Source organism: Lissotriton vulgaris, chromosome 11 (assembly GCF_964263255.1).
Source record: "Lissotriton vulgaris chromosome 11, aLisVul1.2, whole genome shotgun sequence".
Taxonomy (NCBI): domain Eukaryota; kingdom Metazoa; phylum Chordata; class Amphibia; order Caudata; family Salamandridae; genus Lissotriton; species Lissotriton vulgaris.
The window spans coordinates 301,063,973-302,217,405 of NC_141699.1; the positions used below are offsets into that span (position 1 = coordinate 301,063,973).

Here is a 1,153,433-nt window from a genome sequence, read left to right on the forward strand (position 1 = left end):
TCAACTGCCTCAGCACACAGTGCATTTTGGCTCACCGTGGCAGGGGCAGCGGTGCCTGCACCGAACGCCACTCTGCTCCCCCTACTCCTCCGGCCACGAACAGTACATGGTGCAGTTGGTGGAAGTGTGGGCCCTGTGTGCTGTCTTCCGACAGAAGGTGATGAGTGCCCACTCCCAGTCTGTGACAACAGTGCAGGCTCACCAAGAGGAGGACGATGGTGTCTCCACATGCGAGTCCTCAGGGACGGTCCTGTCCCCCTCTCCGGCGCTGGCCTCCTCCGTGTCAGTCTGCGTGTGTGCGATGTCTGAGCCGGACTCATTTCCTCGGCTACTCTCCACCGTCTGTGGCAGAGTGTCCTCTGTCAAAGCTGAAATGCACAGAAAAGATGTGTGAGTCATGGGCAGACTGACGTACAGATGGAACAGGATAGCCAAATTACATAGCAGACAAAGGTTTAGGAGCCAACATCCTGCACATGGCCCACCCCTACCAGTCATCCTCACATTTCCTGGAATGGGGCCATGGACCACTAGGGGATGTGCATTAACACTCAAGTACTAAGCAAGTGGCGTGTCAACATGGCGGACCTGGCTGTCAAATGAGTACCACCCAATGGGACCAAAATGGCAGCACAGGCATACGTACGCAACACGGAACTCAATAGTGTGTCTGGGCACCAATACATGCATAGCACTCACAAGTTTCCTACACAGACAGTATGCTCACCGCTAGTTTGCTGTTGATCGGCACTCAGACGTTCGGCCAGTTCAGGATGCGTCACTGCAATTATACGGTGCATGAGAGGGGTCATGGAGCGTCGGGCCAGACGGGGCGTCCTTGGAATCAGGCCCAGTGTCACTTCAGCTACATTCTTGCTCAGCCTGGAAATGTCGTCCCAGCGTTTGTGGCAGTGTGTATGTCGTCTGTTGCACACCCCCAATGCCCGTACTTCCCGTGCTATGCCCCTCCACAGGTCCTTGCGAAGGTGCAGCTTGACCTACCATGATGAAAGAGAAAAGGGTTTTAGTCAGTGGACAGGTGGCCTGTGACACACATAGGGGCAAGACGTAACTGTCAGCAGCCATGCACAATCGGGAACATATGTGTAGCCCACACTACACAGCTAAGATAGAAATTGGCAAGATCATTTAGCCCCCTCATGCACACCAACATGTCCCACACTGCACTTACCACCCGTCCTGGTGCGCCGTAGAGGCGTCCATAGTTGCGGAGTACACCGTCCACGAGGACATCAAGCTCCGCGGCGGTGAAGGGTCGAGACCGGATCTCATTGCCTCTCGACATGGCAAGATCACGGAGTATGGCACTAGAGCAGCAGTCGGTGGTCAGCTCAGCAGCAGCAGTAGGTCGAGGTGATGGTCACAGGCAGCAGTCGGTGGTCAGCTCAGCAGCAGCAGTAGGTCGAGGTGATGGTCACAGGCAGCAGTCGGTGGTCAGCTCAGCAGCAGCAGTAGGTCGAGGTGATGGTCACAGGCAGCAGTCGGTGGTCAGCTCAGCAGCAGCAGTAGGTCGAGGTGATGGTCACAGGCAGCACTGGTCCCCAGGGTAGGTAGCGTCGTTTTGGCCAACACACATATATAGGGCCCTCTGCACGTGTCAGTGGCATACGTCGCCAGCAATTGGTCAGCCCTGGAAGCGTGATCGTGAAATGGGCCAATGACTGGCCCATAGTTGCGGTACACACCTTCCGCTACTTGCGATTGGCCATATGCGGCCAGCGTCCCTCTCCCCATTGGCTGCATGTGCATGGACCGTCACGGGCAGACATCGGCGACCGCACGTGCAAGCCTCAGGCACGGATGCTTCCGTTGCAACAATGTACTATCACTGGCGCCTCCATGGCGGTGCACGTACTCAGCGGGGGAGGTGCAGGCCCATACACCCTGTAGATGTAGTCAATGGACATGCCATTTCATGACCCCCCTTACAGTCACCTTGCATCATCCACCGTACACCGGCCGGAGCGGCCGGGCCTAGGACTAGGCTTGCACGTGCGGTCGCCGATGTCTGCCCGTGACGGTCCATGCACATGCAGCCAATGGGGAGAGGGACGCTGGCCGCATATGGCCTTTGGGAAGTAGCGGAAGTTGAGCACCGCCATGGCGGCGCCAATTATGTGATCTTGTCAGACGCTGCACCGTGATGTGTTGTGTGCAGTTGTGTCATGAGGGATGTGAGCGTGATTGGGAAAGGTCATATGTCATACAATATAGCATGTGTGTCCATACAATGGCAATCGGTCGGCACATTATGGGCAAAAGATGTGCATTTCTACTTGTTGACGTCGGGTGTGACCCTACAGACGTTGTTACATCTTCACAACTACACAGTACATCACGGCTGTGTGGCCAATTAATGCATCTGTTGTCAGTTTCTTGTTGTGTCGAGGTGACTACAGTGGTGGTGGTACACATGCATTCCGTGTATGTGTTTTGTACGTTGTGTCACCATGCATGTCATTTCCGTATGCACATCATTATTGGTGGTGGCATTTGTGCTTGATGACATGGCGTGTGTACACTTATCGTTTGTGTGCATGCAGTAGCATGAGTGTCTGTGATGTGTCTACGAAACATTAGGGTGATGACAGAAGTTTTGTCAGTAAGGTACACATGTGATGGAGTTCTACACGTATGCGTCGTTTGTAAGTTGACCAAAGTTACATCTCTGTCCCACACAGGAGGGCTCCAAATGTGCTTCGGCCATACACTGTGCTGGAGGATATGGTAGACGAGGACATCATTCGGAAATTCAGGCTGGATCGACGTCGGTTGATGGACCTTGTGGCACTATTGTCTCCTCATCTGCAGCCACGTAGAACGTATCCTGGGTCGATTACACCCACTGCAAAGGTCATGGCGGTACTACATTTCTTCGCTACTGGCACTTTTCAGTTCACTGTTGCAGTTTCCGGGGGGATGTCGCAGGCCATGTTTAGCACGGTTCTTCGGGATGTGTTGACAGCTATGATGCTCTACAAGGATGAGTACATACATTTTCCACGGCCGGAAGAGTTGCCAGCTGTCAAAGCTGCTTTCTATGCACTGGGCCACATGCCTCACGTTGTGGGCTCAATTGATGGCACACACATCGCTCTGATTCCACCACGGGCACGCGAACAAGTGTTCAGGAATCGCAAACACTTTCATTCGCTGAACGTGCAGGTGGTGTGCCTGGCGAACAACATCATCTCCCATGTGTGTGCCAGATTTCCTGGATCCGCACATGACGCCCACATCATGCGGAGCAGCAATGTCCCACGACTCATGGCAAATCTGCGACCCGGTCAAGCGTGGCTTGTTGGTGAGTGTGCAGTGGGTACTCTTGTGATCTCTGTGTTGCATGGGGTACCCACCATATATATTTCAGATGTTTGTCTCTGTCATCCCCCTACATAGGCGACTCGGCTTACCCAAACCGGCCCTGGCTCCTCAGTCCCCTACGCAATCCGAGGACGGCGGGTGACATGCGGTACAATGAGGCACATGGAAGGACACGGAGAGTCATCGAACGTACCTTTGGACTGCTAAAGTCCAGGTTTCGGTGCCTCGATAAGACCGGAGGGGCCCTGCCTTACACACCAGGAAAAGTATGCAAGATCGTGATAGCCTGCTGCATGCTCCACAACATTGCAGTACGCAATGGCATTGAACTGCTGTTGGACCCTGAAGACGAAGGAGTGCCTCGGCCTCCCATCCCACCCATGTCCACTGATGAGGATAGTGGTGAGGAGGAAGGTGTGGACCAGAGGCGCCAGCTCATAGATCGCTACTTCCCTTGAATGTGAGTATCTACCTGTAGTGGCGGTTGACAATGCCTCATGTATGTTTGCTGGTGTTGTGTGGGTATGGGGTTAATCAGCTGGGTGTTGTTTGTGATGGTTGCACATGTGTGTCTTCATGTCTTTGGACATGGAAGTGTCCATGATGTGTGTGCTCTCATCCCATGCTTGTGTGATGGTTGTCGTTTGTGTAATGTAGCTGTGCATTGTGTTGTGATGTGTGTGAATCTCTTTACTGACGTGTGTTTGCTGTCTCTGGTTTTCTCTAGGTCACTCCCGCAGCGCCATGATCATGTACGACTATGATCCCTGTACCTGTTTACGTCTGTATCTGATGGCAATCATGTGAATAAACATGGAGGCAAAACATCATTGTGTGAATTAATGCTATTTATTTACAGGTTGTGCTTCTGTGCTGGTGAATATTTACAAGTCAGTGGGGTGGAGGGAGTTGGAGTTGAAGGTATTGGCTGATGAAATGTCCGTGCTGACGCCACATTGGGGGGTGTCAGGGTAGACCAGCAGACCAGTGGGAATGATTGTCTGTGGGACAGGCTACTTAGCTGGGTGAATGTCTGGCACAGGCAGTGACATTGTCATGGTCGTCCCCTCTTGGAGCGTGTGCCTGGCGCTCCAACACTGCTCTCAGCCTCTTTCTTACTCGGACGGCCCCTCCGTCTCTGACCTGGAACAGAGTCAGCTGGGAGGGCAGGTTGTTGATGGGCCACATCCGTCGCCAGGGGCTCAGGTGGTGGTGGCGGCGGTGGAGGCGGAGGCGGAGGTGGCGGCGGAGGCGGAGGTGGCGGGGGAGGCGGAGGTGGCGGGGGAGGCGGAGGTGGCGGGGGAGGCGGAGGTGACGGTGGCGCTACCACACTTGGTGGAGGGGGGGGGGTTGTTCCGGTCAACCCATTCACTCCACATCGTTGCCTGCTGCCCCATGATCAGCAACATCTGGCCAAGGATGCCAGCGATTTGGCGCTGGGTGTTGGTGTTGTCCACTGAGTCCTGGTGTGCACGATCAGCGTTTGCCTGGGACCGGTCGTATGACGCCTGGCACCTGGCAAGAGCTTGTAGGGACTGTGCCACTGGCTGGGGTAGCTGTTCCTCCTCTGCACGGCGGTGTGTGGCTCGCCTGATTGGATGTTGTCCCGTTGCCTGTGTTTGTGGCCCACTCACCCTGCTTGTGTGTGGGGCCGTTGGACCAGCGTTGCGCGGTGGGTTCTGCTGGGTGGCAGCGGCAGGAGTCGTGGTGCTGGTGGTAGTGGTGGTACTGGTGGTACTGGTGGTACTGGTGGTACTGGTGGTGGTGGGGACTGTGCAGATCACAGAGACAGGTGCCGCTGGAGTCACACATGCGACGTTGGTCTGTCCAGGGAGTCCCTGTGAGCCAGATGGCCCTGGCTGCGTGCTTGGTCCCGCTCCATCCTCCGCCCCGGAGCTGACTGTGTCCTCGTCACCAGAGAGTCCTGTAGATGTGAGAGGCGAGGCTGGCGGCCGGGTACTGGTTTCCGCAGTCAGTTGACGATCACCTGAGGGACAAGATCGAGCTGGTCAGTAATTTGGACATTACATGGGTATATGGATTTGTAGCCATTTCGGTTTCCTGTCGAACACACCCCACCCTCCACCACCACCACCACCACCACCACCCTCCCCGTGAACATGGGGGGCCTGTTGGGAGTTGTAGTTTGGGCCTCTCACACACCCCACCCTCCACCACCACCACCACCACCCTCCCCGTGAACATGGGGGCCTGTTGGGAGTTGTAGTTTGGGCCTCTCACACACCCCACCCTCCACCACCACCACCACCACCCTCCCCGTGAACATGGGGGCCTGTTGGGAGTTGTAGTTTGGGCCTCTCACACACCCCACCCTCCACCACCACCACCACCACCCTCCCCGTGAACATGGGGGCCTGTTGGGAGTTGTAGTTTGGGCCTCTCACACACCCCACCCTCCACCACCACCACCACCACCCTCCCCGTGAACATGGGGGCCTGTTGGGAGTTGTAGTTTGGGCCTCTCACACACCCCACCCTCCACCACCACCACCACCACCCTCCCCGTGAACATGGGGGCCTGTTGGGAGTTGTAGTTTGGGCCTCTCACACACCCCACCCTCCACCACCACCACCACCACCACCACCCTCCCCGTGAACATGGGGGCCTGTTGGGAGTTGTAGTTTGGGCCTCTCACACACCCCACCCTCCACCACCACCACCACCAGCACCACCCTCCCCGTGAACATGGGGGCCTGTTGGGAGTTGTAGTTTGGGCCTCTCACACACCCCACCCTCCACCACCACCACCACCACCACCACCCTCCCCGTGAACATGGGGGCCTGTTGGGAGCCATGGACATGTTAGTGAGTTGGTGTCGAACGTGCATGGTTTGGGGCGTAGGGGATGTTTCTTCTCAGTTGTGTGAGCCTGACCATGTCGTGCTGATCGTGGTGTTGGTTTGTACTCACCAGTCTCTTCTCCTTCGTCAAGTCCATCTAGGCTCTCTCGGTGCAGTATCCCCAGCACCTTCTCCTCCCAATCTGTGTAGGGTAATGGCTCCGGGGGTGTGCCACCGCCAGTATGATTGGCTCTAGTGACGTTTTTCGCTCGGATGCCCTTGACCCTGGTCTTCAGGTCATGCCACCGCCTCTGAATGTCATGCTTCGTCCTCGGCACAGTCCCCGACGCATTCACCCGAGTGACGATCCTGTCCCACATGTGGTTCTTTTGCGCCACGCTCGTCTGCTGGACTTGGGCCCCGAAGATGTGGGGCTCGACACGGATTATTTCGTCTACCATTACCCTCAACTCTGTCTCTGAGAATTTAGGATTTTTTTTGGGTGCCATGGTGTGTGGTGCTCAGTGTGTGAGTTGTGTGAGTTGGGAGGTGCAGGTGTGTGGTGTGTGATGTGTCGGATTTGTGTGGTGGGTGTGGTAGGGTGGTGGGTGGGTGTCTTCTATGTGATTTTATGTGAGTTAGCAGTTTCTCGATTTGCCCTCTTGCTGGCAGCAATGCTGTGGTGCAAAGGATTGTGGTTGTGTGTGGGTGTCATTTTGTAGTCGTGTCTCAATGGTTGTTGCGAGTCAGGTGGTAGGTGGGCGTGTTGACGTGTGTGCATTATTGGATGATTGGGACTTGTCATGGTGGCTTGTGATTGGTGTTGGGGGGGGGGCTTGTCAATGTTCGTATGTTTGCTTAGGACTTGCGGTGCAGTTTCTGACATTTGTTCGGCGCTAGGGATGTTGTGCCTGTTGGCCTTCCGCGGTGATGCTGTGGTTCTCGTGGCATTGTTTCCGCCGCGGACGTGGATGGCTGTGCGTTCCGTGGTACGGGCGGATTTATCCTAATTGCGGCCACGGAGTATTCTCAGGTATGGCGGTACATGTTTTATTTTCCGCGGTCATTTCCGTCCGCGGCAGTGGTTGTTCATTGAACTCCGTCCGCCGCGGACGGACTTGGTTGTGTTCCGACCGCCGCGGACGGTGTTGGTTGTGAACCGTCCGCCGCGGTCGGAGTTTCGTCACATGAATATGCTAATCCCAAACGCGGTATCTCCGCGGCGCAGCCGGGAGTAAAATTTCCCCCACCATGGCGGACAGTACCCATTTCCGTCCGCCATCCTAATCGGCCCCTTAATTTGTCATTCACAGCCAATTCGATGTTACATTCATACTCCAAATAGCTGAATAGATCTACCCAAAACTTATGAATTTTGGGACAACTCAACATAATATGAGATCAATTCGCTAATGGATGATTCATACAGCGAAAACATTGAGATGATTGGTTGGCATACATTTCTGATAGAGAGTAGGGAGTTCGATACAGCAACCATTTGCTAAAAAAACAACATCCTTCCCCAATTTGCCCCTCTCAATGTGCTAAAGTTGAGTTTATTAATAGTTGACCAAATATGAGATGACATCTCTACATTTTCATGAACCGACCATTGTTTAATTGCCTTTGGCTCGAGATCCACTCCTGTGACTGAGGGTAGGTATTTCTTCCAGGCCCCTGGCTATTTTTTCCGATGCCCTCACTAGTAATTCATCAACCAACTGGCTACGTTCAAACAAATGAGAAACATCTATTTCTGCAAAAAATGTATACAGTATACTGTATGAACTTAGCAGGATAAATCATTAAAAATCAATTGCGGCATTTCAGCTACAGTCACCCATTTCCCATTTCTCAAGAAATCAAGAACTTTAACTAATCCGGCCACTGCCCATTTTGACGCAAGATGTAATGATTGTTTAACCCCAGCCAGAGACAGGATCCCTTCTAACAATGTAGCTGAATAAATTGCAGGAATAGAATATCTTTTGAACATAGCCTGCCGTTTAAAAAAAAAAACAGTTAAGGCACTTATAACGAACAGGTTTTGGGGATCTAAAAATCAACAAGGGGGAATGAATTGGACTGTCTTTACACATTAAATTAATAAAACTATTGCAAAAGAAGTTAGATTGCAGTAAAAATGTAAATCTAGATAAATATTGTGCAAAATACGCATGGTAATAATCCCTAAGATTTGGAAGAGCTAACACTCCCTGATCCAGATCTTCATGTAAAGTGCTGAGTGCTATACGAGGTGTTTTTTTGCCCAAAGAAAGGCTGTAAACATAGACTCTACCTGAGTAAAAAAGGAACCTAATAAAGTGCATGGAATAGTTGAAAAAAGAAAGTTAAATAACGGAAGGACAGACATTTTAATTAAGGCCACTTTCCCCAAAATAGAAAGAGGCAGCAAGCTCCACCGAGAAAACAAACCCTGAACTTTCCTGAGAAGAGGAGCAAAATTCAATTGATATAAATCGCTGACAGATTCAGTAAAAAATACCCCAAGGTATCTCTTTGAATTAGTGTTGACAGAGGTATGAATATCCGGGTGCAGATCTAAAGCTACCCTCCCGCATTGCAAAACTTCGGTCTTCCCTTTATTAATACGATAGCAACCTAAGGCCTCAAAGTCTTCAAAAAGCTGGAAGACTCTGGCTTGGACCTCTATTTTTGGTTTAATTATAAGCATGATGTCAACTGCATACAATTTCAATTTTGGCATTGATGGAATTGGGGGACAAATATCAGCACAGTTCCTAATTGCTATCGCCAAGGGCTCGATAAAAAAGGCAAATAGAACTGGCGATAAAGGGCACCCTTGCCTTGTGCCTCGTTTCATTTTAAGTGTCCCTGCCACAGCCGTATTAATAACTTCATTGGCTACAGCATCAGCATAAAGATTACGGATCAAAGATATAATCTGCAATGGAATACCGAAATGCTGCAGGATTGTAAACAATGTCTCCCATACCACAAGGTCAAAAGCCTTCTCGGCATTTAACAATAAAACTAAAGCTGGTATCCTCTGTGTGTCAAAATAATCCAAAGCCTCTGTCAAAAAGTGAGTATTCGTAACTAATTGTCTGCCAGCGATAAAACCATTTTGATCTGAATGGATCAATTTTGCCGCATACTGATTAAACCTGAATGACAGAAGCTTGGTGACAATTTTGTAATCAGAATTTAGCAGCGTTATTGGGCGAACGTAAGGAGTATTGATATGTGAACTTAAGTTACCAATGTGACTCAATGTCTTGATTTTCTAGCTTTGTTGGATAAAACCTCAATAAATGGCACAAATATTGACAACTTTTAAGTCAAGAAATCAATTGGGGTGGCTGCCAAGAGATTGATAATTTGAAGGAATGGGTGGAACAAAGGGATTTTGTATGTACATGATTATATTCATTATTCCATTTGACTAGTGGTATACTATATGTAGGATAAAGTGCACCCTGCTAAAAGACATTGCAAATGGCATAGGAGTTTTGTGCCTATATAGAGGAAAATAACCTAAGGTCGCCCAACTCAACCAATCAAGTATTACTAACTTTTGGGGTTGATTAGGATGGCGGTCAAACTTTCGTTCGACGCCAACTAAACGGGGACCGTCTGACAGGCTGTCGGTGGTCAGAAGCATTAGGATGGGACCACCACCACGACAGTGGCAATGCCTATGTTTTGCATTGCAGTGGGTTCTGCTGGCTGCAGCACACGCTGCAATGCAAAAGGGGATACTTTACATATCCCTGCACTACGTGGCAGACACCATGCTGTGCCTGCCACATGGTGCAGGGATATGTAGGGGGGGCACCATAGGTGCTCCCCAAAACCCATAACTTAGGACCAGGGGGGAAAGAGGGGCCTGCTACGGCCCCCAATGTCCCTTTCCGCCAGCCTTTTCATGGTGGATTAACCGCCATGAAAAGGAGGGTGGAAAGGGACATCATAATCTGTACGGTGGTGTCTGGCAGGCACCGCCACCAATGTAGAGATTGGATTTCGCCCGGATGCACCGGCCAGCTCAAGGAGCCCATCAGATGCGTATACCGACTGCCAATCATCCGCTTGCTATGGTAATATGGCGGGCAGAATATATGGTGCTGATGGAGGTGGGACTGCCACTAACGGGCTGTCTATAACGGTCCCACCGTCATCGTGATCAGGCCCTTAATACTCTTCAGCAGATACGTCTTTTCATAAGTGCACATTTTAGAGACAGCACAACTTTACTGTACTAAGGAAATTAAAGACAGATTATTTTACACGTGTCAACACTCTTCACTAATAAAAGAGTTGAGACGAAGGATCAGGCCTTGTGAGTCTCAATAGGTGGCTGATCTATACCAATAACAAATTCCTAAAACAGGACAGTATCCCAGTCAAAGCCACAAAGATTTATTCAAATTTAAAAATCATTTCAGAAAACAAAAATTAGTCAGTCAAATTCAAATCAGCATCAATAATGAATCAAATAATGTCAATTGCTAGAGATCACAACCAAAGGCACCTAAAAGCAAGGAAATATCCATAGTGTGCCTACCGGGTGCAAATCGCCCCCTTCCCATAAAAGACATGAAACAGGTTGTTGTCATTCACCGCGTAGTCTTTTATTTATTAAACTTCTAGCAGTGTCATTAATCTTTTATTCATCTTGATTAAGGTAAATCTTTAAAATTACTTGCTTATCAACACAACATTATTAGATAATCTCAAAGTTATAGATTGTCATTAAATTTAGACCCTGCTCTCCAAGGGGCCTTTTGCTTGTCCTTCGGGCTGTGCCAGCAGGCCACAACCAAGATAGCCTGCTCTCCTTAAGTTGACCGCCCTCCGGTCAACAGAGCCGCAGGTAAATAATCTGCCACTACTTGTGACCAACATACCAGGGTATACCCCCTCCAATGTTTATAAACCGACACCCCGTCATACGGGTAGGGCAGGAGTGGTCAGGACCACCAGCAGGTCAGTCCCACCTCTCCCGCCAGCCCAGAGTCCCACAACGACTGCTTGCCCTTTTCCATATTTACAACAAGGGGTGGTGAGGGACAGAGTCTCTGAATTAAGCAGAAAGCTCTCACCCAGTCAAGAGATCAGGGCTAGATCCAACACCGTTTTTTAGCTCACTGCACCATCCCAGTTTCAGAACCTGGCTGTATGCAAATTAGTCTGTTCCTGTCCCAGTGCATGATGGGAACAGGGCAAACCAAACTACAAAAGCCAATTCTTACACTGGGAAGGAAACAAGCTCCCGGGGACCGGTTTCTGGCATTACAGCCGTCTTCGGCCCGGTTTGCTTGAATCCTGATGGTGCAATGAGCAAGGGTCTCACATCTGAGAATACCCTTCCACGCTTAGGGTGGACAAAAATATTTACAACAAGGGGTGGTGAGGGACAGAGTCTCTGAATTAAGCAGAAAGCTCTCACCCAGTCAAGAGATCAGGGCTAGATCCAACACAGTTTTTTAGCTCACTGCACCATCCCAGTTTCAGAACCTGGCTGTATGCAAATTAGTCTGTTCCTGTCCCAGTGCATGATGGGAACAGGGCAAACCAAACTACGAAAGCCAATTCTTACACTGGGAAGGAAACAAGCTCCCGGGGACCGGTTTCTGGCATTACAGCCGTCTTCGGCCCGGTTTGCTTGAATCCTGATGGTGCAATGAGCAAGGGTCTCACATCTGAGAATACCCTTCCACGCTTAGGGTGGACAAAAATATTTACAACAAGGGGTGGTGAGGGACAGAGTCTCTGAATTAAGCAGAAAGCTCTCACCCAGTCAAGAGATCAGGGCTAGATCCAACACCGTTTTTTAGCTCACTGCACCATCCCAGTTTCAGAACCTGGCTGTATGCAAATTAGTATAAACAAACAACGGTCCGAGACCTATATTTTTCAAAACATGCAAAAAATCAAAACTTTTTCAATCAAAAAGGCGTATGTTATTTAAACAACCCTGCTCAATAAATGATGAACATATGGAAAATAGGCAACAGCAACAGACTCAAGATATATGCAATATTTTTAATCTATTGTCAAATTGTAGTAACGAAAAGCACTATTCACAATATTATGTACTATTCCTTATATACATTGCCCCGTACTTAGAGCGTGCAGTAAAAAAGGGGTGTCAAAAAGAGTGTGAACGTGGTGAGAAGAAAGGAAAAAGAATCACACAGATTTGTAAAAAATTATTCTAAATCATTCAACACAAACACCAGCCAATGAAGGCCGGAGCAGTATATATCCTGGCCACTCCGATTAGTCAGCACAATTTCCCTTATTTTATTCCAAAACATAAGCTGTAAAAAATGTCTGCACTGTATCATAGAGGGAGATATAGTTAGTGGTCCAGGTTTTTTAATAAATGTCGTCGACGTTTCGACTCGTCTTGCGGCCTTGCGGTGGGTTATGCCTGGGCCATGCGAGTCTTCTTCAGGACAGGTGGGACGGGACAATAAGGGATCTCATTGATGACCCCTTCTAGAGATGACCCCTTCTAGGGATATAGTGGTCGCGGTTCCCACTCCAATTGACTCAGTCCTTAAGGATCCAAGAAATTACTCCAAGTATTCTCTACAATGTTGTTTTAGGTTTCCTATCCAAGGTGGATTTTCATGTGCCACTACATGTCTTTTAGAAAACTGGTTTCCCAACGTGGGTATTGGACAATTTCAATTATTAATTTGGTCGGGCAACTCCAACACGATTTAGTTGGCCTGAGATAGTTAATTGTGTGGCTTAAAGTTGGTCACTATATCGATGTAGGCAAAATCAGGCAGCGTGAAAATAAGGCAAAAGGTCCTTAAAAACCACCCGCGTCTGTCGGAAACCATGCTCTTTGGTGGTTTCCGACAGACGCGGGTGGTTTTTAAGGACCTTTTGCCTCATTTTCACGCTGCCTGATTTTGCCTACATCGATATAGTGACCAACTTTAAGCCACACAATTAACTATCTCAGGCCAACTAAATCGTGTTGGAGTTGCCCGACCAAATTAATAATTGAAATTGTCCAATACCCACGTTGGGAAACCAGTTTTCTAAAAGACATGTAGTGGCACATGAAAATCCACCTTGGATAGGAAACCTAAAACAACATTGTAGAGAATACTTGGAGTAATTTCTTGGATCCTTAAGGACTGAGTCAATTGGAGTGGGAACCGCGACCACTATATCCCTAGAAGGGGTCATCAATGAGATCCCTTATTGTCCCGTCCCACCTGTCCTGAAGAAGACTCGCATGGCCCAGGCATAACCCACCGCAAGGCCGCAAGACGAGTCGAAACGTCGACGACATTTATTAAAAAACCTGGACCACTAACTATATCTCCCTCTATGATACAGTGCAGACATTTTTTACAGCTTATGTTTTGGAATAAAATAAGGGAAATTGTGCTGACTAATCGGAGTGGCCAGGATATATACTGCTCCGGCCTTCATTGGCTGGTGTTTGTGTTGAATGATTTAGAATAATTTTTTACAAATCTGTGTGATTCTTTTTCCTTTCTTCTCACCACGTTCACACTCTTTTTGACACCCCTTTTTTACTGCACGCTCTAAGTACGGGGCAATGTATATAAGGAATAGTACATAATATTGTGAATAGTGCTTTTCGTTACTACAATTTGACAATAGATTAAAAATATTGCATATATCTTGAGTCTGTTGCTGTTGCCTATTTTCCATATGTTCATCATTGATTGAGCAGGGTTGTTTAAATAACATACGCCTTTTTGATTGAAAAAGTTTTGATTTTTTGCATGTTTTGAAAAATATAGGTCTCGGACCGTTGTTTGTTTATACTAATACATTACCCAGGTCCAGTACCTTCGGGTCACCCCATTTCTTTAATGTATGCAAATTAGTCTGTTCCTGTCCCAGTGCATGATGGGAACAGGGCAAACCAAACTACAAAAGCCAATTCTTACACTGGGAAGGAAACAAGCTCCCGGGGACCGGTTTCTGGCTTTTCCATGGGCAGCCAGTCCATACCAAAAGGGGAAGTCCACACCTTTTTCTTGCCTGGGACCCCGCCATTCTCTTCCTTGTTTTAGGGATGGGTGGGTGGGTAATTCTTTAGCTGGTCTGCTGCCGCCGGAGCTGGTGGAAGAGGACAAAGAGGGGTAGGTCAGCCTCTCCCGGGGCTTTGTACCCTCGGGGGAGGGACGGTCAGCCCTGCCTCCCTGACGACGTGTGCTAGCTCTTCCCTGCCCTGATTGGTTACAACTTTGAAAAAACATCCCTGCTGGCTCTGCCCCCGGATGCCACTAAGGGCGCCCCGCCTCTAGGCTCGGGTGGCGCCGCTCATAGTGTGCCTACCGGGTGCAAGTCGCCCCCTTCCCATAAAAGACATGAAACAGGTTGTTGTCATTCACTGCGTAGTCTTTTATTTATTAAACTTCTAGCAGTGTCATTAATCTTTTATTCATCTTGAGTAAGGTTTAAGGTAAATCTTTAAAATTACTTGCTTATCAACACAACATTATTAGATAATCTCAAAGTTATAGATTGTCATTAAATTTAGACCCTGCCCTCCAAGGGGCCTTTTGCTTGTCCTTCGGGCTGTGCCAGCAGGCCACAACCAAGATAGCCTGCTCTCCTTAAGTTGACCGCCCTCCGGTCAACAGAGCCGCAGGTAAATAATCTGCCACTACTTGTGACCAACATACCAGGGTATACCCCCTCCAATGTTTATAAACCAACACCCCGTCATACGGGTAGGGCAGGAGTGGTCAGGACCACCAGCAGGTCAGTCCCACCTCTCCCGCCAGCCCAGAGTCCCACAACGACTGCTTGCCCTTTTCCATGGGCAGCCAGTCCATACCAAAAGGGGAAGTCCACACCCTTTTCTTGCCTGGGACCCCGCCACAGGGCGAGTAGTTTACTGGCGCGCTCGCCCTCCCCCCGACCTACACGCCTTAGTTGCTGGGAGCCACTTCACACCACTCCCTGTTCATGTATGAATTCACAGCTGATGGCACGCAGGGCCTCACTTCAGTAACGTCGGAGGTAGACAGTTGATAAAATAACTTCAGGCTGGCTGCAACCTCTTGCAGTAACATGCCTTCCTTGCCAAGCTACCTGGCTGTACTGATCTTCTGATACAAACATAGATGATTGCAGACTTGGGAAGCATCTGGGAATTCTATGTTCTAGGACGTTACTTTACTCCATTATTGAATATGATGCCCAAGGAAATATGATGCTAGGAAAGAATAATGTGAAGCATACCCCGCGTATGAGGAGCCTAATCTTAGTAAATGGGGTATTGCATTAACTGCAACATCTGCCACTTTGTAACTGCGGGTGATCATCATAAAGGACATCATATCTAAATGAACGCATCCTTCCCTCCTTACAATATGAACGCCTTAACCATTAACCTACTAGCTGCTTTGGTAAATTGTCTGATTAACACCAATTATTCATGGTAATGACCTACCGTCTTTTTAAAAAAGTTACACGTACTTATTAACGTGGCACTTATCATACCGCTTAAAAGAGTGGGACACAAATTAAGCATTTCTTCCCGGAATTGAGGTTCTCCGTTATTAAGACTAAGGTAACGTGGAGCTAATCTATTGGTATTTGAGCCATGAAACCATGATGTCAGCGACCTTTTGCGCTTTTTTACCATCAGGGCATATAGCCCGTAATCACATAAGTCCGACGTTTGCAAAACCACGCCTAAACCTTTCACGGCCGTGTGGCATGGACACTTCCAGATAGGCTCGTTTGTTTATGTAGAAAGTGGAAACTTTCGACCATGTTCAGCTTTACCAATGAACTGGGATGTGGGCTGGATGCTAATACGTGGTTGCGATTAATTCAGGCCTTCCGTCCATCACTTTTGTGTTTTTTATTTAGATTATTCACTATCCCAGACACCGGAGAAAAGAAGGATGCGTAAAGGACCACCCCCAGAGGAGCTCAGCAATGTTACACCCTGAAATAAATGCTTCATTTACCTTCACTATGCACGATTTGCTTCACATGGTTTAACCTACCTTCGTTGTGCATGCAATCACTGGTTACTAAGGAGACTAATAAGTGACGACTATGGGCCAATTGCATGTACGTCCATTTTCCTGTCTAAAAGGGGGAAATGCAACACCTTCACTGCGTATTAATTGAACTCATGACGTCAAGATTTCTAAGAATACCTTGTTAAGTATGTCTGATCTAACAGATTATGTAAAACATTGCAATAATTATCATGAAACTGGCGACGACCCGGTACTTGGTCTGTTAAGCAATTGTTTACCGATTTATAGTGAACGGGATAGCCATGGGCCTATGGGTACTTAATGCGGAAATGCATATTGCCCGTTTGTAACCCACCCATATAATAACGGCATTTAAGAACATTGTTTGAAATATTAAGAAAAGGTCAAGAGTAATGTTTACCAAGCATATTTGTTAATGGAGGCCGTCTGAATTTTGAGTCCCTCCGGAAGAGCCAATAGTGCAGAAGCATCAGGTCCCGATATGCAACATGGTCTGATTTGCTGAGGAAAATTGCACGCCTATTCTATACCCTGCCTCCAAAGTAAGCCTGACTGCTCTGTGCCGAGCTACCATAGGGTAATTGAAGGTCAATTTGGAGTTACCTGCCTTTAACTGACTAGGATTGTGGATGCTGCTTGACAAGGGCATAGATCCAGACAAGAAAGCCCATTACTCCATTGGCTTCCTTAATTTGTAAACTCTTTAATATATTGATTATCACTTAAGAACATCACTTATTCAAATACTTACAAATAAATACGTAATCATTCTATTTTAGTGCCCGTTCTCCCAGGGGCCTTTGTTTAACGTCCGGGCTGCTTAAATTCGCTGCCCTCCGATTAGCAGAGCCGTAGGTCAATAATCAATAACTGCCACCACCTGTGGCCCCAACGGCTACCCAGGTATGGGTAGGGAGTCCAGGACCACCAGCAGGTCAGCCCCAAATCTCCCGCCATCCCGGAGCCCAGATGACTTTAACAAGATAGGTGAATACTACCTGGTTGAAATTATGTTGGTACTAATATTACATGCCACTTGACCATATTCAGGCGTAAAACTCCTGATTTCCGAAATCAAAATTCTATTCATTTTTGCCTCTACTACCATAGAAATCAATTGTTTCCATTTTAAACATGTTGGCACATATGAAAATATTGCATTAAGGTGCATGTCAGGAAGCCATAAGCCATGACATACAGCACCCTTTTTCAGCAACTACGCACACCGTTAAATAAACCATTTGCTGTTTTAACCAAGGAAAGCCAGTTTGCTTTTAGTTAATTGCTTTCTGCGTTTTTCCCCTTTTCGCGACTCAAAGGGGGACTGAGGAGACTGTAGAGAAGTATCAATTTCACCAGTAGCGCTTTAAAAGCAATACTTTAGGGAACAGTTGGTCGACAGGGAGGTTGGCAATTGTCTTCGAACTGTATTTAATTGCAAATACACCCCTTTATTACGCCACCATTTCATGTATTATGTTCCAAACTGGGCCATAAATGCCATATGCAATTTGTGCGAGTTTGAGATGAGTTTCTTATTTGCAGAAAACTGCGCAAACCAGCCGTTCTATTAACAATTACAGCAAAGGGGGCTGATTTCACATTCCTCCTCTAGGCAGGCGGCGTCAGACAGGGGTCATTGAGCGTCTCTGGGCTTGAGAATCGCTTCCATTAGGATGCGGGGATGGCTTTGATGGGCGCGCCTTCACAGGCTGTTAGGATTTCTCAGATACAATATCATACTTGTTTCCCACATTAAAGCTGGTACCAGTAACAACAGGGTAGTAAAGGTCACCTCACTGGTACAAGAACATACCAACACTCGAGAAGCTGTCTCTACATAGCGAAGTATTAACAGCGAGGAAACCGAGAGAGGAGGAGAAACAGGCAACGTGGATTTTACAGTGCTTTTTGAGACACCTCTGTAAATGCCCAAACAATGCATAATAAACTACTGGCCGCAATTAGGAGAAGTTCAAAAATCAACTAATACCTCAAACGTCAATAGAAATTCATAAGTATAATATATCTCTGTTCCTGGAGCAGAAAATAAATCTCTTATGTTTTGACATAACTGTATCGCTATTATTCGTCAATGAATGATAGACTGGAAGTTATTCATGCAGCTAAAGCAATAGAAAGGCGTCTACATATGGAGTGATGTTCAGGAACGAGCAGAGGAAACCTGCAGCTTTAAGAATTCTGAAAACAGATGCTTTCCTCACAGCACAGCTTCACAAAAAGGGAACAACTACTACAATATTTGTGTATGGATTCAAGCAGCCTCCCAGGAGGAATCTTGTTTACTGAGTATATAATTTGTCATTGCCTACACCCGGCTCTAGACCAGGCACTAAATGTGAAACGTTCTTCTGCCGCCCTGTTATGTATAGGTTCCCTCCACAAGCACAGATATGAAAGATGCTGCGGGCATGGATTTTTGTTAAAGTGACCAAGTTCTTGCAGCACTCACCATCATTACAAATACCTCTGTAACTCCACACTGTCAGTCTAACAACATTTCCCTCCAAGGTGGAAAGCCCCAACACGCCCGGGGCACATTTATTGCTTGAAAATACCAGCAATTTTGGGTGCTTGAAAGGAGTGATATTTTTTGACTATTTCATGGGTGGAGAAAAATCACCTATATTTATTTATAAGACTCGTCAAAATCGTAAGTGCCAACAAATAAGTGTATTTACTGTTCATTTATGATACAAACACTACAGTGAAGTGTATTATGCAATGTCTTGGGTACAAGATGTAAGATGCATTCATGCAATCAGTGTTATATTTGTGTGGTACTTCAGAAAAGCCGCAGTAGGTGCAATTTAGCCTCTGTAATCTTTGAAACGACTATGGGGATTAACAAATGTACCAATGGCAAAGAAAAAGATAGAATCTGCTCTTCAAAAAGTAAGGCAGAACTATTTCAATATCTGAGCCTCTCACCTACACTAACTGCACCAGTGTGAAAAGAGAAATTCTTTTCCCAGTGACCTCTCATCATGTTAAACAAACGGTTGCCTACACAGTGCATTTACACCACAATGTGATCTCTTGCTGCAACTAGAAAGGCTTTTGGGAAATAGCTGCCAAGGTAGTTGGGCTGGCAAGGATATGGGAAAAATCAGGCCTTAGGTTAGTGCCTGAGAGACTGTATAGTTAGGTAAAGCACTCCGAAGAGGTAAAGACAGCCGAGAAAAAGAACAACCGTGCCCACTGAAAGCTAACGCGGGCCGCAAAAGCGTCTCCCGAATCCGTTCGTAGGAAAATAAACATCACCTCAGACTCCTGTATCATCCCGGCACGGATCGCGCACTGATGCTCACACAGAGCTTGTGCCTTCAGTGCCAATGTGGATCGGCCTGTACCGCTCGAGGCTACCCCGTATATTCTCGGATCCAGGTATAAAAATGTCACAGAAACTTCCTTAGCAAGCTGCTAGGCATAAACACAACCTTTGAAACGGTTATGATTATCATTTGATTTAAACCATGGACCATGGTAATGTGCCGTGGCATAATGCATAATCTCAGAGATTCCGCATAATATACGTAATGTGAAATGCTGGAAAATACTCCTGATCATGTCGTGAAAACTAGTCATTCTAGTACCTAACTCTTGTTCTTTGATGTAATAATAAAAGAGGTAAGCATAAAAACGGCCTCAAAACAACCCACCGCATTTGATGACATTTTAGTAACAACAGCAATTCCGAACTGAAACAGTTTTGACTTTCACAGACATCCTTATTTGCTCGATACAACACAAAGATCTAAATGGCTTCTCTAAAGGAAGTCTTTCTTCTGAGATGGCGGCCAGCAAAACTGTAAGATAAGGAAATCTTTGTTTACAAATACCCGTTTGCACTTTCCATACCTTCTGTGCGCGAGCCATGCGCCCTCCGCCATTGCCGCCCACGTTGTGAAACTCTTCTGTAGATCGTTCGCCATTTTACCGCTCCTGTTCTTCATGAATGCCTTCTATTCCGTACCTAGCTGCTTCAAGACTGCATACCTTCCCACAAAGCATTTCCTCAACGTAAAGGAAAATAGACAATCGTTTAGACTAAGTCACCTCGTACTACCGCAGATGTAGTGCCGCTTGTGTACAACGCTTGTGCTCGGTGAGCTTTGAGCCTAATCAGTGACCCAGACATCACTAACACTCACCGTAATGACCACCCTGTGTGGCCCTCTCCCTTCCTCCACGTGCAGAGACCGTAATTCTTTAGCTGGTCTGCTGCCGCCGGAGCTGGTGGAAGAGGACAAAGAGGGTTAGTTCAGCCTCCCCCGGGGCTTTGTACCCTCGGGGGAGGGACGGTCATCCCTGCCTCCCTGACGACGTGTGCTAGCTCTTCCCTGCCCTGATTGGTTACAACTTTGAAAAAACATCCCTGCTGGCTCTACCCCCGGATGCCACTAAGGGCGCCACGTCTCTAGGCTCGGGTGGCGCCGCTCAGAACCAAAATATAGTTCAGCAAGAGGATTACAATAAATCTGTTCAACTCAAAAGTCAAGAAAAATCTGGCTATTAAATCAGATTGACAGACTAACGTGTCTGAGCATTTTAGAATGCAGGAAAAGTCCTAAATACTAATCAGTGAGCAGGACGACAGAGACTGCTTAGTTCACAGGGCAAGCAAATTCAAAGTATAAATCAAAATTATAGAGGTGAGCAGAAAGACTATCACATCTCTGACAAAGGGCACAATTTATAGGTTTCAGAGAGAGAAAGGCACACTTTTGACATGGTGAGATCTTATATTATTGGGCTGTACTACTAAGGTAACTTTCACATAAACCAATAGTAAAACAAGAAAATTTGATACATCAAATAAACACATTTAGGAAAAACTACTATTGGGCATAATTATAATAAGGCATACATAGGAAATGCTAAAAATATTTTGACATTTGTGCAACAAGTGAAAACAATACACATTTTAACTGCTTTAATTTGACCCTGGCAAAGAGTCTTGATTTTATTGAAAATATAAGAATATTTAGCACATGGCTTCCTTCTTGAGGAATATAAATTAATAGACTTCAGCTCATCTAATAAACAACACTATAAAATGAATTCTATTTCACTCATTTTTTGGAAACTAATTCATGTAATTTTAAAGTGTACCTATTCTCTGCCACTGAAAACGAATGTCAGTGCAGACTGACTTTGGTCTAGGCATGTCAACTAAAGCCTGTTTATGCGAACTAAAAACATTTAAATTAAGCATTTTTTATTTGTAAAAAAAATGCACAGGCATTGAAAGGTTTCATGCAGTATTCAGGTAATGTTGGGTGGTTCCATGATGAAATATCGATTACAAAAACACCGACCTACAAAAATATAGTCGCAAAAACATTGTCTACAAAAATATTGTCACCATATACTTAAACAAGGATTTACACAAATATTGATATTTTATTATCGACTACATTAATATTGTTCACAATTATATCGAGTACATAAATATCGACTACAACATTATCGACAATCCTTGAAATAACATTACCACATACACAAATATCGATAACACAAATATCGACTTACTTACTACCTAATTAAAAATACTAAAAATATCGACTTTTCATCTATAACCTTAAATACACAATACCCTCAACAAATTTAATATTTTATAATTATTAAATTGAAAATAATGCTTCAAAAACATATATCAATATACTATATATTTAAATATATATATATATATATTTTAAAACACTAATATATACTTACTTAATATTTCAAATATCCGCAATTTAGAATACTTTTATCAACACTTCACATATTGAAATTTTTTTAACATTATAAACAATAAATATAAAACACATACAAAACATCTTTAAATATATACTAGAACGAAATTACAAATAAAACAGCCTCATTTAAAAATAACGGATATCAAATTCAACCTAACGTTCTCATCCAATGAATTTAAAATATATGTAATTAAACCAATCAAAATGAAGAAATACTTAACTAACTACTATAAAAACAATTACATACTTAACTAAAATTACCATTTTTGGCCCAAACTAGGAGAAAAATGGTTACTTTGCTGAAGAGAAGAGAATACACACCTACAACAACTACTACAACACAGTCTACTACAACTCAAGTAAGTGAACTCCCATTTTATGTACTATAAAAGCCTCAAGAAAGTTAGCTAAACTCCCTGTACTAAATAAATGCTCTCTCTTTTTTTAAAAATTGAACTAAAAAACCCTATCAACAACAGCCACAATAAATAAATATACTAAAATATTAACAGCCTTATCAATGCCTACATAGAAAAGTTGTAAATAAATAACAATATAGCAAACAGAAGTACGAAATGACTAGATATTGTATGAGCTATAAATATATCCAAATATAATAAATAACTAATAGTAACACTTATTTTTTCAGATTCAACAAACTTCATCTACCAATCTACATCTACACAAACAACAGCTTCTACAAAATTAAGTAAGTATACTCACTGTGTCAATTAATAATCAGAAAAGAGAAACAAACAAGTATCAAACAATATTATTAATTATACTGTTCTCTACCACAACTACAGGAAATTCAACAGCGAAACTCTGAATATAAGAACAGAAAACATCGGAATAGCTGAAAAAACAACATTGTAAGTACATTTTTAAATTTACTATTTTAACCTAAACATTGAAATAAATGTTTAACATATTTACTAAAAACACATATATATGTCTTCACAGATGTACCTTGGAAATGGCAGAAGGAGCTACTTTTATAACATCTCAAAAAGGAAAAATAATGCTCAGCTACATGGGTTATACCTACACCCAAGAAAAAGTCAAAGAGAATAAAACCATTGGAAATGTAGTAAATATTATTCAACTGCATGCTATGGTAGAGCAACTACTGTCGATAACAATGTTGTAAATGTACGTGAGCATAACCACCCAATGTAACAGAAGTCGAAGTAGGAGAAGCATTAGAGACACTTAGAGAAGCTAGTACAGGCTCCCAAGAAACAAGCACCACTATTTTGAAAAATGTTTTGACCAAAGTCCCGAGAACACTTAACAGGACAGTTACCCTCAATCCCCAACTTGAAAAGATTAATAGCTAAAACTAAAAGAGCTTCTGATCCAACTCCAACACCACCTCAAACTTTTGAAGAGATTAAAATATATCCAGAATATACTATTACCCATAATGAAGATAAATTCCTAATGTACGATAACCAAAGTCATGATAAAAGAATTTTACTTTTTGCAACAAATAGCAATTTACAAAAACTAAAATCGTGTGAAACATGGATGATGGACGGAACTTTTAAAGTGTGTCCAAAACCTTTCTATCAACTTCACACCATCCACGGTGAATACCAGGAAACTAATATCCCCTTAATTTATACACTGCTGCCAAATAAAACAAATGCAACCTACATAGAAATCTTAACAACAATCAAAGATTTTACAGATAATTACTACCCACAAAGAATCATAATAGACTTTGAAATAGCTATGATTCAATCTATACTTAAAATATATCCACACACTGCAATACAAGGGTGTTATTATCACTACAACCAAAGTATATGGAGACACTTACAAAAATCTACTTTAAGCATAGAATATTCTACAAACAGCAACTTTGCTTACCAGATTAAAAAATTAATAGCACTGACATATGTCCCAACAACTAAAGTGGCTAATTATTACAATTTATTACTTGACAGCCCTTTCTACTGGAGTAGTGAGAAAAAATTAACTCCCTTCTTAGACTATTTTGAAGACACCTGGGTAGGAAGATTACATCGTTCTGGTCACCACAGACAACCTAAGTTCCAAATTCCATGGTGGAATGTATACGCTAGCACTATAGCACAAAAAGCCAAAAGCAACAACGCGGTAGAAGGATGGCATAATGCCTTCCAAGCCACAATAGGAAGAAAACAACCAACACTTCATAAACTAATCCAATGCATCAAAAAAGAGCAAAGCTACCAAGAACTAAGAATCGAACAATCTCTATCAAAAATAGGGCCAAAACTAAGTAAACAAACAATAAATATGTACGAATACCTACAACAAAAAACAAGAATGTACCAAAGTATCCAAGGTCTAAAATACATAGGCCTAATTGCAAAATCTATCCTTTAACAAAATACAAATAGCAAACCATCAAACAATAAATAACATAGACTATTTTTTGTTACATTAGTTAAATTATGTCATGTAATATAAAATATAAATTATTATCACAAGACATAATATAACTAATTAAAATACAAAATCACCAATAAACATAAACCACCCCAAAAATTAAATAAATAATAACTTACGGTTCTGCAGCTGTAGAATGTGTTCGAAATAGATGCTTTCAAAACGAATCCAAACAAAAGCAATCGACATCGTATAATTAAACCCCAAAAAATGCAAAAAATACAACTGTATAAAAAGAGTCCAACGTACAAATCCTCTGGATAACGGAGCCATAAAATAAATCACGATTCAAAAACGCTCAAAAATCCCGAAAAATAAGGAAATGTATATAAACATTTCCCTGTATGTTAAAAAAAAAAACGAAATCAAATCCTTCTGGTCACCAAAACGGACACCTGTAAATAAAGTACAAACAAAACCCACCCGCAATAAATACTAAACCACAAAACCAAAAAATAACATATAAAAGGTACTAAAATACATAAAGTAATACTTTAATACAAAACATTAACATTACATTCATATTAGATAGCAAACTAAGGGGCACATTAGGATGGCGGGCGGGCTTTGCCCGCCCGCCACCCTAGCGGAACTCGGGACCGCCCGCCTGAAGGGCGGGGGTCCCGACATTGCCATTAGGATGCGCCCGCCTCAGTGGCGGGCGCATTCCTCAATTTAACATTGTGGCGGGCGGTGCTCACTGCTCCGCCCGCCACAATGTTAAAAAACAGAAGCACGCATTTGCATATTCGAAGCGGCAGGCACCGCGCGGTGCCTGCCTCTTCGAGTATGCAAAGGCAGGGGGGTACCACAGGTACCCCCCCGTGTGCCACCCCCCTTTGGCCTTCACTCTGGGGACCCACAGGGGGCCCCCAGAGTGAACACCGCATGCCTTTCCGTGGCGGCATTGCCGCCACGGAAAGGCATTGTCAAATGCCTATTCTAATATGGCTGGCGGTGTCTGATAGACACCGCCACCATGTTCTCCCTTTTCCGCCCCGGCCGCTATGCGACCGGGGCGGAAAACAGGCGGGCGGTCTTTCTCACCGCTGCCGTCCCCTCCGCCATCGTAATATGGTGGGGGGGAATGCAGGGAAGGATGGCGGGCGGATTGCCTCCGCCAGGGTGGCGGTGGCCACCGCTACCCTGGCGGAGGCAATCCGCCCGCCATCTTAATGGGCCCCATAGTACGCTATCACTAACGTTCTTAAATAACACGTACTTTTCACATAAACAGTTAAATAGGACACATAGCAACACATATACACTAAAACTAGCTAAATAATTTCTTAAAAGTAACTTAAAAGTAATGAAAATTAAACTTACATTAACAAACACGAAGCAGCTCCCAACCGCGAGGTTCCGTCTTCAGAAATGACCCAAACAACGATGTAGATAGACTAAAAAGTGAACAACACAAAACAAAATGGCAGCATAATGAAAACAAAAATAGGACTTAATCCCCATATTAATGAATGAAAAAATGTGTAAAAAATTGCTAATTATTTTTGTTAAATTGTTATAACTTTCTAAATGTTTACAATAAACATATGAATAATGTAAAATATACATTAATTTTCTAATATCAAAATATATATTAAAAAATTATTGTATATTAAAAATATGTTTATTAAGTAAAAAGGTTTTTTCTTTATAATATAAAAATGTGAACAATTTTATGTATAAACTTTTTGAAATGCCAATTATATGTAAATTAATTAACATATTAAATTTTATTTAAATTTTTTAAAATTTAATATGCTAATTAATAAAAAATTACAATGTATATGTTACAAATACTGCAATGTTAAATTTGAATAAATAGAATTTTTTTTAAATGTTTAAATGTTTCCATCTACAAACAAATCTAACAATAAATACTGTTTTTTTCACAAGACTATATTACTAATGTACTTTATACATTTATAAACGTGATATAAATTTAAAAATGTTATAAAAATGTATAATTGTTTTTTATGAAAATGTTATTAAATATAATCTTAAATATTTCAATATATGTAATATTATTTACAAATATTTAATTATTTTTTTTACATATTTTTTTTAAAATACATTAACAATTTATTATTCTAACTCCAAATCCAACATAACTCAGGGAAAGTGCTGGACAGTAAACCATAATAAATTACTATTCTAACTCCAAATCCAACATAACTGAGGGAAAGTGCTGGACAGTAAACCATAATAATTTACTATTCTAACTCCAAATCCAACATAACTCAGGGAAAGTGCTGGACAGTAAACCATAATAATTTACTATTCTAACTCCAATCCAACATAACTCAGGGAAAGTGCTGGACAGTAAACCATAATAATTTACTATTCTAACTCCAATCCAACATAACTCAGGGAAAGTGCTGGACAGTAAACCATAATAATTTACTATTCCAACTCCAAATCCAACATAACTCAGGGAAAGTGCTGGACAGTGAACCATAATAATTAACTATTCTAACTCCAATCCAACATAACTCAGGGAAAGTGCTGTACAGTAAACCATAATAATTTACTATTCTAACTCCAATCCAACATAACTCAGGGAAAGTGCTGGACAGTAAACCACAATAATTTACTATTCCAACTCCAAGTCCAACATAACTCAGGGAACGTGCTGGACAGTAAACCATAATAATTTACTATTCTAACTCCAATCCAACATAACTCAGGGAAAGTGCTGGACAGTAAACCATAATAATTTACTATTATAACTCCAATCCAACATAACTCAGGGAAAGTGCTGGACAGTAAACCATAATAATTTACTATTCCAACTCCAAATCCAACATAACTCAGGGAAAGTGCTGGACAAAAAAAACATAATAATTAACTATTATAACTCCAATCCAACATAACTCAAGGAAAGTGCTGGACAGTAAACCATAATAATTTACTATTCTAACTCCAAATCCAACATAACTCAGGGAAAGTGCTGGACAGTAAACCATAATATTTTACTATTCTAACTCCAATCCAACATAACTCAGGGAAAGTGCTGGACAGTAAACCATAATAATTTACTATTCTAACTCCAATCCAACATAACTCAGGGAAAGTGCTGAACAGTAAACCATAATAATTTACTATGCTAACTCCAATCCAACATAACTCAGGGCAAGTGCAGGACACTAAACCATAATAATTTACTATTCTAACTCCAAATCCAACATAACTCAGGGAAAGTGCTGGACAGTAAACAATAATAATTTACTATTCCAACTCCAATCCAACATAACTCAAGGAAAGTGCAGGACAGTAAACCATAATAATTTACTATTCTAACTCCAAATCCAACATAACTCAGGGAAAGTGCTGGACAGTAAACCATAATATTTTACTATTCTAACTCCAATCCAACATAACTCAGGGAAAGTGCTGGACAGTAAACCATAATAATTTACTATTCTAACTCCAATCCAACATAACTCAGGGAAAGTGCTGAACAGTAAACCATAATAATTTACTATGCTAACTCCAATCCAACATAACTCAGGGAAAGTGCTGGACAGTAAACCATAATAATTTACTATTCTAACTCCAAATCCAACATAACTCAGGGAAAGTGCTGGACAGTAAACCATAATAATTTACTATTCCAACTCCAAATCCAACATAACTCAGGGAAAGTGCTGGACAGTAAACCATAATAATTAACTATTCTAACTCCAATCCAACATAACTCAGGGAAAGTGCTGGACAGCAAACCATAATAAATTACTATTCTAACTCCAAATCCAACATAACTCAGAGAAGGTGCTGGACAGTAAACTATAATAATTTACTATTCCAACTCCAAATCCAACGTAACTCAGGGAAAGTGCTGGACAGTAAACCATAATCATTTACTATTCTAACTCCAATTCAACATAACCCAGGGAAAGTGCTGGACAGTAAACCAGAATAATTTACTATTCTAACTCCAAATCCAACATAACTCAGGGAAAGTGCTGGACAGCAAACCATAATAAATTACTATTCTAACTCCAAATCCAACATAACTCAGGGAAGGTGCTGGACAGTAAACTATAATAATTTACTATTCCAACTCCAAATCCAACATAACTCAGGGAAAGTGCTGGACAGTAAACCATAATTATTTACTATTCTAACTCCAATCCAATATAACTCAGGGAAAGTGCTGGTCAGTAAACCATAATAATTTACTATTCTAACTCCAAATCCAACATAACTCAGGGAAAGTGCTGGACAGTGAACCATAATATTTTACTATTCTAACTCCAATCCAACATAACTCAGGGAACGTGCTGGACAGTAAACCATAATCATTTACTATTCTAACTCCAATTCAACATAACCCAGGGAAAGTGCTGGACAGTAAACCAGAATAATTTACTATTCTAACTCCAAATCCAACATAACTCAGGGAAAGTGCTGGACAGCAAACCATAATAAATTACTATTCTAACTCCAAATCCAACATAACTCAGGGAAGGACTGGACAGTAAACCATAATCATTTACTATTCTAACTCCAATTCAACACAACCCAGGGAAAGTGCTGGACAGTAAACCAGAATAATTTACTATTCTAACTCCAAATCCAACATAACTCAGGGAAAGTGCTGGATAGTAAACCATAATCATTTACTATTCTAACTCCAAATCCAACATAACTCAGGGAAAGTGCTGGTCAGTAAACCATAATAAATTACTATTACAACTCCAATTCCAACATAACTCAGGGAAAGTGCTGGACAGTAAACCATAATAAATTACTATTTTAACTCCAAATCCAACATAACTCAGGGAAAGTGCTGGACAGTAAACCATAATCATTTACTATTCCAACTCCAAATCCAACATAACTCAGGGAAAGTGCTGGACAGTAAACCATAATCATTTACTATTCTAACTCCAATTCAACATAACCCAGGGAAAGTGCTGGACAGTAAACCAGAATAATTTACTATTCTAACTCCAAATCCAACATAACTCAGGGAAAGTGCTGGATAGTAAACCATAATCATTTACTATTCTAACTCCAAATCCAACATAACTCAGGGAAAGTGCAGGTCAGTAAACCATAATAATTTACTATTCGAACTCCAAATCCAACATAACTCAGGGAAAGTGCTGGACAGTAATCCCTAATAATTTACTATTCTAACTCCAATCCAACATAACTCAGGGAAAGTGCTGGGCAGTAAACCATAATAATTTACTATACTAACTCCAATCCAACATAACTCAGGGAAAGTCCTGGACAGTAAACCTTAATAATTTACTATTCTAACTCCAAATCCAACATAACTCAGGGAAAGTGCTGGACAGTAAAGCACAATAATTTACTATTCTAACTCCAAATCCAACATAACTCAGGGAAAGTGCTGGACAGTAACCCCTAATAATTTACTATTCTAACTCCAATCCAACATAACTCAGGGAAAGTGCTGGGCAGTAAACCATAATAATTTACTATACTAACTCCAATCCAACATAACTCAGGGAAAGTCCTGGACAGTAAACCATAATAATTTACTATTCTAACTCCAAATCCAACATAACTCAGGGAAAGTGCTGGACAGTAAAGCACAATAATTTACAAATCTTACTCACCCTTCCCCCTATAAACCCAACTAACAACTCCTGCAACATTTTCATTTTTTTTGAAATATCAAATTTAAAATATTTTTTTTTATAATTTCTACTTTTAAATATCTAAATAATTTAATGGTTTTGCAAAAAAAAATACAATAAATCATTTACACACATTTTTAAAATTACTACCCACCCTTATACATTATAAACTAAATTACCCACTAATAAAACATTCACACACTTAATTTTAAAATACATTTTAAATTTCTTAATTAATTTCGATTTTGAAATTAGAATTTTTGAATTTAATTTTTTTATTACAATATAACATTTTAATAAAAATTAACAAACAGTATTTTTAATTAGTACCCAACCTTAGCACCTATATAACCAACAACCCACTAATAAAACAATCACACACTTAATTTAATGTAAATTATTAAAATATCTTAATTTCAAATTTCAATTTTTTTTGTCCATTTTTTTATTTATAATAAATAAACACACAATTTTTAAATTACTACCCACCCTTATCCCCTATATAACCAACAACCCGCTACTAAAACATTCTCATACTTAATTTAAATACATTTATGAAAATATCTAAATTATTTTCTAATTTTATTTTCAAATTTCTAAATTCATTAATTTTTTTCGGTAGATTTGTAAATTAAACTAAAAATTTTACACAACATTTTTAAATTACTACCCACCCTTATCCCCTATAAAACCAAGAACCCGCTCCTAAAAAAATTACAAAATTTTTATAAAAAATATTACATTTTTTCTAATAATAATCACAGAAAACATTAAATTACAATAAAATTAACATAATAAATACATATTAATAAATAAATATAACACAACAAATTATTATATCGATATTATATACATCAATATTTCTCTCAACTATATTCTCTACAACGATATTTTTCAATGTCGATATTTCTGCTATTCTAAAAAAACGATATTTACAACCTCGATATTTAATTTGTCGATATTTAACAGAGTCGATTTTTTACCTCGATATTTCTGCTAGTCGATATTTTCACATCGATATTCCTGCTGTATACCATGTTGGGTAGATTTCTATATGCAGGAATTTACAAAGGAGCTATAACCCATTGAATATCTATTAAAGATAGATTGTATAAAAGGAAGAAAGAACCTATCTCTTGCAGTGCATAGTTTGTAAATAATGAATACTACAGTACACTCACAAATTACCATTTTTGTGGTAAAGCTTAAATACAAGATTGATGGGAACATGTCATTTTCTTTTTGGAGTGCCAAAAATGATATAGGGAAATGCAGTGCTTCGTAAATTTAACGCAAAACTATAATTTGGTACTCATGTGATTATACTCATGTAGGATTATTCTTAGGCTGAGGAAATGTTACCTGTCAAGGTTATATAGTTGTCTATAGTTCTCTAGAGGTCCTTGGCACAAGTGTATTGATGATGAACTTATTTAAGTAAAGAGAGATACAGTACAGTATTTTCTCCAACAGGCATCATTCTTCCACCACACGCCACTATGAGGATCCCTACTGCCCACAATTATCACTATAATAACAGAAAGAATGCAAGAGGACTGAAAACAAATGCCAGATCAATATTTTGGAGGTTCATGCCTTTGGGACAGACATTCATTGGCTTTTAGCGTTGAAACTCACTGTATTTACTTAGGGCACTAGATGAAACTGATTTATAAAATGTATTCTGTTTAAGGGGTACATAACAGTAACTTGCACAATAATTCACACAACAGACCAGTGATCAGTGCTTGATTTGAGCCAGTGGTTACGGTGGGGACCACCGGCTTGCATGTTTGGGGACTGGTACCTATTTTTCTACATCAGATATTTGCTGATTTCAAGGGCTGTCTCTTAGCAGCACGGTGCTTTAGGATTAGCTGACAAGGAAGGGACAAGATGGCGAAGACCCTAGTGGAGCATGTTGTAGCAGATGCTGGAGCTTTCTTAAGAGATGCCAGGCTGCAGGAAATTGGTAAAAATATTAACACCATCAAGGGTGTGGTCAGCCTTATGTGTGACAAAGAAACTAACAGAGGTCTCACTGTCTTACCATATGAATTATTACCTCCGTTTTAGAGCCGCTGCCGGAGAATGTGAAAAGAGGGAAAAACACACAGAGGGGAAAGAATGAGGAAGAGAAAGATGGAAGAACTGAGACAAAGGAGGAAATTAGGAACCTACGAGATTGAGCTAGGCTAGAGGGACAGAGTGTCTAATAGTGGACGGAAGAGCCATGAGGTCGATTCAAGATGACACATCCTTGGTATTCAGTTTGATGGATGGTCACACCAGTCACAAAGACAATGAGCTCACCAACAGAAATGATGAGTATACACATCTTCTAACAATTATACTTAGAACGAGACTAGGAATGCAGTGACCCTGAGATATGAAATGTTTCCTCACAGGGTCAAGTTTTCCTTTGCCACTGAGACGAAAAACTCTCCCTGTAGGTCACAAGTCATAACACTCAAGTCTGTACCCAGAATTATGGTACTTACTGGGATACCCTATATTGGCGGATGTACCCGAGACACTCAAAAGCACAATGAGTCAGTGACACTGGTATACACTGAACTATACAAACAAAACATAAATATACTCAAAGCATGAAAAAGAAACCCTGTGATGTTCATCTAAAAAATGTCAGGAGAATGATGACCTAGCACTAGACAACCACAGGCAAACAGCTTTCCTGAGAATGTATAAGGCAGGACACATTTGAAAGGCCACATTAGGAAAGAGGCTTATAACCTGCCATATTATCACAAGCCCAATTCAAACATATCCTAACCAAGTAGAGCTCCAGACCCCATGCAAAAAGTGGTCAAAAGTCTTTCCTGAAAGTAAGTGCAAATTTGAGAACCTAGGCCTCAGCTATGAGTGCCTTGTTAAATTCCAGTTTAAACAAGTGTCAGAATCGAGAGTAAAGTCAGAAAAATTCGACAGTTGGATTTTTCACCTGTTAAATTTTGGCAGGTCCTACGACTAAATCTCCAGTGGCCTAGCAAACCTGCGTACTTTTGAATTTTGTATCGATCGAGGGAGGACGTGTGCCTGACCGCATCCAATTGTTCCTAGTCCCCTCATTTTTAGTTGTGAGGAATAATCTTAATTGATTGTTTGGGTTAATCATTATATTGACTGTACTCCCAGTCAGCGGCGGATCCTTCTCAATGGCGGAGGAGCGCCTCCCCACTGCCTTAGAGCCAGCAGCTGAAAAATAAAAGATATTTTATTGTTGTTTTATTTTTTAGGTCTGGCTGAGCCAGCGTGTGCAGGGAGGTGCGGGCCGGGCCATTTAAGGTGGGAGGAGGAGTGGTAGGTGCACTTTCAAGTACGCATATCAGTTTGGCCGTCTGTCTTAGGCTGGCCAAACTGACATGCACACTTAGGTTTCTCCAACCCAGCTGTATTGCACAGCCAGGTTGGAGAAACGGAAAGGTAAAAGTGCCTTCAAGGGAATTTATTTTCTATATGTTCAGTAATTCAAATTGGTTATAGAAGGATAAATCAATAGTCCTTATTATGAATCAATCCAATACTATTTGACTCGAAATTCAATATAGATACTTTGTTTCATTAAAACACAACATATAAACAAAGACACAAGGTGTATTAGAAAAATAGTTTTATCAAAAATTCATTGAGATAAGTGACTTCATATACAGATAAATAAACAAATAGGGTTTAGGACTGTGGGTACATGTATAAGTAAATTACTACGTGACTCAACAGAACCTAAAAAACACCTATCCCACACCACATTGAATAAAACAAAGATAGGGATAAGATGTACTGTTTTGACAATTACCCAAGCCCTCAAGGGTATTTTCGGGTTGCTCACTTTTTGTAAATCAGGTTGGAGAAACAGCACATACTCTCTTTGCCTGAGTGAGCATTTATCCAGCCTGCTCAGGTCAATCCCCACGCTGCTCTCATACTTGAGAGCAGCGCAGGGATTGAATGGGGAGTCTGTATTGCTGTCCCAGGGACTGTTGGGACCAGGAGCTGCAAGCAGAGGAGTGCAAGGCAGTGGGCAACACCAGGTAATCTTTTTTTGCTATTGTTAAACCCCCTGCTACACTCTCCCCCTACGTGCTCCCTGCGCCGCACCACTCTTTATCTTTGTTGGCCGCCACTTCTCCCAGTTCAATGGCCTACTTGACGTAGAATATTTGGGAAAATTTTCCGAACATCTGCCTGACCTCCATGTTTTCTTTTACTTACGATTGTTCAGCTATACAAATCCTTTTGTTTAGGTTTTCTACAGGACTACCAATATTTATCTGCACAACCATATGTCTTTCCCATTTTTCCAGTAATTCACATGATAAATGTGAGCATTTTTTCGCTTTAATTCCACCTGGTACATAACTGAAGTGACTTTTTTTATTGCTGTTTTCTTTAATCTTGGCTTACTTTTTTCCTCCTCATAGAACAAAATGTTAACAGCCTCCAAACCTCTATTTATGAAATATGGTGCATTCCTGTCCTTTAGCCCTGTGCTGGTGCACAATTTGCTGCCTAGCGCCAACGTAGGCACCCTTGCACCATGGTGCAAAGGTGCCTCTGTTTTAGGTAGGTTTGATTTTGTGTGGGAAGGGGCACCTTCTTACACAAAAACAATCCCGACAGGCATTTTCCTCCTTCTATAATAAAAATATTTCTCCTCGTTAATCCTGCTCTGGGGAGGTGTAAGATTTGGGTGCTGCCCCAATTCACGTGATTAAGTAAATGTGAGGTAGTGTCAAAATCCATGGTTGTTGCATATGAAAACCCACTGCGATGCCCATGGAATGCCTACCTGACGCAGAGTGAGGCAAGGCAGCGACTTGCACTGCCTTGTCTTAATCCATATTTATGAGGCCATGCAGTGCCACACAAAGTGGCTTTCCAATGCCTGATAGATATGATTAAGAGGTTTGCATCGCCAGAGTGTAAAAATAAAAGTGGAGGTCTGCCGGCACAAACCTCTCCTATATAAGCCTGTGTCTGGTCGTTCTGTCGTAAGCTAAAATTTGTTCATATTGACTCTTCCCCACATTGCTTAGTAATTTCTCGTAATCACCACAACTGAGTTCATAGTTGACTGACGTACTATTAATAGGGGTTTCACAGTATCTGTCTGGTTTTCCCAAGCCTCTCCAGCCGTGTCTAATAACATTCTGCGTTTCAGACAAAAAGGAAGTTCAAAAGGAGAGAACCCAGTAGTTTTTGTGTTCCTGACATGATCTTGCAGACAAGGCTATAACCAGCATTTTGTCTCAATACGTTTTTCCATATCTAATCAAAGGTGTAGGATAAGTTTAAGATGGAAATTATACATTTCCACTTGGCCGTCAGTTTGAGAATGGTGTGCAGATGTGTGTATCTGCTTAATCCCTACTAGAGTGCAAACATGTGCCATCATCTGAGACATAAATGCACTGTCCTGATCTGGGATCTCTTGGGGTAACCCTACTCTCCCAAATATGTTGAATATAACATTAGCGATTTGGGTTGCATTTGGTTAGCTTAAGGGTGTGGCCTCTGGGTATCTGGAGGCATAATCCACCATGGCTACTGCAATCGATATCTTTTTTTTGAGGGTCAAAGAGGTCCTATTAAATCCATCTCTACTGTTTGAATTGGTTCATCTAATAATGGCATTGGACACTAGGGAGACTTAGGAGGAATGTATTTAATACTTTTTTTGGAATACCTCACACTCCCAACAATATTGAAGGTAGTCGCCAAAGATTCCTGACCAAATAAAATTCTGAAAGATATTATGTTCTATTTTCTCTGTTCCAAATGTCTTGCCAATAAATGACTACATGCCTAAAGCATTATTTTGTACTCTGTGGTAGAAAGCAGATGCTGGTAGCCGTGTAAAGTTCTTAAGTACCTTTATTCCGGTTGTACAGCAAGATGGTAGGTTGGTACATCAGACAAGTAGTCCAGGTAACAGGTGAAGGTAAAGTAGGTTAGCCAAGTAGTCAGCCCTTGGTCCTATGCCACTGCAGGCCCCACCAGGAGCAGCCTGCCTGCTGCTCAGCCCATCTGTAACTGTCATACCGCACTCAGTCAGACACCCAACATTCCACGCATCACAGCATTACCAACATTCTACTCCAAACACACACAGTGGCTAAGCAGCAGGTGGACTGGTAAACTGCAATATATGAAAGTACTATGCAGGGCATAACACATCCCCCTCCTTTTAAAAGGAAAAACGAAAGTGACTTTGTTATCAGAAACATAACAATGTACAAAGAGAAAACTGTAGACAAGAAAAAAAAATACATTCGCAAGCAATAATTCAAAACTCTGGAATACATGAAAGTGATAAGCATGTTGAATGAATAAGAAACAATAAAACAGAGAGAAAGGAAAAACAACACAGAGTACAAAATCCCAAACTATAAAACATTCTGTTGCATAATGCACAGATTACTCATTTTGCAAAAGAAGCAAAATTACAATTGTAGGGAATGGTTCAAAACCAGGGTTGTACAATTAAAAGAACATCACAAGAGATAACGAACCATTCAAAGTAGAGAGAACGGATAATAATCAACAACTAATAAATAGAGTACATTAACCCATCCTCTCCCAAAAAACAAAATGAGAAAATGTTGTTGCGTAAGGCAAAAGGTAAACACCCCGCCACTTTATTTGGGTCTAACCCCCAAGTATGCACATCCTGTGTAGGAGTGACCTTGTATAGCATAGATGGGACCCAACCAATGCATACCATCCCGGTGTAAGAGTTGTGTGCAACGTAATGGGAAAGGACCCATAACCTCATGTTATGTAATATGGCAGAATCCCAATAAACATACCCGTGTAAGGGTAACCAAAAGCAAAGAACTGAAAGTGGGAACCATACCCATGAACCCACCCCTGTGTAGAGGCTGCGTGTAGCGCACTATGGAAAGGGGCTCATACCCAAACCATGACCATCCCTCATGGGAGGGAGAACATACCCCATGTAAGGGTTCCACCCCTGTGTAGGGGCTGCATGTAGCACACTATGGAAATGGGCTTGTACCCAAACACTGTAAGTGGAAAACACACTCACAAACCCACCCCAATGCAGAGGCCGGATGTAACACTTTATGAGAACCATAACCACAAACCCATCCCTGTGTAGGGGTTGCTTTAACGCTTTATGTGAAGGAACGAGAACCAAACCCATGCCCACCCCTAATATAAGGGATAATGTAGTACAGCTAGCCACTAAAACAGGACTAAAAACGTCCCTTTCGTAAGGGAGAATAACATGTGGAAGCTGACACACGTATGCTATGAACATAACATTTCAAATAGTTAGCATTTAAGTAAACAAACTTTGCTGACATATTTAACTGACAGTAAATTAGTTCCAGGTGAGAGCAAACAGGCTCTGTAAATGGGGAAAGCATCAAATATTTTCAAAATAATGAACATATGACCCTCTCCGGTGAGCGACCTCTCACCCGAGTTGCTAGATTTAAGTTAAACATACTGGAAATACATTTTTACTATATGAAAATCTCATTTCAACTTGACACTAGGTGGCAGCAAAACACTTGATTGAAACACGACACAATGGAGCTCCGATAATCCTTGCAAACTTGTTCTGCCATCCTCCATTAGTTAAACATCTTCATGTTATGTATTGTTTATATCCATAAGTGTAAAGAATGCCACTCACCATCAGTATCCCGAAACAGCATTATGGCCTCTGAAAGATTATCCATGCAATTACAGGGATCAATGTTATGGTACACTAACACTGCATAAAACAGAGGAAAACTCTTTTCACATTTGAACAGATGAGCACAACAGAATGCCTCGCTTAAATTGAATAATACCCTCAACGTCTTCTGCTCTTGACGTTAATAGGTATTGAGGGATGATGGCAAATGGCAGTCTCTGAATGAGTTACTTCAGAAAATGAACGTGGTTGGCAAAAAGAACGGGCGTGATTGGCAACACAGCAAACCCTGCCAACAGCAAAATGGTGGCACGTTTAGTCACGCGATACCGGGAGGCTCACAGCACGCAGGTGCTCCCTAACCCTAAACAGCATCTGAGGATCCCTTGAGGAAGGCAATTTGTCACAGGAGTTCCGTGGAAGGCAGCAATAGACAGGTAAGTGCGCGCACTGGAACATGCTCACGCTTGAATCTTCCAATGCCAAGACGCCGTTAAACTGCCCATGTCTCTGAAGAGACCAACAATAATTTTCGAAAAATGCCCCACTCACAATGTTAAGAGTATTAAGAGAAAACAAAGGCAAACACGAAAAAAAAAACCTTGTGCCTTAAATGTCTGTAGCGTTCTAGTTGTTACACGTCACGTTGACGTGACGCACGGCGGCCATGTTGGCGCCGGATATGCGCGCGCATCATTAGCGCGCTGTACACTCACCGGAGCAGAGCGCCGGCCGGCGCTCCTCGGACGGATTTATTTAAATATAAATAAACGTGCACAGTACTGCCACCACTGTCTCAGAGTCATCATTAACCAACCTTACAGTGGCGACGAGGTCGGGACGACGACCAGACCGACGCTGGGAGCACAGGAAGGAGCACCAACCACGTGGCTCCCACGAGGCACAGGGACACCAGGCCCATCCAGCACCAGCAAAGTACACCCGGAGCAGCAAGGGTGGGGACACTCCGCAAACGACCCCAGTGAACGCACAGAGGCAGTGAGGAACCCGAGGAGCGTGGCAGTGCCACAACACAGCATTAAAGCGGCATAAAGGCCAGAGAGACAGCAAGTCCACACAGCAGCCATAGTACACGAGCCACCTTCCGGCATAACCACGCACAGGGAGCGCTGCGCTGGCTACTAAAGAGGAGGAAGGGGGGTCTAGCGACAAGAGCCCCCAGAGGAACAAGCACACAGGAGAAGAAAACAGCACCCCAGGCAGCCCCCCAGGAAAAATCACCGACGGGACAGGCGGTAAGGAAGTGAAGATGAATACCCCGGCGGGATACGCAATAGCACCGGTACAATTCCTACCGAAGCCCGGAGAGCCTCTAATGAAGTGGGAGGACTGGAAGGAGTATATAGATAACTTTATAGGGGTCCTAGAAGATGAAAATGAAGAAAAATTCACCCCCCAGAGAAAGAAACGGATCCTATTATTAAATCTAGGACCAGAAGGACTGAGAATATACAAGAGTCTAGTACCGAAAAAGAGAGAAGACACAGACAACGATGTATATGCACACGCGGTGGAGGACCTGGACGAAAGGTATCGCCCCACCATCTGTGTGTCAGTGGATAGATATAACTTCCAGCAAAGGAAACAAAAGGCGGGAGAAACCATCGAAGAGTATGTAGCAGCATTGAGAAAACTGGCAGCCACGTGTAAATACGCGCTGTGGGAGGATGAATTCATAAAAGACCAGGTGGTCATGCATACCACGAGTGCAAATGTACAGGACAAATTGTGGGCGAGCGGTGATACCACGCTTAAAGATGTGTTGGTAATAGTGAAGAGAGCAGAACTTGCAAAGAGATGCGCCAATGCAACCAAGAAAGAGGTAGCCACTCCCACCATGGTGAACAGAATACAGGAGGAAGATCACCGTAAAGACCAAAGAAACAAGCAACCACTAACCAAAGGAAGCAGCAGATGGCAAGGGAAATCGGCGAGCAGTGAGAACAAGAAAACGTGCTACAGGTGCGGAAGCTGGTCCCATGAAGCCCATGACAGAAAATGTCCGGCATTCCGGGCCAAATGCCTACACTGTGGCATCGTAGGTCACTTCGAGAAGGTATGTCGAAAGAAACAGCAGAAGGGAATGGTGAAATACGTTGACCAAAGTGAAGAAGACCCCGAGGAAGTCACGGAGGAAGAAGTGGTCACCGTCTTATGCATATACGACCAAGTGTTGAGCGTGGACAGCAAGAGATCTACCAAACCAGTCCTAGACTTGTCCATAGGCGGCATCACCATCACAGTTGTGGCAGACACGGGATCTCCGTTCACCATCGTGCAAAGAGCAGTGTGGGAAGAAGAATTCCAACCCAAGTTAGGCCCAGAACTGGAGAAACTTGACATACGGCCAGTCACTTACAATGGGGATCGCATTCCCATGTTAGGCTTCCGAAACCTATTATTCGAGTTCAGAGGCCGATCGGCGTGGTGCAAGCTATATGTTGCAGAGAAAGGACCCTCTGTCCTAGGATGGCTAGACCAGGGTGATCTCGGCATAAAACTCGACCCCGGAGGAAAGGAACAAATTCTCCTCACAGAACAGGAGGAATGGCCAGACTTGAACAGATGGAAGAGGAACTACCCGAAGGTGTTCGGGGGCACGGTAGGAAGAATGGAGAAATTCCAACACAGAATAGTGCTTAAGGAAGGAGCCATCCCAGTGGCACACAAGGCGAGGAATGTGCCCATCGCAGTGAGAGAAGCGGTCCAGACAGAACTCCAAGACCTGGAAAGGAAGGGCATCATAGAGCCAATTACCTGCGCCGAATGGCTAGCGCCCTTGGTAGTAGTAATGAAACCCAACGGGAAGGTCAGGCTCTGTGTAGACCTGAGAGAACTCAATAAAAACATAGTAGTGGAGAAATTTCCCCTTCCCAGGATAGAGGAGATGTTGGCAAAAACCAGAGGGGTTCAGTGGTACTCCACCATCGACCTTACGTCAGCCTACCATCAGGTGGCACTGCACCCGGACAGCAAAAGCCTAACGTCGTTCATTACCCCGTTTGGATGCTACAGATTTTGTCGCATGCCGTTTGGGCTGGCCTCGGCGGCAGCCGTCTTTCAAAAAATGATGCACCACCTATTCAGAGGCTGTGAAGACGTCCAGTACTTCCAGGATGATATCCTGGTGATGGGAAGAGACAGAAGAGATCATGACCGGAAACTAGAGAAGGTACTGCAAACATTGGAAGCCAAAGGTCTCACGGCAGAGTGGTCGAAGTGTCGGTTGGGCCTACAATCGGTGACATACTTAGGCCACGAAATTGGACAACAGGGGATCACGCCTAAGGCAGAGAACGTGAAGGCCATTGCAGAGGCACCGCCCCCCAAGAACAAGGAGGAAGTCAGGTCGTTCCTGGGAATGGCGGAGTACTATAGCAAATTTGTGGTACACTTCGCCTCCAAAACCTACAACATGAGACTGCTGACCCGTGAAAGCACGGCGTTCCAGTGGACACCGGAAGCCCAAGCAGAGTTTGAAGTCATCAAAAAGGAGATCTCAGGAGCCATACCGCTCAAGGGGTACGATCCACAAGGCACCACCGTGCTCATCACCGACGCCAGCGACAAGGGCCTAGGCGCAGTCCTCATGCAAGACCGAGGAAGAGGAGACATGGAGACCATCAGCTTCGCCTCCAGAGCGGTGACAGAGACTGAAAGCAAATACAGTGTCATCGAAAAGGAGATGCTAGCGGTAGTGTGGGCCACGACGAGGTTCCGGCAATTCTTATGGGGCACCCGATTCCTGCTCAAGACGGACCACAAGCCGTTAGTGAAGGTACTAACATCGTGTGGACATGCCAGCGCCACACCCAGGATATCGAAAATGTCCTTAAAACTCCTGGAATTCAGATATGACGTAGAGTACATCCCAGGGAACAAGAATCGAGTGGCGGACTACCTGAGCCGAGCAGCAGCCATGGAGCCTGGGGAGGAAGATCCAGCAGATGGAGGGGAGTTGGTGGCGCTCATAGAAGACCAAGAGAAGGTAATTAGCCTACAAGAATGGATGGAGGCGTACGAGGAAGACCCCGACATCAAAGATGTAAGGGTGCACATCATACAAGGTTGGCCAGAGAAGAGAAAAGTGAGGACAAACCTCAAACCATTTTATGAGGTGAAAGAAGAATTGTCAGTAGGAGACAAGGGCATCTTCATCTACCGCGGAGACAAGGTAGTTCCCCCAAGAAATCTCATCAACAAATTGCTGGATTTATTACACGAAGGCCATCTTGGAATAGGAAAGCTCAAGGCCCGAGCGAAGCAAAATTACTGGTGGCCAGGAATGGACGTAAGAGCAGAGAGGCATGTCAGAGAGTGTTCCCAATGCCAAGGGGCCGACAAAACATTGAGACCACTACGTCCAGCTCTAGGAAAATTTGACAATCCCTTAAATCCATGGGAAGAGTTGTCTATAGACATCCTAGGACCGGTGCTGGATGACCAGAGCACACAGAACTATGTATGCGTCATCATAGACCGTTATTCCAAGTGGCCAGAGATCAAAGTGAGTGAATCCATGGACACGGAGAACATTCTAGAGTTTCTGTCCGAAACGTTCACCCGTGAAGGAATTCCTAAGTCCATCCTAAGTGACAATGGACCCCAGTTCAGGTCGGAAAGATGGAAACAATTCATGGAAAGGAATGGCATCTCCATAAAGCACACAGCCATCTACCATCCAGCGGGAAATGGTTTAGTCGAAAGATTTAACAGAGTAGTGATGGGAGCCATACAAGCGGCTATTTCTAACAACAAAGACTGGAAGAGAGCGTTGGAGAATATGGTATGGGCCTACAGAATAACCCCCACAGGTACGGGGTACAGCCCGTTTCAAATATTGAGAGGACGTGAGCCCTTCACGCATGACAACAGAGTCTGGAAGGAGAAGGTGGTAACCAGTGAGTGGTCTCCGGCCGTAGTAAGGGCCAATCTTGAAAGAGCACAAGCCATCTACACCAACAACTACAACAAACGCAGGAATGTGAAGGACACTCAATTGGAAAGAGGAGAGTGGGTAAGAGTAAGGCTAGCCACATTACAAAGAAAAGGAGACAGCAAGTATAGCAAACCCTTGCAAGTCAAGGAAGTATATGATCGAGCGGCTCTGCTCAGCGATGGGAATGTGTGGTCGCAGGACCGCATGGCCAGGTGCAACAAGATAGTGAGGTGGGGACGACGGTCCTCAGAAGGTGTGGATATGGATGACGTGATCGGAGAAGAGAAGCCCAGTGGAAATGAGCAAGAAGACGGAGCAAGTGCTAGAGGAGAGCAAGGAGGTGAGGAAGGAAGCGAGACTCAGAGAGCAGAGATGGACGTGTTGGGTGGTAATACCAATGATGAAGGAGCAGTGAGCGGAGGAGCAGAAGATACAGAAATGCAGGGGCAAGGTGCCCGAGAGAACATTGGCAAGGTGACCCGGAGAGGCAGACAAATTGTAAGGCCTGCCCGATTTCGAGACTTTGAGCTAGACTGCGAACTGTAAGTGACTGATCTTGGGTTTGGTAAAAGGGGGAGATATGTAGCGTTCTAGTTGTTACACGTCACGTTGACGTGACGCACGGCGGCCATGTTGGCGCCGGATATGCGCGCGCATCATTAGCGCGCTGTACACTCACCGGAGCAGAGCGCCGGCCGGCGCTCCTCGGACGGATTTATTTAAATATAAATAAACGTGCACAGTACTGCCACCACTGTCTCAGAGTCATCATTAACCAACCTTACAATGTCTCACCTATCCTTGCCCCAGAAGTCCACAAATGCAACTGCAACAAGAATAATTAAAAGACAAAAATACACCAAACAGTCACCACACCAGACTTGCTTCACTTGAAGTGCAGTGCCGTGTGTAGGAATCTCTACGTCTGAAGTAGACATGCACCACACCTTGATGAGAGGAAGCAGACAGAGATAATATGTAGGCACTTTCCACGTTGTGTCTGCATATGGAAAAAATAGCTTGCGCAGCCTGTAGAAACCTGTATCATACAAAGACATTCTTCAAGCACCTTCAAAGTACCACCAACACCTGGCAGTAGATGGATTTGGAGCAGGACAACTGTCCATGTAAATCTTGATGTGTGCTGCGCCCAAGTAACATGTAGTTAAGTGCAAAGTCATTACCAATAAGTAGACTCTCCTTGCAGGCGCAGGACTTGTGGATGTACACACAACCACATGGTACAGCACTCTGTCTTTGGGGCTGTCCGATGTACAGGACATTGGTGGGGCTGCGAAGAGTGCTGTGCATATTTCTTTTGTTGCTTGTGACATCTTGTGTTGCTTCTGAAGCTCTTGAGTCTCTTCATAAGTCGCTTTTAGTGCGCTTAAAGTTGCCTTGTTTCTAGGCTGTTTTGGCAAGTTAGACCGTGGCTTCTTCTCTTCATGTGGACTTGTGCAGATCTCATCTTGATCCTCGTCGCCAAAATATGTTGTACTCTGTGGTAGAAAGTAGACGCTGGTAGCAGTGTAAAGTTCTTAAGTACCTTTATTGTAAAGTAGGTTAGCCAAGTAGTCAGCCCTTGGTCCTATGCCACTGCAGACCCCACCAGGAGCAGCCGGCCTGCTGCTCAGCCCATCTGTAACTGTCATACCTCATCAGTCAGACACCCAACATTCCACGCATCACAGCATTGCCAACATTCTACTCTAAACACCCACAGTGGCTAAGCAGCAGGTGGACTTGTAAACTGCAAGATATGAAAGTACTATACAGGGCATAACACATTACATTTTCTCTGAAGGGCTGAGGTACTAGTGATTGGACTGAAGAGTTCTTCCCCACTTTCTCTATAATAGACCATGCTGTTTAAAATAAAAGGGTCTTACCTCCTCAAGATCTTTCTTCTTAGCTTTAGCCCAGCCCTCTTGTAACACTAGGTACTCTGTCTGAGTGGCACGGAAATCCTGACATTTTCCCAAATCATATGACGCGATAAGACATAGAGGCTATTTTGTCCTTGTTTCAGGTCCATCCTTCTTTCTTTTCTACTTTTCCCTAACAGGGCTTCAATCCACCAATTGCCCAATTCTTCCAACGCACCTTTTAACAAGGTTTCAAATTCAGGATAATCAGCATCTAATTTTAAAGCCTTAGGTAACTGGGATTCTGTGCCTACTTTCACCAATATGGCCTTATTTCTCTCTTGAATCTGGACGTGTACAAGGGGACAGTACTGCTGTTCTCCATGGACACATCTTATTTTAATGGTTTCTTCAGGGATAAGCAAGTCTGAATTCACATGCTGCAGGTAAATCACAATGTTTTTGATCCAATTTATGACATCACTTATCGGAGGGGAGGCAATAATTAAATACACTGCATGGGATGATCTATCAATCTTCCCTATTTATTCATCGTTTAATTTATGTTTCACACTGGTAAATAGTGGTACATTACATTTCAAGTACCTTTTGAATAATAATGTGCTCATCTTTCTTTTCTAGATTCTGGTCAGTCCTAGGCTCCTCATGGCGAACACAAATAACTCCAGGTGAGTAGTGGGGAATGATATGCCAGGAAATAAAGGAAGAGTATGTGAGTAGAGAGAAAGTATAGGGAAATAAATATGGATTGTCTGCTTTACCCAGGAATCCAGCTGATGCGTGGCAACTAGGCCCTTGAGTTCTATACTCTATACACTTGATGCGCATGTGGAGAAATAATCTTAATCAATTTCTGGGTGTAATCTATACACTGATGATACTCCCTGTTCAAAGGCATATTCTGTTTGAGAGGGGGATTTGGTAATTTATGACTGTGCATCCTTGTATCTTCCCTTTCCAGATTAAGTAATCAAAACAATAGAAAAAATTTAGTAAAGGAAAATTAATCTGAACTATTTGGCCGGGCTCCTATGGGCCAATAATATCCATAAGTATGTATAACAATCTGTTTCGTATAGGAATGCTTCTTATATGAATGAATATCTCCAAAACCAAACAAAGGACCCCTTTAACCCTGCCGGACAGGAGGATTGCGCCATATAACAAGAGGATAGGCTTTATTTACCCACTGTGCCTCTTAGGTCTTGTGAGTCTCCAATGAATGTTGTTTCTTGTTACTCTGTGAAGAAGGTCTTATATGACTGGGATCTCCCTAAGCCCCCACCCCCCAAGAGTATTCTCTGCTCCTCTTACCGCCTCCCCCTACAACTGGCACTCACCTGGTTAGCCACAACCCTCCTGGGCTGCGGCAGACAGCCGTGCCTCTGGCGCCACTGAAGGAAGAGTCCGCCACTCCTCTGACCAGGCGTTGGGTTCCTCTTCTTCCTCATCTGCTTGGGCGTTGCTTGTCTGTGCTTGGGTCACTACAGCTGTTCTTTCTCTGCTCTGCGTCTCCTTACTCGTCAGTTGGATCTGCGTTTCTTCTCCTATTTGTCACTGATCTCTTTTTCCTCAACTCACTAATCCCCTTCTTGTGTGTACAACGGGCTCCTCCTTAGCACTTCTTCCTTTTTTACCTTTTCCTGTCCGCTTTCTCTTGTTTCTTTGTCTATTTCTTCCTGACATTGTCCCTTTTCTTTTTCAGACTCTCCAGAGCAGCATGAGGGTGACTCTGCATGGGATCCCTTGTAGGTAAGTCTATGCCCCCCCTTACAGTCAACCACAAGATATTAATATCACATTTACAAGATATAGTGGAATAAGCAGAAGGGTGTTCAACTGGATGAAATGGATTCTACAGGATTGCTGTTAGCTGGAGTCTGTGACTTTTTCAGTCCAATTCGATCCACTTCTTATGTGAAGTTCACCAGTGCTCTGCCATATCATAATCCTTGTTTAAAATGTGTTTGCTGACATTGAAAATTCTGCCTTTTTAAACAGTATAGTATTGTATACATATTTGGAGAATACCCAACTAATGTTTCAATTGAAATTGATGATCAATCTTGAAAGTTCAGCGTAGGAAATTACCTTATGGCCATTGTTGGTCAATACCAGTCTGAAGTTAAACAGAACCAATACTGAGATCCTTTTAATCTGTGCTTCTGAATTATGTTACCCACAGGAAATTTAGCACATAGAACTAGGACCTTGGCATCTTCCAGTTATCACAGTAAAAGACTTGGGATTCTTAAAGACTTGTCATCTTCCTCCTGAAGGTTTTTTGCTAGAATATTAACGAAAGATATCTTGGGGCCAAAATATCAAGGCCTAACTATTGAGAACAAAAATATTTTGTAGGTAAGTAACTCTAGGTAGGTATTGGGGACAACTGGGGCACTCTTGTCATTAAGTGTCCAACTCTGTCTGATTGCAGCGGGCTCCTGATCATATGGGGAGCCAAGAGTTAGCACTTAGGAGCTATGCTGGCACTTATCCATGAAAAACACTGCAGCAAGACATGGCCACCCACAAAGACCCTTCTGAAGAATAACTAAAAATGTTTGAAACATGTGCCAATGGTTTCTAAACTCAGGGCTGTAAAATATACAGGGCAATCATGTATCTAAAAAATGTGACAACATGTATCATTGTGTATGTGGGGGAAACTGGGACAGTTTTTCCAGCCAGTGTGCAACCCCATCCATAGGTTTACTATATTTAACTTCACCAGCCACGGCCCGTGGAGGGAGTTTCGGTGGGGCGGGGAAGGGGCAGGGTGGGGCGTGCTAAAAACTGGAGTATGGATAATTGAAGGTAAGTAAACAATTTAATTAATAAAACAAATTTTTGTAGAGCGCCCTGCATCGCAAAATGCTGGAAACACACTCAACCCCCCAGTCACGCACTGGCTATTAGACAGACCCCCCAGGATATAGCGGCATGGATTCGCAAATTTAGCGGCACAAATATGGAAATTTAGCGGCACAAAGATGGAAATTTAGCGGCATTTTAGCGGCACTTTATTTTACTCATAAACATTCATTTTCAGCCTTAAATCAATGGAAACTGTTTTAGCTGAGTATTCCACTTTGATTAGGCAATCTGGAATATGGAATAGAGGAAGCAGCCCACAGGTTAAGGCTGTTATCCCTTGGAATTGCAATTCTTCATCTGCCAGTTGGGCTAAACAGAAGTGTGAGGTCTAAAATTTTATGTCACATTTTGTGATGTCAATTCCTGTGAGGTCATGGGTCTTGATGCCACTTCCTGTGATGCGACGTGCCATGTCGCGCTCAATGATGTCACTCAATGTGATGTCACGCGCTATGCTGCCTAACTTGGTTAGACCCCCCACTTCTGTTTTTTAGGACCTGCTAAATTATACATTTTCCTTCCTTCCAGAAACTGATGAGGAACTTCTGATTTCTCTAGGATCCCTGTCACTGATGAATATGTGAGGTAGTGTTCCAGTAGTACTGATTCTCGAGCACCACTAAGTGATCTTCTGTGTTCTTACCAGAGTGCAAGAAGCTTGCTTGAGAGTCCAGATTTACTGTTACTTCTATTGTCCAGTTACCCATATGATTTATTATCCATTTAATAAATACAGACGTTTACGACCGGAGGAAAAGGGATCTGCAGCATTGTGGTTTCCCTCACTGATTGTTAGGATAACTGAATCGACCTTCCAAGACTTTGTTACATATTTGTCCTTGCCAGCTACAGCTTAATGAAATGCCATAAAACAACAGTAAAACCATAACAGACTACCCAAGTGACTCTCCGGTCTGTGTGGGATCCAATGGTTCTCTTATATTTCCCAATCCCCCCTTAATAGAGTCCAAAGCAGTTACTATTATTCCCACTCAATGTCATCATGATTGCTCTGAACATTGGGCTAGGGTAATTGATGAATTAGGAGAAAAACAGCGTTTTATGGATACCAAAGGAAAACGTTTTTTTTTTAAAAAAACATCCTTAGCCCGATTGATTCTCTGCCAATTTAGTGAAAGGCAAACAATAGTTTAAGAAGTCATCTTTAGGTTTTGAGTCACACTGCTGTGGTCGCTGCCTGTGGATTTAAAAGAACGTCTGTAAACTGAACTAGAGACATATGTGAAACATGGGGTCCAGGTCATGGAATCCATCACCCCGTCTTTTCTGCTGCTTTTGCTATCGTAGTTGTTCAGCAATAGTGAAATATCTTCATTCAAAAACAGTGGTGCCATCGAGAAAATGTCGAGAAGGCGAGGAAGCGTTCAGGACAGGCATTTTACACATGCAGTATTCAGGTATTTCAACTGTGCTGCGATGCACTGTGCAGCCCACAACGAGGCACTTCACAGGTCGTAACCAGGGGGCCCGGCCTGGAAAGGATGAAAAGAATGCGCCCCCCCACCCCCCCTTCCAGCCATAAAAGCCTCATTAACAAGTGAAAGGTCATTTAATGACCTGTGAAGTACTCGCGGCTGGCAGCTCAAAAACGGACTGTCTGTGTGTGTCCCGGGAAGCTGCTGACACACACGAGTGGGAGGGAGGCGGCGCACAGCCAATAAAAGGCATAATATCGCGGCCAAAATGCTTATTATCGCGGCCATCGCGGTAATCTGCCGATTTCGCGATTTTTTCGTGAATCGCGAAATCGCGATAAACTGGAGGGTCTGATTAGAAGATCTCTGATAAAGCGCCCCTTAACAGGGCCTGTTACGCATTGCAGCACCCACCCAATGAGGAACAAAAGCCCAATGATGAGGCAGGCCACCTTCGGGTGGATGAGTGCACTTGCTCATATGAGCACATTCTCCCAGTGACTCCATACAAACTCCACTGCGAGTCTGCCATAGTCAGTGTGGAAAAGTATACCACCTGTGTTACAATATAGTATATTGTATATGCATGCATATATATGTTGCAAAATCATTAAATTAATCTTGTAAGCGCTGAGGCTTCTCCCTCTACTGTTGTGCCCTTTCATGATGTTTAGGGCAGTTCTTGTTTAAGCCGTCATAGCAACAAATGATATTCAGGCCAAATGTCAGTCCCTTATTCACACTTGGATTTTAAAAGTATGTAGGGTTTGTGTATTCCTCTGAGGGTAATTGAGAATATAGCCATAATGTCGTTTTTGTTTTATTTTGGGGGGGAAAGTATGATACTAGAAAGTGTTTTATTTTTTTACAAATGGTATCACCAAAAGATTTACTGTGGGAAGATCAACTTTTTTCCAGCATTTCAGGCAGTGGCATAAAAACATTTTTTACCACAGTAACCCACATCAATCTTTATTCTTTAATAATGTGAGAAACAAACATTACACAAGTGATTAAATAAACTTAGGTCATAAAGTTCTTCTACAATTTTCTTTTTTAATTCTGTGAATGTCTGTTGGAGATTTTGGAGACAATAACTAACAAAACATCATTTATGCCTAACACATTATTCAATAAGAACAATTATTTTAAACAGTGGTGCCTTATATTGAACAGAGCAAGACAAACAAAAATGTGTTGCAAGTGTTGAATAAATAATCTCCACAAAGTGGCCTCTCCATTCTTAGACTTATCCCATGCTGAAATGTTATATTGAAGAGGAAGAAATGTTCTTAATTCAAAACAAATATGTGCAATTGATAACTTGTTAAATAGTCTATATAGGGTTGCATCCTTTTAAGTTTATTAGAGTCCCAAAGATGTGCCTAGAAATAAGGTTGTCCATTGGTCTCCAATCCTTTTTTAACACTCCAATTTATAATACTGATTTTATTAGGCCTAGGGGAGACCTTTTGCCAGTGAAATTAAAGACTGTTAAATCTTGATACTTAAACAATTAGATGTATGTATGTAATTTTTTGTTATTTAATATTATTGAGGCATCAGTCTTCAAATCACGAATGAGCATGCCTCTTCGGGTATCATGCTTTGCGCTTACAGCCTTAAGCCCTCAAGGTAGAGTTACCCAAAAGGCTTTAAATGCAATCACCAAGGGGATCAGTTATAAACAAATTAAGTATGCTGGGACTCTCAAGTAGACAATAACGCTCTGAATATGTTCCCTTCTACCTTGTTCAAGAATGTGTACTTATTAGAAGAGATAATGGATTAAATCCCATAGTGCAAAAAAAGAGGATCTTAGTAATATGTACTTTTAAATGCATTCCCAGGTGTTTTTATTATGTGTATTTTAAACCTTACGTATACCAGTTGCCCAAGACGAAATTTTAGTCTCTAAATCAGGTTATAAAGATTAAAGTTCATATTATGTGTAAATGTAACTCCCAAAATATTTATAAGATAAAATCTGTTCTAATTTCTCTGAACCCAAATACCAGTCAAAGTCTTATGGGTGTAAATTTCAATGTAAAAACTGCATCCAGGTCCTATCAAAAGCTGTGGCAAAGTTGATAAAAGCAAGATAAACAGTCTGTTATTTTTAACTACATAGTTGTCTTGGACTAGTTGTTCCGTTGAGATCGGTTCAAAGAGGCATGATTTTTTTCAAATTTATTTTTGGGAGTATGTACTCCTAGTCTATCCGCTCCCAAAATTGTGCTAGTATGACAGAATAAATGTTACCTATCACATCTTGCAATGCAATTCACTTATAATTTTTTGATTCAGCTTTAGAGACTTTTTTAGGTTGAGCCTGGGCAGCGCACATGTGCTGTCTCTGCAAGACCTGTTGTTATATCCTCTATCGACTTTTGGCATGCCCATAAATTGCCATTTGTTCGTTGTTGTGCTATTTAGAAATGCGGGGTTTTTATTGGTGCATTTGGTCTGATTCTCCTGCTTGTGCGTGCTTGGCTCACTCCCAGATGATTCTACTCAGTGTTTGCTTGCGTTGGCCACAGGGCCGGACTGGCCACAGCGGGCACCGGGCGTTTCCCCGGTAGGCCGCTAGGGTGGGGGCCGGTTTTGGGCACCTGGGGGGCCGTTTTTGTTACTGGGGGTCGGCAAAGTCGGCCCCCGGTAACAAAATTGGGCGAAACTGGCCGTCGCAAACTGCTCACCTGCACTCCCCCTGACCCCAGGGGGGGCCAGCTAAGCAGTTTGCCAGGGCCGGTTTCGGTTCTCAGTCCGGCCCTGGTTGGCCATCCCAGTACGTCCACGGTTCCTTCTGGTCATCCTGATCTGCCTTTTTATTTTGTAGGCTATCAACATCGTTTTAGGCTTCCAGGCCATTTCAAGGAACAGTTCTCTGTTCAGCACATGCAAAGTGGCAATTTCCTTCCGGTAGCTGTTGAGCTATGCCAATAGCTCTAACTCAAAGAAATGTGAGACCTATTGCATTTCTAATACTTGTTTATAATTTGGGATTGTTGAGCTGTCTTTCCCTGAATCCAGTACAATGCAATGTTCAAGACATAATGTAAATAATAAAGTTCAAATACTATTCCAAAGTTCTGGGTCGTGCTTTAGGAATAATATACGTATTCCATAGGAGACCTCAGCTTTAGTATCACTTGCCTTTTTAATGATCCCTTTATGGTCTGTAAATAGATACCTTTTTTAAAAATATTTCAAAAAACCTTTATTGAACTCTACAAGTCAGGTACAGTACACTGTGAAGCAATTGAAAGTGAATTGACACATTGGCAGCCTTTACAATCAGAGTTACTGAAAAAAGCAACAATCCCACTAACAGGAGTCTGAGGCACAAAATTATGTGTCAAGTACATCATAGAGTACAAGAGAAGCCCATCTATCTGCAAATAGATATTAAATAAAAAGGACGGAGGTTCGGTCAGTGTTTGATGCATGTTGGTCCTTGGCCATGCAGGGCCTTGTCTGTGTGTATCTGCACTTTGAATTGGCATCTTTTTTGGATAGGGAGCCAGTGGAGGTTCCTGAGGTGAGGGTGATGTTGGTCCATTTGAGAGGTCGAGGAGTCTGGCAGCTGAGTTCTTTATCGTGTGAAGTCTCTTTAGGAGTTGGGTTGTAAATGCTGCTTAGAGTGTTGCAGTAGACTAGTCATCTGGTGACTAGGGCTTGAGTGACAGCTTTCCTGGTGTTGACTGGGAGCCATCTAAAGATCTTTCAGAGCATGCGAAGGATGTGGAAACAGGCGGAGGTGACTGCGTTGATCTAGCGTTTCATGTTGAGCTTGCTGTACAGAATGATGCCGAGGTTGTAGGGGTGGTCTGTTGGTGTGGGTTTGAGCTCGATGGGCCACCAGGTGTTTTTCCATGTGGAGGTAATGATCCCAAAAATCAGCACCTCTATCTTGTCTGTGCTGAGTTTCAGGCAGATGAACTTCATCCAGTTACCAACGCTCATCATGCAGTTGTGGAAGTTGGTTCTAGAGGTGGATGGATCTTCTGAGAGCATGAGGATGAGCTGGGTGTCGCCTGCGTAGGATATGATGTTGAGGCCATCCGTTCTGATGATGATGTCCAGGGGCGTGATGTAGGTGTTAAACAGGGTGGGGCGGATGGATGAGCCTTGAATGACGCCACAGGTGATGTGCTTAGATTAAGAAGTTAAGGGTGACAGGCGTATTCTATGGGTTCATCCTGTGAGGAAGGATTCAATCCATTTGAAGGTGTCTCCCAGGATTCCGATGTGGCGGAGTCTGTAGTTCCGTGAGTTTGTGGGTCAGGTTCGGTGGTTCCGAACCCGTTAAATGAAGGTCGTCGGAAATAGACGATTTTGTTGTCAGCAGACCGCAAATGGCGAGTGTAGCGTGTACGAGTGTTTTCGCATTAATCGATCTATGAGAACACTACGTATTCGGGGATTTCGTTTGAACCTTCGGGTTCCATTTTGTGTACGGCAGCCATTTTGTGTGGTTACCCTCACATAGGCCAATGACTGCGGCCGAACGAGTCCTTGAGACACGTATGTCTTAGCTGACTTCTGAATGACCTGACCGAACTGACTCCTTGCCCGAGGCTGACCTCGCTGAGCCAGTTCCTTGTTAAGCAGCTGATCAGATAAAGATCAAAGGGTAGGACATGCCCGAGTTTATAGTACACTGCTCCCACCTTTCTATCTTGCTTCCAATCTGTTTCTGTTCCTTCCTTTACGACATAATCACTGATTTGGGTTGAGGGTTTTATGATGGGTTTGTCCGGCCTGAACGAACAAGAAAATGGAATGTGCTTGGTCATTTCTGGTGGGCTGGACAACGGAAAGTGGGATTGTCGTCATGCGCTACTTTTAAATTGTCGCACTGTCATTGGTCAGTTTGTATGAACCCAATGCTAATTTTGAATGTTGCCTGAGGCTTGATTTTTGGCATAAAAGACCATGCTCCGCTCATTGAATTTGTGCAGTCTCTAGCGAACCACCCGTGTGTGCTTCGTAGATCTCTGTTCCTGGTTGCAGCCAGTAAACTTTGGTCTTTGACGTCATCAAGAAGTATCCTGTGTCTCTGTTTGCCAAGGCAGGGGAACTCGAAGGCATCGGGCATTTTCCCTGACGCCGCTGGGTTCTAAAACCCGGTCCTTCAGTTGGCACCCAACGTGGGGTGACTTCAGCGGTACCGGTCCAAGCCCGAAGATCGTGAGGAGCTTCGTGTGAAAATTCTGGAGGAAGGCCAACCACTTCATCGACCCCTGTTTGTCGGCGTGGCCCGAAAGTCTTTGCTGCGAGGTTTCCCGCTTTCCGACGGCTACGAAGGACTGCTGCCCTGACTGTCGCCCTGTCTTGGAGCCTTAGACGTTTGTAGAGCGAGACGATTGGCGGGTCTTCTGGTGACGCCATCAACATTTCAGTTAAGTATGAGTGGAGCGTCTCCTAGTCCTTAGTTTGTTCTGGTATCCCTTTCGTGGATCACTTTGATTTGGTACCTGCAGGCCCCAAAGCCAAGGGACTCGTGTATTCGCGAAACTATCGTTTTGAGATTTCCCTTGTTGTTTGAAGCTAGACTAGTGAGCAAGATGCCTGGGCTTAGTAGACTTGGAAGGATATTTGGTTGTGGTTGTTCTAAGGATTCCCGGTTAGAGGATTTGTGTCCGGTCCCTCCAATTGGAACTCCTACATATGAATTATACGTGAAGCATGGTGTAGGTCCTATTAGTTATAATGAGATCTGGGTAAAGTATACGAGAAAAGACGGTGTCCTATAGTGGCCCCTTTTCGGTAGTTTTGAAAGTGAGATTTTAGATAATCTCGAAGCGAAGCTGTTCAAGAAGAAAGCCCGGCCGGCAATGTTTGACTCTTTCCGCATATGGCGCAAAGAAGCCAAACAGAAAGAAATTAAATTAGCGAAGAAGAATAAACGAGAACGAGGTATGTCAATGGTACAAGCTGCTGTTGTGTTTAGGGATAATGAGGAAGAGCGAGAGAGCGAACAGATGCTTAGGGTGAAGAAGTTAGCGGTAGATAGATGCTACCCAGTTTTGCCGCCTAAAGAGCAGGAAGAAGAGAAAGATCTTGCGAAAGATCCTTTGATGTCGCATCTATTGAGTTCACCACCCCCTTATGCACTGAGTGCTACGGCACCACCGCCCCCAGTTGTGGCTGTGCAACATCCGATTGTTGTGCCACCCGTAATTCCTCCACAGCCAGCTCCTCTTCCGTTGGCTGGTGTTCCTTTGGCGCAGCCTCCTCAGGGGCCGCCAACTTTGCCTTCCCCTTTGTCTGCTACTCCTACGCCTGTTTCTAATACTCCTTCTGCTCCGACTCTGGACTCTTCTACTATTGTTCCATCTTCCCTCATTCTTCCATCTTCTCCTTCTACTAGGCAGCAAATGACTGCTGCTTTTTCTGGTTTTCTGACTCCTTTGTTGGGACAATTGGGTATGTCTCCAGTGCATGAGGATAGACAATCACATAGTCAATTGCCTGACACAGATGAGCGTGTAGTTTTGGATCACATGGCACGTAGATGGGTTACGTACACTTCCCAGTATGATCTTGAAGGTATTATGGATGTTTTCCGACAATGGAAAGCACCAAAGCAACAAACGTTTTTGAAATGATGTGTGTGTTCCTCCATGAACAGTGGAAGGACGAAGTGGGTAAAGCGCCTGAAGAATTATATCAAGTGTGTTCCGAGTTTGCGAAAGGGACGATTGTGAGTCTTCTCGACATTGAGAGAGCGGTGTCGACGTTGTTGTCGTTTCGTAATAATGCTCCTTCCGAGCGATTGTTTGAGCCTGATTCGTCAGTTAGGAGAAAAGCGCGTCAGTATCTAATGCGTGAGGTTCCTCCTGTGTGGAAGGAAGCAGTTCACGCTGATGCTGGGGTGGGTATTGTAGCTGCGCCTGCGCACTTTCAGCGAGTATGGGTACATGTTCCTTGGAAGCGTGTTGAAGTCTTAGCGATTATGCAGACTTTACCTGATCCGCGCAAAAATACGGCGGGATATTATAAAGAGCTCACTCAAACTGTGGGTTTGTGCATCATGAATTTAGCAGACATAGGCATGTTGTTTGGCAATGTTGTTCCACAGCCTATCTGGAATGTGATTCGACATACGGATCATGATAATGAATTGGGTGATACATGGGTTAATATTGTTGCTGCGAATGATAGACAAGTTGGAGGTGCTAAGCCTGAAGAACTAATTGCTCAACTCCCTGGTAGGATTATTAATTTCATGAAGACTTTGATGCCCGAAGTGCGTGTTAATTGGGACAAGTTGTCTGCATGTAAGCAGAAGAAAGACGAGACTGTGTCTGATTTCTTCACGCGGTTTGAAGAAACTTTTGTAGATCATAGTGGTCAGGATATGGCTACCGAGGGTGGCCAGAGATTGTTTGTTGACAAATTCGTGCATAATTTGCTTCCGAGTTGTGCACTAAGTTGAAGGATTCCGAGAGTGCTTGGGCTGTTTCCACGTCAGCACAGATTTTAGCTACGGCCCAGTACTATGAAAATAGGCGAAAAGATGAGTTAGAGAAAGCGGATAAGAAGACTAAGGAATTGAAGACTAAAGTTCTTCTACAACAAGCTTATCCACCCCGTACTAATAATCAGCGCGATTATCAACAACCTCAGCAATATTCGAGAAACTCGCAAAGGAACGAGTCTTCTCAACAGCGTTTCCCGTATGGGCCTAATCAGTGTGCGTATTGCAAAGAAGAGGGCCATTACAAGAATAGTTGTCCGGTTTTGTTACAGCGCACAAATGGTGCTTCTGGTGTATGAGGTCGAGGTGCTCAACAAGTGCCTAGAGGTAGAGGTCACGGACAGAACGTACGTTCTTTGCCTCTACAGAACTCGATGAATATTTTTGATCAGCAGCAAGGTTCGTCTGGTAGGACAGCACAGTACTATATGGATGATTACTATGTTGAAGGTGACGAAGTAAATGGTAATGATTGTTAGGACAGCCATGGACAAAGAGAGGGAGTTATTTCAGTTCCAGTAGATCAGAATGGACCCTATGTTGAAGTGATTGCATCAGGTGTGTCAGAACCTTTTCTGCTAGATACTGGTGCTACAAAGAGTTCTATTATGCACTCTAAACTCCCTGGCGCACTTTTGTCTGGCTTTGATAATGTTTCTGTAGGTTTTTCTGGCGCCCCTGTTACGAATCCGATTTCTGCTCCATTGTCTCTTTCTGTTGGACCGTGTAAGATCGAAGCACCCCTTCTTTTAACTACAGGTTGTAATGAGAAACTGTTGGGATTGGATTTATTGAAGAGATTGTATGCAACACTGTATTGTTCTCCGTCAGGAGTACACCTTACTTTGGGTAAGAGAGTGATCTCTCCGATGTATATATCGAAAGATAGTCTTCCATCTGAATTGTCTTCTTTACCAGATTCATTGTGGGCTACTGGTCCGAATGATGTGGGCCTACTGGAAATTCCCCCATATGTTGTGACACTGAAGGCGAATGCTAAGTTACCGCGCATTCCACAGTATCGTATCTCGAGTGATGGTGAGCGTGCACTTTTAGCGATTATTTATGATCTGATCGACAAGGGTGTCATTGAGGAAACAAGAGGTAATGTGTGCAATAGTCCTGTTTTGCCTGTTCTGAAGAGAACTGATTCTACACAGCCTCCTGTATATAGGTTTGTCATCGATCTTCGTGAAGTGAACAAGATTGTTGTTCCACAATTTCCTGTTGTGCCTGATATCACTGCCTTGTTGACTCTGATTCCGGCTACAGCCACATGGTTTTCGGTGATTGACTTGAAGAATGCTTTCTTCAGCATTCCGATTGCCATAGAGATTAGGGATATCTTTGGATTCTCTTTAGGAGGACGAAGTTTCCGCTTTAAGCGCGCTCCTCAAGGCTATTGCGAGAGTCCATCGATCTATAGTCAAGCTTTGAAAACACAACTTGATCTGTTGGTTTTACCTGATGGTGCAGCCCTTATTCAGTATGTTGATGACTTGCTAGTGGCCGCTGATACTGAAGAGATTTGTAGGGAAGCCACTTTGTCATTACTACGCCACTTGTCTGATTGTCATCACAAAGTTTCTCTCTCCAAGTTGCAATATTGTCAACAAGAAGTAACCTACTTAGGTCACTTGTTATCGAAGGAGGGAAGGAAATTGACCTCAGAAAGAATTCAAGCTATTGCGAAAATGAGTGTGCCTACGACACAGAGAGAAGTAGTTGTGTTTTTGGGTATTACGTCGTACTGTAGACAGTGGATTCCTAATTTTTCTTTGTTAGCGAAGCCTTTGATAGCTCTTACTGTTAAGGATACTCCGAATCCTATTCCTTGGACTGATGAATGTCAAAAGAGCTTTTCTGAATTACGCAATGCGTTGTGTTCGGCTCCTGTGTTGGGTACTCCCGACTACAGTAAGCCTTTCACATTGTATGTCCACGAGAGAGAGGGATGTGCATTGTCAGTCTTGACTCAGCAGTTTGGCGATAAGCAACCCCCATGTGCGTACTTTTCGTCGACTTTAGATCCGGTAGCTAGAGCGTTGCCGAGTTGCTTGAGAGCCACAGCGGTAGCGGCTGTTTCAATTCAACAGTTTGGTGGTTTAGTTTTGGACAACACGTTAGTGGTCATGGTTCCACATGCAGTGGATACCTTGTTGAACCGTACGAAGACACAGCATTTAACTAGAGCTCGGTTGTCGGGTTACGAGTTGACGTTGTTAGCGAGTCATGGGCACATTAAACGATGCAACATGTTGAATCCAGCCACGTTGTTGCCAATTTCAGTTGAGACAGATGATAGTGAAGAACAGCATGACTGTTTTCTGAGAACTGAAGAAGAAACAAAATGGAGAGTAGACCTTAGGGACACTCCTCTTCCAGAGTGTGATGGTACTTGTGGGTTGATGGTTCGTGTTTTAAGTTGCCGAATGGTGATACGACTGCCGCATATGCTGTTACGACTTTGCATACGATTGTTGAAGCTGCACGTATTCCACATAATTCAGCACAAGCAGCAGAACTGATTGCATTAACGAAAGCATGTGTGTTGGCGAAAGGTAAACGAGTGAATGTGTATACTGATAGCCAATATGCCTTTGGCGTGGCTCATAGCTTTGGACGTTGGTGGCGTGAACGTGGGTTCTTGACTTCGCATGGGACAAAGATCCAGCATGGACAGTTGGTGAATGAACTTCTTGAATCACTTACTTTGCCATTGCAAGTAGCGATTGTGAAATGCAGTGCCCATAAGAAAGTTACGGATGATGTTGGTCGCGGAAATGCGTTTGGGATGAAGTTGCGAAAGAAACTGCGAGAAATGTGATGAGTTGAATATATGTTGCAGGTCCGGCGAGATGGGTTCCAGAGAAGAGTATGTGTGAAGATACGATTGAGAGTGTGAAATCCATTCAAGCTGAAGCTACAGAGAAAGAGTTGAATGAATGGAGAGAAAGCAAGGGTAGATTGGATTCGGATGGTTGTTGGACTGATTTGTCCGAGCATCAAAGATGGTTGTTGCCTAACGCGTATGCGCTTCCGGTTGTTACAATGGCTCATGGAATGGCACATATCAGCGTGAAAGGGATTTGTAAGTTGTTGGCCCCGGTTTGGCAGAATGCGGGAATTCCAAAATGTGCAGAGAACTTGGTTAAAAACTGTATGGTGTGCTTGATGTATAATCCTGGTAAGGGAACTCCAACACCAGCTGGTCATTTTGCTCCTCCTACGTATCCGTTCAAGGCTTTGCAGCTAGATTTTATCCATATGGAGAGATGCAACAACTTGAAATATGTTTTAGTGGTTGTTTGCTCCTTTTCTAGATGGGTAGAAGCTTATCCCCTTAAGGACAATACTGCCTGGTCCACAGCGAAAGTTCTGATAAAAGAGTTTTCCCCAGGTTTGGAATGCCGAGAATTATCTGGAGTGACAATGGGAGTGAATTTGTGGGTCAAGTCATGAAGAGAGTGTGTGCGGGACTAGGGATCCGGCAGAAGTTACACGCTGCAAATCACCCCCAATCAGCTGGTTTAGTTGAGTGCTATAATGGCACCTTAAAGCTTAAGTTAGCCAAAATCCAAGCGAGCACTGGTCTACAGTGGCCAGATGCTTTGCCTTTAGCGCTCCTGTCCACAAGAATGACTGTACATTCGCGAATGGGTCTGAGTCCTTACAAAGTTGTCTTTGGTCGCCCAGATAATATTTGGGGTGTGCCAAGGCCAACTAGATTTAGTGAGATTGAGTACCCTGTGTTGCTTGACTATTTGCGCGAACTGACAACTAAATTGCGTGTCTTACACCAACAGGTGCATGAGAGCCTACCACAAGCTTCAGAAGATCCAGGCCATGCTATTGAACCTGGTTCATGGGTCTTCATAAACAATTTCCAGCGGAACAAGAACGATCAGCCCCGTTGGACAGGACCCTTTCAAGTACTCCTGTCTACACGTTCTGCAGTTCGAGTGCAAGGCAAGAAAAACTGGATTCACGGTGTACACTGTAAGCGAGCACCTTTGCCCTTACCGTACGATAAGTGGGTCCAGGTAGGACTTCCAGACTCTGAAATAGAAACTGTTCCACGATTTTTGCCATTCAGCGATGCTCGTCTGATTGGTACGAACTCTGAGAGACAAAGTGACGATCTTTTACAAGAAGCTGTGCCTCCTTCGAATCCATTGAACACTACTGAGCCTGATTTGTTGTTTAAAGATCAAGATTTGCCTGGTAGAAGCCGCTATAATTTGCGACCGAGAGTCATGGACAAATAAAGCGCAAATACAGTTTTTGTGATTTTTTTGTTTGCAGGTTAACTCTCCACCGAGGATCTACTCATTTTTGTTTTTCGAACCGTCATCCGGGTTCAGCTGTAGGGTCGCGGTGCCTAAGTCTTTGGAGTGCAAGCCTGAGACACTAGGTCGAGGGTTCTGGTTGGCCTTAGGGAGTTGCCCTGGGTTGACAGAGGCATTCCTTAGCCTAGAACACCCTACCATCGCGAGCAGCATATTTAGTTTAGGATGGATTTCTTCGAGTTGGAGAGACCTGCACGGACAATGATTTTTAGAAAGAAGATATGTAAATTGATTTCAAAGAAACGTTTTCTAATACCGTGTGTATTTTTGCTATTGAGTTTGATGACATTCATAATCGGTTATGTGACATTCTCTTTTAAAGTAACGTTTGATCCCACTGTGCAACCTACACCTCCACCTACTATTTCTTCTCCTTCTTTTCACCTTTTGCCTGAACATGAGGTAGTTAGACGATTGGAATTTGCCAATAACTCCTTTATTCAACTTTTGCACCAACATCAGTTAGTGATGAACACGACAAACTGTTGGATCTGTGTTCTAATGCCCCATACGACTGATAAGGGTATACCGTACTTAGTTTTGCCTTTTAGTTTGAATGGTTCGATTTGGGCTTACAGAACGATGTTTATTTATGCCCATAGTGTTTATCCCCTACGTTCACCGAAGGACAACCCGAAGAATAGTGCTGTTGCAAGAGGCATAGTCAACATGGTTAAAGGGACTAATGCAGTTGAAACTATTACGATAGATGAGAAGCAACCCTATAGTGGTTGGGATATTACTGGATATGGAGTTAGTCTGAGTGTTAACCAGCGAGCGAAAAGTTCTCCACCGATTTGGATAGTGCCCCATCAGAGTCGCTATTGTCTGCAGGGTAATGGCAAGAATCCGAGAGCTCAGTTAGGGAAGAGCGTTTGTACTGATACCTACATATTTATGTCTCAGTCTTCCCCAGCATTTTTAGCTGCTAAGGGTACCTACTTTGTTTGCTACGACAAAGCATATACATGGTTGCCCCTTGATTTTTCGGGCACATGTTTTGTTTCTTTCCTGTTGTCTCCCACTTTTACAGCTGTGGCAGATTACCATAAGACAAGAGTTGCTAGAGGTGTCTTTAGTCAAGAAGACACTGCAGGGCAAGAGTTGGGAGATTTCTTTAAGGGTTTTCTGCCGTTCTTGGGACCGATGGCTAATAGCAGGAATATTCACCAGTTGACGAGAGTGGCTGAGTCCACCATAGTCGAAACTACTGGTGCCCTTAGTAACTTAACTGCTGAGCTCCAGTCGGATAGACTTATGACACTCCAAAATAGAGTTGCCCTTGATGTCATACTAGCAGATCGAGGTGGAGTTTGTAAACTGATTCAATCGAGCTGCTGCGTTTTCATTCCAGACAACGCTCTGTCAGTCTTCCAGGCCGTTTCCAAGCTACATAAGATCTCCGATTCTGTCCATTTGGACAAAGGAGATTGGTCGTTGATGGGATGGTTATGGGGATTGATATCCACTTGGGGTTGGAAGATTTTGATGGTCATTGGGATGGTCTTAGCTATCCTTTTCCTGTTCTGTCTCTGTGTACAGTGTGCTCCTGCTATTTGTAGCCTCTGTGCTACTGCGTGTGCAAAGAGACCTGTCCAGAGAGAGGTACTGAGTAATAGGATGATGCTACAGCAACACATCAATGATCTGATGAATATAGATCCAGATTCAGATTGACATGGGTTTGGGTATGTTGCCCATGTAAGGGCAAAAGGAGGGTTTGTAGTTCCGTGAGTTTGTGGGTCTGGTTCGGTGGTTCCGAACCCGTTCAATGAAGGTCGTCGGAAATAGACGATTTTGGTGTCAGCAGACCGCAAATGGCGAGTGTAACGTGTACGAGTGTTTTCGCATGAATCGATCTATGAGAACACTACGTATTCAGGGATTTAGTTTGAACCTTCGGGTTCCATTTTGTGTACGGCAGACATTTTGTGTGGTTGCCTTCACAAAGGCCGATGACTGCGGCCGAATGAGTCCTTGAGACACGTATGCCTTAGCTGACTTCCGAATGACCTGGCCGAACTGACTCCTTGCCCGAGGCTGACCTCGCTGAGCCAGTTCCTTGTTAAGCAGCTGGTCAGATAAAGATCAAAGGGTAGGACATGCCCGAGTTTATAGTACACTGCTCCCACCTTTCTATCTTGCTTCCAATCTGTTTCTGTTCCTTCCTTTACGACATAATCACTGATTTGGGTTGAGGGTTTTATGATGGGTTTGTCCGGCATGAACGAACAAGAAAATGGAATGTGCTTGGTCATTTCTGGTGGACTGGACAACGGAAAGTGGGATTGCCGTCATTTGCTACTTTTAAATTGTCACACTGTCATTGGTCAGTTTGTATGAACCCAATGCTAATTTTGAATGTTGCCTGAGGCTTGATTTTTGGCATAAAAGACCATGCTCCGCTAATTGAATTTGTGCAGTCTCTAGCGAACCACCCGTGTGTGCTTCGTAGATCTCTGTTCCTGGTTGCAGCCAATAAACTTTGGTCTTTGACGGCATCAAGAAGTATCCCGTGTCTCTGTTTGGCAAGGCTGGGGAACTCGAAGGCATCGGGCCTTTTCCCTGACGCCGCTGGGTTCTAAAACCCCGTCCTTCAAGTCTCTTGATAAGGGTGTTGTGGGACATGGTCAAATGCTACTGAGAGGTTGCAGAGGATCAGAGTCGCTGCCTCTCTCCGGTTGAGGAGGGTCCTGATGTCATCTGTGGCAGGGATCAAGGCACTCTCAGTGCTATGGTTGGAGCCAAAGCCGATTTGAAAGCTGTCTGTATTTGAGCCCAGAACGGCTCGCACTCATGGAAATGTACCAGCCTCTGACATATCTGAAAACTAAATGCCAGGGAAGCATTGGGTGATAGGAGTTTAGTGGATCCTCCTACTTTTTCTTACCTGGATACCCATCAAACTTTGGCTAAAACATAGATTCACCTCACATTTCTGTGAGGGAATGATCCAAAATACATAGGGATCTACAAATGTACTACTACCCACCATTCACACACTTCTGGTAAATATTTACTCCACTTGTATGTGTTTGGGCCTATTACCCATGATGGAAAATGCCTCAACACGTAAAGTGGAAACAACAAGATATTTCCATTGACTTTCAGTTGTTCTGGAGATGTGGGCAGCTGCAGTGTTTGGGCTGAACCTACCTTGACACCAGAAAAGCCTACCCATCCCAGCTTTATCTCATCACAAGACATCTGAGAGAGTCCAGGTTAGTGTGGCTTGCGTGGATCCCACAGCTTTTTTTTAAACCAGAATGTCCTACATACATAAACCTTTGTGGGTGAATATATCACAAGTGACAGGAAAGGCCTGAAAATGCAATGTGGAAACATCCAGATTTTTCCATTGACATTCAATCTTTTGCAAAAATGGAGGACGGGGGGGTCTGTGATTTATAGGCCTTAGATTGGGTGGCAACCAGAGAAACCAACCAACCAGAGACATTTCCAAAAAATAGGTACCCAGGACTGTCCAACGTAGGGTCACGCACGTAAATCCCACTACTTTTATGTTGTGGAAAGATCAAAGTTTAGCTAAAATTACAGAATGGTTTCATGAGTTTTCTGTGAGTGACAGTTCCTTATATGTCCTACAAGACAGCATCCTCACACTTCTCTTGATAATAACAGGACCACTCCTTGTGTGGGTGGGTCTATAATTGAAACAGGAAAGCCCCAAACATGCAATGTGGATACTTAAAGATCTTTCCATTGAATTTCAGTCTTTTTGGCAATGCAGGTAGCAATGCGGTTTGCTTCTGTGGTCTGGTGGCACACTGTAACTGTATGAGTCTTGTAAAGCACACTGCTACCCAGACGCGTCCTGGCGCTATAGACCGCTGGGGAACCCATCCTGCCTTTCCCTGTGAGATGTTCCCTCCTGGGTAGTTCCAAGGTGAAACCAGGCATCCCCGGCGTTTGTGGGTGGCCGTTGTGGAGATGAGGCAAGCTAATGCCCAGAGTTGCCGAGTGTGATCCCTGGTTAGAGAAGGCACCGAGGTGAGAATTATCGAGTCCGCTGACCCTGGTTCACGACCCTGCCGCGTCGGGGATTGAACCCTGGTCCCAGGCCGTCCTTTGCTTCCAGGTCTGCCACCTCTAACCAGTGAGCCACACCACTCCACACTGGGTGACTGACCAGCCCTAGACATTTCTGCAAACTGGATACCTGGACCAGTCCCAGTGATGTGGATTGCTTTCATCACACTACTTTTTGTATACAAAATACCCTGCAAACTTTGCCTAAAATCTTAAAATGTTCTCATGTGTAATTGAAATAAATTTCAAGAATCTACGGTAACTGATAAATGTCCTACCACCCAATGCTCCCACACATCTCCTAATAGGCCCACTTGTATCTGTGGACCTATCACGTGGGACTGGAACCAGCAAAAACTTTGATGTAGTTGTGTCAATTTGGTGTAGTGCCAATGTGGTCTTTGCATGGTTTCAATTTTCGTTTATATTACATACTTTAGGCCCAATTTCACTTGGGGGCAGAATTTCTTATGAGGACAAGTGTGGGAATGCAGTGTGCTGAGAGGTTTGGTATTGGCTGGAAGAACCTGGGGCTTCTGTCACATAAATATGGGAAAATAGTGGTTTTTGATCCGTACGTTGACTTTTGCTGGGTATTCTGGGTAAGAAACCATCTGACATCCAGGCAAGTTCCACCACCAAGTTCAAGTTTTTTATTTATGTTTTGGAACTCGTGAGAGGTCCACATAAAATTTACAACAGCATAACAATCCATTATTACACAGTAAAGATAGCAAACATATTAATACAGATCCAAAAAGCATTTAAAAAAGTTAAAAATTCTTGTTCCACCACCATGGTCTCCTTGAATCTTTAGGCTTCAAAAATGCCCATCGTTCTTAGAGATCCATGCATGCCATCCAACCCCAGGCCAAAATGTTGCTGCCATTCCCTGCGGAAAGGTGGAGTAAATTGAGTATCATAGACATATTTTTGACATTTTCAGGGATTTCTGGGTAAAAAAATAATCATGGGATTAACACAAGCTACACTACCCTGGATTCCTTTGGGTCTCCAAGTTTTAGAAATGCCCATGGTTGATAGAGTTCCCTGAGTGCCGGGTGACTCAGAGCAGGTGTGGGTCTTCAGCACATTTTGGCATCCGGTTCCAATCCCAGGCACAAGATTGTTTTTGGACCACCAAGGGGATGATACAAGGGTTGGAGAGCTTACTTTCACTCAGCTGGCCCATATGTCAAATGTTTTGCAAAATAATCCACATTTCCTTTTGCTTGCCATGGGGACGGCTGCAGTATTCAAGGTATGCCCCAGGTGACCAGAAAGCCTGTTTGGCCTCAAGGAGTGAGGGTTGTGGCTTGATGCCAGAATGGACTGGCCTCCACCCTATTTAAATAGAAAATACTGCGCCCGAATTACACAATGGATGCACGTCACCATGTGTACCCTGGTGCACCCTTAATTAGACTGGACCAGTATCTCATTAGAAACAAATACACTGTCATCAGTGCACGACTGAACTCTGATAGTTTCCACCATAACTGAGGAGAGGATATTAGTGAAACACATGGACGCTATTTGAAACCATGATTCTGGCTTTTACTAGAGAAAGACCTCTCCTTAAAGAGAATGCTTAAGGGGCACCTGGGACTAACGCACACTCATCCCAAAGTGGGCCCTCTTGGATCACACTCAGGGGTCACATTGACTTTCCACTACCTCTATGTCGAGCACCGTTACTGCGCCTCCCAAAAGGTTGTTTGGCTCTGAACCCACCGCTGTAATACACTGTAATGCACTTGCAGAAGGGGCTGTACAAGCATCTCTGGCTCATTCTACAATGCCAAGTGTCCGGGAGAGGGCAAGGTGTGGGTGAAAATTCCCAGCTTGCACCTGGGGCATTTTCTGTAACATGGCCTCTTGTACAGGGTGCACTTTCTTCCCTCTACCACTAAAGAGGGCAGAATGTGGGTAAATCCGCCAATCAGCGCCCAGGAAGGAGAGCAGACAGACAGTTGGGGTTTTATTGGTGGGGTGTAGCCCAGTGCGAGGACGGGCTAGCACAACACCATTCATTTTTTTAAAAATGTATCCCTGGTTGCTAGTGTACTTTTGCAACCCCCCCACTAGAGGGCATATTGATGGTAACTCCCTCAATCTGCCCCAGGTGCAGGGTGAACTTCCTGCCCTGCTTCCCTCAGGAGGGCAGACTGGAAAAGTAGGGGGAAAAATTGTCTATGTCTGGGTGGGCCAATTAACCCACCTTTCAAAGTCACTGGTGGTCCAGCGGGTAGATCCATCCTCCAGCATAGCCCTTCTGTGACTATCCTCGAGCAGAGATCCTCTAGGGAAAGATATCATTGGACACAGAAGAATCTCCCCTCCCAGAATAATATACCTCTCCCATTGTGACTAGTATTCGGAGAGAGGAGCTGTAACCCTGAGCCCCCAAAATAGGGAAAGTATCCTTTTACGTTCACGTTTTATAGTGATTATGACAGTGCGCTCACCTATTAAAATCTGATACGTCATAGATCGGTATTTAATGATTGCTCACATGTGAGGTAAGCCCTTCCTAATGGGGCAAAACATGCATTCCTTTTTTGGTGCTTTCCACATCAAAATCAGAAGGTCCCTGTATTTACCAGGTATTTTATCCTTTTCTTTATTAGCAGGTTTAACCTCTTGATATGTCCTTGAAAATAATAATAGAGGAGTGGACTTTATCACACCTGGTAATTACTGAGAGCAAACTTCTCGTAATTCCAAACCATGGGCAAACATGGGTGTGCACCGTCGTCTGGACTGGGAATCATTCGGCCACTTGCAGTCAGGGCCATAGAGTTGGGGAATGGGTCACCCTCTTTCAGCCATTAGCCTTGCTGTCAGTGTCAATCAGCTTGCAAACCAGCCTCTGGACATCTGCTCTGTACTTGGAGTGCCGTCGATGTGAATTGATGGCATTTTGCCTGTGCACCGCTGCATAGTATTAGATTGGGAAGGAAATGTGTGTCCTTGGCCAAGGAGTGGTGGGCAGTTTTTCTTATCCTTTGTTATGCAAAACTTACTATGCAGCAATTCACATGTAAAGAGCATTGTCAAATTTTATGTCCAGTGTCCCATTGATAGAGAACCTGCTGGTAAATTTGTCAAAGTTGCTTTGCATTACTGATATGGATGATGTGGGTGCTCCATGATGCAAATGGGTGTGCAGTCTACTTTTACACACAAAAGATGCTTTGCACTACGGTGACACGATGGACCCCGTCTTCTCCACAAACACTCACGTCACCTTCAGCCACACCACCGACCTCCACTGGACCGACCACCGCTGCATCCACTTCACCTTCAAGAAACCAACAATGCACCACCGCACCCAACAGCTGCCCCGCCGCTGCTGGAGCAGAGTCACCGAGGATCAACTGACCTCCACCCTCGCCCAGAACCCTCCCACTGACCTCACTGACCCAGATGCTGCCACCCGTAACTTCAGACAGTGGATAGACGACTGCGCTAACACTCTCGCCCGCTCAAGATTCCCTCAAACAACCACTCCAGCAAAAAAGCCACCTGGTTCACCAAAGAGCTCCATACCTCCAAACGTACCTCCGGAAACTGGAGAAGAAATGGCTGCACGACCACACACCGGACAGCCACGCGGCCCGCAAGGACGCCACCCGCAGACATCACCAACCCATCAGAACAGCCAACAGATCTTCCTTCAAAGCCCGCCTGGACAGCAGCGCACACAACAGCAAAGAGCCGAGCCCCTTTTTGCACTTAGCATCCAGCGGCGGCACCGCGAGCATCCTCAGATGTATCGAGGTAGCGACGTGTACTGACGGCTGCGGCTTCACGCAGAACAGGTATGAAATCGAACGGAATTTTAGTATCCAAATCAGGCTCCCAAAATGCTTACCACGGTATAGGTACACCCGATCCTCATTTTAACTAAATGTTCGAATCCGGCTTAACTGGTTTAGTCAGAATATGCTTCGAGTTTTACCATTGCGATTTTATGCTTTTTGACCAACTGGCCCATTATGTTAATTCCCCAGAACGGTGCCCGCTGTGCACTGAACCCAAAGAATGGCCACGGAAACTACACGTGATATGTTGTTTTCAATTCTTCCATGAGGAATACTGTCCAAGTAAGTTTTCCCCGGTTTATTTTCATATGTTATTTTTGGCTTCACAGCCAACGACAGTCCTTTGAGACCCTTTCTCCTCATTTTGTGTATTGTAGAATTTCAAGGAGCACGCCCAGGCCCAAGACACGACGGCACAGACGTTGACCGTTAATTTATGAGGTATTTCCTGCATTCTCTTTTTCATTCTCAGACAGTTCACCACACAGAAATCTAATTTTAGCCTGCTCATTATCTTATAGGCTCTCTATCCACTGTCCTGACGAAGACCCCAACATGAGGCATGAATAACCCTTAAGCATGGGGGTCGAAACGTAGACTACGCCAACCTAACACACCATAGGATTTAAAGAAAAGAATATACTTAGCCTATGTGTGATGCAATTTGGGAACTTTTATACTACTTTTGATTGTAAAGGCGTTTCTGATTATAACGCGATGTTCTTAATGTTACACCACCTTTACCCAGTTCCTCACAACTTTTGCACTTCCCTTCCCTTCCTCACTGAGAGCACTTTAAATGTAATGACTTCACAATTACATTGAATTAACGTTGTTGAATATATGAGACCTAATATGTTGAACAAACTATAGAAGTAATTGATTGCAAAAATAAATGCAATTTGAATTTGAACGCTGTATATTCCATCTTTTGAATCATTCAGTTATACTCAGTGAAATGAACATGTGGTGTTTGTCTGTATGGAGTAATATAGAATAACCTGCAAACTAATTGATTTGTAACTCGGACCACTTCTTCTTTGTACTGATCTATTGACCCAGGTCCACGAGTTCTAAGGGCCCACCCCTTTATAACTCACACAGCAAAGAGCTCTTCAGCATAGTGAAGGAACTCTCCAACCCCAGCTCCAACACCAACGACATCCCGCCCTCACAAGATCTGTACCACTCACTGGCCACCTTCTTCCATCACAAGATCACTGACATCCACAACAGCTTCAACACCTCGACCGCCCCGACTACGGCAGACCCCACCCCCGAACACCACTTGCACCAACCCGATGACCTCCTGGTCCCACGACAACGAGACTCGCAAGGTCATGAACTCTATCCACTCTGGATCACCATCAGACCCCTGCCCACACCACGTATTTAACAAAGCAGACGCTACCATCGCAACCCAACTACTGAAGATCATCAACATCTCCTTCGACACAGCGACTTTCCCGGAAAGCGGGAAGCATGCCAAAATCAACACCCTCCTCAAGAAGCCCAAGGCGGACCCCAAGAACCTCAAGAACTTCCGGCCCATCTCCCTGCTCCCATTCCTGACGAAGGCCATTGAGAAGATCATCAACACGCAACTGACCCGATACCTCGAGGACAACAACACCCCAGTCCGGATTCAGATGAAACCACAGCACCGAGACAGCCCTCATCGCCGCTACAGACGACATCAGGCGGCAACTAGACAACTTCAGCCCTCATCCTCCTGGACCTGTCAGCCGCCTTCGACACGGTCTGCCACTGCACACTAAGGACACGCCTCCAAGAAGCCGGAATGCAGGAGAAGGCCCTGGACTGGACCACATCCTTTCTCTCTGGCAGGACCCAGAGACTCCGCCTCCCACCCTCCGATCCGAAGCCACCAACATCATCTGCGGCGTACCCCAGGGCTCATCCCTCAGCCCGACCCTGTTCAATGTATACAAGTGGCCCGCCAACACGACCTGAACCTCATCTCCTACCCAGACGACTCAGCTCATCCTCTCCCTCACCAAAGACCCGCACACTGCCAAAACCAACCTCCACGAGGGAATGAATGCCGTCGCCGAGTGGATGAGGAGCAGCCGCCTCAAACTGAACTCAGACAAGACGGAGGTCCTCATCCTCGGCCCCACCCCCTCTGCCTGGGACGACTCCTGGTGGCCGACCACACTGGGAACAGCTCCAACACCCACGGACCACGCACGCAACCTAGGATTCATCCTCAACTCCTCCCTCTCCATGTCGAAGCAGGTCAACGCCGTCTCCTCCACCTGCTACAACACCTTCCGCTTGCTTTGCAAGATCTACAAGTGGATCCCGACTGAAACCAGAAGAACGGTGACCCAAGCTCTCACCAGCAGCAGGCTGGACTACGGCAACGCACTCTATGATGGAATATTGACCAAACACATACAACGACTGCAACGCATCCAAAACGCCTTCGCTCGCCTGATCCTCAACATCCCTCGGCGCAGCCACATCACCACCCTCCTAAAAGACCTCACTGGCTCCCCGTCAACAAGAGGATCACCTTCAAGCTCCTCACCCACGCACACAAAGCACTCCACAACACCGGACCAGCCTACCTGAACAGCAGACTCAACTTTTACACCCCCGCCCGTCAGCTCCGCTCCGCCAGCCTCGCCGCCGTCCCGCGCATCCACGAACGACCTCCGGCGGCAGATCCTTCTCCTTCCTCGCCGCTAAGACCTGGAACACCCTCCCCACCCATCTGCTGCTGACCCAAGACCTGCTCACCTTCAGGAGGCTTCTCAAGACCTGGCTCTTTGAGCAGTAGCAGCACCCCCTCCGCTCAGCGCCTTGAGACCCTCACAGGTAGGTAGTGCGCTTTACAAGTTTATTGATTGATCGATTAATGTCTGCCAAATAAGGTTTTTACGCTATCTACCTTTGAAAGGCTGTCCTTGCATTGGAATTTGTTCGGGAGGGTGAGCCTAGTGTTCAGATCTCACGCAATGCAGCACGGGCTGGCCGTTGTGCCGTGCCACCATGCGAAAATACGTTCTTCAGCACAAGTGTGGCTGATGACATCAATGGCCCATGACTTCTACTAAATTTGGCGCTGCGCTGTTTTTCCCCTATTTGCACAGCTCGGTGAATATTAGATAAATAGTGTTCTTGGAATGCTAACATTAATCTTATTCTCAGCTCTACATGTAAAGAAAATAATTAAAATGCCTCATGAGAGATAGCGAAACCAAGTCCAAGTCTTTGCATTTCAATAATCATGGCTGTACTTGAGCTCTCAGAAGGTCATAATTCATTGGTTTATTTCTTTGAAGTTAAGCAGTTTGTTGTAACAAGGACTTCTCTTTTTCCAATAGCCTCACCCCCCCACCTGAGGCTAATGAAGCATTCACATCTTCTTAGGGGGGTCGGATACACCGTGCTCTATTCCCAGACAAACTGCTGATATCTGTATTGCTTTGCATTGGTGAGCAGGTAAATGCCGTTTCGCTTGTTCTTTGGCTCCTACAGATGTGTCAGGTGGTATAGTGACCTGATTAAGACTTCTTAAACTCAGCAGTATGTGTTTCCTACGTCTTGACGCATTAAGTTTTCCTATTACATTGATGCATGAAGTGTACTCGTGGATGCCTTCTTCACAACAGTGGGATGCACGCATTGGTATGTGAGTTCTTTTGCGTTGGTGAGTTGGAGAATACAAATGAGCATACAGCTGCATAAAAAACACACAGCGAAGGCCAGACCTGTTGGCTTTGCCAGTGCTTGCCTAATAATTAATCTGAAATGGCCTCCCCAATGTGTGGGCGCTACACAAGGACAATTAATTACAATCTCTAGTAGAAATGAGAAACATAACAATTTAAAAATTGTAAACCATTTGCATTTTTTATATGAACTACAGGGTAGTTAAACTTCTACATGACTCAAAGTGACTATGTTTTGAAATAAGTGATGGTAAAGTCAATAGATTTAGCTTTAATGAGATATTTGATTAAACACATCCATTCTCAAATGCACACAGACTATTTGGGGGTGAATAAGTGATTTGCCCAGAATTACAGGATGTTGCGCGTCCTTTCCGAGACTCGAACCTGGTTCCCCAGATTTGAGGTTGACCGCCCTAGCAGTTAGGCCACATGCTCTTCCCAATTTGATTTACATTCAATGTGAGAACATTTTATAACTGCATAAATATACACGTTATCAAAGGCACTCATTTTATTGGGAAGCCACTGGATCATCAATAGTTTACACAGACATCTTTGTGACATTTATCGTTTTTGTGAACCTCTTAGTATGTACACAAATAATGTCATTCCAAAATGTCAGAGAAAGGGAGAGGGAGACAGCCTTATACCTGAGAAATGGTCTATTAACCGCAAATCTAAAACTAGACCATGGTATAAAGGCAATTTGGCCGATAAGCGCAAGCGCTGTAAGAGGCTGGAGCGTATATGGAGAAGGGATTTCAATCCCGCCGCGAATGACATCTACCAGACGGCGATTAAGAGGTACCACAGGGCCATTCAATTGGCCAGAGCGGCATTTTACTCCAATCAAATCCGCGAAAGTGATAACCCTGCAAAAAGCGTGTTCTCAATACTGCCGCTGGGCCAACAATAAAGACCAATGAGCAGTGTGAGGAGCTTGCCACCTTCTTTGTTAGGAAGGTGGATAACATCTACAGGTCCTTCCCAATGACACGTAGTAGCAAACAAGCGGCACAGGGCCCTCAAAAGGCGAATACCTTGGTTACCTTTCCACCTATCCCGCCGACCAGTTGCGAACACTGTGCAATAAAGTCAAGTCTGGATCCCCAGCAGACCCGCTCAAACCAGACCAATTCAGGAAAGTGCTTCCTACAATCTTATCCTCCATGGGCCAGGTGATAAACGGGTCACTTGCCACGGCCACCGTGCCCAGGGCATAGAAACAGGCCAAGGTGATTCCCCTGCTTAAAAAACCTTCTCTCGGCCCTGCCAAGCCAGATAATTATCGGCCTATTTCCTTGCTCCCCTGTGCGGCAAAGATTACCTTAGGCATAAGTCAACTCCTTCCTGCCGGATTTTCTGACTAGGAATAACACTCTGGACCCCTCCCAGAATGGCTTCCGACCAGGTCACAGCACAGAGCCTGCTCTACTAGCTGTAACAGAACATCTCTGGTCCGCACTGGACGCCGGTCAAACGTCGGCGCTGATCCTGTTGGATCTGAGCGCCACATTTGACACGGTGTCCCATGCCATACTGCGTTGCCACCTGAAGGAGGCCGGAATTACTGGTCCGGCATTGGAGTGGCTTGCCTCTTTCCTTCATGAGAGGTCGTTTGTGGTAACAATCCCCCCATATGCCTCAGGCGAACACCTCATCAAACAAGGGGTGCCACAGTGTTCCTCCCTCAGCCCCCTGCTATTCAATCTCTACGTCCAACCCCTAGCTACAGTAGCTAAGAGCAGAGGACTGACTATGGCCTCCTACGCCGACGATACACAGTTGGTGGTGGCACTCTCGAATAACACCAAGCGGGATGCCCTTAAGTTTCAGGGCGACCTAGCGGCAGTCGCCCAGTGGATGACCACCAACTGTCTCCAGCTGAATGCCAGCAATCGGAGGTGCTGCTGGTGGGGAAGGACCATGGTCAGTGGAGTGAACGCTGCTGGCCCGCAAGCCTTGGTAGTGCCCCCCTACCAAGCAGACTGTGAAAAATCTGGGGGTGTGGCTAGACTCATCTCTCAACTTTGGAGTCCAAACCCAAAAAGTGGCCGAGACCTGCTTCTGACTACTTCGGGGGCTCCGTCCCCTATTGTTTTTTTTTATGCCCCCACACGACAGATCATCATTTAGGTGTCTGTAATATCAAGACTGGACTATGCCTACTCACTGTATCTAGGGTCCAATACGGCTGAAATTCTGAGGCTACAAAGGGCACAGAACGCGGCAGCAAGAACCCTTCTAGGTCTGCACAGGTCCTGCCCGGTGTCCAACACCATTCGGCCTCTTCACTAGTTGCCTGTAGCCAGGCGAATTGAATTCAAGGCTTTATGCATCACCTTCAAAGCCTTGAAACTGTCCAACCCTAACATCTTGGCCAACCTCCTCTTGCCATATGTTCCCACACGCCATCTCCGCTCACAGGGTCTACACCTGGTAGTGGTCCCCAAAACACAGAGAGTCCGCGCTGGAGACCACTCCTTCCGCAGTAGAGTGGCCCTCCTCTGGAATGCACTTCCAGTTCACTTTCGGGGCCTTAACAACTATCTAGAATTCAGGAAGGCCATTAAAACTCACCTTTTCCCTGCACCATAGTCCTTCTCTCAGGTCAACCCGTATATGTCAGTTGTTCTTCTGTCAGAGCCGGGATGCCCCTTTGCTGGGCCAGCTGCTGCGCTATACAAGTTGTGGTAACATAACATAACATAACATAACAGAGACAAAAAAAATCACATTTTAAGCTTTCAATATCTTAGTAGGCATCTGGGCAGACCATGCACTCTTCCATTTTTGCCTTTTATGTAAAACCCTTTATTTTTGCTGTCTAAATATCTAACATTATTCCTCCACTTTGCCATTTGGTCCTTCACTTAAAATTCTGGCCTGTGAGAATGGTATTGCAATTGTTACGAGTTACCCAGCCTGCAAATAGCTCCTTAGCATCTGATTTCGCTATTTATTCAGACTAAATATACTCCTGGAGAACTCTCAGTAAGAACAGCAGTAGTTTATTTAAAGACCAGGCCTTATTTGCCATATGGCGGGCTGCATTCCAGTCCCTGCAGCTGCAGAGAAATGCACTATGTTGCTCTGCTGCACTGCAACCCGCCATATTTAGAGATGTCTGCCAAGGAGGGAGAGCGCTCCATGCCGCGTCTTCACTGAAGGTGCTGGAGCTTTTGTGTGCGGAGGGGGTTAAAATTTTTAATGCCGCTATTCAAAGAAATGACTAAAAAGAATGAGTAAGGACAGAGTGAGAACTACACCTTTTATTTGCACTTAAAGCTGCAAAACAACTAAGAACCATGAACATCTCGGCCCTCGGACAGGAGAAAAAAAATCTTACTTCTGAAATTTATTTTTTCCTTATTAGCATTTTAATTGTAGGATATTTTGCACAAACCTAGAATGTACTGTTTAATGTTAAAAGTCTAAATGGTTCTTAAGAAAGGTTTGTAAGCAGCTTTTAGATTTTTGAATATCTTTGTTTGGGTTTTAATGGTATGCAATGGTTTTAAGAACTGTCTGTGAGCAGCTTTTACATTTTTTTAATGTTTTTGATTGAGCTTTAATAGTATGAAATGGTTTTAATTAACTATGCAAATAAACTTGATTTGATTTGTTTGCAGAGCCCTGATCAATGCGCCTGCAAAGCAAAGATTTTAATTTTCCAAAACCAGCTCCCCAAGTGGGAGTTTGTTTGATTTCTTTGAATAAAAAAATAAATATCCCAGACATGCTCCAAAAAGGAAGAAGTTAGTCCAGCCTAAGTAGGGCAGACTGTCTTGAGTACTTTGACTGAAGGTCCCAGCTTATTCGGGTCATTGGTTAAATGTTTCCATTGGCGAAGTAGCAGCTCACTTTGGTTAACCCATTTCAAATGAGAGCATGGAAACTGCAAGTGTAGCTGGCAAGGTAGTCTGCCACATTTCTGACGGAGTACCCAGAGATTCATGCACATTATGATTTTATTTGGTATCCAATTTTGGACCTCTATTTCTTCAAACTAAAAATTGGAAATGCTAGATCTATTCTACATATACTTGGGCAAGTTAATTTGGTTAAAATGTCAATTGTGCTAGGTTCCTATTTTTCTCAAAGTCAGACAGCTATTGTTCTGATACTTGTGAAAGGGAAGACTTGTGCCATGTTATTCCTTGTGGAGGGAACTGCAAAAAAGCTTGAGGCAATTATGGCTAGATAAGGCAAAAACTTCAGATGGGAGAGGGAGTTCCAATGAAATGTCACACGTCTAGAAAGAAGCCCTTATTAATAGCACTTGCTAAATTAATCTGAATGGTTTAGTTGGCAGATATTTACTACACTTACAGTTTGACATAAATTACCTACTTATCGGAATACCATGTTGTCACCCTAAGAAAAGAGCAGAGAGGAGGCAATAGTTTTACTTTTACCTAAACCATCTCAGTGCATGATGTCTACTTGCCCATGGACTAGGGATGACCAAGAATAAACTCCTGTTTAAATGAATAACGTGCTCACAGAACTTAGAGGTGAAAGAAGCACTGGATGCATATAGTATTTATGCGTTTCTAGACCTCCCGCAAAACATCAGTTGACTTTAGCGAGCCGGGCTGGTATTGCGCTTTCAGTTTGGCAGAAGGTTCAGAGTGACAGTGAGTGCACAACTGAATCATCAATACAATATACATTTTCCTCAACACACTCAGAAAGTAGTGACCTCAGAAGGGGATGGAGAGGGAGAAGGAGAGGAATTGAATAACACACCAGGCTGCAGCGTTTGGTTCACTTTTTTATTTTACTGTAATTGTAAACAGGCATAGGTATTGTATTCCATAAAATCTGTAGATTGAAGCTATACAGAATATGAGGGTCCGGTACATGCTTAGAACAGATCCTGGATACCTTGCACACAACATGAGACTCCAGGGTGGGTGGCGCGCACTGTCCACGCGCCAGCGGTTTAGCAGCATTGAGAGCTCAGAGACACAAGGGGGGGTTGGCAAGAAAGGCGAGAAGGTCTGCTGTACCTTCTGTGCCAGGCTACGTACACCACCCCTTGCAGGCCACAAGGTGGCTGAAATTCGGAAGCAATGGAATGAGAGCCATGCCACCAGTAGCAGTAATGAAGGAACACAGGTGATTCCACACACCCAACAGAAATAAGCTGACATGCTTCTCTCATTATAACGGGGCGGGGACAGGGAGGTGAGGATACAAGAAGGAGAATTGCACAGAGATGGTGAGCAATAGGCTACATATACAATGGGTGGACTGTATGCACTATTTACATTTTAAGCAAACTCACATTCCAACTATGATTTCAGCAGCTCCAGTGCTCTGTAAAATGACCTGATAAATGCAGATGCCATCTTGGTTCATCTTGCCCCAACTACAAGGCCATTCCTGCCACAATGTAGACACACTCAGGTACCTGGGGTGTCTGCTCTAGCCCTTCTGCCGCTGCCAGGCAAAAGCGTGTGTAGTGCCTGTTCCTCTCGGACATCATGGGAAATACCACTACATTAGGCTCTGCTTACTTGCGCTTGCCTTTTTTTCTCACTTTTGTCTTTTTTCGCCTCCTCCCAACCCTATACACATACAGCTTTATGCGGAGCAGACAATTGCAAACCCAATTAAAATGCTGCATCTCAACAAGAAATCTGCCGTGATATTTCTTTGAATCGGGAAGCAGGCAAGCTCCTCATTGGGCGTCAAGTGTGCCCATGGCAGGACTCAATGACCCATGGGAGGTCCAGAATCATATTGGTGGCCCCTTCACAACCTCTTTCCTCGTTTCTTCATAGGATATAGAATGACCAAACTTTAAAAAGTACCACTAACAAAAGCAAAATACAATTGATATCAGCCTGTAGTTCTGAATCCGCTGCACAGCGTTGGCCTCAAATATTCAAGGGAATTACTTCCACTGGGACATAGTACAGAAGACACATTCAATAAGTTGATGTTTACAAGGAGGCCAAGCAGATTGAACCAACATACAGGGCTGGTGCTGTGAAGGAAGGTAGCTCTAAGGCTTAGAGCTACCTTCTCCAACCTTTTCTGTACTAAGAGCTACTTATGTTCAATGAAACACATTGAGAGCTACTGATATTATTAGTGTTGTATAATTTATGATTTCAATTTTCGCATGTGTATAATAATTCAACCAAGCGAAAGCTTCTAATTTAATGAGCTGGCCTGCACACAGGTGAGCGACTCTGACGTAGCTGGAAAGCTACAGTAGCTCAAGAGCTACTGGTTGGAGACCCCTACTATGCTGCATATGACCTGGTTGGGGTCAACTATGGGTCTCCTGCGTATGAGACTTAGATGAATCTACGGTACTTGCGACTGAGGTCTGGTGGGGTTCCAAACTAAGTTCAAACACTTCACCCATAGCCCCGTACTGTACTGACAGAATGATTTGCAGGCGACAACCATTTTAACCAGCTCCACTTTACAGGCAGAAGGCAGCTTTGGGGAGAGATAGATAGAGGTCAATTGGCAATACTGCCTTTTAGCAATTAAAATGCAGCAGGATGGACGAAACAGTATTTCTCACCAGATTTCCCCTGTTGAAAACTTGTGGGCGTATAGTGAGGGGCACGTAATTTGCACATGGTTCATGAGCAAACACCACAGGGAGTTTTTACCTTAAAATGGAAATAACTCCCTAGGTGCCCAAATTAAGAGACGTCAAGAGTGTAGGGCATAAACATGTAATGTAAAATAAAGGATTTCTTAAAATCCTAAAATGTACACTCAAATTTAAATCAAACTCTGTGTTAAAATAGTTTCATGTGTGATCTTAAAAACCAGTGAGGCACACATCTGTGAACCTCAAGCAAGTAAGCAACTTATTGGAAAATTGATTGTCGAAGAGAGCCTGATCAATGAGCACCAGGTGGCATTTGGTGGTAGAGGAGCACAATACACCGTACTGCAGCCCCTCGTCTTGCATGATATCTATGGTTATCCAATTGAGGATCATGAGATATCATTCTCGCTTGACCGAATGTGTGATGGGTGATGGGCAGCAACTGTGATTCATTTGGTGTCCTCAATTCCTATGCTCCAAGATCACGACAGCAACCAAGAAGTCATGCAGTCGGCACTTTTGTGTACCTCACCTGTGTAGTAGGAAACAGCCAAGACCTGCTGTCCAGGCATTATGAATTAGTCACTAATAGTGAGGGTTGACACCGATTCAGCTGGACCCTAAAGCTGTGCTTATAGCGCCTGATACCTGCTTGTTATCTGTGCCTGGGATATTTTGATATCTTTTCTCGCAGACCCTCGTTCTCACTTGCCTTTCTCTTTGTCGCTCTCCTTTTGACAAAGATGCTTGGTCTCGTTTGTCTTCTTTTTCTCCTAGGCAATGGTTCTTGGATTCCTTTTTTTTTATCTCGTAGACTTTAGCCTGTTATTCATTTACTTACCGACCCTGCAGCTTACCTTGTCTTCCAGCTCTCTTACAGAACACGCACTCCATTCCTTCCTTTCCAGGCTTCTGATAAAAACCCAAGCCTTCCCTTGCCTGTCTTTTCTTACAGACCATGGACCTATTTTGGTAAAGACCTTGTCACTTCCCCTTCCATTATCGTCCTACATCAGGACAAACCCTTACCTCCTTCCTCACATGTCATAACTATTGAATTTTTCCACAGAAACTTCTTCACTAGTATCATGTTCTCAGACCGTGGCCCTCACAATAACCTCCATTTTCTCATAGATGTTAGCCTCCTCTTTCCTCACAGACCTTAGCCTTTATCTATCTTCCTTTTCTCACAGACCTCGGTCCCCCTTTCTTTCTATTCCATTTATATAGTTTTGTCAGTGTTAGTTCCTATTTAAATCCCTAACGCTCTTTCCTCTAAAACAATGAATTCTCGAAAGATTCTTAGTAATCTGATCTACCATTTATCCCATCTCAATTTATGCGATTTATTTAGGCCTATTTCAAGGCCCCAGGCCCTGCCACTTATTGTGTTTCCTTTCCCAGCAGAAAAGGCACCTCTTTACACCAATGAAACACCAATGACATCACTTTCCATCTGTCACCTCTGAAACAGAATGGTGGGAATAGAAAACCATGCAATTTGAGTTACTGTAATTTGTTTGTTAACCAGTGGAGAGATCCGAGTTAATTGCTATAAGTATTCAGACTTCCCTCAAGGTGCAATACTGATAATTCTGCTTATATGAGTATTGTTAACTTAATAATAGAGCACAGTAAACAAAAGGATGCTATCCCAAGTTTGACCATGCATAACAAAACCCACACAGGGCAGACTGTCCTCTACTTCGATTCCAGTGTAGAATTACAGAATCTAGTGACCTGGAAACGTTAGACCACTGATTTTTAAAATTGAGAAGAAATTGAGAGTTGTAGCAAATACAGGAAGTGGCCATCTTTTTCCACCACAAATTAGGTCTCGTGGCAGAGCCATTGCAGCACTGCCAATTACAGTTTCATTCTTAGAAAGGGAGTACTTCCTGAAGTCCCATGCCACCTCCAACCCCAGCTGAGACTCTCCAACGTCTATATTTCATCACACCACCCGTATGAAAGGCACACCAGCCTTTGCACTCTGCATTACTAGAAAACAAAACTCACATTCCATCACAGGATATTAGAACTTACATTTCTAAGTACCCCTTAGCTGACACAGGTCTAATGATGAGGGAAAAACAAGTCTAATAATGGTTCAGAGGGGTCAAATCCGTGATAGATTTGTAGGTATCCTGAAAATGTTGCAAGTGTGTCCCATTTAGATTCATTTTATTCAAATGTATTTCATGTAACTACTCTGAAAATGTGATATGGCTCCACCAGTCGCGGACCTCTGGGACACACGTGCTCTTCGAAAGGCACCAGTCATCATTGTCCTTCTGTACACTATCATGTAGCTTGCAAGCATCACGTCAGTCCCTTTTTTGAATAGGTCTGCCTCTTAGCCGAGAGAGCGAGATCACGTCTCCTTTCAAGCTCCACAGCTCAGAGGTACCAGATATCCCCCCTCTCTTGTTCTACTTGCTTGCCAACATGTTATATCTTAGTCATCATCAATCAATATATCTTAGTCCCTTTTCCAGCTCTACGGCTCACAGACGCCTGCTAGTCCTTCTTTCCTTTCAACATATCAACTATAAACAGACATCCCTCTGCGTTACGAGTGGACCCCATGACGCTCACTTGGAACGAGGCACAATAACAACTTTTCGCCCACCTACAGGTATACACAGAATGGTAGTGTCCTCAAACAAAATCACAAAAGCTTGACAAGGAGAGCCCCTGGACGTGGTGGGTCCAAAATGTAACCCTTGTCTTTCCATAGAGAGCACATGCCCCAGATAAAGCTCAGCTCCAACACGACGTGCAGCAGAACAGTCAAGCCCTTTTGGTTGAAATGGGCTCTTACATGAACCAATTTTCGAGCGTAAGGTCTTCTTTATGCCTTCCGGGCTGAGACTTCATGGTGAAAGCCTTTGGCAATGCACAAACACATGCACAATCAGAAAAGGCTGTCTCAGCAAGAAAGTAAAATGAAATCCGGTGTGGAGGTCTCGAAGTCTGTGAGTCAGGAGGGTCTCGTGCTATGAAGGATGACCAATCACACTTCAGCCCCTGGGGCTCAGCAAGGAAGCCTTGCCACATCGGGTAGTGGTCACCATGCGTCCATCCAACACACAAATCTAGACTTCTGCATGTTGATTGAAGACAACAAATGTTTGAGCAAAGCCATATCAAGTTCTCAAGCAGCAAAATGAGTGCATCTTCCACCCCATACCCCTCACCCGCCCTCAGCCCCTCGCAAACAAATAAAAAATGTCAAAGGAATATATATATCTCGCCACTGGACAAGGACAAGACAGGGCATAAGAGAGACCGACTTTCTTGATGTCCCGTAGAAAAGATTTGTCTGCGTCCGTAGAGATACAAAACCCCTCTTCTGGAATGGTTGCGAGTGTATGTGAGTGCACCAGCATGGCATCGAAGAGAAGGTGACGTACTGAAGTTATGAACGGAAAACCCTGCAAGAGAGAGTGGGACAACACAAAGGAATTTGTAAGCACAGATGTAGCAACAAATCTGGAAAGGAAAACATTGTTTAGTAAAGATTAAGGAATGACCACTAGGGTCCAGCCTCACTGCAAGATTGACTACTACCCACTTTATGAGCCAAAGCTGAAAGAGAAGGACTTTATTTTAAGACTGTGAGGGAAGTGCAATGGAGGATTGTGTGGGAATCTATGGAGTGAGTTTAAGAGTTAATCCAGATTATGAACGAGTGTCACGCCACTGGAAGTCATGAGTGAACGTTGAGGAGGAACAAGCAAACTCTTTTGGAGTTTAGGATTTGATACAGATTGTGAATGAGATAGACTCCACTGGAGTAGATGAGCCAGTGCTGATTGTTAATATGTGAGAACAATTGGAATGCATTAGTAGTTGAGTGCTGATTATGAACAAGTGAGACTGTTGGGGTTTGTGAGGCAATGGTGATTATATAAATCTGAAACGCAATTGGAGTTGGAGACTTGTGCAACGTATCTAGCTTGTATGCCCCAGCATCTATGCATATATTGAATTTGTAAAGTGAAAAGGTTGATGTAGCACAATGACTACTGCATAAAAAAGACGGGGTATAATAGTGTCATGATTGGCAGGGAGTGATAGGGTGAGGTAAATATTGTGGGACGGTTGGATGTTGGAGGGGGTCAGTTGAGCACAGACTAGGAGGAGGTGAGGCAACGAGGACTTGGTCCTGCAACAAGCTCAGCGGTGCTCGGAGCAAAGGTAGTTGAGGAGGGAGGAGTGGACAGATGGTTGGATCAGACCAGGAGGATGGGGCAGGGGCATAGGGTGAAAAGGGAGAGAGGAACAGGGAAAAGCGTATGTTAACTTGGGGAGGGGGAGCTGATATAAGTGATCATCTTAAGGAGACCCACTGCTGATGCGCCTGCATTGAAGTGTCGTGTTTCTTGAAGAAGGTTTTGAGTCACTTCATCAAAAGATGAAGGGATGGAGATAGGATGGTGTTCCAAGACCTCCGATAGAAGCAAAAGAAGTCCTGGCACCTGTTCTTCTTTTTCCTACTCTTGCTGGTGTCAATTATGTTAATGATGCTACTGTGCCCTTGCCAATTTTTCCAGGGGACTTAATCTTGGAAGGCAGATAAGCAGGTGTGTTGGGGGTGACTGCTTTCAAGGTAATGCAACATGTTTTAAAGGTTATGTGGGTCAGCAGCAGAACATAGTGGAGATCCTTTAGTAAACAGTTGACATTGATGACCTTCCTTAGGCCCTTGACGCGGCACACAGAAGCATAGAAAATTCTCTTCTAGAAGTTAGCAGTAGCTCATGAAAACCGACCAGTAGTGTGTTACCTAACATGTGTCATGACCAAGGTTTGAACAGCCTTTGACAAAACAATATCAAGGCGGATTGGTATTTCTTTGTGAGCCAGGTCAGTTGATTTTGTTTCCCTCTCAACCACTCTGTCTCTCAGCGCCAGGAAGCCTCGGCGTCAGTGCGCTTTACAAATGGCACCTAAGATAAGATAAGAGATAAGATCTCAATCAGTCTTGGTCTTGTTTGTGATGCATCTCATGAATGTGCCTTGCATAAAAGGTAGTGTGCTGATGAATGTTTTGTTTCCTTGTACACACTAGAGTGCGGTTTTAGAGATGCATGGCGCTCGATCTCTCTAGCAGCACCATATTGCAATGTCTTTTATTTTAGCTTGAATTACTTTACCAGTTGTGGCTGACTGCAGGGGAGCCTGTGGTAGTCCACAAGGGGTTGCTGGACCCCCGTTTAGATTTTAATTTCACCTTGCACTGTTTTAGGTTGAGCTCATAGCCCCGTGTCACCACTCCCGCAGACATGCCCCCTCCGCTGACGCCAAACTAAAAATGGATCTGCTCAATGCGTCCGCGCTGCCTTGCACCGAAGGTAGTGTGCTGAATAACGTTTGGTTTCTTTGTGTGCCCTTGAGTGTGTTTTTGGAGTTGCTTGGCTGCAGAGCACTCTAGCAGTGCCATTATGCCTGGGCTTTTGAGTCCATCTCATTTTGCTTGTTTTAGGAATGCCAGTTTGAAACAATTTTTTTAGTTTGAATTACTTTACCAGTAGTGTTTGCCTGCAAGGGAGCCTGCGGTAGTCCACAAGGGGTTGCTGGACCCCATTTAGATTTTAATTTCACATTGCACTATTTTAGGTTGCGCTCATAGCGCTGTGTCATCACGCCCCCAGACACACCCCCTCCTTCGATACCAAACTACAAATTCATCGTCATGTCGCTTGTGTGCGCAGCAGGTGTGCCAAAGACAAGCCCATCTTCCCTGTCCGTGGCCTGACCATGACCAGCAAAGTCACCCTGCTCGTTTCACCTCAGAAACCATTACCAAGCTGACTTACTCAAGGGAGAAACTCTTCAAACATACGCTAAGAATACCTCTTGTGCTACTCTCCACCGCGGGACAATTATATCTCTCCTCTATGGACTCAATGAACACAAAGGAACCAATAAATACAAAGCTCTCTAATAAATGCTAGATCCCTGATAACAAAAAAAGAATGTAATGATTTTATTGATTCTAACAAAATAGACATAGCTTTTATTACAAACATGGGTGGTCCCGTCAGTTAGGCCAGACCTTGCAGCCACTCTACCTATGGGCTACTCCAGTTATAGTGTAGATCATCCTAATAAAAGAGGTGAAGTTCTTGCTAACAACTATCTCACTACCACCTTTTCTCCCTTTCCTTACAACGCAGACTATGAAAACATTGGCCTTCAAAATTTGTCTCAATCCCAAAAATACCTTCAGTGGCCTCCTTATCTATAGACCACCAAGTCCTAGATCCCTATTTGCCCAAAAAACGTAGTCTTGGGCGAGAGTCGAGATTTTATCCTACAAACTATACTTTACTTGGTGATTTTAATTTTCACCAAGAGAATCACTCAGACAAAGACTCAGAATTACTTTAAGATTCCATGGCCAGCCTAGGATAAAATCAGATGGTTGGTGACCCCACTCAGTGCAGGACACACCCTAGATGGGAATCTTACTGACAACTCCATACTAAAATTTCAAAATGTCTTAACACTTCCATGGTCTGATCACTCAGCAGAAATGTTTGACATTATATCCACTGAAAAAAACGCCTCTCTATACATTACCGGACTTAACCAAATGTAAAGGGCTATGGCACAAATTAGACTCTACAAGTCAAAAATCTATCCTTACCAAAAGTAAACCGACTCATGCTGAAAATCTAGACCCAATAGTTGCTAACTACCATTCCTTGCTAGACAATGCTGTTAATCAACTAGTCCCCAAGATTAAACCAACAATGCGCAGATTAACACCCTTGGAACCTTGATACTCAGACAAGCTCAAAACTCAAAACAAAATTTTGTCATAGATAACAACGATGATGGAAACAGCACTATAATACGATCTGTACAGAAAATCCTTAAATGATTATGAAATCATGATTTTTGAAGAAAAATCATCCTTCTTCATCCAAAAAATTGAAGCTGCCAAAGATTCTACAAAAGAACTCTTTAAAACAGTAAAATCGCTTTCTAACGTCAGACCATTTGTAATACAATTGCCTCCTTTTTCCAAACCTAAGTAGAGGACTTTTTCTCAGCTTTCACATGGAAACATACAGCAACATCTATACATCCAACAAGAGCAGTATTGGCTCTACCCGGCCGCACAGGTGTTATTTCCGTACTTTAAGTACAATCACAGCAGCCCAACCAACACATTTTGTCCCTAACAGGGACATCAAGTTCTGCAGAAGTTATATCTTCCTTCACCAACTCAGAATTTTTAACTTCTTTTTCCCCGCTTACAACTGAGCCGGTAATAAAATTGACAAAATCCATGAAATCTGGCTCTCCTGATAACTCATTTCCTCCCCAAATTCTTCAACAAGTTCCCGATCTACCTAATATCGTTAACTATATGTTTCATACAGGGTATTTTCCAAAAGTTTGGAAGAGAGCTTCTATCCCAACTCTGATGAAAAAAACCGAATCTCCCATTACTGACCCAGCTGCTATTTCCAGCTAAGATCATAAACAAGGCCATGAACCAACAGCCTACAGCCTTTTTTGATGCAAATTGTCTTCTAGACGCAACTCAAATCAGCTTTACACAGTACAGAAACAACATTAATTGCTGCATTGGAGAACTTTAGAGCTCATATTGATAAAGGAGAAAATGCTGCCCTAACCCTTTTAGATCTCTCGCCAGCATTTGACACTGTCAATCATAAAATCTTAATTGGCCGCATTCACTCATTGAGAATTAGAGGTTTAGCTCTTGCACTCTTAATATCCTTCCTGTCCGAACGAGAGCAATGAAAAGCAATAGATTATTTTGTATCACATTTTTTTACCCTTTCATGTGGCGTCCCACAGGGTGCTTCTTTAAGCCCCACTCTTTTTAATTAATATATCACACCGCTGACCAAACTCAAAAAATCATTTGGGTTCTCAGTTACATACTATGCCAATGACACCCGAATGGTGGTCTTGGCCTCAGGCAACCCAGATCACATGGGAATGAAGTGATCCAGCTTGGAGTTGCTTCCTGGCATTTGCTAGGAGAATGAATTCAGTCTTGGTCAGGCTCAGTTTGAAATGAGCTTTGAACACACAGGTTTGAATAGATGTGAGATGGGTCTTCAGTTACGGGAGGTCACTTATTGGTGGATTCTAGTGCCAGCCAGAAGCTCAGAGGGATTCCATGTACGTGGTGCAGTGCAGCTTTGGGAGGATGAAGTGCTGCATGGTGACTCAAAGTCACAGGGATTTGCTCCGATTTTGACGTGGTCATCTGTACTACTTGAGCTCTTGTCTTAAGATATGACTCAAACCACTATTGAACACTGTTCCTGATGCTCGCTTGGTGAGCAGGGGTGTTGAGCAGGGTATGCTAATCAAAGCTGTTGAAGGCTGATATAAAATCCACATTTGTAAAGCGCACAATCACCCGTAAGGGTCTCCAGGCGCTGGGGGCCGTCGGGAAGATTAAGCAAGCTATTGCCCAGAGTCACATGGTGCTGGGCTAACCTGCCGCCGGAGCCGGGGATCGAACTGTGATCCTCAGACTCCAGCGTCAGTCGCCCTAGCCGCGGCGCCACACCTCTTCCAGGTCTTGCAGGATGATGGCACTAGTGTTTTATTTTACCTGAAGGGTGGCAGCGACCACTTCAGTGGTCGTTGTCTCTGTTGCATATGGGCGTCTGACACTAGACTGGGGTTCCTTCAGGAAGGGGTTCATCTTAATATTCACATGAAAAATGATTAAACATGAGTTTTTAGATTACCTCGTCTAGAAATGGAAGGTGAGTGATTTGGTGGCAATCGGCACGATTACCTGGGCCCAGATTATGCTTCTTGATGAAAGGGAAAGCATTGAGCATATCCTAGAGTGAGCGTGCTGCAGGGCGACTTTCATGGTGATCAGCAACGGCGCTGGAGCCTCTTCTGGGATTTCATTTATAATGTGTTTTAGATAATGCTATCTCTGTAGGAGGTGGCTTTCAGGTAGTGAAGTAGTTTGGGCAAGTTGTGTGTCAAAAGTGAACCAGAGAGGTTTATTGAAGGGGCAATGGATTTTGTGATATTATTGGTCCATGTGATGATCATGAGATAGGGAAAGGGCAAAAAAAATATTAAAAAGGTAATGGGTAGGTGTAGGGAGCACTCAAAGTCCCTTTGTAGTTTAGGTGCCAGTGCTGATTTTGTAAGTGTGTGAGTCAAATAGAGGTTATAGGAGTCAATTATCGATGAGCCGCCATTACGGGGATCAGATAGTTACGGCACAGTTAAGTGAGACACAATGGTATTGTACGAAGTAATGCAAAGAACCCTACCTTCGTTCTAAACCAGTGTGGGTTATGACCGAGTCAAACTCAACTAGTGTTTAGGAGTTAAAATTATTTATGTGTGAATGAGTTTACATTGGAGTTAGAGGCCATCCACAGGAGGAATTTCCACTTAGATTGCAGCCACTTTTGGTTAAGAAAGAGAAAAAAAAACGAGGATAGTGATGTGCAAAACTATTGGAGTTTGAGTGAATCCGACCCATGAACGTAAGAGAATCTATGGGTTTATGAGATCAGTGCCATTGTGATTATCGTGACCGCTTTGCATGGTGCAGGTAAGTGCTAGGTGGTGAACGACCCCTTCAAAGTCAATGAGGTCAGTGCTTTGAGAAATAGACAATATTCTATTGGAATTTAGGAGGATATACATGTGGGAATGACTGAGATTTCATTTTAGGATATCAGGAAAGTGCTTTGGGACCTGAGGAAACTCATTTGGTGTTGATGAGCTGGGAGTGGAGGATCAAATTGGATGTTGGGACCTCAGTGACATGATAATAAACAAGACATGATGAGGTATCAAGGGATTTCTAAGGGGTTGGTGGAGAATCCCTTTATTGAGTTTTCGTTTACAAGAACTCTATATATTGCTTTAATCCAGTGTTGGTGGTAGTGACTGGACTGCATTGAGTATTTTAGGCCAATCATGTGAAGATCATGTGAGACTCGAGTCAGTGCTTAAACAACAATCTTCTAGCAAGTTAGGGCACGCCACCCAGTGTTTAAAGACCAGAGTTCTTTCAATTGAATGAGAGTTCTCACTTCGGGTCCTCTTTATCACCTCAAATCTCTTTGCTCCTCCCCCCCATGCATGTGCTTAGCTCAGCTACTGTGTCGCAAGGACCATACCCCCAAAACCAGCACTTACTCGTCACTGTCCTTCTTACTCTCCTCGATGTGGGCGATCGACTCTGACCTCAGGCGGTTCGTCACTTCGTACGTGCGCAGGGTCACACCGAAGATATCCTCATGGTATCTGTTGTCATCCTGCATTCAAAAAAAGTGCACAAAAAGGGCAGAGTAAGCACAGGTCTCAAATAACAAAGAATAATGACTGGTGCACACAATCATGCTTCAGACAAGCGTGCTTTACTGCGTTAATCGTGGAGCACTAAACCTTTCAGTGAAAGCCTGTGAATGTTACCTAGGAGGAAGGTAATAGAAGTGGTCAAGCGCTGCTTAACGGCAGATTGATGAAACCTGGGTAAAGTATGTGATTTATACTGTGAATGTATAGAGTCTTATCAGCGCCAGGACACTCTTTCTGAGTAGTTGTGTGCTCTATAAATGCACTTTCATTCATTCATTCATTCATTCATTCATTCACTCATTCATTCATTCATTCAATGTTACTGTGTGTCTTGATAGGTTGGGCTATAACTGGCAAGGTGTCTTTCACCCAAAGATGTTTTCCTGGCCAAGGGGATGCATGGTCAGCTGCAGTCACCAATAGGGAGCCTGTGCTCCTTCATTCCCTCGCTTCTCTGCAGCTATCATGCTGGGTCATGACTCATCGTAATTGGAGACAAGCAGTGGCATAACAAAGCCCCCCTCGCCCCCCCCCCGCAGTCCCCCGCGGGCCCCCTCAGCACAGTACTTTGGCCTAAGTGACACCCTTCCATGTACTTTGCAGGGGAGCCCTCTCCACTTTCGCTTTGGCACTGGAGACAAGGTGAACCAAGAGGCTTCAACACAGACAAGTTGAACCAAGAGGCTTCAACAAAGACAAGGTGAACCAAGAGGCTTCAACACAGACAAGGTGAACCAAGAGGCTTCAACAAAGACAAGGTGAACCAAGAGGCTTCAACACAGACAAGGTGAACCAAGAGGCTTCAACAAAGACAGGGTGAACCAAGAGGCTTCAACACAGACAAGGTGAACCAAGAGGCTTCAACAAAGACAAGGTGAACCAAGAGGCTTCAACAAAGACAAGGTGAACCAAGAGGCTTCAAGACAGACAAGGTGAACCAAGAGGCTTCAACAAAGACAAGGTGAACCAAGAGGCTTCAACACAGACAAGGTGAACCAAGAGGCTTCAACAAAGACAAGGTGAACCAAGAGGCTTCAACAAAGACAAGGTGAACCAAGAGGCTTCAACAACTTAAATCGGACTTTGCAATCACAATAAAGGAGATCAGTTTGGTGAGGCATTTGCTTCTCACCCATCCACAGTGAAAGAGGTTTGGCAGGGTACCAGAATATTGTGGCCTAAACATTAGCCGACGAGAATAACATCTCATTGGAGTTAATAGACATCTACACCCCATGGAGTGATATTTTTGTAAAGTATATTTAGGCTACGATATTTATATCAGACAACATTTTTGTTATTAATATACACACATAAAAGCTGCACATTGTCAGGTTAAGGTCAGAGAAAACGACAAGCATTACATATGTGCCGTCATCATCTTGCTACTATCTGCTCCATATTCTAAGTGGATGGGGAGAAGAGCAGCCTAATCGTTCAAGCCTGATACTAGGCCAAGCAGCAACTGGTCACCCGTTTTTGATGATGCTTGGCGTGACACATGCAAACAAAATATAGAGGCTGCCATTGAAGCTGAGACCAGTGTGAGGAACACCATGCAATGGCGGCTGGTGCATTATCGAAGTGATTAGCCCAACAGCACAATCCAGCACTCTCCCTCTGGCCTTGCCAAACCCCGGGGAAGACATTTACTTCACACACAAGCAGACATGCATACATACACACAGTTTCAGGGACACACACAAACACATTCATGAATACATACGCATGCAATCCCCAGCAAACAGAAACAAACCCACTTTGACTTAAATGCAAAAAAACAACCTGAGGCAGGCCCATGCTTTCCGACACTCCCATCTCTACACAGCAGCCGGAGGCAGACCCATGAGCTTCCATCCAATCGGAAGCTGGAATAGGGTTGATGGTACTGAAGTAGACCTTTTTCTCTATTCCATATTCTGATTGGGCAAGAGGGCATGAGATTGACATGCCCTGAAGCTCCATTGGAGAAGTGTGGCTCAGGGGTTAGAGGCGGCAGACCCGGAAGCTGAGATCGGCCCTGGACCAGGGTTCAATTCCCCGCCTCGGCGGGTCTTGGGCTAAAAAATTCCACGGACTCGATAATTCTCGCTCCGGTGCCTTCTCGACTCACGGGTTCACACTCTGTGGCTCTGGGCAATAGCTTGCTTAATCTTCACAACAGCCCCTCGCGGCGGGATGCCTGGCTTTCACCTTGTGGATACCCTGCCGGGGTTATCCCACAGGGGAATACCAGGACGGGTTCCCTAAGCAAGCGCCGGGAAACCCACTGCGGGTAGCTGTGCGCTATATAAGCTCAAATACATTTACATTTACATTATCTGACATGCAGCACTGTGTGACGCTAGTGCAGCATATCAGATATGTTTTATGAATGCGTTAGGTTGGGTTGTAACAGCTTCCACCTGACACATGTGCAAAATAAGTAGTGGAACCCTCTTCTGCCGCCAACCTGAACATTACAGCATTTACATGCGAGCAAACGATCTGTGAGATTGTTTGTTTTCATATAAAGGCTGTAATATGCCAGCAGTAGTGGCAGAGGGTGGACGCCCTGGCGCCCCCTTGGGGCAGCCGTTACTGACACCATGACTGGATCAGGGGACAGTGGAAAATGAAGGCACTAAAGCTCCACCCTGGACCAAGTTCTGTTGCATCAGGTGTGTAAAAACGAATCGTTTGATCTGAAGGTGCAGAGCCATAATCGTCCCAGTCGTCCCTTCAGTGGCGATTCAGAGGATGTCTAGTTGCTGCCAGATTAAACTACGAATATCACCAGGTGCCAGAAGAATAGAATGACAATGGATTCACTTTGTTGCATATTTTTTTCTGATGAAAAATCCAGTAAAAAGAAGCCACAGTCCTCAGGCATGGTTGGAGGTATTAAAGAAAACACACTTGTTGACATAGGCACAAAATTGGATGCAATGATGAGAGTATAATTCATCAGACGCCGATTCAGTGTGAGGAGCGGAGCATAAGACGTGAGCAGGCGAGCCTCTGTTTGCAGCAGTCTGCGGCATGGACTACAGTCAGCTGTGGTCGGCTGTGGCCGTAGTCATTGCCGCAGTCACTGCAGCAATCTGCTTGGCGGTTTAAGCCAATGGCTAGTGACAAGATTCCTGCGGCGGAGGGAGTTGTACACCACAAACTACTTTCCTCTGCTGGGGTGTTGCTCTTTCTTCCCCCACCCTATGAGCCGGAGGTGGGAGGCAGAAGGTAGACAGCAGTGTCAGCAGTGACGTAAGGCGGAGTTGGATAGCTGGGCACCATGACTTTGTGCTTCAGTGGTCAGTACCAATGGGAGTACCAGCGTGCAGGTAGAGGCTTAAACCACCGGCCCTCTCACTGGGCAGAGATGGCCTACATTAGGCTGGTGCAGCTTGTGCTTCCTGGAGGGGAGCCTCCTTTTCTACGTATATTTTCTTCTTCTGCCAATTGCTTTCGCTCATCATCTGGATGTCTGGTCATGCTCTATGTCTGCCATCTGCTATTTGCTCCCACACTATCACGGCGATACCTGCTATTACTGCTGGTTGTACAAGGCTCCATCTGAAAAGTGACTACAGATCCACCGTATAAGGCTCTTTTGCAGTGGTACAGCTGATGCAGGTTCAGATAGTGCATTTATTGGTACTTCTGAGCTTTTTCTGAGTTTATAACCGTGTTTAAGTGCAGACTTTCGGCCTGTTTAGCAGCCAGCAAGTTTATATGCACAGGCTCTGAAGGAGGGTGGGGGGGTTATTTCCCATTAGTGGCCTTGAAGCTCTCAGCATCACTTTTTCAGATCTCATCCTGTTATTACTGGTTTCTTTCGGAAAATGCCTAAAGTTGTCTTTGAGGCAGTGACGGAAGATTCGAGCTGCTGTCCCACTGTCCCTCCACTCTTGGCTTTGTCCTCTTCCCTGGCCCATGGACGGCCAAAGGGGGTCAGTGTTAACAGTGCGACTTTGGAGGCAGGTGGTGCGCAGGAGGGACCGGTTCTTCCGCCATTACCTGCGCTGATCATGCAGAATTGCCCATATAATGATCCTGTTGGGGTTGAGGTGAGAACCAGAGCAGTGCCAGTTATTTCCATTCCGCCCTCTCTCCCCCTTGAGGGGGCCTTGGTTCCAATATCTAATGCTCTGCCTGTGCCTCCTGGAGTGGGAGAGGAAATTGGGAAGTGGGGCTTCTCTTCCCTTGACGGAGTTGGGTCCTAGTGATGTCAGGAATCTGGTTAGGTGGTCTTGAGAGAAGGTCCCCCTATAGGAGGGACAAACTTGGCGTATCAGGTGTCTTATTTAGTTAGTATGAGGAATGCTGATCAGCGCACCACAACAGTGCCTGTCTCGCATCCTCATCCCAAACTTAACTATGTGGCAAACCCTTTTGTCCTACCTGGAACTATGTGGAATAGAGCGCTCTGTCATCTGTTCTGGATTTTACCCTGTAATTTGATAACGAGTCACCATGTTAACTAGAAGCTCTATCCTAAAGTCCTTCATGGAGATTGATGCTTTAAAGTTGGTGGAAAGCGGTGACACTACTAATTTGTTTACTCATTCATGTGGTCTGTCCCCTAATTCCAGAATCCCCTTTACTTCCCTGGTTATAGCAAATTTGGTTGTCCAGAATTGTGAGTTTTCCTACAGCAACGGATTGATGTAGTTCCTGTTGTCGAGTATTGGGAATCTCCTAACCAATAATCGATTAGACTAAAAGTATTTTAAACACTGAGTATTGATGCAGTGGGGCCTGTTCCCAATTTCATTCAGAGGAATCCCAAAGATATAGTTATTTCACTAGAGCAAGGGGGTCAAGTTTTTAACATGGTGGAAGGTCCTGTAACCCATCCCGGGCTACTGATTTGGAAGACGATCTTTCTCAGTGGAGCTGGGTGGCATGTGCATTGAATAACATCCAACCTTTACCCAGGATTAATGAGCCCTTGAGGCAGCTTGGGGGTGCTTTTTCTGTAATGGAATATGTCTAGATTGGGACAAGCTGAAAAAAATGTAAATCATCTGAAATCTTTTAATCCCTTAATCATGTGGCTCCAGGAAACCTGGTCATGAACAGACTTTAATTGCAGTGGTTAATTTGTATTCTCTTTTAACACAAGGAGTTCTGAAAGGGGTCACCCTAGTGGGGGTGGGGAGGGGGGCAATCTTGCTCAAGAACAAAGTTAACTGAAATCATGAAGTTGTCAAAGAGCCAAAAAGAGCCCATTCGTTGATCATGTACTAGATCACATCGATTTGGAAAACATTATTTAGATAGCCCTCACCCTCCAGGGTTCCCCTTGATGGCATGCTTCATCATTGGGTCCATCCCATTCCGCAATGGAATGGGGCGTGCTACAACCTACGAAATACATGGGAGCACTTATAGGTGCACAAATTACTTCATTTCAAAATACTCACTCCTCATACATATCAACCACACAACTCACACAATCAAATACCACTGGAGGTTTGACAAGGATTCACTGATATACCACAAGAGATTTGGAAAAAATCATGGCTTTTAAGACATTATAGTAATATATATCATTAAAAAGTATTTCTCCACAGAAGAACATCAAATACCTAAAAACATAAAAATTACAATGTGCATCAATCCTATAGGGGAAATACTTTTAAACAAAACCATTATTTTTTACAAACAGACATCTACTCAGTACATCATTAGGTTTCTATGTATTCCTTTCGCATGTATTGTAGTGTGTGGCTTCAAGAGCTCGTCAATGCATTTCAGTGGTTAAAATCAAATGTCAACCAACTTCTTCAGGACAAAATTGGTATCACATCCCCAATAATACATTCATACGACATTCCTTTCAATAGTTGTGGTAAATCAATCATATTTCCTCATTCCTCATGCAGAGCTTCATAGGAGTTGAATAAATATGTACTTCTCATTTCTTTGTGTCTAGGCGCAGTGTTTCATTCTCAATCTAACACAGTAACATTATCTATCTGAATCATAGAATTTAATTGTAATGCATCCCACCCAATGCAGTTGGATTAGTGGATCTGTATCAATATGGGACTAATCAACAGTGGATGTTATTTTATCCCTATAGATGGTGTTCTCATTCATACCACTTTTAAAGGAGCGTCACCACCACACCATACTTTGATTGCCCATCATCAACAATCTCTTTTTTTACAAGTCTCTTCCCCATTGAATCCTCCGTTACCAATCTCAGATCAAAAAATGGCTTATGAATTTATTATTGGGGAAATGATACCAATTTTGTCCTGAAGAAGGTGGCTGGCATTTGCTTTTACCCACCAAAACATTCCAACAAGATATTAAAGCCACAATGTGAAAGGAATACGTAGAAACCTAGGGCCCGATGTAGGTAATCCCTATTTACCTACTCTTAAATACCGAATCATACCGATTCGGTATTTAAGAGTAGGCAAATAGGAAGGGGGCAGATGTAGGTAATTCTTATTTAAGAATTACTGAATCTGTAAGATTCAGTATTTACCGATTCGGTAAATACCGAATCGGTATTTCCCATTGATTCCTATGGGCCTTGAAGCCCATAGGAATCAATGGGAAATACTGATTCGGTATTTACCGAATTGGTAAATACCGAATCCTGCAAGGGTGAACGGGGTGTAACTTTGACACCCTGTAGCACCCCAATTCCAGGCTTGTGTGCCATGTGGCACACATACATGCCCTAAGGGCATATCTGTGTGTCACATGGCACAGGTGTGCATGCACAGATGTGCATGTACACCTGAATTCGGTATTTTACCACCCAATTGTATTGGGTGATAAAATACCGAATTCTGAAGGCCTGTAGCACTGTAAACAGTGCTACCTACATCTGGGATTTACCGAATCGGTAAAATTACAGATTCGGTATTTAACAGAATCAGCAAATTTACTGATTCGGAAAATTTACCGATTCTTTAAAATAATGGCCCCTACATCTCAATCACCAAATACCGGTCGGTAACGGCCGAATTAGGCCGTTACCGACCGGTATTTGGTGACCTACATCGGGCCCTTAGTGATGTAATGAATAGATGTCTATTTTAAAAAAATGAATGGTTTTGTCTACACAAGTATTTACCCTACAGGATTGATGCACATTGTAATTGTAATTTTTTTTTATTTGAAATGTTCTTCTGCGGAGAAATCTTTTTTTAATAAAATAAATTAAAAGCCACATATTTTTTCTAAATCTCTTGTGGTATAGGAGTGTATCCTTGTCAAACCTCTAGTGGTATTTGATTGTATGAACTGTGGATTTCATATGTATGAAAAGTAAATATTTCAAAATGTAGTAAAGTACTCTAGGGGAATTATAGTTTTTTAGTTTGGTAGAACCCTGTCCCTTGGTGTGCAAGGGGTTACTCTCTATTTCGATCACATATCTCTTTATATCCCCATTTCCAGAAAGATAAAGCAGTCACATGAGATTCCCATTTGTGTGGCTATAGACATGGCAATAAACGCAGTGTAGTGAGATAAGAATCCAAAGCTACAATGGATGGCATTATCGCAGGCCTCTTGATGCCTGTTTTCACTTTTAACTGGAACTGAATCTGTAGTCAGATATCTGCAGCTTTGCCCTAAATCCAGATATATCATTATATTCTCAATGCAATATAGGATTAGTCAATTAGGATTAGGGCCTACTTGCTACGTTTCCTCCTGCGAAGTGGAAGTGTTTGAGATTGGGGCCCGACAACTCCTTACTAATAACATTGCACTAATGAGGACAAAAAAATAAAATAAGTGGAAATGTTTGGAGTTACCATCAAGAAGGTCATGCCTAGTTGTAGAGCAGAGCAGTGACATCCTGTTGCAAGTGGGAAGCATACTGTAAAATAACACTTGCACGGTGGCTGTTCTCCATGGCTGACAGGGAAGTTCCGTTGTGAGGATTTAGACCCATGATTGAGTTGTTTGCTCATGTGCTCCATGTCAAAGGCCTCCACACTACCTCCATGAAGGTGGAGGATGTCAGAAGGGTAGCAGCATCTGTCTATCAGAACTTTGCAGTTTACTGGATGTTGTGATTCTCATTGAATTCTTCATTCTCTGTCTCACTCACGTCCCTTCTAAAGAAGCCTTACAGGTGGGTGCGCAGGACTGGAATAAAAAAGAGCTTTTTAAAATATCAAGATGCCCTGACATATCTTCTGTGCTTTAACCCTAGAAAGACCAACACCCTGTGCCACTGTCTCCAGGAGGATTTTGGGGACCAGGGTAGGTGGTAAAAGTGGGTACAAGTCGAAATACAAACTGTGTGTGTGCTCTCAGGTGTATTTTCCGGGCAGGATAGCTGCTGACCCCCCTCCCCCCGCCCCTTCCATTCTCCCCTAAAAGCAGTGCCCAAGTCCTCGGCGTACCAGGGATTTCCCCGTCTATCCTTTCAATCACAACGCCAAGGACACAACCAGGGGCGGATTGGCAAGGCGGGCATTCGGGAATGGGCCGAAGGGCCCGTGCCTCAGTGCCCTCTGTGGGCCGTTTTTTTCTCCCCTGTCCCAGTCCACAGAGAGTGGACTAGGAAAGGGGAGAAAAAAAAACGGCCCACGGAGGCCACGAGACAGAGAGAGAAAATGAAAGCAGCCTCGCTGTGCGGCCAGACAGCGATTGTCAGCTGTCGGCTCTCCTTCACCCCTACCCTGCCAAGCAATCAAGCTGAGGCTGGGCAGGGGAGGGGTGATTGTTTGCAATAATCGGCCTCCCTGGGGGCCAGGTGTTTCTCAGGCCTTTGAGCCATTTTCACCTCGGCCCCCCTGGGGCCCTTGCAGCCCAGAAACGGTGTTAGTCTTAACACCTCGCCCACAGCCCTTCACATTCAGGGCATAGTGGGCGAGGAACAATGGGTCTTGCTGTGGGGGCCTGGTGATGTTTGGAATTTTCTATTTTATTTATTTATTTATGCGATTTTAAATAGCGCGGACTTTACCCAAAGGTGTCAGAGCGCTTCACACAAGGAACAGCAATTATACATGAGGGGAAAAATTACAAGTGGACAAATTACAAAAGCAAACGTTAAGTTACATGAATCAAAAGTGACAATAGTGAGCAACCAAAATACATGAGGTAGCAATCGGTACATTACAGGAGGAACAAGTGATATGTGTGCAGGTTACAAAAGCGTACAAAGTACAAGTAGAGATATAATACTGCAATAAATGGCAGACACTCCAGCACAAGAAGAAACGTTACGTAGGCAATGGTGGCACTTGTGCAAGTATCTAAAGCAAACAAAAGTGAGAGGTAGCATACAGTGTGATACCAGAGAAAAGTGACATGTGCAAGTTACAAAAGGGTACCATACACAGGTACAAGGGTAATACTACAGTAAATGGCAAACACTCAAACTGCCAGAACACACTGGGAAGGCACTTCCCATGCACCAGCTTCACCTCAGCCTCCCCCCTGGCTACCTGGCTACCTTGGATGACCCAGAAAGCTGTGTTTTGTGCTCCCCTGCCAGGACATTTTCCGAAGGCCTGGAGGACTGATTAATTTACTAATTGCAGGGGCCTTACCTGTTCATGTGCTCCTGAGCTGAAGGTCTGGGGAGGGCTAAGTAGGTTAGTAATAGCAGGGGCTTTGCTGCTTTTCAGGTGCTCCTGTGCTGGAGGGCTTGAATAATTTTGTGACAGAAAGTGGCCTTACTATTTTTTTTTAGTTGCTCAGCATGTAGGCCATTGGCACCTTTGCCCTGTGTCCTGTGCAAGAACAGTATCCTCCCACTTTCATTCCTTGTCTGTGCAAATGGTGTTTGAATGTGGGCCACGCCCCTTAAATATGGGCCACGCCTCTTGAATGTGGGCCACTTTTTTCGTCAGTGCCCGGGCCGAATTGTGATCCCAATCCGACCCTGGACACAACTCCTAAAGTTTTTGCATCTTATGGCTGCTGGTATGCACGTGCGCTCAACACTAATACACAATGCCACGTCGAGAAGTTACAAAACTTTAAACTGAAGTCCTCCAACATGAACAGCCTCCACCCAGTGGCTACGGCGAGTGCAATGCAGCTCACCCTTTAACTGAACAGCCCCATTAGACAAAGCTATTAACTGTCTAGCAAAGAGGCTGCTTGCGAAGATGTATAGTTCCTATTATGAAACAGGCTGTGGTTAACTTCCCAAAACTCACGGTGTAACTCGTCGTTTACCCGGCGAAATGTAACACGCGATTGGCGGATGCTTGAATGTAGATGCAGTAAAATGACAATTACACAAACTATTCTGGGATGGGTGCATTCTGTAATTAAATTCAAGCGGCAGGCATGGCCATGGGTTGAGTGCGAGCTGCTGCTCTTACAGAACCGCGCGAGACTTAATGGGCAAGAAAGAGAAAGATGAAGCATTGACGTGATTTGTGGCTATGTGCCATATGTTATATAAATATAGTAATTACATGAGCTTCCTCTTCTCATTTTAAACTCTAGCTGTGAGCTCAGGAGCGCATGCAGGGAGGCGACAAGAAAGTAGAAAGCAGGGGAGTCTGTGGCACTGATGGCAAATCCATGTGCTAGTATCATGACTGGCTCTGGGCGGTCAGTGCCAGTGGTCAGAAAGCCCTCACCATGTGTATTTGCCTCGCAAGAAACCTGTGCATTTTCAAAGTGTGAAAGAAAAGCAGTGGGCTATTAGCACGTTGTTCTGCCACCACATAGCGGTCTGGGAGCTTTAATATCTCGTGCAGCACTTATGATTGTCTTAACCGGAAAACATGGGCCAGTATGGGGTGGATGGGGGGATGGGGTGTAGGGCTGATGAATGTAAATGCAACAGAGGCGGTATGACAGATTAAATAGATGCCCCTTCCGTTGTTTTGGAAGCCAAGTGCAGGGTCACTACTGGCAGGACGAAAGTCCATAGCTGCGGCTTTGTCTGCATAAGTATGAACCTGCCCACTTGCCACACTAGCCACCATCTGCTGCATAATGTGCATATTAAAACATGTTTTTATTCAAACGAATATAAGTTATTAAATTGATCCACACGTGTTGAAGCCTCACCTGAAACTTCTCAAAAGCGAACTTGTTCCCTTTTACCTGATGATTAGTTTCGGGCCAATAAAGAGGTGAAATGTTTGTATACTTAGTGTGAACACCCGCAATTGTAGCAGCAAACGAAAACTTTACATAAGTAGTTCTAGGGGTAGAAAGAATGATGTTGGCCAATTGTTGGGTCTGCACATAGGTTTCTATACTTCCCAGCCCCAAACTGTATTGACCTCTCACCATACTTAGAACTTGCTCTGAGATTATTCAGTAACAAAGAGGTGATTTTAAAGATAAATAAAATATTCTCAGCCGGAAATTACGTGCATCGCAAAACTGACGGAGAAGGTTCGTGCTCCCATACATAGTGACGAACAAGTGTACATTTACCGATCAGTACATAAAATGCAGCGGCATCAGTGGAAAAAGGCATGATGCACAAGACAAATAGCGCAAATTTATTTGCAAAACTGCCTGATGACCGGTTCATAATTGCTCTGCCATTGACGCAATCCATCATCTGTGCTCAGACGTGTAAGTTTTGTTTTTACTAAATGTACTTAGTGAGTAGAGCAATATGGGGAACGTGTACACGAGGTTCCTTTGGACAAATAGAGGACAACTGGAGTGAGTTTATGATACTCTCAAGGAAATAATCACCTACAGGTGACACATGGCCCACTGAATAGGCATAATCTATGTCCCTGTACGAACTGTAATTTATTTTCTCTGTGGGTAGACACACACATATATGTTTGTAGATACATACATATAACCTAAGAATTAACATAGTTTGCTCTCGCAAGTAGAAATTCTAGTTAGCATCTTACTGCACCGACATGCTCGACTTAACAGCTCAACAATATTGTGGTCCTATGTGCCTAAACAGCAGAAGATATAGTCCGGGTTAAGGATGCAATGAATAACTAACTACAAAGGGACAAGAGAGAGTGGAGAGGATGTGGCATAACGGCAGATCGGATGACCTGGAAGCTGGGGATCCGGTTCTGGTCTCGACAGGGACACTCAACATCCTGTGATTCTGGGCAAATCACTTAGTTCCCAGCGCCTAACAAAATGAATGTGTTCGTCTGTAAAACAACTAATGCCCATCTAAAGTGCTCCGATACCTTCGGTCGAGTTCGCGCTATATAAAACTAAAACATAATAATAATAATGGGCCATATACAAAGAGATATGGGACCAAATTACATACATTAACTCGCTCTCTTTCATGTCGTTGTTGGTGATGCTTTGTGCCAATAACTTTTGCTAACCAGTACTGTATGTGAGGCTGTTAAATTGTACGGAGTCGATCGACAACGCCTATCAACAGAGCTGGATTAATATGCAATACATTTATTAAGCGAAGGACATGCAGTACATTGGTGGCAGAGTGCTGTAGAACGCATGAAAATAATTCTCATGAATAATCTTGACACACATTTTGTTATTGTGCCTGTCGGAAGAGCCAAGCTTCGAGACAGCAGCACCGGGTTCGGCTTCCAATCCCAGCCAAGGTCCTTGAGATCAACATGGCCTCTCCATGATCTAAAACTCAATTTCCCTTTGAGGATGGAAAGTGCTGTCAGAAGTGGCAGCCGAGCCTCCATTAGGACACGAAGCTCCTGTTTCCTTGCGGGCGGCGGGCTCCAGAGGGCGCAGTAGTGAGCAGTGATGGAAGTGTGCACATTGTTAAGGGGAACAGAGATTCTGGCTCATTTAATAGCCAGCTGCTGCTTACCCAACATTTCATCTGTAAGATTCGAGATCTTAAAGTAAGTAATGATTATGTAAATTGAACAAGCCTCCCTCTACTAAATCACCAATAAGTCCTAGGAGTAGAAGAGGTGAATGTACAGATAGAAGGAAAGAAGTTAATTTTTTCTCTGGGGTGAGTTGGTTGTCAGCTGCGGTGCAGGCGGCCACGCTCTGCAGTCTGGGTACTTGGAATGCAAACTGACTGCCACTTTTTCAGCTGACTATGATATGGAGATTTGGAGTAAGTTCTTTTTGGATGAGCGAAGAAAGAGTCTCGTGGTGTAAATCTGTGCTTAGTTTATGAGGTATGGATTGCACTTTCAGCATGAGCAAAGATCAACACCGACACCCACAGACCACGCAAGAAATCTAGGGATCATCCTAGATGACAAGCTCAACCTGACGGCTCATATCAACGCAGTGTGCACCTCCTGCTTCCACATCCTAAGCATGCTGTGAAGAAATTTCGAAAGGCTGCCTCAGAACACCAGAAGGACTGTCACACAATCACTCATCACCAGCAGGCTGGACTATAGCAACACTTTCTACACCAGAACCTCCAAACAACTCCTACAAAGACTCCAGACCATCCAGAACACCGCTCCAAGTCACATACTCGACCTCCCACGCCGGACTCACATTACACTGTACCCCAGGAAGCTTCACTGGCTCCCCATCCACAAGCGCAGCCAATTCAAACTTCTCAGACAAACATTCAAAGCCCTGCACAACACAGGATCAGAATACCTGAACAGCTACATACACTTTCACCAACCCACCAGACACTTACACTCCGCCTCACTCTCACACATTCTTCGCATCCGCAAAAGCACAACTAGAGGTCGCTCATTCTATTACATTGCACCTGAGACATGAAATGACCTCCCTCAACAGATCAGAGCCTCCTCCTCACTTCAGCTTCTAGCGGAAATCAAGAAGACCTGGCTTTCGTATAAGCACCTTGGGGGCCACAAACCTACACACCTGCCAAGGCGCCTGGATACCCTCTCTGGTGATTAGTGTTCTATGCAAATAAATATTAGGTAACATAACTTTAATTGATGCACTTGTGAATCAGCAAGAGGGTCTTGAATGCAGGGGCTGCCCAGGGAACTAAAGGAAGCCATGAACCATGCTTTAATTGTATCCCCAGAATTCACAAATGAGCAAGTGCAGCAAGGCAGTATAAGAAGGCTAGTCGGATGGGTTTCAGAAGATGAGAGGTGGCTCCTTCATGAAACTCTTACAAATAAATTGCCTTTAAAAAAAATATATCTTGACCAAAAGCTTCAGGGTCTGGCACAGAACCCAGGAGCATTATGTCTATATCTCTGCAAGTCATGTATATAAAATAAAATGTTCAACTCCTCACGCTACTCTCTGGCTTGGCCGGACCAGCCAGGCCTCCACCTGTGGCGCAGCAACAAGGCGAGAACCTTCCTGGTGTGGGACAGTGCTCCCAGAAATATTAGTACCACCAACCTACGCCCTCAATGTCCTTGTCTTGTCTGCAGTTGTTAACATCCTCAACCACGTTGCTCAAACTGAGACCTTCTCATCCCACGTGAGCGTCACTGAAGCTACCACGAATTGGGTTCACTTAACTTTTCCAAGTCTACTAGATGATGTAAAAATGGCCACTCTAAGATCTCCATACATCAATTTATCTTGTTGAAAGTTTGCTCCTTGATATTTAATGTCTATGTGGAGTGTGTGCATTCCTCACTCATCAACCTATAACCAATTACCAATATTTTAACAGTGCTCAACTGTATCTCAAGGTTTCATCGGCTGACAATATCCATCACGTCGGAACCTACCTGGTTGCTTTCTGAAAATAGAAGATCACAACATTCAATACGCTAGAGGGCATATGCTAGAGGCATAATCTACCTACTCCATGGTGGCACAAACTAACCGCAGGTCTAGGCATGGCTTGACAGAAGGTATCGGATCAGCTCCTCGCCTTCCTTCTCCTACTGTGACACACTTGGTTTCTACACAGACAAAGAGCTAGGCACCACATAATAAAAAAGACAAAAGTGCCTATTTTCATATTAGCCTCCTATGAAGGATCAATTGGTCCCCCCCACAATGTCATACCTTTTACAGGCTAAGCCCTTTTCCTGCTCTGCAAAGATGAGGATGGCTCGCTGTTGACCAGACTGCACCCCAGCATCACTGAAAGTCACCCCACTTGCTGCAGGTTACCTGATCACCCTACAGAGGAAACAGAAAAGCATCCCAACTACCCTAAAAAACCTCCACAGCTTCAGCTCCTTACATGTATCTTGTCCAACCCATGCTGCGAGTCTACAAAGCCATCTATGAGAACGCATTTTCCAGCAAACAACAATCTGACTCCCCTCCCTGCTCAGCCCTTCCCTATTGTAACACTGGCACCACTTCCCTGTTAGCTCATGCAAAATGTAATCAGACAAACAGGCCACACACTTCTACTATTATGTGAAACATCCTGTTACCTTCTGAGGTCATAAAGAATTACCCTGAAAATAATGACACTTTCTGATTCGAGGGCACCACGACGACTTTTGGTAATGGTGGTAAATGAGTGAGCTACGGTGTGCAGCACATTGGTCTGCAGTGGATGGATCAAAAGAAGAGGTCCAATCAACATTTGTTCCCATGTACCCTTTCTCAGACTCCCTCTTTGGGCAGGTCATCTCTCAAGAAGACACACCAGGTCATGAAGAACATTTTTATGCCGATGAGCGTAATCCAGAAGCTGCATGTGACAAAGCTTGGAGCTCTGTTCATAATGTAGCTTTTCCAACTAAGTCGAAAATATAACATGAACATATGTAGGTCATGCAAGCAGTGAGTGCTGGGGAGGGGAACATTTAGAAAAAATGGCCTCAAGAATTGGAACGCCGTTCCAATTATAAGGAAATGTAGCAACAAGGAAGCATTATTGAAACTCAGAAAAATGTTTCTTGTTATTACAGAGAAGATTCACAGCCAATGTTGAGGCAACTTTTTGGTCACTTGACTTCATTATTCTCCCTTTTACACGATTGGGTGATGTTTATTCTGTTAACTCAGGCATGCATAAGCTTTAGACTACTCCTAGTATCTTGCCTAGGAATTACGGAGCAGATTTACAAGCCCGTTGCGCCCCTTTTACGCCGCCGTTGCATCACTTTTGTGATGCAGCGGCGGCGCAAAAGAAGTGCCATGGTGCGGGGTACTTACAACGTGACGCATCTGGGAGATGCGTCACGTTGTAAAGCCCTGCGCCAGAAAGAGGCGTTCCTGCGCAGAGGGGGACTTTCTGGTGCAGGAACGCCTCCTAAAAGTGGCTGAGTGACATCTACAAGATTTCACTCAGTCACTTTGGGGCCCATGCTGCGTCAAAACCCTGCGCCTGCTTTAAGCAGGCGTAAGGATTGACGCAGCATTAACAAGATAGGGCCCCCCAGAGCCTTGCTGGAGCTGCGTCGTGCTTGCGACGCAACTCCAGCAATGCGCCGCTTTTACGGCACAGTGCCGTTTTTGCCCATTGGTGCGCCGCATTGTAAATGAGGCGCATCAATGGTGGCGGAGGCATGGCGCACAATGAGTGGCACATCCCTGCTGATATGCAGGGATGCGCCACTTATTGTAAATCTGCCCCTAAGTACCTTTAGGTCATTCTGATACTTTACCCTGAAATTCATTACAGAAAATGATTATTCTGATTGCTGTAAGATTTGATCAAATTACTTGATCCATTACAGGAGATCACTCTAATTTAGCATTTGATAGAAAGAGATGACAGATCACTTTACTCTTGTTTAGGTTAGACAGAATAGTCAAATTATTCTAGTGACATTACTTTAGAGAAGCCAATGATTATTACCTTAATCGGCATTAGAGTGCAAACAAGGATTAGTGTATTTACTTAGGGGTTTTGTAAGGTATTGCAACCACCATAGTAACCACAGAGCACCTTTAAGTTCAAATATTAAAGGTGGATCTATAAAAGTGCACAACAACATTAGTCCTAAACCAAGTAATTACACAACAAATTGTAAGCAGATGGTAAATCCTTAGAAGGGAAAATAGTCGTAAGTTGGCCCTATAAAGTGGCTAAGGGTAGTTTTAGGCATCTAAATAGTCCGAGTGAAGCTCAGTAGGAACACCAATGATTTTCACCATAAGATTATTTGGAAAGATGAGTTTTTGTAGCAATAAAACAATAATAAATCCTTTTACCCTCGTATACCCAATTATATACTTTACTAAGTCAGAGAAGAATATCACTATGCTGTTTTTTATTTTCAGAACTTTGGAGTCTCCGTTACCTTGGCTTAGAATAAAGGAGTTTACTCTGAGTATTCTAAACTGATTTGGTGCACAGAAGATAGTTTTGTATTCTATACATTGCCCTACATTACAGAAATATATTATTCAAACTACTTTTGCTTGTACTGGACTTCATAAGAAAATTACTATGATTATTTAGATTTTCACAGTCCTGCATTGAATTACAGGAGGTGAAATTATCGGTCTACTTTTGCCCTACAGTAAAACAAAGATGATAACTCTGATTACTGGATCTTGTATTATGTTATAGAAGCAGATTCATCTTGTTAAGTTTTGAGAGAGGCTATACTTTTCTTCATTAATGGTACTTACAACATTAAGCACCACTGGCACAGCTGTCCTACCACTAGATTAAAAACCTGGGAAGTTTTCAGGGTTTAGATTCACGGTCTCATTCATTCCACATGGTCCATACATTAGGAAGGCCTCAGTGAGACAGATGTTGATGTGTTGCAGACACAGTCGTCATACCTTTTGTCTTTCCTCTGTTTAGGCACATCATACTTGATCTTGGAGTGTTCCCAATGTGGGATTGGCTGTGTGTCAGTCTAACAGTTCCTAATTGTTGCCGCCACTATATCTACATCCATGTGCATAATTCTCTGGTCGTATGTATTGTTCGTAAATAGATTTTGTAAAATTCTATAATAAAAAGAATTCATTGTGCAGCCTATGAGATGTTCATTTGTATTCAGAATGAGTGCCTTGTTTACATTGCTGATTACCTGATAATACAATGTCTGGAATAGGCAATCCAGCTCTGCATTTAGGCATGATCTAACCAAGGTTGTCCGAGAACAGATGTTGCTAAACAAAAATGTTACCCCCCCCCCCCTCCACTTCCCAGGATGTCATTATAACCTTGGAGAGCTTTACAACCTAGTGTGTGAACCTGTGCAGTGAATGCACCCTGCGGCAGGAAACCCTATGCGTCAATGGTATTGCCTGCCGGTTGGGTTGAGTCATGGTCGGTTAGCTCAACACGCTTGCATATGACAACTACCCTCATTCTGCTGATGAACGCTCCTGCCTCCTCGGTCGACACATTCCCCCGCTGCTTCATGATGTGCTGAATGCTCTTAAGGACATCGCCGGCCATAGTGACATCTCCGCAGACGTAGATGTGGCCGCCTTGCTCCTTCACTGCTTTGTACACCACCTCGGACAGCTGCTCCCGTAGAACGTCCTGCACATATTTCTAGAAGGGAAAAGACAAGAAGCAGTAGTTAGCAGAGCCTAGCTTGAGGCCATGTCACCTGCGGCCACCCAAGCAGAGAGCCTGGCGGACATGATGGACTGCGTTATCCTTGAGGTGTCTCAATCTACGTATGTAGTGTTCTAAAGTCAGAAAAATCAAGTTCCTATTTGTTTCCGCACTGAAGCAGTACATATCTCGCTGTGAGTCAGCCCCCGGGATGTTTAGCTAACCAATCAGAAATGACAGCTGATAACATGGGGCATCATTCTAGCTAACCAATCAGGGATAACCGCATAACGCTGGTCATCAGTCCAACAGCCTGGTAGTTGACTGTCAATTCTCAAAGCGATCTTTGTACCAACAGAGACACGCATCACAACGCTTTTCCGTGGGGAGGGGGGTGCACTCCCCGCTGAGCCTTTTAATGCAGTCCACTCACATTTGGAGTGCTGATCTTTGTGAGATATCTTTGATACCAACCGCAACTGCATCCCCAAAGTTGCCACTAATAAATAAATACTTGTTCATGATGTTGTGCAGGAGATTCTCACTATCGGCTTCACAAAAGTATTTTACTAGTTCGAAAATCGAATGTGAAATAACAAAATGTGTGTATAAATTAAATGGTCACAATAGGGAATCACTGTATCCTTTACACCCTAGCTCTTAAGACCTCGTGAAATGAGCAGCAAGGACGGTCACAATCTTCAGTGCTGTTCAGACAATCAGCAAAGACGGATAAAAAAAAACAACAATAACTCAAGCATGTACTCGCTAAGGTTTAATATATAGCGACCATTAGAGCCCTAAGCCTTTACTGCAAGGCATCCCTTTATGATTCTAGTTCCCCACACCTTACATCAAATTCCACTGCTGACATATTATAATGTAGATCATATTCTGCTGGTCTTCCCCTTGTGATTTAGTTACTAGTATCAAGTAACACTACTGACATATTATAAGGCAGGTTATGTTCTGCTAGACATTACTTTCTGGTTGTACTACCAACATAAGTAGGTTACGTCTTTCGAGACATCCCGCTCTGATTGTAGTTCCACCTCAAGTTGCACTGCTGGCATAAGCTAAGGCAAGTTATGCTACGCCATTGGCAATTGGTTTGCACACGCTCTACCGCTGGCATGGCCTCCTAGAGCTATCAGCAGTTGGGGGACATCCTGCATGGTTCTGGGTTACCACTGCAGACTGGGGTCTTATTCAACCCATATCTCGTGTTGATGTATTGTGTTGCGTGCTGCTTTTGATCTACTGAAAGGGAATGTGTAGCATTGATTTGTTGCTCTTTCTGATCCTAAAGGGATGAGATGTGACATGTCTAGGCCCCATTCAGGTCTGCCTCTCCTACTGAGGTGTTAGATCTGATTCTCTGGATGGGATGCTGTAAACGTCGCTGGTGGGAGACTGGCAGCTCGGCAAGACGAGCATGAGATACTGCGCTGGAGGTGGGCTGGTCCAAATGGGGCATTCTTTCTACCTCTGAACTTGTACTTATTCAATAAAGAGGAAGCCACTAATATTTGTTATTCCGGAGAGCAGCTTGATACCTGCTCATATATCGGCCACTCCTTTATAGCAGCGTATCTTTCACATGTCACATTTATTTAGACCCATCATAAGTTTCCAACTGTGCAATGCAAAAGATATATTGGTCATGGACTCATTCAATATTAAACCAGAGTGCTCCATTACTTGCACTGTAATCACAGGACTGCACAGTTATATTGCTTTCATTATAAAAGATCTCCCGACACATCCTATAGGTGTAACCAGTATCCCTGATATTAAGAACGATAACCCACAGCGCGCATTTACTGATAGTTGGTCTGAAATGTTGATTGTTATACCTTTAAAGGCCACCCACCATTACTAATAACCACTGCATCACTCATTATGTGAATCAGTTAATAAGTAGTACAAGGTGATGCCTTAGGCACCATAAGTGACAGCTCACATAAGTGGAGCAGCTAGGATCTTCAGTGTGACTGCCAATGAGGCAACACTGGCTGACTGTACTACTGTTTGTACTCCTGCAGCAACTTAAAGCAAGTACTCACCTTTGGTTTGTCTGGTTCCCGGGAGTAGGCCGTGTACAGCTCCTTAAACACCCCTTTGTTTTTGGCAAAAATGGCCTCTTCTTTGTAAATGTGATCAATTTTAGACTCTCGGCAACCAAAGACGAGGATCATCGGGCACGGTTTGATCCCTGTGTGGGAGAAGAGAAGACCCATTGAGATAATAACCTAACAGTTATGGAGGGAGAAACCAGCTTTACACAAAGAACAATTAGCCAGACAGAGAAAAAACAATAAAATGCAACAAAAATAATTGTACTTGAGGGCAGGAAGAGCATCATAGCAGAAACAATGAATCACACCAGATATGAATTTTTTATTTGTGTATATACAATGTTTTGTTATTTATTAGACCCATACATGGTTATCAACAATGTTTGTGTATTTTGTTAAAGATAAAATCGGTAAAGGCATATCACAGAATTTGTAAGTGAAGTATGATGTGCTTTTATTGTTATGAACTGCAATCCTTTAGTGGTTTATTGATGAGTGTCTTATGATGTCATTTCTGTGTATTTTTCTTGTGTTTACAATTTGAAATGAATTACTTTCTTCGCTTGAAATGCCTTAGTATTTATGTGATTAAGGTTTTCTTTTTGGCTTTATTCGGGTCTTTTATGTAATATAGGTATTTTCTTTTAATGTGCGGTAACTGTTTGCTTTAGGCTTGGCGGAGGCATCTTTCGTATTTATACGCCATACTTTAGCCATTAGGTCCTTCTTTGGAAAGATTAAAGTCACAAAAGTGAAACAAGAACTTTGAACTTCTGCGACTTTGAACCAGTGAATAACAAGATTTTGAAATGCACGTTGCTTCTAATTGTCAAGTACGATACCCAAAAATAAGTGTAAAAATGTAGGTGAATACGTATCAGCGAAACTTGAGTTGTCTGTGATGACATTTGAAACCCTGACATAGAAAACCTCATGCTATTGACTTCTTAGCCAAATACAAGTTCATATTGTGTATTCTCATCCATCTGAGCACCCTGCCCATGAACTGACCCATTGGGTCAGCTGTTTTGGGGCACCCGAGTCATACGTGGGCTATGCGCAATGTGGAAATGCTGATTTTACCCACCTTCTTCTGCCCCTTATGTGCAGGGTGGCAATGCTGATCTTACCTATTTTTCTGCATGCCCTTCACCACCTTCCTCTGGCCAGCACTACCCCTCACGTCTCAAGGCTCTGCCTTCTGTTCTCAGTGAGAGAACGAAGGAGAAGCCATACTAGCCTTGAGGAAAATGCATTTATCGTCGGTATACCTGTGGTTCTGTAGTTTATGGGTCAGTGGTTCGCAGATTCTGAACCCGTACAATAAAGGTCGTCGGATATAGACGATTTTGGTATCAGCGGACCGCAAATCACGAGTGCGGTGTGTACGAGTGTTTTCGTCATAATTGATCAATGAGAACACTACGTATTCAGGGATTTCGTTTGAACCCTAAGGTTCCATTTTGTGTGCGGCAGCCAATTTGTGTGGTTGCCCTCACATAGGCCGATGACTATGGCCAAACGAGTCTTTGGGACACGTACACCTTAGCTGACTCTTGTGTGACCTGGCCGAACTGACTCCTTTGCCCAAGGCTGACATCGCTGAGCCAGTTCCTTGTTAAGCAGCTGGTCAGATAAAGATCAAAGAGCAGGACATTGCTGAGTTTATGGTACACTGCACCCACCCTTTTATCTTGCTTCTCATCTGTTTCTGTTCCTTCCTTTAAGGCCTAATCACTGATTTGGGTTGAGGTTTTATAATGGGTTTGTCCGGCCTGATCGAACAGGATATTGGAATGTGCTTGGTCATTTCTGGTGGGCTGGACAACGGAAAGTGAGATTGTCGTCATGCAATACTTTCGAAATGTCATTGTTCCATTGGTCAGTTTGTACATAATTGATGCTAGCCTGGAATGTGATTTTTGGCATAAAAGACCATACTCCGCTCATTGAATTTGTGCAGTCTCTAGCGAACCACCCGTGTTGTGCTTCGTAGACCTCTGTTCCTGGTTGCAGCCAATAAACTTTGGTCTTTGACGTCATTAAGAAGTGTCCCGTGTCTCTGTTTACCGAGTCAGGGGAATCCGAAGACATCGGGCGTTATCCCTGGCGCCGCTGGGTTCTAAAACCCGGTTCTTCAGTTGGCGCCCAACGTTGGGCGACTTCAGCGGTACCGGTCCAAGCCCGAAGATCGTGAGGAGCTTCGTGTGGAAATTCTGGAGGAAGGCCTGCCACTTCATCGACCCCTGTATGTCGTCGTGGTCCGAAAGTCTTTGCTGCGAGGTTCCCCGCTTTCTGGCGGCTACGAAGGACTGCTGCCCTGACTGTCGCCCTGTCTTGGAGCCATTAGATGATTTGTAGAGCGAGACAATAGAGGGGCCTTCTGGTGACGCCATCGACATTTCAGTTAAGTATGAGTGGAGCGTCTCCCAGTCCTTAGTTTTGTTTGGGTATCCTTTGGGATCGCTTTGATTTGGTACCTGCAGGCCCCAAAGCAGAGGGACTCGTGTTTTCACGAGGTTATCGTTTTCAGATTTCCCTTGAAGTTTGAAGCTAGACTAGAGAGCGAAAATGCCTGGTCTTAGCAGATTTGGAAAGATATTTGGTTTTGGTTGTACTAAGGATTCCCGACTGGAGGATTCGTGTCCGGGTCCTCCGATTGGAACTCCGACCTATGAGCTCTACGTAAAACATGGAGTGGGCCCCATCGCGTATAATGAAATATGGGTAAAATACACGAGAAAAGACGGTGTCCTACAGTGGCCCCGTTATGGTAGCTTTGAAACTGAGATTTTAGATAATCTCGAAGTTAAACTGTTCAAAAAGAAAGTCCGGCCGGCGATGTTTGACTCTTTCCGCTTATGGCGAAAGGAAGCCAAACAGAAAGAAATTAAATTAGCGAAGAAAAATAAACGTGAACGAGGTATGTCAATGGTGCAAGCTGCTATTCAGTTTAGGGATAACGAGGAAGAACAAGAGAGCGAACAAATGCTTAGGCAGCGTAAATTAGCAGTTGATAAGTGCTACCCAGCTTTGCCACCTAAACAGCAAGAAGAGAAGAAATATCTTGTGAAAGAGCCTTTAATGTCGCATCTATTGAGTTCGCCACCGCCTTATGCACAAAATGCTACGGCACCTCCGCCACCAGTTGTAGTTGCGCAACCTCCGGTTGCTTGGCCACCTGTGATTCCTCAACAGCCAGATCCTTTTCCGTTGGCTACTATTCCTTTGGTGCCGCTTTCTCAAGGGCCGCCGACTTTGCTACCTCCTTCGTCTGCTACTCCTACGCCTGTCTTGTATACTCCTCCTGTTATTGTTCCGCCTTTGGTTTCCACTCATTCTGCTCCATCTCCTCTTCTTTTATCACCTTCTCCTTCTGCTCAACAGAGAATGACTGATGCAGTTGCTAGTATCTTTTCTCCTTTGTTGGGTTCATTGGGTATGTCTCCTGTTGTCGAGCGTAGGCAATCGCATAGTCAGTTGCCTAGTCCTGATGAAAGGACAGTGTTAGATAACTTGGCGCGTAAATGGGTTACGTATCCTACGCATTATGATCTTGAGGGTGTTATGGACGTTTTCCATCAATGGGAAGCACCGAAACAACGGTACGTTTTCGATATGATGTGTTCGTTCCTTCGTGAACAATGGGAAGATAGTGAAGTAGGTCAAACTACTTCTGAGTAGTACCGTATACGTTCTGAGTTTGCGAAAGGGACTGTTGTGGGTCTCGAGATTGAGAAAGCAGTTGGGACGTTGTTGTCATTACGGAATGCATCTCCTTCTGACCGATTGTTTGAGCATGATTCGTCAGTTAGGAGAAAGGAGCAACAATATCCGATGCGTGAGGTTCCTCCAGTTTGGAGGCCTGGTGATGCAGCTGATAATCCAGCTATTCCGCCACACTTTCAGCGTGTTTGGGTACATGTTCCTTGGAAGCGTGCTGAAGTTTTAGCTACTAAGCAGTCTTTGCCTGATCCGCGCAAAAATCCAGCGGGGTACTATAAGGAGCTAACTCAGACTGTGAGTTCATGTATCATGAATCTGGCTTATATAGATATGTTGTTTGGGAATGTTGTTCCACAGCCTATTTGGGGTAAGATTCGTCACACGGATCATGCGCAAGAATTGGGTGAGACATGGAATAATCTTAGAGATGCCGATAATAGACAAGTAGGTGGTGCTAAGCCTGAGGATTTGATTGCTGATCTTCCTGGTAGGATTATTAATTATATGAAGACTCTAATGCCTGAAGTGCGTGTTAATTGGGACAAGTTGTCTGCATGCAAGCAGAAGAAAGACGAGACTGTGTCTGACTTTTTCACGCGGTTTGAAGAGACCTTTGTAGACCACAGTGGTCAGGACATAGAGTACTGAAGGTGGTCAGAGATTGTTCGTTGACAAATTTGTTCATAATTTGCTTCCAGAATTGTGCAATAGGTTGAAGGATTCCGAGAGTGCTTGGGCCGTTTCCACGTCAGCGCAGATTTTAGCTACTGCCCAGTACTATGAAAATAGAAATAAGGATGAGATAGAGAAAGTGGATAGGAAGACTAGGGAATTGAAGACTAAAGTTCTTCTACAGCAAGCTTATCCGTCCCGTAATAATCAGCGCGATTATCAGCAGAATCAGCAATATCAGAGAAACTCGCAAAGGTTCGAGTCTTCTCAACAACGTTTTCCCGTAGATCCTAATCAGTGTGCGTATTGTAAAGAAGAGGGCCATTTCAAGAGTAGTTGTCCGGTTCTGTTGCAGCGCACGAATGGTGCTTTTGGTGTGAGAAGTCGAGGTGCTCAAGAAGCGCCTAGAGGTAGAGGTCGTGGTCAGAATGCGCGTTCTTTGTCTCCACAGAATTCTATGAATAGCTTTGATCAGCAGAATGGTGCATCTGGTAGGACGCCACAGTATTATGCGGATGATTACTACGTCAAAGGTGAGGAGGTGAATGGTAATGATTGTTAGGACAGCCATAGACAAAGAGAGGGAGTTGTTTCCATTCCAGTAGATCAGAGTGGACCTTATGTTGAAGTGATTGCATCAGGTGTGTCAGAGCCTTTTCTGTTGGATACTGGTGCTGCAAAGAGTTCTATTATGCACTCTAAACTCTCTGGCGCACCTTTGTCTGGCTTAAAGAATGTTTCAGTAGGTTTTTCTGGCGCCCCGGTTACGAATCCAATTTCTAGTCCGTTGTCTATTGCTGTTGGACCTTGTGAATTCGAAGCACCACTCATTCTGACGACCGGTTGTGGTGAGAACTTGTTGGGATTAGACTTGTTAAAAAGATTGTATGCCACGCTATATTGTTCTCCTTCAGGAGTATATCTTACCTTGGGTAAGAGAGTGATCTATCTGATGTACTTATCTAAAGATCGACTTCCACCGGAATTGTCTTCTCTCCCTGATTCTTTTTGGGCTACTGGTCCTAATGATGTAGATCTTTTAGAGATTCCGCCATATGTTGTGACATTGAAAGCGAATGCCAGATTGCCATGTATTCCACAGTACCGTATCTCGAGTGATGGTGAGAGAGCACTTTTGGCGATCATCTATGATCTGATTGAGAAAGGTGTGATTGAGGAAACGAGAGGTAATGTGTGCAATAGTCCTTACTTGCCTGTTCTGAAGAGAACTGATTCTTCACAGCCTCCTGTATATAGGTTTGTGATCGATCTTCGTGAGGTGAATAAGATCGTTGTTCCGCAATTTCCTGTTGTACCTGATATCACCGCTTTACTGACTTTGATCCCGGCTACAGCCACGTGGTTTTCGGTGATTGACTTGAAGAATGCTTTCTTCAGCATCCCGATTGCCGTGGAAAGTAGAGATATTTTTGGCTTCTCTTTAGGAGGACGAAGTTTCCGCTTTAAGCGCGCTCCTCAAGGCTATTGTGAGAGTCCATCGATCTATAGTCAAGCTTTGAAGACGCAACTTGATCTGTTGGTTTTACCTGATGGTGCTGCTCTTATTCAGTATGTTGACGATTTGTTAGTTGCTGCTGATAATGAAGAGATTTGTAGAGAGGCTACTTTGTTGTTGTTACGTCACTTGTCTGATTTCCATCATAAGGTTTCTCTTTCAAAGTTGCAATATTGTTGACAAGAAGTTACCTACTTAGGTCATCTCTTATCGAAGGAGGAAAGGAAACTGACCTCAGAAAGAATTCAAGCGATTGCGAAAATGAGTGTGCCTACCACACAGAGAGAAGTACGTGTGTTTTTGGGTATTACGTCGTACTGTAGACAGTGGATCCCTAAATTTTTGTTGTTAGCGAAACCATTGATAGCTCTTACTGTTAAGAATACTCCAAATCCTATTCCTTGGACTGATGAATGTCAGAAGAGTTTTTCAGATTTACGTGATGCGTTGTGTTCGGCTCCTGTGTTGGGTACCCCCGACTACAGTAAGCCTTTCACATTGTATGTCCACGAGAGAGAGGGATGTGAATTGTCAGTCTTGACTCAACAGTTTGGCGATAAGCAGCATACATGTGCTTATTTTTCGTCGACTTTGGATCCGGTAGCTAGAGCGTTGCTGAGTTGTTTGAGAGCTACAGCAGCAGCGGCTGTTTCGATTCGACAGTCTGCTGGTTTGGTTATGAACAATACACTGATTGTGATGGTTCCACATGCAGTGGATACCTTGTTGAATCGTACCAAGACACAGCACTTAACTAGTGCTCGGTTGTCGGGTTACGAATTGACCTTGTTAGCGAGTCATGTGCATATTAAGAGTTGCAACACATTGAATCCAGCCACGTTGTTGCCCATTTCAGCTGAGTTAGATAACACAGAACAGCATGATTGTTTCCTTAGAACTGAGGAAGAAACGAAAGGGAGGATAGACCTTAGGGATACTCCTCTTCCAGAAAGTGATGGTACTTTGTGGGTTGATGGTTTGTGCTTTAAGCTTCCGAATGGTGATACGACTGCGGCATATGCTGTTACGACTTTGCATACGATTGTTGAAGCTGTACCTATCCCACATAATTCAGCGCAAGCAGCAGAGTTGATTGCATTAACGAGAGCATGTGTGTTGGCGAAAGGAAAACGAGTGACTGTGTATACTGACAGCCAGTATGCGTTTGGTGTGGCCCATGGTTTTGGGCGTTTGTGGAGAGAGCGTGGGTTCCTGACTTCGCATGGGACCAAAATCCAGCATGGCCAGTTGGTGAATGAACTCCTTGAATCACTTACTTTGCCATTGCAAGTAGCGATTGTGAAATGCAGTGCGCATAAGAAAGTTACGGATGATATTGGTCGCGGAAATGCGTTTGCAGATGAGGTCGCGAAAGAAACTGCGAGAAATGTGATGAGTCGAATGTATGTTGCAGATCCGGCGAGATGGGTTCCAGATAGAAGTATGTGTGAAGATACGATCGAGAGTGTGAAATTCATCCAAGCTGAAGCTACGGAGAAAGAGTTGAATGAATGGAGAGAGAGTAAGGGTAGATTGGACTCGAATGGGTGTTGGATTGATTTGTCAGAGCATCAGAGATGGTTGCTACCTGATTCATATGTGCTTCCAGTGGTTACATGGCTCATGGAATGGCACATATCAGCGTGAAAGGGATTTGCAAGTTGTTGGCTCCGGTTTGGCAGAATGCTGGAATTCCTAAGTGTGCGGAGAATTTGGTTAAGAATTGTATGGTGTGTTTGATGTACAATCCGGGTAAGGGAACTCCAACTCCAGCTGGTCATTTTGCTCCTCCAATGTATCCGTTCGAGACTTTGCAGCTCGATTTCATCCACATGGAGAGGTGCAACAACCTAAAGTATGTGTTAGTGGTTGTTTGCTCTTTTTCTAGATGGGTGGAAGCCTACTCTTTGAAGGACAATACTGCCTTGTCCACAGCGAAAGCCCTTATCAAAGAGTTTTTCCCTAGGTATGGATTGCCAAGAATGATCTGGAGTGACAATGGAAGTGAATTTGTGGGTCAAGTGATGAAGAGAGTGTGTGATGGGTTAGGAATTAGGCAGAAGTTCCACGCTGCAAATCACCCCCAATCAGCTGGTCTAGTCGAGTGCTATAATGGCACTCTGAAATTAAAGTTGTCCAAAATCCAAGCGAGCTCTGGTTTACAATGGCCAGATGCTTTGCCTCTAGCCCTTTTGTCCACTAGAATGACTGTGCATTCACGAATGGGTTTGAGTCCGTATGTGGTCGTGTTTGGCCGCCTGGCGAACATTTGGGGTGTGCCAAGGCCGACTAAATTTAGTGAGATTGAACATCCTGTGTTGCTTGATTACCTGTATGAAATGACGGCTAAATTGCGTGTTTTGCATCAACAGATACACAAGCTTTCTGTAAACTGATGTAGTCATACCATTGGGGTTTTTTTGAATACATCAGTTTACAGAAAGCCCACGGATGTAAACAACGCCCTACATTTTCACAGTGCGCACCCCATGACATTAAAACAACATCTACCTTTCTCACAATTTATGAGGATTAAAAGAATTACCTTGGATCCTCAACAATGTGACAATTTGATTCAGGATCAATCTAAGAGATTTAAAGCTAGGTGCTATCCCTCGGAGATAATAGAGACAGCTCTTACACGTATTGAAACTAAATCACGTGATCAACTATTGGAACCACGAGTTAAGTCAACCCAAAAACGTGAAGTGTTTGTCCTAAAACACTCCATCCAAGCCTCCCAAATTAAAAGGATCATCAGAAATAGGTGGGATATTATATATCAAGAAAAAGATTTTTCAACCATATTCAATGGCCCACCCCTATTTGCTCACACTAGATCCAGGAATCTACGTGAATTCTTAAAGCACAAACATAAATGTTCAGAATCACATAAGGGAATGTGGAAATGTCACAATTGTGGACAATGCAGCAATGTCATCTTGGGTAACCTGTTCGCACATCCACACACGGGCAAACAATTTAAATTACAACACACCTCAGATTGCAACACTGAACAAGTGATTTATGCCATCAAATGCCCATGTGGCTTAGTATACATTGGAAGAACCAGTCGCAAAATTAAAACTAGAATTGTGGAACATAAGAGCAGAATTCGCAATCGTAACACAACCTCACCGTTAGCAGCGCATTGGGTACAAGCATCGCATACCATACCACAATTGCGCTTCACCATACTTGAGCACATCCAACCCAAGGCAGGCACAGACATCAACACTACGCTAGCACGTAGAGAAACATTTTGGATAAAAACTCTAGGAACAGTGACACCGTCGGGTCTTAATGATCATTATGAAATGATCTGTTTTTTATAAGAAGGAATTATTGTGATACTGTCATCATGATGTAAAGAATTTGCACTCCTTTTCTTGACATAGTTCTGTTTTCAATTATGCAATTATTCACTTGGTAGCAGACCCAGTATCCTTTTTTCAGAACTCACATAAACCAAGGGTTCTTGTCAATAATTTTTTTTTTTAAACTTTATTTTTGTTGCAGGGTAAACACGGATCACATCAGCCCACAGGCTGCATTTCAAATCTGCCTGTTTTCCATTAATATTATATCACAATTGTATCACAATTATTATCACGGCCCATCAGCCCACATCCCTGAGTTCGGGCGGCGAAGTGTCTTAGAATCAGCCAGCTGTATAAAGTCATTGACATTTCGGGCTTTCCATATCCAATCGGCGACCTGCATTTTGTTTATACCGCACCCCCCCCCCACTGTGTCTATTATAACCAAGATAACATTCCCCAACATGTACATCGCCACATCTAGTCCAGAGTGTTCCACGGCGTTCGTGTCATCCGCCCTGTGGTCTTTGTTCTCCCCCCCCACCACTGCCTCCCACCCAGCACCTCCCAACCGAACATTGTCTTTCCAGTCTTGTGTTTTAAAATTCCTCTTCGGGCATACACCTGTCCCCTCACGGGCGTACACCTGTCCCCTCACGACCTCATCATGCCACAATTGGTCTTACTCCCGTGACTGACTCTCCGTTCTCAACCCATCCTACCTCACTGCCCTCCCTCAAGACCATGGTACTGCCTCCACTTCGCCCATACTCTTCGGAACTTTTTGGGGTATCCTCTCGCCTTATAGGTTACCCTTTCTGCCACCATATAGAGATTTAGGCCCCTTCTCCATTCCTCTATGTCTGGTGTCTCTACCGCCCCCCAGTGTTTTGCTATGCCCCTCTTTGCCACTACCAATGCTAGTACTAGAAATATGATTTGGTTGCGTGGAAGGTCTACTTCATTCGTCATTCCCAGCAATGCCAATTTTGGATCCCGCTCTAATTCTATCCCTAAGACTTCCCCTAGTTCCATAAATATGTGTGTCCAATACAGTTGTATTTTATCGCATGACCAGATGATGTGATAGAAGTCGCCTATGTGATGTTTACATCTTAGACACATGGGGTCAGTTGTTTTCCCTGTTCTGAGGAGGCGCACCCTATCAAAGTACGTCCTGTGGAGTACGTTCAGTTGAATGAGTCTCAGCCTAGATTTAATCGCTACCTCGCGTGGGTGCATCAGGACTATCTCCCAGTCTAAATTTTCCATTTCTCCCACGTCTGCCTCCCACTGCCTCCTTAATTTAGTTAAGTCCCCCAGCATATTATTGGTTAGCGTCTTGTACGTGAGGGAGACCGCCTGATTTGTTAATTGTTCCTGAAGGAGTCTACCTTCCAGCGGTGCGTATTCCGGCAAGTCCGTAAGTGTGATCTGTTGAGCTCTCCATGCATGTGCCAATTGTGTATGTTTGAAAAGTTGCGAGCGGTGTAGACCAAATTCCTCTTGCAGCCTGTGAAAAGACTTCAATTGCCCTTTATATATGACATCCCCAATATGTGAGATGCCGATGTCCTCCCACCTTTGAAAACCCTTTAATTTTTTTAATTCCGCTAGCCAATGGCACTGCCATAGTGGCGTCTGTCTAGTCGGTCTCCCGTGCAATCCCATACGTTTTGTCGCTCGTACCCATGCTCGTAGCGTGATCATTGTCGCAGGTAGGAGCGATCTACGCATCTTTCCTCCATATAAATAATGATGCACACTGTGCGGGGACATCTTCTGTCTCTCCAGTGCATATGTCGGGTGGTCGGCCGGGGCATGAATCCAGTCGTTTATGGGCATCAGGTGTTCCGCCCAATAATATGCTTCTAGATTGGGTAAGGAAATTCCCCCATTGTATTGGTGGCGCTGGAGTGTCTGCAGGGCAATACGCGGCTGTTTCCCTAGCCATAGATAGGATCGGAGGTCTGCATGCACCTTAGGTAATGCAGTAGCCGGAGGCGGGTAGTACTCATTTTGGAGTGCATAAAGGAACTTTGGGAGGGTAATCATTTTATACATTGCCGCCCTGCCCAAAAGGGTGAGCGGCAGTTGCCTCCATCTATTCATGTCCCCTATCGCCTCGGTCATGACTCGCTCTACATTTCTGTCGAAAGAGAGTGCTCTATCTAGCGTAACATAAACCCCCAAATACTGAAACCCCTCGGTAGTGGTGAGCAGTTGCTCAGGCAGCGTCCCCCACCTGTCGGCCCCTTGGGGATCGTATAGTACCGACTTGTTCCAGTTGATGGTGTGACCCGCTCTTGCTCCAAAACCCTCTAGTTCCCTGAATAACTCCGGGACCGAAACCTCTGGTTCGGTAACGTACAGCAGTACATCATCTGCATATAGTGAGATTTTTTCCTGTGTTTCCCCCGAAGCCTCCCCCGAGAAGCCATGTATGTCAGGGTTTTGTCTAATTTTGGCTGCCAGGACCTCTATCGTGAGCGTGAATAGTAGGGGGACAGTGGGCACCCCTGCCTCATGTCTCTGGACACCCGGAATTCTCTCGATAGCTCGCCCTTTACCCGAACACGAGCTGTCGGTGCTATGTAAAGTAGCTCTATCCATCCCAGGAATTTTGGGCCAAGGCCGAACCGTTGCAGCGCCGCCAGAAGGAACGGCCAGTGCACTGCGTCAAACGTCGTCTGCGTCCAAGGACAGAAACCAGTGAGGTTCCCCTCTATCCTTGACTTCCTGCAGCCAGTTGTGTGTGCGTCTCAGGTTTAGTTTAGTTGCTCTGTCTGGCAAGAATCCGGATTGGTCTGCATGTATGAGGTCTGGAATCACTGACCGCAGGCGGGCCGCCAGCACCGTTGCCAATATCCTCACCTCAATGTTAAGGAGTGAAATCGGGCGATATGAAGCGCATTCATCTGTGGGTTTGCCCTTTTTGTATATTGGGACAATGGTGGCCAGAGTGAGGTCCGGTGGAAGGCTTCTGTCCTGGTATGCTTCAGTATACAGGGCCTTCAGGTGGCGTGTCAATAGGTTCTTGACAATAATTGAACCACACATTTTATATCCTCATTTTCATACACTTGCCACACACCCCTATTTATATATTTGCCATACACCCCTCTGACTAACATTTTCATTTTTTTCGTAAATTGATACATGTGATCTCTTTGTATACATTCTTTCCATGTTCCATTCTCGAGATCGCTGCACAATAAAGTTACTTGTCAAAAAAACTAGGTGTTTACATCTCTCGATCTCGCCACGTTTCTTCTTTTCCTCTTTTTTACTTCACATGGTATCTTCTCTTCATTTATTTAGTACATATCCATTTTACTTTTATTTATTTAATTTTTTCGTTCACAATCAGGATTCCCCGTTTTTGTTCGTTTTTTGATAAACGGCCATCACATAGCATGTTATACCTTTAAATACGCGAAGCATACTGGGATAGCTTTCAACAAACACGGAAGCACCAGACTCAATCGCGGGATTACGGAGCTCGGCTGCCGAACACTTCACACGGAAGAAACAAACTCGTACGCGGGATCATTAAACTTGCCCCTTCGAACGTATAAAAAGAGGTAAGATAATCCTTGTTTATCAGCTATTTTTCAGCTGCTTTTCAAAAGAATACCATACTTAGTTCCCCACTACGACCTTTTTCAGATCCGCCCGGAAGTCTCAAGTTAACATCGTGGGTATTAACTTAACAGCGCGACACTGGGCGCAGGTATCGGTAAGTGCTCTAAGGCACACATTGAATCACAGTTAGACTGCGGACCATCACGCACCGTTCATTTATCAACATTATTGTTTGCAATTCTATTTCAGCGAGCTCTTGCATTGAGTTTATATTAACGGATTGAGAGTGGTTACTTTCAATGACCTCGATTCCAAGTGGGCGGTAAGCTACCACCTCACTTAGCACCTTGTCACATTACATATTGAGCACTTAGGAGAGATATGGTTAATAGGGTCTTCATGCATAAAACATCTGTTGCACCCCTTTTTTATATACTTCATCACCTTTATTTAGTTTCCCTTACAACTTGGTTTTCTATTTCTCTTGCATGACATGAATGCACCTTACCATCGCGCACCTCCCCTTTTCTCACCTTTTACTTTTGGAGTGCAAATTCTAACAGTTTCGTTTTGTTAACAAGAAATGTATATACTGGCTGTATATATTTGACATATTTTTGAGACTTTGGTACTTATTGCATTTGTAGGTTCCTGTGGAATGAATACTTGAACGTTTTCTGGACCTTAAAATCTAATATCCCCTGAAGAAGGGTTCGTGCTGTATAGAACCCAAAATGCATTGGGATTTGTTTCTATAATTGTTTCTATAATTGTTCAAGACCCGATCTTGTTACAACTGAAAAATATATTTTGATTCTGTATGAATTGTTCTAAAATGTATACATTTATGTTGCTTCAGAAATGAAATGTTTATTTGATAAATTACGGTATATAATGAAAAAATACTACAGGTTTAAATAAACTCAACACCTTAAGAGTATTGATTCACTGTACTAATTTTGTTTTAAATGATTGAGGAGACGACTCCGGTCACCCAACAATTGCTGTGCTCCGCTTAACAGGTTGTGGAGATTCCACAGCCCTTTCACAATAGTTTCAGTATTCAGAGATAGACAGGGGTCTGATCTTTCTCATAGGCGGCAGCACGCTCACATTGTCAAGTTTAGAATAACTTATTTACTAGGGATTACTTTGACATACATAGGTGTGCAAACACATTACCATCAATTGCTCTAACCATTGAGCCACACTTCTCCATGTACACCCCATGATTGTAGGGGTACGGTGCGTATGTCCCCTTGAGTACACCCCATGTATGTTGGTGTACGATGCGTAGGGGTACGGTTGGTACCCATGAAGGCCGTAGGTGTACGGTGCGTACACCCTGTGCGTACACCCCTTGAATGTAGGGGTACGGTGCATATGTTATTGTGTGGCTCTCCATACGAATTGCCTATACGCGACGTTTTCCGTACGAATCGCGTACTCGATCCATGGTCTGGATCGTACTTGGTGGGTCGTACGACATGTTTACGATTCGTACGGATCTATGTAAGGATCTATGTCGTACGGATCGAGCCTTGTTTTTCGTACGGTTCGCACGGATTCGGACGGATTTTCTACCTATGGATCATACTATGCGATTCGGACGGATTAGTACGATTCGTACGGAAACGGCTACGAATACAAATCGGCGTACGGATACGTTTCCTGAATCGGAATCGACCCCCAGGTGTCCAGATAAAAACAAGGGAAATTAACAAATACATACACTTTGTTCAAACCTGGTTGAGGTAGTTTGATTCACAGATGAATCATTTAAATATGAGAGTAACTATCATGATTCCATCTCTGTTTCTAGAAGGTTTCACAGGGTGAGATGCATTGCTGCTCCACTGGCTATTTGATTTAACTTTATCCCCACTGATAGGTTACAGCAAACAGTTAAGGTAACTTACACTTGAGTGATTTACACTTTTGAGTAACTTTACTACTTTTGACTAGCCACAAAATCCCATGGTAAAGGAAATCAAAAGTGTATGCTTGCATGTCTTCACCCCCTGGAAAATAGGGTGCACTCGAATTTACAAGTGTAGGTTACTAATGCCAAAATGAAACAGTAGTAACTCCTGCACCACACATGGCCAACCATTGATACTGCAACAATTATTCATAGAAAGTAATGGAGACAGAGACTTACAATAAAACCCCATAGGAAATCATGTTAAATTAAAACATTTGAAATAGTATAAAATATAAATAAATACAAGATTATGTAAAAACATTTCAAAAATAAAACATTATTTAATTTAAACTATTTTGACAACCTTTTTGACTGTATGAATAAAACATGAATTGTTATTAAACTATAATGAAACCACTTTTAAATAAATCTATATATTATTTTTTCAATATTAATGCATACCAAATAAGTTTTTACTTTAAGAGGTAATATATATTTTCAATTTAAACTTCAGAAAATAATTTTTATATAATGTTTTCTATTTAAATTAAAGATTTAATTCAAAACTAAGATAAGTGTTTTTGCATTTTCCCTTTTATTTTACATTTAAAATAAATATGTAAAGTTAATTTACAATCATATTTAATATGAAAGTACCTTTACAATTTTATTATACAGTTGAATAAACCACTTGACTTTTCCCCTGGACTTTGCCATAGTGAGATCCCCACCCCGACTGTGTGGCCTCACTATGCTAAAGTAAAAAATGTATTTACCCTAAAAAAATGAGTAAAAATATGTGTGTTGTATATCAATGCACATTAATTTATATATTTATTTTAAATGTAGAATGTAGAAAATCAAAAGGTAACTGCAACATTAACTTAATTCTGAATGACCTTTTTAGTTACTTCCAGTATATTATATTAAATTAAATTATACTTGAAATTTAAATTAAAAAATACATTCCCACCTAAAGTTAAAAAATAACATTTTTGTTATGCGTTAATAATTATTAAAATAAATATAATTGAACAAAATTATTATTACACATTAAAAAGGTTGGTAAAACCTTGTTTAGGTTATTAAAATATTTTAGTATTACTAATAAATGTTTTATTTCTAAGTTTTTTTGCATTAAAATTACATTTGTTTAACTATTTTAAATAATTTAAATGTAACATTATTTTCCTATGAGATTTTATTTTAAGTTGCTACATCAATTATTTTTTTCTGTGGGGGAGTGTTGCATTACCTGGGGTTGGCTATGTGTGGTGCTGCAGCTAGTCCAGCTCTGAGCTGAAGTATTTTACCACTGGTCCTGCAATGCTTCCCAATAGAAAATAATGAAGGAAGGAACTTAAATTAATTGTGGTAGTGTCTTTGCACATTCAAATATAGGACATTCTGAGAATGTAACATTGCTCTATACTTCTGCTAGATAATACTAAAGTAAGCAGACAGGAGATGTTATGATTGACCAGGAGATAAGCAGCTTGAAAGGTTTGCTAGAACCCGAGACAGTCCCCCTACCTGAGGAGCAGTTCTGTCTGTATTCTGTACTCTTTGGTGCGAGAAGTTCAGTATGCTTGAGGTTTGCCTGGAGTGAGGGAGTGGGCTATCCAGATCATAGCTGAAATGGTGACTTTACAAAGCAGTAGAGAAGAGCTCACACACAACTAAGGGGCCAATTCCGATGTGGTCGCAAACGGCTCTGACCGATAGTTGGAGCCGTTCAGACTGCATTGGACTCGGCTGTTCGGATTCCTTTCCAACTGACCCATTTTTAAGGGGCTGTCGGAAAAAAATCTGAATCGGAATTTTTCCACCAATCCCGCTCTTTCCGGCTGAGGGATTCCGATGGAAGATTCCCACAGCCTTTCTGTGCCAGCCTTTCCGACACAGAAAGGCTGTCTGAATCCTACTTTGGGCCCTCCCAGCAGGGCCCCCATAGGTACAAGGCCTCCAAATGGTGGCCTAGGGGGCCCCCTGTTGACCCCTGCATCCGGTGGCAGGCACCTCAAGGTGCCTGCCACCGGATGCAGGGATAAACTGCACCTCTGCTCTTTGCAATGAGAGCATGCATTCCATTCAGAATGCATGCTCCCATTGTAAAGAACAGGATTGCGACCGAACAGTGTTCGATCGCATCTTACTTGCGGGGCTGGAACCAACAGATCATTCGGTTCCAGTTCCCAACCGATGTCGGACAGAGTCCGGCCTGTACGACTTCAGAATCGGGCCGTACGTATCTGAGTAAAACCTGATGGCTATGCTGTTTATGGATTGGGGACAGCACGTTCAATGAGCCACGCAGCCACTTCACTTCATAGGAGGAGTTAGCTGGTCACTGAGGCTTGGTGTTTGGCAGAATTTGTGTGCAAGATTTACTTGATGCACAGCTTAGGCTTTCTTCCAAGAGAAGTTTCCAATCCTGACCAAAACTTTATGGTTTGAAACCCACCTCTTTCTGATGGCCAAAAAATTACCAAGAGCAGGTAGATGTGCTCAGCAAAACTCACTACCTTGTCCACCTTTTGGATGGGAGAGACTGCCCTGAGTTCCTCTTCATGATGCAACAAGTCTAGTTGGCTTCTGGGAAGGTCAACCAGGTCCAGGCCACATGCTTTACATTGTACTAGCTCACAGTGCCCAATGTTGCTGGGTCATTAAACGTCTTCTGGGGTTGAGCATGAGGCGAAGGTGTCAGAGACTGTCCAAATGTTTTTGTGCAACGGGGTGGCTGGAATTAGCTCTCGTGTACCTGGATTTAATTTTTATTTGAGGAGCAAGGACCCACCTCTGTATTCCGGTAATCCCAGTTAAGAGAAACCTCTGTATCTGTGGTGTGACATCTGCCTTGGAGCAGTAATACCCTTCAAGATAGGAAAGGAGTTATTTTGCTAGGTCTTTTATGATATCACTTTTTGACTTGATAGCCTGTATTTACTGCACTAATCCATGAACCCTTGCTAAGATTATTTGTTTGTGAATTTATTGTTTATTTATTAAGAGAACGTGCATTTTTATTGAATGCTTCTGTTTGTTTATTCTTTGGTGAGTTATTTACTCGTGCAACTTTCCTGGCGTCCACTTTTGTCCATCTTTGTCCTTGTCGACCTTTCTTTCGCCGAGTTATTTTCTTGTCTAAGTTTAGATGCTTATTTAAAGAAAAAGAGGTACCTACGTATACATTTGCCACTGAAATCTGTGAGCTGAGCTGTGGATCAGCAAAGGAGGTGTCGCTAGTGGGACCATGTGCAACTGGTATTCCACAGTCAACATCTACCTACCTGCATTAAATCGTTGTGGTCTGATACTGGGAATTACTCTCTGGCTATACGTTTATATTTGATGGGTACAACAGTGATGGGAGATGCTCCTTTCAAACTGCACTTGATAATGCATGTATTTTACTTATTCATGATAAAATTGTGAGCATTTGGTCGATTGAAACTTTTGAAGATGATGAGACCTACCTTTGTGCTGGATGTCAAAGAGTCGTTGCTCCCAAAAACTTCGGAAAGGGGCAATCCCAGTGCCTGGACCTATTAGGATGCAGGGAACGCGCGGGTCCTTTGGCATGTGGAAGCTGGCCGCCCTGGATAGAAAGAAGCAGACATTGAGAAAGAAAACTAAAGCTCAGTGGAGAAAGGTGAGGGCAGAGCCAATTACAGCAATAGTTGTCTCAGGATATGGTGAACGGAGGGAGAGAGTGTGCGGCATTCGGGCGTTGTGTGTCATACTCCAAAGGAGCCCAGGAATAACACCATGCAGCCACTGGTGTCCCATTTCCCAGCCCACTGGAGTTATGCGATTGTGTGGCTGCGGCTTTGTTTGCATAATTATGAATCTGCAGCATTTGCCACATAATCTACAGATATTAAGAATAAAAATTGGTTTCTAGCTCAAATGGTTCAAAAGTTACTAAAATCGTAGAAACACATGGTCCCACACAATGAATGGCCATTTGCAAAGTTTGACTGGTCACAGTTCTTTTGCTTATTGCTATGTTTGTGTGTTAAGCTGCTACTAAGGAGGTGTAACGTATGCCCAGACAGTGTTTACAAGTGTAATAAAACAATTAAGTAAAACTATCAAAAAAATGTGCTGTATTACACTGCATAATTTGCCTTTTCTTGCTGCATAATTTCATCAAACCTGCTGCATAATTTGCCCTTCTCCTGCGGTATATTTCCAGTGACCCTGCCCATGTCTTATAGTACTAAGGGTCAGAAACAATGGGGTGCAGCTGCAGGGTACTCTTCTAAGCATACGGTGTGATATTAGCTTGCAGTCTGGTTGAACTTGGTGTGTCCACCTCCAAAGGGTAAAATAATAGGAGTCAGCAGTATGGGGGTACCCTAGATTTAATACACCTTTGCATAAGGTGAGGAGTGTGAGAGGAGTGTGCACCTTGGGTATCTGGTAACTAAAGTAATAGTAGTGTGCAGTCCCTTTTTACAATTCCTCAGCACACGCACGATGAACGGCACGCAGTATGTGGATACCGGGTGTTCCATACCCCAGTGAGCAAAGTGACTCTTAGGGTATATTCATTCATATCCCTTCCTTATGTATATAGAGTTAAATCTAATCACTAGTATATGCAGTAGACCTTTGTACGATCTACCATTCCTATGTGACTCTTAGAGTATATATATTCGTATCCCTTCCCTATGTATATAGAGATAACTCTAATCACTACTATAAGTAGTAGACCTTTGTATTCACTACCATTCCTATGTGACTCTTAGAGTATATCCATTCTTATCCCTTCCCTATGTATATAGAGATAACTATAATCACCAAGCTCTTCTTTGTGTGACTTTACATCTTGTACATGTGCAATTATTTTCTGTGTGTATCTTTTATGTAAACCAAAAAAAGGGGTTTTCCTTTCTGTATGATTAGCTCTTGGTTTGTGACCCAAAGGGGACTACACACTAACATGACTTTCTTAGTGTTGTAAAATGACACAGGAAATTAGTCTGCACAGAAACCTAAAGTATCTTTTGTTTCACAAATTTTATTATAAAAGAACATATGAATTCATTTTCTACATTGATTATATAAAAACATTGTATTAATTCAGACTATATCTGGCAAATAGTTCGAATGCACATGTTGCTATTAAAAACATTTGATGCATCACAATACACATATAACAAAACATTATAAAAAGATGCCGCAGTGAGTCCTTTGTCGACGCGTTTCGGTGCTTTCGAATATTTTTAACACCTTCCTCAGGACAGACGTATTATTAAAAACCAAAGTTTCTTGGATTTGCTAACGTTTTCTTGTGGAGCCTTCCAATATATGGGGTTCCACACCCTAAAGGACAGGGTGTCTATACGTTCTCGGGTTAAAAAGCGTATTTCCTTTTTATTGGAAAGTTTTCAGAGAAGGGAAGATGATCTCATAAGTGTCTTTTATCAATTAGATCAACTTTGGATCAACACTGGCCCATGTAAGTTTTCGGTGACTTTAGCCCGGTCTTTAACATAGATCGGTAATCGGATACTCTTGTTATCCGGGTTTGTGGAACTACTGTCTCCTGATCTGGTATCCACATATGTTTTTTCTTTCCTTCGCAGTGTTCCCGTATAATCTGTTAAGCCGTAACCGTCGACACGTCCACTCTCCCCTTCTTTGTCTTACATCCAGTCCTTTCTGTAATTCTGGGAAACTCTCTCTTTTTTGAAGAAGAAAATATCTTTTATGTAACACATGTAATCCTAAGTCCTTATGTTTTGAAACTGGTTCTTATGTAAAGTGCTCTGAAAACTTCGGATAAAGTTCGCGCTATATAAAATTGCATTAAATAAATTAAATTAAATAAAATTAAAATAAATAGTCTGCGCAAAAAGAGCTTGAAGTTTGGACAAGCATCTTATTATTTATTTTATTTTTTTAGAGTTTTATATAGCGCAAACTAGACCCGAAACATTGGGTATCAGAGCGTTGTACATAGTACCAGTTTTGATACAGAAGGACACATTCATTTTTGTTAGGCACGGGGAGATTAAGGGATTTGCCCAGAATCACAGGATGTTGAGCGTCAGTTGAACTTGCACCAAATGGAGATTTTAAAGAGGATGTATGGTGAGTGAGCTAGTTTGAAGCAGGTCCCATGGCAGTCGGGATCACAGGGCTCCGACGGTGCCAACTAAGCCTTTCAACTCTGATGTGCATGTGCCGCCTTACTATTACACCCAAAACTGAACACTACGGAGACCTCGAGATGGCAAGGCAGACCAGTCCAAGGCATACTCGGGGAGGTGAGCCATCGCTTTTACTTTGAAAAGAAAAAGTAACTTATTCTACTCACAAATAAATTCTGCACATGAAAACCAAAATGTAAATACAAATTAAACAAGTGCTGTGAAGCATGCTTTTCCCTATAAACAGAACATGGTTACTGAGTTTCGCAAAGGACCTTTATGATAAGTACATCTATGCCTGCTGGCTTTGGCACATGTGGAAGAGACGTTGCACCCAATAATCCCCTGCGAGGCTAAGCTCCGGCCCGCAGCAAAACCGATTTAAAAAACATTTCTTGGGCCAGTACCCACACCCAAAGTGAGGAGCCCACACTGGCAACCTTTTTTTTTTTTTAGAAAGGGGCAGCCATAGAGACGAACATGTCCTCGATGGGAGACTAAATATGTGTCCAATGGCCTTTCCCTTGAAAGCCCCAGGCCCACGTGAACGAGGGTTTAACAGTGATATTTTAGGTTAAGGTATTTTCATGCCTCTGTACTCCAAAAGTGCACAACTATGGAATCTCCAACATGCGAGATTTTCCAGTGCAGCACATGCGTGGAGACCTCAGTTAAGACCTTTGAACACAATCACTTTAGAGTGACTGGCAAAATGGAGGACTCCCAAATTCTCCTCTACAGCAGGGCTTTAAATGTAAGCAGCGCCACAACTGCTGAGGGGATTGTCGATGGGTTGGTGACCTTAACCAACTTTGCCTCACCTAGGAACTCTACAGACTTCCAATCCAGGAGAGACAGTTGAGCGTGCTCAAGATCCTGTTGGGGATGACTCGCGACGAACATTGGGGGTCACGACTGTAAGCCATTTCGACCAAATGCACAAGAGCGTTGACATAGTATGTTGAACATTTATTGGAAGTTTATTTTGTAGTTATAAAAATCATGCATTAATCTGTTTGAAGGAACTTAAGTGTAAGGAAAATTCTGAAGGTCAGGATAAATTGTGACTGTGCACAAAAGACTTTGTAAATGTCGCCAAGAATTTATTTTTCATATTTAAGAAAACTAAAGACAGAAACGTGCGGTTGTACAACGCAATTATTTTGAAAAAGCTTCTAATACGTTCTAAGGATGACACACAATATTATCACAGTTGTTGTATGGAAGCAATTAAAACACCCATATTAAACGTAACTTTAGATAACGTTTGGTACAATTTGCTGAACACATTTGGCATTCGCATCTGCTAAGAAGGCCTTCTGCGTGGGTTTGTAGACTGTGCAAAATGTTCAACATATTCTTCCCAAATTAGAAACATATTTTTTGAAAGGGAACATTATGTCAAATGCTTAGATGTTATTTGTATTGCTCATCTAAAAGTGCATCATATGGAGCTGACAGCATATCTGTATGATCATAGAAAATAGATGATCAACATTTACTACAACGTAACAGTGCATTCCTTCATAAAGTGCAATCATATTGGCAAACTACTGACCAATCACTAAAGTCCCAACCTGTAAGATTATGGGAATCGAAATAACAAGATAACTCTGACAACATATGGAACAGAATCACCCTCTCAATGATCACCATTCAGGATTCATATCAGTCAGTTGCATACAACTGGTATTAGTTAACTTCAGAGAAGCTCTTCTCTTCTTCCACTGCCTACGTCACGGTGGTCCACAGACTCCTTCACAGAAGGAAAGGGAAGGCATGTTTAAAACTGGCTTAGATTGAATTCAAATCTTTATATCAAATAGTACTTGACATAATTATCAGTTCAGTGGGATGCTCTTCACTGATTGGTGCAGTGCACTCCTGGGATCTTTTGTTTGATCTCCAATATCGGTATAGGCCTTCTGTCAGAGCTCTTCAAACAATCCCTGGTGAATCCTCAAATGTATGGCGATGGCACCCAAATCCATTTCAAGTTGGAGATCAAATAGTGATGCATTCTAACAAGCATGGAGGAAGATTTACGCCATATGAATAGAGCATGAAACTAAATGTCCTGGTGACTGGGGTTGAATCTGAATCTATGCCCTCTCAGCTGATAACTTCACCAAAAGTATAGACTTAGAAATTATTTTAGATGCTGAACTCTTTGGTGACCCAAGTCAATGGGTACATTTCTAACACTCATGCCTCTTGGGTGCTTAATGTAGCATGCAAGGGCTTTCAAGCATTTGATGTGTCAAATTAGACAATGAATTGTGCCTTGGGTTACTCTCTACTTGCAGGTTTCTCAGATGGCGAGGCTCTGTTCCAAGTCTAGGCCCAGCAGTTGTGTGAATTGTGAGTTTGGGTTACATGTTTTACTTACAGACGGAATATGGTATGTACCAGATATCCATGCCATCAGCATGAGCCCAATAACTCAAGCTACCACATGCAAGCATCTCACAATGAATTTCAATGCTTGCTACGATGCATTGTAAAGACACCACTGGTGAATATTAAATAAGGGAACTGAAGTCTCTTTCAGTATTGAGGAGTATTGTTAGCACTTAAGGTGAAGAATATGGTTCAGTCAAATATGGACAGAAATATTTGGGTGACAATTACAATTCTTTATATCAGTGGAGATGTAACAATGACAGCTGTTCCAAAGTTTTGTGATGCAATCTAAAGGTATCTGTCACTAAGGGGGTCATTAGGATCGCGGACGGTCTTGAGTCCGTCCGCGACCCCAGAGTAGGAGGGAACGTCCGCCTGGGCTGCGGCGTTCCCTCCGTGCAGATTTGGATGTGACCGCCAGGGTGGCGGTACATCCTCTTTCTTTAACATTGTGGCAGGTGCAGCTTCAAGCTGCACCCGCCGCAATGTTAAAAATGCATGCACCGCATTCACGTGCACAAAGCGGCAGGCACGGTGCGGTGCCTGCTGCTTTGTTCACGCAAATGCAGGGGGGTACCATAGGTACCCCCATGTGCACCCCCTTCACCCAGGGGGCCCGCAACGGGCCCCCGAAGTGAAGGTCCGTATGCTTTTCCACGGCGGAAAAGTCGCTGCAGAAAAGCATACATTTCACACCATCCTAATATGGATGGCGCTGTCTGATAGACACCGCCAGCCATGTTAAAGCTTTTCCGCCGCGGTCTGAAGGCGACCGTGGCGGAAAGGCTGCGGATGGATTTCAAGACCCACCACCATCCTAATATGGCGGTGGGTCTTTCGAGGTTCCGCCGGCCCGGAGGATGCGGGAAAACCGCTATCATAATCGGCCCCTTAGTTTGTAGAGCCCCTAAGTGAAAAAGCAGGAATGCTGGAAGAGTAATTTGCTGGTAGGAGAAGACTAACACTTGCAGCCTCATTTAGTTGGGCTGGCTACCTAAGGGCAAGGGTGGCAAGGGTGGCAGTAAAGTTGCTCCCTCCTCCATGGTGGGAGCGGCTCCACTGAATACCAGCATTGGCAAAGCCAATGGTTCTGGCTAAAAGCATAACATTTTTTTATCTCAAAAAGAACACATTACCATGATAATCCCTCGACCTCACCAGACAAGTCCACATCACACCACACCTCAAGAAGCTACACCGGATCCCAATCGAGAAGAAATACCAGTTGAGGATGTTGACGCACACACACATACAAAGACCTGCACAACAAAGACCAGCACACATCAACTAAAGCATGACCTTCCACCAACTGACCAGACATCCATGATCTGCCTCCCTCTTTCTCACAGTTACCTCCCGGCTCAGCTGAGGCAACAGCGTGCGTTCTCACACCTGGTGGCCAAAGCTTGGGATGGCCTTCCCCTGCACCTCAGAACCAAGCCCATGGCTCCAGCAGTTCAGAAAAGGACTCAAGACCTGGCTGTTCGGATAAAAATATCACCACGCAGCAGCTAGCAAGCCCAGTGTTTTCTTATCCTCACTGGTGATTTGCCAAGCACTACAAATCCTTGATTGATTGAATCCTCAACACTGATGGGAATGACTGCGTGCATATGTGATCTTAAAGGGAAGAATGCGGTCGCTTACAGTGAAGTTATCCAATGGCTTAAGTGGTCCCGTAGCTCCATGCTGTATCATGTGGTGACCAGGAGAGAAATATGAGTGTCACAACAATAAGCCAATGGTTGAAGAGGGCTGCCTAAAAACCAGCATATGATCTATACAATCCTAGTTGAATCCAAAGTTCTTGGCCAACGCCAGACCTAAAAAAATAGCAATGGTTACTGGTCCCGGGTGTACGAATGTAGTGTCCTGACAGTAAATATTGTTGATTTATGCCTTACAGTCATTGTAATGATAATATGTGTTGCAGCAATCCTGGTCTTTCCCTGTCCATTTCCATTTTGATTGTGTGTGTGGACCTCAAAGTGGAGGATTTGGCATTTGACAGCTGGTATGAGGGAGGCACAATGAGGGGACAGGGTATTCTAGAAGGTTGAATACAGTCAATCAATCAATTAATCAGCAGAATTTGTAAAGCGCACTACTCACCCGTTAGGGTCTCAAGGCGCTGAGGGAGGGCGCTACTGCTCGAGAAACCAGGTCTTGAGTTGTTTCCTGAAGGAGAGGTGGTCCAGGGTCAGCCGTAGGTGAGTGGGGAGGGAGTTCCATGTCTTGGCTGCCAGGTAGGAGAAGGATCTTCCTTCAACGGTGGATTTGCGGATCCGTGGGACGGAGGTGTTAGGTAATAGCCAAATTTCTTCCTTCTTTGCCTGTGTGTGTATGGTGTTCCCGGTGTCCTCTTTCTGTTTCTTTCCTTTTCGGTAGTCTCCGCCCCTTTTTTCCCCTCCTTCCTTATCTGGGATCCAGCGCCAGTGTTAGGTGCTTGGTTTCTAGCCTGGTTGGTTTTTTGCTACTGGCCAGAGTGAGTTAAGGGGAGTCAGCGTTTTCTCCCTCTGGGTTTCTTCCTCCGCGTTCAGTTTCAAGACGCTGGGAAGCCTGCCGTGCTGAACGAGGCTTCGTTTTGCCTTCTGGAGTCGGTGTACGTCGGACGCCTGCCAGTCAGCTGTTCTCCCTAGGTGTTACGTTGCAATCTTGATCGAGGGCGTACTGGTAGGGATTGGGACATTTCTCTTGTTTTTGGATTCAGTTTATTTTCCTTATCGGGTGACCCTCTGCAAAGCCGATTTCCGGGTTTGGTGTAACCTTATTCACATCGTTATGTGAATTGTTTGGACTATTTTTCGAAGCAGTTTTGCTTCTGGCGTTTTTCTATGAACGCGCTTTAGTTGTGGCCACAAATAGGAAAAACGCTATGCAAATACAGCGTTTTCGCTGTTAATAGCCTTTCAAGGGTTTTTTTTATCAGTATCATGATTTTTTCCCCTCTTTAAAAAAAACGCTGGGCATCAAGGAGTCTGTTGAATTCAATTTGTTTGGACAATTCCTCCACAAGGCTCCATTCTGAAGATTCTTCTATGTCACACTGGTAAGGAGAGGAATTGGGATGTGTTGGGCTGTATAAGGGTATAGGAGGATTCAGGTAACAGGACACTGGGAATTGAAGTGACTTTCTGTGTTCTCTTTTGTTTCTTCTCTTGTTTTGCTGCAGGTTAGAAGACCTATACATATAAGCAAGAACTGGGTCTGCCTAGCTGAAACATAGAAAGAGCCTTGGCGTTTTCTCTTTCTTTTTGTTTTTTCCTACCTTCTCCCTTTGTTCGGTCCGCTGTCACGCTGTGATACATATGGGTGTGTGGCGGTCCGAATAGGGGTAGAGGATTGGGGCCATCCTCGCTTCCGTGGTGTGGGTCAAGCTGGGTAAAATCCAACAGAAAACCAAGCCCACGAACTTTACACCGCCCGAGCGAGAATGGACGAGGATGGGAATGTTCTTGAGGAGAGGGCCCCTATGATGCAGGAACTGATGGGGGCTGTTAATGCTCTACAGATTAAAGTTCAGGAGTTACAGCAAGAGAATCAAGGGCTGTGACAGGAAATGAGTGCAGGAAAGGCTAAGGATTCAGTCTGGGGGATGGGCAAACCACCATTAGTTCAGCCCGCTACTTTCCATTTTGACAGGAGTACAAATGCAAGTAATCCCCCTTTCACTGTGAATGTCACTACCCCGACCCCTGTTCCGTTGGCAGTCCCAGAAAGGTTTACAGGAGATTCCAGTAAATACAGTGTGTTCATGAACCAGTGTCATCTCCACTTTATGTGTCGTCCCACTTCGTTTCCTAACGACTCTTCTAAGGTGGCATTTGTAATCTCCTATTTGGCTGGAACCGCTGCTTCTTGGGCGGTTCCGTTGGTGGACAATGATGACCCTGTGTTGTATAATTATGGGGCATTTAAGGAACAGATGCGTTATCTTTTCGCAAAACATGCCTTTATGCAAGCCAGTGATGCCGAGTTATTGAAATTGAGGCAAGGGAAACAGGATTTACTGACCTATGTGTCCTCATTTAACCGTTTAGTGTCAGAAACTCATTGGCCCGCTGATAAGAGAACCTCTTTGTTCTATCAGGGGCTGTCGGAAGACTTGAAAGATGTCGTTTCACAGGTGGTGAACCCCCCCTGAGGACTGTGTAGAATTCATAGACCTAGTCGTGAAGTTGAATCATAGACTACTGGAAAGGAGGGGAGAGAAAAACCGCTTTCAGGTATCCCGAGTGGTTCCTGTTAGAAGCGAAGCCAAGAGTACAGGAGAAGTCCGACCAACTCCGGAACCGATGGAGATAGGTGGAGTGAGGGGTCCCCTGTCCGTCGAAGAGAAGAGTAGAAGACGTCCGCAGAATTTGTGTCTGTATTGTGGGCAAGGTGGTCATTATGCCAGAGATTGTTCTGTAAAACCATCTTCGATGTCTTCTAAAAAAGTGGTGGCATGTGTGCAGCCACCTGAGGATTTGGTAGTAGAAGATAAACTTAATCCATTATATCAGATTTCTGGTATCGTCAAGAGGGTCCCTAAACATTTCATGATCACCGTATGTTTGGTTATAACTAACAACCATAGGGCTCCTGTATCGGCTTTATTGGACTCAGGTGCCACGGGTAATTTCATGGATATCAAGTTAGCCGAACAATTAAAGGTGCCCTGGATCATGAAAGATCAACCCGAACCTGTGAGGGCTATAGACGGAACCGAGTTGTCTTCTGGTACTATAACAAAACAGACGGAACCCTTGTGTATGATTTGTGATAACGGACATTCCGAATACCTCGGGTTTGATCTAATAGATGCTCCTTCTTTTGGTGTTGTCTTGGGGGTACCTTCGTTGCAATCTCACAATCCCAGGATAGATTAGTTTCGCAGAACGGTGACACTTGATTCAGTCTATTGTCTGAAAAGCTGTTATAAGGTAGCCACGGATTGGGTTACTCCTTTAACTTGTGCAGTAGGTGATGGGTTAAGATGTGATGTGCAAAAGATACCAGAGGCATATGTAGAGTTTGCCGAGGTGTTCGACAAAGGACGAGCGAGGGACTTGCCTCCCCATCGTACGTTTGATTGTAGAATTGATTTGGCTCCCGGGGCTACACTGCCATGTTGTCGTATCTATGCTTTATCTGGCCCAGAAGAACGGCATTTGAAGGAGTACATAGACGAGATGTTAGCTAAGGGGTTTATTCGTCCTTCCTCCTCTCCTGCCTCCTCTGCTATCTTTTTAATTCCCAAACGCGAAGGTGGCCTCCGCGCCTGTGTAGACTATAGGGCGCTCAATAAGGGTACTATTAAGAACAAGTATCCTCTTCCCTTGATACCAGTGTTGCTTGAGCAACTGAGGCATGCAACGGTTTTTACTAAACTGAATCTCCGAGGGGCATATCATCTCATACGAGTCCGTGAAGGCGATGAATGGAAAACTGCCTTCCGGACTAAGTTCGGTTTGTATGAGTATTGTGTTATGCCCTTCGGATTGTGTAATGCTGCGGCTGCCTTTCAGTTCTTCATCAACGAGGTACTAAGGGAATATTTGGATTTGAGCGTGATCGTCTATATTGACGACATTTTAATATTCTCCAATACTGTGGCTGAACATGAAACACACGTTCGCCAAGTCTTACAGACCTTGAAAGATCATCAGTTGTTCGTGAGGCCGGAGAAATGCAGTTTCCATATTGACAGAGTAGAGTTTTTGGGGTTCCTTGTTTCTGCTGAGGGCATTCGGATGGATCCACGCAAAATTGAGGCAATAACTTCTTGGCCATCTCCAAAATGCGTAAAGGAGGTGCAGGTGTTGCTTGGATTCGCTAATTTCTATCGGCGGTTTATCTCCCATTTTTCGGAGATCGTTGCCCCCATGACTGTTTTGTTGAGAAAGGGAGTTCCATTTGTGTGGTCCTATTTGGCGCAAATGTCGTTAGATCAATTGATTGAACGGTTCACCTCAGCTCCTGTTCTTGTCCATCCTGACCCTGCGCTACCCTTTTTTGTTGAAGCGGATGCTTCTTTGGGCACGGTGGGGGGAGTTTTGTCTCAGCGAGATGTAGAAACTGGATTTATGCATCCTATAGCTTTCTTTTCAAAAACATTGTTACCTGCTGAAAGAAACTATACGGTAGCAGAACGTGAATTGTTGGCGATCAAGCTATCCTTTGAAGAGTGGAGACATCATTTGTGGGGGGCTCGCCATTCCATTACCATCTTTACGGACCATAAGAATCTTGAATTCTTTAGGTCCGCTCGTGCTTTGACCCCTAGGCAGATGAGGTGGGTTTCATTCTTCAATGAATACGATTTTATCATTACCTATAGGCCAGCCGCTCAGCAACTGAAATCAGATGCCTTGTCCCGCATACATGTGAAACAAAACGAGTGGGGGACAGACAAGGATATGGGGTGTTTCATCTCTCCCGAGAAGATTGTTGGCAGTATTTCTATGGATGGTTTTTTGACTTCGGTGAAAGACCAGTTGAGGGGTTTAGATCTGACTCCCTGGGATTCCCAGCCTAGCTTTTCCATGAGAGACGGATTGTTGTATCATGACACCCAATTGTTCATCCCTCCTGTCTTGAGGGACTCAGTGCTGAAATGGTGTCATTCATCGGCCTTAGTCGGTCATCCGGGAATAAATAAGACCAGGGAATTATGTTTACGTTGGTTTTGGTGAGAGTCATTGGCACATGATGTTCAACAGTTTGTAGCGTCCTGCCCCGTATGTGCTGTGAGTAAGCCATCTCATTCCAGTCCGTCCGGCCTGTTACAACCTTTGCCTGTACCTCCTGTGCCATGGCATACGATTAGTATGGACTTTGTTACGGATTTACCTTTGGAGTCCGGTTGTACGGTGATTCTTGTTGTGGTTGATTCCTTCACAAAAATGGCCCACTTTATCCCCTTATCCAAACTACCTACTGCAAAGGAAATGGCTTTAATTTTTGTGTCATCTATAGTGAGACTGCACGGGTTACCATCTGCCATTGTGTCCGATAGGGGGGCTCAGTTTGTGTCCCATTTCTGGACTGAGTTATGTGAGGCTTTACAAATGAAAATCTGTTTGTCGTCTGCCTATCATCCTCAGTCCGATGGTCAGACTGAGAGGGTCAACCAAACAATGGAACAGTATCTGAGGTGTTTATTGACTTCCTTGACGTGTAATTGGGTGTTAGCCCTCCCCCTTGAGGAATTCGCATATAATAACAGCATTCATTCTGCAGTTGGTATGTCCCCCTTTTATTGTTCCATGGGATTTCATCCAAAGGCCATCCCTATTCAACCCTCGGGTCATGTACCAGCGGTTGATTCATTGGGAATAGCATTGGGCAGGATTTGGGGTATAGCTCAGGATCATTTGGTCAAGGCAAAGGAAGATATGAAGAGGCAGGCTGACAAACACAGAGTACCTGCCCCCTCATACGTAGTTGGTGATCGGTTTGGTTATCTACAAAGAACTTGAGATTGGAAGGCTCTAGGAAACTGCAACCACGATTCATGGGTCCTTTTCCCATAGCACGAGTGATAAACCCTGTGACCATGAGATTGGAGTTGCCTGATGAATATCGCATTCATCCTGTATTTCACACCTCTTTGTTAAAGCCGTGTAAGGACACTGATCAGACCCTGCCTCCTCCTCCTCCAGTGTTGGTTGATGGAGAAGAAGAATTCGATGTTAATGCTATTCTTGATTCAAGAAGGAGACGGGGAGGTTGATGTACTTAATAGATTGGAAAGGGTATCCTCCTGAGGAGCGTACATGGGAGCCAGCTACAGGGGTGCATGCTCCACGTTTGATCAGATTGTTTCACCTTCGTCACCCTGCTAAACCCCGTCCTGTTGGGAGGCCTTTGAGGGGAGGTACTGTTAGGAAATAGCCAAATTTCTTCCTTCTTTGCCTGTGTGTGTATGGTGTTCCCGGTGTCCTCTTTCTGTTTCTTTCCTTTTCGGTAGTCTCTGCCCCTTTTTTCCCCTCCTTCCTTATCTGGGATCCAGCGCCAGTGTTAGGTGCTTGGTTTCTAGCCTGGTTGGTTTTTTGCTACTGGCCAGAGTGAGTTAAGGGGAGTTAGCGTTTTCTCCCTCTGGGTTTCTTCCTCCGCGTTCAGTTTCAAGATGCTGGGAAGCCTGCCGTGCTGAACGAGGCTTCGTTCTGCCTTCTGGAGTCGGTGTACGTCGGACGCCTGCCAGTCAGCTGTTCTCCCTAGGTGTTACGTCGCAATCTTGATCGAGGGCGTACTGTTAGGGATTGGGACATTTCTCTTGTTTTTGGATTCAGTTTATTTTCCTTATCGGGTGACCCTCGGCAAAGCCGATTTCCGGGTTTGGTGTAACCTTATTCACATCGTTATGTGGATTGTTTGGACTATTTTTCGAAGCAGTTTTGCTTCTGGCGTTTTTCTATGAATGCGCTTTAGTTGTGACCACAAGTAGGAAAAACGCTATGCAAATACAGCGTTTTCGCTGTTAATAGCCTTTCAAGGGTTTTTTTTATCAGTATCATGATTTTTTCCCCTCTTTAAACAAAACGCTGGGCATCAAGGAGTCTGTTGAATTCAATTTGTTTGGACAATTCCTCCACAAGGCTCCATTCTGAAGATTCTTCTATGTCACACTGGTAGGGAGAGGAATTGGGATGTGTTGGGCTGTATAAGGGTATAGGAGGATTCAGGTAACAGGACACTGGGAATTGAAGTGACTTTCTGTGTTCTCTTTTGTTTCTTCTCTTGTTTTGCTGCAGGTTAGAAGACCTATACATATAAGCAAGAACTGGGTCTGCCTAGCTGAAACATAGAAAGAGCATTGGCGTTTTCTCTTTCTTTTTGTTTTTTCCTACCTTCTCCCTTTGTTTGGTCCGCTGTCACGCTGTGATACATATGGGTGTGTGGCGGTCCGAATAGGGGTAGAGGATTGGGGCCATCCTCGCTTCCGTGGTGTGGGTCAAGCTGGGTAAAATCCAACAGGAGGCGAGGGCGAGGCTGGCGGATCAGAGCTGGCGGGTGGGAGTGTAGAATGTGAGGCGGCTGTTGAGGTACTTCGGGCCCATGTCGTGGAGAGCCTTGTGTGCGTGGGTGAGGAGTCTGAACGTGATCCTCCTGTTGACGGTGAGCCAGTGCAGGTCTCTCAGATGGGCAGAGATGTGGCTGTGGCGAGGGATGTCCAGGATGAGTCATGCTGAGGCGTTCTGAATGCGTTGGAGTCTTTTCTGGAGTTTGGATGTGGTTCCAGCGTAGAGGGTGTTTCCATAGTCCAGACGGCTGGTGACGAGGGCCTGAGTGACCGTCTTCCTGGTTTCGGTGGGGATCCAACGGAAGATCTTTCGGAGCATGCGCAGGATGTTGAAGCAGGATGACAAGATGGTGTTGACTTGCTTGCTCATCGTGAGGGAAGAGTCCAGGATGAAGCCCAGGTTGCGTGCGTGGTCCGTTGGCTTGGGTGCGGTGCCCAGGGCAGGGGGCCACCAGGAGTCGTCCCAGGTTGAGGGAGATGGTCCGAGGATGAGGACTTCCGTCTTGCCTGAGTTCAGTTTCAGACGGCTGATCTTCATCCATTCTGCAATGTCTTTCATTCCTTCCTGGAGGTTGACTTTGGCGGTGGTGGGGTCGTTGGTGAGGGAGAGGATCAGCTGGGCGTCGTCTGCATAGGAGATGATGTTGAAGTTGTTTTGGCGTGCGATGGCTGCGAGGGATTATGTAGACGTTGAAGAGGGTGGGGCTGAGTGAGGAGCCCAGCGGAACGCCGCAGATGACTTTGGTGGCCGTGGATCGGAACGGGGGAGGCGGACTCTCTGGGTTTTTCCGTCGAGGAACGAGATGATCCACTCCAGGGCCGCTCCTTGGATCCCGGTGTCGCTGAGGCACTGTGTCAGGGTGCGGTGGCACACCGTGTCGAAGGCTGCTGAGAGGTCCAGGAGGATGAGGGCAGCTGTTTCTCCGTTGCCGAGCAGGGACCTGATGTCGTCGGTGGGTGCGATGAAGGCGGTCTCGGTGCTGTGGTTCACTCGGAACCCGGATAGAGAGGGGTCGAGGGATCCATTGATCTCGAGGAAGGCAGAGAGTTGTCTGTTGACGGTCTTCTCGATGACTTTGGCTGGAATGGGGAGGAGCGAGATGGGGTGATTGCTCTTACCAAGGCTTGTATGATTAATACAGCCAATTCTCACTTGTTAGTGAAAAAGCTTCATTCCAACCCCCCAACCCCTCCTCATTCTATTCATTTTAGGTCCTGTTCTGACTAGTACTTGTCAGTGCTTCACCAAAATCAGACGGGTCTCAAGGAACGTCAGCAGATGTTTTGTTGCACGTGCACCTATTCATAAGGTATATTATAGCTTTTAAATTACTTGTCTAAACTGGTTTCATCTTAGCTGCTAATAATTTGACTACTCTTAAAAAGTATACTTTGATATTTGTCACAGTTAAATGTTAGCACTTCTAGACGCAGATATGTTGCAAGAAGTGTTAAAATAACAAAAGTGGACTGGTGGTCAAAGTTGCATGACCTTTGAAGGTTCCAAATGTTGTGTTTGGTGTATGAACCTAAACATTACTTGAAAATCTCTCTAACTTCCGAAACATCATTGTTCTAGCTGTGTTCTCCTATGAGAACTATTAAAACCGCCTACCTATTGGTATACACGTCCCTCAACTTCAATAGTTCTGTCAAAAAATTCCAGTTTGCCAAGGAGACTGTGATTTTGAGAACAAACTTGGATAGTGCAGCTTTCACTTTTCTCTTTACGTGCGAGAGACAATCGAAAGGACATCAGGGGTGGACTGAGTGGAAAATTAAAGACTACCGATACGAGGGCACAAACTAATTGAATACACTGCTAGAACTTCACAGCCACAGTCAGAAGTACTAATTACCAAGATGATTGACTTGTGTTGCCTCCCTATAACCCCCCCCCCCCCCCCCCCCCCCCCAGGGTGTTTTTCTTCTTTTTCCCTTTGTGAATTACCTCCCATGTATATGTTACGCACCATGTAAATATAGTTTTCAATAAAAACTTTACTGAAATAAAAAAAAATCTAAATCCCTTACCCTCTGACGAAGCAGGGAACCACCTCGTCCGCTTGTATTCTGTTGAACCAGGAAGAGCAGACACCGTGGTGCATTGGTCCATCTCCATCTGGCAGGAAGTAACAGAGATGGATTAGCCCTCCTGGTTACACAGCTTGAATGCATTTGTTTTCTAGAAAAGGATAACCTCCTCTCATTAAACTGGTAGCTATTATTGTGCACACAGCCAGAACTGTGGGACGGGGAAGTACTAAGCTTGTTACTGGTCTGATGTGGCTGAGTGAGAGGGGTAAGCTTCACTTTTGCACATGCAATCTTCCTTTCCTGGTGAAGTTAGAGAGGTTTAGGTTCAGAGGCACTTACTCCCACATAACTGAGGTTTCCTAAATAGTCAACCTGTTGCTGCTTTCCCCTGGACTTCCTCTCCCACACCCTTCTGTAGTTCTACATGCACACACATACACAAAAAACATTTCCTCAGTGCCCCCAAAACTATGGCTCCTGAAGCCATAGCTGCCCAGTCAGGGGTTTCCCAATACCTCTGGTGCGGTAAGAGACCACAGCGACAGTGAGGTGCACCTCATCAGGGTGCATTTCCGGAGAGGAGCTGATGGAATAATAACGAGGCTGGAGGAGGGGAAGCTGGGTCAGGAGCAAAGAAGTAGGCATCTGCACCGATGGGAACTCTGCAAGAACCTCCACAATTGTTGGATTCTTGTACCATTTCCACTCCTCGTATTCTTGCAAACCCTGAAAAATAGACAAAAACATCATAAGAAAAATCCCTTTTCATGGTCTCACTCCTTCACATAATTTATTGCCTTTAACAAAAGCCAGAGGCATCATTAATTGACAGCTCGGGTAGCAATAGCTTGTGTAGTCCCTCTGTGGACTGTTTTGGGATGCCAGCGACCTAACTAGTCTGACTACTGGTCCTTCAAAGTTGACTGTGGGTTTAGCTTTTGTTTAAAAAATGTAACAACCGAGTGTGCCATCAATCAGCTTCTAGGTTTTTTGTGTGCAGAAAATAAAAAAGCACAGAACATTGGTCTAAGGTTGTGTGAGGTCACTTCCCTGCTTTCATAATGGTCAAATGGGGTGTCGTGTAAGGTCTGCTAGCTCTTTGATTCCAGTGAATTGAAGATACTGGAAAGAGCTGGTCACGCTACCTGTCCAAGACTTTGAGAAGGGCACGATTGCTGGTCAGCTAGAGAGGGACTGAGACATTGGTCTAGAGCAGCTCCAGTCTTACAGAGGAGGAGGATGATGGTTACTTAGCAATATGTACTAAGGGTATCTATCCTCTGGTGCTACATTCTACCCAGGCCTAGTCCGTTCCTCTGTAAATGTTGAACTCTCAGGATGCTAGAGAGATCTAATAGCTGCCTTATAACTTGGATCCTACATTGTCAAAGCTGCAGAAGATGCATGATCCCTGGATCTAGTAGCCTGAGGAGCTGTATTGCTTCTGTCTTCTGTTTTATGATTTATTCTTGGATAGGAAGTGGCTCTTGGTAAGCAAGAACGATTTGTGAGTGCCAGTCTTGGCTTATAGCGTTTGGAATTTCCTACCATAGTTACTTTTTACTTTTTCTTTTGGAACACCAGCTAGAATTATCGATGTGTGGTGGGTTGATAATGGAATTGTAAACTATGTTTATTTTTTGATTTGTGATTTCTTATGACTCTTAGTGGTCTCGTATTTTTCTTTGATATGTTTCTAGTCTTCAGCTTATTTAAAGTTAAAGTTTAGAGATTTACAATTGGGTGGGCGTTAAGCATGGGCGAATTTTGCGAATCTCGCGTTCGCGAATTTTGCGGATTTGCGAACTCGCAATCCGCAAAATCCGCGAATTCTCGCGAATTTGCGGATTTTTTTTTGTATGTTCGCGCGGGTTTCTGCCAGTTCGCGAGGGTTTTGTACAATTTCGCAAACGCGAACTTACCTGTCGGGTTGCAAGTTTTGCGAACTTGTTGTTTCTACGTGTCCAGCCTGTTTGGGACACTCTTCTTCATCACTGCCACTCTCTGTCACCACTGCCACTCTCTGACTACTCATGCCACCCTCTGGCCCACCCATGCCACCCTCTGTTTCATCACAGCACCCTCTGGTGTACATTATTGTGGCAAAGCAAAGCACACCTTCCCTGCCTCAAGTGACCTGAATTAATTTGGGGCTGATTAATGTGTCACAGAATATTTTTTTAGCTGGCACCTGCTTCCTTAGTGCTTCCTGATTAGTGATCTTTTGCACTTGCTAAGTGCTTTCATTGTTGCAAAATTAGTTACAACACCTGCCCTGCTCCAACTGACAATAATGAATTAGGGGCTGATTAATGTGTCACTGGATTTGAACTTCCAGCCTGGCTCCTGCTTGTCTGCCTTAGCTGTAATTCAGGACCTTTGTGTAACTATTCTGAGGGTCAGAGCAGGGTCACATAATAGTTGCAAGTAGGCAACTGAACTCTGGAGGGGCCCCTCAGGAAGCACTACAGGAAATGGCTACTAATGATGAGCTTGAACTTTTGAACCTGGTAAGTAGTTTCAGTTTTGCTAAGATCGTATTTCTGCAATTTAGGGCTTATTCGCGGGGCGCGAAGTTGAACTGGGAAGCCGCGAACTCACGCGAACAGTGCGAGCAAGCCATAAAATCCGCTGCTCGCGGATTTGCGGATTTTGCGGGAAATTCGCGAATCTCGCGGATTGCGAATTTACCGAAAATCCGCAAAATCTGCGAGTGTAACGGATTTTCCGCCCATGCTTAGTGGGCGTGCGCGGAAGAATAGAGTCCAAAGATAGCAATTTAATTTTACTGAAGTTCCTTTATTATGTGTTCAGTATCAAAACAGAGCTTTAAATTACAGCCAACGCGTTTCGTTCTCCATCGGAGAACTTCATCAAGGCTCAAAAGAATAGTAAATTTGCTATCTTTGGACTCTATTCTTCCGCGCACGCCCACCCAATTGTAATTTGGAGGATCTGGAGCACAGTGGCACCTATAGACGGTTGATGCCAGGGCTGTTTGCGTTGGATCTTTTCGGATATCAGAACTGACATGAGGTGCAGAAATCTATAGTCAACCGTCTTGTCTCTTTGTAATCACAAAGTTTAGATATTTCTGTAGAGCGGCTTATCACCCATGAGGGTATCCAGGCGCTGTCCATGGGCACGGGGAGATTAAGTAATTTGCCCAGAATCACAAGATGTTGCAACGACGCCGAGACGCCATCCCTGATCTCCAGCTCCCTAGTCATCAGCTCTGGCCACTGCAGCACACCCTCTCCCTTTAGGAAGTGGATGTGCATGGCTCCTATAGGAGGTGACTTTAGTAGCAATGGGGTAACCAAGTATCCCTCAGAACCTGGGCAGTCATTTATAAAGATACAGTTGGTTCTGTCGGGTTAGTATTTCTTCAGGCAATTTGTATCAATCTAGATATTATTCAAAATAGAAACAAATCAATCATAATCAACACAAACAAAAACATTGAAACCATATAGGGTATTATTAGGAGCTTTTATAAATGTCATCATTCATAATCACCCAATATGCATTTGTAAGGCTGTCAAATAGTGAAATAGAACAAGTGACAAGGTGACATTTGGTGCTCAGTGGTTTAGTGATGGTGCGTAATACATACAAAGTGTTTTTCTTGGGGGGGAAAACAGGGGGAGGATGGCCAGAAATGGTCAGGTAAGTCTGCGAACTGAGTAAATGAGTTTCCTCGCAGAATCCTTCAACTGGTCCTGGGATCAGTGTGTTGACGTTTCAACCCAATGTCTGCACTACTATGAGGTCAACCTCCTACATAAGGCAAAATTCACTCTAATGCTGAGTTAATACTTCAGTCGATGGGGCGTGGTTGGAAAAGGAGCTCTTCCATAAGACTTATTGGTCATGTCTGGCTTCTATTTCCAAAGTAGGAAGTGGATGTACATGGCTTGGGTGTGTCCTTGGGCCTAATGTCTGAGAGGTGGCAATCTGAGCTAAACATTAATTTGAACAAACTGAATTTGACGCAGGTACATGCCCTACTAATACAGTGTATGTCAATCTGTATATCTTAACAACCAATCACCGTAGTATCGTAGAATTCTGCGAGGGCCACATTGGTCCCCAAGTTTTCTGAGGTGCACAGGGATGCAACTTGAAAAGCATTTAAAAAATGTGAGCAATAACTTAAAGAATGACCTTCATTTGGTTGAAAGGAAACAGAAAGGGAGTGTTCTTAGACATTTTTGACTGACACTTGCCAGGCATTTTAAAATGAAGACCAAACTCCTGGCCATTCTTCAGCTTTTTTCTGTGGGTTCCGCCAGTGGACCATAGACAGGCATACTTATGCAGCCTGGGAGTTGGTCATAATTGAACTGCCATCTCAAGACTTTCCTTGAAAATCAGAGGCTTTACTCAAAGCATCAAGGAGAGCAGAAAAGCCAGTTTTGAGTTCTGAACTATTGAAAGAATAAATGTATTTTTACAGCATATCAAGATTTTTACTACATCGGTGTTAGACTTTAAAGGATTTTCAGGACCCAAAGGTCTGAAACTTCGAGGCTGATTAGGATGGCGGAGAGACTGCCACTGACAGCCGGTCAGTGGCGGTCTCACCGCCATCCAAAGCAAGCTTCCCGCCTGCCACATTAGGATGATGGGTGGTTTATTGGCGGTTGACAAAACCGACCGCCACTCATCCGACGGGTTCCTTGAGCCTGCCGGTGCGGGCGAGACGTGCCTACAATGGTGGCGGTGCCTGCCAGGCACCACATTATGATGTTCCTTTCTGCCGGCCCTTTCATGGCAGTGAACCCACCATGAAAAGGCAGGCATAAAGGGATATTGGGGGGCCATAGCAGGCCCCCCTTCCTCCCTGGCACTGCAATATGGGCACTGAGGTGCCCCTCTACATATCCCTGCACCATGTGGCAGACACCGCATGGTGCCTGCCACGTAGTGCAGGGATATGTTAGGTGTCCCTATTTTGGATTGCAGTGGGTGCTACAACTAGCAGCACCCACCGCAATGCAAAGTATAGGTATTGCGACCACCGTGGTGGCAGTTGCATCATTAAGCCTATGTCGGGAACGCCGACATTCTGTTAAGCGGTCCCATTTCTGATAGGGTGGGCGGCGGTTGAAAGTCCGTCCGCTATCCTAATCAGCCCCTTAATTCTTAAGATATGGTGGCTGGATTAAATGAACAACACACTTGTTATCTCAAGAGAAAACTTTCCTCTTTCTTGTGGATCAATGTGACTTCTGAGAATGTGTGAGTGATGGCCACGTATTGAGATCAGCCCTTCCCCTTTAGCTTTGTAATAGAGTGAAAAGAGGCTATTACGTTTCGGAGACAGTAGTGTAAGTGTCTGTAATTTGGTCAGGGCAGGGCTGCTGTTAAATATTGAAATTGTTTGCCTGGCACTTAGGCAGACGTCTGTGCTCAATGGTCGTTGGCTAAGTATTGCAAGGGTCTACCTTAAGAAAAAATATTTTTCTGTAACATGAACTCAGTAACACAGAGCTGACCAGGCATTATTTTTATGATTTATCAGACTGTCCTTCCAATTGTCTTCTGAAAAGTGCTCTCTGTGGGTCTGTTTACCAACATAAATCAACTCTTTCATCTGCCAGGTATTAGGTAAAACATGAAGCCTTGGAGAACGAGCGTGAACCCCATTAGCAATACAATCTGCTGAAACATACTGATTTGGGTGAGGCGTTTGGGTGGTTTCCATCCGTATTTTAATATTGTATGGGTCAAGCTGGAATAAAACGTGAATGGCGATTGGCGAATCGCTCACACACATTTAGAGTTTAGAAACACAAATGAATTATAGTTATGTCTCTGACAGTGACTAAGGGTCATATGTATCAAAATACCCTTTTGCGATTCCTTAATAGCGATTTTTAAGGAACCGCTATTTAGAAATCGCAAAATGGTATGTATGAAGAAATTCGCTATATTTAAGCGATTCCTTAAAATTTCTTAATTACGATTAGCAAATTGCTAATCGCAATTAAGGAATAATTTCCCATTCATTTCTATGGGCCAGGAGGCCCATAGGAATGAATGGGAAATTATTCTCAATTTGCGATTCGCAATTTGCTAATCGCAAATTGAGAATAATTTCAAGGGTGCAGGGGTGTCTCAAGAACACCCTGCTGCACCCCTGAAAATGACATGTGTGCGCATATGGCGCACATACATGCCCTAAGGGCATGTATGAGCATCACATGGCACCATTGAATTTTCAAAAAAAGCTTTTTTTAAAGAATTCGCAACTTACCACCAACTAGAAGTTGGTGGTAATTTGCGATTCCTTAATGGCATTTTGGAATTTTTTTTTCCTTGATACATTGCATTTAGGAATCGCAAAATTTGTGATTCCTTAAATGCAATCGCAAAATAAGGAATGGCAAATTTTGTGATTCCTTATTTTGCACCCAAATTGTTTGATACATACCATTTTGCGAAAATGGGTTCGCAAACATCGGCGTTTGCGAACCCATTTGGCCTTGATACATAAGGCCCTCGGAGAGGATAGTGGTAGCTATTAGGTGACATGTTAGCCTGGGGTTTCAGTTTACCCTGGCAATTAGCTAATACAATCCTTACGCCTAGGTCACTGTTAAGTAGAAAAAATAAAAAGATCCAATCATAAAACCAGTGTTGGTTGAGTCTCTCAAACCCCTACACATGGGGATCTTTAAGCCACTATTGTGAAACTATGCTGAAGTAAGCCAGAAACTTTACTTATATGGCCCTTTTGAGGAGGCTGAAATATAGTTGTAAAAAGGTATACATAGAGGGGTTCTTAGTATACATTTGGAAGACCATTCGGATAAACAATATACAAAAGGTCTGTCTTTCTTTTTTACTTTATTATGAGGTGAAACTATAACCCGGCCATTATTTTCCTCCAATTCTTTCTTTTTTTGTGGCATAGTCCTCCCCAAAAATTAGATACAGAAATCTAAAATAAAATTAGTTTTTGTCCTGTTTTCTAACCTTCGTGAAGGGCAGAATTGCTGTGCATCACTGTTCATTCTTACAGCTGAATATTGCAGCCTCATAGAACTAAAAAGGCCATTATTTTCTAATGGAAATTTTGTCCTTCAGTTCATCAAATGTTCTAGTGTTTGAAGTAAGGAAGGATTATGGCAAGGGTCCCTACTGACCACTGGTGAGAGATAACCAGACTCATTTCTCAAGTTCCACTCTGCATAAGCTTCCCACTATACATAGGGGTTTTCAAAATGATGACAAACCTTTTGAAGAAATCTATGGGGGTTAAAGTCGGAGACTGCATTGCAAACTCTGTCTTAACCTCTTGAAAGCTAAATCTACAGCGAGGGATGGTGACATAGCAAGTTCACTAGGGCATGCAATGCTGAAAGTATAAATGGATTGAGGTTAACTCCCTGCGCAAAAAGTCATCACGCATTGCCACGCCTGTTAACGAAGGTGAGTGTCACTCAGGGCTGACCTTGCTGAGTACTTGTAGGCGTTTTTTCTCCTTCTCGTTCGTGGCCAGTAGTGCGAACTGCTGCATGAGGAGAGGCGTGGGTGGCGTGGTGATGTCCAAATAATACTTAAATGCTTGGAAGCCGGTGCATGCTGGGATGCGCTCCTCCGGGGTCCAGTTACTGATGACACCTGTGAAAAAGCATGTGGGCAAGAGACAGAAAAAAGAACAGAGGAGTCAAGTCCGGAGCAAACTTCCCTGTTGGGGAATCTTAAGGCATCCCAATTGGCCAATAACTAGGTTGACTTCAGTGCTTAATTTGTGCCAGAAGTTGCAGGTGGTGAGCACCAACACTTGTCTTGGAGATCGGTACGTATTTTTCAACATCAGACTTTAACCAAGAGCAAAAGAAAGGCAGAAAATGGAAGTAGGAGGAAGCAGGGATGAACAAGGAAAAGAGAGACAAAGGAAGGTAGCAGAATTTAAGGACAACCTGCAAGAGTGAGGGGAACAGATAGGAACTGTAGAGTGGAGGAAGAAAGAGGCATGAGGTGGAATCAGGAATTGGCAGCCTTGGGCCCTTATTTATGAGGCCTTGCGTCAGTTTTGCGCCGCCGGTGTGTCACTTTTTGTGACGCACTAGCGGCGTAAAATATGCGCCTTGTTGCGCCATTTTTAAAAAGTGACGCATCTAGGTAGATGCGTCACTTTTTAAACCCCTGCGCCACATTATACCTGCGTCAGGTATAATGTATGCAGAGGGGGCGTTCCCCCGCAAAAAGCCACGTAATAGTGACGCAGTGAATCTATGAGATTTCACTGCGTCACTTTTAGGATGCTGTTGCGTTAAAATCTTGCGCCTGCCTCGCAGCAGGCGTAAGACTGATGCAAGCCCTTTCACATGGGGCTTTCCCCATGTGAAAGGACGCATTGCTGGAGTTGCGTCACTTTTGTGACACACTCCAGCAATGCGTCACTTTTGCGCTTACATACATTAAATATGACGCATCATTGGTGTCGCAAGGAGTGCGCAGTGAAAAGTGACGCATCGCTGTTTTCACGCAGCGATGCGTCACTTTTCATAAATGAGGCCCCAGGTCTCCATTCCCCCCCCCCCCCCCCCCCTTCCCCCCACACACACACATGGCGCAGCACCATAGGCGGGTTCTTAAGAAAAACACTGGATTTCTGCATTTTTTTTAAAACACATTAAGTACTGAGTGGCAGCAAAGGCTGGTATGGAGCAAGTCGTTTGACGGGCAAGCAAAATGCGACCTGCTATGTCATAGTCCTTTCAATTATCTGAAGGCACCGGCTTGACAGAAAGTCTTAAAAGGCCAGTCCTCAAAGTCGGGTATATTTAGCGGATACATTTCATAGTAGCTCAGCGCTGCCAGACTTACTCATTTATATCAAAGATGAACACCAATTTCAAAGCAGTTCATGCATTGAATCAAAGAAAGCAAATGCCCAAGCACTTATAGTTTGGAAGCTAGGCTAAAAATAAAGTGATTCCCAAGCAAAGCAATTACTCAAATCAAAACAGCAACATCGTGTTGTCAAAACGATCTTCCATGCTCATGACGAACCCCAGCCGTCATGCACTACGGTGCTCGTGTGCTGATGACGGCTGGGGTTCGTCACGGCCCGCCCCTGTTCGTGCTGTTTACAGCACACCAGGGGAATCGCGGCCGCACCGAAGGGGTTGAATACTGATTTGCAGTCATTTATATAAAGCAAATGGAATACCTAGAGTTTAATATGCACAGCACATGCAGCCTCGTTCCAGGAGAGCCTAAAGTTCATGGAGTGTTTAAAGTGCTTAACCCCATATCAGTCCAAAAAGTTGAAAATATTAATATCAAGGGGACAGAGAGCATGAGTGGAAAGTTGTGAGCGGTTAAGATTATCAGGAAACTCGAATGAGCAGGATTCATGAAGCACGCTGAGTTGGGTGGTGGTTGAAGTCATGAGACATGATTGGAGGGTGCTAGCTGGGAAGGAAAGGAGTTTTAGGCAGGAAGGGTAAGGGACAGGGAGAATGTTCAAGAATTGTAGAGTTAGATTGCTGCTGGGATGAAGAGTGGAAGGGGAGAACAGGAGTAAGTGAAGCTAAAAGATGAGACAGCAATACCAGAATAACAGATTTGTTGGAGTGATTCAAGAGTCTCTCAGGCAAGCCGCCTGGTGAGTGTTAGACAAAAAGGTATAGAGGAGATAACTTTCTTTTCTAGTTGCTTGGAGTCCATATAATCATTCTGTGACATTAATTTTACTGTTTGTATGCAGCATTTCGTAATGTGTTTGAAGAGGACTAATGTTATCTTACATGTTGACTGTGTGGTGTGTCACTATGATCTTAGAGGGACTTTTCATAGGAATGTGAGGCCTATTCTTGGTGTCCAGGGACAGACAGTGGTTACTGGGTATCATCCTAAGTGAGCTCTGTCATTTACTATAAGTGCCCTGGGGTCACAATGCTTCTACACTCCAATTGGATAACCAAGTTACTTCTTTAGCATTAGGCTCTCTCAAGTTAGAGAAGGCAAACTCAATCAAGTAAAGGGAATTATAAACTTAGATTCAGTAGGGCACAACAAATAGCACTCAATAACATCAACGTCCAGTCAGTGCTTTATCTTTGAGAATGAAAAGGAAAGGTAAGTAAATAGAACAGGCTATGATAAGACAGCAACTTCCAGGGCCGACTGAAGCTCAATAGCGCTAGGCACTACGTTAATTTTTCTTAACATTTGTACCATTTCCATTGTTTTCCTAATAGGGTTGGTTTGGATTTACTCACTGGACAACTCAGAGGACTGATACCTTATCCGCTCCAGTACACAAGTTCTAAAACTAAAAAGTGTAATTCCCAAAAGAGCTATAGAAAAGCCACAAATCACACATCGAGGACTACATCCAGTGAATGCCAGTTTTCCCCTTTAAGATCTAGTAAAGGTCAATGGTGAACATGTGTCCCAAGTGATGTCTATTTATGGTCGTAGTCCACTGCAGTTCCTGGTGGCCTCATTCCCAGCTAGGTGTTTGTCTGTTTAGTGCTAGCCTTGATTGCATCTTCAAAAGTAATTTCCAGAAAATATGGTTCATACAATTCTGTGATGAGGGTGATCTCCTCTAGTCATCAGAAAAAGAGTCCACACAGGGGATAGGGAGGCTTACTGCTTACAGGTACTTCTGGAGCTGGAGAGGGGAGACACAATCACTATGTGGTCATGAGGTGGATTGGTAACTGTAAAGACTTATCCCTGAATTGATGACAAGCCCACAACGCCAGTGACACTCTTCTTTATGTCTCCCACTCCTGTTCAGTTGGGCTGTGAAGAACTCATAGCACCTGAGTGACCCCTGCCAATCAAGACATCCCCACATAGGTCTTGCAGCCAGCTGGGCTTTGTGAAGATCTTTTTTTGAATCACATGGACTCCACCGGTCAGGCATAGGTAGTGCCTCATGCAGACAGGTAAGCTCTTAGTTTCGCAACAGGCCACAGTAGCAAGGCAATGTTTGGAGGTTTCTCAGTCATAGGCCCAGTCTGGTTTGACAGTGGCCCCCTCCTTGTCCTATAGCCTTCTTCTCTTCACTGGTGTGCAGGGCCCGGCCATTTCCACGGCAAGGATGAAGAAACCAGTAATGGCTAATGGCCCAGTCCTTATTTCCCCTTCGATGTCTAAGTAGGAAGTCTTGAGCCAGTCAGGTCTAAAACATTAAAAAGTCCCTCCATCTGTCAATCCTGTAATGGCACCTCTTACTGCTGATGGGCAGACTGTGCATGCTTCTAAGCTAGGCAGACCCACTCTTGCTGTTCTAGCTTTATGGGGGCTGGGCTCAGACATTGCTCTGCATCTGTTCCAATTACATAGGAGATTGTAATAACACAGGAAAAGAACGAGAAATGAGTTTAGATCGGGACAGGACAAACCTATATTGCGATCTCGCCTTACCGATCAACAAAACAGGTTTTTAAGGAGGGTGACTGAGAAAAGCAACTGTGCAAGATAAGATGAGCTAGCTAGACCTCACAAAGGAAACTACCATCTAGTTCAGCATGCACATGGGGTCCATTCTTCATTCACTTCTCAGACATGTTGAAGGCCCCAGCTAGGTGGATGAGTGAACCTTTACTAGGGAAATGCAGCAAGCAATATCCCTATCTAGAATCACACTCCCACCAGCCACTGCATAGCCTGGGTTGAGGGGCAGTAGGCACTCTCACATAGAAAGGCGGTACACGAGCTATTGTGTCACAGCTCTAATGACGTAGAAAGCCAAAAGAAATAGAGGAAAAACACAGCTCTACCAGAATTTGCTGTGGCATGCAGGGTACTATCTCCCCAATGATCATATTTACACTTGGTGTTTGGACTACTAATAACTACTCAAAAACTACAAAACAAGTGAATAATGTGTGGCAGATTCTTCATCATAGAAAAATAATAAATACCCACAGAAAGAGGCTTAAGTTGTGAAAAAAATATTTCACTCTGTCATCTGTGGCAAATTGGCACAGAGTTAAAGATGCCAAAAAGGAATAAAAATGGGTGAAAGGATAGTTGGGTTGAAACAAAGTCCAAATGAGAGAGGTATTGATGAAGGGTAGTTTTATACATGCTAAAGATTCAGCTTTTGCCTGACAGAGTGAAATTTAAGGAGACTGGATGAGTGGTGGATAACATCAACAAAGACATAAAGGCTCTTTTTGAGTGTGTTACCAAGCACCTGGGAGTCACACAGGGACGAATGCTATATTGTGGCTTTGGGACATTGACCCTCCTATATTTGTTGCAATGCTGGCCCCCGTATTACAAAATGTAAGATAATAATAAATAAGTTTTTCTTATGGTCCAGTCACAGTGCTTTTATTTCAACCACTTGGTCTGCTACACAGATCAGACTTTCCTCTTCATGGGAGACATAGAACTCCTTATCCCACCTTTTCATATACTTCTCAGACTCTACTGGGCAATTTAATAGCCGAATGAAGGCGCGCGCAGAGAATTTGGGGATGAAAGTATTGTATTAGGCTGCATTGTATGTTTGTACTCTCTCTTCATCGCTGACATCATTTCCGAATAAAAATGTGTTATGTTGATTCCAGTTACACACTAGTTATTGCTTATTTATTGTATAGCGAATGCTAATGCTTTTCAAATGTATAGATATACAATTTACTGTAATCTTGCTACAGGTGCTTGCTCTGGTGTCCTCGGGATTGTACACTTTGCACCTCTTTTATGTTACTTACCACCACAGATGCATCTCAGCCTGCAGTGCCCGGGAATCATTGAGAAGAGGCCTGCCTCCGTTGGATCAGAGCTCAATTCAGTCTGTGAGGTCCTCTCGGCCCGAGTCAATGAAGCAGCTGAGAGGTTCTGACAAGCTATATTTTACTAATTTTGAATCCATCCTGATGACCAAGATTCCCTGGAGTATAATAAAGGTGGGCAAGCCAACAAATTAACAGGGAGAGCCGAGCCAGGGTCGAGGCAATGGTTTGGCCTGGCTCTTGAAGCCTGTCCACGTACCAAGCCCTGAAAATGTTTGCTATGTAAATCAGACTGCAAACATCACATATATAACTACAAAGTCTACTCAAAAGTCAAAAAAATTGTATTTCAACATGTGAAAGCTTTGACATTGAATGTCACATTATTGCACTGCACTGAGAACCATTTATTAAAAGTCATAGTTTTTAAACATAAACATAATGGCAAACCATTAGTGAATTGAGAGGCAAGACAGTTGGAAACTCCCTTTATGCCCACCACTTTCAAATGTCACCAGCCACCACTAGGGTCACCACCTCTGCCAGCCTTGGGACAGCACCAACTTTTTAGGCAAAGCCTCCTCCCCCCGCCACCCACCAAGGGAAGGTTTGATTTCTGGAGAATGCAAAATAAATGCCCTTTGCATGCAGGGAATTTTCTCTCAGTGTGTAGGGGGCATTGTTAGTTTATTCCTTCCCAGACAGAACAGAACACAGCTGATATAGTGTTGGAAGGCCTGCAGTAGATTGGGCAAGGCTTCCAGCGCTACATCTGCTGGTGGTTATGCAGAGAACAGGGTGTTTATACTGGTCAAGTCAGCTTTGACTCTGCTGTCTGAAACACGGAGCTCTCCATGTCTCCAAATGTGGCAGGGGAATTATGTGGTTGGTAGACAGGATACCTGCCAATTTTTTACATATTCCCAATATCGCCAACCGCTAAAGACATCTTTGACATCTCATTGCAATAAATGATGTGTGTGACAAGAGAGAGATGATAGCACACCATGGCTGTGGAGAACAAAGCTTGCCTTACCCAAAGCTGTGTTTCGCTCCTCTAACAGCTCCACCTTCACCAGCTGGTTGGGTGGCGGAGCGTCCTCCAGCCGCTCCATCAAGGCACTAACCAGGTCATCGTGGTTGCCTGGAAATACTCCGAGGTGGTCTCCTGGCTGGTACGTCAGTTCTTTCTGTCCATTAGTATGAAGGCGCAGCAAGATGGTGGACCGGCTGCAGCAAAGATAAATAAGGCATCAGGCTGGCCCTCCAGTTCAGGTCCACCACATGCTGCATCACAGCTGCAAATTCAGTGCTCTGCTGTTATTGGAAGAGCAGAATTGCTGGAGAAAAGACAATACCTGCAATCCAGTACTATGCTTTCAAGTGGGGACTCTGATTTTAGAACCACCACTCATCAGATCCAAATATAACATTCAGTGGTTGTGTTGTGGATCTGTTGCTCAGCCGATCTTCTCCACTTACAATGCATTACCCTTAGCCCACCACTCTCCCCATCTATAACTGGAGTAGAAACAGTTGTCTCTGCCATTCCCTGCTGCCAACATCTCTGTGGTCATAGCCTCTCATAGGTCCACTCTACAGGCAATAATTATCAGTCCCGCTTTCGCTTTTCAAAAAACACCAGAGAGTGTACCTGAAGGAAGAGAAGAATTCAGCTGTCTATGCCGTCCTAGGCTTGTCACCCCGAGAATCTCTCAAAGGAAGCACCGGAATATGTCACACCAAGTACAAGTATACATGGCTCTCCCCAACACAAGCACAAATACATATATTCTGTGGCTAATCAATGAATGCACACAGAAAAGCTGCAGGATACCTTTGTGCTTTTAGGCCACTGAGGGTGGACCAGAAAAGCCTGGTCCAAGGTCTCAGGTTTCACTGTTCCTACGGAGGATGAAGTGTCATTGTAAGAGGCCTATTGGCTTGCAGACTTAAGGATTAACTCTTCCTATTTAGCAGAGCCCAGATGTGTCATCTCAATGCTCCACAGTTGATTCAGGATCTCCCTATAGTTGCACTATCAACATACAGACATGACATAATATCTGTAGAGGTCATGAATAAAGAACAAGAAAATCAAAATGGTTTAGAGAGGACGCCATGTGTATTATTATTAGCAACAAATCCCTTGGCAGTCACCTGCCCAGCCGGTCATCGGACATTGTTTCCTCTTCTCCCCGTTCGTGTCTTCTTCACTCCTCCTCACTCTGTGAATCTTTGATTCAAACGGTTGTAACTATGTAACCTGTAACTCGCTGATTCAACTGATATAATTATGTAACCTGTACCTCGCTGATTCAACTGATATAACTATGTATCCTGTAACTTGCTGATCCTCATGTAAAGCGCTCTGATACCTCCGGGTCTAGCCAGCGCTATAGAAAACTTTGCAATTAAATATTGGGTACCTCACCTAAGGCTGTGTGAATAAATAGAATAGAGAATATAGGAAATCCTGTATGAAAGTGCCATTGAGCTGGTCAGATTTCTACTCCCTATGCTGTTTGATACATTTTGGGACAACTGAATATAATCTGCCTAAACTCAGCTTCAGTGTATAAACAGAAATTTCCGTTCTTAGCTGTCTTTCTGTTTTACACATATACTATGCATTCCTTAGACTGGGAAAGCCTACCACAGGTTCAGGCATCCCAGGTTAAATATGTGTGTGAATAGCTTATGCAACACTAGTGTGTGAGTTCTGGGAACAGCACCACATAGAGGCAAAAACCACATTAAGATTGGTGCATGTGGGGACTTAAGCAGGTTGGCACTAGGAGGGGGGGGTTCCTTGACACTCATTCAGAGTGTTTGGGCAACTATAGGGTGGAAGTTGGAGAATTGAGCACAATGGAGCAAGAAATCGGATATTTTTGGTTTCTATGAGTAAAGGGATTTGAGATGGGTTTTACCTTTATGAATACTATAAAATAGGAAATGGGTAAAATTGCTGCAAAACCCGGGAGTGGAAAGCCATAGGATTTTTGACATGGCACTCAGTAATTATTTTTAGCATTTGCAATGCCCTACTAGATCCATTTTCATCAGGAAACTGTTCCGGAACTAATGGAGAATGGACAATTCTCTTATGTATTAGACTGAAGAATGCCTGACCACCTGCCAGGCGATTGCCAAGAGAGCTGTTTTCAGCTGCATCTTGCTCTGAAACCAGAAAATTGCTCCAAGTTTTTGGAGACAGCCAATACAGGGGTCTATTCCTGCTAGTAAAGCCTTTGGATCTTCTGGAGAATGCAGGAGACCATGTGAACAGTGGAAGTTGTGGCCACTTGAATAAAAGCTAGTGAGCCAGTTACAACTGCACTTTTTTATGGCCGGCTTCTGGAGGCCCGAGCTGCTGCAGAGGAATCCCAATGGACATCTGGACCAGGGCATCGTGATCTAGACCTGAATTGGTGTTGGAGGGAGACCCCTTAGCTGGCAATAACAGAAAATCGATGAAAAACTAAATAGGTGAAGAGAAACAAGCACACAAAATGTGGGCACATATCAAGATACTTTTTAGAAAGATATTTCAATGATGTTGGTTAACTTTGGTGCATCCGAGCAAAAATTCAACTTTTCCGCAAAATATTTACTCACTTCTATAAAAGCTGTTCTTTTTCAGTGCCAAAAACAGATGTGCTGCCACTCCCCCCTTCAACCATCTTCAGAAAAGAATGGAAAATGCTGAGACTGAAAATAATTGTTTGACCCAATTTTATTATCTCTGCATCAGAATTTACCTAATATTTGTCCTATTGTATTAAATACATTTGCACACTTACAACTAATTTGTTTTGGCCTATTTGTGTTGTCATAACTGGTATGTTTTTTGTAGTTGTTGCAGATAGACATATGCCTTTTCCTCAGGGAAACCTTTCACTTTGAGTGAAGGTACCAATAGTCAGACAGGTATTACTCACAAAGACAATTTAACTATTAGGAATCTCTACCCCATTGCGCAACAGTCCCACTTCCTGCTCACAAAGTCTAGGATGGACCTTATTTTGGGTCTAAACTATGCCTAAACTGTTTTCCCAAGCGACAGCCAGTGGCTGAGATTAATTCAAGCATCATTCCATCCGTCACCTTGTTTTCAATCCTTGAGTGTGAGGGTTATACCCAATGTGGGTAGTGCACCGACTGCTACTGAAACCAAGCTATACCTGGTTAATGAGCCCGTATACAGGTGAAATTGGTCCTGGGTTCCTTGTGTTCAGGACTCAATGAGAACCTGGCCTTGCAGTTCGGGCTGGACTGTTCCCATTGGAGCAGGGTCAAAACGGATTTGCATATGGTTTGGTCGAAATTGAGGTGGCATGGTGGGCAAAAGATGATGCTTTGGGATGTGGCCAGAGTGAATGCTAGTGGTTGAGATTAATTCAAGCATCCATTCATCACCTTTGTGATGCCCTAAACCCTTTCACTGAGCATCTATGGAGCACAAATGATTCGCTGCAGTTTAGCAACGACCAACAGTAGTCATGCTTCTCTATGAGGAGCTTGGTAAGGAACCACATGGTTACTGTTAAATTTGCCATTGTTTTGTTATGTTATCCTAACTTGTAAAGTGCAACCAATTCCCACAAAGTGGTCTCTTGATGCAACTGAGAAAGAACAGACGCTCCAGATAAAAACTCATAATTGTATTTCTTAAAAGGCCATGTCTAGTGCAAAAATTTATGTAAGAGTGATCTGGGCGTGCTTTGGAACAAACGTCCAGAAGCAGGCTGTTTTGCTTTGCTATGTCCAAAAGAAGGTACAACTAACATACGTGTTGGCTGCAGACATTATCGTTCATTTGGGAAGGTACTTTTGCGATCTTAAGAAGTGTCCACAAATGTGAATGACAAGACGCCCTATTCATAAGACCTCGCTTACATGGGCCACCTAAAATCATGGCATTCACAAAAACACAGTAATTACGTGCCTTTACTTCAAATTTTTGATATTGCTTTTCATTTTTATTTTTGCGCGCATAAATGCGGACTAAATGTGGAAATACAATTTTCAAACATTTTCCCAAATTTAATTGCGCTGAAATACCACCAGCAAAAATCTAGTGGTAATTGGGCACGTCATCTATGCTGTGATGTGTTGTTACTGTAATTGCAATCCGACATCATTGCATTACTAAATGCCTGCCAATAATCGAGAACTGAAGAGCACAACAACAGGGCCTGAAACCAACCCCTCAAAAAAAGTTTAAACCACTATACTGTTTTTTCTCAAGTCCTAAGAAAAATCTGACTAACCACTGTCACAAATCAGGAGTCCATACCCACTCTAGTCTAAAATGACTAATCCTTTGGTTCCTTGCTTCATTCCAAAATACACCTTGGCTTCAATAAAGAGAACACTAGAAAAAGAGAAAAATTCTATCTATAGCTCTCGAGGAATATAAAACATACAATCCTACATACGGTCTATGCATAGTAAGTGTGACACTAGTTTTGAATGAAGTATAACAATGTATATCACTAAGAACACATTTGCCTCTCATAACCATACATTGTGCATTACCACAGCATATAACACAAACTGACTGATTCAGCCACCGAACAACACCTCGTTTCCATGCACTGGTTTTCCATTGCTGCATGCACCATCTTAAGGACAACCTTTGTGACCCACAAGACGTTACACCATAACGAATGGCTGAGGTACTTGGTAATACAAAAATCACTATAGCTGCTGGCGCACACTGCAAGATCTACCTTGCCATGTTCATAAAGTAACACATGCGCCAACATTCTTTGCCCTAATGCACCCCCTGAATATTCCCCCTCAGTAGGCACAGCTGGCCACCTACCTGGACTTTGTACTCTGTAGGTTCTGACAGCTGAGGAGTTTGGCACCATAAACCTTCTTCTTGTGGATACTGTAGAGTGCTGACAAATAAAAAGAGAACATTAACAGCAGACCACAAAATACAGAACCCCACTCGTCCATGATGGATTCTGCTTCCTGCTAATCCAAGGTGAGCTCTGCTATCCACTGATCGAAGGTGGGCGTGTTCTAACTGGTGACTGAGTTTGGGTCTGCTAAGCCTTGGTTTAAGATGGGCTCCGCTACCTACTGACCCAATGTTGGAACAAGTACCTACTAACCCAAGGTATACTCACTAGTACCTACTGGTCCATGTCGGGCTCCTTTAGAACTAAGACTAGGTTAGTACTGCGACCTAGTGGCACAAGGTGTGTTCTGTTACCTACTGGCTCTCAGTGGGTTCTTCTCCCTAATGACCCAAGATGACTTCTGATCCGTATTGACCCAATTTCTGCCCTAATGCCTACTGGCCCATGGGGGGCTTTGCTACCTACCAACCCAAGGTGAGCTCTGGTATCTGCTAAGTCTAGATGGCCTTTGCTACATGTTGGCACGTGGTGGGTTCTGCTACCTATTCTACTACCTACTGACCCATGCGGGCTCTGCTACTAGCCGGTCGAAGGTGAATTTCACTATATGCTGTCCCAAGGTGGACCACTGACAGAAATACATTACATTTCTGGAGTCCAAAAGCATTCTAGTTCTAACCTGCATAAATACATCACATCCATTTACGTAGAAACAATGCTTATCATTTGCAGAATCACGTAGAACACATGCAACAATCATGTCAGCCCTCAAATGTTGGACAGGAAATTAATTAAGACAGGAAACAGTCTTTCACTTGTAGGGCATCGCATCTCATGAGGCAGACAAGCACTCAAGTTCACACACGTACCATAACTCGCCATCACTAAGGCAGGCTACCACTATTACTCTCTTGTGTGCAGAAGGAAACCATATCCATGAGGCAAACTAGCCACGCCTTCACCAATCACATCCATTAGCAACCTGCAGAACCTCCACTTTAAAAGAAAAAGAACATCTTCAGGCATGCAACAATTCCAGCCATCACCTGCACGATATCAAGCTCATTGAGACAAACCACCAATTCAGTCTCACCTGCATGAAGTGATCATGAGTAGTCAATTAAAAAGTGCAACATGCATTGAAGGAAATAATCACCAAACCCACTCGGGTGAGATGCACTTCAATTTGTAACTTAGGAGGGTAACACTTTGTTTTGAGTTGGGCGTGCAGGGTATCTATGATTTGGGATATATGGTAATGTAACCTGAATCACTGCATAATAACCAGTCCTTCGCCAAGTACAGGAAGTTAGCGTCACCATAGGAGCTATTGGGTGGTGAGTGATTTCGAAGAGCTGAGGAGTTCTGTCTTAAGTGACGAGTTGGAAACCCAACTCTTTCAGATTATACTAGTGCTATCTCAATGAACGTCTGATTGTTTGGACTTAGTGGTACTCAGAAGTCCTATAATGACCTTCCTTTTAACAAGCGGAAGCATGCTGGTACTTGCCTTGATCATTCACATGAAGACAAGAACTCCACGTACATGTATTGTAATCACAAGGCCGGATTCCCTTCTGGAGTTGGATACCCTGCCTACACTGCTGGTCAGGATCATGTCTTTTGTGGAAGGATGGCTCTGTAATTTACTTTGGTGGTGTTCTGTTCAGTGGGGCAGATTTCTTTCCCCATTCATCCATTAACAATAATGTGTGGTAGTCAGAGTGTTCAAACGTTATCTGACCCACTGCCTTTTCTTTAGGGGTGGGCAAAGAATTCCACTCCTCCGGCGGAGTTCGTGGAGTTTTGCCCACTCCCCGCAGAGTGCAGAGTTCCAAAAAACTCAGCAAAGTGATCCAGAACAGATTTTATTTTTCTCAAGTGGTTCGCTAACATTAAGTTGGCGAGCGCTCGTGAGAAAAAATTGCACGCTAGACCTCCTCCTAGCGAGATTTCCTAACATGGGCGGTCGCGGCATGGCGCGACCACTCACTTTGAAAAATATGTTGCTCGCATTAAGAAAGCTGCCGCTAATGTCTACTTGACCGGCAGAAAGCAGCAGTGCCCTCTGCCGCAACTCGTAGTGCCATTCGCACTGATTTTATAACCACATCCATCTTTCCCAATGCCTGCAAGCACGCAGAGGTGAGATCCCATCTCAAGGAACCCTCTGTCGACCTCAGCAAGCTCCAGAGCTACAGTACCATCTCATTGCTCCCTGCCAAAGTCCTGGAGAAGGCCATCAACCTCCAACTCACCGAACACCTGGAGAGAAACAACCTACAGGACCCTTACCAATCACATTTCAGAGCCAGCCACAGCACCGAGGCTGCCCGATCACCACAAAAGACAACATCTGCACCCTACTCGACAGAGGAAAATCAGCTGCCCTGATCCTGCTTGTCCACTCTGCAGCCTCCGTCACCGTCACCTCCCACCACACAGCCATCGGTCGACTACGCTAGATTGGAATCACAGATGATGTGCTCAGATGGATGGCATCCTTTTTCACGGGGCTCATCCAGAGAGTCTGCATCCCTCCCTTCACCTCACAACCCAAGCACACCATCTGCAGCATCCTCCAAGGCTCATCCCTCAGTCCAACCCTCTCCAACATTTACATGACACAACAAGCAGATATCGTCAGACCGCACAACATCAACATCATCTCCTACACTGACAATACCCAGCTCATCCTCTTTGCTCTCAGCGGACTCCACCTGGACGAAGGCCAACTTCCACATTTGTAGGAAGAAAGTCTCAGCCTGGATGAAGGGCAAATGCCTGAAGCTCAACATGGACAAAACCAAATTTCTGATCTTTGGGAGACACACCACCCTCTGGGATGACTCCTGGTGGCCATCAGAACTCTGATCCACCCCCCCACCCTGAAAGACCATGCCTGCAACCTTGGCATCATCCTGGACAGCGAACTCTCCATGAAACATCAGGTCAACGCCATCTCCTCAGCCTGCTTCCAAATGTCTTCAAGTGGCTCCCCATCAGCACCAGGAAAACAGTGATGCAGACCCTCATCACCAGTCAACTGGACTACGGCAAGGCACTCAATGCAGACACCACCACCAAACTCATGAAAAAACTCCAACCAATCCCAAATGCAGGGGCCAGACTGATCCTCAATCTGCTCAAGAGGACCCACATCATCCGGCACCTGAAGGATATCCACTGGCTCCCTGTTCAGAAGAGATGCCAATTCAAGCTTCTGAGCCATGCCTACAAAGCCCTCCATGACCAAGAGCCCACCTACATGAACCACTGCCTACATTTCCACCGACCTCCCAGAAACCTCCACTCCGCAAACCTCGCCCTTGCACAGATACCACACCTCTGCCGCTCCGGAGGATGCGCCTTCTCCCACCTCGCTGCCAAATCCTGGAACACTCTACCCCTCCACCTCCGCACCTCACCCTCGCTGTCCCACTTCAGGAAGGGACACAAGACCTGGCTCTTCACTGATACCTGCAGCACAGCGCCTGGATACCCTCTTGGGTGATAAGCTGTGCTATACAAGTATGACCTGATTGAAGGACTAAAACGCACCCGCAAATAATTACCAGTGACTGAGATTAATTCAAGCATTGAGTGCAGCTTGAAGATCACTTAAAGTGTCTTTGCACTGTCCCAGTCACTAAACAGACCCCAAAAAGAAGTCAATGAGCAGTTAATGTCAACTTTGGATTTATTCTGGAAGTAGTCTTTTACTGTTGGAATTCAAGAAACACACAGAGACCTGAGGTTTGTGTGCACGCATTGAACACAGGTGTGGCATTCACATGTCATGGACAGCAGAGTGGTCTTCCAAAGCCCTACAGGATAGAGGTCCCAAAAGCGTGGAATCATCCCCTGTTTGCTGCAAAAGAGGCACCCTTCTTGTAACTATGTACTTTGGCTACGAGAAACCTCAATCTGAGTTGTAAATTAGGGGTTACGATTTCAAGCACTTGGGAACATGTCGTCAGCTATAGACAAAATGTTGTCTGGTTTGGTTAAGACAAACATGCTCATTGGATGGCCTTATGCTCCTTGCACATGATTAAGGCTGGACCAAGTCTTTAGTTAAAGGGAAGACAGAAAATGATCAACAATGTAGATAGATGCCTGTCCTTAGTTATGTATTACCAGTCGTGACCCACAATAACACAGGGCAGTGCCTAGTGTCCAGACTCCAAGTTGCATGCTGATCAGAGACTCTGTTCTATCTCGCACATTTTACCTTGGGTGAGTTCTGGGGCCTCAGCCACAAAGGTGAGCCTGTATTTGCTTCTTGTCCAACTCCGGTCGTTACTGGTGAGGGAGTTGTTTGCCTTCTCTATGTTCACGTCATCGCCCACGCAGAATACATCACATGCAGCCTGTACAAAACACACAAATTATATTCTGTGTAAAAGAATTCTTAAAACATTTAATTTCATTAGTACACAATTTTAATCGCAGTTTAAAAACTCACATCTCTAGCATTTTAATACTTAATATGTATTAAAAGTAAGTCATCGTGTCATTCATTTAAAAAAAATGTAATTCTTGTAAAGCTTAAAGGTTTTTTTTATAAGTGACACATTTTTTTAAATGATCAAATATTACATTTTTTATTTCATCTAACTTTTTAACACTAAACAATTTTGACTACATTTTATTTCAAATTTGAAACAAAATGCATTTTACATTATATATTATGGGTTGTTATATTAAGTTGCTGCCTCCATTCTTTTCAATTGGAGTGTGGTGGAGTACTTAGGAGAGGGAATGTGCTGTGCTTGATTTACTCCCAGGCTGGGCTGGAGGAGATTTACTACCATTTTGGCATCATTTTGGCAGCAGGAACTTTACAAGTGTAATTTGTGAACAGCAATGTGCTTTCTCTTTTGTGGGTAGGTGTTTGAGAGTATTCCCCATTTTACCGCCACTCTTCCTGGTCCTGCCTACATTTGCTACAAAAACATATTCATACATGTGCGAAGATCTCTTCACAGAAAAGATAGGAGTTACGGTTTGCAGAAGTCTCTGCTTGTGAATTGCATGTTATAGTTTTTAAGCACTACTAAAAACTCCACAAAATGCAGTTTGTGAATCGAGTCCTAACTTTTCATTTTTTTTTTTTAACTTTATTGTGCAATTAGTTAAGATTACAACCATGGGCCTACAACCACAGGGGCCGGCCGCTAGAACACGTAAAAGCGACCATTGTTTAGCACAAAACTGTGGCCGATCTCCTAGAGGTCTGGCAATAATACAGGATACGATTCGCAGCAACACAGGATAAAAGCAGGATATAATAGGATTTTGTTTTTTATAAAAAGAACAAAGAAAAGAAACAAACAAATCTCAAGGCATAAAACATTATATACGAAGTTGTGCTCATACGGGGGGACCCTCAAATACAAGATGAACGAACAAGCAAGCGGTAGAGATGGTCAGGGGGGGAGTCAGTGGGGAAGTCAAAAATCAGGAAGGAAAATAGACTACACAAGGAATGTCGGATCAGGGAGATAGAGAGATATCTGGATTATCTTCAAACGGAGGTGTACATATGTTTCCTCGATAGGCGTTCCATTGGCCCCAGATTCGAGGCCACGCTCCAGGTTTGCCCCTAGCCAAATACACAGTCTTCTCTCTAAACATACACCAGTCCATATTCTCCTTCCATACTGACACGCTGGGGGGCCGTTGGGAACCCCACAACTGTGCAATGTCTCTCTTTGCGATCATGTTCCCAAGGGCCGCCCACCGGGCCTGGGCGACGTTGTAATCATTCGGCTCCCACACATTCAACAGACATCTCCGGGCCTCAGGCAGCAGAGTAACTCCGGTGACACACTCCATTACAGCATGCACCCGAGTCCAATACGCAGCCACCTCCCGGCATTCCCAGATGATATGGAGGAGAGTAGCACTCAAACCACATCCACACTTACATAACCCATCTGCAGAGAAACCCATGGAGACCAAGCGAGGACCGGTAACATACACGCGATGAAGAATTTTGAGTTGGACGAGACGGAGACGGGCGGGAATGGCTACCTCCTTCGGGGAAGACAGTGCAGACTGCCAGTCTTCATCATCCAGTTCCAATCCGTCCCCAATCCAGGCCTCCCTGAGACGCACAAGAAGATCTGCCCGATTGTTGATTAACTTCTTATATATTAGTGAAATCGTACTATCAGGCAGATGACCATCGAGTACTCAGTCTTCCAGTGGGGAGGACTCAGGAACATTGGCATCGGCAGCGAAGACCGATGCCAAGGCATGGCGGACCTGTGCATACCTAAAAAGCTCTCTTTCACTCAGCTCATACTCATTCTGTAGTGTCTCAAAAGTCTTAACCGCACCCTTCACCCAAAGGTCACCCACTCTGCTTATACCAATTATATCCCATTTCTCAAAACCTTTCGTTGTCCAGAGGCATCCCAATCTCTCCGACGCATACAAGGGGGCGCACGTGTCAACCGATCCTTCCAGCCTAGGGCAGCATTTGCATCACTCCAGACGCGCACAGCAATCATAGTGGTCCCTGCTAAATTTCTCCCTGCTGCCCTAGAGTAGAGCGCCCTGTTGTAATTCCCCCCCCCGGTAATTGATGCTTGTCCATCTCAAATGCCGGATTTGGGAGAGTTAGCTTAGCAAGAGCAATTCTTGCACGGCCATCCCAGATGAGCTGCCTCTGTAGGCTTTCCACCTCCCGAAAGTAACTTGCCGGGATGATGTCAAATGAATTCTGGAGTGCGTATAAAAACTGTGGCAGGGACATCATTTTAAAAAGCGCGGCACGACCGAGCGGTGACAGCGGCAATCTACGCCAACGAACCACGTCAAGCTTCAACCTCTGGAGAGGGGGGAGAAGATTGCGCTCGTAACGAGCAACAGGGTCAAGCGATACGAAGATCCCCAAATATTTGAAACCCGTCTGGGAAACCTGAATAGGAAATCTACATGGCAAGGGAGGGAGGCCACCCGAAATTATATACATACAAGATTTATTCCAATTTATGACCAAACCCGAATTCTTGCCGAACGAGGTGAGAACGTCAAACAAGACATTGAGCGATTTACGGGGGGAGGTAAGGTATAAGAGAATATCGTCGGCATACAGCGAAATCCGATCAACGGCTCCCACCGAAGCCAGGCTGCAAGGATCTCTAAGGCAAGCGCAAAGAGTAGGGGGGACAGGGGGCACCCCTGTCTCCTACCCCTCCCAAGAGTGAAGGAATTGGATACTCGGCCGTTAACAACCACCTGAGCCAGCGGTTCCCTGTAAAGAAGCTGCACCCACCCTATAAACTCCGAACCAAAGCCAAATTTCGCGAGGGCGGCCCAGAGATAAGGCCACTATCGTATCAAAGGCCATCGTGGCGTGCAAAGAAGCCAAGATGGCCGGCTCTTGAAGAGACCCCGCCCTCGCGAGAACACCATGCAAGCGCTGCAAGTTGAGTGCTGTGTTCCGATGTGGGATAAAACCAGATTGATCCGGATGGATCAGGTCAAAAATCACTGTAATCAGACGATTGACGAGAACTTTGGCCAGGACTTTAGGTTCGGCTTTCAACAAGGAGATGGGCCTGTACGAGGAGCAGCGATCAAGAGGCTTGCCCTTCTTAAGAATTACCACAATTGTTGCTAAACGCTGATCACAAGGGAGGGCGCCAAGGTCTCCTAGAACATATCGCGGAGATATGGTGCTACCTTATCGGGTCGCAGTTTGTACAGTTCGATGGGCAAACCGTTCGGGCCCATAGCCTTGCCCGAACGGACAGAACGAATAGCGTTCGCAATCTCATCCGCAGACAATGGAGCATCCATTAACTCTCGGTCTTCCTCGGAGAGGCAGGGCAGCGCAATATCGCGCAGCAACAAATGGGAGTCTTCCTCATCTCTTTCAGACACCGGGGAATACACAGTACGAAAATAATCCGCAAAACACTCCACAATCTCACTTGGGTCAGTCACACACTCTTCATTCAAAGTCTGAATCACGGGGACCACACGATTCGCCCTTTCTTTCTTATCAAGCCACGCAATCAATTTGTCCCCGACATCAAACAATCTGCCCTGCTGCTCCCTGTACATTGTTTTGGCAGCATCCGTGACAAGGGACTTATAGTCCAGCTGCTTCAAACCAAGGGCGTGGAGTCCATCCTGGGTGACGCCTGATTCTAGGTCATTTTCCAGTTCAGCTATTTCAGCCTCAAGACGCACAACCTCTTGATTCTTAGTTTTCTTGGCTTCAGAAATTAGGTATAAGGCCTGTCCACGAATAACAGTCTTGAAAGCTCCCCACAGGGACACAGAAGAGGAAACAGACCCCTCGTTTTCAAGGAAGTAGTGGTCTAGGGACTTTATCAAACTGTTACGGGTCTTGGGATTACGCAGATACCAGAGGTTAATGGGGGCGACCCGCCCGCACCATTCGTCCAAGTATCCATACAAAGCCACAATGGGGAATGATCCGAGATGCCCCGGGCCAGGTGTCTGATCTCTCTAACATAAGGGGACTGGGCAGCGGGCATGAGAATGTAATCGAGTCTGGAGAGGCTTCCATGGGCCCCAGAGTGAAAGGTGTACTGACTCTGCGTCGGATGCATCAACCTCCAGCAGTCTACCAAACCAAAAGTGTCCAAAAACCCGCCAAGCCATGACTGGGACTTAGAAAGATCCCTAGGGGGGTGACGATCTATGGTACCAGAAACAACAGAATTTAAATCCCCACCCATAAGGAGAGTACCATCAGGGAGCTCCAGCATAACACGTCCGATATCTAAAAAGGTGGAGGTCTGGAGACCCGGGGGAACATATACAGTGAGCAAAGAAAGAGTCTTACCCTCCCACCTACCAGTGAGGGCGGCGTAGCGCCCCCTATCGTCGAGGATTACATCGTAAATCTCCAGGGGGAGAGAGGACCGAACAAGAATACCCACCCCCCTAGAACCAGTGGTGAACCCGGAGTGTGCAACCAGGCGATAACCCCACCTATTCATGGCCTGGCACATATTTCCCACCCGATGCGTCTCCTGCAAAAGAACCACATCGGGGGACAGGCGACGCAAGAACTGCAGTACCACTCCCCATTTTATTCGATCACCCAATCCATTGACATTCCAAGATATTAACCTCAACCCACTACCCCCATCCCAACAAGTGAAGCAGAATTCACCCCACAAGAGCAGAACATTCGAAGCATGGAGAAAAACAATACGGCGCCTTGAGAAAGAAAAAGTAACAGACAAATACCCCTTCCCACCCCCCAACCAACACCCTTTACAACTCCCCCCTCCCTGCACCCCTGCAGTAGACTAAAAAGTCACCCCAACATCCAGTGTGCCTGTCGCCCCAACATTTCCCAATCTACAAAAAGACCCTGGAGGAGGAAAGAGGCCCATCCCACCCGCCACCCTCGGGCGAAAATCAGTAAAATACGAGCGTAAGAAAATTATAGAACCCAGCTGTACAAAGTCAAGTGTTCGGATATCAGGGGCCGAGACATCACTTCTGTTCAGGCTCACCACCCTCGGCACCACCAGGGTGCTCAGTTCGGTCGTTCCGGGCAGGCAGAGAATCCAGCCAGTCACTCACATTCTCTGGTCGGTCAAAGAAAAATGTCCGGTCCTCGTACTCCACACGAAGCCTGGTGGGGAACAGCATGGCGTATTTCAGGCCTAAGTCACGGAGACGTCGCTTCACACCCTGAAAACCCATCCTTTGCCTCTGGACGAGCTGAGTGAAGTCCGGGTAAAAGTTGACTGTGGAGTTTTCGAATTTCACCGGGCCGCTCACCCTCGAAGCCTGCAGGATAGCATCACGGTCTCTGAAGTGAAAGAGCTTGGTGATGATAGGCCTCGGAGGGGCGCCAGGTTTCGGCTTTCCACCCGGGACGCGATGGGCACGCTCCTCTGCAAAGAACTTGCTCAGTCCAGAAGGGGCAAAGTGGTTCAGGACAAGGTCCTCCACCAGGAGATCCATCGAATAATTCTCGGGGTTTTCCGGGACACCTATGATGCGGATGTTGTTGCGTCTTCCCTATTCTCGAAATCTTCCAGCCGATGAGCCATGAGATCATTAGTTGACTTAAGATTGCCAAGTTAGATTTGAAGTTCCGACACATCGGCCGTGAGGCTAGAAGTCTTCAAATCCAACAATTTCACCTTCTCGTTGGTTTTAGACAGGTCGGCTCTAATCAGGGTGACGTTGATGGCAACCGTGTCGATTTTGTGAGCAAGAGCCTCATACTGTTGGCCAATGGTCTCCTTCATGCTAGTGATGGCACTCATGACGTCCTGAAGAGACGGCTCAGTAGGCGCGGTCGAATCTTCCTTGGCATCCTCCGGGGTACAGCTGGCGCCACCAGGGGATCCTTTAGATTGAGTATACCGAATCATAATGTTGGTTTGGACCAGTCCCCCGCGAAAGGGGCGCCTTAGTTTTCCGTTTCTCTGCTTCGGCCTTGGCCGCCATACTGGAAGATGCGCCCCGGAGGTGCCCGTGAGACCTAGTGAAAATGGCTGCCTGCGGGCAAGTCACCAAAAGTCCACAAAAGCAGGCTCGTGTGGCCGAGGCAAAGACACAGTCCGACCCAACTGCGTGGAGGGAAGAGTCACACTCTGACTAAACAGAGACTGGACAGATCTCCGACAGAACGGAACTGTCCCGCGGTCAGACAATGCCAGGACCCAAAAGTGAAACCGAAAGTTGATGTAGGGCTAGTGGGGGAAGACCCCCTCAGCCGTTATTGTTCAACTTCATCCCGGCGTGCCAATTTGCCTAGTCCCTGGCTTACCGCAGGGTGGGCCTCGAAAGTTCGAATCAACTTAGCTTCGGTTCCCAAAGTCCAAATCAACATTTTTAAAGAGCTAAGAGATCAGCCGAGGTTCCTCTTCAAAAACCCATCTGAAAATTCAGGATTTCGTCAGGATAAGTTGCGAAGAGTGGCGAGGGTCCCGGGAGCTCTGTGCTCACGCGGCTATCTCGGATGCTCGCGTATCTCCTCCTCCTAACTTTTCATTTTTGGTTACAAATTCAAATTCGTCAAACAGAATCAATGTTTTTTTCAAAAACCTGTTTTTGCATACAAATGCCTACTTTTAATAATATAGGACCAGATGTACGAAGCTTTTTGGAGGTAGTAAATGGCCTAATTCACAGATTCAGACCATTTGTTTCTGCAAAAAAGCATTTTTATTACGTACAAAGCCCGATTTGCGATTCGGTAACCTATTACCGAATTGCAAATTAGGTTTGTGATTCGGTATTAGGAAGAGGCATGTTAAGGGTGCCTCTTCATAATTTCTAACACAAAAAAGATGGGGGACAGGGAGCAAAATTAGAAATCGAGGTCCAGTACCAGTGCTCCCATACATAAACGTGTCTACACTAAGGTGGTAAAAGTTCCTCTTAAGTCAAAAGAGGGGTAAACCAAATTTTGGTTTGTAAGGGAGAGAGGTGCTAGAGTAAGAGAGAATGCTTGTTAGTCACGCTTTTGGTTGGTTGGTGTTAAGAAGTGTAGAGGGAGAATTCCTCCTTTTGTCTATAGTGCCCTCAGACACCCTTGCGAGTGTCATGTATTATCATAGGGCGTTGCTCCTCGTGTGGATGGCACTGCAGTCTCTCACAGGCCTCACAAGAGGGCTCTTTGGCGGAGATCTTTTAAGGAGATACCACAGTTTTGCTTGTGACTGTGGGCCTAAGGAAGTTGAGTGAGTTAAAATGACCAGGCACAGGGCCGGCCTTAGGCATGTGCAAGCTGTGCACCTGCACAGGACCACCAAACCCCAGGGGCCACCACGCCAATATATATCCTTAATATATTTATCCTCTGAGGATGGATACATATTTGTGTGGGGCCCCTGGCAGGGATTCGGTGGCCTCTGGCTCTATTCCACTTCCAAACAACCTGACACCCTCTCTTCACTGGCCTCCGCACTCCGCCCCGCCCAGACCCCCCTCTTCCGGGGCCCCCTACCTATCCTCCCTGCCCAGAGCCACCATGAACCTAGAGCCGCCCCTGCCAGGCAGTGCCCAGAACCTCTATTTATTCAAGGGGTCCTGGAGCTTCCCTATAAAAACAAATAAAAGGGGGGGTTGTGTAACTAGCTGCTGCTCACAGGACGGGGGCTCTGGTGAAAAAAAGTGTGGTAGAACTAGGTCAACATGTTTTGCGCTCACTAGTGGTTCCTAGCAGATCTGTTGGCGCTTCGTCAGGACCAGAATAAACGTGAATATCAATGTAAATAAGATAATCAAAATAGAAAAGTAACAGGTGCCAGGCCTAGAGCCCATGAACTTATGGTACCTTAATCCTCAAGGTGTAGAGCGTCTTAGCGCTGATGGGTACCCACACTCTAGGTACTCATCCCCAACCCCTTATTAATGGTGACAGTGCTCCTTCGACATCCGCTCGGTCGGAGGCTGAGAAAAGTGCCCTCCTCACTGGTGCAGTACGACTTACCATTCCGTGTCGGTATGTCGGGTCCCGACATACCGACATGGTATGTTAGGGATAGGGGGCAGTGCTGTGTTTATAAAAACAGTTAGGTGTTTCAAAGTACCTCCTGAATAGTTCCTTAGTTGTTTTTCTGGCAACAATAATATAACTCTGGTGATTAATGTTCCTGATGTTGAGAGTTCAGGATTTTGTCTAGTGGCAGTGTTGACTCATCGAAATGTAGCACAGAGAATCAATAGACCTGTTGCGAAGAATGTACACCATGCTGATCACTGAACTGAATTTTATGTGGATTGCTCAGTAGGTTACTTCTTTTGTCATAGAGATCTTTTTGTTACTTGCAGTTCATAGTCCTAATGTACCGCAGTGATCTATGTACTACCATCAAAGAGCTGCATGGTTTAGATTTGAACGTAACACTTTTCCCCCAGTCTTTTATTATCCTAATGTTACTAAAAGGATTCATTTGGGTAGATACATATTATTAGTAAAGCCAACCCTAACTACTGTGGTATGTTTTAAATCCTGAGTTTGCTCTTCTTCAGACCAAACACTCTTAACATATACTGCCTACTAGTAAAGATGACTTGCCATTCCTACACTTGTAATCTTCATTGTTTTATGAAAGAATTCCTATAGGCTGATTTACACACCTATGATTCCTTGACTCTGTATAATGTGTGTTTGATGTAAACTGCTCTGCCACTCTGCACTTGCACGAGTAGCGCTGTAAAGCAAATAAAACCAATTAAAATGTATGTGAGAGAGAGGCAATGGAGAGATGAAGGTTACTGTTGTAGGGTGGCAGTGAGAGAATCGATGGAGAAGCCGTTCGTCATTGAGGGATGGGGAAGGGAGGGGCGGGGGGGGGGAACAAAAAAAAACCACGCCTCTGGCACCACCATGCTTAAAGCCAGCCCCGAAGAGAGGAATGGCCACCTGTTTCTAAAGAAATTAAAATAGTTGTGATTTTCTGGCACATAAAAGGAATTCACCATAGTAATAGACTAATGCAAAACAAATGTGCTAAAGCAGGTACTACAATATACCTTATCTTATGGTGGAGGACAAACTTATATATTCTTTGACTGGAGTTAAAGCCCCACCTTAATATATATTTTGTTGTAAAAAAAATGTATTACACCGAACTGAAAATCACCATTATCTGGGAATGTGTTGACATTCTTAGACTTGAAACAACATGCCCGAAATATGTGTCACACTGTGACGCATATCACATTCAAATACCAGAGTGTCATTTGTCACATGTCAGAATGGGGTTCTTCCCCTACTGCATTCCGACTGTTTATGGTCACAGGGGTGTCTCCTTCGGCAAAAAGAGTTTTAAAATGGGACCGCAGTTTTGTTAGTATTTGTGAATACATACATTTACATGTGCTATTCTTGCCAGGAACACTAATGAAAAGTTACAGTTGTTCCAGCTTCCCAAATTAAAATTATACTCTAAATGTAGCAGTAATCCCACAAGAGGTGATTTATTATGTTTTTGTGTCGATCAGAACCATCGCGGTTTTTCAAAATTGTTCTAAATTTCCCCACTAGATGGCAGAAGCCTGCAATATATGTTAATGCCCATCGTGCTCAAACTGCGAAAGTTATCATTTTAACGGCGGTTCTGTGCTTATTAATGTGCTAGTTACAAGAAGTGTGATCTTGTTGAACTAATGCATGCTTCTGGTGTCTCATAAAGAGAAGACCATTAGTTTAGCCGGCTCTGAAGCTTGCAGATAATTCTTCTTGTTCATTACTTTCTGTGCAGATATTGCACGCACAACTCCTGTGCGTATAAACCAAACCCTGCGAATGCTGGAAAAGCAGAACCACTTGGACTTTCGGTCACCTTCTCAATAAGAGAGTGACTCTGCAACTCACACTTGTAACCTATTATTGCCAAACCCGCAATTAAACCACCAACCCTTTAGAAAACTGCATCGTTCAAATGAATGACAACGCATACTCTACTCCAACTGGGTGGCACTGTCCTTACCAGACCACGTTCTTGCACTAAAAACACGAGCACTTGAAAAGTGCACATTCACCCTAGGGGGCATTCAGCGCAAAACAACAGATAGTTATTGTTCCTCGACCCACCAGAACTCCCTTTATTGACCCAGGAAGGACCCTGGGCAGCAGAGCTGCTGGAAATGGAGTCCATGAGCAGGAGGCCCAACAAACAAGATTACTGTCCATGAGGCATTTAGTCTCTCGAGCCACCAGGCACTGCACTAGGCAACAACATTCAACCCGCCACTCATTCACTGACCGTCTCTAGGCCACCCCTTCCAGTGGACCACACCTTTGACCTGAGGACGCCTCACACACGAGGCTAGACAGGACACGGTCCTCCAGCTGAACACACTAGTGTGCTAGGCCAGCACTCTTTCATTAAACAGCGCCTCCTTTCCTGGGGTGGTAGACCAGACTAAGCCTTCAAGGGGGAAGCATCCTTCTATTCAATAACCTTTCTCCAGAGCACAATTTCTCTACTAAAAATACACTGTTTGGCCTAGAGTAAACCCTCCAGCGGAACACGTCTTTCCCCTCGCACACCACATTTACTAGGTTAGGCTAGACTGCAGTGAATGAAAACATTTATTACTTGCACCAACTAAACACATGAGTAGAACACACCCTTCTACAACGCCAGCAATCCTTCACTAGCAAAGCCTCATTAACCAGGCCAGACTAGGTTAGCGTAGCCTAAGCTTTCCATTAGAGAACATCCATCTAGAGCCCAGATCACTTCCATGGCCAGAATACACCCTTAAGAAAAACACCAACGTTCTATAAGAACACACCTCAGTTTAGTAGGTTAGGCTAGACTAGACCGACTGACAAATTGTTTTTTTTTTATACACACCAGCCAAACCCACCATTAGAACATAACCTTCGATGCGAACACTCCTTCACAAGATTACACACATGCATGCCACCTCAACTCCCTTGTGGGTACTAAGCTTGATAGGGCTAGCTTAGAACTAAGTTCTCCAGTACAAAAACACCCTTCTGCTACACCAAAGCTCTTTCAACTACACCGTACCTCCTTTACTAGACTAAACCCTCTAGAAAAGCACACTTTTTGCACTGGAACTCCCGGATTTACTATGATAGGGGAATCTTGAATACACCCTCCAGTAGAGCACACTTTTCTTCTAGGCCAACATCTTTTCTACAAGACCACAAGTCAATTACTAGTTTAGACTAGTGTAGACTAAACCCTTCACTAGACCAAACTTTGCTGGGTCGGCTAAAACACTGTGGCCTAAACACTGCAGTGGAGGACACCAGAAGGGCTAGACTTCTTGCATAGGACCACAATCTATTTCAGTCCACCTGGACCTGACCCCATATGATACGAGTGTCCTACACTGTACATGATATTAGCGCCCCTGCACCAAGCAAACTGACGCCTGCTAATAGGAAGCGCTTGCAGGATGAGGCATTATTAAAATTCCATTCATGCTAATAAGCAGAGGAATGCCTTAAGCAGCTGAGCAACCAGAAAAGGCATTTTCTGTATTCTTAGAATTGTGAACATGTGTGCCGGGGTCGCCCGGTGCGACAATCTTCGTCATCTCCCCCTTCAATGACCACCTCCTCCACGGATTCCCTCTCTACCACCCCAAAGGCTGCCCCTCATATCTCTACTGTCTCTCTTTCACTTGGACATGCAGGTTGTCCAAGAGCTACACAGGGCACACATTATACACAGATGGTGAATCATACAAGTGTGTAAATAAATGTATCGCAAATACTACATACGAGAATGTGGATTAAAAGGTGTAGGAGTCACATGCCAGGCATTACATTATATTTTAAGAGCGCATGGTCTGGGGAAGCATAAACACAGGATTTAAAACTTAACACCGTGCATTCTGTTGCTTTACTAATAAGAATGTAATTCTACCCAAACAAACCCGTTTTAGCAACCTTAAAACAACGAAAGACTGGTGGAAAAACATAAGATTCTAATCTCATGCCTTTCAGTTTGAATACAGCACCCTTGATGGCAGTTCCTAGCTCACTGTGCTGTATTTGAATTGTAATTTATGAACTGCAAGTAACAAAAAAAATCTATGCGACAATTCCATTAATCCACTGAGCTATTTACACGTACTTTGCAGCAGGTACATTTACCCGCTGCACTACTTATGATGAGTCAAAACTGCTAGTAGGGAACACTCCGATCTCTCCAGCAAGCACATTAATCGCAAGTGTAATATTGACATTTTATTATGGCCTGAAAATAGGGGCGCACAAGAAACTCTCCAGCGGGTGCTTTAAAAACTCATAAGACATTTCAAAATGCAGCGCCCACGAGCTCGGTGCCAGTTGAGACGGCGCTAGTGGCCCCGCCCTAAAGCAGGTCGTGTGCAGTGGAATGCATCGGAATCTTCATGCAAGCGCCCGATTATTAGCTGCTGTTCATATCCTCTCTTCCTCAGTGAGTCATTCGTCACCAAAGGAGCATTAATGTACAAGTTCGCGTGAGAGGCCTTGGTTCTTTTCCACATGCCTGCTCTGGATGATAATAAAATAAAAATCTTTACGCAAAATGCTATTATTTTTCTTCCTCTTGGGATCGAGCTGTAAAATGAAATTTCTCTTCCCATGTGGCAACTGAAAAGTAAAGGCTGAAATAATGAAATCAGGAATAGGGAACTGTTGACAGCAGATTACCTGCGTTTTAAATGCATTCATCCAGTACATTGATTCACCAAAATACCTGGGGTAACGGAAGTGACATCACACACCTTTTACACTCACTGACAATGCAGGGTTGGCCCCTCTTTGCACCCTTTGCCCCTAACCAGGCTCTTATTTGATGCTGAGGGGTTCAGGGAGGCACAGAGTGGCACAGAGCCCTGTTTACTTTCTGTTCCTGCTGCTGCCTTCATGATTGGCAGGGGTAGTAAAGGGAAGACATGCACGCACTAGCTACAACCCCTTGAGTACATGGAACTATGCCTTTCTCACTGCTCCCCTTTACCCCCACCTTTCCCTTCTTTTCCTTCTTTTTACTTCTTTTGCACAAGTTTCAACCTACGTCTTCTGAATAATGGGCACCATGGAGTTACCCGTTAAAGATGGGTACTGATTGCATGAAAGGTGGCCACCAGCCCATCACAGGTGCCTTACCCTGAACACTTTCATGGCCCAGTTCTTGAAGGACTCCTCTTGTCCGCAGAGCTCATCGCCCTCACCCATCTTGAGAATGCGCTCCCCTCCCATCTCCTCCATCAGGGTATCCACTGCTCGGGCGAAGGCGCAGAAGTGTGGGTAGGCTCGGGAGCCCAGGCCGAAGACGGAGAACCTACACACAGAGAGAGGGAAAGAGGCATGAAGAGTTAGGTTGAGACAAAGACCAATGCTTCCCAGTCCATGTAGCATCTTATGCCATGGAACTAGAAAAGTGGTGTCCAACGTAGGTTCAAGTTCACTGATCCAAGCTAGGCTTTAATGACATGGACATGTGATACATTTTCATACATTTAAATAAAAATTGAACAAATGTATAGATTCAGTGGTTACCCAGAACATTCTGAGTCACCCAATCCTGGATTTATGCCTGAGCGAGTACCTAAGCAATGGAGAAGCAGACTCCAAAAGTGCCATGAGACCATTAAAATGGTACTAAAGCACTATGCAAAGGGACATATCCTGCAAAAAGGTGTTCCAGTGAGAACCAGAGTGGCTGGTCGTCAAACTCAATCTCTCATACAAGGGAACTCAATCTATCAAGGTTTGTAAGTCACAGCTACTCACCCGTGAGGGTCTCAAGGCACTAAAGGGGGGTGAGTGTGGGGGGGGGGGACTGCTGATCCGTATGAGTGATGGGGTTCAGTCAAAGAACCAGGTTTTGAGATCCACCCTGAATTGGGTCAGCGACAGGGATTGTCTGAGGTGGAGAGGCAGGGTGTTCCAAGTCTTGGCAGGGAAGTAGGAGAAGGATTTTCCTATGATTCTAGTTTTGTGGATCCGAGGGACGGTGGCAGGGACCAGATGGGTAGAGCGGAGGTGTCGGATGGGTACGTGGAATGAGAGGCAGTGGTTCAGGTATACAGTTCCTGTGTCTTGGTTGGCTTTGGAGGAGTGTGTGAGGAGCTTGAAAGTGATTCTTTTGTTGACTGGGAGACAGTGGAGTTCTCGGAGGTGGTTGGTGATATTGCTGTAGCAGGGTTTCTGGGTGATGCTGCTGGCATAGAGACCCTTGCTGTAGTCGAGTCTGCTGATGATGAGTGCATTTTCTAGGATTCGGTGACGATCCATATGAATGTCCTTCAAAGCAGGAGAAGTGTGTGGAAGCTTGATGAGGAGTTGGCTTTGATCTGGCAGTTCATTGTGAGTGAGGAGTCCAGCATTATGCAGAGATTTTGTACGTTGTCCACTGGTGTGGTCAGTGTTCCCAATGCAGAAGGCCCCGTCCGCCCACACGGACCACACACAAAACCTAATGGAACTGATGGAGACTTCTCAGGGAGGTATGGGCAATATGGAGGTGGGGGAGAATGATGCTGTGCTTTTCAATTAGAGAGGGGTGCTAGTCATAGGAACAGAAGTGTCCCCGCCTACTATACAACTTAATATGGCTATTATATATCCCCGTAGGCCACAGGAGCACCTGTGCACCTACTAGGGATATTACAGGAGTATTGGGGAATCCCTTGTTCCATGAAGGGGTGGGTGAGCCTCCGGCAAAGTATCACCCTGTATAGTCACAATTATGGCAAAATCAACCCCAAAACAGCAACTAAGGGCCCCAAGGTATGTGCCAACATGGAGCGGGTGGGGTCACCCACTGTTGTAGTCTGCTGGAAGGCCTTGCTGGGCTGCCCTCATGCGACACAATGAAAGGCAGCTGCCGGCGAACACGAATAGAAGCCATTGAATGACGCCGCTTCCTGAAAAAATATCGCTACGTTTAAGCGTATCCAGGACCCTCTAGGCCTTACTGACCTCCGTCTAGAAGCAGAGACAAAGGGAACCACCCACTACGGGAAGGTCCTGCTGGGTCCTTCGATGTCAGTAAACTTTGAGGATGTAGCTGGCCCCGAATCAGCCGTGAGGCTGTTGTCGCTCCGTTTTCTGCTCTCTCCCCGCTCGGCCATGCAACCTCCTTGCGGGCTGAAGTGTGAAGAAATCAAGTAGACAATTGAACAGTGATCGGGGGGGGACAGGGGGAAAAAAAAAACGAAAGGCTACCCACAAGAGAGCACAAACGCACTGCCAGAACTGAGCAGCCACAGTCAGAAGTATTAAATGCCAAGATGATGGACTTATGTTACTTTTGATTTTACCCACCCCCCCCCCCCTCCCCACCAGGGCGTTTCTTTTTTCTTTTACCATCTGTCTGTTACTCAAATTACTCACCATGTATATGTCACACACCATGTAAATATAATTTTCAATAAAAATTTATTGAAATAAAAAAAAAGAGTGCGGCAAGCATTGGTCTCGAGTGCAGCTCTTCCCCCTTGTGGGTGGACAAGTGAAGTGAGAACTATCCACGCTCCGAGGGACCGTGAAGCGCTCTTCATGCGCTTAGAGAAAATAAAGTGCTCACCACAGGCTGGTTTCAAAGACACTCTTTAGTCTCTGGGGGCAAAGCGCTGGGGCACACAGTGAACCAGGGAGTTGCAAAGCGACATTAACCCCGTCCTGGACCCATGGAGAACGCTGGTGGGAAAAACACAAGGCAAGCAGCAGTAGGGAGGTAGACCAGCACAACCAGACCAGAAGTCCGACTGGGGACCTGTCCTGGCAGCACCACAGTGCCCTTGCAGAACAGAGGCAGGGAGCAGCTGGCAGCAGATCAAAAAACAGCAAAGCAATCCAGTGAGTCCTTTTGGCATCCAAGCAAGTAGCAGGCAGGATGGCAACAGCAGAAAACAGCCCAGATGAATCCTCTGCACAGGCACCCCTCTCTTTTAAAAGAAGAAATACATTTAAAAAAAGGGGCAGGCCCCAGACGATGGGGTCCCTGGGGCCAAAATCAGCCTTGGAGAAGGGGTTGGGTGGCCCCCCTCCCTTTTTTAAATTAACTTTTTGTTGAAAAGGTCAGGCCCGGGAGGGTGGGGTTCCCGGGCCAAAAATGGTCAAGCAAAGGGTGCCCCTGAGGCCCCCCCTTCTAAAACATAAAGAAATAAAAATTTAAAAAAAGGCGGCAACTAGCCGGAGGCCCCGCCCCTTTCTCCACCACTCTACAAACGCACCTCCTAGCACGCTGCTTGTTAGAGAATTTAGCTCCTTTGGCTGCGGAGGGTACTTAGGGACCAACAAGACCTTCTGTTACCTCCAGTAAGCCCCACACAGTGGGACTTCTGATAGGTGGTTGGAGGCCATGCCCACTTTCTCCACCACTCTGCAAACGTGCCTCTCGGCGCACTGATGGTGGGGCGGGCATAAAGGCTCCTCGCCTCCTGAGGGCCTCAGGTCTGAAGTGGAATTCCTCCCCCAACCAGTCGTGTGCCAGGAGGTGTGTTTGCAGAGTGGTGGAGAAAGGGGACGTGGCCACCGGAAACCTCTCAGCAAACCTTCTGTGTGGTACTGACAGGAGGTAACAGTAGGGGTAGTTACATGATTATATTTGTATGAATGGATGCATGAAAAACCTAGGATTGAGAGGATTCTTGCCACTCAAAAGATGCAAGAAGGAAGAAAAGAAGTGATGGATGACTTTCAGTTTTCAGGGAGAGGTGCAACAGTACGCAACACTCTGCCCACTCATATGGAAGGAGGAGTGGGTTTGAGAAGAGGCCCAATGAGCATAGCTACGTAATTGATGTGGAAAGTGATAGAGGCCTCTAGGCAAGGAGGAACGAGGAAGAGAACAGAGGCAAGAGGCCTTACTTCAAGTTTACACTACAATCGTTTTTTAAAAAGTTACAGTAGCAATTATAAGTCAGATTTCTAGGGGATGTTTTTCTTGGGTCCTAAATAAAACACCCTTTCAAAAAAGCATGCGCTCACCAAACTCACCTGACATTAGCCAGAGGTCCTGCACTTCCAAAGTTATCCCTGGGTCCAGTCTCATCACCAGAAGACTTCCGGGAATCCGAATATGAAGAGACACTGTTAAAACGAACTTTGTAGCTCCTGGAGACAGAGAAAAAGATACATGTCTGGAATGGGAGCATTTTACACAATGACCACAAACCGGGCTATGGAAGGCTCATTGCAGCCATCCCGAGGGCTATCACTGGCAGAACAAGGTAGAAATGTCCCTGGTGTACTGGGAGAAAACTCCCTTCACATCTAGGATATTCCCTTTATGTTTTTCAGAAATCAGGGGTTTGCTTCTGAAAAACAAAACAGAATGGTGAGCAGGCCAAAACAACATGGAGTTGACCCAGCATTTAAAGGTATTTTTACAAGTGTAAGTGCCAAATTGATGCATGCATTTTTCGAAAAGACATCCCTGCCGTTCAGGCAGTACTCTACTGGAGAGCTGTCAGGGCTGGCGAGGTTGAGGTCTCTGTTGACTTGGCAGACCCGGTAAAACACTCCCCCTCAACAATAATTGAGGCACCTAGTTCTTTAACACCTGGAGACAGCAATGCTCAATTGGCTGGTTCCTTAAAACAACTTTCCTACCACACAACGCTGATATCCTTACATCAGCACGCCACAAATTAAGACAAGCATTGGCAATGCAATAGGTCTCACATTACTAAAGGTTTGAGCTATTGGTAGTGGTAATAATAATGCAACGCCAGTAGCTCAAACTTTCAGTAATGCAAGAGCTATTGCAGTGCAAATCAACCGCGGCACTTGCGCTTTAATGATCTTAAGCTGAAGCACGGGTGCCGCGAGTGCTTCGCAAGTAGAGAAATGTACAAAAACATTTCTTTTTCTGTTTCTTCACTTTTGAAGCAATCATGGCACATGTGCTAAGCTAAAGCGCGGGTGCCGCGGATTGTAACAAAAGTAAACAAATAGAAAACAAATGGCTGCTGCACACTTTTTTTTTCTATTCATTTAGTTTTGTTGGAATGGCGGCACCCTCGCTTTAGCTTTAAACATCTTAAACTAAAGTGCAGGTGCCGCAATTGCTTCAAAAGTGAAGAAATAGAAAAAAAAAATGTTGTCTATTTCTTTACTTACGAAGCATCCTGTGACCTGTTTCAGGGCATCACCCCTCATCAGCCAGGCTAGCTAGAATCCATTGACAGTGCATTCCGTCCATCATTTGTGTGTCTTTTCCTTTCTTGCCCTAAGTGCGCCGGGTATGCCCAGACGTGGGTTCCGGGCTCACTGTGCCACTGAATTCAAGCTGGCCTGGCTGATGAGGAGTGAAACCCCGAAACCGGTCCTAGGAAGCCTATTTCTGGTCCAGGGAGGACCGGGCTTGGCAGTTCAGGCTGGACTGTTTCCATGAGGCACAGGGCCTAAACTGGGGTGGCATGGTGAGCAAAAGAACAATGGTTTTAACTCAGATCTATTGACAGGGGAAAATGTTTGATTTGCTCTGCATTCTGTCCATCATCTGTGTGTCTTTTACATATCCTGACTACAGCATGTCTCAAATAGAGTGCAAGCGCTACCTAGGCGAGACCTAAAAACATAACTAAGCTGAGAGAAGTTCACCAGGTTTCATTTGAAGCCAACGTCAAAGTGGCAAATATCTCAGGCAAAACTATTCATCTAGCATCCCCATATTCCTAAAAAATAAACTCCTTACTAAGGGAGGTTAAAGAAAAATCCACATGCTGCTGGAAATTCCAGAGACCAAAAAGTCAAAACCCCTCAATGGGGCCTTTTAATGGTAAGCTCTCAGCACCTCTAACCATCTACCTTAAGAGGTCAGGCTCAACCCAGATCTGCTATGCTTCTACAAGCACATACACCCCCCTTGTTCAAACTACACCTAAATACTGAATAAAGATGCCCCTTGTGGTACAGCAGCCAGAGCGGCTGACCCCAGAGTGTGAGGCTCACGGTTTGATCCCCGCCGGCAGCCCGGCTCAGCACCATGTGACTTTGGGCAATAGCTTCCTTAATCTCCCTGATGGCCCCAGAGCCTTGAAACTTTAAGGGGTGATATGGTCGCGCTTTACAAATATGGATTATTATTGTTCTATCTATTCACTTGCTTTGCTGTTACTCTAGGTATTGCTTATTCTTATCACCTGTAAATTGATCTGTTTCCCTTGTGGCTAGACCGGCACTATATAAATATCTTAAATAGGTAAAAAAGAAAAAAAATCAATCCTATGGCAGGGTGTAAAGAACATACTGTTCCTTCTACGTATTTTGTCTACCTCCACCTGGCTTGGTTTGGGGTGTCAAAGAAGGTATGTATTCTTCTACTTGCGATCATGCATACATTCTGTTCCAGAGCCATTAAAGAGAGGACACTCACTTCCTTTCTTCCAGGTTGGAATTTGGTTGTCTCATGTCCATCAAAGCACAGCCAAATCTCTGAAGAGGGCAGAAAAAAAATATCAAATCAGCCTTTTCTAATATTTAGGATACTGATGCTTTGTGGCAGGCATTTTTGAGTCCCAGTGACTCAAGCAGGAGCAATTTACACGCATTGTCGGAAGAAGTTACTAAATCACAGCAGCAAGTGACATCAATAAAGTTAAGAATTGCTGTTTTTAAAAAGTCTCATGAAAAGGACATTACTTCTTCAACGAAATATTTTGCTAGTTTACTTAAACTCACAGGCTTGTATCACGGTTAAAATATTGATCTTTCAATATCTTTTAAAAGTAACATTTTTTTAGATGATTTGGAGTCCTGAATTTAGACAAAATGTGAATTTAGACGAAATGTGATTTGTATTGTAGTTTTTGCGTTAGCGAATTTCTAATTTATCTGGCAGTCACAGGGTAATTTACATGTGTTTTTGTGTGCATGTTGATTACTGTAAAATGTGGAATTAAATTGTCTAATGCTTTTAATTTTAATGAAATAATAAAGGAAAAATACAGGATTTTGCTCCCTTTGCTGTTGGATGAACTGAGTCCTGGAGCTCAGCAGGCAGCTTTGCAATTTGCAGTGGGTCTAATTGACTTGATTCACAGGGGGCTGTCTAATCACCGCATTATATATCTGCTCTCCGTCAGTCTGAACTGATTGCTGAGGGAGGTGGATACATTGTAATGGAGATATCAATCCTACTGTGTTTCTGACTGAGCTGAGTCAGGCTGCTCTGAAGGCTGAACTGAGCTGACAGGATTTCTGGGGACACTGTAAAAAGAAGCATCGTGCTTGCTGTGCTTCTGAGACACTCTACAGAACAACATTCCAAACTTGGTTTCTTGGGGTTCCCTCTAAAGTAATTTTGTGCTGGGGTTCCTTCTAAAGTAATTTTGTGCTCGTTCTGTTTCTAATTCGATTCCAAGGCTGCTCGCTAAAGGTTGTGCCTGCCTTGCTTCTGTTTACGCAAAGCATCTTTTGGACACCTTACAAATAAAGAGACTGTAGTTCAAAGGGTAGATATAACACCCTGTGCTTAGGTTTGCTTGTCAAAAACTACCCCAAAACACACAGTTTTACCAATGCAGTGCCATCAATTAGGCGTAGCACCTAAGGGAAGAAACTGCTGTCACATTGTTCAAGCTAGCAGCCTGATTAAATAGTGTACATATCCGCCCATTTAACTAATAAAGGGTAATGTATCCTTAACTCTGGTTAGTTTAGTTCCTTTTACCTGTTATTTACCATCCTCTACTGAAATGCGGATTTAAGAAACAAATAATGGCATGTCATCGCTGTCAAATGTGTGATACCACTTCCTGTAATATAATGGAAGAGGGAGAGGAATTAGTCCTTAAATTAAGCACTGCTCTGAGGTTAGCTTTCACATTGTATGCTTCTGAATTAAGTCCTGGGGGCTCCTCGATGCTGGGCTGTATCTTCAGTAAACAATATTCGTGGGGCTCTCTAAAGACAGGCCTGTATACTCCCTGAGGGATGACTCAAAGCCAGTAGCATATGCTCACTAAGGAACCGATAAGGATTGCAGTGAATCCGCATCCTCTGGGCCGGCGGAAGCCACCGCCGGCCTGGAGGATGCGGATTCACAGCTGCGGTGCATTCAAAGACCCCCTGCCACATTAGGATGGCTGGGGGGTCAGCGGCGGACGGGAAGACCGTCCGCCGCTTTTCCGCTGCGGTCGCCTTCCGACCATGGCGGAAAAGTTCTTATATTGCCAGCCATATTAGGATGGGGCAGAAAACATGCTTTTCCGCGGCGGCTTTTCCGCCGTGGAAAAGCATGCGGTCCTTCGTGTTTGGGGGCTCGTTGTGAGCCCCCAGCGTGTTGGGGGGTGGGGGGTGCACATGGGGGTTACCTATGGTACCCCCCTGCTTTGGCATGCAAAGGGTGGCAGGCACCACGTGGTGCCTGCCAAGTTGTGCATGCCAAGGCTACAAATGCATATTTTACATTGCGGCAGGTGCTGCTTAAACCAGCACCCACCGCAATGTAAAATATACGGGATGTGACCGCCAGGGTGGCGGTCACATCCTAATTCGCACGGAGGGAACGCCGTTGCCTCTGCGGACGGTCCCTCCACCTGGGGGGTGGCGGACGGACGCTGGTCCGTCAGCCATCCTAATAGGCCCCATAGTTTGCCCACGGTCCCCACTCTTCCTGACCGCCATGCCTGTGCGTTCTTTAACAAATTATTAAAAGGTTCCAGGTCATTTTCCATGTGCTGTGCCTCGCAGAAGGAAACTGCTCTCATATTCACGAAGGCTGCCATTGCTGGTCTATTACTGATAAGAAAGACTTAAATCTAACAACCTCGATAACCTTCTTCCCATCCGGTCTCTTATTACCCCCTCATAGGACCTACTTGTCCCAGTCCTTACTTTAGTGAGGCGATCCCGCCTCCCGACATGCCTCCGAAATGATAGTCTGTATTTTTATTCATTCATAGTAAATAAATCCCTCCCACCTTCGACCATGCCTTTTTGTTTTCCTGTCCTTAGACGGGCTGTTGGGACTTGATGTGCTGTTAGACGCATGCTTTGTAAGTACAGCCATTTATTTTTCCCAAAACAGATGCCATTTCCAGCACTCACTGTGTTTGTTGTTATATTTGTGCAGATCGCGATGTCCTTACCGTATGTTTCGGTAGTTTGCATACCTGCTCTGTTCGTGACCCATTCATGTGCTTGGGTGGGGAGCATTCTGTGCAGTCGCAGGCAGGCTGTTCGGGTGCTTAGGACAGTCTAGCAGCACCTGGCCCCATGGCTGTGTCAATCTTTTATGTAGGGGCGAGGAGGCGGCAAGGCTGTCCTTTAGCTTTCAAAGTCTTGTGAGGGTTGAGACTAGGTGGCTTGGAAGTTGTTCATGTTCACTTCCTGCTTGAATCTTCTAGTTATCGGGGATGGGCCTGTGCCTGGCAAATCTTTTTCCAAAAGGAACCATGTTCAAGACCTGGAGGAAGATGACCTGTTGCAGATCTCTAGGGCTAACTTACAGGACTTGATTAATGCTGTGGTTCAGGCTGTACTGCCTGAGCCTTCTGCAAAAAAGCATAAAGAGGATGAGGACAAAGACCTGGACAATTCACCAAAAGGCAAATATGTCTAGGGTAAAGTTTTTTGGGACATGTCGGCCCATGTTTGCAATGTTCTTGGGTTTGAACCTAAATCTTTGGTGGATGATGGCTTCGGTTCCCAGTATAGTGCCTCGGTGGTGGTGGAGGATTTGCCCAGCATGATATCATAAAGGAGATCCTGGCGAAGGAATGAAAAGATGTCGATAAGCAGAAGCCCTTTCAGTTGCTGCAAAAGTTTCAGGTCATACTCTCCTCTTTACACCCCTTTCATGGACGGACCTGGGGCTGCGTTCATCAACAAGTCCCGACCCCAGAATCAGCAGTCCCAGGGGGCTGGTCAGAAGTGACTATCCGGGGGTGGGAGCCTGGCTCTGTTTGTTCCAGGATCGATGGTCCAGCTTGATTTGGGTTCTGTCAGTTAGGGGTATCGGATTCCGTTCCCGAGTCCTCCTCCTTGGACTCATTTTTGGGATACCCAGTTGTCAGGAAAAAACATAAAGAGGACTGCTATGTTATCAGGGGTGGAGAAATTGTTCCTAAATTGCCCTATTATTGAGATGCCAGAGGCAGAGAGGGTCCTGAGCTTCTACTCAACTCTATTCTTGCTCCCCAAACCAGATGGTTCTTACCACCCAATTCTTAATCAAAGGCTCTGAACAGAAAGGGAAAGCTGGATCCTTTTTGAATGGCAACCGTGCAGTCGTTCATTCTACTCATTTGACAGGGCGACTTTTTGGCAACTCAGAATTAGAAGGAGGACCCATATTTTCATGTGCCTGTTCATCAAGAAAGCCAGTGGTTTCTAAGGTTTGCTGTGGATGGGGCTCATTAACACTTTCAGGTGTTGTCTTTCGGACTCCACCGCTCCCCCGACTTTTACCAAGAGCTCTTTACATTCAGGGTCAGCTGAACTTTCATGTAAACAGCCTGAGCCGCAACCAGCCGTCGTCAGTTCTGTACCATCGGTGGGTACCCCTGTTTAGGGACATTTTGTTTCCGGTTCAGGAAGCCATGGATAGACTTCTTTATATCTCATCGCAATGCCCTCCTTCCCCGGTTCTGTTCCAAAGTGGTGTGTCCTCAGGCATGGGTGGTGAATGCCCTTTCAATCCCATGGCCCTCGGTCTGTCTGTATGCCTTACCTCCGAGTGTGCTGCAGAAGATTCAGGTGGAGAGGGTGTCTGTGTTCCTGATTGCTCCTTTTTGGTCTCACTGCCTTTGGTTCCCACTGCTGCGAAGGTTGTGTGGGTGCAGGTATGTCCCACTTCGAGTGATCCAGTACCCTCTCCAATTCCCCCTACTGCCATTGCCTCATCTCTGCCAGCTGAAATTGATAGACTGACTCATGAACGTTTGACATTGGAGTCTTTGTGTTGTTCTTCCTTGGTGGCACTGGATATTGAACATACCGAAGGGCTTTCACCTTTAAGTCTTACAATAAGCCTTTTTTTCAGGTGCTGTGCCTCTCATGGGGTGGATCCTATTGCTGGGGAGCCGATTAAAATCTTGAGTTTCTCAGGGATGATTTTTTAAAGAATGTTTTCCCCTCTGCTTTGGCTGCTCAATAGGAGTCTACCCTTGTCTGTAGGGATCGGGAGTTGCGCTGGATGGTTTTGTTCCCTTGGTGGTTTGCCTGCTGCAGAGCTATAGGCTTCATCGCCTGGTCGCTGCAGTGATTGTCCCCTCTTGAGATCTGACGACTGGCCTGCAGGTCTCCAATTAACCACAATTTGAGCCTTTGCTGGAGGACGATTTACTGTGGTTGTCTGCTAAGTTGGCCGTTTTTTTGCCTATTACTTCGGCCTGGAGGTTGGGTGAATTGGGGGCCTTGCTTATATATTTGCCCATTTGCAGTTTCTGCCAGACAAGGTGGTTTTGCACCTGGACCCGGCCTTTCACCCTAAAGTCTCCCCTAAAGTCCATCTACATGAGGAGGTTGTTCTTCCTGATTTTTCAGGGGCGGAGGGTGTTCAAGGTTCATACTGTCTTGGATTTTCGGAGGGCCCTTCAGATTTATCTGCAGCGTACTCAAGGCTTTCGTCTTTCCCCTGCTCTGTTTGTGTACTGTGGGGAGTGGCTATGAGGAAGAAGGTGTCTACGTCCGCCATCAGTAGGTGGGTGTGCTTGAAAATTTACCAGTCTTACAAGTCTGTGGGGCTCGCTCCTCCTATTCCTTTTCAGGGATGCTCCACTTGGTCTGTGTCTGCCTCCTGGGCTGAGGGTATCTCTATCCCAGAGATTGGTAGGCCAGCTACCTGGCAGTCACACCATACTTTTATCAAGCATTGTGGTTTCGATATGTTGCATGCTTCTGTGGACAATGTTGCTGTTAGAATTATGAACGCAGCTATGTGTTAAAGCTTGTTTTCATTAACATTTATGTTCAGTATGTATCTTTGGTGTCATGCTTTGTCTTTGTGTTTGGCTTGTAAGGTCCACGCTAATGTAAGCAATGAAACAAAGAGGTCCAATGAGGGGGTAATGAAGATTACAGGTAAATAACAACACATTTCCAAATGGCTGAAAAATCAAGTGATTGCTAAATTGCTGGTTCTTTTGAACCAGCATCGGATCCAGTGTGCTTTTCAGTCTGATTTCTGAATTTCCAGGATTTTTTTCTCAACACCCTTTACAAATGTTTTATGTGGTTTCTCCCATGGATTTTCTCTTAATCTTTTTCTTTAAACTCACAATTTAAGACACCTTACCATGCGAACTGCATCCTGAGATTTTCTTCCCCGTGTTTACCCATGTGATAAGCAGATCTTTTGTATTACCCAGGCTACTAAGATCCTTCCACTTTGACTTTTAGACATTCATGGTTAGGTAGAAACCAGGCCCCACTCCCATCTCTCAGTTAAAGCAGAGATTACATCCAGCAAGTCGAATGAAGCTGAGTCGTAGGATGTCCCATCAGTCACGGAATCAGCATTAAGAATACCTTGTTTGCCCCTTTTAGAGACTCCTCTACTGGTTAGAAAACCCATTTACCTTGAAGGTTCTTCCACGTTTCCAGAGGGCTGGTTAGGGGAGATAGCTCAGAGTTAGCACTTTACTTATTAAGGGTTGGAGAGTACCACCACAAGACGTTGTTCAGTGCTGGATGTGGATTCTTCCCTGGAGACATATTCACACACGAAGATGCCTCAGCACATTGTATTTGTCTCTTGAAATGCATATACATTCTTAATGTATGTGCAGCATTTACAGCATTTCAGGATGGCTGGCTTCTTATAAACTCAATATGGTGTGCCAAATTCATTGTAAAGGACGTGAAGATTTACCGGATCACATATCAGCCATAAATTAACACCAGTTGTGACAGATTATAAAATGGCTGCCCACATCACCCAGGCCAGGAATCATCATGTTTTGTGTAACCACCAAATTCTGTATCTGACCTTAGGTTAAACTTGTGGCAAGTCTGTATGCTTTTTTGCCCGAATATTCTTATGAGACAGTGGTTCCATTCATGATCTTATTAGCAATTAATCCTTTTGTTTCCTTACAGGTAAGCTTAACATGTAGTAAGCCTAAAATCTGCATGTTGGTTTTACTACATGCATCCCAGAAGGTGCCCATCACACCACTACTATCCATTTATTTATTTGGGAGTATTATAACATATATGGCAAATCCTCACTGTTGATTCAGCTCACTCGTGTGACCATTTTTGGTGAGGAAGGTTTCATCTTCCTTTTAAGCCTAGAGGAATTGTGGTATGATTTCAGGGAATTTCAATGATTTTCAGCTTTGTGGTCTACATTCTCTGTTTAGAATTCAGCTTGTGGGCAGGAGTGGCTGTTGTCAGCACTGCCAGTGACTAGAACAGGTCCCTTACCAAAATCGCATAGTGACATGTAAGCAGCTGAAAGATTCATCTTTCATTTTTGCTGGTAACTAGCTTTACGATAAAAGCAATAACTTTCTACCCCTTTCCATGCTTCCTTCTGTTGTTGTTTATACCATTTGGTGTACATTTGGGACAAGAAATATGTCTCCCAGCTTAAGGTGGCAGAAAGCTGGAATAAACATCCCTTTGCTGTCAGATCCGTGACTTATCACTTTATTCTAATGGTAGGCATAGTTGCTGATTATTGCTTTTGGTGAAGCGTAGGAGCTTAGTCTCTGGAAAGGGTATCAAATCTTTCTCCATAAGTACAAATAAACAGTGATTGCCACTGCACACACTGAATGTATGGCAGCATATAGGTAGGTTCATATAAAGAAAAAAAGTGTGTGGTGGTGTAGTTTGGATGTGGAGTGGAAAAAAGGTGTGTGGTGGTGTAGTTTGGATGTGGAGTGGAATGTAATTGCACTCCACATCCAAACTACACCACCACACACCTTTTTTCTTTATATGAACCTACCTATTTGCTGCCATACAGCATACCCAGTACAAGCTCCAGCATTTCTACATTTGTCACCGCAACAAGATCCCTAAGTTGGACCAAACTCTGTATGAAGCTTTCAGAATGTGTGGTGACCATTCCGAGGAATCTCGGGAGACATGAGGTAACTGTGTTTGCAACTCCTCGAGCATGAATGAAATCTCTCAAAGTGTTCATTATGTTTGCCATTTTGTAGACGTTTATATCTACAGTGAATGAGGTAACATAACTTTCCCATGTTGCACATCAGTTTGCCAAGCTTAGTTCTCTTTAGTTTGAGACTTCCCTTTCCCTTGCCACAAATTAGCAAAAAATTGAATATCTTAATGATATGGTAATTTTGCAGTGACTTTTTTGTTTTCTCCCTAATTTTCGGCATGCCTCGAACTGCCTGCCAGATTAATATAGTGTTTCTCAGCTGGGATTTAATTGAATGACATCTACTTCACTACTTAACTTTGTAATGCCAAAATATCTATTTCAACATCTTTATTTGCTGCTTCCAAGATTTTTGTCTTTCTGCTTTCCTATTATTACCTTACTAGCTATTATACATTTGTATTCCAATACCCTCATATGAAGATTGCTCTCCATTTAGTATGTTGGGATATTATCCTTGATGTTGGTGATTTTTATTATTAATGTGGATCTTCTTCTGCCAAAAGTGTAATTTTGTCAGACAAGTATCTATCCCTTACAACATGAGTCTAAATATCCTACCAATGCATTATCTATGACTTCCTTGTTTGCACCGAAGAAAGAAGTAAACCCTTCTTCTGTTAAAAGTGTGAAAAAAGACCCTTATTGATTAAATTTAACCCTAATCCATCTAGGAAGTAATTATTGAAGTGCCTAGTGCTTTATGAAGCTTACTAAAGAAACCAACAAGATATTAGATTGAATTGATGGTAAACAGACTTACCAGGGTTGAACAAACAGTTACTAATGCAAATGTCACGGATAGGGTTGATAAACTTGATATAGAGATGACAGCTCTTAAAGATCATATTGACGATTTAGAGAATAGAAATCTAAGAAATTACATGAGCAAATATGGTGTCCATGACGAGTTGGAAAGTGAAGACGTGATTGTCTTTCTTAAATTCTTTCCTCTATGACTTGTAAGTACTCTTGATCTTTCTTGAGTTAACATTCTGAAGGCTCTTAAACTAGTAACAAACTTAGTAGTACAGGAGCTAACACTGAACCAAAACACATTCTCCTATTCCTTGCATTCACAGATCCCTTAAAGGTATTTTCGGCAGCTAAATGTAAGTGGTAACTAACTTTGGGGGGAAGTATTACATTTCTCAAAATGTTGTGAATGCTACTGAGGTAAGGAGAAAGGAATTTCTTGATCTTAGGCGATCTTTAAGAGCAACTCATGTAAGCTAGACACTCATTCATACATGTTTATTTCAAACCACTCACAAGGGAAAGCTGTCACTTATAGCAACCCTCTCAAACTGAAATGTTATAATTTTAGTAAACAAGATAATCTGGACACCTGCAAAGGCAGCCTTCATTAATGTTTTGCAGTTTTCCTGCTTGCATCAACTTGATTTTCTATGACAATTTATTGATTTATTGGGCTAGTTTTAGAAAATACTGAATTTATCTGTTTGCTTATCATGTTCATACTTTTTTGTTTTTGTGTGTAGGTATACTACTTTGTGAATTGACTTATAATGTCATTGCTAGTTCTATAAGTGCCATGCATCCAGTTTCTCATAACCTTTAGCCTTCACCATTCCCAACTTTATGTTTGTCACTTAGGTATGTGTCTCAGTAGTTAGTCATTTATGTTTTACTATTTCATTCTTTTTTGACTTTCTTTCTCTCCTTTCTTATGAGGGTCTATCCGTGTATCTTAGTTCATATTTTATTGGCACTGGTATTATTGGTATTCTGGTATTTTCTCTATGTAGGACTGATAATTCCTATCACCTTTTATGGCAATGACTAGAATAATTACTTGGAATTTTAAGGGACTAATCAGAGTTTCATCTCATGTTCATAGACTAAAACGTTAAATTGCGCTTCTTCAGGAGACTCATTTTTCTGATACGGACGCCAATAAATTAAAACTATCATCTCCTGCTCTTAACTCACCTGCTTTTGGGAAAAAGAATAGTCTGGCCATTCTTTTTCATTAATCTCTACAGGTATAGATAAAGTCCCAAGAATGTGATTCAATTCAGAAGGTAGATTGCTTTTGCTGGAGGATTTGAGCGAAAAAGTTCACTTAACAATAATATGTGTTTCTGACCCCAATATCTCAGATACTTCCTTTTGATGAACAATTTGAGGAACATTTCTGACTATGTCTAATCATAACATTATTGTGGGAAGTGATTTCAACCACATTTATGATCCATTCAGAGATAGAGTTTCCCAGTATAGATACATTCCTAACCCTATGGAGCAGGTATTTATGAAAGTTACTGTTGATAGAGATTTATCAGATTCATGGAGAATCTGTATCTTAGATAGGAGTGAATTTTCATTTTTTCCCAATTATTCTCATTCCTCTCAATCTAGACTAGACTATGCTTTTCCAAGTAATAATCTCATGAATACTTTACTAGTCTCAGAATTTAGATCAATTTTGATCTCTGATAATGCTCTTTTATGAACAAATTTTGATATTCTTCACCAGAAAGCTGATTCTAACTGATGGAGTTGTAATTGTGATTTGGTGAATAACTAATTCTGTGCATATTTTTAAAAATCATTCGATGGAAATCTTTTTGCATAATGATCTTGGAAAGAATTCAGTACAGAATATTTGGAATGCTTATAATACCTCATCTAGAAATTTTACTACAGCATATGTTTATAAAAAGGAAATTGTGGAAATAAAATCAAAGGAATTTCTGAATAACATTGATTCTTTAGGCCATACATACTATTCTTTGAAATCACAGAACGTTCTTGACATATAACTGCCAACGTCAATGTTTAAAAAAAAACACAACTACTAAGGCTTCTGATTTTATTTACAAAATTAGAGACAATTTTTTTATATTGGCCAAAATATAGTTTGCACATTTTTGAAAATGTATTTAAAAGTCCTAAGGGAAAAGCGATATTTATTGAGAAGTTGTAAAGGAAAAGTTGATGAGTATGGGAAAATCAAGACTGTTCATTCTGAGATTGTGAATGTTTCCTTAAATTGTATCAATCTCTATATTCCCAGGACACAGACTTTAATATTGACAATGTTGATAAATACTTCTGTGATTTCAAGAAAAATCTATCAGAAGGTTGATCATTCATAGTGGAAAAAGAATATTTCTCTTGGGGAATAGTTAAAGCCTCTCACTTAAAAGGGGCAATGCCCCGGATGATTTAAAATTTTACTCAGCCTTTTCTGCTTTAAAATTCCTGGCACTATTTTCATCATATACTAATTTTCTTTAAATATTGGTGAAACCTCTGCACTCAAAATCCCCCTTTGTTCCAGAGGTGTTAGACAGAACGAGCAATTGATCATTTAGGGTAGCCATTAATGTTTATAGCCTTGAATTGGCAAGGTTTAGGACCTACTTTTTAATAGATAATTTCCATTTTGTACACTTAATCCTAAAGCAGATCTATTCATAAATCATATCTAGTTTCCCTACCATGATTTACAGAGAGGCACTAGCCACGGATGTCACACGTCTCCTTTATTATTTATTCTCCTTAATCCTGTTTTAGCTCACAATAATCAAAATTGTCTTCTAAAGATGTTTTTCAATTCAGGGAAAATAAATTAAATACTTGCCCTATGCAGGTGATATTACTCTATAAACTAATCCTCAGTTCTCAGTACTTCATTTGTACGGCTGTAGATAGTTTTGCAAACATCTCTAATTATAAATGGCATTTATATAAAGCTGTAATTATTCCATTGTATAAATGATAAAACCCTGATTTCTCTAACAAAATTTTATATGGAACCACTCAAATATTAAATATTTTGGGCTATGGTCCACAGATTATATAAAAGGAACAGTTAAGAAAAACTTAATAGCTAAACATCTGAATTAGCACAAAAATGGGCTTATTTGTATCTTGATATTGGCAATTTGCTACTATCAAAACGGTGATGGTCCCCAGCTGTTTTGTATACTTTATCCATCAAACCTATTAATGTTCACAGTTAATACTCTCAAAACCTTTTAAAACAAATAATCAACCCCATTTTATTACAATTCTTTTGTAAATACAAAAAAATAGACAGATCTATTGAAAAAATCTTAATAAGACTGGGGTATTTTCCGAATTGTTCCTCTATATCACATCTCTTTTTTGTTTAAAACAAGCTGTAATCTGGATAAGATGCTAAATTAGGAAGAGGACCCATCATGGGTACTCCCGAAGAAAGTTCTTATCTTTCCTTTAAAGAGATTTTATGAATTACACAGAACTCTATTTCTTTTTTCTCCCTGGTCAATAATAATACTTGTAAAATAGTTTATCCTATATTTGTTAATAAACTATCAGAAATAAATTATTCCCCTACATATTTAGTATAACAATTACATTAAAGTTGATAAAAAAATTATTTTTGGGGAAAACGTAGAGAGTGTATTAAGTTGGGTTACATTATACATTCATTTTGTTCACTAAATTACATGAACAATTTTTTTAACAGGTCAGTTCATAATCAATATCTTAAAACTGCTATGACCAATACATTGAGATGTAATACTAATTTTGTTTCACATCTCAAAGAAGTTTATAAAAAGATGTCTTTTCTTTCTTTATTTTTCAAAGTATTAAAATTTATTCCTCTCCGCTTTTGTTTTTGAAAGATAAACCTAAGGTTAAACTAGAATGAAAATTGGATTTTGGAGTTTCCTGAGCAGGTGAATTATGCAATAGCATTTGGATTAACAGTTTCAACGTATTTAGATATGCTAGTCTGCTCCAACAATTTTTTCAGCATAGACGTTTTATAAACTGACTGTTAGACATAACTATGATAATTTATTGTCTAACCTTTGTTGGTCATGTTTTCAGTGTTGCTACATTTTTTTCATTTATTTTTTGAATGTACAGTAGTTCATGAGTTTTGGAGATCAATTTGGTTCAACATTAATGATGTACGGATCACAGATATTTCCGTACACTTCCTAAATCTTCTATTACAAGGTCTTATTGAGGAATATTAGCATTTACCATTAAATGATAAAACTGTAGAAGTTTACATTCCTACAGCAATCCACCAAGTTGCTCCCAATTTGATGAACAATTTCAAAGTGTATTTTACAGTCTCGTGGAATTCTATATATTATAATTATACATTATACACTATTAAAATCAGTTTTTCTTACTAGCATTAAAAGTAGAGACTTTAAGGTCTTCATTTATAGAATATTTATGTAGCATTGATAATATGGCCTGCCATGTTAATATCTGGGAAGAGGGCCCTACCACATACTCTTGATTTCAAATTAATATTCCTTGGATTAGTTTAAACCTATTAATGTTCTTATATATAAATAATTAATATAATTCAAGTGCTTGTTAAGCTTTTTAGGTCCTCACCCTTGATATTACTTTCTTTTTCTTTCTATTGCCTGCTTCTCTTTATACCTTTATGAAACTTTTGTACTAATTTTTGTCAAACATATTGTTAATGTTATAAAGTATTGCAATCTCACTGTGGTTTCAGATTTCTTATATTGTACTGTATTTTATTACTTAATAAACAGTTTCAAACTTAAAAAAACAAGGTTTTTCTCACCTCTCCATTTTCAGGTGGATCCCCATTGCCAAATGTGCTGGTCACCACCAATACAAGAGCCTCATGTTCCAAATGTACAAAGTCATAATCATCCATTGATGACACCTAGGGAGAACATGTTTTATCTGTTAGTAGAAATGTGAATGGATTTATGAGCAAACCTGCAAGTAACATAATGTTGAGGTTCTAACCCAAGTAACAATTCCAACTGAGTCTTCCTGAGCAGAATAGTGTCTGCCCTGGCCTTGTTCAGTGACATTAGGCAATATGGGGAGGTAATTTGTGTCTTACTGAAACTGTTGCATCACTTCAAAAGCTGTGAAAGAAGAATCTGAGAAGACACATAGGAGAGTTAGGCATCTACTATGCCTCTCACTTCTGATATTCATGCACAATTCAACCATGGACTGAAACAGACTGAAGACAGAGTTCCATTAAAATTGGAGGTAGGTTTTCTAAGGAATTCATACTTCAGCTTATTGTATTCAAACAAGTGGAAGTCATTTTTGCTAAGCCTTGTTCTCTCTTAAACCAACCACCCTGTCACTTCCCCCAACACCGTTTGCTACTCCTTTACCTTGGCATCAAAGGCATGCTTGAAGATTTCACAGAGTGATTTTGCATAGACTTGGGACTTCCCTGTCTCTGTGGCATAGAGGATGGTAGCTTTCACACGTTTCGCCATGGCCTGCCCCATGAGCTTGGCTGAAAATTTCACTGCCCTAGAATTAAAAGTGCAAAAAAGGTAGGCAGAGAAAGTGAGAATTTGGATGTTGAGAGTGTAAACATTAAGAGTAAGAAATAAATGATGGACAGGAGAGAGAAAAGTGAATAATCGATACGGAAAATGAAAATGGAAGGCTTAGAGGGTAGCAATGGGTAAGAGAGTAAAATGACAGGAGGAAGAAGACATGGAAGAGACACATTGGAAGGTTGAGATGCTAGAAGTGATTTAGGGACATGAATATAGAAATGTAGGATAAAAGACACAAGAGAAGATGCAAGAGTTAGGAGATATACAGTCAAACAACACAATGAGGTTCTACAAAAGGATGAGGGACTTAAAAGACTAGAGCTGGAAACAATAAAACAAGGCAGGATAGGAAAAGGTTCAAATTGGTATAAGAGAAATGAAAAAGGAAATAGAAGAGACAAAAAGAGGAATTAAAAGACAAGTTGGGAAAGAGAAGGGATGAGGTGTGGATGCAGGAAATAAACACAAGACATGTAAAAACAGAAGAAAATACCAGAAAATGTACAGGAAAGGGAGAGAAAATAGTGAGAGATGAGCAAAATCAATTTGGAAGCTCTCATTAAAAATACTTAAATCATAACTGGAAAAGTAAAGAGCAAAAGGATGCAGAAAAAGGCAAACGGGGCCAGGACAAGAGATTGGACTCTCTCATCTCTAACATATTGTATTCAGAAGTAAATCTAACAAGACAGTGGGTGGGTGCAAGATTCTCTATTTGGGTGCAAAATGTGAATTTTACCACACTGCTACATTTTTGCTATGTAAAACAGCTGCAACATTCTGAGTTTTGCACCTTGAAAACGGAGGGGGGGGGGGTGTAACATAGTATTAAAGTGCTATCCTAATTCTGAGGTGTTAAACTTTAAATGGGAGGTAATTCAGTTTCTGGTAAATATTGTACCTAACTGTATTGGTATTTACTCGGTGTGGGTTTACCACCCCTAGTAAAGGCATCTCAGAATGAGGACCAAAAGGACTGTTGTCCTCAGAAACAGTAGACCTGCAAACTATAATTTTTTGCAACAATGGTGCAGAAATTGGCACTAGAATGGTCAGGTAGTCTTTTTGTACCATTAATGTTCATGCATATGTGAAATACACAAATACTTTCCATCACACTATGATTCATATTTTCTTTCAGATGTGGTGCACATTAAGGGGCACATTATGATGGAGGATTTTCCACATCCTCCGGGCCGGCAGAAGCCGCCGCCGATCCCGTCTTATGCGGAAAATCCTCTGCGGACCCACCAAAGACCCACCGCCACATTAGGATGGTCGGTCAGTCCTGGTTTAAGTCCGCTGCTTTTCCGCTGCGGTTGGTTTACAACCGCGACGGGAAAGGCCTAATATGGTGGTGGTGTCTCTCAGACACCGCCAGCCATATTAGGATGTCTGAATTTCAATGCCTTTACACGGCGGCATGTCCGCCGTGCAAAGGCATACAGATTCTTGTTTGGGGGCCCGTTGCGGGCCCCCAGGGGTGCTGGGGGTGCACATGGGGGTACCTATGGTACCCCCTGCATTTGCGTGCACAGAGCGGCAGGCACCGCGCGGTGCCTGCCGCTTTGTGCATGCAAATGCACAGCATTAATTTTTAACATTGCGGCGGGTGCTGCTTGAAGCAGCACCCGCCGCAATGTTAAAAATAGAGGATGTGACCGCCAGGGTGGCGGTCACATCCTAATTGCACAGGAGGGTACTCCGCAGGCCATGCGGAGGTTCCCTCCTCCTCTATGGTCGCGGACGGACTCAAGTCCGTCCGCGATCAAAATGACCCCCTTAGTTTGCTGCAAATATCTGCATTTTCACCAATACATATATTAGTTTCTAAGTTTGTATATTTAGTGCTTCAAAGTGCTCCAATGCCAAATGTTGGAAGATTACATATCACGTAAAATAAATTATTAAGGAGGATAGGGCCCAAAATAACACTTCTGGGAGAACAATTCATCATAGTGGTTATGGCTTTTTTTGTTCCAAGTCTCTTTGGGCGGGATGCTAAAGAGGGCTTAGTTCTTGGATGGGATGTGAAGGAAGCATGTTCTAGTTAGTCTTTATTTCCCGTGAAACGCATTTCAAAATCAGTTGTTATATAGTTTTTGGAAATTCACTCTTTGGGGCTCAATCCTTCCCCTCTAAAGTTTCAAATTCCAGGGCTACCAATATCGGTAATTCCAGGGGAGGGGCTACTTCTCATGTACTGGGAGGTGCACCCTGAAGGTAGTCAAATATGAGGAATTATCTTGTGAATCAGGGTTGCTGCACCCGATTCCCATGGTAATTTATCGTTTCTCCTCAGAAATTTCACCCATTAAAATGTTCAGGCAAAATGGAAAGGATAAGCAGATTTACTCTGGGTTTCATATTTCAGAGGAGGGCTGGAAATAAGCCCTATTGGAATTATAACAGCACTCTTATTGCGGCCTAAAGTGGAAGAAATGGTGCCAGCAGAAAGAGAAAGTAGCTTGTAATTGAAAATGTTACTTTTTGTCATGACTTCTACCTTAATGTTGGAAAGAAGTCCACCATAAACAATGGAATAAGGGAGGGTATATCCTCTTCACTGGCCAGAGCAACAAAAAGATGTATTATATCTCCCTGAACTATTATTTAGTTTCTGTCCTAGCTTGTAACTGACAAGATACAATTTCATATTACATTGAAACATCTAATAGTTTCCGGAATCCGAAAGATTTACATTTTGGCAGCTGCACAAAAAGTTCCATATGTTCAGTTTAAATCATTTAATCACTCTGAGATTAATGCTGGGTGGATAATCTAAGGGTGATTAATCATTTGAACATTTTCCTAGGTTATTTTGTCTTAAAAATTCAGATTTGCTTATTCCGGGAATTCCCAAAGATATTTCTGCTTCTAAAATTTTTGTTTTTAATGGCAGGAGACCTACCACCATTGCCTTAATTTAACCTGTGTCCTCTTCAATTTACTTTTAACCCTTCTCGTACTCCATATCGTTATTTAGAAATTGCCTTTATTCTATGTTTTTGTCTTTAGATGTTTTTCACCAACAATTTTGTGTCCTGATTTTTTCCCCCAAATTAACTTATTGCCCAAAAGAGCTATGCGTGTGCAATGATATCCAGGTATATTCGTGGTTTATGAATTCTGTTCATAGTATATCTATATTTGTTTACTTTCAGGCATGGTGTATGTGCTCACTGACAATGTAACAGGGTTTCTTTGAAACAAGCTACCACCAATGATCTATTGTGATATTTTGTCAGCCTTGTTTTAAAATGGTTTGAGGTCAGTCTGGCTGTGATCCATGAAGCTGGGTCTCATATTGCTAATTTCTTTTTTGTGTTATTTGGTACAATGCGTGTTATTTAGGACCGTCCATGTTATAAGTAGATACTAATGGAGCAAGGGCTTGTGAAAAAGAGATTTGCCGGGATGCAATCTTCTCATGTAACCGCTTACCCCGTATTAAAACTTGTTTGTGGGAATAACATACATTCACACCCCACTTGAGTATAAGACTGAAGCTTGCATATGTGTTTTACTAACCAGTAAATCGAGAGTGATATTAAGATGGCCCCTAACTGAAATTCTTTAGTGCGCATGCGTCTACTGCATCTATGTAGTATGACGTATCTATGCTTGGAGGGAAACTTTCTGCAGTCGGGTAGTAGCTAACAAGATGGCCGCTTGAAACTCACATGCTTCCCGCCTGCTTGCTGTAAAACTAAACCCAGCTATTATACTAATGCTAATGCAGGAATAATAATAATTAAATGGGATTAGATTAGAGATAGGTGGTATACAGTGAAACCATTTATTTTTTATTTTAACTTTTGTCGTTTGACTCTTTCAATAGTGCTCATTATGGGCCTGCAGTTGTGAACCACAGTCTATTCCCTCTTGTTCTGCTACGCATGTGTGAAGCAACCTAGCTGGAAGACGTCATGTCATCTTGAACTTCGGTCAAGGTTGAAAAACTGTTACTTTCATGGAAATCGGAATGATAGTTCACCGAAATGCATAAGAACTACTTTTTTTCTCTAAATTGTGATAATTACATTGTGAATACCGGTGGGAATGAAGACTGATGTATAAAAATTTAAGGGGGTGATTTTAAACAAAGAGCTAAAGGAAAATAATATAAAATAAGCATGGTGTGATGATCACTTCCCCTTGCCTGTCCAATCAGAGTTAGAAAATTAATAAATTTGAAACATTAATGGGTGGTTCAAGCATACAGAAAAGTATAATTGATGTAGCATTAGTTAGTTAGCAGAGCTGAGAACACAGAAGAGTCCAGAGACCGGGATGCTGTCCGAGAGCACAGAGAAGTCCCAGACTTAGATGCTGAAGAACAATCAAATTTCTGAACCAATTATCTTAAGCAAATGAATTTAGAAGAAGATAGCAGAAGAATCTCGAGGAGGAAGAGAGTGTCAGAGAGGGGTGCTATGCAAGTGTCGGTGATAGGGAGGTCGTCTGTCCTCTCCTGAAGCCTTTGTTCACCAGATCTTTCCTGAGGGACTCTTCCCAATTCCTAGGCCTGGAAGTTGGTTTTCACACCATACTTGGTAATTACATCTATATATGTATATGCGCTTATGTACTTTTCTTTCTGTACTCTCTTTTCCAGGCAGTGTCATTGCAAAGTATAAATGAATGTATCCTTGATTGATATTTAGAATTTTCCTTCCTGAGAGAGACTGAGTTTATTCTGTGCTGTGTAAGTGGTTCACAAGAATTTTATCTGAGATACAATTTTAAAAGACATCCCGACTCTGTGATAATTTCTAATGTGTAATTAATTTGAAATCGTATGTAATTTCACCATCAACTAGTTCCAACTAAAATGGTCCATTGACCAGAGAAAGAACTTTTGATCCGTGTAAAGACTAGTTAGGGACTAAAGCTAACTAATCTAAAGAATTATAAAACATGACCCCAGCGGTTATTACCAGTGTGATGTGAAGTGAATTTATGGGCTGAGGGGAGTATGTTGTGTTGGATTACCTTTTGCTGGTAACCCACTGGATCAATACCAAGTTTTCATTAAGAAATAATTGACTAGGCATGGGTTTAATCATAGTGGAAATTCAAAGATGCAGCTATAGACGGACGGGCCGCCAATGCTGGACTAGATGGAAAAGTTGAAAAATTAACCAATTACGTTTCTATACTGACAAAACTCTCCTCCTACACTACAACAGGATATCCAAATAAGCAAATATAAATGCAAAACTACTCCAGTAACCTGCATAATTCACAAATACAAAATGTCCTGTAAAAGAATTACACACGATTATCTCTGAGTTCCTCACCATAGACTGCACCACAACTGATATAACACACTTTGAAACCTTTGGTGACACTTTCATGAACAAACTCCTCACCAAATCAAAGAAACTAGACGACGTTCTTGGAAATAAAATAATAAACAAAGGTAATGAATAACAGAGCAAAAGCCCAAACAGACAACAGTCACCAACTCCTTCAACACTATCTGACTTGAATATTAGTGAACTGGCCAAGGCAAGGAAACCATCTTGATCTCCAACAGACCCTGCACCAGTAAGAACCTTTGAAAAACATCCTTCTAAGGACATCTGCTGGGACCAAGGCAATGACCCTACGGAACAATGAGTTAGGTATAAGATATTTTCCCTCCTTACTAAAGACCACTTTCATCAGACCACTCAAAAAACAGGAAACTCAACCTATCTAACCAAGCCAGCTATAGACTGATTTCTGTTGGCCCATCCAAGAAAACTACACTGAGAGAGCTGCCTTCCCCCACATCTCCAACTCTTTTGGTGAGAATAGTCTACTTTCAGACCAACAATATGGGTTCCGCTCAGGGAGAGCCATCAACTCTGCCTGAAATTAACATCAGAAAGTAATAGCGTAGCAGCACTACTACTCTTGGTCCTACTGGTAGCCTTTGACACTGTCAATCTAACTCTACTACGTAGGTGAGAAAATCTTGCCACATAAGGACATATCCTAACCTGGATCTCCTCTTATCTCCTAGGTAGGCAAAGAGTGGTAACAATACCACCATTCCACACTCTCCCACTGTGGTATTCCACATGGCTTAATCATCTCCCCACCACCATTCATTCTCTACCTTACTAGATGTGATCAACTTACATGCTAACATGCTATGGCTATATTGACAACACACAGATTGTTCTAAAATTGGAAAACCTTTAGACCTAAACTCATATAATCTGGACAGGTGCATGTGTACATTTGATAAACGGATGATGACCAATCATCTGGAAGTCAATTCCCCTAAAACTGAGGTCATCACCTCTGGACAAAGGAGCAGATATGACCCACAACAATATCGCCAAAGTCTGAGCCCAAATATTACGATAATTCTAAGGGCTTTGCGCACCGACTGTATCAATTAATTCTTAGCGCGAAAGAAAAGGCTTGTTTTTGGCATTTGGGTGTCCCAGGTTGGGGCAGCCTGTATGTTGAGGGGGGGGGTGTGATGGAATGTTGAAATGATAAAACTACAATGCTTATCATGGAATGTTAATGGCCTGCGCACCCTGGGAAGAAGAGAAAAAATTCTTCAATATTTGAAAGACTCCCCAGCTCAGGTTATAGGCATTCAAGAATCACACCTCCTCAAATCTGAAACACTTGATATCCTAAAGAAAGAGAAATGGATAGACATTTTTGTGAGTACAGATCACAATGCAAATATTAGGGGGGTATTATTTATCTTTAAGAAACAAGCTAAAGCTCATATCATCGATCATAAGGAAGATAAGAGCGGTAGATGGCTACTTTTAAGGGCTGTGTTGGACGATCTTCCATATACCCTGGTTGGGTACTATGGCCCAAACCAGGATGACCCCTCATATCTTAACACCATATATAACCACCTAGTAGTTCTCCATGATCCAGTAATCTGGGTGGGCGATTTTAACATTGTATTGAATCCTAAATTAGATAAACCACCCAATTTGAGGGCCTGTGCTTTCTCTAAATCAAGGCAAGAATTATTAAGAATAATGGCGCAATTAGGCCTTGCTGATATCTGGAGGGAAAGGGCAGGGGCAAAGTTGGGGGTTTCGTTTAGAAACCTCAAATATAAACATTGATCAAGAATTGACTACACTCTTTTCAGCTATGGCCTTAAGGACCTTCTGTTAGATATCTCTCACCTTCCCCCACATCTTTCCGATCATTCGGCGATTCTGTTTACGCTACAATCAGTGCACATACCTATTCACGCTTCTTGGTCCTTTGACCGGACCATATTATTAGAAGAGGATGAGGTCACCTTTCTCCGATCAGAAACTCAGCCTTTTCTTGAAGACAATCTAGCTACAGCTGAAGACCCCATTGTTTGGGACGCACTAAAAGCATTTCTGAGGGGTTGTATTACTAGTCGGTCTTGTTATAGAAGAAAGAGATACAGTGAAAGTATTAAGATCTTAGAAGTTGAAATGATGATGATTGAAAATGACATGGGTTTCAATTGGGGATTAGGGGCTGCTCAAGGAAGATATAGCTTATTAAAGTCTAAACTCGACAATCTATTACAAGACCAAGTGGCCAAAAGGTGGGAGGCGAGCAGAATCTTGCATTTCGAGTTTGGTGAGGCGGCAGGAAAAATCCTTGCTGGGAAGACCAGAGCCGACCAAGCCCGAAATTACATCAGAGAGATTAGGGTGGAGGGGGAAGCAGCTCCTCGGCTTACAAAACAAGCAATAGGAAATACTTTCAAGGACTTCTTTAGGGCCATATATAAGGAAGACTTATGTGAGTCTAAGGAAGGGAGGGAAGCCTGGCTGAATCTAATTGCTTTGCCAAAACTTTCAAAAGCACAAAGTAGGACGCTGGAGAGTGAGATCTCTGTTGAGGAGATTGGCAGGGTGCTGGGGCATGTCAGCCATGGAAAGGCGGCTGGTCCCGACGGATTACCAGGGGAACTTTATAGAGCTATCGGTGTGGAGATTACTCCAGCTCTGGCTTCTATTTTTAATGGGATCCTTTTGGAGGGTAAGGCCCCGCCAGCGTCCTGGAATGACGCTACTGTTGAATTAATTCCTAAACCAGGTAAAGATTTGAAAGATTGTGGGTCTTATCGCCCAATATCGCTTCTTAATTGCGACTACAAAATCTTTGCTACCATTATGGCTGACAGGTTGGGGGCGGTAGTAAGTTCAATCATACATGAAAATCAAAAGGGCTTCATTAAAGGTAGACAATTGGCAGACCTCACGCAGGACTTAGCTGGGGCTATTGATATTGCTACTCTTTTTCTCTTCCTTTGGCTGCCCTCACCCGCGACAAAGGCTTTTGACAGGGTAAACTGGAACTATTTGGCCGCTGTTATGAGTAAATTTAATTTGCTTGAGAAGTTCTGTCGCATGATCTCATTAATCTATAGAGCTCCGACTGCTAGGCTCTCTATCAACAACTTCTTGACAGACCCTTTCGACATCTCAAGGGGCACAAGGTAGGGCTACCCGCTTTCCCCCCTCCTCTTTAATTTATATATCGAGCCTTTTGCTCAGATACTTAAAGCAGAGCCAAATATTCCTTCATTTGACTTTGGAGGATGGGAAAAGCGGGTAGCCCTATATGCAGATGACATTTTGATCATGACGTCAAACTTAGATTCACAATCTGTAGAGAGTGCATAAAGATTGCCAGAAACAACTAAAGGCATGGAATCACCTTCCTCTTACCATTTTTGGGAGAATCAATTAGGTAAAAATGTCTATTCTACCAAAATACACTTTTCTTTTTAATACCATCCTGCTGGCTTTTGACACTAAGCTTTTAACCAAATGTCAACAAGAGATAAATTCGTTTATCTGGAGGTATGGAGCCATAAGATTGGCTTGGAAGAAATTGAGGAGGAGGAGGGAAAAAGGATGGTTAACATTAACGGACTTGCAATATTATGCCTGGGCTTTTTAGCTAGCTTACTCTAGGATGCTATTAAAAACTCCATGAGATAGCTCTAGGGGAAAGTTGTTTCGAGCCATGCTGGAAGAGGCCGATCTTTCATCTGATGGTTTTCTCTTCAAGTTTGGAGACCAGAAATTCTTTAAAAAAGTTACATTAAAAGTTCTCCAATCAATGGCAAAAAACTGGTCTATGATTAGGAAATGTATTGGGCTTGGCTATTACTCCAACTTAGCGCCTTTGTGGGATTCTCCGGGAACTCCACCCTGCCTTAAAGACAGTCTGGTGTCCCCCGTAATGGTCGCGGGAATCTTGAAATGGGGAGATTTACTCTCAGGAGGCTTAATGATATCTTGGGAGGAGCTGCGGGAGAGAGTTGGGCCGGGGCTCTCTAGATTTAAACATGTGCAGTTAATAAGTTGGGCTCAGGCATTAATTAGGAAGGGGGCCACTCTGGGTAAAGTCAGCACTCTGGAAGAACAATTAACTACAAGAGCAGAAGGTGGTAAGGAGGTTTCCTGCTGGTATTGTGCGATCCTGGAAGAGATTGATGGCAAACTAGCAAACTAGCAAAATTCCAAGCGGGAAAGAAGTGCAATAAATGTGAGCTCCCTGAAGCATCGGATGTGCATATGTTTATGGATTGCCCTGCCATCAGCCTCTTTTGGGGAGGGGGGGTGAAGGACACCCTGTGTTCTATTCTCAACATCACATTGAGTATCACGCTCCCCCTGATCATTTTTGGGATTGATGAAAAAATCTGTGGGCAAGCCAGATCTTTTCTGTTTTAGGCCATCCTCCTGGCAAGGAGACAGATCTGCAGGTCTTGGGTTGAGGTAACACCTCCTTCACACGCTGAGTGGTTGACATCTCTTTATGAAGTCTCCAAAATGGACTTGGCTGGGTCTCGATCTAGAAATAATCTCGCCTTCTGGGAGCTTTTGGTACAAAGGAAATAGGATCTCCGGGGTGTTTCCCCCCCCCCCCCCCCCCCGGGGTCCTATGATTATGTCTTCATCCTGCTCCATGGACTTACGGTAAAGCCCCCCCCCCCCCCCCCCCCAGTCATTTGAAGGTCCGAAAAGTGGTAAAACACTTTGATGGAGTTTGCAGGTCTACCCTGGTTCCTTTCTCTGTGGGCTCTTGCCCTCTTCCGTAAACATGGTATGTGCGGTCTCCTTGAGCTCCTAGCTTAGGCGTGGGGCACGGGGTTTCTTGCATATAGTGGTGGTCGGTGGCAGCCTACTTGGACATGGGCAAAGGCAAATGAGGACAAAAAAAACAACAACAAAAAACAATATCGCCCAGGGTATAAAGGCACTACCGGCAACATCAAAGGATGTATGAAACCTTGGAGTTATTGTGAGCTTCAACCAATCCCATATCCTATGTAAATAATGTCACACGAAGTCTATTCCACACAATGTGAGCACTGCCACACATCCTCACACACCTTGGATACCAAAAGAAATTCCATTCCATTTTCACCCTTGTGAAGTCACAGGTAAGCATTCAAATAGTCTATACCTCGGACCTCCCCTCTGATTAATTTGCAAACTGCAAAGGATACATGGCACTGCAGCAAGCCTTCTCCTAACCTTGGTCCAAGGGAACACATCAGTGGTACATGCACTCCTTTTGCTATCTATGTCTAGGTGCTCCAACTTTAATACAGTCTGCTTTGTCCGCAGATTAATTTAAAGAAAATGCACATTGTTCCTACAAAATAAATTCCAGAAGAGAATACTGCACTCCGAACTAGCGGTTTGTCTAATATAAAATTGCCTCATATAAAAGGCCTGTTGGTAAACAAATTCTCAATGCAGGCGACAAACGTTTGAAGCTCCTTATCAGCCAAGATAGGAAACTTACAAAAGTATCTTATGTTTCGGCAAGAGTAAAGTGCTTCCTTTTCCCGAACTAAGGATGCAGAACTTAACCAGTATTCCAGCCGCTCATCAATAAACAATCCATGAAGACAGAAGAGAACTCTCCACTCAAGAGTGTAACAGTAAAGTCACAAGAAAAAGGTAAGTTCCAAGAAAAGGTCCCAGAAATTACTTAAACAGAGCTGTACTACAAGAATGCCAAGGATTAGATGTGCACTTCTGGTTGTCCCAAAATACATGTATCCTATGTCTGTAACTAGGGCAGGCAACGGCTACTTTTTTTTGTCCCCTGATGATCTATAGAGCATTCCTTTCATGGTAACCTCCAATCAGCACAAATCCATGTAGTCCCTACACCGGAGAAGTTTTCAAAAATGGGGAAAGGAAGATCGGTATCCTGGGCAAGGTTTGGTTTGGAAAAGACAACGGATGTGCACAGAGATTGAGAGATTTTGGGAGGAAGTAGAATCAACACGTTCACGTATCTTGGGGGTACAAACAAAGGTAAGCCTTTCACTCATTATCTTTGGCGTGATGGAAGGAGTAGTAGGAGTTGGTAAAGATATGTTGTTCTATGAAATCCTACTTGCTAGAAGATAAATTTGCCCTAATTGGGTAAGAGAAACCTCGCCACAACATTCAGAATGGCTAGATTCCATGTTTTATATGCCTAAAAATGGATTTGTAGGGAAATTAGTCCAAGAAGAGAAAGATTTGGGGTTATATTACAGAATTGGGCTGGGGCAAACTGAACTTAGTGGATTGGTGGAAAGATACAAAGATGAGAATGTCTGCCCAATGATTACACCTTCATAACTCTCTGTCTTCGTGCTGCAAGGGCTCCCTCCCTACAGAGAGATGTACTGGAAGGAGAATAAGGTTTGATCCCAATGCCTCCTTCCCCTGCGGGGGTTTATGGTCTCTCTCGCAATATAAGGCAAGGGAACAAGTCATTAGATCCGGAGGTGAATGAGGACAAAACAAAAATACAAATCCATGTAGTCCCATTCAACCCTCTTGAACCAATCACTGCACATTACATGGACATGCAATCATTGCATTATGGGATCCATTATCCCTCATGAAATTGGATGCATTAAAGGGTTCTAAATTATTTCTCTACAGCAACAGTATATATCATGGATGTGTTTAATGAAGTCGATTCCCATGACTCTCATGTCTGTCATTTATCAATATTTCGATTGGACATTTAAAGCATTGCAAACACTCTAGCCACAATAATGACTGGCATCATGGATTGCTTTGTACAGTTCATCCCCGCGGCCTTCTCTGCTGTCCCTCACCAGTCCCTCCAAGACTATAAAGAACCTTTGTCTACACTACTGTTCCCACCACAGGATGTGGGTTAGTGGTCACCCAACAATTCTATAACAATGTAATAATAAGGGGTGCAATACAACAATTCTATCTAATAAGGGAACTGGAGACTAACTCACAGCAACTATTTAATATACAAAATGTGCACTTCCTTTTGCTTTTCTGACCACCACCATACTATTAAGGGTTGCCACCCAATACAGCATAAGAGCACCACTCTTGTAACTCACGGCACAAGAACACTTCCCATATAGACCTCACTACACTACAACACCCCTTCAGCCAAGCATTCCTCCTGTGCTGTAGTTCCTATATTCCCAATAGGCTCTACGCATTGGAATAATATAGCCTATAGATTTGACGTAGGACTTAAGTCAGTAGGTCTCTATCGCATATACCGTATTTTCCGGCGTATAAGACGACTTTTTAACCCCTTAAAATGTTCTGGAAAGTCGGGGTCGTCTTATACGCCGGGTGCGAAATTTGACGCTATGGTTTCATGCGTTTTTACATAGAGCAGACTTCACCCGAAGGTGTCAGACCGCTTCTCAATAGGAAATGGTGCATTAAAGGAGGAAAAAGTGACATGTGTGCAAGTAGAGGTACGGTATAATATTGCAATAAATGGAGGGCACTCAAACACAAGAACTAACGTTACGTAGGCGATGGTGGCACTGTGGAAGTATCAAAAGCAAACCCACTGAAAGCGGATCTGAAAGAGGGAAATAAATTACAGTTTCGGTACCAGTAATCTGCCAAAAACATCAAATTTTCCTTAATGCATCCAGCAGCATATCCACCCTATTTATAGTTCTCGAGACACAAGGGAAATCATCTGGCTCCACCACAGGCTATGCTAATGAACAGAAGTAATTTCCACCGCAAAGCACCATGCATATGAGTGCAGTAACAAAACTACCGTAATGTGGATAATGGCAAACCACCATGCATATGAGTACGGTACGTAACGATACTAATGTGGATAATGGCAATGTACAACACAGGGAAGTGGGTGGCACATCTGGTGAGGACATTCTATGATCCAACATGACAGCATTCATGACATTACATTTTGAATTGATTTTGGATGAAATGCCCAAAATAAATTCTCAAAATGGCTATCCAGGACTGCGTTGGAAGTGGGGGTAGTCTTATACGGCGAGTATAGCACGAAACCTACATTTTATCAAGAAAAGTAGGGGGTCGTCTTATACGCCGGGTCGTCTTATACGCCGGAAAATACGGTACTAAACTTAATAGTGAGTGCCAGCTAGCTCAGAGGTCACTAGAAACTTTCTCGAATTCACAAGAAGGGATTAGTTTCTGACAACCGCATAAACATGACCACTTTGTTTCCCCAAGAATAAGAACATATCTCTCAGAGTTGTGGAAACAATAGATAACTATTTTACTCAGTCAATCATGCATGCTTCGTTTCTACAGAGTTGCAGAGAAATAGTGAGACGGGCGTTTTCAATAAAAGGTTTATTGAACAGTCTTCTTTCTCATGCAAGAGAGGTGAACTGCTACAATCGTTAGCCAGAATGCAAGGTATAATGCGTACAGCGAGAATAGTATTATAAAATAATACTATAATAGCATTGTATGGTTTCTAAGCCATATAAAAATACATACATAAATAACATAGACTAAAATACTCAACTGGTGCTTCTGAAATACTCCTACCCCAATGTACCTAACCTAGGTCTAGTACGTGGGAAGACGTAAGTATGGTCTTTAGCTTAGGTTTAGTTTTTGCCAGGAATCTACAAAAGGGTTATCTAGGTTCTAACAGTTCCATACTTTTAGAATGAAGGAGGTCTGGTATTTCTGTTTCGGGACTCGATTTCCCAACAACCTGCAAGGGGAGTCAGAAACACTGGAGCTGGATTTCTCAGCAGAGTAGGGCAGCTTCGTGATCAGTTTGTCAGCTGGAGAGTTGGCTTATTTCGGCACTTGCTGTAGCGAGCTGCGTCAGGCAAGTAGGTCATCAAACTGCTCCGAACCACTGTGCTTTGCCATAACAAGTGAAGGTATAATTATACCTTGAAGGTGTTTAGGAATGCCATGTTTGACGTAAAGTCGGGCATATGAACGTCATGAATGAACCCCTAAGGAATAGATGTTCATTGTAAAACTAACTGAGTTCTGGGAGAAATCAATTTTCAAGCAAGGGGAAGTCCCTAGCGGCTTAAGCTGGTTTTCCAAGAAATCGATGTGACGTTTGGTGAACGGGTGGAAGTAGCCATTCCTGTATTTGTGTAGCATGGGCTATGCCTAAATAAGGGCTTGATTTCCATGTCTATATAAGGGCAACGTGAATTGTACCTATATAAGGGCATGAATCGGGAAAATCCATTCGGAATCTAAAATGCCATACAACACTCCCATGGTGTAGCATGCTACCTGTCAGATAATGTGCTTGGCTGCCTTGCACTACCGATATGCAATTACAATTAAGTTATTCATGTATTTGTGTACAGAAGTCTGTCTGTGTGAATTTAATCCACCAACTTTCACATAGGAGGACAAAATCAGAACACTAATTAAAAAAAATCCGAAGGCAGTTATTGGATGTTTTCTTACTTATATTTGGCTAGAATCAAAGTGTATGTCAACTGAATAAACCTAGGAATAACCTCATACTTCAGCCCTTGCAATGCACTATTCACACCACTGCTCATACTGCAACCTTTACATCGGACCATTGTAAAGCACAGCACTGCTCAACTGAACAGCACATACTATATTTGCATAACATGCATGTGTACTTCTAGTAGTGCACAAACACTGCTCACGTTACATTACAAAACCTGCACATGAACCATACTCATGCCTGAACTAAACTAAAATGGTATTATACATTCTGAACAATCCACACTACACTGCCTATGCAGCACCGCTGTTGTGCCAAATATTCCATAAATCTATGTTCTGAATTGCTCATCCTGTGATGCGTGGTACTTGCACTGTGTGCCATTGGACTGCGGTATGACTGAGGGTGAAACGTGCACAGGGTTTCCCTTGAGCCTCCAGGTTTCTGCAAGGGGAGTAGTTGAAGGGAGCTACAGTGACTGGAACGTATGCCGTGAAAAAGTTTGGACTTCGGACTTACTTGGCTAACTTCTTGAATCCAATGGCTCTTTTCTTCGTTGGCGTACCATTGACACCTTTCCAGACATGAGTGGTCCATGGATCTGGCTGCGAGAAGGAGAGAAGCAGAAGAATCAATTCTTAGTGTGTGTGCATCCTGGACCTGTTTCTAGGATATGCCTCAACTGAGGGCAGGGTGGTAGGACCGAGGGATGCTGCATGCACTAGTGGGTACAATGACTGTCCATTCAGAAAAAAGATTCTCCAGCCCTGAGATAGAGAGCCTTGATAAAGAATAGTAAAAAGAGGTCCAGACAAAGATAAAAGTCAGTGTAGAGGGACCGATGGTGTCAATCCATCTCATAAGGTGAAGCAGCCAACTTGATTTTAAAGTACTGAGACAGTATACATTATTTGTACAACCCCCTCCATTTGGTGTAGGAACGTTCATTACACTAATGTGCTAGATGTTTATAAATGAGGATGTCTAATCACCGTGTGGTCGTACAAAAACCATCACAGTCCCATTGCAATATGCGTTCATGGACTGTAATGCATACATGCCAACACTTTAAAATTAGAAAAAAATGAGATTTTAAGAGAAACAATCGGGGAGCTTATTTTTCCCCGTTGATGTACATTGAAGCAAAGTGGGTGAAGGAAAGACTTGTTTATCTACGAATACACTAGTGCCCCCTAGATCGTCATTTCCTCTCTTCCTTTCATAATAAAATTGCTATACAATATTTAAAGGCTCCCCTTAATGAGTGTGTCTAACTCTTTGCTGCAGCACAGGAGCAACTAACTTTCTCAGTGAAAGACTGTCCATGCAAAAGCGAGGGCTCTTAAAAGCCGAGCCATTCTAGCTCTAGTGAGATATTATTCTGACTCCGCCAGGAGGAGGGCCAAATGAAGCCAAAATAATACTGAAATATGCTTTCAATTGATAACCTAAATGCCTTTTTTCCCTAACCTCAAAATCTACGAAAAGCTCTACGGAAAATGTGTAGGTGTTTGGAATGTAAATATTAATGTCTACCTAGGTGGGGTTCCATTGCAAAGTAGGTTCCATCAGAGCAGTTCTTTGCGTAACTATTACAGGCTCATTATCTAAATCTCCCCCCAAAACACTGAAGTAGCGAAGGGACAACCCAGGAAATAAACTATTTGTTCCTATTAAATCTTTACCTGGTATTCAAACGATGGAGTAAGCCTGTAGTTGAGCATTTCCTGGTGGAAGACCGGCGTGATGCTTCCAGACATGGGTGGCACAATCCAGACCCAGTCCGCTGGGCAGCCACCACGACAACGGTATTCATTCTCCATGTGCTTAATGAAGGATTCAGTAGCTGAGTGATGATCCACAATTGTCACTTTGTCACTCTGTGGAGAGGAGGGGGAAAAACAGAGCATACCAAAGACTGTCAAGAAAATCCTCTCTGATTGGGTAATTTAAACCACAGTGAATTGATTAAGTTATCAAGATTTATTTCGAGGAAAACACAGCAGAATTTCCCAAAATTCTATGAAGTAGTATTGACAAAAATACTTAATTTCTTTATGAGATTTATAGACTTTCTGCTACTTCACTAGTCAATATTCAGTATATGCGTAAAACAATTATGTGTTGGGTTAGAGCATACCCAGAGGTTAACAGTTGGTTGAATTCAGCCGACATATACTCATTTCAGTAGGACTGAATTTCACCCAATACGGCATAATTTCATGCAGAGAAATTATTTAAAGTATGGAAGAGCACATTTTAGAGGATTGCATTTCTGTACATAGGACTATAATTCCAGAAACAGGTAACTATTTTGCTTCACAGAAAACCGTACATCCTTCTCTCTTCCACCTGCTGATGTTAAACACATCCGTCACATCCACAAATTTTCCAGGCACAGATTCTTCATCTTACTCCCCTTTATCTATACATATCTCATTGCTCTGCTCTGGTTATATTCATTATATGCTGTTGTTCTTCATGCATAATCTCACCCAAGTTCAGCACTTAGAGTGTCCTTCTCTTAAATCCGTGTTTGAGATTGATCATATATAATCTCCCTGTTCTCTCAACCCTATTCCAAACTCCTTCAGTTCTACCACCAGAGCCTCCCGGTGTTTGGTCTTCCGGGTATTTTGTTCTCCAATTTCTTGGTTTCTAGGGAACATCGTCTTCCTACTACTGTATTCAAAATATTTGCTTCCTACCTCAAGATTGCCAGGCATATCCTCCACATTCACATATCTAAAAAATGATTCTACCCAGTCCCATGTTCATGAGGCACATGTCCCTCCTTCCACAGTAACACACATTCCATCACCAAGTGCAATATGCATAAACTCTCTGTCTGCCTGTCGAACAGACATTTTTCTTCATCCTCCAGTTTGTTCGTCAAATCCAGTCAATTCACCTAAACTCCCAGCAAATCCTCCTAATCCTCCTATTCTACTCCCCGTTTTCCTATGCTCCTGGCATATCCTTCCAACCCTACAGTATGCTAAGTGAAATATCTCCATACTCCTTTTTGACAGGCCTATTATCTCAATCCTCTGGTGTGCCTGGGATAACCTCCTGTGCATATTCTCGTCTGTTTTAGGGATAGCTTACCCATATCCCTGTCCGTAATGCATACCATCCACATCTCTATTATTGACTACTCCAGAATAATGTGTTGCATCTCAAATTCTTCCCTTTTAGCCCTGTATTTTTAAGGCTCAACCTCCATTTCAGCCATATCTTACCGACCTTTAGTCATTTTCACCAAGCACATCCATCATTCCTATAACCTCTACAGGCATACTCTCCTTTCTTCGCCTACTTATCCAATGCCACGTTCACCCTCTCCATCCTGCGTTTGTTTACCTAACTAACATCCATTATGTGATTAGCTTCACTTTTCCTACAATAAGTCTCCAATTGTTCTCAGTTTCTTTAGGCATCCTCAGTGAGTTGTCTTGCTCAGGTTTCTAGGTCTGTCCTTTTTTTGTCCTTATTTTCACGTCATCTTCTCTCCGTAGGCTTGCATTATTCTTCTAATTGAGTACTGCTTCTCATTCCTAATCCTATAGTATTACTAAATGTCCTTTCTCCAATTGGTTCTCTATAATCCAACTAATTCTCAAAGCTGATTACCCTAGCCCATCTGTTTCTCCCCCTTTTGCATCACACTTGCCAAGCTACAGTGACTGTCCAGGAATCTCTCCTTATTGCATCTCAGTGTATGCAGAATTGATGAATAAGCCTCATTCTCCAAGCATATCCCACTTCCCTCTGACCTATTTCCTCATTCAGTCTCTCCTCCACAAGTGCATCTGCCCATTTCATCTGAAAGTTCAGGTAGATCTCACCATTCCATCTCATTCTGTAAGCGGGTCTCAGTCTTATTACACCATACTCTCAAAGCAGATCTTCCCATATAATATCAATCTTTAATCATTCCTTACCTCAACATACCCCTTCAACAAACTGATCTTTCTTCACCACATAACTGTCTGATCAGTTCACACTTTGCAATCTCAATCTCCAAGAATATGCCCTAGTTCATCTCTCCTCACCCCCACACGCTCTTCTACTTCCCATACTGTACCTGGTAGCTGTAAAGAACAGCAATGTTTATTTCCACCAGTGCTTGATCCTTCCATAGGGAAGACATTTTCCGTGTGTCCAGGTTCATTCTATTTGCAACTTCCTGAAATAGATGGAAATGCGTCAACATCAGTCAGCATCACATCTCTGAATATCTGCCAGTCATGCATTTTTTTTAAAAATGTAAGGAGTATGAAAGAGGCAGATAATCCGGGAGTATAACTAAAACCTTTGACAGATGCTTCCTAACTGTGGGTTGCTGCTGTTGCTACAAAGATAATGAAGCTGCTCATAAGTTGAACGAAAAAAAGTGTTAATTAGATGAGAAGTCATTTAGTGTTCAAGCTGCTGACTTTGAGCCCTGGGGTCTAATACCAGCAATATAATGCGTATGATTCTCGACAGATAATCTCACAGTGCCTAAAACTGAATATGTGTGTGTGAAATGTAATGCCCATTTGACCTGCAAATGAGTAAGTCCCCAATCAATGTACAGCATTCTGTTGCTACCCAGCTAGGTTCATGATAAATAGTGATACATATAGATTAGTCCTAAGCATTGCATCTATTAAATATGGTAAAAGAAAGCAGATTAACAGACAGTTAAACAAAACGTTTTTCTTAGACCAAGATGGGCATATCCTGCCAACCCTGACCAATCTCACTACACTGCCACTGCAAATCTCATCAACACAGAAGTACCAATACTAGGACCTTGTTCTATGGTACTTCTCTGGCTCTAGAACTGCTTCATCCAAGGCCACTTTCTGGAAGGATCCCATTTAGAGTTTATAAGAAAGAACAGTCTATGTCATTATTCAATTCTGGATCTCACCCCAAGAAGGAAATTGTTTCATTTACAAGGTGCATTCAGAAATGGAGGATTCCTTCGAAGTTTTAACATTGGTGCTAGAACAGACACGCCTACATAGTAAAAATCATTTTATCTCAATCATCAACTAATTAATCTTCAATTTAGTAGTGACTATTGTGTCTGGGGTGGTGGTCACTGTATTGCATTTGCTACAAGCATTACAAGAAATATCTCTAGCTCTCCTATTGGAAACCAGTCCTGCAGCTTGTAATGTCTTGGATGGTTTGATGCATAGGAGTGCTTGTTTTGAAGTTCTGAACTCTATTCACTGTTCAACCTGTTTCCCACAAGTGTGACTTTCGTTTTACTTACATCTAGATAGGTACAACTGTGAATGCACTAGGTATCACTTACTGGAAGATCGTTTGAGAATTGTAATGGGATTTAAAGGGATCGGTGTCTATGGGGGCAGGGTAACCAGGTCTGCCTGCAGATCTACAATTGGTACCTCCAACATGTTGTATCTTGAGTTGTCGCAATAGTCTCGTACTCCAATCTCAGTCCCCATGTACCAGCCACTGAATGGACAAGCAGTGAACTCCAAGCCGCCAATCTCCAGGAGCAGACTGGACACTGCCGGCAACCCATACCACTTCAAATTCAGGTCCTTAAACCATTCAAACCTGCAGGATGATACAAAGAGGTGAAACATGACTCGGAACTAGAGGTATTTTTAGCAATCATACAATGCATATGAAGGTGCTTGGTGATCTCCCAAAAAGGCAATTGATAAAAATGGTACCGAAAATAATTGCTTTTAACATGAATCTCTTTAATGACAAGATTACAAACTGAATTAAACATTCTGCACTTGTCTATGGCTCGACAAAATCTTTTCACACCTCAGATCATTCGGTTGATGTGTATCATTATGTGAACAAAAAGGTGCTTCTGTCAAATGACAATGGGTGGTAGAAAGACCACTGTTTATTTTTTTTATTTCAAAGTATTTTATTCATTTTTATAAGCAAAGACATTAGCATTTCTGTTACAAGGTTAGCCATACGCAGTTTGTAGAACAGTGTTTACAGGCACTTTGAAATATATGTTTTAGCTAATCCCATCTGACTTGACTTGCTGAAAATGAGGAAAAGTATTTAACGCCCCAAATAGTTAGGCTTTATGAACGTGATTTTATGAACTCAATAGGAGCAGAAATATGGAAAGGGCAACACTACCTATATTCTACGTGGAAAAGAACAATCTAAATGTTTGTGGCAAAGATAGATCAATCTTTCTACTGGATGTAATTTTGGTCTATCCCATTTCATTGGCTGCCCCATCTCTAGTTCCAAAGACCAAGACTATAGTCTATGGATAGGCCATGGCCGCTACATGCCGCGACTCGCAATGATAATACCCCAGGAATAATAAAGTACCCTGCGGCAAGGCGGAGCGCCAAAGCACAGAGGAGTTAAGATCAGGTTTGCTGCGAGTTATGTGCCTGATGATGAAAAGGAAGTGATTTAATGCAAACGTAATTACTACCATTTGATGTTTGGAACATGGACCAAACACTGCAGTAGTCCATGAATGGCTTACTATTTCATAGCATTTCACTTGGGTGAGACACAAGTCAGTGCTTCCAGCCGGGAAACATTGGTTACATCGCGTAGTTTACACTGCAATACCTTTACAGCGCGGGTATTACAATGCAAGTCATTACAATGACTTGTGCTGGATGGCGCTCTAACCGAAGGAATAGTATGATTTACTATTCCAACACCTTCCCTACTGTACGTAGACTGGAGTTGGAATAGTAAGTCATACTATTCCTAAGTCCAGCGCCCTCCAGTGATGTAACGTTATATATTCCTCCCTGCCACCACCTTGATTGCTCAATTTTTGTACAGAATCCATTACTGAAAAACCACACGCAGAAAGCCTTCTAAAGGGTCTTCTGCAGAAGTAGTCTTATGCACAGATTGTGTAATTTTATCGGCGCAAAAGTGTAGGTAGGTAAATTTAATGCAGAGGGAAAGAATTCCAGATTTACAACTTGTCTATGGTTAACTTGGAAAAGACATATCATGGCAGGAAATACTGCATTAAATGCCTAGTACTATAAGTTGCTGTAAATATTGAATGTTCTCTGCAGAGTGGTGCCCAGGATGGCATTCTGGCAGGTTTGTTCAGTGTGTGATAGCGCTGTCCGATTTCTCCCGAGAGGTGACCATTAACACCAATCGAAGTCTAGTGTGATACATTACTATTCCATATGATAGTGATGCCTAATTTCACACAACGCTGAACACTTTGACAAAGAGTCACCTGTAGCACAAAGAGGTGCTTAACAAGACTCATTATTTCCCAATGGAAAACAGTCCAGCTCGGCATAACACAATTCCTCCCTATATGGATACTGTGAGGCAGATATCACACTGAGCTTCCGAGTATCATAAAGTGCCTCCCAACATGACACAGTGCTGCCAACACAACTGTGCTGCTGAATCAGTGTGTGTTTACCCCCGCGCCAACACTTTTTGTGAAGAGGCAGAATTCAGAGCTGGGTGGTATTTAACACAGCACACCTTTCATTGAATTTAGGCAGGTCCAAAATGGCCGAAATTTAACAGGGAAAAAATACTGTGTATACAATGTAATGCACATTTTGGTACGGTAAATAAAATCTAAATGTTACGCCCCAAAAACTCTGAATAGGTGAGATTTGTTGCATTTGATACATTCTGAACCCAATGGTATTGGATTTTATCAGGTGCGATAAATACCACAGCACAATAAACTCCGATTCAGTGCCGTAGAGCGCCCTATAACACACAATACTCCCTAAATGCTTACTGTTACTCTGGGCCACCTGGCAGTCGATGAGAGGTCCTTCATAGTCTGAGGGATGCAGGGCACTGGTCAGTGTGTGATGGTGTTCCTCTGCCTGTGAGTGCCTGCCAGTGTTCACTCTGCCGACATATGTGAGACAGTGTCAGTCAGTGTGCGTCTGACAGCAATCATTGTATTCATCTGGATGTGTGCTACTGTTCACCCTGCACGTCTGTGTGTGAATGTGATGTGCATGTGTCTATGTCTGTGTGTGTATATGTGGGAGACAGTGTTCATTCTACTTATGTGAATTGTTATTTGTTTGCATTGGATACGTGCTGAAACGCAGACCTCATCACAGATAAACACAAGAGACCGTGTGCTGATAACAGTAACCATAGGACGTGTCTAACATATATTCGAGAGTTCCAGCATAGAAAAACTGGTGAAGAGACCTTGAACCTGATCAACAGAACAAACTGAACAATGCATCTGCAAATTTCCGACCGGGCTGATCTGCAGACTGTAGAAAGATTTTCAAAATATACTACTGGGATACTTAAGTGAATTTCCACTTGCTCATTTGCAAATCTATTTGTGCATGCGTAATTGTACTTCCTATTCATTGGTCAGGTGTTTGTAGGATGCTGTTCAAGGGTGATCTGGTAGCGTCGGGAATTCCAGCAAAGACACTGCCATTTCGTTTGGTGTTGGGGACGATATTTTGGATCAGAATTCTGATTCTATTTGGCATGGCTTTGCACAAACAAGAACGCTGATTTTCTGTGCGTCTTGCAGGCAGTGACAGTTATTTTTTGAACATGTGGCTGTTCATGTAAAGACCAAAACATCTGGCACATATTGGGAGCTAAGGTGTTAATCTGATTCATGTCAAAGAGCACTTACTGCTTGTGAGAACGCCTTGTGGTGTTGGAGAGAACAGGTTCCTTTTTGTTTGGATTGAGCACCAAGATGAAGACCGCAGCAATACTGGTTTGGATCAGTTAAACTAAAGCTTTAAGGCACTAGAGACCACTGATGGACAAATATTTTTGTCTGTAATTTGGTGTTTTCAGGTACTGGTGTCTTTGGGTTTTGTGATCAGCCAAAACGACTGTCAGGTGTGGCACGTAGAGATCAAGAGAAAGATGATACAACCGTGAAGGCTTTAAGGGAGTTTAGTAGATGTTGTGATTCGTATTGTCACGTTTGGGTAAACTGGTGTATTGCAAAGTCATCCTGTGCCCTGGGCACCCGCCAACTTTTTGCTGACTGATACTGATGGTAACTGATTTTGATTGACCATGAGCTCTGCCTAACCAGGCCCAGGGCCAGTGCTAAGCTGAAAGAGACACATTAGGATACAGTTAAAACACCTAACATACACTAGGGTACACTATGGTATGGTGGGGTACCCCTATCATTGGCATGACCTACTCCATAAGCATCCAGTGTATAATAGGGCAGGGGATTGAAACTACCTAGAAGTCCCCAGTACCCTGGGGAATGGCAGTTTAGAGGCCAGCAGCTTTTTCTGCACTTGCATGTGTGCACTGCTGAAGCCAAAGATCAGTTTAAAAGCAGCATTGGGTGCCAGGACTGCTTTAAAAAGTAAATTGTGCCCAAACACGACTTTGGTGGTAGGGGCCCTTAAAATGGATAACCTACAATGTTTTGGCATATTAGGGACCCCCAGGATCTCCCCAAGGTATCCCTGGGGTAGGGGGTCAGGTATTTATAAGGTACACCCTTATAACATTAGTTTTTATATGCCTGGGGTAAGTGAAATTTCACAGTTCACTCCCCACATTGTGTTAAAGTGCTGCTCAAATTCGACTTTGATTCTAGAAGCACTGTGGAAGGGGGATCTGCAATATCTTTGCAGATTCAGATCCCCTAAAATCTTCCCTAGTTGCACAGGGGGTGGGGGTCCTGTAGAAGTTAGGGAGATACTTATAAAATATGTTTTTATAAGCCCTGGTGCTAGAAAACTGGCCTAGTCATTTTTCCCATTGCAAATCCCGAGCCACATAGGTTAACATTGCAGGAAGTTATTAAATAATAACTCCTGATAGGAAGGAGCTAGAGCTACCGTTTAAACACTTCCTAGATTATAGAGAAAAACTCAACAATATTATATTGTTGAATTTCTCCTAAAATGTACAGACAAGAAGTTATTAGACTTTGATTGTGGATCCAAATTCAGCCTTCCAGTGGTCTGCCCTGATTGGACAGAGTTAAGAGGATTAGCCAGGCTGCCTTGAAGAGGTGATAAAGAGCCCCTAGGGTTAACCAGCTCTGCTGGCAGGGCAGTGTGCTGTTCAATAGGAATGCCAGGCTATGGGGAGGGGTCGTAAACCATGGTCTTCAAAGGCAGAGGGATAGCCGCAGTGTCAGTTTCCACTTTACACTTTTGACCCCATCAGACCCAGGATTAGGGAAGGTATGTGCAGATGGTAGGAGAAGAGTCTTTGGAAATAAGCCATCCTAGGGGGTGTGTTTAGCCCACTCTTACCTCCTTGCTGGAAAATCAGCCATTATGGATTTGAATTTGGAATATTTGATGCACTCTGGGACAAAACAATGCCACACGCTACAGGATGTGGTCATCACTTTGAGGAGTTACCCTGCTCCCATTGGTTAGAAGTGACCGCCTGCCTGACCCAGAGAACTTGAAATAAGTAACTGAGAGGGGCAGAGCCCTCCAGATCTGCTGCTTGAAACTTATTGAAGCAAGAAGTGCCTTTCTGAGAAGATTTTGCAGTGCAAAGAATTCTAAGGCCTGACCACTGAAGACTGCATCATCTGAAACTACAGCCCTGTGGGTTATCTTGCTGGAAAAGAAATAAAGAGTGGATTCCCTAAAAGCTACAGGTTACAAGAGCTCAACTGGAACATCACCAACTAAATCTACACCTTGGAGATCCATCAGTGGATTTGTAAGGGTTTTGTACCAGTGGATTGTGGGAACTGAAGTCCTCAACTTTCAAGGACCATCTTGGAGCTTCCAGACCCTTGGAGTGAGTTAGAGACACTTTGGGACCCCTTGAGTAACTTCAGAAAGCAGTTCAAGACGTTTGGAGAACTTTGGACCAACTTTGAAAAAAGCTCCATAGAGGGGCCGTCTTAACCTTGCCAGCCAGGCTGCCTGCCTTCAACTACGAGCCGGCTAAGCCAACCAGGTTCGTCCTGCTAAAACCTCCATAGCTCCAACTTCCAGAGATTGACCGGGACTAGAGAAAATATGAAGCCGGCAAACCCTCACTGGATCCGGCTACATGAGGAGCATCGAGAGACCCCGCGAGAAAAAGCTCCAGAAAAGTTTCTACGTCCACTCGTAGAAAAGGTGACCGGGAGCAACCGCGAGAGCCAAGCCACCTGCCTTCCATTGTGTGTCGTCCTGGACTCCTGGATTGTCCGGCTGAAACAATCTTGTAATATTTTCTAAGTTCGCATCAGGGAAGTTGACTGGGACCTCGTCACAAGTCAAGCTGGCAAACCCTCACCGAATCAGGACTGGCTGGGAGCTTCGAGGGGCCTCGGGAAGAAAAGCTCCAGAAATGTTCTAAGTGTGAGGGTAGAAACTGAGACCGGGACCTGCCGGTGGCTATAGCAGCTCAGGGTTCCATTGCGCCCGGCCTGAAGCTTTGACTATCTCGAACAGGTATTGCAATATGGTGCTATAATCTTCTAAGTGCTATACTTTAATAAATCTTTGAAAATTCATATCTCCGGTTCCCTACATTGGATGTTTGTCATTTTGGTGTCATTTTAAAGATACAAATATTTCTTATTTTTATAAATTGGTGTTGGAGTTTTATTATGTGTTGTTTCTTAATTAGTTACTGAAATTGAGTTTTTAAATGCTTTACATACCTGTCTTTGAAGTTAAGTCTGTCTGCTCGCAGCCACGTTACTAATGTTCAGCATAGGAATAATTTTCTAAGACCTATGCTGGGTCCTACTCTGTGTTTGTGGCTTTATTGTGTATAAACAACCAGAGAGGAAGGGTATATCAGGCTACTCTTCATCCCCTAAATCACAATTTACAACAACGAAAGAGAGCCTAATGCTGTGAATTCACAAGTGACATTGTCCTAATTAAAGAAAAACACAGTGTAAAAAGACTAAGTTAACGCGTGCGGTCAATACACACCGGGTCACTGGGGTTCTAATACAAACCTGCAAGTGACCTCACTGTTTTTACTGTGAACAACTGGCCCTTTAATAAAGTTGTTTGGGACCAGCTGTGATCTTTTATCATTCACTTTTCACCACTGATCACATATATCACTTTACACTCTTGAAATACCTGCTCCGCTGCAATCGCAGGTGTTGAAGCACACAGGGGGGATACTCGGTCCCTCCTGTGGGAACCCCATGATGAAGCATGTCACCACTAGGGTGAGTTAGGGTTCTTTTAGAAAATAGATTTTCTTTTTCTTTCTCCCAGTTCTTTGACCGCACGCGTTAACTTAGTCTTTTTACACTGTGTTTTCTTTGTGGCTTTATTGCCAGTGGCAGACCTATATTTGCCCCTACCAATAACCCACTTTCCAACATGGTGTCTGTGCTTAGGTGGTACGGGAACCCGCATCAGAATTTGGTTTTAATGCTCATTCAGGTGGAAAGGCGGTGAATGAAGGTCTTGTGATAAATGGTGCTGAAATCTTCTGAACAGTCTAGTGGTGCCAGGTGGCAGCGATTCACAGGGTTTGTAACTCTTGGCATCTCAGTCAATGTGACCGACACCAGCGTAAGAGCTGTGTGCACGATTTCTAGTGGGATCGCATCCAGCACATGCTGTAAGATTTAGTGGATTGGCAGCTCATCCATCTTGCCAGGTTCATCATTTACCAGCTTAAAGCTTTAGAGGTTATAAGAGAAGATCTCTCACCTCGTTTCTGATAATATATAAAGTAGACAATATATATTTCATCCTCATGTGAGAAGTAAATATGCCAATTGGAAATTTCTGGCTCCATCTCGTGTCTAGGTATTCATCATTTACCATACCCTTGGGGTTTGAACCTAGAAAATATCAATTACTTATCTTACATTTTCTCCTGTGGAAATTGTTCCTATTCTGAGCACACCATTCGGTGGTGGAGCTCCTGAGGAAGGCAGTGTTCTGCCGAAACGCACGTAGAGATAATCTGGAAACCACCCTAACAATCATGTGTTCATTTAAATGTTTTGCTATATCAATTTTGATCTAATTGTGATTTGCATTATCTACAAACAGACTACATATATTGATATGAATAATAGAGTGTAGTATGAATGTGTGATGGATGTGTGTAGTTAGGATGTTGTACAAATGTTGGTCTCTGTAGGACTAGATTTATCATGTTTTTATACTAATAATGTAATCATGAACTTTGAATAAATTGCCTTTGTATTTTTCTAAACACTATTGTCACTACTTTTTATTCTGATATGTTCTGATATTTTCATTGTTTTGAAGTTGCCCTAGATTATTTACAATAAGCGATCTCCACTGGTCCATTACACAAAAGACATCTTTCAACAAGTCAACCGTGGGGATGTATGTCGTTACAACGCATACTTTTACAACGCATACCTTTACAACGCATTTTTTACACCGCAACATCCATTACAACGCATTCCATTACAACGCATGCCATTACAACAAATTCTTTGAAACTACCTTTACAACGCATTCCACTACAACGCATACTACATTTACAACGCATACCATTACAAAGCATAGCATTACATTGCATGTATGGTAAGTATTGGATAGTGTAGGGGTAAAAATTACTATTCTAACTCCAGGGGGTGCAACAGTAGGGTAAGTGTTGGATAGTGTAGGGGTAAAAATTACTATTCTAACTCCAGGGGCTGCAACAGTAGGGTAAGTATTGGATAGTGTAGGGGTAAAAATTACTATTCTAACTCAAGGGGGTGCAACAGTAGGGTAAGTGTTGGATAGTGTAGGTATGCGTTGTAATGGTATGCGTTGTAATGACTGCGTTGTAATGACATGCGTTGTAGTGGTATGCGTTGTAGTGACATTCGTTGTAATGGTTGCGTTGTAATGGCATGCGTTGTAATGGATGTTGCGTTGTAAATGTTTTGTTGTAAAGGTAGTGCATTGTAAAAGTTGCGTTGTAAGTGTTGTTTCCCCAATCGTGGATGTCTGTGCTGCGGCAGGCCACACTTCTGTTACACAGTATGTAAGCGAATCTGGCTGTCACTATAGGTCTATAACTGAAGGCCGAATGACTTTTCAAGGGATCTAACCTAGGAGGGGAGAGGTGGTTGATAGCTGTTCAGTTACTGCTTCCTTTGCTTCAGTTTCGGTGTAAGACATTTTCCCATGAGGGTATATGCTTGTTTGAGACTGTGGCTGAGAATCCATGAGTGTGTCTGCATGTGCGGGTGTGACGTTACGTTACGTGTGTAGTGGGAGGTGGTTATCTCCCAAGTGAAAGGAGATGAACTGAACAACAAGTTGAACAAGCAGATGGCATATGCGTGCATGATGCTTTACTTCTTTGCCAAGCAATAATCACAAAGCTTCCAACTCTGAATACTACAGCCATCTGTCAACAAAGCCCCTTCTCTGTATAGCAGGAGGCGACACTGGAAAATGGCAGACCTAAAGGAATATACAATTGTACTCTCCAGGCTATATTAGCTAGGGATTGCTAGCTCGTAGCCCCAATAAAAGCTCTAAATACTAACTTTGAGCTCTAGTCCTGGTTTGAAATTGTGCCACGCTGTGTGTACCGACTCAATGATGTGTTATAATATAAACATACTGCCCTGGGGAAGCATAAAATCAGGAAAGGAACTGCAGCAGTGTTCGGAAAAAGGTGAGCTTTAGTGTGGTCTTGTTTCAAGTGAACACAGTCTGTTTTCACTACTTCTACATTATAGGAGGTTACCCAATGGTGACAGTGGACACAGTAACGCTATTGTGTAGGGTGTGTGTGCCATGGCAGCTACATTCTGCACGAATCCTCATAAATGAAATTATTAAAGAACACCATCCTTCGATGATGTCTTCAACTGATTGCAGCCTTGAGTGGAAATCAATAAATAGCAGGCTTAAATTGGGGTCCAAATGGGAATTGCTTTGTAGGGATATTGGTCGTTTTTTGCTAGTAAAAAACACTTGCCGGTGAAACTGGAAAGACAAGCTCCTCATCAGCCATAAGTCGAGCAAGCCTCTCACAGGAGGTTTGGTTCCATCCTTACGAAGGCCGGTATGGGCGAATACCTGGCATATGTCAAGGTGTTCAAGCAAGGCACTAGGCATGAGAAAGCTGGATCTTTGTAACGTAGGTATTTATATATTTTGAGGTGCATGACCTCTGTATTATCAAAATATTCAGAACACATATGCTAAAGGTCAGAGTTAAAGTATGGGCATCCATGATGATGGAAAAGATTTCCATGGCAGACAGCGAAGGTGCTTAATAGATCCTTTTCCAGTCAAGTGATGTAGTGGTAGGGCTTCAACGTACTTTTGGAGTTTGCTGCACAAGGGCCTACTTGTAGTCTCAAAAAGTCTATGAAATATATATTCTTAACCTCCAATTCACCTCTATTCTGCTTCTATAGTCTAGTCACTATCACAGGTCTAAGATTTCTTGCTTTGACCCTCCCCAGCCATGCCCTGCCTTACTTGGGGTGCCGGATAGGCACTTCGATGATCATCTCCGGCGGAATCTCAAAGAGTTCGGGGTCGTTTCCACTGGCCTGGAGGACAAGCGGAAGAACATCAAAGCGGCCATAGGGTGCCTTCCATCCCTGCTGGATACAGATCTGTAGAGGGCAAACACATACACAGAGCCTTATAGCATTACTGTGCCAGGGAGCCAAGAAGCATCAGCGGCATATCGGGATGTTCCACACCCACCCTGCAGTTCCCATGCCTGGTACTCCAAGCTAAAGCACCACACACCCAGAGACCTGCCTTCCGTTACTAGGGTGCCTTCGGGCATGGATCCCACCCACCGTATTTCCTTTTCAGACTTCCTTTCCCTAAACTATTCTAAAGACATTGTCCTTGCAACAGAAGGGGTTATTATATACATTTTAAAACAATTCCTTGTTGAGTGTTTTTATCACAAACAGTAACAGTCTACCCTTGTGTAATAGAAGGTCTTGAAATAAGAACCCATCACAATGTTTTTAATCAAATAGTTGGATTATCATTGCCATTAGGAATCAGCTCACTGGGTACCATATTCCACGACTGCAATGTCATTGTAGACACAAGGTACAGTGGGGGAAGGAGACATGTAGGGATGGGGGCTAAGAAAGGTGAAAGAGTATAAGCTGGAGCATAATGTCAAATAATCTGTAAAAATAAACTCATAGTGGAAGCTCAACATCAAGTGATCATTCCGTTATTTCCAGGCAACATATTCAGCATCAAATAAATGTTTTTCAAAGACCAAACCAATGCCTTTGTGAGGGCGAATGTTCAAACAAGGTGTGACACATCTGCTAAAACATTTGTCTTCGAACAATATTTATGCACATATCACAAATGAAAGTATACAATCATCAGCAATCAAACGATATGTTATCCTGGAACCTTGTGTAAAAGGGTCAGCTGTTGGCGAGGTGGAATACACAGTCCATAGTTGTACTACTACCAACACTAGTGTTTCTCATAAAAATGAATAACATAAATTGTGTAAAGTAGCATAAATCATTGGAGGGTTGTGATTGGAAACAAACACTTGTACAACGAAATATTTGCTTTAGTTTGATCAAAACAGTTGTCAAAGAATGAAACTAATTTAGACCATATTAGTGTGCAACTAATTCAATTTAAAGGTTCCCGAATAAAGATTGTGCTCCACTCTGACCCACCAGTTCTGATGACTATGCGGAGCGTAGTATTCATCTTCAGAGTGACTTGAGAGGAAGATACACAGAGGCCCTTAGGCCTTGCACAAGATAGAGAAGGCGGAGGAGGATGGTGCACAGTGCCCTACACTGTCTCTGAAAAGTGGGTGGTAACTGGAAAGAGAAGGATCCGCGATAACCTATGGTGGCTGATTAGAATGGCCAGGGAGGAAGAGGAGGATACTGGGGGGCCTGCAGGAAGATGGCATAGTAGAACAAAGTTGATACTGAGAGGCCCACGGTGCCTAAGATGATCACAAAGTTCCAGATCTGAAATGTTGTGTTTTGGGAGAGGTTGGTCCACTTCATTGTCCTTGTTCTGGGTCCTGGTTACCTCCTTGGGGAAAAAGGTACAGGAAAAATTCAAGATGCTCCTGTTTGAGATTAGAGTGTGGTACTGCAATACACCCGAGAATTGCACAGAAGTAAATGTAAATGTATTTGAGCTTATATAGCGCACAGCTACCCGCAGTGGGTTTCCCGGCACTTGCTTAGGGAACCCGTCCTGGTATTCCACTGTGAGATAACCCCGGCAGGGTATCCACAAGGTGAAGCCAGGCATCCTGCCGCGAGGGGCCGTTGTGGAGATTAAGCAAGCTATTGCCCAGAGTCGCAGAGTGTGAACCCGTGAGTCGAGAAGGCACTGGAGCGAGAATTATCGAGTCCGTGGAATTTTAAGCCCAAGACCCGCCGAGGCGGGGAATTGAACCCTGGTCCAGGGCCGATCTCAGCTTCCGGGTCTGCCGCCTCTAACCCCTGAGCCACACTTCTCCAAGTAATCTCAATCAATCTGAATCTATTCAAATTTGAATCGCCCCCATTGCCCATCACACTTTCCTCCTCTCCTTTGCTCTTACATTTCCTTCATACCTTAGGTTCCACAAATGTTTGCACTTCTAACGCCATCCACTTCCCTCCCCATGTCCTTGCTGTTCCCTCTCCCCTTCTTCCCAACTCTCTATTGTGTTTGTTTTCTGGTCTCCCCACTTCACTGTTCAACCAACACAGAGACCCACATTTAGAAGGGAGGGCTGGATCGTGGCTGATATGAAACTTCTCTGATACAGATTGGCTAGCAGAGCAGTGAGTCATGAGGAAACATCGGCTAACAATTCAAATATGGAAAAAGGCCAAGATACCTGTGGTATCCATCGCTCGGGGATGAACATGATAAATAAATTACTTGTCTTTACTAGCCTTTCCTTGTTGGACAAGCTAAAACTGCATGGAAGCACTGCATATGTTTCATCTTAAGGTTCCCTGGGATCAAGAGAGCAGACATGCCTGACAGTATCACCATTCACAACGGTCATCAGTGATACCTTCGTGCCTAGCTTGCACGAAACACGACTGTCCAAAGTCCAGATCAGTTCCAGAGTTTACTTCAGATAAGAGGTGGATTTGTCCCTGGTGGAAAATGAGAGACGTTGGTGGGGACCCTAAAAGGATGTACAGCAGGGAGAGCATCCTCTCCATATTTGTAAGAAATTTCAAAGCCTGGCAGCGGAATTAGAATTAGAAGGGGATGCTTGTGAGCTAGTGGGCGGCGAGGCATTTGATTAGTAGTTTTTCTGTGAATATCTTTGTGGGACTAGGCCTCTCTCGACTGACCAAAATGCCATTGCTTATTGCATTATTTTATTTTTAAATACGCTAAACAAATCATTACTTAAACATGAGCATGGATGGAATAGTATCAGTCTGAGGGATCTGCTACACACAACTCTTTTCCGGAAAATGGGAAGAAAGAGAGGAGGGAACAGGGTGAGGGATGCAGTTGTTGTAACCATGACAATACAGAAGCAGAAGTGAACACGATTACTTACTGCTAGGACCGAAATAGACATCCATGCACACGTATTTATTCATACACCGACTTACTCTCACCGTCACTCATGCCCGCTGACTCGTTCACTCACACCTACTTGCGGATTCAGTAGTGCACGCGCATGCTCCCTCGCTCTTTCTCTACTAGGAGTGCACATTGTCCTCAATCAAGGGCATATTTACTATTCTAAATCAACGACCAGTTGGGATACACACATATTGTGCAGGGGACCTCAAAAAGTGGTTCGGTATTGGAATATTTGATGAATACGGAGTTTAAATTATTGGCAAATCTGAAAAGGTGTTACGAGGCTGTGTCTTTCCAGGGCAGGCATCCCTAGTCCCACAGTGCATGGTTGAATCTTTCTAAAGAAGAGATAATGGGGGCTTTATCGCATAGGGCTCTCCGCGCACAAGCGCACTCTCCCACTCAAACACAAGCATGCTCATCTCTCATTTCATAATGGAACACTAAAGTAAGTAAAACGTCTCTATTTACTCCCTGACTCGGCACGTGCCGTTCAGCCGCCGGCGTCTGACAGATGGGCTGTGATGTCACGAGCCTGCGCGCGGCTGGTCCACAGCCGCTCGCTCGCGCACATGCAGATATTTCAACCAGTTCGGAGGGGTGCGTCCTGCCACGCAGCACAAACAGGTTCCATGTCCCCGCGGCGCATTAATGTCAGATTAAATAATGAGGTCTCGGAAATATTTCCAGCAATATTTAAGGCGAGAGTTGTATCTAAATATGCAAAACACAGTGAGTCATGTAGCTACACACAGGCTGTATGAACACTCAGCATAATGCACTGCCGCCAAGCAGCCTTCTCCATCTGTTCCTGTTGGAAGAAGCTCCCCCTTCCTTCCTGCACTGGGTGGGTAGAGATGGTACAATCCGCTTGCCCCCTTGTTGTGAAGGCATCTTCAAGAGTCTGATTTATTTTGTGGCCAAAAAGTGCTTTGGTTCAGACCAGGACAAGCCTGGGGTGGGTGAGATCTCATGGCCCAGACGTTTTGAGGTTTTTGGACCAACTACTATTGCTTCGTTCGAAAAACAGGATTCGAGGGTGTTGAATTCCCCTATAAATACGGGTCATTATGGGTAGGCACAAATCGACTATCCGGCATTACGTGAGACACACCCAGTACTGGGGCCTGAGGTGTCCATCCCACAAGAATAGGGGAACATATGGAGAGAAGCTGAGGTTAATTTAAGAGCTGAGGTGTAGGAGAATGAGATGAATTCCCAAGAGACTAGTATACCACGCAGTTATCTCTCTGCCAGTCCTGGCATTAAGGATATAAGTATATGTTTAATATATCATATTAACAATAAGGCACCCCAATGAACTAATGCATCCCCTGCTGACTTGTGTGTCACCTGAAGGGCTCGGGTTTCAATCTTGCTATTCATCCTTCCAAAGCCCATACAATCGGTGCAACCTGAAAGCCACAGGATTCATTTTCTTTACTCATCCTTCCAAGGCCTGTGCAGCGAGTGGGTGTTACCTGAAGGTGACCGGTTTCCAAGTGGTTTTGGCAGGGAACCTGGTGTAGGGCCTAATAAGCCTAGACTGACCCTATTGTTTACTAAAGGCTGATACTAAACTCACATGGAAAATGCAGCTCTTTTTTTAACTGAAGTTCGCACTTACATGATAAAACTCTATGTAGGAGGCACTTAGGTGTTAATGGTCGGCCTGGGATAGAAAATAAGCCGGGGCACCAAATTAAAAGTGCCACCCCTTAATGACTTATAAAGCGAAGAAAAAGTGTCCCACAGCCTGCAAACTGAGGCATTTTTGAATTCGTAAGGTCATGCTGTATAGGTGTTTTGCAAGGTATGGGGGGACTGCTTGTGCTTGTGCTTGCTTCAGCCAATGTTTGTGGTAGTGTCAGGGAAATCAACAGTTTGGACAGGCTTACCCGACCATAGAATAGGCCTATAGAAACAGCATAATATCATGCCCCGTTTATATCATTCTGGGGCTTAAAAGGAAGTAAGGCATTATCCTCTTCGAGGAAATGTAAAGGAAAATTTGAATCCTTCAGCACACTGGTGACAACAGAATTCTTTTAGATTCGTCTGTCTGTTTCACCTCTGGTTAGGTTGTCAGTCTCACACCTGGACCTGGTTTCAGAATGGGATTCTTCTGAATAAATAGTGCCACAACAAGCGTTGCTTTCCTCTCACTGTCATAGGCGTATTAGGTGCGAGACTAGAATTTGCTACCAGTGTTCTTGTTATCTATACCTGCATTTCAGCCTGTGTTATGGACTGAGCGACAGTATGAACATGGCAGAAATAGTGCATGAAAAAGTAACGTGTTGTGTAGGCCTGTTTCTTTCTGCAAGGAATGGCCTCTGTGACTAGGTTGCAGCTACCCCCACGTTCTCTTTCTTTTATTCCTTTTCCACCCACCTGCAACATAATTCCTATGAGGCCGTGTTGTAAAACTTGGCTAATGAAGGAAACACTAATCATCAGTCCTGCCTACAAACATCACCACATGTTTTAAAGAGTGAGCACTAGCAGTTTATCACTGGCTAGCAATGGAGTGAGCACAAGCAGTTCAGCACTGGCTAGCAATGGAGTGAGTACAAGCAGTTCAGCACTGGCTAGCAATGGAGTGAGTACAAGCAGTTCAGCACTGGCTAGCAATGGAGTGAGCACAAGCAGTTCAGCACTGGCTAGCAATGGAGTGAGTACAAGCAGTTCAGCACTGGCTAGCAATGGAGTGAGCACAAGCAGTTCAGCACTGGCTAGCAATGGAGTGAGTACAAGCAGTTCAGCACTGGCTAGCAATGGAGTGAGTACAAGCAGTTCAGCACTGGCTAGCAATGGAGTGAGCACAAGCAGTTCAGCACTGGCTAGCAATGGAGTGAGCACAAGCAGTTCAGCACTGGCTAGCAATGGAGTGAGCACAAGCAGTTCAGCACTGGCTAGCAATGGAGTGAGCACAAGCAGTTCAGCACTGGCTAGCAATGGAGTGAGTACAAGCAGTTCAGCACTGGCTAGCAATGGAGTGAGTACAAGCAGTTCAGCACTGGCTAGCAATGGAGTGAGCACAAGCAGTTCAGCACTGGCTAGCAATGGAGTGAGCACAAGCAGTTCAGCACTGGCTAGCAATGGAGTGAGCACAAGCAGTTCAGCACTGGCTAGCAATGCTAAAGTAAACAGAGTCCTACAGCCAACAAAATGAATTTAACACCTTGCATGCTTATGACGAGCGCAGCTCGTCATGAGGCACAGTGGAGCTGTGCTCATGAAGAGTTGGGCTCATCATAACGGCCGCGGCACTCCCCCGTGCGGTGAATTCCACACCCGTGCGGGCGTTCTATTGGAGTGGGCGGAGTCATGACAAGTCCAGCTCTTCATGAGCCCAGCACCACTGGGCAGGCAGCATGACGAGCTGGACTCATCATGAGCACCGCGGCGCCGTGCGTGACCCCTCCCCCCACACCACGGGGGAATCACCCCCGCTGCGAAGGGGTTAAACAACAGAAGAGGAGTGGGCAAAAGGTTATGGAGAAGACCACCCTAAAGCTGATATGTCTAACAGAGATGCTACAATTACAAAGTATAGTCTCGGACCTGGGGATCTGGGTTCGAGTCTCGGTAACGACGTCAAAACCCCCTGTGATTCTGGGCAAATCACTTAATCTCCTGTGCCTAAAATGAATGTGTGTCCTCATGTAATGTAACTGGTGCTATGTAAAGCGCTCTGATACCCGATTTGGTTCGGGTCTAGTTCGCGCTCTATAAAACTCTGTAACAAAGCAGTCTTTGCAAAGAATATCGCTCAATCTTATTCAGGAGTGCATTATGTTTGTACCAACCACCCCTCGCCGCACTTCCACCACCTCAGAATTGCCATGAATGGAGGATTTGGGGAGTCGTTTTATCTCCAGAAACGTTTTGAAAACTCTGGACAACTATTGAGATTAGAAAGCAAATACTATAATTTGTAATCATAGGCCAGGCCTAGTGATAGCCTTAGCTATCTTGCCAGCCTCACTTAATAGCAAGCATTGGCATAGCCAATAGGGCTCACCTTCAGAACCCTAGCACATTGTCCTGGCTGCTGTGCCACCAGGGATTGAAGAGCTATACAATTACCACACACTGGGTGATGCAGTGTGATTCAAGAATAAATGCTTGCCTCAGGAAACATTAATGGACACATTCCAAGGCTTTTTAATGCACAGACAGAAAGACAAGTGCCTCAATGCAAGTCAACAGCACTACAACATTCTGTGTACGACTGCACCACTTGAGTAATGAACAGCCAATAAGAAAAAGCATTGAAGTACTTTCTAATGGCAGAGACATCACATCCTTCCGCCGCAGGCCTCTATTCACCAGGCTCCCTTATCCAGAGTTTTCCACTGAAAACACTACTCGCACCACCTGTTTACCAGCAACCCCCGGCCCTCTCCTCTCACCCAGCCCCCTGGGTGTAGGAGCACTGGACGCAGCACCAACAACAAAATGACCGAAGTTGCCAGGTAGAGGGGAAATAATGAATAAACAGGGATGGCGTCAGCATCACTTAATCTCCGTGCAGCATAAAACCCCAAAAAATAACTTTACCTTGTGTATTGTAACTGGCGCTTTTGTTAAGTGCTCCAACACATTTAGGTCAGTCAAGTTTGCGCTCTATAAAAATGCCCCAAAACATTAATCTGACTTGTTGTAATGCAACTATCGCTCATGTAAAGTCCTCCATCGCCTTCGGGATGTTCGAGTTCACACTATATAATAAAAAATGTCTCACAGTCCCTTGGGAGCTGTGGTGAATGTGTTTTGAAATTAGAGCTCTGAGACGAGGAGGACGACAGGAAGAGGCAGCGGGTGGGATTGTAGCGATGCAGGAGGGATAAATGCTTCTCCCATTTATCAGGTAGAGTTGAAATGGGAGGAGCTACGCTGCGAACCAATATGGCCGCATAAGCTCCCGGCTCCGTCGACCTCCGCCGGCGGCTCGTCTATCCTGTTGTCCATCCTCTACCCACGCCCTATGCCTGGATGTATGAAGGTTACCTGATGCCAACGGTGCTGTCCCGGACTTCCTACCTTATTCGGCGACGGAGTTATGTTGTGTTCCATTTTCGGCCTACTCCAGGGCTGCCGCCGGGCCTCGATTCCTGAACTGTCCGAGTGGGAACTGACCAACATCGGCTGTGGGACCAAGATCGTGGCCGGTCTTCCGGATTCGAATAATACTTTGCACTTTCGACTTGTGACCTCGTTGATGGAGAGTGCCGGAGAAGAGACATCGTGACGTGCTATGATCCTCCTGAACCGTGGCTGGGGGCTGTGTGCCTGACCCTCGTTTCCCGGTCCGGGGGCTGGCGGGCTACACCCACGGACAGTGACTGTGTTGAGCGGGCCAGTTCGGGGCGCCCCTGTTGTTGAGATCGCCTGAATGTGTGCCCGGAGCCCGGCGATGTGGGCTGGAGATTGTGCCCCCCTACGTCCTCTGGGCCCCAGGATGGAGGGGACGGATAGCGTGCATTCATTGAGTTCCGTAATGGCAGCGATAGGGGCGCTCCGCTCACAATTCACCGTCACATATGTCTCCCTGGCGGCAAAGCTGGATGATGTTTGCTCGCGACCGGCCACTGACGCTGCGACACCTGAACAGCATTTTGTGGTCCCGTCGAGCGATTTGGGCCGCCATCTTAAGATGCCCGAGCGGCAGCCCGACTTCGCTTATTCGGGAGTCGGCCCCAATTCTCCTTCACCCGTTACAGTGCCTGGTCTTCCCTTCACGTTTCCTATCCGATGGAGTATCGTCGCTGAAGGTTCTGATCGTCAATGCCGAGACTCAGGATCCTGTCGAAGGGGACTGCCATTCTTCTTCGTCCTGGCCCGTCTGTATAACGAAGGCTGCCATTTTGTGTCCGGACTTTGTTCCATCTTCAGTGCTTCGGACTGCCGTGGACGCTTTGTCTGCCTCTGGTCGGCTGTGGCTTGGTTGGCGCGTGCTTCGGAAGAATTCGCACTGGTCAGAGCTGATTCCGGCTTTGAGTTGTTCTTGCTCCTCGCCACTGCTTTGGACTACCTGAGACGCTCTTCCAGATCGCATTTGCTGTGACTTTGGCGATAGGTCTCCCCGTGACACCTGCAGGGTTGACTTTTACTTTCTTGGGATTGCTCAGTTCATTTTTTTGCCGGGATTGCACCGAGTACCTCACCGGGCCTGGGGTGGGGTGGGGGGGTTTCTTATTGGTGAATGTCCTCCCCGTGATATTGTCGAATGTTTGCTTTGATTGACGATGATTGTGCCTTGGGGAGGTCACTGCCGGCGGGGGGTACCGGGTGTCCGGGAGTGTGTCTGTTTCTCTCCTCCTCCATTTCTTTTACGTTTTCCCTTCTGTGGGGCAGTTCCGGGGCGACAGGCCGTAGTTAGTGGGTTAGGCCGTAGCCATTACAGGGGTGCAGGGTGGCAGGTGTGGGGGGGTTTGTTATTTTAGTTTGTTTTGTTCTATGGTCCCTATCGCTCTTTTCCGGCTTTGGGAGGGTTCTTTCCTCTTTAGTAGGGTTGGCTGTCTCTTGGTCTTGCACCTTTTTTCTTTTCTGGCATCTCAACAAGCCTCTGTTTCTCTGCTTTTGGGGGGTGGGTTTTCTGGGATGATACTTAGTAATGTTGCTTTCTGTAGTATTGCTTACTGCCCAATTCTACCACCGCGGCTGCCTAGATTTCATAGTTGCTGTAGTCATAGCCTATCTCCGACTGTAAATGGGGTACGTCCCCCTCGTCTCTTTTGTGTATTTCTCATGTAAGGTGTGATGTCCTTGCTGTTGCAGCCCCTACTCTTCTCCTAAAATTTAAAAATGTAAACCTCCTATCCTGTGTTGCGAACCTCACAGCCACGTCTGGAATAACTTGAAATATCCTGATTGTTGATTGGCCTACGTTTCTCCTGTTCTTATTTACTGTCTTTGCTGCCGGCCATGGTGGTTGTGGGCCTGCGCATGTATCTCCTTACTTTTTGAATAAAGGTTTTAAAAAAAAAAAGAGTTGAAATAATGAATGAAGAGGGGCAGCATTGCCTTCACCGAATCACCGTACAAAAGCAAACAAAGAAATAGACCTGATCATGAGTAGTGTAACTGCAACTTTTGTAAAGCACTTTAACACCTATGGGTTACTCGAGTAGGTGCTCGACAGAAATTCCCCTTACAAATTAATCTGACATTGTGTAATGCAACCTGCACTCACTTAAAGTGTAAGACACCCTCAAGTTGCTTCAGTTCACATTACATCAACAAGCATCAGAGAAAATGTGCCAGGAGTTGTCAAAGTCTTGATATTGACTGTGCCGCAAGGTTGGGCTGCTGAAGATCCGGTGACCAAGGCTTGCTAAAGCAACAAGCAGTAAAGCAGAAGGGGCTTGGGGGAAATCCTTGCACTTTGAAGTCAGAGAAAATTAAAGAGGCGATTTTTAAAACAGCGTCTGACATTTCTTCTCTGTATTTGAAGGAGATGGAGAGATTAAGTGGCGAGCACCAAAGCTGAACCACCGAAGATGGGCAAACAATTAAACGAGCAGGAAACAAAGAAAAAAAAGTCCCTCAAATGAACACAAACATAGAAGCGTAATGTTAATAGTAATTGGGTGGAGCCCTGTGGGAGGAGACCAAACACAAAAAGGAGGGACAAAGAGGAAGGATTAACCACTAGCAAGCAAGCATTTTTGAACAACAATCGAAGGGACGAATAAAAAGGCAAAAAGTGAGCTGTAAGCTCAGAGCAAATAGCTTGCCTGAAAGAGACAGCGCATGCGCTGCCTACGTTTGACCTTTAAAATTAATTGTAAATAATATTAGAAATGTGGGCTTCTAAATGGCAGATGGATGTACCTTTGTCCAATTAGGGACCCTTGCTTCTAATAAGGGTTAGGGGAATACCCACTTTAGATAACCCCTGCTCATCCCCTTGGTAGGTTGGCACGAGCGACAGGCTTAGCCCAAAGGCAATGTGTAAAGTATTTGTACTCCAAACACACAGTAATACAGTGAAAACACCACAAATGAACACCATACAGTTTAGAAAAATAAAGTATCTTATCTAAACCAAACAAGACAAAAACGAAAAAAAATCAACAAACATAGATCAAAAATAGCACTTAAAAACAGTTACTTGAAGAAATAGCCCTTGTAGAAACAAATAGCTCTCCCTTGGGCTATTACGACATCGTGACAGACATAAATTCAAAGTACGGTGCCGAATGCGAGGTGTGCGGCGTCGGGGAATAAATCACACGAATTAAAGATTAACATGCAGGAGTTTGATTCTTAACACGGTCCAAAGTTTGTTCACATTGAACGCCTATGATCATCTGAAGATCACGACACGCTATTGTATACTTCTGTCGTCAGGAACTTCTAAGGTTACATAGGCCGTAAAGAGATGATGCACTTACACAGACGGGAAACAGAGTTACATGCTACTCAGCTTTGGGGGGCACCCCCCCTTTTTTATGGTCGAGGAGCGGTCGAAACATTTTATTGTTTATCAAGGGACGCAATGGACGGACGTTCAAGGGGTGAATGGTCATTCACCTTGAAGGGGGAGGGCACCTTGGGTGACCAATGGATGGGTCAGGAAAGGTGCTTGTTTTGCTGGGCACAGGTATAAGTGGTGGATGGTCGTTTGCCGCACGGTGGGCATTTGTCCTGGGTCAAGGATTGGGCCCGACAGAGGTTGTATGTACATGTGATTCAGGTCCAGGGGGATGACTGGTTGTTCAGGGCGAGGGAGGTTTCTGTTTGCGGACAGGGAATGGCCCTGCAAGGTAACTGGTTTCCATGGGATGCAGGTCAGGTGGTGGATGGCCGTTCCCCATGAGAGGGGGGGCACCTTTTTTCGGTCACAGGATTGGGCCCGGGCAGGTTGCTGTTTTATACAGGTATTGGTCCAGGTGGTGGATGGTCGTTCACTTCGTTGGAGGGTGCCGTTTATGGCTAGGAGTGGCCCCTTGGGATGTTATTTGCTTACCCGTCACGCAGAGACAGGTGAGAAGATGGACTGTCGCCGCGTTGAGAGCATCTTTTCTTGTTGGGGTTTTTGTCCCAGGAACGTTCCTGACTTGCTGGGGACGCATGTTTAGGTGGATGGTCGTTCACCAGGTGCGGTTGAATGGGGCAGCCTTTAGGCGCACAGGACTGAAGGGCACGTGGGTCCGTTGGATAGGGCACCTTCCGCGAGGCACGTTTTTACCAAGGTTGGTACTTTGTGCAGGACGCAGGGTATGGGGGAGGATGGTCGTCCACTAGGAGGCTGCTTGGTAGGCTGGAAGGATGTAAAAGGTGCACAGCACAGAGGAGGGGGCAGGTAACCACCCAGCGGGGGTTCCCTGGTTGGCGGTACTTTGGAGGGGTGGGGAGTCACATACGGGTGGATCCACCCCTCGGGTGGGGGGAGAACGGTACACAGGTGACTGATAGTGGGGCAAAGGAGGCAATGAGCAATGAAGGCAAAGTCAACAGAGGATGCTTGGAGGGCAAGTGAAGGGGAGAATGGGGAAAGGAAGGAGGTTATCGAGTGAATGGGTGAAGAGTCAAACAGGTGAGATGGTTTCGAAAAGGCAGAATGGAGAATGCGTGGGTATGGGATGGAAACGTATATTTCATGCATTGATGTACTGTTAATAAGTTTAAACGATTGCAACCTTGTCCAAATAAAATTGCCTTTTACACTTCAAATAACAGCGTGGAGTGTAGTTATTGCGCGATGCGGCTCCCGGGGGAAGTGAAGGTCGCAGACCTGTCTTCCCCCGGGGTTTTCATGCAATAAACGGAAGGACAAGATGGGGGGCGGGACCATAGGGGTTAAAGGAAGGGGTGGGACTGGGAGGGCATATAAGGTGTCAGGAGAGGAAGATCCGGCCTCTTCCTGACACCTGAGCACCACTGTTAAATATAAAACGACAAGTATGAACATTGCCTGCGCCATCTTGCCTAACAAGAGCCTCTGAGTGCGCATAAGCTGCAGCCATTTTAGACATCACGGCCATTTCGTACACTGTTTCTCTTGGTCCCAGTACTGACAATATGTGGTTGTTGTTTGGATGTACGCTGTATACTACCTTAGTGTTCCCTTACATAAGTACCTTGCGCCCCAAGATTATGGACATTGAGAAAGACTAGCAAGCTGGCTAAATTATGTTCAAAGGGAGGACTGTTAAATATAAAACAACAAATATGAACATTGCTTGCGCCATCTTGCCTAACAAGAACCTCTGCGTGCGCATAAGCTGCAGCCATTTTAGACATCACGGCCATTTCGTACACTGCTGGTCACCTGTGTGTCACCCCGACCTCGCTATCATCCCCCAGTGCTCTGACTAAGCCTGAACAAATGTACTGGGGTTGTAAAACCTTGTCATTATGACAAAGCCCCGGAGTCGCTTCCCGTGCCAAACCCGTTTGTCCTTTCATCCTCCATGCACAGGCAAGCCCCTTTGATAACCTCCTTCCCTGCACCTGGCCACTCAATCCGGTCCCAGGCACTAACCGACCTCTGTGGACATTGATTATTACCTACACAAGGCGGGGCTTGTTTTACCAACAAAGGGGCCTGACTTAATCAATAACCCAAACCCTTAGATCTGACCGATCCCACGTGTTTTTAGATCCAGTCGGAATGTCCAGCTGCGATCATCTGTTACATCTGTGTGGGGGATGATTGCTGCTAGGTTTGTGTGGGAACTAGCCTAAGGCGTCAAAGATTTCATGTCAATATCCTGTTAGAATGCCCTCGACTCTTTACCCTGAGTTACCAACTAAACAGAATGTAGATGATGATTTGTTATTAGGTCCTCCGATCATCTACATGCCACCTCCTTATGCCCCCACTCATCCTGTAGTACAACGTCAGTAATCCCAAAGTGTAGTCGAAGGCCGCACCATTGCCTTGACTCCCATAGCCTCAGCACCAACAGAGTCTCTTGTGCCTAATGCCTCATCAAAAAGGCGCGTCAGTAGAAGCTGAATTAAAAGAGAAAGGGTTGCAGAGGATCCCACGATTAAGTAAAAACGAACAAACAGGTATCAATAAAATAGTTAAAACGTCGTAGATAGGAAAGAGACCGAAGAGTATATAACCGGCATATGCAACTCCTATGTCGAAAACAACATAAGCACTTTGTAAGATCCCGGCATCAATGAAGAGGATAGCCAATTCAGCCTATTTTACTTCGCAGCCCCCTTGACGGTGCAAAAGCACACATTTTTGTTGAACATTTTTGTACTACTATTATATGGTTCTCAAAGGGAGTACTTTAACCAGATATTAGGTGACTGTGAACCCCAGGTGCATTCTGGGTGTTGAGGTCCTAGACATCGAAATTTTTATTTTGCACACCACGTGTTTCACCTACCTTCCCACCCACGTTCCCAGTGCTTAATTTATCAGTTTCAATTGACATACACTAATACTCGCTTGCAAAATGTATTGGCTCCTGTGCTGTGTGCACCCCACCCTAGGCTAGAGGGCTCAAACTGTCACATTAGGGAAGTAAATGCATAGGCGTTGTAAAAAGCACTGGCACAAATTAAGCGCTGCACGTTCCACTCTAATAATCTTGCGACTTTCAGAGGAGTTTTTTTTTCAAACGTTCCTGAGCCTTACCAGGGGTATGCCATCCAGTCAAACATTAGACAGAAGTAAGGTGTAAATCTATTTAATGAAAAGAGAGATGCGCTTCCCAAATTGCTTGCATTGCCAAAACCAGTGCTTGGAGAATCATCACAAGAAAAGCTCATTTTAAGTGCCAACGTTTGATGTCCATGCACAAGTCACATGACCTGAATGAACATTTAAGGAAAGTCTTGCTCTGTTTTAACAACCCACAACCTCCTAGAAAGAAAAGGTTATCTGTTTAGATTGTGACATGAAAAAGTTTTACTTGCGATCGCATTTTAAAAGTCAGGCGCAAGACACATATTGCTGGTTTTTAGAAAAGCACAGCTTATTTATATCATATAGAGTGGTGCACCCCGCACACACATTTAAGGCATGTCCTAGTCAAGTGGTTGCGGACCCCATGGGTAAGTCAGCCAGCCCTGGCAGTTACAAATCTGTAGTTTCCTACACAACTGTGCCCACATGTTTTTTTTAACTAAAGTTATCACCCCCTACTCTATACTGAATACATCTGGCATCCAACCTTTTCCTACAACGCGGTCTGTAATGCTGCACTTTGAACAATCCATGTAGTGAACGTTCTTCCATTAGTTAACCTTGCGTACTGAATATTTCTGAACTTCAATACTAAGGTGCCAAAGACTGCATCTCAGAGATGAGTCTGGTTCATGGTGGGTTAAAAATCTTCGTCATCACGCGTATTGATGTGTTTTAGATGCTGGCCCCTCGCACCCTTTTTCTTTAGGTTATAGCGGTGTTCCAACTGAAGGTTGGAAAGGCTTAGCACACTGTCCTTTAGGCGAAAATAGGCTAGTGTTATGAAATTGTGCTTTGTATGTAGGGACTATCTCTGAGTATGTGAAATGTTTGTATAGTATGCATGGGTGTATGTGTCATGTACGTATGGGCCCATATGAGAACGCTTTTGTATGGCTGGGTTGCTAACAAAGTGACTAAATGAGATGTGAAAAACAGACCCGAACCCGGTGCCCACATGTGAAAGACAAATAGCATTTATTTTTTTAATCTGTGACACATTTCTTGCTAAAAATGTGTCTCCTGGAGGCCAGTGAATGGGAGGGCAGTTAACATCAGGAGCCTGAAGGTTTATTGCAGTACAAAGAGCCCGGCTCTAGCAGGTATCACAAGTGTGCAACCTTTCACTTTCCCTAGGAACGCTTTTTAGTCTATTAAGACCAAAGTGACGCGCATATGTGGGAATGATGAATTGTGATTTATGAACTGACAAAATGAAGAAGTGAAGGGCCCCTGGGCTTGGGTTCGTGCTATCTCCCACCAACTAGAAGTTAGAGACATTGTCATGTTTGAGATTTACCTCTTCTTCTTCCATCCACATAGAAACATAAGAGCTGTGCCATTGCACTTCTGACTGGCATCCCTACTTTACGCATATACATCAACTCGGATTATCGCTGCTAGATATTGGCGGACCCCACTGTAAGTATTAGTACAACTGGACTTGTGTCTAGCCATCAGAAAAAAAAGTAAGTATTTTCAGGTCATCTGCTTAGATCTTCTACTGTCATAAGGGGAAGAAAGGAGCCTGGCCCCTGGGTACATTGAAATGAACTATGAGATGCGCGACGTGCATGAAAAAGTCCTTTTGTGTAACTAACGCTGCGTTTTTCTTGCTGCTTGGTACATGTATTGTCAAGTCCTATTCTGTATTGTGTGTATACAAAGACTGTGCGTTTTCTGTTTTTCTTTGGCTTATGTGCTTAAATATGTTAATTGTCCTGTACTGTTCTACGTGTAAGTGCACTGGATAAACTTGTTGTAGTGCACTCTCACACTCTATCAATCTCTTTCTCGCTCTCTGTGTGAGCCTACCTACGCTGTCCAGGAATGACCATGCTGGGATCAATTCCATAAGACAACTGGGTGGACTCATCCTTAGCCGTTCACTTCACAGAATGCTGTAAATTCGCTTTCAAATAAATGACAACACTGTACCTCACAAGTACACGTCTAATTGGCTTTAACACAACAGTGTTTGAACAAATTGACAGAAACAAAATACCATATTTTGCCATGTTACTACCCCTCCTTTCTGTAAAATGATGGAAAATAATTGGTTGAAAATGAAAGGATGGGTAAGACGACTGGTGTCCCCTAATCTGGCCCTTAAAAGGGAGCTATATGTTAGTGGCTTTTGTTTTAATGCCTTAAGTGGTACCTCGCTTATCGTTCATGTTACCACACACATTGCACATAAGTAGAGTGACCAGATGTCCCTGTTTTGCCAGGATGGTCCCAGTTTTTAACCAACTGTCCCAGAAAATTTCAAGAAATGTAGCTCATGTCCTGGTTTTTAAGGATAATTGACTAAAATTGGTGGGAGGTGTTTTTCTCGTTCTACAAAACTGGGATAGTTAGCAGTTGTTTCAAGGAAACAATTTAATTAACAGGCAAGCTACCAGGTTTAAAAATCGCAATTTATGTATGTTCTTACAGACTGTTCTGTAACTCTCTGCGAAGGGGGGCGCTCATCGCTTGAAGTAAAATCATAGTCCTTCTTCCAACTTTGTGAAATGTCCTTGGTTGTTTTGGCTTTAAGATTCTGGTCACCCTACATATAAGTTGTATGGACATCACAAGTCCTTCATTAACTAATGAAGTAGCTAGGTTATAAAGGATAATGCAGAAATAAGAATAATGTTTATAAAAAATTATTTGAACTAAAGTAAAAGGAATGTTGTAGTAAGCCCTGCTGAATGGGTACTGAGGCCAAGATGTTTAGTTAAAAGTAAGAAACATTGAAAGGATGAGACAACGCTCAGCCTATGTACTATTATGGTACACAATACTAGGAAGGGTACCTGTAGGCCCATGATAATAATGCATATTTACAACAAGGGGTGGTGAGGGACAGAGTCTCTGAATTAAGCAGAAAGCTCTCACCCAGTCAAGAGATCAGGGTTAGATCCAACACCGTTTTTTAGCTCACTGCACCATCCCAGTTTCAGAACCTGGCTGTATGCAAATTAGTCTGTTCCTGTCCCAGTGCATGATGGGAACAGGGCAAACCAAACTACAAAAGCCAATTCTTACACTGGGAAGGAAACAAGCTCCCGGGGACCGGTTTCTGGCATTACAGCCGTCTTCGGCCCGGTTTGCTTGAATCCTGATGGTGCAATGAGCAAGGGTCTCACATCTGAGAATACCCTTCCACGCTTACGGTGGACAAAAATATTTACAACAAGGGGTGGTGAGGGACAGAGTCTCTGAATTAAGCAGAAAGCTCTCACCCAGTCAAGAGATCAGGGCTAGATCCAACACCGTTTTTTAGCTCACTGCACCATCCCAGTTTCAGAACCTGGCTGTATGCAAATTAGTCTGTTCCTGTCCCAGTGCATGATGGGAACAGGGCAAACCAAACTACAAAAGCCAATTCTTACACTGGGAAGGAAACAAGCTCCCCGGGACCGGTTTCTGGCATTACAGCCGTCTTCGGCCCGGTTTGCTTGAATCCTGATGGTGCAATGAGCAAGGGTCTCACATCTGAGAATACCCTTCCACGCTTACGGTGGACAAAAATATTTACAACAAGGGGTGGTGAGGGACAGAGTCTCTGAATTAAGCAGAAAGCTCTCACCCAGTCAAGAGATCAGGGCTAGATCCAACACCGTTTTTTAGCTCACTGCACCATCCCAGTTTCAGAACCTGGCTGTATGCAAATTAGTCTGTTCCTGTCCCAGTGCATGATGGGAACAGGGCAAACCAAACTACAAAAGCCAATTCTTACACTGGGAAGGAAACAAGCTCCCGGGGACCGGTTTCTGGCATTACAGCCTTCTTCGGCCCGGTTTGCTTGAATCCTGATGGTGCAATGAGCAAGGGTCTCACATCTGAGAATACCCTTCCACGCTTACGGTGGACAAAAATATTTACAACAAGGGGTGGTGAGGGACAGAGTCTCTGAATTAAGCAGAAAGCTCTCACCCAGTCAAGAGATCAGGGCTAGATCCAACACCGTTTTTTAGCTCACTGCACCATCCCAGTTTCAGAACCTGGCTGTATGCAAATTAGTCTGTTCCTGTCCCAGTGCATGATGGGAACAGGGCAAACCAAACTACAAAAGCCAATTCTTACACTGGGAAGGAAACAAGCTCCCGGGGACCGGTTTCTGGCATTACAGCCGTCTTCGGCCCGGTTTGCTTGAATCCTGATGGTGCAATGAGCAAGGGTCTCACATCTGAGAATACCCTTCCACGCTTACGGTGGACAAAAATATTTACAACAAGGGGTGGTGAGGGACAGAGTCTCTGAATTAAGCAGAAAGCTCTCACCCAGTCAAGAGATCAGGGCTAGATCCAACACCGTTTTTTAGCTCACTGCACCATCCCAGTTTCAGAACCTGGCTGTATGCAAATTAGTCTGTTCCTGTCCCAGTGCATGATGGGAACAGGGCAAACCAAACTACAAAAGCCAATTCTTACACTGGGAAGGAAACAAGCTCCCGGGGACCGGTTTCTGGCATTACAGCCGTCTTCGGCCCGGTTTGCTTGAATCCTGATGGTGCAATGAGCAAGGGTCTCACATCTGAGAATACCCTTCCACGCTTACGGTGGACAAAAATATTTACAACAAGGGGTGGTGAGGGACAGAGTCTCTGAATTAAGCAGAAAGCTCTCACCCAGTCAAGAGATCAGGGCTAGATCCAACACCGTTTTTTAGCTCACTGCACCATCCCAGTTTCAGAACCTGGCTGTATGCAAATTAGTCTGTTCCTGTCCCAGTGCATGATGGGAACAGGGCAAACCAAACTACAAAAGCCAATTCTTACACTGGGAAGGAAACAAGCTCCCGGGGACCGGTTTCTGGCATTACAGCCGTCTTCGGCCCGGTTTGCTTGAATCCTGATGGTGCAATGAGCAAGGGTCTCACATCTGAGAATACCCTTCCACGCTTACGGTGGACAAAAATATTTACAACAAGGGGTGGTGAGGGACAGAGTCTCTGAATTAAGCAGAAAGCTCTCACCCAGTCAAGAGATCAGGGCTAGATCCAACACCGTTTTTTAGCTCACTGCACCATCCCAGTTTCAGAACCTGGCTGTATGCAAATTAGTCTGTTCCTGTCCCAGTGCATGATGGGAACAGGGCAAACCAAACTACAAAAGCCAATTCTTACACTGGGAAGGAAACAAGCTCCCGGGGACCGGTTTCTGGCATTACAGCCGTCTTCGGCCCGGTTTGCTTGAATCCTGATGGTGCAATGAGCAAGGGTCTCACATCTGAGAATACCCTTCCACGCTTACGGTGGACAAAAATATTTACAACAAGGGGTGGTGAGGGACAGAGTCTCTGAATTAAGCAGAAAGCTCTCACCCAGTCAAGAGATCAGGGCTAGATCCAACACCGTTTTTTAGCTCACTGCACCATCCCAGTTTCAGAACCTGGCTGTATGCAAATTAGTCTGTTCCTGTCCCAGTGCATGATGGGAACAGGGCAAACCAAACTACAAAAGCCAATTCTTACACTGGGAAGGAAACAAGCTCCCGGGGACCGGTTTCTGGCATTACAGCCGTCTTCGGCCCGGTCTGCTTGAATCCTGATGGTGCAATGAGCAAGGGTCTCACATCTGAGAATACCCTTCCACGCTTACGGTGGACAAAAATATTTACAACAAGGGGTGGTGAGGGACAGAGTCTCTGAATTAAGCAGAAAGCTCTCACCCAGTCAAGAGATCAGGGCTAGATCCAACACTGTTTTTTAGCTCACTGCACCATCCCAGTTTCAGAACCTGGCTGTATGCAAATTAGTCTGTTCCTGTCCCAGTGCATGATGGGAACAGGGCAAACCAAACTACAAAAGCCAATTCTTACACTGGGAAGGAAACAAGCTCCCGGTGACCGGTTTCTGGCATTACAGCCGTCTTCGGCCCGGTTTGCTTGAATCCTGATGGTGCAATGAGCAAGGGTCTCACATCTGAGAATACCCTTCCACGCTTACGGTGGACAAAAATATTTACAACAAGGGGTGGTGAGGGACAGAGTCTCTGAATTAAGCAGAAAGCTCTCACCCAGTCAAGAGATCAGGGCTAGATCCAACACCGTTTTTTAGCTCACTGCACCATCCCAGTTTCAGAACCTGGCTGTATGCAAATTAGTCTGTTCCTGTCCCAGTGCATGATGGGAACAGGGCAAACCAAACTACAAAAGCCAATTCTTACACTGGGAAGGAAACAAGCTCCCGGGGACCGGTTTCTGGCATTACAGCCGTCTTCGGCCCGGTTTGCTTGAATCCTGATGGTGCAATGAGCAAGGGTCTCACATCTGAGAATACCCTTCCACGCTTACGGTGGACAAAAATATTTACAACAAGGGGTGGTGAGGGACAGAGTCTCTGAATTAAGCAGAAAGCTCTCACCCAGTCAAGAGATCAGGGCTAGATCCAACACCGTTTTTTAGCTCACTGCACCATCCCAGTTTCAGAACCTGGCTGTATGCAAATTAGTCTGTTCCTGTCCCAGTGCATGATGGGAACAGGGCAAACCAAACTACAAAAGCCAATTCTTACACTGGGAAGGAAACAAGCTCCCGGGGACCGGTTTCTGGCATTACAGCCGTCTTCGGCCCGGTTTGCTTGAATCCTGATGGTGCAATGAGCAAGGGTCTCACATCTGAGAATACCCTTCCACGCTTACGGTGGACAAAAATATTTACAACAAGGGGTGGTGAGGGACAGAGTCTCTGAATTAAGCAGAAAGCTCTCACCCAGTCAAGAGATCAGGGCTAGATCCAACACCGTTTTTTAGCTCACTGCACCATCCCAGTTTCAGAACCTGGCTGTATGCAAATTAGTCTGTTCCTGTCCCAGTGCATGATGGGAACAGGGCAAACCAAACTACAAAAGCCAATTCTTACACTGGGAAGGAAACAAGCTCCCGGGGACCGGTTTCTGGCATTACAGCCGTCTTCGGCCCGGTTTGCTTGAATCCTGATGGTGCAATGAGCAAGGGTCTCACATCTGAGAATACCCTTCCACGCTTACGGTGGACAAAAATATTTACAACAAGGGGTGGTGAGGGACAGAGTCTCTGAATTAAGCAGAAAGCTCTCACCCAGTCAAGAGATCAGGGCTAGATCCAACACCGTTTTTTAGCTCACTGCACCATCCCAGTTTCAGAACCTGGCTGTATGCAAATTAGTCTGTTCCTGTCCCAGTGCATGATGGGAACAGGGCAAACCAAACTACAAAAGCCAATTCTTACACTTGGAAGGAAACAAGCTCCCGGGGACTGGTTTCTGGCATTACAGCCGTCTTCGGCCCGGTTTGCTTGAATCCTGATGGTGCAATGAGCAAGGGTCTCACATCTGAGAATACCCTTCCACGCTTACGGTGGACAAAAATATTTACAACAAGGGGTGGTGAGGGACAGAGTCTCTGAATTAAGCAGAAAGCTCTCACCCAGTCAAGAGATCAGGGCTAGATCCTCTGAGTGCGCATAAGCTGCAGCCATTTTAGACATCACGGCCATTTCGTACACTGTTTCTCTTGGTCCCAGTACTGACAATATGTGGTTGTTGTTTGGATGTACGCTGTATACTACCTTAGTGTTCCCTTACATAAGTACCTTGCGCCCCAAGATTATGGACATTGAGAAAGACTAGCAAGCTGGCTAAATTATGTTCAAAGGGAGGACTGTTAAATATAAAACAACAAATATGGACATTGCTTGCGCCGTCTTGCCTAACAAGAGCCTCTGCGTGCGCATAAGCTGCAGCCATTTTAGACATCACGGCCATTTCGTACACTGCTGGTCACCTGTGTGTCACCCCGACCTCGCTATCATCCCCCAGTGCTCTGACTAAGCCTGAACAAATGTACTGGGGTTGTAAAACCTTGTCATTATGACAAAGCCCCGGAGTCGCTTCCCGTGCCAAACCCGTTTGTCCTTTCATCCTCCATGCACAGGCAAGCCCCTTTGATAACCTCCTTCCCTGCACCTGGCCACTCAATCCGGTCCCAGGCACTAACCGACCTCTGTGGACATTGATTATTACCTACACAAGGCGGGGCTTGTTTTACCAACAAAGGGGCCTGACTTAATCAATAACCCAAACCCTTAGATCTGACCGATCCCACGTGTTTTTAGATCCAGTCGGAATGTCCAGCTGCGATCATCTGTTACATCTGTGTGGGGGATGATTGCTGCTAGGTTTGTGTGGGAACTAGCCTAAGGCGTCAAAGATTTCATGTCAATATCCTGTTAGAATGCCCTCGACTCTTTACCCTGAGTTACCAACTAAACAGAATGTAGATGATGATTTGTTATTAGGTCCTCCGATCATCTACATGCCACCTCCTTATGCCCCCACTCATCCTGTAGTACAACGTCAGTAATCCCAAAGTGTAGTCGAAGGCCGCACCATTGCCTTGACTCCCATAGCCTCAGCACCAACAGAGTCTCTTGTGCCTAATGCCTCATCAAAAAGGCGCGTCAGTAGAAGCTGAATTAAAAGAGAAAGGGTTGCAGAGGATCCCACGATTAAGTAAAAACGAACAAACAGGTATCAATAAAATAGTTAAAACGTCGTAGATAGGAAAGAGACCGAAGAGTATATAACCGGCATATGCAACTCCTATGTCGAAAACAACATAAGCACTTTGTAAGATCCCGGCATCAATGAAGAGGATAGCCAATTCAGCCTCTTTTACTTCGCAGCCCCCTTGACGGTGCAAAAGCACACATTTTTGTTGAACATTTTTGTACTACTATTATATGGTTCTCAAAGGGAGTACTTTAACCAGATATTAGGTGACTGTGAACCCCAGGTGCATTCTGGGTGTTGAGGTCCTAGACATCGAAATTTTTATTTTGCACACCACGTGTTTCACCTACCTTCCCACCCACGTTCCCAGTGCTTAATTTATCAGTTTCAATTGACATACACTAATACTCGCTTGCAAAATGTATTGGCTCCTGTGCTGTGTGCACCCCACCCTAGGCTAGAGGACTCAAACTGTCACATTAGGGAAGTAAATGCATAGGCGTTGTAAAAAGCACTGGCACAAATTAAGCGCTGCACGTTCCACTCTAATAATCTTGCGACTTTCAGAGGAGTTTTTTTTTTCAAACGTTTCTGAGCCTTACCAGGGGTATGCCATCCAGTCAAACATTAGACAGAAGTAAGGTGTAAATCTATTTAATGAAAAGAGAGATGCGCTTCCCAAATTGCTTGCATTGCCAAAACCAGTGCTTGGAGAATCATCACAAGAAAAGCTCATTTTAAGTGCCAACGTTTGATGTCCATGCACAAGTCACATGACCTGAATGAACATTTAAGGAAAGTCTTGCTCTGTTTTAACAACCCACAACCTCCTAGAAAGAAAAGGTTATCTGTTTAGATTGTGACATGAAAAAGTTTTACTTGCGATCGCATTTTAAAAGTCAGGCGCAAGACACATATTGCTGGTTTTTAGAAAAGCACAGCTTATTTATATCATATAGAGTGGTGCACCCCGCACACACATTTAAGGCATGTCCTAGTCAAGTGGTTGCGGACCCCATGGGTAAGTCAGCCAGCCCTGGCAGTTACAAATCTGTAGTTTCCTACACAACTGTGCCCACATGTTTTTTTTAACTAAAGTTATCACCCCCTACTCTATACTGAATACATCTGGCATCCAACCTTTTCCTACAACGCGGTCTGTAATGCTGCACTTTGAACAATCCATGTAGTGAACGTTCTTCCATTAGTTAACCTTGCGTACTGAATATTTCTGAACTTCAATACTAAGGTGCCAAAGACTGCATCTCAGAGATGAGTCTGGTTCATGGTGGGTTAAAAATCTTCGTCATCACGCGTATTGATGTGTTTTAGATGCTGGCCCCTCGCACCCTTTTTCTTTAGGTTATAGCGGTGTTCCAACTGAAGGTTGGAAAGGCTTAGCACACTGTCCTTTAGGCGAAAATAGGCTAGTGTTATGAAATTGTGCTTTGTATGTAGGGACTATCTCTGAGTATGTGAAATGTTTGTATAGTATGTATGGGTGTATGTGTCATGTACGTATGGGCCCATATGAGAACGCTTTTGTATGGCTGGGTTGCTAACAAAGTGACTAAATGAGATGTGAAAAACAGACCCGAACCCGGTGCCCACATGTGAAAGACAAATAGCATTTATTTTTTTAATCTGTGACACATTTCTTGCTAAAAATGTGTCTCCTGGAGGCCAGTGAATGGGAGGGCAGTTAACATCAGGAGCCTCAAGGTTTATTGCAGTACAAAGAGCCCGGCTCTAGCAGGTATCACAAGTGTGCAACCTTTCACTTTCCCTAGGAACGCTTTTTAGTCTATTAAGACCAAAGTGACGCGCATATGTGGGAATGATGAATTGTGATTTATGAACTGACAAAATGAAGAAGTGAAGGGCCCCTGGGCTTGGGTTCGTGCTATCTCCCACCAACTAGAAGTTAGAGACATTGTCATGTTTGAGATTTACCTCTTCTTCTTCCATCCACATAGAAACATAAGAGCTGTGCCATTGCACTTCTGACTGGCATCCCTACTTTACGCATATACATCAACTCGGATTATCGCTGCTAGATATTGGCGGACCCCACTGTAAGTATTAGTACAACTGGACTTGTGTCTAGCCATCAGAAAAAAAAGTAAGTATTTTCAGGTCATCTGCTTAGATCTTCTACTGTCATAAGGGGAAGAAAGGAGCCTGGCCCCTGGGTACATTGAAATGAACTATGAGATGCGCGACGTGCATGAAAAAGTCCTTTTGTGTAACTAACGCTGCGTTTTTCTTGCTGCTTGGTACATGTATTGTCAAGTCCTATTCTGTATTGTGTGTATACAAAGACTGTGCGTTTTCTGTTTTTCTTTGGCTTATGTGCTTAAATATGTTAATTGTCCTGTACTGTTCTACGTGTAAGTGCACTGGATAAACTTGTTGTAGTGCACTCTCACACTCTATCAATCTCTTTCTCGCTCTCTGTGTGAGCCTACCTACGCTGTCCAGGAATGACCATGCTGGGATCAATTCCATAAGACAACTGGGTGGACTCATCCTTAGCCGTTCACTTCACAGAATGCTGTAAATTCGCTTTCAAATAAATGACAACACTGTACCTCACAAGTACACGTCTAATTGGCTTTAACACAACAGTGTTTGAACAAATTGACAGAAACAAAATACCATATTTTGCCATGTTACTACCCCTCCTTTCTGTAAAATGATGGAAAATAATTGGTTGAAAATGAAAGGATGGGTAAGACGACTGGTGTCCCCTAATCTGGCCCTTAAAAGGGAGCTATATGTTAGTGGCTTTTGTTTTAATGCCTTAAGTGGTACCTCGCTTATCGTTCATGTTACCACACACATTGCACATAAGTAGAGTGACCAGATGTCCCTGTTTTGCCAGGATGGTCCCAGTTTTTAACCAACTGTCCCAGAAAATTTCAAGAAATGTAGCTCATGTCCTGGTTTTTAAGGATAATTGACTAAAATTGGTGGGAGGTGTTTTTCTCGTTCTACAAAACTGGGATAGTTAGCAGTTGTTTCAAGGAAACAATTTAATTAACAGGCAAGCTACCAGGTTTAAAAATCGCAATTTATGTATGTTCTTACAGACTGTTCTGTAACTCTCTGCGAAGGAGGGCGCTCATCGCTTGAAGTAAAATCATAGTCCTTCTTCCAACTTTGTGAAATGTCCTTGGTTGTTTTGGCTTTAAGATTCTGGTCACCCTACATATAAGTTGTATGGACATCACAAGTCCTTCATTAACTAATGAAGTAGCTAGGTTATAAAGGATAATGCAGAAATAAGAATAATGTTTATAAAAAATTATTTGAACTAAAGTAAAAGGAATGTTGTAGTAAGCCCTGCTGAATGGGTACTGAGGCCAAGATGTTTAGTTAAAAGTAAGAAACATTGAAAGGATGAGACAACGCTCAGCCTATGTACTATTATGGTACACAATACTAGGAAGGGTACCTGTAGGCCCATGATAATAATGCATCACACTTTTTATTTGTGATTAGCAGATCTTGAAGATAATGTAGCCCTGCAGGAATTTGTTTTTTTAACAACGGGTTTTTTCTGGAAAAGTTAGTTTGAATTTGACAGACTATATGATTAATAATTTTAGATTTCCTGCCACAGCCATAATTGTGAAAGAAATAGGACACAAAAGATAACATGTATGCTGGAAATTCCCATGGGTGTTTGTAAACCTGCACAACAGTAAAAGTTCATAAATGAGTAATATACACAGATGTTAAGATTCAGAGTATCCACATTATCTTCCTTTTTAGTAAATGATACGTATTTTCTCCGCTGCTTGGGGTTGGGAGAGAAAACTAAATTGTGTAACATCTTTCCCTGCCAGTTCTCTAAAAATTCGTTTTATACTCACTGCTAGATTCAAGAATGCCCTCCAGTCATTGGAAGAGAGAGGTCGGACGCGATGCACAGCCTAACTGCAAGGCGTGGAACACCTATGACTACGACCAAGATGGAGCCGTAAAGCCAAGATATGCTAGAAGAGGCACTAACACCGACAAGAAAGAAAGAACGAAAGAAAGAAGGGCTCTTCAGAAGCCCCCAGCCTGTTGGTCTACTTGTTACTGAAGTCTCAACCCATTGGGCCCAATTGGTGGGCTCACTTGTGCGGAGTCTCTGTCCCCCTTGGTCCATCTCCAGTCTGACCCCACTCCACCCTCTCTTCCTTTGGCTCCCCCAAACTCCCCCTTTTTCACATGGGGTTTTTATCAACTTGATGAAGGAACAATGCACCAAGATAGGATAGGGTTAGTAGGGATGGACTTCACGGATAAAGAATAGGGTGCGGGTACCCTGTCTAAGGTACCAACGATAGATTAGTTAGTAAACAGGGAAAAGGGATTGTGATCCCAGAGAAAGAACGACCTTGCCCTGCAACGTAGAATCTGGATCCGAGCTGGACGCATAGCTCCATCGCCGGTGCTCAACAGTGCCAACGCTAAGATGAACAATGGGAGCCTACCAGTGATGGCTCACTGGAAAAAGACACTGGAAAGAAGAGCTCTAACAAACACTAATGCCCTGACCATCGATTATATTAGGTTACATTTCTCTCACCTTGTATTCGTTATGCCCCAAATGAACAAGAAAAAGTTTTTTCTGTGAAATTCTACATCACTTGCATTCATAGTGCCATTGTATTAATGATAGCATGGGAATGTCATACCATATGGAAAAAAAAGTAAACTGTGTATCACAAGGATTATACAATGCCAGTTGCCATCATGAATATACTTATTAGTTTTACCCCCCCCCCCCCCACCCCCCCCCCCACAGTCCAGTTTTCAAAAGTGCACACAATGGTCCCTATCCTTCGAAACAATTAGTATGATCAACTGGTTTTTGTGTTGCAAAGAATTTTTTACCTCATCTAGGAATTGTGCTCATCACCAAGTTTAAACTGTGGTACAGCGAATACCTTTTTGTATACACCATCTCCCAGTTTGTTACCCTCACTGCATAAGTTATTGACAATGCTGTTTGCACTGATAACGATCTTCTTCTCCTACTGTCTGTGTATCTGCCTGCCTGTACAACCTGTATGCCACCAAAAACTAAAATCAGCCCAACTACATGTTTAGCTATGAAACATCTCGAAGGACTGGGGTTGGAAAATATCAATGTTTCTCTTGGTCCCAGTACTGCAAAATGTGGTTGTTGTTTAGATGTACGCTGTATACTACCTTAGTGTTCCCTTACATAAGTACCTTGTGCCCCAAGATTATGGACATTGAGAAAGACTAGCAAGCTGGCTAAATTATGTTCAAAGGGAGGACTGCTAAATATAAAACGACAAGTATGAACATTGCTTGATCCATCTTGCCTAACAAGAGCCTCTGCGTGCGCATAAGCTGCAGCCATTTTAGACATCGCGGCCATTTCGTACACTGCTGGTCACCTGTGTGTCACCCCGACCTCGCTATCATTCCCCAGTGCTCTGACTAAGCCTGAACAAATGTACTAGGGTTGTAAAACTTTGTGATCATGACAAAGCCCCGGAGTCACTTCCCGTGCCAAACCCGTTTGTCCTTTCATCCTCCATGCACAGGCAAGCCCCTTTGATAACCTCCTTCCCTGCACCTGGCCACTCAATCCGGTCCCAGGCACTAACCGACCCCTGTGGACATTGTTTATTACCTACACACGGCGGGGCTTGTTTCACCAACAAAGGGGCCTGACTTAATCAATAACCCAAACCCTTAGATCTGACCGATCCCACATGTTTTTAGATCCAGTCGGAATGTCCAGCTGTGAGATAGCGATCATCTGTTACATCTGGGTGGGGGATGATTGCTGCTAGGTTTGTGTGGGAGCTAGCCTAAGGCGGGGATTTCAAAGATGTTTAACCATGCAATAAACTGATGCAAATGTATATAGAACCACAGAGTTGCAGTTAGAGCATCTCCCGACGATAGCCCCGGTATCTGAAGTGATGTGCTCTCCTCTGGAGTAATAAACCTGTTCTTCGCCTTCCAGTTTACAGCACCTGCCTCGTTATTTTGATAGCTAATCTTAAGGTGAATTAGAGGTGGTTTGCACCGAGCGGCATCGAAGGTCTTGGGAGTCACGCTGCTTTTCATCACCACCGGGAGGATGTTTTAAGTTTGTCCACCCATCCACCCTACAGGTTTTCAGGGAAGGACTTCGGGTGTTTTTTTAGGTCTGGGGGTGCCAGTTTAGGGCAGGTTGCGAAGCAGAGGCATTACAGTACTTTGGAGGGGTCGGGAGTCACATATGGGCGGATCCAACCCTCGGGTGGGGGAAGAACGGTACACAGGTGACTGATAGTGGGACACGGGAGGCAATGAGCAATGAAGGCAAAGTCAACAGAGGATGCTTGGAGGGCAAGTGAAGGTGAGAATGGGGAAAGGAAGGGGGTTATCGAGTGAATGGGTGAAGAGACAAACAGGTGAGATGGTTTTGAAAAGGCAGAATGGAGAATGCGTGGGTATGGGATGGAAACGTATATTTCATGCATTGATGTACTGTTAATAAGTCTAAATGATTGCAACCTTTTCCTAATAAAATGGCCTTTTACGCTTCAAGTAACAGTGTGGAGTGTAGTTATTGCGCGATGCCTAAGGCGGCTGCCTTCGAGGCCTGGGACCCAAGTTCGAGTCTTGGCGCCTGCTCAACACATCCTGTGATCCTGGGCAAATCACATTATATCCCCGTGCCAAAAATGAATGCCTCCTTGTTGCAATATAGCATGTGTTGTGGAAAGCACTCTAATACCTTTGAGTCGAGATTTCGCTATATAAAAGGGCCAGAAAATAAATAAACGATACAAGAAACGTTCGCAGATAGGGGTGGCATCTCCCACTGTCTAATCAGGGGCGATCAAGCGATGCACCAGCTGGCAGGAAGTAGTAGCAATCATAAGAATGCTTATGTGCTTGCTTTCACTGCCGCGCTTCCCAGCCTCATGGCGCCCGTAACAGAGTGACTTTCCAGCAGGTATGGTTCAGACTCTCAGAGAGGGAGGACAGTGCTGAAGTCAATCGCCCTGTGCATAACAAAAAGGGATTCTGGTATACTGTAGATGGTGCTTGTGTTGAGCGCTTCTATACCATCGCGCCAAGCCACGCTAGATAAAACTGCAGAGCCTGGCATGACCAGCACAACTGTTCCTGTAGAAGTGCTAGATTATTGTCTGTAATATGCACCACCCAGCCAGCCAGCTCAATAGACGAGCAGCACAGCACAAGAGATAAGCGGGTTTACCTCTAGGGCTGAGGTCATAGGTTCGAGCCCAGCCTCACAATGAGGAAGGAACACTGGCATTTAAGTATATAAAGAAGAAAAATGTAGACGGTGTACATTTCCGCCTTGCAGCAATGTGTAACAAACAATTAAAATGTCTACCAGGCTCTGCGAGCACAAACTTATGCTCATGTGCGCTTAACTGGGGCAATATTTCTTCCCAAATTACCCGAGGAGTGATAGCACGCAGTAATAACTTTAATAAAAATGATGAACTATGTGGCCTAATGGCCTCCCACGAAATAAATACTAAAACAACGGGAAAGGATGTAGATTCAGAAACATCCAGCAGTTCAGGAAGAAGATGCCGGGTTATCAGCACGAATAGGTAGAAAGGAAAGGTATTACAGACAACATTGCCCTCAAGCATGTCCTGCCTTCATCGTGCCTATTTTGGGGCCAGGCTAAGTGACGACACAGCAGTTAGTATGTTTATTCTAATGTAAGAGATCTCAGCTGGGCCGGAAGTGGGCCAGGTTTTTCCAAGGTGAGAAAAATGTCAGCTGGGGCTGAAGGGTGCCAGAGTCCAGAGAGGGACAGAAGCTTGCACCCTCATCCGATGAAACGCAAGGGGAACACAGTTCCCGGGCAGGTATTGGAGGTCAATAAAAGCCGTACCATAGAGGGGGGCTAACAATAAACATCTGTTATTCAGCGCGAATATATCCGTAGGGCAGTGCACTTCACAAATACGACGGTTAGGTTCCCTGTCCGCCCCCCGGTGGTGCCAACGCCCGGTTCCATCCTCCCAAGTTAGAAATATGTACAGTCGAGTGGGGTGATAGGAAAGGGAAAATGTACGATTTGAAAGTACCACAAGGAAATGCGCACTAATTCTACTGTGGAGGAGGCACAGCTACAAAGTTTCAGCAAACATGTCACTAATACAAACATTTACTAAAGGGAAATGAGTGACTGTAACCACCAGGGTGGTATTTAACCGTGAACGGCTAACATGGCAACATTAAATTGTAATAAAACAACCCAGACCAGCTCCCAAGTCCTGTAGCTAACAAGAAGGCAAATGTCTGGATCAGGTCTCAGGGCGAGCAGTCCATGGTTGCTGATTCGGGGTAAATGTTAGAAATGGTATTTCTGGTTGGCTAAAGCTTGCGCCAAAGCCAGGCAGAAACCACCATTCCTAAGGTAGGGTAAGGAAGTCACCCGCCAAGACAACCCCTGCTCACCCTCTTGGTAGCTTGGCACGAGCAGTCAGGCTTATCTCGGAGGCGATGTGTAAAGCATTTGCGCACGCACCCACCAGCAACAACATCCAAGGCCCCCCACAAAAGGAACTCCACACAAGGTATATGTAAAAATAGCCTTTGGATTGCAAAACACCTTAGATAGAAACACACATACTTTACAATGTGCTAACAGGCACAGGCAGAATTTACAGGGGATTATGTACAGGACAGGGCCACAGGCACCACTGTCAGGAATATGCACTTAGTAGAACTAGCACTTAAAACATTTAACAATCAGAAGCTTCACACATGATGCATAGAACATTACGAGGTGTAGGAAAGACACATGATGTATAAACATACATTCAGCGGTGTAAGGAACAAGGCACATGACGCATCAAAACATTCAGAGGTGCAAGAGAAACACATGATGCATAAACAACACATTCAGAGGTGTAGGGAACAAGGCACATGATGCATCTACAACACATTCAGAGGTGCAGCACAGGAGAACACATGATGCATAAACAACACATTCAGAGGTGTAAGGAACAAGGCACATGATGCATCTACAACACATTCAGAGGTGCAGCACGGGAGAACACATGATGCATAAACAACACATTCAGAGGTGTAAGGAACAAGGCACATGATGCATCTACAACACATTCAGAGGTGCAGCAAAGAACACTTTGCAGAAATCACATTAGCATGAACTCATAACTATACCCAGGCCAACTGGCCTCACTGGGGTTAGAACGCCCTGTGTCGCAATGTCAGGGGGGCCTAAACGTAGCAGCTGCCCACTAAGTGCTGGGCAGCTGTAGGAGACAATGGGGTGGCCAACACGGTGGAGCCTCGGGGCTCTAGCCAAACACTTGTGTCCCCGTGAGCCTCGTGGGCTCTGAGCAAAAGGTGGGGCAAGGTGGGAGCCTCACAGGCTCTGAATAAAGGAAATGCCCCCTGGAGCCCCCGTGGCTCAGAAAACAGATGTTGCGCTTTGAGCCTCTTGGGGCTCTTAGGATGAAATGGTGCTCGAGCCTCTCGGGGCTCTTAGAAGGAAATAGCGCTTGAGCCTCTCGGGGCTCATCAACAATTTGGCCCCTTCGTTGGAGTCCCCTGTGGGGGGGACTCGAAATACACAAAATGCCCCCGGAGTTGGAGCGTCGGGCCCCTAAAGAAATGCGGCCATCGGTGGAGTCCCCCCTCTGAGGACTCAAAGCACAAGATGCCCCAGAGCCTCTCAGGGATCGTCCCTCGGTAGGCCCCTGATATTGCCCGACAGAGAAGCGACCCGGGGCATGCCCACACTCACCAGATACTTCGGGAGGCGGCGTCTCCTCACAGCGTTGGCTCTTCTCTGCTGGGCTTCTCCGGCTGTCTCGCGGCGGCAGCTCTGGTGCGGGGCTGACAGGCGGCGGGGCAGGTACCGACAATGTACCTCAGGCCCCCCTTCCGCCTTAGCTCCTTTGTTGCCGGCAGCTCCTCCTTGCAGACTGCCGGACGCGGGCTTCTCTTCCCGGAAGTCCCGCTTACCGGGACACAGCCTTGTTCTCCTTCCGGGTCGCGCTGGGCAGCGGCCCGGGGGAGGCTGTTTCACCACTCTGGTTGCTGCGCTGAGTTTCTCTGGGCAATCCGGGGTAGGCTCCCGATATTTAATAATATTAAAAAGGAAGGCACGTAGGCGGCGTGGGTAGCCGCGGTGAACGGAAAGCGCCCCCCCCCGGCGCTTTGTGGAAATAAAAGCGCTCCCACACGCATAGTAGATAACTACAGCGCTCCCAAGCGCTAGGTACACGAAGAGCGCTTTCAAGCGCTAGGGGCCAAAGAAAAGCGCTCCCAGGTGCTAGGGCAACAGAAAGCAGCAAAGTCCTTCAGGGGTCCAGGAGCTGCAGTAGTCCAGGGGCTGGGCAGGGCCCAGGGAGGCAAGCCTTCCCCCGGGCCCCAGCAGCAGCATGCCCCTGGTAGGATTCAAGTTGGGAACAAGAACATTTGACAAGAGGTCACAGACTCCTTTTATACAGAGAAATCCTTTGTCTAAAGGTGCAGGGTGGGGGAAGAACCAGTCGCAGCTGGTCTGGGAGCACCCTTGATGTGCTCAGCCCCTCACTCTATTCACTGGCAGGGCTAGGGACATTAGACGCACCACAGGGGGCGGAGCCAGCATTGTGTTGGGAAAGCCCAGCCCTATTCAGTACCCAGGTGCACTCTTCCCCAGCCATCAGCATGCTAATCTCACACTCACCACCGGGCAGACCCATCCAGACTCCTGGAGCCAGGCTCACCAGCCAGCTCCAGCCAATCAGGTGCCAGCACACTCACTGCACAGACAGGCACACTTCTAGAAGTGGCACTTCCATACTAAACACAATCATACCGCATATATCATTGTGCAGCATTCAATCACACGAGTCCGCACATACCAAACTCGAGCCTGCACACCACACGCATCAGGAACTACCAGGGACACATACATTCCCCATGCATTCCTATGGGACGGCAGGCCAACCTCACTACACGCACTCAGAGTGCCCACACACTTTCCACTGGGACACAGTGAAAGTGTGCAGAAACCAAGACATCACTATGATTATTTTATAACACCAGGCAAAAAGTTCAGGGGTGAACCTGCCAGAAGGGCCAAGTCCAACAGTAAACGTAGTGAGGGAATGCAGCAATATCGAAAATCAGGACCAGGGAGTTGGGTAACAATGAACTGCCGCTATTCAGGGCTAAGGTTCCCCACGACATAAGTGCACCCTACAAACACATAGGCTAGGTTCTCAGCACCCCCGGCAGTGCCAACCCAGGTTTCCATCCTCCCAGAATAAGTAGCAGGTAGAATTGAGGGGGTAGTATGTCAAGAAAAACGTCCAATGGGACAGACCGGACTACAATAAAAAGGTGCAATTAAGTGGTGCACCGGTAATAATAAGTTGCACAAATGCACTCCCAGGAGTGTAACAAGGAAAATATTTTTTAAATATTGCATATGAGTGGGGGCGGGTCTACGAAGCCTAAGCTAACAATTTTGCAGAGGCAAATTCTGATGAAAGGGGAGGGGTTTACGGTGACGCTATTAAAAATGTACGAAGGTTGTGAAAGCATGGCAATTCTTTGGGCGCATATGAAGTTTAAGATAAAAAGGTCCAAGACAAATTTTGGAAGAAGGAAGGGTTAGAGGTCAACCAGTTGAACATTCCAAAGGCAACCTTCCAGTGATAACATGGACCAGGAAGGACATCTGGGTTCACAGTGGTGCTTACCGGGGGAACCTACCAGGAGAATGAGTGAGAGGGAGGATGGTATTTATGAAATGTATGTGTACCACAGATCCACAAGTGACTTCTGATTATCTCCCAATTTTGTTTGATTTCATGTGTGACCCACGGTGAGAGAATACAGTGTGGTGGACACAAGCGGGCCACCACAGGAGGGCAAGGTCGGAGCAGAGCACACCATGGTGTTTGTGGGGAAGATTGCCTTCAGACCTGACCTGATGTCAGCCTCCCGGAGACACAGCTAGAGGTGGGTATCCTAGCGCTCGAGGGGTACTACAGCATGGGCAGGCCCACAGAAAGAGAAACAGAGGAGCAAAGAGATGACCCAGGGTAGGGGGAGCCGCAGGAAGACGGATGCCTCCCTTGCAGCGTGGCGGAAACAAAAGGTGTATTGGATGGTTATGGAAACACACCGACAGTGTAGAAGGAGGGCCCCTTACTCTGGGATGCCTCATGGCTGGGTTAGTACGGCAACTAAAAATCGGGGTAGCAAACGTAGACTGCACTCGCAGCCCAGCCCCCGCCAGACGACAGGGCGCAGGATAGACTAGCAAGGTAGCGAGTTGTGTCTGGCTCCAGGAAAAGGCTACCCCCCACACGCAAAGGGGCGTGGAAAACAACAAAGAACAATCTACAAGCTGTCAGGGTGATTTACGATCCTAGGATATGCAAATGAGCAAAAGACAGATTTGTGACCGAATGATTTATGACATCCCGATGATTTATCACCATGATTTATGGCGGCTGATTTATGACGATCGGGTAGAGCGATTTATGACAACAAGATGATGACAGATTTGTGACAGAATGATTTATGATGCCCGATGATTTATGACCCCCGATTTATGATGTCCAAATGACACTGAGCAATAACCAATTGTGATAATGTATGATAATGATTTATGACCCCGGCCTGAGAAAGGTGTGCAGGGGAGTTGTACAAATATGACGTATGTAATAAGTAATAAAACTGCGGCCAACAACCACCACAAAAACAATGACTGTTGGCTGTTTGTAGTAATACAGATACACGGGTATGCTACGGTTCCGGGAATGGGTGACGTGCGGCTGTTCAAACACTGGACACCAGACACACACAGAGGGATGTAGTGGCATAGCTAGACCTAAGACAGCTTGTGGCAGTACCTGCATTAGCCGCCCCATGGAGGGACTCCTTGAAGAGGAAAGGGGGGTGCTGGCGAATCCACAGATTGCCGCCCAGTGACGGTGCCACACTGAAGACGGCAGGTGGGAGCTGGGGGAACTGAATTTTGCCATTTTGTCACCCCCTCAGTGACATTTTGTCACCCCTCTCCGGGATGACACCGCACCCCCTTCCTAGGCCACTGGAGGGAAGCTTGAACTTCTGATGCACAAAAGGTACTTTAGAGGACATGATTGTGTGAGGAAGCATGCAGTGCTGCCAGCGCTACCTGTGTCGTACCTGTGCTTTAGGTGTGGATGTGTGCGACCCTCGCACAGCACCTACGCCTTCTATCTTTAACTTCTGTGTGTTATGGAAGCCCAAACTGCTGCCACTCTTGTTGCATCTGTGTTAGTGATGCATGAAGAAAAACACCTTCTAACAAAGGATTGTCATTAACAATTCTTGTTTCTTTTACTGCTCCTAATGGGGCAGTTTGGCCTTTTCCACAAGCTACAAACAACAGGTGTTAAAATTACCCAGCACTCAGTTAAGTTATGGACCACTGAAAGATGAAAGGGAGACCGCTGTAATTATATGGACACTGGGAAGAACTTGGGCCTGGCAGGCCACAGGAGACCTGGGCTTAGCCTTAAAGGCCTCACCCAGAAGAAACTGTGACGTAATGGTGCCTCAAGTCAATGTGATGCTGCATGCTAGGTGTAGTGCTGCTGGGACCATCAGGGGGGATGAGGAAGCAGGAGAAGGTCAGGAAACAAAAGCAGGCAGGGTCCAGACGAGTCATGGGACAACCCAAGATTTAGGTTGTACCTGCGCAGTGCAGTGCTCTGTGGCACTGTGGCAAGCATGTTGAAGTGTTTGCATGTGCTGCAGGGAGTAAGCGTACTCGTCAGTCCCATCTGGACACCTGCACTGCAACTAGGAAGACTGAAGCGTGACGCCTGTGTGTACCCAATAGGAATATGACGCAATCAGAGGACACCTTCCTAATTTCCCCCTAACTTGGTTCCTCCTTACCTCCTTCCTGGTCCCTTTTTCCCATCTTCCTTTATCCTCCCCAGCACTGAGATGCTCTACAGGTGACATCAGGAGCAATACATAGAATCAACGTTGCATATAAGGTAACTTAAAAGACATAGTACACTTATCTTTTTTTTTAATTATTCTTACATTTTTACATTATGGAGAACCTCTCTTTTTTTCTCCATCCCGCCTAGCACCATTAAATTAGATAACTCAACGTATTTTCCTGTAACAATTGTGATATATTCATTTTTCCGTCTTCCTGAACATTGGGTCTTCTTATGTTATAATTGTGCTTAGTGTATTGTAGCTTCATCTTTCTTCAACGAAATCACACATGATTCTATCTTATTATATTGCATATCTAATTCCCGAAAAAAGCTTCCAATCTGCTCTAGTTGGTGCATTTTTTTTTATTTTGGTCTAATCTGAGTATTCTTAAATGTAGCTACATGCATCCTGTTTTTCGAGGAGTAACTCTGGATCTTTCACCTGACCTCTGAGCTGATGAGTGACAAATATACAGAAGTCCATGTGCTATACAAGAAGTTTTTTTGTCATTTTGCCAAGACAGCCAAAGCTCTGTTGCTTGGACATCTTTTTTTTTGGACATCTTTTTTTCTTAAACAAAAAAAAAAAACACCTAGACAGGGCTCAAAGCACGCTCATCACTTACTATTGGTTGGCGTCATCGTCACTCTCTTGTTTCCTTGCTTCTCATTTGTCATAACGCACCAATTTCCCTTTCTCTTAAGTGTTTGTCTCTTTGATGGAGCATGGATGAAGTACGGAATAATGTCTTTATTAGTGTCCTTCCGCTGCTAATGCTAAGACTGAGGTACTTTTTTCCAGTTTCTTCCTCGTCATCGCTACTTGCCTGTTGTTGCTTGCAGCTGCCTGCTTCCTGCCCCTCAAATTATTTTGACAAACCCAGTGTATTACTGGTAGGAGGTTTAAAGAAGGCCTATTTTTTCCAGAAAGTAATGAAGCAGGCAGGGGTTGTATCTAATCTACTGCAACATTTGCATATTTCATAATTACAGGAAATCAAACCCATCCTTCCATAATATTTTTCCCTTTAAATATTTACAAATTGTAATGTTTTCCAGTTCTAAGCAAAAAAAACCCAGCATTTTCGGCTGGGTTGTTTTTTAATGAAGCTCTGCATTTTACTTAGCTAATTGCTATTTTTTCAAGTACCTTGAAGAATGGGCTTGGTTTCTCTTTTTATCTTTAATGTGTTCTTGCAGACTAAAGCGAACAAAGCTTTGTGATGCAAAAAATAAACTCCTAACGACTCACAACATGTTGCCTGGTGGTTTGTACTTTACCTCTTTGCCATATGCTGATTAATATTCAACATTAGGATCTAGATAACTTTTTCGGAATCTGAAGCCTTTCCAGGCCTGGCATTCGTTTGCAATTTGATCACTTTGTAAAGAGTTGGCGCTTTCGGTATTTTTAAAATGATCATACTCTAAACAAGCATTTGCAATGCAAGAGGTCTCGCAGTTGTCGGAGCTCGAGCCATTTGCATTGTAAACGTTAATGTTTTTCCTTTATTTTTTTATTTTCATTTTTTGCAGTGGAGTGATTATTTAAAAAAAAAAGCATGTGTTACTGATGAAGTGGAGCCATCCTAAGACAGGCGTGCAACTCATGTGTAACCCTGCTTGAAACCCCATCTCAGGGATATTATCCCCTCCATTGGGTTTAGGATCCATACCATATCCCAGACAGGTCCTTCTCATGCTCCCCAGAATGCAAATTCACCATCATGCTGAATCAGGAGTTTTAAAGTATGTCCCATAGCAACTGAGCACTGGCCTTGTTTGGCTTTGTGCTACACTGCTACAGCACCCAAAATGGCTTTTACCAAGGAGAACGCTACTACAAACTACTGTTCCATCTGGAACCACACTACATATTTTTAGCACTGCGGTGCAGTATTATTGCTGCTGGTATTTAAAAATGCATCATGAAGTGTTAAATTTGTGCCTGTATTTGCTGGTGCTCGGCTTCGGCAGTCATTTGGGGCCTACCCTGGAGGGCGGGGGGGGGGGGGGGGGGGGGGGTGGAAGCAACGACCACAGACAAGTGATAAAGTGTGAAAAAGGTCGCTTTATTGGAAGCAGGTGCATCCTAAATAAACAAACCTGGCCTGTGCCGAACAAAACTACCCCTCACTAAATAAGAACTACCTGACCAACCCCCCACCCCCTCCCCTAAATGATTTTCCCCATTTCACATAACACAACACCCACAACATATCCACTGCATACCACCTGAACCATGCCTCGTTACCAAATTGGACATTTCTTGAACTCAGTGATCCACCCCTTTATCAAAACAAGCCCAGGCCTCCTACCCTTAACCCCCTTTAAACTCTAGGAAAAGCGCCAACATCCTGAATTGCACAGCAGCACCTGTTCCAGCGACACGATAACCACCAACATCTGAAAACCTGATGCACCATACCCCCAAGAAAACTCCTCTGAAGAAACAGAGTCCTCCCCCAACCCTCCCCCCTATGCAGAAAGAAAGAGGGTACTGACCATAACAGGAAACGAAAGCCCCTGGGAAAAAACCCCGACCCCAGAGCGAAAAACAGGGAGGGCGCATGGGAAACAACTCGTGACCAGGGGTCCCCTCCGGCTGCTGGGTCACTGCCACTAAAATGGTGGTTAGTGACCCAAGATGGCTGTACATAAAGCCCACAGCCCAACCAGCCCAAAGCCAGCCCAATAATGAGCCCAAAACCCCCAAGGCAGCCCAACCAGCCCAACAGACCCAGAATATCCCGTGGTCTCCTAATCCCCCCCACCTTCCCTCCAGGCCCCAAAGCCCCCCGGGGGTGGCAGGCCTCACGATGGTCGGCCGCCCCCCAAAACCCCATTGTAAACACCGACAGGACATAGTGTCACTGTGTGTGTGTAGTTTTTTAGCAGAGTCAGTTAGTGTGGTATTTGGTTACTTAATATATCTTTAAAATATATAACTGTAACTTAAACCACACAGCTACTTCCATGGGACAAGTGATTGGCACATTTTTACATAGGACTCTTTACCCAATAAATAAATGTCAGTACTTTTCAGGATGCTTCACAGCTTTAGGGCCAACCACTCCACCGAGTCGGCGCTGATAGTAGCAACAGAAGACATCCGTAGGACTATGGATGCTGGGGGAAGAGCCGCCTTGATCCTGTTGGATCTAACAGCGGCATTCAATACTGTCAATCATGGAGTCCTTCTTACCCGTTTGAGGTCGCTTGGCATCACAGACACTGCCTTAGCACTCTTTGAGTCCTTTCTAGATGCCCGCACACACCAAATCCACTGGGATGGGTGCCAATCAGTGGAGTTCCATCTTCCTTGCGGGGTACCCCAGGGGTCGGCTCTATCACCCACCCTATTTAATCTGTATGTCACCCCCCTTGCCACCTTAATTAAATCCCACGGCCTGCATTTAGTATCATATGCCGACGACACTCAACTAGTGGCGTCACTCTCCCAATCGGTGGAAGCTACTGCTGCAAGTTTTAGGAACTGTCTGTCTGATGTTCAGAACTGGATGAACGCTCACTTCCTAAAGCTCAACACTGAAAAAACAGAAGTGATCGAATTCGGCCAAAAACCCTCCATCTGGAGCCACCTATGGTGGCCTCCAGAGGCCGGCAGCTGCCCTGTGCCAGCCAAAAAGGTCAGGAACCTAGGCTTCATAATAGATCAGGACCTAACCGCTACGGCTCAAATAAATCAGGTCACTTTGGCCTGCTTCTATACTCTGAAAACACTTAGGAAAATCCTACCCTACATACCGTTTTCTCTCAGGAAAACAGTGGTGGGAGCTCTGATCATGTCCAGGGTGGACATTTGTAATGCCCTGTACCTGGGAGCAGTGAGAAACAGCTGGCCAGGCTCCAGTCCATCCAGAATACTGCAGCGAGGGTCTTACTCAACCTCCCGAAAAGACACCCAACCTCCAAAGCCATACAAGGACTCCAGTGGCTCCCTGTCGGGTGCAGAATTCAATTCAAGACCTTATGCCTTGTCCACAAGACACTCCAAGGGAATGCTGTAGTGGGGCTTGCTAACCTACTCCAGCGCTACGTTCCAACCCACTCGCTATGATCTTGCAGCCAAAACTTGATGCATATCCCCAAAACTAGGAGAGTCCGGTGGGGCGGTAAATTCTTTGCTCACCAGGCGCCCAAGCTGTGGAACAGCTTGCCCATTACTGTGCGCTTAGAAAACAACATGGCCAGTTTCAGACGTGCGCTGAAGACTTGGCTTTTCACGATTCCCTAACCATCTGGATGCCTCCCATCTGTCCCCTAGCGCCAAGACGCCTCAGCATAAGAGTGCTCTAAAAATAATTCAGTCAGTCAAGTTGTTTAGTCGATAAAGCTGAGACTAGGCTCGAGAAGCAGCTTTTGCCCCGTTCTAAGTAACAACAATGGGGCAAATTTACTATGATTTTTTAAAAAGACCCTTATGAACTACTAATTGTTTTGTATCTTTTATATTGTAAGTGTACATTGATTTACAATCAATAAATATAACATATGTTTCGTAGGAAATGTTGACTGCTTCTTTCACTTGTCTATATCGAGTTCACCAAAAGTGTTCAGCAGTTCGGCGAATGTAAAGTGTGCATTATAGGACTAGCGATATGCATGTTTTAAGGGAAAGCTTAATTCTGCATTCTTGAATGACTGCAAGTCTCTGTTCCTCTTGAACCCCTGCTTTCTTAAATCAGTGTCTGAGCACCTGTGGTTCTTTTGATTAACACCCGCCCCCTCTCACAGACCTTCCTCATTCTGCGGAAAGCTGGGCTCAAAATGTGACATCTGGTTTCTGTGCCTTCCATCCTTGTGAACAAGTAAACTAACTCCGCCTTACAGGGAAAGTACATTTAGCACATGGGTACTCACAAACTTTCTGTCGGGGGCCAAATTTACAGTATGGTTTGTGTCCGAGGGCCGCACCGGTGGGGGCGGGGTCAGTGGAGGAGGGGGCGGGGCTAGAGCAACAAAAAAAACTGTGACCATGAGGTTGATCACAGGTCCCTTCGGCGGACGCCTTCGTCCACTGAGCCACCAGACCCGGCATACACACATCTCTCTCTCTCGTTCTTTCTCTCTCTCTCTCTCTCTCTCTCTCTCTCTGTCTCCCTCCATCCCTCTCTCCCTCCCTCTCCCTCCCTCTCTCTCTCTGTCTCCATCTTACTCACTCACACTGACTGTCTCCCTCCCTCTCACTCCCTCTGTCTCGCTCACTCTGACTGTCTCACTCCCTCTCTCCCTCTGTCTCACTTCCTCTGACTGTCTCACTCTCTCTCTGTCTACCTCTGTTTCCCTCTCCCTCTCTGTTTCCCTCTCCCACTCTGTTTCCCTCTCCCACTCTGTTTCCCTCTCCCTCACTCTGTTTCCCTCTTCCTCGCTCTGTTTCCCTCTCTCTCCTTCCCTCCCTCTCTTTCTTTCTCTCTCCCTCACTCTGAGGTCTCCCTCACTCTGAGTTATCCCTCCCTACCTCCCTCTGTCTCCCTCTCTCTGTCTCTCTCCCTCTGTTTGGCTCCCTCGGTCTCCTTCCCTCTGTCTCCCTATCTCTCCTTCCCTCTGTCTCCCTCACTCTGAGGTCTCCCTCACTCTGAGGTCTCCCTCACTCTCCTTCCCTCTGTCTCCCTCACTGTGAGGTCTCCCTCACTCTGAATTCTCCCTCTGTCTCCCTCACTCCCTCATCTATAGAGGACCTTATCTTGCTTGAAGAATAGCTACATGGGACCGTCGTCCAGACTAGAATTCACTGAAACTACTCTTATTTGATGGAGGTTGGAAACCCATCTAGTCAGCTTATCTTGATTCTGCCATCCATGCCATTGCATTCTGTGATTTATATATAGCATATGTTACATAGTTTTGAATATAAAATAGCATCTTCATTCACATCAGATGGTCTATTCTTACAGATTAGTCCTGCATTGCTCTCACCATCTTATCTTTAATACTGACGACCTTCGTAGTCTTCTGGGGCATCTCACAATCATTTACATTTTTAGGATTATTATATTCTAGTTTTTAGGGATGACTGAAGAGACCGTTCTGAGTAAAGCAAAATTAATGAAGTTGAGTGGAAAAGAGCTGACGTGTACTAAGTCAGTGACATCAGTTGTATAAGCGACGCAGTATGAATTTAGCAGTCCTTTCCCCAGGTTATGGTCCTCTCCTCTCCAACATATTCACACATTTGCCTTTTTCCTCCTTGGGTAGATCAGCATTATCATGAGGAGAGCTGCAGAACCTGTAGGTCAGGAGTGCAGGAAGAACTGTAGTTGCTCGTTTATTCTGCCTGCCATTTCTCTACTCCAAAGAGAGTTGATCCAGAAAGGAGGGGGCTGCTATAGAATATTTAGCCGTACAACCCTCGGATTTCAACCCATGTGTGGAGTAAATACAAACTAAAAGGTTGAGTAACTTTTAGTTTATTGCTACATGAACGCAGGAGGTAAACAGAACACTCCCAATAGACCGGCTAGCATCTTTCAACTTCCACAAGCTTAACCATCCTGGTGTTAATATTCTAATGTAGAACAGTAAACCGAGTCAGGCATAGGTCTCACAACCTATTTTAATAACATAGTCAATATATAAAGCTTAACTTACATACACAAATCCTCTTTCTCCCCTATATAAGCGAAAATAAAGTGGAATGAACCCGAAATCAAAACGTTTATCAAAATAATCCTTAACCACACTCTTCATCAACACACATAGTCTTGCAACTATCGGGGACGTTTCCGAGCACTTCACAGGTCTTTAAACGACCATTTGCATGTTAATGAGGCTTTGTTCACCTCTTAGCACCCCTGCAGCCCCACTCGCCCGGCTCCCAGAGAGCAGCAGAGTCTGAGTCCCGCTGCCGCAGGGGTGTTTGCTGACACTGTAAAAAAAAAAAATATTAAAACATGGGTACATGTCTACAAGGTCCGCAGGCCGCCAGGGAAAGCTTGCCGGGCCGCTGGCGGCCCGCGGGCCGTACTATGAGTACCCGTGATTTAGCATTTTCGGGTAAGTGTTTCTCCGAGGGCGCTGCTGACAGCAAAACCCAAAAATGTTTTATTCTGCTCGCGTTTGGATTTTTCAGGTAAAGCTGCTTCAGGGAGCACATTAAAAGTTATCAGATAAAAACTGAGGGTAAGCGATTTTCACACATTTTATTGAAGCCTCTCTACTGATGCATAAGGGAAATGCATTTATCGCCGAGTGGAAGTAGATGGGAAAACTTATCAGGTAATGCGAGGAATCATTTGCTGGTGCGTTAGGACAAAGCAGTAAACAGAATGAAAATCCTCTTTATGCGAGGGCTGAATTCAGAGCATATTGTAGTCCATAAAATTAAACAATAGGACGATAAAGTGAACAATAATGTGCAGAATCACAAGACAGCAAAAGCATGTCAGACATGTGGCAGAGGGAGACGGAGCAGACAGGAAAGCAAAGAAAATAGAACAAGCGAAGACAGGCAGTGTCTGACTTAGAATTTACAGCAATCGCGAGGATCTAAGAACAGGGCCAAGAGTGTCAATTGCTTTTCAAGAAAGAACGAAGTAGTCCCTCAAACAGATGCTAAAATGGTAACCAGTGAGGAGAAAGAATAGGAGAGTGACAATGCAGTCAGCAAATAGGAAGCGCCTCTGGGTAGGCTCTAACCCCCACAGAGTAGATGCAACATGTCTCTAAGAGTCAGTGCAAGCGCTGCCTAGCCGTGACCTAAAAAGAGAAAGTTTTACAAACGCTCTCGAGGTAGTCCTCGAATTGTTATAAACTGTACTTTTGAAAATGATGTGCATGTCAATTGTGTCACTCGCAAGAACTACACCATTCTCAAGTTTCAGATTCAAGATAAAACAAGCATTGGCATAGCCAATGGGTCTTACCTACGCAAGAACTGTTGGGTTTGTCTATGTCTTTTCAGCTATGTTGTACAGCAGCACGGCTGCTGTGCAGCATGTTTGAAAGTAAAAATATTATTCATAGCACTTTTTCATCATTTACTTCAGCCATAATTCACAGCAGCCCGTAGCTGTACAACATGGCTTAAAAAAATTACAAAGCCAAATAATCTAGCTATTTATATTCCACTGCAACCTTGTAATGACTCTAAACTGCCAGGGGGATATGTCAAACTATTAATAACTCAGTAATCGTAAAGTAGCTTTACTAGCCTGAGAGGCTATGGTACTTAGGTTGTGCCAGTGGTAAGAACCAGAATTTATTTATAAACAACAGCACTTATTTAAAACAGTTCACCACCTGGTGGTTCTGCCGGTCTATTTTTTAACCCTGTAAGTGAGGGCATCGGTCAATTTTTGTTTTATGAATTTTGAGCTATGTGGTATTATGTGCTTAAACTACAGCAATATAACGAGAAGCAAACCATTTCTTCATTACACGTTTCCTCCAATAATCTGGTTCATTTTACACCTTTTGTCAGTCGTCTAGCAATATATGTGTGTCCAAGTTTCAAAGGGAAGCCACACATTAGACGCAAAGAAGGGAGGAGCGGTGACCTCGGAGCACTGCTTGTACATCAGACTGAAGCAAGCAGGTCATAATTGTTTTTTACAGGACGATAGGTTTTCCAAGCCAAGAGGCTTATCACTATAAGACTTTCTGTGAAAATGTTGACATACAGTAATGGAATTCATTTGAAGTTGACAAGTTGGAATATCTGAGTTCGGGTAGAAAGCAGATATCTGTAGAAATGGACTTGTTGCTACCTTGCATTACAGAAAAGACTGTACAAGAACTGCATCACTCTAAAGTTAAAGGTAGGAAGAATATGTTTACTGAATCTTTTTGGAAAACCCACAAGTATGCTGCTTATACTTTTATAAACCCCTGTTTTTATTCCCACTGAAAACTGAGAACTTGCTTGAAATAGGGTAGAACGACCACCAGCTGTAAACAGCAGACAATCTCCTGTCATGGGAACAATGGATAATGTGTGACTATCACTGACTTGCTTCACTGCACCAAGTATTTGTAAAAAAACACTCTAGTAGCCAGTTTCCTAACCTGGTCCACAGGGCCATTTGGACCAGTTTCTGCTAGAGCGTATGTACAGAGCAACCTGTATCAAGAAGTAACGGATGGAGTAACTGTAAAAGACCTGGAATCAGAGTAATGCTGACCGAAGACAATCTGTGCTAAGGGTAGAGGGTTAAGGAGAGCCTATGCCATTAAAAAATGCTGTTACTCCATTCAATTTGTTAACTCAGCAACATCTACCATGTTGAACCAGGGACAAGTCTGAATTTCCGATCATCGACTGAGCTTTGGGACATGTCCTCGGGAAGCCTCCTTTATCAGGTCCGAGCGGAGGTGGCCACTCTGACAGCTTAGAGCTGTGGATTTGATGTCTTCAAGATAGTGGTCAAGACCGAGTGGTGGCTTGACCTATTTTCAGCTTTGAGTTTGCTTCGACATGTACCACCACGTATAGTGTACCCAACCTTGTGGCTGAAACTGAAATTGCACCACAAAATCGAGTCACCGATGGTCATCTTCAATGCCACCTTAACCATTCTCTTATATGTTGGTTCAATCCACCAAATTAGAAGTCAAGTTGGAAAAATACTGTTGTGGGAATTATATCAACATAAATTATAGTTTTTGTGATAAGCATAATTCCTCATAGTGCGTTTTCTATTAAATTAGATACCACAAAATAAACGGTTTATACACAACTTAACTAGTATTTTGCTAATGGAAATAAAGCAGTTATATAAGTGAGAGAACTTCTGCCTTTGCACCAAAAGCATTTATTCAGATTATTAGTTTGGTGTTTTAGACTGTGATAACATGCCTCATTTTGCCTATCTAGAGCTCCATGAGAACATTTGAGAAAGAGGAATTTAGGAACACTAAGGTAGTTACTTGCAGGATCATTGTAGTTGGGATACTCTATAAAATAACTCTATAAGCTAACACCGGAGAGCAGCCATATGTTAATTTACAGTTGTTCAGGTGTTAAGGTTTTATAGGTTGTTTAGTTTTGGGGTTTGTGAAGGTGAAAAGGGTGCTGTTAAGTATAAAAACGTGGAAAATAGTTATTAGTATTAACATCTAGAGAATAACACATTTACATTATTGTAGTCTATCAAAACCTGATGACATTAAAGAGAAAATGCATTTCTAAGATTAACACTTTAATGCCTATTCTGAATTTGCAATCAATAAACCAACTATCTAAGAAACCCAAATTTTTACGTATCAAACTTTTCCCAGATTTATAATAGAGCACAGAAATATTTGCCTTATTCATAAAAGAATTTAATAAAGCATGGCAACTTCTCTTACATTTAACTCCTCACATCTTAACTGCTGTCGAGTTATCAATTTGAAAGTAAAGAAAAAACGTCCGATTCATTGGTGACCATAGTTTTATGCTTAATTTCCCCGGGAAAATAATTTTTCTCCCATATAGAATTCGAATAAGTGAAACAATCGATATCTACCCTTTATAGGAGTGTCTTTGGTGTTCAGCTGATACCAGTTCAATGAAAAAGAATTGTTATGGAGTTACAGAAAACGAAACAGGAATAGTAAAGTTGATCAGTAGACTCAAAATAAGAGATTCAAGTTAATTATATATGCCTGACTCAGGAATGGACATTGGGGCCACTCAAGATCATATGTTAGGGGGTGGGGTCTTTATACTTAGAGACTGAACTGAATGAAACTGGGATTCATTCTTGAGGGTGAGTGTGCAACCCTCAGCTTTCAAACGAGGTAAAATACACCAACTGAGAAGCTGAAATGGCTGGTATGTTTAGACAGAAAGAAAGTCCAATACTGTCTGGATTCACTAAAGAGCACTTCTGACTTTTCCACCATCTTTTACAGATACCCTGCCAAGCAATAATAATTTCCCATTATGGCAACAGTAAGGCACCAGGTTTGTCTAATTGAAACCTAAGCATGGTTAGTTAGTTTTGATAAAACGCAGGAACATTTGCCTGTGGAATTCAAATACGCAATAAGATTTAAATGTTAAGACAGTCACAGAAAAGGCTAAGGATCCAATTGCACAATATAAGCCTAAGATCAAGAGTCTAACTGAGGAGTCAATTAGAGTAAGAGAAATAGAACTTTAAAAAGGGAATGGAGGTTGAAAATTCGTTGACAAGACACTGCATATGTGATAGAAAAGGCAAGGGCTAAGGAAAGAGCTAAGCAAAATATTGAAAAAGTCAGTCCCAGTCACCAAGATTGAAATACACAGTGTTGAAGGGTTTTAAAATGCTCTTGTAGTAGAAGACGTTTCAATAAAGGATATGGAAAATTCCACTCAGAAAAGATCAAGAACAAATTTTGGATTTTAGTTTCAGCCGATAATGGAAGTCTAGGTTTGCCCCAGACTTTTTAGGTGGCCTATTTGCTCAGTCTCTAACTGAAGTCATGAATGGGTAGAAGTGTGAGGAACACTTTTTCCATGAATATTTTTTAGGAAAATTCCTAAAATGGGTGACAGTGTTGCTGAGTCCGTAAAATGATTGTCTCCTCTGTGAATTCGTGAATTTGAACCCCAAATAGGCCAACTCAACCTCCCATGCTTCAGAAGCACCAGTTGGACAACTGTCAGAATGCCAAACTTTATATGACCTCTTTAAAGATTTGTTGACACACTTGAGACTATGTATTCTCCTAGTAACTATGAGCAAGTTTACCTCTGTCAGCTCAACATTAGCCGGGTCCCCGAGGATGCTGCCATCCGGTTGTTTGTAGCCAGCATATCGGATTATCTGTGCATTCCAGACACGGAAGTCATGCTTGCCATCAGTCCTCTGCGGGAAGATAGTGATGGCTGACCTGCATTGGAAACACAGATGTTTAATGTGGACATGCAATCTCAGAGAGTTGTAGTAGTAAACAGGAATCAGTGTGACTGAATAAGTGACAGAGGAACCAAGAAACACAGGAAGAAGAAAACCCAAAAATGTAAAGATCTAGCACCCATTGAAATAAATAAAATCTTGTATTGTAACATGATAGAAAAGCCAACATAACTCTCTCAGTAAATGAACAAATAAGACGCGTGCACAGCTACCCCTAACTGGATGACGAACAATAAATGAACTCACATTAGCGAGAAGAGTACAATGTTAGATAAACAAAAAATGCCAATAACAGTAGTTTCTCCCCTATGATTTATATGCTATCCTATGATTCCCATGTTATCTCCAGTTATGGGCAAACCTTAAATAAAGCATGCCATTATAAAGCTAATTTTTTTCACATCATTTAAAAGTAATATTGCTTTTTTAGTGTTACTCAGTAAGGGAGTGATTGGGTGGGTGTTAGTATTTATACAGACATTATGGAAAGGGGCGACCACTCGGTCCCCCCGAACGTATGGCGGAGTGCCTCGATCCCCCCGGGAAGCCATTTTTGGGCGGGAGACGCGTCTCGGCTGGTATGCCCGAAGCGGCGTAGCCGGGGCGCGCTTTTTCCCGCCCTAGAGTGGGCTGGCCTAGACACTGACGCAGCCAGCCACGCCCTCGGGGCAGGCAGGGGCGGGTTTTCGCCCGCCCTGAAGACGGATAAAAAGGGACGCAAGACCAGAAGACGTCCTCTTGTTCTTGTGCTCTGAAGCTGCACCTCCTCGCTACACGTGAGCTCGGGACAGAACGAAGAGCCAATTTTGAGCGTTTTGATCTTTTTCTTTGTCTTCTAGATACTTCGTTGGAGAGATGCCCAAGAAAGGCGCAAAAAGAATGACGACTGATCAGATGGTTCGGGTTCTCTTTAAGGAAATGTCCGATATAAAGAAGAAGCTGGCGGAGCGAGACGGGGAGGACGGATCAGGGCATCCACCGGCTGGAGGGAGACCAAAGAGGCCAAGAAGGGTTCCAGCCGGGGGAGACGTCCCGGTTCCCTCTGCCCCGCTCGAGGCGCCGACCCCGGTACCGATGGAGGGGAATCCGATCCCCGTTGTCGTCACCCCGACATCCAATGAGGATATGCCCCCCGAGCTGGCAGCACAGCTAGCAGCGTGGTTGGGTGATAGTAGTGAGGGCGCCACGGCAGCCGAGGCACAGGCGCTGATGAAACAGTTGCGGGAAAAAAGAGATGCAGCCAAAGTGCCCGCACCGGCTGCGGTGATAGACAAGCCACAAGTGGCGGAAACAGCGTCCGGTTCAGGTAAGCGGCCATTGCCGATCGCAAGGGATGAGTCAGCACCCTCTCGTAGAGAGAAATTGGGGCAACATGTTCCTTTGGCAGTAAAGGAAAAGATTTGGGCGGGGGAGTATGTGAATATTTTCTCCTTGCTTGTCGATCATTATGAAGTGGAGCATGTTAAGAGTCAGAAGGACCTAATGCATCCGAGTGTTTGGCGCGCAAAAATGGCCGCCTTTAAGGTAAATGAGAATATTGGCAACTGGGGCAATGCGTGGGGAATTTTTACATCCATTTTGGGGGAACGTAGGCCCGAGTTGCTTCCTGAGTTTCCAATTTACCAGTCACGAATTATGGGTTACTCGACAGCGTATCAAGGTAACCATTGGTTCTGTTATGACAACCTTTTCAGGAAAGAAAAGGAGCATAACAAGAGTTTAACGTGGGACTGTTATGATTCTTTGACATGGGATAAAATGAAAGAGTCAGGAATGTTAAAGATGCCGTTAGTAGGTGGCAATGTTGTTGAATACTCCCGCCAAAATGCGGGGACGCCCTTTCGGTCAGGTACGAGCACCGACGATTACTCGAGACCTACCGGCAATACAGGGAAAAGGGGTTTCTGTTTCAATTTCAACAAGGGTAAATGTACCAGGCCTCCGGGATCTTGTAAATTCAAACACGAATGTAGTACTTGCGGGTCGTCCCATCCTGAGTCCTCGTGCAGAGCCAGGACGGGTGAGAATGGGGGTAGAGGAGGCGCCAAACAGGTCTAATATGGTCCGAGGGGCGCCTTTACCAACCCCGATTGATACCTTGGCGATGATTCCCTGGCTCAGTGAATACCCAGATCGTACTTCTGCTGGGGTGCTGCGGAACGGTTTTACATATGGTTTCCGCATCCCGGTAGGGGGCTTTCAGGGTGTCGGGACGTGCAAGAATCAACTTTCCGTCTTGCAGCATACATCTGTAGTACGAGATAAAATTCAGAAAGAGGTTAGCAGGGGACGGGTCGACGGCCCGTATAGTGTACCCCCAATTCCGTATTTTGTCTGTTCCCCGTTAGGGGTGGTCCCCAAAAAGGACCCAGGTGAGTTTCGATTAATTCATAATCTGTCAGCTCCACATGGTCTTTCGGTGAACGATGCAATTGATCCAGAGGTATGTTCGGTGCGATACGCATCATTTGATGAAGCAGTGGCCATTTTGAATCGCCTGGGGCCCGGGACGTTGATGGCGAAATCAGATATCGAGTCAGCGTTCCGGTTGCTCCCGGTACACCCAGACGACCAGCGTCTTCTGGGATTCATGTTTCAGGGATCGTATTACATGGATAGGTGTATGCCAATGGGATGCTCTATATCCTGTGCATATTTCGAGAAATTCAGTACTTTTCTGCAATGGGTATTCTCGAAGAAAACGGGTTTCCGAAATGTAATGCATTACCTTGACGACTTTCTGTTCCTTGGGCCCGCAGGAAATCACGAATGCGGCCAGGCCTTGTCTGAATTTTGTGTGTTATTGGGTCAATTTAGCGTGCCATTGGCACCAGGTAAGACTGTGGGTCCCACGACTTGTCTCGAGTTTCTGGGGATCGAGTTGGACTCTAGTAAGGGTTGTTTTCGTTTACCAGCTGCCAAAGTGTCGAAATTCAGGGCAGCCCTGCAAGTATGTATAAATGCATCTAAAGTTACGCTGAATCAATTGCAACAATTGGTGGGGAAGTTGAATTTTGCCCTGAGGGTGATCCCAATGGCCCGCCCCTTTTCCCGTTCAATTGCCCAAGCGATGGTTGGCCTAAAGGAGGGTCATCATCGCACGAGATTATCGGCCGAGGTCCGCCAAGACATGCGTATTTGGTTAGCATTTTTGGCGGACTTCAATGGTCGAGTCGTCTGGAACAAACCAGCCGTGTCCTCTGAAGAGCTGGGTCTATGGACGGATTCAGCAGGAAGCATGGGCTTTGGCGCCATTTTCGGCACAAAATGGTCGGCACAAAGGTGGCCCACATGGTGGCATGAAGGGGGGCTGACGAGTAATATTGCTTTCCTTGAGCTGTTTCCCATCCTGGTGGCCCTCAGAACCTGGCCCAAAGGGTTCAAAGATCATTCTGTCGTGTTTTGGTCTGACAATATGACCGTTGTAGAATGCATCAATAGTCAGGCAGCACGTTGTAAACTGATTTTAAGGTTGCTCAAAGAAATTGTCTTACTGTGTATGCAACTGAACGTGATATTCAGAGCAAAACATGTCCCAGGGGTGATGAATCAGGCGGCTGACGCACTGTCTCGTTTTCAAATGCAGGCTTTCTGGGGTTTCCTTCCCTCAGCGGACCCAGAGCCGGCACCCTTCCCCGAAGCTCTCTGGTCTCTCGGTGCCCCGAACTTCGTCACCTCGTGGGAGAGAGTCTAGCACCAAGGACGAGGAAGGCATATGAAGGGGCGTTCCGGGCCTATTTAGCCTTTTTGGGGTGTGAGAGAGAGGGGCTTTGGGGTCAGGAGGAATGGGTAGTACATTTTCTGATGTCCTTGCGTAGGGCTGGGAAGTCGGTGGCGACGGCCCAGAGGCATCGTGCTGCCATTTCCTTCGTTGCCAGGGCCCATAATATCCAGGACCCGACAGCGTCTTTTGTGGTACAAAAGGCGCTGCGTGGGTGGCAACGCCTTGAGGGTCGCAAAGTAGATGAGAGGCGCCCGATAGGTCTGGATAGGTTGTCCCAGTTGCTGGCCACACTCCCTACCACATGCTCGTCTCAGTTCGAGACGTGTTTGTTCCGAGCTGCTTTTACGCTGGCATTTCACGGGGCGATGAGGATAAGTGAGCTGGTTGCAAGGAACAAACAGGATGTGGTGGGGGGTTTGTGCCGGGAACACGTTCAGATCAGGGGTGAAGCGATGATTGTCTCCTTTGCCAGGTCCAAGACCGATCAAGATGGGATGGGAGACTGCACGATCATTCGCAGAATTCCTGGGTCCTCCATGTGTCCGGTACAGTGTTTAGAGGATTACCTAGCACGAAGGGTGGCATCATGGGGAGGGACATTGTTGAGACACGCGGACGCCACCCCACTGACGAAGTTTCAGTTTCAGCGGGTGCTCGCGATGTCAATTACCGCAGCGGGCTTAGACCCGGGCGAATTCGGGACCCATTCATTTCGTATAGGGGCTGCCACTGAAGCTACAGCCAGGGGTCTTAATGTTGAACAAGTAAAACGAGTGGGGCGTTGGTCCTCCAATTGTTATAAGAGATATGTGCGGTTGCACATGTTGTGAAGCTGTAATAGTTTACTCACGCTTTTTGTCTTTTGTTTGGTTTTCAGTTGCGCAAGCCTACGAGGCAGGGCGGACTATGCAGTCGACCCAACACCAGGCCAGCGGTCAGACATCACCGGCTGTGAGAAAGGAGGTGTGGGTCGTGGGCCACTCATACGTGAGGCGTGCCGCAGACGTATTCGAAGCAGGTGACATGATTCACGTAGCTGGGGAATACGGGTACAGGGTGTCCTTCTGCGGAAGAGGCGGCCTCTGTATTGACCAGTTTCAGGTATTCTTTGAGGGTTTGTTAGGGCGGACGAGGTCACCGCCGTCTATAGTCATAGTACATTTAGGGGGCAATGATTTGGTCACCACCGGTAGACGACTTCTCCTAGAGGCAATGCTTTCCACTGTAAGTTGGTTGGCGAGGAAAGTTCCGGGGTGCATAATTGCGTGGTCTCATATAATCCCACGAAAAGTGTGGCGGGGGGCTATCTCGATTCCCGCTTTGAACCATTCTGTTAGAAAACTTAATAACAAAGTGAGTAGGCTGTTTCGATCCAAGACATTGCATTCTATCTCGCATGGTTGTATTAACGATGACAGTATGTATTTAGGGGATGGGGTGCATTTGTCGCGGGTGGGAAATGAGTTACTCATAGGAGACTTCTTAGCATGGTTAAAGACGTTAAAACATGACCTTTAGGTAGAAGTTTTGTGGGGGGTCCGGATAGCCGGTCAACTATCCGGACCTGTGGCGGTAAGGTCATGATCGGTGAGCACTAATTAGAAGATCCCTATGAGTGGGCGTCACCCAACACGGATGGGAGCGCTCGGGTGAGGTGGCCATTGGCCCCTCAATGGGGAGGCGGTCCCTTCTAAGGATGGGTCGCCGGAAGTAAAGGAAAGGCGGTCAAGGCCCCTTCCTGTGTAGGAGGGGTTACAGCCCCCTCCTGGGTAATTTCCCGGGGCCAGTGACATCTGCGACGGCAGATGCGGTAAGTTGTGTGGGGTTGGGGGGAGGTCTACGATACCTTCTAGATACCTCACACGAGTCTTCGTACGACCTTTAAATGGCGTCGAGTTCTTAAGTGCCCCCGTCAAGTCAAGGGAAATTGGTAGTAGTTGCACTTGAGGTAAGCCTCCGTGCTGTCGCCCCTCCCAAGTGGGAAGGGTAAGTCTGGTTAGGGATCTTGACACCGGTTATGACCTTGCCGTTGGCCCTTAAACGTTAGGATGTACAATTTCAATATTTCTAGAGAATGTTTTGTAGGATGCTAGTTCGGCTAGGAGAACCTCTGTATTAGAGAATATGTTAAGGTTAGCCAAACATCGCAATGTGGTAATGAAATTGTACATAACATGAAACGTTTAATGTTTTTAAATTTTGTTTTAATAAATACGGCCGGGAGGGTCACTCCCTCCCACTTCCAAAAACTTCAAGAACTGTTTCCGGTTTCCCTCCTTTTTGGGATTGTGTTGAGAGGGGGTGGCGGGTATCTCAGCCATATGGAAAGGGGCGACCACTCGGTCCCCCCGAACGTATGGCGGAGTGCCTCGATCCCCCCGGGAAGCCATTTTTGGGCGGGAGACGCGTCTCGGCTGGTATGCCCGAAGCGGCGTAGCCGGGGCGCGCTTTTTCCCGCCCTAGAGTGGGCTGGCCTAGACACTGACGCAGCCAGCCACGCCCTCGGGGCAGGCAGGGGCGGGTTTTCGCCCGCCCTGAAGACGGATAAAAAGGGACGCAAGACCAGAAGACGTCCTCTTGTTCTTGTGCTCTGAAGCTGCACCTCCTCGCTACACGTGAGCTCGGGACAGAACGAAGAGCCAATTTTGACCCACCCACCAGCCCCTGTGGACAGCCAGTTGTTTGTAATAAAGTTGATTAATATTCCGTTTTCGTTTACAGGTTGTGATAATATCATGTTGATTATAATAAAGAATGGTGTATGTTGTGTAGGTTTTGCGATTACTGTGATTCAGATATAGTGTTGAATCTTAAACATGCTCTTTCGGTCGTAGTGACCAATGTTTTCTTAGGTTTTATTAGCATTGTCGTATTTATTGTTGGTAGGCGGTAAGGTCATGATCGGTGAGCACTAATTAGAAGATCCCTATGAGTGGGCGTCACCCAACACGGATGGGAGCGCTCGGGTGAGGTGGCCATTGGCCCCTCAATGGGGAGGCGGTCCCTTCTAAGGATGGGTCGCCGGAAGTAAAGGAAAGGCGGTCAAGGCCCCTTCCTGTGTAGGAGGGGTTACAGCCCCCTCCTGGGTAATTTCCCGGGGCCAGTGACATCTGCGACGGCAGATGCGGTAAGTTGTGTGGGGTTGGGGGGAGGTCTACGATACCTTCTAGATACCTCACACGAGTCTTCGTACGACCTTTAAATGGCGTCGAGTTCTTAAGTGCCCCCGTCAAGTCAAGGGAAATTGGTAGTAGTTGCACTTGAGGTAAGCCTCCGTGCTGTCGCCCCTCCCAAGTGGGAAGGGTAAGTCTGGTTAGGGATCTTGACACCGGTTATGACCTTGCCGTTGGCCCTTAAACGTTAGGATGTACAATTTCAATATTTCTAGAGAATGTTTTGTAGGATGCTAGTTCGGCTAGGAGAACCTCTGTATTAGAGAATATGTTAAGGTTAGCCAAACATCGCAATGTGGTAATGAAATTGTACATAACATGAAACGTTTAATGTTTTTAAATTTTGTTTTAATAAATACGGCCGGGAGGGTCACTCCCTCCCACTTCCAAAAACTTCAAGAACTGTTTCCGGTTTTCCTCCTTTTTGGGATTGTGTTGAGAGGGGGTGGCGGGTATCTCAGCCATATTGGGGAGTGAACCTCCTCTTGGTGTTACTCTTTCATGCAGTCTAGGCTGAGGGCTGGGTAGGCCAGTAGAAGAGGACAGATTTGATCTTTTGCCATGAAGGATGAGCTGTTGTTGATGAGTCTGATTTCAAAGTGGACAGTTTACTTCACGCTGGGTCTCCAAGATGCTACTTCCCTAATTGTACTCACAGTACAATTTCGAATTGGGTAAAGGCAGCCACACTGCGCAATAGCACATCATTTCTTTTTGTCTCCCTGGGAAAGATTGTTCTCTGCTGAAAAACAACTTCCCATCCCATCCAACCTCAGAAGTCTTGGTTGTTACAGTCTCTTTCTCACCCTGAACAGCGATTTGCTTCTGGCATTTGCAGGAGCAAATCTCTAGCCATTTCCAGGGTAAAAAAGAGCTGGAGTGCAGTTTGCACCTGTCAGCAGGTGAGTGGTAAACTCGCCTTTGCTGGCAGAGTTCATGGAGTTTTGCTACTCTACGCTCATTTTGGAGCACAGAGTTCGACAAAAACTCTGCAACCACCGACAGAGCTATGTTTACCGGCACGCTCACCCCTAGTAAACTTTAAAGTTCTCAAATCTGTTCAAACACATGACGCTTAATGAAAATACCGCATGCCGAATGCGGATCTGACAGAATTTTGGACAAAAGTGTGCATCTCAATAGGGCACCCACCATTTAGTTTGTGCTGCTCATTTCCAAGGAATTCCATCAAATTCTTGTGGCAGTTGAATTTACATATAAAGTATGGCCACATTTGACGGACACCACTCCTAATTCTGTTATTTTCCTAGAGACACATACCTTAAATACTCACTCAGCCTCCATTGTCCCTGCATTGTAACGTCGCACTGAGGTTGTCAGTGACGCAGAAAACACCTCAGGACTCTGTGATGCAGAGCAAGAGTTCTGGCCTCATATGGGCCTTCCAAGTGAGGTGGAAACGCAGGGGTCTCCTTACGAGCAGCACGCATGGCAGCTTGTTCGAGCCTTCGCAGATGGAGGTAAGGAATGGTTGGTGAGCCATCCCTCCTGCTCAGCCTTGGTGGTTGGATCAGCTGTGCCGTATGGTAATGTAGGGGCAGAGGCTGAGCCTAGCAGGATGTGTGTGGTGCTGCCCGCATGCCAGGTCTCTCCCGTGACGTGGTGAGTGTTCAGCACTGGGAACAAGCACAGCTGACTGCACACAGCAAGCAGCACCACAGCAGCTGACGGTGAGAAGGGCCCCCAATCCTGCCCATGGAGCGTGCAGAGCCTGACATTTTTTTTAAGCCTAGGTACCCTGTGTGGCGGTTGTTACTTGCTCTGGGGTGAGAAGGGCGCAGATCTGCGGACACAAGGAGGGGTGACAGATGTGGGGTAAATGTCCCTAGATGTACATGCTGACTTCAATCTGTGTGGCCTCCTACTTGCTGTAATATTGTAAAATTAAGTGAATAAATCCATAGAGATATCTAAGGTAAGAATAAGTAAGTTTAATCCAGAGAGTATAAAGTCCCCTCCATCAACAAGCAGGAGTTAGATGCAACTGATTCTTCACAGACCAGTAACATTCCATCTCCATGGTGCTAATCAAAGGAAAACACATACAAGCATAGCATATACACAAAGAATCATACCAAACATAAAGGCATTAAAGAAACATAGATTGAGCACTATATTACATACCTTCCTTCCATAATATCAAAACTATTTATTCATAACAAAGTCTTTGAATTTCATTGGCATAGTTTTGGTTCTTGCACTCCTTTCCTTCAGATGGCTAGATGGGACCCTCAGATGGCTAGACGGGAGAGAAGACCCGCAGGGTGGTTGAACAAAGGAATTATTTCCCAAAAGGGAAGTGTTTTTGATGACAACAACCCTATTGAGGTTCCAAGTCCGAGAATCCTCAGTTTTAATTGCATTGATCAAAACTTTGATAACTTTATGGGGTTTTTGAAACAACCCAAATGCCTTCCGTCCAAATGAGGCTTTGATCATTACCCAGTCACCAACATTCACCACAGTAGCAGTAACTTTGACTGCTTTCCTGACATCATTTTTTTTTTGCGTGTTACAATTTTATCTTTTTCTTTAAGCTTCCAAAGATCGTCTACAGACACATTTTCCTTCCTTGATACAATATCATTGACCTAGAAAGGCACTGCAAGAGTGCTAGGATGTCTTCCTTTAAGAAGATTAAAATGGGTGCGTTCTGTCGTTGCATGAGGAGAGAACCTATAAACCTCAACCATTTTGTTTGCCTCTTTCTTCCAATCCAGCCCATTCTGTTTTGACATAGAAATTGGTTCTTTAAGTACAAGAAAAAAGCGTTCCACCATACCATTCGTTTCCGGATGATAAAGTAAACAACGTTTATGGTTTATAGAACATGTTTGCAAAAACTTTTCCAATTCAACTGACAGGAATTGTGCACCAATATCCGTTATTAAACATCCTGGTAGACCTTCTCGTGCAAACATTTCTTTCAGGAAGGAAAAAACATGCTTGGAATCAATGAATTCGGTAAATTTGATTTCTGGCCACCTTGAGTACATGTCGATTAAAACAAACACATACGTTTCACAACCATCACCAGTGACTGGTCCTAAAATATCTAAGGCTAATTCTTGCCATGGACCTTCAGGGCGCTCTCTGATAACCATGGGTTGCACCCTGGGTTTGAGACATTTCTCACTATGAGTACAAGGTATGCACTCCCTAATGGATCGCTCAAACTGAAGATCAATACCAGGCCACCAGTAATTAAGCCTCAGCCTTTCTTTTGTTTTGGACATGCCCTGGTGACCTCTGTGAGCCAATTCAATTAATTCTCCTCGAAGAACCAAAGGAGGAATTAATTTTGAACCCCTGAAGATAAGGCCATCAACTTCAGACAATTCATTTGTAACATTCCAAAATGTATCCACGTCCCCATCAACCTTTTTATTCCACCCCTTTTTAATTAAAGAGCACAACTCTCTAAGAACTTCATCATTCTTGCACTCCTCTCTCCACTTCTCTTCTTTAATGCCATCATGTTCAATATTACACACCCATTCATTCAACCATCATCCTGGGTGATCAAATCATTCACCTTGGGCATACAAGCCTTGAAAGGGTATCTGCAATGCAGTTTTTCACACTGGGTAAGTACTCAACATCAAAATTATAAGCTTGAAGAGCCACAACCCATTTGGATATTCGGCTAGATATTGAATCAATACATTTTTTGTTGAAAACTTCACATAAAGGTTTGTGATCTGTCCTTACACTAAACCTTGTCCCCCAAAGCAAATGTTTCTATTTCTTTGTGGCCCAATGTACTGGTAGTGCTTCTCTTTCTATTACAGAGTATCTGAGTTCTGCCCCTTTTAAACTCCTAGAAAGAATAAGATCACAGTCACCTCATCACCTTTTTCTTGCTGAAAAACCGCTCCAAGTCCTTTCCTACTTGCATCTGTAATTAGTACGTATTTCAAAGACGGATCAAAACTCCTTAGTTTTAGAGTATTTTTTAAATGCATCTTTAAATTGTTAAATTCTTCTTCACACTGTCAAGACCATTTAACAGCAACTCCTTTGCATAATAACATCCTCATGTTGACACTTTTCTCAGCAAACCCTCGTACAAACTTACTGTAGTATTAGGTCATATCAAGGAATTTCATTAACTCATCTTTATTAGTTGGAGTAGCTAAATTATGTATGGCCTCAATCTACTCTTGTTTGGGTTCCATACCTTTGTCTGAAATGGTGTGCCCAAGATAGTTTATTGAAGATTTTTTGAATTTGCATTTGTCCAACCTGACAGTAAGATTGTATTGACTGAATTTTTCTAACACTTGCTTTACTCTCAAATCATGTTCCTTATCATTACTTCCAAAGATTATCATCTTGATAAATTTTCATACCAGGTTGATCTTGCAAAACCTTTTCTATCGCCCTTTGGAAGACTGACTTGCCTGAAACCAAACCAAAAGACCACCTCACGAATCTGAAAGTACCAAATGGAGTGATATAGGCGGTGTAATCTTTGAATTCACTATCTAACATGATCTGAGGTAAGGAGATTTCAGGTCTACAGTAGAAAAGACGTTTGCATCCTTTAATAACATGAGCTTTTCAGAATTTTTGGGAAGTGGGTACCTATTAACAATAACTTGCTTGTTTAAAGCTCTCAAATCTATGCACAGACGCAAACTTCCCTCAGACTTGCGTGCTGCGACTACTGGCGACAACCATTGAGTCCCTTCCACTTCTTCTATAATACCATCAGATTTCAATTTATCCAACTGATTTTTCATTTCTTCCTTCACAGAAAATGGTATACTGCAAACTTTACTTGAAACTGGCACTGCTCCCGAAACTAATTTGATTTTAAGTGTATAACCATGAAGGCAGCCCAGTTCGCTGCTGAACACACTGGGGAATGATGTCCTAAGGTTGGAGATGTAGTCAGCATTACTATCATTAGTATAAACTAAATTTACCTTGAATTTCTCTTTTAATAAGATTGGGGGATTACTATTTGGATCTAACATGACACAAAGGTCTTCTCGGTGAAGCTAACTTAATATGCTATCACCTTTGTGGGAAATATAAACTTTACCAGCAGTAAATCTCCTTTTGTATTCTATCAGTCCTTCAAAATACTCTATAAGTTTGATGGGCTCACCACCATAAGCAAGGGGTTTGAAATCCGCTTTAACAATCTTAACCTTGTCTTTTAAGCATTGGGAATAAAACTGCCTTGAAATAGTCAATATTTTGCCCCCAGAATCAAACAACATTCGGTCCCTTTACCTTCAACCATCGCCACATCAAAGGGGCCTTTTTTATATTTCCCGGAAGCTTGTGAGACTATCTGTCCACAATCAAAGTCTGAATCAGAGTAATCATTTATGTAATCATCTTGAGAAACTAAGTTCACCTTTGCTTTGGTTTTCTTTGTCCGACAAGCACTTGTGAAATTACCAGTTTTTTTACATTTTGCGCACATGCTTTTTAGTGCGGGACACTTCTTGTCATTTGCTAAATGACCAAGATTCCCACACCGAAAACATTTAGGCTGAAATGTGTTGTTTTGAAAAGAACGAGAACTACTAGCTTCAGAATTATGTTTAAAGTTTTTTCTTGTACTATTTCCTTTAGAGGATAATTTTACTTCATGCACTACTTCACCATTATTTTCATGTTTTGGAATAATCTCTGTGCATTTTTGGGAATGTTCTATTTGTTTGGCAAAAGTAATTACTTCATCTAAAGAAGGTTCAACCTTTTGCCAAATGTCGTCCCTTACTTTTTGTGTGTTACAGCCTAGCATGAGTTGATCTCTAATTCTTTCTTCAATTAAGGCACCAAATTTACGTGAAGAATCTAATTTCCTCCACGCAGTGATATCTTTTTCCACTGTTTCACCATCATTTTGATTTCTTCGGCCAAAATGGTATCTTTCTTGGATAGTGCTCACCTTAGGGAAGTAATGTTTATCCAACTTGCTAATACATATTTCATATTCATTCAGAGTTGCATCATCAATGTCTGGAAGATGGTCAAAAACTTCCTGACCTTCTGATCCTAGACAATGTAACAATAAGGCAGTCCTTCTTTCCGCACTTAGGTTAGTAACACATACCGTTGCGTTCCTTTCAAACATCTTCTTCCATTTTTGCCACTTGATGGGTGGATCACCCGGTGTGGACAAAAAGAAAGGTGGTGTGGCATCGTTTTGCATCATGGGGATCAATAGATACGGTAAGAGTTATGTTGGAATTAATGGGTACTCTGTCAAAACATTTATAAAACTCTAAACAGTAGATGTTGTAAATGAGGGTGGTAGGTTGAGTGAGAGAAAAGCGATACAAATTAATGTCTCAGCAGTTGATATTATCTTGAACAATTTGTTCTCTCTCTCTGCTTCTTAACTTCTTAAATGCCTAAATGAAGGAAGCATGAACAAAATTACATAGAGGGAAAAAAAATATGTAGATGAACTTGAATCTCAAAGCCCCCTGAATTACATAAAAAACATAACGCTGAGAAAGCGCTGTCCGTTATACCAAGCGATCCTCCAAGCCTGTGGGAAATAAATATGCTTTTGAAAGCTAGAGCGTTAAATTCCAAACTTCAGAAATCTTTTCCAAAATGGCCACCACATTATGCACGTTGAATGCAACGTAACGTGACGAAGTTCGTTGTGTCAGGGAAACTTCGAACATTTTTGAGATGTAGGAATGAAGGAACACCAGAGTTCCAAGCTGCACCGTCGGACGCAAACTTTTACTTGGCCGTTATTTAATGTTATTTTATGAAGGTGAGATGCTCTTTCCCTTTTTCAAATCAATGTATGAAATTAGGAGTAAAATAAAGTCATAGTAGAAAATTACTTCACTGACAGTCTAGTGCAGTTCATTTAAGCACTCCACATTGAAGAGCAATTAAAAGATTTTCACGAATACTTCCAAAGTGCAATGTAGACGAACAAACGTGTTTGCACTTGAATCTGCAGATCTCGATAAAAGAGGTACACACAGAGCTTGAACCAAAATGAACTTCAACAGCGCTCCAACAAATGTCACAGTCTTGAGAGACAAAGTCCTTTACAAATTTCACAGTTTTGAGAGAGAAAGTCTTTTTGGCAAGTCAAGTCTCCCAAAGAGATGTTCACACAAGTTTCAAAGAGTTATAGACACACTAAAACGAAGTAAATTGCCTCTACTAATGCGCTGTGTCCAAAAGGAATTTTAAGTAGCTTCAGACAGGGTTAACTTTACAAAAATAGAACTGATTACATGTGAGAGTTAGTCCTCATAAAAGTTACATCTTCAAAATCACTTAAAAATTGCTTTTTCTCATGAATGTACTACTCTTGCCTTGGCAGTGTAAGAAAACTTACCAAGTCAGAGTGTTAAGAGAGCTAAGTTGTAAGGAGCCCACATCGAAGCCTTCCAACCCTTCCAAAAATAAATAAAAGAACAGGTGAGGTATGTGGCGAATGCTCACTTCCCAATAGTGAATTTGAAAGGCACTCACGTGAAAAGTTGCTTTTAAATTTGGGAAGAAATTTTAGAAGTCCTGGTTTAAAAGTGATGTTGGGACTAATTTACCTATTCTTAAATGCCGAATCATACCGATTTGGTATTTAAGAATAGGTAAATGGGACGTAGGTAATTTTTCGGGAAAAATTACCGAATCGGTATTTACCGATTCAGTAATTGGACCCATAGGAATGAATGGCAATTACCGAATCGGTAAATACTGATTCGGTAAAAGGGGGAAAACATTGAAGGGTGGCAGGGTGTCACTTTGACACCCTGTTGCACCCCTCAATTGTTTATGGGTGCACATGTGGCACACATACATGCCCTTAGGGCATGTATGTGTGCCACATCGCACTGATGGAAAAGCAAAAAAAATGCATTTTCAAAGGTTTTCATTATTTACCACCAACTTGTAGCCACCTACATCTAAAAAGCCCAATACCGGTCGGTAACGGCCAAAATTCGGTAATTTTGGCCGTTACTGACCGGTATTGGGCTACCTACATCTGGCCCTAAGTGAATAAATCCACAGGGAAATCCAAGGTAATAGTATAAAGTCTCATTCATCAGCAAGCAGGAGTCAGATGCAGCTGACTCTTCACAGACCAGTAGCATTCCATCTCCATGGTGCTAATTAAAGGGAAACACATACAAGCATAGCATATACACAAAGAATCTTACCAATCATAAATGCATTAAAGAAACATAGATTGAGCACTATATTACAAATATCAGGGCTCGCTTCCTCCACAGAAATGCAATGCGAAAACGTGAAAAGTGCAGCAGATATACACCACATGCAGCTGCAGAGTGAATATTAACACCACCTCTCCCCCAGCCACACATATAAACGCACCGTGCTGCACATACAAGGTAAGCCTCAATTGAACAAGTGCGGTGTTGTACACCGAAGGCGATTGCGAAATGGAGGAAGGGGTTTAGATGGCTGAGCAATACTCTGTCCGCATGCGGAACTCTGCAGAATTTGACAGAGTTTTTTGATAACTCTGCGGAATTCCTCAGAGTGAAATTGTGCGACCTCCATTCAGGCCTACTCGTGAGGTGTGTCATACAACAACAAGGCCAACCGAACCATGATATAACTCCCCTACCCTTGGGTGAGATTTACTACTGCTGAATTATATAGTTGTGGTGGGTAACTATGCCTGCTAATTATCCTCTTTGAATACCTAGCAGGTGTGTAAATCCATTCACTTCAAACCATAGCCATTTGAATAGAGACATAAATAGTTTTTGCACTGTGCCATATGCGTACAACTGGATCCTCTACTTTTGGCAGATGTTTGATAGTGCTGTCAGCGAGATCGGTGCACAAAGCATTACGTTCAAGCTTTTTTAGAAGGGACATGTTATACCTGTCAACCGTAGGGTGGTTTTCCACCCAGCTTTTTGCATTTCTCCTCCATTTTTTCTGACCTCGTTTGTGCTGGCCTTAGAACTCTGGGCACTTTACCCCTGCGAACCAGTGCTTACGTGTAGGTGCTCTCTCCTCTAAACATGGTAATGTTGGCTTGTACCCAATTGAGATATTTAATTTAATTTTAAGTCCCCAGTACAGTACACTACATCTGCCTAGGGCCTGCAAATTAAATGCTGCTAGTGGGCCTGCAAGCACTGACTGTGGCACCCACTTAAGTAGTCCTTTAAACACGTCTCAGGCCTGCCATTGTAGCCTGCGCATGTAGCTGGAAACTGCCATTTCGAACTGGCAAAATAAGAATTTAGTCATGCCCAATCCTTACTTTTTAATATATATAAGTCACCTCTAGGGTAGGCCCTGGACAGCTCAGAGGATAGGGTGCAATGTATTTAAGAAGCAAGGTAAGGCATGTCCGTTTAAGTTATACATGTCCTGGTAGTGAAAAACTCTTAAATTAATTTTTCACGATTGCAAGGCCTATCTCTCTCATAGGATAACATTGGAGTTGTCTTATGTAAGTGTCATTTCCAAACAGAAAGATATAACTGGTTCAAGTTTGGTGTCTCCGGAATCCTAATTTAAAATCCTAACTGATGGTGAAGTCGGATTTTAAATACAAATTTAGAAATTGCCACTTTTAGAAAGATAGCTTTTTCTTGCCTTAGCTCGCCTTGTCTGTGGTCACATGACTTTTTTTTTTAAACTCTTTATTCGTGACTGTTTCAGGATGACATACATTTCTGTTCAGTTGCACATCATATCACTCAGCAGTCTTTTCCATTTTCTTAACCATTAATTGTAGGGGTATAACATTTCAGTTGTGAGTTACTTATCATAACATTCCCCGAATGCATCCCAAGTATGTGTTTCAAACACCATAATCATGGTTTTCATTATTGGCAAACCCCAACTGTCCCCTCCTCCCCGCCCGCCCAACCTCTGTCTCCTGGTTGGTCTCTCTCCTACACTCGATATCCCGGGCCAAGGTGGCTCTGTCTATCTGGGATTTGTTTAAGGTCCTAGGTCTGGTCTAACCCCAGTGAGTTGCCCCATTGCTCGTGAGCCTCAACCCCCCCTGCCATCTGTGTAAGTTCATCCCACCGGGTCTCCTGGGCTGTCCAGGTCTGTCTCTTCCAGTGCTATCAGCATTAGGTCCCATTCCTGTGCTATGGGGTATTTGCGAAGGCCCTTGCTCTCCTCCTCCCGCAGAGCTGCAGATTCTGCTTTACCCCATTTCAGCATGTCGCTGCGCCACACTGCTACTTGCGGGGCCCTGGGCGACTTCCATCTCATAGTGAGCACCCTGATCGCCAGCACTAGCGCCAGGTCCGCAAACTTCAGTTGTGCCTTGCATGTTTTGGGCCGTTTCCTGTTCCCTAGTAGACAGGGTAATGCTCCCTCCGGGATCCGGAGTGTTGTTATGGAGTGCAGCGTGTGTTTGATCGTCCCCCAGTAAGTATGTAATTTCGGGCATGCCCATAGCATGTGAAGAATATGCGGCTCGTCTTGTTGACATCTCGGGCAGCAGTGTGCAGCGGTAGGGAACATCCTGTGTAGTCTCTGGGGCGTAAGGTAAGCTCTATGGAGAATCATGGCTTGTATGAACTGAAATTTAACATTCCTAGATACCCTTCTATGATGACCTAGAATTATCTTCCACTCTCCGTCCGATATGTCTTCACCCGCGTCTACAGTCCAGGTCTCCCTGAGTGTGGCGATCGGCGACGTCACATGTTCTCTGATACCAACATACAGCCATTTCACTAGGTGTCCCCCCGTGCCCATATAATGCATGAGGTGTACTAACTCGTGTTGATCTGGTTTTGTACGTTGTGGGGCCCAGGTCCGTCGCATGTAGTGCGTTACCGAGGCGTGTAGGAGGTATAAGCGTGAAGGGGCTCCCGTGACCTGCACAAAAGAGGCATGGTCCAGTATGGTGTCATCGCCGAACAGGTCCCCCACCCTGTCCAACCCGGCCTCCGTCCAGGGGCGTAGTCTGCGCTGTGTTAGAGTCCCCTGTGGTGTCGGGAGCCCCAGTAGAGGTATATTATCCGCATATGGAGAGGTCCCCGCCGTGTATGACAGCGATTTCTTCCAGCAGGTCAGGGCCACATGCAGGAGGGGGTGGCAGTCTCTGGGGATCCTAGCGTGGGCAAGAGGAGGGAGTGCAGGTCTCCACGTGCTAATTAGTCCGTTGTGTAAGCGATCTCATGCAAGTCTCTACCCGCCACCCATCGGGTCAACCATTGGTGCTGGCTGGCATAGTAGTAGCTTCGCAGGTCCGGTACGCCCAGGCCGTCCGTCTGGTGTTCAGTTGCAGTTTTTTAAGGCTGATTCGTCTTCTCCCCGATCCCCATATGAGGCTGACCAGTAATGTATCAAGTGTGGTGAAAATCTGTCGCGGGAGCAGGACCGGCAGGTTTACAAAGTAATATAATATGCGGGGGAGCAGGACCATCTTCGAGACCGCCACCCGTCCCATTACTGATAGGGGTAGGGACGTCCAGAAACCTATGCTACCTCGCAGGCCAGTAATGGCCTTACGGATATTACCGTCAATTTGAGCCTCTGGGTCCCGGTAGACCTGTATCCCAAGATATTTGAACGTGGTTGGTGCCACTTGAATTTCATAGGCCCCGAACTGTATGTGGGGGGGCTGTTGGCCCTCTCGGAAGAAGAAGCCCAGGGACTTTCCCGGGTTTATAGCCAGTCCAGATATGATCTCAAAGCGTCTGAAAACAGTCACCAGGGGCGAGTGGTCCCCTCGCAGGTTCCGGAGAAATACCAAGATGTCGTCAGCATATATTGAGACCATGTGGTCTGTGCCCTCTACTGGTATGCCTTCCTCCGCAGCTCTATTGCGAAACGCAATAGCCAGGGGTTCCAACGTCAGCACAAACAGCAGTGGCGACAGTGGGCAGCCCTGCCGTGTGCCCCTATGGACCTCATAACAGTCAGATGTGTGTCTTCCCGTGCGTGCCCTAGCCGTCGGGCCTCTGTACAATAAGCGGATCCATTTTATAAGGGCCTCTGGGAACCCAAAACGATGCAGGACTTCAAACATGAAGTCCCACGTCAGGGAATCGAAAGCCTGGCGGAGGTCAAGGGCTATGCAGCCAGCGTGTGGTAAGTTGTGAGGTGTATTTGTCATGAGAGCGTGGAGTCGCCTCGAGTTCTGGGAGGTACTCCTCCCTGGAAGGAAGTCACATTGATCAGTATGGATCAGGCCAGGGAGGTGGTCCTGGATCCGCATGGCAATAGCCTTACTAAGGATCTTGTACTCCGTGCAGAGCATGGATAGGGGTCTGTAGTTACCCACATCTTGAGCGCCCTGCCGGGCTTCGGGATAGAGATCACCAAGGCCTGCATGGTGGTAGTCGGGAGGTGGCCAACCTCGTAGGCGGTGTTGTAAATTTTCTCCAGGACGGGGGCCAGCAAATCAGCGTAGGATTGAGAAAATTCCCCTGGCAGGCCATCCATGCCCGGGGTTTTGCCCCGGTTAAGTGTATGGATTGCTACTTTTATTTCGTGTTGTGTTATAGGCCCGGCTATAGCCGCCTCGATTCCCGGGGTCAGCACTGGGAGCGTTAGTTCATCTAGGAATCCCGTCATGTCCTCCCTGGTCCCTACAGAGCGGGGGGCGTAGAGGTTCTCCAAGTGAGTCTTAAATACTGTGTTAATCCCCATTTGAGTGTGCACCTGTGTACCCGCTGCGTTCCTAATCGTCGTTATGGTAGGGCATTCGGGGGCATCCCGAACCAGCCGGGCAAGCAGAGCGCCGGATCTGTCCGCCTTCGCCTGTTGTCTTTTCAGATAGGCCCCATAGTCCATCACCCTCAGGGTTTCTAGCAATTCTGCGTGGTCAATATTACACTGCTGTAGCTCAGCTGTACGGCCAGGGTCCTGCCCCACCGCATTTTCTAGGTCGCGCAAGCGCTGTTCCACCTCGCATAGCTTACCGTGGATCTCCTGTCTGGCTCCCACCTGTCGGCCTATAGCAGCCCCCCGTATTACAGCCTTCATTGCGTCCCACACCACTAGGTTCGAGGATGCAGAATCCCAATTGGTATTGAAGTAATCAGTTAAGGCGCCAGCTATATGTGCTCGAAACGGGCCATCCTCGAGCAGCGCAGGGTTAAGCCTCCAGGTAGGAGCTGGTGAGGGTACTCTACCCTAGTGTAGGTCAATCGCCAGCGGTCGGTGGTCTGAGAACGTTTTGGCAAGGTAATCTGCTGTGGCGCACCTAGTCACTACAGAGTTAGAGCAAACAAACCTATCCAATCTGGTATGTAATTTGTGTACAGGGGAGTAGCATGAGTATTCTTTGTGTGTCGGGTGCAGTGTGCGCCAGATGTCCGCCAGTCTCCAACCCCGAAGCCACGTCCCAAATGACTCTGATAGTTTATGTATTCCCGCCGCCTGGAGGGGGGGGTGTGATCTGTTGAGGGTCACATCTAAGATCATGTTCCAGTCACCACCCAAAATCCAGGGGACGTCCACCCAATCCGCTAACGCCCGGCCCACTGCAGTAAGGAACCTATCCTGGTCAAAATTCGGGGCATAAATGCTGCCCAGCACTACCACCTCCCCGTCCAAGGTGCCTCTCACCAACACATAGCGTCCCTGTTCGTCAGTCCGCCTTTCCAGTTCCACAAATGGAGTACCATGGCACACCCATATCGTGGCCCCTCTTGAGAAGGCAGAGTATGTTGTAGAGAAAACAGTACCCCTCCATTTCTTTCTTAATAGGAGTGCCTCGGAGTGTGTCAGGTGTGACTCTTGTAGGAACACTATATGTGCCCGTTGCCGTAGCAAGAAAGCGTGTACTCTGTGTCTGTTCTGCACTGCCCCCAGCCCTCTCACATTCCAGGTGACCAGCCTATACTTTCCTTGTGTGTCAGCCATAGCCCGGTGTTGGTGTCACAAGTAGTGTTCCCATATGTCCTATTGAGTGATTCTTCCGTGCCCACCAGGAGACAGTACCCTCCCTATCCCAAACCCCAACTGTGAAGGCGCAGCCTCTAAACCCTGCTGTGCCGAACCAGAAACATTGGAACGTAAGTAAACAAGTAACAGTGCATACGCTAGTGGGGGGTCGGCCAAGCACCTGCCGTGTCCATAGTGCCATGCTCGGTCATGTCGCCGGCTCAACGGCGCCGCCGGGAGAGTTCTTTCGGAATTATTCAGTGTATGTAGCCACGTCTCGTGGAGGGGGGGAAGCAAAGGGTCAGGGGAGGGGGGGACAAGGGCGGCCTCAGACTGGCAGAACCAGCCCGTTGCAGCTATGTGCCGCACGAGCACAGGAGGCGCAGGAATCGCATCGCACGATCCCCGTATCTGAGTCTCTCTCCCCATCCAGGGCAGGCCGCACGGTGCTCGCCAGCAAATAAAGGGCCACATACATATTCTGAGCAAGCACATTTCCCCTCCTCCCCCATCCCCGCCGCCCCCCTATTTCATACGGAAAAGGATATTGTGTTGTATTCAAGTCTCAAGTCAGGTTTATAGGAGGTATTACTCTTGGGCATTGTCTATAAGTTCATCCGCGGCTCTCGGCGTCACCGTCGGAAATAGGATCATACTGCTATCCGAGTCCGAGTGCACAGTGCTATCCTCAGTGTCCGTGTTGATTGTCGCACAGTCGTCTCTGAAGGATCCCACCGCTGCCACTGCATCAGCCTGTCCCTGCTTTTGTTGGTGGGCGGTCCGTTTGCGCTGCTTCGGATGAGTGCGTTGGGCGCCATTCTCGGTCTCCCCTTGAGTCGAGTCTTCCTTGGATCCGTTGCCTGTGGAGTCCTGCGTCGGGTCCGGTCGCTCCTCGATGTTCATCACCTCCATCCATTCCTCCACGTCCGTGGGGCTTTCGAAAAAGTGAGTCTTCTTGTCGTGGATCACCTTTAGGCGTGCAGGGAACAATAAGGCGTAGCGCAGTTTAGCCTTTTGGAGTCTCTGTTTCACTTCATAGTATGAGGACCGTTGTTTTTGCACTTGAGTGGTATAGTCCGGGTACAGTGAAATTTGTTTATTCTCCCACGGTATGACCGATTTGATTCTGGCTTGATTTAGCAGCATGTCTCTATCCCGGTAATTTAGGATCCGGACAATAAGCGGCCGTGGTGTCTGTCCCGGTTTTGGCTGGCCAGTTGGGATTCTATGTGCCCTCTCTACACAGAAGAACGGCTACAGACCCTCAGGGGCAACGTTATCTCGGAACCACTGTTCCATGAACTCTGCCGGCCGGGACCCCTCGCTTCTTTCCGGCAGGCCAATAACGCGAATGTTATTGCGCCGATTGCGCCCTTCCGCGTCTTCCACGCGGTCCAGCAGGGTTTTGACTTGACGTTGGATCACTTGGATGGAGTCCGTGTGTTCCGCCACTGTCGGGCGAGTTCAGTTATAGACAGACCTTGATCTTTAACTTTATCCGCCAATTTCTCGTGATCCGCCTTAAGCAAGGATAGGTTAGTGGTGAGGGGGCCCATCTGCGTCTTCATCACGGCCCTAGAGTGTCTGATCTCTTTTAGTATAAGGTCTAGTTTGTCGCCTTGCTGGCTCTCTGAGATGTTGGAGGTCAATGTCAGCGGTGCAGAACGCCCAGGGTCCGTATCCTGGGCAGGTCCTATGCCCGGACCCTCCTTGCCCTCCGTGTTCTTCACGCCTTTGCGCACCATATTAGACGTCAGTCGCCTGGTTGGCGGTAGGAGCGCGGTTCAGGGCGAGTATCTGCCGTCTAGTGTGCGTCTTATGTCCCAGTAGTTTCCCCGCCGGTCTCACCTGGCGCTCCCACCTTGGGGAAGCTATTGGTAGTGTCCGCGTCTCCGCCAGGGGGAGGGGCCGCTTTCCACCTCACCCAGCGTATATGAGCACCGAGGGTTTTCACTGGGCCTACCACCCTGAAGCGCTATGTCCCTCTCCTCACCAGGCCATTTGCAGCGGTCAAGAACGGCAGTAGGAGCAATTGGGCGCCGCCCCGCCTGGGCCCCCAGCTATGTATGGGCACAATGTAGTTACGAATGGAATGGGTTGTAGCGCAGTAACATTGCGGCTTTGGGGGGCGTTAGCTGTGCTGCTGCATGCTTCCCCGGCGCCCCAGTCCTCAGCCCACCGCGTGGGGATAGTCCCTTCACCAGCGTATCTCAGCCTTGTCCCTGCCAGGCTTCCAGGGCGCCCCAGCCGGATCCAGTCCCCAATCCAGGGGTCCCCGCTTCTCCTCAGTTCGTCCTCTCAGGAAGCAGGGCAGCAATGGCAAACGAGACCCGGCTCGCCGCCCAGTGCAGGGTCCCAGGGGTCCGCCCCGCACTCTCCCGGGGCTCCTCACCTTCAATTCAGCTCGGGCAGGCAGCAAGCCAGGCGGGGGGGCCCGCAGCAGGTAGGCACTGCCGGCGGCGGGAATATTAGGCCCTCGGCGCCCACGTTTCAGCGTCCCAGCCTGCAGCACCGGTCCGCCCACAGCCTCCGTTCCTCCTCCCGACGCCCGGGTACACAAGGCGCCGTCCTTGCCCCTCGGCAGCCGCAGGGTCAGGATCCCAGGTGCAGGTGTCCGCCTTCAGGATCGGAGGCTCCGGTGCACTGTCGCCTCCCCGTCCTCTTTCTCCGGGCACCAATGCCACTCGAGGCCCCGGTCTGCAGCGTGACACTAGGCCCCTCTGTCAGCCACGGCGTAAGTCCGGATCCCCGGTCACCAGAGCTCCAGTGTTTTCAGCAGAGCAGTCGGGGGAGAAGCGCCTCCGAAAACAACCGTTTCCAGGTGGATATGACCCCCGGCGTAGGCTACAGGATTTTTACCTCCCCCAGCGGCACCAGAGCACCAGCAAACTCCGTCCGCCATGTTGGCCTGCTAGCCACGCCCCCCCTGTGGTCACATGACTTAGTGTAGTTGGTAGTTGGGCTTTGTATATTCCACCTAGACAGCCACACATAATGGGAGCTTAAGTGTGACCGAGTCAGCCATCACTGACAGGATGTGAGTGAGAAACTGGGCCCAGCCTCACTTACACCAGAATAGGCTGTGTCCTGTCTCCACACAAAGGGCTGCATACCCCTGTAGTTAGTCTGGAACCAGGGCATTGAAGGCAGAGCATCAGTGCACTGCTAGGAAGAAGGACTGCTGTGCCTACTGAAGGACTGCACTCTGCTGGACTAATACTTTGCTGTGCTGCCCTGCTGCCCTCCTGCCTGGGTGAGACCTGCATCTCTTAAACCCAGAGTGACGCCAAGGGTTAGCTGATCTGAAGTCTCATGGACATACAGACTTCCAACAACCTTAAACCTGCACCTGGACTCTGACATCTGGTTGTCTATCCTGCTAGGTGGTGCCACCCCAGTCTAGGACCCTTGGAAGTGTGCCTAAGGTGCTTGCCAGCAGAACTGATGCATTATTTCTGTTGAGCAATGCATTCCCGGGCTGAACCGCTGCATCTCCTAGGCTGAACAGCACATCCTCAAGCAGAACCGACACTGCTGCATGGATGGGACCTGTCGCAAAGACCTGCATCACCTCCGGAGCCCTTGCCCTGATAGCGAGGCACATCCACAGCCCATGTCCTTGCACCTCTCATCAATGCTTCAACAACGCCACCCGACTCCGCATCGCAACCTTGCAGCTCCTCGGAACCAACGCCACCAGCCGCGTGCTGCAAATCAGATGCCAGAATTTGCATCGGAAGCCCTGCTGATGACGAGAAGGCAAAAAGGCATCGCACTGCAACCTTGCCGCATTTCGGAACTAAACCATCGCTTCGGCTGCATGGTGCATCTTTGAAGCAGATCCACTCAACGCTCCCCAACCAGGATTGGCAGTTCGGGCTGGACTGTTCCCATGAGGCACAGGGTCAGACTGATTTGCATATAGCCATGTCTGAACTGGGGTGGCAGAGTGGGCTAAAGAACGGTGATGGATTAAACCCAGATCTTTTGACTGGGTGTGAGTGTTTGATTGATTCAGATGCTCCGTCCATCACCACCCCCTTTTATACCGCTTTTGGCCGCCATAAGTGTGGCAGGGTATGCTCAGACGTGAGTCCCTTGCTCACTTTGCCACTGGATTCAAGTTAGCCGGGCTGAAGACGGCTGGAATGCCAGAAACCGGTCCTCGGAAGCTTGTTTCTGGTCCAGGGAAGACATGGCTTGGCAGTTCGGGCTGGACTGTTCCCATGAGGCACAGGGTCAGACTGATTTGCATTTAGCCATGTCTGAACTGGGGTGGCAGAGTGGGCTAAAGAACGGTGATGGATTAAACCCAGATCTTTTGACTGGGTGTGAGTGTTTGATTGATTCAGATGCTCCGTCCATCACCACCCCCTTTTGTACCACAGATGACATCAGGCACCAGCTAGACAATGGCAAAACTTCAGCCCTCATCCTCCTGGACCTGTCAGCCGCTTTCGACGCGGTATGCCACCGCACACTAAGAACACACCTCCAAGAAGCCGGAATCCAGAAGAAGGCCCTGGACCGGACCACGTCCTTCCTCTCCAGCAGAACCCAGAGAGTCCACCTCCCTCCCTTCCGATCCGAAGCCACCAACATCATCTGCGGCGTACCGCAGGGCTCATCCCTCAGCCCGACCCTGTTCAACGTCTACATGGCCCCCCTCGCACAAGTGGCCCGCCAGCATGACCTGAACATCATCTCCTATGCCGACGACACCCAGCTCATCCTCTCCCTCACCAAGGACCCGCACACCGCCAAAACCAGCCTCCACTAGGGAATGAAGGCCGTTGCCGAGTGGATGAGGAGCAGCCGTCTGAAACTGAACTCGTACAAGACAAAGGTCCTCATCCTAGGCCCCACCCCCTCTGCATGGGACGACTCCTGGTGGCCGACCACATTGGGTACTGCTCCAACGCCCACGGACCACACATGCAACCTAGGATTAATCCTCAACTCCTCCCTCTCCATGTCTAAACAGGTCAATGCCATCTCCTCCTCCTGCTACAACACCCTCTGCATGCATCGCAGAATCTACAAGTGGATCCCGACCGAAAAAAGAAGAACAGTGACCCAAGCCCTCGTCAGCAGTAGGCTGGACTACGGCAACGCACTCTACACAGGAATCCCGGCCAAACACCTGCGACGACTACAACGCATCCAAAACGCCTCTGCCCGACTGATGATCAACATCCCCCACCACAGCCACATCACCTCCCACCTAAGAGACCTGCACTGGCTCCCCGTCAACTAGAGGATCACCTTCAAACTCCTCACCCACGCACACAAAGCACTCCACAACACCGGACCAGCGTACCTGAACAACAGACTCAACTTTTACACCCCTGCCCGCCAGCTCCGCTCCGCCAGCCTCACCCACGCATCCAGCGAACAAACTCCGGCGGCAGATCCTTCTCCTTCCTTGCTGCCAAGACCTGGAACACCCTCCCCACCCATCTGTGGCAGACCCAAGACCTGCTCTCCTTCAGAAGGCTCCTCAAGACCTGGCTCTGAGCAGGAGCAGCACCCCTCAGCGCCTTGAAACCCTCACGGGTAAGTAGCGCGCTTTACAAATGCACTGATTGATTGATTGATTGATTGATCAACAACCCAATTTTTTACAGGATTGAGAGATGATACAGAAGGGGCAGATGTGAATACCTCACTTTTTCAACCATGTTGCTTTGTGCAATCTTGAATAACTCAGAGACGACAGTGGCTTAACTGACAAAGCAAAGTCTATCTTGATAAAATCAGCATCAACGGGTGGCAGACAGGGAGATTAGCTTGGCTAGTTTTGCTGGGGGGATGAATAGACAATGCAGATAGTGCTCTAACATTAATTTGTGCATGAGTTAGGCTTTATAACCAATGTCTTTGCAATTACAAAGACCACAGGAAAGGTGGGGAAGCCAAGAAGCAATATTTCCAGAATTTTTCAAAATTATAAGATTTGAAACGATGTAATTTCAGTATTGGATTACAGAGATATGAGCTCTTCATAGAGTGGGAGAACTCTCAAATATTTGGGGCTTATATAGAGGAGAAAGTAGAATATCACTCCCGTAGGGTAGGTAAGCAAGTACATAGCAAGACCAGTCACAAAAGGGTCATTTCCGGCTTCACTCCCTGTGCATAATGCTGGAAAATGAAGAGGAAATAGAGACCAGATCAAATGATGATATCCCATCAAAATGAAGTCGCCAGCATATTAGGTACCTGTTTGTCTTTCTAGTAAATAAGTATCTCCACCACTCTGCATTATCTCAAACTCATTTCCTGTTGTGCACAGTACTCCCTTCTAATATGGCTTAAGTGGTAACCAAAATTCCAATGAGATCAGAAACTCTTGTGGTTTAGTGCGCTCTAAACTGTCCCTTGGCAAACATATCTCTCCATTTTTGCTCTAATAGTAGAGGAAGATGACTGACTGCCAATGCAACAATGATATGTAGTATGGGGATCAGAGCAAACGATGGGCACCTGTCGTTTACCAGAAAACACTCAACTTCTTCAGACCACAGAAGTTCAGAGGTACCAGAAACATCTTAACAATTTTCTTTGTAGTGCGCAGCATCTGTAGCTATCAATTGTCATGTTATGTTATGTTAATAACACTTATATAGCACACAAATACCACTGGTCTCTTAGTGCGTATCTGAAGGTTGCGAAACATGTTACTGGCAAACTTGTTTAAATAAAAAAGTTTTCAGTCTTTTCCGAAAGGAGACTAGAGTGGTTTCTTTCCTCAGACTTTCTGGCAATCCATTGAACTTCAGTAACCAGGGTTCCAGAATGAATTATCAGATCATGCCTTGCTTTGCATGTGTACAGGTTTATAAGAACTCATTCAATACTGGTTTTGCTTTAGCTGATCATTGATGTGAACACTGTTCCCATTAATTCTAACTTCTGAGCTTGGACATTTGCTTCTTGTTTTCCGTCTGTGACTGACATGCTATATGAGGCAGGGCCCACTTTCCTTAACCTCAATAATGATTCCTCCAGGTTCGACAAGCGGAGAAAGGTGCATTACTCAGACCCAAGTCAGCACCGCCTGGGAGAAGAGCGAGATAGCATCTATGATGTAGATCTACCATCTTTAAGCTAAGGTATGGGGTCTGCTGACAAAGTCCTGAGATCTTCTAACATATATCACCACTTCTTCTTAGCAAGAAGAGGGAGGCTAGGCTTCATTGTATTTTTTATGATGACACTTCCCTTCATGATTTATGGACTGGGTGCTATACTGTTTTTGTACTATGCATTTTCCTGTTTGTCGTGGCACGTATACTGCAGGTTAGTTAAAATAAATATTTTAAACTATTTTGGGTCTCTGTCAGATCTTATTATTGACGAGTACAAGACTGCGAGCAAAAGGGTGTGTCTTGTTACCGCAATTCATGAGAGATCTGGGAGTGTTGTGTTCTGGGGTGTCTAATCATTTGATTCTCTGTGAGTGAGTAAGAGAGCATGTGTGACTCTATAGCTAGTCAGTACTGGCCTTGTGGATACTAAGGTGGTAGGAAGACCCAACCCTTTACACCGGGGTCCCATAATCCTGTGCATAGTTCTGTGTAGTGGAGAATCCCTGCAACACTCCCTGTTTCAAAAGTGTATCCTTCCTTCTGCAACACTGATTCAGGGACATTTCAGTAGCCAGTGTAGGAAATTTGTTTTTTCTGCATGGACACCCCAGATGTTTGATCTTTTGCTAAACCCTATATTTTTGTTGGCTTTAAAACTCTGTGCATTTTACCCTTGATAACCAGTAGTAAAGTGTCTTTGCTATCCTTTAAACATGTTTGAATTGGATACTCCTAATTGGTATAGTTCACTTGGCTATAGGTCTCTAGTATATGGTATAAAACGTACCCAAGGGCCTAGAAGTCAAATGCCACCTAGTGGACTGTAGCACCTCTTCTACCATCCACTATAGTGACAGTGCAAACATGGCTTCAGGCCTACCACTGTAGCATGACTGCAACATTGCAGAACATGCACTGCGATCTGACAAAATGAACCCTTTTGACCGGTTAAAGACCTCCCTTTTAAATATTAGTAAGCCGCTCCTATGTGAGAGTTGTAACCCACAAAGCAGAGTGTATGGGATTCAAAAGTGGGACATGTTGAAATGTAATATTATAAGGTCCCGAAAGTGACTTAACCATAAAGGTTATTTTTGTTGTGGCAGGCCTATCTTTCCTAAATAGAAAATCAGAATACAGATTAAAATACTAATAACGTATATCAGGAAAGAGACTAGCTACAAACATAATCAAACAACTAGTTTTAATAGTTATTAAAAATCCTCTCTAATGGTGAAGTCAGACTTTTAATAAATATGAAGGGAAAGGAACTTTTAGAAAGTTACCAATTACCTCCCTGAACTGTCAGCACCAAATTAGAATAAGTCTCTGTCAGCTCTCAGACTATACTTGCCCTTGAATGAGTGTGAAAAACATGTGAAAAGCCTCTGAGGAGAAAACAAAAGCTGTCTTGAATGATCAAGAATAAGTTCTGTGAACTCCACAGAATATGCAAGGTAGGGCTGTGGGCATCAACAGGTCTGTTGAGCAACATATAACACCTGGTGCAACCTTAAAAGTGAGAAAACAAGATGCCAAAAACAATTCATGTGTATCCACTATCTCATTGTTGGAGGAGCCTGCTTTAGTCCCACCAAACCTTTGTCTCTGGGAGTGTTGTAGGTATAGTGCCTGCCTCAAACTGGATTTTATGTTAGAAGTGGGAGGACACTAGGATTATCATAGTGCGACTAGGTTTACTATAGTACACTCTCCATGCACACCCCCAACACTCAGAGCCCAAGTTTGGTGTGGCCGAAGACTCTTACCAACTTGAAAATGCCCCTATATATGACATTGTGGGTGTATATGCAGTAAGGAAAACAGGATCTGCTGAAAAAGTGGATAGGATTACCCCTGGGAACATTTACCCCATTGTTTAGGGAATGCCCACCCACTACCTAGTGGAAGGAATACATTTGGAACCTACAGGCACGTACTTCAGAGGACTTTCTGGATCTGCAGAAGATCAGAAAAAGACTGGACATGATATCTGTGACCTGAGAGGAGGCCTGAAGGACTGGACCTGCTCCCTCTTGTACGCAATACAAGAAGGTGATAAAAAAGGCCAGTTGGCTGACCTTCTGTGTGGCTACAGGGAGACAGCAAGCGGGCAAGAGGCCTTATCGTATCAGTGGCAATTGGACTGGCTGGACCCGGCCATTGGATTTCGCTTGATGTCCTTCAAGTCTCTAAGTGCCTCGGATTGGTGTAGTTACAACGCAGGCTATTACAACGCCTGCTGTTACAACGCGGTTTTTACATCGCATACCACTACAACGCATAGTGCTTTTAAGCGCTGGATAATGATTTATTTAATTTACTATTCCAACTCCAGTCCCCGTGGATAGTAGGGAAGGTGTTGGATAGTAAATTAAATATATTCCCTATCCTAGAGCGCCCCCCAGCGCAATGCATTGTAATGGTTTGTGTTGTAATGGTTGCGTTGTAATGGTAGTGCGTTGTAATAAATGCGTTGTAAGTGATGTTTCCCAGTGCCTCGCTTGGGGTCTTTAGAAGTGTACTTCAGTAGTGGATTGGGACATAAAAGACTACGGGGCCTTATTTATATACTGGTGGTAAGCAATCTCTGTCCTTACGATGACAGAGATGGCATCCCGTCAATATAACGGTTTGGACAAGACCAGAGCTCTAGTATAACCACAACGGAGACTATTTAGTCTCCACCATGGTGACACTGCTCCAACGGAGTAAGAGGTGAGGTTGACCTGTATGTCCACACTCCGAATTTAGATGGATGGGCATAGAGGTCAGTTTTCACTGCTGATCACTGCCAGGAAAAAAGGGCCAGTGAAAACTGTCTAACTCCACCCTCGCCATGCGAGATAGCTCCCCATAGTTAGGGGGGCATGCCTTCTCGATTTAAAAAAAAAAAAATCCCACTTTGGGATTTTCTTTTTGAAAACTTACAGTACAGCTCAGTCATACATCTAAGTTACAATGCATTCACGGGAACACCCTTGAAGGCAGTTCTTGTGAATGCTAGAAATCCCCATCGGGACCTCCACCAGTGCGACAGAGTATTTTACTCCAAGGCGGAGAAAGGCTTGACTACCAAAATCAAAATTGGGTCCCAAGTCAGAAGGTAAAATCTATGACTGAGATGAACCTGGTTGGTGTATCCGAACTGCACTCCTTTGCGTCCAGCCTCAAATTGCACCTAGGTACTAGTCCACCACGACCATTGACTATCATCAGCGCTTTTTAGTGCTGTTTCTACTTAACACTTTAAAAACTCACATCTCCAGGACTCCATACTGGATCTTTGTCATTTTGGAGACATTTTGTTTATTAAATATTGCTCTGTTTTCCTGATTCAGTTTGGGATCTTTATTGTTTTGCATTTTGACTTCATTACTGTTTTGGTACTGCATACTTGCTTTACAAACTGCCCTTAGATAAGCCTGTGTGCTCTCAGCAATAGCTACCAGGGGGTTGAGCACAGGTTAATTTAGCCACTTTGAGGGTTCATCGTGGCAAAAGTTGTAATTATGCTCCTCGAAATAATCAAATTTCTTACAGTCGTCCTAACTTCCATCTCATCTAACTGCAGCGTATATTCTTCTTCAGACTATGACATCTGCAGCCTTTCTCCCTTTGACTCAATGTTTACATATGCCAAGTTGATGTACGAGACACTCAACTTTTTAAGAGGAGTTTCAACTTATCCAAGCCTCATTTATATATCCAACTGCATAGTGGCAGAATTATTTCATTGGCTATTCCCAATGTCATCTAATTTCCCAGAGAAATTGCTTGGGCATCAAAAGAAAAGAGCTAATCATTCTTCATAGCTCGTGGTGTATTTAGACAACGGTTTACTTGCAGATCTTGATATCAGGTAGTTGAAAATACAGATGTAAATACTGGTTAACACTCAGTTCAGAATCTGGATGGCAAGTTAGTAGTACTAGTAGAACTGGTTTGGTTGAAAGATACTCTAGAGTCAAAGCAAAGAAGCAAAGACTGATGAGTTGGAGGTCAAGACTGAGACTCCAGATCAAGTGGAGTGCATCAGTAGCTTTTCGCGTCACACATTCTGTGAAGTCATCATATCTAGTGCTAAGTCCTTGGTGATAAGACCTGCTTCAAAGAGGTCCTTCCCATGGGAGAACTAGACAAGGAGAAACTAGCTCTACGAGTTGGAAAATACAGTTTACCATGTCTAAAATGTGCATGCATCTGTTGATTAATCTTCTGGCAGGAGGTTTATATGTAGAAGTTCAATCTCATTGGCAAATTAGACAAGTAGCTTTGTTCTCTTTTTAATGGCAGTAGCTACAGTGGGGTCTCTAGAAGTGATTTATTTGGGGATTACACACACTGGGGCACAGTAAAACTGGTTGGGCCACTTGCAATAAGCAATTGTAAGAGTGTAGGCGTGTATACACACACACACACACACACATATATATATATATATATATATATATATATATATATATATATACATATATATATATATATATATATATATATATATATATATATATATATATATATATATACATATATATACACTGTTGGACCCAGCCCTTTTGGCAGGTTAATCCCCAAACTGTTTGCCTTTTGCTTCCTAATTTTCTGATCTGTTTTTGTTGGCTTTAGTAGTCTGGGCACTTTACCACTGCTAATCAGTGCTAACGTGCATAGGCTCCCAGTGTAAATTGTGATTCTGATTAGATATCCATGATTGACATATTTGATTTACTGGTAAGTCCATAGTAAAGTGCACTGTGTGTGCCCACTGTTGGAACCGGGACTGCCGGTCCACTTAGGGTAGCATGGTCCTGGGTGGAAAGGCTAAATCAGGAAGGCGACTGTGTCGTGCTTGCATCACACTCACTACAGCACTCCAGTGCAAACCCACCAAAAATGACACCACACCATCTGAGTTGTTTAGTAAAAATATTGAAGCTTTATCTCTTTATATTGAGAAGGTCAAATGAGGATTTCAATATTCAGCAAATTGTTCTTGGCCATTCTTTTCAAAAGTTAAATACAGTATCTGGACAGTACATCATATCACTTATGGCAGACCAAAAAACTAAATCTTAAATACATTCAGCTTGAGCAACAGTAGACAATATTCATTGAATGGTTTAACTGTATCTGGGTGTTATTTCTCTGATCAAAAAGGCACATTGACTAATAGCATAACAAATGTGTGCAACTGTTAAGCATAAAAGATTAATGACATTCCATGTCAGCAGGGTTTTTCCTTCTTCTCATTCTGAATTAATCTGGAGAAGACATTTATTCTCCAGTCACCAATAGGGAGAGTTTGAGGGCACTTCCCCTTTACCACTGGGCAGAAATATGCTTAAGTGGGATCTACCTCTGGGGGAGTCTGAGGATTATTATCTACTCCCACAAATCTTAATTAGTCACTTTTGGTTCGTCGAGTGAATTCCTCTGGTCCTGGATTCTGTCACATTCCCCACTCCTTGTCAGACCTCCCACTCCCTACACAGTTTCATTTCTTTCCTTCTCTGCCCTTCGCTATGGGGGTTCCCGGTTTACCTCTGCGCCCGACCGGCGCCTTTTTCAAGGGATCAAGTCGGCAGTCCGGTCTTCCTCCTACTTCCCCGCTCGGGTTTTAACACTCTACCCGAAGCAGAGCGGGGGCTGAGACTGAACCGCATTGTAACTCTTCCTGGGCCTCGCAGCTGTCAGGCCACACCCTGGGCACTCTCCTGATCTGCTGGGGAGTCAGCCGCGGGACAACCTGGCAACGCTGACAAGCCGCCCTACTTCCGCCACAGCAAAGCGCCGTCTTGACAAGAAGAAGCAATGCGCTGGGCGGTAGTCTGGTTGCTAAGCGACCCCGCCCAGCGTCTCTCCCGGGCTGGCGCTGCTCCACCTCTCCTCACGCCTTGAGCGGGAATCGCTCAATCACGCAATCTCGGTGACACAAAAGCTCAGGAAGGCATGAAGAAAGGGGTAAATACAAGAGCTCTATCCAAGACACTGGGGTCAGAGCTAGCGATCTGTAGCCTCAGGTAGTACAGCACCACACCAATGAGGCAAATCGGCCAGTCAGAGCAAGTTTTATATCTCCAGGCTATTCCAGGGGGTTTAATCAAGGTTCCTGCTTCCGCTTGACAAATTCTCCAGCAGCACCACCCTCAAAGGTTCCTGAGGTAGAGCCAGATCACTCTCATCGGTTAGTTATATAGTTTAGTTATTTTCATCTGGTGGACATCTGGGAATGGTACTCTCTCCTTTTCCTCCAGCAGGGTAAGATCAGCAGGAAGGAGGGCAGCCCCCACTACTAACTAGCAGCCCCTAAGAGCAATCAAGTCAGCCTGAGTCACAATCCCCCTACTCTATAGTCTACACTCCAGCCAGCCTAGACATGAACAAAATGGCCGACCAGTGTCCACCCTTATATAGCCTGGGCCTTGGTCACTAGAAGGGCCTGGAAGGTTCTGGAACTCTCCAATGTTATCCTATGGCCCAAAAGCTCTGAGGTAATTCCTGACAGGCGTCCATCTTAGGAACCCGTCCACCATTTTAGAAAGGCGCACCTGTACCTTAGCACTGGATAGCAGTGGTGGGGCACCCGGAGACCTAAAGCCACACAAAAAGAAAGGGCTGGTTGACAAAAATAATGGGAGGCAGAAAGGGACCAAAAAAATAAATAAAAAATATAAGGGGAGTCCACCCAAAAAGCTGACAGGTCTAACACCCACAACCTATAAATCAAATGCTACTAGTGGGCCAGCCGCAATTTTTGTGCCACCTACATAGGTACCCTTTCAAATGTGTCTCAGACCTGCCACTGCAGTGTCTGTACATGCAGTTTTTACCTGCCATGTCCACCTGGCACGTAAGGCACCCTTAAGGTAGGCCCAAGGTACCCCCATGGGCAGGGTCCAGTGTATGTGAAAGGTAAGATTTGTACTGATGTGTTTTACATGCCCTGATAGCGAAATAGTGCCAATTTCGTTTTTCACTAGTGCAAGGAATAGCTCTCCCACAGGCTATCAATGGAGCTGCCTTGTAACATTTTACAAGTGTAACTTTCAACTGGGAACAGCTAGAGAATTGGAGTTTGGGCTCTCTGAGCTCAGAATTTAATAAGACATATTATAGTAAGGTTATTTTTCAAATTGTGCGTTTGAAAATGCCACTTTTAGAAAATGGGCATTTTCTTGTTTAACCATCCTGAGCCTCTGCCTGCCTGTGGAATCAAGGTCAGGTTTTAGACTCACACGGACTGTTTGTGGATTCACTCCAGGCGCTCACACAAAGGGAGTTGAGGTGTGCCCTATATATACTGTTTAGCCATCCTGGGCTAGAGTGGTAGCCAAAGCCTATTCACTAGCCCCTGAATAGGCTGTGGCTGCCCTGCACAATGCTGTTTCAACCCGGTGTAATGTGGCTGGACCAGGGAGGACAGAACTGGTTTTACTGAGCAAGAGAGACTTTCTGAATAAAGACTGCAAAGAGAAAAATGCGTTTAAGTAGTAGACCTAAAAATTGAGAGCTTTAGATTGCTTCTGGACTAAGAGGACCCTGCCAAGAAGAAGACCTGAAGAGGTGCCAGGAAGTGTACTGCCCCCTCTTGCTGTGTGTTGCTTGCTGGGTGGACCTGCACTGGCAGCTTCTGTCTATGGGTAGGGGAAAGGACTGAACTTTTGCCCTGCTGTGGTATCCTGCTTAAGAGTATCTCAAAGGGCTTGATGTGGAGCTTGCCTCATGTTAAGAAGCCTTAGGGACACAAAGACTTCACTTGCAGCATCATTAAACTCCACAGCTGGGAGTTATGACCTGCCTTGTGATGCCAAACCCAGGTCTGGGCCCTTGGAGGTTGCACCTGCTGCAAACAACTATTAAGAACTGAAGAAACCTGAAAATCGATGCTTCTCCTTTCTGGGGCTGACTTTTGTAATGCAGCACTGCCGTGCAGGAAAAATTGCCGACACACAGCCCTGTGCGGCCAAGGATATCTATGCAGCACACAATTGCTGCACGCAGAGTCCAGTGCCCCAGTCTCCAAAGTCTGAGACCCCCACCCTAACTCCAACGCAATCCCTGCTCCGCAACTAAAAGAAACAATGCATCGTGGGATTGTGCTTGAAGAAATTGATGAAGTGCCGGTTTGCCGCCAACATATCTTCCTCCATTGTGTCAGAATTTCCGCGAATCGCACCTGTACACCATTCATCTCCGATACAGCACCCGCAGACCAGAACCGTTTTAGAATCGATCAATCACTTCCGCTTACAGTCCGGATTCAACGCATCACTTCTCCTCCATGCAGCAGAACTATTGCATCGTCTCCCAAGGACTCAGGAATGGACGCATCACTGTGTTTTCTGACACTTCCATCCTATGCAGCTGTTTTGCCTTGTGGATTTCGACGCATCTGAGGTACTTTGTGAAGAAATCACGCATCCAAAGTTTTCTATGGACAGAATTGCTTGAAGCCTACTAAAAGTCATATTTTGAGCTATGTAGGTTGGAGTTTGGTCTTGTTTGGTTTATATAAAGGTACTTTATTTTTCTAAACTGGTGTGGTGTCTATTTGTAGTATTCTCACAATGTGTTTGGGTAGTAATACTTAACACATTTCCTCTAAGAGAAGCCAGTCTGCTCACGATGAGCAAGGGTTATCCCTTATGACTAGCAGGAAGGGTCCCTACTTGGACAGGGTGCATGACAGTTGTATGAAGTGGCCAGTGCGTGGGGTGGGGTGTGACTGGAGGGGGTAGTAGGAGAGGAAAGTGCAAGTTTTTAAAATAATGTGGGAAGCATTGTATGAAGCCCCCGTTAGATAAAAAAAAAGGCATGGCTATAGGCAAAGTCTCATGTAATTTTTCTGATTGGAAAATTGTATTTGTTCTCCCACACCCAATAAAACCAGGTGACGAAAAACCAAACAGCAGTAGGTAGTGCGAAATTAATGCATAAAATAAGACTTTAATTTTCCTCCAGCTATATTACAACCCAGGCTTGTGTAAGGGAACCCTGCCCATGATCTCCTAGGACATACCATAGTGGTTAGAATTATTCCGCGAGGAATTTTCATAGGAATAAAATCCATTTACTATTCCTAATTAACCTTTGGTGAATGTGCATAGAAACCTCAAGTTAAGTCTAATTTTATTATGTAGTCAATTAAATTAGTAACAATATTAATACATAGGACCACGTTTTCAAATCATATTACAAAAATATTAAAAGAGCAATAACGTAAAAACAGGTACAAAACAAGGAAAAATGTGCAAGGCAACACATTAAACACATATGATAAATACATCCTGGAATGAAGGAGCAGAACAGAAGAAAGAACCAGTCCTCGTGAGCAAACGCTAAAACTACAACTGGTCGTTGGTCCAAAACAAATGACGAGTTCAATGGAAAAACGTATAAAAAGGCAGTATACAAACTGCTGTACCAGCTCATCAACTGTGCTGAGGAGATGAGGCTTGTACTTGCCATTTTAACAGATGATGTTAGTGCTGTCAAAAATGTATGCTGCACAGCTTGCATTAACTTCACACACCTGCCAGATGCTACTCGTCATTACAATTGCGGCATTCCTCAACAGCCTCTCTGTGTGTTCTTATGCCAAGTTTGAGAAATGCCGGCTTTAAAACATTTCTTCGATCCTTTTTTTTTTTAATGCCGAGCCAAGAGAGAGGAAGTGGGACGCTTTGTCTGATTTAATATTGCGCAAGGTACATGGAGCATGATTTTTCTCCAACTTCCAGCTCTGGCCGGCTTATCTGAAATCATGGAAGCCAAACCTCAGATAATCGATTTTAATGGACTCTCCTATGGCCAGGACAAAGTATGGTTGGCTCGCTGGTTTGATGTAAAGCACCGGATCCAAATGAACATTTTTCTACTGCTGTACAAGTGAAGGTGCATCACCAAAGATCTATACTCACCACTTTTTTCAAAATAATTCTCTAATGATTATGAGACAGGTCCAGGCTGACTCCTTCCACAGGATATTGAAGGCATTTTTCAGAATCCGATGCAAGCTATTAAGATTAATATTTAAGTGTTTAGCTTGTCCTTCAAAATAGTTTTTATAACCCAACCTCTGGCATATTTATTCCTGTGCCAGCATCGGAATAATGAGGCTTCCCAGACCCGCAGCTGATCTATCAGGTCAAATTATAATGGGACCTGAACTTGTGATGAGAATGTGGGAGGCTGAACATTCGCCCAAATAAATTGCGTTTGGCAAGGTCGAGCCAGGATGATAGCTTATTATGGAAGACTTTGTTACCATATCTTATGTCTGGAAGAAATGTAGCCCTTTTTCCTTCCAAAAAGGGTACAAGAGAAGCTGCGTACCAGGGATAATCCAGCTGAGAGTAATGTCGAATTTGGCTTTAAAAAGGCTAAGTGAAAGTGGTAGCCGCTTCTTTCATATAACAAAGTGCCAGGATATTTGTTTCTAACAGCACAGGTAATGGAAATACCAATGAATATCCAAATCCAGTTTTTTCATTTATTTTACGATATTACTACATTTGTTTTTTAGACATTCACCGACAGGAAGGTGGTGTCACATTTGGCCTATAAGGTATTAAGTAGGCGTTCTTTTCCATCAGGATGGTGTTGTAAGTATGTATGATGGGTAATAGCTGCCCGCCTAATGAGGGGTGTGCAATCTTGGTGGTTCTTAAAACTGAGGCCAATTGTGCCATGGACAAGATTATGCAGTTTAAATATTCAGTCTCTAGGATGGCAGGATAATGAGGGATGCTTGGTCTTGTAATCGATATTTCCCAGTTTAAAAAAAAGAAGGAGCAGTGTACCAGCACTACGACTGCCTGTTCTGCAGACTTCTAACTTAATAGAGAAGATTTATTATGGCCTTCAATCCAATGGGGTATAAATCCCACACTAGGGATTGGACTTGAGCCTAAGTATCTGAGGTCTTGGTGGGACTGCAATAGACGACGAATATTCCCTCTACTGTGAATATCATAAGGGCTCCTAGTGGAATACATTGGGGTCAGAACCAATGTATTACTCTTGGTTAAAACAACTCGCTTCAGGCGCCTCACTAAGTTCAATGATTGGTTAAAGAGGCGGGTGCCTGGGAGACTTGCGGACCCGCATCCCCTTATCTTTTAGACTAATACCCTCCAGGTGAGCAGTGGTTGGTGGGTAGTGTTAAGTGTAGCTGCTTGTACGCCTGCCGTAGTACAAGTGCTCCACAGCTGCACTGGAGTACAGGCTACATTGAATTTGTTAAGCTTGTTGGATTAACATTTTTATACATTTCTGGGAGTTATTTTCACCACATGCTATGGGAGAAGGTGACTGAATAATCGGAAAGCCTTACTGATATTGAACGTTGCAGCGTTAAGTTTTAAAGAGGCTGTAACAACATTATCCCCATACCTGGCTGCTTTTGCTCAAGGTGGATTTGACCACTTCTGAATATACCTTAACTCAAGTGAGACATTTCAGATTTTGCTCAGACCTTTGGACTGGGCAGACGCAGGAGTAAACCTTTTCCTCCATAGAGGCTGTTTGTTGAACTTTTTCTGGGGCTGGTCTCGCCCCTAAACAAAATCAGGTAAAAAGTCTGTTTACTCCCAGCACTACTAAGCTGTTTCCAGAAAGAAGGCAGGACGCTGTAGGTTTTTTGAATTCTTCTTGAGATGAATAGGAAGCCCATCATCATGTTTGTCAGAAGGTTTGTTTACTTAATGATTTTGATTACAGGGGGTGGTCCATTTGTAGAGTTCAGCATGGTGGCCCTGATCAGAACCTGTGACACGTAGGATAGATTTTGTTCCCTTAATGTGTCAAACAATGTTTGGAACATTAAGGGGGAAGTTGAAAACCTTTCTTAGTATTGGTGTACAAATTAACCTCTAAGACGATGTTCGCGCCTCTGCTCGCATGGCCTGATTCTCAAAATTCGCAATTTTAGCCTATATCTCAATGTTATAAATAGTAACAGTTTGCAGTAATTCAACCCTCAATTCCATTGTATTGGGCTGAAAAGAGAGAGCCCAGGGAACTTGAGAATGCTGCTATTTCTGCACTTCGATGAGGCAGTAACTTTGGGAATCGATTCTGTAGTTGGCTGAAGAAAGGAGGATTAATAAACTGGCCAGCCTCTCGCTTAACAGAATCTAGATAGTTGTCAGTGGGGATCCGGCGAAAAAACAAAAAAATACGCTTATAATTATGCTTGTAAGTTTACACAAATGCATCACTGTCTGAATGCCATAGGAGCCACGAGCTTTAAAACCAAGCCCTTAAATAGCATTCTGGGCTTGCTAAGAATTCTTCTATCTTAAATTGAAACAAAAGCCAAGCCAGCAAGAGCTCATCTGCTGTTCACACAGTAAGAAATGTATTTCAAACACTCAACCTTTTTCCTTTTTGTCTTAATGAGTGGCCCCTCTTCTACTCTAGAACTCTGTGAGCCAAATTATAAACAGAGCATGTTGTAGATTTATAGGGAGCCAAGCACAAATGTTCACGTCTCTTTTTGTACTATAAGTTCCCCATCCTTTCACATTTTAGATCTCAAATATTACTTTGCACAAGTGGTGTAAAATTGAACGCTGTGTTCTGCATGGACCAGAACGGTATTACTGTACGCAGTTAAAATGCTTTCAATAGCCATAAATTCCATGGTATGGTATGAGGGATAAAATGTAACGTGTAGTCGCGTGGGCTGGTTAACATGTTCAATTTGTCTTTGAGCACCAATCTGGGTTTCAAGGTCAAGTATTGGACTAATTTTGTTTTCTTTTAGTGCTTTGGTGCATCACCTTTACCTCATCCACCCCTGATATGCCCATTACAAATCTTACCAGATCCTTTTGTAGTGCAAATGCCTTCAGCTTTGTAGTAACTTTCCCATTAAAAACCATTGAATCTCTCACTGAATCCTTGTATCCTATACAACTCCCCGCAAATGAAGGGGAATTGACATCTTGATGTAATATGTTTGAATCCAAAGATGAAATATAGAATAAGACAGAGCTCAGGCCTGAAGATGTCGCTCTAGAGCTGGCCCCATTATTATTGTCTTTGGTCCTCCTCGAGTTAAGGGGAGAGTTCAAGAAAAGTTGTATGAATTATGGCTGATTTTGCTTGTTCGTTGTTGGGTTAAATTTAATGCTCTAATCCTGTTTCACAAGTTACTGTTTGACAGAGCCTTAAAGAAAAAATGACACTTCAGAAACCAAGCAGAACTAGTTATATCAACTCTTTGTTGACACCAATAACTATCAAAGCAAGCACAGGAGATTGTTCTTTTCCAGACCAACACTGCGCGTTGTGGAACTCATCTGCTTCCTTTCTGAAATGTGCTTAAAACACATCTGTTCTCACTAGGCACCTGCTTTGTTCTCATTGTGATACAGTGCTTGGAAGCCTGGGAGGGGGGGGTGGGGAGGGGGGGCGGTCAAGAATAATACAGTAACCCAATGATGACGGTGTTGGTGAATTACTATTAACTCGTGTTCAGGGGCGAGGCAAACAAAGACAGATTGACTGTCTTAATTACTGCTATTCTAGAGGAGCTTCTTCTTTGATGAACGTTAAGATTCCAAAGATCATACTTCTAAAAGACTGTAAACCTATATCCACATGGGCATTTAGCTTCATATCCAAAGTGAGCTCTACTCACTGTTTCTAGTGTGCCTGAATGTCCTTTTGCCGTTTCATTTCCAGTACGGTTGATTTTTTTTAGCAGATGGACCTCTATAAATCACACGCCACACACTCACCTGAGGTTACCCTTGTTGGTGGCATACTTGATGTGGTTGCAGATGTAGTTGAACATGCCATGAGCTGTGGTGCAGTCGCGTGCGTCAAACACCTGAAACAGAACAAAACAGTTTGGTTCTTACTCTGGAAAAATGGGAACATTTTTAGTTGAAGCTAAAATTCTGAATCCTGAAAGCGAATCCATTTCTCTACTATTATAGGAATAAACACATATTATACAATTAATTCCCTTAGTAAGATGGTTTGTCATTGCTAATTTACAGGAGTCATTGTTCCTGCATTGTCGTATTCACTCACTACTTACCCCAAAATATGCATTCTGCTTAGAACAATGGGTCCGTGTGGATTGATATATCAAATGACACACATGGAGTGCACCACCAGTCATATGGGAATGCTATGTCATGGTTCTGGAATTCAACCTTCTCATGAACTTCCATGGACTAGTTACATAATTTTTTGGAATAAAGATATGGATTACAAATTACAATCCAATATCAAGATTACTTTAGACCTCATCAAATGCCAACTTTAGATATTAATCAAATTTGGACACAAATCTGTTCCTGTGGAGGCTTTGCAATAGTTGTAGACCGCATTAGACCTCTAGCTCTTGCAGGCAACGTATCTCCACTATAGAGTTGCAAAGAAATCAACTGTTCATTTTATGAATGATTGCACATCTCTTTATATTACATGTGTATTGCACGCAGACTGCCTAACCTGGGACCCTTAAGCATTCCATTAAACATTCAGGTATAAGTAAATCAAACGTTCACAGACTATCCCACGCCAGAAGTGACTATAGAACAAACTATTTGTAAGATCATTCCATTCCCTTCAAATCATTAATCCATCAAGGCTCACTAGCATTTGCTCTCTTTGCTTTCATTAGCCCCAATGAGGCCTTAGAATTGCGATAGCACACAGAAAGACGGAAAAGGGAAAGAATTACAACCCATACATATTCAACAATATGGCATGTTATACATTGCAGACCATGACTATCTATGCAAACAATTCATGAACATTTTATAAAGTACTAGCTTACCCGTCGCGTGTTTCTGCGATCTCAGAAGAAAGGATATTTAAGGAAACTTGTTATGATATTATTTAATTTACATTGTGTCATTTTTATTGAAACTTATTCATTTTAATATGGAAAACATTTTTAAGTGTTGTTTTAATTCTGTTTATTTATTTGAGTGCTTGTGGATACACGGTATTTATTGTTTTTCCGTTTGGTGCGTACACGAATAAATCAGAAGGTTTTCCGATGTGTGAGCTGGCCACATACAGTTGTCCATGTGAGAAGCACGGATTCTCCAAATCTAGTCCACACACTTGCAGCAATTGCCCTTGTGCTTTGTTGATGGTCATTGCAAAAGCGAGTCGCACCGGAAACTTTAAACGTTCAGTATTGGAAAGATTATGAGGGCCCTGGGGAGCCGGGGGGCCGATATTTACCACATGTTTCTTTCTTTTTTTTTGCCAGAAACCTTCGCGGGAGTGTACTCAACAACTTAAAAAAAAAAAAAATTCCCAGAAACCTTCGAGGGAGTCAACAACTTACCAAAGTTTCATGCCGATCGGATGAATGGTTTAGTAATGCATAAAGGACAAACAGACATTCTTTAGTTTATGTATATATAGATATTTTCTATCATACATTGATTTATCAAGTGTTTTTCGTTAATAAATACACAATACCATTACCTAACTGGCGACTCATTCAGACATTTGGAGAAAATCGCCAGCCTTGCCACTATCAATGCAATAAAAAGAGTGATTTATCGAGTTACTTTAACCCAAACTCATAACAATTATTACAAACGTCAATTTAAACTTTACATCCTTTCTTGCATTATGCTGTAGGCTCCAACATTCTGCTTTCAGAAAGGGAACAGGGATTACAAATCGGCTAACACATATTGATGACACCCCATTTGCATTTCATATCGAATTTTATATGTGCGCACAGAAATAAATTAAATGAACTGAAAATAATAATGTCTTTTTTTAGCCAACTGATATTAAAAGGCAACTAAACTGAGGATATTAATTCAACACATTCATTGTAATATATGTTAATGTAGCAGCTTCATATGTGCCTCCTACTAACCTGGCAAATGTTTTTGTTCATGTGCCTCAATCCATTTATATATTTGTTTTGTTAAATAGAGATTTCTTGCCAAATTGTAAATTCAAGATCTTAATGAGTAGGTGTTTGTTTTGAATCTATTAGTTAATGTAGCAAGCAATAAAACGTCCACATTAATTTCAGAATTAAAATTAATTGAAATGAAAATAAGAATTCCGGAAATATTGATTTCTTGGTTGAATTTAACTCGTGTTTTACGCCCTAGTCAAACACAGTCATTTCTGTCCAATTGATGTTAAGCAATGCATTCATAGCGTTGGGTATAACTAATGCCATGTTTCATTTATTAATTGTTAGCCGGCATAACACATTAGGTTTGCAGGTCTGATTAGTGCCATTGGTGTAATGAATGCAAAATAATACCTTGATCTGATGTATTTACCAGCAAAATTCAATGGTTTATGATTTATACGGTCTTAAAGTTGTTTGTAGATGCACAATCCATTGTCTAGTTGTTTAGCGTGCAGATGTTGAAATGAGGATTTTTTTTCATTTTATGTTTTATCAAAACAATCAAATTAAACTGCTTAGAAAGTTGATTGGGTGGTTTAACTTAATAGGTTTGGTTTATTGATAACAATTTTACAATTGGAAATTAAGGCTATTTATTGTGTAAGTGAGTACAATAATACGATTTAAGAGTTCAGATTAGCAACAAAAATAGAATTGAAATATTTTACATGTGATATAGATAATCAAGGCCACTGCATATGAATACTGGAAAATACATTTAACATACAATGTAAACGTTTCACAGAAATTCAATATAAAACATTTTCACCTGTGAAGAATTACAAATGTCATGAGAAATCTTTTAGTATATCTCATTTCATAAGAGTTAAATTACCATGGGTGTGGAAATATAAAACCGAAAAATGCAAGCAAGTCTCTCTTAATCATGTACTTCTCATCCTGTTCTACCAAGCTGCACCAATAAACATGTTCACAACATAATAAATGTAAAAAAAGGAAATTATTTATAAACCTGTGTAGAAATTGCTAATACTGAAACCTAAGTAACTAACACTATACCATCTTCTAAAGTTTGAAATGTCAACATTCTTAATTTTTAGATTGACTTACTGCACCTTTTAGCCCGCGATCTGTTGGATACAATTTATTCTCGAGGAAAAAAGTCCCTGGGGTACCATTATGCTTCACTAATATGAAACTGGCACCCATTATGCGGAAATATTTGAACCACAAATACATACAATGAATATATAATGTCTAACTTATATATTTTCGGTTGGTATCTGACAACCCCAACATCCATCCCTTTACAACAGTGCCGAAGGAAGTTGGTCACCCTTCTGAGTAGGGATAACCAATATGAAACTATTTGCTCGCATAAATAAACCAAAGAAGTAATCAATCTGAAAGTAACACACTAAGACATACGGCAAGCATTCGGTAGAAAAATAAATCAGGATGAAAGTGACATGTGAGGCCATTAAGCAGGGCATTGCAAGCCCTGCAAATCAAAAAAGGGAGGTTGTTTTTGCTATTTGAAGCTGTGCCTTATATATATATGTAGAGCTCTAACTAAACAAACGTTTGAGCAAATTGAATAAAACCTTTGTTATCAGTAGCTATTACATTTGTACAGACATGGCCATATGCCTAGCCGTACTACTTCGATGGGGTTTGGGGTGGGTGGTTATTCAAAGGGCTTTTAAACAAACTCTTGTTATGTGTTATTTTTATCTGGGAGATCAGATGAGCAGGCGCAGCTCTGTTCCTAAACTTGCATTCTATTTTTTAACCTTCTTCACGATATCGCTATTAAACAAGGTCATTCTCCTCCTATGGTTATATAATTGATTATATTGTATGTGGGCTCGCTGGTGCTTTGTTGGCCACTTTCTCTGCCTTGGTGGGGCTACTGACTTTTCCCTGATTCCCTGCAGCTGCTGATTGGGTAAGGCGATTGCCATTGTGCTTATAGTACTACCTCTCCCCCCCGACAGCTCGGGGCTCGCTGGTGCTTTCCTGGCCGCTTTCTCTGCTGTGGTAGGACTCCATTTCCCAGAGAACAACTGACTTTACCCTGATTCCCTTCAGCTGCTGATGGTCAGGGGAGGGGCGCAATTGCCATTGTCCTTATATCACTGCCTCTCCCCTGCAGCTCGGGGCTCGCTGGTGCTTTGCTGGCTGCTTTCTCTGCCTTGGTGGGACTCCCTGTTCCAGGGTACAACTGACTTTGCCCTGATTCCCTGCAGCTGCTGATTGAGTGAGACCTTTCTCCCTGCAGCACAGGACGTGTGCGAGCAAAGCCCGGGCCAAGGGCAAGGCCTGTCTGTACCAGTCTGTGGCCAGACAAGGCTGGGCTGGGTCACCTCTCTGATATGGTTGATTCATTTCTGGAATATCTTGGTGAGATTGTCCTCATATTTTCACCTCCTCAGAATGGGCTTGCAAAAAGTCAGTTGGATGTTATGTCCTCTGTCCCAAACCCACAAGCATTGACACCATGCTGGAGTGTGCTATCGGGGTTGGGTCCAGCGAAATTGCCTTAATTAGTGCAGGCCATCGCTAGGGCAGGCGAATAGTCTTGGAGGAGTGGCAAACAGAACTGATGCAGTTCAAGATTGTAGTTTAACAGAGGAGGTCGCTTCCCAAGGTTAAGAGATATTCTATCCTCTTGTGGCTCTACTCTCACATACAGTGCCACTGTTGGCACAGTCAGTGCGGGATCTTCTCCGGCACTCGTGAGGCCTAACAGCTCTGTTTCCCCCTTTTACCCGGCTTCCAAACAGAAAAAATCTATTGGCCACATTGCAAAGTTGAATCCACAGTCAGGCCTACCTGGTCCTGGAAAGGATGTAACTTCCTAGTTTTTGGCATATGTTGACTGTGAAGAAATGTATAGTACTGTCGGTGATCATAGAAGTCCAATTAAGCCCGATGAAGGACTGACTGGGACTAATAGAATCCCGCCTATGCTTAAAACCCACAATTCCCATAACATTAAGATTATTTGCCCTGCAAACTCAACTGCACCTGATTTTGCATTGAGGCAACTGGGGAGCATTGTGGGAAACCAACGGCAGGTCCAAGCAACTCTACAGACGGCACCTCATTGTCCATCTGTTTCACATTGTGATGCGAGACACTTGGGCATTAACCTTGGCACAGGGGACCTTTCCGCAAGTGCTGGACCTATTTTTATGTCTCCCCCTCAGTCACAGACCCCTATCCCTGACAAACACTCCTCCCACCCAATGTAGCACACAAGATGCTGTAGCCCTTCCTCTCCAGGCTCATGGAGAGACACAAAGATTACATCTCCCCCCTGAATCTATCCCATTGGTGGCTGTTTTAGCGAGTGTTCTCCCTCCGACACCGGAAATGGTGGAATCCACTTACGACCTCGCTTGTAAAGATAAACATTGGTGTACTTTTAAAGGGGGGATGGGTGGATATGATTGGGATAACATCATCATGGCCATATGGGTGGGTTGGTCATAATTCAGTTATGGGGTACTGTATTATGGTACATTTTAGCCATTCTGATATTGCTGGGCGTGTGATGCAGCACTGTGCTTCTAAGGCTGTTTAGGGTTCTGGAATCAATCAATCAATCAATCAATCAAGTCATTTGTATAGCGCACTACTCACCCGGGAGGGTCTCAAGGCGCTGGGGGAGGGGAAAGTTACTGCTCTAACAGCCAGGTCTTGAGCTGCTTCCTGAAGGCGAGATGGTCTTGGGTTCGCCGGAGGTGGGTGGGGAGGGAGTTCCACGTCTTGGCAGCCATGTAGGAGAAGGATCTTCCTCCGGCGGTGGCTCTACGGATGCGTGGTACGGTGGCGAGTGCGTGGCCGGTTGATCGTAGCTGGCGGGTGGGCGTGTAGAAGGTCATGCGGTCGTTGAGGTACTTGGGGCCCAGGTCGTGGAGAGCCTTGTGTGCGTGGGTGAGGAGTCTGAACGTGATTCTCTTGCTGACGGGGAGCCAGTGCAGATCTCTCAGGTGTCCGGTGATGTGGCTGTGTCGGGGGATGTCGAGGATGAGTCGGGCGGAGGCGTTCTGGATGTGTTGGAGTCTTTTTTGAAGTTTCGCTGTGGTTCCGGCGTAGAGGGTGTTCCCGTAGTCAAGTCGGCTGGTGACAAGTGCCTGGGTGACGGTCTTCCTGGTTTCCGTGGGGATCCATCTGAAGATCTTGCGGAGCATGCGCAGGGTGTTGAAGCACGAGGATGAGACGGCGTTGACTTGTCTGGTCATAGACAGGGAGGAGTGCAGGATGAAGCCCAGGTTGCGTGCGTGGTCCGTCGGTTTGGGAGCGGTGCCCAGGGCCGGGAGCCACCAGGAGTCGTCCCAGGCGGAGGGTGATGATCCCAGGATGAGGACTTCCGTCTTGTTCGAGTTCAGTTTAAGGCGGCTGTTCCTCATCCAGTCGGCGACGTTTTTCATCCCTTCATGTAGGTTGGCTCTGGCGGTGGTGGGGTCGCTGGTGAGGGAGAGGATGAGCTGGGTGTCGTCGGCGTAGGAGATGATGTTGAGGTTGTGCTGGCGTGCGATGGCTGCGAGGGGGCTCATGTAGACGTTGAAGAGGTTTGGGCTGAGTGAAGATCCTTGTGGTACGCCGCAGATGACTTCGGTGGCCTCGGATCTGAACGGAGGGAGGCGGACTCTCTGGGTTCTTCCGGTGAGGAACGAGATGATCCATTCCAGCACTTTTTCTCGAATTCCGATGTTGCTGAGGCGCTTCACTAGAGTTCGGTGGCAGACGGTGTTGAATGCCGCAGAGAGGTCCAGGAGGATGAGGGCTGCTGTTTCCCCGTTGTCGATCAGGGTTCTGATGTCGTCGGTGGCTGCGATCAAGGTGGTCTCGGTGCTGTGATTGGTTCGAAACCCGGACTGCGAGGGGTCGAGGGATCCGTTCGTCTCGAGGAAGGCGGCCAGCTGTTTGTTGACGGTCTTCTCGATGACTTTGGCCGGAAAAGGAAGGAGCGAGATGGGACGGTAGTTCTTGAGGTCGGTGGGGTCTGCCGTTGGTTTCTTCAGGAGGGCGGTCAGCTCGGCGTGCTTCCAGCTCTCCGGGAAGGTGGCGGTGTGGAAGGAGGAGTTGATGGTGTCTCGGAGATGGGGTGCGATGGTGGCGTCGGCTTTGTTGAAGACGTGGTGTGGGCACGGGTCGGTTGGTGACCCGGAGTGGATGGAGTTCATCGTGCGGGTAGTGTCTTCGGTGCTGATCGGGGTCCAGTTGCAGAGGGTGGCGGTGGCGGGCGTTGGTTCGGTGGTGGGGTGCGTGGTCTGTGCGTCAAAGCTGTTGTGTATGTCGGCGATCTTGCGGTGCTTCTGCTAGGCTTTTTCTATCCACTTGCAGCTGCACTTGGAATAGGGGCCCATAGAAATGAGAGTACCGAGCACAATGGTAGGATAGACCCCTAAGAGGGGCATTCTATCAACACTACAGTTGAGAAAGAGATTTCAGCTTTGGAAGACCTGAATAGTAACAACCGATTAATCCTGTATCCTGTGAGCCCCTTGCAATTTACAGAGAGGTTTGTTGGAATTAGGATGGTCCCGATGGTCGAAGATACTGATAAAGGTCCACTCTTCCTAACAATCTGCACTTGGAATATTGCTGGGCTTTGTAATAAAAGGAATAATGAGGCCTTGATAAAGACAATCTTAGACTACCAGATTTTGGGCTTGCAGGAAACCTGGGATCCTGAAAATCTGTTTTATACGGATGGCTATACTTCTTTTTTCCCCTGCAGAACCTCCATCTGGGGGTAGGGCAAATGTGGCCTGCTTACCTTGATATCCCTGCAATTACGGTGCACCTCTACTCAGGCAGACTCTGGCCAGGGTACACACAGGGCCTACCTAGTATCTTGTTATTAAACTTTTATAACTCCTTTGTGCGGGTACCCCTACAGAGCATTTGAGGGCCATAAGGTCTTTTTTACAAGCATTTGATGAGAAACATAAATGACCTTATTCAACTATTTTATTGGGTGATTTTAATTCCAAGAACCCTCATGAAATCGATTTTAACTTGGGCGATCATTTTGAGCACTTTATCGAGGAAAGCATGCTCGATGATGTCCTTACAGATTTTAGTTTGGTGTCCACAAGAGCTGGTATAGAAGGAGAAACCATTCTCACATTTAATGGGAGAGGGGCTAACACGGTCATTGAAAACAGGTTTATTTCAGCCGATTTAGCTCAGTTTGTGTGTAGCTTCAAGGTTCAATGGTCCGAGTTTAGTGATCATAACCGTCTAATTCCATCTTTGGAGTGGGGGACTTTTGATTCAAGCAAAGATACCAGCCCAAGCAATAGTGACATCAAACCACAAGATCAGGGTTGCAGATTAAAATGGAGCAAAGTCTACCTTGACTCCTTTTTACACTCCCTTTATTCTCCCTGTGGATATGGCATTCAATTGTGTACGAAGGATACCACGAATGATGAGCTCCTTATGATTCCCTTTAGTAGGAATATCCAACAGATTGCTTATAACCTCAGGGATAATGATAGCAAGAGAGCTACGGTGGGTGAGAGATGGTTTGGATCCACTTGCACAGAGGCACATCGAAGTCTATTATTTGCATTAAAGCGAAACCCCAGCCTCAGGGCCGAGATAGCAAGGAGAAGAAAGGACTACAAGCATGCCTTGTTAACTCGGAAAAGTGAAATTAAAGAGAAAGCCTAGGAGGATCTTTTGCATCCTTATACACTCAGCAATAGTGTGAAGTTTTGGGAACTCATTAACCACCCCTTTTTTTACTGGAGTAACGAATAGTAAAATAACCTGTGCAATTTCCCCGGATGTATGGATAAAGCATTTTTCATGGACCTATGGTAGTCTATCAAAGGTCCCGCCAACCTTCCTACGGGATCCTTGAAAAGGGATTCTTCCTCTTGTTTTATGGAGGATGAGGTAGCAGCTGCCATTGCAACTGTGGCTAAGAATAAGACGCCAGGGCCACATGGGCCCAAGCTGATTTATTTATACAGGATCCCATGGTCTGGGCTAAAATGTTAATGCATGTGTTTAATGCCGCCTGGAGAAAGGGTCACCTCACTTCATTTTTGAGGTGTGTAATTATCCACGTTTGAAAAGGAAGACCAGTCCCCCCCCCCAGTGTTACTGGCCGATTTCCCTGATTGATTTCACAGCTAAGGTCCTGAGCAGAGTGATTTTGGCTAGACTATCCGATTGGCTAGACCAAAACAATATAATCTCCTGTCCTTGGTACGGGTTCAGACAGGGGAAAGACACACTCAATCAGTGCCTCAATCGCCTCAAAAGGCGGATTCATTTACTTTTATGGACTTACCTTCCGCCTTTGATTGTGTCAACAGAGCTAAATTATTTTCCTTGCTGATTGAGTTAGGGTTTGATCGCAATTGTCTAAACTTTCTCCATAAACTCCATCAGGACCTCACAGTAGTAGTTAGATTCAAACAGTATGGGTCTCTACATCTCAAAAAACAGTGCATAAAATTGTCCGGCAAGGCTGTATTTTAGCCCCGCACATATTTACGCTATATATTAATAACCTATGCCCATCCCTGAGTGTGACCTCTAAGAATATTCCTTGGTGGGGTTGTACCTTATTCCTGCCATCATACCTGCCTATGACACTGTCTTGATAGCTAGAACAGCGGTGGGCCTCCAGTGACTTTGTATATCCTTCACAGAGTTTATATCTTCTCTAGACATGAACACTGATTACTCCAAATCCCATACTATGGCTATTGGTTATAAAAAATAAATTCCAGAAAAAAGTACTTGGAGAAAGCCAGGAAGTGACTAGAGTTCCTACCTTTCTGTACTTGGGGGTTATTTTTGATGAGAAGGGTTCTTGGCCCCCACATAGAAGGGTTGAAAGACTTTTTTGGCCAGAACAGTAGCCTCAGTATTTGATTTTGGGAAAAGACTGGGGGCTAAGCCCTTACAGGTGTAGTGCCTAGCGGTATGCCCATAGCGAACTGTGAGTATAAGCAAAAATGAATTGGGTGCCGGCCGCATGACCATTGCCTCTAGTGCACCTAATGTTGCTTGGATACCAACAAGCCTGCTGCACGCAAGCCTGCCTGAGAGCACTCCACTGTTCGTGTGCCCCAGAAGCAATGTGCTTAGTTAGTGTAGTGGCCTTTGTTTTCTCAGCATGTAGATCACCACGCAAACTGTCAGCACACGTCTTCTTCCTGTTGAGTCCAGTGTTCCTTCTGAACGTCACATGACACAGGCAATACCCAGTTGAAGTTAGAGGAAAGTACCTTAAGAGTGACTCTCCATTTGTTTTATAAGGAAAAAATACAGAGGAAGATCTATTTTTTGTGTGTGTCTACAACATTCCCTATAGTTCCTTCAAAATGGCATCTTCCTCCATTTCGTTTCTTCAGTACCATGATCAACTTACTTTGGGAGGAATAGATCGATGTGTTTGAGAACTATTTAATTGCACTAGATGGCCATGAGTTTTCAGCTGAAAGAAAGAAAGCTGTGCTGTTGGGGACTATAGGCAAAGAAGGCCATCATGTTTTCAAATATCTTCCTGATGTCCGTGACATTGATGGTCAAGTGGTGCAGGATGTGTATCAGGAGGTGAAAATGCACTTATGACGTAAGCTTGCGAAAGAGGAGAATATTGTGATGTTGAAATACAGGTTCTACACCCATCCGCAGAAAGCAGGGGAATCTCTTGAGGATTTTGTATCAGGACTATGTGAGTTGTCCGTTAAGTCAAAGTTTGGATCAATGACGGAGTAACTAATTAGAGACCTGCTCATAGTCCATAGTAAAGTTCAGTCTACGAATTCTGGGTTGGCTTACTTCACCTGCCCTCACAGGAACACCAGCATCACTGCATGCCGGAGTTGCAGTTTCAGCCCCACCCCAACATCACCCTTGGAATCCAAACCTTGTCTTCTTGCATCAATCCCAGAAAACCTCCTCCCCCTTACATCTCCTCCATCATTCTCCACTGCACGTCTCACACCGCAAGTGGAATTACCGAGTACTACCTTATCATCGGCCAACATAAACCTGCTGCTTCCCCCTGACCTTGTTCACTTTTGTCATAGACACAGTCACCGTCTGGTACGGCGCTACCTTGCGTAGATTCCACTTATTGCCATTCTCCAACATAATGTAATCCTTATGTACTTCCTTGACCTTGAAAGGCCCCCAAAACTTGGACAGTCCACCAGCCACTCTCCCATGTTTCATCTCCACGCAATCACCAGCTATCACCGAAGTCCCAATCATTTTTTCCCTGCTTTCTCTAACTGTTTCACTCCCTTTTCAGTTAACCACGCAGGTGTCAACTTCGTACCTGCCTTTCTCCCCCTCATACTATCTAATGGGGAAATGTTGGTTACACTGTTGTGTGATGAGCCCAGATCAAGTAATTTACCACCACTTCCACATCACTGCCGCACTGGTTTGCCATCAAAATTGCTCTAAGACACAATGCACTGTATTACTATGTTTTGCAATCACCGCTATATTTTACCCTTGGTTTAAGGAAAGGGGTTCTGGCAAGTAAGACCGGCCCTGATCTAAGTTCAAATGCTTTTGAGCCCACTAGTTTGTTTTTTGGCACGTTTTTTGTCAGGGCCCTTAGAGGCAGAAAAAAAAGTTTGAAATGCAGAAGCCACCTAAGAATGGTTTAACTCTTCTTTGTGTTTTTAATACTGATGAAATGGTTTTTATGGCATTCTGTCATTTTAACTTTTTTTATTGTCTTTATTGTGATATGTTTTAAAGGTTTTTTATTAACTGTATAAAGGAATTTGAACATGAACATACTGTATGTGAATGCAATAGAATTAAGAACAAGTGTGAACTTTGCCATGCCTTCATGTCACTGTTTCGCTGCAAGCAAGAAGGAGCTTTCATGTGTATTGCTATGCCTCCATCTCACAGTTTAGCAACACCGTACCTCTCCTTGGCATAAAGGACATTTGTCGGCACTGCTAACCCTCCAAGGCAACTAGATCTCACTGTTCCACTGCATGTAATGAAGAACATTAATTGGCATTTCGATTCCTCCATCTCACTATTGCACCCAGGAACTGTGCCTTGCATATCACTATAGGTCACTGCATGGCAGTAAAAAAATCACACCCACTTCTGTCCACCCTTCTCTTTCATGGCTATTCATAGATGTTTGTTGGGTGCTTTTAGGTTTTACCTGCAGCTTGGACCACTGTATCCTGCCCACACAGCGGGAAGCATTTCTCCAGGCATGTTTGGCCCCATAGATCAGCTCTGTGTCCCTAAGCTGGTATGTTTCGGTTTCTTCTATTTCATTGCGAACTTCTTCGAGTCTTTCAAGGTGGGCTTTGGAGCCAAACCTGCAGGGAAAGAACCATGGAATGTTATCATATGGCATTGCTGCATCATCCACTATGTCCAGTTCAACCCTTATATTTTGCATAACCGTAACTTGCTGTTTCACTATAAGTTTCAAACAATAACATGAGTTGCCCTAACTAACAATTATACTCAATTGGTATGATATAAATTTTATATCCACAAATTCACAATTAGCCTACATTTTCAAATCAAAAATATAATTTATTATGCATGACTCTTCATATGTTTACAAATATTATGTAATCTATACTAATATTATAAAGAGCGAGCCCAAACCTTTGAGGCGGGTAATCTCGGGAACCACAGCACCAATCACAACACCCAATACAGCATTGGAAAGGACAGTTGCAGCAGATGGACATAGGCTATACAGCTGCCCACCATATACATTAGAAGGGTAAAAGAACCTTAGGGGCAAAGTAGTCCTTTCTGGGCGTGGGTGTTCTTCTCGGGCGTTGTGCTGGGGGCGTGTGCATACAGTGATGGGCGCGGCATTCCGACATTAAAACGGCATTCCGAAAAACAAAGCCTTCACACTAATTCCTTGTGGGCGTGTGCATTCTGCCGGGGGCGTGGGCATACAGTGATGGGCAAGGCGGTACACAGTCAAAATATCGAGTTGGAAATATCGACCTACCATAATATCGAGTCTGAAATATCGAAGGTGCATAATATCGAAGGCAAGAATATCGTAGGACAGAATATCGACCCAAGGTAAGTAATATCGAAATACCTAATATCGATGTAAGTAATATCGAAGTAAGTAATATCGATAGCATATATATCGATGTTACTAATTTCGATGACACTAATATCGATATTTGTGTTATTGTATAGTTTTTTATTATGTATGTGTTATATGTTTAATTTAAGTATTTAAAATAATTACTATTATATGTGTATAAATTTTATATAATAATAAATAATTTTATAAGTAAATTTTATGTTTTTGTACCGGAGCGGGTTGTGGGTTTATAGGGGAATAGGGTGGGAAGTAATTTAATTATGGTAAATTGTTTAGTAATTAGTAGGATTTATTAATAAATTATAATTAATTGGTAATTATGTGAAAATAATAGGAAAATAATTGTAATTAATTTAATAATTGATATATATATGTTCTGTAGCGGGGTTGTGGGTTTATAGGGGAATAGGGTGGGAAGTAATTTAATTATGGTAAATTGATTAATAATTAGTAGGATTAATTAATTAATTATAATTAATTGCTAATTAATATTGATTAATTGGGAAATAAATTAATTGATTAATTGATATATATTTTCTGTAGCAGGATGTGGGTTTATAGGGGAATGGGGTGGGGAGTAAGTTAATAATAATTAATTAATTAATATATGTTTTTATAAATTTATATTTAATTTATTGGGAAATAATTAATATTAATTAGTTAATTAATTATTATTATTTTGTACATATTTAACATTATTAATTAATTGGTAATTAAATCATATTAATTAGTTACATTAATTAGAGTAATTTATTGATATATCATTTTTAATTACTGTTAATTAATTAATTGGGAAAAATAATATTAATTATTAAATTATAATAATTACAGCTAATGTGCTAATATATTTACTTTATTTGTTATTGTTCATTAATAATTAATTGCTAATTAAATAATATTAATTAAGTTTGGGTAAAGGAGTATTTTTAGTGTTTAGGGTCAGTTTTGAGTTTTTGGGTAAAGGGGTTTTTTTAGGGTTTAGGGTCAGTTTTCAGTTCTTGGGTAAAGGAGTATTTTTTGGGTTCAGGGTCAGTTTTCAGTTTATGGGTAAAGGGGTATTTTTAGGGTTCAGGGTCAGTTTTCAGTTTTTGGGTAAGGGGGTATTTTTTGGGTTCAGGGTCAGTTTTCAGTTCTTGGGTAAAGGGGTATTTTTTGGGTTCAGGGTCAGTTTTCAGTTTTTGGGTAAAGGGGTATTTTTAGGGTTCAGGGTCAGTTTTCAGTTTTTGGGTAAAGGGTTATTTTTTGGGTTCAGGGTCAGTTTTCAGTTCTTGGGTAAAGGGGTATTTTTTGGGTTCAGGGTCAGTTTTCAGTTTTTGGGTAAAGGGGCATTTTTTGGGTTCAGGGTCAGTTTTCAGTTCTTGGGTAAAGGGGTATTTTTAGGGTTCAGGGTCAGTTTTCAGTTCTTGGGTAAAGGGGTATTTTTTGGGTTCAGGGTCAGTTTTCAGTTCTTGGGTAAAGGGGTATTTTTAAGGTTCAGGGTCAGTTTTCAGTTTTTGGGTAAGGGGGTATTTTTTGGGTTCAGGGTCAGTTTTCAGTTCTTGGGTAAAGGGGTATTTTTTGGGTTCAGGGTCAGTTTTCAGTTTTTGGGTAAAGGGGTATTTTTAGGGTTCATGGTCAGTTTCAGTTCTTGGGTAAAGGGGTGTTTTTGAGTTCAGGGTCAGTTTTCCCTACTGTTGTACTCTCTGGAGTAGGAATAGAAATGTTTACCCTTACGCTATCCAACGTTTTATTTAATTAATGGTTAAAATATCAAATATTTATTTTATTTTTTATATTACTTACATTTTATTTATGTTACTCTTTTATGTTTGTAAATGTGTTAGTAAATTAGAATATATTTCATTAATTTATAAATTCGTAAAATAATTATTAATACTTATTATTCAGTGTATATATATTACATATTTACTGTATATATTTAATTAATGTATTCTTAATATATGTATTATTTATTACTTTTAAATATTATTAGATACTTTTAAATATGTTTATTTTATTTATTAGTCTTATAGACTTAATTTTACATTTATATATAAAAAGAAAACGATATTTTTAACATCGATATTTTTTACATCGATATTTTTTTTTCGATATTTCTGTACTTACCATGTTGTAGATAGGATGTCGATATTTTTGCCCTCGATATTGTTGACTCGATATTCTTGTAGGTCGATATTTTTGTAGTCGAAATTCTGTCAGTGATTCGGGCAAGGCATTTGCACGGCATTCGTGGAAAATGGGCCGGAAATCCTGGATGCGTTCTGGAGCCGCAACACACCATAACATATTGCTACGGTGCTCAGGCGGGGGCCGAGGTGAGTCAGCGTACCAGCGGGGATAAAAAAAAAACAGGCTGCTCTTTCACACACCTGCAGCGTGCACGCTGTCACGCACTGAACTCTCAAGAGGCTGAGGAGAGTCAGTGTAACAGCGGGGATACCCGGACAATGTCGGGACGGGCTGCTAGTTAAAAATAAAATGTGTATATCCTAGATATGGGAAGATATTTACATAGTGTATCTCTACCCCATTCTCGTAGACATTTCGAAAACGATATCCATATTATTCTTATAGATTTAGTTATCAGAATATTGTGCATGGGGTAAACAGTAATCTTTTGCTAAGTTGTCAACACCCTCGTTCTTCGCCTTCATATTTCTCAGGACAACACACATGATCACACTCATTTTTGTAAATCTTTTAGACCATTCCCAAACGACTACATCTATTTTTCTCTACTTATATTGACACTGCAAGTTCCTTTCTTATCTGTTTATTGCATATGTGACACTTTTCCTATGTTTTCTTTTTACTATGAGATCTACTCGAAAAGTTGCTCCAAAGAGGGGACACTGTTCCTAACAAACTATAAAGCGAGGGAGTACTATTTCCATTCATCCTAAATTCCTCTAAAACGAGTGATTTCCATTTTAAGAAAAACCCTATTTGCACTCTATCATTTACTTGTGATTCATCTCTGTTTGGAAACCATCCTAGTTTTCTTTTATTGAAATATGACATATGGTAACAACAATCTGGGCATGTTACTGAAGTGTAATAAGAGTGCATGAACAGCTTGCAGTTGGCCAATTAAGTAGTTTAACGAAGTATTACAGACAACACAAGTATTACTGTACAAGGCCCAGAAGATCGCTCCAACTGAATCACAATTCAACATAAGCTCCAGGGCATTCCAATACAGAACATCACATTGATCAATAAAGATGGGGCTTATACTAGCTCAATATAGAATTTTAAAGCTACCAATGCTAACACAACGTAAGGCAGGACACAACTACAACCATATAACTACAGCACACTTACTAATTCCAATAAAAAATATTGTAATGTAATTTCCCCAATTATGTTTTGTTATCACTGTGTTCTATAAAATTGTCTTAAATCCAGTGGCAAAGTGAGCAAGGAACTCACGTCTGGGCATACCCTGCCAACTTGCTCACTTTGTTAGCCTGGCTGATGAGGGGTGTTACCCCGAAACCGGTCCCAGGATGCTTGTTTCTGGTCCAGGGAAGACCTGGCTTGGCAGTTCGGTCTGGACTGTTCCCATAAAGCACAGGGTCAAGACTGAGTTGCATATGGCTGGGTATGAACTGGGGTGGCGAAGTGAGCTAAAAAACGATGACGGATTCAATCCAGATCTGTGACTGGGGGTGAGTGTTTAAAAAGTTTCAGCGTTCTGTCCATCATCTCTTTGTGTTTCCTTTCTTTGCCCTAAGTTGGCAGGGTATGACCAGACGTGGGTCCCTTGCTCACTTAGTCACTGGATTCAAGCTAGCCTGGTTGATTAGGGGCGTTAACCCGAAACCAGTCCCAGAATGCTTGTTTCTGGTCCAGGGAAAACTTGGCTTGGGAGTTCAGTCTGGACTGTTCACATGAGACACAGGGTCAAGACTGATTTGCATGTGGCTTGGTCTGATCTGGGGTGGTGAAGTGAGCTAAAAAACGATGATGGATTCAACCCAGGTCTGTGACTGGGGCCGAGTGTCTGAAAAGTTTCAGTGCTCCATCCATCATCCCTTTGTGTTTGCAAATCATTGGGTAGCCAAGCATTGGCCTCCCAATTGGGTCTCCATCCTCCTCTTCTCTTTGCTCCTGGTAGGACCTCCCACTCCACCCAATAAAATATCATCCATAGAAACATAGAAAAACAAAAATAATTGTTTACTTTTTTCGACTTCTCTCTGACAATCAGGGTTGAACTCCATTTCATAAAAGCAAGTGGAGGAGCCTGGAAATCAGTGTCTGAAATGGCAGTTTTAGAGAAGGAAGCTGAATAGGTGCTGCAGGGGTATGAACAGATTTTTCATCCTGTCTTTCAGGTCATACCCATCTCCCTCTCCTACTCCTGCTGCATGTTCTATGTTGGTAGTGACAGAAGACGGCCAATAGCCTGACTGCACTTACCTGCAGGGTAATAACAGCTATTAATTATTAACCCCACCCCCCTCTTTTTGGTACCCCAGTTTGCGGCTCAAGCCAATAACTGTGGGAGAGTATTCACGGCTGTTATTGCCCTAGGTTGACTTCACACCACATTTTTAACTTACAGGACCTACAAAAAAAGGGATCATAGTTTATCAATAGTTGTGTCAGCCATTACTTAATGTTAAGGGAATATGTCATGACACTAGTGAGATACATATACATCATTTGTAAAACCATCTGTTACATCAAGGGGAAAGCCATGAGCATATCATTAAATGTGCGCATTAGCCTTTGCATTGAAGAAAACAAAAAACTGTTCTATGGGTTGCTTGTGATATGTTCAGAGGAGGCCTGGTCTGGCAATTCTGGCTAGACTATTCCTATTGGCACAGTACCAAGGCTGATTTGCATATGACCCATTTCTGTCTGAAGTGGCATGGTGCAATGGGCTAATTTGCTGCTCAGAGTAATTACCAGTGGCTGAGATTAATTGAATCAATACACCCATCACTGTTCTGATTTCTATGTTGTTATGTTTTGGGTAACCCATGGTTTGCACAGCTTACCATAACTGGGGAATTTCAGCTGTGACTTACTTTAGGTGTTATTACAAATGCTAACCATAAATTGACTTTAAGTGGGGTCTTTGAATGAAAATAGTTATATTTATATATATATTTTACAACTGGGGTCTTTGAGTAAAAAAGGATATATATAATATTCATATTAACATGCTACTTTCATCATTCATTTCCTGAGCATCACTCCTCACCCACACGTTTGCCTCCATTATACCCCCACAGTGAATTGCCTTTTTCTTTATCTCTCTTCACTTTCCCTCCATAACTTCTCCCTAACTTGTGTATCATGGCCTCCCAATTGGGTCTCCATCCTCCTCTTCTCTTTGCTCCTGGTAGGACCTCCCGCTCCACCCAATAAAATATTATATTTTTTCCCCAATGGGCCTCCTCTAGTATCCATTACATCTCTTCCTGATTTCCTTCCTCATGACGCTCTCCTTTCCTGACAAATATAAAGTTAATGTCAATTTCTTTGCCTTATTGATTTTCTGCTGCTCTCCATTATATGTACCCTTTCAGTCCCTCCTTTTCCATCGCTTTTGTCAGTGTCACATACGGGTCTTCCCTCTTCCTGTTGAGTCTAACTGCTATTTCTTGTAGACCTCCACAGCTTTTCGTTTCCCTGGTGTGCCCGCTTGCAATGTTTCTCTTCAGGGTCCCCCTCCGTACACCACCTGAGTCTCCTAAATCTACTTCAGTGTGTCCCTTGTGAATGAGACTCAAAGTCCCTGAACATCACCCTGTCCTCTGTCGTAGTCACCCTATTCTCTCATTTGACTTGTGAATTCTCTGTGGGGACCTCCGATTCCTGTATTCAACCCTGTGTCTCTTCCTGTCCAACAGTTGCAGTCAGCCAGCCTCATGTTCCTGAAATTCATCCTATCGTCTAGGAGTGTTCCACTCAGTATCTCTTTTTTGAGTACCTTATCCTCTACGCATGTTGTTCCACCAGTGGCTATCACGTCTCTATTTTCCTCAAAGAGCCTCTCCCTTTCCTCCTCTAGGTCTTTATTCTCCCACAGGGTCTCCCCCTTTTGTTCATGTGGCCCCCTCACCCCCCACTTGCCTTTTGATAGATGAGTAGTATTGGTCGATGAAGTCCTTTGCGAGGCGGAGCAGCTGATCTTGTGTTCGGATATCTTCAGGTTTTCGGATGTGCACTGATGGCGTCATCACTGAACCCATACAGATCTGCTCTGAACATGGTGTGTTCTGCAGGGCATAGAAGAGACATGGGTGAGACCGAGGACAAGGATAGCTTCCAAGGAGACCAACAGAAGGCATGCACATATCTTTACAGAAAACGCATCCATTAGCTGGTGGGACAGTAAGATTATGGAGGCATTTAAATAGTCTGGGGAACATTCAGTGGTCTGCGACGTTAGCAAAGAACTGACATGGCATTACAGTCTGATGGAAAAACAAGTGCAGTTTTGTGGTCCAGTGACACCACCAGACATCACAAAGATATTTTAACCCCTTCGATGTTCATGACGAGCTCAGCTCGTCATGAGGTACACTTCTCGTACGCTCATCACGAGCTGAGCTCGTCATGATTGCATTGTTTTCTGAGTTCTTCAGCACAGTAATGATGGTGTTAAGTGAATAAGCGCTCTAGGATTCTGGCAACAGATGATGCAGCTCCCTCCATTCATTGGCTTGTTTGGGTAAACCCCCTTCAGGCTCTACTTATTTGTAGCATATTTCACAATTTCTATCAGCCGAAGGAGTATTGCCCAGGTTTAGAATTTGCAGTGGGTAAATGGGCCATTGGCTAGTATGCAGCTGATAGGCCATTGGTCAGGCACTGCAGGGGATCCGCCTGGGACTCCAAGTACTTCTGGAGGCTCCCACTGTCATGCACTGCAGAAGTGCTCTTTCAGTGTCAACACTGAAGTGCTCTAGAGAGGCACGGACAATAAACTAGAATGTTGATCATTGTGGGGCTAATTCCTTAATGTAAGATGGTCTAAATGGGAATGTGATGATATGGTCACGATCTTAGATGGGGGAGATCTCCTTCACAATGCTATGCAGGCCACTTCCCTTCCTCGCCTCACCAGTGAGGTAGAGGGCTCCAGCACTCCATTCATATCAACACCACCATGAGCAGCAGCCCCATACTTGTCACTGCTGGCGGCTAGGTCTGACGATAGCTAAGACCTTCGAATTTTACTAAGGAATAATATACTTTCTTATAGGGGCTTTCACTCAGTCCTCTTCATTTGTTGGTCAGTTGTGTCATTCATGTTTTTCTTTCACTCACTACAGCATACAGCCCGCTTCAGCTACTGGCTAACTTCATTGTGAATGATGGCATTCTACTCTTTCACAAGGAGCACATCCGTATACAAAGTAGTTCCTCTTAGTGCTGAGGACTACTAAGGCAATGTGTGCTTATAGAGACCACAAAAACATATATTTGCTTTTAGCCAAAGTTTTTTTTATTTTGCCACGTGCCCAGTACCTCTTACAACCAAAAAATGTTTAATAAAACTACGAAAAAACAAAACAAGCTGAGACAAAGTTAAAAGGCTGGCCTTCAATGCCAGACCTACGGACTTTGCTAATGTTTGTTCTTTTGGCAAGCAATGGAGTTCTGGTTAAGTGAGGCGCCGTGGGCAAGTCATGATATTACTAGAAGAGCTGCTGCGGACATAAAAGAACTGCTTTTAAAAGCATAGGCATTCATGCCACCGTTTTCAATTTATCCTAGTGTCTTCATACAACCAGAATAACTCCAATGTGACGGTGTTCGTGTTTCTGCTGATGAGACATTCACATATGTATGGTATGCACTTTTATCTCAGGAGGTGAAAATACAAATTATACATAGTTGTGCACGGGGCAGCTCTCAAACAAGTCTCCATCTCCAAATCAATTGCTGTACCTTCACATTCTCCACGCTTCCACCATAAAGTCTGCACTGGAGGGATACACCCCTTTGAAATAACAATTTTCAGCTTCGTACCTCTAGTACATTCCCACTGTCCCCTGAATTCTAGACCACATTTCACTCAGTGCATTTTACTCTGAGGTGGCATGGTGGGTTATAAAGGATGAACTGGAGCGTGGCATGAGCGACTGGCAATGGCTGAGACTAATTGTTGCTGCGGTACATTTTAAAGGCAAATCGCCAGGAGACCATTAATAGTTACAAGCTCTTTGCATATACATTCCACTCAGTTTTCCAGTAGCGGCTGGTGTCAGGGAAACGTGGTGAGCATGGGAATGGGGGGTGGATGGCCCCAACAACAACAGGAAAAGAACTTACCTGCAACCCGCCGCATTGCCGTTCTTCTGTTCCTCTGGCTCCACAGCAGCACAGGCTCCCAGACTCCCCTATGGCCAATCCAGGTGCTGCCCTTATGATGGTGGCTTGAGCAGGCTAGATTTGCACTACCAGAGAGACTGGGAGCCTGTGCCTGCTGTCCCCAACCCGGCACCGTAGCTGGGGTTGGAGACATCTCAGTGCGCATGTCGGTTTCGCCGTCCTAAGACGGCCAGCCAAACCCACATGCGCACTTGCAGCAGTGCCCGCCACTATTCCTCCTTGCCTGTCATCGCAATGGCCCTGCCCCTAAGACTCAGTCCTGTGAAGAAAAATAAAATGATAATAAACCTGTTTTATTATCATTTCATTTTTCAAGTTTTTCATCTGCTGGGAGGGGGGCGACAGATCTCTGCCATAACGGAGGAGCCGCCGCTGCAGTTTTCTGCTTTTCCTATTCGGTATTTCCCTTTCCCCAGTTCGTGGTCAACCCCACATTTTTCTTCTTCTTTTTCCTCCTTGTTTTCTTTTGAGCCCCTCCTTTTACTCCTCTCCTGCCTTTTCTCTTCCCTTCAATCCTTTTTTCTACCCTACTTATGTCTAGATTCTCATCGCTCTCATTTTCTTTCTTTTCCAGTTTCTCCCCTCCGGTCTTCACTCTTGACATGTCTTTCTCTAGTCCCCCATTTTTTTATTCAATTTATGTCTCGGTCATCCATTAGTGACTATTCTCTCTAATCCAGCTGTGTGGTTATCTGCCCCTATGGCCAGGGCCAGACTGGCCGTAGTGGGCACCTGGCATTTTCCCATTGGGCTGGAAGGGTGGGGCCGGTTGTCAAGCTGTGGAGGCCGTTTTTGTTACTTGGGTGCCAGTTCTGAAGCAGTGCTGCAATATCGCCCCCCAGTAACAAAACAGGCAGCAGTGCTAAAGCAGAAGCAGTGCTGCACTGCTGCTAGCACTCCGCCACCCTCCCCGGGCTGGTCTGGAAGAATTGCCAGGGATGGCTTGTGTTCCCAGTCCGGCGCTGCCCACGTCCCCTCCCTGCCCATCTCTATCTAAAAATGTCTCTCACCTTCTCTTGCCTCTCTCTGCTCATCCCTCCACGGTCTTCTCTTACCTATCTTTTCATCTCAGTCTCGGTTTTCATCGCCACAGTCTTTTTGTCAGGGCCGGATGGGGAACCAAACGCCACTCAAGCAGAAATGCTCAAACCATCCCCGCTCAATCCCTCTCCTTGTGCTATCTCTATTTCCATCCATCCATCCATTCTCTCTCTCTCTCTCATCTTCTGCTCTGGTGACTTTCTCTGCCTTTCACCTCCCTCCCTCTCTTCCTCTCTCTCTTCCAGCCTCACCATAGCTGCTGCGGTAAACTTCGGGGAACTAGGGAAAGTGAGAGGGCCTCCAGTGGTGGCCAGGCCTTCAAAACCAGCCTCCAAAGACTCTTACCCAACGGGGAAATGCCCGGTGGAGTAAACGCCCTATCCATCCCTGGTTTCCATCTGTGTCTGATTTCTTATGCTTTGTTGTCTCTATCTTCCTTTCAGTGCCTTTTTAATTCGGTTTCCCTGCCCCTCGTTCCTTTTCTCTGTCTCTTGTTCTCAGCCACCCTCCGACGCTGCTTTTCATTGCAAATGCAAGGTCGGTTCCTCTATTACCAAGCTATTAGCAGAACAACATTTTATTAGATATCATGTAGTAATTTGTTAATTCAAACCACTGGAACATAGGTTTTCAACTGCGCCAATTTAATTTCAAGCTTCATGTTAATTCTGGTGACAACATGTAATACATTTAATTAGCCTCTCCACCTGCACGGAGGCCTCTCTGTAATGACGAGGCGACAGAAGGTAAGTGAAGAGGCGGAGTTTATTCAGGTCGGGTTATGGTTGTTTCTCCTTTAGCTACCAACTCTCGAATGAATCACAGTAATTTCCACCCTCACCAAGGTTACAATTGCAAGGCTCGAACATATATTTGGCCATGCACCAGACTAAATGAAATGTCAACACCACACATCTTACCCCCTAAAGCCACAATACAAGTTACAATTTAAGAACAACACAAGCTAACAATACATACTATTTTACAGTGAACTCAAGACGTATCATGGCACTCCAAAGGGAGTGGGAGGACAAGATAATAAGGATAAAACACATGAACGTATCAAACCATCCTTATGAAGGTCAGTAGGAAGCCTACCCTACTACATTGTCCTTCAAATGCTCTGGTAAGCTTATTGGTCTACCATACCTGGAAATATTATCAAGTTGTGACACATTCTCTATGAAACAATCCAACTTCACTGTTCTCTGCTAGAGCTTCCAGGTTCAGAAGGAAATAAATCCCAATTGTTCCGACAAAGATCATCTCCCCACAACCAATTATTGCAGGTAATGGAACAGATCTCCTCCCTCCATTGCATCACTTTATTGCACATCCTCAATTCACTTAAATGCGACACTCCACTGACACTTAATTTTGCAGCATTAGAAGAAAACTGAATAATTTGCTAAACTTGCTGTCTCTTTTTTGGTTGGTTATGTTAACTTGCCATGCACACAATCACCACGATTTAGGTCAGCCCCCTTGACTCCATGTTTCGACTCATAGTTTTCGTTGTATACCTTTTGTGCTTTCCTTAAGGTCTCCCTTATGACAGAAGGTGACCAACTACTTGTGATTGCCTGACAGCCAGGCAGAGCTATCTTTAGTAAAAGATTCTCTGTCCCCCAGGATCTTGAATGGGGGATGTGCCCCGTTACTGTTGGAGTGATTCTATATGCCCGGTGCAATTTCTTTAATCCTTGTTCACAAGTTTTAGCTCCACCGATGGCAATTTGTATCCTACCCATTATCACTCTACTAAAGCACTCCACAGTAAAGTTACCAGCAGGGTGATACAGCGAGGCATGCTTTTGTCCTTGTATTCAGTCCTACTCAAGAAATCCTGTGTTTCTTTGGAGGAGAATAATGCAACAATAGTGTTTTTGGGTGTTAACTTCCTTTTGAGGAAATACAAGAAATAAGGATTCTAAATCATCAGAACCTTTTCTGATTCTGGGATGAAAGCAGAGGACTCCTTACAAATCTTTTTCCTGGTGCTTTGCATCTTGTTGTGTGTACATTAAGATGTGGGAGAATATATCGGAGCCACTTTGCAGCAATATTCAAACTCTCATTCCCCTAATATTTTGATGTGAATGTTGACTCGTCTCAGTCACCACTAAAGAGGGGTGCAGCTTCTCCTAGTTTTGGAATATGTGTCCAGTTTGCCTGTTACTTTTTGTGAGAGAAAGGATGGGTGAATGTACTTACAGGACAGCTCTGTCATATGAGGGGCCCTCTGTCTGTGCTTTCAATGTAGTAGGAACCTACACTTGGCTTAGCTCTGAGGTGCTTGTGAGGACAGGCTGCAAATCAGCCGCGGTCCGTGACGGTAACAACGGTGCAGCGGTGGGGGTGTGTAAGGGGGGGTTTTAAAGGATGATGCAGAGGGGAAATTAATTCTTTATTTAATTTTCCCTCTGCATCGCCCCTCGAAATCCCCCCTTTACCTGGCCTCACTGTTGTTACCTGCACGGACAGCGGCTGCTTCACATTATGACCTTTGACCTTGATGCCTCTTAACAGACCTGAATTTGGTGGGCATCATTCACCATTCGTCTACCCTGACATCTACAAGGCAATTGGTTCCACCCACTGGTAGTTGGCAACTTGTCAGTTGCAAGATAGCTGCTGCATGGTTGGCATCCATTGGTAGCCAACTGTCACTGCGGCTAGTAAGTTGCCTTGTGGTGCAGGTGCACTGCAGCATAGAGAAGGTACTGTCAGGGTATTATTCTAAAGTACCAGTACCTGTGGCCTTAATGGTCTACACTATGCTGCAACAGCTTTTTTATTTTTTTGGTGATGTATGCAGGCCACTGAAATCAATAGGTGTTGTGTTCCCTGGATGCATCATGTGAGCAGCGCTGCCTGCAAACACCATGTTGAGGTCAATCCAGCACACAGGGGAACTAAAAAAACTAACTTGTGCTCTGAGTGTGATCTATGACTGTCACTGCAAATCCAACTGAAAAAAGTGCAACCAGCCAAGGACACATGCGGAGTGCGAGAGACTTGGCATGGGTGCAACAGTCCCTGCACACCCACTGACTGCCACAATGATGGCTCAGAATGACAGCTGGCAATTTATTTCAAGAAGGCTGCGGTGCAGAGAAGGAAGATGAGTAAATTATATGTACAAAAGTGGTGATCATAGAATTAAGCCCCCAAGTGTACGAACAGTATAAGTTAATAGTATATATAAACGTCTAAGGGACCCAATTCACATAGGGAAATATATATAAGGGGAGATTTACCTATGTGTATATTTACTCATACATTGTCTAACTCTGCACTTAAACTATTTACCATTTCTGAATGTAGATTTGCACCTAAGTGTAGATTTACATGTCTCCAATCCTCTCAATTCAGGCAGTGGAGGCCCCAACACAGAATTTACAAGTGTAAAGTTACTGCTACTAACTTTTTAACTGTTGGTGGTCTCCGCCACCAAGGCAGAGAACTCCCTATCTGAAAGTATAGAGAAAATATTAAACTTTTGTCTTTACAAATATAAACATTATTTCAATTTGTAATATAATTATCCATTACTTAACCCCTTGCATGCTCATGATAGCTCCCAGCCGTCCTGCGTCACGGATGGTGTGTGCGCAAGATGGCCGGGAGCCGTCAGAATCCCGCCCACCGTTTATTTCTCCCACACAGCGCGGGAAATAAACCTGTGCTCAAGGGGTTAAAAATAGATATAATTAACCTAGGACTAATAAAATAAAATGTTACAGCATATGATTTCATCAAATTAAATTAGTGTTAAATAATAAATTGATTTCAATACATGAATTTATGAATAATTGTTATAAAAGAACTAAAACAAGTGTGCACTTTCTTTAACTTATGTAACATTTAAAAATGTTATTTTAAAATAATGATTTTTTTAAAATAAAAGTTTCATTTATTTTTTATTTAAAAATAATAAAATATATATACACACATCACTACACACACATATATATATATATATATATATATATATATATATATATATATGTGTGTGTGTGTGTATAAGTGTCAAACTAGCTTCATTTATACTTAATTTATTCAACATTAGTTCCTATGGGGTGATATTTTATTTCTGTTGCAGTACCAGTGGTTGGGCATGTGGGGTGCTTGATTTACTTGAAGGCTGGGCTAGAGAATGTTTGAGCTTGTTTTTTAGGGCTGTGTTAACTTTAGATGTGTAGTTTGTGAATAGCATTAGTATTATTATTTTGGGAGTTTGCGTTCTACCACTCCAGCTGGTCCCTCCCACATTTACTACTGGGACCAATACCTTCTTGGAAGAGATCTCTACACAAGCAAAATAGAAGACACGGAGGTGTTCGGCCATAGTTTTGTGAAGAGCATTTTGTAGTATATTGATAAGGCTACTGTAATATTACTTTGTGTACTACAAAACACAGTTTGTATATCAGGTTCAGAGACTATATATAAATAAAGAGCATAGACATTTTTCATAAATCCAAATGTATATGATGATCCTAGAAGCAACCAGGCAACTCTCCCTCAGAGCATGGAAATCAAACAATCTTTGTCCTTGTTTTGCGATGGGGAGACAGGGTATAACTGGACCTTGTTTCAATTTGAGGGTGTAAATCACATGTTAGGAACCAGTCAACGGCCCTGACAGATCACATGCAAAGGCACACAACCCTTCCATCTGAATAATGATTTTGTTACATTGTAGGTTTGAGACTATGGTGGTTACAATCAATTGACCTTGAGAGTAGCGGTGATTGCTGGGAAGAGCTGGGCAGTGGATGTAAGGCTTGATGAGCATATTGACAAACGTAGTCCAGTGCATTTTTGGAAAATGTGTTGCAATGATAGGGGTATTCGCTTTGTGACTTGTAGACTATAGGGTGTGCCACCGGCAACAGTGCAGGTTGAAAGTGTGATATTAGATTATGTTGTGTGGTGTAGTTAAGTAGTTCTGTTGTTAGCAACCATCACGAATAGCAGGACGCATAAGGGAGCAAGGGCACAGGGCATTTTGTAAGCTGGTGCCTAAAAGGGGTTTAGGTCCTCATATAAGTTCCAAAGAGGTGTGGTATAGAGACTGAGGAAAACGGCAACATGGACACTAGCATAGGAGTTATGGTTACTCTTCCATGCAAGGGACTGATCTTCCTGGGTAAGCAGGGCAGAGCTACCATATTAACATTTTATATGGGTAGGTGCATGGAGATTTCCCTTATTATTTCGGCTTTCTACTGCCCTACCAGTTCATCACCAGTTCATCACCTGATCATCACTTGATCGTGCATTCCCAATACTTTGTTGTTTTTCCTATTCCTGGTTCCAATTCTCTTTGTCACTTTCCTTCATTTCAGCATTCGTGTGCTTCCCTTGATCCTGTTGAGGTTCCGTGACAATTGTAAGTGGTGTTTTCGACTCGCACGAATATGGTCGAGTCTGGTATCTATGAACCGCAAATGATGAGTTTAGTAAGTGTGCGCAGTTTCGCTGTGCTAACTTAAACCGTTCGTTTGTTATGTGGGTTTTTCATCTGTACCCACGGGTTCCATCTTAGATACGGCATCCATTTTGTCTCTTGCCCTCAAGTAGCCAGCGAACGGACGCTGTCCGCTTCGCGACCCTGGGACTCCCAAGATATTTGCGGAAGACACATGTTCTTTGTAAGTGTCTTTATGATGAGGGGGATGCTACTGTAAAGCAGATGGTGCCGCTCGAGGCTCATCTTGCCGCACGGACTTATTGTCTCAGCCGTGCATCTCATTAGGCACGTCCCTTTGATGCCTGTATCTCGTGTTTCCCGATACCTCCCCTTTTACACCCTTTCCGATCTCCCCACTGTCTCCGTCTTCCTCTGCACCTGTCTTCGTTCCTATTTCGATCTATTTTACTGCTGATTGGAATTTGCTAATGGTGGGAAGATGTTTTTTTTACAGTTGGGAACCGCCAAATGTTTCCGCACTTATGTTCCGGACCTGATGTGTTTCAAAGTGACCAAAGCGACCCCTCTGGGGGATAATTGTGGGAACCGGGTTGTAAACTTTTGTGTATCATGTTATCCTATGGGTAAAAACTGTATAAAAGGAGCGATCCGCAGAACCAATTTGAAGCAGTCTCCCCAAGTTGCACGCTGTGTACTTGTCGTGATCTCTGTGTTCCCTGCAGCAAATAAACCTTGAATCTTTGACGTCAAAGGAAGTGTCCCGTGTCTCTGTGACTTGTACGCCGGAGCAGGTTACCCACGAAGGTTTCAGGTGTTGTGCCCTGGCACCGCTGGGTCCAAAAGAACCCAGTCCTTCAGTTGGCGCCCACGTGGGGCTGCATCAGTGGTACCGGTCCAAGCCCGACGATCGTGAGGAACTTCGTGTGAAATCTCCGAGGGAAGGTGCACTCCGCTTCATCGATCCTGTTGTCGAAATAAGTGGCCCGAAGACTTTTCCCGCGAAGATTCCCGCCTCCTGACGGCTGCGACGGACTGCTGCCCTGACTGTAGACCTGTTTTGGCGCCTGGCGTAGACCTTGGTATAGCGAGACGATTGACGGGCCTTCCTGGTGACGCCATCGATCTTTGAGTTAAGTATTTGTGGGTCGCTCCCAGAGTTCTTGGTTGTGGTTACTTAGTGGTTGCATGGTTCCATTGCACTTGTGGTTCTTGGTACTTTGTTGTGTTGTTTGACGACTGCAGCCGCCAAAAACCGAGGGTTTTGTTCTTTGCTGGGACTTGGTAAATCCCGTAACCCTTGAAGTTTGTGAAACTCGGCTAGTGTGCAAGATGCCTGGTCGCAGTACTTTGTTTAGTTGTTTTAGACCTTGTGGTGCGGATTCCCGACTGGAGGACTCGTGTCCGATACCTCCGGTTGGGACTCCTACTTATGACTTGTATAGCAAACATGGGCTAGGCCCGATTACCTTTAACGATTATTGGATTAAATATACAAAGAAAGACGGCGACCTTCGTTGGCCACCTCACGGTAGCTTCGAGGCGTCGATCTTAGATAATCTAGAAATGAAGCTGTTCGAACGTAAATCAAGGCCGGCCATGTTTGATGCCTTTCGGTTGTGGCGCAAAGAAGCCCGACAGAAAGAGATCAGACAGAATAAACGTAGTCAGCGAGATAATGTTGCTACCATAGTGAAGAAAGCTGAGCAGTTCCAGCGTGATAAGGAGGATAAGGATAAGGAAGTGTTTGAAAGACTACAGCGTATGACCATAGATAAATGTTATCCTGCTTTGCCTACGGAGTCGGATAAGAAGGAAGAGGCAGTTGAGGATCCTTTAATGTCCTATCTTATGAAGTCGCCACCTCCGTACGTACAGGGTACCGCAGTTCCTGTGGTCCCTGCCGTACCTGTTCTTCCGCCTATTGTTCCTCCGCCTGTTCCTCAACCTGCACCTGTTCTTCCGACTGTTCCTGCTCCTTTGCCTGTTGCTGTTCCTACTGCTCCTCCACTTCCACATACTCCTGCTCCCGCTACTGCTCCTGTTTTGTTAACCCCTGTCGTTGCTACTGTCTCTACTCCTTCTCTTGTTAGTCCTGTGTCATATCTCTCTCCCTCTACTCGTAATCGTAATTCTCCCCTTGCGACTAGCTTCTTTCATTCGCTTGGACCTGTTCATGGGTCTGCTGGTTCCGATGGTCCTCAGAGACGTAGTCAGCTTCCTGGTAACAGAGAACGCGTTGCGCTATATAATATGGCGATGGGTTGGATGGTAAACCCTCTCAGAAATCCACCCCGTGTTGTCCTCGAAACGTTTTGTCAATTTAACATACCAACCCAGAGATACGTGTTTGACGAAATGTGCAAGTTCCTTCATGATCAGATAGCGGCCGATGCGCCTGACGAGGTGCTGACCGCCCTGTCTGAACTTCGGCTTCAGTTCGCAAACGGACTGATAGTAGATACTAACGTCCGACGTGCTATTGAGCGGTTACTATCTTTCCGTCCCGCTCCAATACCTCATGCATTGTTTGTCGAGGATATTGAAAACCAACCAGACGAGTCTGGCCAATATCCTATGCGTGAAGTTCCGCCGGTTTGGGTACCGGCTGATCCTAATGCTAATCCTGCGACAGCGGCGCATTTCCAGAGAGTGTGGATACATCTCCCATGGAAACGTTCGGAAGTGCTACAGGTGAAACAATCTTTGCCCGATCCTCGCAAAAATCCTACTGGGTATTACAAGGAATTATCGCAGCTCGTAGATGCTACGGTAATGAATCTTGCCGATATCGACATGTTGTTTGGCAACGTCGTACCGCAACCGGTATGGGCTAAGATTCGCCATCAAGATCACGCAAATGAATTAGGCGGTGATTGGGCTGCTATTACAGCGGCAGATGCTGGACAAGTGGCTGCTACTAAACCCGACCAATTGATTACTGCTCTTCCTCAGCGAATAATAACGTTAATGAAGACTCTTATGCCAGCTATGAGGGTAAATTGGGACAAATTGTCAGCTTGCAAACAAAAGAAAGACGAGAGTGTTTCGGACTTCTTTACGAGGTTTGAGGAAGCATTCATTGACCACAGTGGACAGGATATGGGTACTGAGGGTGGACAAAGGTTGTTTGTGGATAAATTTGTGTCGAATTTGTTGCCCGATTTGAGCAATAAATTAAAGAATTCGGAGAGTGCATGGGCCGTTTCTACCTCAGCTCAGATATTGGCTACGGCACAATATTATGAGAATAGGGAGAAAGAGGAGAATGACCGTGCTGACAAAAAGACGAAAGAACTGAAAACTAAAGTGTTGTTGCAACAAGCGTATCCGCCGCGTTCTAATCAGAATGCGCCCCAACAGAATAGATCGCAGTCGCAATCGAATCGATCGCAGCCGCGTAATGATTCCTCCTCCCAAAGATCTTCGTTAGGGTACAATCAATGTGCTTATTGTAGACAGGAGGGACACATTAAATTCAATTGCCCTGTTTTAAATGAACGTAATAGTGGTAATTCGTCTAAAGGAGGCCGTGGTGGTTCCCAGCAGGCATCACGTGGTAGAGGTCGTGGTGCTCAAAACGATCGCTCAGACAATTCATCAAATTCTAATAACTGTTTTGATCAACGTGGATCATCGCAAGGACGATCTGCGCAGTACAATGTAGATGATTATTACGTCGATCAGGGAACTGACGACAGTAATTACTAGGACAGCCAAAGACAAGGAGAGGGAGTGGTATCAGTTCCGGTTGATCAGAGAGGGCCTTACGTCGCAGTTGCTACATCGGGCGTCATTGAGCCTTTTCTGTTGGACACTGGTGCAGCGAAAAGTTCTATCATGCATTCGAAACTCCCTGGCGCACCTTTGTCTGGCTTAACAAATGTTTCCGTTGGATTCTCTGGCGCCCCCGTTAGCAATCCAGTTTCACGCCCTTTGCCCCTTCAAATTGGGCCACGTGAGCTCCAAGCTCCGTTGATTTTAACCACGGGTTGTGGCGAAAATCTTTTGGGCCTGGATTTGCTTAAACGTTTGTACGCAACTTTGTATTGTTCTCCTGCGGGTGTAAAGCTTACGTTAGGAGAGAGGGTAGTCTCTCCCATGTATTTGTCCCTCGATAAGCTCCCACCGGAATTGAGTTCTCTTCCTGCGTCTTTGTGGGCGACGGGTCCAAATGACGTGGGCCTACTTGATATCTCCCCTTATGTTGTTCAGTTGAAAGCCAATGTGCGATTGCCGCGTATCCCCCAATATCGTATCTCCCTTGATGGTGAACGAGCTTTGTTAGCGATCATTTATGATTTGATCGAGAAAGATGTTATTGAAGAGACTCGGGGAAACGTGTGCAATAGCCCTGTGCTGCCCATTCTTAAACGTACTGATCCTTCAAAACCGCCTGTTTATCGCTTTGTTATCGATTTACGGGAGGTAAATAAAATTGTGGTTCCTCAATTTCCTGTTGTGCCTGACATCACGGCGCTACTGACTCTGATTCCAGCTTCTGCATCATGGTTTTCGGTGATTGACTTGAAAAATGCGTTTTTCAGCATCCCGATTGCCGAAGAGAGCAGGGACCTTTTCGGTTTCTCTCTCGGTGGACGTAGCTTCCGGTTTAAACGCGCTCCTCAGGGCTACTGTGAAAGTCCATCGATTTACAGTCAAGCCTTGAAGGGTCAACTGGATGCGTTTCGGTTGCCGGTTGGTGCGGCCTTAATCCAATACGTCGACGACTTATTGGTGGCTGCTGATACTCAGGACATTTGTAAAATCGCTACGGTGTCATTGCTGCAACATCTCTGTGAGTTAAATCACAAGGTGTCACCTTCTAAACTCCAATATTGTTGTCAAGAAGTAACCTATCTAGGTCACTTATTGTCAAAGGAGGGAAGGAGATTGACCCCAGAGAGAATTGCAGCGATTGCGCGAATGGCTGTGCCAAAAACCCAAAGAGATGTGCGTGCCTTTCTAGGTATCACGTCGTACTGCAGGCAATGGATTCCTAATTTTTCATTGCTAGCGAAACCATTGGTGGCTCTTACGTGCAAGGATGTTTCCACTCCTTTACCATGGACGGAAGAATGCCAGAAAAGTTTTTCTGAACTGCGTGATTCATTGTGTTCGGCTCCTGTGTTAGGTACCCCTGACTACGGTAAGCCGTTCACGTTATATGTTCACGAGAGGGAAGGTTGTGCTTTGAGTGTTTTAACGCAACCTTTTGGTGGTAAGCAACGTCCATGTGCATATTTTTCCTCAACCTTGGACCCAGTAGCTAGAGCATTGCCGAGTTGTTTGAGAGCAACTGCGGCAGCTGCGGTCTCCATCCGACAATCAGCAGGATTGGTCATGGATAATATGCTTACGGTGATGGTTCCGCATGCAGTCGATACTCTTTTGAATCGAACGAAAACTCAGCACTTGACGAGTGCGAGGTTGTCTGGGTACGAATTGACGCTCTTGGCAAGCCACATTCAGATAAAACGTTGTAATGTCCTAAATCCGGCAACTTTGTTACCAATTAGTGCAGAGTCAGATGAAGTAGCAGAACATGACTGCTACTTGAGGACTGAAGAGGAAACGAAAGGTCGAGTGGACCTTAAAAACACCCCATTTGAAGATCCGGATGGCACTCTGTATGTGGATGGGTCATGTTTTAAGTTGCCGAATGGCGATGTGACTACCGCTTATGCTGTTGTAACATTGAACACTGTTGTTGAAACTGCAAGATTGAATCAGAATTCTGCCCAAGCTGCGGAATTGATTGCTCTTACTAGAGCATGTGTGTTAGCAAAAGGGAAACGTGTGAATGTGTACACCGATAGCCAATACGCTTTTGGTGTAGCGCATAGTTTTGGACGATTGTGGCGAGAGAGAGGTTTCTTGACGTCGCACGGTACGAAGATACAGCATGGCCAGCTTGTGAATGATCTTTTGGATGCATTGACTTTGCCTATGCAAGTTGCGATTGTTAAGTGTAGTGCGCATCGTAAAGTGACGGATGATGTTGGTCGTGGTAATGCGTTTGCGGATGAGATTGCTAAGGAGACTGCCCGGAACCTTAGCACTCGAATGTATGTGACGAGTTCGGTTAGGTGGCCCACAGAATCGAGTATGTGTGAAGACACTATTGAGAGTGTGAAAGCAATTCAGAATGAGGCCACCGAGACTGAAAAGGCGAAGTGGAAAGAAAGTACGGGAAAGTTGGATGCGAATGGTTGTTGGATTGATTTGTCGGATCAGAAAAGATGGATGTTGCCTGATGCGTATGTGCTGGCCGTTGTGACAATGGCACATGGGTTAGCACATATTAGCGCGAAAGGTATTTGCAAGTTGCTGGCTGCTGTGTGGAAGAATGATGGCATTACGAAATGTGCTGAACGTTTGGTGAAGAATTGTATGGTGTGTATAATGTACAATCCTGGCAAAGGAACCCCAACTCCTCCTGGCAGTTTTGCTCCCCCTTCATATCCCTTTGAGGTGATTCAATTGGACTTCATCCATATGGAGCGATGCAATAACCTGAAATACGTTTTAGTTGTGGTTTGCGCATTCTCCCGATGGATCGAGGCCTATCCCCTCAAAGACAATACTGCTTTGTCTACTGTGAAAATCCTACTGAAGGAATATTTTCCTCGGTATGGAATGCCTAGAGTCGTGTGGTCAGATAACGGAAGTGAGTTTGTTGGAAGTGTGATGAAGAGTGTGTGTAAGGGCCTTGGAATAAATCAAAAATTCCACAGCGCCAATCATCCCCAGTCAGCTGGATTAGTTGAGGGGTATAACGGCACCCTTAAACTAAAGCTAGCAAAGATTCAGGCTACGACTGGTCTTTCGTGGCCTGACGCTTTACCCTTAGCATTACTGTCAACTAGGGCGACGGTACACTCCCGAATAGGGCTTAGTCCCTATGAGATAGTGTTCGGCCGTCCTGCGAATGTGTGGGGGGTTCCTAGGCCAGGAATGTTTTCTGATCTTGAGTATCCAATGTTGATCGACTATTTACATGACTTGACTGCTAAACTGAGGTTAATTCACCAACAGGTTTACGACGCATTGCCGACGCAGACGGAGGGTCCAGGCCACCAGCTCCAGCCCGGAGACTGGGTGGTAACACGAAACTTTTCACGCAAGAATAATCTGGACCCAAGGTTTACCGGACCTTACCAGGTGCTCCTGGCCACGAGGACTGCCGTTCGTCTTGAGGGGCGTAAAAACTGGGTGCATGCCACCCATACTAAGCGAGTCCCTATCCCTTTGCCGGCAGACCCGTGGGTAAGGAAAGGCATTGCGTCAACAGAAACAGAAACATTGCCGGCGTTTGTGCCTTTCAGCGACGCACAGCCTGTTGGAGAATCCTCAGCGCAGCAGAAAGCCACTGTTGAAACATTGTCAGCAAAAGACTCAAGACCAGAACAATCAACTGATCAGCAGGACGCTGTCTCTTCAACGGATCCTTTGTTCGACGAGCAGACACGTCCCGGGAAACACCGATATTCTTTGCGATCTCGCACTAAGGACAAATAAAATTTTTCTCTTGCTTTGCTGAAATTGACAACTACATTATCCCCGTTTCCCGTGATCAGTTTTGAACATTCGTATCACTGTGATTTGTGTATCTTTTTACTTCCACAGCCGAGAGACTTTGTGCTTGTATATACATATTGTGTATTGAAGGCCGTAGGGCCGCGCGCGTACTTCCTTCTGGACAGTAGGTCTTGACGCTAGGTTAAAGGCCGTCGGTTCCTAGGAACTCCTAGGGATTGACTATTGCTGCACAGAACGAAGTGCGTCAAGAAACGTTGCGGACGGTCGTAGGGAATGGCATTCTCGAAGCTGAATGATTTGGAGGGAGCTAAGGCTCACAGATTCAAGCTGCAGCAACTCAGTCGTACCAAATGCTTCATATTCCAATTGTTTGTATTGTTTTTGACTGCTTCTGCATTATTGGCGGGTGGGGTGTATTACACGATGTCTTATTTCTTACCTGCTACACCTACTCCTACTCCTTACCCTAATATTACCTCTACTGCTTCTCCCCATTCCTTTCACATGTTACCGGAGCACGAGCAGCCTAGACGTGTAGAATTCCGCAACAATTCCTTTATTCAGCTCCTCCATCAGCATCAGTTAGTGGTTAACACTACTAATTGTTGGGTGTGTGGGTTGATGCCACATACTACGGACAAGGGAATTCCATATCTGGTGTTACCGTATAGTTCCCAAGGGTCAGCTCGAGCATTTCAAACAATGTTTCGAAGCGCACTGGGTTTCCACCCCATTCGAGAACCACGTTCCCCCTACTCTGGCCCTACCTCGTATCAGAAACCTTTGTCGATAGCCATAGAGGATTTAGATAGTGAGATCTATGATCCTTCGCTTATCCCTGAAGAAGAGGTACAAGCCTATAGAGTCCTAAGTAGAGGTGAATATAGTGTGTTCACTAGCGAGAAGCAGCTTAAAAGCTCGCCTCCAATATGGGTCGTACCCCACACTGGTAATTTTTGTCTTATGGGTCGTGGCCGAAGATCGCAAGCCCGACTTGGAGCAAGTGCTTGCACTGAAAATTACATTCTGCCGATGTTCTCGTCCCCTGTGTTTCTGGCTGCCAAGGGTACATACTTTATCTGTTATGATCGTGCATACACATGGTTGCCCGCTGACTTCATGGGCTCATGTTTTATTGCAAATCTGTTGCCTCCGACGTTCACTGTAGATGCCGATTATCATAAGACTAGAGTTGTGCGAGGCGTAATTAGTGAAGAGGATACTGCCGGTCAAGAGGCAGGAGACTTTTTCAAGGGTTTCCTCCCGTTTTGGGGACCTATGGTCAATAGTAGGAACCTGAGACAGTTGACTCGAGTGGTAGAATCGACAGCTAATATTACTGCCAGTGCCCTTGGTAATATCACCACAGAACTTCAGGCGGAGAGACTTATGACGTTACAAAACCGTATGGTTTTAGATGTCATCTTAGCAGATCGCGGTGGGGTATGTAAGGTGATCCATTCGAGCTGCTGCATTTTCATTCCAGATAATGCTCCAACTGTCTATCAAGCCATCTCGAGGTTGCATAAGATCTCCGAATCCATACACGTGGATGTAGGGGATTGGACGCTACTTGGATGGTTTTGGGGCCTGATGTCGACTTGGGGTTGGAAGATTCTGATGATCATTGGAGTTGTGGTAGTGTTCCTGTTCACGTGTTGCCTTTGTGTGCAGTGTGGTCCTGCCTTATGTGGCCTCTGTGCTACAACGTGTATGAGACAACCATCTGTTACCAAGGGGACTCGGTTGGACAGAGCTATGCTACAGCAACATCTCGATGGTCTGATGAATATCGAATATGATTCCGACTAGTGCTTGCCTACATGAGGGCAAAAGGAGCGTCTGAGGTTCCGTGACAATTGTAAGTGGTGTTTTCGACTCGCATGAATATGGTCGAGTCTGGTATCTATGAACCGCAAATGATGAGTTTAGTAAGTGTGCGCAGTTTCGCTGTGCTAACTTAAACCGTTCGTTTGTTATGTGGGTTTTTCATCTGTACCCACGGGTTCCATCTTAGATACGGCATCCATTTTGTCTCTTGCCCTCAAGTAGCCAGCGAACGGACGCTGTCCGCTTCGCGACCCTGGGACTCCCAAGATATTTGCGGAAGACACATGTTCTTTGTAAGTGTCTTTATGATGAGGGGGATGCTACTGTAAAGCAGATGGTGCCGCTCGAGGCTCATCTTGCCGCACGGACTTATTGTCTCAGCCGTGCATCTCATTAGGCACGTCCCTTTGATGCCTGTATCTCGTGTTTCCCGATACCTCCCCTTTTACACCCTTTCCGATCTCCCCACTGTCTCCGTCTTCCTCTGCACCTGTCTTCGTTCCTATTTCGATCTATTTTACTGCTGATTGGAATTTGCTAATGGTGGGAAGATGTTTTTTTTACAGTTGGGAACCGCCAAATGTTTCCGCACTTATGTTCCGGACCTGATGTGTTTCAAAGTGACCAAAGCGACCCCTCTGGGGGATAATTGTGGGAACCGGGTTGTAAACTTTTGTGTATCATGTTATCCTATGGGTAAAAACTGTATAAAAGGAGCGATCCGCAGAACCAATTTGAAGCAGTCTCCCCAAGTTGCACGCTGTGTACTTGTCGTGATCTCTGTGTTCCCTGCAGCAAATAAACCTTGAATCTTTGACGTCAAAGGAAGTGTCCCGTGTCTCTGTGACTTGTACGCCGGAGCAGGTTACCCACGAAGGTTTCAGGTGTTGTGCCCTGGCACCGCTGGGTCCAAAAGAACCCAGTCCTTCACTGTATGTGATGTTGCCTCAAGCCTTGACCACTTCCGCGTTACCTACACTTACAACAGCCAATGGGCACTGCCACTGTGTTTTTAAAAAAAAATTGTTGCAGTTTTATAAGTTTGAACTCCCCCGAAGATATTGGAGTGCTTTACATGAGCACCAGTAATGTTAAAAGAACACATTCATTTTTGGTAGGCACAGGGATATTAAGTGATTTGCCCAGAATCACTGGATGTTGAGCCAACGCTGAAACGCAAACTTGGTTCGCCAGCTCCAGAGTCAGCAGCTCTGGTCCTTACGCCACATCCTCTCCCTATGTGTCTGTCAGCCTGGGGAGATCTCAGCATCTCTGCTGTGCAGTTCTCCTGCTCGCTGGTGCACTGAGCAGGAATCCTGGTAGGAACTGGACTCATTAGTTTCTTGCTGTGTCGATTGAGGGGGTAGGCTGCCCACACCACAGAATATTGTGACACATTAGCCTATTTGTCTTATCAATGAAAGCCTATTTCATTATTGTTTTGTCAAGATTACTGAGCCATTCTGACAAATGGACCAGTGCCCTACTTTTTCACCCTGTTTCATTACTGAGATACTTTTCAGTATCCACATTGGAAATAGTGGACAACTATGGTTGTCAACTGTATTCTTTGTGATTATATTCTGTCCTACAAATCCTGACAGCTACGGTAAGCTAGTGAGGTCAGAGGTCATGTGACATCACGTCCTGCACTGCCTCGGGGGTCACCGACAATGCTAGTGTTTGGTACTCATCCCTAAGCTGTTCTCAAAGGTTGAAGGGTATAGAACTCCCCTGCGCAGAATCAAACGAGCATTCAGCAGTGCACTGGAGTGGTAAACATCAGTCACCCCGCATCCGTTCCCCCGCATGTTGTCACAACGCGGTCGTTACAACAATCACAAACGCAATACCATTACCCCTCAAGTCGGTATAATGACTTGCGATGGGGGAGAGAAGGTGTTGGATTTAAAATCCCTCCTGTACGCACAGAATGGATTTGGAATAGTAAATTATACTATTCCAACATCCAGCGCCCCCCTCCGCAAGTCGTTGTAACGAATTGCGGAGTAATGGTATTGCGTTGTTATAAGGCAGTCATTGTAACAACTGCGTTGTGAAAACACGGCGGTGAGGGAAAGTGGGAAAATGAGGCATATTCCACTGGAGTCACACTCTGATTCAACTGCAATCCGCTCAGAGTCAAAGCTTGGATTTTGCATTTATAATATTTCAAGCACGATCAGAGTTTTTTTTTTATAATCAGCATTATTGCATTTATAGTGACATTGTAAGCAATGAAAAATCCAAAGCATCCTGTACAGTTACCAATTTGGTTGCCATACATGTCCTCAAAACCCATTCTCATTCTACGGTACGTCATTCGGCTGTTAAACCGTAATACTCCCATCACCTCCCCAAATCTTAGTGGGTGCGGGGGTATCCCTTAGCTCTCTAGATATGTTCTTTAAGCTTTGAACATCAGTCCTTCACTGCCTGGCACTCCAACAATGCGAGAGGGGTGGTGATTTCCATGAACGTGCAGGGCTAGTTTTAGGGCAGTGCCACTGGTGTGGCCGCACTGGGCGCTGACCTGTGGAGGGGGGCGCTGTGTTTAGCACTAACTAGTGATTGGAGAGATGAGGGGCACTTTTGCCCAGTGGTAGTGAGAGAATCTGAGGAGGTGGTCATGGTTTGGGGCGCAAAAAATGATTGTCGCACCCGGCGCCACAAGCACTAAAGCTGGCCCTGTGTGCATGCAACACCTGTCTTGACGATTACCATGGCCATTCGCCATGGTGCCCTTTCCCCACTAGTACTGCTTATATTATCAAGGATCCCCAAGAGGGCCACTATTTTTTTTTCTAGGATACGAGTCAGTACATTTCCATTTGTTTGCCAGTATTTTGCAATTTTGGGGCATTTCCAAACCATATGGAAGAATCTACAAATATATGATGTTACAACGCAAACAATTACAACGCATGCTTTTACAACACAGTTTTTACATCACAACTACATTACATAGCATGATTTTACAAAACATGCCATTACAACACATTTTTTTAAACTACCATTACAACCCATTCATTACAACCCATACCATTACAACGCATAATATGTTTAGGGCAACAGTAGGGTAAGTGTTGGATAGTGTAGGGGTAAAAATTACTATTCCCACTCCAGTGAGTGCAACAGTAGGGTAAGTGTTGGGGAGTGTAGGGGTAAAAATTACCATTCCCACTCCAGTGAGTGCAACAGTAGGGAAAATGTTGGATAGTGTGGGGATAAAAATTACCATTCCCATGTACCCCCAAATCCATACCCACCCTAAAACTAAAATATCTCCATTACGTACCTTATAATGCATTATAATGGCATGCGTTGTAATGGTATGCGTTGTAATGGCATGCTTTGTAATGGCATGTGTTGTAAAGGCAGGTGCGTTGTAACAGTTGTGCTGTAAAGGTAGTGCGTTGTAATGATTGGTTTGTAATGGATGTTTCCTGAAATCTACATCAGGATTTGTGCAGCAGCAGCAGGAGCAGTAAAGGAGCCATGCGGCATGTCACAAGTGTCTAGGTGTGAAATACGAAGTATGCATTATGTAAATATTTCAATTGTATAATCCTTAGACGGTTTGAGATGGAAATCTCAGGAGGGACAATTGCCTCCAGTCTGAGTCATCAAGGGGGCCAACCCAGCCTTCCCACTCCTCTTAAAGAACAGGAAATTCATCCAGTGCATAAGTCTGTGTAATTCCACCATTTCCCCAATGGACTCCTCATGATGCGAGCTTCAGGTGGAGTGTGTTCTGGAAGATCTAGGAGCTCGGGACGATGGCCCTTGAAGGCTTGGCCAAGCTGTAGGTACTTGTAAAGTTGGGTTTTTACTAGGCTGAATCTGTCTCAAACTCCTGAAAGGACTTCATATGCAACACCTGCCAGATGTTCTCCTGGATTGTGATGCCGATCATGTCCCATTTGCTAAACTCTACTATTCCTACGGGTAGTCTGCCTTAATCACCGTCCAGGCCATTGCGGAGTCTACTGTGTTACTTTTTGGTTCCAACCAGTCAAATGAAGCCCCAAACAGCCAGTTCATAAACACTACCCTGCTGACTGTTAGAGACGTACAGTATGCCCATAATATTTTCTACGCCAAGTATGGACAATTCTGTCTGGTAGGCCGGCTCACTCCATGCACATCATAGTCAATCATTAATACCCAGAATGTGGGCTGACCAGTATTAGAGGTGGATAGTCACCATCCGCATTCCACCGTCATAAAGAGACACTCATCTTTAATCAGATGCAATGCAAAGAGTACTACCGGCCCACAAAAAAGTATGCGTTATGGCAGCAAGTTTTTGAAAAATTGGGGTGGGATCATTAGCCGGAAATTCTGCAGGACGTAAATGAACCACAGGAATCACCATTGATCAGACCAGCTTTATGACATTGGTAAAGTAGGCAAGTTCCCAGGATCACCACCTTTCAAGGGGCCTCCTGGGAAAGTGATGCGGACAGTCAGTTGCTCTCTCTAGCTCACTTCAGTCTCTACATCCCACCTTTGTCTACTTTCCTGACTCTTTCTCTGTACTTATGCCTACCTCCCGAATTTCAAAGTTTCTGCCTACCTTTCTTTCCCTACCCTATCATTTGTCTCTACCCTAACTTACTCACCCCACTTTACTCCTTTCTCCAATTCTCTGTATGCCTCTCTTTAACTTACTGTTAACTCCCTCTGTCTACCTTGTCTCTCTACCTCACCTAATTCAACTTCATTATTTTCCTCTGTCTTGTTGTACCTCACCTCTCTACCTAAAACACTAACTACCTACCATTCTTTCTATCTCGCTTCTCTAATCACCCCACTGACTACTCGTATATCACTTCTCTCTTTTACCATCTACCTCGGTTTCTCTGCCTTACCTCTTTCTCTCTCGTCTTCCTTCTTACTTCACCAAACCTCTTTTACCTTACTCCGATTTTTTCGTTTCTCTATACCTGTAACTATGACAAACTACTGACACACATCTCTATGATTCAACACACTACCTCTCTTCCGTCTACCTCACCTCTGTTTCCATACCTCTCTCTCTACCCCACCTCTCTTTACCTCTCTCGAATGGCTTCATCTTTCTCTACGACGCTCTATGCCTTCCTCTACATCTCTGCCTGTCTACTTCATCTATGTAAACTCACTATCTATCCTTCAACTATAATTCTTTCAGTCTCATTTTCATTGCCTCAGCTCTCTATCTCTTCATCTCTATACCTGCCTCTCTCACACACTTCTCTATCTTACCACTATTTACTTCACCTCTCTTTCTACCTACTTGCTCTCCCTTCCCAACTTTCTTGCTCTACCTACACTCTCTTTCTCTTTAATAACTACTTCCTTTCACTATATATATATTTCTCTGTTCATCCTCCTTTAGTTCAACTCTCCCTCTCCACTTAATCTTTCTCCTCCTTTGTATACAACCCTTTGCTTCACCTCTCTCAATCTCATCACTCTCTGTGGCTCACCCTCTCTACAACTCTATCAACCTCACTTCTCTTTCTCCACCTCACATCTTTCTCCACGTTCTTTGCAGATCAGCACTCTTTCTACCTTTCATTTATCTTTCTCTCTGCCTTGTTGCTCTTTGCTAGGAGGAGAGGGTCCGAGTGAGAACACAAAATAATTTAAACCATTAATGAATGAATCAAGAAAAAATGATCTATCCACAGAGTTTTTAATTCACTAAGGGAACAAATGTAATGAATACATATTAAGAGCAATCAACCACATTGACGGTCATACAGTGCCCCGGGCGGGAAAGCGGGAAGTGATAGTGTAGAGGATGAGGGAGTGGTAGGGTTTAAGTGACAGTAAAATCCAACATTCGAAAAAACCTCTTTAGCTATAATTTAAATAGCAGCACTGTCAGAAAAAATGACATCCATAATCGAAAGAGGCATACAACACTATGTACAATATCTACATAATATTGGCGTGAAGTTGCCACAAAAGGAACAACAGTCGACGTTTCGACCCTCTTAACAATGCAGGTCATGTAATCCTTGCAGCGGGGTCTTCATCAGGACCAGGGGTAAGGGGCAGATGGACCTATTGAAAATAAATATAAGTTAGAGGGGTACTAATCCAGCCTCTTGGGTTTATCACAATGGTAGTCGGACAATATTTATTACTAAAGTAGACTAAATAATCGGTAATGGTTGCATCTAAATGCACTATATAATTAGGAAGTGGAATTAAGTCTGATTAATCCAAACAAGTTAATTTAGAGAGAATCCTTCAGCTACCAGGAGGGAAATGGACACGCAGGTAGGCAGACCACTTACAATCAAGGTGGAATGCGGTTGTAGTGCAATTACCTGAATTAGTTCAAACGTTACCTAAGAGTCAGTTGAGGAGCCTGGACGTGCTTCGGATCGTCGCTATTGAGTAGAGGCCTCATATAAGGAGGGACCGCACCTAGGGATTAAGGATGCGAATTGATATAAATCGCGGAATGGGGTATATGGCGCCAGGGAGAATGAAAAAGATACTGGCGGTTATTTCTCAGCCTTTTAGCATTGTTAAATGTGGTGGAGTAAAGAGCAAAACATACCATAAAGGTTGAAGTCCTCTCATGTAAAATCGAGCAAAGCAGCGTCACAGTCACAATTGCTTCGCTTTCAATGTAAATGGACAATCACAGGACATCTCAGCATAATAAATATAGCTACAAGGAAAGATTAGGCTTTGATTACCAACCATAGCGCTGGTTCGTCGCGGAATGATGTATAAGGTGCCAGGGAGAGTGAAGAAATTGCTGGCGGTTATTCTCAGCCTGTTGGCATAGCTAAATATGGTGGAGTAAGGAGCAAAACATACCATAAAGGTTGAAGTCCTCTCATATAAATTCGAGCAAAATGGCGTCAAGGTCACAATAGCTTTGCTTTCAATATAACTGGACAATCACGGGGCATCTCAGCATTCTAAATATAGCTACAATATAAGGAAAGATTAGGCTTTAATTAATAACCATAGCGCTAGTACATGCTCTAAGTAACCATACATATAGTAGTAAAGGCGGGACATACCACAAGGGTTGACGGTCCTTCAAATAATCAATAATGTTGTAAAATTGTCATGGACAAGGAGACAGCACCTACAAATAAATATATTATTTCATTTAAAACAGGATAGATATTGAAGAGAAATCTCCGCATGGTGTGTTAGAAACTGAACCAGGCACAATGGCGCGTTCGAGGCATGTGGGCTGCTGAATTCATATCTGTGCATAGATCGCCACCTAGTGTTGGGTCCGGATGATTGCACATTGTTGTCCTGGAAGAGTCTTCGAAGTATCACGAGATAGGTGGCTCCTCCCCTGGACTACAGTGCGCATGGGCATCGCCTCCATCCCCAGATTGTTTTTTTCCGCCATTGGGTTCGGATGTGTTTCGGTTCCCTCTGTCGGAACCGATAGTTGTTCAACTTTCTACTCGAGACCAAAAGGTCTTTAGGCTGAGCGTCGGTATAGTTGCGTTCGGGTTCTTTTCTGACTCTCAGCTCCGAACTCTTGCTACCCTTCCGCGTGCTTTCGGCGCGGACGGGCCTACACTACACTTCTGCTATGGAGCGGACACCGTTTAAGAAATGCCCGGTGTGTAACTCCAAATATTCACACCTCGACGTGCACCCCGTGTGCAATACATGCTTGTCACCGGACCATGACGAAGACAGCTGCATGGCGTGTTCGAAGAAGTTCCGGTGCAAGAAAACTCTGAAGATTCGTCGGGCCAGTCGGCTCCAGGCTAAGTTCTCGGCTACCGCGGCGCCCCCACCAGACGACATATTCCAAGAATCTGTCGGAGACGAGGACGACGTACAAGGTTCGGAACCTAGTCCCGCGTCCGAAGGGGATGCCTACGACGCGGGTGATGAGGACTTTGACGAAGTCGCCGACGAGGTAGGGGACGACGATCGGGCTATTGCCACCGTAGGGGATAGCTCGGAGGAGGAGCATCCCCAACCAGACTTAGGGGTCAATCCCCTTTATACGGCCCAGGTCGAGGGATCGCCTTCGGGCCTTACCCAAGATCTACTTATAAGTCCTACGTCCCCGCCTCCGGGCCCGGTCACAGACATTTCTGAGGCAACACTCCCGTTTAAGAAAACGAAAGTGAAGCCATCTGGCCACGCACCCTTGGATGCGAAAACGAAAGTGAAAGTTGCGCTGGGGCAGAAGGTTCTGGAGGCGTCAACTTCCAAAAAAGTCAAGATGGCCGACTTGAAGAGCCACGCCAAGATGGCCGACCCGAAGCCCTCGGGGTCGGCGCCGAGGACGAAGTCGACCGACGCGGCTGCGTCGGCGCCGAAAGGGGTCACGGACCCGAAGACGGCTCCGAAGAAGCGTCATGCCGACGACGCGCACAGGGCTCGGCCGGCGCCGGCCCTTGTGAACAAGGCGCATGAGGTGTTGGCCCCGAAAAAGGTGCCGGTCATCGATCCGACTCTCGACGCGGGAGGATCGCTCGAGCCAGTCAAGCCTTCTCCTGCCATCACAAAGAAGGTAGCGGAATCCCTGCAGCGGATACGGAAGGACAGTGTGGTTCCCACTCAGGACACTGTAGCGCCTAAGCTCACACCGAGGCCGGCGAAGGCGCAAACGCCTATCCGTTTTACCCTGCCGCCAAAGTCGGCACCGAAGGCTTTCGCGCCAAAACCTGGCGGCCCCTCAAAGGAGGTATTGACGCCGAAGGCTGCCTTAGTGGTGTCAAAGCTTCGGCTCCAGCCACTTGCTGAAGAGGAACGTCGAGAGGTTATCATCGACGCAAATACTGGGAAACTGTCTCTCCTCAAGAGGAAAATCACCACTGAGCCGGTGTTGGAACATTTCCGGATCCCTCTCAAACATAAGAGGGACTCTGCGGACTCTTCGGCCCTGATGGAACCTATGTCTCCACAAGCCCTAGGACACTCGCCGACGCATTCCGCCGCAGGCGATGCGGACGAGGAGGACGCCGAGTACGTCTATCCGGCGTACTCGGATCCGGAGGAGGAACACGTACCGTGGTCGGCCGGAGGCGACCCGGAGGACCCGCAGTCGGGCCAGGACACGCAACTTTTTGCGGCCAAGACATCACCGACAGAGGACTCGGCGGCCTTCAACGCTCTGATCGAAAGAGCTGCGGCTAACCACGATGTCGAGCTGCACTCAGACCCTGTGGATGTGGACTTTTTATTTGACACTTTCTCAGTGGCTGAAAAGTCGGTCAAAACACTACCAATGCTCAAGGGGGTGCTCAAACACGCAACGGAGGTCTTCAAGGAGCCCACCCGGGCGCGTGTCGTCAACCCTCGCATTGACAAAAAATATAAGGCAGCGCCCTCGGATCCAACATACATCAAGGGACACTTGCCACTGGACTCGCTGGTTGTATCCAACGCTCGGAAGAGGGCGAACTCGCAGACCACTGGTGACGCTCCTCCCCCAGACAAAGAGTCCAAGATCTTCGAGGCCTCAGGGAAACGTATCGCTGCACAGGCAGCGAATATTTGGAGAATCTCTAACACACAGGCCCTACTTGCACGCTATGATAGGGCTCATTATGACACCTTAGAATCAATACTGCAACACTTGCCTGACCAGTACAAGGAGGCAGGGGAAATGCTGATTCAGGAGGGAAAGCTCATTACGAATGCATCCATAAAATGTGCGCTGGATGTGGCAGATACAGCCTCCAGGGCGATCAACACCAGTGTGTTGCTTAGAAGGCATGCTTGGCTTATAATTTCGGGGTTCAAGCCCGATATTCAAACAACAATACTGAATCAAACAGTTAATCCTGACCACTTGTTTGGCCCTGAGGTGGATGCGACGCTGGAAAAGATGAAAAAAGATACGGAAACTGCCAAATCTATGGGGGCCCTCCAAAATCAGCAGTTTCGGAGTGGTTCCTTTCGCCGCTCAAATTCCAGAGGCACCTCAAGGGGTCAGGCATCGCAGTCCACACAGTATTACAAGAGTAACACCCAAACCTCGTACAACAACAAGGGTAGGGGTGGCTACAGAGGCAATAATGTCAAGGGCAGGGGACGAGGAAACAACAGCTCCAGGTCCACCACCACCAACAAGCAGTGACGTCTTGTCACTGCCCCCCGACCATACAACACCGGTCGGGGGGAGACTCCAGCAGTTCCTGCCAGCGTGGAAATCCATCACCACGGACAGGTGGGTCAAGTCTCTTATCCAGTACGGTTACTGTCTGGAACTTACTTCCATTCCACCAAACATACCCCCAAGGAGCCGTCCTATGTCCGGCGAGCACTTGACCTTGTTGCAGCAGGAAGTTCTAGTCATGCTGCAAAAAGGGGCAATAGAGCTCGTTCCATTGCAGGAAAGGGGAACAGGGGTTTACTCCCTGTATTTTCTAATCCCCTAAAAGGACGGATCCCTCAGGCCCATCCTGGACCTCAGGCCCCTCAACTGGTACATTCTCTCGGAGCATTTCCATATGCTCACGTTACAGCAAGTGCTCCCTCTGCTTCAGCAGGGGGACTTCCTGGCTACGCTGGATCTGAAAGATGCATATTTTCATATCCCCCTGCATCCTTCCCACAGGAAGTATCTCAGATTCACGATTCAAGACCAGCATTACCAGTTCAGGGTTCTGCCGTTCGGGGTCACAACGCGCCAAGGGTATTTACAAAGTGCCTAGCGACTGTGGCGGCGCATCTCCGTCGCCAGAACGTCCACGTCTACCCCTACTTGGACGACTGGCTCATCCAAGCAAAGACAGAACAGCAGTGCGTGGACCACGTGTCACGCACCATTCATCTCTTGCACGATCTGGGATTCTCTCTGAACTACCCAAAGTCCCATCTCCAGCCCGCCCACGTGCGACAGTATCTGGGCGCGACAATCAATACTCTGGCAGCCACTGCGCAGCCCAGTTCAGTGAGAATCGCCAGTATCCAGACGCTGATCCAACGATTCAGACCTCAGCACTCGCTTCCCGCGAAGGTGTTCATGCAGTTGATAGGCATGATGGCCTCCTGCATCTCCATTGTCCCGCACGCGAGACTACATATGCGTCCGCTTCAGGAGTGCCTTGCACGTCAGTGGACTCAGGCTCATGGGCAACTGACAGACCTAGTGTTGTTGAGCGGTCGGGCATACAACTCTCTGCATTGGTGGAATCCACAAAACCTTTGCAAGGGCCGACCATTCCAAGAGCCTGTGCCGCAGATTATCCTGACGACGGACGCTTCTCTCCAGGGATGGGGAGCGCATGTACTCCACTACACAGTGCAGGGACTATGGACACTACAGCAAAGGAAGATGCACATCAATGTGTTGGAACTGATGGCAATCTTCATGGCCTTAAAGGCGTTCAAAGTACATCTGTGCAACAAGGTCGTGTTGATCCGGACGGACAACATGACAGCCATGTACTACATTCAGAAGCAGGGGGGCACACACTCTCCACAGCTGTCTCATCTGGCTCAGAGCATGTGGAAGTGGGCCATTCAGAGGAACATCTTCCTCATGGCGGAGCATCTCCCGGGCAAGGACAACCAGATGGCGGAGCTGCTCAGCAGGCACAGCCACCAAATGCACGAGTGGGAGATACATCCATCAGTACTCCAACCGTACTTCCAAAGGTGGGGTCATACAGAGATAGACCTGTTCGCCACAAAGGAGAACGCAAAATACCAAAGCTTCGCCGCCAGGTTCCCACACCCGCAATCACAGGGCAATGCGATGTGGATGAACTGGTCAGGCAGATTTGCGTACGCTTTTCCCCCAGCACCTCTGATACCGCTGGTGGCACGCAAGCTCAGGCAGCACTCGATGACTCTCATCCTAGTTGCTCCAACGTGGGCTCGCCAACCGTGGTACACCACGTTTCTGGAACTCTCCGTGGTACCGCATCAAAGGCTTCATCTCACTCCCAGCCTTCTGACGCAGAGCCATGGCAACATTCAGCACCCAGATCCGCAACAGCTCAACCTGGCGATCTGGCTCCTGAAGTCCTAGAGTTTGGCTACCTCAATCTACCTCCCGATTGCATGAACATCATTCGGGAGGCAAGGAAGCCCACTACTAGAGCTTGTTATGCGGCTAAATGGAAGAGGTTTGTCATCTACTGTGTCAACCACGATATTGACCCGCTAGATGCCTCCATTCAAAACATCATTTGTTACCTGTTCCACCTGTATCAATGCAATTTGGCGTACTCTTCCATCCGCATTCATCTGTCTGCTATGGCAGCATACCTCCAGAATAGGCAACACCTGTCACTCTTTAAAGTACCTGCCATCAAGGCCTTTCTGGAAGGACTCAAAAGAGTCATTCCACCAAGGACCCCACCAGCTCCGGAATGGAACCTCAATGTGGTTCTTACAAGGCTGATGGGTCCTCCCTTCGAGCCACTGCACTCTTGTGAGCTTCAGTTTCTGACTTGGAAGGTGGCGTTCTTAGTAGCAATTACATCGCTACGGAGGGTTAGCGAGTTGCAGGCGCTCACCATCCAAGAACCTTTCTTCCAAGTACATGCTAACAGGGTTGTGCTACGCACTAACCCTAAATTCTTACCCAAGGTTGTATCTCAATTCCACATGAACCAGACAATTGAGTTGCCGGTGTTTTTCCAAAACCCAGAGACGCTGGCGGAGCGGATGCTCCACACCCTTGACGTTAAGAGGGCCTTGATGTACTATGTAGACAGGACAAAAGATTTTCGCAAAACCAAGCAGCTTTTTGTTGCTTTTGCCACACACCACAAGGGAAACGCTATCTCCAAAGCTGGGATCGCTAGGTGGATCGTGAAATGCATTCAGATCTGTTATGCTAAAGCTAAGCGCACTCTCACTATCCCACCGAGGGCCCATTCCACCAGGAATTTGGGGGCCTCTATGGCTTTCCTAGGTAACATTCCCTTAGAAGATATCTGTAGAGCAGCCACATGGTCTACCACACATACTTTCACTAAACACTACTGTGTAGACGTGCATTCCAAACAGCAGGCAGCTGTTGGGCAGGCTGTTCTCAAAACACTTTTTCAGACTGCTGCAGCTGGCACGGGCGGCCGCCGCTAATGGAGGGACTGCTATGTATTCTATGCACAGATATGAATTCAGCAGCCCACATGCCTCGAACTGCAAATGCTACTTACCAGTATGCATCTGTTCTTGGCATATAGGGCTGCTGACATTCATATCGCCCACCCTCCTCCCCGGCGCCTGTAGCAGCTGCAGTATTCATTCATATATATATATGCTCATAGCATGGTCATCACTCACGTACTTCACTCCATCTCTGCCAATGGCTAAAAACAATCTGGGGATGGAGGCGATGCCCATGCGCACTGTAGTCCAGGGGAGGAGCCACCTATCTCGTGATACTTCGAAGACTCTTCCAGGACAACAATGTGCAATCATCCGGACCCAACACTAGGCGGCGATCTATGCACAGATATGAATGTCAGCAGCCCTACATGCCAAGAACAGATGCATACTGGTAAGTAGCATTTGCATTACCGGTCTTTATGTGAGGCACTAACATGGTGCTGAACAAATTATCGGCAACATGAGGAATAAATCCACAATCCGTCTGTAGGGTACAAAATACAAGAGGCCAGAGTAAGTGCCTGATCAATCACGGAATCTTGCGTGATGTAGGACGGGGAGGGGTTGGTACTTACTCATTCGAGTAGGGACGAGGAGCTCCGTACGAGGGCAAACAATGTCTGCGCTATTTCCTGGTTAGTAAAGTAACCATGGAAACGAGTCACATGGTGCGTGACTGAACAATGGAGCGCAACAACAGACTTGTGTCTAACGGAGAATAATAGCGGATTACAGATCATGAAAAGGGGGGAAGAGGGATTGTTTAATTTATCAAATTAAATCATCATGTCCCCACGGAAGGATACAAATCTAGAATATTGGAAAATTGCCAATGAGTCAAAAGACATAGTAATAACAAGAGACCTGTTGAGATCTACAAGGCGTACCTCTCGAGCATGAGGGTAAAAGCCTGTAGTCTGATTGGTCGAAATAAACATTTATACAAAGTCATACATATTATGTATTGCATATCATTCAGTGTGGTATCCAGGAAATTAATCAAAGCATAGAAAGGCGTACCTCTCTACACAGGAGGGTAAAGCCTCAAACTAAGTCGATTCACATACAGAGTGTATACACAGAACATAACATTACTGCTAGTGTACCATAAGTCTCCAATATGAGAATGGGTCTAGGTGTCTCAAAATATAGCCCTCCCCATGGGATGTTGAGGACTGAGGGATACTGAGGGCCAAGGAGACAAGGGTTTATAGCATTCCAATCTATGAAAGGTAAATGTGCCCACGTGATGTGGCCATGTGAGTGTTTGAACAGGGTGCCTCAGTTTATGGATGTACAGCTAATTGAGAGAAAGAACTGTCCTGTTCGTTAAGACCCGTTTCAATGGAGTTGAAGAAGTAAATCCATTTTAGTTCACGGGTGATGAGAATATCTGAGATATTGCCATCTCGAGGACCCAGAGTTTAATTTGAAATGGTCCACCAGAGGTGCGCCAGGAACCTCGCAGCGTATCCGGCTCATATGTTGTAGGATCCGTGCTTTTACCTTCTGTTGGGTTTGGCCAATATAAATTTTCTGGCAGGGGCAAATAATGGCATAAATGATGTTGTTTGAATTGCAATTGGTGAGAGATCTGAGTTTCACTGTCAGATGAAGATGTAAAAGTTCTTTAGTTTGAATAGCTGAGTCGCAGGCCTTGCAATGACCACATTTAAAATGCCCAATGACTGGTGGTAGATTCCACATTGAGGTGATCGTGGGTTGATTTTCTGTGGGCATGAAGGAGCAGACCACATAGTCTTTGATGCTTTTAGCCTTTTTGAACGCATGGAGAGGTGTATCCCGTTGCTGGATATCTTCAGAGACCAGGTGCCAGTGTTGATTAATGATCCGTTTGATGATGTTGCTTTTGGTGTTGAAGGTAGTGACACAAACAATACGATTGCACTGCTGGGTTGTTCTATCTTGTGGTGATAGTAATTCTTCACGGGGATAGAACCATGCACGTTTGCGTGCTTTCTTTATCAGGCGTCTTGGATATCCCCGGTTTAGCAGACGATTCGAAAGATCTTCTGATTCTGAGAAATAATGGGTTTTGTTAGAACAGTTCCTTCGTATTCTCAGAAACTGCCCAAAGGGCAAATTGTCCCAGAGGGCAACGTGGTGATGGCTGTTGTAGGCCAATAAGGAGTTTCTTTCGGCAGGTTTACGATACAGTTTAGTGTAGAGCGAACCGGATTGGTGATAGATAGTGATATCCAAAAAGTTGATGGTATTGTTATCAGACTGAATAGTGAACTGAACAGATTGAGATTGTTGATTGAGCCAGGTAAAGAATCTGGTTAATTCTTCCTGGTTGCCACGCCAAATCAATAAAACGTTGTCGATGTACCTCATCCAGAGGCCTAGCTGGTCTCTGAATGGGTTCAATTGGTTGAGGACGGTGTCTTCTTCGAAGGCTGCCATGTATAGTATGGCCACATCTGGAGCAAAGGGTGCTCCCATGGCTACCCCGGAAGTTTAAAGGTAGAATTTATTGTCAAATAGGAAAAAATTCTTCGTCATTGCGATTTTAAGCAGAGCTATGATGAACTCCGAGGGAACTTGGACGGGTGCAGGACGTGTTTGCAGGCATCTGGTAATTACTGAGAGGGCCTCTTGTTGCGGAATACATGTATACAGGGAGACCACATCACAAGTGGCTAGTCTGTGAGTCAATGGATCATATGGTATATTTTTGATGATGTTGATGGTGTGCATAGTATCTCGCAGATACGTAGGAGTGGATTCTGCCATTGGTTTCAAGAAAAAGTCTATGTATTTTCCAAGTGGTTCTAATATAGAACCACAACCAGACACGATCGGGCGACCTGGAGGGTTTGACATATTTTTATGAATCTTAGGCAAGGTGTACAGTGTTGCCAGGCGGGGGTGTTTGTTGTTCAGAAACAAGAATTCATTTTCAGATATAAAACCCAAATCAAGGCCTTCCTGAGTAATTTCCAAAATCTCCAATGCAATGGATTTGGTAGGATCTGACCTCAGTATTTTGTAGCAGGTCTCGTCTTGTAATTGACGTAGGATTTCTGATTTGTAAGTGGACGAGTCCTGAATTACAATAGCTCCACCCTTGTCTGCGGGTTTGATCACCACTTGATGGTTATTGGCCAAGGACTGTAGGGCTAGCTTCTCAGGTTTGCTGGTATTATACCTAATGAAGGTTCTATCCTGTAGAGTTCGTTGGACATCACGCCAAACGACCGTTTCATATGTTAGGATCTGATTAGACATGCTACTTGCATGTGGGACAAAGGTAGATGGGGGTCATAAGCCAGTAACAGATGATTTGGGCTCAGTTACAGTATTACGAAAAAAATACTTTAGACATATTTTTCTAAAGAACTTACACAGTTCAGTTCGTATGACAAAATCATCCGGTTTTTGTGTTGGAACATAGGTGAGTCCTTTACTCAGTACCTGCAGTTCCGCATCTGTGAGTGGTTGTTTGGAAATATTCACAACAGGATTCAGAGTTTCATGAGATCCTACCAACGATAGGTTTTGTTCCGGGTCACTCTCTCGCCGTGCTGTTCTGGTTGGAACCTGACTTGTTTTGAGGTTTGGCCTCGGCCTCCGTCCCAGTTGCTCTGATTCTGCTGGGTACCACGTTGGTGTTGACCACGGGGCCATGTATTGCCTCTGCCGCGGGGGGGTCGCCAGAATCCCCGACCTAAAAAAGGAGAAAATTGTTGAGGTGGATAGTTGTAATCCGAATATTGGTATTGATGACTCGGACCGGCCGACTCTGGTTCACCCTCGGAACTGTAAGATGAGTCGAAAAATGTTTGGAAATTCCGTCTACCCCGGTAAGTTTCTCGGCCTCTATTGGTGAAGCGACCTTGGGTGTCTTGGCGGTAATAGTCGTCCTGTAGGTACGGGTATGTCTTTTTCTTATCGTATAATCTGATGTCCCGGGCTAACTTCTCAAGTTTACGGGTTTGGGTGGTTAAGTCAAAGTCTTTGAGTGTGGCTTCTAGATTAGTTAAAGTGTCTTTAGCACTGGCAAAGTTGGTGTCAGCAGCAATCTCCGCTTTTAATGCCTTAATTTCCGCAGTGATTAGTTGAACTTGCTCTGCAGCTGTTTCCACGCCAAGCACCATCCAATGGCGTGAGCAGTTATTTGAGATGTGGCTGAATCCTTCTCTGAATTTAGGGACTTCTATAAAGATAGCCGGCTCAATTTTAATCTGTAATCCGACAGGGATTATATTTTCTTTCAGGTACCTCGTGAGCAAGTGGCCGTGCCACCGTGTGCGCACCAATTTCTTCTCAAGGCGCGAGATCTTATCCTTCAGTGAGAAGTCAATTGAAGGAATGTCAGAAGGGAAGAAGATATTATCGGGATTCTTCAGTAATTTGCCGATGTAGTCCTCGGAGTAGGACAAAAGTTCTCTTTCTACCATATTGTGATGTGAACAAAATAAATTTGGAAAGAAATAGAACCTCGCAGACAACCGTCTGCTCGAAGTAGAGTATAGACAAGTGGGTTACCCAACTAGAGTCACTGGGACCTGGGTTATATAGTTACTAGGAGGAGAGGGTCCCAGTGAGAACACAAAATAATTTAAACCATTAATGAATGAATCAAGAAAAAATGATCTATCCACAGAGTTTTTAATTCACTCAGGGAACAAATGTAATGAATACATATTAAGAGCAATCAACCACATTGACGGTCATACAGTGCCCCGGGCGGGAAAGCGGGAAGTGATAGTGAAGAGGATGAGGGAGTGGTAGGGTTTAAGTGACAGTAAAATCCAACATTCGAAAAAAACCTCTTTAGCTATAATTTAAATAGCAGCACTGTCAGAAAAAATGACATCCATAATCGAAAGAGTCATACAACACTATGTACAATATCTACATAATATTGGCGTGAAGTTGCCACAAAAGGAACAACAGTCGACGTTTCGACCCTCTTAACAATGCAGGTCATGTAATCCTTGCAGCGGGGTCTTCATCAGGACCAAAGGTAAGGGGCAGATGGACCTATTGAAAATAGGAGGTATTTCATGAAGAGGTTTTCCACCACCTGTAGTGATTTTGCATTTGCATATCCCCACAATCCTGCGTCATATGTCGCAATTGCTACGCAGGTAGCTTTATACACTATTAGCATCTCCCCAATAGGTTTCCTGACAATTTTTGTACTAACATTTTTTAAGGCCATTATTGATTTGCAGAACAATAACTTTCTGGTCTTGATTGTGTTATTCCATAGACCCGTGTGGTCGAACAAGACTCCTAGGTAAGAAAAAGTTGGGGTAAAATCAACTGAGGAAAAACCGATAAAAATTGCCTTTCTCTTTTTACGTGCACCCGAGCCACAGGTCATGGTAAAGGTCTTTGAACAGTTTATCCTTAGGTCCAGACCTATCATGAAATCTGCAAAGGAGGTGACTATACTTTGCATGGCCAGTGGAGTTCTGGCCATCAAGACTGCGTCGTCGGCATAAAACAATGCTGGGACTGATCTTTTCCCCACCATCTGCATATCCTTACACTCCCTTAGCAATGTAGTCTCCACATCAATAATGTAGACCATAAAGAGAAACGGAGCCAAGACGCAGCCTTGCCATGCTCCCCTAGCGATGCCAAATGTTTCTGTGCATTCACCATTTTTTCCGTATCTAACTCTAGCGGATGCATCTAGATAAAGTTCCCGGAGGAAATTTATAATTGATGTATCTACCCCTAGTTGTTCCATAACCAGCCAAAGTTTACTATGTGAGACTCAATCAAATGCAGACGATAAGTCTACAAAAGTTAAAAACATGCGACCATCCTTGGCTTTTGTATATTTTTCTATTAGGATATGCAAGTTCAAACATTGGTCAATGTTACTGAGCCCTTTCCAAAACCATATTGCAAATCACTGATTATTGTTTTTTCCACAGCCCACGTTTGAAGCCTAATTAAAATCACTCGACCAAAAACCTTAATGGTGGAGTCCAGAAGTGATATTGGGCGATAACACTCACTTACCATTTGACAGCAAGATCATTGAAAAATAAGTCTCCGATTTACTGCAAGATCACAACAATGATAATCTCCTGCACAAGTACCAGTGTGGCTTGGGATCATGCTGCGGCAGAGAGACCACTACCCTAAACATAGTAGACAGTGCCATCTTGACCACAGGTGAAGATGACCTCCTACCTCCGGATATTGCTGGATGTCTCAGCTGCTTTCGGCAACAGTTGCCTATACCACCCCCATATGTACCCTGGAGTCTATATGGGATTCACAGGCATAGTGGCACTCTCCTCTTAACTCTCCACTCAACACTAGTTTGTTCTCATGTGCACCCATAGGGCCTAAAAGATATGTATCACATGCTCAACCAAAACATTACTCCTGTTTTTTTTCCAACTACAAGAAATAGTACTAAGCTAGCTCAATGACATGAACATTGATGGCTTTGAACTCTAAATTTTAGCGAATGGAAATGACCACAATCTCACAGAACCCATTGCCAAAACCTACAAAGACTGCCTGGTACCTGCTCTTCTTCCAGAAAGCGATTTCAGAACTGCTGTTCAAACCCTCACCCTCCTGCCTTCGTATGGTGGTAATGCCAGCTCCATGGCCTCCCAGACTCCACACCGGCACCCCCTTAAGGGCATTTTACACGATACAGCCATCTCATCCAGGGCCTGAAGAAGTACGATCACATTACCTCCAATGTGATGGAACTCTATTGACTTCCTTTGCTGACCGCACCATCTTCAAAACCAGCTCAATGAATTACAAGGCACTCACATGATCAGCAACCAACTTATCCTGTAGACAAGCGCAACATCTCTGGTGGTTCTTGACTCACCTGCAGCCAGGAAATCATAAGACTGGAGACTAAGGGTCTAATTACAAATTAAGGCATTATTTATCTCCCCTAATAAAAAAAGTTACCATTGGGTACATCATTTATTGTGTGCGAAAAATAACACATATGACATGTTCGTGGGGAATAACATGCAGATTTAGGTGTTTAATGCACTAAAATGCTAATGATACTGTAAATACTATATGTTGTCCCCTGTTACATTTTAGCAGGTTTAACCTGCCAAAATGTAATAAATGTTGAGTTATTTAATGTATCTGATAATTTTCAGATGTGTTGAATACCTTCAAACTCATAAGTCCGACGCATTCTTAAACATTATGAGCAAATCATGATGAGACCCGTAGTGGTGTGAAAAAATGAAAACAAAACAAGGCAGTAGACGTTTTACCATCTATGCACCAAGGTTCTGGAACAGCATTACTGTATCCATCAGGGCAGCCCCAAATGCCATCCAAATTTAGAAAATAGGTGAAGGCTCATCACTTTAAAGAACACAACATCACAATGCATTAACTGTCCACAGCCCAACTTCCTTTATGCTTGTCTTTAACACTGTACAGCGAGCCCTTTGCTGCCTTTTGTGTAGGTGTGCGCTAAAGAAATAGCATATACATACATAGTGTGGGAAAGTGGATTATTAGCTGGGGTGGATGGTCGTCCACCCCAAGTAGCAATGTCCCTATTCTTGTTAGGTTCAGTAAAGGTTTCAACCCCTGGTAAATATGGCACAAAGCAGACAGGCAAAACTTAAGAGAATGTGCAAAGCATTTAGAGGTACTAACATATTTAAAAAGTGGAGAACACTACACAATAAAAATCCCACTCAAATTTATAAACACAGAGAATATGTTAAAGAACAAAACGCCACCAAAACAACAAACATCTAATAAGGGGAACCTGAAAAGTGAATTTCTAAAATTTGTCAATAAAAATAGCGGCAATAAGCGCAAACAGGCAACTATGGTATGCTGATCGACTGAGACAAATGTAATGTAAGAGATTGGGTTGTTGGTTGACTGGGGTGTGAATAACCACAATCCTCTTCAGGGTAAGGTACAAGTCAAACCTAAATTAAACTTTGCTCAATGCTCGGGTAGCTTGGCACAGTGCAGTCACACATAACTTAGAGGCAATATGTAAAGTATTTGTGTAACACTTCAAACAGTAATAAAATGAAAACACTACCCAAAAACGGGCTCACGCCACATTAGAAACATTAAATTCTCTTTAATAAATAACACAAGATCAAAATGACAAAACTCCAATCAGTACCAAAGATATGCAATTCTAAAGATTTTAGTGACAATAGAGCAAAAAAGCACAAAGCGCCAAATGTGGATATATTGTGGGCCAGGACAAAGTCACATGTGCAGGTCGATCGTGGTGGTACGTGAGCTGCCACAGGGACCCAGTAAAGTCCACTGAACAGAGTACCTTATATCCTGGTTTGCGGAGTGTTGTAAGGATCTGAGTCAAAGATGCATCCTGCAGCCAAAGCGATGTGTTTGTTTCGCAATGCGGCGAGGTTGCAATGCGAAGGCCTGCATCATTGTTGATGATCCCTTTGTCCGGGGTTTCCGATGCAAAGTCTGGTATTGAGGATGCGGCGTGCAATTCAGGCCATGCGTCGGTTCCAAGTAGCTGTGAGACTGTGAAGCAAAATCCAACATCATCATCAAGGCTGCTGTTTATGAGGTTTGCAAGGGACTGTTCCCGGGGATATGCCACACAGCGACAGTTTTGAAGGTGTTGGGAGCTGCAGAATGATGTGGTTCTTGGTGATGGGCCCAATCCATGCTGCAGCAGCAATGCGTTGTGTCTGCTCGGGATTGCTCAACAGAGGAGATGTATCGGTTCCGCTGGATCCAGACAAGCTAGCAGAGCACCTTAAGCTCACTTCCAAGGGTCCAGGAGTGAGGTGGCACCACCTGGCAGGGTAAACTCACAGTTGGCAGAGTTCAGGTGCAAGGTCGTTGGAAGCCTGTTGTGTCGCTGAGATTGCAGATGAAGTAGCCAGCCAACTAGCCTTTGGAGTCACTCTGGGTTTTGGGTTCAAGAAATGCAGGTCCAGTCCTTCTCACTCAGGCAATAAGGTAGCAGGTCATCACAGCAGGGTTGCAGTCCTGCAGATCCGCAGTCCAGCAGAGTGGCAGTCCTTTCAGCAGTATCGCAGCCCTTCTATTCACAGGTTCAGAAGTGTACTAAAGAGTTGGTGCCCCTGGTCCAGTATTTATATCCAGTTGTGCCTTTGAAGTGGGGAGAAGTTTCTAGAACATGCCTTTGAAATGCACATGTGCCCTGCCTTTCTGGCCCTGGCTCCAGATTAACTACAGGGGATATGCAGCTGTGTGTGTGGAGAAAGGACACATGCTATTCAAGTGTAAGCGGGGTTGGGCCTAGCTCCTCCCTTCCATCCTGCAAGTGATGGCCCCTTCAGTCTCACCTAAGCTCCTCATTGGGTCTGGCTGTCTAGGAAGAATACATAAAGCCCAAATGCCAACTACATTCTGTCATGTAAGCCAAAGGCAGTCTACAGTCACCAAAAGGATATGGCAGGAAAATGACAACTTTCTAAGAGTGGCATTTTCAAAATTGTAATTTAGCATCCTACTTCACAATAAGTTAGGATTTTTCATTACAATTCCAAAGACACTAAATATGAATGGATTACCTGTTCCTATTTGGAAATTACACTTATCAAATGCAATAAGTTAACTCCAATGCTATCCTATGGGAGAGGTAGGTCATGTAGTAATGAAAAACGAATTTAAGTAATTTTCAATACCAGGACATGGAAAACTCAAGGGTACATGTCTAACGTTATTAATACATTGCACCCTATCCTCTGGGATGTTCAGGGCCTACCCTATGGGTGACGTATATGTATTTCAAAAGGAAGGTTTGGACCTAGCAGAGGGTTTACTTTGTCATGTTAAAATGGCAGTTTTAAAATGCACACACATAGGTTGCAATGGCAGACAACAGACATATTTAAAGTGCTACTTAAGAATGGGGCACAATAAGGGCTGAAGGCCCAGAACTAGCATTTAGATGAAGAATAAATTGATTCTTAATGAGTATAAAGTGCAAATTATTCCAGCAAAATTCAAATACTTTACTGATAAACTCAGCTAAAGTCTCTACCAGAGAGCTATTAAAAACAGTCAAACCTCTGTCTAACTTGACTAATGGCAGTACTTTTAATCCAGACCAATCCTTCCGCAACAAATTGGTGGAGTATTTTCACACCAAGGTGAATCTTATCTTTCTGGATTTCACCTCTAATCATAATACCTCTTGTGAAACAATAGAACCTTAAGTCAGCACCCTCTTTAGTAAGCGGAATGGACTATTAGGTCCTCGGATAACATTCAAACAGTATATGAAATTATTTAGATACTCCGACCACTCCAAATTTGAAAATCGCTCCTTTTCTTAGTGGAAATCCACAGTAAAAAGGTTCATGGACAATAATCATTCCACTACTATTTTATTGATTTCTTTAAGTCCACTGTTGTTTTATTGATTTCTTTTTTCTGTTTTAAAACTCACCAGATTAACTTAGTTAGTGGGAAAACATAATTTTAACATCATCTTTTGGAATTATAGACATTCTAATAAGACATGCGGACAGAAAGAGATCCAAACTTTTCAGTGAGATTGAACAACCGGAGGACAAGATCAAATCACTAAATTTAAGAGAGGCTACAGAGAAAAACTACAAAATGTTAGAGGATGTTCTCAATGCTCATCAGGCAAATATCCGTGATGAGAAGATGCGTAAGCTAAGGAGAGATGTGAATGACTAGAAAGAACCTGGTCTTTACATTTGCTAAAAAGTTTGATGAGTTCAAACCTAGAAAACAACAACGTGTGCCAGCAGAAGTAGCACCTGTGCTATCGACCACAGCAAGTGAGTCAGACCTATCAAGCATTACAAGTGAAGCAAGTGAGGCACATAGTGAAAACATGGGAGAGAGAGAGACAACTACTACATCATCTTTTTTAGAAGAGCTGGTAAAGTACAGAAAGGGAACCAGGTCAGGTTTTTACAAAAAAGAATGTAGCAACAAAAGAACAAGACGAGGGGGGAGAAAGAACAGGAATAAATCAAGAGGACAAGAGAATAACTCGATCAACATCACGCTTCCAAAAGAACTAGATACAGGTCTCAAATGCCAAATCCAAACGGAGTAGGAATTGTTTTGGAGGCAAGATGGCCGCTGACAGTCTGTAGGTGGAGGACGTGCTCCCTGTCGCTCCCTGTCCCGGGTAGAGCAATGAGGTGAACGATTGGCAGAAACGCTAAAAAAAAACATCGGATTGTACCTATTCTGTGTACTGGCGGCAGTTGCGGTGGATTTCGGCGGATTTTGAAAAAGGAAAGTACAGGTACGAGGAGAGACGAAGAGAAAAGCCGGCCGATGTGGCAGAAACGCTAAAAAACACCGGATTGCACCTATTCTGTGTACTGGCGGAGCTGCGGTGGATTTCGGCGGATTTTGAAAAAAGGAAAGCACAGATACGAGGAGAGACGAAGAGGAAGCCGGCCGATGTGGTTCTTTGCACAGGCACTGTCGGAGGCACTAACCTTCCCGGCGGCAGATGCAGTGCTGACCCGTGTATTGGACAATGCTTGTCAGCTGATGGTGAAGGCGGATTCCTGGAGGGAGAGCTATCGGCAGTTACGGAGGCAGCGGCGTTTTCGGCAGCAGAGCTTGGTAGCAGCAGCGCTGTCAGGTGCGTGGCGTGTAATGGCGCCAAAAAACTCGAAGGTTTTGCGAGAGGAGAAAGCAGCGTGGAGTGAGGCTGGCAGCTTTGTGGGGGAGAAACCAAAGAAAAAGGAAAAAAATAAAGGGGCTGTGATTAAAGCAAATAAAGCAAAATTAACTGAACAAGGCAACCTGAGGCAGCCGTTAGTATCAGAGGCCTTTTTTCCTGTTACTGCTAGCTCTCAGGCGTTGGATACTAATGTGGCCATAGCTCAATTAGAAAGGGTACAATCTGGGAGACTAGAAGATGAAGGTGAACCGGATTCTGTGCCCGAATTTGTCTTTGAACCTGAATATGGCGCCCCTATGAAAGTGATAGATAGCACTCTCCTGGTATCCTGTGCTTTGACAGGGACAGAAAACGTGACTATTCTGAATGAAAAAGCACATAAAAACACTGAACTGTCTCAAGGAAGTCTAATTCAGGAGAGGGATGAGAACTTTTTGGAGAAGGACATAAGAGGATGTGCTAAAGAGGGCAGCGTGGTCATTGTTATTAATGAGGCCTCTGGCAGTGCGAAAGATAACAGAGCCATACACATTGTTGAGGAGAATGCTGGGGAGGATGCTTTACCTCCCGGAGCAGATGCAGTCAACGTATTGACTTTAACAGAGGCATTAACTGAGGCGATAAGAGAGGGGGAAAGTAGCCTCAACACTCATAAGATGTCTGTTATCAACCTACCTGTAATAGGGAAAAGTGGCCAAGAGGGTAGTAGAAGCATACATTCAGATGGAGGGGGGGGCTGGAAAAGGATGTGGTAACGGAAATGACGACGGTAATGGCAACGAAAATGGTGACATTGGCGATATTGGTGTTAATAACATGAAGGATATAATTGTCAGTGACCCTAAGGTAGCAAAAACCATAACTGGTTCTCCTAGTGATGAATGTTTTTTTTCTGTCAATGAGGGTGAAGAGGAAGGGGAAGAGGTGGGGGCGGTTGGGGGAGGCGAGTCGGATCCCTTTATTGCAGACTCAGGAAGCGATCTGACAGTGTCTGGGTTGGAAACGGGGACTACTACTACATCAGGCTCTATACAAGACATAGCTCTAAAACGTAAACCAAAAGTCCTGACCAAAAAAAGGAGAAGAGCGAAAGGATCTATAAGCCCAGCTGCTATTAGCGTTGCAAAAAGGTTAGACTGGGATTACGCAGCCACTTCTCAGATGTACAAAGAGGGCACTGGTGGCATAGATGAAACTACGGGCCTTTTACGGAGGACTGAGGAGGGGGTTAGGCAAGGGCAATCTGATATTCAGACCCAGATCCATACCCAGGCTCATAATCAGTCACATTCCCAAGGCCAAGACTCACCTAAGGGGTTTGAAATGATTTTTTCAATGCTCAAACAAATCCAAACTGAGGCGAGGGTAGAGAGTCAGAGAGCCAGGCAGGAAAGTAAAAAAATACAAATTTCCCTTCGGGAAGTAAGCAAGGCATGTACAGAATTGGCAGGGAGACTTACGGAAGTTGAAGAAAGAACAGGGAATTTGGAAGATGAAATGAAAGGCTGGAAGGAATTTAGACAAGAGCAGGAAAGAACTAATAGCGATGTGTTATGGAAGCTTGAAGAGTTTGAGAACAGGCAGAGGAGGAATAACGTAAGACTCTTAGGTATTCCGGAAGGAAGAGAAGGAAAAGATATTAGAGCCTACACAATAGAGCTTCTTAAGGGGGCACTGCCAGATATAAAATGCTGGGACTGGGAGTCAGAAATCCAACGTGTTCACAGATTCCCATTTGTACAGAGGAAGGGGGCTGGCTCAAATAAACCCAGAGCAATTCTAATATATGTGGGCAATTATTTGCTGAGGGAAGAGATAATGGGGAAAGCAAGGCCACAGACAAAATGTAGATACCAAGAGGTAGAATTTTTTGCCAGACCAGACTTTTGTCACACAACGGTAGAGCGTAGATGGAGATTGCGTGAGTTAATAACTCCGTTCCAGAGAATTGGCTGTGAGGCATACCTACTGTACCCTAGTAGACTGAAGGTGGTAAGAGACGGCCAATTTAAAATTTTCCATTCAGAAATTAGGGCAGCTGAATTTTTGGAATGGTTGAAAGAAAAGAACCCGCACACTCATTCACAATCCCAAGCACACGCTGATAGTGAACTGGTGGTAGACCTTTTGGCAAAAAGATAGTAGGATCTAGGGTATAATTCTGAGAAGTAGAAACAGTAACAGAACAGTTTTAGAATTCTGATGTATATAATATGTAGAAAGATAGTAATAAATTACACGTTTTGGTTTTTTCTTTCTCTGCCAATGGACAGCAGACAACGGGGGCGGGGGGGGCAGGGGGGCGCGGTATCCAAGCAGACACAGCTGTCACATATAGGTCCTTTGGACCTATTTGCCTGTAGGGGGGGTGGGACAGCCAGGGTGGGGGTTAGGGGTGGGGGGCACAGGGGGGGCAAGGAACACAGAGGAATTTGGGAATATAGAGCACAAGAGACACTATGGAACAAGAAGATTAATAAAATGGAAGAAAAATTTGTGAGTTATAAAGTCGTGGCAACAGACTGCGTCAAGTTTTTTTTTCTTAAAATGACTAAATTTATGGTTATATTTGTTAAAAACCCAGGATGAGTACTCGTATTATGACATGGAATGTATGTGGTCTCAATGATAGGGTAAAAAGGCAGAAGGCAGCATCCCTGATCAAACAATTAAGATTGGACTTTTTAATATTACAGGAAACACATATACAGCTATCTGAAATTAGGCTTCTAGATCAGTTAGGGCTAACGGTTATAGCACACTCTAGGCAGGGCACTAGGAACAGGGGGGTTGCTGTGATGGCAAAGCAAAGAAATATATGTACTAGAAAAAAATGGGAGGATGTATGGGGTAGATGGGCTTTAGTAGAGTGTATGGTCGGAGAAACATGGGTCACCCTGGGGTCTATTTATGGGTCTACAGGGGATGATCCGGAGATTTTTGAGGAAATTGACATAGAGCTGGCAACTTGGGCACCCTTCATACTGATAGGGGGTGATTTTAACATCAATGGAGCAGGAGGCTTGGGGTTGGGGTTAGGACCCCCAGTTAAATACAAAGGAAGGAAGAGAAGAGTTTTTAAAGCAGTCTATAATCTAGCTAGGAATAACGGATTATTAGATGTATGGGATACTCTTAACCCGGGACAAAATGGGTACACATACTATTCATCGCCTCATAGGATAAGCGTTAGATTGGATTATTTTTTAATTAGTACTCAACGCATGGATGGGGCAGAGATTGAAAGAATACCAAGGCTTTTTTCAGATCACAACCCTCTCATCGTTACCTTGAAAGGTATGAAAACGGCATGGAAGGCTATTGAGTGGACATTCGAAAGGGCATTGCTCGTGGAGGATGCATATATCCAGCATATGAAGAAATGGATAGTTGAGTTTCTGAACATAAATAGACACACAGCACCGGTCGGGATGGTGTGGGATTGTTTTAAGGCCGGAGTAAGGGGCGAGACCATCAGCTTTGGCGCTAGAAAAAGGAAAGAGGAAAAGGAAAGATCTGAGCGGATAAAGAGGGAGTTGTTGTCGGCAGAGGAGGAATTAAATAATAGGACAGGACAAACTTATAATGGAGACCCACTAGACCTCCCATTTATGAAACTTGTAAAATTAAGAACGGCAGCAGAAGAGTACATAGCAGAAAGGGCTGCGAAACAATATACAGTGAATAGAGAGAATTGCTATGAGCTGAATGAAAGGGTTGGAAAAATGTTAGCAGCTAGAACTAGACAGAAGGCATCTCTAGGTGAAATAAAAGCAATAAAGGATATCTCAGGGACGATGGTAACTAATGTACAAGAAATAAGGGAAGTCTTCAGAAGCTTCTATACGAAGCTCTACTCTGAGAGTCAAATAAAAGATCATGAAGACATAATGGAGTATCTGAATGAATATGAGGGGGGACAGTTGGATGAAACAGAGAAACAGAGGATAGATACCGCTTTGGAATTAGAAGAAGTAGAAGCAGCTATGAAGAGTTTACCAGCAGGAAAGGCTGCTGGCCCAGACAAAATTCCGTTAGAATTTTACAAAGTTTTTTGGGAGGAGTTGGCAGGAGATATTCTCTATACTTTTAAACAAGCACAGAAGGGATGCTCAATACCGAATACTTGGTCTGAGGCTGAAATAGTGGTTATCCTCAAAAAAGGAAAGATACCGACTGACCCAGGGTCATATAGACCAATTACCCTTATGAATACAGACACGAAGATTTACTCAAAGGTATTGGCCATTAGATTTGCCAGTGTAATAACACCGTTAGTTACTACCAATCAGCACGGCTTTATTCCTGGGCGGGGGACCACGCACCATGTAAGGAAATTAATTACCCTTATGGACATGACGGAGGCTAATGGGGATCCATTTGCGGTACTATTATTGGATGCTGAAAAAGCCTTCGATCGTGTGTCATGGGGATACCTATGGAGTGTTCTGGAAAAAGTGGGATTTGGCAGCGGCTTCTTGACAGCGATAAAGACACTATACAGAGACCCGAGCGCTGCAATTAGAATTAATGCAGGGTTAACGGATAAAGTAAAAATTGAGAGGGGCACAAGGCAGGGGTGTCCATGCTCTCCTTTGCTGTTTGCTATATACTTAGATCCGCTAATTAGAAAACTGGAGTTAAATAGACATATTCCCCCAATTGTCACACTCAGGGGGGAGTGTAAGATTCTGGCGTACGCTGATGACGTGGCGGTTATAACATTATCACCCACAGAGGCTATAAGATATGTGGAGGAAGAGGCAAAAGAATTTGGGAAAGTGTCTGGGTATTCCTTGAACACTGGAAAAACACAAATTATAAAAAACAACAAGGCACCATGCCAGGATTCCAGGGTGGCACTGACAGGAACATATTTGGGAATAATTATAGCCTCAGCACTAGAAAAAATAGTAGAACTAAATATTAGTCCTATCATACAGAAAGTAGGGGGTGAGCTGGACAGATTGAATAATCTCCATCTTACTCTGGTTGGAAGAGTAAATATTATAAAAATGCTAATTATGCCAAAATTTTTATACCTTTTTCGAACAATTCCCCTATGGTTTGACAATGTCTGGTTTAAAAAAATCGAGAACATGATTAACAAGTTCATATGGTCCAAAGGTAAGACTAGAAGGGCGGCGAGATTCCTGGCACTTCCACGTGAAAGAGGAGGTTGGGCACTACCAGATATTAAGCTTTATTATTGGGCTGCTGCTCTACAGTATATGATAGGATTAATAGGGGGAGCCGAAGCAGAAGGAGAGGATCATCTGGGATCATTAGCAATATACGGTATTTTGATGGGGGAAGAAACTAAGAATATTTTTTTGAAAAATTTTGACACGTTATACTTTAAAAGAACACGCTTTAAGACGTTGGTGGGAGCTCACAAGTTATGGAAGGCGTTTAAAATTTGGATTGGGTAAATTCAATAGGTATACGAGGATGTATGATAACAGGGCATTTCCGCGAGATATTTTTTCCGATTCAATATATAGAGAGTGGTTTCGAAATGGAGTAATAAAAATGGGGGACAATATGGGGACACAAGGGATGAAACAATTCGGAATAATACAGAAAAAATTTAATTTGCCAAGAAGTCATTTTTTTAAATACTTACAAGTAAGAAGTTTCTTACAAAATAAAAGAGGGGGGACGAGAGGATTTGAAAAAAACAATATATTAGAAATAATAGAGAGTGGAGTAGATTGCACTATTAAAAGGTTTTACGCAGAGTTAAACGAGCATAGAACAGATGACATGGTCAAATGGGGGGAAAGCTGGTCAGTGAAGTTGGGTATAGAACAAGATTGCTTTAAAGACTCATTAGTCTTAGGGATAAATATTTTGTGTTCTGCATCACTACAGGCACAACAATACAAGACCTTGTACTGGCTTTATTATACCCCGGCTAAACTAGCACAATGGGGAGCGACAAATGGTATACACTGCCCCAGGTGTATGAGTGCAAATGCGGATGCTATCCATATGTTTGCAACATGTCCAAACTTAGCAATACTACTTAAGGAAATAGAATTGTTTTTACAAAGGGCATTAAAAATAGCTGCTAATTTAACACCCGTGACTATATTACTAGGGACAGATGGTAGTAATGAAGACGAAGCAGGGAAATATTGTATCTTCATTGCTATGGCAGTGTATAGACTATGTATAGCATCTGCATGGTTAGATCAAACGGCACCATCATTTCACCAATGGCTAGCCAGGTTGTTGAGTACATACAATTTAGAAAGAGCAATCTACTCTAGAAGGGGGAAAAACTCGAGGAGACTAGGCTTGAAAATATGGGAGGCTATAACGAAATGGAAGGAAGAAGGATGATGTATATAGAAATTGTATATAAACTGTATTTGTATATAGACTGTATATAAACTGTATATAACAGATAATACTTGGTGTATACTTAATGTATTTAAAGGATATCAAATTCATTATATAAGCTCTAGGATATTGAGTTAATCTTAATTATAATTGATGATATACTTTGTTTTGAAAAGTAAGTTTTAAATTACTTTATGTTGATGTTATATGAAGATGTATGGTATGAATATTCCATGGCTATGTTGTATCGTTTACTTGTTTCACGCCCCTTCTGTGCTCCAGAGGGTGGCAAATATTTAAAAATCCTTTAATAAAAAGAATTTAATTAAAAAATCAAACGAACTAGATACAGAAAGAGACACTATGCCTATGGATAAAATTGGGTCTGCTTTCAAGAATATGACTAACAAAAGTTATGACATTTCAAATGTTAATCTATCTCAACATGTACTGTCTGTTACTAAACAAAAAGTATTAAAACAAATATTTAGTTTTTGTCCAACTTCTAAACCAGATTTTACTCAGACCCACATTGATCTTTTCAAATTTGTGCGTGGAGTAAAATTAAAAAAGTTTTTTAATGATAAGCAAAAACTGTGTGCTGTGCCAATTTTCTCTGTAACTGAAAGTAACAAAACAAGAAAGGATATTCAGGACATACAATTGTTAATGTCACTAAATGAAAGTACAGGGGAAGTGCCAACTATCAGGGAAATTATACAAGATCTCAGTATAGAAACACAGTTGGAAACAGATAGTAGACTCAGAAATAAATCCACATTTGTACCTATTTTACCATCTGAAAATCTGGTAGACACTTTCTATAAGGCAGTATGTAATGACCTGTATGAATTTGAGGATACATTTCACCACAAACATATCCAATACAAAGATAATTTGGTCAAAGAGGAAAGAATTGTGTTACAACAACTATCCGACAACACAGATATAGTGATTAAAGAGGCAGACAAGGGGGGCAATATTGTCCTTGTTGATATTGATTACTACATTAAGGAAATAGACAACCAGTTAATGGATACTATTGCTTATTGTAAAGTGCCACATAATCCATTAAAAGAGGTAGCTACTCTAAGAGAAAATGAAATTAAGTTACTGGCGGAATGCCTGTCTCCTTACAGATTTGGAATATAAATACATGTTCAACCCAACACCACGAGAAGCATGTATATATACATCGCCAAAGATACATAAAAATTGTACCTCCACACCGGGTAGACCCATCATCTCAGAGATTGGGTCACCAACAGAACGCATGTCGGAATATGTTGACATATACCTGCAACCAAAAGTACAAAATCTACCTTCATTTATTCTAGATACTAAAGACCTTCTGAATAAATTAGATCTCACTTGGTTGGATCAATTTACTTTGGTTACATTCGACGTAAATGCTCTGTATTTGTATACCTTTAGACAAGGGAGTGGAGGCTTTTACATATTTTTTTGTCTAAGTGGGATGCCACTTTATATGAGCGTACCCAAATGGTCCTGGACTTGACACGTACCATCTTAGAGAACAACTTTTTTCTACACAATGGTAGCTGGTTCAAACAATGCTCTGGGGTTGCAATGGGGTTAAAATTATCCCCATCTTTTGCAAATATTTATATGGGATTCTTTGAGCAACATCATATATGGAAAAGTTGCCTGGTACATATGACGGAGAGCATTATTTATTGGGCACGATTCATAGATGTTCTCATGATATGGAATGGGGGATGATGAAACCCTAAAACACTTCCTTAAATATCTCAATGACAATGAATACAATCTAACATTTACTAATTAAAAACGTAAGACTGAAATACATTTTTGGCACATAACTCTATATGTGGAAAATGACAAAATAGCATCTAAGTTGTACCGTAAATCCACCACGTGCAACTCTGCCTTGCACGCAGAGAGTGCACACCCCAGTATGCAAATTCAGGCTATTCCATTCGGGGAGATGACCCGTCTAAGGAAAAATTGCAGTAATGATGTTACGTTTGAACGTGAATTGGAAAGTCTAAAATCCTGTTTCATTAAAAGGGGATATGACAATAGCATTCTAGTGAAGGCACAAAATAAGATAAAACAGTGTAGTCGAAATAAACTTTTGAGGACAAATAAAAGGAATAAACCGGAGAGAAATAACATCGCGTTTATCACGCAATAAACCTCCTGTAGTCAAAAGATGTATTGAATACTACATAAGCACTGGCATCTTCTAAAACTTGATTACAGTCTGGCAAGTGGATAACAAAAAACCTCTCAAGTCACCTATCAAAGGGACAAGACCATACGTAATAGGCTATGTCCATGCTATCTCCCACCATCAAATACAGGCAATGCTACATGGTTGCCGAAAAACACAAAGTGTTTTTATAAATGCACCGCATGCAATGTCTGCCAGTAAGCTGAAAATAAAAAAACAGAGTTTCTCTTACAATACAGGTCAGATACATGAAATTCCTCAATGTATTAATTGTAATACCAAATTTGTTGTCTACTTTATCAGATGTTTTTGTGGCCTAATTTATGCGGGTAGCACAATTAGGCTCCTCACAGAACGGATACAGGAACATATAAGAGCTATCAAAAATGGAAATACAAACTATCCACTAGCTACACATTTTACCAACATGCATACAACTTCAGAGATCATGAAACTTAGTTTTCATGGTATAGATGTAGCAGAGGAAAATATCAGAGGTGGAGACAGAGGTCTAGCCCTTAGGAAATTGGAGTCTAAGCGGTTGATAAAATTAAGATCTGTAGAACTGGGACTCAATCAAGATAGGGAATTGCATATCTTCCTTCGTGACTAAGGACACATTATTTATGTGCATGTGACAGGAATCTAATTATGAATGTTTCTTTTTGTGTGATTTGTATACATTTAGAATACAAGAAAGCGCATGAATAGTTTTATATCCCTCAAACTGTCCTTTCTGAAGTAATGACTGTAGGTTTGTCTCACAGTATTCTGGAAATAACTATGTTCATATACCTTTTATCTTTTGTACAAACTTGGTGTATAATGAAAACTTCAAATTTTGGGTTCCAAATGATGACTAAATTGTTGAACATATATGTTATAGCTCAATATTGCGTATTCGGTGATATTACCTTTTCTAGGAATTTCTTCCCTCCCTAAGTATCTTCACCTCTTAAAATGTCACTTTTTTTTATATACCTTTCATCTTCTTTCTCTCATCATGAATTATTGGGTGATGGTTCTTCCTCAAAATATTATTTGGAATGAAACATAGTACAAAGATATATATACAAACTATCTAGATTTAGCACACGGGAACGGCACTTTAATAAGTATAGGGACTTCACTTCACTTCACTTCACTTCACTTGGGACACAAGTGCCAATATACATTGTATTTCTGTGACTTGATTTTAAAAACATGAACAATATTTTCACATGGGGCTAATATATGAGAGGCCCTGTTTTTTAACATTTGAATCAAACAATATGTGAAGGATTAGAATTTTAAAGAGGCATAGGACTATAACTGCATTTTGATGAGAGCGAGGCTTTGGTGCTAATAACGCATGATTGGGTAAGCGTTATTGTAATTTTATACTAAAGTGGATACGAGGTTACACGGTCTTAGTTTTAAAGAATACTGTTCGCTATATTACAAAATGGCGCTACATTTGGAAAAGAAATTTGTGTAGTCCTGCGAAGGATGGGTTAATGTGGACACGTGACTTTCACCGGTAGACCTTTAAAAAAGGGAACCGTGAACGGGGAAATGTTTGTTATGGAGCTGGATTCGAGTAAATGCGCCACGTTGGTTTGCATTTCGGTGAGTGCTGAGAACTAATGGAGATGTGTGTGGTCATATTAATATTACGGAGACCTATTATGCTTTGTTTGTTGTGTTTCAGAATGGAATGGAGATGTACTAAGGGACTACATATCAATCAACCCTGGTTATCACGCTCAAGTTGGGTGAGTGTATCCATTGTACTGCTTTATCTTTTGAGGGATGTAGCATAATCGAATAGATTTAAAAAATACCTTTTACTTTATATTTCATATAGAAGAAAACCTAACCTGGACTATTTTGACTTATAAAGGATACTGGTTTCTGGTCCAGGGAGGACATGGCTTGGCAGTTTGGGCTAGCCTGTTCCCCTGAGGGACAGGGTCAAGACTGATTTGAATATAGCTGTGTATGAACTGGGGTGGCAAAGTGAGCTATAGAGCGATGATGGATTCAACCCAGATCTGTGACTGAGGGTGAGTGTCTGAAAAGTTTCAGCGTTCCCTCCATCATCTCCTTATGTTTGCTTTGTTCCCCCTAAGTTGGCAGGGTTTGTCCAGACGTGGGCCCTTTGCTCACTTTGCCACTGGATTCAAGCTAGCCTGGCTGATGAAGGGTGTTTCCCAGAAACCGGTCCCAGGATGCTTGTTTCCGTTCTAGGGAAGACCTGGCTTGGCAGTTCAGGCTGGACTGTTCCCATGAGGTACAGGGTCAAGACTGATTTGCCTATACCTGTGTCTGAACTGGGGTCGCAAAGTGAGCTACAGAACGATGATTGATTCAACCCAGATCTATGAATGGGGGTGATTGTCTGAAAAGTTCCAGCGCTCCGTCAGTCATCTCCTTGTGTTTAATTTTTTTTAAGTACCTTTTGTGAAATATGTGTTACAGATCCAACTTTACCAATAAATTGTTTTTGCAATAAATATTCTTAAAGGTCCAAAGATGAACTTCTTATCTGGTTCCTAGGAGGAAATTGCTTTAATACCCTTAATGAAGTATCCTCAGGCTTTTCTATGGAACAGCTTATCCTACCACTGTAGGCTTTTTAGGCATTTTCCCTGTAAGGGCGTTTAACATTAAACGTTTACATGTCCTGAATTTAAATATCATGCACAGTGCCTCATGGGCATTTAAAGCCTAGCTGGGGTGACTTACTAATGTAAGGAAGAGTTAGGCCTGACAAATGGGGTTATTTTGACAGGTCTTCTGGGCAGTTTAAAACTGCACAGCCAGGTTACTGGTGGCAGGCCTGCAGTCATGTTTCTGATTCTCACTTTAATGGTGACACAATACGTGCTGCAGTCCACTAGTAACATTTAGCTTACAGACCCAGAATACACCTTCTACAATATACCAAGGACAGGTAAGGTAATTATGCCAGTCAGGAGTATACCTATTTTCAACATGTTTTAGGGGTCAAAAGACAATCACTGGGGCCTGAATAACATAGCCCCTGTGCACAGAGTAAATAGCAGCATCAGTTCACAAAAATTGGGATGATCATGCCAAAAAGGCATTTGCCTACACATAGGAACACACACATACATGCTACTACGTACTTCTGCTCCTCATACATACATTCTTCTATGTACTCCTACTTATACCTAATCCAGCTCTTACTCCTAACATTTAGTTTTAATCATGCTTATTCCTACATACTGCTCTCCTTACTCCTTATCTTGTTATCCTCTCCTATTTACTCCACTTTACTCTATCCTACTCCTACTTCTATGTGTACTCCCAATGTTAGTCCTACTGTTTGTCGGACTCCAACGACATTTACACCAAAATGCATGTTTATTACTATGCCTACTTCTATTTCAATTTATGGCTAATTCTATTCTGCTATTCTTTGTTTACTCACTCATAGTCATATTTTTACTTAATCTTACGCATGGCTACTCTAGGCCCTGTTGAATACTACCCCTAGGCCAGTGCACTCCTAACACTATTCCTTCTTCCATTGATCCATCTTTGTATGTGCATCATCAATTCGCATAGAAGCATTTATTCACCCACTCATCCAGCTATGCAACACACCCATCCATCTAGCTATTAACTCACCATCATATGCTACCACATCTGTCCAACCATACATTGATTCCTGCACACAATCATGAATGCAACCAACCAACGTCCACCTGTGTATGTATGTGCCCCCGTGTGTTTTGCCTGACTCCTTGCAGGTCTGTGTTTTTGTGTAAGACAGAGCATGTGCAAATTGTCAATTTAAGTGTGCAGGGATAGGGATGCATTTACGTGTGTTTTCTGTTAGGCAACGACACATATCACCAAACAAAATAAGGCTATTACAAGAAAGCACATATACACATAAAACAGGCCAAACAAGTTGGTCTTCTTGACAATGGCTGCTACTCATGAAAGGGTTAAACTCAACAAGTACACGGTCACTGTGCAGAACATGGCCCCTTGAGAATGTCTAAGCAATTTCCATTCGCCTTTGGCGCAGTCAACAGATTTGCTTTCACATGTACCTCCAGTGTGGATGCTGAATTGAAAAGACAAGAAACTCCCATGTGATTGGATACTGAAAAAAACATAAGCAGTGCGACGCTTTCGTCAGGGAACTAAACATATTTCAAATCTGTATTTGTTTCCTGCAGGTGAGCCACATTCCCTTACGGACCTCTACCTTTTTACCGTGAAACCCACGCCCAGGTAAGATTCTTGGCTTTTGTCTCACGATTTAGTCAGTGACTTTTCTCTCACCTCTTTTTTTCTGAAACACTATTGCAACATAGAGGACTGTTCTTAAAACCTACAAACCCATCTTAAAACACCAACTGGCAAACAGGCCGCCTGTCCACCAATATATGGGATGCTGTGCCTTTCAATAGGGAGCTGTACTGTAACGTGTCCTCATGGCACTACGGGGCATATTACCAACAAGTAGCGATATTTATCGCTAAATAGGCTTAGCGACAATTTTTTTTATCGCTGGATATGTTAGCTGAGAAAACATGCTATTAGCAACGTTTTTCTCCATTGTGCTAAAATATCCAGCGATAGCGGCGAAATGCGTGAATATCGCTGAGAATGCGATATTCACGCATTAGCGACAAAATGCTCTTAGCCATGTAATCCACCTCCCATTGGATAACATGGCGAAGAACTGGTCTGGGCAGGTGTTAGTATTTGAAGATATTCGCGCTTAGCGCAAATATTTCCAACGCTACGCCTGCCTTGCTAATAGGCGATAGCGACGTTAGCGACTGCTTTCAGTCGCTAACTGGTTGGGTTCGCCCACTTTGCATGTCATTAGCGATAAACATCGCTGACATGCAGAGCAGTCCCCAAACCGCTCGCTATCGCCTAAAAGCTGTCGCTAACATCAGTTAGTGACAGATTGCTAATAGGGCTATAGGCAATTATCGCCGATTTAGCGGCTGAAAACGCCCGCTAAGCTGCGATAATTCTATCGTCCCCCTTGGTAATATGCCCCTACATTCCTCCCGAAAAGCAAAGAACAGCCAAAATCTCCAACAGGGGAAAATAAAGCAAAACTAAATAGGGAACCACTAGAATCCTTTCAGTGTCACAGCCAATCAGCAAGACAGCAGTGAACAGTTGAAGAAACAATGCCAGCTGCAACAGTACATCATTGCTCGAGTCATAGTTTAATATGATGGTGAGTCAAAGCACGAACACAGATGGCGAGAAGTCCAGGATCTTTTGATGCATACACAACAGGGTCATGTATGTAGAGTACAGTATTGGTCTGCTGCCCTGCAGCAGCGCAGAACAGTCCGTGGTTATTGCATACAAGTTAAGAGTGCATTGCAGGGTCACAATCGTCACAATGCTTGGCCACCATTGGCTGTGTCTTGACTCCCAGGTGAGAGTCTTTGAAAACCTGTTGATCTTCTCAAGTCTTCCACAGGTGAACCTCCCACTCCTGTATCCTTCATCAGCATGCAACCCATCTTTCGCATGGAGGAAGAGCGTTGGATGTGTCATCATGGAACATATAGGCTATTTTGGGGGTTGAGTGTGTGCTACGTGTGGGCAACTGCAAGACTGCTGAAGAGCCACTGCCAACTTGTTGGGGCACTTTGGGGAAGGTAGACCATTTCCAGGGAGCGTGGAGGGCTGGGCCAAGATGCCAGAGGGGTGAGCAGACTGAATGTTGGATGCTTCTTTGGAATGTCAAGGGAGCTTCTTGGCATTTGATGAAATAGTGATGATCGACTCGAGTTATGTTGCCCTTCAGGTGGTAGAGGCGACGCGCCTAGATAACCAGCAGGTGATAAGCTGCGCTCTACAAATCTGAGCTGATTGATTGATTTAATTTTAGAGGACCTGTCAGGATAGTGTTACCAAATGGGTCACACTTAAATGACAGATGCCTGTATTGTCCTTAATTGATGTGAGCAGGACCAATTCACTGTGCAACATCCAGGAAGGCGATGTAGATGAAATGTATGTATTATAGAGCTTAATTCATGGATGCAATTCCTACTTAGTTGTCATATACTAGTGGGTCTGGGAGTTGCTGGTGCTTAACATCTTCAGCCTGTACAAGGCTTTAGTGATTCTCGTCTAATGTAGCTATACGACACCTGTTCTCTCACATCAAGAATATGCAGTAAGTGCTAGAGGTGTGCAGCAGTAAGGAGTACAGTCTGGAGCAGTTTGCAAAATTACAGCAGTCTGGGGAGTAGGTGCACAATTTCTGTATTGAGCCCTGCTTTCTGAGGCATGGGACCAGTTGTGAGTTGAAGTGGGCCTCATGTTGCATGGGGCAAGTTCAGACAGGAGTACTGCCTTTTTGTTGAATTACATTTTGATTAATGTAACTTACAGCCTAAATCTTTACCACATTCATGCAAACAGACCTGAGTCAGATGGGAGGCTCAAGACTTTTTATAACAAAAACAGCTTTATTTTAGCGGTCTCCCGCCTAAAATTGGCTTCTGCTTCACTATACCTCAACGGGGAAAATACATACCCAATCCTTTCTTTCAAAAGCTCCCACTTTTTAGTTATAAAATGTTGGCATATATGCGATCAGCTTCATGCGGGGGCTGACGGCCACACTGTACCACTTATTGCATAAGCCGGCATTAACGCAGAAGGCAGTCTTTGTGCAAAGACCCAGGAGGACCTAGATGCTTCAGGTTTTGGTTGGCATACAGGATGGCCAGTGGTGGCTCCTCCGCTATGGCGGAGGAGCGTTGCCCTACTGCTTTTAAGCAGTACAATGTAAAGGAACCATAAAATGATAATAACCTTAAGTTATTATCATTTTATGTTTCTGTGCTGCTTAGTTTGCGGGCGGGCGGTCAAGGGGGTTCTGCTCTGCTCTCGGAGCGGAGCAGGAGTGGTTTGTCCACTCTTAAGTGCACATGACTGTTTGGCCAGCCCTCTCGGCTGCCCAGACCAGTCATGCGCACTTTCCCTGTTCTCCATGCAGGCATTACAACATGGAGAACATGAACAGGCCTCCATTCCCTGGCTGAGCGTCGAACCAGGACGCTCAGACCAATCACAATGCTGCATTGCAGTGTTGTGATTGGTCTGAAAAGCCTAAGTGCTTACCAATCACAACACTGCATTTCAGCATTGTGATTGGTCAGGGGAGCTTGGCTGTGCTTCCTGTGTTTAGAGTCAAGACGAGGAGAGCAGGAGCAGAGACGCGGGACCCAGTGGCAAGGTAAGTGGTTACTTTTTTTTGTACATTGCCCACAACCCTCCCACGCGTGCCCTCCCCCACTCTCATCAACGTGAGCCATGCCGGCCGCCACTGAGGATAGCCCTACTTCGGGCTGCAAGCGTGCTCCACTGTAGTAGTGTTTCAATGACTTCTAGTTCTGTCCACCACACTCGAGCCTCTTTGCTCTGTGACAATTCGCTGTGCCTGGGCTCCAATATGACAGTGGTGGGATTGTGGCCTCAGGTGTGGTGTGACCTTTGTCCTTTTAGGCATGCTTGATTGCAGGAGCTTGGGGCAGCAGCAGGTGCAGGATTCTAAATGAAGAGCGTGGACAATTCGATACCGCCCGATTCTATGATGTGGTATGACACTGTATAGAAGGTGCTGGGCGTTTTAATACCTCTCACTAGCTCCCCCAACTACCTTTTTACTGACTTGTTCTTAATAATAGCCTTTTGATGTCTCGGGGGTGACCGCACGTCAAAGGTTTCTGCTTTTGGATTTCTTTTCAGACTTTTCTTCAGTGTTCTGGGTTCTATTTGGAATTCACTTCCTGGTTGAAGTTTGAGCAAGGCTTCCCGACAAGATTGCTTTTTCAGATGTTCTTGGCTGCAGTTTTGCATCACAAGAGAGGAATTAGGCAGGTGTATTAGATAAGACAGCCTTTGTCTTAATGTCGGTTCCTTCTTGCACATTAGTTTGTCTACAAAGACAAAGACCCCCTCGACAGTCTGTAATCAAGTCTAAAATGAATCACACGCTGCGCACACATTAAACTCTCACGTAATTACAATGACAAAAGACAAAGATTTTCCATATCTAAAAATTATTGTCGATTACACGCTCCCACACGTGAAGTTAATTTAACACAAGGTCTTCTTCCTCCCGTCTTCAGCTGTTCGGGGCTGACAAAGCCCCCGGGAGGGGAGAACATGGCAGAGTTTCACAATGAAACAAGAGCTAAACAGTGAACGTCTTTTGGTTTTAACAATTCTACAAGAGGGACTTCTAGGGGAGCATCTATCAAACTCCCCCACACTGCTAGACTGCTAGCCAGATGCAGACTGTGACAATTTCGTGGAAGAGCTCCCAACGTCTCTAGCCAAGGCAGGAGCATTCAGAGGTAGGCTGCACTGTTCTATTCAATTCTATTCTATTCTATTCATTGCTCAGTTACTAGAACAGGTTTTTAAACAGTGTCCGGGGTAAACATAGAAATGTCCCGGTTTTTTATTGGTGTTTCGGTTGAGCAGACGCTCGCATGCTCTCTTTTCTTAAGGTGATGTCACTTAGGTGAGCTGAGCGTTGTATCAGGAAGGGAAATCCTTTGAAGAGAGACCCTTTCTATCAGGATTTCCCTTCTCTTTGTACAACGCAGCACCACCTACGGGTTAGGATAAAACTTGGTGATGGAAACTGCATATCCAGGAAGGTATAAATGACTTGAAACAGGGTTAAATGCTTGCCCTAACGTTGTTTAATATCTTCATCTGAAATATCCCGGCCGGATTAGACTTTGCAAACACTCATGTCCGAAAATCAGACGGTAGTCCTTAGCTAGCAGGACTAAGCAGCCATGGCTACCAAGGTTTTATATTGCTATGTTAGACATTTTCATATTTTCAATGTAATTATGAGTGACATTTGAAGGACTACGAGTGACACTTTTAGCAAGCAAAATCAAGCAATGAAGGAGGGAAATATATTACATTAAATTAAATTTGAGCAACAAAAAATGTTTCGGCTGCAGCAAAGCACCAGGAGGCGAAGGGAAGTCTCAAGTACAGCCAACCGCTAGTGCGCTGTAGTGTTTATAATTTTAAAACCGCTATTGCTTGGTAATGTGCCCCAAAGTTCTTTAAGGAATGGCCTGTTCAACTTGCGGCCGCTCAGCACAAATTAGTTAATATACAAAATAAATGTCCTGCTCTATTTTCCACTAACACATGCTCCAATAATTAGTGTGTTTTTAATGCACTTCATCTTCAGTTTAGCTAGCAGTCATGTCCCACCGGTATACATCTGGGTATCAGCCGCCTTCACAAACACGGGCACCACCTTCGAGAGACACCTACAAGCATCTTGTAAGCTCTTAATTTAATTTCCTTTTATCGTCCAACTACAGCACAGTAGGGGTGTTTGGCGCTCCACAGTGAAGTCAAGTGAAAACTGACCGGGGCAGACTGGAGCACCCCTCCCCTAGCATTTTGGGCAAGCCAGCCTCAGGCCCACTGATGCACACACTTACTTGGTCAAGTCCCGCGCGGCCGGCAGCCTTGAGCTACTAATAAGAAATTATGTGGGAGATGATAGATCATGTGTAGTGGCATTAGTAAGCAGTGTCAAGTGAGCATCTAGGCCAGCGCAGAGAAATCATGTTACATCAGCCGGCCTGTAAAAGGTGCTGTGCCATGCATGTTGTGTGTACGTTTCATTGATGGTCGCTATGTGCAAGTCTGTGTGTGACTCATGGGTGTGTGTGTGTGGCCAAGAGGCAATACAATGGAGTCACTCATTCTGTACATTCTTAAGATCTACAGGCAGCCCTTCCGTTTGCCTCGCCACTCCTCTCCTGCCTAAATTCAACTTGTGTTTGGCCTTGTAAGCCAGCAGAATGGGGAGGTCTACACGAGTGGGCTCACTGCTTAGTGCTAGAGTGCAGTGACAATATGCACTTCAAGCTGATTTGTACTTGGTCTTAACAGCGTCAGTACTTTGGGCATGATTCACAATGGTAACCTTAGACCAAAAGTCTAAGTTTATGAATTTTGGTAGTTACAAAGGGACTTGCAAGTAGTAATAAAAGACCTCTGATTTGTCGTATGTAATGCTTCATCTCGGTCTGCGGAGGGAGCTGTCATTGTAGTCCTTTTTCTATGTCTATGACAGCTGTCAACTTGTCCTACTTTTATGTCGAAGGTTACTGCAAACCGTAGTCCTACTTCTATGTCTATGACCTGTCTCCGTTTTCTGTTTTGAGAATCTGGTCACCCTAATTTCTGCTGCTGGAAAAAAATACCACCTAGAAAGTAGCTGCTGTGTAACCAATGAAGTAAAATTCTAACTCCCAAATAACCATGTCTTTAAATGTTTTCTAAAGTAAAGTAAATATTTAGTCAGAGGTGGAGAATTCCATAGTTTTGGGGCTGCCACAGAAAAAGCACAGTCCCCATGTCATATGTCGCTAGACCTATGACGGTCAAGGGGGCTGTCCTACTTTTAAGAAAGTATGTATCAGCTTTTAAGAAAGGCCAAGGTTCTGTATTAAAATTGTCAGGTTTGTATTGTTGACCGCAGATGAACAGAGAAAAACTAAATAAAGCTTTTAAGTCCTAGTTTGGAAATTATATGGAAGTATTCCGCGTTGGAATCCAAGTTCCCCCTGGTGAAGTGTCTGCTGTCTCCAGAGCAATGGAGTACTCAAAAGAAATGACAAACAAGCCAAAACAAAATGTCAGATCTGGAGTTTGTTTTACTGCTTTTAGATTGACTACCTGTCTCTAGTGGTCTCATCCAAACTTCCCTAGTAAATGGTATTCCATGTTCCCAAAGCCTGTAAATTAAATGCTACTAGTAGGTCTGATGTCTATCATATATGGGGTGATCCAGTTGAGAAACTAGGGGGCAGGATCAATAAAACGAATTATACAACAATACGACCCCCTATACCATAACTGTATGTGTTATTTTTGTGGACCATATAGCCTATATACGTCCAGATATGCAATTTATGTACTTGTTTACTATTTAAATGTGTTCCATCTCCTTCCTCTACGTCCTTTTTTATTCTTTATCTACGTGTATCACTCAACTCAAACCATACAAGCAAAAACATATATAGAACTAGCATTAATTGATATTTATTTTGTATTTTTCAGTGCAATGCGACTTTAAAAATATATAAACATATATCTTGTACACATTTAACACAATACAATTTTACATTTCAATTCCATAAACATTAAACATATCAACACATAATTTAGACATACATTGCATGACAACTCATTTAACAACAAAAAAGAACATATAAAGACATGACATTCAAATGTACGTGTCCAACTGCAGATTCAAAACAGGGATATTATTAGGGATTTAGGCTTTTTTATGGTGCCTCAATCATTTAATCCTCTGGGGTTCATAAGGCCCTATGTGGTCGGGGAAAGAAAGGGTTGTAAGCAATAATACTAGAGGATAATAGTATTCACTCTCATTTTCTTCTTTATAACTTAATTCATAGAAAGTTGCGCCCCCTGGCCACAATCATAATAGACCAATGCATTTTGATGTTCACAGTGGGACTGCTCTTTGTCTTGAAGGTCTCCCTCGAACAAATACAGGTATGCATTGGCATTTGTCCGTATGTTTACTGGATGGACAGAAGCATAACCGTGAAGAAGAACGATGCATGGACCGTGGCTAAGTGCTTATTGAAAGAGCGCATACCTAGGTTTGGAGTTTCAAGGCTACTTTCTTCTAACCAAGGAACACACTTCCCCTATTCAGTCACTGCTTGGGTCACAAGGCACTGGGAATGGACCAGCAATTCTAGTGAACCCACAACCCTGAGGCAGCCGGAGCAGTGGAAAAACAAATGGAAATTAGAAAGCTAAAATAGCAACATTCTGTGTAGAGACTGATCTGATTTGGGTTGGCTCAGTACTCCTTATGCGAAAGTTGTTTTGAGACCCCCCCATGAAATTGTGACTTGAATGCAAGTAAAATGCATTCAAGTGGGATTAGAGAAATTGTAAACTTCCGATCATCACATGTTTGTGCAAGTAAGCAAGCATTTGCTGGTAGCTGTGACCACAAGAGTGTCGAAAGTCCTCCCCCCTTCTGCCGCTACCATGCTACAACCCTCTGCGCCCTCAACTCCAGTCACAACTCCACTTGTTGGTACCTCACCTCACCACACAACATAGAGGAAGCATTCTCCTGTGCTTCCTGTAGGTTTTCATGCTCTTAGCCACACCCACCACTCTCCGTACCAACAGTGCCCAATGCGCCACACTCGCCCAGTTCTGCAACCCTCCACACAACACTCCACACTCGCACGCATGCTCCCAAAAAACCCACTCACTCACCAAACATATCACAGAGTTCTGGGACCTGTGCACGACAATGTCCCTGACCTACATTTCCTCACTGAAATCTAGCTGAACCCCGCCAACACCACAGCTAATCACCCTCCTGGCAACAGGATTGCCAGGTCAGACAGACTTCACAAGCCTGGAGGCAGAATCACCATCTTCCACAAGAACTCCTTCAGCTGCACCACATCTATGGACACATCATCCTCCAACATGAAGCACCGGACACCCAAGTGTCACGTCACAGCCAACTCACCCCTAAACGGCACTCTCATCTATTGACCACCAAGACTGCACACCAACATGGAGGAACTCAGACTGATGAAACCCCAATGCAAACAACTGGAGCACAGGACAATGCAGACAAGATCACTTTCAAATTTGCCTTAAGATGCTCCGACCAAATGATCCGGACTACCAAATGCGCAGCTCTGGTGGACCTCATTGATGCTAAAACCAACAGAAGCAAAGATTTCACCTCCCTATTGGCCACCTCCAACTCATTCACACTCTCAGAGGACCTCTGCAACAATCTCTCACAAGTTGTCAGCAACAAAATCACTACCATTTACAGCAACTTGACCCCACAACCGGACCCGACAGATCTTGCCAAACAACTCCTGATCTTATCCAACGTACCAATGCTTACCACATGACGTATCATCACCTAAGAAGAAACCACCGCCACCATAAACTCCAGCCACATTGGACCTCTGCCACCAGCACACCTACTCCAGAAGACTGCAACCCATCAGTGCTATGCTCACATCCATTCTGAATGCCTCCACCTCTTCGCAACCTTCCCTGATACCTGGAAACATGCAACTGTCCTCCCATTTTGAAAAAGCCATCTGCGGACCCTTCAATGCTCGCCAACTACCGACCGATCACCCTGCTACCAGTCCCGCCCAAGTTCTTTGAGAAAATCTTTAACAGACACCTCACCGAATACTTCAATGACCACCAACTCCTCAACACCACTCAGTCTGGTTATAGACCCAACTACAGCATGGAAACTGCCCTTATCACTGCCATGGATGATATCCGCATGACCCTGGACAAAGGAAACCTGGTGGCACTCATCCTCCTGGACCTCTCCAAAACATTTGACACAGTTTCCCACCCCATCCTCATCCAATGCCCAGAAGACATTGTACTCCAAGGATGCTCACTCCAATGGATCTGCTCTTTCCTGACTGGAAGAACCCAGCCAGTAAGCATGGCACCTGACATCTCAGAGGCCTTGACCTCATTTGTGGAGTTCTTCAAGAGTCCTCCCTGAGTACAACCCTCTATAACGCATACATGATCCATCTAGCCAGCATCATCTGCTCTCACAACATCAGGTTCCTTTCCACACTCACACACACTCATTCTATCCCTCATGGACAAGTTGCCCAGTACCCAGATCACATTCAGTTCTTGCGTCACTTATATCATCCACTAGATATAGACCAATTGTCTAAAGCTAAACACTGTCAAGACCGAAATAATGAGCTTAGGGAAGAACATATCACCGTCGGACTCCACTTGCTTGCCAACAGAGCTGGGACCGGCACCCAGTCCCAACACCCAGGCCAAGAACCTCAGCATAATCATCAACAGCAAACATGACATGATCGCCCAGGTCAATGCTGTCACCATCTTATGCTTCCATACCCTGAATATGCTGAGGAAGATTTTGAGATGGCTCCCAATCAGCACCCAGAAAATTCTCATAGACACAAGCAAGCTGGACTACGGGAACACCTTCTATGCCTGGATCAACACAAAACTCGCCAGAAGGCTGCAGACTGTTCAGTACTCGGTGGCCAGAATCACTCTCAACCTCCCTCACCACACTCACATCACACCAAACCTGAGGGAGCTCCACAGGCTTCCCATTCACAAATGAGCACAATACAAATTCCTCACCCACATTTTTAAGGCACTACATAACACTGGTCCAGTGTACCTCAACAATGGACTCTGCTTTCACAAAAGCTCATCCATATTCCTATGTCAACAAATCCTAAGATTATGGAAAACCAGATTGAGCGGTCGAGCTTTCTCCCACATCGCTCCTAAAATTTGAAATAACCAGCTGCTACATAAAACAGCCTCCTCCTCACGTCTTGAATTCGTCATGAAGCTGAAGACCTGGCTTTTTGGGTAGTTCCACTAGGCCCCAGGTGGGGCTAGACTCAAACCTGTTCAATTGCACCCTCAAATCTTTGGGGGAGGCTCCCTGGGCACAGGTCTGTGCTGCTGCTATCAGCATATTTCAATTAAAGCAAATCTTCTCAAAGTCCCATAAACTTATTTTATTACTTGAATGTGTTTCTTTCACACATGTATGACCTGGTTTCAGCGTAGTACTTCAAGTCCCACAATGCATTACAGTTGCTTGAATCGCTTACTGCACATCATAGTCTCCCTATGCATTTCGGCTTGAGAGCCTTCTTCAGGGGAGTGTCTATGAAGGAAATGAAAAACTTTAATGTGCATTAAGCGATTGAAGCAACTGTAATGTGCAAGAAAGACATTCAAGTAATAAAATACGTTTATGGAACTTTAAGAAGATTTGCTTTATTTGAATTAAGCTGATAGCAGCAGCACCTACCTGTACCCAGGGAGCCTCCCCCAAAGGTTTGAGGGTGCAATGGAAGAGTTTTTAATCCACATTCCCGAGCAGGGAACGATTCCCAGGAGCACGGTAAAACCATTAAATGAAAGAATAATAACAGAGGCTGTGCATGATCAACGATTATCACTAGACTCAAACCTGCTCAGCTTCAGGATAGCACGCTCGATAAACCTGCATAATCCCACAGGACCACAAATGTAGGAATCTGTCACCATGATCATCTATGCACTCTCGATAATCAGCAGTAACTACTGATAGAAATAAGCCCTTGCACTTTTTTTGCAGAGTTGACAATGCATGATGAGGTGAGAATGCAGTGTCATCGTCCATACTATCCTTCTCTTTGTAAAGAGCACATCTGTGGGTCATTGACTTGTGTGTAGCTCTTGTCTTTGGATGATGACCGCATGCTGCTACATCCGCATCACGCTGATCGTTAACAACTTCGTAATCTCAGAAAGTTGTAGTCACTTTACACATTCTATGTGGATGACAACAATCAGGAATCCAGAGAGCTTACCTCCAGGGCAATTCCACCCTTCTGTCTTTCTGCCAAACACTCTAGATCAACCCACTCTGCAGAGATGGCAAACTTAAGCTCCACTTAGTACCACTTACAAATCAAAACCCTGGGATTGTCTACGAAACTACAGAGTAGTGGTAACACCAAACAAATAGGCGCAAGCTGTCACCTTAAGAGCTAGAATTATTTTATCTGGGAGGTGAGTATGACAAAGCATTTGTTGTTGTGGTGGACAGAGTATAAAAACATTATCCACAGTCCTCCTTCCTTTCGTTAACTTAAGTAGAATTGTGGGAGAAGTACTTTCCAAATAATTAAGTAAGCAGGGGACTTGTTTTCATTCACATTTTTCAGCTGGCTCTCTTCTGAATGGTTAGTGTAGATTTGAAAACTTTTAGCTCAAACACAGATATGAATTTTGCTTTTTTTGTTCCACTTAAAAATCCCATACAGTAACACAGGGAGGCTCGTTTATGAGCTTTTTGTTTGCCTTAGTACTAAGATTCCAGTGCACACTTAGATGGCACTGTAGTTTATTGTGGGAGTTTTTTTTTACTTTTGAAGTACTTTTGAGGTAGAGCTGCACAGTGCAGGGTAGGCTAGACATTCATTGAGAGAGCTCTGTGGATATTTATGCTTTGGGATAGTGGTGCATGTTGAAGGTGATTTGTCCAACATTTCAAGAAGGCAACAATTTTTCTAACATATGAGAGCACTGCTCTTACCCGTTCTGGACAAACATTTAAATAGCAGGGCTGCCTCGTTGCAAAAAAAAGCTTGTCTCATCTAACACAAACATGGTGCAGAATGGGCTCTAGGGAGTGGTGTTGTGAGATATGTTATTGTTCATGGGGTTATGTACCTTTTTGTTTTTTGTATCATACCCATAATGTTTCTTCAATTGAAGTCTTTTAGAGAAATGTTCCATGTTTTTTGTAACAAATATATTTTTGTTCGATGACAAAACAATGGTAGAAAGTCTCAAAGTACTTTTTTCTCAGTTCAGGTGGCCAACCTCTAGAACTCCCTAACTGAGAATCATCCTCAGTCACCTTGAATTCCAATAGGTGGTGATGGGGCTGGTTGTTCCATAATACATGACACAGTCAAGGAAAGGCTATCCTTTCCTTGACTGGACGGCAAGTATCTACACAGAAAACTATGTATCTCACGCCAAGATTTCTGTCATCTACGAAAACTTTGAACCCCAACCCTTCGCCACCAACAGCGTCAGCTGGCTTTCACCCATGAACACAAATCCTGAACACTTGCTCACCCACTGGGACCCTCTCACAACCCAAGCCACAATCTCCATCATTCCATTCACTCATGAGCACCTATTGACACCTGTTACATCACATATTCAACCTCGGGAGCAAGACAATTGGTAAGGACATCAAGAAAGCCCTGAACATCTCCATCACCTCAGCCTCTTTCCCTGAGGACTAGACACATGCTGAAGAAAGGACCCTCTTGAAGAAACCGTCCGTGGACTTAGCAGACCCCAAGAACTACCGACCAGTCTCTCAGCTCCCCTTTCCAGCAAAGCTCCTTTGAGAAGGCATTAAACTAGCTACTCACCAAACACCTGGAAAACAACAACCTCCTGAACCCTCTCAATGTGGTTCGCGAGCAAACCACAGCACCCAGACAGCCTTGATTGTAGCCACTAATGACATTAGGGCTCTCCTGGACTGCATCAAAACAGAAGTCCTCGTCCTACTTAGCTGTCTTTGACATGGTCTCCCACCACATTTTGATAAACAGACTCCACAGCATCGGAATCCAGGGACACACCCTCAAATGGATCGCCTCATACCTCACCGAAAAAAAACAGAAAATCTGAGTTCCTCCATTCACCTCTATACTCAAAAAGATCTGCGGCTTCCCCTAAGGCCCTGAGATCACCTCAGCCCTACCCTCTTCAACACATATATGACCCTCCTGGCCAACATCGTCAGATTACACGGGCTCAACATAATTTCCTACGTCGACTACACTCAGCGCATTATCTAGCTGACAGAAGACCCTAACAACACCAGAGCCAACTCCCACAAATATATGATGAAAGTCGCCGACTGGATGAAGGACAACTGGCTCAAGCTGAACACAGACAAGACAGAAGTCCTTGTCTTTGGGAAAAACACCTCACCATGTAACAAAACATGGTGGCTGGCAGAACTCTGCCCACCCCCACACCCCAACAGATCACCCATGCAATCTCAGTATCATCTTGGACAGCATGCTGGCTATGAAACAGCAGGTGTAAACACTCTCATCTACCTGCTTCCACACTCTATGCATACTCTGCAGGTGGCTTCCAGTCAACCCCAGAAAGACCATCACACAGGCCCTCATTACCAACAGGTTGACTATGGGAACACTGCCTACGTAGGAATCATTGCATGTCTCCTGAAGAGAATACAAATGATACAGAGCTCAGTGGCAAGACTCGTCCTCAAACTCCCTAGATGGACCAACATCACACCCCACCTTAAGAAGCTTCACTGACTTGTGATCCGGAAAAGGTGCCAGTTCAAAATTTTTACCCACACATGTGAAGCCCTAAACTACAGGGGATCACCATACCTGCACATGACCTTCTACCAACCAAACAGACACCGACGAACCACCTCAATCTTCCTCGGTGATATCCCCCAGATCAGCCAAGCCAACAACGGAGGACGCTCCTTCTCTCATCTGGCGAGAAAAGCCTCCCCCTGCACCTCAGAACCTCCCCATTGCTGCATCAATTCAGGAAAGGGCTCACGCCCTGGCTGTTCGAATGAGCAATTCACCATGCAGCAGCCAGCACTCCAGCACCTTGAGACCCTCAAGGGTGATTTTAAGTGCTTCACAAATAACTGATTGATTACACCTCTGCTTTGTACTCTTGGCTTAAGTGCAGATACGTTTTTGCTGCAACACGAATGAAGCACCCATCCAAAACTCATATACGTTAAGCAATGCTTCCCAGAAAAGCCACACTACAAACCCATATTCTGCCAACCATGCACAATAAACAAGATTGCTCCTTACCCGTCTACTCCGAATTGTTAGGCAGCCATGACAGGGGTTTAAAGAACTGTATAAATAGTGCAATATAATGTGTACAATTGACTGAGATGCCCCACACATTTCCTAGACCCGTTGGCTTAGAAAGCTGCCAAATTGCATAAAAAGCTCCTAGGGTGCTGCAATGGTCAAACTTGTACATGGATACCATGTGGAGGAGGTCCAGGACTATATGATGATGTGCAGCATCAAATCCTGCTGACAAGTTGCAAATAACCAAGTTGGCAGCATTGCCCACATCGATTGACCACATGAAGTCATCCAACAATCCAATAAGAGTTAACTCAGGTCCATATCCTGGCCATAAAACAGACTGCAGTGGGGCTAGATAAAAGTGGGCTTCACAAGTTTATTTTATGTATTTTTTTATTTTATTTTAGGAGTTTTATATAGGTATCTCTGGGCAGTGTTGCCCTTTCCTCGACACAGTTTTCTCATACATCTATACTCACTTAAATCCCTTCAAGATTTCAACTGAGGTAGCAAAATCCTCCACCATTCTTGCCCCTCTCATCGATGACCTCCTGCCCCTCGTTTTATTGCTTCCTTTTTGTTTCATCTACCTGCTTCCACACTCAGATAACCACGTAGATTTCTTTATTTTAACCATTTTTCTGCCATGCAGTTTAGTCTATACTTGAAGTTGTTCTATATATTTTCCATTGTAATTGAGCCTATCCTCGAAATCAGGTTTTTCTCAATTATTGTTAATTCGATGCTAACGACCAGCATTCTGTATAACTATGACACACCATAGTCCTTCTTCTATCTTTTCACGCGAGGTTCTTGATATCCTCACTCGCTTCCCACTACCGACAACACAGATCCAGCCATCACGCTGAACCTCACAGGACCCATCTGCTGTACTTGGACGCTAATTTAAGCGGTAAGCGTCTCGCCGTACCCTTGTACCCCCTCACCTCCCTTTTCGTAGCCACCTACGGCCCGACTTACTCACAGCATTGGTGCTGTTTCTCCTTGCAGGCTCCAACTTTAAAATCCCACGCTAATATGCGAAATACCAAACGAAACTAAGTAAGGTTTATTCATTTAACCACTGTTAGCATTAAGCCTTGCCCCTCCTGCGGTCATTAAAAAAAACCCCTGTTTAACCCCACAGTGATATGCGATCCAGCATCCTGCTTAAAAGGTTATCGGGACCCCACCGCCGCCCATGAGCATGGCCTTCTAGGTAAACTCCGCAATTCGAGTTCGGCCCCCTTCGAATTTCCACGCTAAATTAATCACTATTTAATCACTGTTATTTAGCTGCCTGCACTACACCTAAGTGCCACACCGAGCCGCCCCTTGCTGCTCTCACTTGGCTCACGTTTTCTCTCCATTTGGCACAATATAATGGTTTGATCCAATTCAGAGGTTATTCACACAACTGCATGACAGTGCACCCAAATATGAGCACAATGACAACTGTGCCCTTTGGATACAAGCACCTAAGGCTCAGTGCACAAACTCTGCATGTGCACAATCCCATTTTTCACAAACCCATTTTCGCAATCTGAACTAAAGAGGTATGTCTGATATGTCTTTCTGTATTTCGTGAATTCTAAGACAATTGTTTTTTCTTCCTTTTTCCCCCCTGTTTAACCTCACAGGCCTACTAAATACAACTAATCAGCCAAAGCTCAATTTAATTTAGTCCTGATGATGATCCCAGTATAACCCCTGGAGATAGGGATCGAAACGTTCGTCGACTGTTTAACATAGTACTGCTGCTTTTTCGATTTATGATTTATGTTGCAGTTACTGTGGGATAGAGCTTACTTATAATTTTATTGCATTGTAAGCCGCCATTTCTCCTGTTTGTTTTGCCTGTTACTTTCCCCCATGTATTGTCCTCTCTTGACTTGGTACAAGCTTGTGCCCAGTTATTTTTGTGTGACTTGTTTCACCTCAAATGTGCTAATTTTCTAATTCTTCTAAATAAATGCTTCCTTGTCCGACTGGACACTGAAGAAAACACACAGTCTTCATTTTTAGCCTGTGCTTATTCTTGTTCAATTTTTTCAAGCTAAAGGACCATTGTTAAACTAAAAAACTAGTACTACCCGGGGTCCTTTGCCACCTATACGGGTTCCCTTGTTCTAAATACCAAAAAAAAAAAATTATCAAGGGATGAGCATATCAATATATATATAAAGCAGATCTATCATTGTTTTCTTAAAATCACCAATTTCTTTAAATCACATCTATATTTCAATAATTCCCACAATGCCTTGTTTAATAATGGTGATTGTTATAAAAGTGTTTAATACATTTGTAATAAAATCAAAAATATCAACATGTGTGTAAGTCTTTCTTTGAAGATTGTTTTTGTGATTGCATTTGGTGGGCTGAATTTAAAAAAAAAGAAAATCTCAAAGTTTAAAAAAGATAATAAAACCAGCATGTCTGTCGTTTAACATTTTTTAGCCCACAACAATCAAACAAGATTGATAAGTTCAATGTCGGGTCACTTTCAGTTTTTTCTAAAGTTGGTTGGGGGCTGCTGTACATCCTGCCGCACACCACACAAAAAAAAGCTTGGTGGTGCCTTTGCCTAAGGGCACCACAAGCATGAAACTATGCAATTTTTAAATGCATTATGGGGATCTCCTTTGTAGAGGCAGTGAACAATAAATGAATGGCTCCTGCCCATATTTATTATTCATTTAAAAAAAATCTATCATGCGTGAACCAGTGCCCAACCCAGGACATCCAGACCGTTCATTATTGGAGGGGTCCACGGGGTGAGACCCAGGGCCCGTGGCCCCACCAGCTTCCTTGCCAGCGCCCATTATGCATGCCTGCAGGTGCCCGTATTTAAAAATAAAAAATTGGGGGAATGAGGTGCACAGCCTTCTTCCCCGAGCCTATAGGGCCCTGCTGGATCCATCCCCGGGGCCAATCTTTTTGTGAAGGGAAAGGAGCATGCAGCCTCCGAGCCAATAGTGGCCCTAGGGACCCCATACCCTGGGGCCAAAACATATATTTAAAGGGGAGGGAGCATGCAGACCACCTCCCCAAGCCACTGCAGGCCCTGGGGAACCCATCCCTTGGGCCTTTGTTTTTTAAGGGGAGTGGGATGGCAACCCCGCTCCCCCTGGCAATAATGGTCTCGGGACCCCATGCCCCGGAACATTACGTGGGTGCCCCTGTCACCCACAAAACACTATCGGGGCTGCAAAGGGAACCCCAGAGCCCCTACAGTCCCCCTGCTTGCCCCATCCCAAGTGCAGCAGGAGTCAGCATTGCTCCCACCCGGCAGAAGCAGGTGGTTTTTACGGCTTCCATCAGGTGGGAGCAATCTGAGGTTCCCTGCCCTGCGTATTCTTCTCATTTAGAGAATGGTCCTGGGTTCGCCTCAAAGGCTTACTCGACGTTACATCTGCTCATACCAAAGCTCACTCACCGATTCAATCCTTTACTTGATGAAATAGGTTGGGTAATTGCTGTTAAATACCTAGAGTGTATGCTCTGGGAAATGCTTGTGTGTCCGCACCCAAAAGGAGCATTTTCAAGTCTCCCACCAGGTGGGAACAGGCATGCCTCCCCTATCTGTGCTCTTGCAGGATGGGAATATTCTGCGTCCCAGGGGTGGGCTCCCCAGAAAACAGTTAAACGGCCCAAGGTGAAGGGGTCCCAGGGCCTTTTCAAGCTCGGAATGCATGTCTCTTTTCCCTTCTCAATTTTATTCAGAACCTCTCTCTTCCTTTTAATGTTGGCCCAAGGCATGGGATTACTAGGGCCTTTTCACGTAGGGGGCCAGGTGTTCCCGTCCCTATTTTTTAGTATTCAGCCTTGGGGTATGGGTTTGCCTTTTCAAGCTTGGGGAGGGGGAGTCCACGTGCCACCTCCCCTTTGTGATTATATTGGGCCAGGGGATGAGGTCCCCGGGGCCACCAAGAAGCTTGGGAGGGGGGTCACGTGCTCTCTTACACTTAATATCTAATAGCGCCAACCCCCAAGGCCTCTCGCCCACCCTGGATAGGGTATTTTTTTTGTTAGCACATATCCTCCACAAATCTGTGGCAAAATTCAAAATATAAAAAAAAATGTGGCCCCTGAGAAGAGTCCACTTGGGCACCCGCCAACAGGCCTGGAGGGTGGGGAGTCAGAGTATCCCTACCATTCCCCCGTTTATCTATTTTTAACATTTTTTTAGGGACTCAGACTGATTTCCAAGACCTAAGACGGCTTTGCCACATCATTGCTGATGTGGTAGCAGCAAATCAGATCTCATTTCACGACGTAATTGCTCAAAACTACTGACCGGAAGCTAGATCTTGGTCCAAAAAGCATCCTTTTGTGATCTGGTGTAAATCCATTTAGTAGATTTAGAGAAATTAAGGATCAAAAATATTTGTATATCTGGATGGTTGGGATTGAGGGACTCTCCCAACCATCATGCCAGAGCCAGCTTTATGCCACGTTGGGACCATTATGCTTTGAATGTCAGGAATTACAAACTTGATGTGAGGTATAAGGTGCAACAGCCTCACCTTGCTGATATGTGGGGAGCTGTGCAATAGAGGTATAACTACACAACCTCAGCTTCTTGGATCAAACAGGACAAAAACACTCATGGCACTGGTGAGCACCCTGTGGGGAAAAGCTGCCCATAGTGCTGGGAGCATGTCATGGTACAAGCCAATTAACCAGGTGCTGTCAGTCTAACATAGGGGAGTCCCTATTATACTCCAATTCGCACTGCAGAGGAATGGAAAAGAATGGGCAATCAAGGAAGACGCCTCAACAATGGTAGAGATACCATTGGACTAAGTAGGTAGTGTTTCGTAAAATCTTCGTATTAGTCCTGTGTGAAATATTATCATCAAACTTCTTTTTTTCTGTGTTTACAAAATTTCAGTATTTCATGGTTAATGGTGTTTTGTGGTGATAGGCTGTTCTTTGCCTGAACATGTGGGGGTGTTGTATGAGCAGAAATCCTCCAAACGTTTAAATAACAAAATCCGCCCAGTAGACTAAGGGCCCGATGTAGGTAAACGGGATTTTCCGATTTCAAAATACCGAGGCGGGCCGAATCGGTATTCTGAAATCGGAAAACGAGATGTAGGAAAAAAATACCGAATGAAAACCGATTCGGTCGGCATCGGTAATGAGATTCGGTACGTTCCGATTCAGCTCGGTCCGAATCGGAAATTACCGAATCGGCCAACAACGAATCGGAAAATACCGAATCGGCTACCACCGAATCGGATATTTCCGATTCGGCGAATACCGAATCGGTAAAAGCCGATTCGGTAAAAACCGATTCGGCAATCATAGACCCATGGCAAAAAAGCCCATAGGAATGCATTGCATGACCCGATTCGGCTTTTACCGAATCGGATAATACCGATTCGGATTTTACCGATTCGGATTTTACCGAATCGGTAAAAGCAGACTCGGCAATAGGCGATTCAGCCAATGAGGTGGCTCCCCCTCCCCCACCCAAACAGGGAGTGGCAACCCTGGCAGGTGCAGCCAATTAAGAAGTTTCTAGAAGTTTCTGGAAAGCCTGCCTGAGCCCAACACACAGTTAGCAGCAGTGGGAGAAGGAGGTTGCAGACTGAGCAGGAGCAAGAGAATATGGCAGATCAGGCAGGAAGCCAGAAGTCCTCCTAAAAGAGGAAGCCCAAATTCACCACCACAGAACTACAGGTGCTGGTTGAGGAGGTGGTGAGGGTGCACCGCCAGCTCTTTGGCAAGCTGTCCCTCAACGTGCCAGACAGCACCAAGAGGAGATTGTGGGCAGACATCGCCCAGAAGGTCAATGCTGCTGGAGTCACCCCCAGGTCCATTGAGGAACTTAAGAAAAGGTTCTATGACCTCCGCAGCCTCACCAAGAGGAAGCTGGCCGACCTCCAAAGGCAGGCTGGACTCACCGGAGGAGGCAAGAACCCGGCGCCACCCCTCACCGAGCTGGAGGAAATTGTCTCCAGCACCATCGAGAGGGAGAGCATTGTAGGGATCGGGACCCTGGACAGCACTGCGATGGCCACAGCTACAGGTAAGAAGCATGCGCATCATGACACACCCTACCAGACACCTCCCCATTAGACACAATGCATAGGCAAACACCAGCACTGTACTGTCACCAACATACAAGAGACAAGCATCATGGTACATGTAGTCAGCAGAAGTTAGCCAAATATGTCAGTGCAGAATCACAAGACAGGAAACAGTGTGACACGGTGTAAGGAGATGCAAGGACATGTGGAATGCCATAATTGTACTGACTGTAATACATCGGCACTCAGTTTACAAATGCTTCTTTGTACCTAGGGGCACCATCAGGCGGCACCACTGTGGCAGCAGAGGGAGCTTCGACATCACATACTGCAGTGGCAGGGCCGAGCACCAGCCAGCCTGGCCAGGAGGAGGAGGAAGAGGATGAGGAAGGAGACACCCCAGGGCTTGGAATGGAGGGAGTCCTGGTGATTGATTTCCAGGCAGTGCACTCCCCAGTACTGCCCAGCTCACCCCCCTTGCAATTTTCACCATACAACTCCCCAACAAGGCAGACCATTCCGCCGACAACAGCTCCTGCCACAACCGTGGCCTTGCCACCCGTCCTACCTGTCCTGGGAGCAGGGGCTCCGGGACCGGCCAGCACCACACCACCACCAGTGGCACCCCAGCCCACTCAGCAGGCCGGAGGCAGCAGTGCCAGACGCCGTGCCACCACCACCACCACCACCACCACCACTGCTGCACCAGCACGGGAGGGCAGTGTGTTCCTGGGCCTGGAGGGCCAGATGGTCAAAATCCAGCGCCAACAGGCCAGATCCACCATGGCCTGCCAACGCCAGCTCCTGCAGCACAACCTGCAGATGGGGGAGTTGGTGAAGGGGTTCCAGGCTGTTGTGGACAGCAACAAGGAGGTGGCAGCAGGGTTGGGCAGGCTGACCACTGCCATCACCCACTCCTCTGCCAGGCAGGAGGAGCATGAGGTTGCGCGCAGGAGGGATGCCCGGGTGCTCAACCGGGCCATGGCCCGCCTTGCAGCGGCGACCGCACAGCTGTGCCATCGTAGCTCAAATCAGGAGTCGGTGCAGAGTCAGCATACTGCTGAGCTGACCAGGGGGATGGCCAGGATCACCACGGCCATGGAGGCCATGTTAATATCAAACGCCGCCTCCAATCCTGCCCTGGACCTGGGTGATGCTGGTGACAGCAGCAGCCGCAGCAGCCCGGCCAGCGCTGCATCAGAGCCAAGGAGGAGCACCAGGCGCTCCGCTGATGCTGCTGGCCATTCGGAGGGGGCCGAGGGACACCCCAGTGGGTCTGGAAAGCGGGCCAAAAAATAGGCTGGCAAGGGGGGATGATCATACCAGAACCCTGGACTTTATTTGTTTTGACAGACTCCATTTTTTTATGCACTTCAGTGATGTAACTGTGGTGCATCACTAATAAAATTTTTATTTTCCAAGCAACATTTAGCTGTCTTTGCATCTGTACTCAGTCAGAAATAGTTCTCAGTGATCTCCTCACGTCTGTATCTGCCATCACATGGCGTACACACCCCAGCTGGCTGTGTCAGTGGCACAGCTTCGTCGTCGTCATAGTCCTCGTAGTCAGACAACTCCACCTCAGTGCCCTTCTTGACCGCAAGGTTGTGTAACATTGCACATACAGCTATGATCTTGCAGCAGGTGATGGGGGTATACTGCCTTGCACCTCCACTCTTGTGCAGGCATCTGAATCTACTTTTCCAGATGCCAAAGGTCCGTTCAACAACATTCCTGGTGCGTATGTGGGCACGGTTATACCTCCTTTGGCTGGGTGTGGAGGGGCTGAGGTAGGGGGTGAGTATGAATGAGCGGAGGGCATATGCACTGTCGCCTGGAAGAGAAAGGGGTCACATTAGACACATGCATACATGTATTACACCTACCTACTATGTGTTATGGGGGTCTGATGATGTGGCTCACCTAGGAGGTATCCTTCTCCAAAATCGCCAGCCATCAGCCGTGCATATATGCCGCTCTGTTGGAATATATAGGAGTCATGGGTACTCCCTGGAAATTTTGCTACCAGGTCTGTGATGGTGTACTTGGCATTGCAGATCACCTGCACGTTGATGGTGTGTGTCGATTTCCGATTGCGGTATATGTATTCGGTGTCCGCTGGTGGGCAAATCGGAATATGCGTGCCATCTATGCAACCGATGACTTGGGGAAAGTGTGCCATCTGGTAGAAGTCCGCTTTGGTTTGTAGCAGTTCTGCGTGGGTTGCAGGGAATGAGATGTATTGGTCCATCCTGTCTATCATGGCGTCAAGGAATATGTGGAAGAACCTTGACAGGCTGCTCTGGCTCACCCCTCCTGCTGCTGCTACTCCACTTTGATAGCTGCCAGACGCTACCAGGTGTAGGCTGCATAGCACCTGGACGTGCGCAGGGATGGCGTGTGCCCTTGGGGTGTGGTGGTCCAAGTATGGCTTAAGGTCCCTGATGAGCTCAAGTATGGTGTCAGAGTCCAGCCTGTATCTCTGTAGGATCTCAGCCTCAGTGAGCATGAACAGGGTTATCCTCTGTCTGTAGACCTGTTCATTTCTTAGCCATTCCCTCAGTCCTTCCTGCTGTAGCCGTAGCCGCCTCGCAATGACATAGAAAGTAAGCATGAGCGGATTTTGCGGATTGGCAATCCGCGAATTTGCGGATTTGCAAACTCGCAATCCGCAAAATCCGCGAATTCCCGCGAATTTGCGGATTTTTTTTTTTTTTTGTGTTCGCCCGTGTTTCTGCCAGTTCGCGAGGGTTTTTACAATTTCGCAATTTGCGAACTTACCTGTCGGGTCGCAAGTTTTGCGAACTTGTTGTTTCTACGTGTCCAACCTGTTTGGGACACTCTTCTTCATCACTGCCACTCTCTGTCACCACTGCCACTCTCTGACTACTCATGCCACCCTCTGGCCCACCCATGCCACCCTCTGTTTCATCACCACACCCTCTGGTTGTCCAGTGTACATTATTTTTGGCAAAGCAAAGCACACCTTCCCTGCCTCAAGTGACCTGAATTAATTTGGGGCTGATTAATGTGTCACAGAATATTTTTTTAGCTGGCACCTGCTTCCTTAGTGCGCCCTGATTAGTGATCTTTTGCACTTGCTAAGTGCTTTCATTGTTGCAAAATTAGTTACAACACCTGCCCTGCCCCAACTGACAATAATGAATTAGGGGCTGATTAATGGATTTTAACTTCCAGCCTGGCTCCTGCTTGTCTCCCTTAGCTGTAATTCAGGACCTTTGTGGCATATGTGTAACTATTCTGAGGTTCAGAGCAGGGTCACATAATAGTTTCAACTGGCAACTGAACTCTGGAGGGGCCCCTCAGGAAGCACTACAGGAAATGGCTACTAATGATGAGCCTGAACTTTTGAACCTGGTAAGTAGTTACTTTCAGTTTTGCTAAAATCGTATTTCTGCAATTTCGCACTTATTCGCGGGGCGCGAACTCACGCGAACAGTGCGAGCAGTGCGAGCAAAATCCGCTGCTCGCGGATTTGCGGATTTTTCAGGAAATTCGCAAATCTCGCGGATTGCGGATTTCCCGAAAATCCGCAAAATCCGCGAGCGGAACGGATTTTCCGCCCACCCCTAATAGAAAGCTGCCATCCTGCAAGTTGCAATGCATTTTGGGACTGTTTATATGGGTTGGAGTTGGTTACCACCTGATTGCAATCCATGGTAAATACCGAGTGAATTCTACCGATTTTGAGCCGGTTTCGGTGTTTCTGTGCCTCCCTACATCTCCCCAACTGTCGGAATCGGGGAATTTCCCGATCGGAGATTCATACGAATCGGCATGTTTTCCGATTCGGATCATGTCCGAATCGGTATTTTTTCCGATTCGGTACATGGACCGAATCGGTGATTTTCCGAATCGGTGTCACTAACGAATCGGTAGTAGGACCGATTCGGTGATTTTCCGAATCAGTGTCACTTACGAATCGGTAGTGGGACCGAATCGGTGATTTTCCGATTCGGTGTCACTAACGAATCGGTAGTGGGACCGAATCGGTGATTTTCCGATTCGGTGTCACTAACGATTCGGTACATGGACCGATTCGGTCTTTGTAACCGAATCGGTGTTTTTCCGATTCGTTACATATCCGATTTTCGGTATGTACGTATCGGATTCTTTCACATTCGGTACACATTCCGAATCGGTTTTCTATCCGATTCGTTCTGTTTTTGGTTCCCTACATCTCGATGGCTGTTTACCGATCGGTAAGGGCCAAAAATCGGTATTTTCGGCCGATACCGATCGGTAAAGCCCTACCTACATCGGGCCCTAAATGCACTAACTTGTGCCACACGATTGCAATGTCGTCAATAGATGGTTTTCATATCCTTTTGCATTCCTCCCAAATATTTCACCCACTGCTACCTAAGATGTGCCTCTGTCCTAGCTATGGGTGGCAACGCCACTGCAGAAGAAGGTCCACAGATGCAGCTTCCTTGACTATTATTACATCCCTCAGCAGCTGTACAAGTGAATGGGAAAGATGGATAGGCTAGGTTTGGAGAGACAAGTCCGTGGGGAGGGAGTTATCCACCGGAAAAACACCATACAAGGGAAATGCCTAACTAGCTGGGCTCCGTAGATGTATGTCAGACATTACTGAGGGCAGGCACCTGCCTCCCGTGAACGTTGATGCTCAGAGCAAATGTAAAGCCAGGAAATCCTAATCCAGGGATTGAGGCGGTGAAACTCATTTCTGAGCCCCCAGGGTTAAATCTATGGCATTGCATCAATAGGTGCTATGCCGCCGTCTGCAGTTTCAAAGCTTATTTGTATTTTATTTTTGCTGGTTCTGCAGCTTAGAGCTTTTTCAATTTCCTATCCTTATAGTGCAATAAGCAGAGTGCATATCTCTAAATGCACTACAAATGAGCATTAATCAAAGCCAGTAGTGTAGGAGTTTGCTTAGTGAAAGTTGTTCCATGTTTACAGGAAGATTTAAGGGCATAAATGAAGAAGGGAGAGCAGGCAGGTAGGGAGCACAGATAGTGAATCTGAATACAGTTTGCAATATTTGATGACAACTGTGACAGCTCTCAATGTTAAAGGTCAAAGTCTGAGGGAGAAACCTCAATGGATTAATCCTTCCTCCGCATAGAGCTATATGTTATCTGCGCGTCACTGTGTTAAATCCGTAGGTTAATATACCTACTGCGGAGATCTCCATGAAACGTGCATATTATGGGTTCCAATCTAAGCGAGAAAGCTTAATGGGTTAAGGCACCTGCTGAATAGTGTGAGTGTAACCTGAAAGTCACAAGTTTTAATACCAGTGAAATAGGATTTTCGCAGCGCTGTTCTGAGAGTGTGAGCTGCCTATTAACACACTCCAGTAGCAAAAGAGAGAATTTTAACATTTGCCTTACACATGCAATATTGATCCATCCAAGTCAGTTGCAATCATTAACCTGTCCCCAAGGACATCTGCCATTTTGTCTCCGGGGTCCTTTTCCTTGAGTCTGCCACTACCAAACAGGCCATCATGATGAGTGAGAAAGGAAGGAATAGAATGAGAATGACAGGAAGCAGTAAGAATGAAACAAAAATGAAGCAATAAAACGAGGGGCAGGAGGTCATCGATGAGAGGGGCAGGAATCAATAAGAATGATGGAGGATTTTAGAGTGGTGGTGAGGGTGATCGAAAGTGCTTTTCACCGAGTGTAGTCTGGCAGAGACAAGTTCATAGTTATACAGAATGCTGGTCGTTAGCATCGAATTAACAATAATTGAGAAAAACCTGATTTCGAGGATAGGCTCAATTACAATGGAAAATATATAGAACAACTTCAAGTATGGACTAAATTGCATGGCAGAAAAATTGTTAAAATAAAGAAATCTACGTGGTTATCTTTAAACAAGGCTCACAGTTTGATCAGCAATGTGCTGAAGGTGTATATTTCTATATTTATAAAAACAATCTGCATTTTAGCAAAAATACAAGTTGGCTTTAGGTGCACAGTCTTGGACATTTGTTATCAACATCTGTTTTAATTTTCCACATCATTTCATTTCGCTCACATGATTAAACAGCAAAACAAAGCAAGGGTGAGGGATTGAATTATATTAAACTGGTCCAATCTTCAGCCCTGTTCAAGCCTTCATGAATCGAGTTAAATTGTATAATGGACTTAAGTTCTTCCTTATTTAGCAAATGTCCCATATTGCCGCACTTGGCAGGAGCTAAAGCACTTTCAGGACAGTCCATTTGATGTCGGTTTCAGAATGTTACATTGTTGCGAAGTGCTCCACCAGGGGTGCGTTAGGAGTACCACATCGGATGCGGCTCCGATGTTGCCCAATGCGGATCTTGACTTTCTGGCTGGTTTATCCTATGTAGACTTTTTGGCAGGGGCATTGGATTAGGTAAATGACGTTGGAGGTGTTACAGTTCGAAAAGGAACAGCTTTTTACAGTAACATCATTAAAAGTGAAACTTTTTCCTTCCATCGTACAGTCACAGTTATTGCAACCACTGCATTTAACATGTCCAACAATGGGGGACAGACCCCATACATTTTCAAGAGTGGTAGTGGATGAAGGACTGGGTAAAGCGGCCCTAACTAGGTGGTCTTTCATGTTTTTATTTTTCTTGAAGGCAAAAACAGGTTTTTCGATGGAAATGGCACCAGAGTTAAGGATTGGCCAGTGTTTCAGAATGGATTTTCTCAATTTGTTAGAAATTTGAGAGAAAGTTGAGACACATGCGATGCGTTTTGCATCAGTTTTCGGTTTAGGTTTGAGCAAAATCTCTCTAGGACAATACCAGGCCCGTTTCGAGGCATTCTTCACTATTTTCTTAGGATAGCCTCTTTCTTTAAGTTTGAGTGCTAGAGTGTTGGCCTCATGGAAGCAGTCCTCCTTACATGAACAGTTTCGCCGAATTCGCAAAAATTGGGAATAAGGGAGGGAGTCACGCAAAACCCTGGGGTGGTTACTGTTATATGCCAGGAGTGTGTTCTTCTCTGTGGGTTTGCGGTATAGTTTAGTGAGTAGGACCCCTTCACTGTGAAAGATTGTAAGGTCTAGAAAAGAAATGGATTCATTGTTGGTGGTAATGGTAAATGTCAGTCCCATGCAATTATTATTCATCCAGTAAAGGAATTGGCGCAGGCAATCTATGTCCTGTTTCCAGATGATAAAAATGTCATCGATATACCTGCGCCAAAACCCTATACCCAAGAAGAATGGATTGGAATGGTTAAGTATCACATTGGTCTCAATCTGGTCCATGAACAATACTGCCAAATTTGGAGCAAAAATTGCGCCCATGGCAGTCCCTTTGACTTGTTCATAGAAGCTGCCATCAAACAAGAAGAAGTTTTTTGTGAGGCATATTTCGAGTAGTTGGAGGATGAACAAGCTTGGCACTGGGTGAGGGCGGGGACGTGAATCCAGGATCTTTTGGATTGCATGGAGTGCCGATGTCTGGGGGATATTAGTATAAAGGGACTCTACGTCCATAGTTACTAGAGTATCAGATGTGGGATTGTATGGGTGATGCTCAATCATATTAATCATGTGCATGGAGTCTTTAACAAAACATGAGGTCACTGGGACAAAATCCTTAATGAAATAATCAACATAGGAGCCCAAGGGTTCAAGGATGGACCCACATGCAGAAACAATAGGACGGCCAGGCGGATTGTCTGCGTCTTTGTGTACTTTAGGTAATGTATAGATTACCGGGATCCTGGGAGTTTTTAAATTTAAGAAATTAAATTCTTTTTTTGTCAAAAAACCTGCATCCAGGCCATCCCTTGTAACTTTTTGTATTAGGGTCTGTATCTCTTTAGTAGGGTTATGACTCAACTTTTTATAGTGCTCTTTGTTCTCTAGTTGTCGCAGAATTTCTGAAATATAGGCAATTTTCTCTTGTAGAACAATCCCTCCGCCTTTGTCTGCACTTTTGATTATCAGATCCTCATTATTTTTGAGTTGGGTAATTGCATTCTTTTCTCTTTTTGAGATATTGTAGGGAATTAATTTTTTCTTATTTTGAATGATGTGTAGCTCTTTTAGAATAACTTTCTCGAAAGTGACAACTTCTGCCGGGATCATACTGGCTGTTGGTAAGAAAGTGGAAGGAGGACGAAAGGGAGTGTTAGTTACCCTTTCTGGAGTGGGATGTAACTGAAAAAAGGCATGGAGGCGTATCCGGCGAAAAAATCTCATGAGCTCGGTTTGCAGTTCCATAAAATTAGGTGGAACGGTAGGCACAAAAGAGAGACCTTTCATGAGTAAGGATAGCTCGTCGTCAGCCAGGGTATGTTTGGATAAATTGAAAATAGGAATGGTATCAATTCTTTGTGAAGGAACGGGTCTTATGGCTACCATTGGTAGTAATTGTTGCGAGTCCTGCGCTCGCCAGGTGGATTGTGCCATCGCTGGGGTTTCTTTACTTTTCCCCGTTGTGGTGGATCCTGGGCGCCTCTGGACAAAAAAGTATTTTGATGTGCTCCACCCCTTCGACCTGCGCTGCTACCTTCCCCAGGATCTGAGCTGTCTGACGATTCTGCAGAAGTGTCCGAGAAACCTACTAGGTTTTGGCGATTATTGAATCTGCCCCACGGACGGCTATTTTGGTACCTTTGGTATGATTTGTTAGTATAAAAATATGTATATGTATTTTCAATATTGTATAATTTCACGTCTTTCTTGATTTTGTTAGACTTTTTGTTTTGTTCGATTCTGTGGAAGTCCGCAACAGTTTTATCAATCTGCTCTAGTAGTTTCTTGGCATCAGAAGTGGGGTCTGAGTCAGAAATTTGTTTTAGGATCTCAGCAATTTCTACTCCAACGTCATTTACCTAATCCAATGCCCCTGCCAAAAAGTCTACATAGGACAAACCAGCCAGAAAGTCAAGATCCGCATTGGGCAACATCGGAGCCGCATCCGATGTGGTACTCCTAACGCACCCCTGGTGGAGCACATCGCAACAATGAAACATTCTGAAAACGACATCAAATGGACTGTCCTGAAAGTGCTTTAGCTCCCGCCAAGAGGCGGCAATATGGGACATTTGCTAAATAAGTAAGAACTTAAGTCCATTATACAATTTAACTCGATTCATGAAGGCTTGAACAGGGCTGAAGATTGGACCAGTTTAATATAATTCAATCCCTCACCCTTGCTTTGTTTTGCTGTTTAATCATGTGAGCGAAATGAAATGATGTGGAAAATGAAAACAGATGTTGATAACAAATGTCCAAGACTGTGCACCTAAAGCCAACTTGTATTTTTGCTAAAATGCAGATTGTTTTTATAAATATAGAAATATACACCTTCAGCACATTGCTGATCAAACTGTGAGCCTTGTTTAAAGATAACCACGTAGATTTCTTTATTTTAACAATTTTTCTGCCATGCAATTTAGTCCATACTTGAAGTTGTTCTATATATTTTCCATTGTAATTGAGCCTATCCTCGAAATCAGGTTTTTCTCAATTATTGTTAATTCGATGCTAACGACCAGCATTCTGTATAACTATGAACTTGTCTCTGCCAGACTACACTCGGTGAAAAGCACTTTCGATCACCCTCACCACCACTCTAAAATGGCGCCCAAGGTTTCCCAATCTTGCTATTGACACACCATAGTCCTTCTTCTATCTTTGCACGCGAGGTTCTTGAGATCCTCACTCGCTTCCCACTACCGACAACACAGATCCAGCCATCACGCTGAACCTCACAGGACCCATCTGGACGCTAATTTAAGCGGTAAGCGTCTCGCCGTACCCTTGTACCCCCTCACCTCCCTTTTCGTAGCCACCTACGGCCCGACTTACTCACGGCATTGGTGCTGTTTCTCCTTGCAGGCTCCAACTTTAAAATCCCACGCTAATATGCGAAATACCAAGCGAAACTAAGTAAGGTTTATTCATTTAACCACTATTAGCATTAAGCCTTGCCCCTCCTGCGGTCATTAAAACCCCCCCTGTTTAACCCCACAGTGATACCCGATCCAGCATCCTGCTTAAAAGGTTATCGGGACCCCACCGCCGCCCATGAGCATGGCCTTCTAGGTAAACTCCGCAATTCGAGTTCGGCCCCCTTCGAATTTCCACGCTAAATTAATCACTATTTAATCACTGTTATTTAGCTGCCTGCACTACACCTAAGTGCCACGCCGAGCCGCCCCTTGCTGCTCTCACTTGGCTCACGTTTTCTCTCCATTTGGCACAATATAATGGTTTGATGCAATTCAGAGGTTATTCACACAACTGCATGACAGTGCACCCAAATATGAGCACAATGACAACTGTGCCCTTTGGATACAAGCACCTAAGGCTCAGTGCACAAACTCTGCATGTGCACAATCCCATTTTTCACAAACCCATTTTCGCAATCTGAACTAAAGAGGTATGTCTGATATGTCTTTCTGTATTTCGTGAATTCTAAGACAATTGTTTTTTCTTCCTTTTTTCCCCCTGTTTAACCTCACAGGCCTACTAAATACAACTAATCAGGCAAAGCTCAATTTAATTTAGTCCTGATGATGATCCCAGTATAACCACTGGTGATAGGGATCGAAACGTTCGTCGACTGTTTAACATAGTACTGCTGCTTTTTCGATTTATTATTTATGTTGCAGTTACTGTGGGATAGAGCTTACTTATAATTTTATTGCATTGTAAGCCGCCATTTCTCCTGCTTGTTTTGCCTGTTACTTTCCCCCATGTATTGTCCTTTCTTGACTTGGTACAGGCTTGTGCCCAATTATTTTTGTGTGACTTGTTTCACCTCAAATGTGCTAATTTTCTAATTCTTCTAAATAAATGCTTCCTTGTCCGGCTGGACACTGAAGAAAACACACAGTCTTCATTTTTAGCCTGTGCTTATTCTTGTTCAATTTTTTCAAGCTAAAGGACCATTGTTAAACTAAAAAACATCCCTTGATAAAGCCAATAGGCCCACTTTTTATGTTTTGGTGTTAAAGGCCATGCGTGGCAGGGGTTTGGTAGCTTGTGAGGGGTTGACAGTGGGCCAGGCCCTGTGGCACAGCAATCCTCTGGAGTAGGTTTGTGAATAGCATTTTGTAGTTTTGAAGTAGTAATATTGTAGGGTTTCTTTACGGAATACAAAATGCATTTGTATATTGAGGGCAAAAAAAAATTAAGGCCTTCTAAACTTGCACAGAAGAAGATGTGTGTAGTAATTTACATTGTGATGGAGGATTTTTCTTGTGGGAAGCTTCTGTTCTTGTTTAGTGTGTTAGATTTACGTGGTACAATGTGTGCCACAACCAATGAATTGGAAAATGTCACATAAGTTGCTGGAGATGGGCAGGGTCGGACTGGCCTATAGTGCAATCAGATAGTGCCAATGGGCTGATCTGACTGGTGAGTGTGTGGGATTCTTTTCAACTGTTCTGGGCCTGTTTTATGGTGTGCTGGGCTGGTTTTTTCTATTTATGTCCATGATATTGAACCAAATAAGGATGTAGCAAGCTCAAATCCATGCAGTCCTCCATACCTTGAAAACCACTTCTGAAATACACACTGTATGATTTCGAAACTGCTCCACTTTGCAAACATGGGACACTTTATTGGCTGTCTAATTCAATGAAGGGAGCACTTCTATTTTGGTGCCCGGACCTATATTCTCTACCAGTCCGGCCCTGGGAATGGGCATGGTGTCCATGTGAAAAAGTGTATGTGTTTTTTTCAAGTGAAATAGCAGGTCTTCTTTTTCCCTTGTCTTATCCTAGTACAATCCAACCCCCCCTAGGATGTCAAGGCTGCTCGACTGAGCTGAGTCAATGCGAGTCCTGCCAGGCTCAGTACAGTCCAACTCAAAACAGCTCCATTGGTGCTCTCCGGCCCAGTGTAGATCAGTCACTCACAAGTCACCCAAGCAAACCCATCCAATCGCAGCTCAATGCACCTCAGTCAAACCTAGCCCAACCAATGCAACATTAAATTGCTAACCCAAAACAGTGCATTTAGCACAAATGACACCACTCCAGAATAGGCCAGGGCAAAATTTTGATCATGCATCCAAAATCCTATTAAATTTGTTTTTTTCATGTTTTAAAAATGAGGCAATATTTTGCACTTTTTTGTGGAAGTGAAATTTCACATTTTGTTATTGCTAACCACAGGTTTGGGGATATAACAACAAGAGAGAGAGGGAAATTACGGGAGTCACTCTCAATCCCCCTGGTAACTATCAAAAAACAACTGAAGAGTGAGACCAAATTAATGGAAGAAAGAGGGGGAAAGGACAACGAACAGAAAACACCTTTGGGTTTAAGAAGAACCCTCACTCATCAACCTAGTTGGTGACATGCTTCATCATAGGGTCCCCACCACAGAGACTGAGTGCCTCTCTGGTGTGCTACAATGCTTGGTTACTGCAGAGCTGGTTTTTTGTGAATGGTGTACTTGATAGTGAAAAAGGTGTGAGTTTTAAAAGATGCCTCGGTTTATTCCCCAAAAACTTTAATAGTGGAAAACAAGACATCAGTAAAAACAGGTGAGTATCCCAAACTATTTCTGGTGATGTAGTGCCTTTATTGTTGAGAAAAAATTCTGGAATCCAAACGTTCATACGCTCAACATAGCCTGGGTCGTACAATAGTTTACGATCGAAAGACCATGCGCGGGTAGTATTAACCATATTCAGGACAAGCTTGAGTATTAGAGGGTTGTGGTCTGAGATAACTTTTGGAAGGACCTCAAATTCTAGTTTGGGATACCTTCAAATGTGGGGTTCGGTGTGAAACACTTAGTTATTCACTGAACAAACAAAAAGAGACCCGAAGCCAGGTAACTTCTGAACTTAAAAATCTTAGAGTTTTAGAGATTCAACTTATGCAGTTATGTAAGCAAGGGTTATCTATGGAAATCATTACAAAGAAACTAGTAGCTCTAAAAAATACGATTTACCAACGCTATGCTTTGAAATTTGCACAACAAATCTCTGCATTTAGGACAGAGTTATATGAAGTGGGAGAAAATTCGGGCAAAATTTTGGCAAAGAGGGCAAGGCAGAAAGCAGCTTTTGCTTGTATCAATAAAATAGATAACCATTTAGGGATAACAGTTAGCAAAGTGGAAGATATTCTGAGAGTTTTTAGAGATTTCTATTCCCAATTATATACGGATGATGTTCGTCCTGAGTGCTTAGACCAGATCAATCAGTTTGTCGATCCAGTATTGAATACTATTCTATCTATTGAAGAGAAGGAGAAACTAGATTTGCCATTTACTTGGGAGGAGATTGAACTCTCTTTAATGCCCCTAGCCTCAGGAAAAGCGGCAGGACCTGACGCCATTCCGCTAGAATTTTATAAACATTTTAGGAATGTATTAAAAACAGAATTATTGGACTTATGTTTAAATGCACAGCAAGGTAACTCCCCTCAATCTTGGCACAATTCTATTATTACTGTGTTTCTTAAAAAAGGTAAACCTCCTCTATTGCCCTCATCTTTTCGCCCTATTTCACTTATAAATTCTGATAGCAAAATCTTTTCTAAAATCCTAGCGGGTAGACTTTCTAATATTATTTCCCCCTTAGTCTCTAAATACCAGCATGGGTTTATCCCAGCTAGAGACACCGCCGATCACATTCGACGTGTGATTTCTTTCTTGGAATGGTCCCAAGCAACTCGGTCTAATATTGGACTCGTATTTTTAGATGCTGAAAAAGCTTTTGACCGGGTTGCTTGGGACTATCTTTGGGAAATTTTGCTCAGGAAGGGATTAGGTCAGGGGATTGTCAAAGCTTTGAAAACTTTGTATATTACCCCAAAAGCATATATTCGAATTAATGGACAATTATCTTCACCTTTACTAATTTCTAGAGGTACCCGTCAAGGATGTCCCTGCTCTCCTTTACTTTTTGCTTTTTATATTGATCCCTTAATTAATCGATTTTTTTTGGAAACCAATATTAAACCCATATATTTAGCCAATACTAACTACCGAGTCCTTGCTTATGCCGATGACATTGTGATTTCTACTACAGATGTCCAAACAGCTTTACCCATTATTCATCAAATTGCTAAACAGTTCGGATACTTTTCGGGCTACAAACTTAATTTAGAAAAGACCCAAGTTTTGTGCTCCGGAGAAAACCCACCAGTTAATATCCCCACTACTTTAGAAGTTACTTATTTAGGAATTAGAATCTCGCTACCTATAGAAAAGATTCCAGAGCGTAACTTAAATCCTATTATCACTCAAATTAACACTTTACTACAGCGTCTTGATCATCTGCGGTTGTCCCTCTTTGGTCGTTCCAACATCTTAAAAATGCTGGTTCTACCGAAGGTTTTATATTTATTTCGCACAATTCCTCTGGATTTCCCACTACATTCCCTCAAAATTTTAGAAAGAACCACATTTCACTTCCTTTGTGGCTACAAACGCCATAGAAAAGCTGCTAAAAAAATGATTCCTAGTAAGGAATGTGGCGGCTGGAACGTACCGTATTTTCTTTTTTATTACTTTTCTGCTGTCTTACAATATATTGGTCCTCTCATTTTGGGTGAAAGAACTGAACTTGCAGAATGCCAGACCCCATCAATCTATCAAATGCTTCTGGGCGAGAAAGTTAGGGGTAGCTTTCTGAGAATAGTAGAACCCAGGTACTACAAAAAAACTAAATATAAGACTTTGAAATCTGCCTTTGGAGTCTGGCAGAAAATTCGAAAACATATTAAATTACCGAAATTAAATTTCTACACTCCTCTTGTATCAACGTATCTCTTTCCAGAAGTTTTTTATGATTTAACTGTGCATAGGTGGCAGCAGAAAGGAATAAAGCACTTGTGTGATTTATTTTGTAATGGGCAAATGATCTTGTTTCAGGATCTAATGACCAACTTTTCAGTGGGAAGAAATGATTTTTTTAAATACCTACAACTTCGTAGCTTCCTACAGGGCCATCCCGCTATTCCACCGATTAAAAACTCTTTTTTAGAGCTTTTACAAAGAAAACCTCGGATAGGTCCTATATATTTAAGCCTAATGCAAGAATTTGGTGATGATCTAGGTCAATGCCAGACTAAATGGGCCAACAGTCTAGGCATAGTAGATGTTGATATTTTATTCTCAATAAGAATGGCTGCAGAATGTCTTATAACCGGGATGATGAAATCTCAACACTTCATGTGTATTCACAACCTTTATTATACTCCTAAAAAAGTAGTTAAATGGAGTACGTCGGCAGGTACGAATTGTAGCCGATGTGGATTGTACGCAGCTGATGAATTGCATATGTTTTTCTTTTGTCCTAAATTATCATCGCTGTTTCAACAAATTGAAACTTTTTTGTCTATTATTTTGAAATGTAATATAAAGGTGACTAATGAATTAGTACTACTTGGTATAGATCACACTACTACTCGGCCTAGACCAATCTCTTATTTTCTTTTTCTTTGTATGGCCGCAATTAGATCTTGTATCACCAAAGAATGGATTAGCCAGGATCCCCCTACGTTCTTTATGTGGAAGGAAAAATTATTACTTATGTTTAATATGGAATCTGCTATCTATAAGCTCAAGGGGGTAAAAAAAATAATCATGGGGGAAAAAATATGGGCACCAATTGCCGAGTGGATTTGATTTAACTTTATGTATTTTATAGTCGCTATTCCAATCTGTTTTCTGCCAAAATTTTGTCATATAACTTGCTTTTTCTTGAAGACAATCTGCTTTTTTTTTTTACATGTTTTTTTTGTGTATGTTGTTCAGTATAACGCCTTGCTGTATTTCCTTGCAATAAAACTTAAAAAAAAAAAAAAAAGTAAAAACAGGTGAGTAGGATGAAAACTTTTATCAGACTGAATGGGCTGGCTTCACAAAAATGTGTTTACAATGGCCACGTTTGCCATCTCAGGTTTGCTTGGACCCTGGGATGGCTTCACTACTGAGAATTTTGGGAAAAGATAACCTGGGAAGCCTTTGCTGTTACAAGCAGGCATTTTTTACACAGAGTACTACTTGAAATGCATTCATATTTTCTGCACTTTTTTTTAAATGGCGTTTCTTGCATGAAAACAGAAAATTAATTTAAGGAAATAGTGTCATCGTATTGATGTACAGTACCGCACAGTTGTGCGGTGTGAGGACCATGTCCGAAGAACAACTCCCCCTGTTTGAATTCTAAGGCCGGCCAGCTGTGCAAGTTTGGGTGTGCATCATATGCTCTAATAAGCACTGCATTCAGTGAGCCACACTGGTGCAAAGGCCGGGTCTGCAGATGTCAGTAGACCTGTTCAGCCTTAACTTGTCACCCATGAAAGAAGCCATATTACCATGTAATATGCACTAAAGAGTCTGTACATATCAATACACTGAAATACATTTCTAACCCAAATTCGGAGTAATAATGTATGTCATTTAGCACCCCTCTGTTCCTGAATTACATGAGAAATACAGAATTTGAGGCTTGCAGTCCTGACAGGAATAATTTATGCGACCTTTTAGCACTGCATATTCACTTGTGCGGAAGCAGAACTGGCGGAGAACGATGGAATGCATGTGAGGTACGCATTTTGTTACATTCGTTTGTGCAGATTTTTCTGCAACTCTGCATAATCTGTGGACAATTTATTAACATACATTATATTTTGTTAGGAAAATTCAAAATAACCGTTTTGTTTGAATTTAGTCCTTTTCCCGTAGCTCCTTTTTATTGGAATGTTGAATTTATTTATTATTGTTTCGTCCTGTATGTGTTTCCCAATTTTTAACAAAATATAATGTATGTTAATAAATTGTCCAAAGATTTTCTTTTACTAGAGTGTTTTCACTTGTATTGATTTTTTAATTGTTTTCATTGCTTCCTTGTTACTATTTGATATTGGTAAGTCGATTTTTTTGTCTGCAAGAACCTGTGTGTCTATGGTAATTCCCCCAAAGGGAATTATTTTTTTGACTTGTATAAATCATCTATGCCTGTGCAAATGGGGGCAATTTATCTGTAAATCTGGTCCTTTAACCCCTCCCACGCTCATGACGAGCTCAGCTCGTCATGAGCCACGGTTCTCGTGTGCTCATGACGAGCTGAGCTCGTCACACCGTTAGAACGCTCACACGCGGGGATAATTCCCCTGCTTGCTGAGCGTTCTATTGAAAAGGGCGTGGCCATGATGAGCTCAGCTCGTCATGAGCACACGAGAACCGTGGCTCATGACGCTCGTCATGAGCACTTGGGCGCTGTGCGCGCCCCCCCCCCTCCCTCCAGCTTGGCAGGGGAATGACCCCAGCAGCGAAGGGGTTAAGTCCAGGAGGTGTAATACCTTTGATCTCAACCGTACCTCAGATGAGAATGCAAGCCTTGCTAACAGTAGAGCAATGGAGTGACTGGCATATTTTGAGCTCACCGAACACTCCCACAAATATACTAGACTGATGTGTACCATTGCATGATGCCGTTACTAAAGTGGAAACTAAATGAGCAAGTGTCTCCACCAGTAACCTCAATAGGCCCACAAACACAATATAAAAAAATTAAAGTCACTAAGGAGTAATTTAGACAGCGAGAGTACAGTTACAGTGACCAAAAAATGATGTCAATCATGTAGGCCAGCCGCTTGCATTTGCCACCTCTTTTAGAGGTCCTGAAGATGGAGCCACCACCAACTCCCTCAATGTGAAACCCCTCACCACAGTTTGATTGCAATTATTGTTGGAAGCTCTGCTCTATTGAAGGTGGGCCTCCTAGCACCACTTATACCAGGTTTTTATCTGTGCCATGCATAGTGCTGCGGTAGTGGACAGCAGATAAAGAAACAAAAATGTCCCTTATGAGAACGGGGAAGTTTTATCGGATAAAGAACACTTATTTTTGTATTACCCTTAGACAACAACCCAATTTGAGGTGTGGGTTGTCTAAGGTGTGGAGGACTAATCATCGCATTTTTTTGCTGAACCAAGTCGCTCCATGTCGCCCAGCGCAGTTTTTGTGACTTTTTACCCCTCCTCCCTCCCTCCCACTGGCATGACAGGTAACTTTAAAAACTGCCCACCAGCCACTGCCAGGCAAGGAGAGGCGGCACCAAATCAACACAACCATTAAGCAACAGCGGTGCCAGGCTCTAAATGAATCTCTAAGCATAGACGTCATTTAGGGGTCTCTAGGGGTCACCACTGCAACCCCCGAGAATCCCTTGCGAGCCCTGAACTCAGAGATCTCAAAGGCAAAGCCAGCCTCAGATGTGCACTGTTTACTTTCTGTTGCTTGACCAGAACTGGGACACTTTAACCCCTTGCATGCTGATGACGGAGCGGTTCCGTCATGACGCCGCCCGTGCAAGGCGGAGTCAGCATGGGCGGGGAATTCCCGCCGCACGCAAGGGGTTAATTCTTTAGTTTATATATCACTCCTCAGAATGCTTTTATTTTGCAGAAATACTTTCTGAAGTTTGTGCACACTACAATGAATTAAAACGTTTCTTTTCTGCTGGTGAATTACAAACAAACCTGGTTCATTTCAGGTCTGCAAGCAGCAGCCGAGTTTTATTCATGTACTGTTCTATTTCTGGAATTACCATATGACTTTGTAGGGCCCCTCAGTCCGGAAAAGGAGAGAAGAAAACCAAATCCAACAAGATAGCAGGTATTCAAGTTTTTAGATTGCCTGAGACAGGGTACAAGGCAGTTTAACTGCCAACAGCCAAGAGGTAGGATATTTCCAGCTTTAAAACCACAAATTAACTGAAAGGATAGCACACATCTTTTGGGCGAATGAGGACCTTACAGAAAATCAGATTATACTGAGTGGGCCCAATATCAATCAAAATAACCAAGTGGCTTCTTAATCAAATGATGACATAAAGAGAAAAAATGGCATGGCATAAATGTGTACTTTGATTGCTGTGCCAGGCTGAACCTTGTTACTGGCTGTGTTATCTACAAGAGGACTTGCACCTCCCTTTCTCCAGTTGACTGCCTGTGTCTTTTACACGAAATGTGCCTGTCGACCTAAAAGAACTCTCTGTCTGTACAGCTTCCCCTTACACATGCTACCCTGGCTGGTGTTGGAGTAAACTAAGACGCATGGTGCAATTGTTTGATGACAGTATGGATTTGGTCACTCCAGAACACATCCCTTCTTAAGAGTGGCCTAACAAGGAGACAGCACAGAGCAACAACTTAACAAAACAGTTTTACTGTATTTAGTAAAGTCATTCAATTTAAAACTCTGCATTGAAACTCAAAGCTTATAATTCTGCTGTAATTCCCAATAGTGTATAATGCTCCCTACAACCTAGCTAAACTACACATGGTAAAAATAATACACACGTATGTGCTTTAGTAACAATTATATATTTACAAAAAGGGGTGGTGAGGGACAGAGTCTCTGAATTAAGCAGAATGCTCTCACCCAGTCAAAAGATCAGGGCTAGATCCAACACCGTTTTTTAGCTCACTGCACCATCCCAGTTTCAGAACCTGACTGTATGCAAATTAGTCTGTTCCTGTCCCAGTGCATGATGGGAACAGGACAAACCAAACTACAGAAGCCAATTCTTACACTGGGAAGGAAACAAGCTCCCGGGGACCGGTTTCTGGCATTACAGCCGTCTTCGGCCCGGTTTGCTTGAATCCTGATGGTGCAATGAGCAAGGGTCTCACATCTGAGAATACCCTTCCACGCTTAGGGTGGACAAAAATATTTACAAAAAGGGGTGGTGAGGGACAGAGTCTCTGAATTAAGCAGAATGCTCTCACCCAGTCAAAAGATCAGGGCTAGATCCAACACCGTTTTTTAGCTCACTGCACCATCCCAGTTTCAGAACCTGACTGTATGCAAATTAGTCTGTTCCTGTCCCAGTGCATGATGGGAACAGGACAAACCAAACTACAGAAGCCAATTCTTACACTGGGAAGGAAACAAGCTCCCGGGGACCGGTTTCTGGCATTACAGCCGTCTTCGGCCCGGTTTGCTTGAATCCTGATGGTGCAATGAGCAAGGGTCTCACATCTGAGAATACCCTTCCACGCTTAGGGTGGACAAAAATATTTACAAAAAGGGGTGGTGAGGGACAGAGTCTCTGAATTAAGCAGAATGCTCTCACCCAGTCAAAAGATCAGGGCTAGATCCAACACCGTTTTTTAGCTCACTGCACCATCCCAGTTTCAGAACCTGACTGTATGCAAATTAGTCTGTTCCTGTCCCAGTGCATGATGGGAACAGGACAAACCAAACTACAGAAGCCAATTCTTACACTGGGAAGGAAACAAGCTCCCGGGGACCGGTTTCTGGCATTACAGCCGTCTTCGGCCCGGTTTGCTTGAATCCTGATGGTGCAATGAGCAAGGGTCTCACATCTGAGAATACCCTTCCACGCTTAGGGTGGACAAAAATATTTACAAAAAGGGGTGGTGAGGGACAGAGTCTCTGAATTAAGCAGAATGCTCTCACCCAGTCAAAAGATCAGGGCTAGATCCAACACCGTTTTTTAGCTCACTGCACCATCCCAGTTTCAGAACCTGACTGTATGCAAATTAGTCTGTTCCTGTCCCAGTGCATGATGGGAACAGGACAAACCAAACTACAGAAGCCAATTCTTACACTGGGAAGGAAACAAGCTCCCGGGGACCGGTTTCTGGCATTACAGCCGTCTTCGGCCCGGTTTGCTTGAATCCTGATGGTGCAATGAGCAAGGGTCTCACATCTGAGAATACCCTTCCACGCTTAGGGTGGACAAAAATATTTACAAAAAGGGGTGGTGAGGGACAGAGTCTCTGAATTAAGCAGAATGCTCTCACCCAGTCAAAAGATCAGGGCTAGATCCAACACCGTTTTTTAGCTCACTGCACCATCCCAGTTTCAGAACCTGACTGTATGCAAATTAGTCTGTTCCTGTCCCAGTGCATGATGGGAACAGGACAAACCAAACTACAGAAGCCAATTCTTACACTGGGAAGGAAACAAGCTCCCGGGGACCGGTTTCTGGCATTACAGCCGTCTTCGGCCCGGTTTGCTTGAATCCTGATGGTGCAATGAGCAAGGGTCTCACATCTGAGAATACCCTTCCACGCTTAGGGTGGACAAAAATATTTACAAAAAGGGGTGGTGAGGGACAGAGTCTCTGAATTAAGCAGAATGCTCTCACCCAGTCAAAAGATCAGGGCTAGATCCAACACCGTTTTTTAGCTCACTGCACCATCCCAGTTTCAGAACCTGACTGTATGCAAATTAGTCTGTTCCTGTCCCAGTGCATGATGGGAACAGGACAAACCAAACTACAGAAGCCAATTCTTACACTGGGAAGGAAACAAGCTCCCGGGGACCGGTTTCTGGCATTACAGCCGTCTTCGGCCCGGTTTGCTTGAATCCTGATGGTGCAATGAGCAAGGGTCTCACATCTGAGAATACCCTTCCACGCTTAGGGTGGACAAAAATATTTACAAAAAGGGGTGGTGAGGGACAGAGTCTCTGAATTAAGCAGAATGCTCTCACCCAGTCAAAAGATCAGGGCTAGATCCAACACCGTTTTTTAGCTCACTGCACCATCCCAGTTTCAGAACCTGACTGTATGCAAATTAGTCTGTTCCTGTCCCAGTGCATGATGGGAACAGGACAAACCAAACTACAGAAGCCAATTCTTACACTGGGAAGGAAACAAGCTCCCGGGGACCGGTTTCTGGCATTACAGCCGTCTTCGGCCCGGTTTGCTTGAATCCTGATGGTGCAATGAGCAAGGGTCTCACATCTGAGAATACCCTTCCACGCTTAGGGTGGACAAAAATATTTACAAAAAGGGGTGGTGAGGGACAGAGTCTCTGAATTAAGCAGAATGCTCTCACCCAGTCAAAAGATCAGGGCTAGATCCAACACCGTTTTTTAGCTCACTGCACCATCCCAGTTTCAGAACCTGACTGTATGCAAATTAGTCTGTTCCTGTCCCAGTGCATGATGGGAACAGGACAAACCAAACTACAGAAGCCAATTCTTACACTGGGAAGGAAACAAGCTCCCGGGGACCGGTTTCTGGCATTACAGCCGTCTTCGGCCCGGTTTGCTTGAATCCTGATGGTGCAATGAGCAAGGGTCTCACATCTGAGAATACCCTTCCACGCTTAGGGTGGACAAAAATATTTACAAAAAGGGGTGGTGAGGGACAGAGTCTCTGAATTAAGCAGAATGCTCTCACCCAGTCAAAAGATCAGGGCTAGATCCAACACCGTTTTTTAGCTCACTGCACCATCCCAGTTTCAGAACCTGACTGTATGCAAATTAGTCTGTTCCTGTCCCAGTGCATGATGGGAACAGGACAAACCAAACTACAGAAGCCAATTCTTACACTGGGAAGGAAACAAGCTCCCGGGGACCGGTTTCTGGCATTACAGCCGTCTTCGGCCCGGTTTGCTTGAATCCTGATGGTGCAATGAGCAAGGGTCTCACATCTGAGAATACCCTTCCACGCTTAGGGTGGACAAAAATATTTACAAAAAGGGGTGGTGAGGGACAGAGTCTCTGAATTAAGCAGAATGCTCTCACCCAGTCAAAAGATCAGGGCTAGATCCAACACCGTTTTTTAGCTCACTGCACCATCCCAGTTTCAGAACCTGACTGTATGCAAATTAGTCTGTTCCTGTCCCAGTGCATGATGGGAACAGGACAAACCAAACTACAGAAGCCAATTCTTACACTGGGAAGGAAACAAGCTCCCGGGGACCGGTTTCTGGCATTACAGCCCCTTTTGTAAATCGATTTTGGCCACTATAGGTGTGGCAGGGTATACTCAGACATGAGTCCCTTTCTCACTGCTCCATCAGGATTCAAGCAAGCCGGGCCGAAGAGGCTGAAATGCCAGAAACCGGTCCCCGGTAGCTTGTCTCCTTTCTGGTAAAGAATTGGCTTGGTAGTTTGGTCTGCCCTGTTCCCATGATGCACTGGGCCAGGGACAGACTGATTTGCATATAGCCAGGTTCTGAGCTGGGATGGGGCAGTGAGATAAATAACGGTGATGGATCAAGCCCTGATCTTTGGACTGGGTAAGAGTGGTCTGCTCAATTCAGACACTCTGTTCATCACCACCCCCTTTTGTAAATCGATTTTGGCCACTATAGGTGTGGCAGGGTATACTCAGACATGAGTCCCTTTCTCACTGCTCCATCAGGATTCAAGCAAGCCGGGCCGAAGAGGCTGAAATGCCAGAAACCGGTCCCCGGTAGCTTGTCTCCTTTCTGGTAAAGAATTGGCTTGGTAGTTTGGTCTGCCCTGTTCCCATGATGCACTGGGCCAGGGACAGACTGATTTGCATATAGCCAGGTTCTGAGCTGGGATGGGGCAGTGAGATAAATAACGGTGATGGATCAAGCCCTGATCTTTGGACTGGGTAAGAGTGGTCTGCTCAATTCAGACACTCTGTTCATCACCACCCCCTTTTGTAAATCGATTTTGGCCACTATAGGTGTGGCAGGGTATACTCAGACATGAGTCCCTTTCTCACTGCTCCATCAGGATTCAAGCAAGCCGGGCCGAAGAGGCTGAAATGCCAGAAACCGGTCCCCGGTAGCTTGTCTCCTTTCTGGTAAAGAATTGGCTTGGTAGTTTGGTCTGCCCTGTTCCCATGATGCACTGGGCCAGGGACAGACTGATTTGCATATAGCCAGGTTCTGAGCTGGGATGGGGCAGTGAGATAAATAACGGTGATGGATCAAGCCCTGATCTTTGGACTGGGTAAGAGTGGTCTGCTCAATTCAGACACTCTGTTCATCACCACCCCCTTTTGTAAATCGATTTTGGCCACTATAGGTGTGGCAGGGTATACTCAGACATGAGTCCCTTTCTCACTGCTCCATCAGGATTCAAGCAAGCCGGGCCGAAGAGGCTGAAATGCCAGAAACCGGTCCCCGGTAGCTTGTCTCCTTTCTGGTAAAGAATTGGCTTGGTAGTTTGGTCTGCCCTGTTCCCATGATGCACTGGGCCAGGGACAGACTGATTTGCATATAGCCAGGTTCTGAGCTGGGATGGGGCAGTGAGATAAATAACGGTGATGGATCAAGCCCTGATCTTTGGACTGGGTAAGAGTGGTCTGCTCAATTCAGACACTCTGTTCATCACCACCCCCTTTTGTAAATCGATTTTGGCCACTATAGGTGTGGCAGGGTATACTCAGACATGAGTCCCTTTCTCACTGCTCCATCAGGATTCAAGCAAGCCGGGCCGAAGAGGCTGAAATGCCAGAAACCGGTCCCCGGTAGCTTGTCTCCTTTCTGGTAAAGAATTGGCTTGGTAGTTTGGTCTGCCCTGTTCCCATGATGCACTGGGCCAGGGACAGACTGATTTGCATATAGCCAGGTTCTGAGCTGGGATGGGGCAGTGAGATAAATAACGGTGATGGATCAAGCCCTGATCTTTGGACTGGGTAAGAGTGGTCTGCTCAATTCAGACACTCTGTTCATCACCACCCCCTTTTGTAAATCGATTTTGGCCACTATAGGTGTGGCAGGGTATACTCAGACATGAGTCCCTTTCTCACTGCTCCATCAGGATTCAAGCAAGCCGGGCCGAAGAGGCTGAAATGCCAGAAACCGGTCCCCGGTAGCTTGTCTCCTTTCTGGTAAAGAATTGGCTTGGTAGTTTGGTCTGCCCTGTTCCCATGATGCACTGGGCCAGGGACAGACTGATTTGCATATAGCCAGGTTCTGAGCTGGGATGGGGCAGTGAGATAAATAACGGTGATGGATCAAGCCCTGATCTTTGGACTGGGTAAGAGTGGTCTGCTCAATTCAGACACTCTGTTCATCACCACCCCCTTTTGTAAATCGATTTTGGCCACTATAGGTGTGGCAGGGTATACTCAGACATGAGTCCCTTTCTCACTGCTCCATCAGGATTCAAGCAAGCCGGGCCGAAGAGGCTGAAATGCCAGAAACCGGTCCCCGGTAGCTTGTCTCCTTTCTGGTAAAGAATTGGCTTGGTAGTTTGGTCTGCCCTGTTCCCATGATGCACTGGGCCAGGGACAGACTGATTTGCATATAGCCAGGTTCTGAGCTGGGATGGGGCAGTGAGATAAATAACGGTGATGGATCAAGCCCTGATCTTTGGACTGGGTAAGAGTGGTCTGCTCAATTCAGACACTCTGTTCATCACCACCCCCTTTTGTAAATCGATTTTGGCCACTATAGGTGTGGCAGGGTATACTCAGACATGAGTCCCTTTCTCACTGCTCCATCAGGATTCAAGCAAGCCGGGCCGAAGAGGCTGAAATGCCAGAAACCGGTCCCCGGTAGCTTGTCTCCTTTCTGGTAAAGAATTGGCTTGGTAGTTTGGTCTGCCCTGTTCCCATGATGCACTGGGCCAGGGACAGACTGATTTGCATATAGCCAGGTTCTGAGCTGGGATGGGGCAGTGAGATAAATAACGGTGATGGATCAAGCCCTGATCTTTGGACTGGGTAAGAGTGGTCTGCTCAATTCAGACACTCTGTTCATCACCACCCCCTTTTGTAAATCGTTAGTAACAATTATGGTATTTTTAGGTCGAGCTAGAGTTGCGCATGGGTAGCCTGCTGTCTAGCTCGACAACTGTTGTTTTTAGTTTCCTGGGAATCTGAGTCAGGGGATGGGCACGAGCGCCGACTTCTCCTTGTGGGCGCGCACAGCGCCGTGCACATCCCCTACCTCAGATTCACAGCCTCTCTCAATCACACACAGCCACACTCACGCATGCGCACACACACATACACCCACGCAGGCACAATGCATCGGGACACACGCACACATACAGAGACCCCCCACCCCCACACACACGAGCGCACACACACACACACACACACACACAGAGACCCCCACCCCACTCCCCCCACTCACCGCATCGGCGCCTTTCCGGACTCTGCAGCCTCCGCGTCACCGCTGCTCCTCTGGCCAGAACTACACAATCAACTACCGGCTTCGTCTGGAACTCCAACTCTGATTGGCTGAGATCAGCTGCCTGGTTGGCTCGTGCAGGCTCTCGTGACACAGTCCCCAGGCACAAACTTGCTTCTCCACATATCCCGTAACCTGCGCTAACCAGTCCGACAAGGCAAAAGGGCACGCCCGGGCCACGCGCCTGGCGGCTTTTGTGTCGTCACCGAGCGCGCGCGGCCCTGGCAGAATTGGAACGGATAGCTTTGGGTGAGGTGCGCACTAGCAACAACGTCTTACGTCAGAGGGGTGGGATGGAGTCGTGTTTGGACTCTGCGTTGGAGGTTGACGGGGGCGAGCGTGTGGGCTGATGCACAGGGTAAGCGCTTGTTTCTTTTGGTGTACATTAACAGAGAGAGCATGTGTTTTTAAAGCTGTCTTCTTCGTGTGCTTCTCTACCCCTGCATGCTGCGGTCTGTCTCCATGTGCTTCTCTCGTCCACTTCCCTGTTGTACTTACCTGTGTGTTCTCCGTACTGCATCCGCCAGCGCTCCACCATAATGCTTCCAAGTCCCCCTGCCCTTCCAGGTTTGCTTTTGCATCCCCCACCCTCCCCTTCCTTACTCTGTGCAGCATTCCCCAACCCTACCCGCATTGCTTCCGTGCCCCCGTTCCCCTCTCCCGTGCTGTTTCTATGATCCTGCTATTGTTAGGCCCCATGTTATTTCCCTTCCCCTGCATGCTTTTCTATGTTTTGTTTCATTTTTAATTACCAATCCGACTCAGATCAGCAACTAAAAACAAAAAACTGCTTCAGGTTCATGTACGGTGTGCCCACCTAGAAAAATAACACTGGCGGCTGCGTACATTTTTTTTGTTTTACTTTAGCGATGCTGCACAGCATAAGAGTACGATTTTCAAGATCAACATACTCTAAACGTTCAAAGGTAGATCTTTCCAAAGGAGAGAACACAAAAGGTAGATTAAAAGAGAACACCAACAACCTAGCGACACAGCGGGCAAAAGAAACCCTTTAAAAATATGAAGAATATAATCTCACAATCTTCGACTCCGATCTAAGATTTCCTCAAAGCCGTACTGGCAGCAAACCAAAGTCCATGAGTATAAAACCTTTATGCCTATTTGAAATCTTTCCTTGAAGGAAAGACCAGATAGCAACGTGATCACTACTCAAACGATCAAATACCCTTAGAACCACGCCAATCTTCAAAAGAATTCTAATTGTGAAAGTGAACTTTCACATTTGATTGTCTCCTGGAAACTAATGCTGATAAACCTAACTCTCAACATAACCTGGTCATCTGAAAGCTGAGCCACTTAACTTGCAGCCTTTCAAGCACTTTGCACAGTGCTGTAAGCAATCAAGTGCATACTTCATTAAAAATAATTACCCGCTATCTGTTCGTACTCCACTAAAACACCATAATGTGCTGCATGAACAGGCACAGTTTGGGGAGCAGGGCCACAGCAATGAAATATATACGTTTTGAGTCCAAGGATGCCACTTTTTAATGACCTCAAACACGGGTTGGCTCTGGTGCCTCAAAATGAAGGCATGTTAGGTATGCATTTTTGGGGACTTTTCTTTAACTCAGTCAAAATATTTTGATTAAAGGAGTTAATGGCATTAACACAGAGAATAAACCAATATTTCGTTTTTAAGGCATTTACAGAATATTGCCTTGACTGGGGTCTGAGTCCAGCGCTCTAGTGTCTCTGGACAGGATAAACTCAGGTTAAGATAGGGTTACTAAGTTTCCCTGCTGTGTCACTGAAGACCACTACAAATTATCCCGGCATAGCCAATAGGTCTTGCTTTTGGGACCTTATAAATATTTAGTTATGCAGCACAATATACTTCTTTTACTTTATGGTTGCCGTTTGAGAACATTAAGGGATACACATTAGTACCTTCTGGGTAGATGGTGCACAGTGTGGACAAACAAATGCGCATTTCCCAGCCGCTTGCATTTCCCGGCCGCTTTTCATTATTCATTATTCTGCCCTCTGTTAGACTCGTTTTTCCCTTGTTTTTCTGCCCTTCTACCCTTCTGCCCTCTGTTAGACTCGTTTTTTGTGCCCTTCTGCCCTCTGTTAGACTCGTTTTTTGTGACTTTCTGCCCTCTGTTAGACTTGTTTTTTGTGCCCTTCTGCCCTCTGTTAGACTTGTTTTTCCCTTGTTTTTCTGCCATTCTGCCCACTGTTAGACTCATTTTTTGTGCCCTTCTGCAGTCTGTTATACTTGTTTTTCTGCCCTTCTGCCCTCTGTTAGACTCGTTTTTTTGTGCCCTTCTGCCCTCTGTTACACTCGTTTTCCCCTTGTTTTTCTGCCCTTCTGCCCTCTGTTAAACTGCTTTTTGTGCCTTTCTGCATCGCCACATCATCACTCAGCGCTACCCCAGCATCACTCAGCACCACCACATTATCACTCAGCACCACCACATTATCACTCAGCACTACCACAGCATCACTCAGCTGCACAACAGCATCACTCAGCACCACCACAGCATCACTCAGTACCACCACAGCACCACTCAGCACCACCACAGCACCACTCAGCACCACTCAGCACCATCACAGCGCCACTCAGCACCCCTCAGCACCATCCCAGTATCACTCAGCATCACCACAGCACCACTCAGCATCACTCAGCACCACCACAGCATCACTCAGCGCCACCCCAGCATCAATCTGCGCAACTATTCAACAACAACTGGTTCAAATGTGTTCTCTCAATGTTTCAAGCTTTATTACAAATGTCACAAAAAGATGTTAATATTTCACTTCTGTTCTTGGATTTTCGTCCCAATAAAATACACTGAACATAATCTTCACAAAAGTTATTTACAAAACTTTAAGCTATTGCCATTATAAATTACAATCACTTTTATTTAAGTATTATTTAAAAAAATTAAAAGCCATTGTCATTTGTAATATCAATACATCTAAGTCACGTAAATACGAAACATGTTGCATTACAAATGCGATAGGTGTCACATTTGTGAAAGTTATAATAACTATTGTCATTGTAAGTGACAAAGCGATTAATTTAGCTATTTTCAAAACCAACACATAAATAAAAAAATTGTCATTTACAAGACCAATAGCTCAAACTTTCCTAATGCGAGACCTATTGCATTGCAAATGCTTGTTTATTTGTGCCTTCGTTGTGTACTTTAATGATGCACTCCTAAGATGTTATCCTGGTTAAAGGGCATGTATGTGTCATTATTTCCTACGTGGATGAGTCAGAGTCATAGGATTTCACTTCCTGTGATGTGGAAGGGGGGGGGGGGGGTTAAAGAGCACCTGGTGTCACTTTTTCTGTCTCTAGCATTTTGGTAAATTGACGTCCATTCCTCTAAGTGGGTAACACTGATACTTGGCACTGAGTGGAATAACTAACTTCTATAGGGAAATGATTGCTTTTAAAAAGTCACATAGCATAAATGCTAATAAAAAACTATGATGTTGTTCATTGAGATATGTACACCTCCATGAACAAAATAATAACTTGTGCAACTTGTGCCTGGTTCCTAAATATGAATTGTTGAAAATCCACAATCAAGGGACACAGACAACCTCACTTGGTCACTATTGTGGTACTCTTCATGCACAGTGTGATAAAGGCTCTTTCAAGATACAAGGGACACAACCTCCATGAACCTTACCATGGCGCTCTTCATATGCAATGTGTCGTGATGCACGGCACCTGAATCCCAGTTTCGCACTTTCAGGAAGCGTGGGCACTTAGAGGGACTCCCGTTTACTAGTGCTTTTGTTGGAGAATGCCGGCCGGATGACTGGAGCTGGAGAGGAGGAGAAAACCAGTTTAGTATTTCGACTTCTGAGAACAGAACTGTGAGGTCCTAGCCAAACGTTAGCCTGCCTAAACCGATAATGCAGAAAAAATACTTTGGCATCTTACACAGTCACCATACAGATAACATTAACTGTTTACTTTACTTTTTCATGAGCAAATTCTTATTTGCAAATTCTTATTTCTACCCCTAAACACAACAATCATATCTCAAAAAATTGCATTCGCAAAGGGTACGAATCGCAAAATTCGGCCGTTTGCGAATGCAATTTCATTATTTGGGATGCATCACAATTTTTGTATTGTTCACAATTTAAGAAATCGCAAAATTGCGATTTCTTAGACTGAGATTGCAATGCATGAAACTTTAAAAATTAGCGAATTCGCACTTAGGGGGAGCAAATTACCATGAGGTTGAACCTCATGGTAATTTGCGAAAACTTTGAAAAATGCACTTTTGTGCATTTTTCAAAGTTTCATGTTGTGTACACACATGCCCTTAGGGCATATGTGTGCACAACATATGTGCACAGATTGATTTCAGGGGTGCAACAAGGTGTCCTTTGGACACCCCTGCACCCTTGAAATCGCATTCTCAATTTGCGATTTGCAAATTGCTAATCGCAAATTGAGAATATCATCCCATTAATTCCTATGGGCCTCTAGGCCCATAGGAATGAATGGGGAGCAATTCCTTAATTGTGATTCGCAATTTGTGAGTCGCAATTAAGGAATTTTAAGAAATCGCAATTTATTTAGCAATTTCTTCATGCATAGCCATTTGCGATTCCTTATTAGCGATTCCTTATTTTTTGCTAATAAGGAATCGCAAATGGCCATGTTGATGCATGTGGGCCATAGTGCGTACTGAAGATGTTTGGTTGCTTGATGCCTACATCAGAGATGGTTTGCTTCTCATGACTCTGTGTGATCTGGAGAGTGGAGGCCTTTCGCATGGACCATGCTCTGTGGGGCTGAAGGTTGTATCCTCGGTTGACGCTTTCACCAGTGATTTCCCTTTGCAAGGGATCGGCTTGTTTTGTGGGTAATGCAATGGCAGACTGAGCCCTGTATCAAGGTTCTTTTGTAAAACTAATATTTATTGACAGATTAGAAAGCAGACATGATACAATAGCAATCAGAATTATGTATACCGGCAGTAGGTGGGTGGGGGGCTGCATTCGCTTTAGGCAGAGGTGAGCAGTGCACTCCCCGTCCGCCTAAGTAGCTTGGTGTCCACTGTAAATAAATTGGAACACAAACAATGAACAAACAACGTCCCCCCAACGCCCTGAAAGCCACTCCCCGGGGCAATAATTGTGGAGATTACAGCCAAGTACAATAAATTGTGAGAAAGCGATCGTGCAGCTGAGCCAGAGAACGAGAGGGACATGCCAGAACCCTGAAAGATTGGGACGTAGATGGTTATAGGGACCCGTTGTTCACAAAGGGGAGATAGATAGAAGACTGGGGGAGGGTGTATGGATTAATTTCCTACAGGCTACTGGGACTGGGAGTCCTCTCCCATCTTGGGCAGGAGATCATGGAGGATTGGGTCAAGTTATCTACTATGGTAAATGTTTGGAGATCCTGAAATTCCTCTCTGTGCAGAACAGTATTCTACTCCTGTGCCCACTTGGACATCTCAGCAAAGGATCCCACTGTAGGATGGTGGGGTGGGGCAGATTTACATCACATCACTATGGCAAGAGGAGTGCCAGGTCTATAAAGTGTGTTGTGACCTTTTTGGCCTTGGGGGAGAGGTAGAGCCCCAATAGGCAATGTTGGGATTTGCAACCATTGCGATTTTACACTTGTTGCAGGGATTCTGCTCAAACATAGAACTATGCATAGGAGTATGGGACTTTCGTATATAGGGACTGAGTCATACTACCACCTTAGTACACTTGATCCCAGGACCGACTAGCTATAGTGTCTCAATTGCCCTCCTACTCACTCACAGAGGAACAGGTGATTAGACACCCCAGAATTCAACAATCCAAACTCCCTCAGTAATCGCAGTAGCAAGACACACCCTTTCACTCATACTCTTGTACTTGTCCACAATAAGATCTGACATAGACATGAACAAGTTTAGAATATTTATTTAACTAACGTGCTCTAGTATGCAGTATACGTGTCACACTAAGCAGAAAAATGCACAACAAAAATACAGTCAGCATAGCAAGTAGTCCGTAAATCATAAAAGAATCAGTCATAGTGAGAAACAGCGTAGCCTAACCTCCCTCCCTTTGTATAGAAGCAGGATGATTATATTTTAGAAGATCTCTGGGTGTTATCTGCAGACCCCGTACCACAGTCTATACATGACAGATCTACATCATATGTGCTGTCATGCTCTTCTCCATGGAAAGGTTACTCTCCAGGTGTGTTCTACTTATACGTGCATTCCAATAAGACCATAGTATGTATTTCCAAACAACAGCTGCATCGGCTTGTGTTGTCTAGGAGCTAGGGCCTGACCAGAACAGAATGACAAGGGGCATTGTTGTTCGACCTTGTTCACAATGTTCAGACTAAATCCGAGGAAGCTGCAAAGCGTGAACACAGCAATAGGTTCTCATGTGAAAATATCAAAAGAAGCATTTGCATATTAAACTTGTGTAGTAACGTTGGTAAAGCAGCAGACAGTCTGCAGCATGCTCATGCTAGCTTAGGGAAGACGACAATGCCCTCATGGACCAAGTGACACACCTTGCACAGATACCTGCGGATGTGTAAAGAGCACATGGAAGTGCTAGATTCCATTCAAAATAACTAAATATGGAAAGTATAATCAATGAACAATCAGAGCCATACTTATGAAAACTTTGTGAGAATATGATAAGAGATAAGAGTGACATGATTTTCTTCAAAAACATGATTTTATTAAGGGACCATCATCAGGACTGGGTAATTAGGTTTGCCTGGTATAGAATACAATGACACGCAGAGACCCTTCTAGGCGTATTTCGGGAGGGTTATGGGCAGCTTCTGAACAAAGCCGGATCCAAAGTGTACGTGGGTTGGTGCGCGCTCAGATAGCGGCCGCTCACGGGGCGGGGTTTTTTAATTAATACTGTGTCTGCGGGGCAGATGCAGCGATGGATTTAGCTGGAATGATGGAACCGCTGCCTCGAGAATCTGCGAGGTCGGCGCAGAGTCTTATTCTCGCAGTTGCTTGAATGCGGGACGGCAACGATCTGCCTTGAGTTCCATGGAGTGATGCCCCGCAGACACAGTGGCCATGTATTCTATACCAGGCAAACCTAATTACCCAGTCCTGATGATCCCGTAAGATACCAGAGCTTGGGATCGAAACTTCGTCGACACTCACAAATAGTACCACTATGGCCCACTGTGTATGATTTCTGTGGTTACTATTTCTGCCAGCTTGCTTTTATCTTCTAACCATTACCAGCTGCTTTAGCTCCAATTTTGCCTGAAAACTGTTCTATGTATTGTTTGTTTTGCCCTCCGGATTGCTCCCAGTTGTAAATAATTTTTCCTTTTGTATTACTAGTTATTTCAAATATATTGCATATTAAAATTCTTTGTCTGGCTGGACACTGAATAATTATATAGTACCTATTTAGGCCTATATCTCAATTTTGTTCCCAGATTATCTGCAGTCACAAAAGACCAGAGTCAAATCCTTTGTGACAGTGTTCAGTGTTTTGTGATATGCAAGTGTGGCAGAGGACAACTCCTCCCCCTCGTTAACTCAGAGTGGCCCATCCTGCCAGCACTTAGCGTTCCTTTGTCTAACTGTCTGGGAGCAATACACACAGACCAACTGCCAGCTGTACAGAGTCATGTGGCCCAGGAACAGGCTACATGCACCAAATGGTTTGGACAAGAAAATACCAACTTTTCCATATTTGCATCTTCAGAATTGTAACTAAAGATCAGACTTTACCATTAAACAGGGATTTTAATTACAATTCTTTAAGACACCAAACTCGATTTGTATACCTGCTCCCAATTGAAAATTGTCTCTTATTAAATGTAATAAGGTAACCTAATGTTGTCCTACAGAGATGGCTGGCATCACAGTAGAGTAAAAAACGAATTTATGGGTTTTTCACTACTAGGACATGTAAAACTTAAAGGTACATGTCCAACTTTTAAAACGCAGTGCACCATGCCCTCTGAGCTGAGTAGGGCCTACCCTAGGGTTGACTTCTATGTATTGAAAAGGGAGGTTTGGCCTGGCAAGAGGTTTACTTCACCAGTTTGAAGTGGCAGTTTAAAACTTCATACAAAGGCTGCTGTTTCAAATATGATGCACTCTGCTAGGGTTGTAGAATGTGAGTTTATTCAAGGTAGGAAGCAACAACCTCCAAGCCACAACTCCTGACAGAAATCAGCAGTGTCAATCGAACTGTCGACACAGATGATGGAATGTACCAACAACCCGGGAAAGGAGGGAATACAGGTGAGGGAGAAGGGATCACAGAATAACAATAGAGATATTGAAGTATTAAAATAAAATAATGTCATGGTTGCTGATTAATATAATGAAAATATACAGATCATAATTACAACATGCTGCCATCCTATATATATGTCTAATTAAAAAATGTGGTCTTTGTGCCAAGTTGGTGAATTGTGATTCCCGTACCTGAGATTTGACTCTGATCGATCTCTGAACGATGTTGGGGGATCTTCAGGACTGACTCTTTCCTACATGACAGAACTGTTACAATATGATATCTCTTCCATGCTCCATACTCTTCCATCTTCCAATGCTACATTTCTCTTCTACTCTCAGAGGTTTTAGAAATCTACTGACACCTCTTTTGTTGGAATCAGGAACTTTAACAACTACCCACCTTTACTTTCCTTTAACATCTTAACAACTATCCCACATTCAATCTTCTGCTTTTCATACCATGTTTACTATCCTACCTTTTTTTGCAGTTCTCCTAATGGTGTCTGACCAGTTCACTCACACTGGCTTGGTTCATCTATCTTGGTTCACCACCCCCACCCAATTTGGGAATAGCGTAGTACTGGTAGCCTTTGAGCAGTATGATAAGACTACAACACTTTTTTAATGGCTATGTCAACTGGTACAACAGACACTTGTGCTGATTGAATGCACTCTTTTATCATGCGATTTACTTGATCTACTAATCCATTTGCACTGGGACAGTTTAAAGCAGTTTTGAGGTGTTGAGTAGACATTCCCTTTAAATACTCATTTTCTCAGAGGTGAACTGGACTCCATTGCTGGTTATGACTGAAGTGAAGAAAGAAAACTTATTAGGTCCTATGTTGGGATGCAATTCACTACGTCAACACAATCCAAAATGGAATGATAATCCACTAACACAATCATGAGTTTTCCTGTCCACATGGACACTTTTAAAGGGTAAACATCCTTTACAATGACTGTGTTACAACGCAGTGCATTGCCCTGCATTTTCTACTCCACAAAAACGTTTACAACGCAGGGCTATACACCGCAATCCATTACAACGCATTCCCTATTACAACGCCCGGCGGAGTAAGAATGGTAAATTGTGTTGTAATGGATAATGCGTTGTAATGGAATGATTTGTAAAGCCCTGCATTGTAATTAAAAAAATTGTGGAGTAAAAAATGGGGGGGATAGCTCGCGTTGTAAACACGTGCGGAGTAAAGAGAAATATTCCTTTTAAAGGACCTATAATGTCTAGACCTAGTTCATTCTATGGCCTGGATGGTACACTTACTGGTAATAATGGGGCTCGCCTTGTACATTTATTTTGTATCACTCATGGAAAATATTACACTCTCCTTGACTCTGGCCTTGACCATACTATCCATCCTTGTGAACCAATATGTGTCTCTGACCGTTGATTTAGTGACACTATGCCCCCTGTAACATTCATGGGCTAACTCAACATTCTTTTCCACAAGTCCTTGGGAGGCACTAATTTACCACTTCTCATTACCATGTCATTATGTATACTCAGTTCATGTCTTACTTTCCAGTAACTTTGGACTTCATCTCGTAACCCATTGGGTTTAGCTGGCCACCTCTCGACTATCTTATACCAAATTATGGGTTGCATCTTTTTCCTGAAGTTTCCAACCACTCATGGTATGTAATATCTGGGAGGGTAACCTATAAAATAGGGTTTTCTTGCTTTAAGACATCTTGCCCTTCTTCCCCTTTTCAAGATAACCAGGAAAGGCAGTCTGCAACTATATTTTTGTTATCTGGGATGAATTTAATTTTGAAGTTATATCCCTTCAAACTCATACTTCATTCGTAAATACCGTTGTAAATACATATGTAAATACATATTTAAGCGGTGTATGGCCTGTTCTCATTGTGAAGGGTAATCCCCACTGATACAATTTGAAATGGAATATGGCCCAGTAGCACCCCAAGGCTTTCCTCTCTATAGTGGAATAGATGACTTCGGAATTGCTCAAAGTTCTCTATGCAAAAGCTACTATGGCTGAGATACCCGCCACCCCCTCTCAACACAATCCCCAAAAGGAGGGAAACCGGAAACAGTTCTTAAAGTTTTTTGGATGTGGGATGGAGTGACCATCCCGGCCGTATTTATTAAAACAAAAAAAATTAAAACATTAAACGTTTTCATGTTATGTACAATTTCATTATCACATTACGAGTTTGGCTAACCTTAACATAATCTCTAATACAGAGGTTCTCCTAGCCGAACTAGCATCCTACAAAAAACATTCTCTAAGAACACTGAAATTGTACATCCTAACGTTTAAGGGCCAACGGCAAGGTCATAACCGGTGTCAAGATCCCTAACCAGACTTACCCCTCCCACTTGGGAGGGGCGACAGCACAGAGGCTTACCTCAAGTGCAACTACTAACAATTTCCCTTGACTTGACGGGGGCACTTAAGACTCGACGCCATTTAAAGGTCGTTCGAACACTTGTGTGTGGTATCTAGAAGGTATCGTTGACCTCTCCCCACCCCACACAACTTACCGCATCTGCCGTCGCAGATGACACTGGCCCCGGGAAATTCCCCAGGAGGGGGCTGTAACCCCTCCTACAAAGGAAGGGGCCTTGACCGCCTTTCCTTTACTTCCGGCGTCCCGCCCTTAGACGGGACCGCCTCCCCACTGAGGGGCCAATGGCCACCTCTCCCGAGCGCTCCCATCCGTGTTGGGTGACGCCCACTCATAGGGATCTACCAATTAGTGCTCACCGATCATGACCTTACCGCCTACCAAAAATAAATACGACAATTCTTACTCAAACCTATGAAAACATTGGTCGCTACGACCGAAAGAACATGCTAGAAATGCAACACTACATCAAATCATTTTAATCGTAACAACCTAGACGATATTCACCACACTTTATTATGATTAACCACAAACTGATACTGTCACAGCCTGTAAACGAAATGGAAAAAACAAACTTATAAATTCACTTTATTGCACAACAACTTGCTGTCCTCAGGGGCTGGTGGGTGGGTCAAAATTGGCTCTTCGTTCCGTCCCGAGCTCACGTGTAGCGAGGAGGTGCAGCTTCGGAGCACAAGAACAAGAGGACGTCTTCTGGTCTTGCGCCTTCTTTTATCCGTCTTCAGGGCGGGCGAAAACCCGCCCCTGCCTGCCCCGAGGGCGTGGCTGGCTGCGTCGGTGTCTAGGCCAGCCCACTCTAGGGCGGGAAAAAGCGCGCCCCGGCTACGCCGCTTCGGGCATACCAGCCGAGACGCGCCTCCCGCCCAAAAATGGCTTCCCGGGGGGATCGAGGCACTCAGCCATACGTTCGGGGGGACCGAGTGGTCGCCCCTTTCCATATGGCTGAGATACCCGCCACCCCCTCTCAACACAATCCCCAAAAGGAGGGAAACCGGAAACAGTTCTTAAAGTTTTTTGGATGTGGGATGGAGTGACCATCCCGGCCGTATTTATTAAAACAAAAAAAATTAAAACATTAAACGTTTTCATGTTATGTACAATTTCATTATCACATTACGAGTTTGGCTAACCTTAACATAATCTCTAATACAGAGGTTCTCCTAGCCGAACTAGCATCCTACAAAAAACATTCTCTAAGAACACTGAAATTGTACATCCTAACGTTTAAGGGCCAACGGCAAGGTCATAACCGGTGTCAAGATCCCTAACCAGACTTACCCCTCCCACTTGGGAGGGGCGACAGCACAGAGGCTTACCTCAAGTGCAACTACTAACAATTTCCCTTGACTTGACGGGGGCACTTAAGACTCGACGCCATTTAAAGGTCGTTCGAACACTTGTGTGTGGTATCTAGAAGGTATCGTTGACCTCTCCCCACCCCACACAACTTACCGCATCTGCCGTCGCAGATGACACTGGCCCCGGGAAATTCCCCAGGAGGGGGCTGTAACCCCTCCTACAAAGGAAGGGGCCTTGACCGCCTTTCCTTTACTTCCGGCGTCCCGCCCTTAGACGGGACCGCCTCCCCACTGAGGGGCCAATGGCCACCTCTCCCGAGCGCTCCCATCCGTGTTGGGTGACGCCCACTCATAGGGATCTACCAATTAGTGCTCACCGATCATGACCTTACCGCCACAGGTCCGGATAGTTGACCGGCTATCCGGACCCCCCACAAAACTCCTACCTAAAGGTCATGTTTTAAAGATTTTAACCAGGCTAGGAAGTCTCCTATGAGTAACTCATTCCCCGCCCTCGACAAATGCACACCATCCCCCAGATACATACTGTCATCATTAATACAATTATGCGAGATCGAATGCAATGTCTTGGAACGGAACAACCTACTCACTTTGTTATTCAATTTTTTAACAGAATGATTCAAAGCAGGGATCGAGATAGCCCCCCGCCACACTTTTCGTGGGATCATATGAGACCACGCAATCAGGCACCCCGGAACTCTCCTCGCTAACCAACTTACCGTGGAAAGCATAGCCTCCAGGAGAAGTCGTCTACCGGTGGTGACCAAATCATTGCCCCCCAAATGCACTATGACTATGGACGGCGGTGACCTCATCCGCTCTAACAAGCCCTCAAAAAATTCCTGAAACTGGTCAATACAGAGACCGCCCCTTCCGTAGAAGGACACTCTGTACCCGTATTCCCCAGGTACGTGAAACATGTCACCTGCTTTGAATACGTCTGCGGCCCGTCTCACGTATGAGTGGCCCACGACCCACACCTCCTTCCTCACAGCCGGTGACGTGCGACCGCTGGCCTGGTGTTGGGTCGACTGCACAGTCTGCCCTGCCGCGTAGGCTTGCGCAACTGAAAACAAACAAAAGACAAGAGGCGTGAGTACATGATTACAGCTTCACAACATGTGCAATCGCACGTACCTCTTATAACAATTGGAGGACCAGCGCCCCACACGTTTCACTTGTTCTACATTAAGACCCCTGGCTGTAGCTTCAGTGGCAGCCCCTATACGAAAGGAGTGGGTCCCAAATTCGCCCGGGTCCAAGCCCGCTGCGGCAATGGCCATTGCAAGCACCCGTTGAAACTGAAACCTCGTCAGCGGGGTGGCGTCTGCATGCCTCAACAATGTCCCCCCCCATGATGCCACTCTCTGTGCTAGGTAATCTTCTAAGCACTGTACCGGACACATGGATGACTCGGGGTCCCTGCGAATGATCGTGCAGTCCCCTCTCCCATCTTGGTCAGTCTTAGACCTGAGAAAGGAGACAATCATCGCATCCCCCCTGATCTGAACATGTTCCCTGCACAAGCCCCCCGTCACATCCTGTTTGTTCCTTGCAACCAGCTCACTAACTCTCATAGCCCCGTGAAACGCCAGCGTAAATGCAGTCCGGAACAAACAGGTCTCAAAAGGGGACGAGCATGTGTTAGGGAGTGTGTCCAGTAACTGGGACAACCTGTCTAGACCTATCGGTCGTCTCACGTCTACTCTGCGACCCTCTAGGCGTTGCCACCCACGCAGCGCTTTCTGTACTGTGAAAGACGCTGTTGGGTCCAGGATGCCATGGGCCCTGGCAACAAAGGAAATGGCGGCACGATGCCTTTGGGCCGTAGCCACCGATTTCCCAGCCCTATGTAAAGACATCAGAAAGAGTACTACCCACTCTTCCTGACCCCAAAGACCCCCTCTCTCTGCCCCTAAAAAGGCTAAATAGGCCTGGAACGCCCCTTCATATGCCTTCCTTGTCCTGGGTGCTAGACTCTCTCCCACGAGGTGACGAAGTTCGGGGCACCGAGAGACCAGAGAGCTTCGGGGAAGGGTGCCGGCTCCGGGTCCGCTGAAGGAAGGAAACCCGAGAAAGCCTGCATGTGAAAACGAGACAGTGCGTCAGCAGCCTGATTCATCACCCCTGGGACATGTTTTGCTCTGAATACCACGTTCAGTTGCATACATAGTAGGACAATTTCTTTGAGCAGCCTCAAAATCAACTTACAATGGGCTGACTGACTATTGATGCATTCTACCACGGTCATATTGTCGGACCAAAAAACGACAGAATGATCTCTGAAACCTTCTGGCCAGGTTCTCAGGGCCACGAGAATGGGAAATAATTCAAGGAAAGCAATATTACTCGTTAGCCCCTTCTCGTGCCACCATAGGGGCCATCTTTGAGCAGACCAGTTCGTGCCGAAGATGGCGCCAAAACCTATGCTTCCTGCTGAATCTGTCCATAGCCCAAGCTCTTCTGAGGACACGGCTGGCTTGTTCCAGACGACTCGGCCATTGAAGTCCGCCAAGAATGCTAACCATATCCGCATGTCCTGGCGGACCTCAGCCGATAACCTCGTGCGATGATGACCCTCCTTCAGGCCAACCATCGCTTGGGCAATGGAGCGGGAAAAGGGGCGAGCCATTGGGATTACCCTCAAGGCAAAGTTCAACTTTCCCACTAATTGTTGCAACTGATGCAGTGTAACCTTAGGTGTATTCAAACATACTCGGAGGGCTGTCCTGAATTTCAACACTTTGCTAGCTGGTAAACGGAAACACCCCTCCCTTGAGTCCAACTCGATCCCCAAAAACTCGAGGCAAGTCGTGGGACCCATAGTTTTACCCGGTGCCAACGGCACGCCAAAATGACCCATCAACACACAGAATTCATCTAAGGCCTGGGCACATTCGGGATTTCCGGCGGGACCAAGGAACAAAAAGTCGTCAAGGTAGTGCATTACATTTCGAAAACCCGTTTTCTTAGTGAACACCCATTGCAGGAAAGTACTGAATTGCTCAAAATAAGCACATTATATAGAGCATCCCATTGGCATACACCTATCCATGTAAAATGACCCCTGGAACCCGAATCCCAAAAGACGCTGATCGTCTGGGTGTACCGGGAGCAACCGGAACGCTGACTCGATATCTGATTTCGCCATCAACGTCCCGGGCCCCAGGCGATTCAAGATGGCTACTGCCTCATCAAACGATGCGTATCGCACCGAACAAACTTCTGGATCAATTGCGTCGTTCACCGAAAGGCCGTGTGGAGCAGACAGATTATGGATCAAACGAAACTCACCTGGGTCCTTCTTGGGGACCACCCCTAACGGAGAACAAACAAAATCCGGTACCGGGGGTACACTAAACGGGCCGGCGACCCGACCCCGGCTAACCTCTTTCTGAATTTTCTCTTGTACCACAGATGTATGTTGAAAAACGGAAAGTTGATTCTTGCAAATCCCTACACCCTGAAAGTCCCCCACCGGGATGCGGAAACCATGTGTAAAACCGTTCCGCAGCACCCCGGCAGAAGTACGATCCGGGTATTCGCTGAGCCAGGGGATCATTGCCAAGGTATCAATCGGGGTTGGTAAAGGCGCCCCTCGGACTAAATTAGACCTGTTTGGCGCCTCCCTTACCCCCATTCTCACCCGTTCTGGCTCTGCACGATGACTCAGGATGGGACGACCCACACGTACTACACTCATGTTTGAATTTACACAATCCCGGAGGCCTGGTACATTTCCCTTTGTTGAAGTTAAAACAGAAACCCTTTCTTCCTGTATTGCCTGCGGGCCTCGACTGATCGTCAGTGCTCGTACTTGGTCGAAAGGGCGTCCCCCCATTTTGGCGGGAGTAATCAACAACAGTGCTCCCAACCAATGGCATTCTTAACATCCCCGATTCTTTCATTTTATCCCATGTTACAGAATCGTAACAATCCCAAGTCAAACTCTTGTTATGCTCCTTTTCTTTCCTGAACAGATTGTCATAACAAAACCAATGGTTACCTTGATATGCTGTCGAGTAACCCAATATTCGTGATTGATAAATAGGAAACTCTGGAAGCAACTCGGGCCTACGTTCCCCCAAAATCGATGTAAAAATACCCCACGCATTGCCCCAGTTTCCAATGTTCTCATTTACCTTAAAGGCGGCCATTTTTGCGCGCCAAACACTCGGATGCATTAGGTCCTTCTGACTTTTAACATGCTCCACCTCATAATGATCAACAAGCAAGGAGAAAATATTCACGTACTCCCCCGCCCAGATCTTTTCCTTTATAGCTAAAGGCACATGTTGTCCCAATCTCTCTCTACGAGAGGGTGCTGACTCGTCCCTTGCAATCGGCAATGGCCGCTTACCTGAACCGGACGCAGCATCTGCCGCTTGCGGCTTGTCTATTCCCGCCAACGGCGCAGTCACTTTAGCTGCATCTCTCTTCTCACGAAGTCCTTTTATCAGTGCCTGTGCCTCGGCAGCCGTGGCACCATCACTACTATCCCCCAACCATGCTGCTAGCTGTGCTGCCAGCTCGGGGGGCATGTCTTCCTTGGAAGTCGGGGTGACGACAACGGGGATTGGATTCCCCTCTATCGGTACTGGGGTCGGCGCCTCGAGCGGGGCAGAGGGAACCGGGACGTCTCCACCGGCTGGAACCCTTCTCGGCCTCTTAGGTCTCCCTCCAGCCGGCGCAGGGGCCGAACCCTCCTCCCCGTCTCGCTCCGCCAACCGTTTCTTTATCTCGGACATCTCTTTGCAGAGGAGCCGCACCATCTGGTCGGTCGTCATCTTCTTTGCGCCTTTCTTAGGCATATCTCCGAGGAAGTATCTAAAAGACAAAGAAAAAGATCAAAACGCTCAAAATTGGCTCTTCGTTCCGTCCCGAGCTCACGTGTAGCGAGGAGGTGCAGCTTCGGAGCACAAGAACAAGAGGACGTCTTCTGGTCTTGCGCCTTCTTTTATCCGTCTTCAGGGCGGGCGAAAACCCGCCCCTGCCTGCCCCGAGGGCGTGGCTGGCTGCGTCGGTGTCTAGGCCAGCCCACTCTAGGGCGGGAAAAAGCGCGCCCCGGCTACGCCGCTTCGGGCATACCAGCCGAGACGCGCCTCCCGCCCAAAAATGGCTTCCCGGGGGGATCGAGGCACTCAGCCATACGTTCGGGGGGACCGAGTGGTCGCCCCTTTCCAAACTCTCTCCTCACTGTCCACAATCTGAGTGAATGAGACTCCAATTCCCTACCCACTGGCATATGTGATTAGAATGGACTTGCATTTGGTATACAAAATATCCCATTGAGGGTGCCTCTGCAATAGCTTGTTTGTCTAATTCAAAAGAATTTTTGCACATTTCATCCCATTCAAAATGAGTTGCCTTCTTTAATAAACTCCTCATAGGAGCTGAGTGATCAGCAAAAATCTTCGCACATTTTGCTATATATTCCACTAGACCCAGAACAGATTTCAATTCTTCCTTTATTGTGGGAGGGTGGCTTCTCTAACTGCAACCACAACATCTAGTTTGGGCTTTGCATCCTCTCTGGAGAGTATGTGTCCTAGATAATCTACTGATTCTATACAAAATTGGCATTTCTCTCATTTGATAGTTAAACCTGCATCTTTAAGGGCAGTGATGGCCTTTTTTAATGTGCCATTATGTCTATCACAAGAATTACGATACACCAGGATATCATCTTGGAAGTACAGTATGTGATTAATTACTCTCTGGAATACGGCGGCTGCTGACGCTAGGCCGAAAGGTATCCTGTGGAACCTAAAGGCTCCAATAGGGGTGATGAATGAGGTGAGAGACTTGGAACCTGGTGTAACTTGATTTGTGGTATGCAGAAGAAAGGACAATAACACTAAAATAGCCTCCATCCAATGGCAAAGTGAGCAAGGAACCCACGTCTGGGCATACCCTGCCAATTTAGGATGAACAAAGCATACACAAGGAGATGATTGGCATAGTGCTGAAACTTTTCAGACACAACCCCCCAGTGTTTGCTTAGTTTGCCCTAAGTTGGCAGAGAATGCCCAGACGTGGGTCCCTTGCTCACTTTGCCACTGGATTAAAGCCAGCCTGGCTGATGAGGTGTGTTATAAGTCCAGGGAAGATCTGGCTTGGCAGTACAGGCTGGAATATTCCTATAAGGCACAGGGTCAAGACTGATTTGCTTATAGCTGGGTCTGAATTGGGGTGGAGAAGTGAGCTCAAGAACGATGATAGATTTAACCCAGATCTGCGACTGGGGGTGAGTGTCTGAAAAGTTTCAGCCCTCCGTCCATCATCTCCTTGTGTTTGCTCGATTAGAATGTCCACTAGAGCAGCAGAAAGTAGCAGCAACTTTCTGGCGTGTTGCATAGTGCTCTTTGTGCTGATTTCACAGCATGGAACAAACTCCCACCACTAAAAATCAGTGCGAGCAGCGCAACTTAACAGACTCCCCCACTAGTGGAACTCCGTGGAGCGAGTCGAAGTTTATCCTGCACTTTGCAGATTTCTGTGGAGTAAAACTCCACAAACTCCACCCAGGCCTAATTATTGGTCGATCTCACAAACCGGTCCCTAATGAAGGAGTCACATAAAGGTCAAAATTAACACAAGTTGGTCATGCCTCCAAAACATGATATTTAATTTGTGGCCTTTTGATCTTTTCCCTGTACTCTGCAAAAGAATGTATGACTATGTGCTATATTCATTTTTTTATTTATCAAAATGCTCCTTGAGTTTGTAAAATGTTATTGCATACAAATCTTCATGGCCCTCATCTTCCTCTCCTTCTTTCACTGCAGTAACTACTAGCTGTTGTACACTCTCCTTTCATGGATCCCTAAATTGTGTAGCAATATATGCTGTGTTCTCAATGAGGAAAACTCCCCCCCCCATCGCAATTGAATACGACGGAAAACATTTTTGCAACTCCTTACGAGTCAAAGAAGGTTCTCCCACCTCATCAAAACAAGCATTTAACCTATGTGATTAATAATATGCTGGTTTTTGTTGTAAGTTATAGCTGGCCAAGTAGTTGTACAATATAAGTTACTGAAAGTCTGTTAAGTTTAATGACTTATTTATGTACAAAAAGACAATATATTGTGCGGTTACTAGTGGTATACTGCGGGTAAGTAATAGCAACATTTTGAAAAATGGAATGAAAGAGCGAAATAATAAAATTAATTGATGTAATAGCAATATTATGTGTTTAGAGGATTTCTGACAGCTTTTGGGCCCTTTGCCAGTGCACCTGCTGCACCATTCAAACCATGTCGCTATTGCATGTAAGGAAATTGCATTTGTGACTGCCTGTTTAGTAGTAACATAATGTAATGTTTGGTGTTTAGAGGGAGTTCCTAAAGCTTTGGGCCCTGTTGTCACTGCACCTGCTGCACCACTGAAACAATGACCCTGGTGCCTGCAAGGTACCTACACCTGCGACTCCTTATTTAGTAGTTGAAAATAGCAATAAATGATGTTTAGAAGAGTTCAAACAACTTTTGGCCGCTGTGTCACTGCACCTCCAGCACCATTGAAAACATGGTCCAAGTGCCAGCTAGAAAACCTCACTTGTGACTGCCTGTTTAGTAGTAAAGTTTAGTAATATTCTGAGCTTAATGGGGTCCCTAGTGCTTTTGGCCCTGCACCATTCAAATCAAGCCCCTTTGTTAACTGCAAGATAACTGCAATTGTGCCTGCCTGTTAGTAGCAAAATATAGCAATATTAGGTGTTTAGAGGAGGTTATGACAAATTTGGGTCCGTGCCATGGCACCTGCTGCACCATTCAAACAATGACCCTGTTTGCAAGGTAACTGCGCTTGTGACTAGCTGTTTAGTAGTAAAATTAGGTGTTTATTAGGGTGCCTAGACCTTTTGGTCCTGGCGATACTGCACCTACTGCACCATCCAAATCATGAGCATATTGTGAGTGTCTTGTTTAGTAGTAGCATTTTGCAATAATCTGGGTTTAGTGGGGTCTCTAGAGCTTTTGGCCCCAATGCCACTGTACCTGCTGCACCATTCAAATCATGACCCTGTTGTCTGCAAGGTAACTGCACTTGTGGTTCCCTGTTTAGGAATAAAACATAACAATTTTAGGTGTTTAGTGGGGTGTCTAGAGCTTTTGGTCCTGATGTCACTGCACCTGCTGCACTGGTGAAATCATTACCCTAGTGCTTGGCAGATAACACTTTTGACTGAGTGTTTAGTTGTAAAATATAGCAACATTAGGTGTTTAGAGGATTTCTGACAACTTTTGGGCCTGTGCCACTGCACCTGCTACACCATTCAAATAATGACCCTGTTTGCAGGATAACTACACTTGTGACTGCCTATTTAGTAGTAAAATATAGCAATATTTGGTGTTTAGTAGAGTTATGACAACTTTTGGCCCTGGTGCCAATTGATCCTGCTGCACCATTTAAATCAAGCCCCTTTCAAATGCAAGGTAACTGCAGTTGTGATGGCCTGTTTAGTAGTACAATATAGCAATATTTGGTGTTTAGAGGAGTTCTGACAACTGTTTGGCCCGGTGCCACTGCATATTTCAAATCATGACCCTAGTGCCTGAAAGATAACTTCACTTGTGACTGCCTGTTTAGTTGTAAAATATAGCAATAATTGGTGTTTAGTGGGGTGCCTGGAGCTATTGGTCCAGTTGCCACTGCACCTGCAGCACTATTGAAATCATGATCCCAGCGCTTGCAAGATAATGTGCGCTTGTGACTGCCTGTTTATTTGTAGAATATAGCAATATTAGGTCTTCAGATGAGTTATGACAAGTTATAGTCCTGTTTGCCACTGCACCTGTTGCACCATGTAAATCAAACCCCTTTCAACTGCAAGGTAACTGCAATTGTGACTGTCTGCTTAGCAGTAACATATACAAAGTTTAGGCGTTTAGTGGAGTGCCTAGAGCTTTTGATCCTGGTGTCACTGCACCTGCTACACCATTGAAATCATGACTTTGCTGTCTACTAAGTAACTGAATTTGTGACTGCCTGTTTAGTTTTGCATTTTATCAATAGCCTAGAGATTTTGACCCTGGTGCCACTACACCTGCTGCTCCTTTCAAATCAAGTCCCTTTTAACTACAAGGTAACTGCAATTGTGTGTAGTACTTAAATATAGCAATATTATGCGTTCTGACAACTTTTAGAACCAGTGCTACTGCACCTGCTGCAACATTTAAATCATTAACCGGTTGTCTGCAAGGTAACTAACTGCACTTGTGGCTTCCTGTTTAGTAGTAAAATATAGTATATTAACTTTATTTTTAATGTAAAATGTTTATTACAACATTTAGAATTTTATCACAATGACCAAATAGATTAAGTTGAAAAAAATCATTCCGCTAATGCCTACAAAGTGCAAAGAAAGGTACAGAGATATGAATAGGAAATGCCACATTCTTAGGCAAAAGCATCTCCTTTACACAACTAAGTAATAAAAAGCAAGCATTCCAGCATACTGTTAGAAGCCGTCTACCTTTTCCATGGTAAGAGATCTTATCTCGAAAGTGAATGGGGCTTAAACTGTGTGAACAGCTTTAGTAGAAGTATTGTAAATGCATGCAGCCAGGGGAAGTTAAAAAAATAGTTCCTCACAAAAGTGAATTAACACAGTTATTTGGCTATGAATACTGATAAGAAACACCCTGTAAGAAATATTAAATACAAGAGATTTCACAAGTACAATGCAACCGCTGTGCAGGCGAAATCTAAATGGTGGATGGCTCATAGTTGCTGGTGCTATAGTGTTTAAAAGAATAGATCAATATATGTATATAAATCTCCAGCACATATTCTTAATTAAAGCTTTTCAAATATTATGCTGAGCTACAAACCAATGCAGTAATACATAATCAAAATAACACAATCTATTGCAGTAAACATTTGTCAACACGAGCTGAATAAATACCAGTTTATACAAGTAAATAAAATACTATCCTGTATTAATATCAAATTGTTCCTGCCTATTACCTTTATTTTATGCACTCAAAAGAAGCCCTGCCTATAGCAGGCTAAATACGATACATGTGGTAGTACTTTTGGCAAAGGTGGAGAACATACTTAATTCATGGCAAAGGGAATGCTTCCGAAGGCAGAGATAACTCCAGAAGGTGTCTTCCCCAGACCCAAAATAGTGGTGTGGACTATGAACTCCTTGCTTTCACTTTGTAGACTATAAAATATTTATCTTTTTGATGATGATCAGTGTGCTGCGCCTGATGGTGTATACCTACCACACCATGTCAGACAGAAAAAAAGGGGGGGGGGGGCAGAAGGTGACTAGCCTGCTGGACTAGGTGCGCACAACTCAAAATGATATACAAACTATCATATTTGAACACATGAATTCAATCCTTTTAAACCGAACACAATTTATTAATGTAAGAATATGGAGTTTCAATCAAGAAAATTTTCTCAACAGAACATATCAATACTGTGATGTCATTACAATCATTTTTCAAAGGTTAACAATGCTAGAACAACATCATTACAACAAAGCATAATTCAAAGACAGAAGACCAATGAATTTCAGGACTACTGTCGTCCCTTCTTCAAGGGCGTCTCTGTAAAAAGAAAAGGTAACATGATTCTATAAATGAACATTCCTGCAGATCTGTAAGCCATCTATGTACTTCATTCATAAATACAATGTATTATCCTTCTCCAAAGGTGAGAACCATCCAGTGCCACCATTTAAATCAGAGAGTCCTAAATGTGCATGTATGTGAAGAAATACGTGAAAAAGAGACCAACATAAACAGCTCGAACATAGAAAAGGAAGAAAAGAAAAAAACAAGTTGCCCAGTCGAGCCAAATATTTAAGTTTTGTCCAGAGAGACCATACTCACTGGATATGTAATTTGTTGTTTTCTACTACTTGAGAAGGTTAACTGGCCCATAGAACTAGCACGCGCTGCAAAAAGTTAAAAATATATATAAATGTTGGTTATATGCCTCCATAACTGCAAACAGAAAAGCCATGTCTAAACAGACACAAATCCATACCTGCTAATGGCGAGACGATGCACATGAATAAATTAATGGGAATTCGCTTATAACTGTATTCAATGACTATCACTTTTCCCGACGGCTATATCTCTAAAAAATAACCGACAAATGCCCAATCAGCTATTTGTGCCTTACCATATTACATCCTATGTACTGCCAAATCGTCCGTGTGACTAATCTGACAACATTCTGCTTACCGCTTAATGATCTTGAAACCACGTCCCGCAATCTCCGGCAACCAGCATTCTCCAAAAGAGAACGCATATACAGCGGTAACAGCGCTCGGTCGTAAATAAGGTAATGGGCCCTGTTACATGGCAGGGGATGTATATTCATCATAGTCTGTGCCATGTTGGAATGGTGAGTTGCTCGTAACCAATACGAAAAGGAATCAAGATTATGTCCTGAATAATAAATCATGCTCCTATATATGCTATAATCAAATAAACACAACGTCTATCTTCCTCCATTATTCTAATTAAAAAACAGAATAGGTCATGCTACCAATGATGGTCACCTGTTAACAATGCAGGTAGTCCTGTTATAGTGTGCACAAAGAAATTGTCCAATTAATGGAATCAGATCTTTCTGATAATACATAATGTCCGTTTCAATGCACCGTGTTCTATGTAATACTGCCGCATACATCACTGAATAAAAATCAGCTGAAAAACCAAACATCAGATTGTGGCCCTCTTGGAACAGTACAGGTAGTGTTTTACATTGAACCAAAGTAACCCCAACATCGAGATATGAAATAAGCAAAACGTTAATAATGTGAAAAAAATAAAAGACAGACAGACCCAGAAATGATAGGGAAAAAATGTGCTTTTAAAAACAACTGGTTCTTTTTGAGTGTGATAACAGTTTAGAGAAAACAACTCATCTCAAGTCGATCATTGAGCCCCCGTGGTTTCAGTGTGCCCAACTGTTTTATCCAAAAAATCTCCCTTTGCAGTAAACATTTACTAATGTCTAATCCCATTTGTTCTGCTACCGTTTCAATAATCTGGAACTTGATCTGCACTTTGGTGTGATGATTTTCCATCCAATGTGTAGCTAGACAAGATGTGGCACTCATGTTACTTATACGGCTTTTGTGTTCAGAGATCTGAATCTTTGGTTTCCTCTCATTCTTGCCAATATACAACAGGCCACATGGACACTTGATGGAGTAAATCACATTATTGGTATTACAGTCACCCTTAGAAATAGCTTGATACTTTCTCCTGTGTGTGGATGAGAAATATGTTTGCCTATAACAAAATTGTTGCAGTGTATGCAATTCAGACATTTAAGCATTCCAGTGGTGTCTTTTCTATTGTCAGTGGTTTTACTGGCAAGTAATACATGTGGTAGTACTTTTGGCCAAAGTGGAGAAAATACTTAATTCATGGCAAAGGGAACGCCTCCAAAGGCAGAGATAACTCCAAAAGGTGTCTTCCCCAGACACAAGATGCAGACGGAGTATTGTCTGTGCTGCTGCCTGGAACTTCATGATCACCAATCATCCTCCATGCATCGGGTAATGTTCATGGGCCTCGAAGACACCAGTTCCTGACATCCAGGAAACTCTCCTATCCCAGATACTATGGGGCATGTGCCGAAAAGAAGGAGCAGGGCAGTGCTCCCTGTACACTGCTCAGCTGCTGGCTGCCTTATGAGCATTGAAGTATGCCACAGGATTTATGCTAAAGTGGCATGTTGGACCCGATACGCGCCAGGTAGCATTTTCCCAAACATTTCAGCTTTTTTTTCCGCCTGGATTTTGCTGATTCTCTTGTGTGGCCCCCGGGCCCTTTCGCCACTGTAAATGCCATGTGGCGCTGACCCGTTGTTCTGAAACATGTGCCCTGTCTGCCATTGTGGACCAGTGAGTGTGCAGTGGCATCTATTGTAATTAGACTAATGAATAGCCTGCCATTTCAGGCCACTGTATGTGTGCACCCACACCTATGGTGCCTGTGTGTGTGCACTGACACCCATATCAGTTAAACCCATGTCCGGTCTGCCATTGGAGTATCCATTGGAGTATCGGGCAGGCGCACTTCCACTCCTGCTACTGGGGCCTATGTGTCCAACCTATCAGTGTAGATTTGTGTGTGCACTAGCACATGTGCGTCCAGATAGTGAGGAATACCTGTATGTGTTTTCACTATCTATGAGGCCTGCTTTTCCTATAGGTAAACATGGGGAAGTGGTTGACATTACAGTGGGCTGCAATAGCGGATTGCAGTAGAGAAGCCTCAAACTGTTTCCTATCAATGGAATCACCATGCCAAACCCTTTACAGTGGTAAAGGGGGTTTTGGCATAACTTGCTTAGAAATGCCACTTTTATAGAATATGGAGATTTCTATGCTCCAAGAATCTTGTGTACCATGGTGCCTGGCTCCAGTGGACACCAGGGGTTGTGGGAGCACATCTGTGCATTCCCCAGCGACCACCATAAACCTTTGGCATACCACTAGAATGACAGTCTTTTGCAATTTGAGGTGAATGAGATAGATTGGAAAGAGAGGTTTTGACACTTGGCCTCTAGGGGCCGGATCATGGCCCTATTAAAGACTAAGATCTATTTTCCATGGGCCCAAGGCAGACAGGCCAACAATTTAGGAGAGACATCTGTGGTTCAAAGGGACCCTTAACTTCAAAGACACATGACAGTATAACTACTAGTGCCATCCTTCAGCAAAAGGGGAGATAGGCTTGTGGGGATGCGGGACCGGAGAACCCGGACTGCGTGGTGCACGTTACCAGAGGACTCTGTTGTGCACATGGAGGATTACTGCCCTGGAAGGGTACCACATGCCCTTTCTGACTAGTGGCCGGCCTGGGCCGAAGACCTGCTGAAGTGTGGCACCCTGAAGTGTTCCGTCTGTGGGCCTCCTGTTCTTCCAGAGATCTCAGGGACATCAAAGATCTCCTCCAAGGGACCTATACCATATACCTGACATCTGGAGAGCAGTTCCCTCTCAATTGCCCACATCAGCTACTGAATCCCAATTGGTAGCACCGTGTGAGCAAGGAACTAAAACTTGTGCCTGGAGACGGGAGTGTCTAGTGCGCAGCCCCAGAACCTTTGCCCGCATCTAAGGTGTGGGGTTCCTGTAACACAGGGACCCTAACACTCATAAGCGTTTAGTGGGTGGTGAGCAGATTCACCCCTTGCAGGACCCCATATGGCCCATGTGGTCAATCGTCGTGCTGCATCTCTCTCATGCAACTGCATGCTCATTGCATGTGGTGTCCGATTAACAGGGTACACCCTCATAGGTGGGAGTGTACCAGTAGTAGTGCCTCATTCTACCTCTTGTGGCTGCACTGAACTTGCACCTGTGTGTGTAACCGGACTGGTCTGATGCAACTGTATCATCGTGCACGGGACGTTGTGCCTTATTTCCAGGGATGTATGGAATTTGGAACTCTTCACTGTATGAGACCGGAATTGCCTTTTGCAAGCAATCTTAACGGGCACTGGTCACAGTGCCTCATTTCCAGGGAGGTACGGAATTTTCAACCCATCATGTTTGAAACCGAAGTGTCTGGTGCGACTCATACCAACACGCACCAGACAACGTGCCCGAATTGCCTAGGCATGACCCTGAACAACCAGCCAGAGTGCCTCCTCCTATCAAGACTCGAGGCTAAGCTGTGTTACTCCGCATTCATCGGTTGTTCCCCTTTAACCCTCTTCGCAGCAGAACAATTACCCTCTCCAGACCTGACCCTCCCAGAGAAATCTTGGAGCCAGGTAGTAGCAAGAGAGATTGAATGGGTTGAAGGAACACTTCCTAGACAACTCGGAAGCGGGTCAAGAGTCTAGATGACTCCATTAATTTTTAGACCTGTGGGTGAACTTCCCAAGTGGCTGTTAAACTCCCTTTGTTTACATCTACCTCCAAATTAAAACTCGCTACATATCCACACCTGCTTCCCTAGGACCAGACTAAGTGTGACTTTGGCCGCTTCTGGCCTAGTATCCGGGAGGAGGGGCTGATTCTCTTCCAGCAGGGGGTATAGGACAATTGAGGTGAATTTAAGGGTTGAGGGAGGCTGGGGCCATGGAGTCTGCAGGGTGTTCTCCACTGACCTGCTGGGTACCAGTAGCACAGCATTAAGGTGCTGAGTGCATATATATGCACAAACATTCTGTATAGACTGAGCTGATCCATGTAGCACCATGTAGCAGTTTTGAGTGAGTGAGTGGGAGTGATAGTCTGTGGATTGCCTGTGATTCACAACACTACCCAGCTGAGCCAATTCATATGCTTATTTCATGCCAAAAGCACAATAGATTTAGCATTGGGTTTCTCCATGTGGCTCTGGCCTGCGTTGCTGCTAAAAAGTGATCTAATTTTGTGTGTGAATACATTTTTGATATTGCTGCGATTTGGGGTGTACCCTATGACTGTGTGGGATTGTATTATAAGAATTGCTAGGATGGGCCCGGGGTGGGCAGCATGTCGAACCGCAAATGGGTGCTGGCTCCCTCTGGGGGAGGGGTTAGATTAGGAATTGTCCACCGTGTGCATACTATTGATATCAACACAATATGAGTGGGCCTAGTACTACTAGTAAGGTTTACAATTTTGTGTTATGCCCAAAACAATATGATGTTCATTTTATAATGATGACTTTTGAAAACCTTGTCATCCACTTCTATGGGCCCTAGGTGAAGATATGGTGTGCAAGTTATACCCTATCTGCCAGCCACATGGTAAGTCAAAAGGGAAGCACAAGGCTCTCCTTCAGCCACTTCCTATCATTTGCACTTCCTTCAAAAGGGTGGACATTAGCATTGTTGGGCCTCTGGACCCTGAGACATCCCTGAGCAACAGGTTCATCCTGGTCTTGGTGGACCATGCCACCTGGTACCCAAAGGCTATTCTTCTGAGGACAGTGAACGCACCCACAATGGCTAGGGCAGTGATGGGGACTTTTACCTAAGTGAGAATTACTCAAAAGAAGATATCTGAACAGGTTACCAACTTCATGTCAGCATACATGAAGTCCATGAGGGTGGAGTGTAAGGTTAACCTATAAGATATCCACAGCCTTTCACCCATAAACTAATGGGCTTAAGGAGTGGTTCAACAAGTCCCTAAAAGGCATGATCATAATATTGGATGATTTGCTGATATTGGAGCCCATGGGGTAGAAGTGGGACGTTCTCTTGCCATGCCTGTTTTTCACATACACTGAGGTAAAAGAGAAGTGATTTGGATTCAGCACCTTTGATCTTCTGTAGGGGCCCCTGGTAATCCTTCACATCACTGCCCTTCATCCAGCCATGCAGCGTCTTCCAAAAGGAATCTACACAAGCCACCCAGGATTGATGGGCCAGCTTCTGGCTGCCCCAAAACCTTTACATATACTTTTCAGAGGTGCGATAATATTTCATGAGGGGATACGTCATACTGGCCCCCTTCTCTGGGGCCATTAGGGAACCCTTCCCCTCACTAGGTATATGCTTCCAGGGGATATTCTCCCAATCCCCATCACTGATCCTATGAATCTGCGAAACTGCCTCAATCTTCAAACCATTTGTCAATGTCTTGCCCCACAATAAAGTCAAAGAATACACACGTACATATGTGTATATTGTGAATTGTCTGCTTATGACTTATGATATTCAGATGACCCTACCTTGCCTATTATTCCCCTTTTCTGTTTGTGTCCCCCTAGTGTGTTAGTCAGACATCGGCTGGTGTCCCACGTACATCACACTTTGTGACAAACTCCTTTTGTATTATCCTTATCAAGATATTAAACTGTCCAGCTGGACATTTTCAAATAAGAAATATATTTCTATTTAGTCTATATTTATTCTTTGCACATTTCCTTTCTTGTCTAGGGACCACTGTCTCTGATAATAAGTATCTACCCAAGGTCCCTAGCTTATTGCGCCCTGGGTTCCCTTGTATTGTCTAAATAATACCACAATAAAGTCAGGCACCAGACCTTTAAGAATGTGGACACTCTTCTCCAGAGGGCACTGTGGGTATGCTGCCACAAACATTGCTGGACTCTGCCTACCTTGCTCTTATGTCCAATTCTCTGAGGCTCCTTTCCTGAGCCATATTTCTCTCCTCCGCCGTCATGGCCAGTTTCTGTCCTCCAATGAACTTTCAGTCTCAGCATTCTTTTGCTCTGCCTCATTGGCCAGATTTTTCCATTTTTAACTGGGCCATCTGTAGCCTCAACTCCTTTTTGGCCATCCTGTCTACAAGCTTCTATGGGGACAGGCCTTGAGAAGACACTGCTCTCTGCAATGGCAGAGAGCTCCAACTCAGGAGACAAGTCATTCCCCACAGATGACTGCTTCATCTCAGGACCCGCATCCAGGCCCTGCACTAGCCCCTCCATATCATCGTTTCCATCTTAGTTATCTGTCCTGAATGCCAAGTGGTGGGCCTCTGCCATTGCACTCAGAGCCTTTTGGAGCTCTGCCTCCCTGGTGCTCCTTTTGTCGGGCCGTCCCCTCTCCTTACAAAATTCCATAGCTCAGCCACATTGTAGCTCTCCAGATTGAGGAGCTAAAATTCCATTCATGTTGATTTAGCCACAGACACAAACAGTCAAGAAGGGTAAAGGTGAATTCTGAAAACAGGCAAAAAGGCGGATCAAGGAGAAATGTAAAACTCGATTTTGTTTCAGATTATTTATCTGGGGTTATCAGGATAACACAAATTCACAGTATGGAACTGCACAAACACAAATCCAAACCTCACCAATGATGAAATTGAGTTACTGGTTGGGTGGTGTAGAACCCTATTAAAGCAGCAAGCACAATCTTGGTCAGGGTGAATTCACAAGCAAACCCCAAATTAACCTGTGCTCACCCCTCTGGTAGGTTGGCGCAAGGTAGTCAGGCTTAACTTAGAGGCAATGTGTAAAGTGTTTGTTTAACAATTCAAACAGTAACAAAGTGCAAATACGACAAAAGAAGAATGCAATACTGCAGTACAAAATTAGAAAAATAGAGGGGAAATTAATAAATAAAACAAGACAAGAATGACAAACAAACAATCAGTAGAACCGGAGAATTGCATTTTTAAAAATGTAAGTGAAAATCGTGCCAGAAAGCACAAAGTGTCAACTGTGGTTATCTGGCGCACTGGACCAGGACAAAGTCACAAATTCTGGCTGACTGAGATGGAGCATGAGCTGGCTACAGGCACCCACTTAGGTCTGCTGAACACTGTACTCTAATCCTGTTTGTGAAGAGATGCTAAGTCCCACGTTGAGGATGCATCAGGCAGCAGAGGCATTGCAAGGTCTGGCGAGGAGCTGCATCGTACAGCTGCAGTTCCAGGGAGCTGCAAGGTGAGGTGCAGTGTTTCCTCGAATGGACATGCAGTGCATGATGGCGGTTCCGATGGGCTGTGTTGGATGAGGAAATGTCCTTTCCCGGAGATGCGTTTTGTAGTGGATGTTCTGATGGGCAGCAATAGCCGATGCTTTGAGCAGCAGAGGCTTCTGAATCCACAGATGGACCATCTGGTCCACTCCCAAGGGTCCAGTCCTGGGGTGGTACCACTTTTACAATTGTTTGAAGTGTGTTCTGTCCTTGAGGATTCTGATCAGGAGGCCATGAACTAGACATTGGAGTCACTTTGGGGTCCTGGATTTAAAGGTGCAGGTCCAATCATTCTCACCCAGACAGGAGGGCAGCAGGCCAGCACAGCATGGCAGCAGTCCTTCATAGTAGCAGTCCAGTAGAGTGGCAGTCCTTTCAGCAGCACAGTAGTCCTTCTTGCTGTAGAATCCACAGGCACATAAGTGTACTGAAGAGTTGCGTCTAAGGGGTCAATATTTATACCTGGTGCCCACTTTGAAGAAGAGAAATCTTCCTGATGTGTCAGACATCCCCTTCTTCCCTGTCCTGTCTCCAGCGTGTCTGGGGTCAGAAAAGACCAGAGTCAAACCCTTTGTGAGAGTGTTCAGGCAGAGTCTTTGTGGTGTGCAAGTGTGGTAGGACACAGCTCCTCCCACTCTTAACTCAGAGTGGTCCATACTGCCAACACTTAGCTTTTCCTTTGTCTTGTTGTCTGGGAGTAATACGCAAAGATCAACTGCCAGCTACACATAGTCATGTGACCCAGGAACAATCTGCAGACACCAAATAGTTAGGACAAGAAAAAGGCCAGCTTTCTAAAAGTGACATTTCCAGAATTGTCACTAAAAATCCAACCTTATCATTAAAGAGGGCTCTTAATTACAAATATTTAACTCGATATGTCTACCTTCTACTAATTGGAAGTTATGAATTATTACATTTAATAAGGCAACCCAATGTTATTCTATGGGGGAGGTAGGTCTCACTGTAGTGAAAATATGGATTTTAGAGTTTTTCACTACCAGGACCTTTTAAATACACTCCAAACTGCCCCCAGGACGGCATAGGGCTTACCCTAATATGTACTAAAAAGTGAGGTTTGGACCTGACAAGAGGTTTACGTTGTCAGGTAAAAATGGCAATTTAAAATTGCACACACAGGCTGCAATGTCAAGCCTGAGACATGTTTAAAAGACTACTTAACCCCTTCGATGCTCATGACGAGCTCAGCTCGTCATGAGGCACGGTTGAGCTGTGCTCATGACGAGCTGAGCTCGTCATGAACAATGGGAATGAAGGGAATGCAGCACAGGAGGAAAATCTCTCAAGCACCCAAGGTGTTAAGTGGGTGGCATAATCATTGCTACAAGCCCACTAGTACCATGTTTAAAGGAGAGAGTACAAGCAGTTCAGCACTGGGTAGCAGTGCTAAAGTGTACAGATTCATAAAGCCAGCAAAACCGAAGTCAGAAAGCAGGAGGGTTCACACCTGTCAACTTTTGGAGCTTTTCACTGTTTGAGAGGTGGCAGGGCTTTGAAGGTGGAAGGGCTTAGTGTTGAGCACAGATTGAGGCACTTTTAAATTCACTGCCTCCAAGATTCCACCTCCTTACCGTCACCCCATTTTAAACCCTGTAACACCAACGTAAAAAAACTGTTGAGGCCGCTGCCAATGTCCTGGGGAGGTTTCACACCTTGTAATGGACATCGGATGTTCAAAACATCAAAACAATTAGCTGGAACCCTGCTCTCTGCAGGTATGTCCAGCTAGTTGTGTGCACACTGCGGGATATTGGCTGCTCATTGTGAGACTGTGTGAAGGGAGCCAACATTGTGTAAGATACGGTGGCGCTGTGTGAATTGGAAGGTCTGAGATTTGGAGGCAAATAGTGAGAGGGGAACCACACCAAGGACAACAGGTGTAACATGTACCTAAAGAACTAAGTTCTTTGTTGCACATTTGGTGCCCAACTATATATGCAGGTAAAGATCTGCATTGTGGAGTGGGCTGCAGAAAGTGGTTTATCAGCGGGTGGGGAATAGCCTCCCCAACATGTTTATCCTGACAAAGGCAGCACCTTCAGGTCTTAGGCAAGTCTAAGGTTTCCACTTTTCTCTAAAACAAATGGCATTTGATTTTGTGGAAAATATTCAGTATTCTTTTGCACTATGACCATTATCCCTCGGCTTACGGTAATAATCATTTTTAGCGTAGACAGCTTGCACATACTTCAAGTGACTTCATCATGGGTTTACTGTTTCAGGTTTACATTTCAAAAAGTAAAAATACCAGATTTGACTGCTTTTCTCAATTATATTTACTGCCATTGTCAAAGAATTACAGGCCAGGCTTGTAAAATACTGGACACGTGGCGAGCAGAGAGGCGGCAACCATTTGGCGAGATGCAGCGAACAAGCACAGCGTCTGTGTCAACTTTGACCACTCTTCCACCATCTTCTTTGAATGGTCAGCGAGCGCCAGTCCTTAGTTGGCTGTTGCCATAGACCAGCAGTTCTTAAACTTTTGACTTCTGTGGATCTCCCTTGAATCATTACTGGAATCTGGGGACCAGGGCTCAGGTCCTAAAAAAAGAAATGGGGGGACTAACCAAGTTAGGTAGTATGCAAGTGAAAGCATGACGTGCGCCATCACAGCGCATGATGTCACAACATGTGACACTGCATGTGACATCACAGAAAGTGACATAAGAAGTGGCATCAGATATTAAGACCTCACACACATGTTTATCAGGGATATCATGAGTATTCTTAAGCACATTATGAGTTAACAAATGAGATTTTGCGTTGAGGCTGTGTCAAAAATGTTGGGCAATCCGGACGCAAAATCTGGGCCTCAACTAATAGAATTTTTTTTTTTAACACTGCAACAAAGATATTGGCAACAAGGAAAAGCATGGTAGCAGATCCGTTCTGCTTAATTGGTTGCAAAGTCTGCATTTTAAAATATTTGATTGGCTTAAGGCATCTGCTACACAGGTGCCCAGTAAATCTCAGGGAATAGTAGTAATCGTGAAATAACTCTGGAGTTTACACATTTGTGGGAGAGATCTGTGTTTTGTGAAACCCAGATTTAAATCAAAGTAGCATAGAAGGTTAAAGTGTCTCCTGCTAAGCACATCATGTAAAATGAGGTTGACAGATATTTAATGTATGTAGATAGGTAAATGGGTTACTGTTTTTAACAGAGATTTTTTTGTTACCTAAAGTCCATACATTGTAATCCTTCTAATATAACACATTGAGATATGAACATGTGACTCCTACACCTTGTAACGCAGTCTCATGTCACTCATCTTATACATTGATTTACACACTCAAATGATTTATTGTTAATGTATAATGTGTATTTTTTGTAAATAGCTCTGACACCCAGCATTGGGATGCATAGCACTATAAAAGAAATAAAACAGTGCTATTGAAATTGTTATTTGTGTACATACTGTGACAGACCAACACATTCTTCCAGTGCATGCACTTACATACAGGGACTGAACAAAGTCAAAAGCATGCCTCTCTTGCGTGCATGTGAAGCGATAACAAGCTGTGTACCTTTGTTTCCCCTCCTTTGCATGTACTTTCAAGTGTGAGGTTTCAGGCCACCTCCAGTTATCATATTCAAACAAAAGAAGCCCCGAAAGCCCCTTAACTTTGGCCTTTACCTTCACTCCCAGCTGGATGTGAAAAAAGCCACCTGCACATTGCTGTTGGGAATGGAAAGCAGACAGCTTACATCCACTGCTGAACATGTCCCGGTGTCTGAAAATGACACTGGGACTCAACTTCTTGGCAGGGTGAACGGCGTCCAGCCTCTGAAAAATAGCGGGTGGACGCTGTGTACCTGCGTGTACCCCCGACTTGTGCCCTGCCAGGGGGGCCACTGATTCATTACTGGAAGCTTTTGATCCCCAGCCAAGGCATTTCTAGGATTTGAACTTCAAAACAATACACAAAAATACTAAAACAAGTATGCACCAAACAAATGCTCAAATATCAAAATATTTTGTCAAATTTTCTGTCATGGTTCCTGAATTCCTCCCCCCTTCCCCGCTTGCCTGTTGTCCGTATGCTTGTTGCGTACTGCCTGTGGTTGACACTCGTATGGGGATCCTCACTTCCGGCCTCGGCTGGTAGCGGTGTAGTCGATGGCCGGAAGCGCTGCAACGTCATCGGAGCTTCCGGGGAGGGTCGCTTATCAGACGGGACTCCCCGAGGCTCGTTTCTTCGTGTACTGCAACAGAGTCTTGCCGATGCCAGACGCATTTCTCAATACCAGACCTGATAGCGCAGGAGCGCTTTTGCTTCCTTTCAAGACCGCACGAGGGGCACCTGCATTTCCCGTTACCCGCGCTCGGAGCGCCTTGTTTTGTTTTATGCTTTCCGTGACAGGGGCACCCTGACTCTTTGCCTGGGCTACCGCGCTATGAGCGCTTAAACAGTGTACTGTGTTAGCAGCGCGAGGAGCGCTTGCAATCCTTTTCCTTTCCTGTACTGTGGCAGCAGCGCGAGGAGCGCTTGCAATCTTTTTTCCTTTCCACGCCAGGAGCGCTTAGACTGTGTGCTGTGGCATCAGCGCGAGGAGCGCTTGGCCTTTTCAGTTCTTTCCGAGCAAGGAGCGCCTGACATTTCCCTATCCACTTCCTGGAGTGCATATGGATGCCTTACTTTGTTACCCTTGATGGCAGCGGGGCCATTGTACATATGAGGAGGTAAGCGGTGTCCCATATGAGTGTTGATGGTTGTGGATGCTTGGCAGAGGAAGGTGGCTAATCAATGTTCCCTTGTCTCCCTGTCCAGTTGGTGCCCTGAAACTGCCCACGTGAGGGACGTCCGCCAACACCTACAAACTCCAGCATTGTGCCCTAGAAATTTGGCTGCCATCCTCACTCACATCCTATTCCTGATGTTGTTATTTACCCAGAACAGGGTAGGGTGTGTGTGGGGGCGATAGTTCGTGTCGTCTCTGCGAGGATCCACCACAAGAAGCAGGTACTTGTGGGGACCCCCGGACATTTTCAATCAAATATAGAAAAGGTTTTCACATTTTCAATGTTGCCTCTTTATTAATGTATATACATTACTAATTTCAGTGCTTTAATTTTAATATCATTTAATTTGTTAACATAGTTGTGGACCCCCTGAGTAGGACTTGCTGACCCCTAGAGGTGCTCTCTCAGTCCACATGTAAAGAACCAGTGCCATAGACTGACCTGAATGGTGTAGTAGGGTGCAATCGTTCCTTATGGAAGAAAAAAATGACCCTAAAACCTCTAGTAGACTAGTTTAAAATAAATGCATTCACTGGGCTGCAGTGGGCCCTTTAACCCCATATCACTGACCTCTGCAGCACTACTAACAGCTACAACTCATTCAGACCCAGTGACCCACGAGCTGCCTCAAAGACTGGCGTGACACATGTTAGACCTAAAGCAATTGAACAGACAACGGCATTGGATCGCTGTTCAGTGGAGGAGTGGGCTGGCATCAGACGGACCCTGGAGCGTGGGCCGGTACTACACACCAATGAGGCGTGCAGAGCTCCCGGATAATCCGCGAGATGAAAGGGGCAGGCCTCGGCTCCGCAGCTACCGCTCTAATGGCGGATTACCACAGCGAGATGGAGCCCCTAATACTGTCGAGCGAGGGATACACACGCCGGAAGGAGCTTAACTCAGGGGGGCAGAGGGAACCGAGCCATCTGGGCCAGGGAATCCCCGCCGGTCAGAGATAGTAGGAAAGCCCACCGCGCGCTCCGTGCGTCCACGTGGGCCTGAGCCTGCGTGGAGCATGCTACTTCAGAGGCTGTGCGTCGCTGCGCATTGAGCTCGTGCGTGCCAGCACGGATGCGTGGTGCCGTCAGACAGAGTTTGCCATGCGAGAGCACGCACATGGCAATGTCAAAATATCTCCTTTCAAGAGGGATGTGTGTGTGTGTGTGTGTGGGGTGGGGGGGGGGGGGGGGGTAGTGGTTTTGGAGGGGGAGAAGGGTTTCAGGGAGGATTGTCCCATTGAACTTATTAAAAATATCAGACTAGTTCGGGGGGAATGATGATTAGTGCAAGGTGGTCGACACCCTTCAAATGCAGGTGACCTGGGGGTGTGGGGGGGGGGGGGGGGGTACTTTCAACACTACGATCAATGGGTGCAGTCTCTGGTGATGCACCAAAATCCACCTCACTGAGAAAAGTTCAAAGCTGAGGGGGAAGGCTCTCTCTTCCATCTGATACATAGAGTTACACAGAATTGTCCATAGGTAGGTGTTCATGAGGTAGTTTTGTAGCATTCTGTCTCTCTGAAACCTTTTAGCACAATAACCTCAAAGCGCTATATGTTTATTGTTCACTCAGCTTATTGAACTTTTCATTCAACACCTCGCCTGCCATGGTGGAAATTCCCAGTACAAACACTTAATTACTCAAAGCAACCAAGAATACGTATTACAGCTGGGCATTTAATACTGATTTCAGCAGTGTTCTACATAACTGAACCAGGGCGCTGTAAACATAAATACAGCTCTTTTACCATGACGTTTCGTGGGAGGGATGCCCGCCGCTTCTCTTCTGTTGCGTAATCTTCACTGTGCCCCTTCTAGCGCCTCTAGGAAGAAGTGGGTAAATTTGACACTAATTGAGCTTCTAATAATGGGGATTTTTGCTTATGGCATATCCAAATGGTCCTTATGGAGTCATCTGTACGGATGTTCCGCTGCTCATTTACAGAGCGCAAGGGCTGCTAGAGAAAATAGAAGGACCCCCAAATAATTCCCCTTCTGCTGTCCCCCCTTTTGCTGAAGATTGTTGGCTGAGGGCTGTGTTTCTCGTTTTTGAGGTACAGCTTGGCTGAACTCCAGGGGTGACCTCTACTGATTTTCCAGGCAAAAATATAGCAACCCAAGTAATGTGGTGCCCTTACACAGTCCGGGTCCTCTGAGACTTCCTGTGTTAGTGTATTTGGATGTTGCCTGTAAGTTTGGGCTAGTTGGTGACTACTGCACACCACTGATCTTTGAAATTCAAGTTTACAAAGAAATTAACGTGGTAAACCACCGAAATATCTGGACTGGTTCTGCATGTGCCTGACACCGCCAGGGCAAGAGTCGAAGGTACACGTAGGTACACGGCGTCCACCCAGTATTTTTACAGGGTGGACCACGTCCACCCTGCCAAGAAGTTGGGTCCAACAGAACTATGCTGAACTTGCCCCAGTGTAATTTTTAGACTCTGGGACACGTTCAGTAGTGCCTTTATGTTGTCTGCTTTCCATCCCCAGTAGCAACGTGCAGGCAGCCTTGGGGGCTTTCCTTCACCTCTAGCCAGGGCTGGACTCGGAACCTGGCAAAGTGCTTGGCTGCCTCCCCCCCCCCCCCCCCCCCCCCCCCCCCCCCCCCGGGGGGTTGGGGCTGCGATCGAGCTCTTTGCCAGGGCCGTTTTTTGGCCGATTTTGTTACAGGGCTGATTTTGCAGCTATGCTGCAAAAACGGCCCTGTAAGAAAAACAGCCCCCAGGGGCCCGAATCCGGCCCCCACCCTTGCGGCCCACCAGGGGGTTGCCCAGTGCCCGCAACAGCCAGTACGTCTATGACGCTAGCTGGGCCAAAGATAAAGGCAGAATTTAAGCGGGCCTCAGACATCCTTTGGATCGAGAATCCTGAATGCAAATGCGACAAACAAAAGCACACAGCTCGACTCTTCACAGGTACTTAAGGGAGACACTCTTTTAACTTTGTTCAGTCCCTGTATATACATGCATGCACTGTCAGAATATCATATGTGTTGTCTTTCCCAGTATTTACACAAATAACTATTTAAATAGCCCTATTTTATTTATTTTGCAAAATGACCTGTTTTGCAGGAGACACCTTAACCTTCTTCACTACTTTAATTCTAATATGGGACAACATAAAACACAGATCTCTCTAACAATTGCGTTAACCTCCAGGGTTACTCAACATTACTATTTACTGGGTACCTCTGCAGCAAATCCCTTAACCCCATGAAGGCATTAATATGGCAAAAATATTTTAAAATCTAGACTCTGCAACCTATTAGGCAGAACAGATCTACTGCCGTGTTGACAATTTCTTTGTGGCAGGGGGTAAAAAAACATAATGTGGCCCAGAGATTGCATTGGGATTGTGACACTTTTTTGGTACAATCCCAACGCCAAATCTCATTTGTTAAATTTCCTAATGTGCTTAAATGTACTCATGGTATAGCTGATAAATGTGTGAGGTCATCATATGTGATATCACTTCTTGTGAGGTCACTTCCTGTGATGCCACGTGTAATGTCACGCGCTGTGATGGCACGCAGCATGATGCCACTTGCACACTGCGCAACTTGGTTAGTCCCCCCACTCATATTTTATAGGACTTGTGCCCTGGACACCGCTATTCTTTGACATTCAGGTGAACAAAGGAATTAACCTGCTTAGCCACAGCAACATCCGGCTGATTCTGTGTGTGCTTGACACATCTGCCCTTTGACAATCAGTTTTACAAAGGGATAAACCTGGTTAGCGAATGCAACATCCGACAGTTTCTGTGTGTGCTTGACACTGTCATTCTTTGACAGTCTGGTTTACAAAGGGATTAACATGGTAAACCACTGGAGTATCTAGACTGGTTCTGCGTGTGCTTGACACCGCTATTCTTCTTTGACAATCTGGTTTACAAAGGGATTAACATGGTTAGCCACTGTAACATCCGGGCTGGTTGTGTGCCTGCCAGAAAAAGAAAAAAGCATTCCTTTACCAGTCAGGTTTACAAACTATTAACCTGGTTTCCCTGTGCATTGGCACCTGAACTCTCGGATACCACTAGTAAATTACAACATCTGCCACGCATACTGCCCAGTAATCGCTGACTTCCACAGGATGGAGAGAGTTCATGTCCCTTAGGCGAATGTGCCCTCTGTGGAATAAAGAGGGCTGGGATGGATGTCTCCTAGGAGGTAAATCTATGTACCCAGACTGTGCCTGCAGAAACTTCTGCCCCTTGGAGGATGCACTTTTCCTGCCTGGTGCGTGATCCTTATGTGTAATCCTTATAGATGGCATTAGATTGAGCAGGCCATATCTTTACCAGGGCCGGACTGACTGGCCATAGTGGGTACCGGGCATTTCCCCGGTAGGCCGCTAGGGTGAGGGCCGGCTTTGGGCCTCTAGGGTGCCATTTTTGTTACCGGGGGTCGGCAATATCGGCCCCCTGTAACTAAATCGACTGAAACCGGCCGTCGCAAACTGGTCGGCTGCGCTCCCCCTCACCCCAGGGCGGGCCAGCTGAGCAGTTTGCCAGGGCCGGTTTCTGTTCCCAGTCCGGCCCTGATTTTACCGCATTGGCGTAATGAAACTTGAGGGGGGCCCCCTACAAAGTACATGCAGCGTCATCCCCCCCACACACACTTCGGACCAGGTTCGAAGCCCTAAGGCCAGGGGCCTGCCAGTGCCAGAGGCTCCTAGAGCTCGGGCCCCCTGCACCACGGGGGCTGCGGGGGCTTTTGTTACGCCACTGCTTTAGCTGGAGAAGCATGAAGGGACACCCTGCGAAGGGGACTTTACAACGCTAAGATCTATCAGCATTACAGTCACAGCTGCTTACCTGCTCACTCTCAAGGTAGGGGTTGTTCAGCACGACTGGCATGTTGTTATTCCTCCAGAGGTCATTGAAGACCCTGTCATTCTCCGCCCCCAACGGCACGGCCTTCTGGGATTTGTCCTCCATTTCGCTAAAACAGACAATCATTTGGTTAATCATATTGGATGGTCTCCCCTCATATACACCCATATGCAGATTATCCCTGCCTCAGACATTTTATGCAGGTTGCAATTTATTCTTAGTAAATTAGTACGGTAGAATGATAAAAAAGACAAAGTCAAACACTTCACCCTTCTTTTTTTCGGCCCCACTGGACAATAAACACAGGGAAACCGTCTGCAATGAACCAACCTACCATTATCCTATGAAGGATACAACTGATTAATGCACTCGGTCACTTCTGCAAGTGAGTAATGTTTCACAAGTCTAGGAAATATAGTCTATAGCAAACGTATGCATGAAATCTAGGGACGTAGAACAGAATTTGAAAAGACGAAAGCATTCTTACACCTCACGTGCTGGCAAACACAGAAGTCGGAATAAGCTCCACTTTAAGGGCAATATAAGGGTAATATAAACACATTTGCAATGGTTTTGGGTGTAAACATGAAATAATATGGCGTCCATATTTGAAAAAATGATTGACATAGCCTAGATCAAAAGTAGTAAGATGTTTTTGCATCAGAACCATTGCTTTTTTTCTCACCAGTTTGCTTTTTTTTTTCTTTGTCCACCAAGCACAACCAAAGCCGATAGGTCATGCCTCTGAAATGTGTCTGCCAAACTTTTGACTTTGCCAATGCTTGCTGCAATTGCTGAACACATCAGCTAAAAGAAAACAAGCATTGGTACATGCCTTAGGTTTTGCCTGTGAGATTAATAATACGTTTTTAATGGTTGTGCATTTTTGGATTTTGAGAAATTGTGTAATATAAGTTACTGAAACTTTGTAAAAGTGTTAAGACTTGTTTATTGAGAAAGGCAATAAGGGCATTTTTCACTCCATTATGGATTTACCGCATTTGCCATATAATACATCATCAGAAGCTCTCCTCCCCATGCCTACCAAAAAAATTCATGTGTCATTGTGAAATGTAACTGGTGCTCAAATAAAGCGCTCCAATACCTACAAGTCCATCATGCTGTTTAAAAAAACCTAGAGTGCAACATTGCCAACAGACACGTGCGCAACCATTCAACCTTTAGTAAATGTAAGCGCTAGCCTTTAATTTATGTGTGATTTTGCTCCTTATAAATAATAACGTTATAATTCATGCTTCAAATGTATTCTTACAGAAAGCAAATAAATCAAGCATGTTATTTCCTAACAAAGTTATGCAGCTTGCCAGCAGGCTTTAAAAAACTCTATTTTATTTGAAAGGAGTCAGAGCCCCAAAAGCAGGTATGTATCTGCACAGCATAAATGTGTCAAGCCCACGTGCAAAAGGTACGCAAAGATGAATTTTAAAGACTACAATACCAAAGGCATGCAAAGATGAATTTTAAAGACTATTATGCCAAAGGCACACAAAGATGAATTTTAAAGACTACGATGCCAACACGCGAACAAATGCGTGTTGGCAGAGTAAGTGAATAAAAGGCCTAAATAAATGTGTGCTCACCCAAAGAACTAATTTGTAAATAATTGCTGTAGAAGTAAAAAATTACACTTTAAATGCGTGCAATCTGAGAAAGTTAACTAAATGTTGGACTAATTAATAAAACTATAAGAAATAGCAAGGGTAGCTAGTGAAATTTAAGTATTGATGTGCGACACGGTTGGGTTCTATTGCGTTAAACAGCATATTTTATAGGAATTTCTGTGTGGGGTTTTTAAAATTAAAATATTTACTATATCGCTGTTTGTACCATGCTCCTGCCATTTAAAAGTGCTGGTAATAGCTACTACTCATTTGAGCCTTTTTTTACAAGAGCCCTAGGGCCAGATGTAGGTAGCCTAATACCGGTCGGAAACGACCGAAATTCGGTATTTTCGGCCGTTACCGACCGGTATTTGGTCTATGAGATGTAGGTCGCCTAAATCCGGAAAAAATACCGAATCTGTAGATTACCGGCTCGGTAAAATACAGAATCAGTAATATTTCCGAATCGGTAAAATTACCGAATCGGAAAAAATACTGAGTCGGTAAAAGTTCCGAATCGGTAAAATTACCGATTCGGAAAATATACCGAGTCGGTAAATGTTCCGAATCGGTAAAATTACCGAATCGGTAATTACGAAATGGAAAAAACCTCACCATCGAAATGTAGGTGAGCCTTAAATTACCGAATTACACCAAAATTCGGTAATTATGAATCGGTATTTAACATGGATTGCAAGCAGGTGGTAATCAGGTGCAGCCTATAAAAAAGGGCCCCAAAATGCAACACTGGAACCAGAATGGCGGCTTTTTACGTCATAGCAAGACGGCTAAGGCTACAGGCAGCAGGTGAGAGGGTATGGAGAAGGGAGGAGCAGGTCTATAGGCAAAGGATTACACTCTTCCAATTGACAGAGCCAGAGATACTGCAGAGATACAGACTGCACCCCGAAACCATCATGGACCTGATCAGGGACCTGCACCCACTCCTGGACCACCCAAGACCAAGGGCCCATGCCATCCCACCCCATGTCCAGGTGCTCTGTAGCATTCACCTCCTAGCATCTGGGAGCTACCAGAGTGTTGTGGCAGCGGTAGGTGGGGTGTCCCAGAGCTGCCTGTCGCATTTTTTCAGAAAGTTCCTGGATGCCATGATGCAAAGAATGGATCATTACATCCACTTCCCAGACACTGATGCGGACTTGCTCAGGACCAAGACTGACTTTTACCTCATGGCTAACTTCCCACACGTGATTGGCTGCATTGATGGGACCCACATCCCCATTTGCCCCCCAGCTGCCACAGAGCACATATACAGGAACAGGATGTCATCACACACAATTAATGTACAAGCAATCTGTGATGCCAAGTACATCATCACCGATATAGTGGCAAGATACCCAGGAAGCACCCACGATTCATATATATTCCAAAACAGTGGGATTTATACCTACCTGACAGCGGGTGAATTCGGGGAAGGATACCTGCTAGGTAAAGAAATGGGTGACACTCCCTTGATAGATGAAGCAGACGTATGTCAATGTGTGCATCTGAGTAATGTATCTTTTTTCTTCCACATTAGGGGATAGTGCAAATGCACTCCGTTCCTTCGTCCTGACACCCTACCTGAACCCTACAACCCCCAGCCAGAGACGTTACAATGTGGCACATAAATCCACCCGGAATATTATTGAGCGCACCTTTGGCCTCCTGAAGAGCTGGTTCCGCTGCCTCCACAAAAGTGGGGGGGCACAGCAGTACGCACCTGTAACGTGCTGTAAGATAATTGCAACCTGTGCAATGTTGCACAACCTCGCAACTAAGAGGGGCACAGAGGTGGAATTGGAGGACTATGAAGACCATGACGATGAGCAGGCACTACCAGCAGCCAACACAGTCGGAGTACCAACACCCACAGACGGAAGACAGAGACGGGCAGAAATCACACACAACTACTTCTGAGTAAGTATCGAGACAAAGCACGTGTTGTACGTCAATGCACATAGTTTATTTTGCACTACGTAGAAAAGACATGAGCCACAAATGTCACATACTAGTGTGCCTAGCACTACTGTGTATACGGGGTTACCTCACCCTCACATGTCCAACTGAATATGGCAGACTCACTGCTTGCTCCCATGAACAGCCCCGCGTGATGCATGAGGTTGGCTCAGTTCCAAGTCTGCTGTGCCTGCGCCGACACTCTGGAGTCTGCTACTCCTCCTTACTTCAGGGACAGGGGTGCTGCCCCTGCTACTAGCGGTATCTGTGTCCCTGACACCTTCTGCTCCTGTGGTGGCTGACTGGTTTGTCAGCAGCACTTCCATCGCTGTAGTGACTCTCCCCATCCCCCGTGTGAGGTCAGTACAGCAGTGCACCAGCCCCTCCTGCATCACAACTGAACGGCGACACATTAGTGAAGTTGCAGTTGCAAGTTGGCGCATGCCGCTTGTCTGCTGGTGCGTACGATGGCTCTCCCTGCGCCTTTCTGCACAGTCCTCACGTAGTTCCTCACAGAGTGTCAACACACACTGAGACATGTCCCTGACTCCATCTGCCATATCCCTCATGCTGTCTACCATTGATGCAATTCCCTTGTTCATGTCTATGAAATTAGTGTTCAAAATTCGCATTTGCCTGTGTACTGCACTTATCCCTTTTGCCTGCAGGTGCTGCACCTTCACCATTGTGGTCTCAAGGCCTTGGAACACATCCTCATCACGGCCACTGGCGCCTGACTCCCGGACCCTACGACGTCTTGTTCCACCGGATCGCCTGACAGGAGTGTATGTATGACCTGCTGCATTTCCTGCCATAGACTGCATTGACTCCTCACACTCCCCTTCCTCCTCCGAGGATGTTTGTAGGATGCTATGCGGGGGACCCTCATGCCTCACGGGCCTGAAGATTTAAGACACCTCTGTGTCTGCTGGTGTGTCTGGTTGTTCTGACTCAGGTAGTGGTGAGCCAAGGAGCACTGGAGATGCTTCCAGTAGCATGGTGTCATCTGCCTCTGGTATGTCAGCTGCTTGTGTGCTGGGTGCTGTAGGTCTTGCACTGCTGGGCCCAGCATCCCTGCCTTCTTGCTCACTGCTATCCCTTTGGGGATGTGTCTTCTCCCTCACCTGCTGGGACTTGCGTGATGTCTCCCCTGTGGACAGATATGGACAGTGTCTTAGTGGTGCTGTCACCGTGTACATCACTATTAAATTACATTTTTACATCACTATTTTCTGCTCCTCCCATGTGTCTGATTGTATTGTGTGGCATGCCTGACGACATTTCATGTTGACTGCTCATATGGGTATTCTCATGACTACCACTCCCATAATGCACTGCAGGTGCATACTAAAGTCAGAACTAGATTCCCTCTATACATAGCCACATTGGGGGAGGAACACAGGCAGGGGGTGGGGGATGATGGACATGTCCCTTACCTTTCTTAGCTGCAGCTCGGGCTGAGCTGTCTGCATCACCAATCCCCAGAACGCACTCTGGCTCCAGTGTGGACTCCACAAGCTCTTCCAGGTCCGTGAGTGGAGGTGCCTTGTTCTTCCCTCCACCTGTAACATTCGCCTCCTTGCTTCTTGCAGCCAGTTTTTTTTTAGTGATGATCCTTAGATCGTACCATCACTTCTTGAGGTCGTCCACTTCCCTGTTGGTCACTCCTATGGCGTTAATTTTGGTCTGGATCCCCAGCAAGGTGTTCCTCTTGACAGCCTCTGGTACCTGCAGGGACTGCTTTCCAAAGATTTTTGGGCAGTGCTTGACTACCTCCTCCACCAGCACCTGAAGTTCACCAGTGCTAAACTTCATCTTCCTCTTCCTCTCTGCACCTTCCCTCTGAGACTCTTGGGGCTCCATTTGTTTCTCCTGCAGGGCTCTGCTTCACAACAGCCTGTCTCTGTCTGTCTGCTCTCCTGTGTGATCAGGTACACTGCACCTGCATGGGTGTGGCCACTTCCTGGTTGTGGGGTGGGGTCGGTGCACAGGATTGGTCTATTGCTCTGTTGGTAGGCTGAGGGGTGTGATGGAGGCACGTGATTGGTTGATACTTCAACTGCCTGATATTTTGTATCCCCGTCTCGGTATTTACCGATTCGGTATTTACTGAATCGGTAAATACCGATTTGGTAGATTCAATGCATTCCTATGGGCCTCCGGGCCCATTGGATTGCATGTGAGTTACCGATTCGGTCTTTTCCGTATCGGTAAATACCGATTCGCTAAATACCGAGACGGGGTTACCGATTTTTACCGATTCGGTATTTTGTACCGAATTTTGACCTACATCTCGTTTCCCTTTTCTACAATACCGATTAGGTAAAAATCTGTATTTTAGAGTCGGTAAAAATGTGTTACCTACATCTGGCCCCTAGTTCCGTTACACAAATAATTTTTTGGGGGTAGATACAGGGAGAATAATTGAATTCCCCATATTTACAGGATGTAGTGCTGGCGCTGAAACATTAACCAGTTACCTTAGTTCCCAAGTCAGCAGATGAAGACAACAGTAATGTGCGACGCGGCTTTCCTCTAAAATGAGCAGGCCGATGCGCCAAAGTACTTAAGCAAATGCATGCATGCTGTACAAGTTAAAATTCCAAATAAGTAATAAACATATTGTAAAATGAAAGAAATGGAAAGGGAAGTGATGTGCTACGCGGTTTGAAGGCAAATAAGCAAATTGTGACAGGTAAAAGACGAAACAAGTAGGAAACATATTGGAGAATGAAAAAAATGGAGAATGCAGTGATGTGCGACACGGTTTCACTCAGAAATGAGCAAGCCTTGAAAGTTATAAGCTGAAAGAAGTTAAAAGCCTAAAAAAAAGATGAAACAGTTCAGAGAATCAAAGAAATGTAGACAGCAGTGCTGCCAGGGAAAGTAAACAAAATGTGCGATACGGTTTAATGTATGCCAAAAAAAAAGTTCCGCACAAAAGTGCATTAACATAGTACTTCAGCAACAGGGACAGATAAGAGACCCTTTAAGATATAATGAATACAAGAGATGTCACAAACAGGTGAAATCTAAAAAGTGGTTGTCGTCACCCGCAAATCACAAAAATCCAAAGTGGTTAGACCCAGCGTGATGCGATCTAGGCGCACGCCTCACTGTGCATTTGCTTGGCTGTGGAGGTCATTTGTTTGTTTTTATTTACCGTTCCAAGAAGGCCAATAACTATGTTGGAGTGCTACATTAAAAAATATAATCACCATGGGAAAGTGTATTGAAGAGAAAAGAGTGACCTGGTAGCACATTGCACCTGCTGGGTGGTCCATAAAACAGGAACGAGATGGTGCTGGGGAGCAACTCGACACTGCTGCGTGGCAGGCAGCAATAGTCAGCAGCAAGTAGGGAAGTAACAGAGGAGCTGACGGGTGAGGGGGTAGAAAGAAAATAAACAAAAAAAAAAAGCCAAGTCAACAGCAATGGGGAGGACCCAGGGAAGTAAAGAACTAAGGGGCATATTATCAACCTACAGCGATATTTATCGCTAAGTAGGCTCAGCGGTGATAATATTATCGCCGCGGTTCACCTGTTTTTATCGCAGAGATAACTTGCTGTTAGCAAGGTATATCTCTAAAATGATAAAAAGCAGGCGAAATGCGTGAATATCGCTGTAAATACAGCGATATTCACACATTATCGTGACAATGCTCTTAGCCATGTTATCAACCTTCCATTGGATAACATGGCTAAGAACTGCTCTGGGCAGGCGTTAGCTTTTGGAGATATCACACTTAGCGTGAAAATTTCCAAAACCCCATTGTTGGTAATAGGAGATAGCGATATTAGCGACTGTTTCCAGTCGCTAACATCTTGGCACGCCCACTTTGCATGTCATTAGCGATAATTATCGCTGACATGCAAAGTGGGCCCCAAGATGATCGCTATCGCCTACTAGCTGTCGCTAACTGGTGTTAGCAACAGCTTGGTAACTGGGCGATCAAATTATCGCCGCTTTAGCGGGAAAAAGTCCTGATAAAGCGGCGATAATGGCCCTTGGTAATATGCCCCTAAGTGTGAGTCAGGAAAACTGAGAATATAGTTTACTACTTCTCTGGATTATTGGATTCACATCACCGGACTTGTGGAAGCCTCCATTTCTAGAAAGATGCGTCCCGCAGATCAGTTTTGCTCACTACCTACTTTTTATGGGAGTGCATCGCTGCAATCACTGTTAACATTCAATGCATCCGTTTTTGCGATGACTGTCACTTTGAAACAAAAGGCATCCGCTTTCATGCACGGCATGTTCATGACTCACACGGTATAGATTAAACACGTGGAAACCCTTCTGAAGGGCACTCAAACTCCCTTGCAAGAAGTCAGAAAGATGTGTTCAATGATGGTCTGGGTAGCCATTTCCTATAATATTCTAGCTTTAGAGGGTTAAAGTGAACACAGCAGATATTAACAAATACGTACGGTGGCACGCCATCGGTTGTCGATGCAGATACATTTTTTGTAATTGCATTTCAGTAGCGCTAACGGACATTTCCATGGTATTGAGGCACATTTTCAAACTCGGGGTGTTTTCGTGGCGTAACTGGGTAGGATGTTATATTGTCGTACGATTAGTAAAGAGTATGCTCAATATTTAATTTAGTTTGAAGGTAGATAACGTTTGATATTTTGAGGTGTAAATATTTTCGTGGGGGGTGGTGCGTGATCAAGGCAGAGCTGGGAAGGCTCTTGGGACATCCCGGCATTTCCGCAGTAGGCTGCAGGCTCTCAGGGGCGGCCTTAGGCATGTGCAAGGTGTGCACCTGCACAGGGCCACCAATTCCCAGGGGCCGCCACGCCAATATATATCCTTAACATAATAATCCTCCAGAGCTGGATCGTTGCCATGATCCAGCCATGACGTCATGGCCACGCTCTAGTCCCAGCATCTTGGAGCGCGTGGCCGGCGTGGACAGCTTGTCCACGGCAGACTTTTGTTTCCAGTCCAGCTCTGGCACTCAGATACTTTCCTGCACTGGGTGGTCCGTTGTCCACTGCTCGGCTGGAGTACAACGCTCTCTGTCTATGTGTGTAGAGGTGTTGTGTGCATGGGGGTAGGGGTGTGTTTGTGTTATATTCATCGGAATGGTTCACTGTGCAAGGTGCTAATGTGTGTCTGAGCAAGTTGATGTCGTAGTGTTTTGTCAACTTTATGAACCAAGTGGCACAGGGACACCAGCCACCCTCAGCTGAAATTCCAAGGGTGTGTTGATGTAATGCTCACGACTGGATAAAGGGGGCCTAACTCTGTCTTACTGGCCTTAAAGGAGAGATTTTGATACGGAGTGGTGCTGAGGGCATGGTGACATCAATAGTTGAGCTCTCAGCCTATGGGGCGATCACAACACCATGACAGATAGAAGAGAATCAGGACACGGTCTCTGCATAGTACCCATCACCCCTTCCAATGCACACACTTCCCATCACTAAACATACCCAGGACAATGTCCTCTTGTGTACAATGACATCCGGCCCCAAGAGGATTCAATCAGCCATGCCTTGGATCTCCCTGCACCAGTGATAATGTGCCGGGGATGGGCATAAGGGTGTCCTTGACTTATGGTCATTTGCAAAAGGTTGTACAAAACGTGAGCCCACTCACCCTTCCATCCCCTGATGAGGGTGACGCTGCCTCCTTCAACAGACCCCTGCTTGCTGCGGAGGGTGGTAGGCGAGGAGTGGCAGCTACAGAAAGTAAGCTTATCACCCCAAGAGCCAAGTGACCTGCTCGTCGCACAGCCACTTTATAACTTCTGAGACTTTTTGTACCTGTTGTCACCTTATGACCTACAGAGACTTGTTGATCCTGTTGTCACCTTATGACTCCAGAGACTTGTTGTTCCTGTTGTCACCTTATGACTCCAGGGACTTCTTTTTCTTGCTGTCACTTTACGACTCCCCAGACTTGTAGTTCCTTCCTGCTGTCACTTTTATGACTACAATGACTTGTTTTTCCTGCTGTCACCTTGTGACTCATGAGACGAGAGGCAGCAACGGTATGAGCCGAAGGTACAGGTACCACAAGGTACAGTCAGGACACGAAGTGAACACCATGGCTTTAAGTAGGCCGGTTCCTGCCGCTGCTCAGCACCGGCAGTTCTAAAAAGCATGTGACTCCGAAGCAGTGCCACCCTTCACTGCCTTTGAGGTAACTTCAAAGAGACTCGTTATAGCTCTTTTAGTCTCATCATGACAGAATTGAAGCATTTTCAATGTTCTTTACAACGAAGCCAAAGCCAATAGTTCTGGTTTGTTGTAGGTGTATTGTTACGTGTATTATATATAGGTGTATTGTTACTTGTATTATATATCTGGATGCAATGACAGAAGAAGCAAAATACCAGTCGGGTGGGACACTGTGCTAAGTCATGGACTGTGGTTCTGGTTCTAACACGTTTTCGTCTTAATACTTTACATTTTCTTTTTGCTTTCCCAAAACAAGGTGGGTGGTGTAAGAACCTACCGCCATGTCCCTGTAATAATATAGTTACTCAGACTACTGTGCATCTAACCTTTTTTTGTGCTTTGTATAAAGTTCCCAGAAGCAGATTCATTAGACCAGTGTTGGCCTCTTTTGGATCCCGTTGTTGCTGAATTTTATTAGATCGGCCCTTGTGATTAGAAACCGATATTAAATATAAAAAACGGAATAGGATATTAGTTAAGGGGAATTTTTCTTGTCAATGAAATGAGCCCAGTGATGATTCTCTTCCTATCGGACTAATGTTTTTTAATATATCTTGTTTTAACTGTAGATATCAACTGTGAATGTTGTTTGTTGTTTAAACATTTTTTTTATTATGCATGTATACTTGTATACTTTTATGACTCCTGCTTGGAATCGAAATAAAGTTGTTTGAAATGACTGTGGTTCTGTGATGGGACTTAAAGAGCAAACTCATGAAAAAGAGAAGCATTTAATGAAACCCATTGCTTAATTTGAGCTGGTGGTTGCAGGTTCTGGTCACCAGGTCTCATTTTTGAGAACAAGGTCTTGCGTTTAACCATCAGATGTTGGCCTAGGGCAACAGAGACAAAGGCAGAAGAGGGAGATTGAAGGATGAAGAGAGAGTTAGAAAAATAACTAATAACGTAGAACGCACAGACTAAATGAAATCTGCAAGAGTGAGACAAAGAGGCATGAAGAGCTGGGCAGTGGAAGAAAGATCAGTGGTGTAGCCTGTGGCGGCCTCTTCTGCGTTTGCCATCCACGGCGGATGAATGCAAGAGAGGGGGTGGGGGGTTGGTGATGCCTGACTTTGCCGCCCGCGACGGCCAAATCTCATGCCGCCCGGGGCGTACCACCCGCTGCCCCTCCTTGCTACGCCACTGAGAAACAGGCATGAGGTGACATCAAGACAGCATCATTGTGGGTTCTTAATAAAAACTTTGCCTGTTTCTACTCCTAATGTTCTCAGGGAAATGAGTGAACTCCTTTACACCAAAGTCTTCTATGTGCATTCATGAATGATGCCCATTAATTTCTGGCAGGAAGGGCTTGATTATGTGTATATGGCACTCTGATATTTTTTGGATGAGCTGCAGGTTGTTCATCACCCCTTTTGTGCATTGTGCATGGAGCCCTGCACCAGGTTCGTACCTGTGTAGGGGAAGTAGTGTCTAATTTGTAAAAGAAGGAGTGCTGTTGCTCGCAGCTCTGCTCCGAAGTCAGCGGCGGGTACAAATAAATGTCTATTCACCCAATACCAAGGCTATTTAGTCTTAAATCCAGGTCATGCATCTTTAATCCGCTACAAAACACTCCTTGTCCCTTTCTCTCACTTTTGCTGGTTCCTGCTTTCTCCCTTTATCATAGTTTTTACATCTTTCTCTTCCTACTTCTTTCCCATTTGTGTGTTTTCCCTCTCTTGCTCTTGGTAAATATCTGATGTGGAAAAATAAGTGCCGGTCCCCAAAAATGAGTGCAGGTGGCCCCCACTTGCAGCCACCCACTCACATTGAGCACCTGAGGGGATGGGAGACTGGGAGAGCAGTGAGATGGACGCACCCCTCTGTGAATGAAAGCTCTCTATAGTCCTGCTCCTGCTACAGGCCCAGATAATTTCCCCCAATACAAATTAGGTGTATGCCTTAGCTATGTGTGCACGATTAAGTATGTTCATTTTACATACACAAAAAAATCATTTTGTGACTTTGGCTATGTGCGAATGACACTGCCCCACATCCCCATATTCCCCCAACTCCCCAGCACAGTTGGCACACATGCCCACTGGAAACATTTTTCGTAAAATCGAACCAGTAAGTTTGATGGCACTTGAAAGTTATACAATGAGTTTACAAACGTGATTTTCGATAGTTTTGTAGCACATATGAAGAGATAAAAAGAGGTTTCTTCCTGTGCCTTCTTCCTAGATTTATTCAGAAAAAAATCATTTTGGAAAATATGAGACCGGGCAACGGGCAGTCAGTGTTATTTTTGGACCACACCAGGCACTTTGAGATTAGAGAAACGTGGAATTGTGAAATCTGACCATTTATTTGTGGATTTGGGAAAGCCGAAAATGTTGAGCCATGCCTGTGTTCACCTCTAATGAAACTACCACCACCGTACTGCAATACAGCAGAAGTAATTTCAGCAGTGGTAATTCCACCATGGCCAATTTAACTGTATCCACTGTGAATCGGCTTTACTGCTGACCACTGGATCTTGTCCTATATCTTCTTTTTAAAGTTTTTAATTGAGATTAAAACTGATACTACACCACAAAGAATAACATTTATGATAAAAATGTTAAAGGTGGGGCATATATATGGGTAGCTATTGTACTAATTTAAATATGAATCATTGAAGGGAGCAATAGAATTGCTAAAAGAGAACAAACTATATTCCAAGAAAGAGGGAGTGAGAGGTGATACAGGGTTCACTCACCTTCCCAAATATCTAACCATACAAAAACAACAGGAGGGAACCCCTACTGTGCCTATCCTATCTCACTGTACCTGCCCAAGCGTATCACCCTATGGCATTATAAGGACTCTCTCACACTGGGATTCCAAGTGACAAGCTTCACAGAGTCCTCATCCATATGCATGGTGTATCTAGACAGGCTCAATATTGGTAGCCAGAGAGGTCTTTGGTTAATGGGTGGAATCTTAGATTTAAAATTGTCCTAGGTGTACTGAGGGTTAATTTTATTTTGAAGGGCACAATGACTTAGGTAAAAACAGGTGGGGAATGCACTAAGGAAATTAGTATCCTCTGTATCCCTGGGTCAGCATGTTTCGGCCATCACATCAATGCCTCACCAGGCTTTTTGGCTTTCATCAGGACCTGACGAGGATCCCGTTAGTATCCTATTTGTGTGCATTCAATAGTGAAGACTTCCATTCACCACACACATGTTGAATTTTATTGATACAGAGGAAAGTAAGTTCCTTAGTGCATCCTTCGCACATACCCACCTGTTTTTAACTCAGTCAAAGTGCCCTATGAAATTAAAATTAATCCTCAGGATACTCTAAACTTTTGTAAATTTATGATCCATTCAATAACCAAAGAGCCCCCTACTATCTCACCCAATAACCAAAGCGCTCCCTTGGCTACCAAAGTCGAGCCCATCTAGATACACTAAGTATCTGGATGAAGACTCTATGAAGAAGCAGGCCCCTTGGAATCTCAGTGTGTGAGTCATTTTAACACCATAGGGTGATCCACTTGGGTGAGTACAGAGAGATAGTGCGGTAGTGGTTCCCTCCTGTTTTTGAATAAAAGGAGATAAAACTATCAAAAAATGAATAACTTTTTTTAATGAATTATTTGGTGGGAGAGAGGGGAAAGCCATAGATACATGAGATGATCAGCCACAACAAGCATCTGTTTTTACTTTTGGAATTTCTTCTTCAAGTTGCCCCACACTTGCTGAAATACTCAAAAATACCATTTAATACAAGGTAATCGATGCTCAATTGAAAGCGCCTTGTTAATCTGCCACCACTGCTGTCAGTAAGAAGGCGCATCCATGTCTTTCCACCTTTTTGTTATTAAGGTTTGGGTTGTGGTGCATGCAGCGAAAAACCAATTTCTCTTGGGAATGAGCAGAAAAAATAACCTGATGGTGCCGAGTGAGGCCTTAATTCAGCATCTGGCTACGTTTAAGAAAGCAGTTTACCCATAATTCAATCACAGCTGGACATGCTACAAACATGTATCTTATTAGCATGTTATCCGGAACATTTAGTATATTCACATCTTCAAGTCTTGCTCCAGTTCTTTATGTCAGCTGGGGATGTAATGGTTGTGGAGTTGCTGAGCATTTTATCTCACTGGGCTGAATGGGGTGTGATTTAATTAGAAGATTCAATATAATCAGCTTCTATGACTTGATTATCCACCTGCTCAGGCCATTTATTGTCCTATATAGTCCGCTTTATTGTTAGAAATGCAGCTCCAGTGAATCAGTATAGCGTTAAAGAAAGCCCGGGTGATGCCATGACTGTAGTGTTGTAACATTGTCTACACTGAGCTAACAAACAGATTCGTGACATTCTGCAACAACGCCAAAATCAGGTGATCTTGAAAAACGTAAAAATATCAAACCTGCCTTGATAATGCCTCACTGGCTGCCACTTAATGTGAAGATCCAGTCAGTCCAGAAGGCCTACCCATGCAAATGGCTCCAAAAGCCTGCCGCCACACTACGCCCTTAAACAGAAATCTTCTATTTTTTGTGACTGAAGTCATCTTAGAGATGTAACTGATACTGAAATTCCACACTCTCGGCATAAAGAGCTACTGGTTATTAAGAAGTCATTATCCCATTGGAGATATTACTTGGAAGGAGCCATAACAAGATCTTGGTATGGGCTGAACACAAAAACATAGGCTTTTTGAAAACCATAAAGTACTGCAATGGAAGACACACATGATGTAATTATATTTTCTCAAGATCCAACTATGGGATAACTTGTTTTTGTTGTTTTAAACAGATTTTGTTGGATTCAGCTATGAGATTACTTTTCGACCTGGAAGGAGACTTGGAAAGACCGATGTGGTTTCTAGACAAATAATATAACAGATGCCCTATATTTTAGCAGCATTGAATGACCAACAACAAGCTAAGCAGATACTATTGGAGATATATATATATATATATATATAGTTCAACAACAGGTTGGTTCTCCAACTTAGAAACAAGAAAAGGATGGGTTACATTAGAATTAGAAGGGTTTAAGGTACCACAATAAGAAGGTATTTGCACTAGAATGAAGAATACAAGTATAGGTAATTCATTATTCTATCACATCCCTGTTCCTGGACATCCAGGAAAAAAAACAAGAGAACTATTGACACATCTGAAAGGACTTCACTGTCTCCCCGTTAATAAAAGCCTCGTTTTTTAAGCATTAGTCATTGCATTTCGGGCCTTCACCAGTTGGCCCCAAGATAGCTGTGCATCAGACTCCGAGATTATTTTCCAAGCTGCACTTTGCGCTCGAAACATGCTTTTTTTCTAAAATATCCCTGGTTTTGTTTGAAAACCAGAGGATGCCATTCTTTTATGGAGTTAGACACCAATGCCTGAAACAAGCTCCTTTTAGCACTTTGTCACTTTTAGAGGGAAAGACTGTTTAGGGCACAACTCAAGACTTGGCTTTTTGACCAGGATTAATCGTTTGGTCCTTGGGTCCATTGTTGTCTTCTAGCGCCTGGACACTGGTTGACAGCTCTTCACTTTTAAAATAGATGATTGACTGATTGGCATATGTTTTGGTGGCTTAAAGGTACTCGTAAAACATTGTGCCATCTTTGTATTGGCCAAATCTCACAATAACGAGGTTGTCGCTCTGCTTCAACCTCTGTTTGTACCCACACGACCTTGGCCCTGAATCTTGCTGGACTTTTTCCCTAAACTGCCTTTTTACAATAGTTTATATATCTTAGCAGTGGTGCATTATTTCACTCAGCTGGCTTATTACCCCTCAAGTAACAACCACCTGCTATCGAACTGCAAATATTTTTGCAGATCTTCAACTACATGGTCTTCCTGAGATCACCTTTACAGAAAGAGGGACCCATTTTATATCAAAGTTGTGGGAAAAAACGTTGAAACATCTAGGCTTAGTAAATTACAAATTCACTAGTAACCATCCAAGACTAACGGACAGACTGATGGAGTGAATGAGGTTAACAACCAATACCTATACATCGCTCAACCCATTGCCTTCTGGCAGACACTACCCTTGTCGGTAACAGGACGGGCCGCTTCGGCAAAGATGGTGATGCTACCAGGCTGCTCTATTTATTTTTTTTTACAACGCTTCCCATCGGAATGCCTTGCGCTCTATTCTGGGTAGTAGACAGCCTATTACTGACCTTACTCAGGGGCACAAAGCAATGTCAGATCTCTGTAATTAAACTTTGTCTCCCCATGACTAAGGGCAGGCTTACTGTCCCTGATTAAGAGTTTTATTAACTGACAGCCCATTTAGTCTGGGCAATCAGGTGAAAAGAGTCTCACTGGGCGCCTGCCGAGTGATAGTCACCAGTTATGTCAGTCGCCGGGTATGCCCCCACAATACCCACCACACTCCCTTATTATCTTCTCTATGGGACTCTAAGAGCTACAATTCAAGCAAACCGGCACACAGGGACTAAAGAAGCGCCTACCTAGATGGCCTTACAGACCATATGAACCACTGCTGGCAGGGTCAAAGCATCACATTACACTATAAAGCACACCTGGGCAGGCCAAAGGATCCTTGAGGGACATGCGGGAATGATGGACAGCAGATATGGGTCTCCCGGTTGCAGTCAAGGACACAGGTCCGGAAATGCCAGATTTACACTTACTAAGTATTACTTTTTGCACAGAGTATACCTCAGACCTAAACTTATAAACCTCATGTTCCTGACGGCCAAGGCAGCATGTCCACGATGCAATCTGCGGTATCCTATGCTCTCACAGCATTGGGAAAGAGTTGTCAGATATATTAACCTGCCACAGAGTGTCACATCCTATTAGCACCGCCTATTTTCAACTTGGACTTTTCCCTAGATCCAAGGCAAGAGCAATAACAATCCGATTCCTCAGTCTGGCACTGGTATTGGCTTGCGACCATGTTCATTTCTCCTGGAAGGACTCCTGTGCCCCAGTCTATTGTGATTGTGTGCTGAATTACTAAGGTGGGTGAATTGCAAGGAGGTGGCCTTTCAGAGAGAGGGACATCGCAGCCTCAGACCGCTGATTATGCCCAGGCAAGGCAAACAATATTGCAAGATTGAACATTGAAGGGTAACATGGGCAGGATCCTCTCCCCATGGAAAGCAAAGCTGAAAGTGAAGTTTAGACATGACTTCACCCCAGGTTGAGACTATTTTATGTTGTGTTGTGTTATGTTATTCTGTAGCATGCATTTACCACTATAGGGGTATCCAAGCGCTGCAGTTTCTTTCACAATTTGAGAAGGTATGAGGAGGTTCTGATGTGGTGTAGAAGGTCATTCCAGGATTTGTCAGTGATGTAGGAAAAGGAGCATCCTCCTGACTTGCTCCTGAGGATGTGGGGTATTTGTGCAAGGTAGAGGGAGGGTGAGTGCAATTGCATGATGGGTTGGTGGAAGATGAGGCAGTGGTGTATGTGGGCAGGTCCGTCATTTTAGAGGGCTTTGTATGTATGAGTGAGTAGTTTGAATTGGCAGCACTTCTAGATCAGTAGACAGTGTAGCTCTCTGAGGTGGGGCATGATGTGTCAATTGTGAGGAACGTTGAGGACGAGTCTGGGCTTGGAGTTCTGGGTGGTCTGGAGTCTTTGTATGAGTTTATTTGTGATGCTGGCTTAGAATGTGTTGCAATAGTCTAATCTGGAAAATAACTGAAATAACCCAATCGGACTTACTAGCCTGTCTATACTCGGAAAAAACAAAATCACTAATAAGTTTGGGCTATCAATATCTAGCAAGTGGTAAATATGACGATACTACTAAAATAGCATCCAAATGGTCTGATAGACTTAACATGAATATTAACTATGCACAGATTGCAGCTGCACTATCTCATATAAACACTATAGTACACTCCTCCAATCTAAGACTACAATTATATAGAACAATTACACAACTTTACTATACCCCACAAAAAATATCTAGCTGGACACAGGCTAACTCTGTAACTGATAAAACAAAATGTCCGAAATGTGATTCGTTTGCAGCTGGAATAGAACACATGCTGTTTTCCTGTCCAAAATTATCTACATACTGGAAAGGAATAATGGAGGCCTTAAAACGCAAACAAATAATAACTTCGGTGCTTTCTGCACACTTGGTTCTTCTAGACATCCAAGATACTAACTGTCTGAATAAAGACCTCATAACTATACTTTTTGCATGTGCTAGGTTAGTGATAGCAAGATCATGGATTTCCAAAGATCCTCCAAATATTTCAGAATGGTGTGCTTTGGTCAGCGAAATAAGAACTATGGAACTTAAGCTAGCAAAACATAGAGGCCCAAAAGCTGGTAAAAAAAAGGAAAAGATATGGAAACACTTTCTCGAATTTTGAAAAATGTAATACATAAAGAGGCCAAACTTATTTGTGATTATCTATTATCTGTTTAATATTAGTTATATTCATATATAATGTCTTGTATAGTTTTCCCTTCTTGGTTTGTCGCTTTTTTGTTAATAATTGATTTCTTAGTTCACTATATTTTGTTATTCTATTGATATGTGAATTGATTTGTCTTTTCTTGCAATAAACATTTAAAAAAAAAAAAAGCAATAGTCTAATCTGCTGGTGATGAGGGCCTGGGTGACTGTGCGTCTTGTGTTGGTAGGAAGCCAATGGAATATTTTGTGGAGCCTATGTAGGATGAACAAGCAGGAGGAGGTGGCCACATTTATTTTTTTAGCCATCACAAGTCTGCTGTCCGCAATAATGCCAAGGTTTTTGGCATGGTCAGTGTGGCTCCCAGGTCTGTTGGCAACCAGGCATCGCCCCATTGAGAGCTCTTGTTCCTGAAGATCTGGACTTCATTATAATATATCTTGAGCTTCAGTTCTGTTTCATCCAGTTTCCTAAGTTAGACATGCAGGGGTTTAAATTGTTCCTGATGGTGTGCAGGGGCGGCTGGTGACATTTGAAAGTGGTGAGGCGTAAAGTTTCTGGGCGAGCACCTTTTTGAAAAAGAGTTGGTAAATGGTGCATTTTCAAGCAAATTCTAGAAGCAAGAAGGTTAATACAAATAAATATAAACACATGCACTATGTTTCTATAATAGATTACATTTCCATTCAGCAAAGCCACTGAAATGAGAAGGAGAATCTACCTATTTTTGGGAGGGAGTAAGAGGGCCACAATGCTGCTAGAATGCAAATAAAGCAACACTTCGTGACAGTCTGAGATTTAAAGTAATTTGTATATTCCAACAAGACTACGTTTTCACTAGCCACTAATACACAACCTGAATGCGTAGCTTGTGAAAATTGGGCTGGAAAAACAGATTAACTCTTATTACAGGGAAAGGAAAACAATTCACACCAGTTACAAACACAAAGCACATATAAGGGCATTTCTAAAGGTGACCAGCTGCTGAATACATGTTTTGGCAAGAGAGAAATTCCAGCAGATGTACAAGAAATGCTTTACACAGCAGCAAACAGCACTATGCCGATTGGTGTCGGTGTGGGTGAATGAAGAAACAGAAAATCGGACGGCTGAGGCGATTCTGCAGATGAAAAATGACAGTCCCTGCATGGAAACTGTAGTTTCTTTTACAGGCCTGCACACGCACATGCCATGGTGCCACTGTGTGTCACAAGAGCTCTCGTTACAGCTCTGCCCTTCGGAGCAATGATGCCAATGGCTGCAGATTCGCACCCCTACCCACCGAACATACATGGGTACATGGCTCTGGGGCCCTTAGCACTTCTACCCCAACCCTGCCTCCCGCCTCCCCATCCCGTGTATTAGCCCCTCACCCCCGGTGGAGATGAGCTTTATGGTGCGGGGACGGGAGGGAGGCTGTGGGTGAAATACCGACCGGCGTGCTCACGGGAGGGAGGAGGGGGCGGGGGGCCATAGGAAGTTAAAAGTTAACCCTACCTTAAGCTGACTGCCTGTTACTGAGCTGCCTCTTTCCTGGCTGGTCGGAACGGGTCAGGGTGATTTTGGGGAAGTCGCTTGCCACCTTCATGATTCCAACGGCACTGGGGAGGAGTGGACTGGCAGGTGGGTGGCACTGGCAACCCCTCTCAGCCAATCATGGCGCTGCCAGCAGCGCCATGATTGGTTAAGGGCACGGTTACTTTTTGCCCGCCTGCCCATTAGGAGACCGAGGTTTGAGCCTTTGCTCAACCCTCGCTCTCCTAATGGGCATGCGCCAGCAGAGCAGACAGTAGTGTGCATGAGTGAGCAGGGTGCTCTCCGTCCCCACTCATGCGCACTTGTGCTGCTGCCTGATGCTCCTGGTTTTGCCATCATGTCAGTCAACATGACGCCGGACCGGTGGGCGGTCCGACGTCATGCTGACTGACATGATTGTCAGTTTGTTCAAAGACGCCAGCGCTGCAGTGCGGGCAGGGGGGGCTACGCCCCCACGCCCCAATGGACGCACCGCGGCTGATGGTGTGGTTGTTGTCTGTGGTTGTTGTCTGTGAGGGAGAGGATGAGCTGGGTGTTGCCTGCATAGGATACCATGTTGATTCCGCTGGATCTTATGGTGTGGGCAAGTAGAATCATGTAGACATTGAATAGGGTAGGGCTGATTCACTGGGTCTTGTTGGAGAAAAAAGAGGCCAGTCAGCTCAGGATGGCACCATGTCTTCCAGAGTTGTGGAGTCTAGTGATACTGGTGCTGTGGAAGACAGTGTCAAAGGCTGTGGAGAGGTCGAGGAGTAAGAGTGCAGTGGGTTGCCCTTTGTCCATGACGGTCTGGATGTAATCGTCTGCTGCGATGAGAGCCGTTTCTGTACTGTGGTTATTGTGGAATCCAGACTGGGAGATTTCTAGTAGGTGGTGTTGTTCAAAATGGATGGAGAGTTGTTTGTCGACCGCTTTCTCTGCAATTGAGCTCTTTTGGGTCTGCTGTGGAGGGGTTTCTAGAGAGCTTTGATTTCTGCGTGTTCCCAGTTGTGCAGGAAATTTTCACTTTGGATGGAGGAGTTGATGATTTTGGAGAGGTGATCAGAGTTTCTCCTAGGTTGAAGATATAGTGGGGGCAGGGGTCAGTGGGGCCTTCGAAGTGGCCTTTTCTCATGATTTCAGTGATTTGGTGGTGGTGATCGGCAGCTGGTGGAAGAGTTCTTGCTTCTGGCATTGAGGATCAAAGTTGCTGTAGATATTAAGGATTTTGTTGTGGAAGAAATTGGAACCTGTGTCACAGAAGTCTTGTGAAGAGGTGATGGAGTTGGTGGCAGCTGGGATGGTTGGAGAATTCTTTGACAATGTTGAAGAGCTCTTTGCAGTTGTTAGAGCTGTTTTCCAACCTGAGATCTAGGGCTGTTTTTCTTGCTTTGTTGATTTGGGTGTGGTATTTCCTGAGTGTGGACTTGTAATTGTTTCTTGAGGTGGTGGTCCGATTCGTTCTCCATTTTCTCTCTTGCTGTTTGCAGAGTCGTTTGGCGTTTCTAAGGTCTCTGGTGTACCAGATGGCTTGTGTGTAGGCTCTTGACTTTATGACATTCTTCAGGGGGTCTAGGGTGTCTATGCTGGTAGTGATCCAGATGTTGAAGGCTTTGTTGTCAGTATGCAGGTTGCAGATGAGGTTTGGTTGGTAGGCGGTGAGAGTGTTAGTTCAGTCTGTGTGCTTTATCTTGTTCCAGCTATGTCTGAGGTAGTAGGTAGTCTTGCAGTGTGGGGTTGGTGTGTGGACAAGGGAATGGTCTGCCCGGGTGAGCGGAGTGATGTGGCTGTACTTAACCTTGTTGCAGGCTGTGAAAATGGGGTCAATGATGCGTCCTGCATTGTGGGTGGAGCCCTAGATGATCTGGGCGACTCCTAGGATCTCAAGGCTCACAAGTTGGGAAGTGAAGTTGGGATCTTTTTGATCATTGAGATAGAAGTTTAGGTGGCTGAATAAGAAAAGACTAGCCCTTACCACACCCACTTTAGAGTACTCAAATAGACTACTCCCAAAAGTTTTGCCTGCTCTCGCATTTGTGCTTCTACTGTTCATACTCCCATTGATAATGTTATATTCCATATAGGTACCCTATATAGGCGCAGGTAACACTGCAACCTTTCACCTGTATCCCTCCCTACATTAGGGACTGACCTTTTACCTAGATATGACACTGCATTCAGAACACAGGTTTTTCCCTGGTTCGAAACTCAAACTATGCATGAGGCTTCTTGGGAGCACAGCGTGGCACACAGTAGGATGAATATCTCCTGTATAATATATGTGTTAAAGTTCAAGCCCGACGTCATCCTTCAGGTGACACAGTAACACAGCAAGGTAGGACCCCTGGGGAGACCTGTGGGTATATATACATCATATCTTTCTTAGACTGACAGAGGAGACTGTGACTTCCTGGCTGACACACTGACCAGAGACGCTGAGGTTCCTGCATGCAGACGCTTCAGCTTGCAATGGTCTAACATCCCTCGCAGGTGTCCAACTCAGGGGGGGGTCCCATATTATCTCCTTACTCAGGTAATGGGATTGACTAGACCTTAGAGGGATTCTTGGCATAATGCATAACACCTTCACCAATGATAGGTACATTTAGGTACATCTAGTTAGGAAGGCATCGTATCATGTGTTTTATGTACTTGTATATATTTATGATTACTGCAAGATGGTAGAACTATACATCCCTTTACTTTCATATTACTGCTACCACATATCCTTGCTACTGTCTAATGGTTACTACAGGAAATCTATTCTACACTATAACAACAACTGTTCAATAAATTCCTATTGAACGCCCAGACTGTTTATTCTGTGTATCTCGGAGACAAACTAAGTGAGCACGAGTGACTGAGCGAAGAGTAGTATATTGTTTCCACAATCCTGGGAGATCAGGGTTGTCATGTTCTGAGGTTGCCAGAAACTATTCTCTCCTCAAGAAGAAGAGATTCTAGTGGCACTGTGAGCTAGCGTATGCAAAACAGGTTAACATATCTGGTGGGGGTGCTCTGAACCAGTCTGCCACCAAACCCACAGTTTATGTTATCCGAACGTGCAGCTCCTGTATAGGATATATAGGAACTACATGACAATAATGCAATTAAAAACACATATGGCACCTCTTCAGCTGATTGCATTCTGTTTTTGCATTATCCTTATTGCCAGGTTTATGGCATTTCATTACTATATTATTTACCTTGGCTACTGATCCTTGGCACAACAGATCACCCCATTGACTGTTACCACCCCTTGTGATATAACTTAATTGATACTACTTTAGAGGGGAGGGAAAATGGGTTTCCACCCCTAATGACTGTAATACTTTGAGTTCTTACAGATGGCTGTAATAGATGGGAACAATGGATTGTGTTTATTACCAGTCTTTAACCAAGGCTTTGGTAACCCTACATTGGCTCCCAATAGTGAAAAGGATTCAGTTTAAGACTCAGTGTATTGCACACCCCATTATGCATGATCCATAGACGACTTCCCATCCATAATCCTAGATGGATGCTATGCTCTACTAACCAGCAACTTATCACAGTACCAAAAATAAAGAGATATGGAGGTGGAGGATGCTCTTTTGCATATCTGTCTCTGAAACTTTAGAATAGAATTCCCTTCCTTTACAAATAAGGAACATAGAGTAAGAACTTCAATTTTGCCCACTATTAAAAACTGCCCTATTTAACTAAATCACCAGTAGTTTAGGTTATCTGTAATTTACTACAACGTTGGGTGGCCCGGATGGGTTGTCAGGGGCTCTACAAACACATGTGAATATAATAGAATAATCGCTGCCATGCTTTTTGATTTAAAAAAAAAAAACAGTATCTACACGATTTTTGGCGGATTGTCCTTATGACTGTATTACAAAATATGTGTAAAATAAATCCATGCATAGTGCCTTACGTTTTTCACACGTTTTCAGTACATTTAGAAATCACCCAAGATTATTGCTATTCAATTTTTAACACCGAAAATGAGGAGCACATTTGAGTTATGACACACCTCAATGGAGGTTATGGAGACCAGATCTATTGCAACTGTGGAACACTGGAGAGACAGGCATTAGGACCTTCGAGGTCAGAGTTATGCTTTAAGGGCTATATAAACAGAGTCATAAGGAATTCACATTGCCTAGAATTGTTCTGCTGTAAGGTTCTTTCTTACGGTAGTCAGCCCTTAGCCTTTAGCATCCTCCACATTTGTTTTGTCTTTCCAGGGCCCTTCACATTCAGATTTTGTCCTACTTCATAGTTTGGGGATTTGAAATAACCTGTGTTTGCTTTCCAGGAAAGGGTGTCTGCCTCTGTTGTGTATTAGATTACCTTTTTGCTACAGTGCTTGTCATTGCTAATGTATTGGAGACGTGGGTAAGACATCTGGACTCAATGGCAGTATATGCATCTTGCTATTAGGGCTTCATACATTATTGTATACACCGGTTATTTCACAGTCATTGACTTTGCTGGATGCTATGCTTGTGTTGATTTCAGTATTGTTGTGTCTTCCCTCATTTGGCAGAGGCGTTGCCTAGGAGACCTCCTGTAATACTAAAGACCATCCAGCTGATGATGTCTCTTTGTCTCCTCCCTATACCTTCTTTTTCTCATTTATACTGTTCCAAGATTGCTAGTCTTGTGCTATTGGATTATCCTAGTCCAGGGGTTTGACATGCAGATAAGAATACACCCATAAGTTGCTTGATTCCTAAAACTATCCATATTTACATCAACCAACATGTGTTTCACAATACAATCACTTTTTCATGGCATAAAAAAATCTTTGAATTCCATGTGCCAGTCAGTATATATACCATGCTTTCAACAGAAGGTACAGTTAAGATACTGTGAACAGTGATTGTGATTCCAATATTTTGTGCTTAATAGCTGGGTTACAAATCCACTGTTATGATTCCACATGGAAAACAGCTTCTGTTTTGTATCACTGAAGTTGTTTAAGGTGTTTAACAAATTCTAATATTCTATGTTCTACAAAATATTTGTGGGAAGTTCCATAATCGGTCCCCTAATCCACACACATTTATATCAGTGAAGTATGTTCACCAGAATAATGAGCCTTACCACAAATATTGATGTTGGAAGTGGGAAATGCAAAAATAACAAGGTGATGGATGAAGTGGTTTAATTAATCTCAGCCACTGGCAATCACTTGGGCCACATCCCATTCCATTGTTTTTTTGTCCACCATGCCACCTCAGTTTGGACCCAGCCATATGCAAATCAGTGTAGGGCTAAAACTCCCTTTTTAATACAAATAGTTCACCCCTAAAATAATCCCTAAGCAGCCCATGAGGTGCTGCACAGTGTATTTAAAAAGTTGGATATGTATTTTCTATTTTATTAGTCCTGGTAGACAAAAAAACTCACAAATTCATTTTTCACTACTGTGTGGCCTATCTCTCCCATAGGATAACAATTGGTTACCTTATTGCATGCAATAAGTGATAACTTTTGTTTGGGAGCAGGTAGAAATATCATGTTTGGTATCTTAGAAATTATAATTTGGAATCCTCTTTAATGGTAAAGTCAGATTATGCGTCACAATTCTGAAATTGCCGCTTTCAGAAAATAGATATTTTCTTGTCCCAACCATTTGGTTCCTGCAGCCTGTTTCTTGGGACACATGACTAGGTGTAGTTGGCCTTAGTTTATTCCTCTCAGACAGTCACACAATAGAGGGATTCTGTGTTGGAAGGATGGGAGGGTCAGAGCTGTACATAGCCTCGCTTACACTGCAAAGAAGGAACCTCAGACCACACACAAAGAGCATAACACTGGGTTGTGTGCCCCAAAATCCTGAGACCAGGGCCGGTAGCAGAAAAAATCCAGATCCGTCTGTGGGGAGAAACTTCCAGAAGTTTCTTCCACTTCAAAGCTGGCAGGAGGTATGAAATCATGACCCTACAAACCACTCTTTTGTTCCCTTCTGAACGGTCTTGTGCCCTCAGAGAACCTTGCTCTGCTGCTTTAGACCTGATTTTCTGCTTGAACACAGGACTTTCAGAAGGACTCCAAGAGCTAGTTGACTGCTCTCTTGATCTGAGCCTCAGGGACAGAAAAGGATCCAACCATCTTGAATCAGCACCTGCACCCAGACTGAGTAGGTCCTGACCATTCAAGTGATAAAGATGTTCAGTTCAGATAGCCCAAGCCTAAAACTTGGAACTTAGAAAATGCTCACCCAAAAACTGCTTTGAGACCAAAGAGAGGACCATGATCTACCTGCTTGCCTATCCACCAGAGGTGCATCATCAGTCAGCCTGCCTTCATGGTAGAAAGTGCTGCGTTCTTCTCTGAAGGAACAAATACATGTCACACCATGCAGGAAGTGAGGCTGCAAATTCGGGGAGGGGGGGCACTACATCTGTCCCCAATCCGCATTCCCCCCCTGGTCCAAATCTTTCAGGTGACATTGTTAGGGTCTACTTTGTTGCCTTTCCACCACGCTTTTCATGGTGGGATCATCACCATGAAAAGGGTGACAAAAAAGCAACTCGTAATAGGCTGGTGGTGCTGGTAACATATTACAGCCGGTTGCAGACTGCCGGCCCAGCAGGATCCTTGATCCTGTCAGTGCCGGCATTATCATGGTGGTCCGACCACTGCAATTCTAATACTGTGGGCGGTCCCACAGTGTGGCAGTGGTCGCACTGCCACCACACGTTCAGCGGTCCTATAGAGGGAGGCCCTAAGTCCGAACGTAGAAATCTTCACCATGACTTTGACCAGTAGCTCCTCAATGATGACACCGCCTCTCCGGATACCACTGGCTTCCTTGCCCCCCTGAACTTTACCTTCTCAGGCATTTTTTCGCAAAAATTATTTCAATTCCGAAGGTGGGACCCAATCTGAATGGCACTGCATTGTGGTCGGCCATAGCTTTCCACTCGCCCCCAGTCTCGCGTTACTAGGTGTCTGCTGTTGTCCTTTTGATCTTTGCTATTTTTCACTTTACAAATTGATAACCCTGCATATCTACGGATAGATTTTGGTAGTTTTGGTGCCAAATAATTTGCGACATTTTATTCTATTTTTCTAAATTAGTGTGAGATTTTTCTGTTAGTTCTTCACTTTATTGCAACTTGTGTGCTGCATAAGTCCTTTATATATCACCTCTAAATTAAGCCTGACTGCTTTTGTTTTAAGTTATCAGAGGCTTAAGCACAGGTTAATTTCGTGACTTCACTAGAAGCAACTGTAAACCACTAAACGATCTAGCCAGTATGGTAGCTCAGCTTCGACATTTTTAAAAAATGTATGGTCTCCATGAGTCGGTGGACAGGTAGTGTATATATAAACGCATCCTTGACAGGTAGTTTATAAATAAACGCATCCTTATACCCCTCTAAGTTTATTTAACTTATTTACCACACGGGTCAAATTTGTATTTAATTATTTTCAGCAATTTAGCTATGACTGCATCTGCTGCTTCCCTAATAGATAGTGGAACAGATGACAATAAAAAGGGTTTGAATCCCATAGATAAAAAGGCTCTGCTGCTCCCTAACTCTGAATTATGAGTTGTTGGCAAGTATACAATATCCTTCTTGAGCCATAATTATTTTTAACGGATATATGAGGAATTTTGGCTGGCAGCCGTCAAATGCATGAAACACCCAAAGGTTATGATAATGACTCAAAGAATCAATTGGTATGGAGAGTCCTCTCAGCCTCAAGCATGAATGAATATGTAGGAGGAGATTCAAATAGAAAAGGAATATTAAAGGAGGGAATGAGAGTGGAAGATGAATTGGTCATCGCCAGGTCACAGTACGAGTGGGAAAATACCTGGTCCAATGTTCCTATATCTGAAAGGTCAGATAGACTTAACCAAATCCCTCTAATTATATTTCGTAGAGCCCTCTAAAGCACCACAGAATGCCTAAAACTAGCTTGCAGGATGGAATTGTACAATTATTCAGGTAATCTTATGGCTATCGCTAGTGCATGGATTTTTTGGACCACTGGTTAAATGGGGGTGCGTCCTTCCTGCTAGTAGTAAGGCAGTTTGTGGGGACATTTCTAGCAATGTGACTCCTGCTTGGGGTCGGCTGGTGTGGGACTGTAAGACAACTGCCTACAACGACCTTAATACAACACCAGCCCTAATGGGCTCTTTTTACATTACTAGTACGACTGAACTACTTACTGGAAAAACCCTGATGTAGAGAACTGCTGGGGCCTGGAGACCTTTCTAACAGTGCGCCCTGCAGCACTGACTTTTCATCTCAGATTTCACATGCATGGGCTTTGTTCCATGGAAAGTCACACTGCCTTCTGACCATGTAATCAACTTCTAGATTGCACAGTTGTCACTCAGGAGCAAGGCAGTTCAAATTAAGACCAAGACTTTTATTGTCTTACTGTGGGTGTTTTTGTAGCTTTGCACAGTGGAGTTATGCACTACCGGCAGTGCACAGGGCTTCACTGCCACCACAACAGCAAAGGAGGGGTTAAGCCAAACCGCATTGATGAGAAGATTTTGAGGACTAGAGGCAAATAGCATTTTTCCACCTTGAAAGACGTTTTGTTGTAACTTGGCACCACCACTAAATGGCATCCTAGGCTGCTTTGCTTTCCTCACAGAAGTGCTGGCACTGTGTGAAAGGTGGCTTATAACTGGTGCATCTTCAGCAGCAGTGATGGTCTGCCAATGTTCAACTGGCCTAGCTTCAAAATCTGCCATGACCTATCTCAGTAAAGAGGTGTTATGTAATACCGCTATATCAAAGCTTATTTATGCAGGAAAAATATTGTGGGGAAAATTGTGTGCATGAAACACCAGCTCTGTGAGTGAGTTATCCTGGCTTGCAGGCATATAGGACATAGGATACTTTACCCAAGTATCTGATTCGTTGTCTTTGGAACCTGCAACCAGCAAAATACAGAGGTTTATTGATGCAGTCATGCGCAAAGACTTGAGAGTCTGAAGGTGAGAGGCCACAGGGAGCTGCTGAGATTTCTTGATGTATGACAGTCTATGCACAGGTCCCAAGGATGTTAAAATATAAAGGTACAAAGAGAAACCACACCTGACAAGGCACCTAACAAGGCTTAATTTGTGCCAGTGGTTGAAGGTGCAGGACATCGGCATTTATTTTTGGGGACCAGGGCTTATTAAACATCATCAGCCTTTCACCCATAGCAAGAGAAAGAAAGGAGGAAAAGAAAGGCAGCTAAAGACAAAAGAAATGTAGGAAGAGAAAGATAGGGAAAGAATAACTAAGAGAGAAAGCAAGGATGGAAATGAACCCAGAAGAGTGAGTTAAAGAATCAGGAAGTGGGTGAGGTGGAAGAAAGTGGCATGAGGTGTAATCAAGACTAGGTAGCATTTGTATTCCTTAACTTTGGCATTTGGCAGTGCCAGCTGTGGGCTCATAGGAAAACGTCAGGCCCCTGCACCTATTTTTTTCTTTATAAAATAAGCGCTACACTTAAACCGTGGTCGACTCTCCATATGCGACTCTCATGACATACCTACTCCCGATCAAAGTGTAACACTCATGCTTAATTTAAATGCTTTCAACATGACCTTGTAATTTTACCAGTATTTTATGATTATCACTTGTCACAGAATCCCCGCTCTTTTATTCTCCCTCCGTTACCTGCTACCCCTTCCATCTACTCTCTTTCCTTGTGTGTATCCTCTGTACTCCAAATGAGCATGGTAATTTGTCTTGAGCTGGACATGACACACCAATGTCTAGGAAGCGATTTGTGGAATAATGTACCCACCGAAGTACAGTATACTGATATTTCTGGTCACCAAGGACTCCCATGAGCAGATCAACAAAGCTGAAGGTCAATTTGCTTCATAATGTCATGGAAATCTGAGGTGACCTTCAATATAATTTGTATGTGTTTGGAGAGGTTATTTTATTCCTTATAATATATGGTCACAATATGACAATTACCACAAATTTGATTAAATCCTTAGTGCCATACCCTTTCATGTTCATTGCAGTCTTGAACAAAGCCAAAATATTTACTTCAAATATAAACACACTAATAAGTTGTTAATAATATTTACCAAAATGTATTAGGATCTGCTCCATGTAAATAGGATTAAAACATTCTGTGGCTTTGATTGTATTGAAATATGCAGATATTTTATGTTTTCTGTTATGGCTTATAGCATGGAAGAACAAGTAAAGTTGTTGCCATAAACGTTTCCTTTCTGCTGATAGCTTTTTTTATTTCATTAAAACATATCAGAAGAAGGAATGGGCAATTCAATTTTTCATTGTTTAACCGGTTCCGTGCTTATGACGGAACCACGCCGTCATGAGCCATGGGTGGCCTGTGCTAATGACGGCGTGGTTCCGTCATGCGGCTGCCGCTCCACCCACGTAGCATTAATTCCTCGCTTGTGCGGGCAAATTATTGAGTGGGTGGGGCCGTGATGGAAACACACTGTCATGAGCACAGGCCGCCCATGACTCATGACGGCATGGTTCCATCATGAGCACAGTGCCGCTCACCCCCCACCCTCCTGCAGCAAAATTTGCAGCGAAGGCGTTAAAACATAGATTTAATTATTCTCCATGACCAGCCTTTCACTCTGGCTGCTACTCTGGCACCCACAACTTGACTGTAATAAGGAAATCAGAAATGGTCTTTTATACTGGTTTTGCAGTCCCCCATCTATAATATCTATATTGGATAAAGTACCCCATTGCGCACATTAAAAGGATATTTCAAGCCACCAAGGAGTTCCATGACCATACATACAATTAAGGCCAAAGGTTCATAAGGTCATGGAATTCTGAAGTAGGTTGCAATAACCTTTTAATGTACAGCAGGGAGTACTTTATTTCTTATAATACAAGGTCACACAATCTCCCTTCCAACAAATGCTTAAATTGTTGGTGAGTTGCACTTTTTTTGTTAACCCGATAGAATGTTTGCAGACAAGAAGAATTAAAGTAGAATCTGAAGAGCACAAATAAACAAGCGAAAAGCAGGTAGAAATGTATTGCAAAAAGAGAATAATCGTATATTGTTTTATATAGTGCTTTCTACACCCGATGAGGTGTTGAAGCTCTTGGTGGCGAGTAGCACGCTACTCTGGAACCCAAGATTAGAGTTAATAGTTAGTTAGGTTAGAACAAGTATTTTTTTCCATGCGCACTAGCTGTATTAGGTTTGCACTCTTTATTTCTTGTGTGTTTAGTGCAGTTCGGAGTTGGGGAAGTAGCAAGTTGTTTTTGTAAGTAGTGGTCATGTGTGCCTGTTAGGTGGGTGACATAGCTAAAAAAAGGAGAGTGAGAGAAGCATGTTGGGTAGTTCATAGGGGTTAGAAATGTTTGAGATGAGTCAGAGAGGAGGGATGGGCATATTATAATCAAATAAAAACAGCTGTAGATCAAAATGTATAGAAAGATGCAGAGATCTCATCGTTCCTATAAATACTTAAAGCTTGTGGAAAATAAACATATCGTAGTAAATATCTCCTTTCTGCTGATTATAGTACAGAAACAGAGCAGAAGAAGGTACAGCTAGGTTTTCGTTTCCTTGTTTAACAGCTGCTAATCCTACTCCCTGTCTTACCTAACCGTAGGCTGCTGGTTGTAGAAACAGGCATTGTGACATCAGAACTGAACTGTATTAAGGAATTATTGATGCACAGCTATATCATTTCTTTATTACAGGCCACTAAAAATGTACAAGTCGCCTGTAATAAGGAAATTAGAGATGGACGTTCATAAAGGGGTTGAGGGCTCCCATACGTTAGAAGTTATGTAGTCAATTCTTCATATTCTGGACCTTGCATTATCCGTGTTATCTGTTTTATGCCGGTATACATTGCAACACTATCTGATTAAACTCATACGTGCACATGACCTACACGTACCCCATCATTGACCAACTATGGTGAAAAGAAAAAAACTGGAAATGATTATATCAAAGCATATCAAGGTGTCCGGGGAATTAGCAAGTTAGCATCATGAAAAGGGAACTGCCATACTTAGGAAACCGCGTGTCAACAGTACGCAGAGCGAACACGACAGCCAAGGGATCCATGTTGGCTAATTGGAGATGCCGTTATCGTGATACATCTGCCATACACAACTGGCTGGTTCCATACTAGAACTTGTTTAAATCCCAATAATAGTCACCGAGATATTTAATTACATCTTCTCTCACCCTCATGGTCCCTCTTTTTTTCCTATATTGATTCATTTTTTTCTTTTTTATGCAGCACAGACTAAACCCTTCTGCATGTCAGAGCTCTGTACATTCTTTCATTCATAATGGATGAAATCAAAACGTTTTGTTTCTAACATGTACTTGTTCTGATATGTTTTAATTGGTACAATAGTAAATGCGGACAGGTTATTTACCAGACCTTCTAGACACCAGTGATTACAAAATATTGAGGTATGGTTTTAGGTTTTCTTGTGTACCACATGGAAAATTCAATTAGCACTTGCTCCCCAATCCTACACACAAGCCAGCTGACTTTTTCAGCTTCATGCATTTGCTTCATAATTCCTAAACTTAGAAATTTGGAAAAAGAACAGTAGTTAATGCCATCATTTGACGTTTTAAGATTGACTGCTCTGTCTCAGCTTTCCATAGAGGTTTTTTTTTTTTGTCAATGACTAAACACAGAAAAACAGGTTTGTGTCGGTTATTTTTTCCTCAATTCGGATTTCTTTAAAAAAATATTGGTGGCAACGGTTTTGAGAAACTAGTGCTGTTATACAGATTAGGTGAAAATATATTTGCCGATAATTAGCCTTCATCACAAATTATACTTTATAGAAGACCAGGAAGCCCGATTTAGAACCCAGTATTCAGTGTCACCGTTTGGTCAGTCAGGGTACTGCATTGTCTGGGTCGGTCTCCAAAACAAGTCACCCAGGGGGGGCAAAGTCTGTTATACAAGGGGAAAATGCGCAGTGGGGGGTTTACGGAATTGTGGGATGATTGGGATCAGATTCTTACAGTCTGCCGAATGTTTCCAGTTGTTTGTCTTCACAAGTGAACCTTTACCAGGTTCCTGAAAAACAACTGGCTGGCCCAGGGTAATACTGTGGATTTTTAGGTTTCGCCTCGTCGAAAGCTGCGCACCTCGCAGCTTTTCGGCGCAGGCGAAATCTAATGTTATAACAGTGTGGCCTTCTTCGGCCTCTCTCTTCCATTGGCTAGCTCCATAAATGGAGGCTAGCCATTGGAAGAGAGAACTGTCGGTCATTTCCCGAGGCGATTGGTGAGCGTTCTGCCTATTCTTTCCCTCTCCGCAACGTCATGAAGACGTGGCCACTGTGGGCGTGTACTTTCTTTTTTTTTACACCGATGTTTGTGTTCATTGTTCGTCTTGTCGCTGTCCCGCTGGCTGTTTCCTGACCAACCTCCCGCTGTCCGTGTGCCTGCCCGTCCCCCCCCTGCTGTCCATGTGCCCGTTAACCCACCCACCCTCCCTCTGTCCGTGAGCCCGTTCACCCACCCCCCCCCCCTCCCGCTGTCCGTGAGCCCGTTCACCAGCCCCCCTCCCGCTGTCCGGCGCAATATGCTGCTAATGCTCGCTAGCCAGGCCTCTCCGCTCACGGGGGAAACTGATTTCTTCCTGTAAAGCGGCGGCTAATTTTATTCGGCTTAGTGCTGCCGACATCAGGAAATACCCGAGCAGTCACGTAGACAGACCAGACCACACGCGCAAAATTGGAAATGTGTAGCACGGGCCCAGTATACGGTTGCATGCATGCGTTGTGTAATTCATGGTGTCCAGGACGAGTGAGGGAAGGCCTCGTGTGCCGGATGTTTGGATAACAGTGGCTTGGCTGTGTGTTTTGTCGAGCTTATGCACAGCTGCATGAACTGAAACATTTTGAATTACACCTTATTACTGCCGCACAAATTATGCAATGCCAAGATGCTCGGTCTTTTTTGCCCTTTAAGCCAATCTTTCGTCAAAAATAACATCAATAAGTGTTAGTTCCATTCTGGGGTACGTGGTGATGTTCGCATGTCACTTTGTTGCCACAAGAGGAGAATTGTTCTCGTTGTTTTCCTTTTGTCTGAGTGGAACTGTGTGTCACCGGGGCACGGATTTATGCTGAATAAAATGCTGTCTGTTTCAAGCTACATTTTTCAATTCTTCACAAAAGGTAATTCAGGGTAAATATTCTGGAGTACGTTTTGCTTGCCTACGTTTATGCTAGCAATAATCTGAGCAGGACATTTTTGGTGAGTCATGTCTGAGACAGCCCTTGTTATGACTGGACTGTTTTTTTGGTGCTCAACTCTATTTGTGCCCCATGTCAATTTGTACCACAAAAATTCCTGAATATTATACGTTCTCCACAGAATTGTACCTTTGGCCGTTTTTTGCAGCCATTAAACCTGTTTTCGGTTGATTGACATTGCGGCGCTTTTTTTCCTCCCCTTATTTCAATGACGACACACCTTGCTTACATCACGTCATGTCTGTGCAACTCTGAGGGTCAAAGTTTGGCGCACTAGTGTGCAGTGAGCCCCCCGCACTGCACACGGAACGTGCAGCCCTTTTTCTACATCCTGACTTCTGCTATAAACATCTGAACCCTTCCTGTGGGTGTACTAGTCGTGTCATCTTTGCTACAAGAGGACTGTGTTTTTTTCACGCTCTGCCAACCACGAGCTGTGCGGCTTAAACATTTGAGCATTTGCTGAGCTTGCTCTTTGCGAGCTCACGCAGTAATGTTTCTCCATTTTACTTTGCAAGTGCATGTACTATCTATTATTTTTTTTTAAAAAACGTTTTTGTGCTCATCACATTTTTTCTCACGTCTTGGTCGCATGCTGTTTAGTGTTAGAATTATGCACAATGGCCAGTCTATGCCGCCAAGATGTATTTATATTGCATATCTTAATTGATGAGAGACATGGTTGTCTTCTCACTAACTTCGTTGTCTGTGTGCTACAATATTCAGGCGTCAAACACACCTTATACTTTCAAAGATGCATACGCTAATGTTATTGCTGTTTTTTTTCTGGGGGCAATTGTATTCTTTGTAGTTTTCTCACCATTGGCACATTTGTTTATTCTCTCTTACATTAGATATTTTTTTTTTTCTATTTGTCCTCATTAGCCTTTACGCCACCCATTTCTAACCAAACGATACCGCCCATGGGTTTTTATCTCATCTGCCGAGACCATTAACAACCACACTAGTGGTGCCAGCCCACGACCACCTCTCTATCTGTACTGCCTTTTATGAGAGGTTGATACATAGGTGAACCCCACCGTCTCATTGAAAAACACACGGCGAGGAAGGCTGAGGCCTTAATCATTGGACTAAATTGCTTATATAACCGCCTAGCCCCTTACCCTAAAAGAGACGCTCTTCACCCAAAATGTGCCAAAAATAATTACCAAAATTTACATTAGATATTGTAATGAGTCTTAGCCCCATTCTCACAGTGTACATTTTACTCCTTGGGCTTCTGTAGGTTTCTACACTCACACAGGGGATTGGTTTAAAGGATGTTTGTCACATTACACGGTAGCTACTATCCCTACTTCTGGGATTGGTTATGGGTACTGGTCCATTTTCTCACTACACTTTTGCCTATGTGGTTAGTTGTTTAAAGGAATTTTAGGAAAAAGAAAGCAGGGTGTGAGAGAGTTAGGATGTTCTCAACTTCTGATTTCTTTTAGGAATTCTGTGCATGCTCTTATTTCTTATACTCCCAGAGAGAGGTATATTTTACATGTAAAATGCTCTAATGCTTTAAATGTGTCATCCACTTAGGTGCTAGTTCATGTGTGCTTCTTTTGCGATCCTGCCTGTTTTTATTCTCTTTACTTTACCTCTAAGCTTTACAGACACATATTAGTTTTATGGTCTTGTGACTATGTGACTTTAATTGTCACCTACATTTCCTGTTTTATTTTACATTACATAGCATATAGTTGCTTCCCTGCCCCCTCGCTGTGCTTGCTTCCCTGCCCCCTCGCTGTGCTTGATTCCCTGCCCCTTCGCTGTGCTTGCTTCCCTGCCCCCTCGCTGTGCTTGCTTCCCTGCCCCCTTGCTGTGCTTGCTCTACTGAGTGTGTGTGTGTGGCTCTGGGTGTGTGTGTGGCTCTGGGTGGGTGTGTGTGGCTCTGGGTGGGTGTGTGTGGCTCTGGGTGGGTGTGTGTGTGGCTCTGGGTGTGTGTGTGGCTCTGGGTGTGTGTGTGGCTCTGGATGTGTGTGTGTGTGGCTCTGGGTGTGTGTGTGTGTCTCTGGGTGTGTGTGTGTGGCTGGCGCTGGGTGTGTGTGTGGCTGGCTCTGGGTGTGTGTGGCTGGCTCTGGGTGTGTGTGTGTGGGGGCTGGCTCTGGGTGTGTGTGTGTGGGGCTGGCTCTGGGTGTGTGTGTGGGGCTGGCTCTGGGGGTGTGTGTGTGGCTCTGGGTGTGTGTGTAGTAGTAATTGCTGTCTGCTGAGCTCGTCCGTAGAGTACAATAGGTCTCACATTTGCGAGAGATTAAGCTAATGGCAATGTAAACGACAATGCCATTTATTTATCTGTTTTCAAAACCAACACATAAATACAAATTTTGTAATTTACAAAGCCAATAGCTCTAACTTTTCCAAAGGCGAAACCATTGCATTGTAAATGCTTGTTAAGTATGAATGCGCATTCCGGCTCTCGAACAGGCTTGCAGGTCTCTGCCAAGCTCAGCCATATTCATTTTTAAAACAAACTTTATTCATTTTTCTGCATGTAAATTATAATTCTGCAGGAATATGCAAAACATGTCTGCATATGAGACTAACATTCTTATCACTTTAGAATATTCCTGTAGCTGCCTGTTCGGTTCTGAATCTATCAGTATTTCGTTGGCTCACACACTACCTGTGTTGCATTGGACTCTTTCCTGCGTCTGCCGCTGCTATCTGAGAGATGCCCCTCGCTGTCGGGCACCTTGGCAGAGCCCTCCAGAGGTGACTCGTTCTCTCTGGAGGACACACTTCTGCTAATTACATTTTGTAGGGCATGTTCAAGCAGCCGGGGCACTGCTGGTGTCAGTGCAACAGATAATACCTACACGCTGGTTCACTTGTAATTATGTGTGTGTCACACTGAGCATTGTTGGGCCGAGAACAAGAAGGAGCTGAGAGGCGGCCCAGAGATGACTGGATAAATAGCCTACAAGAGGCCAAGAACCGGATGAGCTGCTCTGGGGACAGAGGCAAAGCAGAACAGAAGACCTCGGGAGTTTCTGTCACTGTGTTTAAATTACGCCGCTGTAATTCATGCTATTTGGGAATTTCATGTTACTCTTGTTATGCAAAATTACCCAAATTCTGCCACTTTGAGTAATTAAGCACCTTTAGCGGAAACAACTCACTGCAATTTGCTCAAGTCGCTGTAAAAATTTAGAGCCAACACACAAGAACAACAGAACACGAGTGGCTGTTCACTCTGCTCACTCTGCTCGTTTAAATCCTCTTCACACCAAAAATTGACCAGAGGATGCATTTTGCACAAAAACATAGTGTGAAATGACAAATTTGCCTTTTGCATAATTAAGCATAATGTCACACAATTTTGCATATGTTTTGTGTAATTACACCACACTACCTTTAGACTACAGCATCATTGGAAGTGTGTGCTGCATATAGAATATGGAAGACTTCTGCTCATATTTTCATTCTGGAGTGAAATTCGTTGGTAAAGGACAATCGGAGGGGTACTGTAAGGTGTAGATGTTTGATCATCTGTAGAAAAAAATAAGAAAATACCCAAGCAACGACGTAGCTGACTTGCCTTTTGTCTGGTATGTGTGTAGTGGCACACAATTTAAGAGCACACATGCACAACCCAGGCCCACACTTAGCAAAACCTTGTGTTGGGTTGGCGTTACTTTTTTTTTCACACAAACCGACGCAAAGTGTAGTGGGGCAATTTCAGAATTTGTGTTGGATTTAAATCAAAAGTAATGCAAACGCTTCCCATGCTACCACTGATGGATTTTGATGCAAATCCTTACTTACTATGAACTGTGGACAGGGATTTATGCAAAAATACGGCGCCTCTTTCAAGCAGGTGTAATGAGGAGAAATGGTTTCATCATTTTTCCTTCTGTGCATATGTGCTGTAGAATGCAGCACACATACAAAGTGGGAAACGCCTTCAACCATACATTTTGTATTGGAAGGGACCCCTCCTTCCTCTACAAAACCGTTACTTTCCACAAGGCAGATGCCCTTGCACAATCATGCAAAGGTGTCAGCTTTGGCACATTGCAGCTAAAGTGCACCAGTATAGAGAGCTGAAGAGTGCCACATGGTAGATAATGTACTATTCTGCTCTCTTTCACTTCTCCAGCAGAGCGACAATACTTGCTGCGCTGCATGACTTTTTACTAAATCTGGGCCATAGAGCATAGCCCATGGACACATTCGCAAATGATAATGAAAAAATTATACAAAGCGTACAAATACTCTAACATGGCATCCTGTTGCTAAGAGTAAAGAGGAAAAAGAGACAAAGTTGGTAAGATGAGTTTTAAGCAATTTGCTAAAAAAAATACTATTTGGACCAGTGCAGAGTGGGAGAGTTCCAGTGTTTGCCCCTTTTGCAGGCTTAAAAAACATCCTTCTCACCTGGACGATGATCTTAGGAACCATCAATAACTGAAAGGAGGAGTAACAGAGGACGAGTGGGTGATAGCATAGAATTGTGTCCTGCAGGTACAGAGGGTCAAAACCATCAATTTCACGGATTGTACCTTGAACAAGAAGCACTTTGTGTCAGGAAGCCAGTGTAAGCTGGTCACATGGTGTGAAATTGATGCATGACAAGAGCGCTTTGGAGGGCCCATCTTGCTCCTCCAGTCCTCCTTTGCTGCCAATCAGCAGCAGATGAAGACACGCCCCCACTAATCCCGGCTGTAGGCTGCTACGCTGCTAAATGTGAAAAATAAAGTGGCAATGAAATAATTTCATTGCCATTTTATTTTTCATGTTTAGTGCCACAGAAGGCAGAGACGACTCGCCCTCATGTAGCAACCGCCGTTGACATAACATAATATTAGCAAGCAACTTAAAACAACACGTGTGATGTAGCATAATTTAAACACTGCAACCTATAATATAACATTAAACATAACATAATACAAATTAGCTTTGACTTTAGTTAGTGACTGTTGGACTTGGTCCTATGTGGTTAAAGTTCCTTAAACTTTTTGCCTTCCTCCTAGACGTTTTTCTGACATTATGTTTCCGACTTAGATGCTTTGGGCATTTTGGCACTGATGACCAGTGTCAAAGTGCAGGTGCTCCCTGTGTAAAGTGTTATGGTAATTGTTTGCCACAATTGTATGTATGTCTCACTAGTAAAGTCCGTAGTAAAGTGCACTATGTGCGCCCGGGCTGGTAATGCAACTGCTACTAGTGGGCCTGCAGCACTAATTTTGCCACCCACACAAGTAGCCCTAAAAAGAGATCTCAGGCCTGCCACTGCAGTGCCTGCGCGCAGTTTGTTAACTAACTTGTTGTCCTGACAAGTGCACCCACTTGCAAGGCCTTACCGTCCCTTTTTATGCACAATAGACACCCCTGTAGTAGGACCAAGGTACCCCCCTGGGCAGGGTGCTGTGTATGTGTGAAACCATGTCCCGACTGTGAAATAATGCCAAATTTGTTATTCACTGTTGCATGGTCATCTTGCCCATAGGAAAGAATGGGGAATGCTGTGTCATATTTCCAGCATATCTTCCCACTGGCATAAGATGGAGAGATGGAGTTTAGTGTGCCTGAACTCCGAATTTAATAACACATCGTTTTGTGAAGATGGTTTTTAAATTATGTGCTTAGAAACCAAGTTTTTAGAAGTGGATGGTTTCTGGCCCTAAATCATCCTATGTGCCTCTGCCTGTTTGTGTATTGGCCATCTGGGTTGGATGTGACAGAGTCTGGCGAGTGTCCTGACCTCAAAGAGGGGTAGGTGAAACCAGGGGGGAGTAGGCCCCCTGGATGTGAAGAGGGCTGTGTTGCTGCCACAAAAGGAAGACTCCACCTCCTGCTAAGCATCTGGGGCCCAGACCCTCACTATCAAAGGAAGAGGGTGTGCATTGACAGGAAGACACCCAGGTCTGGTTTGGACTGGGCTCAGAGCCCCCTGAACGCAAAGACTGGAAAAGCATTTAGGGGTATAAATGTGAGAGCTGAAACCCTGGAATTCAAGACTGAAATCCAGACTGAAAAAGGATGGAACCTACTTAGTGATCAAGAGGAACCTCTGCCAATGAAGAACAGCTGAAGAGACTGAAGAGAAGGACTGCTCTTGTTGTGTATTCTGGGGCTGGCCTGCATGTTATAGTTTGTCTAAGGAGAGGACAAGGGTCTTTGCTGTGTGCTGTGTCTCCTGCTTCTGAGGACTTTGCTGTGCGCTGTGTCTTGAAGGAGCGTGTCTCCTAGGGCCTGAGGAGAGCTGGTCCCCTGTTGTAGAAACTCAGGAACATAAAAGTTTCCAACCGTGTCTCAGCAATGCTTGGTGTGTGGTGCTTTTGCACACCTGAGTCCGCTGTGTGGTCCGTGCTACTGTTTACGAGGTGCCCTGTGATCGCATTGCCCCTGCAGCGTGAAACATCGTCCACGTTTCTGCATTGCTGTTTGTGGCCCGAGCCGTCATAGTAACTGAGGCTGTGAGTGAGGATCACCTCTGCCGACCCGAGCCGCAACGTGCTAAAGGATTTCTTGAAGCTAAGAAAGTTGCAAGGTTAAAGGGATCGTGATCGTTGTTCACCGAGAGGAATCTGCCCAAGATCGTCAACGAAGGAGAAGGCAGCGCCATAACACATCTGGCTACAGCGTCACCTAACACCGGAGCTGAAACGTCATTGAGGCCGCCCAGCAGGATGTCTGATGAGCAGGGAGAGAGACAGAGCGAGGCAGCGCACCCCACCTCCCCAGGTAAGGCTTGCACTCTGGTCGGGAGCCGCAAGCGTGTGTGGCCTGGGAAGGCATGCAGGAGGAGTACAGGAGTACTCCGAGCTCTTTCCCGCTGCACCGCGTTAGATGCACTGAGTCCTGAGCTGCCTGTACCTGCCCAGCAGTACTGGGGCCGTCCTTTTAAGCGTATGACCATTGTCTCTGTTGTTGGGACCTAGTGAGTGCCCGAGTTGACCGCGCAGATTGGCGTACAGCATTATTCCTTGCATTATGAACTGCCTGATACTCTCATTACGAATCGCCGTATTCTTGCATAACAAACTGCATTGTTCTTGCACTATGAACTGCCTGATTCTTGCATTACAAATCACATAATTTTTGCATTACAAACTACATTATTCTTGCATTATGACCTGCCTGATTCTTGCATTACGAATCGCCGGATTCTTGCATTACGAATCGCCGGATTCTTGCATTACGAATCGCCTGATTCTTTCATTACAAACTGCCTGATTCTTGCATTACGAACTGCATTATTCTTGCAATACGAACTACCTGATTCTTGCATTACGAATCACATTATTCTTGCATTATGAATGGCTTGATTCTTGCATTAGGAACTGCCTTATTCTTGCATAACGTACTGCATTAGTCTTGCATTACGAATCGTATTATTCTTGCATTACGACCTGCATTACGAACTGCATTAGTACGTACATTAAGGACTGTGTTATTACTACCTTACGAACTGCATTGCATTAGGACTGTAGGAGATCATTGTGAACTGCTCATTAATATCGCAAGAACCTATAAGTGATTGCTGGTCTACCAATAGTCTGCTTTGATGGACACTCACTGGTCTCCTCTGACTGATGGGCATTTACGGGTTCTCTAATGGGTGCTCACTGATCCACTCTAATTGATATCTGTCACTAATCTGCTTTGATGGGCACTCACTGATCTCCTCTGACTCATGGGCACTTACTGGTCTTCTCATGGGTGCCCACTGGCCTGCTCTGATTGTTGTCACTCATCTGATTTCATGGGCACTCACTGCTCTCCTCTGACAGATGGGCACTTACTGGTTCTCTTATGGGTGCTCACTGGCCGGCTCTGATTGATGTTTATCACTAGTCTGCTTTGATGGGCACTCGCTGGTCTCATCTGACTGATGGACACCACATGGTTCTCTTATGGGTGCTCACTGGCTGGCTCTGATTGATGTTTATCACTAGTCTGCTTTGGTGGGCACTCGCTGGTCCCATCTGACTGATGGACACCACCTGGTTCTCTTATGGGTGCTCACTGGCTGGCTCTGATTGATGTTTATCACTAGTCTGCTTTGATGGGCACTCGCTGGTCCCATCTGACTGATGGACACCACCTGGTTCTCTTATGGGTGCTCACTGGCTGGCTCTGATTGATGTTTATCACTAGTCTACTTTGATGGGCACTCGCTGGTCTCATCTGACTGATGGACACCACCTGGTTCTCTTATGGGTGCTCACTGGCTGGCTCTGATTGATGTTTATCACTAGTCTGCTTTGATGGGCACTCGCTGGTCCCATCTGACTGATGGACACCACCTGGTTCTCTTATGGGTGCTCACTGGCTGGCTCTGATTGATGTTTATCACTAGTCTGCTTTGATGGGCACTCGCTGGTCCCATCTGACTGATGGACACCACCTGGTTCTCTTATGGGTGCTCACTGGCTGGCTCTGATTGATGTTTATCACTAGTCTGCTTTGATGGGCACTCGCTGGTCCCATCTGGCTGATGGACACCATCTGATTCTCTTATGGGTGCTCACTGGCCTGCTCTGATTGATGTCTGTCACTAGTCTGATTTCATGGGCACTCATTGGTGTCCTCTGATTGATGGGCACTTACAAGTTCTCTTATGGGTGCTCATTGATCTGCTCTGATTGATGTCTGTCAGTAGTCTGATTTCATGAGCACTCACTGGTCCCCTCTGATTGATGGGCACTTACCGGTTCTCTTATGGGTGCTCACTGGCCTGCTCTGATTAATGAAGGTTCACTGGACTGGCTTGATAGGAGCTCTACGGCCGCTCTGATTGATGGGTGCTCACCCATCCACTCCCTATACCGTTGATACTCCCGGAGAGGCACATGCGGCCCACTTGACCTTTACATGTCTTCCCCTGATGTGAGGGAGCACTTAATATTCCGAAAGATGGTGATAAAAGGGGCAAGCATTTATTTCTAAATAAACTTACTTATTGACTAAAGTAACAGTAAAGAAGTAAAGGTGTCATGCACCATTTAACTTTAGGAATACATTGTTTTTAAAGACGTCTTGCAACAAACGTGAACAAAAGTTGAAAGTTTCTACAAAATTCCCCAAAAAGTGCATTTCCCCTTAGTGTATCAGTGCATTGGGAAGAATTTTTTTTAAGTGATAGTTTTCAAAAATGAATTAAAAAACATTCATACTTCCTACAACCCTAGCAAAAATTCACATAGGGACCTAACAGATAAGTCCCTTGTTATGTTCACCATCTGAATGGTCTGGGTTGGTAATTTAGATGAACAAAACCTGCCACCTGCTGCCACCAATGCGGTCCTTGGCAGAGGCGCTCCCCAAATGCCGGCGGGACTCGGTTACGGTGACGTGATTGTGTGCAGTCACTCTGTGGGCACGTGATCAGCTGACGCGTGTGCCGCTATGAGATGGTTGCAGGTATGAGGAATCTTTGCAACCGTCTGGTTGGATGTGAATCCTGCATGAAGTTATAACTTGGAACCCCTGCAGCCCTGAAGAAGTTGCACGAATTTTTGGCAACAAAATATGTTGGCTTTTCATAATTGAACATGGTTTGACTGAAACCATTTTTAATTGGGGCAGCTTACAGCACTAAATAAAGTTACGTTGAGCTAGTAAACTGCACCGTTTTTTAATGGTGGAAATTGTATCTTTATTCTTATGGGATCCAGTGGACACTTGTAGTGACATTGTGCACTGACAGTTCATTTACATTTAGGTTTCACTGTCTTCTTCCTTTTCCTTCAGGTTTTCGAGATTTTCACGATAGAACATACGATTTCTTTTTCTTTTATGGAGAGAAAGCAACTGATAATAAGTGGGTGTGCTAGTGAGTACCAACCAGCAACCCCCTTGGCCATCGACCGTGAGGCGCTTTCTCTCCTTTCTCATACTTTTTCGTGTTTGGGTGGGATGGTCCTATGTTGTATTGACATTTCTGTTATAAATAGAACACCATGACACTTTGATCAGCGATAGGGATCGCTCTTGTGAGGGAGTACAGAAAAATATTGGAAACCCCTCTTGTGTCTAGTATTCAATAATAGGTGTTCAAGTCAAGTCAGGCCTCTTGGTGTTTATGGAGGAGCAACTAGAGCCAAATTTTGCGGCGGGGGGGGGGGGGCTAATTCTTCCAGTCTTAGGCAGAGTGGAGATGCAGGGGCTCTAAAAAGCCTTGTTAACAAGTGAATGGTCTTTAAAAGACCTGTGAAGTACTCGGGTGCGGCTGGCAGCTCAAAAACTGTTGGCTGTGTGCCCGGGAAGTTGTCTCAGCCCAGGCTGACACACACGACGGGGGGGGGGCTGAAGCCCGTTGAGGCCAATGGGCGTTCCGCGCCTGGTCCTTGGTCATATGACAGGCCAAACTTATTGGCCCCCTGGAAAATGTTTGAGCTTACCTACAGGCTAGAGTCTCCAAATTAGGTTTTGTTTTTCAAAATATTATGAGAGGCTTAAAGCTCACTTGAGAGTCACAGCGTGATTGGATTATGTTCAGCATTAATCTCTAAATGAATGTACTTCAAATGTTTCTCATAATGTTTGCATCTTGCAAACCCAGCATCCCTCTGGAGTGCATTTCGTTGCCATGAGGGGTGAGTGAGTTCTTGGTTTTTAATCCGCAGTAACCGGATGCAACACTGCTCCTGTTTCACATGAACCTGTGCCAATTAGAAACGCGGAATGCCGGCAGAAACCCTGCAGCAGAGCCTTGTCTCATTTCGCAGTGAGGAATGCAAGAACAAGGCATTCCGATTAAGCATGAGCGAATTTTGCGGATCTCGCGTTCGCGAATTTTGCGGATTTGCGGATTCGCAATCCGCAAAATCCGCGAATTCCCGCGAATTTGCGGATTTTTTTTTTTTTGTGTTCGCCCGTGTTTCTGCCAGTTCGCGAGGGTTTTGTACACTTTCGCAAATTGCGAACTTACCTGTCGGGTCGCAAGTTTCGCGAACTTGTTGTTTCTACGTGTCCAGCCTGTTTGGGACACTCTTCTTCATCACTGCCACTCTCTGTCACCACTGCCACTCTCTGACTACTCATGCCACCCTCTGGCCCACCCATGCCACCCTCTGTTTCATCACCACACCCTCTGGTTGTCCAGTGTACATTATTTTCGGCAAAGCAAAGCACACCTTCCCTGCCTCAAGTGACCTGAATTAATTTGGGGCTGATTCATGTGTCACAGAATATTTTTTTAGCTGGCACCTGCTTCCTTAGTGCGCCCTGATTAGTGATCTTTTGCACTTGCTAAGTGCTTTCATTGTTGCAAAATTAGTTACAACACCTGCCCTGCCCCAACTGACAATAATGAATTAGGGGCTGATTAATGGATTTTAACTTCCAGCCTGGCTCCTGCTTGTCTCCCTTAGCTGTAATTCAGGACCTTTGTGGCATATGTGTAACTATTCTGAGGTTCAGAGCAGGGTCACATAATAGTTTCAACTGGCAACTGAACTCTGGAGGGGCCCCTCAGGAAGCACTCCAGGAAATGGCTACTAATGATGAGCCTGAACTTTTGAACCTGGTAAGTAGTTACTTTCAGTTTTGCTAAGATCGTATTTCTGCAATTTTGCACTTATTCGCGGGGCGCGAACTCACGCGAAAAGTGCGAGCAGTGCGAGCAAAATCCGCTGCTCGCGGATTTGCGGATTTTGCGGGAAATTCGCAAATCTCGCGGATTGCGGATTTCCCGAAAATCCGCAAAATCCGCGAGCGGAACGGATTTTCCGCCCACGCCTAATTCCGATACCAGCTAGCGCTTCCAGGAGACAGACAGCGCTATTGCATGAATGGTAATTGTCTTAAATTGTTACAGTTCCTGGCTCGGCATGTGTAGGAAAGCAAGCGCCTCAGCAGAGGAACCTGTGATTGGTACCTGCCTTCTACAGCGCCAAGAGGACCCTGCAGGCAGGAGCGGTGCATAGACTTCGCTACTGTGGAATTTGCTTTCAATTGCACCGTCAGGGGTCTTCACAAGGTATTGACTTTAAAATAATAATTATTAAGGTAAATGCATACTCAGATTTAATCTCCAGGCATTCCCATGAAGAGTGCAGAGTAGTCACCGGGGACTGATAATTGCAGCCGTATTATGGAGTTTCTTTTGCAGCCATACCTGTTTTTCTGGCAACAAACTACACACTTGTGTAAAGCTTTGCTCTCGTTGTCTATCTGATGTCAGTCAGACCTCCTTGGGGAAGAATATCCTCGTAATTAACTATTGTTTTACACATTCCTTTGCCCGGCCTCACACAACGTACACCCTCCTTGTGATCTCAGACAGCGGCCCTCGCTTCCGTAGCTCTGTGAATGAACAGCCGCTGCTTCAGGCTCCTGATATCAGCAGGCTCTGACACAAAGATTGAGACTGAAGCCTGTCAATACACTGCCTTTCTTCAGTACAAATATGCAGGTCTCCCGCGCGCGCGCGCCGCTGCGCCCTGTCAGCGCGAGGCTGTGATCTCCCAAGCCTGGAGGAGAGGATTTAACTAGGCAGGAGGATCCCCTGAAGGGCAGAGCCCGTCAAACTGATTGTCTCTTCAGAACATCTTTCTTCCTTGGCGGCTGCGTGGCATCATTGCCATTAGATCTCCCCACCTCGCAGCCCGAAGGCCGACGGCGCGAGGCAGCTTTGCCTCACCGCGAGAGCAGGGGGGGCGACACTGAGCCGCGCGCAATTTGAACAGCTCTTCGCGGATGTCTGACAGAAACGAATTAGCCGCCTGCTCAGCCATCAATGCACCTTTCTACAGCCTGTCAACTGCTTTGACTTTACCTGGGCCCAAAACTACAAGCTAAGCTCTGCCCCATGGGCAAAAAACCTCCGCCGTACCCCACAGAGTTGGAATCTTACAAATGTCAAATGAAAAGAGTGAACTTCAAGAAAACCACAACAAATAACAACATAGCCGTAGCGCCAAGTGTTCTCTATAGTAAAGTCGTCATGTAAATAACCTTATTTATTGATTCATTCAATAGGAATAGTACCAACTGTGACACTGTAAATAAGGCAATGGTAAAATAGAATATGAACTAGGGAAAAAAGCCTAGAGCATTTTGTTTTAACATCAAACCTCAACTTTGCCAGACTGGTTGCAGAAGGAGTTGGTGGCTTAGGTAAGTGTTACCCTGCTCATCAAATCTTAATGAAGCAGTACCAGAAGAATGCTCAGTGGGGAAAGAGGACAGGGTGAGGTCAGGTGAGGACATCAGTCCCTTAGCTCTCTGCCATGGAACCAGTGAGCACAACCCGGCAAGGAGAGAATTCTCAGTGGCAACAGATGCAGCCAAGTAACGCCAAGTCGAGTTTCCAATATCTGAAACAGAATAGGACACAGGCACACATCTATTAAGGAGGAAAACACTCAACTCAGCTGATCAGTGTACCATTCTCTGTCCCTGGAAGATATATCACCAAAGAAAGAAAACTGGGTTCTGCACAGACAAACATTTTCTGGACAAGGAAAATACATTTGGAATATCGGAATCACCACTAACTCTTCATATACGCTTTGGCCTCTTGACTGCCCGTTCCCATCCTGACCGCCTGGTACCAAAAATTTGGCAAAAAGCACAGAAGGGCCCAGTAAACTGCAGACAGCTGGACGAGTAGCCTGTTTTTTCTTGACTTCGTTGTACCTGTACTGAATAGGTCACCAGGCCTGCTCTGCACCCCAAAGCACTTGCACCCGTGGCAATTACAACAGGATGAGGAGGCGATAAATGGGGACCTTTGTCATTGAGGATCCTGGTAGATCTGTGGTGTAACTGGGATCATTGCTTCGTAATCTTCTGCACTGTAAAAGATGTCTGACCAGGGGAAACAAAAGTAGACGAGACCAGAGAACAATGAGCAGAGATGCAGCCATGTCCCAGTGAACCCTAGCCAATCTCTTGCTGTCACCTGTTCTTTTCCGAAAAGAGTCAGTCTGGATGTCAGTTTTTTTTCCTTGCAGGAGGTATAAACACACCGCTGCAAAATTCTGGTGGCTTTTGGAAACCTTAAACGATATCAGCCAGTCACCTAAATGAGGATAAACCACAACTCCCTCAGAAAGCAAAACACCTTCTTGCAACGGCAAGCAGACGAAAGACTCTTGGAGCAGATGAAAAAACAAATAGGAGGATTTCAAATTGGAAATGTCACCCCAATACAAAGCCCATATGTGTTTTTAGGTCCTGGATGGATAGGGATTTGTAAATATGTATTAAAAAAGTCTAGAGCTGTCAAATAAGTTCTTGGCAAAATCATTGGGATTATTGTTTGGATTGTGGCCATCTTGAAACTCTGGCTTAGGACAAAGGAGTTGACTGTCTTTAATGTCAGCGCTGGAGGATAATCCCCTGGAGATTTTTGCACTAGGAATAAGATTGAATAGCCCCCTTGTTTGTAGCTCAGTAGGAGAAACCGGAACAATTGAAGTTTTTTTTCTCAACTTTTGAATACCCGCCAGAGAAGCTTGATGGTGAGGGGGACAATGAAGTTACGTAGTGTGCCTGAAGCTTTGTCTTATAGGTTCCCGAAACTGGATTTGAAAGCCCCATTGTGTAGGAAAGTGGGTTTCTGTTGCAGTAACCCCCAACTTTTTGCCACAACACTCATTAACTTTGACTTGGTGTGCCCTGGGTCCATTACAAACCAACAATAGGCCTGATCATTATTAGTTACCCCAGAATCTGTGTGTCCAACACTGGAGGGGTCACCTTAAACCTTTATAACTCCCTCCCAGACTTGTCTAAGTCGCGGTGTTGTGGTGTATCCTAATTAAAACCCTATATCATCATAGAGCCACCCAAGTACAAATGAAAAAGTGTGGAACAGAGAGAAAGCACCTCACGGTAACACCACCAAGGGGACCGCTGACTGGTACTTGTCAGCAGGTCCACTTATCATCATCGGTTACGTTCTCTCTGAGAGGAGAAAAAAGAAATGTGTGTATGCATTATTAAAAAAATCTTAAACCCATGAAATCAAAATCACTATAGAAGCCTAAATGTGAATGCAATATCTATAAATGCTATTGCCATGCATGCCCTTTGGACCCCGTGAGGATATGGACAGATAGTCCTCACATTTCAAAATTGGTAAAGCTAACTAGCTTAGGATAAATTTATTCAGTGCTGCTAGCTTCCCAAATTAAAAATGGTTCCCTTCAAACCATGAACAATTATTAAGAGCCAACATGTTTCGTCGCCAAGAGACAATTCGGGCAACTTCGTCAGAGCTGCTTTGGTTCCAAATCAATACTTCATGGGAGGTTCACATCAAACCTATGATGGTATAAAAATAAAAAAGGAATAGAAAAGCGCCAACTGTGAAAACACATTTCTCAACAGTGATAAACTCAGTCTTCACTTATGATATCATATAGCTCCCGTACCATCTGGTTGCGTTCATACTGCATACCTGCAACCAACAGCTGGGGTGAGCTACGCGTCAATTGATCACGTTTCCCCGCGGTGACCGCCTACAGGTCCTGTCACCTGCAAAGATTTTTAGGACAGTCATGTCACATCTATGTATAAAATCCAACACTTACCAACATGCAAAGCTTTGCATTCTCCTGACCACATCACGCGTGTATAATCATGGGCAGGATGTATCACACTAATGGCCATTATTATCGTAATGTAACCTCTGGTATCGTGCAATTATCTAATAACACGCATTATCCAAAGTCTATCTGTTTCTGCAGGTTATAATCAGCAATCATGTCCAATTTAAAATGAAGCACGGGGCAACATAAGTTCATAAACACGAGCTGTATGTGTAGCGTTGATAGCCATCACTATCGGGATACATTCTCTGGTGCCGTGCCGTAGTCCACCTACCACAACTATGTCTACTTGACTAGAGGCCCCGTACGTATACACACACACTGCCTTTGCAGGCTGCGTGTTTTGGTGCAGAACAAAGTGAAGAGTCGACCTGGCACACATCTCTGTGTAAACTTAAACACAGAGGAACCATATTCTTGGAACCCTTCCGGCTGCACAGCTATTATGAGTCCAATATATCAAAATAATAAATTCTTCTTTATACTTTTGTTTATTCCATATACTTATATCCGCTTTTTCCATGTTTTAATCAATTTATTTTACTCATACGTCTGTTGTACTCCAAAAGATCACACAAACAAAAGAAGGAGTGTGTATTTCCACATGTCACGATTTTATTGGCAACACCCAATGCATTTCGGAAATATCTGTTCCCTTCGCCAGGGGTATCTACAAAGCAAACAATTAAACACCACCATCAGTAAACGTGAAAGTTCTGCTTATTTCAATAAAAAACTGTATTCACAAATTTTAACTACAACCAGGTGATTGAATTAACTTACACATTTGACCAGGATTAAAATATTGCCTATTTCCTCATATTGCACCAACAAACCACCCCTACATCCTTGTTAACACCCATTCAGTGTCAACCCCCACGTGGCTATGATTCACCAAACCTTCCTTAATCCCCTCTTTGTATAACCTAATTTCTAAAATGTTAACCTTCAATTCAACGTCCTCACTGTGCCGACAATATTATGCTCCACTCACCGTAACATGTGTTTAATTTGAGAAACCCGACTGCTTAACAACCTTGCATCATCTTCACAAAGCCCTATGCTTCCCTCATCCTGCTGAATATCAACGCTGGAGGGCACTGCTCTGTTACAGTGCAACCCTCATCAACTGCTCCCCTTTGGCTTCTCTATAAATCTCCATTCTCGATGGTCCCCAGGTGGTCAGTCTCAAAAGTAACTGCGTGACATAAACTCTGGCACGGATTCCCTGACTTGACACATTCACACTATATAAATGCCCATATGTACAAACTACATCTCCCAGCATGCCTCTCTACGTGATATTACCAGCACTGATCAACTCTTACTTAAATCCACTGCTGGAAATAATGACCCCCAGCTCTTGATTCAAACCGATTTGCACACCAGAAACCCAAAATTACCATATGCTATTACGAAATAATCTGTTTAACATTTTGGCATTGGCAGATTCATTATTCAGCACTGCAGCACGCAACCAATGAATAAATCAAACGGTTAAAAATTCTTGCATTTTTTTTAAAAAGGTCAGTCAATTGTAATTCCCTGTTGAAACAGCACCCTGCACCCGGCCGCCCTGGTGCCACTGAGGGTGCACCTTTTGTGCTACTTTGTTTCCCCATTTGCCCTGAGTTAAAGTCCAGAAGCTTTGCTCTCACAACCAAGTGGCCTGCTAGTCAGCAGCCACCGACTGGAGGCCTCCTATCCCCCATTGGATAACAATGGGCCTCAGCACTCTGCACCCGACCAACCTAGTGCCGCTGAGGGTGTAACAAGAATGTATCCTTGACCCTGGAAGACTCCCGAGTCTACCCCCAGAACCTCAACTCCATCTACCAAATACTTACTTAAAAAAACGATAACACTATTTTCCTCGATAGGATAACATTGACTGTTTTTCTTAGAAAATTTTCTGTGTGGAGTTTGAAAACCTAAAGAACTTTTTTAAAATTGCACTAACTAGCAAAAACGATTTTACCTACCTGTTTACAGGAAATATCCCAAAGTAGTATCCAGGTATACTGCTCTGAGTAAGAAAAGTAATCTCACAAGTAACTTACCTGTAGTTTTACTGAAAAACCTATTCAAGTCTATGTACTGTATTTGCAAAGTATTGCAATTCTCCGAAACCATACTGTAAGTCAAAACAAAGTGCATTTACTATTACAAATCCAAACTTTATTAAAACTGTATATTTACTGCAAAGTACTTATCACATACCTGTGCCTGGCTTGCTTGATTCTAGAAAATAAAATAACTAAAAGAATATTTTTCATACAAACACAATTGGTCTGAAGTTCAGTCTTTGAGTATGTGAATTAATTTGCTGACTGAGTGTACAACAAATGCTTAAACTGTGCTCTGATACTGCCTTACTGCTCGACCAAGCTACCACAAATAGAGAGTGAGGTGCTATCTAACTATACCTCTGTCTACCTTTGGGGTTCCACTGGACTCTGTGCACACTATAGCTCGCTTTGGTATAGTATACAGAGCCAGCTTCCTACACATTGTATGACCTGAAAGACTCAAGCATCTCCTATTGATTCCTGCAAAGACTTGAGAACGACTTTGAGAAGGCCGCGACATGACGCTCTGGGATCTGTAGACAGTTAGGACTTTGATAAGGAAACAACTGGAGCATTTGATAGGTACCTGGACTTTTTTGAGAAGAAGACCCCCATGTCTCAACTCCTTCCTTGACATGACTGAAGAGCAGTCTTAGAAGATGATGCAGGACCGAAATATCTATTTGAACCAAGCTTTAGCCCTCATCCTACACATTGAACTGGTGTCATGAGTGCACAGCTGTTAGAACTTGGGATCTCTAATTGGCAGAGGTAGGTGCCTTTGTCCAAGTAGGGACCCTTGCTTCTAGTCAGGATAAGGGGGATACACACTTTAGAAAACCCCTGCACACCCCTTTGGGAATTTGGCATGAGCAGACAGGCTTATCCCAAAGGCAATGTGTAAAGTATGTGTCGTTAAAACACAGTAATACAGTGATAACACCAGAAATGGACACCACATCAATTTAGGAAAATAGAGTATCTTTATCTAAATCAAACAAGACCAAAACAACATAAATCCAATATACAGGTAGTAAAATACGACTTAGAACAGTTATCTCAAAAATAGAACTTGTTGCAAACAAATAGCTCCACCTGGGACTATTTCAAAGCTGCGACAGGCAATAATCCAAAGTATGGCAGAGACTGTGAGACGCATGGCATCGGGCATAGAGTCAGGCGGCCCCACAAACAGTACCTTGGAACACAGTCTTTGGACGATGCACGGCGTCATAGGGATGAGGCATTGGCGCTGAGGTCGAAGCTGGCTTCCTGGCTGTCACAGGGGAGGCAAAGCGTCGTGTCCGCTAGGAGGCGAAGCGTTAAGTCCAGGATGGGGGAAGTCAGTTGCATCAGCAGTTCCATTGAGGTGATGCGAAGACGCGTGGAGTAACCCTCATTGGTTATATTCTCCACAATAATGGAATGCAGGCACTGGCGTTGGGAAGGCTGATAACTGCAGGCGTCAAAGGGTGTTGGAGCTGTGGTGCAGGTGGGCAGTGCATCATACATTTCACAAACGGTGCCCCTGGCCTCGGTGCAGTTCGCTGTGTCACAGCGGTGTCACTGATGGCATTGGAGATTGCTTTTCTTGCTTCTTCTAAGTTTCTTACAGTTCTCAACAGCAAGAACAACCACCAGACACTGACAACTGGAATAGGCACCTCCTGACAGATCAGATCTACCAGCAATGGATTTCAGGTGAGCTGGTGATGAAGTATTTGTAACCCAGAGACTTCAGAGCAGGAGCACACACCCTTGGAGATTCTTCTTCAATCAGGTTTCTCTGCAAAGTTCCAGTCTTTGTTCTTTCTTTGGCTGAACCAGAAACTGCAGATCAACCCCACACAGCAAAGGGTCAGTACTCCTCCTCACATCTCTCCAGAACTTCTACAAGGCAAAGGCTCCTCTTGATTCCAAAAGTGATCTAAAGTTCTGGGGTTTTAATTCCACTACTTATACTCCTTTATGTCTTTGTTCTTCTTTGTGCCAGGGTCTCTGAGCCCAGTTCTGACAAGTTCTGTGTCCTCACTGGTGCAGCATGACCACAGGAGGTGGAGACAGCATTGTGCAAGGGAAGACAGGCCCTATTCAGGTGCAAGGAAAACTCCTCCCACTACTCTAAATGCAGCCACGGTCTAAATAAGCTCAGCTCTGAGCCATCCAGGAAGTGGCAGGCACACCTCAACCTCCTCCCCCAATGGCTGTCTACAGTGAACGCACATCCCCAGTTCCTGGCACTCCAAAACCAGACAGTCAATCCACAAATCGGCAGAGGCACACAGAATGGTTAAACAAAAAAATGCCTACTTCCTAAAAGTTGCATATTTAAACACACAATTTAAAAACCATCTTTACTAAAAGATGTGTTATTAAATTCTGAATTCATAGAGCCTAAACTTTATTCCTCTGTCTTGTTTGAATGGAAAGTGGCATACACTGCTAAAATAACTCCTGCTCGCCCCCTTGGTAGCTTGGCATGAGAAGACAGGCTTATCTCAGAGGCAGTGTGTAAAGCATTTGTGAACACAAAGTTATACGGTGAAAACACTACAAATGGACACCACACCAGTTTAGAAAAATAAGTAATCTTTATCTAGACTTAACAAAAGACCTAAAGACAAAAATTCACAATACAGCACTCAAAAATATTATTTAAAAATGGTAGAAAGAGCTTAGTTCAATGTGGGAAACAACACTTACAACGCAACTTTTACAACGCACTACCTTTACAACAAAACTTTTACACCGCAACATCCATTACAACGCATGCCATTACAACACAACCATTACAACGCATGTCACTACAACGCATACCACTACAACGCATGTCATTACAATGCAGTCATTACAATGCATACCATTACAACGCATACCTACACTATCCAACACTTACCCTACTGTTGCATCCCCTGTAGTTAGAATAGTAATTTTTACCCCTACACTATCCAATACTTACCCTACTGTTACACCCCCTGGAGTTAGAATAGTAATTTTTACCCCTACACTATCCAACACTTACCCTACTGTTGCACCCCCTGTAGTTAGAATAGTAATTTTTACCCCTACACTATCCAACACTTACCCTACTGTTGCACCCCCTGGAGTTAGAATAGTAATTTTTACCCCTACACTATCCAACACTTACCCTACTGTTGCACCCCCCTGGAGTTAGAATAGTCATTTTTACTCCTACACTATCCACATGCAATGTAATGGTATGCGTTGTAAAAGTATGCGTTGTAACGACATACATCCGTTCAATGTAGATGGTAAATGCAACACTTTACTCCCAAAGTACCTTGGATGCGTAACACAATACAAACAAAAGGGTTGCAGGGAAGGTGATGCGTCGGTTCCTTGCTTCGGGGGAGGTGATGCATCAGTTCCTTACTGCAGCCCAGGGGAGATGATGCATTGGTGCCTTACCGGAGAGGAAGTGATGTATGGGTTTCTTACTGCGTTCCGGGTATGATGCGACAAGGTGGCACCGCGATGCGATGATCCGGTGGGATGAGACAAAATGGCGTCTTTGATGCTATGCAACATCTTGGGTGCAATGAGTGCACGCCCGACTGCCGTGTGGCAAACTCAGTGAACTCTTGAGCCGTGACAGGCCCTGTGGCACGCTTCTCCGGTGATGCGACTGCAACGTCTGCGGCGGCGACGCGTTTCTCTGGCGATGCATCATGCGTCTTCAGCGATGCGTCAGCAAACAGCTGTGGCGGCATGCTTCTTCGGCGATGCGAAAGCAACAGCTGTGGCAGCGACACGCTTCTTCCTCGTTGCGTTGCGCTTCCAGCTCCCAGTGACACGCAGTCTCTAGAGGTCCCCAAAACAGCATCAGGCATCTCTATGCAGGTAGAATTCCCAGCAGGGAAATTCAGGGGAGCTGGTGGTGAAGTCTTTGTGTCGCTGAGACTGCAGAACGGGAGGCAAGCTCAGCTTCAAGCCCTTAGAGATCTTCCCCAGGATGACAAAGTACACACAAAGTTCCTTTTCTCCTTTCCTTGGCAATAAGTAACCACTGCAGGCCAACCCCAAACAGCACACAGCACAGGGGCAGTCTCCTCCTTCAGCTTTCTTGGTTTCTCTCCTTGCCAAAGTTTTGTCTTGATTCCCAGAAGTGATCTAAATGTCTGGGGTCTCGGCCCCTCTTTTTATACACACAAATCCTTTGTTCTCTGAAGGCAGAGAGTGTCTGTACCCAGCCAAAACTGGTTCTGTGGGGCACTTTGCAAGTGCAAAACAACCTCTTTTGTCAATGTGAGCCCTGGCTCCAGACACACCACAGGGGGGCGGAGCCATCATTGTGGAAGGCAGGCACAGGCCTAATCAGGTGTAGGTGCTACTCCTCCCACTACTCCAAACACAGATCAGGTCCTATTCAGCCCAGCCCGACTCATCAGACTTCTGGAGCCACTTCCCTCTCCAGCCCCGTCATCCAAATACCAGACATGAAATACACAAACCTAGCAGAGGCACGCTGGATGGTTAGGCAAAAAAATACCAATGTTCTAAAAGTGGTATTTTCAAACACAGAATGTAAAAATCACCCTCACTAAAAGATGCATCGTAACATTCTGAGTTCAGGCATACAAAACTTTATTTTCCTATCTTGTTCCTAGAGTCAGTTATGTTTGTAAGATATTATAATCAAACAGCCCATTCTGGCCTATGGGAACAGATCGCCTTGCAATAGTGAAAAACGAAATTGGCAGTATTTCACTATCAGGACATGCCACATATATCAGGGCATGTCCTACCTTTCACATACAATGCACCTTGCCCACAGGGGTACCTTGGGCCTACCATAGGGTTGACTAACATGCAGAAAAGGGAAGGTTTGGGACAGGCAAGTGTGTGCACTCATCAAGTCAAAATCGCAGTCCCAGACTGCACACAGGCTCTGCAATGGCAGGTCTGAGTCACATTTTACAAGCTGCTTCTGTGGTTGGCACAATCAGTGCTGCAAGCCCAACAGCGGCATTTGATTTACAGGCCCTGGGCACACATGGATCACTGTTTTAGGGCCTGACAAGTAAATCAAATTGTCAATCATGGAATCACTAATCCATTACATAATTTACAAAAGAGAGCATATGCACTTTAGCACTGATTAGCAGTGAAAAAGTGCCCAGAGTCATAAAACCAACAAAAACAAAACAGGAACAATACAGGAGGAAGGCAAAAACATTTGGGGTGACCCTGCAAAAAGGGCCAAGTCCAACAGACAGTATTTCACTATCCGAACATCTCACGCACACCAGTACATGTCCTACCTTCCACATACGCTGCTCCCTGCCCATGGGGGTACCTTGGGCCTACCCGAGGGGTGCTTTACATGTAAGAAAAGGGAAGGTTAGGGCCTCAGGTCAACATGGCAGTTATAAACTGCATGTGCAGACACTACAGTGGTAGGTCTCAGACACATTTACAGGCTTCTTGTGTGGGTGGCACAATCAGTGCTGCAGGCCCAATAGTAGCAATTGATTTACAGGCCCTGGGCACACTCAGTGCACTTTACAAGGGACTTACCAGTAAATCAACCATGCCAATTATGGATGACTAATCATAATAACAATTTACACTGAGAACATATGCACTTTAGCACTGATTATCAGCGGTAAAGTACCCAGAGTCCTAAAGCCAACAAAACAGGACAGGAAAAATAGGAGGAAGTTTGGGGATAACCATGCAAAAAGGGGCATTTCCAACACTCCTACTCCTGGATTCTTAACCAAAACTTCAAGCTGGCAACAATAATGTTTTGGTCCAGTAAAGCGCAACCTTGGAAGCGAAGATTTATGGGATGATTCAGCTTTCCATGAGTCCTTCCAAATTTGTCTGTTTGGTGCAATTGATGAAACACTGGCAGCTGCAATCGCACAGAAGCCATCAAAGGAAATATCTGAGAGGAATCGGACTTGCGGTTTCATCATGGATAAAGTAGTGAAACTCCACTCCCTGCTGCACCTCTTCAGATAGATTTTGAAAGGCTCCCAGGATAAATTGTACAGTACATGTTGCATAAATTAATGACCTCAAGATCAAATGAGATGCTGAGCATGTTCTTTTTACTACAACTTCTCCTGCTGGCACCGGAGGATAGGTACTAGCAGGGGAGCCAGCGGGGTTGCAGAGGCATTGGGCTTCCCCTGGAGGCCCCCAACACAGGCTAATTATGTGGGTGCCCTGGGTGGGACTGGGGCACCCACCAACTTAATAATTAAAAAGCTACATCAACGTGGAAATGGGCTCCCCGCACTGCAATCATAAAAGAAAGTGGTAGGCTCGGGCGACATGGGGCGACATGGGCCTCCCCCCACACTCCTCAACCAATATATTATATATATATATATGTATATATAACAGCTCCAACAACACCAGAGCGATGCACTCGCAGGCGGGTGCATTTAATGCGGGGGTGCACCCACAAATCAATTACCGCTTCACTCTCCTATCTCGGATTTCCATCCACAAGGAAAAAGCACTCACGGAGGCTGTTTGAGTCTTTATTGACACCAAACCAACACAGCAAACAGACATGCTTCGATAAAAAACTTTTTCTATATATTTCACAGGGCAAAAAAAACTAAAACAGTGAAAACCTGCAACAGGAAAATGTAATGAGCAGAGCTCCACATAATGACTTGCAAGGTTTTCTACCTCAAGAAGGGGCAGGGGCAACACCAACCATGTTTTTAAATGTTGTGTGGGTGGTTCAGGGAGCTAGCAGCTCCCTAGCAGTGTTTTTTTTTTTTAACTCACAGTAAGTCTCCTGGGTCACTGAGTACATGGCCCCAGGAAAACTTACTGTCATTTATAAAACATTCCGAGCTGAAGCGTTATACTCTTCAGCTGGACTGCAAGAAACCATTGTGGTTAGGTCTATGGCTGTATTTTGTGGCTGGAAGAGTATTTAAAAAAGACTCAAATACATGTTTAAGGTTGGTGTGAATAAAAATGCTTTATTTAAAACATTGAAACAATTATTGTTACTAAGCATTGATATTCGTGTATTAATAAAGAGTACATTGGATTAAGTTTATAAAAAAAATCACTGTGTCGACTTTTTGACAAACTTTACGGGTCTGCTTTGTATATGGTGATAAGCTGACTGATCCCCTAATATAGTCAACAGGCCTGCTTTTTGTATGCTGGTGTTCGGATTCTTTGACAAAGCCAATAGGTCTGCCTTGCTTAAAATAACACATTTTTATATTGTTAATTTCTGTTTAAAAAAACCTCCAATTCACAGATAAGCACATGGATACAGCCAACTGCTTGCCACACACGGTCTTGGCTACCAGTGCAGGGATGGTGGACGAAGGATCTGGACACAGGCAAGACACTGCAGCCAACCCCCCACTGCGCACTTTAGACATGCACGGCCACGGGGTTGCATGCACGCAGGGTTTGGATGCAGGTCCACGGCCTTGGCTGCCTGCAATGGGAGAGTGGACAAAGGCTCTGCCACAGGCTGAGACACTGATGTGAACCCTCCCTCGTGCACTTCGGCCATGCGTGGCTAAGGGTTTTGCGCCTCTGCGGGTAATGGGCGCAGGCCCCGTGGCCAACCCCTTGCTATCCACTGCCTTGAAGGAAGCACCACACACAGACAGAACATGTTTCACACTTTACAGATGACTCAAAGATAATAGCAGAGTATCCTTCTTGTATCAATGAGACACCAATTCCATCAAACATTTTCATCCAGGAATCATTACAATCATTATAAGGTTGGGCAATGCTGTTTGCAAGTCAGGCACAATATATTAAAGTTTTACCCATTTTGCATCCTAGTCGAAATGTGATGATGTACAAGGCCCTTGCTCCTGAAAACATGAATCTAGATCCAATTGTTTTGGTAGACTACAAACCAATCTTTGGCCTTTTATCCACACCAAAAATGAAAACAACTGAACTCTACCTATATTAAGTCAACTAATGTCTTCAACAATCTGTCCACGTGGAGGGGGCATCCTTATGAACATTAGTGAAAAACTGTTCACTGACATGGACCAGCACCAGTATTACTTGTGCACTATTCTGGCTTGAGCATCTGATACAGTACACTATAAGATCATACTGTCCTACCTGGCGACCACGTAGGGGATTAGAGGGATCATCCCTCCAGGGGTTTCAGTTATTCCAATCACATCGGACTCAGCAGGTGAAACTGGCTGAAAATGCACTTGTTTTTCATAGAACTCATTAAAGTGACCATTGGTGCGTTGTACTGATCATTCCCATCTCAAGCCCTCCCCCATGCCTACATGGCAACCCTCAAAAACACCATGGGCCCGATGTAGGTCGCCAATTACCGGTCGGTAACGGCCGATTTCGGCCGTTACCGACCGGTATTTGACATGTAGATAGGCTTAATTTCCAGAATCGGTATATTTACCGATTCAGTAAATTTACCGATTCAGTAAAATACTGAATCGGTAAATTTACAGAATCGGTAAATACAGATGTAGGTGGCACTGAAAACAGTGCCACAGGCCATTACCGAATCGTTATTTACCATGTAATACTATTGCATGGTAAATAACGAATTCCAGTGTACATGCACATCTGTGCATGTACACCTGTGCCATGTGGCACACAGACATGCCCTAAGGGCATGTATGCGTGTCACATGGCACACAAGGCAAAATCAGGGGTGCAACAGGGTGTCAAAGTGACACCCTGTCACCCTTGCAAAATCTGTAATTTTACTGAATCAGTATTTACCGATTCGGTAATTGACATTGATTCCTATGGGCCTGTAGGCCCATAGGAATCAATGGCAATTACCAAACCGGTAAATACCGATTCGGTAATTACCAAATCATACAGATTCGGTAAAAATTACCGAATTTTTACCTACATCTGATTTAACGATTCTAGAATACCGAATCAGTAAAATTCGGTATTCTAGAAACGGTAAATCAGATTTACCTACAACTGGGCCCATGAGTGGTAGAATGCACTCCAGCTATTTTAGATGCTCAACAGTGTTTGAGGTGTGCAAGCTTGATGTGCTTATCGCTGACAAAATGGAGCCAAGTCAGGTCCCCAGACAAGCTGCACAGCCATATGTATACATGAATCAAATGAGTGAAAAGTCTTTTTACACATTATCACAATTGAATCTTCTTTTTGTCCTAATTTTCTCTTTTTTTATATTCAGCAATAAGTGCCTCGGGTAGATTGCGCCAACTATAAGAACGTTGAATAGTCAAACAGAGCGAGGATAAACATATGAAACTGACAGTTAAATGTAATACCAGTAGCACTGGAGGGGTGTTTTTTCGGCCACGAGTTGAACTTTTTTAGAGAACGTTCCACTTTCAGTCACAAATGCAGTCAAATAGAAGATTTGGTCAGCAAATGAATGGACATTGCTACGTAGTTGCAGTTGGTTTTTAAGCCCTGGTTATGTGTGGGTTCCGGAGGTTTTCTTTTGGGATATAAATATGGGGTTTCGTGATCACTGTCTTGTTTGTTTTCAAGTAGATTTCTGTTTGAATTGAGGGGTTAGTAGGTCACAGATTTTTTCTTTTTTGTTGGGTCAAAGCATGTAGCAAGTAGTATATATTAATTTCAATGCACTAAGCATAATATACACAGAGTGCGTGGGTGTACTAGGTTTGTTAATACAGTTATGGTTATATTGATTATGCTGATGTGATCTTGTAGGAAATCTTGTATTTCAGAAACCCCTGATGAAGGGAGTTTTCCCGAAATGCATTGGGTACTTCTAAGACCTTGTGACATGTGGAAACTCTAACTTTCTCTTGCTACTTTCAAAAGCCCAGATGGGTGATTTCGGAAATCATGTGAAAAACGAACTTAAGGATAATGGATATTTGGAGAATAAAAATTGGGGAAAAGAGGACAAAAAGAAGATTAAATTATGACAGTGTGATAAAAGACTTTTGACTCATTTGATTCTTGTATACATATGGCTGTGCAGCTTGTCTGGGGACCTGACATGGCTCCATTTTGTTTATATTTAACCCTAAAAAAGGGCCATATTGACTGCAACGTTAGCAGCTAACTTTACACTACAATACCTTTAGCCATGTCAAGACAGTAAAAGATGTATAAGCTATTAGTTTCCCAAATTCACAATAAGGGGTTGGTCTAAATTGTGTCTGCCTCAACTGATCGCACACTGAGAATAGGTCCCAGAGCCCATATTGTGGTCCCAGAATAGTGGTTATGAAGCGGAATAGCTCATGTCCCAGACCATCATCGATACAAGACATATGCATAACATGTTGGGACTTTATCCAGTGTTACTCAAGAACATGCTATTTGAACTAATGTTGAAGTATGAACTGTATAGGAAAGAAAGTTCTGCCAATCTTGTAATTTTATTCCAATTCAGACATCAATATTGAAAACACTGTGATACACTATTCTAGAGGCAGCATTTAATAATGGTCTAAAATACTCAACACTACTTGTATTAATAACTCTTTACTGCCCAAGTTCTTACTTGGGTAGATCTCACTTAAAAGACAGAAGCTTCAGATTCACAATCTTCTGAGATGTCAGAATCCCCAACGTACCTCTATTGGATGACACAACAGTGGCTAGCAACCCTAAAAGAGTCCTGATTTTTATCCGTCTCCTTTGGAAATCCTTTGAGAATACAATGCCGGCTAATCGCTGGTCTAACTCCATTCTCTTTGATGTCCTCCTTGCAGGGTACAGGGGCGAATTTGAAATGTGCAGCACAGGATACGATCCCCTACATTATATATATAATACATTCCTGCAGCACCAGATATAAGGATAAGTAAAATCACACATTGAATTTGTTGGGTGGGGAATGAGAATTTGTTGCTGTTCATGTGCAAATAACATCCTACATTGCGAATTGAACAGGCACAGAATTTATGTGGCTTCTGTCATCAGGCAAATGTGATTTTATTTCCATGGCATCTTTTGTGGTTGCTGAGTTTACAATAAGTGTCCAGACACAAACAGGCATTTCAAACATTCTAGGTGATGCAAACATATTAAGGCCAGTGAATTGATCAGTAGGGGATCTTGACCCAACACTTCATCAGATGTTGGGATGCTCTGCCCTGATACCTGTGAGAATGTACTGTCGCACTCCTTCCTGCAACTACATCTGGCATCTCAGACAGTCGTGCCACTGACACAGAGACATGAAGGACTCACAGTATTTTTAGGTCGAGTATTCGAGACCTCTTGTATATACTTTAGTATATACTTATATGTGTATGTACTTTGTGGGCTTTGGAGATCAGCCCTAGGACTTGTCTGCTTCCGCTTAGGGACTTTCTTTTCTGATCAACTGCCTCTATTTAACTGTTTGATAGAAAACAACCAGTAGAGGTCAGTAAAATACCAGAAGTGCTTTCTACGGAGGGACTTTCTTTTTTTTTTATTTGTCTGGCAACTGCCTCTATTTAACTTTCTTGATAGAAAACGACCAGCAGAGGTCAGTAAAATAAAAGAATCACTTTAGCATTCTCTAGATTCCAGTCCAAAGGAAATTGTCTTCCACAAGCACCTGTAGACAATAATATTTTTTTCAAATCTTTTATTTTCAGTGATACGACCACAGAAGGCCCTAATTTTATATTAAAAACAGAGCTTTGGACAATACCATTACCCGCTGAAAGGTAATATTTCTATCCCATGTGTTCTCATACCTGGCGTGTCACGCAGTTTGGTGCTTACTTTCCCTCCATGTTAAAGAACAGTTGATGTTTCAGCACCCAGGCTAATGTGCTGCATAGCTAAATGCATATAAGGTCCCAAAGGCGAGACTGATTGCTTTGCAAATGCTTGTGTTTCGTTAAAGACGCTAAAAGCATCATCTTATCAGTAAAACATACTCATACCTGAATCCATGAGTTCCACCCAGGGTTGTAGTATTAGAGAGTGCGTGCAGGATCTTCGGTGTTGATACACTCCATCTACCTATATGTTATAAGGGACCCTTACAAGTGAAACCTTAATGGGGGAGGCACACTCCGTGATGCACACATAGGATTCAGCCTTGCAAGCCCAAATGTTAAGGTATGGGGCAGTTGGGACAATTTTGGAGTAAGACTCAAGCCCACCACAGATCATGTCTGAATCCCTCGTCTCGCGACGGAAACTGTAAAAGAGCAGGTGGCTGCTTGGACTGCCAGCATCTCTTAGCCTCCACCGTAGGTGGATGGGGCTAACATATCCAAAGTACTTGAATCAGAAGTTGATAACTTGCAGGTGGCATTCACCTAATTAGAGAGTGGGGTGAGGTAGTGATGAGGCGGTAATGCTGAGCAATAAAATGTTGCATGGAGATATCTAAAAGGGCACACTTCGATAGGTAAGCGTATAAATCCAAAATTCTGATACGGTTTTTGAGGGACACGAATAAAAATACAAAATCAATAACTTAACACCGGAGAAAGCAAAAGGGTATGTATGGCCTGAATATATACTACAAAGAGTACTAGACAAGCATAGGAGAATACACTGTACTAGTACCAAGAAATTCTTCCAAAATACATTCCAATCATTAAAATAAACTGCTTGATTAAAGGGTAATATTGTAAAAAAAATAGACACGAAATGCCGGCTAAAAGTGCATATCTCCCAAACATGAGGCTATCAAGTGCCACAGACCAAGAAATGCAATTTCCTAAATGTTGTTCAGTATAATCCAGATAATTTGATTTGAACGGAGACCTTTCATCTTTAACTGGGAATCATCACAAACCCATCCATGAAATGAACTGCTTTTGAATAGGGCCAGGGAGGGGCGAGGACGGGACCACATATTTCACAATTTAAGGGGTGGACAATGACAAGGACTTATTCAGCCGGTCTGTTCTGCTGTGAGTGATTCATAATGTAGTCCTTTGCAATTACAGAAACGCATGGCCACATCCCCTCGTTAACACCACCTCGTTCTGTGCTGCTTAATGTAGTGAGCGAATCACTTTCACGTTCCAAAGCAGCCATTGTTTCTGCTGCTGCTAATTATCCGTCATTGGTTTGGCACAAAACCGAGGTCAGGCGGGTTAAAAAAAAAAACAGGCGGGGGAAGCGAGCGAGAAAAGTGACCCACATTAAATAGCAGCAATTCAAGACTTTGCAACACCCTATTTCAGTACTACCTTGGTACTGAATCAGGAAACACTGTGGCACGTAGTACATTTGAAAGCACATTCTACCAATAATATAGGATTGTGGTAAGAAAACCGCCTTTTATTACAATACAATTGTATAAAAACGCATTTTAATGCAATATTGGATATATATTCATTTACTAATGACAAATTAATGGATTACCTTGAAAAAGCATGCTGGGGTAAACGGGCGACAAATTGTGTATTTTAAGGTACAATAACATGCTTGCCCAGCCTAAGGTGTACGCCTGTGGCACTTTAGCAAGCGCTAACATCCTTGGCATAAGGTTAGCAGGTGACTTCGTATAAGGAATGCAGTGCTGCAGTTCTGGGCCATTAATATTTAACAACCTAATGCATCCTGGTACTTGCAGTCTTAATCCATCAGGCAGCTGGAAACACACTTTATGGTCTTGCCCACAACAGCAGGGGTACTGGCTTTCATTGTTTGAAAATGACGCCCGTCTGCCTGGCTGGAGTGCTTCCTTCTCTAGACCCATCGATAATGTAATTCTTTGGATCATTAATTGCAAGACTATTACTTCCACAAAAAAGGCGATCCATGGAGTTGCACTCAACAACGCTTGGCTGGCTAAATTGATACCCTTTGCGGCTAGTGAGGCGGTATATTATAAATGGCAGGTCCAGCTGGGGAACCTGTGGTGATCTGGAGGCCGCTAGACACCGGAGGAAGACCTTAGAAGTAATAAGCTGGATGAATAATGGCTGGATATTCAATGTCTTTCATTTCATTCCGTATTATTAGACGGAGTGGTCACATCATGTATTTACCTCTCTAATAAATGTAAATGTAAATGCCAGCATTTGTAAAGCGCACAGCTACCTCCGCAGAGGTGTCCTGGTGCTAGGAGCCATTGGGAAGATTAAGCAAGCTATTGCCCAGAGTCACATGGTGCTGGGCTAATCTGCTGCCCGAGCTGGGGATCGAACCATGAACCCTGTAGTCCAGAGTCAGGCACCCTGACCACTGCGCCACACCTCTTCCACAGGGTATTAATTGTGCTAAAACACCAGACTACAATGGTGTGCAAAGGGAAATCCAGTACTTGAGCACTGCCTCTGGTGACATGGAGTCATACTGTTACCGTACCAAGGGGTGTAGTTTCCATTGGAGCGGCAGGTGCAGTGACACCAGGTCCCAGAGGCCTGAGGGGCCCACTGAAACCTGATTATTGCTGCATTGTATCATTCAAACAGCAGCCAGGGGGGCAATTTCCTTTCATACTCTATGGCTCATGGGACACTGGCTACGCTACTGACCTTACCCCGGCACTACGCTGGCAGAAACTACTCTGCTCTTCTTCTTCAGCTCTCACAGCAGTAATGCACCACTCGTTGAGATACCCGTCTGCCTTGGCCACAGAACTCCTCTTGATACAAAATGGAGACTACATTGGGCCAGACCTTCTTGGCAGTGCACTACTGCCCGATAGGCCAGAGAAAACTTGCATGCAACAACATACCCTCCTTCACTTCTGTGCATACATTGCACGCTCATTTCAACAATGCATTCAGCGTATTACTTAATAATGCAACTTACATAGTGCAGCCACATATAAACTGAGACACCAGTCCAGGGAGTATCGACCTTTTAGTCATCAGTACTTTGCATACTAGGACTTGTAGTTTTGATTTGACTATTTATAGGCACTGGTGAGGATGCTGTAACAAAGTTGTGTTAGTCTGAAAGTCACGGCCGGGTCAAGGTGTCAAACATGATATTGTCCCAGTTGATCCAACAGTAAAGGACGCAGACACATTCCCCCCCTGTTGCCCTCAGCTGCTAAGCTGCAGAGAATATGGATAATGTGGTCTGGTCTAGCACTTCAAAGTGACTCCTGTTTACAGACCATCACTATGAAAATATAATTGGATTAATAAATAGTAAGCTATGTAATATTGTAATATCATTCCAAATCCGCACGCTACGACCTCTTGAATTGGATGTCACAGTGGCAGTTCAAATTCACAGTGTAGAATTCAAACTGAATGTGATGATTTTTGGCTGAAAGACATATAAGGAGCATATCTGCCAAGGTTTCAGATTGCTATGATTGACATTTTCATAATTTCAGTGTAATTATGAGTGACATTTCAACGACTATGAGTGACACTTTCTCGCTAGCAAAATCAAGCAGTAAAAGACGAGGGAATCATATAAATGTCAGAAATTACATTTATTTGAGCAAATCTGCTAATATTTCAGATTGCTTATGTGTGATATTTCCAAAGATTCGGTGAATTTACAAAAGACATTTAACAACTAAATGCATGACAGTTAGAGCTACACTTCTTGTGGCCAAATTATGCAATGAAGTCCATGAAAACAGGCAAATTTCAGAAATCACACTGAGTTCAGCAATAAGAAATTCGAACTCCGTAGCAGGTGCTTTTAACCCCTTCACTGCGGCGGCTATTCCGCCGCAGTGCTAAGGGGGGAGGGCGGTAGAGCGGCGGGCGCATGCTAGCGATGGAACCGCTCCGTCACCAGCGTTGGTCGCGCTGTGCTCATGACGGAGCGGTTCCGTCACGGCCCCGCCCGCTCGATAGAACGCGCCGCGCAGGCGCGGCGGCAGGGCCATGACGGAACCGCTCCGTCATCAGCACAGCGCCACCGCATCTGATGACGGATCGGTTCCGTCATCAGCAGGGGAGGGGTTAAAGCAATTCTTTTTTTTTAAATAATCAGCAACCTCCACCCCAACCTCAGCTTCAGGTGCGGCTGAACCACAAAAATCAAAGGGTTCTCTGTGACAAAAGCGGCAACCCACTGAGCTATCTACATATAATACCGTTCATTGCAATACAATATGCTGGTAACTTTATTTGCAGTATGCATACAAACTCTCCTCTCTACTTAATAGTGAGTGAAAACAGCCATGAGACAAAACTCTGACAGCTCTCTGGTGGGGATATTAATTATCTGCCTTAACTCTGACTAAGCAAGTCTCACAGTGCTGGGAAAATAAAGGCTGCTGCTTGTAGTACCTCTGACAACTAAGGATATTAAACCCTTTACCTAAACTAGCAGTTTGATGATTTATTAGTGCAGACAAAACTCTGAGATGGCCTGCATTTACAGCACAAACAGACAACTTCAGTGGACCCATTTACAAAGCGCTATGCTGCGCTGGAGGCCCCCTCCCCATTCTCTTAATAAACGTTTTGAGTTTCATCAGCGAATTATTAAATGAATATCTGACTTGCCTGGTGTGGTCTCTTGATAGTCAGAATGACCCACTGAGAGGAGCTGCCTGAGTAGTGTCACAGCAGAGATCGTTGGCCTGTCTCTTTTTAAGAGAGTCAGACAGCCAGCCGTGCTGCAGCCTCAACCCGTGCCACCTGCTCTCAGCTCTCACTGTGAGAATCACGGTTGCGTGGTGACGAGCCTGGCCCGGGCACTAGTTGGGCTCTGCCTGGCTGGGCAGGGCACAGCAACAGTATGTGCCCAGGTCATGAGGAGGTGAACAGGTGATCGATTGTCACCGTCTTCCTCCTTTAACTCTGTGCCATGCATCAGGGCGCCCAGGGGAACAGCAATGAATAGGGCCCGGCTGGCAGGCAGGAAATGAAACATCCTGTCAGACTGGGACAATCGAAGGAGGACCTGACAAGGGCCGGGAACATATACTAAAAGTAGCTGCGGCGCTAGTTTGTTTGGCATAAGAAAGCCTTCGTACCCATGAGCAATTATTGCATTTGTAAGTATGTGCCTCTGCAGAGTTAGAGACGAACAACAGAGAGCTGCGTCTCCCTCAATCCTTTATCCACGCACGACCCTTCCCTCCCACAGAGAGAAGCTGTTACACCAACCTCGGTGGGGGTGGGATGGTGGGGGGGGGGGGGGGACGGACGGGAAATGAATAAATCCTCTTGGAGTTGGCTTGTTCTGTTCTTTCTCCCTGCCCCATGCTTACAGAGCCGGCCGGCGTCACTCTCTATACCAGTGAGGACGGGCCCTCCCACCGGACTGCGATCTCCTGTGACTGCATGATGCAGCAGGGCTGGTCCCTGTCTTTCACCAGTGCCCTCGAGTTGGCTGGCCCTGGCTTCTCGGAAAAAAAATTGACGGCGGGGGGCATTGCCTTTATTAATTTAGTTCCTGGGCCTGTCCTGTCCTAGCTTAGCAACCTGACTGCAGGACAGGACAGATCTGAGGTGCGAAGCTCGCTCTGGCCCTGTCATTCACATGGCTGCTAGACTGTAGTGCAGCACCCCTCAGGCCACGGTGTGTGTCCGGTCGCAGCAGGTTCTTGCAAAATTAGCCCACGCGGCCTGCCCTCTCTAAACGCGGAATGTGAGGCAGCTAACATCACTGTCTGCAGTCCACCTGGCCCGCGCTACGTGTGGCCGTGCACCTCATGTATTACATTTATCCAAGTCAAGTCCTGAAGTCAGTGTAAATGCCGCGACAGGCGAGGATATACCTTGGCGCCCGTGGTGAGTGCCTAACTGTGTCAGCCAGCATCGTGCTGAGAGGGCGGCCCCGCCCCCCTAATTAATTGCAACTGTGTCCTGGCCGTGTCAAACTTAAACCTGGTGCGGCAGGAAATTACAGCGCCACGGACAGCCTGGAGCCAGCATTGTTACATTGAGCCGCCTAGCACTGCCGCACTCTCGCTCAGCCCACAAGCTGAGAGCAGCCATTACAACATAACAGAGCAACTATTTATGAACTAGAGCAGCTGCTGGCACTTGCAGCAGCACGTCTCTCGGACTCGGAGCGACAGGAGCCGTGCACAGGCTCCTCTGGTGGCGCAAGTTACTAGTCGGCAAAATGCGTGACAATGCATTTAAGAACGGTGTTGCGGAACACCGCACTGAAATGCGTGAGTGTTACACCTGTTGCGTGATACTTGACAGGACTGTCTCTGCCCCATGCTTACAATGCCGGCCGGCGTGACTCTCTATACAAGGGAGGACGGGCACTCTCACCGGACTGCGATCTCCTGTGACTGCATGATGCAGCAGGGCTGGGCCCTGTCTTTCACCAGTGCCCTCGAGTTGGCTGACTCTGGCTTCTCGGAAATAAAATTGCCGGCGGGCGGCATTGCCTTTATTAATTTAGTTCCTGGGCCTGTCCTGTCCTAGCTTAGCGACCTGACTGCAGGACAGGACAGATCTGAGGTGCGAAGCTCGCTCTGGCCCTGTCATTCACATGGCTGCTAGACTGTAGTGCAGCACCCCTAAGGCCACGGTGTGTGCCCGGTCGCAGCAGGTTCTTGCAAAATTCGCCCGCGCGGCCTGCCGTCTCTAAACACGGAATGTGAGGCAGCTAACATCACTGTTTGCAGTCCGCCCGACCCGCGCTACGTGTGGCCATGCACCTCATGTATTACATTTATCCAAGTCAAGTCCTGAAGTCAGTGTAAATGCCGCGACAGGCGAGGATATACCTTGGCGCCCGTGGTGAGTGCCTAACTGTGTCAGCCAGCATCGTGCTGAGAGGGCGGCACCGCCCCCCTAATTAATTGCAACTGTGTCCGGGCCGTGTCAAACTTAAACCTGGTGCGGCAGGAAATTACAGCGCCGCGGACAGCCTGGAGCCAGCATTGTTACATTGTAGCCGCCTAGCACTGCCGCACTCTCACTCAGTCCACAAGCTGAGAGCAGCCATTACAACATAACAGAGCAACTATTTATAACCTAGAGCAGCTGCTGGCACTGGCAGCAGCACGTCTTTCGGACTCGGAGCAACAGGAGACGTGCACAGGCGCCTCTGGTGGCGCGAGTTTACCAGTCGGCAAAATGCGTGACAATGCATTTCAGTGCGGCGTTGCGGAACACCACACTGAAATGTGTGAGTGTCACACCTGTTGCGTGATACTTGACAGGACTGAAGGAGGGCATCCTGCAGCGTCTCTGGAAAGACGAGCAACATCTTCACTTTCCAGGTGAGTATCAATGTAAAATGGCCATGTCCATCGAAATGTGGCTAAATTATTTCCTGTATGAGGCAAACATCTGCATGTTCACATGCCTTCATTTAGAGTCCTAAGGGCCTTCATTAGAGGTGTATGTAATGGTAAAACTACGTGGCGGTATTTTTTGCCTGTACTCGTTCTCTCACTGCACTCTTTCACAAGTCAAGCTATTATTAGCAATCTTAGCAAAAGGCGTGTATGAGTACATTATAAATCTTGTTTTGTGCTAGCTGCTGAATTGGCCACTAAATCTCTCCATCTGCTGGCATCAACACTAATTGCACCATTGAGTTTTAGTGCCCAGCGTATAACTATACTGTACATCATTCCCAAAGATGGCAAAATGCCAAAGATCCTTCAGAACAGGTCTACTGGCATTTGCCTGTAGCTGAAGAGATGTTGTGTCTATTACAGTAACCTGAGGTGCCGCGGTCTACTACAAAGGGGGGGGGGGGGGGTCTGGAAACGTGTAATGTGATGCAGGAATGTGTGGTCTGATATACAGTGATAAATAAGGTGTAAGTTAGCAGTGCTCAATTTGTAAAAAAAAAAAAAATGCCGAGGCACAAAGTTTTTCTCAGAAGCCTGCGGCCGGTATTGGGGTGCCGAACACTGCGATTGTCTAGTGCATGGCTCTTCATCCACCACCATGCATTTCCTTCCCGTTTATCTTTCTCGAAGGTTCTTTTTATCCCTCACAGGGCTATTTCGTTGAAAACTTTCATATATAGTATACATAAATAGAAGGGAATTGTGGTCAGTGGGTTTCGTCTATTGGTCCGCTGAAATGGTCACTCACATTTTACTTTCACCCACAAACTATATACAGCATGGGGCAATGGTCAGCTCACTTTTATCACTTGCTCGCATGAATGACTTAATTTTGCTTTTGAAGTTTAATTAATATGCCAGAGAGCCTCCTGGCGCAGAGGACGATTCAGAATCAAACGAGCGGCAGACCTTTGTACAATCTGGAGCAAGTAGGGTTGAATTTCTACATAGTTCATAAGAGAAGTGCTAAGTGCAGGGACCTCAAGCTTATGCACAGAAACAGGAAGGAAAGGCATGACTTTCCTCAGGCTCCTCAGCAGAAACGTGGCTGACTTGAGAGGAGAGAGTTTATGATTAAACACAAAACCAAAGTTTCTAGCAGGGTTTGTAGGAGTTGGAGCAGAATCAAGCTCAGAAGGCCAACAAAGATTACTAGAGCAGGTTGTTGTCAAAAATTAAGACTTTGGTTTCGTCCACATTTAGTTAAAGGCAGTTTCGTTCCTTCTAAACTGCTACGTTGGGCATACATGCAGTGAATCTCCCTTGAGCTAGAGAGATATTGCCAGAGATGGTGGCAATGAAACTAGTGCTGTTAACATATGTACATCTCAGATCCAAATGAGTTGCACCAGTCAGGTCGGTGAAGCAGCAAATGAATAATGCAAGGCTGAAAGATGAACGAGAGTGAACCTTGCGGGATCCCACAGTTAATGAAAATCTCACAAAATTGAAAAGGCGGTACAGAGGAAAGAAAAGACCTAAGCCACATTAATGCAGGGTGACAGAAACTCAAAATAAAGAGATTAGAAATGAGTAAGGAATGCAAAACAGTATCACAGACAGTGGATATATCTAGAAGAACCAGGTGGCTGAACTGGCTTTGTCCAAGATAATTTTGAGATCATATGCTACAAACAGAGGGGTTGATTTGTTACTGTCTGCGCAGAGGATTATACTGCGTCAAAAAGCAAATAGCATTCTAGATAGAGATCTGATGGTTTATTACTCTTTTTAAAGGTTTCGCTGGGAAAGGCAGCAAAGAGATAGGGCAATAGTACACTGGTAAGAATAGTGGGGTAAGCAGACAGTTTTAAAAAAAAGCATGTTTCTAGGTACTGGAACATTTGCAGAAGTCTGTGATCTACTACAATTATGGGCAAGAGCTGGATACTCTACATCTGGAGCAAGAGTGTAAATTGAAGAAAGAAAAGGGTACCGAGGAGAACCGGAAATAATAAAGGTAAATAAAAGTGGGGATGTTTACTGAAGGCAGTTGTGGGAACTAGAAAGAGATGATCCATTAGGTGCAGGAGAATGAGAATTCAAGAAAAACAGAGAATCCATCGGCAGTTATGGGGTAAAATCATACTAGATTTCATCAACTGTATCCTGGAAAATGTAAGAGATTAGCTAAGAGTTCCTGGGTTGGCATGATATTGTTATTGTAAGCGGAGGGATGAAGAAAACGTTTAGCAATTTTCAGTAAGTAGATAAGGCACAGGCATTTTTTTTTAAATCAACACTGTATAACTCAATTTAGGATCTAAAGTGTATGGCTTCCTCCAGATAAGCTAAAGGGAGTTACAGTTGCACTTTGCCTCACGAAGTTCTTCCAAACACCAACCGGTGGAGGGAGTTTTATGACCAGAACCATGGAGGCCCAGAACATTGATGATATTGGAGATCTGGGTGTTAAAATTAGCAGCGCATGAGTTGATTTCAGCTACTTCTGTTAGCGGTGTTGAATGAAGGGCTGAACGCAGATTAACAGAGTTAATGTTGGCCTATCATAGGAAACAGACAGGCAGATGTGGGATATTAGATAATTACCTAAACTTTCTGATTTAAAATAGAGATTTGTTGCCTATCAAGAAAATGTCTCTGCCCAAGAGCCCAATAAAAAAAAAAATAAACCACAAAATAAAAATGTTAGTAAATATGAAGGGGGCGTGGCCGAGGCAGCCAAGATGGTGGGCACACTTTAGATGAGCTTCTGCACCTACATTCTCAGTATCCTGCACTAATCTGGCACACTTATAGCAAACCATCGGCTCCACGGTCACAGCAGTGAGAAGCCCCAGGCCCTAGCTGCCTCCCCTATCAGGGTCTTTATCTGGAGCAGCGAACTGACCTGTACTCCAGTGGGGACGGGACTTCGTCTAATGACCTAGCCAGCTGAGAGTTGTCTGAGGACCCAGAGCGGAGGAGCCTCCACTGGGTGGCCCTGTCTGATGGACCGCATCAGATCCAGAGGTGGAGACTGCCACATGAACACAGAGACTTCCAACTGGGCCCTCCCATGTGCCACTGCCTAATTCTATGCAAAACAACAGTTGATGGACAGAATGCAGAACAATGTCATATATTCACCCCAGTAAAGAGATCTGGGCCTAAATCCATCGTTTTTTTGCACTCCACACCACCCCAGTTCAGACATGGCCATATGCAAATCAGCCTTGACCCTGTGCCTCATGGCAACAGTCCAGCCCGAACTGCCAAGCCATGTCTTTCCTGGACCGGAATCAAGCATCCTAGGACTGGTTTCTGGCTATCAGCTGTCTTCAGCCAGGATAGCTTGACTCCAGTGGTGTGGAGAGCAAGGGACTCACGTCTGAGCATACCCATCCCAATTCTAGGCTTAACGCAACATTCAATATTTTTGATACCACAAAGAAGCCTTTCGTATGTGAGCTGGGCATCAGCGGCCTGGAGCAAGATGATCACAGCCCAAAGGCCTTCCTCCTCAGCTCAGGAGAATCGAGGAATGAGGGTCTCTGTTGAGTGCTCCCTGTGGAGGACGACTTTTCTTCCCACCATTTTTTCCCACTTGGGGGTGCACATAGGCCTGAGAGATGACCTTGGTTTTCCCATGGGGTCAAGCAGGCCAGTGGTTTAAGGTCCTATGTATGACCTACAGAGCCATCGCCAAAAAGAGCGACACTGGAATAGGATCCATCATCTCCCACTATGTCCCCCGAAGGAACCTGCGCTCCTCTGGAAAACTGCTTCTGGCAGCCCCCCGTGTACGAAGAGCCAAATGGGGTGGCAGAGCCTTCTCCACCCTTGCTCCTAAGTGGTGGAACGAACTTCCTCTGGATCTGAGATCTCTCCCGTCCCTACAGAACTTCCGTACTGCCTTAAAAACCCTTTTCTTCCGGCAAGCATATGTTTAGGGTCTTATGTTCGTTCCTGATCATTCTTTTATCTTTTGCTAGGCGCCTTGATACCTGCGGGTTATTGTTCTTGCGCATTATAAATTTTCTTTCAATTCAATTCAATTCAATTCAGTGGTAAATGGAAGTGATGAACGTCTGAAGACCCTGATCCCAGAGTGTGTTGAGGCCAAATCTTCTGGGACCAGTGGGAACTATTGGCTTCTTGTGCTGCCCCACCCTTCTTTCCTAGCCCTTGGAGGATTAGTGGGAGAGGTGCAGGACTGAGACTGAGCACAAGTGGAACTGCATTGCTCCGTGAGATGCTCTGATGACCAGCTAAAATGGAATATGCACAATGGAGAAAGACAATTGCCTTAATGGCCAAGCCCGGACCAAAATGCATAAATTCACTACTTATCTTACCTGCACCTCTGGCCTTCACCTGAAAACGCCATACCTTCAAGATTGACAGATTCTCTGGACACGGTTTTGTTTGACGGGAAACTGTGGCCTTGTGTGAAGCGTTAGAGAGTAAGACTAGGGAAATGGAGGTAGACGCGACCCTACTCTGCAAGGCATCATGACCCTCACAACATGGCCAAGACGAATTTCCAAGGAAGAAGACAAAGTTTCGGCGCTGGAGGATGATTTAGCCACCCTCAAATCCATGATGTCTAAACTCCTTTCAACCACCAAACACCTCAAAACCAGGGCGGAGGATTTTGAAAACAGGGTAAGGCAAAAATAATAAGTGTTTTGTAGATTTTCTACAGGGAGCTGAATATGCAGACCCGTAAAAAAATTCTGGAAACTTGGCCCCTTCTCGACCAATCACTCGTATCATGGTATTCCTGTATTCACACTGGTTCAATTCAGGGGTAAATACTTTAATAAGGTCAAACTAAAATTACAGCCAACGAATATATGCTGATATTCCCAGCCACATTGAAGGTGATACACAGTTCGTGCACACACTTCCCCAGAGACCTGGGAGTGGGCAGCTTAGAAACAAAATCTCCAGCCGGGCTAGACAGCAACCCATGACATACATAACTGAGACCCGATCCCAAAGGAAGACATGATCCCGAAAAGGCTGCAGCTGTAATAATACATCTGGCATGCACATGGGTCTGTCTCAGGCACAGAGCACTAACTGAGACACAAATGCTCCGATACATGATGATTCAGCGGGGGCCCAATGCCCCAAGCTAACCCGCTTTGTCTCCAACATGGAACAGAAGATAGATGCCCACTATGACCCTTGACGCTTAGCTACCCAAGCACCTTTATGTCCTGAAACATTGTGTTCATTTCCATTGGTCAGACTGTAGGGTTGCTGTCAGCTTGATCCTTTAAATGTGGAGGGTTACTTTGGGGTCGATAGATGCTTCTGGGGAGAGAAGTATGTAGTTGGGGTTTTGGGGTTAAAGGGCGTTGTTTTGTTCATTATTGTTTTCACAGTTGTTTTCTTACACCAAATGCACACTACCAATATCCACTACCAGCTGGCTGACAGGCTATTACACCGTCCATCATGATTCCGCACGGCAAATCATACATTCTCCAGAACTCATCCGAGACACTCTCAGCTCAATGATTGCCACTGCTGCTCTGCTAACAGCTAGTTTCAAAGCTCTTTCCTTGAAAAAGAATGTCCTAGTAGACTATATTAAAAGAACAGCAGCTCTCTGCTATGCTAATTGCAGGACACCAGTCTAATATTATTTTCCAGGAGACCCATCTGCTGGGCAACACGTGTACGTTTCCCGGATGCTATGCTACGGCAGAGTATTTCACACAGGGATCTCTTGAGGTTTGCAGGGGGGGCCATTCTGTTTCAGAGGTTATCTTCCCCTAGCGGTTATAAAGATAACAGCTGACTCTCTGGGCAGATATGCAGGGGTGGAGAGACTCCTTGAAAGTAGTCAATTCCACTTCTTACGTGTCTTTATCCCTCCACAGTCACCCAAGATCGCAATGGAGACTTGTCAATCAATCAATCAATCAATGCATTTATATAGCGCACTACTCACCCGGAAGGTCTCAAGGCGCTTGGGGAGGGGGGGTCCGCTACTGCTCGAACAGCCAGGTCTTGAGCTGTTTCCTGAAGGCGAGGTGGTCTTGGGTCAGGCGGAGGTGGGTCGGGAGGGAGTTCCAAGTCTTGGCGGCCAGGTAGGAGAAGGACCTTCCTCCTGTGGTGGCTCTTCGGATGCGGGGGACGGCGGCGAGGGCGTGGCCGGTCGATCGAAGCTGGCGTGTGGGTTTGTAGAAGTTGAGGCGGCTGTTGAGGTATCCAGGGCCTTGGTTGAGTAAGGCTTTGTGTGCGTGGGTGAGGAGCCGGAAGGTGATTCTCTTGTTGACCGGGAGCCAGTGCAGGTCTCTCAGGTGTCCGTAGATGTGGCTGTGTCGAGGATGAGTCTTGCTGAGGCATTCTGGATCCGCTGGAGTCTCTTCTGGAGTTTGGCAGTGGTTCCGGCATAGAGGGAGTTGCCGTAGTCCAGTCGGCTGGTGACGAGGGCCTGGGTGACCGTCTTCCTGGTCTCGGTGGGGATCCATCGGAAGATCTTACGTAGCATGCGCAGGATGTTGAAGCACGACGAGGAGACGGCCTTGACTTGTCTGGTCATGGAGAGGGAGGAGTCCAGCATGAAGCCCAGGTTGCGTGCGTGGTCTGTTGGTTTGGGTGCGCTGCCCAGGGCGGGGGGCCACCAGGAGTCGTCCCAGGCGGAGGGTGAGGAGCCCAGGATGAGGACTTCCGTCTTGTCTGAGTTCAGTTTCAGGCGGCTGTTCATCATCCACTCGGCTACGTCTTTCATCCCTTCGTGCAGGTTGGCTCTGGCGGTGGCGGGGTCGTTGGTGAGGGAGAGGATCAGCTGGGTGTCGTCGGCGCAGGAGATGATGTTGAGGTTGTGTTGGCGTGCGATGGCCGCGAGGGGGCTCATGTAGACATTGAAGAGGGTGGGGCTGAGCGAGGAGCCTTGAGGAACGCCGCAGATGACTTCGGTGGCTTCTGATCTGAACGGGGGGAGGCGGACTCTCTGTGTCCTTCCGGCGAGGAAGGAGATGATCCATTCTAGTGCCTTCTCCTGGATTCCGACGTTGCAGAGGCGCTGTACTAGGGTGCGGTGGCAGACAGTGTCAAAAGCCGCGGAGAGGTCCAGGAGGATGAGGGCCGCTGTTTCTCCGTTGTCGAGCAGGGCTCGGATGTCATCGGTGGCTGCGATGAGGACGGTCTCGGTGCTGTGGTTGGCCCGGAAGCCAGACTGCGAGAGGTCGAGGGATCCGTTCGTCTCGAGGAAGGCGGCCAGCTGCTTGTTGACGGTCTTCTCGATGACTTTGGCCGGAAACGGGAGGAGCGAGATGGGGCGGTAGTTTTTGAGTTTGGTGGGGTCCGCTGAAGGTTTCTTCAATAGAGCGCTGAGTTCGGCGTGCTTCCAGCTCTCCAGGAAGGTCGCGGTGTCGAAGGAGGTGTTGATGATGTCCCGCAGATGGGGTGCGATGACAGAGTCGGCCTTGTTGAAGACGTGGTGAGGGCAGGGATGGGTTGGAGATCCGGTTGGAGATCCGGAGTGGATGGAGTTCATCGTGCGGATGGTGTCTTCGGTGCTGATCGGGGTACAGGCGAGGAGGGTGGAGGTGGGGGCCGTAGGTGCGGTCGTGGGGAGCGTCGGTTGTGCGCTGAAGCTGTTGTGTATGTCTGCGATCTTGTTGTGGAAGTAGGAGGCGAGGGAGTTGCAGAGGTCTTGTGATGGGGTGATGTCGTTGTTTCCCGCGTTGGGGTTGGCGAGATGTTGAAGAGTTCCTTGCTGTCCAGTCGATCCTTGAATGCAGTTTTCTTGGTGGCTTGGATCAGTTGGTGGTGTTTTCGGGTGGCGAGCTTGAGGGTGGTCATGTTGTCTGGTGTTGGGTCTCTGCACCAGGCTTTCTCGAGGGCTCGGCAGTTCTTCTTGGAGCTCTTTAGTTCGTCGGTGAACCATGGGGCTTTCTTGCTCCCGGGTCTACTGTGCGGGGTCCTCAGAGGGGCGAGGTCGTCTGCGCAGTTGCTGATCCACTTTGTGAGGTTGTTGGCGGCCTGGCTGGGGGGCACTATTCTCCTACATTTCCCGCAAGGTGTCACAAATATTGCTGGGGACTTCAATGCAGTCCCAGACCTGGTAAAGGGTCTCCAGTGTAACCCTTATGTCGCATGGAATTGGGAAGGACATATTGCTTGCATCTTGGATATTCTCATTGGGTCTTTGATGTATGAGGGATGTGGTGTTTACAAGGTAGAGATTATACCCAAACCCCTGCAGCGCACAAGCCCCTCTCCTGTATTGACCTCATGCTACTCCCGGCCCCAGATGTCTTATGCACTACAGCCATAGATATCCTGCCCTGAGGTATATCAGATCACTCCCCACTGCATACTACCTTTAGGACTCCTGTGACCCAAAGTCCTTCGCTTCAGCGAGTGAATGCCTGGTGGATTCGACTTGGAATGAAATCCTAGCCTCTGAGATTCAGGACTATTTTGATGTCATTCAGAGCTCGGTCCTTTCTGCTGGTACTCTGTGGGTGGCTAGCAAAGCCACTATTAGAGGGGTGGCCAAGGTCTATCTGCACTGAAAGGCGCAACTGAAACATGTCCGCCTGGTAGATCTTGAAACCTGAATTCTTAATCTAGACAGGGAATGTGTGATAGGGCTGATGCCTATGATTCACCGTCAACTGGAGCTGGACAGATAATCCATCTTCCAACTGGCCCTAGATAAAGTCCATTAATGTTGAAGGGCTTCTGCTCAGCGAGTGAATGAACACGGAGATAAATCAGGCAAGTTATGTTTCTGGCTAGCTACAGAAGATAAGGCATATAGGATAGTCCCCATGATAGTAGAAGAGATAAGGACAGCGGAAGACCAGGTCCATCATGGTCGATATCCTTATTCCCTTGATCTGGAGGCCTCAGAGAGTGGAACTAGACAAACCCCTCATGTTGGAGGATGTCAGTGATGCTCTAAATTAGTTTAATGCGGGAAAGTCACCTGCACCTGACTAATTTCACACTCAATACTATCATAACTTTCAGGACATGTTGATCCCTCACTGGTAGATATCTTTGTTGAGGCTGGACCTGAAGGGCAGTTCCCCCAGACCTGGATCTTGCCACCATAGTGGTGATTCATAAGTTGTGGAGACCACCCAAGAAAAATGTCTCCTACAGACCTTTATCACTCATTAATACAGAACAAAAAAATTAATTTGCTAAGGTCCTTGCCCGTAGACTCCTTCCGGTACTCCCCTCTCCAGTGTATGAAGACCAATATTTATTTTATGCTAGCCTGTAGCACACAGCACTGCACTAGGCACAGGTTTGTCGCCACATGCTTCAGGAGCCTTCTGTAAATGACTTCAAGAAGGCACTTGATACTGTAGATTGGTTATTTATTGACAAGGTAGGGAAGAGAGAGTGGATTGGGCCATGTTTCCGTCACTATGTGGGGTAACTCTACTCGACCCCGGCTGCCCAAGTACATGTTAATGGGGTGCTCCTGGATGCCTTTACCATTTGAAAGGGCAATAGAAAGGGCTGTCCCCTCTCTCCTCCTTTCTTCACCTGGCAATAGAACCCATGGCCCGGGTGATCAGATGTGATGCCTAGATAAGGGGATAGACATGAACCAGTGGAGGAGATGATAGAATAGCATTATACACCTATGAAGTCCACTTGACTTACCCCCATCACTTCAGTCCACATGTTCTCAGACTCCTAAATCTATACGAAGAGGCCACCGATTATGGGCCAATTGGTCCAGATCTCTACTTACTCGCTTTGTTGGAGACACAGAGGTCGTTACATGGCCGCTGTCCATCAAAATTTGACAGCTTAGCTTTCAATATCCGGGGTGTACACGACCCTTAAACTGAGCTTGACATGGAATCTCAATAACTCTTCTTATCTCCTATATGAAGAAAAGCATTGAGTGGTAGGCCCCCATCCTGCATCAAATTATTGACAGGGTATCCCTGTTCAAAATGAAGGTACTTCCCTGTTTCCTTTACGCCTTGCAAAATTTCCCACAGTCAACCCACCTTCCTGGGTTTTGAGACTTGGGGGCACTGATCCACTCCTAATGGGCAGGTCAACCCTCCCTTCATCACTCTGAATGAAGTCTGCCAGGCTACATACAATGGGGAATGGATATGGCTGACGCCAGACTATACTACTGGGCAGTGCAGTTAGTGATTGATGACTAGCTGAACGGAGGTTGAGGAGATCCTGCATATGAGACACAGCTGTCCCTCCTGGGACCTGACAACATCCTGCACATTCTCTATGGTGGTCCCCTTGACCCGGGCCTCCCCGACCCAAGTGGAACGGTCTTCCTGAGCTGGCAAGTGGCATTGCAAATGACAGGAAGGGATAAAAGGCTCACCCAATTTACTCCCCTTTGGAGGGAAAGATGGCTCCACTGAGTCGTAACTGGAACGGTTTGCCCCATGGGATAGAATCAGGATCACCTGCCTCAGAGATGTGGGTCAAGGATCCGCAATGAGGTAATTCCAGGAGCTACAAGCCTAGTCAGCCCTCCCCACCACCTGGGAATCCCCCAGATTTATAAACCACTGGTGCTAAATGCTCCAGGTAAGTTCACAGCCCTCAAACTTAAATGGGAGAGTTTGGTAGGCCCACTGGACGAAGCCGACTAGAGAGATGCACAAATGCCCACCCGGTCTCATCCCAGATACAACTTTTCCAACTACACTATCTACATACCACTTAACTTACACCCTGCAGCCTATGGCAAGCCCGCAGCCTTGAATCACCTGATTGTTTCCTGCTCTCGGAAATGCAGATTTCTGTCATATGATCTGGACATGCCTTGCAGTTGTGATCTACTAGTAAACCATGGAGTCAGAGCTGAACCATGTCCTTGTGGCACCCCTTGCTCTTACCCCTAAAAGCGTTCTGCTGAGTATCCTGGAAGATGTTGGTGGCCTACATGCGAAGCGCACAATAATGGGACTGTCTACTCTCTTGGTAAGGGGGATATCGCTTGGCAATGGAGGGCGAAGCAGATGCCCAACATATTAGACTGGAGAGATGCCAGGGACTAGTGTGCAAAGATGAAGGAACCGATATATCGAGCCAGTGGTTGTCCTCGAAAACATGTGAAAATATGGGGACGATGGTGGGAGTACTCCGGATGGATCTGGGATTGTCGGGATCTGTGATTGTCGAGATATGTGACATTTTTCTGTAATATATGTTCATAAGTAGCTGCAAATGTATGCAGTAGGACTACTGTGTCGCAACAATTCTATTTTGTAATAAGATAAACAAGAATAATTGGTTATTAAAAAAATATTTGAAAATTCTTTGAACATCAAAGTCATAAATGTAACAAAATTAGGCAATACATCATAATTTACAACCAACAAATACATTATTTCTCTGATTTTGTGCGCATGCAATATCTTATATATACGTGCACCTCAAATGCCTGGACGTTATTAGCCATCTCGCGTAGAATTGCCCTTACTATTTACTATCGATAAGCACTTTCATTGTTTTCATGATGTTCATTAGAGCACACAGTGTATTACTCCGTGGCATCTCAAAATGTCAACGTTTGGGTCCCCTACTCTTTGAGCATCTCCATCATCAGGACCATTATTATTTTCAAAAACCATAAATGCAACGAATGTTAAGCGTTAAAACGTATACTATGTTATTATACAAAAGACTCGATATATAATACAAAAGAGGCATAGAGGCAAAACATAATTAAATCCTCAAATAGGGGCAAATAGTTCACAAATCAAATATTCTACAGCATAAATATGTACAGATCATCATTTTATTTAATGTGGTTAGGGTAAGGAGTATTTCATGAGTATTCATTGAAACAACAAGGAGATCTAGGCAATCAGGGAACATCCGCAGTTTGGGCTGGACTGTTGCCATGGGGAGCAGGGTCAAGGCTGATTTGCATATGGTTGGGTTTAAACTGGAATGGTGTGGTGAGCAAAAAAACGATGGTTTTAGGCCCCTATCTCTGTACTGGGGTGAATGTTTGAAATTATTCAACATTCTGTCAATCAATTGTTCTTTTTGCATTTATCATCCACAGCCAAATTTCATCTAGAGCAATTTATCATTAGTATGACCTTTGACCTCCAACTTCAAGTAAAACGAGGGATGCTGTTTCTTCAATTAGTCCCAAAAAGGCCCAAACTAAATAGCACTATTACCCACAACACACCACATTTCATTTACCACACAAAACCCAGTTGCATTTATCAATCTGCCCTTTTAGTTATTAGCACATATTAAACACTTAGATGGGTTTTAACACTCTCCAATCAATCAATTAACTGCTGACAAACACTATATATTCATATTAGTGAGGACGCTCACATCCACAGGAGGCTAGGAAGTAAAGAAACTACTCATCGGCATATCATCATCAAAGATGTAATTGGGCACAATTAAGCCAGAGTTAATGATATATGATTAAATCAATTTCCTATAAAAAAAAAAAACATTATTGCTAAAACGCGGACGTGCTTGCTGTTGGTGCGCCACTGGCACAGACACGTAACAGCGTCTAAAAAATGGCCAACCATTGTGAGGTGGCATCATGGTGTAATAAAAAAAGATGCTAGAGCAATGCCCCGGGAAGTAAACGGAAGGGCCAAAACAAGGAACAGCCTGGAGCACAGCCACTCCTGAACACACAGGGGAGCTTCCCACCCCGATGGAGCATAATGGGAAATGAAAGATTTCTAAAATAAAATTGAGAAGGAGTAAAATCATAAAATGGAAACAGCCTTTACAACATGTGCCTAAGCATGTGAGCCGTTTCCCAGCAAGCTGAACAACGCTTGCCTAAACCGCGTATATGCCTTAACCACGCATAGGCATGGTTAAGGCAGTCGGCGTTCTAGCTGTCTGAGAGGATGGGGGCGGGGGGAGAGGAACCGGAAGTTGAGCTGGGGCCAGGGGAAAGTGGGGGTAGGTTATAGAACTCAGAGTGGGGGGCTGGGGTCAGGGTAGTGTTTTAGAGCAGCAGCAGAGTTTTAGGGCTCAGAGCAGGGGGGGTGGCAGTTTTCAGGGCAGGGGGCAGCTTGTAGGGCTCAGGGTGGTGTGCTAGGGTTGAGTAGTTTTTTTGGGCTGGGGTCTGATTTTAGGGATCTGGGTAGGAGGTCGGGGTAGATAATAGAGCTGGGACGGGTAGATTAAAAAGTAGGAGGGATGAATTTTAGGAATTTGGGGGCTGGGGTGGGATCTTTACTACACATATACCTTTACCAAACATGCATTTAGAACAAATTTCATTTTAAAGGCATACTTGATAACGGCATGCTTGAAAAAGATGTGGTTGTTGTAAAAACCGCATGGTTAAAGCATGCATGGTTTAGACATGTGTGGTTGTGTCATTCAGCCATATCCTAGTTCCCGTTACGCAACATTGGAAAAGCAGGGAGCGCAGGAGCAGGTGGTGGAAGGAGGTACCTCCACGTATTTACTGGGAAAATACAGTATCTCGCACTGCCTTGGTGAGAGGCATGCAAACATTTGTGTAGAGCAGTGAGACCACACTACTTGAGATAGTTTACTGGATTAGATCCCCAAAAGATGTACAGCAACGTCCCAAAAATGTGCCACCAATGGGAGGGGGAATTTCCTATTGGAAACAGTAGAGGACCGCCCAGAGCAGTAACATGAAAACAGAAGGGTCATATCAAGGACAGACTGGAGCCCAATCACTAATGGCAAATTTTTTTTTTATTATTAATATCTGCTACTCATTTTGCCTGCAATTCGGGTGCCTGGTTGGATAGTGATTTATATTTTATAGTTGATGTTAAATGTGTATCTGATATTGTAACTAACCCTGGGCGGTGAACTCGGTTCCGCTCGCGGAGTTTGCAGAGTTTTCTGCACTCCGCGTTATGTGGAACTCGCGGAGTTCCAAAAAAACTCCTCTTCGCGCCCGTCCGCATTGAGACAGCTGCAGCTCGAGTAAATATGTACTCGAGAGGCAGAAAGAAAAGCAGCGCTCGCTCGCGATGATTGCACAGTGCGGACAAGCTTCCGGCACTGAAAATCACTGCAAACAATTTTTTCTACCACACTGCGCAGCTTGTTTTTTTACCACTTCGCAGAGTTTCGCGTAGTGCTACTCCGCCCATGGTTAATTGTAATGTAATATCTGCATGTAATTTGAGGGATGACAATAAAAAGCATGGTACAACAGAAAACTTGTTATTTTTTAAATATAATTTATAAAATGGCTAGGTTAGTGATTGTTTTTTTCTTATTTCTCATTTTTTTCAAGCACATGGTGTTCTCGTGTAGATTGCAGCATGTTATTTAACCATTTATTTCATTTTAGTGGCATTTCCTTGCGAACAAACAACGCTGAGCTTTCTTTGTAATATTACGGTAAGTCCATAGCATGTGGAAAAATCCCATTCTAATCAGTAGCTAAGACCATGATAGTATATGTGGCCTGCCTGGCATCTGGGAGAGACCAGGACTAACTGAGCAGAACTGCGTGGTGTTTGCGATCTCTAAAGCATTTAAACATGGGTAGATCCCTTATACAATAGAGCCACCATGAAATAAAGGGAATTCCTAACCAGGTTGCCCATAGCTAGGGTTTGCAACTGCATCAGTAAGGGTAAGTACGTCTATTAGGCCAGTCGTAGGCACCTTGGCCTGGGATGAACAGCTGTATCGAGTGTGCCATTTACCAACCTAGGAACCCATTTTTGGGGGGTTCTATTCTTGCACTAATTATACAGATAACCGGTGCACATGCAATTTTCATTGACAGTATTAATACTGTGTGTATTACAAAAGCATCACAATCACAATGGACAAAAGGACGTTTTCTTTCCGTATAGTTTATTTGTTTTTCAGGTGCCCAGCTAACACGCGTTTCGTCAGGGTGTAACCCAAGACTTCTTCAGGGCTATTGGACAGATGGCTAGAATGTCAAGGTTTCTCTCCGCCTGTTTTACTTCCGTACCGGCTGTGGCGTCAATCAATCAATAGACAAACTGGTGATCGGGAATAGACTGGTCAGTACCAAATACGGAGCACTTATAATACTCCTGTCCACGCGGCAAAACAGCAATTCTGCTGACGGCGTGGTTCTGCTTCTGGAGCCGGACTGATTGATTGACGCCACAGCTGGGACGGAAGTAAAACCGGCGTAGAGAAAACTTGACATTCTAGCCATCTGTCCAATAGCCCTGAAGAAGTCTTGGGTTACACCCTGACGAATCACGTGTTGGCTGGGCACCTGAAAAACAAATAAACCATACGGAAAGAAAACGTCATTTCCTCCATTGTGATTGTGATGGTTTTGTAATACACACAGTATTAATACTGTCAATGAAAATTGTGTGTGCACAGGTTATCTGTATAATTGTTTCAAGGACTTCGGTCCAGTTTGGAGGTTTTGGGTTATCCTCTTACCTGTAGCACCGTTCATTATTTGTTCTTGGTTTACACTTAAGCTGCAATTAGAGGCGCCAAGACTTGCCGCATTACTCCTAACCCTTTGCTTGTATCAACTATTCTTGCACTAATATTGTGAATGTATCTACAATAAAACTGATAATGCGCGGTTGACCAACTCTACATAATATGAAAAAGCCACTCATGTGATTTATTTTTTGCCTCTCAACGATATTTTAATTTTGGCAAGCACTACATTCCTGAAACCCTCCTCCTAAAAGCTCAGACTTTCTTAACCTTTTCGGCAATGTGTGTCATATTAATGTCGTGTCCTGCTGCAGCTGATAGAGCCCCCTGCAAGAAAAACCCTCAGCAGACTGTCCCCTAACAAGGGTTGTTGCCTGCGAATGTCAGCGATATTGAGTAAAACAAGGGCGAACCTTCAATCAGATACTGAGTACCGATTACTAGAATGAATGTGAAATGGAAATGGGTCAGTTGCAATAGCACAGCATGCCATGCCATAAGATAACCATAACAATTAAACCGTAATAACCTGAGAAGGCAGATGCCTCATGATCAAATGGTTAAACAATATCAAAGACTGAAGAAAATCGACATTGCACGTCACAAATTCATTACACCTTCCAATGCTGCCATGAAATACACTAATTTGTGGATCTGTAGTTCTTTTCAGTTAAAAAAAATTATTTTAAATGACAGTAATAATAAAGCGTTTTAATCTAACAAACAAAGTATAATTAATCTGTTTTGTGTTTTTCACCTACTTAAAATATTTGACACAATCGAGAATTCGGAGGTAATGTGTCTCATTCTTAAGTCGGAGGTAATGTATCTCATTCTTAAGTCCAGCTGTGGCGATATATTTTTGAACCATTTGTAAACGTTAGAATGGAAGCCATCTAATCATTATTTACTTAAGTAGGGATGTATGTTTTGCTTTTATGACATGCTGTCGAATAAAGCTTTGAAACTTGAACTAAGTAGGGTGAGGAAACTGTTGAAACTGCCTCTGCCTTTTATGCTGTCATGGACCCGGTGAGAGCACCATCATAGTTCATATATCAAAATGCCATCTCTCTGCAGCCAGACAGAAAACAAAAATAGATCTGCAGGATAAAGGATGCTCTAATCCAGATATATTTCACGGCGTCCATTTAAAGCCCTCTGATGCCTATTGTTTGTTTTGAAAAAAGCGAGTAAACGAAGGATCAGTTGATAAAACTACAGTTGAGCCTCGGACTGCTTCTCTACGCCTAATGTTTGACGGTATTCAGGCGCCAACAAAATACAAAAAAGAAAACAAACACTGACAAAGCAAATAGGCCTCGCCTTTCGGACATACTTGCTGTTACCAAAAAAAGCCCATGACAAGGTCAGGTGCATTATTGTGTAGCCAAGTGCAACAAGTATTTATTCCTTTTTGTTCACAGATCTGAGCTGGCTCGGTAAACAAAGATAAAAATAAAAAAAGGCCTTGGTGGAAGCAACAAGGAGGGTTTGTTGCAAGCAACCGAGGAAACACTTCAGATCAAGGGTGTGGGAAGCAAGTGGAGGGAGAGGAATTTGAAAAGGAGGACAGTAAACTGATGAGAGCAACATGGGCATGGGAGAAGCAAACAAGTGCCAACACAAAGAGGGAGCAGAAGCAAACAGGCAGAGAAAGGCCAACGCAAGTGCAGCAGAGGGTACATGAACGCAAGGGTGCAGCTGGAAAACATATGCACTCTTGTGGAGTGCTTAAATAAATGAAAAAAAAAAGCCCGAAAAGTGACGAGTAGAAGGACACAAGAAATGTGCCAATGGACCAGGGGAGGGACAGAGACAAGACGAGGAAGTAAAGCCCATACAAACTAATAAATAAGAAGCATACGAGCAACTGGGGGGGGGGGGGGGGGGGGAGGGGGGTTGTCAAAAAAGCCAACCAAAGGATAAGTAATGGGTGGGCTCTAAGCCCACTGTAAACAGATAATACATCTGGCAACAGACAGCGCAGAACTTCCTCCAGTTCATCTTGGGGTGCTGCTGCAGCACTATTGCAACTAAGATTGTCTGGTGGGACAGTCAGAAGGGGAAAAAAATTGTGTCCATGGGACAGGGGGCAAAATAAAGGGGATGTACGTTGTTACAACGCATGCTTTTACCATGCATGCCTTTACAACGCAGGTTTTTCAATGCAAGTCGTTACAACGACTTCCGTTGGGGGGTGCTGGATAGTGAATAGTTTAATCTACTATTCCAACTCCAGTCCCCGTGGATAGTAGGGAAGGCGTTGGATAGTAAATTAAACTATTACCTATCCTAGAGCTCCCCCAGCGCAAGCCGTTGTAATGACTTGCGTTGAAAAACCTGCGCTGTAAAGGTACTACGTGGTAAAAGTTGCGTTGTAAAGGATGTGTCCCGAATAAAGGTGACTGGTTGTGTCTTCCCTGCAAAGAAAAGAAAGGAAATGACAAATCTAAAGTGATAGATGAGCCACAGAAGGATGATAAGGAATTAGAGGAGTGCTATGTGGGGAACCCTCATAAAACATGAAGGTGAACTAGTCAGACGCTATAAAGGATACACGTTGCATGAAATATAGAAAGGGCAAAGTCAAATTGATCCGGAGTGTTATTAAATTGTCTGCATATGGTTATCATGTTCTGATGTGCAGTGCAGCTTCTTGTCATTAATATTGACACTATTCGGAGTTATCCACACAGTTTTCAGTATGCTAATGTAGGGGCCGGAAAAGCAGGGGTGCTCTGAATCTCAAAGAGATCAGCATGGAAGTTCCTGTGCTTATTGTGATGTATCTCGGTTTGGTGTATTACCTTTAATCCACGTCATAATGTTCTGTGTGTATATTGCTCTGAAAAGAGTGCAAGGAATGATTCAACAGAAGAAGTCAGTTGAAGAGACTGCTGTTTTGGTTGGGATGCTAATAAATGCCTGTTTGCCTATTTTCCATTCATGGATCTTCCTACCTCTTGTAGCATAACTTCATTTCACTGGTGAGAACCTGGGCACTTCAACAAAACAAAATTGTTGTGGAGATTTTCATAAAAAGATAACTGTAACAATAATGATTATCCAGTACTGAGGTTTGGTGGATACAGAGAATAACAGCAGGTGACATCTCATGAAGAGCGGAGGAGGTAGCAAGTCATCTGCATTTTGCTGGTGGCATTCAACGAGGAGGTAGTAATGGTGAAGTGGAGCGCTAACCATCAGGAGGTCAGGTTGGGAAACAAGAAAATGTGGAGGACGAGGCACCCAATGTCATTGACAGGTATCCCCGTACCATCAGGAGGTTGGCAGAAGGCATTGTGCTCTTGTGTGTCTGAAGTCATGGACATGCATATCAGTGTAACACAGTGCATTGCGATTTAGGTGCCACCATCCTACATGGAGTCTGAAAAGAAATACAATGCTCACTGGTGCATGTTAAGAATCGAACAACCGAGGAGCTGTACGTGGTGACAGGCACACCTGATCTAGCCTGTCTTACTTAAGTAATTTGGTGACCGGCATACCTGTGATGTCTTTTTTGTTTCCAGAAGACATTTGTGGTGAGAGGAGCACCTTTTGTAGGCCTATTTGTATTTATTCCACCAGCTGCAGCAAGTGGATTTTATTTGTGGTGAGTGGCGCTAATAATCTGCAACCTAATTTCATGTGTGCAACAAATTCGGGGCTTAATAAGAAACAGCCGGTGTGTGTACCTCACACAACACACCTTATGTGCTATGTATATTATAATCTTGGAAAATGTATTCAAGCTCGAACATTAGCCGGAAAGCACCTTGCCTGATAATGGCGTTCAACTTTGCTCTGGTGCCATAGAGAACTATTTCAAGAATTCTGGCATTGCTCACAAAAAGAGTTCTGGGTATTGCCCAAAGACAAATGGTGCAGTAGAACGCATGAATAAGACTTTAAATGAGGGCATCCAAACGGCAAGAACAAATGATTTGGTTTGGAGCAAGAAGTTCTAGAAACATATAACTGCATATTGAATGTCTTTGCATGGTTCAACAGGCAAATCTCCTTCTCAATTGTTTAAGGGTTGTCTGCTGTGCACTAAGATGAGTCCCAGTAAAAGGTGTGCTTAATCAGGATTTGATTCATGTGCGTGAAAGATGAATTCTAGCAGTTAGAAAGGTAAAAAAAAATCCCAGAGGAAAAACGTAAAGTTCTCTAAAGTTTCAGTTGAAGATTATGTGAAAATTAAGGCTCCGGCAGATGTGCTGATTGATCTAAATGCACGTGAGACATGAAGGCAGTGAAACTTTTTTTAAATGCTCCTCAGATAGATAATGGAAGATCAGTTTGACCTAAAGCTTTACAGAGAATAGTGATGGAAACCTGTATCAGGAATTTAGTGGCTCCTATGAGAGAATGCGGAGCCGTGAGCAAAGATGTAGTGGCGCAGAAGAGTTATCAAGGAACGTCATACTTTTAGGATTTTGGGATGCGTTAAACCTTGCCTACTCATGACCCTCTTTCATTCAACAAGCCAAATTATTTTTCCTTCTACTTACTCTTTTATTTCTTGAGCGATTTTCTTTTTTCTTGTTTTTAAAGACTTTTTCCATTTTCTTAATGTATTTTCTTAAATTGTGTATATGATATATTTTCATCTTATATTAGAACATAGGAATGTTGGGAGCTCCATTGAAAACAATGGAGTGCTCTGGGCTTATAATGGCTGGTATAAGCCTGGAGCTCCAACATTTCAATGTTTCTTTGTTCACAGCTCTGGCTGTAAACAAAGGCTTCAGGGAGCCTGAGGGGATTCCACTCCCCTCACGCTTCCAAAAGGCTTTGTTTGTTTTGGTAGAACATTCTGTCCTCTAGTGGCAGAATGTTCTATTAGCCTTATAGCCCTTCGTAGATGAGCTATACTGCTATTAAAGTCCCTCTCCCTTGTTAAAGGCCCTCGCCTTCGGCTCGGGGCCTTTAACGCTGGAGAGGGCCTTTAATAGTCGGTAAAGCCCTCTACGGCAGGCTTTAAGGCTATATTTAATACTGAAGGGAGAAATGTGGTGTATCTTTGTTTTATTAATATACTTTTAATCCGTATTATAATATTCTGTGCTTAGAATGTTCTCAAACAATGTGGTGATTCAACTAAAGAAGCCAGTTGAAGAGACTTCTGTTTTGGTTGGGGAGCTAATAACGGACTGCTGGACTATTTTCTACTCTTGGAATTTGGAATTTGGAAGTAGTATTTATAAAGCGCAAGCGGTCGCTCCGGAAGGAGCATCATGGCGCTATAGGTCCTGATTCCAGTCATAGAGGGGAGTGGGGGAGGCTAAATGGCGGCTTTGGACCAGTCGTCAGGGAGCGTGAAGATCCAGGTTTTGAGCAGCTTCCGGAATGGTTTCTCAGATGTTTGAAGCCTGAGGTGCCTTGGCATACTGTTCCAGGCTTTTATGGATAGGTTGCTTAAAGTTTTTCCGCCTTTGGATTTTAGATTGAATTTAGACAAGGTCATGAGGTTGTCTTGTGCAGATCTTAGGGATCGGCACGGAGTGTAATGAGGGAATCGTTTGGTTAGGTAGGAAGGGCCGGTTTTATTGAAGGCTCGAAAAGCTACGATGAGAATTTTAAAGAGAATTCTCTTGTGTAGGGGGAGCCAGTGCAGGGACTTAAGGGCTGCGGAGATGGAGGATTTTCGTGGAAGTTTCAGGACAAGCCGGGCGGCAGTGTGCAAGACACTTTGTAATTTGGCAAGGGTCGATTTTTTGGTCCCTGCCATGAGTCCGTTGCAGTAGTCGACTCGGGACAGAATGAGGGCTACCGCTACCGTTTTTCTCGCTTCGAGCGGGAGGAAGTCAAAGAATTTCCTTAATGACTTTATTATGCCGAAGCATTTACCTGCCGTGTTCGAAGCGTGGAGGTCGAAGGATAGCTCGGAGTCGAAGAGGACACCGAGGTTCCTAGCTGATGAGACGGTTTGAGGAGGGGCGGCAGAGTTGTCCGGCCACCACAGGGCAGGGCAGAAGGATGCATTTTTTCCGATGGGAAGAATCTCGGTTTTGTTCGAGTTGCAGCGCAAGTGATTAGTGTCCATCCATTGGAAGACTGCTGTAAGGCAGTGTTTCAGGTTGAGCTCAGCCGTGTTGGTATTTTCATCAAGGGGGATGATCAGCTGAGTATCGTCGGCATAAGAAGTGACCGTTATGCCGAACGATTCAATGAGGGTAAGGAGAGGAATAAGGTAGATATTAAAAAGGAGGGGACTCAGGATGGAACCTTGGGGGACGCCGCAGAACACCTTTTTCTCCTTGGATTGGTAGGGGCCAAGTGAGATGGTCTGGAACCTGTCACTGAGGAAAGAGCTGATCCAAGATAGGGCAGAGTTGGAGATGCCAATATCTGAGAGTCTCTTGATCAGGATGGAATGGGAAATAGTGTCGAAAGCTGCCGTGAGGTCAAGAAGGATCAGGATAGCCTTCTTCCTTTGATCTTGAAGGGTTTTGATTGTGTCGGTCAGCTCGATCAGGGCCGTCTCAGTGGAATGTTTCGGCCGGAAACCGGATTGTTGGGGGTGAAGCAAATTATTTGAGTCCAAAAAGGTCTTGAGCTCCTTATGGACTAACTGTTCCGTTATTTTACCTAGTGCAGGTAGGAGGGTGATTGGACGGAGGTTGGTCAGGTCAGAGGGGGGTTTGTTCGACTTTTTCAAGAGCGGCTTGACCACCCCTTGTTTCCAGGAGCATGGTACAGAACCGGATGAGAGAGATTGATTGATTATGGTGTTGATGGAAGGGTTAATTTCGTCGATGATAAGGTGGAGAATCCTAGGTGGACAGGGGTCAGAGGGAGAGCCAGATTTGCAAGCAAGGATCGCGTCTCTGGTCTGGGACAAAGTAACCGGAGTAAAGCTTTTGAAACTATTTGTAGGCTGGTTAACATGGTCCAGGTCCCGTGGTAAAGGAGCTGGGGGTGGGGGAGGGAAATTTTTGTGGATGAGAGTGATTTTGTCATCAAAATAGTCTGAAATTTTGTCACAGAATTCTTGGGAGGGGGGGATTTCCGGTTGAAGTGCTTTGGGTTTGGTAAAGGATTTAACTATAGAAAAAAGGGTTTTTTGCTTTTGGCTAGCGTTGTAAATAGCATTAACATAGTAGATTTTTTTTGCTGTTTTGATGGCTGCAAGGTAGGTTTTCCTCTGTAGGATGTAGTTCCTGCGATCGCTATTGTCGTAGGTACTACGCCATCTCCTCTCAGCTTTTCTGCAGAGGAGGTGGGCGGCGGTTAGGTCCGGCGTGTACCAAGGGGCCATAAGTTTGACTGTTTTCGTGGCCTTGTCCCTTTTGTGGGGAGGGCAGCGAGTCGAAAATTCATGGGTGAGCCAGTTGTTGAGATTTATAGCGTCTCTGTCTATATCGCCCGAGGGAGAAGGGGCATTAGAAGGGAAAAGGGGGTGGAGAGTGAGGTTTTTCTGGACAGTATTCCAGTTGATGAGACGGGCGGGCTGGCGTAAACGTTTTTTGCAGGTAGGGATGACGTCGCTAGAAATATGAAAGGGGATTAGACAATGGTCAGTCCAGATTTGAGGTATAGGGGATAGGGAGGAGAGGGACGGGAGGTTAGAACAGATACTGTCCAAGGTGTGACCTAGGGATCTTTTTACCTGTAATGGCTTAACTTCATTTCACTCATTGTGATACCTTTAGGTTTAACAGTATACAAAACGTGCTGGTTCTGAACATCTACGTTTTTCAGGAGTCACAAACAAACCCTAATCAGAACTGTAGTCCCAGATATGAAGAATCACAATAGCGTAGTGTGCTTAAAAATGCAATATTTACAAATACAGTTTGGGCGGATTGTGAGCAGATGCCCTGTGGATATTGTAGTGCAAGCAACAATCAACCTTGTTTTAAAAAAAATACTTTTCAAAGATTGAATCCTTGGAATACTGGGTCACACTATCCATGTGACATTCCAATTCTTTTTTTATATTATACATAATATCCAATATTTCCCTGCACTGCAAGAGTAGACCTGCAGGGTTAGACACTGCACCATGAGGTTTGCCGCAAGATCTGGTGTATGGTCAGGCCCTGTGCACAACACACTGAGGGCAGTTAAGCTCTGGTGTAGACCACAGAGCCCTGCCTCTCGCCAGCCCCTGTACCCAACTATCTGTGATTGGCCAATACCCACTGTTCACAGCCTTCGTCCATCTTCAGAGGGGTTGGGAGCAGGGTCTTGCATCTAGCCAGTCACTGTGCTCAACTCTGCTGGTAGCCAACACTGGCAGCACACCGCCTTCATCCATGCACAGTGGGGGTTTGCCAAAGGCCATGGGTTCCAGCCAGGTCCTGCACCCAATCCGCCGCAGGCTCCAACCTCTGCTGCAAAAGGCCTTCAGCTTACTGCTTTGTCTCCAGACATCTACTCGACTCAACTTTCACCGAGCAACCGCTCCCACTGTGAATGGCATTTCACACTGTGCACTGGGGTTGGGCTGCAGGACCCGGCATATGGTAAGGTCATGCACCAGAATCTTCATGAGCAGCCAATCTTCTGCGCATTGGGGTAGACCAGGCCATGCCACATACCCTCTGAGGACACCAAACCCATGCTGCAAACAGTCTTCGTCCATGTCCTGCATACAGGCCCTTGCCCTAACCAGACGCATGTGACCTTCCCCACGTGAGGCTGTTGGCCGAGCACAGAATCCATGCTCTAAGTACTTTATTTCTTTACATTTTGTTTGCAAGATTTGTGACTCTGATGGCAAGTGTTTTTGGGCTAGCCAGCCGAGCCAGTATGGATACTTAAAATCTTTATAAGACTATATTTCAGCAGCCGCTTGTCACTATTGAAAAGTTGAGCTATCTCCCTTTAAAGAGAGGAACTCCCTGGCTTCTTTGCAATGCTGCATGTTGAGTCTTGTCATCATTAGCAACATGGAGCCCAAAACTCTCAATCTAAGGGTTAGGACTGATTCGTTCCCCAATTGCAATTCTGTCTTCTGCGTCTTAGTTGAAATGGCACACAAAAGGTCCTTTTGGTCCAAGGCATGTGCTCGTGATCTGGAGGGCGCAGTGGTCAGTCTAATGAGCGACCTCAGGGCAAACTTGTAGTTTCAAGGGTCGCACAGGTGTTGCTCAGGAACACTTCTGCTGGTATCAGGACCATGCTCAGGCTATGCTGAACAGAGGCTACGGTATATTCTGGAGGATGCAGAGAGAGCCTCACCCCAATGAAATGGAAGTAGGATCGCCAGGAAAAGTCACCACTCCTGAGGGTAGCTCACTCATCTTCATTTGTAGACAAATTGCTGTTTCTTGCCTCCATCTCTGATGAGGGGTCTGGAGGGCCTCATGGTGCGCTATGTCAGTTCCTCTGTTACCTGTGGGGACAGCTGATGTGCATTTGTAGGTGTAATGCTGTTGTTTGCCTCCATCCCTGGATAGGGGTCTGGGGAGACTGTTGTGCTATATTTCAGGATTGCTGGTACACTCTTATCTGTGGGGTAACCAGCTCTTCTGCTTACCGCACCGATAAAATCTGTGAGGACAGCTGACTTGCATTTGTAGGGACGTTGCCGCTGGTTACCTTCATCTGGGGGGGCACATGGGTGGTATATTTTAGCTCTTCTGTTCTCTGTGGGAACAGGTGAGGTTGCATACAGACAGGATACCCAAGAATATTGCAGACTATCAGGTCACAGGCAGAGCATAAGGCTTAGTCCCAACCTTCAGAGAATGGGCACTATGCAGCTCCAGCCATTCGTGAAACAACAGGCAGGCTCTCACAAGTTCACATTTTTGAATTTCAATCAATCAATCAATCAAGGCATTTGTATAGCGCGCTACTCACCCGGAAGGGTCTCAAGGCGCTGGGGGAGAGGCGTACGTCACTGCTCGAACAGCCAGGTCTTGAGCTGCTTCCTGAAGGAGAGGTGGTCTTGGGTTTGCCAAAGGTGGATGGGGAGGGAGTTCCAAGTTTTGGCTGCCAGGTAGGAGAAGGATCTTCCTCCTGCGGTGGCTCTGCGGATGCGTGGTACGGCGGCGAGGGCGTGGCTAGTTGATCGTAGCTGGCGGGTGGGTGTGTAGAAGGTCAGGCGGTCGTTGAGGTACTTGGGGCCCCGGTCGTGGAGAGCCTTGTGTGCGTGGGTGAGGAGCCTAAATGTTATTCTCTTGCTGACGGGGAGCCAGTGCAGGTCTCTCAGGTGGCCGAAGATGTGGCTGTGTCGGGGGATGTCCAGGATGAGTCGTGCGGAGGCGTTCTGGATGCGTTGGAGTCTTTTTTGAAGTTTGGCTGTGGTTCCGGCGTAGAGGGTGTTCCCGTAGTCCAGTCGGCTGGCCTACAGGAACACCCTCTACGCCCACTACCAATGAAACTACAATGCACATTTAATATTAGGTGCTTCCTAATCCAATCTGGTTTAGCTTCGGTGTCTTATTCTCAGCCTAGGAGGCAATTCAAAATAACATGTAGGTCAGGTGGAAAAGGGTTCTATTAAAGGAAGGAAAGGGATCATACTTCACTTCTGAGGCAAATTCTCTCAGAAACTCAAAAATTTCCACCAAGGAAGTCACACACAGAACAGTGATTGAGGGGGGGTTGCCACCTTGAAGTAAATATGGAGGAACCCTTGTGAGTTACCTCTTATCGCAGCAGACATTAATGGAGGTGCTGGAGGAAACACGAGTTGGTATTCGGGCGACTTTGTAAAAGCTTCGCTGCTAAGTGGCACCATGTCAAGAGTTACAGTCAGCCAATTCAGGATTTAAGCCATTAGCAAGTTGTATTATGGGACTTCTAGTTTTGTTTTAAACATTGTAAATATAGGTTCAGAAATCAGAGCATACAAAACACCTTTATCTAAGCAGCCAGAACCAGGTCTGAGTGGAAGCTGTGTAATTTCCTTTGTGGAAAGTAAGCGAAATGCTCAAAAATGTACACAAAAATAGGAGCTATTATACCAACTACCGATTTGGCATTTTAAACTATTTTTTACACTCAAGATACGTTTGCGTGAAGGGAACAGCATCTTCTGGAGTTCAGTTGGTTCACATACCCCTGTGTTCAAACAATAGAATTTGTATTTTTTACCCTAATCAATATTTAATTGAATGCAATGGTTGCTGGTGGGGCCCATCAGAACTCATTTTTGGGGACTGACACTTATTTTTCCACATCAGACATTTATGAGAGCAAGAGATGGAAAAACACAAAGTGGAAAAAAAACAAAGTGGAAAGAAAGAGAAAGACGAGAAACCCGTCACAAAGGGAGAAAGCGATAAACCTGCAAGAGTGATATAAGGGATTGGGAGTGTCCGGTAGTAGATAATGGAGGCATGAGGTGGATTCAAGACTAACCTCGGTATTCAGAGTGCTGAAATTTAACAGCACCGGCTGCGGGCTTCCCAGTAGAGCTTTGGGCACTGGCAGTCATTCTTTTTACAAATTAAGCACCAGCCCTAATGAAACCTCAATTATGCATTATGCCATAATAGTGACATCTCAGGCCTTCCTTGTAACAATCATAACTTGAAATGCCGCAAATTACAAAAGATTATGCCAGTTTAAATGAAATTTCACCAGGACCTAGTCAGCACGATCTGGATGTCACAGTGCCATTGGCCACTTCCCAACTTTGTATAACTATATAATTAAGTCTGTCTTTAAAAGTTTGCATTTGTACAGTTCTGTTTGTCTAAGTGGGTCTATGCATGTTGTCAAATGTATCAGTGTGGTGTGGATAGACCCAGGGCACAAGTCCTAAAAAAAGAAGTGGGAGGACTAACCAAGTTAGGTAGTATTCAAGAGAAAGCATGACACAGATATCTATCAGGTATATCATGAGTACATTTAAGCACATTATGGGATTTAACAAATGAGATTTTGTGTTGGAGCTGTACCAAAAAAGTGGCGCAATCCTGACGCAAAATCTGTGCCTCAACTAATACCTTTATTTTTTTTAAACCCTGCCACAAAGATATTAGCAACAAGGAAAAGCATGGAAGTAGATCTGTCTGCTTAATTGGTTGCAAAGTCTGCATTTTTAAATATTTGATTGGGTTAAAGCATCTGCTGCCCAACCAGTAAATCTCAGGGAATAGTAGTTATGGTGAGATAACTCTGGAGGTTAAAGAATTTAAGGGAGAGATCTGTGTTTTGTGAAGTCACAGATTTGAATTGAAGTGGTATAGACGGTTAATGTGTTTCCTGCTAAGCACATCATGTAACATGCAGAAGATAAATATTTATTTCATGTAGATAGTTAAGTGGGTTACTGCTTTTAATGCAGAGAACCTTTTGTTACCTGCAGATCATAAATTGTAATCCTTCTAATATAGCTCAGTGAGAAACGGACATGTGACTCCTACACCGTGTAATCCCGTCTCATGTCACTCCTCTTGTAGATTGATTTACACACTTGCATGATTTATTGTCAATGTATAATGTGTATGTTTTGTAAAGAGCTCGGACACCCTGCATTGGGATGCATAGCACTATAAAAGAAGCAAAACAGTGCTACTGAAATTGTTATTTGTGTAAACACTGGGACAGACCAACACATCTTATATACAAGGACTGAACAAAGTCAAAAGTATGCCTCTCTTAAGTACCTGTGTAGAGCTGTGTACATTTACTTTTAAGTGTGAGGTTCCAGGCTGGCTCCAGTCAGCATATTCAAACAATAGGAAGCCTGATGGCCCCTTAACTTCGGCTCAGCTGGAGGTGGAAAAAAACCTACCTCACCTCCTGCACATTGGCACTGGGAATGGAATGCAGATAACGTATAGGTGCTGCTGAACGTGTCCTGTGTCTGAAAATTACACCGGGACAAGTTCAACATACTTTTGTGGGGCTCAACTTCTTGGCAGAGTGGACGGCATCCACCCTCTGAAAATAGAGGGTGGATGTCGTTTACCTGCGTGTACCCCTGACTTGTGTCCTGGCTATAACGTGCTGAACTGCAGCCTTCGAGAAGCTGCAGAGATATTAATCTGTTAATGCCTTGCAACCCCTACTCCTTGATGGAATAGCCAGTTTCAAAGGTGTAGGATTACTTTTGTCTGAGCTGTGCACTGCTTTGGAGTAGGGGGTCGAAGGCAAAGGGAACACAAATGAACAGTGTCACAACTTGGCCCCAGACCCAGCACAGAGAGATTGAGTCTGCGTGTTAGCACATAAGACTCCCAAAAGATAAACTGAGATATTGAAGCTCGGCTTGTATGTAAGGTATCCAGATATGTGTGTACTTCATGTATGAAGGGTATGCAGGTAAGACTGTGTTATGTACATTTACTAAATGTGTATGTCTTTGTAGCCCTTACATGAATAAGTGCACTATGTATGTCAATTTACATAAGGTAAACCGATATGTTGGCCCCTGTATTGTGCCATCCTCTAACCTGAGAATTACATGTGGTGCACTATAACAAGCACATAAACCTTCTGAGATATTTTAACGAGGATTTAAACTTGCAGATTTCATAAACATCTCAGCAGCAAGTTCATTAACCCCCTGAAGTATCAGACCTGTATACTAACGCCAAGAGATCTACCAGTTATACACAGTTCTTTGAAACTTGTTTTTAAATGCAATCTTTTTGTGACTAACAAAGTAAGCCAGAACAGTTCTTCTATTGAATTTCTTTGAGGGCAGAGTTTATATATGAACTGTAGAAAAGGTGGATGAGTCACTAACTGGAAGAGCCGAGCCAGAAGCGTCCTATGAAAATACTTGAAATGTAAGTCACGCAAGAAACATGTTAGAATAATATAAGGTGTCTTCAAAATTCTAATTTTATTTCTTTAACATGCAGAAGCATTTTACCTCAGTACATCAGATTAAATCTTTGCAATGAGATTTTATTAAAATTTAAAAAAACCTGAGAAACATTCCTGCCCCTGCCTTGAGGACAATGCTATTAGTCAATTGTTATGTGCACCCTATATATGGCATAGATTCATATTATGGTCCTTGACCATGTAGATGACTACGCTGCCTTTTGGCTAATTTTGTGCTATAAAAATACCATTACATCATATGAAAGGCTTTTGTACAGTGCACGTTCTGAACTTCCGAATATGAAGAAGTTCTCATAAACAATAATGAACAAAAAGAGGCATGGTGAAAATGTATTTCCCTAGGATCACACAATTTGGTCAAGTAGGGAACCCAGGATTGATCTCTGATTTTCCAGTTTCACACTGTGCAATTCAGCCACCAGATGGGTAGCTCTGAAATCAAAGATTGATGTTTTGTTCTTAATTATTGAAGCTTGAGACTAGAGAGTGGGTGACAGGCAGAATCCACATTTTATTTTTGGTAGTTCTACATAGAGCAAACCTTGCCCTAGGACATAAGAGCACTTCGCAACAGACAGAAATGTTACCATTTTTTTTTCGACACTGGGAAATTTATGAGAATTCATAGGCTGCTGAGAAGAGCATGTGATTCGAACTGGATTCCTCATGCTACATAGTCAGCAGACGTTGCTACTAGGTCACATCTCCTCTTGTGAAAGGTAGGCTTGTTTTTGGCTGGAAGCTCCAAGAGGACCTCAAACTGAGCCGGAGACAGGCATCAGGCTTGAACATTCAGTGCTCACCTACCACTATACAGCACACCATAGGCTGTCACTTAACTCTTCCAAATTCCATTCCCTTTTAGTCGCCATCCCCTAATTTGTGGGTCCCATTGGCAGCCCTGGGTGTGAGACTACAAGATGGCTCCCATTCTGCATGTGTGCATGCAGGTATGATATGAGTATTGACATAGTGCTTACTACCCCTGAAGATGCGCTGAAGCATGGGGAAGAGACGCAGAGAGAAAGAGAGGGAGAGAGAGAGAGAGAGAGTGAGAGAGCGAGAAGGAGAGAGATCGAGAGAGAGAGTGAGTAAGAGAAAAAACAGGCAATATTTTAGAGGTGGGCGAATCATAAAATTAACAGGGCGAGCCGAGCCAGAGCGGAGGCAAGGGTCTGCCTCAACTCTTAGAACCCACACATGAGTTGAGCCCTGAAAATATTTGCTATATAAATCATACAGCAGCATCACCTAAAATATGATAAAGCCTCTTAAAAATTCAAAAAGTGTACTTCTTTACAAGTGGGAGCTTTAGCATTAATAAGTCACATTATAACACTGCACTGAGAAGTACTTATTAAAAGAGATAGTTTTTCAACATAAACCATTAGTGAACTAAGAGGCAAGATAGTTGTCATTTAAACCCTGTACGTGGCCCAGATTATTATAGAGTAACATTATAGGCATAGATGCATCAAGCTAAAAAAACGGTCGCAAACGGGCAGATTCTCAGAATCTGCCCCTTTGCAACCAGTATTTTTGCATTTGGGATGCATCATCCCAAATGCAAAAATCGCAATTTAAGAAATCGCAAAATTGCGATTTTTTAAATTGTGATTGCATTTAAGGAATCTCAAATTTGGATTCCTTAAATGCAATGCATTAAAGTAAAAAAAATGCGATTTAGGGGAGCAAATTACCATGAATTTGAATTTAATGGGGGAGCAAATTACCATGAATTTGAATTTAATGGTAATTTGCAAAAACTTTGAAAAATGCACTAAAGTGCATTTTTCAAAGTTCCATTTTACACACAGACATGCCCTTAGGGCATGTGTGTGTGCAAGATGTACCCATATGCAGATTGCAGGGGTGAAACAGGGTGTCCTTTTGACACCCTGGTACCCTTGAAATTGCAATCTTAATTTGCGATTCTCTAATTGAGATCGCAAATTGAGAATGTCTTCCCATTCGCCCATAGGAAAGAAAAACTTCATGCATAGCCTTTTGCTATTCCTTATTAGCGAATCCTTATTTTTCGCTAATAAGGAATCGCAGAATGGATGCTTGATGAATCTATAGGATAGTCTATTACAGCAGACAAAATACGTTTTTTTTTAAACTGGTATTTTAAATTCACATATTTGTAGTACTTTTCTATGGGATAATGAAGAAAAAGGAGTTTTGGGTAAATAAAATATTTGCCTACGATCACACACTTTAAGAGGAGGAAACTGCGATTTATTCAGGTTTTCTAGTTTCACTTTGTATAACTCAGCCACTAAATGGATATCTATTTGCCTTTCCTTTTTGTTGTTTCAGCTTTGTTTTTACATAGCACAAACTCGACCCTCAGGTAGCAGAGCACTTTACCTGAGCACCAGGCACTGTGGAAATTAAGTGATAAGCCCAGAACCACAGGATGTAGAGCGATGCAGAGACTTGAACCTGGTTTCCCTGTTCCAAACTCTGCAGCTCTGGCCGTAACCCACACCCTGGGTAGCAGGCAGAAGCCACATGAAAGCTCGGCTCGTTATGGGCTCGAGGTTTCAACAGGACCGCTACTGTGCTTTTAACATTCGCTCACCCAATGCAGTTATTTAACCTTATGGAACCTGCAGATATTCCTCTCCTGTGCTGGTAACTAATAGGAATGGGTGTGGTCATGACGAGCTCGTCATGAGCACACGAGCACTGTGCCTCATGACGAGCTGAGCTCATCATGAGCATTGAAGGGGTTAACTGCCTCACTTTGGACAACCACAGACCAGCACAAGAATCTCCATGACAAGTAATTAGGGGTGTTTAGCGATAGGAATGGGGAAGTTTCGCTTGCCACCCTCCAGTCCTCTCCAGAGGCTGCTCCTCAGAGCCCTGTCACCTGTGATACAAGCTGCTTTGACACCTCCAGAAAGCCCGACTCCTGCCTCTTAATTACTTTTCACAGCTGGCCTGCGGGGCCTTCTCCCGGCTCACTCGCCGCATTCTTTCATTTACCTGCCTGCAAATTACTGAGGGGCTCTCAGGACGCCTGCCATCATATTAACCTCTTCCAACCGAGCCTGCAATTTTCACATCTTTAGGGACTGGGTGCAGTTTCACTTATTCCAAGCGCATGCGTCATTGGTTATTATGTTGTTTCTCCCACAGATACGGTGGATGCGCGGCGCTGACAAAATGTGGTGTGCCGGAGGTCATAGATTCTACTTCCGGTGAGGCAGGCACAGCCTTTCAAAATAAATGACTAATGATAACATGCTATTTACAGCACATAAAAACGGCTCAGGTATGCAAAACAAGGTGTTATTATTCTTTCATCATGGGTGCTCGCACAGGTGTGGTCAGTGCCAGCTTTAGCGCTGGCGGTGCCCGGTGCGACAACCATTTTTGGCGCCCCCATGTCCAATGACCACCTCATCGGATTCTCCTAATACCATCTGCAAAAGTGCCCCTCATCTCGCCTATCATAAGATATTGCTAAACACAGCGCCCTCCTGAGGTCACAGCGCCCTCCTCCACAAGTCAGCACCCAGTGCGGCTGCACCAGTCACACTGCCCTAAAGCCAGCCTGTAAATTGATACTTGTATAGCGCACTACTCACCCGCAAGGGGTGTCTTGTAGCGGCCAAATTCGCTGAATGATTGCCCAGTCTCTTTATTTATTTGGGATTGTTTTTATATAGCCCGCACCAAATCACTGGCAGAGGTGAGAGTGCTTTACATATTTGCATAAACAATAACATTGTAAAAAATAATGTACCAACGGTTGTATTCAACTCCACTACATGTTGATTTAAAGGGACCAAATTCATTTTTCACATCAGGAGGAAAGATTTTCTAGACTTCAACAGATTAATTGTAACTGCCCAATCACTTTTACTGCTAGGATTTAAATGCGTTTCAATGAATTAATATGTCATACTTATAAGGCAGAGGCACTGGAATTATGCAGCAGGGTAATACCAAATTATGTGGCAGGGTTGACTAAATTACACGCCAACAAAATGTGAATTATGCTGAAAGTTTTTTATAATATTCCTTGAATATTTTGTCATTGTACTCATGTTAACTCTATCTGGAAAAGGGTTCACATCATTAGTTCCAGGTTAACTTCCAAACACAGCAATAAGCAACTTCTAAGTGACCAGTAAATATTAGTGAAAGGTTTTCCGTTGCACCACAACTCATGTGGCTGTCTCTTTAGTACATTTTGATCCATTTAAACTAGAAACTATTTTTTTGTTTGTGTTAAAATCTGCAGCTTATACAGTAGGTGATGGAATACGTGGCAAATATAGCAGACCCATGGGTATGCAGAATCACATAATTCCAGTGTCCCTGCTTATATGTCATAAGGGGAATTAAAGGGTTACTTTTCTGTTCCACTAACGCTGGATTGCAAAACAGGTGCTGTGTTTTGCACAATGACTGCTTTACAACCCAAATGCAATTTTAGATTGACTTCAATGGATTTACAAATGTGTTGCGGAGCTGAAAAAACATTCAGCAGGATTTGCAGAACCATGCCCCAATAATATTTATAATACCGGATTCATTTTGCGAATCCTACTGAATGGGCTGCAAATAAGGGATGGAGGCTTGAGGTGGGGAGATCCCCATATCTGCATTCACATTCACAGAATGGCAACTTGTTTATAATGCGGCAACTGCACCCTAAACAAAAGGGACATGTTGCTTTCAGACAGGGGCTGTAATATGAAAAAAAGTTGCCAATCTGTAAAATCATGGGGCGGGGGGGGGGGGGGAGGGGGTGAACGTACCGATCCCCTGGGCACTGGCTGCAATCAGACATGGACAGTAAATGGGCCCAGCACCAAAAAAAAGTCCCCCATTAGTGAACTAGATAGCTAAAAAAGTAGCCAACATTTGCAAATTGGGGTAATTTTGAACTTGTAAAGACACACTGTGCAAGTGCTTTGCTAGGTATTGGAGTAGTATAATTTTGATCCCACCTGAGACACTGTAGGAGTGCATCATTATCATGAGTAGTCAGCACTCGAATAAGTGCTGTGTGATTAATGTTTCTAAGGTGAATGGAGTAATTCATATTTAAAGTACTCCACTGGAAGAGTTTGTGAATAGAACGTGCCTAATAAAGGTCTATGTAACATTTATATATTAATCTGACAGTTAACAACATTTTTCCCATTGTGAGGTAAATAAACTAGAATGTGTATGTGTAAACTAATGTTTTTACGTGTAACAAAAATTATTTCTATATTAGTGCATTTAGAGAGACTTCTTTGTAATTCTTTACAATTGATACATCTTAAGAAGCTGCATTTATTGTGTGTGTAGAAATGTGCATGTATTTTGTAACCTTGTGCATGGTTAAAGTTAACTAGAGTGGGCCTCGAGCAACCAGGTCAGTTCAAGCTCACATTTAAAGTTTAACATGTAATTCGTATTTAACCTTCAAAGTAAAAGGCATTGCTTGTATTTCGTTTCCTCTGCAGGTATGAACAAAGCCTCATTAGTTAGCATATAAGGGAAGAGAAGACAAAGTTGGAAAGGAGAAGTGCAGTAATGAGCAAGGAAGTGAGTTCTTATGGAAGAGGAGAGGAATGACCAAAGATGAACGGAGTTGCAACTTATCAATGTGGAAAGGTGGTGCAAGTATACAGTTGTGCTGAAGCCAAATTTACTAGTCACATGGGATTATTGACCCTAAATGCAATTGATATTTTATGCTGAAATGTAGTGTGGGCATTTAGTCAGGTATGAAACAAAAAATTGTTACACCCAAATGTGCTTCACCTTTTATTCGTTGCTTTAGCACATTATTGGTCGGGTACCCAATTTAAATCAATGAGTACCTAGGTTTATGAAGTATCAATACATTCAACAATAGATTACTCACGGCCCATCGAGCGAGGATGCAGCATCGTGTAAGAATTCGTCCAACTTAACGAACCGCGTGGGGTGCGTGATTCTCAACCGCACAAACGCCGGTCTAGATGAGACCATTGAAAGATAGGAATTAACAGTTTGGATGGAAGGCCTCATGTCCCAATGAATGCGGGACTATCACTTGAAAAGAAAGGAACCCATGACGGTCCTCCTACAATGGCCACCTAAGGGCCTGTGATAAAGCGCTCCTGTCTCTCCTTGTCCTGAAGAAGACCCCAGCATGAGGACCTAATCTACCCTTTAACCAGGGGGGGTCGAAACGTAGACCAGAACATATCCACTCTCTAATCATAGGACTAACTAACGGAATATAACGGATCCTATGTATAAGAGTGTATTGGAACTGCAGATCGAAATACAGACTGTGAAGGGCCTATATATCACTGTGATTGTTTTAAAGTCACAACCACCTTTACCCAGTCCTCACTTCTTTCCCATCACACCTATCCTACCCAACTGTTTCCCTGTTTCCATCACTTTGAGCGCGTTGACAATGTTATTATTTGGTATGAATTGTGTTGTCTTCTCCACATGAAGTTCTTAATATTACATTTATATGAGAGCAATGCCCGTAGGCATTTATGTGATTCAATGAAGCAATTGAATGAATAATTCTCTATGGTTGAATGTATTGATACTTCATAAACCTAGGTACTCATTGATTTAAATTGGGTACCCGACCAATAATGTGCTAAAGCAACGAATAAAAGGTGAAGCACATTTGGGTGTAACAATTTTTTGTTTCATACCTGACTAAATGCTCGTATAACATTTGATGTTACAGTGAATCGATAGACTCTGACCATTGCTATTGTACCTACCTTACTGACCCAGGTCGGAGAGTTCTTAGGGTATACACCATTGAAACTCATTACGAAATGTAGTGTGGGACAGAGGAGACATCTTAGGGCTTCACGGGGAGTGGATCCATGCGTCTGCTTGTGTGGCTTTATGCTACTTGACCCATGGTTGGAATGCCTTCTACTGAAGACTCTGATAGCTGACACCTTTCTGATTTCACCTTTACTAAATGCTTATTCGTTTAGGGTTACCCTTTTTAAGGTAGTGTAGGGAGAGATAGTTGCTCGCCCTTACTTTGGAAGACCATTTGATGCAGTATAATACTCAATTCTTTTTCCTGCTTATTTGTATCACAATCAAAGAGTTAATTTTCTGCTTTGTATTATATAGGGTAAATCTCTTCAGGAGATTTGGACTCATTTTGTTTGTCCTGTATTTCTATATGATATTGTTGAGATTGGTCTACATCCGTCTGTTTCTAAATTTATAATTAAACCCTGCTAAACTCAGATTAAGTTGGTAAGTGGATCATTGTGTGACCACATTGGTTACAGTATATTGAGATTTTAACAAATGATACTATTCTCCCTTTACCTCTCCTGCTCCTATCACAACCATCGATCTGGAGATAAATGTTAGAGTGGGCCCAAGCTCCAGCAGTATTGAAGACTGCATGGATTTCAGCATGCTCAGGCAATGTTTGTGCTAATATCAGGGAAATGACTAGTAAAAAATGGATCATCAGACTATAAAACAGGCCTATAAATAGCCAAAATAACAGCCAGCACACTGCTCTGCCAGACCAGCCCTTTAGGATTCTGTGGCACGCAGTTGTGGTTCTTACGCCATTCAGGATTTTGTGGCACACAGGTGTGGTTCTTACGTCATTTAGGACTTCGTATCAACAAGGGAATTTACTTCATAAAAAATTGTACATATATAAATATTCGGGATACTCTACGGTACCATCATAAATTAATTTCATAGCTATATTTTGACTTTCCACAAAGAAAACAATCTCAACAAAGCCGGGTGTATTTCTTATTTTTATATCTTTTTAGCCTTTTGTATAGGTTTGAAGGGTACAAATACTTCTTCAAGCACATTGAGGACAGATATCTGATCTTAATATGTGACACATAGTACTAGTCAACAAAGTACAAAGCCATTTCTCTAATATAACAAAAGACTGGCCTATACATAGTGCCTAGATTTCCTCCAATTGCAGTTCTTGGACAGCAGTAAAACAGAAAATGTGTAGATGCGTCTACAGAAGAGTATCCAGAATATCTAAAAATGTACACATTTGTATGCAGTAACATCCCTTACTGGCACCTTTACCGGATATTCTTCAGTACCCAAGCCCACGAGGGTGTATTGGGTTGCCCTAATTTGGATAATATTTAGGAATCTGTGGCATGCAGGTGCAGTTCTTTGTGGGTGTAACTCCTTTTAGTGTGAACAATTGGAATGTGTGATATGTGGGCGTTCCTGGTAAGAGCTACAGTGCAGAGGACACAGTGCATGATCTGAGAATGGTTGGTGAGTGAGCGTGTCCCAAACTGTTGGAGGGTTCCGCCTGAGATTTGCAGGCTAGGAAGAACATGATGTGGCGAGTAGAGATGAAAACCACTGCAGAGTACTTCTGCACAGGTAGATAGTTACAAAAAGAGTAGACATGCACCTGGCAATTCGTGTACTGGGATCTTTACATTTGTGACAAGGATGTCCTAACAAGAACCAAGAGGAATAAGATGTACTATGAGGTACCAGAAAACGATACCCCAAGAGCAATAAACAAACTGCAACAGTAACTGTGCACCACCAGTTAGTCCTGGAACCGGCAGCACATGCAGCACAGACTATAGCTTTGCTGAAAAGGAGGCAAGCTGACACATTGAAATAAAGCAGCTTCCCTGGCTCAGAGAGAGGAATTGGAAGGAAAAGAAGTCAGGCAGCGGCCCCACAGTGAAAAAGACCTGAGGTGAGAACAAGTTTGCAAAGTAAGAGATGAAGTTTCCCTCTCCACACATTCACCAGCAGGGGTCAGTATGTTGCTGTTGATACGCCATGGAAGCATGGGAGCAAGGACTGGAAGAGACTCTGAGACTGTCAGCAGTCCTCAGGGGCGTAGCAGGATTGGGAACCAAAACTAGCCATGGCAAGAATTTGAAGACCTGCCTCACGTTGCAACTACGGAGTGAGCTCCGCGTGTGAGCTTGTGCATCTACAGATGAATATCAGGAAGGGTTGTTGCCCATAATGACAATTTGAGAACATTATGGGCAAAATAGTGCATTTTACATCACAAATGTCAAAGCTATTGACTAAAAATTCTTATGATGTATATAGAGGCTGGCAGAGGAAATAATAAAATATTCCAAAACTGTAGGCTCTGCCAGCGTAACAATTAGCAATAATTCTCTAAAGGACAACGTCATGCATGAGACTGTAAGTAAATGTTGCAGATGCAAACAACTGGATGCATAGAAGGCAACTGTCCAGTGCGCCCAAACATGCGTCAATAAAGTACACTGCCTTCATATTCTGTCAGAACCTCATGCCATCGCTCTCCCCGTGCCGTGTAAAAGTCCATCAGAGCAGTGGAGATGCCAGCCATGTGCTGCTAAATATGCCACATTCAAGGGATGCCGCCCAAGTTGGTTCCTCCAAAAACCCGTCTCACAGTGGGGTTCACTGAGGTTTGATGGTCAGAAAGGCCAGCTCTGCTCGTCCTGGCAGAAGGCCGCTCGCTGCAGCAGGAGACTGCACAGGGTGCCAGGGCAGCTGCCAGGATCATCGGACTGGTACCTAATATCTGAGGCCCACCCTCAGAAACCATAGCTATCCATTGGATTACAGCTGGTGCCATTTCCACGGTGCCTCTGTATGCACATTATACCTTGCAAATATAGTTTAGAGTGTAGACAATGCACCACTGCCCACGTGCACAAAGCACCATTATCTTGCCCTATCATTGTCTACAATGAACACGTATGTAGGGCTCCAGAGTCAGCCAGAATTCACATTACTCAGGGATGTATAACATGCTTTTCATGCCAGGAACGAAATGACGCTCATATGTCATGCCACCTTATAAAGAAAGCACAATTGTCAACATGATGCCTGTCCACAATCCTCACCGTGCCAATCTATCCAAAGGAGCCTGCGTTCTGATGTGTACCAGGCGCTGCAGGGCAAGACGTGCATGAACGAGAGAAGGTGGTGATATCTGCCAGCACATGGCAAAAAGTACCAGCTGCTAAGTTCACTGCAGCAGAGACTGTGGGAAGCCTGTGGTCCATTCGTGCCATGCAGTGCTTCCATGTCCACTCCTGTCAGAGTAGAAGGGGGCATCCTTGTTCCACCTCTGCGGTTACCCTTAGATGAAGCCTTCAGCGTGCGGATGCACGTGCATTCACTGTAGCATCCATTGGGAGTACACGTTTTGTCCCTGAAGCACAAACATTTGAAAGTGCAACTTTGAGCCACGGGCCCAAGCGTAGCATCAGCTGACAGGGCTACTGACGGAATGGAGCACGGGGCAAGTCCCAAGTGGGAAAGATCAGCTTTTCCAGCTGTAAAAGCAGCCACAAAACCTGAAGCACACTTGGAAAATGCCAGACTCCCTGAATGGCCAGTCCAGCCCTGCTAAGCAAGCGGGACTCACATATGCCAGACTTTAGTGGGACAGTAGATATTAGCTCGCATTTAGGGCGGATCTCGTTTTGTATTCTCAGATGTTCAGGGACATTTTGAGGATTTTGGGGGCCCTGAGCCAAAGTGAAGTAATCCGACACAATAGTTGCAGAGGAAGTAGTTTATTCAGATCCACAGGACACAGCTTGTACAACCACTTGTAGATAGGGTTCAACAGCAAATGGTCAACCACCACACAGAGAATGTAGAATGCACATGACAAGCATAGCTATTCTAAGAAGGCAGTGACATACTGTTAAAGGGATACTACACACCTCCCCCCCTTAAAAAAAACAAAAGAAGCATAACCAAAACAAGAGAAATAAAAGGAATCCACAAGGAGAAATTAGTGTACAAAGTCACGTAATTTAACAGGAGTAGACCTGATGCGAGCACTTCTTCTTAGGGGAGCATCAGGAGGCTGAACAGCATGGGGAGAAACAGAACTGCCAGGAGAAAACTGTTCAGGATGAACAACAACATTGGGAGAAAGGGGAACAATGTTGGGAAATAGAACATCATTGTTACTCGAGGAAGGTTGAACATCACTGCAAAAGGTATCCAACAAGGCAGAATGGCAGTCATCGGAAGAGTGATTGGGAATGGGAAGCTTTGAGGAGGGTAGAGAGTTCATTAGCACATTGGGTTTTCTACACAGAGAAACCCTGCGAAAGTTCCACACCTTGCCACCATCCACTCTGACAGCCTTACTGAAGACTTCGGTGACTTTACATGGGTCGGACCATTTGTTCCACCTAGAACCACAAGATCTACCAAACTTAACACGCACCAAATCACCAATTTTGATACCAGGTTTAGGAAGACGAGTGGAGTTACATCTCATCTTCTCTTGATGTTTCAACACCTTGTCTCTAACCAAAGAAGGATCAGCACTAGGTGAGGAAGGAATCTTTACTTTCATCCACCAAGGTAGAAGTTTGGAACCAGGTTTACGACCTTTCAACAGCTCAAAGGGAGAAAACCCCGTGACTGAATTGGGGGAAGTGCGATAAGAAAGAAGAGAAGCACGAAGGGACTTCCTCCAATCCAATTTACTTTTAATAGCAAGTTGCAATGACTCATGTAGAATGCACATGACAAGCATAGCTATTCTAAGAAGGCAGTGACATACTGTTAAAGGGATACTACACACCTCCCCCCCTTAAAAAAAACAAAAGAAGCATAACCAAAACAAGAGAAATAAAAGGAATCCACAAGGAGAAATTAGTGTACAAAGTCACGTAATTTAACAGGAGTAGACCTGATGCGAGCACTTCTTCTTAGGGGAGCATCAGGAGGCTGAACAGCATGGGGAGAAACAGAACTGCCAGGAGAAAACTGTTCAGGATGAACAACAACATTGGGAGAAAGGGGAACAATGTTGGGAAATAGAACATCATTGTTACTCGAGGAAGGTTGAACATCACTGCAAAAGGTATCCAACAAGGCAGAATGGCAGTCATCGGAAGAGTGATTGGGAATGGGAAGCTTTGAGGAGGGTAGAGAGTTCATTAGCACATTGGGTTTTCTACACAGAGAAACCCTGCGAAAGTTCCACACCTTGCCACCATCCACTCTGACAGCCTTACTGAAGACTTCGGTGACTTTACATGGGTCGGACCATTTGTTCCACCTAGAACCACAAGATCTACCAAACTTAACACGCACCAAATCACCAATTTTGATACCAGGTTTAGGAAGACGAGTGGAGTTACATCTCATCTTCTCTTGATGTTTCAACACCTTGTCTCTAACCAAAGAAGGATCAGCACTAGGTGAGGAAGGAATCTTTACTTTCATCCACCAAGGTAGAAGTTTGGAACCAGGTTTACGACCTTTCAACAGCTCAAAGGGAGAAAACCCCGTGACTGAATTGGGGGAAGTGCGATAAGAAAGAAGAGAAGCACGAAGGGACTTCCTCCAATCCAATTTACTTTTAATAGCAAGTTGCAATGACTTTTTAATGACCCTGTTAAAACGCTCAGTAAGACCATTGGCTTGAGGGTTATAGTTGGACACCCTTTTGTGAACAACTCCGCACCTGTCCAGGAAGGACGAAAATTCACTACTAATGAATTGCGGGCCGTTGTCAGAGACCAACTCAGCTGGGATTCCTTCCCTGCAGAAAACTTCATCAAGAAATTCAACAACCTGAGAGGAACCGGTCTTGTCCACAACCTTGATCTCTGGCCACTTGGAGAAGTAATCAATCAAGACTAAAATAAAAACAACCTTATTATCAGACAAATCCAAAGGGCCAACAATGTCAATTCCAAGTTTTTTCCAAGGAGACATGGAATACTCAATAGGTGAAACATCAGATTTGGCAGCAAGAGGTTTAGCGGATTTATCGCTACTGGAGCAAGGGGAACAGGAACTGACCCATTTATCTACCATCCTGTCAATGCCAGGCCACCAATAGAATTCACGTATGCGTCTTTTGGTGTTAGACATGCCCATGTGGCCTTCATGAGCCATAGAAATTATTTTTTCACGTAAACTGGAAGGAGGAACTATTTTATCACACCTAGTTACAAAACCCTGGTCAAACATGAGTTCTTCCTTTATTTTGCTGAAAGAAAGAATATCGCCAGAAAGTTTCCTCTCTTCAGGCCACCCGTGCTTCAGGAAATCCACCACATTGGATAAAGAAACATCCTTAGACATGGCGTCACGCCAATTCGACTCAGAAATAATGCTAGACGTAGAATTGCATCTGGAATCATTCACATCATCAACAGTTAAGGCAACATCCACATCACAAGTGGAGTTCGTGGCAACTAAGGAAATACACGGCAGTCTGGACATACAGTCGGCATGGACGTTTAAACGACCAGGGACATATTCCACCACACATTGAAACTCTTGTAACTTAGCAGCCAGGCGTGCCAAACGTGCAGTCAAAGTGCGACCACCGCCAGCGGTCAACATGCTTATCAACGGTTTGTGGTCTGTACGCAAACGAAATCTTGTTCCCCAAATAAATTGCCTGAAGTGTTCAACAGCCCAGGTGCACGCCAACAGTTCCTTCTCTATAGTGGAATAGTTGAATTCCGCTCCACGAAGGGTGCGGGAAGCATAGGAAACAACATATTCTTCACCTTGACACTTTTGCATTAACACAGAACCAAGCCCCACGTTGCTTGCGTCCACACACACAATGCACTCTCTACCCAAATCAAAGGGTCTCAAGAAAGGAGCGTTAATAATCTCCTTTTTAAGTAACTCAAAGGCAGTTTGGTGTTCATCTTTCCAAACGAATTTTGCATCTTTTTTTAATAACAATCTCAAAACATGAACTTTGGAGGAATAATCTGAAACAAATTTGCTATAAAACTCGGTAAGACCGAGGAAGGACACCAATTGTTCTTTGTTGTTGGGCGAAGGCGCCTTGGTTATACTCAAAACGTGATTGAGTTTAGGTTTGATACCCTGAGCGGAGATTTCGTGACCCAAATACTCCACAGTGCTCTGTCTAAATTTGCACTTAGAGAGCTTCAGAGTCAGGCCCTTAGCTTTAACAGACAGTAGTACTTTATCTAAATTCTTATCATGGTCCTCATGGTCTTTTCCATATATCAAGATGTCGTCTTGGAAGGCAATGGCATTGTTACACCCTTCCAAAACTTCTTTCATGAGGCGTTGAAAAACCGACGCTGCGCTGGCTAAGCCAAATGGCATGCGACGGAACTGGAACATGCCCTCAGGGGTTATGAAAGTAGTAAGAAATTTAGAATCTTCATGGAGGAGAACCTGGTGATAAGCACTGGCTAAATCTAGGGTTGAGAAAACGCAAGCACCAGAGAGAGTGGAGATTAGCTCATGAATGTTGGGTAAGGGATGTCTATCTACCCAAATTTCAGTGTTCAAGCTACGGAGGTCTACACAGAGACGAAGCTCCCCATTGCTTTTAATTGACAAAACTACTGGGGAAACCCAGGGGGACGACTCGGTGGGTTCAATGATACCCCGAGTCACCAGGTCGGAAAGAATGGTTTTTAGTTTATCACGATATGCCAATGGGACATTCCTGACCCTGTGTCGAACTGGTGTTGCGTTTTCTTTCAAGATGATTCTGTGTTTGAAATTTACAAATTCACCTAAGACGTCAGAAAAAATCTCAGGGAATTTGTTCTTGACTGACACAATAAATTCATCCTCAGCAGGGGATACAATATATACAGGTGGAGAAGCATTGGGATCTAATTTGATTTTCAACTCATGTTGATGTGGCCAACTTAAAAGAGAGGCACCCTTGGAAGAAACATAAACTTTCCCTTTGATGCTATTGCCTTTAAATCCTATATCAGCCCACATGTATCCTAACAGATCAATTTTTCGACCAGTGTATCCGCCAGGAGAAATATCAGACGGTAGTAAACATGAGTAATTCCAATGCCTGTTGAAAATGTCGCTACCAATAATGCTGTACCAAGCACATGAATCTATGAGCATAGTGATTTCTATACCATTAATAAAAACTTTATCCTTGGGAAAACCTGGACAAGCAGAATCACCAACACATAGTAGAGTGTTGATTTCTTGAACTTCCTCAGAGACTTCGTAGTCAAGATCAGTTAACAAATTCACTTTCTGTGGAGATCTACACATTTTACTAAAGTGTCCTGTTTTTTTGCATTTAACACAGATTTTATTCCACGCTGGGCAACCTTTATAATTGCCAACGTGGTCATTGGCACCGCACCTATAACAGATAATAGGATTTTTCTTACCAGGGGCTCTGTTGTCTCTAGGAAAATACCTAGTCTGAGGAATGGGAAATTTTCTCTGGTTATGGAACTCTTTCACTAAAGCTACTTCTGGGATTACTACTTTACTTTTAACATCGTGACTTCTGATCTCAGTTACAAAAAGTTCTGATTGTTCAATCCCTTTGGCTATATTAATAACAGCATTTAAAGAAGACTCGGTGCCCATCCACAACCGTTCTTGTATTTTTTTGCTCTTGGTCTTCATCATCAACTGGTCTCTCAATACTTGCTCGAAATTAATAGTTTCAAATGCACATGAAGCAGCTAAAGTTCTTAACACAGCTACATAATTTTCGATTGATTCATCGTCTTTCTGAGCACGGGAATAAAATTTGAATCTTTCCATAACTACGTTAATTCTCCTACCGAATCTGGTGGCTAGCTGTTTTACAACGATCTCAAAAATGTTAAAATCACCTGCCCCATCAATGGGAGGCAAGTTCTCTAACTCCTTAAGGCCTGCGCCACCTAAACAATTCTTTAATAAGGCTAGTTTTCTCTTAGCTGAGCAACCATCCTCCTCTACTACATCCACATATGCCAGGAATGTGGGATACCACAGGTCCCATTCTACCTTAGGATCCCCAGCAGTGGGTAAAAAATGAGAGGGAGCAGCAATGTTATTAGACATTTCTAGAGAAAATGAGGGAAACCTGCAGAGAAGAAAACAATTAACACTGAAAATACGTTTAAGTGCACACTGAAAATAATAAATTAATAAAATAAACGTAGTCACCGTGGTCAACTTCGTTTCTTGAGAATAGCGACAGAGGTAATTACCAAAGTCAATAGTGTTCTTTCAGGCGTTAAAATAAGAAAGAGAAGAAAAAAAAATAATCCGGCAGTTCATAAAATGTAATCCAGCAGTTCACACAGTGTAGATGTAGGCTGTATGGTTTCAATTGGAAAGGAAAAAAAAAATGTCGATTTTCTCATGTGCGAGGCTGAAAGCACACGGTGTAACGTTAGCGCGAAATAATTGACAAAAATGGTCGCTGTGCGACCTCTGACCTTTGCGTGGTTGAAACGTGAGGCTGCAGCGTTCAGCGCGTCGTGTCGAATGTTGACACAGCAGACGCGGAAGAGAAGTCAGCGCGAAGATGGAGCTCCACGCGAAGCTGGCAGAACAGCACACGCGGCAGAATGTTGACTCGCGTTTGAAAGAAAACAGGTCAGCACTTTAACTCCTTCATTTCTCGACAACCCCAAACGCCAAAGAAAAAAAAATGAAAGTTAATGTAGGTTAACGCGGGTTGAATAAATTGTCAAAACTGGAAGGAGCAATAAATAATACACGATAATTGATGACAGGAAACACGTAGTTGCACACTGCCGCGGGTGCGATCAAAGCACTTGATAAATTACTGCCGCTGGTGCCATCATATTGCACATAAACAGGAAATAACAGAGGTAAAAGAGAAATACCTTTAAAACGTGTGAACGCTGGTCCTTGGATTCTTCTTTTTTTTTCAATGTAAGGATAAAAAAAAAAAAAAAAAATGGTACTTCTTGCATTAGTCAGAGGGTGAGTCCTTCTTCATCCCAGTCGTCGCCAGTTTGTGAAGTAATCCGACACAATAGTTGCAGAGGAAGTAGTTTATTCAGATCCACAGGACACAGCTTGTACAACCACTTGTAGATAGGGTTCAACAGCAAATGGTCAGTTTTCTCCTGGCAGTTCTGTTTCTCCCCATGCTGTTCAGCCTCCTGATGCTCCCCTAAGAAGAAGTGCTCGCATCAGGTCTACTCCTGTTAAATTACGTGACTTTGTACACTAATTTCTCCTTGTGGATTCCTTTTATTTCTCTTGTTTTGGTTATGCTTCTTTTGTTTTTTTTAAGGGGGGGAGGTGTGTAGTATCCCTTTAACAGTATGTCACTGCCTTCTTAGAATAGCTATGCTTGTCATGTTATACTCAAAACGTGATTGAGTTTAGGTTTGATACCCTGAGCGGAGATTTCGTGACCCAAATACTCCACAGTGCTCTGTCTAAATTTGCACTTAGAGAGCTTCAGAGTCAGGCCCTTAGCTTTAACAGACAGTAGTACTTTATCTAAATTCTTATCATGGTCCTCATGGTCTTTTCCATATATCAAGATGTCGTCTTGGAAGGCAATGGCATTGTTACACCCTTCCAAAACTTCTTTCATGAGGCGTTGAAAAACCGACGCTGCGCTGGCTAAGCCAAATGGCATGCGACAGAACTGGAACATGCCCTCAGGGGTTATGAAAGTAGTAAGAAATTTAGAATCTTCATGGAGGAGAACCTGGTGATAAGCACTGGCTAAATCTAGGGTTGAGAAAACGCAAGCACCAGAGAGAGTGGAGATTAGCTCATGAATGTTGGGTAAGGGATGTCTATCTACCCAAATTTCAGTGTTCAAGCTACGGAGGTCTACACAGAGACGAAGCTCCCCATTGCTTTTAATTGACAAAACTACTGGGGAAACCCAGGGGGAAGACTCGGTGGGTTCAATGATACCCCGAGTCACCAGGTCGGAAAGAATGGTTTTTAGTTTATCACGATATGCCAATGGGACATTCCTGACCCTGTGTCGAACTGGTGTTGCGTTTTCTTTCAAGATGATTCTGTGTTTGAAATTTACAAATTCACCTAAGACGTCAGAAAAAATCTCAGGGAATTTGTTCTTGACTGACACAATAAATTCATCCTCAGCAGGGGATACAATATATACAGGTGGAGAAGCATTGGGATCTAATTTGATTTTCAACTCATGTTGATGTGGCCAACTTAAAAGAGAGGCACCCTTGGAAGAAACATAAACTTTCCCTTTGATGCTATTGCCTTTAAATCCTATATCAGCCCACATGTATCCTAACAGATCAATTTTTCGACCAGTGTATCCGCCAGGAGAAATATCAGACGGTAGTAAACATGAGGAATTCCAATGCCTGTTGAAAATGTCGCTACCAATAATGCTGTACCAAGCACATGAATCTATGAGCATAGTGATTTCTATACCATTAATAAAAACTTTATCCTTGGGAAAACCTGGACAAGCAGAATCACCAACACATAGTAGAGTGTTGATTTCTTGAACTTCCTCAGAGACTTCGTAGTCAAGATCAGTTAACAAATTCACTTTCTGTGGAGATCTACACATTTTACTAAAGTGTCCTGTTTTTTTGCATTTAACACAGATTTTATTCCACGCTGGGCAACCTTTATAATTGCCAACGTGGTCATTGGCACCGCACCTATAACAGATAATAGGATTTTTCTTACCAGGGGCTCTGTTGTCTCTAGGAAAATACCTAGTCTGAGGAATGGGAAATTTTCTCTGGTTATGGAACTCTTTCACTAAAGCTACTTCTGGGATTACTACTTTACTTTTAACATCGTGACTTCTGATCTCAGTTACAAAAAGTTCTGATTGTTCAATCCCTTTGGCTATATTAATAACAGCATTTAAAGAAGACTCGGTGCCCATCCACAACCGTTCTTGTATTTTTTTGCTCTTGGTCTTCATCATCAACTGGTCTCTCAATACTTGCTCGAAATTAATAGTTTCAAATGCACATGAAGCAGCTAAAGTTCTTAACACAGCTACATAATTTTCGATTGATTCATCGTCTTTCTGAGCACGGGAATAAAATTTGAATCTTTCCATAACTACGTTAATTCTCCTACCGAATCTGGTGGCTAGCTGTTTTACAACGATCTCAAAAATGTTAAAATCACCTGCCCCATCAATGGGAGGCAAGTTCTCTAACTCCTTAAGGCCTGTGCCACCTAAACAATTCTTTAATAAGGCTAGTTTTCTCTTAGCTGAGCAACCATCCTCCTCTACTACATCCACATATGCCAGGAATGTGGGATACCACAGGTCCCATTCTACCTTAGGATCCCCAGCAGTGGGTAAAAAATGAGAGGGAGCAGCAATGTTATTAGACATTTCTAGAGAAAATGAGGGAAACCTGCAGAGAAGAAAACAATTAACACTGAAAATACGTTTAAGTGCACACTGAAAATAATAAATTAATAAAATAAACGTAGTCACCGTGGTCAACTTCGTTTCTTGAGAATAGCGACAGAGGTAATTACCAAAGTCAATAGTGTTCTTTCAGGCGTTAAAATAAGAAAGAGAAGAAAAAAAAATAATCCGGCAGTTCATAAAATGTAATCCAGCAGTTCACACAGTGTAGATGTAGGCTGTATGGTTTCAATTGGAAAGGAAAAAAAAAAATGTCGATTTTCTCATGTGCGAGGCTGAAAGCACACGGTGTAACGTTAGCGCGAAATAATTGACAAAAATGGTCGCTGTGCGACCTCTGACCTTTGCGTGGTTGAAACGTGAGGCTGCAGCGTTCAGCGCGTCGTGTCGAATGTTGACACAGCAGACGCGGAAGAGAAGTCAGCGCGAAGATGGAGCTCCACGCGAAGCTGGCAGAACAGCACACGCGGCAGAATGTTGACTCGCGTTTGAAAGAAAACAGGTCAGCACTTTAACTCCTTCATTTCTCGACAACCCCAAACGCCAAAGAAAAAAAATGAAAGTTAATGTAGGTTAACGCGGGTTGAATAAATTGTCAAAACTGGAAGGAGCAATAAATAATACACGATAATTGATGACAGGAAACACGTAGTTGCACACTGCCGCGGGTGCGATCAAAGCACTTGATAAATTACTGCCGCTGGTGCCATCATATTGCACATAAACAGGAAATAACAGAGGTAAAAGAGAAATACCTTTAAAACGTGTGAACGCTGGTCCTTGGATTCTTCTTTTTTTTTCAATGTAAGGATAAAAAAAAAAAAAAAAAAAAAAATGGTACTTCTTGCATTAGTCAGAGGGTGAGTCCTTCTTCATCCCAGTCGTCGCCAGTTTGTGAAGTAATCCGACACAATAGTTGCAGAGGAAGTAGTTTATTCAGATCCACAGGACACAGCTTGTACAACCACTTGTAGATAGGGTTCAACAGCAAATGGTCAACCACCACACAGAGAATGTAGAATGCACATGACAAGCATAGCTATTCTAAGAAGGAAGTGACATACTGTTAAAGGGATACTACACAAAGGTATTTGGGGGGGCCCCATTCAGAACAGCTTTGAATTTATGATTACATTTCAGCACTTTCATGCCCTCTTTGACCAGGTCACTGACAGTGCACAGGCACACTAGTTCAAATGCTAAATGTGTTTACATCTAACATTCAGGGAAAGTGATGATGTGTTTTCAGTATTATAACAATGCACTAATATTACTGCAAATAATCACTGCGAAACCCTCCCATTGAGATGTGAGGTCCTGTTTTGATGCAAAAGAACTTTTTTTTATGGATGTTGCATGAATCATGAATACATTTATTTGCAAAATATCTTAAATAGATTTTCACACCCCACACATATTAAAATTAATTAATTAAAACAATATGTTTAAGAATTATTCAAGGTCAACAGGGGGGACGCTCTGCATAAAATAGCTTGCTCTATCAGGGGGTCTTCTAAAAAAAAGGCTGGGGCCCTGGGCCAGAGCCCACTTTGACAATGCCTTAAAACGTCTCTGCAGCTGTTGAACGGTGTGACTCATGAGAAGGGGCTGTCTTGCGTGGATGCTGTTTTGCGTGGATGCTGGGAGGCTCCTATGTGCTGCCTGGCTATTAGACAGCATGCAACTATTCAGCAAGTAGATCAGTTATTCTTATGCAGTCAAACAAACTTTTCAAGAATGTCCTAGATGAGTGCAAGGTGAGAAGGAGTGGCAGAAGGTGCTCTGATGTGGCTAGTCTTGGGTATTCGATACTGGAAGCTGGTTGTCTTACGATATCTATACTGCTGTTGCCCAATAAGTAGTCATTCACAGACGTCTGTTACGACAGGTGATGGGGAGGGGGTGCTTCTTTGGTACATGTGAGGCTAAGTTAGGCTTATGCTGGTGAAACTTTGTGAACTTTAGGGAGCCTTCTGCTAGTGTGCAATGGTGAAAAAGATGGAGGACTTCTAGACCATCTGGCACAAGCCTTGTCCAGCTTTAGTAGCTATCTAAACTGAAGAAGGGCTGGGTCTAGAGTTAGTTGTTGTGTACCAAGCCCTGCTGAGCGGCATTTGATTCTCAGTTTTCAGGATGCAAGGTTAGTTAAGTAAGGAGGTGGACAGCAGGATTTGGGATCTGTAGCGGCATAAGTATTTCCACTGTTCGGTTCATCTGTGGTGGTGCAAAAATGTTTCAAAGCCTTGTCTAGACTGAGGACATATTGTATATTTTAAGTACCCATGCAGAGCATCTCATGGTGAACCGTGCTGCAGCTGTTGGGCTTCGAGTAGAATAATGCTCAGTGCTCTTTTAGGGGTCCTGTCAATTGATAATGCCTGGTAGTGTAGTCTGGGCCCTTTTATAGGCTAAGTGATCACCCATAAGCCAGATCACCTATGTGGATGCCTTACAGAAAGAGAGCCTTCAACAGGTGCCTCAAGGTGATAATTGATGGTGCGGCTCGGATGTCCCAATGATTCTCATTCCAGACTCACACAGCCTGTACTGAACACCTTCCTTCCTTTAGAAACCAATTTGAAAGAGGAGACTTTAAGCAATCATTTATCGGTACCCCTGAGAGACTGGCACTAAATATGCAGTCGGTCTTAGCTGCTAAATATGCAGGAGCAGTGTGTGGCAGACATCTGCAGCCCAAGGAGGCGATCATAACATTGACTCTTTCTTTCACTGCTAACTACTGAAGGGAACTGCGGGCTATAGAGGGGTGTTTCCCTTTTTGAGGGACCGGAGTAGCCGGACAGGTGTATTTTGTGCAACCTGTAATCTCCATAAAGGGGGGGTAGGGAATGTTGTATATGCAAATTCAACAATGTGTGAACTGATTGCAGAGCCAAATACTACTCTGTGGGAATCTATGTGTTTTTAAATCTCTATCGTTGAAATAAAAAGCTACTATCTAATAACATAAGCAGTGGAATCAACCAAAGGACATATCAGCAGTGAAGTGAACTTCCATTGTTTACCTTAGTGAAGACTGGCAGGGTCTCTGAAAATTGTATACACGATTGAGAACGGAGTTCCAGAGATGAGTTTGCCACAACATGGGCCACCATGGTGACTAAGCTGACCAAAGCAAGTAGCCGCCAACCAAGATCTGCTCTCCAGAAATCCTGGTGCTGTTGCAAATAACAGTGAAAGGGGTGTTGGGGTCCTCACGTAGGATCCTCGTGTGCTCCTTGGCTCTCACTGGTAGACAAGTCTTGAACTGGGAGGAAGGTTGGGCAACCCTATCTTCCCAACAAAGTTTCCTCTGTACAAGAGGAAACACAGCTGTGACAGCTCAGTGTTTATCTTCATTGCTGATTGTGGAAGCACCCATGGGCACAGGCTGACTCCTATGCTGATGGTGCCAGATGGGTTGAGACGCATCTGTGCAGGTGATGGGCACGTTCTGTGCTGGAAACCCTAAGAGTGCGATGTGGGGGAGGGATTGAAGTATGGGAATTACCATGGAATAGGGATCTACCTCTCCAACTGGTGGATTCAGTTCTAGGAGCCAGCAATGAAGGTCTCGTAGTCACCCATCATCCAGTCCAGAGAACTGGTAGGAAAGCAGATTCTGTGCAAGTGCCAAACAGATGTGCTGGCAAACGGAATATTTAGTGCAAGACCAGCACAGACAGTAAGTTACCTCCCGTCAATCAACTAGGGAACCATGAATCTCGGGGTCATTTTCTACCCAGACATGGGAGCGGGCATTTGATGCAGCTTTGAACAAAAACCACATGGGCAGCACTACCGCATATTTTACACGCAAGTTCAGCGGAAGAGCAACAACTGAATGTTCAATCACACAGACGTAACAAATGGGTAACTGCTTCAGGATGTGTTGTGCATTACTGTGCCACAAAAGAGCTGAAGTGATTTCAGAAGGGGTCGCATGGTAAAGGTGCACACAGGCAAATAGCCGCAGTGGGCACAGGAGCATACAGGAATAGATGGCACATGTTCATGGAAACAGAGAGGCACACCAAAAGAATGATGGATTTAACCCAGATCTCTTGGCGGGGGGTGAAGGTTTTGATTTGTTCTGCATTCCGTCCATCAATTGTGTGTCTTTTGCTTTCTTACACCAGGAGGGGCACAGAGATAGTCGGAGAAAAGGGATGGAGGATGGGCATAGTGGGAGGGGAGGTTGAAAAGAATCATGGGAGACAAACGTGTAGGGAGGTAAATCAAGGGGCGATGAGAGGGTAGGCATGGAGGTAAAGAAGACACTATAGGGCTAGGCATGGGGAATGAAGCGGGGTGAAAAGGCAACTGATGCTGGACGTGAAGGCAGATTGAAGGGCATGGGGAACTAGGAATGGCAGAGTGGAGCAGAGGGTGAGACTTCCGGAAGGGTGCAAAGTGTAAGGGTGTCAGGAAGTCACCGAGCGTGAAAGTAGTGCAATGACTGATGGTGGCGCAGGATGAGATGGCTGGGAAACATGGGAACCACAGTGGGCTAGTGTTAGAGAAGAGGTTGTCATAGAGCAGGACGTCCAGGAGGGGCACAGGCAGGTAGAACCAGAGAGTAGGGGTAGGCAAACACAGAAGGAGTACAAGCCTAGAGGCAATCGTGAGGATCGATGTCAGAGGCATAGATGAGCATCCGCAGGGAAACATATGAGGTGCACAAACAGGAAGGCACAGAAGGAGAATTATAAAGGAAGAAGTAGGAGGGGCAAAGCCACATGGATCAATGGGAACCACAGTGAGAGAGACCAGGGCCGGCTTTAGCGCTGGTGGCACCCTGTGCGACAATGGCTGATTTCGCCCCCTCCACAATGACCACCTCTGCCACGGATTCCCTCACCACCATCCTTTAGCAGTGCCCCTCGAGTCTCCAGAAGCACTGTCTCTCTGACTCATTTAGTTTTATAGCACCACTCATACCAGTGTAAGGTGTCAGAGCATTTCACATCACACACACACATTGTACAGAGACAATCATAGGTGTGTAAATCAGTGTATATCAGACAGGACCACAAGGTGTAGTCTAGGAGTGACATGTCATCGATACTGGTTGGCAATATAGTTTAAAAGTCCTTATTCTGAAAAAGCACAAATTCAGAATTTAAAATGTAACAAGAATTGTTTTCCACCCAAATGAACCCCTTGGGCAAGATTAGGATAATGAAAGACTGGGCAAAATTCACAAAGCTCTAACATATACCTTGCAGTTTGCATGCAGCTCGTTGATGACACTTAATAGCTCAATTTTCTATATCAGAATTGTAACTTATAAACTGCAAGTAACAAAAGGATCTCTCTGACAAAAGCAGTAACCCACTCCCCTATTTACAATACATGCACTATGTGATCTGCATGGTACACGTTCTTAGAAGCAGCCACATTAACCCTCCGCGCTACCTCTGGATGAGTCAAAACGTCCCCTAGACAAACCACGGTCTCTTTACTAGGACACGATGAATCCCCTGAGTTATCTTGACGTTTTAATTGATACCTACAAAAATTGCTGGAGGTCAGGAACGTGCCAGGAGGTTGGTGCTTTTAAAATGATAATATTGCGAGTAAAAACTACCTCTCCACCCCAAGTCAGCGCTAGGTGCGGTGGCACCGATCGCACCGCCCTAGAGCCAGCCCTGAGAGGACCAGGAAGCAGGGTGGTAAATGCTAATCATGGCCACTGACGGATGGAGCATTCAGTGGTACAGGGGAGAAAACACTGAGTCGCAGGATCATTGCCGCGAGGAATGGTGTTAGTAAGGCATGGGAGGTAGTGTGGGCATAAGAGGCACAGTGAGTGCTTAGAATGCACTGGAGGTATACAGGAAACTGTGATAATGGAATGCACAGTACCCCCACCGACAGAGCAGGAAGGGGAAGAGCCAGGGTGAGTAGGCTGCACATGGAAACATACACGCAAATGTGGAAACATGAAGGCACAATTGGTGGCATTGAGAGTAAGGCAGACGAAGAAACAGATACAGAACAATAATTAACTCGCTATTATCCTATATAGCTAAGTGAAGAGAGCATTTGAAGGTTTACCTATTGTAAATCACATGTTTCAAAATGACATTTAAAAACCAGTGATAGCTAAGCTTACTTGGCATGTTCAAAAAGCAGTTTTCCAAGTAAAACAATTGTTCTTCGCTGAATGTTTGTGCTTGTTTGGGAAGGTCCTGATGAGTGTTGACATGCCCTTGCAGCTTTGTGTGGGTCTGACCCCACCCTGCCCCTTTAGCTATGTTAATAGCTCAGTGCGACCCTTGACCCCACCAGGTATGCCGCTCCCCTTCCTCACAGCACCGCCTGTGTCTCCCTGCCCCAGCTGCCTCTGCTGAAGAAGTTCGAGGCCCTACACCACCACAGGCTACCACCTGCGCCTCATCCCTGGTGGCCAGTGGTAGGCTGTAGGTAGGTTTGTTCATCCTCCGTTTTATTGCTTTTATTGCATTGCCTGTATTTTCATTGTTGTGTCTGTGACTGCTGTTGTCTGTCTTCCCCCGCTGCCTGTATGTGGTCTGTGCCCCTTTTTCTTCCCTCTGTTCCCCTCGCTGGCTCTGTGCTCTCTCTGCCCGGTCTTTCCTTCTGTACCCCTCGCTGCCCCGTGTCTCTGCCCGGTTTTCCCTTCTGTTCCCCTCGCTGCCCCCGTGTCTCTGCCCTGTTTCCCTTCTGTTCCCCTCGCTGCCCCCTTGCCTCTCTGCTCGTTCTGCCTTCTGTTCTTAGCTGCCCATGTATTTCTGTGTTCTGTATTTTGCCTCTGTGCCACTCGTTTTTCCGGTATTTCTGTGCCCTTTTGCCTTCTGCGCCACTTGTTTTTCCCTCGTTTTTGTGCCCCTTTTGCCTTCTGTTCCACTTGTTTTTTGTGCCCGTCTGCCTTCTGTGCCACTCGTTTTTTCTCTCGGATTTGTGCCCCTTTTGTCTTCTGTTACACTCGTTTTTTGTGCCCTTCTCCCCTCTGTTCCACTCGTTTTTTGTGCCCGTCTGCCCTCTGTGCCACTCGTTTTCCCCTCATTTTTGTGCCCTTTTTACCTTCTGTTCAACTCGTTTTTTGTGCCCTTCTGCCTTCTGTGCCACTCGTTTTTCCCTTGTTTTTGTGCCCCTTTTGCCTTCTGTTCCACTCATTTTTTGTGCCCTTCTGCCCTCTATTCCACTCGTTTTTGTGCCCTTTTGCCCTCTGTGCCACTCGTTTTTCCCTTGTTTTTGTGCCCCTTTTGCCTTCTGTCCCACTCATTTTTTGTGCCCTTCTGCCCTCTGTTCCACTAGTTTTTTTTTTTGGTGTCCTTCTGCCCTCTGTGCCACTCGTTTTCCCTAGTTTCGGAGCCCCTTTTGCCTTCTATTCCACTCATTTTTGTGCCCTTTTGCCCTCTGTGCCAATTGTTTTTCCCTCGATTTTGTGCCCTTTTTCCTTCTGTTACCTTTGTTGTCCCTCACCACCTTCGCCCCACAGGTCCCCTGTGGCCCTGCCCCCCTGATGGCCCATTTGCTGCCCCCACCTCCCGCCTCCCGGATGCTCCTCCCTCCCACTGCCCCATATATGCAAGCCGCTGCGCGGCCGCGCCGCTGGAGTGCCAAAGGCACACCTAAGGCAAGCCTGTCTGCGCCCGTCCGCACCTGGACCTCACCCAGCTCCAGAACCCCTGGCCCCCGCACCCGCCACGACGACCGCCGCCACTATGACGCCAGCACTCTGCACGCTCTCAACTCCGGACGGAGCGACACCTGCTTCAATGCCGCCCCGAAACGCACACACGGCCCCTTCACATGCCGGAACTGCAGCTACACCAACCTCAGAACCGATGAACCACCCGACAAGAAAGAACCCAACCACCTCCGATCCATACTACTGAACACCAGCTCGGCACGCAAGCATGCCGTCGAGCTCTGGGACCTGCTTGACACAACATCCCCAGACGTCGCCTTCCTGACAGAGACCTGGATTAACGACTCCTTCGCACCCGACATCACCATAACCATCTCAGATGGCTACAAGATCACCCGCAGAGCCCGCACCAACGGAGTCAGAGGAGGAATCGCCATCGTCCCCAAGAAGAGCATCAGGGTCTCGACTAGCACCGACGACGAGCTCAGCACCCACAAACACATGCCTTTCCAGATCCACACAGACCCTAACTCCACCCTCAGAGGCACCCTCGTCTACCAACCCCCTGGACCCAGCCCCCAGTTCAGTGACTCCATCACCGACTTGATCAGGACGCACGCCCTAACCTCCACCGACTACATCCTCCTCGGAGAACTGATTCAACTTTCACCTTGAGAACAACAATGACAACAACTCCACTGTCATGATCGCGCTGCGCTGATGGACTACAATTCCCGGCAGAATGCGGTGGGAGAACTACCACTCCCATGATCCTTTGCTATCTCGCGAGAGGTTGATCGCGGAAGCATAAGGAGGACGGTGTGCAACGCTCAGCATCGGGAATTCTCCGGTCGGAGCTGTTCGTGTCTTAGCGGTTTGTCTATGGTGCGGTAAGGGTGCTTGCACCTGGACAGGTTTTGCTTCTGGCATTCGCATAACGTACTGAAGTCCTGAAGGTGACTTCGTGAGGGCTGTTTGTCTCTGGTTGTTTACAGGGGTTTAGCCCCTCCCTAGTCCTACGGATTTGTCCCGGTCGGTATTGACCGGAGGTGGTTGCAGTCCATGGTCCCCTTCCTTTTGGCCCCCTTCCCTTGGTGTCCCTCCACTCCCTGTGCCCAAAGTAAAAACCCTAGGAATCTATCTTAATCCTCAACTCACCGTCCACCCACAAGTCAGTTCCGTGGTTTCCTCCTGCTTCTTTTCCCTTAGAGTAATTAGGAAAGTTTCACGTTTTTTTTCTCCCTCAGCTTTAAAAATAATCGTGCTGGCCTTGGTACTGTCCCGTATAGACTATGGCAACATAGTCTATAATGGGGCCCCCGCATACGCGATCCATCGATTACAACTGGTGCAGAACCAGGCGGCCCGCCTGATCCATGGCCTACCTAAACATCATCGAGTAACTCCACTACTCAAAACATTGCACTGGCTCCCTGTGAGAGAGCGCGCCCTGTTCAAACTTGGCTGTCTCACGTACCAGGCTAGATCGGGCACTGCTCCTGAATTCATCTGCTCTGCCATCAAGCCATATTATCCAGGCAGAGAACTTCGCTCGGCTCATTTGGCCCTCCTTACCATCCCTCGCTAAAAAAAGCAGAAGGCAGGCGGAGCGAGATTCGCTGTCCTGGCTCCAACTTTTTGGAATTCCCTCCCGGTTACCCTGCACACCTCACCGTCTTACCCTCTGTTTCGGAAGAATCTCAAAACCTTCCTTTTCACGCAAGCCTACCTGACCTAATCTGTCCTGCTGCTACCGCCCATTGTGCACCACTAGCGCCAAGAAACCGCTGGGTAAACGGTGGGAGAACTACCACTCCCATGATCCTTTGCTATCTCGCGAGAGGTTGATCGCGGAAGCATAAGGAGGACGGTGTGCAACGCTCAGCATCGGGAATTCTCCGGTCGGAGCTGTTCGTGTCTTAGCGGTTTGTCTATGGTGCGGTAAGGGTGCTTGCACCTGGACAGGTTTTGCTTCTGGCATTCGCATAACGTACTGAAGTCCTGAAGGTGACTTCGTGAGGGCTGTTTGTCTCTGGTTGTTTACAGGGGTTTAGCCCCTCCCTAGTCCTACGGATTTGTCCCGGTCGGTATTGACCGGAGGTGGTTGCAGTCCATGGTCCCCTTCCTTTTGGCCCCCTTCCCTTGGTGTCCCTCCACTCCCTGTGCCCAAAGTAAAAACCCTAGGAATCTATCTTAATCCTCAACTCACCGTCCACCCACAAGTCAGTTCCGTGGTTTCCTCCTGCTTCTTTTCCCTTAGAGTAATTAGGAAAGTTTCACGTTTTTTTTCTCCCTCAGCTTTAAAAATAATCGTGCTGGCCTTGGTACTGTCCCGTATAGACTATGGCAACATAGTCTATAATGGGGCCCCCGCATACGCGATCCATCGATTACAACTGGTGCAGAACCAGGCGGCCCGCCTGATCCATGGCCTACCTAAACATCATCGAGTAACTCCACTACTCAAAACATTGCACTGGCTCCCTGTGAGAGAGCGCGCCCTGTTCAAACTTGGCTGTCTCACGTACCAGGCTAGATCGGGCACTGCTCCTGAATTCATCTGCTCTGCCATCAAGCCATATTATCCAGGCAGAGAACTTCGCTCGGCTCATTTGGCCCTCCTTACCATCCCTCGCTATAAAAAGCAGAAGGCAGGCGGAGCGAGATTCGCTGTCCTGGCTCCAACTTTTTGGAATTCCCTCCCGGTTACCCTGCACACCTCACCGTCTTACCCTCTGTTTCGGAAGAATCTCAAAACCTTCCTTTTCACGCAAGCCTACCTGACCTAATCTGTCCTGCTGCTGCCGCCCATTGTGCACCACTAGCGCCAAGAAACCGCTGGGTAAACGAGCGCTGTACAAATGCTTTTAAATTCAAATTCAAATTGTCGGCCGACGGTGCTGTGGATGCAGAGTAATCCACGGATCCTTCTGCAGTACAATTTGCTGTTTCTGCTCTTCCTAAAACTTTGAGGGGAACAACTCTGCTCCTGTACTTGATTCCTGTACAGGGGGCATTACCTTAACGACGATCGTTTTTGTGTGAAGTTAACACAGGGACGAATACGTTCTGTTTCTTTGCACTGTGATGAAATGGGGTTCAGAATGGATGGTGTTTAATCCCTATGTCTTTTTACTCCTTTATTAACAGGGATTGATCAGGAGTGGTATTCTAACTCTCGATCCCTGTGAAGTGTACAAGGAGTGAGATAGGGGTATGTAATGCCCTCAAGGGTATATTGGTGTTTGCTATTGTATATGCCAGCATAATAGGAGGTTATAAGTCACTGTTGCTTTTGTATTATTGCAGCTACACCTCTATCCCCTCATCCGTCATCCTTTATCTCTCCCCTGAAGGATTCTTTTTCTTTACAGGTATTTAGACAGGATTAGGTGTACTGGTTATTACTGTATGTAGAAACGTTAGAAAAAGGAAAGTTACTCATGAGTTTTTGTTCTCTTTCTGTCTTTTCCAGATCTCCCTCCCTGCTGTCCCCTTCCTTTCCTTCCTGGTTCCTAACCTTCCCCCACAAACATCCCTCGCTTAATCAGTTCAATGTGCTGTGCCATAATGGCAATTCCAGTCGTTGGATAGATTGAGAGGTGGAACATAATCTTCAAACCGATCCCGAGGACGTCCAGTATAACATCCACAACCCTGATCGATAACCTCGCCAACCTCGGACTGAGGCAACTCGTCCCAACGCCCACCCACTCTGCCGGCCACACGCTCAACCCAGTCTTCTCCTCCAGCCTGCACCTCTCAGTCAGCCACACCACCGAACTCCTCTGGACCGACCATCGCTGCATCCACTTCACCTTCCAGAAGCCCACCACACACCACCGCACCCAACAGGTCCCCCGCCGCTGCTGAAGCAAAATCACCGAAGACCAACTACACGCAAACCTCACTCTCAGCCCTCCCACCGAACCCTCCAACACCGGACGCTGCCCACAGTCTCAGACGCTGGTTTGAGGACTGCGACAACACCCTCACCCCGCTGAAGAAACCCCCCCCCACAGAAACACCAGCAAGAAGGCCAGCTCGTTCACCCCAGAACTCCAAGCCTCTAAGCAAGCTTGCTGGAAGCTAGAGAAGAAATGGCACAGTGAACAAGCTCCGGACAGCCACGCAGCACACAAGGACACCATTCGCAACCACCACCACCTCATCAGGGCGGCCAGGAGGACCTCCTTCAAAGACCGCCTCAACCACAACGCACACAATAGCAAGGAGCTCTTCAACATCGTGAAGGAACTCTCCAACCCCAGCTCCAACACCAACGACATCCCGCCGTCGCAAGCCCTGTGCGACACCCTAGCCACCTTCTTCCTTGGCAAGATAGCAGATATCCATGACAGATTCAACACCCAGACAGCAACACAACAGACCCTCCGCACACCCTCGACCACGATCCCCTGCTACCCTGGGCCAGCGTGAGCATCGATGACACCATCAAGACCATGCACACAATCCACTCCGGCTCTCCATCCTATTCCCACACCACGTCTTCAACAGTGCAAGCTGCTCCATCGCAACTCACCTGCACAACGTCAGGTGGGTCCCTTGAGATCGCAACCTTCCCATAGATCTGGAAGCACGCCGAGATAAACGCCCTACTCAAAAAACCTAAGGCACACCCAAGAGACCTCAAGAACTTCCGGCCTATCTCTCTGCTCCCCTTCCCGGCCATGGTCATCAAGAAAACCACCAACAGACAGTTAACCCGATAAATCAAAGAAAATAGAATCCTGGACCCTTCCCAGTCAGGGTTCCGCAGTAACCACAGCACCGAGACTTCCCTCATCGCCGCCACTGATGACATCAGGACCATGCTGTACAACGGCGAGACCTCAGCACTCATCCTCCTAGACCTCTCTGCCACTTCCGACACCGCACACTACGCGCACGCATCCACGCCGCATGGATCCGAGACAAAGCTCTGGATTGGACCACCTCCTTTCTCTCCGGCAGAACCCAGAGCGTCCGCCTCACCCCATTTCATTCCAAAGCCTCCGAGATCATCTGCGGGGTACCCCAGGGATCCTCCCTCAGCCCGATGCTGTTGAACATATACATGGCCTCGCTCGCACACGTAGCGACAGCACGACCTCAACATAATCTCCTAAGCCGACGACACTCAGCTGATCCTCTCCCTCACCAAGAACCCCATCACCGCCTAAGCCAACCTCCACAAAGGAATGAAGGCCGTCGCCGACTGGATGAAGGCCAGCTGTCTGAAGCTGAACTCGGACAAGACGGAGGTCCTCACCCTCGGGTCGAACAGTTCAGCCTGGGACGACTACTGGTGGCCGACGGCACTGGGAGCAGCCCGACACCCACCGACCACGCATGCAACCTGGGAATCATCCTCGACTCAACGCACTCAATGACCAAGTAAGTCAATGCTGTCTCCTTCTCCTGCTTCAACATACTCTGCACGCTCCGCAAGATATACAGATGGATCCCGACAGATACAAGAAAGACAGTCGCCCAGGCCCTCAGCAGCAGACTCAACTATGGAAACGCCCTCTACGCAGGAGCCCTGACCAAGCTCATCAAACAACTACAATGCATCCAAAACGCCTCGGCACGACTGATCCTCGACATACCATGCCACGGCCACATCACCCCCACCTGAGAACCCTGCACTGGCTCCCTGTTAACAAGAGGATATCCTTCAAACTCCTCACCCACACACAAGGCACTCCACAAGACCGGCCCAGCCTACCTCAACAGACAGCTCTCCTTCTACATCCCCAACTGCCAGCTACACTCCACCGACCTCTCACTCGCCACCATCCCGCGCATCCAAAGAACAACCACTGGTGGGAGATCCTTCTCCCACCTCGTCACCAAGAGATGGAACACCCTCCCACTGAGCCTACGACAGACCCAAGACCTGCCGACCTTCAGAAGGATACTCAAGACCTCGCTGTTCGATCAGTAGCGGACCCACCTCCCCCCCCTTCCAGAGCCTTGAGACCCTTGCGGGTATGTAGTGCACTTTAGAAATGATTGATTGATTGATTGAGTGTCACACCTTGTCCTATTTAACGCAGGAATCTACCAATACATAGATCCTCAGGCAAGTCCGGCCAGCAAATAATATGAAAGGTTCGAGCCTAACACGTGACTGTCCCCACAGGCCCTTATAACATAGTGTCCACACTGGTGGAGTAAGACAGCTTCTTGGCCCAGTGACTGGGTGAGTACTCTTCGACTCAGTGGCACCCTCCATCTCCAACACAGGAGTGAGGCTTCTCCAATACTAGGAGAAATTGATCCCCGCAACTTGTGTCCCCTCATAGGTTCTGCCGGAGAGCTTCCGAACCCCGGCTTTGTGTTTCGAGTTCTAATCTGAGGTTCCTGGTTGATCAAATTGCATTGGTCTCTCTCCATACCTCGATTCCACATTTAGTCAAAAGTGAGTTTTTATACGCACTGTAAACTCCAATTTGTAGCGCAATCTGTAGAGAAAGCATTCCATTATTGGTTCCTTCTTTACGTGTCAGCGCATTGGTTGCCTCCATTCCCAGTAAAAAATAATAGCTATTTGTTCACGTTTTAAGTTTTAGCAAAGGCTGGGACATGATACTTCAACCGGACTGTATATAAAATCGACTGTTTTCATTTTTAACACGGCCTTTCTGTCTTTGTTTACTTTAATCATCAGTCAGGGGCCACAAATGTAGCTCTAGAACACATCCTAAGTGCTTTCTTCTTATAATTATTTAAGTATGTAATGACAAGGGGGAAAAATACCAGCTTTAGGTGATTTCCCTAATTTTTGTACCGGCTGAGACATTAAAATACTAGTTATGCTGGTAAGAAAAACACGCAGGCAAGGGGGAAGCCTCGTCAGTGCCTGGAGCGTTGGCCATTATAAATGCAGGACTACTATTACCAGAGTACAAACAGCAAACCAGGGTTACTGAAATGGGAACATTTGAGTGCTCTTGGCTTATCCATACACATCCACAGCCAGTGCTTAATTTGTGCCAGTCGTTGCAGGTGTGACTGGGATTTTTTTTTTTTACATCACACTTTGACCAAGAAAAAGGGAGAAAAGTGGAATAAGAAAAATATAGGAAAGCAGTGACAAAGAGAGAAAGCAGGAATGAAATAGAATATGCAAAGTAAAGGGTGGCAGAAAAAGATTCATAACGTGCAATCAATATTAGGCAGTCTTAGTGTTCAGTATTATTTGATAATGAAGGTTGCAGGCTCTTAAGAGAAACTTAGGCCTGCTGCACTTACTATTTTAGAATATGATCATTCTTATATAAATGGAAGCATTTTCGTTCACATACACGCATATTGACAAACTTTGTGTCTCTGTCTTGCTTTATAGCTTTCTGCTCAGCAATCTGAACATGCTACGAAGAACATATGTCTCTTTCCTCCGCCACCTCCACATATGTGGCATTTCCACTGATGAAGCGGTGTATTTGTTAAAAAGAAAACAATGATACTGAAGCACACTCACTAGTCCAAAACATAGGTCCAGTAGGCTGTAGAGTGACATAAAATCCAAGTATCTTTAATTTCGTGTCAGTCCAACAGTTTCCAAATACATTGACTGTGAACCAATTGGCATATCAAAGGCAGCCTAAACACGTTTCGTCAGAAAATGACATTGTCAAGGCTGTCACATTACACAAAAACAGGTTTATGCAAACATACAGGAAAAATGATAAAAGTGATTAATCTGAAGCCGAGTCAAGCGCTCCATCCTACAGAGTAATTACTTTATGTTGAGGATAACGCTGGAAACCACATTCTTTACAGCAGTAAGCTCTTGGTGTTCTGTCAAGAACACCAACATCCGCAGTGTACAGGTAGGTACTTACACTTAATGTTTCTGAACGGGAGCCACATTAAACTATCCTATAGTCATGTGAAGCTACCATACTGGTATCTGATTGGACAGAGGTAAATTGTAAAGAGACGCATTTGAACATCTATGCAGGAATGTCACAGTGTGTGTGTGTGTGTGGGGGGGGGGAGGGGCAGGAGTGCTGTTTCGAGCTCTGTGCCTTCTGCCCAACTCCACCACTAGTCAATGATACACAATCCAAGCCTGAGGGGGTCCCTTCCTGCCCAGACTGAGACCTCAGCATAGAGGGGTGGGTGCTAGGTTCTAGTGAGACCAGATGCTATGGTCTTGCAAAAGACCAATCATTTCACCAGTTCAAGCCGGTCCAAAGGGGGGCCCGGGAGCCAGTGGAGCAGAAGCACAACAAACTATAAGGGGAACATGGCAGTATGTAGGGAGATCGCACCACACCTTAATTTGTCAGCAGGCTTTTTCTTCCAACAGAAAACAGGCACTGACCAAGCCAATTGGTCTGACGTTAACGCACATGAGTATGCAACCAGCATTTGCCCATTCTAATGGTGTCATATTAAGGTCAGATCGACTAACTTTGCACCTCCATAGTTATGTTATGTTATGTTATGTTATATTGACTTTTTGAGCGCACAGCTGCCCCAGCAAAGGGGCGTCCCGGCGCTATATCTGGAAAGAACATAACAAACAAAGCAGAACACAAAGGGAAGCTAATAAGGCAGGGGGAAAAGATACGTTTTCACAGCTTTCCTAAATGCAAAAAGATTGTCTAAGGAACGGATGTGAACAGGAAGTGCATTCCATAGTTTGGAGGCCATCACCATGAACGATCGACCACCCAATCTGCATTTATGGAATCGGGGAACCAGTGCCATAGTCATTTTGTATGAGTGCTCCAGGAAGGTAAATGTGAATCCTGACTAAAATATATTTAAAAACAACCTGCTGAAGTTAAAAGAACAAACAAAAATGTTTTCTTTCGGCATACAACCCATGTATGTCATAGAAAAGGTAATGTGTACTCCGGGTACTTTTGAGAGGTAAAATAGTCCCTCAAGCCTTTTAATGGAAGCTTTTCATGTGGGAGGCAGCCAATGGCATGAAGTGAGAGAGTCAGAAACACCTCTGGGTGGAGCCACAGCACACACTGCGTACATTGAAAAGAACAAGTAACAACAGGACAACAGACTCCTCTTTCCAGGTCATGTCACTCGACTCTTTCAAATGCTAATCAATCCCGAAAGGATCGGAGAATGGTACAATCTGGGAAACAAATAATGCCGCTGCTGAAAAGGGTGTGGGATTTTGGAGTGCATCAGAAGTCTGGTGACATTGAATGACAGACTAGTACTGAATAGGGACCATAGACCCGAAACAAAAAACGAAAACAGAAACTGACGAAGCTTCTCTAGAAAGTCCATAAAAGAAGTGGGTACTGGTGTTCACTGAATAGCCTCGGTAGACCTTTCTTTGGAGACAGAACCAATTTGTGGACATCTTCCTTTTTTTCAGAGAACTTAAAAGACAGGTCTGGTACCTCCAGAGGTCCAATGTTTTTTTTTTTGTTTTTTTTTTTGTATCCTCATTTGCCTGGCCACCTCTTATTTAACCTCCAACTGCCAACCACTCTATCCAGGAGCAGAGTTTCCTCTGCATCCTATGCTCTATTAGGTGGAATTCGGCAATGGATGGCCCGAAGAGTATCGTGGGAAAAGACTCCAAACTTGAAGTTTTATTCAGTTGAACTAGCCATTCTGAGCCGACTGGGGGGGGCCTAGTTCTTGGAGTTTCAAGGCATAATCATAGGACCGGGGAAAAAAAAAAAAAAAAACCCCGGTTATTGTCTCCAATGAACCAGAACGTCCCAAAAGATACGGCTACGCTCGCCGCCTGATCTCCTCAAGTCCGTTTTAGAGGTTGCGTAGAGAGACGACAGCCAGTTTGCGTGGGTTGGTGCTGAATTTTCAATCCAAACCTTGCATATCTCTCTTCTTGCAAGCAATATGGCAAAGAACAGAAATGTCCTAGCGTGGCCCTTTATATTGTTGTCCCATCCAAAAATGATCAAGGAAAGTGTGATGGAGATCGAAGTATTAAGAATGGAGTCCAAAGTTGCTTTAACTTCATTCCAAAATTGTAATATGTTGGGGCATTCTTTAAACATGTGGACATCTGAGGCTGCGATATGGCCGCATTTATTGCATTTCTTCCCTGGGATAAATTTAGAAAGTTTTAGCGGTGTAAAGTATGCACGGTGAATTGTGAAAAAATGATTGCGTCTTAGCCATGCGGGTTTAACACATCTATATAGTAGGGTACAGGAGTTCTGCCAGGTTTCGATGCTCTGGGCCCCCAGATCCGAGCCCCATAGTTGTTCCGGGAGGGTGAAATCTCCGTCTATCTCTTCTAGCAGGCACCAGTACCATTTCGAGACCTCTTTACCCCCTGCAGGTTGCGCTACCAATTTCTCTTCGGTGATACTATGCTTCCCTAATGGTGCCCCAGACCTGTTTGTTGCCTTAGCCCAGCTATCTAGTTGTAGATACTTAAACCTCGAGAGCTCTATCCCCCGCTGCTCCCGCAAATCCTCCCAGGGCTTCAGAGAGTCACCTGTCAACACATCTCCCCATGTTAGTATCCCTCCTGATCTCAACGGAATAGTAAGCCTATCATCCCAGCAGGAAGGGAGCCCAGGGGATTCCCAGATGGGCGCAAGGTTAGAGTAGTATGACAAACCCAAGTTAGGGGAAGGAAGGGAAAAAAAAAAAAAAAAAGGGGGAAGGAAAAATAAATAAATAAATATACTGCACTATTTCATAAACAACCCTTTTTCTGTAGATAAACAAATGATTAAATGAATAAATCCACACTATTTGGAGAAAGTGAGTAACAAATAAACAGAGGGAAAGTGGGATGGTGATGGTGATGGCGATGGTGATTGTGCACGACAGTACAATGTTTTTTCTCAGATATTTTTAAGGAGTGTAACTCCGTGTTGAGAGTAGAGCTCAGATCAGCGCAAACCGGCCCAACAACTGGTCGGAGTAAGTATGGATGGGTTCTCCAAAGGGGTGGGGGGGGGGGCACAAAAGCATAAAAATTCAAAATTATCCTCAGAAGCTTGGCCCTTTAAAACAGATTTTTCTTTTTTACAGTCCAATCGCCTTAGAGACAATAACTAAAAGAAACAAAGCAACAAATACTAAACCGGGTGGAATGGTAGTGAGCAACGGGAAGGAGAAATGACATCGATATCTTTTTTATCTTGGAACGTGAATGGTTTGCGCGTGCAGGGGAGAAGAGAACGCATTTTTCAATATTTGCGCGACTCCCCGGCGCAGATCATCATTATCCAAGAATCACATCTCTTAAAAAACAAGGCAGATGCAATTTTAAAAAAGCAAAAATGGATTGACGTATTCTTAAGTACTGACCATAATGCAAATATAAGAGGAATTCTCTTAATCTGCAAAAAACCAGCTAACGTGCGGATTCTTGAATTCAGAGAGGACAAATCTGGAAGATGGCTCATAGTTAACCTCTCTATACATGGGCAGAAATACAATCTAGTCGGATATTACGGTCCTAACTCTGATGACCCATCTTTTTTGGAAATAATAAGGAACGATTTAATAACTACCTCTGACCCCATAATTTGGGCAGGGGACTTTAACGTTATTTTGAATCCAAAACTTGATAAAACCACTAATAGTAGCAGGTATAGTTGCCAACCCCCTTCCAAATCTAGACAGACTCTAAAAGGGATTATGGAGGACCTGGGTCTGGCAGATCTATGGAGAGAAAGAGCCGGCACTAAACCAGGGGTATCTTATAGAAATCTAAAATATAAACATACTTCACGTATAGATTTTGCACTGTTTAGCTACTGTCTCCAAAACTCTATAGCCAGCATTAACTATATACCCTCTCACTTATCCGACAATTCAGCTCTCTCTTTCACCTTAATACTTCAAACTCACAAAAAACATCCCTCTTGGGCATTTGATCGAACTATTCTATTGGTCCCGGAGGAAGTGACATACCTCAACTCCGAAGTTAGGATGTTTTTAGATAGCAATTTGCACTCAACCTCCCTTGCCTTAGTATGGGAAACTCTTAAGGCATACCTGAGAGGTTGCATCACCAACAGAGCTTCCTTTATGAGGAAAAACTATCTAGCCAAAATCAAAAACCTAGAACAGGAGCTGGAGATAATTGAACAAAGGCTTAGGGGCACAACTGGCTCACTACAAGATCAAAAAAATATGTCAGACCTCAAAAGTCAGATAGAAGATATCCTACAAGAAAGGGTCTCAAAGAAATGGGAGGCGAGCAAACTGTCCAATTTTGAATTTGGAGAAACCGCAGGTAAGATTTTAGCCTGGAGGGTCAAAGCAGACCAAGCAAAAAACCACATAAGAGGGATCATGGCAGCGGGGGAAAATCAGCTCAGGTCATCAGATGTAGGAATTAGTACTGCCTTTACGCAGTTTTTTGCGGAAATATATAGGGATGATATCATAGATGACCAACAGGCAAGGAAGTCATGGCTGGATAAGATATCTCTTCCACATTTATCGCAAGCGCAAAGTGAGGCATTGGAATTGGATATCTCAGAGACAGAGGTTAAAAAGACTGTATCCGCACTAAAACATGGCAAAGCTACAGGTCCTGACGGACTACCTGCAGAGGTCCAATGTTTTATGGACATGCTACTTTAACAAATGCAAAAACCACAGTTGATGGACAGAATGCAGAACAATGTCATACATTCACCCCAGTACAGAGATCTGGGCCTAAATCCATCGTTTTTTTGCACTCCACACCACCCCAGTTCAGACATGGCCATATGCAAATCAGTCTGACACTGTGCCACATGGGAACAGTCCAGCCCGAACTGCCTAGCCATGCCTTCCCTGGACCGGAAACAAGCTTCGGAGGACCGGTTTCTGGCATTCCAGCCGTTTTCAGCCCGGCTTGCTTGAATCCAGTGGCGTGGAGTGCATGGGACTCACGATTGAGCATACCCTGCCAACTCGGGGTGACAAATGCAAAAACCACAGTTGATGGACAGAATGCAGAACAATGTCATACATTCACCCCAGTACAGATGCTACTTTAACATCATCAATAAAAGGCCATAACTAAACTTTTCGAAGTGCGGTGACTGATAAAAAAAGTCAACTTCGCCTAAATATTACAGATGGCAACTCTCGTCAGAGTTAAACATATTTAAAATACATTTAAAAATGAATGACACATGTCTGATCTTTCCACATGAGGTGTTCACGCTCAAAATAGCTAATGATAAAATAGCTGCTGAGTTACAGCTCACACAAAAACACTACAGACATACCTGGTTAAGAAATAGCTAGTGCTCAAAGTACCTAAGACATGTATGTCCGTATTTTTTAGAATACACAAGGGCTCATGTGATTGCCTCTTCCACTTTTCCATGTGCCTCATAATGGTATGCATTTGCTAATTCATAAGCATTAATTCTGTGGGTGCCCAAATGAGCCCCACAAAATCTGTGAACAATGATTAATAATGATAATATTATTGCTGATTGTCGGTTTGGAAACAATTTCAGTGGAAACCCAGATCGGATCAATAGCCTCTGACCTGGGATTGTACTGCCTATTGTTCAGGGTGGTCCGTGAGATGTAACTGTTTAAATATGTCAAGTTCACCAGAAAACAGAAATAAAGAGAGTATATATAAAAAGAAACTTAATCCGTGAACAACAAGAATGGTGTATACACATGAATAACCTATGTTGGACCAAAGCCTTCATATCCATATGTTTAAGAGACAGCAACAGAGGGCCTGATACATTGCTTTCCTCCTCCCTCTCCTCACAAGCCACTGAGTTGAGTCAGAAATCACAGTAAGGGTGCCTTACCTGCCCACCTGCACCTCCACGTCCTTTTTCTCCAGACGGGGCGGACTGTCGCCATTGAGTTCCTTTCGTCCGTTCTGCAGGTGACTCACAACTGGGGTGATCTCTTTGAGGATGACATTGTCTTCTGTCCCGCCGTTATGACATGTACTGCTGATGTCATCGCTCTTCCCTCCCACCATGACAGATGCGAGGCCATTGAAGTCCATCAGCGGGCTCCCCTCTTGCCCACTTTCTCTGGCCCATGAGGAGCCTGCCGAGCCAGTTGCGCTGTCAACTGCCTGCGGCTGGTCTTTGCTGAAGATGCTCTGACTCGATAGGCCCATGGCTTTGGCCATGGCGCACACGGGACGGGTGACTCTGATGGTCTTCGGCGTCCCATCACCGGTGAAGGTGGTCTCTAGGTGGGTGGTGAAGCCCTCAGGGCCTCGTAAGATAAGTACCACAAAGGTTTCCGAAGGTATACTACGGAGAATCTCCAGAGCGCCTTCATATGGCACATCCACCAATGGCCGGTCATTGACTGCCAGGACAATGTCCCCCACCTGGACAAGTCCGCTCTGCTCCGCGGCCCCACCCCGGATCAGATCTGAGATGATGACAGGTGGCTTATTGACACGTTGCTTCACCAGGAACCCGAGACCCCCAACCTTTCGTTTGAAAATCCTCACCGAGATCACGTTGGGTTGAAGCTGCTGGACACTGAACTCATAGTCCTCCATGGTAGCCCGCGACAAGGATGAATACCGCAGCCCCACGACTTTAGGATTCAAGGGCTAGTGCAGGCAACTCGACTGCGCTGTTGGCAGGGGGCTCTGGATGGATATTGAGTTAAGAGAGGCTTGCAATGGGCTTGTGTGTGAACGTGCGACTCGTTACTAATGCCAAGAATTGGATCTTGCTCGAAATATCGCTGCTTGGCCACTAGTTTCAGTTCTGCCTTCTGCTGCCAAATTCAGTTCATTCTTATAATTAGAACGGGACTTTTTAAAGAGACAGTGCAAAGATTCTTACAGCAACATGATCCTAATGCTTTGGCGGGCCTCGTGAGGAGGAGGAAAATGGACCATAAAGCTGTGGAATTCAGGGAAAACCAAGGGGATGTGCTTCGAAGACTGCTGCAATTCGCCAGTGTCTTCCTTGAGACTGGCTAGCTCCTCGTCTAGAGTGCGAGCTCGGCGTCTTGAGTCTGAGAAAAACAAAGATGAAAAATATATGAAAACACGTACATGACGTTTAGTAAAATACACTTTTCGCACAGGCATTATGCATATTTGTTTCTATCCCTTGTAGATCGCTCATTGGTTCATCTTGGGGCGCGCGCACACACAGCTTTACCAATGTACCTCGTCAATTGCCTTCTACTAGTTCAGTGTTGCACTTTTAAAGTCACTGCACCCTATGCCCAATCACTCAATCTCAGCGCTTAACCCGGGTGTAAATCAGTTTCTCCTTTATTACGCCATGGTCTACTAGAAGCGGCCCTCCCGCAAGCCTGGCACACCACCTGCTGTCTCCCAGCCCACCATCAACTCTGCTCTGAGCAAGCTCCTAGCCATCCTACCATGCACTTCAATATTGACCTCAAACTTCCGTGCTATTCACTTCCGGTCAAGTCAGGCCCAATCCAACAACACACACTCCGTCCACTTACTACCCTAGCAGTGGCGGCTGGTGACCTTTGAAAGTGGTGAGCAAAACAGCTGCTCCAAATTTCACAACCATGTAAAGAGGAAATCGACATACCTCAAAGAGCGAAAATTAAATTAAAGAAAAAGAATGCCACTAACCTTGCATTCACCACATCGCTGAGTCGGCGATGCTGTGAACTCAAGGTGGGAGTTTTTTTTTATTTTAGTATCTGTCGACTCCCCTCACCTGGCCTTCCCCCTTCCTTACCTGCACGAAACACATCTGACTGTTCTGCAGTACCACTGATTTGAAATGTAACTGACTGCCCCACAGTCCTACTTGCCCGCCACTACACTGGAAGGGTCTACCAGCAGGAAGGGCCTCGAGAGGCAATGGTACACATGTGATCAAGTCTTGCCTTAGACTGCCAGTCTCAGAGGACCTGGTGTGGTGTGGGAAGGCACTGGACTGGTTTAACTGTCTGTTAATGGGCATTCAGTATACCTCTGAATATAACCCCTTTTGCACAGTATTACCTACGTTGAAATCATTTCCACACTGTCAACCTATGACATGCTTAATGGGGTGACAGGTTCAAATCCTGGCTGTAATAATCAACCGTTCATCCTTCTGAGGTTGATACAATCAGTATTATTGAATTGGATAACAATGATGTAACTCGTCATGCACTCAACCCTACTGCCCCTACATATGTGCTGGGTATTTGAAGCATCCCCCATTCTCCAAACCCCCAGGAAGCAAGCTAAACTTATAATGGACTACCCTAGTTCTACTGGGCTTTCAGGGTCACTAGCCAGTCAGACATGTTGAAAAGCTGACAGTGAATGTTATTAGTCTTACACAATCAAATAAAACTAAGATCAGGATGCAGTAAGGTAACAAGACTTACTGTTGATCAACTTGTGCCTCAAAACATACACACTTGCATGACAGCACATAAACAGTTTTTGGGCTCAATAATATCTTTACACCAGATGGCTGCTAAGTGCTTGATTCTCATGATCAATCAAAACAAAACAAAAGCATTATTTTAAAGCGTTAAAAAGGACAAAGGCAAGCACTCTCTCTTAAAATTGCATGCATTCACAGTGCACTGGTAATATATCTAGGCCCGGGTCCCCACAGCACCGCTCCCACTCGCCTGGATGTTGTTGGATCTGGTTTCCCCAGATAACTGCGAGTGATAAAACACACTGTCTGATCCTGGGCTGCAGGCCAGCTCCATGCACAGAAGGCACAGTAAGGCATTTGTGAAATCTGTACTGTGTGTGACCTAGGAATTACTAACAGGAGCTGCCCTCAGCCTAGCTTTCCCTCCAGCTTTGTGCCTCAGCTCGTTTGCGACCTGAAAAGACCTCCTTTGCCCCTCATATACTTTACTAAAAAGCACTGATGCGGATGGGGATTATAGATTATTTTAAATTATGTACTTTACTGAAACCACCTAACACGTGGAATATGACCGGAGACATGCACGGTAGAAACGCACTACAGCATGCAGTAACTGAAGAGACAGACTTCTCCCCAGTAATACTTTACATAGAGCCAACATTCAGCTGCCATGCTTTACCCAATGTACTAGCTGGCACAGGCACTCAACAATAAATATCAGATATATGTTTGAAAATTGGGGGAAATTATTCTCTCCATCCCTAAAGCAAGGTCCTCATTTCGTAGCGTGTGAGAGCTCTATAGAAATGATCTAAAATGAAATGTATGCAGAACATATGCAAGCTTGCTATTGATAGAGCTCTCATGGAGTGTGTCCGCAGTCTGGGAGCAGTGCCATCTCACAAGAGCACACCCAGCATGCGTGCATGCGCATACGCAACAAGTAACAGTGTGCGAACAGGCTATTTCTGGCCTCCAAAGTTTTAAAAGTAGCTTGGGCTTCATGTATCAGCTATTTCTTAATGTCTATTGAATTTATAAGTAAATGTTGTTGTGGTAAGCTCTAAATTAGCCAGACAGCGCCACCCTGTAGTAGACTGTCAAACTCTGGTGTCGGCAATTAAGTTCTGGTGCTGATGATGAACACCGGAAACCACTGGTTCAAATTAAACACTGCTGTTGAGACACACATTTCACTGATGATGCTTTTGGCTCCCACCAGCACAGCCCTTGCACTTGTGTCATTGCTTTAGTGTTGTGAAGCGAACAATGAAAATGACCCCCACACAGTCCAAAAGCAAAGTTTAACAGGAGCTTGCGTGTAGGGACACACTTGCATTACAATCATGAACATTTTAGGAATGTCAAGGACTAAGCTCTAGAATGCCAAAACACCGGACAAAGGCAATATATAGATGTTAACAGAAACATGCATGCAATTCACTGCATTTAAAAGGTACCTGTACTACACTCTCCGAAGTCAATCTGCTATCGGACTCCTGCAGAGAGCCCTGTGCAAAATCCAACAAGCAGGCACAACTTAAAAGGTGGGTGGAGCTGAGTCGCCCCACCTAGCCTAGATCCACCCTCCCACCTTGACTCCACTGGTCGGCCCTGCCCCAGCTCATTGAGACTCTGCAGGGTTGCCTACTCCGGCCTTGGGCCACTTCTGTCAGCAGCCATGGATGGATTATATTCAATGGAAGGCAGGCAGGCCACGACCAGCATCTGATGCAACTACTCTAGCTTCTGCCTCAAGGGCGAGCGAGACCTCACCCGGCACTTGAGCAATTGCACCACATTCCACCTGCAAAAATCTAAATAGCAAACATGATCTAACTTGAGCCTTGCTGACCTGTCGGATTTGGACACACTTCTCTCCTCTTCCATGAACAGTGGGGCAACACACCTTACACTTGCATTTTAGTGTATCACAATCCAGCACCATCGTCGCTAGTAGCCCAGCCAAGCAGCCCTTCGGATGGGGGCACATGCTGACAGAGTGTGCCCGGTATTCTAATCAGACCACCCCAGGATATTGCAGCATGGATTAGGAAATTTTGCGGAACAAAACAGGGACATTTTGCAGCAGACTACTGCACTTTCTGCAGCATTTTTGCAGTACCCTATTTTAGTGACATTTCTTAGTTCTGTCCAAATAAAATGGGACTCTGCAGGAAAAAAACATGGTGTATGCTCCCCTAACCACAACAACATGTTTCCTGTCACCTACACTCTATTCTCATCCTGTTAGAGTTAAAGGCAAAGCATCAACCTTGGATGTCAGAAAGAAATACCCATCTACTCGCTGATTTGCACTGCATGAAACTGAAAGAAAATCAGGGATGACTCCTTCACATGTGCGATCCTAGACAGATGCTTTTTTTTCACTGAGCCTTCTTGTTCATTCCCAGATATGAGAGCACCTTCAAATATGTGTGTTCAGGCTGTGCGCTGGTCACAAAAATCTCTCGTTTTTGCTGTATAATCTATGATAGTGCTCCAGCTTCATGCTTGACCAAATTAAATGATTTTAGGCAAACACTTTTTCACTGAACCTCATTTGTGTTCATTACAGAGATGAGAGCACCCGCAAACATAAGTTCAGGATGTGCACTATACCTCTCACATATGGATGTAATGATTACAATGCTGTCATATCTATAATAACAATATAGATCACACCTAGAGGACACATGGCAACTGACTAATCCCTGGGTTTACTAATGGTATCGTTGTTAGAGTGGAGGGTTCATGAATGTTTCTGAAACCACTACTTTTGACAAATGTTACTCAATGCAGTAAAATCGTTTAATGTACTGAAGTGAACAACAAACATATTTAAGAAATACATTGCTTAGAACTTTTATCATAGGGTCAAACCAGAACCTTGACTGGCTATACCCATTAATTTGCTGGCTCCCTCATCTATACGCAGTAGTACAGTTACAGAGATATTACTTCGCATTTGTAGAAAAGGAAAGAAAGGTAAATGTCTTGAATCGGTATTGCTTTGTAAATAAACAAATACTGCCATAGACGTGTTAAGTCATGGGCAACGTGGGCTTTGGTCCCGGACCCCAGCCTTTCAGGGGCCCCCTGATTGATCCGGCTCTGTTATCCACACAGTCCTGCCCCGATGACATTGAATGATTTTTAAACGTACATACCATTATTTTTTTATTGATTTTTTATTTTTTATATAACGAATAATGTGTGGCAGTGTATTACAGATTTTTTGCAGGGAAATGTTGTTGTGTTTGCTTCATGCAACATCGATTTACAAACATCCTTTTAGATCAAAACGGGACCTCACATATGAGAAATGGCAGTGGGTGCAGATATTTGCAATATTATTTGTAAGCTGCTGCTTATAACATTGAAAACACACATCACTTTCCTTCAATATAAGGTGGAAACACATTTAGATGTTGGACCAGTCTGCCTGTGGAATGCCAATGAGCTGGCCAAAGAGGGCATGAAGAAGCTGAAATTGGATCATAGATTCAAAGCTGCTCCTAACAGTGGCCCTCAAACTGTTTGGCCCACGCCCCAAAATCCTTAAAATGTCCATAAATACTGCTGGTTTGTTTACAGAGCAGTACCATTACAGACCTCTTACTTTTCATTCCTGTTACTCTAATGCAAAGTAAATGGTATATGATGGTACTCCTCTCCTCCTCTTAAATAAATCCGTACTGTTGATGACTTTACATGCCACTGCATTTTACAAGTGCGTGCTCGCAATTGCTGCACACAGTGGCGTTTTTCAAAAAATAGGTGACTCCATTCCCCCGACTGTCTTAATTTTGACATTCCCAGCGCGGTCGTGCCCCAGACTGGCAATGCTAGGGCGCATGTGCTGACTGCCAGGCTTCGGTCCACGGCTCCTCTAGACCGGAAGCAGACCTTGGGTGTGGTTGCCTGCCTTCTGACAGTAACACGTTCAGTGCGGCTGGCTCGGCAACAATGAAAGCCAAGAGCAGATTGTTGTTTTCAGTTCCAGGAGGGTCATAAAACTATAAATAATTCAGAGACGCAACATTTCGGTTTTATTCCGCAACACCCCCGACATTCATTTGCGAGCATCGCGCACCTTGGTCAATTTTGCGAAAAATGCGCGATTCGCGAAATCACAAAAAGCCAGGGGCCTTATTTATGAAGGCCTTGCGCCACCGGTGCGTCACTTTTAACATGGGAAAAAGTGACGCACCGGTGGCGCAAGGCCTTCATAAATAAGGCCACAGGTATCTGTCTAGTGCGCCAGTCTACCCACTGCGCCAGCCTTAAATTAGATTTGTGGGAGTGGGCACGTTCCAATTATGCGTACAGCTCTTCTGACGCACCTTAAGCCTGATCTGTAGTTCCAGTTTAGTTCGACAACATGGGACCTCGCAAAGCTCTTCCAATACACCTCTATCCTATCGTCACTTGCTTTTTTTATTTTATTATTTAAGGGACTACTCACAGATTTTGAAATGCACATCAAACCTGGTTTGCAAAACTTCATCCACGTTAAGTGGCTGCCGCAGCTGTAAATGTCTTGCCACCCCTCGCGTGCCTCGCTGCTGGTAACAGCCACAGGCCGCACTTACAAACATTGCCTTCTCAGCTTAGGAAGAGTAGTGCTGCTCGAGTTTACATTTAACACTTTACTTACTTTAGCATTCCCTAGAAGTTTTTGCTTTTTTCCAGGATGTTGTGTTCCTGTAGTTTTCTTTATGGAACATATTACTCATGTACAGCTGCACAGTGTAAAATAGTTTCTCCTATGTAGCTGAGTGAGTTCAGATTGTAGATGTGCCAACATGGAGAGCTACAAAGTTCAGTTCAAACTCAGTGTACATTTTTCACAGTGTCCATCAGTGCTCCTACAATCCTTGGCTTCTCTGTAGAGAATATAGAGCAATGGTGAGGTCTGCCAATTGTAATTGTGACCATATGCAAAAGTGTGCGAAGGAGGTACACAACTACCAAAATAGTGACAGGGGTAAAATGAAAGAAAATGCAGTGCTTGCAGGTGAGTCACTGCGGTTTGTGCATGGGTGGTGAAGTGAAGCAGATGCAAGGAAATTTGTGCAGGAGCGAGTGAAACGAGGGTTCAGGAGAGGAAACAGATGAGGTGTGATATATGCAAATATTTGCAGTCTCTCGAAAAGGAAATAAGCCAAAGGTTATAGTGATGTTATTGTTAGTAGGTATGAAAATATTCTCTTGCTTTGCATCAAAAAAAGTAGAAATTCACTGAATAAACCAAAGGTCAAAGGGATATTTATGTTAGGTGGAAATGTAGTTCAACATACAGTTTTAAACTAAACAGCACCTCTGAAATTCACCAGCTACAGTTCTATCAAGTAACTATAACTCGTACTCCCACCATACAGAGTGTTGTCATCAATAATGTCCTTTCAGATGTTGCAGTGATGTGAACAATGGTGTCATAGAACATGTAATGAATAATGTAATATTGGGGTTAATTCACAGTGCATGGCAAAGGCGTGAGTTATAGTTAATTTAGGACACAAGTTATAGCTATTTGGGATAACTATAAATAGTAAATTTCAGTGGTTTTGTTAGTTTAAAACAGTATCTTTCAACTGACCTTTTCACCTAACTAGAATGTGTCTAGTTTTTCTTTTCTAACGTAAAGTAATACATTATTACCATACATAATGCCAACTCCATGCTGCACACAGCTTGTGGCCAGGCCAAGCATCCAATCCGTGGGCAACCAACCCCTCGGTGTGCACATAGGGAGGGAGGGGTTGGCCGGAGGGCCTGGTGTCCAAATCCTCCAACATATCAGGTCCTGCGGCCAATCCCTGTGCCAGCGGTGGCTGGTGATCCCTGCAACTGTTGAGGCGTCAATAGGTGACCAGAATCTCATGGAGCGAGCAAGCAGAATTGCTACTAAGAGTACATAGGGTGAGTCTTTAACCCAAGAAAAGTTCTTTAAAAATGTGACTTTACAGTGCATTTATAATTACAATTTTGATTGAATTTGACAGAATGCCACAGGTTTAACGGACACCTTAGACGAGGCACTCAAACATATTCCAATATTTTCATAGTTTGGAAACCAGAAACCCACAATACACAAGTTTAATGACGGGGGAGGAGTGTAGGGAATAGGTTTCCATACAATAGAACTTTTAAAAACCTTATGGCAAAACAATACTTTTTTTGTATAACGTACCTTAGAAATGATAGGACACAGGTTTTTAAACATTGCTTAATTTGTTATTTAAACATGAGTATAGGGGAGCAGCTTTTTTCCATAGGAAAACACCCCTGAAGCTACCGAATAATAGGGTTGCAGAATATCAAAGCTCCCTACACCTTGATACAATTTATTGACTTTGGGAGGATGAAAGTTTGGGTCATTCCAGCTATGTTTTGAAATATATGTACATTCATTCAAGGCCTGGCACACTCCAGGCCCTTCAATCAATGCCCTTTTTAATGCATCTCCACTTTTGGGTATGGAGGATCTAGGGTAACTCATACGAGGCTAGTGTCACCTAAATCTCTTGTTTGAATAAATGTGAATCAGAAATGAGTGTCCTTCAAGAAGTTATACGTTGTGAAATGAACCGCAGTGACTGGTCAAGGGGTAACATCGATTTTTACTGGAATCTATCTTCCAGAAATGTGTCCTCTCTGTGACCAGACATACATTACTTATACTGAGGAATATACTTGTAGAAAACACATCCTTGAAAAAGGCCTACGCTGGCATGCCTTGATAGGGTGAAACACGTGTTGGCTATAATTGTGCGATTCTGGATTTACCATAAAAATACGGAACCAGGAATACATTCCTTTGAGAATGAATTTGTCTTTTACTATTATACTCCATAACAGTATTGACCAACAAATGTTGGGAAGACCCGAATAAGAACTGCTTGGAGGACACGCTGATTACTGCTGCACGTGCTTTGAACTAAAGCCTGCAGGCTGCTATAGATGGACACAGCAAGGGCTTGACTCATTAACTCTTCTCATGTCATTATGTTTGTAGGACTAATTAATGGCCATTCCAATTTTTGATGAACCTTAGTGTTCAATAGATATGCAACCTAGAAACCTCAAACATTTGCCAAAATTAGAAATATTAGAAAGCAAACAAGTTGTACTGGATAAACTCATATGTACATTGTGTCTGCATATAATATACAGCAACCCAGCTTTAGTAGAAGAAAACACATTTTTCGAGACGAATGGACTGTAGTGTCTTTACTGTGTGGGAGCTCAGTGTGTGGGTGTCTGTACTGACAGAGGAGTATGTGGGCTTAATAGCCACCGCTAGACTGAACAACTAAAAGGAGCCCTTGCAAAAATGCTCCAATCAGCCCTTCTACCCTCATCTTCTCGCTCTAGCTCTCTATTTCCATCCACCTATTCTCTCTCCCTTTCACGCTTCCTCCTCTCTGGTGCCCTAGAACACTGCTGGAGACTCAGACTCCTATGAGTTTCACAGTGAATGGACAACACACAAATGATTTCTCTTTCATTGCATCTGTCTTGAGGGCAGGAAGAGAATGGTGACTGGATGGTGAGATCTAAATAGTTAGTGAAAACTAGTACCAAGTGTCTAACACTTCTCCAGTGCAAACAGAGTTTAAGGTATTGCAGAGATTTGAAATAAGATTGAATTTGTTTCTACCCGGTTCATCTCAAAGAACGTTTGGGTAGGAGGTTTCTGCCCCAGGAACCAGTCAGGAAAGATATAATTGCATCAATACTTTAATGAATGGGTTAATAAATTAACACACCTTGTATGGAATGACACCACCGAGAGAATCACCTATGGGATTTTCATTGGCCAAGGGCAAAGGAGCATCGAGGTTAACAAAGGGCATGATTATAATTTAAGGATCATTCAAGACCTGGTGTTCTCCCTCGTGTAGCTGCCAGGGCTGTTTGCGTGGGCTCCATCAGAGCCGGTTACACTGAAACCAGGGTTGTCAGCTGAAATAAGGTTTCTAGACTTGCAGGGTAAAGGAAAGCTCTGTGAAGATGTTTAAAGATCCCTGCGAGGTGAAATGAAACAATGCAGACAACACTCTGGGCCAAATAAAGCTGAATACAGAACGGTCTGAAGCCCACCTGCAGCACCCACTTATGCAGGGGCAGTCCGCTTTAAACTATGCAGATGGGTTTGTGGTACATGTGCTCGCATGCACAAAAATGCTCTCACACCCTGCCTTTCCCTCCGGGCTCTTGCACTCCCAAGTGTGCCCTCCCCTTCTGCAGTACCTCAGGGTCTTTCCGTGCTAACCTTAATTATAAGTGTTCACTGGCGAGCATTCATAGGGCTGCTATCAGCACCTCTAGAATGTGCACCTACACCTGCGCCTCAAAGGCGTCTCACTGCAGCTCAAGAATGTATGTGTACCTCACCTGCAAGACATTTACTGTCAACTTCACAGGCGGGTCAACAGCAGGGTTATGGGCTTAGGGCCCCACGGGCTTCGAATTGCAGCTTTGGACTGTGCACTTCTTTTCACAGGACTGCCATGATCTATACAAATGAGTCTGTGTGAAGCGCCCCCAGGGCCCCTTAGTTGGCAGCTGATTGGCAACCAGGGCTCTTCAAAGAGACATTTGAAGTGAAATCGATGGAGTGAAAGGTGAAGACTCTTTAATCAGGGGCAAAGTGTGCTAACAAATATTAATAGCAGCAATAAAAACAAGCATTTGCAATGCAATAGGTCTCGCATTTCTGAGAGTTTAAGCTATTGGTATTGTAAATTACAATGCCTTTTATTTATCTGTTTTGATAATTAATGCATACATACAAGGCATTGTCATTTACAAAGCCAATAGCTCAAACTCTTGCAAATGGTGACCTATTTCACTTCAAAGAAGCGGCCGCCATTGTCCCGGGCTTCTTGGAAAGTGAAAGCGTGCATGGAGGCTGAATGTTGCATGAAAGCATGTTATGACTGCAGTAGGAGAAACGAATTAAAGCAAATAGTGCTCACAGACAAAATAAGACTTAGTGTGTAACAACAGAAGTAAAAGAGTCCTTATGGGAGGTTACAAATGAAGACAAGGCCAGGATAGCTTGACTCCAAGGTGTTCTGAGCATGGGACCCACATCTGGGCATACCCTTCCCACATAGGGCGAACAGCAAAACACACAAGATGATGGGCGGAATGTTGCACATTGGCAAACCATTCACCCCCAGTCATAGATCTGGGTTTAATCCATTGTTATTTTGCTCACCACACCACCCCAGTTCAGACATGGCAATATGCAAATCAGTCTTGACCCTATGCCTCATGGGAACAGTCCAGCCTGAACTGTCAAGCCATGTCTTCCCTGGTCTGGAATCAAGCATCCTAGGACCGGTTTCTGGCTATCAGCCATCATCACCCAGGATAGCTTGACTCCAGTGGCATAGTGAGAACGGCACCAACGTCTGGGCATACCCTTCTCACATAGGGCGAACAGCAAAACACACAAGATGATGGACGGAATATTGCACATTGGCAAAACATTCACCGCCAGTCACAGATCGGGTATGCTCAGACTTGAGTCCTATGCTCTCCATGCCACTGTAATCAAGCTATCCTGGATGATGACGGCTGAAAGCCCGAAACCGGTCCTGGGATGCTTGTTTCCAGTCCAGGGAGGACCTGTCTTGGCAGTTCGGGCTGGACTGTTCCCATGAGACACAGGGTCAAGACTGATTTGCATATGGCTGGGTTCAAACTGGAATGGGATGGTGAGCAAAAAAAACATGGATTTAGTCCCAGAACTCTGAACTGGGGTGAATGTATGACATTGTTTTGCATTCTGTCCATTAACTGTTGTTTTTGCATTTGTCACCCCGAGTGGGATGGGTATGCTCAGATGTGAGTCCTGTGCTCTCCATGCCACTGGAATCAAGCTATCCTGGCTGATAAGGGCTGAAAGCCTGAAAACAGTCCTAGGATGCTTGTTTCCAGTCCAGGGAGGACCTGGCTTGGCAGTTCGGGCTGTACTGTTCCAATGAGGCACAAGGTCAAGACTGATTTGCATATGGCTGGGTTCAAACTGGAATGGAATGGGAGCAAAACAACGATGGATTTAGGCCCAGATCTCTGTACTGGGGTGAATGTATGACATTGTTCTGCATTCTGTCCATCAACTGTTGTTTTTGCATTGGTTTAGACCTAGCATGGCTGATGAAGGGAGATACGCCGAAACCGGTTCCAGGACGCTCATTTCAAGGCAAGTGAGGACCTGTCCTGGCAGTTCCCGGTGGACTGTTCTGATGAGGAGCACAGTCAAGGTTGATTTGCATATGGATGGGTCCAAACTGGAATGGGGTGGTGATCATAAGAACAATGGATCAATCCCAGATCTGTGAGTAGGGGTAAATGTTTGCATTCAGCATTCCGTCAATCATCTGTTCCTTTTGCTTTTGTTGCCCTAAGTGGGAAGGGTATGCCCAGATGTAGGTCCCATGCTCACTGTGCCACTGGAATAAAGCTGGCCTGGCTGATGAGGGGTTATACCCCAAAACCGGTCCCAGGATGCTCATTCCACAGCCAGGGAGGACTTGCCTGGCAGTTCGGACTGGACTGTTCCCATGAGGTGCAGGGTCAAGACTGATTTGCACATGGTTAGGTCCAAACTGGGGTGGGGTGTTGAGCAAAAACATGATGGATTAAACCCAGATCTGTGCCTGGGGTTGGGTTGGATGTTTGCTTTGTTCAGCATTCTGCCCATCATCTGTTCTTTTTTGTTTTAGAAAGCTGGCATTTTCTTGTCTTAGCCTTTTGGTGGCTGTAGCCTGTCTCTGGGTCACATGAATGGGTATGGGTGACAATTGAGCTTTATATCTTCCTCTTAGACAGCCGCACACAATGGGGGAGCATAGGTGTGACTGGATGGGCCATCACTGGTAGGATGGGAGGGAGAAGTTGGGACCAGCCCCACCTACCCTTTAATGCAATGTCTTCTGTATCCACACAAAGGGCTGCATATCACCTGTACTTCGTCTTAAGCCAGGGCCAGGCAGTCAGAGCACCTGTTTACTTCTAAGACAAGCCTCTGGAAACTTCTCCCCACTTCAAAGGAACAACTGTGTATAAATACAGTCCCTCCGACACCACCACTTCAGTGCACTTCTGGACCGGTGAATACTCTGCCAGGAAGCCAGACTGCTCTGCTTCTGAAAGGACAACTAGTCTGCTGGACTGCTGCTTTGACGGTACTGCTGCCCTGCTGTGCTGACCTGCTGCCCAGCTGCCCTCTTCTCTGGGCGAGAAGGACTAGACCCTCAACTCTTGAACCCAGAACGCAGAGTGACTCCAAGGGCTAGCTGGCTGAACTCCTGACCTGAAGCCTCAAATCATGAAAGGCTTCCTACAACCTTGCATCTGCACCTGGACTCTGCCATCTCTGACTCTACCCAGCCAAGTGGTGTCACCCCCGTTGTGTACCCTTGGAATTGGGCTATAGGTACTTTGCCAGCCTCCATGGTACCAGCAGAACTGACATCTCCTCTGAGGTGCAAACCAGAGCAGAACTGACCATCTCAACTGATGCGTGGATTGGACATGTTGCAAACACCAGCAATGCAGCTGTTCAGAACTCCCACATTGCCACAACCATATGACACATCCTCAGCGCAGGCCCTCGCTTCCCTCATCAATGGCAGACTTGATGACGGACTCCACATTGCAATCTCACAGCTTTTCGGAAATGATGCATCTCCCTGACTGCACACCGCAGCCTCGACAACAGACTTTGCATCGCAAGCCTCATCAACAGGAGCCTCGATGACAACAGGCCATCACATCGCAGCTCTGACGTATCTAAGAACTGACGCGTCGCTTCGGCTGCTCAATGCATCTTTAATGCAGATCCTCACAATGCTCCACAAACTTGGATTTAAGGCACTTTGCTCAGTGGGCCTTACTTTGGTTATGCTAATTGGATTTTTGAGTTTTGGTCTTTGGTTATTTATTACAGAAAGTTAAATTCTTTTTACTTTGATGTAGGATCCTTTTTGTGTAGCATTTTTGCTTTATTACTGTTTGAAGTGTTGCAGAAATACTTTACAAATTGCCTTCAAGTAAAGCCTGGCTGCTCTGTGCCAGCTACCAGAGGGCCAAGCACAGGTTATTTTAGTTTTGGCTTATGCCTCACCCTGACAAAGATTGTGGTTGCTGCTTGACCAGGGCTCTCATCCCAGTCAACCAAAAACCCAATTTCTCACAGAAATATATTAACAAAATGCCCTTGCAGGGCATTCTGGGGCGTTCCTTATGTGGAGCAGTGAATAATAAGTGAGCAGCTCCTTCTGCTCATTTATTATACCTTTTTTGAGGAGGGGGGGTGCCCTAATTCCCAACTTGGGCACCAAAACCTTTTTTCAAGTTGGGGACTGCTGGGGGAGTCTTAAGGCCCTGTCAGCTCCTTAGCCACCACCGTAGTGGGAGCTGGCCATTGTTTTTTTGTTTTTTTTCAACATTTTGAATTGGGTGCCTGAGTGCACACCCGGGGCACCCACATTTATCCAAACATTGGGAACCACTGGGGAAGGAGCCCCAAGGACCCTGCTGCCCCAACCAGCTTTCCAGTCAACACCTATTATGGTGCTGTAGAAAGCGAGCATCATTTTTCTTTGCTTACGCCCAGATTTGAGCAAACTTATTTTTCCTGCCTGGAAGAGTGAGGGCAGGGTATGCCCACAATCTCCCAGCGGGAAACTGCAGTGTACCAGGGGGTGAGGTTCTTGGGACACTGCTTGAATTGGGCCCAGAGGCATGGGGTTCCAAGGGCCAATTTAGTCCACGGGAGGGCGGCTGCACACCCCACTCTGATAAAATTGATAACTGCCCCAGGTGATAGAATCCTAAGGGCCGAAGAGTCTTGGGGAGGCGGCTGTGCCGCCCTCCCCTAAATGTTGGATAAAGCTAAGGCTGGGTCTCAGAGGCTTGGGAAGGGGGGCATGCCCCCCGCTCCCCTCATTTTCAAAACAAGGCCCCGGGGATGGAATCCCTGGGACCTCGAAAAGTCTCAGGGAGGAGGCCACATACCCCCTCCCCAAACATATTTCTGGCACATCCAGAGGGTTTTCTGATAAAATGTGGGGACCATGATTTCTGTTTTTTATCTGATCCACGGCACCAATTTAAAAAACAAACAAATTCCTACTTTTGGCCCAAGGGCGGGGTCCCACTTAGGCCATCTCTAGCAGGCCTGGGGTGCAGGTTATCACTACCCTTACCCTTGAGTTGAGTAGCAATAAACATCTGTTATTCAGCGCCAAGATACCTACGGGTGAACGTGAACTTTACAAATATGCATGTTATATTTTTTTTATATTGTTTTTTTCTAAGGACAGGAAACTGAGGCCCCAAGTCCAAAAAGGGATGCAACCACATCATTAATGATTTTTCCACTGCCACATCACAGTTACAAAACCCTAGAAATAAATTGCCTTTTTCTTTGTAATTGACTATCTGACAGATAAATAGATACAAAAACACACCCACAAAATATATATATATATATATATATATATATATATATATATATATATATATATATATATATACACACACACACACACACATATACAGATACACACATATCTATGCATTGTTTCATTGCAATACAATGATATAAAACACATTTCACAATGAATCATGATATTTGGGAAATATTTCATGGCTCCCTCTGAAATATGGGTTTCATCATCATAATTGCAGCTCAGGTCACTCGCTCAATAGGTTTACCCATGTCGTATTCACTGGGATTATATGGAATTTAATACCAAATTATGCACCAAGTATCTAAATTATTCAGCAAAAAACGCAAATTATGTGGCACAGTGTCTAGCAATATTATTTTCACACATAAGTTCTAGACACAAACATTTTTGCGAAATGTGCAAATTAGGTGGAAAATATGATAAACTGTAATAATGTGGTAAATGCTATAGCCATGGAATCAAATAAATCTCAGGGCCCTCACCTTTGGCCATTGCGTTATCAACATGTTATCCATTAATAAACGTATTAACCTAAATACATCAATTCCAATAGTGCACATTGCCAGCTACCCTTTGAATAAAACAGCTTTCTTCAAACTATCCTAAAATAAATATGTAATATTAAAACAAATTAAAGAACCATATTTAATATGGCCTATATTGCTATCTCGTGGTTCTGGTAATATTTACAAACCCCTCGACCTTTGGCATTGTGATTTAAAGTGTCCCCAGAACCCCACAGTGTCAGTATGTGATCATATTACACAACTACCTGATATAGATATGTATATACCGTCAAAGGGACATTACAGTTATGTGAAAATGTCATTTCAAAAAGTCACATTTTATGCTGAAAAAACACTGACATTCAGCAGTTATAGTTTAGTGAGCCAATTAGAACTTAGTGCTGCCAGACCCTGCACCAACTCCCCCACGGGTACCCAGTGCCAGCAGGTACCCAAACCCCTGCTGTGCACTGCCCTGAGCCATGGACAAGGTAATGTTGGCCACAGGGCATGGCCTGTGGTCAAGCCCTTTACCCAACCGCACCCATGTGGTCAACTCCCTGTAGACACCCACCCCACACTTTTTTTTATAAAATTAATTTTTACTTTCTCTCTGGAGTCTTGTGTGATCATGGTGAACCTCTACAAAAATGTTGTTTTTTAAATTTGGGCCCAGGAGGCGTACCTCTGGGACCCCACCACGCGAGATGCAAGGGGCGAGTGTACCCCTTCCCCTTATATATATATATATATATATATATTTTAAAAACTTTTTCAGGACAATGGGACAGAGTCCCGGTGTCCTGTAATGGTAGTAGCCACACTTTGTCGCTTCAGCCCACCATTCAGAGAGCGCGCTACAGCCGGACCGACATCCCCAACATTAAACAGGATTGTTTGTATTTTCATACTGTTGGCCTTACATAGCTCTTGCAGTGTATCTTAATACTGTCATACAACACACCTGTTTGTTCCAATTCTTGGCGCTACACAGCGCCTAACGCAAGCCCCTGCATCGCCTCATTTTTCGTGCCGCCAGTGGCCCTACGCAAAGCTCTTTAAACGCTCCAACCCCTGCCTTGCAGCACCCTGAACCCTGGGTTTTGCTGCAGCACCGACACCTTCCAGTTCACCTCAATAGTGCAACTCTCCTATTTGCCTTCACGAGACCCTTATTTAGTGGTTCTTTAATACCAGAGAGTCAGGACAGTCACGCTTCGGTCTTTAATACAAAAAGTACAAAAGCATCCATCTATCCGTCTTCCACTCACTTATCCAACCATCCACCACGTATTCATTCACCCAGTAATCGACCCGCCCCTCCCTCATTTCCTATTTATCCCTCAATTTCACTTTTCCTTAAAACCCTTCCTTACACTAACATTGTGCAGCTCTGCAGTCTCCGCATCTCTCCTTTCCCCGCCAATCCTCTTTGGCTTTCCTAAGGGACACTCCCCGCTCCCATAAAAAACATGTAGTCTAGAGCGAGAGCAGGTGATGCTGTGCCGCGAAGCTGTCCTGTCTCCTTCCCCCGAGGCACCGGCTCCCGCTGCCGGACTCCTGGGGGACTCCGGAGTACAGAATGTGATTGCGCCTCGGGGCGCACCGCGGCGCAGGGCCGGCGTCTGCCGCTGTCTGTGGGGCTCAGGGCGGGCTGCGACGTCTTCAGACTGGAGTGTGCGCGCGCCAAGGGGTGCTCAAACCTGGCGACATTAAAGCTAATGCAAGCTGTGGCAGTCAACAAACCGTGCTCTGTGTACAACTTATATCTCACGACAAGTGGCCAGCAACATTCAAACCAAGCTTGCAAAACAGCGAACGTCCCCTTTCTCCGCACTGTCCATGCGAACCCCTGGGCTCAGAAGAACCCGTCCGTGCACTATCCACGCGAGGTCGGCGTCAACTCGCATCTCTCAAAGTGAGCTGCAGGCCAAGAATGCCACGCGCCCTTTGGTGTGAGGGGCAGGCCATAGCACGCGCTCCAAACGAGCTGCAGAAGGCAGGAGTCGTCTTTCAATGTGAGCTGTATTCATCAATACACCGCAGGCTGTGCGTGAGGTGCAGTTCAACACCCGTGATATCGCTGTGAGCTGTTGTCCTTAACACTGCATTTTTCAAGTGCATCCAGATTTTACACTCACAGTTCCACACTTCTTGTTACCTACCCCCAAATTCGCTAATTCCACTCCATCATAATTCTCACACTTTTGTTATACACTCCAACCTCCAAGCTGCAGCTTTAAAAAAGCTGCTCTCTGTGAGTTGCAGTTCCCAATATCCTGCTTTTTCTGTGAACTGCATTTTCCAGCACACTTTGAGCTGCTATGAATGCATTGTGCTTGTAGTGTGAGAACACATTCTCACTAATGTGTGCTCCCCGTCTGAACTGCAGTTCTCAATACCCTGCACTTACCACATGAGCTGTAGTTCTCAGTAAGCTCTGACAGCAGTGTGTAAGAAATTGTGTTGCTGGTTGGGTGGGGGAGGGTGAAACCATACTCAAACAGCCAACCACATTCCTTGCCAGGGTGCAGTTACAAGCAAACCCTAAATTAAACTGTGCTTAACCTGGATGGTAGCTTGGCACAAAAAAGTCAGGTGCGAAACTTAGAAGCAATATGCAAAGTATTTATGCAGCACTGCAAACAGTAATAAAGTGACAAAACAATAAGAAAAACCCCACACCAATTCGGAAAAACAGAATACAAATAAATAAAAACGACAACATTCTAATCAGAAGAATTGGAGATTTTCCAGTTATAGTCATTAGAACTGGAGATATGCAATTTTAAAGATGTAAGTTGAAATAACGACACAAAGCACCAAAATTGGCTATCTGGTCGCACCAGAGTGGGACAAAGTCACAGGTTCAGGCTGACTGCGATGGAGCACGGGCCAGATACCGGCCCCCAAGTTAGACCCGCTAACAAGAGTACCTTAAATCCTGGTTGTAGAGATTTACGAGATCCCACGTCGAGGACGGGTCATGCAGCCAAGGCGATGTGAGGTCCCGGAGTGAACATATGTTTAGCAGCAGAGGTTCCGGGAAGCTGTTAGTCTGTGATGCTAGATCCTAAGTCACTGAGGAAGCCATTGACCCCCGGCTTGAGATGCAAAGTCTTGCATCAAAGATGCATCACACACCGGCTGTTTCCAAAGAAATTGTGCAGCTTGCGATGCATGGGCCTGCATTGTCATCGACGATCCCGTGGACAAGGGGCTTGCGATGTGAAAACCTTTGTCGAGGATTCATTGTGCAGCAGTGGTTCCGAGGAGGCTGCCGCCTGCGCTCCAAATCCTACATCAGGGATGCCTCACATAGCGGTTCAGATGCAGAGGTTTTGTGAGGCGATGAGTCACATTGCAGTTCTGATGCAGAACTTTTGAGAGGCGATGTGTCACAGTGAGTGAGTTCTGCTGGGACTACAGCTGGGCTGGCAAAATACCTCCAGGGCCACTTCCAAGGCTCCAGGACTGAGGGCTAGAACCACTTCGGAGGGTAGGACTCACAGCTGGCAGAGTACTGGTGCAGTCTTCAAGGTTGTTGGAGTCTGTTCTGTCCCTGGGGCTTTGATCGGGAGGCTATCTACTAGACCTTGGAGTCCATTTGGAGGTCCTGGGTTCAAGATGCAGGTCCAGTACATCTCACTCGGGCAGGAGGGCAGAGGAGCGGTAGTCATTCTTCTAGCAAATTGGAACTCAGTCCTCTTTCTGAGACTTCCACAGGTCCATATGTGTACTGTAGAGTTGGGTTTGTGGGTTTAATATGTATACCTGGTGCCCAGTTTGAAGTAGGAGAAGGTTCTGGAGAGTTTCAACCACAGAGATGCTTGGAGTTTTCTGCTTCCTTGCCCTAGCCCCAGATTGTCTGGGGTCACAATAGACTAGTGTCAAACCATTTGTGAGTGTGCTCAGACAGAGCCCTTGCCATGAGCAGGTGGATACATGATAGCTCCCGCTTATCTAGTGAGAGATGGGCCATCATGCCAACACCTATGCCACTTTGTCTAACTATCTAGAAGCAATATTCAAAGACTAACTGCCAGCTACACCTAGTCATGTAACCCAGTACACAGCCTGCAGGCACCAAATGGTTAAGACAAGAACATGGCAACTTGATAAAAGTGGCATTTTCAGATTTCTGACTTAAAATTCAACTTCACCATTAAAGGAGGTTTTAAATTGCAATTCTTGAGCCATCAAACTCAACATTCCTTCCTCCTTCCAATTGAAAGTTATAACTTATTACATGTAATAAGTTAACCCACTGTTATCCTATGAGACAGGTTGGCCTCACAAGAGTGAAAAATAATTTAGGGGTTTTTCACTACCAGGATATGTAAAACCTGAAAGTACATGTCCAACAATTAAAAAACACTACACCCTGCCCCATGGGCTGGTTGGGGTCACTTATATGCATTGAAAGGGAAGCTTGGCATGAGGTTTAATTTGCCACTTTGAAATGGCAGTTAAAAACTGCCCCCAAAGGCTGCAATGGTGGGCCAGAGACATGTTGAAAAGGCTACATAAGTGGGTGGGACAATCATTTAGGCAGGCCCACCTATAGTGTTCAATTTACATGCCCTGGGTACATGTAGTACCACTTTACTAGGGATTTACAAGTAATTTAAATGTGCCAGTTGGGAGTAAGCTATTTTTGCTATGCTTAAAGGGGAGAGCACAAGCCCTTTAGAACGGGTTAGAAGTGGTAAAGTGCCCAGAGTCCAAAAGCTAACAAAAACGGGCTCAGAAAACAGGAGAGGAGAGTGAAGGCAACAAGTTTGGGGATGACCCTTCAGAAAGGGCCAAGTCCAACACAGTGTGACCTGCAATTTTCAATACTCTGCTCCGAGTGACCTGCACTTTTAAATAAGTCTTCATTTCTAAGGTACCGATTCACGCTGTGTAAGATGCATGTAAAAAACCCTCTCTATCATACTATGTACTTTCCACTAGAGCTGCGGTTCCCAATATCCAATGCTCCTTTGAGATGCAGCTCTCATTACTCCCGTGGCCTCCATTTGAGCTGCAGCTGTCAGGCCAGTATATTCATCCTCTGAACTGAAGATTTTATTTCATTCACTTCCCAATGCTGCTGCAGTTCTCCACTCCTTGTGCTCTCCTTGTGAGCTGCAGATTTCCGTACATGCTCTGTGCGAGGGATCTGAAATTCTCAAGACTCTGGACCCTGAGCTGAAAACCTCCCTGTATTCTCTTTGAGATACATATCTCCGTACCCTGAGGTCTGTGTGAGCTGCAGATCTCAATATCCATTTAGCTCCATCTGAGTTGTAACTCCCAATAACGTATGGTCTCCTTTGCCTCAGTTCGCAAACTATTTTCTAGTGAGTAGTTGGGTCTTCTCGCCAATGCAACCAATTCCTGAATTTCTAACAGTAAGTCACTTACTTATGGCATAAAGTTTGTGAAGCAGACCCAATCGAGCTGCAGGTTCTAATGCTCTGCCGTCTGCGTCAGCTACAGTTCTCAATAACGTTTGCTTTCCTTCCAAGCTTCAAATCGTATCACCATGCTATATGTGAGCTGCAGATCATATACGCTGCTCTCGCTGTGTGAGATGCAAGTTTCAGTACTATGATATATCAGCAAATCTCAATACACTACTCTATCAGCTGAAAACCTCTATGCCTTTCTGTGTGTGAGCTGCTGATGTCACTACTCTGTTCTCTCTATGCAAGCTTCAAATCTCAAACCCCTATATGCGAGCAGTGGATCTCAAAACACTGTTACCTCTCTGTGAGCAGCAAACCTCAACACCCTGCTGTGTGTGAGCTACAGCATCTCACTACACTGCTCTCTCTCGCCGAGCAGCACGTCTCTGTATCCCAAGTGTGAGCTTCAGATATCAATGCACTGTTTTCCCTTTGTAAGATGACAATCTTATGTATGAGCTGCAAATTCTCTCTGTGTGTGAGCACCAAACCCCTAACACCATGCTCGGCACAAGCTGCAGATTCTCAAAACTCTACACTCTCTTTGAGCTGCAGACCCCTAAACTGCATGCTTTTTTGTTACCTACTCATAGGAATTCCAATGAATTGGGCGCGATCCTGAGGGTCTGGGGATAAGTTCCAAAGTCAGCAGTGGTGTTATCAGGGTAATATTACACAGAAGCTTTCACAGAAGCAAAACCAGCCACTGAGGTGTACATTCTAACCTCATGCTTGGCCTTTACACTTGGAAGGATGCAATGCAAAGTGTAGGTAATCTATTTCGCCTGAGTGATACAAGGCCTACCCTCGATTACCCCAGACTCGCCCACTTCTGAAGTGGTACTCACATGTCATCAAAACTCAGGTTGAGGCACAAAAGATCCAACCAATACCAGGTCTGCCTGGTGTATGGGGTTCTGCATCCTTGGTACATAAAGGGGTTAGGAACAGTCAGGAGTGGAGGTGGGCTGGAAATCCATTAGGGAAATTCCAGACCAATGCACCACACGACATAAGGCCACTCACTTTCTACCTCAGGTTCTTTGCTCCTTTCCAGAAGGAACTCTAGGAGCTTTCTGTGAAGGGTATTCTAGACCAGAGCTACATTATTTGTAAGATACTTCGTATGCCTGTTCATTGAGAGGCTAGTGTAGGGTGAGACCCCAGTGTGAAGAGTCACACGAATGGACTGACCATACAGCTGTGGATATTTGGCCAGAGGTAGGTGAAGCATCCATCTATGTGTACTCTCTCTTTGGCGTTCTTGCATTGCTCTGTTTAATTGGTGCTTTGGAACACTAGCAGGCACCACACTTTGGTGACAAAGTCCAGAAACCCACTAGACGCCCAACCTACCATGACAATCCAGAGAACAGCCCCCATGCAAACCTGTAGGGACAGAAAGATTACCTCTCAGCACAGGCTACTAAGACAGCCGCCCTTTAGTGACCGCCAGACTCACTCTCAGGCAGCATAGGGAGACCACCAGCCAGTCTTGCCGGAACTCACCAAACAAAGACTGCCAGCAAAGACTGAAACAGCAAACTTAGAGAGACAGGCAGCACCTCTCATCCAGCCTATAAAGACCCCCTGTTTATGGTGACAGCTACACTAAGGAGACATCTAGCTTCTGTAAGTAGCCATCCTATTCCTCAGCCTGATAAAGAAGTTAAACATTCTACCAGACAGCGAAGTCTAAAGAATAGAATGTGCCCCACTCAGCCAGCCTGAACCACGCCTACAGAAGAAAACATCCTACCACAGAGCCAGTCTAGACAGGCACACAGTTATTAACCCATCTATCCCAAGGAGACAACCATCATCCCTCTCAGTCAGCCACTGGATACTGCCTGTTTAGCCTGAACCCAACCTACAGAAGAAACTAGCCTACCAGACAGCCAGTCCAGACAGGCACACATTAATTAACATAGCTAGCCAAAGGAGAAAGCCATCCTCCCTCTCAGTCAACTTAAGGAGACAATACAGTCTACCAGACTTCTGAAAAGGGAGCCTATAGTGACAACTATCCTCCCTCTCAGGCAGCCTAGGATGACTGCCAGTCGGTCTAGTCTCAACCCAACTTACGGAGACAATCAACCTACTTCTCAACAAGCCTACGGAAGCACAAAGCATACAGAGACAGGTGGTCTAAAGCGAAAGCTAAAACATGGAGACAACCATTCTACCAACTCTGCCAACCTACCTCTCAATCAGGCTTACTGAAAGAGCGAACATATGGAGACACACCACAATCTCATACCACTACCCCAACCCCTTTCAACCAGTCTCGCTTGAACCCAACCAACAGAGGCAGCCAGCCTACTGCTCAAAAAGCCTGCAGAATTACACAGAATATTAAGAAACGCAGTTCACCAATCACTTATTTAACTAACAGAGACGACCAGTCTACGGAGACCGCTATACTACCTTTTAGACAGTCTGGACAGACAGCCTTGCAGACTCTCTAGGAAGAGAGACAGCCTTACTGTAAGGACTGAATGGTGGTGTTATGCACCTTTCATATATGCACATTCCTGCTTTACCCCTCTTAATATTTAGCTTCAATGTGTTGTACCTGCTGTCTTATCATCCCCATTGACGAACAGTGGAACAGCTCCAGAACTCACCAGCAGACACTGCTGACTGTGAGGTGGCAACCAACACTTGCTCAAAATTGTGCAAGGGAGACTAATTTCACCTTTCTGGTGATGTTTGGATTGGCTGGTTAGTACTAGCATTAAAAGTAAACTAAACAGAATGTCACGACACATCTTGTAATTCTAAAAAAAATAAAAATGTAATATTTAGAGTTCTTGTATTTTAGAAATATATAAAAGCACTTCCTATGCTACACAAATATGGCCGTTCAAAAATAGACAATTAAAATAGACTTAATTAAAGGATCTTGCTGCACCTTTAAAGGACTACAAACTTGCGAAAGAGGCCGAGTTCAATTTGTTCACAGAGGGCAGCATCGCTCCTTGGGTCCAAGACTCCTTCCTGCACTAATATATATTCCCGGCCCGATTTGAAATTCAAATACAACCTGCGAACCCCGGCGTCCTGAATGCCCTTCAGACAAAATGGCGTCTGCTAATGCGTTGTTCAGTCACAGCAGGACGAGGCCTCCTTACTGATGCACCCTGATGGAAATCATTCATGGTCATAGCTGTCTCTTGCCACGACCATTTGCAGATGTTTCTATTTAGCCAGGACTTGCTTCACCCAGCCCTGTGACACAACCCGCGTAGTTACAATTTACTGGCACCTCTCCTTTCTATAGAGCGTTATGCGAGGAGGACCCGTTTGTAATTTTTCTTACAGTACAGCAATGTCACGGTATTCATGAATTTTGTGTAATGCATAATATGCAAAAATTTCAACTTTTACCATAACTCAAAATGTCAGGTAATTGTTGCCAGCTGGAGTGGAGATTTACCTCAGCAGAAAATATCCAATTGAGGCGTTTCATGCTTGAACCAGTCTCCGCCGGGTCCACATGCAATGTTGTTTATGTGAGCTGTGCTGGCAAAGTCACGAGAGAGAGTGCAACAAAACTTTTTATGCACTTGTTTGTAATACCTCTTAATTTCACTTAATTTTCCTTAAATTTCAGATGGCGGGGAAATTATGCAAATTATGAACAGGCCTAATATGAGTTTGAGCTCTCTCTTCTCTGCTGTATTATCGATCTCCAATCGATGACCAGTTTATGGCCCTGACCTCTTTCCACTATCAGTCCAGCCAAATTATTAATGCCCTTTAATACAGCTGTTTATCAGTTGTCTGGCATTGGGCTTGAATACACAACCTAACAGATTAAGCAAGCATGTCTCAGTGTGCTCTGGAATGTGCAAGTGAAAACGTTCCTTTTTTTCTGGGTTTCTGATGTCCTAAAATTCAAAATAAAGTTCCTACCTGAGAATTGGACTCTTATCCTTTGCCCCAGACTCTAAGAGGTTCTAGACTCGCCCTGTCAACCTGCACAGACAAGGATGGCACACTTCCTGCCCTTGAAGTCACCCCTCGCCCATTCACCTGCAGTTGTCTTCATCGGTTTTGAAATTGTGGACATACGGCCACTAAACTCTGCATTGAAAAGCGTTGACTGTGTATTTTATAACATGTGACGCTTGTTGAATACTTACATCCAATTTCATATCTCAAAAAGACATAGCAAAAGCCATTTAAAAATTAATTGCTCTTTCCAAAGGCGCTCTTTCATGACAGACTTCTGAAAAAATGCCTGAAATAAATTTGACTATATTTCATATGGCCTCAGATATTTTTCTCACATGGTTAATTGTTGGAAATATTTAAAACTGGTAGAGCCGTTTAAGAGAAAATATGTGTTTTAAGAAGTCTGTAAAACACTTTCTATCTTTCTATCGGTCTGGCTGTAGGAACACACCATTATTTCACTTTCCATTGACCATCATAGGGCAATAAATTGTACATTGTAAATTGATAACTTGCATAGCGCACTACTCACCCGCAAGGGTCTCAAGGCGCTTTTACGAATACCGCTGTGGAACCCATCCTGGCTTTCCCTGTGAGGCGTCCACTCCTGGGCACCCCCAAGGTGGAGGCCAGGCATCCTTAGCGTTGTAGGAGCCATTGTGGAGATTAAGCAAGCTATTGCCCAGAGTTGCAGAGTGGGACTCCATGATTGGAATAGGCACCGAGGCGAGAATTATCAGGTCCGTGGAATTTTTGAGCCCAAGACTCGCCGAGGCGGGGAATTGAACCCTGGTCCCGGGCTAATACAGAATAAAACAAATGTGTTCATACACGAGGACAAGCCAGGAACGCGACAGACGCTTATTGTTAACCGTATATAGACAATTACACGCATAAATCAGCACGAAAAGGGTAACATTTTGGTTCACGATCCATACATAAGACATGCGCCGAAGAGAGCTGCGAACACATCCATTCACCTTTCTTTCAATTTCAAGTACGCACACCCACAGGAAGTTTTCATTCACGTGCAAACTTTCGATGACTTTTTCCGTTTTATAGCGACACAAGAGCTGAAACATGTTTCACTCGCACTGCGATACCTCATTTTGTATGCCCCCACACACTAATTTGTAGCCCATTATGTTTCAGAAACACCAGGAACAAATGTATAACCCTTTCGTTCCATTTCGCGTACACTCAGATAAACAGTTAAACCGCCGTTATATTTTAACGAGGGGGATGCAAACTTTTTTCACCGAAGACAAAGTTTTGCAAAGTTCCTTATTTTCACCCTTTACGAAATCCATAAAGTTTCTTGGTTTAAGTTCTCCTTTGCCTGTGCAAAGTGTGTCTGCGCATTGCAAAATGATGAGAGTGAAAATCACAATGGAAAATGCATGCAGATTTCTCTCCATAAGTTTAAAGACACCAGAGTTTTTCGTTCAAAATAGCAAATCTATGCAGAATTGTTCTTGCCGACTTTACCCTTTCCATCATAAATTGTTGTAAAAGTCAAACTTTTTATAAGAATGCGGAAAAAGCAAATACACGAGAAACCCTATGAAGTTGCAAAGTTTTCCATAGAACATTGAAAAGGGTATGTCAAAAACTTTGCACACTTGCTCATTTTGCTCTTCCTGGAAGCATGGGGCACGACCTAAGCAGCCTCCCCCTTCTCTCCACCTAGTTCAGGTTCGCCCTCCGACAGCACTTAGAAACCTTTGGGTGATAATGTGCGCTACAAATCAAAATTACAATTACAATTTTAATTGCTTGTAAATCTATCATTCTCTCTTTAGCTCTCTCTCTCACACACACACTTTTCTGGCACTTTCATAATGTTCCAAATGCTTAATAGTAGAGGGTGGGTGCTTCTCGCGGAGCTTTACTCTAGCTACCAAGTGATCAATACTCAGGACTTTGCTGGAAGTGGCTGCAGGTTTTACCTGTAGTCAAGTTCGACAAATTGAATGTGCCATTGACAAAGGGGGTGCTGCCCCAAGCCGGTAACAATCGGAAGGGCCTCTGTGACTAGGCTGGGCGGTCTCTGATGGTGGGATGGAGTGGAAGTGACATGTCTTGCCTGTGTCCTTGTGGGGCAGCACCAGTGACAAAAAGTGATTGCAGCTCTTTACCTGTGCGTGCTTTGCCATTACTGCACAGGGAGCTCGTAGGTGGAGCAATGTCAACAGGGCCCATAGCACTCCCCTCCAAGCCATGTGCTGAGGGAGAGGCTACCCCACCTTGCCTGTGTGGAATGGGAGCTTCATCACAACCAGTCACATGGCGGCAGATGGGGCATGCCGGCAGGCAATGGGCTACTATTAAAAATTTTGGGTCCTTAAACTTATTTTTTTAGGTGATCTTTCATAATATTGAAGTTTAAATAAGGGCATGCACTTATTGTTTCTCAATAATATCAACAAATTATTGTCAAATTTAGTAGAAGTGGAGTTATGAATCGTAAAGTACTTCGATATGTATGCCTATCTTGACAATATGCTGGTGGTCAATACTGTGGAGTGGATATCTGTTCCGGTCGATATTCTTCATCTCAATACTATGACATACAACAATATTTTTTACAACATATGCACTGCATATATACATTACTGCACCTCTTGCCTACATCTGATCCGGTATATATTCATTGATATTTTTATTTGCACTGATTATAGTTCTGGTTCAATTAGGCTGACCTTCCTTACTGGGTTTTTTGACAATGGGGATTCATGGACACTTTAGCTTTTATGTCATCGTTTACAGCTAACATGATAAGAAAGTTCTGAAGCTTTTTCTCGACAGTCGAGAGTGTGTGGAAATTGTTGATTGCCATTGGTGACTGGTGGAGCCTACTTGGTACAGAGTTGAGCGGGGCGCTTGAGAGCGTGGACGTGGATATTTTAATTGTTGAGGACTCTGGTGCCATTTTCGTTACCTACTACACACTAAGTGGGCTGTAGCTCCACAAAAGGCAGACATTCATTGCTATGTAAAGATGCACTGAAAATCCTTGGAAAAGATACTTCCCATACCTGGTGGGCATAGCTGGGGTGCTTTAGCTAGTATCCTCATATTTAACTGGAGGACTTGGAGAGTATCCCCATATTTGTTTTCTCCAAGGCAAATATTGATTCCTCTGCTATGAGCTTGTTAACCAAAGGTCTTATTTTTGTACCAAGTCAGAATGTCAACAAATTTGAACTTATGAAAGATTTTTATATGCTTTCTTTCAGGGCATCAGACTAAAGATATTCTTTGCTGGTGAAGAATGCCAGCCAGACGTCAAAAGAGCAGTACTCAACCCTCATCTGACTTTATACTCAGTTTAGACACATTAGGACCAAAAGTGCAAATGTTCGACTGTGAAAGCCGTGTGAAAAGGGGGCTGGTGTTATGCTACATACTGAAGACTACAAAAGAAAGAAGAGAATTATATCATCTGTCAATGAACATTATCGGAAAGTCGGGGTGTTCCGCTAGAAAAAGTTAGTAAACAAATTAACAAGATTAGCATGTGTGCTTAGGATAATAGAGTTATTTGTAAGCTAGAATTTGAATCTATACTACTATTATAAAGAGAGAACTTGGCCAGGTAAACTTGGGAACCACAGCGCCAATCTACACACCCGATACATCTATGAAAATGTCAGGGTGTGTAGATGGACATAGGCTATATAAATTTTAAAAAAAGTAAATTAAAAAAATTACGTTTGTAAACAAAGTAGTCCCCTGAAAGTAGCACCGGCCGGGACCTAGCGCTGGCCGCGGCGCGACGTGCGTGATGACGACAAGGAGGAGGGCGGTGCAGTGACGAGCGGCTGTGCAGTGAGGAGCGGCGGCACAGGTAAGGAAAGGGAAAGTGAGACTGTGATGCAGGGGGAGGAAAGAAGGAGGCAGCAGTAAATGAAAATGTTGGGGCGCGCGAGTGAGTCTGGGTGGGAGAGGGGCGCGAGTGAGTCTGGGCGGGAGGGGGGCGCGAGTGAGTCTCGGCAGGAGGGAGTCGTGCGGGAGGGGGTCAGGGCGGGAGCGGGTGTACTGCCCCCAGCCCCTTTCTGCCCCAGGCAACGCTGGGGTGGGCTGCTAGTTTGAAATGAAAGTGATTCTAATACTCCAGCTATTTAGCGTGTGCTAAAGACCCATCAAAACCAACACAAGCTTCCTCTTTGTCCAATAGTGTCCACCAAACGTTCAGTGACAGAACCACTGTCCAAATACATTGACTTTTTTTTAAAATCACTTGTAACTACATTTGCCTCATGTGTGAATAATACGGGCCACATGAGCTCTCGTTTTGGAGGGTTTGGAATTTGGTCAGGATAGACAGACTGATCACCGTGAATGAGGAGGAGCTCTATATGAATATTCCTCAACAGGGGACATATCTAGCTGTCAGTACTATATTGGCATGTCCACATCAAATGATCTAAGAGCATTTATCCTTCAATGTCTGGAAATAGTATTGTTGGAAAACTAATTTCAATTTGATGGAGAAATGTATAAACAGATCAAAAGGAGTGAGATTGGGAGTGGCGCGTGGACCCAAGTGTAGCGAACATCTATATGGGTTTATTTAAGAAGCGGTATATCTATAATTAAATTGCCCCATTCTTTGAAAACATCATTGCATTACATTGATATTTTTTATTTGGGAGGGACAAGAAGAACAATTGAACACATTGTTTGTGTGGATTAATTAAGGCGATATTAACTGAAAATTCGACCTCAACATTAGTGGGACACAGGTTGAATTTCTAGATGGGTTCAACATCAGGAACACAGGTTGGAGGTTTCCGTATACACGAACCCCATAGCAAGAAGTACCTTGCTCCATTTCCAAAGTTTTCAATCATGCTGCCAGAAACAGGGAATACCATTTAGCCAATTTCTCCAGATCCTTTTTTTTTTTTTTTAATATTTTTATTAGAAATTTCTCCAGATCCTAATGAATTGTTTTAATTTACAGGACTACTTTCGGTAATCAAACATCTTAAAAGAAGAAACTCTTGAAAATGGGTTACCCTAGACGTTTAGTACAAGATTCATTTAGAAGGGCTATATATTCCAATATGGACTTCATGTTTCAAGTTAAATCAAATCAAAACATCTTTGAACTTCATGTTTCAACCTAAATAAAAGGAAAGTAGGAACAATTTGGTGTGTACCACCCGGCACTCCAACCTAAATCAGAAGATCAGACACATTATCAACTCCCAGTGGCACACACTGAATACCTGCGGAGGATAACGCAGGCTCCTGTGACTTATTTGCTTTTCGAAGAAGTTGGAATCTGAATAACAGATTAGTGAGATCAAGAAATATTGCAGAATCTAACTCCATACAGAAATCTATCACAGGTGAGGCCCCAGTGATGGGAAATCATTGCGATTGGGCATGATCATGCATGTCAAGGAGCTATAACAACTGTCAATATGAACTATATGGGTATACGGATAACATTGAAATATATGAGCAACTGTAGAACATATAACGTCATATATCTGATTTTGTGCCCATGTGGCTTTGGCAATGTGGGCGAAGCAGGGCGGGAATTCAGTATTAGATTCAGTGAACATAGTACAAAATTATATTGAATATGATCATTTAGATACTAGCCTCAAGTGGATTATGTTGGAGAAGATTAGAACTATTAAGGGGAAAGATAGCAACTCCTATCTGTGAAATAGAGTAGACTGGATTTACACTCTGGCCACCCATAAGCAGTGTCTAAATTACAAAATTCCTTGGGAAAATGCTGTATAATATACCTTTGTTTGCATACTGGCACATGATTGGAACCACAATTGGAAAGATAATATTTAATATAACCGGCTAACAATAAAAAATGAATTTGACTTAATGAAATTATCTCAAATTGGAAATGTGAACATAAATTTATAGTTACAGTTCTTTGAAGCCACTAGCTTAACTTTTTAGGTTCTATCATGTATGAGGGGTGTGTAGTGTGAATGGGATCAAGATATTTATGAGGGGTTGATTGTATGCGATGTAGGAGGAGCTGATATATTTTAGTTGTGTAGATTCAATTAATTGTGACCAATAACTCATATATATTAGGATTTAAATGTGTATAATATAAATATGCTCTGTCTGAAAATATGGTATGCTGTCTTAAAAACTATGTTTTGATAATAACAGTTGACTCCAAATGAAATATGTCCATGCTGAGAAGTCGTTTCTACATATAAAGTGACGATAGAACAGATATTGATTATTTTATGGGGAGGCAGACTTTTGACTAGTCTGGTGGAAAGAGCTGAGGCAACACCGTTATCATCTGTTTGAGAGACACGGAAGCATTGCAAACTCAAGGAAATTAAAACGCACAACTCAGAATCACTGAAGACCTCTTTATACTAACAGAGGTGATTCACATTTCAGACATACACACTCGCACTTGATGTACAGTGAGTTAGGCAAAAAACAAGTAATCCTGCATTGAGAATTCCTTTCTGAGTCTAACAATTAATTGTAGTTGTTCATGACTGGATAGGTTCCTTCTTGCCGTGATTGAGTCAAAGGAAGGAATATTCCATTTATTTGATTTTTTTGTGGGAACTCCCTTTTTTAATTTACTCCTAACCTTCCTTTACCACTACTCGCCCCTGAAATATTTACCATGACGCCCTAAACCCTAAAATGACCAGTATCTCCCTTTACCACTTTCCACCCCTAGACCCTAAGTCTAACTTTATCTCCCTTTACCACTACCCACCTCTAGACCCTACATTTACCTTTACCTCCATTTTCATTTACCCAACATTAAACCCCATAATTACACTTAACCCCCTTTACCACTAATCAACCCTAAACCCTAAATGTACCCTTACCTCGCTTCACCACTGCCCATACCTAAATCCTAAAATTACTCTTACCTCCCTTTACTACTGCCCACCCCTTAACTCCCAAACTTATCATTGCTTCCCTTTACCACTGTCCACCTCTAAACCATGAAATTAAGCAAACACCTGTATATATAAACACACACACACTTATATTACCTATACTTACCGTGTGTGGTGAAGGCATCTGCATGATAAAGGCATTTGTGGAAAAGACTGAGTGGTAAAGGATGTTCCCGTCTAAGAGTAAGAAGAATGTTCTTTCCATGTTCAACGAGCAATGGATTATGGAAAATCTACAGTTCACAATAGGTCCTACCAGCGCCCACAAACACTGTCTAACATCCACAACCCGTGCATGTTGTATCTTACATCTTCCTGCTGCTCAGCTTGTATGTATGACTTGTGGAATGTTAGATGATTGGAATGTTGGTGTGCTGTGAATGTCAGTTGGGTGAGGGCTGAGCAGCAGGACAGCTGCTCCTGATGGGGTTATCGCTATAACTATTGACTTAACATCTTAACTAATAAAGTAACTTAAGAACCTACAGTTCCAGCTTCCTTCTGATTACTTCATTTAGTTATAGCGATAACCCCATCAGGAGCTTCTGTCCTGCGGCTCAGCCCTCACCCAACTGACATTCACAGCACACCAACATTCCAATCATCTAACATTCCACAAGTCATACATACAAGCTGAGCAGCAGGAAGATGTAAGATACAACAGTGCACTAACAGACACCAACTGACAAATCAGACATCCAAAGGCCAAAATGTCTCTTCAGCGATCAACCATACTATCTGAAACTGAAAGATGGAAGGTCGTTTCTATGACCTCTATCGAAAATCTAAAGTTCAACTCAATAGACCACAGTAGTGCTCAACAAACACTATTCAACTCCCAGTCATAAACAGTTCCTGTGAGGAATCCATGGACAAGGCCAGTCACCCACTGACCAATGCTATGTAGCAGAAAACTGTCAAGGGCAGACACCAACAAAAAAAACAGCTGATATCAAAATGGCATGAAAAGTATCTGATATTGTGTCAAAACTATCCAATGTAAATCACAGCCGAAGTTCAGTTCTGTACGAAATGTAATGATTACAGATTCAGACTGAAAAGAACAGAGCGTGGTTTGACAGGATATAGACATACACAACTCGTATGTCAAATAGGTGCCTCGGTCTAAGAGGAGACGAAGGGCAGTTGCGGTGGCTTCCTGTACGGTAGAGCATGGGACATGGGACGACCATGCAGAGGATGAGCCCTGAAGCAGACCAGGGGGGCTCAATGTGCACTATTTCTCCTGAATGCAGGCCAGATCTGTTCTTCACCGAGTTGGTGAGAGTTGAACAGTAAGTTAACACAGGAAATAAACTTCTGGGGGATTTGATGAGAGTTTTTAATGCATCTTCTATCTTCTTCCACCAGGTCTTTTATTCTATCTCGATTGCTTCCTCCTAGAGCATGTCAACTGTACGTCTTGGAAGACTTTGTCTGTAACCATTAACTCTCCGTGACGCCCGCTTAATAGGCATGGAGCTCTCGCGCGCCTCCAAGGCCCCGATGCGGAGAAAAGTAGGGGGAAATAAAGCAGGCAGTGATAGGACAGCCCCCGGGGTCCTCCATCTTTAAATACTTAATTCCCGGAACTGACAACACAAACAAAGAAGTCGCCGCAGCGGGCATGTCTAATTGTGAAAAATGAGATGCATTTAGAGCATTTATAGGTCTACAGTGCCCGAGCCGCCTGTCTGTAGAGCCAGTGATACTGTATTACTGTCGCTGCTTGAGGGCCGGTATGGGATTTAGGCTTCGCTCTGCTACGCCGCATAATGTGGAAGTGTGAGTGCATGTGTGGTGCACAGGGGCAGAGCAGGGCCTGTGATGTATTCAGAAAGAAGCCGGTACTTCCATGTAGATTAAGTAAGTTACTTTATTTAAGTTAAGATGTTAATAAGATAAAACGATAACAAGAAAACCCCATCAGGAGCAGCTGTCCTGCTGCTCAGCCCTCACCCAACTGACATTCACAAACCTCTAACATTCCATTCATCCAACATTCAACATCACATGCATTCTAGCTGAGCAGCAGGAAGACATAAGATACAACAGCCTGCTAAGCAGGGCTGGAGCCCAGTGCGAAGCAGGGAGTGCTTCGGAGAGGGGTGAGGAGTGTAGGGGCTGCTAGTGATAAAGGGGGACACAGAAGCAGGTAATTACCTAGGACGCCAGGATACAGGGGTAGAGAAGGGACTTCTGAAGAGAAAGGAACACAGGAGGGCTGAGGAGAGCAGAACACAGGAGTGAAGTAGCGGCTTCCAAAGGAAGCGAGAAATAGAAGCAGTCGCGACTGAGGAGACAGAGAACAGAGCAAGAGCTACTGAAGAGGGAGTAATATAGAAGAACAGAAGTGAGGAGATGGACACATGAGTGAAGCAAGAACTGCTGAAGAGTGAGAGGGGGAGTGTGCAGCAGTGACTGCTGAGGAAAGAAATGCAAAAGCAGAACAGACTTCAGAGGAGGCAAAGATAGAGGATTGAAGCAAGATCTGCTGAGGGGAGACGGAGAGACATGAGTGAGTCGCATTTGTAAAGCGCACTACATACCCGTGAGGGTCTCAAGGCACTGGGGGAGGGGAGAGAGCAGGACACACACAATGACTTCTGAAAAGACAGGGATACAGCAGCAGTAGAAGTGTGCTAAGCAGAAGAACCTGAAGAAAGACCAGCATTTGACACTTAGGATACAAAGCACAAAACATTTGTGAAGCGTGTCCACCAAGACCCCTGAGCCCAGAGTACCCCAAACCTGCCTCTACATATACCTGCTGTGAACAGGATGACTTTCTAGGTTCTTACAGATCCCACTGCTAGCGTGCCTAATGACAAGCCCACAGCTCGCCTCTGTGCTAAGTTTAGCAGATGACCGAGTGCCTCTGTGGGCACAGTGCTCCAGTCCTGGGCTTTTATTTAACTTTCTGGGAGCTGTGACATTGATTTGCCTGTAATAAATCATTCTCTCCTGATTTTCAGACAGAGATTTGGGCTTTTGGCAGCTGAAATCTCAGTGTGAAAATAAACGGATCTGCGGTCAATGGGGCAAGTAATTACTGTTTCTGGGTCCAGTGGAGTTAAGAGGTTCTTCATAATGAGGGACAGAGAATAAAAACCACAAGCATATGTCAGCAGGCAGGCAATGCCTGAGCAAGCACCGAGTCACCAGTGTCACGGAGCAATTGCCCATCCCTCAACTCCCCACTATTTTGATGAGCTTGGATTTGTCTCTTACAGGGCCACTCCCTGCCAGGCCACCTCCACGTCTTAGTGTGACCCTTCATTTGACCCAGGTCACTTCCTCTGATCGACTCATGTGATTGGTTGATGTCTGAGCTACAGATCTGTATCCTCGCAATCTCTGCTTGCTTCCCTCAGTGTCTGGATGTCCACGTCACAGATGTGGTGCTTCAACAACAGCGAAGCCCCCCCTGGTCAGCTCCACACATTGCTTTGCAATTTGTTGAAGCTCAATGCCCTTTTATCCAGCTCCATGTTGTCAGAGTCCAGTGCTTTCTTTTGATAACCTAATACATTCTGGGTATTGTGGTCTTGATATGCTTGCATTGAAGCACTTGGACCAACACACCTGGTAGTAATGACTGGTATCAGAACAGAATAGCGCAGGACTGGATGCAGAGGGCCTTAATGATGGGTAATGGCCCTACCCTCCGAGTCATTGCACCCCTCGGGCATCTCGCAGACCCAGTGCTCCACGCCTTGCACCCCAAAGCCCGTGGGTGATGGACACCCTGGCCGCGCGCCTGTCAGTTTCCAATCCTCCTGCCCACGCTCCCTTGATTAGACCCCATTCAGCTCCCCTATCCCTTTCCAGGAAAGACCCAAATTAGACATTTGAAACAATCTGGAGGAGACGTGCATTTCCCATCAGCGAACGGACGATCCCCCACCAGGGCTCGGAGAGGAGATGGGAAATGTATTCAACGTCAAATTGCCGAACTAAATAGGATTATATGGGCCGGGGCCAATTTGTCAAATGGAAAGATGCTCACATGACAGCAATTTGTCTAAAACCCCTAATTTAAGTGCTGCGAGGACAGACGCTGGAGCAAATGAAAATCTGACACTTGATATACAGCCCGAGAAGTCGAGGGGAGCCTCGGGTGCCAACAATTTATTTACGATTTGGAAATTGCTTAGCGCTTAAATGCAATCACGGCAGGCCCCTGGCGCTCTGGGTAGTGGTGAGTGTGTGTGTGTGTGTGTGTGTGTGTGTGTGTGTGTGTGTGTGCTTCTGGGGCCCGTTCCATAACCGTAGTGATGTGCAGTGCTGGCCCGAGGACTCCTTGGTTGTGCAGGGCTGTGCTGCCCCAAAACTACACAGTAGCCCTGTGCACTGCTGGCCCCAGGACTCAATGGCAGTGCTTGGCTTGTAGAACCACCACTCTGATGAGCGCTGGTTGGTCTAAATGTGAGAGCTGTGCTGCTTCTGCCACCTTGGACTGATAGTCGAGCTGCATGCTACTTATCATAAAGTTAAATAATTGTGTTGTGTGCTGCCTGGCTCAAGGTTCACTGATTGTGCTGTGTGCTGCCTGGTTCAAGGTTCACTGATTGTGCTGTGTGCTGCTTGCCACAGGGTTAAATGATCGTGCTATTTGCATCAGGGTTAAATGGTAGTATGCTTCTGTCATGTGGTTTGTTTTAGTGTTTCCTGTATGCATGTACACAGTGTTCCTAATAGCTCAAACCTAGCCAAAAGGCAGAGGAAGGCTGTACAGGACAAGCATGAAGTTAACTAGCATGAGGTGATGGAGCTGGGTTGAGGATGGTTAATGCATTGTGTGTAGTGTTCTTTAAAGAGTTGAGTCTTCAACTCTTTCCCAAATGGTAGCCGCACTGGGGTGGTCCTGATGGATACCGGGATGCTGTTTCAGATCATGGGTGCGTGGATGGGAAAGGGCAGTTTCCTTGTTTTTCTCTTGTTGGCACTTGTTAGTTTTCAGTCAGATGGTGTTGTGGCTGTGGGTGTGCTGGGATCCACCAGAGATGGTGAGCTTGTCTGCAAGATAATCAGGGATGCTGGTTGTAATAGCTTTCATGCTTGTAGCCTCATCACGGCTCCATAGGGTTGACTACTGCTGCTTCCAAGCTTGAGGTTAGTGCAGTGGGATGCAAGGAAGGCTATCAAATGATATTCTCTGCTCGTTTTACAATGTGTGCTGCTTCTTTAATTATATCTTAGTAAGAAGCTTTAAGTGTGCTTCTGTCAGTGAGGATAATGAGTCTCTTATTATGGGGTAAGTTTCAACTCCATTGTAGATTTCTCATACTTGGTGCTATAGTATTATGTAAGCAATGTACTAGGAGCCTAGCTTACAGTGTGTAGTACCATATTTACTCTATCAGGGCAACTGAGTCATTTTCAACCCGGTTTCCTGTTGTTACTGTGTTCTTGTTTCCCTCGCACCTTCTCTTTCTTGCCGTGGGTCAAAATCTGAGGAAAAACAAATCCTCAAAATGGGTGCTGATGTCCACCACCTGCACAAATAATATCTGTAAATCAATTTGTCTGACAGGAAAGACAGATTATCTGGTGTGTGCTGACAGTCATCTGCTGCTTTTGAATGGGGTGACCTCAGATTGCCAGCCCTTGACAATTTGCAGATGACCTGTTCCGGACATCCTGGAAATCTGCGTACTGCCCAGACATGCCAAGCATGTAGATATCAATAGTGCAGCAGGTGCAGTGGCACTGGGGTGAAGAGCTTACTGGAAATGTATTGCACCAGTTTTTTTAATCATTTAGCCAGTCAATGGGGGTCCATTTTTTGTTGTTGCTTGCAATAGGGCCAATGATAGCGTTGCAATGGAGTGATATAATAAAAATGTTGGGGGGCTTTGGGCACGGCAAATTCTGTGATCCTTTGTCTAGAACAACTTTGTATTTTATTACTGGTATTTTGCTAAATCAAGCCTGCAAGATGGCAAACAATGCTTAATCATATATTAAACATTGAGTGAAAGGGTTCCACAACAATATTTAAAATGTATCTTGCCTGGGACACAAAAACTCTTAAGATGAACATCGGTAGAAAATACCAGTGTCAGAGGCAGAGGCAGGCAGGGAAAAGGAGAAACAGTAAAATTAGCAAAAAGGTGAAAAAGAGAGAAAATTCACTTTCTCAGGAGGGTCCCTTGATAGGTGAGGGCCCTGGGCAATTGTCTACTCTACCCATGCCTTAAAAGATCTCCGTTGCTACATCATTGAGAGAGACCATAGAGCTCCAGGACTCTCCGATCTGACGATCACCCTTGCCCGGGCTGGCTGGTCACCTTCTTTCTCACTCCTCGGACCCTCATCCTTGTCAGAGTTCTAGGGCTATGGGTCAGAGTTCCCGGGTTAGAGATCGGGTTCGGCAAACGGGCAAGAATGACAGCACGTCAAATTTGACACAATGTATCTGTTCTGATCACATTCATATATCACCTCTCATTCTTAAATAAAAGGTTCCACAATCAAAATGTTAGCCCACCACAAGGGCCAGACCGGGAAACCAAAGTAGCTTCGCTCCGTTCACCTCCTCGCTCTATATCGCTTTCCATGCATCCATTCTTTCTCTCTCCTTCTTTCTTGTCTCTTGATGATCCTTTTCTCTCTACACATGCACATACAAGATTGTTATTGTTTTTTTTTTCTGAAAAACATTAAAAAATGGCTGCCCATGCATGTGTCTGCATGCATGTGAGGTCATCCTCAAATGGTTCTTTATGGACTTTGTAAAAAGAAAAAAGGAAGATGGCTGCCTGTGCATGCACAAGTGTCTGAATACACAGGCGGTCAGCTTTTCAATTTATTTTGTAAAATACAATAAAAAGCTGGGGAACTGGGTTCAAGTCTCGGCAGGGACACTCAACATACTGTGATTCTGGCCAAATCACTTAATCACTTACCAAAAATGAATGTGTCTGTCTGTAATGTAACAGCTGCTCATGTAAAGTGCTTCAGGTTGAGTTTGTCCTGTATAAAACTTTTACAAAAACACTTTTCAAGTTAGGCTATCACACTTGGCCATGCATGCAAGTGCATTTTATAAGACATTTTTTTAATTCATTTTTTTACAATAGCCATCCAAAGATTGCTATCCTGCGTCCACATCCTTGGATGGTTTTGATTTCACGTCACAAAAAAAAAAATAGGAAACCAGAACTGACAACGCTAAAATGTACACAGCAAGTGCTAACTTATCGGATTTGCCAGTGTTTGTTTATGTGTTTACCTTATATGTAAGCACTTGTAACATTTTAGTGGAAAACACCGTAGCTGTATATTTTTACAAAAGGAAGGGAGTTGGGGCCGAAGACGAGTCTGAACACGTTTCAGCTGCGTGCGAATTCACGAAAGCAAACTTAATGTATGCACATTTTGGCTCTTATGCACAGGAGAATTGAAATTTAATAGCTTTTATTAATTGCATGCAGAGGTGGGAGGTACAGTCACAAATGATATTGTACACTTCACACCCTTGAGAATTTTGAAATATAGAATTGTTTATATGAGTTTCAAAATCGATTTGACGGAACACCGAAGACTGTTTGCAATTATGATATTCATGTTATTCAAATATTGTGACTTTACATTTGCTTATTATTTTCAAAGAATGAAATTAGTTTGTGTATGTGAAAAAAATACAACTATATACACAACAGAAGAGTAACTCTGCTACTTGATGGATAATGTTTTTAGTTTGTTGTAGTTAACATATAAACACAGCAGAAACAATTAATGAGTTCACTTACCAAAGGCAATCAAAGATAAGAAGTAAAAGGCTATCTCAAATTACTGCCTTCTTTCAACGCTATTTTATGACAGTTAACAAAATAGCGCTAGATTTCTAAACAAAGTACAAGAGTCAGTGAGATGTGACTTCTCACAGGAATTAAAGGTTATGGGGTCGCCACCTCTCATAGGATGGGAAACATATCATTAATGACATTATCAGCATTCCGACCTGAAGTGAGGTTTTGTGGCCCAGAGAAGAGCCAACATGGCCGCCAAAATCATCCACCAAGAATTGAAAGATTTGCATTGAAGGTCAAAATAGAGACTTGGTAAATGTTCTAAGGCGGCTACATTTTCTAACAACCTGAAAGCTTAGGTGAGATTGCAGAACTCCGGGTTTGACCACCGGATGGGCATACAATTATATTTATCACGTATAATTAACAATGACGGCTAAACTCTTGACAGTAATGGACGGGTTCATAGGCATCGGAGGTCAGTCACTTCCGGGTAAGACTGAGACGAAGTTCTGGGGCAGAAGTAGAGACCGGATAAGACGACTCGCCTTCATGGGTTTAACGCCGGACTACAGTGGTTGGGTTGTTTTCCTTGCTCTTTCATAGGTTCAAAGCGACACAAAAGGGGATGATGAACGGAGCGTTGGAGCAAATCAAACAGTCACCCCCAGTGAACTGATCTGGCTTTAATCCATCACCATTCTTTAGCTCACTCAGCCACCCCAGTTCAGACATGGCCATAGCATACCCTGCCAACTGGGGGTGAGTGTTTGATTTGCTCAAACGGTCCGTCCATCATTTCCTTTTGTATCGCTTTGTTCGCCCTAAGTTGGCAGGGTATGCTCAGACGTGAGTCCCTTGCTCACTTGGCCACTGGATTCAAGATAGCCTGGCTGATGAGGATTATGAATCCGAAACCGGTCCCAGGATGCTTGTTTCTGGTCCAAGGAAGACATGGCTTGGCAGTTTGGGCTGGACTGTTCCCATGAGGCACAGGGTCAGACTGATTTGCATATGGCCATGTCTGAACTGGGGTGGCTGAGTGAGCTAAAGAATGGTGATGGATTAAACCCAGATCAGTTGACTGGGGGTGAGTGTTTGATTTGCTTAAACGCTCCGTCCATCATTTCCTTTTGTATCGCTTTCATAGGTTCAGGCTTGCTCTGCATTGCTGCAGATATTTTTCCTTCTCATTTGGGCAGTTTTGGTATTTAGGATTCCATGCCTTCTACCTTTTCTTCAAAGCTAAAGATTCATGGTTGGCGCGTTACTCAATCTACTGGATTCTTTTCACCTCCCACCGGGCAGCCCAGCAGCAGCAGGACTTTGGTGGGAGTTTCCAGATGTCGCAGCCTTCACTTCGATCGGTGGTCTGGCTGATTCTGGAAGGTAGGGTGTTAATCACACCAGTCTGGTCGGTAAGTGTGTGCATTCTAAAGAACATGGTGCTTTGCCAGTGTGTTCACATTCCTGCCTAATTCAGTGCCTATTTTGTGAAAGAGAGAGTTCCGGTGCCGAAGCTCTGCTCGGAAGCTGGCGGCCCGTGTAATTAAAAGTCGGCGCGCCGCATACCAAGGTTGTTAGTCTTCAATCTACTACCAGACACTCCCTGTCCCTTTCTCTCGTTCTTGCAGGACCCTGCTTTCTCCCTTTGACGGTTGTGCCCTCTTTCCTTCCTACGTCTTTCGATCTGTGTGTTTTATCCGCTGTTGCACTTGGGAAATGTCTCATAAGGAAACATAAGTGGAGATGATGTGGCCTAACGGCTGGATCGGTGACCTGGAAGCTGGAGAACCGGTTCGAGTCTCGGCAGGGACGCTCAACATCCTGTTATTCTGGGCAAATCACTTAATCTCCCTTAAGTCTAACAAAATGAAAGTGTCCGTTTGTATGGCGGTCATGTAAAGCTCTCAGATACTTTCGGGCCGAGTTAGCACTAATTTAAAAAGTACCCCCCCCCCTCCCCCCTCTACCCCCAAAAAAATATGCAGGTGCCCAGAAATAAGTGCTGGGGCCCCACACCGGCTCAAATTAAGAGCTTCTGCCTATTACAGAGGTCGTCTACTCCCTCCTTCGCACTATCCCATTCCAGGGTATTACTTACCTTTCCTTTTTCCAACTGCTTGTACTCTGCTCGTGAAATTTGCGCCATCCTTTGCTCAATTCTGAAGCTCCTGAGGGGTTGCCTTTAGAATCCTTTTCCCTAAGGGTTTCCCCATTGCCTTGATTTACCAAGCATAGCGTGTCACCATCCCAGGGAGAGAGTGCGACTAACATCTGCATTCAGAGCTGCTTGCAAGACTGTTTGGGATCCTCACAGAAAGTAGGAGACAGCTGCTGCTTAGGAGCATGGGCAATATACAGACATCTATCCAATATACAAGACATCGTTTGCACTAAAGGGCCAAGTTAAAGACTTGTATGGGACTGATGTGAACTACATTTCGCTTACTCCCGACTTACTCCAGAATTTCTAGGAGGGAATCACACCCATTCTTGTAAGAAACATGTGGAAATCAGGATTTCAGCCAAGAGAAATATACACCTTTCAGAAAATACAATGTAATATGTTCTTCATACTACAGACTACGTAATGCGCCTACAACGAAACGTAATAATACACAGCTTTCTAATTACATAAATCTGTGTAGTATGCAACAAGTCCATAATCCTCAAATGGAATATGTACCAGCCTGAATTCCCAGAACGTGGTATGATTTACACCACCTCCCTTACCAAAAACAAATTAAATATGTACCACCTTGAAAGCAGAGGTTTCTGTATAATGTATAGAGTATCTAGTATATGCAACTCAGGAAACATGCATTAAAGAATACAACAACTCTTAAGTACACACAAAGATTTGTACACGTCGATCTGGGAAATTTTCATCACTAGAAATATGTCCTTTCATTGCAAATCAGAGCAAACACGCTCAAAGCATATACACACAATTGTGTATATTATATAGCACATCCTATTTATGCACACCAGAACATGCACCATACCCAACACAAAAAGTTTGGGCAGCAGAGATCGCGTGAAATACATGCAGGCTCATGAGACATGCAACTCTGAAGATTTATAGGACCGTCTGCAAACTAGAAAGGTCCTACACTCCCAAAACAGCGACAGACAGGACTGCAGACGATTGTGAATGATATATACTGTTATTCACAAGTACTATGCAGTGACGTAACGAAACTTAATTGCCCCCCCTGCAAGGTACATGGAGGGCCCCCCTCCAGTCTCAATCAGGAGCTCTCAGGTCAGGGTACTGTTCTGAGGGGGCACCTGGAGCTTGAAGAACCCTGCACTGCGTGTGCCTATGTTACACCTCTGGTACTGTGCATCAATCATATTACGCAGAATGTTTAACACCCCTTTACCACTTCGTTCTCCTTCCTTACTATGAAAGGAACCAGCCAGTGGCTGCTTGATCCCTATGGACAGCGGGATCCAGCCCTGCTTATTATCCAACTTACAACTTACTCCCCATTGAAATAACAAAGCACGGACTAAAACTAGGTGACTCTGGCGAACTTTCAAAGCTGTGCTTGTGCTATTGGGCAAGCCGATCCAGGCTTAGACCTGCCCATGTGGTGGTGCAAATGAAGAAGTGATCCTGCCAGGAATGTGGTACCGTTTGCCCTTTGCCCAACAACTGTCCTTTCTGAAGAAAGTGTCCCAAATAAAGTTTTGGAAACCCCTTAACCCCTTGGGCCCGGCCGCGATTCTGCGCCTGTGTGGCCGATTTGAAGAGTGGGCGGGTTCATGACGGCCCCCAGCCGTCATCAACACACGAGCACCGTGATGCAGGACGGCTGGGGGCCGTCATCAGCATGGAAGGGGTTAATTCAAGCAACCACCCCACCTGGGTAACAAACACTCACTAAAATGTAGTAATGTGTAGACATATACACCAAGTAAAACCAAGCAGACCTGGACCTTATTCACTACCCCAAATACAGAGAAACCTTCTACCCAGAGATGATGGATTCCTTCAGTTTAATGCTGTTATGCCAGTCATATCAGCCAAAGAATTCACAAGCATCATCTTTGGAAAGCACAGTTCAGGGAGATATCTAGGGATTGCTTAGTACTGGTCGCCTGAATAATTCCAAACATGATTTACTCAAGTGCTCTCTGGCCATCGGCGACAAGGCAAACCTTTATATGAATATGAACTGAACTGAGGGCCCAGGTTCTTGAGAGTATGGCTACACAGGGCCACTGCGGCTTTGTTTTAGAATTAGGATGATCAATGTGCGCACAGTTTCCCTTACGGTATCCATAGGTAAAATCATATTTTGAGTAATTTTGGAATAAGTACGAGTCCTATCTGGGAGCCGCAACCAAATCACTATAGATAGACACGTTTGACGAATAGTCAAAAAGACCCATTCGCAACAATCTTCACTCCAGCATTGAATTTTCAGATGGACATCCTGCCTGCTTTAAGAGTCAACCACACTCGTCCCACCCAACACGTTCAAGCTTCAACCAACACCACCTCAACCCCGCACTCCAGAAGGCACCCAAGATCCAGATGTGATCTGGAGTGCTGCATGACCTTCTCAGGGTTATAAAGCGCTTTATAAATGATAATATGAAGTAGCTATTTACTTCACATCCCAGAAAGCACAGTGGGCGCCACAAGGGGTAGGAGCATTCTACTGAAATACCGATACAATACTTGTGATATGCTGTATGCAAGGCACGCATAGCACAGTATTTAAAGTTTATCTGAGTCAACAATGTGCATTTATGTGGCTCAAGCAAGCATGCCATTTGCAAGTCCACAGCAACGATGCCCTTGGGAGTTGTACAGAGGTCTTACTCTAGTGCCTCCTTCTGTTCTCCCGCCAATAATGGAGGATAAGTCAATTATTCTTAATATCACCTTTCTTCTACTTTGGGTTAAGCTGTGTGTTACGTGAATGTTGGGGTGCTTATTGCTCACATACATCTGGAGTTCAAACATAAAGACACGTGTCAGAGCTTCAGGTATAGATTTGAGGTACTTGTGATTCGTGAGGGTCTCCGGTGCCACCTGCCAATCCAGAAGGAACGATATTGCTGTTGGTATTATTGCACACATCGAGGAGGCGGACGGCACTACCTAATTAACTCAATTCGTGCAAAAGTTGCAAATGTATGCATTTTCGTGCATCTTAGCAAATGCATAATATTTTGACAGCTTGCTTTTTCTGATAGAAATTAAGTTCTATTTTATTTTTGTCCTTAGTGTCTTTGGATATGTTGTTAAACAAACACAATTTTGATTTGTTCAGTCAATAAATCAGCCTAAGTACACTGAAGCATACGTTTCCTCAGAAAACACATTTATATGAGAAAAACAGAGCACCGGAATACTGATAGACGCGAGTGCTGTTCTGTATGGAAGAAACCCAGAAACCTGAGCAATGTGTGTATATCCCAAGTACGCAGACTCAAGAGAATTGCACGCAAGCCCCAGTATAAGGAAATTAGGGTAAAATTGTCCGCAACTGTAAAGTGCAATTTGAGTAGCAGGCACACTTAATATATGCATAGAATAAAGATTACCTCAAAATACAGAAACATAAGTATTGTATGATTTCTTTGAGTAGTGTTGTTGTATTGTATAGATCTCCTCACACCCCTAAATAGGCACCAATGTGTATTTGGGACAAATAAACCACTACTCGGGAGGCCTCTTGAATGGAAGAGTGAATGTGTGTCTTTGATGGGCCTGTGTGGGTAGTATTATAGTGTAATGTCTGGGAGTTGTGCTCAGATTGTTCTTGCGTCACTGAGGGTTGGCTTGTAGTTAAGCAAATGGAGAGATAAGACACCTAGGCTTATAAGGCAAAGAGAGTATGGATGGAGCCAGAGGTGTGAGAGGCTTATGTGGGACGCTTTTTTCAAGCTGTGAGTTTATGACAGTGGCTGCCCATAATGTGCTGCTGTGAAAGTGTAGCTGGGCTTATTCATGGAGTGAAGCGAAGGTGAGCGACGGATAGCTGGCCACGTGGTTTTACTTTCCATCCTTTGGGTGACTTGTTCCAGTTTCGGTTGGGCATAATCCTGTGTACCGTGTAGGCCAAAATTTCTGTCTGCGTGACTGCTTGTTATGGGTAGGCCTGGGTGGAATTTCAATTATGCTGGAGTAATCAAGCAGTTTCAGTAATTCCACGTTACTCTCTGATGAGGAATTACCAATAATAGCGCTATTACACCTGGTCGCATAATTAGGAGTACTTTGGCAGAAGAAATTCGGACCAGTACATCACATTTAGTGAGCAGAAGTAGCTGCTTGCACGGCTGTTTATGTTCAGTTGCCTTTAACGCCATGTTCTTGGTTCGAAATGCATCCTCGTATCCATTTTGGATGCAAAGGTGCTTTTTGTGCTAAGAAACCAGCGCTGAATGCTGAGAGTAAGGTGGCGGGAAACCCTACCCCAAGTGAACATTTAGTGGGTGTGAACGACTGCTTATTTATGTCCTGTTGCATTTAGCGCCGTGTTTTTAGTGCAAAATGCATGCTTGCGTCCATTTTGGACCCAAAGGGAAATTTTTGCTGTAAGAAACTAGCACTAAAAGGAGATTTACTCTTTTCATGTAATTCCGCCCACTCATGTGGTATTTTTGGGAAATTCAACATGATTAAACTACATGGAATTACAGGAGTAACACCCACCCCTAGTTGTGGGATCATCTTGGGAAGAGTCAAGTCTTCAGTTCCTTCCAGATTACAAGGTAGTCTTGGAGGTTTATTTTCTTTGTCAGTAGAGAATTACAGACTTTGACTTGTACTGAGAATGAACTTTTGTCATTCATGAATACCTCAGAGATATAGGCTAACACATCCCACCTTCAATATAAATCTGGGTAGTAATTATGATGAACACCTGGTGCAAACCAACACCTCTGAATCGGGTCCTTGAAGTAATTCTATGTTAAGATTTGAAATCAATGTTCATTGCATTACAATTTGCCTGAATTAGATAAAGTGAAATACTTATTATGCTTTTACAGTGAAAGTGCAATGTATTTCAGCCCATTACATGGGAATACTATGCTGGTTACATTCCTGATCTTATTGAGATTGGGGTAAACCGGATATCCTTAGCACTCACCCTTGCCATGAATCTATTGCCCACTATGCTCCTAGCCTTCAGACACCCTTACTACTATCTGACTTGCTTTTCTAAACAATGTTTTTGATTTCAGAACGGATTGAATCAACCTAATTGAATTTATAACAATTTTATCCCAACTAAATACTTATTTCCCAGGTAAAAGAGGGAGAAATCATAGGATTCAATCAAAGTCCCACAATTCTCAGGAAAATCCTCACAGAATTTAGCAAGCTAAATAGGAGCCCGCAGAGGAGGCCAGGGAGCCACAAAGGGCCAAGTACAGACCCTGGAAGAATCAAAGCAGCAATGTGAGGAGTCTAGAAATATCCTAGAGAAGTAAGGAGAGCCCCTAGAGCAGCTAGCCAAGCCACTGAAGAAGTCTAAGAGGCCAACCTTGGAGACAGAGCAGCCTTAATAGCAGTCAGATGACCCACTGGTGAAATATACAGGAGGCGTGAGGATAGCCTATAGGGAGAAAAAGAAATACCTACCGGAGTCAGTGAAACCCACAGAAATAATGTAAGAAACAATAAAATACCTGGGGCACCTCCTACACGGTCGTGTAAACATATAGTTAACGATGAAAGGAGACATGGAAGCAGCGGAAGGAGTCAGGGGAGCCTGAGGTGGTTTCAGGGAATACCTACAAGGAATCAGTGCAACCCCCGCAAAAAAAGTAGGGGTGCAGAAGAAGTCCACTAAGCCACAGCAGGATTAAGGGCGTCAGGCAGTGTCACTCAGAAAAGTCCTCGTAGGAGTCAACGGATGAACCAGAGGAGTCAAGGGAGCCTCAGGGGAAGTCAGGGAACTAACACTCCAAGCTGGTCTGGTCTCCACACTAAGACAAAATATGGTAAAGGTGGCCTCTAAACACAGGGTAACTACTCTCCTGAAAGGGGCTAAAGCACTTGACTGCTTCAAACATGGGAGACCATCACCTTAACAGTACATCCCGTTTCTCTAGCGGTAATAATAGGCCAAGAGTGCGGTCTTTACAGGTGTAAGGTCAAAAGTCATATTGTGCCCAGATTGCAGATGCTGTGGCATATGATGATATATATAAAATTAGTGAATATATTTATAGGCATAGATCTCCTCTCAGTATAAACAATAGCTTATGAATGCCAAAGGGCTTTGGTGGCAGGCTATACTCATGATCCAAACGTTTAGTGCCATTTTAGGGAGAATTCGGTTTAGAGAGAAATAGCTTGATGGCAGAATAAAGGACAAGAGGGAAAGAGCAAGGGAGACAAAGATGGACCAATACGGTCATAGTTGGGCAGAGAAAGATAGATAGATAAATGGATAGATAGATAGATAGATAGATAGATAGATAGATAGATAGATAGATAGATAGATAGATAGATAGATAGATAGATAGATAGATAGATAGATAGATAGATAGTCCAAAGGTGCCATCAAAGTGTTCTAGTGACATCATAAACCATGAGGCTGAAAGTAAACCTAGAATTGTTTTTGTAAATTACTTGTTTTTTTTCTATTATTAGCGTGAAAAAGCTGTTTTATTCGAAGTGCAACGAACAATGGGTCATAATTGAGTGAATTTATGCGATTCTGTCGCTGCCACCTTTACCAAATAATTATGAAATTACCATGATTTCTGCATATTTTGCAGAGTTACCAACAAAGTTAGTAGCTTAAAAGAAAGATTTTATACTACCAGAGGTTGTGCTACAGAGTTCGTTTATGACAGATAATATAGATTACCTTTACACATAATTCTAGTGTCCCTGAAAAATGATAAAGCTCTGCAGAGTGATTTTAATGGGTGGGTCTTTCATGATGATGATGGAACTCGTGTTTCACTAAGAACTATTTCCCATATTTAACTTTTCTCTGTAAAATAGAGACCGATAGAAATAGACAAAAACAGGGGTCCCGCATCGCAGTCCAGAGCGTGCGCTCACGGTGCAGTTTCCTGCCCCAGGAGGGGTTATCAGTAATCTCCAGCGCCGAGGGAGAAATCTGCTGCCCCAGGAAGGGATTGCTAATTGGGAGATTTTTTGCAGCCTAGCGCACGGGACTCCACGGACCAGGAGCCCGTGCGCTCTTCACCTGCGACAGAGGGGAGGGACGCCCTCGCAGCTGACGTCACGACAGCCAGGCCTCATCACACCTCGCGGAACACGCTGGCGCGGGTCCCGCATCGCAGTCCAGAGCGGGCGCTCACGGTGCAGTTTCCTGCCCCAGGAGAGGTTATCAGTAATCTCCAGCGCCGAGGGAGAAATCTGCCGCCCCAGGAGGGGATTGCTAATTGGGAGATTTGTGGCAGCCTAGCGCACGGGACTCCACGGACCAGGAGCCCGTGCGCTCTTCACCTGCGACAGAGGGGAGGGACGCCCTCGCAGCTGACGTCACTATATAACGCCTAGAAGCTCCCGCAGCGGGGGCCGCGCGCGGGTCGAGCCGGGCGAAGCCCGGGCAAAGGGCGGGCCCTCTGAGGCCCTCTGAGGGCCGTGGAGGACGGAACAGGCCACCCCCATTGCATTCCGTATCAGAGGAGTTAAAGTGAGACGCACGATTGTATGCTCCCTTACATCTAACGGACACGCAGTTGGTATCAACAAACTCTTGCCCCGTGTTGATGACACATTTTACCCCCATCCAACTGAACAGAACCATGACTCAGAAAGGGCCCTCAAAAAATTCTATCAACCAGAGGGATTCGTGCAACGGTACTCAAGACCATCATTTCACCAGGATACCATGGCCCACACCCACTGATTCAGATGTGAACTTTTTTCGTCAGGCGGTAGCTAGTACCCCCAGTGAAAAATCTCCCTTAGAAACACCGGGTATTTTGCAAAACTACTCACTGCTAAAGTAACTTAATAATCTGTGTAATACCAAGTATGCCCAAATAGATTGGAGATCTACATCAGATAGTGCTTCCCCCTGTACGGCTAAAAGCCTAAATCGTTTGCTCTACAATGAATCTGCGCAGAATTCCACCCCATTATATACTAAAGTTCACACTCTAAGCTCAGCGCCTATACAGATCTCACCCGTTAACTGCAAAAGTGACAAGGCGAAACATAATGAGAACGACCTAAACAACCTAAAGAGTCAAGATTTGCACTTAAGCTCGCCACTGAATGTCACTAACCCCCTCTTGATTCCAGAGGTTGCAGTAGAATTAGATAGTTTAGCATCCCCTCTCCAATTGGCTCTAACAGCCCTGATTGAACCATTGCTTAAATCTCTTTTATCGCCACTGCTGGAGAAAATAAACACCTTGGAGAATAAGTTGCTGGAAATAGAGGAATTGATTAAGATTGACTTAATTCCCGCTAAAGCCACCAAAATAACTAATCGTCATCAATCCCCTGTTACCCCCATAATGCCAACGCAACTTACACTATGTAACAATCTTAAAACTCCCCAACTAGCCCCCAATAAAATAACCCCCATGATCGCCCCCAATTTGGTATCACCACAGCATACTATTGCTAGAAATGAGAAGGCACCTTCGATACACCTTCCACCTGAGGCCGCTCCATACGTGTGTGTGCTCTCTGGAGCACCACCACTCAAACATGGGAAATCCGAAAGGCAAAATGACCTACTAAATAAAGTAACCTCCTGGTTATGAAAAAACAGACCTTTGCCACCGGATTTGAACGGATCAATAATGTGTGTTAGAAGGGTGAGCTGGTTAGGCTCCCTCCCAAAAGACATTCCTGGTGATTTAGTGTTGGTCAAATATAGATTTAGACATATTGTCCCGTACCTACGATCTTGGCAGCCACAAGAAGACGAAGGCCCTATATCGATCTGGGACTTACATGATTTTTATCCCAGAATGCCATGCATACCTCCCTTTAGACCACAGGTAGGGTTCAATTTTAAATATATGATGGGCAGAAAACCCTATGCCTTCGCACCTAACTGCTTTCCCCCAGCGCACAACATATATAAACATGAAATGCGCTATTAACTTACCCCTATTAAGGGTGAACACGACGCAAGGGTAGTATTGTGAATGCCTACCGTATGTAAATACGTAACTCTAAAGGAAAGTATCACCACTGGAGGGCAAACACAGATCAACCCTTTCTATGTTTCTCGAATAATAGCTGCTTCCACGACGAATTAATTCTTTAACTATTACATGTTTTTATTGAAACCCGCTCTAAGTTTTAGGAAACCAGTTAGATTAAATGTTATTACCTGACTTTCTATCTTTAAATTATTATCTGTACTTACAATGAATTTTTTTAATGATTGTGATTGTTGTATATGCTTTTATGAATTGTTTTTACATTTCGAATAAAGCTTTATCGAATCGAATCGACAAAAACAGACAGGGAAACTCAGATTATATATAGTTGGGCCAGTATACAAAAAAAAGAGACCAATATCTCTCCTGTGTTCACTCCCACCATCTTTACTTCTTTGAGTATATTTGTCTTTCTGTCTCTCCCTCTTTCACATTCTGTCAATCCATGTCCCTATATCATCTCTCTATCTTACCCTGCCTCTCTTGGTTTTTCTGTCCCTGCATTTCTCATTGTCTGTCTTTCTGACTTTTAGGCCTCTTACACACTCTGTCACTCTCCGCTCTCTCTTGCTTTTAAACTGTCTTTTGGAATGGAAAAGGCTCTTGTACAGCGCATGTCTACCCGGGGGCATCCCAGCACTGTGGCAGGACTGTAAGCGAGAGGGGGAGAGTCCTCAAGGGAAGAGCCAGGTCTTCAACTGTTTCCGAAAAGCCAAGTAGTTGGGTTCTTTCAGGAGAGCGAGAGGAAGCGAATTCCACAGCTTGGCTGAGTTATACGAGAAAAGGCGGCCTCCCGATCTGGACCTCCTGATTCTGGGGATCATAGCCAGATAAAGATCATCGGAGCAAAGCGTTCTCGAGGCCTTATAGGTTCTACCTAGGGCCTTGATAAGGGGTGGACCATTTCCCTTCAAGGATTTATGGTCAATACACAAGGCCTTGAAGTGAATTCTCTGGGAGCCAGTGAAGGGAGCGAAGGGTGGGTTTTGCTGAGGAGCGGCTGCTAGTTCCGGTGAGAAGTCTAGAAAGTGCAATTTCTAATTGGGAAGATGTAACTGGTGCAAGATTACTGTCTCCGGAATCCCAATTTCAAATCCTAACTTATGGCGAAGTCAGATTTTAAATAACAATTGTGATAATGACATTTTTAGAAAGTTGGCATTTTCTTGCCTTAGATATTTGGTGTCTTCTGCATGCCTTTGGTCAGGTGGCAGTTTGGCTTTGTGTATTCCTTCCTAGACAGCAACAGACAATAGGAGCTTAGGTGTGACTAAATGGGCCATCACTGGCAGGATGGGAGGGAGGAGCTGGGCCCAGCCTCCCTTACACCTGACTAGGCTGTGTCCTGTCCCCACACAAAGGGCTGCATAACTCCTGTAGTTAGTCTGGAGCTAGTGAAGGCAGGGAATCTGTGCACTTCAAGGGAATGCTTCTAGAAGCTTCTGTCCACTTAAAAAGCACAGCTGTGTGTAAAAGAATTACCTCAGACACAACCACTTCATTACACTTCTAGACCTGTGGATACTCTGCCAGGAAGAAGGATGGCTTTTCTGCTGAAGGACTGCCACTCTGCTGGACTGCACTCTGCTGTACTCCAGCTTTGCTTTCCTGTTCTGCTGCCTGCTGCTCCCTTGTCTGGGTGAGAAGGACTGGACCTGCACCTCTTAAACCCAGAGTGATTCCTAGGGCTAGTTGGCTGTCCTCCCAATCTCAAGCCCTGCACCTGGACTCTGATATCTGTGAGTCTACCCTGCCAAGAGGTGCCATTCCAGTTCTGAACCCTTAGAAGTGGGCCTAAGGTTTTGCCAGCAGAACTGACCATCTTCTCGCTGAGCGGCGCATCCATGAGCAGAACCAATGCATCGCTGCTGTGTTGTGGATTGAACCCATCGCAAAAGAACCGCATCACCATCACAACCAGCATTTTGGGGCTGACGCATCACCTTCGGAACCACCACTTCACAACACTTACCCTGGCATAGATCCTCGCATCTCTCGTTGATGGAAACCTCAATGACAATGTCTAAATTGTGCCTCACAACTTTATTGCTTATCAGAATTGACCCATCTCCTCAACTGCGCATTGCATGCCCGACAAAGGACTTCACATCGCAGTTTCAAGAAATAACCTCTTGACCTTAGCAAGCAGCTGAGCATATATGGCCTCAAGGGAAGTCAGGGATTAGCTTAGACATGAATAGAACACATTCACAGCACAAACAAGATGGTGTGACTTTTATGATCAGCAGATATGCTCTTGGAATATGGCCAGGAGGCAACCATTGTATCCAACGTTAAAGGTAATGCATATAAGCTATGCGCAATCAAATATGCTTTGAGACTTGCTGAAATTGCCTTTGCATGCGATACTTCAGGAGGCCTCCTGGTCATGAATAAAGGTGATCCCAAGAAACCAAGACTGAAGACTGACATGCTTTTTGATGGTCAAAAAAAATAAATTACCCCATTCTATACATTGTATAGTAGAATTGTAATAGTGCAATGCGAGGTGAAGCCTTCATCATTCCTTTTGTGGTTAAAAATCCTTATTAAGGGGTACATGGTCCATCCTAATTAAGAATGCTGTTCCCCACACAAAAGATTGAACATTTTCTGCTGCCCACACACAACCCAAAACTTCACGTTCAATATTAGAATACCTTTATTATGTGGAAGACAGGAAGCATGAGGCAAAGACAACAATAACTTACTTCCTCTCATTATCATGCTGACAGACACACTCTCAATCCGTTATTACTTGCATCAGTATATAATGCTTCTAACCAGGATCAAACCCTTGATACACTTTGGCATGACAAATATCTTTCCTACAAGTTTCAATGGCTATTTGACAAATCAAATCTGCCCTAGTGTTTCGACGCGATACAAAAGGGGGTGATGGACGGAGTGTTTGAGCCAATCAAACACTCACCCCCAGTCAACTGATCTGGGTTTAATCCATCACCATTCTTTAGCTCACTCAGCCACCCCAGTTCAGACATGGCCATATGCAAATCAGTCTGACCTGTGCCTCATGGGAACAGTCTAGCCCGAACTGCCAAGCCATGTCTTCCCTGGACCGGAAACAAGCATCCTGGGACCGGTTTCGGATTCATAATCCTCATCAGCCAGGCTATCTTGAATCCAGTGGCCAAGTGAGCAAGGGACTCATGTCTGAGCATACCCTGCCAATTTAGGGCGAACAAAGTGATACAAAAGGGGGTGATGGACGGAGCGTTTGAGCCAATCAAACACTCACCCCCAGTCACCTGATCTGGGTTTAATCCATCACCATTCTTTAGCTCACTCAGCCACCCCAGTTCAGACATGGCCATATGCAAATCAGTCTGACCCTGTGCCTCATGGGAACAGTCCAGCCCGAACTGCCAAGCCATGTCTTCCCTGGACCGGAAACAAGCATCCTGGGACCGATTTCAGATTCATAATCCTCATCAGCCAGGCTATCTTGAATCCAGTGGCCAAGTGAGCAAGGGACTCACGTCTGAGCATACCCTGCCAACTTAGGGCGAACAAAGCAATACAAAAGGGGGTGATGGACGGAGCGTTTGAGCCAATCAAACACTCACCCCCAGTCAACAGATCTGGGTTTAATTCATCACCATTCTTTAGCTCACTCAGCCACCCCAGTTCAGACATGTCCAAATGCAAATCAGTCTGACCCTGTGCCTCATGGGAACAGTCCAGCCCGAACTGCCAAGCCATGTCTTCCCGGTACCAGAAGCAAGCATCCTGGGACCGGTTTTAGATTCATAATCCTCATCAGCCTGGCTATCTTGATTCCAGTGGCCAAGTGAGCAAGGGACTCACGTCTGGGCATTCCCTGCCAACTTAGGGCGAACAAAGCGATACAAAATGGGTTGTTGAACGGAGCGTTTGTGCCAATCAATCACTAACCCCCAGTCAACTGATCTGGGTTTAATCCATCACCATTCTTTAGCTCACTCAGCCACCCCAGTTCAGACATGGCCATATGCAAATCAGTCTGACCCTGTGCCTCATGGGAACAGTCCAGCCCGAACTGCCAAGCCATGTCTTCCCTGGACCGGAAACAAGCATCCTCGGACCGATTTCGTATTTATAATCCTCATCAGCCAGGCTATCTTGAATCCAGTGGCCAAGAGAGCAAGGGACTCACGTCTGAGCATACCCTGCCAACTTAGGGCGAACAAAGCGATACAAAAGGGGGTGATGGACGGAGCGTTTGAGCCAATCAAACACTCACCCCCAGTCAACTGATCTGGGTTTAATCCATCACCATTCTTTAGCTCACTCAGCCACCCCAGTTCAGACATGGCCATATGCAAATCATTCTTACCCTGTGCCTCATGGGAACAGTCCAGCCCGAACTGCCAAGCCATGTCTTCCCTGGACCAGAAACAAGCATCCTGGGACCAGTTTTGGATTCATAATCCTCATCAGCCAGGCTATCTTGAATCCAGTGGCCAAGTGAGCAAGGGACTCACGTCTGAGCATACCCTGCCAACTTAGGGCGAACAAAGCGATACAAAAGGGGGGTGATGGACGGAGCGTTTGAGCCAATCAAACACTCACTCCCAGTCAATTTGTTCTGGGTTTAATTCATCACCATTCTTTAGCTCACTCAGCCACCCCAGTTCAGACATGTCCAAATGCAAATCAGTCTGACCCTGTGCCTCATGGGAACAGTCCAGCCCGAACTGCCAAGCCATGTCTTCCCTGGACCAGAAGCAAGCATCCTGGGACAGGTTTTAGATTCATAATCCTCATCAGCCAGGCTATCTTGAATCCAGTGGCCCAGTGAGCAAGGGACTCATGTCTGAGCATACCCTGCCAATTTAGGGTGAACAAAGCGATACAAAAGGGGGTGATGGACGGAGCGTTTGAGCCAATCAAACACTAACCCCCAGTCAACTGATCTGGGTTTAATCCATCACCATTCTTTAGTTCACTCAGCCAGCCCAGTTCAGACATGGCCATATGCAAATCAGTCTGACCCTGTGCCTCAAAATAAACTAGACTTACATTTACTGTGGTCGGCACTCAAACGTTTTACCTCGAACACTCTCAACATTCTTCTGAAAGTTTTATCATAATGTTCATTGTTATTTCTCATTAAAAACCAGTGCCAGCACCATTTAAAATATATCAAGCTGCAGCTGATGCAAGGCTGAATGGCATTCTTTTAAAATTAAAAGTGCCTAAGTAATGAAAGCTGGTTAGGCACCTACATTTGTGTTCTAACTGTAACTGATGATAGGCAGAAGAAAGATCAATAACTGAAGACCATCTGTAGCCTTTCATCATCTTAAGTAATTTGTCAAACTTAGGTTGAGCAAATTGATTAACCAAAATATTCTTATTCAGATCTCACAAGTAAACGTACAAATAAATGCTAGCATTGGCTCATCTGGCCAAGACCAAAGTAGATATCCACTCTGCTGACTCAACTGATTCTATTATACCTTCCTTCGTAGGGCCTCTCTTACTCCTTTTCAACTTCATCCCTAAGCAGCAATGTAATATTACTGGCCTTGAGTTCAACTTTCTGGGTGTTTATTTTCAACTTTATTCGATGGGAGCATCCCTCTAATTTTCGTACCCGACTGGGGAACACTCCGGGGGGCGATGTCAGGTCTCTTTTCACTGTTTCTACATTATCACAGTCCACAGGACCTGTTCTGGGCTGTTTGGATTTAAAATAATGTAAAGGGACCTCTGATCAATCCAGCACGCAAAGGAAGTCCCACTTTTGCCCACTTTTGGGTACAAAGTTTATCCAAAACCTTTCTTCCTTTGAATTCAAATGTCACCTATATGTACCACAACATAGGTAAGGGAATGCCAGTGAAACTATTTAGTGGCTCTTAGAGGAAAGCTGAAGGAAGTGTTAAACTTACAGGGAGCTAGTAAAATCCCATGGCTGGCTTATATAAAAAAATCCTTAGAAGCTATGGGGAGGGGCGACCTATGGGCTAACGTTGACGGAAGCTGCATGTCAATATGCAGAAAGACTCCTTCAAAGATCTTTAGGGAATTTAAACTTAATCAGATAAAGAGGATCCCCACGACTGGTATATTGACTGCATCCTTCCTAGAGGTCAAAGAGCAATACAGGCTAGAACAAGCTCTTGATGTCATCCAGCCTCCCCTTGCCAAAAAACATTATCTACAATTTAGGCACAGAGTTTTGCCGCTTCGTGCCTTTACAAACAACTGGGGGAGGGGCATTCTGACTCAGGGTTGTCCGGTCTGCAATAACATTTCGGAGACGGACTAACATGTATTATTTTTTTGCCTGCCATACTAGAAGGCTAGACACAGATGGTTACTACAGGTATGTAGAAACCTTGGAACAGATCACTGTGCGGAGGCCTATAGGATACTAAAATATGACACTAGCATGCTTAATGTATATTCAGTCCTCAATATTTATTCTCTATGTGTTGTGTACGCCGAGCCATTTTAAAATCAGGCCCTGCCTAATTCGATTATTTCATCCCATTTCTGTGTTTACAAACAGCTACCAACCTCATCCTTTTAAAATGTTAAATGTCACAAATTTGTGTTTTTATGTATTTATTATATTTTAAAAATTCTTTGATACTGCAATGCACATGCACTTTACCTTTGGAAAAATAAAATGTATGAATTGTGCCGTACTTTTTATTTGTGCTTTTATGGCCACAATGGCGGAAATGAATAATTATTGAATGAATGAATGAAACTAGTGTAACATCTGAAAGACACAAAAACGCTGATAATTCCTTCAAATGTATCCTTTCATTCTGTATCAGCAGACATTTATGGAGAACCAGAATCAGAAACTATGTTAAGATCAGTACTTCCAATTCTCACAACACACACAGATTTGTTTCTGGAATTTTTTGGCATAAAACATTACCATCCACATTCAAAACACAGTCCTCATGTATCAACTCATTTTCCTTCAACACACTTCACCGTCGGCAGTGATGGTTCTCTTGTTGCATGCTCTCACAAATTTCCATCCACAACACAACTAGAACATTTTTGTTTAACAGAAAGATATGTTTTGCTATTTGTCAAATAATGTGTACTAATGTACCTATAAAATAGCAAATCATTGTTATCATTTTTTCCATCTGAATGATTTTTTTTTATAATTGCAAAACTGATTTTCTGGTTTGTTACTGAGTTGTTGCTAGACTTCGGGGCAGATTGTAAAGTCACTTTTAGCACTTTCAATAGCAGCTTTAGCGCATCTTCCCGTTAATTTAGATTTGCGAGCAGGAGCCATAACACCTGCTAATGGAGAGTCGCCCTTGGTCCACAGACGCTCCCGCACTGCTGGATTGTGTGTGTGCATAATTATTTTGTCTCTGATGAAATCATCATGAAGGTGTCCAAACTGACAGGTTATTGCCAGGTTCATAAGACCAGAAAAATATTCATCCACGGTTTCCTTTTATGTTTGCCTCCTCAGAAAAATTGAAAATCGTTCTTCGGTTACGCACCCAGTGGGAGAGAAATAAGTGTTGATATGATCAATATGCATTTTTTAATTCACTTGTTTCATCAGGAAGTCGAATTTTCTCGTCAATCTGAATAAACTGCCTTAAACCTTTAGGGCCAAAAAAATGCACCAAAATGCATTTTTGGAGTGAAATGTTTTTGTTCAATGGTTAACATGTAATTCAGGAGGTATTCCTAAAATTCAGGTAATTTTAAGACTAGAGTAAACGGGAGATGCTAGGAGTGCTGCAGCAGAAGTCAAAGTAAACAGCTGTGTAGAAGAAGCACACGTGTAAAAGACATAATGTGCACACCAAATCACTTGAATATAAGAAAAAGAGAAACTTGAAAAAAATGTGTATAGTTTCCAACTGTTGAAATACAGAGGCACCTAGTTGTTTATGGAACACAGTCATCAACTGTGATTATGCTGATACAATATATTTGTGAAGGAACATACAAGAGAGCAGAACAAATGCTGGCCAAAACTTTAACCCCTTCGCTGCGGCGGCAATTCCACCGCAGCGTTAGGGCGGAGGGGGGGCCGAGCGGCGCTTGCATGCTCGTGACGGAGCCACTCCGTCACAAGCCTCGGTTGAGCTGTGCTCATGACGGAGCGGTTCCGTCATGGCCCTGCCCGCTCAATGGAACGTCCAGCGCAGGCGCGCCGAGCGGGCCATGACGGAACGGCTCCGTCATGAGCACAGCTCAACCGAGGCTCGTGACGGAGCGGCTCCGTCATGAGCATGAAAGCAGTTAAAAAGAAAAAAGGCAATAATATTAAATTGTAGCAGGTACACTACTCCGACATCCTCTGCTTTGTGTTTTTATTTCTCTGTAATTTTAATTTGCTTTTATTGTTCTTCTTGTCACATTTTCATTCTCTTACTCCTTCCTCGGGCCGCCGCGGCTTGCTGTCGATTGAGCAGAGGGAAGCGGAGCAACCATCTCTATCCTGCACTTCTGGCCCAGTTAGTGAGTTAGTTGCTGCAGGTGTTGGCTCTCAAAAGCAATGGCTGGTTGGACGCACAGCGGTCGTGCTGCCGGTGCGCCCAAGGCAAGCCCATCTGCGCCCATCCACGTCCGACTGGGTCCGGGGTCCCTGGCATTTTTCAGTCAGAGGTTGGGCCCAAGGGAAGGTCGTCTACCACTGCATTGCTGCTTTCGCTGTGACCAACAGCCAATAGCTGATGTTAAATCATTGACCTTGTGGCTGTTTCTTTCGTTTGTAATTTTTGTAACTTTGCCTGCTCTAGTTTTTCTAATGTGGGGGGTGGTCATGTGGCTCAACACATACCTTGAATTACTGTGGGATCTGATGGCCTTCATGATGAGAGTTCTTCTGCTGGTTGTTAGTCTACTGAAACTTTTCACTTTTTTAGTCTAAATTGTCTCTTGCTTCCTTAACAACAACAACATTTATTTAACTTTCTCTGTTACTAAAACCTGGTGCGCTGTTTCTTACTGAGACTTGGCCAAATGCAGGCTCTTTGCCGGATATTATTGCAGCCCTGCCAGCCAATGCCTCCCTGGTCAGAATGCACAGACACTACAAACCAGGTGGAGGGATTGCTGCTATTTTTAAAAATTAGTATATTTGTAAAATTGATGAACTTCAAATTCCTGATTGTAAAGCTTTGACATTTACACTAACCTCTGACTTCCAAATTCACATTCTCTGAGGCACTAATTTATTGTCCCCCTGGATACCCTGAAAAATGGTGCACCTCATTACCTGACCTTTTGGCCCACACATTTTGTGTACTTCTAATTTTACTTTGATTGGGGACCTTATTCTTCATCTTAAGGATTTGGACATGAACCGCAATAGGTTCTTTATCAGGCATCTGAGTGTTCTTGATTTGACCCTGAGAAATTCTTCAATCACTCACGCTGCAGGCGCCTCATTAATCCAATTTTTTCCAGAAACAAGAGTGTGCTTAAGCACCTCCACTTCAGCTCCGTTGGTCTGACCATTTTGCTCTACTGTTTAAGATTAGGATGGTCCCTTTCCAGCTTCATGTTACACAGCCTTCTTTGAAATCAAAAGTTAGGAATTGATCTAAACGTAACCTCACAGCACTCAATGAGCAATTAATTAGCACTAAGCCCATTCTCGCACAACAGCTTGATCTGGATCAAGCCATGATCCATCACTGGTTGGATGAGGCAATTGATATCACTAAGTCCACTAAAGGCATGTTCTGAACTTACCCTCCTGCCTTTTGGTTATCAGTTACACTAAGATCTGAAAAGAAACATTGTAAAGTGTTGGAAAGACACTGGCAGAAGTTATACGCTATAGAAACTAATGCCCACATGCATCAAGGTAAATTGCATTCTCAAACGGTGCGAATCGCAAAATTTGTGAATGCAATTTCCTTTTTTGGGATGCATCATGTTTTTTAATTTATTCGCAATTTAAGGAATCGCAATTATGTTTCGATTTCTTAAATTGCGATTGCATTTAAGAAATTGCAATTTGTGATTTCTTAGATGCAATGCATGAATATTTTTTTGTGAATTCGCTAATAGGAAGAGGTAAATTACCATAAAGTTGAACTTCATGGTAATTTGCTAAAACTTTCAAAAATGCACAAAAGTGAATTTTTGAAAGTTTCATTTTACACAAACACATGCCCTTGGGGCATGTGTGTGTGAAAAATGTTCTTAAAGTTAAATTTCAGGGGTGCAGGGGGGAGTCCTTGGGACCCCCCCTGCACCTTTGAAATAGCATTCTCCTTTTGCGATTCCTTAATTGCGAATCGCAAAATGAGAATGGCTTCCCATTCATTCCTATGGGTCTCTAGGCCCATAGGAATCAATGGGAAGGGATTCCTTAATTGCAATTCACAAATTGTAAATCGCAATTATGGAAAATTAAGGAATCGCAAAAAATATTGTGATTTCGTAATGCATAGCATTTTGCGATTTCTTAATTGCGATTCCTTAATTTTCGCAATTAAGAAATCGCAAAATGTAACAATGATGCATGTGGCCTTTAGTCTGAATACGGAGAATCACTCAAAGCTTATCATGCTTCCTGCAAGTCTGCCCATGCTTTACACTACACAGCAAACATTTCTAAGTCCCAAATTGTCAGAATACACTTGTTAAAGTGGTGAATGTATTATCAGATGTTAGCAACATGTTGCCCCTGCCTTCTCTCTCTCGACAACAGTGTGATAAGTTAGCTCTTTTCTTCACTCATAAAGTGGGAAATATTCCCTCACAGCTCACCAAAGACTCTCTGCTGATAGCTGCCAACTTCAATAGTGATCTCTCAGACACGCCCAAAGTAATGACTAATCATTTGGCATCTAAAATAGAGGGTGCCGCTAATTTAAGCAAATGGTCTCTTCTGGACCGGACTTCCTTTTTGGTTGCTGTACGATCAATCAAATCTGGCTCTCCATTGGACTCTCTTCTTCCAGGAAAGCTCAGCCTGTTGGATTCGCCAATCCTAATTATGATTCTGCAGGTTCTTAACATCTTTAAAAGAAGGGATGTACCTCAGAGATGGAAATATGCTCTAGCCTGCTCTCTTCTAAAAAACAAAACAATTTGGATCCTTACTGCCTTTCGTACTTCTGACCTATTTCCTTGTTATCTGTTTTCTCCAAGGTTTTGGAATAGCATGTCAATGCCCAGGTCATTGCATTTGTGGATGCTTAATATTCTCTTCACTCCTCCCACTTGGGTTACAATGATGGGCACAGCACTGAGTCCGCTCTTCTTGACGTGACGAAACATCTTAGACAATATCTGGGTGAGGGAGGAAGTGTCGCACTAATCTTTCTGGACTTGAGTGTGGCATTCGATACGGTGCCACACTCTATCCTGGTTAATAGCCTGGAGTCAATGGGCCTGGAAAGTTCAGCCATAGGGTGGCTTGTCCCATCTTAAACAATCGTATGTTGCAGGTTTTCTCATCCAATGCGAGTTCTCAAACAGAAACTTTAACTTCTGGTGTCCCGCAGGGATCCATTCTAAGCTCTTAACTGTTTAACATCTACCTATGACCCGTTGGCAGACCTAATAGAGATCTGTGGACTCACCCATTTCTTTTATGCCAATGACACTCGGATCATCCTTTCTTTGTCTTTCTCACAGACCAATGACCCATCCTTGCTGCACGGTGTGAAGAAAATGGCATTTTGGCTGAATCAAAACTCACTAAAACTTAACATTGATAAGACCGAGGCTTTGATTCTAGGCAACAACATCTTCCTTTGGGGTGTGAGACATTGGCCAGAATTATAATTGTTTTTGATGCAAACCTCTCTATGACGTCACAGATAGCGAAGGTAACGGTCACCTGCTCTGCAGTCCTTAAATGGCTGAAAAGGATCCTGTGGCTAATTCCTTTAGCGGCTCAGAGGACCGTCATACAGGCTCTGGTCATTTCGAGATTGGACTATGGCAATCTGCAGTACTTAGGCGCAGATAATACACCCATACATCACATGTAAATTATTCAGAACACCACTGCTAGGCTGGTTTACTGCTTACCCAAATAAGTTTCTGTCTCTAATTTGATTAAGAAAGTTAATTAGCTTAAGGTTGCCAAATGTATCAAATTTAAAGGACTGTTCTATATGTTTATGTCCAAATTTGGCCTGGGACCACGTTACATTCAGGAACTAATATCACCCTATCAGCCCACTTGGCTTCTGAGATCTTTGACCCAAGCTCTGTTCGGTGTTCCTAGGTTTCGCTTAACCCGTATGAAAGGTCATTCCTTTGTCTACCTGGGGCCTAAGCTTTGGAAATATTTGCCGGATGCTCTAAGGAACTGTGAGTCATTTCTTACTTTTTGCAAGATGTTGAAGACTTAACTATTCTGAGTTAGCGCTGGGAAACCCACCTGGGCATGGTGCAGTATATGTGAAAGGTAGGACATGTACTAAGGTGTTTACCATGTCCCAACGGTGAAATACTTTCCATTTCGGTTTTCACTGTTTAAAGGTAACCTTGCCCATAGGACAGAATGGGCAATATGTCTCCAGCATATCTTCCCAAAGGCTTAAGATAGAGAGGTGAAATTTAGTGTGCATAAACTAACAATTCAATAACACATCTTTTTGTGAAGGTGTTTTTTTCAATGTGTGTTTAGAAACCCCTCTTTTAGAAGTAGCTGGGTTTTTGTGCTCTAATATTTCTGTGTGTCTCTGCCTGGTTGTGGATTGACTGTCTAGATCTGAAAGTGATAGGATCTGGGGAATGTCTTGACCCAGTGGAGGAGGTGAGACAACAACAGTCTTACCTGCATCTGGAGTTTGGGAGGAATAGTCCCTGGAGATGAAGAGGCCTGGGCTGCCACCATAAAAAATGGCTCCATCTCCTGCTGAGTGATGGAGGATCCAGACCCCAACTATCAGAGGAAGAAGGTGTCACTGGCAGGGAGACACCCAGAACTGGTTTAGACAGGGGTCAGTGCCCCCTGAACACAAAGATTTCAAATACATTTAGGGGTATGACTATGAGAGCTGAAATGCCTGGACTTTGGAATCGCACTGTTCAAGACTGTAAAGGATTGAAACTACTCCGTGGTCAAGAGGAATCTCTGCCATGGAAGAAACAGCTCAATAGACTGAAGGAAAGGACTGACCCATGCTGTGTGTTCTGTGGCTGGCCTGCAGTTTTCTGCTTTAACCAAGGAGAGGCTAAAGGGACTTTGCTGTGTGCTGTGACCCCCTGCCTGAAAGAACTTTGCTGTGCTGTGTCCTGAAGTAACTTAACCCCAAGGGCCAGAGGAGAGCTGGCTCCCTGTTGTGGAAACTCAGGAACACAAAAGTTTCCAGAAGCGTCTCAGCTACACTATGTGCGTGTGCTTTGTGCAGCCTGAGACCTTCGTAAGAAGTGCCCTGTGATCGTGGGCACCTGAAGTCCAAGCGAGTCTCAGCGACGCTCTGTGTGTGTGCTTTGTGCAGCCTGAGACCTTTGTGAGAATTGCCCTGTGTTCGTGCACACCCGAAGTTCAAGTGTGTCTCAGCGATGCTGTGTGCATGTGCTTTTTGCAGCCTGAGACCCTCATAAGAATTGCCCTGTGTGCAACCAAACTCAAGTGAGTCTCAGCGACGATGTGTGCGTGTGCTTCTGGCAGCCTGAGACCTTCGTGAGGATTGCCCTGTGACCGTACACACCCAAAGCTCAAGGGAGTCTCAGCGACGCTGTGTGTGTGTGCCCTGTGGCAGTCTGAGATCTTCTTTATCGCCACTGCCCGGAATCCTCAAAAGTCGCATCAGAGGCCCAAGTCGCGAGAACAGGAGAGAGGAGTGAGGTCGCACCCCCCAGTTGAAGTGTGTCGCCACCTGGGGCGGGGTGTGGCCTCTCCCATTCTTGCAGCACAAGCCTCTGCTTCAGCTTGTATAGCGGTCCGTACTTGCCAAGGAGTGACAGTACAGGGGCCGGAGTGTGAAACTGCACTTTGGTTTACACCATATTCATGTTAAGGGCATATGTTTGCGGAAGCTGACCACGAGTCAGTACGAGTGGCGGAGAGACCATTTAAAGCACCGTGATTGGTGCTGGAGTATACTACGCATTGCATTATTTCTGCATTACGAACTACCTGAATATTATATTATGCATTGCATTATTTCTGTATTACGAACTGCCTGATTGTTGCATTACACATTGCATTAGTTTGCATAATGAACTTCCTGATTGTTGCATTACACAGTGCATTCGTTTGCATAAGGAACTAACTGATTGTTGATTTACGCATTGCATTATTTTGGCATTACGAACTGCTGTGTTGTTGCATAATGAATTGCATTATTTTTACATTGCAAAGTGCCCGATTCTTGCATTACAAACTGCATAGCATTGCATTAGGACTGCATTGGATCATCTAGAATTGCTAATTAATTCCGCCAGAACCTACAAGGGCTGGCTGGCCTAATTACCGGCCAGGATGAATATCACAAATACGCATATGTTGGATTTTTATCGTGTGGTCTCATCGCATATCTTTTTATATAAACTTATACTTGTTTTTCTATGAAACTCGTGTGGAGTCCTTTTGTGGTGTCATCATTGGGTCACTGAGAGCGTGGTTGCAAATACTTTACACATTTGCCTTGAAGATAAGCCTGGCTGCTAGTGCCAAGCTACCGAGGGAGTGAGCAGGGGCTATTTGAGAAGGTGTTCTTCCTTTCCCTGATGTGGAAGCGAGGATCCCTATTTGGCCTAAGATACCTAACTCAGCCACCTAGGGAATCCCGGTTCCAACAATCACCTTTCTGAATCTATCCAGGGAAAATTTCAAATTAGACAGTGGAATGCTCTGTAAATCCAACTGGGTAGTGCTCTGGTGTCTTATTCAGCAGCGTCAGAGCAATGGAAATGATTTTGCTTGTACAATATTGGGATTAACCCTGTAGTCGACTTGAATATACAAATATGTCCGCTACGCAGCTCAAGTTGTATGACCTTCCGTAATAACGTAGCTCCATAAATCCAACCATGAAATCAAACGCGCATCACAAAACAGATGTGCGCTGTCGCTCCAGGCACTCCGCAGCACGAGCAGAGAACCGGGTCTCGCGCACAAACCCTCAGTTCGTCCACAGGCCCCATGTGCCACACTTAAAATATCAAATATGAACACAAAAAAACCTGACTAAATCTTCTCACCATTTCGATTACGAGTCAACCTCTGCGATTATTCCACGTGTTTTCCGTGCCGCTTCCAGATGAGACGATAAACCCCCGAGCCATGGAACAAAAGATAATCCTCAGAAACTAGGGTTGTTGCCAGTTTTTGTGGCGAACTGGTACAACACGTACGCGGAAACCCATCGTGGTGTAAAAGAGCTCTTTATTTTACCTCCGGTTCCCCTCCTCTCAGCACAACTCTGCTGTCCTCGGGCTGCCTTCAGCTGTCATCTCTAAGCCCCTTGGAATGCCGATAATGTCAATATGCAATTATCACATGCCAAAAAAGCAGTACTCTTATTATTTCAATTTAATTACTGGCTTGGTTTCTACGTTTTAGACTGCACTTAATGCAATATTTTGAAAAGCACTGCTGGGCCTCAGATTGTTCCTCATTTGTTAGAGGCTGAGCTCTCAATCTCAACTAAATTGTTCACCGTGCATGCAGTATTTATTACCTTATACTATAATTGTTAAAGGTGCTGTGAATTTGGGGATCAAATGAAATTATTTCACACAAGTGGTGGTAGGGCATTTAAAAAGACGATGAGCACTGAGTGGGTGGGTGGATTAGGGAGGGACTAGGAGGTGGGCGAGAGGGAGAGAGAGGACCCCAGTCCAAGGGTGACTACATCTGAGAGGCAGCCACACTAGGGGACACCTTAGCACTCCTCCACATCGCCTTGGGCTGCCAGGTGGCATCATCGCGTCTCACCCTGAGAAAGAAGAAGCGAGAAACAAACTGTGGGAGAGGAGGTAGAGGCCGAAGAGAAACAAGGGGGCAGGGGGCGGTGAAGGAGGAGAAGCGAGGGTCAGGGGAGCACCGGGCAAGGACGGGAAGTTGAGTTAGAAACCGATGTCGAGTGGGTAAGAGTCCAGGAGGCGGTGCGGTGGCCTTGGACAGAACTGGAAATATGGTGCGTAAGGGAGAGATTCAGAAAATGTGACCCTCGCAACAACCGGTGTCCTCTGCACAAAAGCACACACCGAACCCACATTAATCACTTGGCCGTGACTGTGGGCTCCAGGGGATGATAACTTGTCCAACACAAGCAGTGGGGTAACATTAGCCCCCACCGGCCCCGCGGTGCAGGGAGCCCCAGAGTTGCAGGACTTGAGAGCGCCTGCCTGGGTCCAGGGAGGCTCCATGTACTTTGTAGTCCCTCCCTCCCCCCCCCCCCCCCCCCGCCCCCCTTCAAGTTTCGTTACGACACTGACTGAAACCAGGGTGCGCATCTTAATACCGCGGTCTACGTGTGATTGACAGCAGAGATATCTTCAGGTTCGAAGTTAGGTGTCACTCTGGACAGCAGAGCTACCTCTTCTGGCTGTGAACTTGATCACATGTTGTGGGCAGAAGAGCGTTCCTTCCAGAACTTCAGCCGGGGCCCAACAGATCCACCCTCTCGGCCCCACCAAGGGCTTCTAACCCTCTTGGCCTCCATGCATGGCGGCAGCCTGTGGGCAGCAGAGGTATTGCTCGAGGGTCAGCAGCGCTACCACTGCAGAGAGGCAGCACTGCAATCTTTCTGGATCAATATAAGGTTGCAATAGGAGCAGCTGAAACACCTCTACTGCTCTCTGTAGATTTTGTAAGGAAACAGCAGAGATGTCTACTGATTCCCTTAAAGCAGTCCTTCATTGAGCCAGACCTATATGGCCCGGTTAGAGGTTATAAATCGCTTTCAGAACTATAGAATATTGCATTCTCAGGAGCATAGATGTAGAAGTCTGCTATAGGCAGGATTGCACTACATGGGCAGTACAGCTATGGGTCTGGAACTTTATAATCAGGACACCGGAGCTATCCCTTCAATGACTTTAATCAGGGGTGGCTGGTGACATTTGACAGTGGTGTGGTGTAAACAAATTTGCATATTGCACCGCACGCCCCTACGCCCCAATGGACGCCTCCCGAGGTTGCCCATTCTGATTTTCACTGGGGAAGCTGCCTCCATGCTTTTGCGAATCACACGCCACCACAACTTGTGTACCACCATGTGGAGGAGGAAGTGGATCAGACAGATACCAATAAATAGCAAAAAAGGCCTGAGCAATCAAGTAGTATCTTTCGGAATCTGGTACAGTCGGCCCTCCATTGGCTAGTGACTGTACCTTTATATCCCACCTCAACTGTATTAGTGTGCCAGTCCAGATTAATCTGTGGCACTCTGCTCCTAATGTTCATAAGAACCGTTGTGTCAATGGGGTTGGAATGTATAAAAAAAGTTATGGAAGCGTTGGCACTACCAGCATAGTCAAGAAGGCTACTCTGGCAGCTACAGTCAACTGACGTTCGCTCCATCTCATCATTTATGCCCGTGGCTTTGTCACCATTGACCCTTAATTGCCTATGAGCACAATTTATTTTATCCTTGTAAATCTTTATTCTGAGGTATGCCGAGAGCAGGGAATAGACTTGTTCTATGTTTTGAGCTGTTGTCAGTGGGTATCTTCAGGCTTGTTCCAACTCACTTTTATTCTTGAGAACTTCCTGAATATGACCATTTTCCTTAGGTCAGGGAACAAGTACATCTCTCTGTATTTTTCAAATAAAATAGTGTCACCTGCATACAGAGAAATTATTTTTCTACTTCTACTGTCCGTGCGGTGTGCTTGATCATACACGTCAATGCAACTGCAAATTTGAGCGTATATTGGGGCAACTCTATCTAATCAAATAGGATACGAGAGCCAGAAGTTTATTCATACTCAAGGCATATGGTTAGCATATGGTAGTTTTATGGGAATAAGGACAAAGGTTCCCCATCCCATACGTTACAAGATGAAGATCTAAAGGGCCTTTCAAGCTAATCAAACACTTTTTTAGCATCAAGAAATCCCCTATGGCAGTCCAGGGTAAATTTGATGCATTAAGGCAAATAACCTACATATATTAAATCTAGTGAATCTGGTGGGTGAGAACTTTGTTTGGTCTGGCCGGACTAAACGTTTTGTCCTTTTAACACTTATCAAGGATGTTAAGTGGTTTGCTATCAAACTGGCAATTATTTTACCATATAAGTTCAAGAACAAAAGTGATGTTTAACAATTGGGCAGCTGAGGGTTTTTACGAGGTTACAATAACTTATTTATAATGGACTCACTAGTTGTCTTTGGTAATTTGTGTGCCATCAAGACTCCCTGTAAAGCTCTAATAATAGTGGAGTCAGCAAGTCCCTGTAGGTGTTATAGGACTCTGAAGTGAGGCAATCAGAGCCTCGAGAATTCTTGTTGGTCATAGCATCAATGGCTTCCTTAACCTCCTCAACCGTCGATGGTTCATTTAAAAGTACTCTTACAACTTGTTCAAGCCAGGGCATTGCTACATCATGTAAATAGTTCTCCATCTCTTCTACATTAAACTTTGCTAGTGCAGAGTAAAGTTCCTTACTGTATATTACAAATACTTCTCGGATCTCCTTTTAAGAGAGTATAAGGTCTCTCTGCTGATCTTGCAAACTGTATTACATTGCTGTTGGATCAATCTGTAAGCAACCAAGAGAATGTGTTGCTAGGGTGCTCACCTTTCCCATACTGTCAAGCCTGTGGGTCACTGACTAGGACCTACTACTCTCTATTCGCAGTGTTCCAAAATCAAATCAGATGTAGGTTAAACATGGGTCATTTTTAGGACCTGTGCCCTCCCATAAATGTAAATGTATGTGCCTTGTAAAGCGCACTGCTGCCCTAAGGCGTAGTGGCGCTGTAGACCACTGGGGAACCCGCCCTGGCTATCCCTGTGAGATGGTCCCTACTGGGTATCTCCAAGGGGAAACCAGGCATCCCCGGCGAATGTGGGGGGTCGTTGTAGAGATGAGGCAAGCTAATGCCCAGAGTTGCCGAGTGTGATCCCTGGTTAGAGTTGGCACAGAGGCGAGAATTATCGAGTCCGCTGACCCTGGTTCACGACCCTGCCGTGTCTGGAATTGAACCCTGGTCCCGGACCGTTCTCTGCTTCCGGGTCTGCCACATCTAACCAGTGAGCCACACCACTCCACTTTGTTGTTTTTCTATGGTAGTAAGTTGGTTCCTTATTGCTTTTAATATGCCAGCATGCTTAGATATGCACACCCTCTTATTGGAGCCCTGAAGTCCTCCCACAAAGATGAGTGTTTCTACAGCACCAGCATTTAATGTGATAAATTCCTTAATTGCTTGGGTTAATTTTGCTCTGAAGACAGCATCCTTTACAGTCTGTGACAGCTCCATGATCTCAATCTCTTGCACCATACAGGGTGGCCACCCCTAGCAAACCCGGGGAATGGTCAGACAAAATGTTCAGGAGAAATACCTGCTCCGATGTCCATCCATCACCTGCAGGGACCAGTCTATCATGGGCTAAGAGTCATGCACCATACAGAAGAATAAGTATGCTCCCCTCTCCCTCTCCAATATTTTGCCCTCCATGCATCATGTAGGCCCATCATTTGAATGTTCTATTTTAGGTTAGTGACCACAGCTCTGGACTGGTTAAAAGTCAGATTTGATGCATCTGTGTGTGTAACTATGACGAGGTTGAAATCATTGCCCCAAATCACAGTCCTGTTCGGACACTGTTGACATACGTCAATGATCCTATTAAAAGTATTTTATGCCGTTGTGTTAAAGTCAAATTAATGTATTATACTAACATCTTACAAATCAAAATGGCCACTCCCCAGGCAAAGGAACTTTAAGATATATAGTACCCATGTTGCCCAAAATACTCACAAAATGCTTGGTGTCGGTGTCCTGTAAATGCATTTCTTGGAGCACTGCTATGTCCATTTTGTAACTATCCAGATATGCCTGTACAAGCTGTACTTTTTGGGGGGTTACATCTCCTAAAATTCCAGGTCATATACGCTATGTGTGAAGGTATTCTATTCATTGCCTTATCTGCATGTGTCATTTTAGGTAGTTCCTGCAATGTGGCTTCACATCTGTGCTCGGTTACATTGCCTTATCCTATTTTGTCCAACTCAAGCATACAGTTCCAAGTATTGTGTACCTCTTCCCATCCAGCACCACCCATTCTAGAAGTAACATCCCCTGATAGAATAAACATTCCCACCCTTTGCCAAACCCAAGCTCAACACAATCAAACACCAACCAAGTTAATAGAAATGTGTCACCAATCAATCAATCACGTCATTTGTATAGCGCACTACTCACCCGGGAGGGTCTCAAGGCGCTGGGGGAGGGGAAAGTTACTGCTCGAACAGCCAGGTCTTGAGCTGCTTTCTGAAGGCGAGATGGTCTTGGGTTCGTCGGAGGTGGGTGGGGAGGGAGTGCCACGTCTTGGCTGCCATGTAGGAGAAGGATCTTCCTCCGGCGGTGGCTCTGCGGATGCGTGGTACGGTGGCGAGTGCGTGGCCGGTCGATCGTAGCTGGCGGGTGGGCGTGTAGGAGGTCATGCGGTCGTTGAGGTACTTGGGGCCCTGGTCGTGGAGAGCCTTGTGTGCATGGGTGAGGAGTCTGAACATGATTCTCTTGCTGACGGGGAGCCAGTGCAGATCTCTCAGGTGTCCGGTGATGTGGCTGTGTCGGGGGATGTCGAGGATGAGTCGGGCGGAGGCGTTCTGGATGCGTTGGAGTCTTTTTTGAAGTTTCGCTGTGGTACCGGTGTAGAGGGTGTTCCCGTAGTCGAGTCAGCTGGTGACGAGTGCCTGGGTGACGGTCTTCCTGGTTTCCGTGGGGATCCATCTGAAGATCTTGCAGAGCATGCGCAGGGTGTTGAAGCACGAGGATGAGACGGCGTTGACTTGTCTGGTCATTGACAGGGAGGAGTCCAGGATGAAGCCCAGGTTGCGTGCGTGGTCCATCGGTTTGGGAGCGGTGCCCAGGGCCGGGGGCCACCAGGATTCGTCCCAGGCGGAGGGTGATGATCCCAGGATGAGGACTTCCATCTTGTCCGAGTTCAGTTTAAGACAGCTGTTCCTCATCCAGTCAGCGACGTTTTTCATCCCTTCGTGTAGGTTGCTCTGGCGGTGGTGGAGTCGCTGGTGAGGGAGAGGATGAGCTGGGTGTCGTCGGCGTAGGAGATGATGTTGAGGTTGTGCTCGCGTGCGATGGCTGCGAGGGGGCTCATGTAGACGTTAAAGAGGGTTGGGCTGAGTGAAGATCCTTGTGGTACGCCGCAGATGACTTCGATGGCCTCGGATCTGAACGGAGGGAGGCGGACTCTCTGGGTTCTTCCGGTGAGGAACGAGATGATCCATTCCAGCGCTTTTTCTCGAATTCTGATGTTGCTGAGGCGCTTCACTGGAGCTCTGTGGCAGACGGTGTCGAATGCCGCAGAGAGGTCCAGGAGGATGAGGGCCGCTGTTTCCCTGTTGTCGATTAGGGTTCTGATGTTGTCGGTGGCTGTGATCAAGGCGGTCTCGGTGCTGTGATTGGCTCGAAACCCGGACTGCGAGGGGTCGAGGGATCCGTTCCTCTCGAGGAAGGCGGCCAGCTGTTTGTTGACGGTCTTCTCGATGACTTTGGCCGGAAAAGGAAGGAGCGAGATGGGACGGTAGTTCTTGAGGTCGGTGGGGTCCGCCGTTAGTTTCTTCAGGAGGGCGGTCAGCACGGCGTGCTTTCAGGTCTCCGGGAAGGTGGAGGTGTGGAAGGAGGAGTTGATGGTGTCTCGAAGATGGGGTGCGATGGTGGCGTTGGCTTTGTTGAAGACGTGGTGTGGGCACGGGTCAGTTGGTGATCCGGAGTGGATGGAGTTCATCGTGCGGGTGGTGTCTTCGGTGCTGATCGGGGTCCAGTTGCAGAGGGTGGTGGTGGCGGGCGTTGGTTCGGTGGTAGGGTGCGTGGTCTGTGCGTCGAAGCTGTTGTGTATGTCGGCGATCTTGCGGTGGAAGAACGAGGCGAGTGAGTTGCAGAGGTCTTGCGAGGGAGTGATGTCGTTGTTTCCGGTGCTGGGGTTGGAGAACTCTTTGACGATGCTGAAGAGTTCCTTGCTGTCGTGGGTGTTGTTGTCCAGTCGTTCTTTGAGTGCCGTCTTCTTGGTGGCGCGGATCAGCTGATGGTGTTTTCGGGTGGCGTGCTTGAGGGCGGTCCTGTTGTCTGTGGTGTGGTCGAGCCGCCAGGCTTTCTCGAGGGTGCGGCAGTTCTTCTTGGATTCCTTGAGTTCGTCGGTGAACCAGGGGGTTTTCTTGCTGCCGTGTCTGCTGGGAGGGTTCTTTAGTGGTGCGAGGTCATCGGCGCAGGCGGTCAGCCACTTGGTGAGGTTGCTGGCTGCTTCATTGGGGTCCGTTGTGCTAGTGGGAGTGTTCTGGCTGAGGGAGGCGGTGAGCTGCTCGGCGGTGATGTTGCTCCAGCATCGGCGGGGGACCTGTTGCGGTGGTGGTGGGTTGTAGTTTTTTTGAAGCTGAAGTGGACGCAGCTGTGGTCGGTCCAGTGGAGTCCGGTGGCGTGGCTGAAGGAGATGTGTTTGCTGGATGAGAAGACTGGGTCAAGCGTGTGGCCGGCGTAGTGGGTGGGGGTGTTCACCAGTTGCTTGAGTCCGAGGTTGGCGAGGTTGTCCAGCAACATGTCGGCCATGGCTGAGTTCTGCTTCCCTGTCCGGTATGGTCTCAGCTTACGTAATAAAAAACTTAGCCGTAGCCAATGGCCCAATTCTAGTAGGGGATGTTAAGGGGGGGGGGTTCTTTTCATTTTGTTTCTCCTTTCTCTTTGCCATTGTGCGCTTTGCAAACATATCGTTTTCCTCCACGCGCTGCTCTTTTGTGCTTCAATGCTGCTCACAAATTCTAAGCAATCAAAAGGCTGAGCTTCCAAACACAGGCAGTGGCAGCGTGTGGCGTTAACTCCTGGCGCCAAACTCCTAGCTGGAAGAGAGCGAGGAAGGACTGGGCCAAATGAGACAAAACAAGAGCTGGGTAGAGTTAACGCCCATTGGCTCCAAGAAGGAGGCACGCGCGCCATCTGCTCACGCGCACTCAATGAGGCGAGCCAGGAAAAAAGCGAGCCTGCAACGAGTGGGTTAATAATAGTGTCATCTACTGTACTCTTCTTGATCGTGCCCTCTCCCTGTGGCCTCTTCCAGGCGCCCCCCTGCCTCTCTACCACCTCATTAAAAGCATTTCCGAGGACGAATGCTAGCTACCACCTTGAACTCTTGTAACCCGAGTTTCCCTTTACTGCTCAGAGCTTTGAAGCAGAATCGGAGCAGCCTCAGCGCTATACAAATCTAACATTAATACACTATACCCCATTACCTATCCGTAATAGTCAATGTTTGATGTCAAAGCAGTTGGTTTAAAAGAAAGGTCATGGATGTTCAGCGGAAGAAACATTTTCGGCGTCACTCCATTCACCAGAGCGCCTTGTGTCTCTTCTAAACCGAATCAGAAGCTGCGAGCATGCAAATTGCTTGGGGAGCATTCACGGTTTAACAATGGTATTTTTTTAAGTGCGCATTATTTAACAATAATACACTCATAGCTGCGCATTATTTAACAATAATACACTCATAGCTCTGTTTAGAGATAAATAGCAGTTGAACGGTTAAACAACCAGGTTTGGGGTGGTCCCTAAAAGCCAGCTGCTTTTCTGTGACATATTAAGTGTAGCGCTTGCTGTTGACTTCTGTGGCTGCCCCTTAATTAACGAATCTATATTGCGAGAGGGCCGACTTAACCCTGTACCCAGCTGAATTCGGCATGTCGTTACCATTTAAACATCTTGGAAATAGCACTGGTCATTTTCACTGTCATAAGGTTAAAAGCTGTGGTTTTAAGAACTAAGAAACTCATGTTTATAAAGTATTGTTATGGGTATATATTGAAATGACAGGTTATTCCAAAGAGGTGGCACCACAAATAAGCGATGAAAATGCAGGGCCTTGCTCTTCCTTTCAAGATAGCAATAGTTGGCAGTAATATCAGAGGAGGAAATAAATTGTAATTTACTATTAATTTACAGAACAGTAAAAAAAATAGAAATGTGTTTTTTGAAAATATAAAATAGAGTCAAGTGACCGGTTTAATATTTGTAGTAAATAACACCTACGGTTCAGGATTAGGTTAACTATTAGAGTAAGGAGAAGGTTTAACGATGGGAGTAGCCTAAGGACCTCCGTTAAGTGCTGTGTCCTGCGGAAGAATATCAAAATACACAAGATGATAGACGGAATGTTGTACATTGGCAAAACTTTCACCCCAGTCTAAGATCTGGGTTTAATCCATCATTATTTTGCTCACCACGCTCCCTAGTTCAGACATGGCCATATGCAAATCAGTATTGACCATGTGCCTCATGAGAACAGTCCAGCCTGAACTGCCAAGCCATGTCTTCCCTAGACCGGAATCAAGCATCCTAAGACCGGTTTCTGGCTATCAGCTGTCATCAGGCAGGATAGCTTAACTCCAGTGGGGTAGTGAGCACGGGACTCACGTCTGGGCATACACTTCCCGCATAGGGCGAACAGCAACACACACAAGATGATGGATGGAATGTTGCACATTGGCAAAACATTCACCCCCGTCTCATATCTGGGTTTAATCCATCGTTATTTTGCTCACCACGCCATCCCAGTTCAGACATGGCCATATGCAAATCAGTCTTGACGCTGTGCCTCATGGGAACAGTCCAGCCCAAAGTTCCGGCTGGACTGTTCCCATGGGGCGCAGGGTCAAGACTGAGTTGCATATGGCTAGGTTCAAACTGGAATGGCATAGTGAGCAAAAAAATGATGGATTTAGACCCAGATCTCTGTACTCTGGTGAATGTATGACATTGATCTGCATTCTGTCCATCAACTATTGTTTTTGCATTTGTCACCCCGAGTGAGACGGGTATGTTCAGACGTGAGTCCCCTGCTCTCCATGCCACTGGAATCAAGCTATCCTGGCTGTTGAGGGCTGAAAGCCCGAAACCGGTCCTAGGATGCTTGTTTGCAGTCCAGGGAGGACCTGGCTTGGCAGTTCAGGCTGGACTGTTCCCATGGGGCGCAGGGTCAAGAAGGATTTGCATATGGTTAGGTTCAAACTGGAATGGCATGGTGAGCTTCTTTACTGGGGTGAATGTATGACATTGTTCTGCATTCTGTCCATCAACTGTTGTTTTTGCACTGGGGAAGAATATGGCATGTGGTTACAGTTAGGGTGGAGGTGAGGTTAGGGTGAGGTTTATGATCAAAGTAAGGTAAGGGTTTAGGATTGGGGTCAGGATTAAAGTGAAGGGACTTTAGTGCATCTAATTGATTACAAGTGTCAACACAGGTTGTCCAATACCTTCAGAGTAAGGATAGGTGAATGTGGCCAAGAAAGGAAGGTTTGGGCCTTGAGGAAGCAGGGCTAATGATACACACAAACTTATTTAGGAGATCTTTCTTAGCTAACATGATGGTAAATTTTCCAGAACTAGTGAGAAAGATTCCGATTTTTTAAGATCAGAGCTGGATTGAGAGTACAGAAGACAGACAATTACAGTAGGATTTGAACTGTGGAGCTTTGTGCTTCTTTCCAGACTGGGTGGTCTGAGGAATTTCACTTCTACCTGCTCCTTTCATGCCAGCCGAGGCATCTCCAAAGCAGGACTTATTTTTTAGCCCATATGACTTGGCACTCTTGAACTTGAAGTTTCGTGTTCACCACTTTATAAGTATATGCTCAACAATCCCAGCATAAAACGACCTGTGCGCTGGAAAGACAAGATGGCTGAATAGGTCACACAACATCAGCAACTTAGTATCTGAAGAGGCACATCCAGACTTGAAAGTTTAGACTTGACTATTGTGCATATTCTGTGCAATATGGTGTCCATTAACAAAACATTTTCAAGAATGTTGTGTCTCACCATCTATCACAGGTGTGCGTTAGAGCAGCATAATTGCTTAGGACCATGTTACAGTAGTTCAAGGTATTGGCTGTTGCAGTTGTCGACCAGATCTGTAATTTGGGGTGAATGTTTGACACCATTCAACATTCCATCCATCATCATTCTCTGTTGCTATAGCTACTCTTAATGGAAGCAATATATCAAGACGTGGGTCCCGTGCTCGCTGTGCTGCTTGATTCAAGCTAACCTGGCTGATGAGGGGTGATACACCAAAACTGGTCCTGGATGCTTGTTTCCGGTCCAGAGAGGACCTGGTCTGGCAGTTTGGGCTGGACTGTTCCCATGGGGAGCAGGATCAAGATTGATTTGCATATGGCTGGATCCTAACTGGGGTGGCGTGGTGAGCACAAAAATGACAGATTTAACCCAGATCTGTGACTGGGGGGGAATGTTTAATAATGTTCAACATTCCTTCCATCATCTTTTTGTGTTACTATTGCTGTAGTAGTCCAGACCTGATGTAGCCGTAGCTGGAAGTGCTCCTTCCTTGCTCCTTACTTACTCTGAACCTTTGCAATATGGCTAGGTTTATGATATATATTTCCTTTTCTGACATAGCAGTGTCAGTCCGCTACAAAGCACCGTTGGTGGCTCAAACAGTGTGACGGCCTGCACACTTTCAATCCCAAACTCTCTTCACTCGTAACTGAAGGTAACACCACTCCCAGCATGTGAGTACTTCAATTAGATTTTATTCTGGTTTAACACATGTGTTAAGCCAGAATTAAAGCAAACTGAAGTGCTCACATGCTGCAAGTGGCATTACCTTCATTTACGAGTGGAGAGAGTTTGGGATATTATTATATATATATCATGGCGGAGTGCTGTCAATAAAATAAGCAGCACAAGTTAATTGGAGTCCGTGTTTGTTCATCCGCAGCAAGGAAATGAGTGACCGAAGTTATTTGGATATATATATATATAATAAATAAAACACGGTGGCAGTTCCCTCTCTGTAGTTATAGTTAAGTCACATATTCCACAGGAAGATCATTTTCTATTTTGCTAATAACTTTGGTCCTGTTTAATGTATCTTTATGAAAATTCTCCCCCCCCCCCACCACCCCCCACATCCCAAACAAATATCATCCATTTGAGCTCCTTTCTGGAGAGCCATCATTTGGATGAAGAGAAAAAAGAGGAGCCCCAAAACACATATTCCCCATAGGAATTCTAGACAATTTTACAGCAAAAATGGCTGAATAGAATTACACCAAATTTGGCAGAAAGCGAGAGCTCTACCCAGAAAGTGTAAATCTACACCAAATGTACACATATATAGTGCTGTGTGACTCCTGCACGAACACCAAATAAAAAACTTAAGATCTGATTGGCTGCAGTCAACATCCATAATGGTGTTCGGTGACCATTTTAGGCGCTGATACTCACTCCTGGGAAAAAATTTTAAGAACATACAGGACAGAATATGGATATCCTGACCACCTAAGCCCTGGTGCCAAAAAACATAAAAAAGAATTGCTAGTTCGCAATCCCACAGGAACACCATGGGAACAGCATAAAATAAAAAAAGAAAAAATGTTGGGGTGCCCTTTTTAAATAAAAATACCCCAGGAGCGCCCCAGTGCATTTTTGTTAATGAATGGGGAGAGAGGGTGTATGTAAGCTTCAATTGCAGAGTCAATATTTGGCCCAGGGACCCATCCCAGTATCCCAACTTAAGTAGTATTTTTATTTTAATCACTATGAAGGGTAGGGGCCATGTGTCAGCTCCCTTCTCCAAGCCAAGTATTGGCCCGGGGACCCTATACTCTGGGGCTGATGTAGTTTCATTTACCAGGGACTCCAACCCCTGGGACACTGAATACACCCATTTCCATGCACCCAAGAGTCTTCTCCCACTGGTAGGGAGAAATCTACTGCTCACTGTCAGCAAGAGTGCAGAAACATGGGAGAGTGGCTTAGTTGCCACAGGCTTTAGGCATTTTTACTTCTTTTTGATGCCCCAAGGAGGGATAGGGACACCAGCAACAATTAATTTAAGTGTTGTGGGTGCCTCAGGAAGCACATCTGCCTCCTAAGAATGATTGGAAAAACGTGCAGTAAGTCTCCTGGGCCATTGAATACACGATCAGAGGATTGCTTTCCATGTTTATCAAAGCACTCCCAGCTTGAGATGTATTTTCTTCAGATGAAGTTCGGGTAAACCTTGTGGTTAGTTCAACAATTGCATTGTGTCCTGGAGTATGTTAATATAAATGTTTATGGCTGCTTTGATCAGGAGTGTTGTATATAAATATTTTAGTGATAATGATTACTTTTAATGAATGCATTGGCACATTGTTATTGATTCCATTGGTGTTAATGTTAAATTTGGACATGTGTACAAACGCGGAGACTCTTTGGCAAAATCAACTGGCCTGCCAAATATATATTGATATGATGACCCTGTGACAAAGCCAATAGGCCCCCGTTTTATATATTGATGTCCTGACCCTTTTACAAAGCAAGTTGGCTGCCCTTCAAAATGACCCCATGTTATATTGTGATGTTGCATCTGGTATAAGTGGGGGGATTGATATTATGAGGGGTCATTACCCACCAGGACTCAAATATGATTCAAGGGTGTCTCCAAAGGTATTCAAATCAATTTAATGTGTAATAAATGCACTTTTCATTTTTCTAAGAACAAACACTGATCCGTCCGGCCCCAGCTAAATATGCTGAATTCGTTCCAGTGTAATTTGTCAAAACCATGACACAATTCTATAGCTCCTCCACCATGTCTGCTTTTTTTTCTCAACAGCAATATGCAGGCGGTGAGTGGGCATTTTTTTTTCTCTTCCAGCATGGGTCCAAAACAAAGGACCACTTTAAAGGGCCATCAGACCTCCTTTTGTTCGAGGATAATCCTGGCTGAAAGCTATCTGCCGCCTAATACTTAGATGCCAAATACAATGGGGAAACAAAGGCACACAGTTTGTTTTCCCTCCACATGTACTTAGGAGAAACTACGATTTGAAGGCAGGTTTTTTTACTTTGTGCACCTTCTATAATCAAGAGATAAGCATGCACTGTACGAATGCCAGGTGTCTCAGTACGCACAAGCATCTACATAAATCATGTAAATAGTACTTGCTAAATGTTTTATTTAATATTCTTATAGAGCTATTCATCCCCCTGTAGGGTGTCAGAGCGCTTTACATCACGCACACATCCCTTTACAATAAGTCATACAACTGTGTTGTGTAAATAATTGTAGTGGAAGTTACATAACAGAAAGAGTGTTTCAAGGTGTAGGAGTAACACATTGTCTTTAATGGTAGGGGTTCTACACTAAGATTGTATAGCTGAGAGAAAAACAAAGTCAGGATTTAAAACATAACAGAGTGCTTGGGGTTGTTATTTATTACCACATAAAAAACCCTTTTTAGCAGCCTTATAATAACAGATTGAGAAAAACAATAAGGTTCATTACTCATGCCTTGCAGTTTGCATACAAGTCCTAGCTGCCGGTTCATAGCTCACTGTGCTATATTAGAAGGATTGCACTTTATGAACAGTAAGTAATAAAAGGATCTCTGTATCAAAGACAGTGAACTACTTACCTATGTACATAACATAATAATTTGTCATCTGCATGTTACACAATGTGCTTTGCAGGAGATACAGTAGCTCTTTATACTTTTTTTTAGGGAGTCTAAACAAATAACAGATCTCTCCAGCAACTGTTTGACCACCAGAGTTATTTTACACTAAACCACGTGTTTGCACCTCAACCACCGTCACCTGGCAGACACTTTGTGACATCTTAGCTACCCATTTTGAAACAAAAAATGAGAATATCTGTTGTTTTTTCCATAATAACTTTACTTCGCCAATCTATATCTGTCATGCTAACTCCACTTGTAACACTCTTGCAGTGTTAGAGAGGTTTGAGCCTATTGCACAAACTGAATTTCTAGATTTACTAGCAAAAACTAAATCTTGCTCCCCCTCGGACAGGTATACCCCACATATTATAGCTGTACTTTCCATCTTTCTTGATCTATCAGTTACATCATTATGCAACCTATCCTTGTCCTTAGAAGCTGTTTCACAGGAATGGAAAGCCACCCATGTTACATCTATCTTAAAATAAAAAGTGCTTGCTGATTCTAAGGAACCTGCAAACTACTGTCCTATCTCTCTCCTTCCTTCGATAGGCAAGGTTCTTGAGTCTCCTGTTAACAAATAGCTTTCATCCTACCTGGAGAGTCACCATCAGCTGGACGCTTTCATTTCGGGTTTTTGATCCACCCGCAGCACTGAAACGTCTCTCCTAGTGGTAGTAAACTCACTTAGCTAATCCTTGGACGCAGGTACGCCAGCGATGCTGGTTCTTCTTGACCTGTCAGCAACATTTGATACAGTTTCGCATTCCATCTGGATTCAACACCTCTATGAGATAGGGATTCAGTGCACAGCCCTAAATTGGCTCATAGATTTCCGTAAGGACATGACTCTAGGATTACTCTTGGCCCTTTTCAATCTAAGACTCTGTCTCTGGGCATGGTGGTTCCCCAGACCTCCACATTGAGCCCTAAGCTCTTTAATATCTATGTCACTCCCCATGCTCAGATATTTAAGTCCTGCGGTTTTAAAATACTCTCTTATGCAGATGATACCGAATTAGTCATCTCCTATGGAAAGGACATTGAGAACATTTAGAATTGTTTTATCGCTTGCATGAGGAAAATTGCCACTTGGATGTCCCTGAACTGTATTCAGCTAAACAGGGACAAAACAGAGATAATGTTGTTTGGCAAAGCACAGCTCCACTGGACAGATGAATGGCAGCTCCTTCACCCAGAAACTCAGTGAGAAATGTGGGTACTCTGCTAAATAACAAGCGATCGATGAAGGACCTGGTGACATCTATTTGTGGCTTGTGTTTGGGGACAATATGCCTTCGCAAGAGGATCTTTCAGTGGCTCCCGCTGAACTCTCAGAAAACCCTTATCCAAGCGCTGATAATCAGTCCCCTTGTGTTAAGAAATGGGGGTCTCTAATTGGCAGAGGTTTGCACCTTTGTCCAAGTAGGGACCCTTCTTCCTAGTCAGAGTAAGGAGAATATACTTCTAAAATAACCCCGGCTCAACCTCTTGGAAGCTTGGCACAATCAGACAGGCTTATCTCTGAGGCAGTGTGGAAAGCATTATTGAACACATACAGTAATAAAGTGAAAACACTACAAATGGACTCCACACCAGTTTAGCAAAATAAGTAATCTGTATCTAAACCAAACAATATCAAAATGATAAGAAATGCACAATACAGCAATAAAAATATGACTTTTAAGTGGTAGAACTAGTTCAGTATAAAGCAAATTGTAGATGCAACACTTTTCACACAAAGTACCTTAGATGTGAGTCGCGCATACAAACAAAAAGGGTCCCAGGGAAGGTGATGCATCGGTTCCTTACACACAGGGAAGGTGACGCATTGGTTCCTTACTTCGGGGGTGGTGATGCATTGGTTCCTTACTGCTGTGCAGGGGAGGTGATGCGTCCGTTCCTTACTGGAGATGGTGATGCGTCGGTTTCTTACTCCATCCCCCAAAGATGCGACAGACCTGGCACCTCGATGCGATGTGTAATGATCCAGGACGAAGCGTGGGTTCTTGCAGCCGGACAACAGGGCTTGCGTTGGAATTGGTGTGATGATCTCAGACTTCAGAGATCGGTGCACCCGATGCGGTGTCCAGTGATTTCTCAAGCGGGTCAGGCGCTGCATCGGTTTCTTCAGCAATGTGTCAGAAACCGGTACGGATGTGTCATGCTTCTAGTCATTGAGTTGCTTTTCTAGCTCCCACAGCCAGAACAACCTCCAGAGGCCCAGAACAGTTACAGGCACCTCTTGGCAGGTCAGAACTCCCTGCCAGCAAGTTGAGGGGAGCTGGGGGTGAAGTATTCATGTCCCTGAGACTTCAGAACTGGAGGCAAGCTCTTCTTAAACCCTTGGAGATCTTCCTCAAGCAGGGGAAACAGCACACAGCAAAGTCCTTTTCCCTTTCCTTGGCAGAAAGTAAAAGTCTGGGGTCTGGACTTCACTTTTTAAAATACAACATTCTTTGTTCTCTGTGGCAGAGAAGCTCTTTGCCCAGCCAAAACCAGTTCTGCCCTTCCTGGCAGGAGGCGGAGACAGCATTGTCCTTGGCAGACCAGGATCATTCAGGTGTGAAAGAAATCTCCTCCCCCCAACTCTGAATGCAGCCCATGTCTATTCAGCCCAGCCCTGACTCACCCTGGAAAGGCAAGACACACCTCAAACCCCCAAGTTGCTGTCTGAACAGAATGCCCTGTCACTCCAAAGCCAGAAAGTCAATACACAACCCTAGCAGAGGACCACTGGATGGTTAGGCAAGAGAATACCTACTTTCTAAAAGTTGTATTTTCAAACCCAGAATTTAAACCCCCCCTCACTAAAAGATGTATCTTAACATTCTTAGTTCAGGCATATCAAACTATTTTTTCCTATCTTGTTCCCATGGGCAGTAATGCTCATAATATGTTATTAGCAAACTCCTCATTCACTCCTATGGGACAGATAGTGAAAACAATTAAATGGACAGTGTTTCACTATCAGGACATGCCACACACTCCAGGGCATGTCCTACCTTTCACATACATTGCACCCTGGCCCCAGGGGTACCTTGGGCCTACCTTAGGGGGTTACTTACATTTAAGAAAAGGGAAGGCTAGGGCCTAGCAAGTGGATGCACTTGCCAGGTCGATATGGCAGTACTCGACTGCACACAGGGACTGCAATGGCATGCCTGAGACCTTGTTGCAAGGCTGCTTGTCTAGGTGGCACAATCAGTGCTGCAAGCCAAATAGCAGCATTTGGTTTACAGGCCCTGGGTTCACGTATTGTACTGTGATAGAGACTAAACAGCAAACCAAATAAACCAATCATGGAAACAGCAATACATAACAACAATTGACAAAGGGAGCACTTGCACTTTGGCACTGAACAGCAGTGGCAAAGTGCCCAAAGCATCTAGACCAGCAAAAACGAAGTCCACACACAGCAAAAAGACAGGAGGCAAAGGCAAAAATGCAGAGGAAACCCACGCCAATGATGACAGGTCTAACACCTTGACTATGGTATTGCACTTGTTGTAGCATCCAATGAATCCTTCCTATCTAAAATGCAGATGTACAAAACACTGCAGTGAATTTGGTTAACAAACGGCCACTGGGCACATCATCTGTTCCTCTGCTTAAATCCCTTCACTGGCACCCCATATAGAAACAAGCCTTCTTCAAACTCCTCTGCCTAACGCATACAGCTTTGTCAGGAAAATGACCCAAATATGTAGAGGATAAACGGATTCTATATCTTCCTAGAAAAAAATATTAGATCTAGGAATCAGCTTCTTCTCAGTCCTTGGCTTATTCGTACGTCTAGGTTTGGTGGACAAGCTTTTTCTCATCTGGCTAACTTGCACTGGAACAAGCTTCCCTTGTTCGTTAGGGCATGCACTGAGTTTTCAGGTTTTCAAAAAACACCTCAAAACCTGGTTGTTCTAATGGTTGCTTCTTTATTTAACTATCGCTTCAGTCCAGAGATTCCCCATCATGGGCATTTTGCTGCACTAAATAAAATATCCATCAACAATAATAATTATTAATATTCCCTGAGATTTGCTGGGCACACAAAGTCCTCAGCAACAAATGCTTTAACCCAGTAAGATATTTTAAATGAAGACTTTACAACCAATTAAGCGAGAAGAGATTTTCTGCCACATTTCTCCTCGGTGCATGTTGGAAATGCCCCTTTCTGCAGGGTTTCCCCAAAACTTTTTGCCTTCCTCCTCCACATTTTGCTGAATTTGTTTTTGTTGGCTTTGGGAGTCTGCACACGTTACCACTGCTAACTAGTGCTAAAGTGCTTGTGCTCTCTCCTTACAACATGGTATATTTGGCTAATACATAATTGTAATTTTTAGTTTACTTATAAGTCCCTAGTAAAGTGCAATGCATGTGCCAAGAGTCTGTAAATGAAATGCTGCCTGTGGGCCTGCAGCACTGATTGTGCCACACACTTAAGTAGCCCTTTAATCTCGCCTCAAGCATGCCATTGCAGAGCATGTGGGTGCAGTTTATACTGCCATCTCAAGCTGGCAAAATAAACCTCTTGCCAGGTCCAAACCTTCCTTTTTAATACATATAAGCCAACCCCAGGTTAGGTCTTGGACAGTCCAGAGGGCAGAGTGCAATGTATTTAAAAAGCAGGGCAGGTACTTTTATGTTTACATGTTCTGGTAGTGAAAAACTCCTAAATGAATTGTTCACTACTGCAAGGTCTATATCTCTCATACAATACCATTGTAATTACCTTATTATAAGAGGAATTTTCAAATGGGAAGATATACCTGGTTCAGGTTTGGTGTCTTTGGAATCCTATTTTAAAATCCAAATTTATGGTAATGTCGGATTTTAAATTACTATTCTGAATGGTCCGATGGTCATTACTCTGTTGGGCTGTCCGAAAGGTCTTGCTATGGCGGTGATGGAGTAGTCATCGCCGTAGACAAACCTATGGACTGCACACAATTAAATTGGGCAGGCAGACCATTATGCTGGCAGTGTGTAGTCCGTTGCTATTGTGATAGAGTGTACACCACACCAACATAAATCAGCCCCTGAGTTTAAAAAAATGGAATGTATAAGTTGACTGTCAGACTGCTTTTCACAGCTCTACCCCCTTTTTGTTGCCTACATTGATCCCCAATTTAAGGGTTACCAAAGTAATGTTTTTTTTTCAATTCCAGTACTGTTCATAGTGTTATGTTTTAAACCAGAAAAATGATGACACCATCCAAACTACTGCTCTTCAATGTACATTTTAAAACAGTTAGGGATTTCACATATGCAAAAAAGTACTTAATGGCACACAATGATATGAATTATAAGTTGCACATAGGTGCATACATCAAATGATTGTAGTAAAGCCCACTCCTTCAAGACACCAATGACCACTTATGTAAACAAGTAACTACTACCCAAAGCTTACATCCTGTACAGAACTGTTCACAAAGATCACAGTCCCTCCAGACACCAAATCCTCATTATGTGGCCAAAGTGCTAGTATGCACAGCCTTTGCCCTGTGCACAGCAATTTACGGAGACCAAATTTCCTCCACATACCCAATGCACCATCAGTTAGCCAAGCTCCTACAATGCACAGCCTTCATCCTGTGCATAAGTCTTTACAAAAACGACACATCTTCCAGACAAAAAAATCTCCCTTAGGTGATCAAGCCCCAACGTCGCACAGCCTTTGCCACGTGATCAAGTCTTTACAGAGAGCACACCCCCTCTAGACACAGGCTTCATAGAGAGCCAACTCATCCCACAGACCCAACCGCCATTAGGTGGCACAGCCTTCACTCTGTGCACTGCTCTTCATAGACAGCCCACTCCTTCCAGGCAAACAGGACATATAATAAGGAGGCCAAGCATATTGTAAATGCTTACACTTGTTACACAAAAGGTATATAACATTTGCTCAACATTTAGCTTAGTAAATACTTTTCATTGTGATAAATGTACAGCAACCTGTTACACTCTTTGGATGATGTCATCAGTGAAGTCAACAATGGTGTCATTTGAAATGTCATGAGTGATGTCGATGATGAGGTCACTGAACATGTCATGAAAAATGTAAAATATGAGGCCATAAGCAGGGCATGGCAAAAGTTACAGTTAACTCACCAAAGTATAACTGGTGAATTTCTGTGGGTTTTTATTGGTTTAAAACATAACAGTGTGACTGACATTGTCAAATAAATGTAATGTCCCTTTTACCTTTGTTTTTCCTCCAGTTAATTTGGAGTTTTTTAATGTAAGTTTATGTCCTTTTCTATACATAACTTTACCCTTTTCAGGGTGATTATATATATATATCTATATATCTATATATATATATCGAACTGCGCCAAGCAAAAAACGCTTTTCCTATGGAAACTAGCTATTACAACATATATATATATATATATATGTTGTAATAGCTAGTTTCCACAGGAAAAGCGTTTTTTGCTTGGCGCAGTTCGACCAATCCTCATGAAATTTTCCCAAAAAACTGTCAAGTTGGGTCTTATTGTGCATGGAATGTTTTGGGGTGATCTGTCAAGCGGGGGCTGAGAAAAAGGGAGCTAAAAAAGTTTGTTTCCTATGTTAATTCCAATGGAGATTTTAAACCAGACAACAGCCCGAACTGCTGGATGGAATTACATCGCATTTGGCAGAATGGTAGCTCTTGGTCCAGAAAACACGCTTTTGCTTATTTGGTATGATTCCGTTCAGTAGTGAGTTATTGAAAAAATGAATTGGCCTATATAGGGACGCGGATCCTTCGAGGCTTCGACAGTCCCTGTGCTGATATCTGATTAGCTGCCAACACTTCAACCAGGAAGTGTTGGCAGCATTTTGGGACTCTGCCTCAGCCAAGTACCCCCAAAATGTTTAAATAAATAGAAAAAGGGGCATGTTAGGAATACCCTGATCTCTTAGCCCTGGTCCTTGGGTCCCTCTGGGACCCCACCAGGCCCAAAAACATTTTTTAAACATTTTAACAGCAAAATTGCGACAGTTGCGACTCTGTGGCAAATATTTTTTTCAAACGAAGAAGCGTGGGCTCCTGCGCTGGTTTGTAACTGTGCCCCCGGGTGGGCCTGGTCCCTGGGGCTTAATTTAATAGATAGTAAGGGGGGAGGCACATGCGGTCCCCCTTCCCCAGGCCTATTTTTGCCAAGGGACCCCATCCCATTGGGTCTGGCAGTTTTTTGAAAACTGCGCCCCCCCCCCCCCCCTCCCAGGCCCATTTTGTCAGCAAGAAACATTTGCTTCACATTATCTTGCCTGATGTACATTTTTCGCCTCTCCTCCCCCCTCAGGCCGCCGGAGGCTCTCATATCTCCACCCTCTGACAAGGGAAGTTCAGCTATCTTGATAATATCCTAGTGGGCGAAAGTCAATTCCGTAACAGCATATATGACTGCCGACAGTCTAATCACAGGCACCTCGACTCTCTCGTACATATAGAGAGGGGTGTTCGGACCTGCTTCCCAACTCAACTCAGGAATGAATTGCTATTGGGGGTTTTAAAACGGGGAGTTGTGATAATTGTGTTTAGCGAACCTCTGTTCATGACTAGCAGCTAAAAGCTGCATTTAGCCACATGCAGCACTATAGCATCAAGGGAACGTGCATATAATACTTGGTTTACTTCAGAAATCTTTGAGAAATAGTGCAGTTTTGTAGGGGTGCTGACAAATATCAGTTGGAGTTACAGAGGACCGCTTTGCTGCCATGGAACGGAAATAGAAAGGTTCTATATCTCAGTGTATTGAGTGTTCCCGGATTAGATTTTTATGAAAGCTGCAAAGTAGAGCATGAAAGAAGACATCAATCCTTGGTTGCAAGGCATCAAAAATGAAGTATTTGAGTGAAGTTATAATAACAATTACTTCCCCAGAAACAGTCAATCTGTAGTGTTTTGGGCGCTATATAATTAAGGCTCACTGTTTTCCGTTTTTACAGATTTTTACTGATAAATACAGACCGAAAATAATGTGTTTTCTGTCTGCATTTATTTTTAAAAGTGGATAAATACAGAAAATCGTTCTGCTTTTAAGTGACCCTCTGTGCTGTCATTTATGAATTATAGCCTAACAGCTGAGCAGATGGACAGCATGGAAAACTAAAAAAACAGGATGACATTTCTTTAAATAACTGCATGTGGCAATATACATTTGTGGTATAATGATAGTATTTATCAGTGGATGTACTGTTATATAATATTTGCCAGTTTAAATAGCTAAAACACGACAGACATCAAAGTATGTGGGCACGTCTATCAGTTAAATAAATGTGAAAATGTACAGTTTTACAACTTCATTTATACTCAAAACACAAAATAAATACGGATAAATACAGATAAAGTGACCAAAAGATAAATATGGATAAATACAGACGGAATTGGTAAAAAAATAAATACCATAAAACCGGGAGCCCTATACATAATCAGTTAGCACAATTCATCTCCCACACGAGGTGATGCATTTTTTTTACTGATCATTGCTGAGAATGTTATACTTTTGGAGAACCCACCAGGATCAACCGAAAGATCGTGGCCGAAGGAGTGGTGAAAAAACATCCAACTTTGTAATGGTGTGTGAGGATGGCTGATGCCTGAAGGCAAAATTAGGTGTTTTGCTGCCGGTCCTCCATATCGAAAGTTATAAGAACCAGCCTTTCCGTTGGCTGCACTCTCGTTTAAATTTCAAAAGCAGTAAAGCGTCGACTATACTGAAATACTAATCCCGCCTCACAAAGGTTGCTGCACTGGTGGGTGGAGAGAGGCTCTAAGGGTGGGGGAAACAGCCATTGTGGAGGGGGTGAAAGGCTCATACCGAAGGAGAGCGACCCGGAAGGGACTGCCCCCCCCCCCCATAGATGTTCAGACACCACCAATGGCACTGAGGCATAGAGAGGGCCACAGACCTCCTTCATACCCAATTACACTGCGGCCTCGAAGGTTTCAGACTCATTGGTCAAACAACACAGAACCATTAAGGGATTTTTTATTTGCACAAGTAATACTGTTCACACACATTAATGTGCATCATCTTCATAAAAAAAATTGTAGCAACAAGAAATATATATATATATTAATTGCATGTGTGACTTTTTTTTTCTTTTGCGGTCTGTGTACCCTTAACTTCGGGGCTTTTAAACTTAGCGAAATCCCCCCCCCTTTCCCCCCCACCCCACACACACACACACACACACACACACACACACACACACCCACACACACACACACACACATCACAGCAGACATTGTTGGTGCAGGTGTGCAACCAAATTTCACAGAGACCCCTGCTCCCCAGACTGGACTCCAATAAAAAGTAGGGCTTTCTCTAAAAACATATTTTATTGCAGTGAACATTAACACATTTGCCTCCCTCCACGTATGTGCAACAGTGTGACCTCGGTAGAAGTGCTTCTCGTGAAATAAATAAGAAGAAAGAAATAGTGACAGAACAAAAACACCAAGAAGGGGGTTGGAAAAGGGAGGTTCTTCATGAGCTGCCACGATTTTTAAAAAGATAGAATCCTTAATGACATTTTCCAGGTGTTGTAAACTCCTTGCTGCCACGTTTCAGCAGTCCTGCAATTAGACATGAACTTAAATATATATAAATATATATATTATAGATTTCACGACTGACTGCAGCCAAATAAAAATGTCCCAACGCAGGAAAAGATCTGCCAATCAATTCGATCCATAAGAAACATACTATTAACGTTCTAATAATAATAAACCCACTAACAATCCGAGCTAGAGGTATCAATACAACATCGGCCTCGGCCTCCCTGAGCAGAGTTCAGGTTACAAGGACATTCTAGTTAGGAAATAGAAGGAAAAATAAACATAGAAATTCACCAAAAAAAACAAAGGTTGCCGGGACATTATAGTTAGGGCTCCCGGTTTTATGGTATTTATTTTTTTGCCATTTCCGTCTGTATTTATCCATATTTATTTTTGGGGCATTTTTTCTGTATTTATCCACATTTATTTTTGCCACAAGCAAAAGACGCCGCTACAGCTAGTATTTTTCCTCATTTATTTAAATTGACAATGCACACCAGCGCCCGGTTGTTATTGGTCAAAACAATACATTCCTCTGAAAACTTTGCCATTGTACACATCTCTTACGAAACTTTCCAAAGCTTCTGCCACAGTGGTCATCTGTACTTAGCAACAGCAACACAGTATTCCACACAGACATCCCCATTCCCAGGCGGACTACCCAAAGCACTCATATTCACACTGCGCTCGCACCAAGAAAGTGACGTCCCAGGCCCTCACTGCGGCTACGCATGCTATTTTAGCGCTGTGTGGCAGAGACACCGTTCCAGATAATGGAGCATGTCTTTGAAAACTTCTAGGTGCCTCGAGTTTGTGTTTGTATCAGGCGGGCAGGCTCACCACGGCTGTGGCGATCCTCCAGCAGATGTCGCAGTGGCAGCTGCACTGGTGTAAGTAGCCCTTAATATTGATCAGATTCAATAAATGCCATTTATGACACCACACTCTGGACTCCCGACTTTTGGTTGTGCATGTCACTTCCTATCAATATGTCCCATCTTCCCTGCGCCTTGTGAATGGTTTGGCTACTGTTGACGTCAAGGCTTTCAAAACATAGTTTGGGGAGCTTACACCCTCCAGAAATGGTTTCAAGAATTTGCCAGTGTTTAAAAAAAATCCACAGCTTTGAATATATATATATATATATATATATATATATATATATATATATATATATATATATATATATATATATATATATATGTATGTAATGGGCCGTGACCACTTTGCACAACTATGCTTTTATAGTTGGTTGCTTATATATATGTAACCAACTATAAAAGCATAGTTGTGCAAAGTGGTCACGGCCCATTTCAAAACCCTGACATGTCAGATCTCTCGGTAGTAAAACTGCTGTAAAGCAGAAGTTGTATTTTGTGTCCCCGAATGTGTTACAGACCTAGACTTGCTCGTAGTGCATCGGTCTGTTCCCGTGTCCTAGTTTTGTTTAAAACGTCAAATTAAGTTTGGAGTACTCTATTTGTCTAGTAAAACCTTTCCTTTTTTTTTGTAAAAACATTGACATGGTTTTGGAAGCTCCATCGAAAGAGAAACGTTTTTTTGGCATGAGAAGTCTTGTGTTTTAGAAGTATTGTGACCCTTGAGTGACCCATAGTTTGGAAGAGGCCCTGTGTTCGGGAGACCTGCATCAAAGTCTCACATGTACAGTTTTAATCTGTGAGGGAAAGCAGGAAACTTTTTTCCCCCATAGGGGAATTCTGTTCACAAGACATTCTGAGTGAATTGTATTTATCCTTACATAATTTGTAAGTGTTGTCTTTTATATCGACATTTTGTTGCAAATTCTTTTTTTCTATAGTCCATTCAGTCTGTGTGGGGAAAAAAGGAATGTTATGTAGAGAATGCATTAACATGTCGAGAAGGGGAAGGGAGTGTAAAAAGTCAGGAAGCTGCTTTCAAAGTATAATAACTTATTATACTGCGCTGTGTGGCAGAGACACCGTTCCAGATAATGGAGCATGGCTACACTGTCTTTGAAAACTTCTGGGTGCCTCTCGAGTTTGTGTTTTACAAGCACCCGGGCTTGTGCACTCCTGGCTTCGGGAAGTTCAGAAGGGGGCTGGTAGGGGACTTATTGGGGGGTGGGCGGTGAGGACCTGGTGGGGGTACTTTCTACATGAGGTCAGTCGAGGTAGACTCAGAAGGGGGATGACTGAGGAGAGCATCACTTACAACCCTAAGGCCGGTGCATCGCAGAGAAACCATACAGGCTCACGTGCCCCTGGCAGGGAAATCAGTGCAGGGGCACCCAGGGTGATTCAGTCACTCCTCCACTCGGTGCCCGCGCTCCGAGAGCCGAGGTGATGTCCCCAACTGTGCAGCCCACGCACTGCATGCAGAGCCGCCACAGCAAGTAATTCCGACTTGTAACAGGATAGGCTGAGGGGCATAATCGTCACTGAAAGACCCTGCGCCCATAGGCCCACATGAAGACACCAAAAGACCCTGATTGGAAAGGATTGAAGGTATTTCCTGGAACGGGGGCGTGTCAAAGAAACTCTGCACTGGAGCACGGCAGCGAGCGCAGCAACATTTAGACGTATTTTGCCGTTTATACATATAAATGCAGACGAAGGAAATATCAATTTCCGTCTGTATTTATATGTATAAATCCGTAAAAACGGAAAACCGGGAGCCCTAATTATAGTTAAGTTCAGATTTTTAACAAACAAAATCCTAGAAATTCAACAGTTATAATTATCTGAAGAAACTATAACTCATGCACCCCTCGCCATGCACTGCACTGCTAATTACCCGACATATTACATCACTTGTGACATCTTCTATGACATCACTGATGATATCACAGCAACATTTGCAGTTACATTATTGATGAGAAAACTGTGCATGGCCGGGGCGCAAGTTATAATTACCTAACTATAACACGCGTGTGTGTGTGTGTGTGTGTGCGCGAAATATATTTATACACATGTATATACACACACACATACATCAGCTGAAAGGCGTATCTATGCTGGGTTGGAGGAGGCTCATTTAATAAAAAGGCCTTAACCCAAATGGTCCTCGTGTGCGTGAATATATATATATATATATTATCTAGACATAACTTACTCTTTGAGCCCTCTAGAACTCAAAAATTGAATAAAGGACATCATGATCAGGGGAGTTCACGATTCATCACCTCATTTAACACCAAACATAAGGAAGTAAGATCTATCCTTAGAAAACACTGGTATCTGATTAAAAACGATCCAGTGTTAGGTCTAAAGGTGAAGAAGAACCCTGAAATCACTTATAAAAAGTCCAAATCTTTAAAAGATTTAATTGTACAGAGTGAGTTCCAGGATAAGAAAAAGAGTAATGCAGACTGGCTGAAACCCAAACCTGGTTTTAAAAGGTGTTTTAAATGCAAAGCGTGCCAACATGGAATGAATCGCACGGATTTTAAAACATCTTTTAATAAGACCGTAAAAGTGAGGAGTGCCATTAAGTGCAAAAGTGAGTACGTAGTTTATCTACTACAGTGCCCTTGCCCAAAGATTTATATCGGTAGTACTATCTTACCCATACACCAGCGGATCCTACAGCACAGAAGAGCCATTGTTAATCAAGATAGGTCTTACCCAGTGGCCCGACATTTCGAATTGCACCATCTAAGTAACCCCGCAGGCCTGCAGTACTCATGTATTGCAGAGGTTCCGAAGAAAAAGAGAGGGGGAGATAGGAAAAGCGAATTAAGAAGATTAGAGACCTATTTCATACTAGAATTTAATTGTAAGGAGCCGCAGGGACTAAATGTTGACGAAGACCTTCATACATGTCTAAACTGATTAACTGTACATTTGATGAATTGTTTTTTCAATCTCGAGTATACCGAAACTGCATTTGGAAACTTTTTGTTAATGATTTTAATTGACACATTTTTTTTTCAATTTTAATAGTCGTAACTCTGAATTCCCTTCCTTTTAAATTGTATGGTTGGTAGTATGTTGTTCTGAAATAGAACTGGCTCAGGGGCGGTTATATTGTGATGAGTAATGTTTTTTTTTTTTTGTTACATGCACAGACACTTTAGAAAAATATATCTGTCGGAGTGCAATATGAGTGGATTGTTTACATATATGAGGTACTGTTGTTGAAATTGAAGCATTAGCACTTTATTGATATTGAAACACACTTTAACACTGGCACTTTATTATTCTTATGTGCAATATTTAGAATGTATACAGTAGAAAAATACTAGTTTACAGAAGCACTTGCACTTTATGACCAAATTAATTAGGTAGATAGATTATCATTACCATCAAAAATAAGTCCCTTAGATTGGTGGAGCCACAAGGTAAATCTAATCAAGATACATTTGTGTTATGTTAAATACATCGTGGCAAATACTTGAGGATTGTTGAGGTATAAGCAAGAAATAATTTTCAATAGTTAAGCAAGTCCCATTTTGTTGAAAAAGGCACTGGCCTTCAATAATTGTGAAACCTTGTGTTTACATTTACAAAAATGAAAATATGCACTTGCACTTTAATCATTGAATTGTTCATTTGAGTAACATTATTAAGTTGTGTTCACGCTTATTTCAGGGATTTTAACATTTGGTTATGTGTATATCAGCACTAAAGCAGAAATAACAGATGTTTTTAATTGCCAAATACCCTTTACCCGTGTATTTGAAAAATGTTAAAATGGCCGCCGTATTTACAAACCACTGTATTAGTTACTGTGAGTCCTTTTACTGTTTTTACTACTCCTTCCGTGCATTAAAGGAAGGCTTCTTGACAACGCAAAAATATCGTGATCAAGGGAGCTTGACTCCCGAAACGCGTTGATGACATTGCTGTAACTGTAACTATAATAAAAGAAGCCTAAAAGAAACGATATTCGTGAGTGCCTGGATGATTTCCATGGGAGCGTATCTGGAATTGGAATCCTATTTTCAATATATATATATATATATATATATATATATATATATATATATATATATATATATATATATATATATATATATATATATATATACACACACACACAAACACTCTTCTTGGGGAAAGGCATTACAAAGCATGTTTTTGCCACATTTGTTTACTGAGGCCCTAAAAGCACGACATGAATATTCAAACTATAAGAAAAGGATTTTACTAAAATAATAAAGGACGTTCTTCCCACCCCCCATGTAACACCTCAGCTTCCGCCCTGCACCTGGAGAAAAGTTAATTTGAATACTTATATAATCTATTTCTTTGTTGCTTAGGGTCAACTTCCCACTGCGTTCCTGCAGTAGAATTGAGGAGATGAGCAGAATTTCTGTAGTCGGGAACTAATAAAGGCCTGTTCTTTAACCAAAGCTGCGTTATACCACATATATGTATCTACTAAAATATTCCTATGTCACACATTTCATTACTTAATGTGATGAGCATATTTGTTAAGGTCTTTCAAATGCATTCATTTAAAAACAAGCCTCAGTGACATATTTTGTATGTGTCCGGTGTTTAATTTAAAAAACTAAGAGCAGGTCTCAGGTCATCTTCATATCTTATGTGTAAACTACAGATTTCACCTCTTTAGGCTTTCTCCTTTAAAGTTTGGTCGAATGCAAATATGTATGACCCTTACTGAAAATGTAGGCCTGAGCTGAGGTAGCATAACAAGAGAGGGCAATTAACAGCCATTACTGCCCTTTATATAAGAGTATAAATATGATTAGCAGCCCTCCAGCCTCCCCCTTCCAAACAAAATAGTGTGTCCAGCAGTAGCCACTTCTTGCAGTGTTGGTTGGATGGAAGAACTGTCTCCATTCTCCCATGGAACTCGCTAAGCCCTTCTGAAGCATAAACACGCGTTTCTATTTTTCTTTGGCTGATAGGCCTTTCTTCCCACCAATAGCAGCGGGGCAAGTAGTTCAATCAATCAATCAGTGACATTTATAAAGCGCACTACATACCCGTAGGGTCTCAAGGCGCTGGGGGGGGGGGGGGGGGTGCCGCTACTGCTCGAACAGCCAGGTCTTCAGCTTCTTCCTGAAGGAGAGGTGGTCTTGGGTCAGGCGCAGGTCGGTCGGGAGGGAGTTCCAGGTCTTGGCGGCCAGGTAGGAGAAGGACCTTCCTCCTGTAGTCGCTCTTCGGATGCGGGGGACGGCGGCGAGGGCGTGGTTGGCTGATCGGAGGTGGCGTTTGGGAGCGTAGAAGTTGATTCGGCTGTTGAGGTAGCTCGGTCCTTGGTCGTGTAGGGCTTTGTGTGCGTGGGTGAGGAGGCGGAAGGTGATTCTTTTGTTGACGGGGAGCCAGTGAAGGTCTCTCAGATGTCCGGAGATGTGGCTGGTTCGTGGGATGTTGAGGATGAGTCTGGCTGAGGCGTTCTGGATCCGCTGGAGTCTCTTCTGGAGCTTGGCGGTGGTACCGGCGTAGAGGGCGTTGCCGTAGTCCAGTCGGCTAGTGACGAGGGCCTGGGTGACGGTCTTCCTGGTCTCGGTGGGGATCCACAAGAAGATCTTCCGTAGCATGCGTAGGATGTTGAAGCATGCCGAGGAAACGTTGTTGACTTGCCTGGTCATGGAGAGGGAGGAGTCCAGGATGAAGCCCAGGTTGCGTGCATGGTCTGTAGGTTTGGGTGCGGTGCCCAGGGCGGGAGGCCACCAGGAGTCGTCCCAGGCGGAGGGTGAGGAGCCCAGGATGAGGACCTCCGTCTTGTCCGAGTTCAGTTTCAGGCGGCTGGTCGTCATCCACTCGGCTACCTATTTCATCCCTTCGTGCAGGTTGGCTCTGGCGGCGGCGGGGTCGTTGGTCAGGGAGAGGATCAGCTGGGTGTCGTCGGCGTAGGAGATTATGTTGAGGTTGTGTTGGCGTGCGATGGCCGCGAGGGGGCTCATGTAGACGTTGAAGAGGGTGGGGCTCAGAGAGGATCCTTGAGGGACGCCGCAGATGACTTCGGTGGCTTCTGACTTGTACGGTGGTAGGCGGACTCTCTGTGTTCTTCCGTCGAGGAAGGAGATGACCCATTCCAGCGCCTTGTCCTGGATTCCGACGTTGCTGAGGCGCTGTACTAGGGTGCGGTGGCAGACCGTGTCGAATGCCGCGGAGAGGTCTAGGAGGATGAGGGCCGCTGTTTCTCCGTTGTCCATCAGGGCTCGGATGTCGTCGGTGGCGGCGATGAGGGCGGTCTCGGTGCTGTGATTGGCTCGGAAGCCGGACTGTGAGGGGTCGAGGGATCCATTCGATTAGAGGAAGGCGGCCATCTGCTTGTTGACTGTCTTCTCGATGACTTTGGCTGGAAACGGGAGGAGCGAGATGGGGCGGTAATTCTTGAGTTCGGTGGGGTCCGCTGTGGGTTTCTTGAGTAGAGCGCTGAGTTCGGCGTACTTCCAGCTCTCAGGGAATGTGGCGGTGTCGAAGGATGTGTTGATGATGTCTCGCAGGTGGGGTGCGATGACAGCATCAGCCTTGTTGAAGACGTGGTGAGGGCAGGGGTCGGTTGGTGATCCGGAGTGGATGGAGTTCATCGTGCGGATGGTGTCTTCGGTGCTGATCGGGGTCCAGGCGTGGAGGGTGGTGGTGGGGGGTGGTTGTTCGGTCTTGGTGTGCGTTGGTTGGTTGTTGAAGCTGTTGTGTATGTACGCGATCTTGTTGTGGAAGTATGAAGCGAGGGAGTTGCAGAGGTCTTGCGATGGGGTGATGTCGTTGTTTCCTGCGCTGGGGTTGGATAGCTCTTTCACGATGTTGAAGAGTTCCTTGCAGTTGTGTGCGTTGTTGTCCAGCCGGTCTTTGAATGCAGTTTTCTTGGTGGCGCGGATCAGCTGGTGGTGCTTCCGGGTGGCCAGCTTGAAGGTGGTCCTGTTGTCCGGTGTAGGTTCCCTTCTCCAGACTTTCTCGAGGGCTTGACAGTTCTTCTTGGAGCTCTTGAGTTCGTCGGTGAACCACGGGGCTTTCTTGCTGCCGGGTCTGCTGGGCGGGGTCCTCAGCGGGGCGAGTTCGTCTGCGCAGTTGCTGATCCACTTCGTGAGGTTGTCGGCGGCCTGGCTGGGGTTCGCTGAGCTGGCAGGAGGGTGCTGGCTCAGGGAGGTGGCGAGCTGGTCTGCTGTGATCTTGTTCCAGCTTCTGCGGGCGGCCTGTTGCTGGTGGTGGTGGGTCGTCGTTCTCTTGAAGGTGAAGTGGACGCAGCTGTGGTCCGTCCATTGAAGCTCTGTGGCGTGGCTGAAGTGGATGTCTGTGCTGGAAGAGAAGACTGCGTCGAGTGTGTGTCCGGCGAGGTGGGTGGGGGTGGACACCAGTTGCTTGAGTCCAAGATTGGCGAGGTTGTCGAGCAGGGCGCTGGTGTGTAGTTTGTGCACCAGGTTGCTTGAGAAGAGTCTGAGGGAGAATGGAGACATTTTCTTCACCCAGCCTTTATGGTGTGATGAGGCTCCTGCTTCTGCAGCTCTCTCTAACCGCACACAGTAAACCAGAGGATGGCGGGCGCCGATACCCACAGAATGCTCCCTTTGAAGCCCTGCTGGATACAGAGCGCAAAGGAAGCATGCTCATTGGCTGGCCAGCTCCCAAGGATCCACTCTGGGTGCTAATACAACACATTTCTAAATGAAAGATTCTTTGGCACCTACTTACATTGAAATAACCAGAGAGGCCTGTTTTTATCCTATTAAGGGTCTATACTTTAGAATTATTTAAGGAGAAAGGATTGTGTACGTTCCATAATAGTATCTGCTACAACAGTTGCACGACCATAAAGCCAATTTACTAAAGTAACACAGTATAGAATGATATTCTATAATCAGCGTTTGATTCTTCCAGTGAATCTGCAAACGTATGGAGAGGAGCAAGACAAAGAGACCTCCCCTTTCTTCCTTGACACGAGAAAGTCACCCTATATACAAATATATTTTGAGAACTTCCACCACCTATGGAAATTATTTAGAGAGGAAAAGGGAGGCCCAATGTTCTTGCAATTCAAACATTTGCCAGCCAAACCTACCTACATATACAAGGAAATCCAGGATGTATAAGGGGTGGAAGCCCAAAATATTTCTTACACTTGACATTTTTTATTAAGGAAAGTAAGAACCGGTAGGAGAGACCTGAAGCAAAGCTCCTTTTTGACTGCTCTCATTGGGGAGGAGCCATCCTCATACCGACACTGCCAATGTACGCAAGAGGGGCTGTGTCGCTGATCAGAGTAATGGGGTGGTATAAACAAGTCTTGGATCTTGTTTTCTCTCCACCCAGAATGTATGTGCAATTTATACTGGAATGTGACATACAAAAGTGGTGAGCTTGGAAAGTCTGCTGGGTGGGCAGGTATAGATGCTCGTGTTAAGTCCTGAACACTGCCATGTTCGATGTGGAGCCAATGGTGTTGAATCCCACACACCAACCTGTTCTATCTACAGCCCCTGACATTAGATCCCACACCCCATCATGTTCTTCGTAGAGCCGCTCATGTTGAAGCCGTACTGCTACATACGACCCCTCACATTGAATCCCACGCACAAGCCTGATCAACATATGGCCCCTCACATTGAAACCCCCACAACATCCTGCTCTACGTACGGCCCCATATTTTTGAGATTCTCCTGATACAGTACAAAGTTCTTGGTTGGTCTACAGGGCTGCTATGACAAATAACCTTGTACTTAGCACTTACTGTAAGGTTGTCTGTCTGGAAGGGAACCCATTGCATGCGTTTTTCACACAATCTTGTCTTCTCTCCCCGCAGCTGGACGTCCAGGTCCCGTCCAGCGAGAGGCATGTGCCCTTGGTGGCATGAAGGGCACTTACTCAAAAGGACACCAGGATAGGACCTGACAGCACCCTGAGGGGCAGCCCTCACTTCTCTACAGGGGCGTCGCCCGTCCAATCAGTCACCCCTGTCTCGCTCTTTTGCAGCCGACTCTCCTGCATATATATGGCCCCGCCGCCCTTGAGGAGAGACCAAACTTCTGGATGGCAGGTGTTTTTAATCCAAAGCTCCTGCTCATGAAACCTAAAATATGCAGCTGGCTCAGTTAAAATTCCTCCTGCTACCCAGGCTGAAACAAAGAGTCATTTACTATTGGGACAAACAGGAAACCGTATATGTCTCCTTTCTGAATCCACAAACCGGCATTGGAGAGTATGGAGCATCATCCGAATTGTGTGTGGTTGAATACTAAGCTAGTTATGTCCATCTAAATGTGAGCATATTCTTTTTTATTGTGGTATCTATCTGAGCTTATAGAACCCATAACACACCTAAAACTACATTTTTGACATACAAAAAAACGAATGTGTGACAAGAAGTTATGCACGGACAGTTCACACTTTTTGCATGTGTATTCATACTGTGCATTTTTTCATGCATAAATTACTCATCTATTGTGAACCTATGAGGAAGCAATTTTTGCTTCTTATGAATCAGCCCCCTTCCAACAGCAAAGAATTACATCTACAGTATCAGGAGAGGTGCCAGGTTTATAGAGTGAGTATGGAATTAAATGTCCTGCCCTAAACATTGTTTACGTATATATTTCACCACACTGCAGTTAATGCCAGGAAATCTACCCTCTATGGGGTGATATTTTTGTAAAGTGTATTTAGGACACAATGTATATACCAGACGATATTGCTATATGCATAATGTCGACAAGTACCATAAAGAGCTGATTGCAGACAGTAGAAAGGCCCACTTGGGCCATCTAGGATGCGTATCTTCTTCCCCTTGCAGCACTTAAGACCCTTCATAGATTTTGGATTCACAGTGGCTCCCCCGACCACCACTGCCCCTTTGCGATACTGCCTTTCTTCTCTGCCTACCACTCTTATATCTTTCATATTCTGGCACCAAACATTTTATGTTTACTTATTAGTGATTTCTAAAGTACAACAGAGATCTTGAGACTCTTGAGTGCATTTTAGATTTGTTTCTTCTCATTTCCCAACATGAACAATTCCATTTCGCTCTCAAAATCCCTCTTCAGACCTCCCAAAATCTGTCAACACAGAAGCTTGTTATACTAAAATGTGTCTAAAGCTCTGGACCAGAAATATCCCTTAGGTGCCCTTGCTGCAGGACAGGGAGAAAGGAGGTGAAAATACTAATGCCAAAGGAGTGTCTTATAGTTACTGTAAATGTAATGTGTTAGGGTGTAATAGAGGGGGCGCGGCGAGGGGGCTCACACACTTTGAGTCCAGGACACTCGACATTTAAATACGAATTCCAAGGCATTGATTGCAGGGTTGGTGGACTTTTGTGGTGGGGATACTATGTTGCTGGGAATAACGTTTGCGGACGGTATATCTGCGCATACATTAAACTAGCACAGGTGTGTCCTTGGAATGGGCAATAATGCCTAGACCTGCATTTACCTGGTCCATATCTGCAAGCAGTGTCCCCATTCCAGGGACAAATAGGCCTCCATTTGCCACCTGCTCGGAGCAGCTGGTAAAGCGGGGCAGGGACCCAGTTTCGATCAGGTGGTGGGAGGGTGGCAGGGCAGAGAGGAGTGGTCTGTGCTATCCTTCCATGCCATGGAAGAGAGCCGGGCAGGGGCTGGAGCAGAGGTTTCGCTCTTCTTCCACCCTCGACCTTTTCAAGACAGATTATTTAGCCAATAAATTCGGTATGGTGGCCCTGACCCAGGAAATCTGGATGTGGGACCACTAGTACCATTTTAATCAGGCTGAGTAGTATGATACTCGAGTAACAATTTTCCTCGGAGGTGTTCGTACTTTTCTTTTCGTAGAATAGTAAAGGTGAACGAATTGAACCACAGTTGTATCTTTTGTGGATTACGTCCCAAATGTACTTTTGATATAAATTAAATCGTATTAATTTTGCTTGAATATCCGGTCTGAAAAAATACGGAAACAAACTATTTTATCCTTGAATAAACTAATTGATGAGAACGCAAATTGATTTCAGTAAAACGAATCTCATTTTAAAAGAACTACTTGTTGAAATCTAAAGTGCTAGAAAAATGAATTACTTTTTTTTAAGACCTGTACTTAATTTATCACTTTTATTGAATCAAATGGTCTTATTTACCCGTCTCAATCTTATTTCAGCGCTGGCTTCAGCATGGAGTCAGCCCTACTTGGCCTCACTGAATATCAAAGGTTCCAGTTAGATAATGGCGGTACTGCTGCCTTGAATCTTCGAAATCTTAGTGCTGTCTTTGACATGGTAAACTACCAAAAAATGGAAGAGGTGGGTGTGCATGGTAAGGCTTTGACCTGGCTAATTTATTTCCTGCAGGACTGCTCCTTTCAGGTACATGCGCAACAGCATTGCTCAAAGTCTTACCAGTTACCATCCGGCGTACCACAGGGTTCTACACTTAGCCCGACCCGGTTTAATATCTATGTCTGATACTGGCAGATATTGTGGAGAGCTGCGGTCTTACCCTCTTTTCATAAGCACATGACACCCAGATTGTTGTTTCCCTGTCATCTCTGGAGAATAGCAGTGCTGACACTTTAAACATTTGCCTTAGGAAAGAGGCGGCATGGATGAACTAGAACTCCCTCAAACTGAATTGGGGTAAGATTGAGATTCTGTTGGTAGGCAACCAACCTCACCTCCGGGGGCCCCATCTGTGTCCGGAGGTTCTTGGTGCATCTCCCTTCCCGGTACCCGTTGCCAAGAATCTTGAGTTCTGGCTTGACAATAAAGTCTCATGAACCATCAAATTACCAAGGTTGTGAAAATGCAAAAAAATATATACTTGGATGCCTCCTTGTCTCTGCCCAGACAACAGTCATACAGGCATTGATTGTCTACAGCCTGGACTTCGGCAACATTCTCTATCTGGGTGTCCCCAAGGCTTCACTTAAGTAGCTTCAGGTAGTTAAAAACACGGCTGCAATACTTTACTCAACCCCTCTAGATACAAGTCTAAGACCAGACTTCTTTAAGATCTCCACTGGCTTACAACTGAAAAGTGAGTCCACGTATCAGTAGGGAAGGAGTTGGGATAGTAAACTACACTATTTTTAATGTTAGCACGCCATCTAGCGCAAGTCGATGTAAAGACTTGCGTTGTAATGGCATATTGTGGTAACATCGTGGTCGTTGTAACGACCGCGATGTAACAGCATTGCGGTGTATGGTCCGCGTTGTTAATGATGTTTCCCGTGCTATGTGCATAAACGTATGTCTAACACAGGTTCCCATTATCTCAGGTCCTTGGTGTCACCCTACAAGCCAACTCGTCCTCTTCGCTCTGGCAATTCCAATCTTTCCACAGTCGTGAGAGTGATGATCACCCGTCAAGGCAGTCGGGTCTTTTTATACCTGGGTCCCAAGCTGTGGAACTCGTTACCACTTTCTATGAGATCTTGTCCATCTTTCTCAGTGTTTCCTACGTTGTTAAAGACCTTGCTGTGCTGAATCTGTGTGCGGTGTGAGTCTTACTTTATTTACCATGAGGGGCTCAGTGCTGGGAAACACTTCTGGCTAGGTATGCGGTAATAATACATCTATATCTAAATCCACAGAAAAAAAAACATAACTAAGTCACAATCTGGTAATTACGCAACATTTTCAGGCTGTCAACTTGATAAGCAGTTTGAAAAACATGAATTAATAAAACGCTTTGCTCAGCCATACCAGTCTGTACGAAATAAATAGAAAGATAGCTGAGCGCACGAAGCATTCCAGGTTCGTCTTTAAAATCTTTCAAATTTCTATCATATTTTCTTTCTTGCAAGCATCTCTTGTGGAGAGAAAACTATTACCTTTATAATTCCCAATTCAAAAGCAGAGTTTGGGGGCCATTGTAAATTCCACTTGGTCTCTGTGGGGTTGAAGATGAGAGAATTTGGGCTCCTTTACCGTGAGCCTAACAAGGTTATTTCTCAACTCTTAGATAAAAGGGTCGATGACATAAATGTTTTAATGTCCGGGCTGTGAGTGGTGGAATTTCACTTGGAGTGACAACTCTGTGTAGAAATCCCCCATCCTCAGTTCTGAATGTCTTCGCCCGTAATTATGGAGACAATTAAATCCTGACCTGGTAAATCCCAGGCCGGCATTTTTTTCTCCCTTGAATCGGGGATCACAATATGTAAAAGGACCTGGTATCTCCGGGTTGGAATGGTTATTCCTCATACCAGGCGAAACCTCAGAATCAACAGTTTCTGGTACAAACGGTAACCTGCTCCGCTCAGAAGCAACTGGCATTGCAAATAATGATATCCCTTCTGGGAAGCTGGGGTCCAGTGCTGCCAACACCGGAACCCCTCGTTTGCAGTGCAGGGGTCTCGCTGTGTAACAGAGCTCATGCAGTGAATGGCGCCTCATTGGTCCCTAAACCCCATCAAACTTTACCAAACACAGGGACATTCTGGAATGTTCATTTTTGGAGATGCAACATTTGGATGGACAGTAACAGACTTCTTCACCCTGCTTGTCCACCATTAAGCACCTCAGACTGAAGAAGTGTCCTATATTGACTCAGCCATTCATCCTTCCAGAATACATTGGTGTCATTCTCCTATGGTCACTTAAATGGTGTATATCTCCTGCCACACTTATAGCTCTGGCACACTGGGTAACTACAAACTGAATTGTTGTTGGAGGGAGTGAAACAGAACCACCAGCGGTGAAGCTGACCCGCTAACTCCACCACAAAGCTGAGAAATGTATTCAACATTAAGTGTGCAGGTGTGAAGGACACAGTCCGTGATTTAAGAATCATTCCATGGTCTACATAGAAGCAGAACGGATGTATGATGGTTCAACGCGTACCGTCATAACGCATCCCTTTACACCGCGTCCCTTACAACGCAAGTCGTTACCACGACTTGCGTTGGGGGCGCGGATTTCGAATAGTATAATTTACTATTCTAACACCAGTCCCCGTGGACCTTAGGGAAGGTGTTGGGATAGTAAATTTACTATTTTTAATCCTTTAGCGCCCTCCAGCGCAAGTCGTGGTAACGACTTGCGTTGTAAGGGGCGCGTTGTAAAGGCCACGAGGAGTAAAATCCGCGTGGTAAAGGATGTTTCCCAAGCAGAACAGGCTTCAGGCCCCAGCTCCTCCGTCTACATTGTGCAGGTCACTAGAAAAGTGCATCGTGAGAGCCCTTTGAATGGCTCAGTACTGGGATAGCATTACACGGTGCACATCATGGCAAGGGTGCACAGAGGCTCCTGTGAAAGTCTCAGTACTGGAACAGCATTGCACGGTGCATGTCATTGTAACCGTGCACAGAGGGCCCTGTGAATGTCTTAGTACTGGGATAGTACTGCACAGTGCAGGTAATGCTAGGGGTGCCCAGAGACCCCTGTAAATGTCTCAGTAGTGGGGCATTAGTGTACTGTGCTGGGCAGGGTAATGGGTGAACAGAGAGTCCTGTGAAATTCTCAGTACTAGGTTAGTACTGTAGGGGTGCAGAGAGAACCCTGTGAATGTCTCAGTACTGGGACATTATTGCACAGTGCAGATAAGGATGCACAGAGAGCCCTATGAAATTCTCAGTACTGGGATAGCATTGCACGGTGCATGCCATGGGAAGGGTGCACAGAGACCCCTGTGAATGTCTCAGTGCTGGGAAATTATAGCAGGGTACATGTAACTGTAAGGGTGCACGGAGAGCCCTGTGACTGTCAGTACTGGGGCATCATCGCACGGGCGGATCCGCAGACAGCTGCATCGAGAGACCCCTGCCAATGTCTCAGTGCTGTGATATGGCTGCAAGGTGAGTGTCAGGACACTGGTGCACCGAGAGAGCCTGGCGTGTGTCTCAGTACAGGGATCTCATTGCATGGAGTAGAGGGCAGCACAGAGAACACGGACCGTCAGTACTCAGCTATTATTGCATGCAGCAGATAGGTGATGTGAGAGAGCTCTGTGAATTATTTACTACTGGTATCAATAGATGTAAGTTGTCAACTGATATTAGTGTTATAATCGACTATGCATTTACTGCAATATATCCATCCCAACACTTTAAAGCGCACATTTAAAGGGTGTGATGTTGTGTAAACTGAGTTGCACACGCCTCTATTGGAGATGCAAGCAGCTCTGTGCTTATACGTCTGCTTTCCGGACCAGGCCTAGGGGCGCACAGGCAACAACAGCATGCAGGGAGTGAGCTGACTGACTCCCAAACACCCCTCACCCACTGAGCCCCCCTTTGTAACCCGTAGGCTGAACTTCATTCATCTAGTCCACCCTAACATTTCCCACCTCGACCCCGCTCAGCTTCACACATATTTTGGCTTTACGACTTTGGGATTACTATACACTTGTCTCCATTTTATTGCCTCCTGTACCTCGCTTATAACATATAAACTCGGATTCTTACCATAAAAACCATAAAAGACTACAATTTGCAATCATCAATCGAGCTAATTCAAAAAATCCTAAAATAATTCCATCATTATTACATATTGCATTCCTTCTTTTTTGTCAACGCTTGCTGCCCTTTCAAGGCACATATAAGGCGACGTCATTATTTCTGTGTACCACACGCTGCTGTATTACACATACATTCAAAATACGAGCAAAAGAGAGCAACCATCAAAAAACAGCTGATCGATATTTCTTTCGCAGAGATTGTGAATGTGGCCACATACAACGTTAGATGGTTGCTGGTTTCAGCTTCAATATTATCTCAACTGTTTTTTTGCTTGTATTAAGCATTCACCTATAACATCATGGGGTATCACGTTATTACAATATCTCTGTTATGGAAGCTATCATCTCAACTGACAGATAGTATTACAATGATGGTCCACACCAGTCCGCAGCGGAAAGAGATGACGCCTGTGTTAACTTCCAGTCCCCTATCATGTTTAGAGAAGTCCTTGCAAGACGTTCCATGATGAAAGAGGTGTGGCGCAGCGGCCAGGGTGCCTAACTCCAGACCACAGGGTTCACTGTTCGATCCCCGGTGCTGGTTCCGATGGCAGGTTAGCCCAGCACCAGTTCACTTAATCTTCCCGGCGGCCCCCAGCGCTTGTGGGCTTTGCAAATTCAAGGTTATTCAGGCAGCCATTCGTGGCCAGTTTCTTTGTGTGCATTTTGTAAAGAGTTCAGCAGTCTTTTCTCAGACAGCCACTACACTTGCTCGTGGATAACAATCTGGAACAGATTTCAACCAGTGCTTAATTTGAGCTGGTGGTTTCTGGTGCTTGGCCCTAGCACTTAATTGTCAACACCAGTACATATAACAGTCTGCCACATAGTGGCGCTGTTTGTCCAATTCAGAGATGGACAGGACCACAGCATTTTATTGCTTCAATATACAATATACATTACCAATAGTTGCAGCCCAAACCATTCTTATAGCTTTTGGGGACTGGAATAGCCTGAATTGTCACACATGTAGGAGTGTGATGCTTTGTAGGTGTGTTGGTACTTTCATTGGCAGTGCTGGTGGGGTCAATGGGTGGTCAAGCTGTGGTGGCCTCCTGGTGAGGGCCCTGGCACTTATTTTTTTACACATTAAGCCCTGATTTGTTCGTGTCAAATGGCAGGATCTAGACCTTTTCAATGATTACTTTTAGTAAGTTACAGTGGGAAATCAGAACAATTTAACAGCGTGAAATCCAAGTCATGCGTGGGTCATTGGTTAATACATCGTCTCTTTTTTTTAATCAGAGAGCCAGGTCAAAATCCCTATTATACACAGAAAACAATATGGCAGTGTCGGGCCGCACTGTTGAATGCCTCCATCACACTTAGTCCTATTAGAGAGCTTCATTGAGACAGTCAGTCCCGCCAAGGCCTACTTCCATTATATTAGTCAGTTACTACGGATATTAAGCATTCAGCCCAGTGCACTTAGGTTGCCATGTTTGTCCGGATTTGGGATTGCTCTATAGTATTGGCCTGGCCTGCCATATCTTCCTTTAGTAAACCATGCATTGTTTGTATGTGGTACTCCCAGACTTCATGGTGGCTTCAGAGTATCCTGTGAGGAGGGGGCACAGGTGGAATGAGGGTCAGAAAGAGCGCTGGACAACAGACTAAGGGATTTAGTCTGTACACCTGCTGGGACGAGAGATTTTTCAGACTATTTTGTTATTTTCCAGGATCAGTGAGCTTTGTGGGGATGTGTCTAGTGCATGTCGAGGGTCCCCCACCAGGCTGTCTTCATTCAATGTAGGGCGACAATGTACAATTCTCCTAATCAATCTCTGTTTCTATCGCCTCCGTTTTGCATGGAATGGAAAATCCACGTCCGGTGGTAACAGGGGTTAACACACTGCTCTCTGTGGCTTACAGCGCAGCTCACGGAGCTGTCCGTGGTGCTGAGCACCAGGTCTCGGGCGGCTGCGTGCATTTGTGCAGAGACGTGCATGGAGCCGCTGCAGCAGGGCTACGTGCTCCAGGTAAAAGGAGTTACCACCCTTAGTAAAATTCCGTATGATGCGGTGTCACTCAGCCAACTTCCCTCCGCACTCGGCCCCCCTCTTCCTCCACCCCCCCCCCCCCCCCTGCCGCATTTCGGAGAATAGTCAACAGGTCACACCTGACGAGCGTTGTCCATAAGAAAGCTTCCAGTAATAGAAATTACTTGATAATGATGTGTAAGGAATATTTCTGTAAGGGATAACTCGTGATACTGCGGTAATGTCGCGTGCAAAATGACCGATGCCTAGGATATCAGTAAATGCAGGCGCGAAAATACCCCACTGGTAGTTTTGACACTAAGAATGAGGCCAACGTATCTAGCTCAAAACAAGCTGGCAGACATCGGAGCGCTAAAGAGAGTATTGGACGGGAGTATTATTTAAGATTGTCTCCATAGTTTCATGGGAGAGCTGAGGGCTAACTTTATGGTGCACCCCACAAGTACCCTATAGAATGCCATCTCTCTTCTACCACCTAAACAATGTCTTGCCCCCCTTACCAACCTTTAAACCGCACACACAAAGGCCATCATTGTCTTTTATGTTTATCCTCCAACTGCATATTTCCTTTCTTTCGTTAGCTGGTAGTTGTTTTCACATGCAAATCGAGTACTTTTATACTTTTATGCAATTTGGGGAAAGTGCGCTAAAAATAGAATCCATTCTTAATTAGGCGTCGAGAACACGGCAATAAAACGTTATACTTTTGCTGAAAGCGCTGCAGTGCATCGGGCTGTGATACCCTCGGTGGCACTCAGCTCAATGCACTGAGCACTGCTGCATTGGCTACATGCACCTCTGCGAAGAAGTGCACGTCGCACTCGCAACCAGGGACCGGCTCTTCAGCGCCGCGGACAGCTCCGTGCACTGCTGCTAGCCACGGAGAAGAAGCCTCCCGAACAGGACCCTGGACAAGTCTCCGAGTGTGCCTGTAAAGGCGCCGACGCCGAGGATGAGCGCGTGCAAGTGATTCTCCCAATGATGACCCAGCACCTGTGCGATCCACTGGCCCAGCACCTGTGCGATCCACTGGCCCAGCGCCCGTGTGAGACGCAAACTCCTAAGACTGACCTAGCACCCGCTTGATGCAAGGACCCCCCCCCCCCCCCCCCTGGACTGATCCCGCACCTGTATGAAGCATGGCACATAGGACTGACCCACCACAGACTCCCAGTGTCGACCCAGCACCTGTGTGATGCAAAACGGACTCGTCGCCTGTCTGATTGAAGTGGCCCCCATGTTTGACCTAACGTGATGCAAAGGCCCCAGAATTGACCCAGCACCTATTTGATGCAATGACCCCCAGTGCTGGACCAAGCCCTCTGTGCAGAGGATAATCGGCTAGTGCGGGACCGCCATTCCTCGTACAGAACCGAAAGACCAGGGCTCGATTCTGGGGTACACGTGGGTGGATTGTGTCCTCCCACTACTTTCACAGGGTGAACGCCGTCCACCATACCAAGAACTTGGGCTCCACTGAATAATGTGCGGAACTTGTCCTGGGCTGAACTCCTCCTGGTGTAATTTCCTGACACCGTGGCATTTTCAGCAGCGCCTGCATGTTGTCTGCTTTCCATCTCCAACAAGCAACAACGTGCAGGTAGGGGTGGGGCTTTCTTATTTAAGACTCCTGCTGGGCCCATAACAAAGGCTGAATTTGAGGGGTCATCAGGCCTCCATTTGTTCCAGCCTCTTGGCTGGGAGCAGTCAGGAGCCTCACACCTAGATGCAAATGGATCTTAGAGGAAACAAAGGCTCAAACCTTGTTAGAACTTCACAAATGCCTTAGAGAGGCAGCTTTTCACTTTGTTCAGTCCCTGCTTAGGAGACATGCATTTATTTATTTATTTATTTAATGGTTTTGTAAAGCGCGTAGTAACTTAATGAGCATCCCAGCGCTGACCTGCTTCTCCAGGGGTTTCAGCCGTCTAACGAAATTATGTTTGAGGGAAAAGGAGTCTTTAAAGATTTCCTGAACTGGAGGTAATTCGATTCTGTCCTCAGTCTTCGTGGTAGGTGATTCCAGTGTTTGGCCGTGTGGACCGAGAAGCGACGGCCACCGCTCTTGGCTTTTTTGACTCTGGGGACTGAGATAAGATTTTCTCCGCTGGACCGGAGATCTCTTTCCGCCTTGTAGGGGATTAAGAGTTCCTTGAGAAGGGGGGGCCGTTATTGTTGAGGGTTTTGTGGGCCAAGCAGAGGGCCTTGAAGACGACCCTTTCTCTGACTGGGAGCCAGTGCAGAGACTTGAGGGCTGGCTTGGCAGAGGATCTTGCAGGTGTGCCCGTAAGTAGGCGGGCAGCGGCGTTTTGGACTTTCTGCAACGTGTTAAGGGTGGCTTCGGGAGCTCCCAGGTAGATGGCGTTACAGTAGTCCAATCTCGCCAGGATTAGACCCTGAATCAGTAGACAATCAGCTGCCCCCGCCCTGAAAGCGCTCCACTGGCTCCCTGTTAAGGAGCGGGTGAAATTTAAGGCGCTATGTACGGCCCATAAAATCTTGTACGGCAGGGGCCCTTCTATTCTGTCTTCTATGGCACGCCCCTACAAGCCCACACGCCCACTGCGCTCGGATCAAAGACATCTGATACAGACCACAAGAGTAAAAAGAGCTCGCTCTGGGGGCCGACGCTTCTCGGTGCAAGTAGCGTCACACTGGAATTCCTTGCCCCTTAAGATCCGTGCTGAGCCCAATATCCTGCACTTCAGGAAACTACTTAAAACACACTTATTTCCAGTGTAGGATTGAGGAATAGCCTTTCGTGTCTGTGTTCACAGCGCCGGGATGCCCCTGGGTAACTGCGCGCGTTACAAATTTTATATAAATAAATAAATAAATATAAATAAATGAATGAGGAGCTTCCTTGCGTTTGCGGGGAGCAGGGGGAAGATCTTCCTACAGGCTCTGAGGAGACCAAAGCATGTCCCTGCCGTCTTTTTTGCCTGAGTTTTAAAGCTCATGTCCTTCTCAATCCACACGCCTAGGCTTTTAACCTCGTCCTTGGGTGCGGGAGGGTCACCCAAGCAGCTGGGCCAGAGGTGAAGTGGCAGGGAAGGCCCCTTGTGACCCAGCATGAGTATCTCGGTCTTTGACCCGTTCAGCTTTAACGATGAAAGATTCATCCATCGGTGGACTTCGGAGAGACAACTGTGAAGATCAGAGGGGGCGTGATGAGGGTGTAAAAGGGTTACAACCAACTGGGTGTCGTCGGCGTAGTTGATAATTGACACGCCGAACGAACTGACCCTCTTCTCCAGTGGGGCCATGTACACGTTGAATAACGTAGGGCTCAGGGATGAGCCCTGCGGTACTCCACATCGGAGGGGGATGATAGGTGAGTGGCTGTCTTTCTCCCAAACCTGGAAGGAACGTCCTGATAAGAAGGATTTTAGCCACTTCAGGGCCATACCCTTTAATCCAATTTCTCCCAGTCGTTGGATTAGGGTGGGATGGTCTACAGTGTCGAAGGCCGCACTGAGGTCCAGGAGGATCACTGCCACTGATCCTCCCGTATCCAGAATGCTTCTGGCCTTCTCTACTGCTGCCAGGAGGGCGATGTCAGTGCCCTGGCCTGGACGGAACCCTGTCTGGGAGACCCCCAATAGGCTATTGCTCTCTAGGAAAAGTGACAGTTGTTTGTTCACCAACTTCTCCGCGATCTTGCTGTTTCCTGGGAGAAGGGAGATGGGCCTGTAATTGGAGAGGTCCTGCGGGTCTAGGGAGGGTTTTTTTTAGAAGGCCTTTAACTGCTGCCGCTTTCCAGCTGGGGGGAACTGTGCCCTCTGAAAGGGAGGAGTTAATTAGAGCCGTGAGGGGGGGGGATGATGGTGCTAGACACTTTTTTCAGGAAGCGGAGGGGTGCGGGCCGAGGGGGGAGCCACTTTTAATTGAGGCCAAAGTTGCCCCTACCTCTTCCGTTGTCACTGGGCCAAAGGCGTCCAGGGAGGGTTGGGGGCTATCAGACGGAAGGGGGGGGGTTAGTGGTAGTGATGGTGAGATCCCGATCCGTGTGGGCCGATTCAGGGGGGGGTATAGCCAGGAGAATTTTTTGGATCTTCTCGTCAAAGAAGGTGGCTAGATTGGTGCATTTGCTTTCTGCTTCTTTAGGCTGGAGAGGTTTTAGTGGGGGGTCGGGTGCGTGGAGGAGTTCTTTGAGAACGGAGTAGGTTTCGTGAGCCGAGCAGGCAGCGTTTTTAATTCCGCTCTCGTAGAAACAGATTTTGGTGTTGAGTAACTCCTTTTTATAGGATTTTACGGAGGCACGGAATGTTTCTTTTTTTCCCTCTATTTTTTCCTTCCTCCAGAGGCGTTCATTCCTTTTACAGACTTTACGCAGAAGGTTGAGTTCGGGGGTATACCAGGGTGAGGGGTTAACTCTCTTGGTGTGTTTCAGAGAGTGGGTTTTAGGTAGGATGGCGTCAAGCGATTGGGTGAACCGGGTGTTAAATTCCTTGTCCCCTGCTATGGTGTCTTGAGAGGGGTAGGGAACGTGTTCCCTTAGTTTGGCTGCCCATACGTGCATGCACTGTAAGAATGTCCGATGTGTTGGACTTTTCCAGTATTTACACAAAATAAATTGCGTTTATATAGAGCTTACTTTCCCCGAGGAGGCAATGAAATCATTTAAGTAACACCATTTTTTCTTTTATAGCTCCACTCATCTCAATACAGGGTGTCAGAGCGCTTCACATCCGAGGTGTATATTACACATACAATAAATTATATATGTTTGTAAATGAATGTACAGGATATGTTACATACAACTGAGGGTTTACAAGGTGTAGAAGTCACATATCATCTTCTATAGCTCACTGTACTATTATCCTCCCAATAAGCCCAAACATAGAACTGCTAAACATATATGTGAGTGCTTTAGATCAGATGTAACTTCTTGTGATGACACTTCCTGTAAAGTCATGGCTTGTGATGCCCCTTCTGGTGATGTAAATTCATGTGATGTCATGCGCCGTGATGTCACACACTGTGATGTCACGCACCGTGATGTCACTTGCAAACTGCCTAACTAGGTTAGTCCCCCCACTTCTTTTTTTAGGACGTGTGCCCTAACTGACACTGGGGATAAACTAGAATCTGTCAGCGATACACCGAACCCCAGTACAGCCCTAGGAACCGCCTCTGAAAGCGGGGACCTTGATGACACCCCAAAAGATGTGTGCATATGCTGAGGTCAGGACACCCCAAAAGCTGTCTGTGTATACTGACCTCTCAGGACATTCCAGAAGCGGACTGTGTACACTGGTCTCCCAGAGACATCCCAGAAGCTGTCTGTGTATACTGGCCTCCCCGAGACATCCCTGATGCTGTCTTTGTATACTGACCTCCCCAGGACACCCCAGAAGCTGTCTGTGTTAGGCATGAGCGAATTTTGCGGATCTCGCGTTCGCGAATTTTGCGGATTTGCGGATTCGCAATCCGCAAAATCCGCGAATTCCCACGAATTTGCGGATTTTTTTTTTTTGTGTTCGCCCGTGTTTCTGCCAGTTCGCGAGGGTTTTGTACACTTTCGCAAATTGCGAACTTACCTGTCGGGTCGCAAGTTTCGCGAACTTGTTGTTTCTACGTGTCCAGCCTGTTTGGGACACTCTTCTTCATCACTGCCACTCTCTGTCACCACTGCCACTCTCTGACTACTCATGCCACCCTCTGGCCCACCCATGCCACCCTCTGTTTTATCACCACACCCTCTGGTTGTCCAGTGTACATTATTTTCGGCAAAGCAAAGCACACCTTCCCTGCCTCAAGTGACCTGAATTAATTTGGGGCTGATTAATGTGTCACAGAATATTTTTTTAGCTGGCACCTGCTTCCTTAGTGCGCCCTGATTAGTGATCTTTTGCACTTGCTAAGTGCTTTCATTGTTGCAAAATTAGTTACAACACCTGCCCTGCCCCAACTGACAATAATGAATTAGGGGCTGATTAATGGATTTTAACTTCCAGCCTGGCTCCTGCTTGTCTCCCTTAGCTGTAATTCAGGACCTTTGTGGCATATGTGTAACTATTCTGAGGTTCAGAGCAGGGTCACATAATAGTTTCAACTGGCAACTGAACTCTGGAGGGGCCCCTCAGGAAGCACTACAGGAAATGGCTACTAATGATGAGCCTGAACTTTTGAACCTGGTAAGTAGTTACTTTCAGTTTTGCTAAGATCGTATTTCTGCAATTTTGCACTTATTCGCGGGGCGCGAACTCACGCGAACAGTGCGAGCAGTGCGAGCAAAATCCGCTGCTCGCGGATTTGCGGATTTTGCGGGAGATTCGCAAATCTCGCGGATTGCGGATTTCCCGAAAATCCGCAAAATCCGCGAGCGAAACGGATTTTCCGCCCATGCCTAGTCTGTGTATACTGACCTCTCCACGACACCCCAGAAGCGGTCTGTGTATACTGACCTCCCCGAGGCATCCCAGAAGCGGTGTGTGTACACTGACCTCCCAAGACACCCCAGGAGCTGCCTGTTTATACTGAGCCCAGGACACCCCAGAAGCTGTCTGTGTATACTGACCTCTCCACGACACCCCAGAAGCGGTCTGTGTATACTGACCTCCCTGAGACACCCCAGAAGCGGTGTGTGTACACTGACCTCCCCAGGACACCCCAGAAGCTGTCTGTGTATACCGACCCTCACAGAACACCCCAGAAGCGGACTGTGTATACTGACCTCTCCAGGACACCCCAGAAGCGGACTGTGTATACTGACCTCCCTGAGACACCCCAGAAGCTGTGTGTAATACGGACATCCCAAGACACCCCAGGAGCTGCCTGTTTACACTGAGCCCAGGACACCCCAGATGCTGTCTTTGCGTGCTGAGCTTCTGGACACCCTAGAAGTTGTCTGTGTATACTGAGCCCCAGGACACCCCAGAAGCTGTGTTTGTATATTAAGCCCCAGGGCACCCCAGAAGCTGTCTCTGCCCCCTCCCTCCAGGACCCAGCCAGTTTACACTACACTCAGCAGAGACCTGGCATCTGCTTGTGAAAGCACTGACTCCGAGGACAGGCCAAGCAGCAGCTGCCTGTTCCAATGACTCCGAGGACAGACCCAGGCAACTGCTTGTGATTGCGGCGACACTAAGGTCAGACCGAGGCAGCTGCCTGCTGTAACAATAACTCTTAGGGCAGACCCAGACAGCAGGCTACCATAGCACCGACTAAAGGCGAGAACAGGTCCAAATAGTTGCCTGTGATATTGAGCCCCAGGAAAGACCCTGCCTGTCGACTCTACACTCGGAACAGTCCACCCCCACCTCACTAATTCCTGTGAGATCAAAGGCCATCAGCACAGCCTCCAATGTTGCCCGAGATAGCAGCGCACCCCAGGAAAGATTCCAGTACGTCAACACAGAGCCAACACCTGCCTGTGACGGCCATGTACTCTGACATACATTAACACCTTCCTGTGACGGTACTGGCCTCTGGCACACATTAACACCTGCCTGTGAGTGACTGTACTGTCCTCTAACATACATTAACATGTGGCTGTGACAGTACTGACCCTCGGACATACACTAACACTTGCCTGTCCCATTAATGGCCCTCTGGCACACATGAACACCTGCTTGTGATATCCAAGGCCCTCAAGACAGATTCCGCCTGTGATAAAGTGGAGCTGGGCGAAGTGTGGGGGGGGGGGGGGGGCTGGGCCGGGCCCATTGGCCTCCACTCTACTCCACCTTCACTGTAGGTGCTGCAACTGGACAACGTGATGCCGCCTTGTATTGGATGCCCCACACGTTTAGAAGGCCAGCAATCGCAGCGCCAAGAAGCGATCGTACTTTCATTGACAAGTAACAAGTGGTTGATCATTGTCGCCAGCAAGGTATACTTCTGAGTTTTGTATTGTCATGCATCCTTCCTACTCCCTCTCGCCAGCGCATGCAGGAGGTCTTATGGGGGCGTCAAGCGCTATAAAAAATTAAAAAACTTAAGTGCTGAACATCCGCTGGCCAATGCAAGCAATGATCTACTGGGTCTTCCGTCAGTATGCAGCCACCGTGATGCGGATAACGAAAGAGCGTCGACTAGAGCAGCAGGCCTGCGACCGCCCCCCCCCCCCCCCCCCCCCCCCTCACCCTCTCCCTGTGCGGAATGACTGATTAAGCTTCAGCACCTGAGACAGTTGCATCGTGTGCGCTGCTCACGATATGGACAACTCTGGGTGTCATCACAGACAGCAGTAAGCAGTGCTTTGGTCGTCACGTCTCCTACAGTCCTCGTGTACACATCGCTCAAGCAGTTCCAACCTGTTCACAGCTCTGGCACACGCACCACAGACACCACCATGGAATGCATTGCTCAGGACATGCACAACTCTGGGTGTCACGTCTCAGACAGCTCTAGATGTCATCACTCGGGATGATTCAGAGCGTCGAGCTAAAGCGCGTGCACACAGCTCCAAGATTCTTGCACACATCTGGAACCTCCAGAGTGTACAGATGGGTGACTAGCTCATGGTATACGACCTGAATAGTAACGTCAAAATATCGCCATACAAACATATTGCATCAAAACAATCGAGTGAAAAAACATTGTGAAGATTGGGTTTATTTTCCTTTCTAACATGTATGTACCATGACAATATATAGGTCTTTGAGGGATATGGAGTTAAGAATAGTGAAAACACACACACACAACCACCTATCCACCCACCCACCGATTCACAATACTTAGGTGCTTAATATTTAGGTCACAACATTTTTCCATAGCTGTATTTCACTCCTCAATATTCGGACATTCCTTTTTTCCAGGTGTGGAGCAAGTGGGGTTGAGTGGGAAGAATCTCTCCTCACTGTACCATGTCCTCAGACGCTGCTGCTAACAGTCTTTTGCCAAAATACCACCAATGTCCCTGGCTCTCTATTGGTAGCTACAGTCAACCAATTAGGCTTACTCTGGGTTGTGGTTTGACGTTTGGGCTCGGGTACGATGCAAAGTGTATCAGGAGTGAGATTTTGCTTTGGTTGGGGGTGAGGTAATGATAGCTCAAAGTCTCACGTTGTCCTACAACCTCTCTTGTCTGCCAGTCACCAGTCCGCGTAAGGGAGAGGACACATTCGGCCATTAAGTCAAAGCTGGCTAGGGGTGGTCCACTTTTCCAGCAACCTCTGGGGCTCTGGAATCTTCACTGGCCCACATCTTCGAGCAGGCGAGGCTCTGTTCAAATATTTGAGGTCACTGGGTGCAGAGGTCCCAGGAACGATGCTGAATAGCACCGGATCCACCAGGAAAACTTCAAAGCCCAATATTTCATTCTCCACCACTCATCTTCAGAAAATGTTGTCACTGTTAGATCCACGCAGTGCCAGGACGCCTTCCTCTTGAGATGGGCTTCAAACCTCCAGAAACAGAACAAGCCAGAGTTGCTAAGGGGGTCAAAGAGTTATGGAGTTCAAGGCCCACTGAGGCCAGGGCGGGGACACTGGACGCCACTCTGGTTTCTCCAGACCCAGTCAGTGCCCATGGGGGGGGATACGACCAGAGCCCAGAATCCAGGGAGGGCTGAGCTCTGTCCTACAGGAGGTAACAAGGGCTTCCTTCATGAATACAGAGAGAAAGGTCTGCTGCACAGTGCCTGCTCCACCACTGATGCTCTAGAAGTCGTCCATTATTGTTCTCCACTTTTGATCGCTGGATCCAGTTTCTTGGCTGGCTGTCCTTCCCTGAGACGATTTACAAAAAGGGGGTGGTGGTGATGAACAGGGTGTCTGAGAGGCACTCACAGCTTCTGGTGCACAGTGGACAGGACGGACATCCCCTTCGGGCATAGTCAACTCTTCCCAGCTGCAGGAATACGGGCGCCGTGCACCTCCAACCTCCTTCAAGCACAAAGTCCATCCATCCCCTGGTTCTCTTTCGCTCTTCAAAGTGCGTGACAAAGGGGCGTGGCATTTACTCATTTGTTGAGCGGACCCGAGCAGCGATCCCGCTCCAATAAGAGGAGAAAATCTGAGTGGTACAACCAGTTTTTATACAAATGTCGCATTAGAGACACACGTGCGCCCAAGATCGCACGCAGCGCTCTAGGTAAACTGTGAGTAGTCGCCGCGTACCTTGACAATCAACTGTCTGCACCATATTGCACTGCCATCTCCTGGGAAACTGTACAGGGCCTGCCAGGTATCCCCACTTGGAAGACAGTTTATGCCTTGGCCACTCGTCCGCCGGGAGACAAAAGTGATCATCAGATCTGACCCGTTCCCGCCGGCCTCTCGGACCGTGAGGCTGGTGGGACAGGTTCGAGTTACCTCTGCCCATTCCCTCGCTGGGAGCCACTTTCGTGAACAGCTCCTACGGTGAACAGGCGCTGAAGTCACGGATGAAACCGGAAGCAATAACTTTAGGAGAGGCCTTTACCCAGGAAATTCTATGTCTCAAAGGGCAAAACTCACCGTCACTTGAGCCGAAGTGTACCGCAGGGGTCACGACGATTACATTCCATGTCTCAAAGGGCAAAACCTCCCGTCACTGTCTTAAGCCAAGGTGCACCGTAGGGTTCGGGACCACGTTCCATGTCTCAAAGGAGAGGCTGTCTCATGCTCAAAGGCATGAGACATTCAGGGGAATTCACGAATTGCATTTTGGATCGCTCAGCGGGGTCATAGCTATTGTACAAAGATGCACAAGCATGCATAAAGATTCATTTACAGTTCCACTGTAAATGTATCTACAGAATTGGGGATGAGCATAAAACGTATACAAATATGCATACCTTCTACACATAAAATGTACATGTGCGTATAGACGTACACATACTCGCGTACACATGCATACTTGCGGATATATAGAGATATACGCTCATATATACAAATACGCCTGCACATGCTTACACACACACACACACATATATATAATATATATATGTATATATTTACATACATATAACCACGGGTATGTGTATGTAAATGTATGCACTAAAATACAAATATACATACACGAATATGCATATGTACATATTAGTACAAAGCCACGTAAATTCGCATATTTCACTATAGAAGCACACACGCACATACAGAACGCAGACGAACAAGGGTGCGTGCGTGTGTACAGAGGGAGACTCCAGTAAGGACAGGCTAGCATAATTTTCGAGTGCATTAACTCCCCAAAGCCCGCGCGCGGTGCTGCGGGGATCTGGCGTGTGTATTAATAGAACTTAAAGTGAGAATAAACAGGGGATCGCGCAGAGATTAATCCGAAAACTGTAAAAATACCGGGCGACAGCTGTGATTTTATAAGTATAAAGACGAGGGCCGGGCCACCTCCCGCAGCACATGGCACTGAGTCAGCAACAGAGCGCCCTGCGGCGGGATCAGGACCCTGAGATGAGGTCGGGGGTGAGCTCTCAGGGCACCTGATGTGCAGAGCCGGATAAGAACAGCGCGCTGATTACAGCACGGAACCTGGAGCCGAGCTCTCAGGGCACCTGATGAGCAGAGCCGGATAAAAACAGCGCGCTGATTACAGCACGGAACCTGGAGCCGAGCTCTCAGGGCACCTGATGTGCAGAGCCGGATAAGAACAGCGCGCTGATTACAGCACGGAACCTGGAGCCGAGCTCCCAGGGCACCTGATGTGCAGAGCCGGATAAGAACAGCGCGCTGATTACAGCACGGAACCTGGAGCCGAGCTCTCAGGGCACCTGATGAGCAGAGCCGGATAAGAACAGCGCGCTGATTACAGCACGGAACATGGAGCCGAGCTCTCAAAGCACCTGATGTGCAGAGCCGGATAAGAACAGCGCGCTGATTACAGCACGGAACATGGAGCCGAGCTCTCAGGGCACCTGATCTGCAGAGCCGGATAAGAAAGGCTCTCTGATTACAGCACGGAACATGGAGCCGAGCTCTCAGGGCACCTGATGTGCAGAGCCGGCTAAGAACAGCGCGCTGATTACAGCACGGAACATGGAGCCGAGCTCTCAGGGCACCTGATGTGCAGAGCCGGATACGAACAGCGCGCTGATTACAGCACGGAACCTGGCGCCGAGCTCTCAGGGCACCTGATGTGCAGAGCCGGATAAGAACAGCGCGCTGATTACAGCACGGAACCTGGCGCCGAGCACTCAGGGCCGCCCGATGGGCAGAGCCGGATAAGAAGAGCGCGCTGATTACAGCACGGAACCTGGAGCCGAGCTCTCAGGGCACCTGATGAGCAGAGCCGGATAAGAAAGGCTCTCTGATTACAGCACGGAACCTGGCGCCGAGCTCCCAGTGCCACCCTCGTGTGCAGAGCCAGGAAAGAACAGCTCTCTGATTACAGCACGGAACCTGGAGCCGAGCTCTCAGGGCACCTGATGTGAAGAGCCGGATAAGAACAGCGCTCTGATTACAGCACGGAACCTGGCGCCAGCTCTCAGGGCCACCCTCATCAGCAGAGCCGACCAGAACAGCGCTCTAATTACAGCACGGAACCTGGAGCCGAGCTCTCAAGGGCCACCCTCATCTGTATAGCCGACCAGAACAGCGCTCTGATTACAGCACGGAACCTGGCGCCGAGCTCCCAGTGCCACCCTCGTGTGCAGAGCCGAATAAGAACGGCTCTTTGATTACAGCACGGAATCTGGAGCCGAGCTCTCGGGGCCAGTGGCCACCCCATGGGCAAAGCCGGGATAATAGCAGCACCATGAAACAAGGAGCAGTGCTCCAAGAGACAGCACAGACTCATGAGTTGTGGCCCAAGAGACAGCACAGAATGGAAAGCAGTGCTCCAAGAGACAGCACAGAATTGAAAGCAGTGCTCCAAGAGACAGCACAGAATTGAAAGCAGTGCTCCAAGAGACAGCACAGACTCATGAGTTATGGGTGAGAGACACCGCGAAACGAGTAGCAGTATTCCAAGAGACAGTACAGACTCTCGAGTCGTGGTCCAAGAGACAGCACCGATTCAGGATTAGTGCCCCAGGAGACAGCAAATACTCATGAGCGGTGGCCCCAGAAAGCGCACAGATTCAGGAACAGTGCTCGTAGAGACAGCACAGAATCAAAAGCAGTGTTCAAGGGACCTCGCAGAATCACGAGCTGTGACCCCAGAGACAGCACAGAATCAGGAACAGCGGTCTTGAAGCAGCACCGAATACGTGTCCCTAGAGACAGCATAGAACCAGAAGCAAAGCTTGTACAGACTGCACAGAACCACGCGCTGTGGTTCTAGAGACAGCCAGAATCAGGAGCAGAGCTCCTAGAGACAGCACAGACTCAGGAGAGGAGCTATCCTCACAGAATATACAAAAGGAGCAGCACTACAGAGAGAGCACACAACCATGATCCCTGCTCCTAGAGACAGCACAGACTCGGGAGCAGTGAGTCCAGAGACAGCACAGAATCAAGAGAGGGCAGTAGGCAGCAGAAATAAAGGGGCAGTGCTCCTACAGACGACATTGAATCAGAAGAAGTGTTTTAAGAGACATCCTAGAATAAGAAGCAAAGCTCCAAGAGGCAGCACAGAATCAGAATCAAAGCTCCAAGAGGCAGCACAGAATCAGAAGCAAAGCTTCAAGAGGCAGCACAGAATCAGAAGCAAAGCTCCAAGAGGCAGCACTGAATCAGAAGCAAAGCTCCAAGAGGCAGCACTGAATCAGAAGCAAAGCCCCAAGAGGCAGCACAGAATCAGAAGCAAAGCGCCAAGAGGCAGCACAGAATCAGAATCAAAGCTCCAAGAGGCAGCACAGAATCAGAATCAAAGCTCCAAGAGGCAGCACAGAATCAGAAGCAAAGGTCCAAGAAGCAGCACAGAATCAGAAGCAAAGCTCCAAGAGGCAGCAGAGAATCAGAAGCAAAGCTCCAAGAGGCAGCACAGAATCAGAATCAAAGCTCCAAGAGGCAGCACAGAATCAGAAGCAAAGCTCCAAGAGGCAGCACAGAATCAGAAGCAAAGCTCCAAGAGGCAGCACAGAATCAGAATCAAAGCTCCAAGAGGCAGCACAGAATCAGAATCAAAGCTCCAAGAGGCAGCACAGAATCAGAACCAAAGGTCCAAGAAGCAGCACAGAATCAGAAGCAAAGCTCCAAGAGGCAGCACAGAATCAGAATCAAAGCTCCAAGAGGCAGCACAGAATCAGAATCAAAGCTCCAAGAGGCAGCACAGAATCAGAAGCAAAGCTCCAAGAGGCAGCACAGAATCAGAAGCAAAGCTCCAAGAGGCAGCACAGAATCAGAATCAAAGCTCCAAGAGGCAGCACAGAATCAGAATCAAAGCACCAAGAGGCAGCACAGAATCAGAAGCAAAGGTCCAAGAAGCAGCACAGAATCAGAATCAAAGCTCCAAGAGGCAGCACAGAATCAGAATCAAAGCTCCAAGAGGCAGCACAGAATCAGAATCAAAGCTCCAAGAGGCAGCACAGAATCAGAAGCAAAGCCCCAAGAGGCAACACAGAATCAGAAGCAAAGGTCCAAGAAGCAGCACAGAATCAGAAGCAAAGCTCCAAGAGGCAGCACAGAATCAGAATCAAAGCTCCAAGAAGCAGCACAGAATCAGAAGCAAAGGTCCAAGAAGCAGCACAGAATCAGAAGCAGTGCTTCAAGGGATAGCATAGAATCACGAGATGTGGTCCTAGAGACTGCACAGACTCAGTGCTCCAAGGGACAGCACAGAATCAAAAGCAGTTCTCCTACAGGCAACATAGTAGCAGTGCTCAAAGAGACAGCAAATAATCAGAAGCAGTGCTCCAAGAGACAGCACAAAATTAAAAGCAGTGCTCCAATAGACAGCACTGAAGCAGTGCTCCAAGGGGCAGCACAGAATCAGAAGCAGCACTCCAAGAGACAACACAGAAGCAGTGCTCCAAGAGGCAGCACAGAAGCAATGATCCAAGAGACAGCACAGAATGAGAAGCATGTACTGCAAGAGGCAGCACAGAATGAAAAGTATGTACTGCAAGAGACAGCACAGAATGAGAAGCATGTACTGCAAGAGGCAGCACAGAATGAAAAGTATGTACTGCAAGAGACAGCACAGAATGAGAAGCATGTACTGCAAGAGGCAGCACAGAATGAAAAGTATGTACTGCAAGAGACAGCACAGAATCATAAGCAGGTCTGCAAGACAGCACAGAATCAGCAGCGCTGCAATAGATAGCACGGAATCAGAAGCAGTGCTCCAAGAGACAACACAAAATCAAAAGCAGTGCTGCTAGAGACAGCACAGAATTAAAAGCAGTGCTCCAAGGGACAGCACTGAAGCAGTGCTCCAAGGGGCAGCACAGTATCAGAAGCAGCGCTCCAAGAGGCAAAACAACATCAGAAGCGGTGCTCCTCTAGACAGCACGGAAACATGAGCAGTGCCCACAAGATCAGCACGGAATAAAAAGCAGCGCGCCTAACCACAGCACGAGCTGTACTACAAGAACAGAACAAAGCCGTGCTGGATCTGTACTGCTGGAGCTAGAACAGATATGTGCTCGGAGGACCCAGGGCCCCGGGGGCCGAGATCTTACGGAAAGAGGGGGTCTGAGGTGCGGTGACGGACAGCTGAGAGTGGGAGTCCATGGACAGCACCGAAACGGGAGCTGTGGTTACGGGGTCCTCGGTGACTCGTTACTCGATGTTTTAGGGACAGCCGGGATTCAGCAGCCGAGGTCTCAGAGACAGAGTGGACGCAGGGGTCGGAGGCGAGGCCAGAGGTGGGAGTCCTAGGGACAGCACAGAAAGAGGATCTGCGGTTTCGGGACCTCGGTGACTCATTAGTCGATATTTGAGGGACAGTAGGGGCTCGGGAGCTGACGTCTGAGAGACAGCCAGGGCTGAGGAGCCGAGGTCTCAGGGACAGCCAGGGCTGAGGAGCCGAGGTCTCAGGGACAGCCAGGACTGGAGCCGTAGACTGAGGGCCAGCAAGCAGGGCCGGCTCTAGGCATGTGCAAGCTGTGCACCTGCACAGGGCCACCAAACCCCAGGGGCCACCTTGCCAATATATATCCTTAATATATTAATCCTCTGAGGATGGATACATATTTGCGTGGTGGCCCCTGGCAGCGATTTGGCGGCTTCCGGCTCTGTTCCACTACTAAACACCCTGACCCCCTCCCCTCTTTACTGGCCTGCGCGCTCCGCCCGCCCAGACCCCCTCTTCCGGGGCCCCCTACCTACACTCCTTGCCCAGGGCCACCATGAGCCTAGAGCCGGCCCTGAGCACAGACTCTGGCGCTGCGGGCGTGAGATTACCGCTTGATGCTCCCGGGTCCCTATCTCCGGCCTCAACGGGACGGCAGTGAACATGATTAGGCCCCGGGGGCAGCAGGGGTAACCCCCAGCTCCAAGCTTCACCTCTGACCTCTCGGAAAAGTATCAGTGACGCGCTCTGTTAAAGTGAATGCCAATCCAATGTCGATCACATGCACTTCTGGTGCAGGTGCGGTGCGTGAACGGCGACCCTCTCTTCTCTGCACGTGGTGCGTGCTTACGTACCCGTGGTGTTGCACGCGCGCACATGTGAGGTATCCGTGCAGTCACGCGTCCAGGCAACCTTCAGAGCGGTCTGAAAGGGAGGATCTAGTATGAATTTACTCTCAGGCTGGGCAGTATTCTGATGAGCTTAAATAAGGAAGTAAAATATTAAAAATAAACACGTACGATAGAACAAAATTATGTTCCTCGCTACATAATGCAGATGTGTACATATTTTCTACCCAGGCAAAATACATGTGCAAAGCCACAACACACAAGCACATAAACAGAAGGCGGGAAACACTTAGTGTTTTATTCCGCGTTTGCAGTGACATCGTTCACACTCGTCATTCACGGGATGACGTCATTAGCGTGAATTGTGGAACCCACAACTACACAAATGTGGAAAACACAAATATAAAGAGTACAGCATTGGCAGCTGAGGGTATTACAACAAACAAATGTGAACAGAACCCGGGGAAGCATAATACATCCAAATATGTGTGCGTACACACAACATACATACAAAATTTGCATATGCACAGAACCTTATTTTCTTTTTCTTCTTTTTTTCCCTCTCTCTCTCTCTCTCTCTCTCTCATAACATACTGTCATACAATCTTTAGGTTCTGGAAACATTTACACCTCACTCTGCCTTTGCCTTGTGGTTTGGGTCGACCCAACCCCTAGTAGGTACCAGTGCATGCCATGAGTACTTGCTGGCGCGCATACACACGGATCTCACGTGCATTTACACAAGCAGATTAGTTTACACGTGAACGATTTATAATCACGCAGGTGCATTTAGTAAACATTTGTGGTCACGTATGTATGTAACCGAGCACACATATTAGCACCACTCAGTGTGCATCTTTCCTCTGCACACAGACGAAACCATGTGCTGGTGCTCGGTGCACAGCTCCGTGTGCACACACACACTCACGATGCCTGCGTGTGGCGTTGGACAAATATCTCCGGCCAGACACAGGTGAAGGGTCTCCCGCCCTGGCATCTCGCGCCCAATGTCGACGACCCCCAGAAGCCGCGAATGCCAGGGCTGGCGAGGCCCGCAGGCCCAGAAGCTCCCTCGAGACAGAGTCCACGTGCTCCACATAGGCGTGCCCGTGCTGTCCACGTGCGCGGGTGTTTGGCACCCTGCAAACACGTGCCCCATTTTAATGCATGGAAAAGGGATTGAAAAAAGTGTTGTCTGGATAACGATGGGTCCTGGCTCTTGTATGGGGCAGTTGTGTGTGCGTGGGGTGGAGGGGTAGTGGGCGGGGGGTGGGGGGGGGGGGGGTAGATGTGTCCTGTACTCGGCCAGGTATAGAACAATGGGAAAGAAAGGAAGAGTCCCTGTAAACGCCTGGGTAAGGGGCCAGGTGAGGGCGGAGTGCCCATGAGAGAGGGGGAGTCACACCCTCCCAAACATACACCCGCTGGCAAAGGGCAAGTGGATGGTTCCTGTATTCACTTGGAGAGGTGCTCCGGGTAAGGGCAGGTCGAATGACTGGGGCTGTACTCAGCCGGATAAGTGGCAGGCAGCGGCTTCCCTTACTCACCCGAGTAAGAAACAGGTATATGAGCGAGTCCTGGCACTCTCCCGCGAGGAGCAGTTGGGATGGGTGTTTTAAACCCTCAGTAAGCATTAAGGAGTATGTGGAGAGGTAGGAGCTGTCCTTACACGGGTGAGGGACGGGGAGGTGATGGACGGGTGAGGGACGGGGAGGTGATGGATGGGTGAGGGACGTGGAGGTGATGGATGGGAGATGTACTCACCAGGTATGGGGCAGGCAGGTGGTGGATGGATCCTGCACACACACGAGTAAGGGAAGGGTCATCTACTCACCTTGGCAAACGGCCGGTCGTGTGTGCGTTCACCCGGGTAAAGGGCCGGTCGCGTGCTGGGCCCTGCACTCGCCCAGGTGAGGGACAGCTCGAGTGACGGGCCCTGTACTCACCCAGGTGAGGGACAGCTCGAGTGACGGGCCCTGCACTCACCCGGGTGAGGGACAGCTCGAGTGACGGGCCCTGCATTCACCCGGGTAAAGGGCCGGTCGAGTGATGGGCCCTGCACTCACCCGGGTGAGGGACAGCTCGAGTGACGGGCCCTGCATTCACCCGGGTAAAGGGCCGGTCGAGTGATGGGCCCTGCACTTACCCGGATGAGGGACAGCTCGAGTGACGGGCCCTGCACTCACCCGGGTGAGGGGCAGCTCGAGTGACGGGCCCTGCACTCACCCGGGTGAGGGACAGCTCGTGCATACACGCGTGGAAGGCGGAGTCTGTTCGCACCCGGATCAGGGCCTCAAGAGCCGTGTGTCCTGTGCTCGCCTGCACCCTCATGCAGGGTGGATGAAGGGGTTGGTTCTGCTCTGCAGGCAGGGGCGATGGCGTATGTACTCACCAAGGTAAGGGTCAGGCAGGTAGGGATAACGATGTATGTAGTCTACCAACCTGTATATGGGTTAAGGCAGTAAGGATGATGGAGTATGTGTTCACCAGAGTAGGGGTCAGGCAGGTAGGGGTGATGGCGTAGGACAGGTACTCCCCTGGGTATGGGTCAGGCAGGGAAGAATAATGGAGTATGTACTCACCAAGGTAATGGATGAGGGATGTAGGGATGATGGCGTAGGTACTCCCCAGGGTAGGGGTCAGGCAGGTAGGGGTGATGGCGTAGGTACTCCCCAGGGTAGGGGTCAGGCAGGTAGGGGTGATGGCGCTCTGCGTCTAAAGCCGATTCTAGTACTGACCTGACTCGGGGATAGGATATTTGAAAATTCGGGTTTACCGTGCATGGTTCTGTGCCCTTTTGCACGCGCAGGGAGTCCGGGTGGGTTGAATTCGGCTCCCCCGCCTCAGAGGGTACAGTCAGGGGCTGACCCTAGGCAGGATACCTCGGTGAGGTACTCACCTTGTTTCTGAAGGTACGCAGCCCCTGCTGGAAAATGTGAAGCGGGTTGGCGGTGTATCAGAGTCAAACAGCACGCCCCATTTAAAGAAGCGCTGGAGTATCCGTTTGGAAGACTGGGTATTGCTTTATTCTGTTATTAACGCACTCGCCCCTTAAGAGTGATCAGTGGCTCGGTTTATTAATGCATTCATTCCAGGAATTTGTGTATAAGCCGGAAGTCTGGCTGGTCTACTCTGCCTTTCATCCTTCCGAAGTCGATCAAACGAGTACCATTGCCTTGAGTAACCATAAACCCCTGTTGCAGCGCCAAGAGACCGCCGTGGACGCGCTTTACGAATACAAGTTGTCGAATGTCGCTCACAAGCCGTCCAGTACCTGCCTGTGGTACAATCCCCACCTGTTCAGAAGCCTGTATCACTTACCACTGTGCGAGTAGGTAGACTGCTTTCCTCGGTCTGTGAGTGTGGGTGCTCACCCTGGCTTGGCCGGCTCTCCTCTCGCGCCCCTGGCTCAGCCCCCCCCCCCCCTTCACTGCGCACCCCTATAGTCGAGGCGCGGTCCACTCCCCCCAACAGCTGCCGCTTGCTCTCACTCTGCGCCGGTCAGTCCTGTCCCAGGTAAGGCTGCAAGTGTGGCACTGGTGCGTGTACTCACTACGGCAGTTATTAGCGCTCAGTTCCGCCCCCACACATACTTTTGAAGTTCTCCCAAACGCCAGCCAGAAGTTGAGGTGCGCCGTGCACTTACCTCAGCGGCCGGCAGTGTGCTCCGCTCCCGGACTGAGATCCCTCCCTTCAGAGCGGGGGCTCTGCTGCTCGCCGCACACTCTGGAGCCGGAGGAATAAGTAGCGTCCCTCCCTCCCCTCCCCGCCCCTCTCCTGTGCCACAGCGCCCACCCTCGAGTAGCTCTCCGTCAGCAGGCGAGGGAGCTATGCGCGACCAGCAGCTCGCAGACAGACTCTGAGGAGGGCTGTTTGCCTGAGGAGCGCTTTATCCTGGCCCACCCCCTGACGTCCAGCGCAGGGTGCCCGTGGGTGTGGGGCCAGCCTTCATTAGGGGCAGAGCTCTGCTGTCACAGCCATATATCTCTCATAGAAGCAGGCGCACGGATGCCACGAGGCACTTTCGAACGGGGTATCTTCGGCGTAATGCGAATTTATTTTTTTCGTCATTTATTTTAGAGATAAAAATGTTGACTTCTTTCATTTGTGTGCAGTGTTCTTGTTGTATACAAAGTGCAGCTAAATAATAAATGCACCCGTGCCCTCCGGCCGCATGGCAATTAAAGGACTGCTGAGGGGGGGGGGTACCAGGTCGCTGCTTTTATCAGACTTGCGGACAAAGTAAGCAGGGGCTGCTCGAGTTTACGAGCGCTATTGACAGATTTGATATCCAGGAAGCGGATAACTTCAGGGAGCGCCTCGGAGCCGCCGGCGGGTAGAAGTGCCCCCTTCTTGGCGCAGAGCAGAGGCGCTGGGCAGCGAGGGCTCCCGGCTCGGCTCTGGAGGCAGCAGCTTGTTGAATCCCACTGGCTTCGCAGCCGCGTGGCCACTGCCTTCCTACTGGGAATGCTCTCGGCCGACCCGTAAATAGGCAGTTTACGCCAGTACCGACCTGCTCTCTCCAGAGCGGAGAGTAGTGGTGCTATTCACTTCTCTTTTTACTTTGGCTTTTCATCTACTTGCAGAAGCAACAGTGGATTTCGCATTGCGAATCGCTCCGACTCGTGTAGCACCCACGCGTAAATGTTATTCGCGAAGTTCGTGGATTTAAATTCTTAGACTGTATATAGAGAGTGTTTTTTTCTCATTTTAAAGACACGTTGTGGGTCTGCTTCTAAAGGCTCGGGTGACAGAGAAAGGCACACAGGGCCCTTGGGGTGCGAGGGGATGTTGGCGGCGTTCGCCAAAAGCGCTAAATAGAATTCGCTCTCAAATTATTTGAAATGAAAGTCAAAATAATACATGTGCCCATCCGTTCTCACGCCCCTATTTCCCTGTAGACTGCACATTGCAGAAAGCATCCGCCTTCCACCCTGAGCACACTAGGCGGCTTTCCCGTTATCTAGGGATTCTCTAATGCACTCCCAGGGGCCAAGGTGCAGGCAGAGAACAATCCCCGGGTACCCAGCCGCGGGGCCCCTGCCTGACACGTGTCAATTGCACGTCGGGCCCTCAAAGGCCAACCCAAGACTAGCGAGGGTTGGCATTGATTCAGAGGCCTTTTTGGAATCACAATATATAATCCCGGCACTTATTTTAATATCAAATGGGAAATTGCACTTTGGGAGAACCCATTTCTTTATTTTATGTTACCTGCGGTGATGTCAAAGCCGAGCTTCAATGCGCTGGCTAGATAAAGTGCAAAGGCGAGGGAGCGATTCACCCAAGACTAATACCCCCCCCCCCCCCCCCCCCCCCACTCATGTCGTTGACTTAATCCTCCTGTCCTACATACACCGCATGCCCTACAGCCCCTCCCGAGGCCCGGCAGAGAGTTTGCCTCCTCTCACCGTTATCGCATTCTGCTTAATAACTGATTTTTTTACCTGCACATGCGTGCATGGAGTCGAAAAATGGATTTAAAAACGCTCGCCAAAAGGCGCCATTTCAGCACAAAAACGTCAAACTTTGTTTCCAGTTGTCAGGGAGCCCTGGCTCCTTCTCTGTGTTGTTTTTGATTTTAAAAAAAGCAGCGCCGGGGGCCAGGAACGCTGTTTCCAGCACATGGATAACAGCCCTTTCTTCAAGGAATATTGCGCCCTGGATTTTCAGGTCTCAAAGCCCTCCAGGGTGGGAAGAGGCGTGGTTGGGGTGGGAGCCCATTTGGGTCGTGGGAGCAGAGGGTCTCTTTCATACATCCACTGTGCCAAAAGATTCGCCTTCACCTGTCTTGGTGGAACAGTCACTCCTGACTCCCCCACGGAAGGGCTGTAATTGCTGCCCCTATTTCCATGGCAACTAAAAACAGAAGGAAAACGAAGCTTAAAGTCTACTCGGCTCAAGGAATCCAAGAGACACTTTAGGCTGCCAAGCCCCTATTTTTTCATGTGCAAATATTCAGATGCGTCCCAGTAGAGGACCTGACAGGGGCATGATGGGTAAAAAGCATGTGACTGGCCCCGGGCCCTGGGGCCCACTTGCGACCATGGACAGGTTCATTACCCACCGCACCCCGTGAGACCAGTGTCTCCGCTGCAGCAAACCATCCATTCAGGAAAGGACTGAGTGTCTGGCGTTGAGTGAATGAGGGCCTAGAAACTTGGAGCTCGTCAAGGCAGCCAAGTGTGGGGACAATGGCCTCCCCGCAGACATCCCTCCCACTGGCAGTCACAAGCCACTGCACCGCCTAACCTGCTGCATGAAGATCCTGCCGCCACCGCGTCAGGCGGAGCGATACTGATCGATGTGGACACGCAGAGATTTTGCCATTGTATCAAGTCCCACATTTCACATCTGTGCAGATTCCCCCTGCACATGTGGTAGAGAACATGATTGGTCCATTAATAACCCACCTCTGTTAGCTCTGAAATATGTATCAAGTCGGTTACATTTAAAGGGAACGATTAAGATGAACTATTTAAACTTGTCTCAGGGTCCTGTGTACACATTTTCCAGGTTTAGAAATATACATATTAAAGAGCATAGTGTGACATTAGGCCGGCACTTGCCTTGGCCAAGTGCCGTTTGATGCTGGGCCGCTGGGGTTTGGTTCTGGAGCAGCAGTGCTTGATCTTTGCCAGCCCTGGGCACTCTTACTCCCTTGTTGTGTTCTCTTGGGTGAATGCTTAGTAACAGTGGATAGCACGAGGCAATAGTGGGCCGGTGCTGCATTGTTTTAACGCATCGCTGTGTGACCTGCACTCACTGACGCATGGTTTTGGCTCAGGGCTATGTTCACCCATCACTATCTGACATTAGTCTAGCACTGTAAGATCTTTAGCCAGCAGCTCGTTGATTAATCACCAGTTTGTCACTGAGCCACAAGAGATATTTGCACAGTCCATTAATTTAAATGTACAGGTAACGGCAAAGCATTATTTTGAAATAAATCCTAGAACAAATCTGCCAGGTCAAAAGCTGTGCATTTTTACAAAGAAATGTTTGATGCTGGTCTGGCAGGGTATGGATTTGGGCTGGACTTTGAAATGTTGCACACCCATCATGCAGTAACTTTAAAGTGATTTTAAAATTATTATATTTCACATTTCTTCCTCTTAGATTTCCTCCATTCTGATGAAAACTAATGGGGAAATAAGAGTACTGAAGTCTACATCTCTAAAGGGTTCCCAGTTTGAGGGCCTATAGGAAATGCATTAATGTGCGACGTTCTACTCTTCGCCACTATTCACAGCATCTTCAACTCACACGCACAGACCTCTGCTGCCTCATGTTTTTATTGTTCCCCACTTAACAGCCCTGGGCCCAACATCCCTCTTCAGCCGCTCAGTTTTCAAGTGATACTTCCTTGAAGAGCTACATCCAACTTTTCTGTGGCATGCCATGGCTATATACACGCAGTCCATTGCTCTGATATTAATTGCCCACCTTGGACCATGCCAGTATATTCTCAGATCAAATCTGATAGGTTAAGAGCTGTACTGGGATGTAAGGCCTCCACAGTGTATGTGATAATGGGCTAGCACTGCCTTGGGAGGGTAGTGGGTGTGAAGTTGGGCTAATGCTGGATATTGGCCTAGGTCTGTTTGATATTAGGGATATACTGGGTGATACTAGGCTTACCTTGTGTGATATTGGCACAACACTTTATGTTCTTGGCTCACCCCTCTGTATTTAGATGGACTGCACTCTTTATTTAGATAGGTAATTATAATGCAACAATATTCTATACTGGGATTTGACCATACACTCATTAAATGTACATCAGCCTTGCTGAAAAGTTTCAGTTTGATTATAGATGCAGCTTTGGTCTATATGAAGAGAGTTTTATGGTTAAATCCTACAAAGAGTAATTACAGATGATATAGGGGCATACTTTCTGGTCAAATACTTTCTATACGACAATTTATATAAATATTGATTATTTCTGTCCATCAGTTCATACCAAGCATGCAGTGTGAAGAAATAAGTTATTTTTGCACAAGATGTGGAGGTATGTTTATACTAAAGACAAAGATTTTACAATTAGAAAGTCAGACATATTGATTTTATCAGTGATTATGAACTTACTCTGCAACTAGCACGATATTGCTTTAGTTTTTTTAATTAACTAAAAGCTCATATGGTTGCTAAATTGAAAATATCCAGCAGTCTGTGACGCAAAACGCCTGGGGTGTCCCATTTTTGATTCCGAGTGTCCCTGCACACTGCGAATGAGGTTAAGACATAGTTCTGAGCTGCCAGCCTGCATTTGCAAGGTGATATGGAAAATACATTTATCTTTAGGTATGTTAATAAGGAAAGATAGGAAGACCTTCAGTGAAGAGGGTCTAAATCAAAAGGGAAAGAGTCTTTTTACCTTAACTGCGGCCAAACCCTTCAGTAATAACACTAAAAGTCCTATTGAGGCAATGGCCAGGCTGCCTGTGAGTAATTGCGTTATTGGTTGATGGGGGGTGTGAGCCCTTTTCAAGCATCAGCCACAATACTGGTCAGGGATAACCACAAAAGCAACTAAATTAGTCTGTGCTTAATCATCTGGTAGCTTGGCCCAAAATAAGCCAGGCTTAACTTAGAGGCAATGTATACAATATTTATTCAGCATTCAAGCAGTAACAAAATGTGGAAACACAACAATAGGAAAATCCCATACCAATCTAAAAAGATAGAGCAAATTTTAATAAATAAAATGATACTAGAATGATAACAATCTAATCAGTAGAACTGGGGATATGCAATTTCAAAGTCTTAGGTGAAAGTAGCATCAAACAGCTCAAAGCACAAATTGCGGTTATTTGGCCTCAAAAAGGGCCGGGACAGAGTCGTCAATTTAAGCCGACCATGATGGAGCATGCGCCAAGTATTGAACCATGTTTGGCCTGCTTGGCAATGTACCTAGTTGTACTTGGACTGAGATGCAAGGCCCTGCCAATCGGGAGCTGCAACGCGATGCATCAGTTGCCTTGTGCTGTGTCGGTTTCAATGAGGTAGCTGATTAGGAACTGCGATTCAAGGTCAGTGCTGAGATGTGCCATGCTCTGTTGGTTCTGAGTGAACCCGGAGTTGGGCCAGGTGGAGTACACTCTGATGCCAGCTGGGGGACACCTCTTGAGGATCAGGACATACTCAAGTAGAGGCCAGCAGCAGGGCACCAGCAGGTTCAGTTTACTCTGAGCAGCTCGGCAGATGCAGAACAGGTCTCTGGAGCTTGTTATGTAGCTCAGAACAAGAAGTCAGCAAGCTAGCACTGGGAGTCATTCTGGTGGTTTTGAGTTCAAGGAGCAGGTCTTGTCTTCTCTCAGGCAGCATGCCAGCAGGGCAGTCGTACTTGCATCATGGCAGTCCTTCCAGCATCAGGACAGCAGAGTAGTCCTTCTGTGTCTTCAATCGGTCCAGAAGAGACCTAAAGAATTGGTCTGAGGGTCCAATATTTATACCTGGTGCCAGCTTTGACATGAGAGAAACTTCTTACTTCTGACCACATCTGGTTCTGGAATTTCCTTCCTTCCCCTGCCTGGCTGCGAGGGGTGCAAAGTCCTTTGTGAGTAAGCTGAGGCAGCCCCTTTGAACTACAACTGAGGTAGAGGAGTTAGGGCGGTCAACCTCGAAGCTGGGGAGCCAGGTTTGAGTCTTGGCAGGCACACGCAACATCCTGTGATTCTGGGCAAATAACTTAATCTCCCTGTGCCTAACAAAAATGAATGGGACCCAACAGTCGCTTTACCTGCTGTCCGTTGTGGTGTGGCAGCGCTTTCTTTGTGGATTGTGTCAACTTCTTGCCGGACCCGCTCCGCGGGTCCCGCTTCGCCGTTTGGCCCTGAGGAGCATTGAAGACAGACTGTGTAGGAGCTAAGGGCGCTGGTAAGTCTTGCAGGGCTGCGAGCAGTGTAGTCAGGGACTCGATATCCCAGGAGTCCCTGATAGCCTGCCAGCAAACACCTGGGCCGCTCTCCCTGCAAGCCCCGCCCCCTCACTCACGAACTCAAAAAGCCCTTGCTTGCACCGCCTCTGTGGGACCCAACAGTCGCTTTACCTGCTGTCCGTTGTGGTGTGGCAGCGCTTTCTTTGTGGATTGTGTCAACTTCTTGCCGGACCCGCTCCGCGGGTCCCGCTTCGCCGTTTGGCCCTGAGGAGCATTGAAGACAGACTGTGTAGGAGCTAAGGGCGCTGGTAAGTCTTGCAGGGCTGCGAGCAGTGTAGTCAGGGACTCGATATCCCAGGAGTCCCTGATAGCCCGCCAGCAAACACCTGGGCCGCTCTCCCTGCAAGCCCCGCCCCCTCACTCACGAACTCAAAAAGCCCTTGCTTGCACCGCCTCTGTGGGACCCAACAGTCGCTTTACCTGCTGTCCGTTGTGGTGTGGCAGCGCTTTCTTTGTGGATTGTGTCAACTTCTTGCCGGACCCGCTCCGCGGGTCCCGCTTCGCTGTTTGGCCCTGAGGAGCATTGAAGACAGACTGTGTAGGAGCTAAGGGCGCTGGTAAGTCTTGCAGGGCTGCGAGCAGTGTAGTCAGGGACTCGATATCCCAGGAGTCCCTGATAGCCCGCCAGCAAACACCTGGGCCGCTCTCCCTGCAAGCCCCGCCCCCTCACTCACGAACTCAAAAAGCCCTTGCTTGCACCGCCTCTGTGGGACCCAACAGTCGCTTTACCTGCTGTCCGTTGTGGTGCGGCAGCGCTTTCTTTGTGGATTGTGTCAACTTCTTGCCGGACCCGCTCCGCGGGTCCCGCTTCGCCGTTTGGCCCTGAGGCGCATTGAAGACAGACTGTGTAGGAGCTAAGGGCGCTGGTAAGTCTTGCAGGGCTGCGAGCAGTGTAGTCAGGGACTCGATATCCCAGGAGTCCCTGATAGCCCGCCAGCAAACACCTGGGCCGCTCTCCCTGCAAGCCCCGCCCCCTCACTTACGAACTCAAAAAGCCCTTGCTTGCACCGCCTCTGTGGGACCCAACAGTCGCTTTACCTGCTGTCCGTTGTGGTGTGGCAGCGCTTTCTTTGTGGATTGTGTCAACTTCTTGCCGGACCCGCTCCGCGGGTCCCGCTTCGCCGTTTGGCCCTGAGGAGCATTGAAGACAGACTGTGTAGGAGCTAAGGGCGCTGGTAAGTCTTGCAGGGCTGCGAGCAGTGTAGTCAGGGACTCGATATCCCAGGAGTCCCTGATAGCCCGCCAGCAAAAACCTGGGCCGCTCTCCCTGCAAGCCCCGCCCCCTCACTCACGAACTCAAAAAGCCCTTGCTTGCACCGCCTCTGTGGGACCCAACAGTCGCTTTACCTGCTGTCCGTTGTGGTGTGGCAGCGCTTTCTTTGTGGATTGTGTCAACTTCTTGCCGGACCCGCTCCGCGGGTCACGCTTCGCCGTTTGGCCCTGAGGAGCATTGAAGACAGACTGTGTAGGAGCTAAGGGCGCTGGTAAGTCTTGCAGGGCTGCGAGCAGTGTAGTCAGGGACTCGATATCCCAGGAGTCCTTGATAGCCCGCCAGCAAACACCTGGGCCGCTCTCCCTGCAAGCCCCGCCCCTTCACCAATTCCACTCTCTTAAAAACAACGCTTGCTCCTCCGCTGCGCGGGAGCGACCGGGAGAAGCCCGGGACAAGGGCGGGACCGTCTGTGGCCGTCCGGGGCCGAGGGAGGCTGGGCTGGGCCACCCCCCTGATATTTGGTCGACGGCATACCGCTAAGTAAGTGACATTCAACTACTGTACTTCTGTTGGTGTATATCGGCGCTATGTCTGCCTCCACTAGTAGTATCACTCCGCCAATTCCTCCTGTTGAGACTGGCCCTTTGGCAATTGGACCATTGGATAAGTTTTTCTTCAATCGTTCATCTTTATCCATAGACAAAGAAATAACACTGGCTGAGAAGCGCGCTGAGCGCAGACTTTCGAATGTGTCCTCATATAACACAACTGGTGCTCATGTAAAGCGCTCCGATACCAGATACCTTCAGGCCAAGTTCGCACTATATAAAACTCCGCAAAAAAAAAGGTAGGTGACAGCTCTGCCCCTCCCATCCTGACAAGACACCCAACCTGACAACACCCACTCTCCCTTTTGTGATGCTGCCTGGGAGGAATACACCATGGCCTACAACCAACTGTACCTCTTCATGTGACCCAGGATACAGGCACCAAATGGTTAGGGCATGAAAATGGCAACTTTTTAAAAGTGGCATTTTCAGAATTGTGACTTAAAATCCGACTTAATCAGTAAAGAGAGTTTTCATTTATATTAATTGGAGGCCAAACCCAGTATTTTTACCTGCTCCCAATCAAACTTTATCACTTTTTAACTGTAATGAGGTAACACATGTCATCCCATGGGACAGGTAGGGATTGTAGAATGAAAAATTTATTTATCAATCAATCAGGACTCTTGTAAAGTGCACTACATACCTTTGAGCAGGGGCGTAACACAGGCCCCCGCAGCCCACGTGGTGCGGGGGGGCCTCTAGCTCCATGGGGCCCCCTCAGCACTGAACTCTGGCTGGGAGAGCTCCTGATTGAGCCCAGAGGGGGTGCCCCCTAAGTATCGTGCTGGGAGGCCCCCTCACTTTTCGTTACGCCAGTGCCTGTGAGGGTCTCAAGGCGCTGGGGGAAGGGGGGGGGGGCAGTGCTGCTACTGATCGAAGAGCCAGGTCTTGAGGAGTCTTCGGAAGGCCAGCAGGTCTTGTGTCTGCCGTAGGTTGGTTGGGAGGGTGTTCCAGGTCTTGCAGCGAGGTGGGAAAAGGATCTGCTGCCGGGTGACTGTGGCGAGGGCGATGCAGGTGGAGGGGAGCTGGCGGGTGGGGGTGTAGAAGCTGAGTCGTCTGTTGAGGTATGCTGGGCTTGTGTTCTGGAGAGCTTTGTGTGTGTGGATGAGGAGCTTGAAGCCAGCTGCTGACAAGGGCCTGTGTGATGTTCTTCTAGTTTCGGTGGGGATCCACTTGAAGATCCTGCAGAGCATTCAGAGGGTGTGGATTCGGAAGCAGGATGAGGAGACGGCGTTGACCTGCTTGGTCATGGAGAAGGTGGAGTCGAGGATGACCCTTAGGTTGCGTGCGTGGTCGGTGGGAGTCGGGACTCTTCCTAGTGTTGTCTGCCACAAGGAGTCGTCCCAAGCTGAGGGGGCAGAGCCTAGGATGAGGACCTCCATCTTGTCCGAGTTGAGCTTCAGTCGTCTGTTCCTCATCCATTCGGGGATGGCCTTCATTCCTTCGTGGAGGTTGGTTTTGGTGGTGTGAGGGTCTTTTGTTAGGGAGAGGATAAGCTGGGTGTTGTTGGCGTAGGAGATGATGTTGAGGCTGTGCTGTCGAGCGACGTGGGTGAGGGGTGCCGTGTAGATGTTGAACAGAGTTGGACTGAGGGATGAGCCCTGGGGAATGCCGCAGATGATCTCAGTGGCTTCAGAGCGGAAGGGGGGAGGCAGACGCGCTGTGTTCTGCCGTAGCAGAAGGAGGTGGTCCAGTCCAGAGCCTTCTCTTGAATCCCGGAATCATGTAGGCGTGTTCGTAGTGTGCGGTGGCAGACCGCGTCGAAGGCGGCTACAGGTCCAGGAGGATGAGGGCAGCTGTTTCTCCATTAACTAGCAGGGTCCTGATGTCGTTGGTGATGGTGATGAGGGCGGTTTCGGTGCTAGGGTTGCTGCAGAACCCAGACTGGGATGGGTCCAGGATGCTGTTCTCCTCTAGGTAGCGGGTTAGTTGTTTGTTGACGGTTTTCTCGATGACCTTCACCCGGAACGGAAGCAGGGAGATGGGCCGGAAGTTCTTCAGGTCCTTGGGGTCTGCCTTGGGCTTCTTGAGTAAGGCGTTGATCTCGGCGTGTTTCCAGCTTTCCGGGAAGGTTGCTGTCTCAAAGGAGATGTTTATTACTTTCCGGAGATGGGGTGCGATGGCTGTGCTGGCTTTGTTGAAGATGTGGTGTGGGCATGGGTCTAACGGTGATCCGGAGAGGATGGTGTTCATGATCTTGCTGGTGTCCTCATCGGTGATGCAGGTCCAGGAGAGCAGGCGGTTGGTGCGCGTGTTGGTCGTGGTGGCAGATGTTTCAGTGGTAGTCGGGCGGTCATAACGTTGAAGCTGTCGTGGATGTCGGAGATCTTGTAGTGGAAGAAGGTGGCAAGGGAGTCACACAGGTCTTGCGAAGGTGGGATGTCGTTGGTGTTGGAGCTGGGGTTGGAGAGTTCCTTCATGATGTTGAAGAGCTCTTTGCTGTTTAGTGCATTGTTGTCTAGGCGGTCTTTGAAGGAGGTCTTCTTGGCGGCTCTGATGAGGTGATTATGTCTGCGAGTGGCATTCTTTTGGGCTGCGTAGCTGTCTGGTGTTCGTTCGCGGAGCCAGTTCTTCTCTAGTGTTGGGCATGTTCGTTTGGTGGCATGGAGGTCTTTGGTGAACCAGGTGGCTTTCTTGCTGGTGTGGATGTTGGATGGTTTCTTGAGCGGGGTGAGGGTGTTGTTGCAGTTGGCCATCCACTGTCTTAGGTTATGGGCGGCGGTGTCGGGGTTGGTGGGGTCAGTGAGTGTCCTCTGGGTGAGGGTGGTGGTTAGCTGATCTTTAGTGACTTTGCACCAGCTGCGACGAGGCATCTGTTGGGTGCGGTGGTGGGCTTCCTGAAGGTGAAATGGATGCAGTGATGGTTGGTCCAGTGGAGTTCAGTGGTGTGGTTGATGTAGATGCGAGGGCCTGTGGAGAAGATGGGGTCATGCGAGTGGCCGGTGGCGTGGGTGGTTGTTGTCACGAGCTGTTTGAGTCCAAGGTTGGCAAGGTTGTTGATCAGGGTGGTGGAGTTGGTGTCGTTGTTCTCGAGGTGTAAGTTCAGGTCCCTGAGGAGGATGTGGTCCTGGAGGCGAGGGTGTTTGTGCTGATGAAGTCTGCAATGGAGTCACTGAACTGTGCACAGGGTCCCCGGGGGGTCTGTAGATGAGGGTTCCTCTCAGGGCGGTGTTGGGGTCAGTGTGGATTTGGAAGTGCAGGTGTCGGCGGTGCTGAGGGTGTCATCGGTGTTGGTCGAGACACTGAGAGTGCTCCTGTGGACGATGGCAATTCCTCCTCCTACTCTGTTGGTGCGGTCCCTGCAGGAGATCTTGTAGCCTCCCAGGATGGCTATGGTGATGTCGGGTGTTGAGGAGAGGTTCAGCCAGGTCTCCGTCAGGAAGGTGATGTCTGGGAAGGTGAGTCGAGGAGGTCCCAGAGTTCAAAGGCGTTTTTGCGGGTGGATTGGGTGTTGAGGAGGATGCATCTGAGGTAGTTGGGCTCTTTCCTCAGCGGAGGTTTAGCGGGGCGGATGCTGGTGAAGCTGCAGTTCCGGCAGGTGAAGGGTCCTTGGGTGCACTTTGGGGTGGCCTGGTAGCAGGTGTGTTCTTGTACGGAGTTCAGTGCGTGGAGAGTGCTGGCATTGTAGCGGAGTCGAGCGTTGCGGCGTTCACGGGGGCCAGGGGTTCTGGCACTGGTTTGGCGTGCCAGCTGCGACTGATGCATGCGCCGGCTGCGCGGCCATGCAGCGACCACCATATATGGGGATGGGGAGGGAGGAGCAGCTGGGAGGTGGGAGGCAGGGACAGTGAATGGGCAGTGAGGGGGCAGGGCCACAGGGGACAAAGCGGCAGGGACGGGAGCGGTGAGGGCACAATCAGGGGCAGCGAGGGGGAAGAGAAGGCAAAAACCGGGCAGAAATCAGGGAGCAGAAGGCAACAGAAGGATACAGAAGGCAAAAAACGGGCTGAAATCAGGGTCAGCAAGGGGGAAACAGAAGGCAAAAATGGGCACAAATTCAGAGAACGGAAGGCAACAGAAGGACGCAGAAGGAAAAAAAATGGGTAGGAATCAATGGCAGAGAGGGGAAAACAGAAGGCAAGCAGCACTGGCACAGACAAAGGGGGAAATACAGGGAGCAGACAGTGACAGAGATACAAACCTAAGGCCTACCACTGGCCACCCGGGATGAGGCGCAGGTGGTAGCCTGCGGGTGGAGGAGGGCATCGACTTCTACAGCAGCGGCAGCTGCAGGACACACAGGGCGGAGCTGTGTGGTGGGAGAGCGACCTACTAGCAAGGTCAAGAGTTTTTCACTACCAGTACATGTAAAACTTAAAAGTACATGTCAAATGTTTTAAATACACTGCACCCTGCCATTTGGGGTCTCCATTAAGGGTCACATATATATTGAAAAAGGAAGGATGAGGCTTGGCAAAAGGGTTATTTTTCTAAGTCAAAATGACTGCCCACAGGCTGCAAAGGCAGCCCTCAGACATGTTTAAAAACTTTACTTAACATGGGTGTGGCTTAGTACTCCAGGAAAATGGTGGTGTCCCTATGAAGCTCTGTGTGCCAGCACACACAACAGGGGTAAAGAGGCAGCTTTCTTCTTCTGCATGGCTATTCAGCATCCTCAACACAAATGAGGTGATGCAGCGCCTGTAACTACTTATTTTACTACATAGGGAGCGCGTCTTCAAAGCTACCAGCAGAGCGCCTCTTTTTCATCAGAGCACCTGCCATTTTGAATGGATTGGAGAGTCATTGCAGGTGCTGAAGTGGCATAGCGCTCGATAATGGAGACTCCTTAACTATATTTAAAATACTTTTCCACATTTGGAGGATGCATTGGAGGAGGTTTCAGCTTGTTATTTCCTCTCTCATTCAGGCAAGTGGGGCTTCTTCCTCTCATTGAAGATTTTGTCATGACTTACATTTTTCTCTCATAAAAATGTGGTAATTTTAGTGACTTTCATCTGCTTCATGAACGCCCTGTGGACCTGCGGACTGTGAGCACCCCCTGTTGCATTTTCACTGCCTGGATATTCCACCTGTGACTGCTTCATCTTGTTTTTCACATATACTGCAGCCAAGAGTCGCTTTCTTATTATAATGGAAATTTGGCCTTGATTAAACTTTACTTCATTTAAAGAGTGTGAACATTTCCATCACTCACTTCTGCTGCACATGTTATTTCATTGGCATATCTAATTTTTTCCTTCTTTCAGGAGTGATGCCTTCATAATTTTGACTTTCCCTTTCCTCTTCATAGGGTACGTAATTATCCACTTATTATTTATATCTTGTTACACCTCTGAATATTTCCACTAATCACCTTTGTACATGGGCAAACTTGCAAGACTTAAACAGCCTCGAAATAACTAGCTTTTCAAGAATCTCAAACACTCTACTGTGGACCAATGGCATATTATAATGAAGGACCCCTGTTCTTCACAGAGAGGTAGTTCCTCTGCTTCCTCCTCTTCTTCTACCTCAAATCCTACACAACTAAATTCAAACAAGTCTTCAACCAAACGACTTAAAAATGATCCACCATCTCCTACAAAAACTTTTCTCATTGCTTTAGTCAATATTCTGTTGGAGGAGATTAGGTCACTGTGCCCTTATATTGGAGCGACAAACATTAAATTACAATCTGTGACCGGTAGTCTCACATGGAGGAAAGGATGTCTGCAGCGGAGCACCAAATTACAACTCTCAACAAAACCTCGCTCATAGTGAACACTCTCCAATCACAGGTCCTCACCCTACAGAAGGATGTCGAGGATCTTGAAAACCAGAGCAGAAGGAATAACCTACAAATGTATGGTCTCCCAGAGGGGACAGAGGGAATAGATCCTATCACATTGATTAAATCCTTTCTTCCTAAGCTACTTAACCTACCAGATGGGCCATCACTTAACATTCAATGTGCATACATGTTGGGCGACCCTCCTAGAGCGGCCTCTACCTAGAGGAGTTATTCTCTATTTCTTGGAATATACATAGCTAATCCAGGTAAACTCTGCTACCAAAAAAATGAAACACATTTCATGTTCGGGTCATGATCTTTAATTTTCCCAGGACTATGTCAAGAGTACTGCAGATCGAATTAAAGAATTCTTAAGTATGGGACCAACACTTCAAACCATTGGCGCTTGTTTTGCGCTATTTCACCTGTGCCTCTTCAAAGTCACCTTCAAGAATAATACAACAGCACATGAGGATCCCAATTAATTGAAGACGTTTCTCCATTCATATAGAACTGAAACAATGGACATATTCATATCTACTAAATTTTGAACATAATGTTTATATTCAGATCTCATTTATAGCGTTGACAATTTTGTGATATAATTATCTTTTCAGATGTTTTCATGTGAATACCCAGTTGTTTTTCAAGAGCATAGATAGTTTAACTTATCTCATCCCAAGATTCATTCTGGTTTCTTTTTCCCACAGGTGAAGTCTACCCACGTGCTGGTCTCCTGATCCATATCCTACAACCTGTTGTGTGCCTGATTTCCCCAGTGGATTGGACATGCCGTTTTATCCATGAGGTCTTCCCCACACCTTCATCACAGTATACCTAGGTATGTCTCCCTTCCAAAATATTTGTGTTATTTTTAGGTCTACTTTTCTCTTTCCCTCCATTCCATGCACTCCCTCCTCCCTTTTACATTTTCCTTCCTGCTACATCTCACTTTGTTTCCCTTATTTCTCCCAATGTTTTCCAACTATTATTGCACTGTTATTCTTCACAATGTTCCATTTCTTCCCTCTTACACCCTCTTACATGGTTATCATCTTTCTCTTACACTACTTTGTCCGATTTGATCTTTCTTATTGTTCTTCTTCAATGTATTAACATTTTTTATCCTGGAATGTAAGAGGTTGAAATTTTCCAATTAAGCAACAGAGTCCTGACGCATTTATCAAAACTTGGTGCACATATTTCTTTTTTGCAAGAATCTCATTTTACGGAGAGTGAATCTTTGAAATTAAAGAGGGGGTGGATAGGTGAAGAATTCTTGTCACCAGGACCCGGTTAGAAGAATGGTGTTGTAATCCTTTTATCAATTTGCTGAAGAACTGGGGGCCCAAATTATAGCATATGTGGATGATACCCATTTGCTGTTCACTTGGGGAACATCTGAGTGCTCTACGTCCGTGGCAAAAAAAATGTTTGGCAGCAGTTTTTCAATAGCTCTCGTCAGAGCAGCTTAAATGCAATGAGGAAAAGTCAGAAATTCTCCTGTATGGCACCTTCCCCCATTGGGACCTTCCCCCCCAGTTCCAAGAATCTCTATGGCCAGCGGAGTTTCCTGTGCCTGCCTCTTTGGTGCAACTTGCAAAAAATCTGGGAGTTTGGTTTGAGGAAAATCTTTTCTTCTCTATCAAGATAAAGAAGCTGATGGGGTACTGCTTCGGGCTACTTAAGACTCTCTAGAAATATCTCCTGCTTCTCCCTAGAGCAGCTAAGGAAACAGTGGTTCGGGCCTTGATACTCTCTTGACTTGACTATGTGAATGCTCTCTATGCCTGCTTGCTGGACTATCTTCTTCAGAAACTGCACACTGTCCAGAATGATGCGGCTAGACTTGTGTTTAACATCCCTATGAGATACAGTGTTCAGCAGTATCTGCGTCAACTACACTGGCTGGTGGTGGTTAATCATGTCAAGTTTCAAGCATTGACTTTGGCCCATCGTGTTCTGTATGCCCTGGGTCCTGTGTTTCTCCGGAAGAGGTTCCTGTTTTATGCCCCTGCCAGACACCTTCGATCATCATCTCAGTTCCTGGCCTATACTCCTCACTTTCGGCTTGTAAGAATGGGGGGCAGCTCACTTGTGAGAGCAGCTACCATCTGGAACTCACTTCTGCTCTCTGCAGTATTCAGGACTTCGGTTTTTAAAAAACCGAAAAAAAAAACAAACGGAAGAGCTACCTGTTTCACTAACTTTATCACCACTTCTCAGCATCCACTCCTCTTCTCCTTGGGCTCGCGCCACGATACTCCTCAGAGTATCTGCACGCTTTCTAAGCTTAAATAACATAACATAACATAAATGCTCCCATATCCAATTCATACCACAGGAAAAGGAGGTTGTTGATCGATGGATATTGCTTAAACTATTGATTGATAAAGTGCTTTTTGCTTTATTATTGTATAAGGGCCCACTCCTCCAGACTGTCCATTTTGGTCTAACTTCACTCAAAAACTCTTAAAAGACCCGGGTGACTATATTGTTCTTGCTAGAGACTGCAATCAACTTGTTGATCCATTTAGGGATAGACAATCTACATCCCACTATATCCCTAACAGACCACAAAAATCTTCTCTCCACGCTCTTAAACAACGCAATCTAACAGATGCTTGGAGGCTGTGTAATCCCACATTGAGTGAATACTCATATTTTTTTCTGGCACATCACACACAATCACAGTTTGATTATATATTTATTTCCCATAATTTAACCCAGACCTTACATTCCGTAGTTCTGGGTTCTAGTTTGATATCTGATTATTCCCCAGTGTCAATACAATTAGATCATTTACCCAAGTCCATATCCCCAAAGCGGGGGAGATTTAATAACTCAATTCTACTAGATTCTGCATTCCCCTCCTCATTTACCTCTTTCTTTCATGAATACTTTAGTTTTAAGCATATAATAGACATCACCTTCAATACCATTTGGGATGCATTTAAGGCTTTAGCTCACAACTTTATAATCAACTTTATATAAAAAAACGGAAACTCTCCCCAAATTAATCCAAGCAAATTTTAGAAGACAGAAAGCAGTTATAACATGCATATTACACCTCTGGAACACAATGATCATTACAAAAATTCATTAAGGCCAAACTGCACTTTAATACGTTGTCAACTGATACCCTGTCCTCTGTCCAACATGAATCTGGGAAGCTGCTAGCAAACCATCTCAAAATAAAGCAACTTCAAATTGAATCAATTACTGATTAAACTAACACTTCTCATCAAAATGATTTAAAAAATCCCAAACCAATGTAAACACTTTAAAAAACATCTGTACACACCAGAATATTCTCCACCTGACTCTGGAATTCTGCACGTTCCTCCTCTTAACAGAAACCTCTTCATTCACATTTGATTTTTCTACCCTAGAATCAGATATCCTGCAAACAGATCATAATACTGCATTATTATACTAAAAAAAGATAAAACTCCAGGGCAGATGGTTCCACTGCTGAAATCTATACACATTTCTCCAAACGACTCCGCCACAAATTAAATACCCTTATTCAGTCCTTCACCCATTCTTCTACATCACCAGGCTTCTCTCTTGATGCCCTTATTTGTCTTATTCCAAAGGAGAGGAAAGAATAACAATATTGTAAAAATTGACCTTTACCTCTTGTTAATGTAGACAACAATTTCTTTTCAAGAGCATTAGACCTTCAATTAGATGCTCCTTCGCCTACTATACAAGTTCTTCTGCCTTGTTGGCTTTCCACATTTGATAATATTTTTTTTATAATATATTTTTACTCTGTATACAATATTACTTCTTTTTTGTACTCTCACCAGACAATAATTTGCATGAACCATGTATGCCCCCTCCCCATTATGTATTTGTACTGACTTTTAATTTCCTTATGTAATCTGTATTTTACGTAGTGAATCTTTTTTGGCTGTATCTCATTTACTATAATAAACTTCTACTTTTAAAACTTAAAAAGCTACTTAAGTGGATGCCACAATGAGTGCTACAGGCACACTAGTTGCGTTTAATTTACAGGCCCTGGGTACATGTAGTACCACTTTACTAGGGTCTTACAAGTAAACTGAACGTGCCGTTTGGGTGTAAGCCAATTTGACCATATTTAGAGGAGCGAGCACAAGCACTTTAGCACTGGTTAGCAGTGGTAAAGTGCACAGAATCCCAGAGTCAACAAATTCAGAAAAACAGGAGGGTTGAAGGCAAAAGGACTACAGGACTACAAACCCGGGGTTTCAGGTTTAACACTGTCCCTAACATTAGATGAGCGAGACTTTGAAATGGCAAAATTATTTATACCTATAGCAGCTGTAGACTGAAGGAAAGTGGATTATAAGTAGGTGGGGTATTCACTTTCAATAATACCATAATCAATAATAGGTCCAGTCAAGTCTCAATAAAGTAATCCTTTCAACCCTCGGTAGCTTGGCATACAAGCAGTCAGGCTTAACATAGGAGACAGGTATGTGTCACTAACACAGCAAATAAGTACGACACAAAACAATAAAAATCTAACACCCACTTATAACAATAGAGAATATTTCTAGCTTCAAAACTTCCTTAAAACTACAAAAATCCGAAGAGGGAACGGGAGATATTCATTTTCTAAACATTTATAAAAAAATTATGCATTCTAGCATTAAAAAGCTTAAAGCTATCCGGTCACACTGAACCAGAACAAAGCCAAGGTTTTAGGCCGACTGCGATAGAGCACATGTCAGATCATCTCAGTGCTAGGTCCCAGTCAAAATTTTACTTTGGACCTAGTCTTTTCCTTGTAGCTTCTCTCTCTCAACAGGCTTGTCGGCTGGTCCTCAGGCTTCTTAGATCTGAAGTTTGATTTGACGACGGTTGCCTGCTATAGCACAATGTCACGGTGAGCCTCTGAAAGTCTTTTTCCTCGATGAAGAGGACTCTGTTGCTTTCAGCAAGACAAACCAGCACAGTCAAGCTGAATCGTGAGTCAAAAGCAGTGGCTTGATTCTCGAAGTTGAGTTTATCTCCCCCTGGAACCTTTCTGTAAAACTTTGCCAAAGTTTAAAAACGTTTAAATCTTGAAGTTTCTTGGATCCCTTGGGGAAAATAGGTGTCCACTAGCTCACTCTGGATTGCCTCCAGGGGACTAGGATTCAATTTCTCAAAATGCACTTGCACAGTCCAGGAGAAACCTAGTTGCAGCTGGTCTGGGGTGATGCTCTCTTTGGGCATGCAGGTGACTTCTTCCCGCTCTGTTGTACCTGTTGTTTATTAGGGAATCCACTCCTTTGATTCAGACACAGTCCTTTCTTTGTGGAGCATTGAGAGTGCAGCAGGTGTGTTCCTTTTGAGTGCAAACCTTCTGTGCTCCAGTCCAAGGATTACAGGAGGGAAGTCCTTATTTTGTTACATGCAGTGTTCTGAGTAACTCCTGCAACTTTAAATTTTTATTCTCCATTCTGGGCTGGCAAGGGCAATAGGGGTAAGGTCCCCCCCATCTGCTGTGACCACTTCCTTTTAAGTGTGGCATATGTTTGACCCAGAATGCACTATTCTTCAAAAATCAAAATGGAGAAAATCTCTCCTCGGTCTGTGTAACCCAACCCAAAGGTGCGGCTGACATCTGACTACACTCCCCACTCCTAATCTAATTAGGGATGGCTCCCATCTGGTTAGGGATCAATGATGTGGGGGCTGGCATGGGTCCTATGACATCTGTTCTCCTGCCTTTGAAGTCCAGTTTATCTCCCCAGCCTCCTTCCCTTCCTGGCTTCTCCAAGAAGCAAATATCCAACCACAAAATGGTTGATTGTTTCAGCCCAGGTCTCTTCACACATACTCAGGGAGTAGCTTGGCTCAAGCTGTCAAAGGCTGGCCAATCAGAAGAAGCTGCTACAGGGCTACTTTAGGTAACATAAGGATAGTAAGTGCTAAAGCTACATTCCTGTAACATTAAATTAGGGGTGGGCGATAAATTTCACTGTGCTGGCAGAGTTCAGAGTTTTGCCCACTCTACGTTATGCTTTTAACACTGAGTTCTGGCAAAAATTCACCAACAGCCGCGTGGTACGGCTCACCAATGGTAAGTTGGGGAGCGAGAACTGGCATCCCCTAGAGAGATTTTTGCAGGCGCTTCGACGGCACATGGTAAAATCTAATCAGCGAAGGTGGTTGTGACGTTTGTTGTGACAAAACTGCCGCTCAAATAGAAAATCTACTCAAGTGGCAGCAAAGAAGCAGTGGTACCGTTCACACTGATTTTAAAGCACGGAACAAGGTCTTGGCGCTAAAAATCAGTGCAAGGAGTGGCAATACCATTCACTTTCGGAACTCTGCAAAATCTCACTTCGATTTCATGTAACTCTGCAGAATTCCGCAGAGTGAAACTCCACGAGTTCCACCCACCCCTCCAACCTTGGCATGGTGTCGGAATGAATGTGACCATTAATTTGATAGTTTGAATGATATTGCTAGCTAGTTCCAAAGCAGAGAGCCTTTATTAAGTTTAATAAAGCCTTCACCATGTTAGCCTATAGGGCTAGAAGCACTACAATAGAGAAAATGGCTTTGGCTGTTCTTCCATACCAAGGCATATGCAACAACCTTTATATTGTCCCTGCTTTCTATATCTATGCTTCCTATCATTGGGGCACACCTGAAGGGTGATTTATAAATAATAAATAGGCAGTTTTGGACTTTGGAAGTACTTTCAATTCCAAAGTCGGATTTGGCCTTAATTTGATTTTAAAACCAGCCAGTAAGACAAGACTGATTTCAAAATTACACAAGCCACCACAGCAGTGCACACTTAGGTGTGTTAAATCCTCTGGGGTCTCAAACCTATATCCCCTGCCATATAGTTGGGACTTAAAGGTAGGTTGTCTTGGCCAATTAGAATTATACCAGTTACCATATAACTAATTAATAAATGTAAAGGAAGATTTTTTCAGCTGAGGAATAAAAATCAATAGGCCACTGCCTACAGTGTATCCGAAACCATTTGCAATACCGTTACCCTTGAATCACCACCTACAAAACAAACTAAACTCACTGGTTCAGTCTGTGTTAAAAAATGCAATTGGAAAGACAGGATCACTGTTCAAACAACCGTCGGATCCAGTGGAAATAGAAAAACCAATTGGAGTCAATGAAAAATGGATCGGTATGGCTCTCCATGGCAGTAAAACACAATGACAGAATACAAAAGTAAAGTCCAGAGCTAAAGTAAATTAAGAAAATGAAATATTAAAATTATGCTCATGGAATATTAGTGGCCTACGAAGAAAAATAAGCAACGCTTATTTATCACCAATGTCCAGTTATCATCATGTTATACTTCTACAAGAAACCTGGTCTACCAACCCTGTAATGCTTGAGGGATACAAAGGATCCTTTAAGCCTGCAATCAAACAAAGTACATGGGGGCGCCCCAGCGGGGGTTTAGCCACATTTGTTGCTCTAGAATTAAAAGTGGAACACGAGCAAATCGAAACAAATAACCCAAACTTATTGATAATAAAGATGCGGTATATGGAAAATAATCTCTTAAAAATCCTGCTTATAATAAATGTATACATCCCACAGCAAGTGTGAGAAGCACTATGACGACCATTCTGATTGCAATGCTGTCTCAGCTGATGATGGATGACCCTTTCACACAGTACATTATATCAGGGGATTTTAATTTAGATCTGTTTGTACCAAATATGAGAGGTAAGTTAATTCAGGAACAAGATTATCTCTGGGCAATTACGCAGCAAACACTTCCTACTATTCCGAACACCTTCAAAACCAAATTAGGCGCAACTTTTGTTAAAGACTTAGAAGCGCTGGTCTTAAGAATCCTAAATGGGAGGTTACCCCAAGACTCCCTACCGGCTTAGACATTTCAATCGCAGGATCATAAATCAAGAATTGATTATACCATGGTATCTTTGAATATCTTTATTAACATGATCTCTTTTTCAATAGTGATTCCCATCCTAAAAAAGGCTGATGCTGATCCCACTATCTTCGCCAACTACCGCCCCATTTCCCTTCTCCCCAAACCCGCAAAGGTCCTGGAAAAAGCTGTGCAGCTGCAACTCACGGAGTATTTGGAAAGCAACTCTTTGCTGCACGACTCGCAATCCGGATTCCGGGCGGGATTCAGCACAGAGACGGCTCTGCTGGAAGTATCGGAAACGATCCGGGAATGCGTGGACAGGGGCGAGGAGGCTATGCTGGTCCTCCTCGACCTGTCCGCTGCATTTGATACGGTCTCCCACCCCATCCTTCTTGACCGACTCAAACAGATAGGCATTGGCGGCACTGCCTTTAGCTGGATCGAGTCCTTCCTTTCAGGAAGAAGTCAGAGGGTGTTGCTGCGGCCGTTCAAATCGGAGGATAAACCATTGTCATGCGGTGTGCCACAGGGCTCTGCCCTCAGCCCACTATTTTTTAACATCTATCTTGCCCCACTGGCCGACGTTGTGGAGTCCTACGGAGTCAGGGTGGTCTCTTATGCTGACGATACTCAGCTGATGTTTTCCTTCAGAGACCACTCAGACTCCGCGTTCACCAACTTCCGCCAGTGCCTCAACAACATCAGTGTATGGATGACTGATAACCACCTTAGACTCAATGCTGACAAGACAGAGGTGCTGTTTTTTAACCAGAAAAATTCCATCCCTTCCTCTTGGTGGTGGCCCACGGCACTTGATCCTGCTCCCTCTCCCGTTCACTCTGCTCGTAACCTGGGATTTCAGTTTGACGACTCCCTCTCATGCAAAACTCAGATTAATAAAGTGACCTCTGTCTGCTTCCTGAAGTTGCGCATGATCAAAAAGATACTCCCCTATCTCCCTCTGGACTCCCGTCGTACATTTACCCATGCCCTCATTACGTCTCACCTGGACTATGCCAACAGCCTTTATGCTGGTGCCCCTCAATATCTGATAGACCGGCTTCAGATTGTCCAGAACGCGGCGGCCAGATTAATTGGTAATATCCCCTACCGTCAGTCAGTCTCCGCCTATCGTAAGGAACTTCACTGGCTACCGGTGGCCAGCCGTATCCAGTTCAAGATCCTTACCCTCGCCTACCGAGCCATCAATGACCTCGGACCCAATTACTTGAAAAAACGAGTCTCAATATCCCATTCCATCAGATCCCTGAGATCCAACGACCTCCACCTTCTGATCTCTCCCCGTTTTAGACTCACTAGAATGGGCGGCAGAGGGTTCAGTGTTATCACGGCAAAATTGTGGAACGCTCTGCCAATCGATCTTAGATTCTGCCCTTCTGAATCCATCTTCCGGGCCAGACTCAAAACTTGGCTCTTTTCTGGACTCTGATTTTTATCCTGCTGACTCCCTCTCTGCTCCTTTCTTCTCACCCGGAGGTTCAGGTTCTAGCGCCGGGACACCCCTTCGGGGGTAGCTGTGCGCTTTACAAACTACATAAATAAATAAATAAATAAATAAATAAAATAAATAATTGTAAAAGCATTGGAGAGTGATCACAGTTAACAAATACTTATTACTAATTTGACTGTTAACAAGCATACTGAATATGGAACATTGCCAGGTCAGACAGGCTCAGTAAACTATAAGAAATTAATTTGGAAGGAGCACAGTAAAGACACTAACAAGACTGACGTTATATTGGTGGGAACATGTTTTGAAGATAACACCTTAACTGCAATCGAACAATGGGTTGATTTTATACAAAAACTTGTTATATCACTCAAGCAAAACATTTTCAAAAAAGAAAAGGTACAAGCTGAAAGAGAGAACAAAATTACTCTAACCGTAACATCAAGGATTCTCAAAAGATCACTTAATCAATTGGGAGATAGATAAAAAAGAATCCTAAAGATATGGATTTGAGTTTAAACAGAATGGGTAAGAGAAAAGCAGATAATACCTCCTAATCAAACTGGATTTACACAAGGTTTAGGCACTACAACAAATAGCCTTGTGTTAACTGTTCTAATGGATACATACATTACTAAGAAGCAATCACTATAGTTGTGCTTTTTAGATTTTAAGGCTGCCTTTGACTGTGTGTATAGAGATCTTTTGTGGCAGAAGTTAATAGATCAAGGTATACCACCCTCCCTTTTAAAATTAATCCAACTTTTTTACACTGACACATGGGTCAGTGTTCGGATGGGAGATGGCTTAACAGTAACAGAAAAAATACCTACATTATCAGGTTTGAAACAAGGATGTGTATCAGCCGCGTTGCTTTTTAATTTATTTTTAGCACACCTAACTCGAACCTTGGATGAAGTGAATGCTTGCCCACCTAAATTAGCCAATACTCCGATATCGAACTTGCTATATGCAGATGATGTTACCCTACTTAGCCAAACTAAGGTTGGACTACAACGCCTGTTAAATAGGATATTTACCTACTCCAAAGGAAAAAGAATGGTGATAAATGAATCAAAGACAAAAATGATGGAGACAAACAAATACTCAAGGTCCAAACATAAGTATAAATGGTTTCTGGATAACTCGCAACTAGAGCAAGTGAGTACATTTAGATATTTAGGAGTACTATTTGATGAACGAGGATCATATCAACCACATAAGATTGATATACAATGGAGAGCTAAAACATTGTTAGTGGCATTCAGAATTATACAGAAATCCATAGGAGGGCAGAGTTATGGACCATTGTTGAAAGTACTATCAGCAAAACTTTTACCAACTTTGACATATGGAAGGGAAGTATGGTGTGGAAAAGACTCAGTCATAATCAACAATGTAGTCACGAAAATCTATAAAGCCCTCTTTTTAATTCCACATAATGTATCACCCGCGCAGATACGAATGGAATTTTGGATGACCAATCAGGTACTTGCGTGAAAAGGTCAATTTATTAAAGTGTGGAAAAGGATTAAAATGGATATGTAAATTAATTTTCCAAACTATTGTGGCAGGAAATAAACTTAAACTGGAAAGCCCAGGCGTGGAAATATCTATTTACATCATTAGAGGAATATTCAGTAAACTCAGTCTGGGAAATGCCAATTACTTTGAACTCTTAAAAAAGTCATTAATAGTACAACAACGCATTTATCACTACTCCTGGATAAAGATAACTTCTCAAAAATAAAACATGCATGGCATCTCTTGAATGGCTATACCAAGGTAAAAGTGCAACCGTACCTTGAAATTCCTTGATCTGTTAAATTCAAACACATTTTTATAAAAGCTCGCTTTGGAGCATTTCCGGGCACATGTCATCTAATGCCATGATTGATTACAGAGGGACCAATGACTTGTAACTTATGCAAACTTGGCGAAGATCATATTATGCACCTCCTTTGTGTTTCTCCAGAACTGAAATTTGAAAGAATATCTATTCTAAAGAGACATTTTAAAGTTTGTGGAATAAGGAGTTGCAGACAAGCACTGATAAGATGCCTCCATACAGACAATATCATTTTAAACTCGGCTTTTGTAAGGTTTCTAACACAACTGAGAATTAAGTTAGAACATCAAAAACTGAAAAAATGTAATGTAGGAAGTGCATAACATGTAAATAGTGTAACAAACTTGAAGCTTAAAAGTTTTTAGAACAGATTTTATAATCAAGAATTATTGCACATATATTGCAAGGTTTTACTTAATCAAACAAACTTTCATATTATTCATATACCTTTAGAGGACCAAGCACTGGTCCAGGTCAGAAGAGCCCATGGCACTTTGAGTCAGCAACCAATAGCATCAGTCAAAATAAACAAGGGTGATCAGGACAAAAAGGAATACTTTCCTACAGTGCAATTTGTCTTCCAAAAAACAAAGGCCAATCTTGACATTATGCTTAAGTTTTTCTGGTTTTATGATTTGTGTAGCTTTCAGGATGCTTGACTGTAGGAAATTCACCTTTTCTACATTTTCACTCATGATTTCCCCCTTTCAAGGGATCCTATATTTATACTGGCTCTAGAACTCAGTGCACTTTACCCCTTGTAATCCCGCGATTGGGATCAGGATACCTAAGATGGCCGCCACTGAGTCGCAGGAAGCCAAACCACCAGTCTGCGTGTCAGCAGTGCAGAACGCTGAACACGTGACCGCCGCGGTGCCTAAAGCGATGGAGAGCGACGTGCTGGGAGAGGGAGAGAAGCTGAAGGAGAGAGATGTGTTGGAAAGCCCGCTGGCCAGGGAGATGCTGGAGGAAAGACCAGGTGTTTCAAGAAAGGAGCCCAAGATGAGGAGCCCGAGAGGAACATCTACAAGGAGGAGGGAGACTGCAGAGAACAGCCCAGGGACAATCACTGTCAGTCCAATCCTCCTGGGAAAGAGAAGGACATCTGGACCCCTTCTGCCACGACCCAGGAGGGTCGTGGCCAGAGGCAAGTGCAACTTTACCGCTATTTTGCGATTGGGAAGTGGTGGGAGATTTGAAGTGACACCAGAGCACTGCATGTTTTTTTTATATATACACCTTTAGCACACGGCCACTTGGGGTGATTAGGTGGAAGCCTACTAGAGTCCATTAGCCATTCTCCAAACCCTACGTTTTTATTTTTTTTGTGTTTTCATCGAGGGAAAATAGAGCACCGCCAAGCCCCAGCAACAGCCCATTGGAAGCCAAAGAAAGAGAGAGAAAGGAACATTAGAGAGGAGGACTACTTCCCTTGTGCACGGACTCTGCTCTGAATACCTTTTGTGTTTTTTTGTATTTTGGGAAGAATAACCTGCTAATAAAGAACACTAGCAAGACAGAGTTCCCTGGTTTACCTTTTTTTAAAACATTTTTAAGGGTCCTCCTGTATGGCCACTGAGTGATTACACCCCTGTTAACCAATAATACAGTGCCTGTGCTTCCCCATTAAACATAATTGAATTGGCATAGTCATTATTATATCATACAAGATGTACCCATTGCATTAAAGTTACAATGCCACTAGTGGACTGCAGCACCTATTGTGTCATTGACTACAGTGGTAGTGCAAACATGTCTTAAGGCCCATCAGTGTTGCCTGATTGTAGCACTGTAATAACCACAAATCAACCCTTTGACAGGACAATATCTTCCCTTTCAATATTTACAAGTCACCCCTACGTAGGCCTTGGAGCAATATACAGCAGGATGCATTGTATTTTAAGATAGGATATGTAGAAAAGTATTGTTACCATGATTTTACAGTGACTAGCATTCTAAAGGTATTTTATTTTTTACTAGGGATGGGTGGAAGTTGCGGAACTGTACTCCGCGGAATTAATAACAACTGAGATTCCGCGGAGTTTAACCCACCGAAGAAGCATAGACCTCTGCATTTCCAACCAACAAGTTGCCTCTAATCACTTTAACTATGAATTTTATGAATGATAGATGTGAGGGGGCTCATGCACTCAACCTTAGAAGGCTGACCTGACCAGGATGGGAGGAACAGCTCGACAGGCAGCTTCTACAACAAGCATTTGCAATGCAATAGGTCTCACATTTTTGATAGTTAGAGCAATTGGCGTTGTAAATGTAAATATTTTTTACTTAGGTGTTTAGTACTAGTGGATGGATGTGATAGCAATTGTGTCTTTTACAATTAATCTAAATAGAAGTGTGTTGAATGTGGGTTCTGGTGTATGGGGCTTACTGGGATACAGTTTAAGCAATCCAGGATTTCTTTTAGAATATGGATAATATGCAGTTATTAAGGACATGACGAGAATGCTTCATTACATAAAGGGAAATGCTACGTATGGACATATTGAATCCAAGAGAATAGGAGTCACCCGATTATTTTATTGGAGGGTATTTATTAACGATAAACAGTTTGATGAATAGGCGTCGGAGTTCATAACAAAGGAGATACTGCCATAATTGGAGTGAGCATCACAAAGATAGAATTGGAAGAACAAATGTGTGTATGCATTCTATAGTCTCACCGCGGCAAGCCGGCAACCTCGACCGGTGTATGGACATGGACTTGGAAAAGCATTGCTGAACAGAGCTGCCATCTCTTGCAGGCATTGAGCTCAGGTACACTGTCCCCAAGGCTTATAGGACTGTGGCGTTGCATTACAGTGACGCTATCCGAAGGCCTGCTCATCTGTCAGAGTACTTTAGATTTACAGTGTTTTATGTGGTGTAAACAGAGACTCCTTTCCTGTACTGCTCGACCAGGGCTTTGTTTGAGGCGGATGCAGTGCCTGGCGACTTTGGAGGCCATTAGCGTCTTCGTAACATTGCAGGGAACACGCAAACTTAGTCTGACTTCAGTTGTCCACTAGAGCCCGGAATCTCAGCTCTGTTTGTTCTTTCCCGTTCATTTCCCTCGCAGGGTAGAAAGGAGTCTAAACACAGCTCTCCCCCGAGGGACGCAGCGAAAAAATTCTTGTGTCTCTTGGAAAGGGGAAGAAAGCCCCATAACAAACCCTCTTTCACTCTTTGGCCGCGAGCTGCGCTAGTCGCACAACTAACCCGACGTCCACATTCCTGATTCAGCATAGCAGGGTGGTTGTGTTTTTCAGCTCCTTTAAATGCCAGCTTACGTGTTAAAGGACAGCTCAAAACATGCATTGGCAGTTTTCACAACACTGCACCCACGATTATCTTGGAAATCAGGACCGGACTTGCCGTATCCGGCACCGGGAAATCCCCCGGTGCGCTCTTGGGGCCCGTTTTTGTTACAGGGCGGTTTTTGCAGCATAGCTGCAAAATCGGGCCTGTAACAAAATCGGCCGAAACCCGGCCCAGCAAAGAGCTCGGCGGGGGGAGGCCCCAAATATCAAACAAACATGTTTATGTAGACATTTATGAATAGTATTATTAAAATGTTACGCTATCAAATTGTGGTGCCTTCAAATAAACTGCATTTACCTGGCACATGATGAATGCATTTCCGTGCGTGCGCATCCCTGGTTGAAAATATGGAAAAATAATTAATAACCATTAATGTAGCTCACAAAACGAAAGGAAAGTGCTCGGCTTTAATAACACCTATCTGTGACCCTTCTTGGCGGCTTAAAGTGATAGCTTTCACTCCTCTTAACAAAACCACACTGAGGGCTTCAATTAAAAGCTCATTGCTCTGCTGGTGTATCACTTTTTTTGATGCACTGGCTGCGCAATGGGCTTGCCCATATTTACAAGCAGGCCCGGACTGGCCATAGCGGCACCAGGCAATACCCTGGTGCGTCGCACGGCTGGGGTCTGGTTTTGGGCCGCTGGGGGCTGTTTTTGTTACAGGGCCAATTTTGCAGCTTAGCTGCAAAATCGGCCCTGTACCAAAATCAGCCGAAAACCAGCCCAGGCAAAGCGCTTGGCGGCACCTCCAACTGCCTGAGTGAGCACGGGGGGGGGGGGTGGGGGGACGACATGGCCCAGCACTCTGCCAGGGCTGGTTGTGGTTCCAGTCCGGCCCTGTTTACAAGGCCATGAAAAGTCACCCTGTGTGACTTTTCATGGCCTTGCATATATGGTCCGCTTTTATGCCTTACTTTGCTTGAAAGGGGCGTTCCATGGGTGTTGGTGTGGCTGTTCCCACACAACATCCATGGAACCTGGCACATTCCCAGATTAACAATGTTCTGCAAAGCTGGGGATGCATCCGAATACTACACCTCCCCAAAGGAGGTGTAGGAGTGATACAACAAGGAGAAATACTTTTATTTCTTGTTTTTTTCTCTTTCTATGCATGCTGCATTTTGTAGCAAACATAGAACAAGGAAAATGACACTAATTATTGTTTTTGTGCAGGAAGGTGCACCTTCCTGCACTAAAACAATCATCACCGCAATTCAGCACTTTTGCAAAATGACACAAGGGTACCTGCGATGGGACATGGCAGAAAATTGTGCAGCCAGTTGTGTGCCAGAGCAGGGGAAAGCACACAGATGCATTGTATTGTTGTTAATACAACACATCCCTCTGCTTTTAAAATGACACAGCTCGGCACAGTATAAGGGTTAACGGCGCATCGCTGAGCCATTTTGTAATAAATGAGGCCCCGTATTTGGATAAAAGTGCAGTTTAGCCGACCAAATGTTTCTCTATGGAATTTGAGTTTTTGTGTCACGTATTGGATGGTAGATTGCCACATTAAAATCTGGAATCACTTGTTGAACGTTTTAGAAAAAGCATAAAGTACAAGCAGTAGCAGCCGGTGTTCTAACAAAGTGGCTGGTCGGCTGGAGTGGGGACGACGGATAACCCCAGAAAAAAAACAAATAGAAAAGAACTTACTTCCCCCGGAAGCTTCTCTCTGGCTCTGTGCACTGCAGGAACAGGCTCCCAGAATCCCCTGCGCACAGAGAGAACATGGTAATAATTAGATCACTGTTCACTAGTGAACTGCATGGAAGAGGGTGATCCAGTACTGGTACCAATAATTGATCAGGGATTAATACTCAACAACATCACACTACAATGGCCCATACACATTCACCCAGTATCCCTGATGCGCTGGGATACATTTATTTGTTCAATCAATTTATCATTTTGTAGATTCCATTGGGACATCCTTTAATAACTAATCTTTGATATCAACTTTCATTTTACTTGGTCGATGGACCAATTAGTTTAATAGTTGATGGCAATGACAATTAGTAACTTACTAACCATTTACTCTATCACAGACACTCAGTAAGGTTAATAATGAATTTTTATCGCAAATATAAAGTGTCAATGCTCAGTTGCATTTGGTCACAGTTATAAACATTAAATCTCATGAAAGGAGAAAATTACTTATAAATGTCAAGAGTCTTACTTGAAGTTCCCAGATTTTTCACAGGAGCAGAATTAAGTCTTTTCCCAATGCCTCTCTGATATCCTCTCTACGCCCTTAAAAAAGCTTCAAGAGAGAGTGAAGGATTTCCCAGGGGGGAACGGGGATGGGGATAGAGAAGAGACAGCCTTGTCTTCTTCTTTAGGGTCTTCAATTTCTATTGGAGCTTCAAGAACTTCATGTCACAGTAAATAGTGTGTTTACACTGAAAAACAAATTAACACATTACTAAAGGCTAAATATTCTCTGTATTCTCTAGTAAATAATTCCACTCTTCGGCTAATTAACATACCCTTAAGAGACAGGTTATTGCCTCTCTTCTTGTTAGTAGAATTAAGTTTCTAGACTATGTCGCTCACTAGGATTTCTTGGGAACTCAATGAGGTAACAATTACACCTAGATGCTAAAGTAAGTCTTAGTATTCATTATTTCTTTTCACCAAATATATGACATTCTTATTAGTTTGTGTTTACTATTTTCTGTAACCTAAATTCTTTCCTTTATGTGTTCTCCACAGGTGCTGAGAGACTGTAAGGCAACACTGAAGAGACACAATAAACGTAGCATTATATAATACAACTCTCTTTCTCTTAAAGGTACTTGAGTGACTGCTCAGGAAGACGCTTGGAGATTTAGTGAGTATATCTTGTGCAAGAATTCACTAAATTTGAACAATACGCACTAAAAACTTCTCCGTAACTTCTTTCTTTTCTTTTTCTTGACGGCTCCTTCTTCTGGCTTTGAATGCACCAGCCGAGTGATGGAACACTATCGCATCTGACGGGCATGCACAACAAAGCACTAACTACTCTGACCTCTACTACGCTCACGAACACTGAAACGCTGATAGTCAACTGGAATTGGTGAAGTGCACAGTTTAGAGGGCGTGCGTGAGCCTCACACTGTTCTCTCGTTCTCGCACTCTCAGTAAGAAGACTGGAGTGCTAACCTTTCCATGGCAGTCATCTTGGAGGACTGCAAGCTCACCAACACGATCCATGACAAATCGTAACTCTCCCGCTGGGGACAGGAATAACCTGGGCTCCTCCTCATCTTGTTCAAGGAGACTGCCCCCACCACTGGCAGGTATGCCCTTGCTTTTTGCCTCGATTCCTGAGAATGAATCACAGACTCATCTAAATTCAACAATTACATTATGCAATGAAGGAGTGGATAGAGTAAGAGACAAAAGTTTCAGCCAATATTTATGATAACATAATATACCTAACAGGAGGGATAGATTAAGAGACAATAGATTTATCAGAAATATGCTCATCAAATATATTATTGACGAATTGGATAGGTGGAGAGACAAAAGGTTCAGAGACAAATACATTAATATTTAGATTCTGCAATGATATAGACTAAATACAAACCGGTCTGTCTGTAGGAAAATCACCCCCTCGACCCAGGAGATGATGGGGGTTCCCCGGAAAGAGGATCAGGAAACAAAGGGTATATAGACAGGAAACGGAACAGGACAGGAACAGGTAGGTCTCTCTATAAACCGACAGACAGCGACACATCTCCCTCTTCTCTCCTGCCAGCCTAAGCTCTAAACCACACCATGAAAGGCACCCTAGTTATACTCTAAAATTGACATGTCCATCCCACAATTTCTGCAATCTACCATCGAACTCGCTCAGGGATTGGTGGGCTTGGGAGGTGGCGTTGTCACACCACCGTGATTCAACAACTTCATTGTGAAAATTTGTTCCCATGGTCTGAATCTTGGTTTGTTCTCACGTTCCCCATGTAAGTTACAAATTTTAACATTCTCCTTTCATGAATTAACATTATTCGCGGAGTACATCTCCGGTTTCATGCCTGGGTATAGTAGTTGGGAGTCGTCTGACACTTTGGCCTTCACTCTTTCATGTCTTCTGCGGTGCACAGTGCGTCTTGCTTGTCTTGTGTCAGAACAGAATCACTCATTAAAGCTTCCCCCTTCCGCCCCCCACATTGGACAAGTTATGAAGCTGGAGGCTCCATCCAGCATACTAAAGTAGATGAAAATGAACATTTGTTAATTATTTGAAAATGAAACCTTCAGTTTATACCACCCACCTTTCTCTATTCCCCATTAATGTTACCTAGCATAAGCTTAGTGCAAAGCAGCATTAATTATTACTTTAAAGCAGGATGCAACATGCAAAATACCTATGCACATGCGGCCTATTCGTGCAGCTTCTTTGTTTCTTCCAAAGCACAAATGTTATTACAATACTATGTAATTACCTGTCAGTTCAGACATGCACAAAGCAGTTCCCTTATGTTCATGTTGGTGTACGATAGTTTTACTACATCTACTTACTGTTAGTATATATATTGGGGTATTCATTCGAGCAGGTTTTATTTTTGCAAAACCCTTCTCTATCAATTCCCCCCTGCGATTGCTTTTAGGAGCCATCATAAAATAACTACCATACCAAGTGCCATCTTTATTCAATTTTAAAACTCTTCTCTCTTTTTATGACACCCTCATCTAAATCTTTCATCAAGTCATAGTACTCTCTTTTCATCTCCTCTAATTCTATCTCTTCTATTTTTCTCTTTCTTGCTCTTTGTTTATTCTTTATTTCTTTCTTTCACCCTTTCATTTTCAACATTTATATGTTATTATCACTAAAACTATGATTACTATTGAAACTATTGGTATTTCTATTAGTCCTAGTAGACTACTTCCAAAGGTAGAAAACCAATTACCTATTGAGGAGAAACTCTTTACCAAGTCTCTCCCAAACACCATCAACCTCCAGTTGGGTAAAATCTTCATGTAATTTCATAATGTTCTTTATATTTCCCTCAATTCCTTTACTCTTATCAGGGATATATGTGCAGCAATGCTGGACTTTCAACATACCACATACTCCACCCTCTTTTGCTAATAAGATATCAAGGGCAAGTCGATTTTGCAAAACCATTGGTCTAATTGCAACCATTTCCGTGTCAATCATCAAGAATCCACCAGCGGTATCTGTAGATAAACGATCAACCACTGTGGACAATTTTTGAATTTTGTGTAAGTTCAGAACAACTTCAACTGAGGGTAACAGTGCACCAAAAATATCACCTACTATTTCTGAGAAACTTGCTTTTTGTTACGTGTTAGTCCTTGGTTTATTTGGTTCAGTTTATAATTGCTTCGGTCCATGTGATACACTTTCGGAAAAACAATACCAAAATAGCAACTACCCTACCAATGTGTAGGCAATCTATAATAGGCTTTAGTGCCACCCACATATTAAACAACTTGAAGACAGGATCAGTTCCACCTTTCAATCCCCGATCTCCAGTAATATGGAGGTTATGCTCACATTTACTAGAAACAGGAAAATAATTATTATAGTTAGTTTTCATTCAAAGCAAACACATTTTCCCCTTCTGTAACCAGTCCAGAGACATTTCAGTGTATTTTTCGCCCTGCTCATAATTCCTCTCTAAAATCCCATGGTGGTACCCGGGACTTTTTTCTAAAAACTTTCTCTTCTACTTTTGACTATCTCTGCAAAAAAATGTCTCCTTAACCCTCAAACTACAGGTTAAGTTATTTTTTTTACACTATGTCTAAGGTTTTAGTAATATAGAAAAATTCTCCCATGTATCAAGCATTCTTACCACTTTGTACTTTGTTCAGTTCTTTATTACCAGGAATTTCAGAAAGTATGAAATCTATATTGCAGAAGTGGTACTCTAGTTTCCCTGTTACATAAGATAGACTTGCAAGTCTACTACATGACACACCATAGGTTAATAGAAGGTGGTGATAGGTCACCCCTTCTGAGACTGACGAAGGTAATTGCATGCACACGTAACAATCACTCACATTTATAGTTTTGATATATTCATAGAGTAATTTAGTAAATACTTTTAACGAGAAATCACTAATTGATTTGCTATGATGGAGAATGCTTCCATCAAAGTCCACAATATTGGTCTTTGAGGTTTTGTTAGTGACATCATTCCTTCTTTCACTTATTACATCATTAGTAGTGTGTCTTTTATCAGTTACTATTAGAATAGGTACAAGGACAGTTAATAATACCCACATAAATGTTAATAACAAGACAACTACACAAGTAAGCTTTAATACACCTACTTTTTTGACCGGATTTTGGAAGTTCAGTCACTTCTGCTTCAGAAATTTTGTTTCTATATAAAAATAAAAATCTATCCATGCCTCTAAATTTACCCCAAAAAACAAATAAAAACAGTAGTGTAATTCTACACTTCAAGGCTTTCTTCTTTACCCCTTCTTTTATTCTTTTTCTTCAGTCTGCTTTGAATCTTTTATTTCGTTTTCTTTCAATTAGCAAGGTTGCACCTTATTTTGTCACAGTTCTTAGTTTGCTTTCATCAACTTGTTCAGTGTCTGAATTGTCTTTTTCTTCACTTGAAAGTCAGTTTTCAATTTCTTCCAGTAAGACATATGTCCATTCAGGTGCCCTGTATTTTCTTCTTGGACTTCTTACTTTCCTTGTTTTTCGTACTAATTCTTTTCCTGAGTCTTCTTGATCTGCTTGACTTGAGACCTCATTACTTTGTTCTGGTCTTTTTCTTAACCTTCTCTTCACAAGAGTGTACTTTAGTCTTTTCACTCCACTTGGCCAATTATCACCTTTTCTTGGTTTCTTTACTTTTACCACTTTTTTCTCCTTCTACATCTGGTTCACAGGTTCTTTTGCTTGCCCTTTCTTCTGACTGGTTTTCTTCTTGATTTTTAGTTTCTTCAGGTTCTTCTCTTTCAACAATCACTTCTTTTCCAACTGTGAACTCACTTCCTTCTGGTTCAAATACAGTTTCACCTGTTTCAGGTTCTGGAAGTTTACTTTCTTCTGGATCATCAGTGAACTCACTTCTTTCTGGCTCCACTGCACTCTCCTGAACCCTAGAATCTTGCGCCCACTCTACTTGACTTGTGCTCGGCTGTTCACGATCTGCTTGTTTGTCAGAATCTGTCACTCTAGATTCATCAGCTTCACACACTTCCGCCACTGGGCTTTTTTTCAGGTGGATCTAGGGTTCGTTTGATGTGGCTCGCATAAATCCAATTCAGCAAGCCAGCACACTTCACTGCCGTTGTCGTCACTAGTATGATTTCATATGGTCTGTGCCACCTGCGTTCTAAACACAAGTTTCCTACGTGCTTCTTGATGTAAACCCATTCACCAGGACTCAGGTCATGAGCTTGATTCCGATGTATTGTTGTGGCATCTTCTCCAACCTGGTGAGACACGGTACGGACCAGTTCAGCCAATATTCTGCAACAGTCAAGCACAAGATCATCAGATATACTCATCAGTTTGTTCGCTGGTATATATGCCTGTCTCTTTGCTCTTCCCATGAGAATTTCATGGGGGCTCAGTCCAGTCTTTTTGTCAGGAATGTTTCCCAGACTCATTAGCACAAGGGGTAAAGTGTCAGGCCATTTCAGTAATGTGGATGCACACACTTTCCTTAACCTGGATTTTATAGTGCCATTGACTTGTTTTACTACTCCAGATGCTTCAGGTCGATAGGCACAATTCAGCTTCTGTTCCATTGTAAATGCTGCACAAATCAGCCAAATTCTCACATTATTAAAAAGTGTTCCTCTATCTGTCTCCAAAGTAACTGGAATTTAAAATCAAGGAATCAGTTCTCTCAAAAAGTAGTTTTGTTACTGTAAGGCTATCATTCTTTCTCATGGGAAAGGCTTCCACCAAGCAAGAGAACAAGCAAACTATGACCAGCACATATTTTAGCCCCTTGCAAGGGAGAAGCTCGATAAAATCAAGCTGGAGTCTGGTAAATGGACCTCCTGTTCTCCCAATTCATCCCCAACTACTGCAAACTGTCTTTCTGCCTGGATTCTGCTGCTGACATATAATGCACCTCTAGCAAAGGCTCTCTGCAATGACCCTGAACTTCGGTTTATACCATGTCTGGTTGAAGAGTCTGATCATTGCATCTCTTTCTATATGTGCATGTCCATGGTAAACCCTGACCATGTGGGAAAGTAAATAGTCTGGTAAAACTGGTCTTTCATCCCGATAAACCAAAATTCCTCATCTGCTCTCTTTCTACAGCCTGGAATGTTCCAAAATGTATTTTTCCTCATCACTTGCCTCTTCTTGCATCTGCCTAACTTCATCCCACGTTTCAAATATTGTTGTGTACACAAGATGGCATTCTGCATTTCTTCTTTCAATTGATCTGTTTAAAGCCATCATATTACCTGCACAATAACGTGCAATTTGGTCTGTATATCTGTTGCCCTGCATCACATAACCATCTCCTGATTTATGTGCGGCACATTTGACTACTGCAATTCTTTTGGGCAATTGTAAAGCATCCAATAGTTCTTTTACAGTTTTACCATTTCAAATAGGGAAACCCGAGGAAGTCAGAAATCCGCTCTGCATCCATAGCTGGCCGAAATCATGTACAATTCCAAATCCATATTGGCTGTCTGTGAATATTGTTACTTTCATGCTTTTGGCAATTTTGCATGCTCTAATCAGAGATATTTGGGTGGAGTTTATTCCTTTTAGACAGGATGTTTCAAGAACTCCTTCTATGGTGCAAACAGCATAGGCAGTGCATAATTCACCTCTTTCATTTCTCATACATGATCCATCAACAAACATCTCACAATCTGATTCTTCCAACAGACTATCCTCTATGTCTGGCCTAGGTTTGGTGCATAATTCTGTCACATCCACACAATCATGATCCACTTCTTCTCTCACTTCTTCACAGGAAGAATTTGCAGTAAAGTTGCTGGATTCACAGTAGTGCACCTGACCACAGTCACATTTTCAGCACCCAGAATCACTCTTTTGTATTTAGTCAGCCGATTAGAAATTAGATATTGGGTCCTAGTTCAGATTTAAAAGAATCTCAACAGAATGGGGCACATACACCTTGACAGGGTAACCCATCACAATCGGTTCACTCTGTTCCAGAGTCATACAAGTAGCTGCTTCTGCTTTCAAGCATCCTGGCAATGCTACATCCACTGAATCCAGAGTAGAAAGAAAAATATGCTACTTGACGTTTTGCCATTCCATGTTTCTGAGTCAGGACTGAGAGTGCATATCCATCTCCCTCACAACAGTACAATGCAAATTCCTTTGTATAATCTGGCATTCCTAATGCAGGCGCTCGACAAAGACTGATTCTCAATTTTATAAAAGCATCCATACCTTCATCATCCAAAACAATGGGATCTTTCACATCCATTCGTGTCAACCTCTGTAGAGGTTTTGCAATCAGTGAGAAACCACATATCCACTGACGACAGTATCCAACCATTCCCAAAAACATTCGTACTTCTTTCTGAGTTTTGGGTGGACTCATCTGTTTGATCACACAGATTCTTTCTGCGGTTACTTTTCTAACTCCCTTTTCTATTTTGTGTCCAAGGTATTGTGCTTCCTGTTTTCAAAATTGTAATTTTGCTGGGGACACAAATGGTTGAATAGGGCAAATGTGTATGTCCCACATGCCTCTCGTGTCTTTGATGCCTCCAGTAAATCATCAATATATTAAACCAAAACTGAATTTCCTGGCATGACTAGAGTCTCCAGACATTTCTTCAAGCTCTGATTAAAGATTGAGGGACTCACTGCGTACCCTTGAGGAACTCGGCATTATGCCAAAACACGGTCTCCGATCCGGAATGCAAACAAATATTGGCTTTCTGGATGCAGAGGAATCGTAAAGAATGCTTGGCACACGTCAATCACTGTGTATCATTCTGCATCACAGGGAATTTGATAAAGAATACTGCTGGATTTGGCACTACTGGACAACATGGTACTACAATTTTATTAATTTTACATAAATCCTGCAAGATTCAGTACTTCCCATTGTGCTTTTTGATACCTATGATAGGCAAATTACAAGGACGGCTCATTATTTTTTTTAGGACTCCTTGTTCAATCATTTGGTCAATTACTGGAGCAACTCCTACAATCACTTCTGGACTCATCTTGTACTGAGGTGTGTTCGGATACACAGCAGCATCCTTTAATATTATCTGAATCTAATCTACTTTTCTAATTAGGCCAATTTCCTTTCCTGTAAAATCCCACACATCTGGATTCACTGCATTCTTTAATTCTTCAGGCAGATTCTCTTCTGTGAGAAGTGAAAACAACTCATCCAATTCTGCCCCTTGCTTTTCTAGCATCTCTGAATTCAACATCCCCATCTGGGGTCTGAAGTGCAATTCCATCTGGGGTACAATAGATGGTGCAATTCATCTTACATAGCAAATCTCTTCCCAAGAGATTCACTGGGCTTGAGTCACACACCACAAACCGATGCATGTCTTTGAAGTTTCCAATATGAACTTCTATTGGGTTTGTGGCTGGCATTCTTATATGCTTATTTGAGACTCCTACAACTTGGATAGTTTCTCCCCAAAGGGGTAGGTTTGGTATTTCTGCTGCTCTTACAGTAGAACGGATAGTACCAGTCTCCACTAAGAAGGTAACATCATTACCTTCTCCCTTTCCGTCAACAAATGGACCTGACTGATTTACCACCAAGGATGCGCCAAGTACACACTCATCATCTCCCCTCAAGCACCGTCATTGAGATGAGCCTGAATCACTTATATAGCATTGCATCCAATACTGCGGAATCACACCTTGATTCTTACTAAGCTGGTCTCCGCCAAGATATCCAATGTTTACATTGTACCTCTGCACTTGAGCATTCACATTATTTGGCATGGGAGCTTGTTGCACCTGTAACTGTTGAGTAACTATCTGCTGCTACTGTTAATTTACACCTACCTCATTCTCCATCTGTGGAATTAAATTTTGATTTCCCTGTTAATCTTTTTTGCAGATCTATACGCATTCTTCCAATGTCCAAACTTTCCGCACGGATGACAAGGACATTTCTTCGTAGCTTCTTCTTTACTCATTTTTCCCTTTTCTTTACCTCCACCATAATTCTGTCCATTTTGACTCTGACCGCTCACCTGATTATTAATTTTAGGTCTATTATTTGCTTCCTGCTGTTCTGCACTTTCACCTGAGCCCACATCATTTTTTCGTTTCAATTTTTATGACTTGATTCAATGTCACCACTACAATATTTTGCATACCTCAGAATTTCATCTATAGTTTTGCTTTGCCAACAAATCAAATGCTGTTGATTCATATTACTAATTTCGGGTCTTAATCCTAACACAAAACGATACACAGAATGTTCCATGATTTTATCTCCAACATTTTCAATCTACTATACTGTTTAAATACCGGTCACAACCGTTCATAGTAGGTATGTACTGACTCCTCTGGTTCCTGGGTAGTTCTGTCAATCTTAACCCAATCTGTTTCCTTTGGGGACATTTTCCCTTTCAAAACCATGATTACCTGATTGTACTTTTTCATCACCTCTTCAGATGGAGCACCTGCTTTAGCATCCCTTGGATATTCATTCTTGGGCCAGTCAACAGTGATCTTACATTCTGTCCATAAATCAGCTGGCACGACAATCTCAAACAACACATCAAGATCTTTTAGTAGAACTTTCGAAACCTTCACAAACCTTTCCACTTGTTTGTACCATTCAACTGGTTTCTCTCTCAGTTTAGGAAAATCATTTGTGAAAGATGATATATCCTGTCTTGACTATGGAACATGAACATATCCACCACCTGGTACTTCTGACATCGGACACGCCCTTTCAACCTGTTCTGTCTTTTTCATGGGAAATTTGGATGCTCCCAATTTCTTCAAAATATTAATTAATTCCTTTATCTGCAACCTTTTCCCTGACACATTCAAACTTTTTAAGTCTTTGTCAGTGAAAGCCAACCTATACGGTTTCTGTAACACCTTTGACTTTTCTATGTCTACTCTATATTCACTAGCAGCTTCGGATATTTTCTCATGTAAATTCTTTGCCCACCACATAATACTTTTACACAAGAACAACAACTCCTCATCACGGCAGGACCCTAATCTGTCTGGACCTATTGTGCCAATAATCAGTTCTTCTAAATCAACTTTCAACTGACTCACATTTATACTTTGAGGTTGAGGTTTTGGCTTTCTCATTTCTTTTATCCAATGATTTAATTCTTCTGGTGAAGGACCTGCTGAACTCCATGCTATTGGAGTAACATTTGGTCCTATTCTCCTTGGGTCTAATTGTATACTTCCTTGTGGGGTCTCCGTTATCAACTCAAAAACCGGAAGATCTAACAACGTATTATTTGCATTTGCCTGTCCATCCTCATTCGTAATACTCCTGGTGCTAATTCCTGGTACGGCTCATGCAGGCACTTTGGACACATTCTGTCCATCTCCATATATTGGAACTACTTGACCAATTGTTACCGGTACGTCAATGCTTCTGCGTTCAAACTCAACTGATTTAATTTCTGAACCTGTTCTAGTCTGGCCTTACTTAACAGTTTTGCTTCATTTTCTTTCATTACTTTCGCTATATCTGAGACTTGCAGAGTCAACTGAGTTCCCATCTGCGGGGCACTTGGAGGCACCACCCCTAAATTTTCTTTCATATGGTGGAGGTCTTTTGTTCATGATGACCTCTATCAATTCATCATCATCAGAATCATTCATATCACCTCTTACACTTGGAGTCTCTATATGGTTTCTCTTCTCCTTACATTTAGCTCCAGTCTACTCATAAACTGTTAAACTGGGTTTAATCCTGCCGTCACCACAGCTCTCCTCCATCGTTTCAACTTTTCTTCCCTACTCTCACACCAATTTACCAATCAGAGCGCTGCTACTTAAGTAAAGTCTCAACCAATACTAGCGTGCCTTCACACCAACTAACCAATCACAACTCAGTACACACCCGCTACCAATGTCAGCGCAGTCTTTCCTGACATCAGTATTACTCCTTCAACTGACCCTCAGTTTACAAAATTTTAAAGAAATATTTCTCTGTTTTCTTTAGTCAAAATTCTATTAGTAACAACATAAAACAATGCTACTTTGTCTGTTCCACTAAATAAAGAGATAGTCCACACTCTTCCAAAGATTTTCTCACTATGGATCTCAATAACAACCAGCGCTACCTCTACCCTTCAGACAAGCTCCAGGTAGGCCTATTACTCCTCTAGGGACAACGTCAAGATTTCACAAGAGGACTTTTTGGTGTGAAAAGGAGTCTTGTTATTCTCCTGGAAATAAGGCTAGAGTTTCAGGAGTGGACCCTTCATTATTCAGGCATTCTACTCATATATGACATTTCCTAAACATAACACCTACAGCCCTCCGTAGCTTTTAGGTTTTATTACAACAGACAAAGTACTTACAGCCGGCAGCAGTGCAGAGAGAGAGACAGATGCACATAAGGGCCAGCAAGACTTGACAAAGCCAGAGCAGCCACCTACACACCTGATCCTTCTCTATGCCTAGAAAACTCTCAAACCACTACCAGTAAAACATTCTCTGTGGTCTTCCACTTTCGTTCACAACCACTGTCTTTGTTTAACACTTTCTTGAAGGCCTCTTAAAAGCCTTTCCTCGCCGGCTGCTTATGACTTCATATGCAGTCGTTTTTTTGTAAAACTCGCATCACTTACCAGATTTGTTTCCAGTCCTGCAGGCAGGTGGGTGTACTTGGTTTCAATGTCCTGTAGACCTCTCAAGGTGCTGTACAATACTGCTGTGAACACAGGGTTCTTATTATTTTAGAGAGCAATAAACACTGACTTGAAGTTTGGAAGTACCCGTCCAGAGCCAGTCACTTATCACTTTGATATCACACAGAGTTCTCTCTCTGCCTGTCAGGAAAGCACCACACATCTAGACTGTCTTTAGCTAGAGAAAGGAGTAGGGTATTCCATGTGGCGTGGAGGGGGGGGGGGGGGGTAGAGGCCAGTTTGCACCTGCTTTACTTAAATGCCCCCTTAAAAATTCATGGTTCGCCGTTTTCCAATTCGCCAACCCCATGTGTCTTTTATTAGTGGAGCTGAAGGCAGGGGTGATGCGTTTTCATAAATTCAGAGACAAAAGTGTTCCAACTTAAACTTACCTCTGCTTTTCAATCCCCTAGTACAATGCCATGGTTACATGTCAAATACTTTGCACCACTGTATAAATTAAAGGGCCAGTTAAACCTGAGCCTGAAAGAGCTGGTTATAACTGCCCTTCGTACATAACTTTCAAAATATTTCCAAATGTTCTCCAATAATATTTCCGAATCTATTTTGAGACATAAAATAGGAAAACAATTGCACGACTGGCACAGACTTCACACACAGAATATGCCAGGCGGCACTAAGAGGGAAAACAGTAAACACTCTTGTTCAGCCAGACTTTCACCGGATTTCGAAGGATTGCATCAGATTACAACACTAGTGCTGAATAACTCCCCAGGCAGAGTGGAGTCGCAGAATTTATTAGTAACTCCGCATTACAAGAATAACACAGAATTACTAAATTCCTCCAATTCTGCTGGCTGAAATAAAAATTTCACCCACCCCTAATTTTTACCTAGGTTGGTCTAGATTATAATAATAATATAACTACTAGTGTATCATCAGGAATTGGACTACTTACAAAAATAATCAAACAACTATTTTCAATAGTTGTTCAAAATCAAATTCAATGGTCAAGTCAGAATTTGTATAAATATTTTGGAAAAGTAACTTCAGAAAGTTACCCTTTCCCTTTCAGAAAGTCCTGGAGGCTTGAATATTGAAGGCGCAGGCTGTGAGAATCCTTTTTGACAATAAGGTGCCAAATCCTGCTTAAATGTCAAATCTAGTTTGGCAGGTCTGCTGGGTTTACATATGGCACTTTAGGGTGTACCTGAAAGGCAGAAAACAGGGTGGCAAGACAGATACTGGGCATTCACTGTCTGGTTGTTGGAAAACCTTACCTGTGTTCTACCAGTCTTATGTCTCTGAGTTCATTGTGGGTACAGTGGCTGCCTCAAACAAGATTTTAATGTTAGATGTGGAAGGACACTAAGATTACCATAACACATCCCCCCACACACGGCCATTCATCAAAGCCCAGGTTCAGTATAGCTAAAGACTTTTTCCATCTTGAAAAAGCCCAAAGTGGGTAGGGTGGATCCTGGAAACTTTTACCACATTGGTTATGCCATGATCAGGAATAATTCCCAGCCATTACCGTGTATTAGGCATAAATGTGGCATCTCCAGGCACCCACTTCAAAACACCACTGGTCCTGAGGAAGATTCAGAAGAAGACTATGACCCGAGAAGAGCCCTGGAGGACTGGACCCGCTCTCTCTTGTACCCAGGATAAAGTCATTGATGCCAAGGGTCATGCAGATGACCTACTGTTTAAGCTACAGTCACACAACAAGCTACAAGAGACCTTTCTGCACCTGCCCATCGGACCAGTGCCAACTCGACCATGCAGTTGGCCTCTGCCTCACACCCTATGAGTCTTCAAGTGCTTCCCCTAAGATCCTGGGAGGCTTTAGAAGTGTATTCCTGTGGTAGAGTGTGACTTTAAAAAAAAGTAAAGTCAGAGGTAAAATCTTTGACTAGAGTGAGCCTCGGTGTATTTGACCCACGCTCCATTGTGGTAAGTGTCAAATTGCACCTAAGTCTCTATCTAGTGCAACCATTGACTACCATTTGTGCTTTATACTTGGCATTACTCCCACTTAAAAAAATTAACAAATTAATATTTCTGGGTCCCAATATTGGATTTTTGGTGTAATTTTGTTTGGTAAATTTTACTCTATTTTTCAAATTCAGTTAGGGATTTTTATTGTTTTGAATTTTCATTTTATTACTGTTTTGATACTGCACACATAATTTACAAATAAACTTAAGTTAAATCTGTCTGCTCTGTGACATAGCTACCAGGCGGTTGAGCTCAGTTTAATTCAATGACTAAGGGCCAGATGTAGGTGGCCCAATACCGGTCGGTAACGGCCGAAATTAAAGAATTCCGGCCGTTACCGACCGGTATTGGCCATTTGGGATGCAGGTGGCCTAAATGAGTGCTTTTCCCATTTTAGGATTCGTTGTTTACCACCAACTATAAGTTGGTGGTAAATAATAATAATAATAATAATACAGAGTTTTGTATAGCGCGAACAGCTACCTCACGAGGAGGTGTCCCGGCGCTGTGAAAGGAAGATGTAATGACCACGGAAGCAGGAAAAGGGTGGCATCTAGCGTGGCTGGGTGAACAGCCAGGTTTTCAGCAGATGCTTGAAACAGACTTCGGATGGGGCATGTTGAAGAGCATGGGGAGCGAGTTCCATAGTGTCGCCACGATGGCCGAGAAAGTTCGCCCTCCCAGACGGGCTCTTTTTGCTCTGGGAACTGCAAGTCTGACATAGTTGTTGGATCTAAGGGAACGAGATTGAGTGTACCTAGGTAGTCGATCCTTCAGGTAGTTTGGGCAGTTACCGAAAATAGATCTAAAGGCCAGAGTAAGTGCTTTGAATTTTATTCTGCACGCAACTGGTAGCCAATGGAGGGAGAGGAGATACGGAGAGACTGAGTGTGTGAAAGGAATCCTCATTAAAAGTCTCACAGCCGCATTTTGGACCAGTTGCAATTGCTTTATAAGGTACTTTGGTAGGCCCAGATACAGACCGTTGGCGTAATCCAGACTGGATGTAACTGTGGCGTGGATTACAGTTTTACGGCAGCTAGCTGGGAGAAGCCGAAGAATCCTACGTAGATTCCTCAGCTTACTCATACAGCAGCCAGTAACTTGCTGGATGTGTGATACAAAGGATAACTTGTCATCCCACCGCACCCCTAGATTTCTTGCTGAATGGCTGGGCGAGGGGGCTTGTCCCATCTCTGCCGGCCACCACAAATCCGGTGGCGGAGGGGGGGTTTTGCCGAAGAAGATCACCTCTGTCTTACTAGCATTCAGTTTTAATTTATTAGTGTTCATCCAGCAGGCCACGTCTTGTAGGCACCCCTTAAAGCTCTGAAAGGATGCCTCTGACACTTCTGAATATGGGAACACCAATTGGGTGTCATCGGCGTATGAGATTGCCTTGATCCCCCAATTGGCGATCAGCGTGAAGAGTGGAGCCAGGTAAACATTAAATAAGAGTGGGCTCAGGGCCGAACCCTGTGGTACACCACAGCTCAGGGTTTTAGGTGTAGAGGAGACATTCCTTAGTGCCACCTTCTGAGTTCTCTGGGTCAGATACGACTGTAACCACTCCAATGCCTGGTCCTGGATACCTATCTCCGCCAGTCGTGTCAGCAGTATAGCGTGGTCGACCGTATCGAAGGCGGCCGACAGATCCAGGAGCACCAGCATCGCTGAGTCTCCCGAATCCATCGACCACCTCACTGACTCTGCCACCTCATCTTTGAAAATGCAAATCTGTACATTTTCAAATGTGCCATGTGGCAGACATACATGCCCTTAGAGCATGTATGTGTGCCACATCTGCACACAAGCACGAATCAGGGGTGCAACAGGTTGTCAAAGTGACACCCTGGCACCCTTGAATGTTTCCCCCATTTTACCGAATCAGTATTTACCGATTTGGTAATTGCCATTCATTCCCATGGGTCTCCAGGCCCATAGGAATGAATGGCAATTACCGAATTGGTAAATACTATTTGGCCCTGAGTGTTCACCCTGACAAGGGTTGTCATTATTCCTTGAGGTGGGTGGTCACCCACCCCAAATAGGAATCACTTTTCATATTTGTTCTGCACAGGGCACAACAATCATACACTCGCATATGTGCACATGCGTATAAACAGGTAATTTCAGACATTTTATTTTAAAAATGATTCTGCGAACATCTAGTCTCTCTCTGTTCCTTTCACAAACGTGTACACACACACACACACACACATTTTAACTCGCACAGAATCACACACAGGTTCAAGACATTTTTCAAATCCTTATGGCTACAATGTATTTCTCTGGTCCTGCTCTGGAAGGCTTTCTAGACTGTAAGGTGGCACTGTAAACCCTGGGGTCACACAACAGTATGAATGTGACTGACAGTGCAGGGCCTGATTCATCCCTGTCCTGTGAACCACAGTGTTGCCCTGGACTTCCCAACACCACAACAGTTTTGACTCAATGCAAAGCAGCAGCTGCTGAATAATTCAGCAGTGGTTCATCACACCGCTGCACTGATGTTTTGACTGTCAGAGGGTGCACAGATAGACTCCATTCTGACAGCAAGAGCAGCAACAGCCTGCCAGCCATGAGTACCAGTACTTTTATTTGCAATGGAGAAGTGCTGGTACTCTGGGGGGAAATAAGAAGTGCTGGTACTTTGTAACTGGGAGTACTGGCCCATTTAAAGCACTTTGGAGTACCAATTCAGCATTTAAGAGAAGTAGATGGTCCGAGGGGGAGGAAGTGGCACCTGTATACAGCAGAGCAGAAATGTAGGGGTCAAGCTCTATCAGAACTTACATTATGTCAACAGACCCTTGTGGGTTCGGGCTTTCACACTGCAGCAGCGTGTAATGGTCACACTCACTGCCTCATCCACATGCCAGCCTGAGGCAGGGCTGTCCCATGCAGAATGGCCTGATCCATGCCACATTTTAAGGATATCTATAGAAGATAACATTTCATCCAGTGAGCCTAAATGGAACCTATCTTTGTGCTGAATATACCAAAAATGTGGCATTGATCCAGCTCTTCTGGAAATACACTGGTCCCTTCCATTCTACCACCACGTGGGGTCCAAGGTTAGCCCGAAGTACATTTAACAGGCTTTCGACATCAACAGGTAACTTTATTGAACACACTATGCAATGTTTAACTGTGTGTCACTTGACAGCTAGAAACTCATATTTGGTTTATGTGTGATTCTTAATAGCCTTTTTCTTGGCATTTAATCATTGCAGTGCCCTTATATCTGGGGCAAATTTTGAGCTGTACATCCCCCTTGCTTTGGGATCCGAGTGATTTATTGAGCTCTGGGACATTCGTCGCGTTGAGGTATTAATTGCCCTGAGAACAAGGTGGTTTGGAGGACTTATGGCCCATTAATATTAAATTATGAGACATTGGCCTTCAATACTAAGGGGTCTTTTGAGAGGTCTAAACAGTATAAGACACCATTAACAGTGATCTCATTGACGCTTACCATTATGCATCTCGTTTTAGGGTGATTGGTATTGCCCCTTACTATTTCCATTGATGTGCTTGTGGCTCACCAGTGGACATTAGAGCAGCCATTTGGGAGAGATTGTTGTCCTCCGATAACCCACGAATTTTATCGGGAGGTACCTACGCTTCATTCCTTTTTCATTTATTCTGATTGTGGACAAGAGAGCGTGTGATTGAAGAATGGAGCGTATTATGAGGCTATTGTCTCACTAATAGCACCCAGCAGGAGCCGGGAATGAAATGGTCAAATAATTTACTGTTGAATTGCTTATTTTCTTGATCGGTCATTTTTTAATGTTTTCAGTAAAAGCTACTTATTGTAAAGCCAAAACTGATTTTGTAACTTGTGTACTGTAACATGCATAATCTTTTTAAAATCATTATGGAGGTACCTTCTTTTTAACATGTTTTTATCATTATCATTTTTTAGATTAACCGTGGGGAGATTTACCAAATACCTATTGCTAGCCTGAGGAAGGTGGAAAGTATCATATGCCACCGAAACACGTTGCTTTGCTTGTTTAAATCATCGGTTGTTTTGGTTCATATCAGTATCAACACAAAGCTGATCTCTTAAGTAGACCTAAGCCTGAATTTGCCAGCACTGAAAAATAATAATAACAGGGCTTATTGAAGATTGATCTCCTAAAGTGTGTTGACAAAAGATAAACGCTCCTTGTTTTTGCTTACCATTTTGTGTATTATTTATTTTATTTGTATAACTATTATTTTGTGTATATATTTGTTTACTACAATTTGTGTATTCTGCTATGCTTGAAAACAATGTGTGCATTCTTATGTGATTATTACACATGGTTTTAAATCTCATAAATGATTGGATCACTGACATAATATCGAGGGACATAATATCGACTAGCAAAAATATCGGCGAAAAAATATCGACAGACAGAATATCGACTTTGTATCTACAAACAGGTAAGTACAAAAATATCGAGTAAAAAATATCGTTTACAAAAATATAGTTTGTAAAAATATCGACTTTATTAAAAACTATGTTAAATTAAATAAATATTAAAAATTAATTAATAAAATATACTTAAAAATACTTGCATTACTTTATAATAATTAAATAATTAAAGTTACAATTTTTTTTTTTTACAATCATATTTGTTAAAACATATATATATAGTAACATAATATAATTAAAAAATATCCAATATTATTACTGTAGGATAGCGGAAGTGTAAAAATTACTATTCCCACTCCAGAGAGTGCAACAGTAGATAAGGCGTTGGATAGCGTAGAGGTAAAAATTACTATTCCCACTCCAGAGAGAGCAACAGTAGGGAAAGCGTTGGATAGCGTAGGGGTACAAATTAATATTCCCACTCCAGAAAGTGCAACAGTAGAGAAAGGGTTGGATAGCGTAGAGGTAAAATTACTATTACCACTCCAGAGAGTGCAACAGTAGAGAAAGGGTTGGATAGCGTAGGGGTAAAAATTACTATTCCCACTCCAGAGAGTGAAACAGTAGGGAAAGCGTTGGATAGCGTAGGGGTAAAAATTACTATTCCCACTCCGGAGAGTGCAACAGTAGGGAAAGCGTTGGATAGCGAAGGGGTAAAAATTACTATTCTCACTCCAGAGAGTGCAACAGTAGGGAAAGCGTTGGATAGCATAGGGGTAAAAATTATTATTCCCACTCCAGAGAGTGAAACAGTAGGGAAAGCGTTGGATAGCGTAGGGGATAAAAATGACTATTCCCACTCCAGAGAGTACAACAGTAGGGAAAGCGTTGGATAGCGTAGGGGTAAAAATTACTATTCCCACTCCAGAGAGTGCAACAGTAGGGAAAGCGTTGGATAGCGTAGGGGTAAAAATTACTATTCCCACTCCAAAGAGTGCAACAGTAGGGAAAGCGTTGGATAGTGTAGGGGTAAAAATTACTATTCCCACTCCAGTGAGTGCAACAGTAGGGAAAGTAGATACTTCATATATTATTTAAATATATATATATATATATATATATATATTAATATGTATAAAAAAATAATTAAAATTAATTACCAATTTAATATAATATAATAATTAAGTACAAATACTAATTTAATGTAATCATTACAATTATTTATCTATTAATACTAATTAATTACAAATTAACAATTAATTAATTAGTAATTAAAAATTTACTTAACAATTAAAATCTAATAAATACCAAATAAAAATGAACATATGTAATTAGTTATAATTAAATTACTTCCCACCCTACTCCCCTATAAACCCAAAACCCGTTACAGAAACTAAATTAGTTAAATTAACATAATTATCAATTAATCAATTAAATAAAATTAATTTGCAATTAAAATTTAATTAATTACCAAATAACAATTATTTAACAATTAATTATAAATAACACTACATAAATTTACATATTTAATTAATTATAATTAAATTACTTCCCACCCTATTCCCCTATAAACCCACAACCCGCTTCAGAATTAAATTACGCAAAATTTAAATAACATTAAATTCATTAATTAAATTACATTATAACATAAATAAACACTTTTAACACATAAAATACACTATAACAAATTTGATATTATTAAATGTTCTATATTTTTATTAACCTATATTATGTACTTCGATATTTTGACTATATTTTAAAATTCGATATTATCTTACTTACCTTCAAAACGATATTTTTGATGTCTATATTCTGTCCATTCGATATTCTGTCCAGCCTATATTTTGTACTCGATATTATTATTTCTTTTCCAACGGCTGCGGGACGCCGATCGAGATCTTCTGCGCGGCGCCCGCAGGTTGAAGACACGGACCGAACTTTATCTTTTTCGGAAGAAACACGTGTAAATCAACGGCTGAGACACGCCGATATAGATCTAAAGAGACGGTTACTTCCCTGGCGCTTTACAGGCTGAAGTTGCGGCTTGCATTCCTTTTATCCTGGGAACCAACTTATAGATACCAACGGCTGCGAGACGCTACTAAAATACCACAGATTGTGACCTATTTGGCTCTTGACAGGTTGAAGCCACGGCTCGCCTTTCCAGTATTTTTGCACGTTGTAATCATACCGATATTACAGCAGAATTCAGGGTTGTGATCGCGTCGACACCGACACTTTTTAATACATATGACTAAAACATTTTAACCAGGTGATTCAGAGTACCATTAAGAAAACAGATGTTGGATTGTTTCCAGAACCAATAGAGAGAACCCATCCCGTGTTCACTAGATTGAATGTGGCTCCTGATGAAGGCGTTCTGATTACGCCGAAACGCGCGTCGATAAATTGTATTGTTTGCCACCTATGTTTTATGTATTTTCTTATATAATTGTGTAACGAATATTTCCTCCATACATAATTTTGTGTATTTTTTAACAACATTGTAGTGACTATGTTTTTTTTAAAAAAAAATTGAGAATGTAATTTTATTAATAAATTGAACTTGTTAAATTCTTAATTGATGTTTGTGCTTTACATATTGGTCTGTTCCCCAGTTGTATTATCAAATGCGTTATTCTCTTTACACATTGTACTCGATATTATGTCCATTCGATATTTTGTAGTCGATATTTTGTCTGTTTACCAAATAATTTTATGATAGTAAGAGGACCTTTTTAATAAATGCATTTGTAACTGATTTTGACGTTGTATTCTTCAGCTCCCAGGGTGCTATTTGAATGTGGTGCGCGTAGTCTATGATTGTAAGTTGACTGATGTTGTATGCTAATTATATAAAAAGCACAAAGAGTTTCCTTGTTTTAAGTCTTTGAACTTGGTGTCCTTTCCCTTTGGTTTGTTTTGGACCCCTCTATTTCATTTTTGATATTGAAGTACGGTCCTTTGGACTGGAGAGTTTGCGTGATTTAGTCACTGTTATTGAGGTTAATTCCCAACTTATTAGTGGCTTTACCTGTCCAGTTCCCTTAAACGGATGGATTCTATTAAAACCTTTGGGTTTAAGGATGATCATACAACAGGATCATTAACAGTAAAAATGGCAGTAGAATTACAGTAGCAGCTGGGAAAGATGAAAAATGGGGGGCCTTACTTAGGGGGTCATTATGATGGCGGATTCCCCGCATACTCCGGGCCGGCGGAAGCCACTGCCGGCCCGGAGTATGCGGGGAATCCGCCGAGGAGGCCTGAAAGATCCACCGCCAAATTAGGATGGCTGGTGGGTCTCACAATCTGTCCTCCACTTTTCCGCCGCGGTCGGAAGGCGACCACGGCCGAAAAGCACTAACATGGCTGGCGGTGTCTCTCAGACACTGCCAGCCATATTAGGATGTAGGGAAAGTAATGCTTTTCCGCTGCGGCTTTTCCGCCGTGGAAAAGCATACGGACATTCACTTTGAGGGCCCGTTGTGGGCCCCCTGGGTGAAGGTTGCGTGGGGGGTGCACATTGGGGGTACCTATGGTACCCCCCTGCCTTTGCGTGCACGAAGCGGCAGGCACCGCGCGGTGCCTGCCGCTTTGTGCATGCAAATGCACTGCTTTCATTTTTTACATTGCGGCGGGTGCTGCTTCAAGCAGCACCCGCCGCAATGTAAAACATACAGGATGTGACCGCCAGGGTGGCGGTCACATCCTAATTGCCATGGAGGGACCGCCGCTGCCCATGCGGACGGTCCCTCCTACTCAGGGGTGGCGGACGGACGCAAGTCCGTCCGCCATCCTAATCGACCCCTTAATGTTAAGAAAAAATTAATAAGAACTGAAGCACATGCTGAGTTCCTGATTAATTATGTTAAATCTCAGGTGATTCCCATCGGCCTACAGGTGCGGAACAAACCCGGTTTGTTCATAGAAAACAAAACATTTCTTGAAGTGTGGACTCAAATCTCTAACCGTTGCAGCCGAGATTGGATGCTCCTGATTATAGAAACCGCACAAGAAATTATTGTGATTGAAAAGGAAGCAATAGAAAAACTAGAACGAGAACTGAGTGATAAAACTGCCCTGGAAGAGGCAAAGGCTAAATTAGAGGAAATCAATAAGGATGTAGACAGGTACAGAGAGTACCTAACTAATAAAAAAATTAAAACTCAAAAAGGATATTTATAGGTTTAGCCAGGAACTCGCTTATCCTTTTCTTAGGGACAATTACTATGAACAGAAAAATGACCGTGAGTGGGACAGAAACACATACAGGAGACCTAGGTTTACACGAGGCGGGAGAAAACAAATTACGTTCTCAGAAATCTCGGGATCTAGCAGTGATGAGGATTTTGGCCATAAGGGCGATCAAACCAGAGGACCCGTTGAACAACAGGGGGGGGGGGTTTAGAACAGAGGAACAGGAGAGGCAGATTCAATGGAAACCAGACCGGGGGGTCAACAAGTATGGAACCAACCCCCTCAGGATTACATGGACACCAGATGCCAGAGATATTGGCGATAGAAAAAATCCCAATCATCAACTTATCCAGTAGGGCCATGAGTCAGTATGAAATTGAGGTGTTAGGGAAAGGTTTTAGTTTTATACCCACTGCCAAGTCCAATAGATTTCAACTTGAAAGAGATCTCAGATCATTTTTTTAGAAAAATCAGACTTGGACTTTTTTTGATGATAAGCCCACTAGGATTTCCAATACTATTACGGGTTTCAAACCTAAATCCACTTTTACTCCCTCCCTAGCACAATTGGGACATAATATTGAAACCTTTGAATGTGTAGTGGAAATAGAAATTCAAAACATCTTGAAGAAAGAGTTTATCCAAGGACAAAATCTAGAGAGAAGCCATAGAATAGCTATCAGTACCCTTAAAGAGGACTACTCGATTACCATCAAACCCACCGATAAGGGGGGCAGGATTGTCATTTTTGATACCATTGATTATGACAACAGGATTTTATCCCTTTTAAATGTGTCTGAACATTATGAAAAAGTGCAGGTCAAAGACCAGACTCTCCTTATTACTAAGTGTAGGGATCTCCTGGAGAACGCCAGATTACAGGACTGTTAAAAAAACAGCTTTATAGACAGAGGAAGGGCACCAGTATGTGCGCTACTTGTGCCCCAAGTTTGGCATGTTTATATGTTGGAGAATTTGAGAAAAACATATTTACAATGAGCTGGCTCCGTTTTATGAAAATATCCATGAATGGCATCGATTTATCGATGACGTTCTATTTATTTGGACTGACCCTATGGAACTACTTGATGAATTTTTAGTCTGGCTTAATCTGGGAGAAGCCAATCTCCGGTTTACAGCCAATTACTGTAAGGTAAGTGTCAATTATTTGGATATAACTATCGGGGCTAGGGACGGCAGACTGGAGGTGGAGTTATTCACTAAACCTATGGATAAAAATACACTCCTCCACTCCTCCAGTTTCCATCCTAAGTCCCAAAAAGACAATATACCCTTCAGCCAATTTCTTCGGTTGAGGCGTAATTGCACGGACCTGAATGATTTTTACAAACACTCAGAGACCCTCAAATCCAAGCTTAGAGATAGAGGTTATCCTAAAAAATTGATCTCACACTCCTACAAGAGAGCTCGCTTCTATAATAGAGAAGCAATGTTTGAGGCACCTAAAACTGAAGAGAGCAATAACAAGACAGTGTTTGTGAGTCAATTTTATGGGGTTAGCAATCAAATCAAAAATGTGATCCACAAACAGTGGCACATTTTGAACAATGAGAAAACTATTAAGCTTGAAAACCCAATTTTTGCTTATAAAAGAAACACTAACCTGCGCAACCATTTTGTCCATACGTATAGGGAAGAACCTGTAGTCAATCAATTGACTATAGATAACACTAAAATTACTGGTAACATCAGATGCGGCAGTTGCTCCCTTTGTGCGCAGTGTATGGTCATTAGAGAACTTAAACACAATGGCACTACATTGGTGGCACACAGTTTGAGCAATTGTCAGAGCAAAAATGTAATATACTTCCTGCAGTGCCCCTGTGGATTAACTTATGTTGGGGAGACCATCAGGGAGTTAAGGATACGCCTCTTGGAACATCGATCGGCGATCAAAGCCAAGAAAATGAATGCTCCATTGGTTCCTCATTTCATTGACCAGGGACACAAAGAAACCGATTTTAGTTGGTACATCATTGAGAAAGTCACTAGTACGAATAAGAGAGGTGGCAATATGGAAGAAAAAAGAAAGGCGAGGGAACAGTGGTACATTTCTATTTTAAACACCATGAGAAATGGCCTGAATACACGTGAGGAATGGGAGAAGCTACTGAAATAGGTTAATCAAAAAATAGGTGCCCTTTACAAGGTTCATTTGACAAGTTCAACTGGCGTTCTTTCATCCTCAGTTTAAAACTTCGATTGCCAGTTTTGATCAATGCCTGTTTTGGGGTGGATCTGAACTGTTATGTAGCTGATTTATCTGTTAGCTAGCTCTGTTAATACGAGATGTCTGAATCTTTTTAAATTAGCCCGTTCAACCCACTTTTTATGAGTGCGGCAACAATGGTCATTTTCTCACCAATAATGGGCAATTATTTCTCAAGTGGGTGGGGGGCTATGTGTCCATGAGGCGGATTTCGGCTATCCATATCGGTGCTTCATAGGTGTTTTGCACTCTACTTATATTAGGGTAGATTAGATTAAATTATGACATGGCTTTATAATCATTGGCAACAATCTATTTAGTGCCCTTATACGTTATTAGGGTTGACTTTCGCCAGATTACGTTTTAATGATGTATTTGCACTCTACAAGATGGCGGGTCTGGGTTTGTTTCGGTAGTCCGTCTTTGATTTTAGTGATCGGCATTCCGGCTGTCAGTAGGCGGGTACTTAGGGCCTAGTACAGTAATGGCGGGTTCCTTTTTTACCGTGAAGAGCTACGCATGAAGACAGGAGACCTGTGAGACCCGGTAAGTGTTGTTTTTCAGCACCTTGGGTCCGTGGTAGTAACATGTCCTTGAACCGACCATTCGTGATACAGGTTGGAGGATGGGTTGGGTTTACTGCTGTTTGCCCGCATGTGGCACACATAGCGGTGATCTTTGCTTAAGGATTCTCTACCCCCCTCGCTGGTATCAAGATTTAGATTTCTATCGGGTTCTTTTGGCGGAGCATGTGCTATGTAACACCGGACTGCGCAATAAGTGATTGCCCTCGTTGGCATCAAGATTTAGATTTCTATCGAGGTCTCGGGTCGGAACATGTGTAATGTAACACCGGACTGCGCAATAAGTGATTAGAAACTAGTTTTGAATAGATGGAGTGAAAAACTGGTGTTTTTTTATTATGTCTCCGCAGGCACATTTAAATATCTTTTATTAAAACACGACTTGCACCACCACGTGGGGTCCAAGGTTAGCCCAAAGTGCATTTAACAGGCCTTCGACATCAACAGGTAACTTTATTGAACACACTATGCAATGTTTAACTGTGTGTCACTTGACAGCTAGCAACTCAAATTTGGTTTATGTGTGATTCTTAATAGCCTTTTTCTTGGCATTTAATCATTGCAGTGTCCTTATATCTGAGGCAAATTTCGAGCAGTACATCCCCCTTGCTTTGGGATCCGAGTGATCTATTGAGCTCTGGGACATTCGTCGCGTTGAGGTATTTATTGCCCTGAGAACGAGGTGGTTTGGAGGACTTATGGCCCATTATTATTAAATTATGAGACATTGGCCTTCAATACTAAGGGGTCTTTTGAGATGTCTAAACAGTATAAGACACCATTAACAGTGATCTCATTGACGCTTACCATTATGAATGTCGTTTTAGGGTGATTGTTATTGCCCCTTACTATTTCCATTGATGTGCTTGTGTCCCACCAGTGGACATTGGAGCAGCGATTTGGGAGAAATTGTTGTCCTCCGATAACCCACACATTGTATCGGTGGGTACCTATGCTTTTTTCCTTTTTAATTTATTCTGATTGTGGACAAGTGAGTGTGTGATTGAAGAATGGAGCGTATTATGAGGCTATTGTCTCACTAATTGCAAAACAACAGTTGATGGACAGAATGCAGAACAATGTCATACATTCACCCCAGTACAGAGATCTGGGTCTAAATCCATCGTTTTTTTGCACTCCACACCACCCATGTTCAGACATGGCCATATGCAAATCAGCCTTGACCCTGTGCCTCATGGGAACAGTCCAGCCTGAACTGCCAAGCCATGTCTTTCCTGGACCGGAATCAAGCATCCTTGGACCGGTTTCTGGCTATCAGCTGTCTTCAGCCAGGATAGCTTGACTCCAGTGGTGTGGAGAGCATGGAACTCACGTCTGAGCATACCCATCCCACTCAGGATGACATAATGCCAAACAACAGTTGATGGACAGAATGCAGAACAATGTCATAAATTCACCCCAGTACAGAGATCTGGGCCTAAATCCATTGTTTTTTTGCACTCCACACTACCCCAGTTCAGACATGCCCATATGCAAATCAGCCTTGACCCTGTGCCTCATGGGAACAGTCCAGCCCGAACTGCCAAGCCATGTCCTTCCTGGACCGGAATCAAGCATCCTAGGACCGGTTTCTGGCTATCAGCCGTCTTCAGCCAGGATAGCTTGACTTCAGTGGTGTGGGGAGCATGGGACTCACGTCTGAGCATACCCGTCCCACTCAGGGTGACAAAATGCAAAACAACAGTTGATGGACAGAATGCAGAACAATGTCATACATTCAACCCAGTACAGAGATCTGGGTCTAAATCCATCGTTTTTTTGCACTCCACACCATCCCAGTTCAGACATGGCCGTATGCAAATCAGCCTTGACCCTGTGCCTCATGGGAACAGTCCAGCCCAACCTGCCAAGCCATGTCTTTCCTGGACCGGAATCAAGCATCCTAGGAGCGGTTTCTGGCTATCAGCTGTCTTCAGCCAGGATAGCTTGACGCCAGTGGTGTGGAGAGCATGGAACTCACGTCTGAGCATACCCATCTCACTCAGGATGACATAATGCAAAACAACAGTTGATGGACAGAATGCAGAACAATGTCATAAATTCACCCCAGTACAGAGATCTGGGCCTAAATCCATTGTTTTTTTGCACTCCACACTACCCCAGTTCAGACATGGCCATATGCAAATCAGCCTTGACCCTGTGCCTCATGGGAACAGTCCAGCCCGAACTGCCAAGCCATGTCCTTCCTGGACCGGAATCAAGCATCCTAGGAGCGGTTTCTGGCTATCAGCTGTCTTCAGCCAGGATAGCTTGACGCCAGTGGTGTGGAGAGCATGGAACTCACGTCTGAGCATACCCATCTCACTCAGGATGACATAATGCAAAACAACAGTTGATGGACAGAATGCAGAACAATGTCATAAATTCACCCCAGTACAGAGATCTGAGCCTAAATCCATCGTTTTTTTGCACTCCACACTACCTCAGTTCAGACATGGCCATATGCAAATCCGCCTTGACCCTGTGCCTCATGGGAACAGTCCAGCCCGAACTGCCAAGCCATGTTTTTCCTGGACTGGAATCAAGCATCCTAGGACCGGTTTCTGGCTATCATCCGTCTTCAGCCAGGATAGCTTGACTCCAGTGGTGTGGAGAGCATGGGACTCATGTCTGACAATGCCCATCCCACTCAGGGTAACAAAATGCAAAACAACAGTTGATGGACCGAATGCAGAACAATGTCATACATTCACCCCAGTTCAGAGATCTGGGCCTAAATCCATTGTTTTTTTGCACTCCACACCACCCCAGTTCAGACATGGCCATATGCAAATCAGCCTTGACCCTGTGCCTCATGGTAACAGTCCAGCCCAAACTGCCAGGCCATGTCTTTCCTGGACCGGAATCAAGCATCCTAGGACCAGTTTCTGGCTATCAGCCATCTTCAGCTCGGATAGCTTGACTGCAGTGGTGTGGAGAGCATGGGACACACGTCTGAGCATACCCATCCCCCTCAGGGTGACAAAATGCGAAACAACAGTTGATGGACAGAATGCAGAACAATGTCATACATTCACCCCAGTACAGAGATCTGGGCCTAAATCCATAGTTTTTTGCACTCCACACCGCCCCAGTTTAGACATGGCCATATGCAAATCAGCCTTGACCCTGTGCCTCATGGGAACAGTCCAGCCCGAACTGCCAAGCCATGCCTTTCCTGGACCGGAATCAAGCATCCTAGGACCGGTTTCTGGCTATCAGCTGTCTTCAGCCAGGATAGCTTGACTCCAGTGGTGTGGAGAGCATGGGACTCACGTCTGAGCATACCCATCCCACTCAGGGTGACAAAATGCAAAACAACAGTTGATGGACAGAATGCAGAACAATGTCATACATTCACCCCAGTACAGAGATCCGGGCCTAAATCCATCGTTTTTGCACTCTACACCACCCCAGTTCAGACATGGCCATATGCAAATCAGCCTTGACCCTGTGCCTCATTGGAACAGTCCAGCCCGAACTGCCAAGCCATGTCTTTCCTGGACCGGAATCAAGCATCCTAGGACTGGTTTCTGGCTATCAGCTGTCTTCAGCCATGATAGCGTGACTCCAGTGGTGTGGAGAGCATGGGACTCACTTCTGAGCATACCCATCCCACTCAGGGTGACAAAATGCAAAACAACAGTTGATGGACAGGATGCAGAACAATGTCATACATTCACCACAGTACAGAGATCTGGGCCTAAATCATCGTTTTTTGCACTCCACACCACCCCAGTTCAGACATGGCCATATGCAAATCAGCCTTGACCCTGTGCCTCATGGGAACAGTCCAGCCCGAACTGCCAAGCCATGTCTTTCCTGGACTGGAATCAAGCATCCTAGGACCGGTTTCTGGCTATCGGCCGTCTTCAGCCAGGATAGCTTGACTCCAGTGGTGTGGAGTGCATGGGACTCACGTCTGAGCATACCCATCCCACTCAGGGTGACAACATGCAAAACAACAGTTGATGGACAGAATGCCCGAAACCGGTCCTTGAATGCTTGTTTCCAGTCCAGGGAGGACCTGGCTTAGCAGTTTGGGCAGGACTGTTCCCATGGGGCACAGGGTCAAGACAGATTTGCATATGGCTGGGTTCAAACTGGAATGGCATGGTGAGCAAAAAAACGATGGATTTAGGCCCAGATCTCTGTAATGGGGTGAATGTATGACATTGTTCTGCATTCTGTCCATCACCTGTTTTTTTTGCAATTGTCTCACTAATAGCACCCAGTAGGAGACGGGAATAAAATGGTCAAATAATGTACTGTTGAATTGCTTATTTTCTTGATCGGTCATTTTTGAATGTTTTCAGTAAACGCTACTTATTGTAAAGCCAAAACGGATTTTGTAACTTGTGTACTGTAACATGCATTGTCTTTTTAAAATCATTATGGAGGTGCCTTCTTTTTAACATGTTTTTATCATTATCAGTTTTTTAGTTTTAACTGTGGGGAGATTTACCAAATAGCTATTGTTAGCCTGAAGAAGGTGGAAAGTATCATATGCCACCGAAACGCGTCGCTTTGCTTGTTTAAATCATCGGTTGTTTTGGTTCATATCAGTATCAACACAAAGCTGATCTCTTAAGTAGACCTAAGCCTGAATTTGCCAGCACTGAAAAATGATAAGAACAGGGCTTATTGAAGATTGATCTCCTAAAGTGTGTTGACAAAACATGAACCCTCATTGTTTTTGCTTACCATTTTGTGTATTGTTTATTTTATTTGTATAACTTTTATTGTTATATTTTGTGTATAGATTTGTTTACTACAATTTGTGTATTCTGCTATGCTTGAAAACAATGTGTGCATTCGTATGTGATTATTACACATGGTTTTAAATCTCTTAAATGATTTTATGATAGTAAGAGGACCTTTTTAATAAATGCATTTGTAACTGATTTTGACGTTGTATTCGTCAGCTCCCAGGGTGCTATTTGAATGTGGTGTGCGTGGTCTATGATTGTAAGTTGACTGCTGTTGTATGCTAATTATATAAAAAACACAAAGGGTTTCCTAGTTTTAACCCTTCCATTCTACAACAGTCTCAGGGACAGTCAGTGGCATAGCAAGGGTGACATGTGTCTTGTGGAAACTTTTTTGGTGGGAACAGGGGAAGGAAAGGTTGGGTAAAGGGGAGGGGGAAGGACATGCCTTACTGAGCTCTAATTGTGTCTGTTGAATTCTTTTACATGTGGTGTTATGGGGCCACCAAATTATTGGACCAACAACTGAATACCATGTACGACCCTGGTGAGGTAAATTGGTCCACTCGGAGTTGGTGTGGGCCACAGACTCAGAACTCAGCAGAGACAATTATAACCATCAACTGCACTACCAATCAAGTCAGTGCGTTTACCTATAAAACTAAAAGTTATTTTTTCTCCACACAATTAAGTACAACACATGGAAATATAAACGAACAAGGACAAATAATATGATATGCAGATCAGATTTTACACAATAATTATACCTTTTCATAATCAAAAAGCAATTGCTTATAGCCATTGGCTTTCATAAACCCTGCTGTGAGGCTTTAACAAAATATCTTCAAGTCACTGCCTACTGCCTGTAACTTGGAGTCTTCAATATAAGCCATCACTGCCTGAAGGCGTTATAATTATTTGACTGTTCTATTAAAAATGTGGTTGTGGAATCAGCCTTACTTCCAGGCTGCGCCTCCACTAACGCTTTGTTTCTACTGTTAGCTTCACTGGGCTAGTGGTATTAGTTTTTAACCATAAACATGTACACAGAGACATTGCTCCTCAGAGCTGGAATAGAGAGGTGCACAACCAGGGTAGTTGCAGCATAGGGCAGCAAGATTCTAGTAGGGTGCCAAACTGCAATCAGGTGACAGAACTTTGCACCCAGGCCTCCCAGTCCCCGGCTGCTGACCTCTGTGCTGCCTGGTCAGCTGATTCTCTCACCTTCTCACCCAGAGCCCCAAACCCAAACACAGCCAGGAGCCCACCTACAGCATAATCGATGACCCTCAGGGGGGATGGTGGGGTGGAAAGGAACAAGGGATGAGCCGGAGTCCAAGATGGGAGCTCCAGATGAGTCCAGCGGCCATACACTGGAATTTGTACTGTTGCGGTCTAACCTCCCCGAGTCACATGATCTGCCGCAAGGCATGGCGGGAAGAAGGGGCGTATGGCCAGCATTTGGACTGCAGCGGAGCAGCAAGCAGACCGGCTCTCCCCTAAGAGAGCCCGTTTAAGATCCTCAGAAGCAGAGAGCCCTTCATCAGAGATAACGCAGCCTGGATGACCTTGAGACTCCAAAGCAAATGGTCCCCGTCCATCGTCCGCGGCAACATAGAGAAGGCACAAAGCATCTACAAGGCACATTATGACAAAAGGAGCAATGTGCGTGAAGCATCACTGGCGGAAGGTGACTGGGTCTGAGTCAAAAAGGGCCTCCCAGGACTAAAAGGAAACAGCCAGATCAGTGAGCCCCTGCGGGTCGTAGAAGCATAAACCCGCTCTGCCTTGTTGAGCGACGGCAAGGTTTAGTCACAATCCCGTATGGCCAAGTGCACCAAGATCTTGCAGTGGGACATGAACAACAGCGACCTAGATGAAAGCCCCAGCATCACGGGAGCGGCAGCACCATCCACAGACCCCGCAAATGTGGCCGTAACCTCAGCCAATGTGGATGGACAGTAATCCATGCAGCAGACGCCGTGTCCTCCTAGCCAGAATGCAGACAAAGGGGGTATTACGTGCGAGACACCTAACGCCCTCAGGAGAGACCAGAAGGGGGACACAAGATCAGACAGACCCAGCGGAGGACGAGAGCAAGGGATCAGAACGCACACCGCAAGGGCCATGCAGTGAAGCTACTGAAACACTTCAGTGACTTTCAATTGTGAATACGCTCTCTCTCTCTGTCTCTCTCTCTCTCCTTTTCCCTCTCTCTCGCTCTCTGTCTTCCTCTCCCACACCTGTGGGCCACTGTCACAGTTATGTCTGCTATTGTTAAGGGGGAAGATGTGTAGTGTGTCGGTCTAGCCTCCCCGAGTCATGTGATCTGCCGCAAGGTATTGCAGGAGGAAGTGACGCGGGGCCGGCATTCGGACAGCAGCGGAGCAGCAAGCAGACCGTCTCTCCCCTAGGAGATATAGTTGTTGTTAATAAAGTAATAAGTGACGTGCCCGACAGTCTCTGTCTTTCCTTCCATAGGGGCTGGACCTCCAACCCCACAGAATTCATGGGCCCGGTGGTGAAAACAAAAGGCAAAGACAACCCTTTAGAGACTGCCAAATATGGTTAGGTTGAATAAAAGCCTTAACATTTAAAACACCCACATCTCTAAAAAATGCTGTTTTCAAATGTCGGATATTTCCGAGGGACTTTAAAAAAACAATGAATACGGATACCATTTTCCACACCAGAGGCCCTCACAGAACTGTGGGGGATGCACAACGCTTAGTTTGAGCCGGGGTTTGGGTTGGGGGCCACTGGCACATATTCTTGTAGACTGGCACTTATTTATCTGCATCAGACATTTACCAGTAACCAGAGAGTGAAAAAAACACAACGTGGAAAGATGGAGGAAGAGAAAGACAAAAAAATACCACAAAGGAAGAAAGTAGAAACCCGCAAGAGTGAAATAAAGGGGAAGAGAGAATTCTGGTTGTGGATTAAAGAGACATGAGTTGAATAGAAAACTACGCAGCCTTGATATTCGGTGCTCTGGCATTTAATTGCACCAGCTGCGGGCTTCTGAGCAGAGTTTTGGCATGGGCACTCGTTCATTATAAATTATGCACTGAGGATGCTCAGCAGTTTAAGGGCATTACAAACTATGGTAACTGTGATCCTGAGTGCAACAGGGGCGGAGTCAGTGCATGAGTGAACATGTTCAGACATGTGGCTGAAAAGAGTAAAATATTTAGCAACTTTTGTTGGCCTTTCACCTTCTGGTAGAGTGACCAGACCGTGCGAACCAAAAACCGGGACATTTCACAAAAATAGAGGAAGGACTACAAATTTACATCAATAAAGTGGCAAAGAATGCCAGTCCTCATCTTCATAGACACACAAAAGAAGCACTAACAAAATAAATAAAATATAATTTTAAAACCAGCATTATAGTTAATTAAATTGTTTACTATTAACAGCTGCCTACTAGCCCTGCTTTGGAACACCAAAAAAGTACCTCTTATTGTTTTCAGTTTACTCTCATGAAAAAACGGGACATGAGCAAATTTTATCAAAATCTGCAGTGACAACTGTTGAAAAACCGTGACCGTCTGGGCAAATCCAGGACGCCTGGTCACCCTATCTTCAGGTAAATGCATATATATTATATGAAAAATAAAAGGAAGTTAAAGTAACCAGTGTGAAATTCACTCTAACTTATGACAGTTCAGTTGGTTACTGCAACCACTGCAATGTGTGTAACAAGACAGTCACAGAACTGAGTCCTGGTTGGAGCTGTGGAGAATAGTGATGTGTATTTATAGTGCAATTAATTCCCAGCATGTGACAGAAAGCACTGTGAATATGTATTATTTTAAATATGTGTTAGACACATTACAAGATAGACTGCTGCCAACTGTGCATACATGTTTATTGTTTTAGATAAAACAAATACTTTCAAAATATATATTTGAGCAATACACAAGCAGGCTGTACCTATGGCAAACTTTTGTAATAGGTTGTCATTATGACCCACTACTAACCTCAGCTGGTGACATCCTCACATTTGGTTAAAAAAGAATAAAGACTCAAAATAATCCACGAGTTAAAGCCATATCCTTGTTCCCTAGCAGCCCTTAGATTGACTGGTTACCCTCTTGCACACATTTATCATTCTTTCAAGTGACAGTCACCCTGATGAGAAGGCTTGTTTGTTCTTTAACTGTCTACTTCGCTGTTGGAGTCACACGACAGGAGACCAAGCCACCTCAAGGTCCGCACTAACCAGGACCAGTGGTCTTTTAACAAAAAGTAGGGGCACAGTTTTTGTAAAATTAAAAAAGATTGGGAATTTCATTCCCAATAGATATCCCCCACTTCAACCACTGGGGACACAGCAGGCATCTAAAGTCTCTCACAAAGTGAGACTTATATTTCAACAATTACAGAGTGATTTGCAGGGGTCTGTTTCTCTTAGCTTCACTTGGACAAGGTCACAGAAAACATCTGGGTCAGCAATAAGGCTCAAACATGCTCAACGTCCTGCTGTGGGTTTCCTGGGGCACTTTTCTGGACAGCCCAGAAGCTGCTCATCTCATCATCATGTAGATGTGATCCTCCCTTTAGGCCTTGCAGAATTTATGATAGTACTTTTCCTGCCTAAACATATTGTTTCCTCTTCTCGATAGCTCCTTCCTGAAGGAACATAAATCCATTAGCACTCTTCAAAATAGGTTAGCCTCTTCCTTCATGGCAGACGTAGGGCAGTGCTTAATTTGAGCTGGTGGTTGCGGGTTGGATCCACCGGCATTCATTTTTGGGGACAGACATGTATTTTTCCGCCATATACACAAAGGAGCTGTAAGGGGATAAAGAAAAGGTCGCCCCCCACTCATGGAATTATAACACTAAATGGACCTGATCTTTGGGTGAACAAAATACTCGGAGACTCGGAGACCCCTCCATCGATCTATGGTCACACAATTGAAAAGGAACAAAGGTGGGTTTATAGACTTTCAACGCACAAAACTGGCCTAAATGACAATATTCCATGGAACACAGCGATGGGATAACTCCCCTTACTAACATTCCTCGGAGGCCATTGAACTGCCACTTATGTAGTGGAATGAACACCTGTTCTGTGAAACATCATCACCCATGGTCTAACAGTGGTCACTTTATTTTGACGTCCATGCCCAAACCCGGACGTTTAATTTGTCCACAATCACCAATCTGGGTGACTCAAAGTCCTCTTACATCGGATCTGTTCCTTTTTCCATTTTCAGTTCTAAGGTTTTTCTTTTTCTTTAACTAAAGTAAAGATTAGACCCGGTTCCTTTAAAAGCCCCGTCTTTTCACCAACGCGGTTGCTGCATTAACCGCTACATCAGATTCCGCGTGATCGGAATCTCAGCGGGCACCGCCCCTCTGTCCCGTTCCGATTGGCCCGCCGAGAGCCCCAGACCAGCACCACGCCCATCCAGGAAGTAACGCATAGTTTACTTCTCGGCGTCGCTGATCCATCAGAACACTCCACGGGGCACTCGCGAGTAGCAACCAAGTAGGTTTGTACTCAAGATGAGCAGAAACCGCAAGTAAGTGCTTTTTTGAGACAGATGCACGATACATATTATGCGCCAAAACACGCCGGTCCTTTACTAGATGCATCGAACACAGGCGGTATATTAATTGTATGTTCGCCCTTCATTTTCATTTTTCAAACTCTGTAGGTGACGGATACTTGCCGTCTTGGATAATCCGATGCCCATGAAGCGATAGTTACCGCTTCGAGTGTAAGCAGAGCGAAACATTACATTTTTTGTTTATTACGATAGCAAAGTAACCCGCTTAACTGCGGCACAATCGCTTAGCTGCCAATCACTTCCAGTAATGCCTGGGCGTGCTTGACGCCGCGTTGCAGTGGCGATCACTTTCCCACACCTCCTCCTCCCTCTCACTATCCCAATTCCCCTGCAAAATTACCATATTTGCAAGGTGCTGGGTTGTTTCTAAATTTAAGCACATCCACGCTCCGGTAATTACCGCCTGAGCACTGCTGTCTATCATTTCAGATAGACCACGGGTACGACCTGATACATAAGGTGTTCTCCTGCCACCTTACTTTGGTGAACCCACCAAGCACAATATCTGTTAAGTGTGTACCCTTGTTTTGTCATCCCCATTACGTAAACCCAACCCTATACATTTTTTTCTTACAGGTTTTCTCCTGAACCAGGAAAAGACACATTTTTACACCAGACCATAATTTGTGGTCTTTATTTGAACGAGGGCAGGACGCACCTTAGCGTGTGCGGACCACCCCGCTCAAACCTCACGGTCCTGACGAAAACCAAATAATTTTTCCATATGGTTGAAACATGTAGACCTATTCTTAATTAAATCACATAGCACACTACGCTATTTTTAATTTATCACACTTCGAGACACAAAAGCCTTCCTAGTTAGGCACAGGTGCCACATTGATTTTATCAGGGTTCAAGCACTCAAGAATAAAGTCTTGAAGTGAGTAGTCTTGGCCCTTTTTAATACACGTATCACTGTAACTTTTTGCACATATAAAAAAACAAGAAACCCGCTCCACTGTAGTCAGGTGTCGCAGCACACCCTATGAGCACTCGGCCTATGGGGTGGGACCCCGATGATGAAGCATGTCACCAACCAGGTTGGTGAGTGAGGGGTCTTCTTCAAGGACAAGCACTGTCCGGTAACGGGTTAGGGCACATAATGCTAACCTGAGCCTCGCGCTCCAGATACAGAAGGAATCCTTTTCCGTATTTTCCTCCTAGGGGGGTACTCCTCCATTGTTGTTAATTGGCTTCAGCATACCTCAGGTCACTGGCTCAGCCTCTGTTCTAGAGCCCCAAATGCCCTGTTCTTGGGCACTACAGTTTAAACTAACAGCCTCTTCTAGATCCAAACTTGGAGTTGAGCCGACAAACTCCGCCTAAATTGGGAAATGTTTAAAAACCCACTCATGGCCCAGGTCACCATAATTACTAATACATTAACCTTTCACCTTGGTGTCTAAGCCTCCTTTAGTCAAGACTAGAGAAATATGGGAACGGCTTTGAGTTCCATACCACCCGTAGACACCCACAAATAGCACAGTGTTCAAGAGAGTGCACACCCAACTATGGCTAATCTAAAAGATCTCATGCCTTCAACCCACTACAGAATGTGAACTGGACCTGCAACAGTTCAATCCTGTCTAGATTACTGCAGAACTACATGCAACAGTGTTGGAAGGTGGATTATTAGTCGGGGTAATTATGCACCTACCACTAGCAATAAGCCCACCACACACACTATAAGATCCAGAAAAGGTCTTAATAAATTATTCCCTTGCTCAATCCTCAGTAGAGGCAATGAGCAGGCAGTCTTAACTTAGAAGACAGGTGTGTGAAGCATTTAAAAACACCAATAAATGAAACAAGCAATACACAACACACCATAAAATCCACAACCAATTTATAAAAATAGGAAATCGTTTTAGGATTAAAATGACACCAAAATGATAAAAATCCAATACAAGGACCTGAAGATATATTTTTTTTAGAGAATAAACACTTTCTAGTGCTTAATAACATAGCGCCAACTTGGGACATCCGGTCGCACTCGAGTCAAAATTTCAGGCCAACCACGATAAAGCCCTGGTCAGATAGCCCAAATGGGTGGCCTCGGCCAAAATCTTACCTCTGCACTTAAAATCTTTTTGGGAGGTTTTTCTCTTGACATTGAACAGGCCTCTTCAGCAGGCCAGAATTAGCAGTGGCTGCAGCGGCTTCATTCAGCGGGAGTCCCCGGTCAACTCTTGGAAGTGTTGAGCTCCGGAGCTTTCAGTGGGTCAAACCTGAAATCCAGGCCAGGTCACGGTGTGAGATGGGTAGCTTAACTCTCAACATCGGGTGGGTCACCTTAAGGAGCTTTCGCCAAAATTTTCTCCAAACTTCTAGAATTTCTTCCTAAAGTTCTCCTTGATGGTTCAAAGTGCTAACATCACAAATCCAAGGTTTCAGAGTCTGAGTTGCTCCTCAGAAGTTGGGACCTCAGCTCCCACAATGCATCTGGCCAAATCCTTAAAAGTCCACTGGACGCACTTCAGGCAGGGAAAGTTTTAGGGGAGATGGTACAGGGAATCACTGTTACACTGTTGCTTTCAAATAACCCTCTCCTTAATCCTTTCCCAAGCAAGGCAAAATCCTCAGGGCTGCAATTTCGAGTGAGCAGCAGGAGCAGTCCTTCAAAGTGCAGTGCTTGAGGGTGCAGACAAGGGTTCCAGCAGGGCAGTCTTTCTCTTTGTTGTCACAATTCGGAACAGATTGACCCACCTGTAGATCCAGACACAGCGGGAGCGAAGCAGATGCTAGATTCACTCTTCCCTAGGAGCGGTACTCCAAGTGAGCAATATAAGAACGCACCACTGAGAGGACCCTGCCCAGGGAAGGGAAAAAATGGAGAAATAAAATATAAAGGACTGGCAGCCAGAAATCATCCACAGCACAGAAGGACGGGTGCAACCCTCACTTTGGGTCTGTGTTCTGTGTACCTGCAGAAATACACAAGGGACACTATCAGTACACCCCCCCTTTCCTTGTCTCAACATATACTGTATATGTAGCTGAATATTTCACTCACTGGGATAAGCTGCCACAAACGTCCATACAAAAACAGGTGCATTCAAAAAGGCAAAAATAAAGTAAAGAGATAGAATTGCGAACCAGCAGAGCTTCACAGTCTGAAGAGCAAGAGTCTAGTAGTGAATGTCAATACCAGAAGAAGGCTACTAGCTTACAAGCGACTGGCACTTCATGGAAGTAAAAATACCGTCAAAGTTCCAGAGCATAGCCTGAAAGCAATCTCTCTTGTCTCCTCACAAGTCTCTGAAAACCAAATCTCCGAGCTGCACCACCGCTCGTAATTCCACAATACCACAAGGTTGTAGATCCAAATGTAAACACGAGTGAATAACAAAAAAACCCAAAGAACTGTTCATTCAAAAAAGCTCACAGTTCATGGTTCGCACACGGTGAAAGCTGAAAGTGTCTCTCCTGACTTCCAGCACGGCTCCTCACAGAGCGTCTCAAGAGGTCAAATGTCAGGCATACCGCGAAGGCTGAAAGCGTCTCTCCCTGCTTCCAGCGCGGCTTCTGATCGTTTGTTTCCAAGGTCAATTCCAGGATATAAATCAAGGCACACCATGAAAGCAGAAAGCAACCTCCTGCTTCCCGAGGCTACAATGTTCCTTAGCCCGAATCACGGACCCACGATATCGAACTCTCTAACTTCCCAAACTCCAGACAACTCAGCAAGGGCTAACACTACAGGTGACAAGCACCGATTGTAAAGGAAGTGAGGCAGATATAGGAAAGGGAGGGGAAACAGAATGGCAAACACAAAGAACGGACTTACGCACAGACATTCTGGGACATGGAGTCCAAGGCTCTCCGCACCTAAACCGTGACATTTGTAATTTCAGGCAGCAGATCCGAGTTGCTATGTAGCTCACACGTATTTATTCAATGTTCTAGGGCGACACCCAAAAGCATGACATTTTGTTGTCCCACACAGCACTATACTTCAAAATTCAAAATTCAAGCTGGAGAATTCCTCTCCTTGAGAGTAAGAGCTCTCTAAACCAACCCACTGGTGTGACTTATTACCCTTAACACTCCGTTTCCAGACCTCCTGCAAATTCCACTCTTGGGGCTGCCATGTGGCGGGAGGGGTGGTACAGGAAGAGGAGGTAGGCCTGGCTAACATTCCTTTCTGTCCTGCTCTCTTTAAAGCCCAGTTTGATTTACCCAGCTCCTGTCCTGGCCTGGTCTCTGCAGCCGCAGAGTTACCCCATCCAATATCTTCTTTCTCTGTGCAGGCCACTTATCACCTCATCAAAGCAGTTTTGCTAAGTCTGTTAAGGGCTGGCCAATCAGGAGAGGCTGCTAGAAGGCTCGACTTTTGTTCCCCGAAAAGAAAGTTCAATCACTATCTTCGGTATTAGTTATGATCAATTCAAGTGTGGCATTATTTAGGAGTGACTTATATGTAAAACTAAAACAGTATAATACTTTGGAAGTACCTTTAAATCCAAATTCAAATTTGCATGTAATTTCAGTTGAAAATCAGCGTGCAAAGCAGGGCTGACTTAAAATGATAGCAGGCAACACAGCAGTGCACACTTAAGTGCCTCAAACTTGCTGGGCCTATAACCCTGCATTCCCCACCATATACTAGGGATTTACCACTATGTCGTCAGTGCCAAATGTAATTACACCTAATTACCAAAGACTGGCCCTGGCTATCATTTTGTTCAGTTTTCCTATGCATCATGACAGCAAAATACTGGCTATAGAGTAAAATTGACACCAGGTGGCATCTGAAGTCTTAAACTAATGCCACCCTTCGATTTTTGAATTCTAATCTTTACATCTTGATATTTTTCACTACCTAATTTTCATAATCAAAGTCCTTAGATTTATTCTTAAAGTGAGTTGCTCCCGAAGTTATAGCTTTTGTTAGAAATGGGGTTTCTGGTTGACTAGGGTATGCACCTAAACCAGGCAGAACCCACCACTGTAGTCAGGTTAAGTAAGTTACACACCTAAAATAACTCCTGCTCACCCCTTGGGAGCTTGGCACAGAGAGGTCAGGCTCAGCCCAGAGGCAATCTGTAAAGTATTTGTACACACACACACAAACACAGACACACATTAATGTAATGAAAACACCACAAAAGGACTCCACACCACTTTAGAAAAATAGTAATTATTTATCTGAATAAAACAAGACCAAAAAGATAAAAATCCAACATACACAAACCAAGATGTACATTTTTAAATAGGAAATCAATTATAGGTCTTCGAAATCTATAATAGCTCCAACCGGGGCTATTTGGTCAGAGTTGATGTTGACGACTCCACAAAGTCAGTCCGACCTCGATGGAGTGAGATATGGTTACTGCCCAGTACCGTACCTTGAAGGCGGCATAAAAAACGAAATTGATGCAAATCACAGAGGAGGTGAGGCGTTGCAGGGGTCAGTGCAGCGTTGGTTCATTACTGTTGCAGGGGAGGGGATGAATCAGTATATTACTGCCAGGCAGGAAAGGTGATGCATTGGTTCCTTACTGCTGCAGGGGAGGTGATGATGCAGATGCCAATGTGGTACCTCAGTTCCTTACTGTGGAGCAGCGCTGATGAGGTGTTGAGAGTCAAGCCACAAGGCATTGGTTTCCGCTGCATCGTTGTCGGACCAGGCCACAGGCATCAGAGTCGGAGCGATGCATCACCGACTTCGGTGGTACGGTGCTTAAGTCTTGTGTAGTTGCAGAGCTTCGGAGGTGCTGCAGAATCGTTGGAGCCTGCAGTGCAAGTCGCTGTTGGTGCATTGAGCTGGACCACAGCTCCGGTGCAGGCAGCTGCATGGCATCAGAGTTGCAGGTAGGTGCTGGTTCCGAAATTGATTGGCATTGATGCCTTGGATTCTTCTTAGTAGCACCCCAAACTATATTCCAAGGGCACAGGAACTGGAATTGTCTCGCCAAGTAGAACTTCTCAGCAGAGGCGCTCAGTGGTTGCAGGTAAAATCTTTGATGACCCCCGAGACTTAACAGGAGGCAAGCTCAGCTAAAGCCCCTGGAGAACCTTGGAAGCAGGATGTAGAAAGCAAAGTCCAGACCTTTTACACCCAGGACAGTAGCAGCAAGCAACAGGTCAATACAGCAAAGTAAACAGCAAAGTGGCAGTCATTCCTGACAGCTATCCAGCTTTTCTTTTCTGTAAGAATGTCCTCAACTCAGAAGTGTTCGGAGTATATGGTGTCACACGTTCAGTACTGATACACATTTCAGCCTCTGAAGTAGACAACCTTAAAGAAAAGTTTTTGTAGTGCACAAGACCCTGCCCTTCCTTGCCCTGGCCCTAAACACACTATAGGGGTGGAGATCTATTTGTGTGAAGACAGGCATAGGCCTATTCAGGTGTCAGCGGCAACTTTTCCCGCCACTCTAGCTCAGGAAGAACCATCAGCCTGGTGATGGGCCATCAGAATATGCAGCGGACACATCAGCTCCCTTTGTGTGACTGTCTAGAGTGAATGCACAAACAGCCCAACTGTCATCCTGACCCAGATGTGTATTCAGAGGCAGGCAAAGGCACAGAATGGTTAAAGTAAGAAATTACAATTTTCTCAAAGTCACATTTTCTTATCTGCAGTTTAAAAAACAATGTCACTAAGAGATGTGTTTTTAAGTCCAGAGACAGCAACCTCCAATTTTTATCAGCTCCCAATTGGAAGATACACTGATGTTACAAGGCAGTTGCTATGTTAACCTGTGCGGGAGATAGGCCTTGATGTAGTGAAAAGCAAATTTTGCAGAATTTCAGTACCAGAACATGAACATCACAACAGTGCATGTCCTACCTTTTAAATACACTGTACCCTGCCCATGGGGTTACCTTGGGTGTGCCTTATATTTATTAAAAGGGAAGGTTTGGGCCTCACTTTCCAGTTCGACATGGCAGTTTAAAACTGTGCACACAGACACTGCAATGGCAGGTCTATGACATGTTTGCAGGGCTACTCAGGTGGGTGGCACAATCAGTAGTAACATTCGATATATAGACCCTGGGCACACCTGGTGCACTGTAAATGGGACTTACTAGTAAATCAAATATGCCAATCATGGAGAAACAAATCATACCATGTTTTAGAGGAGTGAGCATATGCACTTTAGCACCGGTCAGCATTGGTAAAGTGACCAGAGTCCAAAAGCCAAAAAAGAAGGTAAGAAAAAATCAGGGTAAGGCAAAAAGTTTGGGGATAACTCTGAAAAAGAGCCAGGTCTAACAGCCTCCATATTCTCTGTATTCGCATGCATGAGATTTCTATGTTACCAATATGCTTGTAGTGGTATTTTGGACTTCATTCGCCGTTATGTGAGTGACACTCTCAAACAAAAAAATGATGCAATGTTAGTATTTCCAAACCTGTTTTTCGTTTGGTTGCAGGGCTATTTTTTTGTGTATACAACGAAAATATTAGCATATATTTAACAAGGACCCCCTGAGTTCACGGAAATAAGGTTCCTAGACCAGGGAAAAAGTAGACAATTGAAATGTAACAATCTAGGCAACCAGGAGGAAATAAATCAATATAGAAAAATGATACTTTGAAGGGAACTGAGCTACAACATTAATTTTAGTTAAAAAATTCCACAGTATATTAAAAATTGACAAAAAACATACAATATCACATTTCAGGGTTAATATGCGAAAGAAATATATATAGTTTGTACATTAAAAATTAAATACCATACACAAATCAAATTACATATAAGAATACAAATAAAGTTAAAAAGGGGGAGAGTGGCAAGATATTTCTCTACGCGCGTTTCGGCGAACCAGCGCCTTCTTCTGGAGCAGCCACGAAAATTTATAAGATGATGTTATATAGATGTATAGGGTATACTTTATTTTCTTTGTTTCTATGATTGGTGGTTTCAACCGTCAGAATACAGGAGATGATGTGAACAAATGGTATGTACAGCCCAATAGCAGAGTCTTAATGTAGGTCAAAAGTTAGTGTCCTATTTCCTGGAGGTAACACTAGTTCACAAGGTGTCCTGGATTGACTCCTAAGTTCAGTCTTTGCTGATTAGTGCTTTTAGATCACAATTCTTTGGTATTCTGTTTCCTGAGTAGGTAACGGGGTTTAGTTTGATCCCGCCGACCGGAACCTATAAGTCACTCGGGCCAAGGGTGGGCTTAGTAACTTAGCTCTACAATAACGCAATCCTCCTGATATGGGGATCTTGTTGGAGGTAATCTCCTTGATAGTTTACCTCCAATGGAGTTGATAAAATGAAGATTAAAATAACTCCCTGTCCAATATAGATTAACAGGGCTCTCGATTTCCGGCGGCGGGACACGGGGTTTCTGTAGTTGTTACATTTCAATTGTGTACAACGAAAATATTAACACTATTACAACTATGCATTGAAAAATTATTATTGATCACTGACCTGTGCAACTGAAAAGCTCAGTTTGAGATCTTAAACATGCCCTGTGTCAGTCCCCATCATAATCCTTTCTTTGTGGTTTACTTTCATTTCTGTGGAACAATGAGAAGAAAATATTTTTTTTAAGCAAAATCACATTTTGATATTTTATTTACCACATGTAATCCAGAGATTTCACCTTCCTCAAGGACAGGTGTTTTTGTAATTTAATTTACATTTTATACTGAATATGGAATAAACTCGGCATCAATAAATATCAGAGAACAGGTTTCATAGGTGTCCACAAAAATCTTAGCAGGCATTCTACTTGTTGAACCCACTATCTGAGTTCTTCCACATGCAACTTCTTCTGATTAACATAGGCCTCCTTAACCATATTGATTATTTTTGTTAAAGGGCATTTAACAACCAAAAGTGTGTCCTGATACATCCCGGACCTTAATCTAGCCCGTCCCAAGGATCAGGTCCTTTGTAAAGGACATCATTCTTGCATACAGTTCTGTTGTTACCACTTTGACAATTAGATCTTTAGGAATCTGCCGTCTAAACCAAAATTCCACATATTCCGCCATATGATCGGATGGGGACCACTTTGGGGAAAGTGGGTGTTTAATTAACAGTGGGTCAAACATACAATCCCTTATACGATCTCTCAGAACATCAGATTACTTTCCTATTTCCACTCCATGACCCCCCTTCTCTTTCAGATCTTTAGAATCTTGATCCTCTGAATCACAGTCTGATGAGCAACTCAACTTAATTTCTGTACTACCAGAGGATTCATCACAATGCACTGCTGTATGTTTACACCTTTTTTTTAAACTATATTGTCCCTTAATTGGGCAATTAAACTGCCCACCTTGTGTGTCTTCGAAACTTCCATAAACTTGGAGTGTAGTTTCTACTAATTCGTAGGATCTGCGCATTTGTTTGGACAACAATCTAGGGGCTTGGTGCCTAGACTGGTGTCCAGACACCCCCACAGGATATGTTGGCCTAGAGGCCAGCTAGCTCACACTGCCACTGCAAGCCCCCTATCCTTACCAGGGAGCGAATGGTTTCTGGCAACGACTGAACAGGACAACCCTGACCCTAAAATACAATATTATCTAATCGAATACACACACACCACACAGAATTTAAAAAAATCAATATTTTTTAAAGTTAACATCCATGCTCCCACTTAGACACCTCAACTATACTTAATTATAATATATCATTCAAACATAATTGTCTTTCAGACAACCAAAATAAACTACTCTCTAAGGCAACAGAGCACATATTAACAAAAAAGAAGAAAAATGGTTGGGGGTTCAAATTTTTTGGTGAACTTTGGAAACGTGTTGCGTTAAACATATTCTTTTAAAGGGGCTGCTGTGAGTGGTGGCATTAAATGAGATTGCATAATGTTAGCCTCTGGACTTGCCGTAAAATCCCATGTACCTTATTAGGAAGCCTGCTTAACCAACGGAAGTCCATGAGTAATCCACAGTTTTGCCATCTTTTCCCCTTGGAATTTCAGCTGTGATAGCCTGTTTCAAACTTTTAGAGTCAATTGCTTTTGCATGTAGGAATTTAATTGAGAAAATTCACAGGTTTCAAATTAATTTTAACAAAATCTTATTTGTCTCCCACTTTTTTCACAGACTAGCAAGACCTTCATTGTTATGTTCATTTGAATGGTGGTAATCCAGGTTTTAAAAAGTTAATTCTACAATCAGGGCATATCATGGCCTAAAGAAAAACAGAATAATAGACACTTCAAGGCACCTGGTACAGATTACTGTGGCGTTCAAGCTAATTATGTGAAAAGAGAAGTGAGACAAAGCATGATGATGCAAATCTCGCAAAACATGGTGGCTTTTGTTTTAAAATTTCTATTTAATGCTTTACAGCAGCAATATAAATGCATTTACCAAACAACTTGCACCCAGTAAATAATGGACAATAGGGCAACTGAAGGTTTGACAGTGAGATAAAGTCTGGGAGGCTCATGAAGCAACTCTCGAGCAACCTTGTAGCTTTTCATCCTGCAGTCCTACCATATGGCTTTCATGTAGGTCAACATTAAGTTTATGCCTCACTCACAAATTACCTCCATAGGAAATACAAAGGGGTACAAAATCCAAGTCAAATCTTGGGCTAGAGTTACATGCCTGTGGTATCTTGCTTTTTATTCCAATTATCAAAAGAGCTTGTGGTGTGCGTCTCTGTCAGTGGCGTAGCAAGGGGTGGTGGGGGGTGCAGCAAATGCAGGGGCTGCCACATGCGGCCAAAGCGCGACCTACGCTACTGGTCTCTGTAGTTGTAAAGAACGCTGTTGAGCACCGGCTCAGATCTTAGATGCTTCAGTTACATGAAAAAGTTGCATTTTTCATTTGAAAAAGTTCTTGTACAAACACACATGTGGGCCTGAAGCTTATTAGACATCAGTTGTATTACTGGTGTAGTGTGTAGATGTTTTAAGGGTTACCCATGTAACCGAACCACAGAAGAGCTCCAGCCTCACTGAGGATGAAAATGTCAGGTAGAAGAAAAGTAAAACTTAGAGAGTGTTTAAAGCAAATAGGGTTACCTTCTTACACTCAAACATCACAGTACATTATTACCCCCCCCCCCCCCCACTCAGTGGCAGGTAGATTTTTGAGCCTGCAGCCTTTTCCTGGTTTCAGTATTCATCCATGCTGCATTCCTATTTAAATCCACTAGCCGGGTCAACACGTCAATGCAAACAACATGGTTTTACACTTGGTGTTTAGAGATGTGGCAAAGGGAACAGAAATGGTCTGAACTTGGCAAAGGGAACAGAAATGGTCTGAACTTGGCAAAGGGAACAGAAATGGTCTGAACATGGCTGTCCTTTGTGGAATCTGCCTTAGAGGTTGCAGGCTCAGTAACTGCTTCTTCACTTCAGACTCCAGACAAACTCCCTTTCGTGATTATTTTAATCTTGGCTCTTTCTTTCTCTGAATCTGCATGCTGGAATGCCAAATTCTACGGCTCTACTTGGTAATTTATCAATCTCAAAATCTCTGAGTATGAAGCGATTGTTATTAAGAAGAATCATCTTGTAGAAAGTTAAGCCCAATCTGGCTGACGACAGCATACTGGAAGGCTGTGGGGATTTTTAAGGAAGAAATCAGCATTGGTGTTTTGTAGGCAGTCGGGCCGGTCCTTCAGTGGGTGACAATGTGACACTTCTATTTTCCTTTTAATTGTGTACCAGAGGTTCAGCAAGTGGAACTCCAATGATTCAAACTTCTAAGGTGACACTGTGCGTGTCATCCTGATATAGCCTATCAGTTATCTAATGGGAAGTCTCAGGCATTTGAGCTGCCTATAAGCTTGAGAAGGTCAGAATGTTCATGTCGTTTAGTTTGCACAGTCAAGCAGTGTCAAATGGTCTGGTCCTTTTGGGATCATTGGATTAGTATGTTGTTTAGCTGGCACAACAATGAGAGCCAGGAGTGCTGGCCACCAGGGTGTGCACCAGCACAGCGTGAGCAAAGCAGTGGGCCTTTTTGGAGATGTAGATGCAGGCAGGGCATTAGCCCTCTTTGAACATACAAACACCAGCACAGGATTTTAATGGTGGGCCAGAGTTTAGTTCTGGACAAAGGAGGTGCACAGCACTTGGGTAGACAGGGACAAAACTCCATATCCACATGTGGTGAGGTGGAGGACTCATTTAGGTGCCAGTCCCAGAAGACAATCTTGGCAGGGAGACCAGGTTCAGTGCTACGAGTTGCTCAATCATAATTCAACGCAACCATGTGGGGTGCTTTTAATAAGCCAATGATTCTCATCTGTATTTAGTAATGAGGACCTTACTTTGGCCCTTTTGACTCAGCCCGCAACATGGCTCAGTCATTGCACTTGAGAGTCCAGTTTCAATATACATTTAGTGGGCCTAATATCATGATGCTTGTGACTCAAGATAAGGTCATGGAGCTGGAACACAATCGAAAGCTAGCTTCCAGGTCAAAATGAATGGTGCACCGCCTCTCTGGATTTTCTTGTCAGAGTTCCTGGCTGCTCACAAGTGTTGTTCAAGAATACAGGCATATCGGCACTAAACTTTCAAAGAGTTTTGAGCTAGGAAGGGGACACATCAATCGCATTCAACCACAATTGTGCAACAATTCAATTTAGAGGAGCATAGCCACTGAGGAGCAAGTGCATCAGACTTTAATTTTTCTGGGAAACTCTATTGTAGATCTTGCTGCAATGGGTCTGTAAATTTGCAATGCCTGGAAGCTTCCAGACCAAAACAAATATCTCCTTTCATGATGTCAAACTCAGTGTTTTCATCAGACTGAACTTCATGCAAATGGCATGTCTAGTGCCCTTAGCAACAAATACACAAAAAGTGAAGGAGGGAATGCTTGCAATTAGTTTAACCACTGGCAATCGCTTTGGGAAGCATTCCGACCCATTGTTTTTTGCCCACTATGCCACCTCCTAGTAGGCCTAGCCAAGCAGGCTTAACCTCAAGTAAACATTATGATCCTGTTCACAGTTGCCCTAATCTCAACTGGAGTATTGCTACCAGCAGCATTGGTGAGCGCGCAGGTTGAAGAGACATTACAATCATTGGCACCCTGAAGAAGGGAGGTCATCCTGAAATGCATTGGGCGGTTTCAATTTTAAACCGATTGTAATGACAGTCATCTATGATGTATTGCAATGAGTAATAGAAACGTTGTAGACTGTAGGAGGGGCCTGTGTATTAGAGTAAGAAAACATAATATTTGGTTATTGGTTTAAAATCCAAAGAGGATAAAAGTTATCCGTGAAGTGAAAAAAGTTTTTGTTTATGATTATTGAAGTGATTCTTTAGCATTGATCTTGGGGTTGAAAGAACTAGTAGCTTTGGCAGTATTAAAAAGCAATCCACTTTGTTCCATGAAGATTCCCTGGTTCCACAGAAGAACATTTAAAGAAGCATACCACTATGATCAAGGCCATAAAAAAAAGAAAATGAGAAACAGAAATTCCTAGCTAAGGGCCTTATTACGATGTTGGTCGGTCCATCACCTACAGTCCTACAGTGGCGATACGACCAAATAACAGCCCTTCAGTCCAACCGGTGGATTACAATCCCAGCATCTGACCCTAAATAGTCAGGAGTAGACAGCAACCTCCGGCAGGATCAGGGATCCTGTTGGGGCAGCAATCGAAATCGCCATCCTAAAATTGAGGTGGTGTTGAGGCAGGCACCGCCATCGGAATTACAATATCCCTTTCTGACAGCCTATTAGTCTGAAAGACAGCCATGAAAAGGAGGTCAGAAACAGATTTTGGGGTCCCCAAACATGGCCTCCCTTCTGTTGTGGGCCACTGTAAAGTGGCTCAGAGGGCAGTTGTTGTGCCCCCACGCACCTATGGCACCCGGTGCATGGAGGTGCAGTAACTGCTCCTTTACACAGCGGCTGGTGCTGCAGCCCTTTTCCATGGCCACAGCATTAGCAGCTGCATAAAGGTACCCTTTGTGAGTGCCAGCCCAATGGATGCATCACAATTTGGCGATCGGACCGCCTTGGTGATCGGACCACCGACTGCTAGTTGGGCGGTCTCCTAACTGCCAAGATAGTGGTCGATAGTCCGACTACTCGCATCATAATAAGAGCCTTAATGTTTATTTACTACTAAAAATTCTTGCAGGTAGTTTTCCATCCAGCTCTTTCTAGATCATCTGTATCATTACAAATGGAGACCACTTGTGTGCAAATCAGTATTTGCCAACTATAAATGAGCCTCAAATGCCTGGCCCTCTCCACGCTTAATAAAAGCACAAACTACCTCCAGCGTTTTGGCATGCTTGCCCTTTAAGGCTCAAGTCTAGAATTATAATGAGCTCATCAGCATGTCTGAGTAAACTTCTCCAACTTCTGCAAAAATACTGAAAAATGAAGTGATGGATGGAACCTATTAATATCTTTCATCTAGGTCATGCTTTTAAAAATCCTAAAAAGATGCCCTGTTGTGTAGACGATTCAGAAAAGGGGGTGTGATGAACAGAGTGTCTGAATTAAGCAGACCACTCTTACCCAGCCCAAAGATCAGGGCTTGATCCATCACCGTTTTTCAGCTCACCATCCCAGCTCAGAACTTGGCTATATGCAAATTAGTCTGACCCTGGCCCAGTGCATCATGGGAACAGGGCAGACCAAACTGCGAAGCCAATTCTTATACTGGGAAGGAAACAAGCTACCTGTTGTGTAGACGGCACCAATGCATGCCTAAGGATATTGAAGTATTAACAAATGTTATAGGTGGAATGCTTGAATGGATATCAGCAACTGGTAATTATTTGGGACCACAACCAAGTCAATCGTTATTTTGCACATCATGCCACGTCAGTTTGGACCCAGCCATATGCAAATCAGTCTTGACCTTCCAGCCCAAATGGCCAGGCCAGATCCTTCTGTGAACCAGAACACAAGCAAACCAACACTGGTTTTGCCCTAATTGCGTCTCCAGTTGGCTTTAGCTTAGGTCTAATAGCACATTGAGCAAAGGACTCCCAGCTGGGGATAAGTGTCACACTTTTGGTGTCACCTGAAGTATACAAAGAAGTCATGTGTGGAATGCTTGAATTCTTTTCAGCCCATGAAAATTACTCTGGGGCTCATTTCAGTCCATGTTTATTTTGCACAAAATGTCAGACTTTTTGCAACTATTTCTATCACTGTTTGAGGACACTGTAAGTGGGTGAGACTATGCCAACATGTGGGCGCTGTGCTCACTATGCCACCAGCACCAAGCTACACCTTCCCGCTCATCTCTCAGTTCACTCGGCTGTCCAATTGACATTAAAAATAAATGATGTTACAACTATACCGAGATGGACTCTAGACCGTACAGTGCTCCAGGATCCCACAATAATCGACCAACTTTCACTAGAGACAGAACAGTATTTTCAAGACAATAATGGGAGTGCTTCACCGCAACTGATCTGGGATGCTTACAAGGCAGTAATTAGGGGCAAGATTTGTAGCTTGACTATACATAAATCAAGAGAGGCAAAAAAAGAGATCCAGAAAATGGAAGAAAACATAAAAATACTGGACCGCCAGATCTTAATAGACACTTCCTCCCCGAGATGCCAAGAACTAATGAGGGAAAGGCTTAATTGGAAGGAAAAAATATCGACATTATTAGAAGGAAAAATTAGGGAAAGATGGGAATGTAGTAAACTTGCCCATTATGAGTATGGAGAAGGCTGTGGAAAGATGCTCGTGTGGAAGCTCAAAACAGACCAAGTTAGAAATAAAATAAACTATATACATCCGACAGACAGCTCTCAAAATGGGTTTGAAGAGAAAGTTATAAAAGAAGAATTCTCGGCTTTTTTTTTACTAAACTCTACTCTGAGGATTGCAACCCAAAAATAGAAGAAATAACTAACTTCCTACTAACACAAAATATTCCAGCTTTAACCCCAGAGGAAAAAATAACTTTAAATAGTGAAATAAAATCAGAAGAAGTTGCCCAAGCTATTAAAGAGTTAAAAAGAGGAAAAGCTGCAGGGCCTGATGCCCTCCCAAACGAACTCTATCTAAAGTTAAAAGATACGCTGGTTCCCCATTTAACACTACTAGTTAACAAGATTTTTATAAACAACGCTAAAATTCCGGAGTCATGGAATGACGCCACCATTTCCATTATACTGAAACCAGGTAAAAATCCAAAGCAATGCGAATCCTACCGCCCAATATCCATTCTAAATTGCGACTACAAGATTTATACTTATATTCTAGCAAAAAGACTAGGGAAAATAGCGGGAAAATTAATAAACTTTAACCAAAAAGGCTTCATGGCAGGAAGGCATTTACAGGACCTTACGCATGAGCTAATTGCAGCAATTGATATCGCTACCGTAGAAAAGATCCCACTATCAATAATTACGATTGACGCTGCTAAAGCATTTGATAGAGTAAATTGGTCTTATCTAAGCGAAGTATTAAAGAAATTTAATCTGGGGGAAAACATCGTAAAAGCTGTAGAAAATATTTACAACTCGCCCAGAGCCAAGATATTAATTAACGGCCACCTAACAAATAATATTCTGATAGGTAGAGGTACACGCCAGGGCTGCCCCCTCTCCCCCCTACTTTTTAATTTCTATATTGAGCCGATCGCAGAACATCTTAGGAATCTCCCTTCAATCTCCCCATTTTCCTACCAAGGGTGGTACAAGAAAGTCGCGTTATATGCGGACGATCTCATGATCTTTACCTCAGACCTAGAAGAGGCTCTTAAAACAACAGAAGAGACCTTGATAAGCTTTGGGAGGATATCTGGTTATCAGATAAATCAAACAAAAACTGAAACCGTAAGTTGGAATGAAAACTTCGTATCCCCCTTTACTAAAGATAAAATAAGATATCTGGGTATTGATCTGGTAAAGGAGATTGATAAAATTACCCAAATAAATTTACATAGGGTAGAGGTTGAAGTAAAAAAGTTACTGAAAGTCTGGAAAGCTCTGCCCTTAACATTCCTGGGGAAATCAAATATCATAAAAATGGCAATTCTACCAAAATTTACCTTCATTTTCAACGCTATCCCTCTCGAGTTCAATAGAGATAAGATAAAAAAGATACAGGGAGACTTATCTAGTTTCATATGGTCATCTAAAAAACCAAGAATTGCATGGCGTAAATTAAGAAGATCTAAAGAGCAGGGAGGAATAGCAAGCCCAGATTTATTAGAATACTGCAGGGCCTTCCAATTCAAAAGTAGTAGGGTGTTGTTGGGTCCATATGTAAATTACCCACTATTCTTACGTGTTTTAACAAGCAATACCAGCCATTTTCTATACAAATTTGGGCATCCAAAGTTCTTTAAAAAAATTAAACTAAAGGTCCTGAAATCTGCCGCTAGAGTATGGTATTGTATCAGATCTACATTGGATATCCCCTTCTATAGTGATAAGGCCCCGATCTGGGATTCTCAGACCACGCCAGACTGCCTTAAGGATAGCTTAGCAACATCGCTAAGATCAGCAGGAATAAAGGACTGGGGTCAACTTCTGTTTCAAAATAAACTGCTTGATTGGGATATCTTGTCTCATCGTACGAACTATACTCTTTCGAAATTCAAATACTATCAATTACTGAGTTGGAGTAAGTCTCTTAAAGAAATTAGAAAAGGGAATACCACCCTGGAGATAAAGATGCAGACGGATAAACCATTTCGGAAAGAAACTTCTTTCTGGTACTGGGCCTTAATCTCGGCTGGGGAGGAAGAGTTTCGAATTCCAGAAGGTATCTGGGGAAAAGATCTACCAACGCTGGATATAAGTAACATATGGCAAGTATCTATGAGCATTTGCTGGTCAATTGTAACTTCTGCTGCTCTTAAAAGAAACCATTTGCTCACTGTACACAGAGCCTACTGGACACCGAAAAAACTATCCAAATTTAACGGGGCCACAGTGAAGAACTGCCCAAAGTGCGATTTACAGCTGGCTGATGATCTACACATGTTTTGGCGTTGTCCTAGCCTGGATGCCTTTTGGAAGGAAGTGGGTACTACCTTAGAGGGGGTATTTGGAAGACAACTCTCTGTAAGTATGGACCTAGTTATTTTTGGGATATCAAGAACAAATGTAGAAAGACCTCTTACTAAATCTCAAGAAAATTTACTTTTTATTTTGATTCTTTTGGCAAGGAGGGAGATATGTGTAAAATGGATAACTCCGGTTCCCCCTACTCATAATGAATGGTTGGCTTCAATCCTGAAAGTGTTTAATTTAGATAAAAATAAGAAGTATGCCTCTAAAAAATATAGATTCTGGGACTTGTGGGAAGAATACCATAAGAGGTGAATTAATGAGTGTGGCCTATATAATATCTGTATGCAATATGAAGCTAACATTCCTGGTTTCCCTAACACCTCCTCTGTCCACTGTCCAATGATTACGCTATCGCAACAATGATGAGAATGGCATGTAAGAGTAGCAAAAATGGCTAGCTCAACCTACTACGTATAACCAAGCCTTCTCCCTATAAGTATGTGGACGTAAGGGGTTTCCTTCTCTTTTTCTAAGGGCGCCAAGAAGTTGAGAAAGGTCCCTGAAAACTCCTGACTTTTAACTGTTGCGTAATGAGGACTTTAAAAAAAAAAAAAAAAAAAAAAAACCCAAGCTACACCTGACCGGAGAGGGACAGATAGGCTGAAGCCGGTCTTCGGTTGTCTGTGTTCTGATTCGAAGAGCACCTGCTGTGGTTGTTCAGGCTGCACTCTTCCCATTGGGGCAGGATCAAGCTGATTGGCTATGGCTGGGTCTAATATGAGGTGGCAAAATGGGAAAAAACCCACAATGAGGTGGAATGTTATCCCAATTGCTTCCCAGTGGTTAGACGATTTGCAAGCATCCCCCCCATCACCTTTTATGTGTTTGATGCTAAGGGTACTATATATGCCATTTGCATTAAATCCAGTCTCAGAAACAAACACTGAATTCGACATCATGAAAGGAGATTTTATTTTTATGTCTGGAAGCCTCCAGTCATTTCAAAACTACACACCTATTGCACCTAGACCTTCAATGGAGTTTCCCAGAAAATTGAAAATCTAATGCATTTGCTCTTTAGTGGCCAATCTCCTCTAAACTGAAATGATGCACAGTGTAATTGAATGTGATTGACACATCCCTTCCCACATCCAAACTCAATGAAAGTTCAGGGCCTATAAGCCAGTATTCTTTGACAACATATGTGAGCAACCAGGAACTCTGCAAGACATTCCCTTGAGGTGCACTATTCACATAGACCTGAAAGCTAGCTTCCAATTGTGTCCCAGCTCCATGGCCTTATCCGAATCCTGAGTCACAAGTTTCCAGCATCATGCTACCAGACCGACTAAAAGCATGATGCAACTGGACCCTCAAGTGCCACAGACTGAGCCATTTTGGGGACTGAGTCAAAAGGACCAAAGTAAGGTCCTCATTACTGTAGTGTTGTGTGAGTTAGCAATGATGGAATCCTTTAGGCTCCTGATCGATTCCGTTGAACTGTGACATAAGTGTAAGGAAGTAACTGCAGGTTTAGAATGCTGAATTTGCGGTTATATGCAGACCAATAAAGAAGTGTAATACCAAGCTATGTGTGTAGCATAGTCATTGGCGAGTGCCCAGGTTGGGGAGGATCCTATAACTGGTAATGAGATAGGGGATAGACAGGTCCCTCCCAGAGAGCTAGAGGTGGTCCAGCAAACTGCTTGTGTATGCCACATGTGCCTCTAGCAAAGGGCAGAGTCACATGTAAGTATATGTGGAGACAAATCACAACTCCAGCCAGTGTGAAGTATTTTAGGATAATGAAAGCTAAACTGAAACGTTGGCCAAGACCCTACTGGTAAAGCCGTAAAGAGAGGTACCATGCTACTAAGCAACCTAAAGCTAAACATCATATGGAGTGATAACAATAATGGAGGATACAACCAGGTTTTGAAAGAGCAGCAAATAGCAAAAGCAAATTGCTAGATAACGCTGCAATCAGAAGCGCTGCGAGGCAGAGATAAACTAGGTGTTAGACAGTACAAAGAGACACCTGAAAGCAAAGCAATCCACATACAAGAAATGGTCATCTGCTTACTGGAACTGAAAAAAGAGAGTCATCATACCACAGCGTTGGGTGAAGTGCTCGAGACGTAGTGCCTCGGGTTGCGCTTACAGAGCCGTCCATATATAAAGTTAAAAGTTAAGGGTTTTGTCGAGCGTTCGTAGACCAAGAGGTTTCTTGGCGCTAAGGACGGACTTACGGGGGGGCAGAGAGGCAGACTACTAGGCAAAAGCTTGCAGGAAGAGCCAGGTATTCAACTCCCTGCAGAAGTCCATATAAGAAGCAGAGATCCTAATGGTAAGGGGTAAAGAGTTCCAGAAGGAAGGGGCCAGGAAAGAAAAACTCATGCCGCCATGTTTCTTCCTTCTGCAACGGGGAATGCACATGAGACATTTGGAAGAGGACCGAAGGTCACAGGTGGGGATGTAAACCTTGAGTTTAGCGGCTGTGAAGGCAGGAGCAGTGCTGGCTAAAGCTTTAAAGATCTAACAGCCGAGTTTAAAAAAAGAGCATTCAAAGAGAGGTAACCAATTTAGTGCTTTTCAAAGTGGGGTGACATGGTAGTGTTTGGGGAATTTGTAAACTAACCTGGCAGCTTGGTTATGAATTAGTTGGAGACGGCGAAGCTCGTACGCCGGAATAGCGACGTACAGAGCATTTCCGTAATCAAGACGTGATATGACCATGGCTAACAAGATTAGTTTCAATGCCGCATTAGAAAAGAAACGAGACATTTTACGTATGATACATAAATTGAGAAAGCAAGATGAGACCACAGCACTAACTTGATAGTGCATGGAGAGATCACTGCTAACTCGGATGCCAAGGCTTTTGACAGAAACTGAGGGAGAAGGTGAAGGACCGAGGTCGGAAGGCCAGAAAGAAGAGGACCAGGGACTGGAGACACCCCCAAGTAAGCACTAACTGTCTTGTAAGGATTGAGCTTAAGGTGGTTAGCACTCATCCAGTCACTGATGAAAGTCATAACTGATTGAAAGTTGAGAACAGAAAAAGAAGAAGAAGAGATGTTGAAAATTAGTAGGAGGTCATCGGCATAATTAAACACCGTGACGTCCAATTTTTGAAGAGCGGAGATGAGAAGAAGAATGTACAGATTAAAAAGAAGAGGAGAGAGAGAAGACCCTTGGGGGACACCACAGGTGATAGGACAGGCAGCAGCAGAGAAGCTGGCCAACTGGACGGCCTGCTGGCGATTCTCCAAAAACGAGGAGATCCAGGCCAGGGAATAACCCCGAAGGCCAGCGCCCTTGACACAATCGATCAGGATGGTATGATTGACCGTGTCAATGGCAGCTATCAGGTCCAGGAGGACCAAGGCCTGGAAAGAGTTGGCATCGGCTCCGCATCACCCCCCCCCTGTTGTTTAATTATTTTGTCCACCATAAGCGTGGAAGGGTATACTCAGACGTGAGTCCCTAGCTCATTGCACCATCAGGATTCAAGCAAGCCGGGCCGAAGACGGCTGAAATGCCAGAAACCGGTCCCCGGTAGCTTGTTTCCTTCCCAGTGAAAGAATTGGCTTAGTAGTTTGGTTTGCCTTGTTCCCATGATACACTGGGCCAGGGACAGACTAATTTGCATATAGCCAGGTTCTGAGCTGGGATGGTGCAGTGATCTAAAAAACGGTGTTGGATTAAGCCCTGATCTCTTGACTGGATGAGAGTATTCTGCTTAATTCAGAAACTCTGTCCATCACCACCCCCTGTTGTTTAATCATTTTGTCCACCATAAGCGTGGAAGGGTATACTCAGACGTGAGTCCCTAGCTCATTGCACCATCAGGATTCAAGCAAGCCGGGCCGAAGACGGCTGAAAAGCCAGAAACCGGTCCCCGGTAGCTTGTTTCCTTCTCAGTGAAAGAATTGGCTTAGTAGTTTGGTTTGCCCTGTTCCCATGATACACTGGGCCAGGGACAGACTAATTTGCATATAGCCAGGTTCTGAGCTGGGATGGTGCAGTGAGCTAAAAAACGGTGTTGGGTTAAGCCCTGATCTCTTGACTGGGTGAGAGTATTCTGCATAATTCAGAAACTCTGTCCATCACCACCCCCTGTTGTTTAATTAAATAAATTGAGAAAGCAAGATGAGACCACCGCACTAACTTTATAGTGCATGGAGAGATCACTGCTAACTCGGATGCCAAGGCTTTTGACAGAAACTGAGGGAGAAGGTGAAGGACTGAGGTCGGAAGGCCAGAAAGAAGAGGACCAGGGACTGGAGACACCCCCAGTAAGCACTAACTGTCTTATAAGGATTGAGCTTAAGGTGGTTAGCACTCATCCAGTCACTGATGAAAGTCATAACTGATTGAAAGTTGAGAACAGAAAAAGAAGAAGAAGAGATGTTGAAAATTAGCTGGAGGTCATCGGCGTAATTAAACACTGTGACGTCCAATTTTTGAAGAGCGGAGATGAGAAGAAGAATGTACAGATTAAAAAGAAGAGGAGAGAGAGAAGACCCTTGGGGGACACCACAGGTGATAGGACAGGCAGCAGCAGAGAAGCTGGCCAACTGGACGGCCTGCTGGCGATTTTCCAAAAACGAGGAGATCCAGGCCAGGGAATAACCCCGAAGGCCAGCGCCCTTGACACGATCGATCAGGATGGTATGATTGACCGTGTCAACGGTAGCTATCAGGTCCAGGAGGACCAAGGCCTGGAAAGAGTTGGCATCGGCTCCGCATCTAAGTTCATCCAACACAGAGAGGATGACAGACTCTGTGGAAGGCGCAGGACGAAAGCCTGCCTGATGGGGATCTAGAAAATGCGTATTCGTGATGAAGGAGCTAAGGCAAGCCGTCACATGACTCTCCAGGATTTTCCCCAAGAAAGGAAGCAAAGAGATGGGGCAAAAATTACAAGGAGAGAATGGATCAGCTCCTGCCTTCTTCAAGATGGGAATGATTTTAGCCGATTTGAAGAAGTCTGGGACTGTCCCCAGTGAGAGGGAGTAATTAAGAAGTGAAAGAGGGGGGTCCGAACAAACAGAGAAAACCTCTTTTAGTATATGAGCAGGACAGCTGTAGGAGGGGGAGCCAGATTTGACCTCGTTGAGTAAAGAAAGGAAAATTTCCCTAGATATGTCGGGAACTTTTCCAGATAACAAGAGTTAAAGGGAAGATCCGGGCATCGCAAGTTGGGAGAGGGAAGGGGGATATTAGCTTTGATTGTGCTGATTTTGTCAATAAAATACTGGTTAAGAGAATTACACAGGGCTTGTGAGGGGGAAGGCTTGAGAGTGGCTCTTGCAGAAGTGGACAAATCATGAACAATCTAAAAAATGTCTTTAGGCTTATTAGCTGAGAGAAGAATTTTTGACGTAAAATAATCCGATTTGGCCTGGAGAATAGATTTCTTGTAATCCTGTAGCAGCATGAGATACAGTGATTGTAAGATGGGGCAGTACCTAAGCCTCCAATGACGTTCAGCCTGCCTAAGAGCCAACTTTTTGGATTTTAACTCGGGGTGAACCATCTGTTGGCATCATAAAGGCGGCAGGTCCTGAGGCGTTTTAGAGGGGCCAACTGATCGCAGGCTGAAGAAAGCCAGTTATTAATTGCGGTAGCCTGAGAGTGGGGAGAGAGATCAAGAAGGTTAGGACGTGAAGATGAAAGGGAGGAGCAGAGAAGGGGTATGTCCACTGGTCCTCAATTTCGGGCCCAGGTGTTAGAGGGAAGCGAGAGTTTACTAGCCTCCGCAAGATCAAAGGAAAATGAAATAAAAAAATGATCGGACCAAGGGCATGGGCTAATGGTAGGGGTAGCAATGTGCAAGTTGACTGACCAGAACTGGTCCAGGATGTGACCATGAATTTGAATCAAGGAATACAAGTGCTGGGAAAGATTCATGTTACAAAGCAGGTCAGTAAATTCTTTAGAGTGAGGATCCTCACGTGGGTCAAAGGGCCAAAAATTAAAATCGCCCAACACCAATAAATGAGAGTTATTAACAACCAGCATAGCCAGCAGTTCCTCGGCTGCCTGAAGGAAGAGAGGCATGGACTGAAGTGGGCGGTAAAAAAGCACACATGTTAGAGGAATAGTGGTAGAGGTGGAGCGAACAACGAGAAAATCCACCGCTGCAATAGCGGGGAAGGGCATAGGCAGAAACTGAAAATTGGAATGAATAATTATTGCAACGCCACCTCCAGCTTTCCCATCCGGACGGTCAGAGCGTAGAATGTAATAAGGCTCGGGAATTGCCGCTAATATGTCAGGGGAAGAATCAGATAAAAGCCATGTTTCAGTAAGAAACAGCATGTCAGGCTAAACAATATCCAAAAAAGTAAAAAGTTCAAGCTGATATTTAACTACCGAGCGAGTATTGAGGAGATAGGCTTACACTGTCGTAGGGGGGGGCTGGGCCAAAGAGGGCTGAGAAGGCACAGATGCTGTGACATGGGGCGAGAAGTGAGCCGACTGGCCCAAGTGAGGTGGAAGGGATGCAGTGGGGCTGGAATTTAAAATACCAGTATCTTTAATGCATGAAAGAACGTAGCCAGGAAGAGTCCAGTTGCCATGAAGTGCGACTAGCTCTTGGGCAGTATACGCAGAAAAACCAGCATAGTGCCTGGCCTCTAGCCCTGGCCGGCTGTGGACGGGCGCAGACAGGCTTGCCTTTAGCGTGCCGCCGGCGCACCCGCTGCGTGTGTCCGCTGCGCGTGCACATGAGCAGGAGATTAAGTAGGTCAGAATGCGCATAGACTAGAGCGCCGACCCAACAGGAAGTGAAGCTGAACACCCCGGAAGCCCTCCGAACAATCGGCCCTCAGCCGCGTCAGACCAGGGCTAGGGGGTAAGTGAATGAGCACAAATAAAAGAAGTATATTTAAAAAGTCAATTCCTCACATAAAAAATGAAAAAAACAGTCATGAACAGCTGTACAAGCAGCTAGCGTCCACCCTCTGCCACCGGGCACCACCAAAGCAGCTAGGTGGCGGATCAGAACAACTCCAAAGGGCTCCAGGAAAGTGATGGTCTCCAATGGGGACCAAGAGGGAGGTCAATACTGCCACCTTCCGGAAACCACCACCACCATTCAATGCCACCAAAAAGCTGAATATTGGCAACAGATCGACTGCTTGGATAGAGAAATATGATGATTTCATTGATGGGCTAGAAGAAACCAATAACAAGAAGATGATCACCTGAGGCGGAAAGCCGGGTGACCTGAGTTATTTTAAAACTGCTCGGTTTCCTCCTACCTCTGTTACCTCCTCTGTTGGCGCTGCACTGCCCTGCCTGCAGTCTCTCCAGCCTCCTGACGGCTTAGCTTGCTGCTAGGGGTTTCCTTGGGACCCGCAGATGCACGTTTTGGTGGCGGCCATATTGGGGGTAGGCAGTTAGTCGGGCGGCAGTCTAGTGGTGCAGTCTTGCGCCGGACGGCCAGCTCCGCCGTAAAACTGGGAGAAGGCTGAGTCCAGATTAGATCCTCACTAGTCCAGTCACCTGAGGCGGAAGCCGGGTGCAGGCGAGTGAAACACATAGCGCTGAACATTAGCGATTTTAAACCTGTTTTAAGTATTTTATCTTGTTGTGACTTGTATTCTAATCTACAATGCTGACTACATATAGCTGACTACTAGCTTCTGTGTCCTCTTCTATCCCTTCGCACTTTGCACTTTACTTTCCTGACAGGCACCTGAGGCGGAAAGCCGGGTGGCCTAAGTTATTTTAAAACTGCTCGGTTTCCTCCTACCTCTGTTACCTCCTCTGTTGGCGCCGTGCTGCCCTGCCTGCTGTCTCTCTAGCCTCCTGACGGCTTAGCTTGCTGCTAGGGGTTTCCTTGGGACCCGCAGACGCGCGTTTTGGTGGCGGCCATATTGGGGGTAGGCAGTTAGTCGGGCGGCAGTCTAGTGGTGCAGTCTTGCGGCGGACGGCCAGCTCCGCCTTAAAACTAAGTACACTCCCCTCCGCGCAGCGGACGCGCGCTGCGGAGGCGCCTAAGGAGCGCCGAAGGAAAGCCTGTCTGCGCCTGTCAGCGTCCCGGAGGCGGTCGGGCGCGGGCCAGGCTGGGCGTTTTGCCTTTTATGATGATAACCTATTTTAAGGATGTCCTTCTTTCCCTTTGCACCCCCACCAATAACTGCACCAAGGTGTTTCCTAAACCCTTGCGGTCTAACAATAGATGCCCGGGTTGTGGCTGGTTACCTGGCCTAGGCCGTATTGCTTCCCTCACTCCTCCTTCCGAAAGCACTAGTTGTCTTCTGTTGAACACAAGGTCCCTAGCCAAGCACGCGCTCGATATTTACAACCTCATCACAGATTCCAGAGCGACTGTCTGTTTTTGACAGAAACCTGGCTGGGAGAGGGCGCTGGTCCGGATATCGCCACTGCTATCCCCCCGAGCCATGTGATTTATAGGAAAGACAGAGTTAGCGGGAAGGGGGGTGGAGTGGCGCTAATCATCAACAAACATATCGCCTGCACTATCCTTCGTCGGATAACATCCCGGGGAGTGAAACACTGGCCTTTTCCCTCTCACTATCTCCTCAGCAGTCCTGCATAGGACTGTTGGTCTATAGGCCCCCTGGCCCTATTGGCACTTCCTTTGAAGATCTCCACTCGGTGATTTCCTCACTATGCCTGAGATCTAACCACTGCTTGCTCCTTGGCGATTTCAACATTCACTTGGACAAGCTAGACGACCCCCACAGTATTAAGCTCAATGACATCACCTCATCCTTAGGTCTGGTCCCACACCTTCGGTCCCCTACCCATTGTAAAGGTCGCATATTAGACCAACTGTTTTCTACCGTTCCAGTAGTTCTCACTGCCCTTGAGCCGGTCCTATGGTCTGAACATTTCCTGGCAGAATTCTAAATCCCCTCTTCTACAAAGAGCCCTGATTGTGGACAAAGGGACAAAGTGCTGCCTTCGAGAGCCTTTCACCGAGTCTCTCCAGCCATGCTTTTAAAGGAACTAGAGTCCCATCCTTGCATGCTACCGGGCTCCTTGGAAATGGACCTTGACCTCTTATAGGGTTGGCTGACCCAACGCTTCACAGACCTCGCCCCCCCCATACTCGCTAAAACACCATCGGTGAAATCCTCTGCTCCCTGGTTCTCTTCGGCCCTGGCAGACAAACGTCGGCAGTGTAAAAAAGCCGAAAGGAAGTGGCGTAAAGACTACGACGCCAGCTGCAGGGAATCATATAGGTCTCTGATCAGAGACTATCATCGCGATATCATCGCCAATAAAAAGTCCTACCTGGCTAGCCGTATTGAGGAGGCCACAAACTCCTGCAAGGAAATTTTCAGGATTGTCAAGGATTTTATCTCCCCCCCCCCCCCGGGACCAATCCCAAAATCATGCACTCCAAGTCCTGGATTTCCGATTTGGCTGTTTTTTTCGCTGACAAAATTAAAAATATCCAGCTATCCTTTGGTGCCTTCAAGATGAGTTATACTTCCACCCTTTGGTCTCCGGATCCCTCATCTTCGGCGTTAGAGCCTTCCCTTTGCAACTTCCCTTTTATGTCTCTTCAGGCGTCGCTGGACCTCCTCACTAAACTCAAATCAGGCTCTTCCCTTGACACTTGCCCTGCCAAAACCCTTGCCCAACTGGCCCCTACTCTTAATCATCTCATAAACCCGATCCTTAACCTCTCACTTAGCAGGTGAAGTTCCGTAGCCTTGGAAACAGGCACTCATCCTGCCATTACTCAAGAAACCCAATCTGAACCCTGACTCTCATGCCAATTACCGACCCATCTCCCTCTTGCCTGCCCTTGCGAAAGTGGTTGAGAAACATGTCCACATCTCTTTGTCCCACTTTCTAGAGACGAATGACATTCTACATAGATCCCAGTCTGGCTTTCGCTCTAACCTGAGCACCGAAACCGCTCTTCTCGAGGTCACCGAAGTGATCAAGGCAACCTTGGACAAGGGAGGAAAAGTCATGCTGGTGATGCTCGACCTCTCTGCGGCTTTCGACACCGTCCCCCATGACCGCCTCCTAGCAAGACTCTGGGAGGTGGGTCTAAGGGGGACGGTGTTCAGCTGGTTCCGGTCCTTCCTCTCTAATCGACAGCAAACTATCTGGGCTCCACCTTTTTCCGCCGCGATGCCACCTCTGGAGGTTGGAGTTCCGCAGGGCTCTATTCTGAGCCCTTTGCTTTTTAACATTTACATGACCCCTTTGGCGGCACTCGCGGAGGGCTTTGGGGCCCAGATCGTATCGTACGCTGACGACACACAACTCCTGTTCACCTGCGACAAGGGCCACGACTTTGACGGGACTTCTATTCGGGGCTGCCTTGGGGCGGTGTTTGACTGGTTCAGCCGACACTGCCTCAAGTGCAACTCCGAAAAGTCGGAAGTACTCTTCTTTGGCTGCCCCGCTGATCCCAGGTGGAAGGAGTGGTGGCCTGCCGCCATGTTCCCTCCTGACAGTGACTCTGGGTCTGCGAAGAACTTAGGTATTCAGGTCGACAACTGCCTCTCTTTCAGTGGTCAGGTGTCGGGCCTGGCTGGCAGAGGTTTTGTGATCCTGAGGATGCTGAGGAAGTTCCTGCCCTTACTATCCATTGAGCTCAGAAAGATCATGGTGCAGGCCCTGATTGGCTCTCGCCTGGACTACGCTAACGTTCTGTACCTTGGTCTGCCGGAATACCTCATATCGCGCCTCCAAATAGTACAGAACTCGGCAGCCCGGGCCATCTTTGGCCTTACCAGAAGAGCCAGGGCCACGGAGCTCCTCAGAACTCTTCATTGGCTACCCATAAAGAAGCGGATCGCCTTTAAGGCCCTGACCGTCGCCTTTAAAGCCCTGCATGGTTTAGGTGCCCGCTATCTTCAGAAGTGGATCACTTTCTACCTTCCTTCGAGATCCCTTCGTTCTTCGTCACAAGCTAGGGCAGTCACCCCTAGGATACATCGGGCTCGCCGCGGCGGACGTTCCTTTAAACATCTTGCGCCTCTGCTGTGGAACGATCTTCCTCTCGCGCTCAGATCCTGTTCCAATCTTTTGGCATTCAGGAAGGATTTGAAAACCTGGCTGTTTCAGCAATAAGTCCTTTCACTGTGTCCTCTCCTCATGCTGCCTGCTCCGCCTGTTTTGGTTTTCCCTTTAGACCTGTGAGGCTCTGACAGCGCCGGGACACTCCTCGGAGTAGCCGCGCGCTATAGAAGCACCCCAATTAACATAACATAACATAACATAACATAACATAACATCAAATACCTGAAGAATCTTGCTGGTGTAGGTAGAAAAGGTCAAAGAAAATGCCACAAGCTGATGAAATGACATGGCGTTAAATCAAAGAAGCCATGAATCTCAAGTAAAATCCAATACCAAATGTAGATTACAAAAGGTACATTTTCAGCCAAAAATGACAAAAAGTTGGTGAAACCATTGACAAATTTGTTGAGAGACTGGACACACTCAAACACTAAGTTCAATGAACTTAATGATAAGAATGCCTGTCAGATTTATTCAGATAATGAATGATTAGAGAAACTCTTAGTCTGGAGCGAGTTCTCATGGCTGCCAGAGCTGAAGAGCATGCTGATTGGCAAGTAGCTGACATGGAGGCCGAAGGTGCCCAGACTTAGTCAGTCATGACTATGAAGAAGAAGCAAAAGCACAAGCCAGAAGGACACACAGTGATATCTCCACAGAAAAAAAGTTGTGCTTCAGGTGTGGATTTTCTTTTCCACACAAAGTTAAGTGCCCCACCACTGGACAGATTTGCAAAGGCTGTGAGAAGTTGAACCATTTTGTAATGGTTTGCAAGACGAAGGAAAAGTGAATGTGTCATAGCACGAAGACAAAATGGCTGCTATGTGCAACGCACGCCCACAAGGCAAAGCGACAATACCAGCTGAGGCAAATTGACACCAAACAAAGTCAATGGTTACTAAATCATCCTCAAAAAGATCTTCAGTATCAATAACAAGTGAAAGTGAAGATGGTTGTGCAATGTCAATGTTTAACTCAGAAAAACATGCGCATGTTGGAGTGGCCACATGTGAAGAAGAATACAGGTTAAAGAAAAGTCTACATGGAAAGGCACTAAAGCCGTTCTTACATTTCAGAAGATAACACTAAAATTAAATGCTTGCTCAATACTTTTGATTATCAACAGTGGTGCAAAGATAAACATTATGCCTGAGAGGAAATGCAAAAAACTATCTCCAATGCCCCTACTTATGCTATTGAAAACTTAAGTATATACATGGGCTGCAATGATGCCATTAAAAAGTCACGGTTCCTTTGTAGCTAGAAACAAGAAAACAAATATACAAGCACCCATTCATGAACTTCAAAGTACGCTATCAAGTACCTCTTTACTCTACTTCAGCAAAGCTGCTGATAGGTGACCGATACTGATCAGTGAACTATAACATGAATGCTCATCAAAAAATAGTAAGTCAGTTCCCTTCAAGGTTTAGGAAAACTCAAGACTATGAAAGTACAATTACATATACATTAGGACGTCCATCCTGTTGCTCATAGATACACATGTATTGCATTTCATATACAGGAAGCAGTTGAAAAAAAACTTGAATCATTACTCAAACATGACATCATTGAGCCTTCCATTGGTCCAATACCATGGATTTCTCCCATGGTGGTAGTTCCAAAAAAGGACTGAATGAGCTGTATGCATCTATGTTGACATACGTCAAGCGAACAAGGCAATTGAAAGAACGACATCCAGGTCACGACAAAACACAATTGAATGGTGCAAATGTCTTCTCTTGACTATATTTAAATAAAGGACATCATCAGTTGGAACTCAAGGAGAATTGCAGGTAGAGTACAACATTTTCTACACATATTGGTCTGCAACAATTTTCGATACCAGGCTGCAAGCAGAATATTTGTACTCCCCTCCACCCCCACTGATAAGATCAGATCTCCCAGTCTGTAAATCACTGTCTTTAAGCAGGAACCCTGTAACATCAATAACATTGACACAGGCAGGATTGGGCTTAAACATTTATATGACAGAGGTCCCTAGATTATCGCCTGGGCAAAGAGTCAACCGAGTCATTAGTGAGTAAGGCAACGCATTGGTCAGACACAAGAACACATTTTTTTTTATCTATTCACATATAATTTTTGCACACTGCCTGGCTAACAACAAGAGCTCCTATGTCAACATCAATTTGCAACTGAAAAAGCAGGCCATTGTTGAGGGCCTACTGGCATTGGAAGCTCGAACATTCCCCCCAATATTCAACCCAAAATGGCCCGGATCCTTGCAACAGCTGCATAGCTAACTACTCTGGCTTCCAACCACCCCAGAACCCTACCATACTGACTGCAAATTTTGTAGAAGGGGAAAGGAAGTCTTGCTGCATAAATCTTCGTACACCCCGCTAACGCAGCTGGTCTCTTGCTATCTCCACTAAAGGAAATTGATCACTGTCCGACAAGGATGGGGCTGATATCTTTAAGCAAATAAACCAGTCTAGCAGAATAAACTACATATGCTTATCACTACAGACCAGGTCACACATAGGGGAGATGGTCATTATCGAGAGGGAGACAGACACCATAGCGCTCTCAAACTTATCAGGAAGAGCTAATGATCTCCAAACTGAGACAACAAAGCCTGTTCCCTGACTCAAACTATGGGAGGTCTTAGATAGTATGGGGTTTTCGTAAAACATCTTAGATGTTCTCACCAGACTCCATGCGGATAACCACGCAAGTGTCAGATATGGAAATAATGGGGGAGAAGACTGATTCCTTTAAAACTGAGAAAGGAGTTTGCCACGGTTCCGTTTTAGCCCAGACGCTCTTTCCATTGTTTATCAACCCCCTAGTCTAATTTATTGATTTACCCTTGAAAATGGGTGTAACCAAAATCCCCACTTTATTATTTGCAGATGATACCCTCCTTATATTCAAAACCCCTTCAGGGCATAGCATTTTGTGAAGGCAGAGGCCTTGAGCTTGACATAACTAAAACAAACTTCATAGTGCTAAATACATATAGGGCAGGGAGACTAATAAATGTAGCTCAAAAATCACCTCTGGGGCAAGTTAAAGACTTTGTCTATTTAGAGGTAAATCTAACTCATAGCTTTAAACGACCACACACGGTAGTGATGGGTGTAATGTCGCGCTTCAAACAAATTGTTGGCAGATATGGAAACACATTAGCTCTTATTATGTAGCAATGAAACACACTTTAGATAGGTGCCTCTCGGGGTAAGATATCCCTCTACCCAGAATATCCAATAGAGCAAGTCATGGCTGACTTGTTCAAAATACAAGAAAGACTGAACCCTGGCACTCTTAAATAATATAAATACAATTGATAAATAAATTTAAATTAGCAAGAAAAACACCATTTGACAATGAGAAGAGACTTTCCAAGTAAGGATTTTAGTAAACCAAACAGAATCAAAGGATTAGATTGTGATTTATTACATAAAAAAAACACAGGAAAAAGTATTTCAGACAATCTTAGTATTTGCCAAAAATGATACAACTCCTTATGGTATAGGTGAGGTTTCAGTTCTTTGACTTGGTGGCACAGAAACAGCCAACGCGCGTTTCGTCGCAACCGTGACTTCCTCAAGGCTATGTAAAGCGATCCAAATTTGATAGCCAGACCAGCTAGATTCAAGTAAAGGCCTATATAGTGGAATTTTTGAAATACAGCAAAAAGTTTGCATGACAGAGTATACTGCAGATAAATATGATGCTGCAGATTAAACGTTAGTGCCACAGTAGAGGTTCTCAGAAACTATACTTCAAAGTTGAGTTCCTTTATAAACGCGATTTTAAAGTCTTCCTGTAAAATAGATCTGGAAGCATGGGGAAAACCTCTTAGATGGGTACTGTCATAAGGCCCAAGTAGTCTTCCGTCCGTCATTACGGCACCCTCAAAACGCCCATTTCCTGTATCGGACACGGCCCTCATAGCTTTAGTTGGAGGGCCCAGATTAGCAAGAGTGCTCTAAACTTGCAACAGGAGACATGGGTGGTTCTCAAGATGGCAAAGAAAATTAAATCTAAAAATGCATCCCCAGCCATAGAAATCTATAAGGTCAAAGAAAAGACCTCTGCGCTATATTGCACCAAACATTGGGGCTATGTAGGTGATAATGAGCTCACAGAGGTGGAAAGTAGATTTCTAAGGCATGTAACTAAACTCCCACAAAGAACGCCATGCCTCCTTTTGCTCCAAGACATGGGATTATACCTGATCTCATTTACTGTGCAATTGAGACCTTTGTTGTTCTTGCATATGCTCTGGTCCACTGAAGAACTGGAACCCTATAGGCACCCCTTCAGGAACTTTTAAGTATTAGAGGTCATCTAGGAATCCCATGGTTGGCCTACATAAAGGGAATGTTTTACACACTTGGTCTCCATTCACTCTGGTATTCCCAGGATAAAGCCATTGAAACCCCTAAACAACTGATTAAGAATTGGCGCAGGGAACACCTATGGAGATCTTAAGAACTGTAAGGTAGGTAGTCTGACTGACCGATTCATAGATCACAAAAGCACCCCAGCTTATGAAGCTTCCCTTGAAATTGTCCAAGGCTCTATGCCAGACAGTTGCACCTAAAATTCAGAGAAAGTCCCTCCAAATGTATGGGTTCACTGCTTGCCGGGGAAGCACTGTAGGGTCGAGCACCCTATGCTCAGCATGCAGACTTGTTCTAGAAACTTTGCATCACTTCCTTCTATTCTGCAGTGCCTACAAGGTCCCTCGCAAGAAGTAGATCATACCTGTGTGCAGAATGCTAGGAGTCAGGCAATATGTGGTTACTCTAAAAATTGTGAAATCTGACACAGGTGATGTAAGTAGTTATTAGCGTGGCCGCATTTTTGCATGCTGCTTGGCTAACACGTAAACAATACCTTGGGAGCTCCTCTGGTAATTCTGCCAGCAGCACTTATTATAAAACCAGCATCCTTCTAGGAAATTATGCTGCTTACACACCCTCCCTAGGTTGTGAACAAATGAGCAGGGATATAGGAATGCCACCTTTAACTCTTTTTATGTAACACCTGTCCACTTCATTTACTGCATTATGATGCACTTTAACTTGCAGTCTGCCCTTCTCAAAATTAACTTTTTATTTGGATTAGAATTACAAGGATTGTATTCCATGCTATTTAAATGTATTATGTTTTTTAAATTTATTATGCTTTTTTAGAATGGCATGCCATATTTACTAATTTCACAGGACACAGAGCCAACCATTGTTTCCATAAAAGATTGTATTATTTGCTACTTGTTTTTTATCTACTGATTGCTACCAGTGTATTAAACTGCGGGTTTTTAATCTCTGTATGTTTTATGGCTGACTAACCCTAAATAAACAGATTTGATAATAATAACAGACAGGATATATCAGGATGACACGCACATTGTCACCCTAGAAATTTGAAGAATTGGAGTTCGACTTGCCAAACCTCTGGAACCCGAATAAAAGGGAAAAAGAGATGTCACACTTGTACCCACTGACCGACCTGCCCCCGCTGCCCATAAAACACTAATGCAGATGTCTTCCTTAGAAATCCCCACAGCCTTCCAGGATGCTGTCGCCATCCAGATTGGGCTTAACTTTCTGCAACATGATCCTTCTTCATGCCAATCCCTGCATACTGAAAGAGATTTTCAGAGTGATAAATGAACAAATAGTGCCGCAGAAATTGGCAGCCCAGCATGCAGAATGAGAGAAGGAAAGAGCTAAGAAACAGAATAATAAAGAGGAAGGAGTTTGTCTTGAGCCTTAAGTGAAGAAGTTATTTCTGAGCAAGCAACTTCCAAGGCAGATTCAACAAAGGACAACCACGTTCCTGTTCCCACATCTCTAAACACCAAGTATGCATCCATGTTGTTTGCATTGATATGTTGACCTGGCTTGTGGGTTTGAATAGGGAGGCAACATGGAGGAACACTGAAACCAGGAAAAGGCTGCAGGCTCACAAATCCACCTGCCACTGAGTGGGAGTGAGGCAATAGTGTACTGTGATGTTTTTGAGTATAAGAAGTTCACGTGTTTCCTTTAAACTCTCTAAATGTTTTACTTTTCTCCTACCTGACATGTCTATCTCTTGTGAGGCTGGAGTTCTTTTATGGCTCGGTTACGGGCTAACCCTTCCCACATCTACACATCACACCGATAATACAACTGGTGTCTAATAAGCTTCAGCCTACTCATCTGTGTGTGAGCACAGCCTTTTTTTAATGAAACATTCAACTTGTTCAGGTAACGGATGCATGTAAGACGTGTGCTCTCGCACAACGGTGTTCTTTACCACTACAGAGATGCACATGACAGGCTCTTTCAATAATTAGGATAAAAATCAAGATACCACAAGGGTATTATTTATAGGAGTGTGGCTGACCCAATGATAGCCCAAGACTTTATTTGGATTTTACATTGTAGGAAAGTGCCCCTTTTTGCTTAGTTGCCCCCACATTTTGCCTGAATGTTAATGTACTTTGACTGAGTGTGCCGTAGGCTCCTGCCAAACAGGTACCCAGGGCCTATGTTCTTTCCCTAAACTGTAATGTTGCAACACCCAATTGGCAATTCTCTGGTCACATGTAGGTCCCTTGTAAAAGGTACTAAAGGTACCCTGGGCACTGTGAACAGTGAAGACATCTAAGGGCTGCAGTACTTATTGTGCCACCCTTAGAGGTCCTGTGCCTTTACACACACACTGCCATTGCAGGCTACGTGATTTGGTGCAGAACAAAGTGAAGAGTCGGCATGACATACACCCCTGTGTGCCATGCCTACAACTCACTGCCCTGGAATAGGTAAGCCACCCTCTAGCCAGGTGCAATATACCAGTGGTGAGGGCACAGGTGCATGAGCTCTTTACCCTTACAGTATCTAAGTCGATTCTTAGACATTATAAGTGCAGTAAGGCCATAAAGAGTATAAGGTATTGGAGGTTATCATTACAAACTCCACAGCTCCATTATGGCTTTACTGAAAACTGGAAAGTTTGTTATCAAACATCTCAGCACATTAAACCCACACTGATGCCAGTGTGGGATTTAATGAACATGCACTCCGAGAGCATCTTAGAGATGCCCCCTGAAAAACAACCTAACTCTAGTGTCCTAGCTGAGTAGCTGCTCACCAGATGCCACCACCCGACAGGTTTTTGGACCCCTGGGCCGAGAGCCTGCCGCATTCTTAGTCTTGAAACAAAGCACATCTTGGGACGAGGTGTCAAGCCTCCTCCCCCAGGATGGGCAAGGTCGACAAAGGGGAAGCTTCAAAGGCCTGGTGCCTTTGTGGTCTACGCCAGCCATTTGCTGCTCCCAGCAACTGGCCCCTACTGGTTCTGACCCTCCCTTTAGGCTGGAGAATCAGCAGGAAAACCAAGATAGGAAGAAACGTGTGGCCACCTTTGCCAACCCCACCCCTCAGGTGGGGGAGGCGAGGTGAAGCACAACTCTAAGTCCCCGTCATCTTGCAGATGGGGGACTCAGCCAACCCGAGTGAGGCCCATGCCCCCGCCGAATGGAGGATGGTATAATAGGGGGGGTACCCACCCCAAGGAAGGGACCCATTGGTTCCACCCTGAACCTACCTGTGACGCCCCTAAATTTAGTATTTAGGGGCCACCCTGAACCTTGCCTCCTTAGACCAGAGCCAAAAAGAAGAAGGACCGAACAGCCGTGTGGAGCGAAGAAGAGGAGGACAACAACTGACTTGGCCGGAGCCCTACTGGCCTGTCCCGACCTCAGACGCTCCAACAGAACCTCGATGTGTCCAGCACAGCAGTCATCAGTCCTCGAAAACCCAAAGAACCTGCCCTGCCTTTGAAACTAAAAAAGGACTTTGCCTCCCATGAGCACTGGAATTGCTCAAAGGTAACCAACTATGACTCCGGCAGACTCCGTGAATCTTCACCACTCTGCTCCCAGCATCCTGAGCCTGAGACCAAGTGACCTGATACCCCAAGGAGGTGCCCCAGTGATCCTAGCCTGGATCCCGGAGATCCCTGAACCTCCTTAAGTTCCTAAATCAGACCCGAAGCCAACATCTGAAAGGTCACCTCAAACGAAGGTGACCCCGGTCCGCCACAGTAACCAAAGCTGTCCAGAAAGAGAAACCATGACCGTTCAACTGACTCTGTCACCAAACGCCTGCGGTCACAGGACAAAGACTCCCAAAGCCCCATTCGCCTCGTATCGGCAGCATTAGCCAATACCACATCCTACACCCGGCCGCCCCAGTGCTGCTGGTGGTGTTGTTCTTGTGTTGGCCATTGGGCCCTTCAGTGCTGACCTCGACCTCAGGAGCTTTTTTCCCCCAAACTGGTGGCCTACTCGTCGCAATCCCGAAAGCCACGACGGTACTTAGCCCGTTGGCTAACTTGGGATCTCTTCATTCTGCACCCAGCCACCTCTGTGCTGCTGGCAGTGCACCTCGAGTGCTGATTAGACTGAATATTACCCACAGACCTGTAAGCTCATTTCTGCCTTCAAAGGACTAAGGGCCAGATGTAGGCAGCCCAATACCGGTCGGTAACAGACGAAATTATCGAATTTCGTCCGTTACCGACTGGTATTGGGCATTTGAGATGTAGGGGCCAAATTTAAGGATTTGGTAATTTACCGAATCGGTAATTTAAGGAATCAGTAAATTATCGACTCCTTAAAATACCGATTCAGTAAATTACAGAATCCTTCATGTAGAGAGCACTCAAGTGAGTGCATTTCTGAGATAAGGATTCGGTATTTACTACCAACTAAAAGTTGGTGGTAAATATTGAAAAGCTTTGAAAAATCAAATATATGCTTTTCCAAAAGTGCCATGTGGCAGACATATATGCCCTTAGGCATGTATGTGTGCCACATGTGCACCCATGCACTATTCAGGAGTGCAACAGGGTGTCTATGTGCCACCCTGCCACCCTTGTAAGTCTTCCCCTATTACCGATTCGGTATTTACCGAATCGGTTATTCCCATTCATTCCTATGGGCCTCTAGGCCCATAGGAATGAATGGGAATTACCGAATCGGTAAATACCGAATCTGTATTTACCAAATTTTACCGATTCGGTAAAACTTACCGAATCAATACCTACATATCATTTACCGATTCTGAAATACCGAATCGGTAAAATTCGGTATTTTAGAATCAGTAAATTTGGATTACCTACATATGGCCCTAAATGTGGCTCATGAGTAGTACTGTAAACCTGTATTAAGTTTGCAAATTCCACTGATTCATTTTTCTTTTCCTCAGGAAATGCACCAGCCTAGCATCTAGAGATACCTGGCTGCATACGAAAAGCAATTGCAAAGTAATTCTGACTGTCTGTACTTCAAAGTAACTATACTGTACTTATCTAATTGCATTCATTCTGTATTTAAACTGCATATGCTTGCAAAGTATTTATATATGGACCTGTACTTTTTTTTTTACTTTACCAGGCCTGGCCTGGTTCTAGAAAAAATATATAAATAAATAATATTTTTATACAAACCAATTGGTAAGAGTTCAGTTCTTGAGTGTGTGAAATCATCTCTTGTCTGAGTTGTACAATAAATGCTGAGCACTACCCTCTGATAAGGCCTTACTGCTCACCCACATACTACCACAAATAGAGAATACGGTACAGTCTACTTTTACCTCTGCCTACCTTTGTGGATCCACTGGACTCTGTGTACACTATACCTTACCTTGGTATGGTATATACAGAGCCAGTTACCTACATACACCCCTTTATATTTCCCATGAAGGTAATTTGTAAGTGAGGCATAAGCCTAATATTGATCTACATAAAAGCCATATGGTAGGAATGTGGGATAAACACGTTTCCTTAACAAGCTGGAGGAACACATGATGGGTGTCTCAAAACTGGTCCTCGGGTGCAGGTAGGACATCCTCGTACATACTTGCTCTTGGAAGTACCTTGTTATGGAACAATGTTCTAACTTTCTGAACTCTTTTATTATTACCCTTCAGTAGGCACTTGCACATTACTGAAAAAGGGAACCCCCAATTTCCACTGCTAATAATACGCTGGAAAATGGTGAAGGCTTAGAAAGGATTTGGACCAGCATTTGGACAAGGCAAAGTTTAACCTCTCAGCCAGACTAAAACTGACCCTGCAATGTATGATCAGAAGGGGCTGCAAATAGGGCATTTGTAGAGGGGGTCTGACACTTTGGTAGATATATGCATAGCCCCCCAGGCCCGTTGACGTGATTAGTCTGGTGACGGCATTGGCCTGCTGAGGTCATGGATTTAGCATCACCTGGTCTTCAGACTAGAGGCAGTTTACGTCTTTGGGAGGAACACCAAGGAAACAAACTGCCAATAAATAATTCAACAGCAAGCATTTCAGTCTTCTGCAGGAAGCAGATTTAGATTACGGCAGTGACTGAAATGTGTAATCTTGACGTTGTGAATATACATTATTGCCTGGGATTAACCTTCCATGTCTAGATCATGGGCCCAGAAGCCAAAAGCCTATAAAATTCAGCTTTGAACAGTCCTGAGTGATCTAATCTCTTAATAGGGGAGCAGGAGGTCACTCGCTATTCCCTCTTATCTGGCTGAAGCGCTATTAAATAATTCCAATTAAGGTAATATTGTTATCATCTTGAAAGTCAGTTATTCAAATTGAACATATACTTTCAGCATTAAAATAAGCAAGATTGTTTGCTGTATGTCAAAGGATTGACGAGTAGACGGGGCACTTCTGAGACCTAGGACAGAGCCGGCTTTAACACTGGTGACGCCCTGTACGCAACCACCTCTGTCACGGATTCCTTAGCTAGCACCCTTTAACAGTGTCCCTCTAATCTCCATAACCACTGTCTCTCAGATTCATTTAGTTTTATAGCACCACTCATACCAGTGTAAGGTGTCAGAGCACTTTACATCGCACGCACATTGCACATAGACAATCATATGTGTGTAAATCACTGTATAGGAAATGCCACAACAGACAGGACTACAAAGTGTAGTGTAGGAGTGACATGTCATCGATACTGGTAGGCAATATAGTTTGAGTCCTTATTATTAAAAGCACAAATTCAGAATTTAAAACATAACATCATTGCTAGGGGTTCTCTTTAATAATAAGAATTGTTTTTTATGCAAATGAACCCTTTTGGCAAGTTTAAAATAATGAAAGACTGGGCGAAGAGAACATGCAGCTCTAACATATACCTTATAGTTTGCATGCAGCTCTTTGGTAACAGTTAATAGCTTACTGTGCTATATTAGCATTTTGACTTATAAACCACAAATAACCAAAGGAGCTCTCTTACAGAAGCAGTAACCCACTGACCTATTTACATTAGATGCACTTTGTTATCAGCATGGTACACGTTCTTAGCAGCAGACATTATAACCCTCTGTGCTACCTTAGGATGAGTCAAAACTTCCTCATGACAAACCTGGTCTCTTTCTAGGAAGACGATTAATCACTGGAGTCATCTTGACATTTTAAATGATGCCTAGAATTGCTGGAGGCAAGGAACGGGGCAGCAGGTGTTTTTAAAATGATCATATATTTGCAAAAATTACGCCCCACCCCAAGTGAGTGCCCGGTGCGGTAGCACCGATCACACCGACCGAGAGTCTGCTCTGGTGACTGTATTCATAGCTTGAACCACTTTGCTCCCAGTAGACAAACTAGCCAGAGCGGATGACCTCTCCTGCCATCCTGGACCGGATGTCTGCTATTAACTCTTGGGGGGGAAGCACAGTTTTCCTGCTGTAACCCTCAAAATTTCCCATTTAGTCGAATGCATTTTAATGCTTGGAATATAAGTGCAGCATGCTGGCCGGACCCTCCATGGGGGTGTAAGTGAGAAATAAATGTAAGGAGGGTGAATAAGTGACATAGGAGGGCGAATAAGTGTAAGGTGACCAGAATTTTAAGCCAAAAACCGTGACATTTCATAAAAATAGAAGGACTACAACTTTACTTCAAGCGAACACATAGAATGACAGCGCTCCTCAGCAGAGAATTTCAGGACAGGCAGTAAGAACATACATAAAATGCAATTTTCAAACTCAGTAGCTTGCCTGTTAATTAAACTGCTTTCTTGAAACAACTGCTAACTATCCCTGCTTTGTAAAACATAAAAAAGCACCTCCCCCGGTTTCAGATGACCCTCTTTAAAAACCAGGACATGAGCTACATTTCTTGAAATTTGTCAGGTCAGCTGGTGAAAACCAGGGACCGTACTGGCAAATCGGGGATGCCTGGTCACCCTAATAAGTGGCATAGGAGGGTGAACAAGTGGCATATGAGGAAGGGGCCTCCTGGCGCCAATCCCACAATACTGCATTCTGGTCCACTGTCCCATGGTTCAGTGATCCCGTGCAGGCTAAACTCATGCAGACATTCGTGTTTCAGGCCAAGGCAGAGACACCACAGAGGTATCTTTTTAAACAACATTTAATGTACACTTATGAGAAAAGTTGCAAGCCCTTTTCCACCACTCACTTTTAAGACACAGTACAGCAGCGTGTGTGACATTTGTAATATGTTGTTTACATTTCACGTGTTATTAGGTTAAACTGTAAATAATCGGTGATAATATTGCTCAGCTCATTGGTACTCCTTTTATGAACCTTAGAAGGATGAAACACTGCGTTAGCCACAGTGACATTCCTACCTGTGCCCTTCAAGTCAAGTGCAGATTACCTCAAAAGAAAGGCCAAGTAACTGAGCAATGTTAATGGTCCTACCTTCAGCTGAGAAAGTGTATCAGATATTAAGATAGCTGAATATGTCAAAGTACCGGTTGCAGTGGTCGGTGAGCATGCAGCATATATCGGCTTTCAGAACTGGTAAATAGCCTTGGGTGTAGCTCTCAACAGTGCAGCGGGTGCAGTAGGCCCAGAGGGCTCCCCAGTTATTGCTGCACCTATCCAAGCAAGAGGGGGGTCCAGTTTCCTGCTTGTGAGAGGGTCCAAGGCATCCTTGCTCTTGTCTTGTAAATAGGGTGGGTAATTTACTGTGGCTGAAGCAGTCCATTGTGCGTAATGACATGCTTCACAGTTTTGCATGAAATGACAGGCTGCAATTATGTTTGTGGAGTGTAAACAAAGAAGTACTTTAAATTGTTAGTAGGAGTACCCTTGTTTGGAGAAGATTCACCTCTTTGCAGTTCATGTTATCACAGTTTTCTAGATGAAGATGCAAATGAAATAATAACAATGTTGAAATGAAACAGTCACAAGGTCGCTGGAGACACTTCCTATGCAGCTGTAGTACAGAATTACCAGGCATTACTAGGCATTTACCCAGTGAGGTAGCACTTACTAATTAACCAATAGAACGTTTTCCAGTTGTGTAGACATTTTTTGCAAAACTGTGGAATCCTGTTGGATAAAGGGGCAGATGAGGTTGCATTCTGGCCCAGTCACTCACACACTTACTGACACACTCACAGAGACACTCAAACACCCACTCACACACCCATTCAGCCACTCACATATCCACTCACAAACCCACACACACTCACACACCCACACAGTCCTCACACACCCACAAAAGCACTCACACACCCACTCACATACCCAGTCACACCCCACCATAAAACCACTCACAGCCCCACTCGCAGACCCATAAATCTACTCACACACCTACTCACACACCCATAAAACCACTTCCACATCCACACACCCATTCCACATCCACTTACAGATCCATACAGCCACTCACAAATGCAGTCAAACTCATACAGCCACTCACACATCCACTCATTGACCTATACAGTCACTCACACACCCACTCTCTCAGGTTACAGTTAGGAAATAAAATTGAAAGAACCATAGAAATTCACTGGAAAAAAAAAAGATTACGGGACATTATAGTTGGGCTCAGATTTTACACGTCCAAACCATAGAAATTCAGCAGTTATGTTACCTGAGCTAACTATAACTTACGTACCCGCAATGCACTGATTATGACCTCACATATTAATTCACTTACATCATTGTCAGTGACATCACTGATGACATCTCAAATGACATCACTTATGATCCACAGAACCAAACACACCCACTCACATACCCATTCACAAACCCATAAAACTACTCATACACCCACTCACTCACCCATACAGCTACTCACAACCACTCACTCATCCATACAGACACTCATGCAGCCACACACGCACCCATACAACCACTCGTGCATTCACATACCAAGTCACACATCCATACAACCACTTACACACCCGTTCGCTCACCAATATAGACACTATCCCTCCTATACAGACACTCGCACACCAACTCACTTAACCAAACATCCACTTAATCCACCACTCACCCATGCAGCCACTTACACACCCAGTCACTAACCTAAGCAGCCAATCACACAACCACTTACCCACCCATACAGCCTGTCACACAGCCAGTCACAAACTCATACAGCCACTCACACTTCCACTCAAAAATACAGGTACTCACACAGCCAGTCACTCACCCATACAGCTACTTACACACCCACTTATACACCCAAATAGCCACTCAGACATCCACTTACACATGGATATACACAGTCACACAGCCACTCACATAATATATGCTAGAAATAGTATCACTCGCTACTAACTATAAGTATACTAATTTAATAGTCTAATAAGTATACTAATTAAATTTTTCTAGTAGCTTAGTATATATGTTTAACTCTCAAAAATTTAGAAAACGCTCACAATGACTGTGTGATGTCATCAGTGATCTCATTTGGGATGTCATCAGCGATGTCACTGACCATTTCATGAGTGATGTAACATATGAGGTTGTAAGCAGTACAGTGCGGGGGTGCCAGTTATAGTTAGCTCAGGTAGCTATAACTGCTGAATTTCTATGTTTTTTGTAGGTGTGAAATCTGAGCCTAACTATAATGCCCCTGTAACCTTTGTTTTTTTCAGTAAACATATATATATACAAATATATATATATATATATACACACACACACACACACATATATATATATATATACACACAAACACACACACATACATATATATATATATATACACACACACACACACACACATATATATGTTCACTGAAAAACACAAAGGGTACAGGGACATAGTTATGAAATAGAATGTAAAAAAACCTTAGCAATTCACACACACGATATATATCCTTTCAGGCATAAAGTGCCACATAAATTATGCAAAAAAGCAGAGTTTAGGTAGAGAGTAGCTCCAGTATAGAACACACTGCAATAAAAGTAGCACCCTCAAATTGCTCACCTCAAATGCAAGCTTTTCTATCAAAGTTTTCAAGCATAGTATTAGTACATTGCAATCTATGCAGAGATATAAAGGGACAAAGTATTTTGCTAGTTCCACAGCAAAGTCTTTAAAGATAGGGTTAGCACAGTGCCATCCATGCTAAAAGCTGTCAAATGATAAAAGCTGTGTATCACTCCAGGCATAGTATTACAGCTTTGGATTGGTAAAATACCATCTAAGCCAAACCTGGAATTACTAAAAGCAACCCCTGATATGCATTTCACTATCATTATAGCTCTTCCAAGAGGTTTAACTTAGTCCAGAGTTCTTTGCTTTTTTTGCATAATTAATGCAGCACTCTATCTCTGAAAGGGCATTGTTTTGACTTATTCTGAGTCCTCCCTTGTGTCTGGGCAAAGCTAAACCTCTCTGAAGAGCCATAATGATAGCAAAACACTTGTAAGGAGTTGCCTTTAGTCATAACAGGTTTACCTGGATGGCAATTTACCAATCCAAACTTGTAATACTGAACCTGGAGTGGTAAAAGGCTTTTGTCATTTTATAGCCTGGCGTGAATGGCACTGTGCTAATCCTATGCTTTTCTTAACCAAAGAGGTCATATAAAGTTTTGCAAGGGTGATGGGGAAACTTCGAAGTTTAATCTAATATATGATGAACAGATTTTGAAAAACAAAAACCAGAGTACACCACAAACACAGAACAGAACTACAATTTTTCATCAACTGAGGGACACAGAAATACAAATGTGACAGCATTCAGTAACAGAGAAAACGGACAATGAAGCACTAATGGGAATGAAACTAAATTTTTACACACAGTCTTATCCGTTTTAGCTTAATCGCTTTCTGCTAGGGGCTGAAAGTTCATTCTGCACTAGGATGCATGAAAACTTGCCCTGAGCATGGCCCGTAATTTGTTAATATGGAACAAAAATAAGGACTTTAGTCCTAATAGGGGCAAAGGTTGCGTTTTAAAACAGGAAGTTCGGACAAAAGACAAAAAAAGTGCCTGCAATGTTGTAGGGTACCAAAGATGTTGATTTATGGATGCAAAATGTGGTTTCCAGAAATTCTGTCTCTCCACCCTCATCCAAGATTAAGGGGATAAAGCGTGCTCCCGTAGGCAGTGGCCATACAGAATCAACCATTTAAAGCACAATTTCAGACATCTGTTTTCTGGTGCGAAGCGGTGGGCTTAGACACAGATATCACCTGCCCTGCAAGACAGAAGATTTCGGTCTGCCACCTGTACAACATTTAAACTAGCAATTGGGATTAGATTTAGCGGATTACGCCAGTTTTATTTGAAGTGCAGTAGTGCACACCATGCCTTAACATGCACCAGACATGACACCAATCTGGACTGGGTATAAATATAGTCCCAGGGCCCATATTTAATTCCTACCAAAGCCTCCTTTCCATTCAAGATTAACACTTCGGTTACTTCGGTACTGACTATCCAATGCAGAAAAACTGGCTTTACTGAAAGATTTACAAAACACTACATGGTCCAGTCCTATGACCTGTGATCCAGGGGTTGTTCCTAAAAATGAAAGTAAATACCACTTGATCGACCACTTGTCATATCCTGATGTTTCCTCAGTGAAGAGTTCTTGGAAGAGGGTTCCCAGTTGCGAACAGACGTATCCTTTGACAATACCATGGACTTTCTCTACATGACAGATAGCCAGTCATCACTGGCAAAAGCCAATATCAAGTAAGCATTCAGGCTGCTGCCAATCACTCCAGCAGTTTCCGTTTTATCTGTATGCAATGGCGTGACACCTGTGCTATTATTTTGAAACATGAATGACAATGAATGCACAGTTTCATGCTCAAACCTTGAGGCTATTAGCTCATTCATAGATTCAAAGGGATCTTAGAATTAAAAGAGGCGCTTAGCAACTTAACGTATATTGAATGGATTCCTCTATATCGACAAGCAAGGAACAATGGAGAACAGTGAAAAGTAAGAACCCTTCGAAGAATTATGCAGTGAGCAAGGAGTGCCAGAGGCATCCCAGAAAACAGAGGGCTACACAGGTTCTGGCATAGAAAGGGACAGCAGGCAGGGCATGTAACACTAACCTGTTAATAAGACTAACACCTTGGGTACTGAAAAATCACTTTAACAAAGGAGAAGGCCACATTGAACACCATCCAGAGGTTCCTAGCCAAGTTCAACTTTGATGCACATGTTATCCCAATCAATAGGCCTTTTATTGCAAAGACTTGCCAACAGCAGAAATTCATAGGAACATCATCTAATCAGCCTGAACTAGAATTTAAATAAAGACTAGGCCACAGCCTTCCTTCTACAAGGAATTCATTGGGTCCTTCATATGTAAGTCACCACACACAATCAGTTGGCAGATAAGACTCTTCAGTGATTTTTCAAGAAGGAAAAGCTTCAGAACCATTCTAGTCTCTGGTTGGTGTGAAGCAAGTTGATCCACTGTCCTGGTCACGACAGAATATAACAGCCATCTGAGCTGCCCGTGAACCGTTCGCTAAAGCTGTTGTGTCCACATTTTTTTTTTTTTTTAAGACGTTTATTAATGTTCAAAGGTGCAGTACATATAGCAAAGCCTACAACCCTGCGGGCCGGCTGCAAATGAACGGTGAATCGTAAAGATGTAGGTCAGCATAAGAGGGTGTGTCATTTCGCCCCTTGTGTCCCCGGTGTACTAGGACATAGATAAGATAGTCACATTATCTTAAGTTCAAGAAAAGAAAAGTCCATAAATGACGCCTTATTTTTCATTTTTTTCTAGAACTGAGCCATGAAAGCGGCAAACTAAACAAAACAGTTCGTATCGGTATGTCCCAATGTTCCTATCGCGACTTCACCACTTGAAGTCCGTCCCACTTGCACGGTGTTAGTAGGAGCCACCTCTGATCGGTGTGTTGTTTGCCGATGCTATTACAGTGCAACAGGAGGTCAGAGGTGTGTGTGCGCAAGCGTGCTCGAATTTAGAGTGGGACAGCCCCTGTGGGCCATGGTGGTTCGCCGGTCGCCGGCCTTGTTAGCGGGGCATGTGGCAGTCAGGTGAAGTAGCCTCGCTGTCGGTGTAGCAATCAGCGTTTACGCCTGCAGTCGCCGTCTGGAGTGCCACCAACGGCTTCTACCCACTTCAACATGGGGGGTCGGGGAGGCCACCGTCTGTGAGCAGGGGCCCGATACTGCAAACATGTAAACATATGTGTGAAAGTGGGTGGGGGGGGGTGGGGGGGTGGAGTGTGCTTGCGGGGGCGATGGCGGCAACTCTGTGCTTGGGGCGCGCTGCTGGGCAATGGCTGCTGGTGGGCGCCCGTGTGGGCGTCGGGTCGTATCTGAGGTCTACGCGCTGGTTGATTCTTGTCTGTATCGGGGGGGGGGGGGGCGCCGCATGCGGTGGTTCCCGCGATAGAGCATTAGCCTCTGTAACCCACCTCCGGTGTCACTTGTTCTACGTGAGCCCTCTGACAGTGCCCTCCCCCTGCAGGGACCCCAGGATGCCATCCCAGAGCTGTGCTATCGGGAACTGCCGCAGGCCTGCTATTTCTTCCCGGTGGAGCGCCGTGCCTTCCGCCCTGGCCCAGTTTGTAAAGGATGCGAACCAGTTTTTTGGGGTAGGCGGTTCCCGCCGTTTCCAGTGTCGTGTAAGCAGCCGTTTGGCCGTGATGAGGCCCAGATCCCAGAATCGTGCCTGTGTTTTGTTCAGCTTGGTTCTTTTATAGAGTCCGAGAATGCACGCCTCCCACGTGTCCGGCAGGCCCGGGCCCGTGCTGTGATTCAGGAGTGAGGTCACCTCCCCCCAGTACGCAGTCAGGGTTGGGCAATGCCAAAGCATGTGCAGGATATCTGCGCCCAACAGGTCACATCTGGGACAAACGGCAGTGTCGATCGCGAAGTATCTGTTTATTCTATCTGGCGTTAGGTATGCCTGGTGCAATATGTACAGTTGGATGATACGGAAGCGGGAATTGCGGGGGACGTTCACAGGGCTAGCTAGTACTAGGTTCCACTCCTTATCCGTCCAATCCCTCCCTCGGTGCGCCGCCCATTTAGCCCTAATCTGCTGTGTGGGTTTTTGCGTGTGGATGAGAAGCGCCTGTGCTAACCAATGCGTAATGTGCGAGCCTCTGCCCATTACGTGTAGATATTGGATCAGGTGGTGCATTGGCGGCTCATCCTGGATGTCACCCCAGGAGTCAGTGTATGCCCGCAGTACCGACGCATGGAGTAGGAACTGCCCGGCCGGGAGTCCCGTGGTGTCAGATAATTCCGCAAACGGGAGCAGGGCCCCGTCAGCATACAGGTCGCCCATGGTCTCTACCCCAGCTGTGATCCAGTGGTCCAGATTGTGCGGCGTAACCATCCCGCTCCTCCTGGGGGTGCCCAGCAGGGGGAGGGCAGGAGCATATGGTCTGGTAGTTTGCGTCAGCTTCAGGCTGCGGAGAAAACATTTGCGGGCCACGGCCATATGCAGGGGCATAGGACGGGGACCCTTGGTCAATGGGTGAAACAGGGCGCAGATCTGGGGGTGTGTCCATTGGTAGTCCGCAGCGGCCGTATCGTCCAGATGTGTATCGCTGAGCCAGTACGTCACCCATTGGAGCTGTGCGGCCAGGTAATACAGCTCCATGTTGGGGACAGCCAATCCTCCCTCCGCGGTCGGGGAGTACAGTTTAGCCAGCGCCACTCGAGGTCGTCCCGCATTCCAAATCAAGCCGCGAAGCATTAATTCCAGGTCGCGGAATATCCGCGTGGGGACATACGTGGGGATATTCGCGAAGTGATACAGCAGCCTAGGGAGCGCTATCATTTTAGTAAGAGCTATTCGGCTGGGCACGTTCAGCGACAGGGTTTTCCAGAAGGACATCTGAGCTCGCAGAGAGGAAATGGCGCGCACCAGGTTGCCCTCCAGTAAGTCCTGTGGGTCTCTATAGATGTGTAGTCCTAGGTATTTAAACGTGGTCGGGTACCAAGCGAGCCTGGCCCCTCCAAGATGCACATCGCATTCCTCCTGATCGCGGCTGAACGAGTATGCCCCGGACTTGGCCCAGTTGACCCTGAGGCCCGAGACCTCTGCGAAGGTCTGGAAGATGTCCGATAGCTCGGCTGGCACCGCGGTGAGGTCCCGCACATAAAGCAGCAGGTCGTCTGCGTAGAGTGAGACTATGTGCGTTCCGTCAGCCAATGGGATCCCCCATTCCGCTCCTCTGTCCCGTAGCAGAGCCGCCAGTGGTTCAATGGCTAAGGAGAAGAGGAGGGGCGACAGGGGGCAGCCTTGTCTGGTGCCTCTACGCACTCCGATCTTCTCTGACAGCAGCCCGCCCGTCCTCACTCGGACACTGGGTCTCTGGTAGAGCAGTCCGACCATGTCAGCAAATGCATCTCCCACCTCTAATCTGTCCAGCACTGCTCCCAGGTATGGCCATTCTACTGAATCGAAGGCCTTCTCCAGGTCCAAGACCAGGCACCCCGATCTAGGCCAATGCGTCAGAGCCGCTTCCTGAATACGGAAGAGGCGGCGTAGGTTACGAGACGTGCACCGCGCCGGCATGAAGCCGTTTTGATCGGCATGTACCAGAGTTGGTGCCTCCAGGGCCAGGCGGCGGGCCAGGAGGGAGGTGAAGATTTTATAATCAGTATTCAGCATGGCCAACGGCCTATAGGACCCCATGAGTGTGCCATCTCTGCCCGGCTTCAGCAGCGAGACCAGGTTTGCCTCGTTGAGCGAGTCTGGGAGTGCTGATTCTTCCATCGCAGTATTGTACAATTTGAGCAACTCCGGAACCAGCGTGTCTGAACACGCCTTAAAGAATTCGGCGGGCAGTCCGTCCGGGCCAGGTGATTTGCCGTTGGACAGTGCGAAAATGGCCTCGCGTATTTCTTCCGCGGAGAATGGCGCCCCCAGGGCGTCTTGCTGCGAACCTAGAAGGGAGGGCAGCGGGATGTCCGCCAGGTATTCTGCTATGTAGGCCGCGGATACTCTCAGTTGCGATTTGTATAGGGCCTGATAGTGTCCCACAAACGCGTGGTGTATCCTGGTTTGGGTATACACTAGTTCTCCCTCAGTCGTGCGGATGACGGAGACCGGCTCCGTGCGTTCCTCCTGCCTGACTAACCAGGCCAAAAGCCTACCGGGCTTGTCACCGTGCTGGTGCACTCGCGCCGAATGGGCCGCAAAGTTGACGTGTCGCAGCCGTTCCAGTAGCGTTTCGTGCTCCGCCCGGGCCGCCTGCAGCCGGTCACCTGCACCTCCCACCGCCTCCTGCTCCCCGCCGAGTAGGTCCGCTTCCACCCTGCGCAAGTCCTCCTCCAGCTTCCACCGTATGCTCCCCTGTGTGCTCAAGCAATGTCCCCGTACCACCACCTTGAATGCGTCCCACTCTACTCTCGGGGAGGATGCTGTATCTGAATTGTCATCGAAGTATTGCGCTACGCAGGCCTGCAGGGAGTCTCTAAAGGGGCCATCTAGTAGTAATGCAGGTTGCAATCGCCACGTGGGGATTGGTGGGCGCAAGCGTTCCCAAGCCATGTGTAGTGTATGGGGGTTGTGGTCCGAATGAGTCCTACCCAGGTATTGAGAGTCAGTGATATGGGGCAACATTTCCGTTGATACCATGTATCTGTCGAGGCGAACATGTAACGCATGTGCTCCCGAGAAATATGAGTACACCCTAGTGTCCGGATTGTGCCCACGCCATGCATCTTTCCGACCCCACTGTGTCGCCCACTGTGTAAGTGCCCTCGTGGCCCCCTGGGATGTCGCCTCTGGCCTTGGCGGGACCGAGCGGTCCAGCACTGGGTCTAGTACCGCCTTATAGTCGCCTCCCAGGATCCATGGGACGCCGTGCCAGGGCGCCAATTTCTCTGAGATACGCGCCAGGAAGGTGCCCTGATCCGTGTTTGGAGCGTAAATGGACGCCAGGACCACTGGTTGCCCGTCTATGCGACCCTTCACCAGGACATACCTCCCCTCCGCATCTATGTGAACTTCTGACATCACGAAGGGGGTTCCCGGCTTTACCCACAGCAGTGCCCCGCGGGCGTACGAGGAGTATTCAGTGGCATACAATTGTCCCCTCCATCTCCGCCTCAGCGCTGTCACCTCCGCCCCACTCAGGTGTGTTTCCTGCAAGAGCGCGACCTGCACGTTCTGCCTCTTCAAGTAGGAGTGGATTTGATACCTGCGCGCGGGTGTGTGCATACCTCTAATGTTCCATGTGCATATTTTTATGGCAGACATTTTAGCAATATACAGTCCTCCCTGACCTTCCCAATAGTGGCGGCACCACCAAAGGCCCCAGCAGTGGCTCCCCCAGCTCTTCCGTTCCCACCCCCCACAGTACACTCAGCAAAGTTTGGGAAAACAGTAGGACAGGGAAAAAAACAATAAAGAACAACAACCAACAGCGGGCTATCCCCACTAAAATACCAAAAGGGCAGTGGCGGAACGGGCCACCGTCCATACTCTCAGGGGAGAGGAACATTCTTACTTGTTTAAGGGGCAGTGCGTGCTAAGCACAAGTTCGGCAGGACGGGTATATGGTCAGTTAGTGGAAGCAGGTCGCTTCCCTGAGCCATTCAATACAGGACGTTAGTGGCCACCCACTGCGGTCCAATGTTCCAAGCGACCCATCCTGTGTGCGGCCAGGCGCAGATGCGTGCTAAAAGACCACCCCTTCAGTGCCCTCCCTGCTTACCACTAGTGCCATAAGGGCATCACTCACTGTTCCAGGAGTCCACAGTTCGGTCAGCTGGCAGGGGGGGGGGGGGGGGGGGGGGGGGAGGTGGCCCCATCAGTGGCGGGCGCCAAGTGCGCATCATCATCCAGTCGACCACTGCCAGCCCTCCCTCGTTGTGGCAAGGCCAGTACAGACATCTCCTGTAGGATCAGTGGATCAGGTCTGAGGTTTGCGGCGTGACGATGGGCAGTTCCACCGAGATCTGTGAGTTCGGGATCCCGTATATGGCCTCGTCGTCGTCGCTGGGTACCGGCTGTCGGCCGTCCTCCTGGGCTGTCTCATGGGAGGGTGAGTTGCTTATTTGGGAAACCTTCTGCAATGCATCGCGTTGTTCTCGGAGCATCTGGTCCAGTGTGGGGGAGAGTCCCGCCCCCTCCTCCGCGTGCTGGGACTGTTGGGTCCTGTGCCTGCGGCGTCGCCGCGGTCCTCGTGGCCTGGTCCTCGTCTCGCCTCCGCGAGAGTGTTTCGGTGCCGTGTCCGTGCCCCCGTCCAGCCACTCGTTGGCCTCCTCGGGTGTGCTGAAGAAGTAAGTGCTGTCTCCCGCCACCAGTCTCAGCTTGGCAGGGAACAGTAGGGAATACTTGAGGCCCGCAGTGCGTAGTCTCCTCTTCACTTCCATGAAGTCGTGCCTCTGGCGCTGTACCTGGACGGTGTAGTCGGGGAAGAACATGATCGACGCGTTGTCTATGCGTACCTCGCCCAATCGCCGTGCCTCTCGCAGCACCGTGTCTCTGTCCCTATAGTTCAGTATCCTGAAGAGCAACGGCCTCGGGTTGGCGCCGGTGGTATAGGGCCTCGTTGGCACCCGATGTGCGCGCTCCACGACGAAGTGCGGTGACAGCGAGCCTTCGGGAAAAAGTGTCCGCAGCCAGTCTTCCACATGTTCGGCCGGGCGGGCCCCTTCCCATTTTTCAGGAACCCCCACAAGTCTAATGTTGTTGCGCCTCGCCCTCCCTTCCGCGTCCTCAGCCCTGTCCTCCAGGTACTCCACTCTGTTCAGGAGGTCCTGCACCTGCCTGTCTGTCTGAGTGACCTTGGGCTCGATCTCCTTCACTGCGCCTTCCAGGGTCTTGGTTCTGTCGGACAATTTCCTGTGGTCATCACGCAGGAGGGTCAGGTCCACTGCGACCCCATCAATTTTGGACTCCAGGGAGGCTCTAGTTTGCTGGAGGGACTGCTCCATCCATTCCACCGCTGCCAGCACGCTGTCGAGCCTCGCAGCCAGTTGCTCGGCGGCCATTTTGTGTATCTGTCTGCCCGTCTTCCCCTTCGGCGGGTCCCCACCAGTCCCAGTACGGGTCCGCACTCCCCACGACATGTGCGGGTGGCACCTGTCTTGCAGGGTCGGCCCCCGGCGCTACTCCAGTGATGGTGTCCCCTGTAGTGCTGCGCTCCTGGGTTGGGGCTCCGCGAGTGCTAGCCGGTCCCTCAGGTCAGGCCGTCGTTGTTGTCCCTTAGGGGGGGGGGAGGGGGTCCTCCAGCGGGTGTTTCGCCCTGCCGTCCCACGGCTGCGCCTCACCGGCTCGGTTGTTGTTTTGGCCGAGGTGCTCGTGAGTTCTGGGTAGGTCGGTCGGGGCCTGGTCCTTTCCTTACTCATGCCCCATTTTCTCTCCGGCCGCTCTCACCTCCATGCGAGGGGGGGTCCGCAGGAGCGCCCCTCCGCGTGTCTACAATGCGGGGTGGGGGGGCGGCTATCCTATCTCCGGTGGCGCGCTGCCCCCCGGTCAGAGTTTCAGGCCTTCAGTAGCTGTTGTGTCCACATGTGCTAAAGGACAAAGTAATAGCATTTTAATCTGACAACACAGTTGAGGGAGTTTTGGGGCTTTTATAAATATGTGCATTATTAACAACCTGAAAAATATGGATCTGCACTTGAATTCATAAGTGTAGCCTTATCCAATGCTACTGTCTATGAACGATTTTGCCAAAATGTTCAAAATGGATGTCTCAACCTGCACATTCACTGCTTAATATTTATGCTGCACACAGTCAAGCAAAGTCATGCTTGTTTATTTCCATTGCCGTCGTTCTTTAAGAAGTTATTCTAATGTGGACTCGGTAATGTTTCAAATGCTCAATGTCTCTTCTGCCTGCTTGCAGTACTCCATTCATTCATAATAGTCAACTGTTGTTTTGTAACTAGTTTGTCCCGCCATCTCCAGATGATATCAACTCCTCTTGCCGAATCGATATTCATGTAATGGAATATTGCTTATATGGTAAGGCAATATAGTGAATCATTATGTGCTCAGATTTGTCGAAAATGTATTTTTTTTGCTCACACCATGATGAATTTCTTAGATTTAGTTATATTCTATGAGAAGATTTCCTCTATAAACCCTCAAATTTAGGAGTGAGCTAGAGACCTTGATATTGCTAGAGATGCTGCCAGATTTCGTGTTGATTTTGCAGCTCATTCAAACTTAAAATATTTCTGATTATGCCCATAACTTTGGTTTGCCTTACTACTCACCACCTACATGGCGATGACTAAGCATCTTGCACTTACTATTTCCCTATTGTACCTTTTTAATTTTTGTAATTATTTTTTCGAATTTTTCTAGTTCTGCCCTAGAACTTACTTTTTGAGTGTGTACTTACTTGATTGTATTTTTGTTGTGTTGTGCCTTATCTCAGGACATATTGCCTCAAGAAATTGAGTTTTAACAATGCCCCCGGCATAACCACCCGTGGGTGTGCTATTTAGGCACCTTTTGGGGTGAAAGAATTTACTTTTTTTTCTCACCCACCTGGTTATTGTACGCAAACTAAACTCACAGACATCTAATGTTCTGTATGCCACTTGTCTTATTGTGCAAGGACAAGATTAGGGCATGTTTTGTTGGAGATGTCCATTTTTATGTATGTCACATCCAATAAAGTAAGAGCAATGCAATGATGCCCTTTCTTGTTTCTCGTAGGGAAACTCCTAAGCAGTTTTCCTGTAAGCACAAGAGTTCGATGAGCTAATTGAACCCCTGATTAGCGGGTATCCGAGAATTCTTGAGAGAAATAAACCCCGCTGTTGACCATAGAGCCTCAGATTGTGTGATTGGCTAGGGACAACCCCTGGTGGTCATATTTAGCTTCACAAAACTCTTGGGTCAGGCTGATCCCACATGCAGTTTTCTCTGAAAACATCCCTTAAGGGCTAGGTTAAGGGCTAGGCCAAAGGTGAACACAAGGCTCCAGGCCGCAGACAGGCATGTGATTTCAAGATACTGAAGGGTTTTTTCAACACTCCTCAACCCTGTCTGCATATCCCAATTTGAGAAGTTATTGTTTAGTTCGACCTGCAACCTGACATTCTGTGGAGCATTTAGTTGCAGCAAACCTTTAGCCTTGCCTTGAAAAGACACAAAATGTTTATGGCTGTAGTTAAGCAGGATGCACAGGCAAGAGATATTAGTATTAGACTCATAATCTGAATAAGTTCAAAGACTGACCAAGTGTCAGTCATGTCAGGGGCTAAGGTGTTGAGATACATTACAGTGCCCCTGCCAGACCTGGCCTCTCTGTTTACACATGGAACCATAATACCCCTCACCATGCTTCAGATTACGTTTTGAACAAAGGCATTACAGAGTGCAGGTTAGACACTCAGGGTGCACTTGGACAACAAGGGATACCAAAACTGCATTCAGGAGGTAGGAGCGAGCGCCAGAGACCAAACTCAAGCGTCAATCGGGATATGAACATTTAACACTATTAGTCAGAGCATTAAGCCATAGAGCTGGGGTTGCTATCACTTCCTTGCAAGCAGCGTATAATCCCTTTCTAAATATTGTTTTTCTTTCCCTCGAGGGCGAGGGATCTATGTGCATATTTAATTTCCGAAAACTGTTCTATGTTTAAAATAAAGATCATCGTATGGAGCAATTGCCAAAGGGTTGCGTTTGTGTCCTTGCGGTGTGATTGACTCTAAGTGAATTTCGCTGATAGAGAATTGTCATGTTGTGGTTTAAGAGACATATAAATATATACTATTTCTTTCCATATGATGACTCGAATCCCTGGGCTTCCATCTCTCCTTCACTAGAGATTACGGTTAATTGAATCCTCATGATATTTGAAACCACCCTGCCCACCAAAGGGGAATCCTTCAAAGAAACGTGTAATTTACATTTAGATTGGTCTGACTAGTTAGTAACACAACAAAATATATAATAATGAGGCTTTACACCTTCGAAAACACGGGTTAGCCTTCTAAAATTGTTAGGAGGCAAGAACTTGAGGAAAGCAATGATGACGTACGCCCAAAAAAGTACATGCAGCACGCGCATGACGACTAGTGTGTGACGTAAACCGTAAATGGGCATGCATTGAGTAATGGTACGGCTGCACAGACACAACGTTTTAAAGGGGTTCTTCACAAAGCACATTAAGGCTATGCTTTATTCCTCTACTTGTTGGCTGCTACAAGAGGGACCAGGGCTCCCGAGAGTCAAGGGCCAGCAACTGGGACCAAAGTATTCAGAATGTGCAACTGCAGTGGATCTGCACCTCGGTGTGACCTGGGCAGTGCTGCAATCCTGAGAGTTGGCGAAGTGCGCTGCATACAATGGTAACCAGTGCTGGAAAGTAAGGGGGCTACCACCGGATGCCAGTTCCTGCAGCTATTGCAGGGCTGGAACTGGGATTTGGCCAACCCAGGGAAATGTGCTGAATTAGTCCTGGTGCCACTTTCCGACACCGGAACTCACTTCAGCAGCGCCCGCAGGAGTATCTGCATTATGCTTAGTGCAACAACTTCTAGGCAGCGAGGGGTCTTTTTATTCTCACTTTCAACCAAGCACAAACAAAGGCCTGATTTAAATGGCCAGCTGCCCCTCTTTTGTTGGAGTATTATCCTGGCTGGGAGCTATGAGGGACCTAACACCTTGATGCCTGTAAAATGAAGGGAAGCAGAGGCACACAGCTTATCACATCACAAGTACTTTCGAGAAACTATGACTTAGAGCCAGGTTTTGACTTTGTTCAACACCCATATGTAAGAGATGTGCATGTACTGTAAGAATGCAAGATGTATCTGTGAGTGTAATTACATAAATTATGTTTTAAATGGCACCTAATTGTTTTTTATTTATAGCTACTATTTATTTATAGCTAGTGTGACTCAACCCAGTGGAGGGTGTCAGAACGTTTTATATCACTCACAGAGACACAATACATCATACACAAGTGTCAATCAATGTACAGAAAATGTTACAAAAGACAATGAGGGTTATAAGATGTTTAAGGTGTAGGATTCACATATCATCCATACTTGTAGACACTATGGGGCTCATTAGCATGGTGGTCGGACAAAGTCCGCCCGCCATATCAGTGGTAAATGGGGCCGCCCGCTAAGGGTGCGGTGGTCCCGTACATCCCATTAGGATGTGCCCGCCACACTGGCGGGCGCATCCCGCATTTCTGACATTGCGGCGGGCGGTGCTAAAAGCACCGCCCACCGCAATGCCAAAAATGTATGTTGTGCTTTTCAATGCACAACGTGACAGGCACCGCGTGGTGCCTGCCACATTGTACAAAGAAATTCCTCGATGACGATAAATAGATCACTATCAGGTAGATTCATCAACACAAATTGCGATCGCAATAGTTGCGAAACAGCTATTGCGATCGCAATTCCATGACACGAAATTCGTGAAAAGAAAAACAACCAAATTGCGAAATCGTAAAATATATTTTGCAACTTCGCAAATAAAATTGCAGAATCAAGGTGGAACCCCCTTTGCGATTCTGAAATTGCGAGTTTCTAATGATTCTGCGATTTTATCTGCGAAATTGCAAAACAATCGCAAACCAAATGCACGAAATATCGCAATTAGCGAAAAAGCTCAAAATCGCTATATGCGAGGCGCAAGTTAAGGAGAACTCAAACCAGGTGGTAACCATAAAAGATTTTTTTTTTTTTAATTCTAACTAGCTACAGGTGCGGGGCTGAACAAACACACTTAAGGAGACACAGTAGGAGCATGAGGACATTCACATTGCCAGGACTCTACATGGTGGTAATGCGGCAAAGGCTCCAGGCTGCAGCCAGGAACAGACGCAGGATCCATGAGCGAATTTTCCGGCAGCGGATCACACTCCTGGGCCAGAGGAGGAAATCTACTCAAAGTACAGGCTGAATGGGGCAATGATTAACAAGCTCATCCGGGACCTTGACCCCCTGTTGCAGCACCCAACGAGGAGGACCAATGCCGTGCCCACCCATGTCCAGGTCTTGTGCTGCCTGCACCTCCTGGCCTCCGGAAGCTTCCAGGGGATAGTTGGAGTTGCAGGGGGGATCTCCCAGAGTACACTGTCCTGCTGCTTAAGGAGTTTTCTGGAGGCCATGCTGACCCGGCTACACCATTACATTACATTCCCAACCACCCAACAGGACTTGAATCAAACCAAGCTACAATTTTACAACATTGCGCAATTCCCCCATGTAATTGGATGCATTGATTGTACCCACATCTACATCTGCCCACCCGCTGAGACAGAATACATGTACCGGAACCGCAAGTCCTACCACTCACTGAACATCCAGATGGTCTGCAACGCAAAGACAATCATCACCGACATAGTGGCACAATACCCGGGGAGCACGCATGATTCCTTCATATTCCGGCACAGCGGCATGCACACACGCCTGGCCAGGGGAGACTTTGGAAAAGGACACCTTCTAGGTGAGTACACATGCCAACAAACAGTACATCAAGACCATGTAGCTGCGAATAACAGGCACTCACCCTCTGCTCCTTTCATTCAGGTCTGAGCGCTTACGGCCTCCGTGAGTACCTCCTCACCCCATGCCTCAACCCTGCCACACCACAGCAACGGCGTTACAATGCTGCACACATTCGCACTAGAAATTGCATTGAGCTGACATTTGGGCTTTTAAAGAGCCGATTCCGCATCCTACACAAGACTGGTGAGGCCCTCAAATACCAGCCTGAGGTCTGCTGCCGCATCGTGGCCGTGTGTGCAATACTCCACAATATTGCTACCAAGAGGAGGATACCTGTGGAGATCTCTGGCAGTGAGTCGGAAGGTGACAACCGCCCACCTGCACATGTGCATCATGCACGCGGGTAGAATCCTGCAGAAGGACACAGGTGCCGCAACCAAATCACAATGAACTGTTTCTAGTGCACCCATTCCCCTCACACAACACTGCACTCATGCATGACAAATTTAATAATGACATGAGGCGGATTTACTTGTGACTATAAATTCCTATTGTTATTTTCACAATAATGTGTCTTTAAATTTTTTACAAATTACATGAGAACTGTATTTCCTCATACAGCCCCATGATAGAGAAGAGGGCGTGCTTGTCTAATCAGCATGGCCCTGCTGGTAGAGTTCATACAACGACTGGTGCCTCCGGCCGGGCGCACCCAGTCGCCTCTCCACGTTCCTCTCCACGCTCCACAACACTATTGGCCTGTGATGCTGCAGTGGGCCTGGTGCTGCGGCGGTGTTCGGTTACCAGCGGCAAGGACAGTCTGCTGTGACTCGAAGTGCCCTCACTGGCATCATCCCCCCCACTTGCTTGGCCATGGCCAGACGCCTGCAGACTCCGCACAACTGTTGTGACTTGTTCAAGGGCCCTGGCGACGTCATGGCAGCATTGAATCATCTGTATTTGCATCGCAAGAGAGCGGCGCAAAAGTTGGGAGGTGGCATTTCCGATGAGATGGTTGGATCTTGTGTATGCTGACAGGCGGGTCAGCAGTTGGCGGTGGCGGCGGCCGGTGATGTCCTGCTCGGACACCAGGATCTGGCTGTTCTCCCTGACAGCTGCGGTCATGACCTGCATGCTTTCTATGAGCTGGCTCACGTTTCGCGCTGTCTTAGTGAGCTGCAGGTGGATGGCTGCCAAGTGCCGTGCCTGCTTCTGGTGGACAGCAAGCATCCCACGTTCTATGACCAGCCCAGGATCTCGGACATGTTCCCCTCTGCTAGCGAGTGTTGAGACATAGCGCTGCTGCCTCATCAGTCCGCTGGACTGAGATCGCACAGTGGCTGTGCGCCGTGTCTGCCTCCTGGGTGGTGGTGGTGTGGCCTGTACCACTGCCATGGGTGTCACATGGGGTGGTTGCTGTGTTCCTGTGGCTGCAGGGGTGGCCCTGTCCACATGGGGAGGTGTTGGTACTGCTGCTGGTGGTTGTGATGGTCCGGGTGTTGGGGCAGGATGGCCCTCTCCCTCGGTGTCCTCAGGGTTCTCCTCTATGTGGAGGGCCTCGCTGTCTGTGCTGGGTTGTTCAGACGCACTTGTGATGTAAATGGGTGCATGATTAATGCTATGTATCTTGCACATGGGATGTTGCTACATGTATGCAGGCTTGCATTCCCTGACTGGCTTTAGGAATATCTTTCACTTGACAGGTCTGGCTGTGTGTGGCTATCCATGAATTGTGGTCACACTACAGGTCCAGTGTCAAGAGAAAAGTCCCTATTTTCCAAACATGGAAATACAATAGTAATACAACCCTTAGTAAACGCTCAAACCCATTAATACCCAAACCACATTGTTGTTAAACACCATCAATAGAATGAACTAATCAAAGACAATTTACAATAATATTACAAAAACATGTGTAAAATTTATTCAATATAAAACAATACATTCATACACAGTTTTAGTGCCATAAAATACAATTTAAAAATGTGTCAAATTCACATGAAGAACAGTTAAAAAAATATAGAGTTACTCTACAGGTCCTACAATGCAATAGGGCATTTCAGGTGTGCATGGCCTGCATTACTGGGGTTATCAAATGGCTAGCTCAGGAGTCATGGGCATTGTTAGGGGACGGGGTTGCAGTCGCATGGCACTTACCTTGGGATTGTTGGGTGGGTCAGGAGGAGTCCAGCCGGGTGACCCCCACGGAGGCTGCAGGATTGAGGGTGTCCTCCACCAGGACTTCGAGTGGAGTGTTGGGTGCAACTGTAGGGTCTTCTCCTCCGGTGGCAAGTTGCTCCCCCAGCCTCTCAGCGATGTATTCTTTGGCACGCCCTCTGAGGTCGTACCACCTCTTTTTGAGCTCATCAATGGAGCGCTGGGTCACTCCAACTGAGTTCACCTTTGAGCGGATGCGCAGCCAAATGCGCCTCTTGTCGGCCTCAGGCACCCTCTGGGACTCCTTTCCTAACAGCCGGTCATGGTCCTTTGATACTCCCTCAATGAGGTACTCCAATTCCTGCTCAGAGAATTTTATTTTTCTCTTTCTGCCTGGTGCAGTGCTCCCTGCTGCTTCCTGGGACATTTTAAGTTGTTGTTTGTGTCCTCGTGTGGTGCTGCAGGATGTCTGTTGTGGAGCTGTGGGCTGTGCTTCTTCCACTCTCAGGCTCTGTGTTCTGAATGAGGGAGGGAACTGCCTAATTCCTGGTTGTGATGTCATCATTGTGCTCGAAATGCGACTTCTCATTTTTGCGATCTCGCAATTAGCGAAATCGCAATTTGCGATTTTGGTAATTGCAAGTTCACAATTTTTACATGGAAAACAGGCGATTCTGCGAATTTTATGCGATTTGGCGAACATCGCTATTGGCAATTGCGGCCGATTGCGATTCGATTTTTTTTGTCGCTTTTCTCGATGCATCCCATTCTGCGAAATCTAAATTGCGATTCAGTATTTTTCGCAATTTAGAATTCGCAGAATATGGGCTTGATGCATCTAGGGGTTAGGTCAGTAGAAGGACTGCGACTTATGAACATGAAGTAATAAAACACAAAACTCCCCCAGCACTGCGTTAACCACTAGAATTATCTCACCACTGTTATCCCCTAGGAATTGTTGGGCACTCAAAGATCTCCGTAGCAAGTGTTTTAACCATGTAAGATATTTTAAAATGCTGCATCTTTGGGACCAATTAGGTAGGTTAGAACAGATTACTGTCAAACGTGTCCTTAATGCCAATTTCTTTGCAGCAGATTATTTTTAAATAACATAACATAACAGGTGTATTTGTAAAGCGCACGATTACCCGTAGGTGTCTTGGCGCTATATAACAGATGTTTATTGTTATCAACTCAATGGTACACATTTCATCTACCTCGGATGGATGAAAGGCTGAGTGGACCCGCCGAGATTTGAGCCTGTGACCATGAGGTCAAACACAGGCCCCTGCAATGGACGCATTAGTCCACTGAGCCACCAGACCCGGCTGGCTGGTATAGGTTGGGTTTCAGACTCTCGTGACTCTACCCCGTTTCCTCTGCCACATCTTGCCCCCCAATTTATGGGTTGCCAGAGTGTTTTTTTCCTAATTTCACCAGTGCTGGTAATTAACCCTGGTTGAGTCCCTTCACTGTCCATGGGAGGGGACCATCGTTCTGTAAAATAGGAAAGTCACTGGTTCGAATCTGCCACTCTCTGGGTTTGTGTGATATTCTCTGCTTTGAAAGAATCCCTGTCAACATACGGTGGTCGAGGGGACCAGTTCCCCACTAGCCATTAATTTAGTGATTAACACTGATAAACAGTGGTGGAGTTGGTGGAGGGGATGCAGGGGGGAGGGAGGGCACATGGCAGATGGTGTAATAATTGAAAAATAATTAATAAAAGACTTACCTGGTGCTGGTGCCCACCTCGTGCTTCTCTGCCTCCAGTTCCTGGTCCCAGCAGAAGCTGGGACAGCATCACTGACTTTCCATTCAATCCCTGCACTGTCCTTAAGCATGAGAGCAGTGTGAGGATTGGCCTGTGCAGGCTTAAATAAAGTTCACTCGGGGACAGGGAATCTGTGCTGCGTCCTATGACGAAGGAGCATCACCTCACTTGCTCAGAGCCAGCAGCTGAAAAATAGTACAATATTTTATCAATGTTTTATTTTTCAGCTGCTGGCTGAGCCAGCGTGTGCAGGTAGGTGTGGTGGGGGGAACATGGGAGGTGGAGTGGTAGATGTACTTTTAAGCGTGCATGTCAGTTAGGCTTCCCGTTTTGGGCTTGCCAAACTCACATGCGCACTTAAGTTTCCCCAACCCAGCTGTATTGCACAGCCAGATTGGAGAAACAGCCAGTGGCGGCTGACACAGATAAAGAGTGGTAGGTGGGTGGAGGTGGTAGGGGAAAACTGGGCAAGGGGTTTATTAATAAAAAATAAAAATAAAAAGACTTACCTGCTGCTGCCAGACACCTTGTGCTCCTCTGCTTCCAGTTCCTGGTCCCACCAGTCCCTGGGACAGCATCACAGACTCCCCATCCAATCCTCAAGCTGCTCTCGAAGAGGAGAGCAGCATGGGGATTGACCGGGGTGGCGGGAATAACACTCACTCAGGAACAGGGATTCTGTGCTGTTTCTCCAACCGGCTGTGCAATACAGCTGGTTTGGAGAAACCTAAGTGCGCATATCTGTTTTACCAGCCTAAGACGGGCGGCCAAACTAACAAGCGCTCTTAAAAGTGCACCTACCACTCATCCTCCCCCCGCCAATGGCCCGACCGGACCCTCCCTACACACATGGCTCAGCCAGCAGCTGAAAAATAAAGCAATAATAAAATATAGTTTTATTTTTCAGCTGCAAGCTCCGAGCCAATGGGGCGATGCTCCTCCACCAATGCAGAGGAGATGCAGCTGAGATTAATTCTTCAGGAAGTAAAGTTAACTCTGTAATGCAAAAGTTCAGGAAGAGTTCAGAAGTTGTTCTCCTGAGGCCTGGGCCACTCAGCACCTGGTTCTATTGTAGCAGGACGGGATGAGGGCAACAATCTATTCCCGAATTCATTTAATGGGCTTTAAGATGAGCTAAACTTTGAGCCGCCCAATAGGAAGTTAGGAGTCGTGCAATGTCACCCCAAGCCTTGGTAGAGTTATAGGGCGATCTAGCTCATGTAATGTACAAATCACCTCAATAGGGAAGGATCGGGCCGTAAATACTTGTCTTCAAGTAATTGGGAGGCTGTAAACAGAAAATGGCTCAGCTCCTATATTCCATAATGAACAGTTTGTCCCCTGACAGCTGGGTGATGATGGCCTTTAGAGGCTCTCTGCTTCGGTGGGGCGGCCTCTCATTTCTGAATTCAGTGGTGTTGCGTCATCGCTTTAACTAGAGAGCACGGGGTGGGTGCGGGGGAATTAAAGGGGGTACAGTTATTCTCGATTGCTCTGGGCTGATATTTAAGATGGGATCCCGCTGTTAAAGTTTGAAATAGCGCCGACCACCCTGAATTAATTTAAGTTAATCAGACGTGTGTTTTGATAAGGTTTGCTGTGTGGCACCCTTGAGGTCTGCGTATCGTGCCTTGGCACACCAAATGAGCGGGATATTGGAGACAATATACCCACGCTTTGTACCCCTGACAGTTTTGTTTGATTTTTTGATGTTATTTTTAAATTTACTGTTTTGTGTTTTTTGAGGAAAAAAAGCGAAGAGATACAAGCTATCCCTTATAGGCAAGAAGTGTTCAAGTCTTCCATCTTGAGTAAGAGCGTGCATATCCGTAAACCTTCTTTAACATTTGCTGTTCGCAAACCTTCTAATCCTGTTTTGGGTCCTGCCCTGGTCCTGTGCCTTTTCGCTCGGGTACGTCCTTTGCCAGGCAATCAATAGAGGGCAAGGGACCCCAAGCTATCTTTCATGTAAAGAGCTCAGTGGCCCATTTAATTACCCACTGAGGGAGTCCAGCTTGACAGCGGGGATGTGAGTGAGGGCACCATGGCACAATATATCTACACATAAAAGTAGAAGTCCTGCAATACTGAGTGCACATGCACTCCTGCTTGGGGGCTGGGGGGCACATACCACAGGGCATAGTCATTGAAAACACCAAACATGCAAATGTCACGAGAAATGTCCACACTCTTGTGAGTTGTTGACATTCAAAACCCTTTTTAGCTTGTTGGGCATGCCATCAATCAATAAGCACTGAATCCTTTCTCCAAATGATTTCGATTATTTCAGCCTTTTTAGGAAGCAAAATGTAGTGGCCAAGAGATCCTCGTGCACGAAATTTCGACTTCGGAAAATATTTTCGCACTTAGAGAAAGAAAACGTCAATCATCAAAATCAGTAACCTGGAGGAATTGCACTTCCAGTTTCTCTTAGAAACATTCATTAGTTCAAACTATTCAGGAAGTAACAGAAAATATGGCTATTTTAGTCACCGTTCTCTTCTTCCGCCCACAAGGGCGCCCATAGGGTAACAGAGTGCCTTAGAAAACTTTCAGTCTTTCATTCATTAACGGAAACACGGCATGCTCATAGTATACAAAATATGGACACATGCATTGGCAGGTACACTAAGGAAAAATGCAAGGAGCAACTACCATAAGGTCCGTGGTAAATATGCTGAAAGAAAGACTAAGCACCAAGGCAACACATAAGCTATTATTTTATGTGCAGCCCATCAGTCAATTTGCCTCACGCATGGGGCACCTGTTCGGAGGCTCATGGCTGGCCCTTAACCAGTGTTTATTTGGTAAAAGAATGAGTTCTGGTGCCCAAAGTTCTGCTCATAAGCCTGCGGCTGTTACTAATAAATGTTGGTGCGCCAAATACCAAGACCACGTAGTCTTACATTCACCTCATGTCGCTTTAATCCACGAGCAGACACATCCTGCTCCTTTATCTCTATCAAGTTCCTGCTTTCTCCCTTTATGATTTTTTTCGTCTTTCTCTTCCTCTGTTTTTCTGTTCTGTTTTTTCTGTTTTGTTTTTTCATTTCCTGGCTCTCACTAAATGCCCGTTTCAGAAGAATAAAGGCCGGTCCCCAAAAATGAGTTCCGGTGCCCGCCACCGGCAACCACCAGCTCAAATTAAGAACTGCCTTTAAGGTTCTGGATTCCTGCACTAACAGCCTTTCTATCAACTTTCAATACCAATTCAAGGGTTCTCTCTTTGCTTCTATTGTTAAATTGCCAGAAAAAGCCTATGGTCGGCCCTGATATTCCCAGTACAAAGATTCTCTATCTGCATGCATCAGTAAGCCCTCTTGAAAAATGAACAAAGTGGATCAAAAAAACATTATAAAACATAAGTTTGGCATCTCCAGAATGGTCACTATTTCCTAAAGCTTAAGGACAAACAAGGCTGAAGGGAGCCTGCTTTCTCTTTTCTGCTCCAAGACTAGACTGCTGTTTTTTTTATATCAGGGGAGCTCTACCTACTCCCTTTAGGCCTAGAACCAGTCACCTGTATGGCCTGGAGACTGGAGTCCTGTAACCACTGGAACACTTGGTATTTTCACACACCTCCCGCCATCTGGAAGGGGAAGCTCGAATCATAATAACATTGGACACATCAGTATCAGGATCAAGTGCGCTTCGCTTTAGTTCTTCCAGGGATCTGCCAAGCTGATTTTGGCATAGAATATTATCACTGGATTATTCCACCTAGTTGAGACTTCTACTACCTGTGTGACGCCCTTCTGCAATGAGCCCAAATACCACATCTTTAGGGTAATTTTTTTTTTTTTTTTACACCCAGAGAGATTACTCTGATGTTGGGAGCCACGTGAAGGGATGACAGTTCTTCTAAAGAAGTAAACTTCGGCTCAGGATGTGGTGTTAGGAGAGATGGTTCATTGTTACGGTTACCAGATGTGCGCTGCCACCAAGGAGTGCACCTCCCAGCCCTGGGTTTTCGAAATCATCGAAATGTTATCAGTAAATCCTCCCAGCATCGCACTCCATCACATGAGGCACAGTGAATACGGAAGCCCACAGAGCCTCGAGTGACCCTAAATGTAATCTGGCTATGGGTAAAATATAAATATTTTCCTATCTGTGTGTAAGAGCACTGCTTTGGGTCGCTGAAGCCCAGCACGGCACATGCCTCTTCTTCAACTGCATTGTGCTCTTCCATCAAGTCCTCCAGGGAAAACACTTCATCGTCCAGCACAAGTCCAGTGCCCGGTAACCCGCTTCTGCCCAACCTGCTCTGCCGCCATAGTTCCCAAGGCACTGTGCATGCTGGACTACTCAACCTAATGTCAGTTGATGAACTTTGGTTTAAAGGGACGGCTTACTTTAGCCATAGTTCCTACAAATCCGGATTGCATGAAAACTAATGCCACGGTTGAACCTATTCTGGCAGTGGGAGGTCATGATATGCAAGGTAACCAATGATTGGAGCATGTGTTACATGTCAGCCAATCCCAGCACATAACACATAATGTTGCAGTGCTGATTGACTGCAGTGTCTTTACCAGTGTCTGCACCGGGGGTAAACTCCACCACGCTCTGAAGGTAGAGTTTTTGCTGAACCCCGTGCTCCAAGCAGAACACAGAGTAGCAAAACTCTGAACTCCAGCCGCACAGCATAGTTTACCGCCCAGGCCTAATTGTGACCAGACACATTATCTGTGCCACTGGATTGGTTCCTACTCGTCCACTCATGTAGAGCTCCACTTCTATTCACTTACCAGGATGCTAGCGCCAACACCCATAGGATATATCGTCTATAAATGTGTGTGTAGGCTGCATGGTACACATATAGTGTTTGAGTAAGCCAGTGTAATGGAGGCCTTAGGGATCCATTTTGTATACCTTTGGCTACTCTCTTTTACAACATGAAAGTGAGCTTGTGTTCCCAAAGATCTAGGGAGAAGATCTAGACACTGGAGTGAGTGGATAAAAGACATTGGGCCAGATGTAGGTAGACATTTACCGACCGGTAACGGCCGATTCGGCCGTTACCGACCGGTAAATGGCTATTCTAGATGTAGGTGGCCTATTTTACCGATTCGGTAAATTTACCGAATCGGTAAAATACAGAATCGGTATTTTTACAGATTCAGTAATTTTGAAATGTAGGTGGGACTCTTCTGAGTCCCACAGGCCTTACCGAATCGGTATTTTACCACCCAATCCAATTGGGGGGTAAAATACCGATTACAGGTGTGCATGCACACCTATGGCATGTGACAGAAGGACATGCCCTTAGGGCATGTCTGTGTGCCACATGTCACACATGCCTTAAATCGGGGTGCTAGAGGGTGTCAAAGTGACACCCCCTGCACCCTTGCAAAATCCGGTATTTACCGATTCGGTAAATACCGATTCGGTAATGCCCATTGATTCCTATGGGCTTCAATGCCCATAGGAATCAATGGGCATTACCGAATCGGTATTTACCGATTTGGTAAATACCGATTCTTACAGAATCGGTAATTCAATTACCGATTCTTTCTACATCTCCCCCCTTCTATTTTACCGATTCATAAATACCGAATCGGTAAAATTCGGTATTTATGAATCGGTAAAATTAACTTACCTACATCTGGCCCTATGTTCCTTTATACATTTAGTTAACCTTTTGCTGAGCAATGAACTGTGGCTTAGTCTTCCTAAATCACTGGCAATTGGTAGAAAAAGGGGGTGCACAACTGGACTACGGACTCTGTTCTACAAGGTGAAGGAGACCTCATAGCTCAAGCCCAGGGTTGTGTCTTTTCCCCACCACTCTGCCAGTGTGGCGGATGACAGGCAGGTCTAGAAATCTCACATTGTTTGTACCTTTGTAGAGGTTCTTCAGACTAGAGACTTCCTAGCTCTGAAGACAATCACTCTACACAAAGGCTGTGTCTAGAGAGCAGCCTGGAAATCATACTTGAAGGAAGAACCACCCCAAACTGGTTCTAAAAGTGCAATCAGTGGATCTACAGCTCCTGTCCACTTTTCCTTTATAAAAGTGAGAACCACTGACTCACATTTCCCAGTTCCAAGATTTCTACGATCACGTAAGAGAGTGTTCCACAGAGTACAGAAAGGACTGCTGTGCAACCAGAGCGGGTGTTCTCCTGTCAGCAGCTAAAAAATGTAAGATACATCACCTGAAGTCTACCTATTGCTGAGGAGCTTTGAACCTACCCTGAACTGTCTAGAAGCCAGCCTGCTGCTGTGAGAGGGAAGAAGCCTCTCAACACTGCAGAAGGCGACACAGTCCAGGTATTGAGAGGTGCATTGAAACCCCAATGCGGTGGGGCCGCAGATCAATACGATTACAGTAGGACAGCAGCATGCATGGTGATGGCTGGCCCCACCATCGTACGTAACTGTGAATTCTGGTGCAAATCATGACCCTGCAGCATAATCCGAGTCACTGTAGCTGATTTGAGAAGCAGCGGCATGCACTGAGCTATGTGCCCGAATTGTGAAGCTGTAATGTGACCGGGGCCTCTTTGCCGTAAGTGTGCTTTTACTTTATAAAAGTAAGAACCACTGAATTACTTTTCCAAGTTCCAAGATCTCTATCAGCAAGGAAGAGAATGTGCTACCGAGTACTCAAAGGACTGCTTTGCAGCCCAAGTTGGTGTTAACTTGTCACCTTCCAAAAATGGACGATACATCACACAAAGTCTCCCCATTGGTGGAGGGCTGTGTGCCTACCCTGAACACTGTCTAGAAGCCAGCCCGCCTGCTAAGAGAGGGAAGGAAACTTCCAACACTGCAGAAGAAGGGACTGTCTCGGTATAGTGAGGTGCATCGTAGCCCCAGTGTAGCGAGACTGCAGATTAATATGATTGCAGTGAGACATCTGCATACATGGTGTTGGCTGGCCCCACCATCTTAACTAATTGATTTCTGGTGGGAAATCATGATGCTGCAGCATAATATGAGTCACTGTACCTGATTTGAAAAGTAGCAGCTTAACCTGAACCTCTGTGCCTGAATTGTGAAGCCGTGATGTGACTGGAGCCATGGAGTAAGTGTGATGCTGCAACATGACCTGAGCTATTTCACCATCTGAGACCTCATCAAGACCTAAGCTGTTGACCTAATCAAACCAGTGAGGCTTTCCCTCCTACTTGAGCCAAACTTCTGTGCTACCACATCGATCCAGACATGGTCTGCCTGAGCAGGGCTGTACAGAGCAGCTGCCAGACTAGCTGTGAGAGATCCAGCTCTTCCCCAAGGAGCCATCCATGAATGCCTGGAGCAGCCACAACACTAGAGACATGACAACCAAGGAAGGTAAGAAAAGCTGTCAGCTCATATTCAGGTCAGAAGAGGGACAGTGGCTGAGTAGCGGAGGAGCAGGAAAGCGGCCCGAAAATGCTGACCTTAACACTGACTGAGAGAATCTCAGGATGAGAAACAGTGACCTGAAAGAAAGATTGTGCATAACTCCAAGACCAAGGGGATCATTTGCACCTTAGCCTAATCATGCTATATGCTGACCTAGAAAGGGAATTGTCTGGACCATAAGTGGAGGACCAGGGCTAGCAGCAGGGAGGGGAGCAGACAGATGTCAGCGCCAGGACACCAAATTGCATTGTGTACATTTTCATACATATAGTATTTAGTTGCAGCATGCAATAAAGTACTATTCTTCTTGAAAGTCATACCCTCAATTGGGCAGTCACTTATTATACTAATCTGTGTTTGTTGATGGCTGAATTTGGGAATCCCCTTACTAACTCCCTCAGGATCATGTTACTGCTTGCAATTGCAACTAGAGAATGCTAAAAAGTTGTACCTCACTCATTATGTAGAGCTGTGGTAGGACAAACTCTTGGAAATCATTGGCAAACAAGCTCATCCCCCACGGTTGAGGCTAAGTAGCCCCCGTTTGGCCAATGACCCCCGAACGGGGTCTAACAGATGTTTATGGAACAGACTGCTCTCCGGAGTGCAATCAGAGTGTATGGGAAGGAGTTCTTCTAGGATCTCTCAATAAATCCACGGTGCAAGGCGAAGAGTACCTGGGGGCTATCACACTACACTCGGAGTATATGGTCAATGGAACCTGCTAGTTTTGAGACTACATCCAGAGTGTATGACAAAGATCTCCTCACTGATATCAGAGAAAATCCTCAATGTATTGTGAAGAAAGCCTGCAGAAGATTAGAGTACACCAACTGTTTATTGCAATGAGGACCTACTTGATCTTAGAGTATACCTAATTAATATCACAAAGAAGTGTACAAAACATACTTTTGATTATAAAGAAAGGCTTAAAGTTGTTCCAAAATATTTGTATAAATATATAGAAAGGTTGTGGAGCAACTAGAAGTCTTTAGTTCATGCTAATTATCTAAAAGAAATATGAAATATATATGTGTTTGTGTGTATATATATATATAAAAATAAATAATAATTTGTATGTATACATATATTCATTATTTCTCCTTTATTCACAATATCAAAGTATGTATATATATATATATATATATGAGGTATGTCCAGTTCTCAGCAGATGTAGCGCAGCGCAGTTAGCCACACCAACAAGCAGGAACCAGCGAGACCCAGAAGTGGTGCAATATGATTTTATTAAAGTTTAGCCCAGCACCAATCCGCCATGACACGTTTCGGGTAGAGATACCCTTGTTCACATGACGTCACGAGGGATGACCACCCCTTTTAAAGTGCAAGTAGTGCCATCACATGTCATAGAAAGCGAAAACATACTCAACTTTCAATAGGGCTACAAACATTTGTAGAATCACTGCATAAATGCAAGTTTGCACAAAGAAAACATCCACATTTTGTGAAATGGAATTCCGACATCAAACACATGGCATTGGCTAATAAATAAACTTCATAATGTACAAAAGGTTAAAAGCCAATAAATAATTATAACTAATCATGATACCATTAAAAAATCTCTACAAAAGGTACTCGCCTGTTTAACTTCTTCAAGCATAAAATGAATAATGAGTACACAACACTTATATAAAACAGGCCAAATGTCATGGTTACCCTTAAAGTGCAAAATTAGTAAGAGGTTATACTGCCCAAGTGGGCTATCATGTACGAAATTCCACAGTCTTCAATTATTTGTGCAAAATAAGCAATATCACGTGCATGTACATGTAGATGGCTGTAAAGTGCTACATTAAAGTGAAAAGTCCAATAAGAAAAGATAAATCATTATTCTTAAACAATTTTTTAAAAACACAGGTCAAAAAACGAGGGTCCAGGGTTCATATTATTTACATGGCTTAAAGAGTTCTGGTTAGCAGTTGGTATTACAGGACTAAACCATATTCATTGGGGACAAAGTGCAGGGTACTAGACAGCAAGGGTATTCAAAAGTTATAGATAAGTATAACAATCCTCTCCCATATTGAGACCCTGAGGTGCTTTAGTATCGAGGGATATTATGTAGCGGGTCTCCAACTTTCTAAGTAAAGCCTCCCTATCGCCACCTCTTCTTAGGGGGGGAACACAATCTATAACAAAGTATTTCAAAGCAGAGGCATCTTTCCCATGCATTAACTCAAAATGCCTAGCTACAGGATATGTAGGATCAGCATGTGCTATTGCACGCAGATGTTGTAAGATCCGCTTATGGACCTGCGGTCTTGTGCTGCCTACATATCTGAGCCCGCATGGGCATTCCAAGACGTAGACCGCAAACTCTGTTTTGCAGTTTAGTTTTTGTTTGATTTTAATGGGGGAAGGGGATAAAGGTGTAACTACCTCACACTTACTCACCCCATGTTTGCATGCCTTGCAAGTGGAACAACGCAAAAATCCCTTGCTGTCCTCTAACCATGTGGATGTGATTACTTCTGGGCTACTAGATACCAAGCTATCCTTCATAGATCGTGCCTTGCGGTATGTGATACTAGGGTGTTTGGGCAGAGTGGCACCTAGTATAGGATCATTCGAAATCAATGACCAATTGTCCTTGATGATTTTCTGAATCATCCTATGCTGATTACTGAACCCGATAATTAATCTAGTTTCCTCATCAGGTCCACTAGCAGAGGCAGCAGGTTGATTGGAATCTCCTAAGCCTAGGAGTTCTAGCCTATTTAATTTATTGGCCCTAGCAATGGCATTATCTACGATAGCTGGTTTATAGCCTCGTTGAAGGAAACGTTCCCTACATTGTAACTGGGCCACATGGCATTGCTCTTCACTGCTGCAAATTCTTCTGACACGCAGCATCTCCCCATAGGGGATGCTGCGTATCAGATGTGCAGGATGATGGCTACCCGCATGCAACAGTGTGTTCCCTGCCTTGGGCTTACGGTACAGTTTAGTTTGGAGAGTGTCTCCCTGAGCATATATTTCAACATCCAGGAAGATGACTGATTGAGCACTAATGGTGCTAGTGAGCTGGATATTGAGATTATTGTTGTTAAGCATTTGTATAAAATCTCTCACCTCAGTCTCAGTCCCATCCCAAACAAAAAACAAATCATCTATGTATCTGGACCAGAGTTTCATTTTCATATTCATGGTGACAGAATGTTCCCCCATCAGGACCTGCTCCTCCCAGTACCCCATGTGCAAACAGGCGTAACTGGGAGAGAAGCAGGCCCCCATAGCTACTCCTCTGGTCTGAAGAAACAGTTGTTTTGCAAACAAAAAGATATTGTTCTCTAAGCACATTGAGATCATCTCTATCAGCATTTGCGAATGTTCATTAAAGCAAGCTTCCCTTTTTCCCAGGAAGTGTCTGATAGCTTTTAGTCCATCTTGATGGAATATGCTGGTGTAAAGCGAGGTGACATCCATAGACACCAGCATATAGGTCGAATTCCATCTGAAATCAATGAGTTTTTTAATGAGATCCGTTGTATCAAGGACAAAAGAGGGCAAACTTCTCACATGATCTTATAGAAAGAAGTCAATGTACTTACTCACATTCTCCAATAGACTGTTACATGCAGAGATAATAGGTCTGCCCGGCGGTTGGTCATAGTTCTTGTGGACCTTGGGGATGAAATAAATCACCGGAGTAACAGGATGTTCATTTTTCAAAAATTTGTACTCCTCCATGGTCAGCAACCCTTTACTTCGCCAGGCAGACAGTTTACTATATATTGCATTTTTCGCTGCAACAGCATCCTGCATGGTTACATGTTTGTAGCAGTCTTTGTCATTTAATTGTTTGTGAGCTTCTTCCAAATACATTTTCCGTGGCCACAATACCACATTGCCCCCCTTGTCTGATTGTCTGATAACTAGATGTTTGTTTGCCTTTAGTTTCTTTATTAGCTTGTGGTATTCAGCATGCTTATGATTGTACCGTTTCTTGGAGTGTGAGATTGTCATTTGTAAGTCCTTCAACTGGGAATTCACACGCTCATGGAAAATATCAACATTGTCTTTGGCCATGAGGGGACAAAACTTCGATTTCGGTTTAAATGGTGTCTGACAAATTCTTGGAAGAGGTTCACCTCCCAATGCATTTTGACTTTGATATATATTTAATCTGGAGTTATGGTTGGCTTTGGTATGTTTAAAAAAAAAAAAAAAAAACAGAAAGTTGATGGGAGTAATGCTTGCAATTGGACTAACAACTGGCAATCACTAAGGGTAGAATCCCAACCCATTGTTTTTTTTCTCACCATGCCACCTACATTTGGACCCAGCCATTTGCAAATCAGCCTCAGCCTTAACCCTGCTTTTCTTGGGAACAGTCCAGGCTTAACAGGCCAGGTCCTCCCTGAACATGAAGACAAGCAACCCAGGACCGGTTTCGCTGTTGTTATGGGCCAGTGGATAGATACATTACAAGTATTCCTCCCATCACCTTTTGTGTTTTTCATATAACCCCCTAAGTGGCATGGGTATGCCTAGAATTGGGTTCTCTACTTACTGTGTCAGTGGAATCCAGCTGTACCCAGCTGATTTGCCCATTGCTAAGGGAAAACTGGTCCTGTGTTGCTTGTCTTCCAGTTCAGAGAAGACCTGTCCTGGCATTTCAGGCTGGACTGTTTCCAAGTTTTGGATTGTGGACCTAAATATAATCTGCAAATTTCACCTTTTTTGTTTGTTTTATTTCAAAACCATACCTGCACTTACATTGTGTTTTTAGGTGAATTTCGGATTTTTATTTTAACATAACAAAGCCAACCATAACTCTATTTTTTTCAGAGCATTATTTGGATTTGTTTTTCATATAACACATCCAAATGATCTGTGCACTCAACCTTCCCTCAGGCACTCAGCAACCGTTGTGCATTGTCCTTTGGCCATGTGCAACGGGGTTGACTGCAGTGCCTGGCCATGTCCCTTGCTCAGTCCTCCCCATGAGTAAACCCTGGCCTTCATGAACCATTGTGAAATGGGACAAACCTTTAGCATGTTTTCTTTCTATTAGTATGTCAAGTTTTATGAACATCAGTCAATCAGGAGCCCATTTAATTTTTGGGGTGCGGGGTTCACAAAATCTTTGTTGGTAAAACCATTAGTACCTCCTTTTATATCTGCTCAAAATCAGGCAGGCCCTTATGTTCATCTTAATCTTGATGTATTTCAAGCAAGTACATCAAGGGGGGGGGGGCATGGGAGCGGGGGAGTTCATTTGCAAATATTTTTGGTGTTGGTTAATGAATCAACATGATATTTTATCAGGTGTTCATAACATAGGTTTTTTTAATACGAGATCCTCAAGGTTCGGCAGATCTGACCAAGGGGCATAGTTAAAGAGAGGGTCAAATACAATTTTACATGCCAATACCTTTGGTGCCATATCATGGAGCGGCATTACATTTGGCAAATCCATCGACAGGGGACACAGTTTGGGGGTGGCAAAAACAAGTTCATTTCCTCATAATTTGAATACTGCCATCCCTCGATGTGCCCGGCCTTCAAACATGTATAAACGCAGGTTGGTCATATTTGAAATCCCTTCACTGGCTCCCCATCTGCCAGAGATCCCTTTTCAAGATGGGATGTCTGGCCTTCATGGCCAGTGCCCGCACTGCCCCGGCCTTCATTAATTCCATCATCAGTCCCTACACTCCCAGTCGTGCCCTCCGCTCCTCCAATCAGGCCCTTCTCAATGTCCCTCGCTTCTGCAGGTCTAAAACTGGAGGTACTAGATTCTCTGTACTAGCCCCTCGCTTCTGGAACAGCCTTCGGCTGTCCATTAGATCTACTCCAGTTTACTCAAAATTTCGCAAGGCCCTTAAGACTTTCCTGTTCTCCCAAGCGTACTACTGCTGATTTCCATCTCTGAAGATTTCTGTGCTCCTCAGTTTTAAACCTAGCGCCAGGGAGCCGCTTGGTCACAGTGCGCTCTATTAAGAACTTTTAACTTCAACTATAGTATGGCTGGGTGTTTTATGCATGAACCCTGTTTTAATGGGTTTGCAGGCCTAGCTTTAGTATTGGGGACTCAAAATGGACAACAGGAGCTACAATCTTCTCTGTTCAATGGGGGCTTTTAGCTTTACATTTAGATTCATGGAAAGTCTCCAAATATGGGCACTGGAACGGTGTGCATACTAAGAGTCCAGCTATCTCTATCTTTTAACCCTTTCAAGACCACAGACACATTAATGTAATGATAATTTCTTGAGAGCTACTAAATTACAAGATGGTCATAATTTCAATAGGGTTTCTCTCTGTAGCAGAGCACAACATTCATATGGGATTTATAAAGGAAACCTCTGTTTGTTTTAACCATTCCTTTAAGTGTTACCCCCACACCCATCTCCCAATTTCCATAAAACTCAGTATCACAAGTTAGCTAAACCTGGTAAGACTTGTGCAGAACCGTAAAAATGAGCTAATTTTCTTTAGCAAATCAAATGTATTTTTGCCCCATCCCTTATTGGAGCTGCATGAAACCTGAAATTCCTGCAATGGGCTTAAAAAACGTCATGCAGGTTCATTATAGAGCACCAAAGTTATTAACACAAGAAATAAAATTTTGCCTCCCCCTTGAGGATTCTGCACAAAACTTACCCGTTTGATGAATCTGCAATGGAAAAAAAACACCTCAGCTCCTGTCTGGAAAATATTGGGCTGATCCATCAAGCAGGGGCCAAGAAAAAGGGGGTGGGTCCCAAAATGTAAAATCCTAATGCAATTTTCTTAGACTTCTTTAGACACTGCTACAGCAAAAACTGCCTAACTGAATTACACCAAATTCGCAGGAAGCTAGATGCTGGCCCGCAGATTGTGGTTTTTGTGATTTGGTGTAGAGCTGTTCATGTAGTTTTGGAGGAATTACGGGCAAAAAATAATTACATATTTTGGCAGTTAAGCTTGCGAGAGTGCTATGAGCCTCTTGCGAGAGCACAAAATCAAAAATGCAGATCTGTGAGTACTGGAGATGCCCATTTTTCCCGTGAGCATTCATACACTCTTGAGAGCGAGCACTCTTATTGGCTGGTTTTTGAAATGTTTGCAATAAAATAAACACCATTACCGTTTACAGTGAAAGATTGGAAATGTTGTAAAAATGAAATAAAGTTAAATACGTGGGCAGCAGAAAGGCATGCTGTCCACCTTAGCTTAGAAAGGAGATGTCTAAGGTATAAATACTATTATAAAAAAGAGGTATACTGTTTCTCACTAACTTTTACATATTTGCGGGACTCTCGCAGGAACCTGAATAGTAAAAAGAAGTAGATGAGTTCTCCATACACTCCATTAGGAGGAATACACATTATGGTCATTGTTTTTGAAAGGAAGATACAAGTACTGTGATGAGTAGATGGTTCATTCTTATTTTCAAAAAAAGCTAAAATCTCTTGAGACTCTTGTGGGATCGTGAACAGTAGAAAGGAGTAGGTGATCTTTGAATACAATGTAGTGTGCACACTTTCTACTGTAGGAAGAAGTCTGTTCTGTAAGAGTTGTGAGCAAAGTAAAGTCCCTTCCACACCCCACTATGCACACCCATTATCAGAGATAGGGGTGTTAGCAGAGAGGACAGTTCCTGGACTGAGTATAATATTTACAGATGTAGTCCAAGAGAGAGGTCTCAGAGGAGAGACCAGTTCCTCTACACACACTACTATGTCCACCTGTCATCTGAGACAAAAGTCTGCGTAGAGAGGCCAGTCTCTCCCCACACCCTACTACACACATCTGTTATGTAAGAGAATGGTGAGTGGAGAGGATACTCCACCCCACATACTTATATTTCCCTACAAGTTTGTTTCAATTGCGCAAGACTCTCACAAGAGTAGCTCACAAGTTTCAGGGAATGAAGTTGCTGCATAAACACGTGAAATCTAATGAGAGGTTTTCGAGACCTGAAGGAAAATTACTGAACCTGCCACAAGGTGTTTTACAATCCTGAGAGAGTCTTGCAGGATTATAATGTGAAAAGTAGGAAAAAAAGGCCAAGTCTCAATCAATATTTCAGAATTTTCATACATTGTTGAAGAAATGCTTTGATGTGATAGAGTGCAGAACCTGAGGCAGTTATTGTTCTTGGTGATTTGGAAGAGAATGAAGTGTGTTGCAGTAGTGCTCAACAGAAGTGGAACTGAGACAGACTGATATCTTTAGTTGCATATCAAAAACAGCTCCAAGATCAAGAAACGAAAAATACTTTCTGAATTTTGTTGAGAAGTATTAGCAAGTGTACTACTGTTGGTAAACTTATTCTATACAAGGTTAAGTGAGTCAAAAGCTGTTTGTAGAGGTGTATGTTTCTTAATATAGTATTTAAGAGGTAGACTTTAGAATGTAGAAAGATATCACCATGTAGTGTACCTTGTGTTAAAAAAAATGTAAATGTTAAATCTGTATGTTGTTACAAAGGCAGGGTTTCTCATATTACAAAGCAATGATTATGTAATCTGTTAATGCAAGGCCTAGAGTTGATATGAACCTTACTGTACACATTTTTATCAAAAAGGAGAAGAACCCCATGAAATGTTTGAGTGGAGATATTGCTATTTCTAGAGTAAAACACTGTGCTCACTGATAGGAATGGTGTGTAAAGAGGAATGTGTTACTTTGCAAATTGTTATGAAACATGTTTGAAGGCATGTTATAATTTAATTGTGGATAAAAACGGCAGTGTTTGAGGGTGTGGGATTTTATTAAGGGAAGCAGATATGAAGTTAATGGTACAATACATATAAATATGTGCTTGTGGGGGGAAAATTTAGAAATCTTCAGAGAATATAGTGATGTATCATTGTTATCAATTATTCATCAGTATGTAACTTTGCGGTTTTCTATTTCCTTCTAAAATACACAAAATAACCAAAAACAGAAGCTCTGTAAAACAGAAGTACCATGTCAACCAATATATGGAGGATGAAAACAAAAATTGTTTAATTTAGAAGGACAGAACAGTAACTGTGTGGAAAGTCAGGAAAAACATTTACCTGCAGAACTGATGTTTTTCTAACGGCCTACATTGACTTTTGTGCCCTTGGAGAAGTTTGTTCACTGTTGCTCTACTTGTTTTTATTGACAAAATAACTTGCTTACTCAAACAGCAAAATACGGCTTAATTTATATAAAAAGGGTTATCTGCTTGAATAGTACGTAGCTGGGGAGATGTTGTATCTGCCAGTTCAAACAATGTGTAGGCAGCTGAAGAACTGTGTAGTTTGGCTGAACGAGCTAAGTTTATCTTAGCTATACTTTCAGAATGACTAGTTGTTTCTAATTTCCCGGCTGAACTCCATTTTTTTTAATAGACTATTTTACCAACTAGCCTGCCACAAAAAGACTATTAAGGGAGATATTGTTTGGCAGGCTAGGGTGGCTGAGACAAAGGGAAAGAAGATCTACGTACATCACAATCCAGTGGGCAAATGAGAAGGAACAAAAAATGTTAAGAAACTGGTAATATGTGGTTTGTTTTTTTACAGTTGTTGTAGTTTTTTAAAGTAGTTGCTTGTAATACTGTAAGATTGTTTTTTTAAAATAAAATGTTTAAAACTAATACAGATTTCTTTCTTTTACAGCTTTCAAAAAAACATTTGTTTAAAAATCCCTCATATCACCTAAGAGCGTCTGCAATAATTGAAAGGAAAAAAATGCATCATTTAATTGTCTGCCCAGCGGTCACTGTAATCGCCCAGGTCCATTTCCAACCTGGACCCTCACCTTTGCCAGTGAGTTGGTTTAATCATTGGGACGGATAGCCAACACCCATGGAGCTGCACCAGATTAAGAAGTCAGATCATATAGTCAAATTAGGGCTCTTTGCTGTTCCCTGGTCTGAACAACATATCCTAACAGTGGCCCTGTCTCAATCTTCCACTCTATGAGGCAAGGGGTCCCTCCATTTCCAACATATTTTCCTCCTAGCAATAAGACTCAAAAGCAGAGCAACCTTCATTGGGCCCGCCTCAACAACATAGTTAGTGATCCTTCTTTTCCTAGAAGGATAAGCATTTCATACAGTTTGATCTCCCAATCAAAAATGCCTCTTAGTGCAAATTCTATTCCACCCCAAATGTCTCTCAGGCACAAATGTTTGCCAAAAATATGGACATTGTTAGCTCCTACACAGCCACAACTCACACAGTTAGGAGGAGGTTGAGGGGCAAACTTGAATATTTTGTGTGGAGTCCAGTAAAGGAAATTAATGGTGAAGAAATGGTTCCTCTTCAAATTAGCTGGTTTAACAGTTGAGTACAGAGTCTTCAATGAATTATCCCATACTGACTCAATATCTCCCTCCGGGAAGGTTCCACTTCACACCGAATAGGGGATTAGTAGTATCTTTTCCTCTGCCACCAGGAATCTCATACCACCTTACCACCTCCTTGTTCCTAGATCTAATGTCCTGAAGATACAACTCCAGTTCATGGTCACCCCTAACTCCATTTTTTTTGCCACAAACCAGGATGAGAATTGGATAAATTTAAATCTGGACAACTCATTGCTGGTTGCTAAGTCTGAATAGTAACTAATGCCCCACCTCCTCCTGACTCTATACCAAGTATTAAAGGCAGATCTCAATACTTTTAGTCGAACCTTCTTAAAAAACCTGTGAGCACCAAACTTATATAAGAAGCCTTCCACACTCCGATGCCTTACCATCTCCCCCAAAAGTTACCCCAAATGGAATCATCCGTTTTTGCCAGAAGCATTAAAATATTTTTAAATTGGAAAGCGACGCAGTATCAATTAAAATCCGGTAAGGCCAATCCCCCTTTCTTCAGCTTGCGTCTGAGTTTTTTCCAAGATAGCCTAACTCATTTATGGGCCCAAATAAAACTTGCAACCTTCCCCTGAATTTTATCAATGCCCTGTTTGGGAAACCCAAGAGGAATAGCATTAAAAAGATAGGTTAATTTAGGAAGAATAACCATTTTTTAAAATTAACCAGTCCAAAAATTGTCCGCTGGAGATTTTTCCACCTACTTAATAGACACTCAATCTCTTTGGTGTCCTTTAACTAGTTGAGCTGTGGAATTTTATCTATATTACTCACTACAGTAATGCCCAAATATCTAAACTTGGAACTCAATCTCCCCGACCAATCCGTGATGTTCCAACACATAACCTCGGTTTTAGCGGTGTTTACTAAGTAACCAGAAAGAGAGCCAAATTCCACCTGTAATTGTTCCACTCTCTGAATCGAGATCAGAGGGTCAGTCGTGCAGATTAACAAATCGTCTGCATAAAGCGCGACTTTACAGCTATAAGGCGGGGAGCTGAATGGAACAACAGAAAAGGAGGAAGCCAGAAATGCCACGCTAAGCGAAGGTTGAGGCGGGGGGCAGGAGGGTGGGAGAACGAGAGAGACCCACTCTGCCCCTCAGCGTGCCAACAGGAGACCAGCGGCTGCCATGTACCCCTAGATTCTCTTTCAACTCCCCAATGATTTCAATATTATTAAAGCCTTGCAATGTTGAATTAAATTGGACAGCCCGGGAAATGTGACCTTTAACAGAGCAGGTCAATCTTCAATAATCGATTACATTTTGATCGAAGATAGGTCTTGGGACAAGGTCCATGATTTTAAGATCTACCAGCGGATGGACAGTGATCACAACGCCCTGGTTTTGTCTCTAAAGCCAGGGAGTTGGGGACTGACCAATACCCAGATTGTTACCGACAAAGTGGTCCTAGACGTTGATTCTGAATACGGTTATTGGTACTTATTTAGCAATATATAATTACATTTTTATTCCTCATGCGATTCAATCCTGCAATGGAAAACTTTGGAAAACAAAAACAGAGAGTACAATAACCCAAAACTGTAATTAGTCTAACAAACCACAAAGTAAATTTAGATGTGTCTTAAATAGAGAGGAGATTCAGCTATTTATTTTTCCTTAAAAATCCTCATGATTGTTCAATATACAATTATACAACTTGAAAAAGCAAAAGGGTTACCATCAAGTAGCGTGCACAGGATAGAGTGAAAGTTAAGTGCTAGTGTGAGATAGAAAGGACCAAGAAGGTCTGAAAAATTGAGGTCTTTGTTTCTGTGGGTCTAAGGTTAAAGAATCCTTAGAGTAAATCAACGAGCCTGCCCTGAAAGTCTCATTTGCAAAAAATGTTATTATTTTCTTGCTGTATCATGGTGGGAAGTTCATCCGTGCTTTTATTTATGGGGAGAAGGGGGAGGCCAGGGCAGTAGAAGATGCAGGCTCAAAGTGGGGGGAATTGTCGTCGACGTTTCGACCCAAAGGTAGGAAGGGCAGTTGATATCCTCATGGACTATCCTCATGGACGGGTCTTCATCAGGACGGGAGGGGTGGTGTGGGGGAACTTAGTTACACAGAAAACAAGTAACCCCAGTGGTATAGGTGGACACCCTTTAAGAAGCCCCAAGACTCGACTTGGGGCTTCTTCCTGTGGAAGAAGAGGTGGCCCTGAGGCAAAGACTCTGGTCTGTTCCAGAGCTTGCCCCATATCGTGCAGAGTTTCAGGAGGTTTGGATTTCCTCTAGATCTAAGAAAATACCATGGATGTCCCATATTAAGGATCTTTGTGCTAGGATTGGTGTCCCTGAATTATGGGATTCACCAGTTAGCCTGCCCAGTGTATGCCAGGGCGAACCTGGTAAAAAGGTACAGGTCAGAAGAGGTGAGTGCGCTACAGGAGTGTAGGCGCATCCCTGTGGTGGGCACACTTATTCTGGTTCGGTTGTGTGGGTGACACAATCGATTCCTGAAGGTTTCAATAAAAAAGTTCCAATGGTGAAGTTATGAAATTTATTGAAAGTTTTTCATTTCATTTCGACTTCAAAGGTTTGCTTTATCATTTCAAATGTAATCATAAGGTAATCGTTTCATTCAAATTAAATTGGCTCCAATGCATTTCGGACTAACCAAGTCCTTTTTCAAGGAGCACTGCAACAGAAGATATAAAATGACCCGGATCAATAAGGTGAAGTACATTGCATAAGTGACAAACATATGTGAATGGATAGTACAACCACATGCTGCCCTCTGAGGTCTCTTAGTGAGAAAGCAAGATGATACCGAAATTTGTGTGCAGTGGGTGCACAGGTAGAAATGGAGGTGAAAAGAATGGAAAAACGAGTGACATTGAAAAGCGGGTGAAATGAAGAGAATGGGAGTCGATGCTCAAACGGGACTGTAGAGCGGTGTGGGATGACAGAGGCTAAAAGTAAACGGAGCTGAGGGGAAAGTAACTATAGAAATGAGGATGAACAAATCCTCGAGACGCGAGGCTTACTTGCAATATTGCGCGATAAACGTGCAGGCTGAAAATGGAAAAAATCAAAAGAATCGCATTAGCTCAATGCGGGGTTAACGAAGCAGGATTAAAGGTCCGGTGGAAACCGGAGTTCAACTTACATTGGCGGAGGTTAGCGTTTCTCGTCTGGTTAGCGGGTTCAGCAGTCTGGAACTACACGGAGTCAACGCGGAGTTTACAGATTCAAAGGGGGAGTGGATGAAAGGGATGAGGGACTAACGAAACGAAAGTGAAATGGCGCGGCCATATTGGAACGGGGACAAATGAGTGGTAGGCATAAGGAAAAGTGAAAGAAATAAGTAAAGTGACATTGGGCATGCATTCAAATACAATCAGCAAATGTGAAGAAAAATGGCATCAATACTGTGCCACAAGGGCATCATAAATAGCAGCTGAATTCAGTCCGGTCGTTAAGACCCCACGGTTTCTGTGCTTGAAGTCTATAAATCCAAGTGGTTTCCCTCTGTAGGAGAAACTTATTGTTGTCTCTTCCTTCAATTTTCGGAACAGTCTCTAGGACCATAAATTTCAATTGGGCCACGTTGTGATTTGCTTCATTGAAGTGGGTAGCTACGTTGGACTTGATGTTCTTGGTACGGATGTTGGATTTATGTTCATTTCATCTGAGCTTGATTTTCCTGCTGGTTTTACCTACATAAATTTTGCCGCAGGGGCACTTCAGGAGGTAAATGAGGTTCGAAGAGTCGCAGGTGGTATCTACATTAAGCTTGATGTTGTGGCCTCTCATGGGATGGTTAATGCTGTTGCCTTTGATGATATTGTTGCAATTGTTGCAATGGTGACAAGGACGTGTGCCGGTATGTTTAACAGAGGTGGTGCTGAGATTGGTTCCAGATAAGATCTCTTTGATGTTTCTCGGTCTAGTATATGCGAAAATAGGAGGTTCTTTAAATAAGTTACCAAAGTCAGGTTCAGAAGCCAAAATACGCCAATGCTTCAGTATGATGCTTTTATAGCTGTTACTTGCTGTGGAATATTTAGATACTAGGACCATCCTCTGTTGATCTGTTTTCTGATTGCTCCGTAGAGCCTCATGTCGGGGGGTGGCCGTGGTCCTTTCAATGGCTTCCTTTAATAGTTCTTCGGGATATCCTCTTGTTTGGAATCTAGATGCCATCATTTTGATCTGGTTTAATCTAGTGCCTGGATCACAGACGATCCTGGTGACTCTCAACATCTGGCTGTATGGTAAATGTTTTTTAAGAGAGTGCCGATGGAAGCTGCTGTATGGAAACCAAATTTGGACTGACAATCTCATTTTATACGTACGGTATATTGATGATTTATTCTTCATCTGGAAGAACTCACAAGAAAGCTTGGAACTTGTCTTAACGGAACTCAACTCTAAAGACGACCGCATAGAGTTCACATGGAACATTGACAATCAAGAGATCGCATTCTTAGACGTTTTGGTAAAAAACACCCCTCAGGGAATCCAGACTGATCTATTCCGAAAACCAACCGATCGGAACAACACACTACTTTACAGCCACCCCCCGACATGAGGCTCTACGGAGCAATCAGAAAACAGATCAACAGAGGATGGTCCTAGTATCTAAATATTCCACAGCAAGTAACAGCTATAAAAGCATCATACTGAAACATTGGCGTATTTTGGCTTCTGAACCTGACTTTGGTAACTTATTTAAAGACCCTCCTATTTTCGCATATACTAGACCGAGAAACATCAAAGAGATCTTATCTGGAACCAATCTCAGCACCACCTCTGTTAAACATACCGGCACACGTCCTTGTCCCCATTGCAACAATTGCAACAATATCATCAAAGGCAACTGCATTAACCATCCCATGAGAGGCCACAACATCAAGCTTAATGTAGATGCCACCTGCGACTCTTCGAACCTCATTTACCTCCTGAAGTGCCCCTGCGGCAAAATTTATGTAGGTAAAACCAGCAGGAAAATCAAGCTCAGATTAAATGAACATAAATCCAACATCCGTACCAAGAACATCAAGTCCAACGTAGCTACCCACTTCAATGAAGCAAATCACGTGGCCCAATTGAAATTTATGGTCCTAGAGACTGTTCCGAAAATTGAAGGAAGAGACAACAATAAGTTTCTCCTACAGAGGGAAACCACTTGGATTTATAGACTTCAAGCACAGAAACCGTGGGGTCTTAACGACCGGACTGAATTCAGCTGCTATTTATGATGCCCTTGTGGCACAGTATTGATGCCATTTTTCTTCACATTTGCTGATTGTATTTGAATGCATGCCCAATGTCACTTTACTTCTTTCTTTCACTTTTCCTTATGCCTACCACTCATTTGTCCCCGTTCCAATATGGCCACGCCATTTCACTTTCGTTTCGTTAGTCCCTCATCCCTTTCATCCACTCCCCCTTTGAATCTGTGAACTCCGCGTTGACTCCGCGTAGTTCCAGACTGCTGAACCCGCTAACCAGACGAGAAACGCTAACCTCCGCCAATGTAAGTTGAACTCCGGTTTCCACCGGACCTTTAATCCTGCTTCGTTAACCCCGCATTGAGCTAATGCGATTCTTTTGATTTTTTCCATTTTCAGCCTGCACGTTTATCGCGCAATATTGCAAGTAAGCCTCGCGTCTCGAGGATTTGTTCATCCTCATTTCTATAGTTACTTTCCCCTCAGCTCCGTTTACTTTTAGCCTCTGTCATCCCACACCGCTCTACAGTCCCGTTTGAGCATCGACTCCCATTCTCTTCATTTCACCCGCTTTTCAATGTCACTCGTTTTTCCATTCTTTTCACCTCCATTTCTACCTGTGCACCCACTGCACACAAATTTCGGTATCATCTTGCTTTCTCACTAAGAGACCTCAGAGGGCAGCATGTGGTTGTACTATCCATTCACATATGTTTGTCACTTGTGCAATGTACTCCACCTTATTGATCCGGGTCATTTTATATCTTCTGTTGCAGTGCTCCTTGAAAAAGGACTTGGTTAGTCCGAAATGCATCGGAGCCAATTTAACGTTGAATGAAACGATTACCTTATGATTACATTTGAAATGGTTAAGCAAACCTTTGAAGTCGAAATGAAATGAAAAACTTTCAATAAATTTCATAACTTCACCATTGGAACTTTTTTATTGAAACCTTCAGGAATCGATTGTGTCACCCACACAACCGAACCAGAATAAGTGTGCCCACCACAGGGATGCGCCTACACTCCTGTAGCGCACTCACCTCTTCTGATACTTACAGACGCACCGGAACAGTTGCGTCACCTGTTGGTGCACCTTGAAAACCCATCACTTCAATTACCCTACCTTTGGAAACTACACCACAACTTGAGTAGTGCGCTGTGCTCTTTCTCTCTTGTCTTTCATTTCCCAAAAAGGTACAGGTCCCATAATTTGTTGATCTTTCATGCTAGCAGGTCAGTTGGCAGATTGACAATTCAATTCCTCGATATTAAAACAGATTATAAGAAAGAGGATTTTCTTGACATGATCCACCCTGCCCAAGCAAGAAAGTTGTACTTGCAATTGAGAATGGGTACCCTACCACTTAGGTCAGTAACCAGCAAATGGGATGTTAATAAAACCACTGAGTGCCCGGCGTGTGGACACCCGCTGGAAAATAAAAGTCTGGTATTTTTTGTCTGTCCGGCATACGGGTTGTCACGCGCCCAATGGGTAAAACCTATTTGTAAGATCTTGGGATTTCACAAGTGCGAACATGCGCTCAGAGTACTAAAATATGTAACTCATCCCCCGGTTGTATTTGCTGTCTCCAGCTTTTTATACTGTATGTGGATTAAACGTAGAACCCACATAATGACTTGAAATAGACGAATGGCTTTTACAGAATGTACGGAATCACATTGATAACATTTTCAGATGGTTTAATGCTATTTTGTTTTTAAAAATGATAGGTTTTGTTGTAAATAGGTGTACATATATGAAATTTGTGTTTTTACTTAATCTTATGTATCATTCAAAAACGGATTTTAATGTTATGATGATTGTTTTAATATGCACTTTTATGGCCCACAGTGGTCGAAATAAAGTTATCAATGAATAAATGAATGAATTAAATTGGCAGTTCCAGATATGTCCCCAGAGTAGTTCCAGAACTGTAATTGTGCTGCTGCACGTATTTGTATATTTAAGTTACTATAGAGAGATTAGTGCTTCTTCCAACTGTAGTATAAAGGTGTTTATACAGAGGTGAATGCATACACAGTATACTATGAACTGCTCTGTGCCTCTGAAGAGAGCAGTTCTTTTGCACATCTTGGTATATATGCTCGTCACCATGGAGAGAAGTTACAGCACAGAGGTCTGTCTCGGTGTACTGCTTACTAAGCATTCCTGTCCACATAAGGAGATGTCGGAGAGAGAGTTGAGTGCATCCTGACATTCAAATTTACACACTGGTCGCCCAAGACACAGTTGTCAACAAAGAGGTGAGTACCTCCCCACACCATACTATGCACACTGGTAATCTGAGAGAGGTCTCAGTGTAGAGGCCAGTTTCATCCAACATCCTAGTACACACATCCTTCACCCAAGAGAGCGTTTTTAGTGTTGAGGCCAGTCCTTCCCTACACTGTATTGCACATCCTTGTTGTCCTGGGGAGAGGTCTCAGTGGAATGTCCAATTCCTATTAAACACTACTATGTAGAGTGGTCCTCCTGTGGCAAGGTATTTTAAAAAACGTAGTCCGATCTCTCCTCACTCCGTACTATATACTGCTGCCATGCTGTGGACAGCTGGAACTGGAGTGATGGCTTTTTCCTAAAGTCCTAGGAAAAAGAAGTAAAAGTTGTAATTGCAAGACCATGGAAAAAAGGTAAGGGTGGTAGAGAAAACTGTTTACAGGGAAAGGCGTCAGTTCACAGGCTTGTGTGTTTGCATCCTTCAGTGTGCAACGCAGAGTATTCAAGCATGTTATCCATGAGAAATACACTAAATTATTGAAGTTGCAAGACTCTCAGGTGAGATGGAGGAATACACAACTGAAGGATGGCATTTGGGTGGGACCACAGTCAAAGGAAGATCGTAAAAAACAAACAGCACAAAACAACACACATGATAAAATTATAAGGTGCCTATCAAAAGACTTGTTTTAGTTAACAGTTTGCAGCTCTCTTGAGAGTAATGACACCTTACAAATAGACTGCTGGTATCATGTATTCATATAATTGATAGAAGACCTCAGCAAATAAACCTTTACTACTGAAATATTGAATGTTTATCTATTTAATAAACACACATTTAAAAAACATTTTGCAAAGTATAAACCATACTCTTAAGTTACAACAAAAAAAGCATTCTTTTTACAAAATAATGTGTAAGCCCTACATATATTACAATATGATTCTAACATACATAGATACTGTTAGATTTGAGGGTCTCTAGTTGGCACAGGTAGGTACTTGTGACAAATGGGGACCCTTGCCTCTAGTCAGGATAAGGGGATTACATTCCTAAAATAACCCCTGCTCACCCACTTGGTAGCTTGGCACGAGCAGACAGGCTTATCTCAGAGGCAGCGTGTAAAGCATTTGACACAACACTACAGATGGACACCACACAAGGTTTTATATAAAAATAAGTATACATTAACCCCTTCGAGGCTAATGACGAGCTGGGCTCGTCATGGCGCTTACCTGCCGTGCGCGGATGACAAGGCCAGCTCGTCATAAAACAATGAAAAATAATAAAACCCAGCGCAGGACGGGAAAACGCCTAGCAGCCATGGGGTTAAACAGATTTACCACAAGACCATAAACAACAAAAATACACAATACTGCTACTTTAAGATGGTAGATTTAGCTTAGCTCAGTTCAATTCTGAAGATGCAACACTTTGCGTCAATGTACCTTAGGTTGCGTTGCGCTTCCACAACAAGCAATGTCGCAGCGAGGGAAATGCGGCAAAGTTCAGGTGCAAAGATATAAAGACGTGAAGATCTTGCAGATGCGGCATGCTTCTCCGGGGATGCAAGAAGTTCTCGGTTCGATGCGTGGACTGCAGCGGCGACAACCTTATTCAGCGATGCGACGGCAGTAGCTCCAACTGAGACACTCTTCTCTCACGATGCGTGAAGCTTCTGCGCAATGCGGCAACTACAGCGGCGACATCCACAATGCGACAGCAGCAGCTCCGCTGGCGGCGCGCTTTTCGGGGATGCGAGGCGCTTTTCTCACATTCCCGACTGCAACAGTTACAGCGGCGACACCCTCCTTCGGAGTTGCGGCAGGAGGCACAGCGACGGCGACACACTCCGACCTAGTTGCGAGATTCTTCTCTTGATGTGGTGCAAAAATGGAAATTGCTCGCACACAAACCACATGTAGAAAGGTGCAAAATCCTGTCAGGCGAGTTACCAAGATTTGTTCTGATATTTCTTCTAGGATGAAGTTGCAGCACAAAAAACCGAGCTTAGTGCTATAAAAGCTCAACAGGATGATATAAGCTTTAAACTTACGGAATTGGAAAACCAGTCGCGTAGGAGCAATCTGCGAGTCTTAGGGGTCCCAGAAGAAATTGGGGCTCTGATGTACGGAAATTTATCTGTGATCTTTTCCAGGATGCTTTTCCAGAGCTGACTTCTTGGGACTGGTCTACTGTTATTGAACGGGTGCATCGCTTCCCTTTCACAATCAGGAAAGCAAAGCAATCAGAGATGGAGCAATCTTGGTCCGTTTGAACAATTTCTTGGCTAGAGACAGTTTTTGGTCTTGCTAGGCCTGATAAACAGAGGTCCGCAAAGGGCTGCAGCTTTTTTGTGCCGCCATATTTCTGTCCAGCCACTGTCTCTAAACGCTGGCATTTGCGTCAATCGATTGCAGGATTTCAGGAGAAAGGAGCAATTGTGTATTTACAAAACCCAGCAAAATTAAAAGTAAATGTTAAAGGACAAACCAAATGTTTTTTTTCCAGAGATAGTGGCAAAGGATTATTTGATGACACTGTAAAAATTGCATTTGAATGTATTTGGTCTTTTGGCCCTGCTTGATAGTCTCTTAAAGAGCTTGCGATGTGTTTGTCTTGATAATTATGTCTTCTCTATGGTAGAATGTCCAATTTTAGAGATTAGGCTGCAGGTTTTTTTCTTTTTCTTCTTTTTTGACTTTTTGAGTGAACATCGCTAAATCGATGAAGATGTATATGGTAAAATGGCATTCCTCTTTTTTCTGACCAAGAAAGGGATTAGGGGGGGGGGGTACTTTAGGTTCCCAGGGACTAATGGTCCTTGTGCCTCATGTGGTGGGACGGGTGGGTGGGGTGGAGGGATGGATGCTGGTGTTGGGTTGGTGGTGGTGCTGTTGGTGGAGGCGGTGGGGTGTAAGTCAGCGGTAGTTATCCCTGAATGAGAGATTAGAGCAGATAAATTCATTATGTCTGTGTGGTATGAGTCAAAATAGAGAAGCATTATTTTTGTTATATAGGATGTATAATAATGGATAGGAAAGTGAAGTTGTGTACGTTGAATATCAACGGCCTTAATGATTTCAAGAAAAAGGGGATTTTATGCAAAATAATTAAATTGTCACTAATAGATTTCTTGTGTTTACAAGAAACACATATCTCTTGAGATAAGAGAAATTCATTGAAAAATTTAGGCCTTGAATTATTAGTATGCACAAAGCAGCCTGGGATAAAAAGAGGGGTTGCTATTTTTATGAAACAGGGTTTAGGAAAATGTGTCAGAACATTAGCAGATAAATGGGGGAGATGGGGACTGGCAGAAATCAATATTAATGGTAATAGGTTTACTATTTGTTCTTTGTACGGCCCGAACCTAGATGATAGTGAGGTAATGAACTCTATCAATTTAGAGGTGTCAACCAATAATTTTTTGTGGTGACTTAAATGTTCATATTGAAGCTGATTCTAATATTAGGACTAGTTGGAATTATAAAGGTCATAAGACCAGCACCTATAGAGCTCTCCGGGAATTAGTTTTAGGGAACTGGCTTATTGATGTCTGCAACAGATTGCGATCTTCTGAGCCCGGATATACTTTTTTTTCGGTTCTGCATCAAAAGTTTGTACGCTTAGATTATTTTTTTATCTCTCCAGATTGCATAGAGAAAGCTAATATTGATATAATGCCACAACTTGTTTCAGATCATAACCCCGTAATATTGGAAATACAACTACTCTCCCAAAATAAAGGTTCTAACAGAAAGTGGTCGTTTCAAAGGAATTTGTTGATGGATGATGATTATCTTTTATATATGGCTAAAATTATTAAGGAGTTTTTTTCATCTAATAAAGACACGGCTTCTGTTCAAATTGTCTGGGACACCTTTAAATCAATAATCAGAGGAGAAACTCTCAGCTATTCCAATTTTCAGCAGAAAAATAAACGGAGTAAATTTAAGAGAGAATTAGATAGGGTGATGGGGCAGAGTTAAAATTGGCTGCTAATATTAAATCTGGTCAAGGTATTGAAGATGCCCAACGTACCTTAACCATTGAACGGGCCGTAGTTTATTCCTATTTAGCTGACCAAGTAGCATCCAAATACAAACAATATTAGACAGAATGCTACGAACTAAATGAACAAACGGGCAGAATGTAAGCATAAAGGCTTAGACAGAAGGCAGCTCTAAACAATATCATAAAAATTACTGACTTAAACGGGGTAACCCAGGAATCTAAAGCGGGGGTTTTAAAGGCGTTGCGTGATTTTTATCTTCTGCTATATAATAAGCCGAACGATGGTACTAGTGTAGTAAATAATAATTTAGAATACTTGATAAATCTCGACAACACAAAACTTTTGGAAATACATAAAGTTGTATTAGCTGCCCCCATCACATGGGAAGAGATTGAATTGGCTATCCTGGGTCTTGCCCCCAGGGAAAGCAATGGAACCGGACAATATACCGCTGTAATTTTATCGCACTTTTCGTATCATGCTAAAATCGGTCTACTTAAGGTGTACCGGCACGCTTTTTTGGGTTATCCACCTAACTCTTGATCCCTGGCCACTATAGTTGTTTTTAAGAAAAAAGGAAAGGAGGGTACTGAGCTAGGGTCATATAGGCCAATCTCTCTTATTACCTCAGATAGTAAGATCTTTTCTAAGATTCTCGCTAACAGATTAAACGATTTTTTGCCCAGACTGGTCTCTAAGATACAACATGGATTTATTAAAAAAAGGGACACAACTGACCATGTTAAACAAATTATTGCTTTATTAGACTGGGCGCAGGCCATGGGATCCCCTGTTGGGGTTGCCCTGTTGGATGCAGAAAAAGCATTCGGCAGGGTCGACTGTGGGTTCCTGTGGTCTGTGCTGGCATGGAAGGGGTTTCCCATAGAATATATAAACACTATACAGGCGATATATATCAACCCTAAAGCTGTAATTCGGGTTGCCACCAAGATCTCTGATCCTTTGCCAATAACAAGTGGGACAAGGCAAGGTTGTCCTAGTTCCCCCTTGTTGTTCGCATTATATATCGAGCCCTATCTGAGTAGATTAGCACAAGAAACTGATATTGCTCCTGTAAAGATTCATCAAATAGAACATAAAGTCTTTGCGTATGCTGATGACGTCGCTATAGTCACCTCTGATATAAAAATGGCGTTACCTAAAATAATAGAACTGGCTCAGGAATTTGGCGAGTTTTCGGGATATAAATTGAATATCTCGAAAACACAGTTGATACATTCGATTGAGGGAAGGCCGGAGGGTCTGGTGCTTTCTGCTGAAGCCTCTTATCTTGGCATAACGATATCCGCCAAAATAGATGACATTGTACGGCTTAATACAGACCCTATGTTAGATTCAGCTAACAGGACTTTGGAGAGATTGAATAATTTACATTTATCTTTGTATGGTCGTACTAATGTACTAAAAATTTTAATATTTCCTAAATTCCTTTATTTGTTTTGTACGATACCTTTATTGTTTCCCTCTGATTTTTTCTTTAAATTAGAAAGAATGGCCTCTAGGTTTCTCTGGGGCTACCGGAGAGCTAGAAGAGCTCTTAAATGGTGCACATTACCTAGGATCAGGGTAGGCTGGGGGGTACCGAACTTTCGGCTATACTATTTGGCGGTCTTATTAAGATACATGGGAATTTTAATTTTTCAAGACACCTCTATGGATGAATCAACTAGGCCGTCAATTTATGAAATGGTTTTGGGGAAGGAAGCACGGCAATGTTTGTTGAGAATAATAGAGCCTAGCTATTATAAAAAACAAAATTTAAAATGATGCTAACCGCATTTCAAATTTGGAAGCAGCTTAAAAAAAGATTCAATTGTTGCCCAGACCTAAATTACTATACGCCTATGTTGAACAACCAGACTCTACCTGAAATGTTGAGATGGCACTCCGTTGGAGTGTGCATATTAGGAGATTTATATCAGGACGGGCAATTTGTCTCCTATTCCCATTTGCAGCAAAAATATAATTTCTTGAGAACAGATTTTTTTAAATATCTCCAAATTCGAAGTTTTTTGGAGGCTAAAAGCCTTCTAAATCTAACTATGATGGAAAAAATTGATATGTTAGAATGGAGCAGAAAGGGAAGCAGAATCGGTGTAATATATCAGTTTATGGTAAACAGGTTGCAGGATGACCTGAGTGTATATATAGACAAATGGCAAAGAAAATTTGAAATAGAAATTGTCGACTTACCTAGATCAATAGAGTTGTCGAGTAGGGTTTTATTTATTGGATCATTTAAAAGCCAACATTTTATGTCCATCTTTGATCTATATTACACCTCTGCTAAGTTGGCTAAATGGAAAGTAAAAAGTGGAGATAAGTGTAATCGGTGTAGTTATATTGCTGAGGATTCTATCCATATGTTTTTTTCCTGTCCTAAATTACTTCAATATATTACGGAAGTACAATTCTTTTTAAATAATAGCTTAGGGAGACAAATTGAATTATCCGCAGAATTAGTAATTCAGTCAGATAAAATTGGTAAAAGAACGACTGAAGAAGAAGGCTTTTTATTTATTTGTATGTCTGTATATCGATATTGTATAACTTCTCGTTGGTTTGATGCTGATCCTCTAGTTTTTCATCACTGGCAGTCAAAATTATTATCTATTTACCAACTTGAGAATGCGGTGTATAAACTAAAGGGGTTGAAAAGATAGGCATTTGGACAAAAACTCTGGGCTCCCATTTCTAACTGGATATGATTATTTTTATAACATTTTGCTTTCTGTGTGTATCTCTTTCTTTGTGTTTTTCTCAGTATAAGATGATGCTCTGCTAGATTTGTATATTTTTGTTTATGATGAATTATATTATGTAAAACTATCTGCTGTCGTGAAACAAATACAAAAATATTTAGAAAAAAGATGCGCTGCAATGCAACAGCTACAGCAGCGACACCCTCCTTCGGAGTTGCGACAGCAGCAGCAGCAACGGCGACCCGCTTCCTCTTCGTTGCGGCACGCTTCCCTCGATGCGGTGCAGTGCGACAGTTCCAGCGGCGACACCCTCCTTCGGAGATGCGATGGCAGGCACAGCGACGGCGACACGCATCTTCTTCGATAAGTCGCGCTTCCAGCTCCTTGCGACACACAGTCCCTCAGAAGGCCCACAACAGCAGCAGGCACTTCCACAAGAACTCTGGGGAGCTGGGGGTTAAAGTCTGTTTTCCCTGAGACTTCAGCAGGAGGCTAGCTCTTTTCCAAGCCCTTGAAGATCCTTCACAAGTTAAAAGTAAAGTACACAAAGTTCCTTTCTCCTTCCTTTGGCAGTAAGGCAACCACTGCAGGCTAATTCCCCAAGCAGCACTTCAGCTTGGGAATAGTCTCTCCTCAGTTTCTTCAGGTTCCTCTCCTCAGTAAAGGTTTCTTCTTGTAGTCCAAAGTGATCTAATTTCATGGGATTAGGGTCCCAATATTTATATCCCAAAATCCTTAGTGCTCGGAGGGGAGAGAGTAAGCATGAGCGAATTTTGCGGATCTCGCGTTCGCGAATTTTGCGGATTTGCGGATTCGCAATCCGCAAAATCCGCGAATTCCCGCGAATTTGCGGATTTTTTTTTTGTGTTCGCCCGTGTTTCTGCAAGTTCGCGAGGGTTTTGTACACTTTCGCAAATTGCGAACTTACCTGTCGGGTCGCAAGTTTCGCGAACTTGTTGTTTCTACGTGTCCAGCCTGTTTGGGACACTCTTCTTCATCACTGCCACTCTCTGTCACCACTGCCACTCTCTGACTACTCATGCCACCCTCTGGCCCACCCATGCCACCCTCTGTTTCATCACCACACCCTCTGGTTGTCCAGTGTACATTATTTTCGGCAAAGCAAATCACACCTTCCCTGCCTCAAGTGACCTGAATTAATTTGGGGCTGATTAATGTGTCACAGAATATTTTTTTAGCTGGCACCTGCTTCCTTAGTGCGCCCTGATTAGTGATCTTTTGCACTTGCTAAGTGCTTTCATTGTTGCAAAATTAGTTACAACACCTGCCCTGCCCCAACTGACAATAATGAATTAGGGGCTGATTAATGGATTTTAACTTCCAGCCTGGCTCCTGCTTGTCTCCCTTAGCTGTAATTCAGGACCTTTGTGGCATATGTGTAACTATTCTGAGGTTCAGAGCAGGGTCACATAATAGTTTCAACTGGCAACTGAACTCTGGAGGGGCCCCTCAGGAAGCACTACAGGAAATGGCAACTAATGATGAGCCTGAACTTTTGAACCTGGTAAGTAGTTACTTTCAGTTTTGCTAAGATCGTATTTCTGCAATTTTGCACTTATTTGCGGGGCGCGAACTCACGCGAACTCACGCGAACAGTGCGAGCAGTGCGAGCAAAATCCGCTGCTCGCGGATTTGCGGATTTTGCGGGAGATTCGCAAATCTCGCGGATTGCGGATTTCCCGAAAATCCGCAAAATCCGCGAGCGGAACGGATTTTCCGCCCATGCCTAGGAGAGAGGCCTTTGCCCAGTCCAAACCAGTTCTGAAGCACTCTGTTTACCAGACTTCTCTTTTCCTTTCACAGTGCAGGGCAGGCACATCAGACACCCAACAGGAGGTGGAGCCAGCATTGTGGAAGGCAAGAACAGTCCTGGAGCACTTTGTTTACAGGACTCCTTCTCTTCTTTCAGTGTGCAGGGCAGAGACATCAGCCGCTCCCTAGGAGGTGGAGCCAGCATTGTGGAAGGCAGGCACAACCCTATTCAAGGTTCAGGTGCAACTCCTCCCTCCCATCTAGATGCAGATCTCTCTATTCACCACTGGGCTGACTCATCCTGTCTCTTGGAATCTCCCAGCCCTGTCACTCACAAAACCAGACAAGGAATACACAACCTAGCAGAGGCAGACTTGAAAGGTTAGACAAGCAAATACCACTTTCTAAAAGTTTTATTTGCAAACACAGAATATTAAACCCAACTTCACTAAAAGATGTATTTTATCATTCTGAGTTCAGGCATACTAAACTTATATTTCTACCATGTTCTCTGAGACAGTTAGGATTATAAACATGTAATAATCTAACAGCCCATTCTGGCCTATGGAGAACAGGTAGCCTTGCAATAGTGAAAAATTAAAATGGCTGTAATTCACTATTAGGACATGCCACACACATCAGGGCGTGTCCTGCCTTATACTTACAATGCACCCTGCCCTTGGGCCTACCATAGGGCCATACTGATATGAAGAAAAGGGAAGGTTTAGGGACTGGCAAGTGGGTGCACTTGCCCAGTCACCATGACCGTACCAGACTGCACGCAGGTTCTGCAATGGCAGACCTTAGACACATTTTACAAGGCTGCTTCTGTGGGTGGCACAACCAGTGACATTGTTACAAATGGTCACTAAACTATCACCCAGCATGGCCACTGCCGATACATAGGCTTGTATTTTAGAACAGCCACTGTGGCCATAGCTATTGAAGGATGAGTATGACGCTACTCCAATAAGAGTAAGTGTCATACTCATCCTTCTTCAATGTTCTCATGTGTCGGCGCTTTTGAACTCACACATGCAGCCAGCACTGAACATTGCATTATGTCTGCCTGTGCTCAAACTACCTCTCTTCCACAGAGGCTGAGATGTCCCAGAGGCTCCTGCACACAGTCAAGAAAGAGGTGGGTGTCCAGGGTAGTGGAAGTAGTGTCAACACGTCCTTGTGTTCTGCACATCTGGTATATGTACAAGGGCATGCATGTGCAAATAGCATGCCAATGTTCACAAGTAGAAGGCAGCAATTAAAAGTAGTTTGTGGGCATATATGTGTACAGTGAGCATGTGCGGAAGTGATGTAGGGGGAGGTTTCCATTTCAGGCAGCTTATGTAGAATAACATGTTTGCATGCTCACTTTGCATGGCCTGTGTACATATGTCTCTATATTTAGCTGCTTTTGTGTCATTCTTTCTTTTGTTATAGTTAAGAGGGGAACGTCCCTCTATTCAGACGGGTGGGTGTGTGAATTTGGATTATTCGTACTGTGGGAGATTTGAATTCCAAACCAAAGTTCAGTCTTTATCACAGATTCAGTGCAAAGTGAGACCCCTGAGCAGTGGATCCTCTGCTCCCATGCTTGTGTATATTTTGTCTGGTATAGGCCAGTGGTGGCATGGTTCTGGACTGGTATTTGCGCTGGGGTTTGTTATTGATGCCAGCTTCAGAGTTCAGACACCATGGTTTGGAAGACTATGAAAACACCCCCACCTGCCCCTGCAACAATAGGGACAAAGGGACAGAGGGAAGTAGACCAGGAGGGAGTATACTTTTTTGTCGGCAGTGCATGCGTCCTTCTCAAGGATTGACTATGTGTTTGTTCCTAGGGGGGGTGGTCTCGAGGGTGGTGTCAGCTGGTATTCACCCTAGAGGGTTATCAGACCATTCCTCAGTGTATATCGACTTGCAGCTGGGCAGGGCGCGGCCTCAGTTCCGATGGCGCCTCTCGGTGTGGCATCTACAAAGTGCGGAATATGACACACATATGAGGGAGGCGATCGCGGATTATTTGACCACGAACTTGGGCTTGGTCTTGGACGCAGCGACCTTATAGGAGGCGATTAAGCCTACCCTTCGGGGGACAGACATCGCCTGGTGCGCGGCTGTGCGTAAATGGCAAAGGGATGCTTTGGTTGGGGCAGAAGCGGAGGTGAAGAGATTGGAGCACCAAAGTAGGGAGGACAGTGGGGGCGTGGGGGTGCGACGCCTGCTGCAGGATCAGCAGTCGTACAACTCTCTTCTGTTAGATGATGCGAGACTGGCGTGGTTGGCAACGAGTAGCAGAGTCTGTCAATGGGGAGATAAATCTAGCAAAATGCTGCATAGGCTCTGTCAGGGGACCCTTCGCCCCCAGGCCCTTCCGGGTATACTGGACGGGAACGGTTCATCGCTGGTGAGCCCCCAACCGATAGCGGATAGTTTCGCTGAGTACTATGCTGACCTCTATGCCCCGCGGGAGTGCCTGGCGGAGGAGTGGGTAGAGAGATTCATTGGGGACCTCCCGCCGAAGGTTGTGTCTGATGAGACGCAGCGGCAATTGGACCTACCACTGTCGGATGAAGAACTGGCTGGGGCTCTAGGGGGGCTCAATTCAGGGAAGGAGCTGGGCCCTAACGGGTTTCCGAGCGAATTTTTCAAGCGATATCATCTCCAGCTGGCCTCGCATTATCGTGCGGTAGTAGAGAAATCCAGAGAGGACGGAAGGCTTCCCCCGGACTGGCGGCATGCGGAGGGGGTGGTGTTTCTGAAGCCGGGTCGGCCCCCGGAGCAGCATGCCTCCTACCGTCCGATCTCGCTCCTAAATGTGGAGGTCAAGTTGTTGGCCAAGGGGCTGGCTAACAGTATCATGCCATATATATCGGACCTAGTACACACAGACCAGGCGGGATTTATGCCTCAACGGGCGACGCGCCACAACATCAGGCGGGCACATGTGGCACTGGTGGCGATTAGACGGTCCGGGACTCTGGCTGCTCTTCTCCTGGCGGACATAGATAGAGCATTTGACTCCCTCAGGTGGGTCTACCTCTTCGCCCTTCTGCGCAGACTCAATTTTGGCCCACGTTTCTTGTCATATATTCGCCTCCTGTATACCGAGCTGACTGCGTTGGTGAGGGTGTCCGGGGCAGTGTCCTCTCGCTTCTCGGTGCGGCGTGGCACGAGACAGGGCTGCCCCTTGTCCCTGTACCCATTCGCCCTGGCAATGGAGCCGCTGGAGGCATGCGTTTGCATGGATGCGCAGTTGAAGGGATTTGAGTGGGCTCCGGTGGCCTCTGACAGAATTGCGTTGTACGCTGATGATGTCCTCTTCTTTCTGACGGACTTGAACAAGTCAGGCCGAGAATACTGGAAGTCATGAGAATCTTTGGCGAGTCCTCCGGACTGTATATGAACCCCCGGAAGTCCACGATATGGATACTGGGAAATCCCGAAGCGGTGGGGCCCTGGGCCGACGCACTGCAGAGGGCGGATGGAGGGCTCAAATACCTGCGAGTGTTCCTCACAGACATGCCCATGGTGTCATTGGAGAGGAACCTGGCACCGGTTTGGGAGCGCGCGAGATCGGACATGAAACTCTGGTCCCGTATGCCCCTCACGATCTATGGCCGATCGGCGATTTTCAAGATGGTCACACTCCCGCGGTTGCTCTACCAGCTGCAAAACCACCCATACCCTATAGCGCCCAGATGGTTCTCACAGGTAAATTCTGCGCTGGGACAGTTCCTGTTGGGGGGGTAAGATGGTCCGAGTAGCGATTCGTACGTGCTTTCTGTCCACATACTGTGGGGGACTGCCGACCTCCGATATTCTCTCCTATTATCAGGCCTCCCATCTCCTGATCTTGAATGAGTGGTGGTATGGGGACAGAGGAGATCCGGCGTACGCACTGGAGTGGCTCTTGATGGAGCCACACACCCTGCACACAACACTGTATTCGGCGCCGTTGCGGAGGGATCTGCCGCCGGCTACGAAGCTAGTCTTTCGTGTCTGGCAACACTCCATGAAGCACATGGGGTGGTGGAATAAGTTGACGGATGAGACCCCATTGTGGCACAACGGGCGCTTGCCGGAGCTCGCGACTTTACAGGGCTTTCGGGATGGGGATGCCATAGGGATCTCGACCCTGGGTGATGCGTTGCGGAATGGGACGCTTAAGTCCTTCACGGACCTGCAGAAAATATTCCACATGCCTCGCTCTCAATTCTTCCGCTACCTGCAGCTCCGCCATGCCATTTCCCCTAGCTTGGTAGGCATTTAGGCGCTCCCAGTGTTTAGCCCCCTGGAGGCCATGGTCTTTATGGGAGATCTGGAGACTAAAAAGATTTTGAGGATCTACCAGACCCTGGTCACTCATAGTGCTCAGACGACAGACAAATTGCGAGGAGTGTGGGAGTAGGACGTCGGCGCTCTTGAAGAGGAGGATTGGAGGGAGGCCCTAGCGGCCCCGCGGGGGGCCGCGATAGCCATGCGTCTGCGGCTCATTCAATTTAAATGTCTGCATCGCGTCTATTTCACCCGGGCCTGGTTGTGGCGGGCGGGTCTGATCGCCTCCCTGGAGTGTCTCCGATGCGGCCGGGAGGAGGGCACCTTTTTCCATACGGTATGGACATGCACCGCCCTGGACCGCTTTTTGCGAGGGGTTTTCGCATGCTTGTCAGAGGTGTTGGGGTGGATGCTCCCGTGCACCCCACGGTTGGCTCTTCTCCACGTGATGGATGGGATCGGTGGCAATGCCTATAAACGGCATCAACTGCTCCTGGGGCTCACCCTGGCAAAACGGGACATCACCAGGGGCTGGAAGAATGATCGGGGTCCCCGCTCTCTGCATGGAGGAATGGTCGGGATTTTAACATGGGGCTCGAACAACCTATCTTCGTTGCCCGTGGCTGTCCGCAGAAGCACTATAAAATATGGAAGAGGTGGGAGGATTATACAGGATTGTGGCTGGATCCCCCGGGTGAGTCGAATGATCCCTCTGGTGATTGATGTGAGAGGGGCTGAGTGTAGAGATAGGTCCTTTTTGGCACGGGTGCTCCCGAGTGGTGCGGGGCCAGGGGGGGGGGGACTCTGTTCGGGGTACTCCTCTGTATATATGAGGCTTTCAACGGGTGATTCATTGGTATTCCATGCGTTGAGTTCGTTGGTCGGTAGCGCAATCTGGGATGGGGTGGCGGGGAGGGGGGTGTAGGTTAATTGGCTCGTTTGACTCAGTTCTCTGGTGGCGGGACCTGTTTCTCTGTTAAGCTCAATGCCCGCCTGTGCTTCATATATTGCTGTGGCAGTGGTCTCTGGAGTACAGAGCCCTGCGCCATTAGATGGGCACTGTAAACAAGACCCTTTATTGGCCAGGAATGTTTCTTATTTATTTCGGTTCCTAACGCAGATGCGCACAGAGAAATAAGGTTGACACTACTACATGTTATGCTGTGCATTTATAAGTAGGATGAGCCAGGGGGGAGGGGATGGGGGGTGGTTGCTGGGTCTTGTTCCCCTTTTAGGTTTCTTACAAGTTAATTGAGAAGTGATATATAGTTACAGCACTATTGGACTAGATGTTTGATTTATGCATGATGTGCTGCCCTCAAAAGCAAGGTACGAAGATGTAATCCATGGATTAGGTCTCCTTGCAGATCTGCGTCCTATCTTGTCACAATTCAGTCGGGGGTGATGCACTGTCTGCTTATGTACTGTAATGCTTTTGTGCAATAAAATACGTTTAAAAAAAAAAAATTGGCAGAGAGGTAGAGTTTGGTTCGCAGATTGTGCTTTTTGTTAAATGGTGTAAATCCGTTCAGTAGTTCCTGAGAAAATCAAAAGTAAAATCATAGTGATATCTAGAGACGAAGTACTGCACGCGTACAGAAATCCGTACAATTACGAGCACAAGCTGCATGCTGATTGGATGTCAACTGTCTGTCAACACTCGAAACCAGGAAGTGTTGGCAACCATCTTGTGCCTCGGTAGAAACGTATCACAAGAAAACAGTAAAACAAAGTTGAAAAATAAGTAAAGGGGGCAGTGTAGAAACATCCTGACCTTCTAGGCCTACTCAGGGGGTTCCACATGGATCTTTAGGCCCTCCAATTTTTTTTTCAAATAAGAAATCGCGGGGTACGCGTATAGTACGCGTATAGTACGCGTATAGTACGCGTGCGCGGTGGAAAAGGAAAAAAAAAACTAGAAGTCCGTTTTATTCTTAATTAGCCCCAGGGGAGCCAAATTCCGGGGGCAATTTTTTTTCATAATGGGGGTTTTTAAGGCCCCCTGCAGTCCCGGGGACCGCCACCCCCTCTGTTTTTTTTTTTTAAGTATGTTTTCAGCTCCCCCTCCCCCCGTGCACGCCTCGGGGACCGCCACCTTCCCGGGGCAGTAATATGTAAAATGACCTTTCAGCCCTGGGGACCTGCACCCCCGGGGCTTTTTAATGTTGGGAGGGGGTTGCGCGGCCCCCCTCTTGGAGCCCTTGATGGCCCTGGGGACCACCGCTTCCAGGGCCGGCTCCTGCAGTGTCTCGGGGTGCCTACCCCCGGGACACTGCTGTTTGCTATGGTAGGGCGGGAGTGTTACTGTTCCCACTTTACCACAGCAAACTGCTTTCCTATTTGAAAGAGAGAGCAAGTTAATCTGCTCTCTCTTTCAAGCAGGAAAGCAGATTGCTTTTCGTTAGAGAGAGCAGCATGTAAGCTGCTCTCTCTGCCAAAGCAATGCCGGCTCTCGAAGGACGCAGGGAGCCGTCTGGGCTCGTGGGGGTATTGGGGCTTAAAAAAACAAGTTCTTTTTGTGAACTAACTTTACTGGTGAAAAAAAGAGCTATATTTCTATGATAGTAGGTAAAACTTTCCGGTTTTTTTTGTGTACCAGTTGTACTCTATGCATGAGCAGCCTCGTTTCCAAGCCCATGTTTCTTTCTTTTTCTCCAAGTTCGCCAATCAAAGCTGTCCTCATTTCAGGTGTTAAATTTGACGCTTTCTTTTCACGGGCCTTGTGTGTCATTCGTTGTTATACTTTTGTAATATATTAATAATTATTTTCTATCTATATTTATTTGAAACGTATTGCCGAGGCAAAAAACGTTAATTACATACTCCGTGCACCGCCATTTTAGTAGTTTTCCTCCATTATTTTTATTATACCGGTTACTTTCATTTTACCCTCCGCCTATCTTCTCTGTGATCAATGAGGTTTCCTGCCACAGACACCACTGTGTTTGTCCTTGGCCTCCGATGTTATCAGACTTGGTCACACGCATACCTAAAATCTAATTTGAAGCACGTAAGCCACAGCCATTACAACGCGTGTCCGTCACTAGAAAGCCATTATCATGCTTATGCCTTTATCATGGGTGGTAAATGTATACTAGTTGTAAAAGCATGCATGGTAAAGCCATATGCGTGCTAATGGCTTCGTGGTGACGATCACGTGTGCTTATGACCGCGTTGTAATGGCGGTTTCCCCCCAATGGACACTGCAGCAACCGGGTCTGGGCGTCGTAGACTCCAGGGCACTAGACGGAGGGCCACGCAGCCCCTCTCATACAATATAGAAATCTTTGGGGGTTGATTGTTTCCGTGTTTTGAAGGGCGTTTTTGAGGCCCACACTCTTAATTTTGTAGGGGGGTAGGTTTGCACGGGAAAATGTCGCAAGAGTTTTGTAAATGTGGTACACATTGTTTTGTTTTAGTTTGATTTCTTTTCTTTGTTGTAGTCCATCCAGAGAAAAAATAACTTATTGTACAGTTAGTACTTTTCAACCCTACTCTTGAACATCTTACTATAGCACTTCAAATTATAAATATTATTTTTATTGTGGACCGTGTGGAACGTAACTTAATGATAACAATATAATAAACAAGTACAAAAATAACTTTAATAAAACATTATAAACAAATTGTGATGTGGACTCCAAAAGACGTACAATAGGTAATCTGCAAAACAAAAAAGAAAATTAGAGTTTAGAATTATGTAGATGTGAGTAAATGAGGTGAAACATTACAAGTTAAGGTAACACTACGATTTTACGTGTGCAGTGTGCCTAGTACATTTCACTTCTGTTACAGTCCCAAGTTCAAGTGGTGTCTATATGGAAGTGCCTATTGCGTTACTGACACAAAAGTGGCACAACAGGATTGTAAATACGCCAATTTATTTCTAATGCATTGTAATTGAGGCATTGTATATCTAGGCTGCTGTGCTTACCTTGTATAAACATTGCCGCCACCAGAGTTTACAACTTCAATTCAACTCTACTTCTGCACGTCAAAGTAAACAGCAGTGTGTATAACTTTAAAAGAGAAAGTGAAATGATGTCACAGAGAGTGAGAGAGAGAAAGAGAGAGAAAACAACATTAAAACTGTCTCGCAGAGTCTGGAGTTGAGAGTTTTTTTTAAAAAGTTAGACGCAGATTTACAAGCTCCTTGCACCACTTTTCCCATGTTAAAAGTGACACAAAAGTGGCACAATAAGCTTGTAGATCTGTTTCTCAGACTGTTGTAACCTATCTATTGTCACTGCTCTGTGGTAATTATACATTTCTAAACAGTCAAGCTGCTGCACACTGTCGACTCTCTCGTTTCACAGATAATTTGTTGTTGTTTCGTAAACAAGTTTGTTTGCTCACCTAGTGCCATAGACATGATTAAAAGAGGGTTGAAGCAGGCTTCACTGTAGCCAAAAGAGTTCACCACTTAAACTCGGGTAAGGTTTTATACGGCACAGTGGAGACAGCAGCGTCCATAACTGTAAAAAAGAAAAAAAAACGATGTGATAGACAGTAAGAAAGAGAGAGATAAAAGGACATTAAAACGTGGAAGAGACACAGATGATGGGTGGGGGGCTGAAGCCCGGTTAGCCTAATGGGTATTGCGTGCCTGCTGCATACTACATATTCTGTCCTTTGACAGATAACTTGTCGTTGTTGCGGAAACAAGCTTTATGTTCAACCATATACGATCAATTAGAACAGAGGCCTCGGAAGGCCACGTGAGGCAGCAATAAACACTAAAAGTCACGGGAGGATTAGGAGGGAGCAAATACGATAAAGCACAAAGCATGTAGCGCACAAAAATAAAGTAAAACAGAGCTGGGAGAGGCACGTGACGCAGTAAAAAAATAATACTATTATGAACGCACAATTTATAACAATACAGGCTAAAACACGTTACACAGTTCAAAAATACTACACAGAAATTCATGCATGCACAATTTATTTAAAAAAGGCCTAGGAGGGCCCTGTGACGCAGTTGGAAATATTCCGATCAGCAATATACGATCAATAAGAATAGAGGCCTGGGAAGGCCACGTGAGGTACCAATAAATATTAAAAGTCACAAGAGGATAAGGATGGAGCAAATACGATGAAGCACAAAGCATGTTGCACACAAAAATAAAGCAAAACAGAGCTGAGAGGGTAATGGGACGCAGTAAATAAAAATAATATCATGCAGTTACAATTTACAGCGGAGGCTGATGTTGTGACGGCTTCTCTTACCTTTGCTTCTGTTTTCTCTTGTCTTGTCTTCAAAATTTGGAGCTTTGGCTGGGCCTGGGTGAGCTGGGCGCGGGCACCGTCGCCACCGCGCCTATGGTGGCCTGGCTGGGCGGCAGCAGCAGTGACACCATGTTGAGTGTCACGAGTCCTCCTGCGTTCGATCAAACAGTTCCTAGTACAATCGACGACAACAGTCTGTCATCGCGGCACAGGCGAGCAAAAGAGAGCATGCTCAGGTCAGTGCCCGCATTATATGGGAACCACGGGGGCTGACTAAACCAAGCCCAGGGCCATCATTGGTAGTGTTTTCGCGCTCTACAAGAATGACGGCCCTGGGGGATCTCCCATTGGCTAATGTATCGGCTTCCAGGCTTAGTAATAGCAAGAAATCTAGGTGGTGACATATGGGGAGTGTGGGTGGGCGTAAGAGTATCGTAAGCTCACCGTAAGCATACACAAAGCCCATGTGACTTTAAAAGATTAAAAGAAGAGATTTGATTGGTTCATAACACTTCCTAGTCCAACTATTGAAAGTTCTGTCCCATTTTAATCATTCTATTTTGAGTTTCTAAGAAGAAGCATTTCTTCTGAGAATCCTGTCAAATAGAAGGAAGATCACCATAATAACTGCAATGGACTCATCTTCCAGCCATTTTTCAGAGAGAGATTTCATTCCAGAAGAACCTCCAAAGAAGAGGAAAGAAGCTGTAATTTGGAAGTTTTTTTACTTTTCCAGAAGGGCAAAAAAGGTTAATGCTCCAAAAGTAATCTGTAAAATTTGCCAAACAATTATTTCAAGGGGTGATCCATCTAAAAAATACTCCTTTGGCACAGCAAATGTGGTGCGACATGTGAAGAACTTGCACCCCAACAACTTTGCTCGAGCTACAAGACGGAGGCTGCAGGACAACCCATCTGCTACTGCACCAAGCACATCAACTGCTGCAGCAGCATTTTCAGCAAGCAGTCCACACCCACAAATTGATGCTGATTTTGGTGAAGTTAAAATTCTATGCATTTATTGCGATACGTTTTTGTGTTATGGGGAACAGTCTATCGCCCTGCTAAAAAACAGGGAGCAGGAGCATCGCTGTCCCAGACAATGTTTTTTTATTTTTCAATCTGTTGTCAATCTGTTGTTCCTGTTGGACACTTTTGGGGTTCCAGTTTCATTTTTTGGGTTTAAAAAAAAAATTGTTGAAAAAACACAAAGAAATATAGAAAACTAAAAACACACAACAAACAGTTCTTCTCAGAACTACCTCCACTGGTCAAAGAAAGAGCTATATTTCTTTGATAGTTTGTAAAACTTTGTCTGAATGAATGTGTAATGCATAAATGAATGAATGAATACATTATTAGTGTATGGTGAATGTGAATCTGCAAACCTATAAGGAACTGCCACAGTATAAATCTATAAGCAGTTTACCTAAAGTGTACTGTAGTACCTCCGAAGCACTTGAATGTAACATATGTACATAAATATGTTACAAGTCTATGCTTCAATTTGCACTGCTGGTGAAACTGCCTGGATGAATTTCTATGTGTTACGGGTGGATTTACAACCCCCTTGTGCCTCTTTTAGATTTAAAGTATTTTATTGAAGCAGGGTAAAGAAGGAAACAACAGGGCAAGAAAAGAAAAAACCACAGGTGCTCCACAATTAATGCATACAGTATATTAGACACATCAAAGCAGTTCAGTTCCTGCCATAGGCTCCTTCCGGCATGGATACACAGCTCGTGCGCCTGTGGTTAAGGGCAAATAAAAAAAAAGAAAAAGAAGGGGGGGGAGGGAAGAGGAGGGAAGGGGAGGAGGGAAGGGGGGGAATGGTGGGGGAAATGGGGGGGAGGGAAAAAGGGGGATGGGGAAACAACCCTGCTCCACAACCTACCCAACCTACAAAGCCCCCCAACTACCACACCCCAACCCACCCCCTGTACTGTGCCAATGACCTCCAGCTCTTCCCTCATAGCGACCCTCCGGTCGACTCCGCTACTCAACGCCAACTCTGACCAATCAAACAGGCGGATCCGGTGGCGGTGTCAGTCGTAGCAACCTAAGGTACCTGGGGCAGGTGATCTCCCTGAACTCAGAACACAACAAGCTGTGGAAAGGCGCCAACAGCTCCTCAAAAGCATCTGTATCCCCCAGTGCTACCAAAGACATCTTTTCCATGCCAAGGACATGCCACAATCTATGCAGCCAGCCGACAACAGTGGGAAGTGTGGTGGGGCGCCAGTGTATGAGAATGTTTTGCACCACTGAACCTAAGGCTATCGCAATCTGTCAGCTCCTTCTAGACCTGAGCGGATACATCAACCCATTCGGCAACCCCAGCAGGACGTAGGCAAGGAACCGTGACAGCTCTATCTCAAAACATTTGTCCACCTCACCAAGAACCTCATCCCAATAAGAAGCCAAAAGGGGAGAATCCCACAGTATGTGTGTAAGCGTGCCAATGTGGCCACAGTTACGCCAGCACGTCCCCGGGATTGACCTATCCATCTCATGTAATTTCTCAGGAGTGCGGTACCAGTAGGTCGAAATTTTAGTGAAGGTCTCCCTGAGCCCCATGTGATAGGCCGAGTGGCGTGAGCGGTAGGAGATGTGGTCCCATTCTGTGTGGCTCACCTTGTGCCTCTTTTAACACAGCTGTTGCGTCACTTTTGTGATGCACTGGTGGTGCCAAAGATGTACCATGGTGTGTTGTATTTACAATGTGACACATCTGGAAGGATATTAAAAATGTAAGAAATTTGTATAAAAAGAAAGAAATATAATAATTAATACATTTTAAAAATTTCATTTACAAAACCTTTGAAATTTACTGAAAAAATCATAGGTTTCACACACGTTATAGTTAGGAATTAGCATTTAAAAACGTTTGAAATTCACTGAAAAAAACCATAGGCTTCACACACGTTATAGTTAGGAATTAGCATTTAAAAAACCTTGCAAATTCATTCAAAAATCCATAGGTTTTACACATGTTATAGTTAGCTATAGATTTCACTCATACAAAACCATTGAAATTCCCCTGTTATAGTTAGTTCAGCTAACTATAACTCCACGCCCGCAATGCACCGTTGATGACGTCACATATTATATCACTCATGACATGGTCAGTGACATCACTCATGACATCACTGATGACATCTCAAATGACATCACTGATGACATCATCCTTGTGAAAGAGTGGCAGACCTCCTCTCACCGTAATATAACCTTTGATACACACATTGAAAAATATAAACTAATTTTTTTTTTTAAATGGAGATACCAATACCAGTTAGAACAACCAATTCAGTAATTCCAAAATATACATAAACATCCACTCATTCACCAACAGTTCTATATAGTCACTCATACATGTACTCACTCATCATATGTACTCATACACCTATACATCCTGTTACAAGCCTACACTCATCCATAGAGTTACTCACACACGTACTCACACATGCAAATAAACTATCAAACATCCATTTACTTGCATATACAACTATGCACACACCACTACACTTACTTCTACAGAAACGTACACATAGTTACTCTCTTAAACAATCACTTATATAAACCCATACTTATTTATACAGGAAGTTGTCCAATCTCTCACTCTCACATATAATCACTTATATACATTGTGGAAAATGACAATGTATATGTACATAAGCGGCGTTCATTTATGTTCACCATACCCCTCGCTGTAAGCAGAACGAATACCGCGAAACACTGACCGCATCATCCCGCCGGCGTAGGCCCATGCACGCACACGACAGCCATTTTAGGCACCATGACCTTCCTGCCCGTTTGCTAAGTCCCAGACCATAAAAACCCCCTACGCGGCCCTGCTCTAAGAGTGACACCCCTGCTTGACCCACACTCCCCCCCCTTTTTCCATTTCCTCCCAGGAACACCCTGCCCCTCTTCTGACGACCCCCCCCAGCTACACCTGGCCTCTCGACCCGGTCCCCAGTCATAAGACCAAGCCTTGTGGATATACACCCCCCCCCCTTATTGCCCAGCATAACAAAAATGTGATACACCAACCGAAGTGCCTGATCTTATCGCCTGTCCAACCTTTGATCTGATCACCCCCTCTTGCCCTCGTGTCCTGTTGGAATGTCCGGCTGCGAGATCACAATCACTTGTTACATTCGGGAGGGGGAACGACATCCGAGCGACTGGTATGGGAATAGGCCTGAAGCTGGGATTCCAAACATGCCTTTGCGTACTTCAAAGTGTCTTTATTGCAATAAGGAATGTTTGTGCATCATAAACATGTGTATAAAAGACGAAGCCTCAGAGAAATTTGTTAGAGCACCTCTTGAAGACACTGTGTGCGTGTCCGAAATGACAGGCTCTCCTCATGAGAAATAAAACTCTGTTCTTGCGTCCCTGCTGCCAGCGCCCGTCTCTTTATTTGGTAACCGTTCAAGATGGGAACTAAGAGGCGTCTTGCGCCAGCAGCCTGGGCATCGGTTGCAATCTGGCTTGCTTTCCTCAATTGGCGTCCCAACGCGGGGTCCATCAGCGACATAAGGTCCGGTAAGAGAGGTCCAGACGATGGGGTGAACATCTAAACGATTGGAGTATACCTGCCTTGAGAGGACCCTCGTCCGCAAGCCGATTGAATGAACTTCACCGATTCCGAACGGACCTCTCTCAAGCGACCTACTGTCCTGACTGGAATCCCACAGGAATGCTGCGGTAAAAACATGGAGTAGGAGAACGATCGGGCGCTGGAAAGGGAAGGCGAAATACTGTCCACACAGTCCGGTCCGGGTAAGGTTAAGTAGGACGTCTTTACGTCTGATTGGTAGGATGGCTTTATCCATCTGATTGATTGATTGATTGTTTGTATTGGAATCGGTATTTAAATACTGATATTGCTCATTGATTGGTTCATTTAGCCTTGGTTGCTACTTGAAGTATTGGTTCTCCTTGAGACATTCTCTGTTTGCAAACAGCGACGAATAGGAACGTTCCTCTCTCTTTGCAAATAGTGAAGGATAGGTAATGCGGACTTTCGTCCCCCGTTGTAATCCGTCATGCCTGTTTTTCTCCCCACTGATTGATTGATTGTCTGGACATTTATTGTTAAAGGAATAGTTCTTTTGAGGTATTCTCTGATTGCAAATAACGTGGGATAGAAATATTCTGTCTAGTCTTTGCAAATAGTGAAGGGTAGGCATTGCGGACCTTTGTCCCCCGTTGTAATCTGTCATACCTATCTACTCCCCACTGATTGGTAAACTAGTTCCACCCGGACCATTTATTAGAGGTAGATCATCTGGCTCAACCGGAGGACACCCCTAATAAAAAGGACATATGTAAAATACGAAGTAATCGCCGTATCCTGTTAACAGAAACTTTAGCATGAAACACACTAGAAAAGGAAGGAAAAAGAAATCGAGCAAAATCAGTAGGCCACTGATGAGTTTTTGACTTTGCTAGAAATAAGAAACGTTAGAAATAGCCCGCAATAAGAAACATGAAAGTGGTGAGAGAAGCCAAGCTTGACATCACGGCAGCCACGAGGTAGCTAGGCTCCGCCGCCCCTCACTGCTCCAAACATGTCTGTCCCACCGCCCGCCACGCCCAATAACGGTAACATGAGATAGATACTAGTCAGCAGATACCTACCCCCATTCCGGAAGCTCCCGAAGTGCAACAAGTCCCCGGTTACGCCCATCCGGAAGATGAGGCCTCGACACGTGCAGGGCGGGGCCTGGCTAACCGCCATCAACCGGAGAGGTCGTGGGATGGTCGGCCCGGAATGTACTGATCCTCCCATCCTCTACTTAATGGTTACCCAGTCCCGGCCGCGCAGCGGACGCGCGCAGCGGGCGCGACGCAGGCGCGCCGAAGTTGCGCCTAAGATAAGCCCGTCTGCGCCTGTCCGCGACGGGCCGGGACCAGGGGCCACACCCCCTGCTCTTTTTCTGGCTTACACCTCAGCACAACTCCTAGCTCTCACTGCTGTTTCCCCACTTTCATCTCCACTCTTGCGACACCTTGACACACTTGGTATTCTCGTCTCTCCTCCCCCTCACCTGACCCCGCTTCTTTCTAGCCCCACTAGCACTACCCCCACAGCTGCTGATCACCCCTCCGTCCCTTGTTCCCCCTCCCTCCCTGCCTCTATCGCAGCCTCTGCCATACTGCTCAACACCCGCTCAGCGGCCAAACATCAGACGGCTCTCTTTAATCTCCTTACCTCCGACTCCCCGGATTTCCTCTTTCTGACCGAAACCTGGTTCACTGCTGACTCCCTTCCCGACCTCTTAGCCATTCTTCCCGACACCTATTATGCCCTCCGGGCTGATCGTCCGGACGGCAAGGTGGGGGGAGGGGTGGCGATGATCATTCGGTCAACCCTCAAATTTCAACTTCTTAATCACCCCCCTATTTCTAATGTGGACTATCTAGTGGCCCGCTCTCTCAATCTATCTGCCCCCCTCACTGTTGTCCTTGTGTACCGTCCTCCTCAATCTATGCCCTCCTTTGTAGCCTCCATTCAGGACCTTATGGCCACCCTCGTGGTCAATAATTCCTCCGTCCTCTTGCTCGGCGACTTTAATTATTGGCCGAGCGACCCCAGGGAAGACCTCCCCTCGAAAGATTTTTCAGGCACTCTTCAATGCCTAAACTTCACATCTCATATCTCAGCCCCCACCCATGTCCAGGGTCACATCTTGGACAAAATCTGGTCCTCCCGCCCCATTGTTTCATCCCTTCTTATTTCCCCATGCGTCTGGTCGGATCATTTTCCCATTTCTTCGCCATCCACCTGGGAGTGGTTGACAAGCCTCCCCTCCCAAAGAACATCTCAGCCTGCAATTGGAATCAAACCGACCTTGACTCCCTCTCGCTCACTTTGGCTTCATCTGCTCCAACCCTTACCAACCTTTCTCTTGATTCTCAGGTCAACGCCATTGGCACATGGCTTTCCTCTTCTTGCGACCTTGTCGCTCCGCTCAGAAAGATCAAGGCGATTCGTCCACATGACGCGCACAAATGGTTCTCTCCAGAACTCAAAACTTTCAAACTCGACCTAAGGCGTTCGGAACGTCACTGGAGACGGAACTATTGCCCCTTGCTGCGCGCCAAATACAAATCACTCCTTGCTGAATATAAAAAAGCGATCCTGGCGGCTAAAACCGCCTATTTCTCTGAGAGAGTAGCTCTCGCGGCTAACAAACCCCGTGAAATCTTCTCTCTGATCCACAATCTTGCCACCTCTGATCGCTCTACCCCCAGCCTGGTTCCCTCACAGTCCCTCTGTTCTTCACTTAACGATTTTTTTATCGACAAGATCGTAAAGATCAAAGCCAACATTCCCACACTGCCTCAACCCCGCCCCACCTGTCCTCCCATCTGTCCTTCCTTTTCTTTTTCCTCCTTCCCTCCTCTCTTGTAGCGATTGTGGTGCCCGGGGGTCGAGGGATGGTACTACTATCAAGATCCCGAAGATGGTATGCGTGTGGGGACGTTTGTAGAAGAGGCAGAGTGAACTACAGTGACCAGCATTCCAAGGGGCAAGCAGGAAGAGCCATGAGACCTAAGGCATATTAGCCCCTCCCCTTCTCATGGACGGTGCTTGTCAATTTTTGTTTTTGATGAGAGGATCGGAGTGGCGGAAGGTGTTCCCCGCCGGATTCCAGCGAGAAGCTAGAAGATTCCTGGATTTGAGAAGCCGTGATTACCCAGCGTTTGGAACTGTCAGCGCTTTTCTGATAAGTACTCAAAAAACGGAAAAACTGGCTCGTTTTCGTTTTCTGCCTTGTTGTTTAAAAGTCCCTAGCTAGTTAGATTAGGGCACTCTTGGGACGTTTGCTTGTTCTTGAAACTCATATTAGGCAGCGTTCTGCCTGAAGACGCGCTGCGCTAATATTCCTTGTACTGTCTCGCCAGAGAGGGTTTCTGGGAGACGTAGTCTCAGAACTGTTTATTATTTTGTTTGTTTTGTTCACGGACAGTTCTTGCCACACAGAGAAAGAGACATTATTCCACTGACGTTTTCTTGTGGGTTCCCTGAAGCAATCTTGTGGCTGACACTGAGAGCGGTTTGTGCCATTTTAAACAACCGCTATTTTTCTACTTCCTTTTTGACTACCTCAGGCCACAGTTTCTGAACTCATTACAGAACGAGTCATAGTCCTTGCAGGCTTGCTGTGGTGTCCTCTATTCACTGCCAGGGTTTTGTATGATTCCGGTGAGTGGTGTGCCTACAAATTGCTTCATATACTGTCCGAGACACCTGAAGTGTAGTGTTGACTGTGTTCCTTACTTTTCCCTAATCAGGTGGGTCCTCTCCTGCTGTCCTAAGCATCTTGGTGACCAGACTCCCGGGGGATCCCAAGGAATCATCGCTACCCATTTTTTATTTTATCCACTTCCCCTTTCCCGGCTAGGTACGTGTGCGCACAGTGTGTTTCGCTTCCACTGTGGGTTCCGTGTCTGGTGGGGTAAGGAGAGCTTAGCATCCGAAGTCGTTTCTGCCGGACACCCTGAGCTAAGGTTAGTGGCGTGTGTGAGCCTGCGCTGCTGCCAATCCATGACAGATTGACAAGCCCAAGTTGACACACCGGCCCGAACGATGAATGTCGAGGCAGTCTTGGCCTCTCTGGTGGAAGGCATGGCCGCCTTACAACAGGAAGTAGCCACTTCCAGAGCTGAAAATCAAACCCTGTATAAAGAAGTGGGCACCTTAAGAAGGGAAGTCGCAGGACTAGTCCAGAAAGGAACAGGAGGGAGTCCTTATATTAAACCTGCTACCTTACCTCCCCCTGGCGCAAAAAAACCTATAGAAGTGTAAGGGGGTGGGTTCTCTGTTCCCCCTCAATTAGCCACCTCTAGTGCCTCCTCGGCTGAAGCCGCTCATACCGTTCATGTGGTGCAGACCGTAGGCGTTCCTTTAGCTTCCCCTGAACGCTTTTACGGAGACCCCCGTAAGTTTGAAACATTCCTGAATCAATGTAGGTTACATTTTTTATGTAAGCCCGGGGTATTTCAGGACGATTCTGCTAAGACAGCTTTTATGATGTCTTATATGGGGGGTAATGCTGCTAGCTGGAACATCCCTTTGCTGGAGAAGAACGACCCAGTGCTGCACGATTTTTCTGCTTTTTGTGTTGAGTTGCGCAAACTTTTTGATCGCAAATCTCACATGTTGACCCTGGATAGGGAACTACTCACCATACGTCAAGGTTCGCAGGACTTGCTGACTTATATCACCTCATTCAACAGGTTGGTGGTAGAGACCGATTGGCCCCCTGCAAAACGCATCTCGTTATTTTATCAAGGCCTTCGTGGTGAATTAAAAGACGTCCTTGCACAAGTGGTACAGTTACCCGACACCTGTGAAGAATTCATTGATTTGACTGTCCAGTTGGACCACAGGCTCCTAGAGAGAAGAGGGGATAGATCACGAGGAGACAATCGCCCTTTCTACCCTCGCTTTAGAGGTCCGATAGAAGAACGTTCCAAACCCTCCGAAGGTCCTGAACCCATGCAAATCGGTGGTATCCGTGGACCGCTGACACAGGAAGAAAAAGAGAAAAGGCGTCGTTTGAAGCAATGCGGAAAAGGGGGTCACTTCATTAAGGACTGTAGAGCCCGGAACACCGTTCCAGCCAGAAACCCCGTCCCAAGGATACAAGCTCTAGTACAGTCCGATCAACCGACGGAAAACTGAAGAACCCAAACCAGGAAGAGGTCTCTGTCTTGGGTTGTTTGCCGCAAATGATCTCCCCATGTCTTGCAAACACGTTGCATCCTGCCGTGGCGCATATGAACCTTCAAATCGTTCTCTGGGTCACCCCACAGAAATCATTGAATATAGATGCCTTAGTAGATTCAGGAGCCACCGGGAACTATATTGATCAGGAGTTTGCCATGAAGATCGGAATTGCATGTGAGAAAAAAGAAAAACCGGAGTTGGTGAAAGCCGTGGATGGAACTGTTTTATCATCGGGTCCAGTGGCCTACCACACCTGTCCCATGCTGATGCACATTGGAAACAATCATCAGGAATACATCCAGTTTGATCTCATTGATGCCCCCCAGTTTCGGCTCATCCTGGGAATGCCCTGGTTAACTCTACATGATCCAAAGGTCTGTTGGGCCGCACGCACTATCACCTTGTCATCCGATTACTGTCAGGAACATTGTACTCAGGTTTCTTCGGTTCCCTGCACTACCGAACTCTCGTCTTCTCTTTGTCTGGCGGCTGCATGTCCTCTTGAGCGATACTGTTGTGCCACGATACTTCCCTTGGAGTATCAGTCGTTCTCCCCTGTGTTTGACAAACAACAGGCTACCCAATTGCCGCCACACAGGGTATACGACTGCAGGATCGATCTCGTACCAGGAGCAGATATTCCATGTAGCAGGGTCTATGCCATGACCGAGAAGGAGACAGAATACCTGAAAACATACATTGAAGAGAACTTAGCATCGGGATTCATCAGGCACTCATCATCTCCTGCCTCATCCCCTATGTTTTTTATTCCAAAGAAGGATTGCGCAGAATTGAGGCCCTGTATCGACTACCGAGCCATTAACCGTGTGACCATCAAAAACCGGTACCCTCTCCCCTTGATACCTGTGCTCATGGACCAACTCAAAGGAGCCAGATACTTTACCAAACTCGATCTGCGTGGAGCCTATCATCTGGTGCGTGTCAAAAAAGGGGATGAGTGGAAGACAGCATTTCGAACGAAGCTGGGCCTGTTTGAATATAGGGTAATGCCCTTTGGGCTGTGCAATGCCCCCGCCGCATTTCAGTTTTTCATGGACGAGGTTCTGCGGGGTTGTCTAGAAACCTATTGCATAGTCTACATCGATGACATCCTGGTGTATTCCTCCACTCTTTCCGAACATGTCATGCATGTGAAGTCTGTGCTAGACCGGTTACAACGTAACTCTCTCTACGCCAAGTTGGAGAAATGCTTGTTCCACGTCCAGGAAGTGTCCTTCCTTGGGTACATCATCAACGAGAAAGGCTTTCAAATGGACTTGAGTAAAGTGGAGGCGATACTCAATTGGACTACACCCAAAACCGTGAAAGCTGTACAAAGCTTTCTCGGTTTCGCAAACTACTATCGTAGATTCATCAAGGATTTCTCCAGGATCATACATCCGATTTCTTGTTTGCTAAGGAAGAATACGCCTTTTGTGTGGAGTAAAGATGCGGACGCGTCTTTTCAATACCTGAAGAAGCAGTTTACTCAAGCTCCTATTCTTCGTCACCCTGACTCACAACTACCATTTATACTGGAAACCGACGCATCTCAATTTGCTGTGGGGGGAGTGCTTTCCCAAAGACACCCTAGTACGGGCCAAGTACACCCTGTTGCCTTCTTCTCTAAAAAGCTCACGCCATGTGAGGTGAACTATGCCATAACAGACAAAGAACTTTTAGCTATAAAAAGGGCATGTGAGGAATGGCGTCATTATCTACTAGGCGCAGTACATACAGTTGAGATCTATACTGATCACCGGAATTTGTTATTTTTGAAAACAGCTAAGGCCCTCACTCCCCGACAGTTACGGTGGTCTCTGTTTTTCTCTGACTATAACTTCATTATCAAATACAAACCCGGACCCCAAAATGGGAAGGCAGATGCGCTGTCACGTCTGGAGGATGGAGAACTGAGAAAGACCGAAGACATAGAAACACCTTTGATCCTTCAGGAAACAACTGCAAGCGTGGGATCTGTAGCTCTCCTGTCGTCAAACAACTTTCTTGAGGATGTGAAAATAGCCCTTGCAGATATGAACGTACTTGAATGGATACAAGAGGATCCAGAGCATCGCACGGAAAAGGATGATCTCGCCTACCAGGATGCTGCGCTGTTTATCCCCACCGATGCCCTAAGGCAACGAGTTTTGGCCTGGTCGCATGATTCGGTTCTGGGGGGTCACATGGGAATGTACAAAACTATTGCTATCGTGGAGCGTTCCTTCTGGTGGCCTCAGCTAAGAGAGGAAGTCCGGTCTTATGTGAGGAACTGTGCCATCTGTACGCAAGGAAAAGCTGTGCATGCTCGACCGGTGGGACTACTGAGACCCTTGCCCATACCTCCCCAGCCTTGGCACACTCTCTCCATGGATTTTATTGTTGAGATGCCCCCTTGTGATGGAATGACAGTGATATTAGTTGTCGTCGATCACTTGACGAAGATGGGCCATTTCATACCTCTGGAGGAGGTCCCCACGTCTACGGAATTAGCAAAAGTGTTTCTTCAACATATAGTCCGGGCCCATGGTCTTCCTTGTGTATTGATCACCGACAGGGGTTCTCAGTTCACTTCTCGATTCTGGAAGGCGTTATGTACCACCTTGAACATTGATGCCCGTCTATCCTCCAGCTACCACCCTCAGACGGATGGAAAGACGGAGCGCCTGAACCAGACCCTGGAGCAATATCTTCGTTGTTTCTCTCTGAGGAATGATATGGACTGGACTGTGTTACTTTGGATGGCCGAATTCGCATACAACAATGCCGTGCACTCAACACTGGGTTGTTCGCCTTTTTTTTGTCTCCATGGGTACCATCCACACATCCTTCCCTTTGAGTGGCCTGTCCATTCCCCTGTTCCTAGCATCCATGAACACCACGCCCATCTGAGAGCGGTGCTGTTGGATGCACGAAACAGCCTGGCCGATGCCCAGTCCGCGCAGAAACGCTTCGCTGACAGGAAGAGGAGGGTCGAACCGACATATGGGGTGGGAGACAAGGTGTGGCTCTCCACCAAGAATCTCCACATTAAAGGGCATACCAAACTGACACCCAAATACATGGGCCCCTATAGTATAGTTGAAGTGATCAACCCTGTTGCTGTGAAACTCCTGCTCCCGGTGGGTTGGAAGATTCATCCTGTGTTCCATGTCTCCCTCCTGGTTCCCTGCCCTCCCAGTATGAGGCTCCCGGTAGCTCCGCTTCCTATTGATGTGGATGGTCAGGAGGAATTTGAGGTGCAGTCCATCCTAGATTCCCGTATGGCGAGGGGCAGGATCCAGTACTTGGTGGAGTGGAAAGGTTACGGCCCGGAAGATCGGTCTTGGGAACCCTTAGGGAATCTGCACTGTCCGGAACTGGTTGACCGGTTCCATGCCCTGCATCCGGGCAAGCCTGGTCGACCGCCGAGTCGGCAGTCCTCGAGAGGGGGTTCTGTAGCGATTGTGGTGCCCGGGGGTCGAGGGATGGTACTACTATCAAGATCCCGAAGATGGTATGCGTGTGGGGACGTTTGTAGAAGAGGCAGAGTGAACTACAGTGACCAGCATTCCAAGGGGCAAGCAGGAAGAGCCATGAGACCTAAGGCATATTAGCCCCTCCCCTTCTCATGGACGGTGCTTGTCAATTTTTGTTTGTTGAGAGGATCGGAGTGGCGGAAGGTGTTCCCCGCCGGATTCCAGCGAGAAGCTAGAAGATTCCTGGATTTGAGAAGCCGTGATTACCCAGCGTTTGGAACTGTCAGCGCTTTTCTGATAAGTACTCAAAAAACGGAAAAACGGGCTCGTTTTCGTTTTCTGCCTTGTTGTTTAAAAGTCCCTAGCTAGTTAGATTAGGGCACTCTTGGGACGTTTGCTTGTTCTTGAAACTCATATTAGGCAGCGTTCTGCCTGAAGACGCGCTGCGCTAATATTCCTTGTACTGTCTCGCCAGAGAGGGTTTCTGGGAGACGTAGTCTCAGAACTGTTTATTATTTTGTTTGTTTTGTTCACGGACAGTTCTTGCCACACAGAGAAAGAGACATTATTCCACTGACGTTTTCTTGTGGGTTCCCTGAAGCAATCTTGTGGCTGACACTGAGAGCGGTTTGTGCCATTTTAAACAACCGCTATTTTTCTACTTCCTTTTTGACTACCTCAGGCCACAGTTTCTGAACTCATTACAGAACGAGTCATAGTCCTTGCAGGCTTGCTGTGGTGTCCTCTATTCACTGCCAGGGTTTTGTATGATTCCGGTGAGTGGTGTGCCTACAAATTGCTTCATATACTGTCCGAGACACCTGAAGTGTAGTGTTGACTGTGTTCCTTACTTTTCCCTAATCAGGTGGGTCCTCTCCTGCTGTCCTAAGCATCTTGGTGACCAGACTCCCGGGGGATCCCAAGGAATCATCGCTACCCATTTTTTATTTTATCCACTTCCCCTTTCCCGGCTAGGTACGTGTGCGCACAGTGTGTTTCGCTTCCACTGTGGGTTCCGTGTCTGGTGGGGTAAGGAGAGCTTAGCATCCGAAGTCGTTTCTGCCGGACACCCTGAGCTAAGGTTAGTGGCGTGTGTGAGCCTGCGCTGCTGCCAATCCATGACATCTCTCCACTGAACTATTTCTAAAACTTCTGATCAAAATCAAGTCTGGCTCCCCCATGGATTGCGCGCCAGCACGCATTCTTAAAACCCTCTTCACCAATTGCTCTGGACCTCCCCTTGCCCTCCTCAACTCCTCTTTGGCTCTCGGATCCGTCCCCTCCTCTTTCAAATCTGCCATAGTCCTTCCTATTCTAAAGAAAACTGGTCTAGATCCCTCTCTTCCCTCTAATTTCCGTCCCATCTCTCTCCTTACCTACCTCGGCAAGATCCTCGAGGCTTATGTCACTTCCTGCCTCTCCTCTTATATTGAGGAGAATGGCCTCCTTGCATCCCACCAGGCAGGATTCCGCCCGGGCCACTCCACGGAGATGGTGGTCCTCGCAGTCCTGGACGAGCTTAAGGGGAAGGCCGATTCCAATCTCCCCCAAGCCCTGGTCCTTCTCGACTTGTCCGCTGCGTTTGACACGGTTGACCATGCCATCCTCCTCGACCGTGTCAGTGCAGCGGGCATTCGGGGCGTGGCCTTTTCCTGGCTGGCGTCCTTCCTTCAGAATAGGTCCCAGGCAGTTCATCTCTCCGGTTTTTCCGCTCCTCCCCGTCCTGTCACTTGTGGTGTTCCCCAAGGCTCTTCTCTTTCTCCTCTCCTTTTCAATCTTTATATTCACCCCCTCATCACTTCTCTTCTTGAGCTGGGGGTCTCTGTGTATAATTACGCAGATGACCTTCAGCTCGTTTTCGATCTTTCTTCTACCCCTGATTCTCTTCCCAAGTTCTGTTCCACCTTAGTTTTCATTTCTGACTGGATGTGCGCTAACCAACTGAAGCACAATCCAGATAAAACGGAACTTGTTCTCACTGGTGGCCCTTCCAACCCCTGGACCCCCGCACATTGGCCCCTTTCTTTTGGTCCCCCCCCTGTTCCCTCTTCTTCTGTCCGCACTCTCGGCATCAAAGTCAGCCATGACTTATCTATGCACAGTCAGATCAGCTCTGTTGTGTCCTCCTGTTTTCTCTCCCTCCGTTTAATTCGGAAAATCTCCTGTTTCTTCTCTACTGATGCTCTTAAATCCATAGTCATGGCCCTCGTCACATCCCGCCTTGACTATGGGAATGGCCTGTACGTGGGCATACCTGCTTACGAATCCCACCGCCTACAGGCCATTCAAAACCAAGCTGCTCGCCTCATCCTCTCCCTCCCTAAATCCTCTCATATCACCCCGGCTCTTAAATCACTTCACTGGCTCCCTGTTCGTTTCAGATCCTTCTTCAAACTGGCCTGTCTAGCATTCCTGGCTCACTCTCGATCCGCACCCTTGTTCATCAACACTCTTGTCTCTTCTCATGCCCCTGTTCGCACTCTTCGTTCTTCCTCTCTCTCTCTTCTTCACACCCCTCGCTTCCGCAAATCCAGAACGGGGGGAACCCGATTCTCAGTCCTTGCCCCCCAGTTCTGGAATAGCCTTCCTCTTTCTATTCGTTCCATTCCCATCTACTCTCACTTCCGCAAAGCCCTTAAAACCTTCCTCTTTCTTCAGGCATTCCCCTCTTAAACTCCCCTGGGTCCCCTCTGCTGAGTTCTTGATCAGGTCCCTAGCGCCAGGAAGCCGCTCGGCCATCGTGCGCTCTATTAAATATTTTATTCATTCATTCATTCATTCATTCATTCATTCATTCATTCTGGCGCCCTGCAGGCCACGAGGGGATGTCTTGCTTCTGCCTCTGACGCCCTCCCCTTCTCTTATCGCCTGGTCCGGCCATCATGAATGTCGGAGCCGGGAAACGGCGTGGGGTGCGCTGGGAGGGAGAGGCGGCGCGAACGAGCCTCTCCCACCTCCCCAGGTGGAGGCCCCCAGCTGCACCCCCAACGCTCCACTCACCCGACAAGGGCTCGTCCACTCTTGCGGTGCAGCGGCGCTCCACTCACCCGACAAGGGTTCCTCCACTCTTGCGGTGCAGCGACGCTCCACTCACCCAGCGGGGTCTCGTCCACTGTTGCGGTGCAACGACGCTTCGCCCGAACCAGCCGATGAAATGGGCAGTCGACCCTGCAGGAGCGGGCCCGGCGTGAAAGGATGGCCCGGTCGCTTGTCAGCTAGAAAATGAGTCCCACGACCAGAAGTGTTCTCCTCAACTTTGAAGATTCTATGAGAGCTGCGCCGGGGGCCCGACCCCCGCGGGCACCCCCCGATGGGGAATGACTGCCATGGTCACCCACGGAACGACCAAGATGTAGCCACGAGACGATGGCGCTCTCATGCCGGCGCCAGCCTCAGTGTGAATGACTAAAATCCTGCAGACTACCAATTTGATCAGTTCCGGTGGGACACCAGTATGACCCGGTAGGAAAGATTGTTGCCTCCCTCCCCCTTTTGACTGATGGTTCATGTCGCCAGTCCCTTCTGCTACCCTTTAACGAAAACTTTTGGACTGCCGAAAGAGGTTCTGGTCCAACCACGAGTTGGTGGAGACATTTTGACTATACTTGGACCTGCCTGACCTCACCCAAAATGGTGCCGGTACAAATGAAACTCGCAACTCCTTGTTGTGTCCCGATTGCTCAGCCTTGATATCATGAGATATGTATGCAGTTTTTAGCACATGGCGGGAGGGGATGGGTACTGATTATATGTTTGGACAATGAATTGATATGGGATGGGTACTGATTATATGTTCGGACAATGAATTGATATGGGATGGGTACTGATTGAACATCCGGACAATGAATTGATGTTAAATTTTGGCGCATCATGTTATTGAAAGTTCAAATTTTTCGACACTTATGGTACTTGCTCACAATGAATTTTCGATATGATTTTATTGCACTTGTCGCACTTTTATTATGAAATCAATGACCACCGACTCCGCTACGCTTTCCACGAATAAATATCCCCTCATCCACAGTTCCAGTCTGCTCCGTGGCCGGCCCACGGGGTTGTAGGCCCGTATTTGTGCACCAACATTTTTAATTAAAGGTTTTTGAAAAAGCAAACATAGTTGTAACGCGTAGATTGGTAAGTTTCGAATAAACGGCCACTGTTTCCGATATAATTAAAATACAGGTGAAATGAAGCAGCTCGATTAGTTAAGGGTTAAAAAGTATAGTACACAGAAATATTGCAAATATGAATGGTCCAGGTTTGTTGTATGTGTTTTTCATTTTTGTGCAGCATAAAGCAATCAATAGAGATCCTGGTATTTAGCCTCTACTTTATATGCCACATGTATCAGGGAAGTTGTTTTAGATGCCCCTAAGCCACTCCGAAGGATTGCCACCAGTACGAACGAAAACGACCCTGTACCACTGTAGACCATCCCTCTTCCTCAAAGGAGAGCACGAGCTCACCCCCACTTTACACCGACTGCCCTTTGTTTTGACCCTCCCCTGCACACGATCCGTAATGCCACATTTTGGCGATCTATGCTATACACAGGCCATCAGTAATTATCTCTCCCGCACTACGGGTCCTTCTGGGCTTAAACGCCGAGATGGTAGGGACTGCATCCCGTGGAGATGGGTTGAGTATGTGGTAAGTAAAAGCGTTCTCGGGTTATGCGCGCTGATGTGTTTTGAAACGCTGCCCCCGCCCCTTTTTCCCTTCTTTCCGCAGGTCACATCGGAACGTCGATTAAAGCACGGAGAAGTGATGATCGAACGGCCGATGGAATGGGGAAAAAGGGGTCCGAACATGGTGCCTATACATGACGAACAAACAAAGATATAGCACTCCCTTACTTAGAAATGACCATTGCTCTCTCTGAACCAAGCGACTGGGAGGGTGGTCTGAAGCAGAAACTTGACAGGTTATTACAGTATGACAAAATATGACTCCAACCGGCACCCGAAATAATGCAACCAAGAATGACGTGCACCAATGAGTAAATTCATACGTTAACTAAATAGGGAAAGGTTAAGGAATATTCCGGGGTGAGGTTTACCCAAGTACCCTCCGCCTGGAGGACTAGGAATGTTGCCAATGTTTAAGATTTACCACCTCCTTCTTGCACCCTCATAGACATGAAACTCAAAGCTGCCCCATTGTTCTCCCGACTGACGCCCTCCGTTGCCTCAGCCTGGAAACACATTTGCTAAAAATGATTCGAAAATCCCACCGTGAGTATTAGCCCGACCAGGTTAGTTCCCGACCAATTGACAAAGGTGTAAGTATTTGCAACCGAGGCCACCCGCAAAGGCAGCCAACGATAAGAAAGAAGAAAAAGGTAAAAAGCTCAGCCCCCCAGATGAATTAAGTAGGATAATAAGGATGCGCAGCATGCAGGTAGAAATTTTTTTGGTCAGAAACTGCTCTATGTCTTGTCTTGGATTTTTGTATGTAATACATGTACTGTCTCCCCGCCTGAATTTGTGTGTACGTAATGTATGGATCTACGTCGTCCCTCAGCCTGTGTTTCTCTATAACTTGGCCCCTGCTATTCTGTGTTGTGGGCGCACTAAATGGCCTATTATTGTACACGTTTCTCTCTTTCTCTCTCTCTCTCTCTCTCTCTCTCTCTCTCTCTCTCCATGTCGTACGTGTACCGAATAGTTCGTTTAGAATGCGGACGACTCTCTCTCTCTCTGAGGGTCCCCTTGTTCCCTCTTCCTTTGTGTGGTAACATTGTGCCCCGCCGGCACCAGCCTAATTGGTTTTTGAACACAAAGGTGTTCGGGAAAAATTGACAGAAACTAAAACGATTGTAATTTGCCATATTACTACCTCTCCTTTCTGCAAAATGATGGAACTTGAATTGGCCAAGAAGGAAAGGACAGGTAAGACGACTGATGTCTCCTAATCTGGCCTTTTTATAGGGGGACTATATGTCAGTGGCCTTCCGTTTTCAGTTCGTTAGAAAACAATCTCCAATGCCCAGATTGCCCCACCTCTCTGCACCCAAGTACGAATGTCCAAAGCGTCCTCGCTTCTCCCGATTGACCCCAGCTCCATATCAGCTGTCCCCGAAGTTTAACTGATGACCCTGATTAACCGTTGCTCTCCGACAAAAGAATGTTTAGCCTCTGTCCCTCTCTCATGATGATAGCACTCCCCCCTGTTTGCAAGAGTTAGCCGGCCCTGAAGGAAGATATAAGACTGTCAGGACTCGGGTTAGAAAAGCGAGTCTCTACCGAAGGTCAATTTTGAGTTTGATAGAATATGCAGTCGATAGGAGTCTGACTTCTCTCCATATACGCCATGAATGAACACCAAATAGACTTAGTACAAACTCAGTAGAAATACCCACATACATACTCCATAGTGATAACTTCTGACCGTGACCGATGAACGTATCCCCAACTACTTAGGATTGGGGACGGAATTGAAATGTATAAATGTCTTCTCCTGCCGGTTCTCTAAAGCTTGTTTTGTACCCATTCAAGGATACACAATCACCGGGGGAGAGGGATCGGATGTGACGCTCAGCCTGGCCACAGATCATGAAGCACATGTGACCTCGACCAAAGGTGGAGCCGCAGAGCAACGAGACGCGGGACGAGGCACCACTCTCAAACACGGAAAATAAAAGGATGAAGGGCTGCCTTGAAGCCCTCTGTTTTGCTGACCCACTTGTGCCAGAAGTCCCCCGCCCCTCTGAGCCCAATCAATGGGCCTGCCTGCTCGTTATCCTTTGCTCCCTTGGTCTGTTTCAAAGATCTGATCCCACTCCGCCCTCTCTTCTCTCGACTATGCAACAACACCCCCCTTTTTTCCACATGAATTTTGACTCAGAAAAGAAGAACAGCATTTAGGTAGAATAGGGTTTTGCCACGGAAGGAGAAAGAAATGCATGTGCCCAGCATGAGGCACCCTTAAAGAGATTAGTTAGGAAACAGGACTGTGGTCTAACAGCAGAGGACAGATCATACCCTGCAACGTGTAAGGTTGGATCCGAGCTGGACCTATAGCTCCACCGCCGGTGCTCAACAGCGCCACCGGAAGAAGACGGACTATTAGAGCCTACCAGTGATGGCTCGCTGCTAAAAAGACACTGTGACGAAGACACTCCCCACCCCCCTTTTTCCTTTGACTGATTGCGTGTATTGAACTGAATTCCTCCCTCAACCACTTTGCATTGCTTTCAACATGTTTTATCGGTCATTTCTTGTACGTTGATACCACTGGAGAGAAAGTCAGAACATGGTTCTATAATGTGTCGGAACTTTTTCTTGATTGACCCCGATTGAGTAGTATAACGATCTCTAGACTTGTATGTATAACCCAACAAATGTAACCTCATATGTACTGCATCTCGTCTATTGCATCGACTGCACATGGTTATACGCAATCCGCCAGTATTGACAAACGCTATTTCATTGACCACACATGGCTATATGTACACCCCGTCAGTTAGGATAAACACACAAATGAACTAACTTATGTTAAAAAGGGGCGACTGTGGAAAATGACAATGTATATGTACATTAGCGGCGTTCATTTATGTTCACCATACCCCTCGCTGTAAGCAGAACGAATACCGCGAAACACTGACCGCATCATCCCGCCGGCGTAGGCCCATGCACGCACACCACAGCCATTTTAGGGACCATGACCTTCCTGCCCGTTTGCTAAGTCCCAGACCATAAAAAACCCCTGCTCTAAGAGTGACACCCCTGCTTGACCCACACTCCCCCCCCCTTTTTCCATTTCCTCCCAGGAACACCCTTCCCCTCTTCTGACGACCCCCCCCAGCTACACCTGGCCTCTCGACCCGGTCCCAAGTCATACGACCAAGCCTCGTGGATGTACACCCCCCCCCCTTATTGCCCAGCATAACAAAAATGTGATACACCAACCGAAGTGCCCGATCTTATCGCCTGTCCAACCTTTGATCTGATCACCCCCTCTTGCCCTCGTGTCCTGTTGGAATGTCCGGCTGCGAGATCACAATCACTTGTTACATTCGGGAGGGGGAATGACATCCGAGCGACTGGTATGGGAATAGGCCTGAAGCTGGGATTCCAAACATGCCTTTGCGTACTTCAAAGTGTCTTTATTGCAATAAGGAATGTTTGTGCATCGTAAACCTGTGTATAAAAGACGAAGCCTCAGAGAAACTTGTTAGCGCACCTCTTGAAGACACTGTGTGCGTGTCCGAAATGACAGGCTCTCCTCATGAGAAATAAAACTCTGTTCTTGCGTCCCTGCTGCCAGCGCCCGTCTCTTTATTTGGTAACCGTTCAAGATGGGAACTAAGAGGCGTCTTGCGCCAGCAGCCTGGGCATCGGTTGCAATCTGGCTTGCTTTCCTAAACATCAATACTCACATATACTAGTTTAAAACAAACGTACTCATACAGACACTATTGAGACAGTCATTCACTCACGAACACACCAATGCACACACTCATCCACTCATACAGTCCTGCACACATGCTGTCTTCAAAACACATACAAACAGTGAGTCACTCATTCATGCATCTGTGCGCTAAGTAATATCCACCCCCGAACCATACAGACACTCATACTGATACTCAAAAATACAACTAATAACCCATATACACACTCATGTAGCTACTCACCAACTCATGCAGCCACTTATATACAAAGTGAGACACTGATACAGATATTTACATATTTAAACATTACTCGTTAATACATGTATTCACTAAGATATACCTAATAAATCAGTCATACAATCAATTTCACAAAAAAGCATCCATTTAAACACTTATTTACCCATTTATTCTTCCATCGACCTTTAGATATACATATATAAAAAAGATTTATTTTTCAGAAAGACACACATTCACTGGATGATGTCATCAGCGATGTCATTTGAGATGTCATCAGTGATGTCATGAGTCATGTCACTGACTATGTAATGAGTGATGTAATATGTGACGTCTTCAGCAGTGCATTGCAGGCGCGCGAGTTATAGTTAGCTGAACTAACTATAACTGGGGAATTTCAATTGTTTTGTATGAGTGAAATGTCCAGCTAACTATAACATGTGTGAACCCTATGAATTTTTTCAATGAATATATATATATGACACTGAAGAAGCCAAATCAGTGAAACGCGTATGTCAGGGGGGCAGGGGGGTCTGCCAATAAACCATTGTTTGGAAAAACAACAACTTGGAGTGCCGTCCGTTTTTGACCTTCGAAAAAGATCACGGAGGTGTGTGCAACCATATATATATATATATATATATATATATATATATATATATATATATATATATATATTTATATATGCCACACACTCCGTCCACAACACCGAACTCCCAGTTGCTCGAAGCACATCGACGATGTAGGAAAGAGGAGCCGACCCAGATTTGCAAGTGAGCAATTAGTGATTTAAATATATATAAATAATGGACACACAAATATACCTTAGCTTCAGTCAAGCCTATCGACAGTTGCGAGTTTTGATTCAGAGAAAACATGCACAGTTTAGACTGAACAACATTCTGCTCCTTTTTTGCTGCCTGACAGACGGTTAACTAGCTAATTCAGGTGGAGCAAATTGACCAGAAAATGTGAGCACATTTGCTCAGTAAGCGATAGCTTTGACCTTAATTGCATAAATAGCTTTTTTCACATGTGCTTTTAAAGGTTAGGCAGGTGAAATTGCCTTCAACTATCTGTAACCTTTAGAGACGTCTAACAAACAGGAAGGAATTAAAAGTCAACTGAATATCTATCTTTACGATGAGGGCAGCCCTCGTATTAATTGATAAATCACCACTTTTTTTTACTTTTCAGCTGTAGCAAATGATTATATGTATTACCCGCTGACAAAAATATTTATTTCAAATGAATCTTCAAGCATGAAATGAACATTAAAATTGCCACTCTAGATTACATTTAGAATTTAAACTATTCAATGTACAAAGTAAAGAGGTTCTTTGGTGGCGAAAAGTTGCAGGTAATCAATTTGTTTGTCCAATTCACAAACACTTTACCACTGAAATTGACAAAAAGTTTAAGTGTGGACAATCTTACTGGCAATGTAATAAGTGCCAACCCTTTGACACTGCTCTGAGGATCACAACAGTTGTTCTGGGAGTGCTCCCTTTGCAGTAGGGAGTAGACAGTAAATCACCCTCGATCCCCCACGCCCTACATCATTCTGCAAACCCAAGCAGATGGAGTCCTAGCCAGAGAACACGGGCAGCGCACTTCACCCTTAAAGGCTCTTCTTCACCGACCATTGGGAATCCCATTGAGCTTGGCAGCGCCTGCACTGCATACCTACAGTTGCAGACCTATGGAGTCAGGCAGAAGTTCATAAGTTGTACTTTAAGCCTGCAATCAGTCCAATGGGGTACCAATAATACACCATAGGCGGACCTTGCAAACCTGCTGTTGGACTTGGCCCTTTTTGCAGGGTCATCCCTAAACTTTTTGCCTTCCTCCTAGTATTTTTTCTGACCTGGTGTTGGTGGTTTTAGGACTCTGTGCACTTTAGAACAGCTGCCAAGTGTAAAGTGAGTGTGCTCTCTTTGGTAAAAATGGTAAGATTGGTCTACACCTGTTTGGTGTATTTAATGTACCTGTCCCTTGTAAATTGGTATCTCTGATACCCATGGCCAGTAAATTAAATGCTACTGGTGGGCTTGCAGTGCTTATTGCGTCACTCACCAAAGTAGCCTTTCAAACCTGTCTCAGGCCTCTGCCACTGCAGGACCTGTGGGAGCAGTTTACTGCTGCTGTGACGTGGCACAAAGTGTGTGCCATGTCTGTGACCCTCCTTTTACTGCATGTCAGTCACCCCTAAAGTAGGCCCTAGCTAGCCCTATGGGCAGGGTGCATTGTAGGTAAAAGGTAGGACATGTACCCTAATTGAGTGACATGTCCTGGTAGTGACAAACAGCCATTTTGGGTTCTCACTGCTGTGAGGCTTCCCTCTCATAGGGATGCATTGGGGATTCGCTGATAAGTGTTTCAGTGGTAACTCCTGATATGAGAGGGGCAGCCTGGTCAAGTTTGGTATGTTTGGAGTAGTAATAATAAATGCTGCATAATGGTGTTCGCAGATTTCTATTTATAGCATTTATAAAGCGCCTGACTCACCCCAAATGGGGTATCTCCGCGCTAAGTACAACAAGCGGTACAACACAGTGGGAGCATACCATACTAAAAAAGCTGCGTCTTAAGCTTTTCCTGAATGCCGGATAGTTGGTATTTAGGCGAAGTTCCTGAGGCAATTGGTTCCATAGCATGGGAGCTATGTAGGATAATGATTTTCCTCCTAATCTGGTTTGCTTAATTCGAGGAACGACGAGTAGGCCTTTTCCCTCAGAGTGGAGTGTGCGAGATGGGGTGTATTTGACTAGTTTTTCAGCCAAATATGTAGGGCCCATATGATTGAGGCCTTTGAACACAAGGCAGCACACTTTACAATGAATTCTCTTCCGAATAGGAAGCCAGTGTAAGTTGTGTAATAAGGGAAGAGATGGGGCACGATAGGGAGAACTGGTCACCAGACGTGCTGCAGTGTTCTGTACTACCTGCAAACTTTGTAGGTCAGAATCCTTGGTGGAAATTACAAAGCATATAATCCAAGCGACTGAGAACTAAAGCATGGATTAGTGTTTTTCATTTACTAATTGGAAGAAAATGGAAAATCTTTCGAAGCAGGCTCAGCGCACAGAAACAGGTTCTTTTAATAGTTGCTATATTTATTATCACTATTTTAGAAATGCCACTTTTAGAAATTGGCATATTTGTGTGCTAAGTGTCTTAGCCTGCCTGATGTGTATTGCATGTCTGGCTCTGGAGTGACAGGGGCTGGTGAGGTGAGTGGCTCCAGAGGGGCAGGGTGAGTCAGCGCTAGGCTGAATAGGCAGATCTGCATTTGGAGTAGTGGGAGGAGTAGCCACTGACCCTGAATAGGTCTGTGCCTGCCTTGTTTAAATGCTAGCTACCCCCCCTGTGGTGTATTCCGGGCTAGAGCTTTACCTGACAAAGGAGGGTGTGAGCACTGTATAGAAAGTGCTTCAATACCCCCCAGAACCAGTTGGGACTGGTTCCCCAAGCCCTGTACCAGGGCAGAACAAAGACAAAGCATGATAAAAGTACTGAGGCTGTGACCCCATGTCTGTGTGATTTTGGTGCTTACTTGTACCTGTTTGGGGCTAGAAGGACTTCTGGGCAAGGAGGAACTGCTGTGGGACCCAGCTGCTGCTTCCTGGGAGTCCCTACGTGCTGGCCTGCCTGTGCCCAGCTCTGCCCCTCTGGATTTGGACTTAGCACCTCGTGAGCAATACATTTTTATTCCAAGGACAGGAGGAGCACTTGTACCCTGCAGCGTGGGCTGCGCTTACCTCTCTGAAGTGATCAGAGCTCCAGATCTGGGTCCACACCGGTCCGGGGCGTGAGGAGTACCCCTGGGGTCCGGCTGCCCAACAGTGCTGTGCTTCCAAGGGAATCCTGGCATGGGGATTCCCGGTGCTGCTTGGAGGTGAAGGGGGAGCCGACCCCACATTTCTGTGTCTCAGAGAAACAGCCACCAGCGCAACCCGTAAGTCAGACGCCCATTGCCTGACTGTAGGCGGGGCCGGCGGGAAAAGCCAATTGTGGCCGAGGCAAAAGTAAGTCAGGTGACGTGGAGGCCTACGACAGGGAGAAGGAGCAGAGCCTCACGGGCTTGCATCATTTTTGCCTGGGAAGCTGCCGGAGAGGAGACGGTCGGGGTGCTTGTGCCCCAAGGTGACCGGAAAAGTCAACAAAGACCCTGAATCCAGGTGGGAACCTACCCTATCTTCATGTGTGCAAGCGTAGGGGACTGGGCTAAGGAAGAAGATGCCCCATGAGCGGGGCCTGCCAGGCCCACTGTAGGTGCCTAAATACGGCCCAAGAAGAGCACTGGTGAGTGGGGCTGGAGGGGGGAGCCCTGTTGGGGCAGGTATTGATTCACTCAGCTGCAACACAAGGGTGCAGGCAGCTGCAACGAGGGGGCATTCCTTTTTGATCCCACCAGAGCAGCCCCGTTGAGGGGGGCTGAGGAGGCCGATTTTGAGGCGTATAGCTACACCACCAGATTGTGGGCAGCTGCAACATTGATGGGGAATTGTTTGGTGCTTCAGGAGAGACAAGGGTGGAGTACACCTCACCCCCCATTTCTGGTGCCAGCCTGTTGGGCCTACACCCTGCTGCAGTGGCAGCTTAGAGTCCTGACTTTTCATGGATGGGCATTGTGGGGAAGTCCCAGATGGGCCCCCGAGGAAGGGCAGTTGGCCTGTGAGCACCTGAGGTGCTGGTAGGGTGCAAGGCCCAACGATGATGCATAATGCATTTATGCCTAATGTGATGCATAATGTGTTAATGTGTTAATGTCAAATGTGATGATTTGGAGGACAGTATTTTACCAGTAGCTGCTGGTTGTTTTATATTTACTACTTGTGCTACCTAATGGTTCTGACAGTGGCCCGACTGGCCCTCTCATGTATACAAGTCCCCTGTAAAATATTGTCTAGTGCCAGGTGGCACAGTGTATATCTGTGTTTATTTTCTAATGTGTTTATGATAATATAAAGGCTATTTTTATATAACCTTGTGTGGGGTTTCGTTTGTGGTGTGCCTAGTGTGTCGCTGCTGTGTGAGTGTGTTGCGGAAACGCTTTACACATTGCCTCTGGGATATGCCTGACTGCTCATGCCAAGCTACTAAGGGGGTGAGCAGGGGTTATCTTCAGTGTGTAAATCCCTTGCCCTGACTAGAGTGGTGGTTTTTGCTTGGCTTATGCGCAATCCCTAGACAACCAGAAATCCCATTTCTAACACCTGCAAAGAAGATACTAGTGGCACTAGGAAAATAGATACTTAACTTTGGTTAATATACCTCAAACCTGAGGGAACCTTCTGAGAATCTGTATGGCCTCTAAAAGTGCACAATGGCAGAAGCAGCTGTGCTCCCCTCCCCCTGCCACTTCTAAAGGAATATTGTAACTCATTGGCAACCTAGTAGTCTAATGTTAATTTGCAGCTATAAAGCAGTCAACGAAAAAGAACATTTATATCGCTGCCTATAATGGTTGTTGTGTACGCCTCTTACATAAGAGGTGTAGTTACCCTTCTATTGCAGCAATACTTGTATTGTTTCAGGTGGAAGAGATCAATATGGATCCCAATGTATGATGTGGTCTTTGGGTGGAAGTTTAAACCTGTAAAATAGTTATTTGGTGTAATATATGGGCCCTTTGAAGTTGTTGGCACCAGCAGGGGAAAAGGAAAAGACAAACAGCCAGAAATGTAGAAAGCGCATTCAGAGCCTTAAAATAAGTTTACTAAAGTTAGATATGAAGTTGAAAGTAAGAGCCAGGTAATAGACTCCATACCTTAGAAGGTTCGACAAAACAGACCAAATACTATGAAAAAACTTCCAGTAACATGCTGATGATAAAAGAAGGCAGGCTTAAATGCAGTGAAGATCAGAAGGACCACCTAAACCGGCCATCGTTTTTTAATACTTAGCCTTTCCCAATCGAACTTTCAAAAGAAATTAAAAGTTAAGGTTTACTTTGTATATGGTAGTGCATTTTTAACACATTACCGCAATTCCCTCGAAATTAGAGAAAATTATTGTGGGTAAAAACGACATGGAGCTGACTAAGGCTAATGTTCATTGACTGCACAGGGGAATATAAAAATATGAGATACAGAAGGCGATCAATTCTCATAAAAATAATAAGACACTAGGTTTTGCTGACTAAATTATACAAGCGCAATTAAAAGAAAATAGTAGTTCCCCTAATGAATTTTTATAATGAAGTTGTTTCATTCATTGCATTTCTGGATTCCCTAATGCAACATTTAAGTACTGCTACTGATGAGCCAACTAAGTAAGATGGACAGTGTGTGTCAAACTCAAGCTTTTGTTTTAAACATAGATAACATGCAACATGTAAGCAAAGAGGATAGCTGAGTTTGCCAGTATTATCAGACATATTAACCAATAAGGTATTTTAACTTGTTGAGACCAGGCCCTGTTAATCCAGTACACATTGCACTATAGGTTGACTTTAACATGTAGAAAGAGTATACATTGCTGAAATCCTTTAAAATCCTAACTCAAGACCCCATCCATTTAGTTCTCAAAGATGTCCCTTTTGGTCCTGGTTTTTAATGTACAGAGAACTGAAATATGTAACCTTCAAGGCGAGTAACCAGCACGCTTGCTTGAAGCACAAATTCAGCAAGGACTTCATGACAACATCATGGGATCTGCTGGGCTAAGGATCCGTGTGTATTACTGAATTTGAATTTAGGATTGGACAAACAGATATTTGAAGTGGCTTTTATCACTGCTGATGTGCTTTGGAGCTCACAACATGTCCCACAACTCCCCTGCATACTCCAAAGGTTTAAAAACTAGGTTTATACAGGGAGTCAGAAAGATAGGCCTATTGGTTGAAATGCACAAATCTGGAAGCAGGCTAAGTATGCAAGACTTGAAATATCCACTGTTCTCTATTAACTTTCTCCTGTTTCAGATGGGTTGCTTCCTTCTCCTCGTCTGCTAAAAACATGGATCTGCTTCTTAACTGGCTACTTTTCTGATTAGTAGTTTGTCCACAAGCCACAAAGTCAATTTGGCCAAGAGATGTTCAGCCTTTATTTTGATAATTTTATTTAAGCTTTCTGATTCCTGCAAGAGCTTCAAAACGGTGAACAGACAAAATATCGACTCCAAAATATCGACTGGACATTATATCGAGTTTTAAATATAGACTGGACAAAATATCGACTGGACATAATATCGACTACAAAAATATCGTTTTTCAGGTAAGTGAAGTAATATCGACTGTTTAAAATATAGATAGCAAAAATATCGAATTTTTAATAATATATAATATTTTATAGTGTATTTTTATGTAATAATATGTGTGAAAAGTGTGTATTAATGTTATAAAATATTTTATTAAATGGAATTTGTTTTTTTAATAATTGCGTTATGTAATTCTGTAGCGGGTTGTGGGTTTATAAGGGAATAGGGTGGGAAGTAATTTAATAATAATTAATTAATTAATATATGTTTGTAAATATTTATAATTAATAATTAATTGATAATTAATAATAATTAGTTAATTAATTAATATAATTTTGTACATATTTTGAATTAGTAATTAATTGGTAATTGATTAATTGTAATTAGTTAATTACATTAATTAGAGTACATGTTAATATATATAATTTTGTGTTATTCTTAAGTAATTAATTGGGAAAAAATAATATTAATTATTAAAATAATTACAGCTAATGTGCTAATATATTTACTTTATTGTTATTGTTAATTAATAATTAATTGGTAATTAAATAATATTGATAAATTTTGGGTAAAGGAGTATTTTTAGGGTTCAGGGTCAGTTTTCAGTTTTTGGGTAAAGGGGTATTTTTAGGGTTCAGGGTCAGTTTTCAGTTTTTGGGTAAAGGGGCATTTTTAGGGTTCAGGGTCAGTTTTCAGTTTTTGGGTAAAGGGGCATTTTTAGGGTTCAGGGTCAGTTTTCAGTTTTTGGGTAAATGGGCATTTTTAGGGTTCAGGGTCAGTTTTCAGTTTTTGGGTAAAGGGGCATTTTTAGGGTTCAGGGTCAGTTTTTAGTTTTTGGGTAAAGGGGTATTTTTAGGGTTCAGGGTCAGTTTTCAGTTTTTGGGTAAAGGGGCATTTTTTAGGGTTCAGGGTCAGTTTTCAGTTTTTGGGTAAAGGGGCATTTTTAGGGTTCAGGGTCAGTTTTTAGTTTTTGGGTAAAGGGGTATTTTTAGGGTTCAGGGTCAGTTTTGGGTTTTTGGGTAAAGGGGTATATTTTAGGGTTCAGGGTCAACAAATAAGATTGTAATTTTTTTTTGTATTATTTTCATTTATTATTTAATTATTATAATTTAATTTAAGTATTTGTAAGTATATTTTAGTAATTTAAATTTAATATTAATTTAATTTAACACTGTTTTTAATAAAGTCGATATTTTTTACATCTATATTATTGTTAACGATATTTTGTACTCGATATTTTTGTACTTACCTGTTTGTAGATAGAAAGTCGATATTTTGTCTGTCGATATTTTGGCAACAATATTTTTGCAGGTCGATATTTTGGCAGTCTATATTATTTCAGTGATCCCTTGAAAACAGTGCCCTCCTGGGCAGCTTTCTGCATTGCCATATTGGAGATGCATTAAAACTGTATAATGTTTCTCCTAAAGGGTAAGACGGTGGGGGTGAATTCGACTTGGGTAAGGCACCAGGCTCTAGACACATATTGACTATACCCCTGGAAAACCAAGGCAAACATAATGTTTAAAACAGTGCTGTGTTTTTTGTGAAAGAAACCAACAGGGCGGCAGTGAGGCACTCTATAATGGACCAGACTGTTCTTGTGGCTCCTGTCCTACAGATGTCAAAGTGGAGGGCGGGATGCAAATAAGCCTCAAGGTCCCTCACCTCCTTTCAGATGAAGGGTCAAACTGTGGATACTTTTACACTTTTAGTGCAACCAGCCTGCCAACAGCTGTTGGCAGATATGTATTACACTGCATTTTAAAAAGGATAGCTAAACTTAACTGTAATGTTTGAATTTCTACATTTGTTGAAAGTTGCTGATTTTATAAAGAATCATTATGAGGAAATATGTTTGCCATTCTGGCAGCCTGATGATTTATTTTCTATGCTATTTTGTCCCGCATCTTAATGCAAGCATTTTGGCATGTTAAGCGTGCTTCCATTTTCGTTTTTATTGTGCCTCTGGGATTACCAGGTACAGATCCAATGTTAATTCTTTTTTTTTTTAGCATAACGCCGAGTCGAAGCAGCCTATGATGGAGTGCCGCTGATGGCTTCTGCGAACAGGGGCGGCCTTAGGCATGTGCAAGCTGTGCACTTGCACAGGGCCGCCAAACCCCAGGGGCCGCCACGCCAATATATATCCTTAATATATTAATCCTCTGAGGATAGATACATATTTGCGTGGCGGCCTGTGGCAGAGATTTGGCGGCCTCCGGCTCTGTTCCATTTCCAAGTTCCAAACACCCTGACTCCCCCCCCTCTTCACTGGCCTCCGCGCTCCGCCCCGCCCGGACCCCCTCTTCCGGGGCCCCCTACCTACGCTCCCTGCCCAGGGCCGCCATGAGCCTAGAGCCGCCGCTGCTGCGAATCCCCCCCACCCCCCACAAAAACACAAATCCGTTGCAATCTAGACAAGGAAACAGTCAAAACTTTACCCCCAGAAATTCTCGAGTGAAACTATGAGTTTGCTAGCTGACCTCAATATCCTTTTCAGTCCCAAACCTAGGCATGCCGGAAATATTAAGTGCAGAAAGTGTGCAATTGTAGCTTTATGTGGAATGTCAATTTGGCGTGAAAGTTTTTTTTTTCTATAGCCTTAGTGAAAAGTTTTCACTTTGGCAATTATTGTGGCGCATATCCCCATTTTAACAATGACAAAATGGTTTTGCATGAGCAACATTGTGAAGAAAATAAAAACTTCTGCAAGTAAAAGATAATCTTGCAGCTTGAAATTTTACATACATTTGTCACTATGTATGGTAAAGCACTGAGATGGTAAACATGCAGAGTGAAAATCTGCTTACACTTCTGGCTTTTATCAAAGTGAAAATTATCACGCCATGCAATAAAAATGAATATTGTAAACTGATGAAAACTTCCTCAAGTGAAGGTGAAGTTGAACTGGGAAATTTGCACACTTTTGAAAGGATGAAAATCAGAAAACTTCCAAAACTTCTCAAGCAAAAAAACTACTTTAATCACCCCTAATATGCACATTATGTGTGCTCGCCACACACTCTCCTAAACTAATGACCTACCCTTTTGGACTTAACTTCATACGCGCATTTAGAATATGAAATGCATTGCGAAAGTTTCCGTATAACTACAAAGTTGCAATTTATTCTCTGTTCCCTCTAATTGTAATTGGCACTCACAGGGCCCTCCAATTGAAACACCTATTTTCCTTTCCTAAGCAGCAGTTATGATAGCAGAAAATGTAGGTACCAGTCGATTGTTCAATTTTACTAAGTGCATCTGCACCTGGAAATATCCCTAGATGTTTAATCTAGCAATCTAAAGTGCTCATTTGCATCTCCAAAATTACTTTTTTCTTCCAAACTTGGTAGCACTTGCATGCCAAAATATTGTGTGAATCAGTCCCCATGTCCTGCCAATATACAATTATTTATTATTGTCTGATTTACTTACCAATTTGTCTTTCATGTTTGCCTAAATTAGGCCTGTATGAAATTTGCATAATTTTCTTCGCGTAAACTTTGCGAAATGCCAAAACATTTTGAAAAATTAAGCATTATTATGCGAAATGTCAGTCTGGCAGCTGTTTGTGTTCGGCTTGTTCACGCTGCTCCTGTGCTTTCATGGTTGGCTTTTTACCTGAAGGTCTCAATGACGTGACGTGGTGTAATGGTTTAATCTCAGACGTTTCGCAAAACAAGCCTAGTCTAAATGCTGCGTAGAGACCAGTTCTTGTTCACTGGACAGGTTTTTGTCTGGTTAGTAGTACTTTACTTGGACCCACTGTGATCCACAGTGCCTGGTAGGAGCACTCAGTGTGTTGAGCCCACATTGCTAAATTTCTAGGTCCCAGGTTTTTAGGTCTCGCCTACATAGTGCGCATGCGCTGCATAGGAGGGCATTTAGCCATCACTCTGCTCATTTTCAAGCACACACTGGTGCTTGTGGCGGCATCCACCTTGCGGGAGCGAGCAGGGGCGCGCCACAAGCACAAGTGCAGTGCTTGAAAATGAGAAGACTGCTCTCCCAAGCATGCGTGTGCACCACTCGCGGACTCACCTCCTGCTGCCCCTCTCTCTCACGCGCGCACCACTTGTACTTGTGTTCTTTTGAATGGGCTGTCGGTGCACTGGTGAAAGATCAGTGCTTCTCCAAGAGGTTTGATTGCAACACTTTGTTACCGCTTTCTAATAAGAGCTCCTGTGTATGAAAAGGAGCTATATTCATGGCTAACGCTAGTTCTCGTCGTGCCCTGGTGGTGACAACAAATGTCGCCAAAGGACAACCCTGTGATACTCTGAGGCCTCCACTTAGCAACACATGCTGCTCACACAAGGCAGACTCCTGCGCACCTTTATAACACTGCACCTGGCAGCTTAAGCACCAGCTCAAGGCGTCTGTCTACCAGACTGGGAAGTGAGGTAAGTGTGATTCTACGTGGTCCACACTCTCCCTGTACCCAGGCCCTCTTTATTTATTCCCAGCACTTTTTACATCTCTCTCTATATTTTGCCCCCAACCCTTCTTTTTAGGTCTGGGTCTGACAGAGCCGCAGTCTGAAACACTATTGTTATCAATTCTTTAGAGTGTACACAGACTGGGCTTTGTTTCACATAATCCTATCACCTCATATGATTGGCTGTTTGGTGCATCTCTCCGCCTGCTATGAGTGTCCGCTTGCATGAACATTTCAAGAGTACACAAAATCCCCACACAATCAATTCTGGATCGCATAGATGCATTATATACAGAAATACTTTGTTTTTTCAGGGTAGCGTGCCTTTCAATATTTTAATCATGACTTCTTGCACATTTTCATTCTCAGTGTCTTAGACGTGCCTCTTTTTCTTACTTTATTCTTCTGCTGTCTTTGTCATCACTTACTAAATTGCCCATGTCTCTCTCTTTCACTCCATCCTCTCTCTGTTCTTTCTCACTTCATCTCTGTCCTATTCGCCCTGTCTTCCACTTACTCTTTCTCTTGATCTCATTCTTTTTAATTTCTTTCTCTCCTTTTACCACCTTTTCCTGCTCTCATTTTAATTAATGTATAATAATGTCATGTACACTTCTGCAACCGTCTGCACCCCCCTCACTCCCCTGCTCTCTTCTGTGCATCTCTACTTAGCTTCTTTTTCGTTCTCTCTCGTTCTTTCTCTCGTTGTATCTTTCTCCTTCTGTCAGTTCCTTTCCTTCAAATTCCCTTCCTCTCTACTCTCTGTCCTCTTTTTCACCTAGTTCTTTCTCTTTCCTTTCTTCTCTCTTTTCTTCCTCTTTTCTTTTATCTGGCTCCCTTCTCTTTATTTTCGCACGTTCTCTTTGTCTTTCTCTCAATCATTTTATCTCTGTTCCTTCTCTGATTTATCCTTCCTTTCTTTCCCTCTCTTTCCTCCACTTCTCATTTTCCCTCCCGCAATCGGTTCACATTCTCTCTATTTCTTCTCCCTTTCGTTCCCTTCCTCTCTGCATAATTGTCACTACTTCACTTTTTTCTTTCTCTATCACTCTCTTGCTCTCATTTTCCTTTTCCATCCTTTCCATTTATCTTCCGCTTTAACCTTTCGCTGTCCTCTTTTTTCGCCTTGTTCTCCTCTGTCCTCTTTTTAATCTTTTTATCTCTTGCACCCTTCTTTTTAATTTGCCCTTGTTCTTTTTCCTCTATCTTTCTTTATCTCCCATTTTCTTTCTCTAGTTCCTCCTCCTATCTACTCCCTCTTTATTTATATTTCCTTTTCTTTACTGTACGCTCTGATCTTTTTCGGTCTTATCTTCCCCTACCTCTCTTCCTATTTATCCCCCAGCTTCGCTCAGTCTTCTTCTCCTTTCCTCTAGCTGAACTGTGAATATTTCAGTCTTCTCTACATCTCTATATATAGGTAATAGATAGGTAATAGTGTGCAGTATATCAATGTCGTCCTGTGCGCCTCTCTATTTCGGCGCACGTTTCTGTTTGTGCCTGTGTTAGTAGTATCTATCTATCTATCTAGCGATCTATGGTTTTTAGTACTTAAAAATGGCAGTCAACAAGCAAGCATTGGCATAGCCAATAGGTCTAGCCTTTGGGACCTTATAAGTGTTACCCATGCAACAGTTGATGTTGTTACACCAAGGATATTGTGCTGCATAACTAAATACTTATAAGGCCAAAAGCGAGACCTATATGCTATGCCAATGCTTGTTATAACAGGGGATCAATTCAGAAATTCTTCATACTTAACTCGATAAGAAAAAGGCCATTAAGTTGCGCAATAACAATGCCTACCTTTTAAGCATGAAGAGACCAACTAATGTTTTTAATAGCCAAAACCTTTTTGCTTATTCCAAACACACAATCACACACACACACGCAGACATGCACAATAAAAAGTATACATTGAACTGAATTTTTAATTTTACAGTGTAGGGGTGCCATGTTGCAATAAAAGTGCAATAACCAAAAAAATCCAAAATTATGAGGCTATAACAATTTTGAAATAAGGTGCTGTTTTCCTCACTGATGCAAACATTAGCCAAACGTCCAAAGAATCTATAAAAATGTTCACATTATAAGCACTCGGATACTCAGGTGGTTTAATTATCAGCAAACGAAAGACAAACCCTTGCACATGTTCTTGGAAACCTGGGCAAGGTGGTCCAAGAGATTGTGATGAGACAGTAGCCGAGTTTTAGAGATGTCATGCTGAGTGAATTTCAAGGGGACAGTGTTAAAAATGTAGGTCAGTTTGGGTAGGACCGTCATTTTAACCAAATTCACTTTACCGAAAATGGTCAGCGGGAGATTTTTTCACCGTGCAAATAGGCGATCCAATTCATTAATAACTCTTTTTAAATTTAGAGGGGCAATTTTGTCCAGGTTGTTTACTATTGTGACACCTAGATATTTAAACTCTTTGCAGGTTTGCCCTGGGCAGTGTGTTATGTTCCAGCATATTACCTCTGTTTTGGAGGAGTTAGCTAGGTATCCGGAAATTGACCCAAATTCCCCCAGAATAGCCTCAACCCTTGGCATTGTGGCCTGTGGGTCGCTGGTGTAAAGGATGATATCATCCGCATATAAGGCTATCTTAGATTCATACTGTTGGGATCTAAAAGGTGGAATCTGATCATCTAACTTTATAGCCTGAGCTAACGGCTCCATGTATAAATCAAACAAAAGAGGGGAGATGGGATAACCCTGCCTGGTTCCCCTTTGGATCTCAAATGCAGAAGTGAGAGTCCCATTTACCAGAATTTTTGCAGACGCTCCCTGGTAACATTATCTAAGTGTGTTTACAAAGATAGGTCCAAACCCCATGATCTCCAAGACTTCCCAAAGGTAGGACCAACAGACCCTATCGAACGCCTTGGCGGCGTCGACAGCGACTACCGCCAAGGGGTCAGATCTCGCTTGGGCCAATTCGATATTACCAATGAGCAGCTGCGTCTGTTCTTCAATGAAACGCCCACTTATAAAACCTTTCTGATCAGGGCTTACCAGCCCCGGGGCCAATTTTGCTAATCTCCCTGCCAAAATACCCATAAAGATTTTATAATCGGAATTCAGCAGGGAGATAGGACAATCGGGAGCTTTATCTGGGGAGACAAGGGAGTGAGATTGTCCTGGAAAAAACGGAGACGTAGGTTGTCTAAAGGTGGGCTGGCTCTCCCAGACATAAGCTGTACCTGGTTGCATTCCAATTTAAAGCAATCAGGATGCTTTTATCAAAACCCACATCTTCTGCCTGGGGGTCCCTTCTTAGCCAACAGATCTGTAACATCGAAGGAGGCAAAACAGACGGATTTCTCTACAAATTCAGGACACCAAAATTCTTCAAAAAAGTTCGGCTGAAAATTTTGAGGAATGCACTAGAAATTTGGTGTAAAGTTAGAACAAAGTGCAGGATAGGTTACTATTCTGACCATGCCCATATCTGGGATTCCCCAGGAACCCCACTTTGTCTAAAAGACGGGTTGGCTGTCCCCATTAGGGAGGCAGGAATTACCATTTGGTCAGAGCTGGGGGATATCAACGGGGTACATCCATGGGGAGTCCTGGAAGCTAGAATAGGCCCTGGACTCTCTAAATTTAAGTTCCTACAGATAAAATCATGGTTTTAGGCAAAGTGTTAGGACATTATGGGAGATTGGGAATCCGAGCACCTCTTTTTGTCAGGAAACTGCATTAAGAGAGAGGTATCGATTTGGTACAAGAAATTGGTTGAGGCAGACGACCAAGATGTTCCATCACAATCTTTGGTGTGGAGAGATTCTCCTTTTGAATCAATAATAGAGGAGTTATTAGAACCCTCCTTGAAACTCCTACATAAATACACCAAATCCGCCAGCCTAAAGAAAAAACATTTTTTTGTAACTAATCGTATCTATTACACCCCAGCGAAAATCGCAAAATTTGCCCCGATTCCTGAGCCAAAATGTCACAGATGCATGACCCCCCAAGCTAATGACATCCATGTTTTTTTTGGTTGTGGGAGGTTGGAAACATTCTGGGAAGGGGTTGGAGGTTATCTTTGCAGGACCTTTGGCACTAATATCATAGTTAATGAGACCCTAGTGTTCTTTGTGGATGACCGTCTCTCATCAGAAGATCTAACAGTTAGGGACAGAGGTCTCTTATTGTGTTTGATTCTTTTGGCCGGCAGAAAAATTTGCCTGAAATGGAAAGATCCTAACCCCCCAAGGCTGGAGGATTGGTTGAAATCTGCCTTCGCTATGGCTCGTCTAGATCTCGCTAGCGTTGGTAACCTCTCCAACAGCCTTTGGCACCCTTTTATCAATATGGGCAAAGATCTGAGATTGTATAGAAACTGAAAAAATGCAAAACTCCCCCAGTCCAATGATTACACCTTAAAACCCGAGCACAAGGAGTCGGTCTGGGGACCTAAGCTATTGCAGTTGTCCGAAGGGAGCCCAGGACCATCATACAGTTGTAACACCTTGCATAGTGCTTAAAGGTGAGATGAGGACTTAAAAAAAAAAAAAAAAGACAGTAGCCGAGTTGATAGTTTCATTCACGAATGGATAAACTTTCTAAATAAAAACAAAAACAACTATTTTTAAATTGTAAATCAATTAGTCCTTTTCAAATTCCTTAAAATAATTTAAATTTGTTTAACTGATGGTTTTGAACACATAAGGTAAAATGTGAAAGGCCAAAAACGTATCTGCTTAGTTTTTCTGTCTAGGTGATCAGGACTATAGATTGCAGTTAATCTCAACAGGTCCTCCTTTTCTACTTCCCAGGTAAATGTCGTTATTGTATCTTTTTGCTGTTACTCGTATCTCTGTGTTTTTATTACATTTATTATTTCTCTATTATTTTCAAATTACTGTAATAATATACAACTACTATAGCGAGATATTGAATCCCGTCGGTTGATCTCTTATATAGGAGAATAAAAGTCACAGGCGCGCCTGCTGCTCAGTGGTGAAAGATTGCAGACACATTTCTAATATTAATAGTAGATCGTTCTGGGTACGAAGTTAATTGCACTTATTCTACCATTTCAACATTTGCAGACGTTTACTTGAATTCACACAGACCTGTCTTCCTATCTAGATTTTCTAATCCAAAATCTCATCCCAGATATGTTAATTTAAGCATTGTCTCACATATTTTCTCTGGGGTATGATCTCTGCAGGCAATTCTTGGCACCAAGGTTAAATGCACTATTCAATTGCATAGTAATCTGTAATGCTAATACGTGTTTGTCATGGTTCCAGTTGGATTTGCAGCTCATTTATAACCTACATAAGCACAGGAGTCACTCTTGGACTTACAAAAAGAGTACCCCACACAACTGCCAGAATTTCTAGAAATGTATGATTGCAAGATTATTAAATTAAGTAGAGCAGCATTATAATCTCAAAAGGTTCTTGAGATCAAGTCCTCCAGATTATCTTCTCTCTGGCTATAACATATTTCTACATTTTTTCTATTAGAAATGGGCATCTCTAGTTGACTGAGGTAGTTACCTTTGTCCAAATAGGGACCTCTGCTTCTAGACTGGGTAAGGGGGATACACACTTTAGATAACCTCTGTTCACCCCCTGGGTAGCTTGGCACGAGCAGGCAGACTTATCCCAAAGGCAATTTGTAAAGTATTTGTACACAAAACACTTAGTAAAACAGTGATAACACCACAAATGGACACCACACCAGTTTAGAAAAATAAAGTATCTTTATCAAAACTCATCAAGACCAAAACAACAAAAATCCAACATACAAGTATTAAAAGATGACTTTTTAAAGGTTTCAAACAACTGGGTCCATAGAAAACTATGAATGCGTGATTTCTCACAAAGTATTTGCAAATGTGTCAAAATTCACAAGGCCCAACAGCTCGATGGAAAGCATCGAAAAACAAAGTGATGCATCAGCTTCCGTGACCATTGGGAGGTGATGCGACAATTCTGCTGCACGCAGGAGAAGTGATAAATTGAGTCAGGTCTGTAGGGGGAAGTGATGTCTCGATTCCAAACAATTCTGATCCACGGGTGATGGGTTGGAAAAATTTGCCGCAAAGGTATGATGCGTGGAAATCCGAGATGCGGTGTTGATCGATGCGGCAGCGATCGAGCGGTGCTGCGCCTGTTTCTTCAGCCGCAATTCCTCAAAGCATCGGCTCTTGCAGCGCCGACAGGCGTTGCATCGATTTCTGCACTGAGCAGCAATGCTTGGATATTCCTTTCGCATAGCGGTGCTGTCGGAAAAACAGCAACAAGAAGAGCGATGCGTTGATTTTCGTAGTTCTTCAGGTTTGGTCCAGCTCCAAGCAGCCAGCACAACCTCCAGAGGCCCAGAACTGTAACAGGTACCTCCTGGCAGGTCAGAACTCTTTATGGTCTGAGACTTCAGAACAGGAGGCCAGCACACACAGGCACTTGCAGATCTTAAATCAGGTTCAAAGCAAAGTTCCAGTCTTTGGTCTCTCCTTGGCAAAAACAGGAACTGCAGGCCAAGCCCACACATCACACAGCAAAGGGACAGTACTCATCCTCACAGTTCTTCAGCTTTTTTTTCCTTGGCAGGGGTTTCTCTAGATTCCAGAAGTAGTCTAAAGTTCTGGGGTTTTAGGTCTAAAACTTATACCCCAAAATGTATTTGTTCTTTTGGTGCAAGGTTCTCTGAGCCCAGTCCAACCCTGTTCTGTCCTCACTGGTGCAGTATGACCAAAGAGAGTGTGTTGTACAAGGGAGACCGGCCCTATTCAGGTGCAAGGAAATCTCCTCCCACTACTCTAAATTCAGCCAAGGTCTATTCAGCCCAGGTCTGAGTCATCCATGAAGGGCCAGGCACACCTCAACCCCCCAGTGGCTGTCTACAGTGAATGTACATCCCCAGCCCCTGTCACTTCAAAAGCAGACAGTCAATACACAACCAGGCAGAAGCTCACAGAATGATTAAACAAGAAAATGCCTACTTTCTAAAAGTGGGATTTTCAAACACACAATTTAAAAACCATATTTACTAAACGATGTATTATTAAACGTTGAGCTCAGAGAACCTAAACTGGTTTTCTCTATCTTGTCCCAATCGGAAGTTATGCTTGTAAGCTGTTACAAAGTATTTCCAATTCTAGCCTAGGGAGGAAGATAGCCTTTCAATAGTGAAAAACGAAATTGGCAGTATTTTAAGACATGTCACACACACTAGTGCATGTCTTAGCTTTCACATACACTGCACTCTGCCCAGGGGGTATCTTGAGCCTACAATAGGGGTGCCTTACATGTAAGAAAAGGGAAGGTTATGGCCTGGCAAGTGGGTGCACTTGCCAAGTTGATATGGCTATTAAACTGTGCAGAGACACATCAGTGACAAGTATGAGATACCTTTTCAAGGCTACTCATGTGGGTGGCACAACCAGTGCTGCAGGCCCAGCAGTAGTATTTGATTTAAAGGCACTGGCACACTTCAGTGCACTTTACTAAGGACTCACCAGTAAATTCAATATGTCAATCAGGGAGAACAAATTGTAACAACAATTTACACAGGGAGCACTTGCACTTTGACACTGATCAGCAGTGGCCAGGTGCCCAAAGCGTTTAAGCCAGCAAAAACGAAATCCAGTACAGAATCAAAAATACATGTGGTAGAGGCAAATACTCTGGGGAAACCACACCAAAGATGCCAAGTCAGTTTCCATTAGTAGTCATGATGTTGGCTTAACTAATGAGCCTCCAACAGATTGAGTTGGCCACCTTGTGCTATCCACGCAGACCTGTTTGTTGAATTATTTTTTAGGTCATGGCAAGCAACTGAAATATTTAGCCAGATCGAGTCAAACTCTTTAGGGTAGATAACTTAAAATAATACAAAACATATTCCATGAAGCAAGTTGGACTACTGGATCTATTTCACTTAATCCAAGCATAGAGTTGGCTGGAGGGTACAACCACATAAAAATATATTAAAAACAAACCCTTCATTAATTAAATATATATCACCTCACTATAGTTGACTGTTTAGGACAGATTTACACATTTTTCACCCAACACACGCATTATCTAAATTCGCTGCACTGTATTCGGCAAGGGGGAAAACACAGCTCAGAACCATATCGACTGAGACTAGCCTGCTGCTTTTGTCATCCCTCCACTTGTGCTGTAACAAGGCTACCTTATGCAACACAACTTCACACCATGGTGCAGAGTTGAAAGTGCATTGTATAGCATACGATCTGTACTGGAAGCATACCCTTCCTGCTCACATCCCTAGGACTAGACAAGCTTCAGAAGCATTCCACATTTTGTAAGAGACGTGTACTATTCACTAACACACATGCAATGCACTTTAAGAAATGAACACATTTCCCCTTTTTGGCAGCTGATTCAGGGATGTGTTCGTGTTTGATACAAAGCCCTGTCAGGCTATCTTAGTGGATTGTTTGGGTGTTTGCAATGACCACAGTAATATCAGCTTGACAAAAAGCAATACAAAGCAACTCAAAGCAGCATAAATAGGTTTTTGCACTGACAAAGGGGGCACCTTACCAGTGTAAAATAACGTTTGCACTAATAGTAAACACCACAAGCAGCTTTATGTTGCTTGGTGTAAAACCTTAGCAAATCTAGGCCATCGACTTCTATCTTACCCCAGGTAAAAACAGGAAAAGAAAATGGAGTGGTACATGAGCAGCAGCCATCACGAGGCCCTATAGCCAGGCTTTTGGGGGATTTTGTTTTCTCAAAAATATTACGCGCCCTTGGAAGGGGAATTCATTTTGATATAGAAGTAATCAAGCTGGGCCAAACTTCAAATTTGAATAACGATTTTGTTTTTCTTGCTCATGTGCCTTCAGATTGCAAGCCTCTGGCTGGATGTTAATCATCCTAGCACTAAGCTGTCTGTTGAAGAGATACTTAATATATTTTACTTTGAGCATGAGATGCACTTAACTTTCAAAACACAACTCCTTCAGATTCCTGGAAACTTTGATGTCAATGTATTTATTAAATGCTAACTTTTATCTCTGTGTCCATGGAATATTCCCAAAGATGTGTATCATCTTTTTGTTGGAGACAAAGGGCATGTGAAATACGTGTAATTTCCTTTTGCATAATTACATGAAATTTCAGGGAAAAAAGTATGCCTCATTGCACAAACGCATGTGAAATTCAAGTCTGGTGTTTGCACTTTGTTAGTCCGAAATGCGTCCTTGCATGCATTTCATACAAAAAAACACACGCACAAGGAAAACTGCTGTGAACATTATCTGGTCCCATTCCGTAGGAACTCCTTCAAAGGACTTTAAGCCGAAAAGACTTGAAATTATGCAACAAGACATAATGGTATAATTTGGGATATTTCAAGTAGTAAGTGAAATTCTGGAAATCACACCAGCGTAACAAATTTCACCTGTGGAACATTCAGCGCCTGCCCACCGGAGGACGCTTTGTGTCCGCCATCATAGAAAAGACCTTGAGCAGCCTCCCCGCGCACCTCCGAGCCATCACCTCACTTCCACATTTCCGAATGACCCTCAAGACCTGGAGCTGTTCGAATAAGCCTCTGGGGCCTGCAAGTGAGTGGAAACGCTATCGGGTGATTAGCTGCCCTTTACAAATCCAGATTAATTGATACTGCATCATGCATATGCACGTAGTGCTTATTCTTTCACTGCTTCTGGAGTTAGGTTTTTTTTTGCACTTTATTTCCCATTTATGCTGCTGCTTAAAAAATATCTAAAGGCAATGATAGAAAGCAATTACTAAAGGTCATTTCAAACAGCCTTTTATTGAAAACACAACCCTTTATTGGAAAAAGGTAGTAGACGCGGGATGCAGCCAGAGTACAAACAGAGACTAAATAGGGTCTGAAGTGTGAAAGTAAGTAGAGATGAACAGACATGGTGGACTAGTGGTCTTCTCTGGCCCTCAATGTCTTCTCCTATGCACACCCGTTAGTTATCATGATACACTGCACGATTTGACTTGCCTGCTTACATCCTTTAGGAATAATGTGCATTGTGCTGTGCACTTCTTGATATCCCCCTACCGAGTTGTCCATTCTGTGTGCATCAGTGCCTGGGGATACTCTGAAATGGGTGAGAAGCAACGGATGGGCTCTGCACCAAACAAAAAATAAAGATATACTGACGTGCGTCCATCCCTTACTCATTGTTGTCTCCTGTTCTTTGCATCTAGTCCTGCGTCTTAGTAGGGCCGTTCTGTTTGGTGGCCCCTGACCTTTCCTGGAATGAAGAATTACGTTCGTAATGCCAGTGCCATCCGAAACATTCCATTGATGTTCCACGGGACATTAATATCTTGACGAGGCTCTGTATCCATTCCTTCCTACCTGTGCCCTCTGAGTTCCCCACTCTCAATGTCTAATCACTGCACTTTCAAAGTAACTTTCAATGCCGCCATGGTTGAATTAATGTGGCTGGGGGTGGATCAGTGGGGATGAAAGCCACTGTTCTCTCGAGGCCTGCATCCACAAACCACCAACGAATGTACTATGTGGCACTAACTACAACAAAACAGAAAATGCAAGCTCTTGGCCTAATGTGAATTAGATAGGAGAACAGGATCTGAGAAGGTGTTGCTTTGCCAAAAACAAAGCAGTATATGAAATTGGAACAGAAATGTTAACAGTTGTTTGTTTTGCGTTATTAGTCCTTCTCCAGAAGTGACTTCTTAATAACATTTTGATGTCCCAATGAGGTAGTTTGCCACCAATGAAGGTATTACTGCATGCAGTAACATCAGGAAGATATGCTGGACCACATGCGAGCAAGTGTATAACATGGCACCAAAGCCTTTGTTTGGGTAGACATGTTCACGTCAAAAGCATATCCACATCAAAGTACATTTAAACCTCATCAAACAGAATTAGAACAAATTATACAATCCTGGGGCACCAATATATGCGCATGGCACAAACCCCAAATACTTGATGAAGGATTTCCGCTGCAATCACACTCCCTAGCCTCTCGCCAACCTGCATAGCAGAAGGATTCAAAATACTTTAAATACACCTCACCCACATGATTCAAAGCTGTGATAATAAGCTAATGAAACCTCCAAATGAATAACCACTCCGGTCAGTCAGCCCACATATGTATACACCTAGAACACAGAATCCGAATCCAATGCAGGATCCAGCCACTACTCAACATGAAAAAAATGAAAAGACACAATCAAACCCAGTCTCCACGACCACCATGTCTTTGATCAAAGAAAAGTCAGTTGGTTGGGTAACTACGGAGGGTGCTTCACTACTAGAAAGAGACCTAAATATTTTCAGGCCTACCTTTACAAAATATAGACACAGGAGGCCAGGATGTACCACACAAACAAAAGCAATCAACTTTCAAACATAAGACACTTTCATGCAAGGCAATCGTGGCAAAATGACAAATTCCATTACACAAAGCATGTGCAGCAGAGCAGTAAAGCTAGCAACTTCTACAAACAGCAGATATATTGATTGGGGTATGATTCTTCACACATACAGAACAGGCACATCAAAATGTGCCACGGGAGAAAAATACTAATAAGACGTTAGTTGTGGGCTGGGCTGCGTGGTAAAGTCTGGTGATAGCCATTGACCTGTCGCATTAAAATGTGTGCCCTGAGACACTTTAAACCCATTCTAGTTTGTATGCATTTGGAAAAGCCTTGCCATAGGCACCAGGAGCCCTGAATCCCCAAATAGAGAGCTATATTAACTCTGAGCTGGCTTGCTATTAGTGGGTACGGTGTGCATCTGTTACTCATATGTGTTTATCCGGCCATCTCAGGCTGACCAAAACATACATGCACACTTAGGTTTCACCAGCCCAGCTGCATTTAGCAGCTGGACTGGAAAAACCCCACAGACTCCATGACCTGACCAAGAGTCTTTCTTGCCCACTCAGGCTAATCCCCGCGCTGCTCTGCAGCCTGGGGATTGAATGGGAGCCTGTCGCAGGGTCTGCTGGAACTAGAAAGAGGCCAGCAGGAGCGACACACCACAGGAGGCAGGAGGCAGCCGGCGGAGTCAGGTACGTTTTTTAAATAATTATTAACATGCCTCCCCTCGCGTGCGCTCCCCTCCTCACACACTCCCCCCCACCTGCCCCAACACCCTTTGTTAGTGGCAGCCGCCACTGCCCTGCAGCCCATCCCGTTAGGTTAGCAATTTCTGAGTTTGTGAGTGTTGGAAATGATAAACTTTCGAATGGTATTTCCCAAGATTATTCCCTTTGCTATTCTATTTTGCTGAGCCTGTTTTGTTGGTGTTGGGACTCTGTGCAATTTACTCCGGCTAACCAGTGGTAAAGTGCTTGTGCAAATGCAGATGACAATTGGGACTGCCTCCCCTTTGTAACCCTAGACAGTTTGCAGCCAATCCCAGTGAAAGGAGAAGAACTGACATTAACAAATTATAGGGCAGACAGAGCGAGCCCCCCACACACAGGCTGGCACTGGGTATAAAAGGGACATCCTTAGAACTTCTCATCAGAACACTCCTGGACCTGTGGATTCAGAAGAGCTGCCTTGCTGGGAGAAGAAAGAAGACTGGACCAGCTTGCCTTGAAACCAGAAAACGAGAAGTGACTACAAGGGTTAGTTGGCTGACATCCTGCTTGAGCTACAGAGACAACAAGCTTCCAGTGGCCTTCCCTGCAACTGCCCAGCTGACCACCACCAACTGACCCGGCCTGAGCACTGCTGCAGGAGAGAGTCCGACCCCCCTAAAGAGGTGCCTCCCCAGGTTCTGGACCATTGGCTGGTGCGAGAATGTACTCCTCCACCTTGCAATCTGCTAAAAATGGAACTCCATGTTGAAATTCAGAAGTTTTGGTTTCTTTGCGACAGCGAACAACCTCCCACATCTCCTTCCAATGTGAAGATTGAATGGCAACCTGCTATTTGCATCAGCAATGACCACCCACGTCTCCCACCAACATGAAGCTCTGACAGTGTCCTGCTCTTCTCGTAGACAATAATCTTGTGGCTCCCGCAATCGCTAGGCTCTGGCAGAGGCTACTCGCGAGGAACTGGATTGTGTGAGAAAGAAAACTCTTCACCAGGACAAACTAGACCGCTATATTAGGCCCGCACTCCATCACGGTCCCTACTTGGACAACAGTGCAAACCATTGCAGACTAGACACTCCCATTTCTAACACTCTGGTTCTGTTCATTGGAGTTTTGTCCTTTTGGTGTCATTTTTTTGTAGTTTTTTTCATGTTTCTAAGATGGTTTGGGATTTTCCTTGTGTTGTGTTTTCACTTTAGTTTTCAGTGCTGCATAAATACTTTACACATTGCCGCAAAGATAAGCCCAACTTATTTTCGCCTAACTACCATAGGGTTGAGCACAACTTTATCTAGTGACTTTTGTTGTTCAACCTGATATGGATTGTGTTTATTATTTCAGTGGGCTCTCATTCCTCTCAATTAATAGCCCAATCTCTTACAATGTGACATGCCAGATGCAAGAACAACCTTCAATTCATGTGGACTATTCCTGTTCCAAAGACAATTTGAGGAAATACATTTCAACGTGCCCATGCCTTCAGTGATCACATGGTCTGATTCCCTGTGAGGGACAAATGTAGGTTATCAGGACAATACCTTTTGGAGGCCAGTCACTGCAGTGTGGTGGAAGAATCGAGGAAGTCTGACTGGAGTAAGAAGGTGAGGTCAAGGACCAATGGGAGAAGGGAGTATAGAGGCAGGAGTGTATGATGGGGTCCGTGGAGAAGAATTGGAAGGAATAAGGAGAGATGGACGAGGGGAGAGGATGACTTCATGGAAAGGCAGAGCTGGGTGGTGAGGGATAAGGGATAAGGGGTGAAGGCCAAAAAGGAGCTATTCTCAAACGGATATCTAACGGGTGTCATTCTATTTACTTCCAGTTAATTTTATGGCAAAAGTGGTTTTAGGTAAATCTAACACTTCCATTCTTTTGTCATAGATATGACACTGCAAATTTGATGTCACAAACAGATCTATTACTGCAGCTCTAATCTCATAAACAGATTAAGATCTCGTCTCCAATGTTACAGACAAAGCTAACAAAGAGGCTGTGACCTCAAACAGAGCAAGATTTCCTCTCAGAGGTCACAGGCAGATAGAACGCCACCTCTTTGATTCTGATGTCCTAAGCAGATCAAGATGCCACATCTGATGCTACAAACAGATCTCGGACTGCAGCTATGAGCTCATAAACAGACAGAAGCCTCATCTCTAATAGTACAGGCAGCTCTAGCACCGCAGGTCTGATGTCAAACAGATTCAGCTCTGGACTCTGATGTCATAAGTATATCAATACATCATCTATAATTCCCAATCGAACACTGCAACTCTGACCTCAGAGTTGAGGTCACAAACTGCTCATATTGCAGTCCGATAAAATACCAGAGCTCTGATGTCACAAGCAAGTCTGACGCTGTAGTGCTGATGTCACAGGCAGATCACATACCAGTGCTCTGATGTCAGAGGCGGAACTAACGCAGCAGCTCTACTGTGACTTGCAGATCAAACACTGCCGCGCTGAGAACTAATGAGATCTCATCTTTAATGTCACAGTCCAATCAGTTCTACCCTGGTGTCATGAACGGATCGAAACCTCGACTCTGATCTCGCAAGCAGAACTCACCACAGATAAGAAGTCACAGGCAAATGTAACATCACAGCTCTGACTTCGGAGGAAAGTTTACACCGCATCTTCGACCTCGCACACACTATAGCGCCAACGTCAAACAGATTGAGACCTCGCCTCTAAGGCTGCAATCCGATGCAACAGTTAAACTCGGAGATCATAAAGCGATCCAGGCTTCCGTTCTGATGTCGGAAGCTGATCCAACGTTGATGCTGATATCATAAGCAAATAGAACAACATAACAGATGCCACAAGTAGATCTAACACCGCTCCTGTGCTGTCATCAGGCGGGCAACTAGAGCCAAAAGGGGGGGGGGGGGGGGAGGGGCTGAAAATATTGGGGGGGTGGGGGGGGCAATTCTTCCAACCATAGACAGAGTGGCTGTAGGAAGGGGTGAACACACAACAAAAGTCTCATTTACAAGTAAATGGTCTTTTAAAGACCTGTGAAGTACTCGGGTGCGGCTGCAATTAGCTGCTCGCCAGCCCACGAAGCTGTGTCAGCCCGGGGAAGCCCCGTGAGCCCATTGGGTGTTGCGTGCCTGGCTGCCATGAACAGATCGAGACTTCATCTCTGATGTCACAGATACACCTAACACTAAGGTGCTTGTGTCGAACAGTAGGGGTGGGCGTATTTAGCCCAATTCCATGTAGTGTGATTAATTAATAATCAACATTATGCAAGATTTCACAGAATTACGAGAGAAGAGCAATCCTGCAATTGGCGCTGTTTTTCAAAATGAAGCAGGGATACATGTTGCGCTTACAAATACTGCTAGATGCAAAAGAACACTAATAACAGCGGACGCGGCTGTGAGGATGCATGTTGCACTAATAAAATGGAGCTGAATGCAAACTAATATAAACAGCAGCCCGAACACACGTTCAAGGGTATTACATGTATTGTTTCTGCTCTAATTTCCCCAAAAATTAGTTTTAATTATGCGAATTAGCATACTACCGTAATTATTGGTAATTCCACTTCAGAGAGTAACGCTGAATTACCAAAATTACTCCACTTACTATGGCATAACTAAAATGACGTAATATTCAGCTTGAGACCTCCTCTCTGATGTCACAAAGTCTAATACTGCAGCTCTGATGCCAAACAGTCGAAACGTCATCTCGAATATCCAGTCAGATCTACTGCAACCCTGAGGTCATAAACAGACAGAGACGTCGTGTTTGATGTCACAGACACATATAAGAGTGCATGTTACTGACATATGGAAAACTGTGGCTTATTGGAAGATTCAGCACTGAGCAGATTGTTTTCCAGACCGGTCAAGCACCGTGAACGTGATATGCGGCTCTCATGTCACACACACAGCGGCTCTGACATCCCAGGCAGCTCTATGCACTACACTGCAGCAGTGGGAATGAAACAACGTATATCGTCAGTGCTTTAAATGGAAAAAAATAAGTGCAGGTACTCACCAAATTGAGACGCGGACTAGGGGGCGGGGCTTTGGGGGCGGGGCTTTGGGGTGGGGCTTTGGGGGCGCAAAGGGATCCGGCCAGGGGCACACATTTAATGTGATTGAGATTTAATTGGTGTGCAGATGTGCATAATGATACGAAAGCATTGCTTGTATATTTTGATTATTCCATTTCCTTTATACGTACAAAAGGGTACATTTAAAATTAAAGTGGGCTTCTCATGGTGCAACACGTAGATCACATATGACTTGCACATGATATTTTTCATAACATTTTTGGGAAAAGTTTAACTATGGTTAACCCTCTTATTTCATTGCCACTTAGCAGATATCACCCAGCCCCTCCTATGCAGCAGAGCTTTGCCTCAAAGCTCCTTACCTACTGTAAAGTTTGATTCCCTCTTTCTGGAGTCGGGCAAGCTGCTGAAAGCTTGAGCTAGGATGCCTGGGTCTAGCTCTGTTCCAGGCTCTCTTGCATCCTCAAGCCAAAAATAAACTGAACTGTGATAGTGCATGTGCCTGCTAACCAAACTCTAATCTCATGTGCAAAGAATTAAGACAAAATAGTGACCTCATACAGGAGAGAAAGAAAGATGAAGCCATCTAGAGGCTGAATTACACAATGTGATTGCAGAAATTCTAGAATTAATCCCAGCTTCCCCACCTGACCAAATTGTGAGATAGCAGACAAAATATTTTTTCTCACCAAGCCTCCATTTTCTTTGTTAGCACCTATGATAGTATATTCAAATGCACAAGATACAGATGTGTGCGGTGCAATCAAATGTTGTGTTAGATTTAATACACTATAATGTCGCTTTTATTCATGAAATGCAAATAGACCATATACGATTTAGACCTGAATAGGGACTTGTTTCCTAGATCACTAATGGCATCAGTGGGAGCACAAACTCCTCTCAATGCTGTAATATAAGCTTATGCACCACGGTGAAATGCTTCCACATGAAACAAATACACTAGTAATGTTTTCAGGGCTCAACTTATGTATGAGTTTTTAAGGCCAAGCCAGACTTCCTAGTTCGACTCTGACTGGGCTAGCCTTGCTAATCTGTTAGTTCACCCACCTCTACCCTTCCCAGAGCCTCTCCGTTAACCCAAAACGACCTGTAAAAAACAAGATACAATTGTGTTGAGACACTGCTGAGAAAGTAGATCTGCACTGAAGAGAGAGTGGCCTTGCACTAGCTACAAGCGCATCATTTCACATGAGCTTCATGGGCAGGGTGTGGTAATGCAGGGCTTGTTTGGTTTCAAACTATATATCTGCAGTGCTGGACACTGCAGACAACACTCACTCATGCAAGAACACGCACAGGGACATCTGTGCACACACCCAGGGCATTTAGTACATGTGTTTTAGAAGCACTTACATTATTTATTTATTTTTGCAGTTTTATATAGCGCAAACTCGACTCAATGGTAACAGAGCGCTTTACATGAGCACCACTTGCAATACAGATAGACACATTCAGTTTTAAGCACAGGGAGATTAAGTGATTTTTTCAGAATGATGGGATGCTTGAGTGTCCTGGCAAGACTCGAACCTGGTTCCTTTGCTTCAAAGTTGGCCGCTCTAGCCATTAAGCCACACCCTCTCTCTGTTGCTTTGTCGGTTCCACTGTCCTTCTCTTTGTTGCTTCCATGCTCCCCCACTCCTGCTTGCTTTAAAAGAAAAAAACACCTTTGCATTTTTTTTTATTTTTAGTTACCAATCCAACCCGGATCAGTAACTAAAAAGAAAAAAAAATGACTGCATAATTTTGTAGGCGAGCACATGCTGTGGCGGGCACTTCTACAAAATCATACAAGGTGCCCCATTAAAGTTTTTAAAAACTTTAGCCACTTTGTGCTGCATCTGGGATGCTGCACTATGTGGCAAAAAAAACGTTGCCATAGTCACTACAGTGGGACCTATTTGGTTTACCAATGCTAGTTGCTACTTTTTTCCTAACATTGGCAAAGCACATAAGACAAACTGTAATGTCATAAGCAGCGTGTAAGTGTACAATGCATGTAAATAGCATTTGTGACTGTTGTTGTTTAAAAGGCTTGGTACATTGAATCCAGATCTGCAGATGTGGCCAAAGCTATTTTATATACAGTGTTCCCATATCTGTTAAGTGAGCCCCTGTCCTGGGACGACTTTTAGACAGCCCTGATTCTGCAGCCAACAGCACAAAAACAATGTCACCCCATTCCAGCTCATTCTCCATTGCTACACGCTTCACCTTCCAATGGGAGGAGCTGTTAAAAGGTCACTGTAGACACAAATGAAAGTCTATTGGGTAGCGAGAATAATGCAGAAGGCAATCCCATGCAAAACACTCATAGGAAAGAGCAGTCACGTCTTCCCATAACTTGGAGTGCTAAGCTGCAGTGTACGATAGGATGACTAACACTTCACTTGCAATATAGCTGTGTACGAACAACAACAAATACACCTATGGAGTGAATGAAAAACCACAATAGTGCAACAACACCACCCATTTGTGGTCCACCATATGCAATAAACTCATGCACAACTTGAAAGTACCTGGGAAATACATCTGGAAGCCTGCGAACCATTGTGACAAGGCCCAGCAATTACTGAAACTCACAAATAGTTAACCACAAACGCTAAGTAAAGATGTGTTCAAGCACAGTGCTTGTACATATGCCTAGCCCATTATTTAGCTTCACTTAAGAGTTGGGGCACAGTTAGCTAAAGCAAGTTGCCCAAAATCACACAATGAGCTTAAATGGTGAACATCGAGTTATTCTGTTCGCACAGCCAGCAACTCGGCGACCAGCCTTCATCTCTACTCAATATCAAACAGCTTTCACAGTAAGACGAGGGAATGATCTTACTCTGTGTAGGCGTAACACCAAAAATACACAATGTGCACACATAGCCAGCATTCCTTAGCATCCTCTAGGCAGGGCATACACACTACACGTGAAATAGTATTGTATGCATTCTAAAACCAAAACATTCCACTTACTCAAAATTAGACAATCAGCGTATATTTGTTTCAGGAAAAAAGATAATTACTTTTGAATGAGACCTTTCCTGTCTGTTAACAGAAGAAGAATCCCGGCATAATTAGCAGCGTCACTGTCACCACCTTCCTGCTGCTGTACTCGGCTATGCCAGCAGGAAGCCTTGCCTCCAAGAGTCAGGAGATATGCCTGTTAGCAGGCCCTGCCCACACACCTACTGGGCTATTGTCTCAACAGAGCCTGAGTGGACACCGTGTCTGTAATCACAGTGTGACTCGGACCCCTCCCAAACTTCCTACCAGCTCAGAATGAATACCGCTGGCTGCCGCTCAATTAGCACATTTCAAGGAGAGATTAGCACTCGATCCGAGTGCTTCACGGAAAAGGTCCCACTCGTCAGCTGTGAGGCGCTCATTTTTGTTTAATGTCAATTTCACGGAACTTGATTTACGGCCCCATGAGTACCGGTACTCTCTTTTGGACAAATAGAAGTGCTGGTACTCAAGCGCCACAAATTTAGAAGTGCCGGTACTCAGTACCGGTGAGTACCGGCCCATTTAAAGCACTGCGTGTTACTGGTATTCTCAAACAGAAGGGATAGGGCGTAGCAGTCTAATCTAAACTGCACCTTGAGACACATTCTGAGGAGCAAACGTTTGCCTCTTTCGGAATTTGCTAAAACAACATTAGAGATATTTTCCTAGAGGAACGCCTCTGCTTTCAAGAATGACTGAGTCAGGCATTTTCACTAATCACTTTTGTATTGTCTCAGGAAGCCTCCCAGAAAGTGGAAGAAGTGTGGATGGAGTGGCTCGATGTCCTCAGGAACTCGCCCTGTCCCTTACCAATGAGGCCAGTGAGTGGATCTGGAGAGACTTGTGCTTAGCTGCTAAGGGGCGTGGTCTAGCGTTCACGCAGGTCTGCTTGGAAGGGAAGGGTGCACATTGATTTTCGAGTGCTTCATCCCGGTCTTCTCCATAATAGCGCAACGGAGCTGAAAATGATGGAATGGAATGACACACGTAAGAGCTCTCAATGAGTAAGAACAAACCAGATGCGTTAACTCAAGACATTCCATCCGTCACGCTTATCACAGCCGGATCTTAAGTGGCAGCTTTCATGCCCTGTCGGAGCTCGTCATGTTCTCTCTCGGCTCACTGACACTTTCCTTTACATCTCCTCCTTCCCACTACTCCCTTAGTCTATCGCAGTACCCCGACGGGCCTATAGGTGGCAGTGGACCCTCGCTGACCCTATATGACGATGGAATGGTTTGCTAACACTTGTGTGGCACCTGCTCTTGATGAGTGAATAATTGTTTAGGTTGTATATATAAAATCCTGTCTCTCAGATCGCGACCACCCATAGCTGCTTCAAGGTCTGCATATTGTCATCCGGGATGCCTAATACACCTTCTCGTTCTCACCTGTGTGAAAGGCCCCTCGCTGAAGTGAAATATCTCGGACCCTAAACCGGAGGAACCGACACGCTTTCTGCACTGTGGGAGCTCTGCTATGCACTTGAAGGGCAGAGAACGCTGCGGTCAGAATCGAGGCGCACTGAGAGAGCTGGTTGCAGTCTCACAGTAACAGAATAGCATGGATAGCATGGCACATTTCAAGTCCGGACTGAGGTGCGTTCAGGCGCACTAACACTTGGATCTGGAATCGCTGATCCACATAGCAGGGGAGCGGAGAAGTTTACCATGGTGGTGAGCTGGCAAAGAGCGCTGGGCACAGGGTCACGGCGCTAGAATAGGAAAGAGCGCTGGGCACGGGATCACAGCGCTAGACAAGAAAGGAGTGCTTGGCACGGGATCAACGCGCTAGAATAGCAAGTAGTGCTGGGCACAGGTTCACAGCGCTACAAAAGAAAGAGGTAATGGGCACAGGATCACTGCGCTAGAACAGCAAGGGGTGCTGGTGCTGCACTAACAGACTTCTTTTCAACAACCCTGTAGTAAAAAAATTGGGGTTGTGCGAGTCAGGGTACAGGTCTGTCACATATTCACCACAAAGAGTTTCGAAGGTTAACACTGGTGTACTCTGGCCGAGTTGGGTCAGTTTCACAGGAGATGTTGCATGTGAGGTCGAGGTTAGGCACAGGGAGATAAGTGATTTGCCCAGAATCACAGGATGTTGAGCGCCGGTGCCGAGACTCAAACCTGGTTTCCCTGAAGCCGACCCCTCTAGCCTTCAGGCCACAGTGGGTTTGCGCTGCTCTCAATCCATGCCCTAATACTAAAGGATGTCGGTCTGAGGTGTAGTGGGGTCACTGGGGGTAAGGTCCCAGTATTCGAAATTGTCATAATCCCCCCCTTCCCCCCAACTGTATAGCAGTTACTGATGCCGGTAAGGCTTGAGGTGCACTTGCAGAGCCGGGCCTGGGACCCTAGTTTGAGAAGAGGGGTGTGTGTATGCTGCAGGTCAGGATTGAGGTTCACCGGGAGAGCCGTGTTCAGTATCCTGGTATTAAAACAGGATTCCGCAGGTCAGGAGTCTGGGCTCCGTATACTACTTTTATAACAGGGCTGTAGGCCAGCATTAATGTGCACTGGCAGAGATAAAACTATCTCCCATTACTGGAATAGCATACTGTGCAGCAGTATCCATTTCTCACACAGTATGTATATATGTATGTATGTATGTATGTATTTATGAAGCATCTGGGTAGCAAAAACGCAGCCAAAAAAGAGGGCACTCTACAGGCTGAAAGGCAAAGATAGTGTGAGGGATCAAAAGGGAAGCTGTGCTCTTAGGGGAGATGGACTTTATCAAGATGCATTGATCTTTTAAGGAATTTGCCTTCAGCTTTTTCCTAACTTAGAGCAAGGTTGATGTGGTCCTAATGGATACAGGGATCTCGTTCCAGATCCTAGGTCAAGGGAGTGAACCGAATATCTAAACATCCTTCACTTTGACCATGCCTCTAAGGTTCGAATGAGTGAAGTGAGTGAACCTGAGACAGGGCCGGTCCTAGGCATGGGCGGTATGGGCAGATGCCCAGGGCCTCGAGCTCAGGGGGCCCCACCGCCGGCCCCGCAGAGCAGAGCAGGGGGCCCGATATGAAATGCGGGAAAAGCGCTGCGCGCACTTGCGCAGGCAGTAAGGCACTTAGAGGGGCCTCACATCTTCCCTTTCCCCCGGGGCCTCAAAAGGCCTAGGACCGGCTCTGACCTGAGAGCAACTTCATGTTTTCAGGAGGGACTATCTCTACTGAGGTAGTGTGTGCTACATCTGAAAATACATTTTAAGGGACTAAATGTGCATTTTACTCACACATTTTTGAAGTATCTGTCCAAAAACAAAAGTGTCTACTGGGTGGTTTTGAAGGTGCTCTTATGACATAGTACAAAAAAAGGTACTATCAATGTGCAGCAGCTGACTTACAGTGGGGGCATCGGTGGGTTTCCTTCCTGAATTCTCATCTTTTCTACCTTTTATTTTTTTCTGTTTTACCCACTTTCTTTTTTTCCCATCTCCGCACTTTGCTTCATTTCTGTCTCTACCTCAATCTCTTCGTTTTGTCCCTCTCCCTTGTTTCTTCCCAAATGACATCACTGCTCCTTCCCTGTCTCCATCACTGTTACTGATTTGCCAGCCCTCAAACACCACCTCTTAACTCTGCTCTAGCATTCTGATGACATTTTATTTACGAGTTTAACCATCAATTGCAGACAGGAGAGGATCCATAAAGCAGTGATTAGTCTTTCATTGTGACCCAGCCTGCTCGCCAGCCAGGGCCGGACTGGGAACCAAAACCGTCCCTGGCAAAATGCTCGGCCGGCACCCCCTCCCCACTCAGGGGGATTGGAGGTGCCGCCGAGCGCTTTGTTAGGGCCGGTTTCGGCCGATTTTGTTGCAGGGCCGATTTTGCAGCTATGCTGTATAAAACGGCCCTGTAACAAAATCGGCCCCCAGGGGCTCAAAACCGGCCCCCACCCTTGCGGCGCACCGGGGGATTACACGGTGCCCGCTATGCCAGCAGGACCAGAGACAGATCCAGCTGCTAAGTAGATGGCTCCTTATGCCACTGTCCTGGGTGCATAAAGAAAGAAGGTCCATTGCCTTACTTTTTCTAATGTGCACTATTTAGTATCCAGTCTGATAGTGTCCTGGCTGTAGATGTGCGTAGAGCTCCAGATATGGTGAGCTAGTCATCCAAATACACAGGGTGCGGGCTTTGATGTAGCTGTCAATGATGTTGCTGGTTTTGAAGATGGTGTGGCCCAGCAAGTGCAGCCAGTGGTGTTGTCTCCGGGTGGGAGCAATGTGTTCATATTTCTTTGGGCCCTTGGTTCTACAGTTCTAATATTCTGCAGCATGTAGGATGCCTCCAAAGGGGCCATTGTGGGATCTAGGAGGCCATGGATCAGGGTGTTGCCACCATCCCAAATGGTGGTTTTGGATACTAGTTGTGAAGTCACTTTCTGTAGAGAGAGAATCGTCTTGATTTGGCTGATTAATTTGTTGAGGATGAGGTTGGCGATAGTGAATCAGAATGATTTGGAATTGGATGAAATTTGGCGCTCAAATTCATCAAGGTTCCTGTCATTGAGGCAGGTTTGGACTAGTTGTTTCTTGTTGTTGTTGGGAAATAGTAGGAATTCTGTTTTTGAGTTGAGCTTCAGTTAGATGCAAGACATTCAGGTAATATTTGAATTGTTGGATGTTTGGCATGGACAAAACTTTCAAATAGAGTTGAGTGTTCCCAGGATAGTAGGGAATTTAATTTTTTTCATCAGTGAATCCCATATCAAGGGGCTAAATATATATGTAGATGACGGACAAGATGGAACCATGAGAGAATCCACAGGTGATACGTATTTTGTGTGACTGGGAGATGCCCATGTGAATGAACAGTTGCAGGTTAGATTGGTAGGAAGAAAAGTAGTGAAGTATGTGCCAGTGAATCCCATCTGAAAACTCAGCATTTGGATGATGGTAGGATGAATGATGTGTTGAAGGCAGCTCTACAGTCCCCGTTCGTTGATCGTACCACGTCAGAAAGCGAGTCCAAAACTCATATCTCTTTTTCCCCTGATCCAAAAATTCCACCTTAGCAATATATCTCATAGATCTCAACCAGCCCTCCTCCATTGGAAGAGCCAGAGATACCCACAATTTGCAAATCCCCCTATGCGCCAAAGCATAAAAAACTGTTTTGCGCTGTCCTTGGTTACAGTACAACGCAGATCCAACCTTCCAAATATAACTAAAACAGCGCTTACCTTAATCTGTAGGTTTAAAATACTGGGCAAGCTATTACTCATGGCCTCCCAGAATGCCTGAATCTTTGGGCCGTATATAAACATATGCAGATGGTCTTCATTTAAACTGCCACACTTAGGACACGCCACCTGTCCTCCAGATCCAAATTTTGATAACCTTTGTGGAGTTCAGTAAGCCTTGTGCATAGTAAAAAGATGGTTCCTCTTCAGATATGCAGGTTTCACTGTTTTGTAAAGCATAGACATTGATACTTGCCATTGGACTTCCATCGTAGTCTCCGGCAAGCATCCTCCCCACAGATCCTCCGGCAATGTGAAGCCCCCATCTTCCATCTCTAGGATCAGCCAGTACCACATTGCAACTTCCTTTTTGAACATGGCCCCGGACAACAGTTTTCCTCAAATTTATTAGGGTCTCCGATTTATTTCACCCGACGCTGAATACCAACTTTGAAACTGGAGGAACTTAAACCTTGAAAATCTTTTACCTATTTCCTGTTCGCACCAACCCCACTAGACCAGCTGACCTTCTGGCAATAACTGCTTCCACCTTAGTATACCCGTCTCTTTTAAAGGTAATGCCAGTATGTCCTTGGTCCATTCCGGAGGACCTGGTGTATCCCATATCAGGGCCCACTGACTGAAATACAGAATTCTATAACACAATTCAGCCAAACCCTTTAAAATCTTTAACCTAACTTTCTTGAAATATTTTGGATCTGCATATTTATACATGAACCTCCATTCTGCTCCCTTCTCTTTCTGCAACATTGCCTCAAACATTCTGCCTATCTCTGATTTTATGGGAGTATCTAGCAGCATTCTACAGTTGTTTAGTGAAAACGCCCAGGAATAAAACAACAAATCAGGTAGTGCTAAACCCCCCTTCACCAATCTCCTCCTAAGTTTCTTCCAGGCTATCCATGGCCCTTTGGACACCCAAATAAAGGAACTGATCTCAATCTGCAATTTCATAAACTACTCTTTTCTAAAAGATCAAGGGATAGAATCAGACAGGAAGGTTAACTTTGGAAGAACAATCATTTTCACTAGGTTAACTCGGCCATATAACGTTAAAGATAGTTTGCCAACCCCTCAAACTAACACTTACTTCCTTCTTGACCCTCTCAAAATGTACCTTAGTGAGGACTGCAATATTCTGAGTGATCCTAACTCCTAGGTATCTCATTTCTTTTTTACACTCTATACCCTGACTACATATTCCAGGCCATAACTTTCGTTTTCTCCTTATTAATGTCATAACTAAGCATGGGCGAATTTTGCAAATCTCGCGTTCGCGAATTTTGCGGATTTGCGAACTCGCAATCTGCAAAATCCGCGAATTCTCGCGAATTTGCGGATTTTTTTTTGTGTGTTTGCGCGGGTTTCTGCCAGTTCGCGAGGGTTTTGTACAATGTCGCAAATTGCGAACTTACCTGTCGGGTCGCAAGTTTCGCGAACTTGTTGTTTCTACGTGTCCAGCCTGTTTGGGACACTCTTCTTCATCACTGCCACTCTCTGTCACCACTGCCACTCTCTGACTACTCATGCCACCCTCTGGCCCACCCATGCCACCCTCTGTTTCATCACAGCACCCTCTGGTTGTCCAGTCAGTGTACATTATTGTGGCAACGCAAGCACACCTTCCCTGCCTCAAGTGACCTGAATTAATTTGGGGCTGATTAATGTGTCACAGAATATTTTTTTAGCTGGCACCTGCTTCCTTAGTGCTTCCTGATTAGTGAACTTTTGCACTTGCTAAGTGCTTTCATTGTTGCAAAATTAGTTACAACACCTGCCCTGCCCCAACTGACAATAATGAATTAGGGGCTGATTAATGGATTTGAACTGCCAGCCTGGCTCCTGCTTGTCTCCCTTAGCTGTAATTCAGGACCTTTGTGGCATATGTGTAACTATTCTGAGGTTCAGAGCAGGGTCACATAATAGTTGCAACTGGCAACTGAACTCTGGAGGGGCCCCTCAGCAAGCACTACAGGAAATGGCTACTAATGATGAGCCTGAACTTTTGAACCTGGTAAGTAGTTACTTTCAGTTTGCTAAAATCGTATTTCTGCAATTTTGCACTTATTCGCGGGGCGCGAACTCACGCGAACTCACGCGAACAGTGCGAGCAAAATCCGCTGCTCGCGGATTTGCGGATTTTGCGGGAGATTCGCGAATCTCGCGGATTGCGAATTTCCCGAAAATCCGCAAAATCCGCGAGCGAAACGGATTTTCCGCCCATGCTTAGTCATAACCCGACACTTTCCCAAAATCTGTTGTTACTTCCAAGACATACCTCAGAGTTTTTGTAAATTAGTTGTAAAAATTCAAATATCATCCGCATAGAGCCCTATTTTCCTGCTCCAGCCATTAAATTCAAAAGGCAGAATATCAGTGTCATCCCTTATTTTCGTGGCTAGCGGCTCAATATAGCGATCAAACAAAAGTGGGGACAGGGGACAGCCCTGCCTAGTACCCCATATGATCTGAACCGGCTCTGTCAATACCCCATTAACCAAAACCCTGGCTTCCGGTGCTGAATATATTCCTCTGAGAACTCTGCAAAAGTTTGAACCCAAATTAAGATGTTTAACCATCGTCTGTAAATAGACCCACTTTAAGCGATCAAACACTTTAGCAGCGTCCAGAGCTATTACTGCCAAGGGGAGCTCATACACCATAGCCATGTATATAGAACCAATAAGTGAACATGCCAGCTCTTTCAGGACCCTTCTTTAATCTACCCTTTTTAGGTTTCGCCTGTCGAAAGCTGCGCAGCAGCGTTTCGCGCAGGCAAAATCTTATGTTAGAAACAGTATGGCCTTAGTTCCGCCTCTCTCTTCCATTGGCTAGCTCCATAAATGGAGGCTAGCCATTGGAAGAGAGAGGCGTCCGTCATTGTGCGAGACGATTCGTGGGCATTCCGTAGAATTTTTCCCTTTTGCCTACATCATGCAGCGGTGGGCGGTGCTTTATTTTTTTTTTCCGTCTCTGCATCCTTCGTCACACCAGCCTGCTAGCTCTCCCTGGGAGGACGCAGACCCGACCTGCTCCGATCCCTACTCCGAGCAGGGGTGGGCTGCGCGATTTCACTTTGCTTGCAGGTAATCGGCATTTTCACTATTTTATTTATCCCGTTCCCGCCCCTCTCCCGCTGTCCATGTGCCCGTTCCCGCCCCCCTCCCGCCGGGCAGTCGTTGAGTTTGGTGGCTTCGATTTACCGGGTGGGGGAGCCAGGCTGTGCCGAGTAGCAGTGGCAGAAGTTTTGACCTCCGGGCCCCTACAGGGGGCAAGACGTTGCACTGCCAGACTCCAACTTGCGTGCGGGGCAGTGGAGTCGGCAGGTCTGGTTCGGCACCACTTTTAAACCTCCTAGAGCAGTGTGGGGGCTTACCTTGCGGGACTGCTCCAGTGGCGTTGCAGCAAGGGACAAGCTGGCAGCACAGTGGGTCCGACCACTAGCTGATAACCGCATATGGCGGGTTGGCCTCAGCTGCCATGCTAAGAGCCCGGCACAGCAGTCCCCAGGTGCGTGTGTGGGCTGGCAGCCGGCGGGCATGCTTTTTTCCAGTGACACTGAGTTTTGCTTCCCCCACCCCTAGGCACGCTTTGTGTGTGGCGGGAGCAGGATTTAAAATCAGTTGGGCCGTCGTTGCAAAGGTTGTGATCCCCCAGCCGCATATTGCAGGCGGAGCAGCACGTCTTGCCGGGGGCCTAGCGGTACGGTCCTGGGAGGGGGACCAAATCATAATACCAGATGGGGGGACACAGGCTTACTATTTGAGAGCCCCTGCCTGCCCCAGTCGCTCCGATAAAGGCTTGCTGTGCCCTCCCCCGGTAATTTGCTGTGCTCCAGTATTGGACCACCCATGGTGATTACACAAAGTGAAAAAGTTATCGGACGCTGTGTGTACCAAAGGCAACTGCGGGGGCCGAGGCTGCTGAAAACAGTTGTCCACGTTCGTTATTCGCCTCCTCAAAGCTGTGGGTCGGTTTCATACGGGGGAACGCGCCTCGAAGTCGTGGCTTGCAGCCCTGTATCCCATGCTCTTACGGGAGGCATACTGGCAACCCGTGGAGCTTGGAGATAGCTCGGTGGGTTAAAGCGCCTGCTGCAGAGGTGCTGTGGTTTCGACCCCCTCAGAACCAATCTAGGCCCTCATCTTTCTGAGATCACTGGAAGGCACACACCAGCGGACGAATGACACGCATTATTCTAGCACCAAGAGGCCAGTGAGCGCTACAACAATGGCCAGTATTATCTGTGTTTAAACTCACTTTAATTGTGTACTCGGATGTGATTTTGGACTGCAGTTCTTCACCAGGGGGGAGGTGCACCGAGATTGGAGACCCCTCAAGGCTGAGGGAGACTTTTACTTCAGAGGGGGTTCATTCATGGGTGTGAGCTCCTCAGACAATGAGGATTTAAATGTGCCTGCGCGGGAAGGAGGCAAATTCCAAGGAGGGGGCTGGGGTGATGAATTACTGAGCACAAACAGGCGCTTGGTTGGCCAGGGGATGAGATTTGTATGTGTAAATGGGAAATTAACAGCTTTGCCAGGGGGCGGGAGTGCGGGGGTGAAGGCAACGTTGCAAAATCTCAGAGGAAGTCATAAATCCACCCAGTTTGAAGTGTAGAGCACAATCACCGTAGGGGTGGAGGAGACGTTGACCTTTGACAACTGCATGCAAGGTCTCTCCTTAAGGAAGTCGCCGTATGGGAGAGACCAGATAATGGGCAACCGTGTGATCTTGTCCACTATTGCCACCCAGGGCTTATAATGACATCAAAAACCACAAGGCCAAAGGACGAGCAGTTTGTAAATAACACCAGGCATACAGATGGTAGCCCTGGACAATATTACTTTTTACCCTATTAGTATTTTTCATTTTGCTTTCTTTTGGGTAGTTAAACCAAACAAGTGATCGTCTTCAAAGTGCAGCTAACATTGGGCAGTGCTTTGTATTAGAATATCCAGGTTTTGTTTGCCTTCCGTTAAAGAATTGTTGATAAAACAATGGACAATAGTGATGGACGCCAGGTTTTTGCGATTCTGTGGCTGCAGCGGTTACAGCATAATAATAAGCAATTTTGCTGCATTTCCCAAATACTTTGCCACATAATATGCCTACTTTGGAGATTTAAAAAAACTGCTGCTGCTTCTTTCAATGGATGGAAATTACCACCCCAGAGAAAGTGCTACATAGTGTTTATGTGTTCCTGCATTATGCTGATGGAAATTGGAATCTATATTTGACAGGCATATGCAAAATATTTTTGATGTTTCATTGTTTCTCGTGAAATGTGTTTTTATACCACTGCACGTTGTACATTCCAAGCACTTAAGCATGTACTATTACATATGCATATACAGAATTATAGATTGGTAACAGTGAATTACAGGGCATATTTTTCGCTGAGGTTTCTGAGTTACAACAAATAGACAATGAGAGCAATGCTCATTTTGTCTACGAGTCACTCATCTCCGCAGTGAAAAGCGCTCCCGCAATTCACTTTTCACCCATCTAATAATTTTATGTTAAGTATGGCTCCCAGAATCACCTGCCCCTATTACACAGGATAACAGGGGAGCCATAAATAACATGGCCTCACCGTCTGTCCCATATTAAATGAAAACAATGGCCTCCTACCCCCCACCCATCCTTCTCTTTGCCTTTGCACCTCCACAGAAGCTGGGCTCCCTGCTCACCTGCTGGGGTAGGCAGGATTCCCATATGATGTAGCATCAGTAGTTAACATGTCTTTGTCACCCACAAGCCAGGCCTGCAGAAAACCACTGTTGTGTGGGTCCTTTTGTCAAAGGGTGGTGTTTGGCTGGCCACAGATGGGCACCGGGTCCTGTGCCTTACTGCTGGGAGTGGTTTATGATCAAAACACCACAGACCGTTACTGAAAAAACAAGTGACATCGACTCATAGCCCAGCTCACTCATCACCCCCCTGGTCCCCTTTCAACATGCACAGGATGCTGGAGAATTAATACCCCAACAGGAGTAACACACATCACTAACAAATCGTGCCCCGGAACAGCATTAGTTCTTCTTGACGGACTGTAACCTGACGAAATCAAAGAAAAGCAACTGACAAAATGTAAAGTTTAGCAAAGGTAAATTTAACCACTTGGTCACTGTTACTTTATCAAGTCAGTTAGGCTAGTGCAGGTTCCTGGGTACCAATGCTCATACAAGGTATTCTGGGAGTTGTTTTCGTTTGAGTGGCAGGCCGGATACCAATGGTTTGTTCAGAATAGCCAAACACTGGAAACATGGCTGTGCTTGCTTCCCTGCCCCCTGGCTGTGCTTGCTTCCCTGACCCCTGGCTGTGCTTGCTTCCCTGCCCCCTGGCTGGGCTTGCTTCCCTGCCCCCTGGCTGTGCTTGCTTCCCTGCCCCCTGGCTGTGCTTGCTTCCCTGACCCCTGGCTGTACTTGCTTCCCTGACCCCTGGCTGTGCTTGCTTCCCTGCCCGTGCTTGCTTCCCTGCCCCCTGGCTGTGCTTGCTCCCCCGCCCCCTGGTTCCCCTTCCCCTGGCTGTGCTTGCTCCTCTGCCACCTGGCTGTGCTTGCTTCCCTGCCACCTGGTTGTGCTTGCTTCCCTGCCCCCTGGCTGTGCTTGCTCCCCTGCCACCTGGCTGTGCTTGCTTCCCTGCCCCCTGGCTGTGCTTGCTTCCCTGTCTCCTCGCTGCGCTTGCTTCCCTGCCCCCTCGCTGTGCTTGCTCCCCTGCCCCATCGCTGTGCTTGCTCCCCTGCCCCCTCGCTGTGCTTGCTTCCCTGCCCCCTCGCTGTGCTTGCTCTCCTGAGTGTGTGTGTGGCTTTGGGTGGGTGTGTGTGGCTTTGGGTGGGTGTGTGTGGCTCTGGGTGGGTGTGTGTGGCTCTGGGTGGGTGTTTGTGGCTCTGGGTTGGTGTGGCTCTGGGTGGGTGTGTGTGGCGCTGGGTGGGTGTGTGTGGCGCTGGGTGGGTGTGTGTAGCTCTGGGTGGGTGGGTGTGGCTCTGGGTGTGTGTGTGTGGCTCTGGGTGTGTGTGTGTGGCTCGGTGTGTGGCTCTGTGTGTGGCTCTGTGTGTGGCTCTCTCTGTGTGTGGGGGGGTCTGTGTGTGTGTGTGGGTCTGTGTGTGTGTGGGTCTGTGGGTCTGTGTGTGTGTTGCTCTGTGTGTGTGGCTCTGTGTGTGGCTCTCTGTGTGTGTGTGGGGGGGCTCTGTTGGTGTGTGTGGGTCTGTGTGTGGGTCTGTATGTGTGGGTCTGTGTGTTTTTGTGTGACATTTGCCAGAGATTAAACTATTGGCATTGTAAATGACAATGCCATTTATTTATCTGTTTTCAAAACCAACACATAAATACAAATTTTGTCATTTACAATGCCAATAGCTCAAACTTTTCAAAAGGCGAAACCATTGCATTGTAAATGCTTGTTGATCTACATGCACTAACTGCGGCATAACCCCATTTAGTCTCCCTGCCATCACTTTTGCAAAGAGCTTGTAGTCACAGTTTAAAAGTGAAATTGGTCTATAAGAGTTAACGCATTTAGGCTCTTCCCAGGCTTGGGGATTAAAGTTATAATGGCCTCATTCTAGGATTCAGGCAGTTCAGTATCCGTCAAAACTATTGCATTGAAGAGATGCATAAAGATAGGTGTTAGGGTGCTAGCCAGGACTTTATAAATCTCATGCCATAGGCCATCCGGCCCGGGGGCCTTCCCTTTTTTACCCCCCCCCACCATAGGTTACTCTAGTTCACCAATACTGATCTCCTTATTCAACCCTTCCATTTCCTCATCTGATAATGGCCCTGCTTGGTTTAACCAAGTCAGCACATCATCCTCCGAGACAACCAGATCTTCCTTATAGACTTTCCTAAAATGTCTATGAAAAGCTAGTCCGATTCCCTGACTCTCACTAAGAACCATACCTGAATCTTCATGTCTATCCTATTTAATCAGGTTCCTGACTTGATCACTCCTTGCTCTCCAAGCTAGTAATTTGCAACATCTTACGCCATTTTTAAAATGCGCCATCTGACTAGCCTCCCATTTCTCCTTAACTCTGCCTTGCAAAACTCCAGTCAGGCTAGCTTTTAAGTGTGTTACTTCAGCCAGCTTCTTCTCAAAGCCTTCTAAGTTTCCTAGTTTACTTAAAACCCTTTCCAGCTTATGAATGAGCTTTTCTAGTTCCAGAACTTTTTTATAGTACGCTAGCCTATTCCCTGCCGCTAATGCACCTAGTCTACCTCTTAAATAGGCCTTGTATGCGTCCCATACTACCCCAATCGTAGCTGAACCCAGGCTCCTCTCATAAAACTCCTTTATTTGTTCTCTTAAGATCTCAACAGTCTCTGTTCCCAATAAAAGTGTACGGTCTAACATCCACCTTGAACTGGCAACCCCTCCTCTAGTCTCAATGGGAGTAATATGGCAGAGTCATCCGACAGTTGTACCCATACATGTTTAACCTCCAAAATACTTTCCTTCAAGACCCTGTCTACAAGAAAATAGTCAATCCATGACTGGTTTATTGATATGTTACTTCAGATTGTTGCAGGTTAAATAGCTGTAAGTGTGGCTTAATCAATGGGACGTATATTGCAACAAATCTCTATTAGAAGCAATACTTTGAATCTTTTTGTCTCTCATTCCTCACTTCTTCGGGAACAAGTTTCATTCCCTGTCTTTTCCGCATTTGAATGACTAAGACAATTCAGAATGTAATTCTGATTGAGGGCAAGGTCGACCACATTTCCTGTTGTATTTTGTGTTTGCATCTGTTATGAGAAGTGACAATTCCTGTTCTTCCCTGGATCCAGCACTAATTCTACTGCCTCGTCTCGGGCTCTTTTCCTAATTGGCCTCAATGCTCCAACATGAGTGGTGGTCGATAAGAGGAGGATCTCAGTTCTGGCCTGACTAGGCCTTAAATTGTCACCTTTAACAGGCAGTTTGAGACTTGAATGTCCTCTTTCAATGCTCAAATTTTAAGGACAGTATCCCTGGTCTAATAGACTTCAACGTCTCCCAGTCCAGTAAATTGTCAAATTCTTTGCATGCTGGCAGAAATATCTCAACAACCAGCATTCAAATACTTCACCAACCTGATGGCGGCATATCTGCAGGCAATAACTGCTTCCACCTTAGTATACCCGTCTCTTTTAAAGGTAATGCCAGTATGTCCTTGGTCCATTCCGGAGGACCTGGTGTATCCCATATCAGGGCCCACTGACTGAAATACAGAATTCTATAACACAATTCAGCCAAACCCTTTAAAATCTTTAACCTAACTTTCTTGAAATATTTTGGATCTGCATATTTATACATGAACCTCCATTCTGCTCCCTTCTCTTTCTGCAACATTGCCTCAAACATTCTGCCTATCTCTGATTTTATGGGAGTATCTAGCAGCATTCTACAGTTGTTTAGTGAAAACGCCCAGGAATAAAACAACAAATCAGGTAGTGCTAAACCCCCCTTCACCAATCTCCTCCTAAGTTTCTTCCAGGCTATCCATGGCCCTTTGGACACCCAAATAAAGGAACTGATCTCACTCTGCAATTTCATAAACTACTCTTTTCTAAAAGATCAAGGGATAGAATCAGACAGGAAGGTTAACTTTGGAAGAACAATCATTTTCACTAGGTTAACTCGGCCATATAACGTTAAAGATAGTTTGCCAACCCCTCAAACTAACACTTACTTCCTTCTTGACCCTCTCAAAATGTTCCTTAGTGAGGACTGCAATATTCTGAGTGATCCTAACTCCTAGGTATCTCATTTCTTTTTTACACTCTATACCCTGACTACATATTCCAAGCCATGACTTTCGTTTTCTCCTTATTAATGTCATAACCCGACACTTTCCCAAAATCTGTTGTTACTTCCAAGACATACCTCAGAGTTTTTGTAAATTAGTTGTAAAAATTCAAATATCATCCGCATAGAGCCCTATTTTCCTGCTCCAGCCATTAAATTCAAAAGGCAGAATATCAGTGTCATCCCTTATTTTCGTGGCTAGCGGCTCAATATAGGGATCAAACAAAAGTGGGGACAGGGGACAGCCCTGCCTGGTACCCCATATGATCTGAACCGGCTCTGTCAATACCCCATTAACCAAAACCCTGGCTTCCGGTGCTGAATATATTCCTCTGAGAACTCTGCAAAAGTTTGAACCCAAATTAAGATGTTTAACCATCGTCTGTAAATAGACCCACTTTATGCGATCAAACACTTTAGCAGCGTCCAGAGCTATTACTGCCAAGGGGAGCTCATACACCATAGCCATGTATATAGAACCAATAAGTGAACATGCCAGCTCTTTCAGGACCCTTCTCTAATCTATCCTTTTTAGGTTTCGCCTGTCGAAAGCTGCGCAGCGGCGTTTCGCGCAGGCAAAATCTTATGTTACAAACAGTATGGCCTTAGTTCCGCCTCTCTCTTCCATTGGCTAGCTCCATAAATGGACGCTAGCCATTGGAAGAGAGAGGCGTCCGTCATTGTGCGAGACGATTTGTGGGCATTCCGTAGAATTTTTCCCTTTTGCCTACATCATGCAGCGGTGGGCGGTGCTTTATTTTTTTTTTTCGTCTCTGCATCCTTCGTCACACTAGCCTGCTAGCTCTCCCTGGGAGGACGCAGACCCGACCTGCTCCGATCCCTACTCCGAGCAGGGGTGGGCTGCGTGATTTCACTTTGCTTGCAGGTAATCGGCATTTTCACTATTTTATTTATCCCGTTCCCGCCCCTCTCCCGCTGTCCATGTGCCCGTTCCCGCCCCCCTCCCGCCGGGCAGTCGTTGAGTTTGGTGGCTTCGATTTACCGGGTGGGGGAGCCAGGCTGTGCCAAGTAGCAGTGGCAGAAGTTTTGACCTCCGGGCCCCTACAGGGGGCAAGACGTTGCACTGCCAGACTCCAACTTGCGTGCGGGGCAGTGGAGTCGGCAGGTCTGGTTCGGCACAACTTTTAAACCTCCTAGAGCAGTGTGGGGGCTTACCTTGCGGGACTGCTCCAGTGGCGTTGCAGCAAGGGACAAGCTGGCAGCACAGTGGGTCCGACCACTAGCTGATAACCGCATATGGCGGGTTGGCCTCAGCTGCCATGCTAAGAGCCCGGCAAAGCAGTCCCCAGGTGCGTGTGTGGGCTGGCAGCCGGCGGGCATGCTTTTTTCCAGTGACACTGAGTTTTGCTTCCCCCACCCCTAGGCACGCTTTGTGTGTGGCGGGAGCAGGATTTAAAATCTGTTGGGCCGTCGTTGCAAAGGTTGTGATCCCCCAGCCGCATAACGCAGGCGGAGCAGCACGTCTTGCCGGGGGCCTAGCGGTACGGTCCTGGGAGGGGGACCAAATCGTAATACCAGATGGGGGGCCACAGGCTTACTATTTGAGAGCCCCTGCCTGCCCCAGTCGCTCCGATAAAGGCTTGCTGCGCCCTCCCCCGGTAATTTGCTGTGCTCCAGTATTGGACCACCCATGGTGATTACACAAAGTGAAAAAGTTATCGGACGCTGTGTGTACCAAAGGCAACTGCGGGGGCCGAGGCTGCTGAAAACAGTTGTCCACGTTCGTTATTCGCCTCCTCAAAGCTGTGGGTCGGTTTCATACGGGGGAACGCGCCTCGAAGTCGTGGCTTGCAGCCCTGTATCCCATGCTCTTACGGGAGGCATACTGGCAACCCGTGGAGCTTGGAGATAGCTCGGTGGGTTAAAGCGCCTGCTGCAGAGGTGCTGTGGTTTCGACCCCCTCAGAACCAATCTAGGCCCTCATCTTTCTGAGATCACTGGAAGGCACACACCAGCGGACGAATGACACGCATTATTCTAGCACCAAGAGGCCGGTGAGCGCTACAACAATGGCCAGTATTATCTGTGTTTAAACTCACTTTAATTGTGTACTCGGATGTGATTTTGGACTGCAGTTCTTCACCAGGGGGGAGGTGCACCGAGATTGGAGACCCCTCAAGGCTGAGGGAGACTTTTACTTCAAAGGGGGTTCATTCATGGGTGTGAGCTCCTCAGACAATGAGGATTTAAATGTGCCTGCGCGGGAAGGAGGCGAATTCCAAGGAGGGGGCTGGGGTGATGAATTACTGAGCACAAACAGGCGCTTGGTTGGCCAGGGGATGAGATTTGTATGTGTAAATGGGAAATTAACAGCTTTGCCAGGGGGCGGGAGTGCGGGGGTGAAGGCAACGTTGCAAAATCTCAGAGGAAGTCACAAATCCACCCAGTTTGAAGCGTAGAGCACAATCACCGTAGGGGTGGAGGAGACGTTGACCTTTGACACCTGCATGCAAGGTCTCTCCTTAAGGAAGTTGCTGTATGGGAGAGACCAGATAATGGGCAACCGTGTGATCTTGTCCACTATTGCCACCCAGGGCTTATAATGACATCAAAAACCACAAGGCCAAAGGACGAGCAGTTTGTAAATATCACCAGGCCTACAGATGGTAGCCCTGGACAATATTACTCTTTACCCTATTAGTATTTTTTATTTTGCTTTCTTTTGGGTAGTTAAACCAAACGAGTGATCGTCTTCAAAGTGCAGCTAACATTGGGCAGTGCTTTGTATTAGAATATCCAGGTTTTGTTTGCCTTCCGTTAAAGAATTGTTGATAAAACAATGGACAATAGTGATGGACGCCAGGTTTTTGCAATTCTGTGGCTGCAGCGGTTACAGCATAATAATAAGCAATTTTGCTGCATTTCCCAAATACTTTGCCACATAATATGCCTACTTTGGAGATTTAAAAAAACTGCTGCTGCTTCTTTCAATGGATGGAAATTACCACCCCAGAGAAAGTGCTACATAGTGTTTATGTGTTCCTGCATTATGCTGATGGAAATTGGAATCTATATTTGACAGGCATATGCAAAATATTTTTGATGTTTCATTGTTTCTCGTGAAATGTGTTTTTATACCACTGCACGTTGTACATTCCAAGCACTTAAGCATGTAATATTACATATGCATATACAGAATTATAGATCGGTAACAGTGAATTACAGGGCATATTTTTCGCTGAGGTTTCTGAGTTACAACAAATAGACAATGAGAGCAATGCTCATTTTGTCTACGAGTCACTCATCTCCGCAGTGAAAAGCGCTCCCGCAATTCACTTTTCACCCATCTAATAATTTTATGTTAAGTATGGCTCCCAGAATCACCTGCCCCTACTACACACGATAACAGGGGAGCCATAAATAACATGGCCTCACCGTCTGTCCCATATTAAATGAAAACAATGGCCTCCTACCCCCCACCCATCCTTCTCTTTGCCTTTGCGCCTCCCCAGAAGCTGGGCTCCCTGCTCACCTGCTGGGGTAGGCAGGATTCCCATATGATGTAGCATCAGTAGTTAACATGTCTTTGTCACCCACAAGCCAGGCCTGCAGCAAACCACTGTTGTGTGGGTCCTTTTGTCAAAGGGTGGTGTTTGGCTGGCCACAGATGGGCACCGGGTCCTGTGCCTTACTGCTGGGAGTGGTTTATGATCAAAACACCACAGACCGTTACTGAAAAAACAAGTGACATCGACTCATAGCCCAGCTCACTCATCACCCCCCTGGTCCCCGTTCAACATGCACAGGATGCTGGAGAATTAATACCCCAACAGGAGTAACACACATCACTAACAAATCGTGCCCCGGAACAGCATTAGTTCTTCTTGACGGACTGTAACCTGACGAAATCAAAGAAAAGCAACTGACAAAATGTAAAGTTTAGCAAAGGTAAATTTAACCACTTGGTCACTGTTACTTTATCAAGTCAGTTAGGCTAGTGCAGGTTCCTGGGTACCAATGCTCATACAAGGTATTCTGGGAGTTGTTTTCGTTTGAGTGGCAGGCCGGATACCAATGGTTTGTTCAGAATAGCCAAACACTGGAAACATGGCTGTGCTTGCTTCCCTGCCCCCTGGCTGTGCTTGCTTCCCTGACCCCTGGCTGTGCTTGCTTCCCTGCCCCCTGGCTGGGCTTGCTTCCCTGCCCCCTGGCTGTGCTTGCTTCCCTGCCCCCTAGCTGTGCTTGCTTCCCTGCCCCCTGGCTGTGCTTGCTTCCCTGACCCCTGGCTGTACTTGCTTCCCTGACCCCTGGCTGTGCTTGCTTCCCTGCCCGTGCTTGCTTCCCTGCCCCCTGGCTGTGCTTGCTCCCCCGCCCCCTGGTTCCCCTTCCCCTGGCTGTGCTTGCTCCCCTGCCACCTGGCTGTGCTGGCTTCCCTGCCACCTGGTTGTGCTTGCTTCCCTGCCCCCTGGCTGTGCTTCCTCCCCTGCCACCTTGCTGTGCTTGCTCCCCTGGCTGTGCTTGCTTCCCTGTCCCCTCGCTGCGCTTGCTTCCCTGCCCCCTCGCTGTGCTTGCTCCCCTGCCCCCTCGCTGTGCTTGCTCCCCTGCCCCCTCGCTGTGCTTGCTTCCCTGCCCCCTCGCTGTGCTTGCTCTCCTGAGTGTGTTAGTGGCTTTGGGTGGGTGTGTGTGGCTTTGGGTGGGTGTGTGTGGCTCTGGGTGGGTGTGTGTGGCTCTGGGTGGGTGTTTGTGGCTCTGGGTTGGTGTGGCTCTGGGTGGGTGTGTGTGGCGCTGGGTGGGTGTGTGTGGCGCTGGGTGGGTGTGTGTAGCTCTGGGTGTGTGGGTGTGGCTCTGGGTGTGTGTGTGTGGCTCTGGGTGTGTGTGTGTGGCTCGGTGTGTGGCTCTGTGTGTGGCTCTGTGTGTGGCTCTCTCTGTGTGTGGGGGGTCTGTGTGTGTGTTGGTCTGTGTGTGTGTGGGTCTGTGGGTCTGTGTGTGTGTGGCTCTGTGTGTGTGGCTCTGTGTGTGGCTCTCTGTGTGTGTGTGGGGGGGGCTCTGTTGGTGTGTGTGGGTCTGTGTGTGGGTCTGTATGTGTGGGTCTGTGTGTTTTTGTGTGACATTTGCCAGAGATTAAACTATTGGCATTGTAAATGACAATGCCATTTATTTATCTGTTTTCAAAACCAACACATAAATACAAATTTTGTCATTTACAATGCCAATAGCTCAAACTTTTCAAAAGGCGAAACCATTGCATTGTAAATGCTTGTTGATCTACATGCACTAACTGCGGCATAACCCCATTTAGTCTCCCTGCCATCACTTTTGCAAAGAGCTTGTAGTCACAGTTTAAAAGTGAAATTGGTCTATAAGAGTTAACGCATTTAGGCTCTTCCCAGGCTTGGGGATTAAAGTTATAATGGCCTCATTCTAGGATTCAGGCAGTTCAGTATCCGTCAAAACTATTGCATTGAAGAGATGCATAAAGATAGGTGTTAGGGTGCTAGCTAGGACTTTATAAATCTCATGCCATAAGCCATCCGGCCCGGGGGCCTTCCCTTTTTTACCCCCCCCCCCCCCCCACCATAGGTTACTCTAGTTCACCAATACTGATCTCCTTATTCAACCCTTCCATTTCCTCATCTGATAATGGCCCTGCTTGGTTTAACCAAGTCAGCACATCATCCTCCGAGACAACCAGATCTTCCTTATAGACTTTCCTAAAATGTCTATGAAAAGCTAGTCCGATTCCCTGACTCTCACTAAGAACCATACCTGAATCTTCATGTCTATCCTATTTAATCAGGTTCCTGACTTGATCACTCCTTGCTCTCCAAGCTAGTAATTTGCAACAGCTTACGCCATTTTTAAAATGCGCCATCTGACTAGCCTCCCATTTCTCCTTAACTCTGCCTTGCAAAACTCCAGTCAGGCTAGCTTTTAAGTGTGTTACTTCAGCCAGCTTCTTCTCAAAGCCTTCTAAGTTTCCTAGTTTATTTAAAACCCTTTCCAGCTTATGAATGAGCTTTTCTAGTTCCAGAACTTTTTTATAGTACGCTAGCCTATTCCCTGCCGCTAATGCACCTAGTCTACCTCTTAAATAGGCCTTGTATGCGTCCCATACTACCCCAATCGTAGCTGAACCCAGGCTCCTCTCATAAAACTCCTTTATTTGTTCTCTTAAGATCTCAACAGTCTCTGTTCCCAATAAAAGTGTACGGTCTAACATCCACCTTGAACTGGCAACCCCTCCTCTAGTCTCAATGGGAGTAATATGGCAGAGTGATCCGACAGTTGTACCCATACATGTTTAACCTCCAAAATACTTTCCTTCAAGACCCTGTCTACAAGAAAATAGTCAATCCATGACTGGTTTATTGATATGTTACTTCAGATTGTTGCAGGTTAAATAGCTGTAAGTGTGGCTTAATCAATGGGACTTATATTGCAACAAATCTCTATTAGAAGCAATACTTTGAATCTTTTTGTCTCTCATTCCTCACTTCTTCGGGAACAAGTTTCATTCCCTGTCTTTTCCGCATTTGAATGACTAAGACAATTCAGAATGTAATTCTGATTGAGGGCAAGGTCGACCACATTTCCTGTTGTATTTTGTGTTTGCATCTGTTATGAGAAGTGACAATTCCTGTTCTTCCCTGGATCCAGCACTAATTCTACTGCCTCGTCTCGGGCTCTTTTCCTAATTGGCCTCAATGCTCCAACATGAGTGGTGGTCGATAAGAGGAGGATCTCAGTTCTGGCCTGACTATGCCTTAAATTGTCACCTTTAACAGGCAGTTTGAGACTTGAATGTCCTCTTTCAATGCTCAAATTTTAAGGACAGTATCCCTGGTCTAATAGACTTCAACGTCTCCCAGTCCAGTAAATTGTCAAATTCTTTGCATGCTGGCAGAAATATCTCAACAACCAGCATTCAAATACTTCATCAACCTGATGGCTGCATATCTGCAGGCATGGAACGTAATGTTAGCTAGCAAAAGCGGCCTTTGTCCCTATCCAGCAGAATTGAAACTTTTTGAGGATGAACCCTACCACTTTCTGTTCTTCCCTATTGAAGTTCCTCTCAATAACCCTTTGCTATGAAGAAGACCTAAACAAATTCTGGAAGGGAATGAAACTTCCCCTTTATTAACTTTTTGAATCTTTTGAACTTTAACACAGTTTAACAAAAATATTGGCTTGAGATGACTCAGTTGTCTCTTTTTGGGTTATTCTTTGATATTCTTAGTTCAGCTTTATATAAAAACAGTAAAATAAAACAAAATGTATAATTGATTTATAGACACTTTAACAGTGAGATTGTCTTATGAGACTATTGCTGCCACAATGCACCTTCTTGCAAGCAATGAGCTCCGACCTCCTGTAAGTAACCCTAGCAGTTAACAATCTTCTCTGCTTCTTGCTAAAAACTGGTATATCCTTGACAAATGATTGCAATTACATTGAACATACACCCAAGTAACTGCCAGTAAGCACCTATTTCATACTTTAATATTTATAAATGAAATTGTACTAATACTTCGCAAGTTGCAGTGAAATAATCTCACAGTATAGTGTCAATGCAATGTAAATGAATTCTTGACTTGCATACGAAGATCAGAGCAGCAAAGAGGAAAAGTGTAATTCCTTCAAATTATATACATTTTGGATATGAAGCTAGTAATTTTAGAAAGATAATCTACCTACAAATCCTTCTGCCCTGCTTAAAAAAAGTCCACATCGATGCTTAACAATACAAGCACTGGCAAAGCCAACAGTACTCACCTACACAAGAGCTATTGGTTTAGGCAATTTGATTTTGCCATGCTGTACACTAGTGTGGCTGCTGTTCAGCATGGCCAAAATGTAGTGCCATGGAGTGTCCTCGAGTGGATTGAGGAGGGCAGAGTGTCGTAGACTGGATTTGTTTGCGTAGAGTGTTGTAGAGTGGAATAGGGGGTAGAGTGTCTTAGAGTTGAGCAGAGAGGAATAGAATTCAGTAGTTCAGTGGCAGAGAGTGTTGTAGAGTGCAGTGTCACAATATGCAGTATCGTAGAGTGGAGTGGTGTAGAGTGGAATGCCATGAGTGGGGTGGCATAGTAGATGCCACCCCACTCCTGCCATGCGGAGTGGGGTGGTATAGATGGAGGTAGTAAGGTGAATTTGATTGCAGTAGATTGGGTAGATTGGTTTGGAAAGAGTGGGTTGAATTGAATGGGGTCTGGAGTGGGAGGACTGGATTTGGGTGGACTGGATTGGGGTGGATTGGAGTGTAATGGAGTTGAGTGGGGTGGATTGCAGTAGATTGGGTGGATTGGGAAAGAGTGAGTGGACTGGATCAGGGTGGATAAGATTGATTAGGGTTGGGATAGATTAGATTGGATTACAGTAGGGTAGTTTGGAGTGGAGTGAATTAGCTTGGAGGGGGTGGTGTGAGGGGGTGGACTGGACTGGCGGGTGAACTGGATTTGAGTGGAGTGGGGTGGATTGGGCTAGAGTGAGGTGGATTGGGTTAGGGAAATGGTGGTTTGGATTGAATGGGGTCTGAAGTGGGTGGACTGGATGGGGTGGACTGGGTTAGGATGGATTGGAGTGGGGTGGATAACATTGGTTTGGGTTGGGATAGATTAGATTGGATTGGGGTGAATTGGATTGCAGAAGGGTAGTTTGGAGTGGAGTGAATTAGCTTGGAAGGGCTGGACTGAACTGGTGGGGGGAACTGGATTGGAGTGGGCTGGATTGGACTGGAGTGAGGTGGAGTGGACTGGAGTGGGGTGATTAGACTGGAGTAGGGTGAATTAGACTGGAGTAGGGTGGATTGGAGTGTGGTGGGCTGGATGGATTGGATGGAGTGGGGTGGACTGGGATGGAGTGGGGTGGATTGGATTATGGTAGAGTGGGGTGGATTGAACTGCAGTGGAATGGGAAAGATTGGAGTGGGATGGACTGGATGGGATGGATTACATTGAAATGGGGTGAATTGAAATGGGGGGAGGTGGATGGGGTTGGTGGATTGGAGTGTGGTAAAGTGAAATGACATGGATTGGAGTGAAGCGGGGTGGAATGGAGTGGGGTGGAATTGATTAGCATGGGCTGGGGTGGATTGGAGTGGAGTAGATTGAATTGCAGTGGGGTGGATTGGATTGGAGTGTTGTGGATTGGATAGAGTGAGGTGGATTGGATTGAGTGGGGTGGATTGGACTGGGGTGGGGTGGGATGAACTGGGGTGAGGTGAAGTGGATTGGGGGGTGGATCAGATTGAGGTGGATTGGATTGAAGAAGGGTGGGATGGATTGAAGTGGGGTAGATTGGATTTGGCTTAATTGGGGTTGATTGGATTTGGGTGTGGTGGATTGGAGTGGGGTAGAGTGGATTTGGCTAGATTGGGGTTGATTGGGTGGGGTGGATTGAATTAGAGTCCAGTGGTTTGGGGTTGGGTGGATTGGAGTTGGGTATAATGGATTGGACTGGAGTAGGGTGGATTGAACAGGAGTATGGTGGATTGGGGGTGTAGGCTGGATGGACGGAGTGAGGTGGACTGAATTGGGTTGGGATGGGTTGGATTGTGGTACAGTGGAGTGGATTGGAGTAGAGTGGGCTGGAATGGACTGCAGTGGAGTGAGTCAGACTGAAGTGGGGTGGACTGGATAGGGTGGATTAGACTGGAGTGGGAGAGGTGGGGTGGACTTAAATGTGGTGGATTGCCATGAGGTGGGATGGATTGGAGTGGGGTGGAATAGATTGGCATGGGTGAGGTGGATTGGAGTGGAGTAGACTGGATTGTAGTGAGTGGATTGGAATGAGGTGGATTGGAATGAGTCAGGTGGATTGGGTTGAGGTGGATTGAGGAGGGGTGAACTGGATTGGGGTGGATTGTAGTGGGGTATCTTGGATTTGACTGGATTGGGGTGTCGTGGATTGAATTACTGTGAGGTGGATTGGATTAGAGTGAGGTGGATTGGATTGGATTGTGGTGGATTGGAGTGGGGTGAACTGTTTTGGATTGGAGTGGGGCAGATTGTTTTGCATTGTAGTGGTGTAGATTGGAGTGGGGCAGATTGTTTTGGATTGGAGTGGTATAGATTGGAGTGAGGTAGATTGTTTTGAATTGAGTGGGGCAGATTGTGGAGTAGAGCAGCTTGTTGTGGGGCAGATTGGAGTGGAGCAATAGTTTTGGATTGGAGTGGAGTGGATTGGGGAGGGAGTGGGGTGCGCCGGATTGGGGTGATGTGGATTGGGAGGGAGTAGGGTGGGTTGGATTGAGGTGAATTGGATTGGTGTGGGGTGGATTGGATTGGATTGGAGTGGGATGAATTAGGATGAGTGGGTGGATTGGGGTGAGGGGGATTGGATTTGAGTGGAGTGGGGCGAATTGGAGTTGGCAGATTGGAGTGCGAGGAGGTTGAAGTGTGGGCAGGTTGGAGTGGGCAGATTGGAGTGGGGCACATTGTTTTTGATTGGAGTGGGGCAGATTGTTTTAGATTGAGTGGGGAAGATTGTTTTGGATTGGAGTGAGGCAGTTTATTTTGGATTGGAGTGAGGCAGATTGTTTTGGACCAGAGTTGGGCAGATTGTTTTGGATTAGAGTGGGACAGAAGGGAGTGAGGCAGATTGTTTTGGACTGGCATGTAGCAAATTAGAGTGGTGTGAGTTGAGAGAATTGGGTGTATTGGAGTGGAGTGGATTGGATTGGTCTGAGTTGGACTGGATTGTGTAGGGCAGATTGGTGTGGGGTAAAGTGGGGTGGACTGGCGCAAATTGGAGTGGGGTGGATTGGGGTGTACTGCTCTATGTGTTAAGGCATCCTTTCAGAATATACACATAAGAAAGAAACCATGTCACTTTGCAATAAGTAAAACCTCATCTTTTGAGAACAGTTCCTACAAGCAAAACAAAAGAAAACATGAGTGCAGAGTGAGAATAGAAGACCTGGAAAAATAAAAGAAACGCAACTATAGAAAATAAATCTTTGCAATTTTGTTTGTCCTGCTGGGCACTTTTTTGCCAGTCACACGCCTTCTGTTTGCAACACTAAAAGTTAAACAGAACAAAATAGTACCTCAATCACATCGGGAGCAGCGGACGAGAACTGATTTAGTTGAATCAGTCAGTGCTTCATTCCTGCTCCATAGAGAGGAACGGAAATGATGTTAGGTGCCTTGACAAATGACGAGGCTGCAAAGGAATAGTGCCACGCAAGCCCACAAAATGGTAAGCAATGGGCGGCCTCCAATCCCTTTTTTTGTTAATACTGTTTCGCAAGCCATATGCATGATCTAGAGCATGGGAACTCACAAACTCTCGGGGCCCAAATTTACAGTGTGGTTTGTGGCTGAGGGCCGCACCAATGGAGGCGGGGTCAGTGAGGGAGGGGGGAGGGGCTAGAAAAAAAACTGTGACCATGATGTTGAACACAAGCCCCTGCAGTGGACGCCTTTGTCCACTGTCTGTCTCCCTCTCTCCCCCTGTCACCCTCTGTCTGTCTCCCTCTGTCTGTCTCCCTCTGTCTGTCTCCTTCTGCCTCTCTCCCTTGGTCTCTCTCCCTCGGTCTGTCACCCTCGGTCTCCCTCCCTCTCTCCCTCTGTCTGTCTCCCTCTGTCTATCTCCCTCCTTCTGTCTGTCTTCCCCTTCCCTCTGTCTCCCTCCCTCTGTCTGTCTCCCTCTGTCTGTCTCCCTCTCCCTCACTCCGTCTTCCCCTGACTCCCTCTGTCTTCCTTTCTCCCTCTCTCTCACTCCCATTCCCTCCCTCTGTCTCCCTCTGTCTCCCTCTCCTCCCTCTGTCTCTGTCTCTATATGTCTTTATTTGTCTCTATCTCTATCTGTCTCACCTCACCCGGCTCAAACTCCCTGCTGCCCTCTCCCCTCACCCGGGCTCTCACTCCCTGCTGCCCTCTGCCACCTCACCGGGCTCTCACTCCCTGCTGCCCTCCCACCTCACCCGGGCTCTCACTTCCTGCTGCCCTTCCCCCTCACCCGGGCTTTCACTCCCTGCTGCCCTCCCACCTCACCGGGCTCCCACTCCCTGCTGCCTTCCCACCTCACCGGCCTCCCACTCCCTTCTGCCCTCCCACCTCACCAGTCTCTCACTCCCTGCTGCCCTCCCACCTCACCCGGGCTCTCACTCCTTGCTGCCCTCCCACCTAACCCGGGCTCTCACTCTCTACTCTGCCCTCCCATCTTACCCGGGGTCTCATTCCCTGCTGCCCTCCCACCTCACCCGGGTTCTCACTCTCTACTCTGCCCTCACACCTCACCCGGGCTCCTAATCTCTACTCTGCCCTCCCACCTCACCAGGTTCTCACTCTCTACTCTGCCCTCCCACCTCACCCAGGATCTCACTCCCCGCTGCACTCCCACCTCACTTGGCTCTCACTCCCTGCTGCCCTCCCACCTCATCCGGGCACTCACTCCCTGCTGCCCTTCCCACTCAACCGGGCTCTCACTCCCTGCTGCCTTCCCACCTCACCGGGCTCTCACTCCCTTCTGCCCTCCCACCTCACCGGGCTCTCACTCCCTGCTTCCCTCCCACCTCACCCGGGCTCTAACACTCTACTCTGCCCTCCCACCTTATCCGGAGTCTCATTCCCTGCTGCCCTCCCACCTCTCACTCTCTACTCTGCCCTCCAACCTCACCCGGGCTCTCAATCTCTACTCTGCCCTCCCACCTCACCCGGGCTCTCACTCCCTGCTGCCCTTCCACCTCACCCGGGCTCATAGGGGCAACTAGAGCCGAATTTCGGGGGAGGGCTAAGAACATTTTTTTGGGGGGGCTGAACCTTTAATCAGTAGGCAGAGTGGAGCTGCAGGGGCTCTAAGAAGGGGTGAAACAACTGCAAGGCCTAATTAACATTCAAATGGTCTTTTAAAGACCTGTGAATCGTTCGGGTGCAGCTGTGTGTGTGCCCGGGATATGTCTGAGCCCGGGCTGCCACATGCGACGGGGGGGGGGCTGAAGCCTGGTGAGTTCAATGGGTGTTGCGCGCCTGCCCGGGCTCTCACTCCCTGCTGCCCTCACACCTCACTGGGCGTTCACCCCCTGCTGCCCTCCCACCTCACCAGACTCTCACTCCCTGCTGCCCTCCCACCTCACTGGGCTCTCACTCCCTGCTGCCCTCCCACCTCACTGGGCTCTCACTCCCTGCTGCCCTCCCACCTCACCGGGCTCTCACTCCCTGCTGCCCTCCCACCTCACCTGGCTCTCACTCCCTGCTGCCCTCCTACCTCACCCAGGCTGTCACTCTCTACTCTGCCCTCCCACCTCACCGGGCTCTCACTGCCTGCTCTGCCCTCTTCTTCCCCCTCTCCCCCCCCCCCCCCAGCCTCCCAGACACACACACAGCAGCCACACCCCAGTACTTCACAGGTCTTTAAAAGACCATTTACATGTAAATGAGGCTTTGTTCACCTCTTCTTAGCGCCCCTGCAGCTCCACTCTAACTGTGGCTGTAATCGCCCGGCCCCCACAGAGCAGTCTCCCTGAGTCCTCACTGCTGCTCCCAGAGGTGTTTGCTGACACCTCTGGTAGCATATTACAGATATTATGTCTGTAAGGTCCGCGGTTCGCCAAGGAAGGCTTGCCGGGCCGTGGCCGGGCCGCGGACCGTACTTTGAGTACTCATGATCTCTAGAGCATACTCTTGCTGGCTCGCAATAAACAGGCTGAATATGCCCTCGTTTCCATTCTGTCTTGACTTCATGTGATGCTATATGGATCAGGGTGGCCCATGATGTTTACTGTGATATTAGTGGTCAAAGGTCATGTATGTGAAGCTATGTGCAGTGATACCATGTGCAGTGAGCCGGACAAAAGGACGTGTAATGTCATTTCTGCTGCACCTGGCATTTCAATGAGCATGGCAGATCTAGCTGGGCAGCTGAATGAGGCTTTAAAGAAAGTGAACAGAAGTGAAGAGAGTAAGCACCGGAGTCGAGGCGCAGATTCCAGAGACCCCCAAAATACAAAATCTCTGAAGAACTAAACGCAGCTCCAGAATTCGCTCTTCATATTTTTATTTCTCGCAAGGGCCCAGATACAATTCATGTATTCAGTGCACAAAATACATGGCAGGCAGATAGACGTAGGGACGGACAGACAGATAAATAGATAGTTAATCCCTGGCATACAATGATGTGTGTTCTATTCCAGCCAGATCGCCCCAAGCAGTGTCTCATCTGCAGAGCACCAAGTGTGAAATTAATTGATTCCAATTTCGGTGAAGGACAATTCAGTTAGTTCGGTCTCTGGGCAAAAATGTCCCTCTAAACACATTCCTGTAGACAATATGAGAAGCGACCTCAGGTATAAGCATGCATTGGTTAGCAGTCGACTAATACGCACCGGTTCTGAGGCTCTAGCCAATGGCCTTACTGCCCCGGAAGAGACATCGTCGCCTGGCAGCTCGGTTTCACAACACATGCACCGCATCCCGGAGCCTGTCTTTTAAGAGCACGAGCCAAACCAGAGCTCTCCGGCCCTATGATGGAATCAACAATGACAGCCTTTCTGGGACTGTAATGCGAACGCTCTGTTCGTCCGGGGAAAATAAATCATATTTAAGTATGATAGTTCATTGACAGTGAATGTCTGGAAACAACTCCACCACAGATCAGTTTCCTAACCCAGTTATATGAATAGAGGCTGTGACCCGGAAGCGATAACCAGGCCCATTCACGGATGCACCTGGCCACTGGTAGACGATAACAGTCCCTACACTGGGAGCAGTGTTTGTAAATGAGAATAGGTGTGCGGTGACAGCTTCTATTGAACAAGAAACGAGTAACTGGGAAACAAACATTTGCAATGCAATTGGTTTCGCCTTTGGAACCTTATATGTATTTAGCTATGCAGCACATTAGCATGGGTGCTGAAACCTCTACTGTTCTTTAACATGGCGGGATAGTAAGCACCAAACTGCGTGACACACCAGGTATGGGAACACATGGAGAGAAATATTGCCTTTCAGCGGGAAATGGTATAGTCCAAAGCTCTGTTTTTAATATAAAATCAGGGCCTTCGGTGGTCATATCACTGAAAACAAAAGATTTGAAAAAAGTATTATTGTCTATGGGTGCTCATGGAAGACAATTTCTATGTACTGGAATCTAGAGAATGCTAAAGTGATTCTGGTATTTTACTGACTTCTTCTGTTCGTTTTCTATTAAGAAAGTTAAATAGAGGCAGTTGACAGAAAATAAAAAACGAAAGTCCCTAAGCAGGAAGCAATTCTGGTATTTTACTGACCTCTACTGGTCGTTTTCTATCAAGACAGCTAAATAGAAGCAGTTGAACAGAAAAAAAGTCCATATGCGGAAGCAGACAAGTCCTAGGGCTGATCTCCAGAGACCACTAAACAAGAGGTCTCGAATCCTTGACCCAAAAAAGCAGTGCATGCTCGTCTTAATGCAAAATTCTAACTGTACAGAAATTAGCAGCGAGTCCTTTTGAGGAATTCGGAAAGGCACAACTCTCTTCCATATCACAGGGAACAAAAACTGCATGTGTTGCAGCATCAATCCCAACTTTCTCCGATTGGAAACCAGCATTGGCAAAGCCAACAGGTCTGGCTTTGACTGTGTGTTTTATATGTCAATTGTGAATTTATTGTACATTTAATAAAATAATTAGCATGTTTACATGTTTTCTTTGGGTTTCATGCGTAATGGTGCTCTTGTCAGTGTTCGGTTTAGCGCGTAATGGTGTTTGTATCATTTTAGCAAACATAATGCATTAAAACCCTACAAGGTAACTGGCCACTATCGATATCCACTATCAGCACCATCTCCTCCCTTGGCCTCACTCCTCCATCTGTGCCGCCCCTCTTCTCCCCCTCTCCCTCCCCTTCCGCTCTGTCTATCATCTTGCTCAACACCAGGTCGGCGGTGAAACATCACCAAGACCTGTTTGTCCTACTTGATTCCCACAAGCCGGACATATTGTGTCTAACCGAGACCTGGTTTTGTGAGTCCTCCCTCCCATCCCTCTTAGCTGCCCTTCCCCCTGCGTATGCGGCCCTTCGTGCCGATCGCTTGGCAGATAAGAAAGGGGGTGGCGTGGCGTTTATCGCTAGGTCGGCGTATAACTTTCAGCTCCTCCCCTCTACTGTTATCGACTCCACTGAGCACCTTGTGGTTCGTTCTTCTACCTTTTCTCCCCCGCTCATTTGCTTGCTAACATACCGACCGCCCCAGCCCACTCCTTCGTTTATACCAGCTTTTCAGGATCTACTGGCCACATTGGCGGTTAATTATGCTTCAGTTCTAGTACTAGGGGACTTTAATTATTGGCCTAATGACCCTTTTGAATGCCCAACTTCCAAGCAATTTACTGAATTACTTCAATTAATGCATTTTACTCCCCACGTCAAAGTCCCGACTCATGTACGTGGCCATGTGGTAGACCAAGTCTGGTCGCTTAACTATGCCATCTCTTCTTTATCAGTGTCCCCATGCCCATGGTCAGATCATGCCATTATCTCTTTCTCCCTCCACCTCAACCCTGCCATTAAGACTCTGCTAGTAAAAAACACCTGGGCACGGAGTTGGAATCGTGCCGATCTTGTCTCCCCATCATCCTCCCTGTTAAATTCCTCTCCTGACCTGGCTGGCCTACCCTTCTCTTCACAAGCTATTGCGATTGCTACCTGGCTTACGGGAGGCTGCAATACAATAGCCCCCTTGCGCCGGATATCAACCAAAAGACCTAAGGAGGCGAACCGGTGGTTCAACCAAGATTTAAAGGAAAAAAAGTTGTCCCTCCGGCGAGGTGAGAGACTGTGGAGAAGGGAGTATTGCCCTGTACAGAAAACTCGCGACCTCACACTATTGCAGGAGTATAAAAAATCCATCCTAGAAGCCAAAACTGCCCACTTTTCCTCCAAAATCTTAGCGTCAGAGAACAAATCGAAAGAAATTTTTACTATTGTTAATGAGTTGGCCTTTTCAGATAGGACCAGCTCCAAACTCCCTCCTACCCAATCCCTGTGTGATTCTTTGAATCATTACTTCCTGGATAAAATCTCTAAGATCAAGACTAATATCCCCCCCCCCTCCTCGACTTATGTTGATCCCCTTCCCCCCACTGTCCAATCCTGTTTACTTTCGATTCCCACTCTAACGGAAGAAGTTTTTCTGGGACTACTCCCCAAGGTAAAGTCGGGTTCCCCGGCCGACATTTGTCCGGCCAATATTCTCAAACGGATTATTCCGTCTGCACTCAGCCCCCGATTACCTTCCTCAATAGCTTTCTTGCTCAAGGGGTTGTAATTCCTGCCCTAAAATCGGCTTCTATTGTGCCTATCTTAAAAAAACCTGGTGCCGACCCATCTACCCCAATCAACTATCGGCCCATCTCCTTGCTACCCTATTTAGGCAAGGTGCTTGAGCGATATACCACCTCGGTACTCAGTGCTCACGTGGAAGCAACCGGCGGCTTGGCATCTTGTCAAGCGGGATTTCGGCCCAGGCACTCGACTGAGTCCGTTGTGGTGTCGGTCCAGGACAAACTCAGGAGGGCTTGGACCAGGGCAAACACCAGGCTCTGGTGCTCCTCGATCTTTCCGCCGCTTTTGATACGGTGGACCACTCCATCTTGCTTTCACGTATCAGAGCGGTGGGAATCGGGGGCTCAGCCCTGGTCTGGCTCTCGTCCTTCCTGCGGGACCGCACCCAGGCGGTCCGGCTGGGGGATTTCACGTCAACTCCCCTCAAGATCACCTGTGGTGTCCCCCAGGGTTCCTCTCTTTCCCCCCTCTTGTTCAATCTTTATATCTACCCTCTTATTTTCGCACTCCAGCAGCTGGAGGTCACTGTATATAATTATGCAGATGACCTCCAGCTCGTCTTCAATCTTTCCTCTTCTCCCCACTCTATCTCTAATTTTCAAACTATTATGATTTTCATCAGGGACTGGATGAGCCACAACCATCTGAAGTTGAACCCGGATAAAACTGAGCTGGTTCTCACGGGTGGCTCCTCTAGTCCCTGGACTTCCTCCTTTTGGCCCTCTTCCTTTGGTCCCACTCCCTCTCCTACAGTCAAGACCCTAGGCATAAAAATGAATAACCACCTCACCCTTCACTCACAAGTTAGTTCTGTCGTCTCTTCCTGCTTTTTCACTCTTCGCACTATTCGCACTGTCTCCCATTTTTTTTCCCCTCTGGCACTAAAATTGATTATGTCTGCCCTTGTGATCTCCCGGCTGGACTATGCCAATGCCCTGTACAACGGCATTCCGGCCTACAGTCTACGGAAACTCCAGCTAGTGCAAAATCAGGCGGCTCGGTTAGTGTACGGCCTTTCCCGCTTGCATCATTCTACGCCACTTATAAAGGCCTTACACTGGCTGCCTGTTCGGCAACGCTCTCTTTTTAAAATCGGCTGCATGGTCTTTCAGGCACGCCAGGGATCTGCCCCTGCTTTTATCTCCTCCCTGATAAAGGAATATGTCCCCACTAGGGAGCTCCGGTCATCGTCCCAAGCCCTCCTACAGGTATCTCGTTTTAAGAGAAAAAAATGGGGTGGGTCCAATTTTTCCTTCCTGGCACCTACATTTTGGAATTCCCTCCCCGCCCATCTACAATTGGTCAAAGACTACTCTCTCTTCCGCAAGGGCTTGAAGACCTTTCTGTTTAGCCAAGCCTTTCCACAGTGAATCCATCTCCTTTTATCTCTCTGCTTCTGCCTTCCATGTTCCTAAAGCGCCAAGAAACCGTTGGGTGAACGCCGCGCTATAGAAATATTTTAAATTCAAATTCAATGTATTCCCACTTCTTTCTATTAGCTTAGCTATGTCATTTTGATTTTTGTGGAATGCATGAGGTACTATTTTATATCTGAAAAGCAGACTCCTTCATAAAACAAAATACACTTAATTCTTTATCTCAGCTATGGATTGACTAGCACTTTTTCTTGTTTTTCACTGCAGAAGTAACTTTTATTTGCTTTTGCCATCAGCAGACTAGGAGACACGATTCTCTGCACAACCAGAAGATGTAAAAGCTGGCGCTCCTTTTACCCAGACAGCCATAAGTAGCAACCAGGCTAGGACAAGGAAAGATGCTGTTTTACTATACTCCTCTAAGGAGGATACAATTCCCTGAAGCTGCATTATATATCCAAAATATGTCCTCAAAGAAGAATACAATGGAGACGTAAAGCTGCAACTTCACTATAATACCAGTAGAGGTCTTCACAGAAGAGTGCAACGGAGATGTAAAGCTGAGAGGTTATGGCTTCAAACTAACATAACATAACCTGTGTATTTGTAAAGTGCACATTCACACAAGGGTATTCTTGGTGCAGAATAACAGATGTTCATTGTTACTCAACACAATGGTACTCATTTTATTGACCTCAGAAGGAAGAAAGACTGAGTGGACCCGCCAGGATTTGATCCTGTGACCATGAGGTCGAACACAGGCCCCTATAGTGGAGGCATTAGTCCACTAAGCCACCAGACCGGGCAAGAAATATGCATGTACATTCCTAGTACTCTAATGCTATGGACACGTTTTCTAAAGGATAATTATACATAGCAAAGCTGGTTGACAGTGATGAGTCAACATTGTAAATTATATAAATGTCTTGAGTGTTATAGAAATAGTTAATGACAATATACTATATATAGGGACTAATGATCTAAAATGTTTTATTAATGGGAACTATTTTTTGGGGCATGTATAAATGCCCAGGGACAAAATGCAGTCACTCAAAGTGAAGGTATCCAATGGCTTAAGTAGGCAGGTCTATTGAATTAAACATTAGTCTGTGGAGGGAGGTAGCCTTAAATGAGTGGCATTTGATTGCCGACTGAGAGCTTCTGTTTATAAATGTATTTTTTCATGATATGTTTTGGAAAACATCAGACTGACAAGAAAGCTAAAGCCCCAACTAAGACAACTGACTCCACACAGAACATTTACTGTCCTATTTGCACGCAGTGGCATCCCTAGAAGTGAATTTTAGGGGTGGGGAGTGGGTACACACACTGTGTTATAGATAATACTGGTTTGGACCACCCTCAAGGTTTCCTGAACTAACTAGAACTTGTGCCCCTACCATGCACTGCTTATGACCTCATTTATCACATTACTCATTACATGTTAAATAACATCATTGTTGTCATCACTGAGGCTCAGTAAACAGACGTGAAAAGGGGATGCTGCACCACTGGCCTCTCTCTCCAACTATTTCTTGTCCCTTTGAAAACACAAAACGCCTCAAATTACTGAACACCCACACCTCTCCTTACATTTTTAAACCTATGGCCTTTTTCCGGCATTAACATCTTGATGTACATTTACTCCAGCATGCCCTTCAGGAAAGGTCTTTAACTCAGATCATCCTATTCCTGGCATTAAGGAGTGTCTCACTTTCATCTTGAATACAAAATGTTAGCACCCTAGTTGTTCATTAGAATTATGTGGTGACATTGCAGTTGATTACTAGAGAGTTAACTGACAGACTGCTACTGGTGTTGGAAGAAAGTTTGAATGCTTGCCAAAATGTTTTACAAAGATATCTGAGAACTCATAGAAATTGAGTTATCATTTTAGGTTTCTATAGAATTAAGCGTAAATTCTATGACAAAAAACACCTCATTTCGTTCATTTATTGCGGTGTGCTATGTAGTAAATACTTTCAGATTTAAAGCTTTTATACCATTTTATAGCATTCAGGTGTGCCACAGACTAGTTGGTCATTGGAGCTTTGTGATAAAGCTGCAGTTGATCACTAGGAAGTTCATTGGCAGGCTGTGGCTGGCATCGCAAGTACATGTTTCCATCAGCATGTCAGAAAGGTTTAGTGAAATGGGTGAGGAAGATAGTTGAGAACTCATTGAAAATGTGTCCTCATTTCAGCTTTCTAGAGAATTAATCATAATTTCTAGGGCTAAAAGAATCCCCTTTTGTTGGAAAAGTTTTTTTTCTGCAGGGCTACCCTCAAACATTTTGCCTTTCTCCTTCCCTTGTTGCTGAAATTATTTTTGTTGGTTTTAGTACTCTCGGCACTTTATACTGCTAACCAGTGTTAAAGTGCATGTGCTCTTTTCTGAAAACCTGGTAACATTTGCTCATACACAATTTGCATATTTAATTTACTTATACGTCCAAAGAAAAGTGCACTACATGTGCTCAGGGCCTGTAAATTAAAGGATACTAGTGGGCCTGCAGCATTGATTGTGCCACCCATTTAAGCAGTCCTCTAACCATGTCTTGGGCCTTCCATTGTAGAACCCGTGTGTGCAGTTTACACTGTAATTTTGACCTAGCAAGATAAACCTATTGCCAGGCCTAAACCATCCACTTTTATACATATAATATACCCCTATGGTAGGTCCTAGACAACCCAGGCGTCGGAGTGCAATGCATTTAAAAGGTGGGGTTTTGCATCGCCTGGTGGTGAACAACTCTTACATTTGTATTTCACTACTTCAAGGCCTATTTCTCCGATAGGATAACATTGGGATAACCTGATTAAATTTTTAAGTGTAGTTCCCAATTATGAAGATATAAGACCTTTTAAGTTTGGCTTCTCTGGAAATACTCTTTAAAATCACAACTTATGGTGAAGATGAATTTTAAATTGCAATTCTGAAAATGCTACTGTTGGCATTTTCTTACTTTAGCCATTTGGTGCCTGCTGCCTGTCTCTGATACACGTCTGGGGAGGGTCAGCTGAGCTTTGTGTATTCCCCCTAGACACCCTCACACAATAGGAGCTTAGGTGTGACTTGATGGGCCATCCAAGGAGGATGGGAAGGATGAACTGGGCACATCACCAAACCTACACTTGAATAGGCTATGTCCTGACCGCACATAAAGGCCTGCCTACTTAACTGTAGTGCATCTAGAGCACAGGGCAGGAAGGGAGGACCTCTGCGCATTTCAAAGGCATCTCTTTGAAAACTCCCCAACTTCAAAGGCACAACTGTGTACAAGTACTGGGCTCTGACACTATGGCTTCAGTACACTTCTGGACCAGTGACCACTCTGCCAGGATGAAGAACTGCTGTGCTGCTGAGAGGACTGCTGCTCTGATGGACTGCTGCTTTGCTGGACTCAGCCTTGCTGTGCTGCTCTGCTGCCTGCTATTGCCCTGCCAGAGTGAGGACTTGGTCTGCAACTCCTGATCTGAAGTCTCAGGGACATAAAAGGCTTCCAGCCCTTCTGCTGCTGCACCTGGACTCGGCCATCTGTGACTTTGCCCTGCCAAGTGGTGCCATCTCAATCCTGGACCCTTGGAAGTGTGACCTAAAATGCTTGCTTCAACCCTTGCATCCTCTCCAGAACTGGCACATTGTCACTATTGCGTGGATCAGAACTGGCGCATCACACTCAGAACCAGCGCATCACACTCGGAACCGATGCATCGCCACTGTTGCATGAGGAAAATCAATGCATCTCCTCCATTGTGCGGATCGACGACGCATTGCTTCGGCTGCACCATGCATATTTTTCAATGGCAGCGCAACCCGGATCAAGGTACGTTTTTTTCAGCTGACCTAACTGGGTCCATGCATCTGACCCATGCTCCATCTCAGAAAGCCTTTTCGACTTTGTCCCAGCCCGGCATGACCAGATAACCCACAAAACCACTTACAGGTTCTAAGCACTATTTTACAGTTTATTTAAAAATAAATAATAATATTGAATTCTGCTTATTGGATTTTTGTTGTTTTGGTCTGGTTTATTTATAAAATTAAGCTTTATTGATCCAACCTGGTGTAGAGTCTTTTGTGATGTTTTATTGTGTTACTGTTTGAAGTGTTGCACTAGTACTTCACACATTGCCCCCTTAAGTTAAGCCTACCTGCGGGGCGCAAAGCTACCAGAGGGTGAGCACAGGTTAATTTAGGGTGTGTTTTGTGACCCTGAATAGGATGGTGGTTGCTGCTTGACTAGGGCTCAGACTCCAGTCAAGCGACAACCCAATTTCTAACAGCCTTGCTTTGTTCATTTCTTTGAACGGTTTAAAGTTTACAGCTTTGATTACATAACGAAGCCTTCAGGTGTTCCACAGTTTTCACGGCCCTCAACTGGTTCATCAGAACACTGTAAGAAGCTAGTAGCTAGAGTACAACACTGGGGCATAAACAGATATGCTACTGTTGGAAAATACACGTTTTATTCTAAATATGGACTAGAATCACATGGCGGTGGAATACAGAGGGAACTTGCAGAGAGGGTGCTCTAATTTTAATATTTGACCCTCAAAAACAGGTTTTTACGGCATGCATTTCAACAGGGACCATATCCCTGAGTTCTGTAATGGCAGCCACAAAATGTTGTCCATGTTATGGGCAACTAATAAAAAGGGGGGATGTCCCATTGGGGCTACCCTTCGCACATGTGGCTGGGGTTGGGATGTGCTCACACTGCCCCCAGATACTTTTTAAAATTCATTTTCAGGACACGTGTAAGAAAATACGTCACCATGCAGTGGTAGGCAGAATTTGCCCAGAACTCTGCCCTACAAGCATGCAGAGAGGCCAAAATTCTGCCAATACTGCTGGCAGAGCGAAATATATCTTTCACCCCTAGTGACTACCCCTGTGTGATTTTATATATATATATATATATATATATATATAACCTACTGGCTGTCGCCAGTAGGTATATATAGTTAGGATTTTTTGTCTATGGAACTTTTGAAAATTCTATGTCTAATAACTTTGGCGTTTGTGGATGGAATCGGCTGAAATTTTCAGGAAAATGGCACATTTTGTTTCTGAGCAGCCCCTGAAAATTTGGGGGGGGTTTCGTCAAGGGGGGGCCGAGAAAAAAGGGGGGTCCCAAAACACGTTTTTCCCATGTTAATTTCCATAGGGCGGTTGGCCTCACTTTTAGCTCGAACGGCTGAATGGATTTGCACGAAACTTGGCAAAATTATAGGGACTGTTAGCCCGATGTGCCTTTGCTAGGTCTCAATATATGTGCTCCAGTGGATTTTGAGAAATGAACGTTCAAAACAAGATATATATCTGTAATAGCGCTCCGGGCTGCGCTCCGGTCCGCTTACTTTTCGCGAAACGGAACTTTGCGATGCAAAGCTGATTGGCTCCCCCCGTGTCTGTCAACATTCTAAACAGTCCGGAGCGGCCGCCATCTTATCTCTCGGTAGGATCGAGAGAGAAGAAGAGGTGAAAAACGAAGGGGGAATTTAATGAAAGGGGGCAAGGTATACCCCTCTTGACCCCCTAGGAATGTTGTTGGGGTTATTAAAGGGTCCCGTGGGGAAAATAAAAAAAAATGATTTTTCACGGTAGAAGCGCTTCACGGGCCGCGAACTGGGCCGCAAACTGGTAGCGAAACGGGAATTCGCCATTTTGTGCTTCGTTTTAATTAAATTACTAGGTATAAGAGGGTGCGGGAGACGTATCCTAATCCCCTATGTTTTCTGAGGGTGGCTGAGGAGGCTCATATATGTTGATACATCTCTTCCAGCGGCTGTGCGTGAGCTTTTTTTTTTTTTTGCTGCGTGACGTCTGTTAACGTTCGATTCGATGGAAATCAGGAAGTGTTGACCGCCAATTTGTCACTGCGATAAAATATTTTGTTATAAATGAATCCTTATTGATAAACATTGTCTGCGCCATCTTGCCTTTTTTCCAATGCCACAATTTTGTCGTGCACGGCAGCCATTTTAGATGCCAGGCTGGTCCCAGGCTATCACCTAGCCCTGTGGATGTAGTTTATGGCCCCAGCTGTAGAGAATCCAGACATGCCAACCCTCCCGATTCAGGCGTGAGACTACTGATTTCAGTGCTAGTCTCCCGCCTCCCGATTTCTGCAAGCAAAAACCCGGGGGCATATTACCAACAACTAGCGATCATTTTTGTCTCTAACTTGTTTAGAGACAAAAATTATCGCCGCACATCGGCGATTTTTATCGCAGATAAACCTTGCTATTAGCAAGGTTTATCGCAAATGCGATAAAAAATGGCCGCAATGCTTGAATATCGCAGAAAAGTCAGCGATATTCATGTATTATCGAGCAAATGCTCTTAGCCATGTTATCTACCTCCCATTGGATAACATGGCTAAGAACTGCTCAGGTCAGGTGTTAGCTTTTGGAGATATTCGCGCTTAGCGCGAATATCTCCAAAAGTTGGTAATAGGAGATAGCGATGTTAGGGACTGTTTCCAGTCGCTAACATCTTGGCACGCCCACTTTGCATGTCATTAGTGATAAATATCACTGACATGCAAAGCGGGGCCCAAGATGGTCGCTATCTCCTTTTAGCTGTCACTAACTGGTGTTAGCGACAGCTTGGTAATAGGGAGATAATTTTATCTCCGCTTTCTTGGCTTTTAAAGCCAAAAAAGCGGAGATAAACCCCCTTGATAATATGCCCCACGATTCCTCGGGGGTTTCAGCTGACAAGGCTTGGTATTGTGTTACGTGGTAATTCTTCCAGGAAACGTCAGAGGGTCGATGCAGGGGTTCTAGAAGGGGTGATAAACCATTTAAGCCTCATGAACAAGCGCATGGTCTTTTAAAGATCTGTGAAGTACTCGGGGCGGCGGTGTGTGTGTGTCCTCTTTCAGGAGCGGGTGGGGGGGGGGGGGGGCACTGCCAGCAGCTTCCAGGCCAGGCAGTGTTCAACAGTTGCATCACCCTTTCTCTGCCTGCTATTGCGCTCCATGCTTCGGAAAGGTAAGAAAAAGAACGTGCATTTGAGTTTGAAATGTCCGATCCTGTAGCAGTACACTTGCAAAGCCCACACATGACAATAACCCGATTCGAGGCCCCATTCACCCGTTTAAAAAAAAATATATAACACTCCAACAAAGTAGGATTATAAAACTTTATTAACTTTTAAATATAACAAACGGAACAAAAACTGTAAAAACATTTAAACATTTTTCACAAAAAAAAGCAACAATGGTCAAAAGCTGTCTTTTGTGCGAATAGTCCCAAGGCAGCACAACGTGCTGAGTTCTGGACGGCACCCAGGTGATGTCACCTGGGTGCCGCACTGGTTTTTGGGATCCTACAATGCAGCAAAGAAAAACAGCGTGGGGCGTCCAGGGTGTTGCGGAGGGAGGCCTCGTCAGTAGCGGTCTGTTGTGCGAATAGTCCCAAGGCAGCAGAACGCGCTGAGATGTTGATGGCACCCAGGTGATGTCCAGTAAACTGCCGCACTGGTTTTGGTATCCTACAATGCTGCTCCGAAAATTGGCGTGGGGCGGCCCGGGGGGGGGGGGGGGCGTGGGGGAGGCGGCGTGAACGGGCCTCCCCAGGTGGCGGCCATCCAGCTGAGTTGCGCCCGCTCTTGCGGCTACAGCGTTTCGCTCACCATGTTGTTGAGTTGCTCCCACTCTTGCAGTGCAGCGATAGGCGGCTGCCACATGACTCTTAAAATGGCGGACGGCTCTTCGGTTTTGGGCCTGGTCCACTAAAATGGCCCTGGGACACCTTGGAACTCGGACGCTTGCCTGCTAGGGCTTGGGCTCCATTCTCGAAAGCGTCCCCTCAGCCGTGAAGATTCTACAAAAGTCTTGGGGGGCCTCGACTCCTGCAGGCTTCCGGTGGGGAGCGGCTGCCATGATTGCTCGCGGAATGACCACGACGGAGCCACGAGATGGTGGTGCTAATATCAGAATCAAGTGTTTTGGACCAAATCGGAGGTGAAAAAGTTTTTCCATTTTCAGGAATTTCGCTCACTTTAGCGTTTTCGGGGGCCTGTTTAGGGGGGCTCCTGGTTTTTGTGGGTGGGTTTTGGGGTCTTGGAGCAGCGCTGGGTATGAATACTTTTGATTGCAAGAGGTTTGAAGCAAATCCATGGTGGCAAAGGGGAGTTAGGACCTAGCTGCAGAGCTCGCATGGAGTGATTTTGGAATGAGGGCAAAATACTGCTAAGCGCCCATTTTTGTATTTTTGCTTTTTGGCTGTTTGGGGGTCTTCTACTTGTTTTCACCTGGGTTGACGGGTCTGGGGAATTGCTGGGAATGTCTAATACCTGATAAAAGTGGTTTGGAGAAAATCGGAGGTGAAAAAGTTTTTCCATTTTCAGGAATTTCGCTCACTTTAGCGTTTTCGGGGTGCTGTTTGGGGGGGTTCCTGGATTTTTTGGGTGGATTTTGGCGTCTTGGAGCAACGCTGGGTATGGATACTTTTGATTGCAAGAGGTTTGAAGCAAATCCATGGTGGCAAAGAAGAGTTAGGGCCTAGCTGCAGAGCTCGCATGGAGTGATTTTGGAATGAGGGCAAAATAATTCTGAGTACCCATTTTTGTATTTTTGCTTTTTGGCTGTTTGGGGGTCTTCTACTTGTTTTCAAATGGGTTGACTGGTCTAAGGGCATTGCTGGGAAGGTGTAATACCGGATAAAAGTGGTTTGGAGAAAATCGGAGGTGAAAAAGTTTTTGCGTTTTTGCTCACTTGCTTGTCTTTGGGGTGCTGTTTGGGGGGGGTTCCTGGTGTTTGGGGTGGGTTTTGGGGTCTTGGAGCACTGCTGGCACAGTCTAATTTTGATTGCATTTGTTTTTCAGGAAATCCATGGTGGAAAAGTGGAGTTATGACCTAGCTGCACAGCGCGTTTGGACAGAATTGAAAGAAGGCCGAAAATATTCTAAGTATGAGATTTTCCATTTTTGCTTTTTGTCTGTTTGGGGGTGTTCTGCTTTTTGCGGGTGGGTTGGCGGGTCTTGTTTAACACTAATTTAATGTTCTAAGTGTTTATTCTCTCTGAGGGCAGAGAGGCAAGTGAAATTGCGTAATGACTAGAGCCCTGTACCGTCAACTAGTTTCTTCGTAGTTACTAGTAAGTTGCAGTAAGTAGTAGTACTACTTTTCAGTAACCTAACCATCCATTTAGTAAACAACTTCTGGCATGCAGTAGTGCACTTCCTTTATGTCCCTTTAAAGATTTATCAATATCTTCTAATCCAAAGATGTGTTTCTCTTCATTTGTTGTTTGACTGTCCATGCTGTGTTTTTTTTCCTCTCTACCAAACTTTCCCAAAAAACCCCATTCCCATCCATTTTTCAAACCCTAACCCTCTTCCCCCGGGCTGTGTGGTATTTCATTGAGGTGTGACTGACAACAACAATAAATTCCACACACTTGCTGGGGAGGATAAGGTCAAAGCAACCAGAAGTGCATGTGCTCCATCGTGGATTGATAAGAACATCCTCCTCCTACACAACGTGAACAATGAAATGCTTAATGCTTACCTTACGTTGGCACTGCTTAGGCTACAATTTAGGGCACTGTTCTGTACCGTACTATCTATTGTACTGTTTCTAATGCTACGCTCAGGCTACTCAATGTTTAATTTCCTCTTTTTTTCATTTGGTGATACTGCCAGTGTGTACCACTACTGTTACCAGCACAACAATGATATTGCATCTGTCGAGGATTCAAGTCAACAACCAACCTTAATTACCATTTGCAATGCAGCCAGCGCTGGGGCTATCCCGATTCTCAAACACAAATCACAGGTAAGATAAGCATATTTGAAAGGTAGAAGAATAATGGGCTATGAGGACTAAGTTGGGAGGAGAGCAGAGACTGACAGTACTACTAGTAAAGTACAGTAGTAGGGCTACTAAATTTACTAACTCGGTTACTTGCATTTTGGTAGATTTCAGGACTAGATGTTTCATTCATGCTGGTAAGTTTGAAGAAAACAAACGTCCTGTAACCACCGCCAACCCCCACACAAAATAATATATGAACGCGTATACTGTGTTTTTTGTAAGAAAAATAATTATTAAGAAATATATCTTCGTGTTGTTTACAGCACAACAATAAAATAAATTATCCGAACTCACCCCCCTCCCTAACCCAACCAATGTCAAAAAGTCCAAAAGTCCCCTTACCCAAACACCCAATTCCCACCCCCCCCAACAGTCTTTAAAAAAGGGGCAAGGGACAGTCACTACCTCCGGTGGCGTAGTTTGGCAAGCTGTTGCTGCATGTCCCGCTGCTCTCTGTGGAGGTCCCGGAGCTGACACTGATGTTTTTCGCACAACCGCTCCAGGTAGTCCACTCGCTTTCGGAGGCGATGCACACGTGTCATCCAGGCTCTGGGGGGGGTCAGCTGTTGTTTTTGCTGCTGTGCGGCGGTGGCGGGAGGCTGTCGGGCCACGGCTCCATTTGGCTGTAGGCTTGTGGCTGGTGGACCTGGGGGCAGTGGAGGAGGATGTAAACTAAACTAGACTGCTGAACGGAATTAAACCAAATTTGGCAAAAAGGTAGCCCTTGGTTCAGAGTCGTGCCTTTTTGTTAAATGGTGTAAATCGGTTCAGTAGTTGCTGAGAAAATCAAAAGTTAAATCATATATATATATAGGGCCGCAGATCCTCCAGTGCATGAGCTTTATGCTAATTGGCTGTAAACACTTCAAATCAGGAATTCCTGTGAGCAAGGTCTCCGTAGAGACCGAAACGCGTAAGGTGTTGCTGGCTTGCGTGAAATTGAAATTAAAGAGAAATTATCATTGAAAAGCGTATGGAGAAATATTTTTGAAGCTTGGGAGCGCACAAAGGAAAAACTTCCCTTTGGGAAAACCGGACAGAAATACAATCGCGGCTAGGTCCTGCCGCGCTTTGAGTGCACCGCCTGAGAGCACCCGGATGCTTGAAATTTGGATCGAACTGGTATTCATATATATATATATATATCATGCAGTTTCCGTATCAGCAGACACAAAACTACAATCCCAGTAGTCAAGAATGATACGGACACGGACCTCAGTTCAGTGCTTTTCGGTGTTTAAGCGTCACAACGCGTTTCAGTCCCGCCTTGGACCTTGATCACATGACACAGTGTGAAGGATTACATAGGTTTAAATACTCTGCCAGTGGTGATGACATCAGCACAATAGAGCAGGTAAACGTAACCATAGACATAAAAAAGTTCCTTTGGAACGAAACCACAGTTCATATCGGTGTTTGATTCAATATGTCAATTAAAATGGTACATGAAACCCATGTTGATCAAAAGTACATTTTTAGCGTGATAAAGTGCAATTAAACATAAATAAAGTTAAAAACTTGTTTTACCTTATTCATAAAAGTGCTAGTGCAAGTGCAAAAAACAGGTAAATTCTTATAGGTGCGCAATGATGTTCACAAGAGTATTTACAATTTTGAGCCCAAAAATGGTTAAGCATAATGCGCAGAGATATTACAAATAACGGTATAAATACCCGAACTTTAAAGGTGAGCATATTTGTCACATGGACAATTTCAGGAAAAACATGGAAAATTTTGGAAATTTTTTTTCTAAAAGATTTTGGAGCCCCCATAAAATTGATTTAGACAATTCAGTTACATATGAGGATATAAATTCGCTGCATTGCAATTAAATGGTTAATTTAGAATGTATAAGATTTAACTCATCAAACAAATTGCATAGTACTAATTTCTGTATTCTAACAGTGATATCATTATTGTTACACTCATGTTATGGCAGGCTTGGTTGCACAGGGTAAAGGGTTGCCCACAGTAATAGGAAGTAGAGACCTTCATAGGCTGATCTCATACTATTGTGTATATACATACTTATAGTTGATAAAATTCATAGATACAACCTACAGTTCATATAAATATAAATCACAATATAAATATGGATAAAAATAGGATAAAAACTGAATACACAATAAGTGGACAAACCGCAACAGTAATACCAGCCTAAAGAGTTTCTGTATGTGCGAGATGACTGTACGAAAATCAACAGTAGATGAGGTACTTAAAATTGAGATCAACCAAAAAACTATACATTATTGTACAAGATGCATTTGTCATGCAGAGGTTTACAGACAGGTGGATAGATCTTCAGTCATATTTAAACCTGTAGGCTGTTTGGTGTTGAGCTCGAGAATATATCTTGTTTCTAACTGACGCAGTTTTTCTTCACGGTTACCACCCCTTCTACTGGCTGGTACCGAGTCAATTTCAAAGAAACTAAGTTACCGGCTGTTAGAATTATGTATAGATATAAAATGCCTGGCCACCGGGTATGTGTTATCTTGGTTAGATATAGCCCTGAGGTGTTGTAAGATACATTTATGTACCTGGAGTTTAGTACTCCCCACGTACAAAAGTTTACAGGGACAAGACAACACATATACTGCAAATTCTGTTTTGCAGTTTAAAAGCTGTTTGATCTTGTGTTTTTTGTGGTCAAAAGGCGAAATGTATGATTTGGTATTTACACCCTGTTTGCAAGCCTTGCACACTTTACAACTATAGAACCTGCTCTGAGTTTTAAGCCAGTCTGTGGATTCTATCACTTCTGGACTGGTCTTTATGAGTTCATCCCTCATAGAACGGCCTCTACTGTATGTGATAGACGGTCGCATCGGTAAAGTACCACCGATGACCGGATCACACAATACAAGGGGCCAGTATTTCCTGATTATAGACTCAATTTTTTTATGTTGTTGGCTATACTGTAGTATTATTGTAAAGGGAATATCCCTAATAGAGGTTATACCTACACTAGCTGTAGAACTGTTGGGTCTAAATGGAATGGCTTTGGTGTTTTTACCTGTCAGTAGTAGGGATGAACGATCTTTAGTCATAGATTTAGTGATGGCAGTATTAATGAGTTCATCACTGTAGCCTCGTTCTCTAAATCTGTTAGCGCTCTCAGTTTGAGCTTTAAGTAGATCTTCCTCTCTGCTATGAATACGTCTCAACCTCAGCATTTCCCCAGAGGGGATGCTAGTGATTAGGTGGCGTACGTGAGAGCTTGAGGCATGCAGTGTTGAATTCCCTGCTGTGGTTTTTCTGTGAAGTTTTGTTTCTACTCTGTTCTGATCAATGAAAACCTCAGTATCGAGGAATGTTACAGACTCAGCACTGATGTTTGCGGTGAAGTGTAGATTCAGATCATTTTTGTTAATGCACTCTACAAATTCATTAGCTTTTTGTACATCACCGTTCCAAATAATAAACAAATCATCAATAAACCTATACCAAACTACGATATGGTTTAGCATGATCTCGCGGTGTTCCACCCTGAGAACCAGCTCCTCCCACCAGCCCATGTGTAGATCCGCGTAGCTGGAGGAGAAGCTGGCTCCCATGGCGACCCCCCTGAGTTGCTTGAACAGAAGGTTATTGAACATAAATATATTATTGTTCAAACAGAACTCAACCATTTCAATAAGCATTTTGTTGTATTTCTTCATATTACCCATTGATTGTTCTAGGTAATACTCCAACGCTCTCAGACCATCTGCATGGACAATACTTGTGTAAAGGGAACTAACGTCAAGTGCCATTAGTAGATACCCTGGTTCCCATTTCAGGTCATTAAGTTTCTTTAAGAAGTCACTGGTGTCACCAATGTACGATGGTAATGACTTGACGTGTGTCTGTAAGAAAAAGTCCACATACTGAGAGACGTTTTCAAGGCAACTCCTTCTCGCAGAGATTATGGGACGCCCTGGAGGATTATTTGGGTCCTTGGGGAGTTTAGGTAAAAAATAAATGGTTGGTACCACAGGGAAAGAGTTTTTAAGAAATTTGAACTCTTGATTCGTAATCAGCCCAACATATTTCCAGTGAAGAAGTTTTTTGTCAAATGTCTCATACATCTTTTTTAGATCTGTAGTATTGCACCTCATGTAACAGTTTTTGTCATAAAGGTGATTGAAAGCCTCCTTAGTATACATTTCTTTGCTTAATAGCACAATGTTACCCCCCTTATCAGAGGGTCTGAGTACAATCTTGTTGTTCTTTTTTAGTTTTGACATAAGGGAAAAGTATTCCGTCCTTCCTTTATTGTATCTTTTTTTCTTTTTGTTAATGTCCACATTTAGAATTTTGAGCTGTTCAGTGACCTGATCATGAAAAAGATCGATTGAATCCTTTATCATAATGGGGTTGAAGGTTGATTTTGGTCGAAATGGTGTCAGAGGACCCCCGTGTTGTTAATTCCCATGATATTGGACTCACTAGTTTTATTAGGGTCCAATGCGCCCCTTTGTGTGCTCGATGAATCATCATCCCATAGTTCCTGGATCTCCTGCTGAAAAGTACTCCCAATTTGGGTGCCAGTTTGGGAGTTAGAAATGTCATTACTCGCAAAGATGGAACTGGTCAGGTCGCCTTTTTTATTGGGAATGTGGTATTTTTGTAATTTTAATTTTCTTGTGCCCTTAAATAAATCAAGTCGTGTTTTGGCGTAATTGAAGTCATTGGCAGGGCAAAAAGTTAATCCCAAACTGAGTATGCTTTTCTCTTTGTCATCAAGTGGAATTTTGGACAGATTTACAATGGTTTTATTGTTACTGCCGGTCACAGCCGTGACTATTTGGTTTTCCCTCTCCAATTTCCTTTTTTCTTGTAGTTTGGTTTTGTTACATTTTGCTTTCCGTCTTTGCTTGCGTTTCCAGTTCTTGTTTGGTCGTAGTTCACTTGATTTATGCGGGGTCTCAGTGTTGATTTTCTGGCCTCGCATAAAAAAGCCAGTTCCGCATCTAAAGTACGAACAGGATCTGTAATAACAATGTTTTCCCTTGATTTGGGGTCGCTTTCAGCTCCTGAACTCAAACTGGTCAGTGAAGTGCTTGATGAACCTGCTTCATTTCTATCCGATCTTACAGGAGCAGGGTTATCTTTCATTGCTGTTTTCTTGTTTTTTCTGAGCGCCTCGTATTTGCGGGAAAAAGTGAAAATTTGGCAAGTCTCATAATCTGTTTTGTCGCGGAAAAACTTATACGTTTTACGTTCCTTAATTTTGTCCTCTTCTTTTTTTAGTCTAGACTTCATTTCGGCACGAAGTTTGATTGCTTCGTCAGGTTGGTTAAGGGCTTAAATCTCCTCATTAATTTTGTCAATTTCTTCCAGCAGTTTAGCACGATCTATTCTATTAATATTTTCATTAGACGTTTGGGCAAGCCTAAGTTACATTCTGCCCAGGCTCTCATCATTAGAGGATTCGGATCCTCATAGCTTGGTGCCAAAAGTATTCTAAGCCCTCGAGGGACTCTGTCCACATCTAGATAAGTTTTAAGAGATCGTGCCTCCCACCATTTGCTTTGTTCGCTGCGGCTCTTCTTTTCCAATAATTTGAATTTTTCCTTTAAACTCGCATTTACAGCTGGTTCTGCTGATGTCCGGTTTCCCCGTTTATTGCGCGTTACTGGCTCTTGCTTGAACATCATTAGCGCCGCCTGTTCCCTCTCATTAACTGTGTCAGATGCCATAGCCCCATCCATTAAATAATTAGTCACTTGTGGAAGAAAAACGGAGAGGGTCAATATTCTCCTTTGTTCCACTCGTTGCACACCTCTCACCCCTTATTCCGCTTGCCAGTTCATACCTGGGTTTCCTTTGGAAGTTCCCGATTCCTCCGAATCTGGTTCCCGCCAAGTCCGCCCACTGTATTCTCTGTCGTCCACGGTTCACCAGGGGGGCTGTAGCGTTGCTCCTTCCGAAGTACAGACAGGTTTCCTCCCAGAAGGGAGGAGCAGGTTTCCTCGAGTCGCCGCAGCCCAAGTCGAGAGGGGGTCCGTGTATCGCCGTGAAGAAACGATAGCCGGCTTTAGGATATCACGCAGTTTCCGTATCAGCAGACACAAAACTACAATCCCAGTAGTCAAGAATGATACGGACACGGACCTCAGTTCAGTGCTTTTCTTTATTTTCGGTGTTTAAGCGTCACGACGCGTTTCGGTCCCGCCTTGGACCTTGATCACATGACACAGTGTGAAGGATCACATACTCTGCCAGTGGTGATGACATCAGCATAATACAGCAGGTATATATATATATATATATTTTTTAATGATCAATGTATAATATTTTTCAAATCACAACTTTATACCCATACTGGGGGCTAGGATTTTGTAAATCTGTAATTTTAGAGGTGGATAAACAAGGTTACATTTACATACTTAGTTATGAAAATGAAATTCATAAGTAATCCAAAAATAAGCAGTAAGTAATACAAAAATAAGCAGTAAAATTATATTTTTTGTTAATGTTAATATTTTAAGGAACCACGATACCAGCGTGCAACGTTATGTTATGTTTTTCTGGGGTTGTGATTCCTAGGAGTCTGTAAAAAAGTTTTAAATTTGTATATAGACATTTTAAATTGCAATAAATCATAAAGAGGTTTATCAACAATAATGTTTTTTAAATATGTTTTCAATAATTTGTCCAATGCATATCGCGCACCCCATGTGACCAACAACAAAAAGAATTTGATTGGCGTAACACCTTTTAATCATAGTAACTTTAACTTCCACCTGTTTCTAAAAATAGGAGGTTGTGGTTCTCATTCGGATTTCTACTAGTTAGGAAGCAGGCTGATTATTTTTTGGGTGTGCCAATTTGGTTTGAGAAAAGCAATGGCTGGTTTTCCCAGGCAACAGGAGGAGGAAGAATTGAGAATGTTTGAGGAAAGAGAGCGTTGTGTGGCAGTTTTTCACCATACCAGAAGTTGAAAAGAAGGTCAACGCCCAGAAAGTTACTTGTATATCTGCAAAAAAATTATTTCCCGGGGTAGTGAGAAAAAGTAAGGCTGCGGCACCTTCAGCATGTACAAGCTTCTCAGAACCATCCACCCTACTCGCCTCACATGGGCTGCGATGCAGAGACTCAGATCAAGAGGCTACTGCTGGAAGAACTGCTGCTGGAACATCTGCAGGGACTGTACTGACCAATATTCCTGTCACCATCCCTGAATTTGGGAAAATCGGAATATACTGCCCCAAATGCAGCACTTCTGTTTGAGTGGGCAAACAAGTCGTTTCAACTCTGATTCAAACCATCAATGCACTTAAGTGCTAAAAAAGCTTTTGCATTTTTTTGAAGTGCAGATGGTTTTTATTGTGCTTTGTTAAACTTTGTTTTCTTAGTTTTTTGAAAAACATAAAAAAAAATAGAATAGTTTACAAAAAAAGCATGTTTAAAAAATGGTTCTTTTCAAAACTACCTATTCTGGTCAAAAGAAAGATTAATTATTTGTTAAATGTATGTCTGTATGTGTGAGTTTGTCACTGTGTGCTCATTTATAAGGGTGCTGGTGGCACCTTTGCACTATCACAGTGTCATTTTTTGATGCTTGGAGGTGTAAAAGTGCACCAGCATATTTACAAGGCTAAGTAAAGCCACTTTACATGGCTTTTCCTCTCTTTATAAATATGTGCCCCTCTGACGCACAGCACTGCCTGAAAGGAGTATTTCATGGTTGTTACTTTGGATGTCCCTACACAATACCAGATTTACGAAAACAGTAAATCTGGTAATGTGTCAGAATCTTACGCCACCCAGTTGTAACGTATGAAAGGCGCAACAAGAAAAAATTGTTTTATTTCCCTTTAATATTTCCTTTATCTATGTGTACAGCATTGTGCACTATATATAGAAAGAGGTAATTGCCTGAATTGATTGATTTTGTAAAGGAAGGTGTCCCTTCCAGCATGAAATTAGTATAGTGTTAGAGCCTGACATAGCAGGTTCTACCGGCCATTAAAGACTGCTAAAGGCCCGAACCAAAGGGAGAGGGCTTTTAATTACTGGTAGATCCCTCCTCAGATGGCTCTAAGGTTATGAGAACACTTCTCCATGTAGTGGGTAGAATGTTACAGTTACTAAAAACAAAAGCCTCACAGAGCCCAAGGAGGTTTGAATTCCCTTGGAGTCCGAGAGGCCTTTGTTCACAGCAACACCTGTTTGAAGCAAAAAAAAACATAGCTATGTTGCCGATTCGGATTTCTAACATCCAGTACATCTGGCAACATGTTTTTTAGATAACTTTTCTCTACCAGTTTCATTAGCGAGTCAGAGCTCGCAATACCAGACCTAAGATAAAATGAAAGTCTGACGCTTGTCTTGGCATCTTTCTAAAGACCCCAATGAGTGTGTCAGTGCCTTTTAGGGATGAGATGTCAAATATAAAGACCCTTTAAGCAGTGGTGGCGCCTCCATTAGGGCGGAGGAGCATCGCCCCACTGCTTTCTCACAGTACGAGAAGCAGAAACAAACTGGTATTTTTTTAATACGATTTCATGTTTCGGCTTCTCGCACTGGGAGAAAGCATGACAGTATGCTTGGTTGGGGTAGGTCGGGTATGCAGGTCAGGGAGGAGTGGCTTGCCCAATGCTGTGGGCCGTGACTGTTTGGTCGGCCCTCTAGGCTGACCAAACCAGTCATGCACATTCTGCATTTTCTCTATGTAGGTTGCATGTAGCCTACAGAGAGAAAATGGCCTCCCTAGAGGCGGCCCGCTGGGCACCGTCCGCACCAATCACAATGCTGCCATTGAAGAGTTGTGATTGGCTATGGGGAGGGAGGGAGGATGCCTGCTTCCTGTTTAGGCAGGAAAACAGCAGGAAAATGCAGGACCCGGCCAGGAGCGGAGGCGGCGCTGGCGGGAGACCCCGCGTGTTTTGCCGACCCGGACTGCTATGCTAAATGTCAATAAATGATGGTCTGTAGGTAAGAGGGAGGGGACCTTCGCTAAGCCAAAGTGGGGCATTTATGAAAATCAAGTCTAAAGTAAGCCCCACAGTGTGAGAGGAGACATTACTATAGTGGGTCAGATTTAAAGACATCAGGGCTTTGAAAAGACCATGACCTCTGGTTTTTGGACTTCTTCGCCATGAAAACTGCAACCTCCCAATAACAGTAAATTAGTCGAGGAAGTATGTGGAGGAGGGGGGTGGTACTGATGGAGCAAGGATTCGCATATGAAGCGACTTGCTCTTACTCATGAACCTCGAATAACATACCGAAATAACCAACATGTTTGTCTTACTAATTTATCCTTTCTTCATCTATATTGGGAAACCGAGTGAAGCTTGCTTATTTGTTTTCTAATCCTAATACGCTTGCATTTAAAATGGCTGCTGCTACGTGGGAATTTCTACTGCGCATGCGTCTGTCATACCCTCGTGACATGACGTACTCGCAGCTCTGGAGGGATCCCTTTCGCATCTGCGCACTAGTGCTAAAATGGCTGATCTGTGTTCTCAAATGCAAGAAACTTGCATTGCTGCTTTCGCTAAGCTGTTCGTTTTGCTTAATCCTAATGCTATAGTTTATATTAAAGTAATGGGTATAGTGTGGCGATTCACGGTATGCAGTGTAATCATTTATTACTGTGTTCTAAATTGTTTCCTTTTACTTTTCATGGATCCTACTCTCTGGGCCTGGGAGGTGCTTACTACTCCATTTTGGAAGCCCCTTCTACGCAGGACTCCCCGGGAAGGAAAAATGAACTCTGCAGCATTGGAACCCAGCCAGATGGCAGCAACAGCCAAGATGCGCCTGGGAACCCAACCTGCGACCCAGCTAGAGGGAGCTGAACTGTACTGAAATTGTTACAATTGTATTCAATGTTATATTCACCATTGTTAACCAAAAGGCATATGTCATGAGAACCTGGAATTTAAGGGGCGGAAACAGAATTTGAATAAGGAGTCTGAAAAAGTCTAAATTTTAGGTGGTGTGGTGACCTGTCCTCCTCCTCTGTCCAATCAAAATTGGGGATCCTTATACTTGCAACATTGGGGGGTGGTACATTGACCTGAAAAACAGTATAATTAGTGTAAGTTTAGCTAGAGAAATTGTCCGACATTTCTGATTAGCTGACTTGTCACTGACCCAACGCACTCAATAGGTGACTGAAAGCAGAGAGCTGCGGAGCACTCTGTTGGGAGGTTCGAGAACCCAATCGGGGTTTTTGGGAAGTGAAAGTGCTGGCGAAGCCCTTTGCTGATAAAATTTATAACCCTATCGGGTTTTGGCAGATTCCTTGCAGAGAGCGAGTAGCGCAGGCGTTGTACCAAAGCTGCGGGTGCTGGTCTTAACCTTTGGTGAACCGGTCCTAATCCAAATTCTGGGGTTATCCGGTCCTGATGTCCATGAGCTGCACCTGCTCGCCTACTGGCACTGAAGTCTTTGGGGTTCCTCCTGTCTTTTCCAACTGACCCGTGGCCAGGGTAGGTCTTCACTCTATCCTAGGTAAATATAAGTCTGTGTGGGTGATTGTAGATTAATTTGCATTCCTTCTCTCACCTTCCCGAATTTGCAAAGCTTGATTGCATATGTTCCTTTTCTTTCCCGTCCCTTGGTAACTGAGATATTCATGTATTAGCGTGTTCCAATTTTCAATCCACCTTTAGTCAATGCTATACGTTTCTTTATAGTATATGTTCCTTTTTCTCACCCTCCCTTTAAGTAGATAAGTTGAATCAATAGTATGTTCCAAATCTTACCTTCCCTATAGTTATTAAGCTAAAATCTGAATAAACGAATTGCATAAATTGTGTTTCTCCATTTCAAACTACCAGTGAATTGCGAAAGTCTTTGGGTTTAGTATGTTCCCTTTCTTTACCCTCCTTTAATCAAGTTGCGAAAGATTGTTTTCTAAAATTAGCATGTTCCTTATTTTACCTTCCCTTTACTTTAAGTTTCTAAATGATTAGTATAATCTATCTTATTCATAGCTATACGCTGTTTCTGATTTTAGATATTGATAGTCTTATAGCGTTGAACCTATGGCTCATGACATGATGATGATTAGATAAAGAGTTTGAACCTACCCTGACTCAGTGGTTATTATATAATTACAAATGTTATGATATTTTGAGTGCCTTACCCTTATCTCAACTCCCTGATCCATTCTGTGAAGGTATCTAGTGTCAAAGATTAGTAGGATACTGGTATAGGAATTAGAAATAGAAATCATAATATACTGGTAGTAGAGTGTGAGTTACCCAAATAAAGGTTAAGGTATATGATTTTGGAATTATGGGCCCAGTTGAGAATCTGTACAAATTCTAGTTGGGTGACCTACGCGCTCTATCAGTATACTTTTCTGGTAGCAGAGCTATGGTTAGGGATTAGTTAAAGTTAGGTAGTCAACTAGTTAGTAGGTTAAAATTCATATTACATTGATCGATCAAATGTGCTATTATTGAAATGTTTATTTTTATGCTGCTATATTAAATGTATTAACCAGAGTTGTTCGTACCTGTTCTATGTTTGTCTGGAATCCCCGGGGGCAGAATAGTGGGTGGTAGATAGAAGCCACATCGCGGCGAGGTCACTTACCTGTAGGAAGGTAGTGCATGTTTGGGTAGAACCGGAAGCACTATTTAGGGTTTTCTGCATAAGTGTGTGAATAAATGATAGGAAGGAGTTCGCTAGCAAAACTTTTGTTGTGATATAACCTAGTAAGGGTCACACGGAAGGGGTAGCAGGTTCGTCTAAGCTTGATTGATAGCAAAAGGGTTCGCTGGTGAAACTTTGGCCTCAGTATATATCCCAGAGTGGATGAGTCTGGAGGGGTAGCAGGTTCTCTAATGCTTGTGTGAAGGGTAAGCAGAAGGGTTCTACTCGTAGTGTATGAAAAGTAAACGGAAGGGATTTACTTGCAGTGAAATATTTCTTTCCTATCTAGTCACTCGGGTACAGTGGCGAATGTGTTTCTGTTGTTAAATAATAAAATATGCACTTTAAAATTCAAAAGAACTGAGGTTCGAATTACCTTGTAAAGGAGGGAGTCAGTTGCAGAGCTGCGCTGACGTCACTTAGTACCGCGCTGGTATTGGTCGAGACAGCGGGCGTGTAGCGGAGATAGCATTGTAAAGGAGGTGTGAGCGCAGGAGCGTGGGAACTCATCTCGCGAAAAGGCCGCGCACCCATTGGTTAAAATTATTTGCAACCACAGTGTTGTTTGGTTGTTGAGAAATAAAAGACGCTCTAGTATTGGAAGCATTTAGTAAACAAAAAAGTATTTTTGAACGATTTGAATTTTTGTGAAATATATGTGGTATCCAAGTCATCCAGAAAATCGGCCTGATCCGATATACTTAGGGTTTGCTAGAGATCAGATGTTAAGAGGCAGACCTAACAATATGTATGGAAGTAAAAGAAAACTGACACTTGTAGACAAAGTTAAGAATTACTTTAAAAAAGACAAGCCTATTAAGACTAGAGAAGGAGTCATCATTACACCAATGAATACTCCTGCTTCATTCATGATGTTTGACAGGGGATACCATTCCTGCGTATGGTTAGAGAACTGGGTGGTGTACACAAAGGATGACGGCCTTCTGGCATTTCCCTTAGAAGGCACCTTTAATGGAAGAATTTTGTTTAATTTAAGGACCCGAATGAATGACCTGCATCCCAGACCTAGGTTAACGCGTTAGAAGGCATTAGAAGGCATTAGAAGAATGGGAGATCAAGGCTTTTGAGCGAGACAGACCTAGAATGGACAAAGGACTGAGTAAATTTTACCCAAAGGTTCCACGAGATTCTAAAGAATAACAAATGAAACAATGGAGACAGAATATGTTAGTGGAAGGGCTTTACCCAGTACTGACAGTAGAGGAGCCTGTGGGAGGTAAAAGGACTGAGAAAACTAGACATTTAATGACTAGTGGTGATTCTGATGATGATTACATGGAGGATTTATTAATGAAAAATCCACCACCCCATAACGAAGAAACGAGAATAGTGAATCCAAACAACCCGTTCTTTAGACCACCTTGTAATGAGGGGTCATGCACAACAAACCCAACTATCCCGTCTTTAAAGCAACCTTTAAAGGTGGCATCGAAAGGGTGTTACAAGAAAGAGAAAGAGAAACTTTTAATAAACAGAGAAGTGAAATAATTCAGAAAAATTCCCATTTAAACACAAGTCTTGAGGCTTTGACAATTCCAGTGACTATTGGCCCAGTTGTTCCTTTGTATGGAGATAAACAAGGCAGTCCAAAGACTCCTGTTATAACGGCATCAGTAATATAGCCAAGGAATGAGCCCCTGATAGTGGACGATCAGGCAAGTGAATGTGAATCAGTGATATCCTTAATGGATTTACCAATAAGGGAACCTGAAGGTGGTTCAATGAGTAGAACCACACCATTATCCTCAAGGGAAGTACAGATAGAGACTTCCTCAGGTACGAGAAGTGCCACTGTAGTAACTCCTGAAGAGATAGACAAATGGACCTGAGAAATAGAGAGACCAAAGACACAGCCCAAGCCTTTAAACATATATAAATTGAGGATTGAAATTAAAGAAATGATGGCTGGAAATGTGGGTTTGGAAAGATTAAATACCCTTAGTGAAGATGAATTACTGTTTGTCTGTAGAAGCATCACTAGAAATACAAAGGTGTTTCATGAAAAATTAATGTACACTGCAGCTAGCATGCGAATCAACATTGGTAAATCTAAGGTATTGCAGAAACCTTATCGAGTAGAATTCTCTGACAAAGATTTAGAAAACATGAACGTTTCAGGGAAAAAAGTACAGATCAGAGAGCTAATGAATTTAATGCAAAAATGGGGAGAATCAGAAAAATGGAAAACAAGATGGGCAAAGAAAAAGGAAGAGATTCGATCAAGGCAAATGGCTTCAGAATAGGTTTTAAAAGAAGCAGATAAGGTAGAAAAATTATGTCCCATGCGAGAGGTACCAGGTGGAGGCTATGTGCATGTTCCACGGTCCCGACAGGATATTTTGTCATTTACGAATGATTTCCCAAAATTGCGAGAAAAGTCTGTAGAATGGTACAGACAGGTCGAGAGATTTGTAAAGGTATCGAAGTGTCTTTTGAAAGACTTAGATGGTCTATTTGACATTGTAGTCCCCGTAGATTTGTGGACAGAATGCAAAATAGCCATCAATTGGCCTAGTGATGAATACCCAAGAGACCCGAAGACAGGAGCACCTTCTGAGGATGTAATGAAGAAAGATAATCAGGTAATACTTTACCTGAAAGGAAAGGTGCCTGCAAAAGAGAAAGATTGGATGAAAATAGATAGAACCACTCAGAATAAAGACGAAACAGTGCATTCATATTATGAACGTTTACTACAGACCTTTAAACAATACAGTGGATTAGACAACATTGACATGAAGGACATGACACATTTTATTGATCGATTTGTGTTCGGATTGAGACCAGAAATTTCCCAGTGGATTAAAGACAATAACATTTGTTGGCAAGCTAAACCCATAGATGAGGTCCTGAAATATGCAAAATATCGTGAAGATGAGCTAGAAAACAAATGGAAAGAATTGAAAGAAAAGGTGATGTGGGCACAAGTAAAACTAGCAGAACACCAAGAACAACAGCTGAATCAGATGACTACTAATCAGAATAAGACTGATGGAAGTGGGGGTAGGCACAGGGGAAAATTCAATAGGGAAGATGCAAAAAAGAAGTTCTCCTGTCAAGGATGTGGCAAGTTGGGGCACTGGAAAGACAAGTGTAAGGCTGTGCAGAATGGTAATTTGCAAAATAATGATTTAAATCCACAGACGCAGCCTGAGGTGCCACGGAAGACCATGCAACAGGTAACACACAACCAGATCCCCCTGGTACCTATGCCAAATTATGGGAGCAAAGCACAACAGAATGTAGAAACTCAGAATTGGGAAGGAAGGGAAAAAAGAGATGCATCAACCTCACAGTTTATTTTGAATGACACATTCTTTTGTGAAGAAACTTACTGACGGTGCCTGAGGGGGGAGGACGTGGAGTGCGTGCTTGGCGCCTACTTGCCGGTAAACCAGTCAGGTCCATACATTGAAGGAAAGGTTGAAGGAAATGATGTCACCTTTCTGTTGGACACTGGTGCTACCCGTTCTACTGTGAGAACTGCAGACGTTCCAATCCTACCCCTCTTGGGAGAAGCGATCCAAGTAGTGGGCATTTCTAATAAACAGATTAGTACCCCAGTCACAAAACCAATGGAAGTAAAAATAGGGAATTTTAAAGAAATGCATAGATTCGTAGTCTGTGACTCAAGTCCTGTAAATTTTCTAGGACGAGATTTGTTGTGAAAAATTAATTGCACCATTTTTTGCATTCCAAATGGTGTTGACATTCAGACCCCAGATGAAGATGGAATTTACAAGCTAATGTTAGCAAAACCAGAACTTACATTGCTAAGTTGAGAATAAAAAACTTACCAGAAGAATTACAACAGACGGTAAAACCAGAAGTATGGGACTTTACGGGAAAAGATGTAGGACTGATGGCAAATGGTGACCCAATAAAAGTAACCATAAAAGAAGACGCAGTTTACCCAAACACACGACCATACAAAATGAACATGGAAATAAAAGTAGGGGTTGCAGTAGAAATAAAATGGTTGCTGGAAGCAGGCATTTTGCAAAAAGTAATGAGCAGTCCATGTAACTCACCCATAATTGGGATAAAGAAACCTAGCGGTAAGTACAGAGTAGTACAAGACTTGAGAAAGGTTAATAAAATTGTTGTCCCTTGCTGTCCAGTTGTGCCAAATCCTGCAGTAATTTTGTATCAGATACCGTGGGAAGCTTGATGGTTTACTGTCATAGACCTATGCCATGCATTTTTCTAGATCCCATTGCACCCAGATAGCAAATTTATTTTCTCATTTGAATTTAACAGTCATGTCTATGTTTGGAATCATGTCCTTCAGGGGTACACAGAGAGCCCCTCAATCTTTAATCAGATTTTGAAAAAGTGTCTGGAGTCGTTAGTGCTACCTGGACGGTCAGTCTTGGTTCAGTACATAGACGACCTTTTGGTGGCCTCAAAATCACGAAAAGACTGTGTTGTCGATACCATTGCTTTACTGAATCATCTGGGTGAAGGAGGACATAAAGTATCCCCAGAGAAATTGCAATTCTGTGCTACCTCAGTGAAATATCTGGGACATCAGATAGAGAGAGGTGTCAGGAGAGTTACCACAGAGAGAATCATAATAATTAAAAACATGGATTTGTCAAAAACACAAAAAGAGGTCAGAATGTTTCTTGGAGTTGTAGGATGTTGCTGGCAATGGATTGTGGGATTCGCAGTCCTTGCAAAGCCTCTGATACAAATGACAAAGAAAAGAGCCACAGACCCAGTAGAATGGGATGACGAAAGCATGACTGCTATTGTGAATTTGAGAAACTGCCTGTGTACAGCTCCAGCATTGGGAATGCCTGACTATTCGAAAGACTTTTCACTATTTTGTGACACACGAGATAATTGTGCGCTTTCAGTTTTGACTCAGATTCATGGATTAGTGAGACGACCTGTGGCATATTTTTCGTCCACTTTAGACCCAGTGGCCGCCGCATTGCCAGGATGTCTGAAAGCAGTAGCTGCAACGTGCATGAGTCTTGAGCAGAGTGAATCCATCATTATGGGACATCCTGTAACCGTATATGTTCCACATGCAGTTGTAATCTTGCTAACCAGGACTAAGACTCAGTATCTCACACCTAGTCGGCTGACTAAATACAAGAGAAATTTTGTAGGTGCAGGAAATGTAACCATCGCTAGATGCAACATTTTGAACCCAGCAACCTTACTGCCAAATTCGTTCAGTGCAGAACTTAAAGAGAAGGTTGAACATGACTGCATTGATTTAACTGAATACAGTACCAAGCCAAGGCCCGACATAAGAGAGGAGCCCTTGATTGAGTCAGACTATGAGCTGTTTGTTGACTGCTCATGCATGAGACATGAGGAAGGAGGTTTAAGCGCTGCTTACGCAGTGTGCACTTTGGGAGGCCCAGTGGAAGCATCCTATTTACCTGGAGTCAAGTCTGCACAAATTGCCAAATTGGTTGCCCTGACAAAGGCCTGTAAATGTGGGAAAAATTGGAAAGTGACCATATTCACTGACAGCCAGTATGGTTACGGGGTGGTGCATGACTATGGCCAATTATGGATGCAAAGGGAGTTACTGATGTCTTCAAGCACCCCCATCAGAAATGGTCAATATGTAAAAGATTTGCTGGAAGCAATTCAATTGCCAAAAGAAGTGGCTGTGGTCAAGTGTGCTGCTCACAAATCTGGCAATGACAAAGTGACAGCTGGTAATCGATATGCTGACCAGTTAGCCCAACATTGTGCAAAATACAAAATGGCTGTAAACAAAAAGTTTGAGGTGGGTGCTAACAGCTGCCAACTTATGTTACTGGATGGTGTGGATACATGGGAAGAAGTGAGGGACTTGCAGAATGCAGCAGAGCCAAAAGAAATAGAGGAGTGGAGGAAGTTAGGGTGTAAGAGAAGGCTGAAGATGGTGTCATTGTTTACCTTGATGAACCTGTCTGCTTGCTCATATGGCTAGGTTGATTCATAGAGATTCACATTTGGGAAGAAATGCTATGATACGTCTGTTCAGACGAACATGGTTTAATGCGAAATTCAGGAACATAGCAGAAGCACTGTGCCAGGGGTGTCTGATTTGCCAGCAAAGGAACCCAGGGAAGAGAACAGTGGTATTGCCAGGAAAATTGGAAAGGGAGAAGGTCCTTTTATCCGATTGCAGATTAATTTCATTCAGTTGCCCCCTTGTCGAGGACTAAAATATGTACTTGTCATTGTCTGCCTGTTTTCAAAATGGGTGGAAGCTTACCCTGCACATAAGAACGACAGCATCACTGTGGGTAAGCTTCTACTTAGAGAGCTTATCCCACGGTTCAGATTTCCCGTGACAATTGAATCTGACAGAGGGAAACATTTCAATAGCGAAATTATGGGTCTAATTTGTGAAACATTCACAATTAAGCAAAAATTACACTGTGCATATTGCCCACAAGCATCTGGAGTGGTAGAACAGTTGAATGGCACTATAAAGTCAAGATTGGGAAATATGTATGAGTCAACTCGATTGGAGTGTCCAGATGCTCTGCCACTTGTTCTGATGGGACTTAGAAGTATTCCAGACCGGAAGACAGGCTTAAGTCCCCATGAAATACTGATAGGAAGAGCAATGCGGCAAGCATGGGTGCCAGGACACAGACTGCTAAACATATCTGATGATTTACTACTGGAATACTGCAAAGAACTGGCTGATCAAGTGCATTCTATCTCTCGCCAGGTTGGGGAAGACGCTGTCGCCAGACCAGCAACTCCAGCTCATGACTTGAACCCAGAAGATTGGGTTGTCCTTAAGAAACATACCCGAACATCTTGCCTCAAACTCAGGTGGGGTAAACCACGACAAGTGATCCTGATCACTACCAGAGCAGTAAAGTTTGCAGGAGTTCCGCACTGGATCCATGTCAGTCGTACAACGAAGGTGACGGAAACTGATGAAACTGAGGCTAAAGGTTGCACAGCTGAAGGGTCCCAAGAGGTTGATCCTGAAATAGCTGAAGAAGAACAACCGAGCACCGGTCAAGATGAACGGATCCCAGTAATCAACATACCTGCAGACTATATTCGTATCAGAAGCCAACCTTTTTTAGACAGACAAAGTGATAGCGAGGATGAGACAGGAATAGAGCAAAATACTCAGGTCACTGAAATTCATGTCAAAGGTGACTCTGAGAAAGACCAGACAGGGAGAGATCAGGTAATCGATACACCACCCAAAACTCCTGAATCTGAAAAGGAACAGATAGAAATTAGGGCGAAAACTCAAGCAGAAGAAGATCAAGAATTCAAAGAGCTTGAGCAGGACCAGGTAGAAATGGACGATTGTGTTCAGGACGAAGAAAGTGAAATAGATAAAGGACAAATCCAACAGATTCCTGAACAAGGCCAGCTTAGTAACCAGGCAGAAGAAACGGAAGTAAGACCTGGAACCAGTCGGATAGAGAGGAAAGAAGAAGAAGACACTGAGATCAATGTGCCACAACTGAGCAAGAAAAAAAGAGCATTCGATGAGGGCCAGAGCACAGTACCAGTTAAACGACTCAGAAAAGGAGACAAATGGCCTAGATATGTCAAAAGACTGAGACTGTGTTTAAAGAAAATTAATGAAGAGCCTGAACAAATGGATGAATTAACGAGTCAAACTGATCCACCTGTGATACAACCCAGAAGAAGAATTCCTCAACTAAAAAGACTTAATAACAAGTACAAGGGCCCAGAGTGGACCTACATAGTTTTGGAAGACTTTGAAAACATAGAGATAAGTGACGAAACTGATGAAGAATTGATTGCTGATCAAAATACCGAAGAAATAAGACCCACCTGAGTCTCGCTCAGGGCAAAGACTGTGCAAAAGTTTCAAAGAGGGATTGAGACTCCTTTAGACCCAATGGCAGATTCAACTGTTAACAGAAGACCGAAAAGAAACTGTGTAAGAATATGCTGCAAAGTATGTTTATGTAGTATAGCACTAGTACTTATACTTTGGATAGGACTAACCATAACTATTCCTTACATGATGAGTAAAGATACTAATTTGTACCCTACTAAGCCAGTAACAAAGGACACAAAAGAGTTGCAAATGAAAGATACACCACAAAGAGTAGATACACAAGAGAAAGCACTTACCCTTAGACAAACTAGACTAGACTTAGATGCACCAGATGAGGAAGGACTGCATTATAATAGAATCAAAAACAGAACTCAGTTAAATGTATTAGCAAACCTTTTAGTACACTACGTATAAGCAATGGAGATAGAAGACTTATGTCTGCATGAAGCTGCCCACTTCGGTAGCTGAGGGTGTGACATACCATCACTTGCCACTAACATATGGAATTTCCTGTAGTATCTTAGCTAGCTTATTTTACAAGAAAGGACCTTTACAGTATTATTATTCTAACTCAGATATGATATTTTCCGAAGTTCCTGTACAAAGAAACCTGAACCATGTTCACACTACTAGAGATGTAGCACGCTATATGGGTGAATATTTTCTAACAGTAGGAAAAATAGATATAGGTGATGCACACAGAAATAACTTAACATGTCTATTACACGAAAAGGAAAAATTTATTTCTTAATATGGTAGAGAAGAGAAGAGAAAGTTTCCAAAGAAAAGCGAATGACAAAAAGCAGAAAACCCCTAAATGGGCTGAAAATATAGGGAGCACCTCAAATGGTGGAGCTAACGCTGCTATGTTGCTGGATTTCGAAAAGAAGGGGAAACTTTGTCTTCACAGAGAAATGACTAGTTATTATAACAACATTTTCATTGGTTCCAGTACATGTGAGCACAATTATAAGGTAATTGGGGGTTGAGGTTTCAAAGATGGGACAGAACCTGTGTTTCCCAGAATTTATTATATATGTGGGAACAAGGCTTATTTCAAATTACCAGATCACTGGTATGGAAGCTGTTATTTTGGTATTGTCTTCCCAAAGATATACCATGTGGATAAAATTACTGGAAGCAATGAAGAAACAAACGGATTAGTACGTAGCAAAAGAGAAAGTGTTGGAGAAATAGTAGGTGATATATTCGGTGCATTGATACCTACAGTGGGAGTGGCTCTGAATACACACAGAATCTGCAAATTGTCAACAGTAGTAGATCGGTTATCAACTGACACTGCTGGAGGTTTCCTGATGGTCAATACCGAATTGGTTGCGATCAGATTTATGGTTTTTCAAAATCGACTTGCTCTTGAAGGCAAAAGAGGGCAGAGTCTATAGAATGTTGAAAGAGCAACATTGTTGCACTTACATTCCAGACAAAAGTGTTGAAATTAAGAAGTATGTGAAAAACATCACTAATTTGGAAAGAGAGCTCAAACCACTGGAGGTTGATAGTGCCTGGAAGAGACTGACCGATGGTCTCTCCTCTGTGGGTAGCTAGTTTTCTAATCTAGGTAAAAGTCTTGTGAGTAAAATACTGATGCCAATGGCAGGAATAGGTTTAATAGTAATAGGGATAATGATTTACTGCAAATGTCGAAAACACAAGAAGAAATATTCTATGAATCAGCGAGGGGTAAAAAGAAATATTGAAGAACTAGAATTAGAGGAAATGAACAGCCAGATTTATAAAAAGATGAAAAATTCTCATCCAACCAGAAATAATGAGAAAAGGTAGAATAAAAGGTTTGAAGAGATTGAGATGGGTGAAATGTGAAAAGTTGGCATCGGTTTCATTAATTTGTGATGATATAAAATATCATCAAAGAGGGGATTGATGGAGCAAGGATTTGAATATGAAGCAACTTGCTCGTACTCATGAACCTCGAATAGCATATATCAAAATAACCAACATGTTGTCTTACTAATTTACCCTTTCTTCATCTATATTGGGAAACCGAGTGAAGCTTGCTTATGTGTTTTCTAATCCTAATACGCTTGTATTTAAAATGGCTGCTGCTACGCGGGAATTTCTACTGCGCATGCGTCTGTCATACCCACGTGACATGACGTACTCGCAGCTCTGGAGGGAACCCTTTCGCATCTGCGCACTAGTGCTAAAATGGTTAATCTGTGTTCTCGCATGCGAGAAGCTTGCATTGATGCTTTCGCTTAGCTGTTCGTTTTGCTTAATCCTAATGCTATAGTTTATATTAAATTTGCGCGTCGTGCAGGCCACGCCCACCCACTTAGGCCACGCCCCTTATCCCCCCCACCCCACCCACTTGTATATAGGATGTGCCCATACCGGAAGCGCAGCGGACGAGCGCAGCGGGCGCGACAATTGCGCGCCGAAGGCACGCCTAAGGCAAGCCCGTCTGCGCCCGTCCGCGGCCGGCAGGGGCCTTTGGGCCTGTCATTCTGCCCAACACACCTCCTATGCTCCTGGGGACCTGATTGCTTTACACTCACTCCGGTCGCTTGAATCTACCAGCTATTCTAGACTGCAACAACTAGATATTTATCAAGCCCGCAGTATTTTTTCTGAGTTTCGGACCCTCCCGTCTCTCCTCACTTCTGAGCCCACAGTCCCCTTCCTTCCTTCTAATCCCCTGCCCGCTCAGGAATCCGCTAACATGGAATTAGCAATTATTTACCTCAATACCCGATCACTAGTCAGTCACCAACTTGACATTTGCCACCTCCTGGACTCAGACCGACCTGACATTCTTCTCTTAACAGAGACCTGGCTGAATGAGGATTCCTCCCCTGACATCTCGGCAGCCATTCCTCCGGGGTATTACATACTTCAAGCCAATCGGCCAGCCGGTAAACCGGGAGATGGCGTAGCCGCCATCATCAAACTTTCCCTCAGGTTCACTTCCCTTTCTTTACTCACCATCCCCCAGGTGGACTGCCTGGCAATTAGACTTGAATCCTCGGTGTCCCCTCTTACCTGTATCCTGGTATACCGCCCCCCTCAATCTATGCCTAACTTCCCTTCTCACTTTGGTGATCTGCTTTCTCAGCTCACAATTAATAACTCCAAACTCCTGGTCCTGGGAGACTTCAACTACTGGCCGTCAGACGCCCATGAAAGATCCCAATCCTTGGCTTTTACTGATCTACTAACTGGGCTTAATGGCCTTCAACACGTTCACTTACCTACTCACTCTAAGGGCCATATCCTAGACCAGGTGTGGACCTATAATCTTGAAATTAAGTCACTTACGATCTCACCTTGCCACTGGTCAGACCATCATTTAATCTCCTTTCTCCTCCTGGTCCCTCCTCCGCCTTCCCGTAGCCGAGGCCCTAGCCTTTTGGCTCGTAATTGGAACAAAGCAGACCTTGATCTATTTTTTACCTCTTTATCATCTTCGGTTCTGCATAACTCTGGCCCTATAGACTCCCAAGAAGCCGCACTTGTCAAATGGCTAGAATCCGCCAGCGACAAAGTCGCACCCCTTAAGTTAATTATAACTAAGCGCCCCCACGATGCACATCGATGGTTCTCTGATAGCCTTAAATCCTTAAAATTAGGACTCCGCCAAGCCGAGCGCCGCTGGCGTAGAAGCTATGACCCTTCAGAGAAACTACACTTCCTAAAATTATCTGGAGAATACAAACTGGCAATTTCTGCCACCAAAACTGCCTACTTCTCTGCAAAAATCCTTAACTCCGTGGAAAAATCTAAAGACATTTTCGCCATTGTGGAGGAGCTCTCACATCCAGATAGGGTGACCATCAAACCCCTTCCATCTCAGGCACTCTGTGATTCCCTTAACTGCTTTTTCATAGAAAAAATTTGCAAAATCAAAAATAGTATTTCTCCTGGACCCCTGGCTACACCCCTCGCAGAGGCCGCTCCATCTCTTAACCCTCATTCCTTGACTCAGTTCCCCCCCATATCAGAAGAAGTCTTCCTTGCCCTGCTCAACAAAGTCTCCTCTGGTTCCCCCACAGACTGCTGCCCTCCCGCGATTCTCCGGGCTGCCTTTTCGGCTTGCCCTGTCCTTCCGCTGGCCCTCCTGAACAGCTCCCTTCTGCTCGGTGAGGTCCCCAGCCAGTTTAAGAACGCGGAGGTAGTACCCATATTAAAGAAACCCAACGCCGACCCCACGGTTATGGGCAACTTCCGTCCCATTTCCCTCCTTCCTTACCTAAGCAAAGTACTTGAGGCATATGTAACCAGCGTCCTCAGCTCCTTTATTGAGGACTCCAACTTCCTAGACTCTCAGCAAGCAGGGTTTAGACCCGCCCACTCGACAGAGGCGGTCATCCTCTCTGTAATGGAGGAACTTCGTAGAGGCGCTGATTCCAACATTAGCCAAGCCTTGATTCTCTTGGATTTGTCGGCGGCCTTTGACACGGTCGACCACACCATCCTGGTCGACCGTGTCAAAGAGGCGGGCATCAGAGGGACGGCCCTTAATTGGGTCCGCTCCTTCCTGACGAACCACCACCAATCTGTCCGACTCTCCCAATTCTCGGCGGACAGGAAGAAGCTCACCTGTGGTGTGCCGCAGGGGTCGTCCTTGTCCCCACTCCTTTTTAATCTGTACCTCACCCCCCTGATCCGCTCCCTCCGGGGAAGGAATGTCACTGCATTTAATTATGCAGATGACATTCAGCTCATTTTCAATCTCGACTCCTCGGATGAAGCAGCTCAGGACTTCCAGTCTACCCTCTGCCATATCAGCAATTGGATGGGCGCTCACCATCTCAAACTTAATCCCGACAAGACGGAGCTTGTTCTTGTCGGAGGCCCATCCAACCCCTGGAATTCCACCTTCTGGCCCCTTTCCCTTGCCCCCTCTCCTTGTCCTGCTGACAAGGTAAAACGCCTGGGGGTCTACATCTCACACGATCTCTCCATGAAACATCAGGTCAGTGCCACAGTGTCCTCTTGCTTTTTCCAGCTTAGGAAAATTTGTAAAATAGCCCATTTTTTGACTACCGAAGCTCTCACCCTGGTGTTGCTGGCATTAGTCATCTCTCGGATCGACTATGCCAACGCCCTGTATGCAGGTATCCCACAATATCAAATTAAAAGACTTCAGCTAATACAGAATCAGGCAGCCCGCCTGATTTACCATCAACCAAAACATCATCACGTCCGTCCTCTGCTCAAAGCCCTTCATTGGCTTCCTGTATCGGAGCGTTGTAAGTTCAAACTAGGCTGTTTGACCCACAAATCCTTGGCCGGCATCGGTCCCTCCTTCATTTCCTCTCTTCTGCACCCCTATGTCCGCCCCAGACACCTCCGATCTTCTCGCCATGCGCTCCTCCAGATACCTAGGTTTAAGCGCAAAAAACACGGAGGTCTCAGATTCTCCTTTCTGGCCCCCTCACTCTGGAACTCTCTCCCGCTGGAACTTAGACTCTCCTCTTCTTACCCTCACTTTAGGTCTCTCCTTAAAACCCACCTTTTCCGCAGCGTCTACACATAATCTTCTTTCTTCTCCCCTACATGCCTCCCGTTGAATTAGTGAACAGCGCCATGAAACCGTCCGGTGTAAGTTGCACTATATAAGTCTTTTACATTACATTACATTACATTACATAGTGGTATAGTGTAGGGATTCACGGTATACAGTGTAATCATTTATTACTGTGTTCTAAATTGTTTCTTTTTACTTTTCATGGATCCTACTCTCTGGGCCTGGGAGGTGCTTACTACTACATTTTAGAAGTCCCTTCTGCGCATGACTCCCCAGGAAGCAAAAATGAACTCTGCAGCATTGGAACCCAGCCAGATGGCAGCAACAGCCAAGATGCGCCTGGGAACCCGACCTGCGACCCAGCTAGAGGGAGCTGAACTGTACTGACATTTGTTACAATTGTATTCAATGTTATATTCACCATTGTTAACCAAAAGGCATATGTCTTGAGAACCTGGAATTTAAGGGGCGGAAACAGAATTTGAATAAGGAGTCTGAAAAAGACTAAATTTTAGGTGCTGTGATGATCTGTCCTCCTCTGTCTAATCAAAATTGGGGCTCCTTATACTTGCAACATTGGGGGGTGGTACATTGACCTGAAAAACAGTATAATTAGCATAGGTTTAGCCAGAGAAATTGTCCAACTGTCTGATTAGCTGACCTGTCACTGACCCAACGCATTCAATAGGTGACTGAAAGCAGAGAGCTGCGGAGCACTCTGTTGGGAGGTTCGAGAACCCAATCGGGGTTTTTGGGAAGTGAAAGTGCTGGCGAAGCACTTTGCTGATAAAATGTATAACCCTATCGGGTTTTGGCAGATTCCTTGCAGAGAGGGAGTAGCGCAGGCGTTGCAACCGAAGCTGCTGGTGCTGGTCTTAACCTTTGGTGAACCGGTCCTGATCCAAATTCTGGGGTTATCCTGTCCTGATTGTCCATGAGCTGCACCTGCTCGCCTACTGGCACTGAAGTCTTTGGGGTTCCTCCTGTCTTTTCCAACTGACCCGTGACCAGGGTTGGTCTTCACTCTATCCTAGGTAAATATAAGACTGTGTGGGTGATTGTAGATTAATTTGCATTCCTCCTCTCACCTTCCCGAATTTGCAAAGCTTGATTGCATATGTTCCTTTTCTTTCCCGTCCCTTGGTAAATGAGATATTCATGTATTACTATCTATTAGCGTGTTCCAATTTTCAACCCACCTTTAGTCAATGCTATGTTCCTTTTTCTCACCCTCCCTTTAAGGAGATAAGTTGCATCAATAGTATGTTCCAAATCTTACCTTCCCTATAGTTATTAAGCTAAAATCTGAATAAACGAATTACATAAATTGTTTCTCCATTTCAAACTACCAGTGAATTGCGAAAGTCTTTTGGGTTAGTATGTTCCCTTTCTTTACCCTCCTTTAATCAAGTTGCGAAAGATTGTTTTCTAAAATTAGCATGTTCCTTATTTTACCTTCCCTTTACTTTAACTTTCTAAATTAATTAATTAATTAATTGCAGGTTTATATAGCGCTAGGATCGACTCCCGGAGGAGTATCTCCGTGCTTCGACCGCTGCGAAACCCTTCCTGGCTTCCCTGAGAGATGGTCCCTTAATGGGTATCTCCAGGGTGAGACCAGGCATCCCCGGCGGTCTGGTGGGGCCGTTAGTGAAGATGAGGCAAGCTAATGCCCAGAGTTGCCGAGTGTGATCGCTGATCAGAGTGGGCACCGAGGCGAGAGAATTATCGAGTCCGCTGACCCTGGTCCAGAAACCTGCCGCGTCGGGAATCGAACCCTGGTCCCGGGCCGTCCTCTGCTCTCGGGTCTGCCGCCTCTAACCAGTGAGCCACACTACTTCACAAAATGATTAGCATACTCTATCTTATTCATAGCTATACGCTGTTTCTGATTTTAGTTATTGATAGTCTTATAGCGTTTAACCTATGGCTCATGACATATGATGATGATGATGATTAGATAAAGAGTTTGAACCTACCCTGACTCTGTGGTTATTATATATTTACAAATGTTATGATATTTTGAGTGCCTTACCCTTAAGTCAACTCCCTGATCCATTGTGTGAAGGTATCTAGTGTCAAAGATTAGTAGGATACTGGTATTGGAATTAGAAATAGAAATCATAATATACTGGTAGTAGAGTGTGAGTTACCCAAATAAAGGTTAAGGCATATGATTATGGAATTATGGGCCCAGGTGAGAATCTGTACAAATTCTAGTTGGGTGACCTACGCGCTCTATCTGTATGTTCATTCAACAAGTGATAGACTAGGGAGTGGTAGACTAAACCTTTCCAATGAAGTCCCGCCCCTAGTTCAAGTTTAAAGGCACACATTTACATCCAATCCTCAATGAATGCCTCGATGGTTTGTACTTTAACAAGGGTGTGAAATGCAACAGCAACTCCACCACCAGGCATGGCTTCCATGTCACGTTTATCTAGTTGGCAATTATCAGGCGGGGCCACGGGGCAGCGTGGAAGCGTTTAACCAGATTTCTGTACAAAACAGACATCTGGGGAGAGCGGGGTTAATAACTCCAAAACTCCCGCAGTGTGCTTCGCAAGTAATCTAATATTGCAAAATATCCCCTTAAAGGAAAGCAGAGGCGATACTTCCAGGACCTCGTCCCAAGTTTGAATACGTGACCTAGTGTCCAAACATGCTGTTCTTTTGGCTAATTTGTTTTTTGGGCTCTTTCATTGTATTCTGTCCTGACTCCTGCTGACACAGTCGGTATTTTACTTTTACTTAACTGTAAGCCTATCATCTTAAAATGGCGACCAGATGCATGTGAGCCGTCAGCGATAAAGGTCATTAAAGAAATGCAGAGGCAGATGAGTATAATGGACAATGATGGACTGCTGACCAAGTTTATAGGCGGACTTGGGATTAATGATGTTGGACGTTTGCAGAACACGGTTAAACGCTGTTTGGAGTGTGTGTGTCTCACAGGGACAATATTGCGATTTTATATCTGTTGTGGAGCACTTAATTAGGGCAGCTGCTACGAGATTTCAAATACATTGCTGGTTTGCTAATGAATTTAAACACGTACACAACGCGACAATTGCATGTTCATGTGTTTGTTTGCTTGGCCTCGGTTCACAATCGCACTGTTGCTCTTGGCCGGCATTCTCAGTTCGGTGATTTAGTTCCATGCTACCATTGGCTTCATGCGAAACCTTGGGTGGTGGGAAGTGCCAGACAGGTACATTTCGGTGCAAACTATTTTCCATGTAGAGTGCTTTTCAGTGTTGTGAACTGTGCACAGAAAGGAAAGCCTGAAAGTTCTAGTGTTTAATTTTTTGCATTTCCAATGTTAATGTATTTAGTTTATTGCTGGCTGCATGACTTGTGGTGGAGTGAGTGGGAAACATGGGACTTGGGGTGTCGTGGTCAGAGGATTGGAACTTGGACTCTCATACACACAGCATACTATCTGCAGGAATGGCATCTGGCAGCAGGCACATGAGTGATGCTACTTCGATAATGGTCACAAGGAAAGGACATGCCAGGTTCCAAGTACACACAATAATAATTATCTTATCCAACACCGGGATAAGACAGCCCCTTTGGTTAACACACTTCTTGCAGACCCATGCCTGTGATCTAGTAGGTCTCGAAACCCAATCTGGTCAGTCTCAATCAACGTTTCATCCTTCTGAGGTTGATAAGTTCCACATATTGATTAAAAGCACATATATGATTCAAGCCCCAACAGTCAGACTCTGCTTGAGCTACAGAAATTAGCAACTATTTTGGGATATAGAAAGTCTTCAGAAGATGTTAGATATGTATCTGCATTGAGATATGAGTGCCCACTCCATGGTAAATGTACTCTACTTTCACAGTGTACAGCATAGAGCCAGTGCAGTGTAACAGCAGCATGTGGCTGTGTACAGCATAGAGCTAGTGTAGTGTAACAGCACAATGTGTTGTTGACAGCAATAGGAGGGCAATAAGAACTTTGTTTTGATACATTTATTTTAGAAATTGTGGTGGGAAATGTACTAGTTTACACCAAGTTTTTAAAGAACTTTTCTCAGGGTGGGGAGGATCGAAACCCCTAGAAAATTTCAAGTGCACTTGCTACGGTTGCTAGCATAAAAACATTTGTTGACTAGTTTTTTGCCACACCACTTTCAAATTCCACCAGCCGCCACTGCCTTTAAGTATTAGATTACCTTCTTTCAGAGCGCATGGTCTACAAATGTGTCTAGTAGAAGCTGCAAGGATCACTTTCTGCTCCTCATACAAAGCAGCTAGGTATGAAGTTGTGTGTTCAAGTACTTCTGTGATGCCTGCCTAACTAACAGATCAGTGCTCTTGAGCCTGAGTGCTATAATGCAATATTGGTCCATGAGAATGATGGACTGTATAGTTAAGATGGTGTCCTCATCAGCAGCGCATGCGTCAGACTACACATACAAGTAGAGACATACCTGAGACATGGTAGCAGTCAGACATTCAAACTTGACAGAGTATGATTTAAGTTTATGGCACACACTTCACTATCTACGGCCTTCTTGCAGTGTACCTTTGCAGAGACTTAAATGGACTCGGATATAGTCAAGTCAAAATTATGTTTATTATGACCGTAGTCTTTAAACAAACAAGCCGTGAGCATAACACACTAAGAGGAATGTATACAGTAAAACCTATTCTTATTTTTAAAAAGTTATTCTTTAAAACAATTCTACATTTCAATTCCAAAAATACAAAGTCCAGTTATAAAATACTAGTCACCTCTAAAAGTTACAAATGCTTTAAAACGTGTTTATAAAAAATTTAAAATCCTATTCACTTTTCTCACCATCCTAACAGTTTCGGTCAATAAAACTTCATACAGAACTACATTTTTCCTAGGATCTCAGTACCTCTGGGTCACCTTTAGAAATTTCCCTAGGGCAATTGCAATGTCAATGGAGGGTACTTCTGTTAGGAGGCTGGCTGCCTGCGTCCTTGTTTTAGTTCCGTATTTTAGGAAAACTGGGCGCAGCCATAGTTTTCTCTGTTCCAGGAGAAACAGGCAGTCCAACAGAATGTGCAGCCAGTCACACTTAGTTCTCAGGTTACACTTGCAGCGTCCTTCTTGGTCTAGGAGTGTGACTTTGAGCTCTTTGTTTATTATCCACGGGTTAATCCCAATTCTACACCTCAGGATCTCTTGCCTAAACCCGCGGTTAGGTAGTCTATCAAGGTAGGGGAACCAGTTTCCGTTGGGCCAAGCCTTTAGCATATGCGCCACTGATTTTTTATTTGTTAAATAGCTTAAATCCATTGCTTTAGAAGCTTCCCTCCCCCTTTGTTTCAGCTCCCCTTTGGTACTTATTACCTGCAACGTTTCCTGGCCCCAATCAATCTCTAGTGAGTTGCAGATTCCTTTCAATTTGTCCCTGCATACTTTTGCCCATTTTAACTCACTTCTCAGTATTTCATTGCGACACCAATATGCAACTTTTTGGCTCTCGGGGTCTTCCAATCTCTTCCAAAATCTAATTACAGCCATCTGGGTTTGTATTTCCCAGGATTTTGAGGCTATTTCTAGCCTGATGGCTTGTATCATCGAAGATCGAGGAAGGGATAAGAGTCTTTTTAAGCAATTTCCCTCTATCACGTCCCAGGACCCTTTACCGCTCAAATAAAGGATCTCTGCGCCATATAAAATTTGAGAGGGTATCATTGCTTCGAAGGCTCTCAGCATAGGTCGGTGTGACATCTCTCCATACACCCCATTAAACCTTTTTAACCCACATATGGAGGAAAGAGCCTTAGCTTTTTGGGTATCCAGATGGGAGTTCCAATTTAAAACTCTATCAAACCACAGACCCAGATATCGATATTCGTTAACCGTCTCCAGTTTGAGGTCGCCTATATACCATGAAAATTTACTTATCTTTTTCCCGAAGCATAGGGTTTTCGTTTTATCTAAATTAATTGTTAGAAATTTTTTGTCACAATATGTTTTGAAGGCGTTAAGCTTCCTTTGTAGGCCCCTCTCGGTCTGGTCTACTATCACCAGATCGTCTGCGTACAATAGGCAGGTTATTTTATTGCCATCCATTTTGGGGCTGGCGCTGCCCTCCACCTCTAAATGTGCCGGGAGATCTGACAGGAAGATTGAGAAGAGCTGTGGGGCCAGCACACAGCCTTGTCTTAATCCATTCTCTATGGGTATTTTTGGTGTTAAGGATCCGACCTTATCCTTAATTACTTGCCCCCAGTTTTCCCTGTGGAGTTCTTTTATTATAGTGAGTAGATCATTGGGAATCTTCAGCCTCTCTAATAACTCCCATAGGCAGGCCCGATCCACTGAATCAAAGGCAGCTCTGAAGTCGACGAAACAGCAGCATAATTTGCCGTTCTGTTCCGTCGACTTCTTTGCCATCGCCCATAGTGCAAATCCGTGGTCTATTGTAGAATGGCCTGCTCTAAATCCCCCCTGTTCTGTGGGTATTATTTGAAACTCCTCTACCCATACATTCAATTGTTTCAACAAAATTTTAGAGAACACCTTCTCGCCTATATCTAGCAGATTGATTAGCCGGTAATTTTGCGGCTCTTCCTTGCTCCCTTTCTTATGAATAGGCCTAATTATTGCCCCTTTCCAAGTTGGTGGCATTACCCCTTCTTTTAGGACTACCTGGAACATCTTGGCAAGAAATCTTGCCCACCATTTTACCTCGGATTTCAAAATTATTGCAGGAAGATTGTCCGGGCCTGCTGCCCGAGTTAGCTTAAGTTCCCTTATTGTGCGCTCGACGTAGTCTTCATTAAATTGTAGTAGTAGGTCCTCTGAGATTTCTTGCCATACTTTGTGCTCCACCTCCTCTCTAGAAGCCCTTGCCCCATACAGTTTCCCTATGTACCCTTCCCATGCAGCCTCACTCACCACACAGTTCAGGTCTCCATCTGGTGTTCCTGCTACAGACTTTACTAGTCTCCAAAATTGCCTTAAGTTTTTATCCTCTATGGCTTCTAGTAGTTCTAGCCAACACTTTTCTTTATAAACCCTTTTTGCGTTAGTTACCATTATCTTAAATTCTTTTTTCAGTTTGGCTAGCTGGGCCTGTCTCTCAGATGTAAAATTCTTTTTTTGTCTTCTTTGTGTTGCGCGTATCTCCTTTTTCTTATTTTGGCACTCCACTGAAAACCCTTTACATTGATTTATTTGTTTAGCCATTGTGCGATGGTTCCCTTTTAACTTTATCTTTAGGCATTGGACCACCTCTTCTAGTTTCCCTATGAACCATTCCAATTTCTTATTCTCACAGTTTTCCGGTGCTAATTTAATTTGCAGGGTCTTCAGTTTTTCCATATATTCTTCAGTTAGGCGTGTCGTCACCCGTTTGGGATATTCAACCTCCTGGGTGATCACCCTTTCTCTCTGTAGTTCACTTCCCCCTGTCATTGATATGTACAGGAGTTTGTGATCACTCACAGCTTTTTGTTCTAACCTAAACTCCCTGATCTGGGTGAAATTCCAGGCCTGCAGGAATATATAATCTATTGGGCATTTCTGTTGCCCTGGGATGAATGTCTTTCCTGCTGGGGAGTCTGTCTCCGTTCTCCCATTTACGCAATGAAAGCCTCTCCCTCCCAGGGTGTGAACAAGCTCGAGATCTTGTTTCGAAATTTCCCCATCTGGGAACTTAGCCGGGTTTATTCCATACACCTCTAACTGTTCCCTATTCCATTGGTCTGCTTTTTTTGGATTTAGTTTATGGTTAAAATCCCCCATTATCATTATTGACTCTGCGGGATATTTTTCTAAAAAACTGTCTACATCCTCTTTGAAGTACTTCATTTCCCTTTCATATTCCTCCCCGTTATCCCACTGCATGTATACATTCATTAAAATCAACATTTTATATTTATGATCCACCTTCATGAGTTCAATTCTGCAAGCTTGTGCCCATTTACATTTTGTATTCAACAATTTAAAGTCCCTCATCGCTTTTGTTGATATCAGTGTCAGCAGCCCTCCCGAGGGCCGTCCATGGGTTTTCTTTATTGCTGACTGCTGTATCTGAGCATATCCGTCAAATGTAGGGGTGTTGTCGCATAACCAGGTCTCTTGCAGGCAGGCAATGTCTACTTTATTTATGACTTCCTTTATATACTCACGTTTTTGCTCATTGCCTATCCCATTTATATTCCAGGTTAAGAGACCTAAATCTTGCGACCCCCCTCCATCCTATTCAACGTCACTCAAATCGCCTTCTTCCTCCATATCCAAAAGGTTACTTGGGTTGCCTTCTTCCATAGGATTACTATGGGTCGACCAATTGCCCCATGAGGCGTCATTCCTTGTGTTATTTATTACGACATTCAGGCGGCTTAGATCCTTCTCTGTTTCTCTACAGAGGATTACTTGCCTCTTCTGGAGCCCGGCATGGTGATTTAGAAAGTTTTTATCATTGGAGGTTTTTATTTCCCTCTCTGGGATAATCCTTATTCCCTGTTGAGTTATCTCCATTGAGGCTTTCTGGATTGCCCTTTTTACTAGGCCTGAGTGGAGGGTAATTTTTGTTATCTCCTTTCCATACCTATTTTCTACAAAACCAACATGCTGTAGATCTTTAGTACCAATCCCTCTCAAGCTGTCGCATTTTTGAAATGCGGACAGAATCCGTGCCCTATTTAGGGGACCTGGATTTCCTGTCGGCTTCTCTTTCCTCCCGGGAGGTATTGGGTCTAAAAATAGCCAATTGTTCCTATCCCTCTCGGATAGGTACGTGTTTGTTACCAGCGCCTGCTGAGAGTCGATTGGTCTCCCCGTTTGCCGTCCGTTCCTTCTCTCACTCGGATCTTCATGTACCTGAGGTCTTACTGTCCTTTGAACTATAACTTGTTCATCCCTATGCCTTACTTTCTGTTTCGTCGTTCGGAAGGAAGGGTTGGCCTCAATTGCCTCCTTAGGTCTCAGCGATTTCCTTTGTACCCTCTGGGTCCTTGGGGGCTTTGGGTCTTTTGTCTCTACTTGCGTGGGTCTATTTGTTGTAAAGGTTGGAGCTGATGCATTCAGGTCTGACTGTATCACTCCCGACACTGTTTCCTTCCCTTTTTTCTTCCCTACTTGGTTCAATTTCCTGCTTTTTCCGGATCTGGTCGTGGTCCCACGTGTGACATACCCCCCGCGCCTTTTTATCAGCATAGGTCTTCTTGATATATATACATTGTCTGCAGACTCGTCTGCCTCCTTTGCTGATTGTTTTGCAGGTTGGGGGTCACCTCCCAGGGATACACTGCTTTCTTCTTCTATTATTACCATGTCACTTTTCTCCCTTGACGGGGTTAAATTCATAGACATTTCCTTAAATGGCATTTTGCTCTTTATTTCTCCAAGTTCTTCTTCTATTTTCTTTAGATGTTGTTTTTGAGCTTTCATCAGACCATTATTTGAGAGACTCACTTCCAGGATTCCTTGTAATGCCTTCTGGAGTAACAAGATTACCTCTATCAGCGAAGACGTAGGCGTTTCCGAGATCGCTGAATCCTGAATTGTGTTTCTGGCAGGATTTACTGGGTTGCCAGACCATTTGCTCTCGTGATGCATTGATGATTTTTGCAGTTGGTAGAGCTGCTGGAATTGATCTGGCGCGCCTCCCCAGATAGCGCTCTGGTTCTGCTCTTCATTTCCCCTAGGGTCTTCGTTTCTTAGTGACAGCTGAGAGAACAGTTTGGGAGATGATGATAGTCGAGGCGCCGAGATTTGGTCATTTAAGCTTTGAAGAGTTAGATTTATAGTGATGTGGTTCTCCCCCTCCTCTTTGCTGTCCGGGCTCGCCTCTTCGTGGTTTCCTCCCTTTTCTTGCTGTCTTCGACTTCCGTCCGGTTTGCCGGGGTTTCCATCAATTTCCCCGACAATTTCCACTATTTCTTCATCTATTTCTGATGTAATTGCTGGGTTCAATGATTTATAGTGTTTCCCCACGAACTCCTTTATGGACTTTGTCACTCCCGTGTTCTCTTTCTGTTTGTTATTCGTTTGATTGCCACCTCTTTTTGCCTTCTGTGCATTTTTCGCTACTTTTTTAACTTTTCTCTTCTTTCTTTTACCCTTACTATTGTCCGGGGATGATGCTTGACTTTCTTGGCTCTCTTCCAGAGATTTTGAGCCCTCCATTATTTTACTCCTCCCTTGTTCGTCCCCTGTACGTAAGTTCGTCCCTCTTTTGGGGACCATTGCTGGGTACAAGGGCTGTTGTGTAAATGAAGGTGTTACACTTAATTATTAAATTTCTCTATTTCGCGTTAATCACTTACCTCTGTTCTGCCTAGATGCCTTCCGCCTGCTCTCCTTCCGCTGTTCTTGCCACACTTGCCCTTTCTGTCGTTTTTTATTTAATGGACCTCCTGGTTCACAGTAGCTCCCGGCTTGTTTGAACCTATGCTTTTAATTACTTTATTTTTCCTTGCTGCCTTACTGCCTTAAGGACTCCTCCCTACAGAGTTGTGAACTCCTATTTCCCTGTTTCCCTGATTCCCTGCTGGCTCTGCTGGCTCTGCTGGCTCTGCTGGTTACTACTCCAGCCCCAGCTAAATGTCCGGGTCAGCTTTGGGTCAGAGGGTACTATGGAGTGCTAGCGCTGTCTGGGAGTTAGCGCTGAAATAAGGATTGCTGAAGTATGGTTTGCACTAAATTAAGGCTGCCGCTTCCCTAGAGTCCCTCTTCCGTGACTCGTGGCTCTTGCCTTGACTCTTGGCGGCTCACCGGCTCGCGGCTCCTCCCCCCCGCGGGCTCCGTAGTGTAGTGCACCCAGGCGGGGGACGGAGTTTCTAGCGGTGCGCTCTTCCCGCAATCAAAAGTGCTTGCTGCTTACCGCTGGTGAAAATGCGAGCGGTCCTCCAGCGGCGGCGGTTGTACTGCTGTAAGTGCGGGTACTGCCTCCGCACTCCCTCCGTATTTCCTCCGCAGCTCCGACGCTCTCCGTGGCTCTCCTGCTCCTGCTTGGCTTCCGCTCGACTGCTTTGGTCTGGCGAGGGCGTGGCGTGGCTCAGGCAGGCAGGCTAGGCGAACAGAGAGACTCGGATATAGGTTAATACATCTGGCAACATGTTCTAAACCTCACTTTTCTCTACCAGTTTCATTAGCGATGCATAGCCCACATTGCCCGGCCTAATCCAAAATGAAAGGCTGACTTCAGTCATGCCACTCTTCTAACTGTCAGCATCTTTCTATAGACCTGCATGAATGTGTCAGTGCCTTTTAGGAATGACATGACAAATATAAAATAGTCTTTAAGTACTAGATTACCTCGGTTTCATACAGCATGCACTCCAAATGTGTGCTGTAGACGCTGCATGGATCACTTTCTACTCATTACACAGGTTATGAAGCGGTCTGTTCAAGTGCTTCTGTGACACCTGTCTAACTAACAGATCTTTTGTAATTGAATGCTGAGGTAGCTGTAACAAAATTTGTACAGGGGTATGATAAACCCTATAGTTTTTAAGATAAGGTCATGATTTGCACCACGTGTCAGGCTAACATAGAAGTGCAGACCTACCTAATACATGGTAGCAGTCAGACATTCAAATGTGACACAGTAAACTTTTAGTTTATAGCACACACCTCACTATGTGCAATCTACTTGCAGTGTACCATTGCAGAGACCTATATGGACTAGGATAAAGGTTAATACATCTAGCAATATGTCTTAAAGCTCACTTTTCTCCACGACTTTCATTAGAGAGGCAGAGGTTGCAATGGCAGGCCTAACCCAAAATGAAAGGCCGACTCCTGTTGTGCCACTCGTTAGTGTCAGCCTCTTCCAAGAGACCTCAATGAGTGTGTCAGTGCCTTTTAAAGGGCAAGATGGCACATGTAAAAAATATATGATGTTACTTAGCATAGCGTTACTCCGCAGGTATTTACTTCGAAGTTTTTACTTCAGAAATGCCATTACTATGCATGATTTTAGTGTGCATGCTTTTACTTCGTAAATATATGCAAATACATTAAAAATGCTTTTACATCGCAGTTAATTATTATGCATACCATTACAACACGTTATTGGTACTTTAAAACCTAAATGCACCCTGACCCTAAAAATATCCCAGCACCCCAAAACCTAAACGCACCCTGAACCCCAAAAATACCCCATGTACCCCAAAACCCTGACCCCTAAAAATACCCCAGTACTCCAAATCCTAAACGCACCCTGAATCCTAAAATTACCCCTACACACCAAAACCCTAACCAACCCTTACCCCTAAAATTACCCCAGCACCCCAAAACCTAAACGCACCCTGAACCCTAAAAATACCCTCTACACCCCAAAACCCTAACCCACACTGAACCCTAAAAATACCTCATTACCCCAAAACGTAAACACACCCGGAACCCCAAAAATACTGCAGTACCCCAAAAGCTTAAACTCACCCTGAACTCTCAAAATACCCCATGCACCCCAAAACCCTAACCCACCCTAACCCCTAAAAATACCCCAGTACTCCAAATCCTAAACGCACCCTGAATCCTAAAATTAACCCTACACACCAAAACCCTAACCAACCCTTACCACTAAAATTACCCCAGCACCCCAAAACATAAACGCACCCTGAACCCCAAAAATACACAATGTACCCCTAAACCCTGACCCCTAAAAATATCCCAGTACTTCAAATCCTAAACGCACCCTGAATCCTAAAATTACCCCTACACACCAAAACCCTAACCAACACTTACCACTAAAATTACCCCAGCACCCCAAAACCTAAACACACCCTGAACCCGAAAAATACCCCCTACACCCCAAAACCCTAACCCACCCTGACCCCTAAAAACACCTCATTACCCCAAAACCTAAACACACCCGGAACCCCAAAAATACTGCAGCACCCCAAAAGCTTAAACTCACCCTGAACTCTCAAAATACCCCATGCACCCCAAAACCCTAACCCACCCTGACCCCTAAAAATACCCCAATACTGCAAAACCTAAAAGTACCCTGAACCCTAAAATTACCCCTACACCCCAAAACCCTAACCCACCCTGACCCTTAAAATTACTCCAGGACCCCAAAACCTAAACACAACTTAATTTGCAGCGCAACTCCATTATGAATAGTAAGTGCATGCAAAGTAATGGAACATGGCAGTAAATGCATGCTAAGTAAATGCATGCTAAGTAATGGCATCTGCGAACTAAAATATGCGTAGTAATGGTAATACGAAGTAATGATCGCATAGTAAAGGTAGAATACCCTTTAGGTACTACAATACCACAGTTTCACAATGCATGCTCTCTTAATGTATGTAGTAGAAGCTGTATGGGTCACTTTCTACTCATCATACAGGGCTCCCGGGTATGAAGCTGGGTGTTCAAGTGGTCCTGTGATGTCTGCTTAGCTAAGTCATCTGTGAATCTGTGGAGAAGTGTGGCTCACCGATTAGAGCGGCAGACCCTGAGGCAGAGGTCTGGGCCGGACCAGGGTTCAATCCCCGTCGCGGCAGGGTCTTGGGCTCAATGTCCTCGGACCCGATAATTCTCGCCTCGGTGCCTACTCTAATCATGGGTTCCACTCTGCAACTCTGGGCAATAGCTTGCTTAATCTCCACACCGGCTCTAACAACACTAGGATGCCTGGCTTCACCTTGGGGGTGCCCAGGAGTGGACACCTCACAGGAACAGGCCAGAAAGGGTTCCACAGCGGTATTCGTACAGCGCTTAGAGACCCCTGGGTGATAGGCGCTATACAAATCCAAATTACATTTACATTCTGGGACTGAATGCTGAAATAGCTTCGACACGATTTGTGCAGGAGCATACTAGACTTTATAGTTTCTAAGCTAGGGTCATCAGCTGCACCACACATCTACACTTCTACATGTAGTTTGACACATCTGAGGCATGGTAGCAGTCAGATATTCAAACTTCACAGAGTATGCGTTCAGTTTAAACCACACCCATCACGATTTACGGACTACTTGCAGTGTACTTCTACAGAGAGTTATATGGTTTAGGATAAAGGTTAATAGCTCTTGAACATGTGTTAAAGCTTGCTTTTCTCTATTGTTTCATTAGAGAGGCAGAGCTCACAATTCCAGGCCTAACCCAAAATGAATGGCTGACTCCTGTCATGCCACTCTTGTGAGTCTCAGCATCTTTCTGAAGACATCAATGAGTATGTTCGTGCCTTTTAGGAGACAAGATTACACATGTAAAGAAGCATATAGGTTGCAGACTACATCTGTTCATACCGCATGCTCTCTAAATATGTGTAGAAGAAGCTGCATTGGTCACTTTCCGCTCATTAAACAGGGCAGTCGGTGTGAGAAGTTGGCCCGATATGCAGCGTTCGCTATTCTAGCGACCACTATGTATCGTTCCAAACGACCCTTATGGTGATTGGTTGTAAGTCAACCTTAGACCAGCTATCCTAGTAGCGTGGATACGAGCAGTCTTCGGGCTAAACTCTAGAGGGCGTGTTAAGCCAGCTGTAATACCATCACATACCCCTTGAACACCAAGTGAAAGGACACCACACAAGTGTTATGAAAATAAACAGGATATTTATTAGAATCACAACAGCCCTGTACTCTTTGTGAGGACAGGGTACTAAGCACAAAACAAAAGCTCTTAGAAAATACTTCAAGTGCACAATTTAAAACAAGTGCCCGAGGGCACGGAAAGTTTAGTGGTCCTTCCCCAGGTCCTCTCGTGTGGGTCCCCCTGAGCCCAGAAACTCAACTTGATCAAGTTCGAGTTCTTTAGGTTCAGTTTCCCGCAATTCCTGGAGGTCAGCCTCCTCTGAGACCTGATCCTCGACCTGGGGCAAGGGGGAAGGCGAAGCCTTGACCCGACTGCTCTTCTTCTTGGGTGGTGTCTGGTCCGTTGATCCAGGATCCAGCACCTGTTCAGTGGGGCATCGTCTGACCTGTGACCTGGTCACAGCAAACACGTGTGCTGGCAAGCCTAACATCTCCATGTGAGTCTGTTGCTCCACTTCTGACCATTGTGATGACTCCAAATCATTGCCCAACAAACAATCCACTGGGAGGTCTGAACTAACAACAACCTTTTTCTGGCCATTTACCCCTCCCCAGGAGAAAGCAACAATCGCTATGACTGGTAGTGACGTTGCTGGCATTGGTCACCAGGAAATCTGTACCTGGCATGATCTGTCCAGGGTCCACAAAGTTAGGCGTCACCATGGTGACGCTGGCACAAGTGTCCCTATAGGCCTGAGCCATTCTTCCATTTATTAAAGGCGTCTGTCGGTATTTGCCCAAAGTATTGGGACTGACATCAGGGGATATATCCACATCCCCTGTACAGACAAGGACAGCCTGAGTGAGCGTACCAGCTAAGCTGTCACATCCCTCAGAACCCAAGGTTAACCCAACTAGTCCCTTGGGAGGCGCACTACTACTGCTGGCTGTAATAGGGGGCACAGGTGCCTTAGGGGCTGCAGTAGCAGGAGTCTGCCCTCCTTTCTTGGTGCACTCACTAAACCAGTGAGTTTAACTTTTACAGTATTGGCACCATCTTTTCGATTGGCCTTCTTGATTCATCTCTTTCTGGGAAGCCTGACCCCCCCCCCCCCCCCCCCTCTTTGGGTTGTTGGGGACCTGTCGAAGACTTCTGGTCAGTTTGTTCCCCTTTCGAATCTTTACCCTTCTGGTCTGCTTTCTTCTGACCACCCTGGTTCTGGCCCTGGTTTTGCTTAACCCTTGTTCTGACCCATCTGTCTGCCTTCTTTCCCAATTCTTGGGGAGAGGTCAGATCCGAGTCGACAAGGTGCTGATGCAACAACTGGTTCTGAGAATTGTTTAAAATCTGTTCTCACATGATCAAATTATACAATCCTGTGTAATCAGTAACCTTACTGCCCAGCAACCAGCCCTCCAAAGCCTTAGTGGCACAATCAACGAAATCAGACCAGTCCTGAGACTGAGTTTTCTGGGTATCCCTGAACAGCAACCTGTACTGCTCAGTGGTTAGGCCGAACCCATCAATCAGTGTGTTCTTCAGGATCTGGTAATTGTTAGCGTCCTCGACTCTAGTAGTGAGGAGCTTATCTCTACCTTTACCGTCAAAGGAGAGCCACAAGATAGCTGCCCACTGACTCTGGGGGATGCACTGTACAGTGCAGGCCCGCTCCAAAGCAGTAATCCATTTGTGGATGTCGTCCCCTTGCTTAAAGGGGGGCACTATCTTATTCAGGTGCTTAGTGTCTAAACTCCTGGGTTCCCGTGGGGGAATGCTGCCACCAGTGGGAATTGTCCCACTCAACTCTTGCTCTCGAGCAAAGGCGAGTCTCTCCTTGGCTAGGGCAAGTTCTTCCCTCTCGATCCGCAGATTGACTTCCCTCTCCTTTGCTTCGTACATTCTCCTCTGAGGTGATGTCATCCCTCTTCGAGCAGAACCTCGAGAGCCATTGGTTCGAGCGGATCTGTTAGAGCCTCTCGACAGAGACCGAACTCGCCCGTTCCCAATGTTAAGCTGGCCCGAGAGAGGGCCCAGGGGTCCCCTAGTACCAATCTCGTGCCGGCTTAAGTTGTCCTGAGTTAGCTGACTAACTATGACTGGACCTTCGTCTGCCTCGTCCCCAGATGTCTCTGGTTCCTCGTCCTCCTCTTCGCCCTCGGCGGAGAGATGGATAAGGTCAGGGTCACCTCGGGTTCCCTCGAGGGGAGGCATCTCCATTTCTGGATGAGAAGGGTCGGTGTTACCCGCCCTCCTAGCATCATAAATCTCCAAGAGACCAATCAGAAACAGAATGGTAGGGTTTGCACCCTGTTTTAACTTCCGAGATGTACAGATCTGTCGCATCTCGTGGAAGCTAAGTGCAGCATATCTGGAGGTGACCTGTGGAGGGTCGACTGACACAAGGGGAGACTCAGAGTTTCCTCCTTTGTCCGACATGCTGCTTCTAGTGTGGTGTAAGTGATGCACCTACCTACACTATGGGTTTACCTACTGATCCCTTGCTAAGAGTTGTAGCCAAGGTGTGCTAAGCCTTGAGGAGCTGCAACAGCTGGTTCAGTAGAACTCAGAGTATTCTAAACTAAGTTATATGTACCTGGAGTACTTATGCGATCTTTCACAAGATATTCTTAGGATACGCGTGGTAAAACAACAGCAAGCTCAAATCCCAACCGCTGCTCACCAATGTGAGAAGTTGGCCCGATATGCAGCGTTCGCTATTCTAGCGACCACTATGTATCGTTCCAAACGACCCTTATGGTGATTGGTTGTAAGTCAACCTTAGACCAGCTATCCTAGTAGCGTGAATACGAGCAGTCTTCGGGCTAAACTCTAGAGGGTGTGTTAAGCCAGCTGTAATACCATCACATACCCCTTGAACACCAAGTGAAAGGACACCACACAAGTGTTATGAAAATAGGATATTTATTAGAATCACAACAGCCCTGTACTCTTTGTGAGGACAGGGTACTAAGCACAAAACAAAAGCTCTTAGAAAATACTTCAAGTGCACAATTTAAAACAAGTGCCCGAGGGCACCGAAAGTTTAGTGGTCTCGGGCGGACCCGATAAGGCAAGTCGGAAGCGAGGGACTCGGGACCCTAGAGTAAGGAGGCTATGCAGGCACCGAAGTGCCGAAGTTACCTAGCCACGAGGGCTGCGGCTGCACAAGTCTTACAGGTGTCGGGGGTCTTCGCTGACGAGCCAGGAGCCGGAAGAAAAGGAGTTGCTGGCCGGCGACCAGTGATGAATAGTTCGTAGAGATCCAAGCCTGGATCAGTGATCGTTGATACCTGAAAGCAGAGGGGACCAAGTTCGTACTACTAGCCAGTAGTCAGAGGGTACCAGGAAGGCACCGGTTGGCCATCACCTCGACTAGGTGAGTGGGCGACGCTAGGCTCTGCAGTCTCACGGACCAGGAGGCGTTGTCGGCGACCAGGATGGAGGTGCGAGCTGTCCCACGAAGGTTGATGCTGTCGGCGTCGCTGGGCCCAGGATTGGGGCAACAAGCCTTGGCAGATCTCAGGGCCACGTGGTGGGCCTAAGATGGCGTCTTGAGTGGACCAGGAGGGTCCGGGGTGCTCCTCTCGAAAAAGGGAGCAAGGGCCGATCTGGAGCAACCAGACCAGCAGCGTTGGTTGTCGGATGTCGTCAAAGAAGGGCACAAGCCAGCGGCTAGTGACCAGACAACGTGCTGAGCAGCGAGCAGAAGGGCCCCACGCAGATCGTGGAGATGCTGGGAGACTGCACTTCGGTGCTGGAGCTACTCAGGGTCGGGGCTTCTCGGACCCCAGAGCACTCACCAGAGAATTGCTTCGATGGTCCTGCTGTTTAAGAAAGCGTGCAGGTTTTGATGATGGCCGGTCCCTCGAGGTCTCGTTGCACCCACAGATCTCAGCTGAGCTGACGACGTGGGTAGAGGTCAGAGGTGCCAGGGAAGCCGGTTCTCGTCGAGCTGGGCCGTCGGATCCTTGAGGAAGGACTTGCAGCAAACCGCAGAGTTCTTAGATGGTGCCTGCGGATGCAGGGTGACTACTCCTTAGCCACAAGGGAGAAATCTTGAGAAGAGTCTCGAAGTCCTTTCGTAGAAAGTATTCTTGATTCAAAGATGATCTAATTTGGAAGGGTCCCCGCTCCGGTCTTTATCCTAAAGAAAGGGGTGGGTACATGACTAGGTCCTGCCCTAAGGGTGGGACCAGGAAGGGGGGTAGTTACACCCCTCTCCCCCTGCTGGACTTTCCCCAGGTTAGGGGCTGCGCGCCCCTGGAACTGGTTCTAGCCGGCAGATGCGTAGTGAGCACCGGGGTGCCACTCCGCAGTCACCTTCTCGCAAAGCCCTACCTACCCAGAATACACAAACCCTGTCTGGGACGGTGCGAACACCGCCCTTGACAGGAAACCCTTTGTCCAACTCTCCTCGCTGGAAGGACTCCCAGCAGCAGGAGGTCAGACTCGTGTCTGTGGTGGCAGCGTCCATTTTGTGGAGCTGAGGCTTCAGTTAACTTTAACCGGGGTTCACAGTTACGTACATGTCGTGTCCCTCTAGAAGGGCGGAATGCTAACCTCGTCGCCAGAGTTGGTGAGGGGGCAGCATCCCGATTCGTATGACACCTTACTCGACATGTCTTGATAACGCGATACCGAAGTTACCGATATGATACGCATTATCATGGAACAGCCATTGGGTCTTGGTTCCGCAAGCTGCAACCGGGCTCGGCTCGTGCCAGAGCCCAATTCACACGGTTCCATGCACTCTGCCTTCAGGATTGTCAAGGCCTGCCATAGGAGTGACTGATAGGAACTCGGGTGTCCATTTTAAGGTTAGGTATAGGGATACTATACCTACAGCAACGGGCGAGTACGCCACGTGGCCCCAGCTGTCGTGCAGCCAGTTGTGTCAGATTTCGATGGCCATCCAGGGGTGGCATAATACATGCTTCAGCCCCTGGTAGGCCCTGGGTACACCGATGCCCTGAGTTACAGGGTCTGACAGGGTGGCCCAGTTCCAATTGGGTAATGCACCTAAGGTACACATATCAATTTAGCGAGAGAACAGCTAGGCTGGGGGTCTGATTGGCAGGCCCACAGCCCAAGAAAGTCGTAAACCAGTGAAACAAAAGCAAAAAGTCCGGGTGATCATAGGATTGCAGACCCTACTCTCCTACAGTCGGTATGAAGCTGTATGTTCAAGATCTTCCTTGGTGCCTGCTTTGCTAAGAGATCTGTGCTTCTGGGACTAACATAACATGACATAACACATGTATTTGTAAAGGACACTTATCACCTGTGGGTCTCAACGTGCTGAATAACAGATGTTTATTGTTACCTAACTCAATGGTACTCATTTTATCGACCTCGGATTGTTGAAAGGCTGTGTGGACCCGCCGGGATTTGAACCTGTGACCATGAGGTTGAACACCGGCCACCTGCAGTGGATGCATTAATCCACTAAGCCACCACACCCAACGGAATGCTGAAGAAGCTCTGACCAGATTTGTGCAAGAGTATGATAGACTCTATAGTTTTTAAGTTAGGCAAGCACATGTGTCAGACTACAGGTATATGTAGAGACATACCCGAGACATGATAGCAGTCAGACTTTCAAACCTGACCGAGTATGCTTTCAGTTTAAAGCACACAGCTCACTATCTACGGCCTTCTTGCAGGGTACCTTGGCAGAGACTTATATGGAGTCGGATAGAGGTTGATACATCTGGAAATGTCTTTTAAACCACAATTTTCTCTACCATTTTAATCAGAGAGGCAGAGCTCTCAATGATATACCTAGACCAAAATGAAAGACTGACTCCTGTCATGCCACTCCTCTGACTGTCAGAATATTTCTAGAGACCTCAATGAGTGTGTCAATGCCTTATTAGGGACAAGATGACACTTGTAAAGAATCCTATAGGTACTAGACTACCTCTGTTTCACAATGCATGCTCTCTGAATGTGTGTAGAAGAAACTGTATGGGTCACTTTCTGCTCATTAGACAGGGCAGCCAGGTGTGAAGCTGTGAGTTCAAGTGCTTCCATGAGGTCTCACAGCTAAGAGATCTATGATTCTGGGACTGAATGCTGAAGTGAATCTTTTGTAATTCTTTTCTATATTTATGAGTATGGAACGCTTATTTAATCCGTTGGCTGCGCCGCCGATTTTGCGGAAGTGCGGCACTTCCGCAAAACAGGCGGGGCCGCGTCGGCCATTGGCCGACGGCAGCACCAGCGAGGTAGTGCTGCCGTCGGCCAATTGCCGACGGCAGCATTGAAGGGGTGAAGAAATGCAGAAAGTAAGAGCGAATGTGTTTTGTGACATATGCATCTGGATAGCGCTTAAATAATTCCTCATTAAAGCTGGAACACAAAAAAGCTCGGGTCTGTTGGTTGGCACAGCATGAGACTTGGTTTCTCATCCAATCACAACTCACAGTTTTTTAATGTATTAGAAAACACGTGAAATATTAACACTTTCACAAGCTGTTTACCAGCTCGGCATGCTAAAAAAACAGCAAGAGGCCTTTGGCTCAGGAACAGTACATTTGAAAATTGTGGGTTTGAAAGGTATATCATGTTCGTACCACTCATCAAATGTCTCAAAAGTCACTGATGTAAATGAAACAGACCAGTGACTGATGAGCGCCAGCTAGAAACATTGATTGCATTTTTGAAGGCAATGAAAAGGTCTATTTTTTTACATCTTTCTTCTGCCTACTACAGCATCCAGCAAAGGGTAATCTGCTTGTTCACAAAGAGCACGTCTATACACAAAGCACTTCCCTCCAGTTCAAGGGACTGCTATGGCACTGTGTGCATTTTCAGGCCAAAGAAATATTTTGAGGTTCTAGTAATTGTCCCATTAATAAATATTACAAAACCATGATAAAATACAACGAGCATTGAAAAAAACCAAAAGGCTAAGCACCAATTCAAGAGTTATTTGCTTTGTCAAGGTGTATTTCATCATCACTCTAAGTATAAATCACTGATGTGCTTGTTCCACTGCTTCTGTTGCCGGTTGCAATTGACACCCTTGTCCGGTCCACAGCACGCTACACACAACAGAAGGAACAGGCTTCAGTGTAGGGCACATTAGCAGATCTTTCACAAACCATCACCAGTATGGTTTACTGCGCACGACAAGTCATTATTGCACTCTTTACAGATGGCTGTCTTAGGTGTGCACCTACATAAATCTTACCAGATTCCAAATCTACAAGTTCCATTACTAGCTCATAGGCCGTTTTTGAGACAGCATTGATACCATCCTCAAACAAACCTTGTGTTTTGTGTGCAGAACGAATTTAACAACAAACCACATAATTGTACTCAACAACAAAATTACATAATATACCCCATATATTCTATCCACAACACATGATTCATCATGCAACAAAATTCAACAGCACACCACATAATTAGGCTCCACAACATAACACTCATTAACACAAAGTACCATTCCACATATTTACACTCCATGATACAAAATCCCACTCAACATAAGTACAATAAAATGAATACCACATAATTGCTATCCACATAAATCCACAGAAAACCATACCACATAATTCCACTACCCAAATTCACTTCACACCACTCAAAGCCACACTACACAATGCTGCACCTAACCATTCCAAACCAACACACATTGTGCCACTACACACCACGTACATCCACTCCACTCCATAACATGTAGGTAAAACACAGTTACAATACCAACAATACTAACTCTCGTTTTCCTTTATTTTCTAAAGCACATGCTTTTTTTTGCCTTTTTGGGGACACTTTGTAGGCTTTATCTGTTAATTTTTCAAAACTTAATATATTTTGTTATTTGGTAAAAATGTAAAAGATTTAAATAAACAGGGTACAAACACATTTGAAATAGCTACAGTTGGTGTGTGGTAGAGGGGTTAGTGTATATTAAACTTTACAAACATTATCTATTTTACACACATAATAGCACAGGCCCACATCAAACAAATAAACTCAACACGTTTCCATTACACACCACATAATTCAACAAGAAACCACATAACACAATTTCATAAAACACCACAGACATAAATCCCACACCACATAATAAAACTCCAATACATAACAATCCACAACACAAAATACCATACCACATAATTACTTTCCATAACACACAATCCCACTCCATAGAATTCCAATACACTAAATACCACAAACTTTCTATCCACATAAAACTGCACAACATACCACATAATTCCATTACACACCACATACATCATTCCGCTCCAAAACACAAAGAAAAAACAATTACATTTACAACGCCAATGGCTCTAACGCTCTGCAATGCGAAACCTATTCCATTGCAAATGCTTGTTTAACTAATGGTCTCGTTTGCAGAGTGGTGGAGAAAGGGGCCTGGGCCTCCGACCAGCTCTCAGGAAGTACAGGAGGTAACAGGAGGATCCCTCAGAAGTAAAGTGGACTTCATCCTCGAAACATCTGTGCACCATGAACCGCGTTTGAAGAGTAGTAGAGAAAGGGGGCATGGCCTCCGAAGACCTCTTAGCAATCCCGCTGTGTGGGACTTATTGGAAATAACAGGAGGGGTAGTTCGTTCTCATTGATGTCCTTGGGGGCCAACTATCCCTCCTGTTACCTCCAGTAAGTCCCACACATCAGGGTTGCTGAGACCTGGTAGGAGGCCACGCACCCTTTCTCCACCACTCTGCAATCATGCCTTCTGGTGCACTACTAGATGGGGGATTAAGTCCCTTGGCTCTTGAGGGTTCTTGGGGCCAACTATATATTTTTAAATGGGGAGGTCACCCAGCGAGCCCCCCTCCCTAGGCTAACTTCAGCCCAAGGGACCCTAAAAAATGCAGCTCCCTCTGTCCAAAAACAATTCTGCTCTGCTTCATGGAAGCAAGAGCATTGTAAATTGACTTGCTTCATGGCATGGTGGGAGTGGTGCTCCTGCCATGCCTTAGCAAACTGCAATGTCCTGGGAAATTGCTAGAGCCTCCCCTGGGGGGGTGGCAGTAACCTGGGCCATGGAGGGTCCGGGAGGGGGGACGTGCAGCCCCCTCCCATCTCATGTATAGCCACGAGAGGTGGTGGTCACCATACATATACATATATACATACATATACACAAATATACACACATGTATACATATGCATTCATATACATATGATTCCATTTGTCTCCATTTCGGGAAAAGTGCATTCCAAATTAAGTTTTTTCAACGGATAATTTATTCACAATACGAGGAAAATCAATAGGTTTCGGTAGTTCCCGCTACCTTGGACAAGATTAAACAAATAATTTATTTTACTAGATATAAGTAAAACAATTCCATAATTCTTTGTGATGTAGTAAAGCGTTTGTAAAATACATTACAAATAGTGTGCGCCCTCTTGTCACATCTAAAAGGTCATTGCTACAGTTTAGACTCAAAGGATTTATCTCTTAGTGGAATCGAACATATTACAGATATGAGATGTAATGTACTTTCAAATTAAAATGTTGCCATAGGGAGTTGCTGCATTATGATGCTTATACGGAAACATATATTAACACTCACATTTTTAAGTTGATCTTCTAGAACTATTATATATTGGTGTGTTGTCCCATTAAATCCCCAATTCATACATGCATCATTGATTCTTTCAGACAGAATCCAATGCATATTTTTTTATATCTATCATATCGGGATACATCATCCAATCAAAATCTCAATATTCCAAAGAGTGATACCCAATTAGGCCTACCCAATTTACACACATTTTACATCAATCCTGCCGCATTGGGCCTAGTACTTTTTTTGTCTCCTGATATCTTAGTTTGATTTGATAGCTATATTTGCTATATTATGCTATGTATCTAGGGGAACAATAATTCATAATTTCTGTCATACTGATCCTATTCGAAAATCTCTTGAATAAGCTACTTGTCCTTATTAAAGCAAGTATAAATGATCAGTCTTCATGCTACTGAGTCTATTCTGAATCTCTCATATGCAAAAAATAGAACAAAGCTAAAAAAATCAAAACAAAATGATGATCCCAAACATTAACAAATATCCTATAGCACTATGTGTGAATATTTTATATTGAAAAGAAGTGGAGAAAGGGGGCAGCCCTGCCTCGTCCCTCTATGACTTTCAAACCAATCTGACAATCTCCCATTTATTAAAACTCTAGCTTTGGGGCCTAGATATAGAGTCTGAAACGCCTTTACCATATTTAATGGAAGACCGAAACTTCACAAGGCCTCCCATAAATATGGCCAGTGTACCTGGTCAAAAGCTTTAGCGGCATCCACTGCCACTATTGTCAAGGGTAATTTCTGAGTCTTGGCCAGATCTATGGCCCCTAATAACTGAAAGATCAACTCGTTCAGTTGGCACCCGGGGATAAAGCCCTTTTGGTTAGAATGGTTAATCTTGTGTATTGCTTTAGCCACCGAGATGCAATGTTACCTAAAAAAATCTTGTAGTCCGTATTCAGTAACAAGATTGGCCTATACGATTCTATCTTCCCTGTGTCTTTATTGGGTTTCTGTATCATAGTGAATGTAGCTTCTAGCCTGGAGTTGGGAACCTTTTCCCGCCCGTGTAGATCTTATTAAATGAAGCTAATAAAACAGGGGTTATGATCTCTATAATACACAGAAAAACTTCAAATGGGAGGCCATCTGGTCGGCTGCCTTTCCCTTAACCATTTTGTTGCATTGTGTCCTTATCTCGCTCTCCTTAATCTCTCCTTCTAAACTTTTTAACTGCTCCACAGATAGTCGAGGGAGGGCTGTTAACCCAAGCCACTCCTTTATGTACACTTAACTAGGTGCTACGTCTGCCTCGTACAATTGCTTAATATATCTACAGGCCTCCTTACACAGGTCTAAATTAACATTTAGGAGGTTCCTTGATTTGCCACAGATCGATTCCCGTATTGCATTTCTAGCCTTATCTGTCTTTACTTTCCAGGCTAATAGTGATCCACACTTCTCACCATAGGCGAAGTGTTGGAGTTTGCTCGCCTTCCACCTATCAAGTGCTTTTTTTAATCTATTTTAGCCTTGAATACAGCTTGAAGCCCCTCTAGCTCCTTGCTTAGCGCCCATACTGTATTGGAATCTTCCATAGATGCCTACTGTAGCTCATACTCTTTATTTTTTTTATCTTTGATCGCACCTTCTCTAGCTTGCTTCTCTACTTAATGTTTCCCTACCATGATAGATTTTAAGGTCCCCCTTAGATAAGCTTTGAAAGTGTCCCAAACTATATCCTCTTCTGTTGAGCAAATATTTATAACAAAAAAATTATCTGCTTTCTCCTTTAAATCCTTAATTACCCCTGCATCTATAAGAATTACCCTGTCCAATGTCCATCATCTACACTCCTCCACTTGCTGGTCCTTTAAAGATAGTGCTACAGCCGAGTGGTCTGATATTATTGCGGGGACATGTCTCACCTCAATCACTTCACAGTATTGTGTCCGAGTATGTGCTAATGACTCTGCAGTGTCACTCTCATTTGTATGTGTTCTACATTTAATGTAGTAACAAATCTCTGCTCTCTCGTCTTTTTTAGTTGTTTCTTCCATGGAGCAAATAATGCTACCACCCTCTTGTATGTTCTTGCCTTCTTTGCAGTGGCTTGAATGAGGGAGTTGGAATATCCGCTCTCAAGAAACCGAGCAATCATGGCTGTTTATATTCTTCCTCTGTACTACATAGGTGGTGTGCCCTACATAATTCACCAAAGGGAATACTCTTAATCAATGGGGCTGGATGGTTATGATGTGCCTGCAGGATTGTATTTCCTGCTGATAGCTTTCTATACACCATAGCATCCAAAGAATCACCCTTCACTTTCACTAAAACATCTAGATATTACATTTCATTCTTACTGATTTTGCTAGTAAATGTAAGGTTTAAATCGTTGTGATTGATTTTCCTAAAAAATTCTCCACCTGAGACTCCGTTCCCTTCCAGAGTAGGAATAGATTGGCGATATATCTCAATTCTAAGTCAATATGCTCTGCCCAGTCTTCCATACTGCCCAGCACCTGCACCTCCCACCAGCCCATATCCAAATTTGACTAACTGGGCGTGAAGCAGGTGCCCATTGCAGTTCCTCTCAGCTTATAATACAATGTGTTGTTGAATGGAAACATGTACTTTGTGAGACACCAGTCCATCATTGTTAGTAGCATCTTATTGTGCTCCACAAATTGTATTGGCCCCATTCTCAGATAATGTTGTGTTGCATACAGGCATTCGCTCTGTCTTATGCTAGTGTAGAGTGTAGCTACAGCTAAAGTCATAAGATAAAAATTGTCTTCCCACTTAACATCAAGTGTTCTATGTTCAAAATATACACTATCCTGAATATACGTTGGTTAAGTCTTTCATAATCGGGTCAAGGAAGAAGTCAATATATTTTGATTTATTCTCAAAGTTGCTTTCCTGGGCTGAAATGATAGGGTGCCCCGGTGGGATGCACTTTAGGGATGAAGAAAAAGGGAGGCAGTTTGGGGTAATCCTGTTTCAGAAGATTTAATGCATCCCAATTCAAAATCTCCCTTTCAAGCCATTCTTTAAGTATTTTCCCATATTTAACATTTACTTCTTGATACTCATTGTTGGTACTTGTCTGATAACATTCCTTTTCATTTAATTGTTTGTATGCTTCTTGCAGATATTGTGGCCTATCCCACAGGACTAGGTTGCCTCCTTTATCTGATGGTTTCATTATTACATTATGAAACTCTTAACAGCCTTTCCATTTGTTTCTGTACCGAATTATACCCTTTCTTTTATTGGCTCTTTTGGCGATTTTACGAGTTGCTAGCACTATTTTTTTAGAGAAGGTATCTATATTGTCCTTACTGATTTGGGGGGATATATCTAGATTTCCTTCTAAAAGGGGTGGACCTTCCCTTCCTGATCTCAATGTTAGACAATTCTTCCTTCAATCTCTTCTTGTAATCTTCTTCAGTTTCTCCAAGATCTTGTTCTAGTTGTAAAAAGTCATTTAATAATTATTAGTCTGAGGCCTGCAAGTTTCCTTCTCTCACATCTCGGGCCTGAGCTGAGGTTCCATCTTTTTCTATATTCTTATTTTTATGAATTTTTGCTAGTTTAAAATATCTTACACATTTTTATAAATCAATTCTAGTTTGTGCGTAGTTGAAATTGTTTTGTAGGCAATAATACAGACCCAATGATAAATTCTCTTCATCTTTATATGTGAGCGGAGTCTGTGTCAGGTTGACTACTGTCGTACTCCCTGTATATGAGGCTATTAATCTTCTTTTGACTGCTCCTTGTGCTCCTCCCAGATGTCCCTTCCTTCGTCTTTTTCCCTGGCCACCTCTGCTTTGTTGCCGCCTCGGCCTTGCGGCCTGCCTTGGCCTCTCTTTGGGTTGAATTTGGTGCACAAATCTGCTCATAAAAAACAGAATTAGTCTGACAAGGATGTGCGATTTGTCATAATCGCTCTTCCTCCTACTCCTGCTTCATCTACCTCTGTAATAGAGTAGAGATACCTGTGTCGGGCCTTTGCACTTGACTGGAGGCCCCTGACCTGGATGGTGGCGGAGAGTGAGCATAAGTATGCTGTGGGGGCACTGAGCCTCACTGCACGTGAAGCCTGTGTCTGGACCTTCACACCCCTCCTATTTTCAAGTAGCTGATGGGCCTCCCCCTGCGAGACAGACTTTATTTGGAGTGGATACCAGCCCTGCTTGCTCCCTTGTGTTGCGGTGCTGATAGATGGGAGAGCATTTGAATATTGTGACTCGAGGCATCCCGAGTGGTATATACTTTGAGAGCCTCACACTTGGGGTGCAGGGGGACTCAGACTGCTCATGCTCCTCTCTGATATTGACCTACTCGTACCTTGTGGTGAGAGGTGAGGCAGATCTGCCACCCATGTCCTCCCTGACACCCTCCTCTGATTCGGCCAGGGAGTACTTTGATGGTAGTGCCTCTCTCCCTCTGCCCATACAGGATTCATGGCGTACCTCACCACGGGGCAGTTGTGACTCGGGCTGCTTGTGCCCCTCTCTCTGCTTTCTACTCCCTATCTCAACAAGAGATGAGGCAGGTCCCTCCCCTCTATACTAGGACTGACTTTGGGAGCAGGAGGATAGCCCATTTCCCTTCTTGAGTGAGGGCCTACCCTCCTGACCATCTCTTCCCCCAATCTCATGTCACCTGTCACACCAGGCAGGATCTGCACACCAGAAATGATGCTGTGGCAATCAGGGTGCAGGAGGACCACAAAAATCTTTCAGGGAGGGTCACCCAGGTGGAGCGCATGCTTGAAGACGGGCGGCCTACTGTCTCAGAACTTGAGGGTCAGGTCCGATTACTGATGACCAAGGCCCAGGATTTGGAAAACAGGGAGGAGGACTCTGTGGGTCGGTCACCCAGAACTAACCTCCAGATTGTTGAATTCCCTAAGAGAGCATTGAGGCACGACCCGGTGTCCTTCTTTGAAACTTAGCTGGCACAGGTGATAGCTCTGGTGTCACTTGAAGCCTTTTATCTGGCGGAGCGAATTCACAGGGTTCCAGCATGCAAGTCACCCTTGGGGTCATCTCCTAGACCTGTGGTAATCTACCTCATGGATTTCAGAGACAAGAAAGCAATCATGAAAGCAGTCCTTGCTGTTGGTCAACTGCAACATGACAATGCACATATCTACCTTTTCTCGGATTATACATGGATGGTGCAGTGCCAGAGGGCATTCTTTTGTAGGAGTCAAGAAGTGACTGAGAAAGGTGGGTCTCAACTACTCCCTTCTGCTCCCGGTGAACCTTAAGGTGATGACCAACCACACCAGTTAATTTTTTATGGAATCTGCGGATGCCTGGGATTGGGTGAAGCAACGCAGGTATGAACCTCCACCTCGGCCACCCAACTAACCTAATACTGAGGAAGGAATTTGACAGAGGTGACAACTGAACAAGGATGCCACCACCAGAGGAGGCTCCCTCTCTGGCAAAATCATGTGAACAGCAGACACTGCCGGCTGGGACACTCCTGGCCTTGGAGCATCACTCCCACCCTGCTATTTTCAGATGACTCGCAGCCAGAAACTGGTAATGCTGCCTTGTTGAGTAGCAACCCTTCAAGCCATACTGAATGTTAGGTCACAGACTGCAGATCTGCTTGGCTAAACCCTCAGAAACATTACTATACGGTCATATGAAATCTATGTCTCAGCGGCCAGATCAGATGACTCCGGAGCACCGGGGTCACGGTTCAATCCTCAGCAGCAGCTGAGCTCTGCATCATGTGGGCTCTAGGCAATAGCTCACTTAATCTCAATGATGGCCCCTGCACCTTGAAACCCTTAAGGGTGCGATGTTTGCGTTTTACAAATAGGAATTATTATAATTAACGTTATGAGGTGTTCCCCGACTCTTCTGTTCCCTACAGGTCACTTTAATTTCCAATGACACTGGTATAAATTGAATCTTCCACTTCATTTCATCGAAATGAGCTGAACAGGTCTAGAGGCATGTTATCCCTGAGTTTCCTTTCCTTTTCCACTACTCACCTTGTGGTTAGGTCCTGGCTCTCATCACTGGTCACCGCCCCCACCCCCAATAGAACAACATTCTTTTGGGCTGGAGGCCTCCATGAGACTATGTTATTGTAGTTCCCACAATATGGGTCTACTAGTTCACGGTTTGGGCAATCGCTGTTCTAGGGCCTACACTGGAAGGGGACCTGCCGATTATGTTACTGTTCTGCAAGTCATACACCACGCTACATGCCGGCACTGGGTTGTGTATATACCCAATCCATTAATTAAGCATGACTACGCTGCAGATAATCACATGCAGCATTGATGGGATGGGGACAGTGCGTAAGTGACATCTGGCACAACAATACATTCTGCGAAACAACATGCACATAGCATTCCTCCAAGAAACACATGTAGCGGGTGGTGAAGACGTTCGCCTACAAAAGCGCTGGTGCAGGCAGTGCTCTAGAACCATCTATTCTGGGTTTGCCAGACGAGTTTTAATTTTGATATACCCCGCAGTTCCCTTTAGATGCCTTGCCCAGGATATAGACTCGGAGGAACAATAGTTATTTGTTGAGGGCCAATTGGATGGCCGTCTATTCCTGCTTGGGAGTACAGTAGAGAGTGGGTCCCAGAAGGACAATTTTTAAAGAGCACACACAATGTAAATATCAATAGACATTAATACACTAGTACACTGTAGTTATAATGTTCAATGTTATTTAATCACATTTTGAAAAAGTGTACCGAACAAATGAAAAGGAAAGGTAGTGATAACGTAGTGACGTTATCGCTATCACACCAGGATTTAAAATACAACTGGTTTAACTAAGCCTCACAGCTAAAGGATGTCAATTATATAGCTATGTTTAGAAATACACTGTCACAGTGAAAAAGCATTGTTCATCAAACTGCCATTATGCTCTAATGCTCTTTGCCCCATGATCTCCATGTTTGCTGGACAGTATTCTCTGCCACCTGATCACTTGCAGGTTTCCCATGGGGAGTACCTTTGTCAAACTTTCTCTTACCATAACCCGTTACAGCTCCACCTCAAGTCGGGAGCCACTCACCTGCCCACTTTACCAACCCTCACTTGATTCACAATATCTTCTCCGCTTTCTTCCTCAACCACTTATGTGGGGCACTTGTTTGAAACACGTTTTCAAAATGTGTTCAAAACTATTTGCTGATGTTTAAGCATCTCATGCTGTTCAATATGATTAAATAACATTGAACATTATAACTACGGTGTTCTAGTGTATTAATGTCTATTGATATTTAAATTGTGTGGGCTCTTTAAAAATTGTCCTAATGGGACCCACTCTCTACTGTACTGTCTAACACCCAGGTCCCAGTGGCTTATTTGGGTTTACCCTTTTTTGTAACCACTCCTGCTATGGAGCACATATTCACCGAATGTGGCACAACAAGCATTCTTGGCCCGTCTTATTGTTACCCTCATGAAGTGGGATCATATTCCGTGGATCATTGGTGGGTACTTTATTAGCGTACTTGACCCTGCTCTTGAGCGATCCCACTCTCATTGTGTCGACAGCAGCAGGCCTTGCACAGTGGCTTACACATTGGTCTCTTAGACAGTTGGTGCATATTGCATCCAGACATCTGGAGCTATTCCTAATACTCTTTGCCCCATGATCGCTGGACGGTATTCTCTGCCACCTGATCGCACACTTGCAAGTTGCGCATGGGGAATACCTTGGTCAAACTTTCTCTGACCGTAACCTGTTATAACTACACCTCAAGTCGGGAGCCACTCACCACGCCATTCCTACCTGGCACCTTCAGCCAGCCGTGTTGGAGGACATTGCATTCCATGACATGACCCGGACGGTGTTATCTCGATACACGGTGGAGAAGTGGGACATGTCCACATCTAGACCTGTAGAATCGGAGGCACTCAAAGTGGTGCTCTGTGAGCTCTGCTTTAATCCTGCAGTGGGGGTGAGGGTAGCTCTGCATAAGGAACTGACTGCAGTGGAACTGTTCCTGGGCACCCTGGAAGAGGAGTCCCACAGAATCCCTGTGTTGCATAATAACAATTGTATTATACCTTTTCTGTATTTATCGGCCAATGTTTCAAGGTATCGTCTCTATATCAGTACTTAGTGCTTTATGAGTATTGTTATCTTTCCAGTGTACTTCTACTTCTAGTTGTCCTGTTAGTTCTGGCTCTAGAATGATAAAGATTATTTGGGAGTCGATTGCCTGGTTTTGTGGCAGTTACTGTGATGCTCTCCTAATAAATCCGCAAAATTTTTCATTTGCATGGACATTTTCATTTTGCAACACCCTGCAACCTGGGAGGCACTTGGGGATGCCAGCGAACGCCATTCCCAATTAGTAGACCAACGGTGATGTTTAGTTTTCAGGGTCTATCAGGCCAAAATTAATGCTGAGGGAGAGAGGTCTGGCCAGCTATTGGTTTGACTTCTCCGCAGTCTGAGTCCATCGGCGCCAATCACCATGATTCACCAATCCCCACTGTCACTAGTCAGTTATATATACATACTGCCTTTACCACCTATTATAAATCATTATACGACCCCCTCTCCACTGACCGCGCTGCTAGTATTCAGGCCTTTTTTGAGGGCCTCCTGCTGCCTACTCTTGATCCTAGTCTTGATACGTTGGCCTGTGAGGGCCTGCAGCTGCCCATGACAGAACAGGAGCTCAGAGCAGCCATTCGACTGGGGCGTGTGGTCCGCGTTGAAACTGGCCCCTGCTGCAATGGTGAAGCGTTGGTGAAGCGAAATTTCGGTAGTTCCATGTTACTCTTTGATGCGGAACTACTGCTAATAACACACAGCAGCACTGCCTCTGAGCAATTCCAAAACATGTGGGCCATGTATGCATCTTGGGAGCTACATCGGGTACAAGTTGGCACAGTGCCATATATTCTATGTAAACACACAGGCGTCAGGTACTCTCCATGCAAAATGTTGTGTTGGATATATTAAAATGTCGCATTGTCCAGCGGACTGTTCGAATAATATATTATTCAACATATAAGCTTTGTGTTTGCGGTTCATGTGATCCTATAGTTTAATTAGATATTTTAGAATATGTCAAAGCGCAAGGGAAATAAAACCCCTGCCGAGCATGCGGGCGCAACTATTGATACCTATCTTGTTAAAGCAGTAAGTGCAATCAATGTCGAAATTGATAGGGATGAACGCCGAATTTCGCTGGATTTGGGCAGCTTGTCAGCCACGCCTCTTGTATCCTCGATTAAACCCCCTGCCGAGTGTGGGGATTCCTCTAGCTTAGGTGTTACACCAGCTAAGGCCTGTGATGAGGTAGCCACATCACAACCGTTGGAAGAGCATGCTGATGTCCCCAGCTTGTCTCCTTGTGGAGCACCTGCCCCTCGAGTAAAAAGGGGATGCAGGAAGCCCCAAATTAAACGGGGGACAACTAGTGATAGTAAGGGATCTAAATCTATTCCTGCACTCAAAACAGATGAGCAATTAGCTAATATTTACTCTGGGGTTTTAAATGGTTGTTGCGTGTTTATCTAGGTTCCTGATCGATACTGTGACCTTATGCCCCTATTCGGCTATAAATCCCTTTATTCCCTATATTGGCATAACCGTTCAAGTGCGATTTTCTGAAAAGTCATCTCTGGCCTCACACGAACAGAGCCACATTCCAGCATAGTTCCCTCTGCCACTTCCTTTGCGACCAATTAGTGCAATGACAGAGCAGTAGTCACTATCTGATATTCCTAGATAACACTCCGAGTTCTTCAACAAGATAAAAACTTAGCAAACCTGGAAATCCCCGCTTGCTATGTTTTGATTAGTAATGGAACTCTAATGAGCAACTGATAACTATCACTTCCTAGTGACATCTTTAATTGACGTCTTATGTCCAGCAAACTTGCGTCAAACCCGGCACCTGTCAGGTATAAATATTACCAACGTTGCCTTAAGCAATGCGAGCCTGTTGCCCGGTTAGGAGCTGTTGTGAGCTGCGAGCTACTGATGCTGGCTGCCTGCATGACCCTGTGTTGGTAAATCTAGCACTCTGTCGCTGCAGCCTGCTATCCTGTGGTGGTGAAGCTGCTGATTACCATTATCGCCGCTACAGCGCGAACTATGGTGCAGTACGCTTAAGGAGCTGAACAGACGTCCCTCTGCGAAGACATCCAGCAGATTCCAGCTGCCCGCGGACGCTGTCCCCCCTCCTTCCTCGACGCGCTGAAAAAAGCCGCTGCCTTTCTCGTGCAGAGAAATCCAGTCCCGGCGCTTCCGGTTTACCCTCGCGGGTGACTGGGATATTGAGAGAGACCCCTGAAGGAGATACCAATCCTCCATCATTCTATTCAGAGGTATGGTGTTGACTAAACCCTTAGACAAGAATTCTTGAAACAAACCTTGGCAAAACCAACTTAACTTAAAGCTACTTACTTACTCCCCTTTCACGTGTTAGGCTTAGGTCAGGCACACTGGGGTAGGCTTAGTTAGAAGCACCAGTTGAGTATGTTAGCCTAATGTATATATGACTGTATATATGTTTTATTACTTTTAAACCATTGTATGGCTAAGAAACCATATCAATGCTTTTACAGTTCTATTTCGCAATACTTATCTTACTGTACGTACTTTTTATAATAACAATTATTGCAATTGTGGCAATACATTTCTCTTGTACGAGAAGAAAGACTGTTCAATAAATGTTAACCCTTTATTGACAAACGCCCGTCTCTCTATTCTCTACATCTCGTGAAAGTAAACTGCACTAGACTGACTGAGTGAAATACATGTCTATTGTTTCACATGACCCTAGAGATTGACTCTTGATCTGAGGAGCAAAGTTGTCATGTTGCACGGTTGTTGGAAAACTGAATCCCTTCTTGTCTGTGCCAAGGAAGCTGATCACTCCCTATGCAGAGAAGAAAGTTTCCAGTGACCTCTGAGCTAGTTGGTAACACAACCCAATTAAGTTTAGCATAGTCAGTGGAGGCCTGGAATATAAGCATTCCACGTCAATACTACTGTTTATGTTATTCCAATGCGCAGGGCCTAGTGGGAAACTAGGAACTACACTACATGGCGCCCAAACGTTTGGTAAGGCGATAAACTAACGCAAGACAGTTAGAGTAACTCAGTCGTGCATATTTCACAGACCCCTTTCTCCCGTAAATACTCCAATAGACGTCTGGAGTGGGTGAAAGGTTAAAATCCGCCCGACCTTAGTAGGAAGAGATTCCTATGTAAAGCTCTGGTTTATTCAACGTTGAAGGATACAGTGTTCCAAAATATTGTGCACCTAATCTTTGTCTCCTTGGAGACCTACTCTGAAAAACCTGCATTTATACAATGTCAGTAGAAAATAACGGAACCACTGGGGCCGCAGTAGATGCGACTCAGCAAGGTCCTGAATACACAGACCCGGATGCAATAATCATCCCGGCACATTTAAGAAAATCTATAACTTCAAAACTTATAGTAAACGGACTGACACCTCAAGGTGGTACAGTAATTTTCGTGATAGAGGCTCACGAGTATCGGCAGACAGAGGTATTCTATTCATGGATAAACTTTCCAGCGGTAAACGCTATAACAAAAGAGTTTCACTATTACAAAATAGAGAAACCTCCGGAAGAGTATGCTCCTTTCGAGGAGATTGAAATTCCTCTTAAATTTCAAGAGCACCTGCTCTGGTTTAATGGCGCCCTAAAACACAATGATCACATTACCAGGCTCGGTCCACTAGGTAGACCAGGAGCAACGTGGCCGGTTCTAGCCAGCTACACACCACATCCTGCCATTGCAAAAATGTCTAAGGAAGAGCTGTTAGTACAGCTAAAAACATTAATAAAAATACATAGGCAATTAGTCCAATATGTAATGCGGACTGCAACAGTCCAGCCAGCTGTTAATGTACCACAGCTGACCCCTCATCAGGGGAACACAAATAAAATTACACCACAGAACATACAGTCATGTCTTAGTAAAACACCCGTAAAACGGGAACAAATTCCTTTCTGGTTAGCCCAGAAAATCACTCAAATAGAGGCAGTATTTCCTGATACTACCCCTATAGAGAAACACAGAATCTTGACCATCTGCCTTCCTATGGGAATCGCACCACACGTGGAGGACTGTGACACTTGGGGTACAGTCTTTGCTTCCATTTACACAAAAAAACACGGTGTTCCGTCTATGGCGGTAATACCAGAAGTGCTAAAACAGATTCAAAATGAATTCGGTCCAGAGCCCGCTTTAAATCTAGGTATGAAATTACTGAAAGACTTCAAGCAGGTCACGGCTATATTATTAGCCAACATAAAAGGAGAAGCAGCATCTGTGGCGATCCGCCAGAAGTTGAGGGAAACAGATATAAAAGATATGGTGAGCTTGCAAAAATCATAGAAAAGTGCTATGAAGAATTAGGTAGAGACAGTTCGGGTGGAATAACCAGTTAAGCCCCAACTGCTCAAAAATCCTGAAAAATTATTTATTAAAAATAATTTAAACACTCCTAAAAAGAGCTGGGATGGAAATAAACAATCCACTCCCAAGGAAAAAGTTTTCCAGTCCAGAGGAAGGTCTCCTCGACGGAGGGAAAGAACTCCGACTCGAGAACGCCAGTCTCCCCAACGGGAGCCCTCTGAGAAAAGATATAACCTTAGAAATAGGGATAATATAAAAAAACCTGATAGATATCAAAGTATTGATACACGTCCCTCTCGATCTCTTCCACAGAATTCGGAAAGAAGAGGACGGTCAGACCCAGGAGAGCACACCAAGTCCAAAGACAAGGAACCTGCTCAAAATAAGAAATCTCAATTTCAGACAAAGAAGGTAGCCAGTATTAGAGTAATTAACCATGCCGAGAATACTGAGGACACAGTTGAAAAACGGGGAGTGGGCATTGACAATGTTGGACAGTGCAGCAGAAATCAGTATAGCGCGCAAGATCTTGATGAGTCATCTGGAGACAGTGGACACGAATGAATACATTCAGGTTGAAACTGCCGACGCCAGACTTAGCGAGCCCCATAAAATATACGAAATAACATTGCGTATAGAGGGTGATAAGACTAGGAAAATTAAGGGTCTATTTTGGGATAAGCTCTCAAAAGGCTATGATATTCTGTTAGCTGAAAAATATTGGCCCCCAGAGTTTGTCAGGGAGTGCCCTAGTGGCGAAGAAGTGATTATGCCTGCCTTTTCGAATCACATTCCGATTCATAAAAAATACACATATGCAAGGAAATGGGCAGTAGCCCAGGCACCTGCATTATATAAAAATCATGTAGGATGGGATGAGGATTCACCTCCTCACAAAATCCAATTAAAAAGTGAACCAACTGCCCAACGGCAGTATCCCATAAAGCAAGAAGCTAAAAAACAGGTCAGGGAGATCTTAGATCAACTTGAGTACCAGGGGGTGATTGAAACATGCACCTCTCAAATGAACAATCCTTTGTTTCCTGTCTCCAAGCCAGACAATTCATATCGTCTAGTTTTGGACTACAGACATCTTAATACATGTTGCAAAACCTTTGCAGTACAAAACTCGCATAGTGCAGCCCTAATGAATAACATAGTTAGGAAAAAATATAAAACGACTTTAGACATTTCTAATGGTTTCTTTTGTCAAAACATTGCACCGGAAAGCAGATATTTGACCACTTTCTCTGCATTTGGGTCGCAGAAAAAATTCTGTCGACTCCCACAGGGGTTCAAGAACAGCCCAGGACTATTCTCAGCTAGGGTAACAGAGTTACTACAAATCTATGATGATGAAGCATTGTCTTACGTAGATGATATCTATCTCACAGACGACGACTTGGATACTCACTTGAAAAGAGTGAACACCATTATACTTGGGTTCGCAGCAGAGGGTTACAAATTCAACTTTAAAAAGTCCCGAATTGCCCATCTGACAGTACTATTTTTAGGGTACGAATTATCAAGTGAAGGGAAAAGCCTAGCGGACAACTTCTTAGAGAAGTGCGCTGTACTCCAAGCTCCAAAAACGCTGAAGAATTTACAATCAATACTGGGTTTTCTGAATTTCGGAAGAACTTACATTCTAAATTACGCAGAGAGGGTTAAACCTCTCTACGAACTAATTAAACCTGATTTAAAACAAATCAATTGGACTCAAAAACACACAGAAATTTTTAGATCACTGCAAACAGACATGTTAACAAAAACAAAATTAGATACGCGTGATAACACGATCGATCTTGTAATCCGAGTCATCCCAGGAAGATGCGGATTCACGTACCTAACCTCTAATGAGGGAGAAAAGGTACCAATTTCAATTAAATCTCACTTGTACACACAAGCAGAAAAAGCATTCAGTCGCACAGAAAGAACTGTGAACGCAGTGCAAATCGCATTAGCAAATGAACGAGAACTAGCACACGGCAAACGGATTAATATCCTTACAGCGGAATCCGCCTTCGAGGCGCTATTCAGCCCAGTAAACCTGCCTACAGTGTCACTGGACCCGAAATGGATACAGTGTATAGATTCTCTAGGAGCGGAAGATGTGAAATACTATTTCGCTCCGCAATTTGAAGAACTGAATGATTTAGAATATGAAGAAGAATATCCTCTGCCAATCGAAATTCTGCCTCTCCCACAATACGCCTGTATAATCTATACAGATAGCTTTGTACAGCATTTCAACGTAGAGAGCAAATCCTACAATGCAGCATGTGCGATCATTAAAGGTCGTTGGCTGTGCGGTAAATTCAGACCGAAAGTAACAAAAACTGAATCTGTAAGAAACTGTTCGGTTCAAAGAACTGAAATCAGATCTTTAAAGATGGCGCTCGAAAATGCAGAACGTGAATTCCCGACACTTATAGTGTGCGATTCTCATTTTTGCGTCAACTCTTACAACAATAAACTGCAGAGTTGGATCGAAAACGACTACAAAGATGACACAGGTGCCACAATAAAGCATAAATTGCTCTGGGAACAAGTAGCTCTTTTACGCAAAGAACTACAAAAGACTCACGTGATTCACGCACAGAGTCTTCAACGTGATGGCGTTCACGTTGCAGGGAATTCATTGGCTAATACAGCCAAAGCGGAAGCAACTAAACCAGCTTCCGTAGCCACAAAAAAGCGTACAGATAAGTACATAGACGGGGAAACCATGCTGGCAGTAAAAACGACCGTAAAACGCGACTGTGCAGCACTACCCGTAAACTATCCACTCAATTATGCATACATAATCGATGCAAACTCCGTTCCTTTTGCTCGAATCCCTGGAGTGGGGGACAGAGTAATTCCAAACATGAACAGGAGAATATTTTTAATAGCAGACGCACACATGGGCTTGGGTCTAAGGCACAGAGAGATCAAGGAATCACTGACTGAATTACAATCAGTATTCTGGTGGCCGGGAATGAGTGTAGAACACCAAATATATGCAAACAACTGTGAAAACTGTAATAGGGATCGCAGTAAGGAACCATGCTACCGGCTACCAGTCAGAAAGAGCGTAACGCTGCCTACACCCCATCCTGCGTCCTATTAACAGTTAAGACGAAAAGCACTTAAAAAATGAGGCCCCCAGCGCTCGGCTGACGCTAGAACGGTTATAAAAGATTTGCGAGTCTTTATCGGCACATACGCAATTACCACGTTCCATTCTGACCAGGGTCCTGCTTTCAGCTCTCGAGCTTATAGGGAGGCCATGGCCAGCATGGGAATTGGGTTGCGGTATTCTTGTCCGTCGCACCCCGAAGGGAATAGTGTGGTAGAAAGAAAAAACCGTGACATAAAGCAATCTATAACAGCGAAGGTATTAGGTTCAGGCGCTGGGTGGGTCAAACATTTAATAAGTGTCCAGACTAGTCTTAACAACATGCCAAGAAATTCTCTAAAAGGTTTCAGCCCATACGAACTATTGTTCGGAATTAGAATGCAAGTTCAGGACCTCGATAGTCAGATGTCAGTGGTACAAGAAGAAACAACGCACTTTGATGTAAAAGACCGTTTGGCTGTTTTACAGGAACTGAATGAAACAAGAAAATTATTAAGCAACATAAAGTTAAAGCCACAGCCAAGTACCACTGACGAGGCACCACCCGCAACAGCTCCAGCAAGGCCTGTCTGGATTCCAAAGATTGGGGATCTAGTCAGAGAAAAGATCGCGGTGAAGAAGGAATTTGGGCCTTCTTACAGAAAAGCAGTACCTGTCTTAGCAGTCACCGGAACAAGATCAGTTGTGCTACCGCCCCTTGCTGGTAAAAAGGAGAACAGAATCGTGTCCATCGATCTGGTAAAACCACAAGCATGTGGCCTATAATCAACAGTAGGCCCAGTGGACTCCCAAGAAACAACAGAATACCCAAACTTGCAACAATCCAAGAGGTTCAAACTGAAAGACTAATCACATTCGATCAGCCTGCAGTGCACAATGAAGGACTATGCAATAATGCCATGGAACTCGTGCCTCTTGAAACACAGATTGAAACAGTTCGTCAAGAAACATCACCAATCTACAATGATGTGGCATCAGAAAATGCTACCGAGAGACAGATTGAAAGAACAATCCCATCAATTGACAGAACTGCCTCTGGTTATTTCATCAACTTCGACAACTTCTCTGAAGATTTAAATGACCCCGAAGTGATGCCAGAAACAAAAAAATCTTTTAAAGAAAAAGCAACGGAACTCTTTCATCAACTGAAGGAAATCTACCTTATTTCCCCTTGGCTAGAGTTCTGGTTTGGTCTAGGTGTATTTTTCCTCCTTCTTTGGCTCATCATGGTACTGTGTTTGGGAAAATTCATTGAAGGAAAATATATTACAATGGACACAGCAAGTCAGAACATCAACCTAGTCCTGAAACCACACAGATCATCCCACGTGAAGAAAAGAGAACTGTCAACAGTAAATGTCACAGCAATTCCAATACCTGGTGGGGTAGTATGGGAGAAAACAGACTATGAGATCTATGGTCCGGTCTAAATCCTGAAGTATCCTCATCAACTAAAGGTTTCCTTAAGTGACTTTGTGACACCAAGTACATTCTCTGATGATTGGGACTTTAACAGTATTAATGACATGATGTCTGATTTAGTAATGTCAGCTAGATTCACAGATCATGATTATTTACAAGGTTCATCTAGTTATGAGCAGTTATACTGTTACACCCACTATGGGGATCATTACTTGCATAAATCTGCACAGCCTAGAAATGTTTTTATGTATAATCAATGGGAACATTGTGCTACACCACCTAAAAGCAGTTCTAAAGCATTTTTTGAGAAATTCAAATATTTTTCAGGGTTTAACACCAGTGATGCAGAAACGTTTTATTACAAACTGTTAGATAAAACAGGAATGAAAACAATGCTGACAAATTCTAAATTGATATATTCAGAAGCATTTTATGACAAAATGATGACATTTGGTTTTGATTATTGGAAAAATAATATTGAAACGAAAACAATTTGGGGTAAAAAAGATTGGCAGGTGCAAGGCATAGAAGCACTATTTAGAACCTGCATGATACCTGAACAAATGTTATTTTTAAATGACACAATACACCAAACATCTTGTCTTGGCCTAGCTAAGAACAAAGACCTTAAAACACCGTCTATACCAAAGCCAATACCTGAGAATACAACCACAGATATTGAGTTAGACGTGTCACAAATTTTACATTTCAACAGAACACATCCTGATTGGAAAACGTGGTTAATCTGGCCTACAGACACAAATAGCTGTCAAGATAGGTTCCTGAATAAAACACAAGGGTTAAAAATGACCAGATTAGACCGAGATATTCCCAGAGACAACATCCAGGAATAATAACAACATACAGTGTAGGGAAGCTCTGCCTTGAATGGCTAACAACATCCACACTGGCTGAAATTAAGCAACACTTATCTTTATTAAAAGATGGTGCTGATTTGCGCGATTTCATTCTTGGACCACGCAAACAGCGTCAAAAGCGTTTCATAGCGACCAGTATCTATGCTGCTTACAACGAGGCTTGGAAAGTAAAGCAAATTGAAACTGCTGAAAAAATACGAGAAATTGATCATATTAATTTGGAGAAATCACTTTCTGTAGTAGACAATGGGTTAATGACTGTCTTCCAGAATATATTCTTTGGACAATATTGTATCCTCTGCCTTTGATGTGATAGACAGAGATTTGCTAATGTTACAACATGGCCAGTCTCAATTACGCTCTATTATAGAATTAGGCTGGACGCTGCAAAATCTTCGTTCAGGCTATGTGCCTTGGCGTTTAATCAACACAACGTCATTATTTTCCAGTTTTAACCTTACTGATAAACAGATCAGTTTGGCACAGAAAGGAGCAGACTATACAATCCTGAGCATCGAAAAACTCGAGAGATTACCATTGACAATGTCAGAGAGTCCTGTCATTGAATGGATAATACACGGAATTATCACAATTCCGATAACAACTTTCCGATTTAAAAAGTGCCTTGAGTACATACCTGCTGGCCAATATGAACAATTGGGTAAAGGATATGTAAAATCCGAATGGAAATTACCATACACTCATTCCTGCTATAGTGACAGTGACAAAAATGTATTTCTTAGTGGTGAGAACTGTAAACATTCACTAAGCGGTATACTTTTGTGTCAGGGTATTAATTTACACGGAGCATGTGATGGAAATTCAAACAACCTTTCATGCCACCAGCTAGTCACACCTGCAACTCAGATAGAGCCCTTCTTTATGCAACTCGTAAACGGGAGTTACATTCTTAGAACGGATCACAGATGTTGTGGCCTGACGCCAGGGAAAAGTTATCTAGTACAAGTTACGTCCATGGTCAAATGTTGTATGCAAGCATTGTTCCCGAGCGGGCCTCCAGACATAGTGACTCCCCTCTGGCCTCGTCTGAATCTCTATTCTATACGAATTGATACATTAAGCAAAATGAAATCTGTACTGTTACAGACAACCGTGCCTATAACGTCATCTAAAGAGACGTATGATCTTCTAGTCGCAAGGACGGCTACTGAGGTTCATGACCTTTTATCAACAAATTGCCCCGTGCATTTCGTAGAAATGTTCAACCAACTCCTTAACATGTCTAGTGCAACAAGCATCCCAGGCATATTTAAGACAATCTTTACGGGACTGCTAACACCCTTCCAGGCAATTTTGGGAATCTTTCCTAATTTTGTGCACTCCATTTTTGGCGGCATACCATTATTTTTGGGACTCGTTGCAGGGATTCTATTTTTGACCCTCCTGCTACGTTATGGCAAGCCTCGGCTCAGACATAGCTCCCATGGGAATGGAAGAGACAATCCTAGCAATGCGCTACAGGGACAGGATAACTAACGTCCTTGGATTGGCCAGGCTGAGAGATCTAAACATGACCTGGTTCCTTTCATTCAGACCAATATGGCAAAATTGCATTTTACCTGTGCTACGGTGTATGCTTTGCGGCGATGAATGCGTGTTGGACATCTGTCTTTCACTTCCATCAGCAGTACCAATGGACGTCGATACTTTGCTCAGTCCAATAACGGCTCACTCATTGTGTTGTCCCCAGCGGCTACCAATCCTGATGACGGCATTTGTGGAGACTCCTGTACTACAGCCAAGTGGTAACAGTGGAGCGAGTGACAAAAGCAACATCATCCAGGTACAACGTTCTGTGAGCATTGCTGGTCCTGCCTTCGATGACAGCAATCATTCTCACACCTGCCAAGTTACAGCGCTATCTAATTTGGTTGAACAATCACCTGAATTTGTAGACCAATTCTTTGAGAGCCTGTCTGATACGATGTTCTCACCCATAGAGAAACAATAACTTTTGAGAAGCTTTCCGACACACAGTGTTCCCATGAACTCTGAATTCGGCCTTCAGTTTTGATCAACAAAAACTGCCAAGAGCTTTGGAAATCTATTTTCTTTGAATTGGACAATTTTTCTAATATTGACCTTTTTTTTGGCACAAACAATTCTTTGCTTAACGTAAAAACTATTCTTAGAGAACAGAAGCTTCACACTTCTATTTCTAAACACATCTAGAGACATAACAACATTACACCAGCCTCTAGCGCACATGTTATTACAATGCATTTTTATGTGATGATTTATCTCGCATTTCTTCTGTCAGAGATATTTCATGTGTAATTCCTTTTGCATAATCGTTCATTGATTTCAAATGCAATATTTTTTTGAATGATTACTATGCTTTAAAAAACGTACAGTACCTAAATTCCATGTATTACAAGTACGCCTATTTCGAATGCATTTATGTATTTTGGGGTGGGCAATGTTACACATGCATCTAATTGCTTAGTTTTAGTAATTTTGATGGACATTAACCCGTGGAGTGGGTGTTGCGTGTTTATCTAGGTTCCTGATCGATACTGTGACCTTATGCCCCTATTCGGCTATAAATCCCTTTATTCCCTATATTGGCATAACCGTTCAAGTGCGATTTTCTGAAAAGTCATCTCTGGCCTCACACGAACAGAGCCACATTCCAGCATAGTTCCCTCTGCCACTTCCTTTGCGACCAATTAGTGCAATGACAGAGGAGTAGTCACTATCTGATATTCCTAGATAACACTCCGAGTTCTTCAACAAGATAAAAACTTAGCAAACCTGGAAATCCCCGCTTGCTATGTTTTGATTAGTAATGGAACTCTAATGAGCAACTGATAACTATCACTTCCTAGTGACATCTTTAATTGACGTCTTATGTCCAGCAAACTTGCGTCAAACCCGGCACCTGTCAGGTATAAATATTACCAACGTTGCCTTAAGCAATGCAAGCCTGTTGCCCGGTTAGGAGCTGTTGTGAGCTGCGAGCTACTGATGCTGGCTGCCTGCATGACCCTGTGTTGGTAAATCTAGCACTCTGTCGCTGCAGCCTGCTATCCTGTGGTGGTGAAGCTGCTGATTACCATTATCGCTGCTACAGCGCGAACTATGGTGCAGTATGCTTAAGGAGCTGAACAGACGTCCCTCTGCGAAGACATCCAGCAGATTCCAGCTGCCCGCGGACGCTGTCCCCCCTCCTTCCTCGACGCGCTGAAGAAAGCCGCTGCCTTTCTCGTGCAGAGAAATCCAGTCCCGGCGCTTCCGGTTTACACTCGCGGGTGACTGGGATATCGAGAGAGACCCCTGAAGGAGATACCAATCCTCCATCATTCTATTCAGAGGTATGGTGTTGACTAAACCCTTAGACGAGAATTCTTGAAACAAACCTTGGCAAAACCAACTTAACTTAAAGCTACTTACTTACTCCCCTTTCACGTGTTAGGCTTAGGTCAGGCACACTGGGGTAGGCTTAGTTAGAAGCACCAGTTGAGTATGTTAGCCTAATGTATATATGACTGTATATATGTTTTATTACTTTTAAACCATTGTATGGCTAAGAAACCATATCAATGCTTTTACAGTTCTATTTCGCAATACTTATCTTACTGTACGTACTTTTTATAATAACAATTATTGCAATTGTGGCAATACATTTCTCTTGTACGAGAAGAAAGACTGTTCAATAAATGTTAACCCTTTATTGACAAACGCCCGTCTCTCTATTCTCTACATCTCGTGAAAGTAAACTGCACTAGACTGACTGAGTGAAATACATGTCTATTGTTTCACACGACCCTAGAGATTGACTCTTGATCTGAGGAGCAAAGTTGTCATGTTGCACGGTTGTTGGAAAACTGAATCCCTTCTTGTCTGTGCCAAGGAAGCTGATCACTCCCTATGCAGAGAAGAAAGTTTCCAGTGACCTCTGAGCTAGTTGGTAACACAACCCAATTAAGTTTAGCATAGTCAGTGGAGGCCTGGAATATAAGCAGTTCCACGTCGATACTACTGTTTATGTTATTCCAATGCGCAGGGCCTAGTGGGAAACTAGGAACTACACTACATGGTACACAGGTAGATCAGATCATTAAAGCATTGGCTGCCAAAATTGACATCTACCTTAGGCCACTCTCTGATAAACCAGATCTGCTGAATAGAGAAGTCACCAGGTTGGGAGGGTAATTAACTCTCCAAAATGAGTTACTTAAGGCTTTAAAATATACACCAGTGGAACGCCCCAAAAACACTAGAAATGTATCTGTAGAAACACCAACGAGAGAGGTATTAGGTTTTGATGGGCGGGAGAAGGCCACTAGAGGGGAGGAAAGCAAGCAAGTTATTCGTAGCAGGGAGAACATCCAGGATACAGAAACCCAGGGAGAGAGGATAGACAAGGAGGTAAAACGTAGTAATACAATAAACCTACCGCCAGATTGTGCCCCGTATGTGGCACTTTTAATGAATGTTCCGCCCCTAAATCGAACCCAAATGGAAACCCATGAATCGCTTAAGAATAAAACGGTGTACTGGCTCAATCACCACTGTTGGTTTCGGGTGAATAGTTCTGACCAGATCCTCACAACAAGAAGGGTCAATTGGATAGGACAATCAAAAAAGAGTATACGGGGTGACTGTGTTATTATTCATTTTAAAAACCCCAACTATGACACTACCTCCTTGATTAGAGCAGCATCGTTACCATATAATGTACAGGGCATTCCACTACGCCCACTTGGCTTTTTTTATAGCCCATTAATGCATGAAACTAATGGTGGGACAACCCTGGACCATCATCTAAATAGCAGGACTTTATTATCACAACCCCTGTTTGAGGTACCAGTGTCCAACCGATTTCAAGCACTTAGTACCCTCGATGTAAACGATTGACAGGTTTTGGACTGCCCTATAACTGATATGGTGGCTAATCCTAGGTCTGTTGTCACAGAGGGGGAAAATTTAGATGGTCGGGGAACCATGTCTGCGGATACCCTACGGCATGGTATAGATTTAGGAGGTGAATGCAATATTAATTTAGGTGAGGGGGTCCTCCTTGAAGGAAATACCACCCCAGAGCCAGAAGTTATATGTAATATTAAAGGGATATCTATAGCTTGTTGGAATATAGCTGGGCTGGCTCCAAAAGGGGAAAAGCAGGGTTGGATGGACTTCCTTACCTCTCATGTTTTTATCTGTCTTCAAGAGACCTGGTGTACGGAACTGGTTAGTTATGAGGTGTTTGTTTCGGATAATTTACAAGCACAGGGTTCAGTGGCTGGTAGAGCAAAGGGGGGCCTTTTAACTCTTGTTTTAACAAGTCTGCCACTACAAGTGAAAAGGCATCTAAATATCGGGGCACATATGCAGATCCTCTGGCTTTCTCAAAAACATGCCCGGGATGTCCTCCTAATTAATTTTTATAATAATATTTTTGATAATGTACGGCCTAAAGTCATCAATGATTTAGAGACTGCCATTGAGAAGCTGAGTACAGATGAAAATGTTATTTTTTATTTCATTTGGGTGGGTGATTTTAATATTCCAATATGTCCTATGTCCACATCAAGGGCCTGTGGGGTGCGGAGCGATGCAGGAGATGACAATCTCCATTTCCCCACAATATATATGGCGAGTCATTAAACAAAATCATGGCAGATCATGACTTGGAACTTTTGCAATATGCAAGAGATGGTTGTGGTAATGTGATTCCTACTTTTACCGGTAGGAATTCAAACTCAATTATTGACCACGTCGTGGTATCCTCAAACATCACCCCTTTATGTATGGCCCCCAGGATTGAAGAGACCACAATTGTATTATTTTAACAACTGTAATCTGGGAATCTAGGCCTGTTATTACTACAAGAAATGTGGTTAACATTGAACCGCATAGACCCAATGGCACTAGAATAAAGTGGAAAGGGGTGCATGCGGATAAAGTGTTAAAAACCATTGTAACGGATTGTACTGTGGAGATAAATGACATCCTGAATATTAATAGGGAGTCAGAACTGATTTTAAGGAATTTTATTAAAAATCAATAATTCTATAGATACCATTTTTACAAGGTCTGGTAACGGGGAAATTGCTTAGAATAAGGGATGGTTTGATCATGCTTGTACCACTTTGCTCTCACAGCTAAAGCAGTCATTAACGAATAGACCTAGGGACCGGACGCTCGTAGTTAAATTAAGAACTGATTATAAACTAGCCCTTAAGCGGAGGAAAAGAATGCTGCAACAAAAGGCCTGGGATAAGCTAGCACAGGCGGCAGAGACATCTAATTGCCAATTGTTTTGGCCAATAGTTAACTCCCCTTTTTTAACCCCTTCGATGCTCATGACGAGCTCAGCTCGTCATGCAGTACACTGGTCGTGTGCTCATGACGAGCTGAGCTCGTCATGAACAATGGTATCCTGCATTCCTTAGCGCACAGCGGGAAAATGCACCACACGAATGTGGTTAAAAGATGAATTGGTCCCAGAGCTAATGTCCCATGTAAGTAGTGAGGCTTGGGTAACCCTTTTCTCCGGTATATTTAAAGCTAGTCATTTTCTAGTGTCAATATTAGATCCTGGCCTATAGTACTGCTAAATTTTACTTTAGATGAAGTAGAATAAGGCATTAAAGCAAGTGAGTTGGGAAAGGCTCAGGGCCCGAACGGGATTCCCATTGATGTTTATAAAGCCGTCCCATCGTTATGGGGCCCCTTACTAACAAGTGTTTTTAATGCGCTGTAAGCAACGGAGTCCCACCCACAGGGGGAGAATCTATCATCATTCCTATTTATAAGAAGGGGGATAAATCGGATGCTAAAAACTACCGTCCAATTTCCCTACTAGATTTGTCCGTTAAAATTATGAGTAGGATTCTGTTATTCAGGCTAGAAGAGTGGGCGGAGGCCAATGGGATTTTAGCCAATACTCAGTATGGTTTTAGGAAAGGGCGAGGAACGCTTGAACAGTGCATAAACTTAGATGTATTTATTGGGAAATATACTCATGCCAAACAAGGTTCTCCTTATCTCTGCTTTGCGAACTTAAGTAGTGCGTTTGACCTAGTGGATCATTCAATCCTATGGTGAACGCTACTAGAGCTTGGGGCCCCAGAGGGAATAATTTCTTTTTTACCGCAGCTGTACAAAAGATTACAAACTTCTGTCCGTTACGGGGTGAGAGGGGAGTATACACCCAAATTTAACGTTAGATGTGGCATCAGACAAGGCTGGTTTCTCGCCCCTCTGCTTTTTACCCTTTTTATTAATGAAGTGGACGCAGCACTGAAATTAGTAAAATCAGATGCCCCCCAGGCAAGAGGGACAGATGTACCAGTACTGCTTTATGCAGACGATGCTGTGTTATTGTATAGGACCCCAATCGGCCTCCAGCGGCTCATAGACAGGTTCGCCGATTTTATAACTAATCGGAAATTGCAGATTAACAAGAATAAAACCTATACTATGGTTTGTGGCAGCAGTCATAACAAACCCTATTCCTTTTTTTATAGATGGACAGAAAGTCCAACAAGTGAATACATTTTGTTATTTAGGGATTACCTTTGGCAGAGACAGAACTTGGTCGCACAAAATAATAAACGTTCGGGCCAAGATAGCTAAAAGTGCCCATGAAGTCTTTAGATTTGCAGCCAAGTTACGCGATTAACGCAATAGGGACATGACACAGATCTATCAGCCAAGATGCGTTTCGATCGCACTATATGGGGCTGGGGTATGGGGATATTATTCTATAGCAGTTTACAAACTGAGGAAAATAATTTCCTCAAAAAACTGCCCTGCCTACCGACTTCAACCCCAACAGAACTAATCCATAGAGAAGTCAGGATTAACTATCTGTCAGGTCTGATATCTTTAAGGCCTCTAATGATCTGGCGATCCATTTGGCAAAAAGAGGAGACTGCTTTTAATAGACTAATAATTAAATATTGCCTTGATCTGAACAACTATCTTAGGATACCATGGCTAAAATATATCATACACAGTTTCTAAGAAATGTATGATTTAAATATTCTGGATGATCCTTCCGCTGGGTATTGCGCCGTTACAACGCAACTTTTACAATGCACTACCATTACATCGCAACTTTTACAACGCAGGTACCATTACAATGCATGCCATTACAACACATGTAATTACATAGCAGGTACTATTACAACGCATGCCATTACATCGTAAGTATAGGTAAGTATATAATTTTTATTTTATTTTATTTTACATTATTTTATTAATTTAATTATTATTACAAATAAATTAAAATATTAATTTATGTATTTTTATAAAATTAATTATATATATTAATTTAAGTAATTAAAAAAAATAAGTATTTTAGGTTTTAGGGCTGGGTTTGGTTTTTGGGGTACAGGGGTATTTTTAGGTTTTAGGGCTAGGTTTTGTTTTTGGGGTACAGGGGTATTTTTAGGTTTTAGGGCTGGGTTTGGTTTTTGGGGTACAGGGGTATTTTTAGGTTTTAGGGCTAGGTTTGGTTTTTGGGGTACAGGGGTATTTTTAGGTTTTAGGGCTAGGTTTGGTTTTTGGGGTACAGGGGTATTTTTAGGTTTTAGGGCTGGGTTTGGTTTTTGGGGTACAGGGGTATTTTTAGGTTTTAGGGCTAGGTTTGGTTTTTGGGGTACAGTGGTATTTTTAGGTTTTAGGGCTGGGTTTGGTTTTCGGGGTACAGGGGTATTTGTAGGTTTTAGGGCTAGGTTTGGTTTTTGGGGTACAGGGGTATTTTTAGGTTTTAGGGCTGGGTTTGGTTTTTGGGGTACAGGGGTATTTTTAGGTTTTAGGGCTAGGTTTGGTTTTTTGGGTACAGGGGTATTTTTAGGTTTTAGGGCTAGGTTTGGTTTTTGGGGTACAGGGGTATTTTTAGCTTTTAAGGCTAGGTTTGGTTTTTGGGGTACAGGGGTATTTTTAGGTTTTAGGGCTGGGTTTGTGTTTTGGGGTAGAGGGGTATTTTTAGGGTTTACTTTTTTTTTAAATCACGACTTTAAATAAATTTAATTAATTAAATTAATTAAATTAAATTAAATTAAATTAATTATATTATTTACAATTAATAAATGAATTAATTTACATTTTTGTAAATTAAATTAAATTAATTACATTTTTTAAATTTATTAAATTACATTATATTATTTACAATTTATAAATTAATTAAATTACATTAATTAAATGAAATTCAATTAAATTAATTATTATTTTTAAATTATTAAAATTAAATTAATTATATTAAATTAAATTATATTATTAACAAAACTTGTTTTTAGATTATATTAATTAAATTAAATTAAATACAGTAAATTAATTACAATTTTAATATTTATTAAATTACAATAATTTTATTAAATTACATTAATTACTTTTTTCTATTTAATAAAATTAAATTAATTTAATTAAATTAAGAAAATTAACTTAATTACTTTTTTTTAAAAAGATATACTTACCTATACTTACGTTGTAATGGCATGCGTTGTAATAGTATATGCTATGTAATAACATGCGTTGTAAAGGCATGCATTGTAATGGATCCTGCGTTGTAAAAATTGCGTTGTAACGGTGCGCGTTGTAAAATAACGCGTTGTAACGTCATAGATCCTTCCGCTGTAGTAGAGATACTGAAAACAGTGATGAAAAAAATGTTCATGTCATATAGAGCAAAGAGGCGATCGAACTACAGCGGGCAATTAACCACGTGTATGTTTTATAATAGATATCTAGGCTGTGAAGGCTTCCAGATATATTTAAGCCAGGTGACAAGAATCTCACATAGATATGTTCTTACCAGACTAAGGCTTGGACTGGCACATCACCTGGTGGCTTTTCCACATCGTAAAAAAAGCACCCGGTAGGTCCATGCCCTTGTGATGGCCAAACCAAACAATGCGCATTGCACTTTCTTCTTATCTGCAATCTCTATATGAATCTCCGCATTGTTTACCTAAAACCTATGTTTTAAAAATATGGTATTTTTACTGTGGATGCAGCGATAAAGCTGCTTTTTAAGAAGCAAGATCCTGATATCTGCTTTTTTACTGCTACATTTTTACTTAAATCTATTAATGCCAGAAAAAGTATGACATTTTAACTGTGGTTTATAATAATTGATTATCTCTGTACTATGCTGTTCAAATTTGTATAATGATGTATTATGTGCTTTTATGGTCGTTTTTATATGAACCGAATAAAGCTTTATGAAACTAAACGAAACGAAACTCTGGAATAATTTGAAATCCACCCTGGCCTACTTATTAGGATCTACATGGGGCATTTTTTTAAGCACAAGTTTATCGTGGGTTTCTTTATTGTCTGCATGGGCGTACTAAATATTTTGGTCTCAGAAAATGAAACTGGCTAACATGGCAGGACTGACTGACTGGGTATCGCACATGGACTGGTTCAAAAGAAACCCTAACAGGCATTATCAAAGCCAACAGGTGTTGCCTTTGTGATATATTGGTTTTTCTAATGTTTTCTTAGACACACTTAACAGCGCAGGATCAAAATCAACACAGAATGCGTGGGCAGGCTAAGCAATGAGAAGAAGCTCACAGGCAAGTGCAAGAGGAAGGGAGGTGGGGAGAAGCAGTCCGGCGACAGAGAGCAAAACAGAATGCAGGAGTAGAGGCAAGCAGGAGGAGAGACATATATGAGGGTGATGGCTGGAAAATACACGCACCCTATTAGAGTACTTCACACAAGAATATAGTACTTGAAAAAGCAAGAAGTAGATGCAGCAAAGTCAGCCAATGAAAGCGATTGTAAAGAGACAATGCTCCTGTTGGGGGGAGGGGCAAACACAAGATTGACAAGTAGGGACATGAATAATAATCAGGCAAATGCGTGACATGGAAAGCCACCCAACTGTAAGCAGTGGGCAGACTACAAGCCACTCTATGCTCTTGATAAGCCACAGTATGCCTCGCAACTTTAAGCACATGCATGGTCTAATAAGCTTGACTTAAAAAGAGTTTTTAAGGAAAATAATTCAAACAGAAATGAAAACTTTGTAAAACTCTAGGTTCAAGGACAAACTGTTTAAGGTTTTGATAGCTTGTATTATTTCAATGAAGGCAATGAATATTGATCAATCATATTGGGGAGGGAGTCTGGAGAGAGTCATCTTTCAAGTGCAGATGTTCAGACATCTGTGCGGCTGGATGAAACAGTAACACTATAAAGAGCCCCCTCTTTCCATTGCAGAGGAGTGGCACCATCTGAACGTTCAGTACAGGCTCCCAGAACAGAGAAAAACCTTAAAAGACTGGATAAACAAAATTTTAACTGTCAGATAAAGCATGCTCAGAATTGTGCCAGCCTACCTGAAACTGGAGCCACAGATGCCAAGCTCTCTTGATCAGTGACACCTTCTTCAGGGTTCCTCAGATAGCGGAGCCCCTTTCAAACTAAAGGATGAATAAGCCATAGCATACAATTTGATGTGAATGTTCTAAGCACTTCCTCAAGATTTGTTTTCCTTTCTTAACAAAGTAGACTGTAACTCTATAAATGGGGAAATTACGTCATCAGACATTGGTTAACCTTTGACCAAGCCTGATTAGCCACCGTGTATAAAAGACATAACAGAATCTCTTTTACCAGGACAGAAATTTGTGAAAATATTTTTCTCCAAACTTAAGTTGTGAGAAGCTTTTATCTATCTGGCTAGTGTAAAGCAGATGATCCCCACTGTTTATGGACTACAATTAAATATATTTAATCTCTTGTAGTAATTCAAGAGTAAACTTCCTCAAGGTGATGTGGAGTGAGCTTGTTCATGGCATTGCTAGATGCCTCCTGATAATAGGATTGGTAACAGCTGAAACTGAACTGTGTCCCACCTCAAGAATCAAGGAATCTACGTAAGGACCTATTCACAAACTGCATTTTGTAGAATGTTTAGTAGTACTTCAATAGTGCAACTAAATGTACTACAGAATACTATACACAAACCCACATGCGGAGGTTATCACCTCTGCCTCTTCTAACTTTTGTGCTGAGATCCCTGCACTTGTAGGTATACATTTAAGAAGTAAACGTGTGAGGGACGGGGGAGTGACTGGAATATAGGGAATATTTCTGTCTACATAGAAGGGATTAGGGGAGAAGTTAAGGGCGGCGAGCACATCCATTTATAATACCAAACTCCACTTCTATAGTTTTGATAACCAAAAAAGACCCACAACAGCTGTAAATTTACTCCCGCTCAGAGCTAGAGCAAGTCCAGCACCATATACCGCCAACCACTGGTGCTGAAAGACCCTCCCAAAGAAAATAATGGTGGTAGGGATTTAAAAAGAACCCCATAGGAAATAATGTTAAAATAATCTATTTTATCTTTTTAAAAATACATATGAATTTAGTTTAATGTAAAAATAAATATGAATTACAAATAAACATTTTTAATATGAATTATCTTTTTATGAAAAAAATGTGTAATTTGAAAAATAAATAAATTAATTTAAATTAATTGAATACACAACTTGTAGTACTTGCTAAAGCATAATAAATATAAACGTTTTTCTTTTGGTAGATTTTTTTTATTTAAATATATTTAAAAATTTAATTTTATTCAGGTGAATAGATATTTAACTCAAAATTAAGGTAATGATGTTGTAGTATTTTTAATGTGTCCTACTTTTAAAATGAATATATTAAAATTCTAGCAGCCCGTCCCAACGTTGTCCAGGTATGAATTGCTGCCGGCCAGTAGTATATTGTTTTGTAGGATTTCGTTTTTATAGCATTTCTTATCTGTGACAGGCCTGTGAAACGCTCCGATTCACAGTGCACTGCTGATGCACTTAAGAGTGCGCGTTCATTAGTGTGTGAACTCGAGTTTCCCTACTTTATTTTCCCTTGCAATATTATATAGCGCAAACTCGACAACATGGCATGAGCACAATTTACATTACAGAAGAACGGGGAGACAAAGCGATTTGCCTGGAATCACAGGATGTTGAGCTGATGCCAAGATTCGAACGTAGCTCCCCAGCTCAAAAGTTCGCAATTCTAGAACTTGTGGCGGGAGGTGTTTCTAAAAGTGTATTTGTCGGTGCTGGTCATCAATGACAGAGACCTGTGCATTTAACAAATGGGTGGTTAAAAAATATGAGTATGTTGCTGGAGATGTGGGCCCCGTGCCACCAATGTACTTACCAGGGGAGGGTAAACACCCATTATTCCGCAACTTTCTTTCCGCATACCATCACTCCGCATACGTTCATTACGAAAGTACCATGACTTTGCAATGCCATTATAACGCATGGCATTACATTTTATATGCTTTTACCACGCATACATTTACAACGAAATTTGTTGTAAATGCAAGAATGGTAAAAGCATGTTTTTTTTATATTTGGATAAGGTAAGTATGGGTATAGGGGTATATGTTTTGGGGTACTGAGGTATATGTTTTGGGGTGTTTGGGTATTTTAAGGGTTCAGATATAGTTTTGGGTATGGGGTACAGGGGTAGTTTTAGGGTTTGGGGATAGGTATGGGGTTTGGGGTACAGGGGTATTTTTAGGGTTCAGGGCTAGGTTTGGGTTTTGGGGTATAGGGGTATTTTTAGGGTTATGGGGTAGGCTTGGGTTTTGGGGTACAGTGGTATTTTAAGTGTTCAGGGCTAGGTTTGGGATTTGGGGTACAGGGGTATTTTTAGGGTTCAGGGCTAGGTTTGGGTTTTGGGGTACAGGGGTATTTTTAGGGTTCAGGGGTAGGTTTGGGTTTTGGGGTACAGGGGTATTTTTAGGGTTCTGTGGTAGGTTTGGGCTTTGGGGTACAGGGGTATTTTAAGGGTTCAGGGCTAGGTTTGGGTTTTGGGGTATAGGGCTATTTTTAGGGTTCAGGGGTAGGTTTGGGTTTTGGGGTACAGTGGTATTTTAAGGGTTCAAGGCTAGGTTTGGGATTTGGGGTACAGGGGTATTTTTAGGGTTCAGGGCTAGGTTTGGGATTTCGGGCACAGGGGTATTTTTAGGGTTCAGGGCTAGGTTTGGGTTTTGGGGTACAGAGGTATTTTAAGGCTTATGGGGTAGGTTTGGGTTTTGGGGTACAGGGGTATTTTAAGGGTTCAGGCTAGGTTTGGGTTTCGGGGTACAGGGGTATTTTTTCAGGGTTCAGGGGTAGGTTTGGGTTTTGGGTTAAGTGGTATTTTTAGGTGTTTCTAAAAGTGTATGTCGGTGCTGGACATCAAAGAGAGAGACCTGTGCATTTAACAAATGGGTGGTTAAAAAATATGAGTATGTTGCTGGAGATGTGGGCCGCCGTGCCACCAATGTACTTACCGGGGGAGGGTAAACACCCATTATTCCGCAACTTTCTTTCCTCATACCATCACTCCGCATACTTTCATGACGAAAGTACCATGACTCTGCAATGCCATTATAACGCATGGCATTACATTTTATATGCTTTTACCTCGCATACATTTACAACGAAATTCGTTGTAAATCCAAGAATGGTAAAAGCATGTTTTTTTATATTTGGATAAGGTAAGTATGGGTATAGGGGTACATGTTTTGGGGTACTGAGGTATATGTTTTGGGGTGTTTGGGTATTTTAAGGGTTCAGATATAGTTTTGGGTATGGGGTACAGGGGTAGTTTTAGGGTTTGGGGATAGGTATGGGGTTTGGGGTACAGGGGTATTTTTAGGAATCAGGGCTAGGTTTGGGTTTTGGGGTATTGGAGGTATTTTTTATATGTAGGTTTGGGTTTTGGGGTACAGGGGTATTTTAAGGGTTCAGGGCTAGGTTTGGGATTTGGGGTACAGGGGTATTTTTAGGGTTCAGGGCTAGGTTTGGGTTTTGGGGTACAGGGGTATTTTTAGGGTTCAGGGGTAGGTTTGGGTTTTGGGGTACAAGGGTAGTTTTAGGGTTCTGTGGTAGGTTTGGGTTTTGGGGTACAGGGGTATTTTAAGGGTTCAGGGCTAGGTTTGGGTTTTGGGGTATAGGGGTATTTTTAGGGTTCAGGGGTAGGTTTGGGTTTTGGGGTACAGGGGTATTTTAAGGGTTCATGGCTAGGTTTGGGATTTGGGGCACAGGGGTATTTTTAGGGTTCAGGGCTAGGTTTGGGTTTTGGGGTACAGGGGTATTTTAGGGTTCAGGGGAAGCTTTGGCTTTTTGGGTACAGGGTTATTTTTAGGGTTCAGGGCTAGGTTTGGGTTTTGGGGTACAGGGGTATTTTAAGGCTTATGGGGTAGGTTTGGGTTTTGGGGTACAGGGGTATTTTAAGGGTTCAGGCTAGGTTTGGGTTTCGGGGTACAGGGGTATTTTTTCAGGGTTCAGGGGTAGGTTTGGGTTTTGGGTTAAGTGGTATTTTTAGGTGTTTCTAAAAGTGTATGTCGGTGCTGGACATCAATAAGAGAGACCTGTGCATTTAACAAATGGGTGGTTAAAAAATATGAGTATGTTGCTGGAGATGTGGGCCGCCGTGCCACCAATGTACTTACCGGGGGAGGGTAAACACCCATTATTCCGCAACTTTCTTTCCTCATACCATCACTCCGCATACTTTCATTACGAAAGTACCATGACTCTGCAATGCCATTATAACGCATGGCATTACATTTTATATGCTTTTACCTCGCATACATTTACAACAAAATTCGTTGTAAATGCAAGAATGGTAAAAGCATGTTTTTTTATATTTGGATAAGGTAAGTATGGGTATAGGGGTACATGTTTTGGGGTACTGAGGTATATGTTTTGGGGTGTTTGGGTATTTTAAGGGTTCAGATATAGTTTTGGGTTATGGGGTACAGGGGTAGTTTTAGGGTTTGGGGATAGGTATGGGTTTGGGGTACAGGGGTTTTTTTAGGGTTCAGGGCTAGGTTTGGGGTTTGGGGTATAGGGGTATTTTTAGGGTTCAGGGGTAGGTTTGCGTTTTGGGGTACAGGGGTATTTTAAGGTGAAGGACTGGGTTCTTTAAGACCCAGCGGTGCCAGGGCACAACACCTGAAACCTTTGTGGGTAACCTGCTCTGGCGTACGAATGACAGAGACACGGGACACTTCCTTCGGCGTCAAAGATTCAAGGTTTATTTACTGCAGGGAACACAGAAGTCACGACAAGTACAACACGTGCAACTTGGGGAGACTGCTTCAAATTGGTTCTGTGGATCGCTCCTTTTATACACGATTTTCCCATAGGTTCGCATAGCAGACAAAGGTTTACAACCCGGTTCCCACAATCATCTCCCAAAGGGGTCGCTTTGGTCACTTTGATACACACAAGGTCCGGAACATAAGTGCGGAAACATTTGGCGGTTCCCAACTGTAAAAACCCATCTTCCCAACATTAGTGCATTCCAATCGGCAGTAAAACAGATCGAAATAGGAACCAAGACAGGTGCAGAGGAAGATGGAGACAGTGGGGAGATCGGAAAGGGTGTAAAAGGGGAGGTATCGGGAAACACGAGATACAGGCATCAAAGGGACGTGCCTAATGAGATGCACGGCTGAGACAATAAACCGGCACGGCAAGATGAGCCTCGAGCGGGGCCATCTGCCTTACAGTATCATAAAAGACACTTACAAAGAACATGTGCCTTCCGCAAATATCTTGGGAGTCCCAGGGTCGCGAAGCGGACAACGTCCGTTCGCTGGCTACTTGAGGGCAAGAGACAAAATGGATGCCGTATCTAAGATGGAGCCCGTGGGTACAGAGGAAAAACCCACATAACAAACGAACGGTTTAAGTTAGCACAGCGAAACTGCGCACACTTACTAAACTCGTCATTTGCGGTTCGTAGATATCAGACTCGACCATGTTCGTGCGAGTCGAAAACATCACTTACAATTGTCACGGAACCTCAGACGCTCCTTTTGCCCTCATGTAGGCAAGCACTAGTCGGAATCATATTCGATATTCATCAGACCATCGAGATGTTGCTGTAGCATAGCTCTGTCCAACCGAGTCCCCTTGGTAACAGGTGGCTGTCTCATACACGTTGTAGCACAGAGGCCACATAAGGCAGGACCGCACTGCACACAAAGGCAACACACGAACAGGAACGCCACAACGACTCCGATGATCATCAGAATCTTCCAACCCCAAGTCGACATCAGGCCCCAAAACCATCCAAGTAACGTCCAATCCCCTACATCCACGTGTATGGATTCGGAGATTTTATGCAACTTCGAGATGGCTTGATAGACAGTCGGAGCATTATCAGGAATGAAAATACAGCAGCTCGAATGGATCACCTTACATACCCCACCTCGATCTGCTAAGATCACGTCTAAAACCATACGGTTTTGTAACGTCATAAGTCTATCCGCCTGAAGTTCTGTGGTGATATTACCAAGGGCACTGGCAGTAATATTAGCTGTCGATTCTACCACTCGAGTCAACTGTCTTAGGTTCCTACTATTAACCATAGGTCCCCAAAACGGGAGGAAACCCTTGAAGAAGTCTCCTGCCTCTTGACCGGCAGTATCCTCTTCGCTAATTACGCCTCTCACAACTCTAGTCTTGTGATAATCTGCATCTACAGTAAACGTCGGAGGCAACAAGTTTGCGATAAAACATGAGCCCATGAAGTCAGAGGGCAACCATGCATACGCACGATCATGACAGATAAAGTATGTACCCTTGGCAGCCAGGAACACAGGGGACGAGACCATCGGCAGAATGTAATTTTCAGTGCAAGCACTCTCTCCAAGTCGGGCTTTCGATCTTCGGCCACGACCTATTAGACAAAAATTACCAATGTGGGGTACGACCCATATCGGAGGCGAGCTTTTAAGCTGTTTTTCACTAGTGAACACAATATACTCGCCTCTACTTAGGACCCTATAGGCTTGTACCTCTTCTTCAGGAATAAGCGAGGGATCATAGATATCGCTATCTAAATCCTCTATTGCTATAGACAAAGGTTTTTGGTACGAGGTAGGACCAGAGTAGGGGGAACGTGGTTCTCGAATGGGGTGGAAACCCAGTGCGCTTCGAAACATTGTTTGAAATGCTCGAGCAGACCCTTGGGAACTATACGGTAACACCAGATATGGAATTCCCTTATCCGTAGTATGTGGCATCAACCCACACACCCAACAATTAGTAGTGTTAACCACTAACTGATGCAGAAGGTAAGAAGTAAGACATCGTGTAATACACCCCACCCGCCAATAATGCAGAAACAGTCAAAAACAATACGAATATTTGGAACATAAAACATTTGGTACGACTGAGTTGCTGCAGCTTGAATCTTTGCGCTTGAGCTCCTTCCAAGTCCGTCAGCTTCGAAAATGCCATCCCCTACGACCGTCCGCAACGTTTCTTGACGCACTTCGTTCTGTGTAGCAGCAGTCAATCCCTAGGAGTTCCCAGGAACCAACGGTCTTTAACCTAGTGTCAAGACCTACTAACCAGAAGGAAGTACGTGCGCGGCCCTACGGTCTTTATTTCACAAATATATATATATATGCGAAAACAATGTTTCTCAGCTGTGGAAGCAAAAAGTGTAAGGAATGGAACTCAATGAATATATACAAAAATAATTACAGTGATATGAGTGTTCAAACTGATCGTGGAAAACGGGATAATGCAATTGTCAAGGGACAGAACAGGGTCTTTTATTAGTCTTTAGTGCTGGATCGCAAAAAGTATCGGGTTTTCCCAGGACGTGTCTGCTCGTCAAACAAAGGATCCGTTGAAGAGACAGCGTTCTGTTGATCAGTTGAATGTTCTGGTCTTGAGTCTTTTGCTGACAAATGTTCAACAGTGTCTTTTTGCTGCACTGAGGATTCTCCGACAGGTTGTGCGTCGCTGAAAGGTACAAACGCCGGCAATCCTTCGGTTTCAGTTGATGCAATGCCTTTCCTCACCCACGAGTCTGCTGGCAACGGGATAGGGACCTTTTTGGTGTGGGTGGCGTGCACCCAATTCTTCCGTCCCTCAAGAAGAACTGCAGTTCTCGTGGCAAGGAGGACCTGGTAGGGTCCGGTGAACCTGGGATCCAAATTGTTCTTGCGCGAGAAGTTGCTCGTCACCACCCAATCTCCGGGCTGGAGCTGGTGGCCTGGACCCTCCGTCTGCGTCGGCAATGCTTCGTGAACCTGTTGGTGAATTAACCTCAGTTTAGCAGTCAAGTCATGAAGATAATCGATCAACATTGGATACTCAAGATCACAGAAAGCACCCGGTCTAGGGACCCCCCAAACATTGGCAGGACGACCGAACACTATTTCATAGGGACTGAGCCCTACTCGGGAGTGTACAGTTGCCCTTGTTGACAGTAATGCTAAAGGTAAAGCGTCAGGCCACGAGAGACCAGTCGTAGCCTGAATCTTTGCTAGTTTTAGTTTAAGGGTGCCATTGTACCCTTCAACCAAACCAGCTGACTGGGGATGATTGGCACTATGGAATTTCTGATTAATTCCAAGGCCCTTACACACACTCTTCATCACACTCCCCACGAACTCACTTCCGTTATCTGACCACACAACTCTAGGCATTCCGTACCGAGGAAAGTATTCCTTCAGTAGGATTTTCGCAGTTGACAAAGCAGTATTGTCCTTAAGAGGGTAGGCTTCAATCCATCGGGAGAACGCGCAAACCACAACTAAAACGTATTTCAGGTTATTGCATCGCTCCATATGGATGAAGTCCAACTGAATCACCTCAAAGGGACATGAAGGGGGAGCAAAACTACCAGGAGGAGTTGGGGTTCCCTTACCAGGATTGTACAACATACATACCATACAATTTTTGACCAATCGTTCAGCACATTTCGTAATACCATCATTCTTCCACACAGGGGACAGCAACTTACAAATACCTTTCGCGCTAATATGTGCTAACCCATGCGCCATAGTCACAACAGCCAGCACATACGCATCAGGCAACATCCATCTTTTCTGATCCGATAAATCAATCCAACAACCATTCGCATCCAACTTTCCCGTACTTTCTTTCCACTTCGCCTTTTCAGTCTCGGTGGCCCCATTCTGAATTGCTTTCACACTCTCGATAGTGTCCTCACACATACTCGATTCTGTAGGCCACCTAACCGAACTCGTCACATACATTCGAGTGCTAAGGTTTCGGGCGGTCTCCTTAGCAGTCTCATCCGCAAAAGCATTACCACGACCAACATCATCCGTCACCTTACGATGCGCACTACATTTGACAATCGCCACTTGCTTAGGCAACGTAAGTGCATCCAAAAGATCATTCACAAGCTGGCCATGCTGAATCTTCGTACCATGCGATGTTAGAAAACCTCTCTCTCTCCACAACCGTCCAAAACTATGTGCGACGCCAAAGGCATATTGGCTGTCGGTAAACACATTCACACGTTTCCCTTTCGCTAACACACACGCTCTAGTGAGAGCGATCAGCTCTGCGGCTTGGGCAGAATTCTGATTTAATCTCGCAGTCTCAACAACAGTAGTCAATGTTACAACAGCATAAGCAGTAGTCACATCGCCATTCGGCAACTTGAAACATGAACCATCCACATACAGCGTTCCATCTCGGTCTTCCAATGGGGTGTTTTTAAGGTCCACTCGACCTTTTGTTTCCTCCTCTGTCCTCAAATAACAATCGTGTTCTATTATTTTATCTGACTCTGAGCTACTTGGTAACAAAGTTGCCGGGTTCAGAACATTACAACGTTTTATTTGAATGTGGCTTGCCAACAGCGTCAACTCGTACCCAGACAACCTCGCACTCGTCAAGTGCTGAGTTTTCGTACGATTCAAAAGAGTGTCGACTGCATGCGGAACCATCACCGTAAGCATATTATCCATGACCAATCCTGCTGATTGTCGGATGGAGACCGCGGCTGCCGCCGTTGCTCGTAAACAACTCGGCAATGCTCTAGCTACCGGGTCCAAGGTCGAGGAAAAATATGCACATGGACGTTGCTTACCACCAAAAGGTTGCGTTAAGACACTCAAAGCACAACCTTCTCTCTCGTGAACATATAATGTAAACGGCTTGCTATAGTCAGGAGTACCTAACACAGGAGCCGAACACAATGAATCACGTAATTCAGAAAAACTTTTCTGACATTCTTCTGTCCACGGTAAAGGAGTCGAAACATCCTTGCACGTAAGAGCCACTAATGGTTTCGCTAGCAATGAAAAATTAGGAATCCATTGCCTGCAGTACGACGTAATACCTAAAAAGGCACGCACATCTCTTTGGGTTGTTGGCACAGCCATTCGCGCAATTGCTGCAATTCTCTCTGGGGTCAACCGTCTTCCCTCCTTTGACAATAAGTGACCTAAATAGGTTACTTCTTGACAGCAATATTGAAGTTTAGAGGGCGACACCTTGTGATTTAACTCGCAGAGATGTTGCAGCAACGACACCGTAGCAATTTTGCAAATGTCCTGAGTATCTGCAGCTACCAATAGGTCATCGACGTATTGGATTAAGGCCGCACCAGCCGGCAACTTAAACGTATCCAGTTGACCCTTCAAGGCTTGACTGTAAATCGATGGACTTTCACAGTAGCCCTGAGGAGCGCGTTTAAACCGGAAGCTGCGTCCACCAAGAGAGAAACCGAAAAGGTCTCTGCTCTCTTCTGCAATGGGAATGCTGAAGAACGCATTCTTCAAATCAATCACCGAGAACCATGATGCGGAAGCTGGAATCAGAGTCAGTAGCGCCGTGATGTCAGGCACAACGGGGAACTGAGGAATCACAATTTTATTCACCTCCCGTAAATCGATAACAAAACGATAAACAGGTGGTTTCGAAGGATCAGTACGTTTTAGAATGGGCAGTACAGGGCTGTTGCACACGTTTCCCTGTGTTTCCTCAATAACGTCTTTCTCGATCAAATCATAGATGATCGCTAACAGCGCTCGTTCACCATCAAGAGAGATACGATACTGGGGAATACGTGGCAATCGCACATTGGATTTCAACTGAACAACATAAGGTGAGATATCAAGCAGGCCCACATCATTGGGACCTGTTGCCCACAAAGACGCAGGAAGAGAACTCAATTCCGGTGGAAGCTTATCGAGAGACAAGTACATAGGAGAGACAACCCTCTCTCCCAACGTAAGCTTTACACCCGCAGGAGAACAATACAAAGTTGCATACAAACGTTTAAGCAAATCCAGGCCCAAAAGATTTTCACCACAACCCGTGGTTAAAATCAACGGAGCTTCTAGCTCACGAGGCCCAATTGTAAGGGGCAAAGGGCGCGAAACTGGATTGCTAACGGGGGCGCCAGAAAATCCAACGGAAACATTTGTTAAGCCAGACAAAGGTGCGCCAGGGAGTTTCGAATGCTTAATGGAACTTTTCGCTGCACCAGTGTCCAACAGAAAAGGCTCAACGACGCCCGATGTAGCAACTGCGACGTAAGGCCCTCTCTGATCAACCGGAACTGATACTACTCCCTCTCCTTGTCTTCGGCTGTCCTAATAATTACTGTCGTCAGTTCCCTGATCAACGTAATAATTGTCTACATTGTACTGCGCAGATCGTCCTTGCGACGATCCACGTTGATCAAAACAATTATCAGAATTTGATGAGTTATCTGAGCGATCATTCTGAGCACCACGACCTCTACCACGTGGTGCCTGCTGCGAACCACCACGACCTCCTCTAGATGAGTTACCACTATTACGTTCGTTTAGAACAGGACAATTGAATTTGATATGACCCTCCTGTCTACAATAGGCACATTGATTGTACCCTAACGAGGATCTTTGGGAAGAGGAGTCATTACGAGATTGTGATCTGTTCGATTGCGGCTGTGATCTATTTTGTTGAGAAGTATTCTGATTCGAACGTGGAGGATAGGCCTGCTGTAACAACACTTTAGTTTTAAGCTCTTTTGTCTTTTTATCAGCACGGTCGTTCTCTTCTTTCTCTCTGTTCTCATAATATTGTGCCGTGGCCAATATCTGAGCTGAAGTAGAAACGGCCCACGCACTTTCTGAATTCTTCAATTTATTGCTCAAATCGGGCAATAAATTCGAAACAAATTTATCCACGAACAACCTTTGACCACCCTCAGTGCTCATATCCTGACCACTATGATCAATGAATGCCTCCTCAAACCTCGTAAAGAAGTCGGAGACACTCTCGTCCTTTTTCTGTTTACAAGCTGACAATTTGTCCCAATTTACCCTCATAGCTGGCATAAGAGTTTTCATTAACGTTATTATTCTTTGAGGAAGATCAGCAACCAGCTGATCGGGTTTAGCACCACCAGTCTGTCGGGCATCCGCCGCTACTATGGCAGCCCAAGCACCACCTAATTCATTCGGATGATTTTCCTGACGAATCTTAGCCCATACCGGTTGCGGTACGACATTGCCAAACAGCATGTCAATATCGGCAAGATTCATTACCGTAGCGTCTACGAGCTGCGATAATTCCTTATAATACCCTGCCGGATTTTTGCGAGGGTCAGGCAAGGATTGCTTTACCTGTAACACTTCTGAGCGTTTCCATGGGAGATGTATCCATACTCTCTGAAAGAACGGCAAAATCGGGGGGTTTGCCCCAGGATTACCTGGCATCCACACTGGTGGAACTTCTCGCATAGGAAACTGACCAGACTCATCTGGCTGTCTTTCAATATCCTCAACAAACAAGGCTTGAGGTATGGGAGTGGGACGGAAAGATAGCAACCGTTCGACAGCACGTCGAACATTGGTATCCACTATCAGTCCAGCCGAAAACTGAAGTTGTAAATCAGACAAAGCGGTCAGCACCTCGTCAGGTGCGTCGGCCGATATCTGATCACGAAGAACCTTACACATTTCCTCGAACACAAATCTTTGGGTTGGTATATTGAATTGACAAAACATATCGAGTACAATACGTGGTGGATTTCTAAGGGGATGCGTCATCCAACCCATCGCCATATTATATAGCAAAGCGCGTTCCCTGTTACCAGGAAGCTGACTACGTCTCTGAGGACCATCTGAACCAGCGGACCCAAGAACAGGTCCGAGCGAATGAAAGAAACTAGCCGCAAGAGGAGAATTACGACTACGAGTAGAGGGAGAAGTATAGGACACAGGACTAACAAGTGAAGGAGTAGAAACAGAAGCAACAGCAGGAGTTAACAGAGCAGGAGCAGTAGCAGGAGTATGTGGAAGCGGAGGAGCAGTAGGGATAGCAACAGCCAAAGGAGCAGGAACAGTTGGAAGAACGGGTGCAGGTTGAGGAACAGGCAAAGGAAGAATAGGTGCAGGAACAGGTACAGGGGGAATCACAGGGGCTGTGGTACCCTGTACATACGGAGGTGGCGACTTCATAAGATAGGACATTAAAGGATCCTCAACTGCCTCTTCCTTCTTTTCCGACTCCGTAGGCAAAGTAGGATAGCATTTATCTATAGTCATACGCTGTAATCTATCAAACACTTCCTTCTCCTTAACCTCCTTATCATGCTGAAATTGCTCTGCTTTCTTTACAATAGTTTTGGAACACAAGGGAACCCAATAAGGGGCCTTCGGACCATGGGTTATTTAACTTATTTTAAGGAACAGTGGTCCTAAGGATTTAAAAATGAGACAAGAGAATAACAATATAGACTACAATCAGTGCTATAAAAATATAGCACTGATTGTAGTCTATATTGTTATTCTCTTGTCTCATTTTTAAATCCTTAGGACCACTATTCTTTACAATAGTAGCAACATTATCTCTCTGATTTAGTTTAGTCTGTCGGATTTCTTTCTGTCGGGCTTCTTTACGCCACAACCGAAAGGCATCAAACATGGCCGGCCTTGACTTTTTCTCGAACAATTTAGCCTCTAGGTTATCTAGGATCGGGGTCTCAAAGCTACCATGAGGTGGCCAACTAAGGACACCGTCCTTCTTTGTATAACGAATCCAATAATCATTAAAAGTAATCGGGCCTAGCCCATGTTTACTGTACAGTTCATAAGTCGGAGTTCCAACCGGAGGTATCGGACACGAGTCCTCCAGTCGGGAATCCGCACCACAAGGTCTGAAACAACTGAACAAAGTACTACGACCAGGCATCTTGCACACTAGCCGAGTTTCACAAACTTCAAGGGTTACGGGATTTACCAAGTCCCAGCAAAGAGCAAAAAACCCTCGGTTTTTGGCGGCTGCAGTCGTCAAATAACACAACAAAGTACGCTAGCAAAGTGTCACCGACAAAAACACTCACACAGCGTCAACAACAAAAACACTCGCTAAAGTGTCAACAACCAAGGACTCTGGGAGCGACCCACAAATACTTAACTCAAAGATTGATGGCGTCACCAGGAAGGCCCGTCAATCGTCTCGCTATACCAAGGTCTACGCCAGGCGCCAAAACAGGTCTACAGTCAGGGCAGCAGTCCGTCGCAGCCGTCAGGAGGCGGGAATCTTCGCGGGAAAAGTCTTCGGGCCACTTGTTTCGACAACAGGATCGATGAAGCGGAGTGCACCTTCCCTCGGAGATTTCACAAGAAGTTCCTCACGATCGTCGGGCTTGGACCGGTACCACTGATGCAGCCCCACGTTGGGCGTCAACTGAAGGACTGGGTTCTTTAAGACCCAGCGGTGCCAGGGCACAACACCTGAAACCTTCGTGGGTAACCTGCTCCGGCGTACGAATGACAGAGACACGGGACACTTCCTTCGGCGTCAAAGATTCAAGGTTTATTTACTGCAGGGAACACAGAAGTCACGACAAGTACAACACGTGCAACTTGGGGAGACTGCTTCAAATTGGTTCTGTGGATCGCTCCTTTTATACACGATTTTCCCATAGGTTCGCATAGCAGACAAAGGTTTACAACCCGGTTCCCACAATCATCTCCCAGAGGGGTCGCTTTGGTCACTTTGATACACACAAGGTCCGGAACATAAGTGCGGAAACATTTGGCGGTTCCCAACTGTAAAAACCCATCTTCCCAATATTAGTGCATTCCAATCGGCAGTAAAACAGATCGAAATAGGAACCAAGACAGGTGCAGAGGAAGATGGAGACAGTGGGGAGATCGGAAAGGGTGTAAAAGGGGAGGTATCGGGAAACACGAGATACAGGCATCAAAGGGACGTGCCTAATGAGATGCACGGCTGAGACAATAAACCGGCACGGCAAGATGAGCCTCGAGCGGGCCATCTGCCTTACAGTATCATAAAAGACACTTACAAAGAACATGTGCCTTCCGCAAATATCTTGGGAGTCCCAGGGTCGCGAAGCGGACAACGTCCGTACGCTGGCTACTTGAGGGCAAGAGACAAAATGGATGCCGTATCTAAGATGGAACCCGTGGGTACAGAGGAAAAACCCACATAACAAACGAACGGTTTAAGTTAGCACAGCGAAACTGCGCACACTTACTAAACTCGTCATTTGCGGTTCGTAGATATCAGACTCGACCATGTTCGTGCGAGTCGAAAACATCACTTACAATTGTCACGGAACCTCAGAGGGTTCAGGGCTAGGTTTGGGATTTGGGGTACAGGGGTATTTTTAGGGTTCAGAGCTAGGTTTGGGTTTTGGTGTACAGAGGTATTTTAGGGTTCAGGGGTAGGTTTGGCTTTTGGGGTACATGGTTATTTTTAGGGTTCAGGGCTAGGTTTGGGTTTTGGGGTACAGGGGTATTTTTAGGGTTCTGGGGTAGGTTTGGGTTGTGGGGTACAGGGGTATTTTAAGGGTTCAGGGCTAGGTTTGGGTTTTGGGGTATAGGGGTATTTTTAGGGTTCAGGAGTAGGTTTGGGTTTTGGCATACACGGGTATTTTAAGGGTTCAGAGCTATGTTTGGGTTTTGGGGTACAGGGGTATTTGAAGGGTTCAGGGCTAGGTTTGGGATTTGGGGTACAGGGGTATTTTTATGGTTCAGGGCTAGGTTTGGGTTTTGGGGTACAGGGGTATTTTAGGGTTCAGGGGTAGGTTTGGCTTTTGGGGTACAGGGTTATATTTAGGGTTCAGGGCTAGGTTTGGGTTTTGGGGTACAGGGGTATTTTTAGGGTTCAGGGGTAGGTTTGGGTTTTGGGGTACAGGGGTATTTTAAGGGTTCAGGCTAGGTTTGGGTTTCCGGGTACAGGGGTATTTTTAGGTGTTTCTAAAAGTGTATGTCGGTGCTGGACATCAATGATTGAGACCTGTTTATTTAACAAATGGGTGGTTAAAAAATAGGAGTATGTTGCTGGAGATGTGGGCCGCCGTGCCACCAATGTACTTACCGGGGGAGGGTAAACACCCATTATTCCGCAACTTTCTTTCCTCATACCATCACTCCGCATACTTTCATTACGAAAGTACCATGACTCTGCAATGCCATTATAACGCATGGCATTACATTTTACATGCTTTTACCAGGCAAACATTTACAACGAAATTCGTTGTAAATGCAAGAATGGTAAAAGCATGTTTTTTTAAAAATATTTGGATAAGGTAAGTATGGGTATAGGGGTACATGTTTTGGGGTACTGAGGTATATGTTTTGGGGTGTTTGGGTATTTTAAGGGTTCAGATATAGTTTTGGGTTATGGGGTACAGGGGTAGTTTTAGGGTTTGGGGATAGGTATGGGTTTGGGGTACAGGGGTTTTTTTAGGGTTCAGGGCTAGGTTTGGGTTTTGGGGTATAGGGGTATTTTAAGGGTTCAGGGCTAGGTTTGGGTTTTGGGGTACAGGGGTATTTTAAGGGTTCGGGGCTAGGTTTGGGATTTGGGGTACAGGGGTATTTTTAGGGTTCAGGGCTAGGTTTGGGTTTTGGGGTACAGGGGTATTTTAGGGTTCAGGGGTAGGTTTGGCTTTTGGGGTCCATGGTTATTTTTAGGGTTCAGGGCTAGGTTTGGATTTTGCGGTACAGGGGTATTTTTAGGGTTCAGGGCTAGGTTTGGGTTTTGGGGTACAGGGGTATTTTAGGGTTCAGGGGTAGGTTTGGCTTTTGGGGTACAGGGTTATTTTTAGGGTTCAGGCTAAGTTTGGGTTTTGGGGTACAGGGGTATTTTTAGGGTTCAGGGGTAGGTTTGGGTTTTGGGGTACAGGGGTATGTTAAGGGTTCAGGGCTAGGTTTGGGTTTCGGGATACAGGGGTATTTTTTCAGGGTTCAGGGGTAGGTTTAGGTTTTGAGGTACAGTGGTATTTTTAGGGTTCAGGGCTAGGTTTGGGTTTTGGGGTACAGGGGTATTTTCAGGTTCAGGGGTAGGTTTGCGTTTTGAGGTACAGGGGTAATTATAGGGTTCAGGGCTAGGTTTGGATTTTGGCGTACAGGGATAATTTTAGGGTTTAGGTATAGGTTTGGGTTTTGGGGTACAGGGTATGTTCATAGGGTTAAGATGGTTTAGTGTTTAAGGGTGTTGGGGTATTTTAAGGAGTAAGGGTGGGTTATGATTATGGGGTGCAGGGGTATTTAAAGGGAGCAGGGTGGGATTAGCACACGATATGAGGCATGGCATGAAGGGCGGAACGTACCACACGTTCCCCCAGCGTTTATCACGCCCCCAGCACACGCCCACAGCACAGCGCAGACACGCCCACAAGGGACTACTTTGCTGGCACGGTTCTTTTACCTTTTAAATGTATATGGTGGGCGTCTGCATAGCCTATGTCCTTCTGCTGCAACTGCCCTTTCCAACACTGTATTGGGTGTTGTGATTGGTGCTGTGGTTCCTGTGATTACCCGCCTCAAAGGTTTGGGCTCTCTCTTTATTATATTAGTATGGATTTTGAATTAATATTTAACATAACAATTTTACACTTTTTGTATGTTTTAACGTTAATAAAATGTCATGAATCTCCCTATATTTTATCATTGGGAGCCTGTAGTTGATGTTCTGCACACTTGGTTGACCGAAAGTGGAGAACATCAAATACACTCAGAAAGTCACTACTAATAGTAATGTTAATGTTGCATTAGATGTTTTTACAGACTCAACCCTGTTTCAGGGTTTGGGGGCATGTAAATCTACACGTTTTAGTAATTTTACACTTGTAAATGTCTATTAGTCTCAAGTAGTAAAGCTATTTAAAGGTTTAAGAGTAAACGTACATGTGTAGATTTACTGATGTGCGAGTGTACATTTGTGAATACTATCCACAGTTTCTTTTTTTTTTTCAATTTTTTAATTAAAATATAAAATTGCATATCAGAAAAAGTACAAACAGTACAGAGCAATACAGAGGGGGGGTATACATTGTGGGGATTGGTTGGGTGTGCGCTGTATACATAGTTGGGTTACAGGTTTGGCTCGACCTTTAGTATGCATTATTACCCCCCCTTGGAGAGAGAAGAGAAGCTGAGAGGGGGATAGGGGGATGGGGGGAGGGAGGGGGGGGGTTATGGGTTTTAGGTCCGGCGTGTACGCAAGTGCGCTCGAGGGCTTCCCACATGTCGTTTTTGGTGTTGTGCTCCTTCGAGAATTTGCCAACCTCTACTAGCCATGATAAGAGACAATAACGAAATAACCGGCGTTAAAATCAAAAACAAAACGGTGAAGCTGGCAGCATACGCAGATGACGTTCTCATTACAACCACAAAACCGACCACATCAATCACAGCCCTAATGGAGACCATAGGAGACTATGCAGCTGCCTCAGGGTGCAAGCTCAATAAGGACAAATCTCAGTGCAAGCCAATAACCATACATACTACAAGAGCGGTACTGGGACAATCAGGCCTAGCCTGGCAAACAAAACCCCTCAAATACTATCCACAGTTTCAATCCTCATTGCCGTTGACCAATGCAGTGCTCAGTTCATGGGCCTCATAATGATAGACTGCCAGTGATGGCACACAGATCTCTGCAGAACGTGCATTAAATCCCATTGAGAAATTCAGTAACTATGCAGGTCAAAGTTCCGAGTTTCAAATCGTTACCATGGTGAACTGAGCCAGTATTCCATTTTTCTTGGCTTTATAGGGGCATTGCAATACCCGCTATTGATTTTGTTTTACTGTTTACACGTTGACATCGGAGGATTAAAGTAACCGTGATTAATGATGTGACCTTATAATGTATTTGATGGATTGTCTAATGTGTTTCCACTGACAGGCTCCTTTAGCCAAGTGACACATTCATATTAATTGAAACTATGTGAATCAAACATTCGTCTATGAGATTTACGCATTTTTACTTGTTTAAGGTTACGAATGACTAGGCATAGTCTATTTACAGACCAATAGGATGTCAATAAAAAAACGGCTATTACTGGGTGTGAGTTTCTTTTTTTAAGCATCTTTGAGCAAATGAACATTTTGACTTTAACCCCGAAGCCTTTATAGATTTTTCCCTTAAGGAAATAAAAAATATTTGTGCATAAGACCCAGCCACCATGCTTAGGATTGTATTTCTCAAGATAGATCTTGGAGAAAGGTTTAAGGATTCTGATGCAGCCCAAGGTTGATGCCCCAATACAGAGTAGATGGCACCCACTGAAATGCCGTGGTCTTTTTTTATATATGTGTGTATATCATGGGAATCAGGACAAACCGAGACAGTGGAATTTCATTTCCACATCTCACTGCTTCCAATGTCCCTATTATGGATATTCCATTTACATATTCAATGCAATAACCCCTGACGACGTAAATATATCATTATGCTAAGGAAGCGGGAACGAAGGGAAAATGGAAAGCAGAGGGGGCGAACAAAAGCGGTGGGGAGACGCAGGTGACAAGAGATACTAAACTGTGAAGAAAAAATAAGGAGGAGACCTGATAAAAGAGAGGAGGAAGAAGAAAGGACAAAATAATTGAGTTTAACAAGAAAGAGGAAGAAACACCTACATGACTCGGAAAGAAAGAGGGAGCTAGTAGAAAAAGAGGAAAAGATACCTGATAGAATAAGAAATTAATAAAGAAGAAAAGCGGAAAAATGAAAAAGAGGAAGAAAGTGGACGGAGTGAGGAGGAAAAGGGAAGACGACGAGAAGAAAAGTGTCCCTGCAAAACGATATGAGTAAAAGAAGAAAAGGAAAGAGTGGGCAGGAGAATATAAAGATGTTTGTGCGAGGAGCAGAGAGGAGGACAGAAGAAAACAGGAGGAGAGAGAGTTAGTGAGAAGAGAACCAGAAGGACGACACATGCAGTGGAGAGACACAAAGAGGACAATAGATGAAGTGGGTGGTAAAATATGAGTGACTGAGAAAGGAGAGAGAAAAGAGTGAATTCAGAAAAGAAGTAAAGAGGATGACAGAAGACCAGCGTAGAATGGATGAATGAGTGAAGGGACAAGGATAGAAGAAAAAATGAAAGGAAAGATAAATGAGAATACAAAGCAGAAAATAGGAAAATGCGATAGTGGGTTAAAGAAAGAGGAAAAAACAAATATAGGATAAAGGGTGAATAAATGAAGAAGGAAAGAAAATGAAAAGTATAAATGGGTGAAGAAAGGGGAGGAGAAAAGAAGGGATGTGTGAGTGAAGGAAAGAAGAACATATGCGGAGTGAAATGATGGAAGACGAAGGAGAAAATGGGGGAAGCAAAGAGATAAGAAGAAAAGGAGAAGAAACTGTAAGTAGTAGAATGATAAAAAAGTGAAGGGGATGGGATAAGTAAATGAGAGGGCTGAAGGAATAGCACTAGACTGGATGAGTGAGCATGGTGAAAAGGAAATAAGAAACAGGGTGATTGAGAGAAGTGAAGTGGAGCTAAGAAAGGATGAAGAGAAGGGCTGAACAAAATAAGAAAGCAGAAGAAAGAAGAAACACATAGGAAAGAAGAAGAGGAAAAGCATGAACCAGTGAAGCAAAAGGATGAGTGAGATAGGAAGAGAAAATAAAAGGTGAGAATATGGCTACAAACAAACGTTGAATAAAAGAAAAGGTTTAATGAAGGAAAAAACTAGAAAGAGTACAGAAGAAGACAAAATGAAGCAAAATTAAAAGAGAACGGAAGAGAAGTTGGGCTGAGTGAGATGGAGAGTTAGAAGAAAAGAGTCTTAAAGAGAAGGAAATGGAAAAAGAGGAGGAACATGATTGGATGGAGGAAACAGGTGGAGAGAAGAAACGAGATAGGAGTGTTAAAAGAAAATCGAGAAGTGAAAGGAGAAAAAGATGCAATGTGAGAAAAGGAAAAACAGTAGAGAAGAACATGGAAATGAAAAGGGTTAGCAAAAAGTAAAGTGAAGGAGTCAAGTAGAAAAGAGCAGGAAATAATGAGTAAAAGAAAGAAGAAAATAGAGGCAGGATAAGTGAGTGAAAGAAAGAAGAGAGAATAAATTATGGTAATAATGAATGAATTAGGGATGAAAAGCAGGAAAGAAGAGAAATTAGAGTGAAGGACAGAGGAAGAGAGAAGAAAAGATGTAGCAAACGAATGAGAGAAGGAAAAAGATGAAGTTAAGACCAGAGGTAAAAAGAATCAGTATGAAGGAAATAGAAAAGAAGGAAAAGGAGGAGAAATTCTGAACGAGGATGCGAAAAGCTAGAAATGATGAATTAGCAAAGAAAAAAGAAGAGAAAAATGAGGAGTGAGCAAAGTCATTGGGAAGGAAGAAGAAAAGGAGAAAAAGTGTCAATGAAAAAGAGGAAGAGAATACAATCTTAAGATAAAGGATGACAGAAGGGGGAACGATAACAAAAACATAGGGGAATGAGTGAACTGAGAGGAGAATTACAGACCGTGAGAAAGCAAAAGTGAGAACCGAAAACAGAAGGAAAGCTGCTGAAAGACAATGAGCTAGAAGAGGAAGAGAAAATAACAGAAGAAGAGGGAATGCGAGTGGGAAGATAGAATAACACATACCAATGTAGGCGTTAAAATATACTTTTGGAGCAAGAAGGTAAAAAGAGGAAAAGGAAGTTGGCAGAATGGGCAGCATGTGTGAATGAAAAAGCTAAGAGATTAAAAGGACTAAAAGGTGAGATGTAAAAGATGCATGAGACACGATTGAGGAGAAAGTGGTAAGAAGGAACGGGTTGCTAGAGATGTCATGAAAAGGGACATTGTGGGAAAGGAAATAAGTAAAGACGAGGGAGAAGGGAGGGAAGCCGAAAATAAGGAGTGAAATGTGGCTGGAGTGATGCGAAAAATGCGAGAGAGAAAGAAAGTGCTGCCAAATGAGTGCAAACGGGGGCTGGATGAACGAACAGACGGAAGGAAAGGGTTCTCAGGAGAGTGGAGCCGAGATGAAAACCAAAGGGAAGTAGTTTGTGTAGATGAGAAGAAAGACAGGGTGATGACGGTAGAAGCAGTGATAAACAGCTGAGAGGGGGTCAGGGGTGGACGTAAGGTGGGGGGGAGAGCGTGAATCCAATGAGAAGAAATGTGCGTAAGAATGATGCAAGTGTGAGGAAGAAGGAGAGGTGGAAATGGAAAGGTGGCTAGTAGGTCAATGAAGGAAAAGAAGGAAGGGCAATGAAATTAGGACTGGAAGGGTGTCGGGGCTAGGCAATAAGAGAGACTTAGAGACAGGAAAAAATGGAAAGGAAATTGAGTTTTAGAAGGTAGAGTCCAGACAGCAGCAGAAAAAGAGACCCAGCGGTAGGATGGGTATAAAAATGTAAGCGCTCAGGGCAGGGGGTGATAGAGGATGAAATGGAGGCGAAAATGAAAGCAGGGGGAGGTGAGAATGGTGACAGCAACAATGAGCAGGAGAGATGGAGAGAGATAAGAAAATAGGGCGAAGTAATGGCGTCTAATGAGTGCATTTGATTGAACTACTCCGAGGGCACCTGTCTGTTAAGCAATGCTACAGAAGTCGGATAGAGAACAAATTCGGGTCCCTTTCAAACTCTAGTGCATGGAAATTTGTCTCAGATTAAGATAGTGTTCAGTGCTGCAACTTTCCATATCTCTAAAGTTACAACTTCAAACATGACGCGTAAAACGTGGAGCTCCCCTCGTGTAAGACTACTTGAACGCGCATCACTTCTGACGAGAACCTGCAGTGCCATGAATGGCGGGCACAAAGAGAAGCACTCAGCGCGCACCTGTGCGTTTGTGGCTTGGAGAGGGGGCTGCTGCTGGGACGCCATGCCCGCGCCAGGCGTCCCTGCGCGGGCTCTCCCTGGCAGGTCTTCCATGGCTCGGCAGAGAAGTACCTTCCGAAGAGCTCTCACCGACAAAGACCTCTGAGGAGCCAGGAAGGTGGTGATTACGCTGCGACATGGAGAGGAGTGGGCTGGCTGGCTGAGCGGGGCAGGTGCGAGCCCTTCTCTCCATGGCACGAGGCCTGCGGTACTCCACGACATCGGCGCCATCATGCGTGGCTTGTGTTCTATTCATCGCAACAATAATGTAGGTTAGGCGACCCAATCAGGCCAGGACACCTACTACCAAAATTATCTTTTATGACTGACTGACTGACAGAGGCTAGGGAAGGAAGTAGAGTTGTGTTCAGGTACCGTGGGAGAAGGGGGATCTTGCGATTTACAATATGACAAATAACTTAAAATGAACATCGCAAATTTGTCTTAGTGACAACAGCTAATTTTTCGATGTTTTGTGCAGCACAAAATGTATATTCAAAAGCAGCTTCAAACTTCAAAGCATTAATAAAAGCCCAGTACGACCATACACCCCTAAAATGTCTAAAAACAAAACTACACAAACGTCATACTTTCTATAATCTATCAAAAACAAGTACATTTGGAAGGATAGATCACCATCAGTCATGCAACGCCCATTGGGCTAAAAGGGCTGCTCTAACTCCTCATCCCATGCACTCACCAGTCTCTCTCACAGATCACACTTCTCTCTCGCCCCTCATCCTGCACCACAAACAAGCTCACCATTTACCCTGCATTTACACCGCTCTCTCCACCCTTTACTCACTCCTCTCACTCTGCACACACTCCTCTCACCCCATCAATCAATCAGTCAGGTTTCCTGTACAGCGTGACTACTGATCCCTAAGGGTCTCAAGGCGCTGAGTGGGGGAAGGGGTGGATCTGAAGTTGAGTCAAAGAGCCAGGTCTTGAGGTCCTTGACGGCAATGGCGATTGCCTGAGATGTGGAGGCAGGGAGTTGCAGGTCTTCGCAGCGAGGTAGGAGAAGGTTCTTACTCTAGACGTGGTCTTGTGGATCTGTGGGATGGTGGTCAAGGCCGGTTGGACAGAGTGGAGATGTCTGGTGCGAGTGTAGAAGGAGAGGTGGTGGTTGAGGTATGCAGGTCTTGCATTGTGGAGGGCTTTGTAGGTGTGCTTGAGGAGCTTGATGGTAATTTATTTGCTGACAGGGAGCCAGTGAAAGTCTATCAGGTGGCCGGTGAGGTGGCGGCGGCATGGGATGTTCAAGGTGAGTCTGGCGGAGGCGTACTGGATGTTCTGGAGTTTTTTTAGGATTCTCTGTGTGGTGCCGGCATAGAGTGCGTTGGAGTAGTTGAGCCTGCTGCTGACGAGCACACAGTGACCGTTTTCCTACAACACTCACAGGGGCCTTTCTCCCACATTGCATTCAAACAGCTCACCTGCCACTCACATCGTAACAGCACAGCGTTCAGCCCTGGCCGTGACGCCCATGAGCTGAAGAGGCCATTTACTTTAACATGCTCCATATGAGCAAAGCGATCATTACACTGCGGCTCTCAAAGGCTGGACGGGCTGGGGTACAGTCAGTCACATCCGGTCTGTGGCTCTCAAAGGCTGGAAGGGCTGGTGTACGGTCTGTAAGAGCTGGTGTACGGTCTGTCACATCAGGCTCTCAAAGGCTGGAAGGGCTGAGGTAGAGTCTGTTACATGTCAGGTTTGTGTGGCTCTCACAGGCTGGAAGGGCTGGGGCTGAGTCTGCCACATGTTAGGTCTGTGGCTCTGAACGACTGGAAGGGCTGGGCAAAAGTGAATCACATATCTGACTGCTGTCTATGAAAAGAGGGCTGGGACAGGGTTGGTCCTCCGACCGTCAGTCCACTTCCACTGATGGGCCAGAAGACAGGCCTGTGGTATAGTCAGCCTAGATACAGCCAGTTCCAATTAAACGCCAGCAGGCCTGGGGCAGGGCTCGTCATATCTTTCTGAGAGTGGCCTGGTTTGAAACAGTCACATGTCAGTTAAGTTGACTACAAGGGTAGTGTGACCCAGAGATCAGACTGGGACTTTCGTCTCTGCAATCCCCGCCCCTGCAGGCAGGACTTTAACTCCTTAGAGGCCAGAGCTCGTGGGAGCAGCAGTAAATGGTTCATGGAGAGAGACACCCCCTGGGAGAGATACTGGCCAGGTGGCCACCTCGCAGGAGGGTGGATGTGGCGCTCCTAAAACAGGGACTCATAGGTGGTCAGAGTGCCTGGCAGAGTGAAACTGGGGGCGGCCCGTACACTGCTCAAAGGCCGCGTCCCACTGTGCTTGCATGTGTCATACTATTACGAGCACCGGGGTTCCAGCTTATCTCAAGTGTGGTTGATCTTGAGCTATTACCCACATTCCTTGTGTCCAAGATTATTTAGCTGCAGCTTGTAGTGCTTGGAAAGCAGACATTTGTGTACCAAACACTTTACAACGTGCGCCAATTTTCTTTGACGCCTCACAACAGTACCCAACACTAACACAACCTACAAAGGCACTCTTAACATACAATAAAGTACATATTTAGTGATGTTACACAGCATGGCACAGAGCGCCTTTCAATAGAATTCGGCATCATATAAAATAACATACAGTGACATAAGGTACAGCAATCTAACGTAAAACTCTATTCACATACAGCAGAGGTCTTCAAACTTTTGGATGCCGAGACCCCCCTGTCAACATTTTCAAGCGTAAGGACCCCCTCCTGACAAAAATTTCTAAACCTCTAGGTTATGAGGAAGGTGAGGACCAAATTATGCGACAGTCTTGACTAAATTGTGTGAGTAGAAAATGTAAATAATGTTCTGTGATGCTGCGTATTTTGGGGTAGTATTGCTTTATTATTTAGAATTTTTTTAAACACAGTAATACTGAGGAAAGATTTCACCACATCAGTACCAGTTTATAACCAAAATACAGCAATTAACATCAGAAAGATGTTTAGTCAACCTCTGTGAAGGGCCTTCCAATCCACAGGAATATGCGCTGCCACATTCGAAGCTCACCTGGCCATGGCCGGGAGCAGCAAGGGTGCATTCAAACCATGGCGGTCTTGTGCAGAGTTAAGCAATTTACCCATGCCCCTTTCCTCTCACCCCCTTTCTTCCATCCCTCCCTTCTCTCCCAACCCCGGATCCCTCTCTCACATTGCAGGCAGATGGTTATTAGCCCCAGGACACCTTTTGGTAACAGTAGCACACTACAAATGTAAATAATAGCAGAAGCAGGTGATCCACTAGACCCAAACTTCGGGGGGTGGGGGGGGAGTATGGGAGGATTAACACTCGCAGCCAGGGCTTGTCCAAGCATTGGTCGCACACAGTGCGACAGTCTTTCCACCTTCTCCATGAATTCCCTCACTACCACTCACCAACAATACACCTCATCTCTGTATAGCACCTGTCTGACAAACATTTCATTTTTTTATAGCGCTACTCATAATTTACTCACACTCAGTTCTGTGTTGTGCATGGTACATCTTCTTTGTACCAGGCACTTTAACCTTCTGCACTGTGTGGGTGACAAGAGTGCCCATGTGACTGCACGGTGAGCAATGCAACAGTGTGAGAGTTGGGTAAAAGGAGTGACTGCAGGGTGAGTGAGGTGACCATATGAATTTGGTTCTGCTGTAAGTGCAGAGTGGGACGAATTAGTGCATGGTTAGTGATGGCCTTGTTTGAGTGAGCTACAGATTGAGCAGTAAGGGGGGGACAGGTGAGTAAAGTGTCACATGAGTGCAGGGTGAGAAGTGTGCTCGTGTGACTGCAGGGTGAGGTACAGAGTGAACAGTGCAAGCAAATTTTTAGTGCAGAGTGATCACTGTGAGAGCAGGGTGAGCGGGTGAATGTTGTGAGTACATGGCGATCAATGTGAGTGCACTGATCAGTGTGAGTGCATTGTGATCACTGTGAGTGCAGGGTGAGCGGGTGAACGGTGTGAGTGCATGGTGATTGTTGTGAGTGCATGGTGATTGGTGTGAGTGCATGGTGATTGCTGTGAGTGCATAGTGATTGCTGTGAGTGCATTGTGATCAGTGTGAGTGCATTGTGATCAGTGTGAGTGCATTGTGATCAATGTGAGTGCATTGTGATCAGTGAGAGTGCATTGTGATTGCTATGAGTGCATGGTGATCGCTATGAGTGCATGGCGATCGCTGGGAGTGCATTGTGATCGCTGGGAGTGCAGGGTGAGCATGAAAGTGAAGGCGAGAATGAGAAGTGAGTAGTCTGAAAGCAGGGTGCATTCCCAGAAACTTGAAGCGTAGGGTTTCAGATATAAGTTAAACTATTGCTATAATGGCATTAATCAGGGTTCGAGGGTGGAGGAAATAAATAATGTGCTGATCCTGCAACAAACTTCCAGTCTAATGATTAGGGTTACCAGCTCATTATTTTGATTAAATGCATTCTCACACTAGAGCAGTAGGTGTAAAAATACAAATGTAAGGAATAGGCAGAGTGGGGGCCCAGGGGGTACTGGAACCATAAAAAACTAAGCTTTGGTAATCAGTTAACAAAGGCATGTAAATATGCTAATGGTCTTAAAAGACCTGTGAAAAACTGGGCGGAGATAAGACTCCAGACACTGCCCAGCCGAGGCCCCAGGAGCGCGAGCTGCACTGCAGCAGCCCGGGCTGAGACACAGGATGGGGGAGGAGGGGGGCTGAAGCCTTGGAGGCCAGGGCAGAAGTGACACTGTGAAGGCGCGACCCCCTTTGCATCACTCCACGGCCCCCCTGGGGGTCGCGCCCCACAGTTTGAAGACCCCTGACATACAGGAACATACAATAACATAACATAACACGCATTCATTGCAATACCTTTAGCGTGATGCTTGATTCCGGTCCAGGAAAGACATGGCTTGGCAGTTCGAGCTGGACTGTTCTCATGAGGCTCAGGGTCAAGGCTGATTTGCATATGGCAATGTCTGAACTGGGGTGGTGTGGAGTGCAAAGAAACGATGGATTTAGGCCCAGATCTCTGTACTTGGGTGAATGTATGACATTGTTCTGCATTCTGTCCATCAATTGTTGTGTTTGCATTTGTCACCCCGAGGGGGATGGGTATGCTTAAACGTGAGTCTCATGCTCTCCACACCACTGGAGTCAAGCTATCCTGGCTGAAGACGGCTGATAGCCAGAAACCTGTCCTAGGATGCTTGAGTCCGGTCCAGGAAAGACATGGCTTGGCAGTTCTGGCTGGACTGTTCCCGTGGGGCACAGGGACAAGGCTGATTTGCATATGGCCATGTCTGAACTGGGGTGGTGTGGAGTGCAGGCCCAGATCTCTGTACTGGCCCTCCATCCCCACTCATGCGCACTTGTGCTGCTGCCTGCCCCTGATCTGACAATCATGTCAGTCAACATGACACCCGATTGGCCACCCCCAGTTCTCCATCGGCGTCTCTGAACTTAAGTAAAATTAGAGTTTACTTAAGTTCAGAGACGCCGATGGAGCAGCTGCGGGCAGTGGGCCTATGCCCCAACGCCCCGATTAGTGGTTCCTCCTGCCCACACAGCATTCCTCTGGTGCAGTGTCTATAGCCAGAAGCGTTTGGTTACATGTCCCACGCAGTGTCCAAAAACATGCGGTCAGAGCACCTGTATTTATTCTCAAAATGAATTTGATGTGGAGGGAATTTCAAAAGAACCTTAGAAGTGTACAACACCCCCATTCAACCCAGGTCTGGCTCCAGAGATACAGTAGGGGTAAACAAGCCCTCTGTGTGGACACAGCTTATGCAAATGTAAGTGTGCCCGCCCCCCTCCTTCCCAGCCCAGGTAGACCATTCAGTATACAGATGTAACCCTATTAAATCCCAGCCTCCCTGTGTGATGGCTGTTTGGAAAGTATGCACAAAGCTTAACTGTCACTTTTCCCTCTAGGTGGATTGGAGTCCGGTTACAAAGCACAAGAGTCATAAGCACAGTGAAATGTCCACTTTCTAAAAGTGGCATTTCTCCAATAATAATGAAGCTTCCACCTACACAAATAAGCAGGATTTATCACCACTATTTCAAGCATACCAAACATGGCAATGCTACTCCTTTCATATCAGAAATTATCACTGAAATACATATCATGGAATTCCCAATGCTAACCTTAGAGGAGTGTAAATAAGAACAATTCCCAACAGGTATCAATTGGAAGGCAGTTTCAACAAGTGTATGCAATATGCATTACAAAGGAAAGAAATAAGGAGTCACAGCAGTTTTTGAAAAAAGGCGGGTATTATTCACCACTTAAAGAGCATGGCGGGTCTGTTGCAAAGTTATACAGTTAAACAGCACTGTACACATCAAATGGGGTGACAACCCGATGGCACTTGGTGAGGGTGATATATACATAAATATATACAGTGAATGGTGGTGAAAGTGCAAGTGCTGGGGTGAAACAGCGTGGTCGGCGCGTAGTGACAATAGGTGAAATATACAAAGTAATGTCTCCAGGGATCAAGTTGTAATCACTTAAAACAAGAATGAGTTAATTTCCTGGGAGTACAAAACAAGAAGGGCGCCATAAAATTAAGCTGTGTGGTCGACGGCGTTTCGATCCCCGTCAGTCGGGATCATCATCAGGACTGTATTTATGTATATATCACCCTCACCAAGTGCCATCGGGTTGTCACCCCATTTGATGTGTACAGTGCTGTTTAACTGTATAACTTTGCAACAGACCCGCCATGCTCTTTAAGTGGTGAATAATACCCGCCTTTTTTCAAAAACTGCTGTGACTCCTTATTTCTTTCCTTTGTAATGCATATTGCATACACTTGTTGAAACTGCCTTCCAATTGATACCTGTTGGGAATTGTTCTTATTTACAGTATATACCCATCCCAACTCGGTCTATGGGTTTTCTCCTGTTTATCCTACACAAACCTTAGAGGAGTAGCACTCACAGTAGTGAAAAGAAATAGGGTGTTTGTCTCTACTTGGACATGTCACACAATAAAGGTGCATGTCCTACCTTTTCCTTACACAGCACACTGCCAATAGGACTACCTAGAGACTATGCATGCATGCAGTAGAAGGAGAGTTTTAGGCTTTGCAAGCAATTTAAAATGCCATGTCAACATGGCAGTAAACTGTGCATGCAGGCACTGCAGTGATAGGCCTGAGACAGGTTTGAAAGGCTACTTCTGTGGGTGGCACAAGCAGCGCTGCAGGCCCACTAGAAGCATTTAATTTACAGGACCTGGTGATATGGAATACCACAGTACAATGGACGTATAGGTAAATTGAATATGTTAAAGTGGTGCAAGCCAATCATACCATGTTTTGTAAAGGAGAGAGCACATGCACTTTAGCAACAAATAGCAGGGGTAAAGTGCACAGAGTCCTAAAGCCAACAAAAACAAGTCCGAAAAAATACAGGAGGAAGGCAAAATATTTGGGGATAACCCTGCAAAAAGGGCCAGGTTTGGCAGGTAGGCTCAATCTAAGGGCCTATTGTTTCTCAAATGTTCAAAGTCAGAAACAAAATATGTATGGAAATGCATTTTTTGACTTTAAATGACATTGTCATTTATTTATTCAGCACAGTTTTCATGATCTGAGCACTGCAGGGCTCCCAACAATCTATCTGTTCCTCGAGGGATTTCATATGGTAGTGTTTGTCTACTGAGCGTGCACAAAAAGAAATTATCAAGCTGTCTCCCTGGAAATTAACTCTGAGATGTTAACCTGTGGGCATGCTCAGTTCTTCTCAAGCTGGATCTGGTTCAGTTTGTTCACGATAGGCCAGGGTTGGATGTGCTTGAAGCTGCTTAACTTTTGGAGTTCAGTTTAAAGTAGCGTTCTAGCACCTCTCTGTGACTTTCCTACTTGTGTGCTAACATGTTTCTCGGGAACAAACTGTTGTGTCTGTCTGGGCCTGGGCATTTCCCTTCTTTAGACCACCCATAGGAAATGAGATGGGTGTCTGGTTAGTTTCATTCGTCTTTTCCCAGCTCGTGTTGAAGGCACGAATACTTCGGACAGAAACTACAATGGAAATTAGAAATGAGCCTGCAGTATTCGGCTAAGGTAAGTGGTATTAATCACTTTAACACCGTCTCCCACCACACACTCATCAACCGACTGCACCAGAACTGAATTAAAGACGACGTTCATAGATGAAGGACATCCTTCCTTTTGGGGTGCACACAGACATATCAGTCTTCCTCCCTTCACCTCACAAAGCACACCATCTGCGGCATCCTGTAGGGCTCCTCCATTGGTGCCACCCTCTTCAACATCTACATGGCACCTCTAACTGACTTCGTCAAAGCCCACAACATCAGCATCATCTCCTACACAGACAACACCCAGCTCATCCTCTCACTCACAGTGGACCCCACTATGACGAAATCCAATGTTCACAATTGGACACCTGCCTGAAACTCAACACGGACAAAATCGTACTGATCTTCACCAGCCTCACCTCCTGCTGGAATGACTCATGGTGGCAATCAGAACTTGGACCCACCCCCATGCTAAAAGATCATGCCCGCAACCTTGGAATCATCCGAGACAACAAACTCTCCATGAAATGACAGGTCAATGGCCTCTCCTCAGCCTGCTTTAACACACTTCACATGATCCCCAGTATTTTCAATTGGCTACCACCAAGCACCAGAAAAACAGTGAGGCAGGCCCTCATCACCAGCCATCTGGACTACAGCAATGCACTCTATGCAGGCACCACCGGTGAACTCATGGGAAGAGTCCAGACGATCCAGAACGCAACAGCCAGACTGATCCTCAACTTGCATAAAAAGACCCCCATCTTCCAGCACCTAAGAGACCGTCACTGTCTCCTCATCCAGCAGAGATGCCATTTCAAGCTCCTGACCCACGCCTACAAAGCCCTCCATGACCAAGGACCAGCACACATGAATGTCTGCCTAAACTTCCACCAGCCATCCAGAAACCTCTGCTCCGCTCACCGTGCACTTGCACAGACATCATGCAGCAACCAATGCTGCACCGGAGGAAGATCTTTCTCCCACCTTGCCACCATATCCTGAAACACCCCTCCCTCCACCTTCGAACATCACCTTCATTGGTGGACTTCAAGAAGGGACTCATGACCTAGCTCTTTGACTGAGACCCTTAGTCCAACCCCTGGATACCCTCACAGGTGATAATTCACGCTATACATGCACAATTTGATTGATTGATTGTATCACTGTTTTCTCAATGAGAACAGTCACTGTAAACATAAAGGATCATTCGGAGTATTAATGTTTTAAACACTAGCTGCTATCACATTTATACATAGGAAAAACCTTGTCTATTGCGGTTTTGCAGAAGAGGCAGCTTTATCATTGGCATTCAGTGCCTGTTATAAAGGCTGCATAATCTATAGCTTTTCGCAAGTTACTTGCTACTAGTCTGGCTTTGGCCTTGGTAAATGCTATGTCCTGTTGTATATCCTTCACCAGTGTTAAACGTTTGATCCATGCTTTAAAACCCAATTTTAGTGATTTTTTTTAAGGTTGCTACTTAAACTCAACCAGTAACCTCATGTAGTATCAAACGTTCTGATATATAGAAAAAATGCATCTCCTTTCACAGTTTTTTCCTTTTGACATTAAATGTCTAAAATAAACTAATTGTTCCCTCTTGCTGCTCTCATAAATTCGTAATGTGCATTTTAAAAATTTTGAACCCTCAATAGGAATTGGAGTTTGGGGTAAACACATGTAAAAGACATTATCACTTACAACGCTAATAGTTCAAGCTTCCACCACTATCTATTCACCATACCATATAATTCCACTACACAAATGTAATACACCACACAATTCTACCCCTACCCAACACAACTCCACTACTCTCCGAACCAAAACAAATCGTTAAAAAACATTGTCATTTACGATGCCAATAGATCTAACTCTCGCCAATTTGAGGTCAATCGCTTTGCAAATGTTTTTTTTTTAATGCAGGCTCACGTTTTTCCTCACTCACTGCTTTGTAGTGGTTAGTGGATATTTTACACAAACTACAGAGCCCAACTCAATTGAATCAATCTAAGAACCATGACCTAAGTAGAAAAGATTATTTTTGCTTTAAAAAACTCTCACCCACCAAGGGTACTCCTTGGTGGCATGCTTCATCATAGAGTTCCTTCCTGTTCCGTTCCGAAACCGGCCATGCTACAACCTGTGAAATGCACAGGAGCATGCTCGTTAGAAAAGGAATAGGGTAGAGAGTGGAGGTTACTGCCTGGTAGCCCTAACGTTTTAATCTGGGTGCCAGCTGGTATGATCCAAAAAGGGAAACGTTAAATAGTCTCAGGGCTCTAGTTACCACTGCTTCCTCTTAGGGTCAGTATGTTTCTGCCATTTATGTACCAAATGCTGTGGCTTTTGTCAGGGCTTTTTATAGTACCACAATCATCACTGATTCCATAATGCTGGTGAATTTACCATACATACGTCAAGCACACCTAAAACACCTACTTGGTGTCTGTAAATTACATTTTAAGACACTTTAGTGCTCCATAGGCACACGAAGGAGATTCAGGCATGGGTGGAGAGTTAATAAGAAATGACCCATACTCAGGAGGCGCGAGTTCCACACTTAAGCAAAACCCCCCACCTTTGTTTTTACAGCTTTGTACTACAGCCATGACTACAGAGGAGGGCATGATAAGGTTGTGCCAGGTAATCCTTTGTTGAAGTAACATCATCGGCAATGCCAATTAGTCCTCCATCTATTTTTGAGACGTGTTCTCAGCTTTTCGGGTTCCAGAGAGGCCTACGTGGGTGTCCTGCACTGGTTGGAGTTATATAAAATTAAGAAACACGTGTCTTATCCATGGTTCTGCAGTGTGAGGAGTGCGGGTGTTTCTGGGAATTTTCCACAGCGCATTAGTTCCTTGGGTCAGGACACGCTATGGGTAAGGCTGGACTGGCCTTACCAGGCATCGTGTGTTTCTCCGGGAGGCTGGAAGGGCGGGGCTGGTTTTGCAGTGGTGGGGGCCAGGTTTGTTACTGGGGGTCGGTTTTCTGCAACATCGGCCAGAGTAACAAAAGTGCTTCACACTTGCAACAGCCCCCTATTCCCTCGAGGGGCTGGTCCGACAAAATTGCCATGGCTGCTTTCGTTCCCAGTTTGGCCCTGCCAACGGGCACCGCTCAGTGGAGCCGCTCATATGACCGAGGGCTGGGCCCCACTAATAAGAGCTGGCTCCGATGCACTAGATTGATTCTATTCCGAATGGACACTCGCTAAAGAGTCCTGGCCACACACCTGGCTAACAGTTTCTAAAAGGACACAGCTTTGCTCCAGGAGGGCACACAACTTCAATACCCCTGAGCAGGTGCTGGTGGAAAGGAGCATAATTGGTTTATGGCCACGAAGTTGCAACTTCATCTGGCAGCTTGTTCAAAGGGTCCTTGAAAGGGTCTCTAGAGGCCGCTCAATGCGAGCCGATATTCCCGCTCAATGTGAGCTTATGTGGCCCATAAGTGTCCATGAGGCGGAACTGTGCTTGAAGTCGATTATTCTTTTCTAATCAGATATAGTAGTTTTTTTCCATTTAGAAATACCTAGAAGCATAGCTACCATTAATGGAGCAGTTGCAGTGTCATTGGGGCACAGTGCACCCCAATTATGTCAATTATTATAACCCCCACAGGAGATAAGGAATATCTCATTGCAATACAGTGCCTCTTGTTTCCTTTGTTTTTTTAGAGAACCTTGTCAGCTTCACATTAAGTAAAGCTGTGAACCTTTATTTAAAGAATGCACAAAGGTGCAAGCAACCAGGCTTAGCATATCGTACAGCTCTAGAAATGGGTTCACAACAGTTTATATCAACTTGTTCATACTGTGCTACCGTTCATACCAGGTAGCAAAGCATAGCAGCACCTTCCAGTTTGCTCAACAGTACTTCACTAATCACATGTCCGTTTCTGATTGGTGCATTTGTTTACATTAAAACATGTTAACATCCAGCCCAATAATTCTAGACTATTGAATGATATGGTTTATCAACAAAACACTACAAATTGAAAATCTCAACTAATTTAATTTATTGACTTACCACAAACCATTGTATTCAGAGTAAAGTGCTACTCACTGAAAAATACTTCAATGCTAACCAGGTGTAGTAATTTCAACATCAATGGAGTTACAATGTAATGCGCTATATTACAAGAATGATCTGCTGACCATGACTGGAACTAGGGATAAAGGGAAAGCTACAAGGTCTCAAAGAAAGCCTGGCAACTAATGCCACAACAACTTTTGAACAATGGACACTTTGGAGCGATTTCTATTTTTCCTTGATGCAAAAAAACTGAATCAAGATAAGTCTGGCTTTTGTTCATTTTTAAGGTTGGGTAGAATTAAAGTTTCTATATAATACGAAAAACTAATTCATGTTGGTGAGAGTTTATCAAAGATTACAAGAATTGCTTGCCCTGTAGGAGTGGCAAGTTAGCTGTAATATCCAATGGAGACAACTAATAGTTTACTAAGACCATGGTTATGCATTTTAAAGGGACCATCTAGCTAGTCCAATACCCAAGAAAGGGTCTTCATAAAACAATGATCTTAACATGTCTGAAGCAGCTCTTGCTCAAGTGCAGATGTAGGTGGATTACACCTAACTAACCCAAAGAAGTTAATCCTAATTAAAGCCACCATTAACAGATGGGGGTTGAACATCTTAACTTGCATAAAATGCATAGAGATTACATAAATATGGTGTCAACATTTCATCCTTTTGACAGTAAAACAGCGGGGCAGTACAACGTTAAAACTAATTTGCATGCTTTATAGTAACTGATGGCACCAAAGAGCAACCTCCATATCTATTTGTGAATTATGTAATAAGACGCCAGGTTCGTTAGGTGTAAATGCCTATCCAATTTTTGAGCGATCTTTATTCCTAGGTATCTATACATGGCACATGTGCAACGTTGGAAGAACCAATGGACTGTTGACAAACTAGATTATTGCATACAGATGCTCCAAAGCTTTTGTTAGATGTATTTTTAATCTGTTCAGTCGATTGTAATCTTGCAACCATTTAAATTGAAGCTGTAAGCAGTCTGAATCATTGAGAGAACAGTCAAGTCTACAGCATATGCTAAATTGTTAATTCTGACCCCTTCCAAATTGGGTGACAGGTCTTCTGGATGATCCCCAAAAAATTGGCATATCAACTATATGCAGTGAAAACAATACCTTAGGAGACTCCAGACCATATGGAAACCTACAGCCAGACTCATCCTGGACCTTCCCAAATGGACCATCATCTCCCCTTACATCAGATACCTCCACTGGCTCCCCTTCCAGAAGAGATGCCAGTTCATGATCCTCACGCACACCTACAAAGCTCTACATGATCAAGGACCAGCCTACATCAACCACGTTATTAACTTCCATCTATCTGCAAGACACCTTCGTTCCTCCTCACTAGCCTTTGCGCACTCCCCCCCCCCCCCCCCCGAGTCCATTGCAGCCACAGCAGAGGCCACATCTTTTCCTACATTGCTGCCAAGAACTGGAATGACCTGCCCCTGCACCTCCGAACAGCACCCTCCCTGGTAGACTTCATAAAGAAACTCAAGACCCGGCTTTTGGTGGAGACTTGCACCCCAGTGCATAGATACCCCAGGGAAGACACCACCACACTCTATAAATGCTGATTGATTGATTGAAGAGGGCTCTAGGAATTATCCAGTCCCACAAAACTTGTGTGAAATTTAACTGACGCCTGCAAAATCTTGTGGAATTTCTAGTATTTCATATTGAGAATGTTATGCGAAATGGTCAATATTACGGCATTATGCCAGGTCACGTAATTGAGATTTAATACAGTGAAAATCCTAATGCAAGAGTACAGGAATACTACAAACAAACCGAACATGACCAACTGTAGTTTGAGGCATGCTCAATATTTGACTATTTTGTTTTAGCACAAAATGCATCCTTATGTTCAAAATGGACAAGAAGATGCATTTTGCACAAAAAATAGTGAAACTTGGCAGCACAGCATTTATGTAATAACAGGCAATTTAGTGTATTTTTTGGGCATCTCTGGGTAACTTCCACAAATTTTATCCAGGCTCGGTTTCAGCCAATTGGAAGTATACATTTTGAGGGACAGTTAGTGTATTACCAGAGGATAACTTTACTTGCACCAAAGTGTGTGTATGCAGCTCTTTCAAAGTGTAGTAAAGTTGTATCAATTTCCCAGACATATAACTCAGACCATAGCAAATTCCTGTGTGCTTTGGGAAAAGCTGTAAAATAGACTACAAAGTGGAAAGAAATATTGGTACTTGTTTTCTATTAGACAAGAGAAGCCAACAGGTTAAAAACCATGGTGTTGAGATATAACAATCAGCACGAATACTTGCTTTCTGAATATAGTAAAACAATTAAAATAGTAGTTTATTTGGAACAGATTCTAGACCTCGCTTAACAAGCATATTGATTATGGACGGTGCTTACCACAAAATACGGACTTTTGCCTTACCTGTGACCGTTTATTATCACACTCATCCCCGTTGTTCCCGTGGACATTGTGAAGGCTGTGGGGCAAGGAGGGTTGCGAGGACACGCACATCAGCTTTCTGTTGGTATCCCCCGCTGCAGCTGCATTTTCCCATCTGTGCGCGGCCGCCGAGGAGGGAGACCACAACTCCCAGCGCTCCCCGCGGAGGACCCGCCCACGCACCGTTTCTGCGCCAGGCGGAGCATTTAAGGGCGATAAAAGTTTCGGCACAGCAGGTGCTTACCGCAAAATACGGACTTTTGCCTTACCTGGGACCGTTTATTATCACACTCATCCCCGTTGTTCCCGTGGACATTGTGAAGGCTGTGGGGCACGGAGGGGTGGCTGGACACGCACATCAGCTTTCTGTTGGTCTCCCCCACTGCCGCTGCATTTTCCCATCTGTGCGCTGCCGCCGAGGGGGAGACCATAACTTCCAGCTGACACCGCCCACGCACCGTTTCCGCACCAGGCGGCGCATGCAAGGGCGATAGAGTTGCGGCACAGCGGGTGCTTACCGCAAAATACAGACTTTTGCCTTACCTGGGACCGTTTATCATCACACTCATCCCCGTTGTTCCCGTGGACATTGTAAAGGCTGTGGGGCAAGGGGGGTGTGAGGACACACCCATCAGCTTTCTGTTGGTCTACCCCGCTGCTGCTGCATTTTACCATCTGTGCGCAGCAGCCGAGGGGGGAGACCACAACTCCCAGCGCTCCCCGCAGCGGACACCCCCCACGCACCGTTTCCGCGCCAGGCGGCGCATTTAAGGGCGATAGAGTTGCGGCACAGCGGGTGCTTACCGCAAAATACGGACTTTTGCCTTACCTGGGACCGTTTATTATCACACTTATCCCCGTTGTTCCCGTGGACATTGCGTAGGCCATGGGGAAAGGAGGGGTGCGAGGACACGCATATCAGCTTTCTGTTTGTCTCCCCCGCTGCATTTTCCCATCTGTGCGGGGCCACCGAGGGGGGAGACCACAACTCCCAGCGCTCCCCGCGGCAGAACCCGCCCACGCACCGTTTCTGTGCCAGGCAGCACATTTAAGGGCGATAGAGTTCCTGCGTCACGGGACGCGTGCGTGTGTCGCCGGGAGAAGCCCGGGACAAGGGCGGGACAGTCTGTGGCCTTCCGGGGCCGGAGGAGGCCGGGCTGGGCCATCTCCCTTGGATGGATGTTCGGACTCTGACCGTTGAGACATATTAATGAGCGGTAAATGTTATCCACTAAGGTTTAGGTGAGTTGTTAAAGTGACACCTTGCTTGGACACTTGAACTTAAGTGTATAGTGATACGTCGATTTGGGCAATTGTATTTTATCTAACTATTGTGGGGATTGACAAATTGAATAGCTTGTCAAATTAGATACTTCCTGACTTCTGTATTCAGGAATATGGGTAAAAATATCCCTACGCAGTCTCGTCCTAGCACCAGGCAAAAAGTAGCTGTAACTACTCCTCTCCCGAGCTTAACCGCTATAATAACATGTTGCAAAAGACTACAGGGGTAGTTGCAACAGCCATAGAAAATACAGAGTGGTGTCTTTCACTCCCTACTGGTATGCTCCCTCCCTTGCAATCTGTAAATGCTTCAGCTATGGTAAATTCTTTTGATTCAATGCTAATGACATCGTATGTTGGGCTTCCAAGTGCTCACAATCATGAGATTCCCTTTATACAACATAATCTGTCCTCTGACCCATCTCCCTTGCCCAGTAGACTCTCTTTAACACCTACAATGCTGCCGTTGAATGTAAATGCTGAGCCCCCTCTCTTAATTGATGATTCTGTAGGACAGGAGGGGAGTGATGTCCCTTTAACTCCTGATCCTGTACTAACAGACAGGTCAAACAACGAAAGCCCACATGTAACAACCAGAGTGCAAAAAGCTAAAAGCAAACAAAATCATATTAATAAAGAAGATTTGCCTGCAAATAAATCCAAAAGGAAGGGTAGCCGCATCCAACGTAAAGCGGTACAAAACTTAAACACACGAAAGGGAAAAAGGGTGAGGGTCAGATAGATGATGTTAATGCCCAAACAAGCGTGGGTAAGATAGAGGATGGCGATGAAAGTTTCTGGGGAAAAATGGAGACCCTGTTATCAACACTCCTAGGGCCTAGTTGTTTAAAAATTACCAACATTGAAACTAGGGTAGGTGATATGGAGGAGCAGATGACTAAAATCCTCCAACCTGTTCAGACAACCTACACTAAGACACTAGCGCCTTCATCTGTAGCTACTGTAAGAGGGGGGTCGTCCAACCCAGTACAGCATAAAACTAGGGTGGTTAATGACAGATCAGAATCTGCATGTTCAGGGGGTAAGGCTTTAAACAGTGTAGTAGAACAAATAGCCCTAAATAAACAAACTAATGATAATGGCAACACCAACTGTCAGACAGGAAGTGTTCAGGATGGACAAAGGGCCAACTTAGCCAATTCATTACCTACTTTAAATTTGCCACCAGAAGCTACACCATACACGGTTGTGTTAGCCAATGTTCCAGCTTTACCTCCTAAAGTGTTTGAACATTGGTCAACCCTGAGGAACAAATCCCTTCATTTTTTAACTTCAAGGACGGGAATCAAAAATGCATTGTTCTCCGAATTCAAAATGGCCAGAAGAGTGAGCTGGATAGGTACCTCTTCTAAATCTCCTAATGGAGATTGTGTAATTTTAACATTTAGATCTACAAACTTGGTACGAAACATCATTGAGGGTGCCTTTAATGGGGTAGTTAATACTCAATTCATTAACATTCTACAGTTGGGTTTCTTTTATCGCCCAACGTATTCTGGAAGGCTTCCAGGACCTTATTCCTCAGTGGAAAATCAATTTGGACCAAACAAAGTAAGATATTGTATTCCAACTTCAAATCCTTTTGAGTCTCTAAGCGGTTTAGAGAGTAATGACTGACTGCAAACGGCACCTATTAATAATTTATCTGGGGGAGCAGTCCACTACACCTCTCTACCAAACCAGGAGGATATCACTAATGATCGGATAGAGAATATATGTAATACTGGGACTGAGGCCACCAATGAGGGTAAGGTGGCCCTGGAGGTTCATCTAGAGCTGGAGCACCCAAATGGTACTGGGTCCTTGCCGGAAGGTGTCAGGCCTCTATCCCCTGCTTTGATTCCGACGAATTTCCGATATGTAATATTATAGCTTGGAATATCGCAGGAATTAAATCAAAAATTGACAATCCACTGTGGCAGGATTTTATCCAGCACCAAGATCTGATCTGTCTCCAGGAAACCTGGAGCAGGGAAGCGGTCCATCTGAATGGGTACAAGACCTATCATACCCTGGCTGTTGAGGTCATGCACGGGAGAGCCAAGGGAGGGCTGAGTGTCTATCTCTCAAATAAGCTGAATTTAAAGGAAGTCTTAGAGCCCATCAAAGACATTTATTTTCAGTTTTTGTTACTTCTATTGGACTCTGATGCTGCGATTGCCCTGGTTAATTTTTATAATAATATTCCCCAGGTTGAAGTATCAACTGTTATTAATAATTTGTCTGAAGTATTGTCCTCTCAGGTTGTAAGCAATCGGCAAGATACGATGGTCCTCTGGGTAGGAGATTTTAATTGCATCTTATGTAAAATGGCAGAAGATAATAGATGTGGTGTGGTATGGGAGGAGGGCTCGTGTCTATCCCACTTTACCCATTCGCCTTTGGGTGATCAACTCAATGACTTACTGTGTAATTTTGATCTTGGTTTTGCAAATGAAATATGTGCATTGCCATTTTCCCTGCCTCCAACATTTAATGGTAGGGGTTGTTGCTCCACGCTTGATTATGTTCTTACAACTAACAATCATGCCTATAGAAATAATTTGTTTAAAGTCTCAGCTAATGCATTAAGTGACCACTTTCCGCTTTGTCTGGCTATTCTATTGCCTACGAAGAATATCTCTAAGCGTAAATCTAGAAAAGCCAGAGCCTTAGAAAATGTATCTATTGGCAGAATGAATGGGTATTCGTTCCGATGGGCTATGGCTAATCAAACAGAAATACTTAATACTGTAATTAGCCAATGTAAGCCTGAGCTTGCGATATGCTTGGGTGAAGATTCCACTCCTGATATGCTCCTTGCATCCTTTTCAACTATCACTAATGTAATAAGGAATTCTCTTCTGAGACAGCGAAAAACTAACAGAGATCGGGGAGGATGGTTCAATTCTGATTGTACTAAAGCCTATGCCCTTTTAAAGAACGAATTGCATAAAAACCCAAGAAGTATCACGGAGGTGAGGAGACTTAGAAAGGAATTTAAGTTAGCGGTTAAAGACAGGAAGAATGCATTAAAATAACTCCCTTCTTAGTGGATGAAACCGGTCCAAAAATAGAGATAGCAATCCCAGAGGCAGACTGGGTTGAGCATTTCTCTAAGGTATACGAGGGAGAAGAAACATCGCTTTCCCTCTGGACACCTATACCCTACTCCAGCTCAAGGAATCTGGTGTTCACTATGAATGAGGTGGAAAAAGCTCTTCAAGCTAGTCAGGGTGGTAAGGCTCCTGGCCCGGACGGTGTCCCCATAGATATTTTTAAGTCTATTATACCTCTGTGGGCTCCCCTTCTGGTCCAGGTGCTCAATGCAAGCTGTACCACAGGCTTTCTGTCTACCTGGGTGGCGTCTATAATTGTGCCCATTTTTAAAAAAGGGGATAGACACGACCCGGGTTGTTATAGACCTATCTCCCTGTTGGATTCTTATACAAAGGTAGCTGGACGGATAATTTTGGACCGTCTTTTGGACTGGGCTGCTGATAATTCTATTTGATCAGATTTGCAATACTTTATCCGGTCCGGTCTGGTCTGGGAACAGTAGAACAGGGCCTAAACCTTCTGATGCTGGTGGGGAAGTACACAAGGGCCAAGAAAGGGAATTTATTTCTGGCCTTTGTGGACCTCTCTGCCGCATTTGATTGTGTGATTCATTCTAAGTTGTGGTCCTTACTGGGACAAATGGCTGTTGATGAAAATATTATTTATTTTCTTAAGCGTTTTTATAATGATGCATCAGCTCGCGTTCGGAACAGCCTGACGGGGGAATGCACTGCCAAAATCCCAATTAGGAGTGGAGTCAGGCAGGGTTGTGTACTAGCTCCATTCCTTTTTAATCTGTACATAAATGGTTTGGAGGGAGTTTTGTGCAGAGATAGTTCAGATTCCCCATATGTAGGCGGCCGTCCAATCCCGGGTCTTTTGTATGCAGACGATTGAGGTTCTTTAATTTTGACTCCATCTTACATTTGTCATCAATTTGTGTTGCCTTTACACAGACTGCTCTATTTATGAAGTATTTCTGCCCTTTGGACTGCAACGTGTAGAAAACCCCCCCTCTGTCCTTGCTTTGAAAGCAATCTTAGACACTAGCTGGCCTAACTGCATACAGACATGTTCTGCCATTACTGATTGACTTATAAGTGCTGTAATTGATTGACTTATGGGTTGGGCAGAAACACGACGTAAGGGGGACATTCTGGTTACATGATGTTTTTCTATTGGCCAATATTATGCAGATCTTGTATGTGCATATTAGGTATTTTGTATGCTTGCAGAAGCTAGGACAGCCCATTTCTTTGATGCTGAGTTTGTAATTCTGAACATATAAAAGGCCTCTGTGTTTTGTACTTTTTAGACTACCTCATTCAATTGCTAAGGCAGTTGGGTGACGTGGCCTCACTTATTACATTTAATAAAGATGTCTTTTGATATTTCAGCTTCTGTGCCAAGTTCTTTTGTATTAGTGAGACCCCTGAGAATGAAGATTTCAGTTCTTCAGATGGCGCCCAACGTAGGGCTTCATCAGAGAAGTGACTTTCTGTGGGAGTGATCTTGTCAGGAGACAGAAAGCTACTGAGGAAGACAAGACAGGATTCTACTAAGAAGGTACTCTGTGCACAGTGATTCTGGGGATTCTTCGTCTCTGCAGCCCAGTGTATTTCTGCTATTCCTGATTTTGATCCTCCACACTCCTGACTGAGAACCTTTTTGGCGTGAGTATTAAAAAAAAACCAAAGCGACCGTTAGGTCATGTAGAACTTGACAGTTAGAATTTGGATAACCTTTTGATTAGTAAAAGTAAGAGTTAAGTATAAATGGGTCGCTCCCAGTCCTTTGTTCTTTGGTTCTGTGGTTCTTTGCTTAGTTTGTTTGGTCCTTAGTTTTATTTGAAGATTGCAATTTTCAAAAACCAAGGGTCTTGTATATTTGCGAGTGTAACGGTAGAGATAACCCCTTGAAGTTTGAAGCTAGATTAGTGAGCTATAAGATGCCTGATCTTAGCAAATTTGGAAATGTAGCTTTGGAACTTTGGAATTTATGTTGGCCAACTTTTGGATTTGTATAGGTTTGTATATGCAAATTGCAATTTGTGTAGGCAGGTAATGAGGAGATATTTCTCCATTTGGTTTAGTTGAACGGTGCACGTACGAAAAGTACATTAAGCACTATTTTGATTATAATATTGTATATTTTGCAATATTTTGGGCATGCCTGTTTGAAAGCTCACATAAGAAGAATGTGTTGCTTTATTTTGGAAGGTACCATGTTGTGATGTGAAGTAAATAGCCGGCTTCCCTAGCGGGAAATATCTAAATAGGTTAGATTTAAAAACTTATTTCTTCCTTGGTGATTTTGTATCCCCAGGGAATTAAAATATGGACATAATACATACAAGGATCCTTTGTTCTGTGCAATTTTATGAATGAAGATATGCAGAGCGATTTTTGGTGTTCTGCTAGTCAAAGCTAGGGAATTGAGTGTATTTTCGTTTTTTGGACATACATCAGTCTGTTAAGCTGTTTTTGCAGTTTTTTGGAACACAATTGAGAAGCGTTTCTTGTAAATATGACTTACAACTAGCATTTACAAATGGTTTGGTTTAAGTACAGTCTCTATGCTGTTCTTTATTTCTGTCCTGAGTATTGGTTTGTGGGTTAAATGTGTGTTTAAATGTCTCTGTGGTTTTCCCATTAGTGCAATTTCTTTAAGTAAATAGCGTTGGCGCTATTCACGAAAATGCATGGCTAAAAGCGCGCCGTATTGTGTGTGACCCCTTTCTGTTTGTCTGAAATGAGCTCAAATGTGTGATGGTGTTTTTTCTTGATGTTTTCAGTCTATTAAGCAAGATGTCAAATTTTTAAAAACTAAAATGTAAATTCACATTCACTAGGAATAAAAAGCCCCAAAAACGAAATTGGGTGTTTTGCAAAAAATAAATAAACTTACAGCATTTTTCTTAGATACATTGTGTTAGGTATTAACAGGCAAACAGATCAGCTGAAGTAAATTGCTGCTGAACTCAAAATAATATAGAACACGCATTGATATGTTTTAGTTTGAAAAAGACTGCCAGCTGCTTATTTTATAAACAATTACAGACAAGCTACATAAACAGGAATATTTATACAGCCAGGACTTTCCTCTCAGTTGCACAAGTGAAACTTTGCATTTCAGAATGTTGTTTTAAAAAGGTTTCAAAACTAAGGTTCATTATTTTGTATTATAGGAAGATATTTTAATTAAGGGTTTTCCTCTCTTTAAGCATTTCTGTAAGTATATTCTTGGCTTAGTTCCTAAGTGATAATTAACCCATGTAGTGAAAGAAACAGTTAAAAAGAAAGAAATCGTAACAGATGCTGAAACAAGATAGGGCAAGTGCAGGGAAACTAAAAGTTAACGATGTCTTGAACATTGATTGGCAATCTCAGATAAAGATCAATCAGGGAGATTGGTTTTGCAGGTCAGTTTCGGGTGAAGAAATTAGTTTCTTACAGTTTAAACTTGTTAATGTGTAAATGACCTGGGGAGCCCAGGCCACTTTGTTCTTTGCAGGCCTACATGGCCCAGAGAAAATAAAAAAAGAGAAAAGAAAATGAAGTCAGATTCGAGGAATTACAAAGCCTTAATATGTGGAATTCTCAAAACTGATTGGGTTATAAAAATAAGTGCTACAAAATTCGTTTTTACTATTCATGAAGCTTAATGCTCATACTGTGACCTCCTAGCATTATAATTTAATTTAAGTTATGGTACACTGCATAATGAGAACATTAGCATATGGAATTTTTACTTAGCGCAGGCGTACAAAACTCATTTTTATAAGGATTTACATGGGATATGTCTCATGTCCAACCTCTGCAGTTTATAAAGAACATTCTGAGGATGATTAATATTTAACATTATTATAGGATATTTATTTTTAAGTGCCCCAAAGAGCAAAGTCGAATTTGGGTAAAATTGGGCATTTTTGCCATTTAAAATAGCTTTAAAAGTGCTTTAGGCTTCTTCAGTAAATGCATACATTTAGGTATAATACAAATTTTCAGGTTGTTCCCATTTGGGTTTCCTTTTAAATAGGTCAGTGAGCCAATGTGCCTGGTGCAGAGGTTTGAGTTTAATATCAGGTTGGAAGGTTTTAACTTTTGCTGGACCTAACTGAGACCTTCAGCCTTTTAAGGTTGATGAAATGAGTACCATTGCAAACAAGCATTTGTTCTAAAAACTGGTATGTGTTATTATGTTTTGTGAATTATTCACAGTAACTGTTTTAATAATCTAAGTATAGAAATAAATTGCATCCCCTAACAGGAGTAATATCTATATCATGTGTTTTTAAATAGGGTTGGTTATTGCAGGTTAGAAAGAGTTGGGAAGGTTTTTTTTGGTCTTTTTTCAGCCTTAGAGTGAGGAAGAAATAGAGGGCTGAGGAGCCCGCAAGGCAGATTTTTACTTTAAGGTCAGTGAGGTAGGATAGGAGTAAGTGTAAAGAGATGGAGAAATTATTGCTTGGAAAAGAAGGGCCTCAAAGGGTGTTGGCGCACGGGACACGCAGAGTGTCTGTGAAAATGTTTTTGGAAAATTAAAAAGGGTTTAGCATGTTTTCAAAAGATGGTTGTTACAGTTGATATTTTGTGTGTTATGTGCAGAAATGTTTGTGCGTTTTACATATTTTTGCATTTTGTCCTTTTGTGGATTGTTCCTGCTGGTCCTGTGTGTCATTTTAAGCCTGACAAATTAAGCAGGCTTGAATATTCTGTTTTGAGCTACAGGTTCACAGTGCATAAAAGTGCATGCAATAGTGTTGTGTGTCACTGCTTATTTACATGTGCTATTGTTTTGTCTATGCTTTTGTGCTAGATATACAGCGTGTATATCTGATGGCTTGACATGTGCGTTTTGTGGTTTTTTTAATGCATGTTTTTGTTTCATGTTGCTGCTTTTGATACTAATACAGGTTTACCTGTGTTGTGAAGGGATATACATGACATGTGTATCCTGTACAACAGTTGGGTAGATTTGCTCTGACACTAAATTTCACAGATAGAAAGACAACACTTCACCAGTGTATGTCAAATTTGGCTTTAATGGTATTTGAAGGAAAATAAAAAAGAGATATACAGAATCAAAGTGTGTCATCTAGTCATGATACTGTCCTCTTCCCTTAAAGGAACAGACAGCCCTAAAATTATGTATCCTTGATTGGACCTAAGGATAAATTATAGATTTGTGACTCTTGTACATGGTGACCTAATTTCTATATTACATTAGTCAGTTTTGTTCTGCTTCCTAAGTAGTGTATGGCTTTGTACTATAAAGGAAACAAGGCTTCATTTTTACCTAGTCCCATTTCCCTTTTCCAAATTCCTTTCACTAGTTGGTGTATTGCTCAGGATCACACTTTCAGACTACAGTAATATACCAGAGACCCCCCATATTATGTATAATTCCCTTTTGTATGACCAGTCTGGTTTTCAAAGATTTTCTTTAGGCCTACTCTGATGTTTCCAGTCTGACTGTTAGGGTAGTGATGGACTGATTAACTGACTCAATACTATAGTTAGATAAGTTTTCCACCTCAATAGGAGACACCATACATTTTTTTTGAATATGACAAATTCAATGCCTATTCTTTTTTATTTTTTTTTTTATTTATTTTATTGAAAGTTCATGACAATATAATGCACCCTTGTACATAGCATTGAATATTAATACAGATTTATAAATATACGCACGAGGGAAATGAATACACAAAGATAAATACACATAATGAGAGTAAAAAGCTCAACTGACATAAAATGTGGTAAAAGACAAATACAATAAATACAGTAGTAAAGGCTACGTTAAAAAAGCTGTCGGCCCCCACTTTTTAGCTGCCTCCATGATGCCACTGGCGCCCATATTCTTAATCCCATTTCCCTGGATTTCGCGCCCTTTAAAGCGTATAATTCGGACTCGATGTTGTGAATCCCGAGCATCCTACACATCCACATTTGGAAGGTTGGGGCCTCAGCATCCTTCCATGCGGCAGCGATTAAGATTCTAAGAACAGCTGTTGATAAAAAGACAAGTGCCTCGGCTTCTGTACTTAGGCCCAGTTTAGCATCACATCCAATTATTAAAAGTGTAGGGGATAGGTCTATTTTGACAGCTAGCAGCCCCTCTAGGAACTTTTCGATTTCATTTTTGATTGTCCCTAGTTTCCCGCAGCTACAAAACATATGTAAAACGTCAGCAGGCCCATTCCCACATCTAGGACAGTTACTATCCACCCTCTTTCCCCATTCATACAGTTTAGCAGGGGTGTAGTATAAGTTGAAGAGAGTCTTAAAATGCTGTGCTCTTAAGTTTGAGGAGCGTAGGAACCTTTTATCCATTAGGATAGCTTTATCCAGATCAATGTCAGGGTCTCCCAACTTTACGGCCCACGCCGCCTCTGTCTTTAGCATATCATCGGGCAGCGTTTCCATGAATAGCCCGTAAATTGATCTAATTCTACAGCCACCTCCCTTCATGTAGTCTAATATTGTACAGTCTTTTGATATATCTATCCTCGGTCTTTTTGATTTAATTGTGTTGGCCAACTGTATATATTTGAACTCTTGAGATCCTTGGAGTAAATATCGAGATTTCAGAAGTTCAAGGGGCCTCAAAACATCCTTTATCATCACTTGACCTAATGTAGTGATTCCCTGAGTTTCCCAGTGTCTCCATGGGCCATCTCTGCTTAGATGAGGGAATAGTCCTGAGTTCCAGAGTATAGTGTGTTTATTATACTTTGGAATGTTCTGGTTCTTCTGAACAGAGGACCATAACCCCCAGACGTCTTCCAAAATTTTGTAGCCTGTTGCCTTGTAAAATCGTTTATCATATTTCCTTAGTAATACCCCGTGTGCTTCGCTCCCTAAAGCCAGCTGATAGATAGATGGAATATCGCCCTGACTATGCGGCATAATACCAGGAAAAAAGAGTATAGCCATTTCTGTCAAAAGGCAGGACCAATTGTAAAACTTAAGATTAGGAATTCCTAACCCACCCTTTTCTTGAGGGAGAGACATATATTTAATTGATCTCCTCACCTTGCCATATTGCCACACAAAGTTCATGAAGATTGCCTCTATTTCCTTGATCAATATGTCATCTACTTTAAAAGGGATAGACCTAAATTTATATAGAATCTTTGGGAACGTTGTCATTTTAATGACATTGGCCCTGCCTATAATTGACAAATGGAGGGTATCGATTCTTTTTAGATCCTGTTTCATCTTTTCAAGTAGGGGCAGAAAATTGTCTTTGATGATTTCCCTTGGCTGAGCATTAATTGTTATTCCCAAGTATACCACTGAATCTACATATCTGTCGTCTAGTTTAACAATATTTCTTGAGCATAGTACCTGTGTTTTTGCCACATTTAGTCGATACCCAGATAACCTCCCAAAGTCAGAAGTAATACTGACTATTGTACTAATTGCGCTGTCTGGATCAGTGGTAGTTATGGCTAGATCATCCGCATACCCAAGGATTTTGGTATGAAATCCATTCGTGACAACCGGCTTTATATTGACGTTATTCTTTATAAGTGTAATTAGGGGGTCTATGTATAGTGCAAAAAGAATGGGTGAACACGGACACCCTTGTCTCGTGCCTCTCGTGATATGAATCTGCCTAGAACTTTCACCCATAAGTTGGATACTGGCTGTTGGATTATAATACATGGCTTTAATTGCCTGCAAAAATCGAGGACCAAAACCTCTATCCGCCATCACTTTCCACAGAAAGCTCCATTTGACGCGGTCGAACGCTTTTTCTGCATCGAGGAGGATCATCGCAGCCCCCCCCCCCGCCAGCCGCATGGATATCGAACAGGGTTATGGCCCTTCTGACATGGTCAGTAGTACCCCTTCCAGGGACGAAACCATGCTGCCAAGGCGAGACGAGAGTCGCGATGATCCCCCCCAGCCGTGTAGCCATTATCTTTGCATATAGTTTGTTGTCACTATTTATTAATGATATTGGTCTATAAGATCCCGGGCTTTCCTTGGGTTTACCTTTCTTGTGAAATACAACTATATTGGTTTTGGTCCAGGATTCTGGAATAACTCCAGTATTTATAACCCCATTAAATAGATCTAACAGAAGAGGTGCAGTTTCTTCCTTCAAGTGTTTATAGACCTCCAGGGGTATGGCATCAGGCCCTGCTGCCTTGCCTACTGATAGATCTTTTAATGCCTGGGAGAGCTCCTCCATAGTGATATTCTGCTCCAGAGTTTCAATCTCACTAGGTGTTAATTTAGTGCCTGTATCCGGCCAGTTCAAACTCGAGTCGACTATATCCGTTTCTTCTTTGTAGAGATCCTGATAAAACCTCCTAAATACTTCAAGAATTTCAGTTGGTTTATTATAGATCTGATCACCTTCTTTAATTTCAGAAATAGTATTTTTTGATGTGGCTTGCCTTATCCTTAATGCTAAAGCCCTGCCAGCGTTCTCCCCTGTTTCATACATACTGGCTCTGCGGCTCTGATATTCTGCTGCGGCTTTTTTTGCCAAATGCCGGTGGATATCTGCCTTTATACTATTCAACTTTTCTAAACTCCGGTTACCCTGATTCCCCTGGCTGACATCTCTCCTATGTTGTTCCTCTGCCTCCGCCAGTTTGACCAAAAGACTTTCTCTGTCTTCTCTAGCTTCTTTCCACATCCTACCCGAAAAGCTAATTGTCTCTCCCCTCAGGGCGGCTTTAAAACTATCCCAGACCATAACCCGGGATGCACTATATCTATTCGCATCAAAGAACGACTGTGACCAGTTCTTAATATATGCTAGATAGTTACTATCCGATAAAAGCTTTCTGTCAAAAGTCCAGGGTCTGCTCTTCTCCCTTTGTATATTCATGGTCATAGTAAGAATGAGGGGATTATGATCCGATATTATAAATAACGGTGATGGATCAAGCCCTGATCTTTGGACTGGGTAAGAGTGGTCTGCTCAATTCAGACACTCTGTTCATCACCACCCCCTTTTGTAAATCGATTTTGGCCACTATAGGTGTGGCAGGGTATACTCAGACATGAGTCCCTTTCTCACTGCTCCATCAGGATTCAAGCAAGCCGGGCCGAAGAGGCTGAAATGCCAGAAACCGGTCCCCGGTAGCTTGTCTCCTTTCTGGTAAAGAATTGGCTTGGTAGTTTAGTCTGCCCTGTTCCCATGATGCACTGGGCCAGGGACAGACTGATTTGCATATAGCCAGGTTCTGAGCTGGGATGGGGTAGTGAGATAAATAACGGTGATGGATCAAGCCCTGATCTTTGGACTGGGTAAGAGTGGTCTGCTCAATTCAGACACTCTGTTCATCACCACCCCCTTTTGTAAATCGATTTTGGCCACTATAGGTGTGGCAGGGTATACTCAGACATGAGTCCCTTTCTCACTGCTCCATCAGGATTCAAGCAAGCCGGGCCGAAGAGGCTGAAATGCCAGAAACCGGTCCCCGGTAGCTTGTCTCCTTTCTGGTAAAGAATTGGCTTGATAGTTTAGTCTGCCCTGTTCCCATGATGCACTGGGCCAGGGACAGACTGATTTGCATATAGCCAGGTTCTGAGCTGGGATGGGGTAGTGAGATAAATAACGGTGATGGATCAAGCCCTGATCTTTGGACTGGGTAAGAGTGGTCTGCTCAATTCAGAGACACTGTTCATCACCACCCCCTTTTGTAAATCGATTTTGGCCACTATAGGTGTGGCAGGGTATACTCAGACATGAGTCCCTTTCTCACTGCTCCATCAGGATTCAAGCAAGCCGGGCCGAAGAGGCTGAAATGCCAGAAACCGGTCCCCGGTAGCTTGTCTCCTTTCTGGTAAAGAATTGGCTTGGTAGTTTAGTCTGCCCTGTTCCCATGATGCACTGGGCCAGGGACAGACTGATTTGCATATAGCCAGGTTCTGAGCTGGGATGGGGTAGTGAGATAAATAACGGTGATGGATCAAGCCCTGATCTTTGGACTGGGTAAGAGTGGTCTGCTCAATTCAGACACTCTGTTCATCACCACCCCTTTTGTAAATCGATTTTGGCCACTATAGGTGTGGCAGGGTATACTCAGACATGAGTCCCTTTCTCACTGCTCCATCAGGATTCAAGCAAGCCGGGCCGAAGAGGCTGAAATGCCAGAAACCGGTCCCCGGTAGCTTGTCTCCTTTCTGGTAAAGAATTGGCTTGGTAGTTTAGTCTGCCCTGTTCCCATGATGCACTGGGCCAGGGACAGACTGATTTGCATATAGCCAGGTTCTGAGCTGGGATGGGGTAGTGAGATAAATAACGGTGATGGATCAAGCCCTGATCTTTGGACTGGGTAAGAGTGGTCTGCTCAATTCAGACACTCTGTTCATCACCACCCCCTTTTGTAAACCGATATTATCCTAGGCAGCATTTCAATTTTTACATTAGGAAGACACGTTGCTGATATTAAAAAATAGTCCAATTTTGTGTGTTTGTTAAATGGGTGTGAAAAGTATGTGAACCCAGGCTCGTCTTTCCTTAGGCTGCCCCACACATCCCTCAACCCATGAGATTAAATTATAGAAGATACGCCCCTGAATACTCGGGGTTTACGACCGATATATGGGATATCCCCTGAAAAATCTGCTGAGATATTAAGGTCTCCGCACATTACTATAGGTGAGGGCCAGTTAATAAGTTCCCTCTCTATATCATTCATCACCCCTGGAGCATCCATATTAGAGCCGTATACTGTGCATAACGTTATACCTAACTTTAATTCACATATTGCCCATCTTCCCAGTGCATCAGCTTTTGAGTGTTTTGCTCCTCCCAGACGTACCCGACCCATAATGGCCACCCCCTTTACCGTTGATGTCTGTGAGGAACAGGACAGAACTTCATACCCCCTTAGATTTAGCCAGTGTTTCTTTTTCCATGGTAAGTGGGTCTCTTGTAAACATATGATATCAGCCCTTATTAATTTTATATACTCTTCAAACCTGCCCCTCTTTTTCCAATCATTCAGCCCACCAATATTTAGGCTAACTACCCTGATACTAGACATAGCCCTGTAGGGAGCAGATCCAACATTCTAGCCAGTTACATTTTCTCCTACACTTCCCGTGACTGCGCATATCCACTCTAAACATTACATTTATATTGAGAGACACATTAATTGCATGAACTTTCTTTTTCCTTTTTAGTTTCTGCTTTCCCCACCCCCCCACCCCACTCCAAACCTTACCCCCACCAGCCCCCCCTGCCCCAACCCTCCCCCCAGTGAGGCGCGCAGACTAAGTCTGTGCGTGTGATGGATGCAACCCAGCAGTGGACAATTTAAAAACTACTGATTGGAACACACCCTCAACTCAACTCATCAATAAACCATGAACCCCCTTATCGTGACACCATTAACTCTATAAGCCTTGAGCTTAGAGAAGGAATTAAACTTACAAGTCATACCCACCCCCGAAGAAACTATACAATAGCTTGATATCATCCCCCTAAAGCTGCATCCTACTTATATAGACCATTTAAAGACTGATAGTAAACATATTTCACATAACTAGTAACTCTGGTATATTATGTGTAGGATAAGTCTACACTACACAATCTATATTAGTTCCATATTAGTTGTGAGCCGTACTAAATTGAGTCCAGATACTCCCGAGCTTTGATTTCTGAAGAGAAATATATAGTCTTGCCTGAGTGGATTATTTTTAACTGGGCAGGATTGATGAGATAGACCTCCCTCGAAAGTTCTTTTGGCATCTGGTCTCGCTTTCTCTGATATGGACTGGCGTAGAAGAAAGTTCCCTATGTAGATTAAGATAGCTCTGGGCTTATCACCTTCTCTGGTATTCTGTCTCGGTTTAAATGGAGTCCTATGTGCTCTCTGAATTTCAGTAGTCCAATTCCAACCAGCAATGTCTGGAAAGGCTTTCTCAAAGGTTTTCACTATAAAGGCTTTAACATCCTGCCCTTCGATTCCTTCCGGGATCCTGAGGACCCTAAGATTGTTCCTTCTTTGGCGATTTTCCAGGTCCTCCAGCTTCCACTGGACATCTATTGCTTGTGCGCCAAGGGATTCCACCCTGCTCGTGGAAGCTGCAACCTCTGTTTCAGTAGCGACGATCCTCTCCTCCAGATTAGAGACCCTATCGCCTACATTTGTGCAGGCTTTCGATAGCTTCCTAACCACTCCTTTCATCTTTCGCATTGCAGCTTGGGCCTTGAGGCTGTCTGATCGAGTCTCTTCTCTATGTGCTGTTATTCCTTGATGGATTGATTCCATCATTGCCATTAATGACATCATTGAGAATTGCGTAGACTCCTGGTGCTGTGTCTGAGCCATCCCCTGATTAGAACTTCCCTGGAGAGATGTTGTAGGAGAGTGATCCCATGTTAGTTCTGGGTGATCCCTCTGAGAAGACATGTTTTTAACAGTAGTTGATGGCATCCCTTCCTCGTTTTCACTTTCCGTTTCTGGGTTACTACAATCAATGTCAGAGCTATGGAGCTCCTCATCCTCTGACCAGTCGGCCTCCTCTGTCACGGAGAAGAAGCACTCACTGGGAGTCTTCTCCTTTTCCTTCTCCTTTTCACCAAGTACTGACCCAGAGACATTTCCGCTACCTGCTGATTCGGCAGGTTCAGCTTGGATCGTGGTGGATCTGGTATCCGCTTTCAGTGCCTCGTCTGTTGTTGAGCCTTCTTGAGTATCTTCATTGTTAGTTGTTGGGGGAATGGGAATGCACTCTGCCATGTCTTCTGGTAAAGGGTCTAGAGTATCCTTAGCGGTTATAGGAGCTATACACTCACTGGCCCCTTTACCAATCCCCTCGTCTTCCTCCATAATCATAACAATAGGATGAATCGTCTGTGATATCAGCACCTGAGTACCGCTTGAGGTGTTAGCCCCTGCTCCAGCTACCTGGCCTAACTGATATGACTGCAGCTGAGATTGAGGTTGGGGCTGAGGCTGTTGGGGATGAGAGGCTGGTTGAGATATGACCTCAATGTCTGAATCAGGTTCAATCTCTACGTCTTCTTGAGTGGTTGGTAATGCTGGTAATGATGACACGAGGACCTCAGGGGCTGCTGCTACTGCTGCCCCTGCCCCTGCCGCTGCCGCCGGTTCCAACTCTTTCTGCTTTTTCTTCCTCTCATTCCGATTCAGCATGTCTACGACACTCATGGTGGCGGTAGCTGTGGCTGTGGCTTGTCTGGTTCTAACTGAAGGGGGTCGCATCACCTTTGGGGTGCTCGGACCTAAGGACATCTGTTGCTGCTTTACCCGACCCCCAGATCCCACCTCTGGAGTTTCCCCCTCAATCCCTGTACCAATTATGGGCACAGTATTCACAGTATTCACGGAAATGTCTGTACTGCTGCCTGTATTGCTGCCTGTTATGCCAGTGTTATCAGCGTTTCTCTTTTTAGACAAAGGCTTACCTCCAGTATTGGGTTTGGGAGCCATTAATGAAGCAAGTACTGAGAGTAGAGACAGTCGTTGTTTCACTCGAATCCAGTCTCTGCACACGTGAGCCCTACAGTTTCTTGGAGCAGGGCTGCCTCTGTCTGAACCGCAGACGCCACAGCCGCTGCATCCACGAGCTCTGCAGTGAGCTCCGCCGCCTCTGTTCCTCTCTTGCGATCCCGTCCCTGTAAGGCTCCGCCTCCAAGCTCCGCGAGCTCCGCCGGGTCTCCAGACCAGCCTCAGCCTCAGGAAGGATGATGCAGCAATCCTCCGCAGGGCAGGGGGAGCGCCCTGAAACAAGGATCAACCCAGTGCATCCAGACAGCCAAGACGCCGAAATGCCGAGACGCGGAGAAACAGACTCCGCTCCGCTGTACCGTGTGACTTGGCACCTTCTCCATACACCCACAGCCCGTGATCCGAGACTCCGAGACTCCGCAGGGACAGTTCAAACCCCTATCTGCCCGGTATGTTTAAGGCAAGCTCATGGCATTATTTTCTCCAAAATAGTTAGCGGGTTGTTGAGTTCATGCTCAAAACTTTGTCCACACTGCTGAAGCGGTTGCTCAGCCGCTCCTCACGGCCGCCATCTTGCCCCCCCATTCAATGCCTATTCTAATTTGGTTTTTAGGTCCTTTTTTCTGCTGCTTTAATATTTGATGGACCAGATGTATTTTAAATAATGGAAATACCAGGACTCTCTAGATCTTGTCTTTTGTTTCCACATTTTGATCATTAGCTTTTGTATTGCATAGTCCACCTGATGCACAATTATTTAAGGGGAGGTATCTACATGTCCCTGATAATCTGTATGATGTAATTTCTCTTTTGAAATGTTTTAGATAAGGAATTTAGGAACACCTATATGTAATCATTGAGAAAAAAAATGTGTTTGCCCCATTAGACAATGCCACTATGTGTGAGGACATCCATTCAGATAGAATTCCCATGTCGCTATCTACCCTTAGATGGTAGAGGATATGCTCTCATATGGAAACACAATTGAAAAGCCTAGAGGCACTGTTTTGCCTACTGCCTTTGTTTTTGTATTGCCTTTAAGAATGACAGTGTGTACTAGCCCAGAAATGTCCCATGACTATG

The 1,153,433-nt window shown here is 44.6% G+C and overlaps 1 protein-coding gene across 1 annotated transcript; it reads right to left on the reverse strand.

Moving 5' to 3' along the window:
- Positions 1 to 89,005: 89,005 nt before the first annotated feature.
- Positions 89,006 to 623,745, reverse strand: NOS1 (nitric oxide synthase 1). The gene is made up of 27 exons (XM_086943269.1): positions 622,627 to 623,745; positions 482,315 to 482,441; positions 446,031 to 446,168; positions 340,524 to 340,669; positions 333,501 to 333,663; positions 321,180 to 321,271; positions 279,404 to 279,545; positions 230,492 to 230,631; positions 220,508 to 220,682; positions 219,187 to 219,288; positions 216,785 to 216,979; positions 215,619 to 215,704; positions 200,181 to 200,325; positions 199,604 to 199,708; positions 186,319 to 186,377; positions 183,936 to 184,052; positions 180,096 to 180,270; positions 166,719 to 166,857; positions 162,439 to 162,517; positions 157,642 to 157,835; positions 151,343 to 151,512; positions 144,396 to 144,606; positions 143,878 to 143,965; positions 127,749 to 127,870; positions 109,515 to 109,663; positions 107,248 to 107,442; positions 89,006 to 89,128 (listed from the first exon to the last, which is right to left on the reverse strand). Exons 1-27 carry the CDS (start codon positions 623,343 to 623,345, stop codon positions 89,006 to 89,008), a joined length of 4,296 nt encoding a protein of 1,431 aa, XP_086799395.1. The 5' UTR covers positions 623,346 to 623,745.
- Between the last annotated feature and the right edge of the window lie 529,688 nt (positions 623,746 to 1,153,433).

What these genes read in the sequence shown, in the direction of transcription:
- NOS1 (XM_086943269.1), bottom strand. Translation starts at nt 623,345, where the DNA reads ATGGAGGACTATGAGTTCAGTGTCCAGCAGCTTCAACCCAACGTGATC. An exon ending in GTGCCTATCCGGCACCCCAA is followed by an intron (nt 220,683 to 230,491) that starts GTAAGGCAGGGC and finishes ATCATCCTGCAG; the next exon opens with GTTTGAATGGTTTAAGGACC. An exon ending in GGCCCCAGAACTCACCCAAG is followed by an intron (nt 162,518 to 166,718) that starts GTAAAATGTGCG and finishes TTTATTTGTCAG; the next exon opens with CACTCTACAGTATCCACAAG.